A 1130038-nucleotide genomic window follows, 5' to 3' on the forward strand; every position below is an offset into this window, starting at 1 on the left:
TATTTCTGCATCTCAGTGACAAATTTGGACCTTGTGGGGCACATTCAGACACTGTGTCTGAGACCTCATGGCCTAACTCTGTTTCCCTAAAAGTCCCTAGTATTCTAAATGCAACAAAAGTATTTCTTTGCAACACTAAAGCTTTTCCAGGCAGTGTTTGGTCAAACTCTTGGATAAAAGCATTCACTCTGGCTGTGGAGATTTCTATGCTTCCCTCTGTGTTTCCAAATTATTTTTTTCCCATGACACACCCCCCCTTTCTTCAATCAGCTCTGCCCTTACCGGCCCTGAGAAACACTGACACTTGTGCCTGGGTGAGATCTGGGGCACCTGCCTTCACTCCGGCAACCACCAAGAAACAAAGGAAAGATTCATCACCTCCTCTGCCACATGGTGATGGCTGCGCTCAGCAGCCTCCAGGGATGGGACGGCAGCCAGTCCCACCAGACAGCAGGATGTTATTGTGCATGGAAACAGGGCAGCCAGTAAAAAGGCCACGTCACACTGTCTGAAGTGGCCTTCAGCAACCAGAAGAGGTCTAGGTGGTTCTGTAGGGATAAATATAAGGTAATGCAGCTAAAGAAAATTACCTGAATTGGGCCTGCAGAGTGCTGAACTGGAACCTGGTGGTTGTGCTGCAGGATGGATCCCAAGATGTTGATGTCTGTCCTCTGGAGAGACGGCCTCCACATGCCGGGCAGCTGGAGAAGCAATAAAATGCTGTGCACTGCCAGGAGAAGCACAGGGCAAGGCAGAGGCAGTCATTCTGCTGTGATATATATGAATCCCTGGTGCACTCAGGTCTCAAGTGCCGCGTGGAGGTCTTGTCACCGCACCACCAGATGGGGGTAGGGGAGTTAGGGAAGGTCCGGAGAAGGGCAGCTGATGTAACACAGGGAACGGTGCCGCTGCTGTGCAAGGGAGACTGAAAAGGCTGGGCCTTGGGTTTGGGGAGAGCGGGGCAGGACTGAGGTCTGCAGGGGCACGAGGTGGCGGGGGAGCTGAACGCAGAACTTCGCCAAACCCCACAGCGCGGGGAAACGCGGCACTCGTGGAAATCAGTCTGTGCTGTTTCCAACAGGTACAAACAAGTACTTGTTACGCGGCAGGTGAGGACCTTCGGGACCTTGTCGCCACAAGGGGCTGTGGGGATCGCGCCCGTGCGAACGCCAGCGGGGACCCCAGCGGCCAACACGTCCCCAACCAGGTTCCGAAGGGAGGGGGCCGCGACCAGCCCAGTTAACACCTCCCTGGGGCGGGGCCGGGCCGCAGCTGCTCACCGCCCTTCGGAGGACCCCGGCAGGGCCGAGGCGAGCCCGGGACGGAGGGGAGAGGGGTAGCCCGCGCCCGCGGCGCGACCCCGCGCTAGCCCCGGGTCGGTCGCTCCGCGGCCCGTCGCGGCCCGGCTCTGCTCTCCGCCCCCGGCGCCAGAGGAGCGGAGCCAGGCCGGGCCATGGCGGAGCGGAGCAGCTCCCGCACCCCGCGCACAGCACGCAGCGGCGCGGGCGGGCGGTGAGGGAGGCGCGGGCGGCCGTGGGGGGCCCGGGCGGCGGAGGGGACGGCACGGGGCGGGGCGAGCGGGCCGCCATGAGGAGCCCGGGCAGGGGATGGGGAGGGGCGGGCAGGTGGGCATGAGGGGCCCGGGGCGGGGACGGGATGGGCCTCGGTGGGGCGGGCGTGAGGGGCCCGGGCAGGGGGCGGGCAGGCGGCCGCGGGGGGCCCTGGCGGCGGATGGGACGGGACGGGTTTCGGCGGGGCGGGCCGGCGGCCGTGGCGGGTCGCTGCTATCTCCGCCGCCGTCTCCCCTCAGCGCCGTGCCCGGAGCGGGGTGGCAGGAGCCGTCGGGAGGCCGCGCCGCCGCGCCGGGGCTGCTGGAGTGCGGTCTGTGCCGGTACCTGCGCACGGCCAGGGGTGAGCGGGGCCGCCGCCATGGCTGCGGCAGATCCCCCTTCCTTCGTCCCGCCGGGGCTCGGCGGCCCCTCCGCCCCGGCCGCCCGCCCACCGCCGCCCTTCTCCCCCTGCAGCCTGCTGCCAGGTGGTGGAAGCGCTGCTGGCCGTCCTGATCCTGGTCTGCAGCTCCGTGTCCTACGGCTCGACGGGAGGGTACACCGGCCTCCCCGCCCTGGGGGGCATCTACTACTACCACTACGGCGGGGCGTACAGCGGCTTCAACGCAGCAGACGGGGAAAAAGCCCAGCAGCTCGACCAGCGTTTCCACCTGCTCAAGCTGCCGGTCGCAAGGGCAGCCATGGCCGCGGGAGGGTCTCTCCTGGTCCTCTCCTGCGTTTTGATTTTGGTCGGTGCGCTGCGGTTACCCTGGCATTTCCCAGCGTGGCTGCTGCTGGAATGCGTCCTAGACGCAGCGATTGCAATCGGCTTAGTGCCTGCTGTGTACTATTTCTTCCATTTTCTGCTGGGGGTTTATAATTCATCAGTGTGCAAAGAGAGAGAGCAGCTCTACCAAAGCAAAGGCTATCGGGGCTTTGGGTGCAGCCTGCACGGGGCAGAGATTGCCGCTGGCCTCTGGGGCTGCATGGCTGCGGTGGCATTCCTGCTGAGCGCAGGCCTGGCTGGTAGGGGCTACAGGACAGTTCGCAAACTGAAACAGAAGCCAGCAGAATTATATGAGCTTTAGAACGGTCATGATTTTGGCCACCCTCCTTACTGAGACGAAGCAGGATGCTTTTCCTTGCTTCTGTGCAGCGCATCTTTGATGCTGCAGCAGAACACACACTGAGAGAGTCTAGCTCCAAATACAGCAGAGTCAAGCTGTTCCTAACTTGACTTTGCATTGTTGAATTATTAGTGGACAGAGAGTCAGGCCAAGGGCTTGTCTTCATCCGGTGGCTGTCTCAGAGTGACCGTCCCCGTGTAGGTGACTACCAAGCTGCCTGCTTCACAGGTCACCTTTCCCTCCCCTCTGTCCGGTGCCTTGTTTGCCTCCAGTGAGGCTTGCTGCAAATACTGCTCCATACTTTTGCTGATAAACAGCTTTATGTAGCTGAAACTGTCTTTATAAAGGGCATGTGACTTGTTCGCTGAGAACAGAGCTCTTAAAAATGAGTAATCGAGACCTGTGGTTGGAGCAGCTAATTATTGCTTTCTTATAGGTCTCTTAGAACCATCAGGGCAGATTGTAGAGCCATCAGAGAATGCGGAAATAAACTTGCAAAATGATGAACGCACTCAGCCTAATTTGTGACACAATGCCTTTTCAAACTCTCCTGGAGAGGGCACAATTTTGTAGGAAGTGGTTCTTTTATATAACTTGTATACTCAGTTTTGCTTAAAAAGACGCCATGAGGTGGGATAATCAGACAAAAGCTTTACAAGCTCAAACAGGTGGTTTAAGATAGAAGTATATTGTTTTCAAAATACATTTTTAATATACAAGTTGGGGAAATGAGATAAACTGCGCTTGTATTATTTATTAAAAAAAAAGTTAAATTTACTTTTAAAAAAAATTTTTTATATGAAATTTACCAGGGAAAAGAAAAGTAGCACTAGAATCACAAAATCATGGCTCAGAATGAAATGTCAGTTCAGAGCAGTTCCCACTGTGTGCATTGTCCATATGAAGATGGAACCACCGCCGGTCTCAGATCCATTCTACCGGTATTAAAAAAATCCCCAAACGCAAACTAAACATACCAGAATATATCTCGATGTATCTCCAGTTTCACTGGCACCAGTGATTAAATCCTCACAATTACCAAAACCATGGAACATTGTTGGAATTAGAGATCTGGAAGTAAAACAAATGCTAAATAGGAACATTCTGGGGTTGGTTTGACTTCTCCCTTTCGGTAGCTAAGATGCATTGAGTGTTTCAGCGCAGGGGTTTATATGGACAGTCCTCTGTGGTCCCATTTCTTTTAATGATTCTGTGTTTCCTGCTTGCTGCAGCTGCTTCTAGAGCGGTACAGTACTATTTAGAGCAAGTTCACAGGGCAGGATTCCCCTAGCAGGACACAAAAAGCTGCCTAATAATTGGTATTATGAATTGCGCCCTCAGTGTTCTGCACGTAGCTTTTGTTCGGAAGGCTGATGAGTGAAGGAGCACACGGAGCTCGATGAAGGAGAGCCTACAGCACAGCTACTGCTGGCCACAGCTATGTTTGACTGGGATATCGCACAAATTGCCTCCAGCGCAGTAACGGAATCAGAATATATAGTTAGATGAAAGTAAAAATCTTTATTGCTAAGTCGGCTGAAAAGTTGATGCAAAAATATTCTTCCTTCCTGGACTGCTCTATACATCTGAGTAAAGAATCAATGGAATAGTGTTTTCCAGCAATCTTTTTTGCCTCTCCAAAGCAATACAAACATAGGCGACAGTGCTGAAGGTGCATTCACGGGACAATCTACTCCCATACATGATAAAAATGGGTAGTTGTAGGTGCATGCTAGAGTGGGATACAGAAAATATTCTCCTTTTTAAAACAAAAAAACACGGAAAAGATTAATAAACAGTTGGTGCGCTGCAATATTTCTTTAACATGCACTGGGGCATATGAGTCAAGTTAAAAAAAAGGTAACATTTTAAAATGTGAAAAAAGAGGAAAAAATACACTTTAGTCTTCAGACAGCAATGGAACAGCAAACAACAATTGCACAAAACCAAAAGAGGTGAACCTACTGTCTGAAGGAGGACTTTGGCAAGTGACACGACAGCCACGGCCATCCGGAAGGAGTGCAGAAAATCCTGAAGTCCAAGGCCCTTAGGTGTGGCTGAATGTCCCGTGTCCTAGGGGAAGCATTTCAGGCCTCACAGCAGCCCGTCCCCGAGAAAGGGAAATACTTGCTCCTTCCTGGAACAGGGTTTTACCCTCCCATCTAGCTGAGGATTCTGATCGGATCCCAGCAATCTGTGGTGCTGCCTCCACCAGGCCTGTTCCTGGTGCTGGGATCAACTCGAAGGCTGTCCCTTAAGCTTAATACTTGGGCCCCAACTACTCATCACTGAATATAACCTTTATGGGTTCCTTTTGCAGCAGCCTTTCTGGACAGGACACACAGGTCAGTGCCTTTAGAGTACCCGTTCTCAGCGAGCACACACCAGCAGAGCCAGAATTACCGAAGAGATGGACAAACCAGCTCACCATCCTAACCCGATTGTGGCCACGGGCAGCACGGCAGCCCCGGCATCGCTCAGCCGGGACAAGACAGCCTCATGACCCCAAGCTGAGAACCTCTCCAATAGCAAGTCTCTTAACAAATGGGACGTTCTTAGTGATGTGGCTCTGTAGAGATGATGCATCTGTGCAAGAACCACATACAAAAAATCAGGGAAGAGACTGGAGAACAGGAGGAGAACTGGGAAAACACCTTCTGTTCCCTGCCACGAGTCCTTCACTAGACTTGCTCATTCGTACCTGTTCCACCTACAGCAGTGCACCTAGGCAGCTTGAAATCTAAGGTGGTGTTAATTAGTAAGGTGAGGAGGACAAAGGAGAAGTGTGCTGCCTCTAGAGAGGCAGGAAAACAAAAGGTGGTGGTGGAGGGAAGCACTCGGGCTGTGCTGCCCCGAGTAAGACAAACAGTTTATAATACCAGCTTAAGCAGAGAACGCTGTGGACTCTTGCCTAATGTAAGAGAACAAGCCATGTTCTGCCATGACGGTTCACACCCATAGAAAATAGGATCTGGCTATATTAAACTCCCTTTCTGCTTCAAAACCAGAAATATCACTGGAGAAAAAGGCTAAGTAGGAGCTCCTTGCATTCCATTCTGCCACTGCCATGAAGAGCAGCAGCTCAGAAATCTGCACGCTCCACTCCAGAGCTTTATTTCCCTTAGCCCTTCTCCACTGAGCTAGGTAGAGCCATTCATGACTAGCTCCCGGTGGCAATGCCAACTCTCCGTGCAATGCTACTGGTTCAGACTGGCAAGGACACACTGGATTTTCCACATCAGCGCAAGAACAGAGACTGGATTTGCGTTAGCATCTGCCACTCTCCCAGTGCAAAGTTTGTCACCGTCTTACTCAGAAAGAAGAGTGTATTTCTGCATCAGTCCCACACGGAACAGGGGCTGCTTTGCAGCCCTGTCAGGTATCAGAAAGCGTTGGGCTGGGCACAGATACTTGATAAAGTCATCACCAGTGACAGAATTAAAAGTTACAGTCCAATACATTGGAATGAGCCTTTTCTGCATACTTACATGAAGAGAACGTGAAAGAGGTTTGGGGTTTATTTTTTTAATCTTTTCTGCTGTTGTTTCTCTGCCTAAGGGATTCAAATGCTGCTGCTTCTGTGATTCTAAGAATTAGCTTTTCTCTCCATTTCCAAATGAAACAGACATTTAAACAGACAGAATTTGTGAGAGCTCAAACTTTGGAAAAAGTTGGGTTGTTTCACGATTACATTGTAACTAGCACAAGGTATGTCCTAAAACATTGCTCTCCCATGCATGATAAAAATACATTATTTTTTTCCTACTGAGAAGAAATTCAAGGTGCTTTGAAATCTCTGTAAAACTCCATTAGATTTTGTCAAAAGATCTGTATTGACAGAATCCCACAAGTAGTCTGCACAGTATTTCTTTCAGAGCAAGGCCTGATTTGATCCAAAAAATTACGCAACTCAAGCCCCTCAGATCTCTTGAGAAGAGACTGTCACGTTTTCTTCATAAATATAAGTAACAAAGAAGCAAAGGCACTAGCCCACATGACAGTCAGGATTATTGCACCACTGACGTGACCGGGGCAGCTGCTGTCCTGCTCTCTGCCAGCTAAGGAAGACAGATCTGCACACTAGCGGGGCAGTGGTCTTTTCACAACCCTTACACAAGATGACAACGCAGGCAGCCAACTCACACCCTGCACCAAAAATCCTAATGGAAACACAATGCACCTGCCAAGCGCAGACTGGCCAGCTCACCATCACTGCGACCGTTTTAAACGTTTTTTCCAGTGCTGATAAAGACGACATTAAGGTGAAAAGTTCTATTTTTCCTTTTGCATTGAAAACTAAACAAAACCAAGCATGCTTTCACTGTCTGTGGCCAAATTGGGCATGTACCACGAAATGCAGGTTACTGTGGATTTAGAATACAACTCTCGTTTTCAGAGGCAAGCAAAGATGCCGTAGCCGACAGCGCAGAGGTTTATGTTGGTGGAGCAGAGCACGGAACGCTTCCCCAGCATAGGAAGGGCAGCCCCACTGCTCGCTAGCCTTAGAGTGGCATACCACTGCTTACAGCTTGGTTTCCTCTTAGACCCAGTACCTCACCGGAACAAGCACAAGCTCCTGGTTTCATCCCGTATCTTCTGGATACAGGAAGCCTCTCCTGTGAAGCATTCATGATGGGAGGTGGCGAAGTTGGTGCTGAGCTGGGTCTGTGCTCTGCAGCTAGAAGCACTGGCTCTACACATTACCTTAATCAACCGGTCCAGAGCTGATCTTTCCTGTGCTCCGTGTAAAACACATCAATAGGCACCTGCTTATCACTCAGCTGTGTATTTTCTCATCCTGCAGAGGCTGATCCCATCATAACCCTCACTCTACCCTGCACCAGTGCCCATCGGAACACTGGTACCCTGAGTCCTCCACTGCCCTAACAGTGTCCATTGGGAAAAGCCCCCACCACACCTGCTGTGGAGCGCTCTCTCCCCTAACCCTAAATAATAAAGTGCTGGGCTGAAGTGGAGCAGAACAGCTTAAGTGCAATCAATAAAAGTGCTTGCAATTAATGTAGGAAACCATTCTTGGGTCAGCTTCATTGCAACTGGCTGTATTCTTTCAAGGAATAACAAGGTCAGGTGCTGGGGCGGGGGGGGGGCACTGCATCAGAAATATTCACAGGACTCCAAACACTGAACATTGCCCCCTCAAGCAGCCTCCTCACCCCCCACACACACACTCCAGCCCCTTTCCCGCAGAGCTGGCAGAACCTCAGGGTTCAAGGCGTTACAGGCAGGTGTTCGAACACCTGCCTTCTTCCTAGCGCTTGCACGATTTCCAGACAGTCCCTAACACAGAGCTCAGCTGCTGGTCTGAGTGCTCATAGAACAACTGAGACTCTAGAGTGACAAATGGACAGCCCAGACCTTAGCACTCCTAATTCCTCCTTGACTCCATTAAGGAAGCAGCGGATGCCTGTACTCCTTGCAGATCCCAGCTCCCCTTGGAGGGCAGGGCAGCCCTTATGGGACCGAGCTTCCTGGGACAGACAGTGTGGGAGCAGTACTTGTAGGGTTACAAAGCTGTGTCAAACTCCTCTGGCAGAGTTGCTGCATGTTCCTCTTTCTGCTCCTGATGTGCTCCATTCTCCTGTTGCTGCTTCATTTGTTCCTTCACTTCCTCCTCCAGATCAGGTGGTACCACAAATTGATCCTCTGGCTCCATCTGGGATGGAGCAGCAAAATAGCCTGTCTTCTTCTTGGGTGCCTCTGTGGCTACTTCGATGAGGTTAAGGCTCTCCTCCAAGGGCACTATGGAGCCATTGGAAAGCTTCTTTCCATAGAGACAGCATGTGGAAAGAGATTTCTGCAGTTCACACTTTTCCTTGAGCACTCTCTGCACACTGTTGCTGTTTACACTGTTCTGTCTCCGAATGACGAGGACAAGCCCAGAGTCATCCTCTGGCCCTGGAGCAGAGGAGCTGCACTCTGCAGCAGGAGGCTCAAACTCCAGGCCCTTTCCTTTACAGCAGTGGATGTCCACCTCTACCTCCACTTTACTGCCATTTGTCATCACACCTTCCACAGGCTGCTCATCATCGCTATCCAGACCATTGTCAGACTGGTTGCTAGAGAAGGTGGCACTGGAAGGTTGGCGCTGAAAGATGCTCAAGGGGGGCACAGGATGTAAGCTGCAACGTCGCTCTTGTCGTGGCAGTAAACTGCCATCAAGACCAACAGCATTGTGTTCATCTGAAGCAGTAGAGCCCACCTCACTGCTAACCTCAGAAGCAGACAGTTCACTGCTGAACTCTGAAGCAATCCCACTGCTAGACGAAGGTGTTGCTGGCTTGGTGGCAGTGGAACTAAATCCCCCAGGACCTGGCAGAGTCAGGCCATGCATCTCACATGTGCAGCTGTCCTCACTGATGTTCAGACACACCACCATTGCACCTACATTGTCTTGGCAACCATAGCTTTGGGCTAAAGTGCAGAGTTTCTTTGCAGCAGCTAGCGGGTCATGTAGGTGGCGCACGGCTGAGACAGCCTCTGTATAGGAAAGGTGTTCCCAGAGAGCTTTGTTCCCTAGAAGTAGCAGCTCGTCTTGTACAGTCAGTGGAATGGAACTGACATGTGGTTTGGGCAGGATCCAAGGATGCAAGTATGTGCAGCCCAACATCCGAGTACAGCAAGTCACACCATTGACTTTGTTGTCCTGCAGACAAGAGAAAGAAGGCAGTAGCGTTAGATCTGCTACCAGATCATTTGGAGAGGAGAGCAGTCTTTCCCCCGCCAATATGCTGGTTTGGAGCCTTGAGAAATGCCAGTACAGAGCTACAGTATAGGAGAAAGGGATCTAGGTCCAGGTACCACAGCACCAACATTCACTGTGCCTGATCATCAGGTACAGTAATCGTCCATCACCCATGCTGGCAACAACACGCTTTTATCCCAAAAGACGTTTTGTCATATTCTGAAGAACTGTAGCAAACTATTCTGAAATGTGCAGCTGGTCTATCGGCAGCATATTGATCAGAGAATCTCACTCATGAGTCTTACATGAAACTTATTTTTTCCGGTATGAGCAAAATAGCGACCTTTTACTTTCTCATGGCAAGGCAGATTATCCAGACATTAAATGATTTCTGTGTACTTTCTGAACTATTTCCCTCTTTATTTACACATAACTGCATTCTGAAGTGTGGACACTACATCCTGAGGAAGAAAAGAAACGAGCAGGTACACCTCACACTACTGCTGTGCCTTGGAGGTATTACCTTCCTCCTGTCCCTGGCCAGCCTGGCACTAGTCTCCTGGATACAGGACTGCCCACAGCCCTCAGCCCCTTCTCCAAGCCAGCGCCTACAGAGAACACAGCTTCCCCAGTGCTTTGAATTTAATTTCAGTGTTCTTAATTTCTGTATCCTCTGGGTGTTAAACATTGCTACTGCTGCCAAGTACTAAAAACCAGCAGAGGACACATGCAGAGAAGTTTCCTTAGAGAATGATTTCATTTTTATTTTTCAGAATCCATTAATCAGCCAGTTTTTAAACCATTTAATGTGCTACATTGATTCCACCGTTATTTTTAGTCTGTGCTATGGAATACAGCACCTTGCAGAGCTATAACACATTAACAGATTATCCCTGTCAGAAACACTTTTATCAAACAACCTGATGCTTTTAAAAAAAAACCCACTGAGCATAAAACTACTATGACTGGCACTGATTTCTCAGATCTTTACTGATGCCGTATTTTCCAGTTCCGTTATTTCCAAGTTTTTAGAAAGTTAACTTTTAGAGAGTTTTAAATCTCTAAATTTAAATAAAAATTAAAATAATTTTAATACTTTCACATAAAACCAATGAACATTTCTGTCTCTTTTTTGTATTATAATTTTTACTTGTAATATACTTTATATCCATGTTGTGCATGTCTTAAGGGCCACTAATCCTGTACCTTCACTGAGTAAAACATGGACGAAATCCAAACAGAGGTAACTCGAGTCGTACTTTTCAAGAAGCACCAAAGATATTTTGTGGGTTTTGAGACAAGATGACTTCCCATGCCCTGCTCTGCTCTTCAGTGGCTCCTCTCCACACTCATCCAAGTCTTGCACAGCATTACGGACCTCCCCTTCTTTAGTTCCACACCTACTTTCTTTCTTCCCTCTCTCCCCAAGCCATACCTGGCATCCTGTACCTGTAGTTCTCAGGCCATAATGGGCGTTTTAGGAACATGTCATTCTGAATAGCTAATCAGGAAGAGAAGCAGAGCAGGAAGCAACAGACAAGTCACTCAAACACCTTCAATGCCACCCTCTCCCCTGTAGTACTGTGCAGGCAGCAGAGCTCGTGTATTTGCATCAAGCTTTTGTGGGAGGGTGGAAGCTGAAGTGAAAAGGGTCCAACCTCTGTTATAATGGCTTTTTGCTCCTTGACTCTCTTGGCTTCTTCTGGACATTGTTCAAGGCTGAAGACTTTGGAGAGAGGCAGTGGTTTTCCACTTCGGCACAGAATGGCTTGGCACGTCCCCACATTGGCCACCGTCAGAGAGAAGTTGCTGGCTGGATCGGCCACATCATGACGAATATAGCAAAGGACAGCAGAGGAACCCAGCTTCTGCCCAGCCATGCCCAGCTTCCTGTTGGAGGAGAAGGTGTAGGAAGGCTCCAGACTCCAATGGCAGGCAATCTGGAGGGCTGCCTCACCCCACCTAACACATCACGGGATATACCTATGCAGGTCCCACCAGGACCAGCTTGCTCACTGTCCTACCTGTGGGAGACCAAGAAGGTGTTGGACATGAACATGGTGTCTGACTGCTGTACCTCCTCCAGGAGCACATCGGCCATGGTGCACTGCAGCAAGCGTGGCAGCTCCTCGTTCTTGTCACCATCAAACATGCCATACACAGCCTCCACCCCCTCTGCAAAGCTCCCCAGTGCCAGCGATGACACACACAGCCTGTTAGAAAAGCATACAAGCAAAATTAATGTCTCAAAAGATTATATGGTCCCCAAAACCACAGCCATCAGGCATCTTACGTGAGTGCTGTTCTCACAGGGCAGCAAAGCCACTGTCCCTACATCTACTGCCCCGTGGGATGTACAGCTGCAGTTTATTATTGGAACTCCCGAAACCCTCCTTGACCACATTCAGGAGTGGCAAGAGAAAGAAAAAGCAACTCTGCTGGGGTGGGAAGCAAAGTCCAAGGGTCTCAGCGTGAAAACTGAGGGGAAGGACAATGCGGAGGCTTGAGTTACCAAAACTTAGCAAAAAGTCTGGAGAGACAGACGAGCTCTTGAGCAAAACAGGCCTCCTTGGGTGCTTAGCAGTGCACTCCACTTCGCACCCTGAGAAGACCAAGTGTAAGCACCCAGCAGACCAAAATACTCACTTATTTCTTTGGCCCGCCATCTCAGCTACTCCATGACTCCAGAAGGTAGAAGTGAGCGCCGAGTCTGCCATGAGGGAGGGCTTTGCATCAATCTTCAGTGTAGTAATGTGACTACAGAGAGAGAAGAACAGAAGTCATTCTTTCCTAGATCCCACTGAACAGTTTGTGGCCAAAGAACCTTGTCCAGTCTAGAGTTTTAGACAGCAGCCCGTGGAAAGAACTGCACCAAGGCGAGGAGTTTAAGGTCTTGGCCTTGTGAAGATGTCTGGCTGCTAATGCCAGAGACAGCTGGGAGAACCTCATACCACCTGAGACACTGCTTGCTTGCTCCGATGATTTGGATCCAGACTTTTCCCTTCCTACCAGATAGAAAGCTTCAGCTGCCTCAGGCAGTGAATGTTCTAGCATTATGCAGTGCGGTGATAGATTTTACTATCCCATTTCCCCTCCTGAGAAAGGCTACCCTTCCCTGTGCAGGTGTCTACTGGGTTGGCATCTCCATGGCTCACCTGAAGATGTCCAGCGTCTTGTGTTCTAGCACCAGGTTTGTGTTGCCACTCAGGTCCAGTTCTTGCAAGGTACTTGGCAGTGCCTCAGGGATTAGGATTTCAGTTAATTCATTGCAGCTCAAGTCCACAAACTGCAGTATCAAAAAAAAAAAAAAAGCAAAATGACCAAGAAAATATTCTCTGTTCTGTCATGTGATCGGTTGCTCTGGTGCTCCTTCTAAACATACAACCCCACTACTGATTGTATCCCACAAACAGGTCAGACCCATTTTCATGGCCTGTCAGCAGAAGAATGATTTATAAGCAGCAAATACTTATAACCTGCAATAGCCAACACTCCAATACTGAAAGAATAGGTAACACTGAAGATAACAGAAGACCTACATATACAAACCCGCCTAGCTACGTAACACTCCCTGCTGCCTCAAATGGTAAACCAGAAATACACCAAGTCAGAGACAGATGGTAAAGAAGATGGATATGAGCCATCTTCGATCAACTCAGAAAGGCAACAGATCTAGAATGCATATTCTGCGCCCTCTTTTCAGGTTGATCAAGCAAAATGCTGGGATCTCCAGTTCCTCTCCTAGCCGTTGCTCTTCATTCTCCAACCCAAACTTCTTCTGATATCTCTTTACCTTCTCCATAAGAATACCTGAATACGGGGTAAATGTAGGATCTCTGGAAAGATGCTGATTTCGTTAGAGTGTGCAATAAGTGTATGAAGCAGCTTGCAGTTTGCCACTGTTGTGGGAATTGTTTTCAGTTTGTTGCAGCTCACATTCAGCTCTTCCAAGTGCTCCAGCTTACTAAGTTTGCTGAAAGGGAAACAAAATAATACTATATCTTACAGGCAAGAACTTGTAACTTTCTGAACCTGCAGATAAGGTATCCATAGATGCTGCCCTTTATTATGTACAAGTCACAATTAGAGGGGAAACAATCCTCAGAGACGTGGCTCTGGAAAAGGCTTGAGTCAGATGAACAGGTGCTCGGAACAGAACAGTGCATAAAGATGTCACCAGAAGGGGACTCAAGTAAATGCTTGCAATCAACATTATCTGCTTATGATTTTCAGTAGAGCAACATCCAAGTTCTGCTGTCTACACAGCCACAAAAGCACTGAGAATTTGGAAAGGGTTCAGAGGAACCCTCCCCACAGACTAAGAAACTAAAAATGCTGAGTGTATTTATCATTATGCATAGAGAGCTGAAGTTTTCTTAATTTACACTTGGAAAATCATAGAATCACAGAACGGTTTGGGTTGGAAGAGACATTTAAAGATCATCTAGTTCAGCCCCTCTGCCACGGGCAGGGACATCTTTCATTAGACCAGGCTGCTCAAAGCCCCATCCAACCTGGCATTGAACACTTCCCGGGGTGAGGCATACACAACTTCTCCGGGCAACCTGCTCCAGTGTCTCACTGCCCTCATCACAACACATATCTTCTTTATGTCCAATCTAAATCTACCCTTTTTCAGTTTAAAACTGTTGCCCCTTGTCCTGTCACTGGAGGCCTTGGCAAAAAGTCTCTCTGTGCCTTTCTTTTAAGTCCCTTTTATAGGCTGCAAGAAGGTGCTCCCGGAGCCTTATTTTCTCCAGGCTGAAAAATCCCAACTCTCTCAGCCTTTCCTCATAGGAGGCACATTCCAGCCACCCAAATCCCAAATCATAAGCCTGGTTTATGAATTAACAGATGAAATTACATGACCCGTATTGGGCAGGACTTCAGACAAGTCTGACTGAGGGTCTTCTGGCAAACTGAAAAGTGAAAAAATGCAGCACAGCAAACTGCATGCTAGTGGCACTGGAGTTGCAAAGACATACTGTCCCCCATCCCCCCCACACCCCCACCACAACTAGGAGGACAGGAACCACTGCAGCCAGCAGTACCCCGTGCCAATCCCTCTCTGTGGGTGTGTGGGTGTAGGAAGGGCAGGCTTTTGTCATCAAGCCACAGGGAGAGCATCTTGCTTTGACACTGATTCACATACAATGGCAGCCAGGCAGGCAACGTCCTCCTGGTGAGCGCCATCTTACCCACCAGCACTACTTACTTACCTTGCAGGGAAGGTCTGTAGGTTGTTGTTCGCCAGATGTAGGATCCGTAGGCTCGGGTGTCCCACCAAGACAGGGATGCACTGATCTGTGAGGTTATTATTGGTCAAGTAAAGCAGCTGCAGCATGCTCAGGCTCTCCTCCCCTGTACATGCAGAGGGCAAGGACTCCAGGCTGTTTGCAGATGCGTTCAAGTACCTGAGGCTGACCATAGCAAGTGCAAAAATCAGACTCCACACCATCTAAACCTCTCCATTAGCAGCAGGAAAAGGAGCTATACAAACGTCAGCGTGGACACAGAAACAGCATCAGACAGGAGGACAGACAACACAGTGTAACATCCCTACTCATGTTAAGATTTATGAGTCTACTACAGCACTGCAGATGCACTCAGCATTTTACAGTAAACAGTGAGTACTGAATAACATTTGGAAGGGGGTGGGTAATACTGGTGGAAGCAGACTACATAAAATCTTACTCAGAGTCTTTAAAGAAGGGTTGACTCCTGTTTGAATAGACAGTTACGAAGGGTTTTTCTTTTGTAACAGTCTCTCTCGCTGTTCTCCAGTGACCTGATGTACTTTTTGCTGTAACATCTTAAAATCTGTTTGGCTTCTTTCCTTTGCATCTGAATTTACACGCTACTTTTAAAGACAAATCTCTTCAGGCAGAGTAAACACGATCTTAGAACCAGCTGCAACTGAAGCTAATTCTGCAGTTGGCTGTTGGGTTAGGCAAACCTCTGTTTTCCTGTAATTAAACAGTAACATGGACTGATTCCCTTAAATCAGCTTGATGACACCTGAATTACCTCCTCATAAAGTGCACGACTAGTTCTCTCTTATACAATGGCACCTTGCAAATACAGTCATGCAGATGCTGCTATCAGCCTTTACAGCTCCAAAGGTTAATGCAGACAAAAGACACTGGCTACTGCCACTCACTTCAGAGCCTTGACAAAGAGCGTCTCTGGGAGTTTAGTCAACAGGTTGTGCTGAAGGTCCAGCACCTCCAGTGGAATGTGTTCTAGAAGAGGTGGAAGGCTCTGCAGACGATTGTGCCCCACCATCAACTTCCGAAGGCTCAAGCTGCTGAGGATCCTAGAAAGACACAGGGTTTTTTTTATCGGCTTGGATCTCTCCTCTTCACATCCACAGAGTGGAAAAAGGTAGCATTTAATCCATTATAATTTGACTGTACAGCAGAGAAAAATTAAAATACACAGATCCATAAAATGTGAGCAATGCAAAGCAGAAAACCCCCACACGGTAAGGTGCTTCAGTCACTCTGAACACTTGGCAGTGTATCTACATCTCCCTCTGTGCTACTGCAGACCAGTAACTTGTGACATGAGTCTGTCTGTGTGCATATGCCTCGTGTTCTCTCATGCAGACAAAAATAAGAGAAGTCACAAAGGATGGATTTAAACGCCTGTTTTTCACTTGTAGGCAGGAAGAAGTGCTTCCCCTGTGCCAACGTGAATTCAGAGCTTTACAGGCTGCTTAGCGCTCCCGTGTTACTTCTGAGCCTGTTGTCACATCCTCCAGAATTGCAGTGCTTATTGAAGGAAAAGGCCTCTATCCCCACAAACTGCAGAGAATTGCTTGCAGGAGTTTTGAGAAAGGATGTCTGACCACATCGGGAGATAGCCTAGAACCACCCTGCCCGTTTGGGTGAGGTGATAATTTAGGACTATATTCTGAGAGCCCTGTACAGAACAGCTTTGAAGCATGAAATGCTAAAGCTGCATTTGTGCACTGCTCCATGCGGACCAATTAATTCAGTTTCTTTCTGTATGCTGTGGCTTCTCAAAGCTTTCCCTCAAAGGGAAAAAAAAAAAGCCATTCAAATGCAGATACACCAATTTCCTTATTCAAGCTGGCGCACCCAGAGCAGGCTTGGGTATCTCCACTCAACACTGTCATGCACCACTTTGACACAATTCTGTTTTCAGACAATTAAGTGTAAAAAGCAACTTCACAGTGAACTATATCCCCTTATGTAAGGCTCATTAAGCTTTAGTCTGCTGGATTAACCTGATGAATGGCCGAAAGTCAACGCTGGTGAAATTCTAACTGTACACAAGACATACTTACAGTGTTGATGACAAACACATACTGGAAGAGATCCCCAATGGATACAGTAAATTCCAGCATTTAGGAATCTTTAAAAATGCTTAAATTTCTTTTTAGAATATATCCAACTGTGTCTGAATTCTGCAGGTTCTTTTTGCATGACATACTTCAAATTTGGTCTTTTTCACCCATTGTCATGGCTTAAATTCTTTTTTAAGTTCTCATTATTGATCTTTGTAACATCCTTTTCTTGCTTTTGATATATATATAGCCTTGTCTCTGACAACCATTAGAATGTCACTCCTAAGATCACTTCCCGTGCCTGCTGCTTGAACTGCTTCAGCCCGCTCTCTGCATTTCTTCACTTCTGTTCAATTTCAACATAGCTTACCCTAGACACTGTCTCTCATTCATACAATCACACCCCCACCAAACACACTTGTTAGGCTAAGAACATTTGTACTTTGCTTCTTCCCATGATATCCCTAGTACTTTGAAGAAGTCATTACAAATAACTGCAAAACTGTATTAGTTCTTGGCTCCCCTTTACCTCATTTCTGCAGAAACTGAAAGGGAAACAGGGAGAAAGGAGGCAGCTGATGGTGTGTTGTGAAAGCTACCTCTGAGATCAGCTATATCGTACCTCTGTGATATCTCCCTACGAAAGGGAGATATCCCTATGACATTCTTGGGGCAATGCAAGGCATATCAGGACCTCACCTATGACCTTTGTTCACAGACACTGTGGTAACACAAATCACAGCAGTGTGTTCTACTTCAGGTGCAAACAGCTGCAGTAGAAGCCAGAAGCACAGGATGAAACTACCTGGCCCCTGTTATTCAAGAAGCTGATTTGGAAGTCAGTTCTTTCCGACATTTGAATACAGAGTATTTTCGGCACTGCACAGAGAAAGTAAGTGGATTATATCTCTGCACAACAAGGAATAAAGCAACTGGAATAGCATTGCCTCTTTCTCCCCATTCAGCTCACCATAGAAGAAAGCTCAGCTCTGTGTAAAAAGAATGTTCACTGACCTTGATGGAAGCTCCACAAGGAGGTTGTAGCTCACATCCAAAACTTCCAGTTTCTTTGCTTCGCAGGCCCAGTCTGGGACACACTGCAGTTGATTGCTGGGAAAAGCAAGGGGGAAAAGCTAGACATCAGCACTTCATACGGAACATACCCTGTTTGAATGCTGCGCGACATTAGCAACAGCCAAACCAAAAACAATAGGCAGAAAAATGATCAACAGTATCTGACCTAGTCACGTGGAATTTATCTCATGGCTACCTGTGTAATGCAAACTGAGCTGGCGCATGATTGGTAGAAAGTACTGATGCAAGGCTCCGATGATCAGGCTTTTTGTTTGCAGCACTGACAGCAGAACAGGCCACCCTACGCTATCCTGCTATTGTGCTTCCACCCAGAACTGAAGCAAAAGGTGATGAGGTCCTCTGGGCATCCTCTCTTACAAGTGTCTCAATGCTGCTCCAAGGGCAGATGTAGGCAACGAAGCCAACAGCAGGGATCACTGGCAGCTACTTTAAACGTTTGCTCCACCGATTCCCACCATTCAGCCCCGTTAGCTGCCACAAGTTCAGTGGTTCCTGCTTGGCTTTTTTTGCTGATTACAGCCTACAGCTGAAGGACAGCCAGTCACCTAAACAGGTCATACTGGTTCAGAGGGGCTTCTGGTCTGGGACACTTTTGTCGTTGTTTAGTGCTACACTTCTCAATTCTTTTGTGAAGATGAAGTGCCTTCCCTCAATTGCTGTGAACTCTTTCAAAAGCTTAAAAGCTCCAGAAAATTTCTGCAGAAAACAGCAATGGCATCCAGATACTTGCTTTATATTCTGTGGTGTATAGTCACTTACTGAGATAGTTCTAGACACGTCAGTTGACCAGGAACTGGATAAATATTGACAGCTGTCAAACCTGATGAAGTAAAGCAAATAATTACGATTGCAGAGCTTCAGAGAGAAAACAGCACAGAGAAGCAGACAGACTAGCTAGCAAGTGAGAATCAAAGTCTTACTTTATGGATACTCAAGCTCTCTACTCATCCTTCCCAAGACAGCGGTCACACTTCATACATCTGCCATATTGCACTACAGTTTCTCACTATCCCATTTCTCCATCTGCCGTGTGGGGCACCAGAACAAGGGAGAACTACACTTTTATTTGTGGACTCCCAAACAGATCTCGCTGAAAGACAAATTCCTTGGACAGTAACTCAACACCACAGCCTCCGCCTGGTACACAGCCTGCGCACATACATGCGGTGATCCCTAGGAGCTGACCTCAGAAGACCCATCATGTACCGTCTCACTACTGTAACATCAGCATAAGTATTTTTTTTGTGGGGGAGAGGGGCAAGGGCTGTTTTCATTTATTCCCAGGACTTGAAGCAATAAGACAGGTGAAGGAGGAAGAGAGACATACAGTTGCTGTTGGCATAGAGGGCCCGAAGGGAGAAGCCACTCAGTGTCAACTCTTTCAGCTTATTCCGCTCACAGTGCAGCTGCTCCAGGCTGCCCAAAGAGCTCAGGTCCAGATCTGTCATCTGATTGTCTCGTAAATCCATATAAGTCACAGATTTGTTCCCCTCCAGAGTGTCAGCTGCTGTTCTCTTCAGGTTGTTCAGCCTAAACACTCAGAGAGAAGCGTTACAAAGTCAGAAAATAGGACACTGAACACTGTACATCAGTAAGAAGAGAGAAGAAAGAAAAGGAAAGTAAGGCAGCTAACACCAAAGGTGAATACAGTGAAATGTGTGAGAAGCAATGGTGGATTTCAGGCAGTGAATACAAAAAGAAACATTTCCTTTGTCCGCACTGCTCTGTGAAACCATTTTACTCATTCCCCAGTGTTTAAGAAATTCTGAAAACCAGTCTAGAAATCAGAAGCTAGGCCAAGGGACAGTTACTTTGCACTGACACAGGAAACTGATGCAGAGACTAGATACAAGCCTGCCTTGCCACAGACAAAAAGTTCTTTGTCCCTTTCTGAGACCTCTGCAGCTGGCAGTCTGGAGAATCATGATCACACCTTGGAAAGCCGGGGGGAAGCTGGAGGGCTGAGTGACATTCAGTGGCTCCAGGCATTGCTTCTCTGAGTGAATTCTGCACACCCCCAGAAACAGAACTCCCTAAAAACTAAAGAATTACACCTAGTTTATCGCAAAATGTACTAGAAGTTACATAGTTCCTCTGCTGTAAACAGAAAGTAGCGATCTGGTTTATATACGTGCACAAGTTTCCCCCCCCTTACCTCAGGTCCACGCTTTTGATGTGACTCATACGGTTCAGCACTGCAAGGTCCAGCGTCTCTAGCAAGTTCCCTGCCAGGGACAGTTTGTCTAAGATGACGAGCTTCTCACAAATAGCTGGCAGTTCACAGAAGTTATTGAAGGAAAGCCCAAGACAGCAGAGCTGTTGCAGACTTCCCAGTTCTTCTGGTAAGGACGTGAGGAAATTCCCATCAAGCCAGAACGTCTGGAGACTACAGCAGTGAAAAAGAGAAAGAAAATAATTCAGCAAAGAGTAGCGAACATCACATTTAGCATATTCAGTGAATTTCCTTGTATAGCTAGCTGGTCTCAGTGTGGCTATTTTTTTAAAGGTACCTAACAGCTAATTATATTCTTATACACATAAAGTTACGGGAGTACTTTTATTATGCATGTAATAGGCTTGGAACTGCATGTATGCAATACCAAAAAGTTCCTAAATTATTCTTGAGATAAACTTCCAGTTGTGCCAAAGACTGTAAGTTAACGTAAGCAAAATACAAATCAGCACTTATGGTGTAAATGAAAGATATTTACTCATTCACTTGGTTTTCTACAGATTAAGAACTCCTCATTTAGCATGCCGGACAGTCTTTAAAAGACCTATGACAAACTAAAACCAACAGCAACAGCAACAACAGTACAGACCTGTCTCATAAGAAACAATAAAAATCAACTGCAGCTTCATCATTCAACCCCTGGAATCTCTTATCACTATCATGGCACGTATGGACATCTATGGAATTTATGTCACGGTTTAATCACAATTCCTACCACACTAACGCACTGGTAACAGATTTTTACATTCTAGTTGTCCTTTCAGACACTGAGAAAAAAATAGGGTAGCTTTCTGTTGCAAGACGAATTGTTTTAAAGTTTGCATGTCTTTTGAGACTCAGCCCCCCAGTATACAATTCCCTCATTATGATTATGTTCCAACAAAGAACTTTCTGAACAGGGTTTAGTGGTGGTAGAAACGCAACCTAGGGCCATAAAAAGTTCTTATGAATAAGGGCTTAAGGGGTCATGAAGATGACTGGACCCATAACTAAGCAGTAAACCTCTGAAAACTGCATTTATGAACGCCGCAGCAATATGTAAGCAGCACACTCTTGATTGTATAAATATGGTCCACAGACTAGGCCTCAGAAAGTCTAGCTGATCTCCACAGATGTTTCACTGTGCTAATCTCCAACTTCTGGAAACGTCCCTGACAGCACGATCTTTAGAAACTCTTAACTGTTTATATATATAAACATAACAATATTTATGTTTAACCAATAAGACACCACCATAATAGTAGTTTAAAAAAAAAGTTAGAAAAGAACGTAGGAAGGAAATGACAAGGAAGCAGGCAGGGGAATGCAAGATGGCAGCTGATGCAAAGAGAACAAGACGCATTCAAATTTACATAAAAATTGGACATTAAACCCGCAAGAAATCATACAAGTCACCCCAGAGTAAACGCAAACAAAAAAAAACCCACAAAAACAACCCCCCAAAATACTCCCCCACAGAGAACATAAAAAGCTTCAGGTTTATTAAACTTTAAGTGAGAGTATATGCATATGCTTCGAAGCCATCAGGTTTACTCTATTTCAGCAAGGTGGTGCCTGCAATTCAAGGCATCATAACCGACTGTTAAGTGTCTTCCTAGGCCAAAGCCCATTCATCTCCTCTTTTAGAAAACTGATTTACACTAATATATTTTACATAGCTAGTAGAATAGGCAGGAAGTCACAAATGATGAATAATTTGCTATATGCCAGTGACTTAAAATGGCAACTGTATGAACATACTGTGAGATCTTAATTTTCAAGAGAAAACAAACCTTATTGGACATCTTGGTTCTCAACCTTCCGCTGGAGTGAAATCCATAGTTATTCTTCACAGGCAGAACAGGCTGCCCCAGCACTCACACTTTCAAAAGTAATACCTTCATGTCGGCTGTGCTCAACTGAAGCACCAAGGATGTTTACGGCCACAGATAAAAAGAATATACTCACTTCAACAGTTTCCCAATCTGGCTTGGCAAATAATGAAGTCCATTACAGGAAATATTAAGCTCTGTCAGAGTAGAGATCTCGCACAGTGACACAGGAAACTCTCCCAGTCTATTGTGAGACAGGTTCAGGCTCTTCAACTGAGAAAACCTATTGGCAAGAATAATAGTTAATTCACAAACCTCCATAATCTCAAAGCAAAACCATACAAAAGCGGTCATAAAAGAGTTAAGTCTTTGTACACTAGCGATACAGGCAACTAACTCATAATGGGAGTTTCTTAACAAATTTGGTTTTAAGCCACTGATATTTTGTATCTCAGTGGTAATACCGAAAGTGATCAAATACCATGGTTTTACTGCAGAAACTAGTAACAGCCTTCTGCCCTCTCCACTAGGCTTCCTCCTAGTGACTGTTACTAAGATTAAGGACACTAAGAACACTCAGTTCAAATTTATTTTCAAAGAATTTATAGTAACAATCTACCATTATGCAGCTTGGGAAAACAACATTAACTGGAACTAGTCTGAGAATAAAACAGAAGAGGGGAATACCCTTCTCAAGCTAGGCACAACAGAGGCCTGGCAGAGCTGTAAAAGGGACAACCAGGAAAGTGCTGACTTCACACTGGGAAGCCCCAAGACCTGCACCCAGAGGTCCTTGGAAGAGATTCCATGTCTAAAGTGCCACTTGCTTGGCAGACTGTACCACAGGTACAGCCAGCACGGACACAGCCCTCACAGTCACTGCGGTCCCACCGGTGCTTAACGGAGGGTTGCCTGTTCCAGCTCCTTCTATCACTGCGCTAGGTCCAAATAGGCAGAAGAAAGGGAGCATGGGCTGGGGTAATATGCAAGAGGTTCTTCTCAAAGAGTTCCTACCTCTTTTCACAGGAAACAAAAGTATTTTTCCCCAAGTAATAGCCTCCTCATTCCAAACTGGAACCATCAGAAATTAATTCAGTGGGGAAATTAATGTAATACTTTTACAAGACAATTGCCAATCTAATGTAATGTACCAGAGAAGTACTTTTCTTGGAAACATAGTTCATTCATCTGCTCCACCTACCAAGGTTTTTTCTAGGCAATGGTCAGTAGCTCTTATTCTGAAACAAATGTTTTAATATAGGTAACAAAACTAAGGTTAATCAGCTTGAGGGAGAATATTACTGCTAGCTTGAGATGTCTTGAAGTGTTAAGACTGAAAGGTTTTGATATTTTTTCTTCTTCATAGAGACTCTTTTCAGATTCGGAATACTTGGAACAGTCTATGTAGCAGCTATGCATTATATTTCTCCATTTTGCTTTACAATCTTTGGGGGGATGGGGTGTTGGTTTTTTTTTTTTTTAAAGGCAGAGCATATCTGAAACTTGGACATTGGCTTTTTGCTTTGAGAAAGCACCCTGCCATATAAATAAGGGCACAGGCATTTTATGTTTGCTGCAGCCTCAAACAGACTCTCTTGCAACACAACTGAAAGCCAAAGGAAAAGATGCTGTACCGATAAGGTCCCTTGGTAAAGGGAACATACTGTATGATGCAAAGATCTAACAATGATACAAAAATCAGAAACTTGCACACAGAACTTCACAACAATAACACAAAAGAAGGAACAATGAGGATAAACCTATAGATTTGAACTTTATCATTAACTGGTTCAACTTTAAGAGATTTAGGACAGATCACAGATCTCAGGTTTTGGAATCAAAAAATGCTTTAATGAAAACTCCTTTTTCTGGAGTTCTACAATGGCTTTTTCTAAGGCACCTGTCCTTAACACAAAGCAGCTCTTCCTCTGTCATTAGCAGAGTGTGGTGAGAAGCTGCCCCAAGAAGCATGGCATTAAACGCAATGGCATAACCAATTTTTAGAATTCATCCCTCTGCAACAATACCAAAGCAGACACAAAAAGGATATAAAAGTCTCCAAAAGCTGGAGGGAAACTGGTACATGACACAGCTTGGTCTGAGACTCCTCGAGCAGACTGTCATATTCAATGGGGAGGACAATACTCAAAAGCCTTTTGAGTTCCCCTTCTGCTCCTCCTCCTTTGTCCCAATATTCTCAAGCAGTTGGAATGTAGGAATGGAATGCAAACCCAACTCTCACTCAAGTTGTATACACGAATGATGTATCATAGGGAATAAGGATCCTGAAATCGTTACGGCTACTCAAGTTTTGGTCTGTGCTCTCACAGGGTGTATTGAGGTTACAGCAAAGAGGTATGGAAACACAGCAACAAATCCTCAATGGGATCCTCTGTTCAGCTGCCCAAACTGGTGCTGGCCTGAAATATTCCCAATTTAACGCAACATCCTGCTCTGCCACCAAAGCATCCCTGTACAACTCTATATGAACTAGCCAGAATGGTGATAATAGACATGCATGTGTATACACACGTGTGTGCACACACAAACATCAACGAAGATCCAACTTGATAATGTTTTCCAAAAAAAGGTAGATACTTGAAAGGCAGTACGTTACATAAAAAAATAAGCTAGGAGATACAACAAAACAGGTGGGGTTATTTAATTTCCTTTGCTTAACATTTCCCTTTTAGTTAATTATTTTTGTTCCACTATTATAGTTATAGCTAATTAGACTCCTAGAGCTTCAAAGATTTCCTCAGAGGAAGAGATCTGATCATTGCAAAAAATTCTGCCATTCAGAACTGTCAGTCTCTAGGCACTGATAACACCTCCTGCAAGTGAGCAAGTTTCTTCATTTGGGTCTGTGACCTGATAAACATCCTAAAAACCTCAGAAAGAAAGTCTTTTCAAAAGGCAATGAGCAGCCTTATGTGGGCTACCTAATGCTACCTGTTTATTCAAGATTGTGTGAAGTGAGGGCTTCTTTTATGGCTTTTGTTTGTTTGAGGATTTCAGCTTCATCAGACATAGTCACTGCCAGGAAAAGAGTCGAGTTTCTGACATGTCAGATCTCTTGTTGACTACATGCAAGGTCAAAATAAATTTCAAGCCCCTTTGCTGATCCTGTGAACCAAGGATACCGTATTTTAGAAAATAAAGTTCTGATATGGTTTTCAACATCATACAATGTATTTGAAGAGAGAAGCAGAAAGCAAAATTTTGAATTATTTTAAGCAGCTTTTCCAATAATGGAATCTATTACAATTCAGCAGTTAGAAAACATTTAAACAAGTTTGGAATTAAAACAAAACCAGATTAGAGTCTGGCTCTCAATGAAACCGCAAAGAATTTCCACAGGTGAGTATTTTTCCCCCCCGTATACCCTCATAGATACCTAGGTATCTCATTACTCTGTAAGAAGAAAAATGAAATAACCTCATAATAGGCACCTAGAGATAAAAACAAACCCAAAAAAACACAGCAAAAACCCCAAACCAAAACAAAAAACCCTGTACTTTTGCAAAGTTTCTCGAACTACATTTTTCTTAAGGCACAATGTGTTCCAAACACAGAGCCATTTGACAATATTACTAGAGGCTTCCTAACGGCTTTCAAAATTCATAGAGTGACTCCTTGAATTCTTTTTAGCATGGCTAGCGTAGATATCAACAGACTAATCTTCCTCTAGATTTTTATGGTTTTCAGAAATTAATTTTAAAATATTTTTGTAGACTCCTTCGCTTACCTAAGATGACTACATCATGCTTCCATACCATCACACAACTGCTACCCCCTCTTAAAAGCAGATCATTACAAGTTCCCAAAGCAAAGCTGCAGTCTCACAGGCCCTCTGCCAACTCCAAATCCACATTCAGAACTTACCAAACCAGGCTTTTTCAGATCTGCACTTCTTCCTACGAACACTTACCCACAACAGCAGCATTATGCTTGCCCTCAGCTTTTATTTTATACCCCCAGTCTCTGTTTAGCAAGCAGCCTTATATCACTATTGCGTCTTGTCCATACAAAGGGCATATCACTCCATAAGGCTCATCTCAAATCAAACTCAGCACAAAGAATCTGTGGAAGGGAGTTCATGAATACTGTAAATTGTTGGAAGCTTATGCCTGCCTGCGCTGTTCAGTACCGCTTCCTAGCTCCCTCCTTTGTTAGGGCTTCCTGAAGACCAATCTTTTTACCATCCCATGAGAATGGGAAATACACTCCCCCCTTCTCTTCATCCCTGGATGCACATGTCAAGAACTCCAAATGTGGAAGAGAAATAATTCTTTGCAGACCTGCAAAGAGAGTCGAGACTCCCTGCTCCGCTTGATCTCATAAAATTGTGTCGTAGGTTGAGGTAGATGATGTCTTGACTGTAGAAGAGGTGCTCAGGTACTTCCTCAAGGCTGTAGCATGAAAGATCAACCATGCCAAGTCGCATAGACACAACCTGAAAAAGAGGAAGAGCTACAGCTGTGCAACAATTCTTCTCTGGAAGTCTAATGGAAGGCCACAAAGAATGCAAGCAGCAAACAATTTGCAAGAACATGAAAGAACCCCCTTGTACCTACCAGGCAGATTCCATGCAGGAAACTGAGTCCATGGCATATGAGTTTATGCCTCTTGCTACTATTGTTTCTGCAAGCCCCCTGACAAGGATGTGTATCTGGATACCAACTAGGACACACAGAAAGCCCTGCTCTGTATGTGCAACAGGTGCTGCCTGAAAGCTAGACTGTAAGAGAGACAAACTAATGGAGAAAACCGTATCTTTGGCTGCGGAAACTGCTGAGAAAGCATAATCTGTGAGTGCCATCCAAAGATGCAAGCAGCAACAGGAAGCAGTTGACTTTCCAGTTCAGTTCTTTAAGGTTTACAGAACCTCTGCTTGGCCTAGCTACTTCTTACGACTTTCTTTTGTTAGCTTGTTCAGTGTATAATATTGGTAACATAAGCTGTTATGATGAAAAGGCTTCATAAATTATGGTTTTGCAACATTTCATAAAAGTCTTTGCAAATACCACATGTCCTTTCATTGAATATGCTTTGTTTCAGGGTCTTCACTGCTTCATTCCAGATTTTACAACCTGCTTTATCCTGAACTCGTTTCATAATTCATAATATTATATGAGTTCAAAGTGTGGCTCAGCATTAAGCTATCACCATCTAATTGTACTTTAATGTGGAATAAGGATACAGCTTTGAACAAAGTACACTTCCCTCGCTGACCTACGATCTCTGAATTAACTCACACCTATCAGGGTAGCCCCGTGCCAGTCCAGGCCACGCTTTAGGCAGATCCAAGTAGGCAATGGGTGCAATTTATAGGTTTCTGTGGCTGTAGAGTCAGCCAGTCCCTGGGGTTTACTCTAGTGACCTGTGATTAGCTACTCTCAATAGGTGCAGCAGTGGTGAAAAACACGCAGAACTACTCCTCAACATTGCTACACAGGCAGAAAGAAAAGAGAAGGCTAAAAGAAAACCTCTTTAGTCCTGAGCATGTAAGAAATGAAGAAAGCTGTAAAGTGTCCTGGGTGCTTTCTCCAGCAGCATAGCTTCATGTCTGCCACATACCAAGCCTTCATCAGAAAACCTTTCTTACTCCTGTACCCACCACCTGAACTACTGCAGTCTCCAGGGCCTCACCGTGGACGCCTGTCGATGCCACCGCTGACACTCTGCCAGTGTTTCAAAGGAAACATGGTATGTTTGAGCTTGTGCTCCAGCAGACGTGAAAGCAAGTGTGTACTGCCGACGTTTCATCTCTTCCACCTGCAAAGGGAGAATTGAAAATAAGACAGTCTGCCCAACGTCCAGAAATTACAATAGATCTGAAGTCTAGGGTGAGGTATTACTGACTATCAGTAACATTAAATTTTGCTGAAAACACAGTTGTAAATTTATTGAAGAGAAACACGAAGCAAATCCTTCTTAACATCTTTCTGCTGAAGTAGATCCAAGACGTAATAATTTCCAGAATGCCCATTCACAGCATTGGCTACTAAAGTGAAAACAGAACTAGTGCCTCTTCGTTTTATCAGCCTTAAGACTAATACTGAAGCAAAGCAAGTAGAAAGGGGTCGTACAACTGCCTGCTCGTATTAATGCAGTAATTTGTTACAAAAGCCTAGATTAACCTCTTGTGGATAATACCCATCATTATAATCCCTTCTTCCTTTCTAAGCCACAGGATGCTAACCAAACGATGTCTTACCTTCCCTCCAACGAGAGGCAAGATGTGCATCTTCCCTGTGTGGCTGTCTTTCACAGAGGACACAATGAGGCACGTACCACAGAGAATTACCAAGCGCTCTGCCCACTTGTGCAACTGGGTCTTTCCTTTGCGTACGTTATAGACTCCAGAGAGCAGGATGCGATCTAACTGTTCCACTTGACATGGCTTTTCTGAAGAAAAAGGGGACATTAGCATTTACTTGCGATTTGTTCTTCATTCTCAGCTGCGAGTACAAACAGCAACACAGCTGTAACATGCAAAATCAGTTAAGATAAATATTAAAAAATATTAAAAATATTAATAAGCTACACCAATCCTCCAGTTTCCTTATCCCTTCCAAAGCATCAGTGTCCTAGCGCTATGAGACACTATGTCCTAGTGCTGCGAGACATCCAGGGGCAACATTCAAGGACTTCTACTCTGAATCCCAACTATCTCACAACTCCCCAAGAATGTTCTTAACCTCTAGGGACAGGCAAGTTCCTGTCACTCTTTGCAGCTCCTCAGCTTGACCTTCAATGTCACTGTGATCACGTTTAACTCCATGCTCCAATTAGTGAGCACAGGCTTTCCCATCGAGAGCAAGGATACAGGTCATCCCATAGACATAGCTAGCACCTCTAACAGCAGCTTGCAAGTTAAAAAAGTCCGGCTATAGCAATGCAAGGAATCAAGACAATTCTCCACCAAAGAAAGCGTGTGACCCTCTACAATTCATGCCTGTCACACCTGACATAGACGAACAGTTTGATGGCCCTAGAGAGCTTCTTCCATTTGATCTGTTGTCGAAGCATGTGAAGACTCCATAACACTTTGATCTCTAAGCTTGGCCCAGCCAGCCTGGGTCACTGGCGTCCATTCTTCAAGTGACTTCCATTGAGAGGAAGCCCTCCCCCCATTTTCCCAGCCAATCTAAAACATCCTCTCCTCTCATAAAACTAACTCTTGGGTTCCTACAAGTACCTCAACAGCCAGACTTCAGGAAGCATGCTTCCCTCTCACTGCTGTTTAACGTCAGAGTTCTATTAATCCACTTGCAGTCACACCACCCCAACTGGGCGTAAGTATGCACCAGGGAAGGAAACAAACCCAACGTATCACTTGAGAAAGGGAGACAGACAGGGAAAGAGAGCAGAGAAATCCAAGAGACATCCCCAATGGGTAAAAGAAATACGAAGGCTGCTCTCAGTGCTCCAGCAGGTCCAGAGGAGGGCCACAGAAATGGTCAGGTGGCTAGAACACCTCTCCTACCAAGAAAGGCTGCGAGAGTTGGGGTTGTTCAGCCTGGAGAAGAGAAGGCTCCAGGAAGACCTTCTTGTGGCATTCCAATATATAAAGGAGACTTATAAGAAAGGCTCAGAGAGACTAAGGCCTGCAGTGACAAGGTTTTAGACTGAAAGAGGGTAGATTTAGACTGAACATAAGGAAGAAACGTTTCATGATGAGGGTGGGGAGACACTGGAACAGATTGCCCAGAGAAGTTGTGGATGCCTCATCCCTGGAAATTTTCCAAGGTCAGGTTGGATGGGGCTTTGAGCAACCTGATCTAGTGAAAGATGTCCCTGCCCAAGGCAGAGGGGATGGACTAGATGATCTTTAAAGGTGCCTTCCAACCCAAACCATTCTGTGATTTTGGCTTGTTTCTCTGGCTAAAATGAATTACCTCGTCCCTTATGTTCTCAGCTGCAGGCTTTGAAAAATCATTGTACCATTCCCTCCAATTCCTCCCCTAACTTTAACAACAACTTTGTCAGCACTTGCTTTTAGTTTCTTAAAACAGGCCTGCTGAACACTCTTCAATCCTTACGTGTCTTCCTTTACAGCCTCTAAGATGGACTACTCTCCCATGCTGACTGAAACTACTCAATTCCATTTTCTACCTACTTGCTTCCATGAAGTTGAGTCACCGTTCCCGGATCAGCAACAGTTCCTGCTTGATGTACCCAAACCGAATTGCTCATTTTTTCCTCAAAAATTCTCTACACCCCTATGCTTGATGCCTCTCCTGCTTCCAGCTGGAGTAACTTCCAACTCCCTACTCCTTGCCCTATAAATCCAGGCTGTACACGTCACATTTCTTTCCATCTCCATTAGACTTCAACACTGTTCTGCCTGTTCTGCGCACAGCTCCCAGACAGAAGGGGCTTGTCTCAGGTAAACGGGTGGAGAAGGTGATTTCTTATGATTCCATTTTTTGACACTGAATAAACAAATGATGGCTAGCAGCTTAGTCAGGCTACCCAGCTCCACTATGCAAGAACAATTTTCCATTAAAAGGACTTGGATTTTTTTTTCCTGCAATGCAAAAAATACATAGGTGAAGTATTTAAAAGTAATGAAATAATTTCATTATCAGCTTTCATCCCCCTTATTTATTTTATAGCAACTCTTCACTTCAGTAAATTCCTTTTCTGCTAGCACCATAATGCCAACAGCCTACAACTATCATGCTGTTACTCCTTACACACGTGGTATCCTGCCCAAACTGATTCAACAGGCCATTCAGAAGTCTCGCTTCTGCAATGAAATGCACTGGGTCTCTATAATGGCAACCTGCATTATTATTAACCAGCTGGCACCTTCACGCTCTACAGGCTGCGGAGGTTTTTGACCAGGACCTGCCCTGCCCATATCCATAAACCTTTTGGAAATACAATCTTCAGGCATATCTAGACCAAACTGCAATATGTTTCTGATCCCATTAGGAGCTCTAAGGCATTTGTCGTACCACTGGAAACTAAAGACAACAGAGCAATCTTGTGTTTTCCTGTGGAGCTGCCTTTTCTCAAGACATAGAAGAAAGTTCAAGAGAACTACAGAATTATGTTTTTTTTCTACTAATCTTAAAAACTTGTTATTTTAAGAAATGCTTACTGATACTTTGGGTGTTTGATGTAGCCATCTATAAACGCAACAAGTCAATGACCCGGGCTTCAGCAGAGTTCCACCTCATAGTTACAGCTACAGGAACAGTGACGGTGTGCATGCATGCAATTTCTTACCACTGTAAAAGCGAATCATGCAGCTGAGATCTGAGTTTGCTGCCTCTTCCTGCATTCTGACAGGATCATCAAAACCCAACCCAGCCAAGTAGTCATACACAATCTGAAGGGGTTTTTCTGTCGGTTCCAGCCTCCTGTCAAAACATACAAGAAAGTAGTTTGAGAACGCAAAAAAGATTAAACAGCTCTCATTGCAGCTGAAGTGTAAGGAATACTGACATACTGGTTGTTCTGCTCCTCTGAAAAGGTCTGGCAAGCACGCATCCTTGGGATCTATGCTTCTTGCTTGTCAAGTAGCACTTAAGAACTGTGGCACTTGAAGAATTACATTGCAGAAGGGAAACGGAGAGGAAAAGCAATAGGCATAAGCCATACAATCCATGGCAATCATTTCCCTTCCGTGATTTAAGGAGCACCAGGAGGAAACAATGACAAGAAACAAAAACAGAAATACTGCACAAAAAGTGCAGTGATGCCAAATAATTAAAAAACCTACATATAATGACTGAAATATACAGAAGAACTCTACTAAATTTCTCTTCCAAACACAGCTGGGAGCAAAACACATGAGAATCCTCCTGAAGAATGACTTCTAAAAAGAAAGAAGAAATTTCCCATCCTCTTTAGCTCTCATCAGTGCAAGATTCTCATGCTTTGGCAAATTAACTCAAATGGTACATTTAAAAAAGGGCATTTTTAGAATACAACACATCATAGGAAGGAATAAATGGCAATAAGAGAAAGGTCTCCTGAAACATTAGGTTTAGTATATTCAGAGCAGAAAAGATGTTTTCTGATCCTTTCATCTCACTTCTTCCAGAGACACTGAATTGTTATTTTCTGCAGTAAAAATAACAGTTTCTTGCTACATTAGAAGTTTTACTTTAGTGAAAGATTAAGCACTGAAAATGTAAGATGGGAATTAGAATAAATTGCTCCAGCAAAATCCTCATTTTTAATCTAAAAGTGCCTAGCTTCAGATTATGGTCACTGAACCTTGACTTGTTATCTATTCTTTAAACAGGTGTTTATAAATCATGAGAATAACCATTTCAAACTTCCTTTTCAAGATGAGGCTTAACGTGCTTTTAAAATTTTCTTGCAGTAGAGGTTGGGTCTACTTTGACTCAAAATATTTTTTATCACTGATTTTTTTTTAGCTTACCAACATTCTGTAGTGCTAGCACCATGACTGTTCGCTGTATCCTTGCACTGACTACACAAAACTGTACAGAGACTTGTCGGTTCTGCTCAACAGTATTTATATTCCTGGATCAAACCTGCTCCCAACTATTTGGCACGCTCACTCATATCCCTTCAGTCCACGAGTCCTATCAAACTGCAGTTTTTCCAAGTTATAGCCTCCTTCGTCTCCTCTTTAGTGTTTAGTACACTTGGCTTTTACATAAATATATCCAGTGATATCGAAAAGTGGTGTTTTCCAGAGAATACTGTATGCCAAACCACCTAGATCAACCTGTTGCACTGACTTCTCAGTACTCATCGCTCCCTCCATCTATGCCTTCCTGAGCTGTTATCTGTCTTTTAGCCACAGATTACTAACAGAACAACTGAACACTTGAAGTTTACTTTTCTTCATTCAGACACACACTAACCCCCTTCCAAAAAAGAAAAAATGCTTACACTGAATAACAGTTTCTAATGTGTAAGGTATCAGCCAGCAAGTTTTATTGCTTTGTGCATTGCTTTTCTACCAATAACAGCAGAACGCAGAATCACAGAACAGTTTGGGCTGGAAGGGACCTTTGAAGGTCATCTAGTCCAACTCTCTTCCAATGAGCAGGAAAATCTTCAACTAGATCAGGTTGCTCAGAGCCCCGTCCAACATCACACACTGCAACCAATGAGTAATGAATGCCTTTGGCGACCAAGCTTGAAATTTCAAAGCAGCAAGATCAAGTTTGTTCGGTAAGACCTGTTTTCTACTAAACTTTGTTGACTTGCATACATCATTTATAATGCATGTCTTAACGTGAAATATTTTATTACTGTATGTACTAAACCTTTACACTTCTTCTCCACTGAAGAACAAAAATATTTCTGATTCTTTCTAACGATTATACTATAGTACTTCCACTCTTACTGACAGCTTTACAAGTGCCATCTCATAATTAAGGCAGGACTGATTTCATAAAATACGCACCATTTACAAGTATCTAGTCATCCAGACTTCCTTTGTAGTCAACAGGACACACCTCGAGAAGTAAAATGATCTCAGGTATTTCAAGGACATACATCACAACTCTTTCACTTCACACACAGGACGTCTGGATCAGAAACAGGATCACTCTTCAAAGCTATGGTCCAAACCAACAAAGTTTCTAGCCTAAAAAACCAATGTAGTTTATATACAACTGATACAGAAAACCAGTTTTTACTGCTCAATGTTTGGTAAGCCAGATTAGGGCAACTTTGCTACCCTGCTTTTGTTTTACGCGCAGGACAGCAGTGAATGTGACACCAAACTTTCAAAATAGCTTTCTGAGGTAACCCTGGAAATGAGAAACCTGTGTATCTGTCTCCTATAACAGGCAAGCTACTAGAAACTGGAATAAATAATAGACTGCACCAAACAACGCTGACTTCCAATACAGTAAACCCTGATGTATTCTATACCCCTCAGTGCAGAATACAAGAATATGAGAAATTTGACTGGATCTCCAAAAACCTCGCCCAAGTTTTCCTTGACTACCCCTAGATTCCAATTCTTCTGCTATTAAAGCCTTACGCTTGCCAGAAAACAGCTTTTCCAGCATGTGACCCGTGGATCAGGAACCACAAATGCTTGAGTGTTACTCACAAAAAGAACACTTCAAGTAGTCTGCATCTAGATTTCCTAGGAAAAAAACCAAACCACTCAAACATTACAATTTGGTTGCTGAATGGACTGAGGCTTTTGCAAGTACGCACTGAACAATACACTTCTTGCACATCAGAATACAGTAAAGGGACACGTGCTTTTCATATGACATAAATGAAATCACAATTCTACAGGCTGCTCAATACTCTCTGAAGTACAGTACTGTGGCTTACCCTCCTGAAAAAGCTGGATACTCTATCCCACCATACTTGTCCCTTCTGGAGAGGAGATTTGATTTTTTCATTACTTTTATTCTTCTCATCTTTCACTTCAGGAAGAATTAATGCTTCAGGGTTTCAAAACGCTAATTTAAAAAACCCTTAATTTCTTTCTCGTTCACATAAATCAAACTGATATGCTTCTTGAAGATACCAAACACAATGCTTTCCATTTTGTTTCTTTTTTAAAAAAGCCATGTAAAAAAGGAACACTGGCAGCAATATCTACTCAAGCCTAGACCCCTGACAAATGTATCTCTCTTGCCATAGCACCATTCCTATCTGAAAAACAATCAAGAGTAGTCTGTACTATTGCACCATCTAGGTTTGCTTGCCACTGGCTGGAAGACCAGCCTTGCAAAAAAAGTCAAGTCCTCTGAATTCTTCAAGTTGACTGCAAAACACCACAAGTTGTTCAAAGTTCACTACCTGGCAAAAGAGCTGGAGTTTACAGAAAAACCTACAACTAACAAGACACACATACGCAGGAGGCAATGACTAACCACTCCGCCAATGAAGCATGGCTTGGTGTTACACATTTCAAGCATGAAGACCTGTTGGGAAGGGTGTTTGACTCCCAGCCCACGGCCGAGCTGCTCTTCTGGCATTAGCCGTAAGCTGGGTCTGTGACCCAGCAAACACCAGCGCAGAGTCCAGGCGTTTTGCTAATGATACTCACAGGTCCCGCGTGGGGCTTTGTAAATGAAGTAAATGAACAAACCAGCTCATTACTTATGGACCATATTCAAACGAGGAAAGGGAACAATTCATTGAATGCCTTTGGAGACATTCTGGAGACCCAACTGAATGGATCACAGGTCCAAGTTCTTGTCAAGAGCCATACGATTCACTAACGAAACCTAGGATAGGCCAGGAAAGGGAAAACCAAAACCAGTATCTGGAACAGCAGTTCTGCACGGAATTTCTTGACTAACATGATCAAGGCTGACAGATTCCAGAGGCAACAGTTACAGCTTGAGATAGAAAAATGCGGTTTCTCTTTGAGAGAAAGCAGTGTGGTGTGAAACTCAAACTGGCATGTGATCACATGAGAAATGTAAAAATTCATCTTTAGCCAATGCATTACACACCAAATGCTAGCACACATGGAGAACACCCTGGCTGTCACAGCAGCTGCTATTTGACACAAACAGCCCATTATATCCACACCAGTATCACATATCAGGTACTGGACGCCTCCAGTAGTCAGAGAAGCAGCTCCCTTAAGCGAAGGTACAAAGGGCAAGGAGACAGAAAAACCAAGGAAAAGCAGCAACAGTTCCACAACTCCTGCTGCAACTGTTGCTCTTCATAATCAACAGTCAAGATTTCAAACCTCAGTAGTTTAAATTTTTGTTATGAGGGTTGTCCAGACCAAAGAAGGTATCCGTGCTATTTTTGTTTAATCTTCCCCTCTATGGGAGGGTATAATTTCTGAATATGACAGGATGCTATCACAGTGAAAGATTCTAGCTAGGAGAACCCTAAAGATCCTTGAGGTGCACTGGGGAGAAGAAAAGAAAGTTCTGACAGAAACTGACTCCCCTGTGCACAAACTAGAAAGGGAAACACAAAACGATCACAAGGACACAACTGAATATTTAAAGTGAATATACAAAAAAGGTTTCTCTTATTCTTTCATTTACTGTCCAGCTTTCATTATTCTGAGTCAGGTGCCAAATCAATCTTTGCTATACTCAGCTTCTGAAAGAAAGTCATCTACTAATATAAAAAGGGTGAAGAACTCAGAAGTTGTTTGGAAGACAAAAGTACCTATGGTAAAATGCAATCAGATGCTTAACAGAATAATTTGTATTTGCAAACACATTATTAAAGTAATCAGAAAACTTTGTTCAAGGAAGGAATTATCTCAACATTGCACGGGAATATCTTGAGCACTCTGTCATCTTCCTGTGGACATGCAAGCAGGTACCATCCAGGCCTGCTTCCTGTTACTAACACAGACGTTACTGAAGCGATACCAGTAACTCCCATTTCTCTACTGAGAACACCCCCAGTGGGAAGTAATTCAGGGATCTCTTCTGTGGCAAATACATTCTGAGAATTACAAGGAAGAGTCACACTGTGAACAAGACCTCTTAACGAAATTTCAGACAAAGCTTGACGAAGTACTAGACACACGAGAGGCAACAAGAGTGGGAAGTAAACGTTTACAACTTGGGACTTGCTTCCAACACCCTGGTAGCAGGGACAATTTGATTTATGGCAGGCTTTGCACTGGATTAGCGAAGACAGGCATGGCTACCTAGCGCGAGAAAAGAGACAGACACTGAAAAGAATTAAAACACAAAAACCATTTCAAAAGCTAAAAAAGGCCAAAACGTTCCTCTCTGAACATATCTACAAGATTTACGTAGCTTTTTTCATGATCTGCAGTAAAGGGTCTGCTCTTCTTTCTAAATACTGGGCAAGCTGCTCACTGCTGGAGTCCAAAACAAACTAATTTCCTTATAAATTCTTCAAGCAGTGAATAGAGATTTTCAGCTGTCTTGATGGCTACGTTCCAGCGTCCATCTATCCTCATACAGTATTTACAACTAACCTATCCCTAGTTCTGACAACCCAGGCTGGAAAAGGCAAATGGGTCTAAATAACCTTTTTCAGCAGTCAGTTTTAACCACTTCCTATTCTCTGCATCTCTTGCCACTACCATTCCCTCCCTCATGCCATGTTTTAAAAATTTGGGCATATGCAACTTATGATTTTCATTTCACTATCAAAAAAACCCTATCCACTGGTCCCGTTCAGCATGTGCTGTCTCTACTGCTTAGCCTTCAAGTAAAGAGACCACAGAAATTTTTTTCCCCTGAGAGCAGGAGTGGCAGCTTTATAACTGAATCTTAAGTCCAGAAGACTCAATGCAAAGTCTAAATCCTAACAACCCTAATGGGAGCTTGTAAACCCAGAGGAGCCCATACTACACCCAGGGCATAAAGGTCATGCACATTAAACCCTGAGCTGTCTACTTTCAGCCTAAATAAACTGCGGCCATAATCTGATGCTTAAGCCTTCCTTGTATAACCCTTACTGCACTATCTTCCTGTCTACCTTTAATTATTTACCTGGCAAGTCTTCTTAGCAAAAAAATTACTAACGCATAAATATTACATGACATAACTGTGGAAGTACCTTACATGTTTCGCTGACTCAGAATAACTGTTTACAGCCTCTTAAAGAGCTTAAGTTTTCTGGACAGTAAGATGTCTAACAGAGCATAACAAAGGAGCATATGCACAGTAGCCTCTACCTACAAAATGAGGACATATTTCTGGTTGAAGCACCAGCCAAACCCTCCCAGCTAAAACGCCTATGGCTTAATTGAGATATGTGCAAAAGGCGCACCACTACTTCATTTTTATGAATTGCATTACTCAAGGCTGTATCTAACTGCTACCTACCACCTCTGGCTGTTCCAGACCTGCCCCGCTAACACACGTAGGCACACAGCAAACAGAGCCCTGCAGGACTAAAGCAAGCATTTCTCAAATGGATTAATCCTTTCTCAGCCCTCACCTGACCAGGTCTCCATGAAGTTGCAAGAAGAGATTTTTCCTCCCTTCTCCATCGCATATCTCGGACGCCGGGGTCTCCGCCGTACAGAGGACCAAGCGCAAGTCCGAGGAAGCGGCAGCTGCAGGATCTCTTCCATAGACATACACGCAGCCCCGGCCGGCGTCCTCTTTCAGCCAGTCCCTCTCACGGGAACCAAACCGGCTCCTGTTCAAACAGCTCCTGCTCCCGTTGCGCTTCACGTTTCTCTGCAGGGCAGACCCAAACCGCGGGTCAGCGGCCGCCTCCGACTGCCACCCCCCCGCCCCTTCCCCGCAAGGCCGCAGCTGGCCGCTCCCACCCGGGATCGCAGGCCGCCCCTCTACACAGGCCGCGGCCGGGCCCGGCGAGCCCCGCAGCTCCGCTGGGCTGGGCGCTCCCTCGGGACCGGGCCGCGATGGGCCGGCGGGAGCCGCCGGGCGATGGGCCGGACAAAGCAGACCGCCAGGCTCCGGCTCGGAACGACCCCTGGCCGCGCCTCGTCGGTCCCGCAGCTACGACTCGCCGCCGAGCCGAGCGGTCCCCGGCCGGCCCCGCAGGCCCCGGTCCCCTCCTCACCTTCAGCACCCGGATGCCGCCGCGGGGTCCGGCCCGGCCCCCCCGCGCACGGCCCGGCGCCGCCGCCTCATCAGGCTCCTGAGGCTCCGGCGTCTCCCGGGGCCCCGGCCCCGGCCCGGCCTCCCCCATCGCCAGCCGGACGGCGAGACCCCGGGCAGCGGCGGCGGCGGCCCCGCCTCCGCACAGGCCCCGCCCCGGAAGCGCGAAGGCTTCCGCCGCCCGAGGGCCCGCCCGGCTCCGGTGCCGCGGGCCGGGGCTGTGCAGTGAGGGCCGCGCTCTCGGCGGCTGGGGAAAGAAGCAAAAGCTCAACCCGCTACTCTAAAACCATCACACCGTTTCCTTCACTCACCTCCGCAGCGGCTGTCACCGCCAGCAGTGTCCGAGCACCCCCTTCCTCCCGGCGCTGGGCAGCTCCAGCACGTTACCGCGGGCGGCCGCAACTTAGGGTCTGCTAATAGCGATCATCACGGTGCAGTTTACCAGAATTAGAGCGTTAATCCAAGCTATCTACTACAGGATCAAGCACATTAAAACAACAAGAGTCTCCCGCCTTCCCTATAATCCCCAATGGTTCCAAACCTTAACGCACTTCAGCCCGTCATCATCACGTCTTGCTACTCTCATTCCTGGCCTTATTTCAGAGTTAAGTCCAGACATGCTTTACAAATTCTCACCATTGGTATTATTACTGCGCCAAAACACTTTCAGCTCTATCACATGTTTCCCTTAAACATTTCCCGCCTTCCTCCGGGTCTGTTGGAGCATTTTGCTGCACAGATTGTGGATCTGCTGCAGGCACACGTGCCATGCGCAGCCCTCCCCACGCTCCAGCCCCACACACAGGAGAAACCCCGAGGAAAAGCTTCCACGGGTCTGTCCCACTCCAGAGCCAGGGCCTAAGATGACCAACCCCTCGCTGCCACACAAACTGGCAGTTTCCAACGCCATCTCTGAACTCTCCAGTATTTGGAGGGCTCTCCTATTTAAAAAAAACCTAAGGAACAACAGACAACCCATCTTATCAGCTAGGCTGAAAGTGCTCCCCAGCACTTTGTATGAATTTATGTCATTAACACAAGGCAGTCACAGGAAAGGCCACCTAGTTCTTAACGCTTCCAGATTATACACACAAGATGAGAAGACATAAAAAAAACAAACTGAGTTTCCATTGGGTTTTCCCTACAGAACAGCAGATAACAATGCATTTCTAGCTACAGCTTTGTAGTTCTGCAACTACTTTGCCTCAGGAGAATTTCCATAAAGGAAAGACACGTGGCAATACTGAGGAGATTGTGCTTTGCAGAGAGAAGTGCAATTATGTGTCAGGAAACACATGAAAAGTTATCTAATAAAATGTTACTCTGACTAGAAAACACAAGGAAGAACCTTACAAGCAGGAGGCACATGTGCTGCTTTATTGGACAATGAAATGACAACAATCCTGGTCTCAGAGGCACATGGAATATGAAAGGGGGCTTTTTAATCAGCAAGGGAATCATAACCAACTCCCAGGGCAGGCTGCAAACACCAGGGAAAATAATTCCTAGTGTTCAGATCTCATCACACCTTTCCAGCACCTGGACAAGTATTGCTGCGAGTAGCTGACAACTTCTCTTTCAGGGCTACGTTTCACTTGAACTGTTTAAATATTTGGTAATTGTCTGCTCATTTTACTCTCCAAAATTTCCTGGAAAGGTTTTCAAATTCTACCCTTATTGATTATTTCACATCATCTGACCTTGTCATGGCCAGACATGAAGAATCAGTAAGACCTATCCCACTGTACTTGCAAAAAGCAACAAGGCACCGTTTTAAATCATTGAATATTGACTCATTTTATTAGTCACTTCATAATTTTTCAACCAAAAGACAATACACACAGCAGAAGTCTAATGCATCCCATGTAAATGTTTACATCCGTTATGCTCCTCACTCACCTAAGACTCAGCATTTATTTAAATTTTTCACATCTCAAAAATAGGTCTGCAGAAGTTTGAATGCCACCAGGCTCCCTGCTCAAATGGCGTGTTTTTACTTTAAATTTGGTTGGGTTTGTTGGGGTTTTGTTTTGGGTTTAGGGTTTTTTTTTTTGTTTGGGGTGGTTGGTTTTTTTTACTGTACTGTCAAAGAGGTGGGATGGGGCTCTATGTAAAATGTTACATCAGGAAAGAAAAAGGAATATAAAGGAACAGAGTGAAAGTTCAGAGGGAAGCAGTCCAGTAGCTCCTTCCCACACAGCCCCCAAGTAGAAAATGAACACATAGAAAGCGCACCAGCAGATCTAAAAAAAAGCCATCTTTGCTGCTCCATCTTGCAGCTAGTACCAGCCTCAGGGAAGGCACTAAATGGCCTTTCCCAGCTGTTTCAGCATCTTCTGAGTTATATATCAAAGGTAGGTGGCAGTCCCCAGGCGGCAGTCCCCTCACTGCTATTGCTTCAAAAGGTTGTTCAAGGCCTTATTTTGTCCCATCAAAACGTGGACAAAGTCGTATCTTAGGATCTTCCCATGTCTTCTTCCCCCTTCAGGCCCATTACGGCCACTATTCTTTCTGTCATTTTTTTGACTCTAAATACATTCACTTGAAAAAAACCAGACATCCAATCTCTCTCCGCTCCAAAGTCTCCAACGCAAATATTACTAAGATCTTGCTCCCTTATATTCCCCTTACACTGAAGCAAAGAAAAAGTTGACCAGACCTGTAAAGACTGTTGCATTCAACTGGTGGAAGTAAGACTCACCCTATCCTCAGAATGCCTCAGAGGTGGACATGAGAGTACTCTCCAGTGAGAAAACAAAGCAGCAGCACAGAGCTCAAGAGATGTACTTAGGGGTCAAGGAGCAAGCAATGGCATCCAGTGTTGCAGATATGGGAATGTGTGAAACCTGGCCTTCCTTCTGGCTCAACGTTGGTACCCCATCCCTTAGCAAGGAGAAGGGAAAAGAGCTCCATGGACAACAGGAATGTTCGGCTGCTACGAAGGAGTACTTCATAGCCAAATGATGGCTTCAAGCAAAACACATTTCAGGTATGTGCACCGCCTCCTTCAGCTCAACTCAGCAACACATGACAAAGCACCTGTTTCCCAAAACACAAATGCTCTGTGCTAGGGCGGCTGAAGGACCCAAGAACACAGTAGGAAATCACCCTACAAGCTTACCAGAGATCAACAACAAAACCCAGCTGCTCTAGGGGACAGAAAACAAGTGCAACAAGAGGGACAAGATAAACTGTTCACAATTATGCTGCCACAAACCGGACAGGTGACAGACCCTTTACTTCTTTCTCCGCATCTAGACTCCTGCACCAGTGCTCTTTCTCAGCAAAACTAAATGGAGATCAAGGTGTGCCAGCTTTCAGTACAAGCGACCATGTACAATTCTGTGAAGAGAATGGGAGAGTTTATGGGGCGTTCAGGAACTAAGGCAAAGACTTTCCATTAGCTTCGTATCTGGGACACCCTCAGACTGCACTGGAGTCTGGATCTAACATGCTCAGACTTCAGCACTAAGAAGTTTGAGCCCGTGGGGTGGTGAGCAGTCACAACTGCAGTGAGAGCAACAAAGGTAAACGCTCAGCACCTACAAAGAGACTTTGATTTGGCCATTTTCTGCATGACTGCCTGCTTCACGATGCTTCTAGCTGAAGCACAGTATCTATCTCACCGCCGATACCCAAGGCATGACCCTGCCACAACCCAGAATTACCTTTAAGAAAATCATACATCGTTCTAGATTTTATAACCCCATGCCGATGCCAATTCCAGTAGAATAATAAAGCTCTTTGCTAATCCAGAGGCCCAAACCTGTTTAATCAATAAGGCAGAAAAAACGCCCTTCAAGAGAAGCTAAACTTACGCCGCTACACAGACCAGCACTTAAGCCAGTGACAGTCAGTCTTACGTTATGTTACTTAATGCAGTTAAAACCAAAGCATACTGAAAAACCTTCAGTGGCCTCCTGCTCTCGATTCAAGGGCAGAACAGGTCTTCCATGTTCCCTAAGTACACTGTGCACCACTCTTGCAGTGTTTTTGGCAAGGGCTGGAGCCTAGTGTTAGCACTTTTGCAGATGCAAAAAGCTGTGTCTGAGCTTGCCATCAGAGCACCGAACAACCACTGTCTGGAAAGCCCTGTAACAGAAATAAAGCAGACGTGCCATCTGTTTCTTTTGAGAAAGCACTGGGTTGGAAGCTGAAGTACCTTCAGCTTACCAGCACACTCATGGATGAAGATCTAAGATATATCCTCCCCTCTGCCTTCCTGAAAAGTACTGAACATCTGTGCTTTATGTCTTACACATTGCTTCCATGAGAATTCATGGAACTCTACTACCTCAACAACAGTCCACTCCAGGAAGCGTAACTGAACACAGCTTTCTGTAAGCTTAGAAAAGTACTGGACCTCACATCTTTGCATCTAAATACTCAAACAGCTGGCTTCCATTAAAAAAACCAGTTTAGTTACTTAGTTCAGTCTGAAACTGAACTAGATTTCTCTGAAGGGGAGCAAGGAGCGAACTACAAGGACCAATTAAGTAACAAAATGGGAAAAGGTCTCTTTAAACCGCATGGTCTTTATTTCAGTGCCAATATTACAGATACAACACAAATATCCCAGTCAGAAGTAACTCAAATGGAATCCTGGGGGTCTACAACAGGCTCTGGAAATTAAATTGGGGAGAAGGTCTGGAATAACTGGGAGGAGCAACTTTGCAGCATAGTCTCTGATGAGTCTCCCAGCAGGAACAGAGCCCTCAAAGACTGATCTACAAAATTGAATATGTCTTTTCTACCCATAAACCACAACTAATGGGTTAAAAGGCTTTGAAACCGTCTGTGGTAGAAAGCCGGCTCTCCTTGGATCTCTACATCTCTCATACATCACCACACTTTCTGGGGAAGGTACAGAAGACTGCCTGTGAATCTGCATGGCTGTAAGCTATTGATGGAAAGAAAGAAAATTCAAGTGTAAGGTCTTCATTTCCAAGTACAGCACCAAAGCAATTTTATCAGCTCCCACCGGCACCCCTTTTCCTGCACTGTCCCAGGTTCGCAGATGAACTCCCAAGGCCCAACTTGCTCTTGGTATGTATCGCATAACTAAGAGGTGGGTGTATACAATAATGCACTGAATAGGCTCATAAGAAGCCTCCAGCCCCTTCAGACATAGGGGATACAAGAAGAAAGAAGCAGGGCAGCCTGACATTCCCCAGGTCCCCAGTCTGAGCCCCATATGAAAGTGCCTGAAGGAATCCAGCTAGTAATGAATGACAACACACCTTGCCCACCCCAAGGAAAAAAAGACAGCAGAAAGAAGGGGCAGCTGTTCACTTGCTGCAGAGAGAAGAAAAGTTTCCCTGCTAGAAATTCCAGACTTCTCTTCCAACCAGGCTGTGTTTCTTTGCTGGGGGGGAGGGGGAGGAAGGGAGGGGAGAAGGGAATGTTGCTTCTGGCTGTGAATGCATGTGTGAGGGAGTGCACAGTAGCCTCCACAAGCCGCCAGCCTCATCAGCGGAGGAGAGGAGATTAGTCTTAACAGATATGCTTCAAAGTCAGCAATCACTTCAGGAAAATTCCTCCTCATCAGCAGGTCTCATCTGTTCCCCATGCCCATGGTGCAGTTTGGGGGATTGCCAAGGATCACAACCTTCTTCCCAGAGTTCTTTTGATTGGGTGGGGTGAGATTAAGAATGGTGCCAGAGCCTCACTGCCAAGACTGAGGGGGGAAGTTGTTGACTTCTGCTAGATCCTGCATTGCTGAGCCCTTGTGATTATATGTCAACTTGATCCGCATACGTAGTTGTTGCTAGAAGAGAGAAGGGGAAAAAAAAGAAAACACAAACACAAAACAAATTCAGGTCTTCGTTAAAAGGTCAGCGAATCCCCCCCCACATCCCAGCTCCCCTCCCTTACCCCATGAATACAAAACATGGACCTTTCCTCACCACAAGAGCTTGCTGGAAGGATGTGCAGGGCAAGCTATGATACTGCAGATAAACGCTTAATCTCGTAGGATGGTGATTGATCACTGTAGTTCTCAGATCAGGTACAAGCTCTCAGAAAAGCTAAAGCACAGCTTCTACCCACATCTCTCTCTGTGCTGGCCCTGCTCTCACAAGCATTGCAGTCCTTAAATACAAAAATAACTGCCTTAAAATCCCAGTTAACAATGGAAGAAAGCAGGAGGCAGATCTGGATTCTGCTACTCTGCACTTAGGCTCGCAGGGAGAGGTGTCATTTCCCATGCCAGCTGTTCACTCAAAGCAGCGATCTTGAAACTTCAAGTACTGCCTAGCTCAGTAGCACTGTGAAGGAAATGACCTAAGAACGACTAGAAAAAGAGTCTTTAAGAACATTTCCTCCTGCTGTGAGTAAACGATGAAATAGCTCAGAAGTTGTTTTACACTCTGTCATTTGGCTGTCATCCAGATACTAGGTGGCCCTTAATAATAGCTAGAGCATAGCATGCTCCAGCCAGGTTCCCTATTCTCCTCACTCTCAAAAACACTTGTTTCCCAAGAACCTTAAGAGGAAAAGCAAGAAGTTATCTATTTCTGGCTCTTTTCCCCATACCTACAGGGAAATATGCAAAAAGGATAGCAGATGGAGGAAAGGAAGACAACGACTGCTCCAACCAGCCTCAGGATAAAGAAGCTATGCTTTATCACTAATAAATCAATATAATCAGTGTCAGTTTTTGTTATATTTGGTGTTGTTTTGGAAAACTGGCCATCAGTTTCAATCCAGCATAATGACAGTCCACGTCCAGGTGAACACACTTTTTTATGACACTGACAAGACAAACAGCTACCTCCTAAATAGCAAGGCTGTTCCAAGGTCGCCTCCCTCAGAGTATTCCAGGTAGCTACACTATCTCATGGACAGGGCTCTTGCAAAGCTGTACTTTCAGGCAGTAGCAATCTAAAGGACAGTAAGAGATGCACAAATGCCTGAGGTGGAGGAGTTAGGAAACAGTGGGCAAGAGAAGAGGGTAGTAAAATACTATTTTGCACCCCTGTATTCTTAAGTGTTCATAGGAGTTCTGATGTTCCAACAAGAAAGCATCCCACTATCTAGGTGTTTTTCAACTCTCGGGGCCCATCTGAGATGGATATATTGCAACTTCTGGCACCTTACTGGAAAACTCCTAAACACTTCCAAGTTCAGAAAATGACTTTCAAGGTGGTCTTTGAAAGGTGCTCCACAGCACCACAGAGAAGTTCATATCAGATGTATACAAGACAAAGTGAATAATTAATTTAGTGCCTTAATATAGGCAGAGTGGAGCACACTACGCTGTGATATGGGGAGATGCATGGAAACCACAAAAACTATGCACCAGAAGACAGCAATTTCAGTGAAATCGTGGGCCGAGATTTGAGAATTTTTTTTAATTTGTACATCAGTCTTCACATTTAACTTCTAGAGCAGTACCTAAGTGTCAACCTATGAAAAAATTAAGATGTTTAAAGTTCTTAAAGATGTTTAAGATCTTAAGGGTGTCCCACAGAGGAAGAAATACATGACAATTTTATTTTTCTTTCTGATGCCACCTGAATTACTTGCGAGGCCTCTTAAGGAGGACACATGGGCCACACCCCTCCCTCCCCTCTAGTCTCTTGTGTCCCAATATTGAAGCCTGTCTCTGAAGGCTGTAAAACAAATAGAATTATGATTAAATCACACCTAAAGATTCTTTCCATCAACTGTTTAAAACTACACTCATCACATTAAAAACAAATGACACCACTTGACAAAACAGACAATGGATCAAGCTATTTTTTGTGTAACAAACTTCTCAAGTAACATCACTGCAGTAACAAGAATGAATGTTAAATACATTTATATGGCAAGATGCTTGCCTTTCAGACATCGCTTTTACAACACGTACAAACATCAGGTTGAGCTCCTCCAGAAAGGCCATCTAAAAACTTGTTTAACAACCATTCTGATGCAAAAGACATTCATGAATTCAAGAAGGTTGCAAACCTGTGAATATGCTTTAGCACTATAACCAAATAGAAGGCCAAACCTTTGCCCAAGGTCTCCTATCTTTTTCATAACTTTTTCCTAACCCTAACCAAAGTGACTGTCATTAAAAACACATCAGTAACACCATCACTCCCCGTCTCTTATCAGAGATGCATCCCTAATTGACTGCCACTAAATGCACAATTCCAAGACAGTATCTTTAATAACTGTTCTCAGAATCACTCACCTTTTGTGGATTCAGGACTTTAATGACCTGTGTGATGGTCCCCGAGTTAAATGCAGGGATGACACTGCTGCTGGGAGATAGGAGCTGCAGCTGGAATGTCTGAAGAAAGGGCAAACAGAATTAAAGTTAGAACATTACTAATTCCTAGAAGTGAAACTCCCAGAAGTGAATGCATTTTCCTAAACTTGAAGGACTTTCCAATCACACCCTGCTTAAATGGTCTGCTCTACTATAAACTAGGCAATACCTGTCTCCCAGATTTTGTGCTGCAGCTAAGTGCAAGGGGAGACAGTTTGCTGCTTAAAGGAGGGACCATCACTAATCACCGTGTGGGGACTCATTTAAGTTTTTATAAGCAGCTAATAGCTTCAAAAGATTTTTTTCATGTATTCATAACTTCAAAGGGCACGGTATATTTCCTAGAATGTAAGAATAAAGGGAAAGATTAGTGTCTTCGTTTTTTCTTACCCAACATTTTTCTGCATACGGTTTAGCAGCTTTCCTAGAAAGTGGTGATTTTAAACAAGATTTTGTCCAAGCAGACGCAGTCCAATCTGATAGGAACCGGTGTTCTATTGCATTTATAACATTTACTTTCAGAATAGAAAGAGATGACCAGACTGAGCACTATGGAACTTATTAACCGCTCTCAGCCTTGTTTACCATGCTACAAGTTTCTGTCTACATGAAAGCACTGATGAGGAAGTATCTGCAGTTGGCCCTAAGCCTATCACTGTAGTTGCCCCAAGGGGCTGTACCTTTGGTACTGCAGCTTGGAAAACAAAATCTGTCATATCCAGCTCTGTGCTGTTGGAGGCCTGTATCGTAATTACAGTGACGCTAGGGTTGGTGTTTGACCTCTCAAAGGTGAAGTCAATCTTCAGCCCGTTCTTGTTGTATGCAGTAATTGAAGGGATTCCTGTAGAAAACAAAAAAGCGGCAGACCATCATAGAACGTGTTTACTTTTACTCCAGACATGAACTCTTCTGAAGATTGAACACACCCCCTCCTCCTGCTCCAGTGTCTGTGCCATACTCCATTCCCACATCCCCCCCTTTTTTTTTTTCCACGACCACTTGTTTCCTCTTCTAGTTGGGTGCTGTGGCACCTTAGGCTAAGGATTTACATGTCCCTAACCTGCAGCAATATCATTGAAGAGAGGCTGTGATGAAAGTCCATCAAGCAGGAACGGAGGCTGTGCTATCTGGGGCGCAGGGGCAGATACTGGAGAACCTACAAGAAATGTTGGAGGATTATTACTTAGCTGTCATGAAATGAAGAGTAATTACTCCTCCAAAGATCAACTGCTGCGTATCATATTTCTTTACATGAAGCTCTACAAATCATCTGCGTTATCATCCTACCCTTCTCTGTTTTCGCTAACAAGGACTGGCTCCTCTTGAGCTAGCAGGCATTCAAATGGAATTAATTCCTCACATCTCCCAGTCCTCTCTGGAACGGCTCACAGCATTCCCAAGATGGAGCATGAAAATGCTTGAGTCTCAACAGCTTGAGTCTCAACAGCTAATCAACATGTGACTTCATTCTGACTCCCACCTGTATGCTAATATGGATCTTGGTAAGAGTATGTGTGAAGACTAGGACTTGACAGGAAGTGAATTAACCAGCCCACATCCCACCCACCCCAGGACTGAGACCGTAGACTTTTAAGAGGTGCAGCCTGCTCACCTGTTAGGTTGAGGTCTCCCAGAAGATCAAGGAGCTCCCCACCAGCAGAAGCTGGCTTGCTTGTAGGTACAGTGGGGATTACAGGTGTTATATCACTTCCCCCCAACAAGTCCAACAAATCATTTGCCTAATAAGAGAGTGGATGCAATAGTTACATATTCAACTTCCTGCTACTTACCCTTGCAAATGTAATGGATTCTACTTGCTCTCAGATTGAAGACCAATGGCTGGCCAGTCAGAGAGGTTCTTAGTTTGGCTACGGTCCCCTGCCCCACAAAAGATCTAATTTCCTTGCTCTTGGGACCACAGAGATAGAGAAGGATGGAGTTTGTGCGCACTGAGACAGGTTGGGGGATAGATGGCTTTACCCCACCCTGTTCTTGCACTCCCCACAACGGCCTCTTTCACACACCTCTTCTTGACACTAGAGCCATGAGATTATAGAGATGATGCAGTCATCACCAGGCCAGAACTAGCAAAGAGGCAGAGAGGGGGAGGGAGACAGTCTCAGCTTACTGTTGTCAGTGGCTAGTAGTGTGGTCGGTCAGGCAGTGGAAACTTATCCTAGATCAGTTTCCATTACCTGGCTAGCAGGCTGCAATCCAGAGGGTGGAGGTTTGGTTTCCAGTACCGCTGGCTCTGTCTCGCCGTTGGTCTGTACAATCTCAGTAGGGCCATTTGTGGTGACTTTCTCCATTACTGGCATTCTCTCAAGCAGGGCTGGCCTGAAAGAAGCTGACATAGTTACACTGTGCCGTCTTCCTGGATCCCAATCCAATTACTCAGACATTCAGGAGATGATATACACAGGGCAACCTGCCTATTCCTTTTAGCTCCAACGCAGGGGAACTGTAAGATTGCATGACAGCTTGAGGTGGTCAGAAGCAATCCCTGGCGTTCTGTGCCAGCAGAAATACATTAGTTGACAGCTGAAAGCCAAACAAGCCTTCCTGCCTCATGTTTTCCCCTAGTGCTTGACAGTTTCCACTGAGGGGCTAAGATAAAAAAAATCCAAGACAAAGACTAAATGGCTGAGCAATGGCGGATTAACTGCAGACACGGGACACTTGACTGCTTTGTTCCATATGCAGTTGAGTCAGCTAATTTGACTTCTCTTTGCAGAAGGATTAACAGCAGGTAACAAAGTTGGAAAAGCAAATCACCGTGCTCTCATTTAGCCAAATTAAATTTTCAAAGAGATTACGTTCAGCCCTTGAGAGTACCCTCCTGAAATGATACAGAGACTGAAGAAGAGGCACAGGATCCAGAATCCTGACATCAAACCAAAAAACTAGGAAAACCTGTATAGGGAGAACTAGTCCATAATACAACAAAGGCCATTACTCTTGCAGATCAAGCCACAAAGCACTGCACGAAATAGGAGTAAGCCACACCGTCTACACATCTTTTGGTCTGAAAAGGTTTTCAGTACCAATAAACCCAAGAATGGGTGACATTTTTGACCATGAACAAAGTCTTAATGAGCAGAAACTATTAAACCTTGATCTTTACACTGTAACGAATACCAGAATATACTGGGGGAAAATGCTCTCTTGTAAAATTGAATGAAGCTCACATATGTTTTTCTGAAGTGCAACACTTCCCAAAACTACGAATAGCACACACTGCCATCTGATTAAAAGCCAGATGATCACCGGACACTGTTGTCTGCAATGGTCAATTCAGAGATCAAAAGCCTCTCATGCTAGATTTTTCTCAACTCATTAATAAGGCTTCATGTGAAGCCACAGGCAGCTTACGTGCCCTAGCTCATTAACGTGACTTTTCCAAGAACAATTTGAATTGCTGCATAGATCCCATGGGAGGAGAGAAGAGGAAATCACAAGGATGTTGTGTCCTACCCATAGCGAATAGTACCTATGGAAAAAAGCAACTGAAGAGCCTTTGAAACAAGGTTTGGATGCCCCTACAAATACAGAAATTATTTAGTCCAGTGGCGCCCATTTTCTCTCTGTCCTCTCCTCCAGACTCTAAAATGGAATCTTATGGAACGTTTTCAAGGGTGGATGAAGTTAATCCCCAGAAGATCTCCTCCAATCTTATGATCCTCACTGAGAAGAATCTGTGGTGCTTTTATGAATCAACAATTACCTATTGCACATAGCAGATTAATGGCTATTCTGCAAAGAACTACAGCTTCAGTTATTGCAATAAAGTAGGGTTTTAACTTTCTCTTAAGGGAACAATGACTTGAGCAAAGCAGTGATGAATGGGAACCTCTCAATGATAAGGTGCAAGGAGTTTAACATGGTCACAAATTGTAAAACAGGGATGCTGAGTGGTGTAGTGAAATAGTATGCCTTTGCATGCACAATTTGAGATTTTAAACAGATACACACAAGAAGATGCAGTAAATTAAGATGTTCTGGAAAACTGAAGAGTATTCAGAGTTGGAAGAATTACTTCAAGTTCAGAGCACAGCTTAGGAGGACACATCAATGGATCTCTGCATGTTTAATCCCAAGACATTTTAAAATGAGTTTGAACCTAATGACTGTGGTAATATTAGCATGGTAAAAGCTACCTGCAAACACTCAGCTAACAAATTTAAGACTCAACACCTAGAAGTTAGTCAAGTTCAAGCTCAAAGCAGGGGAAATGTTTTGGCAGAGAAAGTCCCTAATCACAGAACAATCTCCTAGGATATGTTAAGTTCTTAAAACACTCACTAACACTGTAGATGACGAACGAATTCTAGTTCCTCTGTAATCCTACCAAAATCACCAGACAAAGCTCTCAAAGCCAAACTGTGGTACACAGGACATCAGAGTAGATTATAACGATCCTTTTCAAACACCAAAACTCATCAGCACTTACCTCATGTGGTCATATTTCTTGAAAAGTGCATTATATTCCACTGCCCTCTGCTGTAGCTCCACATCAATGCTGCTGCCATAAATGGAAACTACCTTCTTGATGCGACTGGGGGGGAGGAGGAAACAAAAAACAACAAACCATGGAATTAGCAGCAATAAACAAGGGATTAGCATTTGTCATCCAGAAGACACTATCTGGCATCTGCTCAGCAGGTGCCTTGTGTAAGTCATTTAAAACAGCAGTCACTGCTGTTTTCCTGGAGAAACTATGCAACATCCATTTTTGAACTGCCCCTTCACAAAACAGCATCAGCAGGTGATTAATAAACCACTACAAGGTATATATTAAGAAAGCTCAACTACCCAGACAGAGAAGCCATCAGTAGGAAACAAGCCTATTTTTCTCTCCACCAGCTGAAAAAGGGACTGCAAAGAACAGTCCATTGAAAGCAAGGACTTATCTTCCCCATAAAATGGTTTTCAAGCAACAGATTAAGTCCCTACACGGTAGAGGACATCCACAGAGAAAACAGTACAAATCAGTGGAAGTCTTCCATCCTGCAAGCAAAGGAGAACTGAAAAGCCAAGAAATAACAAGACGACTCTTGTAAAACCATAGAAGCAGAAGGTGTCTGAGAAATATTTCTACTGAAGACAACTGACGCCAGCATATTTGCAACAAAGCCCTGTGCAGTACATCAGTGAGAACTCACTTGACAGTGCAGGTGAACCTTGTGGAAAGCTTCATGATGGCAGTGAGAGCATAGCCTCGTGTAACAGATGCAGACATATTAGATATCAGGACGCTTTCTAAAATATCAAGAACTTCATCCTCTGTTACCTGAAAAGGTACAGAAAGGTTAGGCTGAGACAGAGAGAAGCTTTGCCGCAAGCTTTCCAGGACATACTGTAAAAACCTGCCTATTGTTTAATGGCCATGTCATCTCCCCTCCACGACTTTGTGAGCCTGTAGCATACGTTCAGAGTGCACGAGACAGATGCATCTAGGTGGAGATCTTATGATATTAGTTTTAAAATACAGTTCCTGTTCCACCTATTGAAGAGCAGGTTTATAACCAAAATACACAGCTAAGACTCTAGCAGATACCCTGCAAGCTAGGTTAGCACTGAAACCACACTGCTCTGCCAACTGTAGCTGCACTCCTCTCAGTGAGTGTTTACACAGCCCATGCCTGTAGCGTGGGAAGGAGACTCCTGTCCAGGGTCTATCACCATCATGGACACCAAGTATCTGTAGCAAGCATTCCCCTCGCATAGCCAGCATCAGGCAGCTCCAGCCTCAGACAACTACAAAGTTGTTCTTTCCCAAGCTATACCTGTATTGGTTCCTCCTCTTCACACTGACCAGACACCAGAAGATCTCCATACTCTCCTATGCACCAAGAGGCCACTTGCACCAGGGGCTGCTGTTAGAAGAAGAAAAAGCAGACGCCTCAGATATAAGTGGGTGCCTGTATGACAAATTAAACCATCACCATTTCCCAGAGCAAGCTTAGCCCTCTTTTTAGCCAAGGAAGTTCTCCACAGCAGAAATAACAGGAATATTTGATTCAATCAAGAATTCCCTAAGAGAATTAGAGAAAATAAAAATAACATGAACTTATAGAAGACACACCTCCTCTGCAATCTGTCCCTTGGAGCTAGACAGCGTGATGTTGACTTACCTTGAGATGCTTAGTAAACATGCTTATTATAGTACAACAAGAAAACTGAAGCATTTGGTATTACCTGGGAGTAATCACCAAGGATGGCTTTGTAGAGTCTCTGCACAGTGTAGGCATGCATCTCCACACTATTAGTTATTAGCTGAATCAGATTGGGAACAGCATCATCACGAACATAACTTCCTGCCTGCGAGAACAATTGTGTATTCAAGAGACAAATAAAAGTTGTTAGATTTCACTATCTGACTTGTCAGGAACACCCAGCATCTACCGATATTCTTCACAAAGCCACCCGATGTACGCAGAAATAAAAGTCAACCTCCTCATCCCCAAGCACTTTATGGCTGATTTTGAGCAGGGTCAGATGGGTAGAAGTACAGGACAGCACATTTTCGCAATGAAGTCAACTATACCTAGAGAAATCCATACTACAGATATCCTGAATTTGTCAAGAGGACAGACACTTCTTAGCCTGTGCTACAGAAGGAACAAAGAGCAACAGAGAAAACTCTTCTGTTAAATGGAAGGCTTTAAATTAAAAGACACCCTGGGGGCAGAATGCAGCTTATTCGATAGTTTGCTCAAAGCCCGACTACGCCAAACAAGTGCAGGACCCAGGAACTTGCCTGTGTATCACTCTTTGGTTAGAGGACAGGAACACAGAGCTCAGAGGGCAAAGCCCACATCAAGGCCAGGAAAGCATGTGGGGCAATACGCTATCAGTCACACAGGTTTGGCACTGAAGGGAAGATATATACTGTTCCAAACCTGTTCTGTTTAGGCACTCCTCTGACACTGAGACCAGAGCACGCAAAAAGAAGGAAATTAAGTGAGCCCAATTAGGTCAACTAAGAATCCATCTAGCCAAAGATGGCTGGTGCCATCTTTGGTGTTAGCTCTCCTAAGTCTGCTAAACTGAAAAGGATGTTTATCTGTAACAGTCTGCAGTAGGTAGTCTTATGAATACAGCTTTATTAATGGTTTCTCTAGCAGCCAAGAGAAGGAAGTCATTTAATTGAGGGAAGTAATCTGAGAGCAATCCTCACAGTCAACCTTGTAATGGAAATCAACTCTCCATTCAAAGGAATCTACTTTTCTCTGTTTCAGGGTGGCAAAATAGCACACAAGCCAGACTCGCTTCCTGATTAACTTCTCAAATTTGAACACTCATACTGATAAAATAAATTTCTTCCCACTGCTTTGCCTCTGGGAGCACACTGCCTATCCAAGTTATCAAGATCTCTTCCCTCTTGTTTGCCAAAACATTACTCCAGTTCCACCTCATCTGTGATGTTTATAAAGAAATTCATGTAGGTAAAGAGTAATAATTAAACCCAAAGAAAAGGAGCTAGAAAGCTGTTGATACAGTTTCATAAAAAAAAGCTTTGATAAACTCAACTTGGAATAATGCCAAGAAATTGCTTTACTCCCTTTCCCTTTACAAGTCACTTAAGGCTGTGTTCACTCTCCCCTGAAAGTACTGTATATTGGAATCACAGACAGCACAAGAGCTGTCCTAACTTAGAATATAATGTCACTACTGCAGGATTACTGCAGTAGAAAAAAAACAAAACCAAAACCAAACAAACAGAAAAAAAAACAAACAAAAAACCTCTGCTACACACTGTATTCTTGTGTGTTTCTGAAATCACACATTTGAAATCAGTGAAATCATACATGAAATACATACATCATACATGAAATCAAACACCACTCAGTCATATTTACTGAGTTTACATATTTCTGACTGGCTGCTTACGATTATTATGGTCACTAGGATATAAGTACACTTCCTCTGTGTATTGTAGAATTTTTATCTGCTAGTCCTTATAGCCATCTTCAACTTGATGATGAGTAAGGTACTACAGAATTAAAAAGTTTTTATGTAGTCACACACAAGAGAGGCAGTTTCACTTACCGTTGTTAAGACTCTCATAATTGTGTCTATGTGCCAGCGTTTGGAAGGAGCATACCTGACAAAATTAAGAAAATAAGTTAGAGCAATAACTGCTAGCCTTCCACACCAGCAAGAAACCCATTATCACCAGAACCTCCCCATCCAGCTACTTCCTGGCCCACTGTTTCCTGCGGGGGAGACACCAACAAAACACGCAACCCCATCCCCCAAAACAAAACACCAGACATTTCACATTCTCGGACTTTTTGTATTAATGCTGACATTGCAAAACTGAATATACGAGCCTGTATAACACAGCACAGCCATACCTTGCACATGCAGCACTTCAAAGTCAAGCTGCTGATTACAACGGCTCAACAGTAAAGAGATCATCTCACCTGTACAACTAACCAGAGAGAATCTGTGTGTGCGGAGGGGGAGCAGGGCCAGGATGTCAGCACAATACCTCTTCCAAAGCACAGCAGAAATCAATATACTAGAGTGGTTTAGTGATATGAGGACTATCCATATGGGACACACTAGTGTGTCCCAAGGCACAGGTGTTCCTCTTCCTCAGAGTGGGTTAAAATTGACACACCACACAGAGATCAGCAAATGGACAAGAGATGATCAACATATTCTCTCTTGGGGGGTGTGCAACACACAAAATGCTCATAATTCCGAGGATGTACAAAAAATTAATAGCAAGTAAAATGGCCCCATACTTTTCAGCTGCAAGAAATATTCCAGATGCACAGTCTGCCTTGAATTCTGGTTCACAGGAATCTAGGAAATACAGCAACTCCTTCATCATTCCACGGACATTGTTCCCATTAACAAGAGCAAAACTCAGTTCCATCGCACGCCTAGGGCAAGAGACAGAAAACCAATAAAGTATCTTAAGCTAATGAAGTAAAAAAAACCCACCCAAGTCCAGTTACTCAAATGCACTTACCTCTTAATTAAGAGGAGAGCAACATTAATTAACCCCATGAGAACAGCCTTCCACATTAACTGTACCAGTATTTTCCTGTTTAACTTTTCAGTCACATTATAGCAGATATATCAATACTGCAGGTGCACAGAGGTACTCTGCAATCTTAACACCAGGCCTTTATCGCAACATATAACATTGCTTACCTTCAATCATATTACACAGCTCATTTCTGTCATGAAATTCCTAATCATGTAGCTTGATCATATTAAGCAGACAGACAAAAAGACTTGAATTAAATGGCAAAGCCATTGTGGATTATACTACAGGGACCAAAAGATGCACTGCAATGGTTAAAAGACAACGACAACAGACCACGCTTCAGATAACCCAAACCAGGTATCGTGTCTTTCCCTCAAATCCCAGCCCTTGAAACTTGCTACCTGGGGACTCCAAAAGACAGTATATTGCTTCAATGAAGACAGTGCAGTGTCAGCAGCACGAGTGTCAGCACGGCAATATCATGCTCTGCCGATGGATCACTCAAAGGCTTCATCCTCCAACAGCACTCAGACATGAAGCTCTGTCATTTGTAGCATACCTATGTTTTCCTAGCAGGCACCAATAAAATGCTTTTGTTGCCTTCTATCCAAAACCTAGATGAGGCTTTGCTATTCCACAACCTAGCTTCATGCTGGCTCTGGCATTGAACAGCAAGAGCAGCCTGACTTGCTCAGCATATAAGATACATATTTGTTTTGGGATAGATTGCAACTGTAAAAATAGATTACATGATACCCACCTATATAACAGTAAAAACTAAGTTTCCAAAGTCAGACAGATACAATTTCTTTCCTATCCTGTACAGATTAGACTGAGCAGTGCTGTTAAAAAATACAGATCTGATTCAAGGATGGGCATAAATTTGAAGAATGCCTGTCAGAACAAGTATCTATGGTGTATCTAATCAGTTTGACAAGATGGAAAAGAAGAGGTTGAGCAATTTTGAAAGTATATTCATGATGTGACGAGAGCTCAATGAAATTTTGGCCTGCAGCAGACAGATTCCACAAGATGCAACAGGGATGCCACTGTCCCCATCACTGACATGTAAGATGTGCACTGAGCTCAGACCACCTGTTATAGAAAGAATAATGATGAGGAAGAGAATTCTGAAAGAGCAAGCAATCAACAGGCTGAAAGATGCAATTTAGAAGATTAAAAGCAGGATTCCATATAGGTTGGGCAAAAGTGAGATCAAGCAATTCAAGAGCATTAGTGTCTGACAGAAAAAGGAGAAAGTTAACATCATGAGTAAAAGGAACATAACTGAAGTAACAAGAAGAAACAGAGGAAGAAGTTTAAACTGAGTATCAGAAGAAAGTCTTTCTGTAGAGAGGAGTGAGGTTGCAAGCTCTCCCACTGCCCAGAGAAGTAGCAACATACCGCTATTTAAATGACAAATGAATACCAAGAATGCACAACAGGATGTGGTTTGCAAACAAATTACTTGAACAATCGAGTAAGTCTGAATTCTACCACAGCCTAAGCAAATTTACTCTAGAATACATTATTTGGATGGCTTAACACTGCTTCAAGACAACATGGCACTGCCTGGTCATCTGGGAAAGAAAAACAATACGGAGCATGTCAGAGTAGCTTTGATGAGGATCATACTTTATGGAGGTTCTCCATCATGTTGTGAGCACACAATTTGATCTCCATTGAGACTCCATTTTGGAAAAATTCAGGCAAACGGAAAAATCTTTTTTTCTCAATCCAAGATCCATAAAACGTAAAAGCAGCTTCCCAAAGGAGGTGGCTGCACATCTTTCATTACCTTCTTTGAAGTATGAACCATACTACGCATTAATACTAGTCTCACTTACAGTGCCCCGAGATTATTGTTGTTTTTCCCTATGCCCTGGCTCACTTTCCACAGGCTGTCAGCCTTGAGAGTCTATTTCAATGATATTTCAATTACCTTTTAATGGAGACATCCAGATCCTTCAGGCAGTCCACAATCGTGCTTCTATGCCGCTGTACTGCATTATGGTCTGTCTGCACAGTTTTCAACAATGACGTCAAAGCTACATATCTGGGATAAGGACATACAGTAATAAATAGTTGACAGTAGGCATTTAATTTCTATGCACAGACACTCACCCCCCCAAAACTTAGTCTTACTTTGCAACAGAACAAGGTTCTCTTGTACTCAGTAATAAATGGAAGTCTTCCAGGGGACTGCCTGGCCTATCTTCAAAAGTGAGTTACCATACTAAACTGTAACGTGCCTAACAACATCCTGCTGCCTGGGCAAGCACCTGTCCCAACACCTGGGCTCATGTCGGTGGTCCGGTCTTCAAGAACATTTTGAAAAGACAAGGCAATTAAAGATCAGACCTCCATAGATCATGCACTCAGACTAGCCTGAGCTGCAATTCCCAACGCTAGAGTCTTCTGCCTATACCATGATTTGCAATCAAAATGCCTGGAGATGGGACTTAATTCTAGCAGTTGCGACAATCTCATTTCCAGATTCATAGTGACCAAAGCACAACCAAACCTCCTTGTTGACAACAGCCCACAATCTGTAAAACCACACCCTTTGCCTAATTTGTCAGATCTCCAATGCCACCTCTGATTTCAACATCACCACAGACCAGCTGGGACAAGACAGGAGATTCACAGCTTATCGGAAAAAAACACTTGACTAGATTAAGAAATCCCATGCTAAGAATTAGATCATAGAACCAGACTCACCAACTAAGAAGGGCAGGGCAACAGTTAAGATTTTCACAGAGAAAAGAATGCACCAAGAAGGAAGATAGCCAGACAAGTCACGCTAACCCCAACAACACTACTTCCCAATATGGTCTCCTGGAAAGCTCTACTTCAGCATAATCTTTGTGTAATTGCTTCTCACACATTTTAAACTGGGTGTTGCTAAAACACACTTTATACAACTTACCTAATATTTTTGTCGTTGTTTAATAAGAAACGGCCTAGGATGTTAATGGCTAACACCTGGAGAAAGAGTTAGGGAAAGTCAGCGATCAAAACAGGCTGCTGGTCATCTTCATTGTTTCAAGATGGTTTTAAAGGCAACATGTCAAAACTACCATTGTGGTTCTTGGCCGAAAGCACAACATAAAGTGTTCTAGAAGCTGACTAAGCAGAGGAAAAGCTAAGACAAACACAGCACAAGCTCTCTCCTGCACTCAAGAGAACACAGTCTGCAGGAAGTTTTGCTTTTTTATTTTTGTTATTTAAAAACAAAACAAAACACAAACACCATTTTCTGAAGAGGCTACAACGTTATCTAGAGGGAACTGCAGAGCTATGCTTGGGCAAAACAACTTTGCTTCATGTCCTCTACACAAATTACTCTAATATAAGCCCAGGGGAAAAAAAGGCCATAGCAAAGGTAACTTACTCTAAGTCCACTCTCAGATTTTATGTCCATAATAGTCAGCACAGTTTCATAGAGAATGGCATTTCCCACGTTTTTACTTGTTTCTGTATTAGTGGCAACCTGGAGAAAAGAAACAAAATAAGCGACACATCCAAAACAGATCCCCTTCATGCTGTTCTGCAGAACAGGCAGTGAAACTACCCAATCCCCAGCAAAGAAACATCACACCTATGAACATGTGTCTCTTGCAGCAAAATTCAACCCAGCATAGCAAGCAGCTGTATCCTCACCAGTGCTGCTGAATCCAAATTATTAAGAAACCAAAAGAGAAAGTTCAAGCTGCTCATCGACTTTGCACACCTCACCTGTGCAAGTATATCATTCATTGCTTCACTTGAATCATCATCATTTCGCCCTAAAATTCTTAGTAACCGCAGGATTCGTACCTATTTGACAAAATAAAGCAAAGAAAGTCTCATTGGATGGCAGTGTTTCAGATGGGAACTATGAAATCCCCAGTACACTTCCTGAGGAGTGCCAAAGGAGCAAAACAATCTGCTGATTTCCATTCCTAAGCAAAATGCTTATCTTTAATAAGACCTTTACAAACAAGAACAGGCTTATGCTGTACTCCTTTTCTTCCCACTAGCCAGAACTGTTAAGAGTCCCCCCATACCCACTAGGCACAGCCTTGCAAGACCAACACACATTGCTGCCTCTCCCTTTTGTCACAATTTCACATAAAATGATAAGGCACTACAACTGCTGTTTGTTTAAACAAAGGCAGGTGTCTTTCACTAAGGTAGATGAAGAGCATTTGCACAATCAGCTACAACAAAGACACAAAATCTTAAAATCAACAGAGCTGCCCTGAGGTAACCACCTCAACATACCAAAGTCTCAAAACACTGTACTAGAATTAAAGCTATCAATCACTGTTTGCATCAGTTCTTACCTGCAAAAAGGGGTCACTGATCCCAGACACGTCATGCTCTGGTGAATATCCAGACATGATAAGGTTCTTCAGAATACGAACTAATTGGGGAACAAGCTGTGAAGAAGAGAGTTGTCCTATTAGGGTGTTGTTCCTTCCCCCCACCAGCTTTGAAGTACAGGTCCAAGAACAAATCTTTTATTTGAAAGCAAGTCAGTCTATGGATTCTTCCTCAAAGTTCAACGCGCACACCTAGAGCTGATGTTATGTGAATACACACAGCTTAGCTAGGGCACAACTAGAAACAGCTGAGCTGGGACCTGAGCACCACGTTGTATCTTTAAAGTACTAAATCTACCAGAGCTTGGCAGTTGAGACCTGAGAGGAAAAACCAACTTAAATTCCTCTCTTCACGAAAAGGGGATGTGCTGGGACTATTAAAATGGTATAATTCTGGGACTTCACTTGGGGGCTTTATATTGGCTCCTGACTCATTTTTAGCATAGCCCTGGAAGCATTAGGCATAGCCAAGAGTTTTGATCTTTTCAAGTACTGTACTACTATGATTAGCGTAAATTATTATGAATTCCTTAAAGTTTGACACTGCATCCAACTCAACTTCCAGAAAGAAAAGCTTTGTGATCTACTTCCTCTCCAGGAGTTTCCAAATAGGGCAGAGAATGGATTTCCCTTCAGCCTTCCCCCAGGGCTCTATTGTTAGATTACTTCTTCCCTACAAGTAACTCCAGGGTCTCTTTTCCTCTTCTTCACCCCAAACTTCTCAGCAAGAGCAGCAACACTAAACTGACCAAATTCTTTGCTTCACTACCATTAGAAAGGTTCTGCATAATAGCAGAGAAACTGATGGAAGCACTGCTACCATGGCAGATTCAGGAGCACAAAATTGTATTGTTCGTATTTTAAAGTTTCTTTCCAACTGATGGGATAAAAAAAAAAAATAAATCTTTCAGAAGCAGTTCAGATTCCTCAGATGTTGATGGCACCAGTCTCCCAGTAGACATCTACCCATAGGGATAAGTTATCTTTCAAGACTTGTGCACAGCTTTGAAGAAATGCTACCTATTTGGAAATGTTTTGTTCAACTCCCTCCATCTTAGGCACCTCTAGTGATGTGCTTCATCTGTCAGGGCAACTCTGAGGAACCCCAACAGAATTTCTCTGCAGCATCTCACACATGCCAAGCAAATAATCAATTTAAGACACAATGTAGCAAATAAACTAATCATTAAAGCTATAACAAACTTACTATTTAACTCTAAAAGCCTTCATAGCAGCTACGAGTAATCAAAGGCATTAAATGGAAGCTCATTTCCAACACATCCTATGAAAAATCTTAAGGCTGAAAGACAGAAACTGGACTAATTGTCATTGAATTGTAAGAAAAAAAAAATCACTCCTGGTGGATGACGCAGAGACGTAGACCTCTACAAGCTTTATTCCTTCCACAGAAAGTTTCTTCTATCCCTCTCAATCCTGGGATTATTAAAATAATCCAGCCACTGGCTGGAGATGAGGTAACAAACCAGACAGAGGCGTTATGGTGGCTGCAGTAAGTGGATTTTTCATTTGCGAAACACTGCTAGCACCAGGACAGCATCATTCTTTCTCTCAACTCCACGCGTGACAATTACAGTTTATCAAAATATTCTCTATAAAACCTTTCCCACTGATTCACCCTTGAGACTCAACACATTTTCCCATCCTTGAGATGTGCTGCACCTGCATTCATGTATTCATAGTATATACTATGAGTCAGGGATTGCATTCACACTAAGTTTTCACTCAATCAGAGACTGCTTATATAAAGTTGCCACTTCTGACAACATCAAATCAAGATGGTGCTTCAGATTCAGGACAGACAGTAGCAGAAGGTGCCAAAATCATAATGTGACTTACAGAGCACAACAGCTGCATGTGGACATACTAAACGGGCAGTGTTTCCTGGACTAAAGTCCTGTACATTTGTAGTACAGTGCAAGAAGAAAACTAGCTGAGTTTCCCCGTCACCTCTCTTTATTCCTACCTTCGCTCTTCAGGAATTACACACTCTTCTGAAAACATGCATTTTGTAAAACACACAAACAAAAGGAACCATTAATTTCCTATTATCTGCCTTAAAGAGGAAACCAAAGGATGCTGCAACATCTTCCCTCAAGACAGAGTAACAGACAAGTGGGATGACGTGCTGGAGCATTCCTGGAACCCTGATTAACATTTTCTTTGCCTTCTAACATGCAAGAGTTATCAGGACTGGGGACAGGACAAACAAAGGGAAACATTACAGCCATGGAGATCGGTTGAGGGCCACCCCCCCGAGTCTTCTGTAGTCATATTACACCAATGAAAAATATCAGCAATGCAGCTGTACTCAGTAGCTCTCTGCAGCACAGTAAGTCCACTTAGTCACAACTAAGTGTCTCTCCTGCTCCCTTTTGGGGGACCCAAATGATTCAGGCAAAACGCAAAGCCCAGTTTGTGATGGGAAGAAAGCCCAGGACTACAGTTTGGGCGCAAAAAGAATTCCCTGAAGTATTCATCAAATGAGGGAGCTTGAGGAAAGCAGGCTTGTGTTTAGAGAAGGCCACAACTGAGTTTCAGGGCTGCTAAGGGGAGAGAGGTTTAGCGACAAGACAAGACCAGCACACAAAAAGCATTAAAAAAAAATACAACTGATCTAAGCATGTGGCATCAATCACAAACGTGGCATTAAGAGGCACCACCTCACAAGGGACAAACACCTATGGATTCAATGCAAGCATGCACCATCTAGAAGAATTAACTCTTACCTTTTCATTCTAACACACAGCAGGATTCCAAACAGACAAAAAGGGACAAAACAGACGAAGCAGGCATTAGGGACACATCAATGTTATACCATTCACAGCATAAACAACTACAAGAAATAGCTAGAAAAGAATGTACCCAGTACCTAAATTTTGTGGACTCAGCTCTTCTCTCTTTTCCCGTGACTATTATCTTAACTGAACAATTAGTAGCAGGGATAGCCACCTTCAAGATGACCCTAGTCCCACTTTCATTCCTGCTTTGACATATATAATCAGGACAAGGGAAGATGCATGCCAAAATGCTAGGATGCATCAAAGGGTGTACTGTTTGAAATTCCTAATGATATAGACAAGCCAAGGAAGAACAGTAAACTGGGCATACAAGTAAATAAGCACCTTTAAGAATTTCAGAGAAACAAATGGCCTCTACCAGCTTTGTTCAGTTTCTCCTTCTTTGACCAGGAAGTCAGAATGACATAATGAAATTTTCAGATGCCCTTCTATTGGTAGTCTTTCATACGGCAATAATATCGCACAGCAAATTATAGCAAACAGCATAAAGGAGACTATGCTGGGGGAGGTTGGCGGGGAGCAGGGGGGGAAGTAAACGTTCCTAACCAGAGGAGGAAGAGTGACTTAGACTCTCAAACCCTTAAAATGGAAAACGATGTAACATAGCATGCACCAGAGATGAGGTATCTACATAACTATAATTTCCATTGGTATTTTTTGACCTGAGTTTAGAAAACTGTGTGGCTGTGGTTACAACATTCAGGTGTTGGTATAAGCCTCAGTTTTTCATCTTTACCTCTTTACATTTAATACATTTGTGATGCCAGTGTCACTATGCAATTAGCTACAAATGGTGGAAAAAACGCTAAGGGAACATCAAAGAGGACACTTAAAATCCAACTTTAGGATGAGTTTCATACTGCAGAGTCTTAAAATTGATGTTTTTTAACTTACCCACTTATTGAAGGGGATTTGGGCTAGATACACACAAAATTCCCGAATTTAATTATTTTTAAAAAAAATAATATTGATAACAAGCAGACAGTATCATGAAATTCTTCACCCAAATGGCTTTAAGTATTTTATTAAAAGACATACACACTGTTTTCACTAGAGAGACTAAGAGGAGGTATTGGTAAAAAACAAACAAAAAACCACCAAAAAAAACCCCAACCAAAAAAACCCCCAACCCACCACAAACAAAATCATGGATATTGACTCTGCAATATTACCAGTTCACACTTACCTTTCTAAAGTGTGCAAGCATGTCTGGGCTTCTCTCACACATCTCTGTGAGGAGGACAACTGATGTGTGAAGAACACCTAAAGGTGAGGGGGGAGAAAAGAAAAAAGTATCTACATTTAACATAACTCCATTGTCTCCAGACATGTGAAAAACATCATAAGGAAGTAACAGAAAATCATTAAAAAAAAATATTATTGAATCCAACATATCTACCCCAAAATATACATTTGCACTCGCAGGTGTGCCCAAGGAATAACAGATAGCAATGTCCTCATGTCTTAAAGCTGCAACTAAAGGCCAAAGGAGGAGAGAAATCAGACTTTGCAGAAACTTGCATGCTAAATATTCAGTCAGACAGCAACAGACATAGTTGGACTAGATGATCTTTAATGTCTCTTCCAACTCAAGCCATCCTATGTGTCTACAAAAAGTTAATACTCTAGAAGGACAATAAGCATTAATAGCATTGCAGGTGTTGGGTTCCTCAAACTTCCTGATTTTCTCTTCCGATTTGGTTACTCTAGACAACCTTATGTGACCTGAATTGGGTCTTTCTCAGAAGGTCTCAGAACTCCGTCTAGAAAGTGACTACAGTAGACTGCTCGGTCAAGTCAGTGTCGGTGCACTGGCGGCCAGCTGCTGTGTGCCCTGTAAATAGCATGAAACTTCAACAACGAGCATTATTTTACATCTGCATTCAGCTGTAACGCAGCAATCCTTCTCAGATGCTAACTTTCAGTTACTCATTTTCTGTAGCTGTTAAGTCTGTATTGGAGACCTCCTGACTCAGAAAGAGACTAGAAGCTTGCTTAATAAGCAACGCTTTCTACAGAGATGACAACATTCATATTCCACAAGCTATGCAGCTTTCTGACCTATTGTAGGTTCTACACAAAATCTGTTTTGAGGTACATAAATATCTATCTATAAAGCTTGTGTCACAGCTGTCTTAACACTGACACTGCTTACTTATCACTGAAACCTCCCAAAAGGCTGCTTCAGAGAAAGCTCAACACAAAGCCCATGGCTAAGACTGGTGGAAACGAGATATTGATTTTTGAGGAGGATGAAACCAGAAAGGATGATCCAGTTGTTAAATTCAGGTGAATCTAGACTCAATTCTCTGCTTGGCCAAGGCTCGAAGAGGAGCATTCCCATCTTTAAAGAGGGAACACAGGAAACAGAACAGCTCTCAGCTTTTCAGGTTTGCATAAAACAAAGACAGAGGATGTCGCTACCAAGTTGGATCACGTAGGCATCACTTACTCTAAGGCAGACAGACCATTACCTACATGAAGCAGCACCCATTCTAAATGTTCTGATCACCATGTTTTAAATCAAGGTCAACTAGCTGCACACACACAAACCACTTTCCACATGCAAACTGTCCTGTACCTCAAAGGTTTACAACACAGGCTGGAAAAAAAAAAAAAAAAGGAAAAATAGCTCTCAGGCAGCTACTGTGGCCCATTAATACTGCTGTGCTTACAACTAACCTGTCTTGAGATAGAACTTCTCCCTGTAATGGGTTTTCAGCACTGCAAACATCTACTGCAGAACTCCTAGCACACTCACCTATTTTCTTAAGGCACATGCTCGCTGCAGATGTGTTACAGGACTAAGACTTCGGGAAGTGAGCACTAGGCTCGATACAAATTAGTCAAGGTGTTAATATTGGTATTTCTCTTTAAATCTTCTCCAAGTCACATGAGGGAGCTGGGCATGTTTAGCTTGGAGAAGAGGAGACTGAGGGGAGACCTCATTGCACTCCACAACTCCCTGAAAGGAGGGTGTAGAGGGGGGGGCGTTGGCCTCTTCTCCCAGGTGAGTAATGACAGGACCAGAGGAAATGGTCTGAAGCTGGGGCAGGGGAGGTTTAGATTAGATATTAGGAAGAATTACTTTAGTGAAAGAGTGGTCAGGCACTGGAACGGCCTGTCCAGGGAGGTGGCTGAGTCACCATCCCTAGAGGTGTTTAAGAAACGTCTAGATTTGGCACTTCAGGGCATGCTCTAGTGGCAGAGATTGTAGGGGTTTTTTTTGTGTCTGTATGGCTGGACTCGATGATCTCAAAGGTCCCTTCTAACCATGAAGATTATATGATTCTATGAAATAACCTTCTAGAAGCACTTGTGCAAGAAAATGCATTAAAACAGAATAATCTCACAAAGGACCATTAAAGTGAGAATCTGTTTTATGATGTAGTTCTGATGAAAAACAGCACTGAAGAGACTCTTTTCTGACAGCAAAGTAAGTATCTCAGTCCTGGGAATGCCTGCAAAAATGATGTCAGAGAATCTGATAGTGCTATGCTAACAAAAGAAAAAAAGAAACACCCTAAAAAGTGCACTTTAGAGTCCCTGAAGGCAGTCTTACTGGATAAAAATCACAAACTTTCCCATTCCACCCACTCTGAAGTGTATCAAAACCAGTGAAAGAGTTTCTTTTATCACCTACGCCATGTAGAAGTCCTGCTGACTAGCACAGTCATACACACCCTTTCCTTCTTTGCTTTCACTGCATAGAAATGGGAAGAAATAAATCATACAAATACACCTCAACAATTCCTTCCAAACAAAAGGCTTAGGTAGCAAGCGCACCATCCCGTAAAGAACAGCATAGCCTTGCTAAGTAGAGTCTCGGATATTACCATGGTTCTTCTCATTCAGCAAGTTTTTGGTGGCTGGCAGGAACATCTCCATGAGTTCAGGCACCTTTCTAATGACATGAACAGCACACAATGCTGCCTGTATAGGAAAAACAGGTCTGTTAGTACATACTGTAATGACAACGATACATGTTTTGAGAACATCTAGCACAGTGAGAATTCTCACAAATTTCATGACATAGAAAGGCCTGTAAAGTTTATGGTACATTTTTCCATCTCTCTACTACAAGTGACAGTAAAGAGCATCACAGAGAATAGTTCAATAAACTACCACGAGTGAGGAAGGGGCGGGGGGGAGGGAAGACACTGAGTTACAAAGTAATATTCCCACTAGCAATGGTTCATTTTTACATTATTCACTCCAGAAGTGATATTAACTGCAAAGCAGCTCTGCCTTTAATACGGCTGCTTCAGTCTGTCTTCCTGTTGCTAGGGAGGGGATAATACATTGGAAGCAAATAATGAAATTTTATGTCAAATTTATGGCTCATTTTCTTTCCCCTGAGTATCATCTCCTTCCCCACGAAATAACTTCCTCCTGCAGGTGATGGGTCCTATGAAAAACGGAAGTATACTGCAAAAAAATTGCCTACTTCTTCTAGGGTGCAGAAGCAACAGGAGACACTACACTTTACAGCTGCTTGAGAATCAAGTGCACTGAGGGCCTCTCCCCAGAACACAGCAATACCTCTTAGCATTGCTTTCTCTCCAATCTCCCCCTAGATCCAGCACTAGACAAAGAAGTAACAATGCATCTCTTCCTAAACCTTACTGCGTCCCACCCTCCACAAGACTTAATTAAATAAATTGAAAAGCACATGACTGATTACACTTTGCAGATGCTATGGCACACTTGCCACGGACACAAGACAATTTATAATTGTTTGCCCATTTCAAGCCCTTAACCTTTCTATCTCACATACTACTGTCGTCATCATCAACGGAGGAGATCAAATAGGTTGAAACCTTCAGATATCAGCCTCCACTGTTAATGGTCAAAGTTCCTCTGGACTTATATGAGAAGATATAGAAATGAAGCCAGTGACTAGAAGTTTGGGGTTAATGTATGAATGCGCAGGTGTTCACATCACCATCAAGAACCTCAAGGTGGAGAGTGTCAACACCAAAACAATTGCCTCACTTGTTGGAGGCTTGTCTTTCAGAGGCTTACACACATTCCTGCTATAGACAGACAGGGAGTTTTGACCTCTGCCTTGCACATTGGGAAAATACTCAGCCAGTGTGATCCACGCCATCTAGTACTCCAGATATTAGCAAGGTATCCAACCAATCTTGCATTTTAATCCATAACAAAGTATTCAAAAGTTCCCTGAAGTACCTTCTTCCTAAGATAGGAGTTGGAAGTTTTGAGGAGCTTTTCCACTTCTCCTGCAAGGTCTCTGCACATTTCTGAGGAGCCCATGCAGCCAAGAGTGCAGAGTGCCAGCCCCTGCACATACTGCGTGCTGTGATTAAGGTCACTGTAAAGGAGAACAAAAAAAAAAAAAGCCAATCAGCATGCACAGAGAACCTGAACACAAAAAAAAAAGGCATCTGTATCTATCTATAGTCATCTAACCAGCTGCACATATAGCCCAGAAGAACTCTCCAGATCCTCAGCATTTGGAAGCAGGCATCAGAAGCAATAGCAGCTTTGAGTGCATGTACCACAGGGTTTGCTACTACTTCTACTTAGAATCCTTAGAATTATAAAGATAAAATTTTTGGTTAAAACTATTGGGTGGGTATCTAGGGATTAATCCGGAAAGAGGGAAGACCACACAGAATCCCATTGAAACTTCTCAAGTAAAGCCAAAATGTTGCATTTTGGAACTTTCATGAAAAAAAAAAAAAAAAAAAAAAAAACACAACATGAAGTACAGTCCTGCAGTGAGTCCGTGGGTCGTCCCAGTTTAAACACATTACAGGATAGGCTTTAGCTTCTGCATTTACAAACCAAACAGTATATAAACATCTATGTAAAAATATCCTCTATCTTGAGGAAAAACCACAAACCCCACCATTCGCACACCTTGAAAATAATCCACACAGGAATTTTGTTTAGCACTCTGAACTATCGATACGCCTAAGAAAGTTGCAAAAAGCAGCCAATAAGAAGTTAAACCACCTAACAGCAGATGCTATTCACGAGGCCAGCAACCAATGTCACACTAAGTACAAGACAATATAGCTTCCACATGGCAATCTCAACAGCCTTTAAAACTGATTTCTAAGCTATTTTTCCATCAGACTATTTAGTACTCATGTTGCCAAAGTACCCAGGATTCAATGTTGAAGAAAGTAAAGGCTATGGTTCCTGGTTTGGGAGGTGAGGGGAGCTGGTGACTGCGTGATGGGAGAGCAGGGGATACAAGTGGTACGTAACCAAATGTGCACAACGTGCAGAAAAGCAGGAGACAGTATTCTGGTTGTAACATCAAGCAGCTATGGCAACATGCAGATGAAGGAACAGACAGCACATGCCTCTAAATGGGTTGTTATTCGTTTCCTTCCTTTAACAAATTTTTGGCAGCTATATATAGCTGTGTGTATAGCAAGTATGTACCTCACAAGTGTGCTCGCATTTTTTGTATCAAAAAATCTAGGTTTTGTGATAAAATAACAATAGACAATGCCATAAATCAAATACCTTAATGTCTACATAAAAGCAAGGCAAAGTGGTAAATACAGAAGCCAAAGAAGAAAGCAATAAACAACCCACTAAGATAGTGGGAAGCTGTCCACCAGTTTTGCTCAGCTTCAGTCTGACCCATTTCCAGTTCAAAGTCACTGTACCCTTACCACACAAATTCATTTTAGCATAAACAATCAGAAGAGTTGTTGACCTAGCAGCCTAGTTCTAATGGAAGAGCCTCACAGGTATGACACTTCAATGAAAAAAATCTTTAGCCAAATGTCTCTTCTCTCCTGGACACTACATCCAAAGTTAGCAGATCCTCAGGCCTGCAGTTTTCTGAAGTTTCTTTCCAAGTACTTTGAGGCCTCTGTCAAACTGAAGATCAATACTTTACTTGCTAATATCTGGGAGGCTTATGTTCTAAAAGTAAATAATAATAAAAAAGACACACCACACACAACCAAGCAGACATTTGGATAACTCAACTAGAACCCAGCTGTTCCACTCCTGCTCCCATCCCTCTTGAAAAGGAGTGTTATTAGAAACGCACCAATCATGATCTACTAAACTGTAATGTAAAACAGTCCCAGTTTAACAGCATTTTGCTGAGAGAAGGGAAAAAAAAATATTATTTCCCATCCCCTCTTGTCTGATTTCAGCAAGATGCCAAGCAGATAGCACATCCCGTTACCGCCTTGCTTCCAAGGAAAACCATTCTTCATAACTGTTAGGCCAACCTTAAAAAGAAAGGTGGATACACAGCCTTGATCCTTGAAGTCAGACGACTCTGAAGAGTTCGTCAGCAGAAGTCAAGTAAATAAACACAGGACAACATGGCTGTAGCAATATATATGACTTTGTGACATATGATGGCCAGTGCAGCCTACAAAGCTTTAACAGTGCTACAAAGAGATCCTGATTCAATCGTATTTAAAAGGTGCACGGACCTTTACTGATGCTGCATTACTGCTCGCCTGGCTCTTCCCTACTGCAAGCTGGGAGATAACTAATTTACAGAAATGGAAGAGAGTTCTCTGCAACAATTGCAGGTCTTCTGCACTGGCTGAGCAGCTTACTCTAGTAATTTCATCTTCCTGGTTTTATTTATCTTAACGTAGCCTCCAGAAACACGTACTACCATTCTGTGACAGTAGTTACACAAAGTGTCATTTGCCACATACACCTTTTTAGGACCAATGAAATTTTATATTCTTTTCCCTCTAAGCAAGCTAGACAGAATCATCCAATACAGTACAATACTAGAACAGTCTTGTACGGTCAACAGCACAGAACAAATTGAAGATACAAGTTTTCTAACACAAAGGAAAAAACCTAAAGTACTCAAAATATCACTGTCAGGAGTGTACTTTCAGATCCTGAAACCTTAAAGCATGTGTTGATGGAGAGAGAGGTGGTACCCTTACTTCTTGATGCAATTGGTCATAAGAAGATGGACATCCTGTCTCTCATCCAGCAGCAACATGGCACCTAAATACCCAATGCGCTTGTCTGTGAATTTCTGAGAGGCAATGAGCTTGAGGCACTCCAACTGGAAAAAACAAAAAAAGGAAAAAAAGAAGAAAAATAAAAAGACAGAATTAGCTTAAACTACTTCTTAGCTAGACAAGAAACAGTGAATTTTGATGTTTACTCATTTAGGTCTCTCAGAATGCATTCTTAAAAGTGTATTTTATTCCCATTTTGGTAATGTGGAAACTGAAGAAAGGTTAAATGACCTGCCCAAAGCTCCCAGCAAGCCAGCTGAAAAGTCATTAGCAGCTCCTGCATCTTGAAGTAACCAGACACTGTTGGCCTTCCATGACCTCAGATATACTAAATATACAGGTTTATGTCAGATCACAAAAATAAAAGATAACATTTTTATATAGACAAAAGATTCATCATTAAAAACAAAATACTAAAGATCTGGAAATCTAAATCATGTGTCATGTTTGATACACACTGGAAATTTCTGAACCAGGCTTAAATGGGTCCATCTACCTACTAGAGAGAACATCAATGCTCTGTAAGTTAATTGGTCAAAACCAGTTTTTGTTTATTATGATCTGCCAGAACTTGCTAGCTAAGTAAACCTTACGTACAGTCAGAGACAGTTAAGTTTCTGTGCTGCTCTGCAATCTCTATTTGAACACATGAAGTTTGACTAAAATCATGCCTTGTAGCCACTACAAGCTTCCCTTCCACCATTCCCTTCCACATGTCAACTGTGTTCAACAGCACAAAGGAGATCCCTAAGATAACACGCATAGCTGCCACTTGCACTCAGCTGATTAAGAATTTAATTGCTAACCCATTTTTAAACTTAACACTTTATTACTGAAAAAAAAAAGACATCAGCCACAGAGATATTCTGACACCACTATGCACTAAGATATTTTTATCTAACAGATAATTAATCAACTATAATCAATCCCTACTTTCCAGGCAGGAAGTAGCATAAATGGCTTCTCAAAACAGGTAAGAGACCTGTCCCTCACAAACACATCCCGTAAATCTGTTTTACAAATTAGCTGAGGCAGCAAGCAAGCATACGCAATGGATGTAAGGAGGGGTCAGAGAAAGCTTGCAACAGATCTGTTTTACAGGAAGTAAAGGGGGCATGCACAGGCAAAAATACGGGGCATCATGAAGAGTTTTTCATGGTCCCTAGCTATAGGGAAGCTTGAAAATGGCAACAGACACAGGTGAGATGCAAGAAGCACACACATCAGGAAGGTGAAGTTGTACAGGATATTGACAAGAAAATTAAAGTTGAAGTGCCAGAGAAAGTAAGTGCCATGGCCTAGCATCTCACAGCCGCATGGCATCAGAACACACAACGCAACTATGGAAGTTGTCACATATGAACACTCAGCTAATGCAAGGTGATAAACTGATAAGAAAAAGCTTGAAAGAATGCAAGTTCAGTTTGCTAGGTTTAAAGGGACTGAAAATCTAGAATAAAGAAACACCTCTAAACAATAAGTTCAGTCATCCACAAGGATAACCAAACTTGCAGAAACGGGCAAGATCAACCAGGGATAAGGTACAGAACACTAGATATCGACCTCTTATCTTTCCAGTTCTTTCTGTAAGAGAATAATGTACCTCTGAGCCAACTTTCTTCTCCAGGTTTACAAGATACTTTCTTATACAACCTCCTGCAAAAACGTAAGGCAGAACTGATGACATCTAAGCTACAGCGTAAGAGCCAACAACAGCAGAAGATGAACGACTAAGAAAAAGCAGAAGGAAACTAATGACTGCAACAGATACTGCAAGACAAATTTCTAGTACTTCTGAATTTGAAAGATATTATTAAAGTTTACTCCATGAAAGCTGATGAGTTCTTGTTTCACTTGTATACAAATACATGCAAACTAGCTTCAGTCACAGCAATACTGAGAAACACGATCAGCTGAAGCTCTTAGTAGGTCTAATTAGTGGAAGAAATCATGATACCATTATATCCATTTCATTCAAAGGAACAATTAAAATCTGCTACATCAGTACTGTAACAGATAACATTAGTAAAGCCAGACAAGATACCGGCATGTACCCAGACTACAACTTACCCAAGATTTTAACTGGAATTTTTTTGCAAGTGGAAATAATGACAATAATAATAAAGTTATTTGACCGTTTGCCCAGGCTGCCTGATACCTTCTAAACTTGCACAAACGGCCCTTCCACATGCTCAAGAGACATCTTGCCATCCAGTGCATTTCAGCATGCACTGGCTAAATATGGTGCTTGTGCTCATATTTCTGGACAAGATATCCTAGGTCAAAGTCAAGGATCCCTGGCTTGGAAATAAATAAATCAGCCATTCACTATTTCTGACACCTTCTCTAGATTCTCTTTTATTATTGGTTACCCCATTCACACCGTTAGCTGAAGTCAGTTGTCTGCTTACATCTTCTGTCTAACACAGCTTGTGGCTCTCTTGTTTTTCACCAAACATATTTCCCACGTATTTATCCTATTACTCAGAAACTTCCTGTCCACAATGCCTGACTGTCTATCTACAAGACACCACTGCTGGAACAGCATGTGTCTTCAACGGGTCCCCAGCTCACGCAAATTATACCCCACCTACACAACATTAGCATTTTGAAAGATTCCATCCAGTTATAAACATTGGGGACATGCAAAGGTCTGCAACTTACTCACTTGGAGAATACTTGTTAAAATCCCTTCTCGGCCTCGGGCCCTATACCTTCCTGAAAATGCAGCTGATAAACTACACGAGAACCAAGGCCATCGAATTAAGTACTCTGTTCCAAAATAGTCAGCATAGATGCTTCTGTTTGAGATGTAGTAACCCTTAAAATAACAGATATTGAATAATCTGTTTTATCCTTCTTCCACTGAGAGTGAAGAGGTAATTTACCATTACTGACGAAAGCAGAAACTGAAAAATTCTTAAGATATCTGGTCTAGTCTTCCATACATGGAATTAAATACTTGATTAACAAGATAAAACAGTCCCAATAAAATTTAAACATGTTCCTAACATAAGTCAAATGTATAAATTCTAGATGACACGTATCTGTAACTCTCTTCATTCTTCTTGTAGCTCTTAGATAGTTAACCTTAACTTTTGTAACAGGAGGTTTCTCTCTTGGACCAGGGAGCCTGGCTATGTAAAGTGTTAAAAACAGGATAGTACACAAATTCACTTGCTCTTATGCAAGAGCTCAGTATCCTGTGAGAAGAATCCAATGTTGTAGAAGTAAGGTGATGCACTTTGTATTGCAAAAGGACAGTCCAGACTCACTCCCTACCACTAAGACTATTTTGAATTTGATTTCAGCGGTTTGAGTTTACTGTTTCAGTGAGACATGTCAGGATTGGCAAATCCAACCATGAATGGATAGACTCCCAAGAGATGAAGCTACTTTAAGAGATATAACAGTTTGATTGACTTGTTATTTAGCTTTTTGGAAGATCTAGATTATATCACTACTAACAGGACACTTACTGACTTCTAAGCATAACAGAGCATGCCCCAAAGACGAAGCAAAGCTCCACTTGAAGAACAAGTTGATCAAGAACTCCCATCTTCCTGCCTCCCTTTTCCACAATCTACCTGTGTCAAAAATACCCCAACAAAAATATGCCAAGAGATAGAAAACTCATACCAACATTCTCCAAATCACCTCACTAAGATAAGGAACACCAATTTCTTATTGCTGGGAACAGACACACTCTTAACCGCCTAGAATAGATTGCTTTAGAAGGAAAAGGGTATAGAACCTCCTTTGAAGCATTTGGTATTTTCCATCAGAGACGGAACTCCAAAGTGCTGTTTTGAACCCATCTAGAAATATCCGTATCTACTGGACTGTGGTTTAAGAACTACGGCTCTGCAGAAACACGGGTGGTGAGGAGCAAACAGTCTGGCAAAAGCAGACTAACCCTAAGTTTCATAACAAAATATATAAGTCTCCAAACAGCAGATCTCACTAACGAAGTCAAAACTAACTACTGTAGGTTCAGAAAATACATGAAGACAGACCTCAAAACATCCAAAAAAGCAGACAGCAAAACTGCAGCTAGGAATGCCCCAAACAAGTCAATGTGCCCAAAGCACGCAAAGCAGAATGGCATATGCACATAGCACACCAAGCACTGGACTCTGACCTACCTGTCCAAAATGTGCAGGATATCCCAGCATGTGCATATACAGCAGCTTTGCCACATTTCTGCATCGGTATGTGTTATCTTCCTCTCGGAAGGATGACCGGATAGCAGCACATTCCTTTTGGATCATCTCACGCTCTTCTGCCTGGGTTCTTGCTGTCCGGATGGTCCGGATCAACTCCCGCAGTCTGATGGGGGCTGGCATCCTCTGGGAGAAGAAAGAGATCTGTAAGCCTTGTACCGTACCTAAAGGCTTCATAATGGTCTCACATTTTTGCATATTTTTTTTTCTTTCTTACCCTACAATTATGTAAGTAGAGGAATTAAGAAAATACAGACTGCTTCAGTAGCATGGCTAAAAGGAAACTTTCAAACCAGCGGAATTCATTGTACGTCACCTTTGCTTTTCCACAACATCAGAAACACCTGTTGCAGAGTCTCTGGAGTTTTCAGATGCTGAAGTGCAAGTCTCAAAGGAGCACATATAAAATCATTTTTGCAAATATTATTTGGCCAAACTGGAAGGCTATTTTCACCAGTGCAACGAAATATAAATCCTCAAAATAAAAGGACAACTCCCCAGCGCTCATACAGGAAGTCAGCCAGAAGCATAAAGGTTTCAAAGCTTTTAAAATAAAACATAGTTTAATTCTACCTCTTCCCTACCTTAAGAGAGCAAAATACTTTTTTAAAATCCTGCAAAAAGCCTCTGATGAACAGCTTGCTTGGGAAATTTCAGAATGAGCAACTTAGAACTATTAAAAAAAATAAAAAGGAAAACAACTAAAGTAAACTAAAAACATGGATTTAAATGGCATGTAGAATTAAGGTAACTGGGCAAGAGTCAATTACTGTAAGCTGGAGTTCCAATATAGCACATACTCGTTGTTTCCTAGCTGTTGTCTGGGTGGTTTGCTTTACGCTGCAGTAATTTACTCTGAGTGAAAAGGGACACAGACTGTGTGCTGTCACTGGAGACTTGTTCACTTGCTGCTAATGGCACCCTAGTACATACCCCAAATGCTTGTTTGCATAAGCCTAGCCTTAGAGTCTGCCTTCAGAGCTGAAAATCTGAATAAAACTTAAAGCACAAGGCTTGTCTACTTAGGAAGTTATTCTGCAATAAGTAAGGACACAAACCCCTCCCGAATTCTAATATCACCTAACATCATCCAGCCATTGAACAAAATGAATAGCCTATATTTACAAATGCCCTTGCTTGCATTAATAAATAATCAGCAAGCCACACTGTAAAGATTATTTTTCCTCCTCACACCACACCCACAGGAAAACAAGCAGAAACCAGCATTTCGGAAAGCAATGAACTAAAGAATAAGAATCATAATGAGATGACAGCCGAATTATGAGGCTACCTCCTGTTTCCACCTAACTGTGTAGCACACCAACAGGCAGTTACTACAGACACAGTCCAATCTGAACTACTTCCTAAGAGCAATTTTATCTCACGTGCACTTCCTGCCCGATAAGCACAGAACAATTCAGAACTGCTCTGATAGAGGGCAACATGAAGGGTAAAAGACAAAATGATTTATTTTCCAGCATTCAGAACCTCCATCCTTGTGCTGCAACCCCATACACAGCCTTTTTTAAAAAACATATTAAATCATTATGTTTTTGTAAAAATATACCTTTGAATTCTTCTCATTAAAAAAACGTTTTGCACCCATCTCTCATAGATCACTTCACATGCTTATTCCTTGGGGTTCCAGCTCCTTTCCTGTGCGCATACTCATAGCATTTCAGTGCATAGTAATTCCCATGCAATGTGTCCCCCCCGGGGAACAAGAAAGCATTCTCTTACTACCGAGAAATTCTTACATCAGGTATTTGATTTCCGCCTTCTGCAACTCTAAGATTCTTTTGCATGCTAACACACTGCAAATCTCATCTCATTTTTAAGTTTCAGATATTTCAAGTTAAGTGCAAGCTGTAGATATTGCAAGTGCCATGGAACTCTGGACATGAGAACACTTAAATTCAGAAACATTCCGCAACAGATTAACATTTACCTATTATAACGTTGATAGACCTTTAATGCGATATACCTTGGCTAATACCTGCTGATTTTCTGTTAAGCATGACTGTTCACATGACACAATACTCCCAAACAATTTAAATAATATGGTGAGAGCATCCTCACTAGAACATTGCAAGATCAAATACCTCTGATCAACAACAGCAGCCATGCCAGGTGAGGCATAAAACTGATCTAATCCAGCAGCCTGCCTCAGGATGGGAAGTAGTAGAGAAAGCACATCTCCTCAATACAGTCCCTGCTTCCAACTGCAACTTAAGAGACTTCCTGAACCACAGAGATTATCTTTCTGCACAGCACCTCCCTGCAGATCTATGGATTTATCTAATCACTTTTTGAAAGCATCCAACCTTTTTCCCATTCCTACCCACGGTAATAATTTGCACAGTTTAACTATAAATTCCATGAAAAATTATCCTTTGCTTTAAACCTGCTGTCTGACCAAGTAAGGGATACTAAACGAAATTCTTACACCTTGATAAAGTAAGTACTCATCACCTATTAATTGATTTTATGTCATTTATGATTTCACAGTCTTTCATTGTATCTATACCTCAGCCACCTCCCTTTCTAGGCAGCGGAGTCCTACTCTAATCTCTTCCTGTATGGAGCCATTGCACAATTCCTTCATATCAGCACCTCTTAGAATTCTACTTGGGTTTGTTTTTTTTTTTAAACAAAGAGTAGACCTATAAAAAGCATTCAGGCAGTGGGAGCACCAAGAGTTTACACAGATTTTTTTATTCTTTGCACTTAGAAAGTTAAAAACGTTTAAACTCACTTTGCCTGTTTGGCTACTGCCGAGCTGACATTTTTAATAAAGATCCTACAGACAGCTCTAAGACCTCCGGCTTGAGTGACAACTTATTTAGAGCCTTTCACTGTGTATTTACCTTCATAGTAATTTCTTTTCAGCATAGGCATTGCTTTGCATTTATTGACAACAAATTTGTTTTACCATCTTATAGCATACTTCTTTAGCATCACAAAATCCTTCCACAGCTTTACGGTGAAACTGTCACCTCACTATTCACCCTTCTCCTCCTGATCGCTTTACAAACACACTTAATGGCACAGTTTCACAGAGTGCCTCTCAATGACCTCTTTCTATTATGAAAGCAGACAAATGTTCTATCATTGTCTGGTCACTTTTCTTTCCTCCTTAGATAGTTATTCATTCACAATAAGACCTCCCTTGAAGAGATGCACTATAAGGCAGTAAAAACCTTTGCTTAGAGGCTCTGTCAACATTTCTGACAAATCCAACAATTTTATGATCCAGACGACCTTTATCCATTTACTAAGAACTTGTCAAGAAACATGCAGTTACTGGGTCCTCTCCTGGAGCTCTTTCGAAAACTAGAATCACACAAACTACCACCTACTCGTTGTAAATAAAGTGTTGATTAAGACAGTGACAATCAGATTTACAAGTTGAACAATTCTGAGTTCCTTCAGAGATACAGGTGACCTTCACCTTCCATTGGCAATTTATTACTAATATTACCTATTTGCTCCCAGAGTTGTTCTTGTGACATTTCAGTTTGAGAGTATACCTCTCAGATTTCAACATCAGAATCCCAGTAGGTTTTGCCATGTAAAGCATTGATGCAAATAACGTGGAAATTTTTTTTATATGAATTTGTTTTCTTTACACATTGGTTATCAGCCAGACTTGAGCATATGTCTCTGCTATGTATCCCATTCCTCCTATACTGGGCAACAAAACAGGACACTTACCCAGGCACATGGTCTTTAGGTGTCACCAGACCATTTAAAAAAAAAAATACATAAAAAAAGGCATATCATCCCTGCTGAGGTCTTGAGAAAATGAATTATGAATGCCATTTGAGAAGAAGAATAAGGACAGAAAAACAGATCAAGAAATTTGCTTAGCAACTTAACACAAAAAAACTTCAAACAAATATTAAGCAGTTCTTCATTTTTACTGTCTCTCTCAGACACTTTGTCACATTTGAAAGACATAGTCAGACATGGCTTCCCACTACTCCTACTAGAGGGATCTGCAGAATACATATACCCGAAGAGCCACGCGTTGCCCGCAAAAACCTTAATTGCAGTTCTTAGATCACTGCCTACATCAGGCGATAAGCATCAAGATGGTATGGACACAAAGGTCTACTGAGTAAATTACTACAAAATTGGGAGAAGCCAAGCCAGCAGGAACTGCTGGGGCAGATACTACCACTTAAATAAAAAAAAAAATACAGCTGCATGTGCAGCTCAAACATCTGAACAAAGGAGCTGGGGATGCCTGAGCAGTTATTTTTCACATCCTGCCTGCTAATCTCTCCCAGAGTTCTAAGATTAGACACTTGCACATCAATTTTCTAGGATTCTGATAGGTCACAGAACAATAGGAAACAAAGACTTTGACGCATACACTCTGCCAAGCAATCCATGGCTGGAGACTAGACTCACTGAGTACAAGTCATAATAGCAAGATCGGCACAAGGTCTCATGTCCTCCATGGCACTCTAGGAAGCTGCAGCATAATAAAAGGCACGAAGAACGGAAAAGGGCTTCAGCAAGCCCTGGAATATAATTTATTGGCAGGTATTTATGATTTTCCTGATCCTATAAACAAAGTATGGACAACACGGAGCATAACCATAGAACGGCTCTGTCAAGGCGAGATAGTTACGGTATCAAAATCTTACCAGGACTTGATACATGACCATACAGACTTCACTGAGGGGGGCAATTAGGGCTATACAGCAATAAACACATTAATAATGAGAGTTAAAACAAAACGAATACTAAAGAATTACAAAAGCAAATATAAATAGGATTAAACAATTTAGAGCTCAGAAGAATTAAAACACTTAAGTGATCATCTAATTTTGACTACATAATTTGTCTAGACAGAATCTTGAAATTCACACTATGAACCATGTGGAAGATTAAGAAAAGTCAGCTTCAAATGACAACTACAAAGCTATCAAATACCAAACTGCCCTGAAAAATTAATTTTTACAGACTTCTCTATATTACAGAAACGCATTTCATTGCGCAACATGACTAACAGAGACAGGACAACCATATCATCTAGTAATAGCAGACCTGAAGTTTAACTTTAGCTGGCTAAATGCTGCTTAGAACTTCCTTCAAAGTAGCAGGTCCTGTTCTTCAGGATCAGTTAACATTTTTCACCAGTACAGGCATATGTTTTTATTCTTTGCACATTAACATAAATGACAAGGCAATTTTTAAAAGTAGTTACCTCTTGCCTCATTTAGTTTACAGCAGCAGTTTTGCTCTGCCATTTCTTTGCTACCTACAAGCTCTGGAAATCAGGCATGATCCCCAAATACCTGAAAAAAGCCTACCAGTTAATATTTACAATGTATGAATGCAGAATTCTTCCACCTCATAAAGTCTGTTTCCCCCTCCTCATTTTGAAGGCCTTGCTTGTTACAGTAACCTACTATGAAGATCAAAGCTTCTGAAAGAGTTAGGTATCAACCTAACTCAGATTAGTTCCAATGGTATAGGTTGCTGATGTCTAACTTCCTTTAAAAACAGAATCCCAGCTTTTTTCCTAGTCTCTGGATTGCATGAAAGGTATTAGCTCAGTGACTCTCCTCCCTCGGCTATTCAGGAATTCTTCCCCTGAACCAATAAAAAAAGGCATTCTTTCTTTATGCAACTCATTCCTAGTAAACTACTCAAAAGTGAAAAAATAATTAATCAAGAAAACAAAAATCATAATGTATTAAAATAATTTTGCTTTCATCTAAATTATGCTTTTAAACCACTATTTTCTTCCCTATTATAATCTTTTACTAGTTAAGCTTGTCATGTTTCAAAGCGAAAACTATTTAGGTACAGAACCTTTATAAAAATCTCTTAGAATGCAATCACGTTCAAATATGATTTTTCACCAAATAACCTTTTATATTTACAAGAAGCACCTAATATTTCCAAATGCCACATATAAAATTCTCAAACGCCTCAGCCAAGCTATATTCCTCTATCAGGAATTGCAGTGTAAAGACAAAAGGACTTGCTGTCCTTAAACATGTAACTGACTTGAGATCCTTCCCTCTAGAAACTATTCAGAAACATTAGCTTATGTTAAAAGAAAGAATAAACTAAACCTACTCTTTCAATGTATTAATGAAACAATTTTTTTAAAAAGAGTTGCTTAATAACTTGTTTAGGACAAATTATGGGACATATTTTAAAATTCAGTTATTATTTAGCCTTGAATTCTAGAAACATTAAGACATAAAACCCTCAAAGCTCACTGAATCATGCATAGACAGGCTTTACTGTTTGGGGAAACTGCCTGAATTTTCAATTCAAGTAAGGTACATACCCAGTTATAGCTTTTCCCGTAAGCAGTATTTCTGAACTCAGTTCATCCTAGAAAGCAACCCAAGACTGAAGAAGCGTACATCTTCAAATACATCTGAAATACACAACTTAAGTTGCTCCACCCCAACACACGCAGAAGTAATCACATTCCTCAAGCAAAAACCAGCTTTTGGGAACTTACATAATTAAAGCCTGACCCACCTCCCAACTGAAACGAGCAGCAGAACTCCCCCACTTGCTTCAGTGTAACTGAATCAAGTCTCCTGTACACAGAAGCAGAAGATATGTCTGGACTACACGAAGGGAATAACTGCAATGGTTAAATACAAAATGCTGATGACCTCAACTCCATACTACTATCAGTGAGCTTCATACTTCTGACAGATACTTAGAAGAAGAGAAAAAGAACATATTGGCAGTAAAAACAGAAACATACGCTACAAATAGAGATGAAGCTGTGAACAAAAGCAGAGATACTGGTATATAGTCTAATATTATCAATATTTATACAGCAAACAGTAAACACCTAATCAAGGAGCACCATCATCACCAAGAAGGGCAAAGGCAAAACAAAAGAGTTGAGAGAAAAAGCAACCCACCATACAACATTCCAAATGGAAAAATAATCTCCCTTAAGAAAGTTATTTAATACAATAGAGAAATAGAAAGTAGAAAGCAGGTAACATCAGAAAATCAAAAAGAAATTAAGGCAGCAGGAGGCTTCAAAATACAAGATGATAATAAAAGACATCAGTGTTACACTCTGCGTTATACAAAGACAGCACGAGGAGAGGGAAGGTCAAGTAAGGAAAAAAAATAATGCCTCAAAACAAGAGCTAAAAAATAGAAGAAGTGATGGTCCCATTTCCAGTTACATTCAAAAAAACAAGAAATACAGCACAAGTGCATTCAAGAAGCAAGCCACCATGCTGCTCAGAAGCTGAGAGGTGGACCAGAGACAGGACAGTGACAGAGATGTTACACTGTTCTTCTTAAAGACCTTTGGTTTGAACAGATCCTACGAGCTACCCAAACTGAACGCAGCCCGACCTCTCTTCTCTTTGCTTCCTGTGGCTACAGCCCAACAACAGAATTTAGTGAGACCAGGTAAGCACTTACGATGAGGTTCCCATTCCTGTACAACAGTACAAACACACCAAGCCAAACAACTCCTGAACTGGCTTCAAAAGATGCACTGAGCTTTCAACCATTACAATTAACCTTAACATCTGCCAAAGAAGAAAATAAATATTTCCCTTTTTTTAGAAGCTAACAAATGAAGCACTGGAAGAAGAGTTAGCACATCTACACAGCTGAGCAGCATGACAGATGAGATCAGAATTCCAGATTTCCTAGCTTCTGTTTCTGTACTTCAATCACCGCTGACCTACATTACCTTTGTATTTCTCACCTGCTTCTAGTTTCACAACTATTTTGATCTGTAAGGTAATCTGGTTATTTTACTTACTGTTCACTTTCCTGCAGAGTTAAAATAACAATAATTAAAAAAAAAGAGTTACTACTTTGTGACAAAAAAACCCCACACTTTTCTTTAGCATGGTTAATGCCAGATGAAAGACAAGATGCCACATTTTTACAGTCATTAATATAAACTTCACAATATACCAGGTAACTTCAGCTGTGCCCTAGGAAATTCTAATCTTAGATTTTACCTATAGCATCTCTGCCAAACAGCAGATAAAGGCTAACACTACTACAAGTGATATTAGGGATTCGTTTGTACTCACGTTACTGTAAGTCTGTTTTTCGAGTTACAGCATCATCATATATTAACTTATTAACTCCAAAACTCTCATCCAACAAAGTAATACTGCTACCAAGGCAGACCAGACCCTTTTCCTCAGAGAATAGCTGAGTATCATCTAGAACAAATTAACATCACTTTCTGTCAGAAGAGCTTGCCCTGTTATTAAAAAATATAAATAAATTAAACAACCCATCTCCTGAAGTCTTATGCATTGCCAACTCAAAACTAAAAAAAATATTCACACTAGAGGCACAGGAAGCTCTAATGAATGAGTGCCATTAACTTTAGAAGCAGTTAAGATTTTTATGAGCCCTTACAGTTTGAAAGGCAACTTTCCAAATCTGAACTGCATTAACCAGTGCAGTTTGTCTGCATGCCTAAGAACAGACAACATCAGTTCCTTTGCTGCTGTTCACAACCTTTTTATACTATTGCCTGACAAACTTACTAATCCCATTTTAGTTTACAGCTATGCCAACGCAAAAAGAATCAGAACATTTTTGTATCCCTTGCTCTCTTGCCAGGACACTGCAACAAAGGTATTGCAGGATGAGTCCATTCCCATCGTACCATCTTTAGGAAAAAAAAAAAAAATCAGACCAGCAGACACAGGAACAACAGCAAAAAAAATAAAAAAAAAGATAATCCTCTTTTTTTTTATCAAAAAAGGAGGAAATCTGAGAGTTATCTTACACACTGAAGACAGAAAAGCTGGATTCCTTCACAAAACAATTACCCCAGACTTCCTTTCCACTTCTCAACTCACGGGAATTTAACTACTTCCCCTCCTTCTCCCACCATGGAAGAATCAAGGGGTTCACACTGAAGCCCTCAGAAAAAAACACAAAATCTCTTGCCTTCATTGAGCTGTCAGGCACCCAGTAAAGTTTTCAAATCCTGTGCCAAATACCAGAGTGCTCATGAGCAGGCAAAAGAAAGAATTTGGCAATAGAACAGGGCATACAAATAAATAAAGGGAAAAAATAACAAGTGTAGTTTAGAGAAGTGGGGGGAGCACAGACAAACAAAAATCAGCTGTACGCTATCACACAGAACTGAAACAGGAAAAAGAAAACAACACAAAAAAACTCTGCCATTTTAAATGTAAGCTGCTAGTAGTACTATGCAGGGGAACATACAGATATGTTTTACTTTCTTTAAGCAAATATGGGCCAAACACGCCTTCTGGTCACGCATATGAAATGCCACCCTTACGAAGGTGTTCCACTGGGACTCCATACTGTTTCACTAACATTTCAAGCATTAGAAATCAAAATACATCACTAAGCATTTTCAAGCACCGTCTACAATGTAATAAAACACACAGCTGTTCTACCTGCAAACTTTAAAAGCAATGCCTACTAGAAAGAAACTTACAATTTGTCTTGTAGCGTTTGATAGGAGAGAGAGAACTCAACCAACCTTGAAGAAGGGACTTGAAACTGTCTTTACAGATCAATTCTTAAACAGTAGGCTACCACCAACACAAACCCGCACTTGCAGTTCATTGCAAACGCCTCTGACCAGAGATCACAGATTTTTGCTTCCATTAAAATTCATGCAACCATAAAGCAACACGCAAACACTGTAAGTACCAGAGACACGCTAGCTGTAACGCTCTGAGCGGTTGTGCAGCACCAGCTAATGAAAAACCCAAGGAAGGATGGGTGCAAACGCCCAGGCGCGTTCTTAGACACCCAGGGCCTCCAGCACGGACAGAGTCACACCACATTTCGTGCTGAGGGAACTTCTGCAGTTCTGCGCGTTGCACTCCACGAAACGCTGGGCGAGTCCCAGTAACCGGGGCGAGGGGAGCAGAGAGGACCCTGCCAGCAACGCCTCTCCGGCGGGTAAAAGCCGAAGCAGACAGAAAGCGCTGCCCTGTGCCTGGGGAGGCGGCAGGCCGGTCCCGGGAGCGCGGGGCAGAGTCCGGGACGGGCCCGGGCCGCCGGGCGAAGGCCGTGGCACAGGCCGCGGCCGGGGACCGAAGGCGGCCGGCGGCCCGTGGCAAGTCGCCCCGGCGAAGGCCGCGGGAGGGCACCGGGCAGACTCCGCCGGCAGAGAAACCAGCGCCTGGCGCTACGGCACGGCCGCAGCCCGGCCGCGGGCAGAGGCAGCGAAGGCAAACGGAGGGCCCCGGGCCTGCGGGACCCCGCGGGCCCCGGCAGCGAAGACCCGGCCTGGCCGACGGCGTGGGGAAGGGAGCGGGGGAGAGGCGAAGGCCCGGGGCGGAAGCGGGCTGGGGCGGCGAGCGCCGCGGCCCCACTCACCGGGCCGGTCCCTGCAGCGGAGGAAGCGGCAGCGGCAGGAGCCAGGCATTCAAAATGGCGGCGGCGCGGCCGCAGCACCGATACTGCAGGCGGAGGGATCCGCGCGCCGGCCGGCCCGCTCCCCTCGGCCTCCCGGCCTCCGCCGGCCGCGGGCAGGAGGCAGAGCCGCGGCGGCCTCAGCGGGGACAGCAGCGAGACGGCGCGGCACCAGCGGCGGCGCGGCGGGAAAGGGCTGCTCGCACTACTTTTCCCCGGCGGAAGCACCCGCAGGGCCGGGCCTCGGCAAGGAGCGGTGCGTCTGCACCGTGGCAGTCACTGATGACGTCACGCGCGGGGCGGTCCCCCGCCGCCAGCGCTCCCCCGTGGCGAGGCCGGGCGGGTCGCGCCGCCCGCAACCAGGGTTCCGCCGGGCGGGGCGGCCGGCGGCTGGGCCCGGGCGGCGGCGGTGGTAGGGCGGCCCGCCCCGCCGGTTTCTTGCGCGGAGCGGTGACCCCGGGGGACCGCGTCGTGGCACCCTGACAGCAGAGGCGCAGCGCCGCGCCTTCACGGCAGCGGCGGGCACGGCGCCGGGCTGCCGATGTCGAAATCGTGTCTGGGAGGGTGGTTACTCGCCGCGGCGGGACGGGCCGTGCCCCGGCGGCAGCGCCCGGGTACCGGCGCGCTGGGCGCGGCTGGTTGCCACGACAACCGGCGCGGCGGGCGCCCTCTCCCCCGTCTTCCCCGACGTCAGCCCCGACGGGTGAGGCACTTCCGCCGCGCGGGGGCGGCGCGTCATCGCCGTGCGCCGCGGCGCGGGGAGGGGTCGGGCCGGAGGCGGCCGCGGGCGGCGCCGGGGCCGATGGGGGTCGCGGAGGAGGAGCTGGGCGATGGCGGGTGAGCGGCGGCCGGCGAGGGGCACCGGGCGGGCCGGCGGCGGCGGGGCGTTAGCGGCGCCTCGGGGTCGGCGGGGCGGGGCGCGGCGCGGCCGGGGCTCTGGGGCCGGCCACCGGGCTCGGGCGCTCTCCGCTCCTCGGGCCCCGGACTGGGGCCGGGGGTCGTCGCCTTGTGTGTTCTCAGGGGCTCAGGGCTCCCTCTGTCCCCGCGGTCCCGGGGCCCGCAGCGGCTCGGTGGCAGGGCCGGGACTCACGGCTCCCTCTGTTCCCGGTGCAGGTGAGGCGGCGGCCGGCAGCGGGGATCCGGGAGCCGGCGTGTGGCAGCCACTGCGGGTGCCCCCATGAACGAGCGTCGCGGCCGGGGCTGCCGGGACACCGTGGGGCACCATGAGAGCGGGCCACGAGCGGAGCCAGGAGTGCCTCCCGCCAAAGAAGCGGGAACTTCCCTCCGCCAGCACCGGCACCGAGGCAGGACGGGCGGGGGGCGCCCAGGCCTCGGGCGAGGGTCCCCAATGGGCCCGGACAGCTGGGCCGGGTCCTGCGGCCCTGCGCTATGGCCCTGGCGAGGCCACGGAAGCGGTGGCGGGGCTGACGGTGGACCAATATGGGATGCTCTACAAAGTGGCAGTGCCACCTGCCACTTTCTCCCCCACGGGTCTGCACCCCGTGGTGAACGTGAGCCCCCTGCCCCCTGCCTTCAATGTGAGCTCGCCAATAATCCAGCACCCGGGGGTGCCCTACCCTCCCATCCACTATGCGCAGATCCCTCCAACGTCCCTACAGTTCATCGGCTCGCATTACACAGTGCCCTATGCTGTCCCTCCTGGCTTTATGCCTAGTCCTCTTCTGTCTCCTTCCACCAACCTCACTGCCTCTCACGTCCCCCATTTTGTGCCATACGCCTCTCTCTTCACAGAAGAAGCCGCTCCTTCCCCCCAGACTACCTCTCCTACCCACAACTTCAACAAATCCGCTTCTGCAGTCTCTCCTTCTGGCCAGATGCAGCATCATGCTGGGACCCAGCCATTAGATATTGCACCAGGTAGAATTCCTGTTTATTATCAGATGTCCCGCCTCCCACCAGGGTATTCAGCATATGAGACACCTGCAGCGGGTGGAAGCCCAGAGTCTCCTCAGCAGGACAGTCAGCTGAATTCAGAGGTAGCTGCTGCCAATGGTGGACAGAGACATGTGGAGCATAATGTGGTGAGGAGGACCAGCGAGGCTGTGGACTCTGCCAGCGGTAAAGCTGAAGACTGTCTGCCAGGGGCTGCAGCGGGATGTGTGGTCGATGGACAGTTCCTTTCAGGTTACCAGACGTTGGGAACAGAGGCCTCTGTGCCAGCTCACAGAAGCACCCCAGACGCTGATCTGGAGGTTCAGAGGGTGGTGGGGGTGTTGGCATCTCAGGATTATCACGTTCTGGCGGCCCAGAGGAAAGATGACCCGAGCCCTTTAAACCTTTGCCATAATATCCCTGATCAGCAGGGGGAGTCAAAGGACGTGCTGAGGAACACAGTAGAAAGGGCTGCTGCTGAGAAAAGCCAGTCCAGGAGTCCATACGTAATGTCCCCCGAAGAGCCGGTTAGACAAAGACAATTAACCAAAGGAATGGTGATAGCCAACGGCAAGCCAGTCCTGGTTCCCGTTGGATCTGAGCCCATCAGGTCTTCCACTTCAGAAACCCTGATGAGGCGGAGCCCGGACGCACAGGCTCGAGGAAGCGTGCTTGAAAAGGACCTGTCCCAGCTGCAGCCACCCAGCTCCTCACACTTGCCCTCTCACTTCATGAAAGGAGCCATCATCCAGCTGGCTACAGGAGAGCTGAAGCGGGTGGAGGACCTGCAGACTCAAGACTTTGTTCGCAGTGCGGAGGTGAGCGGGGGCCTGAAGATCGACTCCAGCACCGTGGTGGATATCCAGGAAAGCCAGTGGCCTGGGCTTGTCACACTGCATTTTGTGGTCGGGGAGCAACAAAGTAAAGTGAGCATTGATGTGCCCCCAGAGCATCCCTTCTTTGTGTATGGCCAGGGTTGGTCCTCCTGTAGCCCAGGGCGGACTGCTCAGCTCTTTGCTTTGCCCTGTCACAGGCTGCAAGTGGGCGATGTCTGCATATCAATCAGTTTACAGAGCATGAATGGCAACTCCGCTTCTCAGGCTAACTACCCTCTCGCAGATCAGTTGATATCTACTAGGGAGAGATCTGAAAGAACAGCTCAGGGGTCCAGAGAACCGTCTGACAGAGCTGCTGAAAGGAAGAGCCACACAGGCAGGGACAGCGCAGCCCAGAGCTCTCACACGGAACCCTCTCAGCCTGAGACGGGCAGTCAGCACAGCTGGACAGTCCCAGGCTTCCAAAGATACAGTGTGCAGGCGGAGGAGCCTCGGCCCTCTCTGCTCCGTCCCTCTTTCATTCCCCAGGAGGTCAAGCTGTCTATCGAAGGGCGTTCTAATGCAGGGAAATGATCCCTTTGAGGCTGTGAGCTAGGGCATCCCCTGCAGGTGAGCCTCACCATCAGGTGGAGAAATTGCACAGACTTTGTGACAGGTTCACCAGCGAGGCTGCTTTCTGCCCTGCAGGACTGGGTTTATTCCATCCAGTTCAATGGCTGACCAGTTCCTCTTGGGGAATCAAGAGGGCTCCAGTGCCTCAGGGAGCAGCAAACGGCTAGCTGGGGTAGAGAACAGGGATGTGCTCATGAGCTTGTGATGAGAGCATTCCAGAGGTTGGAGGCTGGGGCTTTCTCACACCTCCCTGAATAACTGATTCCCTGCAGGGCAGGGTCTAAGCGTTCAGGGTGGGTGGGGAGATGAGGAGGGCAGACACGGCTTAAAGTAGCAGATAAGATTGCTGAAGATTTTATTCCTCCTTTCTCACGATGGGGAGAGATGGATCCCCACTGGAGTTTAGGGGGCTCTACTCCCAGTATCCCTTTTCTTCACACATGCACTTTAAAAGGACCGTTCACCGATGGAGCTCTTGAAGGCAGGACAGAGATGCTTCTCTGGTGGTTCTGTTTAATGTCTCTTCCACTGAATCCAACTGCTCTTTCTTCTTGCAAAGAATGTACAGATTTGAATGAATCACAGAAATTCAAGAGGAAGGACCAAAAGGATGGCTTTGGGTGTAGGTGAATAGGGAACTTGAGCACTTGGGATGGGACACGAGCTGGGATGGGAGACGTCAGTTTCCTGCCATAAAATACCTTTGCCACCAAATCAAATCTTTCTTCCTGTGTTAATAATTTAAAAAAAAAAAAATATCTCTTGGGCTTATAGCTTTTGCAGAGGCTTAGCCTATGGGTGAATGGGGCTGGGGTTTTTTTTGTTTGGTTGGATTTCGGGTTTTGGTGTTTTGGTTTTTCTTAAAAGCTGAAGTAAAATGTATTCAACATTCTCTAGGGAAGGATGGAAACATATCCTTTTTCTGTTAGAAGAACCGAGACTATTTTGTAATTAAATCAGAAGAAAACTTTCCAGATCGCTAGTTCTTCCCTGCAGGCAGTTTCCTGAATAAGCTCTAGACAAGAGACGTGTGTTTGTGCATGTGCAGGCAAGGTACAAAGTTTCTGCTAAGTACAGTTCTATGATTAATGTAGGGACTCTAAAAATATTACAGCATCATAGGGCATTTTGGGATGGTTTTGTGCTAGGTTTTCTGATGCTTCTCTTTGGAGTTCCTCTGTAGAACAACATGGTAAAATCAAGAGTAGTCTTTTTCACCGTGAGATTTAATACAAATGTATGTTAATACCTCGTTATGGTAATAACACTCCATTCAAGTGAAGGCTCATGTGGTTACACTAATTTGCCCTCTCTGATGGTGTGTTATGACACCAGCTCTAACTGCTTAGCTAGAATAAAAAATAGTCACTGTCATGTTCAGGATAAGAGTCTTCACTGACTTAACTTGGGTTAAATATTCTTTGTATTAAGGTGCCCATCTCTGTGCTAGGACCAGGCTTTTGAGAGGATTTCTTTTCAGTGTGCAGGTCCCCGCTGGCAGTCCCGATGCTGCTCCTGATGTTCAGCGTACCGTTTTCCGTCTCCCTTCTCTCATCTTCCTGAAGTTTTCTGTCAGGCGTGCCTGACTGCTAGGGCACTGCTTCTCTCTTTCCCTGGATGGCTTGTGTGTCAGCACCTCTCCTCGGCATAGCCGTCCTTCCGTCAGCTTGCAGTGGTGGTGTCTCAGGGCTGTTCTGCACACTTGCCAGGAACGCGTCCTGTAACTGGTTGGTTTCAGCTGACTGTGATGGAGGGGTGCTCTGCCTGGATATTGGGCAAATCAGTCTCCAGAATGGTCCCTTCCCTCCCGGCCGTCAGTCCTGTTTTCCTAGCACATTGCTAGCCATTTCTGTTGCCTTTGACATGCCTGCACCAGGAGGACGGTTTCTTTTCAGGCCGTAGGTGATATGCGCTACTCATGCCTTCAGTGTTTGTGCCTCACGGGGGTTTCTCCAGAATGAGGATGCTGCCTGTATCACATGTAGCTTCCCCCAAATGACATACTGCTTCCCATCTCATCAGCTGCATTTGAAATGTGTGAAGTCATGGTGATGCTGTCATGTGAAGATTCTGCCTCCCTGGATGCAGCAGCTGTGGGAGCAGATGCTGTTTTCACGGCACCATTTGTCAGTAAAACGTACTGTCCGGGCCCAGGTGCCTGGCCTCATCACCTTGTGTGTTTCACAGTTGCTATTCATTGGACTCTCCGACGCAAAGACCTCGATTAATGTTGGTTAGTACTTAATGCTCAGGATATCCAGGGTGTCTGTGGCCAAAGGCAGAAGGCAGAGGAGCACAGCTTCTCTTGCCTGTTCTTTGCATGGAGCATGCAGAGGAATTCAGAGCTGTGGCAGGCAGCTAAGAAAGGGATTTGCATACGTGTGGCGTGTGAATGTAGATGGGCTGAGTGCATGCATAGAGGGAATGTCTGAGCAGCTGAAGGGTGCAGAGCCCCTCACGCGCATCATTGAACACAGGAGTCTGTCTCCTAGAGAGAGGGTTTGGAGGGCCTGCCTTGTCTCATGCGTGTTACTGTAACTACTGTTCCTAGATCTCGGCCTCACTGAACAGTGGTGTGAAAGGGCAGACACTGGTGTATGAAGCAAGATGCTGTGTGGCTAAAATAGCTTTGTACTGTAGGCAGCTGAAGGGCTGTGAAGGTGCTCACCCTGGACTTTGGCTAGCCACGCATCTGTTGAGTGTGGTTGTGAGCTCTGTGGAACAGGCCAGGCTGAATTTGACCTCGGTGCTTCTATCCAGACTCCCTGTCAGTCCCGCTGTTGTGGATGTTTCCGCTGCCAGCTCTTCTATGGAAGCAACGGTTTGGGGCACATCTCACGGCAGGGCATTGAGATGAAGAATCTGGGCATCTGGCTGCTTGCCCCAAAGGCGGTGGGCAGGAGGGGGCCACTGGCAGCCCTCTAGCCCAGCTTAGCAGTACTCGTAATCACTGGAATCTGTCCTTACTGGGTTGGGCTGCGTTGCTCAGCACCTGTGGTGGCTGTTGTGTTGAGCGTTGAGCCTCTCCCGAGATTAGGGAACGTGTGAGACAGGCTCTGCTGTCGGCAGAAAGGCTATGAATGAGCCCATGGAGGAGGCTTTTATTTCTTAGGTTTACATAGGAAAGGAGGAGATAAATCCAGGAGGACATTGTGGAATGAGACGGTCATCCGGGCTTTTCTGCTGGCAGAGATGTGACAGGCTTCTCAGAGAAATATACTGTTTTCCTGCTGCTATTGTGAAGGGGAGGAGAGCTGTGGTCTCCTGGCCTTGGTCTTACCCAGCTCACACTCTGTGGCAAGAGTCTGTAGGATGCAATAATGGGTGTCTGTAGCCATCTGTCCCATCTCATGAAACATTCCTTGGGTCAGCTGCCCAGCAGAGGCCAGGCCTGTTTCTAGGCTACGCGTACACCGTTGCTCCAGGAACGTGAGACTTGCTCCAAGCGACGAGCGCTCATCACTACCAGACTATGCAGAGGAAGCTCTGTCTGGAAAGAAGGAAAGCTGCAGAGGCCCCTCTGCCTCCCCTTTCCAGCAGGTGCACAAATATAATGCACTTTTCACATTAAGTGTCCCCGCTCCCCCTGTTCCCCACCCCACACTTGAAGTCACTTTCCCCCGTAGAGAACTAACAATCCTTGTTACTCAGAAAATATTGTAAAAGAAACTACAGCAGCTTGAGTAGCCCAAATGCTAGTTCCTGCCCACAGCAGTACATGTGCCTTTCCCTAGCGTCGCTCACAACTGCTCTTTGTCTTTCAGGCTGTCCTAGGGCCTGAAACTTTGCAGAAGCTGCTAAGATGGCTACGAATGCACATTCTGTACAGAGTTTGGCCCAGGGTGTGTTCCATGTATGGCTTAAAATGCTGATGGTCAAGGCCCATCCCACGGTCTTCACATGTGTCCATGGAGGACGGGACTTGCCCCTGCCGTCCTCCTAGGCTGCCGCCACCCCACCCTGCAAACGCACCCCTGCACATTCTAGTTGTTTTCCGCTTTCGTGGCACCTTAGCGCCAGGGGAGGGTCTGCCCGTGCAAAGCAGAGAAGCAGACGCGTCGCACTGGGGGAACCGGCTGGGCTGCGCTGAGGCAAGGAGGTCTTTGTAGATAAAGTGCTGATCCCTCAACTATAATCCCAGTTATGTAATGGCTGTATTAACATGTAACCGACCGCATTGTATCTAAAGCCTTAGAACTAGTCAGGTGCTCCCCTCCGACCTTGTTCCTGCCCCTTTCCTCCTACCTGATCTTTAACAAAGCATTAATAATTCTAAGGATAATCTCTATTTTGTTGTGCTTTTTTTGTAACTGTTTTAAATAAATCAATTTGTACTGTATATTTGTACTTTTGGTGAGATCCTTTTTCCTGTTTTACCATTTTAAGTCTGTACTTGGCTACACACAGATTGTATTTTTATTGTTAATGCTCTTATGAATATTGCATTTAACTTGTTGACTCTGTAAACACAGTATATATCTATATATCTATATATATATATATAAACCAATAGCTTTTCCTTTGGTGTTTGAGACTTTTTGCTTGTCTGTAGCATCAGCGATCATTAGGATGTGGCTTCTCTGGTCTTACACGGGGTGATCTGGAGGCTTGTGACAAGGGCGAGGTACAGGGTCTCTGACAGATGGATTATAAGCCATCATTCTGGGTTCAAATACTTCTGCTCTTACGTGTCCTCTTCCTTAAACCCCTTGGAATAACGATCAGGTGCCAGTGATGCTGCAGGGAAAGTTTCAGCTACAGTGTGCAGAGTGAAGCTGCACCTCTGCTGGCCAAGCAAAACACACAAGATAGAGCAATAGGAAATACTGCGAAAAGCAAACTCTGTCGGTTTGAGTATGAAAACGGACAGAGGGAAGAATAAAAGTAAGGGATCAGTTCAGAGAACAAAGGAGGATACAAACGAGGGAACGTGGAACTGAATGGATCCTTTCCAGACCCAGTGCCTTTTCCCAAAGTGGGAGGCAAGGATGGCTCCTGGATGTCAGGTCTGTGTGATGAATGGTATGTTAGAACAGCTTCTACCAGGTGAGGAAACAAGACGTTTACAGCGGCACGTGGAGGAAATGGTAGCATTGAAAAGATTAAATGCTTTTTGTAGTCAGCGTCCACAAGACTGTCTGTAAGGTTAGTTCGTTATCATGAAAAAAACGCAACATTATGCACTTTGAAGGCAACTATTGTAAGCATTAACTAGGGCTTTAAGGGATTTCAATCAAAAGTTTTTCAAACTGAAAAAAAGACAGAAAAATCAGGTTTCTAAGTAGTCTGGCTGAAAGGTTTTGCATCTTGTTTTAACTTTGCTCTTCTGATCTCAAGAGGAGTCTTGCAGTCACCGTTTCTGACTTATTGCAGAGAAACAGCCATCAGAGAGAAGGCGGTAGGTCCCAACGTATTTAGGCCACCGTGTAACGGTGCTGCAGACCTGAGCAGGAAACACTGTGAAAGCACTAGGGGTCTTCAGGCTACAAAACATGGATCTGTGCCACACCGGTGTTTGGTGGGCTAACGTTTGGAAACCACAAAGCTACAGCATGCATTTTTAGATGCTCATTCTTAAAGAAACCAAATAATGGAGACTGTACCACCCATGAGACCGTCTGTGCTAATGTTTTGCCTTTTCCAGTTTAAACATGCTTAGATTTATTTCCATAGTTGCATAGTTTCATAATGATTTCTATTAGCAATGGGAACCTTTTCAAAGAGGTACAGACTACGATCACATTTTTGCCTTGGCTACCTCTTGAATAAAGAAGGTTAAATTCCCTACCCTCTAGCAGGTTTTTCTGGACTCAGTTATTGTAGCTTTCCATGGTTCCTCCCCGACTCGATCCTTTCCCAGGTTCCTCTCATGGGTTTTGCTGCTGAGTGTGGAAGCGAAAGCAACTTCCTTTTCTACTTGGGTGGTTCTGTTTATTAGTGGTCCCCCCCGGCCCCCACAGTGTTATCTGCAGTGACCAGTGAAAGTCACTGTTGGTCACAGAGGAGTTTACTGTGAGAATTAATAACTGAAGTGTGGTCCTCCATGAGCAGTGTTGCCTCTGTGTTAAAAAGCATTGAACAAGCTCAGCTTACTATGAAGTCACAGAACGGTTGAGGTGAGAAGGGACCTCCAGAGCTCATCTGGTCCAACCCCCCCTGCTCTAGCAGGGCCGCCTACAGCCAGGTGCCGAGGAGCATGTCTTGTTAATGTCTCCAAGGTGGGAGACTCCGTAACTTCCCTGGGACGTTGCACTCTGTAAGTAAGCACTCTGCCAGTGCTTAGTCACTCTCACAGTGATAAAGTGTTTCCTGGTGTTCAGACGGAAGCCCCTGTGTTTCCGTTTGTGCCCACTGCCTCTTGTCCTGTCACTGGGCACCACTGAAAACAGCCTGGCTTCGTTTTCTTGACACGCTCCCCTCAGGTATTTATAACGCCCTTTCCCCAGACCCTCTCTTCTCTAGGCTGAAAAGTCCCAGCTCTCAGCCTTTCCTCCCGGGAGAGGCGCTCCAGGCCCTTCGCTATCTCAGTGGCCCTGTGCTAGATGCTGTCCGGCATGTCTGTGCCTCTCCTGCACCGGAGAGCCCAGAACTGGACACAGTACTCCAGGTGTGGCCTCACCAGTGCTGAATAAAGGGGAAAGCAAATCCATACACTACTAGAGAACTGACCTACCCTTACTGTTCACCATTCAATCAACTTTTTCACTTGCAAACCTGAAATACTGTTTAAGTGAAAATTAACTTGTGAGTAAACCAGCAAACTTGTCTGCTGTTTGCTTACCTCAGTCAACCTTTCTGTTAGTGTTTATATGGGTTATCTTACAACAGGAACTCAGTTTCCTCTTACTTTTTTCCATGGGTGCTACTGCAAATAAGCACATAACAATAGTGTTAAGAGAAAGAGTGCGTACAGCCATTTCCAGGGAGACGACATCCTGCTTTGCTTCCTTTTTATGGGCACCAACTGTTAGGGATTTACTCCTGGAGGAGTTGTGGACTATCAAAGTCCTCAGCTCCATAATTCATGCTGCAGTAAACAAGATCCCTTTTTAGTGATGTACGCTTTCGCCTACAGCAGACCTGCAGCAGCCCAAACCCATCTACGGGGCAAGTGTTCAAGGACAGAATGAAGCACAAAAGGTAAAGAGGAGGACTAAATAAACATGAACATTAATTTATTTTCCCTCTGTTCCCAGGCTGTGACTTGGCCCCCAGAGCAGACTACATCCTCAGAATCTGCTCCCACCAGCGTTACTTTGGCGGACATCTCTCAGCTCTGTTCTCCTCCAATGTTCAGAAGAAAACCAGAACCACCTGTCAGGGAGAGTCAGCCAGGGGCCCGCAGCAGCCTCCTGAGTGTAGAAGCCTGCTAGTGCACCTGTGGCAGGTGCAGCAGAGGCGGCGCAGTCCTTGGCTGGAGCTTAATGCAGTGCGCTGTTGCTCTGCTCCTCAAAGGTCATTTTGCCCAACAGCTGGCTCTCCAGCTCCACGTTGCTCACTGGCAGCTGGAAAAAGTTCATTTCAGCTGCCAAAGCGGCCATGGCAGAAGGGTCCTGGCCAAACTGTGCCCGGAGCATCATGTCCATTTTCTCCAGGCGCCGCTTCAGCCTCTTGGCCTCGCGCTCCCGGATGAGCCGGGCCTGTCGTTTCTCTGGGGTCTCGTTGGCACGTTTCAGTCGCATGGCTTCCCGGTCTCTCTGCAGCCGCCGTGCCCGCTGCTCATCTGTCTCTTGCATGCGCTGCAGGCGCTTAGCTTCTCGATCCCGCATACGCCTCACTTCCCGTTCTTCAGGTGTCTCATTGTCCCGCCGGCTCTTCTTGGCCGTGCGCTCCCGCTCCAGACGCTGCAGCCGCACTTCCAAGGGCTCATTCTGCCGACGAAGTGCCCACTTTCGCATGCCAGGTGTCTGTGCCTCCAGCAGCTTACGATAAGCAGCACAGTTGTTGCACACTAGGAGGATGCCTGCAGGATACACAGGGGCGTGAAAGGCAATGTCTTTCCCCTCACCACTGGAGGGGCCCTCGCTCTGGGGTGCCGGCAGGCGATCTGCACTGAGCACCTCTGGCAGCTTCTCACTGGAAAACAGAAAGAGCAGAGAGTCAGAGACTTGGTGCTGACAGAAGAGTCCCCATCTCAGGCTGCCCAAGGGGCTGCAATAAACAGTGCCCCTACTACAGCCCACGACAGAGGCCTCTGCTCAGCCGCTCCTGCCCACAGACGTGTATGAATACCTAAAATGAAGCAACATCATATCTGGGGGTAGGAAGTGGGTTAGCCCAGAGCAGTATCTGGCTTGGAAGAGCACAAGAGCAGGAATTAGCCAGCAAGCTGCTCCTCCCCATCATCACTGGATTTCTCCTTTCAGCTCCTTTCTCCTATTCCACTGGTCCGTGGATAATCTTCCACCAGGCAGGACACAAACAAGGAACATCTTGGTTTCTGCCTGTAGTTCTGCTCTGGAAATGATGAGCCCATCTGGGCAGTACAGACCTACCCTGATGGATTGCTGGGCAATAGCCGCAGTTGATTATTTCTCCAGTGACTGCAGACCCCAGTGCTTTCTTTACAGTTCTAGCTCTTCACAGAGCTAAGGAACACTCTTTTAGCAGCACAGCCCATGGAGGTCTTAGCAGGTGATGCAGAGCTGCGGGCAGGAAGGGACTTAGGGAATCTCACTCACTACTAGGGGTGTTCACAACTCTCCTACAAGCCTTTGTGGGTCCAGAGCCATGACTCCTGTGTCATTTAAGGCAGCCCACCTAATCTTTAACGTGGGTACCCTAGCCCACTCACCAGCCAGGGTGACCCTGACCTGTTGAATGTGACGTGGCTGGTGAAGCGTGCTCCACACACTGCACAGTTTGACAGCTGGTCCTCTGAGTGGATCAGGAGATGTCGCCCAAGTGATCCTGGTGAGCTGAGGGCTCTGCCGCATACCGGACACATGTAGCTCTTGGCACTCACCACAGCTGCAGTGTGCTGCAAAGCGACCACGAGGTTGTTAATTACAAATTGCCCAGCTCCCTGCCCAGTCTGAGGCATGCTTAACAGACGCAGCAAACCGTTCACTTCAGCCTCATGGAATGGGAACGCTTTACCCCTAAACCTCTGTCTGACAGCTCCTAAACCAAGCTCAAGGCATTTGGGTTGTCACAGGTCAAACAGCAAGGAGGAAACCTTTGCACAGTTCCACTCCAGTGCAAGAGAAATAATTAAGGCCAAAACACTTGGATTGTAAGACCTGACCCTTGTTTTCAGAAATGCATCTGAGGAGCTGCTGTTGCTGGACAAAGCATGACTGGACTAACAGTAGGCAGGATGCTGGTGAGGAAGTGCTTAGATGGAGACAGCTGGTGCAGGTAAGTGGCCAGTTCAGTTCTGCTTCATTCCTTCTTTTACAGACTTTGATGTGCTGTGAAAAGAGCACCGACAACAAAAAACTGTGAGATTCCAGCACACATTTCCTGCAATACTGGAGTAATTTCAGAGGAAGAACTGTTTTCATGGGCAGGAACTGTCATAAAGGTACAAAATAAAGAACCGAGTGAGGAGGAAGGTTTCTTATCTCAATGAAGGATGTAAAAATTACTTCCACGTTTAATTTGAAGGAACTGCCTCGTCTTAGCCTGAAACTGCTTGCAGAGACTCCCTTGGGGTAGAGTTGTGTTTTCCAGATCTGCAGATCAGCCTTGCTGATTCTTTCCCTAGGACACCCTCTGGACACAGTTTACTGCTGTAAACTTCAATCACATCCTAGCCAGAAGCTCAGTTCTGTGACTGCAAAGCCCAGAACAAAGCCACTCTGTGCTTTGGGTTGTTTCTGGATTGGGGGCCTAAGGCCAGAGATATCCCACGGTTTAGAATCATCCCCTACCTGGTATACGTGAGCAATGAGTTGCTCTCTGCTTCCACACTCCAGCTGGCAGAGGGGACACTGTGACAGTCCCAGCATAGGGTCAGCATTCAAACTCTCAGGCACCTACAGGGAGGAAAAGCCACTTTGTGTAAGGCACACAGATGCCCCCACACACAGCCACCCCACCCTCCCTTAGCATCTAGTCAACACTGCAGGCAGGACTTGACCAGATCAAGTGCTTGTGTGCCCAGTCCTGCTGGGGCCCGTTTGTGTTCTTGCAGTCTGAAACTTCCTTTATGTAGCCTCTGAGCAAAACTCCTGCTGTCTCGGGGAGAACAGGCAGAAGCCTCATGGCCATTGCTCACACCCAGGCTCTTGCCCGCGCAGTGGCTCTGGTAGGCAAGGCCTGCTCTGCGGCAGAAGGGAAGGGGAAGTCAGTCAGAGAAAGGCACCAGAACTGAAGGAAGGGGCACACTCTGCACAATCACCTTGGCCAGCCAGGAGAACAGCAGTTTGTGCCTCCTGTCTCCTGTTCTGGCAGCCCAAGAGCTCTTCATACCCTTTCCTCCTGCCAGGAGACATTGTTTGGAAGAGGTGGGAGGGAGAAAAAGGTAAGAAACCACAATGGGGAGAGAAGGTGTTTAGACAGAACCCTTCTCTCTCCCTGGGAGGCTAAGGTTAGTGTAGAGCCAGTACACACTTGCCTCATTTTCTCTCACTGGTGGGGTTCCAGCCACAGGTTGTTCTGCATTCTCTAATTCCTTCTTCACTTTCACCATTGAGCCATCCTCCTCAGATGTATGGGAAGAAGCTTCATCCTGGGTGGTTTCCTCGTCATCACTGCCACCTAGAACATGCAGAACAGTTATTGCAAATGTCAGGACCCTGAGGGTACTCTTAGGCCTTAATTGTCCTGACCAGCATCACCTGGGCCTCCACCCACCCCGTCTGACCAGGGGCTCCATTTAAACTGGGGGTACTTCAGTCCCCGAAGTGCTCAGCAGAGTCCCTGGATCTGGCTTGTTACCCTGCTTTGCTTGACCTGCTGCTGCTACCACCCTGCTCTGGTAAATTGGGACTGCATCCCGGTGGTGAGGTCACTGCCGAATCTGTGTTATGGTGGTCCCTGGCTCTGGGCTTGCCTTCCCTTAGGGAGCAGCCCTGCTCTTGCTGTTTGCTGACACTAAGTCCTGCATAGGAGCCACGAGCTAACCCAGAGGAGGGGATGGGTAAGATGGTCCTCAGAGGACCCCCATAAGCTGTGCAGCATCTAGCCTTGCCCTTTGTCAGAGTCTCCCCAGTTCCACTACCTTGCCATTATTGGTAGGGGCAGAACTCACTGCTGCTGGAGTCGGGGTCTTGCAGCGGATGAATGGCTGGCCTTTGGTCCCCGAGAGCTCCAGGAAAGTTGTTTTTCATCATGGCTTGGCGGGCTTGCTCCTCCAGCCCTGCAAAGACTTGCTCCCCTGGCAGCCACAAGGACAAAGAGTCAGACTGGTGCCGTTCCATTGCTTTCACCACCAAGGCTTGCCAAAAACACAATGGGTGTGGGGCTGCTCACCTGCACTGTGCAGAACCTCTGAAGTCACCTCTCAGAAAGCATTTAAGTAATCTCTCTGCTTGTCTACCCTGCAACACCAGCCTCTTGTACCTGCTGATGTGCGTCCAGTCTCTTTGTCTAGAACAGTCTTGCTAGTGGAAATGTTCAGCATCAGGCTGCTCCCTGCATGCTCTTTATACGCCACTCCAGACACACAAAAACCCCTGTAAGATCCCATGTATCTGCCATATGTAGCCAGGTGGCTTTCTCTGCTCCCAAGCTATCTGCCAATAGAGGCGCTAGGCTGGGGGGAAGCCACTCAGGGATTATGACAGTATCCCAGATCAGGCCCAGTGCTATATGTCTCTTATAAATCATTAAGTCCTATTCCCTGCTACAACAGGCAACTTGCACAAAAATAGTACCCCCGAGTGCCTGGCATCTCACCTGCTCTCCACAGTGATACTAAAACCAGGGGTTGTCCTTGACATGCTCTGTCACCACCTTCTGTCCCAGGAGAACTGAGGACAAGCTGTCCTTCAAGCAGGTGTCTGTGCTTGGAGCTGGTGTTCTCCTGCTCCCATGACGGATAACTTGCTTCACTACCTTGCCTTGCTTAGGAGTGGCTCTGGCTAAAGTAAATCTGCGGCACTTCAAAGGCTTTAAACAGAAAACTAAGGGAATGCACCCAGAAAGCTGAGTTGCTTGTTTAGGATAGCTACAGTCTGTTTTGTTGAAAGACAGTGATCACTAGTACCTCGACTCAATAGGAGATGGCAAATACATTGAAAGAAGGCCAACTATTTGTGCTGCTCTGAAAGAAAACTTCTTACAGCAATCCCTGCTAAGGAGAACTCTTGGTTCCCAAGAATAACAATAAAGGCAAGCATTAATTTTTGTATTAAATCAAACAAATTACTTTGTTCCACGTGTAGTCCTGATTTACCTCTCACAGTGCTGGGAGCGCTTGGGACAAGGTGCTAAAGTTCCCAGCAGGCTAGCCTTTGGGTTAAATTTATCAACTGGTTTGTAAGTTCTCAAGAACCACTCAAAGCATAAATGCAAAAATGCTAAGGAAGACGCAGAGCATTTTTCACATAAAACAAAAGTCAAATTATAGCTTTCAGAAGAAAATTGTACCTTTTAGTATAGGGCCACAACTAGCATCAGTATAACCAGGGAATTGAATTCTTGACCCATTGGGAGAGCAGCAGTACAGGTGCATTCCAACATGCTAAACTGTTTCAGCCAGCTTTGCCCCATATTCATACTCACACTGCCTTTCTGGTGCTTACCTCGCAACTTCCAGCAGTGTTTAAAAATGCAGTAATTTATGGAAGATTTCAAACACCTTCAGAAGTTTCACGGAGACTGTGGGAGAAGAGTTTTAGTTCCCAACATCCCCATGGAGGTTTCCAAAAGCATTTGAAGGCATTTATCACTCTGTTTCAGAAACGTGAGAAAGGTTTCTGTAGAGAAGACTTGAGAACACAATCCATGCGGGGTGAAGAGAGGTGCTGAGGGGCACCTAAGTCTGTCACTGAAAACAGCAGGTACCATCATGATTGTTGTGACACACGTACCCCCATCAGAAGCCACTTCAGCACTGAATGGTTTTTATAACCCGGAGTGCTGCTTTTATGTCTGGACCACAACCTCGCACTGGTGGGACTGAGATAGACTGCATGAACAGCAGACACAACAGAATTACGGTGCTGCTCCAAGAAGCGGATATCCACAAACCACCAGGATAAAAGCCCAGAGACCAAAAAAGCATTGCAAGACAAAGAGAAAGTATGGTGAAATGAGGAAACCTGCAGAACACAGGACAGATGTAAAACTATGGTGGGAGACGTGCTACCTGTGACAGAGTTACAAAGCAGGGTTCCCAAGCACCACCGCAACTGCTAGTAGAAGCAGTTACATGTTTGTTTTCTTCTCCTTTCCCCTTCCAGATAGCTTACATTTCCACTGAGCAGCAGCCTGGAGTCTAGTGGCAGGTAGGTTCCTGCTCAGATATACAGACAGTCTGCAGGACTTCAGAAGCTGTGATCTTTATATGAAGTGACAGAGGAAGGAACTCCTATCTGTAACACTAGCATCAATCACAACAACTAGGAAAGCGATCGTGTCTGCCGGTGGCCTTTCTGTACAACGTAGCCAGAACCAAGTTAGCATTGATTCAGTGCAGTGCAGAGAACTATCAGCTTACAGCCAGAAACGCAAACTGTTAACCAAACCAGTGCTGTTAGCAGATGACATCTTACGCATTCTCAACTAGCCTGTATCTAAAAGGGCATCACAGGATTGGGAAAGACAAACTTTTAAAAGTGCTATATTTAGCTTATACAGAATTTCTTATGTATTAAGCTAAAATTGCCTCCAAAAGAACTTAGGGAAGAGTGTTCTGTTTGTCTACTGATGGACTAAGTCCTACTTTGATGAAGCTTTAGTGTTTGATAGGTACAGAGTTATACGTCTATTGTTTCTGCACACACATGCTCACATACAGAGACACCCCCAACCCACTTTGAATACACTTCCATTCATTTGGAAAGGGAGTAAGACAGGCAACAGCTTTAGGATTACTGCTATCAGCAAAGGATGTTATGCTCGATAGTGAATTCACAGACTCTTCTCCAGATGTTTCTTTATTAAACACAAAAAGGGCTGCAGGCTGACCACAACAACAGAACAAGTCACTGTATTTGTTTTACAAACAGCTAGAGATGTAGGACAGTGAAAGATCATACAAATGCCTCTGCTTTGCATTCCAGTTCTCCTCTCCATAATCTTGTAAATGAGTGGGATGCCAGGTGAGCAGCTGTGGAGGTAGGGGGCAGCCCTGTGGTACTGTGCAACAGGGCCAGCTATGACTGCTAGGATCTGGTCGTATATCAACTTGGTAGCCAGAAATTATTTTTTTTCCTGAGCCCTTCCCTTCTTGAACTGTATGAATGCAGGACAATGCTCAGGTGTTCTGGAAAATAAACACACAAACAAACAACCCCCATCCCAAAATCCACAAAAAAAATTAAAAAATAATAAACCGAAACTGCATCATTCCCCTGTCTTCCTTCCTAAACAGAAAGGTCTCCCAGAGATGAGCCACTTTATTCCCTCCTTGTACATCAATTTAAAGTCCCTGTTCATGTAGGTCTTCTCTGTGTTCCTTTCCTGGACCTGAAATTTGCAAGTGTTTCCACCACTGTGGATCTAGTCCACCTGCCCCATGGCTATTCTGGGTTGTCCACACTGCTGTAGTGGTTACTGAAATGAAAAACAACACAATTGAAAGAGTTAACAATGTCAGCCCACAGAGCCCTTTAAGAACCAAGGATTTTGATGCAAGTAACATTTCTGCTCGTTTTTGAATGCTAGGTGCTATTTCTTGCAAGACACTTTCTCTTCAAACTGGGAATATTATAGACAGAAGAACTGAAGGAACACTGAAGAGCAGAGAATATGTGTGTGTCAGAGGGAGAGGGAAGGAAATAGGGGATTAATGGGATATTGGGACCATGATAAATATAGCTAAGAAGTGGGAATTAATTTGACTAACAAAAACTGTTCTCAAGAGTTCTAAAATAAGCATCACTTGCAAAGGGTACAAGGAATAGAAAGAAAAGCAGCTCATGGGACAGCAGGGAGAGAAAATAAAAGTACACAGTAACACCTGCAGCAAATTTTTGGCAAGCACAAGAACAGTGAGTAGCCCATAACTGATGGGGTGACAGTGCAGCAATGGATGGGCTTGAATGCAAGTCAGGTGAATTGCTTAGAGAGATTTTATACTTTAGACTCAGGGAGAAAATAAAGACCAAATGGAACCAATTAAGATACCTCCAAAGGAAAAGCGTAACTACATTGCATTTTTCAATTCAATGTGGATTGGGGGATGCAATAAGTATATTCCAGTATTACAGTTTTATTTGTTACCACTTTGTGCGGTACACCACTTTTGTCAGGTATATTTTTCATGCACCATGTGGCAAAACAAAATTAAATTATTAAGAGCCAGTTATGTGCTGCAGCCCTGCCAAAGGGGAAATGACTACAATTAAAACTGTAGGAGGACTGGCCATCATGCAAAATGAGACTTTTGTGATAATAGTAATTTTTTATCATTGTTTCTGCATCATTTTGAATTTCCTTACACATCAACTTCCATTTAAAACTGTTTAGACTTGTAACCACACAACTTCCCAGCCAGTCGTTCTGCATGCCAAACAAAGTGATTCTGTGCTAAGTGAGGACAGCAAACCATGTTGTGAGAGAAAGGTTAAATGAGGGCCATGCCAAGCCTGGAAAGTGACCCTGGAAAAAGGTGGCACCAAGCAAGCCAGGGAGAGGAGATCTGCAGCTGTTGCTTGCCCTAGTGAATCCAAGAAAGAAGATAATGTGGAGTGGCCATGCAAGGAAGAAGTAGGCACCGTCCTCCCACAAATTTGTCCAGTTACAGTCACAGTGGTATTTATGCAAATCCAAAAAGCACTTCCCCAGCCCCATAGCCTGCCAAATCAGACCCCAGCTGCAGACAACTGCGTAAAAAGCTGCATACCTGCTGTCCCTTTTTTTCCTCTCCTCCCAACCACTTCAGTCCCTGTGAAGAATTCTCAGTAACGTGTCTGCTATGTCTCAGCCTGACTCCTCATTCTGCTGGCTCACCCAGTTCTTGGAGCTGATGCTCTGTCCGATTATCCTCGTCAGTGCACTGCATGGCATTTCTGGGCCCTCCAGATACACAGCAGGCTAGGTAGACAGAGAAGTCCCAACGATTTGGTGGCGTTCATCATAAGACAGACAAGATTTTCCATCCCAAGGTGGAGACATCACCATTGACATGTTTCTTGTATCTTTCGGTCCCTTTATTTTCTTGTGGTCCTACTTGCTGCTCCTGATGGCTCCTGTTGAATAGTTGCTCTGTAGCAATGTACTGCATGTAAAGGAGGTGAACAGGTCCCAGAATTCCTCTCTAGGGCATACCAGATGCCATAACCTCAACCTCATGCATGCTGGTAGCATGTTTGTCAAATAGCTTCCCCCGAGACCAAAACTGGAGATACAATCACTTGTATTGCAGATAAAAAAAGCAATGTTCACTGTGAAAATAGTGCACAACTGAACTCCATAATATGTATAGTTTTGTATATAATAGTACATGCTTCTGAAGAACATAACCCTTACACAGTGGAGTGCAGAAAACAGCCCACCTAAATATCATGGAAACTCCACCTGCACCATTAGAGCTGTTGTACCCCTTGGTTTCCATACACAAAAGACCATGACTCCACACCAGGGGAGACAGTGTAAGTGCATACCTTATACAAGTCTGATCTAAACGGCAGCAGTAATATCTGGGCACTCACTGAAGCAAAAGTGTATAGACACAAGATGTGTTACTGGCATCATAGGACAAAACACAGGACATACCAAATTTCTCCGAGGAAGACAATTCCGAAGTCGTTAATGTACTATCAGGCAAATCAAAGCTGTACTCTGCCCACTGTTGAGCCCAGCACCCAGAAGCAGGAATTGGAGAGCACAAGTCAGTGCAGATGCCAAAAGCCACACCTCAAGACTCTTACACTGGCCACCAAGGAAAGCTTTCTCAGCTCTCCCATGCCTAGCTCTAGCAGCTAATGGGGCTTTCAAGTCCCCGACAGAGGTAATTCTCTCCAGCACACTCACTGAGCGTGCAAAGTGTTAGGCTATATCACAGTGTATTTTCCTCTAGTACAGAGAGCAGCATGCATAGATTCCTGTTGCTGTACCCATACAAAAAGGCAACACAGAGCAACACAGAGACATGCAAGCCAGCAGCATCAGCAGAGTGAGGCAGTGTTAGGGCTGCAGCATTCAGCTCTCTGTCACATACTCCTGACAGCTACTACAGCTTAGCAATACCGAGGGCCCTCTCATCAACCTTGCTTTCAGCTGTCTACAGAAATTTGTTTTCCTCTTTCCAGTCCAAACTCCAAACGTGACTCCAGCCACAAAGCTGGGTATGAATAAGGTCATAGCTTCAGTCCCCCCAACTTCGCTCTGCTGCAGTCAGTCAACAAAAGCCATATATGTGCAGTTTCCCCTTTGCAGCCAAACATCCATACATGTCTCTTAGCTCCACTAACATCTCACTGTAGCCTGCCCACAAGAAGTGCTGATGTACAGCATCTTCAGCCCTTTCACTATGAAACAAATGCCAGGGTCTTGACAATGCTGGAGACACAAAGATCTGTCCTATCAGTTCAGTCCAAGAAAGATCTGACAGATAGAATTTATCTGTCCAGTAAATTACTTATCCACTGCCCGTTCCCTACAAGGAAAGAACAAATGGTTTATTTAAATTATCTGGCAGGAAACTGAGGTACAGTGAGCTTAAGTAACATCTCCAAGGCCAGTCAGTTGAGTCTGTGATAGGGCCCAGGACTTCCTGGCTTTCACCTACACACTCAAACCATCTTACCTAGAACTTCCTTTGCTACCCAAGATGGGCCAGGGCCCTGGAGTCATGTTTCTTAGTATACTAACTTGCACTTGTGACAGTGTGAATGCAAAGCACAGCTACAGACCCTGCACATACACACCTACCTTTTACAGCATTGGTTGTTTGTTCAAGTCTATCCCTGTCCTGCCATGCCAGGACACAGACAGCTCCCCTGATGCACAGAGCTGAGTTTCTCTTCTTACAGTCCCTAAGACGAAACGTGAATAACGACCATTCCCCCACAAACTGCACCTTTTCATCATTCCCCTCCTCCCCATCTCACTTCACGACAATCCAACTAGGGCAAGGATCCCACAAAGCTGTGTAACATAATACTCACAGTGAACTTTGTTAGGAGTGGTCTGTTTCCGACGGGACATGTTTCCCTGACCTGGGAGCACAGAGTGTTCGTTCCCTCAGCAGAGGGCTCACCTGAGAAGAGAAGAGCCTGTCACGCACACCACTGGAACCTTCTGAGCTTCTGGTCAAACACAGTTTACTGTCTCAGGGTCACTCTCCACCCTTCTGCCTACAGTGCTCGTTCTGCATCACCACAGCCGTATTCAGTGCCAGCATCCAACACAATCCACAAGCATTTCACAAACCACCGTGTAGCAGGCAGTCCCACCCAGTTCTCAAGCAAACTTACAAGCAATCCTGTCCCCAGCACTCAAAAAGCTGAGTGCCCCACTTCAAGAGTGACTGCAATCTCAGTCCACCCTTCTCCCTCCTGTCCATTCCCACAGCTGACAGGACAAGAGCCTAATCAAACCCGCAGACCCTGCCCTATCTCCGTCCTCCCACCCAGAGGGGACACAAGGCCCCATCGTGTCCAGAAGGCTGGTGTCAGCCACCAGATAACCCAGCCCAGGCAGACAAGGGAACTGGCCACCCTATGGTCACAGCTCCAGACATGGTGGCAGCAGCTGACTTGATGGTGTGGCCAGCCCAAGGGACAGGTCTTGTCCCAGACAGACGCCCCTCAAAGAGGCTGACCTCATGGCCCTTGCAGACAGGCACAGGGAGAGGGAAACAGCAGGGCTGCTGCACCCTTCCTGCTGCCAGGACAGCGGCAGGGACAGGGACAGGCGGGAGGGGGACACACTGCCTGCCCTCCCTCGGGAGGGACCATCGACACCCCACCTCGCATGGGGAGGGACGCACCTCCCTTGTCCCTCACAGGTGGAGCCACACCGACCCCCTCAAACTTCACAAGGGGGGAAACATCGACTCCTCATCCTCAGAGGAAGGAATCAACCCCAACAGTCCCCTCAGGCAGACAGACAGACAAGAGGTGGAGCTCAATCCACTTCCCCCAACAGATGGACACAGGGATCCCATCAGTCAGACACAGGGATCCTGTCAGCCTCCCACCGACACACGGACACAGGGATCCCCTCAGCATCCCACAGACACAGGGATCCCGCAGCCTCCTCAGACAGACGGACACAGGGATGTCATCAGTCTCCCACCAACAGACGGACACAGGGATCCCGACAGACAGACACGGGGATCCCATCGTCCTCCCACCAACAGACGGACACAGGGATCCCGACAGACAGACACGGGGATCCCATCGGCCTCCCATCAACAGACGGACACAGGGATCCCGCAGCCTCCTCAGGCAGACGGACACAGGGATCCCCTCAGCCTGCCACCGACAGACGGAGGGATCCAGCCGGCAGTCCCCGCGCACGGGAGGTGGCAGGAGGGATCCAGCCCGCAAGCGGGCAGACACACGGACAAACGGACCGCGCTCCCCCGGCAGAGGGACGGACGGAAGAACCCAGCCCGGGCCCCCGAGGATGCCGACAGGCGACCGAGGGACCCATCCCGACATCCCGGACGGACAGACTGGCCCGGCCCCTGGCAGGCTGAGGGACCGACGCCGTCGCCCCTCAGGCGGACGGCGGGATCCGGCCCGCCCCTCGCGGACGGACGGCCCCGGCCCGCGGCCCGGCCCGCCTTACCCGGTCCCGCTGCAGGCGCCGGGGAGCCGCAGACAGACAAAGGGCCGCCGGACAGACAGACGGGCAAGATGGCGGCGCCGCCAGAGCGCGCCGCGCGGGCACGGGCGCGGGCACAGGCACGGCCCCGGGAAGCCCCCGGCAGGGCACGGCCACGGCACCCCACGGCCCGGCGGCGGCAGTGCCCCGCCGGCTGTCAAAGACCTCGCCTGCAGACCCCAGGGGCGGGCTTTTCATTCTCCGAAGCATCTCACCTGTTTTTCATGGATCCGTCCCAGCCAGCAGCTCCCGGCCGCCCGGAGGAGCTCATCCGCGCCGGTTACCGGTCTCCCGCACCCCGGCGCGCAGCCCGGGAAGCGGCGTCGAGCCCCGGGCCCCTCTGCTGGCAGCGGCCGAGCCCCACGCCCGCGTCGGGAAGCGGCTCTGCCTCTCTGCTACCGGAGCTCAGCAGAATCCCGCTTTCCCTGCAAGGTCAAAAAAAAAAAAAAAAAAAAAAAATCACGATTTTAGTATTAATTTAAAAGCCGCCACCGGCGTTACGAACTCATGCACACGTTTAGACAGGACACCCCCCTCCCCGCACCGCAGAGCGGGGGGCTCAGGGCTGCTTTCCCCCGCGGGCCATCGGCATCCCCGGAGCAGCCGCCTCCACGGGGGCCTGCGGGCACCGCCTGGCACTCGCCTCGGGCCAGCTTACCCTCGGGGCTACGGCGCCCCGGAAAAAGGCAGCGGCGAGACTGCAGCCCCCAGTACCGGGCTCAGGCTCAGCCCGACCCTCCCTCACCCAGGTGCCACGGCCCCCTGGTCCTCAGAGAACCGGAGACCCCTCCGCCCGCCCAGCGACTCGGCGCGGCGTCTTCAACCGAGCCGGCTGCCGTCCCCCGTAGAGGCGGGGCCGGCGGCAGGGGAGTAGCAGGCGGAACGCTGTGCTCCCGGAACCTCCGCGCCGGGCGGCAAGTGCCGGCGGGCTCCTATGAGAAGGACTATCACGCACCAAGGATCCCTCCGCTGGGTCATTTAGTCCCTCCGCGCCGCTCTCCTCACTTGTCCCACTGCCGCTTCTTTGCAGGGACGCCACCGCGTCGATACGGCAGGCACTTCTTGCGGCCTTGCCTCCGCAGCTACCGGAACAGCTCGGTCGTGTCCTGAGTAAGGAGTAGGGAGCACCGACTCCGTGGATTCCTCCGCACGCGGTGAGCTGGTCCGCTGAGGGACCCGCCATTTTGGGTGCCCGAAGCTTGCGCGGAGGGGCGGCCGGTGAGTGGGGCTGCGGCTGTAGCGGCCGAGCTGGCGGCGATGGGGCGCTCTCGGTGGCCGAGAAGGTGCTGGTAGTGAGGGGGACGCCTTGCCCTAAATGCCCCCTGGGTGGGACGAGGGCAGCCCCCGAGCCTGCCCCGCCCCGTCCGCGCTGTGGGACGTTCCCTCGGCGCCAGTTCGCTGGGGACGGCAGCGGGGAGGAGGCAGAGGGGTCTCTGCCTCTCAGGCCCGTCGGGGCTGCTCGGTAAAGCGAATGCGGGGCCTCCTGAGTGCTTTTCTGAGGTAGCTCTGGCCATTGGGCAGCTAGGCGGCCAGTCTGGCTGGCGGACTAATGTACCTGGAAACAGCCCTAGCGCCAGGCTAATTGCTATACGAGTAAAGGTTAATCTCGGCCTGGTCAGAGTAGCAGCCCGTCTGCAGGAAGAGATGGGAAGGCAAGGTACAGGGAAGGAAGAATTGGATCAGCCTTTCTGCAGCAGGGTGGCCGAGAGCCTCATGCGGGGGAGTGGGGGCAACAAAACTTTTTAGAATGACAGCAGGATGGTTGTGAAAAAATGGCTGGGAGCTGGCTGCTGCTTAATGGCTGTGTTTTGAACTGGTTTGTTAAAACAGGTTGCTGTTAAACAGAATAGTTGTTTAACAGGTAATCTTACAGAGATATTGCAGCTTGCACTATAAAGTTATTTTAATGTTGTAGGAGCCTGTTCCAGTTACAGATGGGAAAAACTTGCTCTTTATGGCATCAGAGTTATATCAGTATATATATAATATCAGTATATATATTTTTGTATCGATATTTTTTGAGCTTGGTTGGTTCTGTGCACCATTGAAATAACTGTATTGATGTGTGACTAGATCAGCTAAATAAACCACTAGTTATACACAAAATGCTGTCGCTATCTAAAAGTCTGCTCCAGTGTGTCCTTCGGGTACAAGCCAAGATCTTTGTATGTGATAGCTCTTAAGAAAGGATCTTTTGATGAACAGTTCTTGGCATAACAAAATGCTGTACTAAAGTGTCTTCTGAGTTAATTTGCTGTAGGACTAATGAGTTGAACTGGCTTATGAGAGACTGGAGAAGTGCCAGAGCACGTGTTCGGGAAGGAGGAGGAGTGCGGGGAATATGGAATGGCAACTTTTTCCTTATGATGACAGGACTGTTACAACCTTAGTTTGTACGGTCCTTGGGTGAATCATAGAGCTCTTTTACAACTTGCATATTAATTGGGCTGAGGTCGGTTTGGTTCTTGTAGCTGACTTCATGTTTCTTTAGAAAAGTGGGTTTGTCAGTGAAGTAACACAGAGAGAGGGGATTTGACTGTATGATGGTTGTCGCAGATGGCATCTTGAAGAAAGCATGCCTTCTAGCAGCTGTGCTGTTTATTGTGAAATTTGAGGGGTTTTCACACTTGGGCTTATTAGAAATCTAGGGCTGAATGGAACCTCGAAATATCATCTCAGTAAGCTCAGCTTACTGAACTGAGGCACAGTCACATTTTCCTAGGCCACTGCTGGTAGATGTTTGTCTAACATTCTTAGAACTTTATGCGCATCAATGGCTAGTGTCACTTGTCCAGATTAAATAGACCCAGGCCTTTAACTTGTTTTGGCATATGTTTTCTAACCCTATTATTATTTATGGAGTAGTGCCAGTTTTTTATCATTTTGCATCTGTTTCTGGGATTGAGATTCCATCTGTCAGAATGGGAATATCCAGGAAGTTTCTATTCTGTGTCATCCTTGGTTAGGTGTAGGTTTGTAGGTAGGAAAGGGAATAATGCGTGCTGTAGGTCTGGTAATTTTTAAATAACCAGATTCAGGAATAGCAGGCCTGTGCTGTTTGTTTGGAGAAATTGGTGTTTTTTTCCCCAAGTAAAACAGTGACTAGTGTCCTTCTGGTGTGACCAACAGCTCCTGGTTCCAATAACCTTCCCCTCTTCTCCCACAGAAAGTGCTTATCATGTTGGGCTCTGGGTTCAAGGCTGAGCGCTTGCGAGTCAACCTGCGCCTTGTCATCAATCGCCTCAAACTGCTGGAGAAAAAGAAGAGTGAGTATTTGAGGGGGCAGATGTAATGCAGGTGTGACTGGGGATGCTTTTGGGGCTCAGGAGACACGAGGAGAAGATTTTTCTGGAGTCAAGGTACTTTCATGGGCCAAGTATGGAGTAGCCTTTTGCTCTTCCTTGCTGGACCCAGGCCTTGCAGTCTGCCCCAATGTGCAAGTACCCGGAGGAGCAGGCTGGCCACAATGTGTCCTCTGTCCACCTTCCTGGCAGGTGTTAGAGTGCAGTTTATGGGGTGGTAGCTGTGGGCCCTGTGTGGAAGGACATGCCGGTTTGTCCCGGGGGGACCTTTCCTGGGCCTTCTGTGCCCACAACATAGTAGGGAACTTCCTGGGTGCCGTGGGAGGCTCTCCCCACCTGTGCTGTACTGCCCTGCCCAGACACAGATAAGATCCATGGTTCTGATTGACTCTGCAGGGAAGTTGAAGGTGTGGGAGTGTTTGTAGCGGCTAAAAGCTCACTTTCCTTTCTGCCGTGAGTTGGTGTGCTAGAACATAGACACAAGGGCCCCACCAAGCCATGTCTCAGTGTCATGCACTGTAGAGCCTCAATGAAGGAGAGAGAGAAACTCATGATGGCTTTGTGCATGGTGGGACTGTGGGTGGGTATGGAGGCAACAGCCCCTGCCAGCCCAGTGACTGGCCTTGGGGATATGTGCTGTAGCGGAGTTGGCCCAGAAGGCAAGGAAGGAGATTGCAGATTATCTGGCAGCTGGAAAAGATGAGCGTGCCAGGATTCGTGTGGAGCACATCATCCGTGAAGATTATCTTGTGGAGGCCATGGAGATCCTGGAGCTGTACTGCGATCTGCTGCTAGCCCGCTTTGGCTTGATTCAGTCCATGAAGTAAGCTCTGACCTAGAGGGTATGCTGTGGGAGAGGGTCCAGACCCCCTGGGCTCAGGGAGGGCTACTGCTGGGGGCAGGCCTGGGATACAGAAGGGCACCTGTTTGTCCTGGTGTCCTAGGGCCTCCAGAGACCTCTTCTTCCCCAGGCAGGGAAGTCTCTGGAGCCTGGCATGGAGGATGGGGCCATTCAGTCTAAGCAGATTGAGGGCAGCAAAGACTCCTTGTGGAGATAGGATTGCCTTTTGTTTTGCTTAGGGAGCTGGACTCTGGCCTGGCAGAAGCAGTATCTACACTGATTTGGGCTGCACCACGACTCCAGTCAGAAGTGGCTGAGTTGAAGATTGTGAGTAGGGTTATTTGAGGGGTGTTACACGTGGAGGGTGGGGGTGATGCTGCTAGAAGCTGGTGGAAGCTTGTGTCCGGGACTCTGTGTCATTAAGGCAGATGGAGACCCCAGTATAGGTGTCCCTGGAGCATCAAGGATGGCTAAGGCTGCTCAGCAGGGGTGCTCAGTGGCAGAAATGAGGGCAACGGGTGGGGAGGTATATCATCTGTAGGGGCTACAGCAGATGTGCAGTGTGTGGTGGGGGAAAGCAAGGGTGTGCATGTTCCCAGAGTTTCTCTCCTGCTGCAGGTTGCTGACCAGCTGTGTGCCAAGTACAGTAAGGAGTATGGGAAGCTGTGCCGGACAAACCAGATTGGGACAGTCAATGACAGGGTAATGAACTGGTGGAATAGCTGCAGCCAGCTGGAGCTGGCAGGACAGATACACCTGCTTTAGCTTTCTGCCCCTTTTTCTTGTGGCCAGTGGCTGAGGCCTGTGGCTCACTGCAGAGTAGGGTGGGCCAGATGTGCTGCTGGGGGACCTGCCTGCATTGGAGCATGGGAACATAGTGCTGAGGTCCCTGGCAGGTGTGGCCTTGCTGTGCTGGCTGTGGATGGAGAGGAGCAGAGCACATGGAGCCCTGGACTGTGGTTGCCAGCAGCCTCCTCTGCAGCAGTGCCGTATGGGGAGGGAAGGCCTCCCCAGGCCTGCACTGTGCTCCCCACAGCAGGTGGCCCTGGCTGGGATAGAGGTCTGATGTGCCGCACTGTCCCAGTCCTGCTGAGTGTCTCTGCACCCCTGTGTTCCAGTTGATGCACAAGCTGAGCGTGGAGGCGCCGCCCAAGATTCTGGTGGAGAGATACCTCATCGAGATTGCCAAGAACTACAATGTACCCTATGAGCCTGACTCAGTGGTGATGGTGAGTGAGGCACCTGCAAGTCTGGAGCTTCTTTCTATGTTCCAGTCGTTGAAATGTCCTGCTAGTGCTCTGCAGGCATTCAGAGCACAGGGCTGTGGCATTGCAGCAAACTTGGTGGTAATTCTGCTTTAGTATCTTCTAGACAGACCTAGAATAACAGGATCTCTGCTCTTTCCCACAGTCCTATGGCATGTGGCTGTAGTTAGTCATGCCATAGTCTGATTCCTGTTCTGATTTCCATTAATATCACTGTGTAGCTGCTGTCTGTTTTGTGCTTGTGTTGTGTCCTTGTTGCATTGTCCCATCTTGTCCAGGGACAAATGCTGCATCTAATGCTGTTCAGAGGACTGTGATCAGAATAGAGATGTGTTGGTGAGCAGAATTCTTCCACCATGTCCAGGCTGAAGCCCCTGCAGGCGGAGAGGCAGATCTGATTGATGTGGGATTCACAGATGATGTGAAGAAGGGTGGCCCTGGAGGGGGAGGAGGTGGTGGATTTACAGCCCCAATGATTGGTCATGATGGATTAGTACCCATGCCGGTAATGATGCCTATGCCTATGCCCATGCCAACACCAAATCCGCCCGTCTCCTATCCACCTCCAAAGGGACCGGTAAGTGCCTTTGCTTTGTCTGTTCCCTTTTTCTATGGAAGATTCCAGTTGTGGTGTTTAGCCCTGTGCCTGATGGTTGGGAGGTGTTTGTACCTGATAGCTTGATGTGTCAGAAGGCCGTCATGTTGCTGTGAGACTGCATGGGTTGGAAATTGTTGGCAGTGCAGCTGAAGCTTCATGTTGCTTCTTGACTGTGGAAGTTCCTACCCCTGTTCTCCAGCCAGCCCTCTTTGCCTTCAGGGAACAGAGGAGTCCAGACTTAACTCCTGAGGCAGTCTTCTGACTGTCAGGCTTTTGACCAGGGGTTGGAGCTGCACTTTGAAGTTGCTAGGCTGGTAGTGTGCCAAGATTCAGTCAAGGAAATCAGGTGAGTTTTGTGGGGTGGGAACGGCATAGAAAAATGCAGAAGTGCCCTGCCTTCAGACCTGCAAGGGAAGGGACGGGACCAGGTCAATGGCTCTTGGAGATGATTTGTTGCAAGGGTGGAAGGTGGGAGCTGAAGAGAGCACTGTTTTCTGAATTCAGTCATGTACAGGGTATCTGTGTAGACTGGAGAGTGGCAGAAGAGTGGGGTGGCTTGGAATCTGAATATGGTCTCAGCAAGGCTGCACTGTTTTTTTTGTGGAAAATTTGGGCCCAGTATCATCAGCTGGCTGAGGGTCCAGGCGTAAATATGCTGAGGACTTGTGTCAAGTCTAGGGTTTCAAGGTATAGTTGTGTTACAAGTAAGGGTAGTACAAAGCCTTGAGTGAGCCAGAGATCTCTTTCCTCTTTTGTGATACTGCACTTAGGAGAAATGGCTCAGGTATGCTTAAGGCAGGGTATTACCCTTTGTCTCCTGGTACTTCTTGTGCCTTGAAAGGTGAAGTGTTTAGTCGTAGAATCATAGGGTCGGAAGGGACCTCTGGAGATCATCTAGTCCAACCCCTCTGCCAGAGCAGGGTCACCTAGAGCAGGTTACACAGGAATGTGTCCGGGCAGGTTTTGGATGTCTCCAGAGTTGGAGACTCCACCACCTCTCTGGGCAGCCTGTTCCAGTGCTCTGCCACCCTCAAAGGAAAGAAGTTCCTCCTCATGTTTAGGTGGAACTTCCTATGCTCAAGTTTGTGCCCATTACCTCTTGTCCTCTAGTCATGCTGGTTCTTTAGAATAACCCACAGTCCTGTTAGCTGTGTCTGGTTGCTCTGGTGTGTCTGGTGACTCATCTGACTTGATGCTTGAGAATCTTTTCCTAGCAAGTATAAACTGTATCAGGTTGGGTACTTGCCTGCATTTATCTTAGACTACTGCTTTCTCTGACTCCCATGGCAGCTGTAGGTGTAGTGTGTCCCATGGCTGCTCTCCCAGGTGAGTACTCTGATGCACGACTCTAATCTTTCTGTACAGGAGAACTTCAATGGCCTGCCAGTGGGGACCTACCAGCCTTTCAGTAACATCTGTCCACCACCAATTCCAGCAACTCCACCAACATATGAGTCTGTAAGTGCCTGAGCTGAATTACCATTGTGGGCAGCAGAGGGAATGTCAAAAAGAGTGCAGTGGTAGTCACGGAAAAGGCAAATGTTCATGAAGCACATTACTGTCAACATTTGGAGCTTTTGGGGTGGTGCTTGGCATTGCTTACGGGGATGGTGAATCACTGAGTGCATGTGATGGGAGAATGACTTGTGAGCAGAAGTTCCTCATTCTGTTGTGTGCTTGGGCTGCAAAGGAAAGCCAAGATCTATTTTACTGCATTGTTAAAATGGTGATAAACAGCTAACAAGTAGAGTCCACAAATTCCAGGGGTTTTTGCAATGTGAGGGGTTTATCACCTTCAGTCTGTTTAGTTAATGGCTTTTGAACTAATTCATAGTTAGCCTGGATGAACATTTTGGCTGACCCAGATGATGTGTGTTTAAACACTCCTCCTTTCCCAGACTTTTCTCAGTCCTTGGGGACAGCAAAGGAGAGGCTGAAGTCTTCTCGTTCTGTGCTTGCCTATGTTTTTGCTGCTGCAGTTATGATCATGCCTCTCATTTTGCTTTCAGTGACTTGCTGCTTGTTTCTGCTGTATCCTGAGTAGGGATGAGTGTAGCCAAGCACCTGTGTGTGCTAACACCTTGTACTAGCTGCACAGCAGGCTTTGAGTCCAGGAGATGCAAGCACAGATGCAGCAGTTATTTGCAGGGTAGAGATAGATGGCACTGACTGCAGCCCACAGGAATGATGAGTTATACCAGCACAACTGACCATGCCATGGGCCTTCGTCCCAACCAGACCAAGACCTGAGATGGGGTCATTTTGTACCTTGCGGCTGGTTACAAGGACCTATCTGTTGCTTATGAAAGAAAGGAAGGAGTAGCTGTGATTACGTGGATGAAGAGGGCAGTCTTCTCCCACTTATGTCCTTGATAAATGTTTTAGACCTGCTAGTGGATATGCTCTGTTTATCCAGTTATAGAGTATGGCCAGTGAAGCTGCTTTGATTGACAGGGAGGGAGAGGAAACTCAAAGCACTGCCTCCTTTTCTTGGGAAGAGAGGCAGATTCTTCCGAGTGTGCTGGAAGCCAGGCTCATTGTAGGGGAGGGGTGAGGTACGCGTTACTCTGCATGGGTGTGGCTGCTGTTGCCCATGAGCAGCACCCACACATCTGTGTGATTCTGTGCCTGGTAGGAGAGAGCACTGTAGTAACTGAGAGTCTTTTCCAGATTGATGAGCCTAACACTGACAAGGAAACTGCTGCACCAGCCGCTGGTGAGTATGTCAGGAGGTACGGGAAACCTAGGGTAGTATGGGGCTGCAGTTAGCTTTCCATATGGGGAACAATGTGTAGAACTCAACACATCTTGAGAGCAGGATTTGAGTTTAGAGAGGACTCTGATGGAAATGGAGAGTATCCTCTCGAAACTGGGAGGATCCAGACTTCCACTGGGAAGCTCAAGAACTAGAGTTTGACTTCCAAGTCAGTACTGAGTCTCCAGCTTAAGCTGTCTCGTCAGACCGGGTATAGGACATTGCAGGGTAAAATGAGAAAGCAACAGCTCTAAGGGATAATATATTTTTTACACAGCATAAATAATATTGTTCTGCAGCAACAGAATGAGAGAAGTAAGCACTGAGAGGGTAGGTAGGTTTGTATTAATGTCAGTGTTGAGGTTGCATGCAGCAGAACAGGACTAGTAGAGATGGCTGTTATCCCTTAGTCCATCTGCCTAAAGGCTTATGAGATGCTTCATGCATTGTAATTGGATCATAACAAAATTCTTCTGCCCTGTGATTCTGCTCTGTGTTTTGAAAGCACTGATTATCTCTAGCGCTTGATAAGGGTGGAGAGGGTTTATAGAGTAAGTAGATCCTTGCCAACTCCAGGAAGGATTTCTAACGAGCTAATGGAGTCCTCTGGGGAGTGTCGGTGATGTGTGCTGAAGAAGATAGGCCTATGGGCGCACTGGATCTGGCTGTATGCTTCAGTTTGACAGCTGGGTGACAGCATGTGATACCTGCATGTGTCTTTAGGAGGTGCTGGAACGGAGGGAACAGGGACTTTGAATCCTCTTGATGCCGTCTGGCTGGTATAGGCATGTGGGAGCTTCAGCCCAGCTGCAGCTGGCTGTGGGCAGTGGAGGGGGCTCTCCTGCTGTCTGGTGCAGCTGCAGGTGGGGTCACCAGTCTGGCTCTGCTGTGGCTGTGGCCCCGTGCAGCCCCATAAACCTGAAACCTTGTGGTTTTCCCCATTGAGTCTACAAGCAGCTGGAGCTGTCTGACCACTGGTCCAGTTCAGAAAAATAGACTGGTACTGAGTTTTTGGTAGAACAATATTTCTTTTGTGTGGCTCTGTTTGCCCTGGTGAGACTGTGATGATGGTGAGGTGAAACGATATTTCTCTTACTCTAAACAGGGCCTGGGCCAAAGTCAGAAGCTTCTCTTAAACCAAGAGCTGGAGCTCCTAATACCTTTGATAACTTTGTGCTGCCTGAATTACCATCCGTGCCAGATACGCTGCCAACAGCATCTGCTGGCGCCAACTCTTCTGCCTCTGAAGACATTGACTTTGATGATCTTTCTCGGAGATTTGAGGAGCTAAAGAAGAAAACATAAAACTGACTGGGCTGTCACTCCCGTGTGAGGGGCAGGAGCTGTGACGGCTGCTTCTCTCTGAAACACTCCCCTTGAAATTGGTTTCCTGTATTAACCTCAAATGAATGCGCTCTTCTTTTTGCGCTCTCTTCCTGCTGTACTTAAACCAAATGTCGCCACTTTCCTGATCTTTGCTCCAGGAGGTGAACTGTGGGGAATCTTGTGAGACTGGAGTTGGGAACAGCCCCTGTCAGTCTGGGAAGCTGTACAGGAAAGCTGCGTGTAATGTTCTGGGAGTCGTTCCTGGCAGAGAAGGGAAGTGAAGGCCGAAACGGGACAGGGTTTTCTCCTCTCCCCTGGTGGTCTCAAGCGTCATCCACAAGCTGCCCCTCTCTGCTCAATAGCCTGTATGGTAACAGTGATTAAGTCCTTTCAGTAAGACTTCTAACTAATTGGGGTGGAAGCAGGGAATACGGTCATGAGGAGATGTGGCGTTGCGCTTCTGCCATCTCCCTGGCTCCAGCTCTATCTGGTTGCGGTTTGCCTGATGTCCTCTTCTGTTCCCGCTGGACTCCGTGGCCTTCGCTGCGTTCCCGGCAGGGGTCGGCTCCCTGCTCCCAGGAGGCAGCACTGAATGCCTTCCCCTTTGGCGGCACGTTCTGCCCCAACCCGCTGGCAGGGCATGCAGAGCGACACGGCGTCTGTGGCTGTGCCAGCTCCTTTCTTGTGGGGGAGCTGAGGTTGGGGAGACCTGGAGGGGACCCCGAGGGTGCAGGTGGCAGTAACTCCTCACCCCTGAACGAGGGGAGGGGAGATCCCTGGCCTCTGCAGCTGGGGTGGCACAGCTGCTCCCCGATGCCAGAGGGGCTGCTGAGCCGCGCCTGCCCTCTTCTGTGTAATGTACGTGTACATAACACTTTCACACAACTTTTCTTTGAAGTTTTTGTCGATTTGTATCTTATGGGTTGGTTCCTAATAAAGCGTGGGCTCCTGAGCAGCGGTGTCCGAGTGGGCCGGGGGGGGAGATGCTGTTATTCGGGGGGTTGCACAGCGGCAGGACCTTCTGCTCCCGGTGCGCGGCCGTGGCAGTGCCCTGCGTGGGGACAAGGCCGCTCCCCGGGCGCTGCCTCCCCGCAGCCGGGCGCTCGCTCGCCCCGTCCCGCGCCGGCGCCGGGGTCCCGCTCTGGCCCCGCCCCTCGCCCGCCCCTGGGCGGGGTCAGCGCCGTCTCGCGCCAGGCTCCACCCCCCCCGCCGGTCGTCCCGGGATCCGGCCGCCCGCCCCGAGTCCCGCTGCGCCTCCATTGGCTGGGAGGGCCCGGCCTCCGCCAATCATCGGGTGGGGCTCCCGGAAGTGCCCCTCCACGTGGCGGGCTGAGCAGATGGCGGTGCCGCTGCGCGTGAGCGCCCGGGGGGCGGCGGGAGGAGCGGGGACCTACCGGACGGGGCGTGATCGGGGGGTCGCGCTTGGCCGGGGGCGGCTGGGGCTGGAGCGGGCAGTGCAGCGGCGGGGGGAGGGATGGGATGTGGGCGGGGCAGAGGGCGGGTGCCGGGATGGGGTGCCGGCGGGGCGGGGCGGCGGTGCTGGGGCGGGGTGCCGGGATGGGGTGCGGATGGGGTGCCGGTACCGGTAAGGGATGTGGGATCGGTGCCGGGGTGGGGTGCGGGCACGGTGCTGACCCCTCGTTCAGGGGCGGCTGCGAGCGCTGGCGGCGGCGCTGGGCGGCTGCGGGCTGCTGCTGGGCTCGGCGCTGGCGGCGGGCGACGAGCGGCTCTACACGGCGGCGGTGATGCCCGCGCTCCGCGTCCTCCCCCCCGAGGCCGCCCACGGCCTGGCCCTGCGCGCCGCCGCCCTCGGGCTGCTGCCATCTGCCCGTCCCGACGGCCCCGCGCTGGTACGGCTCTGCGGCGGGGGACACCGGGGTGGGGTGGCCAGGGCGGGGGGTGATGGCCGGGGGGTGCAGCCGGAGCGGCGGCGGGTGGCGGGAGGATCGCAGGGCCCGGGGGGGTGGGCAGGCAGACGTGTCCCAGAGTGACTCCAGACCCGTCGAGGTCCGTGGGGGGCAATGAGCTCTGCCCGCCGGTGGAGGTGCCCCACAGGGCTGCTGGGGTGGCCCAGGGTGCAGGAGATGGCCCTGGTGTGGGTCCCCCGGGGCAGGCAGCCGAGGAGGACACCCTGTGGGGCAGAGGGGATGGAGGGGAGGGGGTGGCTCCTGCGGGGGCTGGAGCGAGGCCCTGGCTGTGGCTCCTGGTGTCAGTGGGCTCTAGCCCTCCTGGCTCCCGGCTGCCAGAGTGTGACCCGGTCCCTGCCCCGCAGGAGGTGCAAGTCTTCGGCCAGCGGTTCCGCAACCCGCTGGGCCTGGCAGCTGGCTTCGACAAGCAGGGCGAGGCTGTGGACGGGCTGTACAAGATGGGGTTTGGCTTTGTGGAAGTAGGGACTGTCACACCTGAGCCCCAGGAGGGGAACCCCAGACCCAGGGTCTTCCGGCTGGTGGAGGACGAGGCGGTCATTAACAGGTGGGATCTGAGGGTGGCTGCTCCGCCGTGTCCCACGGGCTGGGGTGGTCCCGGCCTTGTGGTCTGTGCTGTGGTTGCTCTTGGGTTGGATGTGCTGAGCAGAGCTGCAGAGACCATGTATCTCCCTCACTTTTCTCCTGTGTCCTGCTCAGGGCTTGTGGACACCAGCCCAGCCCTGAACCTCGTCTCTTCTGGTGCAGGTATGGATTCAACAGCCACGGCCACGCTGCAGTGGAGCGCAGGCTGCGGGCCCGCCAGGAGACACAGCTCAGGCTCACTGGTGGTGAGACAAGCTTATAAACCTTTGCTCTTGGTGTCCGCAGGGTGGGTTTGGGGGTCTCCCAGGTAGCTGTAGGCTGGGAAATGTGCGTAACACCAGTGTCCAGGCACAGGAAGGCCCTGGCCAGAGCGGGGTGCGCTCAGACAGCAGGAACCCTATTGGGGCTGTAGCCTCTCCCCCTTGGGACTGTGACCAGGCACCTTTCTCCTGCCATTTTCTCTGTGATAGAGGCTGCGCTTGCTTCTCTGGGCAAGACATTTCTGCTGAGACTGGCCAAAGCCAATAGGGCCCCATCTGTGCAGTTTCCAAGGGCAGCCTCCGCTGGGTGGTCAGGCTGGAGGCTGTGGTGCTGGAAGGTGCTGACCGGGGCAGCTGTGATGACGCTCCTGTGGCTGCAGGACAGTCCCAGGCCCACCCTCGTGAAACATGTGGGCTGCATATCCCTGTCTTGATTTTAGCTGGTCCTGGGGCCTCCCTTGTCAGGCACTCTGGCCCCTTAGGTGGCGGTTGGTCCTGCCGCACTGGTTCAGCCATGTCTGTGTTCCAGCGGGGATGCCCCTTGGAGTCAACCTGGGCAAGAACAAGAGCTCTACCAACGCTGCAGCTGACTACATGGCTGGGGTCCGGACGCTGGGCCCTTTGGCTGACTACCTAGTTGTGAATGTGTCCAGCCCAAACACTCCAGGGCTGCGGGACCTGCAGGGCAAGGCTGAGCTGCGGGACCTGCTGACCAAGGTGGGTGACCCTCACAGCCAGCCCAGACCACACCTGCAGCACTGGGTGCCTCCCATCCCCTGACTGTTCCAGCCAGTGGGTTTGCCCCAGCGCAGGGAGGAGCATGGTGGGCAGAGCCACCGAGATGTCCCTTGATCAGCCGCTGGTGCGGTGTTCACAGGGTGCCGTGCTCCAGCAAAGGGCATGTGAGCAGTGAGGAATTGCCCTCTGCTCCGCCCCGGCAAAGGGGCAGCGAGCCACCCACCCCACAGCACTGGGAGTCACTGTGGTCCTGTGCAGGTCCTGTGTCCCTGGCCCTGTGCCGTAGGGTGCTCGTCCCATCGGCTGGGGACATGTAGGGAGAGCAGGGCCTGTCCCTCTGCTGCCTGTGGCGTTGGGTGCGCTCATCTCCCCGTCTGGGGCAGGAGGTGTTCCCCGTGACACACTGCTCTGTGCCCCGACATGTCCCCATGCAGGTACTGGCGGAGAGGGATGCGCTGCCCTGCGAGCGCAAGCCAGCCGTGCTGGTGAAGATTGCCCCTGACCTCACCACGCAGGACAAGCAGGACATCGCTAGTGTCATCTGCGAGGTGAGGAGATGGGAAGGGGAGGCTGGTGAGGAGCCGGGCTGGTGTGCCTTCTGCCCTCTGCACAGCACGGGGGCAGGACCCCACTGCTCCTGACAAGTCACCTTTCTGAAGGGACAGGAGGACCTGCAGCCCTCTAGCTGCCATAGGGACGGTGTCCTAGGTAGCTCTCAGTCTGTGAGGGCCTCTGTGCATCACCTGGACCTTGGGGACAGTCCAGGCAGTGAGGGGCAGCTGCTTTGTCCCCATGCACATTGCTGAGGTGCTTGCCAGGGGCGTCCTGGCCTGGCAGCCTGGGGTTGAGTGTGGGGGACTGCTCATGGCGGCTGTGTCCTCATGCTGCTGCCCGCCTCAGCTAGGTGTGGACGGGCTGATTGTCAGCAACACCACAGTGAGCCGCCCCAGCAGCCTCCGGAGCAGGCAGCGCACAGAGCCCGGGGGCCTCAGCGGGAAGCCCCTGCGGGAGCTCTCCACGCAGACCATCAGGGAGATGTACTCCCTCACCCGAGGTAGGGGCAGAGTAGGGCTTGGGGGCGCCGGCTGGCATTGCCCGTGCTCTCCTGACCCCGCGCCTGCCCACAGGCCGGGTGCCCATCATCGGCGTGGGTGGGGTGAGCAGCGGGCGTGATGCCCTGGAGAAGATCCGTGCTGGAGCCTCGCTCGTGCAGATGTACACAGCGCTTGTGTACCACGGGCCGCCGGTGGTGGGGGTGGTGAAGCGGGAACTGGAGGAGCTGCTGAGGTGAGTGGGGAGCCAGGCACCTCCCCAGGGAGTCCCTGGGCCCAGGGTGGCTCTCGGCAGCCGCGTGCTGGAGCACGAGCAGTGGTACCACGGGGCCGAGCCGCAGTGCCAGGCTGGCCCAGCCGTCACACACATCCCTATCCCTGGTTAGGGAGCAGGGCTTCAAGAACGTCATGGAGGCGGTTGGAGCAGATCACCGGTGCGGAACCAAGATCTAGCCAGGAGGAGCAGTGGCCAAGCAGGGACAGGACACTTCCAGTGCTGGTCAGGCTGGGACTGAGCTGAGGTCCTGGTGCCAGCCCCTGAGAAGGGTCAGTGATGGGCGAAGCTGGGGCTGCACTGGTGGGGAGCAGGGGAGGGGGGCCTCCACACTGGTGCCTCTGTCCAGGGCCGTATTTTGGCTTTTCTGTGGCTGGGGTCCCCAGCAGAAACCAGTGCTGGGCAAGGCTCTGCTGGGTGGTGAGGAAGGCCGCTGAGGGGGACAGCCCTGTGGGTTGGAGGCAGTCCTGTGCCCTGGTTCCTGCTTCAGTGCTTCCCCGTGGTCACACACCTCCCTGCCCAGAGCCATGGGCCAAGCTGTCCCTTCTGCCAGGGACCCCGCAGCCCGAGGTGCCTGCTCTGGCTGGCGCTTGTTCCTCCTGCACCGCAGCCTCCGCAGGAGTGTCTGCCCTCCTTGCCCTCCTCCCCTCTCCGCACGTAGTCCTGTAACAAACCCGCCAGCCCCGGGTCCTGCCTGAATATCAATAAATGTTTGGCTCACCTGGTCCTGTGTGCTGCTCTGGGGACATCCCTTGGGTTGGAAGGATGCAGCCTGGCTCTCCTCAGCCAAGCGGGATCAGCTGTCTTTACATTGTTCCCGATCGGTGCATCTTTTCCCAGTGATAGAAGCTGCAGGGTAAGCTGGGCTCTGGGATGGATCCACACAAAGTTCAGCAGGGCTCCCCTTGAGGAGACCTCTGCCTGAGGCTGGGCCCTTGGGAGGCGCTGGGCACCGTTTTTTCCCTTTGCTGCCGGTATGCAGATGTTTGGAGACAGCTGTGGTTATGCCCTGTCACTCGTTATGGAAAGGCACTGTTTGTTCATGCTTTTGGAGGCTCTCGGTTTTGTATTTGGGGCCTCTGGCATTGGCTGCTGCTTTCCTCGGACTCCCTGTGGTCATCTTGGGCCTTTCTTGAGCAAAACATCTTGATCTGGACATGGTGTTCCCTCTTCAGTCTCTCGCAATCCACCCTGCAGAGCAGGATTGCGTCAGAGCACTTCACCAAGCCTGTTTACAGGAGGAGCAGCACTGCTGACCCCACTCGCAATGGCCCTCGGCTCACATCAGGGCTGTCACCTTCTGCACCAGACCCTTTGTTTCCTAGCTTCTCTGCTTTGGACAGGTGGCACTTACTGCTGCTCTAACAGGGATGTGACCTGGTCCGTTGGCCGAGGTTTTGATGTGCTTTCTCTGGAGAGCGCCCGGGAGGCACTTGCTCCCCGTCTGAAGGTGACTGTCATGCCTGTGGGATTGTGAGCTTGAGTTTCACCTTGTCCCACAGCACTCTTGTCTGTGCTCTGCAGCTGATCCAAGACTGTGGCTTGGAGACATTCAGTGCCTTGCGCTGCCACGGCACTTGCCGGTGGTGTTGGCCTCGAGCATGGCCCTGCGCTGGCATAGCCCGGTGTGTGGTGTGCGGTCCGTGCCCCGTGGGCAGGCTGGGGCAGCTTCCCGCACCTTCCTGCTGGCAGTCCCTTTGCCTGAGCTAACCTTGAGGCTGACGAGCGGGCACCACGGCGCAGTCGCGTAGTTTTTTCTCCCCCTGCCAGGGCATGGCAGTCTCCTGTGGAGGGACAAGCCTGCTGCAGTGGGACAGAGCTATCTAAGCCTGCTATCATCAAATGCCACAGCACCTTTCTAAGTGCTGGCATGGTTCATGGATCGGAGCTGTCAAGCCCTGATGCATCCTGTGCTGGATTCTAGCCTTCTGTGCTCCAAGGGTGGTTGGATAAGTATGACTGGTGCTGGTCCAGAGGTGTCAAGCCCTGCATTGTTTAGGGGAACAGGTGCCCCATGAGATGAGAGGAAGCTTGCCCAGGATGGGAAGGCTCCTTCTGGGGTGTCTGGGGCCACACACAGATGTCCCTCCTGAGCCTGAAGGACTGGAGAGTCCGAGGGGCAGGAGGGGCTCGAGAGACCCCCACCAGGCCAGGCTTCGATGGCTCAGGGCTGGGGCTGGCCCCCCATGTTCCAGACGATTTTGGGGTGGCCTCCCTGCGACACTGTCACCCTGGGGTAGGTAAGAGTGTCGGTGCCTGTCCCCTCCGCGCCGTGCTGCCCCTTGGTTGTGCTCCTGCTGGAAGCAGACTCTGCTCGTTGGAGCAGGCTGATGTGCTCTGCCTGGCGCCCTTGCTGCTGGCCTGCCACATCCAGCTGGGCACGGGCCAGCGATTGCCGCTGCGAGTTCCCGTAAGGCTGGGCTGGGCCCTGGCCTCTGCTGACAAACAACCTGCACCCGAGGGGACGGGGGCTGCCGGGAAGCGGGGCTGGAGCCTGCTGGGCAGGAAGGGGTGGGTGCTTGTGGGAAGAGGTCAGCTTGGCCGCAGTCCCTCAGAGCCTGCAGTGAGCTGGCATGGGACATGCTGCACCCCTCGGCCCGCCGGGCTGGCACTGCCCAGGGCTCTGGTAGCCCCGAGCCCTGCTGCACCCCACCTTTGTGTCTGTCAGGGTGTGCCCCGGTGGTGGGCACAGCCAGGCACAGGATGGGATGGCTCCTGTGCCCCAGCTTCACCTGCCAGCACCGGGGCGGCTGCGTGCACCCCGTGGGGCTGCCGCGTGCCCCCACAGGGACTGCTCTAAGTGGTGGCACAGGGCAGTTTTGCAGGGAGCAGTGGCTGTCTCTGCTTTCTGTGAACCTCAGCTGGTGTCACAGCGCCAGGGCACCAGCGTCTGCAGCCAGATCCCTCCCTGCATATTTGTAGCTGCAAAATCCCAGAAACTCTTGGCACACTGGCTTCCCATGGGGGCTTGGGCAGGCTTCCCGGGAGCCTCTGCCAGGCCGGCTGTGAGCCAGGTGGGGCTTTTTGTGCTCCTCCTGCTGGGAAAGGTGCTGGCTGCATACAGCAGGTCAGGAGGTCTGGGAGCACACAGGTCTGCACCAGGGCGAGGGAGGTGGCAATAAAAGGGATCAGGAAGGAGCCCTGAACGGCATCGGCTTGCAGAGGAGGCTGCTGTGAGGAGAGGGAGCTACAAGCATGGGGTGAGCATTGTTGGCACGTCCCTGCACATACTCGGTGCTGTGTCTGTCTGCCTTGCCTGGCTGAGGACCTGGCCCTGCGGTGGGCTGTGGCAGGAGCTGTGTTGGGACTGAAACGTTCTGGGTCCCAACGCTGCAGACATCCTCCACAGCAGTAGGGTCCAGGTATGGCCCAGGTGACTTCTCCAGGCTGTTTCTCTACTGAGTGTGCCTTCTCTTCCCTGCAGACCTGCAGTGCTGCTGATTGCTGGCCTGGCCTGGACTGTGCTGGAGACTGCAACTGCCTCCGGTACCTTCCAGGGCAAGGGTGGGAGCACTGGGGCTCAGATGAAGCCAGGGACAGCTTGGCAGGGAGCAGGCATGGGGCAGGGAGGACAGGACTGGGGAGGGACCTGCCAGAGCCGGGCGCGATGTTCTGGGCTGGGTCCTCTGGGAAGCTGAGCATCCTCTGTCTGCAGACTGGAGCTGTGCAAAGCCTGCGGAGATTGAACATGGCTATGTGGAGCACCTGATCAAGTACCGCTGCAACCCGTACTACCAGCTGCGTGGCTCCGGTGATGGTGAGGCATGCGGCATGGGCACAGCACCCAGGGACGGGGCTTGTCCCCAGCTCCAGGGGATGCATGGGGCTGCACCGAAGCTGCATGATGCAGCTCCCCTCCACCTTCCCACCTTCCTGGGGGGGACGAGTAGCTACCCCCACTCCCCCAAGCCCTGGGGAGTTGCAGGTACCTCTGCACCTCCCTGGCTGTGGGGTCCATCCCCCGCCTTGCGGGGCAGGCGTGCTAACTCTGGTTTCCCTCCAAAGGCACATACAAGTGTGATGAGGATCACGCGTGGGTGAGCCCTGAAGCTGGCAAGGAGGTGCCTGTCTGTGAGCCAGGTGAGGGCAGAGCAGCAGGGGCTGGGGCTGCAAGGGGCAGAGTGGGTGGGAGGCTGTGAGGGGTCTGCCTGGGCAGCTGAACGGGCTCCTCGCAACCCCGATCCTCAGTGCTGCTCCCTGTGGCTGCTATGGGCCAGGAGGCACCTGGTGCCTGCCGGCCTCAGACAGCTCATCAGAGCCCTGCTCTGCCCTATGCAGTGTGTGGGAAGCCGAAGAACCCCCCCAGGCAGATGCAGCGCATCATCGGGGGCCTGCTGGCTAGGAAGGGCAGCTTCCCTTGGCAGGGCCGGCTAGTGACCCGCCACAACCTCACCGTGGGGGCCACACTCATCGGTGACCAGTGGCTGCTGACCACGGGCAAGAATGTCTACCTGAACCACAGTGAGGACACCAAGCCAGAGGAGATCGCGCCTACGCTGCAGCTCTTCCTGGGCAGCCAGAAGCAGCTTTCCTTGGACATCGAGCGTGTGGTGCTGCACCCCGGCTACCCCGAGGATGTGGATCTGGCCCTGCTGAAGCTTAAGCAGAAGGTGCTCCTTGGAGAGGAGGTGATGCCCATCTGCCTACCCCAGAAGAACTATGTGCGTCCAGGGCGGGTGGGTTACGTCTCAGGCTGGGGCCGAGGTGCCACCTTTGCCTTTCCCAACATGCTGAAGTATGTGATGCTGCCTGTGGCAGAGGGCGAGAAGTGCAGGCAGTACTATGAGGCACGGAATAAGTCCTACGGGGTCCACCCCATCCTCAGCAATGACACCTTCTGTGTGGGCATGAGTGAGCTGCGGGAGGATACATGCTACGGGGATGCCGGCGGCGCCTTTGCCGTGCAGGACCCCGATGATGACACCTGGTACGTGGCCGGCATCCTCAGCTATGACAAGACCTGCACGGCCTCCAAATATGGTGTATACGTGGATGTGCAGCGTGTCCTGGACTGGGTCAAGGAGACGGTGGCGGCCGGCTGAGGCAGGGCTGTGGGGGAATAAAACTGCTCCACACCCAGCTGCAGGCTCTGTCTGTGCATGGCGCTACGGCGGCGTGCCTGTGTGTGTCTGTGCGTGGGGGTGAGCGTTGTGTGTGCACCTGCCCCTTGGAGGGGGTGCCTGTGGGGTCCTTGCAGGGCTTCCCCTGGAGGGGTGGCGGAGGGGCCTTGTCTGCAGGGACTGCCTGGGGCTCTGTGGAGTTCTTCCCCCCATCGCCCCCTGTATGAGCATGACTGGTGCTGGTCCAGAGGTGTCAAGCCCTGCATTGTTTAGGGGAACAGGTGCCCCATGAGATGAGAGGAAGCTTGCCCAGGATGGGAAGGCTCCTTCTGGGGTGTCTGGGGCCACACACAGATGTCCCTCCTGAGCCTGAAGGACTGGAGAGTCCGAGGGGCAGGAGGGGCTCGAGAGAGACCCCCACCAGGCCAGGCTTCGATGGCTCAGGGCTGGGGCTGGCCCCCCATGTTCCAGACGATTTTGGGGTGGCCTCCCTGCGACGCTGTCACCCTGTGCTCTGCCTGGCGCCCTTGCTGCTGGCCTGCCACATCCAGCTGGGCACGGGCCAGCGATCGCCGCTGCGAGTTCCCGTAAGGCTGGGCCGGGTGTCTGGGGGGGTCTCCCCGATCCCTCCCGTGTGTGTGGGTACCTGCGGGGTTCTCCCCTCCCCGTGTAGGGGGGTGTCCTTGGGATTGTCCCCATGCCCCCCGCGTGTGGGGGGTGTCTGTGGTGTTCTCCTCTCCCTCCGCCCGGGTGTCGGCGTGTCCGCAGGGTTCGCACCCCGCTGTCTCTGGGGGTCTCCCTGGGTGTTCCGGCCGCGCCCTCCCCACCCGGAAGTCGTCCCGTGGCCACGTGACCACCTACGGTATCCGCACGCCGGAAGTCCTCCGAGGGACGCGTAGCGTGTCTTGTCTAGAGGTGGTTGGACTCTATGGTGGTTGCTACCCCTATAGGCTCTGGCCGCCACGTCTATGGTGCAAGTGGGCTAGAGCGGCTCGTCTGGCGGAGCACTGTGGGGCGGCCATGGCGGCGCTCGGGGAGCTAGTTTACGGTCGCTGAGGCAACTGCGAGCAGGTGTGGGGGTTGTGGGAGCGGGGCGAGGAGCGGCAGACCGGGGCAGCCCTCCGGTACCGACCCTCCCGCTGACCTGTGCCTCGCAGGCCCCATGGGTGCCCGCCGCGGCCCGGCCGCCCGGCCCAGCCAGGCGTGGTAGCGGTCGGCGGTGATGGCCATGGCCGAGGCGAGCGAGGAGTCGCTGCACCGGCTGGCGGGGACGAGCCCGGACGCCGAGGCCGGCGGGCTGGTCCTGCGGAACCGCAGCGCCGCCGCCGAGCAGCACGTCTTCAAGGCGCCGGCGCCACGGGCGTCCTTGCTGGGCCTGGACGTGCTGGCGGCCCAGAAGCGGCGGGAACGAGAACGCGAGGAGGAGGCGGCCGGTGGAAAGCGGTCCCGGGTCTCCTCCTACAAGGACTGGGAAGAGGGCCGTGACGAGGCGGGCAGCCCCGAGGAGGAGGATGATAATGAGGAGACCGATTGGAGCAGCCGGAATGCTCGCAAGGACAGGTGGGGTCAGCGTGGGGCTTCCCCGTGCTGGTGATGGCACTGGGTGCTTCACAGCCATTGTGTCCACACCAGGAGGAACGAGCGTGAGTGCAGGGTACGAGCACTGTCAGCTTCTGCAGGGGCCGCGCTCTGCGAGAGGCAGGGCTGTAACCTCCTGTGTGGTGAGGAGGCCTGGAGATCTCCTTGAGGGTGGACGATGGGGCATCTCTGTAGATCTGAGAAGGTCCGGGAAAAGCTCTTTCACTGGTGCCTTCCCTGAGGCGTTATGGGCAGGAGTGCTTTTAGATGGTGTTACGCCTGCAAACACCAGCCATCCTAGTTGTGAGACTGCCTGCCTGCTTCCTTATGCCTGGAGGCAGTGGCCTGCTGAGAAGTGCATGACTCTGAGAGCGGACGTGGTGGGCTGTTAGCAAAGGATGGAGAGAGCACTTTTAACTATAAGCTTCTGCTATAGCAGAGGTTAAAACTGCAATTGTATGAGACAAGTCAAAGGCCAGCTATTTCTCATCACTTTTGAGCTTTTCTGCTCTACTTTTCCAGGCATTACCGTTCTGTCCGTGTGGAAACGCCTTCCTACACAGGGGGTGTCAGCGAGGAGTTTTGGGAACGCAGCCGACAGCGGGAAAGGGAGCGTCGGGAACATGGTGTCTTTGCGTCCTCCAAGGAGGAAAAGGAACGAAAGAAGGAACGCAGGGATCGGGACCATGATCGTAAACGGGACCGCGGTAACTGCTCAAAGACCTTTGTGGCTCTTCCTGCTTAGGGTTTGGGCTTTTCCCTCAGGCTGTTTGTAGTCCTTAGCTAATGTTTGTGCTGTTTTCTGAAGCAGACTTGGGAAGCCCGTTTGTGCACCGGGCACCTGATCTTACATTTTTTTTGCAGAGGAGCGGGACAGAAGTCGTCATAGCAGCAGGTCAGAAAGAGATGGCTCATCGGAGCGGAGCAGCAGGAGGAGTGAACCAGAGAGTCCCAGACATAGGCCCAAAGGTAGGAGCGGGACCCAGTAAGAGTTCTCATGTGAGACCTAACAGGAAGGGGCTTGTACTTTTTTTTTTGGTTTGTTTCCTGCTGTTTTTGTCAGGATAAGTGTGGGTAGTAAAGCCTGTATCTTTTAATATTTGTGGTTAGGGCAAGCATAAAACTCCTAGCTTGACCTGGGTCTGGGAGCAATCTGCCAGCTCTGTGTGTGTGAAAATCTGGCTGATCTCTGTGCAGTGGGGTCTATTCTGGGTCTATGCGTTAGAAAGGTGGTCTTTTGACAATTTTTCTTGGAATTGCTGGGTTGGCCCCATCTCTTAGAGGGAGGGCAAATGGGTACCCTCTCTTCATGCTCCTTTCTAGAAGGTGTAAGGTGGCTCCAGGTGCCTGGGGTCACTGTTTGAACATCAGGTGTCAAACCCCATCTCCTCTGCTAGATGCAGCCACGCCGTCTCGCTCTAGCTGGGAGGAAGATGATAGTGGCTGCAGCAGTACCCGCCGCTCACAGTGGGAATCTCCCTCACCCACGCCTTCCTATCGAGACTCAGAGCGCAGCCACCGGGCATCATCGCTGCGGGACACGGACCGGAGAGACCGGGACAGGTATCAGTGCCTGGGGCTGTGCCTATGTTGAGCTGCAGAAAGGGGAGGGTATGTGTAAGAGTAGCGCCTGGCTGTGGGCACCAGTTCCTCCCTCATGCTGTTTTTTCAGGTCTGTGAGGAGCAGGTACTCGGATAAGACGCCACTGCCCACCCCATCATATAAATACAACGAGTGGGCTGACGACCGGAAACACCTGGGGTCCACGCCTCGGCTGTCTAGAGGGAGAGGTGAGGAGCCTGGGCTGGGCTGCCTAGGGTGGGCAGCAGGGGAGTCCCCTTGCCCTGGAAGGGCTCTAGGATTTCCTCTGGAGCAGCCGGACTGACCGGCTCACCCTCTCCAGGGCGGCATGCAGACGGGGAGGAGGGCATTGCCTTTGAGACGGAGGAGGAGCGGCAGCAGTGGGAGGACGACCAGCGGGTGAGAGCCCGAAGACGGGCGAGGAGCGGCCCGGGCAGCGGGTTCGGGGCTACTGGGCTGGGCCGCGGGGCCGCCGCTGGCCAGCAGGGCGAGGGGGGGCGGGGGGCGGGCTCCCCCCGGCGGCCAAACCGGGAGCGGCGGGAGGGTCCGGCCCTGGGAGCGGGGCCGGCAGAGCTCAGGGCTGCACCTCTCCCCTCCCAGCAAGCCGACAGGGACTGGTACATGATGGATGAGGGCTACGACGAGTTTCACAACCCCTTGGCCTACTCCTCTGAGGAGTACGTGAAAAAGCGCGAGCAGCACTTGCACAAGCAGAAGCAGAAGCGCATCTCAGCACAGCGGCGGCAGATCAATGAGGTAGGAGAGAGATGCAGGGTCGGCTGCTCTGAACACGTGGGCACTGCTTGTTTCACTGCCCCTTGAGAGATGCGCTTGCTGGCAGCAAAGGCTGGGCCCTTGCTCTCGGATGGAGGATGACAGTCTGTGTCCTGGCCCAGACTGAATGAGGGCTCACAGGGAAACTATTGTTAAGCTCCCCAAGAAAGTGCAGCCCTGCATCTCCTGTGTGGAGCAGAATTCGCAATTGGAGTGACTGCGGTGGATCGCAGTGTCCAGGGCAGCAGAAGTGCAGAGGACTATGGTCCTGCTATTCTGGGGTGTGAATTAGGTTACTCGGATTGTCTGCTGTTGGCACAGTGGATGCTGGGGGCTGCTTCCCTCAGCACATGAGCAGGATTATGTCCAGGCTTCCTGGCTTATTCCGAGTATGGTAGGGGCCTTGTGGACAATGTCTGTCCTACATTTCCTTGGAGACAATCCTGTTGGCCATGTGAAACAAATGTATTTGTCATACCCTGCTGCTTCCAGTTACTGTTTCTTCCCTAGTGCTTACTTTCAAGCTCCCTATGCTGGAGCTATCAGTTTCATCCTGTTGTCAGTGCAGGGCCTAAACTTGAGCTCAGTGTTCTGGTGTGATCTCTCAGGCTTCCTGTGGGGCTTCTCTATGTTTTCTGATAAGTTGTTTCCTGCAGGATAATGAGCGCTGGGAGACGAACCGCATGCTGACCAGTGGTGTGGTTCATCGAATTGAAGTGGATGAAGATTTTGAGGAGGATAACTCTGCTAAAGTGCATCTGCTGGTGCACAACCTAGTGCCCCCTTTCCTAGATGGACGGATTGTCTTCACCAAGCAGGTAGAGACTGTGGCTGAAGGTGCTGGTGGCAGGGAGCCCCACAAGAGTGAGCTCTCTGTACTGAAGCAATACCTCTTTCCTCTAGCCAGAGCCAGTCATCCCTGTCAAGGATGCCACCTCAGATTTGGCCATCATAGCCCGGAAAGGCAGCCAATTGGTGCGGAAGCACAGGGAGCAAAAGGAGCGTAAGCGGGTATGCTGTGACTTTTTGGCTTACTATCCCACTGTACATGTTCTGTAGTGCCTCACAGGCTTTGTTTGGAGTTTGCAGAATACAGGCTTTGGCAGCAATGGCGATAAGGAGTTCGTATTTTTATGATCTGAGATATCGTGGCAGCCAGCTCATTGCATTGTCTCATAAGCAGCTGCTGTGGTATGATTCCCTCAGGCACTGTGTGGGACGTGAATCACTGTGCACTTGTGTAGTGGAGTCTGATCCAAAGGACATTTGGATCATGGGAGAAGAGGGAAGGTGGAAGAATGCAAGGTAGCTTAGGAACAGTCAGTATGGCAGCAAGATATATCTTGTCATGTCTCAGCAGAAAAGTTGTGAGGAGGAGTATGCAGCAAGGTAGCATATTAGCTTTTGGGGGTGTTTTCTAGGGACTTTCTGCAAAGCTTGTGTGGTAGCTGTGAGGAGAGCACAGCTGTGTTCCTTGTAAATTGAAACTGAGCTGGATTTGAGCTGCGTATGCTATGAGTGAGACGGAGGTGGAAGCTAAACTGAGAGAGCAAACAGCGAGCTGGGAGAGAGGCCTGTGAGCGCTCATCAAGAGCAGGAAGATTATCTCTTGTTCAGATTTGTGTAGGTTTAAGTTAAAATTTAATGGAAGAGTCAGCAGCTGGAACCATTTTCTTAGGAGGCAGTTGGTCATCCTGTGCCTGAAGTCTCTGTATCCAGACCAGTGTCTAAAAGGTCTGTTCGAGTTCGCTTGGAAGAGGGGGGCTTGATGTAGAAATGGGGCGTATGTTCTGCATTGTAGCATTGGGGATTCGTGGGGCTAATATTCTCTCCTAGTCTTGTGGGTAGGATTGGAGAAGAATGATTTGTCAGTGCTTGCTGTAGCAAAGTTATGCTGCTCTCTGTCCTTCCAGGCTCAGCACAAGCACTGGGAGCTGGCAGGCACAAAACTGGGAGACATTATGGGGATCAAGAAAGAAGAGGAGAAGGATGAGATGGTGACAGAAGATGGCAAAGTGGATTACAAGTAGGAGCTTGCTTTGAATTACTCCTGCTTAGCCAGTGACGGGTGCTGGAGGCATAACAAAGTGTATGGAGAGGCAGTTCCAGGACTTCTGGTGTTTTCTTAGGACTGAGCAGAAGTTTGCCGAACACATGAAAGAAAAAAGTGAAGCCAGCAGCGAGTTCGCCAAGAAGAAATCAATCCTGGAGCAGAGACAATATCTGCCCATCTTTGCTGTGCAGCAGGAGCTTCTCTCCATCCTCAGGTATGGCTGCTAGGGAGCTGGTCATAGAGCATCCCCGGGGCATTGGCCTACATCTCAGGAACCCAAGTGGGAAATTCTAGATACATGGTCCATTTGGAAGCTGTACCCTCCAGACACAAAGCCCATTGCTTTGTGTGGTTGGTGGCAGCTCTCCCACTTGAGTAAGATGACACTTGGGTGGCCAGTCAGGGCTGTGAATGCAAAAGCCCTTCTTTGTGGTGTGTGAAGAAATACTTTTTCCCTTTCTTCAGAGACAACAGCATTGTGATTGTGGTGGGGGAGACGGGGAGTGGGAAGACGACTCAGCTGACACAGTACCTCCATGAGGATGGCTACACTGACTATGGCATGATTGGCTGCACCCAGCCCCGCAGAGTGGCGGCCATGTCAGTTGCCAAACGGGTCAGTGAAGAGATGGGGGTGCGTCTGGGCGAGGAGGTGAGTCTGGCAGTGGGTGCAGGGGTGCTGTTGCAGCTGTGCCCCAACAGCACATGGGGCTGTTGGAAGACTTATTAGTGTCTCTGCCCTCCCAGGTGGGCTATGCCATCCGCTTTGAGGACTGCACATCCGAAAAAACGGTGATCAAATACATGACAGATGGAATCCTTCTTCGTGAGTCACTGCGAGAGGCTGACCTGGACAACTACAGTGCTATCATCATGGATGAGGCACATGAGCGCTCACTCAATACTGACGTGCTCTTTGGCCTGCTTCGGGAGGTGTGTGTGAGCCTGGACTGGAGGACAGCAGCATAGGGCACATGAGGTGGTCTTCGAGCAGAGCATTGGCAGGGACAGCCCTTCTCTACCAGGTCTGGGAGAGGGAAGCAGAGCTGCCACATCTCTGCACTTATTGCTCCAACATCCTGGTCTCTGGTTCCAAGGGGTTAAATCTCCTGTAAGTGCTGCCAGAGGCTTGCGGGCTAACTGTCAGAAACTCTAGGTACAGAGATTTTTGTTGCTTATGGCTTCCCGGACTGAGGTTGGCAGGTATTTAACTGCACAGATCATATCACATCTGTGTTCCCTGGCGTAAGTGGCCGTTGCCTCTAGAATACAGCAGAAGCTCTGTCCTGTGCCCTTGTCTCTGCAGCCACGCACAAATGTCCCTTCCTTATTGTTCCTTTCATCTGCTTTCTAGGTGGTGGCCCGACGCTCAGATCTGAAGCTTGTTGTCACCTCAGCCACTATGGATGCAGATAAGTTTGCATCCTTCTTTGGGAACGTTCCTATTTTCCACATTCCTGGGCGCACTTTCCCTGTTGATATTCTTTTCAGCAAGGTATGGTGAATGTTGCAGAGGGAAGCTCTGTTGTGATGGGAGGGCATTGTGACTTGGGTGTACTGTACTCTGTGGTGGACAGAGAAGACAGAGGAGGAGTAGCCATGCTACTACTACAAGGAGTAGTCTTGCACACAGGATGGGGCAGGTGAGATTATTGATGTCTGTAACCTGGGCCGTGCCTTTCAGACCCCACAAGAGGATTATGTGGAGGCTGCAGTGAAACAAGCCCTGCAGGTCCATTTGTCTGGTGCTCCTGGGGACATCCTTGTCTTCATGCCTGGCCAGGAGGACATAGAGGTGAGCTGCAAGGGCAGGCACTGTTCTACCCCCATGTTATTTTAATCTTATGTTTACACCCCTCTTTGCGTCTAGGTGACCTCAGAGCAAATTGTGGAGCACCTTGAGGAGCTAGAGAAGGCACCTGCTCTTGCTGTACTGCCTATCTATTCTCAGCTACCATCGGACTTGCAGGCCAAGATCTTCCAGAAGGTGCTGATGTGTGCTCTGTGGTAGGAGTGGGGACAGGGGAAACTAGTGCAGGGAGGACTGCTGAGCCTGAGTAAAAGGTTCAGACATGCCTTTTGTATTGCATGTGAGGGTGAGAGAAAGCATGTGCCCCTGCTCCACTTCCCAAGAGTCACTCCTGTCCTCCTGGGTTCTGTGTTGCTGCTCTGCACTCTTCCTCAGTGCTGCAGACGCCCTTGCCCAGGGATTTGACTGATGTGCAGTATGCTTGCAGGCTCCGGATGGGGTCAGGAAGTGCATTGTTGCCACTAACATTGCAGAGACCTCACTGACAGTGGATGGCATCATGTTTGTGATTGACTCTGGCTACTGCAAGTTGAAGGTAAGCCAAGATTTCATGTACTGTTACGTCTGTCATCTCTAGGGTTGGGTTGACGGAGTTCTGTGGTAGTGACCCAGACTTCCTTTTGCTTCAGTCTGTTCTTCTTGTGCTCTGCAGGTTTTCAACCCCCGTATAGGCATGGATGCGCTGCAGATCTACCCCATCAGTCAAGCCAATGCCAATCAGAGGGCAGGCCGAGCTGGACGAACAGGCCCAGGCCACTGCTTCAGGTAGGAATGTCACTGGTGTTCTGTCATATCTGCAGCTTGGCAACAGGTTATATTTTTTTTTTCTTTTCCCCCTCACTGGAGCTGTTCATTACTTTGAACTTCTGTGGGGATGAGGGCAGTAGGCAGGCCTTGAGGTCTTCTCTTTTGGAACCAGCACCTCTGCAGAGGCATGGATGTACTCCGGTTTCTTCCCTTACCCATCTTCACTTGTGGCTGTTCCACCCTTTTTTCTGTCAGGATAACAGACAAGCCAAAGGCAGCTTTCTCAAGGCTTTGCTTTGAGACTGGCCTGCACCCAGGGAAGGACTGTGCTTGAGAGGGGTGTACGCTGTACTGCAGCCCAGGCATCCTTATGTGCTGGGGAGGCCACACTTTGGCCAGGGTAGAGGTTCCTCCCTGTGGTCCTGCTGGATGGCCTGGCTGAGTGCAGAGTTGCTGCCCCGTGCCATGCCTGGCTGGGTTGGGCAACAGCTGGTGAGTCAGTAAGGAACGCAGTGGCTTGAACGGGAGGAGCATGCTCTTGGCATCTGTTCCCCAGGCTCTACACCCAGAGTGCCTACAAGAACGAGCTGCTGACAACTACGGTGCCCGAGATCCAGCGCACCAACCTTGCCAATGTAGTGCTTTTGCTCAAGTCCCTGGGTGTGCAGGACCTGCTGCAGTTCCACTTCATGGATCCGCCTCCTGAGGACAACATGCTGAACTCCATGTACCAGCTGTGGATCCTGGGGGCCCTGGATAATACAGGTACTGGCTACTGGGATAAGCTGTCAATCCATGGGACCAGGACCTGCCCAGCTGCTGATCCCTATGCTGTTCCTACAGGTGGTCTGACCTCAACAGGACGTCTCATGGTGGAGTTCCCACTGGATCCTGCACTCTCCAAAATGCTCATTGTCTCCTGCGACATGGGTTGCAGCTCTGAGATCTTGCTCATTGTCTCCATGTTGTCTGTGCCTGCCATCTTTTATCGGCCTAAGGTACCTGTTTGCTCTTTCAGCAGTTTGGGGCTTTACTCTGACCTTTGACTAACCTGTGTTCTTTGCTTACCCTTCAGGGCCGAGAGGAGGAGAGTGATCAAGTGCGGGAGAAATTTGCTGTTCCAGAGAGTGATCACTTGACTTATCTGAATGTTTACCTGCAGTGGAAGAACAACAGCTATTCCACACTGTGGTGCAACCAGCACTTCATCCATGCCAAGGCCATGCGGAAGGTGAGGCTGTGGCAGAGAGGCTGGGGGAGGGAGCCTTACGCAGGAGAGGCGTCTGACTGCCACACACCTTTGCAGGTGCGGGAGGTGCGTGCCCAGCTCAAGGACATTATGGTGCAGCAGCGGATGAGCTTAGCATCCTGTGGTACTGACTGGGATGTTGTCAGGAAGTGCATCTGTGCTGCGTATTTCCATCAAGCTGCAAAGCTGAAGGTGAGATGTCTGTGCTCGTCTGGGGGCTGAGAGGCCCTGTCTATGAAGTGGTGGGCTAACCACACTTGTCTTTGCAGGGCATTGGGGAGTATGTGAACATCCGCACAGGCATGCCCTGCCACCTGCACCCCACAAGCTCTCTGTTCGGCATGGGCTACACACCAGATTACATTGTGTATCATGAGTTGGTCATGACCACCAAGGTGAGCTTGAGCTGAGGGCTACCAAGAAGGGTGAGGAGCGCTCTGAGGGAGATGGGAGGGCTTTGCTGTGATACTAGGATCTGTCAGAAGGGCAGTTCTCAGCCTATCTCATCTATACCAACTAGGCATGTCTGTGTCATCTGCAGAGCCCTGTTTGTACCTTTCCCAGTGTTTTTCCTGGCCTATGTGGGACATGTTTGAACTTCTTTGCGGTCTCACCAAGTCCAGCCCATAGCAGCTTCTGAGGCCAGGAGGAATTGTCTGAAAGGGGTATAGTCCCAGCCTGAGAAAAGTGGGGGAGGGAGAGAGCTGCCGTGGCTCTAGAAATGGTGCCCAGGCCCTGAGAGTGCCATCCCGCTACCCTTTCCTTCTTTCCCTGCAGGAATACATGCAGTGTGTCACTGCTGTGGATGGAGAGTGGCTGGCAGAGCTGGGCCCCATGTTCTACAGTATCAAACATGCTGGCAAGTCACGCCAGGTGAGTCTCCTGTCCAGGATGAGCTGGCAGACAGCAGGCCCGCTGCATGCCTGTTTTAGTGCAGTGTGTGTGTGTGTGCTTTGACATGGAGGCAACAGGCCTGTAGCCTTGCAGAGAGTCTGCTCCTGGCCAGCCCTTTGCCTGTCTCTGACCTGCTTCTGCCTTGCTCCAGGAGAACCGCCGCCGTGCCAAGGAGGAAGTGTCTGCCATGGAGGAAGAGATGGCTTTGGCTGAGGAGCAGCTGCGTGCCCGTCGGGAGGAGCAGGAGCGCCGTAACCCACTGGGCAGCGTGAGGTAGGTGCTGGCCCTGCCTGGCCATGGGTTGCCTCCTTAAGAGTGGGGGTAGTGAGCTGCGTGGAGAATCCCAACTTCCCCGTGGGTGTTCTGGTGCAAGGAAAGGTTGCACATTCCACTAATCACCCCTGTCCTCTCCTGGCAGATCTACTAAAATCTACACCCCTGGGCGGAAGGAGCAGGGGGAACCCCTGACGCCACGACGCACCCCAGCCCGCTTTGGCCTCTAAGAAGGCAGTGCCCGTTGCTTTGAGGCTTAAAGACTTCCAGGAGCAGCTGAGCCTTAGGAGAGTGCCCAGCTCCTCTGATCACTGTACTCTGTGAGGTGCTCTACAGCTTGTGGTCCAGGAAGGCTTTGGTGCTTGGCACTAATTTTGCTACAGAACAGAAATAATTTTATTTGTTTAAAGGTTGTCAGTCTAATCCTTGCTTTGTTTTGTGCTGCTTCTTGTCCTGGAGGTGACCGTTGAGTGGAGGCAGCCCTGCAGAATCGTGCAGGGCTGGTACTGTCAAGTTGTTGCCCTGTAGAGTGTGGGACAAGGCACAGAATTACACTGCCCTAGAGGGCAAAGACAGCCTGTCCCTGTCCCAGCCCTGTCCCATCCTACTGCAAAGGCAGTTTGCCCACAACCCAAGCCCTGGGCCCGCAGCTGGTGCCCTGCTGCCCCCATACGCACAGGACCATGGGGCCAGCCCTGTTTGAGGCCAGGCTGTGCCAGGAATTCTGCTCACCTTCGGCTGCCCACACTTGTGCTGCTGCTTATGTGTTCTGACTGTGACGTACGTGTTTTCCTCCTGCATCCTGCCCAGTGTGTCTTGAAGATGCCTGGAGGAAAGGAAGGGGAGATGCAGTGGTGCAGACAGTCCTGATCTGCTGGCCTTGCAGGAGGCTGGGTAGTCCAGCAGTTGTCCATCTGTGCCATACACCTCTGCTGGCAGCAGTAACTGCTGTGCACAGAGACCTCAGCCCTACTCCCCATGTTGCCCGCTTACTCCTTTTTGCTTGTCAGCTCTGTGGTCTGCCTGATTTGCCACTGGATCTTGTCCCCTAGTTTCTCATTTGACTGCCTGCAAACAAGGCGTGAGCTGAGCGAGTTGGTGTGAGGAGAAGGCAGCCACCTGCCTCTCTTTACTCTGGTAAGGCTTCTCGCTCACATCTGCTCCTTCACATACTGGCTGATGTTGACCAGCACCAGCTCCTTCTCCTGGTCCAGCCTGCTGCTATCAGAGCATGCCAGAGCGTGGGAAGAGCGCAGAGTTTCTACCTGGAAAGAATGACCCCCTGTGCCACGTGTGAACGAGCATGTGGTTGCTCTTCCCAGCCTCTATGAGCCCAGGATTGAAGGCAGTTGGAGAGACCAGGCTGGCTGGGGCAGCAGCCTTTGGGGCTGAGCAGAGGGTCTGGAGATGCCGATGCCTTGAGAGAGCTGCTCTGGAGAGGAACCATTACCTCAGCACTGCTGGCTGTGAGCTTCTGTCATAACGTGGTAGTTCTACGCTGAGGGGCTTTGTTCTAGCAACAGGGAAAAGAGGGCTGGTTTAAGGAGAACAAAATATTCAGCCCTGCTGCTGCTAGACCCACAGTCTCCTCCCTTGGTGGCCTGGGATCTGCAGTATGCTGTCCCCGCTCCTGTCCTCTCTACTTCTCCCCTGCCTGTGGGCCAGGATCTGTCGTTCCCTGGTGCTAGGGCCCAGCCTGCGCTCCTGCTCTTGGGCTGTGGTGCTGCCTGTTTCTATCCTGCACCTGCTCCTTGGCCTTGCTGAGATCTTCCTTGAGGAAAGCCATCTCCACCTTGCAAACCACCAGCTCCTTTTCTCTCATAGCCAGAGCTCGCTCGCTGTCCTGGTGTAGCTGCTGCCAGTGTTGGGCTCGGCTGCTCAGCTCCTGCTGCCTCTTCTGGAGGGAATGGACCTGCCGGTGGCACAGAGAGGCAGTGAGAGATGCAGGTGGAGCGCAGACTGCCGGTGGCCTGGGTGAAGGCTTGGGACATGCTTACCTCCTGCTTGACCTGCTCCTGGGACCCCTGCAGCTTCCTCAGCTCCCAGTGGAGCTGCTGCCTCTCCTCCTCGTAGGCTGCAATCTTCTCCTCCTGCTTGGCTTTCTCTTGCTGGGCTTGGGCCAGCTCTGCCTGCAAGGTGGCCATGTCCTGCACCTGCATGCAAAGTTGTGGGGCAGGGAGGGTGGTTGGCCAAGCCGTGGGAAGGATGGGGCTCCCCCCAGGGGCTGGTGCTGTCCTGAAGCAGGAAAGGGCTCTGGCACCGAGGGCTGTATGGTGGATGGCTGCATCCTGGGGCTGTGCTGTCCCTGCCCTCACCTGTTGCAGCAGCTCTGCTAGGTGCTTTCTGTTGGAGGTCACTTCTTGGTGCAGGTCTTGGATGGTCTCCTTGGCTCTGCTGAGCTGCTGCAGACTTTGCTGCCCCTGGTTGTGGGTGGCTCCCAGCTTCTCCTGCAGCCAAGCCAGGCTCTGCCGCAGGCCCTGGCTCTGTTCCTCCTGTGCTCTCAGCTGCAGAGAAGGCAAAGCATTAGTGGGTGCTGCGTCGCTGTGCTAGTGCTGCTTCCTGCCAGAGTGAGGTCTGTGCCCTCCCTTCTGCTGCCCGTCCCAGCTCCCTGCCCACTCCTGCAGCACAGGCTTTGCTCCAGGGCTTTATTCTCTCTCGAGGGTGCTCGTCCACTCCTTCACCTGCTGCAGCTCTGGATAGAGCTTTTCCTTCCTATTCTGCTGATAGTACGGCTCCCCTTGCAGCTCTCATGGCGTGGTAGCCTGCTCCTGGCACTGGGCAGGCGCTGGCTTATCCATGGGCGCAGAGGAGACTGGGGCCAGGCTGACAGAGGGACCCCCACAGCAGGTCTTGCCCACTGCCTACCTGCTCCCTCAGGGCTTGGAGCTGTTCCTGGCTCCTCTGCAGCTTCTCTTTGGCATGGGCCGCAGCGTGCATGTGTCTCAGCGCCTGCTCGAGGGTCACCTGCTGTTTCCACTGCCACTGGCTCAGCTCTGCCTGGAGCTGCGCTGCCAGGTCCCTGGGGACGAGGGCACAGCCTGAGCTGTGGCAGGCCCAGGTGGCCTCCCTTGATGGAGCAAGCAGGGGCAGAACCCTGGTTGGGCTCTGGCTGTGCCAGGGCCAGCCAACCTCAGGGCCTGCCTACCCGCTCTGTGCCTGCTCGGCTTTGCTGCTGGCTGTGGGCTTCTGCAGTGCTTGCAGCTCGGCCTCCACCTCGCCGCTGGCCTCACGTGGCATGTCCTTCCCCACACGTGGGCATGGCTGCTCCTCTGCGCTCTGCAGGGTTGGCAGCTGCTCTGTCAGCGCCTGGGCTGCTTGAGAGAGTGGACGCTGGCTGGCATTGCCTTCCCCCCGGCCCCGTCCCAGGGCTTCTGTGGGAAGCGGAGCAGGGCTCAGCCCTGCAGTGCGATTTTGGGACGTTTGCTCCCAAACCTATGCCCCTCTGGCTGCTTCCCCCCAGGCTTGGGGAGCTGCCTCTCCACCTTCCCAGAACTGCACAGGGAAACATCATCTGCCCTGTAACTTGGCAACTGGTGGTGCCCCAAGAGCACAGGGAGCTTGTGGTGCTCACAGGGCTTTGCTGTCTCCCCCATTGTTGCTCCAGGATGGACCGAGTGCTGCTGTAGCACATGGATGTTGCGGTAACTGGTGGGGAGGCACTGCCCGCTGCCTCCTAGGGTGCTTTCCTGCGTCACCCTCCAGCCCTGTGTGTGCTCACCCTTATGGGTGCCAGATGCCTCCTTGCTCCCGCTCTCTGCCATCGGGGCAAGCCATGGGCTCCAGCTCTGGCTGGGCCTGGTCTCCTCGCTGGAGACACCAAAAGCATGGAACCCCAGGGTGCTGGCTGCAGGCTCCAGCCCTTACGTGTCCCAGCCCTGTAGCCCTGGATGTCCCCCTCCTCGCCCACCCCACCTTCCTCAGTACTGCTCCACTTGGCCGCCCTCCCCATCTGCATGTCCTGTGCCTGGTACTGTCGCTCCTCAGCTGCCGGTTTCTGCCTGCAGTGCATCATCTCTGCATCTACCACCACCTGTGTGAGGAGCCCAGCCATGTGCCCTCTGCTGGCTCCAGCCTGGTGCCACGCATGGGTGCTGCGGCTGCTGGGCTGCCAGCGCTGACCTGCTCGAGCAGCTCTGTGCGCTCCTCCTTCAGGATATTGTAGCTGGTGTCGGCACGGCTGTGGGCGGCCACGTAGGAAGTGACCTCTGTCTGCACCGCCTCATCCTTCTGCTCCTGTGGGGAGGTGCATCACTGGCCTGTGTGTACCCAGCAGGGTGTGGGACCCCCTCGATTGCCCTGTACCCCTGCTGTGGAAGGGCTGGGGCTGGAGAAGCAGCTAGTTTGGGACAACCCCCAGGCACCGGACTATTGGGGAGCGCCTGTGGCAGAAGGATGTGGTCTGTGCCAGGTGGGAGGTAGGATGGCTCCTGGCCCTCTCATCCCTGTGCAGGCCTCCAGTGCCCTTCCTGTTGCGTCAGTGTCTGCTGGACATCCAACAGCCCTGGAAAGGCATCTCTGCGGTCCCTGACCCATGCCAGGGCACGGGCACGTGAGGTGAGTGGTGAGCCCAGCCTGCTGGTGAGGCTGGGATGGTGCCCAGGGTGTCAGTGGAGCCATTGGGGGCTTCAGTTTTCAGGCTTGGCTCAGCTGGGTGGACTGGGCCATGCCGGTTATGCCTGTCCTGCGTCTGGGCTGTCCCATTCAGGGTGCAGTGCTAAGTCCTTGTCCCACATGTGGGTGGCAGGACATCCCCTGCCCTCCCCTGAGGGGGCCGGTCACCAGCTGTTTGCACAGGCAGGGCTTTTGGGCAGGCATGATGCCTAGCCTGTGATGGGATGGCTGTGGGGGACGCATGGCCAAGGGTGGGCGACTCATGCAGCCTGGGCTGTGACCATCATGCCCAGCAGCAGTACCTTGCCTATCACTGCCTGGTACTGCTGCATCAGGGAGATCAAGTCCTGGTGCTTCTGCTCCACTGCGCTCTCCTGCTGCTGCAGCTCGTCCAGCCGCTCGTGGTTCTTGCCCCTGAAGAAGCCCAGGTGCAGCTGCAGCATTGAGGCCAGCAGCTGTGCTGGCTCCAGCTCCTGCTGCTCTGTGTCCTGGTATGCCTGGGGCTCCCTTTGCCGTGGCTCCAGCACCGACGCTTGCCTTTGGCCCTAGGACACATGAGCAGCATCTGTCTGGCTCACTGCTGTGGCCAGCCCATCTTGCAGCTCCTGCCCGGCACTGGACAACAACACTGGCAGTTCAGGTTTTGGTCAGAGAGCAGCACTGGAGTGTGTTGATGACTGGTGGGGTGCAGACCTAGGCACCACCCCCCATGTGTGTGTTCTGATAGTCCCCCTGGGCTCATGAGCAGCCGAGCCCCCGACACTGCTGGCACTCGGCGCTGCAGTCATGCCAGGGTGAGCTGTGGCTGCTGTGGGAAAGGTGGCAGTGGGACCAGAGCAGCCACGGCAGGAATGGCTGCCCCTGAGCCCTCGTGCTTTCCCCAGCCCCGGGGGATGAGCTGCCTCATGGCACAGGGCTTCCTCTAGCACCCGGCCACCTGTGGGTACACAACCGGTGCCTGGGGTGGGAGTGGGGTCCGGCATGACTCACTTGGGGCTGCCAGGTCTCCGTCTCCTGCTGAAGCTGCTGAATGGAGCTGCTCTGCTTGGATGTTGCCTCCTCCACTTCTGGCAGCCCTCCACGGGGACCCTCAGGCTGGCCCAGAGGTGCAGGAAGCTCCCTGGCCGTGCCACATTTTGGACATTCTCTCACTGCTAGAGGGACCACAACATGGGACAGGCCTTTCCCACCGGCCCCAGATAACCCCCGGTCCCAGGGAGGGGACAGCCAGGGATGTCACCCAGCCCTGCCTGGAGCAGCCCCACCATCCCATGGCATCACCTCTGCAGCTCCCCATTGCAGGGGCTCCTGGTGCCAGTGGGAGATGCTGGGGGTCCTGCAGGAGCACGGCAGAGCTGCATGGGAGCCCATGGCCGTCCCCTCCAGCAGCGCCTGCCCTCTCTCGCAGAGCACGGCCCCCCCCCACCGCCTGCAGCCCTCACCCAAGCCTTCATGTTGCATGCTCCTCCTCGACCACGCTCTGTCCCTGCCACGTCGTGACACGGCCCTGCCTGCAGCCCCTGCCCTGGCCCGCTTCTGGGGACAATGCCCAGAACCAGAACCTGGTGACCTCGTGCACTGGGGAATTCCTCCCGGTGCTGGTGCAGCCAGCAAGCCCCGTCCCACCCCGCTGGCATTCCCAGCACTGGCGTACGTGGTGAGCCTTGCCGCAGCCTCATGCCATGGCTGGGCCTCACGCCTTGCACCCCCTTCTCTCTCTGTGCTAATCCCCTGCACCGTCCTCCTGCCATGCTCTGTCCCTGTTGCTGGCCCCAGGACATGTTGCAGGCCCGCAGTGACGCCACGCTCGGGGCCGTGCCCTGGGACAGCCGGGCACAGCTGCCTCCCACTGTGCCGGCCTGTGGCTCCCCGAGATGCCCCCAGGGCTGCGCCGAGCTCCCGGGGGAGCCATTGACCACATCAACTGGGGCCTCTGCTCCGTGTTTCTCCCTGCCCAAAGGGGTAAAAATAACAAGTTGTCGGAAATGAAATTTCAATTTCTCCACGCCCTTCCCTGTCCATGCGGCTTCCCAGCACAGATCAATAGTGTTTAGACAGCCAAGGAGATTTTGTTTCCCTTCTTAAAGCACCAGATCGATAGCATAAAAAAACCCAAACCCAACCCCAAAACAAACCTTCTGCCTCTGTGTGTGTTACAGTAAATGTGGACAAATCGGGCCCGGGGCTGCCCAGGCGGTGTGAGGGCAGCGGCCGGGCGGTGGGCGGTCGTGCAGTGTGGCCCCTCCGCTCTACACACCACGCATGGAGGGACCCGTCGCAGGGACGGCAGGGCCACAGGCCCCATGGGCGAGGAGAGGCTCTGAGCAGGGAGATGAGCCTGGCCGTCAGCCCGGCTGCTGCTGGAGTTACCAGACACCCAGGTCAGCAGGCACAAGGGCATCAGGGATCTGCTGGGGAGAGGGCAAGTGGCTTTTGCAGAGGGAAATCCAGCCGTGCAGCCCTGCTGCAAACCTTCACCCAGGGCTTTAAGCAAAACGATCAGCCAGGGCACAGGGGATGGACTGGTGCTGGCAGGAGGGATCAGTCTTGGCAGGCAGCGACCTCCAGCCCGTTCCTGGGGCACAGGAGACATGCCCCATCCCGTTGGGCCACAGTCACCCTGCGGCGGGTGGGAGGCACGGGTGCAATCTGCCGCGCTGCCAAAGGAAAGGACTGCATAAAACAGTGACCACAGAGAGAGAGGGGCAGTGTGGCTGGGTGTACAGCAGTGCAGAGGTATGAAACCCGTCCGTCGAGGCAAACTGCTGGTGCAGATGGGCTGGCAGGCTGGTGAAATGGGGTCTGTGGTGCCTGGGTGGGGGGGCTGCTGGCCAGGCCAGCATGCTCGCTGAGGTGGGGGCAGTGGATGGGGCTCTGGGCAGCCTGTGGCTGGCCTGCACTCCCTGCCTGGGCTCAGGGTGGCAGAGCGGGTCCCTGGGTGCCCGCGCTGCCCTCAGCATGGCTGCACGGCGATGCCCTGGGCACACACCTGCCGCTGGCCCCAGCTGCCTGTGCCACAGGGCTCCCTGCGCTCTCGCCCCTCGCTGGCGCTCGGTGCAGCTTCTCAGGTAAGTGTTTTAACTGGAAATTTCCAAGGCCAAGCTGGGCCCAGAAGGCGAACGCAGATGTACCATAATAGAAATCATCGGTTGCCATGGCGACCTGCTCCACCAGCGGGTCGCAGCCACAGGCAATGGGAGCAGGCAGCACCAACAGCCCTGTGAGCGAGCGGGGCCACTTAACCCCCGCTGTGCGGAACGCAATTGAATTTAGCCCTAATTTCTACCAGTGCAAGGGAACAAAATTTCCCTGTGGATTTCGGTCCTGTTCAGGTGGTGGCAGCCAGGGCACAGAGCCTCATCAGGGCACAGAGCCTCCCCGGCTGCCAGCCTCTGCCCTGGTGCTCCATCACGGCCTTATTAATTAAAGCCGGTTGCCCTCCCCGGCAGCACCCTGCACATGGCAGACACACTGGGGCTGAGCCCAGCGCAGCTAGCGCCGCTCTGCATGGCCCAGCTCTGCGCAGCACATGTTGGCACGGCTCGGCATGGCTCGGCATCGCTCTGCGTCCCCCAGTAGCATGCACTTTGCAGCCATGGCTTAGGTGGCCCTTTGCCACCTTGTTTGCCCTTGTTACTGCTCGCAGCAGTGCTGGCTGTGCCGCCAGGCCATGCCCACTGCCGGGCTGGTTACTGCCCGTGCTGCGACGGCCCATTCTGCCCTGCCATGCGTGCCGCTCAGCGCTGAGCTCTGCCATGCCACGTTGCCTTGCGCAACACGCAGCGCCGTGCTGCGTTGTGCCACGCTGTGCTGAGCTGCGCTATGCTGCGTGGAGCCAGCCATGGGGCTGTGGGGCTGTGCCTTGGGACCATGTTTCCGGAGGTGAGTGTTGGCTGCCTGCGCCCAGGCACCTCTGACCCACCGCCATTCCTGTCCTCGCCTCCAGCCGACCTGCTGCCCATCCCGCTGCCCCGGGGCTGCGGGCAGCGCCTGCCCTGGCAGCGCGCAACCCTGCTCCAGCCCCACAGCCCTGACCCACAGCTGCCTGCCCGTGTTCGCCCCGTGCTGGGAGGACCTGGGGGGCCAAACTGGACCCTCTGCTGGGTGAGCCGGCACCGTGCAGCGCTAGGGGTGGGAGTTGTCTCGCTTTAATTACTGCCGTAATGTTATTCTTTTCAGTGCCACGTTAATTGAAATTAAACAGCTGCCACGTTCTGGCTGGGACAAAAGTGAATCCCTTTTCATTCCCCTCTGGTTTAATGAAGACTGACGTGCTGAGAGAAAACAAAGGCGATCCAGCTGCTGCCTCTCCCTGGCACATGCACCAGGAATTACCGGGGACCCCGTGAGCCGGCGGAGACGCCCCTGAGCACCCCACAGCCGTCAGCCCGGCCCCCGCGCCCCGGGTGCTCCCACCCAGAGGGTCTGGCTGGGGGGACGTGGAGACATGGAACCCATGCCACGGGGGATGCCGGCACGGGGGTGTCGGGGAGAGCTATGGCATGCCCAGGCGGTGAGTCCAGGCTTCGATCCTGTCTGTTAAGAAGCGTCCAGCCACCAGCCGTGCCCCAGCGCTGCCCTCGTCCCTCCTGCGCTGCCGGCATCGTCCCTCCCTGCGGGCCGACTTCGGCTGCCCGGTGTTCAAAGTCACCAACTGGCCCATAGGTACTGAAAGCCTGAGCTGAGGCAGCAGCGGTGGCTGCCGAGGGGCTCCCTCCCTACAGCCTTAAGCTTTTTTTCTGTTTTAGGACTGGGAGCTTGCTTGTGATGCCATTCAGTACTTTAAAATATGCAAAATGAGGCGCTGGTACAAACCTCATTAACACCCGCCTCCAACATCATTAAGATGTTTCCAAGAAAATTAATTGAGAGACTCATTAAAAATAAATTAAGAAAAATGTGTTGCAGAGCGCCTGCTCTGAGCTCGTAAATCACGGCTCAAAGCTCCAGGCCGCTGCACAGGCAATTAACGCCAGCCAATTTGTTTTATCCTGACTGCGAAAATTAGAAAGCAGACATGGAGATTAGATTAGGGATGTCTGTCAAGCGGAACTTGGAGTGAATATTTTAGGATACAAAATGGAAATCAGGAAAACAAAGCTGGGACTTCATTCGGAAGAGCTGACAGGCAGAGGTGGGGAGGGAGGAGAGAGATTTAGATGTTTTCTGTTTCCAGGAGCGGCACCATGTCTGTATTTAGATCTACACCCATCTCGCGCTCCTGCTACCAGACCGCTCTCCATTTTCATCCGTGCATTGCCAGCCCTTTGTGGCTGCGCGCACAGATCCCGCCTGCCCCTTTCGGGAAGCGGGAGCTCATACGGAGAGCATGCTTTGAAGTTGCTGTGTATTACACAGCCTGAACCAACATGTCGCCCCTGTATATGCTGATTACACACTTGGATTAGCAAACACAGTGCGACTGGGTGAGACCAGTGCTTGGGACTTAGTCAGCTTTGTGCCATTACTCCCTCTTTGTCCATCTCTAGCACCTTCCATCAGAGGATCTCAAGCTACTTTATATTCATGAACTGAACTGCAGAGCCCTTCTGCAAAATGAGCAAGTGTTATTATCCCCATTTTGCACAGGGAAGCCGAAGCAGAGATAAGTTAAGGTCTTGCTTGTAACTATGTGAATGCATAAATAGCTCGTGCGGACGCGGTCGCAGCCGCGGCATTTGCACACACCAGTGGTGTGTCGGACACAATGGCGGCTGTTTGTGCCACCAAATGTCCAGCTACGGCAGAGTCGGGCACGGTGCACACACGAGGGGGCAGTTCACAAACATCCACACGGCCAGCTAACAAAAACACAGGTCAGAGTGTCCTGCCTGTGATCAGCTGCGTAACGGGAACGGATCTGGAGTCACTGGCAACGTGAGCCTGGAGAAAACGCCGCCTCTTCCCTTCCACAGAGGCCTGATGCCCTGGGAGCCCCGGGCAGCTCTCCGCTGGCCGAGGGGCTGCGTGGGGCACTGCCACATGTTCTGCTGCTCGGAGTCAACCCATGCCAGCCTCCTCCATGGCTGGGTATTATCTCCCAGCAGCCATCCTAAAGGGCTGGTTTTTAAAAAGCAATAATCACGCTTTTGCACATGGGAAACAGGAAAAATCCTCTGGACAGGGCGGATTTTATATCCTTATTTTCTTTGCTTTATCTCACATTGTCTAGACATGTCCAATGCTCATGTCCTGAGCATCATCTTAGGACCAACTCCGTGATACACCTGATGGGTTTGGATGGTATTTTAAAAGAACTCTCCAAGTACATAAACTGTTTAATAGCTTAGAAGTCTCTTCCTGCGTTTTAACCTGCCTTTCTCTGACAGCCTTTTCTTTACGGTCCCCTTCACAGAATGGCGGAGGGAATGCTGCCTTTGTACAGCCACTGTCACTTCAGTTAAATTTCAGTATTTAATGTGCATGCTGATAATACAGACCCTCCCTGTAATCCTACCGGGTTTTGACCAGATACATCTACTGGCACCAGCGTGGGTCAAGCCCACAGATGGTTTTTTGGGTTTCTTTTTGCCAGTGCAGTATTTCTACTGCAAGCACCTTGTAATGCAAGGAACTTCTGCCTTCCCACCAGAGGTGAGCCCGCACGTTTGCGCCCACGCTTTCCCCCAGCCCAGCCCAGCCCAAACGCTGCCTCGCTCTCTCCAGGTGGGTTCCTGGACTGCGCGGTCTCTGCACCAGCGCCCAATGAATATACTGCCACCGAGCAAATGGAAAGGAAAAATCAGTTTGGAGTAAAACCCAGACGGGATCACTTTAATACAAGCAAACTCTTGGGATGTGCGAAGAGGCACAGAGGATGGTGAACTCCTCCAGCACCTGTGAGGCGCCTATGTCAGAGCAGACAGCAGCATTTTTACTGAACAAATGGAGGAAGAAAACAAAGAAATGGCTGATTAAATTGTTAATGACAAATTCTCTCAGACGGGGACGGGGGGACAGCAAAGGAGATGTCCCACCACTACAGAGAGTCTGGGTGCTGTGGTACGCCAGGTGCAGGCAGATGACACCAGGTCACTGCAAAACGTAAAATCCTGCTTCCAGGAGCAAAGCACGGACACTGCTCCAGCGGTACAGGGACCTGTCCCGGGAACACGGGCTCGGTGGAAGATGCAGCAGCCTTGGAGATGAATCAGGGGCTCGTGGGTGCTCAGAGGAAGCTGTGGGCTGGCGAGTCAACGGGATCCCCGAGTTAGCGACGGGCACATCTCAACAAGGAGTTGTGGTCTCTTGGTGGTGGTGGGAGCTGGCGTGCTCCGGTGCTCCCGGTGCAGGGGGATGTTGGAGATCTGGGAAGGGCTCCAAGAGGAGGCACAGGCACCGCCTCAGCCTGCAAGACTCGAGTGATGCTGCGTGCAGGGTCTAGTGGAGAGGAGTGTGAGGGGTAATTTGCTCACGGATCTGTATGTAAGTGGTTTTGTGGAGAACAGAGTCTCTTAGATAACAGAAGGCTCTTAGATCTAGCAGGCCAAAGTACATCTCAATCTGACGACTGTAAGATGAAACAAGCCAAACTTCAACTGGAAATAAAGCATATGCATTAATAGTTAACTCTTGGCAGAGTAAACTGACTGCTGGAGGAGATGTGCCATTAGTGGACATTTAAAACGAAGTCTGGATAGCTTGTTTCACGGAATCACGGAATCACGGAATCACGGAATTTTTCAGAGTTGGAAGGGACCTCTAGAGATCATCTAGTCCAACTCCCCTGCTAGAGCAGGATGGCCCAGAGCACATCACTCAGGACTGCATCTGGATGGGTCTTGAAAGTCTCCAGAGGAGGGGACTCCACACCCTCCCTGGGCAGCCTGTTCCAGGGCTCTGTCACCCTTGCCATAAAGGAGTTTTTTCTCATATTTGTTCAGAACTTCCTATGTTCCAGCTTGTGCCCGTTACCCCTCGTCCTGTCACTGGGAACCACTGAAAAGAGTCTGGCACCATCCTCCTTAAACCCACCCTTTAGATACTTGTCAACATTAGTAAGGTCTCCCCTCGGCCTTCTCTCCTCCAGGCTAAAGAGCCTCAGCTCTCTCAGCCTTTCCTCATAAGGGAGACGCTCCGACCCCTCCATCATCTTTGTTGCCCTACGCTGGACTCTCTCCAGTAGTTCCCTGAACTAGTTTCCACCCCTGTTCACCCAGATACTGATTCCAAAGCAGACACTAATTCTGGTGGTCCTGTGACAGGGTGGGAGACACCGTACTGGGTCTTCACTGCCCCCGTTGGTGCCCTGGGCCAGCACACCCATCCCTGGGCTTGTCTGGGGGCATATTGATGGGCTTGTGCTTGAAGGGGTGACCCAGGCCCCGGGTGAGCCCTGGGTAAGCTGATGTGAAGAACCAGAAGAGATCTCGGGCTGAAAGCTCTACAGAGGCTTTCAGTCCTGCTCAGAGGGGCTGCTCCTGCGGGAGCTGGGGCCACGCGCGCATCAGTGTCTGCGGGCTGAGGGGACCCGTGGACATCACCACGTCACTCTCGGGCTCAACTCCTGAAACGCTTCTGTTTTGCAGCTAAAATTTTCCATGCTGAGCCCCTGCATGGAGATGCATTTAATTCAAATGTTTGATGAACCTCCTTCCAACTATTCCTGAGTTACGGAATGAGTGGAAAAATACTTGCATGTAAAAAATTACTAGTGTTAAAAATAATTCTAACCACAGGAAAAATAGTTGCATTTTTTTTTAGCTTAACCAGACTTCATCCTCATGTGGCCTAACTCCTTCCTGAGAAACAAATAACTTGCAACTACAACAAAAATGCTTTTGAGCGTGCTCAGATGGTACACGCTGAGACTACAGCAGGGAAAAAAAAAGAAGGAAAATAGAGGGGGAAAAAAAAAAGAAAAAAAAAAGAGTAAAAACTAAGGGAAGCCCAGTCTAATGCCACTGTCTCCCGCAACCTGCCCATGGATGGTGGGTGGACCACTGCTGAGGGGCCACGGCGGGGACTGCTGTGCTGCGGGCCCGTGCCGGCAGTGGTCCACATGGAGAAGGTGACTCACCCAGGAAGGTTTCCCAGGTTTTTTTGTGGTTTCGGCACTCAGACCAAGCATGACTGGAGGCAAGGGAGAAGGAAAAAGGGGCTGCTGGGGAACAGCTGGATTTCTACAGCAGGATTTAATGGGGAATGTGTTTATTGTCTGATCCGAAAATAGCAGACAACCAACTTGCATCTGGAGGTGGGGAGCTCTTCCACCTCAAGGGATGGAAACAACGTGAGAAACCACAGGTAAGAGAAGTACAAACGTCTCCCTGGCCATCCACGGACACCAGCTCCCTGACACGGGACTGTCTGTGCAAAGTCCAAAAAAACCCAAATGCCTCAAAATTTATTTGGGGAAAGGCTAGCCCAGGGCTCCTCGAAAAGCTGCAGAGAGCGGCACCACTTCAGGAATCCTTATTGATTTTAGTGACAAATTTAACAAAGGTGACGTGTAGCAGCCTTGCAGAGCTCGCTGCACGGAGTCCTGCTGTGTCATGCTGCAGTGTGCCACCTCCCAGCTCAACCATCCCTTGTAGCCCAAGCAGGAATTTTGAGCGAGCCAGAGACACAGTTCCCAAAACGCGGTAAGAAGAGGGCAAGAAAAAAAGGCCGAAAAAGGGTGGAGGCTGAAAAGGGATGGGAGGCAGAAAAAAGGCTGGGAAGATGACAAGAAATTAAAGGCCAAAAAGCGGTGGAGGCTGACAGAAGGTGGGAGGACCAAAAAGGAGAAAGAGGTTAAAATGAAAGATGAGGCTAAGAAAGGGGGGGAGAACAAAAAAAAAGCGGGAGGCTGAGAAGGGCAGGGAGGCCAACAAGAAAGTAGAGGCCCAAAAAGGGGTAGGGGTGGAAAAAAAAAAAATAGAGGCTGAAAAAGGGTGGAAAACTGACAAAGGGATGGGAAGCCATCCAAAAAATTAGAGGATGAAAAGGGATGGGAGGCAGAACAAGGGTGGGTGGTGGAAAAGGAGTGGGGAAAGTCAGCAAGAAAAAGCCAAAAAACAGTGAGAAGCCAAAAAAGGGTAGGAGGCCAAAAAAACATGGAAGGCCAAAACGGTGTGGGAGGCCAAAAAGAAAACAGAAGATAAAAAGGATTACAGAAAGGACAAGAACGTAGATGCCCTTTTCCAACTTCCCCGACTTTTTGGCCTCCCACCCTTTTTCAGCCCCTTCTTTCTTGTTGGCCTCCCATGCCTTTTTGGCTGCCCACCCCTTTTTTTGCATCTCACCCCTTTTTGCCTGCTTCTTTCTTGTTGGCCTCCGGCCCCCCTTCAGCCTCCTACCCCTTTTCAGCCTCCCACCTTTGTTCGGCCTCCCACTCCTTTTTGGCCTCTACTTTCTTTTTGAGTGCCCATCCCTTTTCAGCCTCTCACTCTTTTTCGTGTTTTATGTTCTTTTTAGCCTTCCACTTCTTTTTGGCCTCTAACCACCTTTTTAGCCTCTGACCGTTGTTTGGCCTACACCTCTATTTGGCCTCTACTTTCTTGTTGGCCTCCCACCCTTGCTCAGCCTCCCACCCTTTTCAGCCTCCAACAGTTTTTTGTTCTCTTCTTTCCGGTGACCTCCTGTCCCATTTGGGTCTCCCAGCCCATTAGAGTTTACCCTCCTTGTTTGGTCTCCCACCCTTTGAAGCTTCTAATTTCTTGTCTGCCTTCCTCCCCATTTCGGCCTCCCGCCCTTTTTTGGATTTCAGTCCCTTTTCAGCATTTACTCTCTTGTTGATCCTCTACCTCTTTTTGGTCTCCAGACCCTTTCTGGCCTCCCACCCATGTTTGGCCTCCCACTCCTTTTCGACCTCTACTTTCTTGTTGGCCTCCTCTCCATTTTAGGCCTCCCGTCCTTGTTCATCATCCCACTGCTTTTTAGCCTCCCCCGCTTTTTCAGCCTGTAATTTCTGGTTTGCCTCCCACCCCATTTTGACCTCCAACTCCATTTCAGCCTCCCACATCACTTCCCACACTTGTTCAGCCTCCCCCTACTTTTCAGCCTCTACTTTCTTGTTGGCCTGCCACCCTTTTTCCATCTCCCACCGCTCTTTGGCCTTCCCCCCTCTTTTCAGCCTCTACTTTGTTGTTGTTGGCCTATCCCCTTTTTGGCCTCCCACCCATGTTCAGCCTCCCACCCTTTTGGCCTCTACTTTTGTGTCGGCCTCCCGCCCCTTTTTGGCCTCTAATTTCTTGTTGGCAGCTCACCCCTCTTTGTTCTCGCACCCGTTTTCAGTCCATCGCTTTTTTTTTTGTGCTGTTTTCTTGTTGGTTTCCCACTCTTCATCCTCTCACCCATGTTTGGTTTCCCACCCTTTTTCGGCCTCTACTTTCCTGTTGGCCTCCCACTCATTTTCGGAATCCCACACTTTTTCAGCCTCTACTTTCTTATAGTCCTCCTACCTACGTTTGGCCTCCCATCCCTTTTTGGCCTCTATTTTTAAGTTGGCCTCCCACCTGAGTACATCGAGTTTGAGGCCAGATGGCAGACTTACTTACTTAAAAAGAGTGTGAGGGTGATACCACAGGGGAAGGGGCGGCTGGAGGGGATATGGAGGCTGAAAAGGCAGAGGGGGCGCAAAGGCGATGGGGGAGACTGCAGAGGAGCCTGGGGCCAGCAGCTTAAGGGAGGCAGAAGGGGACCCAGATCCTCGACAAAAGTGAGGAGGCCACAAAGCAGGACGAGGCCAAAAAGGGAGGAGAACGTCTGGAGGGGAGTGGGGAGGCCGAAGTTTGATGCTGGAAGTGGTACTCCCGGGAGGGCAGGGGGTGGCTGAAGGGAAGCGGGGGGTTTGAGGGGAGGCAGAGGCCCAAGGGGAGCAGCCGGCAGAGACGGCAGCGGACGGCGCGGAGCGAGGCCCGAGGGCGGGCGGAGGCTGGAGGCCGGGCCGGGGGCGGCCGAGGCCGGAGCGGGCGGAGGCTGCGCGAGGGCGGAGGCGCCACGTCCCGGCCCCGCCCCGGATCCCTCCGCGCTGCCCGCCCCGCCCCGGATCCTCCGCGCCCCGCCCCGCCCCGCCCCGCCCCGCCCCGCCGCGGTGCCGGCGCCGCCCGGCAGGGGTCGCCCTCGCCCCGCGCTGCTGCCCGCGATGGCGGCGGCGGCTCCCCCCCGCGCCCGGGACGACGGCGGCGGCTCCTCCCAGCGGCCGCCGCTCCGCCGTGCTGCGGGGCGGCTCCGGGCACCTTTGTTCTCCCGCAGCCCCCGCCTCGCCGCGCTGGGGCGGCCGGTTCCGGCCCCCTCCTGCCGTTCCGGGGCCGGGCGAGCCGCCCCGACGCAGCGCGGCGGGGATCCAGGGCAGCCCCGGGGCGGAGCGGACCGTGAGGAGCCGGGTGCCGCGGGCACCGCCCCGCAACAGCGGGGCCCCCCTCCGCCCCCTCGGGGACCTGCCCGGGGCCGGGGCGCGTCCCCCGTCCTCCCCGGGGCCCTCCCCGGGGCCCCGCCGTTTTTCCCGTGGGTGGGAGCGGGAGCGGGGCGGGGGCCGGCGGCGGTGCCCGGGGGGGCGTGCGGGGTCCCGGGGGGAGGTGGAGGGGGGCGGTGGGTCCCGGCCCCGGCGGTGGCGGAGCGGCCGCGGCAGCCGGCGGGAGCCGGGGAAGGGAAAACGGGAACAGGCGCTTGCGTCCGTGGAATTTTAATGAGCCTTAAAGGTTATTTCTCTGCGGTTCTAGTGATAATTTCCAATTCTCTGTGTTGGTGGGGGAGCGGTGCCTCTGGTCTAATCACATTCGGGTACTGTCTAGGGCACAGGCTGTATGTTTGGCTGGTGAGGAATATCAACAAACATGAAATACCAGTAGCGTGGTCAGAGTCTACGGGGGAGAAATAACAAACAGGAAAGTCTTGCGTGGCTTTGCATTCTGCAATGAAAATGATCTCATTATCCTTTCCAGGGTCTCAGTCAGCTACTTGAAAAATACTTATTAAAAAAACATTGCAGCTCTTGGGAGAGAGTTCCCTCCAGAGAAGGGAGAAAGGAAGGAACTGGATGTGTAAAAACAGAGTAGGAGGAAACAGCTACAGTGGCAAAAATAGGTAGGAACCTGCCGTACTGCATTTCCAGCACTGGCAGAGAGCCCAGGCCAAACCCTGGAGCAGAGGGACCCGCTCTGTGCCTCCTTTGTCCCTCCAGCCCTCTACTTGTTCCCTTGAAATCTTGGCGGGGGTGGTGGTGGTGTTGAAGCAATTGTTGGTGCAGGTGGGGGCCCACTCAGCCCAGTCCCACAGAAGCAAACCTGTGACGTTCCCGTTGCTCAAACGCCAGGTACCTCCACTCATCCCTGCCGCAGGGCTGTGTCTAGTCGGGCTTTAAACACCTCCACCCAGGATAAGAGGAATGCACGGGCAGGCACGGGAGTGACCCTGCAAACCCAAAGGTGTGCATCAGCCTGCCGGGGATGCTCAGCGCCCACATGCCGCTCTCAGTGCTGTCTCATATTTACTCCATCATGGCAACCATTTGCACCGCTGCTCCTGCAAGCTGCGTCTTGGTTTCTTGTGTCCGTGGGTTAAGGACATGCATGAGCCGCGTAGGAGCTGCCACGTGTTTCTGTCAGGAACCACGAGCTAGGAATCAGCAAGCAGAGGTCCTGCTGGAAGAAGGAAGAGCGGCGCTGCCCAGTTCTGGTCACAGAACACGATGCCTCAGTGGTCCTTGCAGTTACAGCCACCGAGCTGCTGGGAGGTGGATGGTGCACCTGGACGGCTACATCGGGGGGCTCGGGGGGCTCCTGAACCAACAGCAGTGGCAACAGCAGGTGGGAAAAGATAAGGGGGAAACACAGAGGCTGAGGGGAGACAGAAACCAGAGGGAGCTGGGTAAGTGGACAAAGACTCTTGTGGGGACCACGGGGAGAAGCTCCACAGGGTGGGTGGGCATGGGAATGCAGAAATAGGGGCAGAAAGAGAGGATCCTTATGCCCTTTCCTTATGGTTAACCTTAAGTCTCCGGCCAAAACTAAAGGAGTATTCTAAGATACCGAAAAGATACAGCATGAAACCCAGGAGAAACAAAGTTCAGACCATACTGCTGCCGCATAGAAAGCTTCATTAGCCCCATTGGCACAGCAATAATCAGTGAAAAAAAATCAGTATGTGTGATGCAGAAGGATTGACTGCTCACGGAGCACGGCATTTGCCATCTCTTGATGTCTTCAAGTCCAGTTGAACGCCCTTCTGAAGCTGCCTTTATCAAACAAGTTATTGAATTCAGCAGTAACATGGCGAAATTTTCTTGACTGCAGGTACAGAAGGTCAGGCTGCGTGATCCCTTCCTGCTCGCTCTGTGAATCTACTGAAAGAAAACGCGAAGAAGGACTAAGAGAACACGCCATTATTTGTGTTCTTCGATAGTGACTTAACATCAGTGTTTATCTGCGGGGGCTCCAGCTGCAGTCACGGCGTGGGTGTCCTTGTGCTGAATGGGGAAAGGTTAGTGGGAGCCACCTGGCAGAACTCTTGAGCGATGAAGGCAGCTGCTCTTCAGCACTGGCTTGTTCAGGCTGTGTCAGCTGAAGCACGTGGGCCTGTCCCCGTGCCACGTGGGCCATCAGCAGTCCTGTGGCCTGTATAACAATGGCCTTTGTGCTTGGCATGGTAAGTGAAGGTGGGATCTCAGAAGGAATCCTTGCAACAAGGGTGAAAGGGTGACCACATTCAATAGGCGCGGGTGTTTTGTTTAAGGAGGCTCCATGTCCGAGTGCAGGGCAAACATGGGCCGTTCCTAGCGATTCTGCTTCACCTGACCCCAAGTTTTGCTTCAGCAGAGAGCAGGCTCCCAAGCTCTTCCCACAGTGTTACGCAGCCTCTCAGGCGGGGCTGGTACTCGAGGGTAGCCATGGCTGGAAGAAGACAGGGCTGCAGTGTTGTGAGGCTGAGCTTAACTTATCATTTCTTGTTTTCAGACATTTAGCAGCTGTCCCCAATCTTGAAGGTATGAGACACAGCCAGGTGGTCTTAACCCTGCCAAAGTTCTGGGGCGTTTGCACTTTCTTTCTTACAAGGTTTTACTTGCAGTCCCAGCTGCTGTGGCTCTGTTGCCTGCTCAGGAGCGAGGGCTGGGCTTGGGGCTATATGAGATAAAACCAGATATAGATGGAGAGATGGTTCTATGGAAATGTTTGCTCAGTGCCCAGGAGCAGCCCAAAAGGCAAACCAACTGTTAAGAATTATTAGGAAAATAATGTAGAGCAGATCACAGTCATGCCACTGAATAGATCCGTAGTGGAAGCTGCGTTGTGATTACCATATGCAGCTCTGGTCTGCCTCTCAAGAAAAACAGAGTTGGAAGGGTTTCAGAGAAGAGCGACGAGGGTGATCAAATACAAAGAATATTTTCCACATGAGGAAAAAGTAGATAGTCTCTTTAGCCTGGAAAAGAAATGACTGAAGAGGATTATAAAATCCAGTTTGGCATATGGAGGTTGTCTGTGGTATGATTTCTCATTGTCCCTTCAATATAAGAACCCGCAGCACCCCATAAATCATCAGGTAACAACTACAAAACAAAACACAGTTCTTTTTTTTTTTTAATGTCATATGTTGTGTCAGACTGCTTCACACAGGATATGGTGGGCTCCCCAAATTTACATGCATTCAAAAATAAATTAAACATTTTAATGGGAGAAAAAAATCCACTTACATTGATTAAATGTAAAGACCCCACTTTAGGTTCTGAAGGCTCTGAGCTGCAGCTCGCTGGAGGCTGGCAGAGTATTCCGGGCAGTACCGTGGTATCTATGCCCTCTTCTTACACTGACCAAGAGCGCAGTTCTTGGCTACTGTCAGAGAGGAGACAGTGGCAGGGATGAAACAGTGAGCTAGGCAGACTTGCAGCTGATAGCAGCGTTTTCTTTCCTTCACTGTTCCAGGCTTCTTTGCAAGGACGGATCCTGCCCTGTCTCGATCAGTCTGCTCTCCTTTTTTAAGGAGCTGTATCCCAAAAGCCTAGCTTAAAAATTTGCAGTGGTGGGCCAGTAACCCGAGCTCTGCACTGCCACGTCAGGATACAGGCGAGCCTTCACAGACCAGTCCACTTTAAACAACACTCACTCTTAGCAGTGGCAGAGCTGGCTGGCAGCAGTGACAGCAGAAGCCTCCATGTCCCAGTCCCTCTCTGTGATGAGCTCCAGGATGTCTAGTGAACAGTTTGCTGTTGTGTCAGCTGGCCAACTTCAGTGCGAAAGCCTGTGCTTTGTTCTCGTGGGGAGCCCTCGAGCTCGGTTGACGGCACTTGGACGTCTGCATGTCAGGGAGCACCTCTGCCCTCGGTGCAAGTGGTGGTGCAGGACCAGAGAACCTGTGCCCAGGTGTGGCTTGCAGAGTGCTGGGGCTCTCTGGGGCATTAGGGGCTGCCCAGCAACCTCCTATGGGGGCTCGGCCAGGCCAGAGGAGTCTCAGAGAAGCAGGAGAGACAATGCTGACCTGCTGCTGCTCCCCAGAGGGAATGTGGGGGTCCCAGAGGCACCTCGGTTTGACACGGGCAATGGATCTGTGAGGTGTGCACTCACCTGCACTGAATGAGGGGTGTCTCAGCCAGCTCACGTCTGAGTTCTGTCCTCTGGAGCAGGCCAGAGAGCAAGGCACGGTGCTTAAGAAATAGTGAGGAGGGATGGAGTGTAAAGAGACACCAGCAGAGAAGCTGCAGTAGCTCCCCGGCTGTTTGCCGCAACAGCTCTGTTTGCACATACGCCATTATCAGTTATAGCAGGTAACATATGGGCACTTTCCTAGGAAGCATTTGACCTTTAATCTTTGGTGAGATTTTTTTTTCTTTATTTTCTTTTAAGACTATATAAACCAGTTTACAGCCATCTCTAATCATATCCAACTTTTGCTGTCCCAGAATTGCAAGTGCTTCCCATGGGGGGTGTGGGAGAGGCACCCATCCAAGCACTGCCTTCCGACATGGCGCCAATCACAGCCCAGGTTCCCCCAGCCCTGCAGCGGTTGCTCTGGCCGTCGGAGCAGCTCTTCCTCCATCGCTGCTGGTGATGCTCCCCTCCGGGCTCTACAGGTACTAGAGACCACTGTCAGCCCTTTCCCCCCTCTCCTGTACCTCTCCACACCAGCAATGGCTCTTCTCAGGGCTACGTGGTCAGACAAGGGAGCAGGGCAGGGCCTGCTCAATTGTCCCGGCCAGTGCGGGTCTTACTACACTGCTCCCACCATGGAAATACGAAATAAGTGTAGGGCTTAGAAAGAGGTGACCTGGGACCTGTCCTGAAGAGCACTCAGCCATGTCACACACGGCACGTGAGGCTAGTAGCAGGGAGATGGAGTGCTGGAAGACACGGGCAGAGCTGTACAGCCACGCACTGGTGTGGGCCACCTGCACGCACCTGGATTGCTCAGTTGGGAGTTTCAAGGTAACGGCAGAGCTTTGCTCGCTATCAGCAGGATGAGCGTTGGCTCAGCCATGACTCCAGGTGTATTTATCGTCACGCTCCTTGCTCTGGGTCTGCCCTCCAGCCCCACTGAGCTCACAAAGCTCTCCAGCCAACTCGAAGAAGAGGTACACAGTATGGGCAAGCGGCGACCACTCCGGCTCCTGGGCCAGTTGCTCCTGTAGACTGTTACACCAAGTCCTGCTCCCACAGCATTTGCTGCTTTAAGCTTTAGTCTGCTTCTAACACTAGCAACTATTTGGTAGTTTTCCAGCAGGCTGCGGGTTTACCAGATACGTGCAAGAATGCTACTCCTCTTTTGGTCAACTGGAGCGCTGGATTTGGCCACAGCAACTGGTGTCTGTCAGGAGCTGGTATAAGAACCTACAATAAGCTGCAGAGAGCAAGACGGATCAACAGTGGCTTCCTGGTGGGTGCAAGACTGCACTGTTATTTCTGCCGCACGCAGTGCTGGGCTCTCCGTCACATTTCTCGTCTTCATGTGGAATTTGGATGGGCAGCTGCCATTCCCGCAAGACAACTTCAAATGAATGAAATGAATGACTGTTTTTCCTATTACATGACATGATTCAAAATACCCTGGTGCAGATGCCCCAGCCAGATTCCAAGAATCAATCACTAAATTGCACCGTCTCCTTCTGGAGCAAGCTACCAGTGGAGAAACTGAAAACAGTTGTTTTGTAGCTATACTGAAACTTCACAGTTGATTTTAAGCCTCTTAGACAGTGTAATACTGAATGCAAGTTCCTGCTGAGGGCTATCGACTTCAGTATGTGCCAAGCTGCAGGGAACACCCCGTGCCATGCCTGCATGTGACAGAGCGCTTCCCTGCACCAGCAGCGTGACTCAGATCAGAGACCAGCTTCCTGGGATTTCCCATCAGCATCCTTTAAGACTGCCATCCAGCAGAAGGGATCTGTGCAGCCACAAGGTGAAATGCACCAGGAAACAGCATCATCTTCAAAACACACAAAGGGATTAGCACAGTCCGCAAACAGCAACATGCTGCCCTCTGTTCGGGGGTGGAGACATGCTGCCTGCTGGGGCCTTGGGGATGGAGGAGGCTAGCCGTCAGATGTCGCTTTCTCAGGTCAGGTGTGCTTGTGAGTGCACAATGTGTCAAAGTAATTGCACATTCTTGCGGCGTAAATCCTAATCTGACTTCTCTCAGAGCATCTGCTCTCACGCTGACATGGTGCCAGGGAATGGTGGAATGCAAAGATGTAACATAAATATTTGCAATTAAGAGCAGTGGTGGTTTAGTGCCGTAGGACCACACCAAGGCCACAGACTATTCACAGCCCTCGTATGTTAGAGCAGCCGGCAGCATTCGGTGCGGCAGCCGTGCTTTGGCAGCACTGGTGACCGATGTCCTGTGCATGAAGTGTCAGAGTAAGACGCCTAATTGCTAGTTGTGTGATCCAGATTGTGCTTCTGCACAATATGTAGGTGTGCCCTGTGCTTCTCACACCTACCTCCTGGTGTGTTAGAGTCCCCTACAAGCTCCCAGTATATGGAACTGATGGACACGTTGTAGGTCTTCTGCCAAGCCCTTTCCTACAGCTCTCCCAACTACCAACACAAGGAAGACAAGTCAGAGAATCCAAGCTGACTTCCCTCGGCACCGTGTAGAAGAGTTGATCAGTGGGCGATACAGGCAGGCCACCGGCGCAGCTCCCGGAGTGAGCTGCTCAGTGCTGTTCCTGTTGTCACTTCAAGCAGTGCCTCTGCTTTGTCACACACTTCTGTTCTGCTGTACGCAGCTCTCTGCAGCGATCTAGCAGTCACAAACCTCCCATCTTTTTGTCATGCAGTGATTCTCCTCCACCATTACTTTTGTATACCTTCCACTGCAAAAAAGAAGAGGCCAATACTGGGCTGCAATGAATGTTCAGCCAGCATTTCCCTTTCCTCTGTCTGTCAGATCATCCTGTTTAGTGGCTGAGCATGGTAATCAGCCAAATATAATATTAGAAGCATGGTTTTAACAAGGGTAGCTCTGCCCAGCCCTTTTCCACATTGTAACCAAGAATGCGGTGAGTGAAAGGGGCCCCAGCTCTAGTTTGGAAATGCTCCCCTGTTTCTGGAGTTTGTTAGTACAATATCAAAATTATGGACTACAACACTTTCCATTCCTTTCTTTCATTCTGAATTAAAGGCCATCTACTGAAGACTCTCACTTCAAAAAACAGCCAGGCACTTTCTAATATCAAGCAAAATGCCTGAAGAATAAATTGCTCCAATCAGAAATAAAGCATTTTAGTTCTGCCACAAGCAGAGAGCTGTGTTTATAAGTCTCTCCAAAGGCAACTCCATCTTTCTTGCTTTCCTCTCATTTTCTTTTGATGCACAAAGCCTGCATGCTGCAGTGCTGTGATTGGATTCAGCTTTGGAGCAGTGTAATTGTAAATATTCATTGGAATCCAAGCTAGTTTTCCCAAGTCTCTCTTAAAGGCTCTGCAGCTATACAAACAGCCGTGGCTCTGCATTAGCCTCACAGCCTGGAGGCTGCCCATTTCTCCACAGCCCCAAAGACTGCTCCTTCAGAGGCTGCATGGAGAGAAATCAACCTTGCAGACCATTTTAGTCAATGCTGTATTATTTTCTTTATTCCCTCTTTAATGTCTGTGTTGTAGAACTGGCTCTCAGACCCAGGTACCCGGTGGGGCTCCTCGCCAGTGCCTACACAAATAACACAGCTCACCTTCACTCGCCGCTCCCACTGGCTCTCATGGCTGTGTGTTTCCAGCCCTGTCTATCTACTGACGGTGCTGGGATGTCTGCGTGAGCTGCTCTGTGTCCTGGTATACGGTATATGCCTGTGCACATCCCACCCTCCCACCGAGGACACATAATCGAAGTGGGTGCTGCTTAGTATTAACACGGCTGCTACTTGGCAGACGGCCGTGAGGCTCCGTAGGTAGGCGACCCACATCGTGCCAGGAGCTGCACCCCCGTTGGTTGCTGAGAAGAAAGCAGATAGATCAACCACTGACATCCAGGCAATTCTACCTCTCCAGCTACTGAAGTGCCATGACTGCACTCAGACAGTAGGAGGTAGGCAAAGGGCAGTAGACTCCTACAGCCATCAAGGAGCAGAGGCGAGACCTTTCCATCAGCCAGACCCTGACCTCCATGTTGCCTGGGCCAGCCACTGCACAGCAAGACTGCATGGCATCAAGCCGACCTTACTCGCCAGGTGGTCTCTGACTGATAGCCATGTCCTTTGCAAAGCAGCACGTGTAAGAAACTGCACGTAGTTATTCTACTGAGAATGGAAATTGAATCCAAAAGTTCTGATAGCAAATCTACGTTCCCATCTCTGCTTCATCTACTCTTATGTTTACCACCAAGGGCGGAACTGCAGCGCTCAGGCCAAAGCCTGAGGCACAGCAGCACATGTCATACAGATGGTGGTGTCAGAGCCTTCATCACCCACTGACATCCTCCAGGCTCTGCTTGCTCTTTTCAGCAAATGTTAAAGCACGTAATCTGGCTACTGGGTAACCTGTGACCAGATAAGTAGGTAGTAAAAGGGGCAAAATCCAGCTTTCTTTCCACATGCCAGTTCCTGGGTGCAGCTCAGCAAACAAGGCACCTACCAGTTCCAGCCGAAGCAGTGCAGCTTGCTGGGTGCATCACTAAAGGGAGCAGCTCAGAGGCTGTCAGCTGGACGGTCTGTCCCTTGCTGCAGCACTGTTGCCTGACCCTTGTCTGCTTCAGCCGGGGCCCTGGCACTAGCTCTCAGCCACTTGCACTGAGGCCTCTGCTCCCCCCATGGAGCACGCCTTTACCCAGGAGCACCTGGAACAGGTGAAGGCTCACCAAGTCATCAGCCCAGTATGTAAGTGCTAAGGTTCCAGTATGAGATTAGGCCGGTCCACTCACTTGTCCTTCCAGAGGGTTGGAAGGAGAGTCTCTGTGCATACAGAGACCTCCAGCCCACAGCACTCGGAAAAGAGAAGACTGTTCCCCGCGAAGAGAGTTGAAGGAACGTCACTAATGAGAAAGACACACAAGGATGAATTTACATGAGAAAAATTTAGTGTGTACCCCCCCAGAAAACCTCTCCTGGGAACACATGTGCGGGAGCATAACAGCGAGGTGGAAGAATGCTCCCACAAACCAGCACTGCTACCCAGCACAGGAACACAGCCAGCACTGCTGAGACGTGACACCACCTGAAGCTGGGACTAAGCGTTGTGGAGATCAGGTGAGCCACGGTAGGATATGAGCACACATCCAAGACTCAAGTGCAGTCACTTTGCTAGAAAGGAGAATCATCCTGGGAAATGGTATGTCGATATCACATGAACATTAAAGGAGACTACGGTGGGGCTCTGAAGAAGGCAGAGCTGGGTTTCAAGGTATGAGCCAGGATAGATTTAGGAAATGAGCAAGGCTGGCATGAACCTCAAAAGGCTGACAGCCCATCTTCCAGTTCTAAGACAGGGGACCCTACAAGTGCCCTTTCTTTTTTCTATCTGTCCTTAAAGGTCTCCTGCGATGCAGAATCCTCAGGCCCCTGGCAGTCTGTTCATGTGCTTTGTTCTCCTCCCCATTAGAAAACTGTTCTAACCTGAATCTTTCTTGATGCAGGCTATGCCCATTAGTTCTTGTGCGTGCCTTCATGGACATGGAGAACAGATGGCTTTGTTCCTCTTTCCAGGAGTTTCTTACATGCAGCTGGTGTTATGATTTTCCTCAGTCATGCAGGAGAAAAAAACACAAAATAGCCAGATCAGAAAAAAAACAAAAGAAAACCTGTCTGGTGCAACTCACTGCCACACAAAGAGACAGCAGCTATGAGTGCCCTGTGAGAACAGGTAAAGTAGTGAGGCCTTTATAAAGGTAACTGCTCTCAGAGTCAAAACAGCTTTGCGGAGAGAAACGCCCTGCTCCAGTAGATCTAGATGTCCTTGTGGTAGCCACCTAATTGTCCTCTTTATATCCTTTCCCACCACAGAGACAGGCAGCAGAAGGCTAGCTGCCTTCAGATGTGGTGAAGGAGACAGCCCTGGAGAAAGTCCAGCCTCCAGCTGAAGGGAACAAACATGGAAGACTGGCCCTGCATCAGCGCCCGTGTGGTCACGAGCAGGGGCTGGATGGTGAGACGTGCCCAGTGGCTGAGTGGCAGAGGGAGCCAGTCCCTGGGGTCACTGTGGAAATCCACCCTCTCCCCTCCCAGACGCAACACATTGCTTTTCTCCCACCTGCAGCGTAACACCATGACCCCTGTGGTATGCCAGGGCAGGGAGCGTGCCAGTGGACTCTCCAGCCTTTGCAAGTCTCCAGGACCTGACACCCAGCCTGGAGCACCCGCGGGGTCCCTGGCATAAGAACATCCCAGTCCTTTTGCTGCACAGCACCGGTGCAGAGAAGCCTTCCTGGCATGAGTGGGAAGCACGGTCCTTCCCTTCCAGCTCCATTTTCTGAAGCAGCAAGAGCGGTGTTCTTCGGAGCTCCTGCTATGATGATTTATCCAGGTCACGGTGAGGACAGCTGGCTAACTGAGGTTAACAGCTTTCTCGGTTTCATTTCAAAAAGACATTAGCATGGGGGCTGTATTAAACAACGATATGCCAAATCCTGATTCATTCACCAGGAGAGCTCATGATCAGGTGGGGGACTCAGCTGACAGGCAGGGCTGTGCTGCTAGCCTTTCCTTAAAGGGCAGGACCATAACTCATGCTCCCAGTGCTAAATTACACCTGACACTCCTTGCAGGGGGCTTCTGGTACGTGCAGCCTGCTACAGGCACCCTGGGACTGTCAGCCACGGGAGCCCGAAGCCCCCAAACTGGAAATCTATCAGTAATCGTGTCTGGCTCAAAAAAAAACCAAAACAAAAAAAAGATTGGGCCCTTCTGACTGGAAGAAGGATGATGGAAAGGAAACACGACAGAGGTCTATAAAATCAGAATTGTCACAGGGAAGGTGGCTAAAGAATGACTGATCATGGCCTCTTCCAATAAAACTACGGAAATTGTCAGGGGACAGGTTCAAAATAAGCAAAAGGAGGTGGCTCTGCATCTTACGCAGGGTTAAGCGGTGGAACTTGCTGCTCCAAGACATTGGGGAAGCTGCATAATATCTGAGTTACAAAAGAAGTTTGACAAATTATGGATGAAAATTCCTCAAGGGCTGTTAAACAAAGACTCCCGCTTGGGCTCAGGAAGCCCCTTCATCACAGAAGGTGGGCGAGCACCCGGGGGCAATATCACAAGCTTCCCCTGTTTTTCCCAGCGTAACAGGACTTGATGTTCAGTACTTTAATTGGGAGTTTTGTAAGAGAAAGTTTAGAGCTGGGATGTTTTATCTGCCACTTTCACATCAAAACCAAGCAGCTAGGCTCGGCTGAACTTGGTATCAATGGATGGAGGCATGAAGTGGGATGGGATGGGAAGGGACTAAGACAGAGTAACTGCAAGAAGAATTAGAAGTGTGATTCCCACTCTGACACGCTGTCCTTGCACAAATCAATACACGGTGACCTGTATACATACGCAGAAGAAAACGCAGGCGCGCGCTGACACACTCGCAGATTTATTTGTCCTCCGCCACTCATGCACACAGACAAAGGCACACAAACTTCCCACACCCAGCCTTCACTAGTGGGCAATCGGAAAACAGGCTCGCAACATGCAGTTCAGCCCACACGCTGCGCTGTCTCACACCCCCCCCCCCCCCAAAGGGGGACTCGGCAGCAAACAGAACAATATCTTGTTATTTTCCTTCAAATGCAATGAACGTAATAATTGCATCATATTCATATATGATGCAATATATGTTGTTCATATATATCATATTCATATGAACATACTCATTATCACCAAATTAAGTGAAACAAAATGTTTCCACTTTGAATAATAAGGGGACACCCCCCCATCCCACCCCCCCAGTTTTAAAAAGCTGCCCTCTGAGCTGCTGCTCAGACAAACCGGCTGTGCAGAGCTCATTCCTGCTACCCGGCATGCTGGTACCCCATAGTCCAACGTCAAGAGTGCCTGGTTTAGTCTTCCAGAACACTGAGAATATTTAACTATCGAGTTGTTAAAATAAACATAATTTTTCTGTCTTATGGGGTGCTGAAAGAGATTAGCAGTGGGTGCCATGGAGGACAGACTCAGGTTAAGCAAGTAACCCTGCAGTGTGCGGCGGCAGCAGCTGCACAGATTCTCAGGATCAGCTCCCCACCTCTGTTTGCCATATGGACCTGCATGACAGCTTGTGGTCGATATCCGCTCACGGCTACAGGTGCCCGAGTGGACAGGCGGCAGACAACCCTGTGGCTGAGGAGACGGGGGAGCGGCACGCTCTCCCAAGCCAGATTCACATGCAGAAGGAATACGCTGTCTGAGCAAACCGTCTGACTCCTGGCAGCTTCTGAAACAGGGGGATCAGAAGAGAGGAGCTGTAGCGGGGCAGGGGCAAACAGACCCAGCACAGGGAGGACTGGCACAAGCGCTGCCCAGCAGGCCTCCTGTCAGGTCCACAGGGCGATGAGGGTACTCCCACCCTAATCGTCTGCATGTCCTGGAGCAAACTGAGGATTTCATCCATGGCAGCGTAGCTGAACAGACCTGAACAAGGCTCGTCTCCTGGCTCACTACACGTCACTGTTACCACCAGCTCGGACAGCATTGTCCCAGGAGGCATCGTCTCAGCCGGCCACCCTGTTCCCTTCTCTCCGAGAAGGTCAGCAGCAGGAGCAACATCCAGAACATCTGTGCATTACAGCAGTCGCACCCTCAAATCAAGTGCAATCCCAGCACCTATTTACAGTCAGCAGAGCCGTAGCTGTCTCTCCGGTTCCCTGGACTTTCCCCTCCTCACTGGGAGCTGACAGACTCGACTTTCGCATCTTTAGCCCTTCCTTATGCTGCCATGTAAACAAGAACAGTAGATTATCACTGCTGCTGCGAATGCATTAAATAAAGTTCCCTTCCCAGCCTGGGCTGCCAAGCTAGAGTGGACTGGCATCTTCTCCTACCTGCTCTGAGCTTCCTCCTGCAGCTGGTGGCTGGCCTCCACGTCCTGGCTGAGCTGCGGGATCCGGCTGCATTTCTGCTCCAGTTCTGCCTGCCTCTCCCTCTGCTTGGTCTGCAGTTGATAGATCCTCTGCTCTTGAGCATCCAGCTATTGACCCGCCCAGGGAAAGAAAGAAAAAATGGAAAAAAAAATCAATTAATACTAAACGGCTTAACAAAACCCCGAACAGCACAGGCCTGATGCTGCTGGGGGTGGGGATTGTCGGGAGGAGACACCCCCCGCACACATTAGCTGCAAAAACCTGATGTTCTGGGGACAGGAAGCCAATATGGTAGGTGTGATCTGACACGCACGCCCGCGGCAGCAGTGATATGTCCAACTCGGGGAAGGCAGGGACTCTGCTGCACCGGGGTACCTGCCTCCTCTGCTCATGGAGGGGGTGTCAGACAGTCTGGGTGAGGGAGGCGAAGAAAAACTGAGCAAAACCAAAGTTATTCTAACTAATAACTAAATAACCAGCTCCTGATCTGGCTGTGTGCTGGGGCTCTGTGCTCCTCTACCCTGCACTAAGGACCCTTCCAGGCATTGCCCCCATGCCCGGTCCATGGAGCGGAGGGGAAGGGGAGCTCCGGAGCCCCGCAGCTTGGTCATCCACCCCTCTTGTCCTGCCTGAACAGGAGCAGGCTTTGAGGGCTCAGCATTTTCAATTCTTGTCGTCCCAGCTGTGAAGAGTTTACACAGGCAAGGAGCAGGAAAGGATCATGAATGTCAACCAAAGAGCAATTAGCATGACAAGACTAAAGTATCGATCTGCTGGAGCTAACAGTGCTGCAGCAGCCCTGCGGTGGAGCGGCTCCCTGGCCAGTGACCCCGATGCCTTTGCAATGGACGTCTCAGGGATGCTGCTCGCCTTCTTCCGACAGGCGAGAGGAGCCACGGCCAGTGGGTGCAAACGTGCGGGGCAGGGGCAAAGGCTCTGCGTGGCTCCTGCCCTGCTCATGACAGGGCAGCAAGAGAAAACGCTGGCCGCATAGCCCAGGAATTGGTCTGCTTGGTGTTTTAAATTCAGCATTAAGAAATCCTCTGTGCTGCTGGCCAGGGGCTGCGCAATGCCTTGCCATAACCAAGGGTCCTGTGTGCAGGTGAGAACACCATGCTGCTTTTACTGCTCGGGAGTGACTGGAAGCAGCCTTGTTTCATGGGGAAAGGGGCTCTCCAGAGCTTCCTGATAACACTAACGAGGTAACGCGCCGGGGACAGACACCTCAGACATCTCACTGAGACTGGACGAGAGCAGTGCCCGTGCAGCTGCGCACAGGTGTGGGAACAAGGCAGAACATACAAAGAACAGATTTCTAGCAGAGATCTACTGTATTCTTCTCCCCTATCAATAGGTCCCATATAGGTTATGAATCTCTTCCTACAAATAGGAAGGACAGAGGTCCTGAGAGCTCACAGACATTGAACTGCTGTCCTGGTTTGAGGCCTTCTAGCCCAGACCCGTTGCCCTGCCCCGACCCGTGACTCACCCCCCAAGCGCAAGCAAGCCCTGCTCTGGGGCACAGACACGGCTCACTGGCCTTGAAGGACCCCACGGGCCAAATGCTGGGATGGGAGGAGTGTCCCAAACTCTCTCTGGTGTCCGGCCTGGCCAGCGCTGCAGGGTCCACAACGCTGCACCGAGCAGGTGCAGCCTCAGCCCTCCCACAACCATGTGTCACACACAAACATGGCATCTGCCTGGCCACCACCAGCTCCACTCCCGCTGGCAGCTTGCCGGCCCTTGGGCAGCGCCACGCTGCCTGTGGGGCTCTCCCAAGAGACTTATCCCTTCCGGGCACATGTCCGTCTGTCCTGCTGGCAGTGCCGCTGCCCCCAGCCCCCCCGAGCCCACCTGCCTGCCCGCACCCCGCAGCACCGCCGAGCACGGCTGAGCCCTGTCAGCAGCACCGTGGACGTCCTGCAACATACGCAGCAACTGAGGGGCCTAATTAATGTTCACTAACTGTCTTGCTAAACCTAGAGAGAATTTTGATATTAATTAAATGCTAACTGATTAGTAAAACATATTTACTGAAGACTGTCACCCAGCTGTCAACATTCAATAAATACATTAATAATCAATTTGCATGTAATTAACATAAAATGACATTAATGTCTACATTAAAGGTGTATTGGAGACATTGTTATTAGCACAGTAGCCTGCACTCCTCCAAGCTGTGTTCCGTATGCACATAACCCATTCAAACCCACAGTGAAAAAGGTTACAGCTGTCCAGCAAAATGCCCGCCAAAGAAAAAAAAGAACATGTTTAAATTCCGAGTGTGTGCAATAGTAGAGGCCATCTTTGTGCTGAATACAGGATCCAGCAGTGAAGACGGCGTGCTCTGACGAGCAAAGGACATGCTCCGGTGTCGGGCAGAGGACTGCCAGACCCTAGGGTCACTCTTACTCTGCAGTGACAGCCGGCTTCCATTGCGACGTGAACATGGGCCAAACCGAGTACTGAAGATGTTCTGCAAATACTCGGCTTTGCCTCGGTACAAACGTATCTGAGTCTTCCCCATCTAGGAAGATTCTCTGAGACTCTTGTGTGGTGGTTTCTTCCTGTATTTGCCAGAGAACAGAACAAGCACCAGGGCACGGAGGACTTTTCACGCACCACGTCTTTCAGCCTGGCACAGACAAAACACTTTCTTCCCCCTCCCTCTCTGCCGTGTAGGGCTGCCAGGCCGTGGGGCTGACACGCTCTGCACCACCGCCTGCGAGCCTCGAGCCACAGCGCCTGCACCGAGGTGCCACGTCCCTCTCACCGTCCCAGGCACATTTCCACAGCAGTCCCGTGTTCCACAGCAGAGACTGGATGAACAGCCAGAAATTCCCAGCAGCTGGGAAAATGGCAAAGTCAGACATTGTCTATGGCTGGAGTCGGGGGCACAGCCCAGCTGGCTGCCATGCAGAGAAGATGAACAAAGAGATAACAAAAAGTAGTGAAGCATCTAGGGAGTGCTTGTCCTCCCAAGGAGCAGCAACATACTTAAAATCCGTGCAAGGACTTATCTCTGCGCAGCTGGCCCCAGGAACACCCTCTCGCCTGACAGCGCTCTGCCTGAGGACACGGCAAAGCCCTGAGACAGGCGGCCGAGGACCAGGCAAACCGCACAAGCAGCACAGGTCCACGGCAGAGAGGGCTGGCAGGCGCAGAACACCCTTCCCTCCCAGTAGCCCCACGACCCCAGTGCCCACCCGGCAGCACAGGGCTGCAGAGGAGCAGCGGAGCCTCCCGTCACCCCCAGCCCCAGCGCCTGCACCTCGGGGGCTGTGAGGGGCGCGCGGGGCAGGCACGGCAGCCAGGGGGGCTGCACCTCGGCACGGCTGGGTCCCAGCTCCTGCTAATGGGGGAGACAGAGGTGCCTGCCAGGCAGCTCACAGAGGAGGCACGGGGCCCTTGGTGGAAGGATGGATATCCCCCAGTGGGCACCAGGCTGGATCGCTTCCAAAGCCTTCGGCTCACAACGCTTTATCCACTGGGCTAATCTGAGATGGATGAGAGACGGCGAGGAACTGATGTCTCCCCAGCAAGCAGGATAAACACCCCCTTCCCCCAGCTGCAAGGCAGGTGAGTGGGTTTTGGAGGCAGAATAATTCTAGGATGTTCAATGCAATGAGGCTCCCTACCAGCTCCCCAGCAACAGAAATGCCTGTGACAATAGGGGATGTCATATGGCTTCATGAAGCAGCGTCTGTCTCGGGTCTGAGTTAGCTGAAAGGATGTACATTGCTTAAAGCAGCACTGCCTGTCTGAGCTTGCCTCCTTCCCCTGCGTGCCGTTCGGAGAAAGCCCACCTTTCCTTCGTCCCCACACAGACCCACGAAGCGATTTGCTTGCAGCAGGAAAGAAGGTGGCATGTTTAGGGTGAACATCCCCCACCCCCACCCCTTCTCTTCTCATTTAAGTGGAATCAATTGTGCCATTTCTGCTTTGCTTTTCAAAAGCAATTACTTTCATGTCATTTCTACAGACATTCACAGAGAGCAAGAGAGTGAGTGCTTGATTATCCCCCCTCCCATCCCCATCCTGTGGCTTCCGCAGTGGCGGTGAAGTATTAAATTAAATGAGGTGTCTATGGAGCGGCGATGGTTTCAGGTCAGAGGCGCTATGGAAAGCTGTATGCTGCACTGCTCCTGTATATGTAAATGGATATATTAAAACCACTGATGTCAACTTGCAGCACTCATCTCCTCTGCTCTCGGGTGATCAAAGCTGATTGCAGAGGCAATTACTGCAAAGGAAAAGAAAATCACGGCCTCCTGCTCATCCCTGAGCTACCGGAGTTTAATTGCTTAGTGTAGCTGAAGCTGCCTCTCCGTCTCCCTGGTGTGCACGCACACACATGTGGGAGCAGTGCATGCCATGAAACACAGACAGGAATGGACATTTTTGGGGATGGGCAGTGAGAAGCACCCCATGCAGGGGAAGACCGCAACATGAAAAATAATGATGCTTAAAAATGAATTAAACCACTACAGCAGGCAGGGCTGTATCTTAGCAAGCTGCTGGATCGATAACACAGGGAGAAAATCAGGGCAGCATAATACATGCCCATAAGACAGCCTCTCTCATTCTCTACTCTTTGGTCCTAGATTCACAGTAAGACTTCTTCAGTCTTTTACAGGCTGTAGCTAATCAGGCTCCCAAATCCTTGTGACGCAGATCAGAATCGTGACCTCTGTTTTACAGCTGAAATGACTTGAAAGAAAGGTATCGGTGCCTGCCCTGAGAAGTCCTGACTCCTCACCCCGTTCTTGCCTTTGTATTTCACATGCACTTCCGCGTGAGTACCAGCAAAGGCAGGGGACATTTTAATGTAAGCACAGCGCTCGACCAAGTCACAATCAGCACGGCTTCAGAACGCAGGCTGAGGTGTGCAGCTGCGCTGCTGGTGGCGCCGGGTAACGTGGTGCTGGCCAGACTTCAGCTGTGGGATACCGACTTCACATGCTGTTCTTTCAAATGGCTTTTCTCGGTGAGGCATGCAGGGCTGGCTCAAGCCAGCTGCCTCCATGTGTGTCACCCTACCTGCTTTCCTACTACCTGCTACTCAGGCTACATACCAGCGTCCGTTCACACGCCGGTGCTACGCCGGCTCCCCGTCTCCCGCGTGGCCATGCCGTGCCGGGAGCGCGCTCTGCCCGATGCGGTGTGCTGGCTGTGTTCGTGTGCTGTCTGCATGCACGTCTGCACGTGGTCTGAAGCAGGGCCGTGCAACACGTAAGACAACTGTCACTAAAGTGTTACAAGGGAGCAAGGAGGTCAATAAAGAAGATGGAGGGGGCGAACAAAAGACTTACCTTTCCACCTGAGGCAGGAACATATTTTTGTAAGAAATAACTTTGGAGAAGCATCAGGCAGCCCCTTCACCCTGTATCTAAGCCAGTGGGCGTGGGACCTGAGCAGTGTGAGCAGGTCCTGCCTGAGCACCTGGTGCCTGCTCTGGGATTATGCACCAGCAGGCTTCTCGTTATCCCCCACTATTGCTAGAAACGATGGTGCAGAGCAGTTCCTGACATTGTACTGCTTTCTAATGGGCCTCAAGGCAGGCCCAGATATTCCGCAGGTGAAAACCCATGGACCCCACCAACTGCCGTATGCCTGAGATGGGTGAGATAAGGCTAGCAAAGGCTAGCAGCCTGCAGGTGGCTGGAGCACTGCAGATCACGCACATGCGAGGGCATTCTAGACTGCGACCACATACAAATCTTGCCCACATGTTGTGTCCACACTAGGGAACAGGAGAGGGTTAGGACATGTCAGTAAGCACATGTTAGTAAACACCATGTTAGAACTCTGCCTTGTGCCTGAATAGGTGCTGACAGCTGTGCTGCTGCTGTGTAAGCGTTTGTAGAAGTGCTGCGCTGGCCTGGCCATAAGGAGTCTTTCGGTACAGCTATATTGGATTAAATCTCTGCAGCACCTAATGAAACAGTAAGACAGCACCTTAAGAGAGGTCCTGCTCCCCACTCAGCCCCCACGGCGCTTGCTGGAGGACCACTGGAGAGTCACCGGCTTTGGGGAGCCTGCCAGGCTGCTTGCAGGGAACAAACTGCTTGAGCAGGATGAAAAGCAACTCTTCTGTAGGAGAGCAAGAGACCCGGCTGGGGAGGAGCACGAGCTGGGACGGAGACTGGGCAGCCTGGGAGAGGAAGGCCTGCCCTCTCTGCTCCAGAGCAGCCCCCCTCCCAGGGCCCTTCCCTGCCACGGGCTGGGCTGGGGGCAGGCGCCGCCATCGTGGCAGGGTGCTGGGCAGAGGAGATGCAGCGGGTGCAAAGGCTGCATCTCGGAGTGGGACCTGCAGGGTGCCACCCCAGAGAAGCCCGGGTGAGGGGTCTGGTCCCTGTGGGTGGAAAGCGCCCAGGAAACCTGCATCAAAGAGAGGTGCCACCAGCAGTAACCTGTGCCACCAGCAAAGCAGACAGCATCATGGTGTCACAAGGGGTAACCTGAAGGAAGGTCACAGTCAACCTTGAGACACCCGATGCTTCTCTGAGACCTAAAAGCCGCTGGAGGCATCACCTTGGAAGTGGCGGCACCACACTCACACAAGGCAACAGAGACCCCGAGACTTTATTTTCTGCTGTAATCTAATTCTCTCAAGTGGCTGCCACTCTCCTTTCAGACTTGGCTGGGCTGAGTGGCTCTGTGCGAAAGCTGTTCTCACCTGATGCCTGGGGAATGAAAGACAGACCCAGAGAAAAACAAATGCTGCAATGCGTGGTCAGAACAAAAACCAGTAGCAATTCCCTCTCAGAGGCAGACGAACGGAACCACCTAATGATGAGGACAGTTCTGCCATCCCATGATTGCATTTGTGAATCACGAGTCAGGCCCCAAACAGAAAGCGTTTACAAAATTACAACTGCTAAGTTACTTTTTCATCTGAATTTTTGACCCTTGAGGGTTTCACTTCTGCACTTTTCTCCTGAAGCACTGGAAAGTGAAGTAGAATTTCTTTTAAACCACAAACAAAGCCTGGGACTCTGTTCTTCCTGCTTGATTCTACAACCGGAGCTTCAAAAAACCCACAGAAAATCATGAAACCCAGAAGTGAATCCTGTGATCTGCTCAGGCTGCAGGAGCACTGGGCGCCTTCGGGAGCGCCTGCCCAGGGCCCTCCCTGCCCGCAGGGTGGGCTCTGCCACGCGTTCTCCTCCCTTCTGTGTGAATCTGTATTTTCAGCCCAAGGATGCAATTCTTTTTTTTTTATGAGCTGCCTGTCTCTTTTTGTTTAGCTGAGAGTGCTCAGAGCCCTTCCCCCACCTCCTTTTCCACTGCTGCTGCTGGTTTTATTCAATTCAACACTTGAGGGAACTGCAGATGAAATGTCTCTGAATCTAAATTGCCAGCGATAGATCTAACAGCCTTTTTCCCTCTCCCCCTCCCCAAACTCCCCTCAGACAGAATGCTCCAGCACATTGTCTCTGCCTCACTCGGCTTCAGCTGCAGAATACCAGCACCAGGACGGGAACCGACAGCGGGAGCACAAAGCTCACACCACCCTCCCCGGCACAGCGTGCGGGCAGGAGCGCGGAGCCTGCCCGGGAGGAAGGGCACCGTGACCCAAGAGGCAGAGGCCAAGTGCTGCCTGAAAGCAGCCCGTGTCCGACAGGTCCCCCCGTGGGCACGTTACATTCTGCTCACGGCCGCCTATGCGGGGCACCGCAGACAGTCACGATACACCTATTTTGCAGAGCACAGACACGCACTGCGCTCTCCTGATGCCTAAGCTAAGCACAGGCTGCTGCAGCCAGTCTCAGTGCTGCACACAGACATCCAAGCTACAACCAGGCCCACCATGGCTGGAGGGGCAGAACAGCCTCTCACAGCACACGTTTCCTTACAAGGCACCATGCAGAGCTTGGAGGGGCAAATCCCGACCACAACCCTGCGATCACAGCGAAGGGAGTGCCATGAGAGCTGCGGGTGCCGAGGCAGCAGCTGAGAACCTGGCCTGAGCAGGGGATCACTCTGGCATCGGCCTGAGATGGGAGACCTGCTTCTTTGAGTGGGAAATGGGGGAGAACTCTCTCGCTGTTGGTAGTGCCTATGTGCCCAAGCATTCACATACTTAATATGGGGCACATGATGCCACGCAGGCAAATGGCATAGGAAAGGATAGCAAAGGACAGGAAAGGCACACATGCTTTGTTAGAGAGGGATCTAGTGCAGCTCTTGGGAAAGAACGGCACATCTCTGCAGTAAGCAGAGCACATCTGCCCCAGCCTGCACCCCACGCTGAGCTCCAAGGACTGCTGCCCAGCAGAGCAGTGCTCAAGACGGCTCTGTCCTTCAGCTCAACTTGGTGCTTCAGGGTTTGGAAATGCACCTGCAGCGTGGGGGAAGATGGGATTTCATACCCCTCAGGAACGGATGCTTCTTCTCCAGTGCCTCAAGGCAGAGCTATGCCAGTGAACCCGTGGGGTCCGGAAAGCTCCCCCCAGTCCTGCTGCTGCTTTCATCGCACTCGTGCTTTTGGAGAGGGGGTAGGAATGACACGCTCAGTGCATGCCCAGAGCCTGAGGCATGTGAGCACGTCCTGAGCGTGGGGTACAGGGCAGAGGAGAGCTTTCCTTGCAAACTCCTGCAGCCTCTGGACACACTGCTGGCAGCAGTGGCATTGGCTGTAGGGTTGGAAGGAAGAAATGCCCTTGCCACAGTGCTGCCCGGCCCCTCCGGGTTCACCCATAGCCTCTGCAGTGGTGAGTGTGTCCGGTGGGGTGGTGGAAATGGCATCAAGTTCTTTGCTAAGGGAGATCTGCATAACTCTCTGCTTCCATTTGAGTGACCTTTCATTTTGTCCAGTTCAATGTTTGGCATTTGTTCATGCTGTCTGGAGAAGCTTTGATTAAATCTACTAATTTTCAGCTGAGCTTTTTCTTTCCATAGGGCAAACCCTTGACCCGAGAGCATAGAAAAGTGGTCAAAAGGAAAAATAACAAGGCAAAGAGGAAGAAGGGGTAAAAGCTGGGGGACAGAGGAATTAAAAGCTTGAAGGAGTCAAGGGAAGAGACTTCTGCAGCAGTCCTGCCATACGGCTTCCTCTGCAGAGCTCAGACTCACGGCAAGACCTGTGGTTCCCCGCTGTGCCTGCCCACGCTGCTGGTGCTGCTCTGCTGGGCGAGAGGACCGGGTTTCCACCATGCCCCTAAATCTGCTCCTTGGCAGAGATGGGGGAGAGCTGGATGGCAGTGCTTCCATTTCTGTGCGAGGGTACAGAGGCACTGAGGTCTCCCACAACCACGTGTTACGAATGGAGGCCGTGGGGCTGACACTGGCAGCGAGCGCTCAGCAGGGAGATGCAGATGTGGGATGTTTCAGCATGTTAAACCATGCCAAGAGGACAGGTAGGGCAGAGAGAAGACTGGAGAGAGCTGCGGCCCTTTTCTTTGTAGGCAAGCACAGATCTAGGCACTATGTCAGCCAGGGTTTGCATGCCCCTTCTTGCATTCATGACACTCACAGGGCTCTGCCTGGGAATATCTGATCCATTCCCCAAGATTTGAAACTGGACTGGGTACAGAGCTACAGTTACAGCCACACAGATGCACGGATAAATGCCATCACCTTTGGTGCTGGGGAAATTAAATGCTTTTTGCCCTTGGCTGCAGAGAAAAATATTAAAATGTAGGCAGAATATTATTGAAACAATAAATATATTTTTCTGAGTGTAGAGACAGAAAGTGAAACGTTAACTATAGGAGGTATGAAATTCTTCACTAATCTCAAAAGCCTGGTAATCCTGAAACCTAAAGACAACAGCTTAAAAATGTCAACTTTGCAATTTCAATATTATTTTAAGAATAAGAGTAGTTGGCGTGTTTACTCCACAATTGTAAACGACACCCATTTCCACTCAGATATTAAAAAACTCAACTGACCTCTATCCTCCTCGCCAAGTCCTTCAGTCCTATCTGAAATCCATTTGTAATGCACAGATGGTCAGTATAAAAATCTCCCTCATAATGAAAGCATATGTTGAGAACAAAAGCAAATAAATGGGGTATAAAAATAAACATACCAAGAGGCATCATGCTGACTGCATTATAGATTTTCATATTTAATTAACAGAAAATCTGCCTTTGGGTATCTGTCATAAGAACAGAGTCCTGCTGTGGAATCTCGGCCTGTCTAGGGTCTGTAACAGAGCTGGTCGCTGCGGTATCTGTGCTCCCAGATGGGGCTGGATGCTCTGGCTGGTCCCGATGCTGCTGTCGCCTGGTCTTGGTGAGGAGTGGTGCCGCAGCCCGTGGTGCCAGGCAGTGATACGTGTCTCCAGGGCTCCGTGGGGTGCCTGACACAGGTCATGAGTGGCACATGCCACAGCGGCCTCTGGAGCAGCAGCAGTGTCCTGGACAGCAGTGGGGAGGTGGAGGAACCAAAGGACGGGGCGTTGCAGAGCACAGTCCTGCCAGCCCAGTGGGGCACACACGTACTACCACCGTTCTCTCAAATGGGGAAACTGAGGTCCAGAAAGGTTTCAGAGACTCGCACAATGCCACACTGGGACTCAGCGTAGCCTCGTACAATGGCTGGCTTCTGTCCTATCTGTGACGCTGCATTGTCCTGTCGCAAAACCTGTCCCCCTCGTTGCCTCCACCTAGTAATCCTGCTCCTGTAACGCTCGCCTCCTGGGCTTCAGAAGGAAAGACCCAACAAAAATGTTAGTGCTGCTTGGAACAACTAATGTCTCTCCCTTCCTGGGAAGGGGTGGGAGATGTGCAGGGAGCATTGCACTGCCACGAGAGGAGAGGTTTGTGGAGGGCAGTATAAGCAGGAACCAGCTTCAGCAAAGCAAATCTGGGATCTATGTGAAAATGTGGGAGGAAGCAGAGCGCAGGAGGAAACGGTGCATTAAATTCTGCTGTTACTTATAAAGCTCTTTGTATATGTCTCTTCCACAAGTTAGCAATTCATAGTATTAAATGTTGTGCAATTAGATTTTCAAAAGTGTTCTGCAGTAGAGCGAACTGAGGGATAGGGAAAGACAGGGGACAGAGCCCCATCCCCAGGTACAGCCGCAAGAGCAGCAACAGGCGCCAGCGTCTGTGTGCTGACTGGCCCATGGCTCGTCCCTCGGCATGTCAGCCTGACGAGTTGGTCCAGTACAGATTTCGACAGAAATCTGGTTTGTTATCTGAAATGAGAGCTCACTCTTCACAAGAGATTTTCTGCAGTAGGGCTGCCATGGATCCAGGCATTTTTACACCTGCCACGAGGAATAATCAGACAGCCCTGCCTGGTGTGAAGTGCTAGAAAGGGAACTGCTGGGGAGATGCTGCGCGTGTGAAAAGGAGTGGAAAAAGGATCATAAGGCAATGTCTGAATACCACCAAGACACAATCTCTCTGGCAGATCTCTGAATTCCCTCCTCAATGGAAAATTCAAGGTTTTTTGATAAAACAAGAAATCTACAAGTAGGCAGCTCAGAATATAGAAATCTTCCCTGCCCAATGTTCCTGCCTCACTGTATGAAGGGTGTAGACATGTTCCTCCCACCACTTATCTCCTCTTACTGCAGCATCCCTCATCTCCAGCCAGCATATCAGGTGATGACACATGAAATACAGGTTGTTGGGCACACTCTGAACCGACAGGCACATGGTCTGGTTTTCAGAAGCGATGGATCTCTGCAGCTCCCATAAGCATCAGTTGGGTTTACAAAGCCCTGGATGCTGAGGGAAGCAGAGCTGTAAAATAACTACACTCTTCATTGACGTGCGCGCCCACTCTCATGTAAGTGAGGGGAAGCCCAGAAAAAGAAGATAAAAGACAGGCTGTGTACAAAGAGGAGCACAGCAAGTCAGGACAGTAACTGTCTGACATGGAGGTGCTGCTCCTGGGACTGTGCTGTGGTCTGCAGCAAGCACTTCTGCTGCACTTGACTCTCTACCTCAGAGTCCTTTACGGAGGTTTCATGATGAAAACTCGACTGAACAAGACCCTGAGTATCCTTACCTAACTTTGAGGTTAGTCCTGCTTTGAGCAGGAGGTTGGACTGCAGACCTCATGAAGTCCTTTCCAACTTCTAGTATTCTGTGATTTTCTGACTCTAATTCTTAATTAATGCTAAATAATACAATTGAATGGGATTAACAAAGACTTACTATAATGCCTCATGTGACTGAAATATTAACATAGCAGGTTAATAGCAGTTCCTCAGAAGAATGCTGTTAACTGCACCAGTTCAAGGCATTGTGCAAAGGAAGCACGATGGGTGTGTGAAATGAAGTCAGCTAAACCATGAGCTCCACAGCTCCAGACGACAAATACAAACAGGAACCACCAGATTTCTAGGGACAAGTATGAAAGGAGGAGTAAGTAGAGAGAAAAAATAGGAAAGACACAACATGAGGTGCAAGCAAGAAAGGAAATCAAAAGTGGCAAGTATGCATTTACTGGAAAGACTAAGAAAAGGGCTGGATTGCTCCTCCATAGAACAGTACAATTATTGACATATGATGCTAAGAAGGCCAGTCTTTCATATCTTCTTGTTCCAGTCTCCAGTCTAAAAGGTTGACAGCAAAAGATGGCCATCACAGTTACTATCAAGGACAAAGAGGCAGGATTTCAGACTCAAACAGGTATGGTGTGCAGTTATAGGTTAGATATTTTCAACCTATCCGGGTCTATGGAATCCCAGTGTAGGGTATGTAAAGAATTGACTGAATCAGTTTAAGAGCACTTAAGACCTCATGAACTACTGTAAGACAACAGCAAACATAGTGTCTGTCTATAAAAAGGGGGTAGAGGAAAAAGAAGTCAGAGCATTATAGATCAGTCAGCTTAGCTTCAATTTCTGACAAACCGGTAATTAAACAATTTGTAAGCACCTGAATGATAACAAGGAGATGGCTAACAACCAGCATGGATTTGTCAATAAAAAAATCTTCTCTAATCTATCTAAGTTCCTTCCACAAAATGGTAAAAGGTTGTAGATAGAAGAGATACAACACAGGTCATATATCTTGACCTTATAAAAGTTTCTGATGCAGTCTTACATAGCCTCCTTTTAAGCAAGTTAAAGAAACATGATTTGGATAAAAATACTATTAGATAAGGTACAAAGGTAACTTAGCTGCAAAACCTGTTGAAGAGCCCCATCACATAAATAGTTATCAGTGATTCGTTGTCAAAATGGAAGGATGTACCCATAGCTTTTGAAGGGCTTGCTCTTTTTTGTGCTGGGGATTATTAGCAGTGTAGGTGATGGAATAGAGAATGTTAGTTACACTTGCAAATGACAAGTCTAGGTGGAACTACAAGATTATTGGAAGACGGGACTTAAAACCTCCTAAACTGGAGAAATAAGCTGGGAGAATAAAGTGAAATTCAACAGAGATGAGTGCAAGGTCTACACAGGCAGGAATCACTGCTGCATACAGAGAGTATCAACAGGTGCTGGGTAGGAGCTTATGAAGTGGGGCTAGTACTACAGTGGACTCATACAAATGCAAGCCAATGGTATTGCACTGTTATGAAAAAGGAAAAGGTTCTACTGGATGCATGAACAAGACACGTGAAGTCATCTGCATGTCTGATCCCCAGCTGAAGCACGGTGTCCAGTTTGGGGAACCGCACTTCAAAGGATTGGTGGACCAGCTAGATAAATGCCAGGGGTGAAAAGTGCAAATGAACTGAGATCTGGAAACATGACCCCTAAGGGAGGAGTGAAGGAGTTCAAATGATTTAGCTTGCAGAAAGAACAACTGAAGGAATCATCTCTTCAAACAAATAAAACCATGACTCCTGCAAACAGCAAGAATGTAATCCTTTCCCCATGCCAGTGAGAGAAAGCACAGATAGTAATGGTCTTAAATTACTTTAGGTGAGAGATTAAGAAAAGCTCTTTAGAGGAAAGGATAGTTTGAACTGGAATTCATTGTCTGGGGCTGCAAGTCCGTGAGGTCTCCATCCTCAGAAGCCTTCAAGACTAGATTATACACCACACCTGTCAGGAATACCGCACTTGAGAGAATGGGGATGGACAGGTAGCTCCTCACACACTGCTTGTGTAGCCCTGCTTTTCTGTCACCCTGTAGCCACGCAGGAAGAACTTGCTTTCTAAGTAGGTGTAGCTGAGGCAACTGCTGAAATGTGTCATGCTCCAAACAGCCGAGTCCTAGCGAAAGAGGGCAGGAGCTCTCTTCTTACGGGAAGGCAAAGAGCTGGTACTCCCCTAACATTGAATTTGCAAGGACTTTTGTGTCTGAGCTAAATCAAATGCCTAAGTGCAGCGCAAAGAGTGTCTCTTCTGACAACTCAGTGCCTGAGCCAGAGGAAGCCTGGTTTGTGCTACAGCAGACATGCAGATGATGTCACTAGTGTGACAGCATCACAATCTCAGAAACGTCTCCTCTAATTAAAGATGCCATTTTAAAATGCTCAGGACAGTTTATTCAGGATTGCTGAGGATTCCTCTTCCATGAGAGCTTTCAGCCTGCAAAGAGCAGCTACAGGATGAGAAGCACAAATGCAGCTCCCCCTAAGCAGGGTGCTATGAGACAGTAAAATCACAGGTATTATTTGCAATATCTTTGTCTGCTTTTTCTGCAAGCTCGAGGAATGCGGGCAACCTTAACTGTTACTGCAAGCACAAAGCTAGTGTGCAGCACTGGAAACTACGGCACAGGGACAAAGAGCTGGGTTTCTCACCTGGAGAGCAAGTTCCAGTACAACATCCAGAAGATCAGAGAGCTCATTGGCTTCTAGCATTTCCTACTGTATTTCAAAAGGACTCCACAGGCTGTTTCAAGCCATGATTATAGAAGACATCTCATTCACAGATTTACAGAAATTTAGATGTCTCATTTTGTAGTTGTTCTTGAGGGGGACTTGAGGGGGACAGGAGACGTTTGTCTCTCAGGAAGACTGGGGAATGTCTCCAGCAGTAGGCTCCCAAATTAGAGCAGAAGCTTTAGGTTCTGAACAGAGAAAATTTCTTGGCCTCCTATTTCTCCTCCAGCAAAACCTAGGGTTTTTCTCATCTTTTAGATAAAAGTTTGGGAAAAGCAGTCAGCAGTGAACTGGTGCAAATCAGAAAGGAATGCATAATTTTTTTGCGGTGGTCATCACACATCAGTCAGTCTACGTGTGGCACAGAACTCAGGAAATTCAGGTTTATGAAATCTTTATATTTTACACTGGAATGCTGGCTCATTTCCCCTTCACCATAAGCAAAGATCTTAAAAATATAACTGCTTGTGCCAAGGTCCTGGTGGCTACAGTAATGTTACTGCCAAGCTCCAAGCCAGAATAATTTCTGCTGGAAGATCATTGACACAAAAATCAACTCAGTTGCTAAGTGGCTAGGTGCAGAACATCAATGAAAAGGGCCTCCGATACACCAGCTGGTTTTCATGTCCTTACCAATGCCATAAGACAGTCCTGATGCACACAACTGTGTCTCCACTGAAGCAGCTGTGAACTCCTGTCTGCTCCACTGACCAACTATGTGACTGCAGGCAAGTCATTCTGTAACCTTGTGCCGAGACACTGAATCATAAGCGGGAATTTCACTGGAAAACCTTCAAGAAAATTCTTATCAATCTATCTTGAGATTTCCTGAGGAAACAAATTCCCCAGCTCTTCTCCAAGGAAACATTTAAGATGCAAATATGTGGAAAGTGGAAGATTTGATACACATGGCTGTATCATCCCTGCAGTTCATGGGAATGCCTGTAAAGTCGGGCTCATTCAGCGGAGACCACGAACATGCAGAAAAAAACAAAGGTGAAGGCTGTGGCTTTTGAAGGTGGTGCCAATGCATTTGTGGTTTGCTCTAGGGACAACTGAGGCATGCCTGTCAGTACCAAGGACCCCACGGTACCCTGATGAAGAAATACACAGCATTTAGAAACACTGTAAGAGAAACCTGTTTTGTGAACATGTTGCAGACGTGATGCAGAGCCCCACTTCACCCACTTCCATGGCTGTGGCTTTAGCTAGAAAACAAAACTCAGCTTAAGCCTCCTGGCCAGACTCGACGAGCTATCTCCCAAAAATTGCCCACCACATGCCAGACATTCCCAATCCTGCAACTCAGCAGAAGCCCTCATGAAAACAGCTCTTCTGAGAGCACAAAGTATCCCAAACACATGCTACCGCTTACTAAACACTCCATTGAACCCCTGCTCCTGTACCCAGGAGGACTTACTTGTCTTGAGCATGACTTGCCGCTGAGATAGTGTGACTCAAGCTAAAGAAAACAGATGGGGCCTGCAGGCTGTGAAAGCAGACCGCAAGAGAAAAGCTTCAGGGTAGCACAATGCAGCAAAGAAAAGACACTGGTCTTACTGGGGCTAAAAAGATGCTCTGTCAAACACCCGGGCCGAGAGAGTGCCCGGGATGAGAGGGCCAGCGCGGTGGCATGGCAGGTGCCCCTCGCTGCACCTGGAGCGTGCAAGTACAGCCAGCGCCGAGTCCCAGGGAAGCGGCAGCAGCCGGTTCCAGCAGCATCAGCCCCGCAGGCTCAGGGCTGGCAGCGGAGCCCCTGCCCTGTGCCCCTGGGCTGGGCTCTCTGTGGCCGTGGCTGCCCAGGCAGCAGTCTGAGAGCGGGCTCCAAAGAGCTTCAGGTGGTGGCGAGGCTCTGCGGCACAGGCGGCTCCCCAGAACCTCACCAGTCATCGCTGACGGGAGGTTTAGAGGCGAGATGAGAAAATATCACACAGATAAAAGGAGAAGATAGGAGGAAAACCTTAACCTCACTCTACAAATCATAACAGCTTTGTCAAAATAAAAGTCAGAGCTAAATCCTCCCACTGCACACCTTCTCACTCTGGAAACCGGTCAAGCACAGACATTTTCTATTAGCTGCAAACTCTGCACACATAAAGGAGAGACTCTAGCATAGTATCTGCACAATAGCACCTCCATGCAAACACTATGCCAGTAATGGGAAATTTTCATGATGTAAAGCAGCAAGGTCACACAATGTGTCCAGGCAGCCCTTGGAAAGGCACAGTCTCTCCAGATATTACAGAGGAAAGCTCGGAATTGCTCTTGGTTCATTAGGCTTTGCCTGAGGGGTTTTCTTCCACTATTAACTACAAACAAGGTTCAGGTTCTTGTTACTCAGTTTCGTGCATGCAATGCAAAAAGGTGAAGGGGAGGGTTTACCAAGCGTCATTTGTAAATATGCTAAGACAATTCAGATAGGTTTTTAAAATCCATCAGACATCCTGTGTAGTAAGTCACCTTAAACAAGAACATTGAAAAAGCTTTGTCAATACAGTGGCGTCGTTTTCAGCACAGAAATTTTACATCAACGTTGGCGAAGAGTCTGTGCATAAATTACACGTAGCAGAACACACAGTGCAATTTCCTTCCCTCTAGGCTCCGACACTACGTTCCCCTGCAGCCTGCCTGTTTCTCCCAGCTTTATGACCCCGATGAGATGAGCTCTCACTGTTTTTTTCCTTGTTACATTTCGATATTTCAAAGCATGGCCTGCTTCTCACTCCCATCTCCCTGCTCCACATTATTAATGAATTGGAAAGCAGACATCATTAGTTTTTGGAGACCATTTCTTTTAAAATTTACAGAACCCTTCATCTGAATCCCCAGAGCCAGTCTGCTGTTCTCATCTTAGAATCTTATTAGCATCATATCTCCTGGATCCTGCCATGCAAACTGCATTGCTATGCACTTTCTAGCACTTGACCCTTTTGCGGACGGAATTAATTTCCTCTTTGAAGAAAGAGCAGCATGCTGTTGTGCTTGTTAAAGAAAGAAAACTCAAGCTAGAAGACAGGAAACAAGCAGAGGATATTCCCAGTTAAATATAGGCCACTATAAAGGTTTATATAGGCAGGTTGAGAAAGAGAAAGATTGGTCAAAAGAAATAATAGGCCGATGACGGTTATTACCAGAAACATCTTCCAAAAGAGCATGCAAATAAACCAATTGACAATACTCACTGGGAATTTCTGGTTTTATGGCATACTCCTTTTTAACAGCATTGCCTTTGTCTGCAACCCTCTGCATCCTCCACCTGTTTCTGTATGCAACATACCCTCAGACTTTTGGTTGTAGAATTAATGTGAATTATACAAAGAATTAGAATTTGCTCCCTGCTTGGGCAGTGAAAAGATGCCCAAGCTGTATTTGAAGTGTGTAAAGAAAAATACCCCCAGTAAAAAAAGGTCTGTCTCTGAAAGAATATAATATCTGGTGCCCCAAGTACGTTGATGTCATTACTACTATCCCTTCAAAAAGTACAGCATTCCTAACACGTGGAGTAAATTAGAAAAATTAAAGTGTTTGTTGCTCAGTTTGGGTTATTTCTAGTTCCATAGAACTACTGGAACTGAAGAACTTTCCTCATCTGCATCGTTTTTACAATTTTGGTTCTGCTGTCTGGTTTTAGCAGCAATCTTTACTATGACTGCTGTAGAGGAAATTCCTTAGGATGAAGGCTTCATCCTTTCCATAAGCTCATTGGGAATATGTTAATAAAGACCTGCAGAAGCTTATTTTAAGTAACTTCTTGCAAAAATACAAAGCCAAAGAGCACAGAATGGCAGAGCAAGGCTTGAACCTTCTCTATTGGCAAAGCTACCAGACTGGACTTGGGAATCAGAAAGGGTCCTGGGTGACTCACACAGCTGGAGGTGGGATGGGGCACCAGTTTAAATTGATAGTTGACTGGGTTGCTCTTTTCTCATGGCCGTGCAGTGGTCCAAGTGAAAGGCGCAGGGAGCGGTCCAGCTAGTCTCAACCACACCAGGGAGCCACAACTCCTGGACGTTACCCGGGAGTCTTACTAATATCAAAGAAACAGGAAAACCTCCAAATCCAGGTGTGGACTGGAAGCATGGCAACTCATTCATCTGCACACATCTGCCTTGTCCACCAAAGCCAGCCCAGAAGTCAACCCTGGACGTGGTCTTTGCTGTGAAGCTTGGTTGTACCGCGTTTAACTCACACAAAAGCCAAATCTTAACTACATCAAGGCATCTCTCTCTAGCACACCAGACCACATGTCAGAGAAACCAACTAGTTCCTTTTCAAAGGGCCATACTCAGCACCCAGTCACCCATCCTTCCCCTTTCTATCTGACCACGGCCTGTAACATCAGTCTTCCTAGGAAAGCAAAGTTGCCAGGCACAAATTCCTCAGCGAGTGATAGGAAGATGCCCTGTGGTGTGCAAAAACCCCAGACTTTTTTTTATAGGCTGCTGTGCTAGTAATACTGGGTTAGTGAGTATCATGTCCATCGCCTTATCCTTTACCATGTCCTTTGAAAGAGCATGAGAAGAACTACCGGAGAACTGCGACTCACTCTTTCCTTTTGGTTTACCACCTTCTGAAAACGTAGGGGATGTTCATGCAGAATTCATCAGGCAAATGGTGTTAGCAGCAGCAGCACAAGTGCCAGACACAGACTGGCAGAGAGCTTATGAATAGCACGATGAATGATCTATAGCAAAAGCCATGGGCAAGAGCTAGCCATTAGTCTGGGGCTTAGTAATGCACTCTTCAAGTACATTACTCACCAATCCATCAGGCACCCTGCTAAAGAACTGAGAGATTCCAGCACTTTTAAATCTGTAACGCAATGGCTGGCAGCCTGCACTACATGCCCTAGGTTACAAGGGCATGAAGGAAGACAATTCATTTTGTGTCATAGCCAGTATTTCTTCTTCTCCTTTTCTGTGTGTACTTAAGAAATGGACCTTCTATTATCTGCAGATTAATAGCTAGGAGAATGCTCCGGTGTCTCCGTTAACATTTACTATTGAGGAATGCTTTCAAAGAATGCCTAACCCTTGCAGTTTTCATTAACTGGACTAAGTATGGAAACATGCATGAGAACAGATGTGATTTCTTAATTTAAAAAAACTCCCTACAGTAGAACTATTTTAGAAAAGTACTACAATTACAAGACACTATTAAAACACTGGATACGACAGAATTAAGGTTGCCAGCCTAATTTGGGCCTTTCTGTATAAGCATATGATATGTTCTCCAATAAATGATCCTATACTGTCCTGGCCTTACTCATTCACAAGGTGGATAACATGCCCAGAAAAGGGAATCAGTCGGTATTTTCTTTTCTCTTTCACAACTTGGTGTGTGGCTCCAACTTGCATTTAGCGCACACTTTTCAAACTTCACACAGAACATTGTTATTAATTTCCTTCTGGGAATTTCTATGACATTCATCATTATCTAAATTCTCCGGGAGCATTACCTAATCTCAGCACCCTGTGAGGAGAAAGTTTTATTATCTGCACTTCACAAATGCAGAATAGAGGCAGAGAGAGATTCAAACACTACATGTGCCCTCTAATTTTAGGTGCTTGATTCGAGGTGTCTAGTTCTGATTTGTGAAGCACTTAACAACTTTATAGCACTTCATATGTTTCAAGCAAAACTGTGAGCTCTCAGCGATTCTACAAGCACCTTCATGTTCCAAGCTGAAAACTTTGAAGACAAGGACAATTAGAGCTGTCTACGAGCGTCCAGGCTTGCCCACTGTCCCCAGCAACATAGCGAACCCCCGGCCGTACCTGTTAGCAAAAGCAGTTCCCCACTGAGACAACTCCCACGCCACTGCCTGTCATTCATGCAACGCTCCCAGGTTTCCACAACAGCTGGGTGAGAAATCCCACAGTGACCATCTTTGCCACCCGTTGATCCATTCACAGAGCAGTAACCACGCACGCAGCATGTCATCAAAGAACAGTGGTGTAAGGCATACGCACGGCGAGGCTGAACTGAAGTTGCACCACCACGCCAAGTTTTGCAATTTGGGAATGCAGCCAGGGCTGTGGGACTAGTGTGCTCAGACAGGGAGAGGGCAGGCGGGGAATGGGGGTGGAAGAGAATCCCAGGCACTCCCAGCAGGGCTGGAGGGTGAGAAATGCCACAGTTAAGGCTAGTTCTAAAGGCAAGGTGCAGCACATTGCTAAAATATTTCTGGCAAGAATACTGAAATCTTTACATCGAAGCACAGAGGCTTTTGTGTTTTTCAAGGAAATATCTGTAAGGTCCTCCTCCCCAGTCGTGTCATGTATTTTTTTTCTGTTAAAATGATTTTTGGCAAAACTGGTTTTTTTTCCCAGAAATATTAAAGAAAAATCATGCCAAGACAAAAATGAATGTAGAAAATTTCAGGATTAAAGTGGGTAAATAAGTGGCAAGCAACCAAAAAGAGAATCTTTTAATTGAAAATGTCAATACTACCTTTATGTGACAATACAAGTTAATATTTACACGGAAATTAAACAGGAACTTCAAACATTAAAATTTAAATAGTAAATTAACTTTGAATACATAGTTCTAGGCACGCTTTTAACCTCACCTTGCCACAGTCAAAGTCTGTAATAATGAACATAGCAAAACCCTCCCTGTTTTCCTCCCTAACCCTGTTTTTGCCAGCCATAGCTGCTTGGACGTGTTTTAACTGAGATACGGATTTAGGACTCTGAGCAGAAATAGGAAATGCTGCTCGTGTCCAACATGGGTGGATTCATGTTGCAGTAAGCACCTCGTGTTTCTCATTTCATGGCTTTTGAACACACAGATTTGCAATTCATATTTTGGTTTGTTTTCCTTTTTTGGAATTAGTTTGGCAGCGAGTGAAAACAGGGCAACCTGATGCAGGAGGCATGACCAAAGTCCCCCCAATGAGCTCTCCTGCATTCCCATCCCTGCCCCGCGCTCCCTGCCCTGGGCAGCCTGTCACCCCACTTGCCGTGCAGGTGCTCATGGTGGCCTGCGGGCACCCAGCTTTCTGCTCCCGTGCCTCAATGGCTGTGGCGCACACGCCTGTCACAGTGACAGACGCTGCTGGAAAAGATGCCCAGCATTCACTCTTGCCTTTTGCAGTCACTCCCACTTAGCACCTGCCTCGTGCACTGTTGAGAGACACAGGTAAGCCTGTCATTTCTTTAATAACCTCTGTGCACTCCACAGGGGAGAAAAACAGACTCCACAGATTTCAAGGAAGGAGGGGAGGGGAGAGGAACTGCAGGCACATGCTACTGACAGCCAGGAAAGTGGAGACCAGAAGAAGAGGAGCAGGTTGCCAGTGACACTGCAGAAAAAGGTAGGAAGGTAGGAAGAAAAAAAAAATCCACAGCACTGGAGGGTGAGAACAGAGGGCTGGGAGGCAGAAACTGGAAGAATGAATGAGAAATGAAAAAATAATGCAAGGAAAAGCATATAAGCGTGGCAGAACTGAAATCAAAGCCTTGTCTAAGGTAAAACCAGCATCACTTAAAAATCAGTTTAAAAAGATTTAATGCAACTGCTGCAAACTCTAGTGCAAACTCTTAATTTGGGTTCACAGTAGTTTAATTTGGTAATTAATCAATGCATGCCTCTTTTAAATGAAGATAAGAATGTTTAGGCAGGATTTCACACCAGTTAAATAATTCATTTTTAAAGACAATTGAAGTTTTAATATGGATGATGCTTCAAAGAAGCATCAAAGAAGAAGAACAAACCACAGAGCAAATAGAAAATTTTAAGTTATACAAATATAAACAGAAAATCTAAGGCTAAGCCACTGGAAAATCCACAGGATTCCTCTGAATCTTTTCTGAAGGGGCAGACTGCTGCTGTGCAGGGAAGGAGGTCCGGGCAGCCCCTATTTCTGCAACCTAGATCCCTGCACCTACTGAGTATGTTGATATTGGCACTTCCCGGGTGTTTGCGTGCATGTCTGAGGAGCACGACTGGACATTCATGCTCTGTGCTTTGGTGTTTACTTAGTGGTCTTAGAGTCATTCTTTGCTTTATTTTAAAAAGTCTTAAAATATTCTAGTGTAGGGCAATTCACTAGGTATTTCAACATTTCGTCGGAGAACATGCTGAAGCCTTGGTCTATTTTTTTCTGCTGTGCTTGGCTGGGTCCCTGTCTGTGCAGGTGGAGCTGGCCAGTTAACGCTACAGCAGTGTCTGAGTACCCGCAAGCCGTGCTGGACTTGGCACGCTGGCCATGCCACCGGAATCCATGCTGCTCCTGTCTGGATTCTGTGAGCACCTTTCCTGGTCCCTTACTGCATTTAAAACATCCATCAGTGCCTTCACTGATGGCTTCTACAGCTTCACAATGAACACACCTGACTTGAGGTTGCAAATGGCTAACATAGAATGAACCAATCCAATGTGACAGTTTGTGCAGACCAGCATATTCCAGAAAAGAAACAATCCAGTCTTGCGGGACGGGAGTGCTTCTGTTGGCTCCTGCTACAGTATGAACTACTCAAATCGCTTTGGACACGAGTACTCCATTCCCGCTTGTAACAGCACAGCACTCTGCTTCCTCTCTCTGGTCCCGAGCTCTCTCACTTCACAAGAGCTCCTGCTTCCCCACCACGACCTTCTTTTTCCCTCTAGGACTACCTCCAGCTAGATGCCTATAAGGGAATCTCATCTCCAGGTCTAACATCACCACTTCAGATACGCCACTGCTGAGGAGCCAGCAGCGTACGCCCCGTGTCATCACACAGGCTTTCTTACAGGACTGGGCTTTCAATGCACAGATCAAGCAGCTGAGCAGGAGAACAGCTCTGCTGCTCTGAAGCTGACTGCCTAAGCTCAAGGTCTCTTGGAGCAGAGACGTGGTAACTGAAAGCTGGCAGAATGTACCTCTTCGTTTGCCTTTTTCTGGCTCTGATTTGCTTCCCCGAGTCGAATCTTTAACCAGCAAATAAGTTGCTCTTTAAAAACCACCTGAAACCTCAGTTCCTGTTGCTCCATTATTTACCCTGGTCAAAGTGAGGCTGAAGCAAAAAAGAAACCAAACCACTACTGGAAAAGTGCAACGGAAACCTGAGATGTGGCCTTGGTGGCTGAGTCAGGGCTTGAGCAGCTAGACAGAACGTGCATGAGAACTGGGCAACAAGGCAACAAGGCATCAGCTCTGTGTACGCCAGGTTATGCAGAAGACCCTTTCCTTTCTGCAGCAGAACGGTCTCTGATCTTCAGCAAACAGCCTGGTCCTGGTCACACACAAGCCACTCTTGACTGAACCTGTTTGAAATATTCAGTACATCGCCATCCCAATGAAAATCTTAGTCCTGTCAGCCTCACTGTGCCTGGTCTGGCAGAGACCTGAATCCAGATTCAGAATCTGAATCCAGAATCACTGCGATTCATAAGAAACAGCTGGAGGAAAAAGGTGTAACAACCTGCTCCTCCCTGCGCTAGTCTGCCCTGATGTAAAAGGGTTCTGTGGAGAACACAGAGGTCAAGGGCTCAGAGCTGTGCCAGTCAGGCCCATCTCACTCTTTCAGGGTGAGATGTTTACGAAACAGCACAGGATCCCATGGAAATGCTGGGTGCTTGGCTTCTCCGGGTCAACCCCTGTCTAAATGGAAGGGCAGGATGCTAGTGGTGAGCAAACAGAGCATGAAGAAGAGATATTGTTTCTGGATCTCAGTAAGTGTCTGGCCCGTGGGGCTTCTGCCTCGTGCAGCTGGCAGCCTTTCTTTCCAAGCACAAGCCAAGAAGCGACCAAGCCAACCAGCCTCTGGGATGTGCAGTTAAGTTTGCTTCTCCTGTAGCTCTTCCCAGCAGCCGCACTCGCTGCAGTGCACGCAGGGCACAAGGGCAATTCCTCAGTCCCAGAGAGCGCCGCAGAGGGATTCCCCGGCTGGGAGGTACAGGATGACACAAAGGAGCTGAAATCAGTTTTCTGGGAGCTACATTAGTGCTGCCTGCTTTGACCTGAGCGACCTGGCTTCAAAGCCCCAAAGAGATGCCTTGGGCTGTCTTGACCCTCTTCAAGATGTTCAGCTGCCTGTGACTTGTGCTCCAGATTCTGAGTACAGAGAACCGTGAGGGAACCCAGCACATAGGCTGTGTCTTGGAAATAGAAGACACAGCAATAGCCATGTCTCCAGGCTGTAGTATACTAATGTTTGCAGCATGCAAATCATACTCAGAGATGTAATCTCCACCTTTTGCATTTCTTCTGTTTCTCTGTCCTTGTCCCTCGCTCCTTCCACTTGCTCCCAAACAAAAGAATCAAAACTGTAAAGAACGAAAGGCATCAATGAACACAGAATTAACACAATAAGCAGGACTGTTATGCAAAGTGACCACTCGGTAATCAGCCACAAAGCTACACAGGTTTCCACTGCTGGGCCAGAAATGAGGAGGAAGCGGCACACAACAATGAAATGGGAGCAGTAGGTATTCATTCATCTTGAAGGCTTCCCCGGGCATGAACTCGGGCGCACGCACAAAGCAAACACAACTCCGCTGTTCCTATGGGGAACTCTCACCCTCAGGCTAACCCTAAAGCAAGCATTAACCTACTTATTGCGCCCTTGGGCAGTTTGCAGGGTGAGGAAGCTGACTATTTGGGGAGTAAGGTGAGCAGATCTCAGCATTTAAGTACAATATCCTATGATCATCTGAGAGGGACAACAGGAACTGCTCATAATTTTGGTAAAGTTGTGGGAGAAGCAGGGCACCCTCCTGCCCTTGTTTTTCAGCCATCTCCTCACATGATTAGACAAAGCGCAATTTTTTATTTAAACAGGTGTGACTGTTTTAGGAGACCAATTGCTACGGCAGCTTTGAAACCTTCAGCCAGCTTCTTCCTTCTGCCACTAAAGATCTAACTGCACAGCCAAAGGCCCAGGCTGAATCACCTGTATTGAGTCTGTTGTTCTGCCCATCTCGCAGGATGAGGTAGAGAAGAGGGACATTACCACCCGCCCTGCTCACAAAGCACCCTCAGATTTCAGCTGCTCTCAAAAGAGCAAAATGTCACTTGCCAATGTGGGAACACAAGAGCTCCCTTCTTGTGGACCCAGGCTCACTCAGGCTTTGCTGGTCAAGCAGCATTTGGTCCTTCAGAAGATTTATCCTGCATCTCTTGCTTTCCCTTGCTTACCACCAAGCTCAGAAAACCCGCCATTGACCTGATTGTCAACCTGAATCTTCAGGAAACAACATCAGTGTTCCCATTCGGACACATGACCATAGAAGCAGGAGGTCCTGCTGCAATTTTTAGCACTGGTCATCCTGGTGCCGCCTTTGAAACACACATATATAGATGCTAGAGCAGAAAGGCCTAGTCCTTGTTGGCCTGGGGACAGTGCTGTGACAAGAGTCAAAGGCAAAGACAGTGAAAACAGAGTCACTGAAGTTGCAAAGAAAATGGGCACCATTGAAATAAGGGGCTGGGACAGACAAAACATGGAAGAGAGTGACAGGCAGTATATGGTCCTGGATGAGCAGGAGCCATGGACAGATGTATGAGCAGAAAAATAGGATGGGCAGATGGGTGCGCAAAGGGGAGAGCTGAGAGCAAGTCACTGAGTTACAACAGGGATGGGTTATAAAGATATGTCCGGCCTTTGCTGAAGAGCTTTCAGCTGTACCCGCGACATTTACAGCTAGCAATGTTTATGTACTTTACACCTCAGGTTATATCTTTAGAAAAGGAACACGTGGTTCTAAGGAAGAGAAACCCCAAATCACTCCAGCTAAGAGCCTAATCCTACAAAATCCACTCCTTCGGTTACTGAAGCAAAATGTAAATATCTGGCTGAATTTCATTCTGCTAAGATATTTAACCAGTTCCTTTCCAATCAGAGTTATATCTACAAATACGGATCAGTTCCAGTGACCACAGTAGGGAGAGTACCAGAGGCCACAAACAGGCCCTTCTCGTGTTCAGGACCTTAGCATCAGGCTGAACCTTGAGAAGGATCCTGATTTTCATCTGGGACTTCAGCGTTCTGTCTTGTTTTTCTGAAGGTGCCATTCATACAAAACTTCTTCGTTTCCAGAGTCTGCAGTGCATAGACAATATCTGCCTGTAGCATCTTTGATATTTTTGAAGCATGCTATATAGAATCATGCTGTACAGTCTCATCTCATTGAATCTTTGGCTCCATTGAACCCAAGCCTACTGGGCTGACTGCCGTCCTAGTTTTATCTAGACCAGGAACAAAGGAACTGCACATTACACCCTCTCTGTCTGACTGTTTTTCATTGTATATATTTTCTCTGTCTTACAAGTGATCAGCTTGCTTCCTTTTAAAGCCTGCAGTCAGCTTTAATCTACTTAGCTGGGATTAATGAGAGATTTGTTAAAGATTTAAAGATTTTATGCACTTTGCTTACAACTGTTGTTATCTACAACCATCAGGCAATAAGCCCCATGCAGACAAGCCATTTTTAATGTCAGGCACATCCATTAGGTGTGCCAAGGCTGGTAACACGATGCTGATGGCTGATGCCTGTTGCTGGAAGACTGGTGCCTTCACAGACCTGTTCAGAAAGCAGTGCTCAGACCTCTGCCTGCAGCTTGCCCTTCTTGTGCAAAACCGAGAAAGGGTGGGACAAAGCTGGCAGCTCAGAACACGGGTCACGACATTGGCATCAACAGCTCACACTGTCATGGAGCTCAACACCAGCAGGAATGGGAAATCAGGAGCATCCATCCAACCCAGGCTAGCATTGCCTGATGTTGCATGCCTTAACCAGGAGAGGTGAGGAGGGAACTGGAGGTCCCAGTGGTTACCTATTACAGTATCCCATTGCTTAAACCAGCATCAGTACTTGAGGAATGGAAGGTGGCAAAAGCGAGGATGTGGGGACTCCTCTTGGTGGAAATTACAACAACAGGTAACGTTAGTAGGCACATGGCTAAACCATGCTCTGTTGAGCAGGCCCCTACATGCAGAGAAGCCTCAGCTCACAAGTCTGCTGATTAGTGTTTCAGATGGCTTACCTCCATAGGTACAGAAAGCAAGAACTGCAGAGAGAGGCCCGGGGAAGTCTCAGGAGGGACCTGCAGGGAATCCTTCCAAAGCCGCAGGTGGAGAACCACAGAGGCCAAGCACAGGAGGACACTGGAAGAAAGCAACAAGGGTCTGTCAGGCGCACTCTATTCAGCTGGCAAAAAGCACCACCTCAATAGAAACACAGACTATAAACGAGTGATACTGTGTGAGGGATTCCCCATGCTATTGTCCCTTGTTACTTGACCTACAAAGTCCAGAAAATCTTGTCCAGTAGATATGGAAATTTCAGAGCATACGTTGGATAAACTTTCATTCTCCCACCCCAAAGAAGCTGTTTCATCCCTAAATCCAAAGCTCAGGACATTCACCAGTCCTCAGTGCAGCATCAAAACCAAAAGAGAACATTCATGAGTTTTGATGGTTTTATAAAAATACCAAAAAGCAACACATAGATAGAAGGCCCTGCCCACTGGAAGGGAGGGAGTCCTCCAGCAGGCTGCTCTCCCTGGGGACATCAGGGCAGAGGATGGCATGACAGGGGTCCTGGGGAGAGCTGTGCCTTGGAGAGAGAGAAGGTGAAGTAGCAGGGAAACCTGAACTGCACGCTGTATCTCGAGAAGGAGAAGTGCAGCTTCTGTTGCTTCTTCTGTCCCACGTTTGTTGATATTCTCCTTGTGCCACATGGGTTAGAAGCAGTGGCAGGGATGGGGCACCACGACCAGCACCCTGTGCAAAGCAGAGCACAGAGGGGAGAGGCTCCAGATAGAGCTGTGGGATCTCCCCAGACGGAGACTGAATTCCGTCTGATGCCTCTGAATTGCTCCACAACCTCAGGGGTCCTCCTCCAACCCCATGACCCCAGGCCTCGGTGCTGGCCAGCCCTGAGAGACTGCCCGTCACAGGTACCGACCAGACAACCAACTCAAGTCCTGGTGCAGGATCTGCTGATGCTACACCAAACGCCCTAACAAGTGAACAGATGTCCTCCTCTCCTTTCCAGCTTGCAAGAGCATTAGCGATAAGCAAAGCAGCATGGTTTGCCTAGAGGTTAAAAACGGCCCTGACTCCTGACACTGCAGGGCCACCGGTCCCAGAGCTGCGTGATGTTCCCCGGGGCTACCACACCGCTCCCTCCCATGGCCCTCGGCCCTTCCTGCTGCTGCAGCTCCCCACAAAACACCCTGTCTCCCGCTGCCCTCAGCGGACACAACAGTTATTCGCAGTGGCCCTGATCCAGTCATTTTCCCTGAACAGGCTCAAGGTCAGACTCAGCTACTTCTCTGCTAACTGCACCGGTGAGGACCAGCACAGGGGACAGTCACTCTTCGGTGCAGGAGGAAGGCACCGACGTGGAACAGACATAAGCAAAAGATGCTTTGGAGTCTGGATGTGCTGCTGCCTTGAGGGTGAAGTAGCTTATCAAGACAGAAGACATGCCAGCTTTGCCTTCCTTACACCTAATGCAGAGGGTTCTTTTATAGTCCCACTCCAGGAATCCTACAGTCACAGGTAAAAGCACAGTTTATGAATTCACTCTTTGTGCTGGAGATGTTCAGTATGACATACGCTGTCAGAGTCAAGACCTGCATCTATGAAATAAACCACACAAAGACTTACATTTTGAAACCAATTGCAAGTGAGAGATTCATCAGTTTAGATGGTAACTAACAAAAAAACTTGTTTTGAAACCAGAGAGATAAACACAGTTTTTACAATTGAAATGCAGATTCTCGAGAAAAGCAAATCACACTTTCTTGTCCAAAAGCCCTTTCGGGAACCTCCCAGAGCTGAGGAAGGCTGATGCTGGGCTGCCCCCGACCCCTGGGCTCACCCACCCTGCCGCTCCTCGCTGGCCGCTGGCCGGAGTGGGCAGGCTGCGATCCACGCGCCAGAGCCACGCCGCAGTCACTGCCACACCACAGCGTTCCACGTGCCCGTGTCTGTTATTATTTACCCTCTCCCTGTGCAGACAGCTCAGAGCAGTGGTGTCCCCACGTGAAATAGCCTACCTGCATTCTCCTGATGCTCCCAAGATCTCCAAACACGCAGAGAAGAAGAAAAAAAAAAGAAAAAGAAAGAGAGTCTTGATACCTGTCCTGCATTTCCAGATATTCCGGAGACCTTTTCAGTGCTGAAGCTGAACACTGCCGGCTCTGGGCAGGAAACTCGAGGTCTCTCTCCACTGGCACTGCCACCCCTGCACCGACCTTGCAGCTCTTCCGAAGGTCAGGCACGGGTCTCTGACTCAAAGCACAACTTAGACGTGGCGCATTGCAAATAATCCCACCATGCCTGTCGGAGGCAAGCCTCTCAACGCAGCTCCCTGATGCACACTGTGCCCATGGAGCTCGCTTGCCTGAAAGGCAGGGTCTCTCCTGCTGGTACGAGCCCGAGAGACATCCAGAGTGAGACCCAGGCTGAGCCAGCCGACACGGGACTGCGCGGCCATCGCGGTCCCGGCTCCCCTGCACCAGCCGAACGCCTCCTGGAGAAGTTCGAAGGGAGCAGGCGGGGGCTTGGCAGAGGGAGAAACGGAAAATAAACCGAGGGGGACAGGGTGGAAAGGGGGGCTTGTTTCTCATTAATGAGCGTTTGAGCTGCTGATCTCAAGGAAGACTTTGAAAAGAAAGCGCAGAGCCCTCCTGGCAGGGCAGCCAGCCCAGCTGCCCTCCCTGCGTCTCACTTTTTATAAATTCTGGGAAACACTTTTAGACAGACACTGGCACTCATAAATTATACAACTCATTTGCATATTCCAGTCATGAGACATTATGCAAATGTGACCTGATTTGCATAATGGATTCCTCTCGTCGCTTCACTTGCTTCATGCTTTTAAAAAAACAAAATGAAATAAAATGAAAGCACGGGAAGGTGAAAGCAGCAAGTTCCCAGCATTGCTGCGTCTCCTCCCAGCCGCACCGTCACTCACCCTCACTCGCGGCAGAGATTGGGGCGAGGGAGAGCAAAAGCACAAAAACAAAGCCCTCACATGGTTTATTTCTCTTGTAATTACAACGAGCTAACTTTCCCCTGGTTGAGATATTTCACCCCAAGCAACGTATCTGAGCCAATTAAGGCAACGAAAAAGAGCACTGGAAGACAGGATGAACCCATAACAGGCAGCGGTCCTCCGATGCCCCACCTCAGCAGTTGCAGGGTGCTCGGGGTGGGGAGCCCTGCGGTGCAAGACCTCGCAGAGGCTGGTCATTTGTGTGCTGTGATAAGCCTTTGGGGGGGACGGCTTCCCTGCTTAAACTTCGACAGAGCTCGCCTTTCTGAAAGGAGGGTGGGTGGGAGAGGCGAGGGGAGGGATTGCTTTGATTGTTTATAGCAAAATATAGCGGTGACATGTCGGGAGGACGAGGCAGGAGCGCGTCAGCCGCCCCCAGCCACACTCCAACAGGCGGACGACCGTCCGTCCATCCCTCCGCAGTCGCTGGTTTTGCTGCGGGCTCTTCCCTGCCCCCCTGCACCAGCGCGAGCGGCAGAACCGTGCCAAGCGGCTGGCGTCCGTACCCTGTGGGAAAAGTTAACTGTAATTCTTCAGCTTTTAAAATCAATTAACCCGTGTGTTAATTAACGTCAAGTCGACGGGAGGAGGAGGAGGAGGGGAGAGCGGGAGGGAGGAGGGAGGAAAAGAGCTGCAAGGGCGGATGGCAGCGGAGTTGGCACAGTGCCATCCATTCAGTGGCAACGCCACAGCTCCCTGCGATCGCGGCAGCGGGTATATGTTACGGGGGCCCTGTGCGCGGGCCAGACAGTGCGGTAAAGCCAAGGGAGATTATCCAGACCCCCAGGAGCAAACGGCAGGCAGCGACCGGAGGCGCGAGTGCCAGGATTACAGACTAGGCTCCTTCGCTGCGAGCCCTTCCTCGGACGCACGCCGCTGTGGGGCCAGGGGCTCCCCCACCAGCGCTGCGCAACTCGGACTTTCAGCACTTTTTCCCCCCTTTAAACGTCATTCTGCCGCAGTGGAGCCAGCACAACGGATGCTTTCACACCCTGTGAGACAAAGGCCGTCGTCTCCGCCATGACACCGCTCCGTTCCAAGCCGAGGCCGGCATCTTGGAGTCTTTAAAAATAAAGGGAAAAGGGAAATGCGAACAATAAAAACAGCAACAGAAAAAACCTCAACAACAAACCCCTTGTGCCCGTTCTCCATGCCAGGGGCAACATGGGCATCTGTCGCAGCAGAAGGCGTTTGTGTGGGGCTTTCTTTTTTTTTTTTTTCTTTTTTTTTTCTTTTCGCAAGCTGTTGGCGTGTTTGCCATTCAGGTTCGTTTACAATTAACTCCAAAAAAACCCCAACCACACCCAGCCCAGTCAACAACAAACAAAAGGGAATAGCCGACATCGAGAGAGAAATGCCATGAGAAGCTGCAAGAATGCAAGCTACAGACGATGCCACTTGCCATTCGGACAACCTCAGGGAAAGATGCCAATTCTGCAGCTCGGGAGAGACTCCGAGAAGGGAGCTTGAAGGTCTCCGAATAGCACGCCGAAGGAAGGACGGAATACGGCTCTTATAGGGCAGGATCACAGCTGCATACAGCCTCTGCTGGGAGGAGAGGGAATGTTTATCGGTGTAGCGAGAGATGCCTGTGTATGCACATACGCACACAGAACAGTGTGCGTATGGACACACATACACATATGCACACAATGCCTCAGATAATTGCAGATTAGATGTGTGAGTGTGGGGGTGTGTATGACGGAGATGTGTGTATACCTCTGTGTATACACACATACGTCCGTGTGTGGATATATATTTGTGTGCACGCGTGTAATATACACACACACACATGCAGGGAGATGTATGTTTGTGTGCTTGGGTGAGAGAGAACGACACAGAGTGAGAAAGACACAGGCACACACACACACACACTCACCCAACGTCAGTATACATCCCACTTTTTGACCTAGGTATACACTGAAGACAAAATAAAAATCATACTCCAGCAGCAAGCAGGCAGTCAGAGATTTATCTACATTCACTGCTATCACCAGGGAGATGAATGGGGCCGATCTGAAGCCCTTTACAAGATCCACTATGGGAGTGAAGGAGGAGGAGGGATGCCACACAGACATGCACAAACTTGGAAGACAGAGAGATTTGGAAGGTGCTACTTGTGAAACCCAGGTGGCACTCCGGAGGGGTGAGCGAGGGAAAGAGCCGCACAGGCGCTCCGCAGGGTCCGGAGGGCTTGGGGCTTTTGGAAGAGGGCGTCAAGGGACAGCTGGCTACTTACGTTGTCTGCGCTGCTGAGGATCCTGCAAGGTGTTCTGTTGGCACCAGGCGCTGAGCCAGGGAAGGGCACTGGAAACAAAAGGGAGAGACAAAAAATAAAGTCATACAACGGGAATATTAATTGCCTCTCTTGCGGATTTTACAAAACACACAAAATGTTTTCTTTTTGCTTGGTTTTTTTTTGTGGATTGGCGCGCTTCCCTTCTGCATGGAAAATACTAGCATGGGATTTACAGCCCAGCTACAGGGCTTGGGATTAACAGCGCTGGCATCTTTTGGGCATATTTTTTCTTTTAATGAATGAGCTTTCGCTGTTAATGAGGAATAATCGTTTGGCTAATGAGCTTTGAAACATTAAGAGAAAAGAGGGTTTTTTTCCCGTTAATCGCCCTGGTGCGACCGCATGGATGGATTACAAAAGACAGCAGTAGGAACGCAGTACAAAGGGGGGGAAACGTCTCCTGGAGTGGGATAAATGCAGAGATGGGTGATGCGTCCCTGCATCTCTCCTTCCTTCTCGCTCTCTCTCTTACTCTCTCTCTGCCAACTGCTATGGGTTTCCATAACTCTGCAATCAAAGTGGATGCTCGGGAAAGATTATTATAGTCAAACAGCGAAGCGTCGGCTGTTAATGTCTCCAGTGTTTAATCATCATACAGTAGAATGGTTTTATGCATATTTCATTTGCATATCATTAAACCGCGCTAGCGCGGGACATTCAGAGCTGGAGAGGTACAAAGTTGGGGGGAGAGAGAGGGAGAGCGAGAAACAGACAGAGGGAGGAAGGTCCCTATGATGCCTATCTTCAAAAGCCAGGGACTTGTTCCATGATCTGTCTTCTACTTTTACTAAAATCATGATGACTTGGAAACCTTTGAAGTTGGATATAACCTTGGATTCTTCTAATTCCAGCAGAGTGATGTATTAGAAAGGGGGAAATGATGCTGCGCTAGACATTTAAAGGAATATAAGCTCCAGTGGAATGGAAATAGGAGCTCTTTGGGGAATGAACTGGCAGAGCCAGCCACAGCTTCGACAACCACCACACTTCTGGGTTAATACTAGTAAAGGATATCAGAGTAATACGAAAGAAATGAAGACAACATATACATTAAGATGGGGATTATATTTTTCTACTCTTTCTCTTTTCTTTTCTTTTCCTTTTTAAAGGTACAAAGAAGGATGGAACTAGCGGTAATTTACACACTAATTAGCGAACAGTTGCCTCTTTTTGTGTTTGTTTTTCTTCTCTCTTTATTTTGGAGAGGGGTGTTGTCACCGCTGAAGTGATTAATCAATTATTTGGTAGCTCAGATCCTTCTCCACTGGCACTGATCAGGAAGAGAAGGTGGTGGTTGCGGGGGGAGGAACACAGTGGGCTCTTTGTAGATCTTATACATGCACAACATATTAATTGGGGTCTTTATAAAGCTCCCTCAATAGACTGTTTCTTTCCTGGAAAAACAGCAGCTGGTTAGCCACCGTTGGCGACTCTTCAAATATCACTTTTGCTGGGGGCAGTTCTGTCGCTGTTTGTTGTTGTGCTTTATTTTCTTTCTCCACGGAGGGGGCTATGTGTGCGATGCTACCACTGCCCACCACTTTGGAACGGCAGACAGACAATATTGGTATCAAGACAATCTCTTGAGCTGAATGCGGAACTTTGCTTCAAAATGAAATGCTGTTTTATATTTAAATTCTCCTCCTTTCCCTCCCCCACTTTTCTTCTCCTCCAAGTCTTTGTCTTGGTTATGAATATTCAGATGAGCCGTGATGTGATTACACTGTACAATTACTTGTGTCCGTGGTGGTGGCGAAGGCACTGAGGAAAGACAGAGCCAGATGAGCTTGGAGCTCATTTGGGGTTTGTTTTCCGTATTTTTCCCCCCATCTCTGTAGCGCTGCGGCACATGCAGATGTCGCTGTTGTTCTTTATAAAGCCCTAATGATATGCGAAAGCATAACGACCCCATTTGGGTGCACAGCATCAACGAAATATTATTGGGGGGGGAATCCTGACTGAAGGAATGTCCACATAAATTATTTTTATTTAAATGAGTTGAAGAGGTGGTGGTGAGGCAGAGGAAGTCACATGAATGCATACATAATGTTAATATGCAGAAAGGTTATCGCCAAGGAGAAGAGGTTTTTTTTGCACTGTGCTTGGGACAAACAGGCTCATTAGGGAATAGCACAGCCCACTGCGCGATTTACTTATTTATCATTACTCATACTTAAGCCAGGGCAGCAGGCACGCTCGCCGCCTGGAGACTCGGAGTGCTGGGAGCTGGATGCCTGGACAATTCCCAGTTTTTATTCAGAAATCTCAATGAAGTGTGTGGTGGGAGGGGGACAGGAGAAGAGGAACTGGAGGGAGAATGTGTTAAGTGCCACAGCTTGGTGGCAAAGGAGGGGTCCGATGACAGCCTCAAGGGTGGAGTGACAACACGGCAGCACGCTGGCGCTGGCTGATGCCAGGCTTGCGTGTACTGCCCAAGGGACAGAGCCCTGATGCAGCGCCCAGCAGGTCCCTGCCCTGACAGCTCTGTGTCCCCACCATGGGACAGTGGGACACGGGGCTCAGCTGCAGCTGGGCCTGGGGCAGAGCAGCTCCTGGCCACTTGTGCCATCAAGGAGGCTGCTGGGGACACAGAGAGACGGGAGCTGGCCAGATCTGCCTTCACCCATTTTTCTCAGAGCAGTGAATGGTACCACTGGATATTACAAGGACAAAAATACGTGCGTGTGGAAACAGGATTTCTTGGCTACTCTGTTCTGCTAAGAATGCGCTTCTGGGCCAGGGGTTTCCACCTTCGTACATCAGCAAGGGCTGAACCAAGTAAGATACAGTGGACCAGCAGCAAAGAGCAACACCCTCACTTCGGCTGTGTTTGACACCAGCTTTTGGAAGGTCTGTGCCTTATGTGCTTGCCCTACACCGATCCTGAACGCCTCTGCCTTCACAGCCTCCTCAGCCTCTGCCGCATCCTCGGTTGTGGGTAAGGCTCAAGCTACAGCCAGACCTGGTCTCCAGGGAGGGAGAGAGCGTTGCTCTCCTCTCTACCCGAAAAGGGAGAGGCAGGATGGAGAGGAAAGGCTATTGCAGACGGGAGCCATTGTGAGAGGAGCTCTCCTCTTCTACCACGCTGTGGGCATGCACAGACTTCACCTGTGGCTTTAGAAACGCTCTTGAGCAGATCCTCAGCTGTCAGAGTGGGGTGGTTTCGCTGCCTCTTAAAGGTATGCCATTTGTCACAGACACAGGGGTGGCATGAAAACCTGCCCAAAGGAGGCTGCAGACGGTAACCAGGTCTCCTTAGGCAGGCCCCATCACAAAGGGAGCACTGAGAGCCCCGAACAGGAGGATTATGCTCTAGTCTGTATCTGTCTAAGGACCAATGTGCAGAGGATGCAGTGACCCGAAGCAAAGAGGGAAGCTGCTGCCCAATGCTGCTTAAGGACTCCTAACCACAGACCCGTCGAGCTGTCATCTGCCTCCAGTTCCTTTGTGCATCTCAACAGATGCATCCCTGTCGCACACATGCACATGCACACACCCTTCTGCAGAGGCGCCCAGGAGACTGAGCAGAAAGGAACAGACTGCCAGTTCCGATAAAAAATAGGACATCCGTACAGCCTCTGGGCAATAATCCTAAATCCGGGCTCTCTCTGCTCGCAGTTTCAAACAGCGTTCAAAAATTCAGGACACAAGGGACAACCCAATCGTCAACTTAACTCAGAAGTTAGATGTGAATATCCTGTCCACGCAGCCCTCTCAAAGGCATGGCTAAGACATATTGCTGTCCTGATGAAAAGGAACTTGTGCTAAAATCAACCTAGACCCAAGCGAGCAGCCCAAAGCCAGTTTACTGTAGGGACCTGAGCAGCCATGAGCAGCTGGAGTGACCTGAGCAGATCACCTCCACCCTGTCCACCCCAACTGATTGTTTCTTGACCCCAGAACAATGGCACTGCTGGTCTGGACCTTGTGGAACAGCAACCCAGAAGGCGCCACCCGACCCTGCCCTGTCTTTCTGGTCTCCAGCCTCAAAGCAGCTCAATGCAGAGGCGCTGTCTGTCAAAGACCAAATGGAGCCTGGGAATACGGAATAACTGAAACAAACACAATGTGGCTCCACAGAAAAGCCATGCATGTGCCATGCCCTTGTCATCATTCCAGGTATTGGATCCTTCCCCCGACCTGGTTTTGCCCTGGCAGCACAAGCAGGGACCCTCAGTCCTGAACAGTGCCTTTGCACATTGTGAGCCGTAGCCACTGGGGAAGGGAAGGGGTTGATAGTGCAGGAGCCTAAACACAAATCTGCCCTAAGGTGGAGGGCAAGATAAGGACTGAAAGACAGGCTATGAGGCACAGAGGAGGTGGTGCAGTCTCATAGTTCCCTTCCTGTGCCTGCAACGATGGACAATCCTAACTGCAGAGCACGGCAGAGCAGTTTCCCCTCTGCCCATGGGTCTTAGTGCAGTCAAGGCAGCCCGTCCACCCTGACCAGAGCTTGCTGCCAAATCCTAGGAGGGTTTTCTGACCAAGACGTGGAGCAGGCTGCAAACCAGATCAATGGCTCTAGCGGTGGCCTCACCTGGCTGACACTTTTCCTGCAGTCCTCAAGGTTGCTACTGTCAAATGCAGGAGAGCATCCAACACTATGGGAGGAGGGCCAAAGGAAGGAGAGGCTGGGAACTGCCAGATGAGTTCACGCAGCCTTCTGCCTGCTCCAGGGCAAGAGACCCCCAGGGAAGATGGAGACAAGCAGCTTAGAACCAAAAGACTAGTCAGAGTCACTCTTTTTACAAGTGCTCCCGAAAAGAAGCAGCTGGGAAAATGAGCGTGGAGTGTGCGTATACACAACAGGTCCGTGGGCGAGGCCGAGGAGGTGGTGATGCAGCCTGCAGCAAGAGGCAGTGATGCTCGCTCCACAATACCCACTCTGAAAGGCTGGGCACCCAGCTCCGTGCAACGCTGAACGTGCTCTCACATGGCTTCTGCAGAGGTGCTCTGGCCCCTACAGGCTATTGCTGCTTTTCCACATGCACAGGTGTGAAATATTACCTCTGGTGTCCCAAATATTTTCTGATTACAAGTCTGTGACCATTTTGAAGTGAATCTCCCCACGGAGGTTGTAGGAAGGGGCAGCTCTTATAACACTACGGGAACCGTTGCTCTGCTTGTCAATTTACCAAATACCCTGAAGAAATTGTGATTTAGAAAAAGGAAATTCAAGCATTTATAGAACATATTGCTATTCAAAAAACCAAACGAATTGTTTTGCAAATAGTAGCACTGCTGAAGAGGGGAAAGAAGTACATCAGTCATTTGATATTACATATAAGCAGTTTATTAAAGAATTAAATATTTATAGACTATAAAGCAAGCAGGGCGATGAGTCGCAAACAGCTTGCTGAGAAGTATGTTATAAACAATGAGTCTGTCAGTGACTAATAAAGTATGGAGAACACAAATGTTTTATAAAATCACCAAGCCAGCTATGAATCTCCAAAGCTGAGATGCTGCAGGACCCACCAAGGTTCCTTCTGCAATGTAAGCCTGGAGCCAATATGGGAGGGACAACATCGGATGAGATATGTGGAGCGCAGACACACGCTGAGCACTCGTGGGAACGCACATGATTCAATGCCTTAGAGAGATTTAATTTTTCACATTATTTTAAACAGAGATCTATTAATAGGAAGTTCAGGAATTTTCAAAGAGTTCAAGGCACTTCCCTCTTCAGTTTTGCACTGCATCTACTCTTCCATTTCAAACAAAATTACAGTTTGTGATTCAGACTGAAATTCCTCTCTGTGCGAAGCCCTCTCCTTCCCTCCCCAAAAGAGCAGACGTAGATACCCCAGGCACCAGCTTCCCTGTTCTGAACAATCCTCTGGGATCGACTCAAGGGCCTAACTCAAGTTTGGAGAAAAGTAGCGCTCTCCTTCACAGACATGGCTCATTTACAAAGGACAACTAACATTTTCAGAGGCTGTACAAGAGGAACAAATAGATTGTAGCCCATGAGGACAGGAACAGCTTTTTCTTTGCAGGCACTGTGGAAAATTGCAATTGACAAGAAAAGTGTGCATTTTTTCCTATATGAAAAGGACAGGTCTCATTTTTTGACAGAATGCAGACATCAGTCACAGTAATTTTGGCGGGCAGTGCTGTTTTATTACTAGCGGAGATGAAAGTCTCTCCAGACTATTTTTTATTTTTGTGAAGCCAACCCAAGGCCTAGAAACTATTTCTAACGTAGGATGAGCTGGCACCTTTGGTCATGCCAAAGCTGATCCCTATAGCTGTTCCCACAATTTCAAGTCTGGTGGGATAGCTGAAGTTCCCAAGGGGTCTAGGTATTCATGACCCTTTAGAATTCACTCTCTTTGCGAGCCAGCAGGACTCAGACCCACTTCAAAAATCCCAGTCATCACAAACCCCATTGCTCAGACAGTCACTGCAGTGACTACCATCCTCCCAAGGCAGCAAGCCAAAGGGCTGTCTGCTGAGACAAGAGGGGAGGATCTGCACAGAGACAGGAGAGTGAGCATAGCTGCTGCCTCCTTCCTCTCCTCAATTAAGTCCCTGTGAAGGGCCATCTTTAATTAACAGAGAAATAAGCAGGCTAAAAGCTAACTGGGGCTGGTGAGGACAGATTCCATTTAGGATGTAGAGAGGAACCTCATTTTGCCAGCTGTTCTTTCTGCACTGAGACAAGGTGGTAGATTTTAATCCTCTGAAATGCAATTAAGACAGATACTTTTTTACTGTTAAAATGCTGTAATTATTCAAGCTTATTTGCCAGGGAAGGTGTATCAGTCTAAATTTTGGTTTAAGTAACACCTTTTGCTGTCTTGTACAGAAACGATTACAGTGTAGTTTGGATCTCACTAGGCACAGGAGGTATATAGAAAAGCACGGTCCAGTCAAAGGCACAAAGCGCGTTAGTTCCAGATGAATTGCTTGAATGGTCTCTCTCTTGAGAGCCCAGAGCCCATTATCTTCAGGGGTCTCTACAGGAAAGTGTGGTATCTTCCAGAGAGCACTATAACCTGTCAAATACTGCTCTTCTTGTGCTGGTGGAGCCATTGCGATCTGCACCAGCTTCACCAATTACTGAGCACTGCCAGAATCCTTAAGCATGATGCCCAAACCAAGACAAGATCAACTGAGCTTTACCGTCCTTTTCTCCATACCGCATTCTCCCTTCTTGCAGTCCAGCTCTCATCTCTCTCCATATCAGGACACCGTGACATTTTTCACCCCCCAAAAAGGTTTCTTTACCCCCGCGATTTTGCCAAGTATTATTCTATCACTCTCCTTCCCTCCAATCCTAAAATCATGGAAGATGCTGCAACATACTTAGGGTTACTTGTAGCAAGGGTCTTCCCTCCATTTCACAGACAAGCTCTTTGCAGGATACAAAGGTCTGTTCTTGACCTGTCCTTGTCTCTTTTGTCGAAAATCTCAGTGCTGTGCTCATCTCCTAGCTCAAGCCCGCTTGGGCCATCAGGACACATCCATTCATGACATAACTCACCGACCCACGATTTGACACACTTTTCAAGTCTGTATTCCCTCTTTGGTCCTTTGCTTCTTCAGTCTTTATCCCCTGTCTCCAGGCACCCTTCAGCACTCATAACTCCAGAGATCCTTCTCTATCGCTGACTCTAACCTGTAGATGTGTTTCAGTGGGTTTGGTTTGCTTGTAAAATAAGCACTGGTGAGCCTGAAGCTCTTGTTCTCCCTTCCTTGGCTGCCACTGTCACGCTTCAGCATTGATACCTGTTTCTATTGCTGACACCTACAGCCCATCTCATTCCTTACTTCCACTCGTCTGCTGTAGCTATGTCACTTTGGACGTGGCTGCAGCTTTCCCTGCTCCCTAGGTGTGGATGGAGTAACACCATCCCACTTTCAGACCAGCGCGATAGGCAGATTACTAGTACTTCTTTTGTACTCTCTTCTCCCCATCACGTCCCCGCTTAAAGCCTCACTGGCACCTGCCTTAATTGCAGCAAAGTTACCAGTTCCCTGGCCCCCAAAGCACCCATGTTGCCTTCTTTTTCAGAACATGGAGAACATTCCTGCTGTGTTTATTCCCTTACCCTACAGATCTGATGGTAACACTTCACACTCTGAATCCCTTTCCTAAGTGTACGAGATGATCCTTACAATTATGCAACATTATCTCAATAAACAAAAAAAATAAACAATAAACCTTGCTAACAGACATAGAACATGCTGCCCAGCTCCAGCAAAAAGGCTGGAAGATTCCTGTTTCTGAAGCTCTTCTTGTGCACAAGCAGTCCCATCAAGCAGATCTCCTTCAGGAGGAGATTGCCTCTTCACAAACACAGACAAGCTTTGCGTTTGATATTTCAGGATGGATTGCATCCCAACAGAGGGGAGTCCTGCACCGGGAATAAGGTGTGCGCAGCTCATCACTTCAGGAGCTGACTTTTTGAGAGTTTTTCCCATTTGTTTTCATACTTGCAAGACCCATGCCTTATACACTAAGTGTCTGGCACATGGACGGACACGCCTCCACGGCAATAGCTATTCAGAGTCAGCACTGTGAGGTGCCGTGTACATGCATCTGCCCTCTGAAGGCACCAGGAAGAGACAGAGAAGTCAGGGCAGTTGTGTGAACGGGCAGAGAGAATGCGGCAGAATCAGAATTATCTGTACATTTTATTAGCATATTCCCGCTTGCTAGAGTTATGACCTGCAGAAAGGAGAGTGAGGAATTCCAGCTAAGTACAGATTAAATAGCTGCATGCTCAAGCAAGCATCAGATGTACAGGTTGAATCATAAAGAGGTGATATTTAAAGTGTGCTTACTGCTACTCCAGTAACCATTTTGCAGATCTCTATATGATGCTCAGCATTACCAAGGCAGGTAATCTGCATCGCTCAGGCCAGGAAACCCGAGGAGAAAGGTAATGACAACTGCCATACGAACACAGCATCACGCTGAGCCTAGCCTGTTCCCATCAGCACTAAGTGAATGTGGCAGTCCTTCACGGGTATTCAGAAGGTTACATCTAAGTGATTGCAAATTTCCCAAGTACATCTTTCCTAGCCACATATACATGCAAAGCCTGTTCGTCATCCGTGGTCTGGAGCCAGGACTTCATGAATGGAGAGTGAGCTTGGCAGACTCAGTTAAACACCAGCTGCTCCAAAGGCTATGGAGACGTGGGGCAAAGCTGCCCTGGGATTATGGTAAGAGGACAATCAACCTCTAAAATTTAAAACTTTCTCACATGTCTTCATTAGAAAGGCTATCTAGTCTCGAGCAGCATAAAGTGCACGCTCCAAAGGTTCAACAGACCAGCTGGATCACATCGCCACAAAAACAAATACTTTGTTGTCCTGTCTCTTTCATACCTAACTCAGAATATGAACAGATTTCAGGAGACAACAAATTTCTCAAGCCACACTGTCTCCCACTGAGCAGCTCTGAATATACCTTATACAAAGTAGATGGTATGCCATTCTCACAAATTCAGGTTTTAAATACAGCAAATATACACGTGCTTCATATATTTTGTTATATATGTTCCCTACGTACATTAAGATGGGTTTATTTTACTTTAATGGACTCCTTTAAGGAATATTTGTCATCCCGGAAGCCTGCGAGTGAGGCTACTGCTTAACACGCTCCTCCTGCCTGCCCGGCCAGATATATGGTCACAGGATGCTCGCGAAGCGCCTGGCACGTGTCCCACAGAACCATTGCCTCCCACCAGAACACGTGGGCGCGAGCGCTCTGTTTGCTGACGTGATGTATGACTGTCATGCTGCCTGTTAGCTTTAACACCACAATCCTTGCGCACTGAAAATAGCGTAGAGACCACCTTGCCTCCCCTCCATCCCAAAGCAGCGAATACCGAGCATCCTGCACCCTTCATCAAACGTCACACTGTGGTTTTACCAGGGCTTTAATCTAATATGCCTGGATAACTTCTGAGGAGGAGGAGGGGGACTGTCCTGCCAGCTCCCACGTGACGTTACCCCACACCAGCTCTCCCCCAGACTGCCTCTCTGATGTGGCTCGTGGGGCAGCTGACTGAGCACCAGTGCCAGTACAAGGCAGGGGCAAGAACGAATTTCAAGACTGGGAAGGGAAGATGGGAGGGATGGAACTCTCCCTTTTAGCACGGCCCGTTATCTAGGTTTAAACAGCTCCAGAAACCGCACCCTTAGTTTCTGAAGAAGGGGTCTACAGCAAAGACCATGAATATTTAAATGTTTACATTGCAAGGACAGAAATAAGCTAACCTGAAAAACACACAACTACAAGACAATACTTTCCACAATACCTGATCAGTCCTTGGATAGCATTGCTGCAAAAGCACTTGTGCTTTATGATGTAAGATAACTTGGTTTTTTATTTTTTTAATGAGAGAATTAGAAAGAACATTTGGCAGTGGACAGGCTGCCTTGTAACTGCCTGCAGAGGAATTTTTCTGCATCTTGTTAAAAAGATTATGATTAAGTCAACTCCTGATTTTTCCCAATCCATCATTTTCCTATATTCCTATTATCTGAGAGTTCTCATCTTTGCTGAGGACTTTAAGAAACTCTGAGCAGAGCCTCAGATAGTCATGTTTGGAACCAGAGCCCTATCTGGTGCTGGGGAGTAGAGGGGTTCACGTGCAGTGGGACAGAGCTTTGGACCCCCAGCATAACAGAGAACCTATAAGACCCTTTTCTAACAAGCAGTAACTCAATAAACATCCTCGAACTTGTCTTCTATAACAAACAAAGTGTTATTATATAAAAGCTTCCAAATTGAAAATGATCGATGTGCTTTTAGGAGCTATCAAAGATATATCACCTCTACTTACTGAAAGAAGAGAGACAATTTTAGAAGCTACTGTTAAAGTCCTCTCTCCCCTCCTCCCTTTTAAACCAAAGGAAAGAATATAAAAGGGACAGAGTGAAAAAAATAGTTCAGGTAATGCACAGCTTCAGTCTCTTGACAAAGTCCTACCAAAATTATGCTATGGTTTGGCATGCCATTGTTTCGCCTTGCCACTGATGTTTTAGGTGTTTCTATGCTCAGGTTTATACCAGATTCATGAAATGCAAAGCAAAGGAACATGAGGGGTAAAGCAAACATAAGGTGAGAGAAAACGTCCAAAGCTCCAGCTGCCCCCACGTACTGGCAGTGTGTGCAGCTTCCTCTCCTTTTCCTCTCCTTTTGGCTACAGCAAGACCAGCGGGGAACAGTAATACCATAGGTAGTGCAGGGACCCGTCAAGGACTAAAGATGACGACGCGATAATTAGTCTTCCTCCTCCTCACCTAGCTGCCAGAAAAGAAATTACATGTGCCAATGTCTCCCTGAAACATTTACATTTAAAGCTCTTCTGTGGAACTGGAATTATATCAATGCCTATTATGGAAATAATCAAAATCCCCAAATGCCCTTTACTACCCTAAATAATTCTTTCAAGATGCCTAGGTTTCACCAGTGTCTTTTGTCTTAAGCCTTGGTTTATTTTACATGCAGTCCTACATACAAGGTCAAGCTAGGCTTGTGCTACTTTGCCCTTGTCGTAGAACAAAGGAAGAAATTAGCACAATTAATACGTCTCAGCTTACAGGGACCTAAACAGTCATTAGAAGTTAGTGCAGCTTGCATCAGGCTGCTCAAAGTCACGCCACAGGCCACATAATCCCAGTACCCTTGGGGTAAAACATACAAATCATAGAACGGTTTGGGTTGGAAGGGACCTTTTAAAGGTCATCCAGTCCAAGCCCCTTGCAATGAGCAGGGACAAAGAAAGCCCAAAATTGGTCTCTCCCTGCCACCTTGCAAAAAGATGCCTCTGAGCTCCCAGAAAACATGTAATACAAAATCACAGAATGATTTAGGGTTGAAAGGGACCTCTAGAGGTCATCTAGTCTAACGCCTGCCCAAAGCAGGTCTAATCAGATCAGGTTGCTCAGGAATTTGTCCGTGTATGTTCAGCCTTGTTCCTGAAGATGACAACCAAAATCTACATATGAAACTGTTCACAATATGAATAGTTATACGTAACCAGACAACGCACATGTCTGCTAACACTTACAGACAGATGGACCGGAGACCTTTCAAAAGAACCCCAGGGGTCCACGGACTTCGAGTTCAGGGCTGCTGATCTAACCTAGTTGCTATTTAAGCCATTAATTCTTAAACATAGAAAACAGATTATTCCCTTCCCCTTGGCAGCAGCTTCTTCATATTTGAAAGCTGTTGTCATATCAGCCTCCTCTACTGCTATCATAAAATTTGCACCTAAGAGCCAACAGGACAAGACAAAAACCAGTTTGGCACGCTGCCTTTTGTACTTCTGCTGATTCATCTTTTTAGAAGTATCATATGAGCAATCATTCTAGAAGCAATATTGCATTAGCACCAAAAGCTTTCCAAAGTTGATTCCTAGCCTCCATTTACTTTCATAAATAAATGCAGAGAATCAAGTTGTTATCTTATTATCAAACACCACTAAAATCTGGACCAAAATACCACTTCCCATCTAGCAAAGGGCTCCCACAGTTTCATTCACGCCCATAGAAATAATCTGTTCTGTTTGTACAAGCATGCTGAAACTACTTGATCTTGAGAGGTGAGATGGATTCCTAAAGAGTCTGACCCTTTGTAATTCATAGTCAACAGACGCTCTTGAACAAGAACAGGTCAGGTGGTAATCCCCTCTATTTTGTCTGCAGCAAAAAAGCAGCATAGGACACACCAAGAGTTTGCATTGAATTTCTGCGGCAAGTACACAGCTCTTTCCAGTAGGATAGCAGCTGGTGACATTAAGCACTGGTTTATATCCGAGAATGGAGAAAGCAGACATGAGACTGTAGCACAACTATGTCTGGCCTGGCTTTAACAACTTGCAATAAAATATTTTCCTCCTGTATCACATAACTAAGAAAACAGCACATTGCCTTTGAAGACAGACAGTCTTGTAGATCTACTAGAGGTCAAAAGGCTTGGATCCTACTTTGAGCTGTCACATGCTTTCTTTATGACCTGGATCTATCACATAAGAGTTACGGGAAGAACAAAGAGCTTCAGAATTTATCAGCCACTTACTGGAAATACTTAGGGGTCCCGATTCTTTAGTATGTTTAAAAAATACAAGGAATGGTGGAAGAAGTTATAAGTAAGGAAAATAACAAAAAATCATCATCTCAGAAGGAAGAACAAATGACTAGCCAGTAGACCACAAGTGTCAGGAACTCAGCAAGTGCAAGGACTCAGCAGGGATACACCTTCCAATATCCCAAACCTAATGGATGTGCACACTTGGGGGGACCTGCTGCTGAAAGTGGCCGGGTTCAAGGACTTTCCCCAGATAGCACCTCTCCTGCCACTTTTGGCGGGAGAACACTGGACTAGATGGTCAAGGCAGGGCATTTCTTGTGTTTTTTCTCGTTTCAGAAGTGACTGATATGGCAGAGCTGCTGAAAAGATTACCCTTCCTAAATTCCCATCTAACTTTATTTTTACTGTCAAACAACCTTCATTCAAAACTGCGATTTGAAGGTGTAGCTCAAAAAAGGTAAGCCTAGAATTACATAAAAACTGGCTCTTCTGTTAGTAGTGTGACAGGCAAAATTCTCATTACTACCCAGAATGTCTCCTGTGTCTACAGTTAGCATCTTCAGTTGTCAAATCATAAACATCTAAAATTATTTTTGTGTTTTCAGTTCTTAAATTTTATAAAATGCATATGTGTTCTTTGCAAATTTTTCTGCTCCTTTTTTTTCATAATAGCTTTATTATTAGAATGAGCAAACATAGCTTGAAAAGTAACAGGGTGGAGAAGGGATTTACATTCAGGTACAACCTATCAGCATTCAGCCAGGGCAGAAGGCTAAACTGCAGTTTCAAAATGTGTAGGTGGTGAAGAGGCTGCTTTTAAACAAGCACGGTTGTTTCATGTTCTAAATGGAAGAAGACTGCATTGAATATCCCAACTGGAGATGAAGAACCTGTCCACTGAATGTAGTGTGAACCCTCCACGGGAAGCTGGAAAACTGCAAAAGAGCAACCAAGATGCAATATAACATTTAGAACTCTGAGGGAATAAAATGGGGTTCCAGAAACATCTCCCGGATGGTCTCTCTGCTCTCCATTGCTGCACACTGGCGTGTGCGTTCCCTCTTCTGGTGGCTGTTTGCTTCTAGTTCCGGATAGAACAGAGAGAGCAAATTTTTTTCTTAATGTCCACCAATACAAACAGCCAGCCACAGAAATACCAACAAGGTTAGTATTCAAGCAGGCCAGATGAGTGCTCGGGGCTCAGAAGTGATGAAGGCAGGCTGTTTACACACAATACTATCCCTTCACATAAGTCTCAGTTATGTCCTTGAGTCCTGGGCCTTATTCCCTGTCCGTGCGGGATGGCTGGCAAGCAGCAAGCCCAGGGTGGGTGTTGGAGTTCACATTGTGCCCACCATGAGGTGTTGGTGAGCCAAGGAGACAGAGCTGGCAAGGAGGGGAGCGCAGTCCTGCCACCCAACCTCCGGTGGCACTGAGAAACTTTAATGGGGCAGCGGAAGCAGCATGCAATGAGATTCTGAGTGGGAACATCTTGTATTTAGGTATTTCTTTATATTTGGACAGTTAATTTTGCACCTTAATATCTTTTAGCATATTTCCTATTATACTACACAATGTGAAGGTGAATCAAAGGTCTATGCACCAGCCTCATTCATCGTGCATTTTCAACCACTTCCTCTAAGCTCCGCCCATTAATTCTTCAGCCACTACTTACTGCAATATGCCCAGGCTGCAGGAACATCAACAACATTTAGAAAAAACACAGCCTGGTAGGGAACAGTTCCTTCTCCACTCCATTGTGGAATAACACATCCCTCCATTCCAAAATTAGTTTGTGGTCTAAACTCAGTAAAATCCAGTCACAGGCCAAAGATTGACTTTCTTAGAAAGTATCAAAGCTCAACTCCAAATTCAAAATTGTATATTTAAAACAGCATTTATTTTGTCCTAAAATCTATTCTACCAGGTTTGCGCTGAGGAACAGGTTCAGCTTCATCTCAATAACTCTGAACAGGAAAGAAGGACCAACTACACAATATGTTTTGTGTGAAGTAAAAAATCCAAGTTTGCAGCAGTGTGGAGTAAGTCATGGTTTGACACACGGCACACTGTCATCGCTTCTAAGCAAGCAGGTTCTTGATGGAATCCCCTTATTTTTCTTTCTGTTGCAGCAAGCATAGAAGGTCTGAGTGAAATGCTGCGTGTCTCCTTCTGCCTTCTGCGGGGTATCTGGGAAATGCAGAGAGCACAGCATCTGCAGTGAAGGTGGTGGACTTTTTAGGTGAGACTTGTTCCTCCAATCCTGCTGGAACTGCAAGTGCAGAAGCCCCCACAGAAGTTGCAGATCAGGACCAGACACCTGCGTCTCAGTCGTGCGGGAAACAATCATGACGGAAACCCAGTAATGGAGATGGTTACTTGCTTAGCTAAAGAAAGTCTTGTTCTCAAACTTTACACACTCCACAGCTAAGCTGAAGCATACTTCCAGTGTGAGAGAAGGCACGCAACACCCCTACCAACACACTGCTTTCAAAGCAGAACACACACCAGCACCCTTCGTGCACAGCTCCCCCTCCTTCCTCTCCCTGCCCTCTGGGTTTCCGCCGCTTCACAGCTCACCCTGAGGAACAGGACCGAGCCCAGGCCCTTTCTGCAGAGATGGGCATCAGCCACCCAGGTTAAAATCAATGGGGTTACATGAGGTGGCTCCTAGCAGAGCTGCCTGCATGAGCTCTGGCTGCGTGAACGACCCCAGACCCGTTAACCCAGGCCCCCTCGAGGGGCCAGGTTATGCCGACCACAGCCATTGCATCCAGCGCTGGCGTTCCCTGCTCCTGCCTTCAGAGGCATCCCGGAGTCCTGCACCAAGAGCACTCTGCCGCTCTGAAACAAACCGCTCTGCAGCGCAGACGAACACACCGTGTTCCTGTCCAGTAACTGGCCTGCATATACAAGAAAACCAGACATTTGTTCAGGTAGTAAACATAAAACAATCTGAACTGGAATCTGAAGGTCTGAGGATCAGTCCTCATTGATAACGTAGAGGTGAAAGACCCAACAGGTTTACACTGGAAATCAAATGTCCATTTCCAGAATGGAAACAAACAAGCACACAAACATTTCCTACAAGCAGTTTTTATAGCAAAACCTTCATCAAAGCTTGCAGGTGGGCAAGAAGGTACGCCAGATTTCAGACATCTGCTGACAGTCTCAGGCTTGTGCTGCACACGTGTGAATTTGATTGCTGAGACGTGTCCAAAAGATGAACAGCTTCTGGCATTGGTCTCGTTGGAGTCAATGGAAAATGGTGGATCCAATTATTAGGGACATTTTACCTTCAAGTGGAACGAGACCATCTTTACTTAGGACACAAATTGCTTTCAATGCCTTAGTTCACAAAGGCATTGAGGCATCCTACCAGAAAGAACAGCCATTTCAAATAAGGAAAAGCATGAATCTGCTATGAAAGATAGAAAAAATACTTATTAATAAATTCAAAGCACTGGCTAATAAGTTCCTGCTGTATGGAAAGTCAGAAGCATAAATAATAAGCCAACCACTTACAAGCAAAAAAATATGAACCACCCCATACCTCTTCTGCAAGTCGGACATCAGAAACGTCGTAATCATATCCTACTCTGACCTTGCTAAATATTATAAAATACTGGGGATACAAGCATCTCTCTGTAGGCTCCCTTCTTTAAATGCAGTTCTTTGCAACTGAAAGTCCAGCCATCAACTTAATACATACGTGACAAATGTAATTCATCTTTGCTTGCTATCTCTTCCATCACTCCTCTTACCACCTAGATCATAAGTTAGATGTCATACTTAAAAAAGCTGCACAATTTTCCCATATCTATGTAATTTCTGGATTCTTTCTGCTCTTTCTCTGCGCTCTCTCCAGAAGGCAGTTCTACAGAACTTCTACAGAAGCTTTATTTTGTGGTCTTAGATTTCAGGTGTTGGAGGTAATGATCTCCACATCTCTAGCCTTCTCAGTTATCGCACAGCCCCTGTTCCTCAGGCTATCCATGTAAACTCCTCCACCCTGCCCGCCGATCCAGGTCGGTGCTATGAAGTTTGATTCCTTTCTGAAGCATGCTCCGAGTCTCTGCTGGCTACAGCTCCCGGTGCCCAGCGTCACGGGCCAGGGAGCCGGCTGGGGCCAGCATGCGCCGTGTCCTGCGCCCCACAGGTCCCTGTGAGCAGGGTGCCCGAGATCAGATGAGGGTTTTTGCACAGCCCAGGGGCTCCGGCTGCCCCCAGCAGCTCTCGCACCCTGTTTCGGCGTGATCCTGAAGGCAGCTCTCCTGGGCAGCGCTGCCGAGCGGCGTCACTGGGAGGGCAGGTCGCAGACCGTGCTGGCAGCTGCTGTGCAGCCGGATCCGTGCTCGGAGGCGGTGGGGATCAGCGCTTGCTCCATGGGTGGGCTCCTCTGCCCACCTGCAGCCAGTCGGTGAGGACGGGACGGGGTCCGAACCCTGCTGTGCCTGTCTCCGACCCAGCCAGTGTCTTCTCCGGTTCCTGCCTCCTGGCTCAGGGCCGTCTCACGCCGCTGGCCGGCAGACACCGCTGCCGTGCTCTCACCTGCTGCCGTGCTCTGTGCCTGCCCAGCCCACCTGCCCTGCCCCGGCCCTCTCGCGGGAGGACTCGTCTCTGCCTGCCAGGACGTCCCTGAGGATGCTGGCCTCATGTCATGGCTGCCCGCAGCACGCACGACCTGCAACCAGCAGGTCTGTCTTGCTGTTCCCTTACGTGTTCTCAGCTCCCACCACTGCTGGGTTATGGTTACGTTAGATTACAAACTTCCCTGAACACAAGCACTGCACAGACCTGGAGTGCCCAAGTTAAGAGCACTGGGCAGTATGGTAAACACCACATTAAACCTGCACACTGCCTTCAGCCTGTCTGCCTTTGGAAAATTCACTCTGCATGAAATTCTACCCATCCCCACCGATCATTGTTTTAATTTAAAGGGTTTTTTAAAGGATGTGATTTTAATGAGTGCAAGGCTCAGACCAGAAATACTGTATTTCTTTCTCCTGAATGATGAAGTAGGCACTTGGACTCTCTGCATTGATTTCTAATCTGCCATTTCATACTCTTGACAGTGAGCCCTGGAAACCAGGTTCATTCGGCTGTACTGTGAAGGTTTCCCTAAATAAGAGTAGCTGAGGCTGGTTCGGCCAAAAGGGAGGACCTGAATATCAGCGTCACAGCCCTTACTCAGCCTACAGCTCTTCAGCACAGCTGACCAGAGTAATTACAATAATAATAATAACAACAATAATAATGAGAGAAGACACATACGGACTTTCATAAGAAGGACCTCAAAGTGGAGCTCTGCTCCTCGGGACACATGCAGGATCCCCTTCCCAGGGAGAAGAGAATGATCGAGAGGCAGGAAATTAAACCGGCATGGATCTACTGACCAGAAATGCAAATTTATGGGGACCACTACAAGCAGACTCATACACAGATACACACGCTCCTGAGCATACATGGATTTTGTCTCATTCACCATGTGCAGCAGACCCATGGCCGGGTAGTAAGCCTGTTCTTGTTTCCTAAGAGCCTATCTTCCAGAGAACGCTCCAATACAGGCATGCTGCATTCTCCAAACAGTGCAGCAACTGTATTCCCTTCTGTCAAGCCTTCATTTAGGTTTGTGATGAGAAACGCCTATAATTACAGTGACAAAAATCTTCCTTTCCCAGATGCAAAAGACCTTTATTATTTGCTGCTATAAGGCAAAGTCTGGGTTTTTCATTTCAGGCACTTTTGGTTCAGAAATCAAGAAACGTACACTCCTTTTCTTAAATAAAGACACTTCAGAGATTTAATTCCCGTGCATTCCGATGAGCTGCCTCACGCGCACACATCAGCACACACCACCTATGTGGGGCTGGCTGGCTGCAGAGCCGTCAGTGCAGGTGATCTTACCCAGCTCTCAACCACGCTCACACCACCCACTACTGTGATTTTTGTGGAGCCAGAAATATTCTTTAGATTCACCCACTGCTGTAAAGTCAGAGCTGTAAAGTCAGATCTTTTCCTCCTTTAAATGTGACTAGCTATTTACTCCCTAACAATTCTGCTTCAGAGCTGATTTAGCATTTTTATTGGAATGTGAAAGCTCTTAAAAGAAGAAAAAAATCTAATCAGGCAGAAGAGATAGAAAACTTGCTGAATTTTTTCTCCCCCCTTTGCACCCCTTCAATCCTATCAAAAGCATATCTTCCATTCATTGCTTCCCGATGTCATTATGACAAGCGGCTACAAATCAATAGCAGAAGCAAAGGCAGGCCTAGCCCGCACTCACCAAGTGATAAAGATTCACTCTCAACCCCGATTTGCTAATAGCACATAATAGCAGCCATTGGCGCCCCGCATTAAATCATACATTTCACTCTGCGTTTATTATGGGATTTTTAAAACTCCTCACCAAATTGGATTTTCTCGACGGTCTCTAATTTCCACATTTATCATTTAAAATTAAACTCCTCTGTGGGGAGGGGGTTGGGAAAAGGGGAAGGAAGAGAGAAGCCATGCAATTCTGTATTTTCCTCTTTCTTTTTTATGAAAACCCATAAATAATCCCAGGTATCATTGCCATCAGCCCTGAAGTTTTATATATATAAAATACCAGAACTTAGGAAAGAATAGCTTTGGGACTCAGCTTACCTTCATGCAGCCCTGCTAAAGAAGAGGAAATTAAAGAGAAAGCCATAAGGAAACAGATTTTAAATAAGAAATCCAATAAACAAAATAGTCAACAAAGTAAGGTGGTATGAAAAGCATTATGGAAAATTACTGTGGATTTCCTCAGCTGGAAAAGCTAAGTAGCAAGGAAAAGATGGACCAAAAAATTTTTTAACCCCCCCCCCAAAACACAAATAAAACCTCATTATCTCTTTTCAGTTCACATAAAATTCATTTGACAAATAAAGCGAAAGCAACAAACTCATCTTTTAAAGCAGATTTTTCTTAATATCCTTGTGATCCAGACCAACAAAGGCAGGAGACATAACTAAAACCATTATTCTTTGAAATTTATTATTTCATCCCATTCATCCTACAGGTGCCACCATGTGTAAGGCTGCTGAGCAGATAATGGTGTTCAACAGCATCTATAGGAGCATACACGAGTTTTTAAGCCATGTGGCACCTGATCACAAAGAGGCAGAGGCACGGATAGCAAATGCTCTCTGACAGAGTTCTCAGGAAGATGCAAAGATGACTCGGGTTTTGGTAGCCTCTGTCCATGCAGACAGTGCCCCAGTTATGAGGACAGTTGCACGGGGTTGGACTAGATGATCTCCGGAGGTCCCTTCCAACCCTATGATTCTATGGTTCTACGGCTCCAACAGACTATTTGGAAATGGTCTCTTGCCCACTGGTACCGACAAACTGGGATTTTTATAGTTCAGGTCAGTATAATCCTATGCTATGTCCTAGAGGAGTGCAGCTCCTAGTGATGCCCCAGATGCAGACGCAGACTGGCCACTGCTTTGATATCGCTGTGAGCAGACAATTGTGCCAAGTGTTGTGTTTTCTTCAGCAGATGCCCCAACTGAAAGGAACCCCTTGTTGAGAGGACCTTTGCCTAGGCAGCAGAACAAGAGAGCAATTTTGCAGCTGTACAGAAAGACAATGCAGCAGGCTGGTTTTCAGACTAGAAAACTTAGACATCATCAGTCAACTGGTGCTTTGGTTCCAAAGTATAAAGCCAGTTTTCAACTTCACATGCAAGTAAGCCCAAATGCTGAACTCCTGAAAAGAAAAAATACAATTACCTACATCTGACTACTGTAGAAGAGCCAAAGGAAAACGGTATGAGAGAGAGATACAGGACCACCCTGCTCTAGAGGGAGAATGGAAGGGATGCAGCTGTGCCTGCAACCGGAGCGGATGCTGCTGCTTTTGACTGCAGTGCCATGGCTGTAAGAAGCACACACACTGTGAGAAACCCATGACGGGCAGCCCCTTGGAGAACTTCCTGCTTTAAGAGTGGCTATGAATGATACATCCTATGATCTGAGTGACCAGAGGGAACTGATCAGGGAACGCTCTCTACCTCCTCCCTGGTCCACTGCCAGTATGAGACACTTGTTCAGAGAACACACAGGACAGTTACTGCTCTACACCAAGCAGAGCTCTGCTCAGCTCACGAGTATCGAAGTCCAAATTCCTCCATCTGTCTTGGCCTTGAAAGAAGTGTCCAGATCCCAGGATATTTGAAGCGCTCTACATTAAGACATGAATTTGAGTCTAATGTGAACAAAGGCCAGTGACTTCTGAAACAGAAGGTGATGCGATAACGGCATGGTGAATTAAGCTTTCACTGCTCGTGATTTTCAACCATGAGATGTGAACTCAATCAGCCCTCTGTCTAACATCCAATTAGTACAATCACCTCAATTCACAAAATACTAAGCAGTTTAACTAGGAGTCTGCTTAAAAGGACTTGATTTTTGTTCTGGTAAGTTTTGGTTTCACTGAAGAGCTCTTAGAGATAAAATTCCACACAAGGTCTTGCCAGTTCAAGCTGCTGTGCATCAACCATATCACAGGCACCACTCCAACAGCTTGTGACCTTTTTGTGACCGAATCAATGTCATTCTGAAATCCAGCTGAATGCAGGGGCAGCTTCTGTTTTACTCTAAAATTATCTTCTCTTAAAACTTATGGCAAAAGTGACAAAATTCCAGGGCCTCTCCTTTGAACTGTTATCTGTTACCCGAAGTATCCGCAGTACTAGGATACTTGCCAAAGGCTGCAAAGGCTGGCAAGTGTAAATGCTCCTGAGAACTAGTCACCTCTCACAAAGCAAAAGAACATCCTAGCGTGGTTCTTCCTTCCTTGAAAGGGCTGGTAACTTCCAAGAAATACACTGGTTACAGGTATTGAACCTGAGCATTAGCCACCACTCGATTTAATCAGCCACAAATCAGATCTCTAGTATCTTCTCAGGAAGCAATGTACGTTCCTCCATCTACAGCCAAAACATGAATCTGGCCAATGCAAAACTGAATCACCACTTTCTTTCACTAGAGACATCTGTTTAAAATTAGAACATCAGTAAGAGTTAATCTAGGAACAGAGCAGAGGGAAAGAATGTAATATTTTAGGTTAAGAGCCTTTTTTACTTCAGTCGTCCCATACAGTAAAGGGCAAAGCCTCAGCAAAGACAGACATCTCACTTCACAGTAAATAATTTTAAGGATGTGCTGGGGTCCCAGTTCTTTTTCTTCCCCATCCACTTTTATGTGGACTTGCCAATTCCGTTTGAGGCTTTCTGCTACCATTTCTTCACTTTCCAGTTTCATACCTATGTTCAGGCATATGAAGTCCCCAGGTGCTGGTCTCTTTGGGAGACAGCCGGGAATACTAACCCTTCCAGTGCCTCCCACGTATAGCCGCACCGTTTCTTACTGCTCCAGAATCCAAAACGTCCTGTGGTTTATTGATCCACCCACCACACTGTGCCACTGATCTTTATATTTTGCATTCTTCCTGACTAGCGCATCAAAACAGGAAGTGTGTGACACATTACTCTCCAACTGACCTGCAAGCTTTTCATACCACGTAGTCAAAATTCCCTGACAGCCACCGTCTCTCCTTCAGTTGCAACTGATGGAAAAGTATCCTGAACTCAGGATCATGAATTATCGGAGTAATTCTGCAGCTCTTGAATAGACCAAGCATGGTGATGATGAGGGTGGTGAGACACTGGAACAGATTGCACAGAGATGCCTGGAAGTGTTCAAAGTCAGATTGGATGGGGCTTTGAGCAACCCGACCAAGTGAAAGATGTCCCTGCCCATGGCAGAGGGGCTGGGCTAGATGGTCGTTAAATGTCCCTTCCAACCCAAACCATTCTGTGATTCTATCACTTCAGAAAACGGTTGCTTCCATCCTGCCCCCAAAAAGATCTACTTCTTGTGGAGGGGAATCGTACAACAAGGAACAGCAAGTTATCTGCAAACACCTCATTTAAGGAGGTGTTCTTGAAATGGACAGAAAGATCTACAGTATACCCTGGAATAAAAATGATTCAGAAAAGATTTCTTAAGAGCAATGCCACAGAAACACGGTTTCAACAGTTCTGATCGTGAGGAAATCACATCCTGGGTTAGCACTTCTGTGGTAAGAATATCACAATAAGAAGGGGATCTCATTTCCCTGTTATGATCGTCAAGCTTTGGATATTCATCTACAGAAAGTGAATCTCCTCTGCATGCGTAAACAAAAGCATGGATGCGCTCCTCTTTCAGCTCGAAGGGGACTGCTGGCTAACCAGGTCTCAACTCTACCCGACCCAGCTTTGCACAGATTCCTGCAGTTCCTGCAGTAAGATTTGATCACTAAGACCTTTTCTCTGCAGGAATTATTTTCCCCATGAAACTTCCCAAACTACAGTCTGTACAACACCTTGTTTTAAACTCATTTGTTCAGACACTTCACATTTAGAAATAATGATACATACTATAGTACTTCACGCATGCTTTGGGGTAATAAACCAAAACAGATCAAATGATCTACCTGTGTAAACAAATGCCAAAAAAAAAAAAAAAGGCCAAAGGTTATGGCTTTAATTGCTATTGCAGAAAATCCTGCATTATCAAACCAGTCACAGCTGCCATGGGACAGCAAAAGATCTATGTCCAAGCCCTGTACTACCAGGTTCGTACATCCCAGATGAGCACTCTGAACATCAGGCTGCACAGGGATGTCTTGCACTCTTTCCTGTTGGCGCTAAGGCACTTCATAAAAGAAACTGAATAATCACTGGGCTGATGTTATAGCCCAAGGGTCAAAGTAGTACCCGGAACGTAAAGCAGTCAAGTTCAAGCCATTACTCCAATGAGCACTGAATGACTTATAGAAATGACACGGCTGCAACTGCGCAGACCGAGAGAGGCTCGTTCCAGGAGAGCCAGTGCCCCAAGAGCCGCGGCACTCGCCCAGGATGTGCACGGCAGTGACACCAGCCCCAGGTGTGAATCGGGCAGGCACGGGCACTGGCATCCCCAGGGGAGGCAAGCCAAGGCAACACCTCTGTTCTTTCAAATCTTCTTTGCATTATATTTTTCTGCTTCCACCAGCTGCTGCCTCTTTCTCCACAACCCCCCCCCCCCCTTTCCAAAAGAAACTCAACCCCTCTGCTCCTCAGGTGCACGTTTGGGCAGTCCATAAGGCTCCTTCAAAGCCTGTCCAGGCTGTGTTTCACAGGTACAACCATCCAGCAGCCAGTATCAGCAGAGGTTTTGTTCAGACTTTGGGTCCCAGAAACATACAGGAAATGCAAGAGTGTTGTGCAGATACAAAAAATGATTTGTAGGTTTACACCAGAAAAAAAATAAACAGCCTTGCAACTAAAAATACCAGAATCTTAATGGTTTCAAATCCAAAAGGCAAACAACCTTTAAAAATCCTCATAATTTAAAAGAGCTTAGGATCAGCAAAAATGTAAAATGGGATAAGACCCCCCCAAAGTTTGCTTTTATCCTTATTTTACCACAGCATGTAAAAGGTTTAGCCAAAACAAATAAAACAGGACTTCCACAAGTTGGCTGCTTTAGCTAGCAGATTGTTCGCCCAGTTCTGGTGTCAGTGGGATGAGGCATGGCAGCCAGCTCTGCTGGACTGTCCTCTTTGGGACAAACAGACCAGATGACAGAAAACAGAAGCTGTAAAATGTTTTTATTTTCCCTCCTCATTTGAGGGCACACTGAAAAAAGTTTCTCCTTGCACCTTGCTAAGAGACAAAATCTGATGCAAGTCTGGAAAGAGCCAGGTGCACTCTGAGCCTCAATGAGCCAGTACCTGATGGGATCTGCACCAGGCACGTTAGGCCAGAAAAGGGAGACTGCGGACTGGAAGCCTTGCTGGCACACAGCACCGAGTTTCCTTTTCGCACAGAGCGGCTTGCACCATGATACTCAGTAGCTTCTGATCTCTTTCTGTGAATGATCTCCAGTATTGAACTTTAACATATAAATAATCAGCCACCCAGGGGCTGCAAGGATGCTGAGATTCTGCATCGCGTCCTCTTCGTGGAACTAGGACAGGGAGACACTCGAGCTAACACACTTTGGCTCTAGCTAAGCCAAGAATTAGACACAGGACATTTTCAGCATCATGTCCTCAGTGTTATAATTTGTTTCTTTCATTCTGTCAGTGCTCAAACTTGTTGACCTTGCAATCATACTTGCCCTTTCTATCCTCATCTTCGCTTTCAGGGAGGATAGCAGTTTTATTACAGGGCAATTGGGAGTGTTCTTAGTATAGTCATTTGTCCAAGGCAGTTACTGCATTACTGTTACTGATCAAACAGTAACAGGGAGCCAGGACTCGGGTTAAGTGGCATTCCTACTTTTGGAATGCTGAAGGCCAAACAGAGGCACATTAGCAGAGCTGTGAACAAACGTCTGCAAATTGAAGGCAACTCTGTGTACCGACTGCCTACGGGTTCTGTCTGGGGCAAGCCTCAATGTTAAATACACTTATACTAAAATGTAAAGAAGCTAAAGCAATGTTTATGCTTCCTGAGAAAGATGAGAAGGCAACCAACATAAGGAATAGGGGTAAAATGTATGAATATCTGCCAAAGTGATAGCTTCTGCAGTGCGTGAGTTGCAATTGATTCACTGCCATCTTCTGAATATAAAGGAGGGACATTTTAGCAGGACAGTCTGTCATAGCTGCTGAAGTTTTGGCACTGGAAGGCAGCTGTTCAATGCTTCAAATCAAAGCTGTAAATGCCCTCAAACAGCTTAAAGATAGGTCTAATTTAAAAACTTTCATTTAAATGAGCCAGACACACTTTTGACAAGTACAAAACTCAGATTCTAGCTAGAACAGATTGGGTGGGGTTCTTATAATTTGTGTGAAAAGGTACCAGGCAATAAAACCAAAAAGGTATGAAAGGTCTCGTCCAAAAATGGTGTCACCATGCAAATGCTGTGCCCAAACTAACATGCCCTGCCGAGCAGCACAGGTTGCGCACTTCTCAAACAGCATTGTGAGGCCTCCAGTCACCCCAAAGAGCATGCAATGGCTGCTCACGTCCTCCTGCAGTACACCAGGCAGAGAAGAGCACACAGGAGCTGGTCTCACAGTGTAATAATATGCAGATAGAAATGAAGACCTGTACCTTTAAAGTTCTTAAGCATTAAATCACTGATGCAGAGCTGCAATTATATCAAGTTATTCTGCCAACATGAATCCTGGAGATACATATCCAAACCAGCAAAGCTGATTAGTAGTGTGGGAGCTCCCTGCATGCTCCTTCAAAACACAATTAAAAAGAGTTTTATTCAGAGTAACACAGAGGTTATAGGGTCAGAAGAGTTTCCATTTCAAAAGGCAGCAGGATACAAACTAGCAGGAAGGGGAAAGTAAATTGCCCAGATTTTTGTGCTAGAAATATCATGGGTGTTTTTTAGCAGCTGGGCTTCAATTTCTTACCAAAATTTTATCCTACCATTTCTAAGGAAAACAGAAAAATCAGTGCAAAGACAGCGTGATCTGTGAATGGTGAATAATTATTGTTCCACCTGCAGCAAGTACAGATTCTGCCATCTTGCTTCAAACTTTGGGCTTCCCCACTGATTCTTACAAAGAATAGATAATAATCCTTTTGACTTTCTAAATTTTAAAAATTGTTATGATTAAAACAGAAAAAAAATTATTTAAAAAATGTAGAGACAGCTCCGGCAAATAGTCTCTTGTCCAGTATTGCTTTAAGAAGTCAAGAATGCAGTCTCCTACGCCAACAAAAAAAAGAAATATTTTGCCACATTTGGCAGTCAGCAATTCATTACCTTGCCCCACAGTTCTGTTTGTGGTCCAGTCTGGTTGTAGTCAGCTACCTTCCTGTAGGCTTCACAGAAGACGACTGCTTTTACTAGATTATATAGACATATTTTAAACTGAAGCGATGTGCAGAGTTTCTGCAAAACGTGTTTCTGCACAGAAGACAAAAACTTTGAAGGTTTACTTGGATATAGCTTAGAGGAAAAGATCTGTTGAAGCTAATAGATGCGAGCTAATAACAAATAAAAAAAATAATTCCTAAACATCAGTCAAAGCAGCATGGAAGTTGACTTCATCTAAATCTGAATGATGGATAGATCTTGCATTTTCAACATTATTTGAGATTTCCAGAAGCTACTTGGCTTTCCTCAGACCAATGAAACTTTGTCTCCAGCTATCGGAAGGGTAAGATCTTTCCTCAGCCTCTGTCAAAACAACAGGCTTCTGCATTTCCTAGCTTTAGTGATAATATAAAAGTAGAAGCAGAGAAGGACTTTTCGCCATGGTTTCTCTCTATAATCTATAGAAATAAAACAATTCTTTTCTGAAAGACCTGTTTCTGAAAGCCTAAAGTCTATCTAAATTAATTAGTCAAATTATAGGAGCTCAAAGAAACACTACTATTTAAAAAAAAAAATATTCCAAGATGAAGCAGATCCCAGTTTTTTAGGAAAAAAGCTGGTACCTTGCACCCATGCTTTTGTGTTCATCCCTTCTCCCTACCCCACACCCCATGTAAAAGCTTTATGAGTGCAACCTGAAGGACAGAGAGCAGGGAGGAAACAAACTATAGAAAATACCGTATGCCTCCATATTAGAAACAATGAGATAGTTTAACATTACGCACTTCTGACAGTAAGTTTTCTAACAAGGTAAAACCTTTACCAGTAGTTAAATCATCGCTAATTCCTTTGATTAGTAGCAGGAAGATGAAACCTGAGGTATGTTTCTTCAGAAAAAAGAGGGATTTTTTCCTTTATATTACAAACTTAAATGTATTGTCTTTGTTCCTAAACTACTTAGTCTATGTACACGTTCATAAAGTACAAATGATTATATATACTTACATATATAATATGATATATTTTTTACATATACTTAATGCACATTATTCTATTGCACACCTTATAGTTGAGTAATTTTTACATCATAGCATTATCTGACACAACATAGTCTAGGATTAGCACTGCAAATATTTTAAAAATAAAGCTGAAGTTATTTTAGTGATAGTAAAATGTCCTTACACTTGGTTTGTAAGCATTTAAACTTAACTTATAAATGTAATATCAGTTGCTTATGTTACTCCTTGAATAGAAATCATATACCTTTTTACCTTAAGCTAGACTGCTATATACTTATTTGACTCTGATATCTAAGGTCTAAATGCTCTCCTGTTTTTTAAAGAAAATAACAGAATTTTAATTGGACCTCGGAACTCCGAATGTTGTTTGTCTGTATACCCGATTAGACATCAGTGACAATGAGACTCCAAGAACCTTACTATTAACGCTTCCGTAGGACTGAAAACATTGTGAACCTGGAGACACAAGACAATATATGAAGTGAAGCTGTGGGACTCACGCCCAACTCTAAGAATATTTTTCCCCTGTCCTGCATGCAACTGTTCCCAAGCCTGACCAGCTACAACTCCAAGTGTTTTGTTACCCTGATCTCTGCAGAAGAACCACACGCTTCTTAAGCCAGCTTGCAGTGACTTCTGCAATATGCCTCAGACCCGTTCTTACTGCTCCGTAAAATCCTAGTTCAAGGAACATCCCACATTCAGAGTAACTTGGTGGATGCTAACTAAGAGAAAAATGTAATATTTGGCAGGCAGTAATCCTGTAGTGAAAATGCTACTTGGCTTTTATATATACTAATTATTTAATGGGATGCAGAATACATGAATCTATGAACTAGCTTTTAAAGAACGAGCTTTCTGAAGAAAGGTTTCATTTCAGTAACATTGATAAGCCTGAATTCAAACCACGAAAAGCATGACATTCTCAGATAAGGTTGCAAAACCCCATCCCTGTGTCTTTCTCTACAGCCTTGCCATGTCAGCTTACCAAAACCACACATTCAGATGCTCTGCCGCTTCCTGGTGCCTGCATGAGATCTGGCCAAGCTGCACTACAACAGAACAGCTGAGCTTAAGTGACAGCCTTTGTTCTTAATTTCTTGGAATTTGTCAGCCACAGTGAGACAAACTGGGTTTTGTACTTAATTTCACAGAACCTTTCCCCCCACCGCCTCCTGTTCTGCAGCCTACAACTATTGCTTTTCCCACGCTTACTTCCTGAGCTCTGGCCCTTGGGAAAGAGAACAAGAGGCAAAATGTTTACAAGATACAGACTTGTCACAAACTGCGTCCTGCCAAAGGTTTGGTAGCAATGTTCCTGCTCTCATTCTAACCAGCATTGAAGATCTTCAGAAGTTTTCATTTTTAATCATACCAAATCAGCTTATTTTTCAGACCAGCTAATCAAGACACCCCCATCCAGTGGATGTCAGTAGGGCAACATATTGTTTTTCACCCAGAGAGCAGAGCCCATTATAAATAACACTAAAACCTTTGTGAAGATGACTGTCCTCTCTACAGCTTACAGCCTAGAGGCTTCATTATTGCCTTGACCATAATTCAATTCATCCCTTCCTAAAAGGTCTATTTCTGCAACCAACCCCCACCCTTGAAAATACGTTCAACTAATAATTTCCGATTAATGCAGTCAATTACTAACTCTCCCCCAGCCCCTTACTATCACCTGATTGGGCCAGAATGGAAAGGAAGCAGCAACTAACCAGGGAGGAATAGAAGTAGGGGTAAAATAGCAATAAAAAGTAATTACATAAAAATGCTAAACATATTACATCTGCTAGTTTGCTTAGCCCAGTGGGCTTGACAATTCCAGGTTTTTGCCATTGTCCACGCTCAGACAGACAAGAATAAGAGAAACAGGGAAAGGATCTTTCAATAAGATTATTAAATCAGTGCATGAAAAATAAGTCGTCATTACATTGCAAAAGGGAGAGAGAAACTCGCTGAAATTTCTTTCTGCAGATTTGCCTTTGTGATCTGCAAGGTGCTGTTCTCCTGCTTACACTCTGTTGCCCTGGCAACGTACTCCTGTAAAATAAAGATTATTAAAGCGCATATGATTATTTGGCCGCACAGTGAATGAGGCAGCCGCTTCTGAAATTCCTTATCAGAGAAATTCAATTTTAGGCCAAATTGTGTTTTCACTGCCTCTCAGCTTCTCCCTCCCCCCTGCAATACCAATAAAACCATCATCTCCCTAGCTGTACATGATATTTTGTCACTAACTCTTTCATGCCTTTCCTTTCCCATTCCAAGTTTTATTTTTATTCTGTCAAAGCAGAATGCTTTTCCCAATTTGTAGAAGGTTTTCTTCCTTACAGGTTTTTTTTTCCTGGCAGCTTCAGCCTTTTTCTTCCCTGCACATGCAGCTGGCATCAGTCATCAGCCTCCTCGCGTGCTGTAGCAGCAGCAGCGAGGAACATTCCCCCTTCAGTCCACGCCGGGTGTGTCGGTGCCAGATCCCTCGCTGGGAGAGCCTGGAAGATGAGGCTCGAGTGCGGAGGGGTTGCTTGAAATGTTGCAAATAAATACACAACTGCCCTCCCCACCATGTGCTTCCTCGCGGACCTAATCTGCTTGAGAGATCTTGGCTGCCTCTGCTTCCAGCTCATCTCAAAAGCACCTTTGGGGAGCTGGTGGCCAGCCCATGGAAATTCCCACCTCATGTGTTTTACACATCTATCACCAGCAACCCAGCACTGTGCCACAGCCACCCCTTGCCCAGGCTAAGGGATCCATAGAATGGTTTAGGTTGCAACGGACCTTAAAGATCACTTAGTTCCACCCCCCCCCCCCATAGGCAGGGACATCTCCCACTAGACCAAAACCCCATCTAGCCTGGCCTTGAACACCTCCAGGGACGGGGCAGCCGCGGCTTCTGAGGGCAACCTGTGCCAGTGTCTCACCACCATCACAGTGAAAAATGCTCCAGCCTCCCCGAGTGACACCGGCAGGCAGCCTCTGCAAGGAGCACGTTGGCGTGGCCAAGGCAGCAGATGTGCCTCAACCGGTGCATCTCACCAACATCAGATAAATCAACAACCAAGGCTCTTTCCTAGGTGCTTTTCGGGCACCTATCCCTCGTGCCATTACGTGCAAAGCATCACGTTTGGTTACTGCCCCGGCGCCCACTGCTTCTGCACCAGCCACAGGCGACGAAGCACAGCGAAGGTCAGACGGGTGCCCGCCACCGTGTGTCCCGCCGCACCAGGAGACCCCGCAGGTTCCGCCCGCAAACAGCGGCGACGACAAGCCTGTGCACGGCTCTGCCGCACCGACAGAGGCAGATGGGCTCCCGCTCCTTCCCCACCTACTCTCGCTGGCCGCCCCCGATCCGCAGCCTCCACCCCCCGCCCCACCACCGCCCGAACCGCGGGGCCGCTTCCGGGGCCCGTGCTGGTACCAGGGCGGGGGCGGCGGCGGCGGCTGCGGGGCCGGCGCAGGCAGCGCCCGGCCGCGCGGGGCCGGCGCGGCGCAGCAGGGGGCGCTGCCGCCCCGCCGCCGGCGCCCGCCTCAGGGCGGGCCGCGGAGGGGGGCCGGGCCGCGGCGGGGCAGGGACGGCCCGAGGAGCGCAGGCCGCGGGAAGGCGGGTGTCCCGGAGGCGGGTCCGGGAGGGGAGAGGCGCTGCCCTGCGGCCCGGCGAGGAGCAGCGCGGGGAGGCAGCGGGAGGCGGCGGCCCGAGCCGCCCCGTCGCAGGCCGCCAGAGCGAGGAGGCGGCAGCGCGGCGGGTAGGGGCGGGGAAGGCCCGAGGGCGGTAAGGTGCGAAGCCTCCCGTGTGGGGAGCGACACAAACTCCCTCCACGTTCCTGTCGGAGTCTGGAACGCAGCGGGAGAAGGCTCTGCTTGTGCTTCACGGTGGCCCCTCTCCCGTACCGTCACCTGGAAGCGATCCCTGTGCACAGCCTTACAGCGTTTAGTATCTTCTCTTTCCCTCCTGCGGTTTAATTAACAACGAGCCATTTAGGTAGATGAGTGAAAAACATAAAAGTGCATTACCGGGTCCAAGGCCAGGACTGGCCCTGCCTGCGCTGGGGTCTGTGTCCTGCCTCCCCGCACGGCTGGGGCTGCAATGAAAATAGAGGTAAATGTGCCCAATTCACTAGGCAGAAGGGGTTCTGCTGCTTCAGGTAGTATTAAAAAATCACAACGGCTCCAGAAAGGAAATGAAATCGCTTCTTTTAATATTAAACTTGTAATTGTTCCTATTTTTCCTCGATGTTTTATAACTGTGAGCCTAAGCAACTAACAGCCTTTGTGCAACTATTAGTGGGCAACTGCAGTGCAGCTAGGATGACTGAAAATTTCTGAAGGCAGTACAGTAAAGATGAAAGTGATTCTTAGAACTAACATATGTGCTTTATTTTTTAAAGATGGAACAGAGAAGAGGCACAATTACCCCAGATTTAGAAGATCTGAGTTCAAGCCCTGACCTACTGAAGCTTCCCCTACCTCAGCTTCTCCTCCCCCTGCCTTAAAATGAGGGGAATAGCCGTTGCCTACCTTGCGGATAATTGCAAGGATAAATACCTCAGAGACCGAGAGTTGGTTGATACAACAGAATAAATGCCTAATATCATCAACACAACATACCCCAAGTCAGGCCTCCAGTTTTCTTACACTCAGCAGAAGATAACTATGATCAATCACAAGAACAGGACAGCAAAGGAGACCAAAAGGGGACAGGTGGATTTCAACAGGAGTAGCATGGTTCACCAAGGCAACGCCTGTAAAGATTTCCTTTTTTTGGGGGGTGGTGGGGTGTCATCCAGCATCCCCTTAATATACACAAATACAATGCAGGAGAAACCCCCAAAAGCAACAGTTGAGTCTGACAAGCAATACTAGACAGTTTTAGACAACCCGCAGAGATGGCATCGTTCCCTGTACAAAACAGTGCAGCTTTCTGGATTCGTTGAAGAAGAGTAAGCGGTTCCTGAACTGCATCCTCCAGTTTGGCCAACATCCACCTATTGTCCAGGTTTCAGCTGGGAAAGAGTTACTTTTCCTTCTAGTGATTGCTGTGAAAGGAATGTCAATAATACCTATTGTTTTTAGTTGCTGCTAAGTGATGTTTACACTATTCAAGGACATTTTCAGCTTCCCATAGAAGCATAGACAGAAGGATGGAATGGCCAATGACGTATTCCATACCACAGACATCCTGCTCAGGGTATAAAATGGAGGTTAGCTGGGGGGTGGGAATCAGCGATTACTGCTCGGGGTGGTGCCAGTTCAGTGGTTGGTGAGTGACCCGTGGCATTATTATTGTTATTTTTCCTTTTCTGTTATTGTTTCTATTAAACTGTCTTTATTTCAAGCCACAAATTCTTTTTTCTCCCTTTTCCCTCCTTGTTTTCCCTGTTCTCCCCACCTGTCTTGGCCAGGGGGGAAAAGCGGGGGTGTGAGTGAGTGGTTGCGTGGTTCTAGTTGCCGGCTGGGGTTAAGCCATGACACCTATATTATCTCTTAAGACCGTTGCCTCAACTAAAATACCATTTTGGTCAGTTAGATCACTTATGGAGGGCTGCAGAAGCCTCCATTTCCTCTACAAAAATGAACAGGTTAAGTTAAAAAAACCAACAAACTATAGCAATTTCTGAAGGCCCCAAAGAACTCAAGTTCTTCTCATTTTAGAATGTAAAATATGTAAAATACACAGAGATCCCGGTTCCAATGAGCTAATAATTTATAACGGTTAATGCAAGAGGGGAAAAAAAGCGTTACACAGATCAGAGCAAGGGTCCATCCAGTGCAGTATCTGGGGTCTGAGAGTGGCCAGAAGCACTTGCCAAGCAAAGAGTACAAGCAACAGGCAGCAGATACGATGCTTCTCACAAGTGCTTTTAAGGGCTCCGTTGCTCAGAATTTCCCAAACCAAGCATGGTATTGAAGGATGAGGAAGAAAGAAACAACGGTAAACATTAGAAAAGGTGGAGCAATTACATATCATCTGTATTAAAAAGAAAATGTGAGTGAAAACAAAGTTCTTACCTAATATCCATGCAAGAAACTGTCTGACGCTCAAAACAAGGTTTCAGTGGATACTGGATAGGGCCACGGACAAGGGTTGCAGAGCCCTTCTAGAAGCACTCAGAGCTAGCGCTGCCGGGTCTCTCCGAAAGAGAAGGCAGTCTTTCGGACTGAAAGCACTGGACATACAAGGATGCTGCTTTACACTTACTCTGGCTTCTTCAAGCTGTTTTCCTCTCTCGGTGACACCTAACACTATTGCCTTGGCTAGCGTTTTAAAGAGCCAGTAAAAATACCACTTCTCTGTCTCAGGCTTTCCAAAAGACTGGAGTTCCAGAACGAGAGATGGAATTAAACAGCTTGCGGTCAAGTAAGAAAGACAATTTTAACAAGATACCCAGAACATAAACTTTATCCCTTGTCTTTCTCAGATGAAATAAATTCAAGTTACAATTAAAGTTACAATGGGACAAAAATTCTGATAAGGATTATGTTTTTTTGGTGCTAGATTACCTGTCTTGGAGAACTTGTGGCTCACCTGGAGCAAATGATGTTAGCGGTGATAGGTTCTAGGAGCTAGGAATAAAAAAAGTCTTCTCCAGACTGGAGAAACCATACCACAGAAATAGGAGAATCTAAAGGATTTAGAGAAAATGGACAAACAATTGACTGTAAATTCCCCGAGTGCCTTTGTTTCTGGTGTCCGCATTTTTAAAAGGACACAAGAAAATTGGAGACAGTGCAGAGTCATAAAAATTATTTGAGAACTGGAATAACTGCCTCTGAACGAGAGACTTAAGGAGCTCAATCTGTTTAGTTTATTAAAAAGATCAAGAGATGGCTTGATTACGATGTATAAGTACCTTCAAAGGGAGAAAATACCAGGTCCTAAAGGGCTCTTTAATCTAGCTGAGAAAGGCATAACAAGAACCAATTGCTGGAAGCTGAAGCCAGACCAGTTTAAATTAGAAATAAGGCACAGTTTTATAGTGAGAATGATTAGACATTAAAAAACCCTACCCTATCAAAGGAAGGAGAATTCTTCATCTTTTAATATCTTCAAATCAAGACAGGATGCCTTTCAGTAAAGTAAGCTCGAGTTTAAAAAAAAGGCTCAATACGAGGGTAATTGAGTGATATTTAATGACTTATCATAGGTAAGGAAAGCTCTAACATCTTAATTTGGAATGAAGGCTTGAAATCTGGCAGCACATAGCTTTGGCAACAGGTACGTGCTGTTTGCACTCTGCAAGAAAGACTGCCTAGAGCTGGCTATGTTATTAGCCTCAGGGAAATATCAGATTGCAGATGCCAATCAGAGACCCAATAGTTTAAAAACTGATACCACTTTTCCTTATTTAGTGCATTCCATCTCCCGAGAAGACCTCATGCTGACCAGAGCCACGGCAATGACACTATAAACAAGTCTGCTGAAGCCCAGGGCCACGACTATGAAGCCATACTTGTACATACTGGTAAATTAAGGTTCAGAATGATCAAACAGATTGTGGCTGATGTTACCAGCTACAGTTGAAGACAAAACGCCAGCCCTTGGATGGAACCTGCTGCATTTTATCCCCTTTGCTGGGGATGGATGTTCCAGCACTCACGTTTGCCTGACCATTCAGACTAGGCCTAGGTACTCCATACAAAACCGGATAAATATAGGCAACTGGGCTGCTGGCGAGCATAGCAGCACATCCCTTGCTAGGAACCAGCAAAGAGAAACAGGAAACCAGGAAGACAGATTTATTGAATTATTTAACTACGCAGCAGTTGCAGATTTAGATAAGGCTGAAATACACCCTAGTGTACGTGAGGAAGAGTTCTTTCACTTGCATGATGACACAGGGAGGACAGAATTTCCCGGCAGCATTGCGTAGGTTTTTTTCATTACTTTCTATCTTTACGTCCTATTCCCTCTTAAAAGGTTACTGTCAGTCTTTAGGATTCTCTTTGTGGAAGAACTCCTTTGTGCCATGGCCATCATCCTCATCTTTCTCTGAACATGTAGATCAGCAGTCTCCAAACTTTTTTGATCACACACCCCATCAGTAAAAGTTTTTGAGTATGCACCCCAATATATGTGTATTTATTTATAAATTATATACATGTACTACTATATTATATACCTTATAAAACATATACAAAAATAGAAATTAAAAAAGGATAAGAATGAAATAAACACTATTTTAAATTTTTAAAATTTATTAACTGTACAAACCCCATTTTCTTCCTGTACTCCAATGTATTGTCTTGCACACCCCACCTTGGAGACCACTGATCTAGATCCATAAAGGACCCTTCAAGGACAACCATTCTTCTAAACTCTTCTAGAAAGTTATGTGTGGTTGTCTCAGATTCCCTGAAGGAAAAGCAGCAAATTACTCGAGGCTGAGCATACAGCCTTGGTAATGTGATAAAGTGAACTGACAACTGCTTCATAAAGAGCTAAAATGGGGCAAAACCTGACCAACCACTACCGTACAGAAGGTTTCCAGGAGTTGAACGGCACAGACATGTTCTCAGGTAAGAATCTAAATAAAACTTGCTGTTATGACAATAGTACTGACCCAGGAGCCTGCGATGAAGCCAATTGTGGAGAGAGGCTCAATAAATACTAAGAAGTTCTTTTATGCTGAGCATGATATAAGATATGGAGCAGGGCCAAAGAAACACTTGGTGCTAGATGCCAAACCATCAGTCTGCTTCAGCTCTGGCAGCAACTGACTCCTGAAAGCAAGTTGCTGAAGGTGAAAAAGAATGGGACCACTTCCAAGTCTACCACTTAGGCTTATCACCAGACAACCAGAGCCAGAGTTTTCTGAAGCAGAGCCAGGCAACCAGACTCAACACTCTTGAGCTGCTGAAGTGAGCCTTAGGGTCTGGGGGGCCTCCATGCAAGTACCTAGCAGCTGGAAAGTAGAGTGAGATGAAGATCATCTGTCCCCAGTTTCCCTGCAGACTGGTTCTAGGGACACTCACTGGGTGAAGGAGTGTATGACCATAGTACTATTTATGAAGACTCATTGCTACAAGATTCAGAAGGAACTTCAGCTGAGATAGAAGCCCATGCTTAGCATGGCCAAGGCACACTCGCTCGATGACTGTACATCTGAATTCTTACACCAAGACAGAACCTACGCATCAAAGAAGTCGAGGGAAAACTTTGAAATACATCTTAGTTGTGCCATGGTTTTACTATAGTCTGAAATGTTTGTTAGGCATATGACAGTTTCCTTTTCAGGGATGAACTGTTCTACATCTTCTAATCCAATTTCAGTTGACTCAGTCAATGGGCTTTCCATCATTTCCTTCATACTCCTACCATGATGGGTCTCATAAATCTTGCTAATGGAGGATATTACCTGATATCTGAGATACATTTTCCTTCTTTTATTATGATCACAATACATTTCATTTGCATTCCTTAGACCCTGTCCAAAGCAATTCTTCTCTATGGTTTCTGTTTATGCTCTTCATGTGCTTGTGGACAAGTACAACACTCTTCATTTATTTTGCCAAGTTAAACATATCTAATTCTTTTCATATTTCTTCATAAATCATTACTTCCAGCCCTTAAACACAGCTTTACTCAGAAAAATTATTTTAGAAATGGTGTTGCCCGGATCCACATTTACTAATCTCACAGCAACCGTTCCATCATTTTTTGTAACTGCCAGTGCTTTGCACTAATTCCACCATTTATTTTTTCTGTCTGTGCACTCTACATAGTAGCATGGGGAAAAATGTTAGGTTTGTATTGTAAACCTTACACATTTTCATTCCTCACATCATTCTACTCCTTCTGAGTTTACTTTTGCTATCTTGCATGCAAAAATTAATACAAAAAAATCACTGAGAAGTTTACATACAATTTAACAGACTTCTGTGTCACTGTCACTATTTCTTTCTTCTCTGATCTGTGCGTGTCAAACAATATAATCTTTGATTAGAAGCTACTGGTAAGAACTTTTATTTATTTTTGGTGTGGCACCTGCTATATATTAGGTGTTTAAAAAAAATTCTTCCTGTAAGTCCAAAACTCATGTTCTTTAATGTAATGCAAGTAACCTATTAGTTTCAGTGGGTTTTACATTATTGTGACTGAGTAGACTTTAATTCTGCTGAAGATGCACTAACAGAATAAATCCAACCCAGTTGATCCAAACTTACAAGTACAATACACCTTAAACAAGAAGTTATGTTACTTAAGTCGTCCACATTTACTAAAAAGAGCAAACATCCAAGCAGCTCCATCTCAGAAGAGAAGGTACGTCAGCAGAGTTGCACGGATGAAAGACACGCATCTAAGTGTATCAGCTCTCTACTTTGAGGAGCCCACCACTTTGTGGTGTTCCCAGCTAATTTGTGGAACAAGATTCCTCGCAAGGCTTTCTCCAGGAGGCGGGGCAGAATTCACAGCCTTTGAGGCACAAAGTGGCTTGGTAGTGTATGTCCGTAGGTCTGTCCCTCTGTCTGTCTGAGGTGGTTTCGGAGCCAGTGGCGTCCCCTGCCATTGCCAGTGACACACCTGATGCGGATCCAGGGAAGGTGGGTGCTATAGCACCGTTCCTGGCTAGGCGCAGGACCTCCAGCAGTCCTTTCAGTGCCCCTGCCGCCGGCGGAAGAGAGACTCAGGCCAAGTGGAAAGGCCTATCTGTGCCCATCTCCTCACTTCCCAAGCACTAAAAATATCTTGTAAGATTTGGAGGTTTGAGCTTGGGGTTCTTTTTAGTGACTATGTCTCACAGATAATGAGACCGAATAATTTTATCTGACAATATTTTACTATGTACTGAGTAATACTAACTTGAATCCCTTTTCTGAGAGGAGTAAAAGGAAACAGAACAGTGCCGTGTATGGATTCTGCAACCCCTTGCTGTCTCAGCAGTTTATTATCCTCCAAATTAATTCTCAATGTTTTGCAAAAAAATATAATTAATTTCTTTAACATAGAGGACACATATTATACATAGAACTGGTTTTCTATTTATAGTCATCTTTTCCAAGTATTCTATTACCATCCCACATTTTGAAATGTCTTCATTACTTATGAATAGGCTATCTGCTGCTGTGTTTTTTTTCTCCCTTTGTAAAGGCCCATTTATGAAATCAGCTCAGTAGCTCATCCATTTTAGATTACTGGTTGACTCTCCTTTTAGTAATGATTTCTTTACTCTTTCCCCCCCTGCCCCCGCCTAAGTATACAGCATAAGCCATTTCTTATTTCTTTTTCGTTCTCTGCAGAATTCACTCAGCCTTTTTTTATTACTGTCCCTCTCTCTACATCGTAAATAATCCTGAATATTCTGATTTTTGCCCTATTTCCTTTCATCATTTCAAGTAAAGGTGCCTTTGTACCATCAAATCTTTGAGCTACATCAATCACTTCTTGTGTCTCGTATCTTCCTTTATCAGATGAATTAGTTGTGATGTGCTTATGATATATTTAAATCCTTGCCTGTTTTTCTCTCTACTTGTGTTTGTTTTCTTTTTAAATATTTCTTGCACCTATTTCTATTTCACACGTTGCTTAGTTCCTTGAAATTTATCAGAATTTTTAATAGTCTTATATTTCCTATTATGCGCAGCTTCCCCACATACGCTCAGTAACAGTGAATTCAAGAATTTAGCATGTTCAAAGCTGATACACAGCTGCTTTTCCTCTGGTCAGACTCCACATGGCTCAGACACTGAGCTGCAGGGCTGACATGCAAGTTCTCTCTCTCTTCACTCCCCCTTCTCAAACATCCCAGCAAAGGAGATTAGTGCTAATGTTCTACTTCCATTTTATTATTCTGAGCAATTACTTGAAAGATCATACTGACAGATTCGGAAGAGCAAGAAAAACAAGAAATTCACTTTAATTACCAAGGATAAACACTTTACCTTAAACTTAAGATAAAACTTATTGTATCATGTTCCACCTCAAATTCCTCATCAGACATTTAAGTTTTCACTAAGGTCTAAGGAAATCAGGACTGAGAAGGGTCTGCCCTGCTTAAGATCATCCTAAACTCAGTTTGTCTGTTTCCATGCAGTGAAATGTGTGCAGTGTGCTTCCAGGGATTCTTCGGGAATGTGCTATCATGTTTTATCAACACAGAGTGCTTATCGAGTGTTGATGCAAAAAGCCCAAAGGAACATGTGTAAACTGACTTCTTCAGAAGAAATCATGAAGAAGACCTGAGGGAGTTTAATATAGACACCAGGAGTAAAATTTGGTTATTAGAAACACTCTTTGAATGCTGAACGTATCCAACTAATGAAAACCCCGCATGGTCTTGGAAAGGAACAAAAGAATATAAAAGAAATGCAATACAGACTATGAAGAAGACTTTATCAGAAGATTCAGCAAGTCAGATAACCAAGTGTCAGACAAATTGGATATCTTCATTTCATTTTTTTCAGAAATACTGGTACCTTAGTATGTCAGGAAGGTAAGAGCAGGTGAGAGAGGAGAACTTTTAAGATAAACGTATTTGACTGAAGTGCCACACTCCCTCATACTCATGAGCTCGTGGGGGCATTTTCATTAACAGCTGAATTGGATATTTTCAGTCACAGACAGACCTACAGCGTTTATTAACTGAGTGAAAACGACCAAAAATCTTTTGCAAATTTTAATACATTACAAAACTTAAAAGAAGAATAAAAGGTTGAAGTCATTTAAGATGCAAAGTAACCAGCTACCATCCTACTCGCTGATGAGTACAGCCTAGTGATGGTTTGTAGGCCTCAACAGACTTCTAACCGGTAATGCTAAAGTAAATGAAGACACAAAAAGCTAGTTAAGGGTTCTTGAGGAATACATTTTGATTGAGCTTTTCAAAGATTTAAAAAAAAAAAAAAAAAAGGGAAAAAAAGAAGAAACAAAGAAAAACATAGCAGCTGAAGCTGTGAAGATGATGTATGTGAAAAAAGAGAATAGGATCCTCCAAGAAGTGGGCTTTATTATTTCCCACAGTAAAATTTGTGCAATGAAATCAATGCTATAATGAAAAAGCATCAAAGTTGTGGTTTATTATGCCTCAATGATCTCTAAAGTAAATCTGCTTAGTCTGCAAAGCAAAACAGGATTTTCCCACCTTCTAGCTATGAAAATCTGAAACTAATTCTGTGTTCTCTGGCCATTCATAATACACACCTACAATCAAAACATAATTAACAACATTGCTGCTGCTGCTAATGAATAAGCTAGAAGAGAATCTACCTCACTCTAATCTAACATTAATTTTTCCAAGGAGAAAGGAAGAGAGAAAGGCAAGAATGGTAAAGTAATATTTTGAGGTCAAAACAAGCAATCGCAATACTGTTCAATAGTCACTTTCTAAGTATGATTAGCAATGATTATAAAAAGAATCTCAGTAAGAAAAAAAAAAGTTCCATCCACCTTTCAGACTTTCCTGTTTTTAAACTTTACAAACAGATATCCATTCTTGCTTAGTATTACCTCAATCTTGTTCCTTAAGCCGAATGTAGTACTTGTGGCAATGAGTTCAAATGCCACAGCAGTAGTGGCAGAGAATACATTTCAAAACCAGGGTCAAGGGAAAGGGAATTAACGATGCTGTTACCAACATCTGCAAGCTGGCTACAGATTCTTTCACAGCTGGACCTATGAACAAATCGGCACAGGAAGACCAACAAGTAGAAACAGCTTAGAAAATATTACCTATTCATGCTCAGACTTTTTTTATTTTTTAAGTAATAGCGGTGACAGGAAACTATAGAACCTTTCCCCGTTTTTTCCATGACTTCTTCCTCAGTTCTGTCTATGAATTCAGCCTCTTCTGTCCCCCAAAATCCAAAAAACAAAGCATACAAAAAAGCAAAATGTATTCCCCTCCTCCTCTCCTCAGAACAGCACAAGCTATTCTCAACATCAGGTCAATAACAACAAAACTAGGAGAAAGCTTTTCAATATTAATTTTTTAAGTTAGTCCAATTAAAGATAACACCTTCAATCTCCCTTATGCTGCATTTTCCAAACATTTTAAAACATTGGATACAAAATGCTGATCATGAAAGAAGCTGAAAGCTAGCTGCTAAGCTCTGCCAGGAGTAAAAACTTTGTCCCTAGGGAATTGGCTAGCAATCGGCCATGTGATGCAGCAAGTTACACCAACCTTTGTCCTATTCCAAGGGCTTCCTTTAATCCAATTGTTTAGATACAGCTTGACATTATTATCCCAGATCTCATTACCACATTGCAGAAGAACAGACTGTAAGTCCCGAATCAAGAATAAAGAACAGACTGCAAAATATAGTCAGTTCTAGTATTGGCTGAACTAAAAAATCTCTAACAAAAACGCATCTTGGAGTGAAGGGTAGACAAAAGAGTGATGGAAAAAATAACGCTGATGTACTACCAAGAAACTACCAAGAAAAGAAAGTCCAAAGCTCCTCTCCTCCTCCAGACTTTTTAGGTGTACTTTGCACTTTCATGTGAAAGACAAGGCTGGTGTCAAAACCCTGTTCAGAGACCTACCTCTGTCTATTGCAGCTGCAGACAATAACGTGTCATGAAACAGCTTACTAACAGGTCCTCCACTTTCAGTGGTCTCTCTTAAGCAATTATTTGTTGTCCCCGGTTTATTAAATTTACATTTCTAACTGTTAAAGCATTAGAGCTATCTTCCATCTCTTCAGTTTGAGGGGCAAGCTCAGTATTTTCTCTTCCGCTATAATTTGAGTTATGATCAAATTTAGCAGGACAGCAGAAGATGAGATAAAAATCTCAGTGCATTAGTAACTGTGAATACTATTCCTTAGAATTACCATTTCATACAATGATTTCTCATCATCTGACTCATGCCACAGAAAGCGTTGCACAAAAGTGCATTTCTGGTTTTGGCCTTTGCAATGAATTCCATAAATTTTACTAGGTGGCATTAAAAAGTATTCCCTTTTCTTTTTGTAAACCAATTGTCGTCTCTTAGTTCCTGCACGAGAATAAACAGAAACAATTGTTACCTATTCACATTCATCATATGCAATGATCAAGTACTCAGTAAACACTGCTCTCACTGTACCGCCTGGGCACAGGCGCTTCTCCCCGTCCTCAATGAAAGATTTTATCGGATGGAGTGTATCAAGCAACTTCCAGTTCCACTCAGCCAAAAAACCTCTGATAAAAAACTTGGAACTCTGAAGATGAGGAGGAGAAAAGAAAATGAATATACACACGCACAGTATAATCTGAATTATACCGTGCGTGTATAGCCTTATGGCTTTTGTGTGTCTGTACATTTACTCCAGAAATGACTCCAACCAGTATCTTTCTACACACTACTTAACAGGAGGCAGGTCATGAAACCTTTAAGATAGGCAGTGACGAGAGGCTCGCTCTGGAAAGCCCCAGCGCTTCTGCACTGGCAGAGTGCTGAGCAAGCAGAGCAGCAGCAGAGGTGCCAGGAGCAGAGTCACCCTTTCAGCAGGCCATGGAAGCAGCTGGGCTATGGGCGAGCGCTCTCTTTCCCCTTGTGGCAATTCCACCTTGACCGTCTCTTGAATGCAACGCACAGACTGTTAGCCAGTTTGCATGTTTCTAGGTGAAGCCTTCAATCATTTGGCTATCAAAATAAATACTGGGTGTAATTATTTGCAAGGCTGCTACTGTTCTAACGATCTTGATTTTGAGAGCTACTATTATGATAAACCTTGTGTTTAGTCCTCTGGAAAGTGACAATAGACTCTCATGACATCCAAGATGGAAACTGTTGTCTTAGCTCTAGAAGTAGAAGTATTGATAAAAAAAGCACACACAGATACACTAATGTGGTCTAGATGAAATTCAAATAAAATCCTCAATGAAAAAAACGCCAAAGGCTTAAGTTGGACCCCAAGACTGCAAAACTTGGTAGACCGTGTAATGAAGAGAAGGATGAAGTTCAGAAAAGCATTCTGACTAGTAATTCAGACTAGACTTGGCATGCGAAGAGCATTCTTCATGGAGACCTAACAGTGAGACAGAAATCATGCTTTTACTAAAAATCTGTTCAGTGAATATGTTGATAACAATATTAACTTGTTGCATAAGACACTTAAACGTTTACTCTAAATAGTGAGAAAGCTCTTAAAGCTAGAAAAAAAATATACCAAAAGGCGTGCAGCAGTAATAAAAGTTCAGTGAAGTACTTGGAGAGAGCTGTCTCGGATTTTGCGTTTGCACCTCAGTGACACAGTGGATGTAAGGAAGGTCTAAAGTCACCCCAGTGTAGCAGAGAGACCCTCTGTTACTTAAATTCCCTTTCCTTGGAGTGGAAGTACCAACACTAGCTCAAGAGAGGAGGTACAGCATAGGCAATTCCATTCCGAACCAAGACAAAACACAGATTCAGAGTGCTCCCAAGGGCTGGCAGCCTGTAGGGACTCCCAGGTCCTCAAGCTGACAGACACAGGAACAGCTAATGCAGAACTGTTTAGGTGAAGTCTAGGATTATCTCTCACTGCAACTTTGTTCTCAATTTTGTAAAAGAAAAATAAATTAACGTAGGATATAATCCTCTTGTTTGCTAGAATAAACTTGTGGGTTTTCATTTTAAAAGGCATCTAGTGTTTCAAGCAAGCCCAGTGATGACACATCTAAAAGTGTTCTCTCATCACTCTTGATAATGAACCAGAGTGATGCTACACTGCAGACGAGCTCTCTGCATGTCTGCAACCCCCAAGAAGTTTAGAAACGTTAGGAACTGGAGTGAACTTATCACTGAGCTTCATGCAGTGATTTGGAAGCTCATATCATCAAGTGCCAGGGCAAGACTCTCCTGGCAGTCATTAGCCAGCAGCCCACTGTCTATAGGTAGGAAGCAGAAAGGCAACATAGAAAGTCAGGCAATCCAGTGGCATCGCAGTAAGAGACATTATACCAAGGAGGAATGTTTTCTACAAGCCATTGGCCAACAAAGCTTAAAACACAGGAAAAAAAATGATGGCTACCAAAAAGGACTCTTGAAGGAGATGGTCAAGTGACTAGGAGACTAAAAGCTCAAGCAACCTTCCCCTAAGGCCTGTAAGACAGAAATACCTTTCCAGACTTCAGTTCACACATCCTGAATCAGAGGGATTTTATTTTTATTTATTAGTCTTCAATGAATTATTTCTCTGTTGTTTTTAGTCACTGTTGAACCTACATAAACTTGTAGCATCCACAACTGCAAGACTTTTGCAGCTTAATCATACAGCATGAAATACCACCTCATAGTTTTTCTTGAAAGTGACACTTTCTTTTATTTGATGGTCCCTAGGTCTTGTGTTAGTGTTCAATGCGTGATCATTTCCTACTCATCTTCCCCGTGCAACTAATGGATTTATACTTTGCGAGCACACCCTTTTCTACATTCACAGGCACCCATAAAATGTTCTAGGCCCTAAAATGACAAGACCTCAAATTCAGGGCACCAAATCTCACACAACAGCTCTGAAGCTATGAGTCTGAGGCACAATTACTGCTGTAGCTGTTGATCTCGATGGCAGTGGCATTGATACCAGACTGCAGGGTAGTTCAGGGTTAAGTATACTCTGTTAATGAATACGTATGATCTAACCCAAAACCAACATGTAGGTTGCTAGCAAGAGACTGATGAGTCTTGGTTTGTTTGCCAACTGAGATTGAAGCAATGCCAAAAATATGCCTGCTTATCCAATATATCTAAAACAGGGGGGTTTTTTGGTTGGAGTTTTTTGTTTGGTTCCTCCCCCCACTCAAGAAGATGTTCTTGAGTTGTTTTCCTTCCTTGGGGATTGCAGCAAATTTAAGAGATGCAAAGCAAAGAATAAGCACAGGATTGTGGAGCTCCTCTGTGGTACCTTTAAAAAAAAAAAAATCCCCCCAAAACCCCAAACCACTTAAAAAAAAAAATCCCTCGCTAGTGGGATTACAAACTGTAAATGTTTACCAGAAAGGGTGGGATAGCTCCATAATCACGATGTTGATGGAAATGTGCCCTTGGCTGATGAAGGGTGATGACCTTGTGAAAGAATTTCTGTAAGGGAGTGTCCAGGAACTACACAGTTCTTCCCAGTTGTTCCAAGAAAGACTCAAGTTACTAAACAGTCAAGAGCAACTCCAGGAGGAAAAAAAGTGCTGCTGGTTGTGAATGTTCTAGGAGTGCAAATGATGTGTTTGGGCAGTGACCTAGGAGACATTCCAGTATGACAGCTTCAGGGCTGAGGAGCTCTACGTGGCCTGGAAGCTGAGGAGCAGTGTCCATGCAATTGATGGTCCTGATCCTCTTAAAAGCTGAGAGCCAATAGCCACAATAAATGGGGCGACATGTGGAATAACAGCATGGCTTTTCTGTGGATGATAAGGAGCAAATTCATTGCATGACATTAGTTGCTGTACCTGAGTTGTCTAGGTACAAGTTTTTAATAGTGTTCTGTACCAAGCAGTCTCCCCAGCAGGACAGAGCAGGAAAACAGACAGACTGAAACAACGAAACTTCAGAAGGCTGAAGGTAAATCAACACAGTGAATCACAAAATAGCTGGGGCCGGAAGGGATCTAACAAGATTGGTTAGCCCAGCACCATTCCTCAAGCAGGGACAGCTAAGGCAGGCTGTCCAGAAGCATGCCCAGTTGGGTTTTGAATATCTCTGGATGGAGACTCCACAATCTCCCTGAGCAACCTGTTCCAATGTTTGACCACGCTTTTGGAAAAAAAAAAAAAAAAAAGATTTTCTTATGCTTAGATGGAATTTCCTGTGTTTCAGTTTGTGCCCATTGCCTTTGGTCCTGTCACTGGCCACCACTGAAAAGAATTTGGCTCTGTTTTCTTTATACCCTACTATCAGATACTTAAATACATTGATAGGATCACCACTAGCCTTCTCTTCACTAAGCTAAAAAAACCCAGCTCTCTCAGACTCTTCTCTTAGGAGAGATGCTCCTGTCCCTTAGTTACCTTAGTGGCTCTCTCGTACTGAGGAGCCCAGAACTGGTACGGCCTCACCAGTGCCAGTAGAGGGGAAGAATCACCTCCTTGGACCTGCTGGCAAAACTCCTCCTAATACAGCCTAGGTTGCTGCTGACCTTCAGGGCACATTGCTGGGTCGTGGTCAGCTTGTTGCCTAGCAGGATGTGCAGGCGCTTCTCCACAAAGCTGCTTTCCAGCTAGTCAGCCCCCAGCATGTACTAATGCTTGGGGTTGTTCCTCCCCAGGTGCAAGACTTAGCTTTTCATTTTGTTGAACTTCATGAGGTTCCGGTCTGCCCAATTCTCCAGCCTGCTGAGCTGACGGTGAATGGCAGCACAACCATCTGGTGACAAAACACTGCGAGGAGTGGTTGGTACATCTGTGAACTTGCTGACAGTGCACTCTGTCCCATCATCCAGGTCATTAATTAATATGCTAAACAGTACTGGCCCTAACTTTGACCCCTGGAGAACACCACTAAGAATTGGGGTGCCTCCAACTGGACTTTGTGCTTTTGATCACAGCCATCTGAGCCAGGCAGTTCAGCCAGTTTTCAGTCCACCTCGCTGTCTCAGAAAATCAAATTAATAAGAAATCAAGATGGAAGATTTGTACCCAAGTTATATTTAGTACCCTTCTCTGAGCTGCCCTAATTTCACAAGAATCTTTAGATATTAAGAAAACAACATTCTAGGTTTAGGCATATTATTTAGTTTCGTTAATTATTTCTAGGTTAAAAAAATAATAAGGGCTCACTAGCTTGACTATTTTTAAATTTGCACTTAGTAATTTGAATGAGTGGCATCTAAGCAGCTTCAGCAATCCAGACTGGTGGCCAGTATTCCTCCAGAGCCAAAACAATGATTTAGCTCCCAGTACCATATACTCAATCAGTTATTTCCTCTTCCTCTTTAATACATTAAATTTCTTTGTATTTGTTTAAATTCTAGGCAGCAAGAATGAAAAATCTTGTCATCTTTCTTCCTGAAAAGCCTCAGATACTTTGCACTGCTAAATATTTGGCAAGATAAATGACAAGGCTGCTCTAAAATAGTCATGCATTTTAGGAAAAAAAAAAAATAGAGTTTTGCCATGTCTGTTGTCTCTTTTGTTAACGTGAAAGGTGAGCTAAGTAAAACATGAAGTGGCAAAATACTGAAGAATGAGACAGAAGACATTTACATATCTCAATTTAGTTGTAAGGTTATCCTATTTCTTCTCATTTCTGAGCATCAGACATGATTATTTTTTCAGAAAGATGTACAAGAGACCAGAGTAAAGGGTTTTGGATCTTGCTAGCCTGCAAGTAAGGAAAAAGATACCTAACTGTGAACTTTCCACACAGGTATGGTTTGGTTTTCACTATATTGGTGACTCAGAAGCAACCTGGAAAGGTTCAGACACTTGTCAGTGGTGATCGAAACAGTTAACCTTTGCAGTCAGATTCATAGAAGTGTGCTACAATGCCACTAGCCTTTTGGCCAGTTAAAAGACCATGAATTTCAAATCGACACCCTTAGTTGGGACCATACTCAAATAGTGCAGCATAGGTTTCCACAGATGCTGAGAAAAACGATGGATCAGGAGTGCCAGCACATGGAACTTTCCACACCAGCAGTGTCACGTAAGGCTAGGTGAAGACTTTCATTCGTAAAGATCAAATGGGGATGCCTCCCTCATAGCTGAAATTGTGCTGTGGACCAGATTATCCCATTAGCCCTTCCCTGTGGGGAAAAAAGTGCCTTTTTTTTTTTCTTCAATAAAAGAACAAAGACCATTGATTTTTCTGTTTATAGAGAGAAGGAAGAAACAACTCAGGCAAAGTCCTCATTCTCTAGTACTTGTTTTAAATATGGTATGTGATTTCGGGGTTTTTTGGGTTGGTTTTTTTTTTTATTGCGGAAACAATTTCATCTCAAACTGTGAAGCTTGTGAAGCTCTAACTCACGCCTGTGTCAGTACAGTGACTTCAATGGAGTTTTCTCTGAGTTATAAAAACTTCTTTTCTGGAGGGGGAGGATGTCTTGCATCTGACACAACTGGCCTTCTAACCAAAAGGAAAAGAGACTGCAAAGCTTTAACACGTTATCTGATTTAGACTATTATCCATAGCTACCAAAATATTTAACGTACCAAAAAAAAAAAGTATTATTTCAGTTCTTTCTTGGATGCACACAGAGCCATTGTAGCACTGACGGACAGCGGTTATATTTTACCACCCTTGAAACAAGTAGTCAGTGCATATTTTAGGTAAGAAATTGCCAAACAGTTGTCTCAGTTACTGTGCAAGGGACCCGATAAAGCAGCAGCTGATTTTGTAAAATGTAGGCTCTCTATCTAGGACTGGTCTCTGGAAGTGGAGAACAGCAAGCGTACCATGAAGTAGCAGTCTATGTTTCTGCAGAAAAAGTTCACCAACATTTGCCAATACATGTTTTGAGATGAGGACCCTATTGGAAAACATTCTGCTACTGAAACAGTTGTGTAGCTCAGTACATTTCAGGATTACTTATGCTAAAGTTTAATTTAGGTTAATTTAATTCCTCGTTAATTTGGGGAACTTGATCCCTTTGCAAAGGGTGGCACAGACACTTCATAAACCAGGATTAAATATTTTTGGTTTAGTCTGCATATGACTCACTAGCAGCCTCCTAGATTTATCGAGATTATTTGTTAAATTTATTGGAAAGTACACATACTAAATTCATTTTTAAGAAAATCATCATAGAAGGCTAATGTTCAGTAAACAGGAATGCCAATATCCTCAATGCTAACAGCCCCAACTGAAGCAGTTTACTTAAACAGGAGGAATTAACTTCAGGGCAGTTAAGTCTCCTGAATATCAATAGACAGTAGCACTAAGAGAACATTTTTGTGTGTGCTGTTGCTTTGGGAGAAGTAATCTTTGAAAGCAGAAGACAACAAAGAATAAAACCAGACTCACTAGTCATTAATGGATGAATTCCCGTACCAATTATTAAAGATAATTCTAATATTTGTCTCCCAGAATACGGCCTTTTCACAGAAGAAACAGTACAGGAACATACACCAGCTAACAGGCAAGTCTTGACTTTTTTTTTTTTTTTAAATCACCAGTAGAGGAAAGCCGCCAATTGTAAGACATAGAGCAACTCCTGGTGCCCCATCATCTGCCTCCTATAAAAATAACAAAAGCATCCTCACTACCACACCACCTCCCACTCCCCCCCCATCCTTCCCAAAAAAAACAACATGCACAAATCTGGAGGCCCCTCAGACCAGTTGAGAGCTGGGAGAAAGTTGCTTCTAAACCTGAAGAGTATCTTATGGATAAGAGAAACCAGACAGGAAGAGTACATGGCAAATTTTTCATTCAGTCAACATCCCATACACCTTGACGTTAAAGACTCCAAACCCTCGCAAAATGTAATTCTACCCAGATTTTGCCATCACATAGCAAAGCAAATACTTTGTGTTAACTCGATCTAGTGACTTGAAATCATAACTCTCCACCCCAAATTCAAAATGGAATTATGTTAACACTGTATTTTCTACCTTCATCTCAGTACCAACGGAAAATTAGAAGATCTCAAGCCAATTGGAACTTTTCAACTTTTTAGACCTTCCTGGATATTTTCCAATTCAATCTGACATGTCTCAGCACTGTGACACAGTAAAAGGGACAAGGACTAGCCCAACAAGCAAGGCTGTCTTCAGTCTGCAAGGAAGGACCTGGATAGTTCCATCTTTAAGAAAACAAAACAAAACAAAACGCCAAACCCAAAGCCATGAGAGAATAACTTATTTGTCAAGTGATTTTCTTTTGGGCGCCTAAAGTACAGGATGAGCACCCTGCTTTCCTGCATGAGATACAGCAGAATAATTTGTGGCTGTTCCACAAACCCGTTAGTGTTGAAATCAAGAAACACGCACAGTTTCGGATAATTTCTAAGAAATTTACTGCCCCTTTCACCGTCCAATAAATTAAGAAACAAACTTCAAGACACACTGCCAAATAAGTTTGCGTGTAGCTACCTCAGAAGTTTAAACAGGGGATCTGAGAAACTTACAGATACTCAAGACAGTGAGCATTGCCCATGCAGCATGAATATGCGCTTCTCCTGGAGTCAGGAGTCAAACCTCTACTACAAAAAGTTCCATTACGCAAATAAGTTAAAAAACAAACAAAAACTAAATTAAAAAAACATCGCAGACCCAATATCCCATCACATGCTTAGTGCAATTAAAGTGACAAGGGTGTAGTCTTTAGACTGATCAAATCTCAACTGATACATTTTTTTCTGTCAAGATATCATCCAGTGGGAGGACATAAATAGGGGAAAGGTGTGGGCACAGGCTTTTTTTTCCCCCCCTCAAATTATCTCAGAGATTTCATTTTGCATACATATCAATGAGGAAAATGTTTAGCCTTGAGATTAGGCTGAGTTGCAGTAACATTTATGCTATTATGGTCATCCCATCTGATTATTTGCAGGATGCTATCTGGAACAGCCGTAAGTACATGAAAAATATTTGTCAAATGAGGGGGCCTAGGGGAAAGGGTTCTTGGTTTCACTGACAACCATAAGAAGAGGTAGCACAGTATTCCAGTGCACATGGACAAAGTAATTATAAACGTGAAAGTCCAAGGAGTAAAAATATTCTGAACTACTCGGGCTAAATATTTGAGTGAGTAATATTTAAAATGCTATACTAAGTTAGAGCTATTGCATGTAGCACTCTGCAGTTTAACTGTATTTCTATATTAACTTAATATTAGTTTCCCATTGAGTTTTAAAACAAATTATGGAACACCACTCCTTTCCCATTAGTATTTTGGTGAAGAATTTTGGAACACCCAACTGCGCTATTTAGCTCCATCTGTTGATGTTTCTTCCCTTAGCACTTCTTCTGATCAAGCTCACTAGCATTTCTCCCTTGCCAGCACACATTAATTCAATCAGTAAACCTCACTGCCATTCCATGTCTGTCCACACTGAAGTGAAGAAATAGGGCGTTATTTATCTAGGCAGCAGAGACACATTGAAACAGCCTTTAAACATTTAGAAGGTTGTGACAAAGAGTGAAAAACCTTTCTCCAGTTCATGGAACACAAAAAATTGGAAGTAGGTATGAATTGTAGTAAGGGAGATTCAGATTAAATAAACAACCCTCTCAAATAGTAAAGATAATTAAGAACTGGAATATATTTCCCACAAGGGTATCAATTGTCTCCGTCCATGGAGGAACCTTTCATGGTCTTTTCCAGCCCTATATCCAACGATAAATCCTTGACATCCCTTTCAGCCTTTTCTCTCCCTACACAGTTTCACAGACAGTTCTTCACCATTATCTCACAAGATAACCAAGTTTGATTTTTTCATTTAACAAATGGTGTAGGGTTACTAAATCTTTTGGTATAAGAAATTGCTTGTCTAAAAGACAACAGTGATCCATAAAGTTTGACAGCCTGTCTGCAAGAGCTGCCAGCATCAGTTTTGGGAGAAGAAACTTTACCTAAGGGACTTGAAGAATAATCTGTCTCCTTGTGTTGTCCAGGTCTCCAGCCACTAGAGCCAATAGAAACTGCATACTTCACAAAACTATTTTAAAAGTAAATCATTGGAGTTTAAGATTTTCCTGCTATAGTTCTGAATCTTACAATATTCTTTATCTGCATAAAATAATCCTAAAAATTAATTTTAAATTAGGTCAGAAAAAGATTTCAGTTTATTAGTTTTGATCTTGAGTTTTGAATTGTATCGAAAGCTCTTCTGCTTTTGGATGTAACAAAGACTGAATAGGAGTCTCTTGCATGTATTTTATTTTTGTGCACTAACAATCTTTCAAGAAAGCTCCAATTGTTTTGGCAGATTACACACACTGTTTATCTGCGCAGAACATTCTTCCATTAAGTGGGACATATATAGGTTCTACTGTAAATTCCTTTAGAGGAATTGCAGAATAAGCATTCATGCCATACAATGGGAGATAAGTATCTGATCTGAAATTTCAGCACTGTGGTGGTTAAAACAGTGAGAGAAAAACAACATTGTTTTGCACTTAGAAACCTGTTTCTAATCAGCTGAGCTACTCCTATGGGGTCAAATAAAAATGATTAGCTTATTAAAAGCATAGCTTTGCTATTTAATAAGCAAAAATGATTGAAAATTCTGTTCCAGATCCTGATAATTTTAGTGTTTCTAGTTAAGCCTGCAAAATTGCATTCATTATTAGTGTCTAGATTCATTAACAATTCAATTTATAGATATTAATGCTTATAATGCATGCTTCGCTTGCCAAAACTTGAAGAGAAATTGTTTCAATTAGCTTTCATGGATCATGAATCCTACCGGCTGGGTATTTTTAGACAAAAGATACAAACACATCCCCAAGCAATGCTAATGCACAGCTGGGATTCGTATGTAAGGTCAGCTAACAGTTTAAAAGGAAAAAACAGTAAATGAGTTTTACACTGAACAGTTAGACAGGAACAGAACCAATCAAATATTTGCAAGTCACACTACTCCCCTTAAAATAGCCAGGATTCCCTGGGTTTTGTGCTGTGTTTTTAAAAAGCCAAACCAGGAAGATATAAACTAGCGACAAGGTTAAAGAATATTTTTCAGCATGTGACTAAGCACACTAGGTATACGTACAGGCCCAAGGCAAATTGTTCCATTCTCATTTTCATTCAAACTATATAATTAAGATCAGTAAAGATGCACAGACATAACCAAGGACATAGTTTTGCTCAGCGTTTTCTCTTCCTTCCTTAGGTCAGTTACGGTAAGGGAGAAGAAACCAAAATGTACACAAACACTTTTGCACTACACATGCAAAATAAAAGAACCGCAAAATCACAGAATAAGTTACTCCCTCGAGCTGACCAGGCGGCAGGTTCAAGCGCATTATGACCAGTGCTATCCGGCACACGAACAGAAGGCCTGGGAGTTGCAAAACCTTTATCCAGTCTCACAGCCACACCAGAAAGAGCTGAACTCTGCCAAACTGCGAGCTCTTACGCGATTGCACGCGCTGTGCATGAACCAAGGAAAGCATGCAGCCTCAGGACAGATATTAGCGATTTTATCTGAGCACTTAAAGGAAAAGCAACCAGAATCGCTTAGGTCCACAGACTGGACTTCATTAATATAAAAAAGTTACTATAAAAAGTTGGCTTTTATTATTGCCAGTAATCCATTACCCTCCCTTCTCCTCTTCTGAGCATTGTAAACACCAGTTGGAAAATGGTGAGATTTTAGTGCAGCTACTACACAGAAGGTATCACGAGGTATACATCAAATGTCTCTAAAGTCAGTGCAAGTCCCCACAGACAGAGAGCTGACCTGCTGTTCCTGCTTCCTGAATAGAGGGTTACGTGGCACAAGGACTTCGGTCGAGCCAAAGCCCACAGTCCGTAACTGCTGCACAGCAGCACAGCTCCTCTCCCATCTGGCACATCTGCCTCCAAGATTAGACTCTTTTCCAGTCCTTGCAGGTATTAACCCCTCCATGGTTCCATGGAACTTAGAACCTAAGCACGGTGAAAAGATGCTGTATTTGTTTTGATTTTCCTTTTTGGTGGTTCATTGCCATTTCCGTGGACAGTGTCACTTTAACAACAGAGTGAGGATTTCCAATTCATCCTTTTAACAGTGGAGGGAGGGGGAAAAAAAAGGAAAAAAAAGTCTTCAACACATGAAGAGCATACATAAGGAACAGTCTGCTTTCAACTCATGCCCATGTGATTTGTCTAGAAGGTAGTTACTATATTCTCTCTGAAACAAGGTGTTTTCAGGAACAGAAAAGATTCAAAGAAAATTAGTGCTTCTGCAAACCAATAACTTTGGTTTGCAGCTCTCCTCTGAGAGCAAGGTAAACTAAATTCCAGGAATATTGAAGATACTCAGTATTTTATCAAAGCAGCCTAACCAATCATTCCTCTGTAAAGTTGGCCTTTGTTTCAAAACTGTCTAGACTATACAGATCAATCAAGTTATTTCTTTTGAGTTGGCTTATTTTTGGAGAGCAGCACTCTGGAGAATACCACCCTGATGGTTGACCACAGAGGTGTCTCACACAGTCATTTTGCTGCTAGGCTTGAGCACATCTATCTCATGTTTATTTGTAGGGCAGAGAGTCAGGCCCACACTAAATTCTTCGCCAGTGACGTGAGAGCGTGTGCTCAGCTGGAATTTCTCTGCAGAGAAAAGCAATTAAGAAAAAGATTTAGAGGACTAACATGAGCACTGAAGTTAGCTGGAACCCAGTCTACAGACCATAAGTATTAGCAGCTGACCCACTGCCGCTCGAGACAGCTTCAGGGCCAGCTATCTCAGAAGTATGTCTTTCTAATTGAAAATTTTTTGTGGACTTTGGACTTGAGTAAAGGTAACCTTGTTATAATTCAAGAGAAGGTAAACCCAAGTGATCCATCTTTCACAGTTTAACTTCACCCTAAATTGGCATTAGTAGCCCATGGACCACATTTCACTCCTAGTTCGAACCACATTGCTACTTAAGCACTGCAAGCAACAAAAAGCTGCTGGGGGCTGGAAAACAACACCTTCTCACATATTCTCAAAAAAAAAAATAAATTAAAAAAAAATCTTCAAACGGGTCAAAATTTTCCAACCTTAGCTCAGATATTCACTCTGTTAAACTCAGATTAGGGCCAAACAACTGGAACGGTGGTACCGGAGAACAGATCGCTGCTCCATTCAGGCTTATATTTTGGCAAAGCAGACAGTATGAAGAAGCCCCTAGGCTACTTGCACTTATACCCAGTCTATTCCAGGCCTCAGAATTAATACAGAAATGTCACCTAAGCAACTGTTTTTAACGATCTGATGTGTGTCCTCACCAGCACCAAGCAAAAAGGAATATAAGCTCACAGACCTTAACTTGCACTATCCACATTCCCAAATTCATTAATTCAACATTACAGTTTGAACAGTACATAAAAAGAGTCAACTAATTTAGTAAGCAAAACACCTCAAAAATATATCAGAAATGAAATGACAATGCTAGCCTTACTGCCAACAGCTGTGGTCAGCAATGAAATCATTAGCAATACTGCATTACTATTCAAGACCATAATTCATTTGGTTTAGAAAATCCACAAAGGCCTGAGTTGCTTTGCCATGAAAAAGAGAGAGCAAACAGATTCCAATTACGAGAAGATCCTGTTCTTTACCTCCCCCACTTCCTATGAACATGCTTTCATATATCTTCTACCAGCCTCTAAACAGTCTGATTATTCCTTTGACTATGTAGAATCATAGACAGCACAGGTTGTAAGGGACCTCAAAAGATCATTTGGTCCAAATTTCACAGGAAAAGAAGCCTAGGAGAGATTATCTAGCACCCTTTTCAGTTTCATCTTGAAAACCTCCAATGATGGGGACTTCACCACATCTCTGGGGAGGTTGTTCCAGTGATTGATTGTTCTCACTGTAAAAAATTTCTTTCTTCTATCAAGATGAAACCTCTCCCAGTGCAACTCGTACCTGTTGCCCCTTGTCCTCTCCCTGTGAGGACAGAGCTTCTGTCCTCTTTATAGCTGCCCTTTAAGTACTGGAAAACTGTCATGAGGTCCCCTCTGAGCCCTCTCTTATCCACAGAGAAGATCTTTACTCTACTCATCCTAAAAAACACCATTTGGTCACTACATTACGAGCTTATGCAGACCTTAAGAAAACCAACAGAACTTGCAGTTCTTGTGCTAGTCATAAAACCCAGAAATCACCACAGCAGGTTTGATTAGAAATGTTTAGAGATTTGTTTAGTTTATCAGTTCCTATTTGCTTTTCTCCCCCACTTATAACAAAATTTAATACACAAACATACATGACATGCTACAGCCTGAAATTATTTAGAGACATTGAACTCATTTCAGACTGCTACCACCATTCTCCATGCCTGCCTCTTGACAGACTGGACCTTGTGGTCCAATTTTCACAGCCCTAGCCCTAAACTGGGTGATATATCATACATACATGCTAAACCTATCTACGCTGCAGAGTCACTAGTGCTAACCACACTTCTCTTCTTCACCCCTACAGGGATATACTAGGGGCAACAGTACTGCCCAGTTTTAGTCTTGATTTTCCTAAATGCAATCAGTTCTGAATTTTGATTTTAAACAAAATGCATCCTTTTCCTAGTCTTTGTTATTATATTAGGAATGTTTTAAACTGTATTCTTAAAGATTAGTAGTAAGAAAGATGGAAGAACATAGTACACCTGTAAAAAGAATTTTGGGAAAATATATAGAATCATAGAGTTGTTAGGGTTGGAAGGGACCTTAAAGATCATCCAGTTCCAACTCCCCTGCCATGGGCAGGGGCACCTCCCAGTAGATCAGGTTGCTCAGAGCCCCGTCCAGCCTGGCCTTAAAAACTTCCAGGGATGGGGCTTCCACCACCTCTCTGGGCAACCTGTTCCAGTGTCTCACCACCCTCACGGTGAAGAACTTCCTAATGTCCAGTCTGAATTGACCCATCTCTAGTTTTAATCCATTCCCTCTAGTCCTACCATTACCCGACATCCTAAAAAGTCCCTCCCCAGCTTTCTTGTAGGCCCCCTTAAGATACTGGTAGGCCACTATAAGGTCTCCTCGGAGCCTTCTTTTCTCCAGACTGAACAACCCCAACTCTCTCAGTCTGTCCTCATAGGAGAGGTGCTCCAGCCCTCGGATCATCCTCGTGGCCCTTCTCTGGACATGTTCCAGCACATCCGTATCTCTCTTGTAGTAGGGGCTCCAGAATTGGACGCAGCACTCCAGGTGGGGTCTCACGAGAGTGGAGTAGAGGGGGAGAATCACCTCCCTCGACCTGCTGGCCATGCTTCTCCCAATGCAGCCCAGGATACAATTGGCTTTCTGGGCTGCTAGTGCACACTGACAGCTCATGTGGAGACTCTCGTCCACCAGCACTCCCAAGTCCTTTTCTTCAGGGCTGCTCTCAAGCCAGTCACTGCCCAGCCTATGTCGATGCTTGGGATTGCCCCGACCCAGATGAAGGACCTTGCACTTGGTCTTGTTGAACTTCATGAGGTTCACACGGGCCCACCTCTCCAGCCTGTCAAGGTCCCTCTGGATGGCATCCCTTCCCTCCAGCGTGTCAGCCACCCCACACAGCTTGGTGTCGTTGGCAAACTTGCTGAGGGTGCACTAATGCCACTGTCCATGTCACTGATGAAGATCTTAAACAAGACCGGTCCCGGTACTGATCCTTGAGGGACTCCACTTGTCACTGGCCTCCACTTGGACGTGGACCCATTGACAGCCACTCTTTGGGTGTGGCCGTCAAGCCAGTTCTTTATCCACTGAATTGTCAGTCCATCAAACCCATATGATGGCAAGTAGCTCCTTCAGGGAAAGTTTATGCAGGAAAAGTGCAAAGAAGAATGACAAACTGCTTTTCATTGTCAAAGATAGAATCTACCAGTGATGAAAGGTTTTCCAGCTGGTAGTTTGGTTAGTTGGAAGATCCTGTGTTATCAGCAAAGTGTCTTTATTTTTAATTTCTTGGAGAGTATTTGTCATTTTGTTGGAGTGTTTTGGTTTTTTTAATTACATCCCTGACACATAGTTTCTTTCCTTTGGTAGGAAATGTAATAACAGAGTCAGTTTCCTAACAAAGGAAACAAACAGGCAAGTTCTCCAATACTCCCTTAACTCTTGCACCCGTTTAGCCATACTTAACAATCTACAGTAACCCCAGACTGTAACATCTTCATTGCAGGGCTAAATCTCACTATTTTTCCACCCTTACAAAAAGGGAATTACTAGCTGTACTTCCAATCCCTACTCCTAAGCACACACATATCTGAATTATAATGATGGGCAGATAAAGACTAAAACATGGCATCTTATGACACCTGCCATATTTAGAGTTTCGTACATCAGTGACACCACGGTGCAGCCCATCTGGAAACTAAGTAAATGGGTACACTCAAAAAGGAAAAGGACTCTCTACTGTTGGATTATGTTTAGGTTCAGCATTTTAATAATTGTCTAGGTTTTGCAACCATACAGTCAGATCATTGCTGAAAACACAAAGAATAGCAAGAATAGCATAGACAAGGGAGCCTTTTTTTTTTTTAAAAATTAAAAAGCTCACCCTTTCCCTGAATAAAGCCTAGACAAGACTGCTAAAGACAAAGGTGTGTACAAACGCTCACCCAAACACTGAAGAAGCGTATGGAATATTCCCTAGAGTCCTATGTGAAGAAAACCAGGGTGTGTCAAATTCAACCCCTAAATAATTGGGCCGTCAAGTTCTGACTTCGCCTCAGTCTCCAGATGTTCTTCAGATGGTCTCAAGATGTTGGTCAATCTACAGCTCATTTCAATTGTCTAGTCCTGAAGTGAGTGGTCTACATATGAAAGCAACTATACAGTTCCATTTGTCTCATTTTGAGCAGATGGGAAACCAGCACACATGCCATAGCTCTTAAGTACCCAGAAGCAGAATAAAAACTAACAAAAAATAAATTAAGGACTTATGTTACAAGCAGCTTGTCCTGCTCCCTTCAAGATCCTGGTACACGCCTCTTCCAATTTACCAGCATTACCCCAGGCTTGTCTAGCTCTCATACAATCTCATACTGTCGCTAAGTAACACTTCCATTTCGCCAGCCAGCTCACAACAAGGAGGCGAAGCTGAATACTATTACCATGTAAAAGACACTGTAAGAGATGCAGTCATGAAAAGGAGCAATACTGCATGAAAGAGAGGACCCAGACCAAATAGCTGAGCGCCCCAAACCACTCTGTTTAATGGACAAGTCACGGAAGGACAACTCCATCTGCTGCAAGTACTGTAGATGCAACAAAACCATCCACTAGTCTGCAGACGACCTGCAAAATTGCACGTGCACTCTTTGATTTATCTTCCCCCATCAATGGGAGGTGATCAGCTAGAGCTGACAGTGCATCCATTCTACGTTCCTGAAATCGTCAGATTCTTCCTATGAAAACAAACACAAGTCATCCTCACTGACTAGAGGATACAGAACTAGCTTGCAAGCTGTAGCCTGGAAGTCTTACAAACTAAAACATTGATACTTCAAGGGAGTGACCAGAGCTGGAAGGTGTTTCAGTGATGCCTACCCCATACAGAAAGGGTGCCAATTTGTGTTCTTCAGTCTTGCACATAGTAGTATCAGATTTTTGGACCGGTTTCTGCAGCTTGACATGAGACACTTCACAAGCCACAAAGTCCCCTTTATCTCAGGACATGAGCTTCTCATTGGGGTGTCTACAGATTTGTTTGTATTTATTATCTCCAAGAAGCTACAAGTATCCCAAGTTTGTCACTGCTATCTGTGTTCATCTCTGACACAAGATAGTTCAGCAGCTAAAAAATAAAATACAGATTTATATAGAGTCAGGAAGGTCAGATTTCCAATTACAGAGCCAGAAACAAGATTAAAAGTAATTAACAATTGTATGTATTATGTTTAAAACAAAAAAATTCTGTCTTCAATATGCCTCGTCTAGAATGCCTCTGTGTTTTGCTAACCACAACAGTTGGTTAGCACTGGACTGAATCCACAGATTCACCCTGTTTTCCATGTGACCATTTCAGAACATGAGTGTTTGAAGCTGGCTGGGAGGAGTGACAAACTCTGCCCTGTCCGCTCCAGACATCTTATCTTCCTTCAGCAAATGCTATTTTCCCATGCACTCCCTCATTTTAAATTTAGTTTGCCCATTTGCTTTCTTAATCCTGTAAGAACATAATCTCCATGATTTACCTCTCCTTACACCAAATCTTTTTCTAATTATTTTTTATTTTCAACTAATATGAACAGTAGAAGTGCTACACTGAAAACACAGGTGCAATGACGTACCTTCGGTATTCAGAACATTCCTTGGTATTGACCTTCTCCTCCCACCTCACATAAGGCAGATAGACTGTTGTATTGCAGCTTTAATCATCTTGTCCTTCCATGGACAACCAGGACAAGGTTTAGAAATACTACTTACAATTGCAATATTTCATATCAATTTAATACCTTTCTTGTTTTTCTTTCTTATGGAAGGCAGGCACACATTTTAGACATACCAATAGCATAGATAACAGAGTTGGTACCAAGAATTTATCCTTATAACTTTTCCATTACCAACATCACCTTTGTTAACGTTAGATGCTTCTGGCATCAAACCATCATGTTCCAGCTGTGGTAGAAAACAGCAGACTTCCTACTGACTGAAACTAATTGTTCGGTGCATCTCAAATAGCCATTATGTCTTATGCTGGCACACCTCAAATATCCTTCACACCTTTCACAACCATTTCAGCAAGTGCTATTTAGGCAAAATTAGCTATAGCCTGTATCAGAAGCCAGATAAAAATGCAGCAAGTAGAAGACTCACTCAACAATACGCATCTGTAGACACCAGATCCACGCACTTCACCATCCTAGACCACACTACTTTGTCTGGAATTGAGACTCGTTTGTTTTCTCTGTGGTGAACATTCTCCAGTTTTATAACAATAGACATTTAAAATAGAAGAGTCTTTTACATTCACTTCGTCATCTTTATCTCACTGTGTCTGCTCTGCAGAGAAGATAACTGTACATTTTTACACCTAGTTATACCTACAAGCTCAGTCAGAAAAGGCCTGCATTAATATTCTGTTCGTGACCTTTAATGGGCTAAACACAGCTGGAGTAGGTGGAGAATGGCAAAACCTTAAATTTCTGATTTTCACTTGAAAAAAAAATGAGTGGCAGCCCATATTAAGAGGTCATTAAGGTTGCAAAATCAAACATTAGAAGTTCAGAAACAATTCAAGGTTCCTTACCCTACCCCAATTCATTGTCTTTGTTCATATGCATGGCATTGTTGTGCAAGACTTCTTTCTAATTCAGCTTACAGCACTAATATGAAAGGTTTTTCACTAGCACTGGGCTAGAAACCTCAAAAAACACCTTTCATCTCTGCTCTGTCACAAACCCCTTGCAAAAAAAAAACCTAGCCGAAGCCATGTATATAATGTATATAAAGGAATGAATTAAGACTTTACCAAGAAACTCAATATTGTGCTAATAAATTATCCATTGTTTTGAGTAAAACTGCAAGTTAGTTTTAAATTTCAACTCGGGACACCAAAAAAAACGTGAACTGAGATGAACAAACCCAAACCAACTCCTTTTTGACAACTGAAATAAACTTTGATTGTTAAATAATTGTTTATCCAGAAATGCTTGAAAACAAAGTCTTTTTTCAAAAACAGAGCATGAGCATTGATTTCTCTAAGTTCTTATTTTTCTGACTTTTTTTTTTATCCCAACACTTGAATGATTCAATAAAATGAAATTATTTTTGGCAAAGAGCACTTTTCACCAAGAATTGTTTAAATGCTTTTCTTGATCAGTTTCCTTTTGTCTTTTGTAAATTCAGTGATTGGTTTTGCAGCCTTCAAACTTTTGCAACTCTAATTCTATGTTCACGTATTCTTCCTCCCCTTTAAAAAAACTCCACCAATTTAACAGTACTAAATACAGCTGACTTGATTTTTGCATTTTATTTTTTGCAGGAGCAGACAGGCCAGTGGTTAGAGTAAGGAGGTTTACATGGTGAGTGGATGATGGAAAAGAAACAGCAGAGATGAATGAGACACAGAGGGAATTAAGTAGTAGGACATAGGCTAGACTGGCAGAAGGAAATGGTAATAGGCATAAGCAAAGATAAACAACCCCCGTTATTTTCACTACCACCAGAGAAGTTTGCCCATTTCTTCCACAGATGCTTTTAGCTTTCCATTGTGCTAGCCCTTGTGCCAAAGCTTCCTCAAACGGATCTTTAGACTATGTCACTTTCCCTTTTCAAGGATCTTCAAGGCTTACTGCTACAATGATGATGACAGGAATCAGCTGAAAGGCAACTAGGAAAAATTGCCGTTTGGTACATTTTGACAAAAGAACAACAGCAATGCACACAAAAGTTAACAAATACATTAATTCAAGATGTCAGATATTTGGCAGAATGCTCAGCCCTAATTTACAGAAAAGGCACTGGGACTGCAAGTGCCCAAGATCACACAGGAGTCCCAGACTTCCAGGCTACTAAGCCATACTTCCATGCTCTGCCCTAAAGATCATCTCTTGGCACCCCAAGTCAGGTACAAGCTGATAAGCTGGACCAACCTCACCATAGAGATGAGGTGCATATGGTCCGAACATTTCAATCCTCAAGGCACCAGAAGACGACAAGTTGCCTTCCTCTGGTTATTAAGAAAGGTTCAGCTGCCTCTCCCCCCAGCCTCTCAACCAAAAACAAACAAAAGAGGCTCTCAGCAGCTGTTAGCAGTGTGAACAGTCTATGAAGAAAGCACGTTCAGCCCTTCTTGGGCTAATAGAGAGAACATGAGACAAAACATAGGTGATGAAAATAAATGGGAAAAGGAGGAGGAGGAATCTGAAAAAGGCCAGGAGAGTATCAGATAAGCTGTCACGAGAAGGAAGAGTTATTGGACTCATGGGGTACTTGTAACTTCATATCTGAGCCTCAGGTTTTTTTCCTTCCCTCAAGAGACAATTCCTGTGGTAAGTAGGTCCCATTCCCATACAATTAATTTTGTACATTTTGGAAAAAACAGAGTTGGGTGCTCCAAATATCCCCACAGGGTCAATTTCAGAATTCCTGGGCAGCCAAATATTAAGCCCATTCTTCAATACTTTGGCTTAAAAAAAATTAAAAAAAAGAAAGAAAAAAACTTGGTTTAAAAGATTTCCATCTCAGAAAAGCTTTGATTCTGACACAATCGGAAAACCCAAGTTTTACCTTGTTGCAAAGACTGGAAATTTACAGCTTGCAGTAAAAAAAAAAAAAAAGTTATTTGTGTGCAGAAATGACTGCCTAGTTTAGAAAAAAAAAAAAAACACCCTCTGTCCTACACTCACACACCCAGACCCACGTTCAAGAGGCAGGCTCCTTGCTGGTATTTGAACTTAGTAAAAGGAAGCCACTTCCTCATTAAGACATACCCAACTATGGTAATAACATGGAGAGCCAAAAGTAGTAACAGATTTATTATTACCACTGTGTGGAAATAAAATGGGGGTTTTTTTTCTCTGTTACTCAATCCAGTTAATTATCCATGCAAAGTAAAGTTATTCCTGGCAGCCACAGAGGCAAAACTAACTTCAATAATGCTGGGGGTGGAATCGTTGTTATGCAGGAGAAGAAACTAAATAGTTCAGTAAATTAGCCCAAATAGATACACACTGGGATTGGCCTCTAGAGATTCAAAATACCAAATTCAATGCTTTTAGGCTTATCATACTTTTTATTTAATAGAGAAATGTCTGATCTGGGACTGCATCATATCCCAAAGACTCTACAAAGAGGTAATTTTTTCAGAGAGTGCCCTGAGGGTAACAGGAAAAATTACAGAAAGCTTCAAACCATTCAGCTCCCACAAGTATCCCTGCATTCTGGACTTTCACTTAAGCAACAAAGCACAACGAGCAAGGAATTTGTGGTGGTTACTGAATACTTGGATGGGTATTACAAAGCACAGCACTAAACGCTTCGGTAGCCCCACATTTTCCTGGAAAAGCATAGTCTGATTTTGGTGAGGAGAGCACCAGGCTGAGACTGCAGCATCTCCTCCATGTTACTGGCCTCAGCACAGCTCAGCCTGAATCACCACGTACCCCCAGCTCCTGGGGCATTCCACAGGCACTGTGTGTTTGCTCTTGAAGCTTATTTGTCCTAGAAAATGTCCCCACAGTGAGGTTTTACCTTGGTGGAAAAAAACCCAAACCAAACAAAACAACCAACCCAAAACCCCCGTATACCTATGGCAATTGGAGGATAGAGAAATCAAGCCATAGAGGGAAAAAGCCTAAACCTATGAAAAGCACATACACAAAACAAGAGCTAAAAGTGAAGAAAACCACAGAATTTATTCAAAGTATTTATTTCAGCTGTCCACAGGCACAGTGATTTTATAAACAATGAACAACGGGAACACAAATGAACACTATGGGAAAAGAAACCCCTCACATTTTTTCACTGCAGTAAAATACAGACCACCAAGAACAGTTTGACTCAAATACCCAGCATCAGTTCCCACACAAGAGCTGTTATTGTTGGCTTCACCACTCAAGTCCAACAAGAACAGCAAGAACATGCATTCTGCTAATGTTTGAATAACCCTTGCCAACAAATTGATCCCACAGCAGCAAGGCTGTAGGAGATGGGTTCAAATTGTGAGAGAGAAAGTAAGTAAAGGGAAAAGACATGCAGCACTCTTTTAGAATGAGCGTTCAGTGGGAGCTCTTTTTATTTCCCTTATTTAAAATGGATTGTTTCTTCCCCCCACCCTTAGGAAAGAAACAACCCCAAAGGGCATTAGTGAGCATCTATAATTTACATGCAAGGGAAACACAACTGCCAGAGAAATACAGATTCCACAGATGTTAACCCAGAGGACAGCCCAAATTAAGCAAATCTCTAAATAAGGTCTGGGAGGCACTTTCTGAAGAAAAGCAGTGTTTTTCCAAAGTAGGCAATTACAGCTGTCAGCTTAACCCCAGTCCAGCAGACAACCTTCTACATTTACCTGGTTACCCTACAATAAATCCGTCGCTTCCATAGGTAAAAAGGATGAACAGATCATTGAGATAGGGAACAATCAATCCCTAGTGTCTTCCGTATTTGACTTCTGTTCTGTCAGAGATAGTATTTTGAAATATCAAAATTGGCTTGACTAGTAAACCTGCAAACCAAGCCCCTATTAATCCACAAACATGTTGATTGTGGCAGTGAGTGATCAAGGCTCCTGATACATATCCTAACAGCCCGTCCAAAGCCAAGCTAACTGAGCTGTGCTGTTCGTATTTCTGCACAGCATCATACTGTAGAACTGCTATCCCAGAACCAGCTTAGCTATCTCCTCCTTAGTGGAGTTATAATCTACACCTCCAAACTGTTTCCATCATCGCTTCTCAAACTGCCAAGGGACCAAACCTGCAGAAGACATGAACGGAATTGTAATTTTACTCTTACATGACCGTTTCTCCTCTAGGAAGTATAACTTCCTTCTCCAGGAGTTCATATAGCACCAAGGACAACATTGACTTTTGACCATTCTTTTCAGGTACCTTCACTCTTTTCCTCCTCAGACACATTCACCTGTTTGGTACATTAGTTCATCAGAGATGCATGCACGTACACCATGCCACAAACACAAAGAATACAGAACAGAGTGACTAATTAGAAATACAGTTAATTTATAATCGTTTTGAACTGCCGTGCCCCAGTATGGCTTATTTCCTGAAGAGATTTAATCTTTTCAGTCCTTTACAGACTCTTAAGTGGGACTCACAATCTTTAATTGAGATTTTCCATCTTGCACAAGTAAACCTTTTCCATAGTACAGTCACTTTTTAAGTTATAAATAAAACACCCAACTATTTTCCTCTTCCCACAGATGAGAACATTAAAACATTGACATTTTAATCTGTTCTATACAAGAGTGAGTTGTGTCAGCACACTGCTTCCAGCTACAACAACAGAAAAACCCAAGTTTAATTAAAGACAGAGTGGAGAAGCTGCATTGTTGTGTCTGAACCACAAAGATGCATGGCATAGTCTCTCGCTCGCTCACCATTTTGGGCTCAGTTTCCTCTTTGGATAACTGCTTGGCAGACAAAAGATGATTGAAAAGAGAGGGGAGGGAGGACAAGAGACAAATGTATTTTCTCAGATAGGAAATGTGAAAGGGGAGACCATATACCTGAGACTTAGATGCATTAAAAGTTTTACCTAGGAAATAATAAAAGCATAGCACAAACAACCCTATAAAACACACATAGCAGAAGCCAATCACATCTACATCAGCTCTGCCACTTCAATGCTAGGGCTTGCACTGATCCAAGCTTCAATGCTGTGAATTAACAGCCATTTCCACTGACAAACTCTTTTCCCCGGCAAGGTCCAGTGACGTTTATTTTTAACAACATAATCACAAAATTCTGGGTTTCCACTTCCAGGTAATCAAGAAACACTATCCCCCAGGCAGCACCTAACACTTCCGGTAGGAATCTTCCAGCAATTCATCCGTCCAGGCCACCTCAAGGTACAGGACTGCTGCAACAGGGACACGGTGGGTGTCCTGTCCTGCAATGGAGAACATCTGAAGGAGACAGAAGGCCACCCTACTACATCAGCAGCTCCCTTTCCTGCACTCCTGCCCATGAGCTAAGAGACAGAGATTTGCAGATCTCAGGCTATTCCTACCAGCACAGGCTGCAATGCTTCCAACACCCTCCTGCGCTCGCTGCTGCAAAGGAAGGCAGTGTCTAAGGAGAGGCTGAGAGAACTGGGTCTGTTCAGCTTGAAGGAGGTGAGGCTAAGGGGCAATCTAATTGCTGTCTGCAACTACCTAATGGGCAGTTAGAGAAGTGCGAGACAGACTCTTCTTAGAGCTGCTCAGAGAAAGGACAAGAGAAAACAGAAGAAAATTATAGCCAAGGAAATTTCAGCTACAGACAAGGAAAAATTCTTCAGTGAGCGCGGTCAGAGAGTGCAACAGATTGCCTGGGGAGGTTGTACAATCTTCAACTGTGGAGTTACTTCAAAACTGGGGGAGGGGGGACACACAACACAACAGTCCTGAGCTGCCTAACATCAGTAGCACTGCTTTGAGCAGGGGTTTGTACCAGGTGTCCTCCAAGAGGACCTTTCCACCAAAATTATTTTGTGATCACATGACACATCTGCTACTACACAGAAAATGGGAGTAGTTAGACAACAAAGAAGTAATATCCAATAACAAAGTATGTATGACGCTGCAGACTGAAAGAAACACACCTTTAAGACTCACATACCCATGTGTGTTTAGACTGCACATGCTAATAGTTCCCAAATAAACAGTTATGGCAGCATCAGAATTCTTCACGAGAACGACTGCTCATAGATGATAGTCTTAAGCAGCTCTTGGGCACTTATATTTCCAAGTCAGGAACCTAACTTTTGTACTTAAATCTTAGAAGTAGTATAAAAATTAACGCAGAATTGTTCTGTACCTGGGACCTTCCTGTAGCTATCAGCTGGTTGAGAGTTTCTCCTTCCAAACTGCAAATGTGGTCACTCTGCAGTTTTTCCTTGCTCAATAGCAAAGCCACAATCACTGAGCCATTTGCTATGATTTCATTATGTTACACAAACAGAGGTGCTGTGTCATGTTATTTGTTTAATAATGCACATGTCAAAACCACTACAAACAGGAATAGCAAGGGAGTGAGATAAAGTGTCCTCTGCGCTAGAAGCAAGACTCATCATTTCTAATGAGTTCATTTTGTTAGTATTTCACTTCCGAATTTCCTCTCCGAGTACCTAGAATCTCTTAGTATACGCCCATTTCTTTTAAAACATGTCAGTTTGTAGCATTGTTGTAACATTGTAACTCATTGGCTGGAAAAGAATATTGCCAGTGTTTGATCCTGCTCTCTCAAAATTGCACTGCAGTCTCAAAGTAAAAGGCCAACAGTTGAGAGCAGCTGATATCCCTAAGGTAGGGGATAAGTCAACGTGAATAATTGTGTAAATAGAAACAAAGTGAAAAGTGCATATGAAACTGAAAAATAAGTAAAAAATAGAAGAAAAAAAATATAGTTACACTGGTCTTTACTGTAAGGATCAGCATCTACTAGTGTTTGCAAAGCTCCACACCAGTCTAGTTCCAGTTAAATGAAGCTATGATTATCTAGTCCAAAAATAAACCTGGAGCGCGATACGTGTAACTCAAATTGTACTACAATTCACAGGCAAGTTACAATCTATCTTCCAAAATCTGGAAAAAAAGCTTTTCAGCTGGCAGGCTGAATAAACAATGATACAGATGAGGATGCAGAGGCAGGGGGAAAAAAATAATAATAAAAAATATATATATATTCACCTCAAACTTTTATGGGTAGGTGTGTAAAATTGTTTCCTGCCCATCTTTCACACAGAATAGGAAAGATATTTATATAAGGGAAAATATATTCACATTCTTGACCAGTTTCTCAAAAAAACCCAACAAGCAAACCACCCAACAACCAAAACACCCCCACAAAAAAACAACCCAGCTCTTAGTAAGACACTTAAAGAATAGCCAAATTTTCAAACTAACTCAGCATATTGGATGAAACATTGACTTCCAACCGTCTTTGAAAGTCTGGACCAATTACAGATCCAGAGCTTTGAAGATGTAGCCACGTGTACTATATTTCTGTCAGACGACAACACCTCTTCTGTTTGTATACATAACAACTATCAAAAAAGACACCTGGAGTATCGTACCTGATGGAAAGAAAGTATTAAATATCTGTTCATGGGGGATCTTTGTTGAGAGCATGGAAGTTTATTTATACGCCTGCTTTTCTCAGCAGATGGGCATGTTTCACGGTATTTCCATTTTCAAGCATGTCTATGACATGTCAACTTTGCAATTTATCCTGTGCAAAAGCACCATGTTCTAAAACTTGACATTTGTGAACGTAAGTGATGAAGGAATTTCCAAGAGTGTTTTTTACACCTACTTCTCAAAGAGAAAAAAAAAAATCCTAAGAAAGTCAGGGAATCCAAGTAGAGACTTCAGAAGTCCTTTCAGACAATCAAAAGCAGGATTTTCCAACCAGGCAGCTGTAGTTCATTAGATCCGCCATGGACCGTGAAAGCCACTTGCCAATAGTGTCGAAAGACTATTACTCATTTCAATCTCTCTGAAGAGGACAGCTTTCTGACAAAGCATTAGTGAAAAACAGAGTTTGGGGCTCTGACTGGAACAGCTAAGTATGCAGACGGAAGTTCAATACTTAACGCGAAGCTGAGTTGCGAAGGCAGATTGATGTCCCAGCTTTTCACCTTCAGAGATCAGAGCTTCCGTCTAGATTATAAATGGAAAAAGTGTTTTGGAAATAAATATAAACTGTCCATGGGGATGATAATCATACCATATAATCTGGCAGAAGCATATTTCTGACTAGCAAGTTTTCTGTACCCCTTTTGAGTCTTGCTAATCTGCAATCAATAGCAAAAAGAAATAAATATAAAATTCTGGGATGAGTCAAATCAGCTAAGAATCTCTCACAATCCAGCAGTCAAGCTAATCAGAAATACTAAGATGCTTCCCTGAAATAAATACAAGATTAAGGCAAACATAAGGAAGGAGTCTAGAAAATACTATTTTTGTTCCTTTCATTAATTAAATTTCTGCATAAATAATAACAAAAATAAGGTCTTTTAACCATAATACATAACCAGATAGGTTTGGCCCACCTAAGCATTTGGCTGGCAGATGCTGCAGTTGTGGGTGTAACATCAGAATTCAAACACAATGCCTTCCCCTTTAGTTGGTTGTAATAATCTAACCCATTATAATAATTGTTCTCTTCCGCGTTAACTCGCCTCTTCACTTTTAATACCAATAGTAGCACTTCGGACATTTTAATAACAGCCCCCTCAGTTCCAGGCAGTACTATCCTGTGGTCAGACATCACATAGCAAGTTACACATCTCCTACAGAAGATAAATATGCCTAATGTTGAGGCCTTTACTACTGTATACCATAACCTATAAATATTCCAATTGCCATCCCCAAATACATCAGCTCTGGTATCCTGTACGCAATAGTGGGTAGGAAGAGTTGCCAGAAATCCAGCAAATGAACTACAGATAAGATGATTTCTCCATTAGTGTCTGTCAATCAGACAAACATCACCACCCCCCAAGCCTCCAGATATTAGTATAAAATCTAAAGCAATGAAAAGGACTTAATAGAAAGCATTCTCTCCTCATCCCTGAGAATCAATAATCCGCTTTGTACAGTTCATTTGGATTCTATTTTTAAAACTATGTTTTTACAGATTACTAATCAGAGAGAAACCAAATGGTTTTCATTCCTAACATGCACCTTACTTTAGAGAAGAATGTTTGCAGGAAGTTGGAAAAAAGCATGATGAATATACAGCAAATAGCACAAACCAATCAAGTTATATACTTAAATATTTTCTCAGTATTCCAAAAAAGTAACAGATTATATTTTACAGAGAAGATGTACTGCAACATAAGCAATATTATGCTCACAGTAGAGTTGATTTTTCTGTAGTGTTTTGCTCTAATTGAAATACATTCTATGACAAGGACTGGCAGAATAGCCACAGAGCCAGCATTTTCACAGCCTAGACAAGCATCAATGTCCTCCTTGCACGGGAAAGTATTTTAGGAAAAGCCTTTAAGAGTCTGACGTCACATAAACTACATTAAATGACCCTATATACACTTTATTAAAAAGCCAAACTCTACAGTACAGAGACAAGTAGCGAACAGAATGATTGCTCTTACTGTACGACTGCATATCAAAGAGAATCCTTTCCAAGAGGGTACCAGAAAAAAAAAAAAAAGAGAGACATTCAATAGTGAATTTTATGAGAGAAGGATAAAAAAAACAGGTAGTTCAACAGATTCCTGAAATCCCAGTAGTGGTCAATAAATCGACTTCTGCTTCACATTATATGAAGAGGCTGTACTTAGCAAATCACTGTGTAAGCTGCCTCAATAACAGCACTCCTGCTATCAAGTTTACTTGCAATGATTCCAACAAAGAAATTAATTTCTTAGATGACAAGAAAAGGTTATCTAGAATGGGGAAAAACGCAGGAGACAAAAATTTCCACTAATAAAACAAATATCAGACTGAATTTGAAACTATCTTTTTTCCTCCAAAAGATTTGAAATCCCTATAGCCCAAACACTACAGCTACAAAGAAAACATCCTACAAACTGCATTTCTAAAAATACAAGGAAAGCATAATGAACTAGATCTTTTTTCAATATGTGATTCGCTAAAGCATCCCCATGCATGCTATTCCTCAGGCAAGACCCGTAACAAGAGAATATACTTATGCTGTAATCAAAGTTCTAGACTTAAAAGCAAACGTTACTTTGAGCTACTAGTTGATCTACTCCTTCTCAAAGACTTTAGTATAATGTAAGAAAAAACTCTGAAAAAGCTTTCCGGATTTCAGACTATGCCCTTTTCATAAGAATAAAGGTGTTTCTCACAACTTCAGCAGGTAATAAAACACATACCTTCCTAGTTTTATCTTACTGGTTTTATTGATCTGTTTATTCCCAAGAGACATTCAACAGGTATCAATCACCCGTCTTATTTTCCAGTTCAGTTATCAATTTTTTCATAACTATTTCCATGAAGGGCCACCATTTTACTAACACCCTTTATTTCTCTTACTATAATACACAGCCTTCAGTTATTGTTCTCAGTTTATTCTCCTCATACTTGTCATATGCATATAAAGTGAGCAAAATTACATGTTTTATATACATGCCAACAGGAAGTCAGCCATAAACATAAGACAACACAGAAGTTTGATTTTGAAAGTCATTATACAAAAAAGTGGACTACCTTCCTCTGTTGCCCAAAGATGTACTCCCACCAGTTCTCTTAAAGTGATTCAATGAATCTGACACCTAAGAACTATATGATCAGATATTGGCATCAAAGAATTAGCCTCTATGCTAGATGGGATTGATTACAATATTTTACTTACATGATCAATTTCTATAGATTTGGTTTTAGCTGTTAAAGTTTGTTGAATTTCTATATTTCACAGCTGCAGAGATTAACATCAAAATAATAAATCAATTATAAACCAAACTAACGTAGTTCACCTAAAATAATAACCCAAAGATATTTAGACCCTCAGCTTCTATCCCACCTTCATGTAGCCACAGATGCCAAAAACAGCGACAAGGCCTTCAAGGTCAAAATCAACCATTTAATGCTGTCGATCTGGCCTATTAAGCAGAGGACCTCTAGGAAACATCATACTGATAAAGGATTAATGCGAGCTGAAGTCCCACAGGAAGTCATATGACTCTGCTAGGACATTTATAAATTAAGTGAGTAGCTTGAACTAGGTCAAATGGGAAAAAGTTAAGATCTAGGTTTCAATTTCCATGGTGATTAGAAGAAAAGAGCTTGTCTGAAGAGCTGTTTGGACCGTTAATGCTCATTTTTAGTATCCTTTGGAAAACATGGGATGTTTGAAAGGACAGAGAGAAACGATAACAGTATTTGTATTTTTATTTTTATTTTTTTTTTTTAAATATGATGACTTGAGTAACTATAATCTTCTCTGTCTGACACTGATCTCGAAGTAACAGAATGGCCAACACAAGACCCTATCTGGAAAGAAACAAAGAGCGTAATATTAATGACATGAATTTTCAGAAAATGTGTTTTTGGACTAGCTTGATTTTTAATTATAAATTTATTGCTAATTAATAACACAGATATAGCAGATTTTTGTAAGGCAGTTGACTTGATGCAAAATGACACTTGATTAAGAAACTCAAAATCAACATGACACATCAAGTGGGCTAAAGACTGATAGGCCTCAAAATGTAATTGCAGATGAGGGCAAACACTAAATAAATGTTTCCAGCTTATATCAATTAAATATCAACACAAAAGAGAATGGTTTCTTCTATCCCGCCTTCAAGAGCTTGACCCTATGTTATTCAGCAGTTTTGTCTATGCACTGACAAAAAGCACAAGATGATTACTGAACAAATTTACAGATTAGAGTGATAAAAAAACAAGGATCAGTGATAGAAAGCCATTTAGTTTGCCTGGTAAAGAAGAGTCAAGCAAAGATCATAATTTTTAATATAGCTAAATGTAAGACAACATGCCTAAGCCACACTTGCAGGTTGGAAGCCTATCCTGAAAGCAGGTATTCTAAAAGGTCACTGTAGAAAAACATTTGTAGGGAGCTTCAGATACTGTGGGTAAATAGGACTACAGAGATAATTTTACTTTCAAATTTCCTCCAAAGCTAAAATTACACAAGTGAGGCTTAGTCGGAAAACAGCAGACAACAGCTGGTGGCAGAAAGGGCCACATGCTGTACAGAAGGCGAGAGAGGACCTGGGAGGCTGGCGCAGGCAATAATCAAGAACATGAGTCTGGTGGGCTCTCCGCCCTCTCTCCCTCTTCGTCTGAAGACAAGCAAGTATATGGGGGAAGGCTTACTCTGTGAGGTTCCAATCTCTTCTACTTTTCCCCATAGCATCTGTATGCTAATTGAAACCTCAGGATTAAAAACAAAACAAGCCACGCCACAGGAAACACATAGTTAAAGAATATACTATTTTGTGTGGGTTGGGGACTGACCAAAACCATGAAGGGAAAGAACATGGAAGGACTGAGCTAGAGGCATAAACGCATAGCTTCTCCTGAAGAAGGCGGCAGGACTTCAGAAATAAGCGAGTAATCATCTAAGATGCTACTGCCAGTAGCATATGCAGCATATTTTCCTTTTTAAACACAAAGACTGCTAAAGTGTTAATTGCTTCAATCTTGGCTCAAGATGGGAAAATAAGCTGGAACCATTGGTGGGAAACTGTATGTTGCAGGATACAACAAACAAAAAAGAAAAACCCTTGTGTCCTTTCATACATTTCAAGTTACTGTTAGCACCTCAGACGTTAGCTTTAGCAAGTTACAGTTGAACTTCAATACGAACTCACATATTTAAAAAAACAAACAAAACCCTCCCCTAGAAAGCTACCAGAAGTTTAAGTGAATCAGAGGTGAGGGAGTATTTGGGCTTCTCATTCCCTCCTTGAAGGTTAAATTGGACAAAACTCAAGCACCTGAAAGACAATTAGGAAGCAGTTATGATGGTATGCATCTTAACTCTAATGATAGTTCTCTGAGTAACATCCTCATATGCCAATAAGATACATTTAAGCTCTCCTGCTTCTTCCTTTTGTACCTTGCCATTGCAGATAATGCAGAAATAATATTTCCTTTCCCTGAAAGAAGTCTCGTACCTTGAAAAGCTGTACTTAAGAGGAGCTACTTGCAGACAGTACAACTAAACCTTTTGCTTTCTTCAGCAATGAAATTCCACCACTAAGTTCAACAGCTTTTTTCATCTGCTGTATAGAAATACCACTTAATGTAGGATCTTACTCACCTGTTACAAAACCTACTCAGCAAGCACTCTTAGATCCCACCCAGTTGCTGACAATCCCAAGACAGGACGTGAAGCATACCTAATGCATCCAGAACATGCACTTCTTTGTTTTGATCATAAATATATAGAAAGGAAAGGGGAAAAAAAAAAACCCTCGGAAAAATTTGCCTAGGATCTCTTTATATCAAAAACCGTCCCACCATGCTCTTTCAGGTAATCTGTCCATCTGTATGTAACGTTGTATTTAGTACATCACACACAGATAAACAACTGAAGATCCAAAATGCAAAAACTTAAGGAACATATGAAATGCATGAGGACACACAAAGAGCATGAAAAGCTGAGGAATTACACCCCTGCCTCCTGATTCCCAAACCAGGGCTTTAACACTTGCTTTTAAACCAGTGAGACATAATGAAGTCTATTACAAATTCTGAACATGGGACAGAGATGTGACCTCCATTGGCAGTCAGGCCCACAAACGGCATCCCTCAGGTTCCTACCTGACAGCAGTTGTCAGCAACAGTCGCAGCTGAACTGTGTTGAACAGTTTAGCTGTAATTCCAGCCACGACCAAGCCAGGTACAACATTACTTCAGCAGCTGTGATTAAACAATAGCTCTGACACAAGATCTTTTAATAACACTAAGGGGAGATTTCTGCTACAAAAAGTATTACCGCACAGGACCACGTAGACAGCTCCAAAACAAGTTTCTCTCAACACAGCCTGCCTGCCTGTGAGCCAGGATCCAGCTACAATGAAGACATTTGTGGTTTTCCTATCTGCCACCTGCCTCCCTCCAACATCAATATACGGCTTCAAAGTCCAAAGGGACACTCAAACAAAGCTGGAGGGACAGAGAGGAATCAATGGCAAAACAAAAACAAATAGCTTTCAAATGATTTTGGACTCTTTAAAAATGGGGACTTCTTATTTTTAGACTGCATACAAGTAGCTCAAGGTGCTTTTTCTTTCATCCCCATGACAGTAGTTAAGTGAATACACCTGCCTCGCCTCGCTCCCTTCTGATGGTAAACAGAAGGTCTCGCATTTAAGTTACAACATGGAATAGTTCAGAGCAGCCCTGTGCCAAAATAGCACATTTCTGAGGGATGCAAAGGTATTCAATAAAAAGCTTTTAAAGGCATATTTTTAAACTTGCAGCAGGAAAGCTTTTCTGTGTCAAGACAGTAATTCTTTTAACAGCATTGATCAAAATGTCATTCTTTTATGAGTGTACAATACCTTTTAATGGCATACAACAAGCCATTAGGGTTATACACCTCCGTACAGCAGACAGCTTACTGGAAAATCGGGAACACTGGCCAAGATACAGTCACTAGTTTTTACGCTTCTAATAAGGCAGAGTTTCTTTCATTTTCCCCAGTTCTACTTCACCCTCATACCCACAAGTGAAGTGATCCAAAAATTAAGCCAAACTTCTCCTCACTTCCACCAGTTATTTTCACAGTAACCCACGTATTCCCGCGCTCCCCCACCAAGAAATACCTCTTATAAATACAATGAATATTACGGCTTTCTAAAATGAGATTCTGTCATGAAGGTTAGATCTGCCGCTTTGTTTTCCTCACCAGTGATCATACATATCCCCAAATCAGCATTGACTGAAGAATCAAAGGTAGTTGAATTGCACATAATGGTTTTGATTTTCAGAAATGGGAAAAACCCCACATGCCCTTTCTTAACACTCTGAGGCCTGGGACAGAATTTGTCTATAAATCATCAAATTCTTTTCAAGTGCTCCAACCCTTCAAAAAGGGTAAGAGCAGTGGTGATTGCATTTGCTCTGCTTGAATGGAAGGCAAGCATGGACTCTGGATGCATTCAGCAGCACTTTATAGCCTTATTTTAGATACAAACATCAACAGGAAAGGGAATGATTTCTGTCAACCCACCACCAAGGGCTTTCACATTAAGTGTGAGAGAACATTTATGGGATTTAGTCATCAGTGTTAACTGAGCAGTGGCAGTAGCAAAAGAACTTTTTTCACTCTCTGAAATACTTAGGGATAATATCGTCTCAGCTACCTTTGAAAGTGTATGTAAGCCATCAGTATAACCAAATGAACAAACAATTCCCAATTAAAACGTAAGGCAAAAATGTAAAGCAAAGAAAGGAAAACTGACTAGAGAGAGGAGACAGAAAAAAAATTGAGGTTCTAAGAATCAAACACCAGAGCGAAATTAATTACAATTAATTAAGGAAAGTTTAAGGGGCTATTTGTCTCTTACCTATTCAGTTCTGTAATACAAAAGTGGCCTTTGTCCCCACAACTTCCAGTTATGAGATAGCTGCTATAAGTCTTCTCTGCCACAGCGGTCACATCTAGAATTTAAAATCAAAGTTAATAATTTTTTCTTTGCACAATCTTTAAACATACATAAACTCAACTCAGTCAAAACAATTTATACTGTAGAAGATGCCATTATCTCAGACAGAATACCACGAAGTTAACTGTGTTTATATCTGCCCTGCATTCATTATTAAACATCCAGTCAGATACAAAGAGGTGTCCCCAGAGCATTACCAGGTCACCCACAAAGAAGATGACTTTGCTAGATGGTTCAACTAATAATTCAGACCAAAATCTGGTCAGAATGAGGCACGACCCACACACACCAATCATGAACCCAAGTATGCTCTTAACATGCTTGTCTATGCTAAGAGCCAAGTTAGAAAATCTCAGGTAACAGCTGACGATGAGGACTGCAGATCCGTGACACAGGGGTTCCTGACACTCCAGTGATGGCTGTGTCAGAAGGGTAGCAGGGCTGCAGCACGCGAGTGCTAGTAACAGAGCCTCTGCCCACTGTGCAGGCTTGGGCTCCTCTCGGTGTACTTAGCAAGCCTGTCTAATCATTCACTTCAGGATTTTTTATCTGGTTTTAAGCCATTTAACTTATAAAAGTAAAACAAACACCAGAATATTTTCTGGAAGGCAATATAACAGGCAATATAAATGCTCTCTGAAGCAAGCTACACAAATTTCATAGTTAATAGGGATTGATTTCTCACTATTACACATAGCAGGGAGTTCACAGCTGCCCTTTCATGGTTGTTGTAGTCAAGAGAGTAAATACATATTCAAGTACATGTTTGGGTTTTTTTAAACAAACAGATGATTTACTAGGTTACCTGATATATATATATATAAAAACTAAAAAAAATTGCATTTTGCAATAGCAATTAATTCCTTGTTGACCTACAGTAAATTTTGTGCAATAAACTTTGTGGCAGGACAAGAGAGCTGCTGTTCCTGCGCCCGGGGTGCAAGAAGTCAGATTGTGAAGTCACTCCCCCTGTGCCTGGGACCAGGAGCTGTGTTCTGACCTGGCAAGCAGAGTTTCAGGATGGAACACACTTTTAATTCTTGAACACAAGCATTTCTAAAACACGACTGCGTCATAGTTTCCATTTAGAAACAAAACCAGTTTATGTTCATCCTGATCTACCCAATACTAGAGATATACATCTTTCTTCTCATTTTATTTCACACATCTTAGTTAAACATGGACAGTGGGGCTAGGAGCACCTTCTGGGCACAGGGAACGTGGCTAAAAGTTACTGAATTGGCCATTTAGTTTCCTGAGTAATAAGTGTAATTTTTTTCCTAGAGCTTGATTCAGTAAAAGCAACTCCCTACTTCTGTATCTCTTCAGTGATGTAGAAACAAACTAAGGTCTTGAATTAAGGAGGTCGAGTAGGACCAATGTAAACAGGAACCCATCTCATCTAGCACTTCAGCTTTTAACAGCTTGGGGTTTCAGTTTAAGTCTCCATCCCTTGAAGGCTTTTAATAACAGGTTTGGCATAAATTTCTCAGGAACTGCGTGGATACATTTGATCCCACTTTTCAGCAAGGAAACAGACCAGATTGTGGTTCCTAACATCTTTGCAGCACAGCCTGCCTAGAGAAAGTTTTGCACCCAGCTGCTAAAACCAGTTACCGCTGCAATAACTATAGCGGCTTACTGAGCTTTGTCTCCGTCAGCTCTCTGCCGGAGGCCCTGGCGCCAAACCACTCTTTCCTACAAAGAGTTCAGGCAACGCCGTGGCTAGATGGAATCCTCCCACGCATTAGCCTGTTACGCAGTTTGGCAAGTGCTAGATTTTCTTCCAGGTCTCGGCAATGCAGAATCGCTCTGATGCACGAGTGAAGCACAGCGCGCTCGCCGCCCCCTCAGCGGCCCCGGCTGACCCTCCAAACTGCCCGCGACCCCGCCAGCCCAGAGGGCTGTCCCGAGCCCCCTCAGCGGCCCCGGCCCCGGCCCCGGCCCCGGCCCCGGCCCCGGCCCCGGCCCCGGCCCCGGCCCCGGCCCCGGCCCCGGCCCCGGCCCCGGCCCCGGCCCCGGCCCCGGCCCCGGCCCCGGCCCCGGCCCCGGCCCCGGCCCCGGCCCCGGCCCCTCACCTGTCGGCCCGCGCACCCACCGTTCGAACGAGACCGCCAAGCCTTTTCCCCCGCCCCGCCTCATATTGACGGCGGTCCTGCCCAATCGCGAGGAGGGACAGATAAAATCCCGCCTCCCAGGCACCAGCTAGCCAATCAACTCTCACCAAAGGTGGAGAGGGCGCTGTCCGTGAACACCTCCCCGCCTTCCAGCGCGGAGGGCCTCACGAACCTGCTGAGGCCCAGAGGCGTTGATTAACGTAAGTATTGTCCAACAGGAGCTCAGCTTTCCGCCCGTGCGTGCCGACGATTGGACAGCGGATGAAAGGGGCGTGGCTTCCAAACACGCTCGGTGGACGCGGACGGAGCGTCGGGTTGCCATGGGGACGGGCGGGCGGCGGGGACCAGGCCGCCCTCCCGGGCCGCAGCCCCGTCCCCGTCCCGCTGTACGTTCAGCACCTCCAGAGCCGACAAACATCGCACCCCGCCGGGGGCTTCCCCCGAAGGCTAGCGGGGCGGCAGGGCCGGGTGCGGCCAGATCCCTGCCCCGCTTCGGAAACGGCCTTACGGTTTGTGAATCTTTCTAGATGGCGTCCTGTTGTTTTGGGGAGAGAGGGATAAAAGCTGCCTGCGGCCCTACGAAGTGGCTGAAGGAAGCAACTCTTCAAGTCACCGCTCTCACCTTGGAGCCCGAAAGAAGAGTCAGTGCCAAAACTGTGCCAAGTTCTGCATCGCTGCAATCAAGAACGGGCACGATTCTCCCTAAAGAGAGCCACGGGCCCCACCAGCCTGTTAGAGGCTACAGCTCTACCTGCCTCCAGTATTCTTCTGAGTAAAAAAAAGCAGGCTTCCCCCACACTCCCCCCTGGGAGCTTATCTTGGCCAGACACTGGAGTAAGGACTGAAGATCTAGGTAGCATGCAAAAGAAACACACAGCTGAATATCTACAACCCAAGAACCACGTGGAGAGCAGCGAGGCTTGTGTCCTCTGTCTTGCAAAGAAACCAGGGAGAAAAGGCAATGAACTTGGTGGCTCAGGTCAGATAAGTAACTGTCCTTCACTGTCCCATGGCCGTGGCTTTCCTCAGTGCAGCCGCTGGAAAGCAGCCCTCCTAGGTGTTGCATGAAATCGCCTCACAAACATTCTTGTCACAAGCTATAAAACAAGTGAGAGCTATCAAGGCAGGCACCTGATTTATGTCTATTACAAGCAGTTGAAGGAGTTACTGCTGCCTCTAAGCCATACACAGATCTAATTCTAGATAGAGGAAAGCATCCAAATCCAGGAGATGCTGAAGTTGGCTTGCTCTCCCTTGTGAGAAAAGCAGCCAGTTTCAGAAATGGAAAGGTGGATGAAAAAGATGGCATTAGCACAGGTAAAGTACAAGCCAAGCTTTGGAGCTGGGGAACTTAGTAAAAACTTAGAAACTTAGCTGTCATCTTAGTAAAGAAAAATAGCAATGGAAATTTGCTTCCTTTTCCTTCTTTGGAACTGATGTGTGACCGCAAAGCAAGAGAATGCTTGGAACTTTGTCTTCTGTTTGAAGAGGAATGAAGACAACCAAATATTTTTGTAATAAAAATTTAATATCCTTTTTTTTGGACTTTGTAATCAAAGCCGCTTTATAAGCTATGTGCGCATGCATAGTAATCCTTCACTAATCTTAGTAGCCTCAGGCATACACAATGCTTATGAAATAACAGGGCAGTTCCTACTACAGAAGAAACTTCTAATTTTTTTTTGTCTAGCTCATCAGAAGGCCAAGCAAAAGAAGCAAGTTCAATGGACCATCACATGAAAAATATAAAGGAGGTCAAAAGTGAAATATTCCTGTACTCAAGTATATTGATTAAATACAAGATGGCATGAATGGGTAACCTTGTGGTATGGTACTGGGAATGAAAGTCCAGTTCCTGATTCTTTTTCCAGAATAGGATATCATTTAATGTGTGAAATCCAGTGAGACAGCAAGAGAGCAAGAGTACTGTAGGGATTAGAGCACAATTATGGCCATTGCTGGGCACTAGTCATTACAACCATATTTCATAATAATTTCCACTACAACTCTTCCCCATCACTCATAACTTTCTAACAACTTTCCAACCAGAAACTTTCCTATCTTGAAAAATATATTTAGAACTTTTTTCTCTTAACATTCCTTCATCTGAAATGTACAAGGGTCAAAAATTTGAAATTAGGCACAGCAGTGATCCCCACTGAAAAGCAAAACATGCCTTTACGTAAGTTGGCTTTGATTTGCCATTCATGAGTATATGAAGTTCAGACTGTTTTTACTAAGCTGATTAAGACAGTCAGGGACATCTGCTGCTAGTTGCTGTAGCTAAGCCTCAGTCAGGGAAGATCCTTTTCTTTCTCCTTCAAGGACACATTAATTCATCCAAGTCTGCAGAAATGCACCATGGGTGTGCCCTGTTCTGTTGTGCCCGATGTCAAACTAACGCCTGATGTCAAACCTTCAGTGTCCAAGCAAGGGTGTAAGGAAGCCCGCCAGAGGCCAACTCCTAGTTTATTTTATTGTGACTAATAGACTAAGAGCCATCACAGTTTGGAATCAAGCCAAGGCCTGAAACTGAAATTGCTTCCTAGTAAGTGATTTGCTCCAGTCAATGAATCGAGAGAAGACTCCCATTCTCATCCTCCTAGACCTACAGTCTTGTCAATGTTAATAAAATAGACCCTGACCAAGGAGAAGCGGCAGGATGCCAGGACGATGCATCAAAACTGTCTTTCCTGGAGAGAGTCATCCAACAGGTTGTCAACAGGAGCTGCGCCTCTACCAGCCTGCCAGCCACTCTGCTGGAAGAGTCCTGCAATGACCGCAGCAAACTGCCAGAAGAACTTGTGAGCTAGCAGTACAAAGGCACGTGCCAGCAATAATCAGATGATACACAATGCTGGCTGTTTGCCATGAAGCGCATGACTCCACTGCCATAATGTCCCCTCACTGAGGCATAATGAGCTTGCAGGTGTGGAGACCAGGTGTGTCTGACCTCAAGCAGGGTAGAGGTGGTGCTGACAGGGTATGAAAAGCACACCCAGCTGTGTCCATCACCGCTCTGTTTCCCCAGGTTGGAGGAAGAACCCTTTTTGGACAGCCTCAGGGCTGTACCCAAGGCGTGTGCTGGGAACGCTTGTTAAGCCTGAGCTCTTCAACAGCAGCTCAAGCAGCAAAGCTCCCAGTGCAAACGGCACCTCATGCACTGCGACATAGTTGAGCCGAGCTGCAAGGCTTAGTAGCCACAGTGTCACTTGTGGCCAGGACAGCAGGGAGGTGAGGATAGGGAGCTTCCTGGGAGTGCTGGAGGGGTTGGAGAGAAAATCCTGGCAGCTGCTAGGCTGCCTGCCAGGCTTGTTTATCCCTTGCACATACCCCATGTGCCTTCCCTCCCCACTAAAGGGTGCTGGATGCACAAACTCACACGGGCTGTTATTAATCCAGCTGCAAGAAGGTACCCAGATGTGCTGGTGCTGAGTACAGTCCCTTAAGAGGTTACTGGCTCACAGCTGCGACAGCTTCACACAGGGACCACATCATGGTGGGTCCATTGTAGGGACCCTGCAAGGTCTGTGGATGGGCTTCATGGAAGCCAGAAGAGCTGTGAATCTGCAGGCTGGCAGTGTGCACACAGGCAGGGGGGAGCGAGCACTGGACTCATTTATGCAGGACGGGCAGGTTTGGCAGAGCCTAAGCCAGCTCAGGAAGGACCATGCTTCAAGCACTTCTCCCCCCCCGCCCCCTCCCCCATCTGCAGTGCTCCAGAATCCTAATGTTTTTCATTTTGAACAAAATTCCCTCAAACTCCATTAGAAAATACTCCGTTACAAAAATACTAGGGTTGCACTGTTAAACACTCAAGATGAGAAATGCTGTGAAGTCAAGACCGTACTCACAGCCTGTAACTCTGCCCCTTGCATGTCTGCATCATTATAACATGAGCTATTCCTCAACTCACACAATAGTTTGTAGTCTTTTCAATCTTTTCTATAACCTTGTTCATATGACACCTTGTAGCACTCTCTACCATGCAATGTAGCCCAGACAAAGAGTCCATTAAAGTAATTTATGTGAAAAATATGCAGTAAATCACAATTAGACAATATACAACTGGTGAAGTAAAAGAACAGAATAATAGTGAGGATAGACTACCACATTCATGAGTTTAGAATTAGACTACCACATTAACCACTTCCATGCCATCAACACCACCAGCCCTTATGTTTCGGCAGCACCACTCTGAAAGTAAAAAAAAAAAAAGTAACACAAACAAAAAACCGCTTAATAACATTAAATGCTTTCTTTCTGACAATGATGTAGTAGTACTTTATATCAATGCATGGAGTTGCGTTTTTTTCCTGCACGTGTGACTGTTGCTTGCAGTCTGGTAGCATGTAGGGGCCCCTGTCATGAACCAGGCTTCCATTGCACGACACGGGGCACCAGCACGCAGTGAGGCTGCTGCCCAGCGCAGTGAGCCAAGCGGGATGCCAGGTGTGAAACATGGCTAACGCAAAGGAAACTCAGAGGAATGATAGCACCAAGGATGCAAGACCCAAAAAAGATGGTGTGAATTGTAACCTGAAATCCTAAAATGAGTATCTCTGGAGCTCAGTTCACTTGGCTTTGACCCACAGCAATCACATCTCTGCACCTTGGGTTTAGTGGCTTCTTTGCTCTCAGCCAAGCAGAGACCCTGTTGTATCACTCCAAGGTACCCAGAGCACTAGTGCAGATGGGGAAGCGTTCTGGCTGCAGCCAGACACAGACTGAGCCATCCCTCCCCACGAGGGAGACCCAGCAAAGGACAGGTCTGCAGGGCCCTTGTGCAAGTGCAGGGAGGGCAGCTCTGGTAACCTCCAAACTCTGGATCGTGTATGAGACCAGTGCTCCCTCCCGTTTCACTCTTTCTCACAGGTCCACTTCTACCATGCTGCCTACAGTGAACCAGCTCATTTTTATTTTGAAGGACTCCATTTTCTTCTTCTAGCCGCTTACCTGTTTGTCCTCAGCACAACTCTCAGATTTCCTGAGCACCCAAAAAGCCCCTAGAACATTGCAAGCACCTTCATAAAGGATGGAGAAATACCGCTGCCTTCCCTAGCTGGCTCATACAGCAGCGCTACAGCTCTTCCACCAAAAGCCAACCTGACAGCCCCAAACCCACCACCCAGCATCAGCTGTGATATCAGGTCTGCCCATGGTCACAGGTGGGTGCGTGGGGCCAGCTCTCAGCTGAGGTAAATCAGAGCAACTTCATCCCCTTCAGTGCTCCTGAATTTGGGGTGACATTAAAAGTTGTAATGTCAACTATTAAAATGATCTTTTAGTTTTCCTTCTGCTTCCTGGGGAGCAGTGGCATGTAGAAGAAAGTGTGCTGTGATTCCTACGAGGTGCAAGACAGTAACTAATTACTAGAGAAGATGGGATACAGCCCTGTGATTGCCTGGAATATCTGCTAAACCTCAGGACAGTTTGTATATGTTTGAGCCCCTCCTCTACAAAGAAAAGATAAACAGAATGAAAGACAGCAATGAAGCAAGCAGCAGCTCTGAATAGTAACTGGTCTCAGAGTTAATCCAGAACCTGGTAAATAAAGCCGCAGACAGTTAATAAATTAAATGAATAAAGCCTAGAAATAATATTTTACAGTAGGATTAGTTCATCTAGAGGGTACCTGGTGAACTCATAGGAAGTATGGGGAGAGAGGTAAAGAAGACACTAAATTACCTTCAGCTCTTTGAATTATGTCTGCAGATCCTATTACAGGAGAGAAAGGAGAAATGGCTGCAGAACAAATCATATGAATTCCTGTATCCAGCAATCCGACAGTCCCTTTAAAAAAAAAGAGAGAGAAAAAGCATGTGTGCGGTGGAAGCAATAAAAGACGCATTTGTCCCCCATTCATCACCATGTCATCTTCAGATGCATGCAGATATTGCTTAGCAGGGCTGGGGGGGTTGAGAATTAACACAGCCCCTGGGTCCGGAGCATCCCCTTGGTGCTCCAGGCCTTCTGGGGTGGACAGGACGGTGCCTGGCAGGCACAGCGCAGGGGGAACGGGCACAAACCAAGGCATGCTCTTGCATGATGTCTCCGATTCTGAATCCAGGCATCACCACTACCCTGTTCGGGCACAAAAAATTGCAAATCCCGAGCTGCAGCATTCCCTAATCGACTCGTCTGAATAAGCAGCCATTGCAGAGGGCAGCTCTGGCACCAAAAAGCCCCGTATGCAGACTAACACAGGTAACAGAGCAGAGGAGGAAGTAAAGGTTTCACGAAAGGTCCTCAGAACTAATTGCTTCAGCAGATGGAGGAGAATTTGGAGGCTGTCTTCCTGCTTCTCATCACTGACATTTTGAATGGCGGGGCTTAGCACCACTCTGCCTGCCCAGAACCACCCCGGAGCATGGATGGACACAGCGTGCGATTAATTGCATGTTACTCTAGGTTGAGGGTGTTTGAAACCTGAACGTATTTTCGGGAGTCAGTAGTTGTTACCCAGGCGTAGGCACAGGAATGAGTGCTCCTTGACCTGCAGCCGGCCTGATTCAACCGCTCTCAGCACTGAGACTGGCTGGTAATTACGGCAGTGTGTTAGCCCAGAGTATGAAAGATGACAGTGCACATGCCTAAAGTGTTAGCTAATACACTGCTAGTCTGACACAGAAGCACACAATTACTGCATTGTAATCCTGAAATATTGGACAAAAAGCCTCAGCCACTGTGGATTCAAAGCTGCCTGCGTTGGCTACTGGTCCCTCTGTCTGCCCGCAGGACACTGTGGTCCTCAGGAAAGCCGCGGGCGTGGGGCGTGTAAAGCAATTGTGATAACTTTCAGAAAAAGCACCAGCTCTGTTGCACCATTTCTTCAAGTCCCCGCGTTTCAAGTCAAGATCTGTGCCTATTTCCAGATGCTGCTAGGGCCTCATGGTAAATTTTTTTATGAGAGTAATTTACAGCACCTGGGAATTTTATTATTTCTCAATGTCACGTCCTGCTTCACGGCACATTGATGCTCCTGCATTGTTCCTACTATGATCTCTTAGGTCTTCAGCAGTTTAACTGTATGTCCGGAGCAATAGACAAAGTGATCCACCTTCACCTGCCTCTCTCACACACACTCACACGCTCACACAATTGCCTTTGGAAAATAATTACAGCACGGAACCCGATCCTGTTAGATTAAGACAAATTAAGAATCTAATATATAGGTTTGCTGTCAGGTTCTCAGGGTCAGGGGTCGATACAGTATATTGCAATGAGGCTATAGGTTACCCCTGCCCCAATATTTTATCATAATAAACCAAATGGGGACGAAACACCCAGCAGTAGCCCATAAATCTATTAGCAGTGAACTGTCAATGTCCCATATACCAGGGTAATTTGTTAATTCAGAGCTGGGTCTCTTTTTTCACTAGACCTTGTAAACTCCTTTCTGAAACATCAATAAACCATCTGCTTTGACTTGTTAATCAAACGACTTTATTCAGTCCAAAGCAATTTTTTCCTAATAAAAACAGAGTATTTATCTCCATGGCTATAAAAGAGGATTGTTTTCAACTGTTCACTTATAGTTAAGAAGCACATTTAGTTTGGATTGATTTCCAATGCTTCGGTCATATCTTGTCACTTCCCATTTCTTACACACAGCATCTCAGTTTAGCTCCTTAGCAGGGGAAGCACAACCTGACCCAGCGCTGGGAGTGGCACCGGGGCAGCGGCAGCCGGCAGCACAAAAGGTCATGGAAACCAAACTTTAAAGAGCTAAAACACACCCCCTCTGGCTCTCAGGCTACTCCCAGCTTTCTTCAAGCCTCTAAGCAGCTGCACCCCTCCGCTCAGTCTCCGGGCAGCGCCGTTCCCACCTCCTCCCCAGCCAACCCAGGGTTTCACCGGGGACAGCCTCCCCAGGCCGCCCCTGTTCCCTTGCTGCAGGTCTTCCCGCAGCTTTCCCAGCAAAACCCAGGCAGGACCCCCTCCAGCCGCATCCGTGAGCAGCAGCTGATGGAGAGCGGTGCAGCGCAGGGGCTGTGGTGGGCTCTTTGCGCCCACCGCCCCATCAGCGGCTCCAGGAATGCCGGCTGCCCTGCACGGCCGGGCGCAGCAGGCATGGTGGCACGCCGCCCTTCCTTCCCGCTCTCCAAAGTGCGGGGATGGGGGTAGGGGAAATCCATTAGGACACTATTACTCAAGCGTGCAATTCCCTGGAGCAGCGCAGAGGGGGAGATGACGGGCAGAGGACCTGGGGGATGCATTAGAGAAGGAAAGCATGTTTTTGGTCTGGCCGGTTGTTTTCTTTTCTCCAGCGGTATGTCACATCTGCAGCAGGAGTTAATGAGTTCAAGCAGCCCTCCAGCACCCCATGGCACAGCCAGAGCAGCTCACGCAGCAAGATGGGGCCAACGCCAGCCCAGCCCCAAGCCCTTCCCCAGCAACGGGACAGTGCGGGTTCCCAAGCCCTCCTGAGCACCAGCACGACATGGGCCACCCTCTGCTGTGCCCACAGGACTCGGGGAGCCATTTGTAGCAACCCCCCGGGTCCACCTTGGCCCAAGTGGAAGTTGTTTCACGGGCTGGTGGCCGTGACACGCAGGCTGTAGCCAGGATCCTTCCAGGGCATCCCTGGGCTCACGCTTGGGGTGGGACAGGCGGGGTGGGCAGCCTCATGCCCTGTCATGCCCCTGCGGCATTGCAGGCTGTGGACAGCCAGGGGCTGTGCCAGGGACGCGGGTGTTTCTTGGCAGTGTCCATCGCTCAGGCACATCACGGAGGGTTGTCCCTGGACCACCAAAGCGCGTCAGGGCAGGACACAGCGCCCACCTGTGCAGAGACACTGTGTCTGTGGAGACACCAACACTGTGAACCCGGATCTTCTCTGTGCTGGCTTCGAGGAACCAGAGGGAAACCCGTTCCCCGACCCAGGCTGATCCTAACCAGATCCCGCCCTTGTCAAGTACCTTCCGCTGCAGACTGAGGAATCGCAGGTCTTCCGCCTGACGCCTCCCTAACAAATGCCTTTTGCTAAACACAGAAGGCAGTTTCTGCGAGTGTGGGATCAGGGCAGCACCTCCCCAGCGACGTGCAAACCCGGGTGCGCCGGGCACAGCCTCGCCTCCTGCTGCCCTTGCACCGTGCTGCGCAGCGCGGCGCCCAGCACGCATGTTGGTGGCCTGCACGCCCTGCGAGGACATCGCTGGGACCATCCAGTCAGTCCCAGGTGCCCTCACACGGTGCTGGTGCTGCACCGACACGTGGCCAAGGGAGATGTGCTGAGCTGCTGTGGGGCAGCTGTGGCTCTGACCTGCTAAGGGACATCTGGCCAGCGTCACCTGGGTGCCGCTTGCCACGCAGCGCAGCAGCCTGAGCTGCAAAAGGTGCTGTTAGGGGTTGTGTCACCAAATGCCTGAGGGGTTTCCCCGTGGCGCCAGGGCCACCATGGCCTGATGGAGGCTCAGCTACCTGCACAGCAGCCTGGGGACCGTGGAGGCCACAGTCCCCGCAGTGCTGTGTGGCCCTGAGGATGCCCAGAGCCAGCACCGGCACCCAGGGACACGCCAGCAGCATGGCGGCTGGGTGCAGGGGCAGCGGGGCAAGCAGTTCTGCCTCCCTTTGCTCCCCATGGCCGCAAGCGCCAGAGGAAAGGGACGGCAGCGCCTCAGCCCCACACCGAGGCACCCTGCACCGGCGAGGGCTGCGGTTGCGGCTGCGGCCGCGGAGGGGTCTCTGCCAACCGTCCCCCGGCTGCCCTGACGTGGCGGCCGCCTGTGCCGGGCGAGCGGGGCTCCCCGCAGCCGCCCCGCGCCACCGCGATGGCGCAGCCACACGCTCTCCCCGGGATGCGCAAATCAGGAGCCCCCCAGCCCCGTCCAGAGCACCCCGTGGGGGGGAAGGGGCAGAGAAACAAAGTCATTTATATAATGTGTCTCCCTGCTGAGCCCCTAATGGCTGGCGCTTTTGTTCTGCAGTGGCTGGCTGGCTGTGATGGGCAGGAAGCCGCAGTCTCCCTTTGTTCCACGGCCTTATTCAGCAATTTAGATCCATCATAAAAATCAAATATGCATGTTGCAATCGCCTTGCGTACAACAGCTTCAATTTTCGCCTTTCTTTAATTTGAACTCCACGGGAGAAAGAGGCAGGGCCAGGGAGCAAGGGGCAGCAGGAGAAGCGCTTTGTGTTTTTGTTCAGCGGGCTGTGAAAATAGGGAGTAATGAAAATACAGAATTTTTATCTTTGCCTCATTATTTAAAAAAAAAAAAAAGGGGACAGAAATCTTTAATAAAGCCTCCCTGCTAGAAGGATAGTCTGTGCGGGGAGCAGCCTTCGTGTCCCCCCATCCTGGGGACAACAGGCTCGGCGGGGCTGGGGATGAGGGGTGGCCCCGAGGGCTGCGGCACTGTGGCAGGGGCTGGTGACAAAGCTGGCAGCTGCCTGCTGCCACGACGCACGCGGAAGAGTTGACGCGCTATGGCGCTCTGCTCGCAGACACCTTCTCTCCTTCCAGAACGTCAAGGTGTTCTTCTGTGTCTGAAAGCAAACATACAGCCTTAAAAATTCCACCAGCACCTACCCATCCTGCTTCCCCGGGGCTGATGAGTGCAGCTCCGTGGTGCTGGCAGCGACAGCCGCGTGCCGAGCTGCTCTCCCAGCCCATCCCAGAGAGGTGGCGTGGCCGGTGCACGGTCCGGGCAGGAAGGCTGCTGATGCAATCCAGGGGAACCTGCTGGGTTTGTGTCAGGGACCTTCCTGTGCCACTGCGGCGGTGGGAAAACTCACGGCACAACGTGGGGACAGGCCGGGATGGGACCCTGTTCTCGGTGCCATGGGGAAGCAGGAGGAGCCCGAAGAAGCGTAGTGACGCGGGGAGGCTGCCAGCACAGCTGGACATGCGCGTCCCCAGCATGGCTGGGCTCCGAAGGGAACACCTTGCAGCTGCCACTTGCCAGGGCACAGCAGGGCCAAGGGACACGCGGTGAGTCTGGTCACGTCCCCTGTCCTTCTCCCCCACCTGACCAAAGGTGCTGCTGGAGCAGGAGGGACACAGCGTCACAGAATGGAAACCAAATTTCTGCTTAAAAAAGAAAAGGCGCTGCTTTGCCAAGACACTCAGCATTCCACGCACACATTAACCTGATTATGGGAGGAAGGGGGGGCTTTTCCTTGTCTCTGCCCTGCTAATAATTTTCTGTCAATTCTGATTTGGCTTTAACCTCCCTCCGGCCCCTGGTGTGCCCGGCTCGCCAGCGCCGCGGCAGCAGGAGGTGCCTGGGAGCTGCCCCGGGCCTCGGCCTCAGCAGGGTTTACCCCCCGCTGACCTGCTTCCAGCCCAGACCCACCACCTCGGGAGACACGAGCGCACCAGAGGGTGCTCCTGGAAACCTGTGGGAAAGGGGAGAAGCAACTGGAACACCCTCCCCCAGGAAGCCCACCTGCCCCAGGTGTGCAGGGCCCCGCAAAACGGGACGCAGAGACCAAACCGGCAAAACTTCGGAAAACATCAGCGATGCCCAAAGCCATGACTTAAACCCACACCGACTCCAGACCAGCCTTCAGTCCCTGCTGGGCTCCCTGCCACGGCAGTGGGCTGGCTGGTGCTGCGTGGGCTGGACGGGGACCAGCAAGGTCCCCAGTGACCCACAACCCCCCATCCCCATGACATGTGATGGGCAGCCCGGGGTCCGCAGCCCGGCCCTGCACACGGCGAGGATGGGCCCCTGGCCACGGGGCAAATGGCTGCTGGATGCAGCAAGCACCTGGCCAGCCTGGCCGAGGGGTGGCAAGAGCTGGTCCTCAGCGCATGTGCCCAGGCACCCGGGCTGGTGGCAGGCGGTGGCACAGGGCTGGGGCCAGCCTCCACCAGTGCCAGCCCAGCAACAGCTGGAGGGGACAGGCTTCTTTGCCTGGACACACGCAGGAGGAAACCCCACGGACTGGGGACAGTGACACCCGGCATCACGGCATCGCTGGGGTCGGCACCGGTGGCTCGGGGAGGCTGGAAGTGCTGGGGCAGGAGGGTGTGTGCGCACATATGTGAGTGCGCCCAGCCAGGCTGGCAGCAGTTTGGCAGAGAATCCCCTCCCCCATGCAGAGAAAAGGCCCTTTTTTGCTGTGACAATTCAATATAATTGAAAGTTTGCTTAGGAAAGAGAGTCTTTTTAACTGAACATGCTCACAGCTGAATCGATATGAATTATACGGCACAGAAGATGCCTAGGGTATTAAAACATTAATTAAGTAACATCATGCTACCATCTAACCAACAGCACAATACCATTTATAGGTACCGCTATCTTTTCTCTGGGGCGCAGCATGAAGTCTCTCTTCCATCACCGCAGAGGCGGCGGGAGACCCGCAGCACCGCTGGCTGCAGCTCCTCCGCCGCGCGGGATGGGGCCTTCCCTTGGGGCGGCTGTGGCTGCTGGGCGGCATGGTGGGCATGGACCGGTGCCATCAGCCCAGCAGTCCCAGTCACGGCCCCACTGGGCATGTGGAAGGGCCCCCGTAGCTGCAGAGCTTTGTCTGTTGTTTCTGCGCTGCCACCGACCTGCTGTCACCTGTGCCTCGCCGGTGGGTAAGGGAGGACCATCCCGGTCCTGCTGGGGGACGAGCCGCTGGAGCCAGCCCCAGGCAGCGCTGCTGAGGAGAAGGAGACACCTCCTCGACCCATGGATGGTGCCAGCGTCCCCGCGCTGAGCTGCCGCCTGCGGAGCCGATCGGAGGCAGTGCCCACGCGGCTGTAGTTGGATTAGCTCACCACATCAGCCCGGGGAACTAATGCACCGATTCTGCAATATACCAAAATAGAAAGTCATTGGAGTGAAATCAGTGTCTTCACCACATCCCCTCTGGCAGAGCGTTAATTAAAATGACTCTCTAGTGCTTTAGATCATCAGGTGTACATTGTTAACGAGCTTGGAGGAGAGAATGGGCTCCACATTTGTAGTTTAAGCGCTGATGGAGTTAACCCTTCACCACTGCTGGCACAGCCCGAGCCTGGTGGCAGTTTCTCAGCGTATCCGTCTGCATTAGAGAAGTCGGCTCTCTTAGCAGACTTCAGATGTCATTTAGCAAAGACGTTAACGTGGGACCCTGCTCAGTTCAGCAGAGACCTGGCTGCACAAGTGATGTGGCTGCAGCTGCAGCTCTCAGGTGTGGGGGGGTCTGTGCCCAGCCCAAACCCTCCGTGGGCTGCTGTGGCCATGGGGGACTGCAGGACCGGCCACCCCACGGGCTGAACCTGCCCGGCGCTGCAGCGCGTCTCCTGCAGCAAACCTGGGCAGGGCAGGCAGGCGTCCCACAGAGCGCAGCAAAACTGGTCTCGCTCAAAGCTGGCAGCTGGCAAGGTTTGCCACGTGGTGGCATTGAAAACGTGTCCTTGATGCCTCACCTGGATGCCTGGGCCTGCAGCGGCGATCTGGCAGCATCAGCCATGGCATTGGGCTGGCAGCAAGAGAGGGAAGCTGGTACCCATGGCTGCTGGTGTGGGAACGAACCCTCCGTAGCACTGACCCGTGCGTCCGCATGCTGGGCTGTGCGGTGGCAATGCCATGTCTGTCCCCTGCCCCGTCCCCTCAGAGCCAACTGTGCTGCCTGGACACGGCACTGCACGCAGGGGGACACGGGACCGGGGACAAGGGCTCAGCCGCTGGCCGGGCAGCCCAGGAGCAGGCTGAATAGAATAGAATAGAATAGAATAGAATAGAATAGAATAGAATAGAATAGAATAGAATAGAATAGAATAGAACAGCCAAAACCCCTGCTCCTGCTGCGTCAATGACGGTAACACACGGGCTGCACTGGGGGGCAGAGGCACCCTCCAGCCGGGAATTCTGCTCCAAATCCATCGGCAAAGTTACTCTCTGTAGAGGGCACCTGATCACTGCTCTGATTTTATAAATATGTATTTTTTTGGCCTGTAAGAATGTACTAGTAAGAGCTAAATCCCTCCTCGTCTTTTAGGTGATGGCAATGAAAGGTTATTTAAAAATCACTCTCGTCTCTTCTTACCAGAATCCCAGCATGGAAAAACCTTCTTATTTCTGTCAGAGGTTTGCACAATTTCCGCTGGAGCAGTGCTCTGAACAGCGTGGCTCTCGCAGAGGTTCTTAGTTTGCAGCTTGTGCAGCTACTAGAGTCCATTTACACCTTTCTGAGCGTTAGAGCGGGGCTTTCTCAAGCGTAGCTGTTTTAAACGGGAATTCAACCCAGGAATAAATAGCAACGTTACATAATAAACTTACAAAACGGCAGGTCTATGAACAACAGCGAAATCATTAACGCGGCGCAGTGCAAACACCGGTGGAAGGGCTGCGCTGGTGACCCCATTACTGCCGCAGTCCCCTCCGCTTGCGGAAAATGCAGAATGGATTTTTCCCGTGAAAAAAACCCCGAACACTTAAGAGGCAATCCAGATCCCCGCCTGTTTAGGCTCATGCCAGAAAAGCGACGCCTGAGCCCGGGACAGGACAGGGCAGCCCGGCCCCTGGAGAGTTTTGGGGCCCCGAGCCGCAGCGCTCGGGTGCCCTCGGTGCCGTCGCTGTTTCGGTCTCTGGCGGCACGGGACCTCCAATTCCAGGGCTGCCCACTGGGGCCAGGGCCTGGCTTGGCCTGGTTACGCCGTAGCACCAGGAGTCATCGGGGGCTTGGCAATTTTGACCCCCTTTATTTCATAATTCATGTATCTTTGGAGCCTGCGTCAGTGTTGCGTTGGGTTTTTTTCGTTTTCTCATGAAGGTGCATCAGCGACCTGATTATTGAACTTACTGGCTCACGAGTGAATGCCCTGACCCTATTAATTAAGGAACGCCCCCGCGCCCTCGCTCGCTGCGAGATTTCCTCCCCGCGACCTCTGCTGGGGTCAGACCCCGCTCCCCGGGCAGGGAAGCAGAGGAAGCCCCCGGCTGCCGGGGGGGCGGCAGAGCCGCAATGACACCCATACTGAGCAGACGGCTCATCCCACCTGCAGTGGTGGGTTGTGGGTTGTTTTGTTGTGTTTTTTTTAAAATTATTTATTGCTGCAGTTATAAATTAGAGATGAATGGTAACCCTCGGGGCTCTCTTTTGGATGTGGTCCTTACTAATGAATTTCAAGCATTTTCTGCTGCAAGGGGCAGTTTTTGGTAAGAGAATTGTGTATTCACCAGTCAGCAGTTCGTCAAGTTTCCCTCCCCGCTCTCGAGGCACCGCAAGCAGCGGGAGGAGCAGCGAGTCAGCCACTTACCTTTCTTACCTTCGTCTCCTGTTGGTTTGATCAGCCGAAGAAAACAAATGGCGATTTTAGTTCACTTCTAGTTTACAGGTTTCAAGATGACCTCAACCCATAGAGGCATCATGCTTTCCCTTTAACCGTTAATTACAGCACTGCACCCAGGATTCTTACACGACCATTTGGCAAAATTAAACGCTCTTATAATATCTTTTTCATACACAATGCATCCCGAAGCCCTAATACGAATTGTGCTATTTGGCTCATTACTTCCACTTCAACACTGATCGGCAGCACCAGCCCGGGCGCCCTCGCACGACCGGGCACCCGGACGCCCGCGCGCGGGGAGGGATGCGGCACGCGTGCGCGCTGCCCCGGCGGGTGCGGGGGCGTGCGCGTGGGGACACGCGGCCGCGGGATGCGGCAGCTCGGGCAGCGTCGTCGGCGTCGTGGCGCGTCCCGCCGAGCTGCACGGCACAAACCCACCCCGACACAAGACCCTGCACCGCACAAGCGGGGACATCGGAGACGAGAGCTTTTGCTCATTTTTTTTTTTTTAATGTATCACAATGAGCAGGAAACATACGTGATGAAATATTTCCAAAGGAGTATATTCAATTACCATCTACAGTCAACTCAACTATGACAACAAAGTCTTTTGTGACAATTTTTTTTTTTAAAGTTTTGAAAGTTCCATGTGGTTTCTGTTTCTGTTAGTCTCCATGTATTTTGGTACAGTTCGAGATCAGCATTGTTACAGTAACAAAAAAAGCTAACAAGACTACATTATAGAAAAACACCAAGAACATCATTTTTGGTTTCACTTGCTCTATTTTTTTTGTACATTGCAAAGGCTGTTCATACCCCTCTTCACCTCATTTATGCTTTCTGTTCTACCCAAACTCGCCCCCCCAAAAAGAAAACCGAAAAAAATAAGCAAAGCTTTGTGTTTCACAGTGGGCAGTATCTCAGCGCCGACAAACCAACCAAGCAACCAACCAACCAAGCAACCAACCAACCAACCCAATTTCTGCTTCTATTTAAAAGTTTAATTCTTTTTTAAATTTTTTAAAGCAAAATATATTTCCACGAACAGCAAGTGTGCTGGCTTGTGTCAGCGCCTCCCTCGCCCCCCCCGCCGTCCCCCCCGGGGCGCGGGCAGCCCCGACACACCCCTTACGCCTCTCTTTATTCTCAATCGTATGAAACTTTGGCCATCTTCACCACTTAAAAAAGCTTTTTATTAAAAATAAAACAGAAACCCGCTCAATGCTGAGTTTAAAATCTTTCCCTCCTGCCCTGGCCCCGCTCTGACACTGGCTGGAAAGGCCACGCGTGGGCTCGGGGGGGGTCGCCCAGGGGCTCCCCAGAGCCGAGGTGGCCCCCGCAGCGTTCCCGGGGTGGCCGGGAGGGTCGTGGGGCGCGGGCGGCCGCGGCGGGGCGCGAGGCCGGGGGGGGACGGGTGACCAGGTCCCAGCACCGTCCCCGAGGCAGCGGGCTGGAAGAGGAGGAGGAGGCAACCTCGCACTGAAAGTCTCTAGAAACGTTTAGAAAAAATACAAGGAAATGAATTTATAAAACCTTTTAGTGGGTGGGAAGGAGGAGGGGGAAGGAGGAGAGAGAAATTGCACTATGACCAAGCAATATAATTAAGAAAGAAACAAAACAAAACAAAAACCTGAAACAAACCAAGACAAAACCAAAAGGATTTCCAAAAGAGACCTTGCGGAATCTGACAGATAAAGCTAGTGTTAAATTGTTAACTTGTATCACATAGAGAATCAAAAACAAAACAAACAAAAAAATTTCTATATGATACAGACAGAGTAACATACAACAGTTAAATGGCAAAAAATATATATATATATTTCATAGAATTACAAACAAGATAAAATAATGGAAAACAAAAACTGTACAACTTTAGAATTTAAAAAATGTTCATCTCAAACACGGGGAGAAATACAAGAACTCTTGTTAAAAGAAAACAGTTTGTTAAAACAGCAAACGCTTTTTGTGTACTTGTTTCCGTTTTTGACACCTTATGCTACAACTGGGTACTGGTAGGAATATTAGATGGTACTCTCTTTAGTATCGTCTACTTAAAAAACAATTAAAAAAGGAATTTGCACTGTGCATTAGCCTAGTTAGAAATATGTACAACAGTTCAGGATCTAGTCTTTCATCGAACTAAAACCAAAAAATCCATAAAAATAAAAGCGTCCCGCTAGAAAATGAACCCCACGTTCGTCTCTCGAATGCTCCAGTCTCTCGCAGAGTCGACAAGCGGCTTCAGCACGGGGAGGAGAAGCCCGGAGGCGGCGGGAGGAACCTGCGTTCACAGTCTTCGAAGTTCCCTTTTGAAGCAGGAGGAGGAGGATGAAGATGATGGGGAGAAGGCTCTCGCACTTTCGGGGCAGAGGAAAGGGGGGCGGGGGGAGGGAAAGGAGATTGTTTCTGTGGACGTTTGGCTACGGAAGTGAAACAGCAAGCATCTATTGTCTCCAAAAAAAAAAAAATCTACATTTTAGCAGCACAAAGTTTTCCTTTCAAAGTCCGGACCGTAAGAGATGCGTGCGTGCGTGCTCCCACGAGCAGGGGTACGGAGCCGGACGGGGGGAGCGGTGCCCGCGCGGGCTCTGAGCCGGGACCCTCGCCGCTCCGCCTGCCTGCCGCGGGAGAGAACTTGGAAAGAGAAACCTGCCTTTTGGTGCGCTGGGTTTTCGCTAAGAGTTGTCTCTCTGCTTGCAGAAGAAGCACAGATAACAACCTGGGTACTTTTTTTATTCTTTATTCAAACTTAGACTTGTTTGTTTAAATCAGAAACAAATTCTCAAGTAAAAAGAATCCTTTTTGCTCATTCTGCACCAGTGGTGAAAGGGTATGTCTTTGGATTTTATTTAAAGCATGAATTTTCTTTAGAGAAAAAAAAAATGTAACAAAAACTTTTTTTTTAAAAGAAGGAACAGAGTGCAGCCTAATTACACAAACAGAAACAAATGCTTATAGTTTAGGAACAGAGTCTTTGAAGCATTTACAAAATGAGGAAAAGAAGAGGGCAAGAAAAAAAAAAGAGGAAAAATGGAAATTAAGAAAGAGATAAGTGCACAAGGGTAACAGACATAGGTAAATCGTATGTATACGCCTTAAAAAGTTTCAAACCCCCAACAAAAAATATTCTGCAAGGGATCCTACTGACCCCCCAAAACCCTTTGAACTTCTTTCTTTAGTTTTTATAAAATAATTATGCAACCACCCTCTAAGAAATGAAGGTAGCGACCATAAGTGGAAGATTACAGGATGGGGGAACGGGGAGTAAAGGTACAAAGGGGAGAAAAGCTTAGGCGAGTCAATGGATTGCAATCTATCTGGCTAGGAATGAACAAGACAACATCAAATGAGAAGCCGTCAGCTGGACCATACAAAAGCTAAATGTACACAAAAGGGTTTTTTCTTTTAAATCTACCATACTGCTTCAGTTCATTTCCAATGCAACAATCTACTCAACACCAAAAATGGTCATATCTATCATAAATACAGAAAGTCAGTTGTTTTAAAACTTATTTTTTAAGCTCCGAGTCCTCAACACTCTTTGTGTGGGTTTGTTTTTTTTTTCTGAAAAGTGGGAGTGCTTAACTTTTCCCCTTGAAATTGGCTTCAGCAGAAAAGCTACCCTTAAAATCCCCGAAAAGCTAAAGCAGTTCACATTGTTTTTCTCTTGAATACTTTCTGCCCATTTTAAATTAACAAAAAAAAAAAAAAAAGAGAAAAAAAAGAAAAAAATCCTTTTCTGGAACGAAAACGAAACAAAACAAAACAAAAACCCCAAAACAAACGAAAGAAATTATATATATATATATATAAAACAATGATTCTGAAAACAGAACAAAGTGTGAGCGATTGACCTGAGAATAAAAAGACATTACATTTCTTTTTTTTCTTTTAGCAAGCCATTGGTATCTGAATGCTAAGATAGCAAGAAATTTAAAACTGTAACAAGGTGGGCTGCTTTCCCATACAGTGCATGCCGGCCTCTGCTGTGCTATCGACGTGGGGCGTTATTGAAAAGGGGCAATATACAAGGGGCTCGAGCTCCGAAGACAGTAAGGAGGCAGCACGGGCGTTCGTCTCCCAGACCAACAGTACCTTCGAAAGGACAAATGTAACAGATTTTTTTTTTTTCTTTTTTTAAGTTTTATTTTATTAAAAGGAAAGGAAAAAAGAAATGTAAAACCCACCGGCATCGTTATATGGGAAAACAACCCACGCTTTTTCTTTTTTCTTTTTTCTTTTTTTGGTTAGAAGCTTTGGAATTGCAGTTAGTCTATTTTTGAAATTGGTTTGTTATTAACTTTTTTTTTTTATTTAAATTCATTTTCATTGTTCATCTTCAAAGCTTACAATCTGAAGGTGTCCATTCCTACGCTAGCTAGACCACTGTCCTTAGGGCAGCCGGGGTCCCGGGGCCCCTCCGCCGGGCTCGCCGGTCCATCTGACTTTTGGCTAAGATCCGTGTCAGACTCCTCCGAATAGTCGTCTGTTGGCATCGAGGGCTGAACCCCTGAGGTGCTGCATGAACTTGAGGTAACCGTTGAAGATGAGGAGAGAGGAGGGAAAGGCGGCGGCGGCGGCTTCCCCGGCGGGGCGCGGGGGGCCGCCGGGGGCCAGGGCTTTCTGGAGGCGTGGGGGGAAGCCGGGGGGGGCCGGGGGGGCGGGGGGCTGTCGTTTGAGTGAGCGGCCGACTGCGAGGTAGATGCGGTGCTGGGGTCGGGGGGGCAGGCAGAGTGAGGTAATAGACTGGGGTGCTCTTTGGCGTTTCTTGCTGCTCTTGTGATTGTTCGGTGTTTGTGCGGGGCTGACTCGAGATGCTGACTGAGGGCTTCGTCCCCACACACCGTGCTCTCGCACGCCACGCACTGGTACGAGCCGCTGCCCTGGCCGCTGACGGTGGGCACGTGAAGCACCATCTCTTGCAGGTTCGCCACGGACTGGCCGAAGAAGCAGAGGGACTTCAGGTGGTCGCTGGCCGCCTCCTGGTCGCTGAAGCCCGCCTGGCACTTGCGGCAGACCAGCTTGTACTGCACCTTCGGGACGATGAAGGGGTCGCAGAGGGAGTCCGCGCCCTTGCCTTCCGCTTCGGGCTCTTCTTGGGGTTTGGGCAGGAGGGGGGACACCTCGCGGGGTGCGTTCTTCTGCTCTTCTTGCTTGGGGGGTTCTTTGGCAGGGTCTTTGTCCGGGGTGGCAGCCCCCGCAGGGACGGGGGTTTGGCTTCCTTTGGGCTGCTGCGCTTTCTGCTGCTGCTGCTGCTGCTGCTGCTGCTGCTGCTGCTGCTGCTGTTGCTGCTGCTGCTGCTGCTGCTGCAATGCCTCCTGCAGACTCTGCTGGTATTGCTGGTACTGCTGCAGCAGGGAGCCGGGGGACAGCCCCAGCAGCGCCTGCGACAGCGCGGGGCTGTAGGGGAAGAGCCCCTCCATCCCGTACATGGGCTGCAGGTACCCGCTCTGCAGGGCGCCGGGGATCTGCGGGGCGTAGTAGGGGGAAAAGCCGGGGACGAAGTAGGGAAGGAACTGGCTCGTCAGCAAGGTGGTGGGGTCCGAATTCAGGGCGGCCTGCAGCGCCTGGAGCTGGGCGGGCTCCACCGCGTACTCCATGGCGGGCAGTGGGGCCGAGAGGGCGCCCGCCGGCGCCTCCCCCTTCTCCTTCTTGGGCCCTGGCAGGGGGTCCCCCTTCCCCTTGGGTGCCTTCTCCTTCTCTTTTGCCTTCTCGCTCTCCTTCTCCTTGCGCTGTGGCAGGGGCGGCTGCTGCGGCTGCGGGGTCGTCGCCGGCGGCTGCTGCGGGGCCACGGCCGCCGTGGCTTGTGCCGGGGTGGGCGAGCTCAGCGCGGCCGGGGGCTGCTTATTTGGTAATCCAGAGGTGGGGAGGCCGGGCGAAGGGACGCTTGTGCTGGGCAGGCCCATCAGGTTGGGTTTGGGAGAAGTTAAAGCTGCAAGAGGGAGGAGAGAGAGGTGAGGAGTCACTCAGTGCTGGGCAGGCAGAAAGCACAAGCTGGGGTGACCCCAGGCCACCCCTCAAGTGCCCCTGCACCCCCGTCTCCCCTGCGCCAGGGCAGCGACCGGGCTGAGCTCCCATGCTGCAGCAGCGCGGGCTGAAGAGCCCATCCTCCGCTCCCGCTTCCTCTGGGACAACTGCTCCTCTCCCGCTCCCCGAGGCCCTGTGCCTGGGGACGTGCCTTACCAGCCCCTGTCACCCATGGCTGGCTCGGCCACGCTGCCCGGCAGCACCAAACGTGGCGTCTCTGCCGGGGACACCCACCGGCCACGTGGGATGCTCAACATGGCTGTTGTTTTACCAACCCCTCTGAGTTTCCCCAATGATTTACAGCTGATGTCGGGGACTGGCATTTCTCCTGCATCTGCACTAAATGGTCCTTTGGCCAAAGGACTCCAGCAGAAGGAAAGTGCTATGCCGAATGGCCGTAACGCTAGATACTGTCAGTCTCGTTAAAATCTCCGCAGATTAGAAAGCCTTGGTCATGGCAACTGTAGAGGACTGAACCGGCTACATCTAAGTTGTTTTGTCCTACTTAGGCTGATGTTCATGAATCCACAAACCTCTGATGCAACCCCTTCCTTCCTTCCAATGTAAGAGGCTTTGGGTGCACAGCTTCTGAGTAATTTCAGAGTTTATGCAGTATTCAGACATCCCCCTAGGGCATGAACGTCGTGGTTTGGGTGGAATTAAGTGTTGTGACGCTTCCTCACAAAGGAGATAGATTAATGGTGGAATGTGAAGTCTGCCTATCTTCCCAACAGCAGGAAGAGCCAGTAACAACACAGTCCCCCAGTGCCAATTCCTGCTCTCACAGCTGATGGAAGCTGGGGGCAAGCCTGTCCAGCGTGGCTCCCACAGTCACATCCTTTAGTCACCTCCACTGCAGTTGGTGAACGTGCTCCTAAAAAGGAACGTTTTGCTTGGGAAGTCCCTCAATGCCATGTGGCGAAAATAAAAAAGAAACAAAGCTCTAATGTTCTGCTGGTGCAGCCCCGTACGCTCCGTGGCTCCGGAGCTGCTGGATCCACCCCCGCCACAAAACCATTCCACAAAATCTAACCTTTCGTTAACAAAGCCCAAGTCCTTACTGCGACGGTAACTGCTCAAAGGCGGCCTGACTTTGAACAGTCACAGAACTAGGAATCAGCCATAGAGGCCCAGTAACTTTTATTTTAGGTTCTACCTCTTCTTCGATACATCCAGGGGGAGAGGAGAAACCACCCCTTCTGGGAATGATTTGGGGCATGGTGGCAGCTTAAAGCCTTTTCCAAGGGGAAGCATGCCAGCAGGGAGATCACTGCACAGGGCAGGCGGTGACTCCTGGCAGGGAAATCCAGCTGCTACGGGGCTCCTTTGCCTTGCGAAGGCAGGGTAAAAGGGTCCCAAACACAGCTAGGGGATGGGGCCGACAGCTCTGTCAGAGCTGCAGCTGCCTCATTTATCCTGGTGAGGTCTTAAATCATCATTATTGATCCTGAGGAACAAGCGTAGGCATCCTCAACCACCTCATCCCTGCCGCAAGCAGGCAGCGCGATACCCAAGTCCTCGGCCAAAGCAGATGGCAGGACCTGCGGCAGAGGCTGACGGAGGGAGCAGAAGATGTAAATTCTGTGCAAAGACACACGTGCTCCTCAGGCTTCTGGACACCAAGCCCCAGGCTGCTGCCTGCACAGTCACATCACAAAAGCCTGTCACTTAATCATGCCCTGTAAAGTTGGTGTAGCCCAGAAGGAATCCATACTTCCCAACGCACAGCACAGGAACCGCTTTCTTGCAGCATCATAGGAAGTTCCATCCAAACAATGAGGAGGAACTTCTTTACTTTGAGGGTGGCAGAGCCACCTCAGAGAGGTGGTGGAGTCTCCGTCTCTGGAGACATTCAAACCCGCCTGGACGCGTTCCTGTGCCACCTGCTCTGGGTGACCCTGCCCTGGCAGGGGGCTGGACTGGATGATCTCCAGAGGGCCCTTCCAGCCCCCACCATTCTGTGATTCTGTGATCCTGCTCTGAGTCACAGTTGGCAGCTAAGGGCAGAAAAGCACCTTCCAAAACCTGGCTGCGCTATACCCTGGTATAAACAGCTCATGTGTCTACAGCGCTGCATTCACTCACTGATGCCAGAAACCGGCACCCGGCGCTGGCCTCCCGAGCGAAGGGCAGGAGACAAAGCTGCTGTGGCTCTGCAGAGGCCAGCCTGGGGAAGGGGCCCAGCAGGAGGGCAGGCGGGAGGGTGGCCAAGAGCCGGGCCAATTCAGCAAGGGCTGATGCAAAGCCCTTCTGAAATCTGCATCTGCAACTGATGCGGTATCGAGACAATAGTGATTTGTGAAGGTATGAAGTGAGTCTCCACGCAGCTGTCTTATAGATTTCAGATAAGGGCATATTATGGATAGATGCCATTGAAACTGATGTTCCCTCGTTGAACAGTCCCTGAGAGGTTCAAGCGCAGGAGCAGCGGCTAATTCATAACATTCCTGGATGCACAGCCTTATCTGCTTCGACAGGCTTTGAGCTGAGACGGCCTGACCTTTGGAGCTTTATCTAAAGGCCACAAATAGTCTGTTTGACTTTCTAAATAGCTTAGTCCTGTCTAGGCAGTCACTGATTGCTTTTAACATTCATAGTACGTAGCCCCATCTCCCCAGGACTCATACTGGCCTTTGGAGAGAAATAAAAGCAACAACATAGATTGAAGTGCAAAAAAGTAATTTTAGACCTTGTTATAAATTTGGTGTATTAAGTAAACAGCACAGAGCTATCTGTGATAGGCTGGCAACATAATTTGCCAAAGAGATCCTCTTGGCCTAGTTCTGGCTTCTGAAACGAGATCACTGTAAGAACCAAAGTATGGCATGAAGAAGTGCTGGCACGCAAAGATGCCCTTCAGGCACGTAGCTAGGACTAGACTCAAGGAGCAGGAATGGGCAGCAGCCCTGAACAGAAGAATTTCTAACAACAACTGCTTTTAAAAATGGTTTAATTACAATGACTTATCCTACAACTATAGTCAAGAACAATTTCACTTTCCCTTTGGGGGTCGTGGGAAGAGTTCTGTAACTATGCAAAAAAGCCTTGCAGAGGCCCTAACTCCCAGCAGAAAGCTTTTCCAGATTCCAGAAAAACTTACTCTGATCTTTTCTGCTCTCTGATAGGACCGTCTGACATGGATATCAGCGACCATGCTACAAGGTAATCCCCTCTGCTGCTCTTGTGGAAAAAGGGACCTTGACTCCAGGAGAGTGGATCATCTTTGGAAGGCCAGAACCCAACACATACAGTGAGGTTTAACTCTTTTTCATTTGCCAACTGAAGATACTTCAGAGATGAGCAGTAATGGAGGAAAAGGTGAACACAGACACTTCCAAGGGGAGAGAAAGATGCCTGTTTTGAGTCATAGGTCTCTAGTGCACTCTTTAGGGTGTCAAACCCAACGTCACTGCAACCACACACAAATTCGGGAGCCAGTGGTATGATTTACAGCGAGCAGCTCTGCAGCCAGACCCCTTGCAAATGTCAGAGGAGCTGCTCAAGTTCCACGTAGCTTCTCACATCAGCTACCATCCCTTTGTCTAAGGCTTTCATTTGCTTATCCAAAGATTTACCTCCTGCATGACAAAAGAAGATGGCAATTTTACTAAGATGACAACACCATGTTACCTGGCAGCATCTGCACTGAGTTTTTCAATCTGTTGGAAAAGGAACTTCATAGTCAGCTTGCTGAATAAAAGCATCAGAAAGTCTTTTTGAAGACTGATAGCACTCCAGTTTCTGATTAAGAAGCCAGGAAGATGCTCAGACCCTATTTTGGCTTCACACCATGGATTATAACTCATCATTAGCCAATTAGTTCAGTCCAGTAAGAGAAAGTTACCGTTTCTGGACACTGTCTAATAGTGGCAGACCTGTATTGCTGCCGTGTAGAAAACAAAGGTGCACAGTGGCATATGGTGTAACCCTACCAGGCGTTAACGGTGTCATGGGCTTTCCAGCCCGAGACAGACTCAGCCTGTTGCTGAGACAAGACACTGGAATCAGTTCTTGGGATATCTCTGTAAACGTAGAGCAGCCCTGGTGAAAGTCAACCACAACAGGGTTCATCACAAGTAAACAGAGAAGTCTGCCAAGTGAAAGCAATTCTAGAGAACATCAATTACTCCGTCATGAGCGGCAACTCAGACACCGGCATGTGTCTGGGATGCCACAGATGCAGCAGGGGTGAAATAAGGCCCTTGGATCAAGTTTTCTAGGTCACTGCTAGTCTACTGAGCAGCACCTTTCACTGCCAGTGTTTGCTACACATCTTATGCTTTCCAGCCGTCCCCCAGGTACAAGGGAAAGGAGTATCCTCAAAAAACAAATTTCAGTATCCGGGATGAGGTCACCCAAAGGACTATGCCAAATTTGATTTTTATGGAGTATTGTTAATAAAAATCTTATTAAAATACAAAGTAGATTTGTCCCATGGCTACACTGTTGTTTGTTGAGAAGGTACTTTCACGTTGTGCCCAGCCATTGCTCAAAACCCAATCCACAGCTGCATCAGGACTTGTCCTGGAGGTCACCGTAGGGATGTTACATAAAGCTGCTCCAGGTTTCTGTCACCAGCAATACCAGGCACATCACACTTTTCCCTAGAAACAGTTCAGAATTATTGAAAACTTGGGATGGCACTGCATCAACTGAACTTAATAACGAAAGGAAAGCTATAATGAACCACACATTTAGCACACTAGTCCTTCTCCTGTTCTGTTTCATAAATCCACTATTTTCCATTTCCCTGAAGGTGCTTCAGAATTTTTAGTCTGTGCTAACGGAACAGAGATATGCAGCATGTCTAGATCTTGCTCTATTTCAGACTTTGCTAGAAAACCCGAGTTCAGGAATTAAAGATAAAATACCTATTGCTTATTCGCTGTCAAGTAAACATGCTCGACTGAAGGGTATCCTATTATCAGTCATTCTGAAGGGAACATCCCCTTGTGCTAAAGATGTGTCAAGTTAAGCTGTGTCTCTGAGCAGTGTGATAACACCCGTACCCACCTGTGTTGGATGGAGTGAAGCCTGGTAAGGACGGGCTGTTGAGGCCTGGGAGCAAGACTGGAGGGATGCCCTGTAGTGCTGGGTACGCAGCAGGAAGGTTAAGAGCTTGCAGGGGGGTGTTATCAAACATGCCCTGCTGTTGAGCTGCCAGACCAAGAACCTCATTGGCTTTTTTGATCCGGTCCAGCTCCTGCTGAGCCATCAACTGACGTACAGTAGCTGGGTCAAAATACTCCTTTTCCTTATCCAACTGGCTTCCAATGGTTTCTTTAACTTTGGAGATATGCTGTTGAGAGAAGATATGGTCACGTACAGACAGCCGAGCGCTGTACTTGATGCCACACAAAGTGCACTCTGTTTTGGGTCCCTCATAACTTGTTTGGTTTATACCAAAATGCTTGGCCATGCTGAGTTTGGACTTCTTTTCCTTTGCCCTAGCATTCTGGAACCAGACCTGAACAACTCTCTTTGGCAGTCCAATGTCATTGCCCAGGACCTCACACTCCAGCATGGTAGGTGTCCTGTAGTCATTAAAGCATGACTTAAGAACTTTTAGCTGGAGATTAGTCATCTGAGTGCGAAAGCGTTTCTGTCCGGGCCGATCCCCGCTCTCTCCAGACTTGCTGGCTGAACCACTTGCACCAGGGCTGGGTGAGCAGGGGTCTGCAAGGCTGGATGTTTCACTATAGTCCACAGTACCTTCATTATCGTACTCTTTGCTGTAAAAGCTGGGAGCTGGGCTGACCAGACCAGAAGACAGCCGATCTTCATATTCAGACATTGCTATCATGGCAGCTTTTGTCAGACCTTCAGTGGGTCCCGATGCTGATTTGGTTTCAGTTGCAATCCCTGTTGCGCTATCATTGTCTGCGTTCCCTTCATCTCCTGTTGTAGTGTCTGTGATTGCAGTGTTGACAGAAGAGCAGTCATCGTTGTCCAGCTTTGTTTGGTCAAAGCTCAGATTGACCGAGGACATGGAGGGACTCTCAAAGTCTTCTATCCCTTCCACCTTAATGGAGGATGGACTCAGCAGAGTTCGAGGTGACAGCTCCATGCTCTTGTTCACTGGGGAGAGAGGAACACTCTGTCCATCACTGCTAGTTGGTGGCATGTGTGAAAAGCTTGCTCCATCAAAGATGTCTCCCTTCATTTGGAGTCCCCCATCACAATCCAAGAGCATAGCAGACAACGTCAAGTTGTATCCAGCTCTCTTGGCCTCATGCCAGTGACGGGATCGGATATGAGCTTCAAGAGCTGTCTTTGCTTTAAAGAGAGCGCGGCAGAAGGGACACCGTCTATGGGCTTGGGCAGGCCCCACAGCTCTGAACTGCCCCTTCCGTTCCCGTGCACGAGTGTTCTGAAACCAAACTTGTACCACGCGTTTCTTCAAGCCCACTTCATGTGCAATGTGATCCAACATTTTCCGTGTTGGGTTGGAGTCGAGCAAGTACTTCTGGTAAAGAATTTCCAGCTGCTCTGGGGTAATGGTTGTCCTTAGACGTTTATCCCTTTGTGGTTCTTCTCCTCCAGTCCCACTGTCATTTTCTCCAGGGCTTGCACTGGCCTTTTCCTCCAGCTTTCTCTTCAGTGTGTTCATTGTGGATGTTGGAGTTGACGGCGAAGTGGCTGAGCTTGCTGGAATCTGTGGTAATGTTCCAGATAGCAGTTGGCTCGCAAGTAGTGGATTACTGGGATCAAAAAGCATGAATGGCATATCCAGCGTTCTGTCCAGGAATGGAGGGTGGATAAACTGGTTCTGTGCACTCAGAAAATGAAGCTGCTGATGCTCCTGCCAATGCTCAAAGGAAGGAAATGCCAGCTTACACTGGTCACACTGGTATGGGATTAGCTGAGGAGGTAGGTTTGCCAGCTGTTGAGGGGTGGATGTGTGAATGGGTTTGAGGGAGAGATGCGAGAGCTGAGATGGACTTGGGCTTGACTGTGACAAGGAGCACTGAGGGGGCTGAGGAGGGGGAGGTGGGTGTTGCAATGAAGAGGGGGAGGATAACTGTGAAATCTTTTGGTGTGCTGAACTTGTCTTTTGTTCTCCTTGGTCCTGTTGCTGCTGAGACTCTTGCTTTGGTTGCACTTGCTTCTCTTGAGTTTGGTTTTGCTGTGTACTTGGAGGTTCAGACTGCTTTGGTTTCTCATCTGTAGTTTCTACTTTAGAACTATAGGTGGAGGAATCATCTGCCTCTGCTGTGAGCTGCAGAAAAGCTGAGGAGGTTGCATTGGCTGAAGACGTAGGTGTGCTGTAAGCTTGTGAGGGCATTGGTGTGCTGCAGGAGGAACTGGTTGGAGTCAAGAGCTCCATTGCATCCATAGAGTCTTCATTCTGGCTATCATCCTGTCCATCCTCATCCTCATCTTTGTAACAGAGCTTTTTCTGGTGTTTAATGAGATCAAAAATGCGTTGAAAGACTAGACTGCACTTTTTGCATTGGTAGTTCAAGTTGCTTGTTCTAATATACCTGTCATTTGTAAGCTCTCGTCGTTCCCCATCTTTGCCTTCTCCCTGATTCTCATAGTTTTTCCTAGCTTTTTGACGGGCATTCTGGAACCACACCACTATAACCCGCGTTGGGAGGTTCAGCAAGTTAGAAAGCTGCTCAAATTCATCATCCTTTGGATAAGCATTGGCATCAAAGAAGTCCTGCAGGACTCTGAGTTGGTAGTCAGTAAAGCGTGTCCGGGAGGACCGCTTGCTTCCCCAGTACTCCTGCTTTTGAGGTTCTGGAGAAGGAGGCCGTGAGTCTATCTTCAGTTCTTCCAGGCTGGTAATGGGAGGATTACTGAAGTTGTATGGGGAATCCTTGTTGCGCTGGCGTTCTTTGAAAAGAGTGTTTCTGAACCAGTGCTTGATCACTTTCTGGGGCAATCCAGATTTGTCCGCCATCTCTTTGATCTGTTCCTCACTTGGGGAATTGTTAATATCAAAATACTGCCGAAGGACTCTGAGTTGGTCGTCGGTGATCCGTGTCCGTGGCCTCTTGTTCTGCTGCTGCTGGAGAAGGCTAGGGTTGAGCTGATGCTGGTACAACTGGGCCAAGTCTGCAGGCAGAGGGTCTACGGGACCCAGCTGGGGTGGCAGCTGAGCAGGTAACGTTTGTAGTGGCATGGTTTGCATCATAAGTGGTGAAAAGATGGGGAGCTCCATTGGCATGGAGAGCTGGGTGAGTGGCACAGATGGCTGGGCTGGTGCGATTGTAGGAGAGGTAATCGGTGGCGCAGAAGTAGGAATGGTAGGAGTAGAAGCTGGCTGAGGAGGTGCTGGAGGGAGTGGAGGTGGTGGCGGTGGAGGTGGTGGTGGTGGCTCTGGGGTCTGAGGCCGTAGTGGGTACAGTTTGTCATAGTGTTCTCTGTATTGTTTGGCAAATCTCTCTAACTGCTTAAAGGGAAAGTAATGTTGGTGAACATGCTCTTGGTGGCTCTTCAGGATAAGGATGTTTGAAAAGAACTTGCCGCATGTATCACACTCAAGCTTTTCCAAGTTCTCACCTTGCTCTGTCTTCCCATTTTTCTTCTGCACCTTCTGCTTATTCTCGTTATACTGAATAACAAGCTCAAAGCCAAAGTTTTCCAGCAAGGCTTTTGTGGCATTCCCTCTTGCATCAGAGGCAATACGCGGAGGCAGTAAGGAGGGCTCCGAACTGCTGCCTGGTACAAAGTCCTTCTTCTCTTTGGGCTTCAAGTTATCAGGCAGAGACTCCTTAGATGCTACATTGTTGTCTCCCCTCTCTGCACTTTCCCTTTCCCGTGGGGTTTCTTTTTCTTTCTCCTTCACTACGGACTTACTCTTCTTCTCAGGGTGCTGGCTCTGCTGTATAAGGACGGAGTGAGGTTGTGACAGGGACAGCTGACCTTGCTGCTGCTGCAAGAGCTGTGGGTGGCTCTGTTGAGGGAGCTGAACTTGAGCCTTCAGGTCCTCCAGCAAACTTGGACCTGTACCAGTCAACGTCAGCGCACCACTGGTGACAGGCAAACTAACTTCTGGATTGAGCTGGAACTCGGCACTGGGGATGTAGAAAGGAAACAAAAGATGCTGCTGTTGCTGAAGCTGCAGAAGGGTCTCAGTGGTCATCGGAAAGTGTGGCAAAAGTGCTGGGTTGAAGAGCTGAGACTGCAGGAGAGCCGCTTGCTGCTGCAGTTCTTGCTGCAGGTGGGCCTGGACTTGGGCCTGGGCCTGTGCCAAGGTTTGAGCTTGTTGCTGCTGCTGCTGCTGCTGCTGCTGCTGCTGCTGCTGCTGCCTGGATGCAATCATGTCTGCCAGCTTCTTTCGGTTTACCTCTTTGGGCTCCGAAGGGGAGGAGATATTAGTGCTTACAGGGTTACCTAAAGGAGGAATTCCCACATTGTCACTGGATACCTGGTTGAGCAGGCTGGGAACGGGAGTTGTGCCCGAATTACTTGTGTTGGTGGTTGTAAAAGTATTACTGTTGCTAGCACTCCCTGGACTCGGCGTGGATGAACCCAAAGAGAGACTGCTGCTGCTGCTGTTGCCAGCTCCGTTACTACTGCCACTGCCCCCAGCCGCCTCCAGCTTGGCAGCGCGAGCCTTGGTTTGGTGCAGGACAGACCTCATGTGGATCTCCAGGGTGGAGCTCTGACTGTAGGCCACGTTGCAGGTGTTACACTTAAAAGGTTTGTTGTCTGGGCTGCTGGTAGGTTCAGGCTGCCCAGTAGCAGACTCTTGGAGGGCTCTTTTCAGTTTATGCAGATGAGAAACTGAATTGTAATGGACCAGGAGAATGTTCTTTTGCGTGAAAGATTCCTTGCAGACTGTGCACTTGTAAGGGCGAGACGGATCTAGGAATTTCTCCATAGTGAAGTTAGGGCCCTTCCTGAAGGGTAAGGCCCGTTTTGGTTCTGAGCCAGAGTCCTCTTGCACCGACCCTGAATCGCTACCCGTCGGGCTCTGCTTATCTTCCAAGTCGCTCTCCTCCTCCTTATCTTCCTCGACTATTATAGTGTGGTCTTCCGCAAGCGAAGGATCGCCCATAGCGAGGAGGTCCCCGTTGACCAAGAGACCACCATACAGCTGCTGAATGTCGGCCTCGCTCAGCTCCAGGTGGCTGGTTTCCAGGTGCTTCTTCAGGGCCTGGAAAGTTCGGAAGCTGCGCTGACAGAGGCAGCACATTGTGGCCGCCCGGATGACGTGGTACTGGGAATGGAGCTGCAGCTTCTCAATGGTTTTGAACGCCAGGCTGCACTGGTTACAACGGTACTTGTAGACGTGGCGATCGGACACTGGCAGTTGAGGTCGCTTTGCGTGAACTTCATTGAAGTGTGTCTGCAGGGCCGCCGAGCTCTTGAACACCTGGTTGCAGCCCTTCTTCCAGCAGAGGAAGCCGGAGTCCTCCCTGGCAGAGCTCTGATCGGTGGGAACGGGCTTGGGATCTCCGCTGTGCTCTGCACTTTCTGATGGCAAAAGACTCTTTCCCGAGTCCTCAGAGATGTCTGCGAAAACAAAAGCACAGCAAACCTGAAAATTACACCAGCACACGAAGGTGGATCAACGCCCTCTTTTTGTCCCTAATACATCCGTGTTTTTTCTCTGCAAGATGATAGGTATGTCTAACATTTCCCCTCTATCTTCATTCATTTATTTTAATACCAGCCCATTACCCTTATCACGCCCCATTGCATAAACCTACACAATTTACTTTCTTGCCCACTTCGAATATCTGGAAATTATTCACACACACGTTCCCTTAGTGCATTTATCACCTTTAATTCTTCCTTTTAAGTGAAGGCCATTCAGCCACCTGTCTGTCTTTGCTGTTTTTCTTTGATGTCCTGCCTATTTTCCAATAAGAAAGTTCATCAAACTGAACGTAGTATTTGAGTCTTGGTCCTACCAAAGCTAGAAACAACAGGAATGAAATTCAGGTCCTGCTGGCAGCGGCTCAAAGGGTGCTGTGTGAGGGAGGATGGGAGAAGAAGGAACAAACACTGCCACTCTTCCAGGGTCTAAGAGCACAGTCCTGCTGGAAAGGGGCATGATACGCGTAGAGGGTAAAAAAGGGATCCCATTGCCCAGGGCAGCATTAGCTACCCTGGCTGTGCCAGTGCTGCCCCCCCCCCAGCATCGCTGCCTCGGGGCTGTCTGCCTGAAAGGAAATGACGGCTGTCTTCATTCCCAGATTCCTTACAGACCCTCCAGGAGGGCACAGAAGGAGGAACGGCACTGCGTTCCTGCCAGGTTTGAGATCAGACACTTCTGCCCATGCAGAACGATGTTCTTGGGATGCTCTCACATCACATGACAAAGCCAGGACTAAACAGCCATGGATTTACAGCCATGCCTTCACAACACAGCATGGCAGTGAAAAAGGCTGAGGAGATTTGGGCCAGATAAGGACCGCAGCAGCTCAAAGCTCCCCAAACTGTATGGCCAGTGTCCGTACTTGAGCTATGATGGCAGCAGAGCGAGCACAGCAGAGGTGGTAGCACAGTCTGTGGCCAGCACCTGCAACCTTTGGCATTTCTCTATCAATCCCCTCAGCTCTCTAGCACCTTTGCTCTTCACTGCTCACATCTGGTCTTCTCCTCCGCAGGGATTCAACACCATTTCCACGTGAATCGCCAGGGTGGTGAGCTGTGCTCAGCTCTGACCTGCCCTGCTGGGCACCATTAGACTGTGATTCTCAGGAGACAGCTGAGCACATGGAGCTCACCCAGGCAGACATGTCCCCAGACACTGTCCCTGACCAGGTGGTGGGACCCGTGGACCTCATTGACTTGCACTCACCAGGCTGCTTCCCCAGTTCCTCTGTGGTGGAGTTCCCGTCTTTCTCTGGAGCAGCTGCTGGGAGAAACATGCTGCTGGGCATCATCACCTCAGGTGTTGTCACCTGGAGACAGGGAGGGAGGGATGTGGGGAGAAGAAAAACACAGGAAAATATTTTAAACATCTTCAGTGGCAAAATTAGACACCAGTACTGTAAAGTCAGAGGCGTCACTTTTCATAGCTCACTGAAGACACATATTTATTAGACAAAGCTCACATCAGTCAAAAGTGTTTCTACAGTTACATTCTGGACATAATTAGCAGTGCACACTTGAAGAATAATCTTATTATTAATATTTTTCCTTTATGTAGAATTCAGACTTTGATCACTGACAATGTTTTGTCATGGGCTGTGAAACTTCTTGTGCAACCAATTAGGTAGATAAGTTGAAAGGCCCACCTTAAGCTGCTGAAAACATAATAAGGCCCCTAATTAAATCATACCTCGTAAAGTACACTGTAATCTTGAACTAGGGAGCATTGCAGCACTGTTTTCAAAGTGTATCGATGCAGGAAAAGGAGGGGCATGTGAAAGAAGAGTACAAATAAGGAGAGAGGTGACAAAGGAAAGGGTGAATAAGGAAAGACAAAAAAGAGCAAATTGTTTGTGAAATGAAAAGCTTTCGGTAACCCTTTCCTTGCTCTGACTGATGTGTTCCCTTTGCCGCTCTTCAAACGTTTGTCTAGAACCTGCACCATCACAACCAAGGCAGTGCTTGAACGCCAACATTTTTAAAGAGCTGCAGCGTTTGCATGCTTCAACCAGAGATGCTCTTTGAAAGAGCCACATGCATACGCCCATCTTTGGGTGCATCTGGTCACACACAGAACATACAAACTGCCTCGCCAGCAGTTTGCGTGTGGCTGGCATCAGACACAGAACAACAAATACCCTTCTGAGCGGCCAGAGCCAATACCTCACACCACCTGAAAAGCTGCCCCATAGCCCTTCTCCCCAGAGCAGCAACTAGGAAGACAGACCCGTATCACTGTCACCATCCATGCCGTACTCCAGTGCTCTGCTGCCAGCACTGGTTAGATGCCTGTGGCAAGCAAAGACACCTCTACAGTTCCAAGCAGCTGCATGCTTCACCTCGCTGATGCTCAGGGAGCATCTCCCTTTCACCAGGGCCATGGTACCTGAAGGAACAGAAGCTCACACTGACTTGCAACGCTTGCGGTGCTTCTGCTCCCAGCCTCTGACTGCCGGGAAAGGGAGGCATAAATAAACACTCCTAGACACGCACGTTTCCAAGCAAAGCAAGTCTCTCCATCCTTCTGTCAGATACTAAGAGGGCATTTGAACCTTGGGTTTCAGAAGAGGGTGAGTGCGTGAGGCTGTTATCTGCATGCAGTGTACCTTGCTTTCCGCAAAGTCAAGGACCACAAGGCTCCAATTGAACCGCAAGAGATATTAGCAAATCTGTGGTGAAGCTGAAGGTAAACCTACGTGCAGGGCACGAAATCTTCCTGAACTCCACACATGTCAAATCCAGGCAAACACAGACTAGACCTTGGCTTCATTAAGTGAATGGAAGCAAAAACAGTCCATGAAAAAGCTCAAAAACAAATGTTTGCACGAGTGGCTGCAGACATCTGAACCGCGCCGGGGAGGGACGCTGAGCTCCCTCCCTTTACCAGGATGGCCGGTGCATGGAGGTGAGCGCCGAGTCCCACAGACGTCTGCAGGAAAGGCAGCTGACACTGATAAATCACCAGGAGGGAAGCTGAGCACACCAAATTCATTCCACCTTTTATTCTAAGCGGGAGCATCTGATAGCTGTGGGTGGTGGGTCGGGAGACGTGAAAGGTCACTGGTTAATTCCCGGTAGCCGGGCTTGGAGGAGGTGGACGAGCAGGGACACCAAGGAGGGAAGGCAAGAAGGCGCCGTTCCTCCCAGCTTTATCAGCAGGGAGAGCGCCTTCCTAGGATCTTTAGGAATTATGAAAAATAAATCATGAGAAATTAAAAAAAACCCCAACAGAGTAGAAAAAGAATAAAATTATCTAACACCTCAGCTGCACATCATTATAGAAAACTGTGGGCTTTTTATACGCATTACAGTAAGGCAGCCATCCCCACTACCACACTCAGTACGACGGATCAGTAATTGTTTTCATACACTTTAATTAGAAAAACTCAGATGGCTATGAATAATAATGGAAAAGAGAGACTTTTGCACTTGAAAGGTTGAAGTCAATCAAGTGTGAATGACGGCAAAAAAGAAAAAAAAAAGACACCAATTCATCAGGCCTCTGTTGTCTCGCCGCGTCTTTAATCATAATTCCTGATTGGGATTCAAGAAGGCAGTAAGCAGCGGTTCTTTGTCTGCCTTCACCTTCCGTCAATTAACTCTCCCCGAAATATAATCATCAACCTCACATGCTCCTCTGCATCTTAATCTGGGTCTCCAAACCAATAAGTCCTGCCCTATATGTGTTTAAGTAATTACCTTTATCTACCTGCATCTCCACAGCCACAGCTCTCACCCTACTTCTACCCCTCCCTTCACAATAAAAAAAAAAAGAAAAAAAAGGGGGGGGGGGAGGAAAAAAAAAAAGAAAAAGATGTGGTACATTAAATTGCTACAGGCACAAAATCCCAAAAGGAAAACAGAAAAAATCTTGGAAAAAAATGCAGGAAACTAGAAATTCTGGATATAGATGCAGGGAAACTGAAGCAATCCAGACAGCCACGCAGGGCTGGCCCTGGGAAGCACAACCTTGAAAACAAGGCACTAGTCTTGCTTCAGCAACTGGACCCGCTTCAGTCCTCCACCTGTTTAGCACCGTTCAGGTTTCTCCTGAAAGTGTCGCCCTTTTCCAATGCCATTTTCCAGGGCAGGACTGCTCTGTCTCTTCACCCCCACGCCACGGACCAGCCCTGAGCAGGTTGCAAAGATGAAAATAGTGGAAACAGGCTGCACGTCTCAAATCGTTTTGCATGACTGAATTCCAGAGTGCCCATTCTGAACTATTTGTCCTTTTACACTGCAAACCCGTCCAAGGATATACCATTTCCTCGTACGTGCAGAAAACGCCTCGCACGCTGCAGCTGCTTTTAATATAAACAAATAGTGGGAGTACGAAGGGGGCAGGAAGGTTTAGTAGGCCACGGCCACCCAGCAGATAAACAAGGAGCGGTGCTCTACGACACGGCGTTTTGTACTTCAGATGTATTTAAATGGCATTAACTGTTACGGTGATAGAGAGGAAGGTGTTTATCTCGAGCACAGACCTGTGCGACAGCATGCGGTTGTTAAATGCTCTCTACCTCCCTCTCACCTGAGCAGGCAATACCTGGCATGTAATCCTGGCACCGACCCTCTGCTCTGCTCAATAACTCCGGCTCCCTGTTTAAATGTCTCTTGAGCACCAATTGTTTCACAATGGCAACATGTCAGTCAATGTGAACCGTTATCAAAAAAACAATCCTACAGATGTAACTCCGCCACGTGTGATGTGTCTTCTTGCTTTCCTCCTCCTGTACATACTTGTTTTGCTCTAACATTAAACTGAATCCCCTTCACAGCTGCAGCCATGATCTTCTGGTCCACAAGCCACCAGCAAAGCCTTCCAGCTTGGAAACACCACTCTCTGTCACACCAGATCCACCTCCACGCACAGCCCTGAGAGAGCCTATCCCCCTGCTGCTCCTACATCCAAGGTCTCCTCTGGAGACCTGGTCTGCTTTGGAGAGCAACCTTACCACCCAGAAGGCAAATGGTCCCCTCAACACGTGTTGCTCTTGACCTTTCTGTCCCAATGAAACTGGGAGGTGGGGAGGGATCGGCAGCTCACTCCCACCCGCTCTTTCCGACAGCCTGGAGTTTGGATACCAATACGTGGATCAGGTTCTGTTTATCCGTACTTCAATGACTAGAGGTCAGTGTCTCCGTGAACATTTGGAAAACCCTAATGGTGGGGGGAGGCACTCAGGGTGCAGCCTTCGCTCTGACCGCCCTGTCCTGGTCCCTGTCCCACTCAGGAACTCTTGGGTAAAGAGCAAAGGAGAGGTAAGTTCAGGACGGAGACTGTGGCAGCCCCTCCTGCACCCCACTGTGAAACATCTCCCCTGTGGTCTGTACTGGAGATGGGAACGCTGGCCGGAGAACTTTCCTCTAGATCAGACAGCACAGAGGCCAATTACCTGCCTTAGGAGACGGAAAGTTGTAGGGCCAAGCCTCTCTGCTTCCAAGGACCCTCCCTTTGGGATGAAATTCACATCCCCTTAAGCAGACAAAATTTCTTTATGATGGTGAGATCCACTGACATGGGTGGGCACCCCAATTTGATGGCCATTTCTACGGACAATGTGGCCCTGTGAGTGACTGTTACAAAAACCTGAGGGTTGTCACACCACATCTCCTGCCTCCCCGCCCCACAAGCATCCTCAGCGGATTGCACACACCCTGACACCTACAGACCTGTCACCGGTCTGGAGAACAACCTGTGGGCCCACTCCTCACCGGTGACAACCTACAGGAGTGACAAGTGTGGCTCCTGCCACTACTGGACCACCAGATCTTTAAGATGATGAACTGCAGAGCCGCTTATCAGCGCGGGCCGGAGGCTGAGAGCTGTAACACCCCTCCCGCGCTGGCCCCGGCAGCGTGACACAAGCATATTCTTGGCACGTCCAAAAAATTAATCTTGGATAGCGTGAATAGTGAGCTCCCCTTGCGCGCTGGATCTGCCTGCTCTGACTTTCCTCCGGACCGAGCGACCGCCGGTGCAGACAGCCTATGCAGCTCCTCCGTAAATGCCCCAAAATGCTGAAATCATGCGGCTTTGAAAAGAAAATCTCTAGAAGGGGTCTGAGGAGATACATTACTATCCCTATGTCCATGCAACCAGGGGGAAATACACATGCAATGCAAGGTTCCCGAACCAGACAAAGGAGGTAATTTCCATTACAAAGAGAGAGAGAGGGTGCTGGAGTGAAAAGCTTCATTAGACTCAGAGAGGCAAAGCGATGGCAGTATACCAAGGTCACTTCTAATTTAGACCATCTAATTGGCAAACATGGCTCCAAATGGCTATCATCTCACAGGGCTCAGAATTAATGAAGCCCGATTATTTTCATTACCTTCATCCGAGATGGAGAATGAGACACAGAGTGAGAGGGAAAGGGGGGAGTGAGAGGGGGCGAGAAGGAGGGAGAGAGAAAAATTGAATGACAGCAGAAGGGAGAGAGCAATACGAAAAGACAATAGGAAAGAGGTAAAAAATGTATAGATGGCAAGAGGGAGAAGTGAGGATGGCAGGGACGGGCAAGAATTACTCTTAGAGCAAGGGAGAAAAGAAAGACGGAAAGACGTCTGAAACACTGGGAAGACGCCCTAAACCCGAGGACTAGAAAACTGACAACAGAAATGATGGGAGAGGAATGTGCAGAAGGATAAAGCTGGCCGCGGGAGGAGGGAGAGCTCCCCGCTCCCGGAGGCTCTCGGGAAGCCGTCCCTTCTCCCGGCTTGAGCCCATCAGTCTTGTCAATCGACTGTGCCGGCGAACTGCACTTCACCCTCATTAAGGGGCTCTCTGCTGAAGCGGTGCAGGCCCAAGATTAGCAGAGCGGCTGTTATGTGGAAAGATGGCGATTAGACCTGCTTACAGCGGCTGAGATGCCATGTAAAATGAACTTGGCCACATCCGTTCACCGGCCGCGTGGAAGTGAAGCCCCCTGTGGAGACAGGGGTGCTGGCGAGAGCCCCTGGCCCCGACACTTTGCAGGGACGTGGCATGCACTCCTGTCCCCTCAGCCCGTGCGTGCAGCCCCACCAGCCCCTCTCCCAGCGCCTGGGCCGGCGGGGAGGACCCAGGAGTCCCGCGGGACAGCCAGGCCCAGCTGCTCGCTGATACGAAAAGGACGGGGCAGGGAATAGCCAGCTCTGAGATGCTGAGCACAAGCAAGCAGCCGTTACCACGGCAACAGACATATTAGACACTGCAGGTTCCTGAAAGGCGTCTGATAAGGTATTATTAACTGGAGCCTCCTCCAAACGCCGAGCGCAAAGACACTGTGTCGAAAGGGACCTGGCTCCCATTTACTGGACTGCAATTCCCTCGCGGTGGCACCAAGACCCGATTCACGCGTCAGACTGAGTCGGGAATCTAAGCTAGAATGAGCAAAATTAGGAACCTTTGATGCTGCCACATTCCGCACAAGCCATACTGATTTCTCAAAACATCTGTCATTTAATGCAAAAAACAACCACCTTCTTGATCCACACGCTACTTGACTTGAAGCAGGAGAGGCAATCTTCCTCCCTGGACATCTCCCCGGGTACCAAAGGGAACCGCTGCCCAGGGCCAGTGGCAATGGCAAGGCGTAAAGACCAGAAACAAGCAAGAGGATGAGCTTCACGGCTAAGCCATTCTCCATGGTTCTCAGCAGAAGTCCTATGCTCTGCAGCAGAATCGTAGAATCACAGGATGGTTCGGGTTGGAAGGGACCTTAGAGTTCATCCAGTGCCACCCCCCTGCCCTGGGCAGGGACACCTCCCACCAGACCAGGCTGCTCAAAGCCTCACCCAGCCTGGCCTTGAACCCCTCCAGGGATGGGGCAGCCACAACCTCCCTGGGCAACCTGGGCCAGGGGCTCACCACCCTCACAGTAAAGAATTTCTTCCTGATATCCAATCTAAATCTCCCCTCTTTCACTTTGAAACTGTTACCCCTTGGCCCAGCATTACATTCCCTGATAAAGGGTCCCTCTCCAGCTCTCTTGTAGCCCCCTCCAGGTGCTGGAAGGCTGCTATAAGGTCTCCCTGGAGCCTTCTCTTCTCCAGGCTGAACAACCCCAACTGCCTCAGCCTGTCCTCACAGTAGAGGGGCTCCAGCCCTCGGATCATCTTTGTGGCCCTCCTCTGGACCCAGACTCCCTGTATCCTGGAGGACACAGACCTGCTCAGGCCAAGAGGATGGACCAGCCCAACCTCACTCGTTCCAGACTGTGTATTCTGTGAACGGCCCAGCTCAGAAATGAACCATTTCACACCAGCATAACAGACGCCCTTAGCAAACTGGTTGCACTTGCTGGTGTAAGAAAGGGGCTCAGCTTCTGCTCACTGCTCTTATAAGGTCAAAATGTCTTCCATCAATTTAGTTAGACGCTAATAAGATTCGTTCAAGTCCTCAGAAGGTATTTAAACACTCAAGTGCCATCAATCAAAATGGATGCAGGTCACAGAGACCGAGGTCGGTGTGACAGGACAGATCCTCCACCCAGGTGCCGAGTGGTCGGCGGAGCAGAGCTACGCCCTGCTAGAGCCTGTGGGCATGGCCAGCTTCACAGGGCTAGTGAACCACTGGTGCTCTTTTTCCCTACCTCTCTGTATTTTGTGATTCTGAGAGTGCTGGGACCTGTCAGCCTGGCTGGATTTTTAATGGGTTTTACAACGCAGCGTCTACTTGGGGCAGACGTGGTTCTCACAGGCGGTCAGGAGCACTGGTCCCACAATGGCCACCACAAGCCTTTGCAGCCTGCCAGGATGCAGGACACACCTTCGTCTCCTGAGGAGCCCGATGGGGCTGAGAGAGAGAGTAGAAAAGTGAGAGGAGGTGTAGCTGGTAAAGCAAAGGGGGAAGATAAAAAGCATAAAGGCATTTGAGAAGGAGCCACAAGAGGACTGTGAGGGTCACAGAAAGAAAAGACCGGAGAACTGTAAGAGAAAAGCTGAGCAACGCTGCACGTGCTTGCTCAGACGATGTCATGGGAGGGGAGCTGATAAAGAACATGAGGATTATGACAAACATGATATTGTTTGCTTCCACCGTCAAGAATCGGTAAAAATGGAGAAAACAAGCAGAAACGGGGTGCAAGAAAAAAAATCACAAAGAGAAAGAACTGACAGGAATCAAAATAAACGCTTATTTTATATACTTGGCGACAAGTTCTTAAATGCAGACACAACCTTGCCTTGAAGATTATACCAAAGAAATAACAGTGTAGAAATCTGACAATACATCCCATTTGTGAATTTAGAAGGGTTTTTGAAAACGTGCCTTATTAATTCTACCTGTATCTTAAACTGACACTAGCAAATGGAAAGGCGCACTCATGTGAAACCTATGAAAAGGGAATTCATGAAAGAAACATTCTGGGACTCAAAATGTTGTTTACTGAAGCGAGTGCCTGAGCGCTGGCGAGTGGGGTAAGCCTTTATGGGTGTTTCTGCACCGCAGCAGCACGTACAAGTCGTGCAGAAGAGGTCCGGCAGCTGCCACACGACTCCACGTGTACGCCAGCAGCAGAGAGAGACGCTGGGTCAGCAGCTCTGGGGTAAAGCAAGCCAGAGCACAAACCCAGGTCCCACAAACGAGAACCTGAACACCGCGCTGTTAATCTACCACTTCTCACCAAGCACTAGCTGCCGATCCCTCAGTGATGGTGCTGGAGGAGGATTCCCATGCGAGGTGCTAAAACAAGGATGCAGGGCAGAACAAGAGCCTGGTGCAAACACGTCTGCGCTGGACCACAATCTGCCATGTGACGTTTCTGCTGCCCATCAGAATATTGCAATAGCAATCACAACCCGTACACAGGCATGATGTTGTTTGACAAACCGCTTGAGAAGCAGAGTTGTTACAAGTTTTGCGCTCTACATGAAGACAGTTGACTCTATCTGGCGAACTCTCACTCCACACTTCAGTGGCTAACTTCCCACTTCAGAGAATTTTAACCACCTATGCTTAGATTTTAATATAAAACCAGGCATTTCAAAACATCTTAAAACCAGCACTTGAAACGGTAGCTCTAGTATTCAACAGTCCCATAAGGTCGCACCTCCCTTGGGCCAATGGCAGCATATCCCTTGCTCGTTCAGGTTACCCTGAGAAAAGGGAATTGTTACACAACAAAAGCATTGTAATTTTGGATGGAGCAGCTCCTCACAGAAGTAACAGATCCAACTGATCTCATACAACCACAACAATGATCCTCATTAAGTGCATGAAGCGAAGAACATCGGCAGCACAATAGGACTGTCTTCTTTCCATGAGATGAGGCCGCCAAGGGAAGTTACTCTATTGGTTCTTAAAATCATATTTTAAGCAGAAACCTGATATCTACTTTCCTGTAATGCTACCTTAATCACCCTGGCTGTCCTTCTTGGGAAGTGCTCATCAACACTCGAGCACTTTCTCTCTGCAACGGGAGCAGCAGAGCACACAGCTACTGCACCTCCCAGAAGCTTCTGCGCAAAATGCAATCCCATGCAATGACCTCAGTAATTAAAGGAAACGGTATTTATTCTCATCTCTTCACAGGGAAATTACTCAACACTGCCACATTGCCAGTTTCCGCAGTGCTCAGGCATGGACAAGATGCTGGGACAAAACATGGGAAAAACCTAAATGACAGAGCCCCGACAGACGAAGGAGCTGCCCACTACAGCAAGGTCAGCCCGCGCAGGTCAGGCCATGCCCTCACTCTTCATCTTTGCTCGGAAGGCAGCGGACGTGCCTGACTACGCAGCCACTTACCGTCATGATGAGTTTCTCGACACAGTCAGGTGACACGCTGTGCAGATGGGTGAGGTGCAGCTGCAGATGGATCTTGTTGTTCAGCATGTCCTGGCAGAGCGGGCAGCGGAGCATGGGCTGCACGGAGTGCTGGGTCATGGCGTGCACCCGCAGTCGATTCACGTCTGTGTTACTGTACTTGCAATATGGACACTGATACATCTGCGGAGCAAGACAAACGAATCACGCAATTGTTACAGCTGCCGCTTTCCTCTTTCCTTACAGCTAGACTTTAATAATTTGATGCCTTCTCCTGCCACCAGTTACCGCCTTTCATCCTCCTTCCCCTATTTTATTCTTTGCTTTTGGCACATATGAAACAAATTACCTGCTTGTAGATGCACAAAAAGCTGGGTTCTTCTTCCTTACCTGCTCTGATTTGGTCTCCTCTGAAGTTTTTGACCATTTAAAGGAGAGAGGCGACTCAGAGCTGCTGGGAAACGATATTCGTTTAGAGGATGCTGGAGGCTCCGTCAGCTCCTTCTCTGCCTGGGTGGCTGGTGCTGCAACAAAAAGAGATTTAGATTAGGACATCCCCAAAGAGGCTTAAGTTGGACAAAGACAGTATTTCCATTTACTCTGCTGCTGTTTCTTGAAACACATACCTAGGAATTGGAAGAGGATGTGTCTGTAGACTAACTTATGTCCTACAAAGCACGCCTGGCCAAAAAAAGTTCATTCTTGATTACATTCCACAATAAGGGAACCATGTGCTTCAACAAGGCCAAGTGCTGGGTCCTGCACTTGGGCCACAACAACCCCACGCATGGCCACAGGCTTGGGGCAGTGTGGCTGGAGAGCTGCCCAGTGGAAAAGGACCTGGGGGTTCTAATTGACAAGCGGCTGAACATGAGCCAGCAGTGTGCCCAGGTGGCCAAGAGGGCCAATGCCATCCTGGCTTGTATTAGAAATAGTGTGACCAGCAGAAGCAGGGAGGTCATTGTCCCCCTGTACTCAGCACTGGGGAGGCCACACCTGGAGTATTGTGTCCAGTTCTGGCACCTCCATATGAGAGAGATATCGAGGTGCTGGAGCGAGTGCAGAGGAGGGCAACGAAGCTGGTGAAGGGCCTGGAGAATAAATCTGATGAGGAGCAATTGAAGGAGCTGGGACTGTTTAGTTTGAGGAAGAGGAGGCTGAGGGGAGACCTCATCGCTCTCTACAACTACTTGAAAGGACACTGTAGAGAGGTTGGTGCTGGTCTCTTCTCACAGGTAATTAGCGATAGAACAAGAGGGAATGGCTTCAAGCTGCAGCAGGGGAGGTTTAGGCTGGACATTAGGAAAAAATTCTTCCCAGAAAGAGTGGTCAGACACTGGAATAGGCTGCCCAGGGAGGTGGTGGAGTCACCATCCCTGGATGTGTTTAAGACTCGTTCAGACGTGGTGTTAAGGGATATGGTGTAAGGGAGAACTTTGTAGAGTGGAGATGATGGTTGGACTCGATGATCCCAAGGGTCTTTTCCAACCTAAATGATTCTATGATTCTATGTCATTTATAGTTGTAATCAGAAATCTCAGCTATTTCTGCGGGCTGCCTACAACCTGTTAGGTGCAGGAGAGTCTTGTCCCGTGTTTACATCGGACACACAAATGCTTGGCCAGATGTGAAGGCTAACGTGTCATCTCCACGAGAAGCTGGACTGACTCCAGAAACAGAAATCATACTCCTAGGTCATCTAGGACGTTTTGCATATTAACACTCTGGAATACGTTTGCCTTGGAGACGGCTGGAAGCTGTGGCTGTCAACCCAACTGCCTTGGACTCCATGCTGGAAGCAGCAGCACGTTGCCAGGATGGTATCGGCCAGCTCAGCCCATGTGCTTTGGGGAAGAGCACCTGAGGGCACTTCCCAGCAAGTGGTCCCACCAAAATCAGGATGGCAGAGACCCAGCCTACAGCCAGTACTGGGACGGGACCCGGACATTCTCACACTGTAATAAGCTGAGGAAAGGCGATTTTATTGCAGCGAAACACAAAAAGGCAAATGAGCCCAGAAGTCAACAGCAAAACACTCCGCAAGTTGCGGCGCTCCGAGAAGAACATCCCTGACCTTTACCCCTCCCCCGAACCCTGGCAGCCTGCAGTACATAAATTTGTGGGACATCTATTATTTAAAAACTGTAAGGACAAGTATATTATACACAGCCCCCGTCTCCTCCTCCCCGAACACACATTCATAACAGTACTTTAATCTGTCTCGAATCGACTTCAAACCCATTTCGCCCTTAATGGGAGTTATTCATTTTCACTTGAAAGGTAATATATGACAGCTGGATATTTAATATGATGGATCGGCTGCCGATTAACAAGGCACTGTAGCATTCTTAGACTGGTCCCCCCATACTCTTCCCCTTGTCTCTTATTCTCTTTGTGAACCCACTGGTATCCGCTCCTTGTTTCAGAAGATGCTGTCAAAGTAAGATCCAGGTAAACTCCTTCCTTCTCCAAGATCCTCCCGTTCACTGGCATGAGTGGTATTTCGAAAGGTACCACATCACAGTAAGAAATACAATCGCCATTTCTAACCTTCTTCCCTGCCAGCGCCCACCTCTACGCGTTCTGCTAAACAGATGCAAAATAACTTCCAGGAGCGGGAAACAAACAGGTAACAATACTGTCAGGAGGAGGCAGAGATCAGAAGAGCTCTGCTGCTACTAAACTTCTCCCGGTAGACTTGGCCATGCCAAAGCCTGCTTAGAGGTGATTTCCTTGCCTGTAGCGCTGCCCTGCCGCAGGCCTGGTATTTCAGCCCTGGCTGGTCACACAGCCTCCGTGCACAGTCGTAAAGTTCAGGCTGTATCTGAAACCAAAACCACAGGACCTCACTGTGCTGCCAACTCCATCAAAACATGCAAACCTAGAGTTTCTTCGTGTAAAACAAGTCTGCGGTGTCAGTGCTGACTTACAGACACCAACGCAGATCCCGCTCTGCCTCCTGCGCAGAACGATGGGCTGCTGCTCAGGTTGATCCAGTGGCTGACCCCGAGGCTCCCCCCAGGATTCTCCCCCCATCAAAGATTCTACAGGACCAAAGGTGGTCTCCCTTACTTCCTACTAGTAAAATGTGCTCGGAGCATGACAAACATGGCACCACGCTGGACCCGCCTGCACTGCTCCTCCACTGAGGGAAGCCGTCCCTCCTGGTGGGTTTGGGGAGGCAGAGACCACCGCCAAGAGCCAGCACCATGGTGGCTGGAGGACCACCCTGCCTTAAAATGCCCTGCCCAAGCCTTGTATGACGCGAGTGGCCCCGATAAGGAGGCTAATTGCTGTTGACATCGTCCACTCCCTGGTGTGACCTCGGACATTGAAGTGTCAGCCCCAATCAGGCACTCAGGCGTCGGGAACAGTGTCTGGAGACCCTACGTCTCCCAGCACGGTCACGCAGCCATGCGAGCTCTGCTCCAGCCATGCACCAGGCTGGGATGACAGTGCCAGCCACAACTTCGGGTGCCCTTAGACTTCTCTGCCCTGGATGGTGGTTGTGTCTCCTACATGGTCCAGGCAGGGTCTCTCCAGGCTCTGTATCTGTCAACTGACACTTCAAACCTTCGGGTGCCATCTGCTCTGCAAAACTACCGACAAGTGCTGCCACGAGAAACCTCTCCTCACGTATATGGGTCACCTTTCCAATAAAGTATGCCAACACTTCCAGTTTTGGCAACAAGAGTGAGAACCATTAAATACCTACACAATTGCATTAATAAACCCAGGTGAGCTCTGGACACTTACAAAACCCCTGGTGTCCCCACTGGCAGTGGGATCTACGCCAGCACAGAGAGGCACAAGGAACGCGGGGAAGCCTGGCCCTCACCCTTTGCCCCCAACTTCACCGTGCACCGCTTCTAGTAGCTCACCACTATGATGTTTTCAGACGCAGTGACTACGTTCAGCAACCCAACTGTCAACTACCCCCTAGCTCCTGCACACTAGCTATAGCCTCTGGAATCACAACAGGGTATTTTCTTATTTCCTTTCTACTGGGAGGCAGCCTGCTTAGAATTAGGGAAAAGTAAAAGGTAATTAAGATTTACTTTTACTTACCGTCTCCAAAGTGCCCAATTTTATTAAACGCACTTGATCCAACCCGGAACTTTAATCCTTCAAAACCAGAATTATTATTAATTGTCCAGACCCCAGAATAACTGGTTTGCTGCAGTTCTGAAAAACGCATACTGAATATTTGTTCTAAGTGTTCCTTTTTGAGTTGACAGCTCAAGTGGGAATTTTAACACTGAGACCGAAGTTTATTGTTGATAAACAGCCAAACACACGAAGTGACACATTCAGTCCACATCACAGATCAGAGGAATTAAGAGCTCCTTTTCTGCCTGGAGAAATGAGGACACGCAGCTCAGCGTGTGCCTGCAGAGCTCTCCGGCTGCTGTGCAAGACCTTTGCGTCTGCACGGAGTGGACGGGATAAAAACGTCCTTGGCCGAAAATGTCAAAAGGGCCTTAGCCCCGAGCAGCAGCCGGGCACCAGAGAAGGTGAAGCACAACATCTGTGCCCTAACCACGTCCAAGACCACGCTCTAGGGGTACAGGTCTTGCAGAAAAGAAAAAAGAATTTGGGTTTAAAGTAAGATGTATGACTATGTATCAATTAGTATTTTTATTACTTTGACTCTCTAAATGGATCTAGCTTAGATTTGCCAACCTTAGAGAAAAATCTGTTTTTCTCAATAAATGTACCCGAAAGCCAAGTCCAACGGGATGGCGCTGCTGGTGTGCTGGCCTGTCACAGCACTTCTTGGAGACCTACTTGTCTTCTCGCTCTTCCTTGGCAGCTTCTGTTTTTCAGAGAAGGAGAAATCCTCCCAGGCGTTATTTCAGAGGTGAGATGGGACGTTTCCTTGGAGGTGGGGATCCTTTCCTTTGCTAGGTCCAGAGGCAAAACCGTCAAGGGTCCCCAAAGCTGCCTGCTCTCCATCCTGGTGGGAAGGGAGTCACCACCCCGCCTCCCAGCCATCACATTCTTTTAGCTAAAGTACCACTGACAGCCCCTTCATCTAAACTTCCATCTCCCAACCCAGCAACATAATGGAGAAGCCAATTAAATGATTATTAATTCATGCTGCTTTCCGTAAGCCAGAGGTTCTCATCGCCCTGCATTCCGTAAACCAGCTTGCCACTTGCCCTAGAAATTTACAGTGGGGTTTCTGCTATCTCCATTGATTTAAAAAACAACACCCTCCCTGCCCCCAGCCTACTGAAAAAAATCCCTTCCCACTCAGTTCAGCAGCCAGCCTGGGAAAAAGTTTTCAGCGGGACCAGGGAACTGTGTTTTCACTGCCCGATGGAAAATAAAATTCCATATTTGGTGGTGCCTCCCTCCTCAAACCTCCCCCGACGTTTTCTTGGAGCAATTACTCAGCATCACGAGCCCTTGGACCAGACTGACCTGCCTGCGGTGCCTGCACAGCCATGCCGCTGGAAATGCCCACGACAGCAGCCATCACCCCTGCACGGGTCTTGTGGAGGAGCATCCTTAAAACGGCTGCGGTTTTCCTCCCCAAATCCTGAAACTGGAGTGGACTATTTTATCTGTTCTCATGCTCGCGCAGCCTTCACCACGGGTGACGGGTAAGGCCAGGACAGGCTCTGTGGCCCAGCTCCGGAGCCCAGAATAACGGCACACAAAGTTTTGGTCTCAGCCTCTCTGGCAGACAGTTGCTATCCCGCACAAACACACACCAGGTATTAATCCGGCAGGAGTAACTCTGAGAAGGGAACTCCACCGAGAGACGGCGGTGACACAACAGCGGCGCGAGCCCCCCTCAGGCCGCCCCAAAAGGGCAGCTGGGCGTCCAGCACCGCTGCAGCGCTGCCCCCTTGTTACCTCCTCTCTTCGTAATATATGGCTGAATGTTTCTTACCGAAACACTGTCTGTTTACATTCCTTATTCCCTGAAGGTACCATTTGTTCTAATAAGATGTTGTAGCCATGCTAACAGGCCTGTATATTGCCTGTTGCTCTACAGTATTTTTTTCAACTCTGTATTTGATAACTAACGTGATCGCATGACAGACAGAAGTAAATACACAGAGATTTGCAAGCATGCTTTTGTACCCAGGCCTTTATTGCTGCCTTTCAGAAATGTGGCCCTGAAATGGTCAAATAATTTGTTTTTCTAACGCTGTGTCATACCTTCAAGCCTGCAGTGAGTATGAACAACTGAATTATCATTAAGTATTCGTATTAAAGTACCCAGAAGCCCCAGCCACCACCAGACTTTTCTGCCACACTCTGTACGAACACCAAGCACCCAGAACACGTTGCGGTGAGACGCCAGGCAGCACAGGAGGCACGTGGAGGCAGCGCTTTGCTTGCCATCGTGAGCACCACAGAACTTCCCGCGGCCCTGCAGGTCAGCTCATCTCCTGCTGGCTCCTGGAGGAGGCCCTGGGACCTACCCTGCTCTAACACCGCGCTGCCGTGGGAACCACGAGCGAAGGCTCCAGGGGAGAGAAAATGACTCGCGCAGGCTGGGCAAGAGATATGGGACCAACGGCACAAAGTTACAGATCAATCCCAAAGGTCATGAGAATCCCGACTCTGAGGCAGGGAGCAGGAGAGGTGGTGAGCAATGTGGCTGCAGGTGGCCCTGCCGTGCCGGCACGCTGGGACCAGGAGCTCACAGACACGTACGTGGCAGTGACCGCAGCAGAAGCTGAGCTTGGCACACGAGTAGCAAAACGCTCTGGCAAATGTACCTGAAAGAAAAGGCCTGGACTGAAGCTGCGCGGCTTCCTGGCCCCGGGAGCGACAGCTCCCTCTTTGCCACTCTGAGTTAAACTGGGACTTGCACCTGGCAGAAGACGAGGAATGCAGAACATCACCCCATCTTGTGCACAGCGTGACCCCACCTTTGCAAGGTGGTACCCTAAAGCACTGCACCTTTTCTTCCAGCAATGGTGCCTAAGATTCCATCTTTAGAACCGTGGGAAATCTTGGGGTTTTTTTAAATTACAAAGTGGCTGAAAGGAAACAAGCAATGGTCTTTTTTATTTACCTATTTCAGATTCTTGAGCCAGCTATCAATCTGTCTGAATATTACTGTCCAATTCAACTGAATAAATATTTCAAGTAACTACCACGAGAGTCCATACCAACTAATTTATTAAAATCAATGTGTTGAGACTGGGAGATGGCCTAACCAACAGTAGTTGTATTAACTCCTTAAAACCAGCAAGAAAGGATCACCACCACTGCTGGGCACACACAGCAGAACTACTGGTGAGGAAAGAGAGAACATGGAGAGTGGAGATCGCAGAGACATCAGCAGAGACCTGCTCGACAAAGAACAGGCGTGAAAAGTACCTGAAAACAGCAAAGCAGCCGTCGGACGGGCTCTGCTGCAGCACAGGAATTCACCCAGCAGTGCCACTGAGACGGCCCCTCCGTGCTCCCGGACGTCCTGCTTTTTTGAGTAGCCATACTTCGCTAGGAATAAGCAGAAAGTTCAAAAAAGAGACGCCGTGCAGGTGGCTGGGCTCAACATCCCCAGCGGAGTGGAGGGGGCCAGGAGAGACAAGCCTGCACGAGCCAGGCCAGGGTGCTGCGCAGAGGGCAACCAGGGATGCTCTGGGGCTGGCCAGTCCAGCCAACGGGCAGAGCCCGGGGAGGGTCCCACAGCCTGCCCTGGGGAAACCCGATGGCCCTTTGGGGTTCTCCCAGAGCCACTGCCGGGCCATTGCCTCCCCTTTGTCCCCACAGAGAGCAGGAGCCCAGCACCTGCGGACGCTGCCCCGGCGCCAGGAGCGTGCCCTGCTCTGAGCCCAGCCTCCCCGGGAAGCCATGGCACTGAGGCACCCGGCCCGGCTCTTTTCCTAGGCCTGAGCTGGCGCCCGGGAGCCTTTTGTGCTTCGTAAATCCTCAGGAAAAAAGCACAACTACAGCGTGCTTTCCCATCCTCTCTCCTAGGTTTCCTTCACACAGAAGCCAGGGTCGAGAGCTGCTCCATCGTGCCCCTCGTCCCCTTCCTCCCAGCCCGCTCTCGCCCTCGTCTTTACTGTGGTCCACAGAATACCCCAGCCATTACGTGCTCAACAAACGCCGTATATTAAAAAAACAGAAAAAAGCGGCAGGGGGGAGGGGCAGTAATAGATTTCCGTCAGGATGTGCCTGACCTGTTTTTTTCAATTTCAGTAATTAGAAAGGCAGTGGGCCTGTAGGAATTATTCATAAACTGCAGGAGCTGTGCAGTATACATTTATGTTAAACATGTCAAATCCGATTGAAATCATGCCTGCCAGCACCATACTCCATAAACACACTTTTCTGCAACAATTTCCCAGCTCTCGGCAGCCCATTAATACCTCCTTTAATAGCAATCTACCACGGATTCGAATCAGGGACGCTCCATTGCACTAATTGCTCTGTGTTAGGTGAGCATCATGGCTTAAAAAAAAAAAAAAATCATTAAAAAAAATAAAAGCCCTTCAGGCTAGTCCTCTAGAAATATTTCATTTCAATCTATATTTTAAGTAGAATTTGTTTCTTGTTTTTTTGTGGAAAAAAAATCTGATATTCTACATCTATACAGCTGATAGTGCATTAAGAAAGTCTCTTTCATAGCTGGGTCACTGCAGACAACGTGCTTTTCTCTAGTCAGAAAATAAATATAAGCCCCACCTCAAATCTCAAAAGTCTCGTACTGATCTACCCCAGTCTGATTCAGGCTTTAGCTGGAAACCAATGTGTTGAATATTAATCATTTACATCCTGCCTTAAAAATGGAGTCGGGAAGAGCCGCTGTTTCATTCCTCCTTGCTGGTTTGCTTGCGATAAGTCTCATGTTAGTCATGATGAGCTAATTTCTGAAGCTCAGCCACCAGGCAAAGAGCATCTCCCTTCTCCAGCACGGAGCTGGACGGCTCTGGAGCAGAAGGAGAAGCAGACAGGGCAGAGGCAGCTCCGGCACAAGGGAGCTGCACCGAACGGCGCGTGGGAGCTGCTTCGTCCCACTGCCGGAGAGAGGAAGAAGAGAAAGCAGACAGGTCCTGTCTAGCACCAGGGAGCATCGGCCCTTTTCTCTCCACGCAGGAGTTTAGGGGTCGCATACGAGGGATAGTGCCTGCGAAGCACCGCTGCCTGTTAGGAGCTGAGGGCAACGGAGGCAGCGGGAGCCCCACTGAACGCTTTCCAGAAATCTTTTAAGAGCCACAAATCACAAGTATGTGAACATCAAGGTAAAATGAATCCTTACTTGGGATGGAGTTTTCCACACGTCTATTTTAATGGAAAGTATTACCTAAAAAAAATGTTTCTGCTTAAGATTATTCTGTTTTAAAATAAATAAAAAACCAAATCGATAAATTTGCGTTCCAGCTGAGACATTTTTACATGTTTACAGAGAGTTTTTTCCTTTCGGCGCAAACACTGACTCCGGTGCAGCCTGCCACACGCGGACGTGTGTACCGCAGAGCAGTCAAACAACCCTGGCTCATCCCTCGCGCGTCTGTGCAGAGGGAGCTTGGGAGACACACTCGTTTCATTAGAGATCTCACAAATCTTTAAGAAAGTGGAAGAAATAATCACCCAGCGCGCAGTTAAGAAACTGAGGCACCAAAGGTGAGTAAATTGCTGAGGAACGTAATGATCAAATTGCAGCATGATGAACAGAAAACAGGTCTATCAACCTCCACTTCAACATGCTATTTATTGGCTTTGAGCCTGCGCTTCTTTCTCACCTATCTCCCACTGCCACGGAATTGCAGGGCTCAGAGGCACCTCCAAAGGTCAGCCGGTCCACCCAAAGCAGGATAAACTGTGTCTACTTCATTCCCGACAGCAGCTCGTCTAATCTTCTTGAAAGACCTCTGAGGAACCTTCCCAGAAAATCTACTCCAGTGCTTCACAAGCTGTACCAGGAGAATTTTTTTTAATTTATTATCTAACCTCAATCTTTCTCCCTTCAATTTAAGCCCATTACTTCTTGTTGTCTATATCCTGGACATGGACAACAAATTATTTCCTTCCTTTCAGAAGCATTTTATGCACAAGATGACTTATCTTGTCCCCCCCACTTCGGTCTTCTCTTTTTGGGTCAAATAAGTCTGTTCAGTCCATTTTCTCCTCACAGCAGATGTTATGCAGACCATGCTGTCTCCTGGGTCATTTGCTCTGTTTGGGCTTCCTGAAATTTCTCCTCAACTTTCTTGACACCCCAAGCTCAGAAATGGACACAATCTTCCAGAGGAAGCTTTACAGCACTGCAGAAACACACCCAATTCCATAATATTTTCACCTACACCATGATGCTTGAGCTTTGTTTTGAGACTGTCCTGAAAAGCAGCGTCAAAAGTCTTCCTAAGGAGAAGATACGAGTTGCTGACTGCAAACAAGACCTTCTTCACACAGAAGGAAATTGGGTCGTGTTGACATGATTTGTTCTTGACAAATCCGTGTCGACTGTTACTCATCTCATTATCTTCCCGTCAGTACTTACAAACAGTTGTTTGGTCAATTCCCAGGAAAATCTGGGGCAAACGGAGCTGGCAGGTGTGCGGTTCCCCAGCTACTCCTTTAGTCAAAGATAAGCACCACGTCTGTCCCCTCACGGTACCTCCCCTGCTTTCTGTAAATTCACAAGAGAGAGCAGCTGACAGGTCTGAGGATGCTTCAGTCACTTTCTCAAAACACCCCGGTATGAAGCAGCAGGTCACCGATGCGACAACGTTCAGCTTAACTAAGTACTTTGCAGCCTGTTCCTTCACAGTTGGAGGACGAGCTCTCCCCGCAGCGCCGCTGGCACAAGCTGCTCTGGTCTCTCGTGCAGTCGGTCTGTTTCGTGAAGATGGGGCAAAGGCGGCTTTATGCTCTTCAGCTTCCTTGACATCACGGTTGATAGCCTTCCCCCTGGGCTCAGCTGCAGACCAGCTTCTTTTCTTGCCGTTTCCTCTTACAGCAAGCGAGGGCTTCCTTGATGCTGACCGCTTCCCTTCCTGGTTACGCTTCAATTTGGACCGTGGCGCTTTGATATTGCTGCACATGCGGACACTGCTCTTCTGTGGTTGTCATGAATAACCTCACCTAGCTTCCCCTCCTTTCCACGTCTGAGGCCCAGAAGGGCACAGCAACATAGCCACGCTCCTCAAGGGGGCTCAAAAGCAGAAACAACACACGACCGAGGTGTGGTACCTGTTTTACACACCCACTGTACATAAACAGTGGATAACATTGGTTTTGCTTTAAAGTTCAGGGTAATGTTGTTACATGTTTGAAAGCAGGACCTGAATTCAACAACAGCAGGTGCACACATCTTGCTGGGGCTGTGTCTCCGGCCTTGCAATGGCTCTGGACAAGGCTTGGCCAGAGCTCTGTGGGCTTACGTACGTAGCCTGCATTCTCCTTTGCATGGTGTCCTTCGCAGACTCAACAAAGCTGTCCATTTCTTATCTGCTGTTTGACTGACAAATACCAAAAATGGGTTAGGAATTTCACTGGTAGGATGAAGAAATAAAGCCATCCAAATTTTGAGTTTCTGGACAGCAAAGGGTTTAAAAAGTAGGTTCTTCATTTTTCCTTTTCACATAGATCAACTTTCGTAAGTGCTTCAGGTTTGGGCACAGGGTCCTACACACCCTTTAAGAGATATAATAAATATACGATACTTAAATCTTTCTGTGACGCTTCACAAAGTGTGATCTTTGCTTAGGATCACACAAGCCCATGCAACAAGAGACTAAAAATCACCTACAGCCAAGTGAAACCTGCATCTCTGGGTTGAAGAACGGTCTGTGGTGGGGAGCGCCGTACAGAGCAACCTCTGTGAGCACAGTCTAGACTGAGAGCAGGAGCTTCAACAAGCATTAAAGCACAGCTTGCTTTCTTCACCAGTTTGGATGCATCTTCCAATGGTTGAGATTAAAACTGCATTGCAGCGAAAGACCACATTTCATCCTTTTGAAGACTGGGTAAGCTGAAGTGTCTCTGGCTGCGGCTCACTAAGAGGCAACCACAAACACGGCAGGAGAAGGCCGCCTGGAAGAAAGGTCTCTGTGCAGACTGAGAGAGGCAGGAGTTTTGCAACCATAAGCCTGCAAACCGACTGGGCTACCATGCAGAAACAGGAATGGCCAGTCGGAACTGCTCCCTCCCGGGTCAAGGAAAATGAGTGCCGTTTCCAGTGCCTCCGCTTTCACACCTCCGCTGAAGCGGTCAGCAAGTGCCAGCTGAGGAGGGGAAAGGCCCTCTCCAGAGGAGGATGATCTTGCAGCTGCTTTCTGCTCAAAGGCAAGGAATATTTAAAGGATTCCTCCCACTCACCTCTGCAAGACAGCAACCATCTTCTGGGAAAGACAGAGTAACCTAATACCTTCGTAAGTAATCCACCTAAGGACTTTGCAAAGAGAAACCTTTCGGATTTCACTGAAACAACCTAAGTATTGTTGCGCATCTGCAGTTTCCGTTTCAGGATGTCATGGCTCCAGCAGAAACGGAGCAGTTAACAGAGCACAAGCACAGGGTCTGCCTCTCTGATCTGCCTTTCTGCAGCAAAATCTTACTGCCAGAGCCAGGACCGTGACGAAAAAGCAGGCTAACAGTCTCTCAAGTCTTAACAACGTACAGTGGGGTTTCACGATATGCTTAATCCACCCTAAGTGCTGGCTGCTGCCAGAAGGGGCAGTCCCCTCCTCCCCTCCCAGATGCTGATTCCCACTGCCTGGGTCAGGTCCAGCACCACCGAGAGCAGAGAAGGTCCAACCCACTGCCCCAGTGTGAGCCTGGGGCTGGGGAGGGGGACGCATGACCAACCACGGCTCAAACTACGCCAGTGTTTAATGAGCACACCCGAAGACTTCACAGAGGGCAACACTTATGTCATACCGACAGTGCTGCATTGTGTGGTCATTTAAGGAAAGAGTTTTGTAGACTGCTGCTCTTCCCACTTTCCTTGCCTGGATTTAAACAAAAAAGACGAACCAAAACCCACCTGTCCATTTACCCTGGTCCTTGTCCCCGCCACTCTCTTGCTCCTTGGCAGGCTCTTCAGCATCACCGGCTGTTTCATTGGGCCCTTCCACATCTTCAATGGATTCTTCTGAAACAAGAGAAGCAGAAAGTAAAAATGGAAGTCAAAACAGAAGAGCAAGTAACTGCCATTGAGCAAGAGGAACACCCAACACTGCAGCACAAGTGTTGAGTGGCAGATCTCAATGTCACCCAGCATTCTCTCAACACTACCCGCTAACTGGTGAAGAAAGAAACTACAGAGCAAAAAAGTGAGAGATCAAGACGAAATGAAGCATCTCACCCACTTCTACCACTTATAGCTACTGCTATAAGTGTAGCGTGACATACAGTAAAACACTTGCCTGGTATGAGAAGATTCTACCCAACTATGCCATCGATTAGGGAAGCGTCACGGACTGACCAGAGCCTCCAGCACCTTTAGCCTCAGCCTTCTTCCTCATCCCCATCTCAAGCTCTTCGGACCGAACGGCACCATGAAGCACTGACCCCGGTCCTTGAGGCCCCCAAGATCACCGCAGAAATACCACCGCTCACTTCTGCTCAGACAAAGCAAGGAGCAGCACTGTCTTCTGCAGACATGGCCCTGACACAAAGCATGGGAGGAAGCTGCTGGAGGGCCTTATTTTCATCCCAGTCACGGGAAGAGTTTGAGCACACAGGCAGGATCATACAGGTGCAAAACCATTAAGGCGAAAAAATTCTCAGTGAAGTGAAGCACTGAAAGCTCGGAACAAAACACAAAGTGCCAGTGCCCCACCCGTTAACCAAAGCACCGGTGTGCCGAGGCCGGCAGCACGGAGCATGTCGACACGGCACAGTGCAGCTCCACGCAGAGGCACCCTCATCAGGTGGGATACTGGGAGCGAGATAGCTGCAGCTGCCAGACCTCTTACTCCAGGGTATAACAGCTACATTATCATCTAATATCTTGGGTATTTATGTATAGCGCGTGCAGCAAGACAGCTACCAGGTAATGGAGGAGGGCTACATCAACACTGGGAAGAAAGGGTATTTTTAAGCCATTATATCCTCTTTTAGGCAAGGATAGTTCATAATTTTAACTTGCATTATCTGGTCACGGTAAATCCTAGGCTACCCCAAGGTTTTATCTGAACTACCTAACCAGTTAAAGCACCCTCCCCACCCTCCCCCTAACAGAGACAGAGGTAGAAATCAGGATTAAAAATATATATTAGGAGATTGCAGATACTCAGCAGTGCCCTTTGAGAATGTGACAACTTAAATCAGGGAGGAACTTGTAAAAGCATCCAGAGATGAGCACTGATACTAAGTGGAAGCACTGTGATTTATACTCTACCCCTCTTTCACTCTTTTAAAGGCTGGACACTCTTGAGAGCTGCAGGGATCCCAGCGGTCTTTGCCTGGGAAAAGAAGACCCCCGAGTGAGAGGTGTGATGGGTGGCGTTGCTGGGCAAAGGCACCGAATTCATAGGAGGATCCAAATTACTGACACAGGGGTGAGAGGAGTGCGGAGAGAAGGCAAGAAAGGCTGGAGGGAAGGCAAGAAGGGCTGTGAAACCAGCAGCTGGATTCATGTTTCAGAAATTAAAATTCCAAAATTTTTCCCACCCTGGGGAAAAATCCCCAACAAATCACACTCCCCAAACCACCTCCCTGTCACGCAGGGCGAGACAGCTAGCAGATTTCAGCCGGTGTTATTAAAACCCTTCATTAAGAGGTGCCTGTTATTTCATTCAGATCTTCATTTTAACCTCTCTCTGACGGCTCGGGAGCTCCCCTGGGGCCAGCTCCCCGGCCCGGCCGGAGCCGCCCCCCCGGCCCCATCGCCCCCCCGGCCCCATAGCCCCCCCGGCCCCATCGCCCCCCGCGGCCCGGCCGCACAACAAAGGCCGCCCGGCGCCCGGCACTCCCGGCTGCGACCCGGAGGTGTCAGCATCGGCATGGGAGGAAGAGGAAGGGCGAGCCGGCGGCCGCGCTCAGACGCTGTCTGGGCTCTAACCTGAGCATGTGGAAATAATACACGGCTTCAAGTGCGCTGTCTGGTTCGAGGGGAATAAAATAGGACATTCATAAGCAGTTACACCATCTGTCTTTAGACCATCATCATCATCAACAAGGGAAAAAATAGCTCTTTAAAATGGATGAAAGCCCAGGCTGACAGTAACCGGAAAAATGTGAGCTATGAATACCAATAACTGTAGAAAATGATTAAAAAACAAGGCTACAAACGGCAAATCCTCCGGCCTCTTGTGCTCGCAGGCACAGCCTGTCCCACCGCCAGCCCCGGCCGAGCCCCCCCGGCAGCCGCTGGCACCCAGCACCCCCCGAGCCCCAGCCCTGGAAACGGCTTCTCCCCGAGCACAAGATTTGTCTCCTTGGCTCAGACGCCTCTGTGCCGGGCAGGCAGGCTGCACAAAGCATACGCAGGCTTCAAACCCTTCTCCTCCCCCCTCCGGTCTGAGCTGATTTTTTCTGAAGAGTATTTTTTTAAAGCAGGACAGGAGAGGAACAGAGTACAAGATGCATCTGCCCAGGGAGGCTCCGAATCAGCTGGGAAAGCCCCTGGTACCGTCCTTACTTGGCTCCTTCCTCCCAGTGCTTTGCCGAGGACAATCCTCCTGCTCCTCTCCCCGGCACACCCCGGGGGCTCCCTGAGCCCACGGACCCCCGGGATGCAGCCGCCTGGTGCAGAGACTCGGGGAAGGGGAAGCGTTAACTCCTGGCTGCCTTGTGATCCTCTTCCAGCAGACTTTTTTTAGAAGGCTGGAAGCAACTCTGCTCACTACACTCAGCCTAATTTGTCTCGCCAGTGCTTAAGCTGACCCCAGGGACGGTTGGGAGAGCGTCCTCAGCCCCACCACTCCTCAGCTGGCTACGCGCACTGCAGAGGGCTTTGAACCACCGAGCACCGGCCTCCAACAGGCTGCACGCAGGGCACGAGCATGTGATCTGACCCACCTTCTAACCATGAGATCCTCCACCACTGAAAATGAAATGCAGCAGAGCTCCTGCTCCCGAAAGATTTGCACCCACTCTCTCCGGTGACAGCTCTGCAGCTGCCGAGTCGCGATGGCAGGTCTGGGTAGCAAATGCATGTGCAAATGGCACCCAGCCATCTCTGCTCCTGCATTTCTTTGGGGCATCCTTCTGAGAGGACAAGACCAGCATCACATCTGGCAGGGAAAGGTCTGCTTCTCTCCTCAATCCGCTGCACATGCAACAAGGAGCTTTTGAGCTTCCATTTTAATTGTCTGCAAATCCTGGTGTCACGTTGTTCCCGTGCCACGTTCGAGCAGAGCTGACCACTGTCTTTTACTTAACGTCCGCAGAGCCCCGTAGGACACAGCCCTCCTGAGCAGCTCCCGTGCCAGTGCCATGCACTAGGCCATGATGCTTTATTAATAAATTTTATTAAAGGAATTTTCCAACCGCTGGGTTCAGATCAATACCAAGAACAAGCAACTGTAACCATGGGGCACCCGGAGTCCAAGGAGTATGGTCTTCCACAGTACGAAATCTGCCCTGTGCAAAATCCTAGGAAGAGTCTTTTCTTCCTTCATGAATAAATCATTTTAGACAGTGGCATTTCCTTTTAATTTAAAATTAAAACATTCACTTGGGCGGGGGGGGGGCGCAGAAGAGAGGGAGAAGAGTCTGGAAAATCATGAGTATCTGACATCTCCAGATTGTCAGGGAATCTCTGACTCAGTTACACACTGAGAATGTGCCTGAATCCCCGCACGCCATCGCACAGGACCACACCGCTGCGTTTCTGCCCCTCTCAAAACCAAGAAAGTTTGAGGGTTGGAGAAGTCCGCAAATCCCGACTGGATCCAGGCCAGCTTGAACAGCCCAAGACATCTCACCTCTCCTCCTCCCAGCTGGATTTTCCTTAACAAAACCAGATCTCTTATCCGAAGGGATAAGGGGCATTTCGGGGGTGGCAGAAATGTAGGGATGGGAGAGAAAGAGCGCGTGCTGGCCTCCCCACCCTCCGGCAGGCTCAAGAGCTGAGAAACATTAGCTGTCATGAACCACAATCAAATCAGGTTTGAAATATTTAGCAGTGGCTTGGAAAATGCGGTGGTGCAGCTCTGACAGGCGAGATGTGCAGACACCCATTTTCCATTATAATGGAAATATCAAGCCTGTTCTGAATATGTATAACCTAGAAAAATGTATTGATTTTTCATTCGGCATTAAAAAAATGAAATACCCTGCAGCTGTCAAAAGCCTTTTGTTAAAAGCTCATCTTTCCTGGAATGAGGTTTACCAGAAACAAGTTTTAATTGTACACAGGGTCTCTCCCTTGAAACAAAAAGAATCCCTGATGCTCCCTTTTTCAGGATAAGCGGCCAAAAAAGCCCGTAGAAAGACAGGATTGAGACCTGGCTGACTTCTGCAAGCTGACGCTGTCAGGAGAGGTGACAGCGATGGCCTATGTGCAGTCAGCTGCACATGCAGCGACACGCGTGCCGGCACCGCCGTGCTGCTCCCTGCGAGCTGCCGGCTGGCGAGGGGCAGCTTCCCCCGCTGACGCCGGGGTCATACCACCGGGCTGCGGCCCAGCGTGTTTCAGAAGTTCAACTGCTTTAAGCTAGTTTAAACGTGAGGTCCCAGGGCCTTGAGAGGAGATGCGCCGTGGCTTGGCTCCTCACAGAAACAGGAGGGGCTTCAGGTGGTCCATGGAGGGTTGATGCCCTCCCAGACACTGGGAAGCCCACAAGGAGCTCAGCCGCCCCCGAGCTGTGCCAGGGACGCTGGGCACGGTCTGGCGCTGCTTGTCCTAACAGCGGCTTTTGTTCAGCTGTCCCCAAAACTGTGCCCACATGGGATTACAACGCTGACTCAGAAACGGTCGCTCACCCCCAGCTCATCCCGATGGGGAAGAGGCATGGGGAGCGTGTTCCCACCTCGCACCGTGCCCACTGGCCAGGGCACTGGGCTGTGGGAACAGAGCAAACGCAGAGCCCAGGCGGGAGGTCTAACGTCACCCAGTGTCCCCGGCGCAGAAGGACGCACGCTTCCTGGAGCCCGGCCGACCTGCTGCTGCCCCGCGCACGAGGCGGCATCTCCCCGCAGGGCCCAAAGCAGACCCCTGCACCGGGCATCCCGCAGAGGCTTTAGCAGGAGGCAGGGCACTGCCCCGGCCACAGCCAAACCTCTGCTGCAGCAGCAGCGCACATCTATGCCCGCTCCCACCGGCCGCTCGAAAGGCTGCGGCGTCTCTGGACTGTCGGCGACGGTCGTGGGTGCTGTTGGGCTCCAGTCCCACAGCCAGCAGCACGTTCTTGTTCGGGGCACACAAAGCTTCCCAAGCCAGAGGAACAAGAGTGGTTTGTCTTTTGATGCCCACCCCCCACCCCCTCCTTGTATTTCCCAACACTCACCCTGCCAGGGGATGTGTTCTGGCGCACAGGGCTGCAGGCGAGCAGCCACGTGTGCTGCTGAAGCTGTCGGTGGCCCACAATGGAACGGGGCGATGGCAAACCCCACCACTGCCCGCTCTTCGACTTGCTGAAATCTGAGTGAGAGCAGAGCCTTGAACAGTTTTGTGGAAGAAGAGAAGCTGGCAAGGGTCAGGACACAGAGCAACACCCTGGACACAATTTGACTATTTGTTTGTGACCAGCCCAACACAAAAAAAAAATGTTTTCCACCTCTCCCTGACTTGCAGACTATTTGCATTTGAAGATGAGACAATCCATCCACATGGAAATGTAGGTAAATCCATTTTCAGAGGTTCTTCTGCCGTCTTGTATTTCGCACCCAGCTCCAGCTCGTCTGGGGCACGTCTCCCAAGATAACCCTGGCTACCAGGCAGCCACTGCCCTTCCAGCTCAGATTCAGGATGCGTACATATGCGCTCTGTGCTAGCTCCTAACTGGATTGTTCTACATAAACTTGTTTATTCCTATCATTTTCCTAAAAGGAAAAGCAGGACTCCAAGCACTGAAAAGAAAACACCAGGCACAGGTTATGAGAGAAATGCCACGAGCTCCAGCCCTGATGTGAAAGCTGACGGGCGAGTCCTACCGTCTCACAAAAGGCTGCAGAAAAACGTTAATAATCCTACATGTATCTTGGATTAACGACACTTACTTCCAAGATGGCCCCGTTTCAGAGCATGGTCAGAGCATATCTGTGCTGCTTTCATTGACAAAAAAAGAAAATGCTGACTACAAACATGCCCCCAGCTGATAAAGCCATCCTCAGTTGTCTATCTTCTCAAGGCAGGGAAAGTTTATCTGACTTTTGTGCAGTTAACTATAGAGGCAAGCGTTCAGATAAATAAAACACGAAATTCAACAGCAAAAGAACTGTTTGTGAACTTTTAGCTCCTATTCCTTTGCTTTCTGCTTCAAAGCAAAAAAAAAAAAAATCAGAATTTTTGGCCAGTTTCCCCAAAGAGATCAGAAAACCCTATAACAGCATCCAGGTCTCCGGTTATCTCCCAAACAAGCTTCTTGCTCAACAGAAATCAGACGACCCTCTGCCGGACGTCAACATCTTTTCTTCTTAAATATGAATGCTTTTACCAATACAGTTGGGTCACTTTATCTGGCTCGCCAGCGCCAGCCAGAGGCCCCCCACGGCTGAGAAGTGCCCACAGTCGGGGGGCAGGCGGGGAGGACTGATGAAACCAGGCAACCTTTGGCTTTGTGCTTTCGGTAACAAAATGTAGCAGCACTAGGGAAGAGAATAATGTCATCACAACATGATAATTAGAAGAAAAACCAATTTCTGTTCTAAAATAAGACAAGCCAGTGGTCGTGAAACCTGCCACCCTCTTTTTTAAAGAAAGAGAAGAGCGGGGCACCAGGAGTTGAAGCCCGCGTGTGTGGCAGCGCACCATCAATGCTGTCAGCTTCATGGGTGCAGGAGTCCCATCTGCTTTAGCGGGCCCGGATCTCAGGCGCGCAGGGAACGAGCTTGGGAAGGGCCCTGACTGCTCTGGAAGCCTCCACCTCCCTGGAAGGCTGGGCAGAGCCTTGCCCCGCAGAAAACAGCGTTATCAGAAAACGGCTCTGCATGAACAAGCCAGCTGGGAGCTGGGCCCATCTCACCAACGGAGGCCGGGTTTATCCAGCAAAGGAAGACAGAGCCGGGGATTCGGGCAGCATCGTTACGTGCGCTCAGGGCTCCTCGCACTGTCAGTTCCTCACACATCTTTCAAGGGCTTCGGCAGCGCCGTGGCTGTCACTAGAGGTACCTCTGGAGGACGCAGGTATCTCCACGCGAAGGGACAGAAGCCCAAGAACCCCTTCCCTGAGACGGCACCGACCTCTCCCTGTCCCTGGGAACAAGGCTGTCCATTTTTGTTGTAAACTGGGCTAAATTTTAAGTCAACGGAACCCAACAGGGATTTGCCCCCTTGAATTTCAGCAGAACTAGAAAGGTTGCTGTTATTTTCACACATGAAATGTAAAAAAAAAAGGCAAATTCCTTGAGCATGTTTGTAGTGGAGCGTGATGTGATTGTGTTGTCATTTATGGGAAATAATCGCAAGCCCATCTCTCCCTTTCCCCCCATTTTCCAGTCCAAATAACCATGAAAAATTACACTTCAATGTCAGGAGGACAACAAAGGAGGGGCTTTCTCCTGCGGCTTGACGGCTTTTCAGCCCCCCCTTCTTTGGACAAAAACTACCTTCAATTCTATTTCATTTTAAACGTGATCTAACAAATGCATCTTGACAAGTTCCTTTTTTTTTTTTTCTTTTAAACAGTATTTTGCACAGTTTAACCTAGCTCCAAACCGGAATCAGCTGGAAAGGAGACTCATGCAAAGACACAAACACAGCTCAAACAGCAAAACAGAAGAAAACCCATCTCCAGCTTCAGGTCTGCAGGGAGAGGACAGCGGGGTCTCCAACGTGGAGACCTGCAGGAGGAGGGTTAGGAGACAAGGGGGACCAAGCGGGGAGGAGGAGGCTGGAGGAGATGGGGTGGCAGAGGTGACAAGGCAGGAGCGCAGCAAAGGCTGTCGGGGGACGGGGAGCGCGGTGCCCAGCCCAAGTTTTGTGAAGGAAGGCAGCGGTGGCAGCCCTGGCCCTGTGCAGATGACTCCCCACCCCACGGGTGTCCTCACTGGGACCTGACGTCCCAGGAGCTGACAGGGAGCCTCGGGACAGCTTCTCCCACGGCCACGCGCCCAGCCAGCCCACAGCCGGTACGGCAACACTACGCTGTTCTCACCGGTTACTCGCCCCTCTGAAGGGGTTTGCGCCCCACCAGCAGCTCTGCCCCACCGCCCGCTTCTTGTCCTCTCTGGTCTCACCCCTCCTCTCCGCCCGCTCACCTCCCTCCCCACACCTCCTCCCCGGCTCAGTTTCCCTTGGCTAAAAACACACATCGAAACCGCCAAAGCAGAGAACGGTGGGTTTTTAGAGACGCGACAGGAGGAGGCTGACGGTGCCGACCTGTTCCAGGCTCCCCACAAACCCAGCAGCGCAGCATGGCCTGGGCCAGGCTCGGCCGCCCCGGGCAGCGGCTTTGGTGACCTGCTGCACCCACGCGGACACAAGCGCGTTTTCAGAGAGACCAAGACGCTTCACGAAATTCACATTCCACCTTTCAGAAAACTCAGCGGCACCGCGCATCCGCACGTCCTCAGCTGGGAAAGCGAGCGGAGCAGGGTGTTCAAAGCAAGAGGTGCTTTGTGCTCAGCAGGAATAAGTTCACTCCAGAGAAACTTCTTAGATTCACAAGTAAAACCAGTGCTAAAGCCAAGCTGAAGTTAAAGTTAACTGCAGCAACTCTGGGACAAGGTATGTCTTGAGAATATTGTAACTATGGCAAAAAAGAGCTACAATTAATTCATGCTTAGCCTTAAGGGCTGGATATGCACAGGAGTGCACCCAACAACCTTAACCCTGCCCTGTAACATCATCATAAACCATACTTAACCGATAAATTGTCCCTTTTCTGGTTAGTTTTTTTTTAAATATACAACTCCTACTCTGTTCTCACTCTCCACGGTGTCGCCCCAAGGAAAAGTTAATTAATGTGCTGCTGACCCTCTTTCTCCCCCTCCCCAGGTGTTTCCCAACCTCAACCTGTTTGGAGCCCTTCTAAGCTTAGCTAAAAACTTAGGAAAGCCACAATTATAGTACCTTGGTTTAAGGACAATTAAAATATTCTTCCAACCCACTGCACCATGAGGTATAGACACAGAGAGAGGGCAGCTAAGGCAAAGCGGTGGGGCTGACACGGCAGCAGGGGAGCACGACCAGCGTGCAGCTTAGCGGCTGTGGCATGGGGGTCTGCGGCAGATCAGCGTTCCTCGCCCCTGGTGGGCAAAGTTTTTTGCTATAAAGAGCAAGAAAAAATGATCAACAGTTCTAAACAAATGCCTGTGAGGACGGTGTGCACACGGCGGTTCTTTCTTGACTAGATCGCAGCAATGTTGGCTGCGGTGCTGTGACACCGGGCTCTTCCTGGAGCTTATTTCTAGGAACTAAGAATATATACGAACATGGGAAATCATAAATGGCCAGGAATAACATGTATAGTAAAAAATAAGAGGATCACCCTGGGGCATGCTGATGCCCGTGAGGCAGAGCAGGTCGTGGAAGCACAGGAGGGAGCTGGCAGGGCTGCTCGAACCACCGGAGTCAGGGAACAAAAGGGGCTACTTTCTGCTGAAGCAGAGGAGAAGTGCAACTGTACTGCAGAGGGGAGACATGCAGCTGGTGGTGGCAACCTTTTAAATTGCCAAAGACATTCCTGCAGAGACCCTTGCAGGCTTTTATGGGGACTTCAAAGTGAAAAGTTGAGGAGCATCCCCTGGGGCCCGTGAGAAGGACGGAGCAGACATGCCCAGCAGGCCTGGACAGAGACAACACCGTCTCCAGCCAGCTGAGGGGTTCTCAACACTTTGGTCACCAGAAGTGTGATACCTCCGCAGGTTAACCAGACACAAAAATCAGCCCGATACAAAGCTGTGATGCTGCGTTGCAGTCCACAGTCCATGAGCCATCCTCTCCACACCTTTACCCCTCCACTGGTCCCCTACGCCAGCCCCCATCCAGCCACAGGCAGAGCTCTCCAATACCAAACTCCATTTGGGTTGGTGCAGAAGAAGCAGCAGATAACCTATGCAAGCTCTTGTATGCACGGCAAACACCTGCTGACGAGAACAGGCAGCGGAGAAGCAGAAAAGTCACAGCCCTACAGCCCTGCAGCTGTCCTTGAGGACACACTTGAGGAGCCCCACATCACCCACCATGGCCACGTCCTAGAGCTGATCTGCCCCTTCCCCGGGTTTGGGTTAGTGGCACTGGCAGAATGTCAGTAATTGCTTTTCCCCTTGTACTAACAAGCTTTCAGCAGCAGAAGATTTCAGCTTCCTGGAGCCAACAGGCCCTTTTTCTCCACCTCTCTTGGCTTCGAGTAATTGAAAGCGACTGCAATCTCAGCCCTGGCTCTCCGGTGTTCAGCTGCACCAGGGAGGTCACGGAAAGTCAAGTGAAGCCTTTCCATTCACCTCCCCACCACCGGCGCTGCATTAACGGAGGCAGCCTGCTCCGCAGCCCAGAGGAACGGACAAAATTACGGAGGCTGCTAACAGCCAGGGAAATCCGAACACAGCTTCTCCGCAGCAGGGAGGGAGGGCTACCCGTCACGTCCCCGCGCCGCATCCGATCTGCAGAGCCCTGCTGACCCGGGACTTTTTTTTCCCTCTTCCTTTAATTTAAAACAGGAGATGGGTTTCTTTTCAAGGCAACTATATATTTATCCTTAGTTTTTTGCAGCAAGACAAAACACTTTCCCCTATGACGCCCATGTCCCCTGCCATACACCAGGGAAGGATCTTTCACTCGCCACCAAATCCAAGATAAAGATGGAGGGTGCTGAACGGCTGCTCTGAGTGAAACGCAGAGGACCAGGGAAAAGGGAAGAGCACGGAGAGGCTCCCAAGGAGATGCTGAAGGTACTTGTGGCTCACAAGCTGCCCGGCCTGTGGCCAAGCAGGCAGGCAGCATCGAGTAGGTAATGGCCGGTGGGCTGGAAGGACAGAGCCTTTCGGTCACCCTGGGACACTCCTCGGTGCCTGCAGTCCCCGTGCTCGGCTTCCTCAAACGCTAACGAGGGCACCGGGTGCTCCAGGGATTTGAAATGCTCCTGAAACCTGGACCAAGGCGCACGCACAGGTGGCGGCTCCAGCAGAGGCCTGTGATAAGAATTTATTTCTCTCAATTACGAGCGCTTGTCCCCAGTCTCAGTTCATCAGCGCGGCGCAGCCGAGTCAATGAAAGCTCAGTAATGCGCTAATCAGATGCACAGCGACTTCCCGGAGCCGCCAGCTGCGCGCAAGCGGCCGGCACCGCTCTGAAAACAAGCGGCAACTTTGGGAAGCGGGTTGCCAGCCCTGCCCACCCCTCCGCTCCCGAACCGCGGGCGGCTCCGGGTTTATGGCCAATTCAGACGCAGTTTCCCTGCGGGGTCTGAGGCGTTGCCTGCCCTCCACACCACCAGCACACACGCTCAGGAGTGGGCAGACGAAACAGTGCCCGTCCCTACGCTTTAGCTCTACTGCCCACACACATCCATCTTTAAAGGAAGGCTTCCAAGGGTGCTTTATGTATTTTCAGAGGAAGCTTTGGGTTTTTTTTATTGGAGTTTGATCTGAAATATTTGTTCCCTTCAACCCAAGACCATTCTGAAATAGCTGTGAATATCCCAAGCAGAGAAGGAATCTAAATATTGCTCTCAAAAAGCAAATATAGGACAAAAATGCCGGAAAAAAATCACTGATAAGATCTCTTCTGGTCTCCCCAGAAAAATAACACTCCTGCTTTTGGAAACCTGTATTTAAAATAAGCGTGACCAGCCGCACATCACAGGAGTGGAGGGATGGAGGGATGAAGTCGAATGGGGCTGCGAAGTCCCCCAGGCCCATGTGCCCAGGAGGCATGGCAGCTTCGCCATCACTGTGAGATGCCCCTGGTTCTTGTTTGTTTGGTTTAAAATAAACAAGTAAACAAAAACACTTCCCCTAGTTCCCCTTCCAAAGTGAACCACAGGAAAAGGCTGTTAATTCAACGCTATGACTCCAGTCCGGCACAAGCTGCCCCCACCCCGGCATCGCCGGCACGGCTGCCGCCACCACCGCCGGCACGAAGCAGCCACCGAACTTCCCAAAGCATTAACCTCTCCCAGAGAGCGGCGCAGGGGGATGCTCTCCCACTTCAGCCTGCTCAAGAGCTCTATTGATCCAACACACACTTGGTGCCTTCGAAGTTGTTTATGATCAATATGCAAATTGCCCATGGCATTGATCTGGTATTAATTTTCAATTAGGGAATCCACAAGGGGTCTCCCAGGGTCAATATCTAACAATGCAAGGTAACTCCACAGCGGAACAGCGGGACTGATGCTGCCCAGTGCCTCTGGGGCTGCTCCTGCACCTCCTGCCCAGATCCCTCCGGACACCCTGGACACTGCTGCCTCCCGGAGAAGGACCTGTGCCTGCGCAGCCTCCAGAGGCCCCTCTCCCGCCCGCAGCCTCGCAGGGGCATGTCCTGTCCGTCCCCGTCCCCCCGGCCACGGGTATTCTGCTCCCCACAAACAGTTCAGCACCTCGCAACCTCTGAGCTACCGAAGGCAGCCCCGCAGGCAGGGCTGCCCTCAGAAACCCCCGGCTGGGGGAGTTTTGTCTGGTAACAATTCGCGTCCCTTTCCCGATATGGCAGCCCCAGATCGCCCGCTGCCCTCCCCAGGGCGCTGCTGTCCCCCGGCCGAGGAAGGGGACAGCCCGAGCAGCTGGCAGCAGCTGCCGGAGCCCCGCTCACACCTCTGCGCCTCCGCGGGGGATCCTGCCGCGAACCAGGTCACCTCACGAGCACCAGTGACACCAGCAGCAATGCAGGCAAACAGCTGGCCCTCAGCAACGTAAGGCAACGCCGCTGCAAGCCGTTTTAGACAGCGGCTTCAACACACACACTGTGTTTTCTGCACTAAGGCAGTTATGAGTACAGATGGTGCGGAGAAGGCGTAACGCAGCAGTGCGCACAACGCCTCCTGCAAGCTGGATGGAAGAGCTCAGGGTCCAGGCGGAGCGTGCAAGCAGCTTTCCAACGACACAGAGCGGGGAACCGAACACTGCGCTCCGCCATCTGAACACAAGCTAGGTACACCTGCACGTCTCCGGAGAACACGTCAGAAGTGGAAAAGATCCTCGTGAGTGCTACACAAAGGCTAACCAAAAAAAAAGGAAAGAAATCACTGAAATCGCCTCGTAAATCTAGAGAGATGCATGCCTTCCCAGAAAAAGGGGCCCATCCCATCAGCCATCTTCCCAACTTTCTTCCTCTCGGGGAGGCCCAGAGGGAGCCGTTTGTTTCCCTGGGCCCCACGGTCACACCGGAGAGGCGATGCCCTCTTCGCGCCGGATGGCGGGTCCGCGCACACCCCCGGCTCTGCCACTCACTGTGCTAACCAGCACATTAGCTACCCAGGCTAATTGGTTTATGGATAACATTAATTACCATGTTGCTCATTAATGGATGAAATCTTTATTGGTTCCATTGATCAGCGGGACTTGTTAGCCGGCCTCCTAACCAATGGCGGATGTAACAAGCTCTCTTATTGGCATATCAATTAATGCAATCAATTTCTGGCCAGCGGCTGCCATTCGCTTCCCTGCTTGTTAGACTGTGGAAGACAGAGTCATGTCAAGTAAGCATTTATTTAAAGGGTTTCTAATTCTTCTTGAGCTGACTTCCCAGCAGGCTTTCTGCCACACAAGGGTTTTCTGCCTCCAGAGACCTTCCCCTTTCCTCCCATTGCAGAATCAGATCTATAACAGTCACTGCAAACTAAATCATTTCTGTAAAAATATTTATCGAGTTACGCAAGTAGGACAGCTAGAGGTGTCAGATTAAGAAGTCAGGCTGTACGACTACCCCAACTGAACACATCGGAGAGACGGGCCGGAGTACAAACCCACTCCCAAAGGACAGGCAGGGGCTCCAGAGCCGTGCCAGAAAGCCTCCCCGCACATGGATTAATGTTAATTACAGGGTCAGTTCTCCACAATTAGCACCGTTTTGTCAGAGAACAATAAGCCCTTAATATTTCTGCCCTACCCCGCCTTCCAGAGTGAACCTGGACCATTTCACATCTTTACGCAGTCCTGTCACACGGGTCTGCAGGCTTCCACATCCCCGTTGGCGCCTGCATCCGTTTCGTCAACCTCAAGCTGGCAAAGGAGAGCAGGACTTGCTCTGCTCATGTGAAGAATTAGCTGACGCTGGAAAACAGATGGAGAATGTTACATGGGCTTGCATGAGCTTGGCAGTCTGGGCTGCGATGCTACATGCAGTACTGGGGGGAACACAACATGTCCCCGGCCCAAATCTCTGGGGGCAGAACGGTGTATAAAGAACACAAGACCTAAACCTCCCCTGGACAGAAACTGAAGAGATCAGCCCCGTTATCCTGAGAAAGGTGGCAAAGGGGACAACCCAAGAGAAGACCACAAAAGTGGTAATGGTCTAAAGAAGATTGAGATAGGTTTTTCTGAGACATTTCTCCCTGGAGCAAGACGAAGGGACTGTAAGTTAACTTGACAGCAGGCAAATGATGTTCACAAGGAGTAAGAGCCCCTACTCTGACTTACAGAGACTTTGTCTTCACGGTTTTCCATTGGTCTATTGGCCAAACAGATTTCAACAGCAGAACATGTTCAGAAAGAGCTCAAACCCCACCCTCCTTGGGTTTAGTTCTTCTCCACCTGCGAAAGGCCATACTTGGTGGTGATTGCAGCCGATTTCAGCATCCAGTTGCTGAATTTTCAGCTGAGGTGACCGGACAGCTGGGGTTATCCTGTATGCCCACCACACCACTGGATCCTGTAGCCCAGGAGGATGATGGTGCTCTCAGACGTCAGCTTGCTGCCAGAGAGGATACCAGGGGGCTCAAAGATGTGCCACATCAACTGTCTTGATGCAGTAGGTTTTGTTTTCCTTTACAGCAGCATTTGCACTGTAGCAGCAAGCCTGGGAAACATTCCTGCAGCCAGATGGAAATATCAGCATGCCGCTCAATGCTCCCAGCCTCCGTCCCTCTCCCCAGCTGCTGACCTCCTCGGTTCTGCCTGTGCAGCTGTGTAAATGCAGGAAACCCAGCGGCTAATGGATCCGCAGGACCTCGCAGGTGAAACAAACACTTTTTCCTATAGAATTAGACTTGGTAATTAGATTGTGGAAATCACTGTCACAGGATGTTGCTGTGGCCAAGAATTCAGCAATATTCACAAAAGGGATTAGATAATTAAGGTTAATGAGAATATCTAGAGATACAATGGCTAAGTCTAACAAAAGAATTTGGAAAGAATATAAACCTACGAACTTTAGGGCACACATGAACTGCCTTCTCACCGCGAGGGTTTACAAGGGCACTCGCCCTGGCAGCGGGTGAGCTCGTACCTGACGTCCAGGGGCTCTTATCTCCCCCTGGATCTCGAGCACGCCATCACCTCCCAGTCCCTCAGGCCAGCTGTGGACACACCGCCGACCTGCTCTGGGTGTGCTGGAGCCTCTGTGGCTCTGGGGACACCACTGGGCGGCACCTCATGGCCTAAGGGGCAAGACCATGGTGCCACAGCAGGCCTCTAGCAGGGTTCCCCACTGCCGTGGCACCGGCACCCCTGTGCTCCCTGCCTGCATGGCTCAGCACCCTGCCTGCACTCCCGGCAGCAGGGCCCACGGGCAGGGTGCACACTGGGCAGGCAGGGGCAGCTGGGAGAGGGACACGGCGCCGTGCGAGACATGGTCGCCGTGGCAGGGAAGCACAAGGATGAGGCCTGACGAGCAGCCACAGAGGAGACACAGCAAGTCAAGAAACAAACCCCGAGCACGCAGCTGCACGAGTGCTCAAGACGCGCAGGAGCCGCTCGCTGCGGGCACGGGGCTGTTTTGCGGTGCAAATCCCATCCACCCGTCACACCACCCCCAGGAGCAGTGCCGGCAGGACACGAGGGGTGCGATGCGGCGTGCCAGGCTGGCAGCTCCACTGGAATGCCGGGGTGACCTGCCGGCATGCCACAGCCCTGCGTGCCCACAGCAGTCCTTCCCAGACTAATCCCTTCTCTGGATCTTCACCCAGGTGATTACATAGGAAGGATCTTCCCCGCCAAACACAATCATAAATCAAACCTTATCAGAGCTGAACTATAAATCTGTGAAGACTCCGATAATTTCTAGCCATGGGAATAACACCACAAAAGTACTTTTTAAACTAATTACTCAGATTCCGAAGTGCTGCCCTAATGAGCCTTCCTTCTGCCCAGAACTTACTAAGAGAAAAAAAATCTACCTTCAGTGCAGTAATTACTGCTTTCCCCTTCAAACTTCTAACTGGAGATCAATGCTGCATTTTAAGACTCATTGATTTACAATTAGCCTGGCTTTCCTGCTAAAGTGTTTTTAAAGCAGAGTTTACTTTTATTTTATTTTGAAATCTCAAAGATCTGGTTCTTGGATTTTACATCCTCATGAGAGGCGTGCTGGAAACTAAAAGAGGAAGGAAGGCACGCATCTGAACGAAGAAAGGGAAATGGGATTTTTGTTAGGCTGAGACTAGAAGAGAGACTCAAATATTTAAGGGATAAACATGAAAAAAAGACAGAGGGAGAGAATCAAAGCTAAAAGAAAGGAAGAGAAAGGGGAATCAAGGAAATTTAAATGCAAAGAGAAGGAAAAATGAATCGCAGGCTAAGAAAGCAAAGTCACTGTCAGGCGGATCAGAAAGCTCTTACTGCCTCTGCTGTTTATTAGCATCCTTGGGAAAAAAAACGCAGCAGCTTTGTGCATCTTTGCAAAACAAAGCGCTAGTTAAAAATAGTGTGTACAGCAGGGACAGTGCGCTAACACGAGGGTCCTGGCAGCTCTTGCATTTGTACAATCTGTCCCACGAGGAGAGCAGAAGTAAGTGAAGCAATTAAGAATTCCATGCTGATTGCTTCAAACATGTTTTTCTATGCCATAAAGATAATAGCATCATGGATACATCCGCCTCTGCTCTCCTGCCTCTTCCCATCCCAACATCAGCTACTTTGCATCCCTTCCCCTGGACTCCCGGCTCTTGAGGAGCTGGAACACTCTAATGGGCCCACAGGGGCTCGGGGGGGCGTCTCCGTCCTTGGGAGGTATTTCAGACCCCAGTAGAGTCGGTCCTGGCCAGCTGCTGTAGCTGGCCTGGCTCTGAGCCGAGGGTTGGACTAGGTGACCTCCAGAGGTCCCTGCCAACCTCCGCCACTCTGGGAATCTCCAACTGTATCTGGAGCTTCACAGCAGCGCTCGGTTCAGGATAGTTTTTGTGTAATTTCTGCAGGAAATGAGCTACGCTGGACAAGGCACTTCAGCGCTCCTTGTCCCTCCTTTGCCTCCTATTTCTTCCTCCAAAATAAACATTTGGAAGGTCTTCTAGGATTAGCATGAGCAGCGACATGACAGGAGCCAGACTGAAGAGCGGGGAGGCAAAGAAAATTGCCTGCAAGGGTTTACAATTTTGGAGCTGCCATAGCGGTCTAGCCTGCCATTTCATTTGCTGCTCTCATAAATTTTGGTCTTTACTACTGTTGGGTCCCAGGAGTCAGTGGCAGATGATGATCCTAGAGTGATGAAAGCGAAGAAAGAAAATAGGAAAGCCAGTAACATCTCTCCCTTTTTATATTTTATTTTACAGAAAGCTGCTTAGCCCCATTTCAAAGACTAATATGAAAAAAGTGCAATTAAATCCTCGAAAAACTGACAGATCAGCAAAACAAAACCACCCGGAGGAGAGCACGATTGAGCCTCATTAAGAAAGAGTTCAGTCTGTTTTTAAAACCTTTCTTAACACTTAGCTGGGTACCTCTCAGCAGCAACCGCTCCCAATGCGCCTGGCATAATTAGTGTCAGAACGGAAAGGAAAAAATCAACCTAGGAAACAGAAATTAAAACACCAGATTCAAGTGAGAGAAAAAGGTTCAGCTGTAGCGAAACCATCTAAATTCTAACAATAACCCCTCCTCTCGCTCTGCGGCAAAGAGCTACAGTTCCACTCTGTGCATAGACAAATACATGCCAATTAAAGAGAAAAGTGGCTGGGGCAAATTTGTGCTGTAAAATTTCTATCGCTAACCACTCCCAGTCCCCAAACAATATCTGCATGGCAGTCACATCCACCCATGAGGTCAGGCTAATGACAGATGGACAGTAAATTACACTGACCTCGACAGCAATTATAACTATCACAGTTGACAATAAGGAAATTGAGATACAGGGACAAATTCTGTGCACTTTCAGTGGCCGGACCCTTTCGCAGGCTGTGCATGCAGACGCTCCCATACGTACCCTACATGTTAAATTGCCAGCCTATAGCAGGATGCTATACAGCCGAGATCTATTATTTTGCAGTGGGGGTGGGGATGAAACGCATGGGAGACAGAAAAGATGGCAGAGAGATGAAGCCATTTTATTAAATCAGGCAAATTCTAATTTATTCTGGGGAGATGGAGGAGAGAAAATGGATTCACTCTCAGCATGCTCACTCTGTATCGTCTGATCCAATCCCTACCGCCTCGCCGGAGGGGGAGGGGGCCTCGGCGTTCTGCAATTCTCCCACAATCTGAGAAAAAGATTAAAAAATAAGATGACTCTCCTTTCGGGTTTTGCAGCAGCCATGGGGAAAAAGCTATTCCTGGGAACGCAAGGTGCCAAAGCCTGCTGTCAGCCATGCCATGCGGCGTGCATGGGTTTGAGGGGTTTGCTTCTTGGGGATGTTAAAACGGCAGCACAAGGTCCGCGGCTCGCCACAGAGCTCGCACCATGCAAGCAAACGTGTAGACAGAGATTCACGCACAGGAAGAACGTCCTGTGGTGGTCCTGCTCTCTCTACCATTTTTGGCGTACATCACAGCATGCACCCTCAACAGTTAGCAGGATTATCACTATCATTCTTCACCGGGTAAGAGACATTGAAATAAGCGTGTCACATAGGCAGCGCTGCGCAGGTTGGTGGTACCTCAGCTACCTTAGCCTTGGGTGCTAGTCCAGAGCGCCACCCTAGCACCACGGCCGGCCCCGGCCAGACGGCGCACCCGAGCACAGGCACTCTGTGCTTCGTGCTGCAGTGCCAGCGCTGCACAGCCCTCACCAGGAACTGGGGTCCGACACGACTGCGAACCTGGGAGCTAGATCCCTCCACTGCTCCGGCGGGCGCTTCAGGAGCCAGGGGAGGTCACCAGCAGGAATGTGCAGCTGAGCTGGAAGCCACGGGCTTCCGCACCGCTTGTGGCCAAGTGGCTCAGGTTATCTGAAGTGACACACAGAACCTGGGGGCCGTCACGACGTTCACATGCTGGGGGGGCTGGCTGTCGTGACAGCCAGGTGGGGACAGCTCACGCAGAGACATTTCCAAGCGGGGCTGATATCTGAGCTTTGTGTTTTATGGACAAGGGTGACATGCACAGCTGCCCGACATGCAGAACGAAGCCAAACAAACTCCCTGCTCAAGACAAGAAATGACACCAACCCACGGAAAAACACAATGGTCCTTCACTGGTTTTGGAACAGGGACCAAGTGAAAACACAGACGTCTGGTTCGAGTTTAACACCACTAACAACAAGCAACACGGCTCCTGCTGCGGAGAACAGCAATCACTCAGACTTGTGTTCCCCAGCCGTTGCCCCAGAAGGAACAGGTAACTGCAGCACCCTTACTGCACTCGCTCGGGGAGAGGATCATTTGGGATGGACAATGCAGATGCACCCTGGAGAGAGAAAGGTGAGACGGTGTTGTGCAAAGCTCCACAAGCACAAGAATATTTCCCATTTCAGAATTAACCAGAAGGAAACGAGAACAACACATAATTAAATACCAGTGACCAAGTAAGTCCAGCAGAACAAACACGACTTACGGTGAATTAGAAGAATGCTAGAACTAGATGGGGCAGAACGTCCTGGGTCGTCACGAGGCTGTCTTTCCAGGTAGAACTCATTCTAGTTAAGCTTACAATGACTAAATCAACATTTTATACAAAATCCTTCAGAAAACTCCTGCAGGGAACCCTCTCCCCTGAAACCGCCAACACTCATCCGAGTTCAGAACAGAGCAAGTACCGCACTCGCCCATCACACGGTGTCCTGGGGGTGCGCACACGGTCCCAGCACCCGAGTAGCCGCGGGAGCTATGAGGACGCTGCCACTGCAAAAGCAGCCAAGACGCGGCAGGCACAGGGCTCCACCGAGCCCAGGCTCCAAGCCGACAGGCTGAACCCTTCTCCCCGGTGCTGGCAGGGCCCCGTCACTGCTGCAGCCCCGGTCCCGTCACCCTGCCTGCCCGCCTGTCCCTAAGGGCCAGGGCTCGCGGGCAGTCAGGCAGCACGGCAGCGGCGCAGAACTAATCTCTGCACTGGAGTAAATTCCCACCCCGTGCCACCCAAGAGGCCGCGGAGGTGCCACGGGGCAGCCCCAGAGCTTGTCCTGCCGCCCTGGGAAGAGGGAGCGGCCAGGCGGGGAGGGAGAGCACCCGCACCGGGAGAGGGAGAAGTGGGGCCGGCCGGGGGGCTCAGGAGGAAGCAGCTTTGCAGGAGGAAAAGGCCTAAAGCATGGGGAGAGGGGCTGAGCGGCAGCACCTGGAGCACAAATTCCTAACAGAAGAAATTCCTGTTTTGCATCCAACTCCAGCGCGGGCAGTGAAGCTGATTTTATGACTTATTTATTTATTTTGTCTTTGATGAACAGAAGGTTAATATAAGAACAACTCCTTGGCAAACCTTTAAGGGTAATTCAAGCGACACTGATGTGAATCAATGTTCCCTTTGTGAACGCATTACTTGGCAGAAACTGGCTTTTTGTAACCCCCTTAAACCTAGCTGGCAAAACAAAAAGAGAAAAAAAAAACGTCCTTCAAACAAAAGGATGAGGTGAAAATAAAGAGAGAGTCGACTGCACTTTATTCTCTTTCATAGAAGCAAATGGATTTGGTGCTTTTTATACATTAATCAATCAATATCACTGACTGTACATCAGCAGCGCAGCCAAGTTATGAATGACCTTTCTGGCAAAGAGGACACTTTTAATGCTCATAAGACTGCTCATAGCTTAGCAACTTTCCGAATTTATGCCTGCATGATTACCCCTTGGAGGCAGGCGCCCGTTAGCGCTGCACTAGATATGACAAGGTTAGTCCTTGCCAATTTGTGCAGAAGAAAGGAAACTGTTGACTGTGTGCGCGCTTCGTTGGTGCAGTTGGCTGCTGCCTTCCGGACGGCGGGGGACAGGCTCGCCCCACGCCAGGCAGCCACCTGGCCTGCCACACTCCCTCGGACCCGAAGGAGACTCGGCCGGGGTCTGAAGCTGGCTGTGGCCCTGCAGGAGAGAGCTGTCTTGTGCTCTCTCAGCGAAGAGGAAGAGAGCTGAGCCCGAAGCAGCTCTCCCGAGGGCTGAAAGCAGCCGTGGGACCTGGAGAGCATTTCTGCCAGCGCACCGACAGGAGCCCGGAGGCAGCGAGAGGCACACGGGCACGTGCCGGGGCTGGAGGCCAGGCCATGGAGAACATCCTCCTTTCATCACTTTGCTGGCTGTATCGAGCTGGAACTGCTGCTCTGCGCAGAGCCAGGGAAAGCACTGCCTCACACCGTCAGCAACAACAACAGGCTCTTACTCTTTTTTACATTATTTAAAAGAAAACAAAAAAGGATCCACACCTCAGACCGCAACGGGGTCACCGCTTCCCCCGTGAGCTGTGACCCGTGACCCAACTCTAGCAGGAGCGTGGCTGATGTGAGGGTACTGCCACGCACGAGACTTCTATTTCACATTTCTGGTTTTCCCTAGTGCACGTCCCTAGTCAGCTCCCTAAGTTCTCCGGTGAGATCCAAGCTCTCCATCTGGCCCCAGTACCACACTCTTCCTCCTCACTGCAGCTCCCTGACAGCGCACGGGGCTGTCATCCCACCCGCTGCAAGAAATGAAACAGAAACTAACCACCTTGCTCATTTCAGAACTATCCTTGCCTTTTGAAAAGCATTGTGCTCTTCCACTTGATTTTAATCTTGCCGTTCTTTTCTTTTTTTGAGTCTTTCCCTCTGAAACTTGCACCATTTGGAGCAGCCTTCAATCTGATGAGAGCTTAACATGCCTCTTTTTTCGTATTAATTACCTTTTGGGGCTAGAAGTAGATTTTCTTCACTGCCCTAGCTCTCAGTCCTTCCTCTCTAATGGTACCCCGTTTTGGAGGGCTTGATGCTCCATGCCAGTGAGAGGTGCTGCAAAACCCCACTGCTCCTTTCGAACAGCACATCCTTGACATACGGATGTTTCCTGCCTTTTCAGCATTTTCCCATTTCTGCCGTTTTAGGATGATCCTGGTGATTGTGGTGAAACCTCTTTTCCCGCCTTCCCTTTCACCGGTGCTGCTCCCTTGTGGGAAACGGTCTGAAACCGGCACCATTCCTGGCCCTGCAGCCCTGGGCACTGCACCCACGCAGCTCTTCTGCTCCTTGTGCCCGCGGGCCACGGGGTGTCGCACTGCACGCCTCAGCGGCTGGCACAACAGTAGCACAAGCGTAAACAGAAAGCTTAACACCAACCAAAAAACTCCAGGGAGGTGAGTCAGTCACTGCCACAACCTATTCATGCACTGGTGGCTGGGGTTGTCACCAGGAGGTCTGGGCTGGCTGGTCTGGATTGCTTCCACAAGGGCACCCCGCTTCAGGGGGGGAAAGCAAGGGGTCCCCCGCGCTCTCCAGGCGCACGGCTGGAAGGGAGAACGTAGCATGGCGGGGAGGAGGTGCCTGGAGACCCTGGGGAGCTGCTGCCACACTCCTGACCTCGCACACACGTCCTCCCTTGCCATCAATCAGTGGGAAAAGCGAAACCCAGAGTGGAGCCAGCAGCGGCTGCTCGCTCCAAGTGTCTCCAGGATCCGGCACAAGAGCACCTGGCACCCGGCTGCCCGGCAGCCGCCCGCTCCTCCAGCCACCCTCCTGAGTTTAGGCAAAGGCCACCTGGAAGCGATGCCCAGGGGGGTAAAAGGGACCACAGAGTGCTGGCGGGGCACAGACAGCACTGATGCCCTGCACCCAGCCCACAAACACCCACGGGGACCTCTCTGAGCAGGGTGCACCGGGGCTCATGCCGCACTCAGGGGCATGGCAGAGCAGAGCAGCCGGACTCCCTCCCCTGCCAAGTCCCCGCTCTCCCGTGGCTGATGCTGCAGGGGGACACTGCGTGCTGGGGATCCCCCAGCGTCACCCGTGCTCCTGCTGCTACAGGGCATTGTCAGCACCCCTCTGCCCCTACCCAGGAGGCTCTCCATCCTCCCCACGTCACTGCCTTCTCGTGACACTGCTTGAGGCCCTGGAAGAGGGACCGTCGGGTGAAGGGGTAATGGGGGGGGGGCGGGGGCACAACCCGTCTCCCACTCCCCGAATCTCATCAGACCCACCACGGCTGGCGAGGCGCTGGCTCAGGGAAGGAGGCACAGCAGGGGAAGGTCTGCTCACGCCGTATTGCCCACATGCCTGCTTCCCTTCGCTCGGCATCCAGGCTGCGACCTCTAACCCCTTCCAGACTGGAACAAAATAAACTCTGAGCAATCCTCCACACCACACACACACACACGCACGCACAAAAGGGAAGGGAAAAAAAAGAATAGGAGGAGAAAAGTGAGTAGGTGATGTGGAAAGGAGAGGTGGCTGCACAAGTGAAGTGGAACGGACAGGCACTGTGCGCTGCCAGATTGCCTGCCTGCCTGCAAAGGCCAAAATTAATGCCATTGTTTTGCCACAAAGGAGGCAGCAAAGTAGCAGCGGAGGCCAGAGAACAATCCTAAACACCAAGCCCTAATTCACCCTTCGTAACAATAAAAAGGAGGATGGAAAAGGCCAGAACGCTTCAGCTTAATTGGTAACCAAATGAGAGGGCAGTTCCCAGAAAAGGAGAAGCGTCTGCCCTGCATGAATACCAGCAAATCAGAAAAGCAAAGAAAAACGCTCGCAAGTCACGCTCAGTCCATCCCCACTTTCTGCCCCTTTGAGCCTGGTGAGCGATAGCAGGGGCCGTGCAGGGGCCCCGCACACACCATTCCAGAAGAAATCCGAGATTTAAGGGCTCGGGGTCCAAGGCAGGACCAGGGGGGCATTAAGTGCAGATGTACGTGGTGCATCCTGCCAGCTTCGGAAAGGCCAGGACATCCCTGCAGGCAGACCAAAGGAAACCTGCATCTGACACACTGCATGGGAAGGAAACAACACGTTAGGGTATGTGTGGGACAAGACAAAAAAAATTAAACACTGCCAGTTATTTAATGAAGTGGCCACAGATGAATGAAAACGCTGAAAAGGCGTAGGAAGAGGTACCTACACAGAAAAGGGAGAGACGATTAGGGCTGCTTGGTCTGAAAAAAAATAAGGCGGCCTTGACAGGAGCATCCAAATGAAGGTTGGTTCAAGGAAGTTGGACCTGTACGGCTTCTCTCATCCTCCAGTCTCTGGAGGACTCACCATGAACATGGAAAAAATGCAAATTTGAAGCAGATACTGATAATGCTTTCTCACACAGCTCCCAATTAACCTTTGGAACTCACGGCCTCAAGAAATCATTGAGGTCAAAACAAAATATATGGCAAGGGCATCAAGATGTACAACTTAGAAAAGCAAACTGACTATTTGGAAGAAATAGAAACCCTCTTGTTTAAGGGCATGAACTAAATTTTAGTAGGAATAAAGATGAGACCCGTATTTGAAGTAGGTTATTATTTGTTTATGGGTCCCCAAATTTCCTTCTGAAGCGGCCAGAGCAAGACACTGGCATTGGCAGACACATTATGAAACAATCTCAAGTTTTCTGTGGAAAAATAAATGCGTCTGGTACCTCCTTCTTAGGCAGTTCTGAGGACCTTAACGTCACCACCAGAGGATCGACAGGCCTTACAGAAGGGAAACAAAGCAAGTATATTTGAGAAATACAGGCAAATACCGGACCACTATCAAGTGCACAGGAGAGTGTTCTGACGTGCACGTCGAATTACACTTAACAGCAGTGAAAACGCTGGAGTGGGTCAGGCCAGGGGTTACCTCTAGCCCTGTACCAGCTGCTGTAGAACCTTGTTTCACAAATACCCCACTGGTAACGTATATGATCTCATTTTGCCTATGGCTCTTAAAGAAAAACAAAATCAATTTCAGAAACAATGCTCTGTATCTCTTGCAATGAAGTCTATAATCCTAACAAGTGAGCTGCAGGATGAGAATACTTTCCATTTTCATAGGTGGAATGAAACAAACTCCTCTGAACAAAGATCTCCAAGTCTCAAAGCACTTTTTCGTTTAGGTCAGACTCTCTCCTTCAGTCTCGCTAGTTAGATAAAGACCATCAGACACGTCCTCCTGCAGCAGAATGAAGTATGAGAGAATCAGGACAGGGAAAAGACAGAAACAAACAGGAAAAGAACTGATGCTCTGCAGGGATATTCCCCAAAGGGAGGAAAAGTGCAGGATGTTTTCTTCCAGCATTGAGCATGACCCTGTGGACTTGCATCAGCTTTTATAAACAAATGGATCTCTCGTACCAGGCAACGAATCCTACACTGTAACCCAAAATCAGCATCTTCAGTGGCAACAAGCTTCAAATTCACATTCCAAACAGGATGGCACATGAGCATGCTGATGCTACAGGTCTCGGTGTGCAAGCTCTGGAAAAGCTCTCCCATGCTTGCTTTCTCTCTTTGGAACGGCTTTTGCTGACCAGCCGTAAGAGAAGCCTGCACTGGTTGCAACAAGAAGTGGCATGGCTGAGAGTACTCTCCTTGCAGGTTTGGAACTTGGAAGGACAATTTTCTGCCTCTGAAGACCTGAAGGAAAGACCAAGGGAAGGGACTGTGCCTCTCCCTTCCAAGGACTGAAAAGCACATGGCAAACTTCAAGGAATTCAGTTTCACAACCACCTTGAAGAGTAAGCAGATATTCTTCTTGTTCCATGGATGAAACCCTAAATTGAGAAGTAACTTATTTTTATTGATCCATGCCAAAACTGCGAAGTTGTCCAGACTTCTGGAGTTTCAGTCCCATCTTTTAAAATCTCTGAGAACTGCTGAAACAAATTAGCAACATTTTTATAATCTGTAAATCAAAAATGTTTAAAACATCAAGGACAAAGCTAATGTGGGCTTAGTGTCTTTGCTAATCCAAGGCCCAAAGGTTGCTTCTGGACCCTGACTTACGTCCTCCATTGGCTCATTCAGTGACTTTTCCGTTACTATTTACAGTAAACATCTGGACAGAAGTTCTCACTGACACTGAGAAGCGAATGTAACTTTGTCCACCTCAGAAAATGCATAGGCAGGTTCTGCTAAAACTAGTGATGCAACAGCACCACAGGGGGAGGTTATGAAGAGATCTTGTCTTGCAATTTCCTCTCTGATGAAAAGATGGAGCTGGAGACCAGAAATCTGGTGTAAATGTCCCGTGTGAGGAACAGAAACCGTTCCATAAAGGCATCCTTTGCATCCATTCAAACCACGTAGTTTCCTCCTTTGCAGAAAGCGTGGATTTGCTTTCTCTGGGACACGCTGCCACAGCCCAGGACACCTGGTACTGCCTCAACCAGTCTCAGGGAGAGCTCTATGCTTAGATTTGCTCAGAAATCCTTTTAAAAGAACCCTTATATAGAAAAGCGCAACATTTTCAGGAGAAACAGAAAAATACAGAATGACAGCTGCACTGAGGGAGATTCCATCCAGCCTGTGTACGTACCTCTCAAGAAACACAAACCATCCCACAACATCTTTTCCTGTTCTTCTTACACTGCACGGAACTGTAGAAGAAAAATAAACTTGGCATTTCTGCCTAGGAGCATCCTGTCAAACTGGGTCGTATGAGCTATCAATTACAGAGGGAGACCTTCAGAGGCATGTCTGGGTCCCCTTGAGCTGGCAAGCTCTTGCCTACCACCTCCTGACGCTCTGCTAATGCTTCCTCTAGAAAGGGAACTGCAGTCCTTGGCCAGAACCGGTGGCATCACAACACCTCGTTGGTGTCAGTGTCAGAGAGGAATCAACCCTGTTTCTGATCCTGAACAGCAGCACTCACAAACTCGGTCACAAGTCTGGAGAAGACGCCTGGCTTCAAGCACAGCTTTCATTTTTATCCCCCATCACAGAAATCAACCAGGAAGTTTCACTACTGACGACGCGTGCAGATGGGCAGGAAACAGCTGAGCAGAAGGGACGCCTGGAAACTCTGCCATCTCACAGAGGTGCTGCCGTGACACAAAACACGCACGTGGCCAAGGCAAACCCCACCCCAGGGAAGTCGTCTCAGCCTGTGACGCTCCTTAAGGATAAGCCCGTACGATCGAGCAGAGACAAACCAGCAGAGCACCACGCTCCCAAGCCTACCAGTGCTCTTCAGGACTCATTAGTCAAGGCTCGAGGCTGCTCACCAGAGAGATACCAAAATTAAGTGTGTGTGGAGCTGCAGCAAACCCTGAAGTACCATCTGGCAGACTGGGGTCCTGCTTCCATTTCCTACCTCTCCTCCTGGGACAGGCCCAGCACCCTTCTGTGCTGCGGCTGCACAACCGGGCAGGCGGCATAAGGCTGGGAAGGTCTGTCTGCCGGCCATGCCCCGCCGGACAGCGGGGTGCTGCACTGGGGCATGGCCGCACCTCCACGCGAGGAGCAGAGCAAAACCCAGGGAGCACGAGCAGCGCTGGCGGGCCAGGCTGGAGGTTTGGTCTGTTTCACACGGAGTCTGGCGAGGCAGTTGGTTTGAAGCAGAGTTCTTGTTGTGTGTCAGTAATTACCGCCAGGAATCAGCAGCTGCCAAGCCCAGGTGCTGGACCGTGTCACACAGCAGCTCCTCAGCACGGGCCTGAGCATGAAGCCTGGCAGGCAGCTTCCCTCTCACAGCCCCTCCTCACCCTACTCCGCTGTTTACTTATAAACAAGTTAAACATCCTCCTTGCCTTTGAACAAAAGCCTGTGCCCAGTTGAACACGACTGAACTTTTCTTTCTGCCACTGTCCCCACCTAATGTCTCACTGGGCAAATTAGTAGGAAAGAGGGTATCAAGGTATCAGCAATTCACACGGAGCTCTGTGCTGGAGCTCCAGCCCCTTTCAGAACAGGGAAAGAGACTCTGAGCTAATACACCAACAAGAGCATGCACGTGAGGCAAGTCTCTAAACTCATTAGCCTGTTGACACAGAAAAAGGCATGTTCATTTCAGATATATTTAATTTGAAGGCCAGTAGTGTAAAAAGGGAGAAAACAGCAGAGTTCAGCAATGGCTAGAACAGTCAAACCTGTAGGAAAGATACTGGAGACGAGCTGCTACCATGTAGTACTATGGAGATAAACAACATAAATTAGGGTTGGCAGTGGAAGAACAGTTGCTGGAGCATGTGTCCAAGTTTCTGGAAGGTTTCCTTCTCTCCTTACCACCAGAATGTCAAAGCAGGGGGCTCAGTCAGACACAGCACTTGAACAAGTGCAAGGTTTGGACAGAGGGATCACGGTTGTGCTGATAAGACTTTAAACATGAGCTGAATTTGCTGATAATATGAATCCTGTGTCACCCACACTGACTCTAACCCTTCTCCAACGCATCTTGAGACTAGGCTGCAGTATCTACTGCTGTTCAAGCTGCAATGTCCGCAAGGCTTTACTGATTCACCCCAAAAAGGGAGGGTCCTTCAGTCTTGAAGTTAACCTGCAGCACTGCAACAACCACCTTAAAGTCCTCGAGAAAAGAGTTCCCTATTCTAAAACTGGAAGGGAGAGAGGAGAAAAGTGAAACCGGAGAGAAGCAGAAAGTGCAGCCGGCACTGGCAGCAGAGCGTTTGGTGACCAAACTCAGTACCAAGGGCGAGACCGTAGGGACAAGGACGCAACTCTTCTGTCCCAAAGGAAACAACAGCTGCTGGGGCTCAGGAGAGACGCTGTGCTCTGTTTCAGTGTGGCTCTGGGGTTTGTTTTGGTGGAGAGAAAAAACCAGCAGAGTAGGAGACGGACCAGGAGCTGCCTCGTGTTTTACTACAGCATCTGGTGATGTTTTCCCCTTTGCTCTTCTTAAGTGGAAAGGGCTTTAAGATGTAGCCGAACAAGAAAAACATTCTGGAACAAGTCAGCCGTCAGAGCTTCCTCTCTTTCTGCTTAATGAAAGCCATGAGCTCCCAGTGACAAGTGTCTGCTGGAGCTAGATGGGGCGTTTATGAGATTCCTGCCACGTTTCAGTGATATTACAGCGTGCCTTTGGTCTGCCTTCCCCAGCCCAGCTATCTAACCACTTCCTTCCCGCCAGGCGCCTCCCATTAGAGAGTTTCATTAAGCGAATGCTTGGGGGTTTGTGCAGATTTCTGTTACCCCCCTGCTTTACCAGGGGCACATGAAAAAAAGTCACGATAAACTTTAATAAAAACAAAATTAAAATGATTAAACCTTTCATATCCTTTAGAGATTATCTATTCACTGCTGGTTGGTCAAAACAGAGCTAAGGCACAACTGCTTTTTACTTTAAACTCAGAACCAACCCAAAAAAATAAATAACAAAGGAAATCTGGCTCTGCCAGATATTAAAGGGGAACCAACTTTACCCCTGCATTCTGCAAAGCCCGACCTCAACAGTCCCATGGTATCCCATATACACAAAGACAGAAAGACGCTGCTGGGACGGGAATAGCGTTCTCTAAAATTTGGGCAGGCAAAAGGACGCAAGGAGGGAACAGGTACAAATCATGCTACAGAAGACTGCTGGGACAGAGAAGTCCCCTTATGCGTATTCAGAAGTCCCCGAAAGGGACCGACTTTCTTGAAGCATGTGGCTCTCCGCATATCGTCAGACCTTCCGAAGGAGCTAACTGTGTAAAGCAACCCCAGCCCATGGCTGCGAGATGTATGGTTGCTGGATTTTGATAACAATTAAAGCAATATGAAACTAAAGCAGAACCCAAAGTTTCCACCTGCATCTCAGTCCAAGCATGAAGGAGAGAGTTTGCTACCCACCTGGCCTCTGGACATCCTCCAGAGGAGACCCTGCGCAGAAACACTGCGACTCCCATCACGAACTTGCCGGAAAGGTAAAAGGTCCTTAAGCCATTCAATCCACAAAAGAATGAAAAAATTCCAAGGTTCAGCAGAACAACAAAGGGGAACGCAACAAGCTGTCCTCCTGCTTTAAATGAACACACATGACATGAGATCTTGGAAAACAAGATGATAATCCTGCATGTGGGGGTATTTGGTGGGGTTGGCACAGAGATCAGAAATGCTGCAGTAAAGGGGAACTGCAAGTTTAATCAGCTTAACATACATATCGCCAGGAGCTGTTTTCCTCTTTGTTGCTATTTCACGTGTGTTATTGCACCGTGGGTGAATGTTTTCTCAAAACAGGACAATATCTTGTCTTACTCCCTATGTCTGAGGATGAGATGACAGAAATGGATTTCCTCTTTAGACAACAAAGCTGTTGCACACCCCCAGCTGTAGGAAACAGCCCCCGGCACAAAGCTGGGTGCACGCGACCGGGCACCCAACGGCCCTCCTGGCCCCCTCCCCACTACCTGCTGCAGCGCGCACCGAGCACCTCTTTGACGATTCACGTACTGATGACTTGGCTGGATTTACACGCAACGCTTCGGAAACAAAGACTGAGCAGGCTGCTGCCTTCAGGGGGTTACAGATAACATATTGGGAAAAGACAATATTGGGTTGCAGGGAGTAAGAGGGAGGTAAAAAGCCCGAGAGAAGCTAATGAAGCTGGGCAGCATTTGATGTTTGCACACAGGAGCTCAGATTGTCATTTGGGTTGGCAGATTATTAAATGTGTCAATCAAGGACAAGCCTGGAAATGGCAAGGGGAAGCACGTGAAAGGAGGTTAGCTGTTAAACACCAGAGGAAGGAATCTCGTTTTGAGGAGGAGAGGGTGGCTGGCAGCAGCACAAGACCAGACGAGCTTCTCCAGCCATAAGAGGCAGGGGCAATGGGAGGAGATGGTATGCAGAACATCATTTGGAACTCTTGCTTGCACCAGGTGGGAATTTTACACCAAATCCCTCAGCGTGCACCTCACACATTGCTCTTCCCTAGCCTTCTGCAAGGGCGGCATTTTCCAGACAGATAAATCTGTGCATCACCAGCAGAGCCAGAGTTGTGTGCTTCTGGTTGGTAGACGCTGTAGTATACAGTCTCTACACTGTTCTCCTGCAGGCACCGTACAAGTAATCTGCTTCGAGAAGTTTTTAATTGTTGCATGCAATTAAGTCCCATGGAAAAGTGGAGAGAGGCTTACAAAAGCAAACTAATTATTCCTTTCTGAAACCCTCCATTACCTCTATCAGATGTAGGAGAGCAACACGCATGTTTCTGCAGCATTAGCAATGACCACATTTTCTTTAATTGAGACCAAGTGGAGGACATCAGATCTTAATAAATTTGAGTTATTTCAAGCAGGGAGGAATATCATTTGGCATAACCCATTTTCATTTCAAAAGTCTTAAAAGTTCCACTGGAAGTATGGAGCCTGCAATCATGATGAAAAATCCACTCCAAAGGAGCATCTCACATCCCTGTTGTAACAAACTACATTAATAATGACTCCATGCTCGATGGCTGTGAATGAGAAATGCCTTGCATGGCTGCCCGCTCTTCGAGGTGGGAAAACAACAGGATGGTTTCCCTCACAGGAGGTTTCTGTGGAAGATCCCTTTCTCCGCTCTTCGTTTCACTTCATTCTACTGTTGGGCTGATCACAATTCCTAAGTCCAGGGCAGAACCACCAAGGGAAGGAAGGAACTGGAGAGCCTGGGTAGGAGAGAGGGGAATTCGGAGAGTAACGCTTCGGCCGTGGGGAAGAAGATAACGCATTCTGTGGGACTTCCAAGTCACAAATTGAAACCGACAAGTGTGGCTGACATCAAGCCTCCCTTCTGCTAAATAGAAACTTTTTGTTTAAGAGAAAACTTCATACTGCAAACCACATCCTGAGTGTTTAATGAATAAATCTGCTCCCGATCACACGGGAACTTGCTTCCGTTCCCATTTACCATCACCTCTCTCCTGCCGCCGCTGCCTTCGCATCCCTGGTGCAGCTACAAAGCTGCTTTTAGAAAGAGGAACATTAGCAAAGTGTTTCATATGACTCAGAGTGAAAACAGAGGTGCAAGCACCATATGAGCATCCAGCCGTCTGCAAGCACCACAGGCAGAGCCAAGCTGAGTTTGGTAACTACTATTTTTAAACCACATGGGTTTTTCTCATCTGGCAACTGCTCTAGCTATACCTCAGTTCTGTTTACATACTTGGTTTCATTAAAAATTCACATCCTGATTTCAGTCTACGTTTTGCAGCCCTTCAGAAGGTCGAATGCTGAAATACAAGGAAGACATGGATGGACAGTGCACCCGTCTCTGCCCGGGGGGACAGAGAGAGGGGAAAAGCAGGAGCCATGGGGTATCCCCTCCTCCCAGGGAGCTCTGGGATCCAGCAGCTTTTAAGGGGTTACCAGAACAGAGCTTTAGAGTAAAGATATTCCTCTAAATAACTGTAATCAACCTGTCTGGAGCGGGGAGAGTGGCTGGTCCCTCGCTGTTTGCTGGCAGGGCGAGCGGCACGGATGCTCCAGCAAGGCCAGGCAGGGGAAGACGGGCAGGCAGCGATCCTCCCGCTGACACCCGCTCCAGCCCCTTTCCTGCCCAAACAAAGGGGCTTTTGACTGCGCTTGGCCGAGTTTAGCAACGGCTTCCAGGGAGCCTGCCCTCAGTCTTCACACGCGAGGGCCCCAACAATGACTTTGTGTGTTGGAAGAGGATGGCTGCTAAGGATTTGGCAGAGGTTAGTAGGATTGCTGAAACAGCATGTCCACCATAGGGGATCGGTTCTCTGCGGTGCAATGGTGCAGCATCCCTTCCCAGGATGGGATTCCCAATTATTCCCAATAATTCTTCAAAAACTACTCTGGCTGGCTTAGCCTGGTTTTAGGGGAACACTCCCATATCTGCAAGGACAAAGGTTCTCCAGAAGTATATGGTGCTAAGGAAAAAAAATCTAGAGCCGCACTGAATAGAAGATATTCTTTGAATTTATTTTTAGCTTTCCTACAGATTTCCACACTAAGGACACAAAGCTTTGTAAAATAGTCTATAGGATGACTCACAGAGTTGAGAAATGGTCAGCATTTCCCACTAAATATTACATGATTTTTCCACAAGTCATCTTATTCGTCCCAGAGCTTTGTAACGGTCTCCAGTACAACTGTAAAGATCAACAAATTTGACTTTTTTGGGCTCACTTGCCATATACTTTGCTGTTGTTTTTTTCAAAAGCATTCTCAGCAGTTCCACAGATCGTGCCCAGACTGCAGTACTCGAAATACCTTGGAAAAGGAGAAGGAGAAAGGCGCGCACCTTTTCCTCGGTGTGCTCTGCTACCTCCTTGGACAAGACGGGGTGGTCTGAGCCTCAGCTGCTCGTGTGGCAGGGCAGGAACCTCTTCTCCAGCCACAGAGGGACTGCACAGCTTCCTGACACCAGCACAACTCCTTGGCCATGCAAATTTTCCTCTGCATTTACATCTGCTAAAATCTCTGTTTCCCTTCAAAGATGTCAACAAATTCAGGGCTCATACAAGAGGATGATCAAAATGAAGCTCCTGGGCATCGTAAAACTCTAGGTGGTCTCTTGCCTCAGCTCCACCTGACCCTTCCGGATCTAGTTAATCTCCTGCAGAGCCCAAGCATGAAGTGTTTCCACCTGAGGGACTTCTGCTCAGGTCAGGCTTACCGTGAGCATCAGGTCTTCCTCCTGACTTGAGGAGTGTGGCGGACCCTGACCCGAGCAGCTGCACAAAGCAGCAGTCCCGAGCCAGGGACGCCCAGGACTCCGGTGCAGGTGAGGAACGCAGACATCCGATGGAGGCCTGATGGACTTCTGTCCTACAGAGCGGGAAGAGTGAGCAAACCCTCCTCTGCTCCTCCCACAGGAGGACAGCTACGGAAAGGGAGAGCAGACAGAGATGGAAAACGGGAAGAGTCAGGAGAAACAGGTAAGGGAGGAAACAGATTAATTATGGACGGCACTTGCCTAAGGACAAACAGGCTCAGCAGCCGGGGCTGTAACAAATCCACAACCGTGTGGACGGCATGTATAGAGTGATGGGACAGGGTGAGCAGAGGACTGCGTACATCTCTGGGCAACACGCGCTGGAGACAAAGCGGCCATCCCGCTCCGGACCGGCTACTCCGCGCACGGCTGTCCGAGTTACGAAACGGGCTGCTGGACTCTGTGCCTTCTAGAAGGAAACACTTTCAAAGCCAGAACGAAAATTTGGTGCAGGTTGTTTCACTCTTCTTTCTCATTATCTAATGAGTCATAAGTGCATCCATCCCTACATCTTGAGAACGTTTTGTTTTTTATTATGGGTTTGTTTTTTTTTTTTTCTTCTCTAAAGCCCCATCATTAAAAATCAATTAGCTTATGGGTAACGTTATACAGATGCTTCTGCAGCAAGGGGCTGACATCTGCAGTGGCAGCAGCCCAGATACTACAGCAATAGATGTCCAAAAATACCCCACAGAGGAAAATAAGCCCCCACCCTTAAAGCTGTGTTCTTTCTCATCAACACAAAACAGCTGAATGTCCAAGCCTGGGCCCACTTCCCTGTCTCCTGCATAATTAGCACATTTCTCAGAGCAAGCAGAAAAGTTTAATTGTCTTTAATTATCCAGTTTAAGGAGGATTGGGTTTCTTGCCTGATGTCCATATAATTTCCCTGCCAACAACTTGATCATCCCTTTCCTGGAAGTGGCGTGTAGCTTCTAAAGCTCTCTTCCATAAAAGACACAAAAGTTCCAGTGAAGGCTGCGCTGCTGGCACAGGCAGAGACAAAGGTCCTTGTGTCTACAAGGCTGTTGCTCAGGCTGCTGCATGTGTTTTCTGTGGGCTGGGAGGGAATGAGTTGCAACTAATGTGCAATCAAGAACCATCACAATTACAAATGTAAATGAACAGGCAATTGGCACTGACCTTTGTAGATTGTTAGAGGACTAATTAAGGTATGATCAGACGCTCTTTTCCAACAGATTGAGATGCATCTATACAAGCAAATATCTACGCACCGCCCCAGAGACAGCAATGCTTTTTCCTACATGCTTGCACACACCAGCGAGTACCTACACACAGAGAGACACGGCATTTAACCCCGGCACCTGCTCCCTGCCACAGAGCAAATGGGATGGAGTGGGAAGGGGAACAAGGATACACCACTCGCTCGGTCTGCACGGTCCCTCTTAACACAAGGCCACAGTATGAGGCTGAGCTACCTTTCCTTACTGCAACCAGCAGTTTTATGCAAAGCTGGGGATGAGGAGATTGGCACAAACTGGATGAAGTTAGGGAAAGAAAAAAAAGCAATAAAGAATCTTTCAGCATTTCTAGTAAAGCCACAAACTTCTCCAGCAGCAGCAGGAGCAATCGTGGCTGCCATGTGCCAACACCTCACCTTCGGTCATGGCTGGCCCAGGGGTCTCTCCTGGAGGCAGCAGCAGCTGGCTGGACCCCACCGTCCCCTGGAAACTCAGGATCCCTTACAACGCGGTCCCTCGTGCCTGCTCGCTCTTGGTCCCAGCGCACCAGACCGAAGAGCGAGGAGAGGGATGATGTTTCACGCTACCTCTGAGGCAGCCCAGCAGCTGGCCAGCCAGACCAGCACAAGGAGGGAACAGTATTCTGACAGTTCCGCCCTGCCCTGAGCACTTGCAGTTCTACAGGGAGAGAAGACGGGCGCTAGACGAGGTGAAGGGCCTTGTCCTTGCCCATCGCGTTTCGAGCATCTCCCAGCATGGGGACTCCACAACCTCCCCGGGCTGCTGGTCCAGGGCTGGGCCACCCTCCCAGGGAGGAGTTTTGCAGAAGGTAGAAAAGCTGCGAGGACTGAAATGTTTTAACAGTCCTCAGAAAGAGCAGTGATAACAAAAGGGGACTGACTTTGGAAAAAAATGCAAGCTGGTATTGTATTTGTAGGGAAACTGAATTCAAAACAAATACAATTAACTAAAAGGGGAGAGAAAATCACAGCGATGATTACCAGGGAGTAACGGCAGCAGCAAACCAAACCACTGCATTTGTAACGCAGCAAACCAGCAAAACAGTCAGCATCCCTTTTGGCCCCCTGACAGAGACGTGTCACATCAGAAAAACACTTTTGCTCAACGTGTCTGAAACACAGGGAAGGCTTTCTTGTGTTATATGCTATCACCAGAGACTGTCATCAAAAGGCAGAGAGGAAAGTCCACCTTGCTCTCAGAAAAAAAACAATAAAAGCCAAACGGGGATACAACAGAGACACCATCGTATTACGGAGGAGGAAGAAATGCAGAGAGCCAGCTGCAAACCTGCAGTGCAGCCCTGCCACGGTGGAAGCGCGTTTCCCACGCTGGCAGCATCGTGCTGGGAAGACCCTCAGTGAAGCCTCAATGAGCAGAACGAGCTGCTCTCCCGAACGGGTGTAACAGCCAAATACACTGGCAAAGTTCAAAACCAAGAAAAACCAAACACGTCAGAAGAGTGAATTTAAGCCTAGGCACATGTGCATTCCTGCTACACATCGCTGACACCCGAAACTACTGAAAAATAACGGCAGCCAGCTAAATAATAAATAAGAGCAGCATTTTATAACACTGGAAGTTTAAACATCACAGAAAAAAGGGAAGGATCAGCCTGTTCAAGGCAGATCTTTTTATGCATGAAGAAATTACACGGAATAAATCAAAGCCGAGAAACAAGTTATTGTTGTGCACTGCAAGAGGCCAACCCTGCTCGCTGCGAGGAGCAGCCCCGCGTGCCAGGCGATGCCCCCGCCTGCCCCGATGCCCAGGAGCAGAGGTACCAGCACCTCCCAGGGCTGCCCAGCTCCAGCTGGCGGCATCCTGACGCATCCTCCCTCAGGAGATGTCCTCAGCCCCGCTGCCAGCCTGGGACGACTGGGCCACCCCGCTTTATATTCCAGTTGATGTTCTGATGCCGTGGCAGGATCAGAATAAAGGGGAGATGAGAGCATCTGTTCTCCCCCACGGGGATACTGCAGCTTCTCACCCAAATCCGACTGCCGTCGCTGCAGGGATAACCGGGCCTTGTGCCTGCGGCCACCAGCGAGGTGTGCCTGCTGTCTTGCTCAACAATGGACTGGAAGAGTGCTTGAAATTAAATATCTCAGGTCAAAGCGACCTGCAAAACAGATCAGAGGTGTCCCCCCACCGTCGCATTCTAGAGAGTCTTATTTCTGATAAAGAAATATGATAAAGAAATTCTTAGTGTCTTGTTTGCTGTAAGTTTTCGTTGAAGAACCAACAAGCTTAAAGGAAATTATCTCAAGCCATTTGAAAAGGAAAAAAAAAAAAGAAAAAAAATCTCCATTTTTAAATGGAGATTTCCTTTCAGCGACTTGACAAGCCTTTTAGTTAAAAAAAATTACATTTTTTAAAATGGTCAACAAGTCCTTTTCCTTCTCAGCTAGTCACCTTCTGCACTCTCAGTACCTGCAATGTCACAATCCTGGCGGACATACAGGGAAAGATAAGGTTTCTAAAGTAAAAGACAAAGTAAACAAAAATTTCTAAAGTAAGCAAAGGTTTTCAAGATTGTTCTGTGTATCACAAAAGGGCACAGATGGTTTTTCCTCTCTGTTCGTTTTACTTTTAAGAAAACTCACAAACCGTACAACACTGGTCAACATATCCTTTCGAAATCGGAATGTTTTTCTACAGCGGAGCATCGCAGAGAAGCAGAACGGCTGTAAGAGCTGCTGTCCCCTCCAGGATGGTGTGGCAACCACAGCGCGCTTTCACTGTCACCGTGACCTTTGGGAAAGCATATTCCATGCCCTCGACTCCACTGGGCCACCGAGTTCACAGATGGGTCACTTTTTTTCCATGAGACTGAATTTAACTCTTAATGAAAAATCTCCTGTTTTACTTTCTGGGTGTTCTGCAAATATTTCAGATCCTTGTTAGTAACATGCGTAACAGCAATGCAACCCAGGTCACTTCAAGAAACATTTCTAAGACCCACACACAGTCTCTTCCAGCTGGTGTTGCTTTCCTTGCTCAATGCCTTTAAGCTAAGATCACTTTTCTTGTCTCTGTATGCACTAATTGCAGAATGCCAGTTCCTCAGAGCACTTTTCTGTAAGATTTAGCCATTTCTACAGCGGTCATGGAGGAAAATCCTCGTTGAAGCTGAGAGGAGGGTTTTGAAGGCTTTCGCTGGCATCCTCCCAGCTCCAGCACCTTCACATCCCTGACAACATATGCACCAGTCGACTCGGGCAGGCTCTCCTCCTTCTCCCTCTGCAGAGGACTTAATGAGATCTTGCTTTTCCTAACATAAAAAAAACTTCTTAACCCTTCAAATGATCAAACAAAGTACAATTTCTCTTTTGCCCAGCCTAACTGTCCCCTTTAAGGCACATTTTCTCTTGCTAGATTCACAGCTGCAATCCCTCTCCTATTACCTGTCCTTCCTGTATGAGCAAAAGCTCCATCCAAGCCCTTCACTTTATCCTTGTCAAGAGGAGACACAGAAAACAGAAACACTCGTCCCTTCTCCTGCCCACCCCGATCAACCAGCTTCTCCTCCCAATCCAATGTGGCTGCAATACAGGTTTGCACTGGCGCTCAGGACGTCACTTGACACGTGGCAAAATATCTACCAAAAGTACAGTACACTAGTTTGGTGTCCAAATGTTGTCCAATGGACTAGTTTGTCCAAATGTGACGGTATCTTTAGATACTCAACACGATATTCCACTGTTTAAGACACTAACCAGAACCAATACACACACTTCTACATGTCAAACTTGTGTTTAGCCCACTGGAACAGAGGGCACCACTTAGACGAGCAGAACGAAGCACACACATAAGTATTTGGTGCTTCAGAGCCACCACCCACAAGCCTGGTGAAGCAAAGCTATGCTGGATGCTGCAGGTACACAGGGGTCTTGTCCCACCTCCGGGCGGCCGGGAATTCCGTAAAATATTATTGATAAGCGATAAGCATCATCCCCACAGCAGGGAAGAGAAACAAGAAAGTCACCGAGCTTGTCACGAAACTGCACAGAACATCTGATGCTGCTAGTCGAAACCTGTGAGGGAGAGCAGCCAAGAGCCGACCCTGTTCATGCAAGGGAGGCAGCACTCACCGGCCTCAGCTGCGGGACACTTCCGGATGGTGAAGATCTGTCCCAAGTCTTCCTCTTCTTCAGGGAGACCTTTCTGGAGGCGCTGCAGCTTACGTAGGCTTTCACTCCGCTGGTGTTTCATGGAGCGCACGTGCTGGATAAGGTTCAGCTTGGCCTTGGTGGAGTAGTTACAGAGGACACAGTGGTAATAGCAGCTTTCACCCTCAACCCCGCTCTCGTGATGCTGAAGGTGCTGTGAAGAACAAAGTAGAGAGAGGTGAATTTCCTGCATTATCTCCAGTCTCCCTGGGTTAGTCCACTGTAAATTGCTCAAAGCCACCCGGGAATTAAGTAAGAAACCACATTTTGACAAAGGCGCAGTAAGATCAAGCCTGTTTACTCTCAAGATACCGTGCGCTCTCGTGCTTAGAAGCAAGAAAAAACATAACACGCTGAAACCAACACAGAAGAAAAAATCAAGATAGGCAAGATCATCTCCTTCAGTGAAAAAAACCTGATCCAACATTAACAACTATTCACGACCTACGCATGGCTAATTCTTTCATATTTAAAGCTTATCCTGGGAGGGGATCCAACTTCATGTCAAACAGATAAAATTAAATTTGATAAATTCGCATTGAAAACTAAGAAGAATAAAACTAAAACAATCCTAGAACACAATGAACCCATTAGATCAAGAGGTCCTGGAAACAGCATATGGAAGCAGAGCCCAGAGCGTGTGCCATCCTATCCATCATCCAGTGCTCCGTTCCCTGGCATCTAGGTTTTACTCCCTTGGATCTGAAGAAAGCAGCAGCCTGGCCTGGAAGACAGCCGTGACAGCGATGGAGAATGAAAAGCCAATGGTGAGCATGCAGCTGGGTACCACTGCGAGAGGTTAGCACTTGGAAAAAAAAATAATCTTGCCACCCTCTGAAGTTGTGCTATCGCAGCCAATATAGCTAATTTGAGAGTATTATACCTTGATTATTTGACAAAATCTATCAATTGTCTGGCACAGAGGTTCATGTCGCTACGGAAATGAGTAGCCATTTTACGTCACAGATCCCAAGGATGCAGCAATTAGTTCTTAAAACCAGAGGGAAGAATTCGCTCTCTCCGTTCAGTTTGGGCAGTGTCAGGGCTGAGAGTTCCCAGTTCCCGCAGTAAGGGCTTATCACAAGTTGAGGAAAAACGGATACCAAAGTCAAATGACACAAAAGACTCCTCCGCGAAGGCCAGTTGGTGTTTCCACCACACACCTACGTTTCAGCTAAGCAATAATCCCTCCTACCATCCAACCCCAAGGCCTTTTTGTCTTCTGAGTCCTCTCATGGAACTCTTTCCCTGCCACGCGTTTCACCCAAGACACCTAAGTAAGGTGATTTGGACGTGATCTCAAGGTTTGCCAATCAAAAATATTGCCTACGTGCAGCCAGGACCTTCTGGTAAAAATTCTGACGAGTATTGTCTCAGTTACAGCTAAGATAAGATTAAAGTCACATATTACCCAGCGCTGCGTGCTTAGCTAACACGGAGGAAGGAGAGCCCTCTGAGTCTAGGAATGATTAAAAATAGGATAGGAGCTGATGCTGAGGCTTCTGATTGGAAGGGCGAGGGAAGAGAATAAATGTATTCTAGATCTGGCTAATTAGACTACCCTCTTTTGGGATCACGATGTATTTAATTAAATTCACTGTAATATTTGAAGAATCCACCAGGGCACTAATCCCACTGGTGCCCTCAAAAGATTTTTTGCTGTTTTCCCTCATAAGAACTTCTTCTCCCTCTCATTTCTATTGTTTGCATGCATTACCCTCTTCCTGAGCTAGAAAAAGAGAAACGGCTTAAGACATAAAAAGCTCAGGTTAGCGAGCCAGTCGCGAGAGCCGCAGGACCAGCGCTCATGGCCCAGCTTAACCAGCCTTGCTCTGCCCTGCTCAGATCCAAACTCTGCAATAAAACCTCCCTGACGCCCCATCTCGCTGAAGGCTGGGGGTCTCGCTCCAGGAGATGCATGGCAAGCCCCGTCTCCCGTCTGTCGAGAGGCGCGTCGGGGAAGCCCCCGTCCTACAAACCCCACATTCGAGCTCAGAAAGTGCCAACGGGCTCAGCAGCAGCTTCTGCGAGAAGGCAGAGGAAACCCCCAGTGAGCAATTAAGAGAAAAATCTGGTCACAGGTTCAAGGAAATATTAAGGACATGGTCTCTGTGGGAACTAGAGGCACATCTGTACTGCTCTCATTTAAAGGGGGATTTTAGGAAAACATTTGTTTTAAACGGTTTAATAAACGTGTCTTGTTTTCTGTTCTTGTTTTGCTCCCACTCCATGCACGCGAGGTATGTTCAGATATCCCTTGTGCTTGCGTCAGCTTCACCTGCCTGTCGTGCTGGAGGAGTCAAGACCTGAGGGTGCCAATGCCACCAAGTCCACCCCTGACACGACGCGACCTCTGATTCCCATCAGTCGCCCAACAGAGGAAAGGAGCAGGCCAGACTAGGACAACACAACAGACGAACAAGTACCAGCCGTGAGTTGCTGGAAGCGATGAAATGCTGGACAAGTGCGTGTAGTTATTGTCCATCATACTGTTAAGCTTTCCCCTTGCGAGAATTTATCCGTATCACAGGAAACAAATTCAAAATATTAAACCAGAACCTTGTTAGAAGACAAATCAACTTGAAAATCAAAGGAATATATTGTTCCTAGGAAAACCAACCAACTTCTGTCAGAGAACATTGATTTCTGCAAGTCTGGGGGGGTGTTCGCCCCCTCCCTCTCAACGATAGGAAACTTCCAACATCTGGTTCTTCACGCATGGCATGCAAAATATTGATCAGGTTTAGTCAAAGCTCCACTTTAAATCAGAAACAGACAGAGGAACGCTCTGATGGAAACCATACGGCTCATGAGTACAGCTTCCCAGGGGGACGTGGGCTGTTCCTGCACATACGCTAACCGCAGCACAACACCGCACTGCTCCCAACACCTATTCCTACACACAAATCAAACCAAATCTGACCCGTCTTCCATTTGGGAAGCGCTCGGGTCTCTGGGCAAAGCTGCGCTTTCGCTCTGCGGCGATCCTGCTCAGAGACCTCGTCTCCTCCACTTGCCACAACCCCTGCACCGCCTGCCCCGACCTTCACCTGTGGAGCACCAGTCCCTCACCCGTTACAGGCACCCTAGCTGCCGGAGCCTCGCCTTTAGCTTCTCACAAGGAAAATGCTATTTTGGGGTTGGGACTCCGTACCAAACCGCACTCGCCAGGCGGCCGTGCTCGTGCCGGCAGCCAGGATGGATTCAGCCCTGCCCCACAGGAATACCTGAGAAGCGTTTCGGGCCGGTTTAGGGAGTATTGCATACCGACCGCCCCCTTCCTCTGGGTTTGGCTTGGAGAAGTCGGCACATTGGGAGGGTCTGAACATGAAGACAGTTTAAGTAAGCAAAAGAAAAATTATAACTTGTGCTATATGCGCACTGCAGAGCGCCGGGGGCCAGCAGACAGCAATCAATGCCTTCGGGGCTGTGCACAGCCCCTGGCCCCCAAACATGAGAGGAGGGAGGAGGAGGCGCGCAGGTGGCGTCCACACCAGCGCTGCCCACAGCCCCTCAGCACAGCCATTAGCTGGGGCTGGGGAAGGGCAGGAGGGATGGAGGAGGGCAGGAGAAGGGATGGAGGAGGGCAGGAGAAGGGATGGAGGAGGGCAGGAGGGGGTGCGGAGGCTGGGGGTGCGGACCGGCCAGGGCAGGAGAGGTGCCTGGGTGAGCATGCGTGCGCTGGGACGAGCTGACCCACACCAGACTCATGGACTGACTTTCCAACCCTCACTCTCTAACATCTGGCTTGGAATTGTTTTCTTCTAATAAATAATAGTGTAATGAAAGTTCACAGCTTATGACTACGGAAATCTAATTTTTAAACAAAAGAATGACACTATATTCAGTTTTTCTTTCTCTCCACCTCCATCCTTCACATACCCTGAACTTTCTTTATTTCACCATCTATCTTTCCCCCATCTAACACTGCCTCACCCACAGTATTTTTCAATAATCATGGAATTTAATGCGACAGCTGTATTAATCTCCCTGGCTGCAGGCAGTCCTCCTCACCCCCATGCCATGTACTCAAACTACGTTCTTTGGAGATGAGACTGTTGTAAGCAGGACTGAGGATCCGTGTTGCTACTATTAGACAAGTAATGAACTCTCCTGCTGAATACCTTTGTAGGTATTACCGTAGTTAATGTTAACCATTTAATCCGATTTCTGAAAACTTTTGTACGTCTTGTACATTTTAAAAGATGTTAAATCTGGATCTGCTCAAAACCTCTTCTGTATTAAGTTTATTACAGCCACCATGTAAAGAGCCCGATTTCTACGGTGACGTGAACGGATAATCCTCCCTATAGCACTCTGTTGCCAGAAGGCACAATGTTATTTTCCAAACCCTCTTTGCTACGTTTAGCGGGTCAGGTACTGTTCCGGGGGATATCTGAACTGTAACCCTAGCTCACCAGGGAGATGCAATAACCACTTTGAACTATCTCGTGCTTTTGATGTTTATTATTCATTAGAAAAAAGGCCCAATTTCTATGCAATCTTAACTTCATCTTGTGTAATGCTTTCCCTTTGGAAGGCCGTAAAAGCTGCTCAGGACAAACCCACTGTGACAACAGTGGGAATCTGACAAGCCCTTGGTCTGCAAGTTGTAAGACGAACCGTATCTCCGTAAGAGGTGAGACCCCACCTCCACCCACAGGAGGTCCTGATGGTACAAGAAGCAGTAGAACATGTGGGAAAACTCTCTGCAAGCTTGAAGATGGCCCCCTTCTTCTGCAGACCTCAAAATGACAACAAGCAGTAGAAAAAAACCTCTGTAACTGCCCCCACCAACAAGCAGCAGCCTGTGCTCTCCCGCTCCCCTCCCTGGTGCGCAAGGATTTTCTGCACGTAACAAGGTGTCTGTAGGGAGAAAAAAGCAGGTGAAGTAACAGGCCTGGGGCCAAAACCCAAAGTGGGAAAATAATCTCATGAACTCCACGCAAGAAGCAGAGAACCAACGCTAACAAAGGGACAACACTTCCTCCCCACCAGCTGGCTGCCAGGATCACCAGCCGCAGCGGTGACCTGGATCCCAAAACAACCGAATCCGAGATCCGTGCTAGAGCACCAACGGGGACAGTCAACGCGAGTCTGCCCCCTCTTGTTTACACAAACATCCTTTTGCTTACCAACTCTGACTGCTCAGGAAGGCCATGTGGTGGCATGGATAATTGATAAACCCTCTGGAGAAATCTCTTCCACATCACTTTGGATCACTTTCTCCAGCTGACTCTCACATTACAGGACAATCCTGCCACAAAATCACAAGCCACTGAACTGCCAAGAGCTCCTTTAAGAAACACTCCCCTGAAGTTTTCATTCTTGAATATCTTTGGAGGAGGTTTTTTTTCCCACATATAACACTCTTCTTACCGCTGAACTCAGGACGACGTCTGTTCTGTTAGAATGGGTAAAATTAGTAGGGATTTAAAAGAAGTGACAGATGCAGCTGAGGAAGATGGAGCCAAAAATCTGCTGGAGGGTTACAAAAGCTGTGGAAGAGAGCAGCACTGCAGACTCGCGCCGCTCTTACTTCTTCCTGTGAGCACCTACATCTGACCAGCATCAGCAATGAGACGCAGAGCCCGTGGGACCCCTGCTAAACCCACGGTGTCACGCAGAACCAGGAGAGCACCGCAGAGGTTATGCAAGATTTCGAACCACACACGGTTACTGTGAAAGCCAACACCAGTACACACTCCTGTGTTTGGGAGGAGGTGCCGGAGGCACGCCAACCCTACGAGCACATCCTCAGCGCAGAAGGATGCCCAGGGGTTGACTCTTCCTCAGGGTGAAGTCAGACATGGGTAATTAGTAACAGACTTGGTAGGGAACATTTCCCATGCCAGCAAGAACTGTGCCTGTGACAATGCACTCCCGGGGAGGGAGGCGAGACACGACCCTTACACCAGAGCTGGAGGGGAGACTACAGGTCGCCATGCAAAGGGACCAGACCCTGCAGCAGACCTCAGAAGCCTCATAAGCGTCTCTTGGTCCCCATGCGCCTCTGATCTGCTGCACGAGATAAATCACACAATCCTGGAAGAGAAGAATCTGAATTTTTAATGAAAGTCATGTGGATGCAGCTGTCTGATCCCGGTCTGTTCCAAGTACTCCATAAAAGTCAGAGCTGGCCCATCCGTCTTGCTCTCCTTTCACACCTGCAGCCCCGGCTGGAATTTCCTGGAGCTGACGGAGACGTGGGGCGGACGCAGCATGCAGCAAGAACACATGCTGGCTATGTGCTGGAAGGGGCCAGTGCTCTCACAGCCGCCCCACGGCCCAGATGTTTTGAAAGGAGGAAAAAATTGATTCTCCATACAGCAGGTTCAAAAGATGAACTTACACTCTTTCGTATTCCACCGATGTCCTGCAATTGCTTACTGCTTCTGAAGAAGTAGCGTTACAAACCCCTTCCCTCCTTCCAGCCTCTCCTGTTCCTTGCGTAACTGCTCCTTCACACAGCCTGCAGACTGTGGAGCTCAGACTCACATGCCCGCAAGTTTTTGCGGTTTAGCTTGTGGTACCTGGAACAACCTAATGATGAGCATCACTCCCTCACCTCCAGCTAAAGCTTCCTCTGTATCACTCAAGTCATTAAAAACTTCACCGCAAGATGAGGACAAGGAGACTTTGCACAACAAATCTGGATTTTTGATTTACCTTTTTGTTACTGATCTTTATTTTTCTTTCCAAAAGGCTGGAAACGTAGCACTCCCTCTTGCCAAAGAGGCTGAGATACTTGATGCAAGTCCCTCAGTCACACAGACAATCCTGAAAAACCGCACTAACCACCCCGGTTACCAGCCAGTGCCTACATTCCCCTTCTGCATCTGTACTTTCCATGCCCTCCAACCCTGCCTGGAGTTAAGTGAATGCCCCAGTATTGTGAGGGGTCTGGTACAGATACTGAGCCCCACACAGGCGCAGAGCCGCCGACCATCATACCACGAGCCTCCAACCGCGATGCTGCAAAGCGGGAGGGAAGCAAGAACAAGTGACTTTCCTCAAAGAGAAGCCCAGCAGCAAGGCACAGGGCAGCTGAGCAGAGTCCTGCCATACCTGGGGAAAGGTCAGTAATAAAGCATGAGGCACAAAAATTCTCCGTATCTCCAAGTAACAGTGGGTCAGCCTGCAGCACGGGAAAGGAGCCGTCCCCACGGGGTGCCACCCAGAGGCCGTGGGCCACAGATGCTGTCCCTGCTGGCCAGGAGGATGGTGCTTGCTGCCCTGAAAGGCTTTTGGATTCCCCCATAAACGACCCCAAAAGCCACCCAGCAAACTGGGTTTGCTCCATCAGCCCTTGAAGTCTCATTAAAAGCCAAATATTGCTCAGCCTAAAGATGGAGAGCTCAGCATGGATTTTACTGAACGTTAAATCAACCAGCAAGCGTAGCCAGCAAACTCTGTGGCACTTTAACTTTAAATAATGCAATAATTATTGAATTTCCTTTTTATAACCGAAGTGCTGGAATGTAAACAATGGGGCTGTAATTGCAGGAAGGGGGGATCAATAGAGGCAATCGTTTTCAGCCATGTTAATTGTAAATACAATTGCTCCAAGATGTCAGCCTCGTTCTTCTCGCTCCCAGAATCATCCTAACGGATGACAGAGTCCAACTTTCCCATTACAGCTGTTCGTTCCTTTAAGAGGTTCTCAATCAGGTCTGATCAATCTGTCAAGATAATGCATGGAGTAAGTAAGACTCTTCCAAACACAAGCTCCCAATCAATAGCCCGGACCTGCTTAATGAGGAGGGGCTAAAGCCCAGAGGGAGGCAACAGTCCCAGCTTCAGCTCGGCTCTGGCAGCTAACTTCTTCACGGGGCCTTGCTAAGCCGATCAGCTCTTAACGAGGACATTGTTTATGCAGACTGTGATGAGCAGCATCCCCACACATTCGCAGTCCCCCAGGGTCAGTGGGCAAAAAACGACAGAGATTAACAGAAAACAAGAGCCAAGAAAGGTTGAGCTTGTATTCACACGCTCCCACCCCCACCTTTTTAATTGTGCAATAGACCTGAAAGTACTAATTAATCATTCGTTAGAAGAGATCCCCAAAGATGAAAATCTGTGTGGTACCACTGAAAGTATAAGAGCATCAGTAGGATTCCTCCCATACGCTCGAGGAAGAACAAAGTTCACGGTAAAGCCCGCGCTTGCCCAGCTGTGCCGGCCATCCCCGTCCACCCCAGGAGAGGCACCGGCGGCCAGAGGAAGCACGACGGCATGCCAACTGGAAACCTCCCAGAGGGAGGGAGGCGACGTGAAGGCAGTTAAGGTAGCAGTCAGAGATGCCATTCTCCATCTGTACTATTTAATTCTGGTAGCAGACGGGTATCCCTTTGTACAGCTGGACACTAACTACACGCTGGCTGAGCACAGACAGCCGAGCAGCCAAGACAAGGAGAAAAGAGAAAGGTCTCACTGCGCCTGGGCTCCTTCCTACAGCCGTGAAACTTCCTTTTCTCCCACCGCTGACTTACAAGATCTGCAGTCACAACAGATCTACTTCTGGGCAACTGCAACTTTCGAGAATTTTCCAGATCCCCGAAATCTTTGTACCTCTCCCCAGGGAGGCACAGGCGTAAGCATTGCTATCTGTGGAGATGAATAAAGGAGTGTGTGTATCGATCTTGCTAATTATAGTGGTAAAAACAAAGCACAATTGAGAGTACATTTCCTATCAGCCGTTCTGAAAAGTGCTGCCCTCAACCTTGCACGTTCCTGCTCCGGCCCATGGCTCCTGTCGCAGGGCCCACAACAGCCCCGTGAGTCTGCAAGGACATCCACCGCTACTCACTTGAGCACCTCTGGCAAGCATGAACCCAATAAACTTCACATAAACTGTACTCTCCTGTTACAAATGAGGGAGGCAAAGGATGTTAACCATGAGCCAAGCTTCACACAGCAGTTTCTGCAGAGCAGCACAGTGGTTTGGTGATGGCGGGGTTCCTCCGGAGCCTTCAGAGTTAACCAAAACCTGAGTTGGTGACATTTTGCTCCTCAGGAAAATGTACAGATTTGTCACTTCGTATTTTCCATGGATGCTGTCATCCCTGGAGAAACATGACAGAAAAGCTGTGCTTTGTTTTTAAAAGCAGTGCCTGCAAAGTGGTGTACGGACAGCAACAGGATGAAGTTATAAAAAGAGCAAGAAAATTGTTGCCACAGCTCAGCAATGCCACCGAGGTCAGGACACCCAGTCCATCCTTTCTCAGTGCCAGGGACAGCCAAGAGCTGAGGAATTCAGGGAGCCTTATCTTTCCCAGGGTTAGGAAATGAAATGGGAAAAGAACAGCTGAACGTGAAGACAAGACAGTAACCAAAACCAGGCTCCACAGTCCCACTACCCAGTCGTTTTTCTTTTTCACTTATTTTGTACGTATACTTGAAAATAATAAGTTCAGTGTGAGTTGCTAAGCTGTGAACACTCAGGTGAACTGCAGCAGCCTGTGAATATGGAAAAAGCACCAGATAAAAGGCAAATTATATAACAAAAAGGGCTGGAGGGAACCTGAAAAGACAGCAGGATAAAAATCTGTTGTCCATATTGTAATTATATGGCTGTTGAGTGATTGAAAAAGGCTTTCCGTAACACAGAACAAGACTAGGACTATCTGTACAGGTGATGTATTATTTCCTCCAGCAGCAATAGGAATGATCCATATGTCACACTGCAAGGGATCTCCGAGGAGGTTCTGCGTGTTCGGAGGCACAGCACGTAACACACGCTTGGTCTTGTGTTGTTAGTACCGCCTCAGAACAACTACCCGAAACCCTCTCTGTATATGCAAAGAGAATTTAAGAATTTAAATTGTTATTTTTTCTCCCACATTAAGTCCTTTGGAAAAGAAACCACCGTTCCCTAAGGGAGAAGCTTGGGGACGGCTTCACACTCACTGTGCTCCTCACCACGTCCCGAAGCCGAGAGGCACCCGCGCGTGCTGAGGAGTGGCACGAGGAAACCCCCGCAGAGAGGGAAGCAGCCCGATGAGAAGTGGCTCCCTTCACATCGAGGACAGACGGCTCTTGGCATGCAGAAGGACAGACGAGAGGCTGGATGCCCCTCCAACGAGCCCTCACCAGGCTTTTCAGCCTGGCTTGGCTCCAGCGACTGGAGCTAGAACCCGAGCAGCGAGTTAGAGGAACGCCATGGAAGCCAGTTCCTTCCAGAGGGACAGGAGGGTGCCCCCGCCGCTAGCCCACGGGCAGCGTTCCTGCGGACACGCGCGCAGCAAGGGACCATTGTAATAATGCTCCATAAAACCATGTGGGAAATTGAACCAGCCGCAGAAAACCACACTGAGTTCACGTTATTTAATAAAATACTACAGACACAGATTAACTTCCCTCGCCCAGTATTTATTGTTTCATCTATCTCTAGAGAAGTTACAAGCGCTATGATAGACTGAAGATTTCCTTGTTTTCATATAGCTTCTTTATAACTTCCTACAGCAATGTACCACATTGAATCCCAACAGATAACCATACAATAACAACAACAATACACAAGACAATTTTTTAATCCTCTCCATAAATCGAAGAATATCAATACCAAAGAGATGGATGACACAACCTCCCTTCACAGAAGCCAACAAGGAGGCATTTAGGAACAACAGACCAAGCTCATCCTCCATCCAGTCCTCACAGAAATATTTGTGAGAAATACTTTCTACTTTTTCCAATCTGCTAGAGGACTCCATGCAACCTCGGCCAATGGAAGCTGGAACTCTGTCCTCCTGCCTCGCCACAGCACCTCTGTGACGCAGAAGCACATACCCCTAGACACGAAGCCACCAGCCCTTCCAAACCTCCACTGCTGTGGCACGTGGCGGGTCATCAGGATCATCACCAGCCCCCGCTCTGATCCCTTCTCCAGCACCCCGCACAGCATTGACTTTCTCTTCATCCCGCGCCCCTGACTGAGCTGGGCTTACAGGGTCAGCCCAGGACACAGGCAAGTCCTGGACAAAGACAAGGCACCGTCTGCACTCTGGGGCAAGTTACGAGCTGCTGCAACAAAAGGAAGGCTGGACAGTGGCAGCGGTGGTGGCACAGCTGTGACAGTGTGAAGATGCGGGTAACGCAAGGATTTTCAGGAGCGGGTGATACAGGACAGGGAACCAAAGGAAGGTGCGGTGAATTAGTATGACAGAGAATGGAAGCAGAAAGAGGAAATATTTAATATTCCTTGAGTCTCGAAGGCAAAATGAGAGCGGGTAGAGTGACCCTAAGCCAGCGAAGCCCTCCCAGTAGAGCAGCCCTTCTCCAGAGGTGTAACCCCAGGGCTGGGCACCAAGCTGGGCAGCCGAGATTACAGCCTTTGATGCAGTTCTTGGCTGCAGCGTACCCAAAGCACAAGGACAGGAGCACCATCTGATTTCAGACAAGCGCTGTGAAGGTAAGTTCATTAAGTGTCCGCGAAACACACAAACAACACAGAGCACCACGGAAATGCCCATGAGAAAATAAATAATTCTTCATTCAGTGAAAGCTTTGGATTGTATTAGACAAAGCCTGGGGCAATGTAATGAAAGAGGAAGATAAAAAGAAACGGAATAATTACTCATTCACAGAATGAGGCAAGAATCCTACTGGAAAAATATGTATGGAAATACTTATAATTAAAAACTATAATAATGCCTGCACACAAAGGGCTGAATTAAGGCAACCTGAAGTCTGGTATTTCCTATGTTTAAGATGGTTGCAAGGGCTTCTATGAGCTGAACGGACACTAACGTGTCTTAAGAATCGAGTATATAAGTTCAGGCAATTGTTCCATGCCCCACACCGCTGAGCAACTACTGTGTGAGGAAAGCCGCCAAGTTCTTGGTGAGGAGAAGCCTTCCAAATACAGCCTCTCCTAAACCAGAGAGAAAGATCTTCTTGGTCCTCGAACAGGCAGTGGTTCCTAGCACGTGTTTGCAGGCCTGGTTTCCACCAGAAAGGACACGTCAATGACCCGTAACAATTTACAGCAGCAGAACTGTTTGGCTTTTGTGTATTACATACACGACCTCCAAGCAGTTTGCAGTCTATGAATGGATTAGGTTTGCTGCTCTAAATTCATCTGCAACAGGCTCTTAGCTTGCAAGGCTGCCAGGAATATGGGCAATGCTTCTCCACAATCCCAACAGACGCTGGTGTGGTAAGTGCAACCCCCCCCGTGACACCCCGACAGGCTGGGGCTGGCACAGCCTCCCATCCTTGCCGCAGACTTTTCCAAGCCTCTCGGTGGAAAAGGTCAATATTTTGAACCAGCAGCAGATCTTCTGCTTTTTACTCTATCATCATGAGCCGACACCCACACAAGACATCGTCCTTATCAGAAGGGCAGAAACTAAACAACCTGCACTTCACTGCCACAAAACCAGGAGCAGGCACGGCTGCACAGAGCTGGGGAGCAGCCAGGGGACGTTGGCAGATCTGGTGGCACTGTCGGTACAACCATCGTAGCACCATGCAAACAGGAAAACGAACCTGAAACAAGAGGGACAGCCCGAGATACCTGCAGCCCCTTCCCCAGCTGTCAGTCTTCACTCCTAACCAATTTCAGCCCCAGGGAAGACGTTGAGGCACACGAGGAGAGCAGGAACCGGGGACAGGGGCCCAGCGTCAGAGCGTCCCGCTCGCTCTCCTGTGCTCTTCCTCGCACCCGCTCTGGCTGCAGACCCCGCACACTGGCTGCGGCTTTGTCCCAAGGATTAAAACGGCTTTGTGCAGCCCTGAAAATAAACTGAACTTGCAGGTAAAAAACTTTAACTACCCAATGTGCCCCAGTCTTGATGATGAATATAAACCAACCCAAAGTTTCCTTCAAATCAGTAGAAATCCCCCACGTGATAGTCTTTTCCTTCCCCCATTCTTTTTCCTTATCAGTTTCATGATAACATGAAAAGACACCAAGACAACTCCCAGCAAAAGCTGTGCCAGCATAAAGATAAGGTGCAAGGGCTTATTTGACATGAAAATGTTATGGGAATACTTTGTGTTTAACCCCAAGATGTGCATCCTGAATTAAAGAATTGCTGAGACAACTAAGAAACAGGCAAGGCTTCAAGAGCACTGCCGCCCAGGGGTGTGGTGGACCCTAATATGCTGGAAACTTGGGTCTCTCCACACTTCTATGCGTCATTCCTAGTTTTATGCCCTTGGTATAGGATAGAGCGAAGTAAGCCTTACAGTGATATTTCAGTTCAATCTTTTTATCTCATCCATGAGAAATTAAACAACTAATATGATCATGGTTGGCAAGCACCTGCATGTGAAACTTCCCGTAGTAAAGGTTTCTTTTATCTTTATGAAAAGCCAAAGCAAAATCCAGTGCTCACAACCTGAAGCTAAATAAATGCAGACATGAAATAGTGCATGGATTTTGAACAAGGTCAGTAGTTAACTCTTCAAACAAAAGGATACAGCAAGTTATCCCTTACCTAGGACTTTCTAATATGAGGTTTTATAACTGAAAGCAGAAGTTTGAGACATAATTCAAAACAGAAGGTAAGATACCACACCTTCTCTTCAGGTCAGACTGTAATGGCCCCTCCTGGTTTCTAAAAGCAAAGAAGAACGCCTCCCCACGCATCGTTTCGCTGTCTAGCCCCTGGCTCACTCAGTGAGGAGGGGTTTTGGTGCCCAGACCTGTTTCGATTCCTACTGAAGGTGAAGCTCAAGCTTCCCCAGTTCACAAGGTGCTTTCTTTCGGTGCAACTGTAACACCGATGGCAATGTTTGTGCAAAATCTCCTGGACGTATCTAAAATCTAATTCAACTGCAGTATACTTCTGTAGAGAAATACGAGAGACCAGAATTGCTCTCAACTTTACTTGGAGCCATTCCCTCCAGGACAGACTACAGAAGTGGAAAATACAGAGCTTGTAAAAGTACACTGAAGCAAACAGAACACAACCCGAGATGATAAGTGTCTCTGCTCTTCAGTGCTCCCTTTGTTCAAGTGTATCTGCATCCACTTGTATTTGCCGTTTACAGGCACAGAAACTCCTGGGAAAAGCCAGGCACAGTATTTATTGGGTTTAGCAATTCTGGATCTGCAGTCCACAATGTGAAGTCTGTGGAGACATACACAGGGTAAATGATAAATACTATGAAGGCAGCACTAATCAGCGTTAAGAGTACTTACTGACTGCTGCAATTCAGAAATAAAATGGAAGCAACAAAATCTTTTTTGGGACCAGTGTCCAATCACGGCAGAGAAGTGTGAAGAGATGACAGATTTCTAAATCCTGTTTATTAAATTGCATGTATAACTCCATTTACTCCAGTATCCCTAAGATTCTCACTTCTGTGCCTGTGTGGGATTAACTTCTTTGCGAAGATACTTGCTTGGGGTTACTGTATGCTATCAAGAGGCCAGTATGTGGGTTTCACGTCTCGCTAATCCACTTGCCCAGCCCAGACCTATTTTAATAGGTTTACCTGGGCAATGCAGTGCAAACAACAGAAAAAACAGGTAAGTCAAAACCAGGGAGGTGTGAAAACAGTAAAACTGGGGTTCGTGTTTTGTGGGACTACAGGAAACGCACAGGCAGACAGAAGCTGTCTGTAACACAGACCCCATGACGCGAAAACACCATTTACAGAAAGAATCCAAAGTCTTTAAAGCTTCCCCATGAGCATGCTCAAGAACCAGCTCTGGGACAGCTGGTCTTCTCCAAGGGACTTCTAGCAGAACACACACATCAGCATCTGCTCCATTTCTACCAACATGGCTGGTGGTCAAGAGCCAAAACTATTCAAGAGTACTGTCCTTCTTCATGCCGCCTCCTACAGGCATCGATCCTGGGTTCATCAGCAGGTCCCACGAGCAGGTGCACTCTGCAACCACCCACAGAAGTACAGTCATGGTCCCAACATGACATACCTGTATGCAACACCCCCGGCATTACAAAACAGCCCCACGAACGCTGTGGGCGTTACAATTTAAATCGGCAGTTCTTGAACTGCGACACCCTCAGGCATTTTGCTGGAAAGGATGCAAGTCACACCTGAAGGACGAAGGCGTTAGTCACCCCAGGAGAGCTCCCCGCTATTCTTCGCTCCTCTGCTTACCCTGCCTATGGATCCTCCTTCCCCTGCCACATACGTGAAGACTACAACAACTCTTTGCGCCAGTCTCAAAAAAGAAAGGATGGTTGATCCAAAAAGTCAGGACCTGCTGAATTCAGAGTTTCTCTGCAGCACAGGCTGGGGGACGGGAGGACAGTTGGACGGGGACAGGGCTGCAAGGAGACCCAGCAGGAACCCAGACGAGGACAGGACCTCCCTGCCTGCAGCGTGACCCAGGTGGCACCCAGAGGCTTTGCCACAGTTTGAGCCATCATCCACAGCCCCGTGCCACGCAGGTATTTGACGTGATCCTGTCTTAGCCTCCTCACCCACACAAGCCCTTCCTGCCTCCTGCTTCCACACCTTTCACTCTTCTGCTACTTTTCACTAATTCCACCTCCCAAAATGTTTTTGACAGAACTGTGCAGCTCCTCCCCTGCCGCCACTCTCCTTTTTGCTCCTGACTGAGGAGCTGACCCGCGCCCCGACAGCAATCGCCGGTACGAGCTCAGGCTAGCGCTGAGTCTTTGTATGGCACCAGCACCACCCTGGTGTCCGCAGCTGGCCCGGAGGCACGAACAACGGGGAGCGGAAAACGCCCTCACCCCTTGCAGAGTGGGGGGCTCTTGCCCCGGGGAGGGGCAGGGAAGCAGCCCCATGCAGAGGGACCCCAGACGGAGGGAGGCTGGAGGATGCATCAGGGCTGCACGTGCTGCTAGCGAGCGCCCTGCCGGGGGTTCTCCAGGCTGCCCAAACCCGCAGTGCACAGGGAGCCCCGCCAGACACGGGTGCTCCAAGGCAGCCGTCGCTGCACGTGCCTGGAGCTCCGGCGGCAGAGCTGCGAGACGCTGTGCCAGGCACGCTTGCTGCCGAGAGAAACGAGCGCCGTGCTCCTTCCCCACCAAAAACCCTGAGGCCTCCTGCGTGTATGCTAACCACAACCCTTTGAGAGGCTCGTGTATTTACAAACTGAGGCATGTTGAAATCAAAGGGGATACCATATGACATAATTCACATTAAAATGTCAACAGGCTGACAATTTATAGAGTCAATCCACCGAAGGTGGGGAGAACTAAGACGCGGTAATTGTTTAATTCCCGCTTAAACCAACAGCAGCTTTACCTTCAAACGCGGCACAATGTGCAGGGCCTTTCAGGCGTGCTGTCAGCCAAGTGATGCCAGCTGCTGGCACTCGGCCAGGAATTAGATAACAGCGTTAACTATTTATAAGCACTTCTCACCAGCAGCGAGGGGGGCGCAGGGCTGGGGAAGGCAGGATGCTGCTGGAAGAACCGCAGCTCCAGCCCACCCCGCAGCAAATATTTGCCATCAGCACAAGGACAACCTGTTTTTCAGGAAGGCAGAGTCCCTCTCCTTAGGGCACTCGAGGCGCAGCCCCGCGCCTCTGCAGCCACGCGTCCCATTGCCACAGCTCACCAAGGCCCAGCACACCTTCTCCTCAGGAGGGGACAACACCGGGCTGTGAGCCCTGTGGACACCGGCTAATGAACCTGCTTGCACAGAGCGTGGCACCGAGTGGCCATGACCGTGGCTGGCACCTGCAAACACCACGCCAGCGAAACAATGGAGGTATGAAATGCCCCAGCCATAAATTACTTCAGGGCACACACGAACTTTTTACCCCGGGTAGATCGCAGCAGCTTTGCCCATGTCAAATATATGGCCTTGTTTTGTGAGACACGACACCTGGGCCTCCTCAGCTCACTGACATCCCTTGCCCACAGACAGTCTGCTGGAGACATGTCTTGTAGCCTGCAGTAACGCACAAGGAAGGCCTGAGAGAGAAATATACACCACTGGGAAAAATTTTACCTGGATAAACCACAGCCAATAAATTTTCTATAAATGCCAGCTAATGCTGTCCCTTTGAGAGCAATGGGAAGGGACTGCGAGGACTCCAGAGTCCTCTGCACAGACTTGCTGTCTGTACATAAACAGTAACACCTCATTCTCTCTTCTACCTCATTAACTGAAACGCATTAAAACAAGTGTGCATTGGGAGCAGAAAATGAGACTGTTAAACCAAGCTGATATAATCCTCATCAGCTGTGGGAAATGAGAACACATCCATTATGCTGAATCAAGTGCGCCAACTGTGATTTACCGATAATGTTAAGACCCCAAGAAAGATGCTCTTCCCCCTCGACTGTCTCTCCTGCTTCTTTCACACAAGGCAGTTCAATCCACCGTCTTCAGGACGGTCTTGTGTGTTATACCTGGAGCACTGGGGTCACTTTCCCCATTCCAGCAGCCACCCTTCAGGCACGGCGCTGTGGGCCTTGGTCCTGCACTGCAGACAGCGTCGTACAAGTCTCCTGTCCCCACAGGGTATCAGCTCAGCAAGGCGCAGGGAATCTTCTGACTCTGCTAGGATAAAAGGGGAACACAAGGCCAATCCAGCCAGCAGATCACGCACCCAGAAAACAGGACACTTCAGAATCACCATTTCAAACCAGGACACGCACTCACAGTGTGACACCGGTGTTTGACAGCGGCAGGGTTTATCTGGGGTGATGGACACGCGGATGAGGCGTTCGCACCTTAGTGTTACCAGCCTGCAGAACAGCACAAAGGGAGAAAATACCGCAGCACCTACATATAAAACCACCACCGCTAACACCACCGCATCGTTACAGGTGTCCCCTAATCCCCCAGGCTGGTGATCAAATGCAGCAGGAGACTGAATCGGCGGAGTCTCAGCAGAATACTGACCTTCAGCAGCAAGGGACCAGCTCCACACAAGGGTAAGGGAACTGCTCCGTTCTCCTGGGGGGTGACCAGGACTCATCCCCGCCCTTACAAGCAAAGACTTGCTCGAGATGTTGACGAAATGCTCATTTTTTTCTTACCCCAGGGAGCCAGAGTAAGGGAACCCTCCCGATGGCACAGGAGCTGCTGGCTGCGGGAACCGGACAGACCACATTCACGTCAGACAGACGAGCGGCTTCAGGCCCTCCACCAGCCTTGGGATTGAACTGCTGACCTCACCGGAGCGGCTCAGGTTTCCAAATTCTCTTTTCCTCGCGCCAAGCAGCGCTTCTGGTGCCGCAGGATGGGGTCTCCTCTCCCCAGCGCCTCTGCCTCGCCTCCATACTTAGAGCAAGAATGTAAACAACCACTTCAATACTCACATCTGCTATTTCAGAGTTTTGAAACCAAACGTAACTATTAAACAGCATTTCTCTCCAAGTGCAATCTGCTGGAGCGCACTCTGGACTCGGCTCTCCGGGACTCGTTCCTCTATAGGAACCTCGGGGAGCAAACAGGACACATCAGGGTCTCAACCGGCAGCTTCCAGCAGCCTGTGCAGGCATTTTGAACAGGGTCCATGAAGTCTGTTTAACCAGCATGATGTGTGCAACAGAATCACAAAGAAACAGGCATTTAAAGTGACATCTGTTGGATTAATTAGCTGTGTAATTAGCCTCCCCTCTGTGGAGATAGGCTTTGTTACTGCTGCCTGAAACTTCCCCAGGTGATTTTCTTTGTAACCATCATTCTCCAAGCACAAGAAAGAGAGGAGTGGGTGGGACAGGACTGTAATGCCTGTCCAGAACGAGAGGCAGCAATAAAGTCTTGAGGCCATTAGGCAGCCGAAGGGAAATAAACGGCAGTGGGTCAGAGGACCCTAACCGCCACATAAACGTGGTGGGAGCCAAACAGGTCAAGCGCATCAACCCGTGCAAATTCTGCAACTGCCAGCAGCCCTGCACGAGGGATGAAAGGAAGGGATAAAATTCAAATTTTTACATTATCCCCAATTAGATCAGAGCATCCTGGCCTCTGTCTCCCACATCAGCTCCCCACTCTGCCCACCTCGCGAGCCCATGAGCGGAGCAGGGACAAGCCAAAGCAGGCTCAAACAGCCGTGCCACAAGGCAGCGACTGCATTTCTACCCGAGCCGCCGCAGCCTGTTCTGCTGGGCAGAAAAAAATATGAACTAATGCTTAGGACAAAGAGAAAACCAGGATCCTGGGATTAACTGCACTCCACTGATGATTCAATGGCCAAATAAAGGTACCTCCTTAGAAAACCACCTCCCTGCTTTAAATGCAGAACAAGAGAGGAAAGAAAGGAATCAGGGCATTCATTTCTGGTGTCAGGAAAAAAGCAATGTAACAATGGAGCTGTACGGCAACTCCAACATAAATCAAACTAGTACCTAAGCAAGTACTTGTACTGCAAGTTGATCCCAGCAGCTTTTCCATATTGTGCCACAACATGCAGACCTAACTCCTCACAGCTCGCGGCAAGGGGACAGTTCAAAACACGGTAGCGGGAAGGCTGTTTTGGAGAACAATGACATAGCACTGTGAAAAATCAGCTGACTGCAACACCTGCTTGTTATCTTTAGTCTGCACAGACATGCCAAGTCCCTGCCAGAGACACGTGAGCTGGAATCTGCTCCTCGTAACGCATCGCCATTACGCTGGCTTACCGCATCCCGCTAGAGGGATCTGCAAACTCCGCAACGATAGTAAGGGACAAACTGCTATCACTAAGGTTTTAAATAAATATTCACCTACCAGAGAGTGGCAGCACTTAAGATGCTGCTGCCACCCCCCAGGCACTGGCACTCCCCCGGTGCTGCCGGCACAGCAGAGCACAGCCCCACCGGCCCAGAGCTCCCCGAGCTGGCTCCGGCCCTTCGGGTGATGGTGCCCACATCCCCAGTGCACGCAGCCCCGCTCCGGCAGCAGGACGTGACGGGATGCTCGCGCTCTGCCCCGCAGCTCTGCGATGTGGGTAGCAGCAGTCTTTGGCAGAGAGGCAGAGTAACCCGGAGACACGTATCTTCAAAGAGCTGCAATAAGGTTTACCGGAGCTTGTCCAACCGTACCCAAAGGCACAACTTTCAGAGAACCTGTTGCACAAGTGTAACTTATTGCCTAATTTGAATTGCAGAACTGGATTGCACACATTACAGTGCAAGGCCAGAACTTTTAGGACTGGCAAGTAGGACCAAAAGAACATTATGGTATTAAGTTATGCATTCTGCATACATTATTTATTGTAATTCAATGAATTCCATAAGAGATAGCAAACATAGAACCTCCCATGCCACTTCCACAGTAATTGTGGGGACTTTAACTGTTACAAAATTTTATTCAGAAACAGCTCGGTTATCTCAGGAGAGAAGACGACAAAGCACCTTGTGGCCTGGTTGCACTTGCACAGCCTAACAGAAACCTGCAGTCCACGCCATGTCACACGGAACAGGTTGGGGAAAGCACCTTATGGCCTCCTTCCCAGCTTGCAAACCAACCCACTGCTAGCGATGGATGTTAATGAATGGCCATCCATTATTTAATAAGCTTGCCGTCAAAGAGCCTGCAGCTGTGCTGCTGTTACCTGGCCGGGACTGTGACCCACGGGGCTGAAAGCTAGACCCCACCCCAACCAGGAAAAGGCACTAAGAGTGTTTCCCAGGTCTTTGAGTCATTCTACCCAAAGAGATACACGACGGCCCAGCTGGGAGCACAGGATCATCGGGGAGGGAACCACTCGCACAGGTTTCAGCAGACACTGGCAAGCAGGGGCTTACAAGCCCCGGGCTGCAGCCCCAATTGCTGGCTTCAGTCTTGTACAGAGCTGAACCCCCATCTCCTCTACCTGCTCGCTCCAGCACTCTTACACCCAGGCTCGTTCCAGTCCTGCACACTTGCCTTCAACTACGCGCATCAGGTGCCTGCAGGAACATCGGGATCTGAGACCCCTGACAAACAGGCCCGTTACCCATCTCGGACAAACCCCACTTCAGCTCTCGCGACCGGAGCTCCCTGCCGCGGGGCTGGGGCTGCAGGCAGGAGAGCAAGCAGACACACAGGCTTCTGCGTCAGCCTGTGCTCACAGTGGCTGATCACCCGGAAAAAAATTCAGGTCTTTCAGGTCCAGACCAGCATCTCTGACACATCGACTCTCCACACTGTCCTCTGCAGAGCAGCGACCTCCCGCATTGGTACAGGAGGGACAGCAGGTCCTTGACAGCTTACACCACCACAGCAAAGTCTGCTAGAGCTTCTGTCCATGGCCCTACGTCAGAGCAATGACCACAACCACCTCGTCCTCACCCTGAAAGTCTGCACAAGCATCACCTGAAAAAGAAGAAATTCTTGCTTTGAAATTTAAATATTCATCCACATGTTCCAAAATTACTGGGATAAAAAATGAACCATAAACACAGACAAAACTGCCATCACACATGGGAAAAGGTCAAACAAGATTCACACTGCTGCCTCATCAAAACGATGACATCTTGTGAGGGAACAGCTGAGGCCCAGGACAGCTTTGCAAGACCCTTCCTACTCCTCGGGGCTCAGCCCCTCCCCACCGACCCACACACCGCAGCCTTGGGGAGGCAGAGAGAAACCAACCCCAAGCAGCGACCCGCAGTCGGGCACGAGTGACTGCTACAGAGCTGGCAAAAATCACCAGTCTGTGCAGGTTAGGATAAAAGCTTGTCAAGGTGTTTCTCGTTTGTTTGGGTTTTTTCTTGGGTTTTGTTTGTTGGTTTTTTGAGGTTTTTTTTAACCCATTCTCACAAATATTTTTAATTCTAAATCCTGTTTGACTTATAACATACAGCTTTTAGCTATATGTTCTGGCTAACTCCTAGCTCCTGCTGTGGTGATCGCTTTCTCCTGTTCCAGTTGCAGTCTCCCTCATTTGTTATTCAAGTTGCTTTTACAGGGTGGTTTCCTCACTAAGCTGTTGGTGCATATGGCTCAGTACTTACTGGAAAACTGTTGAAAGAAAAATCTAAGTGACTGAAGTCCATAAATAAAACATACAGCAAGCAGGGCCGTGCATTCTCAATAGTTCTGATTTCAACCCTTTCAAAAAGCAGCGTAGGGGAAGTGTCAAGTTTTTGATCCTATACTAACATACCTTATTATTAAATATCTAAAGGAAGGTAAAAACCTACTTTAATGCCAGGGTGATGTGGTGGAGCAATCTGTCACTCAGAGAAACACGCAGTCCCAAGAGGATTGTTTCTGAAAGGTTTAAATGGATAGTGAGTGTTTTTTGTATTAAAATACTTGGCAATCCCAACAGGACGAAAGTAGAACCAGATCGTAGGGGTTCGTTCCTCCTGTAATTGGCTGTACTGTGAAAAACAGTCGGTTCTGAGTAGAAGCAAATCACTGCTTGAATTTCCCTAAGCCTGGAAGACGCCTGAGCGCAGAGAGCCTGCCGAGAGGTGCTGCTGGGGCTGGGGTGACCGATTCCCCGTCCACGGAGCTCAGCCCACCAGGCAGCGGGTCCAGCTCCGAAACCCCTCTCGACTCAGATTCACGACGTGTGCAGACCAGGGTGCAGTTCACAAAGTTTCTCCAGCTATGGGTTCAGCAAGGCTCAAAGTTCATGCCAGATTTAAGCACACTCTAGTCCTCGGAACCGCTTCAGTTTGTATGTTCTTCTTTCATTATGAGTTTATCCAAGACTAGAGGATGGCAGATTTGAATTAAAGGTTCCGGAGACCAGCTTTAAAAACAACTTTGTGGGGAGACTTAAATGAGTATTTCACTTGTGAAGCTGCTGTTGGAATTTTAACTTAAGACCTTGTAGGAAATCAGCTAAAAGTCCCTTTTAGTCTATAATTTAAACGGTCTTCTGGCACAATTTGTGTTACTCATGAGTGTAATTCAGAGCTCTGATGCTGCATCTGTAGTTCAAAAGATAAACTTACAAAAATAAACCCAAAACACACAGAAGGCAGACAGCACGTAAATCAAAGGTTAATACAGCTCTAAATCCTCTGTAACAAGCACGACAGACTCTTTGTGGGCAACTTCACCCCAAGAACCTTAAAAGGCAGAGATCAACGGAAGTTTTTGATGAAAATCAAAACCCAAACATGTTTCCTTTTGCCTATGTTAAATCATTTGGGTATTTCAAAGCTGAATCACATCAGCTACTTGCAGCTCCGGCAACGCCGAGCTGAGCTCTCTGGCACTCCCGCAGGGTCCGCATCCCGAAGGTGGGCTGGTTCCAGGCGCTGACGGCAAAGCCACCACTTGCTGGCAATGGCCAAGGTAAAGTTTTCAGCCATCCTCCATGTGACAGAAGACAAACCTCTACCAGCAGATGCAGGAGGATGGACTACGCAGTCTTTTCCAAACTTCTGGTAGGCTGACTAAAACTCACTGAGGAGAGAAACGCAAAAAACTCTCCACTTCAGTGTCTTGTATCTTGGAGCCAAAAGCCACGATCTCCTTCTATTTGCTTCTCATTGATGTAATTTATTTTCTGATGTTTTCTTTTTAAAGCTTGAAAAGCAATATATTTCTTGAAAACTCTTTACCTGACCAAACAGAAAGCTTTCCTACACTGAAGTTCTACAGGAAACATCTACTTTCAGCCAAATGGTGGGATGAGAGGAGACTCAGCTCTACCTTACAGCAGAATTATGGCATGCTTCACTCACACTAATCCAAAATGGAACGGGAAACAGATTTTAATAAATTAGCAATTTCCGCTACCAGTGAAATTTGTGAAAGGAAACAGGCAGTTCTAAAACAATCCTTTTCTAGTACATAATCGAAGCTATCAGCTATTTGAGAATTTACTGCGCTGCAGCTTGTGTCTCGATGACCATCTAATGAGCTCCCGTCTGCCAGCTCCTCATCTGTCTGTCCTGCTCCTTTTTGGGTCCATCTGTGCGTTCGCTCTCTACAACATCCCGTGGCAATAAGATTCACAGGTAAATGTTATGCTGTCCAAAAAAAGTGGGTTTTTTTCCATTTTAAACCTGTTGCTAATTGTGCCAGGTGCTCCCTAGTTTTGGTGCTAACAGTGAGCAACTGCTGCCTATTCACCTCCTCTGCTCCATTCTGGATTTGTGTGTCAAGCTAACTCTAAAGTCTATTTATTGCCTTCACACAAGTCATTCCAGCCAGCTATCATCCCTGCCGCTTTCTCTGGGCTTCTATTTTTTTTAATCCTTCCTAAAATGAGCTAAATTGGACACAAAATTCAATGACAAGGCAAATCAAGGATTTACACAGTTCCCATGTTTTACCCCTTGGCCTTTCTGCTTACCACTGATCATTGAGTTACCGTTATCAAAGAGATCGGGAGTGATTCCACATCCCACTTGCAGGAAGAGCAATTTTAACCCTCTTTTGCCATTTTTACTTTTTTTCCCCATGACGGGAGGAGCAGGGAGAGAAGCCCAGACGCGCACATTAGGGCTGTCTGCCCTCCATTGCTCTAACACTCTGTGACACCAGATTTCATCTGTCATTTCCTGTGAAAGCATTTAGCGTTGTAAAGTTCTTCTGCAACTGTCATCCAGCTTTACATCTAAGCAGTCTACATATTTTTACCTTATAGCAGATTTTTAAGCTTGCTTTTTACTTCATTTTTGGATTACTTACAAACACAGAAAAAACCCACGTATCTTTCTAATCTTTCTTCTCCCCTTTTATTTCACTTTTTATTTCTCATGCTTCACCTCACTATCAATTCACAGACCTCTTCCGCCCGTGACAATAACCACATCTTTGCTTAAAAGCTGTTCACGAAGAATCTTGGCAAAGACTCTGGGAAACCCACTGCCCGTACGAACCAGACCAGCCCTGCCTGTAAGCTGGCTGACTCCATCAAAGAACTAGCCGTGCTGGGAGAACCTTCTCTTCCAAAAGTCTGTTTTTTCCCCTTTCGAATCCATATGCCTACTAAGACTCTTCTTATTACAGTTTCTATCAATTTGCTGACTTACTGCTTTGTAGTTTCTGACGCGCATTACTGCCAGGAGTCTGCCATTTCATGTGCAGGTTCCTGCAGAACTCTTCAGTCCTGGTAACCCCAGTGACTTCTTCCCTCGCTGGTATATCCGCCTGAGATCACCTCTTAGATTTCTCCTACGTAAAGAGGCATCCTTCAATTCTTCTCTGAAACACGGGCGAGAAGAATTCACTCCTCCTTCCCATACTGTGGTCCTTCTTCCCTCTTCCTTTTTCTACCTCCCCTTGAAATACTTTCCTATTTAATCATGTTGGACTTTCTGTGGACTTTGGCAGTGTTTCCCTCCCTGTTCTGTTTTCAACTTTTTCTCGTGGGTAGTATACATTTAATACAAGCACCTGATGTGGTTTTAAGTAAATCCTCTGTGACCCGAACGCATCACCCCCTTTTAATTTCTCCAACAGTAGTTCACCCATTTTCATGTAGTTTTAACTTCAAAGCTAGATACTATTATGGTAAATGCTCTTTTTGTCTGTTTCTATTATGGGAGAATATTGAACTTGAACACGTTATCATCACCATTCAGTAACTACATCTCATACAATATTCCATGCATTGTCTGGGATAAAAACCTTTTTGGGATTTTCCAACAAGTTTCTTTAAGTTGGCACTTAGAGCCACTAGAAGTCTAGTCACTGCATCACATGCCGCCATGACAAGTTACTCCATTTGCAGCACGGTACCTAAAAAAAGTGTCTCCTACTGCACTTTCTACATTGCAGACTGTCAAATTTCCCCTAGCTCATCACAGCCTCCATCGCGGTCTGGCAGCTGGTGATACAGCCTTGTATGCGCTTCTTAATTGTGGGATGTAAATCACTGCTGGGGATTCTACGGTATTTTACTGGATTCAAGGAAGTTAATGCACGCTGTCACCCCAGCATACTCCACACTCTCACACTGCAGCGTCCTTGGGATTATCTTCCTTTCCACCACCTTTCTCCATTGCCTATTTGACCGGTATCTTCATTTAAGACCAACAGCCCCACCACAGCTCTTCGATTAACACGGCATAGAACATATGCTGTTGGTTTCAGTCTGTCTTGTGTATTGTACTTAACCGGAACCGTAAAGCTTGGCTCCCAAACCCCAGCGCAGCCCAGCATCCTGCAGCAGTTACTCCAGCTCAGCCTCTCCGCCCCCAGAAGAGACGCACACGCGCCTGCGGGAAAGGCAGGGCGAGACACAGGCTGCTCCGCAGTGGAACCGGGAACTCCCACCACCTTCTGCTGGGTTTGTAACTGCACCTCCTCTTTTCCTTCTCACAGGTCATCTTCGTTTCCTTCTAAGTCAGCAAAGACCCACAGAGTTTCATCACCTCTAGTATCTTGAGTTCTGATATTAAAGACTAATTTTCCTGCACACTCTGCATCTCCTAGTTAACAAAGAACTTCTGTGCAGGGCATCATGTAACCCCAACCCTCTCCTTCAGACTCTCTATTCCCTAAAAAAGTTAACTCGGCACTTGGAAAGACTGAAAAGGAAGACACTGAATGAACTCATTGAATGCACTCATTTGGCAGTCTGGCCAGCAGTGTGTTTCTTCAGTAGTTCTTTGTTTAAACTTCTTCTGAGTTGCAGGTTTTGAACCAGATATTTTCAGGAAGTTGTAGGAAACATCCAAACTTGGCTCTTGTTCGAGCAGATTAATTCCTTCTGGAAATTCCACCTGTGCAATAGACGCCGGGAACTCGTGCCCGACCTCTTCCAGATGTGGGGAACGCTGCTTTGCTCCAAGTCTGGTCTAGCTCTCTGTGGTCATGAGGAGACAAGACTTAGCTTCTGTTACAGTAAGGCTGCACTTGTAAAGAGTTTGCCGTGTCTCTGCCTACAGCCACCCGCGTAACTCAACCCCAGCCTCACTGTATTCATCTGGCTGTCCTAGCGAAGAGATGAAGGGTCTTCAAACCTGTCATCTCCCTCAAGCCAGTACATCCACCTCAAAAACTTAAGCACACACATTTACAACGGTTCTTTTGCTTTCCAGGTAGTTTCTCAGAACATAAAACCCACCAACCGCACACCAAGGAGATAAGCAGTCACGGTGAGAGGCACAAGTACCGCATTTCCCCAGGAAGTGCAAGATAAATGACAGGATTTCTAGTTTAGTTGCCGGATTTTAGGGGGACAGTAGGGATTCCAGGAGAATGTAAGAATAAAGGAAAGATTATCAGACCCTTCCAGTTTCTTGTTATAAGCAAGGGCACCACTGTGGCATCCCTGCCCCCTCCTCACTGACACGGGAAGAGGTCTGATGCAAGCTATTGCAATGTGCAGGACGAAGATGGCAGCAGAAGACCAGACCTTCTCCTCCAGCACTGGAGTATTGCAGGAGAAGACAAAAAGGTTCACCAGACTACAAGGCTAACAGTGTCTCCAGATCACATTTTTTGGCAGCAAGTAGCACTAACAGAAGTGGCTCTTGGGCAATGCAAGCAGCCAATAACATGCGATTTAAGAGGAAAATGGCAAAAAAGCAGAATAAGGAGGATTGTGTGTGATAAGCCTAGTATGCGCTCTCACCCAGCAGCATCTGGAGAGGATTTTCTCCAGCAGGCAGGGAAGAACTCGATTACATCCAGTTAACTGTGCTCTAAACTGATTATGCATGTGCCAGGCTAATGGATTACATTAGCAAGAGGAAAAATAACATCCAATCAATCTCAATTTACTGCAGACCACACCAAGGCCTGAGAGAAGAGAAACCATTCTGTGAACTACCCCCACTCCCGCTGCATCTCTTCAGCTATCAAGAGAGACATGGCATTACAACCCCTCTGAAGACTGAAAGAATTGCACTCGAGCTTGCTTGATCCATAGGCAGGTTCTTCCATGAAGTCAAACACTGATTCCAGCTACATGGGAGCAAGACTCCATGAATCCAGCCACCAGCTGTCCCCTGCTACAGGCTTTATATAGAAAACTAATATATGGACCATACAACAGACTTCGTTACTCTCAAGCATGTTATTCTCCACCTGGCGTTTCACTGCTTTCACGTCAGGAAGAACGTAGGGCTGTAACAGCTACAGCTCGCCTGTCTGAGGAAAGCATTTCAGGAATCCTGTTACAAGCATCTACGGCTCTTCCCCACATGACTTTGGTGGGGCTTTTCTTTTTTTTTTTTTTTTTCCTCTTTCGCCCCCTCAGAGTGAGAGAATTCTAGTGCCCTGATTGCTTCTTCCCCAGTAGAAACCAATGTAGATTAAAGGTCTAGATAAAGAATTTTTAAACCTTTGCAACATATATTGAAGAGAACAAGAAGATGTGTTAAAATTCATAATAGAGCTTTCAAACAACTCTTTTTTACCCCAAACTGAATTCCATAGACAGAGGAGATTCAATTCCTCAGATGGATTTTAAAGCCTCTCTGGGACTCTCCTGCCCCCAGTTTCCAAGCTGATTTTACTCTCTTAGGTCTGCCGCCCACCTGTGAGCAGAGGCACGTATATGTATTTTTCGAGCCAGACCCTGCCGTGTTATGCTGGATCCCAGCTGATGCCGGTAACAGCACAACTGTCACAGCAGTCTTGGCCTCAATAGCGAGCTCAGCAGAAACATACTCCTCCTCCGAGCAGTTCCCCATCAACTCCAGGCAGGTCTAACCACCATAGTTCAGGGCAAACCCTCTATGATGTTCCTGCTTGTCTCTTTCCTCTCTGAATTCCACGGAACTGCGCATTCCTAGGGAAAAGCCAGAAGTCTTGAAATCTAATGTCTGCACTGTGACGTGGGTGGGCTACTGTACAGTTCAATATCACGTTTTAAATTCCCATTACATAAATGAAAATATTCAAAGAAATAATTAAGAAGCACAAAATACAGTCTGTGTATATAGACACTTATATACAAAAAAAATCTCACCACATTTGATGGAAAGCAGGAAGAGAAGGATGAGGACAGAAAGAATAAAAAAAAAAAACAAACAGAGAGACATGAGAAGACAGCGAGTGGGATAGCACGTGTGAATGGAAGGTATGTGGCTGCTTAGATTTATGGCAATTCGTACCTGATTGTTCATACTAAAGCCATTATGGGATGATTAGAGAAAAAGGTGAAGCTTTAAGTCCAGTGAAAATCAATAGAAACGTCTGGAGCAATTCTGCTGCAGGAGTGAAAGGACTATTCACTGTATCCGGCGCTCCTCTTGGGTTACAGCCCACAGGGTTCAGGCCAGCGAGGGGAGGGGGTTGTGAACGAGAGGAGCAGGTCAGGAAAGAGAAGATGGTTATAAAGACGACACAAAATGAAGGGGGGAAAAAGAGCAAAGAAAACAAGATGGCAGTCACAGGCCAAATACTGTGGTGGATGAATCCTGCAACGCCTCCAAATACAGTCTAGTCTGTCCCTATGCCCGGCCAAGTACACGCACCAATATACGGGCTTCTCTTCCGGCCTTCTCCCTTTTCCAGCCTCAAGCAACACTTTGCTTACAGATGCCAGCATTAACGTACTCAGAGCATAAAAGCACAGCGACAGCAGCCCTCTTCCTCCATCCCTCCCCGCTCCACCACCCAGCCTTCTCAATGCCGGCATGGACACGTTTCTCTGACAACAGCAAAAGCCTTCAAGCGCTCATGAAGAATTGGGTATGGGTTAACAAACCGCCTTACGGAAAAGAACCAACAAAAGTGTGGCAGATACCACCTCGCACGATGTGACTGTTGAATTTTTGTGCAAAAGTATCATTTATATGCAGTGCTATAAGACATACAAGCCCCCACCAAAGCACCTTGACAGGAACACCCATTGGCCTAAGGCTTTAACAACCACAGCTGCTATCAGAATGCCTCCTGAAGAGCTGTACCACGCAAGTGAGACTGTGTCCCGCTGGAGAGATCTGAGCAGCTCGTCTCCAAAGGATCACGATCCACTGCGGTTCAAGTTAGATTTTCCTTTGTTCCAGCACTTGGGCAACGAAGGAAGATGAAGCAAAGCCAACCCTTACCTTATAGAGCTTCAGGCTGGCCTCATGCCTCGAGTTCACTGTGTGAAGACGCAGCTTCTCTAGGCTGTTGGTGTAGTAGTCGCAAGCATTGCATTTCAGATGTACTGGATTCCCAATGGCCACACACTTCAGCCTCCACTCATTGGCCTTGCCACCCTCCTTGATATGTGCTACCAGCTGGTATTTCTGCACATGCTTGTCTGTCTTACAGTGGAGTTGGAAGTTTGCCTTGAGCTGTGTGTTGTAGCGGCACAACTTGCACTGGTATGAGTCCCCCATCACTGCCTTCCACTCGTCTTCAGGGAGGCTACGCTCCACGTTCATGTGGAGGCCCAGCATGTCCAAATTATCTGTAGTGAACTTGTTGCACACAGCACACTGGAAGAGCTTCAGTGATGGGTCATTTGTTTGCGTGAAACTCTCACCCAAGTTCATTAGCTCCTCAGACACCAGCTGTCCACCACCTAACCGCATGTCCAGGGGGATCTCTCCACCCACTGCACGAAGGAAAAAGGGGAGAAAGAGGTCAGAAAAGCTGAATTCTTTACTTGCCAGAAGAGAAGCACAGAGCAGGACGTACGCTGCTCTCGGTGCAACTCTTGCATGCACCGAACGCACAGAGAAAGCCAAGCACAGCTGTCCCGTCACTTATTCCTCCATGCTGCTCGTCAGTACCATACCTGGAAAAAAAAAAAGCCATCGCAGCTGGCGTGTGAGGCTGGAAAAGGACTGCAGTGGCCCTCGCTACCCACCCTCTGAAGAAGTATCCAACCCTCCGCCCACGAAAGGTGGCAAGAAAAACCCTATAAAGTTTCAGAGATTGAAGAATTCCTTAGTACCGTGCTGAAAGTCTCCGTGGACATTTCAAGAACAGTGTAACACTTTATCCTGTTTTTTCTTGCCTGCCTGGAGAAGCAAGAAACGTTACCTCATGCAGTACCTGAGCACAGTCCCTGCTAAACAAAAAAAGGTCAACACTCACAAGTCCAAGTGATGGCAGAATTACAGTCAGGTCACTGCACTGCCATCGAAAGTGGGCAACAGTGCAGAATGCGGCAAGTACAAAAAATAATCTGAAAAGTGCCACTCCTGCGCTATTAGATCTCATCTCTTGTCCAAGAGTTCAAAATGGTGGACAGTCTTCGAAAAACAGTGTTGACAGACACCCTGTATGCCCAAGAAAAAGACAGCCACTATTAATAACGAGAGTGCAAGACCATGTCAAGGAAAGCCAGCAGGACGCTTAACTGTCTCTAAGTGTCAGATCTACTCCTCAAACCAAGAGCTGAACTCTATTCGCTTACAGTAAATGAATGCAGCAAGCTCTTATTAACATCAGGGCACTCTGAGGATATGGACAGACTTTCTGACATTAACTTTTTATGCCAAAGCACAGAGACCAACCACCAGCCTCTTCTTAGAGCCTTTGCTCCACCTTGCTCTCCTTTTCCATTTTTAAGACATTTAGGCTCCTCCTGCGGTTTTTTTGGTTTTTTACCTTGATCTTACGTCATAGCTCAGCCTAACAATCTTATTAAAGGAACCTTCAGGTCAACAGTTACTCAGACAATCAAAAAGAGAGATTTTATTTCCTTAACGTTTAGTTTCCTATGTTTCAACCTGTTTGCTGAGAAACAGCCAACACTGGGAAGACACTCAAAGTCAGGCAGAACCATACTAACCTTTCTGAAAGCACATAACCACAGCTGGTGCAGGTGGCAGCTCTGGGCAGCGTACACGCTACCATCTTTCCTACAGACATGCAATACCACAATGTTCATTACAGTCCTAAGCAGGACAAACTGCAGCTTACAAGACAACCTGAAAGCTGAGTTTGTTCGAGGAACAGCATCTCATTTTCATCCACGCGTATCTCCGCTCACACAGAGGACTGGTAGGAGAGGGAGTCCCACCTGCATGAACGGCCAGAAACCCGTCTTTCCGTCGCAGCAGTCAACGATCTTTTTCCTTGATCCACTCTATCCCTCCCTGCCATGGCAGAATTATACCCTCCGTACAGCTACCCCTGTGTACTGCTCACTAAACACCTGAGGCGAAGGGAATCCACCACTTGCCTTCTATGCTCTGTATCTCCTAATCGTAGCGTTTTTTCTAAGCGTCTCTTAGGCTGTATCCTGAAATCCTCTCTTTGAATCAGTCTCTCCTAAATGCATCATGCGATAAAAACCCAAAAGCAGAATCTTCTGAATTATTAATATTCTAACTCAAACCCAGTTTTGGACTGAAATCTAAAAACAGGAAAAATCTGCTCCACTTCTAGCAAAGGTCATAGCATGTGCGTATGAGTCTAACGAGCCGAGCTTGTGTCAGGTGCTCATTGACACGGGAAGGGCCTCCCTCCATAATCCTCAGCTCCAGATCTGCAACCACCACGTGCACAACTCACAAGTCATTCTCCAGTCGAGCTCATATACATTCAAGGCCTTGTCGTGCACTTTAGGAGGCTTCAGTTAAAACACTCCCAACTTCTCTCATGCCGACCGCCCTGTGCTTCAGTAAGGAGAGGCCATGAGCTCCAAAAGGGCGCTTTCCAAGAAACCCACCATGGATGACACCGTAACTTTATACACTAGAAGCTATATTACAAATGACTGTCAATTACATCTGTTGGCAACTTGGAGCTACTGAAAATACGCTAAAAAAGACTGTGTCCTTGACCTCCCAAAGACGCACGCTGGGACACCACTGGGGGGAGGGGGAAGATAATTAATTTATAGTCACTTGAGTTCCTTCGTTTTCTTTTTCATTTTTTTAGTATCTTGTGTTGTTGTTCTCTCGTATGACTTTCATGTCCTTCTGGACTAATAATAAACTGTACTATGAATAGCTGAAGGAAAGCAGAACATGCGTGAGACCAACGAACCAGCAATGGAGCGCATCAGTAACAACGGCATCGATGGACAGACAAGGTTCGGGAGGGCAGAGTGCTGCATGGAGAGGAAAGCAGGTAAAGTGGCAGATTTCTTTTCACATATTTTCTCAAGGCACTGTGAAAAATTCTCAGCAGCAGCAAAGCAACATAGAGACGGCAGTAACTTCAGTCAGTATCTGCCACGTCTGAAGCGTGTGGGGGGCCCTCTGTTCTGCGCCAGCTCTCACCCCACAGCACTGCGAAGTTCAAACACAGCGGGAAGCACATGCGCTCTCCCAGCGGCTGCTGCCGGCCCTGGGTGACAAAAGCAGCTTGGGGGAGGAACCTAGAGGGACCTGACCCCCTATCCCCACTCTAAATCTAACTCTTGGGCTAAATTGTTTGGGGACAGGGTGTGCCCCCCACTGTGCCAAGCACAGCGCCAACACGAACAGGAGGAATGCTCGTTGTCAGGAAAAAACCATTTGGTAGTTCATTTGTAAATGTTTTCGTCATCTGACAAGAGAAATAATCTTCTCTCTCTATAGCCATTCTTCTCCAGTTTAATAATTCTCATCTGGTCAAGCCTCGAATCTTGTATCTTACGCTGGCATCAGAGGAACGGTTTCAGCTCAGCTTCTTCAGTGGAGGAACACTCCCCTTCCACCAAATTCATCACAGTTCTCAAAACTTGCTTACCTTTTCTTCTCAGGGCAACACAGCACGTAACAAACCAACTCAACAACTGCCTCTGAGAGCGCCAGCAGCTGATGACACCCTCTCACAAAGCCACCCGCCAAACTACTCACACCCCTTACCAGACCAAGGAAAAACCATTAGGAAACACTGTAGTAAGGATGCTTTCCACAACAAGAAGGAACGTTTAATGCACCTCAGCAATAATCCGTATCTACAGTTTTATTAGCTCCCTACTAAAACTCTTAGAAAATGTACCAGAAAAGTAACACATTTTCCCAGAATGAGAAAAACTTGTCTGGGGGAAAGCAGAAGAGAGGTCTCCACTGTGTAGTCTCCATCCTCGACCAGCACAAAAGGTAACTCATTGCATTGCGGCTGCACTACACAGCGGGCTGCAGAGACAGAAGGAAGGGATCTGGCACACAGCACCCAGTCCACGCACAAGGGTTTTGCAGTAACGCAAACAATCCCTCCCGTACACATGGACACGCTGGAAAACCCTTCAGCCTCACCTAGAGATGGAGCCATTGGTGCCATGGGATTGGTGGGATCGAGCTGAAATCCACCCATCATGAACTGTGCATCTGAGGAAGTGCTGTCCATCTTCAAGTTGGGAAGGTTCATGTTCTGCGCCAGGTAGTACTGGTAGAGCTCGGCCTCGGCGGGGGACGGCAGGCTGCCGAGGCCCAGGTGCCGGTTGTGTTGGATTTGGGACATATTTTGCTGAAGCAGCATCATATTGTGCATGTGCTTCTCACTGGTCATGTGAATCCGAAGGTTTCTAGCTACGTTGGTCTCATAGTCGCACACCTCGCACCGCCACGTAGGTTTGGTTTTTGGTTTGGTGGGGGAGGGGGCCCCACAGGTGCTACTAATGTTGGCTGCCGCGGCCGCTGCGGCTGCCGCAGCTGCTGCCGCCGCCCCAGCGGTGTGGCTGAAGACTTGCTCTCCCCCTCCGTTCTGCAGGTTTTGCATGTTGTTGAGATGCTTGTCGGACTGCATATGAATACTGAGGTTGCCTTTGGTAGTAGTGGAGTAGTTACAGACCTCGCAGCGGAAGGGCTTGTAACCACAGGTGTAGCTCTCACCCCGTGCCAGCCGCGGGTGTGGCTGTCCACTCTTGCAGTAGACGCAGGAGCCACCTGGCTCGGGATGTTTCTCCTTCATGTGCGCCTCAAGCGTCTGCTGGTACTTGTAGTGCCAATTGCACTTGGGACACTTGAGTGTCTTACATGAGTTGCGAGAATGCATCATAGTCATGTGGCCACCCAGCGACCGCGAGGAGCCCAGGACCGTGTCGCACTTTGGGCACTCCACGCCGCTCCCCGAGGGGCACTCCCCACCCCCAAGTTCACAGAGGGGGCCAGCATGCTGGTGATGGGAGATGTAGCTCCCGTCCTCGCCCTCCGCACTCTCATTTGGTTCTGGTGCTGTGGCATTGTCTTTATTGGCACTTTCATCGATAAAGTCCAGCCTCCTGCTGCCCTCTGCCACGCTGGCTCCGCCGCCCTCATTGTTAAAGCTTAAGTGATTCCTCCTGTTTGCACCATCAAAGACAAAGGAAGAAGCAGAATTAGAACTAGTAGAAGCTGTGCCCCGCGACAGGGTCTGGAGCACGTTAGGCATTAAGGGAGAGTTAGAAATGCTTTGGTTTGAGAGAGCAAGGTCCTTTTTGCTGCTGCCGCCGCCTGCCACAGCCCCAGCATCCTCCTGGGGACGGTCCTCCAGTTCGTCCTCCAACTCGCTCGGAAACAGTCCTTTGCAACCCTCATCATCCTCATCTTCTTCCTCTTCCTCCTCCTCCTCCTCTTCTTCCTCCTCCTCCACATCCTCCTCCTCCTCCTCCTCCACCTCCTCGACCGGCTCTGCCTTTTCCGAGAGGCTGTCCTGGTCGCCCCCCTCTTGCTTCTCCCCCTCTGCCACCCCAGGGTCCTTCCCCTCTGAGGATTTGGTGGGACTGGAAGCCAGCGGGCCCAGGGGGACTGAGGTAATGGGAGTCTTCAGGGCCGAGCTGGTCAGCCCGCCCAGGTTGAGGAGCGCGCCAGGGGCCAGGACGCCCGCCGGCGACGGCTCCGCTCCGCCGGCTGCCCCGGCCTGGAGGGCCTGCTCGCCTTCCATGCGAATGCCACTGAATTTACCATAAAAACTGTGTCCAGGGCCCATGAGGTTAGCTGCAGAAACGAGCGGGTGCTGAAAGGTTTTGTTTTTTGGTTCCAGAAAGCTGACAAGGGGTTCCTTGTCTTTGCCTATCCCTTGGATGATAGCGGAGATGTTCTTATTGCTAAGAATTTTCCGCTCCTCCTCACTCAGAGTCATTCGGTGGTCGTGCACCGCGTGGGTCACGAACGAGCGGACATACCCAAAGGAGAGCTTGCACAAGAAACACATCAGGATGGGCTTCCTCTTCCCATAGAGCACAAAGCCATCGAATTTGGACAGGTCCACATTGTTGGGAACATCTTTGGATACGCAGGAGCTTTTGGCAGAACCGTCGCTGTTCAGGTAATCCTTGTTGCTTTTGTGTCGCACATCGAAGACGCGGAAGCTGTGCAGGACGGGGCTGATGCCCGCCAGGGCTGAGGTATTCGGGAAGGCCTGGTCTGAGCCCTCAAACCACTTCCCGAAGGATGAGGCTATGTGGAAGGTGTTGATGATCTGTGGGTAGACGGGAGCGGCGGTGGAGGGCTCTCCCTGCTTGGGCAGAGAGTTCGGGAGCAGCGAGGGGAGAGCCCCGCTGCCGCAGGCGCCCCCGCTCTGCACCAGCTGGCTGAGGCTCTCCACGATGTAGGCCGAGCCGTCCGGCTGGTAGACGATCTCGCCGGCCAGGTTCTCCACGTCGCTCTCCTCCTCCCCGTCCTCGCTGCTCTCGCTCCCGCTCTCCCCCCTCAGCGGCGGGGGCGGGCGGGCGCCGGCGCAGCGGTGCTCCATGTAGCTCTGCAGGCCGGCGAAGGAGGCGGCGCACTGGCCGCAGCTCACCTCCTTGCCGGCGGGCTCGGCACCGGGGCCGGCCGCGGCGCTGCTCTCAGGGACGCGCTCGGGGAAAGGGACCCTCAGGCTGTCCAGGGGGCCGCGGCTCTCCGCCGCGGGCTGCTCCATGCTGCCGGCCGTGTCGGGGAGGTGGGCGCTGTTGAGATCAGTCCATTGCTGGTGCTGAGGGATGCCGCACCCATTGTCCTTCCCGGGGATGACAGGAGAGTCACAGCCTTCCATGGCAGGGCCGGCACGGAGCGCTCATTGCACCCGCTACGGCTTGGACCTGCAGGCGGAGAAAGAAGGAGAAAGGCAGGTGAGTCAGGGAGGGGAGATGGTTCCTGTAAAGACCCCACCACCTCAAAGGCTGCCGATCCCGCTCTTCGGAACCAAATGGGAGGCTGAGAGAGCTGGCGCCCCAAGATGGGCTCCGGGAACGGGCAGCCTGGCTTTGGGTAACACACCGCTGGAAACAAGTGATGGAGATACGATGGAAGCAGGAACACAAGAGGCATATCAAAGGGACCCATAAGGTGGTGAAAACCTCCCCCAACACGTTCCCTGAAGGGGAGCAGGAAGATTGTAGGACCTGCACTGCCTCCCCCGAAGCCTTAGATCTTCAGAAAACAAACAAAAAACCAAACAAAAATGTAACAGAAAAGCTTTTGATGAAAACGGAATTAAGACACTAAAACAGAACAGTGGTGGAACTTTGAAACTTTGTAAAAATTGTACTCTGTGCCTCCCTAAGCCAGATGCTGTCATTTTCGGGTGATTTCCCTCTGTTAGTGGTTCAGGGAGCACAGAACCAGAGCTACCACACGTGCACCTCCGTGGCAGACCATGAGAAACAGAACTCAAAGAGATTTTGGAGTAACAGCGTTTGGTATGCACAGGAGATTTAATTGCTGTGTTCTGGACAGAGTTTAAACAGAGAGACGTCAGGAGGGAAACCAAACAGGAAATTCCAGATCTGACAAGGGTCCATCCTGGGGATCGGAAAGCGCTCAGCCCACCACGCACCAGGAAGCTCCCAGAGATCCTGCAGGGCACAGCCTCTGGGCACAGATGGCTTCCTATCGCCCCCAGAGGCAAATGGCCGATGCAGGTCCTAGAGGAGAAGGAAGAACACCCTTCCCACTATTTCTGTTCCACCAGATACGAGATCTGGAGAACTCCCACTGACTGACAGGCAGCCGGCGAGCATGGGCTGCTGGGCACAGCTGACATTCACCTCCACCCTGTTTGCTGCATCCTGCCAGTGTCCCTTAAGCTTCGATCCTAACAGAGCCAGTCTGACAGGACGCGCCTGTCTAGAGGTTACAGACCTCTGAGCTTAGGTGGTGCTACCGTTAGGAGCTGCAGCATTGTAATGCAGACCACAGATCAGCAGGAGATTGCCAGTTCAGCTGCAAACCCACCAAGAACCCTGTCTGCAGGGAAGCATTTCTACAGGTTGCTTCCCGTAGAGAGCTCTGCACAAGCCACATGGGAGGAAACACCAGCAATCAAAGCACTACTACCTCGTCTGCAAAAGTGATTTTTAACCTGTCGTCCACAGCTTTCCTCAAGTATACAGACACAAAACATCCACAGAAAACAACTGAGGAAAAACTGTACGAGCAGAGGCCAACTTGTCCGTGTTTTTACCATCTGCGAACAAGGGAAGACTCCTGCTCTAGATCTGTCCTCATCAATGGCACACAGTACTTTCTTCCACAGTATTTTATCTTCTACCAACTAAACACAAGCACCACTTTGCTTGTCAGACTATTCCAAAACTGAATACGTGCTCAGGGAGAGTTTTTGCTGATATTCAGTATAAGGGTTTGAGCGGCACAACAGGTTTAATTTAACAACATGATGTTACTTCTTAAGCTGACTCAGTGGGATTTGCTCCAAATAACACATTTACATTTATACAAATTATTTTAAGTCTTTCTTTAAATCTCTTTCATTTACCACAGCTTTCTCAAAGCTGCTCCTGAGCATCCTCCGAGCAGTTGCTGCTTCAGCTCATGAGATACTCCGTGCAGCGCAGTGCTGGAGCTCTGCCTAGACCAGACCGTTAGTGACGACTTCCCCCCGCTCTGCACACAGCAGACTTGTGTACGTACCAGCTGACACCTAGGGGCTTTAAGGTCTCTCCCTTCAAAGGCTGCAGGCACATTAGCAGCCTGCTGCCACCCTTCGTCTCTTTCACCAGAGACTATTAGTGTTTTGACAACCTACACCGCTATCTAAACCTTAAATATTATAATCATTGTTTGAAAGTGTTTCCAGTGCTCTCAAGCTCCATTTGAGTCCACGAGGCACGGGAGACCCTTGCAAGCTCCTGCAGAGCAGCGTGCCTGTAACAGACAGCAGCCCTTTCCCCCACGTATCCACCGGCCCGGCACACGCTGCACGCAACCGTGTCAGCGCCCGGGGACCCGCTGTGGCACCGACATGCAACTGGTACTTCAACAACCAGGGGAAGAGAAGAAAAAGTACGAAGAGAACTGAAAATTTGCCAGAGAAGTCCTGATAAGCCAGTGCAAAGCTGGTGACACGCCATAGCAGCACTGAATGAAGTACCTGAATTTGTTTGAGCAAAAGAAAAGGGAGCAACATTCAATATTGTCTTTGTTTTTCCTGGTTTCATTACCTACCAGTTTATTTTCCCTTACTACATGAAGCCATCCATAATTTTTCTGACTTGTCTCACATGTTCGCATTTTCCCTTTACGCTGTTTCCTACATAAGTATGGATACATAATGACAGATACTTGTACTTACATGCGTGTCAGACGCACGTATGTTTATACGCATTCACTTTTTCCAAGCCCTCTTCATCCACAACAATGGAAATTTATAGTTTTTGTGATACCATAAACTAACACTAATAACAGTATGTTAGAATTCACACGATCCCTCTAGGTGAGAAGAGGCTCTCTCCCCCTTATCCTCCAAATACTGCAGTGCCTTTTGGGGGTTACTCCTGCACACTCTTTGGGAACACCATCCCTAAATGCTTTTGCCTAGTAGGTATTTATGGCTTCTGACGCCCTTTCCTCTGCCCTGGCGAGCCATCCACTGCGGAGGAAAGAAAAAGCTCTCCCTGCTAGCACCAGCAAGCACTCCAGCAGTTAGAGAGAGCAGGGGGATGTGTCTTCTGCCTGTCCTCACCCCTGCATCAGCAGTAATGCTCCCCTACACCCAAACGCTGCTCCTGGGCCGTGGGAAGCAGAAGTGGAACAGGACAAAAGCAAGTCAAATCTCTCTCACGCTGCTGACCGTCAGATTGGGATCGTAGACATGCCTGTTTGAAGCTATCTGGGCAGGTTTTTTTTGTCCTATTTTACTTCTGGTGAAGCTTGAGGAAAACTATTTAGAACTACCTATGAAGGTAGAAAGTAACACTTCCCGAAGCAAGCGTGGCAAAGATGCCTAGGGAAGGACATGGAGGCGCAACGGTGTAATGATCCAAAGTGTTCACACGCAGTATCACCTTACAGCATTTCTGATCCTCACCTTCCTCGGACCCTATGCCATACACAGCTGCCGTTGTGGTTGCACTGGGAATAAATAGTGATTTGATCCGCAATAAAAACAACCTGGTGCACTGAATGGGGTAAGAAAGAGGAGTACCATAATACTGTTGACAAAAGGCTCAGTCTTCTTAATCAGCCAGTTTTGCTTACCTTAGCTAAAACGACACTTCAACGCTGCATTGTAACAGCTCTCATTTACAACAGCGCTCTCCCACTGAACACTTGTCCTTAACTGTGTGTCTTCCTCAAATTGATCCCAGATCCTTCGGTGTTGAAGCTGCATATTCACCTTCCCACAACATGACATACTCTCTCCCCCTCACTGCTACCTTTTGCGTTGACAACTGCAATCCAAATTAAACCAAAACAAATTCATACTGGGTGAAAAAACTGAGTAATATAAGAAACGCCATAAGCCTTGTATTTCTGCCAAGAAAAGTTTTGGGAATATCTACGCAGACTTCAAAATGCAATGTGGAACAACCGCACCCCACAAATGCTTTTAGACAAAAACCACTCAGTTTGCCAGCACCGCCGGCTCCCCAGGAAACATGTCGAGATGAGATACAGCACGAACCTGAGCCTCTCCGTTATCAAGAACTCTCGACTGGCAGGAAGATGCCTGACTGACAGTTGGGCCAAAAGCGTTAGCAGGGCTGATGGGGCGGGAGGGTTAACAGCCTGATTGTAAAATCAATGTAATAAATGCTTGGTAAGTTACAGGAACATGCGGGAAGAGGAGGACGCGATTGATAAAGGACTGCGGCTTTGATGCTGCACTGGGGACTTGTTTATTGACAAGAAAGCCAATCTCTTCTCCCCGCCAGGCCAGGCCAGGCAAACCTGCAAGCGCTTACCAATTAATTGGTGGGCTTTTCTGCCTTGGGTTGCTTTAACATCTCTCTCCCCACTCACTCCAAGTTAACCAGCTCAGGAAGCGCTACTCCAAAGGAGTCTCCTGTCCCTTTCCTCAACATGGAGGAGCCCTTCCAAGGCAGGTGGTAAAACCCACAGCCAAAAGACAGCCTGCCGAGAGCCTCTGGACAGAGCCTTGGCTCTATGCAAACCCAAACTTTTCTTGCCCATTTTTAGTTCATCACCAGAGCTACTCCTGAAGGACGATGATCAGGGAAGAAGAGGCACAGAAATATTTGTTTCTATTCGTACAGGAACTGCAGATATCATCCCTCTAAACTGAAAGGAGCGATTGCCTCATTAAAGCAAACCAGACTTTACGCAGGGGTACAATGCGGTTATTAATTCACTATTACGGGCGCCGCACCTTCCTCCATCCCACACCAGCCCTACGCGACCTGCACAGGCCAAGAAGAGCTTGTGAGGGCAGACAGACCTCTGCGCGCTCCACACCTCCCATCCTCTCCCCACCCGCCGCCCCCTCTGCTCTGTTTATCAGCCAGTCAATAAGAAAAGGTAGTTCTTACTTAAGGAGGCAGAAGTCAACTCGTCAGGTCGATCAGCACTCTGTCTGTAAACATGGTTTCCCGTAAAATCAATGAACTCCAGTTACAGAGAGAACAGCCTGAGTGCCGGAGACTCCCTGCGCTCCCACCGCCCCAGCGGCAGGGAAGGGCTCTCCCCAGTCCCTTCTCCAGCCTCGCGTCCCACCGCTGCTCCCCATACCACACTCACTGGGCCTCTGGCGCACAGCCCACCCAAGCCCCTGCTCCTTCCCTGCAGCATCGCTGCATCTCGCCGCCCCAAGCAGATTTGGGACCCAGATGGAGGAGCGTGGACACCATGGGGCAGGGAGTGCTCCACCAGGGCAGGAGCAGCAGCCACAGTGGTCCAGAGCTGAGCTACATCAGACAGCACAGTACAGACTAAAGCAGTGCAGTACGTGCCCCATTCTTTCATCCAGAGTTTCTACTAACCACGGCTGGTGGTTTGCAACCACGCTCTGTCCAGAACGCAAGTGCAGTCAATCCCTGCGTCTCCCCCCGTCACCTCCTTCCAGCCCCTGGCCCTATCCTCACGGGGACAGACGTGCCATCTTACAGCAACGCTTCCACTGCCAAGGAGCGGCTGGTGCTAAACCAACACCCTCCACCCCCCTGGCAAGCTGCGGGCTCCTGGGGCAGCCCCTGGCCCGCGACACCAGGCTGCTTCCACCCCAGGGACGTGCGGCAGCAGCGCGGGCGGCAGGGACAGGAGCAGGAGGGAGGAGGGGGTTCCTGCTGTTGCCCAGGCTTCCCGAGAATTAAATATGAACAGCCGTGCTGTGTAATTTTAAATTGTTAATTAGCACAGGGTTAATTAGGCGGCCCTTTCACAAGAGGCTGTTTGGCAGTAAACCAAGACTGGAAGCAATGAGGAAGGAGGAAAACAAAAGGAGAAAGAGACAGTGAGAAACTGTTCCCTCAGCTAATGACCCACATGGCACCATGAAAAAAAGGGCACCGAGGACAGGGAAAAGATACAAGCAGATGCATTACATCCACGGCCATTACCCTGGAAGATACCCAGCGAGGCACCCCTCCCCCTGCCTATTCCCACCGCCGCGCGGTGGAGAGAAGTGCTCAACCCTGTAATGAGCAGGGTCTGCTCCTTCAGAGCATCCTGGCAAGCAGCAGAGGCTCGAACTCCCGCCAGCTCTTAAGCTTTTTGCCATGGCTCCAAAAAAGATGCGGCTCATGCAAAAGCTCACAGTCAGCATCTGGACTGAGTGGTTCCTGTTGGAAAAAACTGCACAACAGCCTCTAAACTTTGTAAATACACACCTACCTGTTGTGTCAACAGAATGCTCTATAAATCAATACCATGAATACAGGCTGAGAGACTACCCTAGATTAGCTCCAGCACAGGTGCTGGTGATTCAGAGCGGAAGCGGAAAGAGACCGCGGCAAGGGGACAACGACAGCGTACAGACTAAAGGGCGGGCTTAGATGCTCTGGGCACATCCCTCCGTACACGCTCATCTTGGCCTTTCACAGTGTCCTCAGAGGACGGAGCCTGGCAAGCGCTAGTGCTAATGCTCAGGTCAGCCAAGAGGCTCCTGTCTCTGGAAGGGCACTTGCTGACACTCGTTCCAGCCTAAAAAAGAGACAGGCGTACCAAAGGTGACCGAGCAGCCAAGTAAAATTCACAATCCCTAGGACCAGGTTTATTCGAAGCTCCCAAGAACAGGAAGTTTGGGAAGGGGGATGCAAGGCAATTAGCACGTCCGTCTGGAGCGGTGACACAACGAACCCGGAGCATCAAAGCTTTCTGTGTCGCGTCCCCGCACCTGGCGTGCTACAAAGCACTCTCATAACACTTAGGAAATTGCATATGGAAAAGACATAATAAAAATCATTGCCTAGGATCGAGAATTCAAAAATTAAGGAAGAACAGAATGTATGTTGCCAAAGCAACTTTAATTTTGCTCCTTTATGCATATGCATTATGATAGTGTCTTTAATTACGCGATCACACACTGTCTCACTTAGTAAGCACGATGGTCACATAAGAGGGTAAAATAAGGTTGCATGAGCATGTTGTCACTTTATGAGATTTATACAGCAGCTGTTATCACACAAATATGTGAAAAAGTCACTTCCTAGAATAGAAAGATCTTTTTAAATTTCCTAAGCAACAAGGGATAGATATTCAAGCTTGGTAGCAACACAGAGATAGTTTCAGCTCCCAGTTTCATAAAAAGCTTTTATCTTCCAACTTAAACAGAAGCTACAGATTCCAGCTCTCTCCCATTCATGAAGGTGCCAGAAAGCAGCAAGAATACCTGCCAGCCTAAGGGAAGCGTTGAGGATTCTGCAACAGGACTTGAAATATTAGGATAGAATAGTATGTTATGAGCCAAAATCTAAGCATAATAGTGAATGTGGATGCAGGGCCTGAAGAATGATTTCTAGTTGGGGGTTTCCATCAACATTTTACAATGTCAGTGACTTGGGATTCCTCTTATGCAATTCCTAACAAAAAAAAAAAAACAACCCTGAAAATACTAATATTAATCTGCCAATTTCAACATTTTAAAGAAGAAATTATAAACTAATTTTCCTCTTTCACATAGCAAGTCACATCTTGCGCCTTTCCAAGCAAGACCAAGTTGTGTTTTGGCACACACCTGATCACAGTAGAGTTGCCTCATCAACAAACGTGGTTTGCTGAGTGTTCATAACGAAGTATCAGTCTTGCCAAATCCTGGACAAGCTCTGCATCTTCCTCTTCTGCGGTTAGGCTTTACCAACCAAAAGCCCAAGCTCAGTTTTGACTTTGTCTGCAGACACTGCTCAGCACCAGACTGTTGTTTCCAGATGGACACACGGCCACGTCCAACGCCACTGCACCAGGAGTGGAATTAGCAAGCCAGATCTGCCCGCTAGCGGAAGAGGATCCGGCCAACATTGACCCAGAGGTTCCAACACCCATTGACAAGAGTCCCAGGGCTGCAAGTCCTTGCGAGCCCATCTGCTATCCTGGCAAAAATCAAGAATTCACACGCCTCTGTGGAAGCCCCTGCGCACACCCTGTGTTTTCCCTTCCGAGGGATTCTAGCCAATGGGCCTTGAAGGGCACGAGGTCCCAGAAAAAGACGAGATAGCACACAGTGGTCTACAGAAAGGAAAGATCCATCAGGCACCCGAAAAGGACAGGACAGTCTTCTCCCAGCAGGAAGACAACCACATGGAGGGCTTGCCTTCGGCAGCCGACAGCGCTCCAGAACTGGCGTGCTGACAACACAAACAAGTGCTGCACTGCGCACGCTCATTAACGGGACAGAAAATGCAAGCCCTCTCTTACACACAGGCTCACATGCATAGGCACAGCCAGTCCCTCAGATCTTCACAGGATCATTAGCATAAACAGCTTTTCAAGCAGCAGGAAGCAAAGGAAACGCTGAACAAAACAGGACTGAAAGCTGTAGGGCTCAAGCACTTGGCATGAAACTTAAGAGAAAGGGTCTCCTTGAAAAGGTGAACCTTCTACATTATCCACATTTTTTCCTCTGTCCTTCACACCAGCTAAAACTGAGCCAACGAGAGTACTACAAGATGCAGGCAGCTTTTCAGAAAACATTTTGTTATGAACTGTTATTCCAAGTTTGCTGATCCCTTTGTGCCAGCTACTGTACTACACACGAAAATATTTATATAATCATCAACCCACTGCCATTGAGAGCAGAGTAATCCAGAGGAGTGCCAGAGGGTTTTAAGTGAGCAGCTGGGGAAAAGAGCAGTTATTCCTCCAGAGAGACACTTTGCACTGAAAGTATTTTGTAGCCGAGGCAAACTAGCTTAAGTTGCATTTCTCTCTATGAAACAAAGCGAAGCACTTGCTTAGTTCATAAGTGACATGGCATTTACAAGCTCCCAGGGCACGGAGCTTGTTTTCAGGTCCTGCACAAACCTCTCCTCTTGTGTAGGACACCACAGAAGTTTCAGATTTTGCTTCCACATTGGTTTGTTTCAAAACATCACACATGTCACGATTCCGCAGTTGTGCAATTCACCCCTTTGCTCTAAAAACCCAACATTTCTTGTCAAATGCCGTTTCCAGCCTATGTTGCTGCATAAATAACTACATTTGCATCTGGTTTGCATTTTCAGTGCACTGATGTTGACCTAACTCCAAAACTAACCAAAGAGCTCTCGAGGACAAAGTGCCTCGCTCCATTGCACGGACTCCACGGGGCCTCGGGAAAAGGGCCTTACTGTTCCTCCCTTTGCCACAGTCTGAAGCTTGCCCTTTCCCCCTCCTCCACTGTCACCCTAGCAGTCTGTCCCGTAGCTTGTACCAGTAAGAGCTGCCACAGCTCCGTTTGGGCCACCTGGTCCCTACTACAAAGGGCAGTTACATCCATAAGACCTTGCACTAGGCAACACCTACAGCCATCTCGCCCACAGACATGCCTGTTAAGAGAGAAATGTCCTGAGTTTCAAACATCATAAAGACACGTATAAACATACCAAAGACGAGACTTGAATCACCTGAGCGCTGCTCCTGAATGCAAGAACAAAGTGCAGCATTTATAGCAAGGCTACAGGACGCAAACCACAGCAGCAACTCCTGAAAGCGAGGGATCGCCGCTGGCTTTTGCGGCTCTGCTGGTGGTTCATCCACCCCCCATCTTCCAGTTACTCCACACACCGAGCGATCCCACCCAGGCAGAAACACTTGAGGCATTTGCACTCCGAGAGCCAACTCGCACGAACTCCCACCGCTAAGCTTCAGCCAGCCCTGCAATGCGACTTCGGGAGCAGGCACGGCCAACCTGAGACGGCCCGGCCTGGAAAGCTAATGCTCCGCTGCTGGACTGCACTCTCCGCACAACGCTCTTCCCATGCGGGCTCACATGCCTCGGGAAGAAGCCCTGCCAACGCTTTTCCTTTCTACTGATTTACCCAAACAACACGCGCGTTCCAGACTAGTGTCAAGGGCCAAGCAGAGGGTAAGAGTTAGATTCATAAGTCATGCAGATCTCCCGTGCCAGGGCTCAGATCCAGTCCTTGTTAGGAAACAGACACACTGCCTTGTCCCAGGCTCAGCCGCTCTTTCCCAGCCTTCGGGAAAGCTGACGCTTTGGGCAAGGAAAGCGGGCTCAGAGGCATTAGGTCATTCAGTAACCATTCTGCTTGATGCTTACACAAACACCGGGGCTGTCTGATACATTAATTCGGAATTACACACTGATGTTGCAAAGCCCCATTACAAAGGTCACCAGGATGTGTGCTCAGATCAGCCGTGAGTGTTTTGGTATCGAGTAAATTTTACTGGTCACAGTTGTATTGCTGGAAGATAACCTAAACCCCAGAACCCTAAAACAGGTGAAGAAACCTGCCAGTGCGATTGGGAAACCTGCCCATTTGGAGTGCCTTTTAGGCAAACTTTTAGCAGACCCAAGAGGTCCTGCGTTCCTGTGAACAGAGCATCTGCACGCTCATCTGCTACCAAAACGGTGCCCCACTCTAGACTCCACATACAGTTTAAGTATTTCCTTTATCTGGTCAAAATAAACCCTTCTGATTGCAGCAACCAACAGGAGTCAATAACTACACACCGCTCAACGGCTCAAAGTCTCAAGTTCATGCTCTCCTAGTCCCCAGCGTGCAGCCACTCTATCAGCCGCTACATCCCTGATACACTTTAGAACAAACACATCTCTTGTGAAAGTTTAACCACCTCACAAGGGAGAGCTGACACAGACTCAGATAAATACGGGTTTCAAAGCATGTGCCCGGTGGATCTGAGCAGAGTCCCGAACTCAGCTAGGACTGCGCCGTGGCACACCTGGAGGGACGCAGGCACCTTCGGAGATGGGGAAGGAAGTTGTTACGCACATTTCTTCAGACCTCCAGGACTGAAAGCGTTACTCTGCTGCTTGGCCTCTTGCTAATTGTGGGTTTTATTTTTATTTCCTATTACCCTCTTGCACGCCTGATGAGATTATCTTACCGGAACTGACACAGCTGGAGGCTGTAGCCATACATGGAGCCTCTCAGGAGGCACTGCAATTTTATTTTCATTGATCAGAAATCAGCAGGGCAGTAAATGATGGGAAATTCCATTAGGAGAAATACCGGGCCATGAGACCCCACTATCTAGGTACACCCAAGTCCCAGAAAGTCCCGTCTTTCCTTAAAGTCCCATCTGGATGCTGACAGAGTCATCTTTCTTCCTCCCAAAATGGAGTAAGCCACTAACCTGATATTCTTAATCGCTGACTGCTCTGCCGGAAGCGGAGGCGATGCTGTCAAAACACCCCCAAGGGTTCACTTAGCTCAGACAAAGTCTTTGGTACAGGCAGCAGCATTCGGCCCCCCCAGCTCAGCGCGGGAGGCTGCTGGGGGTCAGTGGAGTTTCACAGCGCCTGCCCGACGCCACAGCCTTTGTTCGCAGGGGCCAGGCAGGTGTGAGATGTGCCGGCAGGCCAGCGCATCAGCCAGTTCTCCGCTAGTCCCGGCAGAGCCCGAAGAAGCCGAGGGGACGTCCAGCGCATGCTCCCGCACCAGGCTCATTCGGAGCCCAGGTCCCCAGGGTAAAGCAGCACAACTTCGCTGCCGAGGGAACAGCCTTCCTCCTACAAGGGCTGAGGTCTGGGGCATGCACGGCTCGGGGGAAACCCCTTCTGACAAAGCACTACACAACATTCCCACAAGCCCAAACTCATTTGAGCCCAAACTGATAATCACATTTCAATCCTTTTTGAAAACACCACATACACAGAACATGCACTCAATTCCACTTCCCTGGATTAAAATCCTACCACGAAGCCTCTCTGATTAAAAGTTGGGTTTGACCTGTCCTGCTGTTAATTTTGGCACACGCCTAGAGGTTGAAAGCAGAGTCCTTTACCTCCTGCAGCAGGACGGGTGAGCCCCATCAGTAGAGCACGGGTTAACAGAAGCTGACCGCAGCACAGTTGTTAAGGTAATCAATACCAGTGAGATACTAAAGCAGCATAAGCCACATTATTGATTGCCAAGCAGATGATAAAACTGTTTATTATGATAATTGCAGGGTGCCTGCAAGATGCTCCTAGTGCTGTCTTGAGCTTTTTACAAAAACAAGAATTGCCAGGGCATAATCTTCTGCCTGAAGCCCCTCTGAACCCTGGTGCGAGTCCTCCACACTCTGCTGTGCCAAAGCAGTAACCTCGAGCCCCCTTCACCTCCAAGCTACTGCTTGGATGGAGAAGGTCACATTATTAGACATACTTCAGGTCCTATTTATCATGCATACAGCCCATATTGTGGTCTCACTCTTACACACACCCCCACGCTCACATTTTCACTGGAGCATCCCCTTCCAGGGAAGCAAGAGCTCAAATACAAAACCTTGTAACTTCAGTTCTGGATCCTCCTTCTGATCAGCCGAAATTCAGAACTCCTCAACTTCCCAATCCAAAGCGTTTTCTTCAGTATTTCAATTGCTTTTTTCTCTGCTCTGGACTTGCTACAGTTTTCCACATCCTTTCTAGAAGGTTTAATAGAATTTTTCCCTTCAGGGCCTACATTATTGTGCAGTGCATTAAGAATTCTTTCTTGGTTTGGGAGATCCACCTCTGTGTACCACTGGGTAATACGTGCACGCAGGCCATACCTCAAAAACAGGTGACACACAGCGGCTTGTCAGCCTGCTGCCAGGCGCCTGCAAGACGAGCAACTGATCTACCAGCACAAAGCAAGACAACATTTTGATTCTGAAGTCGTTTCAAATACCAAAAAGTTTCTCTTGAATTAAACACAGTAACAGGCATCAATTGGCCTTTAGAAGATAAGCAAAACACAAACAGCCAGATTATATCTACTCTGGCAAAAGCATCTATTACTTTTCCATCATCAGGAGCAGGAATGGAAACTATAACACAACCGGGCTCCACGTTGCCACCACTGCCAAATGACAGCTGAAAATGAGTTTAACAAGAGCTGAAGCTCCAGGGTTCTGTCAGCAGCTCTACGGGCACTAATTATGGAGCACGGGTCCCATTATCTCCCAGTATGGACAAGGCTCTGACAGCTTCATCTCAGTATTAACCCAAAGGACCAATGCTACGGACTGCAGGCAGTACTCGGTGCAAACTCCCCCGTTTTTGGCTGGCTGCTTTCGTGCAGTCTGGGTCACTTTCTCTAAGTAATCACAGTCGACACTTGCAAAATAAACTTTACACCGGTCAAAGCAATCTTTCTATGGCCTGGCCTCAACCTGGATTAGACCACAGATGGTGCTTCAGGCTAACGCCCTTTCTTCCTCTTCCTTCTCTTCTTTGTGCCTTCTCTCATGAGCATCTGAGTGACCTCCCTACTCTCTGGTGCCCACCCTCCAGTTCACCCATTCTCTGGTGCCTCCTCCGGCCTTTAAAGGTTGCCAATTCCTCCACAAGCATAGTCAGTGAAGGATTCTCAAGCCAAATTCTTCTACAGGTTCAAAGACAAAACCTTACACATCCTCACAGCCCTCTCTCATCGTTCCATGGCTGAACCAACCTCTTATTTTCCAGGCTGGTCCTTGCCGCGCACACCTGTACCAAAGGAGACTGGTGAGGATGGTGTTTTACCTCTACAGCTTGCCTGTAGGGCAGTTAAAAGGTTAATGATGGAATTCAATGTGATCGAAACTGGCGCTCCAATGAACGAACATGCCGTACCACACAGCCACTGCCTTAGAGGCTGAAGATTTTGGCCATGATCTTCTAAAACTTGTCTGCTCTCACCCCAAAACACTGGTAGCGATGGGCTGCAGAGCCTCATGAAACTCATCACAGAGGTCTTGGAGGGCTGGGGCTGTCTTTCAGACTCCCATCAGTAATTCTGAATATAAGCAAGATTAAAACAATCCTTTCTTATTAAAATCTAGCAAAGGGAAAGAGACCTCCCACCCTATCGCTCTTAGAAAGGGCCAGCCTCCACTCACCTCTTCCTGCCAGGTCCAGAAGGAGCGAAGAGTCACCTGCAGCCAGCGCCAACCACCAGCACATCAGGTTCTCCAAGACAAGGGACCCTTCGTTGTTACTAGAAAATCCGCTATCATTTACAGCCAACCCCAGCTCCACAAGCCTTCTGCAAAGCTGACTCTTCCATCTAAAGCACTAACACGTGCAGCTCGACTCTATACATAAGGCTTCTTGTCTCACGCGCACTTCTTGAGTCATGCAGTAGGCAAAGCACCAGCGTTACACGACAGCTACCTCATTGCAAGACACGGTCCCCAGAGCCAGAGCCCTGCAGGGTCCTCACTGGGAGACGGCCGAGCATCACTGACCATGCTCACTAGGACACAGGGCGGAGGCACCTCCCTGAAGCCTTACTGGAATTTACTTTTTTTTTTTTCCTTCCTGTTCTAGCACAGTATTCCAGAAAACGATTCAGAGTCTCAAACAATTTTGTTCTACCCCTCCACAGAATGGGAGAAAATCAGGGCCATTTCAACAATGGACAGAGCACCTGAACGGCTTAAGTCGTCAAGAGGGATAAGTAACAAACATGAGGCAGTAAATTCTCCAGTCACCCATGGAAAGCTCCACAGAATACATCAACTTTGTAGCAGTGAGAAAAGCTGCTTCTACAGCACAAGAGGACAAGTCAAATAATGGTCTTGAAGATGACTACTGAACAGCCAGCCCTGCCTTCAGACACCCACACTTTCCCACTAAGGCCCGGAAAGGTCACCACTTACAGTCAGCAAGACCAGGCAACGGGAGAGACAGATCAATCTTTTAAACACAAAACAAAAAAACCCCTAACACAGCAGCCAAAAAGGGTCGATGAAATTTCAAGTGGTCTTCTCTGTCTTCTGTGTTGTTAATACCTCTGTGCTCAGAAAGCTACCGCAGAAAGCCTCTTAAGCCAGAGACTAACCTTAGCTGAATAACTCCAAGCTCCCCACGTAAACTGCTTTAATACTAGGCACGGTAATTAGTGCCGTAACAGTAACGACAGTTGCTAACCATGGTGGACCTAGATAACAAAGACTCCCCAGAAAAGACTGCTGCCAATTGTAACCTTCCCAGTTCCTAATAAACTGCAGCTGAGAAAAAAGGATAAAACAGCTCCAAGAGATGGGATTTCTTCCCCCCCCAGCGCTTTCCCCAACCTCTTGCAAAACCCATTGCTCCCAGAATGGCTGCAGCAGTGACAGAGTCAAGCTGTTGGAAGCCACTGGGACATGCAGGACTGGGAAGTACTCAACTGACTCTGCTGTGGATCAAGCAACGCTTGCAGCTCATTGCTTTCAGCGTTATTTATCATACGTTCTATAAGAGCACCTGAAGGCTCCATCGATGCCGGACTACCCCATGGTCAGCAGCAGCCGTCCTGCTCCTCCAGGCCTAGGGTGGTCGCAGCCTCAGTGCGCCGACTGTGCTCCACCTTCGCGCACCCACCCCTCCATGCTTGGCACTGGAAGGCAGCACACGTACCAGAGGTGACGACTCTGTCCAACCGATGCAAGCTTTGTACTGCTCCTCCACGCTTTACCAAGAACCTTCCATTTGCTAAAGCAGAATGAGCCGCCCAGGATCCAGCCCCGCTCCCCAGTCCTCCTGGAAATGCAGCACGGGGGACACCAGCTCACACTCCTCCCGCAGAGAAGCCAAGGACAGCAGATTGGTGCCCCAATACCACTTACTCTTCTTGAAAACATCTGTTTTCATCATCACTATTACTTTTAATTAGCACTTTACAGCAGCCTTAAGCCCTCCCAGCTGGAGGCAAGTTCTGCTCCTAAATGAACAATTAGAAGGTACACTAAGGGAATTTTTTTCTCATCTTCAGAATGGCTTTCTCAGCAGAGCTAAAAGGCAAGGCACCTGGTTAAGCGAAACTCCCTTGAAGGGGTATCTTCAGGCACTGCTCAAAGCCCACAGGTCACCCCGGGATTCCTCCTGCACAAGCGGGGCTACTGAAGTCAGGAACTTGAAATACTGAACTTCAGCGTTACTAATGAAGGGGTCTTAACGCTTCTGCCCTGCATCACTCACTGGACGGCCTCCTCTTCCTCACCTGGTCACAATAATTGCCCTGAGAAAAATCAAAGATTTCAATGCCCATCTCACTTGTGGAAGGCCCCTGACATAATTTAATTTGCTCAAGAGTTCAGGCCAAGTACAAGCTGAAAAGACCAAGCCCTATCAAATGCATAAGAAAATAGGTCCATATGAAGCATAATTACTAGAAATATGGTCTCCTGATCAAGCGCTTCTCTGAAAAAACAGCAATGAGAAACATCCACAAAAAAGCCCCAAGAGGCGGCCTCAGCCATTTTCAAGAAAGCAAGAAGACAGAGAGGTGAAATGTCAGAAGGATGCCGCGGGAAAGGGCTGTCCCATGGGCCACCACCACCTCCCCAGCCCTGGCGCACAGCACAGCATCAACAGATTCAAGGCTTTAATTAGAAACAAGCCATGAAGCTCCAAAACTCTTCAGTCAACACTGATCAAAACCCACAGCTATCGCCCCCCTCTCTAGTTCAATCAGGGCTGATACCCTACCATCAAGCTGCTCCCAAAGCACGCGAGACTTGGGCAGTCCTTTGGGAACCAGCACCCTCAGCGCCCCACTCCCACCCCAAGGGGAGCAGAACCTGTGAATGAAAGGGACCAAGACGCTTCACCCTCATCTTTCCCAAATCCAGTCTCTTCCTCACATTACAGAACCAAAATTTTACAGGAGTTCGCATCTATGATAAAGTCCAGAAGTCTAATGCACAGAAAAGGAACAAGTGAAGAACTAATGAAGTTACCAACGCAGGTAACAGCTTTCATTGTAGTGTTACAACTGCACTGTCTGCTGAATCCAAGAGGCATGTTTCGTTCTTTCCCTCAGTTTTTTCATACCCCGTTAAGCCCCACTGAAGAGAAGCTGCCCAACACCACTGCATTTATCACAATTCGGATTCGTATTTGGAAAACAAACCTTGTGTTAGAGAGAGTATTCCAGAAACATGTTGACAATCCTAAGCCTACAGAATGACAAGGCTTAAAATAACACTAATATCATCATTTCCACTCAAATTTGTAACCCCTTAAGTCACTCGGTTTCCCCTGCTCCCCTTTGCATTTTCCTCTTCCTCGCCCTTCACAGCGACTTTCTCGCAGCCCTGCTCTGAGCACTGAGTTAAATTCCATGTCAGTGACATTCCCTGGCAGATGTGAAATAAACTTTATTTATTTAACCTTTGTTTACAGCTCATGCCTGGGAAAGTTTATTTAACCTACACAGGTGGGATATTACCTACAGTTTGTAGCCCGCGGTAAGGGACAGAAACACCAGCACCAGAAGATCCATTGGCTTGTTTCGAAACCGCAGGAGCAGAGGAGCCTGCAGAGCCAGGCTGGGGGAGCCGAGCCCCCGTCCGTCAGTGCCACAGCGGGTCCTGAACACGGGCTGCACCACCGCGCCCGGACCAGCTCTAAGCCCCTGCCCTCCCCGCCATGGCGTGGGGCATCTACTCTCGAGAAGAGCATCTTTTCTATCCAGCACTTGCAATACAGCAAGGATATGCGTGTCACTGTGTTCACTGCCCCAGACTAGTGAAGGATGTAAGACTAAAAAGCCTGACACCAGTTACTCCATCCTGCTCCGCAGAAGCCCCTGCTAAGCGTGCAGCAGCCATGCTGAGCACCAGCGTTCCTCCCCACGACCCCACTGCTGCCAACTGCAACGCCGCGGGGAGCCGAGGCAGCGCGCGGAGGGAAGGATCCCCGCCTGGCTTAGCCCATCCCCTCGCTGTGTATTCAAGCGTTTACTCAGCTCTCCAACATCTGCCTCTGGAGAAGGGGAAGCGAACGCTTCCAGTGTCCAATGAGCCCAGATACCGATCAGACCACAATGCCAACAAGGGGGAAAAAAGGAAACACAAAACAATTAATTCTTGGCTCTTTGTTTTAGCTCTAGGCGAGGGAAGGTGCATGGCAGAGAGAGAGGAGACTGGAACAGACGGAGGTTGGGACTGGCTCCAAGAGCCCCAGGGGCGACAGCTCTGGCTCCCAACCCCAGAAACATGGGGCTGCTCTCCAACAGGTGAGGGCTCAGGCAGGCTCCCCGGGCAGAGGGAACAAAGAAAGCTTCTCAGGCAAGATTTCTTTTGACTTCTCTGTGCCCAGGCGAATTGGTGAGAAGCCCCTCAGAGAGAGAACGGGGCTAAGCTATCGAGTAAATCCCCACTCTTGCAACCAGGTCTGAATGCAGCTTCCTCACCATCTCCCCTCCAAAAGGGCAACACTTTCCCGGCGAGGTAACTTAAAAAAGAGCCTCACAACTGCAGGGGTTTATTCTGTTCTTGGTGGGGTTTGCGATGCATCCCGCTGAATGTTTTCCCCTCTGATAAGATGACAACGTGGCCTGTGAACACCAGGACCTGCCTGCGCCACACGACACCAGGTCAGAACAGCCACGGTGGCCGCGGCAGCAAACAGAGGTGTTCGCCCAAGGCGACACAAAAAGCCTGCCTGGCTTTTCAAACCGAATCCTGGCAGTAAATCTGCAGGTTAATCGTCCAATACAGAAATGTCTCAGTGATCTCACAAATTTCTTCCACTGAAAACACTTAAATCACTGCTTCTACAGCAACAAAAATTCTCCGCATTTAAGGATGAACCACTTAGCAGCTTTCTAAAAGGCATCCAGGGAACACGCGCATCCCCAGCAGCCACACCTCAGCGGGGATGGTGGGAAGAAAAACTTTAGAAAAAAAGAAAAAAAAAAAAAAGAAGGAAAACAAGCAAAGAGATGTGCACTGATCCTGAATCTGCAGAAAGGGAACTGGGAGTCCCACTGGAAAGCCATCATACCCGTGTGGTAGGAGGGTAAGCGGATTGATTACCTGTACTCCCTTGAAAAACCAGCCCCAGTGACGGAAACTGACTCTCTGGCATCTCTGAAGGCCCCAGCCCAGCAGCTTAAAGCCCGACCCCTCTCTGCATGACAGGCAGCCGCATAAACAAACCTATGCAACACACCACGCAAAAACCCCTTTGGTTAATTCAAAAGTCAACTGAATAACTGAAATAGAAATTAACTGTAAAAGTACAAATAATTTCTCACTCTTTAAAGAATTTTTCGAAGAAAAATATGCAAAACCACAAGTAATTATAACTGTTAGGTGGAAAAGAAACCCACCCGTTCAACAACTGAACTAATGTATACATTAGCATAAGCAAAGGAAGGAGTTGGAAGAGAATGACACAAGAAATCCCCCACTTCTACACAATAAGCGATCTGAATAGGAGTCCAGTCCTATTGAAGTCCAGTCCTATTGAAATCCAGTCCCCGCTTCTAAAGGTAACTTACTTCTTCCTCTTCATCAAGGTTCAAAACAGAAAAGCCATGTGAAGCTCTTGCCTAAGTCACACTGCACTGCTAGCTGTGCCAGTGTGCTACAGGGAGAATACCAGATCACTACGTACGTAGGATGACCACGATCAACACCTCTGAAGGTGGTGGAAGTCAGACAGGTCACCTTTATTAAATGGAAAAAAATAAAAATCTCTCAGTCATAAAATAGTCTGGAACAATGTGCAGCTTTTTCAAGACCTGTAACTTCATTATCGCAAGTCAATGAAGATGCATTTACCCTCCAACCATTTCCTCACAAAAATCTAAGGTCCAACTTTAACCATGTCTTGCCCATGCTGAGAGCAGAATTACTATTTTACCAGGATTTGCATGCTTGATTTTATTTCCTCACCCTTGAAATCCTGTGGATCATCCATGGATATTCTGACACACCTGCTCCACAACAGACATATGTAACCACCAGCAATTACACAAAAAAGCCTAAATTATCCCTTGAGCCTTCTAAATCTGAGGCCTAGAACAGACTGTGCTTTCTCTTACAGTCCCTGTGACAGAAAGAAGCTGGAGCACGGAGTAGAGGAGATTCTTCTCCAGGGCTGAGCGTATCCGGCACCGCACGAGAGCCAGCAACAAAAAAAAAGGAGGAAGAGGAAGAAAAGGTTTCTTCCTCCCACCTGGAAGCCGGAAGCCACATTCCAGGAGGTTGAGGACCAGAGCTAGTCCCCGACGGAGCCCTTCACCAAGGTACCTGGGGTCAAGGTTGCCCTACCCATCTCCAGCTGCCCATTGCTGCAGCTCTGGGGGACTGACGGGATTTGAAGGCATGAAACAAGCACGGGAGACTTGGGCCAGCTTCAAGGGGGGTCTAAAGGTGACCATCAACCAGGAGAGCTTCTGCAGAATGTGCTGTTCTGCAGTAATTACCCAGGAACACCTCTCTGCTCAGGCACCTTCCCAGGAGCAATGGGGAAGAAATACGACTTTTTCCAGAAATCAACAGTTCATTTTTGAAGCATTAAAGACCAAAACCATGAAGAACTCCAGTACGGAGCCCAGAAGAGCTTTAAGAAAAATCACCACAAAATAACTGATTTAATTTTACCATACAGACAAGATCAGCAGATCCCACTACTCAGGAAGCCCAATTGGTTGTGACGTAGAAAATCGTGAGTTAGTAACGGCAATATGGAAAGCGGCAATATGATTTTCCCATAGCGAGCAAAAAGGGGGAATATACAAGGCAACATGAGCAGAAAGAAGTTCAAGAGAAAATTCAATATGGTAAGTAGCAAGTGAGTTAAAAAGAGCCAGAATAGATGTTAAATGAGAAAGTTGTTCCTTATTTTTCTTTCAAAAGCAAAACCCCAAATGCAAAGCAATTTTTCTTTCAAAAGCAAAACCCCAATTGGGAAAGGCTTAATTAAGAAGGCCTGCTTCAAAGGTTCACAGAAGAGACAACACGAAAAGAAGGGGGAAAGGAAAGAGTTTAAACTACAGGAAGGTATTGCTCTTCATTGCAACACTCCTCTTGGAGCGCCCGACACCCCACTCGCAGCCTGTGGTCACCCAGGGCTGCGGGGGCCGAGGCCCGTCAGCGCCGTGCTGAGCCTGCCCGACGCGCTGGCGGGATCCAGCCCCCCAGAGGGATGTGCCATGGTCACTCCAGCAGCAGTCTGGTGGGCTCTGCCCCATGCAGAAATGCCCCTGAACCACCTCAAAACACGCTCAGCCCTGAGAAGCCCTGAGCCAGCACTGGCCTCCTGTGGCTTCCCCTCCGGAGCCCTCCGGACCATGGAAAAGCTTTTGTCTGCCATATCTTTTCCTTCTTTTCCTGTTCTCTCCCTCTAAGCAGAGTAGAACTGTCACAGCACTGGATTCAAAGCCAAAGTGTCCCTCATAATACAAACACTAAAATGGCGATACTTCAGCGAGACCTTCCAGAGACCCGTGGAAGTCCAAGAACATTTAGCAACATTCCTTGATCCTGCAGCCCAGCAGGTCCAAATCCCTAACTTAGAGAGGCTGCCAAGAAACCTCACCCAGGAAGCTTCATCTCATCACCCAGGCAGTCTCCTTTGAATGACGTCCTTCTACAGCTCCTTCCTTTCTGCTCTGCCCTCCGCCTAGCCGCAAGGCGGAGGTACCAGCTTCACAAGTCAGACAAAGAATGAACTAATTTACAAAACAAGTCTCTAATTTACAAAGTCTCTTCCTCACCCCCACATCCCTTCCCTGCCAGGCAGGGAGAAGCAGCAGGCATCCTGCCATTTGCTTGCAGGCAAGGTTTTAACTACTTGGGTAAATGAGGATCAGGAGATACCTTCGGGAAGCAAGGCCTAAAGGAATCATTATATCATCCAGCCTGGCCTCCTGCACATCAAAGGCTGAATGACTGTGGCTCTTCGTCAGCTCCATCCAAGAGGATCAGACTGGAAGCGAAGCTGAGAAGTAGTTTGCACACTTTTTCACAAGCCTGCACACTCTGTTTATCAATAAAAATAGGAAATACACAATTTTCAAGCCATAGGTTATTATAGATATGGCCCTGTTAAAACGCTGAGGAATTTACAGAGAGGTTTCCCACTAAAAATGAAAAAAAACACACCAACAAAAACAACCGAAGAGCATTTTACTATCTTTTTTACCATTTTAATATCCCATTTACGTTACTCTGTGCATTAGTTACAGACCAAACAAGAGTGCTGAAACAGTATGCATGCAACATCCAGCATACGTCTCCCTCTCCAAGAGTTCCCACCATGCCTGTGCTGGGCCTGTGCAAACCCAGCCATCGGCAAAGCCACAGCAGCACACGCTGCTCGCACCCGTGAGCGGAGTCACAGGTGAGCCCGGGGCAGCGCTGAAGGCTTCGACATCTCTGACCGCACTCCCGACACAGGAGCTCTGCTCCGCTCTGAAGAAGCTGCGCAAGGGAAGGCCAGCAGATTGCTCAAGTCCATTATGAATGCAAAGAAGAGCTGAACTTGAACCCAAGTCTCTAGCACCAAAAACACTTGGCAATTTTTCTCTCCCCGCTGAGGTCCTTTCCCCCCTTGCACATCTGCTTTGGTAGTTGCGATACGCTGGCCGCTTGGGAACGATTTCTCCCTGAACGTCAAACCCGTATGCCTTCTACTGATGTGCTGGTACGTCCCCCCAGCCTACAGACACGGGGTGCTTTCTGACCATCAGGCTCATCCTAAATATCCTCCCCCCATCCTCAATTTGGTTCACGTCCTTCCTTTGCAGTGATGCCATGAGCCGAACCATAGCAGGAGGCAGATGGAGCCCAGCCAGCCTGCATTCGATCTTTCAGCTCCAAGGGGACATAAAACCAGCCGTCAAATCTTTGAAATCTGTCCAACCCATGACAGTGGCGTTTGGTAGACTACACAGCTTGTCTCTTGCCACAGACGACACAAGACCCTTTCCTGGGCTCTCTGCAATCTGCACCTACGTACCCATCAATACGCCATCTCTTCAGACCTCAACTGAACCTTTTCCTTGTCCCTAACTCTTGAAGAGATGTGGTAAGTTAAAGACATTTTACAAATAACATTTCCTTAGCTCTGTTGCCTAAATAATTTCCTGATGTGGGCCACACATCCCCATAGATAATCCTATGGATGACCTTCCGTCCTATTTAAAATATCCCTGATAACAACAGCAGATGCTAGCATTAAAAGATACAGCTGGGAACAAGATACTCAATTAAAATCCAATTTTAACACACCACAGAAAGTGGGAGTGAGAAGGAAGATGAAAAACTAACCCTGCATGACTGCATTTTTTCCAAGGGTGACAGTTCTGGAAAACAAATCAGTTTATCAGTATTTTGCACTGAGGTGCACGTTATCCGTAAGATACGTGCACACCTGGGACCTCTGGGGATCTTCGACCAGCTAGTTATTTGGGTAAAGCTTGGGTAAAGCTCCTCTCCCCCTGCTCATCCCACGCACGGGTGCGTGCCCTCAGTGCCGCCGGGGCTGTAGAAGTCCCACGAGTTTGCACAGCGAGAAGTATTAAGCATCGTCGGCAGACCTCTGGCAACCGTGGAACAGCTGCTCTTGGCAGCAGTCACACGAGATGCAAAATCTGATGCTCTGAAAGCAGAGTTTCAAACCAGTTCCCTTTTCTAAAGGGCGGAGATGATCTCAGCTGCAGCCACTGTCCTGCACTTGAATTGCCAGACTCAAGGCAGCCCTAGCCCTGCCTGAAAGTCCATGTGACAGCTCCAAATTCCCCGGAGGACCAAGCACGTAAGGGAATTTCCTGGGTGTGATCACGCAGCTGCAATAATTGCAGGTCTTACCCTCTGGTCTTCTTCTGAAGCCACCCACCAAGGCCCTGAAGACCTGACCAAAAATTGGAATTCAGAGGTCCCCTGGGTCTCACCGCAGCCTCTTCAGGCAGCGGAATCATGTGGCTGGCTGTGCTTGTCATAAAATAAGACGAGCTTTCTGGTAGCAGCCTGAGTCAGAGGACAACCCTTGGGGCAGTCCTGCGTCTAAGAACCTCTGATGAGGAAGAAGCTGATGTATTGTGCACTGTCAAATCACTGGTGCTGGGGTCCAAGATGACAGTGACTGATTTTCCTTTTAATCATAAGCTGCAGTTGCCAGAATGACCCGTCACAGCCACAGCTCAGACTACATATCAAGCACTGCTGGCGTTGTGAGCTTCTTGCAGAAATGAGACATGGTGCAAGTCAGAAGCTGGCACGCGTGCACTGCAAGAACACAAGGAATAGCAACCAGCTTTAAAAGATCAAGGAGGTCCAGACACAAGGAAGCTGCTGAATAATCACCTCAGAAAGATGCAAGGCAGAAGGCATCAGAATACGCACTGGGACAACCATCTGGTGATCCTGTGTACCAGAGATCACGGACCGTAAACGCAACAAAATTCTAGAAAAGTAGTAATAAAAAATGAAAAAGAAGCTAAAAGGAAGAGCAGGAAAAACTGTCAGAGCAAACCCACCACTGCCGGCCGTGCAGAGGAGCTTCCCACCATCCACCCCCATTACTCATGCGCTGCCCTGCACATGCAGCAGGTGTTGAACGTGCCTAAAGAAGCCCTTGGGGTAAAAGTATTTTTGGTCCTGACCTCTTGCTCCCTTCCAGCCACCTCCAGCAGCATGTTTGGGAGATCCCTACAGACAAGGACGCGTGCTTTAGGAGGATTTGTGTGCTTTTTGTCAAATGTTTCAATTATAATCATCTATTTAATTTCAGTTTCCATTATTCATTATACTAATTTACTTCTTGTTTAAAGTCTCGTTCAGAAGGAAGTATGGAGAAAAGACAAATCTCACTTTCAGTTTTAAGCCCAGGGTGTCACAGCACGGCACTCTGGCCCCTTCCTATCTCACACATCGGCTTTCATCCTGCTGGCACCCGCGAGCACCACGAAGCTCCACGAGGGCGATGGGACGGCACAGTGTCCCAGTGCTCTGTCCGTGTCCCTCCCTGTCCAACACGGAGCCTACAGCGGGGGACGGGGCTACCGGCCACACTGCTGGCGCTTTCCAAACTCGCAAAACTAGGCAAAGCTTCCCGAAACAGCGTGGGAGACGTGCTCTGCCCTGCCTGTGGCAGCCCCAGGCTGGCTCCTTCCCTCCAGGGCCAGTACTGGGGGATGCAAGCTGCCTCTCCACCAGCTGGGGATCTGATGCAAATTTATGAAAATCATGCAATTCTGGCTTTTTAGGGACATACCCAGCCTATGCGCGTGACTCCAGCAGGTCTGCAACCCTCGGCTCGTGAGTAATACCCAAGGACTTAAGGTTCAACTACTTTCTCAAAAACATCAGCCAAGTATGAGCCTTTCCAAACTAGAAACAGCCCAGGTCCAGGATGACCCCACCTTTCGTCGGGGAGACCGAATGGAAACCAGGAGCACAGTGCCACCTCTCAGGGACAGACACCCTCAACCTGTAACCACACAGGAGCGTTATTCATCAGGTTCCCCGCCAGCCAACATGATTCATGCCTCCCTCAAAACCAGCAACTTACCTAAGCCTCAAAACACATCTGCCACTAAATTAGGGAACGTGTGTGGCTCCGTTCACTCCAGGGACAGACCTTCTGCTGTTCAGAAGACGGAGGGGTCCAAAGGAGCCACTCCAAAAGCAGCAGCACTCAGCACCAGGGAGCTATGGCTTGGACAACTAAAAACAACCTCAGGATCAAGCCAAAAAAAACCTCCTTCCACATTCACTGGCCTCACAGCAAGGCCCATGGTGAAACATGTATTTCATCTGGAAGTTTGACTGTAAAGGGAGGAAAGATGTCCCACCAGATCAGGTGACTATTAATAACAAGAACCTGGTATTTAGCAAGGGAGGTATTTAAAGTAAATGCACGCACCACGGATGCTGGATCTTCAGCCTCTTCTCCCACAGAGAAGCTCCCACACTCAGATCCCACCGTTCAAATCAAATTACAGTATGGGATTTATCGTGGCCTCAAAGGAACATCTGGCCCCTGCTGTAGCTTGCTGGGGGAGAACAGACGCTTAGGATGGACTGGAAGGTTTCCTTCAAAGGACACGAGGAACTACACCTGAACTACCCACCCATTGGTGCTCCTTGGGCTCATGAGTTCACAAAGGCTTTGTTTTCCAGGAGACTCCAGAAAATTCAAAAGTATCAAAATATGGGCATAGAAAAAACCTGAAAACTTGCAATAGTTCTCAAGAACGTACTTTCCTAACATACACCTCAGAGTAACACCAGTACACTGAGCAGCTCTACTTCTGCTGGGTAAGAACAAGTCAGTTAACTTCAGCTGGCACCGTCGCAAAGCATGCAAAGAAATAAATACTCACCTAAATCAGAGGACAAATTATCTACCTGTATTTGATCTTGGGTCACTCGGCCCCACAGCGCTTGAAGGTACAACTGGCGACTCACCCTGCTCCTGTGCAGACCTCCCTTTGCAGAGGGCTTGAACCTGCCAACATGAGCCACCACTGCTCGCAGGGAGTATTTCTTCTCAAAGCAGACTGTGCCAAGCCTACCACAGATGGAAGCCCTTTTTCAGCAGTCTTCAGCCGTCAGATACAACCCTTCTCAAGGCACGTATGCTGCCCTGCATGTGTCCTTTTCCACCTGCCCCCCAGCGGAGCCAGCACCAAGCCCCCGGCTTTCCAGCACAGGGCTGACACCAAGCAAGAACAAACCCACTCCACTCACCAGAAGCCACTGCTCTCCAGACTCCCTCTACCCCTTGGGCATCTCTTGGCACTCAAAGGCACATCATCAAACTAGGACTTGCCAGCTTTCGCCCAGACCGCTGGGAGGTGTGTGGCATGGACTGGCACCACTCAGGCACTGGTTTGGAGATAACAGGTTCTGGCCAGAGGGAGAAGGCCCACTGGGATGTCTCCCCTCCATTTCCACCCACCCAACCGAAGAGAAAGGCGCTGCAGGGAGCACCCAGCACACGCAGAAACACTGCTGGGCAGGGCAGGTCCAACACCGACGGGGTCAGGCTCTTCCCAGCACTTGCACTGGAGCATCTCCCCAGCACTGACCATCGCCTCTCTCTGCTCAGCCAGATCCTTTCCCGCACAATCCCACGCTAGGAGTTAAACAAGGGAAAAGTGGCCCTGCACTAACCCGCTCCCATCCACCTTCCCACGGCGGGCAGTATGCTCTCCCTCTCCTCCTGTCCCAACAAAATTATCAGCTCTACAGAGGCAAAAAAATATCCTACATTTGACAAACATTTTTCATGGTTAGGGCTATAGCTACGTTCAGAATGAACAGTGCGTAATTTTCAAAATTACACTATAATAATTTCTTCTCAGAAGACAAAATACTCTACAAACGTCACAGCCTGGCAACCTCTCGCCGCTACTAACCACTGATAGCTGAGCTCGCTCTGTTTACCAAAACCCTGTGAAAACCTGACCTTCCCCTCCCCTGCCCCTCACTCCCAGGTGGAGACCATTCACCTCAACTTTGAAGATACCTTCCCCTTTTGTATTTTCTCTTAATGTTTCATGATTTGAGCTAGTCATTACAGCTGTCACCACCTCCCTGAGGAACTGGAGCAAGACAATTAGACGCAGAGTTCACAGATGCATCTTGAGTTCTACGTCCAGGCTTCTCCTGTGCAAGCATACGGTGTGCGTAAAAAAACTTAACCAAGACCTCAAGACTCAATATCTCCATTTTCATCTAAGAGACAGATTCTTGGAGGGGGAAAGCGCATAAAGGCCAGGACAACTAAACAAGAAAGAGGTACAGTACTAGAGCTGGCATAACTAAGGAGGAAGCAGAACTTGCAAGTTTAATGCATGAATATAAAAAAAATAGCAATCAGTTCACAATTAAGGATAGACAAGTATATCTTAGACAGGTTCAACATCAGATATTCCTAACCATCCATCAATTCATGAATCGTGTTGGGTACAGAACAGCAAATACAATACCTTTATTAAAAAAGGGCTGGGGAGACACCGCTGTGGGCTTTATTAGCTTTATCTCATAACAGACAAAGCTGTAAGTATTGTGAAGGGAAGAATAATTAAAGAGACGGCAATAAATGGAAACTAGGATTAAACATAAGGCAGGTTTGTCGAAGACACGTTGTGCAAACTAACCCAGTGTCTGTCTTTACTAAAATAACTGCCCCTTCTTCAATACTGTACCACAGAGAATTCAGCCAGCGAAGATAGGGACTAGCTAAGATTTTAAAAAGGCAGAAAACCAGGCCAAGAGAAGATGACACCAAAATGATTTAAAGAAAATGCTGCCCTGAGCGGAGGTTATTTGGAAAGGCCTTGGGAGTCATCTTGCTAACTAACTTCACCGATGGCCTTGCTGCAAGTCAGCAGAGAGCACCAGTACTTGATGAAATTAAGTTGGGAAGCACATCCAACACAGTGGAAGACCAGAATATTACACGTGAAAGAAGTTACGATTGGAGGCCTAGAATAACAAGAAAGGAACTAAATCCAAGAGTATAACAGGAAAACTCTGAACGTCTGCAGCAGTAAATTCAGGGTTTACCAACCAGGAACTACAAAGGAGGAGACAGACGGACGCGCTAGTCAGGACGGCAGAACCAAAGGGATGCAGCTGTCAAAGTGGCAAACACGATCTTAAGATGTTATTCAGGGCGTTTGTAGAGATAAGGAAGTAATAAACGGCACGCTAATAGCACTGCAAGACCTCAGCTGGAATTGCATGTACAACTGCGGCCACATTACAGAAGAAACAAGTCAGCTGTGAGCAGCCGGAGGAGGCAGCTAGCAGAGCCACCGCAGGAACGGATGTTCTCCAGCACACAACCACATGGCTTTACCCGAGCTATCCATGCTCTGGCTGGAAGCTGGTGTGTGCACACACGTGTGAGGACATGCGCACCCGCACAGCTGCAGAAGACAGGAATTCAGCCCATGGAAGCAGCCAGGCTGCAAACCACATCCCAGTGAGGAAGCTGTTGCATCAACATTTAGAAAGCAACGCCTGCACCAGCAGTCGAGGGGCGGCAGTCTTGATGACCCAGCATTAACGAGTCTAACAAGAGGTAACTCAGGCAACCCTAAATATACATAGGATCTGCTCTGACAGATTTACATTTCCACTCTGGATACCTTTTAGTAAACACTGACAGAGCAGCTTTCAACCTCAGACACTTCTGCTCAAGAAAATTACTAGGCTCCTGTGGACAGAGCCAGGCGAGGCTTAAAAACCGCTCTGCCAAGCGTTCCGAGGAAAATCGGCAACGAGGAGATCGCATACCACTGGAACCAGCTGCATGCATGTTACACCACTGCGCCTAGAGCAGTCATGTTGTCCTGTATATTTAACAAGTAAATATTTCTCTGTTTCCTCCAAGTCATCGTGCAAGCCCCAGGCCACAGTAACGTAAATGCAATAACAGCTTATTGGTTTATAAGTTAACTTTCCTACTTTTCCCTGTTTATTTCTTTTGCTGGAAGATACGGCAACAGGCCAAAGTGATTGTGCCATTTATTATGCAACTGTTTGTCAGTTAATATTTGTGTTCCAGTGAGGCAAGGACCAGATAAGTGATGCCTCAGCAGCTGCCCTCCCTGCTGGAAAGCGGCGCAGAGGGCTGCAGAGGCACCCCCAAGCAGGTCACCGCGTGGCTGTGTCACCCTCAAGACCCTGCACCCTCCCGATGTCGGCTGCTCTGTTCCAGCCTTGCCCCTGCCTCTACGCACTCTTACTGCTCACGACCGGGACCTGCCACCCTACGCTCGTCTACAGCTACAGAACAGCAGACGTGTAAACGCGGGCTTTCTAAATTGAGCCCTTCTTCTTTCTCCTTGCTCCAACCTCTCCTTCCATAGTGTGAGAATAATGGTGGCAATCTCTTCCGGCAGCAAGCAGAACTAAAAGGATTAATCTGCCACATCTCTGTAAAAGTACTTCAATAATTAAGAGGAGCAACTGCTGAAAAAGATTAGCAACTGACTAGAACAAAATATAATAAGCAATAGGGACCTCTGCAAAAGCATGTGCCGAAGTGTTACACCTGCCATCCTGGCCATCCAGCATCCCAAAATACACGCCAGCTGCTTTGTCCTCCACTGATGTTAAAAAGGCATCGAATGTTGGTATTTCTTATTCCTTCTTCTCTCACCCATCACATGTTGCTGCTGCCCTCCCTTACACTCTGACCCAATCCATTTTTGTGCTCTTTTTTCCTGGAGTTTTTGAAATACATGCAGCAAGCCAGTATTGCTGAAAGGCTCCACTGACACTGAGCGGTCAGGTCCCCCGAGGTCCCCAGCCGGGTTTCCTGGCCACATCATCTCCTGGCTCTGGTTACAGCCACTGCACTGAGCAGCAAGTCTCCACACACCGGCACCTGCGGCTTAGTCTGGCTCAGGACCGCAAACGGGAACATCTGCCTCGGGTCAAGAGCTGGGCAGTGCAGGGATGCGGGGAACGGGCACACCATGTCCGGAGTTCCTGGCAGGGAAGGCACATTCAACAAAGACAGCAGGTCAATATCTGACCGGCAGCCAGCAAAGCCACACGATCCACCATGGGCTGGGACCACAGGCAGCCTGCACTGTGCTGCGGGGACCGCAGACAGACACAGAGCACCTGGAGCACCCTACCTGCCCCGCTCCAGACCGAGCCCTGCTTTCGCAGGAGTCTGAAGACAGTGCGACACATTCCCATCACGTCCCTGCTCTCCTCAGGGGAGCTCCAGGACAGCCACACACCAACTGCTTTGCACTTGCTGCTTCACAAGTGTTTGGGAACGGCTTCCTCTCGTTGTGAGCAGACACCCTGGCACGGCACGGCGCCCTCCCGCACGGCTGCTCTGGAAACAGATGCTGCCCAGGGCCCAGAGCACAACGGTTCCTCTCCTCCGCACCCTGCAGAGCCAAGACAGCTGCACGCAGGCTACACAAACTGCAAGCACAGAGCAACAGATATATTTAAAACACGACCTGCAATATGACCTAAATTTTACCTCTACAAAATGAAAACAGTAGCTCCAAGTGTCTTCCTCGTGCATCACATCATCTTTGTTTCATTTTATATTTAGGACGCAGATTTTCTACCCCTCCCCAGGAGGTTCAGGCACACAAGGGAAACGCAAAAGGAACAGTGCACTAAAAGGCAACACCACGGCTAAAGGGAAGAGATTTTCTTTGGAATGTTTAAAATTGTTTGCCAGGCAACATATCAAAACAGCAAGAATCACAATTAAAATCCCGCAGGGGCCTCATTGCCCTACCGCATTAGGGGCTGAGAAGACTGTCCACTTGGGTCTTCCGCCTCTCTTGACAGAACTGCAGCACCAGCAGCTCGTGCTCCTGGCTGAGGACATCATCGGGACACAGATTCCCTGCTTTCTCTTCCCCTCCCTGCTCTTCTCCTATCAGTGCTCCAGCTCTGTTCTCATCCCATCCTTACTCCTTCACATGTTAGCCCCCATTTTAGGGAGTTAGGTCTTCAAAGAAATACCCCGGACATTATTTTTCTCAAAAGTATTTGGCAGCAGATGAACTTTAGTTTTTCTTAAAAGGTATATGTGGATGCAGGAAGGGCCATGGGAGCTCAGCCGCGCTCATCGCAGGAAAACAGAAAAGCAGGACAGGAGGAATTCAGCAGTTCTGGCCCAGAGGTCCCAGGTGCTGCAAGCTTTCAGCATACGGGATGGAAGGACCAGGCACCCACATTCCCTCTTCTTCACCAAATACATGCAAGAAAATGAAATGTATCTGCACAAAGTTAATCCCACCTGAGACCAGCTCTGGAGAACGAAGGCTTCCCACCGCCCTGTGGAAGCTGGTCCCTACCTGCCAGTCCCAGCAGAGCAAGGCCTTCCACAGGGGCCGGCACTGGTCCCTCCTCCCCCTCCTGTGGGCGGCTGTGCTTGGAGGAGCGTCAGCATCATCACACCTGCAGCTCCGAGGCTGAGGGAGGGCGCAGGTGTGAAGGAGAGCCCAACAGTGGTTCATCAGGAGCTGCACCTCTGGGAATGGATTCGATGTCAAGTGTCAGCAAGTAAATTGCTATTGGCTTCTCAATAAGCAGCAGCAGTGAGCTAAGTGTTTCCCTGTGTTGTGCAGGCTCTCTCCGACTCAATACAGCAGTATTGACAGCACAATCACAGGGTAATCCAGGCTCCACTAATATCTCAGCACTTCCTCATTGAAAATACACTTTCCACTTGGACATCAGCCCATTAGCGCAGGCTCGCATCGCGGCTCCCCCGACCCGCCAGGACACGCAGCGGCACAGTCCCCAGCCACTCCCCAGGGCACGGCCGAGAGGATCACAGACCGGGGCTCTTTTTGCAAAGAGAAATCACCAATGAAAAAAGGATGAAAGGTAATCAAAAAGTCTTTATAACTCAAGTCTCTGTAGGTTCTGAAAAAAATTGGCATTTCCCTGCTAGACAGCAGAAGTTCATTCCGGGATTTAACTCTCCTCTTGCCCCTTACCCTCCGTCTGTCATCCTTCCTTGCTATCTTATCTCTAGACTTAGACCTTAGGCTCCTCCAGGCAGAAGCCTCTCCTTTCATTCATTGAAAACCAGAGACCTGCTCCTGCACAGCAGAAATACCTACATCCTACTCCTGCTCTACGGGGCAAGGATGCTCCAGTGGATCACTAACACTCCTCTGCTGGCAAGGACATCCTCCAATAGATGCCATGATGGAAGTCCCCATGCACTTGGGATGCCTTCATCTGGAGGAATCCTCCAGAGTTCTCTGGCAGCCACTGTCACAGCACGATCCAACTCATTTTAATCATCTCTGTAACTACAGAATCACCTAGGTTGGAAGGGACCACTGAGATCATCGAGTCCAACCATTAACCTAACGCTGCCAAGTCCACCACTAAACCATGTCCCTCAGCACCACATCTACCTATCTTTTAAATACCTCCACGGATGGCGATTCCACCACTTCCCTGGGCAGCCTCTTCCAATGTTTGATAACCCTTACTGTGCACGCGTGTGCTCTCGTATGCACCTCTGATGTAAACACTGGTCTTGACTGCAATGATTGTATGAAGGACTCTCACTGAAAATTAGGTTACTTATGTTTTGGATCATATAATAAAAACCAACAAGTCCCAAATACATGAGAGTGTTTAATTTTGTCCTAATACAACATTGTCACCCATAAACTTCAACACACAGGGAAAAGTAGACAAGCATCTCTATTTTACACTTTGTAACCGTGCTCCAAGTTTAATGTCATTGAAAAAGTAGGGCTGAAAGTGCCACAAGATCTCAATCAACGTAGTGCTTCACCTGTGACATCTGGACAGAAGTTTGCATCACAGCTCCCAGAATGAAGCATCACATCACACAGACCGTTCCCAAAAAGGCTATGCTTTTTCTAAGAATACAAGCCATCATGGGAACTGGTAATTAGACACAAGCAGGGGCTGGTTGCAAGGCAGAGGTCTTCAAGAGAAGCATCAGAAAATATGATTTTTCTCTTAAACAGCTGCTGTAAGGAACACATGGGTCCCCGAAGGTCTGCCAGGAAGCTACAAGGATGCCCTGGCATAAACAGACACCGCCAGGCGCAAGGGAAGTCCTGATGCTTTCACTGGGGGACAAGAGACCTCATGTCACTTCAAACCCACTGGCGGTAAAGGTCATCCATGCCACTTGGATATTTGGAAGAGCGGGAGGTAGAAGACGACAGACCAAGGTAAGTTTAAAACCAGCAGGCTTTAACACAGATAAAACATATATATTTCAAGAACACACAAAAGATCTTAACCGTTCATGCTTTAGCTTCTTGGTTAGCTTCTTGCGAACGTACTAGTTAGGTTAGCAATACAGAGCACATTGCGTTAAATAACAAAAATGTCAGCCCGCTCACTTGCAGGTGTCTAATGCTACCAACCAAGCGAAGACAAGATCAGAAAGCGAAAAGCAATAAAAAAGCCTACTGGAGGATCCCGGCGGGTTGGACCAACCACCTTGTGTGCCGCAAGGGCAGGTTTCCAAAGCAGAGCCACTCGCACCAAACCACCGCTGCTCTAAATTTAGCCGGCACAAGCACACGGCTCCACGTTCTCCACACTCAGAAGCTGCATTCACGTGGAAAGCTGGTGCCTCACAGCATGCAGCAAAGAAACCGGACTGCAGAATGGGTTGATACATTCAACGTAGCTTTAATCTATTTTGGTAACAAGAACAGCAAAACCAGGAAGACAGACGCTTCAAGGAAGGCCAGCCACACAGCAGCGCACCCAGGGCCTCCTGCCACCCACCCCGCACAACTTTTCCTAAAGACCGTGCCACAATGATTTCACTGCCATTGCTGCCGTAGACAACAAGTTAATCTAAGGAGGCCTTTTATGCAGCCACATCCTGAGACGCCTGGCACCATGCCAGACTCTTACCAACCAAAACGACGAACTTCTGTTGTGTCCCAGCACCAACAGGGAGCATCCTCCACCTCACCAAGGCCATAACAGCGTCAAGTAAGAGGAGAACAGCAGATAAACATCGCAATGTGAAGCACTACCAACAGCAGTGCATGCCAGGACCCAGCGCTGTGCTGTCCCACTGGCCACGGTACGCTCAGCAAAGAGCCGAGCAGAAGCATTCGGAGGAGAACCCTTCCGGCACAGCCACGCTAACGTTAAATCGCCAGGATTATGAAGGCAAGGTCAGGGAACCTTCTGCTGCAGATAGGGAAGGTTATTTGGTCTGGAGTCAGATGAGAAACAGATATCTGGTTAGGAAGAGGTTAATGCTGCTTCAGCCTGCAATCTGATAAATGGCTCTGCAGAAAGCAGGTTCTCTCACTTTGAGATATGATGTCACTAACCTTTATTGATCCACAATCAGAGAACTTTGCTTATCTCTCTCCTGTGATATGCTGCCCTCCTGTACTCAACTAGTGTTTAATACACTGCTGGGCATCTTGCACTCTTTATAGCTCTCACCACACCTCCGCTTGGCCACCGGGGACAATATTTTATGGGCTGCACCAGCCCAGATAGCTTGAGGGATAAGACACAAGCGTGCATCCCTCCCCTGCCCACCATCTCCTGCACTGGGAACCTGTGTTCAGAGAAATATTATACACCTATATTGGAACACCTCATGAAAAGAGGGGGCAAACAGTGCAGCTGTGGTCCAACGTAGTCTTACAGCCTCACGTACGGTAGCAGGTCTTCAGTCTGAACCCGAGGTGCGCACGTGCCCTCTGAAGTTACTGTTCCTGTGGGAGCGTTTACTTCTACCCAACTTTTACTATTTCACAAAAATGACACTTTACTTTTAACCTCAACTTCCTTTTTAATATTTGAGGTGAAACATGAAGTTAGGTGACTAATACAAGAACTATAAATTAACCATTTATTCCTAAGTGGCAGCAAAACATTTGCAGTAGACTGTATGCACCAAATCCAGTGGGTTTTGTTTCAAATGTACCAGTGATGCCGGAAAACAGCTGAATAGCCAGGTAGCAAAAGCTGTAACTTAAACAATTAGATCAGCCATGCATGGAGACAACCAGAGAGGAGCTTCAGAGAGTCTCAACACTGGCAGGCAATCCTACACGCTGTTTTTCTGCCAGATAATGCACAAAGAAGTTGCCTGTGAACTACTCATGGGCATTCCCTGCGTTTTAATTAGCTGTACCCTTGCGGGAGAAAAGCCCGTGCATCAGTGGGGGCAGACCCACGAAAAGCTCCCTCCACACAGCACGTGGCTGGGGCGGGACGGCAGGGCCCCCCCAGGAGCAGCGCCTGCACCCCACAGCCAGCCCGGGCTGCAGGAGGATCGGACACTGCGGCAAAGCGCAGGAGGTGCGGAGAGACCTTTACACAGCAAGAGTGCAAAAACCCTGAGGTTCCAAGAAATGAGAGCATAAGGCGGAGAAAAGGCCAAGAGTAAGACAAAGGTATTTAAAAGCACCAAATGGTAGAAAGAAGTAAATCGGGTCTCCTGCCTTACACTACCAAAACCCAGCGTGATACCTGCTGACGTTGAAAGGCAACTCTCACTCACATTGGGGAACGCGCTGCTGCTGGCCACCCGTGAAGCCAAGAGATCACACAGGCTCAAAGCCATACTGGAAGTACTGGAGAGGTGGAGTAAAACATCTCGAGATTTGTCTTGAAGCTTATGTGAGCCTTTCTGTTTCAATGCATAATTGGTCTTGTAAAGCTTTGGAAAAGAAGACTGGTTAGCTTTCCAACAGGCAGATAACTGTTATAAAATAGCTGTGACTATTGTACTCATCATCCACCAAGCCAAAAAAATGCACTTTTGTATCACTGCAGGACAAGTTTTAGGTTAGGAGTTAAGGTTTTCCCTCTGTTAACTATGAGGGATGAAGCAGTGGCACAGGCTGCCTAGTGCAAGGCCGTAAGGCCACTCAGCCATGGTCTCGGCAACATCGCTCTGCTGGTACGGCGAGAGTCCCCTTCCAGAGCTGTGCTTCAGTGACTCCATAAATACACTGCTACACAGACAGGTCAGAGAAGAAGAAAATTAGGAAGAAATGTCCACTTTGCACAGGTCAAATTACCACAAATTACTGTTCTGATGCAGTCTAGTGATTCTTATAGTTTCAGACATGCACTGAACTTTCTTTTTTAATTAAAGGTCTTTTGAACCACGTGCTTCTTAAAATAGTAAATTACATCCTTCTCCAAATTGTGGAAATAAATTAAGAACGCTGTCTGAATTACCAACCTGAACAGAGAGCATAAAAATCCCAAACTTAGATTTCCTGCAAGTCAAGAGACATTTGATTTAGAGGTTTTGGGCTGTGATCCATTAATATTCCTTCTCAGTCGTTAAGTTCACGTATAGAGCACTAAATATTTCAGGCTCCACCCACCACAAGGGCTGGTGGTCAAGTCATGCTCAGTCGCTTTGACAGCTGGAGAGAAATCGCCACCGACTCACCAGAAACACACTTCAGCTGATCCCAATCCTAAAAGCAAACCTGGATAGAGACAGAGATGCTACTAATGAATGGTTTTCATCCTGGTGCTGTCTCTGCCTGTCAAGTGCCATGCAATATTTATGATGGAAGTCACCCCAGGTGACTACCTGCTCCACCGAGAGCTGCAGAGAGCAGCTCTAGCCTTGGCCAACAGAAACATGCAGAAAACCAAGCTGAGTCCCCGGCCCGTTATCCACACCAGCTAAAAGTAGTGAGGAGTTATCTGCCATCCATAAAGTTTCACAAACCCTTCTGTCCAATCCTGGACCACGGGACCCTGAGCTGTGGCCAGGAGGGAGCGCAGGGAATTGGGTCCCCGCGAAGCAACAGGAGGCCAGGGAGATGCTCCCGGAGTTGCACTGCACGGGGTCTGCTGGCCTGGGCACAGGTCCACAGGAGCATGACCCGAGGGCCAGACCCAGCCTGGATGTCCCGCAGGGTCTTCCCTGGCGCCTTTTGGCCGCGCCACACTGCACCCCGGGAACCAGGGATTAGCAGCCACCGAGGCAGACCTAGCGTGCACTCCCCTCAGTTACGCCGAGCAGCTACCTAAAGGCAATGACATCGGTACTTGGGTGCTGAACTGCCCTTTCCCGCACTGACCACAACAACAAGGATCAGCACTGCACCGCTTCCAGAGAAGCCCTTCGCTGCCTCAGGTCATTCACTGGTCATAACTGCACTGGCACAAGCTGCTGAGACAAACTTTGTATCTTTGATTGCAAACAAAGCAAAAAAAAAACCCCAAACAAACCCTGAAAACTTATTTAGAAACAGTAGAGAAATCTTGTTCCAACCTGCCCTTGCCTGGGGCATCGGCATCATCAGGTGTGAACAAGATTCAAATATCTCAAATAATACACAAAGGACTGAGTCAGCTTCAACCTTTCTAACATCTTTGTTGAGGATCTGGTCAACACTGAAGATTTGCTTCAGCTTTGCTATTGCCGTTGTTTCAGTAATGCTCACATCTCTTCTAAGCAGGGGAGGCAAACTGGTGCCGGCGAGGCTGCTCCTCTTCACCTTCACCATTGCTACTCGTGCAGTACGTTGAGCTACCAGAAATTTAAAGAAAGCATTTCAGACAGTTCGACTGCTCAGAGGTTTCCTCCACGAAAAAGCTCTTGGTGTAAATATATCCTGCTGCAGGTCAGCATCTCCACTCCATTACAGATGGATCATGAGACTCAGCAAATCCCTGCCAAAACAGCAGTACTTGGACTAGTTACAACTTTTAATGTACATCCTATACGATAACTTCACAACATCAGGGAAAACACAATTCAATACAGCTAGAGCAGAGGTGGCCGGATAAATAACTTAATTTCTGGAGGATTTTAGACATAAGCATGTTCCAGGGCAGCCTGAAGGAGCTGTCTCGCACCAGTCTCGGCTACTAATTCCTACCAAAGCATTTCTGGAAACTGGATCTGCCTTGAGGCAGACGCTGCAGGACGCCCAGCGAAAGAGACATCACTGCCTAGAGCACTCTGCACAAGCTTAGGATCAAAAAATTATAATACTATGGGCACATCTTCACCTCTCTAGCAGTTTTATAGCAGGGAGTACCTTCCAGTACGCTCCACTGGCTTTAATGAAAGGAAGAAATTTTTACTTTTTTTAAAATCCTTTCACCGTGATACAGCTCTGCCACCAACTTCACAAGACCCAGGTCCTCTGCTCCAGCTACTGGACTACTCTGTACGTGCATTCCCAGAAGCATCCCTACTTCGAGCCCTGCAAACCCAGCTCCCTCGCCCCAATGAACGCCTGAATTGCACCAAGCGGGCTGACAGAACCCCCCGACTGACCACGCTGCTCTGCGCGCCGGGGTGATTCGGCAGGAGCCTGGGCTCTGCCCCAAGAGGCGGAGTAGGAAGGGGAGGGCTTTTTCTTTTCTTTATTTAAAAAGTGCTGCTGGAGGTAGAAGCACATGAAAGTCTGTGTAGGACAAGGGAAGGAATTATCCCTCCCATTGATTTTCGCTCTGGGGTATTAGAAAGAACACAGCATTTATCTGGAGATTTCTTCCCAAAGCTAACTACGGACTTTCAAACGTAAATGAGACTTGAAAGGGGCTTATCGGGCAAGGATCTGCTGAAACCTCACCGGGATGCGGGAGCCCCGGCGGGAGCTCTCTGATCCGTGTCCCTCTCGGACAGCTGAGCGCCCCGCTCTGTCCCCAGCTTCCGACGGGCAGCCGAGGGGGCTCAGCCGGGGAGGACAGCAGGGCGAGCGCCACAGGACAGCAGGGTTCCCGTCCCGCATCCCTCCTCTTCCAGCAAGTGGCTTCTCCTCAGACCTGCCCACCTCTGCTGCAGGGACCTGCAAGTCCCCTTCTGCAAGGCCATGACCCCAACAACATCAGGACGCGACAGCATCGGCGGCCCCGTGCCATGCAAGGCAGAGGACTGAGGGCAGAGCACCCCAGCTATGGCTGGACACAGCCCAGGGACACGGGCTCACTGCCCCTCCAAATTGCCTCCATCCTCCAGGAGCCAAGGCTACGCCCTAGGAACTGCGTCAGGATAAACCCTAACCTGGAGACCCTTCTGCAGCACTCCCAAACACGTTAACCGCCTTGCTGCTGTCCCAAAAGCCACTCCTGGAGCGAGCCCCTCCACCCTGCGCAGGTTCTGGCTGCCACGCCGCAGCCCGGCTCGCTGGGAAAAACCTCTGAAGCCTCGTCTCCCGTCCGCTGTCTTTCCCAGGTAGCTGGGAGGTTGTAATTGGTGAGGCAGGAGATTAGAAATATCGGCAGCCTCTAAGTAAGACTTTAATTTACTGGCAGATCAATAGCGCTAGGGTTATATTGGCAAAGTGTCTACAACTCTATTGACTCACGCAATTCCTCTTATCAATTTATCAGAAATCTGGAAGCCAGAAGATATTGTTTGAAGAAAAAAGGCAGCAGGAGTTTGAACACTTAGCATGGGCTGCCCAATCAGGCTCTCAGCACTAAGCATTTTACAGCAGATGTATCTACTGCAAAGGAGGCTAATACATGATATGATTAAGAGCTAACTTGCTTCCTCACATGCCACGCAGCCTTTTCAAGTTGCTTCTCACCTCAGACCTTTGTGCAGAGAGAGTCACTAGGGCAGACACAGTCCCACCAGCCCAAAACAGAACAAGAAAAACCCATATTTCACACCACAAGATTCTAAATTCAGACCCTCCTGCCTGGACCATACCCAGGCTGACCTCAGTTTCCTACAAAATCTTAGCTGTATGAAGTTAAAAGCCCACCGCAGGACAGGGAATCTGCTCACAAGGATTTCAGAAAAATCAGCATTTCTGCACTTACACAGAAAATGAGAAGGGGTGAGGTTTGTCTCCAAACCTTATTTCCCACCCTTGAATAAAGAGTTCAAAGCACACGGACCGTTTCCTTCCCCTGTTCCAGCTGGACAGCCATAGCAGGCGTGCAGCAAATCTGCTGCCTGACAGCAGGACGGACCTCTTCTGGGGGGAGCAAGGGCACAACAACCCAACCTCACTCCCTGCTGCGCATTTCCCCCGAAACTGCATCTGCTTAATCCTCATCCCACTGTGCCGGAGGGTGTGCCCCTCCGCGGGGTACCCAGGCAGAGGTGCTCGGTGGGAAAGCGAGTGGCAGGGAGAGCGGTACGGCAGGACGGCCACCCCTTGCCAGTCCTGGGGCAGCTCTGGGAATTTCGTGAGTTCGATCCCCCAGCCACAGCCCAGCTGCCCCCCGCTGCAGTCACACCGTGAGATGACCCTCTCGAAAAGCACTAGATAGCAACTACCCCGTAACAGCTCAAATATGAGATTACACTTGTGCCGTCTTTGAAAAGGAACCCAAATTCTTTTGGAGAGATGGGAATTCCTTTGGAGAGATGCTGGGAGACTCTCAGCAGCAGGTCGGAGTATGTCCCACCCCATCTCCTTGCTGAAGCACTAAAGCAGACGAAGCAAGCATGTGGAGACCCCTGCCGACCCCTTGCTCCCCTGGTCTCACCCCAACCAGAGGTCACACAACCCATCCCCATGGCAGGGTGGAGCAGCAGGCACAGTCTCAAGAGCCAGAGCAGCAGCCCTTGCCCCCAGTAGGTTACGCACCTCCCCCTTAGCATCAGAATGGAGCAGGAACCACCTGAAACCCTGGGGCTCCTCATCCCCATCCAGGCCAAACTCCAGTCTGTAACAGAGGTAGCCACAAGGAGAGCAGCTGAACTATCTACATCCAACGCTTCTGTAACCAAATGAAAGCTGCTAGGTGCTACCCAAGGTCTCTGCAGAGCTCTGTACACTGCTAGGAAGCCACAGCTCCGGGCCCTCTGCTCCATCGCTTCCCAGCCCTCCCACCCGGCCGAGGCTCCGCACCACCCGGCCAGCACACCCGGCCTCCGCTCCCTCTTTGCAAGAGACCAACTCAGCTGTAAATAAAAAAGTTTCAACTAGATTGGAGACATCCCAACCGCTTAACGGCTCTCCTCTTTTAAAATGCAGATTTGAACTTTTCACCCAGGGTCGGGCAGCTGGAGCCCAGCCCGGCCCCAGCAGGGACCAGGCGCCAGAGTCTGCTCCGATCCGCACACAGGCCACGCAGCAGCACGGACCGCAGCACCCCTGACCCACAGCAGCACGGACCCCAGTGTCCCTGGTCCCCAGCAGCACAACACATGGCGTCGCTGGCCTGCAAGGCACAGCAAAACCCCGAAAAGCTGCTGACGCTGCCTGGCTGCAGACCCCCCTCTGCCCACAGCTTTACTGGGGGAGACGAAGCCAAGGGGGAACTCGCGTTTTGAGAGCATTAGTGACTTGGCCTGCCTGTCCCAACCGTAACTTAGCTGGGAGGCCCTGAGCAGAGGCAGAGTTAAAGAAAACCTCGGAGTCCTACCCTGGAGGAAAAACTGGATCTTTCACTGCAGGCTTCGCAGCAGGCTCTCATGGCCGAGTCAACCAAGACCACTGCAACCCAGAGCACGGATTCAACATTCCAGCCAGTGCTTATGAAGATGCCGTCCTCTGGACTGCTGATGCCCAAAGCTGCTGCTCAGGAAAGCACATTACCTGCTCCTCTGGGGAAAAGTTTAAGATGTTCAGCTGCTCATTAAGGTAAACAGATATTTAGGCCTTTCCTCCAACAGGAAAGTATTTTGGAAAGGAAAAACCAAAGAGCACTCTGGCTATAGTGACAGAATCTAAACTCTGTTCCCTGGAGTGACATTGGGCAAGTCACTTACCCACACTGCCTGGGCGTGAGCGCTGCTCGGACCAAAGCCCCCGCATACTGTCTCTGCTGTGGGAATGGGTGCTGATAGCGCTCAGCCCATCTCCTACTGAAAAAGGACCCTCCGTCCCCATCCTGTCTCCAAAACGTCACCTTTCTGAGCAGAGCTCGGGCAGCGCTGGCTGTGGTGAGGACGCAGCCCCGCAAGCGATCCTGACCCCTGAGCGGGGGCACACCGTCGGGCATCCCCCCGTACGGCTGCCATCAGCTGCCAGAGCCTGCGTCCAAACCGAGCCCTTTGAGGAAGTCTTGAATCATGAACAAGTCAATCAGAAAGGAGAGATCAAAGAAGGGAAAGCCCTGGGAAGGCAGGGAGGGGGAGGAGTGGTGGGCAGCACCAGTAAGATCTGGAATAAGTACCTTCGGCATTTGTTATGGATGCTCAGAAGGACAAAACCCCTCTCTGAACTTTTAAGGGAAAACCTGCCTAGGACCTGAATTAAAGGATGCCTTCTCCATCGTCCTGAGACGCCCCCCGAGGCCACAGGACACCCAACCCAGGTCAGCAACCCGCATCTGGCACCCAGCACATCCCAGCTCACAAACCACCACTGGCATCAACAGGCCACATGGTGCCACGCTGCGGCCACACCAAGCCAGCTTCTCACCTCCAGTAAAGTTTCTGCCTTTATTGTTCCACATCCAAAACACCGCTATGCAGGGTCCCTTGAGGACCAAAGCCGGCACAGGGGAAGGATGGAGGCGTGCAGCCGGGGCAGTGGGAGAGCAGGGACAGGGCTCCTACGGCAAAGCTTGGGGTGGGTGGGTGCTGCCCCAGCAGCACCTCCCCGTGGGAGGACCGTCTTCCGTGCAGAAAAGTCTAGAAGCAGAATGGCAGGGCAGGGGGAGGCATCTGCCTATCAAACCCACCAAGCACCACTACGAACAGCAGCGGTGGCTTGCCACAGTGGATGTGCTTTAGAAAACCACCCGTGACAAGTGTGGTAGAGAGTTTTGTACACCAGGAATAATTGCCTCTCCTGGAGCTTTAATCGTCGGGGTTGCTATGAGAAACTGACTTTCTCCCCTTGGATTAATCAAAACCATGTTACTCGGCATGGCAGCGGGACAGGTCTGCAATTCCACGTCCCTTTGTCTTGCATGTGAGATGGAAGAGTAGAAGTAAGAGCATGGGAAAAACACATCTCCCAAGTCTAAAATCCCAACAGTGACAAACACCACTGCGTACGAGAAGAGTTTCTTCAACTCAGAGGGGCGCTGGAGCAGTAAACCTAAATAAAACACTCCAGACCCCCTCCATTTCACTAGCAATGAGGTGACAGTGAAAATATGCGGCCAGCAGGGCTTCAGAAGCTGCTAAAAGCCTCTTGACCAGCTCGATACCACTTCTAGCAGCTTTCACATCAGGATATGGAGCTCTGTACTAACTTGGGTACATTCCCCCTTCCAGCTAGATGCAACGCTGCAGAAGTTACTCCGTTCCACCTCAAATTCACTCCTCCACCACCATGCAATAGGGCACCAAGGCTCTAAGTAGGAGCAAGGTGGAGTGGGGTGACGAGAGTCAATCGAGGAGCAAAGGGTTACCAGCTTCCACTTGGAACTTGCCAGTGCCTGGCCTCAGACTGTAAGTCGTTTCCCTCCCATGAGGCAGGTGGTACCTCAGTGTCTCGTATGCTGTTTGAGGCGTTTTGCTGCCCAAAGAACTCACAAGCTAAATAGTGCACAAGTAAAAGATATGGAAGTAAATAAAGGTAAGAGCCCAAAATACAAACTTTTGAAGTAACAAGGTGAGAGAGAATCACCGCCTCTCCTGAGAAGAGCCCCCCTGCCCCAAACGCCTGCTGGAACTTCAGCTGAGCACTGCTCTTGCCCAGGACAGCCAGTGCCCACCTCAAGCCACCCCAAGGGACTTGTACGCAGGCTCCCAGAGCACGGAGCCCATGGAGACCTGCCCCAGCCCCGAGGGAGGGCTGTGCTGTGCAGTTCTCTTCCTCCATGCAGGGCGAGCAGTGGGAGCCCTAGAAGGGATCAGAAGCTGCAGCAGGCTCAGGCTCCTCTGCTCTGCCCCTGCAGCAGAGAAGCCAGGGTCCTACCTTCCAGGGTAAAAACAAAGGCTTAAAACCAAAAAAAAAAAAGTTCTGACTCAGTAACTGTGAAAAAGCCTTGGCTCGAGGGTAGAAAGGAGGAAGGGTGGGACAAGCACACAGAGTGCAGAGCGGTGATAGCACCAGACACCCAAGGAAGAACTGCCCGAGCTCCTAACACCATCCAGGAACCACAGCCTCGGCACCACCGCAGCACCGGGAGCTGCTCCCGCCCGGCAATGCCCCGGGTCTCCTACTGCAGCCCCCACCTTCCACCTCTGCCCCAAAGCAAGGCAAGTAACCTATCCAACCCGCGACTCCCGCAGCTCTGGCAAAGCAAACACCTGCAGGGACCACAAAAACAAGATGGAATGAAAGATCAAAAGGAGTCAATCTTCAAGCCCAACCAAGGACACAAAAACGCTGTTCCTGGGAGAAGAGGAAATGCCTGCCTTCCCCTCTGCAAAAGCAAAAATCAAACTCCCAGCCAATGTCAAAGGCCAGCAATTCCCACTCCATCCTTGTCATGTCCAGGTCACCAGACAGGCCCGCAGAGCCTCTCGTCTGGTGAGAATCATTCATCTGATTGCACCTAATGCTCTCAACCTCACCATTAGAAAGCAAATACTCGGCATTTCCAGACATAAAAAGCTGGTTTGGTTCTCCTCCTCCGCAAAGCAGCGACCAGCAGAGCCAGGCGGCAAAATGCTCACCCAAAGCACCCAGCTATGGTCACCACCTCGACCAGCTCCCGAGGGCACACAGGCCAGACAGCTTGCCCCCGAGGTTCACAACAGTCTCCGGCCAGTTCATGCAACTGGGCCTAAAATCCCCAAAGGAAACCCGGAGCAGAGCACAGCCTGTCTCCCGTATGCGTGCTGCTCCCGCAGAGCACCCCCTCGCTGTCCTTCACGCAGGCAACGGGGACATGGGGACCAGGCACACTTGGCACAGGCAACGGGGACCCAGCACCCTCCACACAGGCGGCGGGGACATGGGGATGCCGGCGTCCTCAGCACAGGACAGGGGATGCTGGCGTGGGGGAGTGGGTGGGGCAGGTCAGACAACTGAAATGGGGAGAATAAAGACCTTTTGCTAAAGCTCCGGGAAGCAAAGAGAAAAAACGCTAATTAACTCAGCAGCAAGTTGTTAGTATTTGCATATAAATGCAGCCACAAATCATTACAAACAAGCCAGGACAAGCCAGGCCCATTAGCATAGGCAGATCCAGCCCGGACAGCCGCTCGGTGGGCCACTGAGCGGAGGCAGGCTGCCAGCCGCTCCTGGGGGAGGGCAGGGGGAAAGGGGCCTTATCTCCGCAAACACTCCTACTACCAGCAGCAACAGAAGCCACAGGGATAAGGTTTCTTTCCATATAAAACAAAGGAATGGGATAAATCCTTCAGCCCTACTCAAGAGCAAAATAAGAGCTGGCAAGAGACAGCCCAAAGCGGTGACTCCCACCACGGCAGCCATGCTCCTCCTCGCCCGGGACGAGGGCAGAGCGGGCACCGTGGTGGGGGGAGCACGAGCCTCCCAGCAGCAACAGCGACACCCCATCGCGCACCAGGGGGTCTCAGCAGCCATCCAGCACCCCCTGGCTCTCCCTTCCTGCTGCAGCGGCCATCGCAAGGTCCCGGGCACCCGCCACCCACAGACACACCACGGGTGAAGCACCCGGCTCACATCTGCGGCGTCCAGCCGCTGCTGCCCCGTTCAGTGGAGCAGAAAGGCAAATGAAAGAGGCGAGCGTTTAGGAGAGCCTGGGGATTCAGAGGTTTGAGTCCTCAAGACACCGTACAGCTTCAGGAGCCTTCACCTCAGAGCCCTCCATCCAGGGAGGACGCAGAAGGCGGCACAAATCGTGAATAACAAATCACACACCTGACGTGCCCAAAAGCCAGCAACTGTAAAAATGACCTGAACAGAACAAAATCCAGAGCTGTTACTACAGTTCAACAAGTTTGCCCTTCCAAAAGCTACAACGAGAGCAGTTTGCTTTATCACACTGTATTCCATCCGAGCTTGCCTCCTTGCTGCTGAGATTCTTGGCACTTTCTCCGGCGTCAGCAGGTGTGCCCAGCAGCACAGCCCCATCAGCTCCGGCCTCCCCAGCGCGCGTGGCACAGGCTGGGACAGAAACAGATCTCTCTGCCTTTGCACACTTTGCATTTGCCTAATGAGTCACCACCACAGGGAAGAGGACTCAACATTGCACAAAATTTACTGGTTTTCCTCTCACAAAAAGCCAAAATCTGCAATTCCACTGTTCTGGGGTTCTGCTTGTTCCCCTCCCCAGGTGGCATCTTAGGATTTAAAAGAAAACTCTAGCAATTACCAGTTTACATCAAGGCTCTTTTAAAAAAAAAAAAAATAAAAATCCACTTTCTAATTTTAAACAGGAAACTCTCCCTGGCAAGATCCCAAGAACCCTTCCACGGTGACTTTTATTAAATGCAAGTTTCTCATCACTGCAACTCTGAGCACAGACCGTCAGCTCTGGCAGAAAGCAAACCGACACAGCCCCGACGCTGCAGACCGTCCTGGGGCCGCCTGCTTACCCCCCCCGCGAGAAACATGAAGCCCCTCTGTAAATAGGCAACATTCATTAAACTACACCCAGGCGGGCATCTTCAAAACAGTGTTTAGAAAGACATTACCTCCTGTATCTGCAGTCAGTGAGCACGCCTGGTTGCTTAGGGAGGCCGCAGCATGACACATCTAAACAGGAGCCAAGTTTGAACGATCAAGCAAGATAGAAAGGATGAGCTTTGCCGCCACAACAGATAATACATACCTAAACTGTTTCGAAAGGGTATTAAAGTTGAAATATTCTACGTTACATTTTTTCCCCTCTAAAAGAAAAGTTTCAAAACAGATATTATCAAAGAAATCGCAACAGCTTCTGACAGCATTCCCCATTCTCATGTCCTGCATCACCTGATTTAGAAACCATCCTTCTTACTCAAGGTCTTGAGTGTGTGTTTGCAGGAGTAATCACTTCTCTTTGTCCTGACTTGGAAGCCAGTTGTTAAGCTCACATTTTCAATCCGGGATATGAAGTTCTTCTTCACTAATGACTTTGTACAGACTAAACCACTAAAAAAAATCTCCACTCCACAGAAACAATCAAGAATCTGGAGGCTTTACGTAGGAATTGCTCTTTAATGACCAGGAAAATGGGCACCTGTACGAAGATGTCCATAACTGCCGGAGGACAAGGTTGAAGTGATGGGAAACAGAGCTAAAGGTTGTACCAATGCAGCTAAATCACTATAGCAACTGATGGAGGTAACCGAGTGCGACACCCTACCCGGACAACCGGCGCCAGCCGAAGGAGGAGGTGACAGCACCACACACAAGCAAGCGTGCCCGCGCAACGGGGCCGGATCACTTCATCCCCAGCTGAAACGTTTCAGCAAACTTGGCAAAGTTTTCTCACTTGGGTTGCCCTTATCACACAAGTTCAGCTTTGAGGCAATTAAAAACCAGCCCTTCGCTACGGGTGGCAGCGAAGGGGCAGCAGCCCCGGCGGTCTTACCTCCACTGCCCCGCTGGCAGAAGCGGCGAGTGATGGGGTTGAGCGTGTGTCAGAGGCCTCGAGCAGAGCCCCCACCGCTCAGACGCGGATATACAGACTGAACGTACCTTGCTGCAGAGTCTAAAAACACTTGACTTGCAAACACAACAAGAATACTATGCAAACACAGCGGACATCCAGGAGCAAAATCCAACCCCAGTACAACCTGCCATCAGGGAAAAGCACGTTGCATGTGCGCAGCCAGCCCTCACCCCTCACTGGTGGTCTGTGCAGCTCTCCGCCATCCCCTCCACCACCACCAATTACGTTGCAGACCTTTACAATGTTAGTAGAGACATGAAAGAGACGTCTTCTAAATGTTATTATGCAATTGCTCAAATAAAAACAAAATCAGTTTTAAAACCTGCAGCACATTATTTGGTTTAGAACTGCAAAGAACACTGAATAGAGGACAGGAGAGAGGAGATGGAGGTACCCAGGGTATGCGTGAACCTCTCAGAGAACAGGAGACAGTTCCTTCAGAATACCATTGGCCAGTGCTGCTGCAGAGGACCAGGGGCGAGCAAATAGATTTATTTATTTATTTAAGCAGGTGAAAATACAAACAGAAGTAATCCAAGCTAAACAGTCGCTCCATGGGCCTGCCCCGGTAGGGTGGGAGGTACGGTGGCAGAACTCACCAGGACCCAGAGCCTGCAGCAGATGCTGGAGCCGCGTAGATGCCGCAGTGCCCGGGGATGAGTCCCCAGGCTGCACCCAGCCCCGGCTGCTCACACCAGCAGCCCACGGGCAGAGTTAGCAATTCCCACTCTCAGCTCCAAGCAGAAGTCCCAGCTCCCTGCACTGGGGCTCCCAAACAGAGAAGGACACTCAGAAGGCGCCAAGGGCACTGTGGGCACCAGTTCCTCCTTCCAAAGCTGGAGGACCGAGCTGCTGAACAGCCAGTCCTGGAAGGCTACACAAGGATCCTTTAAGTTTAACCATACCGTACTCCCAAAAGGAGAAGGAGGAAATACTAACAAAAATGAATAAATAAATACATAATCCCTAAAAGCAGTGCCTTCCTCTACAGCAGCCCTACACCAAACGCACACTTAGGCCCTAATTCAACACCCACTTTAAGCCAGCACGGTAGCAGAACAAGCGGTGCTCCTGCCATCGCTCCTTCGGGAAGGGCACTCATCCCGGCCTCTGCGCTCCCCTCTCTCTGCTTCAGCACAGTAACTTCTGCAGTAACACACCATATCACACAATTATTTCAAATTAAAGGGAAGCTGGCAAAAAAACAACAACAAAAAAAAAAGATTTTAAGGAAGCGTTTTTTTTCCCCCCTCCTTTGGCAGAGTTTTTCTAACCCCGGTCCCTTCCCTAAACTACTTCCCCATGCCGCTGCACCAAAGCTCTGTGCCAGCAAAAAAGAACACGCATCCACGGCAAGTCTGCCCTTAGCAGCTGTATTGGCTTCAAATGCACGTGAAACGACAGCCTCTGCGACACCCGTCCTGCTCTGCTGCCTCTTATTCCCGCACAGCACCACAGGCGCCGCTGAGCCCTCCACGAGATTTACTTGCCAAGAGTCCGTACACATGAGTAAACAACAGAAATTCAACTTAGGGCCTGTGAACGCAGCACGACTTGCTCATCATCGCGTAAACCTGCTTGTGGACACTCTTGTTTGGGTTTGAAATGAACTAGCTTTGGTACAACTTGTAACTGTTTCCAATTCAATTAAGCCAAACTAAAATAAACCATTCTTGAACTGAAAATAATGTCCACAGGGCATTCTAAAGTGTAAGTAAATCCTTTGAAAAAATAATAATAAATCAATGCAAACTTTTCTAAGTAGGAAGGGTTGCTAGTAAGCAGAGGGTATTTGTTATGAAAATCTTTGAAACAGTCAGAATTAGAAACCAAGCACAGCTTTTTGCAATACACTTTTCAGAGCCGAATTGCATTGTTTACTTAAGACAGTTAAAAGGATATCACCAGCGTGAAATGAAGTCAACTTCAAAGTCACACAGTTTCAAGTCCTAAACTTGCCACAGCAATCTCATTTTAGGAAAACACATGCTCTATTTTTGTTAAGTGTTTCTCTTCCTCTGCTGTGCAAGAGGCTCATACAAGGAAGAAGGAACCTTAAAAAAAAAAACCACAACCAAAAAAACTTTTACACTCAACACACAATGAAAACATTAAAAGAACAAACCCTCTATCCTTTCTGCTGCAGTATCCAAAGCAGCTGTTTCTACCAAAAGCAGCCTTTTTTTATCATTATCTTCTTTTGTAAACGATCTGTACCATAAGACTCTCAGCCCTCTTTTGTCGTCGGGAAGGCAGGAGCAGCCCCCAACAGCAGTTACAAACATCATCTTGCAGCTAAAAACTGCCCTGGGGTTCTCCCGCTGTATCCGTCATGTCATCTGAAGATGACCTGGGGAGCAGACGCGGGAGGAAGGCTGCTCCTGCCCCCAACGCACCCTTCCCTCGCCCGTTTTGTCATCAGAGGGCTGACTCCAGATCCCCTTCCTCTCCCGAGAGCCCTCCGGGTCAGGCACAGCGAAGACCATCGCTTGGTACCGTCTGCGGGGGCTGAACTGTTCAACACCCAGATAACATCAAAAACAAAGAGAGTGGGAGTCTTAACAAAGGCAAATTAAAATAGAGGTTGAGAAAGCACCCATTCCTGCTCCATAACCCAGCAAGGACCCCAACAAGACACAGAACAGCTTTTAATATCCCCAATACTTTGAATGGGGACAACTGTGACAAAAGTACCATCTCTTACCTCTTGGCATGCTACGTGTAGATGGAAGGCTGTAGCTTTTTTAGTTTCCCCACCTTTTTTAGAATTCTAAAACGCAGAAGACTCACTGGACACCATCAGTAGTAAAAAATACCAAGGCTCTGCCTGACACCTCTCCACCCGTGTTGTTCTGGGCCCAGTGGTGGAACCCGACCACCACAACCCACCCACAGAGCCCCCGGCAGCGGCACACCAGCAGCCTCCCTCCCTGCTCCCACCAAAGAACCCTCCCTCCTGCATGGACCAGGGCGGGCAGTAAGGAGGGAGCTGGTTCGCTCCTGCTCTTTGCTTTCTGGAAGAAACCTCACTTGGGTATTTCTCATTTGGCCTTAGCAGTTGAGTAGAGACTGCACCATCCCACTGACCCTGCCTTGGCACACCAGAAGAGGCCCAGTCAAGCTTTTGAGAGAGGACGGAGCTCAGCAGACAGCTCTATCACGCTGAAGGCCAGCGACAGGGATACCACGTAATTCACTATCTCCAGAGGATGGCCAGTGCTTCCTGCAGAATCTCGTCAAAAGCATCTTGCTAATCATTGCTGCTTCACGGGCTTTGCACACAGAAGCAAGAAGCAGCTGAGAAAAAGACGGCTGAAAGAAGAAAAGTCAGAGACCCACTACCTGAAATAACCCCACAGTTCCACAGCCCAGTGGCCACTTAAGACTAAGTGGAAAGAAATCTCAGCTCCAAAGAAAGAGCACCTATCACTTCAGAGACACAAAGTGATGCTACTCAGAGAAGCATCAATGGAGGAGCGGTTGGTTGGACACTTCCAATCACATTGCCAACAGCAGGAAGATCTTGCATCGTGCTTTTGGCAACCAGGTCTACAGCCCCGGGCACAGCTGGGAGGTTTCAAGCGAAGAGAAGCCAGTTGTGCCACCCCTGCTGTTAGGCTGACCCTGGCCAGCCAGCGCTGCGCAGAGCAGAGCTCAACCCTCCTCCACAGCAAGCTCTGAGCAATCCCCCGGACGCTTCCAGAGCTTGGCTCAGTTGCTCCAACATCTGCAGTTCCAGGTGAAACTGCTGCGAGCTCGCCATGAAGGGAGCTTTTCACACAGGGCTGCTCTGGCACCAGACCCACCACCTGGGGAATTTCCAGGATCTCATGCAAACCTCCAGGACTACCACGCCACTCAAAATAAAGAGGAAACAGCAGAGAGGCTGGTTAAAATAAGGCAGCCAAGGAAAAAATCTGTGGCAGCTCCTTCAGACAGACACTGCTATTGGCCAAGTAACTGATTTCTGAAATAGCAGAGGGGCACGAGGCATTCAACGCCTTCCCACGGGCTGGGCATCCCATGCCAGCACGCAGCACACGTCCCGCTCCACGCGCAACGGTGTGTGCAGGCTGGCAGCAATACCTGCTGCACCACCTCCTCTCTCCTCTGCAAGACGTACAATATTGCCACAAAACTCATCCCGCCGGTCTTCCTCCAGTATCAGCTTGTCATGAGGCAGTGCACACTTCTCTTCCACCATTCCTTGGCCAATAATGCAACCCAACCGCTGGTACGCTCCTCGACACCACCTCTCCCTCCGGCTGCGCTGCAGAACCAACTGATGCCTACAGGAGCGCATCCTGAGGAACGCGATGGAGTTCAAAATGTACACCTACCTACACCTTCATACGTGGTTCTGTTTAGACTTGGACTCTCCAAGACTACAAACCCTGGCTGACACAACCAGCCTCCTCCACGCCAGTTCTCTGTGCAGAAAGGAGCAAAAATGGGAAAGATGAAAAGATCTTACAAAACGAGGACCAACCAGTCCCGTTTCTCCAGTACGGGACCACAGGTCTCCAGTACGACCCACCCACCGGGAGATGCCAAGCTGCTCTAGGCGACCCCTCTGCTCCTTGGCTGCCCCCATGAAGCAGGGCTGGCGTTCAGCACACACATTACCCCAGTGAAAAACCCGTCTCAGACAAGGAGAGTCACCTCTCCCCTCCTCCCCCACCCTAATAAAGGTCCACGGAAGCAGGACTGGCAATGATCCCGCAGAACAAGGCCTGCGACCAACGCAAGCGGTAACTGCAGCGAGGAGGCAGGGGAACCACGTGCCTGCAGTCGCTCGCGTGACGCACAGGTACCACACGATGCTCGGCCCGGCTGGGTTCAGACCTGCCACAAATGCACTACCCCAGCCGCCTCCCTCCTCTCCAAGGTGCCTGAACACAATTCCCCAGCACAGGCAACGCATCAGGAAAACAAGGAAGGCCTACAGCATGAACTACTTAATCTACAACATGGACAGAGGAGAGGACATCCTTCTCTAAGGACTCCAGTGGCCAGAACCCTGCAGCCCCAGGTAGGACGGTATTTGCGTACCAGAAAGCAGGAGGAACGAAGCGTAACAGCTTGTGAGTTATCTGGAAGCAGGGAGGAGGAAAACTGAGGCAGTAACAAAAAACTACATTTAAGGATGTAACAATGCTCTGGGAATTTAAGACATGTTATGATTTTTCATAATTAACCCCCACTTACGGTCTCTGCATGTGAACTACGTATTATACTATTTCATACTCCAGCTGAGGCTAACATTTGGTGGCTTGCCCAAAGTCAGCGTCAGAGCTAAAACGCATCTTTTGACTTCCAAACAAGCTCACAGCATTAAGCCGCTTTTAACTGTCTCTACGGAAGATGAAAAACAGCAAGAAGAAAGGAATTGGGGAAGGAAGTATGTAAGACTAAAAGGGACAAAATTAACAGGAGAAAATTAAAGAGGAGAAATTTAGGCTCTGACATCTGTAGGAGCTTTTGAGGAGCAAACGCCTGGGTGCTGCAGACCCATCTCCCAGAGGAAAGGCCGGAGCTCCCATTCCTCAAAGCCGGAGACGAAAGCTCCGACTGTAGCACCCGGGGGGACACAGTGAGCCCCACCAGCCACAGTGGGACCCACTGGGTGTCCTTCTCTCCAGTGGAGGGGCCAACGCCACCCTGGGCACCTGCCATCCCCTCGTCCCCAGCACCGTTGGGGAGGGAAGCCCCGCTCCCGGCCTCAGCACCGGCGATGCCAGCTCAGCCCCGCTCCTCCGCATGTAAATCCTGCCGCCTCTGTCACAGCGTGCGTTACGCTGGGGAGCCGGGGGCACCTCGCATTCGACACCAACAAAGCAGAAGGTTAATTTGAAACTCACAGCCCCGCTGCTGCGCGCTTGTCTCTCCCTCGCCCTCCCTCCTCGCTCTCCTTTCTGTGCAAAGCCTGACATCTACAGTTCTGTCTGGCACAGTCAGGGGCTGCCGATGGGAACGGCGCACAAGGACAGTGGGGACGCAGCCGCCAGCCATGCTCCGCTCCTCCGGGCAGCCCACAGCCACACAGCAGGGCTCTGCCTGCTGGCACGCCGGCAGGCACAAAGCAACCTCAGCCCAGCCAGGGGACACGCAGCGGGAGCAAAGACCACCTTGGCAAGGCTGTCCCGGGGTACCCCGCCTCGGCAGGCACCAAAGCATCAGCGGCCACCGCACAACACTCGAGCTCGTCTGAGACCAGCTCCTGCTGCTGCACACTGACATCCAACGCTGTCAAACAGAGCAAACCTAAGGAGAACTACGGCCTCGGGGCATCACCTCCGCAGCTGTACTGCAAGAACTTACTGCACCCCGGCGCTTCAGGGGCAGCCTTTCTGCTCTGCTTCCAGAGGTGTCCAAGGGTCTGTGCGCCAGCTTCTGCAACACAAGACGGCACAGGTGAAACGCACAAGGGGGTGTGCCCAGCCTGAATCCAGAACATCCTCGCACTGCAGGTGCAGCTCTAGTTAGCAGATCCTGCAACTCTCAAATCTGTGCCTAAGAGACCACGTAGCTCTGTGCTTCGCACACTCCCCCTGCTCAGTCTTCGGAACTAACCTCCAGGCCTGCCAGCACATTTTCCCATTATACGGTATCTCACCAAAAATAGCTGCAGAAGAATCCCCAGATTCTGCATCATCCCAAACAACGTGCACCTGACTGCAATTCTCAGCCCAAACAACACGCACCTGACTGCGACTCAGCCGGCTGTGCCTCTGCACCCCCCTCGCCTCCCCCTTCTTCACTCAACTCTGTTATAACAAGAAGGAAAGACCAAAAACCTCTGAGCCCGTCACCAGACGTCACAGGCATTCAGGAAACCCAGCAACCCAACCTAGCAGGATCAAGCACATCATCGCGATGTTGCTATCAACATTTAAGTACGTGCTCTGAATTCTGCGGTGAGCATCAGTCTGTTTGCACAAGACAGTCAGTGGCAGCGTGGCAAAAGGAGGGTTAAAACTCCTGCCACTGAACCAAGCCAACCAGCCATTTTGGAGTTAGGCTACCACCAGCCAGGGATGCGCAGGGCAAGTCCGAGGCAAACGCGAGGTGGGACGCAGGGCGCTTCGCTGCCGCTGACAGGGCCCCAAGGGGTCGGGAACAGCTCCCAGAGCACGTCTGCTCCCCATCCTCCCCCAGGAGGGACCAACTCTCCAGCAGGTATGCTTGGGCCACCAAAATAAACGTTTACTAAGAGCTAACGCGTTACAGGCCCCGCAGGCTCCACTTTCCCAGATACTGGGGCGGGGGGAGGAGGGGAGAAAGCCTTTTACCAGAACTGCCACGCACATCGCCTGCTCCAGCACCATCGCCCCGGGATGGAACCCGCACGGCTCAGCTCCCACCAGATTTAAGACCTGAAAGCCCAGGCACTACAGGGCCAGCACCCTCCTGCTCTCCAGCAACGTCCACCACACAACTGACAACACTGGTTTCTTTTCCGGGGGGAAGAAAAAAAATATTGCTGCTCTGCTTTGCCTTTTATTAGCAAGAGGCATGTTTGGCACTTGTGACATAATGAAATTACAATCAACAGCTAAGTGTCTTTCTCCCAGCAGCAAACTCAAGGGCAAAGCAGGGTGGCTGCAGCCTGCCAGCAGCAGGGCTCCCCAGCACCCACACCATCCCACCGTCCTTCCACCTCGCTGGCTGGCTGGGCTCGGCCCCACACAGCCAGGACCCCGGGCCCCTCCTCGGCAGCTCCTGGGATGCGCCGGGAGCCACCCGTCAGTGGTGGCACCCCCAACCGAAAAATAATTTCAGATAGGAATGAACTTTAAACTGTATTTACAGTCTGCCTCTGGAAACACACACAGCGTACACCTGGCGCAGAATACCACCGCTCTCCAGCCAGCGTTGCTGTGGAGATGAACACCCACCTCCCGCACCGACAGATGGACACGTCCGTCCGGCAGAGCCAACGAGGAAGCGCTGGAAAGCGCTCGCTCCTTGCCAGTGTGGCGGGACCCTGAGTGAGACCCACAGCATCTATGGGGGGAAGGAGAAACACCGACACGAGCAGGCTGGAACGGCCCGCTCCCCCACCAGCAGCTGCGGGGCAGGAGCACGCCGGGATGTCCAGGTCCGCTGGGATCCCCGACCCAGCGGCAAGGACCGCTGCCTCCCCAGCTGCCGGCAGGGAGGGAAGCCCGACTCATCCACCCTGGTTCGGTTGGTGGATTTATTTTTTTTTTTTAAACTAGCTGGAATTTATCTATTTCTCCAATCCCTGCCTACACACAAACCCAACCTCGGGAGCAAACAAAAATGCATGAATCGCAGATCAGAGACAAAGCAGGAGGCGGGACGGGCGGCCCTGCTCCCTCCTGCCCTCACCTCACCCCACGGCGCGAGGCGGTTATATTTAGGTACCGCCACGGTCTGCGGTGCCGCGGCCCCCCTCGGGCACGGCGCAGAATGCAGATTTTCCAGACAACAGACCACAACAGCTCCGTCAAAACCATTAGAGGCTGCGGCGCCCAGGCCTGCGCACAGATGTTTTGATTCCCACTCTCCTGCCACGACAGCCCTCGACAGCCCTGTCGCCACCGCGCCACCACGCGCTGGACACCCGGCCCGAATTTCGGCTGGCAAGGGAGGAGGGAAGGGCAGCCCCGCTCCCCACTGGAGAAGCTCCTCTCTCCGGTCTCCCCTCACCTCCCCACAGGGACGGCGAGGCCAGCCTCCCAGAGGGGTGCAGGAGGACACCCCCCATGAGGAAACAGAAGCAGCGCAGAGGTGGGCAGCCCCCATGGGCACCCCGCTCCAGTCCCAGGGGCCTCTCCCAGGCCAAAGCCCCCCACGGTTGGTCGGTTGCAAAAGAGCGCAGCCACGCCAGCGGCGCGGGGGTCCCCGCATGTGGCCGGGCCGCAGGGAGCAGGTGGGACCCGGCTTTGTTCGTGGCCCACCTCTCCCGCCGGCCATACGCGCCCACCGGCACGCGGCCCCCGAAGCCACACAAAGGCCAAACCTCGGCCGCGCTCTGGTGAAGGGAAGTGGGGAGCCGTGAAACACTCGGCCTCTCCCCAGCCCCGTCCCTCCTGAACTGCACTGGTCTCTCCAGCGCAAACACAGCTCCAGCTCCGGCATCGCGGCAGGGCCAGTACGCACACCACCACCACCACCTTCGAGAAGATGGTTGCTGAAAACTCTCCCACTGCAGACGCGCGAGTCTGACACCGGCGGGGGAAACGCTCACGCGAGGGAGTCGAGCCCCAGCAGAACACAGTGTCTGAATAAAGTTGATGTAAAAGCCCGCTAATAATTTTTCATCTTCTCCATGCAACATTTTTATTATTATCATTATTATTTTGGAAAGCATAAGGAAGTGTTAACGGCGAGGCTAACGCAGCCAGCCATATGTCCATCAGTTTGGGATTTAGCGATCCCCACTCAAGCCGTTAAACTGCTGGCCAGGCCCAAAGTAAATCCGCTCCTCCACGCTGCTCCCGGCCTCCGGCACGACACCGACAGGGACCGGGGTGGGGGGTCAAAACAGAGAGATGAAAAGAGGGACACGCGCCTCTGCTTTTGTCAACGCGGCCGCCGCCGGGCCCTGGTTTGACAGCAGCCACGGCAAGGCCAGGCGAAGGTGCCAGGCACCCAGGGCTGCCCGTGCCACCTCCACCCGCCCGAGCAGCACCTTGGCTCGGTCCTGCGGGAACAAAAGGCAGCGGCAGGGCGGGAGGGAGGGTACGGGGCTCCCGGAGGGCAGCGCTGCTGCGAGCCGCACCGCTGCCGCGCGGGAGAGGGGCCGGAGTGAACTTCCTGCTGCCCACTCCTCCCAAAATGACACCATTTAAAAAGAATAAGGGGCGGGGGGAGGAATAAATACAAATGCAGCAAAGCAACCTCTGCGTCCAGACGCAGAGTTTCTCTCCCCTCTAATATGCCTTTTGTTTGCTTTTGTTTCTGGCTGAAGGTGGCCTGCGGAGCAGGACCCAGGCGGGAGAGCAGCTCAGGAAGCCGGGTCCCCACACCAAGGCCGGCGCAAGAGGACAGCCCGCGGCCGGGAGGCCGAGCGGGAGCCCCGGGCCTGGCCGCGGGGCCAGCACTGAACGGCGGCGGCAGGGAGCCCGGCACAACCCCACTGCTGCTGGCAGGGGCTGCAGGGGGTCGGGGGGCTCGGGCCGCCCCACTGCACGGCTGCCCCCCAGCCTCTGACAGTGCTGCAGCCGAAAAGCCACGCTCCGTCTTGCGTTAATGCCGGACCAGACAGTGCTCCCTAATGAGGGAGCATTACAATCAGCTTGTAATGCTGAATTTTTAATGCTGCCGAGGGCTCTGTTACATAATAAAGGGGGAAACGGGAGCAGAGCGCGTCCAGCGGGGCGGCCCGCTCCCCCCGGCCCGGTGCAGGTGGCGGCCCCAGCCCACCGGCCGCCCCTTCGCGCCCCCTGACCCGCCGCTTACCGCCAGCGCCGCGGGACGGGTTGCCCACAACACCCATCGGAGCTCCTGCCCTGCCGGGAGGGTTGCACAAACTTTCCTCAAGTGCGTGGAGGGGTGATGCCAAAACGCTCGCTCTCCTCTCCGCCAGAGCTCGGCCGGGAAACGATTTAAAAGCAAAGTTCACGAGCATGTTAACTGCATGCTCTCGTATGTTCCCGTACATACGGTCTGCGCTGCTCCTCTCAGTAATACCCTAAGACTGTAAATCTATAACCACTGCAATGATTTAGTGATTAAAAACATGATAACATATTGTGTAACTGCAAACCACAGAATCCCTGCCAACTCTCCTCCAAGATACAGGAACAAAAATATAGAAAATGTGTTGCTCGCAGCAGTCTTCCTAAACTCAACGCAAAGATTTTAATAATAATAATGAAAAAAAACCCTAGACATCAGAAAAAGGCTGGATACAATGCAAGGCTGGAAAAAAAAATTAAAAGACAGAGTTTTAAATATGATTCTTGCTCTAACAAATTACAATCTAAACATGCCTCTCTTTTTTCTCTTTTTAAGTTTGTCGTAACTGGAATAACTGGTCTTGTGTGATGTCTTGCATATTCAAAGTGCTTTGTAATAGGATACGGAGACCAAACCTTATTTGCCTAAACTCAATGGGTTTTATTTTTTCCCCTCTTGCCCCCCCCCCATTTCTTTTCCTTTTATTTTCCCTCCTCCCCCCCCTTCTCTCCTCTAACGGGGGAGTGGGGGGGGGGGCAAAAGGAAGAAAGGGCTTTAAGCTGTAAAGAAAATACCTGAAAGGGGAGGCTACAATTTGTAATATGGCGAGGAAAGCCAAATATTATATATATATTTTTTAAAGGCAGCTGTGGGAGTTTTGGCCTCTAAGCAGCCAACTTGACCCCATTCTCTCTATTCTCTTATTTCCCCCGTTGCAGGATTCCTGCACCTTCAGTCGGATTCGAACTCAATGTGACCCTAAGGAGGGAGTCACCGAGCCTCCAGAAAATTGCTCCATATTAAACAGGAGCGAGAAGAGGAGAAAGACAGACAGACAGCCGAGGAAGGGACGCGTATATATTACATATCCGCACAAAGTACAGGACATACCCGAGAGCAGCTTCAAGCATAGCTTGAAAGAGAAACAGACCTTTCTCGGAATTAAAAAAATATTCTTTTCAGAGAAAAAAAAAAAAAAAGAGTAGAGAGAGGGAGTTTAACAATTTTTAAAAAATAAAATAAAATCCCGCAACCCAAATTATAAATAATTCACGCTAAGAAACCCGCATGTGCGTGCCACATACATACGCGTATATACACAGACACACGGACGTACGTGTCCCCCACGCAAACACACACTCTCCTCGGGAGGGTTAGTTTCAGGAGAGCAGGAATCGCCTTCCCTCCGAGGGCGAGGAGCACAGTTTATTCAGAGGAATCAATAGGAAAGCGCATTTGCAAATATTTAGATAAGCGCCGTGCGATTCAGCATTAAGTAATTAAAAACTGAAACTGAGAAGGGGGGGGGGATCGGCCTACAGTGGCGTTCGCTGCCTTCACCTCTCCCATCCCCCTAAGCCGCATTCTTCCCAAAAACTGAGCCTGCCCGCGGAAAACAAAAATCATAATTACTCTCGCTCGCAAGGCCGCTCCGGGGCACCTCCCGGCGCGGGGCCCGGCCGGGCGGCGGGGCCGGGCCGCCGGGGGCCGGGGCAGTTTTAGGCACTTCTTCGCCCCTTTGTTTTCCAGCGCGTCACCGGCGCGGAGCGCCCGCGGGGCACCCACGGGGGCCCGCCCGAGCCGCCTCTCGCCGCGCGGGGTCCCGGGAGGCGCCGGCTCCGCGGAGCCCACGCGCGACCGCCGCCGAGCGCGGAGCGGGCGTCCCCGCGGGGCCGGGGCCCCCGCCGATCGATGCCCGAGCCCCGCCGGCGGCCCCGCCGCGCACAAAGCCGGGCAGCGCCGCGCCCGCTCCGCGCCCCGCTCCGCGCCCCGCGGCCATGGCCGGCGGGCGGGGCGGGGGCTCCGCGGGGCGCGCAGCGGCCCCCGCGGCGCCGGCACCTGCGCGTCCCCGGCGGCGGCGGCGGGGCTCCGGGACGGCGAGCGGCACAAAGTTTGCTGGGGGATCCGGGGCGGTGGGTGGGAGCGGGCGGGAGGGGGGGCCGGACCAGCCCCATGCAAAGCAGCCCGGGCGCCCCGAGCAGGAGGAGCCCGAGCGGGGGACAGGGCAGAAAAGTTGCCACTTACGCGGTCGCTGCTCCGGCGGCGGCGGCGGCGCTTTTAATCCCGGGCGGCGGCGCGGGGGCTACAGATCCCATGCAGGCTGCGGCGGCTGCGGCGGCAGGAGCGCGCTCCGCGGAGGGGCCCGGGGCAGCAGCAGCGGGAGCCGGGGGCAGCAGCCGGAGCCGAGCGGGAGCCGCCGCCGCCGCCGCCGCTGCCCAGCAGCAGCATCGTTGTCGGGGAGTTTGCAGCCCCCCGGAGAGAGGGGGCCGCGGGCGGCGGCAGCAGCAGCGGCGGCGGCGGCGGTCGGGTCGGGGCGGAGCGGAGCGGCGCGGAGCGGAGCGGGCGGCGGGGCTGGCGGTCGCCGGAGCAGGAAGCGCCCGGACTCAGATCTGATGATTGGGAAGAAAAAAAACTCTTTGGATCTTTATTCTGCTAATTAGTTTCCTGCAAAAAATGGCTGATTAGTGCAGTGCGCATGTGCCTCATTACCCAGGCACGACGGGAAGGGCTAATTAGCCACCTTCTGGATCAATAAGATTCAGCCCAGGCGGCGGGGGAGGGAGCGAGCGAGCAGGAGCGGGCGGGGGGAGCGCGGCGGCGGCGGCGCCGCACCGAAACTTGGGGCAAGCGGCCGGCCCCCAGCCCGCGGCGGGGGGGGCGCCGCTCCGCGCCTCTCCGCGCCCTGCCGCGCAGCGCCGCGCCGGGAAGGGGGGCGAGCGGGCCGGCCGGCGGGCGGCTCCGCTCCGCACCGCTCCGCGGCGGCGGGGCGCTCCACGGGGCCACCTGCCCCCCGCGCCCCGGGCGGGGCCGCGCCGCCCCGCGCAGGGCAGGGCAGGGCGAGGACGACCCCCGCCGCCGCAGCCGCCGCCGAAGTTTTCCCCGGGAGGAGCCGGGAAAGTTACGGCCGGCAGCGAGCGCAACTTTGTGCCGCGCCGCCCCGGCCCCGGCGGCGGCCCCAGCGCGGGGCGGGCCGCGGGCGCGGAGGGCGGTGGAGCGGCCCCGCAGCATCCCCGCGGCGCGGCGCGGCCCGGCCCGCGCTCCCATTCAAACTTTGCGGCCGCCTTTCCGAGCGGGACAGCGGATCAATACAGCCGCGTCCAGCCTCGCTGGGAGCCGGGCTACAGGTTTCACCAGCCATCGCTGGCAACAGCTTTGTCATTTTCTAAAAATAAGAAGCTAAAAGTTATTGTAGAAGAAGGGGCTTTTTTTGTCCCCTGCACAATATGCCTTTTGTGAGTTTAATGCCATTCTGGGGCTCTCTATAGCCCCGGACAATGGGGAACTCCAGGAGGCGGCTGTGCCTCTGCCTTTTTTCTTTCTTGCTTTCTCTTTTCTCCCCCCACCCCCTCCTCTTTTTTTCCCCCTTTTTTTTTTCTTTTTTTAGGAAAGGATGCAACATTCCTCCAGTCCCAACAGAACCTCTGGTTTGATTAAATAAATATTTCTCTAGCCTTACGGTAACATTTTTCACTTTCTGTTCGGGTCCATCTGCGAGTATTATTTAAAATTTTTATTTCCAGCAGCTTTTCCCTCCCCATTCCAGCCCTGGCAAAAAAAATGTAGATGATCGCTGGAAACATGGAATTTGAATTTTAGGAGGAGGTGAACCAGTAAAGAATCTCTGTCCAGGCTTCAGGAATATATTTTCTTCATCTTTCTGTAAGAGACTATTTTATTACTGGCAGCAATACAGCTGAATTAAATAATCTGTCTTGAAAATCTAAAGAAGCTTTTCAAATTGCTTTTTTTTTCCTCCTTTTTTTTAATTTAATTTTTTATTTTTAATAGTAACCCAAATAATTAACTTCCCGGTTTGTTTCATAGCATTGAACAAGGAATGCAGTTGCGGTCAGTTTTTCCATTTGGGAGAACCTTAATGTAGATGTATTTTATACTGCAAGGTAATAAACTGCATGTTTGTTAGTAAGTATTTTTAATGAAATGTATCGAGCTTTCCATATATCTTAACGTGGGGGTAGTCATTTGAAATTTTGACAAGTCCCTTTAGTGGGATGGGGGGGATGAAAGAAGAGGACAGATGATTAGAAATTTGAAGGAGGACTGTACTAGCTGATACGTTACTGCAAGTGTCTTGCATTTGGAAGATATTCACAGGCTTTAAGAGTCAAGCTTTAATATGTACCATAGTTATTTGAATATTATAAATGCAGCACTGATGTGTACTGTTACAATGCGCATGCTGTGTGTGAGTTCTTATGATTTGTTAAATGGACAGACTCCAGTATGTTACCAGTTTGCCTTTGAAAGCTGCCCTTAAAAATTTGTCAGTCCCTGCTCAAAATATGTTTGTCTAGCTTTATAGAAGAATAATTGCTAACATTACTTGCCCTTCCAAAAAAAAAAAAAAAAAAAAAAGAAAACCCCAATAAAAACAAACCCAACCAAAAAAAGAAAGAAAAAAAAAACCCAACAAAACAAACCCCAAACTAACAAGCCCTGGGGCAAGTAGAATTTTTCAGGGCTGCTTGGTGCGCTATCTGTAAAGGTGCGTGTAATTTGTAACTGTTGTTCTTGCTGAATATGGAACAAAAGTGTTTTGATGATGAAGTTGAGGCGAGAATAAAGTAACCCTTGTCTTTTAGTACTTGGTATAACTTAGGAGAAGCGCCTGTTTTCACCAGAGGCTGTGGATCTGGTGGACGGGTCTGAGAACGGGTGCTGCCTATGTACACACTTTTTTGCAGAGCAAAGAAAAAGTAAACATGTGGAGAAGGTGGCAAGCAAATCTAATAACTCTGTCGATACTCCAGAAATAGGCACCTTCGCAGTAACATGTGCAAATGCAGAGTCTGGTAGCCATGTACGTTTTCTTTGCATTTGCATCGCGAATTCTAGTTTTGTGTTGCTGTCCTCTAATTTCCCATGACAACATATGGATTCCATAAATGCAAACATGCCGAAGTGCATCTGTCTGGGTAGTTAACACAAACCAAACATCCCCCTTTTTGGCGATTCTGTTGCTTCTCTGGCCGTGCTGCGCTATGCCCTCCTGCGACAGCTTCTTGCTGCTCCTGCATTCTTGTCCTTTCGTGCTCCCGGGGTGATCCCGAGTGCCCCGAAAGGGAGGAGGGCAGCGGGCGCCGGGGTCAGGGGCGCCGAGACCGCGGCCGTGCCCAGGAGCAGAGGGGGTTAAGCGGGGAGAGGGGAGCGCGCCCTGCGGCCCCCCACCCTCCTGGGAGCTGGCTGTGCTCTGGGGTCAAGTCCTAGGACATCTTCCCTCCCCTCCTGGTAAGGGCAGGAGAGGCTGGGAAGGGAAACAGCCAGATGAAGCGCGTGGCAGAGGTTTGCCCCTCGTCCTGAGCGCAGCCGGCCAGAGGCTGGGGAATGGAAGAGTTCTCGTTTCTACCAGGGTGCAAAAAGAGGCAGCGAGGGGTGTGTGTGCGTGTGAAAAGAAGGGAACGAGCAAGTGATGACTGCAGGACCAGCCGGATAAACCGCTGTGCAAATACCGACATAAATCTGAGGAATTCAGGAATAATGTGTACAGTAATCGTTAGGTACAGCGTTCAAACACATACATGCACGCGTTTCTCCTCTAGAAAATTTACTTCCCTTAAGATTTCTTTGTTCTTTGGAATAAAAAAGGCAATCTGGTTCCTAAAATATAAGAAGGGACTACCCTTGCTGTAATTAGAAATATTGATACAGCCCCATCTGTAATACTACGGATGCCTCTTGTTTCTATATATGTATCTTTCCACATGCATAGATAGGATTTTTTGGTTCAAATACCTTTTAATGTGCTTAGTAGAAAGAAGCTCTCAGTATCAGATCTGCAGGGAAAATAAGACTGATTTTTCCCATAGGAAACTTGTTAAAGACGCAGTTGAATTATTAGATTAACCCTATTTTTTTGTCTTGCAGCATATCTGATACATTTGCGCATAGAATCATACAGTTTCATTTATATGTTATTTTGAACAGATGGAACCAATACCAGCACTTTAAAGGAAAGTTATTATTTGTAAAAACGTATACAGATTAAGAGGAACAACTCTGAAGCAAAATGTTTTTTCTGAGGCAGCGCATACGGTTTTCTGGACATAACTTTCAGAAACGATGGTTGTTATCTTTGACATGTAAAACAGGGGTAAGCGGCTTCGCTTCCCCGGGTTCTGCAAGGCAACCAAGTCCTGCCCTAGGAATACGACTTGGCTGCCGGGCGGCTTAGGAGCAGCTCTGTCCTGAGGCAGGAGCGGGCCAGATTTGCCCAGGGCTGTGGTGAAAGCAGTGGACTACAGTGAATTTTTCGGGAGCCACAACCATATCGCGTTGCTCAGGCACCAGGCTGGCTGCACGCTGCCTCCCTCCACCTGGCACTGTGGGGGCGCCGGGCTAAAGCTCTGAGGTGGAAAAGGCCAACTGGACATGAGGGACTAATGTATGGATACAGTAAGAAAAAAGTTCCAGGCTACATTTATAAATTCAGGCTCTAAAAATTATTGGGGGGGGGGGGGAAGAATCCCGCTTAGAAAAAAAATCTCCATAATATCATCCACTTACGTAGCTTTGTGCTTCTTGGAAATATGTCTGAAGAATTAGAACAAAGCGTAGAAGGCCAGAGTCCTTGAAGGAGCTCCAAATGATAAAGTCTGCCATTCATTTTAAACACAGCGTGCATTGTGAAAACACAGGTCAATTTGAAGGCATTTGTCAGATTTCCAGTTCCCTCTACTCCTTTGCAATGGAAATTTGCAATCAAATCCCTGTACTAGAGTTGGGATGTCTGGCTTTATCAGTTTTTATTACTTTATACGCAAAGCATTGTCCAGGTAAGCTATCTTTTCATTTAGAAAGTTTGTTTGCATGAAGTTGCATACAAGAAGGGGGGAAGGCTGACATGAATTAGGCTGGAGCAGATGCATTTATTTAGGGGTCTGGAAAGGGGGGAAAGGGCAGACGATCAGCAGCGACTGATTGCAAAGGGCTGTCTAAGCTGCAGAAGCGATCTGATACCATTTAAAGACGCCCAGCAAGAGGCATGGAAAGGGATATTCCAACAGCGGCGTGTTCATTGTTGGGATGCAGAAATGCAGCAGGGCTTAGAAAGAGAGGGCTGGAGAGACGCACTGCTGAGCAATTCCAGCCAGATAACGTGAATTTCTTCTGGAGGCACGTACGTGTTGTTTAATGGGCAGGGGGCTGCCTCCTTTATTGCTGAGAGATGGACGTGTGGGTATGCTCGAGGGGGGGCATAGGATTTGGGAGTGATTTGGGCCGGAGGGGGGAAATTCAGAGGAATGTTTGTTCTCCTCTTTTGTCTTCAATATATTTCTGGGTTTTTTTACCCACTTATTAAAAGAAATCTGTCCATCCATTTTGTAATCGCTGGACTTACTATAGCCACTGGGAGTGATGGGACATCAGCGGGCTATTCCAGCTACCTCCAAACCTCGGGCTAGGTTGCTGTAGTCAGGCTGACTAAATACCCCTTAAGCCAACTAGCAGATTTTTAATATGAATTTGCTTTCTTTGCAGGCCTTAACACAAGATGAGTAGATGTGTTTGCGATGGAAATAATCACTTGGAATACATCTATATGTTCCTTTGCTTTTTTAGAGAAATGAAGAAAAAAGTCTCGGCATTTAATTAGGACTCACTAACCTGATAAATATTGAACATCATTTCTTTGTGAGCTGTTCTGTGTGCTCAAAGTAGACTATGGATGTATTCCACAATTGCACTTGTTTAATGCCTGTATCACCTCATGCCTATTGTATTTATGTTGTCATCAATGTCAGATTTTAATTAAACAATTAAATCACTGTCACAGTAATTTCCCTAGAAAACTATTTTAAATGAAAAATCCCACAATAAATGTTTGGGAACCATCTTATAAGGAAAAAAGAGGGAAATCAGTTACAGAATAGAATTACAGTTCCCACAGAAATAGAAAGGGGAAAAAATTGTTCTCAGCACTGAGAAGAATTCTGTTTTACAGGGTAGTTTCCACAAAATTCAGAGTGTGTCCATACAGTGACTAAACCAACCTGGCTTGTCTTGGGCTAGTCTTGGTCTCTCAGGCTGAGCCGGCGGCAAAGGGACCCTGGCCCAGGGCTGGCGCAGTCCCAGAGTCATCCCCCACTATGGGCCAGAACAAGTGGCAGCATTGCAAATCTGTCATCTTTCAGTGCAAGTCAGGTACCAAATGCTCCTTGGAAAATAATCCATCTGCCTTCTTCCCCTCCAAATTATTTTAGAATTAAGACGGAGATTTGCAGAAAAGCCTGCATCGAATTATTCAGTAAGTTAAGCACCAATACCAGCTGCACTTACTATATAGTAACCACGGACTCAAAACCTAAGTTGTAAGCGGTGAGAAATCTGATCTGACATAGCATCTTTGCTACAGTTAATCAAATAGTTCATCTTTGCCTCTTTATAAATATATGCTCTTATTCCTCTAAAACCTGTACTTCTTTGCATGGAAAAATCACAAATACGAGACGCAAAATTCATCAGACAAGGTATCCGAAAGAATCATGCTCTCAAACGTACATTCAGAATATTACCTGTATTTAACATAAGCGCATTTGACATTTGCAGCCCAGCCTCCGATGTGAGGCATGCTTATTGAAATTCGGATTCCAGCCTGTGATTTCAGTCGGCGATGTACCCTGCAGCTAACCCCGACCCTCCCCTATTAGCCGGCGCAGCCGCTTTGATTTGTGCCCTGGGAGGGCTGGGACGGGGAGCCGAGCGCCGGGGAGCCGCAGCAGTGGCTGGGGGGGCTCCGCTGCTCCCCCTGCGCCCCAGCAGGCACCCGGCCCAGCCCTGCGCCCGGCTGGGGGCCAGGGGGCACCTCCCACCCCAGCACCCAACCCAGGGCGGGAATCCCGGGCAGTATTTCTTTTACGTCCGTGCTGCGTTTTTATTGGAATGCAGCTTTGCAGATTGGGTTGTGCCTGGGATGTGTGTGGTTTCTATCAGCCCTGAAGTGTTTTACAGCTGGAGATGATTTGGGGGGGCACATCTAGCCTGTCCATTTGCAGCCAGGTCTGATGTTTGTCTGCTGCTCTCTCTCTAATTTTTTTCTATGTTGCCTCCATCAAAAGGTGAGATTAGCACTGGGGGGAGTGTGGGGGTGATGACGACGACGACGACACCAGGCCCATCCCTCCCTCCTCCTCATTTTAGTTTGCTTCTCGCAAAAGCAATTCGCCAGCAGATGCTCTTTCTTCCTGCGGCCAAAACAAGCCGGCAGGAACGGCAGAGATACCTGCTGCCGGCCGCTCCTGAGCTGGGCAGCCGGAGGGCCTGGACACAGAGGCCAGCCGTGGGTAGCTGCCTGGGGGGGCAGCCCCCACCCCAGCCAGCTGGCTCCACTTTTGAGTCTGGAGCACAAAATATTTAACCTAAATTCAGCCAGTGAATACTAGTCCGGCAAAGCTCTCGCTTTATCGGGCCATAGCGGCAGCAGAGCCACCAGCCACCGCAGCGGCCGCCAGGACGGGGCAGACCCTCCCTCGGACCCATCCAGGGCCATCCTGGCTTCGTCAAGCGAGGCGCTGCCACTAGAAGTAACTTTGCTGAGCATATGCAGGCAGAAATACATATTTTTATACTCGGTAAAGGAAAGGGGAAAACTGATGAGGTTGCACAGAACCCTCCTCCAGGCAGGAGAGGCTGTGCTGGAGGAAAGTATTGCTCATAATGACACTTAAGCCCAGACACTTGAATGCTAAAGGTTAAACTTACATTCTTCAAGAAAGGGCTCCTTGCCAGCTTGAACTGTGTTGTGTGTTCACTATTGCCTCCTCCTCCTCTTCATCCACTCTCAATCCACTTTTGGTATTTGTTGAAATAACTGAGGTTGTGGGGTGGGGTTTTTTTTTCCTCCCCTAATGTATGTTCTCTGTGCCAGTCCTCAGCCTTATGTCTGTCACAGGGTTAAAAAAAAATAAAGATCAATCTAATGCCAGTACAAAAGCGAAGATTTCTTTTGTCAGCTGCTAGGTACTATAGCCTCAATCCAGAAAAGACCAGCCCCAGCGTATTTTCAGTCCTCTAGTGACACACAGGCCATAGAATGCCATCCTCTAATTGCCATGCTTAGCTGAATAAATAGAATGTATATTCTGACAATAAGGCTAAAAAGTTAATATGGATTTAAAATAGAAATTGAAAGGCTGATATAAATATAGTAAACTGCAGGATGGAGAAATAAATTTTGGAGACAATAATGACCAGGACTGGGGATGAAACTGGCGGCAATGCTTCCAAATGTTCAAGCCAAGGAAGGAGAAACAAGAAAATGCCCACCCAGGAGCAGCACTAAGATGAATTTCAGCATAATGTGAAGAAACAGCCACGCTGTTTGGATGCTGCATTTAGATCTTAATGATCAAAGAGCACCTTCTACGTATACTTTCATGCTTCTCCCCAGAGATATTTCCCATTAAAAAAAGAATGGAAATAACATTACGGTTGTGCAAGCCTTCTAAAGCAGCCCCTTTTACACAGTATCACGTAGGCTTTCCATGGAGAATCACTCTTAGGTGAAAGCAAGAAACGAGGATCCCTATGTCTCAGCAGCAGCAGGTAGAAGAAACCCAGACTGGAAGGCTGGATCAAACGCTTTGAGGAGGAGCATGGAAAAGAGCCAGAGTGAGCTTCAAAAGTCAAACGCAATTTTTATTTGGGTTCAGAGATGATAAAGGGCTAGTGATGTTCATTTTTCCTACTTCCTGCAGCAAGGGAACGGGGGGTTGCAGTGTTCCGCATCCCTTTAAACAACAGCTCGCTGCAGTGTATTTCTTGGCACAGCCCTAATTGTATCTTCTGGTCCCAGTGGAAGTTCACACTTTTTAATATCTCTTATTGCTTCTGCAACTGCTGCCACTAGTCAGCAATCACAAACAGGAAGCCGTGACTCAGCAGAGCCATAACCCGCGGGCTGACAGCGGCCGGAGGAGAGGGAAGATCCTGCAAAACACCCGCGAAGGGCCGGGACTGGCCCAGCACCACTGCGGGCTGCACTGCAGGAATGGTGTACGGTCTGAACCGTGGAGGTATCTGGAGACTTGGTTCCTAATTCAGCACTTCAGCTTACACCAAAACCTAGGAGATAAAGGCCCCGGTGCCGCTCCGGGCCTGAGTGCAGTAGGAGAGGTTTCCCACAGCTGGTCCCTGAAGCACAGGGCCATCACAGCAGGGCGAGATAAGACAGGGACACCGTGACCAGCCCCCGGTTCGGTTGCCCATCCGTGCCCCAAAAAGCAGGGTTTTTTTCTGCCGTTAGAGAGAGGCATGGCAGAGGAGGCAACCAGCGACCCCTCCACCGGGAGATGCCAGCGCGACCCCGTTTTCACACCAGCGGCGCTCAGGGCTCGGCCGCACCACGTCTCATGTAGCGCAGGGAGCAGATGATCTATTCCGAGCCTGGTTTCGTCTGTTTTCTAACTGTATTTAGCAGCGAGTTTACTCCAGACTGAGCCTGCGTGAGTAAGTGTGTATGTAAGGGTTGAGGATTGGCTGCGGCAGGCAGAGGGTTTGCTGAAAGGCTTGTTAAGGAAGCACTACTGACCATGCAATCCAATTACATAATGCTTCGAAAAATAACCGTGCTGGGAGCCATGTCTGGGCAGCGCGTTTCGGCAACAGAAAGAGGTATCAAATGTCCGCCTTCCAACCCAAAGGCTGACAGTGTATTTGTGCCACAATCTGACACTGCGCCTCGGCCGTAAACTGCTCTAAAGAGGAAACTCGCTTCCAGGGGAAATGTCTGCTGTTCCCTTTCAAGGCAGTGCTGCACCCTGCAGACCAACGTTATTTGAGTCCTTGTAAAATTACCACTAATCTCTGCACTCAGGATGCCTTGCATTTTATGGGTACTTGCGATGACGGCAGCTTTGTTTTCTGGGGGTAAAGGAAAGTGCTGAGCAGGGAGAAGCAGGCACCTGGCCATCAGCAGTGGCTGTGAGGGTGTTTTCTCCAGCTTTCTGTCCTTACAGTTTCTCTCTGTCGCTCCAGACAGGACAGACATATGGATGATGCACAGTAGCATACTATCATGCCTGAAAAATGCCTGAAAAAAAAACACCCTGTCCTGCCTGGAAAAGATACGGTGCCTGTCCCAGGCAGGAGCCTGCACGGTGCTGCACGTTTCTTCTGCTGAGATCAATGACAAGGGAGGCGACTGGAGGGCCAGACTCCCCGCCGCAGCAGGCGGCTCAGTCCACGCATTATGTTTGGGATGACTGGGGATTTAGAAAACCCCGTCTCCAAGCAGCGCAGGTAGTTTTTATCGTAGTTACTAATTTAACTGCTAGGCTGCTCTGAAAGGCGTAACAGAAAAGGCACATTTCTAGTGAATGAGGAAAGAGCAAACTAAGAATATTCTTGGCACGTTGCAGAGCTTTCTGTACCTGAACTCGTGCTGTTCAGTTGCTGGGAACGCTTCGCGCGACGTAAGCCAGCTTCTATGCTTGCAGCAAACGCGTGGATTTTAACCTGTTCCCAGCCCAGGGAGCAGCAGAGCTGCCGGGCTCAGCCAGCCCGGCCGGCTCAGCCCCTCCACCGGAGGGGACCCCTCGGTGCCTCCCGCCCGGGGCTCTCACCGGCCTCACCTGGGCTCCTCCAGCAAGGGAGGGGATGAAGCAGGTCTGCTGCAACCGCTGCCTGGAAACAACAAACTCTACCTCCTTTCATCCACCAGCACTGTCTTCCAGAGAGGGCACCGCACTTTAAAGCTGTGAGACAGGACAGAAGCGGGTTCGCTTTACTCCTCTGCGTTCGCCCCCTCTGCTCCCAGCGCCCTGCTGAAGGCAGGGGAAGCCGCCTGCGAGGACGGCAGCGGGGAGGAAAGGGTGAAGGCAGAGCTCCTCCAGCCCGGCTGCACGCTCCATCCGCTGCCTTCCTCCCATCTATTTCTAGACTGTTTACCTGGCAAGCACACATGACCGATCCAGAAGGAAACGCTGACATCACCCGCCGCCGTGCCCCCTCCCCGCTGCCCGCCGTGCTCGGCCCCTCTCCCCCGCCGCCCTCGTCCCCCTGCCCGGCCAGCCCACGCCTGCAAAGCCTCTCCGGCGGGCTGTGGGGCTGCCGCTGGCGGGCTGTGGGGCTGCCGCTGGCGCCGTAGCGCTGCTGCTGCTTCCTGAGGCAGCTCAGAGACATGTTGTCCTGTCCACCGCAACAATGCGGCCTGGCACGCTGCTTCCCTCTGCACCCTGGGGCGTGACGGCGGCCGCTGCGCCGGCAGGGATGCAACCCACGTTCGACCCTGCGCCGACGGCTGGCGACCGCGCTGCTGACGGTGGGTGAAGCACATGTCCTTTTAACGCCAGCGTATTATTCGTCTGGTGCGACAGGCTTAAACATACAGCTTGCTTTTGCTTCCCAGCCAAAGCCGCATCCCAACCCCCTTTACACCTACAACTCAAACCCTCTCGGCCCACGGCACTGGACGAACTTCACCGCCATAAGAGCAGCCGCCTCCCCACCCACCTCGCTGCCACGTCGCGTCTGTGTGCCGGAGAGCGGAGCCAGGCAAACCGCGCTGCCGGTTCCTCGCCTCCCTCACTCTCCTCCCCAGGGCTGCTCCCAGGCGCCGTCGGTGTGGGGAGTCCGGCCGGCAGCATCAGCCTCTCCTGGCAGGCCCAGGGGAGCCGGCAGCCCTGGGGACAGCTTGGGCTGCAGCCGGCGGCGCAGGTGCTTGCTCCTCCAGGGGTTATTTATCCCGGGAAGCCCGCAGCAGAGCTCCGGACTCAAGCTGCTCTGTGGAAGCTTTCTTGGTGCATTTGGGCAGGGAGCCAAAGTATGCAGTTTAAAGGAAATGTTTAATAAAGACACAGGAGCCTCAAACTGTTTATTTTTCCTCGCAGAAAGGTGGAGAGACGATGTCCCTGGAAACTGGCTGCCGGGCCAGGCGCAGGCCGGGAGGCCAGAGGCCGAGCTGGGGCGTGGGCTGTGGCGGCCGCGGGGCTGTGCGCGGCCTCTCGCCTCTCCCTCCCCTGACAGCTCCAGCCCGCGGGGTCATAAACCGTGGGGGGAAAAGGCAGCCTATTAGTAACTCTATTAAGTCTCCATTAGTTAGGTGTGAACTCATTACCCTAATACACTTGGAGGTAGGATTCCACTTGCAGGACATTAGCACTGTAATAAGCACGTTTACCGCCAGAGCTGGATGGAGCGAGGGAGAGGAGCCCCTCGACGCCCGGAGCAGGGCCGCAGCCTCCGCAGCATGCCCGCGGAGAGGCCTTCCTCACCCGGGGCGGCTGTGCTCCTCCCGCACGGGGCTCCCTGTCCCCCCAGCTGCCCTGTGACCAGCCCCCCGAAACCCGCCTCGAGACCTGTGGTAGCGACAGGAGAGTCACTAAAAAACACTCTGCTCCCCCGTTCATGCGATGAGTGGCTGTCCACAGGGAGGCACGTGGGCTGGACGTGGCCACGGAGGTGTGGGATGGGCGAAACAGGCGATTGTGGGGACCAGGGGACAGCAAAAGCTGTCAGGATCTTAGGGTGTGTCACCGAAAAGAGAAGGCTAAGCCAGGCATGAGTGTGCCACAGCCTGGCCACTCGCTGGGTGCTCTCCTGCCTTCGCCTGACTTGGCGTTTTCAGCGTGTTTGAGCTTTGTGACGGGAACCGTTGTCTGCAAAGCTGTGCACACTGTGGGGAAGTCACAGCAAACTCAATAATGAGCCTAGGAAATCAATTAATTAATAATAGATAGGACGCCGGAGCAGGGCTTGAACTGGGTTTGCTGAATTGGCACGAAAAAAACATGATCGTATATAGAAATCTATGTATTTCTCTACACCTTTTCATCCAGCTTTAACACGCCAGCGTGAGCTGCCCGAGCAAGGGCTGTGCCTCTGCGGCTGGAGAAGCCCCAGCGCATCGCAGGCCTGCCGTCCTTGGGGCTGCTGGGTGCCCCCTGTGTCCTAGCATCACTTTAGTCAAAATATAGGTGAACAATGGTCTTGCTGTATTTTAAACGTAAAAGATTTTGTGTTTCAGAGAAGTAAGTTGCAGCCAAAATAAAGAGGATACAGAAGCACAGAACGTTGCCTTTCAGAGACGGCAAAAAAGGAACCTGAAGCGTATGGCCATTAAACGAAGCCCTCCATTGCCCTCTGCCAAAGCCCCTCTCCTCAGGTACCGTTTGCCCTGCAGAAGCCAAAGACTGCACCATCTCCACTGTATCCTTAGTCACACTTTGAGGCTGCACAAAAGCACAGTCCACACAGAACTCCTCCCAAAACTAATTTTGAAGCCTAAATAGGGCTAAACGGTACACGATCTCTGTAAAAAAAACCTGTCCTAGAGCACATAAGTATGATTTTAAAAATTATTTCAGGAGGAAGCATGATCTTGTTTCTAAGATCCTTGGCCAAAAAGAGTATGAAATTAATGGTATTAAGTGCCTAAAAATACTCTTGAGGATCTGTGACTTGGAACAAGGGCCTGGCTTCTATTCCTAGCTCTGCCACAGACTTGCTGTCTGCGCTGAAGGACCAGCCAGGGCAGCACGCAGGGTACGCTAGAAGTGCCCAAAGACAAAGGCATACGGGGGTGGACTTCAAAACCCACTCCTCCACTTTTTGTCCTATTTTCCCGCCCTGTAGAATGGGAATAATACTAATTCGCCATGAAGGAGCAGAGCACGTAAGGCGTGATGTTGGCATGAATTCTCCTGATGTGTTTGCAGACGCGCAGACGACAGCTGTGTGGAGTACCACGAAACCATGTCCCTTTACAGTGCACCACTGATCACGCTCACTCTCCCAATTCTTCCTTTCCTATTTCATGGAATTAACTCTTACAATTCAAAACACCAGCAGGTCCAAACACTTATGATTTAAAAAATAAATTAGATGCTAGAAAAGTGCTTTCTCCCTCCCAGCACCTCCTTGCACTGGCTTCCTGGTCAGTGACAACTTTTCTAATGTAAGGATGTTAAAGTCCAATATCCTGCAAAATGCAGTATTAAATGTATGTCTTTATCCCACTGAACAGGACAGATAGGCATCCTTAAAATGCAACACTGTTTTTAGCCCTGGAAAATCCTGAAATATTCACTTTTTCATATGTTCTATTTTATCTAGGAAAATGATTTCATCGTTTAAAGATGATTTTATGGGTCTTTCTCACCCCATTTTACTGTTATCCTATTAACTAAGGTACCTGTTTCTACGTGAAATGCAATACAAAAATGGATTTTAAAAAATTGTGTAAGTTTCTAAAATTTGAACAACTTGTAGGATGCACAATGATAAAATAAGAGCCCATCAGCAAAACCCGAGCTGAACTTACTGGTGGCATTTCTACTTAGAAAAAAAGGACATCCCAAAGCTAATTTGATAGGATCTCAAATCCCTGCGATTCCCTGTGTGTCTCAGCCATGAAGTAACTTTTGCCATAGTAATTTAAACCGTTAAACAGAGTTTCAAAATAGCAAGCTTCGGTGACAAATGGGAAAGTTTATGTCCCAGAGTTGCTCTTCAGACAGCATGGGGCAATGAGATGGGACAAAATCCTGCAGAATGAGTTCTGTATAGATCCCAGACCCTGCCAGGTTTTTTCATCAGTAACAATACTCCAAGAGAAATAAAAAGACAGGCAGTGAAAACCCCTGCTCACTCCACAAAAGGGAAAGATAGATACTGACGTTTCCATGTGTGACTGTCTGATGAAATCAAGTATTCAAATGACTTCTGTTTACACAGTATTTTGAGAAATAATGCTAATTTGCAGAATTGGCATCTGGGGTACAAGTATACATACCCTGGGAGAGCACTTACAGAGCCTTTGTGAAGCTAAGTAATAAACGCTTTGTCTTCACCACACTATTTATGGGTTGCTTGGGGGCATCCTGCTCTCTTTCTGCCCCTACCTGGGCATAAAATTATTGCAGAACTAGGTTTTAATAAGACCAACAGTAAATCTGAATGACCACACATGCACAGCTATTCCTGCTCCCCTGATCTCCAGCATTAATTATAAAGTGGAACTGTTTATACAGAACATACCACTTTCCCGACTTCTTTCTTGTTTATGTCTAAACCTTTATGGACATAAAACTTTGGAATTTGCTTTTGGAATAAAACTGCAATTGGAGTGGCAATAACTGTGTTAGAAAACAACTTTGCTATTGCTCCCCTGGTTCTGTGGTCACGGCAGGTTTGCGTCTGCACTGGAACCCTCTGCCGTTCGAGCGTGTTGTTTCAGGTCATCTCCTTGCTGTCCCATCTGGATGGCTCGTTAGAAACTCCAGCTCTAGACAGCTCAGAGCAAATGCTCCAGTTTTTCTTCCCGAGTCCTTTTCTTTCCTCTCTACTCTCGACCACATCTTGGCCCACTACAAGCATCCTCGCACCCCGGTCGGGGGGATTTGCAGTGCTCCCCCATGGCTCTGCTGCCAGGCTGTGATTCGGGTTGTCATCCTTCCAGTTCATTGAAATGGCAGCCTCTTTGCTCCTCCAGATAAAACACTTGCCTGTGCCCTCAGCCAATCCCCCTCGCTCAGAACTTTCCCGAATGAGAAATTTTTCTTCTACAGTGAGTTATTACAAAACCAAGAGACCTCCATCTGATGGCATACACGTGTGCAGATACCAGAGTTAAGTAACTCAGGCTCTGCAAGCACTGAATTATTCCTTGTCTCACTGGCCTGACCACTTGTTTTGTCAGGCTCTCGGATTATAAATTAATATGTTGGCTGTTCAGGGCTGAGAACTGGTTTTTTCCATTTGTTCAGTAAAACAGATACTGTACACCCTGGGCACCATATAAAAATAATAAATTACTGTAGTACACAGGCAAGGTATCATTCTTGTCTTTCTTTCCCTTTATTTTATCCCCTCCATCCTTTGCCTTTCCTCTGATCAATTCATCTCCCATTTACTTTCTATTTCTGTCTGCAGGTTTTACTCTAATACGTACTGTTCCAATATCCCACCCATGCCACCTGCTCCAGAAGTACAAGTACAGGGGCTTTACTAACGTCAAGAAGAGGGAATCAGCAAAAACTCAACGGGAGGAGAAGAAAAAATTACTGTAAGAAAAATTAAGAAAAAGAAACTGAGTCTCTACCTGGTGTTGTCTCTTGTGCTGACTCGGATGCCTTCTAATTTCTGCCAGACTCTTTCTTTAGTTTTCACATCCAACACAGACACGTGGAGACTTGATAGCCAGCGGAATCAAATGGGCTTCTTTATGCAGACTGGTTGGGGTGGATTAGGAAGCGTTTGACCCAATCTCCCTTGTAGGTTAAAATGTCTTTTAATTCTGGTGGGCTGTGTCGGGATGGGAATGAATAAACTCTCTCTTCATTTTAGTGTCCAGCTAGTGGAAGCTGCGCAGGCTGTATGTTAAGTCCGTCCAAATTCCTTTCCTCCTTGGCAAGGTTATCCTACCTAGAAAAAGAAGAATTAAAAATAAGACTGTGTTTGGCTTCTCACAATTTTGGTTCTTCCCTCGTGTTTGTACATTCCACTTTCCAGGGCACGCTTCTGACCTGAGTTTTAACACATAGCCCCCCAAAAGCACCCTCATAATAACGGTGAATAATTACTAATGGTAATACTCAGCGCATCATATTTTAAAAGTATCACGTAATCTTAACCAATAAAAAAATCAACAGAATTTATTGTTTGTTCTTTTAAAAAAATAAATAAGCAAAGAGGTAAAATTTAAATATTTATTGAAAAACTAAATATCGTAGCCTTGTGCAGTTATTGGCAAGAGATGCTGCGCAAATAAATCCACCGCGAGCTGTTGCTTCCTACATATCCGAGCACTGGCCTGCAGGACGCCCTCGCAATGCTGCCGGCGCCCCTGGCCACTGCGGCTCCACACCTCTCCCGAGGAAAGATCCTCTTTTTCTGGCACATTGATTGCTCAGGTACATGTTGGGCCCTCCTCTTTCTTCCTTTTCCTCTCATGGCAAGGTCTGTCTTGTAACCAGGACACAACTCTAATGAGTATTTACAAACATCAATCAAATGCTTTGGCAGGAAAACTGGCCCTAAGGGGCCCTAACTGGCCCTCGGGAGAAAACAAGAGGCGTTTTCCTCGTACTTCTGAACTCTCTGCAACGTTCAGCGCGGTCTGTGCGGCAGGCAGCGCCTTTCCAGGGTCTGGGGATCAGCTCGGCTGTTACCAAGGAGGACATCACCAGAGCCAGGTGTGTGGCCGAGCCTTTGGCCTTGCCAAGGATTTCAGAGCGTCGGCGTGCCGGGAAGGTGAGGTCAGGCTGCGTGGAAGCGGAAGGGCTCCTGCTTCTGGCATCTTATTTGCAACCCTCCTGTTCCACGTGGCCGTGCATTAGCGATGGGCAGTGCTAGCAGATGGCAAAGTTCGAGCTGGGCTAATTAAACATACTGAGCTAATAACCTTCCATTTTGGGACTGGTATAATTCATAATTTAATGTATTGCTGCTGAGACATTAACCTTTCAACAACTGGCACGGTGCCCACAGCAGCCTGAGTGCTGACCATCTTTCAGGAAAATGAGTATTATTGTTAAAACAGGTATAAATCATTCATGGCTTCAGCTTTTGTGTCAAACTGTACATGAAAATAAGTAGTAGTCTGGGTAATTTATTTACCTTTTGGTGGTTATTCTTATGATTTCATGATCATATTCTGTGATTCATAAACATTGGCCAAATGCCATTTTGTTCTCATTTTACCTTTTCAATATTGCAGTGGTTATTCTGATTTTCATCTTTAACAAGTTCAAGACTGGTGCAGAATTGCTTGATCCAGGCACAAATTTAATCTCATTTCAAGGAGGAAAAACTTATTTTAAGCTAATTCCGCAGTATTCAACATGATTATTGAGACTACCAACTTGTTACATTTTTGTATTTTGCTAAAAGAAATGTTTCTTTGAAATCTGGTGTATAAACACGCAGATTCAACGACTTTTCAAACATAAAGCATACAGTGTATACAACTATATGAATCGTTTCTGGCTGAAAATGACATGGGATACTGGAAAGAGGAGACTGTAAAAAGTTGGAAATTTCTCCTGCAAAGCGAGGAGTCTCACTCCAAACACCGGGTAACTGGAATGATATTACAGACCCAGGAGACCGTTACATTGGCTTTTTGTAGAATCATAGAGTCACTTAGATTGGAAAAAACCTTTAAGATACCAAGTCCAACCGTTAACCTTGCACTGCCAAGTTCACCACTAAACCACGTCCCCGAGCACCACATCCACGTGTCTTTTAAATACCTCCAGGGATGGTGACGCCACCACTTTCTTGGGCAGCCCGTTCCAGTGCTTGACAACCCCTACAGTGAAGAAGACCCTACTGGTTGATCACATCATACTTTATATCCCAAACTACCTCTGCACTGAATTTTCTTTTCCAGTGAAAAGAGAATCAGAGCTAACGGGTCACCAGGCACCTGTACCATAAAGCTTGCCTGTTGATCCACTAGTGTTAAATGCCTTTCACAAAGCTCCATCAATTCCACCTCTTGCTGTTACGGTCAATGAGGACAGCTGAAAAGAGTGCCAAGTGAGACCAACTCACTTCTAGATAGTGACACATCTGGAGAGCTCCCAAGTATACAGCCTGTCCCAGCCACCATCACTGGGCAGACACGCTGGAAGCAAATCCAGTCTAATTTATGCAGCAAACTTTGTCATCGGGCACAGGTACAGAATAGGGAAGATCAGCTACAGAAGAACACAACTGTTCGCTGTGCATACCGATTACGTCAATAGTTGAAACCTCTCATATATCCCTGGGAAATTATCGTTTACCTCTTGAAGGTATGAAACAGCAATCTGCAAGCTGTGACTCACAACAGCATTCTCCTGCCCTCAGATATCAAATATAGTACTGACTTAGCAGAAGAAAAATACGTCCTTTTTTCTTCTTAACTGTAATCGGACGAGTACTTAGCACTTTTTGAAAGGAAACTTTCTGAAAACATCCAGGCTTGGGATGATTTTCAGAAAAACACACTTCCAAGAGATGCTTCACCAGACTTCTGTTTATTTGGCTGGAATCTCCCCCCCCCCCCCCGCCCCCCCAAATTTTTTCCTTTGCAGTGTCATCTAAACAACAACAACAACTCTCAATGTAACAACCTATGCTGTGCCTGACATCACCATTTGAACAGCAGGTTCAAGTCGCACTTGGGGAAATCTGGCACACTCAGACTGTAACTTCCCCCTGGACGGACAGCAGCAAGTGAAGCCTCCTCACTGTCCAAAATGAAGTGAGTTCCCTCAAACTCCTTTGATTGTTCACATAAATGTAACAGTTTCCCACCTTTTATTTGCCCATCCCCTCTGAATCAGATTGACAGCTAAATCGGTGATTCCCTCTGCTCTGCCGTGCCATCGTCTGCGTGCTGTGCGTGCGCGGGAGGCGGCAAACCTGCACTCGGGAACTGGGGACCGAGCTACCGAGCTGGGCTGCAGAATTCACAACACGAGTCCCAGGACAAAGAGCACTGGCCTTTTGCGAATCCATGGCTGTAGAATTTGCATTTTATTGTATTACTGTTTAGAAATTTCAGCTTGAGTAAAAAATAATAATACAACTTCTTTTTTTGTGTTGTTCTTTAAAGCTACAGATACAACCTTGCTGCCCTCCGCGGTGCATGAACTGATGGCTGCTGGAGTCTGCAGAGGCCCTGGAAGAATTAAGTCCAAGTCCCGCAGTGGTCTCTGACCACTAAAGTTGGCATTTTCCTGCCAGTTCTCCTTCAGAAGTAGCTAGAAGGAAGCTCGCACGTGGTAAACGGTTTAAAAAGATCACTTCCTATCTCTTCTAATCAAATGGTGAACAAAGATGGCCAACACTCAATCAAAAGAGGAAATGGTATTTCTGTCTTTGAAGACACTTTAAAGATGAGTCTGGAAAAATCCTAAGTGGATGCTGAAGAACTAACGCATTTGCAAAATTCCTATTTTTGAAGAAGTTAACTAAAAAATCAGCAAGAAGCTACTTGCAAGCACGTCTATCCACATTTAGTGCTCAAGATAATGCCAAGACCAGGACATTTAGGAGGCATAAAAGAATAAGGGAGCAACACCAGCGTGCTTAGTTTTAGGCTTCTCCTCAGTATTTTACATGGCCGCTCACAGGACTGTGTGAACAGTGCCAGATCAACTGAAGCATATTTTAAAGCATTTGAACCTACTTACGGAGACAGTGCTCAGAACCCCCTCAGAACAGGAATTATTTGAGAAGTTAAGATTCCTCTGGATATCTTCTTCATACTGGAAGCATACAGTGTTAGCCCCCCAAAACATCTAGTCTAACATTGATAATGATAAAGTAGACAACTGCTCGCTCCTACAAGGGATAACCTGCCTCTGTTAATCCACACCCGCATTCCCCGTGGCCCTGGACTGAGCTGGTGTGCCCACACTATGGGTTTTGAGAAGTGTTGTTGAACCAGCTGCACCTGGTTCAGAACCCCAGCGACTCCTTTTTCCACGCACGGTATAGCGTCCCTGCATTTCACTCCCTCTGCTGGCTCCATTTTATACATCAAATGAAGTTTTTCAAGACCTTAAATTTGTTTAAGGCTGGGATATCTAAAAGTTCACTCGATCTTCAGGCTCCTGGCTCTGCTCAGCTCTCCGCTCTGCCCTGGCACCGTGGCTGGCAGAGACAGAGCCCCCCCTGCTCCTGCGCTGGGCCATGGCATCCCGGGCTCGGTACAGGGCCACGGAGGCACCCCCAGCATCCCCAGCTGCAAGTCTGAGTGGGACATGTGCAGCTCTGGTCTAGGTTTGGTGCCTCCACTCCGAAAGAGAGCAGGACCTCACCTTAACAGCGCCATAACTCTTGGCTGCAACAGCCTTGTACCTCCATGTAACTGCAATCATGGCCAACTGCCGTGAGGAGCCTTACGCGTGCTGCCAGCGCCTGTTGGCTTTAGGTACCTTCCAGAGAAAATCAGTATATTAAAGTGTCTCCCCTGGACGCTGCTCTACAGCATGCTCCCAGAGTTTTAGCCCATTTTCACGTGATATCGATCATTCCTGATAGCATGACACTCACTTCAGTGAAGGGTTGTGCCTGCTCTCTCTCCTAGGAACAATTAAGCAGGACTTCTGCTTCCTCCTTACAGTGATATCTCTCCTGGTTCTCACTGTTTACTGAGTATTATTTGTACTTGTGCATTGACAACGGCACATCAGGAAAAATACTAGCTTTGAGTTGGTCAGAAGAGGCAGTGTTGGAAGACACGCGCTGTCCTCGTCAACAGAGCAGCAGACGTTGCCACTGCCAACTTCTTCAGCTTTTCTCCTAGCCTGCCAGCATGGGTTTCATCCTGTTTGGATTAATCCTCGGCCAAGCAGGGACAGTTCTGGTGGACACGCAATGGAGCTGTGTGCCGCAGGCTTGCTAAGGACGCTCACTGCAGCAGGCTTCGTTACCCCTACCCCCGCATTCTCTGGAAAGACTTGCAATAGCCAATAATATAAAAAAATTATGCACTCTATACTCATCTCACAAGGCACCAACTACCACTACACAGAGGTCAGCCTGCTCATCCTGCCCTGATCTGGAAGCCCACTAAGGCTGCAGAAGAGTCAAGCAATTAAAAATCAACAACCAATCTTACAGGTGCAAGAGAAATTTTTTCTTCTTGGCTTCTTGTACCGCAACAGCATTATAGGATACTGCCCGCTGACCAGGAAACGTACAACAATCACAGCTCTCTCCTCTACACACAGACACGTACTGCCAGGGGAAAGAGCCTTCAAATATGGTATTTGGGAAAAAAAAAAAAAAAGAAAAAACCTCTTTAGCTCTAACATTTTTCAGAAACACACCTCTTAAGTTTCAACTAACGCGAACGTTAACAATCTGTGGGTGCGTGTTAGCGTTGCCATGGCTCTGCGTAAAGACCTGCAAAGTCGAGTGCTTCCTCCATGCTCTCAGGCAGGCAGTGCGCAATATTAGCCCTCTTGGGCAACACTCACCGGTGCAGCCGTGCTACGCAGACAGATTCTTATGCAACTTTTTGCTTTCCAGTAGCCACGTGACTTTCTATGGCAAGAATTACTCAATGTGCAGTTCCTGTCTGAAACGTCCCATCCAAAGTATTCAAAACAAGTTTCAAACAAACCAAGTATCTCAAGCGTCTGCATTTAGGCAGATATTATTGTTATTTTACAAGTGGGAAAACTGAGGTAATTTTTTTTTTTTTTCAAGAGGGGCAGATGCTGCAAGTGTGCAGGCACCGAACATCCTCGGTCATTGCCTAAAGCTAGGAAGAAGCATTAAAAAAAATGAGATATGATAGAGGCTGTATATTGGGCATAAACCCCTCAAACCATTAGTGCTTTCCGTCAGGCACACATTCACCTTGCCACAGAAAGTAGTGTTGTACCTCATTGTTCAAATTTAAATGCTTGTCTACAGTTATTTTAGATTTCAGATTTTCAGTGTTTCTTCCTCGGTAACACGCCAGGCTGCATACCCAAAACCAAAGCAAAAGTTGCTTTCTACCCTGTGGTTATAAGGGAGTTAAAGTTCAGGTTTCTAATTGCTCTCTTGAGGCCTTATTACTTGTTGATTAGGTCCTTTTGGGAACGGCATCAAACCTAAAATAATAAACACTCATTTCACTGGAAAGTTTGTAGCTGCCGTAGCAGCCCTGCGGCCCTTCTGCCTCTGTAACCGGTCCAGGTATAAACTAACCAGAAAAGGCGTTTGTAACTTCTCCGGGACGCTTTCCGGGCTGGACGCGTCTGATCTATGGGCTTTTTAGCAGTTGGGTCAAGAACTGCATCTTCTCCTTCAGCAAAGGCGCTTGGTTCTGAGTGCTGCTCTCCTCTCTTCAAGCCTGGGAATCAAAGCCGGGGTCTGGTTCAGGAGCAGGCATGTGGGGTGAGCGTGTCTGTGCAAAGACATCTGTTAGGATTCCTTCAAAATGTTTGCTAGTTTTCTAAACGCTGGCAGTTTTGGGGACAGCAGCAAGTATAGGAGAAGTAAGACTGCCGGTATGCTGCTGTTTGCCAGTCAGTTTTGCAGAGATTCCCCCTATCGATGCTCATAGCGCTTTATCGCCGAGTTACGTCATGGCATCTAAACAGGACAGATGGCCCGAAGGTGCTGTCCTGGAGCCCGTGTGCCTTATGCTTCAGCAACATAATCTCATGTATCAGGATGCTGAACGTTTGTGGGTATTGATATAGTTTCTAGGCCATACCCCCTCGCGCAGTGAGCCTCCTCCCACGGGTGCCCCGTGGCTCCCAGCCGGCCCCATGGGGGCTGCGGGCAATGCCTGGGGCTGGGCCGGGGCTGGCTCTGTCGGAGGCCGGGAATGCTGCGTCCCGCTGGAGCACACGGGGCTTGTGGGGACGCAGCCCTCGGACGCCAAACTGCAACAGAAGAGGGTCTGCTGGTGAGAAGCTGTGATGGGGCAGTCACAAGACACCTATTGCCCAGCTGGCCAACACATCCCCATTTCTAATCAGTGCTCACATTCTTAATTTTCCAAATCACCAAGTTCTCCTAACTAGAATGGTTTGAGGTGTAATTTTCAGTCTTGGGTCTTTTGAAACTATTTGGATAGCATTGTTTTTACAGGCTAGATTTCAGAAGGGATGGGGAAAATAACACGGTCTCGTATAATCTTGGGCAGGAGAGAAGTTGCTGTGAGTCTCTGATCTCCGCGAGTCTCTGATGTAGGGCACCGGGTCTCCTTGAAACCCCTCCGTAATGAATTAGCCTGAAGTAAAAGTAGGTGTTTATCTCAAGTCGTTGCCTCAAATAGCCAGATACCTGTTGGAAGAAGGGTCTGATCGATGCAAACTAAGGCAGCCATGCGTGAGCTGTTACACAGTGGTTAGTATTGATCAGAGCTAACGGCTGCCGATAGGAATGTGGAGCGGACTGACAGGCGGAGAAGAAGGAAGGAGGAAACAGCCTTCGCTGGTGGCAGACGTACAGAGGAAAGCCGATAAAAAGTCAATTCCACTTAACTGAATGGCTGCTAACTAAATATTTTTGGGGCCAGAGCCTTCCCAGATAGCAGATGGAGCGTCTCTGCTCCGGAACTGAGACATCAAGCGAGCGTGGCATCGACGGCTGAGATAAGAGACGCTCGTGACGGCTGGTGGAGCAGGAGAGCCTGATGAGCCTGCATGCTGGCCCTGCACGCTGAGCCTGCACATCGGCCCCGCACGCTGGCCCTGCTACAGTGCCTGGCAGGCTTCATGGCAGGAGATGGGAATGGTGTGGGAAGGTTTCACGGAGCAAACATGGCCAGTACTTAAATACCTACTTCATGGAATGAAAGCAATGATTTTATTTCAGTCCCTTTCCCCTGAGATCCTGCTAAGGACCTGTGCGAGAGTTGCTTGGCATGGAGAAGCAGCACAGATTTTCCAGCCCCAGCCTCTGCCGGTTGGAGACCATTCTTATGCCAGTGTGGGACCAGCAACTGCCACAGAGCCTGTTTCCAGTCTTGAATGTATGGGAAGTTTAAAGAGTAATGGCTCACCAAAAGGAGTTTCAAAAAGTTGCCGAGATGCCGTGTGGGCTCGTTTGGGTGGCAGTGCTATTTCTGCCTGAAACTGCTGGCTGATGCCATCGTGTTCATGCTCACATTTTCCAGTCCAGAGGTGTCTCTGCATCAGGAAGGACGTCAGAATTAAAAAAACCACCCCGCAACGGTTCTCTAAACGATGCACCACGTTATGAAGTCTTACTGTATGAAAGGAGCTCAGAAACACGGCGGCATTGCCCTGTGTCGGGAGGAGACCGAGGAGCTCTCCTATAGCTGTCTGCTTCCTCCTCAGCACCTCAGCACAGCTTTTGGTTGTCTTCCTCTCTGAATCGCTTGTGTTAGTGCTGCTTTGGGGTCTGTTACATTGTATGGTCACACACGGTAAGAGAACACAAAGCAACCAAGAACTGCTTTTCCCGGGCCCAATTCAGTATTTAGACTATGTTTCAGGACAACTTTTAGTGGACTGGATCAGTGCGTAACACACCTAATATAAAGTAATTCTCCAACAGCTTGATTAATGGTGTCACAGCCATAGCTTCAGTTCAGGTTCAACCTTTTTAACGTTTTATTATTTTACAGAGCAATAAATCAGGACAGCGGGAAAAGACAGATGCAGGAATGCCCCTGTCTACCCATCTCTTCATGAAGACAATGGGTCACAGGTTTCCAGGGTTGGGGCAGCTGATATTAGAAAATCTACTGGAGAGGAGTTTGTAACAGAGCCAGCAACGCCCCGAGGAAGGAAGAGGAAGCTGGAAGCCAGTTAGTGTGTCCTACAGAGCTGGAGTATTGACAAGGGACGGCGCGAGCCGGGGCTCCAGGGAGCCAGCCAGGATGAGATGTCTCCTTGCAGCGTGCAGGAGCAAAGGCAGCCGTGCGACACTGCTAACCTTCCCGCGGTAAAGTGGGATGTGCCCTTTCTCATGGAGCAAATGAGTCCATTCCCATCCTTTCAGCACCAGCGGTGGCCAAATCACACGGGTCCTTAATGAGCTCAGTATTATGGTGATGGGATACAGCTCCGATATCATCACGGGAGACTACAGCTTAAAGAAAGAAAAGCCAAGTCCTGTAGGTCCAGCGCAGACTTCAAAGAGGAGAAAGCAGAAGCTTTGTAGTTCAGCTTGTGGGAAGTGATATAGATGATACAGATGGAAGAAAGTAGAGATGATTTTATGAGACTAAAAGAATAAGAGAAGTAAGTGTAGAGGTCCAACCTCTGATGAAGCTGATGGAGAGACTACAGGAACAGGAAGGGGAAGGACTGGAGGTGGTGAACTTGAAGCTCGACTTGTTAGGAAAGAGGGATGGAGAAAGAAGAAGGGAACTGAAGGGATAAAACCAGAGAAATCAAATACTAAGACAGACTGTTGTTGCAGTGTATGTTTTATGGACTGAAACGTGTGGGGCAGCAAAAAGAAGTGGCTGTGGCAATCAGAGCAAGGGACGACGGAGCCCTGGAAAAGAGGTTTTGCTGTTTGAACAGAGAATGGTCAAATCATTCAGAAAACGTGAAGGGTAAGGGGGAAACTGGAATTCCGGATTGATCATATTAAGTTAAAAACCTCATGGAAAAGCAACAAAAATGTAATGAATGTGCTTTGCTTCTCGTATCAACTGGTTTGCTCTGTGCAATGCAAATCTAGGGATAGCACATATAGATGCAAATAAATTCATATGTAACATAGCGGGAACAAGTCAGACTAATGTTTGAAATTTTTGCCCTATATTTATAGCTTGCTTCTTATATTGCAGAGCAAAGCAAGTTTTATATAGAACAAACATTTTACTGTTTTCCATCTTACTTTAACAGGATTTAATTTGACTTTTAAATTTTAATTAGTTCTGTGAAGAGGCCTGGCAGTCCTAATGCATAGGCAGTACGGTTTACAAATTATTTCTTATTATAATTTAAAGACCATTAAAAGAGGTGTAAGCCACAAATCAGGGACCTGATTATCAAAATACTCTCATCAGCTGGACTCTTCCTATGAATGTACTTACATTAGTGTATACTGATATTTTAGGTGCTTATAAAACACAGCTATTGTCCTCGTTTCTGTTACTGACTTACACTACCAAAGGTATTTGGTTCTCACGCAGCTTTTGCCGGCTGAACTGCCTGGGCCGCAAATACTAACAGTGCGCATTTACACTCAGAAATCGTACAAATTTTATATACATGCTCTTTAAAGATAATGCTTTGAAATCTTAAACTTACTTTTACGCTAATTTAAATAAAAGCTAAATGTGAGATTTACACCACTTCCTGACAGGGAACCTTTAATTACAAAGCGAAGCCAGCGGCACAGCTAGAAAACTGTCTTCCGCGTGCACGTACCGCTTGCTGGACAGTCAGTAAGATGATTTAGTGAAGAAATCAGTTCTATATTTCAGTATGTTTTTCTGCTAAATACTGTGCAATTCAAAACTGGATTGAAATCCACATGTTAAGGCTCAGCCTATTTTATTCTGCTTTCTTACCGGGCTGCATCCCTACACCATGTTACATTGTTATGTTTTAAAGCTGACACAGTACAGGAAAAACTAATGAAATCTATTAGACTTACAGTACAAAGGAGGCGAGATTTCTAAGAAATACTGCACAAAAAGCACAGATTAAAAAAATGGAAGCAGCAGAGAACAGCAACTATGTGCCACAAAAAGATAAATACAAAAAGCTCAGCTCTCTCTTATAAGACACCCACAGTCTCCATCTGTCATCTCAAACCTTCCTCTCCCAACTGTTCTTAAATTAAATGAATGCTTCTAATGGGAGATTTTCTCATGAAAGCTTACGAGAATTCATCCAAAGACAAATTAAAACAATGCAGTGTAATCATGCAATTCACCTCTCTAACAGGTTGCCTGGCTTCAATGTTCACATTTACAAAAGAAAAAAAGCAACAATAAGACACCCAAATAAAGAAAAAACAACTAAAGTGCAAACCTTTCATTGATGGAAGCCGATATAGATGCAGGTCGCTCTCTGCAATAGCTAAGACTAAAGGTTATTTTAGTCTGTAGAAGAAACTACTGTACACATCTGATTTAATGATTTTGTTCTTTGTAGGCCTCGCAGTTTGAACATGTCCAAAGGGATCAGCAGTGCTAGAACAATATATTACTTTTTTCTTCATGTAAATAAAACTAGCTTGGGCTACTGAGTCTAAAGCATTTTCAAAATGTATTTTCCTACTTATCACTTATCATTTTAGTTGCTTTTAGCATCCTGCCTAGCATTCTGTTCATGTCTGGACATGAATAACATGTCCAGGCTTTCCATTTTCACTTTTGTTTCTGGTCAGCTTAATTTTGGGGTTGCTGTTCAAAAACATTCTTCTTCAGTGTTTGGGTCGAATGCATTTAATTTCTATCACTTGTAGCCTAGAAAGATGTTATTAGCAGAACTGTAATGAAATATTTCTATTAAAATCAGGTCTAAAGGTGGACACTTGAAATGGAAACAGATCTTCAATTCAGACACGATCACCTGCCAGTGTCTCCTTAATCACCGGTCTTCGTTTCCTCTGTATTTCACCGTTTTGCTCTTTGAATTCGCAGCAGGCAGCCTGACAGCAAACAGGTTGTTTTCTTAGCGAATAATCCCACTAAAGTTAGATGTAGCGACACAAAGGAGCTTAAAAGGAGACGAGCCACCTCTGCCACCCCAGAGAAGTTCCCAGCAGCAGGGACAGGTCGAGGCCGGGGGTGCCTTGGCTGAAGGACGTGTGTTCGGGGCATTGCTCCTCAGTGGCCACCAGGCCTGCGGCCATGGCTGAAAGCAGGTCCTTGGCCAGGACAGCACTGAGGAGCATCCTCACCTGCCAGCGGGGGCAGGAACAACCCAACAGCCCCAAACGGCTGCCGCAACGCTGGCTGGCTAAATCAAGAACTCTGTCTTCAGTCACCTTTGGTCTAGACCTCTGCTTTGCCGCTGAGGCTGCTTCCTTTCCTTTCGCTGGGTCTCCGCACCTGATTGCAGTACTCGCTCAAATGACGAGTCCCCTTGGATTTCCTTCTCTCTCAGCTTTAATCTCTCTTGCTCCCTCCTTGTTCTCTCACTCTCTTTGCATGATTTCTGTACTCACCCTCTTCATTACCAAAGTCACTGGGACTGTTGGAGTTCACAGCCAAAGGTAACTGAAATCCTCCCCAGATTCCCCGGTCTCTGTTTCTTTCTGCATGTGCGCTTTCACGGTTTCTTTTACTGAAGTCCCTCACTGTTGTACTTAACCACCGTGAGTGACAGAAATCCAATGCTGACCACTTCATTATCTGCCGACCTTGTCCCCCTGGCCTCCTGCCCCTCCATCTCTCTTGGGCAGTTTGCCCTACGTTGCAAGTCCTTGTTAAAGGTCAGGACCCCAAACCATCAGAATTGGTCGTGTTGTTTTACTGTATCACCAGAGAAATCAGGCCTGTCGGATCTCATTAAAGCCCTATTTATGGGTGGAACGCCACTCCTGGAGCAGGATGAGCTGCTACCTTTGAAACACAATCTTCACCAGATCCGATCAGCATCGCACAGGGATTATATTCCACCAGTCAATCTCTCATAATCGCTCCCACCCTTATTGGCATGGCTGCTGCTGTCCCTGCATGAGAAAGGAAATCCTCTTAAACAAATACTCTCCGTGGGAGTAAGACTCTACTTCCCCACGAAGAGGCGCAGGATCCGGCCCCTCGGAGGACAGGTGGCCACCCAGGCTCATGCGGAGGAGCCTGGTCAATAAGCCCAGTTCACTGCATTGTTATTCATGTAGCAGCTAACCATAGAGACACTTCATACTTAATATAGTGCAAATGATGGAAAAGTGTTAACTGATCCTCTCAACACGCCTTTGAAACGAGGAGGGACCTGTCACCACCACGCTGGAGCGGGGAAGTGACGTGACTTCCTGAGTATGACATCGCAAACCAGCAGGAGCACTGAAAGTATAATTATTCCCAGCCTTATAAGAACTTCTTTAAATCGTGACTCTTATTACCTTCTTCTCCGACGTGACTATTAAAATGGAGAGAACCTTTCCCTTTAGGCTTACGCCACAGTTTTAAGACAGTCATGGTAATGCTGGCATTGCACTAAGGAATTTCTAGAGAACGTTGTCAGGTGAGTCAGATGGTAAATAACATTATGCTTCATATGTCTGTTGAGCGTTTTAAAGAAAGTTTCAGTGAGGCTATGTGCTGAATTGATAATTTCCCCAGTGCACAATGCAGAAAACGATGCAAACCCATTACATGAATTCTGAAGACAATGAGAAATCTCAGCTGCCTAAATGAGAATAAGTCAACAAGTAAACACAGAGACTAACAAAAAACATGGGAATAACATTGAGAACCAAATCATATCTAGAAGGAAGCAAAGTGATCTCTGTACAACATGACAGGATGGGGAGAGGCAGCATATTAAATTCCCCAAATGCAGATGTTTCACTTAAATGAGAGATTTGCAATGATTGCCTGTTCTGCCACAGAGCCTGTTCTGCTCCAAAACGTGCACTAGAGGGTCACCTGTCATGATTGTTCTGTAATGCATTTATAAAATTGTAGCATTCTTTGCCTGAAACATCCCACCTTCTTAGCTGATGTTCCTCCTGCTCAGAACCGGCTAAAGGAGTTCAGCTGACGTGCAAAGGAAGATGCTGTTGCTGTTACACCCAAGAGAACACAGATGGAAAGGGAGTGATCATTTGAGGAAAGAGGGGCTAAACCTCTCTGGATCGAGGAGCCATAAGGGCAACCAAGCCCGGAGGCAAGGTTTGGATGAGTTTTTATACCACCTTCTTGGGGGTTTTGTTATTAAACTTAATGCCTAGAAAGAGGAAGAACTTAGATGTTGTACGGTGAGAGGATTATCTTTGTAGAGCCGACTGGGAAAGGCATGGTTCGCATTCAGTCCGCGGCAGAATTTAAAAAAATCCTTCTTCAAAAAAAGCACAAAAAGAGAGAAAACTACGAAATCCTCAACTAGATGGAAAAAAGCGAAGATCTTAAGAAGTCTAACAGACAGCCCTAAAACCAAAGCATATAGACTCAATATAATTTATTAGAGTGGCAGGAGAGGGCAATAACTGCGCAGGAACAGCAAAGTTACGCACAAGATTGAGGAGGAGCTCAAAAACCTGAGAGCATGGTCCAGATTACAAGGGAACATTACGTCTACTTTGCCTAATTCTGAGCCAGGCGGGTGCATGTGCACTTTTAAGAGAGTGTATAAAGGAGGGACACGACATACGTGAGAGGTGCAATAGCAAACAGCCTTAACTAAAACCAGCATACTTTACTCCAGCTTCTCAGGCAGGTTCTGGGAACCGAGAGAATGAGCTTACCACACGTATGAAAAAGCCAGAGGATCTGCTTTGTGGATAGGTCACTAATTCTGATATTTTTGCATCCATTTGGGTCAGCAGGGTCACAAAATACGACCTTTCCATTTTTCAAAGTTTCTACTAAGTCATTCTCCTAAGAGCTTCTTTAATCTGTTCTTAACCAGAAACAGTGGGGTTACCTCAGTTGGCCTCCTTTTAAATTTTCATGCCCATTTACAGACACTTACTGAAAAGGGGTATGATTTTCAATAGGAAAAGAAGAGCTAAATTAGGCTAAAGCATATTTTAATTTAATACAATTTTTGCTAATACTGGAAAGACACATATATTATATCTGACGTTGTTTAACTTTTCAGTAGTTGCTTATTAGCAATGCCTTATGAGAACAAGTTACTCCTGACGACGGTGAGCACGTTTCCTTTGGAGGCTGTGGAAGGGGTGGCTCTGCCCCGGGAGAAGCACAACACGGCCGTTCCCTGCAGCTCCCTTCCTCCCTGTGGCTGCAGTGAATTTGCTGCTTGACTGCAACACTGGAACTATCTGTCAAGTCCAAAGCAGAAAGAGAGTTTGAAAGGCAAACATGATCTGTGATCAATATCCTAACAAATCCAAAGGAAGCCCCAGCTCCCGAAGGGTTAATCCAAAGAAGAAAAGGCATCCGCATCTTTAGTGAGCTAATGTGTTTATTGACAGGGAGGCCTTTAAGTCCTCAACAGGGAAAAGCTTAGATAAGTGACGGGAAGTTCAAGTCCAGCAACCTGGTTTGGGTGGAATTTGTTTAGGTTTTCCAGCTGATTTACTTTTTGGACTCCTGGGGGTGTCCTCCTGCAGGGGGTCCGCACCCGCTGGGATCGGAGCCAAGCCCACCCTGGAGCAGGGACGTTCCCAAAGCAGGGAGCATCTGGGATGGCTGGTGTGGAAACGCCACAGGCACCTAGTCCCAGCAAAAAGATGGCGGGCTAGTATCCATCCCACATAAACCAGCACTTTTCAGCATGTTCTGATTGATCCGATACTCGAGTGTGTTGTAACCCTCCATCGAAATGCTGCACTTGTAACCCGGACACTCGTGCTGATTTCTATAGGGGCGTCCTGTAATGTACAGCTGAGATCACATCCCCGGTCTGCGCCTCCGCTTCACGACCTGGAGCTAACCCCGCTTGCCTGCGGCGTGCCCATCGCTGGGCATTGGCGCAGCTGCCTGTGATCCTGGTGGACACCCTGTCCAGCGCTGCGCTGAGGAACTGCATCAGACCACCTTAACGCCCCCGCGTCCACCCGCCAGTGGCTGCCGGTCAATGCCAGGGTCAGGGGTCGGGTGTCCGCCTGCTAATAGAGTGTAAGCCAACATTGTCCTCAAATTGCTGGAGTAAAGGGACAATGCCCACCTCCTGCTGACGGCCATACCCCGGGGGAGGAGGTATCGGCTTTATTGGAAAACTGCCAGTCTGGGAGGTGATGGAAGTGGCTGATAGCAGCTACAGACGGTTTGATTGCCGCTGGAGAGCCGGCTGGCTGGTCGGAAACCCTCTGAAAGGCAGTTCATTGACCGACCCCACGGAGCTGTGTATCGACGGCTGGGTTTTCCTCACTTGATGAATCTCCCCAGCTCCGCACAGCTCAGCCCCGTTCACCAGCCGGGAGCTGCTTGTTTGCGGCCAGCTCCGGCCTGGCCTTTCCAGCCTGATCAAAACCTCCCGGTGACCAACTCAGGACTTCCCTCATTGGCATTCACCTGCCCACCACCTGACGGCCAGACCCCGTGCACTGGCACGAGCATCCTGCAGCACGAGGGAACCGTAGATTACATAGGGTGCCTCCTGCCGTCTACACCATTTGAAATTGCTTTTAAAAAACAAAAGAAATCACAAAACCAGGAGGTGAGAGACACCACCAGAATTTGGGATAACAGTAACATCAGAATTTTGATAAACGTACAGTTTTTGACCTATCTCAGCCCATAGTATGCACCTAATTCAAGATGCGACTTGGAGGAAGAGGCAGATTTCTCTGCTCTTCTGCTGACAAACACACACGATTGCAGGTACCATGGCTGCTCCCATAAAGATGTAATGATGGTATAATCATTACAGATTTCTAAGACTTGCCATATTGGGAAAGTATTGCAACTGAACTAGATATATCACATTTCTACACTAGTTAAGAGATTATAAGAAGATAAATTAAATTAATGGTCCATCTAGCCAATATCCTGTCATCAACAGCGCCCAGTAACAGAGCCCCGTAGGCGAGAGTACGAAATAAGTGAGCAGACAGCCACGCTTCCCCAGAAGCCACCACCAACTTGCGATTAAAGGACGTTCTGAACCACAAGCCGTGTTCCACTTTTTAGTAGTCCTCAATGGCTTTTCTTCTCCCATGAAGCTTTTCAGTTGCTTTTTGAACGCACACACTGCCAGCCTCTGTAGCCTTGCTGGAGAAGAGCTGCGCAGCGTAGTTTTGTCTTGTGTGAAGAAACAGCTTCATTTCTTCATCTGCTTGTTTTTAACTTTCTGGCTGCAATTTTCATTCGATGCCCTCTCACTCCTGGACCGGGACAGACAGCAGGTAGGCATTCCCTGTTTACCGTGTCCATTAAACTACAATTTTGTGAGGGTCACCGCATCGCATGGCAGTTGTCTTTTCCAGACTGGTGGGACGTAGCCTGCTTCATACTCTGCCCCTGCCCAGAAGCTGTTCCCGATTTTGATCACCTTTCTGGCACCTTTCTGAACTTTTCCCCATTCTCTTATACCTTTTATACCAGAATCGCATAGATTATTTAACAGGCAGGCACATAAGAGATGTATACAGTGGCACAGTGATCTTTATGTTTTTTCTCTATTTCTTTCCTAAAAATTCTTTACGTTGTTTGATCTTTTAATTACTACTAAGCACCAAAATGATACTTACAGAGAACTATTTATTGTAGCCCCAAGATCCCCCACCCGAGCGGTGACCGTTTGCTCCACACTGTATGTTGCCTCATCCTGTCTTGTCATTTTTCGATAGGGGATCCCAGATTTTATGGCTGCTGTGGAATTGTATCTTTGATAATTTGCACGTTTTAATTTGACTTTGGGAATGCTGTGTTGTATTGCACTATCGGAAGCCCTCGCAGTTCTGCTCCTGTATGCAGAGATTACCAAGAGATGCCAGTGTCCCAAGTGCCTATTCAGGAAACAAATAAATACCCTGGAAAATTGTTCCCTATAGGCCTGGCAATCTGGTTTAGAATAGACGTGAGGAGGCGTGTGAGGAGCAGCACCACCGTGGCCTCAGGGAGGAGAACGGGCAAAATACATACTGGCACCGCTACTGATGAGAGGTGTAAATTGGAAATACCTGCATATGAGAACTCTTTCCTCAAATATATTAATCTCCTAGTGACTTTGTGTCAGCGCCAGTTCCTAAAGACACTTGGGATCTTACTACTGATTAACTGCAGACAGAAAAGAAATCAGATCATGTAAGATGCTCAGAATAAACTGAGATAGTAATGACTTCTGGTTTCTTATTACTGGCAGTATCCGTAAGCCTTATGTCCCACATAAGAGAGGGCTCGCCGCACACCCAAGCGCTGCAGTGTGGGTTTCCAGAGAGGAAAACCCGACACCAGTCAGGTTGGTCGGGATGACGGACGGTGGCTCCAGGCAGACCTCTTGGGACAGCCACCGTCCAGTCCTCTGCCAAGGGCGGAGAGCAGCTCTGTGAGACGGCGGGGCCATTCTCAGCTCTGCAGAGCTCATGCGGAGCTCTCCCAGATCTGATTTTGTGGCATTATGTGGTGACTCGAGGAGAATGGGATATCGGCTACAGCAGCTTCAGGTTTGATCTTTCCTCCACTGCACCGATCACAGTGAAAATACGGACACCACATCAACATACAACCATTTTAAGGAGTTCTTCCACAAACCAAGGCTGAAGCAACAGGCAGGCAGGCTTCTAGCTGGGACCCCAACCACGGGCTGAACAATGCCTGTGTCATCTTGGGAGAGAGGGGAGCGGGAGAGGGTGGACGCCCGGTTGGCACGAGGACTCCCAGATGTACCGTGGCCGCTGGTAAACCGGGTTCTCGATGACAAAGAGGTTTCCGACAGTCAGAGCTGCTCCTGCTGCAGCTTTCCAACAGTTGTGCTGGGCGCAAGAAACCTGTAACCAGTTCCTCGGTGGAGTTCATCCGTCTATGAACTGGGGTTCTCTGCCAGAGCAGGGGACACGGCTGTGGTCCCCTGCTGCCCACCACTCTACACGGAGCCCGCAGGAATATCTCCCTCCTCCAACATCCCAGGCTGAGAATCGTGTGGAGGTGCACTCGGGGCAGTGAGATCTGGGACAGACCGACTGAGCAGCAGCGGTGAGTTCAGTCTTGAGACGTCGCAGCTCAAGATCCAGATTCTTCGTAGTGTTCGTGGGTCGAGATGTTTGATTGACCGGACGATCAAAGGAGACGCCATGGTCGGTTCCTGCTGCTCAGGCTTCTCCTTGCCTCGATTTGCATATTCAAGGATCACCGCCGATGCCTGGCTGTCAGAGATGGTGACAGTTGTGGGGGTTTTTTAGCTTTATCAAGGGGGATTATTTTTAACCCAAATTATTTTGCATTGTAAATGTTTAAATCCACATCAAATCCAGATTAATGCATAAAATAGTCCAAGAGGGTATTTACTGGAAAAAAAATAACAATAAATCAAATTATTATGGCTAGCTCCGATCTGAAGTGTTTTTAAAAGGGGAAAGTCTGAGATTTTGGCTAAAATATCACTTCAAGGAGAAGATTCAAATAAACCTCTCTGCAAGACGGCCCAAGTTTACATACAAACTGGAACCCTTAGTACTTTTTCACAACATGACTGGAATTAATAATGCAGATAAATCCTAAATAAATCAGGATTAGTGTTAACTACGTCTTGAGGTTTAATACGCTCTACGAAAATGAAAGGGGGCCGGCGGGGGAGGAAGGAGCTTTGCCTTAAACCTTGCCCGCGAGCGAGCAGAGCAGTGCCGGGGAGGAGGGCAGGGGCGCGGGGCACTCGGGAGCCCCGAGGACCAGCCGAGCAGGGCAATCAAAGCGCCTCTAATCGCTGCCGCTCCGGGGATGTGTTCAAAGGATCTTGTCTGGCCACGGGCTGCCTAAGGTCACAAGTGAAATGCAGTTGCGGGGCAGGGGGAGGGGTGTCTCGGATTTTTGGACAGCCCGGCTGTTTGGATCTGTTTTCAGGAGGTCAGCCGGATTGCAGTATTTTACCGTCTTATCAGCAAAAAGATTAAATTTCCCTTCGTGGTTAAAGAGCTCAGCCCCGCTCTGAAGGAAAATATAAATAAAACTGCCAACACAATCGCCCTAAGTAAAAACTGCCACAGTGTGCCGGCGCTCGCTGCAAAGCCTGGGGAGCCGCTTCCCGGTGACCTCTGCACCGCCGGCCCCGCCGGCCGCTCTGGCGGGATGTCACTGACATCCTCCTCCTCCTCCACGGTGTTTAACGCACCCCCGCGGGTCCCCGGAGAAGGGTTAAAGCTGTGAGTGAGTGAGTGAAGACTGAGGAGGGATGGTTGGGTTTGTTGCCTGCAAAAGCACGGGGCGCTCCCACCGGTGTCCCCGCTGCTCCCCAGGGCTGTTGCACATGCGACCGTCCCCGTCCTCTCCTCCTCCTTGTGCTGGACGAAGCCAGGGCTGATGAAACACTCTCACTCTCTGATACCAAAGTCGATTTTTGAAATATTTTGGTTTTAGTTTTTTTCAAAGCCACAAAGGAGGAGAAAAATGCTTATTGTGTTCACTTTGTTACCTGGAAATTCACTCTGTCCCTCTCCATTCTTGCTCTCTTCTCGCACATCTGTGTAAGGACCCCGTTTGCCCTGTGCTGGGCTGCCTTTCTCAGGTGTGAGACTGGGCTGAAAAGTCTCAGAATTTTGTGGCATTTTAAGAAATCTCATCTCCCATCTGTTTCCTGTTCCTTTTTTCAGCACTTCCCCAGTGCTGACACCAGCTCTAAGGCTCAGAAGAGAGGAGGGCCAGATTCTCATCTGTCTTGTGCCACGGCTAATTACTGACACCTGTGCGAAACGGCGATTAATGCATCAGAACAGTCACACGTCACACGCTGCTTCTGCCGCCCCTGGTCACTCCGTACAGATGTGTACGGCCAGCGTGTAAAACAATGGAGTCCTTGTGCAGCTGGAGTCGGAGCCACAAATGTGCTTCCAGGGTGACCGTTTGAAAAGCAACTTCGAAATGTGAAGTTTGCACGTGATTTTTTTACCTTCTGAATAATCTTTGGCACACGGTAAGGCAAGGATGAGTTGAAGCGCTGCTTCCTTCCTGCTGCCGGCAGCGTGTGTGTCGAATGCGTGAGATTGTTGTGCTAATTTCTGAGCAGGTAGGAATCTACCCAGCTCCGAGTAAAGATTTGTTCATTTTGAAATCAAAATTTTGATGGTATGGCAAGGATCTACGCAAAGAAATGGACAAACGTACCAGCAAAAAACCTGTACCTAGTGATGCTCACAGATATTAAAAATATCCCAACTCTTGCCATAAAACCAGTCAGTTCGCTAAACTTTAATGATAACTTGTTGTTTTGGATGTATGTGTTATATTTACATATGATTAAACATTGACCAGCAAGCAAACAGAAAAGGTTTTTGATAATTTTAAAATATTTAAAAGCTGGAAATCATCCTACTCTGTATTTCATATAACAAAGTGCCAGTAGTTAGAGGTGCCATTGCTGACGTTAGCTGTTAGGATTCGTGAACAGCAGATCTACTGTGAGAAGGAATACGTGTCTCCAGCCTCCTCACGAGCAAGCCTGCAGATCTGTAGTCAGAGCTTCAGACCTGAAATGATCCTGGCCGGGCTGGTGACACCTCCTGACAAGTCCCTGCGTACGAGTCAGCACATTTACCTCGGTGGCATTGGAAACTTTTCAAAAAGCTAAAGAAAATAAAAAACAAGCCTGTCTTTTCTTTAAGGGAAAATTATGGATAGTTCGAGGAAGATAAAGCTGAGATGCACCAGTGTAAGAAATCCTAAAATATCTTTGATTACTCTAACTTCCTCAGCGTTAACGCTGACATTTTACAAGACATAGGAGTATTGCGTTCACCCACAGGTTCTCTGCTGCCAGGAACGGCCACCCATAGTGAGCATGAGGCCACCCACAAACTTCACATGACCTTCAGATCGGTTCAATGAAACAAGCCTCAAGGATGCTCTCCAGCAGCTGGGGAGCCCGTTGTGGCCCCAAGGCAGGATGAGCGCTTTCAGGGCTCACAACGCTCGGGACGCTCATTGGTGCAGGTACGTGGTACCGCTGCGTAACACGGAGAGCCTCTGTTTCCATGCTATACCAACCCACACAATGCATCCAAAAATCCCTTATTTTGGCCGACATCAATATTTAAGCAAACACGTGCAGGCACCACAGTATGTCAGACCAAACCAACCGACTTGCTCATTGCCCAGTTCCAAGAAAATAAACGTATTAAAGGCGACGTCAGAGCCGTGGGACCTGGGGCAGGGCTCCAGCACCACTGACTTCTGCCCAAGACCGCCCGGTCCTGCCCCAGCCCCCTTCCTCGCACCCCCTGCCATTTCTTACGGAACAGGAGAGCTGAGCTGTCGCCTCCAGCCTGGGCGACCGATGCTGGGTTTAGCTGCAGCCAGCAAATCCTCTGCGGAGTTTCAGGGACCTTTTCTAGACTGGCTTTGCTAGTTGCAGAAAAATGTTTCTGGAGGTTTTCCCAGGATTCTCAACATAAATGTTCAGAAACCATGGGATATTAATAGAGAATAGAAGCTATTTTATTCATACCATGATGTTTAAACGTTTAGGTTTTGCCTTCAGCTGTTTCCAGTACCAGAAAAGGGAAAAAAAAAAGGTGGGTGGGAGGTCACTGAGAAATGGATGTAACACGCGCGGCGTCCATTGCCACGACAGGACAATGCAATGTTAGACCCTCGTCCTAGTGGGCGAAAGTAGAGTGAATTAAGTGCACTAGGTGCCTGACTACAAACAGCCAAACCTGGTTATACTCCTTAAAAAAACCACACAGTACTATTCACGTGTGTCTGAAAGGAGAACACTTCCCACCCTACAGACACCTGTGTGGAATAAGGGCTGAAACACAACCTGAAAACTTCCTGCGAAAACCGGCCAACATTTAACAACCATTTACTTTGTGCCCCCAAAGCTGCAAATTTTTACTCACAAGGACGTTTATACATCTTTGCTAAAAGAGGATATGAAAGCAGTTATAAAAAACAGGAATCAAAGTGTAACAAATTAAACAAGGAAACATCTGTGACAATTAGTATAAGCCAAAGCAAATATATGTGAACAAACTTGTAAAAACGTCAAATGTATCGAGCGCTACCAACAAAACGCTCACAAACAATAAAACAGAGATTTTTGAAGTTCACCTTTGATACAAGAAATTCTAAAAATTGATTATTATGTGCAATAATTAACCGTTACTAAACAGAGAGGGTAAAAATGTCAATAACTGTGGAATAAAAGATTCCTGGTACACGTTTGTAATCAAACTAGTTGATGTAAATATATAATCAAGGTCATATAATAGTAAAGGTGTAGGCTAAATAGCATCTGTTAAATATACATATTTTAAAATTACCAAGTCTGAACACTTGTATCTAATAATTTTAAAGGAATCATTTGGAAATTCTTCAAAGGTTTCTGGCTAATCCTTAATATGTCTTCAAGATATGGGAAAGTCTCCAGAAGATTTGGAAGTTCAATTGCAGGTCTTTAAAAAGTACACAGGATTGACCTGTATATGTAATAAAAGGTCAACACTGGACACGTGTCCGCAAAGAGATGACAGGATGGAAACAGGCTTAACACTAACTAACATTATTGCACCGGAAGTAATTTTTTTTTTAATTGTCCCAGCAACGTTCATTGTGAAGACTCTTAGATCACCAAATCCAACTTATAACAATGTTGTAAAGCTGTATCAAGCCCCAATTTCCCAAAGGACTTCCATCAGAAAAGTTTCCAGACCTCTATTCAGAAATGAGAACCCAACACTTTATGTGACAGTCTTTGTCCAAGACGCGTGAAGAAGTAAGTGGAGGTCTGACAAAAAATGGCCAAGAAGGCAAGACAAAGAGCCCTGGCTTACTTGGATGTTAAAGTAATTGCATAGGAAGAGCCTTGTTCGTTACCTCAGGGCTCAGCAGATTAGAAAATGCTAATACTCTTAAAAATATTTTGATCTGTAGGGAATTATAACGCACATTCAGACAGCGTCGCTATTGAACACGGCTAGGTGGAGGAGGTGAAGCTGTGGAGAAGGCTGCTGGGGGAGACCGAAGAGGGGAAGAGGAACAACGAGCTGATGCAGAAGGGAGGTTTGGCCGCAGCTGAACTGAAAGACATTGGAGGAACCAAGGGTACGAACTGAATGTAGCTCAAAAAGGAGAAAACCAACATTTCCTGACAGAGTCAGCTAGCACTTGCTGTCTGATATTATGAGCTAATTTAATAAGAAGTTAACTGATACGAGAAAAGGACTGTGAAACCCCAGAAAGAAGAAAGAGGGAAAACCACGCAACCGTGGATTGTGCCAGTTAAAACTCAAAATAAAATTTGTGACGGTGACTCAACATGTAAATTACGTATGTGAAGCAAGTCTCTATACTGTATAGCAATTCTTGATAAAGCATCTAAAGAAACGTATATTCTGGGAACCACTAATGATGAGGGCTCTAAGTCACACTGACATGAACAGTAATTTGCAAAGCAGTAAGTCGGTGAGGTTTGATGATCTGATGCTGGAAAATGCTTCTTACAGCATATCAAAAGAATTCTTTTTTTTTTTAGGTACAAGTAATAATGAAGGCCTAATTGTAGTTAAGGGGAAGCTAGGCAACAAGGATCATAATTCAGTTAGATTTTTAAATGGGACAAAAATTAACCCTAATAAATGAGTAGTAATTACGCTCAATTTCAGCAAGGCAAATAAGGAATGAGAGAAACACTGGCCAGAATTGAGTATAACGAAGCAACAAAAGAAAAGTTTTCAAAGCAAAATGTCAATGGACCTATTTCAGCAACATGATTAATTTTGATGTTCATGGGATTTATGTGTATGCTTAATATCTTTCCTGAATGGATATGGACTTTTAATGCAGGTCTATGTACTTCAATGAATTGGGGCGTCTGTCTTACACTGGATAATTATGAAATTAAACAGAAAAATAAACAGAGAAGGAAAGAGAATCTGATTTATTCAAGGCAAGAAAACTTGGACAAGAAACAAGACAAGAAACAAGACTATGGAAACAATAAAATTCTAAAATAAAATTTTACGCAGAACATGTTAAGATTAAATGCTTTCATTTACGTAAAGAAAAAAGATAAATAAGGATTTCTGAAAGCTCTTAATGCAAAATTCGCTAATATATCAGTAAGGCATTAAAATTACATCTGATTTTTGTTTGACTTGTCATAAGGAATGGTGGGGACATATTCTTTTCTTTGTCAGAAAAGAAATATGAATATTAAAGGAAACCACGGTGATGCTTTGATGAGAAAATTGCTTTCACATTGGAAATTTTGACTTCTGTGAAGAGAAAGGTATACCAAACCCCCAACCTTCCGCAATCCCTGTTGGGATGCAGACCACACCTGTGGATTGCAGGACAGGCTCCCCCTCCACCCCACCATGCAAAACCGTGTAGAGTTTAGCCTTACACCCTCCCCTAAAATAACAACAAAAAAACCCGACAAACCCCCCTCCCAAATGCCAGGTCACAGAACCAAACTGGTTATCGGAAACTTTAGTGGTTCCTTTCCCTTGGGAATAAGAACTTTTCCTAAATCCCGGGATAACTCTTCTGCCGTTAGTGGGAGGATCGGAGGGAACCTGCAGACCTGCCCCTTGCAAAGACCCTGAATTTAAGTCACGTTTTTGTTTGTTTCTGTCGTTGCTGTCACAGACAGGTTATCTGACCCGATCAAAGAACAATTATCAGCAGGCGGCAATGTGAAACTCGCACCTTCAGCGTAACAGCCCCCAGGTCTCTGTGCAGCAGCCGGGGACACTGACATGTGCACCCCCCGCCCCGCGGCACCCACCACCGCCTCCGTCCTCCGTGGAAGCACTGTCCTCGAAGAGCCACTGCCATGGTGTGGACACACACTTGAGGGCAAAGCTCTTAGTACACGTCTGTGTTTAAGGATACTGGGAGTAGGCAGGAGCACCTGGGAGCCGTGGGCAGAGCAGGACCTCCCTCGCGCAGCCGGCATGGTCCATCCTGGCCACCCTGTGCCTGCCAGCAGGACAGACGGACAGACATCACAGGGACAACCTCCCTGCCACGGCTGTGTCCCTCCCAACTCCATCCACTCAGTGCCAGACCTCAGTTTGGGAATTTGGCTTTTATGAGTCATCTTAGCAATTTCTTCGTTTGTTGCACAGCATGTCAAAACGTTTGACGTTTTTTAAAAGATTCTAACTTTGTAGATGAACGTTATGGTGCTTTTTGGAGAAAGAGAAAGAATATGGTTTTGCATAGTTGTCTTTGCAAACCTCGGGAGATTTATTATGCCTGGACTGATAAAACTAGTGACCGCTCAACCTCTTCACCTGTCGAGCTGGCTTCCTGACGTCTCTCTTAGGAGATGAACACTGTGTTATGACGGTCTAGGAGCCTTCCCAGGTGTCACATCTTTTGGGAGGGTAATTGCAAAAGGAAAGAATTGCCCATTTCCTGGGAGCGCTAAGGAAAGTCTCTGAGACCTTGGTGATGCACCCTTGTCTCTAAAGACCATGCAGAAGACATGCTTGGATAGGAATTGGTCTTAGTTTTCTTCCAAATACTTTGGAAATAAGACGTCTCATTGGAGAAAGGTATCGTTTTTAGAAAAATTAAAATTAATTACATTTCAATACAATTTCAGATTTCTGCATGTCTATATTGAACTCGATCTTCCTTAGTTGTTCCCCGGGGGTTTTGCAGCCCAGCGTTGCTCTGTTTATATACAGTCTCTAAAAAGCAACCTTGTTTATACCAATCAATTTGTGGTTAAAAAAATTGCAGAAAACTGATCGAGCTCATTTTCCCTATGTGATACGATTACAACTTTTTGCATGTTGAAAAATAAGCTATATTTGAGGCTGCTGCTTACTTTAACTGAGCAGCCATTGCTGAATGTTTCAGAAGTACACGCCAGAGGAACTGACAGCAGTTGTAAGTCAAAGGAGTCTGCTGTGAAGGCGTATAACTCCTAGAATAACCTTAAATTATGTTCTTTGTCACCAGAAGTAGTTCAAGTAGTAAGTTCCTCTGAACACATTTCCAGATTTGTTCCATTTTTTTCCCTGTAGAAGTGACGTTTCATTGGGTGTCTACATAACAAGTAGTTATAGAAGATAACCCTTTCGTACAATGCAGAAGATGCATTAATCCTGTGATTTTTTTTTATTTCTTGGCAGAGTTTTCCAGCTTTCCCATCTCTTATTTTCCTATTTTCTAGTCAGTACATACACCAGACTATGGTTTTAAGTAAAAAAAAATGAAGCCAACCAACCAAAATTCAACCCAAACCAATACACTTGTATCAGTACATCAGAGAACGATGATAGTGTTATGAAGATCGGTACAATCTTATGGCCCACCTTCCTCTTACATCTAGTCCATTTGAAAGATCACTGACAGAAGCAATTTCTTGCAAAGCACACTGTTAAACCCAGTGTAATAGAGTCTTCCCTGCACCTCCTCCTATGGGTCGTTCAGCTCTCAACCAGCTAATGATTCCTCTTTCCTCTCTCCTTTTTCTCCTCTGGAAAGAACTGCTTTTCTTACTTATGTGTGTCCCCCCCTCCGAATCTGTAATAGAGCAATAGATTTCCATGTCAGAAGAGATAACTGAAGTTTTAAGCGCAGTTGCTCAGGGCAAGGGGTCCCTGAGCAAGGGCTGACAAACTCAATCCGGAGCTGGAGGCAGGACACCTACTTGCCACCGCTGGGTCTACATCTGTTTGGGTCTGTCGGTGCTCATGTCACCAGGACCTCCCCTGTGCTACCGTATCTGCACGCAGAGTTACCCAGCACCAAAACGCATTGCGTGAGAGAGACACGTTTCATGAGACCTGGCTCGGCCGCCCCACGGGCACAAATGCAGCTGCTCTTCCGTTCATTCCTGCACCAAGCTCATCCTCTCCGAGAGCCGCAGCGTACCTTTTGAAAAGACATCATTCAATCTTCAATTATAAATGCTAGGTGACATAGATTCTTCATCTCCCTAAATAACTTGTGCTAACAGTCTACTAGTTTCATTAGATAAAATACCTAGATTAAGTTTCTCCATTTTTCACTGCAAGGTACATTTTCCAGATCACCAATCCTTGTTTCAGCTCTTCTCTAAACTCTGCACAGTTTTCTTTCTGAGACACATTCACCAGAACTGAACTCACCGATGAGAGCCGTAACCCTGACAGTAGCCTCGCAAGTGGTGCAATACGCTTTGTGATGCTCATTTGGTGCACGGCCAAGAACCTCGTTAGCTCTTACAAACACATCACTACGATGCTCGTGTTCAGTTATCTAGCATGAGCCTAGGTCCTTTTCTAAGACAGAATTTTAGCCACTAGATAACAATGACTGTCTGAAAATCAAGTCCCTTTGCAGCATTTCAAGCTGGACACCCAAAATCATGACTAACTTTGGTATACCGACCAAAAGGTTGGTTTCTAAACAAAGAGGTGTAAGATGTTATATCAGATGGCAGAATTCAGGAACTGAACCGAGAGAGAGCAAAGGTGCTGGAAATACAGAGAATTAGGAAAAGAAATAAATATTCAGTAAATTAATACACTAATAATAACTGACCTTAGAGCCAACTTTCACAGGAGAGGAGGGAGATGTTAAGGAATGTAGAAAGTTAATGTTTTTCTGTGGCATTTAAAATGTATTTCATTTGGAATTATAATTTTCTGTGCCCGTTGTTCATGAGGATGCAATCTTCATCTTCCTCATCTCCTTACCTCCATGTTTTTTACTATTGTCTTTGGCCTTAAACTAGAAAGTCATATTTATGGAATAATTGTCACGTTTTCTCATGAGTTTAGCAGCAAGCACTATGACAACCATATCCTGATTTAGACATAAACGTAGGATGTAGCAACAAATAATAATACCACCACCACAACGAAGGCCCTCAATGAGGTCTCTTTATCATTGCAAGACGTAACTTACAACAAGAGAATGATAAAGTGCAGAACAATGTTCTAAGTAACACTGAAAGGCGCAGTATTCTTACTAGGATACTTACTGTGACAATTCGAAAAAAAAATAATGTGGTCAGTCTCAGGAAAAACTTCACTGATAATCCAGTAATAATCTATTATTATCCAGTATATGCTGTCTCTAAAACTGCTAGCCCCAAAATCATATCTGTATACATATACATATACATACATATATTTCACTACACAAAGCAAGCCAGGGTAATGCCTGGTGTTAACTTCCTTCTGAAGCGGTTAAATGAATGCTGATGTTCTTGGCACTAGCTGACTAACCTGTGCAATTTTAATAAAAGAGACAACACTGAACAACAAAATAAAGAGTAAAGAATTATCTCCCCCCCCTCGCATCGTTTGGCTGCATTCTCCATATGGCCAGAAGGAAAAGCCATCTCCCATTTGCCCACCAAACCACATATTTAATCCATGTGCTTATGTCAAACTTAATTACAGCACATTTGGCATAAAATAACAATCCACATCCTTGGAGAGGGGAACTTAAGTAGTTAATACGTGTGATTGAATGAAAGTGCTTTGCTGAATGTTTATGAGAAACCCAAGACGAACGAAATGTGGGGATATTTTAACCACTTAAACACCAGCTCTACTGTCCCGCGCTGGAGCCCCACGTCCCCCCAGGGCACCTGCCCATCCGCCCCGTGCTCCGACAGAAGCCTCGCACCAAGAGAAGTGCTCGTGTACACAAACCTGGCCAAGCCTCACCCAACAAACTCACCATCCTCTTAGCAATAATGTCACATTGGAACAACGGAGAGATTTTCATACCTGCTTGCATCCCTCTTTGATGCCCCACAGTTTTAGACAACATGAAACTTTGCCACAAGAAGGACGAGATTTCCCTGCAATTGAGGCAGTGAAGACGCTCTGCGGTGGGTTGCAGTGGAGACCAAGTATTTTCCTGACCAGGAGGTGGATGGCACAACCCAAGAGCTTAACCAGAAAGCTCTCTCCCAAGAGCAGGGTGGCTGTCCCACCGTCAGCCACCAGACTTTTTCAGGTTGCACTGCAACTGCTGCAGCTCCAAAAGGCACGACACAGAAATCTGTGCTCTGGGTTTTAAGACCAGCAGTGACCTTGCAATCTGACATCCCATAAGGCAAACCAGAATTTCAGATACTCCTACACTGAGCTCCAAAGCTGTGTTAAAGCTGAGCTGTTTTTCTTACAAAGGAACAAAGCCTGATTTAAAGGTCCAAATAATGTTTTAGCATCCATACCCCGATATGAATATATTTTATATATTTACATAACTCCTTAGGTGGGAAAGACAGCCTTGGGGAACCTCTAACGTAACCATAACCCAGCAGTGGTGGGAGTTGAGAACACGTAAGGGAACAGCAAGACAGACCTGCTGGTTGCAGGTCGTGCGTGCTGCGGGCAGCCATGACATGAGGCCAGCATCCTCAGGGACGTCCTGGCAGGCAGAGACGAGTCCTCCCGCGAGAGGGCCAGGGCAGGGCAGGTGGGCTGGGCAGGCACAGAGCACGGCAGCAGGTGAGAGCACGGCAGCGGTGTCTGCCGGCCAGCGGCGTGAGACGGCCCTGAGCCAGGAGGCAGGAACCGGAGAAGACACTGGCTGGGTCGGAGACAGGCACAGCAGGGTTCGGACCCCGTCCCGTCCTCACCGACTGGCTGCAGGTGGGCAGAGGAGCCCACCCATGGAGCAAGCGCTGATCCCCACCGCCTCCGAGCACGGATCCGGCTGCACAGCAGCTGCCAGCACGGTCTGCGACCTGCCCTCCCAGTGACGCCGCTCGGCAGCGCTGCCCAGGAGAGCTGCCTTCAGGATCACGCCCAAACAGGGTGCGAGAGCTGCTGGGGGCAGCCGGAGCCCCTGGGCTGTGCAAAAACCCTCATCTGATCTCGGGCACCCTGCTCACAGGGACCTGTGGGGCGCAGGACACGGCGCATGCTGGCCCCAGCCGGCTCCCTGGCCCGTGACGCTGGGCACCGGGAGCTGTAGCCAGCAGAGACTCGGAGCATGCTTCAGAAAGGAATCAAACTTCATAGCACCGACCTGGATCGGCGGGCAGGGTGGAGGAGTTTACATGGATAGCCTGAGGAACAGGGGCTGTTTCCTCCATAAAAGGATGGAGCCAAGCTCTTTGTGGGAACGTGCAGTGAAGGGGTGAGCGGCAGAAGCCTGAACAAGGAAAATTATGAGTTGATACTCGAAAAAATGTTTCATGAAAGTAGTCAAAAAGTAGAACAGGTGTCCAGAGAGGTTGCAGAGATTTTTAATGCCTGACTGGAGAAGGTCCTCAGGAACTTGATTTCTGTTGGCCCTGCTTTCACTGGGGGTTCGGACAAGGTGACCTCCAGAGGTCCCTTCTCACCTAAATTACACCATGATAACCAGGAAGGCCAGAACCGCGGAGGTCACCGCAGTCAGCACCTGAGATCACAGAACGCGGAGTAAAGTTTCTGTGTAAGAAATGGTTTCTGTAGATAGTGCAGGGAAAGAATAAAAAGTGTTCAGCAATGACCTTGATACGAGGAGCAGGAACAAAGAGGAAATAGCCGAATGTGGCAAGGAGGTTATGAGCCCTGGTAATGGCCTGCTCCTGCTCTCGTACAATGAGAATGGAAAATCTCCTATTAACTTCAGTGACACTGGACCAGGCTCTAAAAGAGCAGACACTAAAGTGGATGACAGTGTCAGAAAAGAGAGGAGGAAAGGAGGAAAAATTTAAGTTTCGCTTTCATCATGCTGAGTACGAGTTAACTGCTGAAATTCTATTGTTCCCTATTTCAAAAATGAAAATAAATAGTTTGCAACAAACACGGCGGAGTGACTGCTGCTGGAGTTAATTGGCTCTGTATCTTTAAAAAGATGGCATGACTTTCTTGTTGCCAGAGACTAATTCCTGATGATTTATCCGAGTTAGTGAGAGTCCTTCACCCTGACCTGGATATAAGAAAGGTGACAATAGCCTAAGAACCAACAGATCGGGTGCAAAATCCTAAGGAATGCCCACTGGACAACAATTTAACCTGAGCACCGTGTGTTGGATTTTACACTTCCTCTGCTAGTAAAAAATAAGATTAGTTTGGACACTAACTGAGAACATATATATGCATTTTATAGATATATATGTCCTAGTGGTAGCAGGATTACCGAGGACAGACTGGTTATGGAGCCTTTGATATGTAAATACATACAATAGAATCGTAAATGTCTGCATCCTACAGCGAAGCGCATGCCGTTGAAGTAGTTGCAGAGTTTCTGTAAAAACCCTAGTTTTACCTAGGGCGGCTAAAACACTGCCCAGACTAAAACACAAGTTAAATTTTTTGGTGTGGGGAAGGTTATAAGAAGAAAATACCAGGATTTGTTGAAAACCCTTTGGAGCAAAGCTGTTTCGTAGCCTAGGGTTATTGCTCGCTGCTAGCACTTGTTCTGTTTGTTGTGGTCTTTTCGGTTATTTATGCCTCGTGAAGAGGCAGTGGCCTTTTCTTTTTGATCCACAGGACCCGCTTCCCCATGCCAACACAAAGCTGAATGGCAAATATCCACGTGTCGAGATGTAACAGTGAGCGAGCGCTCCGAAGGCAGCAGCAGCTCTGATCCTCCGGCACTGTCCCACGCGCCAGTACCCGCAGCGCTTTAAGGAGAGGGTTATTCAGGCACAGCCTGAACTGGTGCCTAGGCTTGGTCCAAGTCCCGCGGAAAGCCAGCGGCTGCCCTGGGAATGGAAGCCTGGGCTGCTGGCTCCCAGGCCAGCGCTATGCCCTGCAGAACGCACTCCCCGCGCTTATCCACAATTGTTATTGATTGCAGATAGAAACGAACTGTCCTGGCATCTCCCGGCCCCCAGTCAGCATCTGCCAAGAGCGGTGCCCTCTTCCCCTCGGGGCTGGAGCAAATTCCCCTTCCCACGTCTGCCGGAGAGCCCTGTCTGCTCGGAGGGACCCAGGATTCCAGGCAGAGCTTTCCCATGCCATCGTCCCTCAGAATAGCTCTGCTCTCCGTATTTTTAGCAAGGCTCTAACGGGCCAATATGTTTGATTTTCCACTGTTTCCACCCCAGCTCAAGTCCCGCTCCTCGGCAGTCTCCCTGCACTTCTGCTGGTGTGTCTGGCCAGTGGTGGCTGGGACAGGGGACACAGGGTGGAGGAGCCTTGGAGATGGTAGCTCTGGCAGCAAGAGCTGCTTTGCATACTTGGAGTTGTACAAAGCTGATTTTCTGAGAGAGAGAAAGACGGAGAAAGGGGTTTCTGTAAGTAGCGGAGACAATGAGAACAAGGCAGGCACTATGCCAAGCACGGGATGGCTGCCAAAACACATATCATTAGCTTGGACCAGCTATAAGCAAGGAAATGAGAAACATATGTTGGAGAGCAAGGTTAGGAGCGAGGGACTATGGGTCAGTGACAGTCGTCCGAAAACTTTTCCCTTGTTCTTCAGCTGTGGCCCGATGGTGTCAGATGTCATTCTGACAGCCTTCATTTCTCATGACGGCCGGGCTTATTTTGGCCTGGTTGTTTTTTGTTGTGTTTTTTTTTTTCCCCTCCCCTAATGGGAGTTATTGAGAGGAAGAAGAGAACAGACAAGAAAGACTTTGCCATTTTTTTTTCCACAGTTATGGGAAAATAAACTTGTTTTCTGTGATGTTCTCTGAAATCCTCACCCTTTATAAAATAACGGTGTCTCAGGACTGGGATTCTGCCTGGCCCTCGTGGAAGGAAAAGGGTGGGTAGTGTATTCCTAAGTAGTTCTTGCTGTTCTTTCTTAAATATAATTAGATGCACCTCATTACCTCAAACTAAAGGCCTTTTGTACTTCTTCAGGGCTGTATTTCCTGAAAGCCATGGTGTGCCATGACTTGCAGCATCCAGTCTTATTTTATCACATTAACAGTGTATTTTTAACATTTTTACCCTTCATCCAAGCTGTTTGCAGATTATTTCATTTTTGTCCAAAGACTATACCCGGATGATATGTTACTCACTGACATTTAATGAAGTGTTTGAAGTTCCCGCTCCCTTTCCCAGCACCATTATGTCTCTCCTTCCTTTGATGGAGCTTTCACTAGATAGCACCTCAAAGATCATTGCTACTTCCCTCCCAAGGCTGAAATATTCCCAGACAACGAAGAGTCTAATAGGGATCTTAGACAGCATCCCAGGAGACTTTTGTTTGACTACTGTTCTGCAGCAGACTACATCTGACCTTGACAGGTCCCTCCACTTCATCAGCACAGTGCTGAGGGACGAGCACCTTGTAAAATCTCAGACAGCCTCAGGTCTCAAATGCAGACGAGGTTCATTTTGCTTTTGGGCTTGGAAATGCGTGCGGAGCAGAAAGAAATGTGAGGATGCAAGGGGGAAGAGCAGATGTAAAAAGCCAAGCACCATCCTTCACAGAAGACCCTTGCACCCAACGGAAGACGCAAGGTAAGAGGTGGAAATGGTGGAGTTTAACCTCCACTGCAGCACGGAGAGCAGCGTCAAGCAATAGGTGCTGGGTGAAAGGGTGAGGTGCGGGCCCCTTGTCAGCCTGTGTGTGCCTGCCGCCGGCGGGAGAGCCGCCAGTGGGGTATGAACTGAGGACATCTGGCTTGAGCACACACACTTTGCTTTTAGGTTTGGCTTCCCTGTCCTGGGAAACGCATGCTCTCCTGCTCTTGCGAGCCTATCAAAGATGTGTAACAGGTGCCAAAACAGAAAGGGTAATAACGTGTGAAAACTTTTGATAGTTAGTTGAACATATTACGTGTGACCCACGGATTCTAGAGCTACTTAGACCTCAGAGATTGTTTTTTACAATATTTCAGTCTCTGGGTGGTTGGATTTTTGTTTGGTTTGGTTTGATTTTTTAAAGTTCAAAGGATAATTACCTTTTTTTTTTTTTTAAGAAAGGTTCTGTTGTACAAATTTGCCACAATGGTTTTTATTTACAGCCAAAAAACATGGACTAAACTTGAGATGGTCATGTATTACATTTACAAAATTATATTTTATTTGTTGGCTTGCTTACACGTGTAGAAGCTTTTTCCTTTATCATTCGCTTTTGCTTTCTTCTCATGTAATCCAAGCACTGCTCTTTGCTTACATGCTAGTCATTTTGATTCTGAGTAAAAATCTTCATCCCTAATCTGCCAAAAGGTTGTCAGCCATGGTTTCCATATTACAGCAGAAAAAATAATAAAAACATTAAATATAAACCTCTATATCTACACATTTGTCTTCACGGGGGTGTCTGTGTTTATGCTGGAGAACTGCTTCACTGTTAACTCAGAAAGAAGACCAACAAACCGAATCAACTACACAGCACCTGGATTTTCTGGGAAGGTTTCCTATTCAAGTTACAGATGCAAAAGGCTCTGTTTCATTTAATAGGAAAACCATAATATAAGTAGTTTGACGATGTGGACTGGCTGTTGGGCACCTGGCGTCTCTCTGCTCTTCTCTTCTCCTGTGCTAGCAGTACCGTGCTCTTCTCCATGCCCCTTACTGAGGGTGTGGTGGTTCTAGGGCAACCCGTGCTGTGTCCCCTCACAGGACATCGTTGGTATGATGTGAGTAAGAATACGTAGAAGACTGGTTTTATAGTGTCATCTACAGCCCTGGCTATGGTTTGTCTGGTACGAAACCATCTGGTCATCTCTTGCCTTGTACCCTGGCTACTCTTGCTCTCTGTCTGAACCCTGAAGAGCTTTGGTCTCTTTGGAACTGAAATGGTTTAACTGTAATGTTTGGTCTTGTGCAGGGATGCCTTGGTGGAAACCGAAATCTAATGCACAAGGAGTCAACCCAGAGATCTCATTCTGGCCTTAGGTCTAAGAAGACACAGTAAAGCAAAAATGTTTTTACAATAGGCTTCCCTTTCCACGATATGACTATGAAAGTAGTCTAAAAAGAAAAATAAATACCTCCATGTAAACATGCCCAGTAAAAAAATTAACTGCATGCAATAACTGGGGAATAAGCAACTTGAAGAGAGGACGTTGGATAGTCAAAACTTATAAGTCTTAAATTGCAAACTGCTCCCAGTATGACTTGTTAGTTGGATGACATAAAACCTCAGATCTAAAAGCTTCATCGGCTTGGCTCAGTGACAGACAGTGCCGGGCTGCTCTCTGGATGCCGTTACACAGAAAAGTCCTGGGAAAAGTGCAGTGTAATATATCATGCCTCAAAGTTTGCAAAAAATAATTTCATTCTAATGACTTTTAATCACTTTCCATGCCCTAAAGCCTGCTCTGAGAGCCTGTCCACCCTGCCTGCAGAGAGCCCGCCCGCAGCTGGGCAGCTCCCGGGGGAAGCTGGAGCATCAGGTTTTGAGGGAAATAGGTGAGGTCCAAGATCAGGTTTGAAAGGAAAAGCGAGATGAAGCAAAGGTCCTACCAGCCTGACAGCAGGTAGAGACCAAGGTCAGATGGGAAACGATGAGGACAGGGCTAGCCAAGGAGGAAGACAGGCTCAGGCTGGTGACGGCTATTACTGCACTTAACTCGTCACCTGTGCTGGCTCCAGCCAGGGAAGAGAGATGACAGACATGTCATTTCTAAGCACTTGAGGCAGGGACGGGCACAGCATCCAGGCGCTGACACTCGTTTTCTCTCAGGCGGCAAGCTAAAATGCTTGGAAATAATATTCCTCTCTCCCCTTTTCTGGAGCCTGGGCTGGGCAGAGGCAGCGACGGCCCGCTCCTCGCAGCAGCGGGCAGGCGTCCTTACAAACAGCGCGGCCTCCTCCCCCGTAAATCTCTGCTCTGAAAAACATCTGCAATATAATCTTTGAAGGATTCGATATTTTAACATACTCTCTGTAAATCTGATATCTTTGACTTTAAAATACCATTACAAAGACTTGCTGGCAATTTTTTTTTTTTTACCAAATGGGAGGAAGACATGCTGACTGTCAATTTTAGAACACCGCCTGCTTTTCACACAGCCTTGACTTGTAATGGAAGATGATCTAACATGAAATGCAAGGTTGAAACAGAAAACTGTAAGCCACAGTACTTCAGCTCAGAGGGCCCAATCGACTTCACCAGCACAGACCCCAGTAACTTCCAGTCATCACAGCCCAAAAGACAGTAATTGCTAACTTAAAATTACATGCAATGTTCCTGCTGTTTTTTTTTTTTTCTGAAATGCGATATAAAGACGAGGATACAACTGATATAGGGGCTCAGAAGCAATATATACCTTCAAAACTGAAGTGATACCCAGGATTATTGAGAAGCTGTGTATCCTTGAATTCAGTAGATATCTTCAGCCAACAGGGAATTTGGCTTAAGAGTCTAGGTTCTTCACAGAAGAAAAATAAACAGTAACTCTACCACATTTCCAGGAATCCTTGGGAAGGAAGGTATTAACCTCTAAGTTAATGATAACTTAAATTCAAAGTTGGTGTTACATATTAGCTCAAAGACACCGTTGAGTTTTGGAGGATTGTTCAACGTGGAGCATATTTCAGCTCTCATATTTTATCCCCTCCAGGAACGCGCCTTGTGGCAAGCATTGGGTATTTTCAAAAGCTTAATTTTCTTCTCTAAACTTAAAATCACAGTAACGTGTTTAATTCAGATTTACAAAGCAGCAGGTCGCACAGATCCAACAACGTGGATTTGCCAACAATTTTGAGGAGGAAATTAGGGGGTTCTAGATAACCATTAATTACATTTAAAGGCAATGACTTCAGCATAACTTCTTCCCAAGCACATAACCACTATGAAGATGTCATTCCATTTTCTCTGTTGCTAAGGCTAGCTTAAGAAGGTCCAGCCATTTCCACGCACCCCTTTATTTTTGGAGAGGGAAGGGAAGGCTTTGTTTAGCTGGGATTTTTTAAACCTCGGTCATCTCACTTGTGGTTTACAATGTGGCTGCAGAAACAGCTGTATCAGCACAACCGGAGGGATGGCCAACCACAGCCCGGGAGCGGGAATTGCAATATGGGGAGGGTGGCTGGAGGCAGCAATGCCAAACTTCAGCCTTGATGTCTGATGCCCATTCCAGAGAGGAGCGATGAGCCGTACAGGCTCATATGGCCACTGGTATCCAGACATGACTTGATGGCTGGTTTTTTCTTAAAAAGAGCTTCCTCAGAGATTCAAGAGAGGTTCATCAGCTGCGGATTACCTGCTCCCAGGTAGAAGGTTGGTGAGGAGGTCTTTTCTCACACCGCCTTAAAGACTCTGTCCCTCATGTGCAGGAGGTGGCGGACCTGTCACCCCCATCGCCCAAAGAGCCACAAAGGGCCAGCGAGGGAACCGGGCTGAGAAAATCAAATGGAAACCAGGCAGGGAAGGGAGGCACAAAATCCGAAGAACCCTTATCTTCCTTTGACTGTCTGAATTACGATGATGTTAATGCAAGACAACATCTCAAAACAGATATGCTTGATTAAAATTATAGACTCCGGGTAGAAAACATCCAAGCAGAACTGACGATGTGGACTAAGGAGACTAAGTGAAACTGTGCAGCATTAATTACAGTCTCAATCGCATATTTCAGTTTTTACTCCACGCTGAGTAAGGGTTACAAAGAATTCAAGCAGCTTCAGCAAACGTAGATGGGTGCACAAGGACTTTCACGTTTCTTTGGACTTATTAAAAGACAAAGAGAGAGGCACCGTCCACAGAGCTGGAAACGTTCAAATAGGCCTTATTTCCTTTTTACCTGTATTTCATTATTTTCACTATATGGTCACATATAGCTATTTCTCAAATTAATACAGATGCGTGCAGTAAAATTTCACGTATCTTATGCTTAATTATACCTATTTAATTAGCTTCCCCCAGGCAGAGTTATGAAACATTCGAGGTGATAGTAAAGATCTTTTACTTCGTGTTTGCTATCAGCAGACACGGGTTCTTGCTGTTGTCCACATCAGACAGCCTGTAACTACAGGAGGATGCAGGGGGCGTTATGGTTAGTTTGCATTTGCATTGAGCAGAAACTCGACTAGACAAGTCCTTGAGCAACTGATCTATTTGTAATTGCTTTGAGCAGGGCTTGGCCCAGATGGTCTCCAGGGGTCCCTCCCAGCCTGAATTATTCTACGATTCCCTCATTTTATTTTCTGCTTTTACACCACATGTTCCCTTAGCAAAACAAACCAACTTATCTAAAATGCCTGTGTGACAACATGTAGTCAGGTGATGTTATTCAACACAAACCTATGGCACACAAATCGCTATAAAGCTGCACTGTATGTATGTGTGTGTGCATGCACATCTATACATACGTCAGTACCTATCAATAGACAGATCATGTAAAACTGCAACCCCTGTATCTTCAGGGGTCTTTATCAGGTAATAAACTAGCATATGTTAAAAAAATTTAAAAAGTCAGATTGAAAATCAAGCTGATTGAATATTAAACAATATTTCTGATGTAGGTCCTGTAACCACTTAAAGAGTGTAAAACCAGGAAGGTGTAAACAGGCCAAGAAATAGATATACATTGAAAGATATATTTACTCTTGCGTTTAGCTTGAAAACAGAAGTAGCCAAGGCATAGTACAATTATTCCATATCCCTGTAAATTCTCTCTGAAAACTGCAGGCTGATGTCAGCAATCCTTCGCATTTTGTCTTTTCCGAAGGATTTAGCAGGTCTTTTTCCTGCTGCGCTGAGCTGCTGCCCAGGCTGTGTCAGGGAGCCTGTCTGTCTGTCACCTGCCTCTGAGGCTCTTGGCGTTTCTGGTCACACGCCATACACGGCCTTTAGTTATAAAAAAAACAGCGAGGCTTTTAAAAACAAAGTTATGCTCAAGTCTAGAGAAATGACTGTTCCTGCACCCATCTGAGCTTCCTCTGAATTGCTTCCATTTGTCTTTGGACAAAAGCGTGGTTTTGAAGGAGATACGTTCATTACAACTTTGTGAGAGGAGACAAACTAAAGGGCAGCCTGGTCATTTCTTCCTGACTAGGGATGCAGCTCTGGAATACCACAGCCTAAAGCTTTGTAAACTTTTATTCTTATTGAGCAAAAACAAGAATAAAGAGATGTCAGGAAAGAGGCTTCCCCTTGGGCACAGACGATGAGCCATCTTTGACGTGAAAGGGAAGGAGGGCACCAAAGCTGCCCACCCTAACAGCCTGGTGGCGAGAGGCTGGCGCAGGAGTTCAATCTCCTCTGCGGCCTGAGGTCCCTCAAAAGCTCATCACTTCTGCACCATGGGCAGGAAGCATCCCTGCAGGTGGCAGATATGAGTTTGAATCCCACGGGGTTGAGGGTGTAATTCCAGCCAGTCTCCCACTGGGCAAGCACTCGGACCACTCTCTCCTTGATGGCGATGGCACAGTGCTGCACAACCAGACTACACTGCAGATCTAGTCCCTGGCTCTGAGCATCCTAAAATACCTGGCACTGCCAAAAACCTGCCTTAAGACCACTGTCTTTAATCAAATACTGTTGATCTACATACACTGCTCCACCAGTTTGTGATTAGTGATCATATCGCTGTGTTGAGCCCTCTGAAGGCACCACAGCTCGCACTCTTCAACGATGTCACGTGTAGTTTAACCAATCCATTTAGATTTTCACTTTTGATATTGCCATGTAAGTCAGGTTCATAACTACTAGAAGATGTAAATGATAGACGCGGACTATAAATCACTACTAGAAAATCACTGTAAGAAGCTACAAAGCCAGGAAGGTGAAGGTGTGACTACCCAGAACTGAAACAATTCTGATCCTACTGCTATACACAGTAGATGCAAAAATAAAACCTAAGAGCAATCTTAAATTATTATGTACCCAAAATACGCATGCTCCACTGACTATGGGGACCACCTCTGTCACCAGTTTAAATGTTTATACTCTTGAATCAGGAGAGGGGACTAAGGAAGGCAACAGTAATAGATTAAAGAGAGAGTAAATATTGTGTACAAACATTACTGGGAAACGTTAGCCCAAGTCCTGGAGCTACCTAACTGATAAGAAACACAGCTGAAGAAAGGCTACAATTTTGATTATTTCAGGGCAAGTTAGAGTATATTTACAGAGTGACAATGATCTCAAAGGCTCATTTTGGCAGGCAAGAATCAGATAGATGTCCGGGATAGGAGAAAGTAGGCACAAAGTCTGCTGTGCCGGCCTCTGCATCATCCAGGTATTCCCCAACTGAGCAGGAATCACCGAGCAGCTGGCTGCAGTTTGGGTTGTAAATATCTTTGTAGAAGCTTAGCAAGACTAAGAACGTGATCCAAATATGCTGGACTTTCTTGGCGAAAAAAAGTATTTTCTGGGCTGACCAACTCTGGTTCTTTGTGAATAAATCAAATTGGAGATCACTGTGTGTAATTATAATGTAATCAAATGCTTTAAAATGCCAAAAGTTAATATGAGCATCTGCATCTTGTAGACTAAAATAATGCACTATAAATATTTAAATTCCATAACTCCTTCTTTATTTAGCTACCGACGTTTTTGCTCCCTGTTCCAGCTTAAAAGCTGAGAACCCACCGCTCGTGTTTAGGACTGAGACATCTATTCATCAAGCACATGGCATTTTTGCTTTAAATCTGCTAGATGATAGCACAAGGCCCTCAGGTATTAAACTTGAGAGTTCTTTAAAAGTTTGAATGCATGATCTAAATTATTTAGGTAAATCAATTATCTGAGCTTGCTTCCCTTTGTATACGTTTCTCTGATATGCTAATAATGTAGAGAAACTATAGTTCAGTATATTCCTTTCTTGATAGGATCTTAAAATAGTTTTAACTTTTGTTAGGATAGAGTTATTAATGGAACGAACATCATACTTGATTAATACAGGCACTAACCTTCTCCAGTCAGAGGGTTATATACGCTGGACTATATCTGGGCAACTGCTGTGGAATCGTATAGATTAGACACCATGGGCAGAGCTGTTGTTTCCAGAGAAGAGGGGAGGTAGTCAATCTATATAAATGTCAGCCTATGAAGCCAGAAAATTCGTCACAAAAGGGGACCCTAAGCATGCCACATTTAACTTTGGGAGCGCAGGTTCCACTCTGTCAAAAGCTCGTGACTTTTGGCTAAGAGTGTCCAGGTGGGAAACACAGTGCAGATGGCACCGGCAGTGCGCTAGAGCCAAAAACCCCCAGAACCGAAGGTAAGAAAAGACGAGATATTGTCAGAAAGACTTCGTTCAGTATTATCTTAGCAAGAGGGTATACAAATGGAGTTGGTTATGAATCGTACTGGATATTTCTTCTCAAGATAAATAGGGCTCAGAACACTTTGGGTCTGCGTTATCACTTTCCATTCTGCTGGGAAATTTATCTACTAGAACCCCTCGAATCTATCACTTGGCAATGAAGCAACTTTAAAGTTAGCAGTTGAGCTTTTCCAGGTAAAATTAAATGTTTGAGGAAAATAAATTGACAGAGGAGGACAGGGACACGTAGTCACCTTCCTCGTACGGAAGGTTCGCCATCAAGGCTTGATCCCCACCGATTCTCTGGGCCAACGTCACTGATGCTGAAGCTCAGTTTTCCGAAACAGACAGTGACCAAGTCCCACATCCCAGATGGAAGTGGTGGCACGTCAGCCCCCAGAGAGCAGGATCCAGGGACAGGATGACGCTGACACATGAGCAGGAACGCACGTCTCCCTCCTTTCCTGGCCGCGACAGTAGGAGATCGGGATAGCAGACAGAGAAATCTGATTGTGGTCACAATTAAATCCAATTTAGGATTTTAAAAATGAAGTAATTAATAGATTTACAAGCTGTTCACAAAACAGTTATAAGGAGTAGGATCTTAATTTTTTCTTTCATTCAATACCTTTATAGAAAGTTATACAGTGCACTATCAGGCCCTACAGAAAAAAACACCGTGGTAGTTTAATTATTCTTGTAGGCAAGCTATAGTAGAAGCTATTATTTTGAAAAATAACTACTGCTATCTGAGAAAATTGATAATTTTGAGATTTTTGACAACTTAGTTTCTCCAAGGAAAACCGTGTCTTGATATTTATACCAAAGGATTATTAAAAAGAGAGGGGACAAGGAAGAACACGCTGTATTGTTTCAATATGGGGCAGAGAGAATAAATGCAGCAGTTGCGGACACGATGCTCAAACTAAAATGGCTGGTTTCTGGTAAGTGCATCAAACTCTAGAAACCCCTGGTCAGATAATTGCACAGTGGCAGAGTAAGCTACAACTGAAAGAGGCAACAACTTGAAGTACTGCGACATTCCATGCTAGCAGACACAAATGCAGGCCTAAAATTAAAAAAAAAAAAAAAAATATATATATATATATATTTTTTACTTTATTATAAATAGCAGTATCACGTTGGGCACTAAGTTACTTCATACAGACTGCCACTGCTGCTGCTGTCGTGGTGCTTTTTATACTTGTGATTCTGTAATACCTGGAAAAGCACAGCCAGTGGTTACAAGGAAAATGAACTCTGAGAAGGGACGAATACTTCCTAGTTCCGTTTATTGGGATTTAACCAATAAATGGAAACGCTGAACCCAAGTGAAATGTAACCTTGCTGCACTGCCATTGAAGAAACTGCCATAGCCCAGAGACCACAATTTGATGACATTTGGTACTTTACTAGGTTATAGAAAGAAATTAAATTAAGAGAATTTATTTTGCCTCTCCTTCAGGCTGTCCCACAAGTAACTACAAAACTGTGTAGAAAGGTGCATTAAAAACTAAAAAACGAAGACCGTTTTACAGAAACGCATGCTCCTCCTTGCCTAACAGCATAATCCATTCTCCAATTTAAAGCACAAATGTCTTCCATGGCTTTGAAAACAATCGTGTCCTTCATAAGCATAACAACTACGTAGCTGAGAACTCTTAATGGAATATCTTTAGGAAGAGAACATATTAATACAAGACGTATCTTATATAGCAAGAGTATCTTTGTGAGTAGATGAGATTATTTGGATGAAACACCGAACCCAGTATGAAGAATAATACGATAAGTTTTCTCTCAAAATTTATCAAATTTATAATAAGGGCATGGAAACTTTAAAAAAATCATTACTAGCACAGTAATTTTTATAAAGTAGGTATTTAATTTGTGTTCAGAGGTCATCACACTTCAAAAATATTTTCATCTACTGTTTTGTTTCCGTCCTGTTAGATTAAGCCTGAGAATTCAGACCAAGTCGGTAACTCCAGAGAATGTATAGATACTTTTGAAAGCAGAAACTATTTTCGTGCTTATAAGTAATTCTGTGGGAGTGAATGTATTTGCAGCTTCCAGGCCAGGCAGGATGACCTTTCCAGAACTTGTAAAATCAAATCGAATAAAAATAGATTCAGACTTTCTTAAAATGAAACTGCTTGAAAAACAAGCCTATGAATTGAAACACTGGAAGAAAACAGATCACGCACTAGCAAATATACTTAAAAATGAAATTTTAAACTTAGAATTACAGTATTTATGTCTCTGTCCCTCTCCTTCTCTCTCACTCTTCGCCATTTCTACATCATTCTTATCAGAGCTCTGTCAGCCCCTAAACTGACATTTTCCCATCCTGATCATTCCCAGGATAGAGAAGAAGGAATTTTTTTTCACTTGGCTGATGCAAACAGCAGATCATCCTACAGAGAAACGTCAAGGACAGTTCGGAGTCCTAATCCCTGACCTGCCTGCCCTTTCCTAACTAGCTATTGACATTGAACTTAAAAAGCTGCAATGCTGAGATGAGATAATGAATTCTGTTTGCTTTTAGCGTGCAAGAGGAAGAGGGCGAGATAGGGGAGGAGGAAGGGCTCTAGATGTAAAGGCTCTGTCATGGTGCCACTCTAAGTTAAATCTCCTAATATCTGAAACTTGTTTAAGGAAAATAACTGGAGAAATAAACACAGTTTTTCCCCTGGAGCACAGTGGGTGGGAAGGACAGTCCAGGCTAAAAGAGCATCGTTAACTGTTGGCGGCTGCAAGGTACCCACCAGGAGAGCGCAGCCTGGCCGAGTCCCGAGAAGCTGGAGATGGTGCGCAGCGTGTGCTAAGTCCGGCTTCTTCCTTGGCGTTTTTTCTGGCTCTGCTTCTTGTTTTTATCTTACTGCACAGAAATGCCCGGAGTTATGCTCACATTAACCAAACGGGCCAAGTCACCCCGGATCAGCGAGTTCCTGAGATGCAGAAAGCGAGCTGCACGCTGACGTACGTCCACAGCCCCGGGTCGCCCCTGCAGCGGAGAGCGGCTCGGCATCTTACTCCTGGCCATCGCTGGCCTCCCACTTGGGCACAGAAGAGTTCCCGCAGCTCAGGTCCTGAGCACCAGGCTGCACGCCGGCACAGGGACGGGTCCCCCTGCAGAGTCACTGTCACTGCTCCACTGACGCGCCCAAGGAAGAGGAGAATTACTCATCTGGCCATCAACCAAGACTCCAAAGTCTTCTCTGTTTCTTTCTAGGATCAAGGGCTGTGCCCTGCAGCTCTGAATTATGTTCTTTATTCCTTAAGCAATTATTTGTTGGTTTGGAAAAATTTAAGAAAGAGTACTCCTCGTATGAAAAATGTGTAGAGTAGCTCATCTTCACAGATGCCTCTGCCCTGCTATCACTTACTCCTCAAAAACTCCATTATAGTATAAAGTGGAAAATGATTAAGTTTTACTATCATGATCCCAGGAACATTCAACTTTGAACGCCTGCCATCCACGTTTTTAGAATGTTGAGTCAGAAAACCTGTTATTCCTAATGTAAGCCACAAGACTTATTATTTTTAAATAGCATTTGCCGCCTATTCTTATATTGCATTTTGATATTTTTACTAAGTTTTCAATTAAGGACTCATTAATCACACCCCTAGGATAACGATTCCTGCTTCTGGAAGGTTAGTTATTTTGCTATTTTGTGTTTTTTATCACTAAATATTCACAATTAATATTGTAGTAATCCTAAAATGCTGAGTGAAAACAACACAATTACTGTTCCGGTAATCAGAAATATGAACAAAAATATATTTCTAAATCAGCGTTGGAACTCTGAGAATGCCGTGAAGCTACAGCTCTTCCAGATATTGCTAGAGCTAAGCACAGAGGAGAACAATACCGGTTCTGGGGTGATTCGTTAAGAAGAGTGAACGGTTGCACCAAATTATGGAGACTTGTGTGAATTTGTTTACTTTCCTCTAAGGCACACAGCAAATGCAGTAGAAAAAACCATGCTAAACACCGCCTTTTCTTCTTGCATATTTAAGTGATTTTGATGAGTAGATATTACTGGAATGGAAATCAGGAAAAAAAAAGAGAGTTGGAGAAATCAAATTACTTTTGGCTGTACTTCTAAAAGGATTAGTTTACCAGTTTTTAAAAATCATTACCACTATTAACTATTAATATTTAAATTTTTTAGCTACTTCTACTTATTATTACCATAGGAAAGCCAGATTTTGTCTCACCTTACTCTGAGACGCTGTAATACAAAGTCAGCAACTGTGTATGAAATGCCAGCTCTTACAAAGTCCAGGGGACTTGACTACAAGTTAAAATTCATCCTAAAAGTTTAAATTCTTGCATTCTATTAACTACAGCTCTGTAGGAATACTGATCAGCTATGCATTAACCTCCACGTAGCAGAGGGATTAACTATAAAGGGTTATCTACTAGTCTGCAAATGTATAAACCGTATGAAAACTTGACACAAATTTTGAGATGTAGCATTTTATCAGTTCTGCAACTGACCCTCCTCAATGAGGAAAATTCAAAGTCAAGATGAGAAGTGAGTGTGAAATGGTCATTTGTCAGTTTTCTTCACTCATTGCTATGTCTGCCCCTTCTTTGCAAAACAAAACAAAACAAAAAACCCAGCTGCTGAAACAGAGCTTTTTCTCTCATCTCTTCCCGAACATGCTAATCAACATAATTCATGGTAAGAAAGGAGGCAAATGAACATCTTCACATGGATATTTCATCAAGATTCTGGAGAGCTTCATACAGCAGCCTCTTTTAGAAACCATAAAATGAAACAAGACATATTTCTGGGGTTGTCAGCAGGTAGATCCACTGGTTTCGTGGTAAGTAATCTCTTTGGGAGGAATTCTCTGCTCTGATGTCTGTGTTGGATGTTCTGTGGCTCCCCCCAGCCGCACCAGTGCAGGTCTGTTCACTGGAAGAGGAGGCGGTGATGATATTGCTTCTAACAACCAGACTGAAGTATAGCCCGAGGCTATCTTCCAAAGCCCCCTCCAAACAGCCTCTAATTAATTTTAATCCTGCCACTCCAATGAGTCCCGAGAGTGCAGCAACCAAAACAAAAAAAACCTTCATCAAGTCATTCAGAAAAGCTTTGACGGCATTGCTTCAAGATTGTAGGGCTCCAAGCAGAAAGTGCTATAGAAAGCTTTTAAATGCAATTTCCCTTCAGTTTCTTTATTTTCTGTCCTCAAAACCATAAAAAGCCTATTTCTGATGAACAGTAGAGTTCCCATGCCTCTCTGGGCCCCACAGGTTCACTCAACAAGGTGGGTGGCAGGTCTCAGGAAGGCCCACCGTGGTCATCTGTGGAACGGCTCTCCATAGCCTGGGCAAGGCAGACCTGTCCCCCTTTACGTTCTCCTGCAGCCCTCAAGCGCCAGGCAGAAAGGCTTTTTGCAGAAGTGGAAACAAACGAAAAAACGACCAACAGCATTCTGACACCGAACATCCAAAATCGTAACCTGAATCTCCAGTACCGCCGACGGCTTTAATAGCAGTGACTCATCTGCACGTGGTGGGAAGAACTGCTCTCTAGGCCCATCGAACTGCTTCCATTGTGTATTCTTTAGTATGAAAGCAGAAACGCTCGTTCTGCTTTTGTCTAGCAGGAGGCTTGACACAGTTGCTCACACAGACAGGTGAATATGAAATTTTGGGAATGCTCTCAAATTTCGCAGTAAAAACACTCTGCGTGGAACGCTTCTCTGCATTTACCTTTCCCCCAAATTTTATGCAATTCGATTTTGCCACAAGAAACATTCATAGAAAACAAATTTCTAAATTGCTACAGAAGAACTCCCAAACTGAATTTTAAATTTGCACATGCATAAGATACTGGTAATGGAAAATGTTTATAATAGAACGAAGGTTTTCATGAAAAGGGACGCTCAGGAAGACAAGTACTAGCGATTACACGGCGATTCGAATAGGTGGTGAATATTTCCTTGTGAATCACCTCTGCAAAAAATGTATTCCTCTGTTGGTTTATTCGATTTTAGATGATTCATGGAAGGAATTAAACTTCAAGGGTTTCTTGGGAAAAGGACTTTGTTTGGCTGGAGATGTTTGTGTGAGCAGACAGAGACGCTTAACGTGGTCTGTTAATGACATATCAGAGAAAGGAACACGAAAGAAGACTGGATTAGAAATGCAGACAGATGCGCGCGTGCACACCACCCACTCCCATTATATAGGTTATAAACTGGGGGGCACACAGCAGTCTTCCCCGCATTTCCACAGTTTTGATTCTGTATATAGAAGACACATACATATTTTTTCCTCGTTGCTCAATGCATGGCCCCCTTTATTTACTTTATACAACACAAATGCTGCCCCAACGTCCAAGTTATTAAATTCCTTGTAAGCTTTTCTTCAAATCCCTTGTGATGCAAGGTGCTATTATTACCTCTCTTTTACTGACTGTGGAGCTGAGATCTATAGTGATTAAAGGAAAAGTATCTTCTAACTGCGGATGCCTAATTAAGAGAGGTCTACAAACTGTTTTCTCAGAACACTCCTTATGTGTCCAAAATGGTCTTCAGTAGCAGTTGTGAGTACAAATTCAGACCCCTGCATCTCAAATGAACCATGAAGAAACTGAAGAATACCCAATTAGTAACAGTCTGTGAAAAGTTAGGTTGAAGTGAATTAACTAGCATCACAAAGGAAAAAAGGTGGCAAAGGAAGGGAAAACAATCAGTTTTCCAAGGCAGCATTCAACCATCTTAACCATCAAATAATCCTTTCTTCTCCTTTTCTTTGGCTGATTCGCTGCTTCCAACTTCTGGAGTAGACAAAAGAGGGGTTCTGCAGACAGCAACGTCCTCCACCACAACCCCTGGTCCTTCCTCCTCCTCTCTTGCTGGCCCCAGCAGGGGTCACTCAGAGCCCAGGAACGACCGACTGCCCAGCACGGCTCAGACTCCGGATGGGCAACCTATGGATCATGCTCATATCACCATGATGTGTCACCACGCAGCACCAACATTATTTGGCATGTTTATTATCCCTATATTTCTGATATTAACTTGGTGCCCAGCACGTGCCACATCATGCAGCTAGCCTGGCTTTGGTCAGCACCATCCACCTCCACCTACATCTGGAGGCAGATGGCGCCGACTCAGCCTCCTCCTGCTTTCATCAGCCTCCCTTCCTGGAGAAAGGTGGTGCTATCCACGTAGTCTCGCTGTTTCAATACAGAGGAGACGGCGAGAGTCTTGATACGGATGACCGTATCTTATCCCCTCCCCTTAGCTGGTGATGATCTTCCCTCTCCCCGTCAAAATGCCAGATGGGGACAGACCCTACGCACTGTCGTGGAGCCCATGTTACATGGAAATAGAAGGCTCCACCTTCTCGTGGGGAAGGGATGAGAAGTGCCAAACACAATGTTATTCTGTAGCTTCCACCATGGGGCAAAGATGCCAAACAGGAAATACCAAAACCATAGAAATTCCCAAGAGCATCACCCATCTCTAGGGCAAATGCCTAAGCACAGACGTGGTACAGCTCAGAGCTGAAACTGAGGGACAACCTCAACATCTGGCTGAAGTGCGCCCACCGCAAAGGGAGCCTTGTGGGCACCTGTTCAGATCTAACCCCACCCTCCCGAACACGTGAGAAATGCAGGGTTTGGAGCTTTCTTTTAAAGCTTACAATGTGGGTAAACGTTCGCAGAAACTGCAAAAGATAAATAACTGATGCCAAATCCACCCACTGCCAAATGTAAAGTTAGAAATCTGGGCTGGAGATTTTTGGAAAAAACGTTGGTAGAATTCCTTAATATAAACAAAAAAAATGTATCCCTAACTATTTTTTTTTAAAGGAACCAACTACTTCATTGGTGGGGGAAAAAAAGAAAGCCTGTGGTAGACATGGAGAATTTCCAGTTGAAGTGGTTTATGCCTCACAAAGGTAGAAGCAGCTGAAAACAGCATTTCATAATAGGAAGTATAACTACCAGGGGTTTGTGCTGCGAAACGCTAGCACAGAATGTCTCGGAATATGACCACAGGGCAGGGACACTGGCCAGACCTCACCAGAGTTCGCAGTGGCAGCAGCCGACCCGTCATGGAGATGCTAAAAGGCAGGGAAGCTCTGCGTCCCTACGTGGAGTCCCCAGCCCGGAGGGCAGAAAAGGCTCTTCAGACGCTCGCTTGGAAACAAGGGGGTGTCGGCACCGCACGCGGCGTCTGACAGCACGGAAAGGCCAAAAAGCTGTACTATGTCACTAGCTTATAAATATTTCCTCCAAGGTTTTCTAATGAATGTACTATGGAATATTCTAGATTTACACCAATAGGATGCTTGTGTGTAAAGAAATGCTTTATGCTTCCAAGGTCTACATATTCTACTCCATTAAATTCCTTAAGATGTTTTTAGTATTTACATGCTACCTCCTTGCAAACAATCCTGTAGTATCTGGAACGCTCCAAAGCGTCTGTGCCAAATACAGTGATTCATTGCACTGCTTTAATAATGGGCAAGAAAAGAGGCTTTTGAGTTCTGTAACCCATAACAACTTTGAAAAGAACAAAGGACCCTCTCCAAAGTCACTGAAGTTAATAGAGCTCTTTTCACTAAAGCCTAACCTGAGTTTGTGGAACGACTAAATATAAGCTCCCTGCCATCTCACTCAAGATATTCTCCAGCTGTGGCGATAGTGGCTGTTCATTTTCTGCGTACCACCATAATGAAACAAAACCATGGAAGGTTAAACAAAGACACTGATGGTCTATAGAGGTGATTGGAACCAATGAAATGGAACTAGTATCCTCTGAACTGCCGCTCTCCCCAACACAGGCAGCAGCATACCCGGTCTTCCAGAAGGATTTTTCAATCCTGTGTGTGCTTAAACAGTAAGCATTAATCTATATCAACCAGATCATTCATGCACATTAAGGAAACCGTTTTCTCTCCTCCTTTTCCAAGGACCACATTCCTCTGTCCACCTCTGACAGAGGTCTCCCCCAGAAGACAACACAGAACCCACCTTTCCAGGCAGCACACAGAAAAGCACGGACAAAAGCATCAAGAGAAAAACGGAGAAGGACCATTATTTGAACCTGGCTTTTAGGTCTCTTGGGACCAAAAAGCAGCTCACTGTCTTTTAAGCCCATTTCTTTTTCCAGGCAGACATATAGAGAGGATAACAGGTTGATTGGCCATAAAAGGCTGAAGTGGGGGGACTCTCCCTTAACACAAGAATGCGGGCTGGTTTATCTTTCACGAGACACGTTCAATTTAGTGGTATTCATTTTGCTTAAATACATTTTAACTATCTTACATATCTATGTGGAAAAAACACATCAACTCTAATAATTCATTCCAGAGAATCTCATAGTTCATGGATTTAAATGAAAGACTCTCATGGCAACACCCTATTTGTGAAAATTTGTTTCAGTTCAATGTTTTTCTTCTCCTTTTGGAGCCAATTATTCTCTTTGAAACTGATTTTCTAAGGACCTACTCGGGAAACGAGATTGCCTGCCTGGCAGTTCCCACCTCACTCCCGGTTTGGCCAATTTCAGCCAAAACAAAAGAACAGTAAAAGTCTCAAAGACATTTTGCGTTACTACAGATGCTGAGAAATCGCTTGCTGCTTGGAGGAAACGATGTTCCCACGGAGCGAAAGCCCAGCTGCTGCACAGCCCGTGCGGCCACAGCTGGCAGAGCGGCCAGCACGAGTCGCAGCTGCAGTAGCCACAACACATTGTCCCGCGCACAGACAAAATGCCAGACATGGAAAGAGCTGTCGGTGTTGCCACGGGGTAGACAGAGGCGGTACAGGGCATGGCCTCCAGGGAAAATGAAACCTCGTGGATTCGCCTGCCTACAGAGCAATTTGTTTTACTGTAGAATATTGTATTTCAGAAATGCGCAGTCTTAGGTTAAGAAGGACCTTCTGATACAAACACCGAAGACAAAATTCAAGTATGTCATAAAACCTTTCATCAGTTTCTTCTAGCATACGTGAAAGCAAAGTGTTGGGTTTCTATGTTTAATGTTCTGCTGGTGTTTCCCTGCTTGCCAGTATGAGATAACCAACTCGGGATGGGTAGATGTGAGGATTACTGGGAATTAGAAAGAGGCTTAAATGACACTTGACGTGAGCTGACATTCGTCCACGGCACGCAAAGGCAGAAAAGCCATACCCGCTGCTTCATTAGAAAAGTGAACGCCTGCCCAGATCCCCACCGCAGCATCCGCTGCACGCTAATGGAAGGGGAGGGGGACTCGGAATTCAGGAGGAAGCGCACCCGCACCTCTACACTGCTCTTTTGTATTTCAATTTTCTTTGGCCAGTGGGGATGATTTTATAGCATCACAGCAGAACATTATCTTTTATACTTTGACAAAATGAAACCGAGTCCTTGGGATTTTTTCACCCATTGCTCTCTTGGCTACTTCACTGCAGTACTATTTCATTACTTATTGATTTTTCAACATGCTGTCTGCATCGCTGTAATTTACACAAGTTCTGATAGCCCTCAGCGATTCTTAACACCTCAGGGTGAGATCATGGAGTTCACTTGAGATACCAAAGGTAGGCAACAAGTTCTTCAGAAAAGACGACAAATTGACAAACTTGATAGTCAAGAAGGAAATTTGAGCAGCTGGAGGCATATCGTAACCTAAATTATCAAGATACTTTTCTTAGCCAAATTGAATTAGAGCAAACTTGTACCCCAGAAGTTACTCTCACGTACAGCTAATAGGGGACTGCAAAGCATATGGCTAAAACCCAAGAAATTAATAATGCATGTCCCTTACATGGCAGTTGAACTAATGCTATTTTTGTTGTAACTGGAGATAACCACTGGTCTACAGATAGGCTTGTTATTAGAGAATGCAGCTTCACCATGAACAAGGACAGTGAACTACAAAGAGCTTCTCTTACATTGAGGTAAGTAACTGTTTCTTTTTCAAGCACTTTTCCACATTTCTGACAATTTGAAGAACTCAGAGGCAGTCCCCTGTGGCAAGGGTGGTGTTCGCCTTGACTAGAAAGGACGGATGAACCTGGTGTCTCCGACATGACACAGTGTTATAAGAGCGTATGTGCCCTTCTGCTTTCTGCTGCCTCGGAACTCCAAAACGGGGACGCTTCTGCAGGAAACAGGCCACTGCCTGGCGAAATGAGCTCTAATCTTATCAGAGGGTCTGATCCTACTGGTATCATGCACACTGATAGCACTTCAAATCACTTGAGGAAATCTGAGTCAAGACTGACTGGCCTTTCCTTCTTTCAGAGGAATGAAATAAACTACAAAATGCTTGAGACGTTTTTAAAATGCCTATTCCTCTGCAGTTGGAATAACATTGCTATGAGCAAGCTTGACTTTTTAGCCTGGCTTCCCTCTCGTTGAACTATAATTTAGGAAAAAAGATTTATATGGAATTCCGAGATGACTTTTGGGTAAGGTCTCATGAACCCTGTGTTATAGACTGATGTGGAAAGTCTTTTACCCTATAGGAAAACAGGAGACTGAATGAACAGGTGGTGAAATAAACCCAACAGCTAGCAGCTTCTATCAACTCTCTTGATACATCAAAATCCCACGAAAAGTGAGTTTCATTACAAGCAAAAACATACATAAGACTTACAGAATTCATCTAACGGAAGATGAGAAGATCTTGTGAGAACCTTTATGGGTGGATGTTTATGATGTTTTATCACCTGCTGTGCCCTAAAGAACAGATTGAAGTAATACGAAATAAAACTTGTAAGGACCTTCAATGAGTTTAACTGATGAGCTGGAAGTATAAATATTTCATATGGTAGCATATGTGCATATGGCAGAAACGCTTTATGGTATGCAATAGTAAAATCTGAAACTCTGAAGACAAATTTCCCTCCGAGGTGGCTAGCTAGTAAGCATCTTCCATGTAAAGTGTGATCGAGTATGATTCAGGTGGATGGAGCATCCTTCTGAAAGACCCTGTCTGCAAGAAGAGCCAAGGACCTTGTGGGATGGATGGAAGTGCTCTGCCAGAACTGTCTGTAATGGGGGAGATACTACAAGGATTTCATAGCACACACATCAGGATGCCGGCCCAATGTTCATAAAATCTTGGAAAACAGGACTGGGACGCCCCTCCAGAGGCCGCCGGGTCCACTTCCCTGTTCCACGATCTAAACCGACAATCCTCGGGGTGCTATATATGCCCAACCAATGCCTTTCAGTCCTGGTATTTTCATGTGCAGGGGGATTTCCCGATAATCTCACTGACTTTCAGTTAGGAGATGCTGTAAGAGAGCTCTTTATAGGAGTACAGCAGTATCTGAAACAGCAGATAAAAACCCACATCACCCTGCACACCTTTAACAGACCTTCCGCAAGCTTAAAGATAAAAGGATTTCTTCCACCATCAGGTTGTCATAAAAGTCTGAGGCTCTTACTGCAGTGCGCGTATGAGGGTTTGGCTGAGTCGTGGCATGGCTCTATCTCTTTGGGGCAGAGACTGCACGGCTCTTCTCTGTTTGTACTTTCTCTTGGAGTTCACGCGTGTCCTTAGGCACTGCGAGAGTAGAAATAAGTAGAATAACAGGCCTGTGCTGTGGCACAGTCTAGACTTTGCCTATGAAGTCCAGCTTCCAAGAGGATGTTAACACCAACTTAAAAAAACTTAAAAAAATATTAAAAATTAACTGAGGCATACAGTATTGGAAAGCTTGGATAACTGATTAAAGGGGCATTTTTTCCCCCTGGAAAATATCCCTAATAAGATACAGATATACTCAGATTTTATTCTTTCTCAAGCTAGCGCCCATAACAGCAGGCATTACGATGTCATGTAGTGGCAGAAGTCTGCATTAATAGCAAGATCTTCAGACGCTTCTTGAGAATTTAACAGATACTTTTGTAAGAAAAGACATCCTGAATCCTGAAAGCTGCAAATCATCCTACACATCTGGCAGGAGGCAAGAGACGCCGTGAGAGCCCTGAGCTGTGGCCACAGCAAGTGCGGTGGAGTCGGGAGGTCCCTCCTTGGTGGGGAAGGTGGGTGCCAATTGCACACAGACAACACTTGCAGAAGACCTTATTGTTTCAGAGGATCTTACAGAGAATGGGACACTGAAGAAGACCATCTTCATACGCTGATTAAAATGAGTCTTTGGGCTTCCCCTGTTCTTATTCTCTCTCTTCTGAGCTCCATGGGATTCTGCATTTGTGCATCAACCCCTAGTTCTCAGTATAACCACGTGCTAGACAGTCACCAGCCTCGCACAGCTGAGAGCCTCCAGCTCTCCACGGTCTTGTGCCGTGGTGGTGGCCACAGCTATAGGTTCTAACTTTTATACCTTAGTCCTCAAATCAGAAGCAGGGAATACTTACTGGAAACAAAAATGGATTTGTTACAACACTGGATAAACAGTATCTAAGGAATGCCAACACCACCGTGACTTGGTGAGATAATGCCAACGATGATACGGAGCTCCTCCTAAGGAGAACGATAAAGAAACGGCAAACCCGTTGCCTCACAGCAAAGGGCTCTCGGCTCCCCACACCACGCATTGCTCCTCTAAGCCTCCGGTCCTGCCTTTGGCCGCGCTGCTTTCAGAGGGGCGAGAGGGGTTCAAGCATCCCCTCAGAAGAACCCGATACAGGCAAGAGTCAAGCTGGGAAAGGCTGCAGATTAATTGGCTTTGCTGCATGAAAATGAGTGAAGGAATAAAGAGACAAAGCCAAAAACAGAGCAAAGAGGATCTGAAAATGTCCTAACAATTGTTTATAAAACTCCACAAATGTAATGAAAAGCCTGTGAAATCAACCCAAAGACTGCCCAGAGCCCCTGCTGCTTCTCTCCAGCTGGGAAGCTCCCCATTGGTCTACTTTTTGATATTACTTTATTTAATCTGAAATGCTAAGTTTTAAATAAAAAGTCCTTTATTTACATAATACTGATTTTTTTTTTGGACACTCTAGCAAGCTGCCACCACGAGCTGAGCTCTTTTAAATGGACCTTTAAATGATATCCGCACAGGGCCAGCTGGGCTAATCGCTCAGCCTCTCCGCGCCCCACTCTGGGCCCTGTGAAACCAGTCAGACCCGAGATGCCCACCAGGCCTTACTGGCGAGCAGGAGGCTTTCTGGTTCAAGAAAATTGCAATGATTAGAGTACATGTGTTTCAGTTTGCTGGAAATCAGATTGAAAAATTATGCTTCAACCCAATTTGGATTTTTCAGAATATTGAAATTCTGCATGAAGCAGAAATCCCACATTTCTAGAACCTATATTCATTATAACTATTTAGAGTGATTTATTGAATAACTCAGGAAATCAAATTACACATAATAATTTTGATATCAATAATATCAGTGTTTCATAAACTCAGCTCATACCTTCCGAAGAGATTTAATTTTGATGTAAATATTTTAAATTTCCTTGTAATTTGTCCCAGTGCTTAACTAACCAACCCGTTACGAATCTACAGTGTCTCTCATTAATTTAAAAACTTCGGCTTTCAGCTCTTGGGAGTCTGATGCATCTTTCTCTGCTTGGTTAAAAGCTCTCTGGTATCCATACTCCTCTTCATGCCCTAACTGTAAAACTTTTAAAATCTCCCATTATTCTACTGCAAGCATCCTTACATTTCTCCTCAGAAACCAAAACCAAAAAGTTGAAATGAAAAAATGAAAAAAAAAGGCCAAAATGGGAAAAAAATCAGCGCATAAGGAGCTGATCTCTGTTTTGGGTCAAGGAGGATGAACAACAACAACAACAAAAAAGCATTGATTATTATTATTTTTTAAAATGACAATTAATTTGGAGTATAATTGTTAAATATCAACTATTTGCAGCTCACCGATGGAAACAGATGTCAGCCGGCTGTCTGAGGCTCTCGCGGAGGTCAGATGGGGATGAGCGGGCTGGCACCCGGAGGCTTTCTCTGAAGCTCCGATGCGCTCCTTGCAAAGTCGTTACGGATGTCTGTTAACTAAGGGGTTTAGCATGATCACAACAAAATGCAACCTGATTCCAGGGCGAATAAACAGAGATGGCTTTTTCATTCTGTTTCTCTTTGGGAAACCTGACTGTTAAATTAAAGATGGAAAAATCTTTCCTAAGACATGTGAAAGCTATGGAGTTAAATACAAAATATAGAAACTCTGGAAGCAGAAAGCTCTCAAGTTCCTCCAGCGGCCAGACTGGCCTTGCTTTGCACGTGCATTTCTGGTTTTATTTATTTTTTTGTTGTTTTTAATCAAACAAGTACCTTAAGCTATTACTCTTTAAAATTGCCCAGTATTTACATAACACTAGATCTGAAAATGAGGCCAAGTTAATGATATTGATATTTACTGACCCACAACAATATATTTTATTCTGTAACTTTAAAGGAAAACATGAATGACCTTATAAGAACCTTAATTGCATCACTTCCTGACTTTCCTTTTTTATAACTCCCACACTACATTAAAAGCTTTTTCTGTTTCACAGATGTGCACTTGTGCACACGCATGTGCATGCACGCTCGTACTTATTTACAATTTTGATTGCATGAAACTGTTTATCAACGTTGTGTGAATAATGCCAGGAAAAGATACTCTTCAAAAAATCAATACGTTGAAAGTGCTGTTTTAGGGTTGCAGTAGTTGTTGGTTGTGTTTCTGAGTTATTCCTATTGACCTGAGTTCAAAAACAAGGTATTGATTTATAAAGTACCTTCAGTAAATAAATGCACATTCTTTCTGCTAACCCTAATAACCTGTAGCATACAGAGCAGGGTTTCAGCTCAGCGCAGGAAAGCGCTGCACAGTCCATCAAGAGTTTTCCAAAAGCTGGCAGACTTTTTTGACAGAAAGGATAACGGCGATAACGTTGCGGAAGCAATGGGATTGACTGGGCTGCGCGCAGAAATTAAAAGAGGAGGGAGGAAGGGAGAGGGTGGTGACTCTTTTTTAAAGGAAGTCCTGCAAATTATTAGGTTTGTTGTGCATTTGCAAGCGACATAACTGCAAAAACCTGGCTAGTTTTACCCGAGGGTGTGCACAGAGATTTGTCTCCACTTGTGAACAGTTAGGATGTATTTCTAACTTTCATAATAAATCTGTCCTTCTCTTCCTGAAGGGTAAAGCCCATACTCATTTTTTGATATGTTTTTTAATTAGAAAGCCAAAATATCCAGCAGGTTTTAGAACAATGCTGCTACATGTAAATTGGTAACAGTTTACGGGCACGATCATCTGAAGGAGCGAATGGTACCCTGCAGCTCGACCGCGCCGCTGCGAACCCAGTACTGCAACGGGGCTGTCAGCATCACCGCCGGGAACCGCAGCCGGCTGCAGCGCAGGCACCTGGGCATTAAATCCGTGCATCTGGGGACCTGCATTAGGCTTGTAAAGGCTGCTACAGCTGCTCTCTAACTTGGGATTGCCGTCACAAGTACGTCTGTCACCAGCGCAGTGCTATTTTATTATGTATCAAGCTTTAAAAAGAAAAATACCCCGTACTTTCTCTTTACCTTACAACGTCACATGAAACCGGTCCTATGGGAAATGAGACAAATAGAAATGGTAACAAAGAAAATCCGAACAAAGAGGATATGTAAAAAATATTAACGTGAGGTGACCGTGCCTGTTTCGATAGTCCATGCTTTAAGTCTCTCGTGATATTTACTATTCACAGAGTCAAAAGAAAAATCTAGCTCGCTCGCATGAGAATCTGGGTACAGCGCGATTATAAATCTCTGCTACACTCGTACTTGTGTGGTAAAATGCCTTTGCTCCTCAGAAGTTTTCAGCTTGGGCACCATCTCGCTGGAGCACCCCAGGGGAGTGCCTGCAGCAGACGGCAGGGAAAACAGACCCCAACTGGCAAAGCTGAGAGGAGACCTGGCCAGGCAGCCTTTAGCCAAGGCAAGTATTCTGATTTAAAAGAAAATATTGCTGCTGCCGTTATTTTCCAAATCAAGCATTTATCCTGAGAGGGTCTTTTCTTCTAACAGTAAGACCAAACACAAGGTGGGATGCCTCCACAAGACCAACTCTGCATTGCCAGCAAACTGACAACGTGACAGCTAGAAAGAAAATGGTTATTAAAATAAGAGAAACAGAATTATCAACAAAGCTCTGCTCTCACTCTATTTCAAAAGATCGTTTCTATTTAACTCTTCCATAGCACCTTTCATCTAATTTCCCACTGCAGACTTAAAGGAATTAGACAGTTCAACAAGGCAAGCAGAAAGAACGCAGCCGAACGCTTTGCTCCGGCGCTCCTGCCTCGCTGGTACTTCGAAATCAAGTTGTTTAGAAAGTACCAAAATTCATCTGAATTTTCATACAACCAGAAAGATTATACTGCCCATATATTGTCCTCACTTGCATTGCTGTGGAGTGATCCTGTCATCAGCCAATGGCCTTTTTGTTGCCAGTCTTGATCTCGGCACCGTGATGCGCCCCCGGACCTGCTGCACAGTCCCAAACCGGGGCCGCACACAGCTGTAAAACCAGCTGGAAATTTTCCAGTGCAGCGTTTTTTCACGAGCGTTGTCAGCCACGAAACGCTTTATAGGAATGTGGTAGGTTAAGCACATCTTGTGAGGAGTCCCAGACCCCCGCCTGCCCTCCCCACCCTCGCACCCCCCCCAGCGCAGCCCTGCGATGCCTCGGCAGCTCCCACCCGAAACTCAGGGTCCCCCCCGGCGCCCCACGCTCCCTGTTCGGTGTGCCTGTCGGCTGGCGCTCCGCTAACACCGGCGTGGCCGACTTGGTCTCATCCTTTCCAAAAGCCACCAGCCAGCCACTAAGATGAAAGAAGGGCGCTGCGTCAGTAAGCACATCTCGGCAAGATGTCCTACGCCCGGTATAAACAATAAATACTTTGGGTATTGACACTGTTTATGAGAATCTACCAATTTAGCTCATTATGAAGGGAAAGACAAATGCAGCCAAAATTAATCAAATTTTTCAGACAATAAAATTTTAGAAGAACCGCATGTTTATTTTAATAGTTTATTAATTTGAAGTAGCCTATATATCCCTATTTTTACTATCGTAAACCATTTGGACGACAAACGTTACATGTATTTCCATAATACTGTTATAACTTAAGTTCATTTCATAGTTTTATTTCATACTCCTCAACCCTTGTATTTCAAAATTTATGGTCTTGCTACAGATACGAACAAGTGTAAGTCCTCTAAGATCTGTTACTCAGAAATACTAAGCTGATGTTAGTATAATTGATTCTGTGGAAGCGGCAACGTTTGTAACTCCTGAGAATAAGGACTTTTCACAAACCAGCAAACTTTCCAGTGGGTAAAATAAATATTTTTACATCCTTATATTGGAGGGTATATAAAGAACACCCAGTTATTTCGACGCACCTCTTTAACGATGCAGTTTGGTTTAAATACTGCATCCTAAAGATCCAAATGATCACGTCTTCTGGAGCACAAGCCACAAACAGAAGCCAGCAACACGTCCCAACTGTTTACTTCCCTGGGCGCAAGCTGCATTTAGTGCAGGACCCAAAGTAAAGCCCAAAGACTGCAATAGCCCCGATGGTTACAGGAGCCCAGGGTGACCCAAGCACCACCGAGCCGCCCAAGCAGGCCTGGCCACCAGCACGCTTTCCCTGGGGGCCACCAGCAGCCTCCCAGCCCAGCCCAGGCCGTGCACCGCCTGCGCTGACACGATCCCGCAGAGCATCGGCCCCACCTGCCACGGGATTTCTGAGCTTTGCATGTACATTTTCCAGGACAGACGTAATAAAACAAATCTATTGCCCCTTCTCCCCAACAGCATTATAGAAAGGTAAACAAAGAAATTTTGAGTTCTTCAAGGAAAGGCCCCTTGAACTTATGTATGTGACTGGGAGATTTAAGACCGCTTTTCCCAGAGTAAGTCTTGGAGTGAAAACGTTTTCGTCCCATTTCTGCAGAGCTCTGGAGCAGATACAACAGTTCGGTTTGGAGGACCGTTTCATTTCAGAACAGCAAAGATTTAGCTGCAGGACTGGTTGTGAACTGTGTGCCGACATCTCCCTATGTGAGGAGGCAATTCAGAGCCTGGCCAGAAACACGGGCTGAGAAAGCTCAGTAGATGCTGCAGATTAAGGACATGAAACTAATTACGCAAGCCTCATAAAGTGTTATAGAGCAAATCATAATCAAACTAGGGCTGATGACAGCAGATACACGACGGGAGGAAGACCAACAGCTTGTCAGAAACCTTCTGAACTCCCCACACCTTCCTCCCATCCCCGGCCCCATTTCCCCCCGCGCTTGCTCTGCAGGACGGGTGTCTGCTCCCCACCTCCCGGCCAGGCAGATGCGAACCCAAATTCCACAGCTGCACCGCAGGCAAGCCCTAAACTGGAACCAGATGGGCAGCTGGTGGGCAGCTGCGGGCAGCACCACCCCAGCCATCGCTCCAGCGCCCGGAGGGGTTCTCCACGTGGCGCAGCGGTGCCAGGACCGGGCCCAGCATCGGGCCCAGGACTGCCGCTGTGACTGCCACAATGGCTGTGGCCAGAGCGAGGTCTCTCCCACGCTGTACCCTTACCTCTGCTCAATGGAGCTACAACCCGCGCTCCCTCCGCATGCTCTTGGCCGAGAGCTGCCTCGTGGGAGGAAGAAAACAGAGCGCTGTTTTCCCCGGTAGGTTTTCTATGAGTTTTGCTGATAATAACATTACGGTTTTCCCTGCGCTGGCAGTTGGATGAGAGGAGCCTGCAGCCTTTGGAGGGATCGATCCGATCGATCCCAGAGGCTCCATGTCATTTCCAGGGGATTTGCTAAAGAAGCTACTTATGTCCCTTTTTCATTTTCACCAACTCATTACCAGCTGCTGCTGCTCCCTGCATCTCAGCAGCACCTGCAGGAATGAAACCGTCTGCTCTCGTCCGCCTGATCCTGATTTAGATACCTTTTCCACAATTAAATGCCGCCGATCGGAGCCGAAGGCTAAAGGCGGGTGACGCCAGCGCGCGAGGTTCATTACCCACCTCTCCCCTCCACGCAGGCACACACAGACACTCTTTTTGATTTTTTTTTTTTTTTTTTTTTTAAAGGGCAGCCCAGCAGCAGACTAAGCAACTGATCCCCTGGCTTAACTTTTAAATTAAGACCATTGTAAATTTGGGAACTTGAGAAGAGATGGAGAGGACACCCATAATCCTTTGCAAATGTCAAGTGGCTCTCGATATTGGTTACTTTTCAAAGGTAGCTAGGCTACAGCGTGCTGCAGTAATGAAAAAGCCCTGCCAGGCCCACTCCATAGGGCTTCAGTCAATATACATAATATTATTGGGCTTTGAAAGGATTAAAGATTGTTTCTTTTGCTTCCTTGTAATATGGTGATCTCTTGCGCTTAAAACTCCGAATGTGCCTTCTCCTTCAGGGGAGGATGCTGGAGACCGTGGGATGCCCCATCGTGGCTCCCTCCAGCCAGCTGTGCCTGTCCCGGCGGTACGCGACACCCCCGGCATGCTGCCCCGACTGGCCGGCAGAGCTTCCCCAGGATCCACTGGGTCCATTCAGCCATTACTGCTGACAAGGGCATTTCACCGTTCTTCCACGCCGAGAGACGGAAGGGGAATCGAGAATTTTTAAAAATAAAAGTTAAACAACACCGAAAGCCTCCAGTTATCAAGAAGACCTGGGGGCGGGCTGGAAAGTGTTCAAATATTTGGAAAAATACCTGTTTTCTCTACATACTACTCAAAAAAGTTCATAGACCTGTGTTTCGACTGCAATAACCGAGTTCCTCACAAACACCCATTAAGTATGATAGATCTTAACAATTAGCACTTATTTGAATCTCCCGAGGCTGCTCTCAGCCGCCGTGGCAGTTTTCTCAGAGGAGGCAGCGCAGGAGGAGACCCCAAAGCAACATGACTCCCAACGTTAGACCTCCTCTTTGAGTTTGGTGTTTCTGAAGGCATCATCTCCTGCAAAAGGCACACGCAAACCTTGATTTACGGGATCTCAGACAGAGGACCTCATAGCTGAATTACTGTCAAATCCCTACTTTTTGTCTTTCCACATCTGTATTTTCTTATTCTGACACTGAATTACTATTATTTCGTTGAATATGGTGAATTTTTCTTCTCAACTACCTTGTACATATTATTACGGCAGGATTCCCTCCGTCTCTCCTTTTTATGAAGCCAAACATGTAAACTGTTGGCAAGCCTCTGCTCTCAGTTATATTCCAGAGAAATGGAGAACTTGAGATGCCAGTGTAGGAAAGAGCAGGGTTTGGCGCCCTGAACATCAGCAGAGCCCAGCGCTCCCTGTGTTCCCTCTGGTCTGGAGTGAAGCTCCTGAGTTTTAACGGCAAGTCCAGGCTTCCAACACCTGAGCTGATACATTTTATTAGATGTGGACTCATCCCTCACCACTGAATCTTTACTGAAGTTATTAATCTATAACTACTTTCCTGAAACAAAGCAGTTGAAAATATTACTGGTTTTCCCCTTGCTATTCCTATGACACTACAGTCTTCAACAAATGAGGTGGAGACCAGAATCTACAGACTCCAGCAGGTGAAGAAGCAATATCTTAAGCTCAGACTGCTGAAACGCGGCCGGGACAGAGTCTGATTTACTTTGGAAGCAGAAATGAGAAAATGTTCAGTATCACGCCCCCGTAACGCAAGGCAACACAGACGTCCTGGCGCAGTAACACGCACGGCAAGGTCTTACACTTGCTGTTTCCAATTGTGCTTATCCCAGTGGGACTCCACGGGCATTTTCACGCTGAAAATTACCCGGATGAGTAACTTTCCATTTCAGCAGAAGACAGGAAAAAGGGGAAGAGGAACCAGAGGAAATGTTAGAAGTTTTTACACAGTATCTTAGAAACCTAAATCTTGTGAAAAATTTTTAACTGAACCCCTAATGAAAGTACTTCTGCAGGTTTCAATCCATTAATCCCAACTAAGGCTTCCCTGCTTTAAGGGCTGATCCAACATCCATTGAATTAGAAGAAAAACTGTGTAGCTACGCCAGTGAATAAAGCCTTTGATTTCAGATTTATTTCAAAAAGAAAAATGTTCTATATTAAACCAGCAATAAATAATGCGGTGCATTTACAGACTAGATTCCATGTTATTTCAGGTGCTGAAAATAGTTTTTCTGAAGTCAGGTGGGATAACCAGATGGGCGAATTCCCACTCAAGTCCCACTGCCAGGGCACGATGCTGCCCTGACCCACCGAGGGGGCCAGCTGCGACCCAGCCATTTACTTGTTTTTTCGGGTTTTGGATGAGTCCTGAGTTAGAGGACACTCTGGACATTTGTTTTCAGAAACGTAATGACCATAAATGTCCAATTTAAGAATGATCTTGGTAATTCTGATGTGTCACCAGATTTAAAGTAATGCTCACAAAAACTTGCAGTTTTGCTTTATTATAATACAGGTTCCTTTTAGAAGTTCTAGATAAAAAAAACCTGAGACAGCCTGAGTTCTTAAGCCTTTACCTTAACTTTCCAGGACAACAAGTACCCAAAATGGAGTAACCAAAAGGCTACAAATGCCTCTGGTTTGTCTGATGCTTGTGGGGATGGGCACAAAGACAGAACAGTTTAGGAGCTGCTATCCTTTACGAGGTACCTCGAGATACCATAAACTTTCCTAACATCTTGTAAGTATGGTATAAATGTCACAAAAATCCCACTCAGACTTCAAAGGGTCTGTAAAACTCTACTGTTCAGCTCTACTGCAGACATCTGCAGGTGAGGAATCACACGTGAAATGAGGGGAGAAAGAAGAAAGAGAACCAGGAGAGCAGAACGAGAGCGACCCAGAGGCTGGAGATATGGACATTACAGCAAGATAATGGGGAAAAAGGGACTAAGGACTGAAGAGGTATCTACATAACGACCAGGAGATCCTTTCTCAAATAAATTCTCTTTATAGGTCACTTTCTTCTTCTGCGATCACAGAAATCTCAGACTTGCATGGCGTTTATTGTCTGGCAACTTAGAGAAACGAGAGCGAACCCTGCATTGCCTGCAGGTATTACACCTACCTCCGCCAGTAAAAGGTTCTTAAATGTGCTTTTAAAGACTACATCACAGACAGCCCAAATCCATTAAAACAAGTGAATTAAAAAAAATAAAAGCAAAAGATTTTTGACTGACAGGGTGATAAATTGGCGGTTAAATACCTAACAGTTGTTCATGTATCACTTTGGGGATTTTGTTTGCCTTCTAATGGTAATTTCAATTTGAATTTTCAGGCCAACAGTTGTATTCCTTGAGAAATCTATACCATTCTCCTAGCAGTTTCCTTTAAATAACTGATGGATCTTCACAATCTAAATTCCAATTTAAAAGATTTGTCTGTAAGAAAATCCCAATCTCAATAAAAGGTAATGCAGCTGAAGCTCTTCAAGCCAGGCGGATGGCAATAAAGCAGCAGTGAGTTTCTATTAGCTAGAATATGTTAACAGATTCCTACTAATCCTTCCTATTACCACTAAACACCTGAATACAGATGCCACGTTGTAAGTGAAGATGGATTTTTAATTTCTGGAGAAGTAAGATCCCATGCACACCTTGTGCTGGGAAGGCGATGAAGGAGGGAGTGGCGTGTGTTAGACCTTCGCCGATAAAGGGTTTCACATTGCAGAAGTCCATGGGATGCTGCAGAATGGTAAAGTCATTCATCACATGTATTTAAAGTTGAATTTGCTGATATTTTATGGTATTGGATTTTATTTCTATTAACATTTTATGCTGAAATTACAGAATGATTCGTGAGTACTGAATTTTTGATTGCTTTTACACTTGCTGGGACACTATTAACGTTGATTTACGTTAATAGCACTGTAAGAAGATATTAACAATGAAATTTCCAAAAGCACTTAGCATCCCGTAATTGGAGTTAAATGACAAAAAAAATGAGGGGATAATAAAGTATAGAGAGAGACAGAATTTTTGACAATACTCCCTCTAAACTGTGTTTTTCAGGAAGAATTCGTGCAGGACGATTTTATAAAAGAATAAAGTCACCCATCAAGAAAGAGAACGTTTTCTGTACCGACTAAGCAATGTGACAGCAAATCGAGATGTAGGGCAAGCACCACCTCCCTCAGGCGCTGGAGACAAACCAAGGATCTCAAGGGAACAATATGGATTTTACATCTTCACACCAGATGGGTGCCGACAACTCCAAGTCTGTAGAGCGCTTTTCTGGACTGAAATCCAGGAAACAGCAGTGGGAGGCTGATACAGGAATGACATTAAACAGGACAGAAATAAGCCAAGTTTCGTCTTGTGAGGCTGAGAGAATGAAGTTTCTCAAGAGAAGGAGATAAAACGAACGCAACACAGGTGGAGTACACAGAGATGTGGGACAGGGAGCAGCAGAAGTGAGGTGTGCTTGTCTCTGATCCAGCACTCGCTTTTGCCTGTTCTCCTTGCGTGGCAGCCGTGCCACAAAATATACCCGTTATAGGGCAATGCGGATGAAGATCCATACCAAGCTACCAGCTCTAGCCTGGAAAAATCACCGTACAGCAATTCGAATGAGCTGTTCCCTAGGAAAAAAAAAATATTAAAAAGCTATACGTTCTTTCCCACTTGATACCCTGTGCATGAAGGCAGTGACAAAACCTCACAGCACCCATCTACCTTCAACACCTTGGCCCCTTCTCACTTCTCACTTGTCGGTAGGTGCTGGGCGGCATCATGTCCTACCAAGTCCTCAGCAAGTTTAAGAATTAGCTCTAGATGACTAAGGTACCTGAAGGAGCAGACACAGGCTGAATGTTTTCAATTTCACTGCATAAAATCTCTCTTCAAATTGAGTAGTTTCTATCCTTCCTTTCAATCACACGCATATCTCAGGACCTGCAGTAAACTCATCCTGAAAAATAGTAAAAAGGCTTAGTAAAAGCTGCTTTCTGACCCAAGGGGGTTGTTTTTACATTCTTACACTAGGGTTGTGCAGAAGACTTCGTCCCTGGTTGAGGGCGGGCTGCCCTTGGCATGACAGCCAAGGAGGTGCTGAGAAAGCGTCTCACTCGACGGAAGATGCAAGAGGTGAAACTAGCCCAAACAGAGAATTCTCATTTCACAGAACACTTACGACTTTCTTTGATCTCAACTCAGGCTAAAACAAATTTAATTTTTGTTTTTAACAGAATTCCCACCAATTCTACTTTGATATCACTCATATATTGTCTTTAAACCTTCTCTTTCCATTAAAAAAGCATCAAAGTGCTTTTTGTTAAAAAGCGCCGCAATGCGCTTCACCGTTTTCAACACATGCAATTGCTCATTTAGTCAGTCAAAGAACATATAGGGCAATGTGACAAATTAAATGAAAACTTGGAACAAAAAAGTAAACTTGAAACAAAAATCTTAAAATAGACAACATAAAGAAACAAAACACAACGCTTGATTTGCTTCAAGTAGATGCAAAAGTGTTTGTATAGATGTGTTTTATCAGTTTTGCTTAAATGGCATTTTTGCCGGGGCAAGAAGAAAGAAGATGTGCCAAAATGTTTTCAGCCAGTTTTAATCAAGAAAATAACTATGAAAATATTACGCTGGAAGAAGGTCATTTTGTCATTTTACTCTGACCAGGAAAGAAGACTATGTCAGAGTTCTGTTAGAAAGAAATCAGACCGGCGTAATTTTATGGTCCACTAAAACGTGGAAGAAAGTCATATTAGAAGTCCAATTACACAGCACTGAATGAGAAGTCTTGGCTGCACTTAGGAAAACAAACACGTAGCAAGAGCAACCTCCCCAAAGTGATGACACATCAGGCGTGTGATTCAAAAATGACAAAAGCCAAGGAAATCTGAAATAGAACCAAATCCAGCTCTGTTTGAGATCTACAGACAGGTCAGAGGGAATGCTGGGATCTCACAGTCTAATGATTCCATCCCCAAATTTAGATATGAAGCTGCTGTTGCAGCTTTTTTTTTTAATATGAAAAATATATAAAGAAAAGCATAAATCTTAACGTAAAGACTTTGGCTGAATAGGAATCTGTGAGACTGGTTGGTAAATCGGGTCATTCCCCCATCTCTCACCAACACACAACTTATCTCCAGGCTGAACTTGCCTAGCCGCGGGTCACAGCCATCGGCACCTGGAGATACCAGCTGGGGGAACCGGCGCATTGTCTGACCACAAACAATAAATATATTGCTCTGTAAATGCAACATTTGTTATTATACAAAAGTAAAAAGAATTTTTGTTTTGAGAGATTAGACAATATTTCCTTTCCATGGAAGAACCACTGTTTCATAGAGCTGTATTTTGGCCAAAGCTACATTCACCTAGCTAAAAACAAACAAACAGAAAACCCAACCCAAACCCCTTTTATCAGCAGGAACCACATTTGCTTACACAGAAGATCTGTCAGCAGACCAGAGTAAATAGATCAAACAGAGCTGACGTGCTACTAAATTTAATATGCATCCTCATGTCTTTAAAATTCCTATCTACCCATGCATTTAAAAGGTAGTTTTGTGGACTTCTTAAGTAATTATATTTCAATAACAGGCAAGAGTATAAACACATGGAAACCTAACAACAAAACCACTGACTGATACGTAAATTAAAAAAACGATTGATGGTTAGATAACTTAGAGGGATCGTTAAATTGGCATATGATTGGGAAAAAACAACAGATCGAGTATTTGTGTAGTGTCGCTGCGTACCCGAATTACCAGCTCAGCAGAGACGACAATGGGTGCGCGCTTAGATAGTTGGGTTAGTATCCACACATCCAAACGCACAGGCAGGTGCCGGTGAAATGAATGGATAGCAGAAACACAAAGCTACGGAACCAGGTAACGATAGGCAGGCCTGTGAGGACACAAGTTGTCCCTCAGCCCGTCACTCTCCTGGATGTTCTCCCCCAGCCCCTTTCCAACCTGCTCTCGCACCTCTGCAGAACGTGCCGTCTCCAGTGGGGCTGACACTACAGCCTGAGGGGGCCAACACCGAGAGTACTGCCCCACGAGAGCAGAGCTGAGACTAGGGCACCAGAAAATTATTATTTCTAGAGCAGAAGTATCAGAAAAAGAAGGAGTGTATGTGGAGGAGCTTCTGGGAACAGCAGAGAGAAGGTGGCCCTGTCCCTGAGAGCAGGCACTGATCTCTGTGACGCCAAATCCTCCCGACGGTGCAGCGCCTCGCCTGCCTCCCGAAGCTATGCCGCTGCCCAGCGCCTGCAACATCTCAGGTGGAAAAGTGGAGTTTTATTAAGGCTCTTCTAGCTTCACTTTCAGCATCTGCACTACAGCACAGCATACAAAGAAAGGTTATGAAGAATTTCTCATTACGGCCATGGGCACAGGATTCATAACATCCCCCGGGCAACCTCTGTTTGCTTCCCTCTGTTAATAAAGCGCACGCTCGGTCCACCTGCCTCCCTGGCCCCTTGCCGCGCCGCCCACAGGTGCCCCAGCCCTGGGCCACCCAGCACATCACCCCCTCATCCTTCACGGACGGGAAACTCCTTCTGCTTTGCCTTCTCTAAATTCTTATTTCATGGGCACCTTCATTTGCAAACCTCCTCTTGGAGGCCCAGAGCTGTAATTAATCCATGTCACAGGAAAGATGTAGTGTCGGTAGAATTTATGACTGGCTCTGAGCCGCCGTGATGAGCAGGGGCACCTCAGCCCCTTGTGATATAAATGCCTCTGCTAATTGGATTGCGGGAGCTAATCAGAAGCTAGAGAGAGAATGAACGCGCTCAGCCTCCCCGCTGCTGGCCCGGGCTGATAAAGCCGGCAGCTGCGCTCGGGGAGGAGGCGCGGGAATTGCATCCCCGCACGGAGCCTCGGCCGAGATGGCCGAGTGGGCAGAGGAAGGGAGGACCGCAGTCAGCTGAGGGCGGTTTTACCACCACCGACGGGCGGACGTGCGCAGCGGTGCACAGAGGGGGTGTGCAAGCACGCACGGGTGTGCGCAGGTGGGCCCACAAGCGATGGGACCTGGTGAAAAGCCTGCATGGCCCCATCAGGCTGTCTTTGGCCACAAGCAGTCAGAGAAGCTTTGGGCACCCCGACCGGCTGCTCTGGCAGGCAGTACCACGGGTCACCAGGGTATGGTGGTGGCACCGCAACGGCTGTCTGGCTTGGCCAGTGTAGCAGACACCTTCACAGGCCCGCAGCAGTCCTTAGGGGCTCCATTGCTGACCTCAAGCATTAGAAAAGGGGGCTGAATACTCAATAATCCCAATACAACATCTCTCGATACCTTTGGTACGTACCTTTCCCCGGAAAGACAGAAAACCAGAGCCATGAAGGTGGAAGAAACACTACAAGGACATTCCTGCTATAGAAGTAGAGTTGGCTACACCAGGAACAAACTGGGTGAGTGTCACCTACTACGTGCTCCCCACCCCACGTGGGCCATCAAACAGCGGCAGGTGGGCAGGAGATGGCTCCCAAGGATGGGGTCAGGTTGCTCTTGAGACAGATCCAACCTTCAGAGCAGCTTCAAGCTCCGTTATCATCCCACCTCCTGGCCAGGGTGGACCCGCTCCTGGGGAGATGGGAAGAGCCCTGGACGGAGAGGTCTGACCTGACTCCGCACCCACACATGCACAAACCTGGCATGTGTAGGTCCCCGCTGAGGAACGTAGAGCTTTTTCTTTTGCAGTTTAAGGCTCTTCCACATTCAAACAGCTTTTAGTCTCCTCCGAGCCCTTCCTATTGCCCTTTATTTTCCCCTCTGCCTCCCTTTCTTGCAAATACATGGATTCGAAAGTAAATCCTGAAAATGATGACTAAAACCAGTAATCCCTCCTTACAGAAATACTTTTCCACCTTCTTAAATCTTTTTCGAGGCGCAAGGGAAAATAACCCTTGTATTTATGCAAATTTAAAAGTGGCGTGTGATGATGGAAACAAAACAGTGCTGGACTGCAGCCAAGGCATGGCACCGACGGGGCCTCTCAGCTGCTCGCCTCCCGATTCTTCGGGGGAAGCAGCTGTAGAGAAATGAAAATACAGAAGCCCCCGCGCACACCCGCCGCCGCCCGCGCACGCATTCCAGCACCCGTCACCTCGGAGGCGGCAGGACGCGGGCTCCGGCCAGGCGCTGCCTGCAGCCGCTGCCCGAAGCACCCTGTCGTCCCCCACAAGCCTCCCTGTCCCGCTGTTCCCGATTCCCCTTTCAGGAATTTACAAACATTTTCCACAGATCAATATCTGTATTGATTATTCATTGTGAGCGAGTCGTGCGTCTTTGGTGATCCAACCTGGCAGAGTGAGCAGCCAAAGGCTGCTGCAGTTACAGGGGGGGAAAAAAAGAAAAAAAAAAATCCACAGAAGGCGAGAGGGACCCAGATCTTGCTGGGTTTGCCACTGGCAGCAACGGAGACGGACGGAGAGGAAGGAAGGAAGAAAATGGGAACGACATGAAAAGGAATGAAGAGACGAGGGAGCTGAGGAGAGAAAACGAGAGCAGGAAAAACAAAGTCACCGCTGGAGAACTGGTGCCGGGGCACGCCGGCAGCCTGGAGAGATTCCCAGCCTCGCGCTCGCCGTTCTGCACACAGATGCGGTGGACTTATTGCTCCGGGAGCGAAAAGTGACTCACGGTTTTGGTATCTGCTACGTAAGAGCTTTGGGGGGATTCCTTGGCTGGCTGACAGAAAGGGAAGAAAGCAGCAGCAGCGAGGTAAAACGCGATCCCTTCCTCCTACCTTCCTGGGAATACGCGTCGCCCGGGCTGGCTGGAGCAGCTCGCTGCTTGCTTATGATATGCAAAAGGAGAATAATTAAAAGCGCCAGCATCACTTGCAAAGTGAGTAAACACAAAGCCTTTCAAAACATGCTCTTCAGCTAATGAGAAGCTGTAATTTCTTATACTTAAAGGCAAAAAAGACACTGATGAGACTCAGTGGAGTGTGTGTGCATGCGCGCCTGCGTGTGTGTGCATGTGTTTGTAGATATGAGAGAATCAGTTAATTGTTGATGATGTTTAGAAAAGGGATTATGAGAAAAGACACTGAAATGATGACAGGGAACATCTTGGATCAGAGCCAAAGAAATAAAATAATCAAGGACAATCAAGCCTGCAGCTCCGGAGAAAGCGCCGACTGCTCTGCCGGGGACTTGGAAGGAATTTCCCCGCACTGCCGAGCTGCAGCTGGAATACGTGCTTGGCACCAGGAGGGAGAACTGCAAGGAGCAGTTTGCTTGGAGCATGAAACAACGGAAGAGAGAACTATGGAGCTGTGCTATAATTCAGAGGTTAAACAGCTTTGTCTGCTTATGTGTCAGATGGAGACTCGTTTTTGCCCACATCTGACCTGCTCTCTGAAAATGCGACTTCTGAAAGCCTCTGAATGCAAGCAGAAGCTGGCGATTCTCCATACACCTCTCCAGAACTGCTGTGACGTTACGAAAACAAAGAAAAGGGAGTTTGAGGAATTAAGTTCTCCTGTGGCTGCAGGACCTGATGGACCTGACCATGGGAACTGGCTCTGGAATTGATTCTTCCTTAATTCTGGAAATCGGAAACCCCTTCTTCCGGGTGGGGGGTTGCAGCTCATTGCCTCCAAGCACACAGGAAAGGTGACAGTCATCGGGAATACCAGGAATAAGCTTTCTTTCCCACCCGGGCATCTGATTGCTGTCCTGAACGAATGGATTTTCATAAATGCTGGCTTTCTCTTGGGCTGAGGTTGGGTGGGGAGAGAGGAGAGAGGGAAATTTAAACCATCTTGCGACTGCTATGTTGTAAGTGAGCTACAAAAATGCCATCTCTTTGTTTTGGATGTTAAACTCCGTCTTACTTCATTGTTGCTGAATTTTGGCACGTTACACTCTGGGCTTCTCCAGCAGCAGAAACACATGGTCTATTAAAGTGGGAATCTTTGGGGACGCGGAGGCAGAGAAATGAGCCAATCATACACGGCTTTTCCACATTTCATGTTTTTCAGCATTTGCAGAAAGCTTTTCGGATGGTATGTATGTGTGCGTGTGCACCAGGGAGGGCGGGAGGGGGAGAGGGGGTGCGCAAGAGGGGGAGCGAGCGCATGGCAGGAGCAGGCTGGGTGTTGGGGTACGTCTGTCATGGATGCAGCCCGCGGTCCGTGCTGCCAGGCAGACACCCCTTCCCCGGCGCCGGGGCTCTGCCGAGCCTGCTCAGACCTGAGCTGAATGTTAAATGCAGAGGACTAGATTAGCATACTAACCAAGTCATGTCAACCCCCGGCAATCAGCAAATGGCCATCTCCTCGCTACCGCCAGTGCGGCAGAGCCTGCCAGACGCTTAACCGTGTCCTTTGTCAGATCGCTTTTTATGTTTGTATTTAGCTTTTGTTTTCCAATCAGACCCTAGAAATTCATTAACAAGAATGAAAGGCAGAGATGCAAAACCTGTAATGAAAACAAATGATCTATTTAAACGGTGCTCGGGCTGAAAGGAGGGGTCTCACAGCGCCGGGACCAGAAGAGAAGAAAATGCTGCAGCCTGGGAAATGCCTGGACACATGCACGTCCCTTCCCGTGCCAAGGCTCCAAGGAGACAGTTGCTACAAAGCCGGTGGTCTGCGTAAGGATGTTGTAGCGTTTTCTTTACAGAGCCTCAAAGAAATGCCAGCAACCAGCCAAAAGGAGAAGCCCTCATTGTTCCTGCTCTGGCCGCTGTTAATACCGTAATTACTACTACTGCTACTAGACAGGCTTAAATTAGGGAAAAGTTTCAGTGCCGGTAAACTTAAAGTTTTCAAATCATTTGAGTTCATTCACTTAATTCCTCCCATTCGGAAACAGCAGCCATGGTCCAGCAGCTGAGGAGCGAGGGCAGCCCCTGAAGGGAGGGCACGCTTCGGCGTGTGCTGCAGGTGACAGCGGGGACGAGGTGCCTCCGTGCCCGGGAGCTTCAGGGATGCTCGACCTGGTGCAGCAGGCTGTTCAGATGTCTTAATCTCTTGTGTTATTTCTTAAACAAATTATTTCACACATGTTAATGTCCCCTAAACTGTCGTATGGTTGTGGAGAATAAAAAGATTTAATCCAAGCATGGCCTTTTTATCAGGATCTATCAAATAAGGGAAAATTTGAAACAATCTCTGCTGTATGATTTTCATTTTCAAATGGTGTGGGGGGGCTTTAAATATCGCAGAGACATAGCTCACATATTCATCAACAGGATTTTTACGCAAATGTGGATGTGGAAGGAGGAGTATGTGATCAGCCCCAAAGCTCTCTGCGTGGTTTGAGTGTGCAAGTCTGCGAGGTCAAACGCGGGGACAGAGCCCGGCCCTCCCCGCTGCCCACGGCCAAGGGCAGGAGCCCCACTACAGCATCCCAAAAACGTGCCACTGTCCCAGGAACTTTCTGAGCTCTGAGAGTCTGTGCAATTTGTACTTCTGGGAAGCAGGAATGTTAGCAGGGAAAAAGGAAAATGTGTTTCAGCCCCCTTTGTCATTTTGTCCTCTGCTCTTGCTGCAGGCTGGGTGATACGGGCAAAGGCTCTTCAGCTCTGCCTGTGTCTACTGAGGTATGTCCACTAATTCCAGCTGATTTACACCAGCTAAGAACCTATAGCTTAAATGTTTTAAAGATAGACAGCTTAAAGATTTCACCTGTTGAAGAAATTGGAAGAAAATCTCTCGTGCATTTCAACACCTGCCATATGTCCGCATCTTCCAGTAAGGAAAACAACAACCAAATCAGCTAATGTTTGAGGAAACCTCTCTAATTTACGCATGGTAAAGACATGCTGGATAATCTTACTCCGTGTAGTTCAATCTACCTTCACAATTAGATAAACAAACTGAAACCGTTAGGAATCTTCAAAACCTATCCTAAACTACAACCAGTCCTTATCGTTAAACTTTTAATTGTAAACACTGCAAATAGTGGTGAAACGTTTGCTGCTTGCTAGGGATTCCTACCAACCACGGCTGGACTATTTATGCCGTGGGACCAGAGAGTTTTTGAGACACTGAAATAAAAGCGTATTTTCACAGTAGCTTCTGAAAGAGGTTTGTGTCAGTTAAGAAAGATAAAAAAAAAAAAAAAGAAAGAAAGTAGTATGTATTTTGGGAAACCACACAAGAACTGCCTATCATACGTGCCAGCATATCACCCAGGTGATGAGTTACAAATACATTCCCACTCTTTCCAGTTTCCAGAGGAAAGTTACTAAAAATACATTCCCTTCTTATGCCAGAAGATCAAGATAGATTGAAGAACAAACCTGGAAAAATAGTAGCAAATAGAAAGGCTGTTTCTTGGGGAGGGATTCTTTTATTTGGGATGTTCATCAGCAATTAACGATGTTTCTTTACTGCTCAATGAACAGACCAAACTTTAGGCAGTACCTGCCAACCCCAGAAACAAACAAGGATTTTCCAGCCTTTTCCTGCTGTCAGTAAAACCTCCAATTCAGAGCATGGGCTCCACTACTGATTGCAAAAGAAAACTCTCCCTCAAGGAGAAAGCTGTGGTGCAAATGTTATTTGCCCTCTGATACGGAAGCGTGAATTTCTCCGGACATAGCAGTTACCGTGGCCACAAACCAAACCAGCCTGGCAGAGGCGATCCAGCTGGCGACCGTCCCCTGTCCCCCCACTGGATGGGGGGATGCTCTGTGCCCTGTGGTTTTCCCTGGGTGCACCCACAAGTGCTTTCAGGGCAGCGGGGCTGATGCCATGGGAGCAGTACGGAGGATTCAGAGTGCGGGATGTGATAGAAACTTCAGTGGGCCGATGTAGTGCCCTGGAAAACAAAAATATTCCTACCAAGCTCTCCCCCCTGCCTGGGAATCTTTGAAGTCAGGCTCTGATACTCCTTGTTTGTTCCAGCAGAAGGTGCTAAAAAGAGATCCCAGTGACACAAAAGGATGTGACTCACCAGCTTCAGAAAATGAGAGTTCTGGGTGTTACTAACAAATGCCCCTTGTACTCTGAACTACAGTGTTGGTCCTACTTTCTCCACTTTCGTCGCACTTGGTGATGAGCAATTAGCCAATAAACAGGTAATTATAATAATATCCTTCAATAAAATCTACGACAACTATAGCAGCAATATAAACAATGGCATTTTCCTCACCGCACTGGCTTGAAATCAGAGCCTTCAGTTTAATAACCAAGTCTATTTCAGATCCAAAGGGAAAAACGAGAATAGCACAGAGACGAAAGTTCCATTTTACAAGGGAAGGTAAGAGCCGTATTCTACTGACACTGCTCGGTCTTCACAGAACTAAAATGGTTGATTTTCCTTCCTGCAGCTGGGTTTGGGTCTCTTCTGGAGGCAGGTGAGCCTCATAATATCTTGCCATTTGGCAAAATAAAATTGTACCTGCTTGTACCAGCTGTACAATTTTTAAAAGTTACAATTGTGCTCAACAAAAGCCAGTTTTCACATGGACATTTAGAAATACTATCTTCCTCTTAAGGCTTTCTCCTTGCCAAACTTTAGTCGAACTGTTCGGTGCTTACGTAGTTCAGAAATATTTCTTGGTAACAGAAATTTCTACTACTGCACTGTTACCCTGAAATACAGCACAGTTTTGCTTAAACTGAAAACTCATCTCAGGAGGAAAATCACAGCTTGAAAATTAAATTTTCTAACAATTTAGAGAAAGCTAAAAAGCAGTGGATACAGTGAAAACGGATATGTACCCTGGATTCTAGCAACTATATGATTTCTACACGTTTGTCATACAAATAAATTAAATATAACAATATTGTGATTATGAGTAAAAACATGGGCACAGCTACCTGCTTGCGTAGCGCTGTTTGTGCACACCTAGGTACTACAAACTCAACAGGCTTCTACCTTATTTCCACTTGCAGCGAAGCATTTCCCTACTAATCCCACACGGCTTCCTTTTCGCCATGTGTACTTGCCTCTTCAGTAGAATTAAACCTGCAGTTTAAGTTCACCGAGATGCTCAAGCCAACCATCCACAAAGTTATCCGGTACATCCACTGGCCATCTTTATTCTGTTTCACCCATATATCAGCTTTTGTTTGGTTTTGTTTCACTTTATCATAGAATCGCCCAGGTTGGAAGGGGCCTTTCAGATCATCGAGTCCAACCATCAACCTAACTCTGACAAACCACCACTAAACCATGTCCCTAAGCACCATGTCTACCCGTCTTTTAAATACCTCCAGGGATGGTGACTCAACCACTTCCCTGGGCAGCCTGGTCCAACGCTTAATAACCCTTTCAGTGTAAAACTTTTTCCAAATAGCCAGTCTAAACCTCCCCTCGCACAACTTGAGGCCATTTCCTCTAGTCCCAGCACCTGTTACTTGGGAGAAGAGACCAACACCTACCTCTCTACAACCTCCTTTCAGGTCCAATCTTCATAGTCCAATCTTCCTGCTCTATGGCCAATCTGATGAAGTTTTGGGGTTGGGGGATTCCCTCAGCATATTGCTACTTTTTCTGCCACAGTCATTAATAAAAACAGTAAACAGATTCGTCCCAACGTGAATTCCATTTGTAGGTGTTGGATATTTTTAAATACTTACAATTTACGATACAATAAAATCAGTCAAGACATAATACCGTGAAAAGGGCACAAAACCCCGCACAGTGCTCTCTCTCCAAAGTGTCTCCATTTCAGCCTCCTTTATTGATCCTTCTCTTCCACCTCTCTTACCTTCTGCCTGCTTTTCTGATCTTTCTCTGTTCCACCTATCTTGCCCTCTCATTCTCAGATTAAAGTCAAGAGTATTAGTTCAAGCTCATCGAAGGTGGGATTTCAGTGTTAATATTCCTCACACAAATCTTTGAATTCAGTTTACAATATCTGAAGAACATCACGCACCTCCCACACAAAGGATACAAAGGCCCGAAAAGTTTCCTGACTAGATGGCAAAAAAGTAGATGCTTTACTCAGGATCCTCTGAGATATTAAGAGTGGAAAGAGAACGAATGTCTTTGTCCATCACAGGTTTTCCCAAGGTTTCCACCAGATTTATAAGTCTGATGATTCTCAAGAAATTGAAGTGTGCACTTACATTGTAAACAAAATACTTCAGATAAAAATGTATGAAGAAAGCAAGAGAGAAAGCTTTCTTAAAGGATAGCACCCTTCCCACCCCCCACCCCCCAAAGTAAATACAGGGGAAAAATGCAACTCCAAACGTCCACTTCTCAGTTTTTAATCTAGATAGAGGATACCGATGAGTATTTTTTGAGACCTACCGTTAATCTTTCTATTGCTATCGATATTACACAAGGTTAGTTTGATATTATGGAGTATCCCAGATATTATAAATGCCTTTATAATGACTCAAGATACACAAATATATTAAAACTAGGTACTTCACCAGTGACTCAGTGAACTCCAGTTACATAAAAAATCATTCTAAATGAATTTTCTCCATTTGGACCATAGGTAGTTTTTCAATGCCAAATGTAATGGTGGAGAGACTAGGAGGAAGAGAAGGGATATTTTTTCCCCACATTCGGGAAGAAGTTTTCTCTGCCAGCACATCATTTCCCACAGTTTTGGGAAACTGAATAGCTAAGAATTGAAACATACCATCCAAATATGATTTACTTTCAGCAAGTCACATGCAAAATGAAACGGGTCAGGGCTGTCGTTTTTTCTCGTCTTCCCTTACACCTGTTTGACTACGACAGAAATTCAAGGGATACTTATCCTGCTAAGAAGATTAAGCCAAGGACACTAATCATTTAGCCTGTTCTTTAATGACAGAAACTAACAGTTAGGGTCAATATAAATAATTAAATAACACAGGCCTGATGGTTCCTCACCCACCTACACAGAACTATACCCTGACAAGGTATCAGCTCGAAGACATCTAGGAAAAAAATAAAGTCTATGGACGGTCTTGTTCAAAAAACACCTTTTCATTCATTTTACTGCACTGAAAATAAGATGAGCCAACATTACCAACCAGCAAGTGAGGTGCTAAGAAATACTTCATGCAGATAGCATTTATAAAAAAAACATAAAGCCATTAGAAGAGGAAGCAAACACTGCTGCTGACCAGAACGTCAGAGGATAAATGACACACAGAACTCTCAAATCTCTGCCTGAGAACAGCATGGTTGTATTACACGTAATGACATCTCCTTTAATCCATATTATTTACATTACACATCCCAGGAGGGCTACCAACACGAAAATCAGTTCTAGAAGGCTTAAGAAAATTAGGTCATAGAAGATCTCCCTACCTCAGTATGGAATCGTGGAGATGATGTCGCAAGATTCAGCGCCAATGCGTGGAGTAGAAGGGATGGTTCCTATTCAGACCGGAAAAAGTTGGTACAAACTCTCCAGACCAATGCCTGCAAATGAAAGAATACAAAGCATATAAAGAATCCTGAAGAATTTGGAACACTGCACCAAAAGCACCAGAAGTTTGTTTACAGCATGGAGTTATTAATATTTTTCATCTGTATTCACCTCCAACTCAGCCAGCATTCCCAACCATAACACGTCTCCTGCAACTGAAAGCTGACCCGTAGCATCTTCACGTGATAGGTACGTTCTGTGTTCTACAAAACAGACTGCTGCACTTTCCAGTGCACTTTCCAGCTTCCTGGCTCAATACAGAAAAGACTATCAGCTACATGTGGCCTTGCCAATGGAAAACCTACACGTTTACCGGTACTATGGGCTCTGACTCGTCCATCAGCAAAGATAAAAGTTCTGCGGTCCAATTTTTCTGTTTTAACCACTGCAGCTCACAACTGTTTCTCACATAACACGCAGGGGAGCAGACGCATAAGGAAGGAAAACAAACACAGTGAAGAGTTAGGAGAAACAGTGGGACTCATGAGAAGCCTTCTGCTTCCCAAAGAGCAGCGTCACTTTCAGTGCGCAGCTTGGCATCCAGATGGATGACTTGAGCAGGAGGTGGGATGCAGCCCATGTCAGGAGGTCTCCAGTACGGGAACTCTTCCATTCCGATGGTGGTTCTTGTTGCAGTCACACCTCTGCAGCTCATGAATTTCTGAATAGGAATTACAGAAGCCTCGTGATACACTCTTTGCCTCTCCCCAGTTTGTTACTCCTCTATCTACCTTCTTGAAGGCATTTTACTATTGTCTTTCTTGGTAAGAGTCTTGTTTGACCAGTTGAACATCAGCCTCGGACTTGGATGGGATCTGACAGGGAGAAAAAGCACACCGAACTCTAGCCTGGGCTTGAGAAAGAAATCCCGGCCAGCTGATGGCTATGTTGTACAACCTGCCAGTCTGCAAATCCAGGTCATGGGCAGAGCTCTGACGGTAACGATGGCTCCTTCTCGCCCTGACTTGGGGAGCTTTAGCCCGAAAGTGAGTGGTGCACAGTGACACAACTATGGGACGCGAATGTGTGCGAGACACAACAGGCAAAAGGCTAAAATGGCACAGATTCAAAGCTTGCCTTAAACACAAACGTCAGAAAAAGGAAGCTACTTGAAATAAAAAAGATACTTTCAGAAAAATGGAAGTTGTTTCCAAACAATGAAAATAGAAAAGGACATAAATCTAGCACGCTAAATGCAAAATCACGATAAAGTAAGCCAAAACAGGTTCCAAAGAACAATTGTTAGGGTTATGAGAGCTAATAAAAACTTTTCAAGCACAAAAGCAGGAAGCCTGTCAGTCACCTAGCACAGCTGATAGATGATCAAGGCGTAAAGGGAGGAATTCAGAAAGATAAGGACACAGCAGCAAAATTAAATTAACTCTTTGCACTGATGTTCACTACGGAGGAGGTCAGGAAGGTTCATACACCAGAGCAACAAATCGCCAGAGGCAGACTGCACTCCCTCAAGACTTTTAAAAGAGCTCAAATATGAAATTGCTGAACTTTCTTTCTTCCTTTGTATCAGAGGATCGGAAGGTGACAAATCTTTAAAACAGGCTTAAGGAGCGATCGTGGGAATTACAGACAAGAGAGTCCGATTTCCAGAACAGGCAAAATGGTAGAAAACTGTCAGAGCAATGTGAATTAGCAGAGATGAGTAAACACGGTGTCTTGGGGAGGAGTCTCAAAGCCAAGAGAAGAGTTTATACGCATAGATCTGAGTTGTCTGATGGAGGAAACAGCCCTGCTAATATGGGAGATTTGGGCTGATATAGTGGAATCAGATTTTCTAAAAGCTTTTCTAGAACATCCCTCACTAAAGGTTCTTAAGAAAAGTAAACTGTCATGGAGTAAGGAGGATTAATCTTCCTGCGAATTCCTGATAAAAAGATAGGGAAAAAAGGGTACAAACACAATGCTAGCAAGGGAGGGGAGCAGAAATTCTGCACTGCTTCAGCATACTCATAAATAACTTCGAAAGAGGAGATAGTGAAGTGACACCCAGATAATGAAGTTACACACAGAGTTTTTCAGGAAAGTCAAGTTTAAAACTGAGAAGAGTTCCTGAAAAACCTCCCGGAGTTCAGTGACTGGGAGATAAAAAGCAAGTTGCGTGTCCCAGGCCGAAGAGGATCCTGATTTTAACCAGGCGTTTTAAATCTGCCTTTTTTAAAGCAGATATTTGCTTGCTTTAGTAAACGGTTGGCTTGGGGAACAACTTGATACTAGCATCATTTGAACTAGCAGGAGAGGAAAGGTTAAGTCCCAAATCTGGGGTTTGTTTTATTGTTGTTTGTTTGTTTGTTTGACATAGAATAGCAACCCCCAACCTCAGGGAATCCTTAGAGGGAGAGCAAAGGAACAGAAAACTAACACTTATCTTTTTGGCCATAAACCAGGGTTAATTACTTGGACTTTGGCAGATATTCTGAGGATAGATTCCCCTGGTCTCTGCAGTGGCACTGGAGATGAGACAACAATCCTATTGGTGCAACCAGGTTAGTAACAGGAGAATACCTGACTCCATCCTCTGACAGATTACATGAAAGAAGATAGCTCTGCCACGGATGGGAGAAATTCCCCCCGGTTTTGGGAGAATAGGGAGCAAACACCTCCCGCCTTGGGGGATCATCCTCCAAATTCAACTGCAAACTGGAAGAAATCTCTTCGTCGTTCTGGGCTGGACTCAGGTGGGAAAGGGTTGCTGAGGTTGCTCTCCCCCTGCCCAGGACCATGGCTGTGGATGGCATCATGCTCGGAGGCTGGCGTGACTCGCCGCCCTGCTCCTGCTGCCACCGCGGCAGGCAGAGGCCATGTCCCCTGGCTCTGCAGCGCAGGGCGAGGGGAGGTAGAGACGGCACCTCCTCCAGCACCAAGGCTCTGCAGAGACACAAGTGTGGCTGAGCTGCTGCGGCGACCGGCTGCAGCATGGTCCCATGCCCTGCAAATGGCCCCTGCTCACCTCCCCCAGCCGACGGCACAGGGCTGGGGGGCAGAAGGAGAGAAATGGCTCTGATCCCCAACGCAAAATTATCTTTTTCCAGAAAGGGGGCTCTGGTGCAAAGGAAGCTTGTCCCTGTGCCCGGCCTCATCCGTTCCTCTCCTGGTGCTCAGGACTGACACGGGAATCCCTTTTGCCTGGCTGCGGCTGACGTGGAGATTTCTCTCCCAGCAGCTGCCTTGATTTTACAGCAGCTGAGTTACTGTATGGCAAATAAAGAGCATCCGACAATGCCTACACTAAATTAAACTGGAGACCTTCTGGCCAGCACGGAAACAAAGCACGTGGCAAGGAGCCGGGGCGAGGGGGAGCGGCGGGCGGTTGCCCAGACGCCTGCCCACCGAGGGCAGCAATGCGGGCAGCACCTTCCCTGCCTTTGTGCGGGGCCGTCGGGCAGCGCTGCGGGGCCCTGCTCTGAAAGGCGCCTGCTCTTGTTTTGTCCTGCTGCATGCCCACATACTGAGGCTGCTTGTTTTCGTCTGATCACAATTAGCACCGTGCTAAATTCCTCGTGCCCCGCACTAATTCAGGAGGATGGGCATGTCACACCCTGCCAAGAATTACAGCCGGCCGCCGGCGAGACGGGGGCATGCCTACCCTTTCATTAAGCTTTTGTTTCAGAAGAGAGGGCTCAAGGACTCTCCTTTTTTTGTCAGAAATACCCATGGAGGCGCTGGAGGGTGCAGAGACCGTGCCGTTTGGCCTGAAGGATGTGCGTGTGTGTGTGTGAGTGCGCAGCAAGGCAAGGGATTGGTGCCGTGCTGCCTGAGCCGTCGTGGCTAACTGGCAAATTTAGAAAAATCCTCTATCTCCAAGACGCTGAGCACCCAGAGCTGCATCAGTGCCGCAAAGCTGGCGCAGGACGCTGCGCACGTGCTGCCGAAAGGGGGCAGGGAGCGCATTCCCTCCCGCCCCGTGCCACAAACGAGACGCAGAGCTACGAGCCAGGACACGGCACACGACTGCACACTGCACCCACCGACCACCCCGCTTCGTGTCCATGGACACCTCCCATTAAACCAGATGTTCTCGGGGCAGGGCTGTGCCCAGATTGCACTTGTCTGACCACATGCAACGTCATTCTGAAACCCTCAGGTGAAAACAGAGAAAAAATAATTGGTTCCAATTACCCCGGCTCCAATACCCTGCATCTGACGGATATCCAGCAGCCACTCCTGTACATGGGCAGCTCCCAGTGGAGCCATCTTCTCCCCATGCAAAGGATCAGCCGATGGAGAGAGGGATGGTCCTCCAGAGACCTGCTCGTCCCCCATGCCCAGGTGCTGCAGGGGCTGCGCGTCCCCCGGCAGACCCAGCCACACTGGGTGAGGAAAACATGCTTCTTGCCGCATTCTTGTCTTCAATCGTCATTTGAACACCGCTCCTTGTATGAGCTGGGGATGCCAAGATGAAGGACAAAACACCATCCACAAATTCTGTCCATTAAGATGGTGACGTTCCTAACATTTTTGGGTGGTGACTCCCATGTGCCTGGTGACAGCCAACATCTGACACAAACTCTGCAGTTTGGCTTTTGGAGGACACTTGGCTCTCCTAAAACTGGCCTGTCTGCAGCATCCAACGCCTTTGTAACCTGTGTGTACAGGCTATGGCAAAACCTCAGTAATTCACACTGATTACTTGGAGGATGTTGTGAATTATTGAATTTGTCAGACTAGCAGTACGAGAGCAAACTGTTCAAAAAAGAAAGAATAATCCTTCACAAAATGCAATTTGTTTTCTTAATTGTAGGTTGATTCCTATTTATGCTAATTCATAACAAATTACGAACTATACTCTGTAATTGGCAAAATGACAATAGTACTTTAGTAATCCCAGAGGGGATTTAGTTTTGGTTTGGTTCTTTTCACCCTCCATCGCTTACACCGGTAGGCATGCACGTGGCTGGACCCACGTCCCCCTGTAACCCACACACAGACATAGAAATGCCATGGATTTAAGTCCACAGCCTCGCTCCACTCCGCAAATGAAGTCATTTTATCGAGCGCTGGGGTTGCTTTATGGGGAACTGTGGAAGGGACACGGATCTTCCGTGTAAAGGCTGAGGCACACCAGCCTGCGGCCAGGTACAAGTACGCTGCTCTGCTTGCTGGAGTCCTCCCACAGACGGCTGCCGCGGAGCAGGGGGGCTCCATGGGTCGCATCCTGCTCTGCCTCCCGACCGTGCTCTGATGGCTTGGAACGAGGAAGGACTGACAGACGGCGACTGACTGCCGAAGGGCAAGAGACACTGGCGGCACCTCAAGGAGGAAAGCCACCAGCACAGCGTTGCAGCAGGACATCTAATTATTAAGTTTTAAATCCTAGTTTTTATCCCTCAGTGTGCCTAGCTAATGGGCCCTGACCTAGAGAGAGCGGGTTGGGCGTGCATTCGACTTACAGAACCGGGCATTTGATCTGTAATTGTTTTTCAATGATTGTATCTTTTTCTGTGTTATTGCTTTACATGGCTAGGTTTTGTACAATATTGAAAATCAATAAAAATGCATGAAAAAATGTTTTCCCACCCCCTTTAAAAGTTAAATGATCTTGTTAGGATTCTGGCGCTACTATTTGAAATCAGTTGGCCTATGTTTGCCCTCCTGTGCTCTAGGACAGCTGGGGGTTACCCGCAGCAGCCCCGGCTGCAGAAGCCAGCACTGCGGCTTGCTGGAGGATGAGCAGCAGGTACCGCGAGAAGAGCCTGTGTCCCCCGTCCCACAAAGCACTCGGCTGCCGGCCTCAAGCCACGGCTACTCCGAGCAAGTCCAAGGTGATATGACCTCTATTGCCACAGACACTTTGGCTTACAAGGAGGAACACAGACCAAGGAGGGAAAGGGACTTTCCCCCAGTTATACGGGAAGCCGGCGGCAGGAGCCGGTGCTCCTTGCCAGGATAACGCATCTCACGGTGCTCTGATGTCCTTCTGCATGGCTCGTCAGAACCGGAGAAAGCAAAAATAACGAACTTACAAAGCGTCACCAACATCGCTTCTTTTTTTGATTCCTTACTTATACAACAAACCCAAGTAGAAGAAAAGTAGGAAAAAAACCCCGCAACAACCTATTTACTCTCAACTCCAGATTAGGATTGGGATATAGATGCTACATGAGGTAATGAGCACGATGAGATGAGAACAGGGGAGCTACTTAAAGAGATTAAGGGATTCAGTGCAGTGTAACCGAAAGGACCGACAGCCTCATTGCGGCCATTAACAGCTAAAGGAAAAGGAGCCCCATCTACTGCAGCATTTAGCAGCCAGCCCGGGCAGAGGTGATAGTGCCCAGAGAGCGGCACAGCCGGACCAAAGGCAGGAAACTCAGAGCTACACGCGACGACCCCGGAGCGGGTCACGCTGACCCTTGTCAGCCTCTGTACCACCTCACGGCACCCGCACGCAGAGGTACAACATGACTGCTGCCTCGGCTTCGACGACTGACCATAAAACCTGCAGCCTGAAAGAAGCGTTTCATGTTAAAAGGAAACGTTTATATTCCTGAAGCAAAACTGAAAAATATTTTTTGTTTGATAAGAATATTTTGCTTGATGCAAGCAAAATCTCTCATTTCGGACTTGGCTTTTTTTTTAAAGTTCCCTTTCAAAAGAAAACCTTTTTAAACAAAACAGAGACAACATTTTAATTTTTATAATTTTTCTAAAAATGTTGACTCATGTTCAAACTTCTGTCAATTCAACGTAGCTTTGCTAAACTTTTAAAAGTGTTTTTTTCTGAAAATAATTTTTCCCTTGTATTTCCTGGGTAAGACCTTGTCCCCACGGTTACACAGGGAGGGGTGATCTGCTTTCCACGTGCGTTTTGGGGAGAACGTTCCCTTCATGCCAAGTGGTAGCAGAAGGGTAACTGGCCGTTAGCGTTTTATTTACAACTATAACGTGTATCCAAATTCACTCTACGCTTGTGAGAAAAACCTCCACCTCAGCGCACACACGGGGCGTTGTGCCCCGCTGCGATGGGATTTCGAAGCGGGGGGAGCCAGCCCGCTGCCCTGCCAGCCCCTCGGTGGCCACACGCATCTCACACGGGGGACTCCCTTCCCGCAGACCATTGCCCGGAGAGAGCTTTTCGTGGACGGGTATTAAATCACCACGGATTTATAACGCTGCACACATTTTGCCAAAGCCCGTCTGGTACAAACACGCACACGTCTCTTAAAGTTAACATCGTTTTGTCACGTTAGCCTGCTGATAGATCTGGCTCCACGGTTTGGAATTCTTCAGGAATTAAAGCCTTACATAAACATATCGTTTAACTTCATTACAGTACAATAATGATTTTTAAATAACTTTGTAATATGTTCTATAATCTTTTTTTAAAGTGCATATTATTGTACTGTCACAGTTTCATTCGCTCTGTAACAGTCCCGTCAAAGCAACAGATAGGAAGGTAAACACAACCGAGAAGGTACAGAGTGTTAAGTGGCCCCTTTCCCAGGTTTATAACTTGCTTTTCCAAACTGCCAGCTGCTCTGTAGGCAAGCCATACTAATTGTGGGACAATTTGTGTATTCTTAAACTAAAATATTTTTTGGTTAAAGCAATGCATAAATTATTTATTCATTTGTATTTGCATTTAAATAGTTGAAAAATGGCCAAATTAACTGCTTTGAAAATTGTTCCAAAATTTTCCCCCTAGGCTGTGACCTTGTGGCCAAGTTTAATCTCAAAGCAAATTAAAAGAAGGGTTTATAACTAAAACGTCAAATGGCTCCGAACGTGCTTTGCTCCAGAGAATCGACTTATGCTTTTGCAAACTCAGCTACGTGTTCGGTTTGAGGCCTAAAGCTTGGTTTTCAAACATGGGGTTTCCACCAAGTTACCCAAATCTAGGGTTGACAACTCGAGATTCTGTTGGAGAGGTTTTGTCTCATGCTACTTGGTGGCTTCTTTAAGGCTCCCGCTGGCAGACTCACCTAACGATGTAAGAAGCTCAGCCTTCAGTTTAAAAAACATTTCGAATGCTCACGGTCGCGGTGAAAAGCATTAAGTGCTAGAACCCGGCACACAAACGAAAATAGCAACTACATTAGTTATAATAATCTATACATAATTGTGTCAAATCTGAGATTTGGGGAGCTCAACTCGTGGCCATGACGGCGTTACTATTTCACTTCACCTCTAACCTTGCACGTCCCTGCAACCGTTCCTGCACCCGCAGCCAGAGCGCGGCACCTCAAGACACCAGGCTGATGCCCCAGCCCAGCCACTGAGCTCAAAAGCCAAACATCGTTTTGTTATGGTTCCCAGGGTACGTTTAACTGCATGGAAATGGTGCTTCCTTCTTCCTTTGCCATAAATCTGCTTTCTGCAAATGTGCAGAAGATTAATTCACGGCACTTTCCCTCACAAGGAAAACTGCTGAGAGGGAAGGGAGGAAGCACAGGAACTGCTCTAAGATCTCCATCAGCAGTAAAACATCAGGAACCAGCAAGGAAGGTGCTTTCCTGACAACGTGTGTCCTGGTACCAGCCTTCCCAACATGCCCCCAAGATGAGGGGGAGCTCCTGGGCTCATGACTGCACTCCTTTCAGGAACAGAACCAAGAAAACAGATCTAAAAAAGAACTCCTAAGTGTACAGAAAAGGACAAAAGTCAGAAGACTTCAGCTGTCAAACTGTCAGTGGAATAGACACATAACTAAAGAAGTAGCCAAGAGGTCTGTTTTATTTAATATTCATTTAAAATTAATAGTAAAATTCAGTCTGTCTAATAGAGTCAAGAGAGCGGGATGTACTTGGGTTTGGGGACCCTAATACAGCGACCAACTCAACACCTCACCCGCCAGCATCCGCTCTCTCTCTGCGTGGCTCTTGAAGTTTGCAGACTTTCAAGATGGGGAATATCTCAGGCTTTGGGCCCCACACTAGTCTGAATGCTAGAACTGGTCCATGGCACGGTGTGAAACATCTGACGTGCCCTTGCTGGACCTCCGGGCAGAGATGTCAGCCCAGCAAGCCCCGCGTGCCTATCTGGCTGAGCAGACTCCTTGCGTCCGCCCGTGTCGCACCACTTCAGGAGGGGGGTTCGGCACAGGAGAAGGAGCTGTCGCTGCTGGGGGCTGCGCTGTCACTGCGCTGGAGTACACGAACCACCTCGCATCGCACGCTACAATAGATCAGTAAATGTGTTGCTGAAACAGGGGTGAAAAGGAGCTGTCATGCTGCGCACAGTATAATTGCTATTTCTTTTATATGATTATAAGAGTGTGTGATTCTTTAATAAAACCTTAGAGAAAACATCCCAAGTCCTCCCCTCCTCAAATACTCACATGTCAATTTATATAAAACAAAACCAATTTACTAACAAATACAAAAATATTAGAACGGAGATCTAAAAAGCACATTAGGCCTTTCAGCTACCTGTAAATAAGTATGAGTTTAAAATCGTAGACAGAAAAAAATATTAAATGCCAATCAAGAATACACGAACTGACTGGTAATTTCTCTGGCACAGAAGGCTGTCAGGAAGAAAGCGAGGAGAAGCACTGGACAACCCCAATGGACGGCACTTGGGGACAGCACTAAAAGACTATCAAAGACTCCGCTGCTACTTTAGCTCCTTCTCATTGCGAGGTCTCTGGGTTAGAGCCCTCTGCAAACCGAAGTCTCCATTCCAATCTCTCCTCCTGGCTCAGGGGCAGCGCATGCTTGAAACACAGAAAATAAAAAGATTTTGTCAGGGAATGACTGAGAGCTGGGACAGAGGGTGGGGTGGCAGAGGGAGCACCGCAATAAAAAGACCTTAAACTCCTCCCAGAGGATGCCTGCAGCACGCGCGGATCTTAAGACAAGGTTACCTCGCCTTCCCCTCGCTCCTTCCTCGAGCAGCACTAACCTACCTACCACTGCCTACCTGCCTAACCGTTTCTCCCTCCTTCCCTTTGAAGTCATTTATTGCTCTCGTTTTAACATTCTCCCATTCTTGTGTTTTTTCCACCCGTGACTTCAGCTCCCTGCACAGCCGCGTGAACTGGCTGACGGACTGTCTACGTCCTTCCACCGCCAGCCGCAGCAGCAGGGGTATCGCGGCACAAAAGCAGGCACCAAGAGCCAAGATTATGTCTTCGGTATCTCGCAGGCTCACGCAGTGCGTATATATCTTCTGTAAATAACCCTCAGTTTTCACATGGATTATTTAGACTTTCTGATGAAACTGCAGAAATGTCAATGCGGCGCCTGAGCGCCCAATCAGGCGGCGGCTCCCTGACCCCTGCTCTCCTCCTCTCCAGCACGGCTGCTATTATCTTCAAGGGGAAAAACCCTCCTTGCCTCTCGTTATACCTTTTTTTATGATCTAGGATTCTGTTAATAATGACTCCATGTTACATAAAACAGATACATTAATGTCACCGAGTCCCAAAAGTACTGAATCAAGCTGACTCCTTCAGAAAGGAAGAAAGTAATAGATATAAGCAAGGGAAAGCCTTAATAAGAGCGCGGATCCTAAGGACGGGAAGAGCTCCACCAGATCGCTTTCTCCTTCCTATTTGAAACGGGGTATTTAAAGGGCCATGCGGCTACAGAAGATCAGAGTGGTGGCAAGATGACTGTGAACACGCCATCAAAGTGAGCAAATCAAACATGTGATTTTAGGTGGTGCTGCAAAGGCATGCTCAGCCTGTTACACTTGCGTGCTCCAGTCCCAGTGGCTAATGGGGAAAGGAGATGGAGAGGCTAGGCAGCCCGGCACTCACCTTTCATCTCCGGAACAAAAGTGCTGGCTTGGACCAACAGCTTTGGAGAAATAAGTTGCCTGGACTCAGTTTAGAGGAAAAAGTAGCCGAGCCTTTGACCTATGCATATGGATGAGACTATTTTCATTCCTCGACAGCCGGAGCAGACGTTACAATTAAAAGCAACAGCCAGTGATTGTTAGTGCTAGACAAATATTAAAATAGAACAAAATCTCTAATCAGAGGTATGAAGATATTTAGTGGCAAAACTATTCATATCTGAGAACTTCAGAAAAAACAACCCCAGGATAGCCTGGCCAAGCCATCTCCTATAGAACATAATGCAGAAGAGTGCTGTGATTGGAAAGAAACACTGGCGGTGCTCACACAGATACAAAGCACACATCTGGGTGTCAAAAAACCCGTGAATTATGTCTAAGGAACATGAAAATGGATTAATAAATTTGTAAGTAGCTTAAGGAAAGAAAAATGACATGAAAAACTCAGTCACGTTTGCTGAATCCTGTTTGGCTGGGCATCAGGGTTTTTCCCACCCGCTACAGACACAGCAGATATTTTGATTCCCATCTCGATGAATTTGGGAAAGGGTAAAATCTTAAGGCCAAGATAAGGCGTATAAACTGATGTAGTGTCTTCTATAGAGTGGCACCCACCGAACACATCAGGCTGAATTTGGCCCAGTGAAAATGCAAGGAGAAAATGAGAGGCACTATGGGGCCACAGCCTGGTGCTCCAGAAAGGGGAAATCAGGGCAGGAAAACAGCATTAGCCATGGTAAGTACAATTTCCAGAACAACTCAGGAGTTACTTCATGTAGATATGTAATAAATAGGGAAAAATCTAAAGGAATGGTAAAGGTCTGAGCCACAGACTTTCGTCCCCCCCTTTCCCCAGGCCCGTTGAGCCCGGGGACCACGCCGCTCTCTTCGGAGACAAGGCAGAAGTGCCCATGCACAGCAGTCTATACACGTAGCGGGTGAGCTGATAACCGACTAAGCCGAGGACACACAACGCGCGAGACTGTTGAGTTAGAGAGGAAAAAAGGGAAAATGAGAAAGTAGAAGATTCCTCCTTAGGAAGCCTTCTCCAGGTGTCGGTACGGTAACCAACAACACCTCCCACGACAGACAGAGCTCGTGGAACAGCCCTGTACCAGTGCTCGAGTGCCATTTACATTCATCTGTACAAACAAATCCAAATTCAACTCCCCTGACAGAGATCCTCCAGAGCATCAGATCTATTAAAATTTGTATTTTGCAATTACTTCAGTTTACTTTGCTTCTTTTCTAGGTTTTATGCTAAATTACATGGATGGAGGATCAAGTTCCACTTAAGAACCCTGTTTTTTCTGGGTTGTGCCACTGTTAGAACAAATTTAAGATCATGTGATACAATCATCATCACTTTGATTGATAGGTGCACTTTAGACCCTCCTCTGCATATTTAATAGAGCAAAATCTGACTTAATCTACTAATTTCTAACATCAAAAAGTACATGACACATTAGCCATTTTTCTTAATTCACTATTGTAAGATGCTTAAACAGGGATGAGGTTTGTTTTTATGCAGCATATCGTAATACAGTGGCTACCACTAATTCCTTCCATTTCTTTGGGTGAAAAAGTTAACATCTCCATGTCTCTGTTCCTAATTCATAAAATGGACATACTAATTTTGATCTCAGAAGCGGTAGGAGGATTAATGTGTGAACAACCAAAAGTATAACGTAAGTGCCAGGTACAATTATTTTAAGTGCTAAATATCTCATGATGATGGCAGATAGGAGTAAGACAGCATTGAGACTGCAATTCTGGGGGGGTTTCATTATTGTATAGACAATGCTAGCCCTCAAAGTATGCCAGGCATTTTCCAGATCAGAAGAAAATGTGATCCCTGCTCTGAGAGTGCCTAATCTAAAAAGTCAAAGATGAAAAGAGGGAAAGGAACTTAGGATACAAAGGAATCTATGTAGTGACAGGTCCCAGCTTGTTATTTTAATTAAAAAATATGCTAAATCCTTCTTTTTGCCTCTTTCAGCCCTCTCATCCAAGCTCTAAGCTTCAATTCCAGTGTCCGCATAACCTTCTCTAATCATTGAAGGCACCCCCCACGTAAAGGAGCTCTTTGGAGCCAGGGTCAGCATGGGAACGGGGTATGTGGTGGAGTGTGACAGTGGGCAGGAGGACAGACCCCAAGGACTGGAAATCCAACAGATTCAGCCCAAACATGTTTCCAGAGAGCCACGTATGTCCTACCAACAGGATCCCTTGAATTCAGAGGAGGCTTCTCGTGACTTATAGGGAGTAAATTGAAGAAAAAGCCCACAACACTGGATACCCCCGCCCACCTCACCTGCATACACGCAGAGTTTGAGAAATGTGTCCACTGCACTAAACACAATCTCCTTTCTCAGAGGACCCTGGCACGTCCTCAGACGGACCATCAAATCCTGAGCCAAATACATAAAAATGCTACTTTATCAATGATCAGAGAGCGGGCTGGAAGTGTTGTACTAGTCTAAATCTTCCAAGAGTTTTACTAGGGGTTAGATATCCCACCTGCCCCCTTCCCAATGCCTTCTAGTCCTTCCCATTGGCTTGCCCCCAAACCTGAGGCAAACGTCTCCCGGCGCGGCTGACTGCGCTCCGCTCCCCGGCTGCCCCAGGAGCCCAATGGATATTCCTTCAGATGTCTAACAAGCGTTGAACACAACTGAGGTTTAGAGAGAGACAGAAATCAATACCACAGCTTCCACTAGTCACGCTGAGGGATTAGCCGTCCCAAGGAAAAGCACAGACGGTTGAATAGGAGAATCATGACTCCGAATAACGCAAGAGGTTTATGAAGCTGGAAAGCAGCCTCTGGCCTTGATAACCTCCAGCTGGCCTGGAAGAAAAGCAGGCAGTGGAAACCTGCACTCGTAGCATCCTCCCCTTCTGCATCAGCGGGGGCAGGAGCTGGCCTCAGCGCATCCGCTGTGGCACGCTGGGGCGGTACGGGCAGGCAGCAGGCAGGGGACCCCCCAGGTCCCGCCGTCCCGCTGAGCGCTGCACAGCCACTGCTGTTTTCCAGACCTCTGTTGCTGCTGGGTGACGTATTTCAGCTCTGGAGCTTGAAAGGGAGCAACCCCAACAGCAGCTAATGCCAGGAAAGGCAGGTGGCACGGGGGAGAAGCAAAGGCAAGGACCTGAATCCTTCCACGGCGAACCGGGTTCCTCACAGTGTGAAAGGAGAGGGAGAAGATATGGAAAACTGCTTGGCTCATACCATCACCAAAGGAGGCCCACAAACCTCTAATAACAAGAGATACGGGATCCTGTGTCACTGCTAACAAGTGCCTCTGTCGCAAGAAATCTGAATTCTCTTTGATCTGGGAATGCTGCAAAGAAGCATCTATTTTTGATGGGTCGAGGCTGGGTTAGGACAAGCACTCGAAGAGCAAAGTCATTTTTAGCTTAGCTAACATCATATAATTCTTGGTGTTTTTATGAGTTGAGTGCTTGTTGCTCCCTATTTCTCTCGCTTTTGTTTTGGTTGCTGTGTTACAACTCCAAAAGCTGCAGATATGAGGGTATTTTTGTCTTTAAATTGTCACAGGTGAGAAAATAGGGACTACAGGGGAGAGGAAGGGGGAAGCAATGCTCTGAAAGCCTTCAAGGTTTAATGAGGCATCAGTAATATGTTTGCATAGTTTAGAGAGGTCTTTAATGACCTCTGCGTTTTCCAACATTTCTGAACTTTACAGCCCAGCATAAGATTTCTGGGAACACCAAGTGATTAAATGCTCTCAAACTCACTCCTAGAGCCCACACAATCACAGAGTCACAGTTTGCTTCACTGCCCAGGAAGCATCATTGATTGTCCATGGGACTTGCAATGTCATTCTGTGAAAGCAGATGAATTCTTTACAATCCAAATTTCACCCACGGTGAGAGAAGAGCAATGAGACAACAGAGGTGTAGAAGAGCAGACACAGTTCCAGCAATATGCAGAAAAATGCCTCAAGATAATTTTCAGTCGCAAGCCTCTAAAGAGGACTATTTATTTTTTATTTAGCTTTCTGATTTTTCTCAAGGAAATTAACACGGGGGGGGAGGAAAGGTGTCAATACTTCTCAATATATCTGAACAGTTACAGCACAATAGAAGGTTAGCAAGATGCCCTCTTATACGTATCTTCCTGAGGATAAGCCCCATGTATGACCTGAACTCTTCCATTATTTCATTTCCCCCAACTAGTCATACTCATCTCTCCTGATGTCCAACAACTAAAACTAAAGATGATGTGGAACCACATACTGCCAAAGATGCTCACAGAACTTCTGTGACAGCATTTCTGAATGGTCTCCAGTCCACTGGATGCTAAAATTTATTTACCATAACTAAGTTTAAATCCACGACCTAGAACAGGTCTGTACCCCGTTGCCTGGTGATGCAGGACCACCAGAGAATGAGCTCTGAACTTCAGCTCAAAGCTCCAGGGCTGCTTCAGGCTTGCTCCATTTTAGGAAGATCTAGTAATTTTGAATATGCTAACCAACTATCTGCAGAAAGGGACGTAACAGTAGACATGGTGGAAGGGGATCAGCGTCATGCCTGCCCTGCCTGTGGCTGCCAATGTGATCCATGTCGCCCGGGGTGGTGGTCAGCTCGGTACAGCTAAACACACGTGAAAATTCTACGTCCATTAACCGGGAGGTTGATTCACAGGAACCTGCCCTTTTGCCCCAGAATCTATGGCAGAAGCTGTGCTATCAGCCCACCCCCACCCTGCAGGCCTTTTGCTCTTAGGCCGGCTAGCAGGGTGGCATGGCGGGACCGCGATATTTTAACCTAGCCACTGGCGAGACCCTCAGCCACCTGCCCGGGGCCACGAGCGGGACAGCCTCTCCCTTCCCTGTCTCGGACAGAGCGAGGTCAGATGGGTCTGCCTCGGCCATGGCGCATTGCTGCGGGCTGAGATCAGCCTCCGGCGCGGGGAGCGCATCGCTCCCCCCTGAGACCATCAATCTGTCCCCGTCCCCACCCCCACCGCTCCTTCTCCCGCATTAACCTAAAATACGAGCGCATGTGCTCGCCCCCCCAGTGCTTCTGCTCCCAGAAACCACCCCGTCCCCTCCCTCCAGCGCTCCTTATCTAAGGCAGCGTGTCACTGCAATTTTATGGTCAACATTACAGGCTCAAGCCCTCCTTTGAGCCAATCGCCCCGCGCCGCATCCGTTAGGAGAGCAGCCAGGCTTCCCGCGAGGAGCTGCCTCCTGCGCTGCGCTGCCTGACCCCCTCCGCCGGCAGCCGCCATAAATCTGCCGTACCTGATGGGAGATGGGCTTTTTAGGATCTCTCAGGGTGCTTTGAGGTAGCACTTCTATGAACTCCGTGCCACAATAAATAATGCTACCTGCAATATGTCTTTGGGAACGTGTCAGCAGCGGCTGTCCTGCCATGAATTTTTATTCTTTTGCCGTCTGGAAGATAGATTCCAGATACAGCATTTCCCCGCACTTAGTGTCAAATCTCTTTACCCCTTTGCCCCGGCAGAATGACAGGGACCACAAATAAAATAAAATAATAAAAAAGAAGCATAGGAAAAATGGCCTGAGAGCAGAGGGAAAGCACTAAACTCACCTCTCTCTGCAGCTGAGCAGCTTCAGAGATGACAGCAGTGACTACAGGCAGGGGCAATTTGGCATAGGAAGAAGGTAATTTTTGTACGCTGCAGATAAGACTTCTGCAGGAGGATTCCACAGAAACGGGCGTAAAGATAAAATTGCTATAAAGAGCATAATGCACGTAGACCCAGAAAACACGACAACGCGGTTATGCGTGCCACCCCAAACTGCTATGTCACAGATGGGGAAATAAAGTACTGACCCCAATAAAGGAAAGGGTTTTTTTAATGAAAAAACCTTTCCACTATAGATAAAAAGGTCATATAGAAAGACTAATGAAATGGCCTAAATATTTGCAAATCTTGCACTGCAGATCTGGTATCAAGGTTAAAGTGCGAAAGGAAGAATGCTGTAACAATTACCAACGGGAATCCCATGAAAAAAGAAATTGCAATTGGTATGTGAATCTTGTGATGTTCATTTGGGTTGCTGAAAAATAGCCTGCAGTGCACCCCAGGGGTGAACAGTGGGGCCAAAGGTGTTTGAGAGCTTCATTAATGAGCCGGACATGCACAGGCACAGCACACCTCCAGCAAGTCTCTGTAGACGATACAAAAGCAGGAGGAGCAGCTGCCACACCGGAGGGTTGTGCTGCCATTCAGAGGGACCTCAAAGGGGTCAACAGGAATCTTGAAATGCAACAAAGGGAAAAGCCTAGTCCTGCGCCGGGGGAGGAGCAAGCCCAGGCACCAGTACATACCAGGGGCTGACCTGCAGAGAAGGAACTGGGGCTCCTGGTGGGCGCCAAGCTGGCCACGAGCCAGCAATGTGCCCTCATGGCAAAGGCAGCCAGCGGCACCCTGGGCGGCATTAGGAGGAACACGGCCATCAGGCGGAGGAAGGCGATTCTTCCTCTCCACTCAGTACTGGTGAGGCCACATCTGGAGCACTGGGTCCAGTTCTGGGCTCCCCAGCGCAAGAGAGACGCAGCCTTACTGGCTGGCTGAGGCAACCTCCCGAGGGGCCTTCCCACCTCAGTGATTCTGTGCCCTATTTGAGGAATCCAGGCTTTACTTTCTGGTTACCACATATAAGCAATTGAGTAAACTACCCTCAAGACTACAAAATACTTAAAAAACCCAGGCAGGTAAAATATTATTAGTTGTACAATTCAACTGGGAATATGAGAAATATCTGCTCAAACAAGAGTATAAAGGCTGGAAAAACTCTACAAAAAGATAAACGGTTCCAACTAGACAGAAGTTCATGGTGCACAATTTTTTTCCTCTCAGTTTCCCTCTTCTAGCTCAGTGCCTTATATAAAACCAAAATAATTACTCTTTTCCACTTCTGAATACTGTCTGGGCTACAGTGCAATCTTATCTTAATTTGAAGACATTGTTTTACTTTCTTCCTTTACTCTGATGAAATGGCCAAGTTTCACATCGCTTACATCTAAAAGATATTAGGATGAGCACTCCTGTATCTTCACATTAATATGCACATGCCCGTTACAACATACAGTATGTTAAAGACATCACTGTTCCACCATTAAGTCACCACTGTCCAGTCTTCAAGTGAAGTCAGAATACATCGATGCCGTATGAAATGTCCCCTTCAGCACGTGTGTTTCCCAATTCACATAAAAAATGACGACACTGCAGCTAGAATACAGCTACCCAGTTGCCTTGATGTCTGTCCTCTTCCTGTTTCCAAGAACTTTAAACACTGGAATTGAGACTTGGTCAAATATATATTACTGAGCAACAGTCGTACAAAACAAGCCACCCCAGATCTGTCATTCCCCAAAGATGTTCAGCAACTGCTTTTGCCACACAGCAGAGTTAAAGTGGAGGAGATTTACAAGGTCATTGACAAATGCAAGTATTGATTGAGTATTAAAGTGTCTTGTGATTAATACAGCCTTCGAAGTAATTAGTGCAGAAGATCTCTTATATCTCACCATGTTTAAATAATGTATCTGTGAACATGCAGGCCCCCCGTCAATCACTCTGGCTGAGGCCAAACATCATATCACCTGATAACTCATTTGGAAACTGGGCTTCCTGCCTGCTGAATATCTTTCAAAAACAGCAACTTTTCCCTAATTGCCTGGAGTGACCTATATTTAGAGCCTTGCAGTTCACTGGGGGGGCAGAGAGGGAAAAGAGCGCTAGGAAAAAAAAAGCTCAAGCATGTTATTGCTACAATGGCAGTAAAAACCCAGGAGAAGTATCGGAGGCACTGAGCACAACTGGCTGAGGGACCCATAGCAGGAACATGCAAACGGCATTTGCTCAACTCCTTCTGTATCTGATGCAGCCATGCAGCTCTCTTCCATTCACACTTAGGTAAGAGTCTAGATTTTTGCACACAGTAATCGATGTTAAAACTGGGATTTACAGAACTGCAATTTGTTTTTTAATTCAAAGAAATATGTAAGCCAAGATGTACACAGTTTCTCCCAGGTCTCCTAAATTTTTGTGGGCAAAAGAGGTGTTCAACAAATACTTTCTATGCTGTATCTGCATCTGGCTCACCCACAGATCCCAGAAACTATGATTAGAAATTCTATGCTTATGCTTAGAATAATAGAAAACAGGTCTGGAAAGGACCTCAGAAAGTCACTAAATTGATCTTTCTACCCACAGGCAGAATCAATCACACGTAAGCATCCTAGTATCCCAGATCCTAGATTGAAAGGATGGGGCATGTTAATCTAACAGCAAACTGGTTGTAAGCTCTTGATCAATCTGCAGCCATCTGCATCCTTACTGATTCTCCCACTCCCTGGGACTTGGGACCAACAGGCTCATAGCAAAGTCTAACCGCTCTGGAGGTACAAGACTCCAGGAATGAGAAAAACTTAAATTCTAAAAGAAAAAATATGCTCCAAACCCAGAAAATCTTCAGGACAAAGTAGATAATGGAAAAAAAGAGGGAGGAAAAGCTATCTGCAGTGTGTAGGAGGTACAGAAGCATCAAGGGAAGGAGGGCAAAGACAAGGAATATGCACATTCAAATTCAAAAAAGCTTATGTTTTGGAAAGGTTATTTCTCATTTATTTCCCTTTTTTTGGCAGCTATTTAAGGAATACTTTTTTTGGTTATTACATAGTGGAGCATAATACCTAGATCAAAAAGATACACAAGAACGTGCTGAGAGGAGTATAAAAAGACCTAAAAAAGTCACTCTGCTCTTCCACACCTGCACAGTGACATTACAAAACCAGCGTATAAGGAAGCTCACGTTCCTCATATCAAAGACTCAGGCTCCATGTGGGGCTCTACATTCTGTATTTAAACTACCTCTTTGAGCCTGTCTTGGTCAGTCCTTGAAGTAAGTTCTGCAGAGAAAGGTACTCTCAGCCGGGGACTCTCAGGCTAGGGCTGGCAGTCTCAGTGTCCCTGTCTGAGCTCTTGGTCCCCACCAGAATGGCCTAAATCTAGGCTGAAACGAGGACACCGTCGTCTATGGGAAGATCAGGCTGTCAGCAGTTACTAGAACTACGTGTGAGTTTTTCTGGAGCAAGCCAGTGTTTATCGGTCACCGAGATCTAGGAGGTAAATGTTCGGCACTAAGTGCCACTTCAGCAAAATAAGCAGCTTTACACCTTCTGGCTGCTTTCTGGAGTCCACGAAGCACCAGGTACTCATCTAATGTCTTCTTAATCTCTTTCCTACCATTTTCTTTAAACAATTGTAATCACAGGGTTTCTCTGAAGCACACTTAGGGATCGTTAAACATTTACTGCTTATTGGGTAAATAAGGCTCTGGGAAACGGCTTCCTTCAAACTCATTCATTTCTGAACTGCTATTTGATTCCAGGTTAGAAAAAGCAAAGAGCTGAACCACAACCCCACTATCCATCTCAGTCGCTCTTAGACTTTCCTCTAACAGAGACAAAGGACTGGTGTAAAACACAGAAATATTCTAGCGTTCTGCAAACGCTGCACACTCTTGCTTACTGCCCGCGTCGGGTGGGTACACAGCTGCCAGCCGGAGCCAGCCTGCTTTAGAGGAGGGCTGGGACCACAACATCAGTGTACTGGAGAACACAGAGCCTCCGCCTCCCACGGCCCAGTTTAACTTTGGGGGTTAAAATATACAGCATGTGGAAGTTAATCACTCTCATACATAATCAAATCAGAGCAATTCCTAAACTAATTTAGAGGGGGTAAAAAGAAGGAGAAATTCTTCTTCCTGGAAGACAGTGAAAGAAATCCAAACCTGGGCCTTGTGGCTTTTTCTTTAGACAAAGCACTAGAAATATTCTCCTGTCTTTAGTGTTAATCTCACTTTCTTTTTTCTTGCACCTGCTAATGTTCCATAACTCAGAAGTCCCTCTTCCTTACCCTCTTACAAGCTTATTTATTATGACTATTTTACCAGCTATTGGCTCAACACGCTCCACTCCAATATTCATCATTTAGTTCTCTGGGTAAATCGTATTTAATCAGCACAGGAGAGAAAATAGCATAATTATAGATGCCGGATGCCATTACACTCAGAAGAAATTAAACCTTGTCTTAAGCTGTCCAGCGGTGCCTCTGATGAAAACAAGCAGGCTGCGTTGCTGGGGAGGTTACCGAGAGGTTAGTGGCCATATAGGGCCAAACGGACCTTCTAGGATCTCTGAACCCCAGGAACAGGGAGCCGCGGAGAGGCACAGAGGCAGAAAGAGAGAAGCTACTATGGACAAACAGAGAACACCAAAATCTGTCACAACGCAGCTAGTAAACACATCTCTTTTTTGAGAATACGATAAGCCAAACTCCTACGTTAATTATAGCGCAGAAGAACAAGGTTGCTACACAGAGACGTGGTGGTTGTAAACAAACCGTGTCCACAAAAATCCTCTCTGAAGAGTAAGAGCAAAGGTAAGGCATGTTTCGTCTCTGGCCTTAGGAAGAGGCTTGTTTTAGCAGATGGCAAATTCTGCAGAGTAGGAGCTTCTTCCCGGGTTGGTTCCCTTAGCACTGCAGCACCGAGCTTACTGGGCTGCGAATAGATGGTTCAACGCCGGAACGGAGGGGAGAGAGGACATGCACACGAATCACCAACCCACGGGTCGTGCCTAGTCTACTTTGTGCCAGTTATAGTACTTCTATGTAATGGGGTTTTTTTAAGGTAAATAATTCTATTTTAGTAATACTAATGGACAAATTCTTTACTGATCGATAAAGTCCAGAAAGTTATTACAGCAACAAAGATGCAAATAGATTCTTAAAGTTGCCGAGAGGAAGAAGTGTGGCAGACCTCTCCAGGTGGCACTGAACCACTTAAACCTCGACATTACCCCTGTATAAAGTATCCCAGCTTACCCAGTTTACGGCATAAAGTGCTATAGGAGACATTTTACCTGAAGACGCTTCTTACTCATCACTTGACATCACTACTCAGAAATGACTACCCAGGTTCAGATAGAACAATGGCCAGAACGGCTGAGTGTTGTGTTTTATTTATTATTTATTTTTTGCTAATAATACATCTGAGGTTTAGATAAGTAACTAAGAGGAAGGAGAGCTCCTTCTAGTCCATCCTGCTGCCGACAATTAAGAAACCTCAAAGTAATTTTTGAAAATGTCAGCGTCTCATTTAGCAAACGGATAAATAATGAATGAAGCATAATCACTGTCCTGTGCTGGTGGTACAGCTTCGCGGTGTCATTAGTAAACTAACGGTATAATATCTTCGTGTCACAGTTTAATTATATCTTGTAATTAGTTTCAGCAATGGATTGCACAGAGTCAGGCCCCCTGAGCTAAACAAAAGGTAATAGAACTTTCAGAGTCCTCGCATAAATCAATTATGAAAGTGTCCTGTGTTATTTGAGGCTTGTTTGCTGTAATTTTATGCACAAAGAAGAAATGATCCCTGCTGCCTATGGAGGGCGATTCACCTTACCAATTGCCTGCCTAAATGAGTAAGAGTACTAGAGGAGCACGAGCCCATCCTGCGCCGTACATCTACCAGTGCACCCTTGTCTGAAGAGGGCTGGTGAGCATGGCTGCCGAGAGCCGCAAGGTATAAAAAACAGACCTTGCCTGGTTGTGAACACCAGAAATACAGGAACATTCTATGCAGACACAGTGAGACGGTACTATGATTTTTCTGCTGTTGTTGCTAGTGCTGAAGTTTTGCATTTTACAGGTATTTTTCATGTAATCCTCTGCATCTAAACCTGCACGATGTCGCATTTCTGTTCGCTATCCCGAGAGGACCACACCACCATTCGAACAACATCTACACCTTCCTTCTCCCTCTTCTCCATCCCCGGAGTGAAAAAACGCCCCCGTGCAAGACCTCTAGTTTGCCTTAGCACATCGAGACAAGGCACCGGCACTGGTTCCTGGCCCGGTGACTGTCTGCCTCCTACAAACACGCTTGGGTTAGGTCTTTCTCCTGCTTCATTTCTGACATCGCTCATTCGCTGCCACGGGAATGAATCAAGCAGCAGAGGGCCATATTGGAAACAGATCCGTACAGGCTGAAGGGTCCATTGAGGTTATGCAATTGTAATTGCAGCAGATCAAAATCTCTGCTGCCATCCTGCAGGCGGCTACTTAAGCTCCGGAAATTCTACAGAAGACGCTCTTTTCTTAAGAGCTCTTTATACCGCACCAGGAGTGCATGCATATATAAACTGCGGATATAAAACCCGGTACTTGTAAAGTGGCTGTGAATGATCTCCTCTATCCCAGCCTATAACTTCTCACATAGTTTAGGGGAAAAAAAGAGTTGCATTACTGGAACTAAATGTATAAAATAATGTTTCACAGGTCAGGCTTAATAGCTGTATTTTATTTGCATATTTTTTCCACAGTTGTCTTCAGAGTACTACGTGTTCTGTTACCATCCCTCTACGTACTGATGCACACGCATGGCTCTCACCGCTCTGGTGTCTGAGCGCCTGGATCATTTGTCTTTTCATGTTCCTCCTCTGCCCCCACTGCTTGGTGCTGGAAGCTGCGTATGTTACGTGGGATGAAGAAGGAGGGGGGGAAAAAAAAAAAAAAAATCAAACCTCTCAGTGTGTCTAATTTTGGCCTACCGAGATCTCCAAAAGCAAAAAAGGCTCAAAGCAGAAGCAAAGGGCTGTCCACAGGTCACCCAGTCCGAGTCTGAGTGTCTGGGATCCCTACTGCGGGCGGCAGAGGAGAAGTGTGGAGAAGAGTCTGAAAGGTGCCAAGACATGTAATCGTCTCAGTTCTGATCAAGCTGCAAAACACGCTGGGGTCCTGGTTCAAAGCCCTCATCAAGTCTGCCTTGAAAGTGAATCTAGTGGCATGCTGGCCTTTCTGTTTATACAACAACTTACAGGTTTAAATGAAAAGCTGCTTGATAAAGCAGCCTGAATCCTCCTATTGTGAGCCCTTCAGCAAATTTAACAAAAGAAAAAGCACTGACTAGAAAAAAAGGGGGAAAAAAAAGTCCACTCCTCGGAGCCGCGCTGCAATCCGGCTGGTTGCTATGGCGACATGATGACTTGTTCACATGGCAACATACCTTAGGTCCACTATTAAAATGATGAGAGTAAACTGGGTTGCACTAAGTATAGTATCCTGTCTGCTTGTACGAGCCTTTCTCTGCAGCGGGAGCTGGGACAGACACTGGTGTGCGGGAGGAAGGAAGAGGAGAACAAAGCTCAGGACAGGAGTTCTGGCGGGCAGCGGAAAAATGAGGGGGATAAACAGTGTTCTAGATCCGTATCTGAGATGAACGACAGCTACACAGATGACAAATGAAATTTTGCTTTGATATAAAATCTGCCTTTATAAGTTAAAGGATGTTTTCCGTACGTCAGTAACGTGCTCCAGAGGGCACTGAACTCTTTAGGAAGTGACCTCTAGCGAGCACGGGCAAAAAATAAGTGGGGGAAGGGCAGGGGGAATCACTGGAGATCCTCCTATCAACACAAAACTAATTGTATTAAAAATAAAACTTACGAAATAGCTGCTACAGCAGTGAAATGCAATCACATAGTTTGTCATTTACATTAAAATCCTACACAACTAGCAAGTGGTAAATTGTGCAACATCTATTTACTCACAATGAATAGCCAAGATTACAAAAAATATATCCTCATTGCAATATTATTGGTGTGTTTTCTGCAATTCTTTTAATTTTAACGTATTTGAACACCTCCCCCTGATAGCACAGAAAATTGTGACAGTTCTGGGGACCTCATCATCCAGTTGTCCCCCATTTACATGAACGACAGGATGAATCTCCTTGGTTTATGAAGCATGTACATTACACAAGACATGAGAAAGTCTCTTAAAATAAAAACCATGAGAAAATGTACCTTTAATACAGATTCTGTTTTAATTTTTCTGGCTTGCTTTTATTACTTTCTATAGAAGGCAGTAGCCTGGAATCTTTCTTGCTCACCAACTTAAGTACAAATTTTTAGCTTAAAATCGCATTTAGATAAGGTAGGGATTTGGAGTACCAGCAGTTTGAAGACAGCAAGCGCAATCTGCTAATGTTTGCTTTTATCACTGAATGGTTAAACAAAACCCATGATGGCATGAAGCCCACGTTACGCAGAAGCATTCATTTTTCCCACTCTTGTCAAGCTAGAATCTCAGCGTGTCGCCCTTCATTTGTCTGCCGCTCTTTTCTATCTTCTCAAGACCTCTAAAATTTGCAGATGACTTCTGGGCAGCGCCTGCATCCCTCGTCCTCGAGCGCTGCCTGCAGCGCCAGTGTGCTGCCAGGCTCTGCCCTCGCAGAACCACGATGGCAATATAAGGCTTAATAGGTGGCTTTGGAGGCCGTGCTGGAAGCTCCCAGCACGGAGGGTATGAAGGCCCCGCGATTTTAGCAGATGTCACAGCAGAGGAGGGTTCCTTTCATCTCTTATTACTGATGAAACAATAGCTTTGTCCCACTCTCCGAAACACCATGAACGATAACTGCCTCGTAAGAATGGTAAACTGTACGTGGATAAAAAAAAAGAAAAGAAACCTTCTGGTGTCTATCAAGCTATCACAACAGCTGCGCTCATGTTTCCTCCTGAGGACCAAAATAACTACAAAGTGCATGAAATCATTAAGCACATGAAAATCCCAGAGGTAGGCTTGGGCTAAACCTCATGATTTCCCAACCAAAAGGCATCAAAGGACAATCCCTCATCGTTCATTTGCTGCTTCCCTTTGCTCTGCACATACCTGTGTCACTGAAGTTTGCCTTTGCTTGGCAAGCACAAAGCATTAACTCTGAGCGCGCTCTTTCTGCATGGAGAGAAGTTTCCCTGCCCATCCTTCTGGGCTGAACAGCAAAGGTAAACAGCGGCGGGGCAGACAGACGGCAGAGAGGGCGGCAGCAGCTGGGAAGCCCAAGTTGGGACAAAAAGCCCTTCAAGTGCATCTGTATGTCTGCACGGCCACATCTGCACATTCACGGTCTGCAGAAGCTTTTCCAAACAACAAAGGGACTCTGTCATTTTAAGGTAAAGTAAATATCGTATTTCACTTGAGTCAATCTGACAGTCCTTGCAGGAACACAGGTGATACGGTGCCGATTTGGTAGGAGTCTGAGAAGCTAACTTCATCTAGTGGAGATGAGGTCCCATTGTTACTCATAATACTATTTAGTTGATAAACTGAACAGTTCAAATGAATTTAGAATTTTTCAGCATGATGCAATGCTTTAATCAGACCTGCAATTCAATGTCCAGTACAGAAAGCTGTATAGCAGAAATTAAGGCTGTATCTGACCAGAAAAATCTAAAAGCAAAGAATAGACTTCATATTTCCATCTTGTCAAGACTGATACCTAACTGTAGAAAATATACCTATAGTATTTTTTTCAATTCATGTAATTCATAGACTTTCAAAGCGGGCACGGAAAGTCTTTTGCAATGTTTTTCTTCTCTCATCTTCTGCTCCACCCCTGGCGTATTCAGAGATGATTTGCTACTTTCCGCTTTCCAAGGGTTCAGCACACACCTACCCAATCCCTCCTTTAAAACAGTTGCTTCTACAAATTGCGATAATCTTCATATTAAAAAAAAAAAAAAAAATCAATCCCTATAAAGAGCAGAGAAACGGAATCAAGTTCACCGATTCCTAAACTTTTAATGATAGACCTTGTTTTAGAAATAAGATTTATCTGAAGGATAAAACAGGAAGGAATTTTAGCCACTTGTAAGAACTTCATTAATGGAAAAGGAACCTGAAGGTTCACCAGTGAGACAACAGGTGTTTAAACAATTCCTTCTACCTACGCTCTCCCGTCGACTTTATTTTCAAGTTTCACTCAATGATGGAGTTGTTTCTTAGCTCCTTGTGTGCTTAGCCATTTAATTAAAGCAATCCATATTGAATTCATGTCCAGATGCCTTGACCAGCAGAGCCAGATCCTCATTGGCATGCCAGCTGCTCAAAGAAGAGCACAGCCCCTTGCATACTAATCAGAGGAGAAGGCAGTGATTCATCAGCCTACGATACTGCTTCAGCATCTACAAGCACTTATGACATGTAATTGGTGGTGCATAAGCAAGCCAGGCCACATTAAAAAGCCTACAGATAGTCAGAGATAAAAATTAATGACTTTTGCTTTGTGTAATCCTGCGTGCGTTGGGGGGGAGGGGAGGGGAGACTGGGATTAATGGACGAATGTAAGTAGGCACAAAGGAACAAAGAGTTTCTTGGCCTTGTTTACGTATTGAACAATAATAATAAAAGAAAAGTGACAAGTTATGGGAAAGGCAAGTGTGAATTTTCGGCACGAGTGAGTTGGAAGACTGCTTGCAGTTCATTATGGATGCAGAATTTCCATACTCATTATTCCGAAACAAACCTCCTCAGAAGGCCCTTCTGGGACCAATGGCAGCAGTTTTTATTATTCATCTTTTGCTAGTATTGAGGATGTCATTATAAGAGCTGCACAGCGCTCTTGCTACATGGTATACAGGAAGAGAGGAGTACAACTATCTTGGGAGGAATAGCTTATTTTTCATGAGGCCAGAACAACCAGAGTCAGGGTCATGGTGGGCCACAGTTGTAAAATCAAGAAAGAAGAGGGAGGTAAATCAAGGACAGCAGACAAAGACATTACGTTATGCACCCATGACAGCAGCTTCTGTAGATCAAGTTCTCATCAAAATATTCACGCATCAACATTGTCATTTGATTCTCCCTCTTCCTGCCATAAATCCCCTTTCTTTCCCATTGATGGATACACCCTCCTCAAAATAATTTTGAAGAAAAAATGCAATTTTTCTGGTTTTATTTTTTCTTTAACAATTGCTTCCTCTTCTGATTTCTGAAGTCTTGGCAAAATGTGTCTACCAAGGAGAAAAGTGAAACTGAAGTTACTTGAGCCGTCTTTCTACTTGGACGCAACAAAAGGAGGGAACAAAACCGACGCACGTGTGATAGTATACATCATCGGAAACTTACTCTCACCTAATGTCTACCTCCAGTACACCAGGCACAATAACCTACTTCAGCAGCTTCCAGGGGTAGAGGTCTATTGATTTTAGCAGAAATCTGCCCATGTACAATAGCAGAGATCTGCTAGCAGACTTTCTTTCTGTCATGAAAATTGCCAATTACGCGTACAGCTGCGTGTTCTCCAGCACAGAGGCTGATACGTCTAGTTTCATTTCTAAAGGTAAATGTTAACTCCAGTTTGGGCTCTGATTTCAGCCCACTTCAGCCACCGCAACTCATCCAAGAAAGGTAATTTATTACCTGTTGAATGGAAGTTTCAACTCTACAGCTGGGAAGAGTTATTTTAGGAACTATTGATTTATCCTAATTGCGTCTATCTTGGTACTATGAAAAACTGCCATTGCCATGACAATAGAGTTTAAAAAAATGGAAAAAAAGACTATTCTTTAGTCAAGCATGTTGTGCACTTTAGTACAGGAGACAACACAAGTTTCCCACAGAGGCCAAGTATGATCACTGTGTGACTTGGAGGGAACAGTACGAACCTGGAACTTGGTCTGGCATTTAACCCAGACAGCGAACAACCTTCAGGTTCTGCAAACCACAGTCTTTAGGATGCTTTCAGTGGAGCGACATGAGAAATACCCAGTTGTGCTAGTAAAAGGCACTTGGTGCTGATGCCAAGAGCAACCGTGACGGCAGGCAGGAGGGACAGCACACTTTCAGAAAGTCTTTCTCCCTGCAAGTTCTTCGCCTCAGAGAAGACAAGAGGATTCCTGAGATTCGCACACACCAGGAAGGAGAGCAAAGCCCCTAGCTTTTCCTAACCTGGGGGCTGCCCGTTACACGACTGACCCGGCCACACTGACACACTGCAGCCACATGCTGGATCCCGCAGGTGAACAGTGAGCTGGGCATTATAGAGATGGGGCTCTTCATGCAGCATGAATTAATTCACGTTCAATTTGATCCCATCTCCTAACTGGTAACGTTTGTAAAGATAGTCTGGAGGACTACTTAGCCTGCCCATCCTTTCACAGCCCTGAAGAAGAGAGGGTAAAGTGCCAGGAATCACGAAAACAGAAAATCATTGATATCGGCAGGCAGCTGAGCAGAAACTCAGAGCTATCAGTTGCGTTTAAGGTCTACTGCTGTGTTACAACCTTTCGTTCTGCAAAGCTTGCTCTTTATTTATCGGTTACACCAGTTAATTTCATCTGTTTTGCAGAAATATTTACCGAGGGTAGGTGAGGGAAGCAGAAGCTGCAGCTGCATCCACAGTCACCGTACGATTTATTTACAACTGGGGCTTTGTGGTGCAGCTAGCTAAAAGAGGATTAAATTACGCTTTGTAGATTAAGAGTCTGAACACTATAAAACTCATAAGCCTTTGTATGCTAAGCAAGAACTTTGACTCCCTTAGGAGCTTGCAACAGAGACTCTGCATACACATAGAAGACTTGAATTGTTTTGATATTTCAGTGTATCTTTCACAAACAGAGACATTATCAAACTGTTTGGGAAACATTTTATCAGTACAAAAAAGTTAAACTGAATCATGACGTCCAGTACATTTTCATCTCAGTTCCTCCACGCAGTCATTCAAATAGATTTTCCTATTGTAATGGTACTGTCACCAGTTATACATTATCCGTATATCCGTTCCACTGCTCCCTTCCCATTATCCGTATATCCATTCCACTGCTCCCTTCCCATTAGAAGAATACTGCCCCAGATCTCCGCTTACTGGAAAGATGTACTAACATAACACGCACACCTCCCCTTTTCCTGCCCCCTCTCTTTTCTCCTCCTTCCCTTGTCTTCTCATGCATAATTTACAAAATGCAGGCAATAAATTCTTCTTTCAAGAGAACATTTTCTTATATTTAGATAGTATTCTGCTTAAAACAAGGACATGCAGCATTGTTTGGAGATAAAGAATGCAAAAGAAGCTTTGCGTCTTTACAAGACTATAGCAAAAACTCTACGTATGGATCAGCCACAGAGCAGAAAGATTTGTCTGTGTGCGTATTTTCAGCTAAGAGGGAGGTAACTCTCCAAGTATTCAATCAAATTATTTCTTCCTCAACCTTATTTTCCATTTTCCCCTCCACACTTTTAGGAGAAAAGCAAGAAAAAATTTCAGCTTGATGTGCACATACAACTGTCTTCTGCATCGGAAGACAGACCTAGCTGATAAAACGTTTCACAGGCGATGTTTGAGGCTAGCCACTGTAATAGTCCACTAACAGCTGTTCATGGGTTTAGAAATACAAAATGAACGTTTCCCATGTAAAACTGTTCAAGAAAGCTAGGATTTTCTTTATACATTACAAGTTGGACATTTTAAGATAAGTCTTCCATTGTCATTGATGGCAAACGCAAAGTGGGTTTAGAGCAGGTATGAGCAATCTCTAGCACTCAGAGGCTGCTTGTGGCAAAGACGGTGAAGAAGCTCGTTCAGGTGTGTCTAATTCACCAGCTGATTGCTGACATGGCTAGCCTGCTTCCAGGGAAGGACTGAGCCCTGATGTCCATGCACGGCACTACTGGCAGCCAGCCCGCCCGCCCTGGGGGTTTGCCAGGCCTGTGGCACAACAGGTCTGCAAAGGGCAACTGCTCCTGTGTGCTCCGGGCCCTCACCCAGAGGTGGCACAACGGCAGCCCCCATCCCCGGGGCTTGTCCCCCGCCACCACCCCAGCACTTGGGTTTAGGCAGCCCTGTACCCTGTCACACAGACCCTATTTTGCTGAAATACGATGGGTTCCATACATTTTGCTGCATAATGGGATAGGAAGCGACTGTTGCTGGAGAAGTGCTGGGAGAAATGGCTCCTTGATATAAGCCAGCTCCAGCTAAGAAGGGAAGCTCTAGGGGCGATATTAAACGTTAACTGTCCAGGCATAGCTAAGAAGGGCATGTTAAACAGTAATCGCTAGGTAACTGTCTCAGACAGACAGAAAGAGGGGGGAAAAAAACCTGAAGTAGCTATCTTTAAAGAGAACAAGCAGATCTGAGTAATCCAATTTAGGGGAGATAAGAGTCTGCTGGTAGCACTGTCCTTTAACTGGACAAACGCCTTCGTTCAAGTGTCAACCCCAATCCTGGGGAGGTCAGCGCACGGGGCCTGCAGCCTAATGTACTCCTGAATTGGCTGAGTGGATTTCCGAACAAACACGCTGGTCCAACAGAATTGATTTTCAGCAGGCCGTATGGGTCCCTAACGTAATTATCCTGCAGTGAGTCAGTTCACAGCAGCCCCTGCATTTAAAAGCTGCTGGTCAGCCGAGAGGAGAGGTTACCGCCGGTGCCTCAGCCTCTCCGCCAAGTACAGCTTCGCTTTTAATTGTTTAAACAGCAGTGGAATTTCTTTTGCTCTTTCTCAACAGAGAATCATTATATCCCTGTTTAAAGAGGTCTGGAGGGACCTCAGAAGAAACTTTCCCTTCAAGCTTTGTGTGCTAATGAAAAAAATCAAGTCATAGCTCTCTAATAGGCGAATTCAATTTATAACAAGCAAATACAATCATCTCGACACCAGCGCTACACCACAGTAAAACTTCCCCAGCTTTTGCTCCACAGCAGCTCCTGCGAAACGCAGCCGGGTGCCAGGCCACCTGGCCCCGGCACCCACAGGCCACCCCCTCCAGCAGCCACGGCCCCGGCGGGCGCAGCCACCTAGTGCTGACCATCCTGGAAACCACCGCTCCATCCTGGGGCAGCTCCCGGCTCCTCAGGGCAGAGGGGAAGAGGCCGTGCGGGAACTGCTCTCGACCGCGTAGGCCTCAAGAGCATGGCACGGCACGGCGCACTGCCTGGCTCAGGCGGTGGTACGGCGCGGCTGAAAGCAGGCTCCGCTTCCTACCCCAACAGAGGACTTACTTCCAGGCACTTTAATAATCCTTAATGAAGTTCCTATAGCGCCTTTCTCAGAACTGCTGACATGAATCAGATCACACGTAGAGAATCACGTGTTACACAAGAGTCAAATTTCTCCATGATGAAATAACACCAGAGTTGTGTACCAGCCGGGTAGAGAAAGGTCAGTTTTACTGTGTTTCCTCTAATCTGTGTTCTTCTCTTTCTTGGTGAAGGTTTGGACTAGCTCTGAATGCCAGGAGGGAACCCCAGAAGGTCCGTAGTTCTGAGAGAGGTACAAGAAAGAGTCCATGCCCTAATACTGGGCCTTCTCCTACAGACCTTTCCAATAATGCCCATGCGAAGCAGCACTGAACATGCTAATGAGACCTCCCCCCCCGTTTCATCAGAGCGGTGTCAGTTCTTTATAGAAGGGATGTACCACCCTCAGACAAAAAGCACAGCGCCCGCTCTGCTTCCAGGCTGCAGCTGCATTTGTTTTAGATGTCATTGCACCTCTTGCAGCTTTGTCCAGGTAAGTTTTGTCCCGACTACCTAAAAGTTTCCCACGCTGGGGAAACTGCCAGCACCAATTGACAGCACTTGCAACAACGGTGGTGCATTAATAGTACAAGTACCCATCTAGGTACGGATATAAAAAAGGATGAACTTGCTTTATATCCACCCCTAAACAGAAGTTACGTGCACAGGATCTACTGCCCCGGCAATGCAGTGCTCCAGACGCCGCTGGACGGGGACTGAAGAACCACTACGGTGGGCTGAACTGAAAGCCAGGGTCCTCTCTCCAGCCATGGCCAGAAAACACGGGAACAGGGGCAGCGCAGCGTGACACAGCAGGCGACTGCTTGGGGACTTCCCCAGCAAGGTATTTCATTTGGGCTATTGTGTTCAATACCCACCAATGAGCCTCTTCTCCATGAATTTATCTAATCTGTTCTGAATTCATTTATTCTTTTGTCCTCTACAATATCCTGTGCAATAAATTCCGTGCGCTAATTACGTGCTCTGAGAAGAGGTACTGACTTTTCTTTGTTTTAAACTTTCCCCGTTTGGTGAATACCCTACACTCCTTGTTAATTATTCCCTAATCGTTTTTCCTGTGCCACTCGCAATTTACAAGCTGCTACTGCATTTCCCCACCACATTTGTTATCACAGATGATGACTTCTAGCTTTTTTAGTCCCGCGGCTTGTGGGAGGTGCCCCATATCCGTAAGGAGTCTAAACATCTGATCAGCTCAGTTCCCCATTTCGACATTTTCACGTAAGGCCTGACATCCTGATCACCCTCCCAAGGCTGCAACATCTATTAATGCAGGACCCACTCCTCATATCCCTACTGAAGACTGCCAAAAAAAGGGTAATACACCCTCAGCTTTTTAGAAAGCCCCTATTTCATCCGTGGTGCTAAAAATTTCTTGGCAAACTAAAGCTCCACCCAGACAAAGCTGCCTGATTGATTCTGTATTGAGAGAATCGGCGCAGATGCAAGCTGCTTCGGAGCCCACCAGCCCAAAGCTGCAGGCGAGCAGACGGCAACCATTCCTAGACGGAGCATCTACCCGAATAATGGATTCACTGCAATACAGTTTTGAGCTGGTTACATCTACGTTTCCTCCAGTCAGTCAGATGCTGCTTTAACTGTACTCTGCTCTCCCGGCTGCAGTTGCAGAAAGCCATCTGTCAGATTCTCAGCCTTATTTCCCTTTTCCTGTCTTTCCTCAAAGTAGGAGCAAATGGGGCCAGATTCCAGCTGTATTTTTCATCCTCCAATTAGCAGGCTCCAATTCATCACTCTGAGTATCTCCTGGCATCAGTGCTGAGATTCCCTCCTCACGCCTGGTAAATCGGTCTTCATTTAAAACCCTCTCTCTTAGCCCTAAATGGAAATCAATTCTGCAAGTTTAGCAAATAGTTAATTACTCCACAAAGAGGATTGATTGGCCTTTGATCACCAGAAAGCTCTGTAGTGCTATTAGTCTCTTTCATCTGTGATTAAACCACAGAGAAAAAGAAACAAAAACTAAATTAGGCTTCTCCTGTTATCCTACAAATATTTAATGACGGGATAATCTCCTAAAGGTGTGATCAGGGGATATACATTCCGCCAGGAAATGTCTCCAGCTCAACCTTGAACCCAAATTCGCTCCCTGCAAAGAGCCTGGCAACGAACTTTACAGAGGAACGGAGCTGAGCTCAAAGGGACGCTTTGTAGTGCACACTCTTCTTGGCCTTTTCTTCTTTCCTCTTCTTATGTACGTTTTAATGCAGATAAAGATTTTCCCAACGGACTCCTGACATGAATAATAATAATAATAAAGGCTTTCTTTAAATTCAGTTTTGGCTCTGCTGACTTTCTCAGCAGGACAAGACCGTGTCCCGTTGATTTGCAGCATTGTACAGAGCTGTTTCCCCAAATGATGGGATCCTCCCACTTCAGACAAATCTCAAATATCACAGTCTCCCACTGCTAACCCACTCTAAAATTCAGTCCCAAAGCAAAGCATAAAGCTTTCTATGCAGCCACCTATCCACACTGCCGCAGAAGCCACGACAGGAAGGTCAGAGGATCGAGAGCAAGGACCGAGTTGCATTTCTCACGTTCTGGGCAAATTTAAGGTCTAGGAACCTTCCTTTTGTGACATTAATGCAAACCTCATTCGAGGGTGGCTGGCAGATCCCCAGTGGCTAGCCCAGCCTGCCCGTGCTCCTCGCCATTACTCACTGCAGCAGCACCACGGTAACGGCTGCCAGGTGCATTACAAGCCCCTCCAGAGGTCTCAGCAGCCAGGACTAGGGCCCACGTTGTTAGGTGTTTTATCAACACGTACTCGGGAACTGCTCCTTCCCCAATGCCAGCAGAATTTTAGGAGAACTGTGGAAACACACCTGCTCTTCTCTAGCAAATTCCCATCAGCTGCAAACCGTGCTATTCCCAGCACACGCTCCCGGATGCGGTGAGGAAGGTTGAACCCACCACTGGGCAAAGAGAGCTGCCCGTATTTCTGCAGCCTTTGCCTCTCTGGCTGGAGAGGGTAACCACCACAGCATTTGGCTACTGGCCAGCTGGGGAAGCAAGTCCCTCACAAGTCAGTGCACAATACCAATACAGCTGATGGGTGCGAGTGGCCAGTTTGAAACGATCCTTTCTGCCACCACCCATGGCGTGCAGACGCTCTGCTCTGCAGCTCCATAGGAAAGAGAAGTACATAGACACACATCCAGGAGAAGGCTGGACTGCAGGAGGTGCATCTTCCCAGGTAAAAGGTGACCTGATTAGATAGAAGACTGGGAAGCAACAAATGGAGTGGGTAAGGCTGAACTTCAAGAAGTTTCCCAACTTGCTATGAAAACTGAGAAAGTTATCATAACTTTTTTTAGCACTAAAATGTCATAATATTCTTCATGCAAGAGGAAAGAGGAGCCTCCTGACATGTTTTCAACTCCCGAATGGCAGAGAGTCCTTGAGGGGCCATGCCACGCATCAGGCAACAGCAGGCGTTAATTAGCCTAGATTTTCTATTGAATTGTTTTGTGTGTGTGTGTGTGCGTGTGTGCGCGTGCGTGTGTTTTTCTTTCCCTGGGTGTCTCATTTGCAGGATGTTCAATCATCCTCTCTTTCTGATTCTGCAGCCGTGTGTACTTCTGTGCGACTGTCGAGTCCTGACACCTGTCAAACAGTGCCACAGTAAATTGGACGTGTCAGCCCCAGTGTGCTGGTGCCAAGGTGTGAATTAGATAGAGTCTCTCACGGCTGTTCTTCTGACCTCTTTACTCCGTTACTAGGACATCCCGAGACACACCAAGCCTCAGGGTATCAAAAACCAAAACACAGCAAAAAGAACCCCACAAACCCATTGCAACCCTAGCCAGGTGCTTAAGGACTTAAACCAACACTTTCTTCTCTATAGGAAGGGAAGAATTTAAATAAACAGAATTTGTAAACAAGCTGATTGCATTTGCAAAACTGCTAGAAAATGGGCTTCCCGTTTTTGTTTTGTGCCATACCAGGAGGCTCTAGGAGGCCAGAAAGAAAAGGGAAAGTGAGTGAGTAGTTAGTGGAGCTTTCAGATGAAAAGATGCATAAGTCATTCTGCACAAAGAAAAATACTTGTTTATATTGTGCCCATCACTGTAGATGCGGTTACCAGAAAACTCTGTGCAAACAAAAAACCTCAAAACAATTGTGTATGACTGAAATCACCCTGATTCCACTTCCTTACCTTACACGGAGGTCGGGGGGTTTGTTTTGTTTTTTAAAACAACAGCTCCCAGAACAAAAGGCTGATTCGTGCAGCAGGCAGTTCTGGGGACCACCTATTGCACAGGGCTGTAGACACATATGGTGCTGCACAATAACAAATAAGAACTACAATAAAGAAAGCTGCACCCACTTTGCTCAGTACGGTGTTCTCAAAGTTACACAGTAAGAAGCAATTATCCCAAAGTGGCAATTTTATTTGAAAATAACATTTAAATTAAAATGGGCATTTCAGGGCCTCCTGCTGAAGAGTGACATGGGCTGTTCAGGGGCCCACTGTCACTTTGTCAGCTGTCACATGCTGCCTTCTGCTAGATGGGCGCAGTTTGCCTTTACCCTTTATCCAGACTCTTAAAAATGCCGCACGCATTTTATGAAGACCAACTAAGTGGGATTGCATCTCTGACAGCTGTTCCAGCTTGGATTCTGTGAAAGTGCTTTGCATACATCTATCTTTTCTGCTAACAATTTGGATAGATAACAAAAGCTGAGGGGAGAGGGGTGAGCGGGCTGGGGACAGGGATGGAACAAAGAGCTTTTGCGCCCGGTCACCTGTTAGCATCCCGCCCAGGGTAACACCAACTAAAGCAGATGTTTCGTGAGAAGTCAGCTCGCTGGCTGGGGTTAAATCGATTTCAGGTCTCATGATTCCTCGCAGTAGGCAGGTGTACCTCCTGTAAAACCCATCCCAGTCAAGCGTCCTTGTAGAGCTGGGGGGAAAAAGAGATGCTGTTCTGGTCTTGGGCACCAAGAACTATTGGCCGTTAGTACAAAGCTGACAGCGTGAGAGGGATGCAGGACTCCACTGGATTCCTTTACCCCTGAACCATGCTTCTGTCCGAGACCTCATCCCATGGGATAAGGGCAAAATGTTCTGATGAAACTGGCAATACCTATTGGCAAGGCAGAGGCAAGGCATAAATTTCACGTAACGCCAATACTGTCTGAAATGATTCACTAGAATCACTATTTATATGTACTGAGGACTTTGTAATTATAAAGAGTTAAATCACTAAATATTTGAATATCTAAATACTTTTAAAATGAAACCTTGCTCATAAAAATCCCCAACAGATCAAATAGCTAAGTGCTTTGACAAGAACACTACAATGTGAGGTATACAGTTATTATTACTCATTATTTGATTTCAACAGTGCTGACGAACAACAGAATCAGCGTCCCTTTGTGCTAGCAAGGCACCATCTGGAAAAAGCTCAAAACAAACATACCAAAATGAAACGAAGACCAAGTGCATATGAGAGAAACACTACTGCAGGGATTAGCAGAAGCCTTGAGGTAGGCACCCGTCCCTTTTCCTTTCCGAGTGGCAGTGGTCCGCTTTCTGCACCTCCTGCACGCTGCAGCTGAAGCAACTGGTGGTTACCAAGACTTTTTTTCTTTTCTTTTTTTTTTTTGAGGCTCAAGAAGAAGGGTTTCCCGCTAAGAAGGCCAGCGGCTTGGGTCAAAAGTTTTCCTGCTCCATTAGTCTCTCTGTGCCTTGATTCCCTTCCGCAACTTGAATGTATTTTCATGCTAGATTACATTACAAAGATTTTCAGAGCTGTGAGATTTTCACATCTATGGTAATGAGGACCACTGCAATACTTAGAGTAGATGGAACGTGTGCAGGAGATCTACTGATGGGAAGTAAATTCTAATTTCTTCCCGCTTTTATTGCTGATTAAAGTCAAGAAATGTCTGTAGTTTGCTCCGTTCTGTGTTGTGAGATCTCACATAATCACTGACAATAGTTTAAGGTATTATCTGATCTATGAAAGTACGTGTATTTAAATAGAGGTAAAAGTCTTAAACCCAACATATTAAACATGAAAGGGGTGTCTGGTTTACTTGTTCAAAGTAAGGGATTTGCTCCCAGGAGTGACACATCTATTACTAATTAAACAATTAATTTATTATGCAGCACTTGCAGAAAACAACATATTTGAAGTCTGAAAACGTCTGCTAAAGAATGGAAAATAATTTGGATACAAATAATTATCTTCAGGATTTTTCTCTACGCTGGAATACGCTTAACACTATTCAAATGTTGTTTTCTCAGAGCTAAATAACAGTCACTGTGTCACTGGCAATGCGTAGGCAAAGTAGAGCAATAACGGGTAGTCATTTTTCCCAAACACGCCCATTTCTGAGACATTTTAGAGCATGTGTAGAAAGAGAGACAGACAGACGCGTATTTACAGCTTTAAACTGTTAGTCTGCAGGATCAGCCTTAGCGGAAGAGATTCTCTACCAGAAAGTCAAACAACAAACTGTCACTTGGCTCCCCATGATCTTTGTACTGGGAGCGAAGGCGAGCTTCTCCATCCTTTCCCAGTGACCAAACATCAAGAGTGAAAACTTAGGCACATTAGAGTTAGAAGAATTGTCAAATTTTTAACCAACTGCTCCAGAGGAGAGCTCACTGTAAACACAACGGTGAACAACATTTCCATATAGGATCAATAGCTGTGCTGAGAGCTAGAAGTCCAATTATTTCCTCAAAATATTAAGTGCAACATTGTTGAGTTTCACGTTCTGAGGTAGATTATGCAAGTGGCATACGGGGCACGCACGGCACAGTCCTGTCTCCCCGTTCCACGGTCCCGACCGTCTCCCCCCCGTTCAGCTTCAGCACTGAGGGAAGCTTGTCCGTTGCGCTTTTCTCTGTCAAATCACCCAAATGCTGGAATTTGGACGGTTTTTCTTTTCTCCATGATCCAAAATTCCTGGCAAGAAAACCCACCGTGCATCATATCTATATGTTATTGAACAAGAGGAAACGGGTATTCTCAACCACAAATAAAAACTCAGTAACCTCTGAGGATTCAAAGGTCTATGCCTCTATCTAAAGGTATAATTCAAAATGGCATCCAATGTCTTGTCTATCACATCAAGAACTCCACTTAGCTAGCGCAGAGGTCCTAACCTGCCCTGAAGAGTCTCTTGCTACCAGCTTTCTCAAATTTTTTAACACTGAAGTCCTTATCTCAGACATCATCTTTTACTCCAGTTTTCTCTCCCCATAACACCTCTAAAAATCTTTTACTAAACATCTTAATTTCTAAAATACTTGTCTAGACACCCATTGTTTGTCACATACAAAATGGAAACATCCTTTCTCTAGTCCTAACATCTTCATATTCCTCTGAGAGCTGGCTGGGACAGAGATAATCTTCCAAGTTTATCACTGTGACATTGCAACCGTCTGCAGGTGCTTCCTTTTCTAGTGCATACATAATATATTTATCTCCCTCCTTTCTATCTCCTTATGATCTGTTCTCTACTACTTCTCTTTCGGTATCTGGAGGCTAATTCCGCCTTTGTACTTTGCTTTCTATCAGCTTCCATTACAATTTTTTAAAGCGTCTTCAAGTTTTCTCCTTTTCTGCTTTTATAATTGGTCCAGCTCTAATAATTCATAAAATGAACACACTATTTCAAAATTGTTTATGAAAGCTCTCCTTTTGCATGGTGGCTGCAGTTATGCTGATTGTGTATGGAGACCACCGCCGATCGTGCCGTGCGGTATCACCGCAATTTTTGTGTGTGTATCACCTCTTGAGTTCTGGAACACTTGTCACTTATCTCAGAGTTTACAAGAAAACCCCTTGGGCAGAGATTGTTTTTATCCCATTTGTAGGGCAGCAAGAGTCCTACTCGGGGGCAGAGATCTAACCGCCAGAGTAGAAAGGAACTAAATATTAATGAAAACAGCCCTACAGCTCCCTTCCTCGTGGCCGCTTCCGATCGGCTGCCCTGCCACACCTTCCTCTGGGTTTCCGAGTCCACGAGCATAGTCACAGCTGGTAGCCCTGGGACCAGCTGGAGCACACTTTACCCCAGCCTTCCCTTGCCGCATGAGATGGGATTGTGTAGCTTCCCTGGCTCAAGCCACCACTTCGGAGCCGCCCAGTGTCTGAGAGCTACCCTCAGCCACGGTCACTCGGAATAATGTGTCCAGGGAGCGTGAAACAGAGGCAGAGTAGAAGGACTTCCATCACAATCCTTTACTCTTTGCATGAGAGAAAGCTGCAGATCTTTGCAGAACAAAAAATCCTGGAATACAGAGCTTCACTTCTAAGTCTCAGCCCCTCCATCCGCCACTGCAGGGTTTGCTGTCAGCTCTGCTGGCCACCTCTCCCGGGGCAGCTGGACAGGGTGATGAATGCGCTCATGTCTCCAGAACAGCTTTCCCTCTGAGCTACACACTGTCCTCCTCCCACACATCTAGACTGAGAAACGGCAAATCCACGAGGGCTGCAGAGGGCACCAACAGGGAAGACGCTCAGGTGGCCAGGTAGGTTCATCAGGAAAAAGATGAGTGTAACTGAATCCGTGTTAACGTCAGAGATGGGCAGCACCAGACAGAAAACAGAGATGTTGACACAAACTGGAGTTCTCCTTTTGACCCAGTAGCATCCCATCCCATCTCAAATGATATTACTTACACAGTAAATTAAGCTGTTTGAGGTTTAACGAGCGAACATGACAGTTTTCTGGAGCTTATAGCGCTATGACACATCTTGCAAGAAAGGGGGCTAGAGAAGGAAAATATGATCAAGCAATAAAATTTACTCCTAATTCATCGCATTACTTCCAGCTTCTAAAGATTTGGCATATGTTTTGTGAGAAATAAAACTCAGGGTATGACAATGGCCAAAAGCAGCAGGCTTAAAGATAAACACCTTGCAGCTTATTGAGCGTATCAGAGCTCACTGCAGATGTAGGACAAAGCATGGTAAAAATACCACAGAACGTAGTGAAAACATGAAGGAAATCAAGTAATAGTTAAATAAATCTCAGCAACTGAGAGGAGGTGATGAAACATGGGTACCAGCAGAGCTACATAAACCCACGGAGGTGTTCACAGAGCTCACAAGTCCGATGAGCGCATTCATGAGGAACAAGACATAACTGTCAAGTGATTTGAGGAGGGAAGCAAAATGGACAGCATGCCATAAAATTAGGATACATTTAGGAGGAGGAAGGAGAACAACAAAACTTTTTTTCTCCCTGAAGATATTTACCCTATTAAAAACTTGATAGCAGGAGCATATTGTTGACGGTTTGATCCTAGACAGCTCTGCAGAGAACAGCATCTGCAGAGCTCTGCCCATGGATGGCTGGACACACAATTATGCCACAAGTCCAGACATGCGTGAGATCCGGAAACTGCTGCGGCAGAGCGGGCCCCGGGAAGGGACGGGATGTGTGGGCACTCACCTAGTTTCCTACACAGGCTTCGTACGTACTGCAAAGCTGCTTTATTGCAGCTGTGTCACAGGAGGTAGCTTCAGTACTTTTGAATGTGATTAGAAAAAAAGACTGGAAAATGGGATCCTCATGTTCATTATGAGGAAAGCAGCGCTTGAAATAAAGTCCCAAATATGTTTTGTAGCTGCCTTAGATATAACCATTATTAGCGGCCTTAAGAGGTGCAAGAAATTTCTATAACTGAAAATGTAACAAAGGAACAGGGTACTTGGGGAGAACAGTAGAAAAATCAAGCCTTTTTTTTTTTAATATATTTTAAAGGTATACATTTCTTGCGATTTAAATTTACCACCAAACCTCCCAGCTTCTCCCCCAGTGTACCAATTCAGAGCTACTTAGAAGGAAAAAAAGAAGAGAAAAAGGAAAATCATTAAACAACCCCCCAAAAAGAGGGCTCAATGAGGTCTCATTTCGTTGTAATGAGCTCCAATTTAACATGATCATTATTTCTGACATTAAAGGCCTGTGAATAGTGTCACATGCCCAGAAGCTATTTTTTTTTACCCTCTAATGCCAGAAATAACAAGCTGCAGTTAAGGGACAGTGAATCAGGGTCTGTAAAATTACATTAAAATAGGAATTTCACTACTGATAGAATGACTCTTATCTAGGCAGCCCTTTCTGAAGGAGGTTTCTGAAGTGTACGGTTATTGGCTATTGGGCTGGTACCTGCCATACCTTGCACAGCAACAGACCCTTTCTGCAAAAGGAAGAGGGAAACCAGCAGAAGTCCTCCCGCCTTGGCGCAGAGCTGCCTTGAAGTGTCAGAACGTAAGTGCAGAAAACAGTCATATTAGGTTAGAGCAAAGGCCCATCTAGCTCAGAAATCTCTCTGAAGGCAGCCACTAGTGAGAGCTTAGGAAAATAACTGTAGGAACAAAAGAAACACCAGATAATCCCTTTTTTTTGGTAATAAGCATCTAGTTCCCAGCAACCCGAAGGTTATGGATTCCTAATCTGTACTGAATACTTTATCAAGCTGTGAATTTATCAGTACAAAACAATTCAAATCCAAAAGACTGAAAGAGCTCCCAAATTCCTGAGTTTGTTGACCTTTACTGTAATTTTTAAATTTCTGCTATATCATTGTTGAAACGGGTAACAAGACCCTGATGGAGCAACAGAGATGGGGCCATCCTATGGCTATATACGATGGTGTGGAAACATTTCTGTGTTGCTCAGTGTTCCTTCCCTGATAGTTCCTAATGTTCTCTTTACTTTTTTTGATCAACATTAGGTAAGTGGAAGATTTCAGAAAGTTGGCTCTGTTTTTAAAATCTCTTTCTTGTTAAACATTTATTGAAAAAACCAAACAACAAACCAGTACTGCAAATATGTAGTTAAGGGTTTCCCCCCTTGCACGCGTGCGTTCATGTTTACAGACCTGATTTCCCCCTGCTGTTGTACCACGTCAGCCTTTTGCTAGTCTCCAAACCAAATTCTACTTTTAGTATTACTTATCTCACCAGACATTGCGACTTCAGTGTCTGCTCCATTTCAAGACCATTCATGAATATTCTGAGCAGCACAAGCGTGGTGGGCTCCACGAGGAACCTCCCTCCGTTGGGAAAGATGACCATTAGCTGGCAATCGCGAGCCCCTCGCCCTCTAACAGTGCAGTTTCCCTCAGAGCCTTCCCTGAAAGATTTTTTTTGTTCAAAACTTTTTGGGGGCGATCTAATACATTCTGTCACTCAACCACTGCACACTCGCGAGCCTATCTGTTTCCTTAAAGTAATGCAATAGGTTTGTGATAATTAACTTCCATTTACAAAAGCTGTGCTGATTCTTCTCCATCACGTCAAACTTACGTGCGTGTCTGCAAATTCCATTTGTCGTATCCCTATTTTTCCACAACAGAAATAAAGGTTACTACTCTGAAATTCTTTACATCACCCTTGAGCCTTTTTAAAGAACCGTGATCACAATCAATTCCTCCAGTGCTGGGCCAATTTAAACTACGGGTTACACAATACAGTAATTTGGCTATTTTGAATTTTAGTTCATTAACTCTTGGCATCTTGTCCTGACAATTTGTTGCAGTTGTTTTTATTGATTTGTTTTAAAACCTTCTCCTGACATTTTAATTTGAGACAGTTTTTCATACCTATTCCCACTAAAAATAAAAGCTTCTAATGTGGTAACCTCTCAAAGCGCTTCCACAACACACGCCAGCGCAGAGATCGTAGTTAGCTTCTCTGCCATCGCTTTACTTCTGATAACTACTCATTTTATAATTCAGCCTTCAGTCATCTAGCAGCCCTTCAGACTTCCTGGCAACCTCTGTAATGCTCATCTATTTGAGCGAGTATTTAGTGTTACCTTCAATGTTTTCAGCAATTTGTTCCTCAAACATGTTGGTTTAGGGGTACACGACAAGCCTCGTGTTATTATGATTTTATGTTTAATTGACGAAACTTATGGGTTTTTTTCCTTTTTTCCCCTTTCTTTAAATATGACTCTTTGTTTTGTTTGGTTGGTTGGTTTTTTTTAACAATTTCCTGTCATCTGATATCGTGCATTTGAATTTCCACCACTCCACTAAAAACACTTTAACCTTCTGATTCTTTCTTTTCTAAAAGAAAAGATAAAATTTAAACCCCCTTCAAAATGTCAGATGTTAGTGCAGTCACTTTTTCTTGGCTTTTTTTCTTACAAAATTGCTGTGCAATAGTTACCACCTGTCCTCTGTACTGCAAAAAATAAAAATAATCAGAAATGGTGTGGTCTTTCTGGGGTTCGCTCTAAGATGTTGTGTCAAACAAAAGCCATTTAGAGTATCTAAAAAATTTAGGCTCTGCAAGAATCTGTTTCACAGCTTTGACATATGCGGTCACCTCCTTTACATCATAGGTCTAGAACTCAAGTGCCGCTAGTTTGGCAAGAATTGCTACCCGCGGGGACTCTCGTTAACTGTACTTACTGATAGTTACATTTTTACCTTGATTAATTCATTTCATCTATTTATCGTTTTACTCTTTACCAGCATGCCTTACTCCACCATTCCTACTTAATTTATACCCTCGGAAAACCCCCGTTTGTTTACTGATTATCTTCCTGCTATCTGGTTTCTGAGATCTCTTCTGACAATGATTTGAAGGAGATACTTCAGAGTTCTCACCTCCATGTTTAGGTGTCCAGCATTCACGCAATTATTTTATTACTTTTAAAAAGAGTTGGGAAAGATTCTGCAGAGTATGTCTCATCTCCTTGGAGTCCTTTTAAATCTGAGTTATACGGGGTGAGAAATTAAGGCTTTCTAGGCTGTTGGTTTTGTTGGGGGTACCACCACCACCCACCAAGAGTCACTGCCAGCAGCACAAGCTTAACCTTCACCCGCCAGCGCTGGGAGCTGCTGGGTGAATCAATAAGGTCCTCACAGAGAAGCCCTATGGTCAGCGGTGGAAGTGAGGGATGAACCAGCACAGCAGTCCAAAAGAATCTTTTCTCAAAGGAACGGACACGGTCTTAGAAAACACAGGTTGCCTCAGCGTGGGACTAATCTCCTTCTAAAGGGGGTGAGAGGCCTCAGGCTGGAGCGCAGCCCCAGGGAGCGAGGGGATAAGAGACGCCAATGCCAGAGGAGCACTTCAAGCACATGCTACGAGGTCAGGGTTGGAAGAACATCTCTCAGACGTTCGATACCTTGACAAAACACTGCAAATTTTAAAACCTTTTCTTCTAGCTTTCTGTTTTGAGAAGATTATTGGTTTGCTACAAGTAACCTCCCGCTTTCTGCCACCTAATGCTTTCCAAACTGATTTCACAGACTCTGAAATGCATTTTCATGAAGGTGGCAAGGGGCCGATTAGTGTATTTAGGTGTATGGACAAGCTGTAGTGCACGGAGGCAGTCAGTGCGATGTAAAGGGAAGCTCAGCTGCAGATGCACTTTGGGAAAATTTGATCAATTTTACTCCCTTATATCAATATACATGATGCCAAATTTCCCCACACAAAGTATAGACCCAAACATTAGAGCATGGCTCTAGAATTGGACAAAGACTCCAGCTGATCACAGCCGTTATCTCACGCTCCGTGTGAAATATTTAGTGTGACAAGACACATTTTTTAAGAAGACAAAGACACCTATGCATCCTCAGAAAACAGACTTGCTTGCATTCACCACATATAAAACAGATGTGTTCAGTGGTATTAATTTCACTTTATGATCTCTGGTACGTGAGGTCCTTGGTTATGTAAACTGGAGAGGAACACATTATTTTGGGGGTATTTTTGTCTGAGACACATGCAGGTAAGGTGTCCTCCAACTGAAACAAAGAAATTCTCAAATTAATGAATGACTCCAGCTCTCTTTCATGTGCTTTTATAAGAGCACACGCACACAAGCACATGCATGTGGATAGTGATTTTTTTTGTGCAAGTCAATACCAGGTCTGGATATGAAGGTGTATGCCTAATTTTGAATGCGTAATTCAGCATGTGCAGGCCAGAAAGAAATACAGGTTGATGTGTGTCTGTGAAACCTGGGGTAAGTGCAGGGCTGAAGGAGCTTTCAAGGAAAAGGGACCCAATTTGTATCTTTATCGATAATTGGTTTGTTTGTGTGGAGCGAGCAGGCAGGCGGCTCAGGCGGAAAAGGCAGTGGAAGAAAGTGATGGAGTGAAACAGCAAGGGCTGCGATTCCCTGCCTGATGAGTTGGAGAGAAATTGTTAGTAACTGAGGTAGGTCCCAGAGGGGTTCATTAAGTGACTGGCCCTTCACAGTACCCTGCCACATCTGACCTGGAAACATTAACATGAGGCCAGTGTTACAACACACCAGATGAGTCTGTGGGAAGCAAAGAGCACACGCCGGTGAGCAAGCGTGCGCCTGCATGCGTGTGAGTGCGTGTAAGAGCTGAAGTCCTGTGACATGCTGCACGCGTCCCACATGTGGAAATACCCCCCTTTTGCTCACAGACGGCAAAACTGTCCCGGCTGCCGCGGGAGGGATCTTTCTGACACTGACAACAGCCCTGCGCAGTAAAGACCAGAGCACTGAGACAAGACACTAAACCATGGAAGGACAATGTCAGAGCCCCAAAATAAAGGACAAAGATGATGAAATACACAGGCAAGAGAAAACTACCTTCTGCAAGAGATAACGAATATTTACTGGGAAACTAGGTGACTGCCGGGACCAGGATGGCCCGGCCAAGGAGGAGTAGGGAAAACCAAAAGAAAGAAAGAAGGGAAGCCTAGTGAAACGCCCCATTTTTTTTTGCCATTTAAAATCTGAGTATTTAAAAAACATCCAGCAGGCTTCAATCTTTAGCTATACCTGAAATACAGAGTTTAGAAATATAGCTATAAAATGTTGTATCATCCATCTAACAGGGTTATCCAGAAGAAACAAATGTTCAAGTCTGCGTCAATGATCTGAGTTTGTGGTGAATGGCGTTTGCATTGGCCGGTGGGAGAGAAGTGACAGTGGGAAGAGCGTCAGGGGAATACAACATACCTACCTCAATCACAGGTCACATTACACATTAGAAGGGAACAAAGAGACCTCCCCAGAGCACCCAGTTTAACCTGTATTAACAAAATGATCCCTACAAATAAGACCAAGTCACCTCTCCAAAGCAATGTTTGCATCCTCCTTATGCATACGACTACTTCACTCCTTCCAAAATCTGAGTCTTTTCACATCCTTCATGTGCCTCCGACTGGAATATAATCACAGGGTTTTAAGCCTTATCATTCAATCAAAAAGCATTTTAAAGGCTTAATAGAAACTTAAAACTAAAAAAAAAAACCCAGCTAAAGATACTCAAAAGCTGAGTGGCTAAAGGAAAATACACCAGCGACTTAGAAGCAAAATATTCTAGGGAAGAGATGAAGTAAAACAGATATGGGATATAGTTTAAAAGCTGCAGAGGAGAATTCTCTCACATTAAAAGTTACACGACTGTCTAGGAGGGACAGCTCTGGCATTCAGATATTCGGCAATCAGACTTCTGATGGCTGAAGGGGTGAGAATATGGGAGCTGACAAATTACTAGAGGGAAAGGACGCGGTGACTTTCATGTTATGAAACAGCAGAACAGAATCAACAACATTAAAAAGTGAACTGAAATAAGGCGCAAAAACCGCATGAAGGAAACACGTCCGTACTTTTCCAATGGCACTTATCAGGATGTAGGCACTTATTCATAGCCAGGCCAAAGAAAATACTGGGGTCCGAGTACAGGCAGGGTGAGTAGGCAATCCAAAAGTTCTGAGAACTTGCAAACAAGTATGCACGTTAATGCATTTACCTTTGCCTTGCTGTAGCTTTTTCAAATTTTCTCTTCAGGGCATGATTCATGGCTACCTCTGCATCTGCACAAGACATGAACAACACGGCCCTCTGCATCCAGCAAGTCCTACAGGCACTATAGCATCTGCTGCCATCCCCAAATGCCGTTTGACAACAACTTAGCTGGAGAACTCTATGCTATTTTATTGTTCATTTATTGGGTCATAACATCACGTGCATATGACAAGATTTTGACTTAGCAGGGTCCTTCAAATGTGGTTTTGTTTTTTTCAGGAATAATAAAAAACCCCAAACCTAGTACGCATACATTAGATCTTTCCACTAGTCCATGGACAAACGGCCCCAACCTGCACAAACTGAAATCAATGTGAGTGACATTCACCCTCCTCAGTATGCAGAGGTGTCTGTAAATCCAGAAATCCCGGCAACAACGCACCTTGTGACTCTTACTTTCTAGGTGGGAGCAAAAATTCCCACGGGATAGAACCATCCAGAAAAAGAAGGTCTCCATCCAATAGTCCTCTAATTTAAGCACGGGCCAGGTCTAATAGTATTTTCTAATAATGTTTTCCTGAATTAACTTGCCTTTACATCACAAAAATCAAAAAGAAGCAAACTGTTTCAGGAGAACGCTCCTAACAAACAGCTCTTAGTGTTTATGTGTGACCTCTCTCCATCTGCTCAGAGCTGAGCTTTCTCTAAGCATCGCCAATGCACTGCTTTGTACCAGCAGACAATTTACTAAAAGATACACATCAGGAGAAGTAGGACTTGGTAATCATATATTAGTATTTTTTAAAATAAAAACTGACTCCAAGTTTTTTAGTCAATTAAACGCATCCGGCACATCATGTATGTGATGTAATGACAGCTCAAGACTAGAAATGCTTTTGATGCATTATTAACCATAAAAAAGGCATTAAATACCAAGCTTGAATGCCATAGGGATGCATATTTCAATAGAAATTATTTTTCAATATATGCTTAAAGTTTATTTTGGTAAACAGATGACTGTGGGCTGTCACAGATGGAGACAGATTCATGTTTAGTTGGAGTCTTTTTGAAACGAAGGGAAATAGCTGGACGTGAACACACGGAAGGAACATAATTCTCTCTCCCAGCTAAGAGGAGGTTGAGCGGTAGCTTGGAAGCTACCCCAGTTTGGAATATTAATTTCAGGGTTACCGTTGCGAATACCACCAAGTAAATAAAATTTAAAATAACAAATAAATAAATAAAAATAAAACAAAACCAAAAAACCCAAGAAAACCCAAACATCTCCAAGCAGGAAGTAATGGTACAGAAACATGAAATTTCACTACCTGATCTGGAGGTGTTCTAACCGCGCATTCATTTTCTGAATCTGCAACCAGAGGCCAGGCCAAAGTTCAAAAGTACAGTATGTGAAACTAATCCTGTTGTTTGAACATCCAATAATCCCTGGCACAAACTTGGAGTTTTTCATCCAGTATTGTATTACCAACATTTTAACTACCTAACACCAGGTATTAAAAAAAAAAAAAAACAAATAAGAAGAAAACCAAGCCAAAAGCAACCACCCTTCTACCTCTCATGCCCCCACAAAGGACAGCCCACGGAAGAAGCCTGGCAGTAAATTTCTGCTCTTGGGTTCATGCAGCCTCTTGACTCTGATTTGCAGAATCAGAGCAGCTAAAGAAAGAAGAATCGGACGGAGGAAACCCACGCTGTCCCTCTACTGTTGCGCATCACTTCCTCATTGCCCACTATGCTGTTCAGGTTAAATGCCCAGGCTGAAGGATTTGATATCTTCCATTTTAGGAGAATTCTAAGATTTCAGTTTATCAGCATTAGAAATTTCCTGCTGATACTCAAATTACTTCGCCTCCTTCCCTATATAAATACATGTATGTACAAACATATATATTTATATTATCATTGTCAATTTTAGGTTGCTATTGGGGTTCAGTCCTGCAAACACTATACCCAATGTCTATTGATTTTGCAGGGACATTATGAAAGTGAGGTCTGCAGGATCAACCCCTTCACGTTTAGATCTTCAAACATTTGTAGACTGTTATCAAGCCTTCTTGTACTCATCTCTTTGCCAAGCTACACATATTTAGCTCTTTTAATCTTTTCTTATAAATCAATCCCCTCAGCCCCTTAATCCTTTTTGTTGCTCTTCTCTAATCTCCTTCTGGTTTGTCAATACCTTTCAGTACCGCGGTGTCCAGAACTGAACTCGACATTCCAAGGTGCCGCTGCACCACGCGAGCACGGGGGGCCTGATGTGCCTAGTCCTGTGGCGGGAGGATGCTCCAAACCATTTGGTTTCGCTGATGCCTGGCATGGCAAACTCCCCGCGTGGGATCCCCACGCTGCAATCTGCTGCCTGGCTCCAAGGGAAGATCTGGCCTCAGTGATTCCCCATTCCAGACAGCAGCTTCTCCTTCGGCATACTGTACACCTCTTCCCGAGCGGTTCTACTACTTGAAGACACGCCGATCCATCCAGCGTGGCAACTGCCAGCGGGCCATGCTGCCTGCCTGCTCCTTAGACACATTTCTCCTGCACCTGTCTTCTGATTCACACAAAAGAAGCCTCAATGCCTACATCATCTAAATAGTTTTAACTTTTACCCTACCTTTACCTCGCTGCGCCTCTGCCTTCTCCTATTGCTCTCATCTAGATTCAAAATGAACAAAGGAAAAGAAATATTTTACCATTTCAGTACCTACTCTACAGTCAATGGAAAGGTATTGGAGAAGCTTCCAGAACACACTCTTGCACTGTGAGGCAATCTTCTCCTGAACGATGCACTGACTCCACATGCTCTGCAGCTATAGCGGGAATGGGGCATTTCTCACCACGCCCCAGAAGGGCGCCTCTACTTTCATTTCTCACCTGTGGAAGCGTCCAACTACGGGCAGACACACCCAAACACTGATTTTTAATGCAAAACGTGACTGTGTATTTAGGTGCAAAGTACATCGGCGCTGCCCCATGACAGAATCAAAGCTGCATCTCTCTGCAGCCCGGAGCGCGCTCTGCCAGACACCGATCTCTCCACGTGCAAACCACTGAGAATCATAAACCAGCATTAGATCCACGAGAAAAAGAGCCCCATATAAATGCTAATAATTATTTTAGGCCTGCAAGGCCTTTACCCATTGTACAGACATGGTGAGATGGCAGCTCTGATCTAGGAGGTGTGTAAACTGTCGGGTGTTTTCCCTACATGCTCACACACCCCCCTCCTTTTTTGATCAGAAATGCCGCTTCACCATTTCACTACCAAAGAATGTTGCAAAAAAAGAAAAATACAGGTTAAGTTGCCTTTAATCTTTAATTCATATACAAGAACATATTGCACATGGTAAAGTATAAAGGAAGATCCAAAGTCAGCAGGTTATGCAGACTCTGCCAGACCTTCACTTTCAAAGAGACACAGCCTGGGGAATTACACAAATGGCCTTCCATTGCCCTCTTAGTTTCTTTTTACGGCAAAATGCTTTGCTTTTATCAATTCCTCCCCCTTCTATGAGTCCCAGAGGCTTAGGCAAAACAAAAGGCAGATGCGCAAAATGCACCCTTCTCCTCTGAATGGAGTGGGAGACTCACTCCGCAGGAAAGAAACGGACGGATGGAAAATGCTCTCTCGAAAAGTAAAAGCCAGTAAGCGCAGACAATCCTTCTGCCTGGGTGAAGGAATTTGGCCTCAGCCAAAAAAAAAAAGGGGGGGGGAGAAAAAAGGGGTCTGCTCTTTTCAAGCCCCCGTAGGCACCGTTGCATTCAACTGTGTCAGGCTGGAACAGGCAGAGGAGGAACACGAGTCTATTGTTGGAGATAACCATCAAAAAATAGAAGCAAAGAGAAAACAATCTTGCAGCAGGATTCGTAGAGGGAAAGGACACTAAGGCAAGTGCCAGCTTCAGCTGTGGGAAATGGTGTGTTTACAGTGGGGTTCAAACCAGGTCCATCGAAGGATGGGGAGTGACTGCGTCGGCAGTTTCCCACGATGGCAGCAGAAGTAACGATCCCAACTGCATCCACGTAAATAAGGGAGAAGAGCCCCAGCCCGGCATCAGAGCCAGCCTGGCGGCTGGGCACCCAGACGCAGCACACACCAGCACAAAGCACCCGAGGGCAGGGGCCGTGCGCCACGCTCCACATCCCAGGAGGTGGGAAGGAGAAGTGGGACAAAGCCACACTGACCATACTCCCTACCCTGGAGTAACGACTGTCTCAGATCCAGGAACTGCTGCCCAGCGTACGGCCATCATGATGCACTAAGCAATCCAGCAGGATGCTGCGAGGAGGCAATTCAAAAGCTTTGGCAAAACAATTTTCCTTCGAAAACAGAATTTTTCCATTTGAAAAAATCTTACAAAACCTGCATTTTGTGGAAAAAATGCACACACAAGAAAAGAGAACTCCATATAGAAACAAAACTTTCATCACTTTCTAGAGCAAGGATTTCAATCTTATATTTCAAAATTATTTTTCCCTTTAACTCCTTTCGGTAGAAAACATTACAATCTAAATTAAACACGTTAACTTGTTTTCCAACAAAGCAAGATTTTATTTATAGTGAAATTACATGTTTTTTGTGCCAATTGGAAACAAAGACAAATTTTTAACACCCATTTTCACCTGATTAATTCTAGTGCTAAATACCCTTGCTCCAATTAAACTTAAAGATTCTTGCACTGTTTTAAAAATTGAGACCAAGGTGAATGTTGGGCGGGGGGGAGGCGAAAATCCTTTGGCTGTATTTATTGTTTCCCAATACAAAAAAAAAAACCAAACTCAAACATTTCTAGTTTGGGTTTGTATTTTTTTTAAATTTAGATTTGTAGAAATCACCGTGTCTGCTTTTAGACTGAAAGCCGAAGGAATGAAAATAGGTAGGATTTTTCATACCCAAAATATTTATTTCAAAATGAAATGGCTATATTTTGCCAGTGCTGACTAGCAGAGGTTAGCCACTTGGCTTTCTTGAAAATTATGTTGGATTATTTCTCAGAACAGCAACCAAGGACATGGAAAGCGCACAAAGGACATTAACCAGCATCTCAGTCTGGAAACTCAATTTTTTTTTCACTGAGCCATGTTTTAGCAGTCCGCTAACTTACATCTCAGTACTGAAAAAGAAAACAATCCAGAAATTACTTAATTACCAAACAGCACCGAATCAAAATCAAAGCAATGACAGCAACTCACACAAGCATCAAATGCAGAATCTGGGAAGCCCGTGCTGTGTGGCCCCCGTTCCCAGGGACATGCCCCCAGCTGCTGGTTCCTGCTTTCTAAACCTGGTATTCCATATACTGTAGTTATTCTGGTGAAAATTTCAGCGCTATCATTAATTCCAGAGTATTTCTGTGGAAGCCCCAAAACAGATTATAAAAAAGGCTGTATGGTGCACTCTACATTAGGAGTGTTTTTCTCCATGAGCAACCGGGTGGTGAAAAAAACAACAGAAAAATGGCTGTTGTGGGTCAGACCAGGGGTCAGCGGAGCCCCACGTCTTGTCGGCTGACAAATACGTTGCCATTTTCCCCCATATATTTTCCTCTCTTTGTTACGCAGCTTTCACACACACCGCTCTGTTTCAGAGTGTAAGGAAAATTTTGCTGTGAAAAACCTACAGTTCCAAATCCTGCCGCTGTAAAGGGAAAGCCCCGTTTGCTCAGCGATCTCGGATCAGGCCACGGGGAGCTCCCAGGCAGGGAAACTGCGCCGAGCGCTGGGAGCTGAGGTGTGGGGAGATGTTCGCGTCCCTCTGAGGAAAGCAAAGGACGGGCGCTGGCTGGGGGGCCAGGGCCACCTCCGAGGTGTGACACGGCCCAGGTGCCCGGGCTGGATGGGAGCATCGCCCGCAGCGGCCCGTTAGCAGAGGACACAATTAAACTCTTCGTAAGCATTTGCTGCCCCAGTTGCAGTGCACGATGTCAGTGAGGTGGGAAGAGGGGCCGCTATTGTTAGACCAGTTTCACGTGAAGCTCTTTTAGAATCAAACAAAATTCAACCGTTGCAAAATGAAAATAAGTAAGATTTTAGGAATGCCCATTTTCTTTTTTAGATTGCTAGATGCTCTTACTCATATAATTTTTGATGGCAGAGAATGAAAAATCTGTAATTTGCAGAGAAAGACATACAAATGGATTAAGAAAGAACCAAAATTTTCCTGCCTGCCACCTTTCAATAACATATCACTGACTTACACACAAAGACCTGAATAAAGATTAAATCTGTAATAATTTACCAAAAATCAGATGCTTGCACAGTATGACTGAAGTACTACCTACATGCTAATTCAGCCTGAAACAACTAAAACCACAGTGTTAGCTCATGGCAACAGCTAACACGTTGAGTTTTCTGCCAGGAGGAATGTTTAAACACTGGATTGAATTTGCACACAAAACCCGAAAGCCCGGGCAGTAGAAGTTCATATACAATGCATCAATCTGTTGTGTAGACTCAGTCTAAACTGGAAATCTTCTTAGCTGCCATTAATCGTCACGCTAGGTCGTCACTCCTTGAAAGCCCCCTTCGACCACTACCCGGTGGTGGCAATCCTGGAGTAACAAGCTGGGCTCCCATCTACAAGGACGCTGCCTACAGCAAGGCGAAGCACTTGGCATCCTCGCTGCGCGCTACTTCACGTGAAGTGATTTCCTGAACTGTGGGAAAAGTCTATCTTAAATTTTGGGTTCTGCTTTTTACAAACATAACCCATGGCTGTAGGTCAGCACGTAATCTTCCCATTAAAATCTATTTATGCTCTGGACTTAGTCTGTTTACAAGTTACATTGGTGAGATGTACATATGGAGTAATTCATCACACTTCTGGTCTAATACTTATCATTGAGGGCCCAGTACAGGAAAGCAGTTAAACAAACGTTTAAGCACATGCTGAACTTTGCACATACACTACTGTCTTCTTGATTAGCCCAAAGGGAAGCACATCCTTAAGTGTCGTCTTGAACACGGATGTTTCCCTGAGCTGGTCCTGCTTCACAAACAGCTCCTGAGCCTGCTGGCACTCCAGACCCCACCAAACCAACATGCCCAAACTCAAATCCTGCCCCCACCTTTGGGTGGCAAACATCGCCAGGGTAGGAACAGGCAGAAAACGCCACAGCCTCCAGAAAATGCCACTCCTCCTGGGGTGTTCCCAGGTCACGGCGTGCTCCGTGTGCTCCTACCCGGCACTGCGCAAACACATCCCTCTCAGTGTCCGCCTGTGCTCACCGCTCTCCCCCGCCCTCAGTCCTTGTTTGATTTGGACAACAGAAGGTAACCTAAGCCACGAATAACAGCCCAGATTTATCATGGCTAGCGTAACATTGCGCTCAGCTCCGCTGTCTTTCTACATTGATGTTTTGCTTATAAGCATCATTCTGACACAAACTCGTCAGAGCAAACCAGCCAGCACATACACATACCATTAATTTAGCTAATGAAACAGTAATGTAAACATTTTTCATTTTAAAAAGTATCTGGAACAGGGCAAGATTGAACGGAGCAGAGAACAGCTTCTACCCAGAACACAAGGGCAGAACGCTAACGATACTGGAAAGCATCGCTCTCGTTACCACACCGTGACCTGTTCCTAAAGCCGGTTTTGTATAGCGAATTGGTATTTTGACATGCTTTATTTTAAAAGAGATTTTAAACTGCTACTTGTATTTACAAACATAAGATATTGGCAGTTTTCATATGTACATATGATTAATAAAATGTAAGATGCTGCCTCTATCTTTAAATGTTTACATTTCTGAAAGCCTGGAGAGCAGCTAGTTTAAACAACGTATGTATTCCAGACAACATTTCTTTGCAAACGTTCCCTCTTTCACTGTGATACCCATTAAAAAGTGTAAAACGTTCCATGCTAATAAGAATCAACAGGGAAAAAAAATTCTAAGCACAAGAGCTTAAATAAATTATCATCTTTGTAACTCTGCCATAAATCCCCCAGTTGGGATATGATGATTTAGCGTTTGCTGCTCTGGCACAAATCCAAATGCCTTGGGTTTCTTAATGGATAAAATATTGCCTTTTCACCTTTCTGACCTTACTTCAACTTCTGTCTGAGGTGACACGAGTCTCCTGGTCTCTGCTCAGTCCTTGATGGACAGTAGCAGACAAAACGCCAGAGCGTGTCTCGCATTACCGCAGCCCTTGGAGCGCGGGGGTGGCTGGGCACAAGCAGCGAGATGCCTCCTGCCAGCAGCTGGGCCCCGATGGAACGGCACTTGAATGCATTTTCTCATCTACTGAGCAAGGCTTCAGCTCCCAAAATAGGCAAATTGAACAGATGCAAACAAATCCCCTGCCATCTATAAGGAGAATACGCTAAATCCAGAACGAAGAAAAATGAAAAAAAAAAATCCCCCCAAAACCAGCAACCAAAAACCCACACAGGAAGGGTCACGTATGAGCTAGCGCTCATTTTTTCTTGTTGGAAAGAAGCATTTGCTACTCACTTCAGAGAGAGCAGTGTTTCTATCCAAGGTGAGCACTTACACAGGTTATTCTCATTCAAAATGTAAACATTTGCTTTATCCGTTCAGGGTTAATGCCATGGGGTAGAGAAAGAGGAGTGAAGGAGCCGGGGAGGAGAAGCTCCCGGGACCGAGCCTGCAGTGCTTTGGCTAACGAACGAGATCAGCATCACCTCTTCGATCCCACTTCTGTGGCGGAATCCTAAAAACCACCTCAGGACCTGGACTTGCTTTTTTGGTGTTACAAACAGAGTTTCCTCCAGTCATTGAATATTGAAAAGTGCATTGTCTAGCATAATACTTCCCTGCGAGAGTTTACTCATTTGCTTTTCAGGAATACTGCTCCAGAAACGTAAAAGCCTTGTTCACTCCACTTACTTACTGCTTTTTCTTCAACATTTTAAATACTGCCTGGCTTTTCAAAAGGTGATTTTAAGGCCATTTAATTGAGGAAGTCAACTCCTCAGCTAAACCATTTTTATTAGAACATTTAAGGAGTAAATCCTGTAGCGCTTACATTTATCTGGTTTATCTAGCTTCCAGGGACCCAGGGAAATCTCATTTTAGGGGTTTGGTTGACTTCTCTCCCAGCTAAAATGACAAGTCTCAATGTCTTTACAAACCGTACAACTAACTCGAGACCCCTCTTCACCAGGCATCATTCAGTTTTTACTTTCCAACAGAATTTGGAACTTCAAATTAAGCACACCACCTATATTTCTCCTGGGTGTAGCGTTAGGTACTTACTTCGCAGCTTCTGAATGAAAACGGACAGCAAGTACCAGCTGGCTGTCGCTGTGGTGCCCCATCAGACCTGTTTTGGGGGTAAGAGCAAGCACGTGACAAATCGTACAACTCTGCCTGCAATCTGGCTGCTTCGATTAATCACTTTTCAGCCTCTGCTCTGAATATGCATGTTGGGGGAGGTCACTGCTAATCCCTTCACATGACTAATGTACATAAACTTCCTCTGAACACTTATGTTTGGGATGCGTGTTTAAAAAGGCAAGTTGTTAGAAGTTTATGGGTATATAACGTGCCAAAAAGACTGTTGAGGTATAAATATTCTGAATAAAATGTGGTTTACACCCAGACGGAGAATTAGGACAGTACCTTCCAGGCTCAGCGCCACAGTCCTGAACAGCCAAAATCCCTACCACCACCAAAGCACAGGGCTGCCAAGCCAGTGGCAAAGGGCTACGAATGCAACTGCGAGAGAGAGTTCTTTGTGTTAGCACCTTCTCTCCATCATAACTCCACCCACAAATAACATGTCCTTGCTCACATCTTCCTTGGTCTCTTAATTCTGCTTACACGTTGCGCTACAGCTGAACACGGTGCTGGAACAACATACAAGCACGCAGGTATTTGGGGCACTGGTCAATGTGACCACGCAGAGGTTTTGCTCGCCCTCGGTCTGCCTGTGGCACCTTCTGCACGGTGCTGTGTGGTGCCCAGAGCAGCTTGTGAACTTCCCCCGGGGCAGACAGAAGCATCGCTCTCCTCTGGTCTTGGCTTTGCCAACACGACCCGACAGGCGCCAGCAGCAGCCAAGACACACCGAGAGAGGCTCGACCTCGAGGCCGTGCTGAGAGGTGCAATGAAAATGGTTTGTTAGAACACAAAACCACCTCACTTGGGGGTCTGAAAGGCTGGTCACGCTAAGGCAGGGGGAGGATAGGAGCTGGGCGCTTTGGCCATCCCGCAGGGACGGGCTTTGTCTCCCGCGGCCAACGGACGTGCGCTGCCTCTGCCCGCTGCCCCCCCGCCACTGACCTGGGGTCGGAGGCACACATGCTGGCCTTGAACTCCCCGTCTGTCTCTCTGCTGTCTCCCTGCCATATTAATTACCATTCCCCTTTGCCAGGGCCAGAAAACAACCTTCACTGCATTAGTGCTAATTAAGAAGAGTGAGCTTCCTATTCTGGCTGCTTAAATCACACTCCTCTAGTCATTCAGAGCAGAAAGGAGTGCTGACAATCTTATTAAAAGCAGAAGGAAACACCTCGGTCGTGCTTTGAGCTGGCAAACGAGGCCAGCGAGCTTCTGTCCTTCTGCAGGGACAGGAAAGCTGCAAGTGTCAGCAAAGGAACAGCAGGGGAGGGTGAGAAAAGCGACATTTCCTAGGACTTGGAGATCTGTATCTCAGGGAGAGATGGGAAGAGCATCCCCTTTGAAAACATTGATATTTGAAAGCAGAATACCCGAAATGAGTACATTTAAAATACAGCCCTGTTTGCAGAGTGGCAGTGTAACTCTCCATTACGACGTGGACCTGGAGCAGCCCTGGATGATGGTTTTCCAGAGACGCTGGTATTTGGAAAATACAGATTCTGAGTATCAGAGCAAGATTTTGATTTGTTTGAGCCATGTAAACAGATAATAAAGTCAGTATCAAGGCACATCACTTCCCACTGAGCCGTAGCCTGTAAAGGGAAGTCTTCCTCTTGGCCGTTGTGCCAATTCCCCCACTCATGCCATTTAACCTATACAAACTCATTTGTGCATTTCTCAGTCTAACACACAAAGTTTGTTTCCCCTCTTTAAAAGTGAAGTTAGTTAACACGCTTGCCAATTTTAATTAGGGTGTAATAGCAGACAGGATTAAATTATAACAATTATAACAGAGGGGGATCATGAAGACAAGAGTCCAAAACTGCATATAAATTGATTTTTAATAAATTAAAAATAATGCTTCAGAATACCATTAACTACCCATTTGGATACATACGATCCAATGGAAAACAGAAATTCTTTTAAACCATCCAGGATTGAGGGCTGGAAACCGTCACGACTTCCTACAGCCAGGATGGGAGACAGGTCTCATCAGGCCTCCTGAAAGAGCTACGGAGTCCTGGACTGTCTCTCTCCTCAAAAATTCTTGACCAACAACATTCCCAAGATTTAGTCTTCTTTTACTGTCAGACAATACAGAGAGATCCAGCAGAACGATGTGTCTTATTCTTTAGTGGCCAGTCCATAAAATGGGTGATTATTAACTACTTCTATCACGTATTCTGTTAGTGCAAGCCGAAGCAGTTTAGGCTGTGAAGTGAAAGATTCCCACTCCATCTGTTAGAATATGTATTATGAAATTCCTCCAACTTTCAATTCTTTTTTTTTTTTGTTTTGGTTTATGTTTCTAAAGAGCTAGGAAAATTCACAGAGAAAAATATTTATTACAAGAACATTATTCATATTATAAAGCAACCCCAAAAAAGAACGTCTCCTTGTTGCACATGCATTAAGATACCGTCTCTTATTATCTCATGACATTATTTTTCCATGGGACCCAAATCCTACTCCTTGCACAGGACAGACTATACGCGAGCTGTTGCAGCTACTGTTTCCCCTTCACGAAGAGCAGCGTGGCCGTGCCGCAGCCCCTGCAGTTCCAGCCCATGTTGCCAGCAGGCTTGAGAGCAGACTGTGACACCCACGCTATTACTTTTCAAGGAACGACCATTTCTGCAAGACACGCCGTTGTTCCTACGTCAAGTACTCCTTACATGTGACTGAAGGAGACCTACAGAGCGATAAGGAGTTCCAGTTGTCCGAGTTCAGCAATATCTGAGCCTTCAGCATTTGGTTTATAGTCCCCTAGGAATGGTAGATGTGTGTTAATCGCACGCTATTATTTTAATTTTTATTGCTGAACAACTTTCAGAATCAATAGAAGGCAACGTCCTGCTCTGAAAAGGATGCAGGTTAAGAGACAAGAGCAAATGCTCCAAGGCGTTGGAAATCCCGAGATGCACAAAGCCAGACTGGTTCCATCCAGAGCACGTGCTGGGAGCCAGCGCCCAGTGCTAGATGAGGCTGATTTCTCCTTGCACCAGAGGGCTAAATCACATTAAGTCATCCACAGAAGCATTAAATAGTTTCCTGACATTACATTTCTATGTAAGCAGTTAAAGCTGTTGCCATAGGAACATTAACAAATATAGCGATGGGCATAATTGTGAATAAAACGGACTGGGAAAAAAGAAAGAAAATGGCCTACGCTATCGAAAAAGTTCAGCCTCTCTACACTGCGCTGCTTGTCCGAGTACCGAGACCTGGGAACACTGGCAGCACCCCGCAGCCCATGGAGGAGGGAGCTCTGGGCGCACCCCTCGCACCAGGGCAGCTCCCGCAGCAGCGGCCGTCTGCAGGTGCGACGCCGGACCCATAACTCTGGCCCAGGAGAGCGGCCCCCGCCCGGGCTGGCAGCCGTCCTGCCGTCACTCTGCTGATGGAATCTACAGACAGAAAAAGACCTCGGGAAAGAGAGGCAACATTTTAATCCCAATAGCTCAGGCCTTCCTTCCCCTTATTCCCCCAGCTTTATAAAAATAGAAAGAACACATGTTCCCATTAGTCACTTGCTAGAGGGAAGCTGTGGGGTATGTGCTGACAGTCTGAACGCAGAGATCTAATTTGAATACTATTTGCATATTCCAGGTAGACAAAGTGCAACCGTATTAAAACCACACGCACGCGAGGATGTACAAAGTGAGACAGCAGTCTGATGACACTTCCCAGAAATCAAGCCTTTTTCCCAGCATGTTCCCCAACACACTTGCTAGGGCCCCTCACGGCTACTAATGCCCAGCCTGGCTAGTTTCAGGGAGGCTCTTAATTAAACTTCCGCTTGCCAAGAACGGTTTGTATTTGCAGGAGTGAGGACACAGCCGTCCTCTTGGGAACATTAGACAGAGGGTTTTTTCCCTCTGGATAACACCATTTGCTAGTCCCAGCAAGCAGGAGACATTTCAAGGTAATCCGAACGCAATAAACGTCTTTCACCGCTGTTGACTAAGCTGAAATTCTGCACGTTATTTTCAGGCATTCAGTTAGGACTAATGAGTGGCTAAAGCTTATCGTAGGTCTGAATGCGAGCCATCCCTTCTCGCTGACATCCTCTTGATCTTTAAAAGCTCAGTGATCTCTGGCTTGAGCACAACCCCTGGGAGTTCAAAGGTTAAGTTTTGGGGATGCAATCAGTGCCTGAGCCAGGCAGGACAGAACTGCACCAAGGTTATGTCAAGGCACTGCCAGGGAGGAAGAAAGCCCCGACGCGTACAGGTGGCTGTGTTATTTATGCACCGATTCATGCGACAGGGAAGATGTTGCATCAAAAGCAGGACATCTCCCCAGCGCTTCAACGAACCTTTGGAACTCTATCAAGACCAATGGTCAATAGATATCAACTATTTATACACAGGAAAATATTGTATGGATTGCATTTCTGTCTACCGGTTGGTCCAGTAAGAATTTTCGACACAAGAAAACGAAAAACGTATCATACCATCAGCATATCAACACTATTGCATACGTGAGGGCAAAAATAATGATCTAGCTATTATTTTCCCCATGTAGCTCATGAAGTACAGGGGAAAGAGGCTTTTCATCTTCTTACATTCCCAAGTAAAGAGCTCAGAACATGATTTTATTTCCCCTGTAAATACCTGTTCATTTATAGTTATTTAGTAGACAGTACTACGGCTAGATTAGACTATAATCCGTACATAAAAGTATGGAACCTAGAAACAAAATACAGCAAGTTGCTAGCATTTTAGCAAAATTGATCTAAAAATGGATACAATCTGAAAGAAAGGATCTGGGCAGTTCTGGAAAAATATTATAATTTAGCATTAATTCCTAGAGAATGTCTCAAAAATACCCATGTCGGTTTGTAATACTGCATCAGATCCTAAAGGATAGCCATTATATGGCTATATGGTACAACATTATGCCATGCGCTTTTGCAATACAAGCATGCAGAATCTTGTGTTTAATTCCTGTTCAGCTGCGTGCAAAATACATCCTCGTCTATTCCACTCTATGGAAGTCATGCTCTGCCCACCAGCATGATACCCAAGTGCTTTCTAGATGTTCGTTGAGCAGTGTGACTTGCAGATGCCTTCTGGAGCTCCTACCTTCTTCCCCTTCCTGGGTAGGAAATTGTTTATAGGGGTTTTTTAATTTTTTTTTTAACCAACTTATTATGTGCCTCCTCTGTCTATGTTACTGCAGTGGGGATGGGGCGAGTAACTGCCATACCTTCCTGCTGGGGTGAAACTCAGCGAGGTGTAGCGTGGCTGAACTACACACGATGAATCCTTCTTCCTCTGAAGCCCCACAGGTCGCGCATCCCAGAGCACATTAAACAGTTCTGCAACCTTCCCAAAAATGTTTTAGCTACCATTGATGAAGCCACACCTGAATTATATGGTATAAATACACCAGCGCAGAAGGACACATTCACCAGAATGGAAAAGCTTGTCACCTGGCACTGGCTATTTACAAGTCTCTTTCAAAGGATGTTTTTAGCAGAAATTGCCAAAAACTGTGTTTCTGCAACCATGCAGCCACAGCAACTAACTTTGGCTTTAAATTTATTTTTTGTGAGTGGTTTCCCAACCACAACAAAGCAAGAGACAGAAAAGGATGCACACACAGTCATAAACTCAAAAAGTGACTGGCACGCAGGAAGCAAAAACAGCTGGGAAGATACTTCAAGCAATCAGAAAAGTAAATCTTTGTCGTTCTGTAACAGACCTTAATGCTCCGAGATAAAGCTCGTGGACTTCTGGTTTGGAATTATGGCATCGTCAGCCAGAGATCAATTTATCACCAAGGAAGAGGGGTACACATATTTACACTGGAAAAACAGACGATTAATCGTAACAAAAGTAAGAACACTACATACTCTAAGTTATTAAGAAAGTGTAATGGGCTAGATGGACACCTGACCCTAGAGGGTTTGAGCCTTCTCCTATTCTCCCAGTAAAAAGGAGCTTCCTCCCTTCATGGCTTTGTTCTACATCCATCCTCAAAGATAATATTTGACGTTTTTCCCACCCTAAGGATTTTTTTCCTGTATGAGTTTCATTGAACACCATTCTTCCACTCCCTTTCTGTGACCCACTGGGAGTTCCAAGGCGAGCCAGTGCAGAAGTTCAGGCAGACTGTGTTTTCAATGTACTGATTACAATATATATAAAATAATATTTTTACAAGTTCAGAGGGAATAATTAAACATTGCTCTCAGCTCTTGGCAGTGACTTTTACAACACCGTGTAATGAGTTATCACATTTTGACCTTTACGTCTAGCTACCTTCTGTGATTTGCTAAAAAAAACTTTGAACACCATATAAGCAAAAATAACAGGAAGAGTGCTAGAAGAGAGGCATGGGCTACGCTCTCGGTTGCTGCAGATAAATGAACGCAAACATCAGGTATCCGTACAGGAAGCAACTGAACTACTTCCTAGTGTTGGATTTAATAGCAAATTACCAAAGAGACACTACACATTACTACAATCTGCACATCAAACCAGGCAGAAAGCAACCTGCAATTATACAATTAGATTGATACACAAGCTTCCCGCTAGTGTTTATTTCTGCTGCCAATCATGCTGCTTACTGGAAAACAAGGGCTCTTAGCATCCATCGTGCCTCACACATTTTTCCCTCTATGCTTTTCCATTTTGAGGGGCTGTACTGAGCACATCTCATTCTTTTAATATCCCGATGACTCTGGCTTTAAGATCACACCTTGCCCAGGTACCTTTCGGCTTTACTGAAATCCATCTTTATGTATGGTGCATAATCTATCCCAGCAGCAACAAGCTGCATGGAACACGAGAATAGGAAAGAAGAGACAAATAAGTGTTTATTATTAGCTGATGAAGGCAGCTGATTGAAACCTAACAAAACCCTTGATTTCAAATGAAAATTATTAAATGAGAATCATTTAACTATGCTGTGCCCTGACAAAAACCATGAAAGGTGAATGCAACTAGGAGAAGGCTTTGTATTTAAGCTTAGTCTCCTCATAATGTAGTGCCTCTAAATAGGCCTAAGTGTTGAGCGCATCTCAGATACTTCAAATACGTCTGCTAGCTCAGGTTCAATACACGTGTGATCTCTCAGATCCCTGTGATAATTTATTTTTCCCACCCTATCTTTAACCACACCTCTTCAAACGGTTATACTTTCCACGTCTCTTGAGCATCATTCACTTACACGTACCTATTATAGCCTAAACATTGTGAGCTGTATGCCTTTTTGCAAAGTAAGTCCTTGCACCAAATTGATTAGATAAGTCTGTACAGCCGATGCTATTTATACAGTACAGCTAGTCAGCAGAGCTCCCATACACAAACATACATTGATCTGCCTGGCTACAGAGCAATCCCGAAGAGCCATCGTATCACGTTGCATCTCTATGAGAAAGAAGTTTCTAATTCCCATTCCGTCTGTCGGAACAGGGGCAAGAAAGTAAAGGCGGGTGTACACCCAGGCGTGAGGGCACCATTGTAGACGCTGAAGGCAAAGGACGCAGAACCTCTCGCAACAAACCTGGACGCACACAGTCTGCCCCGGGTGCCCGTAGCAAGGTAGTGGGCTAACCGGGTGTCACAGTTGTCATTTATATGAGTCAGAAATGCACGTACCGCAGCGATAGTTTTACATATTTTGTACATATACACAAATAACATTTCTACTAATAATTCTCTTTTCACAAATTACTTTGTTTAGATTTCTGGATTTCATTTAGCTTTCCTATCAAATCTTACCACAAAGTCCTTCATTTCCCACTAAATGTTGAGAGATTTCTCTCAAAAAGGTTTGCAGCATTTAGCAGCTCAAAGCTCAGTGACTCACACGCATTTTCTGGAGCCCACATTTCATGCTGGTGGTAAGCGATTCGGATACATGGAAGCACGATAGCTTAGAGACATGGAGCGGCATCTGCCAGAACTCGCGTGGCATCGCCCTGGCAGCACGGCTGTGAGCACTGAAGGGACAAACCAAAGCACGAGTTACAAAATCTGTAACTCACCGGCTTCCTCGGGCAGACGATGCCATGGCTGTGAGATTCAGTTTGCCCTGATTCACTCCTTGCCATCTGATGGGATCAGCTTTCTAACTCCTCCCTCTTACTCATTTGAATCCCGAAGGTTACCTCGCTGTGCTATGGGATCAGCGGCTCCTGCATACGTTGACAGATTAGCAGACCTACTGTTGGCAAATTGGAAATCTCTTCTGCTCCCTTTCCTCCAAGCATATGCACATTTACTTTTACAGAGGAACCGGTCTTCCTTCCATACATATGTCAGGATTCCCATTTTTAGGACAATTAAAACATTTTAAATTGTCACACGGTGCTGTAGCTTTTGGAAAGCATGTTCATGGATTTCAACGGAATGGTTAACAAGAGAAGTCCCCAGATTCTCTTACTTGGAAGAGCTAGTCCTTGTAAGAAAAGCCAAGTATCTGCTCACAGCAACGCACAAATGCAGCGTGTTCCTATCAATAGCAAAATCAGAGTTCAAATAACATGAGTGCAGGCAGATTCAGAAAGCACCAAAGTACCCAACAGACATTTACAGGTTTTATGGACCAGCTTGGGGGAGATACTTCATTGAGATGGAAAATTAATGTTTGACTGACATCACACAAAAATTGTACCAAGTTATCAAAATAGAAGATCTTGACAGCAATGAGCAGTTGTCTCAGGAAAGATCATTTGGCACACAAACTTATTCAGCTTTATGCACTGATCTGAGCAGATTTGTAACCTAACGACTAGGAAGCGCTTGGTCTATAAACCGCTTAGGAGTGGCAAATAGGTGATCATCTTCTAATGAATAAAAGACTTCTATAAACTGGTGTGAGAAGACACCAATTCTTTGCTGCTGCTACCTATTTTTGAGCTGTGCCACACAAGGCGGTTCAGAATTTTTTCTTTGGACTTGAGCTGGAGAGCTTTTCTCCAAAGTAAGGAGAACAGTAGGAACGTGCCATGTCACTATGTCAATATCAATAAAATCGTCCAGCTGTCATTGTACAAGGATTTAAGAAAAAGTCAAATTCAAAACCAATCTAACAGGCAACGCTTTACAGCATTTTAGAGTCAAGACGATAATTTGCAACGACACCTAAATTATTGACTCAAGAAACACTTTAATAAACAGAATAGGGTTAGAGGAACATCCAGAGTCTCTCAACACGGAGCACGTGCACAATAAACATTCACTTTTCTTTCTTGCTTTCCCAGAAACTCCACAAAGTTATAGGTAAAAGGTAAAACACACATTTTTCACTATGTGGACCTTTTACCTGAAACACCGCAATAAAACTAGAGACCAAGAGTCCTGATGATGGTCTCTCGGGACTATCACCACAATGATCCCTAGAGAGCATATTAAGCGTTTCTTATAATCTACATTTTGGCAGAAATTCTTTTATGATGAGACACAACATTCAGATTTACAAAGGACGCTACATTATATACAATTTGGCATTAAAATGAAGCCTTTTTCCTCAGGGCCGCAGGCGGCCAGCGAGACCTACATCTAAATTTTCAAAGTACACAGGGATTCAGCTCTGCTTTTTGCTTGTCAAAATAAATACAGGGTTAAAACTGAATGCAGTGTCCTGGAAATGCACGTAACATGACGCTAATCCAAACACCACGTCAACACGGTGGACAGGCTGCCAGGGTACCACCACCAGCATCCTTCCTTCCCCAGGTCCTGACGCACCTGCACAGCTTCGCGCTTTGGATCACAGCTCCCGCGTTTCAAACCCTCCAAATGGTATTGCATTTTCTCACTGGGCAAAGAAAATTTTCTGTATTTAAGAGACATTTAGTAGGCTGCAAACAAATGGATCAAATTGTGCTCTTCCATTTTTAACATAATCTAAGTAGAAAGCACTTACCATCAGTGCACAAAGAGCTCAGCCATGCTGGAGAAGAACAGCACAGCAATAAGAGCAAAGGTAGAAAATGGAGGATGCAGATTATAAAATTCAGTCACATTTTAAAATTTTCTGCTACAATAATTCACTTTATGTAGAATTAATGTGGCTGATTGAACGTTTGTGCTGTAATTTACTTATAATTAACATTTTATGGTGAACAGATTTCACCATCTCCTTCATGCTGTGAACTCCAAGCCATAGGTCAAAAATAGAGATGAAACAGATAAGCACAAAATATTCTCACTGAAATATTAATGAGATTTTAATTTACTACTTTAAAAATACATCTTTCATCAATGCCTGTATATCAAATCATTATTTTAATTTTTTTTACATTGTATTAAAAATATAATGAACTTTCCTAACTGGTTGAAAGACCCTGAAATATCTATTGTGAAGAGACAGCTCAGGGGAACAAAAAGGTCCAAACATTTGCAGCTATCACAAATCTCACATGGCGATTGGGTGAGAGTCGGCTTAAACTGAACGCAATACCTTTACCATTAACTGACTAAAACTGTGGGTTTCTAGTCTCACAAACCCTGTGGTCCAGCAAAGAAATGCTATTCTTCCTGCGAAGATCTAATTTAAAAGCATAAGGTTAGTCTCCAAAAAATATTCAACTGACACAAACCTCTTAAAGCTTTTCAACAAAAGTTGTTGCGTTCACTGTTGAGGTATAACATATACAAGGTGTTGCTTTGAGCAGGCATTTTGCTCTATTAAACCAGTTCTAGCTAAATTTGAAACCCTCCTGAACAAGGCTCTGCTGTTGAGAAAGACGCCATGAGTCAGAGGAAAAATACGCTTCTTCATGGTCTAGGAAGAAAGTCAGAGGAAAACTCATATCCACTCACAACGTGTATGTAAAGCTGTCTCGCCTATTACCTAAAGATGACAGACCACATCTGAATAAATTATCAAGTCATCTGCAATTCATACAGTTTCCTATATTCCAACGTGCTATCAAACAGGCAACTGAGGACATTCCCGCAACGGTCTGGTGACGGAAAATGAAGATATGGGATGACAATGAAAGTCAGCAGAAAATCATAAGTCAATGGAACTATTTTATGCTCTTTACTTCCTAGCCTGCACCAGTCGATTCAAAAGGCTCATTAGAATTTCAAATGAAAAGCTGAATAATACAAGCATTATAAATCTGTTACAAACAAACCTAAAATGCATCAAGAAAAATATACATGGAATTTTCCTTCTTAAGTTGCACTGTTTTTTCTTACAGGTTTGTTTGCTAGGAATCAACGATGATTTGTTTTTAGGGTAAGGCTGTCTGTCTTTTTTTTTTTTTTTTTTTTAAATTTACTTTACTTATTTAAATTGAAGGCCAGTGCCTGCCTGTCTCCTTGGTCCCTCTACAGCTTGAAGAATGGAATCCAGACACCTTTCAATTTTCTCTACACAGCCATTGGCCTTTTCTTTTCTTTCTTTAAAGACATTAGGAGTAAAAAAAAATATATATAATATTTTCCTATGGGAGAGATCTCAAGAGAAATCAGACCTGTGCTTAACACGGCATCCCACCACACAACGACTCCTAAGAGGAAGTTAAATTCTGATCTGCAGAAAGTAAGTCCTCTTGGTAGAGGAGCAACAGGAAGGTGATGGGTCTTGATACCTCCACCCCTCCTGGGACATGGTGGCAGCACGTGGGTCTGTTTCCAAAGTTGCTCTGTAAGATCAGGGTCTTTTTCATACAACTATCCCTGCTGATGATTAGGACTATTCATTAGAAGTCCTTTAAAAAGAAAACAACCCTTTAATGTTTCATTTGAAGTAAAACAATTCAGACCATTTTTAGTAACAACTGAACAAAAAAATGTAACATACAAACTACCACCAAAATCTGAGTGGGGTGAAGGTATTGTTTCTGAGAATAGCAAGAAAAAAAAACAAAGTTACAAGAAAATACATACTACTATATTAATGGATAAGACTTACATAGCATTTTTGTTGTTGTTTGGTTTTTTCATTGTCAGAATGAGAGAAACCCCAAACCAACCCCCAAACAACATGGCAGGAAAAATAAAATCCAAACCACAGCAACTGAATACTGAAAGAAGGATTCCAAAATAAAACATTACAGCATATCACCCATAGAAAACCCAGTAAAACTTCTCGACTTCTCAGATGCTGCCAGACAACAGGACCACGCACATTAAGTCGGGACACTACGTCATGCTTTGGTAGCCAAAGCGGTGGCAGCAAGAGGAAGGGATGACTATCGGGTTGAGATGTCCTCATGCCCCAACAGAGCACAGAGCTGCTCTGCGCGCTGGCCAGGTGCACTGCAATGGGGACGGGGAGCGTCAGTGATAGAGCAGGACAACACAGCTGCCTTGAGGTTAGAGAAAGAGGTGCCAAAGCAGACAAGGTCAATCAGTTGCTTAAAAAATAAAATTAAAAGGTTGCAGTGTGGTAGAGGTCTTCCTCCCTTTGATCTCTTACCTAGCGCTGATATGTCACTGAAGCTGTATGGACTCATCTTTAAATGAAGTATTAGTGACGAGAAACTATTCTGATGGATGTTATCTCTGTACTTTGTCATTCCCAGGACCTATGTTACCATTTTCTAACACATAATTTTTTTTTCCAGAGCATCAACTAGGCTTCTACTCAAATATTGGGCTAAACCTTGAGAGACTGGCTTCCACAGGCTTGAAGAAAATCTTAATGCAAAATCTGAATGAGAATCTTAAGTTCTAACCACCGAATCCCAGAAACATTATTTACTAAGCACCTGGAAGAAACGTTAATTATGGCTGAAACCCTGGGGCTTCCCGATAAAAAGGGCCAGCCAAAGCATATGCTGAGAAATTCAGACACAGTATATGATGCAACAACATCGCCCTGTTCCGCTAGCGTGTACCATCCTCAGAGGGGGTATACAGGATTCCTGCTCTCGGCTCAGTTGGGGAGTGGGGGAAGACATCCTATATATGTATTAAAACAGTTTTCTGCATCTTAAGGAAACAGAAATTAAATAAATACACAAATAAACAAACACTTCAAAGATAACAATGAAATCTCACCAGTTGCAGCACATGTCCACTCAGTCTCTTTTTTTTCCTAAGTGCCTTTCCTTAGTAAAAGCCATCAAATATCATTGTGAATTAGTAATAATTTTTTTAGCAGCATCGAAGAATTAAAGCAAGAGAGAAAGGGAAGGCATGCAAGAGAGAAAAGGAGGGAGAGAAAGAGAAAGGTTAAGCTCAAAGGCAGAGAGAGCGAAATGGACCAGATTATACAAAATTAAAAAGCAAATACGCGCAGACAATTTGTGCCGAGTGATTGCAAGCAATTACAGTCCGGCTTTTCTGGAGGGAAAATTGGGGAGGGGGGGGAAGGTTATTTCAGCTTAAAAGGAGACTTTATTCATTCCTGATCAGCTTCTCCTACTATTCTCTCTTTTATTCTTGGATATCAATTTAAAAAAAAAAAAAAATCACCCTTCAGATGTTACATGTCTAACCCTGGGAATCCCACCCCTGGGCAGAGAGGGAGGATTTCAGCTTCCAATCGGCTCTTTCTATAGCCCTGAAAAAGCAATTTGCTCATAAAGGATAAAAAAAAAAGGGGGGGGGGGAGGGAGAGAAAGAAAGAAAAGGAGGGCAAAAAAGGAAAACCACAACAAGGGCACGCATTTCTCTTGGAGGAGAGCTTCAATTTTACTGTAATTGTCTGAAGAAGAGCTGCTTTGATCTGCAGAATTATTATTATGCTTCAAATGCCTGCCTGCTAATGTCACAGCTGTGCTTTGGCATGAGCACACCGAGGGGGCCCAGAGGCTAACCTGGGCCTTGCCCCGGCCACGGGCCCCTCTCCCCCCTCTCCTTTGTGTCTCTGAACTTTATTTCAGGAGCACCTCAAGCAGCCACCCAGCGCCAGGGCTCTGCTGCCCGCGGCCGGGGGCTCTGCGCACTTGTGGAACGGCTGCTCGGCTCGTCCTCGACCCCCCTGGCCTGGGAGAGAGAGAGATTAAAATGCTGAGGTGGCCTCCCTATAAGGATCAGGAGAGAGGGTTTAAAGCAATATATTTTCTTGCTTTTTCGTCTCGCCTAATCACTAGCTGAAGCAACGGGAAGAAGGCTTTAAGGCCTTTATTATATTTTTTGTCTTACGTCACTACCTGTTATTGTTGTGGAATTCTTTTATTTTTTTTTTAAATTACAACTAAATAATCTACAGTGTTTGAAATGCATCTCCCTCCCCCACGCCCCAAAGTTAGGCAAATTTTGCTATTAGCAGATAGAAAGAACCAGCCTCAGAGCATGCACCAGCTGGTGGCAGGAGGCCACGAGTCGTGGCCATCCCAGCACAGACCCAGGAGGCACGGAAGTGCAGGGAACAAAAAACAATCCTGGGATTTTCTGTTCTGCAGCAAGGTACAGACCCACGTAAGAAGGAATACCACTGCCTTCACATTCACTGTGGAAGTACAGGGAAGCTACAGTTCTTCCAACTAAATTTTAATGCAGTTCCCTGAAAATTAAGGAAGTCCCACCAACACAGCAAGAAGCTTTTGCCACTGTGGACCCCCTCACTCCCGGGGACCTGCAGTCTGAAGCTGTTTGACTTTGTTAAGTCCAAATTGTTCCACAAAACACAGCGAAAGGCAGAATCATAGAATGGTTAGAGTTGAAAGGGGCCTTAAAGATCACCTAGTTCTAATCGAAGCTCGACTGCTTTCCTGTTTTCTTGCTCTTCTGCACCATCTCTGTACTGGTATGAAGGTACATTCCATGAATACAGGTAGTCTATGAATTTTTGTTGGGTTTTCTTTTTTTTTTTTTCATTTTTATAAAACAGAATTTAGGGTGACCGAGATATTATGCACATCAAGACAATGGCATCTTTTTTTCCAGTTCTTTCACGACTGGGGCCAGAACCTGAATACCATACCACACTTGTATTTGTTTCTCGTGAACTACTTGTATTCAGATAAAAACTTTTAGAAAACACGTGTATTTAAGAATAGTCTCAAAAAATATTATTTCTAATTGTTATTTTAAAATAACCATATTTAATGGTGAAGTTTTTCAAATTCCTCGTTATGCTAAGTCCTCTTCTAAAGGCTGTACTTGACTACCACTGCATCGGGGAGGTCAGCTTCAAATACCCTGAGCCTGACTTGGAGGACACCACGCGCTGTGACTGTGAGTGCGCCCACAGGAGTACGCAACTTCTGACAGCCCAGCCCAACGCAACGCAGGTTGAACACTGAAAAGCAAAGCAAAGACAGACACAGCTTTCAAAATTAGGCTGCGATCATTCAGCTATACAAGACCCTTGAAGGACATAAAAGTAAGTAACATCAAAAATACCTTTGCACGCATCCAAGAGTCAGTTATTTAAAGTTCAAGACTCTATGAACTACACGGTCTAAAAGCAAGATCAGTATCCCAGACATTTAGGATTTTCTCTCATCAACCAACGTATAACTCTTCTCTCCAAAACCGCTGACACCTAACAGGATGTTTTCTATGCCACCGATCAAGTCCCGAGTACCACTTAGTGTCATCAGAGGGATGGATTTGGTGTGCAGGTAGTCACGCTGTGGAGACAGCATGCTTTGCACACTCATTCTTCTCTATCCAGTTTACCTGAAACGTCCCAAACTTCTGCTCTGCAAAAAGCTGGCATTTGTGTTTCAAGAAGGAATACAATTTTTTAATCAAACAGTCAGAGGAGTTTTACTTCAAATGTAAAAATTCTTATCCACAAAGCACAGTTGTGAGGTCTAGCAGAGACAGATTCAGTCACTGGTGATGAGGTATTGGTCGCCAAGTATTTTTGCGCCTTACTAAAAACAGAATAAGAATTTTGAGATTTTACAGCTTTCTAGTGAGTAAAGCACTATACACCAAGAAGTTTTCAAAATAGATATGATCTTAAAAATCTTCCCGTTATTATATACAGAAATAATACTTTCTGTACATAAAGATTTCTAAAATCATGTTTGTACAATTTTTCTCTGCTGGTATAGAGCCAGAGTCCTGGTAACTGGCAGTCTGCCTTCACATGAAGAAGTCTATGAAAAATGGTACAAATAATTTCTTAAAAAGTCTCTAACATCTTTCTGAAATAGTTTGCCTGTAAAATATGTAGCACGCCCAAAATACACCCAGACGTGGTGTGACACAAACAATTTATTGGCATTAGTCTGGGATAAGCCACATAAGTCATGCAGGGCTTCGCTAGTCATAAGCATTGCAGTCATCTCAAACTCATCAATAACACCTTTACCCTATCGCATCCTAGCATGAACTGTGTATCCATCTAAACTATAAACATACACGATTTTTCAGTCGAGAGAGTAATAGGCAAATAGCTGGATTTCACTCATTTTGTGTTCTCCCGGTAGTAAAATAGACGCATATTTAATGTACATACCAAAAGGTGCAGTGCCAATAAGTAGAGCGAGTCATGTTTCCGACTTAGTTTATAGATGGCTATATTTTATGGCTGTACCGCTAAAACCATATATGCACGCATATAAATATAGATAAGTATCTGTAAAGTCAGAATCCGCACCCATGAAATAGAGGACTAGATAAACACAAGACAAAGTACACAATAAAAATAATCCTAATTTCTAGAGACAATTATGAACTCGACTAAAATTGCTACTTCGAAATGAGATCTTGAGGTCATACCGTGTCCTCTCATACTGATCCTAGAGGTTGCTATCAGATGTTGCTCTTTTGCTTTATAATTTGGCTAATTGGTCATCAAGAAGTCTATAATTCTAATTCAGCCTTTGCTGGCAACACACTGTGGGTCAGCAAGTAAATTAATCTACCTCTACACCTCAGTTTCTCCAGCCGCAAGATAGGGAAACACATATCCATCACGAGGTCCTGTAGGAGTTAATCTGTTAATGTTTGTATCAATCAAGTTGTCAAGTGCTATTTAAGTGCTTATTATTACTCATACAATAATTCCCTCCTTTAGGGCTCCGTAGGTTCGTAAATGCCTCTTCCATCACATACGTGAAGTTCTTTTGGGGCAAGGAGATGATCAGGATTATGGGCTGATCAAGCACATCCCTTTGTAGGTGGCTTTAGAACACCAAGTGCTCCACAGCAAGTGAAACCAAGCATTCCCAATATTTTGCTCCCGTGCTGCAGAACAGTTTGCCCTTTTTGCACTGGATCAGGGAACTGATGTAGCTTGAAGATATAGTTGTATTTTATGCGCAAGTACCACTACATGCTTAACCTCACGTGAGCATCTTTCCCACCAGGCAAGTGTTAGGCAAGGGTCTTTGCCCACCTTCAGTCTGTCCTTCCTCCTGTGCATGCCCCCTTTTTCGGCCTGGAAATCATTAGGCACAAACTCCGAGGAGATCTTCTGCTTACCCAGAGCATCATTTGCTCTGACTGTTCCAGGGAGAAACTGTTTATTCGGGATGCCTGGCTCTGAAACATCTGGCTGCAAAGTCCCTCTCTGGCACTTGTGCTCTACCCAGCTTCTGCAACCGGGCAGGAGGAGGCACGGACCTTTAGTCCACATCTGTGATACCCTCAGAAGGCCAGCGATTGCCCTCGCAGGCACACTGTGACACCACAACACATGACACAGCCAAATACTTTCTGCAAACCTCAGATTCGGAGTCTGCACAGTCACATTGTGCACATGCTGTCAGCCTGAAGCTCGCGGAGTCCTGCGGTTATTACAGAGAAATTGTACGGTTGCCCTACACAGCTACAAGAGCTTTTAGATTTCTCCCCAACTTATGGCCGTGACACACCACCGTCATTAGAGCATGCCAATAGAAATCAGTATATCAGCTCTTACAGAATGAGTTAGTGCTCTTCATCTATACAACTCTTGTCTATACAAAAGGCGTGCAGCATTCAAGGCACGTGTTAGCCGGGACTCCTGGAGCCTGCATGCACTGGGAGCTTCTTTAGAAAATATAGTAGCTACTCATCTAGTCTTCTCGCAAAATGAGCTCTCTCTACTGGCACCAGCAAAGCTAAATGCAACTTATAAAATATTGAGCAGATCTTCATAAGGAATGCAACTAAAAAAAGTGACACTTTAATTATTATCTTTATGCTCCAGAAATATCCCATCAATATGAGGAGCAGACAATTCACAATACTGTTTCAACCGCTCTGCAAAATCAGGAGATACTGGTGCATCACCTGTACCAGGCGTGCAAACATTACTGCTATGTGCGTAAGCACGTAGTCTGTAGTTATTTATCAATTGTTTATGCATGCACTTATTTATGAATTTGCTTAATTTATAGACATTTATGTTGTAGAGGAGGAGATGATACATTCAGAAGAAAAATACTGACTCATAGAGCACGAGCCTCCTGCCTCATTTAGTCGAGAATTCCCTCCCTCGTTCAGGTGGCCTGACCTGGACCTTCCTGCTGGCAAGCGCTTGGTAACAGCACTACAAAGGATCAAGACTTTGGGAAGAGCGGAGTTTTAAGGAAAGCAGTTCTTCCATGTGATTTTCTCCACAGTGGTCTTAAGCAAACCAGTTCTCCCAACCTCTAGGGCTCACTTTAAAGAGGCTTCTGCCCACGGCTGATCCTTGGGAAATAAGTGAGATTCTGTGACTGCTAATATGTAGCAAGTTCGGTAACTTCCAAATTATTTTTGTATTTTCAAAATAAACTGTGGTATGTGCAAAACTGCAAATCTCTCAATAAACCACATAATAAATAAATAATTTTCTCTGCATAATTACTTGCTAAATAGCTCATTTTCCCACTGTTCCAGCACTGACAGTCAGCCACCTAAAATCAAAGTCCATCAGTTTCAAAGCAAGACATTTGGCAGGATTCTTTTTTACCCCAGATTCCCTTCCCTGCCTACCCTTCAGTCTGTTTTCCCATAAGATTTTAAGTAAAACTCTGTTTTTCCTTTAAATGTATATATTTTTATGTTTTCTCAATGCACCAAGCATGACAGAGGCAAATGGCATTAATTAAACACATGGCTGGACGTGCTGACTATATATATTACTGACATTTCACTCTCACTATCTTCAAGTACCTCTTGCTATGTGCTACATGGGTAAAATAGCAGAACAAATGATGCAGTATATTCTGCTAGGTCCAGATATATGTCTGAGCAAGTCGGTAGGGAAAGCAGCGTGGTATGGCTCTAGAATGTCAGTGATTCATTGACAGGCATCTGCTAATGAAGAAGCAGAGAGGCTGTTTCATCCTTTGCATTATACTCCACTTTCCAAAGACTCCTGCCACTTGTCGGATGGTTTGTGTGTCAAAAGACATGGCTTAGGAGCAATCCTCCAGTTCAAGACAACGCAGCGGTTGTCCCTGGCTGAACACGGTACGGGCAAAGAAGGTGGATGCTGCAGGGATGGATGCAACCTGGCAAGCAGCATGCGTCGGGGTCATCCTCCAGAGCCTGGCAGCACAGAGCGAGCCAAGGATGAGCAAACTTCTCTGTTATTTATTTTCCTTATCTGTCCTTAAGACTAAGCATGCATTTTGGATAGCGCCCTGACTGTATTTGAAATCAACGTTTGAAATAATTTTGATCTCTTTTTCATCCTCTTGAACAGGCTAAACCTGAACCACCTCTTGGTTTGAGTCTGCTATTTCTGCCCCCAACTTTGTAAAATTATTCGAGTTATTTCTTGTCTGCTAGAAACTCTGCCAGCTCCGTGTTTGTTCTTCACTTTCAAAGGTATTTTATTTATTTTCTTCACTTTCAGCTATTGAAATCGGCAAGAACAAATTTATGTAATGAGACTTAATAACAGTTTCTCCCATAAAGTTACCTATTTATCTCCTATTGTAGTGGTTTAGAAAGCATGAAAATGATGGAAAAATATAGGTGTAGTGATAAATCTCTGGGACTGATAGTGAATAATTTAAAATAGTCTTTATCCATGGGGGTGATGGTTGGAACCCACCCACTCTGTGTGAACCTTTCCCAGTCACTCAGACTCCTCCTTTCATAATAGTCACAGTAATATCCTCTCCATACAGACAAATAAAACCCTGTTTATCTAAACCTTTTAATCCAAATCTGTTCTATCTCTCAGCCTGTATCACTTACCCAATAGCTACCACCTTCATCTGAATGTTTTTGATGTCCTGGATCCTTCTGGATAAGCCGAGTTGCTGAGGGAGCACACGCACGACACATGCTGCCAGCCACGTTTCAGAAAAGCTCCCTTACCCCACAAGAAAAGGGTTTTAAAGTTATCATCAGCAAAGATTTTCCTGTCGGTATTTCCCTCATAAACATTATTTAAGCAAATTAGAGACAGCGGAAGAGCAGAGACTAGGGACGTTTTTTTTCTAACCAGCAGGAACGACACTATTTTGAGACCCATGGTGTGCTATCAACAACAGTACTCCCCCCTCGCCCACCAGTGCAAACACAAAACGGGATACAACACTTCACTTCAAGCAAAGCAAGACTCACCCTTAAAGCACGCTCCTTGGGAAACAGCTAGAGATTGATTTTGTGTTTTGTACAGCACCGGGTACGCTCTCAACACCAACAAAAGCGATGTCAGCGTTTTGGTCTTAATTATTTATCCATTTTTAATGGTGGTAAGAAACAAATATCGCAAGTGCTTTCTTTGCTCAGAAGACCCTGATGCGAAAAAGGATGAAAACCAACCTTTATTTCCCTCCGGTTCTTTATTTACAGAACCATCTGCGTGCAGTTGCAGAGTCCAGTTGAGCCCTGTCTATATCCCTGTTTCCCTCCAGCACTAATTAGTAATGCAATCCCACAAAGAGTGAAGTTGCCCGAAACCTCCCCTCACTCACAATGATTTATGTTCAATTTGTACAAATGGAGAAAATGAGATTTCAAATTTCAATGCCATTTCTGCAATGAGGTGATTAAAAGAGAGAGAGGTATTGCGTTCTACTGTATAGAATATTGATCCCAGTGCTATTTTCCTTAGCAATAACCATTAGCTCAGTATTATTTGCAAACCTCTAATGTGAACCTGGAGATGTAATTTACATTTGTGCTTTACTTATTTGCTTTAACAAAACAACACAAAAGCTTTGGGTCTTTCAATCTATCCTTATTGTCAATAAAATTAGCAGTTCATAAAAAAATTAATGTATATGCAAAACCATCACTTCCTTGTAAACTACGCGGAGACTGTAAATGCTGCTCAGAACAAAAGGGAGATAAACTATTAAAAGGCCCTGGCCATTTAACAAATTGAATACCGACCGAATTAAGACGGAGTTCCCTTTTGTCCCCTTCTTTAATTTCTGGGCCCCTGGGAGCCCGCAAAACTTTCAGAAGTATCGGGAGGTTTCCCCCGAGGAGCGCTGTGTTGACAGGGGGTGTCTGATGGGAACATAATGGGCACGGGGAGCACATGCTTCTGCTCACAACCGGTGCCGCGGCTGTTGCCATCGCAGGAGTCGCCCACTGCAGCCCTTACAGCAGAAAGCACAAAGCGCACACGCGTGCACGGGCACACACGTGCATGGGCACACACGTCCTGCATGCAAATGCTTCTGGGGAGGATGCCAAGAAAGAAAAAAAATGAGAAGAAAGAGCATAATCGTGGAATAAAGGAGGACGGCGCTCACGCCGCTCGGGCGGCCGTTTGTCAGCCCCCAACCCTTGAATAAGACACGGCCGTTCCTCCCGTCGCGCTGCTGCTCCCTGCAAAAACATCAGCTGCTTCTGCTGCCTGGCAGAGTTTAGAAGATGAGGACAAGGAAAGAAGAGGGAGAAAGGGGGAAAAAAGAAAAAGCTAATGACCCATAATTGCCATGATAGTGGAATAGGGCCCAGGCAGCTGTTTTACATTCCCGGTATGTATAGTATGCAAATATCTACAAAGGGCCGACACAGTTTCTCTATTGTGGATCCTGAGGGTAACCAAATTAGCCTTTGGCAACCATGGTAATTGGGAGGTGCTGTTCCCATTAGGAGTCCTGCAAATTATGAAGAAAAATGGACCAAAGGCTTTGTCACAAATAATAATACCAAGAAGAAAAGAGCAGGCGGCCGTCTTTGCTTTCCTTTTCTTTCTTTTTTTTATTTCTACATTGTGTTGTTAATATCTCTCTGTTTAGTAATAAGAAAACAGTCCTCGGTGCCCCGCTGGACCCTCCTGGGCTTTCCATAGCAATATTAAGTTCTGGGGAATACTAAATATGGGACAGCAGCATCAGTTGCAAATTCCCCAAGCAGAAGCCTCATGACCAGGGACGGTATTCAGTTAGACAATGCTGCCTCTGCTCCACGCTGCTTTTAGCTCTGTGAATCAGAATTAGGAAGAAAAAAAACTTAGCTAGTACTCTTATTTGCATAGGACAAAATAGGACGCAGAGTGCCAGCTAACTTTTTTCTCCCTAACTTTGATTCACGCAGCTAAATACAGATTTGTTCTATGAATCACTCAACTTTGCTGCACAAGAGGCTCCATTTTCCACTAATGATTTGAATTTGTCTTTCACTCTTCCCACCTTCTTTGATCATCCCATATTTCTCAATTCCAGCATGCAGAATACTGTTTGATTGTTATGATCTGCTAAAAAATTCACAACTGCCAACTTTTTGAGCAGAGCTCTCAGCTGTGACACCATAAGTAGACGCCAAAAACTTTAAGTGCTTTTGTCTTTAGCTCCCCCTAAGAACAGAGCTCGCCACCTCCATGCTCTCCCCTGGCTGGGATCACGGGTGAGCCTGCAGCACCCAGGGACGCGGCAATGAGAGCAGACCCACGCGTGCTGGCCCTCAGGTTCAGGGAACAGTCACAGTCCTGGGAACACTGCACATCCATCCCCGGCACAGCCCAAGGTTTTTTTGGAAAAAAAAAGAAACAAAACAGATCACCCAGACAATGAAAATTAAGAAATGGTCTCATTTGTTTTTGTATTTGTTCCTGTAAACTTTGTGTCTCCCGAATAAGACAAAAAACTTTCTTGGTTCTTTTTGGTTCAGTACAAAAATTAAAGGAAGGAGCCATCACAAAGGCTGAACGGTGCAACCTACAAAACTTCTTACTCCTGCTTCCCACGCGCTAATCCTAGGCCAGGCTCTTGTTTTAAATTTTATCTAGCTTTTTCCTAATACCAGGATTTAAGGGAGGACAGCAATTACAGAGAAAATAATGAATTAAATTTCTGATTTACAATCCAGAGGACAGAATAAACAGAAGCAGAGACAGAAAAAAAATAATAAAGTGTTTGACTACAATGGAAAAAATATCGAAGAAAAAAAATAGATGAAGTAGGATGGCTGGTAAAGCAAGCCCTCCGCGGTACAGCTGGCCTTTTATAGATTGACCAAAGCAATGAATTATTCTCATTTCTACATACTGATTCAAAGGACAAAATAAAGCATAAAGGTAAGCAAACAACACTATTTTCAAGATTTATTTGAATTTTAGAAAATGGCAGTGGAGAAGTTCACGCTGTATAACGCACACAGACACGATGAGCACAAAGGCAGGCAAATGGGACCCTCATCTGACTGGAGGCTGTGAAGTGCCATTGCCTGCCGTAAAACTGAACACTTCCCAGAATTAAACATTTTTTCATTTTTTAAAATATAAATCTGAGTCAAGGAAGGCACCTCTTCTAATAAAAGGAAGAGCTGAGAATACTCCAGTCTTAAGTAATAGCCTAATTTTTTATATACACAATAGAGTCTCTGGGGCCCAGACGAAAATCCAACTCTCCTAACACCCAAGCTTTCTTCCTAACCGACCTTTATGCAAAATGCTACTACCAGCAAAAGCGGTTGAAAGGCTCCTGACCCAAGACCAGCCTACAGCCTGGTTTTAAAGCACTCTTCTAGGAGAGGGAATGAAGGTATGGCTGTGCCAGGCAGGCAGGAACATCTCCAGGTGGGGCTCCGGCCTGCAGAGAGGATATTGTCCCCAACATCTCTGTTCCCAGATTTGGGTAAAAGAGGCGACATCTGTTCACTCAGTGCACGGGGCGATCCTGTGACATGTGGCCGTGACACGGGAGACATGCAAATAGGGAACATCTACGTTGTGGATCCTGACCTGGCTTTTTGTGAAACAGATACTAATTTACTTGGGACTAGCACAATTAATATGTTTTTAATACCAAAAGCAAGACTTCAGGCACCTTAAGAATTTTTCTGGCAGGAAATTAAGTGCCTGAGGGATTAACTGGTGATTTTAAAGACACATTTTAGATGGAATTAACAAATTCTGTGTAAATCTTACTTTAAGAATCCTTAATTTCTTCATATGCATCCCAACTGCCCTGATGAGGCTTGCACAATTCTGATCTCCACACTGCCCACTGTGGGCAGCTGTAAAAAGCAATACTTAACGACTTTGCGTCTGTACATAAAGCAGCCTGATACCACGTCAACATGACACACACAAGCTTTACAAATCATAAAGAGTTATGTCCTAGAACAGGACGTTCAAAAATCCACCACAGGAAAAGTTCTCTTTGCACTGGTGCTAATTACCGTACAACATTTTTCTGTTGGGTGGGGGACTCCTTGTTGTGAGTAACATACATAGTCTGATTATTTTTTTTGCCTGACCGCTCCAGGCTGGCAGTGTAAACAGTCACTTTAAAGGGCTGCAAATGCCAGGAGAGCATCCAGGCCTTTTAGTATAAATAACATTCAGAACAACAACTTCAGGAATCTACAGTCATTGTGATGGCTGTAAAACCTGCATTGGTGAGGTCTATCAAATTTGTAGGAAAAAGTAATTATAAATCAAGTCTCACGTAGAACAGCAGTGTTTTAATTTTTCATGCTCAGACTAACTCTTCATCTTAAAACCACTATAGCAAAAGTCTTAACCCCAGATCTTTATTTTTTCATGGTTTCCCCTCAGGGCCTCTTTAAATAGCCGGCAGAAGAGTCACTTCCCCGTCGGTGCAGTTGGCACGCCTGCAAGTGTACTTAAAGTTTGCGTCTGATCAAGTTATGTGTATTGGATCTGAAACCAGTTAGTCAATTCTTTCAGGTCCCTAAGTGGCGATTTGTGGTAATGTCTACATCAATACGAGCAGAGCGGTTTGCTAGCTGGTTTACGTAAAGCAAATGTCTGAAGGATGGAGGGGCTGCCTCCAAGGGTTCTCTCAGCTAATGGAGATGTGGCTGGAAAAAGAAACGTGCAGATACAAAAGAAGTGCTGCTTTTAAAAGGTCCATCCTTCACAGAAACACACAGCCCAGAGACAGGCGGGCATCGCCCAGGCACACGCGCCCTATTCCCAGCTCTCTTCTGGACAGGCTTCTGCCATGGAGCCTTCAGATCTCTGCCGTCCAGCCTGACTCGGCTCCCTCAGTCTTAGCACCAAGAAGATACAACCCTGTTGCATTCATTAACTTTTTTTTTTTTTTTTTTAAATCTTTTAAGCAACAATCCTGGTCTTTCCCTCCTGCATTTTTTTATTCTTGGGCTCCAAATGGCGGATACAGGTCACGAATTAGAAAAAGCAAAAGGTCAAGAAAACAAAACAACACAACTAATAAGGCAAGCAAAAAAACTCACGCTAGGGTAAAGTGTAACTAAAAGTTAGAAAAAGGTAAAATATGTTATATGAAATGAAATTATGATTAATGAAAGAGGCAGGAAGTGGCTACTGTGAAACAAAAGTTGCTGGTTCAAACAAAAAATAATAAAGGACAACTACAAGCAATAAACAATATTGGATTAAGCTTCTCCTTTCCAATAACAGCTTTTCTTTCTTTAATATTTTTCTTTTCCATCCTAAATAGAAGATAGAATGCAAGAATTCTCTTTTTGTTTGTAAAGTGCACAGCAAAATGGGCTGAGCTCAGTAAGGCCTTGGGGCGCCACTGAATTGCAAACAAACATATCCCAGGCACGTTGTACTCCGTGTAGAACCTCTGTACGTGTGTCATTTTTCTGTAAGGTCCTGTGCGTACATATTGCACTATGGAGAAAATATGACCCAGCTTTTGTCATACACCACATCTCCTCCTCATTCCCGATTCGCCTGTTTTCTTTCTAAGATGAAACACCTTTGAGCAAAGATGCTGCATTTGTCTAGATGGAAGGCTGGGGGTTTTAAGATTGTAACAGAATTGGAAGCTTACAGAAATAAAATAATCTAGAGGAAAAAAAAATGTTGTGTGTTCCCTGGGACAACAGTGGCCAGGTTAGTTCTTATGGGGGCTGGACTGTGCAGGACAGTCGTACACACATCAGGCTGGCTGACTGCTTCCTTACGCTTACAGCCCGCTCCACCCCTGTGCGACATACACGGGCTGTAGCTGAGACCCTGCGGGAAGTCAGTAGGAAGTTGGGCCATTGACTTCACCGCTATCCTCACCAGATTTGGTACACCACCCTCTGAGAACCAGAATACATGAATACACGTGTTCTCTAAAGATGTTTTGTGAATGTACGTGGTATTTAGCTTCTGCCATACAGTGAACAGTCGCTATGTAGTAAAGTAGTCAAGAGAAAGTCCAACTTCTGCTGCCAGTGCCTGCAGGCATACCTCTTGTCCCGGGATGAGACCTCTCGTGAGCCTCTTCTCCTTGGGTGGCAGACCTGCCGAGCCCTCGTAGCAGGTACTTAGAAGACGATGGAGTAAACTCCCATCACTCAAGTGTAAAAACTGCCAAGGGTTTAATGAACCAGAATTCCAAAGGCAGAGAATAGCCACACTGATGTGGTATTCAGGAGTGTGTCACCTTCTAGGAAAAGATCCGGAACAGCAGGGGGCAAATGGAGGCAGAAGACAGTCGTAAGTAAAGATGCAATTTGTAACTGATTAATTTTTTGAATACTGTTTCTCTAAGTATGCTGCGAGAATGTTTTCTTTCCTAGATCTGTCATCATCTGTTAATTGGTCGGGTTCTAATTATTCATCACCATCTCTGCAAGCGGAATCGTTTTAGAATAAAATTTTTGGAAAATTCTCAAATATGACGCTGCACGTTAGCTGAGGATTTGCAGACCATCAGATAGCGAGCACACATGACTGATTTGTGCAACTCCCACAACCTGCAGACGTTAAGGTACAGCGCTGCACTCAACCGACAGACAGGCTGGAACAAGGGGTCTATGCTCACGGCCTCTATCCGCACACTAACCAGAACATAAGAGCACCGTTCCTCTAGATGTTTCATCCTGTTGTTGCTGACCTTATCACCTGGTATAGCTGGCTACTCGTTCCTGCCCACAGAGGAGAGCACGGCATGAATCTGCAACACCCAAAATCCACTAACTCAGACCCCCTAGAGGGCCCTTCCGAGCTGCCTTTGGGTAGAAAAGTACATAAATGAGGGAACTGACCACAGATCGCACCACAGCTTAAAGGCCTGAAGTTAACTAATACAATCGAGTAATGCACTGTACCACATTGACGGTGAGGGATGAATGAAGTTTATACGTGGATTGTGAACGCACACGCACACGTGTACACTGTGCCTGTGGGAAAGTGAGCAACGTCGAAACCTGTACGCGGCTGGGAACGAGATGCCGATGGAATAAATCATAGAATCATAGAACAGTTTGTGTTGGAAGGGACCTTTAAAGGTCATCTCGTCCAACCCCCCTGCATTGAGCAGGGACTTCTTCAACTAGACCAGGTTGCTCAGATAAAGGATCTATATGGTCAGACGGAAGCTGGGGGAGGCGAGACCATCCACAGTTTGTCACTGTCAGCCCCACTGTCAGCACGTGTGTGCAGCGATGACATGACACGCTGGTGGAACACACAGATGAGGAGTGTGGGGGAGAGGGCAGCAACGCATAGGGGTGAGATGTACATAGAAGTGTAAGCAAGTAAGAGAGGAATCACAAGCTAAAAACACACACATGGGCAATGCACACGAGCACAAGTTACAGCACATAGTCTGTTAGTTTGATATAGAACCACGATTCTCCCCTGTAAAAATACATCTGAGCACTGGAATGACAATCTTCATAAAAGTGGAGGTGACAGTACTGTACCACTTGCTTCCAGCACAGCCAAGAATTTCAGAGATTATCAGTGATTTTGGAGATTATCCTGTTATTTGGGATTATTATCCCACATTTGCTACGGTCATAGAGAGGGAATAGTCCCTCAACACAGACTTTCCTGGGGAAGATTTGTTGCATCCTGACCTTATCCGCGATGGTAAAATGTCCATAAAGGGTGACTCAGCTTCTGTCCCCAATGCTGCCCAGGGAAAAGATGGACTCCGTGGACTTGCTTTGTGCCCTTGGGCACATCAATGCTTCCACACTCTGCTTCAAAGAATAGAAAATCCACTACTTCCACACCAACTATGCGCCGATTAACACTTTGTTAAGTCATTTAAATATACTGCCTGAAGTGTAATATCTGTGAACTGTCAGCAAACTTCAACTTTGCAAAATTTGTTGCTATTTATTATAATAAAGTGCTATATGATATCAGTTTGATAGTGCTATATTGGTCGGATTCTAATTATTCATCACCATCTCTGCAAGCAGAATCATTTTAGATTTCAGTTTGATAGAACAGACCCCATCTCAGACAAAAATACGGAAGAAATGGTCTCCCAAGGTCTCCTTCAACCCCGTTTCCCATGACTCTAGAGAGAAAAAGAGCAGCGCACAAACCCTATGGGCCGGCCCTTCTCCAGATACGCCATTCCCAGCGCTGCCGTTCAAGGGCATCCACCCCTTTGGAAGCTGGTGTGCGCGGGCAGCTGGCGTACGCCAGTCCCTCCTCTGCTGGAGCAGTGCAACGAGCTCAGGTACCGCAAGTTTTCAAGCTGCTGCCAGTAATGAAGATGCTTTTTCAGACCCTTATTCATACTATCTAAGACTTAATGATTTCAAACAGACAATAAAAAGCAGCAGAACTCCCCCCCCAATCCTGAGTTGCCAAACTGCAGCAAATAAAAGATTTCCAAAGCTATCAAATCTCTGCAACCTCAGTTCTTCCACAGAAGGCAAAAAGGGGTTTAGCAGCATTGTTCAAGGGATTTTCAAACTACAATTTCATTTTCTCTTACTAAAAGAGAGATCCTGCCCAACAACTGCAAGCAGAAGAATAAGTTATTTGTGGGGAAAAGAAAGGCCAGAACAATTATTTATTTATTTATTCAAATAGTTTTCCTTAAATAGGAAGAAAAATTTTTTGTTTACGATTTGAATTTTTAATTTTAAAGCTTCAGTGTACGTATCATAAGAACGTTGTAATTGCCACCTTCCAACCGATTTTCACTGTTGCTTTCAGACGTCACCAGGACTAGCCCTGACACCCAGCCGTACACCCCCCAGCGCAGAGCAAGCCCTTGGGTGGGGGGGCTTAGCACCTCGCTAGCACGTATGAGAAAAAAAATTTCTTCCATAAACAGTTTACTGACCTTGTTTCTTTTGAAACTCCCATTGATTTCAGTGGGAGAGCAAGTCAGGCTTAAGACGACCAGACTGTACGGAAGGATCGTAGAAGAGAAAGGGGAGAGAAGGAAAGAGATGTTTATTCAAAAGAAGGTAGTGGGAGTATTTGTTTATGGTAAATACATTTTAAAAACCATCGGTAGTTTTTTGCAGACATTGTAACATCTAGTATGCATTATGTTTGTTATTGCTTTTGGGGTTAGCTATTATTTTTATATTCCTTTTTGTTGTTCTTTTTAGATCAAATAGCAAATGATTGGCAGGAATCCTGTAAATCTGGAAGAATGCTCATTTATTTTCCACATTTTTCTCCTATATTTTCAGAGATTAGTGCATGTAATATTTTAATGCTATGGCATAAATATGAATGAGAGCTCTTATATTTATACATTTGTAGTGTGTGTGTGATAGTGATATCCACGGGATTAGACACAAGGACGTGTGGTAAAATGCATTTAACGTGCAAGCTTGCTCAGGGCGCGAGGCTGGCAGAGGGAGCGTCACAGCAGTGAGATTTAACAGCCAAGTCTCTGTCACGGTGGCCGAGAGATGAATTTTTGACCAGTAAAAAGAGAACGTCTGTAACACCAACAGATGTGGTATTTCCTCTCCATTACTGATGTCCCCGAGAAACAACATTAAGATAGAGGACATTTTACAGTCAAAAAAAATCTTAATTTGTTTTAAAGACATTTTAAAATAAAAAAATTCAAATTTTAATTTTTTATCCAAGTTGGATTTTTGGCAGGTTATGCAGTAGATTTAAAAAAGCTACTTTATAAAACACTTTAAGCCTATATTAAAAGAAGAAAATTAATTGAACGATAATATTCAAAATATTTGAAACGAAAGCTAAAGTCCCATCTCAGTAATTATCTTCATGAAGACTATGTAGACGTCTGTATTTCTGCTAATGACACATACGCAGTTTAAAGTGGCAAAAGAGAGAAGCAAAAGTGTGATATATGGGATAGTCTGGAACAAAGGAAAAAGAGATTTAGTTACTGGGGAAAAAAAAAAAAATTATTCAATCAAGCCTATAGTCCAGGGTTATGAAACACTTAACTAACTTAAAGATTCCTGTGCCCAAGAAAAGCCTGCTGTCTCTCCCTGCCCAAAGGAGCGAGGTGCGCCGCAGATCCTCACCAGCGCTGGAGTCAAACAGGCCTCCAGGACACGCAGCCACGGAATGGAAAAGCTCTTTTATTCCTGAACCAAAAAAAGCATCTGCAAGTGCAGCATCTGCAAGTGCAGCATCTGCAAGTGCAGCATCTGCAAGTGCAGCATCTGCAAGTGCAGCATCTGCAAGTGCAGCATCTGCAAGTGCAGCATCTGCAAGTGCATGGCTCTGAACGCTTCCTAACTTTTCTGCTCTGAATTCTTGAAAATACATGTAGTCTCGAGCACAGACCAACGCAGTTTTTCCTGTTTGCTCATGAGTGCAATCCAAACGCACACATTTGCAAACACAAGTGACCAAACCGGTGTCAGTGTGCCCAGACACTCCGTCTGCCCCTGGCACCCCAGGAGCAGTCCCTGAAAGACGACTTTCCCCATTCCCCAGGGGATGTCAGCTGTACAGATGCCACACACCATCCTGCCCCCCCATGCCCTCTTGCAGAAGGATATACCAGTTCTCCTAATTCAGGCCTTCTACCCTTGCAAAAACACGGGCAGGATTTGTTTCAAGAGATGAAAGGACTAAAGATTATCCTAAGGAGGAACAATAAAACATGTTTACAGAAACGTTAAAGGAAACATGCTACCCAACAAAATAATGTTTATTACTTTAAACGAAAATGAGAGAGGCCGGATCAATTTATTTTTTTATGTATATAGGCAACTGAATCAATTGGCGCCATTTCTTAGCGAAATTCTTGGGTTTTTTCAGTGACAGGTTTACATGTATATACAGCAGCGTGCTTGTACCATGGCCACGATAAAAAAGTGATGGGCACGCTTCAGAAACGGAGAGGAATTTAACGTCCTCACAGTAATTACTGCCTGGGACAAAATATTTTGACAGTGGCTCAGCTCTGGGCTGATGGGATGAACTTCAGTTCCTTCAGAATTTTAGCCCTTCCAGATATCACTCAACACCTGGGTAAGAACCGAGTCAAAACAAGTCTGACATGCTTTGACAAAAGGCAGCGAGCAAGACCAGAGTGGCAAATCTGTTGAGACCTTGACGGCCTCTCTGTCCTGCCCAAAGAAATTGTATTGGAGGAAAGGAACAAATGCACAAACTCATTCTCCCAGATTTGGGAAAATAAAAATTCACTCCTTTACCCATTCTGTGGTCAAAAACATTCTATCTCTTGAATACCTCATTAGAAAAGAAAAAAAAAAAAAGGCATAAATATTCTTCAATTAAATTCAGGGATAGGTTAAAACATACATTGACAAACAAAAAAACCTGGAATAATTTTGGTTATGGAGATTTGAAGGGACTCTTCCTTCTGATGTCTTCTCCATCTCTGGAATAACATCTCTCTTATCGCTGACAACGTTCCTGTCTTTACTAGAGGTGTGGACGCCAGGGCAGCTGGGAAGAGGAGAGCACCAGCCTGACATGCACCAGGTTAGTCCCATTAGTCACAGGACAATTCAAAAAAGTCTTTGAGCAAGAAAATGCCTTTTTTTTTTTTTTCTTTTTTTTAATAGTAAGACTAAGTCTGTCTGGGAGAACCTGTATACAGGTTATCTCCTTCCCCAAAACCAACCCAAAAGTGAAGGTATTTGTTGTGAAAAAAGATAGATATGATTTAAAAAAAAAAAAAATTAAGCCAAAAGCCCAAAATTAAACAGCTAAACAGGGGAACTGGGCCAAAGGAAGACGAAACAATGCACTTAACCCACCTGGAGAGCAAAACAGGCCATCCAGCCCCGCTGGCCAATCGCCTGGGGTTTGCGGCGGGAGGAAAATCCGCTCGGGCGCATGTGGCTGGAGAGCATCTCACGGCCGCACCAGTGCCACGCCGAGCGCTCCCAGTCTTCCCACGTCCCCGTCACGCGGTGGAGATTGGCTGCCGGAGCATGGTGGGGAGGGGGGACGAACCAGTAGGTGGTGGGGGAATCTGGCTGGGGAGGGTGGCTCTGAATTTATTTATTTATTTTTTTTAAGCTACATACATCGAATGAAAAAACCCTCCATTTATTCCTTTTGGGTCATGTGAGGGAGCCACTGGCAAAGATAATATATGAAGCAAGAGAACGAGAGGGAGAAAGAGAGGGAGGGAGGGGAGGGGAGTGAAGGAGGGAGGAAGGGAGAGAGAAGCAAAAGGCTTTCTATTATTCGGGACACTGGTGATGCACACTGAGGCAGTTGGAAGATTAAATTAAGTATTATATCTGCTGACCCCATTGCCATGGTTACCGGACAGCGGAAAATATTAATCAAGCCAAGCCTTTTCAGCTGAACATACCAGAAAAAAATGCTAAATATAAATATATATGTACATATTTGCTGCTCTGCCATGCTAACGTGGAGTGCCAGCAACCAAACCACCTGATATCATCAAGATAAACAAATTTAAAATATCCTTGCCGCATGGGAAGGCTGACGTCACCGTGGCGAGCGCAGCGTGGGGAATGGGGGCTGCAGTGTGCTCGCTCTCCCTTCAGCCGATTAAAAAAGGAATTTGAATAAGGAATGGTAACGTCTTGCCGGGTGCCTGAGCTGAGCGGGTATTTAGGGCTCTCCTCCGTAAGGAACCGAAGCACCATTTCCCAGCCAGGGCAGCACCATCCAAAAGCAGGCAGAAGGGACTGGAAACCCAGCAAGGGTGACTCGGAGGAGGTGCCAGTCTGTCGCCCAGCATGAGTTCCAGCGATGCCGGCCCGTGAGCCGGCTCTCCCGCACGGAGCCGACCTCGCCATGTCTGAACTGCATGCCTCCCACAGGAAATAAAAACAATTCCCGTCAACTTCGTCTTCACCTTCAAACCACAATTAGTGCTCAGAGCAAACCTAGCTGAAGTCTTGATCTGTGCAGCAGGAAGTATTCTTTGTTTGTAAATTCTGTATACGTGACCTGCAGGTCTCTGCCTTCCTGTAAGCGTGCTACAGACCCTGTTGGTTGCGTACGTACACAACATACTCACACCAAAAGACAATATTCAGGCATCTAGGGCGATAGAGAACAAACATTGCTGAGCTGGAAAGAGCACATGGCCATATTATTGCTAAGTGTATCATAACGCATCATAAATAACCGAGTAAGTCTGCATCCGCAGCCCTCATCCACCACCAGCACCCGGGTCCCACCAGGATGGGTCTGAGACGGAGGATTTGCAAGGAACCTCTTAAGCTTTTGGAAAGGGAAAAATGCAACCAAAACAAAACCATGTCAATAATAATTATAATACTGGTATTAAACCTCTATCATTTTTTTTAACTCCAAGCTTAAACCCAGAAATAGGAATAACGACACAAATTAACCTGTCCCTTTCCATGCAGTAAACCGCTGACGTAACTAAAAAGGGAATCTAAACCCCTCATTCTCTGCTTTAACTGCATATTAAAAAGGAGACGTACATATGAAAAGAGTATTTTCTCCAGGTCAACATGTCTACTTTTGCTTTGTTACTCATTTTTGTCTTTATTTTACAGGTAAGTTTTACGCAGCTGCTGATGACTTTTGTAATTTTCCATAAAGTGTTCAAAATATGCAGAATCCCTAGATGACAACTACACATCCTTCGCTGTGACCTATCAACATATTTAAGTGGTAGAGAAGAGATATTGGTACAAATTGAAAAATAAAGGAACAATAAGTCACTAGACCCAACGAAAAAGCGAAGCATTTCAAAAGAATTTGAGATGGAAGCAATTAATACATTAATAAATGTGCTTTCTAACAGCTCCTTATACGTGGTAACTAGTAGACCAGCTCAAATGACGATTAAACTCAAATGATGAAAGATATGGGTAAGTCTGATGCAGCAGTACAAATCGGCTCCTTAACAGGAAAATTGCGCATCGTGGATCTACCAACATTTTTGGGTGTGTCAACAATTAAAAAAAAAAAAAAAGCGGTCTGACGAGTAGCATTTAACAAGCAACAGTTACAGTCATTTGCCCCCCTTGGTACTATGTGTGAAAAAAAAAGATATTCCATAAAGTAAACAAAACGCACCCAGCTGAAGCTGAGAACAACGACACCGGGAGGACGGGGCAGCCCTGCCTCCAGCGCAGGGCAGGAACTGGCATGAGGGGACACGTTTCTGTAGCAGCACGCACGAGGAACTCTGGCCAGAAACACAAACGCCCCTTGCAATTGCCCCAGTTCATACCAAGAAACGCACGGTGAGTCTCCCGACACCTGTACACCCTTCAGCACAGACATCAGCACGTGCCCGACCACAAGGGCCAGGGTGAGGACGGTGGAGAGCCAAAGCCCCTGTCCCACGTGCGTACGCTCAAGCCGTCCCACGCGCCCCGCGTCACAGGCAGACACGCGCGGCCCCACGCAATCTCGTACCAGGGTTCTCAAAGCACAGCAGATTGCGATCACGAATACAAATACGCATATAAAATATTTTATAGATTATACAAAACAAATGTTCTGGTTCATTTGCAGTTCTGTAAAAACAGAGCCAAATTTACTGAAGGCATAAACAAGTACATCTATTTCATTTTTAAAATGTTAATGAAGAATGAGATTGTTATTTGTTCTTGGTCTATTTTGTGATTTTAGCCAATAGTTCTAGTGATAATTATCAACTGTTTATATTTAGATAAAAGCAGCCCATATGGCGATAGCAGAACAATCTGATGTTTAGATCCTCAGCTACATGTTTTCTACAAATAATATGATTGAATAACTGTAACAAATTATTTCATCAGTCTAAAAGCAGATACCAATATATAACAACTGAGAAAGCCATTTACTCATTATCTGCAAATAATAAATACCTTCTGAAGTACATTCAACACCTAGGAAAATATAAAAATACAAAAATACAGATATTAACCCATAGACGTTTACATGAACATATCTTAAAATTTACTTCTTAATTTCCCACGAATGCACACAAAGTATCAGATGGGTTCTTACGATAATTAAAGGACCTGCCTAATTTTACATACATAAATGCTTACTGTTAGTTGATACATTTGTAGCTGAATCTTACCCAAATATCATCCCTATTCAAATTAGCCGATCAATTTTGCAGATTCCAAACCTTATGCATGCCCCTCCCGAAAGGGACCTCGATTCTGGACTTGGGGACCCTCCTCAGCTTTGAAAATCTTCGCAACAATCAAACTAACATCATTCCCGACATTACGGCAACATAGCACGCACGCGGCGAGAAAGGCTTCAGCAAAGCCTTCCCGGGGGCTTTCGGTCTCAGTACCCTTACAATCAGGATTTCCAGGTTGCACAGCCCTCCTCCTCCTCACACAAAGGAAAAACCCCAAAACCAAACCAGGACGTGGGCAGCGTGGGCAGCGTGGGCAGCGTGGGCAGCCACCCCTTCCCGCTGGGGAAAATGATTGCGGCACAATGGCCGGCACGGACAGCTTAGGGCAGCTGTGTCATATAAATTGTCAGCAATGACCATAAGCACTCAGAGAAACAATTTAATTCCTCACTCCCGCCATCATGGGCTGATATATTCTTTCAAGGTCATTACCCAAGGCTAGGAGGGTCGCATGATTAACGAGTGACATGTCCAATGAGGGCGGCTGTGCCTGAGCAGGCCTTATATTAATTAGACAGAAGCGCTGAAAAATAAACGGTGCCTTGCAAGGAGGGGCCAAACTTGAACCTCGATGGCTGCTGCACCTCCCTAAACCCCGAAATCACCATCCTGCTTCTTCCCCCTCAATAGTAAACTGCCGCTTCATTACAGAAATTCACAAGTAGGATACACAAAAGATGCTTTTTTCCTTGTCTAAATGACTTGGGCTCTTGCCTCAAGTTTCCTTTGAGTCTTTATTTTATGTTTTTCTTCCTCCTTGCCATAATTCATTGATTTATACCCCATGGAAGCACAAAAGAGGACTATTCACAATTAATTGCGCATCTCAAAAGAGACTAGAGCAAATACTAGAGCATACACTGACCCATCGTTGAAACCTTTAGCAATCTAATCCTGTCCAAAAAAATCATCCCTCATACTGTTTTTCTAAAAACTAAAAGCCGCTCTTCTGCCCTAGGTGCCAGGTGGGCATTCCTGACCACATTTCTTGCCTCTCCACAAAGAAAAACAATACAAATCCCATCAATTAAACTTAGCTGATTTTCAGATATTTTTGTAAATCAGAAAGAAGATTCCATGTGATCAGCCACCAGAATGGACTACCACCTTTAAATAGCAAAGACAGCCAAAAAAGCCCCAAACCCCGAAACTAGGGCTGCTGCTAACTGTGCTAGAAATGAGATTCAGTTCTCACAACACACTTGTTCAGGTCATCAGCAGATGAAATCCACCCACCTCTCTTCATCATTGCCTCTCTTGAGGGGTACAGGGGGCATAACCGTGTATTATGATTCTGGCAAACAGTGAAAGTGTCAGTATGCATTTTCAGAGCATTCTGAACAGTGAGCACACGTGCAAATGTGAGTTTGAGGCACGGTAAGCAAATACAAATAAGAATCCCTTCAGAGAATTCAGTTCAATTTTTTTTCTGCATCCATGATGTTCAGCGTTAGCATAGCCCTCAGCAGCTCAGCTGCAGCAACCCAAAAGCTTTCTTCTATCCCTTGTCTTAGCACCAGTGGCAGGACGCTGCACGCAGCATCTCCTTTTGTGACCAGCGATCACCCAGCGTGGCTCTGAGGAAGCTGGTGCAAGTCCTGCCTGAACACACACCTCGAGCCTGGGCCAGCTGTGCCTTTCGGGGATCCTCCCAGAAAGGGTCAGAGAAGTCCAGGAGCAACTGCTAATGACACCGGCTGTCACAGCCCTTCATTAGGCAGCACGCTGCTGTCAACCAGGGGGCATGCAAGAACCCACCCCAACACCAAAAGCCTGGTAACTTGCTACGCAGCGCATCTTTGGCAGCCAGCCGCCACTGGCAGGAACCTCTTGGCACACGGTTTCCAGGTACGTCACCCGTAGGACTGCGTCGTTTGGGACCCCTGCAGAGTGCCAGACAAGAGAGGAGTGGGCAGCACTCATTCTCAGCTCAACCAAGCCATCCCCAAAACTCACAGGGAAAGTCTGAGCTGTTCCGGTTTGGGGGAGATATATATATATATATATATTATTATTTTTGGGGTAAAACAACAGCTGGCCGTGAGAGACCCTAGATCCTCTCCATCTGCCTGTGCTACCAAGCTGGTTTTGAATTCCATCTCCCACTTAGCTCTGCTGTTGGATGCTTACGTCCCTTCCAGTTGCATGTACCAAAGTGTGGGTGAGCCCCCCACCCCGCGTGGCTCAGACTCTGGCGAAGGAGCGTGCCATCTGGAATTCAAGAAGAATGTACTATGGTACTACGCAACCTTACTTCTTGGAACTTATATGTTTTCTATAATAAAGGAAATAAAACCATTTTGAACATTTATCACACTTCTCTCAGGTTTTTAGACATTCCATAAAGACAGACAAATATTATGCCATATTATAGAAGGAGAAATAGCCAACTGCAGATTAACTGACTTGCAAGGATGAGCAAATAACAAACAATGCTAACAACAATAAATTAAGGCCGCACAGCTAACCAGCTATATAAGCTTTATATTTAAGAAATAAAGGCCCCTCTGATGGCTGCAGCGGTGACCTAACCACTCTACCATGATGCCCCTCCGAGGAAAGGCTGTAAATAGTACAGCTACCCACACAGCCTCCAATCCTCCCAATACCATTTCTTCAGTTACCCGCCACATTTTATAATCCTGCTTATTCTCAGAGCAAACTAGATGAATTTCTGCCATTTTGCTTCCCTGGTGGTGTGTCCTGCCAGCTCCTTTCCCATCTACCATTTTACAGGGTTTCATTGCTCCCCAACCATGCGCTTGTACTTTTGCATGTTTACAGTGTTCCTGCCTCTGCCTCTCTTGTTTGTGAGCAATAACTGGGCTCCCGAGGACCTGTAAGAAGGTCAGACTTTCTAAAGCAGTAATCCACCCACTGATTAATGCACCCACGACACACAGCACTGTACACACCGGTCTCCATTGGTCTGGGGATATCAAGCCTGCTGTGCCCTGCTGAACTGATTTGATGCTATTAAACCAAGAGAGATGCGCTGTCAGCAAAGATGCAGCTCAGGACTATCTATACTTATTATTTAGAGAAAATGCCTTTGGACACCACCTCAATCTCAGATTTCCCCACAAAAACCTAGAAAACAGTCTGCTCACTCGAGACTACAGCCCATTAAATTATGCTGGGTTTACCTTTTCAAACACAAAGAGGGACAACTGCTTAATTTTCACCACATTCAGGTGCTGCTAACAGGTCTGTCTGACGTTTATGAGTATAAAAGTACTCGGGATCAACCTGAGCAAGAAGGACCTATTTTCCTAAGATTCTCAGCACTTACAGCTTCAAATGACCTAAATGAAGTCACCGCAGCAGTTTTGCAAAATTACATTCAGGTGTTCTTGATGTTCAACTGTTTGTTCAGCCCACAAATTCCGCGATGCCTTCCAACTGCTCAGGTGAAGTACTAGAAACCACAACACCCTCCTGCGCTTTATCTTTGAACGCTTACCAGACAGCACCTTCTTCTCGGTCACAGCCAAAGTTTTGGTGTTGCAGATCTCTCGTCTACCTTAGGGCAGAGCTTGGGACCGCAGCCTGTACATGGCTGGAGGGGCCCACATGCTACGAGGAGCTCAAATCCCGTAACACCCACCTGCACCCTCCAGACTGAAGTGGCTGCCCCACATACACATAGGTAAGATCGTGACCCAGCAGACTACTCACACCGCTCCTGAGGCAGATGCACCTTTCTGGCTCCACTTGTTGTGCCGGCAGGTTCCTGTAGCCGAGCTGGAAGCTCATCCTGGTGTGGGCAGCAGCCAGCCCTCAGGCACAGACACAGGTGAGCATGTTCTCAACTAATCACTGGGAATTAACGATCCTTATTAACCCTCTGCGGACTTGCTACTTTTTTCACAACTCCCATTTTCTACTTTCAACACATTATGACAAATAGAAATTATAAAGAAGAGTAAAAGTTAAACCTGAGCAGGAGCTTTTTTAGGGTGTTACTGGCATAACTATACTAATTAGCTTTCCTTTATGCTCACTACGCAGACTACAAAGGACAGCAGAAAAAAAGCAAAGCTCTTTGCCCTAACTGCAAACTTTTTGTCCATCACCTGCTTCTTATAATCTACTATCAAGGGTTCCAAGACAATTTTAAAATTCCCCTAGAATGTCTGTTGGACACTGAAGTAGAAAAGCACCAAAAACTGGAAGATGGAATTTAGCCAAACAAACAAATACTAGTGGCTGGGATGTTAATTAGACTTGGAAATAATTTATTTTTTAATCCAAACCAAAGTTTCAACTTATTTTCTATCAACATAATTCTGATTTTCTTCCTTCTGAAAAAAATCATTAACAAGATATATAAAAATCTAGCACAAAAGGAAGGTTTGTCAGAAGCGGGGAGTAGGTTACAACAGCCCTAGTAGCATGTCCTCACCAACAAAGAATTCTGCGCCATCATTACAATTCTATTCTTCCATGCTGATTCTCTTCACGGATACTTCTAGGCTGCTGGCCGGCTAGAGGGAGTATTTTCCAGGTTGCCTCATCATAATACTCATGCTCTCAACCCATACACAACACAGTTACGTCACAGTCTCTCTAGCTTCCCAGATTACCTGTGCAAATCAAACCAAATTTACCCTTGGCCCAGACCGGCTGCCCCAGCCATGGCATGATTGTACGCACAACACCTGCAAACAGGCTGCACACTCAAAAGCAGGCAGACGAACGGGCAGGTAATTTTAGGAAGACACAAAACATTAGAGGATGTGGAAGGGTAAACAGGAGCTCAGTTCTCAGGGCGCCTCTGAACCGAAAGGAGGAACAAAGGTGAAAATCAGCCAATATTATTGTAAGTGAATATCAACACAGTGTAATACCGGGAGAGATAAACATACATCCATAAGCATCTATGCAGGGGCTGGGCGGGGAAATATGTCCAAAGAGCTCAATGTGAGTGTTTACGGCAAGCCTACATAACAGTAAAGAAGTGTGCGCCCATCTTCAGAAATGCTGTACCTGGGTACGCACGGACAGGTCTTGGTTAAAAGGTTTATTTTACCTATAAATAATTACTACTATACAGTGAGAAATAAGTAAAATATATAATTTATCGTACATAATAATTATATAGAATACCTATCAGGAATAAATAATAACAATCAATAAACCCATTTTATTACAAAACTAAAAACTATGAATGTTTCCCACTCCCCCCCTTCTTCCACTCCTGCGGCCTCTGGCTCCACACTGCTGTTCATCACCTAAGGCAAACGCTCTCGCTCCCTTTCCCTCTCTGTTTCTTTAAAACTCTAAACCACAAGGCAGCACGCGAGCAACGCCATAGGTCACGATATCAAAAGCTGGAGCTTTTACAGGTGTCCTCGATAACACAGGCAATAAAAGGCAACAGCAGCAGAAGCAGACTCACTGACCTTGTTTGATGCTGCACAGTAAAGGGAGACACCGGCGCTGCCACGAGGACCGAGATGCACCACGTAAACAGGCTGGGCTTTTCTGCTTTCTTACACAAAATCTTTCAAAAGTCATTTCAGCAGTTAATACAGGCAAAAAAATGGCGTGGCTGCTAATGACACGAACGTGGCCGAGCAAGATACTTCGTAACAAGGCTGGTGATCGCCAAGCCCCACTCGTGCCCCACGTTCCTCCGTGAAGCAGAGGCCGTGCTGCACAAAGCGGGCGCAAACACCAGCCCTTCGCCACGGAACCCAGGCAGCTCTGGCTGTACGCGTGCAGCTGTGCGTATCGCCGGGGCTGCAGCTCCAGCACACGTGTGTACACCTCCCGCGCCACAGCAGCCTCACGCGGAGGTGTGCGCACGCCTGGATACGAGCACACACGCACACACTCTCTCCATATGGCAACCGAGGTCCCTCTGCACGCACAAAAAACCGCCAAAATACACAGTGCCCACCGGGCAGGGCAGCCTTTACTGATTTAATGGGTAACCGCGGTTTTGGCAGGTACAAAGGCACACACTGGCCCTTCACGATGGTGGTGTTCTCTTCCCTGAGAGTGAACACGAGGAATTTTCCTTCAAAAATTCTTGGTATTTCCTTTAAATAATTTTGGTTTACCCAGAAACATGCAAACTTCTCCATCGTCTCATTCTCCAGTCCTGTATGTCTACAGTTACTGTCCCTGTGAAAACGTGTGTCATGGATGAATGCCTCATTAGCCCTAAACCCTTTTTATGATATGGGGGTTTAAGACTTTGAGTCGGTAACACTGTTTGATACTTCTCTATTCTGAATTTACTGCACTTTTGGCCCTTCCTAGGAAGACTCCTTTTCACGTCCATAAATTTGCACCACCTTGGAAATCCAGTGGGAAGAATTAGCATTAAATCCCATTTGGTTTAGGTAGGTGCATGTGTGAATAATGAGGGGGTAGAGAAGAGACTTCTGTCACAGGGATGAGTCTCACGCAGCTGGACAGACCTCCGCTAACCACAGGACAGGCGCCCTTTTACTTACGGCAGTCTATTGGGGGAACTCCGGGTGACTCTTCTTGCCTCTTGTTCTTTCTCCTAATCAAAGGCTTTCATCATTGCTTTATTTGCTGGGACAATTTCTACCATCCTCAGGGAGGCCACATTTCCAAGGATACTGAATTTTTCCCTCTCTGCTGCCCAATCCTTAAGTAAAGCTGCAACGCAAGCTCTTCCGTGTTAGCACTGCCTCTGTCCTGCCGAAACATCGCTGTCAGGTCCAGTCCCATTCTTTTAGAATTTCCTCAAACCCTGAGATCAGCTTGGATCTAGAATGAGTTATGGTGAAGGCAGAGCAGTTTGCATTATACTCTTTTAAAGATTTACATCTACTAAGTAACACGTGTAGTACGTGTGGGAGCACATACATGATCCGCAGACGCGATGCAGAGACCACATGCTTGCTGTGCAGTTGCAACACACACTGCAAACAGGCAGAGTTCACACACACACAGGGAACAATTCCACATGTGCACACACACACGATATTTCTGCATCTGAATGTATCAGAATCAGTTTGGATTCATTTACCAGGTGCCTGTATACTGAAAATCAGCAGATGCATTCTCTGCAAACCTCTGTAAGCGAAGGTGGGATCACTGTTTGAATGGTGGCTTTCCAGCCACCATCCAGCGTCATCACAAGCAATATTCTCTGGCGTGACACGAAGCAAAGGCCAACATGAATTAGAGATGCCAGAAAAGAAAGATTCCTCCCCTCCCATTCCAGTCCTTCCCTCCCAGTAACATCCAGTTCCTGTACATTTAGGAAGGGCGGAAATATCACAGGGCACTGTCAGGTAGGCAGTTCACATGAAAAGCTGATCTCATGCTATTTTTAATGTGTCCCCCGTGTATTAGAGGAGTATTTACGTTACATCTATTTAAGTGCGTGTGAGTTTATGTGTTAATGCCTACTCGCATACAGGAGAAAAAATACACAGCACCGTTAGTCAAATACATGTAAATACAGACAGAATCCTATTTATTTGCCAGACCACACAAAGGCTAAGAAAGGAAAAATGCACTCACGCCCTCTGACACCCTGGCCGAGTGTATGCACGAGAGCTCTCGTGGTAGGGACTGAAGACTGGCTTCTGGCTCCCTCTCTCTCCCTCTCCCTTTTCTGTTAAGAAGACACTTTGAGCGCAGGGATTGCTCACAATCTGGCTGTGTGATCCACATGCAGGACTTGTAATATGCCTGCTATTTCCCTCTCTCTCCATCTCGCCCCCCCCACTCCAAGCCTCCCCCCACCCCATCCCTCTTGTTCTCATGTTCAGTGGTTATTTTAGCTTAATGTGGTGACATCACAGCTCTCTTAGTGAGATAAAGCCCTCGCCGTGAATACAGAATACGGCGCCACTGATCACTTCCAAATGATGGGATTTAGCGAGGTCTGCTATTTAGTGCTCATCCCTACAACAGAAGACGCTGTGTTCCGGCACGGCTCAGTGCAGGTTTCCCTGGGAGTCTGCAGGGCCCTGCTGCAGCGTGTGGGTAACGGCGTAGTGGCTTACTCTGTAAATTGGGAGTGAGACTTGGGAGGGATGCTTTTAATAAGTTCACTCATTTTTGAACAGCAGAGGAGAACGGCTAAACACCTGTCTGTTGCAATCGCTTGCACATGCAAAGACTGAAAGGAGACGGTTCTTAGCTGAGGAGAGAGATGGAGTGCTGGAAGACATCTCATTTTTCAGCATCACAGAGCAGCCAAAACCCCCCTTTGTATTCAAATGAAAGTACGATGTGCATTTTTAAAGTTGCCCAAGAACCCCTCTACAACTTTTCATTTATTTGTAATTCCTCCACCCTTCTATATCAGATTTGCAATAGCCTCCACAGTCTTCGTAATTTTGTTCTGCGTCCTTCTAAGATGGGAAACAAAGATACAGCACATGATATTATAAAAACTTAACAGTGGACCAGATAAGAAACGCAGAAGGAGAAAATAATGCAGTCAAATAAGCTTTCCATTATTAACAACTGTGCCCTGAGGTCTACGGGCAGAGTCCCAAAACCTAAATTATCTTAAATCATGAGGTTACCAATAAAGACAGCTCGGGACAGCAGAAGGGGTCTGTGATTTCAAGGGGTTTGTAGATCACATATATATGATTAACATTTCTGTGCTAAGGTTTATTACTTCATTATAATATTTTCCATCATAAATGAATAGGTAAAACACCTGGCTATTAAATATAAACCTATCCCTCAGGATGATCAGATTATCACTTGAATTTAAAATCTTTCTGAATTTTTAATAATGCATAACAAATAAGATTATTTATGCACTTCCTTCGCTCTGCTCGCAGGGCCCACAATTACGTACAGCCTCCTCTCCTGAGCGCAGGGTCTGCAGGAGGGCACACCGATTGCTCTTTCTCCTCCCGGCTCTGCCAGAGATCCCTGCGTTTATGCGCGGCAGGGACGAGGGACCCTCCTCAGCAGCCCAGCCCCAGGACGGGCACTGCCAGGCCCTGGCCGCTCCGTTTCGGAGCGCGGGGTAATTAGCACGGCACAGGAGCCGTCAGCCGCAGCGGTGCGGAGGAGGCAGCTGAGGAATCAGGGGCAGGCTGATGGGAAAGTCAAGTGGAGGCCTGGCTGTCTGAAACCTCTTCAATAGATCTGTAGTCTGGACTTGAACCCTGCCCTCTCACCTCGGGGTCCCATATTTCTTCCCCCACCCCCACTGCGCGCTCCCTCCCTCGTCTCCATCGGCGGTGAAGGGCCGCGAGTGACCCCCGTCCTCCCGCTTGCTCCCCCCGGCCGCCACCAGCGAGAGGCATGGGGAGGAAAGCCGAGAGGGAGAGGCAAGAGGAGGGGGGAGAAGGGTCCCCGACTTCCTCACAGGTAATTAGAGGGACTGTTTTCAAGGTTGCATGGGCAAAAGACAATTCGGCCTAATGAAGCATCGATCGGCCGGCACTAGGGTAGACAGGAGCTGACATTCACTCCGAGGTACCGCCAGCCGATGTAAAACACCGCGCCGGGAATCATCCTCACTGTTCGTCATTGCCTGTGACCTGCCTTGGGAAAGACAGAGTTTGCTTTAAACGGATATTCATTCTGTAATTACGCAAACTTGTACGCTGAGTGGTATAAAATTATTAATTAGAGAGGGAAATTATTTTCGTGGTGGGTTTTTTGTGTGTGTGTGTTTGTTTTTCTTCTTTGGGATAAATGTTCTTCGTCATTCACATTATAACCCCGCCAATCAGCGCTGACGGTGCTGAATGCAGGAGGTCAGTTATGGAGATCCAGGAAATTACTGGGGATTGGCAGGGACGTTTTTGTCAATTTGTAAGCAAAACCCTGTGTTATTGCCAGGTTTTCATCTTTTCATCACTGTCAGCCTGTGCCGGCACAAGAGATCTAAAAGCAAAATCATCTCAGAGGCTGCTGGAAAATTAACGGGGGAAGATTAAAAATATATTCAGAATATTTTCATCTAAAATAGAAATAGGAAACAGGTACTTACATTAAAAAAATTAAGCCAATTAAGCCCCCTGGAAGTGCTGACATATAAAGCTCGCCGCTTACCATAACCAGGCATCTGCTCTCTCGCTCGGAAGCCGAGCAGCTCGACAGCATTGCGCTCCCTGGGCTCCCAAACCTGCCCTCGCCTCACCCAGCCCCTTTCTTCTGTCCCAAATGTTTGCATTTGTAGGACGTCTGAATGGTAATAAAAGGGCCAGGAAATGATAGTTGTGCCAAGTAAATTGGGGTGAATGCTGGGGGAGGGGAGGACGGATCGATTGTGAAACAACTTGTGCATTATCTGGGAAGGATTTGCTCACGGTCCTGCGCTGCTCCGTGTTACAAGAGGCCCCGCACTCAACAATAGCGTGTCCCCTCGGAGCAGGAAACACAAAGGGAATTTGCTCTGATTCAATCCACACAGTGAGGCCCCTCTGGGGCTAAAGAGGGTCACTTTTACCCTGGCTAAAAATAAAGAAAAAAGATTTTTTTCCCCTCTAACACACACACACACGCATGCACGCACACACACGATCTAGTTGGAGAAAGCAGCCCGCCTCCACTCGACGAGATGCTTAAAAATCACAAGCCTTCTCTCTCATTTTTTCCATTCAGACTTCAGAATTTATCAGAATTTACTTGAAAAAAAAAAAAATTTAAATAAGTAGAATGTGATCAAAGAATGGCAAAACGGCCTCTTCCTTTTATTCCATTTACTTGTATAACAAGTGCCTTTACTAGGGGACTGCTGCAACGCTGGCCCCGAATAACAAAGGAGGTGACACTGTTAGGGCACAGACCTGTAAACTGAATTTTAAAAGACACGCGAGAGCCTAGATATCAGTGCTCTGCTGTGTTCAGATATATTTGTTTTCTAATACTTTGCCTTTTTTGTTCAAAACAGCAGTTAGCGTTGTGTTTCTAATCCCAAATTCTTTCATCGAGAACAGGTCAGTAAAAGAAAGGCAGTAATTGTGTGCAACACCTGCTGAAATTAAAAGAAGAAAAGTTTTTCCTAAAAATCGCTCAAATGTAGCTCAGCAGATTCTATCTGCATTAATTTGGCTGAACAACACGATATTGCTGGGGACAAACTCTGAATAAAGCGGTCCCGAGTTCCCAGAATTGGCACAGCTCAGCCTAAACAATGGCTGCTTCCTATTCACCTTAACCCAGCTTTTCAAAAGAACATCCCCAGAAACACAAAGCATCAGCGGGAAATGGCAATTTTATGAATCCTAATCAATCAAAGGGCTTATTAACTCAATGTGAAGCCAGATTAAAATCTTTAATTATAAATCGTGCTAAAAGGAAAAACAAAATGTACTTATGGTACATTGAAAATTCCGGATATTAACATAGTTGCCATTATCTCTCTCAATATTAAATTTCCCCTCCCTGCCCTGCAACATGCTCACCTTTTTCTGTTCCTAAAGAACAGAACTGTCGAGCAAACTCATTTTTCTCCTTCCCAGGCTTATTAAAATGTATTCTTTCTCCCCGCACGCTGGGGTTTGCAGGGGAGCGGGGTGGGTGGTGGGGGTGCGGGAAGCCCCATTCCAGCCGCCCAGGCGGCGGCGAGGGGGAGCGCTTGTTTATTAAGTGGGCCGAGTCAGAGTTACAGATGATATTTTTTGGGGGGGGGGGGCCCACAATCAAATGTGAAGCATTTCTGCTAATGAAAACGGCATGCATGTCTGTGCGAGCGCGGGTGATTGGCAGGGCTGCAGATTGCTAGCCACGGGAAGGGCCCTCGCTGCAAGCGCCGGCGCGAGAGGGGCTATGGGTGCTTTTTTATCAGGCAGACATTTGGGAAATGACCACGGCAAATGTAATCACAGTTGGACGGGAGGGTGGGGGGCGGGGGGTGAGGGAGAGCGGAGAATGAGATTCACATGTTTTATTTATTTGTTCAAAGTCACGGTCATCCCATTGTGTGTCCCTCTCCGTGCCTGTCATCTCCGGCCCCTCCAGCCCACCCCCTGCCCCAGCCCCATTGTCAGCACCCGAGGCACAACGCCGCTCGGGTTTATCATAAAACACACCTAACTTCCCCAAAGCACGGCGTTCGGCCAGAAAAGGGCTTATTTTCTGCTTGGAATATTAGCATCGTCAAAAGAGGCTCTAACTATGTTGTTAGGCAAGATGTTCCCTGCGCAGTCGCTGCGCTGCCTCTGGAGCAGGTTATTTGCCACACGTCCCTGGCCTCACGCGCTTTCCCCTCCATGCTATACCGGGCTGGCATTCAAAATTAAAGAATTAATTTTTTTTGCACAAAATTTTTCAAAGGAGAGTGAAATTTCCTTTGGACAAAGATACTACAGAACACGCGCAGATTCTGATTCTAGGTCGCTTCATTTTTTATACAGAATTTTCCTTTTTACTCCTTTTCTCTTACTGCGTTGCTTTCCTGGGATTTATTTCTTCAGCACTCCCAAAATGAAGAGCATCGTTTCTGAATTGGGATTGTGCAGATTTGCTGTCAGTTTTGCGACCGCAATTGAAATCCTGAAACGTGTTTCCCTCCAGTAAAACTTAAGGAAAACACAGCTGCTTAATTTGAAATATAGTCCTAATTTTTAAAAATGTGAGATTAACCTTGTATTTTAGAAACCACTGGTTGGCTCCAAAATGCTCGCAAAAGCGCATTTCACACCTCAGAGAAGGCAAACACCTTCTCTGCTCTCTAATTGCCGTCTGACAGTTCTGCACTCTGTCCTGAATTTCCGCCGCCGTCCACAGCCACCCGAGATTCCCTGCCCGGCTATTTTCAAACCCGCTCTGGAAGGGGCAGGGGCCGTCCCTGCGTGTGCTCATCGAGGTCCTCCCGGTCCTCGGGCAGGGTAAATCATTCGTAACACTGCTTTTCAAAACACAAACACCACCTGTCTGTAAATCGTGCCCAGCAACACATAAATGGAAGAGCTTGGGAAGACGGAAAAGAGAATTTTAAAAATATAATCCATCTGGTACTGAATCTTTCTGTGCTGAATATGCATTTCTCAGATTTGGTGTTTTTTTCCCATAAATACACCCTTGCACGTACACTTTACAAATCTGTTCTTGAGCTGAATATTTATGCTATATACTGCATACACAGAATATAGAGCACCGGATTATTTTTTGCAGATAAATACTACATATGCTTCTTGGCTGAAAACACTAACGCACAAACATTTATAGAACTCCTTTAAAACCTTAAATGCCACGTAACAGCGATATTCCTTTGAAGATGATCATTAGAGCTAATAAACAGGGTACTGGAGGCACAGATCTTGTCCTCTTCAGCTCTTGCGACTGCCTTTCAGTAAATTCAGAAAAGATCCTTTGTGCCTAACTCGGTTTTCATTTCATTGCTTTTAAATTTGTTCAGCTTGACTTCTGACACTTTAGAGGCTTAGCCTTTTTTAAGTACAATAATATAATAAATATTTGTGTTGCCAAAGAAAAAGTGAATCTGTTGTTAGTGTTATATACAGCAGGATCTCTTTTTCATTCGTTTGTTATAAATAATTCACACAACTATGTGCATTTTATAAACATAATCTTTCGGAAACTGATACTATCAAACATTTTCGAGACAACACTCAGAAACATATACATATGCACAAAGTATTTACTACAGTATATTCGAAACTGTAAACAAAAAAATTGTTAATGAAAGCAGAAAAATGAAGATATTGTATGTAAATAATTATGTTAATACAAAGTGTTTTCAGACTTATTTATACAAATTAGTCATCTGAATGACAAAAAGCTTTGACAAACTACAAACACCTATCAAAAATCATATTATTTGGCTCATTTTCTCTTGCAATTTCCATCTTTAGCTTGCCTTGGAAAAAGAAGACAGATTAGGAAACTCCCCTGCTATCTGTCAATACAGTAGGAACAAGCCCAGTCAAAGGCATTTTTGTTTACTTGTACGTTAAAAAGTGTTTTCATGTTTTTTCTATAAAATATTTGAAGAAATTGTTTTTAGAAAAAGTTTAAAAATTTAAATCAGATAAATCTATTTTAATCCAAAATTATTTTCCCTAGAATATTAGCGTGCAGCAGGTTTGGTTCGACTAGGAAAAAAATTGTATTTTCAAGTAACAATCCAATATGCAGAAAATATCCTCTCATTTTCCAACAGAAACCACTTTAAAATCATTTCTCAAAGAAACGATATATTTAAGATTAATTTGAAAAACACTGTGCAGTAACTACCTAGAGCTCCACATCTACATTTTTTGTACTTTTTGCTATCGATCTAATTTTAGGATTTTAAGTATTCCTATTTTGCTACTGCTAATAAAATGAGGTTTCCTTGCATTGTCAGAAATTACGATTTGGAAAAGCTTTACCTTATTTATAAATTCAAACCACAAAATTTCAAACAAACTATTTTTCCTATTTTAAATGCTCTTTTAAACGTTTGGGACTTCCTTGCTGTTCAGCAGTGCAATCCCGCAGTGACTGTACGAATTCCATTATTCCCAGGAACAACAAACCCCCATTTATATTAACAGATGCTTCTACACGCAGTAGCGTGGCCGGAGATAAAAAGGCGCCGCAGCCTAAGTAGTTCCAAATCATTTAATCTGGATTAATCTCGCTCTGCCTTTGCCCTGTAAACCTGACTTTTCGGGAGCGCAGTAGGCGAGGAGCAGCATCCTAGGGCTCTCCAGATGCCCAATTAGACTCGTCTCCGGACCCTGGTTCAGCCTCAGTCTCTCTGTTGGGGTAAAACCATTTATCTTTATCATTCCCAGGGCGGGCAGGCGGGAGGGGCTGGGGGGAGGCCCTCGTTTCGCCTGTTGTCAGCGGGCATTGATCAGCCCTTCCTGGCTGGTGGCGGAGGTGAGGGCAGCTCCCCCAGGAGCCCTTCGGGGCTGGGCCGTGTCAGGGGAAGCTGTATTGAGTCATGATCCGAATGACTGCTCATTGAGGGAAACGGGTATTGGCGTCCCCATCAGCCGGAGACACCCTGGGTAACGCTTAAACAAGTCCACTCTGTTAATGTCAGGCCACCGGGGACACGTTTAGCCTCTCTGCTGACCATTAGACCCTTTGATGGAGTGGACAATAAACTTGACAGGACAGGCTGGACACTGCTCTTGAGCGCGCCTGTGCCGAGAGCGCGTGGCGGCCGGCCCGCAGCCTGCCCGCGCCGGCAGCTCTCCCTCCATGGGCCAGGGCAGGCAGCCGCCCGGACCTACGGCAGGCGAAGGCAGGGAACCAGAGCCGCCCCCGACACCATCCAAGGAGGAGCAGCAGGGACAACGGTTTCCTAAAAATGCCTCAGCCAACGAGCCAAACCCAGGACAGCGAAGGGAAATTCTGTCATTTTCAGGTTTTGCTTTAATTTCTTTCTTCCAAGTGTCTTTTCTATCAGCTGGACATTTTGGAACCCGTTTCTTAGGCTCCCTCCACAAGAAAAAAATTGTTATCGCTCTAGAAAGAAGGGAATTTATGTAATTAAATACGCTTTGGTTACAACACTTCGAAGGCGGTTTCTAAGAGCAGTATAGTTTGTGCCGCATTCTTAAAAAACAAAATAATCAAAAAGGAAAAATAGTAAAATCAACTGTCCTTCTCCACCCAGAGAACAACACCTGGGGGGGGGGAAATCAAGTTTCAAACTATTGATTTTGTATTCGTCAATCAAAAATAAAAAATTAATAGGAAATTCAACCTTAGCTGTTTTCAGAGAAAGTGCTGATAATTGCATTTATATTATTTAAAGAAATTATATTAACATTTTGTGTTACGTATGAGTAGTATTTACCTTCCTAAGTTTCTGCCAGTAAAAAGGGCCTTGGGTTTGACAGAGCAAATTTTCCAGCATTTGGAAGCTTTTATCCCAATTTTAACACCTTATCTCTTTTCCTCTAGAGAATTAACTGATATTGCATTAAAACAGAAAATGATATAGAATTTTAAACAGTCCACACAACTGGAAAACTGACAGGTCATTAAAAAGCTCTATTGGGATAAAACTTTGTCCTAAAAATTTAGGGATTTATAGATAATATATAAGCATATGTATATTTACACATATACATATCCTCATACACACAGCAATTTTACAATACCTAAATAATTTGCCTAAAGTTAATTTAAAATAAAACCTATCTTTTAATACTAAGTACTTTATCAATAAAAAACATTAAAGCCACTGAGATTTTCTCTTAACCTAATAGTCAATAAAAAGCAACACAGCTAAAGAATATGTAAGTATAATCCAGATTATTCAGATATGATTTGTATTTTCAGTCAAACCTTAAAAGCTTTTAACAAAAGAAACATTAGTTTTGTCACTAATGCATTTTCTAATCTGTATAACTTGCCCAAATTTAAAGATATTTTTAAAAAGCCATTTAAAAAGACACAACAATTTTGTGACACATTTCTTACTAACTTAGTTAATGTTGCATTCATATGAATCCAAAAACAAAAGGATTTTTTCCTGCCATCCATGCGACAGTGTTTGCTAAATGATTTTTGTGTTTATTCCGACCAAGCCTGTCTCACACCCATGATCCGAAAGCTGCCCTCTTAGGGACACAGGTGACATTATTTTGGGGTTATTTTTTTTATTTTTCATTATGATTAAAATAATATATAAAATTAAGGAGAATGCCAACGATTCTTTTTCCCTGTAGGGCCTGTTACTTTAAGATAATATAAATTGTCCAGTATTCTCCATGAGTGCACGCTCGCAGGGCAGGAGGGCGCACAGACTCTAGATAAGTAATAATTTAGTATATCAGAAGGTGAAAAGAAAAAGCAGAGAAAAAAAAAAAGTCCTATTTTTGCAGAAAGCCTTCTCGACCAATTAAAGGTAACAGCTCTTGTTTATCATGGCTGGAACGCCGTGTTTTTCCCTGGGCCTGTGGATGCAGAATCCCAGTGTCAAAGGGGAGCCAGCATCATTGCTCGGAGCCTCACCTATAGCTCCTCTTTGTGCTCCGCTTCTCTCACATCTTTTCTTTCTGCATTTCCATTTCAAGCAACTGCACAGGCATAGCAGCGTGGATCAATTTCGACATCGAATATTTAGTAATACAAGGTATGTATATTTTATATAAATATTGCCATTTAGCAGGAGCAGAACACTGCCTCTCCAAATGAGAAACACAAAAGCTCCTCAATATCTGACTCAAAGCCAGTCCCCTTACCCTTTCGCTCACAAAGTTTCCCCAAAGCTTTTGTGAAAATTTCTGGCTATGCATTATTCACATCGTTCATTGCCTTCTTCAGAAAGTATTTCGTGACATGCCAGTCACCTGTGGGCACCAAAAGGTGTCACAGTGCACGAAATGATTGCTTTCTGGACAGTTTATAACACCGAGCAGGGCTCTGTTCTTCCACCCGGCCCAATACCGCAGATACTGCCCTGTGCTGAGTCTCACGGAGCACATGGAGCTCTGGTCAGCAGTGGTGTCCGCTGGGTGGAAAAACGGGGGAAAGAAGTCCGAACCCAGCGCTGATTGCCAATCCTGAATTTTATAAAAGGAATTTGTGTAATCAGGAAAAATTCTCAGGCAGAATCATCCGCTTTGTGGGCACATGTGGATTACGCAGTCCCTGAAGTCTTTGGAAGAGCGACTGTGTCCCCGCTGCCCGCCCAGCACTCGGCACATCGGGGCCCTGGTTTCAGAGCAGAGCCCGCACCTGCTGTGTAACGCAAACTCCAATTTACACGCTTTCAGTGTCTAGTGACCACGGATATCTGCCTCAAAGGGTCTGAAACGCCGCAGGGTCAAAACCCGATTTTGTATTTGAATAAACACTAGCCCTAAATTATTTCCATTATACCTATTCACAACACAATGAAAATAAAATTCACAAATTTAACTTGGCATAAGTGAACTTTCGCCTTTGAATCTACACAGAAATTAGATTACTACAATCATTTAGGTCTCCCTGTGATTGTCATTTTATATATTATAAAATATCTACAACCTTGGAAAAAGAGATACTGTGAAAAAAGCAGGAATTAAAAAAAAATCTCTAACCACTTCATTTAGAAGGAGCACAAAGGAAAATTGTTTTTAAATACGTAATAAAATCCTAAAAGTCGCATCAACATGATCACTATTTTTATGTCCACCTGACTATTACCCATCTTCCAGAGGGAAACCCTTCCTTGCATGCTGAAAAGCTACTTAGAATCATAGAATCATAGAATTGTTGAGGTTGGAAGGGACCTTTAAGATCATCGAGTCCAACCTTTAGCCTACCCTGACAAGAGCCACTTCTAAACCGTGTCCCTCAGTGCCCCATCTACCCTTTTTTTAAACACCTCCAGAGATGGTGAATCCACCACCTCCCTGGGCAGCCTATTCCAATGTTTAATAACCCTTTCAGTGAAAAAATGTCTCCTAATATCTAATCTAAACCTCCCCTGACGTAACTTGAACCCGTTTCCCCTCGTCCTATCACTTGTCACCAGGGAGAAGAGGTCAGCCCCCATCTCTCTACAACCTCCTTTCAGGGAGTTGTAGAGGGTGATAAGGTCTCCCCTCAGCCTCCTCTTCTCCAGGCTAAACAACCCCAGCTCCCTCAGTCGTTCTTCATAAGGTTTGTCCTCCAGGCCCCTCACCAGCTTTGTAGCCCTTCTCTGGACACGCTCCAACACCTCAATGTCCCTCTTGTAGCGAGGGGCCCAAAACTGAACGCAGTACTCGAGGTGGGGCCTCACCAGTGCCGAGTACAGGGGGATGATCACTTCCCTAGTCTGGCTCACCACACTATTCCTGATACAGGCTAGGATGCTGTTGGCCTTCTTGGCCACCTGGGCACACTGCTGGCTCATATTCAGCCGGCTGTCAACCAACACTCCCAAGTCCTTTTCTGTCGAGCTGCTTTCAAGCCACTCTGCCCCAATCCTGTAGCGCTGCATGGGGTTGTTGTGACCCAAGTGCAGGACCCGGCACTTGGCCTTGTTGAACCTCATGTTCTCATGGCATGTTCTACTTGCCATGTCCAGAAGCAGGACTCATAAGAAATAAACCTTAAAGGACAAAACATTTGATGATGACTAAAGAGGCAAAATTTCCCAACCTCCCACCACCCCACTGGGATCCAGAGAGGAGCAACCCAGCACAGCAAAGTTCAGCACTCGTGAAACACGCTCCGACCAGTTCTGCTCCGTGCACCGGTCCCACGTACGTATCACCTGTATATTGCATCCCGTGGGAATCTCACCATGATTCTGTACCAAAGCTGGAATTTCTGTAAGTTGCTAATGCCTCAAAGTATTCTTTTTTCCCCCTTTTCTATCTTTTCACACGGTGCCTAAAATGGCATATAACCACTCCACTGTTTTTAAATGCAAATTTCCTTAAACATACTAACCTTGCTTGTTTCTTTTTTTTATTTTATCTTTTGCAAATCACCTGTATGGTCATCTGTTATCATTTTTGCCAGACACCTCGATGCTAACCAGCAAGGTCACTGCAAAACCTGTATTGATTTTCTTCCTAAATATCCAACTGTACAAATACATATTTTACCAACGGGTCTGAAGTCGTCCCTGAGATCTAATGTAAACACCAACCAATACAGCTGCAAAAGCCTTTGGAACATGGAGTCATAAATGGACTTCTACAGATTCCTGCTGGAAAAAACCATGACTGGTTAACTCTTTTTTTGCTGAGCGGGGAAGTCAATTTTGCAATGAAGCAGCCGTGGCTATGAACTTCGCACCAAACACTCTCATAGTCGGGGTAAGAGACTGGCTGCCCGGGAGAGTGGTCACCCCAGCCCGCGCAGTGCCGTGACATTTATCTTACAAGCATGTTCAAATACAGTATATTTTGCTTGGCTGATTGATTTTAGCATTCAAACAGACCTTCCGCTATTTCAACCCAGAGATATGCAATATCCTTACTTCGAAATATAGCAAATGTAAATTTTCCAAACTTATTGCACAAAACTAGAGTCTTTTAGCAATCAAGATAAATATCTGTAATCTCCTCTCCAATGATAGGGAGCCCGGTGGGGCTCATAGCCTGGCCTAATATCTCTTATATTCACCGCAGAGTTTAAATGCCAGGCCTGGCGCTCACCAGAAGAATGCCCTGCTAGGTCAAGAATTTCATGTTGTTAAATGATTTTTTAATTTTTTTCCAAGAATGACAGAGTCCTTTTTGCAGCTGAATAAAGACCAGGTCTCTCCCTGAGACCACGAGCAACAGAGATTCTCAGGCAAAAGCAGATTTTCTTTTTTCTTAGCTTGGTCACCATCTAGGTACTGAAACATTTAAATCAGGATTACAAGAAAAACAAAGAAACAAACAGTGTGGATGGCTAGAAAAAGTGACCCAACGTGGGACTGTGCTTCAGACGTACATTTGTAAGAAACCAACTTTGAATCATTGTACCAGATGCGGTCCCTGGGAAAAATGTATGCAGGCAACAGGGAGTTAAGTAAATAAATTTTTTCTTTTCTTTGTCGATGTGTTTAGTTCTCTTCCTGCCAAGACTCATTTCACTCTGCTATCTTGTGAGAGACACATATGGTGCAGTGAAATTGCCATCCAAGAAAGCATGTCCCAGCCTGTTGAGACATCATCAAATAAGATTAAAGCAAAGTAAAAATAAAAAGATAGAACGATTTTTTTTCTTTTTCTTGTACAGAGAACATCTGATGAAAGTCACTGAGGTACTTGAATGCTTCTAAAGGTTTTGCAACCATTTCTTTACTTTGCCTGGTTAAGAAAAAGGCAGAAATAACAAGCCAATATCTCCTTTTTCTTCTTCAAGTTAGCGAAAAAATGTGTTTCATAATAAACCTGATGTATATGAATAAAATACAATATTGCCTTCTGTGCTTCTGTGGAAACAGCACTTAAATGCACAAAAATACCTCTGACTTTCTGTTCTCGTTGCCTCTCCACCAGTGTCTCTGACTTCTGCATGCAGAAAATCTTTTGGGGCCAGGACAAAAGAATTAGTCCACAAATCTATTCCACAAAAAGGTCCGAGTTACCTCCTGAACAGCATTTGCAGGTGCCTCTCTGGCTACCAACTGCTACACCCAAAATTCAAATTCATCTCCTGAGATACACCAAAGTCCAAGCTGCAGAATTTAAATAAGCGTGAAACATTTGCCTGTTTTCCTTCCGTGTGCCAAGGCCTCGGAATGCCAGCTAGGATGAAGAAGACTTTAAAGGGTCTTTCCCTACAAGGTCTTTTTGGTGTCCACAGTTTAAATACAAGGAGTGGGTAAAGAAATCCCAGCTGATCACCACTTGCTCTTGCACATGGTATTTACAACAAGATGTAGGACCAGAGTGGAACTACTGGGATGGTTTATACGATGATACCAACAGGAATGGCTGAGAAGCAACTTGCCAGTTACTCTTTACTGCTTTGAAATCAGGCTTTAGAAATATTTCAGAATTATTGTACACCTCCCACCAGGAAAGCACCAGCGAATACAACACATACGGTACATTCCATACTTTAAGTGAATAAACAGAAGTCTGCTCAAGGCCAAAAAGAAATCACAAGGGATAGGAGGAAGCCAAAATCAAATTAGCGTTGTTGATCATGATAGAAATTGAGGGGGAGCTTCTTAAACACACGAAATAATCTGCAAAACGGGGTTCAACTTAAAAAAAAAAATATTTCATGTATTTCTTTGCTAACCTCTCCAGTCAGACTGCATTTCCAGATCTTGTTTCCAATGCACAGCCTTAACTGGACTGCAGGAAAGCAACAATGCATCAGTAGCAGAGATTATCCCTGGCCTTAATAAGCTGTTGTTGGCTTTCATAACAACTGCAGCCTAGGACGAGTCACACCGAGCTCAAAGACAATCTTACCAATAGCCTGGAGCAAGGATTATAGAAACAAGAATCCAAGGGGGGGGTGGGAGGGAGCAAAAATCCCAAGAAACAGGGGCTAATGTAAAATCGTTTACATATTAACCTTCTTCCCTTCTGACAGTGGTCAAGTTCTGATTCAAAATACAAATTATCTCCAATTACTTCAAAAGAGGCAGTCACAGAGCTGTCACTTAACCTTCACCATCTGTTTGGCTCAAAAGAAAGCTGTACAGCCTGCCACTTTGACCTCATCTTTCTCTTTCCACACTGGACAGGCACCAAAAGAAGAGAAGATGGCTTATTGTTCTCCAGAGAAAACATCGGCCCTTGGGGAGCTGGGGGGCTGAGGGTGCTGGGAGGGGAGGGCAGAGCTTCAGGAGGTGACTTAATTTAAGGGGGATTTGTTTGGGGAGGATGAGTTTGCAAACCTTCCTCACTCCTTCTGCCAGCCGTCTCCAGAGATGAGGTTTGTTTAAAAGTGGAGCCTCTGCATAAAGCAGTCGCTGGCTAAACAACAGGGGTGGGTGAAAAAGCAAAAGCTGATTCACGATTGACTCTGGCTCAGAGATTTTTGTAAATTTTTCCATCTAGTAGACAGATGTACATTAAAAAGCATCAGCTATTTGAGATGTCAAAGGGAAAATGAGTCCCTTTAATGAAATGAAATAGCTTTCTAGGAAAGATGTCAAAGATACTGGCACAAAATGATTGGGGGGGGCCAAGAAAACCCTAACCAACCAAAGAAAAAACCGCAAACAAACAAAGACCCAAACACCAGAAACACAAGAAGGCGTGCACACTCTGGGAAAGCACAACTTAAAGTTATAAATATGCCCTCACTGGAAGATAAATCAGAGTTCACCACTACTTTCAGCTGTACAGATTAGACCAAAGCTTCTCCCAAACTGCCCGTTAAGGACTGCGTGTTCCAGCCCTTCCATGGCTCCAGAGGAAGGCAGGGAGTTCAGGGTTCAAACTCACCCTGGAGAAGTGGCAGCAGGGAAGGACCAAGTACAAATTCCCCCTCAGCCACCGGTGGAGGACAAGCAGGGTGTCAGGGAACCAGGGCTCAGCAGCACAACCCACAAGTGCAGAGGTGCTGGGAATAGAAAAAAATTCTGTTGGAGAAAAGAGATTCCAGAGGGGCTGGAGGGCACAGTAATAGGGTGCAAATTTTTGAATGCCTCATGGTTTATGGGCAGTTTCTAATGCTTCTGCCGAGAAACATTACAGCATTTCCATTGGCTCTGATCTTTATTTTTAGTTTTATTACCCACTGCATAACAGGTTCCTTCAAGAGCGAAAGAAAGAAAGCAGATCCCTCTGTAAACAGGAGCAACTCCAACTCCTGAATGTTTCACATCGCATGGTTTAGCATGAGGATAATTTCATATGTGAAAACAGCTTCGAAAACAAACATCGCTATAGCTGTGCACACTACGTGACACTTTTGGCATCATTTGGCACGGGCAGGGAAACCCCTTTTCTTGTCACACAGTATTTCATACAAGAAACGCACACCACAACGCACATAGCTGGGTGACAAGAGCTGCAAACTTTACGTTTCCATAGCAGATGGGAACAAGTCAATTAAACACAGAGAGCTACAGTACTGCTAATAACAGCATAGAGTACTAAGCATTTTCCTTGGTAGGAGAAAGGAAAGCCTGCTGCAAAAGGTGCTGGATCAAATAATGATCTCAAGCAAATAGCCCTTTACTTCCTAGAATCCAAATTCCTTTGCTACTTTTTTTAAAAATGCAAACAGAATATTGAACTCAATTTGCAGTTCAGAGGGGGCAAAAACCCTCCCTGCGCTCCTGCGCTGGAATAGCCTGACAACAGCTGCAGCCACACTGAAGTGTTTAATTTTACTTAAAACATTCTCTCAGGCCTATGTATTATTTGAAGTATAATGTACAGAATTATCTAATGAATTCTCAAATCAAATACCCTCATTTTCCTGCAGGCCATTTCCCGAGAACAAACTAAAGGCACACAGGCTTCTTTCTGTGTCTGACTGGTGAATTTAAACAGATGTCCAGTGGACATCAGCTTCTTCCAGATTGCCTCTCCCGTTCACTCGTCTGTATCTCCGGCCAGTGCAAACCCCCTTAAATTAAAAACAAACAGAGAATGAAGATAACACAAAATATGGCAAGACTACCAGGCACAAAAAGGTCTGTCGTGAATTCTGGCTGTCCCCTCGCTGCGGTAAGGGATGTGGTGACAGTGAGAAAGACGCCTAGGAACAGCATCTGGCTCTGATTAGGTAACAAGCTGTAGCATCTGCAAACTTGTCAGTTCTCAGCCCACAACAAAGTCCAGCCAGCAGATCTGTGTTTAAAATGGGAACTAGCTGTTACATTTTATAAGACAAACGTTATCTGCTCCCATTGCAGGGTGCCTTTTTATTAAAAGCTGGCTATAAGAGGAGAAATTAAATGTGCTTGTTACATTTTACTTTTCATCTCAAGGAAAAAAATAACTATTCGGTTTTGAGTTTGTCTGTCAGAAACCTTTTTACTTGTCTTTCCTCTGTGAAAGGGTTGTAAGATAACAGTAGGGATTTCACAGCCCACAGTAAGCAGCCACTGTGAACCCTGGGTGCTCTTCGAACATTTCTCTGCTTTTTTCTCTAAACAAGAAAAATAAAATAAAACTTCCACGCAGTGAATCCACAAGCGGTAAGAAATCGAATCCGTGGCTATACTCCCCTGGGAGGCACAGTGGGGTACGCAGCACCTCGCTCCAGGGGGTCACACACCTCCCTTCTCCGCAGTGCGTCCAGGCTGGCGTCCGACCCGATGGGCGCCGCTGTGGGGCTGCAGCCAGCCAGCCGCCCACAGCACCCTCCATTCACCTGAGGTGTTCGATTGCATGACATCTGCATTGAAATTCACCCATTGCCAAGTTTTTACTTACTCGGGCAGTGTATTTGACTAGGAAAGCTTCCATATTTCACTAATTTTTCTTGGTATGTTGGAGTTGGTCTTTTTCTCTGCCCTGTGTATTACTGAACGACAGCTACAATCCTCAATACCTGAAAGGTATTTATACTTCTCTTTTGAAAAATGAAAAGAGAATACTCTGTGTGCCCTGGGTAAGACCAAAGTCCAACATAACTGAGGAAGAACAGAAGAATCATTAAACCTGAAAAGTTAAATTTCTGTCCAACCTTACAGTTATTTTTGAACACCTAAGGGAAACTGCCTATGAGCACCTCCACAAAATACGTTCCCATAAAACTAAGCATTAGTCAAATCAGCAGCAGAGACTTAGATAGCCCTATGCTTATATCCCCCTACACGATTTTGGGAACCCATCAGAAATTCATCTAAATTAAAATTTCTCAGTCTGAGAAGTTTGCTTCTGAAAGTACTTGCCTTGGTGCCCTAATCTGTCTGGGGACCAACCTGCGTAAACTTTAAACGTGGCTTCAAGTCTGGTGGTACTTAGCACAGCAAGCATAAAAATACATGCACAGACAGAAATGAAAAAAACAAAACCAAAAACCAGCCACAGTCCCATCACAAAATCCGAGCGGAATGAGAAAACGCTGTTTTTCCAAAACCCAGGATACTACCAAACTCCAAAACAACGACTTTAGGCAAAAAAATGTAGGCGTTACAAGAAGTTGGGTGAGGGGGTTGGGGTTGGCTTTTTTTTTTTAAACCTATCTAAGAAATCTGGCCTATTTATTAGTTCTGAAATACAAACCACATTATCAACAATCTTAAGGAAATGGATTGATGTTAAGTGATACTTCAGAATCCGCCCCGTAGCAAAGCTACTGCACCATTACAGAAAGATAAGCAGAAAATCCTTCCTGCAAATAAAGGAGACCTCCCTGATATTCTGTAAAGCATGCAGCTGATTTTTAAAAGCCACCGACATAACTTACGGGTCTGGAAAATTTCTGCTATACAGTAGCATGAAGTAACTCCTATAAAACAAGACTTATTAAAAAAGAACAATTCCTAATTAAGATAATTATCCTGAAATGTTCTTAAATAAGCTGCAACTCATACTCTTTTTATTAATAATACAAATGGATCTCCAGATTGCACAAGCCTGAACGGATGCCATACACTGCCATGGGAAAAGCTGTTTGCCTGTTTTCCAAGATAAGCGTTTTCTAAATTTAATAAATCAAGTAGAGAAGAGACCCCCTTGTGAACATCAGAGACAGAGATCCATTGCCATTTGGGTAGCGTTAACTGCACGGAAAACATTTTCTCACAGAAATCAAGCTTTTGGGGCAGTCGGGAAGAAGAATGGCAACATCGAGCCCACGGTAACATCAGGACAGCCCGACGGGATCGCTGCGTGCAGGAAGGTGGAACGCGACTTGCTGGAACACAGCAATGGCCCGGCGGCAGGCACGGGGCCGAGCCCTCGCCCGCGCTCCTGCCGCATCACACGCCGGCCACCGCCACCTCGGCCAGCGGGAACCCGGGGCGGCGCGGACCCGCAGCGCGCCCGCAGGAGGCGCCGCCCGCACCGCGCCCGACCCGCAGCGCCCCGCGGCCCCGGCCCCGCTCCCGGCCCCCGCAGCACCCGCGGCCCCGGCCCCGCTCCCGGCCCCCGCAGCCCCGGGCGGGAGCGGCAGCGCAGCCCCGCGCCGTGCGCCCCGGCCCCACGGCTCTACCCTCCAGCCGCCAACGGCGCCTCCGGTAGAAGGGCAGGCAGCTTGGGAAAAGGCTGAACACCCCAAACCAACCCCCTTTTTGCAATAGTCAATAAAAATCCCTTAACGTGCAAAACTAGGGGTTTTTTTTTCTTCTGAAAAATTCCGTGATACAAAAAGTAATTTTTTTTTTTTTTTTTTTTTTTTTTGAGCAGTTCTCACTGCTGCGTGATCACTGTTTGAAATGAAGGCGTGATGAGAACTGGAATGTACTGAAGAAAAACCACTAGGAAACGAATCTGATGAGAGAGCTAAGGCCACACTTCAGAAGCGCGTCCGCTTCAGGACATTACCCTGTATTACTGCCACCCACATCAGGGCACCTTCTTGCCACAAAGAGGCCTTCTCATTCTTCAGCAGTTGTAAGAAATCTTATGGGTTTGTATTTGTTGTCTTCTTTCTGATTTCAGAGCTTTTAAAATGTTGACAATCTGCCTGTCAGCCAGTACCATGTCAGACGAAGCTGCACCCCGCTGCAGCCCCCCTGCTTCCCTGTGCTGCTCATGGTGACTTCTGCGATTATCCAGGGGACCCAGGGGTAAATCCCAGTTGTTTAATTTTGTTACCCGCATTGTTTCTGCTATCATGCTTCTCTATTCAAAACAAAGCAGTGGCTCTCAAATGCTTAAGTTCTCTCAATGTTACAGCTTTGTTAAAAACTTCTGTGATTGCCATTATAAAATGGATAGAGCCAGCATTCCCCTAAAACCATTTTAAGTCCTCAACAAAAGGCTGTGCGTTTTAAAAGCAACATGGTTTGTCCATTATTATGATTTATTATTATTTGCATTACAGTAGTACCCAGAGGCCCCCGCCAGGGTTCCTTTGTGCGGGGCATTGTACAGAATACACAGCAACACACTGATCTAAAAAACTTAAATTCAGCCTAAAAGGTTCCAGACCCATTCTCTCTAGGTATTTCCTCACTCAACGTGTTCATCATTTTTATCATTCTAAGGGGCATTTCCCAAGCTCTAATAGTTATTTTTACAGTAATACAGATTTAGAAGTTTCCCAGCACCTCTACTTCCCCTTCCAGGTAAACCCTACGGTTAACACAGCAACAGGCTCAGAGGTCATCTGTGCCCAACTAACAGCCAGGTTTTAAAAAGTCCTTTGGATCCAAGGTCATGCACAGTAATTACAAGCATTAAGATGATATTAACTGGACGGCACCAAACAAAATAATCAAGCAAAGCAGCAAAGGAGACTGTTGATTTTTTGTGACTCTCTCTCCTTCAGCTGAAAAAAGAAAGCAGCTGCTCTAAATGAGAATTCAGAAATACAGTAAACAAAAAAGCAATATGGCTGTGGATGCACAACGTGAGTATGGAAACAAAGGAAAGGTGAGGAGATTGCATATATCACCCTTGAAAGCAAGAGTGAAAATAGCCTCTCCTATCTCTAAAAGCAGCTGGGGATGATTCGCAGTAGATTTTTCTGTAATAAAATTCCCCTACGTTTCTTTACTCAGTTTATAGGTCAGTTAACAAGTATTAAAACCACAAGAGAACATGAAACGCACCACCTTTTCCTTTTGATCCTTTTCCCTTTTGGATGAAAGTTTTGAAGTTTGGAATATAAAATCCTTGAATTTTTGTTATGTTTTATGCCTCCACAAAGGCATTAAAACAAAAGTTTGTGGGCTGAAGAAATATCCCTTAACTAGTAGAGAATTAAAGCAAGCTGTCCTGCACCAGCACACCTGTTAGCCAGGTGCGCGGCTGCCCCAGCTCCCCAAATGGAACACCTCATTTACAAAACAAATCTGTCTAGAAAATTACCTGCCCCTCTTGATTGCGGCAAATGGTTTTCATCAACCTGCACTGAACTGTACTCTGTTCTCCCCAAATTTACAGCATCGGGTATAAGAGTCATTGTAGGAGGAAAAGAAATAGAAGCAATGTTTAAAAGCCATTAAATAAATAGAGGGTCCCCACTGAGAATGGTCAGTGCCTTGGGTGTCCATTCGTTAAGGTAGCTTCCCGCTGAGCACGCTACATAACCCACCACCAAGCACAGAATTGGCTTGGCTTAAAGGTTTTAAAGGCCCTGTTCTCTTGCAGGATGCTTCGGTTTTGAAATCTATCAAAGGAATCTCAAAACAAATTACATGGTAAATTATTATCTCTGTTCTGGCCTCCTCTCTACACCCCACTGTTCAGCATGAATGACGATGGGAGAGCTGCTTGTGAAAGCCTGCAAGATAAGCAGATTACAGAATGTCAGGTGCCTCGGGCTACTCTAAATTTCACAGCCAAACTTCGCTGGCCGAATCAGTTCATCTCACTAATATGGGTCACAGGCTATTTCAATTAATGCACCTCTAATGACTAACATTTGTTCCTTAATGTGAAAGGAATAAATACAGAGATACACAAAGCAGCAATATAAAGCAAAATGCTCTCCCCTTGCTTCTCATCAGTATCACTGCATTTAGTTTCTCTAACCAACTAACAGAGATGGGGAAAACAGGCTTGCAAGGAATATAGAATTTCTTTCAAAAAGAAAGAAACCTTTTATGTAGCTTTCCTATCATTACCAACGCGTTTCTGGCAGCTTTCACTGTCCTCTAGATCCCAGCGTGCTGAATAACAAGACCTGATATGAAAACAGAATGCAGAAAACAAATTAGCATTTTGAAAATAAAAAGCATGGCTTTTAATCCTATTAAGATCATGGCTTTTTTTTTAAGTTCTCTGAAAGATATACTGATGTTGCCATTAACATAAATGCTGAAATCAGCATTTCCTTTGAAAGAAGTTGTTAATATTTGGAAATGGTAGGATTTCCAATCCTAGATTTGATTGTTATTCTATGCTACCCTGCGAGTGCCAAGGTCATGGGGAGATTCACCTGCACACTGAGCTAAATGAATGCACTCGGCCACAATACATGTATAATTTAACATTCTCCTCTCAAGTACCACCATGCATTCCTAAAAATATTTTATTACAATAACAAATTGGTTTCAAAATCATGCATTATGTATTCTGAAATTAGGTCTGCCAATGAAACCTGTATATACAAACATACAAGCAACCATGCAGGACAGCACGAACACAGAAATTATAGGTTCTAGAGGAGCCGAAAGGAACAATTAATTCTTCCTGTAACTCCAGAAAGTCCTTTTTTATTACTTTAATCTGCATAGTTAAAAAGAACAAAACGATCAATTGCTGTGAAACGTATTTAGAAATCAAATAGCATGTCTTTTTCTAGATATCTTTATAGAAAGCAACTGTTTAACTGCAAGTGCACAGTATATTAAAACATACATGTGGGAGTTCGTTTCTCAAGGGTAGGGCTAGGAAAAATAATACAAAGCTCCTCAAATGTTTAAAAGAGTATTAGTTACATTTCAAAACTTTACCATTGTAACATTTTAAATGCTTTCTTCAGATAGAGCTCCTCCAAGTATTTAAGATGAATTTATCAAAAAATTCCTGCTAAATTCTCAATAAATAATACTAGTCCTTTGCCCTTTCTTTTTTAGTTAGTTAGCCAAAGAGTTAAAAATTTCATAATGTTGCTGAATTTTCAGTAGCAAATGCTGTAACGTTAATGCACTTTCATGATAGATGGTTGTTTCTGATTTGCAAGTTTCATTTTAAGTTAAATATACATTGATAAAGCATCCTTTTACAGCCCAAATCTTCTTTTTTCTCATGCAAAATAAGCATGTTTCTTGGTCAACTGACATTTTGTTAAAATGGACTTGAGGTAGCTATTTATGAATAATTAAGATTAAAATGTTTCTGTGATTCCCTCAATGCTTTTTTATTTTAAAACATTTATATCATGTCAAAATGGACTTATTCTTCCAAAGGTAACTTTCCATTAAAATAATGGAGAAAATGACATTTCTAATTTTGATAATAGCCCTGAGTTCTTAACTAAAGGCAAAGCCTTCTGCAGCAGAAGCATGACATTTTTTAGGATTGATACCATTATGTGAATTCTTTGTAATGGTGTTAAAATACTTGATTTGAAGTATTTAAAACATGACAAATAAGATCACCTAAATTTCCATTTTAAAACAGCAGCCCTGACTAAACCTTTAGTTTGGACTATGTATTTTGCTCTGTTAAAAGTATTTGCTTTTCTGTTATTTATGGTAAGAAAAAGAGTCTGGTGAATATTACTATTAATTAGACTTCGTTCAATTTTAAACTTTAGGAAATGTTCTCAAGAACAGCCTGCAAATGTACGTTCAAACTGAACATTTGCTATTTCATTTTTATGGCAAGAAGCAAAAATGCAAAGTATTCTAAAAGCCTGTGTTTTGCAACAGGAAAGCCAGACTAGATTGAAGACTTTACATTTCTAAGATATTTTAATTCAGTAAATATTGCATAAAATTAGAACCTTTACACTCTTCTTTTTGAACGCAAGCGCAAACGTTGCAGACAGAAACTGTTTCTCTGTAATTTCGTTTAGATGTTCTGAGATGACTAGACATACAGCTTTTTCTGTAGCGAGATTATGAGAAATAATTATCTCTAATCTAATCAGCAGTATCTGAAAATGGTAAATGTTAGCACCTTAATTTGTGATTTCTTAAAAAGCCTTTTGTATCACTGTTTAGACTGACACATTGAAGCTTCGCTTTTAAAGTAATAATTAAGAAATTGTTGACAGAAATTAAATGTCACTGACAATTTTAAACAATTGTAAATGTTCTTCCCCCTTTCTTTCCTGAGATAGAGCCTGACAAAAAGGGAAATCTAAACTACCATTAGAGAGGGGAACACGAGTTTCCAGAATTTTTTTTTGGTTTTTGGTTTGGTTTTTTTTTTCAGTAAAGAGATGTGATTCATATAAGTAAAAAGCAAACCCCACGCTATGGATTTTTAAATGCCCTGGCTTGTAATCCAGAGGTTAAATGATTAAACCCATTCCTGCACTTTTCAGTTTAGCTGCAGATATGTTTCCTTGAATTTAGCTGTGGGCAATTTCAAGCTGAATAGGAACTGCTCTTTTATTTGTTATTAAAGTCCGTTCCTATCTTTCAAAACTGTTTGTTACACATATCTGAACACATACATGTATTAAGAAAATATACTGAAATAAATACATTATAAAAACGGGATAAAAAACACTCAGTGTTCATTTTTGCATGGCAAATTACTTAACGAAAATTATAAATGGCAATACATTAAATCATTAAATACAACCGTTATCTTTCTTGTACGGATTTAAGTTCAAAACAAAACAAAAATATTTTCCAAACGTTGCATGTAATCCTTAAAAAACCAAGGCACTTCAAAGGCAGAGGCTGGGGGTGCCTGAGCTCAGGGTAACAAGATGAACACAAGCAAATGCTTCCTGATGAGATGCAGCCAAGTGGTCAGTGACGGTGAACGCGTCTCAGCCAGACGCAGAAGCTCCGGATTCGGAGGAGCCCTTTCAAAATGACACTTACATAAGAATATATACATGTGAGAAGTTGGAAAAGCACGTAGGAGATAACAGGTACATTAAATCTTTCCTTCCTGATTGCTAATTATTCCGCATGAAAAAGGCAGAGGTGTTTGGACACTGTTGCACTGTTAGCTGTGATGGTTTTGTTATTTTGAATTCAGTAATTTAGGTTAAAAGACAGCGGATACTGCAGCAGCTTGCAGACTCTCTGTACAGCTTTCTGGCTGGCAAGAAAAAGATGCGAAAGCTAAAATGGAAGAAGGTTTCTACATATTTTTCCTATTCAGAATCCTGCGACTGGCTAGTGAGCTGCATGACACTGAAAAAACATGCAGGCTCCTAACAGGATTAAAGGCAGAGGAAGAACATACAAATCAAAAGCACACCGGTGTTTTTCAGTACGGTTTTGTTTTGTTCACGAAATAACGCCACCCGATACGATTTAATGCTGTAAACACAAAGAGCGTGTGTTGAGCCCTAAGTTCAGGGAGCTGTCAGCGGGGGGAGGCAGGGTGTGGAGGCTGGCGGGGAGCCACAGCCCCCCCACCGCTGTAGGGACCGTCCCCTCCGCTGCGTGTCCTGCGGCCATGATGCCCAGCTGAGTGGTCCGACACATAATGTGGGAATCAGATTTAGTGTGAACGTTACTTTTTGGGTTGGATACATTCTCCAGTTCCTCCTTTAAATCAGCTTTCTGCTAAATGCAGATATATTAACTAATTATGCCTTTGGGATGCTGGAAGTAAACTGACCGATATCTGTGATTTTAATGGAAAAGTTACAAACCCCGAGAACTTCATTTTACCATCATTATTAGAAACTCAGTCCCATGGGAGTTTTTGCTGGCCAGAGACTCTCCAAGCTGCCTTATTTCACATCACCGGCTTGTACGACAAAGTGTTTCCTTAAGCCATCCTAAAATCCATGACTGCATTTTTCTGCTAGATGATGTCATGGGGCCGAGTGAAACCTGCACTTACGGCATTCAAGAAGCCGAATCCACTTTGCCTGCAACAAACCTACAATAACGTCCAAACCTACAAAAACGTCCACAAATAAACTGCTGAATCCCCTTCAGGATGAGACTGTTCACAAAACAACCTATAGCCAGCAGCACGAGCACAGCATCTTGCACGCACATACACCTTCCTTCATGGAAATACCCGAAGAAAAATCAGATGAAGATCCCTACCAAGGAAGAATACCCAATATATAACTGCGATGCCCCATGTGCGAGTTCAGCTTTCGCTGTGGACCATGCCCACGAGAGAGTCTGGCCAACACTGCGCCTTCAGGCCACAGAGCCCTCGTGAGCGGGGTCGGTGCCGCAGTGCCAGCCGCGTGTCCCAGCAGCGCGCCCTGGGCACCACCGGCACGCTCCTGGCCATGGCCATGGCCCAGAGGAAGCCGAGGGGAAGGCTGCGCAGGCTGTGACAGCGAGGGTGGTAGCTAGTTTTAGGAAAACTTTTGTTGGTAGCAGTCATCTCCCAAACTGAACCCAGACTAAGAATAATTTTGGTGTGGGGATCTTAAGAGTAGTAGGAAGGTACAAATTGTATCCATACGGCTAACTACCCCAAGCACATCACCAGAAATAATATTTAATAGTACTTTCATAAGCAGAGCTTTAACGTAAAATAAAATTTAAAAAGTAAATCCATTGATACTAATCTATTTTTTGTAGCAGCATGTGAAAATAAATAAAAACTGGTTTAAAGCCTGTTCTCAAGAAATAAGACACACTATAATAATACTGTGCCAATTTCATACCTGAAGAAGTTGTAGAAAGATGGTGTCCATAAAAAGAAGGCTCCGCCTTGTGTTCAAAACACAGTTGCTCTTAATTTTCTTGAAAAGTACATCATACTTTTTCCTTCTCCCTCTCATTTCTGCCTTACCTTTCCCCCTCCTCTACCACTAGAAAATAATATTTTGTTTAATTAAGCTTAGCAGATCGTCTATACTTTAATTTTTATTTACAGCTATATGATTTTTGTCAAAGTTTTCTTTCCAGAAATGTTCTTCCAGCAAGCAAAACAGGAAAGTGAGATTTGGTATTTGTTTACAAACAATAATGAGGAAGCAGAAACGCTTCTTCTTATACAACATTTTTACACAAAGTTACACAATGACATTTAGGGGAAACTAAACCTAGAAGCAGCTGGAGTCTGTTCCAGTCAAACTGAAGTAGGTGCAGAAATTGTTGTTTGATACGGTTTTTATCTCCAGATCGTCTCTGGAAACTTCTTTTCTCAGGATATTAGTTGAGGACAGTTTCCTTCCCTCTTTTCGTTTCAGAATCACTAGCTCTTGTGTTTGATGTGTTTTGGGTGAAATGTCAGGCAATTATGGTGATGTACTTGCTTTTATGTTACCCTCTCTCTTCCCTCGATGGCTTTTAAAAACACGCGTGCCCCTCTCTCCTCCCCTGCCCTTGTGCGAGCAGATCACCCCTGGCCCAGGTGAAGGGAGGGCAGCCCCAGCCAGGTCTCCTGCTCCCAAAGAGACTCCGTGGCTACAGTAAATCCGAAGTGCAGTAATTCTGAAAATGATCACGTGCATTTTAAATAGCAATTTAGAGTGATTCTGCTACACATCCCTCAGTAGGGCCTACGCCAAATGACTTTCGTTTTAGTGTTTCTGTGTTTATCGGGGCTGATTCATTACACAGCACAGAGTCTATAGGAACAAGCCATTTTTCAGTGTAACAGGTTTACAGTAAAATTAGATTATCGTTTTATAAATCCTTAGGCTAAAACCTCCATATATCCCATATGTGCAGAAAGGGACATATTGCCCACAGTGTCCTTTATAAGGAATAGCTACTCTTTAGTTTTCCCCCTTCTTAAACAGTACAGTTAAAGAGCCTTTTTTCTGTCAAACTATTGGCATGTGATTGCCACTACATCTTCCTTTATCCTCTTTAGTGTATTTATTTAGTCCCCTGAGGTCCTTTCCTCTTCTGAAAAGGAAGGCCTAAGAGACTTGATAGATGTTATTGCTATTGTCCAGGAGAATCTATGGGCTAGCAGACAGATGGTCCTGCAAGTTGTGATCTCCATCATCTCTGAGCCTGGAACCCAGATACCCCATTTCTTATGGCCAAGACACAGGACAGCATAGCTGGAGGAGGAAAGCACAAATCTAGCCTGAAAAGAATATTTTTAGATTGAATGAAATACACCACCCACAAAGACAGAGAGCGCAAGACCTTGGGAAACCATGGGACTTCTTTCGTTCTTTCTTTCTGTTTTAAAGGAAAACACTGTTTTCTCTTGACGTTGTTAAAAAACAATTCCCATTTAAGCAGTGACAGGCAGGACTCTGTAATCTGTACATACAATTTAATCCTTTAAAGAATCAGCAGAACCCACATCAATCAAGCCTTCATCAACTTGTAAAAACAATATTTTGATTCAATCAGATTCAAAGCCCCAAAATTCCCAACTAATTAATGCAGGGTCACTCAGAGGCTGTGAAGCAATGGCTAGCAGAGTGGTCAAATATTTACCCCTCAACACAGTAGACATTAGGACAACCAAAGGACCTGAAGAGTGGGCAAGAATAGATAATGCAACTCTCACTGCAGCAGGTTTCATTCACTGGAAGTATTTGGATAAAGAATTATTACAAAGGAGAGAGAAAAAGAAACTGAAGCCTCTGCTGTAAGCAGCATTCTCACATCCCGCTCAAGGGCTGTTAAATGGTCAGTGACCCAGGCAACATCCTTCTCATTTTTTGGTTTTTAACATGCATGTCTCCAGACAGTTGAGCTGTTTTGGTTATAGTCCTTCCTTATAACATTCACAATAAATTACATTATAAGAATGTAGACAGCAAAAAATTACTGAAGAGTCCAAACCACTAAGACCTTCTGGCCTGCTTTGTATTCCTAGAAATGAGTCTTGAATTCAGCTTTTTCCTTTAAATATTCTTAAAATATAAGCCCAGCATTCAGTATATTCTATGTACGGAGGAAATAATCACAGCACACAGGGGGTGCCTGCGTGTACTGCAGACGCGGCTGCCGAGCCTGATGTCTCGAGGTGATTCTTTGGAGTTCATTTGATGCAGCTTTAAACTCTCCCTTACAAAGAAATATTTTTCGTATGTTCCTCTCCAAAGCTAAAATCTCATTGATTCTTTTAAAATGCACTCATTGACAGTCATAACTTGTTAATGCATAATATATATAATCATATATATATACACGTACGTGGGGCCTATATGCAACTGAGTGCATTCTTTGGCCTCATGCGTATATGTGTAAAGACACACAACATACACCTACTCTGCACATGTGTGACAGAAGTGGAAAGACTGTATATCGGAGAAAAATAGGAATTCATCTGGAGCGCTGGTCTCCATGACATCTGACCACTGAAAAAACAAATCTTTCTTGAGAGAGAGATTTTTGCATTTCTTGGCAGAGGGGGATTCCGGAAGTGCTGCACCAACTGACACCCATTTATCCTGTGCTAATGGCAGCTTTGTTGAAAACACTTTCTGTCCCAGACCATATCATATCTCTCCAGGACACAGCCGCTGCAACAGATACTCCAAAAACGTACCAGGAAATGACCTGCTGCAAAAAAGCAATGGAGCAGTTTTCACTTTTCCTTTCAAGATTCCTTTTGGGTTATTGTGCTTTTTTCATATTTATGTATTTTTGCATTTGCACTCTAGAGCTACACAAGGGACAGAAATGGAATATATTTTGCATTATGTTGCTGTCGCTTCTGCTTCTGTGTTCAAATTCATCATACTGCAATATGTACTTTGGATAGATAGACTTTAGATTAATGATTATGCAATTAATACGTCCTCTTCCTTCCACAAGAAAGTTTTCAAAAAAGTTTAAGAGAAATCGTTTAATAATTCACAATTTTTACATTGCCTATGTTTTGAGACAGCTTGAGAAGGAATTATACACCCAGAGGAGTTTTTAAAAAGTTGCTTTGTAGAATCCATGCGTATGGCATTTCACTGGAAAAACCATCAGTGCCTTGTTACATCAAAATGTATTTTAGAAGGATGCCCTCTCTCGGACTACTGTACTAGTAGTAGTAATAATAGTGGTAATGAAGAAAGAGATGCAGATAATGCTGCCTGAAAAAAATCTATTTCAAGGAATCATCACTAATCTTTTCCTAATCTTACTCTCATCCGCATAGGAAAGACCAGACAAATAACCCAGGGTTGAAGGAGTAGTTACTTATTTCCAGACGCGTGTCTTACAATGGAGAGACAAAAATTACCACACCTACTTAAAATGTTAGACATCAAAACCTGGATTAAAGCATCTCCTCTCAAACTCACATTATTACTGCTACTCAACATCATAAAACAATATATGAAATCCTATTTACTTCCCCTGACTACTGATCTGTCTGTATTTTTGCACTTCACAAACCACCAGCAAAGAAGTTGCCTTGGTCGATTTTGAGGCAGTTTCACATCCTGACTCCAAGCACCAGTACAGTCCTGAAGTGCGGGAAATCCTAAAATTATTCAAACCTTAAAAATTGCACCCACATATGCCATTTTTGAACTGGGTTGACCTTTTCAGCAGACAGGTCATTCTGACACAATAAAAGGAAGAAGAAACAGAGCCACCTGCTCTATACTAGGAACTGGGGCTGCGCGCTATGTTGGTATTGCTAAAATAATGTATACATGAACTCATTGCTGTAAAACTGCATTATTTCCAGTTTCCCTGTATACTCCACCTGCAAAAAATTCAAACCGCTTAAGTTACTACAGACTGAGAAATTCTGGGATAGAAGCAGTATCCCTTTTATTTTTTAAGAAAAAACCAACAAATACACTGTGGAATACCTCCTATTCCCAGCAGTGGCACTGACTGATGTTTTCAGGCTGAAGGGTCACTCCGCAGGCCCTAAGGCAGGGTAGAGCTTTGATTCCCTGTCCTGCTTTACAGGTTATGTGGCTGACATGAATTTTCAGAGGAGATGCTGCAACTCTAAATGCAGTTGTTGATAGGGAAGCATGAGATGAATGTTCTTTCCGTACATCCATCTTTATAATTTACGTTCTACAGGTTTCCATTCAGTCAGGCATTTGAATAGGAAAATTGCAAAATATTTTCAAAATCTCTATGCCATTGAGGAAAGGTAAGAAACTAAACAAAACCATCTGAAATTTTTCCATACAACAGTAGAGACCTTTCTTCTCCTTTAATTTGCCAAATTGCAGCTGGTAAAGGAAAAAGCACTGATCAACACTATAAACTCCATTCCCACATTACTGACTTATTTTTATTTGGACAAAGAACGGGTAGACATACTAATGCATAGAAAACCTGATGTAGGGACAGAAAAATAAATTATTTCATCTGCTGGTATCCACAAGACGCACCCACCTACGAAACCATTCAGGTTGCTGGAAAAGCTCTGGACACAATGCATTACCATGCACAGGGTTACTCTGAAACAGCTTATAAAACCTCTGGAATATTGTATATATTTTTCTTTTATCATTCTTCTCTTTGGATTTCACTTATGTTCACTTTTGCTATCAGACCGAGGGTGATAAATTGAAGACGAAAAAGTGCACATTTCTCCATGTCTTTTAAAAAGCACTTGACTAAATATTATGCATGCAGCCAAGTGTGTCCTGCATTTGACTAGGTGCAAAGCAGTGGGGATGTCACCAGAAAGAAACGCCTACCCTGCAGCTTTTAGCACCAATGCAGTCAATATATTAAAAAATGATTTATATTAGCAAATTTTCCTGTTGAAATTAATGGCTCTTTTTGAAAGCATTACTGTTTCGGTTTCACCTTAGGTATTAATCTAACATCTAATCCATAATTGTTTGTAAATATGCACATTTGGGGAATTATTCTTGTATACATCCAAAGATCTTTCTTTCCCTTGGTAGCATTCCTTCAGTAATTTTGTGAACCAACCTGAACTGCTCCATGAGGTAGTGCAGTGGGATGAGGCTATTTTTAAGTTTTAAAATACAACAGAAAGACAAGCTTTAACAATAAATCATGGATGAATGTACCGAGTGCCCTGGATATTAACAGAAATAGTACCTCACAAACAGAAGTTCTATCTTCTAACACTTTTGCCACTGGTATTTCAATGTAGTATGGAACAGAAATTAAGGAATTCTGAAACCTCTGCTGGTAAAATATACTCCCAGGAGGAAAAGCTTTTTACATCGTATTTTCTTTAAAATGCAAAGTGTGCCCCTAATATCAAATTCTCCCTGTTTTTTTCTTTCCCAGAGTATATCCAGAAGAACAGCATGACTGATATGGTACCAGAAAAAGCTGTCATCATGATGTCTCTGAACCGTCTCAGCCCCTGGTCTCTCCTGCACCATTGTACAGCAGTCTGTGTCCCATCTCAGCCACCAGATCTGTCACCTAGCTTCCCATCTCTCTAGTTACTCTGTTTTCTTCCCCTGGATCCCGCAGGTCACCAAATCTGTCACCACACCGTGTATTTGGACAGGAAGACATTACACTGACACACCACCCGTCATCCCCCAGTCAGAAGATGTGTCGCCTTACGCTTGTACCTATGGTCAGTATTTCTGTCACCTTGCCTTGTGCCTCTGCTACCAGAGTTGTCACCTGCCCTCTAAGTTTGTCCTTGTACATCTCCACACAACTTATGTCTCCACTCATTGCATCTCTCATTTCATCCTGCCTCTACAATCAGCATTTCACGTCTTTACTCCCAGTGACATCCATCATGGGTTTAGTATCAGAAATTCTTCTGGAAATTAATTTTTGTCTCAGTGTCTAAAAGAACTGTTTTTTTTTTCTTTCCCTCACCAGAATTAAAGAGCTTAAATAGAAGAGCAAGATAGGCGCATGCCAAGACCAAGTAACTGTCATTGCTATATGGGCTAGCTCATTTTTCTCTTTATGATCCTTGCTATATATCTAAAACTAGACTGTAGGCTCTCTGAAGTAGGGCTTGGCTTTTCTATATGCTCCAGTAAAACAAATTACATAATAAAAATAACTGATGTTTGAAATGTAATTGGTCACTAGAATTTGCAAATCAGTAAGATAAAGCTAGAACAGCTCTGTAAATCAGCAGGTGATGAATTGTCCCGGAGTAAAATAAGCTGAGCAGTCCCTGTCAGTATGTCACAGGGTACGTATATTTACAGTTCAGAGGCACTCTGCCTTCTTAGTACAATTTGCAGATTTCTGATTCTAATCTCCAAAAGCAAAAGACTCCGCATAGAACAACAGATGGATTATCAGCACAGGGTGTCTAGGAAGTGCTCACACCCCTGCTTGGAGGTTAACATTTGATTTCTGTATTGTATGGTCATCTTTGACTGAAAGAATCGATACACAAAATTAATTCCTAGTTCTCAACATTACCTTTGCAGTTGCAGCTACAAAAAATAATTTGTTGTTCAAGGCAAATAAGAAACAAGCTAAAGACAACAATCACCATGACTAAAATTTGAAAACAAAATCAAATAACTGCAGTAAAATAATCCCAACAAAAACAAAAGAATGAAACTCACGCAAAAATTAACCTTTATTCTACTTCAATAAACCCTTCATTAAATATAAGGTTTAAAGGTTTCATAGTATACGGGCTGACACTTTTGGTCACAAGATGCTGACGATTCCATAACCCAAAGGACTGGACTGAAACAGCTCTGCTTAGGCCTTCAGGACGTAAGCCAGTCCGTAGAGATACACCATCCTTTTTTTGTGTCCCTTCCATCCAAGAGCGGTCGGGTTTTACAACCAGAGTGTGGCGTTGAATATAGGGATATGAAGGGAGTATGGCCTAACTCATAACTCGCCTCTCTCACACCGATTAGTTAAGACCCACTTTGGCGGTCTCAGAATGAGGTCTTTTGATCACCCTTAGTCCACATGGTCAAAAAATTATTTCAATATTAAGAAGTAATTTCAGTAATGTTTTTAATTAAACACATGGTAATAGTGCTTATAGTGTTCTGTGAAAATACTGAAGGACAACCGTGGTACAGAGTCCAAAACCCCTGTCCCAGTAATCCGCCCCATGACGCGCAGGGGCAGCAGCGCAGGCAGGGAAGGACATCTCTACCAGGTAGGACAAACATGTAACTCAGCAGAGGGACCATCCGCCACACTCCCCCAGCCACCACAGCTATCAAGAAGGCCTGTGCTCATCAGATTAAGAAATCAAAATATTCAAGCTATTTCTACCTACATTTTGGAGACTCACTAAGAAGTTACAAATTCCGTTTGATTTTGGGAATGGGAGCCAAGAGACATCACCTGAAAGGCTGGTTAGCTCTCTGGCTACAGCTACATCCACCTACAGCTGGGTGACAAGCTGCTTTCTGTGCCTTGATTCTCCAGTAAATAAACTTGGATTTCGGAATACTTAACTCCCCCTGCAAAGCACTCTAAAACCTAGAGATGAAGATTATTACGAAAAATTTTATTAGACAGGAGTTAAAAGCAGTTTAAAATCTTGCTTCCAAGTGTTCTCGTCTCATTTTTTCAGGATATGGGCAAGTTACTTAACCTATTTCTTGCTGCCTTCTGCATCTATTCTTAGTAACGATGATAAAAGTTTATATCTAAATTTAAACATTTATGAAGAATTTTCACAGCTTCCCTGTAAAATGCTTTAAAGAGGTTAAAGGGTCACTACTTTCAGTGATCATTTGGAGTGGCTTTTTAATTTCTGAAACATTTGATTTTTACTTTTGTCGTACTGGAACAAGTGCTTTTGCTGTGTCTGCCCAGCTCAGTGGAGTCTCATGGCGTTGCCTGGGATTCTCTTTGCAGGGTGGCAAATGGTGGCGTCACAGGTCAAGGGTCTTCAACATGCTGATGATACTTAAATTCAGAGATGGTTATTTTAAGCTTTAATTAACACAGGGGCAGTTTTACCATGGAATCCAACTTTGCTGTATTGGACATAGTGGTATCAAAACCATTTGTGTAGTAATGACAGTACTATCAAAAACATCTGCTGTTCTAATGCACAGTATACAGTAAAGCAGCGTTCCAGATTTGCGACTGGAGTTCTTCCTCGGAATGCGTTATTTTGGGTGTCTCCAGTGTATACCAACGTACACGTTGTTGCCCTCAAAGACAGGGTTCAAGCTGTTTGGTCGCTCTTTACATTTGTCTGAGTTCTCCTTCAGCTTCTCTTGCCTGCTTTTCAATATAGGCTTTGAACAAACATATACAGAACTGTTCCCAGGCCATTTTTAGAGAGATCATCAAAACTCTTTACATTAATTATTCTAACACAAATTAAAATTAACCAACAAATACAACCAGACCATTCTTTGTCCTCATTCAACGAGAGCCCCCTCTCCCCTTCTTTGTTCTTTATGGATAGGAATGAGCAGAAAGTATTTTATTTTGCTCTAGAAATCTCTGTCAACCTGTAGTGAGGAAGGCAAAAGAACAGATCACTAATATCAACTTCTGTCCAACCTCAAGGCCATCAGAACCTTGAAAGCAGCACGGAAACTAGATGTAGACTTGCTCTGACTCTCAGCCTGAAGGCATGCAGCAGGCACGTGGCACATCCTAGCTTGCAGGTTTTTCCTGGAGAAATTTCAGCAATATAGGTTACTGTGTGCCGTTACTGCTCTCTGTGAAGACAGACACAAAGGATGCTGCAAGTGAAGGAATCAACACTTCACACTGCTTTCAGCAGTGTTAATGTGCAGCCCCTGATCTTCCATGGAGCCAAAAAGAAACTATTCTCTCTTTACCTCTCATCTATTAGTACAAAGTGAGTAAAAAATCTGTAAAGGATGAATTAAGACAAAATGTGTTACATAAAACATCATCTTCAACAGTCAAGGATTATATCTCAGCCTTTTGTAACAGTCTTAGGAGGTACAGATTCATGCGGTGGGGAGAGGAAGAAATGGAGGGAGGATGCAACATGGAGGCGGCGTTAGCCGCCGCGGCGCTGTGAATGGCACCGCGTGGTTCTCATCAGGCGGGAGCACTGCCTTCCCTACCTTCTGCTCAGATCCGCTGCCAACTGCACTTAACTGCCTCTTAAACAATTTTTGTTCTGTGATTTGTTTCATGTATCTGTGTCTATATCTGAAATGGAGAAAAATAAGTATTTTCTTCCATAAGCTGTCAGCCCAACTACCGTACAAAGACCCAAAATTCTAATCCCATCTACATTACTGTCTACTGTGCAAAGAAAAGCGAGCCCGTTTCCGAGATGCTTATTTACCTAATAGACTATAAAAGGTATCGAGGGAGTCATTCCATTCAATTGGGTCAATCTTACGTATGTAAATATGTATTTAAATTTGGTAAATATGTACAGTATTTAGAACATGTGGAGAATGATTCTTCTCTGGAACGGGGCACCTCTTTCAAAAAGGTTTACACGACTCCAGGTAAATTAAACTCCTTTACACACCAATAATGAAAGCTGAAATCTGCTGGAAAAGAGATGCCGTCTTTTGTTAACTGATGTGGGTAAACATTGCTGAGCGTTGCAGCATTTTAATTGCAGTTATTAATTAAATGTATTTCAATAAGATTAACTTAGTGGATTTGATATAATATCTAATTTTAAGGGTAGAAATAAACATTCAGTTTCACATGGGAAATGATTAATTCATGAAAACAATTTCATTATTTAAGGACTATATATATATATATATATATACACACACGTTTCCCTACACGCATGGAGCCCAACTATGGAAAAAAGCTTTACATACACATGCATGTGTTTCTTTTTCCTGCCCTTAGAATGTAAAAACGTCCTAAAAATAAAATTGTTGGTAACAGTTCATCCACTAGAAAAAACAAAATCTTGGTACCTTCAGCCCTCTAGCTGGAATACCTCATAGGAGAATAAATCTGTTGATACTAAATTACTATTCCCACTGCTCTAAACCCCTGAATTTATGGTACAACTAGGCTGAGCAGACCTTTGTTAAAGAAATAATTTTATTAAAGAGTTCTCCAAGTAAAACCATCAGACTGCTTGATACATACTTGTTAGAACTCTTAACGGATCAATTCTGAAATAAATATATTTTTGATGTACTTATGTCAGTACTCTGTTTTGTAGGAGAAGCTCTTCCACCATCCAATGGCTTATTAAGGAATAATGGAGGGTGGAGGGGGACACACAGGAAATAAGCAGATTTCAAGGCTTAGAGGGAAGAGGTTTTCAGCCATGGCGAAAGCTCTGGAGGTTTCATTTAACAGAAAATTCCTCTCTAGTCTAAGTTCACACCTCGCATAGTCAGTATCGAAATGCTATGCAATGAAAAACACATTAGACTACACTTATTTATATTACACCCTAAACAGCAAGTCTAAATAATTTAGGATTTCTACAGCTTAAAGGGAAAAAAGAAAAAGTTGCCATTTTTAAAGTCTGAAAGTGTGTGCTATTGGGCCTCCTAGGGACATCAGCGTCCCTTGGATGAATGACACGGTATGCGTAAGAAAATACAAAACCTTTCAATTACCCGAATACTTGAAATTACTTTGGGGGGGGAGGGAAGCAAGGGAGGAAGGGAAAACAGCTTGGCTCTTGCCTCAACTTTCCTTTGTAAAAATATAAAAAAGATAAAAGATAAAAATGGAGGCTTGGACACAGATGAGTGGTAACCAGAAAGTCAAGAACTTGGGCTGGTGCCCCGTGCCCTGCAGTCCCTGGGCAGGCGCAGTGCCGTGTGTGCGAGGGCAGGAGCCACTTGCCTGGGCAGAGGCTGACGGTGACCAAAAGAGGGGCTCCTGCAGCTGGGCAGCCCCGCTGCTCAGAGCGGCCGCCCCAGATTGCGCTTTACCCCAGCTGGAGCAAAGCTTCTGCATGCTGTTTATGAAGATACATTTATTTCACCAAATGACATGTAAATGTCATTGCATAATTTCCCATTCTAAAAAGAGAAAGCAGTAGGCCAGAAATGTCCACCCTTTTGGGAATTTCCAGATACACAGTATTTATATATGTATGTATATTATATATACACAGCGTGTATATACGTACTCATTTGTTGATAAAAGAAAGTATTTAAAAACATGTAAAAATCAAGCTGCATGTTTACACTTTATTAAACAGTGCTGATACCTTTCTAAATACAGTAACTGAAATATTTTAATTTGTTTTCAAATAGGCTTATGAAAACTAAGTAACAGTATAACCTGGATTTCCATATGCCTGAACCAAACAACTACATTCCTGTTAATATTCAAGTAATTTCCAGTTGATGTAAGGAAACATTGGGAAAGTTAGATAGTCCATATGAATTACAGAATTGACCTAAAAACTGAAACCATCCAAGAGTATGAATAATTTTCTTATAATTACCTTTTTTTTTTTCCTTTAGTATAACAATGCATAACATACTGGTCTCAGCAAAACCTGGAAAGGGTTGCAGAACTTTTTTCTAGGTTCTTGTGCTAATTGTGACTTACTCCTAAGCAAACTGAGAAACAGCTCAGGCGAAACCCATTCTCTATCTGATGTCTGCTGTTGTGTATTCAAGAGGTCCAGATGATACATGGAGAAGCAGCTGAACTTTCCTATAACACATATTGGTTCTTTTTCCCTCTGAGGTGATTATTCTTGGTAAGTGAGGTTTGCAGGAACCAATGTACTGGAGTACACTTGGGTCTAGGTCCACCTCTCGTAAGCGGACCCCATGGTTACTGAGCTTGTGTAAGCAATATTGCTTATTCATTGCATAGGACTGTGCTATGTCAGTGTGGAGAGAATGTGGGTCGCCTAATATTAGTATCATAGTAAAATCAGCTTTTGCAATCAGTCCCGACACCTTCAGCTGACTGCTGTTTTTCATTAAAATCTTCTCTTAGATCAAGTTATACAATGAAATTCAGCTTTCTGCTGCCTCCATTTCCAACAGATTATAATGAACAACATCTTACGTTTGCATAATACCTTTAGTAGTGTGTCAGAAAAGAATAAAGTACTCTAACAAAAGCCTGGTTAGAGTAGAAGACAGAGAAATCAAGTTTAAAAAAAATAATCTTATGAACTAGTATTGAATTTCAACAACCTACTTGCTTATCATATAGTATAAATAATTAATTCACACTTGAAAATCTTATTTTCAGAAATGTTTACTGACACAGCAAAAATCCATGTGAGAGGTTACTGACATGGCATGTAAATGCACACCTAAAAAGACTAGAGTGATCCCCAAAAGGATGTAATCTAAGGAGAATATCAGCTAAGAAAATACATTGTCCTGAATACACTGTCTTGCAATTTACAGCTCAGGAGTCTCCTTCGTTCAGATCTGCCCATGGTAGACTTCTGTAGTATAGACTTCTACTACTTCCACTCTTTGATCTAGTTTATATTTTGATTTGAAAGATACAAAGAGAAAATTACTAAGAAAAACCTACCAGGTTAGGGAAAAAATTTTTTTTCAGGTTTTTTTTTACTTTATTATATTGAAATGAGCTTTGTGGTTTTAAAAACATTAAATAATCCAACATACTGGAGAAGTACTGAACAAAATGGTCAGAAGCAGGGCCGTCGGCGCTGGGTGCCTGCAACAACGCTCTGGCAGGAAGGACCAAGGGGGCGGCTGGGGCCGGGAACAGCAGAAGCTGCTGCAGTGGGGTCTCCACACAAAGACGTGCGAGACCCACAACTGGAAATACTAACAGCAGCAGCAATGTGTATTTGTCACTTGCATTAACCAGCTCATTCTTTCACGAAACAAAAAAAATCCCTGCTTAAAGATCTGAAGATATTAATTTCTCTATCTCTCCTTGGGTAAAAAAACCCCTAGCAACAAGAAAAATAAAAAAAAAAATTAAAAATCATATTAAAGCCATTCTGTTTAATTTTGCACGCTGAAATGGCTGTTCTAGTGCACGAATGTTAAAAACTAAGCCTCTGAAATGGAATGGCATTATCTCAGAGCACTCTCCCAACCATACGCTCAAACAAGGGACTTCTGCTGGAATCCTCAGCCAAAATGGGAAGATGAGTAATTGTAAGAAAAGAGGAGGCTGCGATGGCGGAGGGTGGTGGTGAGGTGGGGTGTTAAGTTGTAGTAGAAAACTGCAGACAAACATAAAGTCCAAAAGACTGTACCTACAGTGCTGCACAAGAACCAAGAGACAGTCGAGCCAGAGCCGAACCGGTGCCCCAGCAGCCCCCGGCTCTGCTTCCTGCATTCCACTCACCACGGCCACTTACATATTTTTAGCAACCATTACACCTTTTAAAGTGAAAAAAGCATGCAGTGAAAAGGTTTGTTACTTAATAGAAAAACAGTTCAGGGAAAGGCATAAAAGCTACACAAAATTTTAAATGCAATTATCTTACATTAGAATATTTGGCTTGAAAGATCTGGAGGGTATTGTTTTTGATAAGACAGAGCCACTTGACAAGGCCTGTCACCACTCCAGGTCTCTCTGTTGTCAACTAAAGATGAAAGGACATCACAAAGAATTAACTTCAGCTTTTAAACATTTTGAAAATGTCAAAGAGGTCATAGCTGATCTATTTCCTTATACAGCATATTCACTTGATGAAATTTGTGGTAACAATGTGTTTTTACTTTTCATTCAAATTGGTCTAAAATCCTGGTAATTGATCACAGACTAATGAGAGCTGACACGGGAGCGGTGCGATTGGCTGAGCTTTGTATCAATCACAGCTGCTGCCGGTCCACGCTGTGCATATTAGACTTTCTAATGGCACTAATTGGTGACTACAGAAAAAACCTGCTAAATCTCCTAGTGTAGTTTCCAGAACCATTTATTTGGTTTCCAGTTACACTAAAGCCAATTTAAGCCCTTTTATAACTAACACCTTCCTACATATAGGACCTATTGTTCATGCCTTCTCACAAGCCGTCTAAATAGTCCTTAAAATATTCAGTGAGATGACTCTAAATTAAAAATGGGTCCAATCTGTGAAACAGCAGAAGTAAAAGTAGAAGCTAAATATTTGTATTGACCTTTTAGGAGCATTAGCCAAGTCAGTAAAATATCTTAAAGGCATCTTATTATGCATACAGAGGCTAAATTTTTAAATCTCATTTAAAATAACATGTGACCGCATTGGCTAGAAAGTGATTTTATATTTCTAGAACATATTAGCATCTCTAAATATGAAAGTTATCAGTTAAAACAAGTTGAAATGCTGTTGTATCATGCTAATTCTTCCCCCACCCCCCCATATGATTTGGAGAGAAAGGTCAAGTCTGCTGTCACTTCCCTCTAACTGATGCTCAGAGACCGTGTGCACTGAGCATGATACATTTAAAAGAAACCAAGCAATCGGCCATTTTCTGCATCAACTGTATTAATCATAAACCCTCCATCTTGAGCTAAAACAAGAGATTAGGTGCACAGGAATAAAGGCAGAAAGTTTTCTCTCTGCTCAAAACTGAAGAATCCTTTTCCATTTTGGACACGTTCCTTACACTGTGCAAAAGGGTAATAATATTAACTGTAATTTGTAAGATAGACTGCCAAGGAAACGGGCGTTTAGCTACAGATAAAACTGTACCACTGAAACCTGTGTTCATGAGAAACAACAGGATGTTATATATAGAAAAAGCAGGTGCCGTGAACACCAATGTAAAGATAGGGACTGGGAATGCTGCTGCACACCTCATTTTTTCCTACATACTTGCGCATTTTTTCTACGCACACGCATACGTATGTGAGGACACGTATTTATGTAAATCGCTTGTTAACTGCAACATATGACTTACGTATACATGTGTTATATACACACACACGTGTGTTTATATACAGAGAGAGAATACCGGAGATGAGAACATAAGGGATGGAAAGTGGCACTAGGCGATCTGAAATATTTTGTATTTCAAGTCATAATAATAAAAAGAACAAGACAGAGGGACAGCGATAAAGTTTAGAACGAGCAAGCACTAAGGTTTAGAACAAGCCAAACTAATTATGCTGTTTGTTCTCCCACCTGAGATAAAAATAATCCTTAACATATTAACAGGACTGTTCAGCAATACTTCATATATTCCACTAAGCAATTTGTATTTCCTTAGTGGAAACAGCTTGGGAGAAACAACCATCACCCATGTTTCTCTCATACATTTAAAATGGAGGGTACGTGCAGGAGAACATATTTTAATAAAGCTACAGTCTGCATTTGCAATTATATGCTAAAAAAAAGGAAATCATTTACTGTGTGATTACTTAAATATATTTCTTTAAAATATTTGGCAAACTGAATAAGGTCACATCGCTGTGTACGCACAGCTCGCTAGATCTTTCTTAAGCTGCCTAGCGTCAGAAGGTGAGACAGCTGCGGTGCTGGCTGTAGGTTTTCTGAATGAGAAAAAAGGAACAATTCCCAGCAAGACCTACAAATGTAACCCAAGGCGATTGTTCTAAAGTCTTTCCATTCAAAACTGTCTCACTTGTGTTTTAAAACGTTTCACTTAAGTGAGCCACTGTTACACCACAGGTAAATTTGATCCCAATTCAATTAGTCATTGGCATCAGTAGCACTTACGCATATAATTACGCGCAAGTATCATCTCAATGCTTTGCCAAACACAGACATCTGAAGCACACGTTTTATCACTTTGGTCACCCTGTTAAACAACAGGTTCCTTATACAAGTAATCTCTCTAACTGTATTTTCATAACCTATTTGTGAGGTACACATTCCCCATTCTCACCCATATTTAATTAATATGTAAATGCAGATCTGAGGAGTAACAAAATTGAGTCCACAAGGAGTGAATGCCGGAGCAGCAGGCGGGAGTGGTGTGGTATAAGGCTGTCAATGCATCAAAATCAGATTATGTCAATACACTGACCCCCTTCAACAAGAGCCTGGCCAAAACGAGAAGAGAAACACATAAATGAAATATCTATCTTAAAGATGCTGATATGTATTATACTGAAAGTTAAAACACAAGAGCTTTAATTTGCCAATTTACAAGTACTGGGAGCTTAGATCAACGGGCAGTGAAACAATCCCTCCCCCTTCAAATCCATTAGTGCTTGAATATATACAACAAAATGTAAGGTAGAGAGGCTGCCCACCTTTCTCTCTCTCTCGGCAGGTTTTGTACTAAGTAAAGGAAAACTATAACCGTAGTTATAGTTGCCTGTATAGTTGCATTGTGGGTTGTTGCCTACTTAGAGCTTGCTCGGACTGCAAAGTTATTCTGCATGTGCACGTAGAAAGGAGATTTTACGAAAAGAAGAGAAACAAGGAGCCATCTTCCAAGGCAGTCTCACTGAGGAGTGAGGAACTCATCACAAATTTTATCAGAAACATTTTTAAGTGATCCTTCCAGGGTCACCAGGCTCTCCAAAAAAAGAGCAAAAGTCTTTTAAAACTCAATGCATATTGAAAAAGCCAAGCCTCTGCAAGAATCAGCACGGTCTCCCTAGCATTCTCACTTTCTTTTTAGGCCAAAATACATCACACTGACATTGCAAGTATTTGGTATAGCAACTTCTAAGAAAGGAGCAGGAGAGCCCTTGAGGAATATAATTTCCTCATCAAATTATATTTAATGGCGATAATACGCATTTTCTATTTTCTGTCCTAGGATAAAAAGTCAGGCAAAATAATGTAAAGGCATTTCACATACTGCAGGTGAACTCTGAAGCCCCTATTTTCTAATTAAGAGGGTTTGAGGTTAATCAGTTTAAAATTGCATTGATTTATATAATCATTTTGATTCAGTGAGGGAATAAATTGAAAAAAAATTATGAGGTACATCTTAAGTATATGCTCTATTTTGCTGCTTGTTCAACATTTGGATATAATATAAGGAAAAGTAACACTGATGCAGTGGAATTCTCCTGGATCTACAGCACTCCCAGTGCCAAATAGGCAAAGCAGAGTCTCTGAAATAATACTTTGAGCAAGGAATGATGTGAAAGAAAAAATTAGTTTATCAACAGTTAATAAACAGAAACTGAAAAATATTAAGATTTTATAAAATTCATGTTACTGTGTTGCTTAATTCTGTTGTATTCATTATTGGAACAGAATTACCCTAGCACTGAAGCAACAAAGAATGAGATTGCTCCCTAAAGGAATCACGGCACTATTCCTTGTCCTTGGCTCTTCTCACATTTGCTCTTTACTTACGTCTCATCAAAACACAAACTGGGATCCAGATGCCTTTTGCAGTTGTACGTGAATTCACACACAGAAAACACTGGTTAAATGACAAGCGTCTTGTAGCAGACACTGTGTGCTTTTAGAATATACGGGCGGGCGTGCAAATACTGAGCAGGAAGTGCAGCAGGACACCAGTCCCTGACTGTAACCCTTGGTGGTTTGGGGGCTATCAACACACTCAAAACCAGCATCAAAATAACAGTGGGATAATCTAGCCACTTAAACATAAACTAGAGATTTTGGTTCTAATGATGTTTCTACCATCGTCTTCCTTCCACAATCTTGATATTCAGAGATTCTCCCCTCTCTTTTTAGAGCACGAGTTATCTTGAAGTTACTGAAGTCCCATTTAAAAGCTGTTTTTAATCAACTGCTAAACCAAGAGGAATTTGATTAAAGTGTTCTAATCTTCTCTACAGTAGCAACCTTCATAATCAATTTTCACCTCCGCAAGTTTTCTGGACATACCAACTCACAGAAATTCGATGTTCCAGCACAAGAAATCCCAACTACTGGAAGCCTGACACAGAATTTATTACTATCAACGCAATCCTTTCTTGTTTACAAGGTATAACACCGAAAGGGCTATAACAGAATCTGGCCCACAAGGCAGTGAATGATACACAAATAAATAAAGCCACAGTGTGGATTATTTGCTACTATACAGCACTATTGCTTCATCGGCTTCAATAGAGTTGTTTGTACCAGTTTACTAGCAAAGAATCTCTCCCAGAACAATAGTATGATAATGATTGTGCTCATACAGCTCTTTCCATGTGAATTCTCACATACACTTCAAGGAATTCATTAATTAGAGCTTCAAAAACTTTGAATTAATAGTGTGGAGCGGCGACATCCCCTTATGCAGACACCTCCAATACCAGCAATCAATATTTTAGGGAACAAAATACTGTACTATTCTATAGCCAGCATTATTTGCTGAAGCACCAAAGTATTCCCTAGAAATCTTTGACCAGCACTGAACTAGCAGAATCTCGCTTGTTTTCAAGATCTGAGCAGATTACGACATAAGGTGGTACGCTGCTGCTCGTGCATCAGTCATGCCTGGAGATTAAAGCACTGGGAGTCCCTTCCTTAACATGAAACCCTGCATTCCTGGACTCAACAGGAGGAACTTGGACTGCAAAGGCTTCAGTTTCAAAAAGCAGAATATTTTTTGTGGACTTAAACAGCATAGTGAATCCAGAAACCCTCATTTATTTGGAATTAACACTAATTGCTTTTGAAGACAAAGACTTTAAAGATTAAAAAAAGGCAAGCAAGTAAACCTCACTCCCAGACACACTGTGACTGCTCTAAAAGGCCCATTTTTTTTTCCAAATGCCTCATAGTCGTATTTCCTTATGCAATTGTAATAGAGGTTTAAAGTCCTGTAGTTGACTAACTCTCAGTCTGACTTTTTTTCCATCTGCTTTTACTTTGGCATTAGACTGGAAAGGATTCTTGAATAGACACAAACACAAGTAAAATCTGGTAATATCCCCAAACCAACACGTACAAGACAATGGATGTTTAAGTCCCTCTTCTTGGGTGTCAGCTCCTGGTGAACACCCTTGTGTTAGCAAACCAGTATCTCCTTTGAGCATACTGCGCTTATAACTGGGTTTGCTCCCTAAAAAAAGAGTCATTAGACATTAAAATGACTTGTCGGAAAAGCATATTATATTTTTAAAGTGCAACATATTTTTTTCCCTAATTCGAAACAGCGAATGTTAAACTTAAAGACTCTTCCTAGTGCATGTTAGTGACAGGCAAAGCTCCCAGAGGGGTGACTGCCTTCAAAGACAGGTAAATGAGGGCCCATATAAAACAGCCAAGTATTGATGTTGTAGTAAAATTCAAGAAAAACACATTGGCAGACAAGTAAATTTGTCACTAATAATTTAATGTAATTTCCCTAAAATGGAGGTAATAGGTACTCAGGGAATACACCTCCAGGGTTTACATCAAATGTGCATGTGGAAAATTGTGAAATAATATTTTTTTTAAATGTAGATGCTTTGTCTGACATGTTAGTTTATGATGAAAATCGCTCTACTGAAATGATAAAGGGGAGGGAAAAATATAAGCTTCCAAACATACACAACTTGTATCTTCTAAAACCATCCCCAAAGTGACAACTCAGATACAGAGACTGCGGAATGCCGAGATCATTTGTTTGTGTTTTAGTTCCCCCTTTAAAATGATGGACTGCAATTACCAAATAGTAATGAACCAATCATGTTGCAAACGCTATTTCCTGTGTCATTCTGAGTTATAGAATCTAATATCAAGCTCATTTAAAATATTCCAAAATTGCATATTTTTCTCTGCAGTGAAGTGACAGCTCAAATTGTGTTTAGTTGCAACCGTATGACCATGAGCAAATCAAGTATAAAAATTTCATTTTCTCTAAGTGTTAATGCAATATTTTTAGCTTAACTCCTGCAATGGTTCACTTTGCACCACACAGGATGGTGCTGGATGCTGCTAAAGTACCATTATTAATTATAATGTGGTTTCTATAAATTTTAAACAATACTTGTACATGACTCATGTAGGTAAGATTCAGAGAAAGAAAAAAAACAGAGAAAAAAATCCCCTCTACTTCTTCAAACAGATAGGGCTACTTTCAGCTATAAATTGAAATTTCACTGTGCAGGCTTAATATGATAAAGACCTGCTTTTTTTTTTTCCAGGGCAGTAAGAAAATAGGGAAGGGAAAAAAAAAAGAAGAAAAGAAAACATAAAAAAAAGGAAAAACGCGGCTGCGACAAGCTCAGATACTGAATAGAGGGAGGGAAGGGAACACAGAAAAGGAAGTATGACTTTATACCAAAACAACAAAACTATAGAATCTCCATCATATTATATAAAATTGATCAAGATATACAGTCCACAATGAAGAATGTGTTATTCTGCAAATACAACAGTCTGATATCACACTTGCATGTGCACATACATTTCACCACTACTGGGGGAAAACCTGATCCAATTTTGCAGCCAGGCACAGTAAGACATCTCTGGCTATAAACGCACCTCAAGTTTTCTTACGAACTGGCTGTTTCTTAACGCCGATGTTTCTTAACATTCATGCTCTCCACTCCTATTTTCATGTCTTTGTTGTGCAAGCCTACATATTCTGAGATGTTACTCTGAGTATATATTCATGGAAGAAACAATTATTCATGAAACCTCACTTGTATTAGTGATATAAGACTGAGAGAGTTGGGGTTGTTCAGTCTGGAGAAAAGGCGGCTCTGAGGAGACCTTATAGTGGCCTACCAGTATCTTCAGGGGGCCTACAAGAAAGCTGGGGAGGGACTTTTTAGGATGTCGGGTAATGGTAGGACTAGAGGGAATGGATTAAAACTAGAGATGGGTCAATTCAGACTGGACATTAGGAAGTTCTTCACCGTGAGGGTGGTGAGACACTGGAACAGGTTGCCCAGAGAGGTGGTGGAAGCCCCATCCCTGGAAGTTTTTAAGGCCAGGCTGGACGGGGCTCTGAGCAACCTGATCTACTGGGAGGTGTCCCTGCCCATGGCAGGGGGGTTGGAACTAGATGATCTTTAAGGTCCCTTCCAACCCTAACGATTCGGTGATTCTATATGGATCCATATATAGAACACGTTGCTGAGAGAAGACTGCAAAAGACTACACTGTTAACTGCCAAAACTTCGGCATCATTGGGACCTAATCCTATAAACTGGGACACATCTATGTCCCACTGAATAAAGTACTTGGATGCTCACTGGAGAAATTCAGCAATTTATTGGAATAGGACTTATTATGTACACTGTGCGCCTGGCAATTTTTAACCTCAAAGAAGTACAAAAATGCAATGGGCTTAGAGTTACAAAAGTCACCTCTCGCTTCTTTGTACTGAAGTTTCTCTGCAGTCTTTCCAAAGGTATTAAAGAAAGGCTGACTTAAAAAAGCCACCTACATTTTCTTCTCTTTGCATGGTGAGGCCTGAGCGGTTTCACACTCTGCTAGAGAATTTTATATTGCACAGGCTGTTTTGGGGAAAACATGCTGCCAATAATTAAAAATAATAATATCCTCTGAAATGGACTCAGTATTTTATTCCTTTATAAATGATTGGCATGATTCACATTCCTCGAAAGATCACACTTCTGAGCATGAAGCATGGTATTATGTATTGACTTGGTAACATCCACACATCCAGGGAAGAGGAAGACCATGTCACTCTTAACATTCAAACATGACCTCGATACAGCTTTTTTTAAAAGGAGATCACAAAATGCTTCACAAAGGACATTGGCATATAAGGTGGTAAAATCATTTGTCCCAGGTAACAGGGCTGGCCAACAGCAGAGGCAGGCAGAACTTGTATCCCCTCAGTCTACACCCAATGCTCTCTACAAGTACATGTATCATCTATTATTTTACTAACCAGTGAAGAAATTTTAATGTTCGCTTTAGTGTTTTTTCTTAGTTGGATCTTCACAAACAATCTTTTTTTTTTGCTGTTGTTAATTAACTTATTTCCTTGTTATGCCTCTCAACAGCTGGGCTGCATCCAGAATTAATATCTGAAGTTACATACAAACGATTCTAATGGAAGTTAAAATAATAAATGGATATTTAACTCCTGAACTTAGGGTTTGACAGAAAATGAAAGAATACCAATTATGTCCCCGGCTGCTTGGTAATGTTTGGATCTTATTTGTGTTCTTCTGAAACATAGATTGTTTTGAAACTTTTCCTAACTAAACAGAACAGTATTTGGTCCTAAATTTTGGCAAATGCAGAAAAAAAGCAATAGAAAAGATAAGGTAGGACATGTCTCAGTGTTTGAAGGGAAAGAAAAATTAGGCTGTGAATTGCTTAGACTGTTTTTTTTTTCCAGTGGGATTACTATAAAATAACTGAAGAGGGATTCAAATTCTGGAATAAAATCTCTGAATACAATGTGAAAGAACAGATATATAGCCTTAGAAAGTTATAAAAAAAAAAAAGCAAAAAAAAAAAGCCAGTTACCCCCCGAACTCACAAACTGTAGCTTTTTCTCAACATTAAAAAGAATATAAAAAAGGTGACAAAGTTATCCCTCGCAAGAGCCGTTTATAGTCAGTAAAAATACCATTAGAATGAATAGCAATGGCTATTGCTGTCATTACCAAATATATACAGACATGTATTTGTTACCTGTATTTTACAGATAGCATACATACCACAAAAGAAAAATCAGTGTCATGAAAAATCAATATATATTTAAATCTTTCTAACCCATTTGCTGTCACTGACTATAACGTTAGGTGTGTTTATCTGTGCATTTGTTTGTAAGTCCACAAGGGACCCAGACACCTATTCAAACAGAAAACACCCACAAATAAGTAAACATCCAGAAAGATATCTTGAGTTTTCTCTTCTTCTTTCCTGTCTATCTTTTTACTGTTAAAAGAACAAACAGGATATAGAAAGATAATACCAGCACCGTTGGTCAGAGCAGGTAAGCTAGATACCCCGATTCAAGGATTTTTCTTCTTATATGAGAAAATGTCTGTTTAAAATTGCATTACTGGCATTTATGATTCATTCTACAAATAGTGAGACTTCCACATATAAATCTGAAATTCATTTAAGATATTTTGAGTTTAATAAGAATAAAGGCACCACATTTTTCAAAGCAATAAAGAAAGATGCACCTGCCACAAGCCTGACCACTGAACAGACTGGGAAGATACTAACTCAGTAAAGGTAAAAATCAGAAAAAAATATGAATTGATATACAAAAAAAGATAGCTCATCTATCACTTCTTACTGAGAGATGCACATAATAAGATGAATTTAAAACAATAAAAAACCCCCTGTCATTTTTTCTCCTCCAGATTGGGAGAATCTGTGAAACAGTAATAGAGCAGAGATTTTGTAGACTATAACAGGCAACAAGGTGTGCAGCTGAAGTGTAAATTATCCTTACCAAGGCTATGTTGGCCTACAACCTTTACCTAGTCAGAAAGTGAAACTTAAGTGGGTTTTTTTTAACTTTTATAAAGTACTTTAATTACATTTTTGTAGCAACAGATCAGTTAGTCTGAAGTCTGGCCTGCACTCTTGTGCCTTTCACCTGCTCATTTTCTCTGTTACTCCAGTCTCTCTTTTTAGTAACCACCTTGAGGATATCTCTAGCACCACCATCCCTCCTAGCACTCGCAATCTCTCTTCTGCCAGTCCCCCTGCGCTGTCAGGGACAGGAAAGCACTGTAAAGCACTGTAAAAGTCAGAATAAGTCAGGTCCATTCTCCCAGGAGACTGAAAGGGGATCACATCATGATGATACAACTCCTTAACTACCAATAGGCAAAGCTATCAAGATAAAAGAAATTATAAGCTGTAATTTTAAGTAATTCCTTTGCAAATTATAAGGATTTTACTAATAATACTTCAGAATCTAAATTTTGTCACTTACTCAACAAAACATTGTGGCAATTTAGGCTCAGATGAACCTTTGCAGAATATTTAATTTCTGCCTCTGGCTATTCTCTAGTTTTCTGTAATAGATTGTGTATGACTCCTTTCCAGAAATGAAAATTGTATAACGGCAGCATTGCGATACAAACTGACAACAGCCAGGAAATTGAAAGTTCAGGCTGAGGCTTCATCCTTCATTTACACCACACTGCTGAGAAGGGGAAAGCAGAGACACCAAGTTATGGACAGTGAAGGGCTTAACTTTTAATTTCCTGGATGTTATCATTTTAAATAGGAGCCTTGCTGTTATTTAAATCTATCTGGGGGAGGCAAAGGGAAGGTAAGAAAAAGGAAATAATATTATTTCTTCGAGCAACAGGAGCTGAATGGTATAAGTCATTTGCTCCAAAAAAAAAAGAAGGAAAAAAACCAACTGACCAACAACCCAACAAACCACAAAACAAGCAAAGCCCCCAGGGTGCACTAGTTTTCTAGACTTTTGCTGGATGATGTCAGAGGATATCAAACAGCAACTGCAGCCAGTCAGAAATGAAGCTATTCACCAGGTTACTCATACGCTGACATTCACAGACTTCAATACTCAGACCCTGGTCTTCATGTAGTCAAGAGCCTGCTAAAAACAGAACCAAGAAGCAGCGGTTATTTGTGAATCCAGCTGAAGTTCCCTGAGGACAAGCACAAACCCAGCTTTGTGGTAATCTGGTGTACACTCTCATGCCATCTCTGACAACAGACATGTTGCTGGTCTCCCAGTTCAGGTAGTTTTCCTCATGATCCAAGTTGAACGCTTTGATTCTGGTAGCACACCAGACTGCAACGTGAAAATCCACATCTGGATTTTGTCACCAGACATAAATTGTTCCTCATTTTGGCAGAGGTTTTGCAAAGAGATGCAGAAAAATTCACAAAGAATATTGATTATGGTCAAGCAAGTTCTCTACCATATACTTTTGAAGCCTAAGGGTAATGAGACCTGGGTGAGCAGGACCGATTCTGGAGCTTGCTTAACCGCTGCTATTCCATCACTGTGCGGCGGAGCTGTGACTCTCTATCAGGTGGCTGAGGACAAACCAAATCCCCTGAGCCCTAGTCACACAGCCACCAGTCACAACCACCCACAGCCACTCTATAGGTGTTAACAAGTGTCCCAGCACTTGCAAAATTTTGTAAGCCCTCAGTCAGCGTTTAAAAACTTTCTTGCGCATGCTTGGCATACCACACAATGCGCCGAAATCATACGCTGAACCTAAAGCTTCTGTATGTCTTTCAGGCTGACATAATGTTTCAGCCATAATCCCTATATCATACTGGGTATGGTATCTGGATTTCAAATTCTGTTCAGACAGGTGACAGTCCATGATTCTGGAATCAGCACATTGAACACCTCCATTTCAAATTTTTAAGCAATATAGAAGCGAAATACTGTGAAAATGTTACAGATAGCAACTGGACCTTCATAACACTTAAGTCTTGCCATAACCCAGTAGATTCTCATGCTCTCATAAAAAAAAAAATCAGAAATATTGCTGTCTACTTGGTATTTCATCCGCAACTGAGATACTCGGAGTGTCTAGTAATATCATACACAAAAAACAGTCACTTGATGCCCAGCAACTTACAGTGTTATGGTCTGTAACAGAGCTAAAAGCACTCACGTGAAAATACAATTAATAGAAGTTATATTTTAAAACTTTGAACAGTTATTATTCACTGAGTATTTCAATACATAGGTCTTATGCAAGAATGAATGCTGTCCATTTTCACACAAAGATGTTATGAAAATTGATTCTGAAAAAAATATAAAAGATTTCAAAGGGAAAATTTTACATTTGATTAATTCATTTTAAAAGTTAAATAACGAAAGTAGAAAAAAGGAGAAGAAAGCCCTAACAAAAGGAGAAGAAAGCCCTAACAGTTTTTCACGGACTTCACAGTAACCGCAGCAGATGAAATGGGACTTCAGAAGTGCCAGCACAGGGAGAATAGTTCAGGCATGCCTCTGATTTATTTCCCTCTCCTGCACAAAAGTGCTGACATACATCTTGAAGCGCATTTTGACATATGAATGTATACTAGACCATTTACTCCATAGGTAATTGTACAATTTCCACTGAAGACAATTCTCGGGTCTTGTTGAAAGAATACTTTTAGTAATGGATGACACCTGAATAATTAATTATTCCTCACCATTCTACCAGTCTCAGTTTCAGGAGTTAGTTTCTGTTCTCCTTTGAACACTGCCTGGTATTTTTCAGAGCGCATCTTTGTTATAAAGTTGAATTTTGGGGTCCTAAAGCTTAAATTTCATCTTTCAAAGGCCAAGAACATTTCATGTCCTAAATCACGGTAACGTGGAACACCCTGTAGTTTCTGCATCAAATCAACTTTTAGAAATGTCACTGCTTTGTGATTTGAATGCTGAAGTGGCACAAGATTCATCAAGGCTGAAGGCTCCTTATATGAATTTGTCAATAAGGCTCCAATTCCTATTTAATTTCTAATATACTAATCAATAATATACAATCAATAAGATAATAAACTATTTCATCAATAATATAATCAACACCTAAGCTTTTATCAAGACGTTTGTGGATCCTAAATAGGCATCGTCTATGAAGAAGTCTCAGAAATTATTGGTTTTACATATGTCATTGCTAATTTACTGAGACCAAGCAGGCCATCACTTAAAACGCTATCAGTATGGTGGGCTGCTTAATTAATGAAGATACCTTTTTCAGGCATCTTCCCACTGCTCACATTTCAAGGTGAGAAATCTAATCTTCTTCACACCAGTGACATAAAAAGTAGTTGCTTAATGAAGCAGTATTAAAACCGGTAAAATGATGCACGAAACATATCTTAACGAAGACGACTGTCAAACCCTAAAAACAACAACTTGGGAAAGAAAGAGAATCCTATTCATGGATTGCATAAGATCGCGTAACTTCACAGCAGAGACGCTCCAACAACTTCATCCAACGCACAACTGTTTCCATTGAGATCTCACTCCTAAAACTTATACTTGCCAGCAGCACAATGGTGAGAAAACTGTGTTGCTGACAGGTATCTAAGTGTCAGGTAGTTAGCACGGGCTACTATGTGTCCAATAAAGTGGACCAGTGAGGACACCATAATCTTGTGGCAATAAAAGCTCTTCAGAGTGGCTCTAATCTTGCTATACTACATTAGCCAAATGAGAAGTTTATCAGGAAGTTTTATATCAAGACAATTTAGCGAAGAAATTGTCAACCCAGTTTGCCATGTGGTCCTTGATATTGTATTTTAGTATTTATTCATTATCAGCAATGGGCTTATATAAAGATTGACTGTGGAAAGAAATACAGTGTGTTATGTTGGAAAAAAAAAGTAGGTACTCTGGTTACACTATCACGTTGTTATCATTACTGAAAAAATTTCACAAGCAGGTACAGGAAAAATGTATGTCCATCCTTGCCTTGCACGTACAGAGGAGAGACAGGAACAGAAAGAATGAGAAGAGATAACAGGCAGATAGGTAGGTGCTGAGAGCACTGATCACTTTAGGACTTACAGCGAGTTAAAATCTATTAGCATCCACATTGTAAACCAAAGCTAGGTGCAGTTATAACATAACATAACATAACATGCTCCCAGAAAGTCCTTTCATCATGCTCTGCAAGAACAATCTCCTAAAATATGGATTGCTGGAGATTGTATTCCAGCTGCCTTTGAACAACTGATTACAGGTGAGATATTTACAATTTTCTTCTGGAGTTAGAACAACAACTCATTAAAACACACGAGGCCATTTACCTCTAATTCTGGTGGTTAGGACATTTCCCCACTGATAAATCTAAATCTCTTCTGGGTAAGAAAACATTAAAAAACAAGCAAACACCCCCACACCCAAAACCACTGAAAAACAACTAACCAACAAAACCAGGTCTGCAGCCTTCTGGGAAAATATTCTAAACTCTAGGCCGTCTTTAGAAATTTGGTACTGATGTTTTGAACTAGCAAGCCAAGGACCCGTGTACAGAGATGTGAGCAGAGTTACATTTTATCTAGTGTCACCTGGCCTGTAGATACAGGTGAATACCTATGGCCAGGATTTCAGACATACCCTTTACTTCACAGCACGCTGGAAGTAGTAAATCACATTAAAAGACAACTACCTCTCCTCCCAGCTGTGTAGGGAACAGAGATGCTCTGCTTAGGTACATGGATGGCTGCTTGGCACATAGCATAATGATGCCTAAGACATTCTGTACATCATTTAAAAATCCCATGCTACCACACTCTTCCTGAATACGGAAAAAAATTATTCCTTTTCATCTACAAGGAAGTAGGTGCCATCAAAACCTTCTATGCCCACTTTCCAGACTACCCTGGTGCTGCTAGGTCTTTAGCAGACATAATTGTTAATCGTTGGTGCAAAAATAACTAAAGTACCGCTTGTTGAAAGTGACATCTATGAGCACAATGTAGAAAGGAAAGAAAGAGGGACCAAGGGCAGATGCTAAGGATGGGGTGATGGAAGAGTCAGTGAGAATGGACCAGCAGCTTATTCAAATCGTTGCATTGCACCAGCTAATGAACAGAAGACCCACAAGACATATATTTTATATGTATGGCCCGTAAAGTTGTATTCGCACAGATGTGTGTGATTTGATCTAACTATTGATCTGGGTGATTGCCCTTTGGCTTCCGCTGGCTAGTTCCACATCGTATAAGTCTAAAAGACATTAGGTATCCATTACATATTTTTCTCCCTCTTAATGCATTGGTGCTTATTCCTGACCTATGCTGCCTTTATTCATTCACAGGTCTTGGCTATCTTTCACAACACAAACCACTTCCTTTTTCTTACTAGACCTGGTGCTGATACTTGTTGTCCTCAGCATGCATGTTATTTTTGCCATGTCGGGTTCTGACATGAAATCATGGAGGCTTTCCTGGTGACAGTCTCCAGGTAGCTGTTCCACAAGCACAGAGACCCACCAGTGCTGTTACCTACACCCAGCCATCACCAGAGCTCCGCTTGCTTTTAGGAAGCTGACATTAAGTAACAGTTTCATCAATGCGCTATTATGATCTACAGTAATTACAAACAGAAGAACAACTTCTAACTGACCAAGATGACAAATCTGGGAACAAGGATGCAGGAGCTTATTTCAAATGAAGAATGTATATTAGTCTGCTGACAGAAGGCAACCCCCACACATGCGCACACCCAACACATGATTATTTCTACCAAGGTAATTATAACTGGCATTTCAGGTACCACAGTCGTATTTCGTTTCTGGCTTTGCACTAAAAAACATGCTGTAAAAAGTAAGTGGCTTCTATATTCATCCAGAGAGCAAAGAAAAACCATAGAGTATGTTTGGAAAACCTCAACATCTGGTTATAGCAATAACCTAAATAAAGAGAGAATTTTAACCGACTGATTTCCTCTGCCATTCCAAACACCAACAGAAGAAAGATGTCATCAAACCTTTTTTAGTCCTTTAACATCCAAGTGATTAACTACTTAACAGATCAATTTACAATGAGGTTGTTAAAGTGAGGGGCTCTGTGTCCTAGGAAGTTCGGTGGAAAAGGGAGGAAGAACATATGAGTAAGTCTCTCTTAATGACTTCTGAAACTGGGAGCTGACAACCCTGTCCTGATGATCTGCAACATCTTGGGGCAAATCGTGTAAACAAACAGGCTGCGGCATTCAGTAGCAGCTTGGGATAATTACATGTAAATGGAAAAAACAGTAGACAAACAGAGCCAACCCTGTTTCAGCTACCCAGTGCAAGACTACTGACAAATGTCTTTCAAATGACAAAGCTAAAAAGGACTGGGCTACAGCAGACTGCCTAGAGCTTACACATCAAACACTCATCTACAGAATTATTTTTTTTTTTTTAATACAATATAAAATGATCCATAGACATTATAGCAACAAAATAACCTGTGCAATTTTTGCTTTCAATTCGCTAATCATTTTTTCAAGAAACTTTGAGTACTTTTCCCAGTTAGGGAGCAGCTTAACTCTAAAAGGAATAATTGTTTTCTGACATAATAGAAAAGCAGCTTAGCTGCCAGTATTTTCCTGCTTAACTTCACCAAAGTTTCTTTCGACAGAGGATACATAAACTGAGGTAAGATCTTCAGAAATAATTATTAGTAGAATGAGACACAATATGTATTGGTGGAAGAGAAGAAGCAACACCATGAGAGGGACTAAGCAAGTAAAATTTTCTGACATTCCTTTGTCTTGAAACAATGAGACTGGGAAAGGTGAACAGTTTCATTGCTCCTAAATGTTGCATCTGCGTAGTTGTTTTCATCCTTTTGTCTGTGGACCCGAAAGGGAGTACGCGTTATTGCTAGTAGGAGTATGAAAAGCAGTTTAGAAGAAAAGCAAGCTTCTTGTCAGTGGTCTGAGATTTGTAAGGCTGGGGTTCAAACCTCCATTGGAAACTTCTAGAGAATTCACCAACTCAGAAAAAATTGCCAACAATAAGCAAACCTGCTTGTCTGCCTCCTGCCATTGCACTGCATTATCTCCTATGCTGTAACTTTAGCAACCTCAGCATTTCAGTCTTAAAATACCCAAGTGAAATAGCACTACATTTGGTAGAAGACGCTATTGACTCCGCAGTCTGAATGACATCTTGGAAGAATCCTGAAGTACCTGGACATGGGGGGAGAGGGTTTCTCCTATCAGGCGCAGAACAAGCTCATCAGGTTTTGTTTGTTTGTTTGTTTTTTAATAACTCATCCTGGGTACTTTTCAGCACCAATTTTACAATAAGCATCTACATATTATTTGCTAAGAGATATACTCTGCACTTTTTAGGAAACACAACTACGACCTTGATGTTATTAACATTTCTAGAAATTTCTTTTTTTTAATTTATTTTGGGGCTTTCTATCTGCAGTAACCCAGTGCTTCAGCAGCAGAGCTTTCTGTATTTACTGCTTTCATTTCAGAAGACACAAGAAATTAAAGACTGCTAGCTTCTAGGAAAAGAGTCAACTATTAAAATATTGTCTTCCACATAATTTTGGACAAACTCACGTAATAATCTCTGCATCAAGCCCATATTTCTAATTTAGCTATTGCAGTTACAGGGGGAAAAGCCTTAAAAATATCCAGACCTGAGATTCAAGGCATTCAGTGACAGGGAGTCCACAAGATCTCTAGCTACACTGTTTTAACAGATGATTACACATGCTGCTACAAACATACATCTTGTGTTTATTTATATTATACACAGATAATATACACATTCTCTTCTCCTACTTTCCTATTTTCCTGGACATTAGCCTTTTTTTATTATATAACCATGGATTACATTTGCTCCCTTGGCTACAGCATGAGACTGAATTCTCTTGTTCAACTATTAATGTGCCCTAATCCCAAAGACCTTCTCAGATGGTTTTTTTGATGTTTCCTGGCTGTAGCCCTACATCTCATGATCACAATTTAGGATTTTTCTTTTATTTATGCATTTAAACAAAGGCATGGTTTCACATTATCCAATATGGAAATGTACATTAATGAAAAAAGATGACCTTAAAAATTATTTGGGTTTGTCATTAAAATGGACCTGTACCCATCATTACTTATACGATATGAATTTTTTTATTATCTGCAAATTTGCACAACGGTTTCATACCTTTATGATTAATGTGTTAACCCTTACATGGTTCTAACTAGACCATGAATGTGAGTTATGGTTCTTTTTTTTTCCTAGCTAGATGTATTTTCTGTGTCATCTGCAAATTTTAGAAAGAAAGAAAGAATTAGTTCCCAAATGAAATTTAAGAATTTAGTTTATTAAGGAAAATAATCCAAATAGGGCAAAGATCAAATAAAGAAAAGATCACAGGATAAAATTTAGATCCTATCAAAATCAACAGCAAAACTTCTCTTCACTCCGCTAAGGTCACAGTATCACCCCAGAATTCATTCACTCCATTTCTTTCAATTTTATGACAATGTCACTGGCAAAGCCTAAAGGACCGTGCTCCTGACCCTGCTAACTCACTGCTCATTCTGATCGGGACCGGCCAGTATATATTGTGGAGGCACAAAGGCAGAATAGTCACTCTACGGCATCCCTAAAATCTGCTCAGATGGTACCGTGAATGTTATTTTCTATTCTTTATGTATTTCCATTTTTTCATCCATATCAACCAAATAAATTATTTCTCACTCAGGACTCTACGAGCCAAGTCTCAAGTGTAAAAGTTCAGATTTTTCTGCCTGCATCAGTCCTTTCAATTGATTTCTATATGTTAATGAAAAAATCCCTCCCCATGTTCGTTTTTGGATTAAAGTTTTGCTCCAACATAAAAGGAGAATTCCTGTGCACCCAATAAGGGTACATTTCATCCTCAGAGAAAAATGCTAGAACAATGAGCATAAAATATTTCTGATATACTATGAATCTGCAAAAATAGGATCACAAAGGAGTTCTTTTGCAACTGTAAATTAAGAGACAACGCCTTTTTTTTTTCTCTACAAAAGAACAATGGCAATTTCCTCAGATTATCTGTGTGCAAAATACCACCTTTTAATAAAATAATATAAATTCTCAAGATTATTCTTGTATACTTGTTTGCAGTACAGAAAATATGAGAATATGCACATTCTCGATATTGGTCACCAACAAATTCTCAAGACTTACCCAGGTTTTCCACAAATGATAAACATATATGATTTTTTTATAGGACTCTCTATATGTATGTATATCAAAGAGCACATCCACCTAAAAGTGCTCTCTATATGTATAAAAGAAGAACTGCTAAAAAAAAAAAAAAAAAAGCTGTTTTTTCTTTCTGACAAACGGGCATGAAATAACAGGCTGACATCTGCCTCTGCAGGTCATTCCAGTCAGGCTGCTGCATGTCAGAATTCAAACTGCTCCATCCATCAATGGCAGACCAAAAATTAACGTAGCTTGGAAACTCTGCGGCAAGACAGTAACAGCCCAATTTAAAGTCTGACCTTCAGAGAACGGTGGGGTAAAATGGAAAAATTATTTCATGCCCTGTACCAAAGCCAACAACACAGTTCAGAGGGATTTTCAGTTAATTTTTTTATGTATATAAAATAAAGTTTGCTAGTATACAGTTGTTAAACTGTTATGTCAGATAAGAAAACTGTTATAAAGGCTTTCAATTTATAAGGCATTACGAATTACATTCACAGAGATGCACTTTCATGGCATTTAGAATTTTAATTTTTCTGAATTACTGATTAATTTTTCTTTAAAGCGTAATGTATTCAAGGTTATAAATAACACTGTTTTCTTAGTGATTTAATGGGTAAAAACTAGTTGATCAGCCTGAAAAATTTGATTTAAATAGGCTGCAATTTTTGCCAAATACAGAGTGTATAGGCCAATTAAACAAACAGGATAATCTATTAAAAAATACTTTCTCAAAATCCCAATATTAAATTATTTTATAAAGGACTTGATCAAAGAAGTTATTTAATAATCATAGAGACATACACATTAGCAATGTACACCGTCACAAATCAGAGAGGTGCCTTTAGCCTTCTAGACTCTATACCAGCAGATAACAGTGATTAATTCATTTGTTAAATCACCTAACACACTTGTTAATTGCTCAATAAGCTAATTTAAGTGGAAGCTTAATAACATGTAATTCAAACTTCCATCTCCTGTTGTAAACAGCAGAAATACCACCGTATAGTTTAAAACTTCAAGTAGTTCAATAAAATTGAACTGATTAAAAATAAAATTCAACTAACTCAATAAAATTGCTAGATCATATTTTAAATGTACACCCAAAAACTCGAGCAAGTAATTTATTTTTCCCAAATCTTTCTCTGGAGGTCATCTAAAAAGCTCACTTAGTGATTTCTTCCCTTACAAAGTATTTTTTCTAACATTGCAAAACATTACGCTCTGTTAAACAGCTAGTTAACTTTGCAACAGAATCAAAGGCACTAAGTAATGTGAAAGATGTATGTTCTTAAAGAGAATAGATAGTTCAGTGTAAGAGTTTGCCAAAACAATAACACACAGACATTTACTGTTTTGTTTTTATAAAAAAATAGAAGCAAACAGGATCCTGCTGCACTGGCCACCTTTTCAAACAGCTTTCCCTGTCACATATTTTAAAATTCAGTCTAACCACAGAATTTCACAACAGGCCACTAATTTATAGCGTTTCTCAAAATCATACGGAATTGGACACTTTGGGCAACAAAAACATTCCCTTTATGCTTTTCATTGCATGACTTCAGAGCCACTGAAATAGTAAAGCTGCCTCTCACACAACTGATACCATCTCTTTTTGAAAATCTGACAACTGTCAGAAAGAAAACCAGAAAAATTAGTTTAGATCTAAATGTGCTTTAAGGGTAAACTTAAAACCATCAAAGAATTAATGGAGATAATTTCTTTCATCGTGGTAAAACGATATGGAGAGGATCAGCAAAATTCCAAGTTCTTGAGAGACAACAACCACCCAGATTTTATTTTTTATGAGATAACAAGTTTGGTTGACAGCAATGGAAAAGATAAAAGTTCTGTCTTCTTTTTTAGTGCTATAAAAATGCAAATTATCAAACTTGCACAATAATCTACCAATAAGTCATGAGTAGAATCTATCCAGAACTAGCTGATTGACAAGTCTAAATAAGCATTGGTCTGAGTAATCACCATGTGGGTATTTTTGCTTGGGAGCCAACAAGGATCAGCTCTCCGGCGTTTGGGAAGGACTGCTGATAAAACTTGTGGATGACACAAAAGCTGGGGGAAAAGTACAAGCTGTGAGAAAACCACCACCTTGTTCAGCACGGTATGAGCTGCTACTAGCCTCTAAACAGGACCAATTCAAATATTACAGATTTTTAAATATTCCAATACAAAATAATTACATCTAGGAATAAAAAGACAGAGTATTTCAGAACTATAAAGACTGTGTATATCTCTGTGTAATGTACTGGTAAAAAAACCCTAACATTATTTGCTAGAATACTGAATAGGAGAGAGATTTCACATCTGTACGTGGTGTTGATGAGACCAGTATAGGAATTCTACACGCAATTCTGGTGTCCAGCGTCAAGAGCCTATTGAAAAAATGAAGAAAAAGCTATATGGAAGGAAGCAAGAGCCAAATCACATTTAACTTATCAAAAAGAAAATATAAAGGTACAAATGTACCTCCATATACAGTTAGTATTGGACAGTAAAAGGCTCTAACTCCTCAAAAAATCCAGAACAAACTTCTAGATGTTGAAGCTGAGGAAATTAAAACAAAAAGGTACACATTTTAATGTTTCACTGAATAGTAAGGAAATCACAGATTCTTCCTGCCTTGAAGTATCAAGAGACGTTGAAACAGCACAGTATATACTCTACTTAAACTCGAGTTTATAGGCTTAATACAGAATTAACTAGGCTCATTTTAATGGTATATGCTATACAGGATGTCAGATTAGATTATTTAACGCTCCCTTCTGGCTTTAAAATCTATAATCAATGAAATAATCCATTAGTTGCACTTTATAGAGTTTCTTGCACGTTCTTGTGAAGTATCTGGGGTAGCCCACTGCCAAAGACAAGCCAGCAGACTGCTGTTTCTTGGTTTGATGAAGCAGGGAACTGAAATACTTGTACTCTAATTATCACTGAGAGAATACATTAGGTTGCCAAGTTGAACTGTAGTAATTTTATGGCCAAGTACATATGTTAGCAAAGTTGTTGCACTCTACTAAGAAGTCTGAAAAGTTCAAGTTATTACAGGCCATCTGATCAGGAAAAGCAATTATTTTCCACATTGTATCTTCAGCTGCAAATTATTGGTTTAAGATTAAAAAAATAAATTAAATGTCTCTTGCAAGAGTTTTAACAATTACTGGTGACTATTTAGATCTGAAAAAACCCCACCTTTAATAAACATGAGTATTTACATTACGGTAACCATATGGAGTTCTTTACAATATCCTATTTTTCAAATAAAACATGTAATTATTACACACCAGAGAAACTGTGCCATTATCTCATTATTTCCATTAAACTAATGGAAATTATTTACTCCTTTTTTGTTTTCCACATAATTAATGCACTTGGTACACACGATGAATTATTTTTAACTAGTCCTAAGACTTAATGGTTTACAATCAGTTCACAGCTTTCTTACCAATGAATTGGACTTAATAAAGTGCAGTTATTTTAAGGGGGAAAAAGTCTTTATTTATTAACATTAATCATCACACTACGTGAAGTTATGTGGAATATCCTCCACTTATTTTGAAGTAATCAAAGCTGCAGTCAGTGTCCTTTTAAAGGAAACTCTCAAAACTTTAACTAATCTGTAACTGAGTATAACTATTCCGAAAAAATTAAACTGTTTTACTTTTGTCTGTTGAACTTTATTGCAAAAGGGTCATGTGTGAGAAGAGCATTTAGTCGGGAGAGTAGTAAGAACTTACAGTTATGACATTTACTTTATTTTACTTATAGAGCTGCTTGGACAGTAATGAAGAGTGAACTGGCAAATCAAAACTCCAAATTTTCTTCTTATTTTCTTAAGCGTTTCCAAAGGACAGATGAAAACTGCTTCATAGAAATTTCTCTCCAATGCTGTCCAGTCCTTTAGCAGCCATTAACACTAGTGCTCAAGACTGCTGAGTGTGGTTTTAGAAATACTATAGGATAACTTGCAGTACCAAGGTGTCTGCTTTTGGAGAATCCCATCTAAAATAAACGAGAGAAGCAACACTGATTCTGAGACAAGGGAAAGTCACAAATTTGCTATATGATCAACTTTTGTTTGACTCAGGGTAAAGTAGGATGTTAACCTATTACACTGATATGGTAGATGTAACTAACAGGAACCTTTGGAAAATGTTATTTCCAGATACCAAGATGAACTGATTTATTTTAAAGGAGAGCAACACTGCCGCTACCCACAGCCTTTCCCTACACGCAGGCTCTTTGCCTTTCATCTTAGACTTGCATTCCACAGTAGGAATGCCACTGGTCAACAGCTTACTCTTGGTCTTTCAGCTGACATACAGTATTAGTATCTTCTTCTAATTGTGTTTAAATGCAGGAATATTCAAACCAGTTTCCTGAGCACCTTGACAAATACCCGTATCTGTGCAACAGAACTTTGTGATAGCAAATTGAACTACCTTACATTCTTTGTTTCTCCTATCAGTGGCCATCTTATTATGTGTTCTTTTTGAGAAGTTGGCTTATCAATCAAATTTGCTACAATACAAAGATGACTAGGAGGTATTTGAAGAATCGATGGTTTAGAATTTTCTGCCTTTGGGAGGACAAACTAAAGTTGAACAACAAACAATATGCAGAACGTGGTATTAGCAGTTACCAGGAAGGAGGTCTCCAAACAGCCAAAACATTTATTTACTTTCCATCTTTCAATATAACTTCTCTCTGCGTGTTCTACAACTATAACAAAGGACTAGTTTTTTCCTGTTTCCGAAGTTTATATGCTCATGAAATCTGGAAGGGAGATACCAGAGATAAAAGAATGGCTGTGAGGAGAAGACAACTGCCATGAGATAATCTCACCCTTCCCCAGTATCTCTCCATGCCTACTCACCGCTATTCACAAATGCCTTATCAAGGGCAATTTGCAAATGTAAGCTTCTCTTACAGACATTTACAAACACATTGCATTTATTTATGAAAGAACATTTCCTAATGTAATTAACAAATTAACATATTATAAATATTATGATTGCAAACATTTAGAAGTGATCCTAAATTCACACATATGTAAAACAAAAAAGGCAGGTGCCTGCAAACAACTTCCATTCAAAGAAAAAAAACATAGGAGGGATGCTGCGTGACTCTCTAGTGTGTCTCCATACCTTCACGTACACTGACAGCAGAGAACAATTCTGGATACTACGTAAGAGGAGTCATATTTGAAAATATGTTCCTTGCTCTATCTGAATTATTTCAACTCTCATCCATTAAATAATTAATGTGTTATCAATGTTCTATTTTTAAGAGCAAGTCCATTTTAGAGCAACAAATGGAAAGTTAACCATAGCAGGTAACAATAAGAAAATTACTAAATAAAATGTACATATGTTAGTCTACGTATATAGACTAACCTAAATTTATACTCATCTTCAATAATAATTATGACTACACACACTGTAAAAGTTAGCAGTATTGGCACTAGACATGTGTTTCCAAATTATTTTTTTTTTTTATTTGAAGCTTGTAAATTTGGTGGGAGGAAATGAGGATTAGGGAAGAGAGACTTTTTTTCACGAAATATCAGATAGGAGATTTCCAACGCTGCATTATGGTGAAAAACAGCGACAGCACAAAAGTACTGCAAAAATGGAAAAGACAGAAAATGTGCAAAGATATAACAGAAAAGAAAGATCTGATAGTTATCTTTACACAGTTACTCCATTTCTGGGATATTAATTAAGATCACAAGTATCTTGTTTTGGATCAGCAGCAGCAGTTTTGTGTCAGAAGTGAAGGGGGGAGCAGAATGATCAGATCTTCCCGTTTAGAGTAAAACTGCCAGAGAGGTGACATACTGGGTGAGTTGGACAAGTTGCATTAATGGGTAGAAACGCACAAAATTCCATTTCTGATACAGAAGCTTATTCACACCTGTAACAGAATCCCTTTTTCTCTCTTCCCACCTGTCCTAATCACACATTTATTTCATTTCCTAAGAGAGAGGGAATAGCCTACTCTGTTGAATCGGCAAATTATTTTATTCACGCACAGTAACCAGTACAACATGATTTGATTCCTACTTGGAAAATATTAGAAGAACAAGAGTATACAACCAGGTTAGGAGGACCAAGACCATTCCAGACTAGTGTTACAGGAGGAAGCCCAGTTTTCCTTAGAACATACTGTAACAAACTTCCCAATGGCAGGAGGTTTCAGAACCTACTCCACTGTACCAAATTCTTACAATGCACCGCAGACGGCATTAGAAAACTGCTGAGGTTCCAATCAACCATGTGTGCATGGAAAGACAAACGAAGATAAGGGCAAGTTCCATATATTAACTATGTACAGGCACATTTTTTCAGCTGCTACATTTAACACCTATGTGAAATGGCCGTGTTCGTGCATGCTTGCATGTCTGTTATGAATGCGTATGCATTCCTGTTGCGATGGAGCAGCCATGCATGATGCATGTGATGTGCAAACTGGATTTATGCACGTTGAAATATTTCAGTATTTGATTCTTCTTCTTGACAGAGAGCAGGGCTTCCATTGAAAGCTCATTTAATAAAAATAATGCAATGCAAATGAACCTGAATCAGAAAAATTAGATTGATGGAAGTAGCTCGGTCGCTGTAATTACACAAGGTGTATTATTTCCTAAATTCTCTTTGCATTAAATATATACCATACATTTATCAAACATAATTAGCAGTTTAGGTGACAAGGATTTGATTTTTCTCCTGCAATAAAAATCCCTCTACACTGGTATGTACATCTAAAATGTAATATGAACATTTTCTTTCCATCATTGTTTACTCCTCTAAGAAAAATTTCATAGGATCAAAGAATCAGAGGGGGAATACCATTTGGGACTTACAAAGTAGAAGATGAGGAAGACGGCTAGGTCAGCCATCTGTGGATTTCATGAGCATAAAATAAAATTAAATCAGTCAAAGCTTTTAAGGTTGTTAGTCAAATAAATCGTATTTGAAAGCAAAATAATTGATGATACCCCAGTACAGCTTTATTTCCCTTATAACCAGCATTTCATTTTTTCAAATATAAAAATAAATTGATGAAGAAACAGCAATAGAAACAGAAGTTACAAAAGAAGCTGTGACAAAGCTGAATGTGGTCAATAGGCATTCTACTAAAAGAAATAGGCTTTCAGAAAAAGACAAAGTATATTCAACAAAAAAAAATAATCTTATTTTTATGTAGCACTGCCTTTCTTTGCTTTTCTTTGCCTTTTGCTAAATTCCCTCTGTCTAAACCTAATATAAAGAATAGCCTGGAGAATCTATTTTAAAACACAAAAAAATTAAGGTGCTACTACACTGAGCTGAAGCAGAAGACTAATATTAACGCCCTATTCTCAGATCTCTAGTGATACTCTTCAGGCTGACTTTCTGATTGACAGGCTGTCTTAAGTTTGAGTTTTCTGTCTTCAATTTCCCTTTCAATTTAATATTATTGCCACACATTTTCTAAATGATCCTTGTGTTTTATAATAGAGGTTGCTCCCTTTTTTGCCCAAGATTTTAGCAGTCAATACTGTGAGGTACATCTTCAAAAATATTCCAAACATGAGTTAAACATTTGAGATTCCTTACACAACGTGTGATTGCTTTTAAATCTAGTGAACATTAAGATCAAAGTTGTGATGACTAGAAATGTCCTGTTTATTGTACAACATGCAAAAGTAGTACCTCAGGAAAGTTCCTTGGAAGAGAGGCAAAATATTTTAAATGGGATACATGCTTATGTGTTTCTGTAAATAATATATACAGTAACATTAAATTACTGAACAAACTACACTTTTCATGACTAATTAAATTATCTAATTGTAGCATATCTCACACTTCCTGCGGATCCTCTATGGCAAGCAGCAGCCAATACAACGCGAGTTTTGCAGTACACACAGTTCTTCCCGCTCTAACACTGTCAATTCCTTTCTGCTTCTTTCCCCACTGGCTGTTTTCAGCCGACTCAAGCTGGAAGTGCACCTTTGCAAAAAACAACTGTTATACCTTTAAACAAAAAACTACCCATCTCTATATTAGTGCTCTGATTTCATTTAATCTCTGCTGTATGCCACAGGGCACCTTCAGTGTTTCTGTTTTGTACATTCAAATCTTGATGTTCAAACTTACTTCACTTACTGAAAATAAATTCAGCTAGAAATGTATTTGTTTGCCTGTTCTTTAAAGCCATTTCAAAAAGCAAAACATATTAACAAAATATTAGCCAGTTGTAAGCTCTGAGCCTGTAAGAAGCTTGAAAATTTGCTAAGTCATTTGTTCTAGGATGGTTTGCATCATGTCCAGGGGGGAGAGAAGAGACTGCTTGCTGATTATACATCTACGTATAGATATTATATATGCCTCACTGTATATCATTCTTACCAAAATGCAGCTTGCTTCCCACAAATGCCATTGGCCAACAGGACAAGGGCCAGTTTTGTTTATGCTGAATTTTCATCTATGTTTCATGAACATACAAGTGCTATTTTTCACAAGGCATTAGAGGAAAATACTGAATACATGAACTACAAAAGCTGCCTGGCTCCACTGGAACATAACTGCCCATATCCTCTCCCTTCAGTAAGATTTAAGGGTGTTTCTAGTCTCATAGCAACTAGCCCCAGATAGCTAATATTTACAGGCTGTGATGCAATTTACTAAACACGGGGATATTAAAAGCTATTAGACATGTTAAAGAAATTTCATTAGCACATACACACAATTACGACACTGAAATTCTCACTGAAACTAAATGCAATGACATCAGCCTCTCTGACCTCAGAACGAAATGAGAACATTTCCAACACAACTCAGATAATGAAGTTTCTTCTCTCTCTCAATAGACAAATGTTTCTTCGGGAGTTTGGACACATGGGGGTTTTCTTTAGGTTTTGGGTGGTGTGGGTTTTTTTGTAATAGTTTCACAGAAAATAACTGTATCAAAATAATGGCAGAAAGCACTTTCAGTTTTTCTCTTAAAATCCCCTAGGATCATATGGGGACCTCAAGTCAAAAACCTTCACTTTAGAACAATAAATAAATAAACCCGCTAAAGCCTTCCCAAGGCTGGCCAACTGTAGCATAAGTAATGCAAGAGGCTGAGAGATGCCAGATAAATTTGATTACTATAAAAGATGGGAATATGTTTCTTTCCTCAGAGAATTCACAAAAAGGGGTCAAAAACAAAGCAGCACTGAAAACGAACAACTTCATTTCGCCAGCAACTCAAGGCGAAAATACAATACAATTTCACAGGAACATTTTATCACATTGGTGCAGACACCTCCTAATCTTCCATTTCTGAAAAAGGAAAATAGGAAGGATAGAGTCCAAGCAAAGTGGGACTCTTCTTTCTTTTCTAGAAAAGTCATTCTGATTAGTATATCAATTTAGTAAAGAGTTCAAGAACTGTTTTCTTCTTCCACCTGCTACCAGTGTCATAGTATCTCTAACACATTTCATTAGGAAAAAAAAAGTAATCTTACACTTCAGGTTATTCTTCCTATTTGTCAGATTACCAAATCATTTATATCGAACACGTTCAGAGAGCATCATTAGGAGAACTGACCTACCATACTTTCCTTGTTAAAGAAAGACAAAGTCTTGACTCAATGTTAATTGTTACAGCCCTGAGTAATGATTAGATATAGAGATCCCCCGTGCACTGTTCTCCAACTAAAAGATAGTCCTGATTTCACATTGCCACATTTTTCCTCTGTAGATAGATGAGCTCTTGCCAGTTGCTATTACAACAGCACTAGTATTTTGCTGGCCTCTCTGGAATTACATTTTCCTTCGTGTGTCCTAGGGTTGCACTTGGCTTTTTGACTAACACATCACGTTGGTGGCACAGTCATACTGTTGTCAGCTAACACACCCTCACCCCTAGCAAATGCTATACTTTCAGCTAACAGCAAAAGATATTCTTACTAGAATCCATTAGATTTCACCTTATTTTCATTACTTCTACAAAGTCATCCGGTTCTTCCTATTTAATGTCCCAAACTTTCACTCTGTTGTCAGCATCTCTCAGCATCGGGTCCTCAGCCCAATTTCAGTAATCCACATGTGATTTTTATAGAAGAGTTATAAATAAGAAGTATAAAAAGAGGTTGATCTTTGAGGAAGAAGTAACTTCCATCCAGTTTGATAAATTCATTTTCAGCACACAAAAACTCTTTTATTTGCACTACACTTCTTACAAACAATCTTCTACTTCTGAAATAAATATTTTCCACGGTGTCATTGTATCAGTTGCTCTACAGGACTCATGAAAGGATAGGCTTGCAGCGCTTTTTACTAATAATATTTTTTTAGTATTAAAGGAAGAAACTAAATGTTTCTGGAACAGTCAATCTTTGGCAAGTTCACTTTATTCCTTTTTCAATTAAGTTTCCTGTCATTAATTTCCTTCATGTTGCCACAGTATTCTTCTTTCTTATATTAAAGAAAACCAGTCTGTAATACAGCAGCTATGGCTTTATGTGGCAGTCCTTTCAAAAGTTTTGGATGGACACTACCATCTTCCTAACTTAAAGCACGTTAACACTTTTAGTACTGAAGAAGTTCTGAACAAGCCTGGACTTCCCATCAGCCCATTTTAACACTCTGCTAGTTCTTCTCTTTTCAGTTATGAGACTACGAAACGTTTGACTATTTTCTTTTTTTTCTTTTTTTTTTTTGTAGTGATGATTTTGTTCCAGTTGATTACTACAATTTGTAACTTGCCTGCGCTGACAAGTTTCCCATTATTTATTGACTTCCCATTACTCTGTCTCTGGAGGGGGAGGTGGTGGGGTGTGTGTAGGCAGAGGTTTTTTGGGGAGGGTTTCTTTTGTAAGTAGGTTGACAGCCCATTCCTGCAAGTTCCTCCCTTCTGCTTAGAATGCACTTCCCAGATAGCATTTCTACCTGTGACTTACAACACTCCTCCTGACTTTCCAACACTCAAGTTCTTAAATTCATCAGTCCAGATAGTTTCACCAATAATTTTGGTTCATTTCCAAATTTTTGCCGTTTTGAAATCAAGGAGGAATTAAGTAGTAAAGTACTTTTAATCTTCCATTTCATTTAAAACAAATGTAAGGATCTGGGTTTTGCCACAAGCATTTCTGAAGCTAAGCTAAATGACAGTAAGATGAAGCGATCTATTGGCTATCACAGAGAATAAGAACTTTTTCCTTTATGAGCAGTATTTTTTTCATGCTAGAAATTTAAGTCACAATTCCTAGTGCGCTTTCTATTGGGTTTTCAGAGACTAATATCCACACACAAATTTGGTCAAAAACAGTTCAGGATTCAGTATTAAATGCTTTGTAGTAACCAAGCAGAACCTTTTTTTTCTTGTCAAACAATATCAGTAAAAAAAAATGGTTGATTATCTGTTTTATTCATGCTATTGCTTCTTATTTTATCATAGTCTACCATATAATTGCCCTGCAACTATCAGTTTACCCCTTATTTCTTTTTTCCACAGCATATTCATTCCAAAATCATCCACTTCCAGCAAAGCAAATTCTAATTATTTGTAATAACACATAAAAAAATGTTACCTACACTAAATCAACATAAAGGTAACTTTCAAGGCCAAAAGACAATTATAATCTGTAATGAAGAACAGTTTCTTCATAAGAACAAAACTTGTTTTAGTACGGTAACAAATACTTGAAACAATAGTCAATACTTTTAAAAAGAGTAATTGCCCTCTACAGATTTGAAAACATTTTAAAACAAAGTGTAAGACCAAGATACAAAGAAATTCAGCAATTTGACCCAAGACAACTCAAAGAAAAGAGAACAAGAGGAGAACAAAAATCATCTGTCTGATGCTCTGTTTTTTCCTCGCTGTATAAACAGACTCAGCTTTACTGAGAAGCCAAAAGATGACTGCAGCAGCTCACAATAGCCCATCTTGGCCATCACACAATGAGCTACCTACAGGGGTTCTGCATACAAGAACTCTTCTCCAGGTGATCACCGAAGAAGTTTGGGAAAAGGCAGGTCCAAGGAGAAAAGCATTATAAAAATGAAAGAGTTGTAAACTACTGCAACAGAGGAAGAAGGAGAAAGAGCTGGAGAGACTGAAGATGTCAGGACACTGAGCAGACCAGCTCTTGGTCCCCCTTGTTACTAAGCTGTATGCAGTGGCCACTTCTCTGTGACTGCTTCCTCTGAGCTAAGCAGACACTGCAAAGAACTACTCACCGAGAATCAGCTGTGAGAAACCGATTGCTATGCCCCAGCCAAATGTCAGGTATGTGACCACAACCAAACGTTCAGTAACAACAGTTTGTAAAAGCTGATTCCCAGTGCGCAGTTACTCTGACCAGCTACAGCAGCAGTATTCACCACGCAGCAGCTGGTCAGCAGCCAGGTCTCCAAACAACCCGCTCCTGCTGACACAGTGACAACAGGCTACCCAACAGCCCCGGGTTGTTCCACAGTGCCTCCAAAAGTTTCTGATCCTGATGTGCAGCAAAGAAGCAGACCCAAACACCGAGAGCTGGAGAGCGAGCGCACAGGCGGGAACTGCAGCAGGGGGTTTGGGGTGTGTTATACAAGAGAATGAAATACCAGAAGTGCAAACTGGGATCCTGGGTTGGGAGACCTGAAGAAAGGAGGGCATGAAAAGCACTGGTAATTTGAAAGTGCGATCCAGCACTAGTGAATTTAGGTTTCTGTTCATCACTTCATTGAGTTTTGCACTCCTGCTCCGACAGGATAGCCCAGAAGACGGGAAATTTGACTAGATGGATCGGTCAGGCAATTCTGAAGCCCCAGATATTGAATGAAGGAAACAATATTAAGAAACAGGCAATACTGACTATCATTAAAACAAACACATTTGATAGTGGCTTTAAAAGCCATCTATACGCTGTCCCCTTCCTATAATCTTTTTTTCTTTCTAACCACTTAGTTGCTTGCATAAGCAACGCAGAAAAGCAAAGCTGTTAGAAAGTATGTGTTTTTATAGAAACACAACATGAAAATACTAAAAAGAATTTTAAGATAAATAATGAAGCAAGATTTATGAAAATGCTTTCAATTTCTTCAGACATTATTTTCTTCTTTCTAAGAAACCTGATAGCACAATATAAAAATTATTTTCCTTCCAGTATTGTTTTTAATATTAATGTAAAAAATCCTGACCACTAGCAATTTAAAACCACAACAAAATTATACAATAAGAGGCTTGGAGACTCTGCATATGCAAAAACTCTATGCAGAAAGGGTAACGTAACTTGCTTTCTGTGCTTGAAAGATCACTTTTGGTAGGTCTATAAAATTAAGATGCAAAAATCTTCTGGAGTTAATAATCTTTGTATTTCAGTGGCATAATTAGTTGATTTTTTTACACCAAGGAGTTATTGAAAAAACAGCTGAAACCTGCAGAAGGATGCTCCTGCATAGAACAGTGACTGATGGGCAGCTCTTTGACTGACTAAATGAACAAAAGGCTCCTGTGGATTTTAATAACACTGATCCACTTATGAATCATAAATGATACAGAAACCCTTTTGCACCTTTGAGATTTTCAAGATTTCGGGGGGGGGGGGGAGTGTTTTCATCCAACCAAATGATATTTATAATATTTTTTTTTTTGCTTTTAAGAAAACAACTGCATTTGATATGTGTTTGACATGGGTGTCCTATCAGACACAATTTTTTAGATTTTCTGCCCTAGGTAAGAGTTGTGAAAGAGAGAAGTACAGCAGGCTTTTCATACCCTTTCACAATTATCTGAAAAACTGCATAAGAAGGATAAGAGTAAGGCCCCTACAGAAAAGACCCTACAACTAACTGACACCACTAGATTATAATTTCTCATGGTTTTAAGGAATTTTATTGTTGGTTGTTTTTTTTTTTAATTTAGATTAAATAAATCTAATATAAAATATAATATAATCTAATTAATAATCTAATATAAAATCTAATATAAAATAATTAATTAATATGGATTTTCTACTGTAACCATAGGTCTATAACAAAGTGTAAATAGATGGGGCCGGGAGGTAAGTTTAACGTATATTTTAAAAAGAAGCAGCTAATATTTTCAGAAGAAAAAGCCTAGGCAGCTTTTGCTTTTCTGACTCCCGAAGTCATGAGAAAACATTTCTTCAAGCTAAGTAACTCCAAGCTTTCTCGTTGTGAATATACAAATACTTTTATAAGCGACAATGCCCTCTTACCTAGACACATTTCTTACACTGTGTTCTTACAGTACATACAAATAATTCAGTATATTTTACATGTATGTAGTTACCTATGCATACATTCCTTAAATAAACTTTCAAAACTACATTTTCAGAATGACACAGACATATCAAACTCAGATGCTGGGAAATACAAATGTTTAACTAACCAGGACAATGTTACTTTGGATCCACGTATGTATGCTTTAATTGAAATATTGTTTTTCCCCACAGAAGCCATATGTCATTAAGTGCAGGAAAAAAGTTTAGGGGACTAAAAGGAAAACCGGAAAAGAAAGTTCTGTATCACTGCCCAAGAGTTCCTACTCTGTATCAACCATGCAAATATATGACTTGCCCCACAAAACTGGAACTCTTGATTCCCCATTGGATATCACTCTTACCTCCACTCTACTTCCTAAACCCACTGTACCTCTCAAACAAACTACTTCACTGGATTCCTGATCTTGAATCCTATTATTCAGCTTTTAAAATTCTCACTTTAGTAAAGTTCGACGCATTGTCACCACCATCATCATATCCACATGTCTTACTGTAAAGTAATACTGCTTAGGCTCAAACAAAAACAAAAACCTAGAAAACTTCCTTAGGGCATTTATTGATGCAGCATCTTAAAAGATTTTTCTAACAAATTTTTGTTTCTGTGAAAGACTTATGTCTTCCACATAAAAGCATGAGAGTTTTTTAAAAAATTAAAAGTTGGCATGTCTGAAATAGTATTAGAACAAATAGCCTCTTGCAGCAGCGATTTCGTAGACAGCAATGGCTGTACTTGTTCTGTGCATCAGACAGGAATTTTTCATTTCATACATCATTTAAAACTTGCTGCAGTGATTCCACAAACCTGTCTATACTATTAGCACAAAGTGAAGAGAAGCCTTCTTTCCTGCCCCCGCCCCCCACCTCCCCACTCCCCAATTCAATTTTTTTTGGCCAAAATTCAACTGTGCAAGTAGACCACCATAGCACAGATGACAGAGAAGCAAAGCATGCTTATTACTAGACAATGAAGAAAAAAAATAATATATACCCATACATCAAAATAAAATTACACTGCAAACTCACTGCTGAAACAATATACCATAGCAAGCAACCAGCTAATGCACACAGTTGTTTCAATACTTTTAAACACAGATTTGCATTTATATCATATTTTCAGAAATTACTCTCCCAGGACAGTGTAAGAGTCTGGAACAAAGCTTCTCCTTGCAAAAATGCATATTTAGACAAAGATCACCTACATATTCTGTGGCCATTAACACAGGCAGATCACTTACTGCTGCAACCGCCCCGGAAAAAAATTATGAAGATTATCATTATTGCTAAAGTTATTATTGTTGGTATGGCCTTTAAATGCTCAAATACAGAGCTATGTTCTGAAAATACATAATTCACTAATCTACGTGCTAAAGCCTTAAACTCACACTGTGGCCACAATTCACACACCTTCCACTGTGTTAGACTGAAAGCTGAAAAATGGGCAGCTTTTACAAAAAACTAATTTAAATAATACTAAATACTTGCACTTGGAACTCAGCTTGGAAATACAAAGGAAGAGGCTTTCTCACCATTTATGAAGGACTTCTGGACCGTAGCATGTAACACAGGATACTCACTTCCTGGGCATTAATTCAGTAATTCCACGTCTCGTTCAGGATAAATCCAGAAAGTAGCTAGCACAAATAAATGAAAAACACAAATTTAGCAGGGGCTGGATGTGAACAAACAATTTTTTCTTGTCTGTTTGACTAAAACAAATCCCCTATGGTCTTCTTTTATATTCTACAAGTAAAGGTATGTTATGAGAGAGGCTGCAACTACTAGTTTGGTTCCACACCAGTATATATTGGTACCATGCTAATACTAGCATCTCAAATGCATGCAATATCAGAATTTTTGGAGGGCAATAATATTGTATGCATACAGCGGTAACCTACTGTCACCTCCTATGCCTCTGCAGCACAGTCAGAGCCAGCAGCTCAGCTGTCTTCAGCCACCTCACAGCTGTTTGGTACACGAATTCCTCACGCCGTAGGGTAGAGCACAGCTACCTGTTCTGCTCAATGCCAGGAAGGTGACATTGCTATAAAGCAATCTGTGATATGGGACAGCAGACCTGACTGGAGAAGCAGCGCCACAGTCAGTCTAAAGGGACACGAGGGGCTGATGTCAGCCTTGCGAGCTCAACTTTCCCCTCCTTTTGTATGACCAAAGCCAAACTCAGCTCAGACTAGACTATGAACACTAGGTGGGTTTGTGCTCACCACAGTTTTTGAGTTTATGCTCAGAAGACATTGGGCATGGCCATACAGAGTGCTGGTCCCCCAACACCTTGTGTTCCTGCCCTCGTATAAAAGCCAAATCAGCCCAAGCTACTTCTGTAATCTATATTTCTGCATGGAAAAAATTATGGAAAGCTACCAAGCAAAAAGACCCCTTCTTTCCACTCCTTAATACATCGATACAGAGACTGAAAAACACAAACCAAATTGTAACGAAAGCTGCAGATGGAAGAACACTTTTGAAAAAAGCACGTTAATATTTTCAGAAAGATAAGGCCCAAGAGTCAATCATTATAAACCATATGAAAGAGGCAATAAATATAGATTATATGACTCTCTTCCTTTTGTGTGTCAAAACAATATTTTAATTTTATTTTTATATCTGCCAATCAGGGCAAAACTAGTCACCAAAAAAAGCGTTTTACCTTTCAAACATCTGTCATATACTGAAATTGCCAGTGTCAAACAGACAGAATAGGGGTACATGGACAGTTTTCACAGATTCATCAAATTTCTGTGCTCAAAAATTTAAATATACAGATATTAATAAGAATTGAAACATCCAGTCAGTAAATTTCTTCTCTCCGGAAAAGACTTTGCAGAGGAAACGAAGCTTCAAGCAGTAAGCAGATACATTATATTTCCTTTTTAAAAAGTTGAGAACAGATTGCAGGGTTTGCAAGATAAGGTGGTCTGAAACAGGTACTGCAATTTTAAACAGTCCAAACATATCTTGTCATCTCCAAACATTGACCTATATCAGATTACAATCTAATTAATATCTGACATTACTTCTAACAGTGAAAAGTGACATCATTTGCAACTGACATAAGAGCACGCCGCTCCAGAGTGAGGAGCTCTCTGCACTGGGCTGGATGCCTAGAATTTCCCTACTCCTCTGACCTTAGCCGTAAAAAACATCGTTATTCTTCTCTGATGTTTCCTGAACTGAAGGAGAGAAAAAACACAGCAGGAGAAGGAGGTCACTTATAACGAGAGCTGTTTACACTGGGCAGATACAACACAAAAATGAAGCAGGGAGCTGCACACAACAGAAAATGAATCTTAAAATACAAACAAACCAAAACCCAACAGGATAAAGGATCAGAGTAGTCTAAATAGATTAGGCACCCACAGCGTAAGTGACAATCTGATCCCCAAAAGTGGAAGAGGGAAAAGGAGACAGGAAAAAAAAACTTAAATATGGAAGGCAATACTAGAGACTCAAGGGTAGTCTCTGTGGCGCTAGATATGGGATCCAGGAAGCAAAGGGAAATGAATCAAGAGAAAAGTAGAAAATCTAGGACAGTCATTTTTAATAAGATACATCTGGATTAGAAAAATGAATTAGCATGATGGAGGAGAAGCATGCTATAGTTCCACTTAGTGGGAACACCTGACTTCAGCATGGCTTATCACCACCTACAACAGTACCCAGCGCAACCAATAGCGCCCCAAGTATTGTCACCCTCAGTACCTGAAGCTGTGTACCTGAAGAGAATACCATCTTCAGGAGCACGAACCACTACTCAGTTTTCCACTCATTAATGTGTATTAAAGTGAATATTGATGAAGAACTTTTCTCCACATCCACAGCCATATCACTGTAATGATGTGGAAAATACCTTCAAAAATGAGAAAAACTACTAGATAATGCTCTATACTATTAACACTCATGGTTAAATACAAAGGTACAAAATACTGCCCCAAGTTCATTATCTATTTGTTGACTCTGCAGCAAAAAAAAGTCTTATTGCTACTGAATTTTTCTTTCAAAAATTTTTCGTAACTGCTAAGATGATATACTGATACATCCTGCTTTTCAATCAACGCTAAAATATTTCTGTAAATGTTGCGACCCTGAAAAACTTTGGTTTTAAGTAAATTAAAGGGCAAGCTACAACAATAACTTGAATATTGCTTTTTTTTTTTTTTTTAACATGCTGGAATACATGTAAGTTATCAAAATGTGGTAAGTCAAACGAATCAAACAATTTTGAGCTATGAGAACTTCTGTGAATAGCATAGTACAGGGACACAAGAAAGGTGACAAAATCTAAGACCATTCAATGACAGCATGTGGGAAACTTCCCAAATTACTTGTCCACGTTCAATGAAAAAAACAGTCACATGATGAAAGACTTTACTAAACATGAAATAAATACAAATGGTTATCTGGTTACATTTATGCAGCAAGTATGTAAATCTGCTTGTCTACATTCACAGCAGTTTCTTGAAAATCCAGTCTCAGAAACAAGCCATTGACATTACAGTATCATTAGCTGAAAACTTAAAGGGAACTTACATGTACTGACTAATACCGCAGAATTAAATTAAAAGATAAGAGTCAGCAAAAAGGAGACAACCGTTTCTATAGATTCCTCTGTCAGAAGTTGCACAGGTTCTCCTACATCAAAAAGGTAAAGACTCTACTGGCAATGCCATTATGATTTGCAAAATAAGTACGCCCAAAGCACACCCTAATATCAACGATTCACCCAGAAGTCCGCAACCCCAGACTTACGGGATCCCTGCCTTGCCCTTCTCCCTCCAACACCGCTTCACTGTAGGTATTAGCATATGGACAGGTGCAAACAAGATTTGGTGTTAACGAATAAGCACTAATAAACCAGCAGACATCTGATATAACGGTGCGTCTACAACAAGAGTTCTGCAGCTACCTGCATTATTTCTGCCACAATATTGTCTGCAGAACCTTGAATTGTGAATGCTTACCTGAATGTAGCAAGCAAGCACATCAATGCAGACCATGCAGTAAAGATCTATAGCTCTAAACTGTTCCACCTCCGTTGCGAACTTCTCAACTCACAAATCAATAAAATATTGAATAATAAACAATCAGACAGAAATATTCTTGGAAAAAAAAAAAACAACCTTATTCAGAATTGCGAATCATGGAGCCTACACATTTTCCAACATAAGTTCAGGAAATAAAAACCTCATTAAAGCTTTAGCCAAAATTTCTAATTCATCAAAGGACCATGTTCTGAATACCAATGAATTTCATGAAAAAGAAGCGTCTTTTTCTTGTCTGCATGTCTGTAAAATATCTCTTAGGTTACAAAACCAAATCTGATGACACTGAAAAGTCTTTCAGGAACAAAGACAGACGAGTAAAACAACCACCAGATCTCTTTAATTCCATGCAAAAGTGTCAACAGCAAAATCACTGCATCTCTTCCATAGCAGAATATTAAATAGTTCATTAATATCCATTTTCCCTTCTTCTCTTTTCAGAGGCTACTAAAATTGTTTCTGTTTGATTTTACATGAGTGAAACTCCTCCCAAATGAAACAGGTACAAGTATCTTGAAAGAACATTCAAGTGTACATCATTCAAGACCTTGGCAGTCCCTATCTCTGTGAAACAACAATAGCATCCCACTAATAACAATGACTTGCTTAACTATTCATTTTTGTAAATAATGGAACTGAAAATTATCTAGTGATGGATTTACACTTTTACAATGCATCTCAGGGATGAAAATGAATAGGGACGAAGAAATTATGTATATTACAATGGGTGACACACAGAACTTAAGATTCTAGCTAGCTCCACAGAAGAACACAAGCTGGAAAATGTGGCACTACAATTTTTAGCATTTTACCTTTGTCTAATATTACTGTGAGACATCCTATACGCATTATTTGTATTATAGTAGCACTTAAAGACTCCAATTAAAATCCAAACACCATTATATTACGCAGAAATAGTATGAAAATTACAATAGGTGTCATAGCCATTTTAATTCCAAACAACCACAATAAATTACCTATTTCTCAGATATGCCTTCCTTTATATTGTAGTTACCCACAGAATTTAAAATATTAGTTCTTATATTCAGGGGGAGCATTAAAAGGATTGCCTAGGCAGTCTTTTCAGCCTTTTTTTATTTGAAAACCATATTAATATTTCCAGTGGAGACACACAGCCTAGAAAGCGAAAGCCTACTGACACAAGGTTTGCTTTCCTTAATCACCTTTCCTGAGAAGCAGTCCGTGGAACCACAAGACCCTGTGGACCATGAGCTAAAAAAGCTTGCTCCCCTGAGGTATATACTGCAATTTTACAGAAAATACACGCATTTAGATTTTCGTCTCATTGCTCCTCCTTTTTAGTGAATTCCTTCTTTTATTTTAGCTGAAGTACTGGCATACTAAACGTACCAATTTACTCTACTCTAGGCAATCATTTTACTATTAATATATTTGCACACTGAACAACTTAAGTCTGAGAACTAGGTACAATCTGTTAGAAAGTTACTCTGAGATGGAGGCGCATCTTGCATGTATGTCTAGCCAGTTGGATAATTCAATATCAGTTTGTTTTGACTTAAAGAAGAGGACACCACAAATGAGTGTAGATATTTGGAGGCAGGAAACTGACAGCGGTGAGAACTGTTCTGGTAACTACAGAAAACACAAAGTTTCTGTACAAAAAGAAAGTTAATAAAGATTACTTTGTGTTTAAGTAAGAAATGGCAAGTGTTTACACTGCAACTATTAGTTCTCTAGCAGGGTGCTTATTATAAACAGTATTTCAAACACAGGACTTTAAGAGGCAATGTATAAATATTTTAAATGGTAAAATAAAGGTGTTGGGTTTTTTTGTACTGTGTCCAGAAAATTTGCACAAACACATCAAATTCTCCACCTAGGGAATTTACTTTATTGTTAAGTTTGCATTTAAAACAAATGTACGTGACCTATTTTGGGGCTAATATAACTAAAAGGAACCTATTTGTTGTTTATTATTTATAGAAGATTCACTTCAGATTAGGCCTTTTGCAGACATGTGTATCTGTGTGGCATCGTAAAGCATCTCCAGATATCCCCCAGCACTAAAACAGACGAGAAAATGACAAGTTAGGATGTATCCCAGTACACACAGTATTTTATAAAAGCTAAGATTAAAAGCTGTTTTTTTCTTCTTCAGAAAGGCCACATGAAAGAACTAGTACCATGGCTAATGCATTGACCTTCTATGTCTGATAATGACAAGTTCAAGTTCCTAGAGTTGGATAAGATGTGGAACTAAAGTAAGTGCACTCAAGCAACGAGTTCTCCTGCTCTGTTAGAATCCTACTCACAAAACTAGCCCTATAGAAAGAAAGAAGTAAACAGTTTAATTTTATATATATGACACAGGAGTTTTTTCTACACCATCAGCAAGTCTCATAACTACTTTCTTCAGAGTCTTCAACCTCAGGCACTGGTAGTTTCACTTTTTAATAGCAAACTTGAAATTATTTCATGTGAGTAGATGATGTCAAATTTATGAAAAACAGAGATGTAAAATTGCTGCTTGTATCTAAAATTTGACATTTTCAGTTTTCCTTGTAAACAGTGAAAAAGTAAAACATAGCAAAATCGTATATGTCATGTAAGAGATACAACATCCAATATCTCTTTACAAACCCTGCCTTCCAAACTTCCAGGAAATCAGAAATGCATTTTTATACCACAAGCGGACTTCTTAAAGTTAACTCCTCTGGAAATCTAGCATCTGCCTTTTGTTTTCAAAGGAGGACAGCAAAAGTACATCAAGCATTTCTTCCTACCATCAGCTAAGAAAAAAACAGTTAACCTAAAGCCTTTATTCCTATCAGTTGTTAGTTCAGTACAATTTTGCATGTTACAGTGTCTGGAGCTCTTTGGGGCAGAATAAATCTCCTCCATAATGCTGCTGGCATGACTGAGAAAGCTCCTGCCATCGAAGCAGGCACCAACAGCAATAGGTTAGATAAAAAAGGCAAATAGTTTGACTAAGGAAAGTAACTATTAAAGACTCTTTTTTTTTTTTCTAAATTACTAGTATTAATGACAACACATATTTGGATGTACTACAAATACATACATATGACTGTGGTTTAGCACATTTTATATTTTCAAATTACACAGAGATATCACAACCTTTACATCTTTAAGTTATATAAGACAAATAATAAAAGCTAAAAAAATGCTAGGACTTAAACTGGCGTAAATCAACATGTGCATCATCAGTTTTTAATCATCAGATCTTACCCAATGTTTTACACCAAAAAATTCCTGACAGGACAGACTGTGATCACAAAGGGAACAGTACCATTCCAAAAAAAGATTACCTTTTAAATTTGGCTGTTGAAATAGTATTTCTGATTTCCTCCTCCTCACCCCCAATTTGAGCTCATCTCAGAAACAATAATTTATTTAGAAAGACAAATTAATCTTAAGAATCACCAAAGTCTTGGTTTATTCCACTCCAGTAAATTTTCACAGATGAAAATTTTCTGCTTTTCCTTGGAAAACGCAGTGATATTAAATACAAAACCCCACACATTAAAATAACACTAACATTTCTAAAACAAGAGCTCAAGCTGAAGTTAAGAAATTGCCATAATTAAACTTGTCCAGGAAGACAGATTAAGGTCAAATATGTCTATTAATTTTGGGTATCCACTCTAAGCCACCTTAGACTTGATTTTTTTTTAAAGCACAGCATTTCATAGCACTTAATACACTCTAGAATGGCTTTCACTAGTTCCCATTGCCGCTGTGATTCTTCACCACTTCTGCAAACTGAACGGCACACAGACTGCACCCAGACGGCGGAGCAGGCCCAGTTAGCAGTGTCTGCACGAGGGCTGAGTTAAGTGCCTCAACCAGTACCACATCAGCAGTCACTTGGTAAGGCAGAAAAAAATCCTGCTTTTTAAGGAGGTGTTTATCCACTTTACTCGTGGAGTCCACGCTCCTTTTCCTGCATGCTATATTAATTTCAACTTCTGCCACTCACACAGGAGGAGCCCTCTGCAGCAGTAAACTCCTCCTTTATAAAACTGAATCACCCCAATGACTTTCTCTGTGAAAAGATCGGGTGTAAATGCTTTTGACTCTGACACCAATCAAGTTCTTGATGAGGCAAGTAGGGGCAGGCAGGGGTCTGTGCCCTGCAGCAGCTCCCCACCACCTCCAGAGGCAGGGAGCCATTTGCCTCCCCACCCCGGGGCTGTTCCTCTGCGGCCCTTTGTCCCCTGGGCCTACCTAACCTTCCTCCTGGGGGCTCGGAGCGAGCCGAGATGGGGGCCCAGCCAAGGCCCCCAAGAGCACAGAGACTCCCCCACAAGCAAAGCGCCACGCATACGTGTGCCTTTAATGTCGTGGCTGGGGGTCACAGGAAAACCGGGGGAGTAATGCTGGCACCAAAATGGTCTCATTTGGTGGTGTAAATTAAGGGAGCCAAAATAAAAATGAACAGCATTGGTTTCTGGCTGAGGTGCTCAGGGCAGGGCACCGTGAAAGGCCATGGGCTGCCACAGGGACCAGAGCCTGTCATGGGCCCTCAGCCACCACAGGGGCCACAGCCTGCCACAGGCCCATGGCCTGTCACAGAATCACTTAGGTTGGAAGGGACCTTTCAAATCATCCAGTCCAAACATCAACCTAACACTGACAAAAACACCACTAAACCATGTCCCTAAGCACCATGTCTACCCATCTTTTAAATACCTCTGGGGATGACAATTCCCTGGGCAGCCTGTTACAGTGTTTGATAACTCTTTCCGTGAAGAAATTTTTCCTAATGTCCAATCTAAACCTCCCCTGGCACAACTTGAGGCCATTTCCTCTTGTCCTATTGCCTGTTCCTTGGGAGAAGAGACTGACACCCACCTGGCTACCCCCTCCTTTCAGGGAGCCGTAGAGAGCAATAAGGTCTCCCCTCAGCCCCCTCTTCTCCAGGCCGAACACCCCCAGCTCCCTCAGCCGCTCCTCCTCAGACTCGTTCTCCAGACCCCTCACCAGCTCCGTTGCCCTCCTCTGGACTCGCTCCAGAATCTCAATGTCTTTCCTGTAGTGAGGGGCCCAAAACCGGACACAGTATTTGAGGTGGGGCCTCGCCAGGGCCTTGCACAGGGGGGACGGTCACTGCCCCAGTCCTGCTGGCCACACTATTCCTGACGCAGGCCAGGAAGCTGTTGGCCTCCTTGGCCACCTGGGCACGCTGTGGCTCATAATCAGCTGGCTGTTGACCAACACGCCCTGGTCCTTTTCTCCCAGGCAGCTCTCCAGCCACTCCTCCCCAAGCCTGCAGCGATGCATGGGGTTGCTGCGACCCAAGTGCAGGACCTGGCACTTGGCCTTGCTGAACCTCATACCATTGGCCTTGGCCCCTAGATCCAGCCTGTCCAGATCCCTCTGCAGGGCCCTCAAGCAGGTCAACGCTCCCGCCCAGTTTAGTGTCATCTGCAAACTTACTGAGGGTCACGGGCCCTCAGCCACCACAGGGACCACAGCCTGCCACGGGCCCTCAGCCACCATGGGACCACAGCCTGCCACAGGTCCATGGCCTGCCACGGGGGCCACAGCCTGTCATGAGCCCTTGGCCACCACACCCCACCCTCAGTGAGGGCAGACAGGGCAAAGCTTGGTGGGCCACCGGTCACAGCCTCGCCTGGGGATTTTACCATGTGGGAAGTGGCACTCTGCTGAAATAAAAGATGCATTCACACTTTGTAACACATTTTCTTGGGGGTTTGTTACATCCCGCACTACTTCTAATTATCAAAGAGACTTTCTTTCTAAACAAAGGCTGCTGCTTCTTCATCCAAGAACGATGTTAAGATGCTAAATGAGGTATGCGATCACAGCGCCTTGCCAAACAAAAGGATAAGTCAAACACAGGCACTTGTGATTTCTCTGCTGGATCAAGGAGAGGGAAAGGAGTTACAGAGAAGAAAGCCTAGATTTCAAACAGATGTTTCCATAATCAACAGTTACTGCATGCAAGGTTCAGAAAATTACATGGAAAAAATATTTTTCCTGTAAATATCCCTTGTTTTCTTTTTTAAGGTTAAATCTCTCTTTTTTTCAGGTATCAGTCTGTACCTTTTCTTTTTCAGGTTAGCTTGGGAAAAAGAAAAGAAAAAGCTAACCTGGATATTTTTTTTTAATTTGACACAATAAACTATTAATAGTTCCTCTGAAAGCGCTAAAGCCTATGCTGTAACTTCTTTATTTAGATAAATTCTAAAGTATCTGTTATTTACACAGAAGCCAGAGAATAATTTGTGCTATTACGAAAAGATTTTTTTTCCAAGACATACATTATTTGTTAACATTCCTAAATACTCATTAAGTGAGCCCGCAGTCTTTAAGAAGCTTATTGTTTTCTCATTACATTTGGATATTTTGGGAAGAATCTGTGCATTATGTTAAATAATAATAATAAATAATATTTGGATAATTTTCAAGTTAATGTTTAAAACACAAATAGTATCAATCTTCAGAGGAGCAGTTACTTCCTATCTCTATCACTGCTTTCTATTCAACCCCCTCAGCTTTTTCATTTCACTGAATTAATACACCTTTCCCATCTCTGATACATGTAGTGAATTTCCAAATCCTCAGCAAACCTGTTAGAGGGATGATGAGAGAATTTCACTAATTCAGTATCTTTCTCTTCTACCCTCATTAATTTCCAAGCCAATGTTTGCCACACATCATAATATTCTTCTTTCCTCCTCTCTTTATATGCCCTGCCTTTGTGACATAACACTTCTTTGGAAGCTATTTGCTATTTGAGTACAAACACCTCTGATGTTTAATGATTATAACTTGTTTTACAAATTAGCATCTGCAGCACACAACACTTAGGCCATGCTAGTTGAAGATGGTTAAAGTTGAATGATTTCAGCTGGAAAAGATGCATTTATATATATTACTTGTCCTCTTTATTTATTAATAGTTATTTTCGCTTCCAATGGAAGAGGGTTACCTTTATTAATTCCTCTTATCCTTTTCTTATATGGTGATGTCGGACAAAGTCACCATGTATTTTTAAGTTCCATACTGTATTTTTAAGTTGCGTGCTCCTTCCCATCTTTCTGTGATATGGAGAAATGTCATATTTTGCTTAGACATAATTTCAATAGTTTCATTTATTGTAGAGGGTGCTTAAGTACATATATTTTAATCAGGTTCGTATTTGCGTTCAAAGTTACTACAAAAAATTTAAGTATCAGAAGGCTTAATACAGTGTCCTAATCTGGCTATAGTACAATACAGGTGGTGATCTTCAAACCCACACACCAAACTTGCATATTGACTTTCTCTGACTATACAAAATTCAAGTAATGGAAGAAAAAAAAAAAGAAATTTTTTTATAACTCGGCCAGTGAATAAGCAATTTGTAGGAACAGCTGCTGAATTTGCACAAGCAAATAATGCTTAGAAGGCAATCTCTGAACCTACATCCCTTTCTTAAAGTCATTTTTTATGAAAATTAGTTCTTCCTAACCTGAAACGTGGCTTTAAACCACCTACGAGCTGTTAGACATCTGTACAAACTAGTTCAACAGAGTTTTACTGCCAGGGGATATCAGGTCAGAGATGGTTTCTGTTGTCAGATCAGTCACTGACTACCTCAATTGCCTTTGGCAAATCAGTTAACCTTTCTGTATTAATGTTTTCCTGACAGTAGAATAGTTCTTCATCATGGTGGGGAGGAGTTTAGCCCATTAATTAATAAAAATATCTATAAAAATGCTCCTTCTTTAATTCCAATGTCTATCAGCTCTACAGAATACTAAGAAACTCAAAACCACTCTGCACGTTAGCTAGAAATGAACTGTTTCTGTGTAAGTGGGTGCTATTTCACAGCAAATTTCTACTGTACATACTTTAATGACTTCACAAATTACAAAGAAGAACAAGGCTTACAGTTTTCTTGCAACTCATGAATAATAACAGCAAAAAGAGAAGCAGCGGTCTTTGTCTTGAACTGACAGCTTGTATGTTTTAGAATACTTCCGTAAGTTTTAATGAGCTAAATAATTTAAAAATATATATATTGTGAAAATTCTCCTGATCTGAAATCTTACATCCCATGTTTCAGCCTAAACCAAAATTTTACTGCCTAGATATAAAATGCTGGAAAACGGAGTTTATTACGGAAACACAGAACATTAGCTACACTGTAGCGTGCTAACGGGTACCACTATAATACAGTCTATTCCAGAATAATTTTTCTTTTTATTATTTCATTAAGTTGTATCTCACTAAAGTTCCTCCTAGGATCTCTCTACAGCACCAAATTTTTCATTGAGAAAACTATAAATCATAGGCCTAAATTACAATTTAATTATAAACGCCTTCCCTTCTAATGCTGCCTGGGACCTTTTACCCTCCTACATAATTCTAAAAAATGACCCCTGTCATAATTTCCTTCACTAGAATAATATGCAGAGATCTAATCCTGAATCCTGCTGTCTTATAATTTAATATAAGAGGTAATTATTATTCAAAAGATAATGTTGCAGATATTGAAAATATTCTGAAGTTTAAGTCTAAAAAAACCTTGACTTGGTATGTAAAAGCCTCTTACTTGACTCTTGTAGAAAAGGAAATAAATAAAAAGATTTTGAGACTTTATGCAAAATGCTAGAAGTGTTATTTGTAGCTGGAATTTGTCTAGTTTAATTTCTATAACCTTTGAACTACAGAGAAAACACACACACACACAGAGCAAAACCAGGAAGACACCAGATCGTTTATTATTGATTTCTGCTTTTTGCTATAGGTTAGACAGAAAGTTTTAGATTGCTACTATCTAGCTGAAAAATATGTTTTAGGTGGCTCTACATTTCTGAATGTGAGGAAGTATACATAAGTGAAAATCAAAAGAAAAAGGAAAAAAAACCTGAAATACAACAAAAAAACAACTTTGTAAAGCCGCCTTCTTACACCTCAAATTTTCTTTTGCATTTATCACATCAAAGGCACTGTTATGTTTATCCAAAATATTCCTGTAAAGAAGTTAAATAATATTAAAACTTTAAGGAATTAGTGCATTTTTTCCTAAGTCAGAAAAGTAAGGAGTAACACCATTATGTCAATTCATCTTGCACAAGAGACAGTGAATTTAATCTCGTACCAAGAACACAGCTATTATTGCCTGTCTCTATTCACTTTACAAAGAAAGACTTTGACCTTAAAGCCCTTTTTTCCAAAACAGGGATTTCGTCAATTAAAACCTGTTTTCTTTTTAGTTAACTCTTACAGTATGCAAGAATATCGGCCAAGGGAGTGAACTGATAGTACAGATGGAGCAAAAGAAGGTTAGGATGAACACAAGGAGACAGAATTAGCAGAAAGGATTTCTGAAGTACAGTAGAATAAAATTCGTAGAACAACTGGAATATGTTTTCAGTTTCAAATTCAGGGAGCATGCCGCATTTTTTTTTTTCAAGTAAATGAGTTATCAAATGAGCTTCATTGCTTCTAACCATATACAGCTCCATCAGCAAGAGCAAATAAAATACCATAACTGACAGATTCAACATCCTGAAGAGGTAGAGGCCAGTGAGGTTATCAGAAAATGGGGTTCACAAGAGGTAATTATAGCCCATGCTCACCCTTCTTAGGTGAGGCAGAACATCACTATACAGCTCAATAAAAATCAAACTATATAGTGCAGAGGCACCGGTTTACTACCCTCTTTTGTTTTTGCTTTGGGAGCAGTTCATTTAAGATGTAATAAATTGAAGTTTTTTTCCAGTCCTTCCATAAATCTAGGGACAGTGCAAATGAGGTGTTCCTCATTATGAACAAAAGAAAAGGGGCTCCCTAGATAGTGACATGAACCAGTAGCATTAAAGCACTCATTAAAAGGAGCCCTGTTCTTTTTTGTAATAAGGAATATTACTTAATAACACTCAAGGAATGGTTCACTTCATATTGCTGAAGTGAGCTTTTGCGGGGCAGTGAAGAGGAAAAAAGGGAAGTCCATAGCACCACAAACGTAATAAAATATATAGATGGAATTTTGCCTGTAACAAATTAATAATAAGTAAGAAAGAGTCATTGACTGCCTCTGTCTAACTGAAGTGCTTCATGCAACAGAAAGACTTAAGGATCTCAGGGGATTCATGGAAGATGTTAGACTATACTTCTAAATGAACAAACAAAAGCAGACTAGATGGGTACAGGTAGACTGAAAAAGATTTGTCAGTAGATGATTTCCTAACTTGAGGATCCAATAAAACACAAAGCTTGCGCAATTTAGAAGGAATCCCATTATTAGTAAATCAGAATGTGTTATTGTGGTGGAGGATGTATAGCACCAAAAAGGACAGAGCGGAACAATAATTTTACATTTCCAATTCCAACAAAAATCTCTCCACCACAGCAGCGGCAAAGGTTCAGACATATACACCATCTGAATTTCATCTCTTTGGGGATTAGTAAGAAAATGCAGTTGTAGCATACCTCTGAGTATGTTTGCTATTTTCCATGCATGATGGGAAATTATGCACATCAAAATACCTTGGTAGAAGTACTACATGTAAGATATGAAGCATGACAAGAAAGAATAATGGCTCCGCCTTGCTGGCAACCTGTCTCACATAGGTCTAGACACCTTAGAAGATGACAAGAAATGTTGTGGCGGTTATCTCTGCATTGTCATTCTACTCTGTCATCAAATGCCATTAGAACCTACAAGATGACTATGCCTGAAAGCAAGCACACTGGGCTTCTTGTTGAAGCCAGTGCTCAGCAGGAAGATTTTGCAGGACTTTGTGGTTTGAACTGCATCAGATCCTCCTGACCGACTCAAAATTCAACAGGGGAAAAAAAACCTCCGAAGAAGAGATGAAGATCAGAAAATAATGTGAATGTGCAGAAGCAAGAATTGGACAACTCTAACAGCCACAGACTTCTTTACTTCCTTTTGCAGTGCTAGTGAAACGACGCGCTCATGCCCCTATTCAGAAAGGAGAACAAGGAGGATTAACTGAACAGGTATTAAAGCTGTTGAGAGTGCTTTTGTTACGAGTCAATCACATAGTCAGAACCTTGATTAACTTGAATAAGAGCTTTGCCTGACTTAGAAGCAAAAAAAACAAGTTTACATGAGTATTACATTTACATTACACGTACATTAGGTTTACTTTCAAAATTATATTTTCAAAGAGCTATTGAAATAAGTAGGAAAACACAGATTGTGTTTCTGAAAAAAATTCTCTTTTTGCTGTTTCTGCTTGACATAGTTAGCCATCGGTGTGTGCATAATGTCCAGGCTAGGGTACCACAACATGGTTACTATTTAGCAATGACTTCTGAAACTCTTTTATTTTTCTTTTGTTGCTAGCATGTCAGTGCAGTATAGACAATGTTAGTGAAACATTGCAAAGTACCTAGACATGAGTGCTCTACAAGGCAAACTCATCTCATGCAAATAAATTTCCTTATTTATGCCTTCGGAAATTTTTCTTTTTTACCAAATCCACCTTATTATTCATTTGTAGTTTTATAAACTTTAAAATAATTTCAAGTTCTCAAAGCAGAAGGGTGAGGTAAGGTTTGAAGCTATCATCAGGGCAGGTACCCAAGAAAGTACTAATAGTTAACACGTTACACTTTTTGTGCACATCACAAACTCTCCATAAGAAGATCTTGTAGTTGTCCCTACAGAATTTCATTCAATTTTTGCCAAGCCATCACCCCCATTTGCCAGATGATTTGAAATCATACTCCTACCATTGAATGTCCTCATCTCAGTTTTCTGTTGTCTGAAAGTTCAGTAAATATACTTCCTACCTTGTGATTCAGCTCATTAAAGCAAACACTGCAATGACCCAGGGGCAGGGCATCCCCTGCCAAACATCATTTTATACCTCCTTCCATTTCGACATTGATAAGTATGCCCTAAATATGGTTCTTCAGCCAGTCGTACATCTACGCTCATCTAAACCACATTTCCGTAGCTTGCTTATAAGCAAAGAAGTCATGTGAGGCAGTGTCAAAAACTCCCTAAATTCAAGATATATGACATCTATTGCTTCTTCCCTGTCCACACCAGTTACTGTGTCATAGAAGCTGTTGTGTTGGTTAGACAATACTTTTTCTGACAAATCCGTGTTTGTTACTCATTTCCTTGTCATCTTCGAAGTCCTTACAAATAGTTTGATTATTTTTTCCAGATTTTTTGCAGAAACTGGAGTTTAACTGACTGGTCTGTAACTCCCGTCTAAACTCCTGTTTAAACTAAGGACACTGCACTGTCTTCCGATATTTCACCTTCCCTGCACAGGTTTTCAAAACCAGGCACTGCTAGTTCTGAGTTTATTTTGGCTCTACGCATTCCTTTAATGAGTTTTGAAAACCAGGGTTCTGACAGCAGCTGTCTTATACACTTTAACCTGTTTCTTCTCTGTTCAGGACTAAGATCTTATCCATTTGGCAACGGCATCAATTACGATAGCTGCCGTCCTATAGACGACCTTTAACAGAGAAGGATACAAAAACATTTGTCTGTCTCAAAATTATCTTTTGCTCTCCACTGAACGGTGATCCTACGCTTTATTTTCCTATTCCTGCTTTTGCTCTTAGTATTGTTATTTTGGCTATTTTGATACCGCTTGCTAGCTGCTTTTCATTTTATGATTTGGCCTCTGATTTTATCACAACATGCTTCTGCTATATTTTTATACTCATTCTCAGCAATCTGCAAGGTGATTTCTTATACCTTGCACCTGTCCTCTGCACTAGGACAGTCTGCACTTTATAAAAAAGATCCATTTGTGTAATTATTAAGAACTCAGGTCTGACTACTTCCCCGTAATTGTGACATTAGGTGACTGAGATACTCACTGTCACTGATTATTCTTAGCTCATAATTGCACACTGAACTCAAAAACTTGGTACGCTTTTGCCTATGATGTCCCAAGTAGTTAAGTCTTAGCCTTCCGCGTTCCTTTTACCTACTCATTCTACAAACACAGATACAATGCAGCAAGAATTTAGTTTCTTACATTATTAGTACATGGGGGACTAACAATATTTGCACTTTTCTCCTGTCTATAACTAGAGGCCACAATGAAAAAGAGGAGAGAAAAATGAAGCAAAAGCTTGTATTCTTTGCTGATGGTAGTGCTCCTTTATTCAGGGGTCCAAGAACGTCCACCCCTCCAACTTCGCAAAAATACTTTTGCAGAGGGAACCCAGCCCCAGCACATTTTCTCTCAGATTTAATAGGCCACTTTAAGAGCACGTTTACTTAGTCCTCATCAAACAAGGATAATTGACAGCTTTCCACCCCTAGCATCCCCACTCTGAGAAGGCAGTTTCCCCAGGAGCCGCCTTGTACAACCTCAAACACTTTATTACTGGTCAATTTGGGTTTCCTGCCCACTTTAAGTGGCAGTGCTGAGGGTCTCTAACTCTCTCTTGTCTCGCTAATCAATATAAGCAGTCACTTCCACGGCATTTCCCTGCTACTCAGCAAGAAGGACGACAGAGACTGCCATTGGTTGTAAATAACCGTATAGCTTTAGTGTTACGTCAGAAAGTAGCTTGAACTTCAGAAACAGGAGGCAGCTTTTATTTTGGACTTTTTGGCTTCTTTTGAGATTTTCTCTATTTTAATTCTTTCCAGTGAGAGCAGAGAAATGCAGTTGGTGCGATGCCATCCCTGACACCTGCCTCCTCGGCAGAGAGGCTAACTCGTCCCCCAGGCACAGGGGGTAGCAAACGTCCCGTCAGCAGCACACGTGGCACTGCGCTCACCGAAGAGAGCCACAGAAAATTTCTATAAAGTGCCGACCGCAGCTTTACAGTCACTGTATTATGGGTATGAGAAAGTCGGGATTAAACAATTATTGCCTCGAACTCACGCAGTAAAATTTGTTTATGAGGTAAATTTTAACAAGAAACAAACAGTTAGTGTTGTTTATAAGCAAACTTAAACTGTAAAAACCAGGGAATGCTTTGTAAATACCAGTCCCTGGGCCAGATGAGGTCCTGGAGGGAAGCTCCCCGCTGTTTGCAGCTGGCTCTCACACGCACGCACAATGTGACCAGCTCCAGCGGCCAGGTGAAATCAAAGCCAGTGATTTTGCCCAAGGATGGCACAGTGGCAAAATCTTCATTGGCTCATAAAGATCCTTCTTCTCACAGGGCTTCCCTTCCACTGCATGGAATGATCTCCTCATAACGTCCATACAAAAAATGGTCACAATGACCACTAAAGACATAAATCTATTCTCTAACAGCAAACAATGTCAAAAAGACTACGCTAAACACAATAGAGTGTTGTATTGTGTACAACAGACTATTTTGATCTAAACGATTTGCAAATTCAATTCAGATTGGTTTCACGCTGCCATCTTAATAGGAAATACCCACGTTCTTATGCAGCACTGCAACACACCCTCTCTCTTTTAACGAAATGGATTCATTAGGTAGAGCCCAGTAAGGTCCAAGACTTCGTGGCCTCCCTACAGTGCAGTATGATCACCCCATTAAGACAAATGCCAGCACAACAACAGGGAGCAGTGACTGAAAGCTAATTTCCACTGGCAGGGTGGCATGAGATAGAGTATTTACCCTTCTAGACTCTAAGGGATGCTGCAGGTGACGGTTGGACTCCACCACCTGAACTGCGTGGAGACCAAAGACCAACCCCTGAACAGCCACAGTCAAAGACTGATGCGGATTAGAGGGCCCACGCTGGAACACCAGGGGTGCGGAGGTACTGCCAAATGAGTCCGCGCCTGGCACAGCAGCTGCCGTACCTGCGGCTGGCTCTTTGCAGGACAGCCATCTTTTCACCCTTACGATCACCAAAGTGCGCACACTAGTTGAGGAATAACGATGAATACTGTTACTTTCACTAAAATCCTACACGCTATCACTTGGCATACTGTGAAGAAGGACGTACACCTTAGCTGATCCAGCTTTACTAGTCTGTAACAACAAAGAAATAAAAAACCTGGGGGGAAAAAAAAATGTAACGTTATTCTTTTTACTGCATGCAGACACAGAAAAACCCTTTAAAAGTGAATACATGCCTACTGCAAAGTACTGAGGTGAAAAGGGAGGTCTTATCATCCCTGTTCCCCCAGGATCTCTTAGAGAGTGTGTGTTTCTGTGGTGGTTGGCTTGTGGTTTCGTTGTTCACTACAGTTTCCCAGAGCCCTATATTTTACTGAAACATAAGTACAGGCCCACCAATTCGCTGACAAGCTGATCTATTGGCTCTAGGACACTGAGGGGAATTATGCTCCTGCCGCCCTGATGCTCTCCTTTGTTTAGAAAAAGAAGAGAGAAAGAGAGAGAGTGAAAAAAAAAATCCTCAATCGTTTAGTACAAGTCATTTTACATGCTGGGATAATGAAGTATAAAAATGCCTTCAAAGGACTGATTTCCTACTTTTAACTCACTACCAGCCGAGCTCTTTGTGAGGCCCTCTGGAACATGCATTCCCAGCCCCACTCAAACAAAAGAGCTGCGAATTCATTAAACTATTTAATTATGCCTTTTTATTTTTCTCCATTAGCAAGCCCTGCCAGTACAAAGTAAATAAAGCCACCGTGGTCTTTCCCCAGCAGACACACTGACTGTTTTTATTCTTTATTCAGTTTACAATATAAAGGGCTATTTTTTCCCCCTCCTCCTATTCTTGGCTAGTTTCCTAATACAAGCCCTACAAACAGAAGCATCCAACTGTACATGCAATGCATGGAACTAGAGAGCGGCAGCAGCGCTCAGCATTGCAAGCACATACCCTAGACAGCTTTCAAAGTACCAGCAGCCAACGGCAGCCAAACAGCACTTTACAGCCAGGCGCGGAAAAGATATTAGCTTTTTTTTTTTATACTCTAGTAAATTTGCTTTTTACATCTATTTCTTTTCAGAAGGGCTTGTTATTGAGCTTACTGTCCACAAATTCCATTGATCTCAGGCTGTGACTCAATCCATATGCTCACGCTTTGACACCAGCACAGCAAGCAAGCGATACAAATCCTGTTCAGGCTACAAACTTATTGATTTTATAGATTTCCCCCAAAGTTGTGATAATGATATATCATTGTTAAATTTGGTAGAACAAACTGCTTTCCCAATCTGTCAATGCGAGCATGAAAACCAATTCACAGCCTTGTTTAGAAGGCTTTCCCTTCAGAAGAATAACTACTGCTAGCGGAAGCAGATCACCAATACCCAGCCGCTGGCGTAGGTTTGATGGATGTTACCTTTCCAGTTGCCCTTTCTTGACCTGTAGCATGCTGGGTTCCCAGACTTGCCTCCTGGTTATGAGAACCACCCTTATTTTTCAGAAGCGTTTTTCAGATTCATTATTTAAAACTTGCAGTGTATGTAAACCATAACAGTAGCTTTTAAACATATTTCCTTTAAATATTTTAGATGCATTAAGACAACATGAAAATTATTGATTTTAGCAAATCATTTTTGCTTGTTCTATTCCCGTGCCCGCACAAATGGCAGAGCTATGCTTTTCCCTTCCATGAGAGGGAGACAGAATACCGGTTTCGAGAGGAGTGTCCTCACTTCCTGCTCCATCACAGCTTCTCAACCTGGCAACAACGGAACACGCCACTTCAGAGCAAATGGCCTCCACTGTGAAACATACTTGGGCATTTGCTTCTTACTGCCAACGCAGAAACTTGATCCGACACTCATCCCCTAACCAGCAAAAGAGGGTTCCATTCCAGACATATTAGAAAGAAGAAACTCGAGCTGTTTCTCAGGTTATGAGAACACGACATAAGAAGTTCATCAGTCCTTATGTGCTTATCATAGGACAAAAAGGCACTCATCAAAAAAATGTCTGCACGGTGCAGAAGATGTACAAAAACTGTAAACAGCTGTTGTGTTTTTAACAAACCATGAAACAGCTCTAACAAAATGGTTTGCTGGAATTACAATGTATGCTTTCATTCACACATCCTCCTCAAACTCTGAAGCAATTACTAGCACTCCAAGAAGAGACTTGGAACTCACGAACAAAAAACTTGCCAAAGAAACTGAAACCAATCAAGAGGCAAGAATTACAACGTTAGGAAACAAAATTTAGGAAATCCATGTGAATAAATAATACCTCTCTTAAATACCTTCTCTTTTCCAGCACGGCCTGCCTTTCTTTTATTTATCCATCTTCACTCAACAAGCATCTCTTTAGCACTGGAAAAGCAGCTTAACTCATCCAGCATGATGCCACTAGTTCAACATACACCACACAGTGCGAGCTTCATCATGTTCTCCCAAGCCTTGCTGTTGATATCTCCCCACATCCGGCAATACATCCCTAAACATTTAGCTGTGTTCCTGGGACAACAGCTTGGAGACAGATTTTGAAGGGCTGAACCTCTCTCACCAGCGCCTCTCCTTTCACTTTTGATTTAATTCAGGGCGATAGATGCTGAACTCTTTTACCTATTGTGGCTTTTTTTGTACTTGCCAAATGCTATTGCCAAGTATGTCTTTATGAAAAGTCTTTCTGAACTTCAAGGCACTTTAAATTTGACTACCTGCCTGCAGTATCTCTTGTCTATCTTCCAACTATGATAAGGAGCAACAACTCTAACATACTTCTCATTCATCCATGGTATTTCCACTGTTTTTCTCACTGAAACATAAATGCCAGGCTAAGAAAAAGGCAACAGAACAGCCCTTTGTCAATTTTTTTATTGTCACGTCGCTGAGGAGCTGTGCTTCATGCTTCTCTTTCAGCGTGTAGGCAGGAAGGGGTCTCACATCATGTCTTCACGAAAACAAATTGTCTATTTGCTGGACAGAGGAAGTACTATCAATAACATACTAAGCGTTCAACTATTTTTTGTTTGAAGAAAGTGAAGACCTTAACAAAGACAAGTGTTATTACTTCTTTTATTAATTGTGTGTCTTGTTAATCTCACTTCTGTGATGGGATTCCCGAGACTTGGTGAAATTTTAGGACTTGCCGAAGGCCTCATATGAAACCAGTGATAAGGCAATGCCCAGTAATGAAGATCATCATTCCTAGCGTAAATTATATCCCTTATCCATTGTAGATAACATCGGCTTGTATCTTCTTTTCTTAAAGATATTCACAATGGGAATGTCCTTGTGATGAAAGGCAAATACGCTGCAGGACCTACTATTGGTCATCTGACATATTTCAGGGTGAAGTGCAAGCACTTACAAGCAAATGATCTTACTCACTTATGCTCTTACGCCCTCACCATCCCTTCTGTTCAAGCTCCGCACCTTCCCTGAGTGTCTGTGCTTCTCATCTCCCCTATTATTCCTTGTTTACTGGACAAATAATGACTTTAGCCCCCTCAGTCTGAGCAGTAGTAAAGGCATCACACGCTCCTCAACTCAGTTTCTGATTACCTTTTATAGCACTTGATATATAATTTATATGACTCCACAATAGGAAAAATCTGTTCGTGGTGTTCTGTGGAATTCCCACTCAGGGTAACAGAACACGTATGAGGATTAACAGAACCTTGTGGTTCTAGATGATTAGAGGAGAGAACTGCCGTCTGCCAGAAAAAATTAAACAGGCAAGTCTGAACGTATAATCAGAACATAAAGCTATGCAAAGAGCATCAGTACTTCTGAAATTTACCTTAATTCCTTCCTTACCCCACAAAAGCAACATATTTCAACAATTGACAGAATCTTAGCTTTCAATTAACATTTCCTGAAAAACTAAGTCTTTTCTTTCTTGCATCCTGCTCTTTCTCACTTTACTCTCCACCACCACCCCCCCAAAAAAGAGAAAGAAAAGGGAAAAAAAAGCCCTTCCTGATAATTGCACTGGTCCAAATGTGCAGGGGCTTTCATACAGAATGATGGCTTCCCTTGTCTCCTGCATTTGTTCATCTCCTTTGGGAGGAGCAATTTACAGAAAGCATTATCGATTTTTGCCATAATAGGTACAGAGATGCCTCACTGTCCCTGCTCAGCCAGCTCACTCTCTGCATCACAACTGTCAGGCCAGTTTGTGAAGCCCGTCATTATTTTTTTTCAAGTAAATCCATCACGGGAGTGGGGGAAAAGTGATGAAAATAAAATTATTTTCACCTTGCCATAAAAAAGAATGGCCATGTTCCCTAACAGAAATAAGTGCAAATGCTGTCAACTAAGAGAGCGGAAGGGAAATTCAAAGCAAATAAAAGTGGACTGGGGGGGAGGAAGGAAAGGGAGGAGGGAGTGCGAGGAGGCATGGCAGTAGCTAATTTACTTTGAACACATTCTGGAATTTTCCTGTTAAAGCCGCTATTTACAACTCTTCCAGTTGTTCTCCATGTTCTCGTTTTTCTGGAAGTGTTGAAATCTATACTTTATACAGGTATTTTCTTTGGCTTTTAGGGTGTTGAGGAGATTGCGGGTTTTGTGATGCAATTATTAAATATTATTGGTCTGCGGGATGAAATGTGCCTTTAAACCTCCCTCTGAATGCAGACCACCCACCCACCGCCGAGATTACCAGTTGCACTCCGCTCCTTTGTGCGCAGAACCGTTTGGGGTTTTTCTCCCACTCCCTGTTCACCAGGGGCAGGCTGAGGCCACTAAACTCATTCTGTCCCTGATCAGCATGTGAATGTTGAGGGATACTTACTTCAAATATTTCTGAAACTAAAAAAGCCTTTTAGAAATCACATCTAAAAACAAACAACCCCCCCTCCCCACCCCTCAATTGCATTACTGACTCTTAGACAAGTCCTTTGGTATTCATCCCTCCTCCTTGATTAGTTTTTGCTGTATCCTTCATGTTGGTCACTTATCTCACATCTTGAAGGTCACAGTCTGTAGTACCCTATTCCAGCAGCCCTGGCTTGTTTTTTATTCCTGAAGACAGCCTTGTTTTGGGCTCAGAAGGTTTAATCCAAGAATTGGCTCTGGATCTAATTCCCAGATCCTCAGTTCATTAGCCATGAAAAGTGATAGCTGCTTAAGATTTTTATGAGACATTGTTCCAAAAGCGGACCACAGAAACTGCACAATTACCCAGCACGTTGTACAAAGCCCTGGCTGCCTTTGGCACTGACACAAGGAGCTTGATAGCAATCAAACAGCTTAATGAAAAGCAGCAAGTTTGCTCTTGGTAAGGAGCAAGGAATCTGTGAAGTTTGTTTCCAAGTGGTGCTTTCTATAAGGACACTTGTTAGGATAAAATTTTAATCATCGTACCCCTACTTCAGGAGCGCTGGCGCTAAGGGATACGCAACTTGTCTTTTTGACCCTTTCACACAAGCACTTGCAAACATCCAGCATTTAAAGCTCATCTGTCTTGTCCCTCTGGACTCTCAAGCGGTCTAGGTATTAATGTCGAAGCTGGCCATTCGTTGCAATTAGGCCAGGCAAATTGTGAGAAAAACATCAAGGCAGCTGTACAGAAACATCAGAGGATTTCTTTCAGTCAGGGTGTAGTGAAACCACAATAACCAGTCCCATGCCCAAGCAATTACAAGGATGCGATGCAGGCCAGCAAAATATAAGAGGTTTAGAAGTAAAGTGGATACTCTACTCAGCGGTGGATTAAGACTAAATGTAGCCAGATCCAGACCAGCTAAAGTGCTTTCAACAACTCCTGAGCTCCTCCAACTGCCACGCAGCTGACAGAAAACCCACCCCCCCTCCGCCTGGCACGCTGAGACCCCTGCCTGTCCTCCCACTGCCGATGCCAGACCAGGATGAACTGGGGTCGCTCCAACATCAGGTCCCAGGTCTTTAAATCCTGCCTTAATCCACTTCTCGGTCCATCCCGTAGCTGCCTGCGTTGCGTCTGAGCACGGCCTGGAACAAAAGGAAGCCCTTGCGCTGTGAGCTCGGTGCAGAGTCCCAGCGCCTGGAATCTGCTGCTCCAGTTCCCTGCGGACATCCCCAGGGCGTTAAGCAGATCTCATCACATTGGGAAACCGAGTTATCTCACACAGAGAAAATCTCCCTGCCCTAAGAGACTGTCCACAGGGAGAATTTGCACAGAGCTAGCTAAAATTCTCACCTCGAATTACCCCACAGCTATTTCCCCGTGCAGGCTTTTCGAGAGTCTCCCTGCTCAGGAGCAACTGAAGGGTCAGCGGCAGAGGCTCAGCACCGCGTCGCTCACTGCGTCTTTGGAAGCCCAGTCATTGCACCAATAGCCTTCCGCATTCTGCTGATATTCCTGATCTATTCCTCATCAGATGCACTTACATAAAAAGCTATATATTAAAAAGAAAATTATACATAAAGCAACCGGCCAGGTCTTCCTAGGTATGCGTATATTAACATGAGATAATGTCGCTGCTTACAGGAAACGGACAGCCCCTTTCAGGGGAGTCTTCTCCAAGGGAAGAAAGTCAGACCTCGGAGCCAGGGAAGGGGTGGCAGCAGGCGCAGCCCAGGCTCTGAAGTGCTGTGCTCTCGTCCTTCGGTCCTCCACCGCCTCTAGACCCTGCTGCTGACTGACACCCAGCCCACCGCAGACGGTACACGAGCTATTTGTCTGTCTGAAGTAGCTACAGAAAATCAAAGACAGCCTTGGTTTCTCACTAGAAAGCAAAAAATAAACTTTGTAATATAGATCAAGCATATCAAGAAATTTCAGCTAGTTTATTAAATGTAGAGAACAGCTATTACTGCTATTTATCTAAAACGCTCTGCTGTGCAAACAACAGGCCCAATTTCAATAGCAGGGTAATTCTATCAATGAATTACCATCCTAAGGGAAAAATTAGTTTAAATTAGTTTAGTTTGTTCTTTTGCTCTAACAAGTACATTCTAGATTGTAATTGGTTTTAAATCTTCTCTTTGGTACGTACGCACTAAGCGTTGTGTCAGAGCAGGTGGCTACCTTATGTCTCTCTCATTTAGCCAATATCGCACTCCACTTAATTCATACATATGTTCAGACACATGCATACACACCCAGAACAGATGTATGCACAAAAGCACACAGACACATACGAGGCTGCTGTTTAATAGAACAAGTACAGTAAAGACATTAGGACTGGGAAAGTTTGGAAAACAGCCTGCAGAAAAATAACTTTCATTTAACTTCTTAATTTTAAACTATATTAAATTAACCATGATCACAAGAGGAGTATGTGCTGAAACCAGACAAGTTAAAGTGTCTGACACCCCGATGTTTACATTTAGGAACCAAAGGGTTTTCATTTCGTATGTGTAATACACGCAGACCACCCTCTTCCTTCGAGTTTGGAAAATGCTGATAACATTAAGTGTGGCTTCGCTCTGAAAAGTCACTACAGAAACGGCAACTTCTTTCTCAAAGATTCTCTCCCCGTGTGTAAAGAGGATCACGTATGTTGACTTTAGTAACAAAACAGCTATTTACCAATTTTTAGCAATTCCATACAAATACAGATAATAGTGAGGGTGCAGCGTTGTATTCCTTCACATCAAACACTGCATGGGTTGCTGAGCCCTAATCAGTTTTAGCCAGTGTAAATCCACCGAAAATAGCACAGGCTCTGTGGAAACCAGCAAGTGCCCCATTAACCTTTACAAGTCTAACAACACTTGAAGGGGGGAAACAGAAAAATAGGAGGAAAAGAAATCCAGTTTTTAAGGACCACGTATGCAAGAGAATTGACACGGATCGCACCAGAGGTGATCTACCTGCTCCGATGCAAACTTCTGCTAGAGACACACGGAAACCGGTTTGAGAATCAGTCAAATACAGCTTACTGTATTCTCACACTGCTCACAGGAGAACTAGCTAAAGCGTGTTTTTATTAGGTTCTTGCAGTTGTCCGATTAGACCAATTCCTGTGGCAGAAGGAAGATTCCTAAAGCAGACAGCTTCCCAAGCATCCCAGTACCGGGCAGCAGAAGGTCCCGCACCAGCGTCCCCACTCAGCGCCCACACCCCGCAGAGGCAGCGCCTCCAAACTTCTCCCCTTCGTTTTCTAAGGGCTAAATTCACTTTGACCAGGCAGCATTTGCTGGGATCACCCATAGCTGGTTTTCTTGTTCTTTTTAAAAGAGGCTGCAGAATTAATTTCCTGCATGTCCTTCTGCACTCCTCGGGTATGTCAGAAATGTGACTCCTACTGCTGGTCAAACCTGTATTTTAATAGCTTTGTTTATTTTCGTGTTTGTTAAAGTCTGATGACTTCATGCCACAGTTCTCACTGACACTTTAAGCACGCTGTTAACATTAAACAAACAAACATAACACGAACTGAAGAGAACTGCTCATCTCAAAAGAGCTAAATAGAACTGGAAGTGTCATTTAAATGTGCACATAGGGCGAGTGATACACCCTCTTCTCAGATAAAAATATTGAATTTCCTTGGGTTTGGTGGCTCACGGAGTAAAGTCGGAGAAAAGAAACATCCCTATTTTTGGGTGGAATTAAAATAGGAAGGGAGTACATAAGAAAGTGGGTTATTTGTGGCAAAACACACTCTGGCTTGAACGCTAGGGTAGAAATGAAAAGTCTGCTGTGCTTTCTTTGTGTTCAGCCCCTGGCTGTCCAGCTGGTAACCAGATCATGTGGAACGCAGGCCACAGAAAGGTGGAAAAGGATCTGAAATATGAAGCACTGCTGTTTTACTGCTAATTCAATAGGAAAAAAACCCTACAAAATATTAAAGAAAGTATTTAAAAATATATTAAACACAATTTGTACCATAATAGCTTAACCTGACATCAAAATGCAGCTTACAGCTTGTTTGTCCCGAGTTTCATAGTGTGGATAACAGAATGTTCCATACAGCCTCCAGGGTTTGACAAAATAGGATTTGGGCTTCGTTAAAACAAATTCCAGGTGGAAAATTGGGCATGCTGATAAAAGCAGTGCAGGAAAGAGTGTTAGGTCTGATAGGGTAGGATGGGTATTGAATTCACTCTTAACATTGCAAGACTTAATTAAAGAGGTTGACCTGAGGACCCCAAACAGTGACAAGCTAAGATAGCCATTCCTGGTACAATGAGGTGTTACTAAAGTTAATTCTTATTAATATGACTCAAACTGGAACGTATATAGAATAGCCTAATTCAGGGGGGAAGCATAGAGTGCGTATTGCAGCAGGGCTTGCAAACTAAAACAAAAAATATACCTATGCAGATAATGCATAAATATTAGTGTATTTTAATGTAGACTAGTCATCCAATGAAGAGTAATTTTTATTTATGAATCAGAATGCTTTTATGTAATTTCCTGTGGTCTATGGTCATAAACGTCATCATCTCTTCCATGTCCCTTCTTAATCAGAAGAAGAAAGCAAAAGGACAGTATAAGGGCTTAGGAAGACTCTTAGTTCTTGAATCTCTGCGCATAGTGGTCTACGGTTCGGCGCTAACAACTCCCAGCCAGCAGTTATGCTTGCAACCATCGTATAAATATTATTCTTGAAACAGAGAAATGCTTCAATTAATAGATATTTTAAAGGCAAATTCTTCTTTGATTAATCTTTTGGCCTGAATTTCAGTCATGCGCACACTCAGATGCCTCTGCTCAAAGTCGTTACCCATTACCCCTCATCTGCCTTCCACCCACTGTTAACTATAGCATTTTTCATGTAAACTAACAAGAAGCTGTACAAAGAAAGTCAACTCTAAAGATGGAACATTTCTGAAGTAAGATTTATGTAGAGGAAGTGACTTGTGCGAGGAGGGGAAAACCATGGATGACAGTAGGGCATCACTATCAATGCCTGACCTTAATCCCCATAGAAGTTTAACTGCTACAATTCTGTGTCCAAACACCACCAGAGCTTTACATTGCCATGGGTTCCTAATTCACTTCCAAATAGGATGCCTTGCCTTCGCTTGCGTACGACTTACCTAGAGACTGCGCAGGAGGAGATGGGACCAGCGCCCATCCATTGCTGTGACTTGGACTCTTTCCTACATGGACTGACCTACAACTATGGATGAGGTTTCCCACATGACAAGAGATGCTCAGTCTAAAACATGCAGCTGGCTGCCCTTCATCCCTACAGACCTGACCCTTTGGCTGCTCTCCACCCACAACAAAATCCCACAAAATGTGCTGGGCCCACGTGCAGCAGAGGAACACATTCACTACACCTCCTGTTTTGTTTATGCACCCTTCCCTTTCCAGGTAAGCAGAGAGTAAAAGGCGATCCAGTATTACAGCCGGGTGAAACCAAGTGCTGCAGCTTAGGACACCAGCAAAGGTGCCCAGGGAAGCGTCTGGTGGACAACTCCTGAAAGAATATAGGCAGAACTGTGACACGAAGGACCCCGGAGCATCATGCCCTGGTAGCCCTTGTGTCAGCGGGACACATGGTGTTCGGTTCCCACAGGTTGGGGACATGCTGCATCTCTTCTGAGGTGTAAACATCAACGTCATTTTCAAAACAAACTGCAACGTGTCCCCTTGTCCTTACCCCTACCTTCTATATCCCTTATTTCAATCTCTCCATGATGGAGTTGGTCATGCCTCAGGAAATTTTATTTCATCAAAATAAAGCAAAGATACACTGAAAGCCTTGGAAATCATAGAACTTATAACATCTGCAAAAGTTAAGGTGTAAAAAAAAAAAATTATTTTCCCCCTTTGATAGCTTCCTCATTCACCAAAACAGGCTCCAGTCAAAATCTACAAAAAGAATTTTTGAACATAGTAAGACTAAAAACCATCTGGCCAATCAAATTTACAACAATAGAAAAAGTGTAATAAAAGCTTACTTCTTTTGAAGAATAAAGATGTATTTTTAAAAGCTTTATATACACAACATTGAAATTAAGGTACCACTCTAAACTAAACCTCACTTCAGCTGCAAGACTGAACGGAGACAAGCAGCAAATGGAAATCAGCTTCTTAACCATATACTACCTTCATCATTAAAAAGATCCTCTGATCATCCTTGAAAAGACCAAAATGAATAGTTCTATGGGTGAATTCAATGCCATTTCTTATCATGGGACTATCCATACCGCTGCACTGAAAATATCCTGAATTGCCAGCTTCACTCTGGTGGGCCACCTTAAAACCTGTGGGGTTTGGGGCAGAGCGTAAGAATAAGGCATCATCATATAACCTTAACAGCATGACCAGATCTCTCCTGTGATCATTTCGGTATATAAGACAAATACTACCGAAGCTGTATTTCTCTGCTCTCTCTAAATTACTGTAGCAAATAAGAAGAGAACATACAAATGGCTGTGCTGGGTCCAACCAAACGTCCACTTAGTCCCGCGTTCAGCATCCAACAGTCATCAAAAACAGGTACCCAGGGAGGAGTGCAAAAGTAGAGCGGGCATATAGCGATACTTCCCTCAAACACTCTCCCAGGCTCCGACGGCTTGTTGCTCAGGGACTTCCTGAGCAGAAGGGGCGTGTTTGTGTTTAATATCTCTTGATGGATTTCTCTTTCCGTGCGCTTGTCCAGTCTCCCCTTGCACGTATGCAAACTTACAGTATCCATCTATTGAGGGGTGTGAAGAGGAAACTTTCACCATATGTTCCATACTTCTTACACTTGCAGCATGACTGAACAGGTTGTTGCTTTAAAAGGACAGAGCACATCTTATAGATGACTAATCAATGCTATATCTCTAAGTGCCAACTAATCTTAAATCCAGACTCACATTCTCATTTCAGTGAGAATTGCTCGTGGTACACTTTGTCATTCCTGAAGGGACTTGTCTTTTGTGGTCTCACTTTCCAAGGGCTTCTTCTCTGTTTGGTGCATTTTGTGCATAGTTTAACAATTTATGAGTTTTCCAGGGCCTTTCTTCAGGAAGCCTGTGTGATGTCAGGCAGAATTCCTATTTAACTCTAAGATTTCCTTTCTTTGCTATTAACAAATTATTGGAAACTTGTTTTTAGAAAAAGTTAGATAAAGTGGCAAGGGCCGTTAGTGTCTTCACATGGTAAAGAAGTCATTCCCACAAAAAAAAAAAAAGAGAAAGGAAGTCTAATCTAGAATCTCCACTGCTTTGCAATTGTGCATTTGGATAGGGGTTGGGCTCTCCCCGGCACCGGGACGCAGGTTTCACTATTACCACTGTGTATACGCCTGCTGCTGCTTTACGGTACTTAACAAAGGCGGTATCATACCTGCCTTTAACTTTCTACGCCTCAGCACTATGTGCTTACACTTACTTACTGTATTTGAAAAGCGCGTTTTCTTGTTATATTTTAAAAAACATTTTTAGTTGGCTACCTTGGAGACCCCTTCCCTTCAGCCCATGTGCCAGGTAAGACTCCCTGCTTCATTTACTCCCGTTACGTGAAGTCCCATGACGGCCACTGCTTCATCACACTTTAAAAACGAAACAAAGTGCTCTTCAGCACTATGGTTTTTTGGCTAAAGAATCATGCATTCACCTTGCCTAATGATGGAGGGAGCCAAAGATCTGATTATGCAAAGAATCCTACTAACAACAGTTAAAAGCCCCACATCTGCAATCTATATAGGTTGACCTCTGTTGGCAAGGGACAGAAGCATTTTTCAGAACTACAGAGAGTGACTTCTGTTCATCTCAAACACCTACTGGCCAAGCTTATCACGTTTGGTATCGCATCTTTATTATTATTTCATATTTACGTTGTGGCATCATCTTCAAGTTCTGTACCAATGGAAGAAGTGACAGCAACTGCCTTAAAGAACTAACAAGTTAAATGTCAAGCTGTAGAAGTGGATAAAATTAGTAAATGGGGCTGGATAGGTGACGGGGGAGAGCGTGTACTAACCATAGTGGCATGTGAACAACTCGCAGCAACTGACTGCGCTGCCCCCAGCTCGCTGTTTGCCCTGCCATCACCAGGCTGCAGTCTTTAGTAGGCAGAGATGGGTTTTTTAGGAGATGTGAAAGAAGGGAGGGCAGGGGCTTTGGGGACTTTGAGTGCTTTTCTCACTCTTTAGTGACAGTATGGGAGAAAGTGCAAAAACACTCATCAGAAAAGCAAGTAATCGGAGAGGATGAGAATAAGGGCAGGCATCCAAACAAAACGATGGCGGAGAAGTGAGCTTTGGCAAAACTGTAAGGGGATTGAAATAAAGACAGAGATTTTGTTGGATGCAGTGGAGCCAACGAAGGGCCTTAAACAGAGCTGTGACGTAGTCAGAGCAGTGAAATCATCGCATTGAACGCATCTGCAGCAGAGCTGAGAGAAGTGAGGCTGCTGGAGCGAAGGCTGTGGGAGCAGGGGCAGGGTGACCCGTGCCAAGAGCGCGCCGGGGCTCCGGGAGCAGACAGCAGATCCTGGGCGAGACAAAGTTTACAGCCTTGACACAAATCAAAGGAGGCTGGCATATCAAAGTCAAAGCCAGGCTTATGAGGTAGAGCCTGTGGGTGTCTTGAGAGCAGAAACAACAAAATAACAGTAACAGTGCATGAAGGTCGATTTGGTACAAAATTACTACCTCTGCTTTATCAAGAGCACATCGCCTCCCCACCTCTGGTAGTGCACTGATCACCTGCCCGTTTCCATTTGTCCCTGGGTCTAAAAGTACAGAAATTCTCTGCCCATACAAAGTCCACGATCACTCAGTTATCTGTAGAAACATGACTACTAACCACACATACATTAACTAAAGCATCAGATCATCTATTTTCCATATAGATTTGGATCTTTTGCAGATTGGATGCACATGCCTAAGTTTTGGGACCAACATTACTCCAAATATTTTCACTAGTAGCTTAATTCCAAGACGCAACTTCCACTAGAAGAGATGTTAAATTTTGTACCTTGAGTTCAGGTACAAACTTGTAGGAGGTTCGATGCCATAAATTCTGTAATTCACGGTTTTGGTTTCCTGTTTCTTCTGTCAAGTCTTTTCTTCTGCTAGTGACTGTCCATCCAGGATTTTCTAAACAACACAGCTGCTAGTCTGATTAGCCTTCTCAGACCCATGTAGAAATGTCTACAGAGCCCAGATTCCTCCATGGAACCCGCACGACACACAGTGTCTCGGTCCACTTCTTGTAAAAGTCTCAACTGTCTGCCTTAGGGCATTATAGATTCTCCTAATGTCATCTGAGACAAGTACAAAACATACATCTGACTTTTCTGTCTTTTAAATTAACCGACTGGTGCAAAGAGAAGGATTCACAGTGTTGGTCTAACCATCGTAACTGCTGTTCATCTCCTGCTAGGTTTCACTCCTGCTCTTCAAACAGAAGGGATGAGGTTAAGATCGGGCTATTTCCTGTTGCTTGTGTATTTGATGTTCAAACCCCTGACATCAGAGGTTATAAACTTCTATTTAATGCTACTTTGAAACTGATTCCTTTTCCAGAAATAATAAATATTTTCTGAGACCATGTAGGCAGAGTTACCGGCCGTGTTGCATAACAAAGATCACGGGTAGGTTACAGTTTCCACTCTTGGCTCCCCCGGTGCTCCTCTTCCTCTTGGTCCTGGATGTACTACGTCAGCCATAATGAAACGCCTTCCGAACTCTCCACAGCCTCCACAGTACTAGGACAGTATCGTTATTGTGATACGGCCATCTCAGCCAGAGGAACCGTACAAAGCACGACCTGCTGTCTTCAGGTGCTGTTCAGTTATATTTAAATCTTTTTCTTTTCATCCAGTGACAATGACCATGTGTGCCTCACTGCTAACCATGGGCGAACAGCTGGTATTTTGGGCTGCGTAGCCACCTCCCTACGTACTCTGCCACAGAACTAAAAACGTGCAGGAAAGTTCGTGAAGATGCTCAGCTTATCCTTCCCCAAAGATGACGGGGTAAGAGGGCTCTTCCACTAGGTGTCTCGCTATGCTGATGGGAAATGCTGGGGACAGCCTCGGGATAAAAAGCAGTGAATACTGCTGGTACCCCAGAACCACCAACCTCCGCAGTAGCAAAGCGCAGGCAATGGGAAAACATACTCCATGGTTACGGATACTTACACAATTGCTTCTGAAAGTAACTAGGAAAAAGTTGAGCACCTCGGCCTTTTCAGCCTGTGGTACGACACCAGAAAGAACTTCAAGTTCTCAGAAAAGCCTCGCGGCAGGTCAGGCTGCTGCAGGGATCACGGTCCAGCTTCACACTGCAAACTGACCCAAAGGGAGAGCAGCTTGCCACCAGTACCACCACATCGTCTCTCTTCTTCTGGAAGAGAAAAGAAAACCAAACCCAAAGCAAAACGCCCCAGATGAGTCCCCAGGGAAGAGGAAGAGCAGATCTCACACCCGTGAGCCAACCTACCCCTCCACCACCTCAGCCAAGGCAAAATCCACCTCTCGCTATAGGTGTCGCTGTGCACCTATCCAGAGCACCTGGAACATCACACATCTGCATGCGATAGGGAGCAAGGGAAGAAGAATGAATACTTGAAAATTAATGATGTCAGCCTGTCTTCATATATCAAGCTAATTTGAAAGGGCTTTAATTTTCTTAAAGGATAAAAAAAGGTTTCTTTGCTAGATTAAACTTGCAATTGTCATTCATATATTGTTTATAAGGTACTCATCTCCTCACTCTGTATTTTTTTGTTTTTGATTTTGTATACTAGTTAGCAGTGAAGACTTGTCTGCGTGTATCAGAAGGAATAAAGAGAGAAATGTCCTTAACTGTCAGTTTTAATAAGAGGAGTCAACATGCCTCTATTCAGGTTAAATATTGCCCTGTCACATTTCAATAGAGTCAACAGATTTTTTAAAGAAAAGTCAAAAGCACTGTGTTTGCAAAAAATAATAATAAAAAACCCTACCCCCCACCTCCTTGTCATAGAGTGTCAAAGCCCTTCTTTATTTGGGGGGGGCGTGGAGGCAGGACAGAAAATTCTTTTGTAAAATGTGAAAAATTACTACTCATAATTGGCACCGACATGAAAAAGGTTGGGTTTTTTTGTTAGAAAAACAAAGAAAATCTCTAATTTAATAATCACCTGCAAAGTGTTATTGTGATGGGAACAAAAAACACACAATCAAAGTCATCTCTTTTAAGTAACTATAGTGTTTTTAAGCAATCACTGCACTTTACTGCAGCTCATACACATAAACTGATGATGTGCAAAGTATAACGAGACACTCCAAATTCCTGAAGTAAAGTTTCTCAAATAACAAGTGACAAGCTACACAGAAGAGCAGCAAGAAAGAATCTGTCAGGTAAAAAGCAATCACCAAGATGAACTAAAAGTAGGAGATTCCACAGTGATTGATACCATACGAAAATTTGCACAAGGTGACAATCTACTGGGCAAAGTCTGATCTTCCCTACAGCCTGGTAAGGAAAACCTTCATGACCTTCACATGCAAACTCACATAGGGTTCGTCCTGCCAGGTCAAGACTGGTCTAGCTCTATGGAGAAAGATGAGATACGAAGACGACGTCTTGTAGAATAAAACACAATTTAAGAGTTTTTATTTACTTCCAGTGCCAGTGTTCAAAGTCCAAGACCATTATTTGGAATTACTTGTGCTTTACTTTGAGGACAAACACTGTTTAGAAGCTAGTTCTTGGTCCGTGCTGCCTCCATTCACAACCATGACGTATTAACATTTAATAAATAAGACAGGAATAGAGACCTCAGGAACCCATACGCAGTTCCAGAACTGGACAAGAGGAGGATGAGAACAGAACCACTTCTCAGGGGCGCAGTGTGAACCAGCTCATCGTCCAGCGGTTGCATCTGCCCTCGCAGTCACCCCCAGTCCGGGGGATGCATGGCTCCAGTTTCAAGCAGCCCCTCTGGAGACCCGCTCCACGGCTCCCCTCGGAGCCCCTGCTGCCAACAGTGTCCCAAAAAGGACAGCTGTTTGGATGAACTACAAGAGCCTCATAAATCCTCAAGCTAGATGTGAGCCGCCTTTTTCATGGGGCAATCACCAGGGGTGACACTATGTCCTGCATTTGGGGAACATGCGGTATTTCACAGAAATCCCAACATCTGTAAAATGGTTTCGTGCAAAGTTTCCAAAGCAAAGCTCACATAGGTCAGCAATGCCAAAAAAGCTCCTCTCAATTCAGGTAACTCCGGATCCCTAAAATCCAGGTGGTTCCCAAGATTTGGTTTTACAAGCCATCTGCCAGATGCTTACATTTCATTTCACAGACGGTCTAGTTTTCATGAAATGGCCTTAAGATTTATTCAGTGAAACCGAATCCTGCTGCGTGTAAAGCTGGGAGAGGCTGAGCGGAAAAGCAGAGCGCCGCTGCTCTGTTTGCCTCCCCTGCAAAGGCACCCGGGCCGGCAGGACGTGCTCAGGATGGTTTTTCCATCCTGCTCGGAGTACGCTTCCTTCGGTGCCTGCTCCGTTATTTACAAATTCGATACCCAGCACGCTCCCCTCCGGCTCGCCTCCGTGCCGGCTGCTGCCGAGAGAAGCCCCTGCAGAAACCCGGCTGCTCCTGCAGCTGGCACCGGGGACAAAAGGCTCGTCCCTTCTGCGGGCATTCCAGCCCCACACAGCAATAGTGGGACAATGGTCCTGAGTCACCCTGTGCCCCAGGAGCGTGGGGCACTCGAAAACACCCATCCCGGCCTCCAAGAGCAAAATACGAAGGGGCAAAATGGCGTTGTAACAGAGTTCTGCAAAAAACCCCAATACTGGTAAATAGTACTATTTCATTTTTAAAAGTGCAAGAGTAAGCGGGTACTTTATTAGAGAAAGGCAGCAGCTCCAGAGAACAGCAGTTCCCAACCTCCCCGAAGAACACACAAACCCCATCGTGCCTCCTCGGTACCCAAACTCCTCACTTAAAAAGCGGAAATTAATAAGTCAACATCATGCATAAAGATCAATGAAATGCTCTGCCAGATTATTTAACAATAAAATTTTTTTCTCGTGAAAATTACTTTTTTTGAACTGTCCCTAAACTTATAGAAAAATGCACTAAGAAAGAAGGGTAATTTTCTGCGAAAACAGTAGTTTACCTGAAAACAGTGCACAGTTCAAATAAAAACCATCTTCAAGTTAACGTATGTACAAATAGATACCAGATTAACTTGGTGGTCCCCATATTAAAAAAAAAAAAGAGAGTACTTCATTAGAATATTAATTGAAATTACATTTTCTTGCTTTACAGCATGCAATTTGTGAAGAAATCAAAACCAGAGTGACTTTGTCTTAAAACAGGGAGTTCTTTGCTCCTGCTACTTTCTTGGTAAATATTTATCTTTTAAATGCCTTGTGGGCTTTAACAACTGCAACAAAACCTTTCATTTTTTGTCCTGGCTGCAACATTGTGCATTAAATAGGAAAGGACGCAAACCCTGGAAGACCCATGCTAAGACATGCTGGAGGTCTGGATCTCCGTTTTGGAATTCAAGATGGGATATTTTCCAATAGCTTTTTCTCTTCTTCCCCCCCCCCCGCCCTTGTTGCCCAGGTCTGTATGATAACAGCATCCTCTTCCCCCAAGCAGCCAGGGCCTCCATAAGGTCCTTTCCTGTGGCAGAGCAACTGCTCATTAGGCCAATAGTACGTTCAACCCAATCCTGTTTATTTTGCAATGTATTCTACTCCCCATCAAGCTCTTCCTAAAAGGCGCTTCCAGCTTTGTATTTTCTATAGATGAAGTAAGTTCGGTAGAAGTGGAAGTGGTCTCATCCCTCCCACTCATTGTCTAACGCCTCGCAGCAGCCGAGGATGTTGCACCTCTGACCGTTTCCCATTCCCGCAGGATGCGCTGCCGTTACTGAAATTATGACCTGATGTCACGAGAAGGTAATTTTCCTCGGCATTTCGCTTTTAGATTCAGCCTTCCATGTGCATCCTTTTCTGCAGCAGACATTGCCAGTGTGACTTCATATAAACAGACAACAAATATTTCATAAATTAATCTTTGTAAGACAGGGTTCATTAATCTGTAAGAGACTCCAGTTGTGTGTTAACCCAAAGGGCATAACACTGAAATTCTGTGATGCCTTCTGACATACAAAAGTAGTTCCAAATTTGCAGTCATTATCCAAATAAGCCTCTTGATAGTCAAAAGCAATCATATACTTGGTTTGTAAAAAAAAAAAACGCACAGAAATTTCACTAAATCCTTACTTTCACATGTAATACACATTTAATTGTACAGCTTCATATAAAGCTGTGTTTAATCACAGTTTTAGATATTTTTTCCTCAATATACACAGTCATTATAAAGTATCTAGCAAAGTCCACAGTGACAACTGCAGGACCTAAAAAATATTTAGCACTTTCTTCAACAAATCTTCCAAAACTACTTCTTTGGCAATTACAAGAAGCTATCATGCTCACCACTCACAAAGGACACCTCCCGAATCCTTCCACATCTTATCACGCTTGTTTGGTTTATTTTTAATTGGGTTTTTTGTTTGGTTTGGGTTTTGTTTGGTTGGTTTTTTTAAACTTACACAATTTATATCTTTCTCACCCTGATACCTACAGGGAACTCTCTGGAGTTTGCACAGAGATGAGCTGTTGGGTTTGGGGCTATTCTTTCAGTACTAAAATGAAAAATGGCAAAAAAAACCAGTCCAGAATTTATCTTAATGTTTATTAAAACTCATGTTTGCAGGTGCATGTCTGAACACGCACACAGACTATGTTTACAAGCAAAGGTACATGCATAAGGAATTTCCTAATTTGCACGTGCAGCCACAGCATTCTGGCACACAGGTGAGCACTTCCATTCTTTCTCTAGGTGCCCTTAGGAATGTCCCGTGAAAATCTGGACCCATATCTCCAAGGGACCTCACTGTCCAGCAAAGCTTGGAGCCTTTTTTCTCTCCATGCCAGCATTATTTTCACTAAGCATAGCCATTTTTCCTTTTTTCTTTTTTTTTTTTTCCTCCCCTTGTATATAATATTTTCGACTTTGGAACGGTGTTTTTGACTCTAGCAGGAATCTAACATGCTTTAGCAGGAACAAAACTCTTAAGAGATTACTGCCCAGCACAGCCTGGATTAAATCTCACAATTAGGAACTCAATTTGCATTCTCAAAGTGAAATCCATTGTTATAACTGCAACTGTAGTTGACACAGTAGAATAAGCTATTGTTGAAGTAATTCCTGCAAAAGGTCATATACTTAAAGCCTTCAATTTCTCTTGACAACCTCTCAGAAGTGAGCAGCACAGTTGCTCTGTGGCCAAATACGCTGTACTGACCACCCCGCTCGCTTCCGTAGGCAGCGCGGGCTACTACCGCCCATCACCCACCTTCCTGGCTGTATAAACGTGCTTTGGGGCATTTGAGAGACCTCAGCATTCACGATCCTGAGATTTCCCTCTCGCCAGCCGAGGGCCACCTTCGAGCAGTCCCACCCGAACGCTGCTGGGGGCTGCGGTGGGGATGGGTGACGCCGAGGGTGCAGGAGGGGCTGCACCCCAGCGCTGCCGGGCCATGCCGATGGCAGCCCACGCTCACAGCAGAGTTCCCATCTCTGTCCTAGAGCATCATCACGCTTGGACTCGATCTTAAAGGTCCTTTCCAACATAAATGATTCTGTGATCTTCTGGGTTGAAGAGGTTGTTTGGCAAAACCAGGAATTTTGCCAGGCTGACTGGATGTTATGACTTTTTTTTTCCCTATGTGAATTGTCTCTGATTATATTTATGAGTTGACCCGTTTGACGAATTTTCCTTGCACACATCCCTGTATCACAGCTCTGGCTGGAAGTGGGGGAGCCACCTGCATTGAGGATTCCCAACGTTGTCTTGTAGCGGATTCGTAATAAGACATTCCCGCCTCTAACGTGACTATGTGTGTCCTTTCATTATACCAACCCTGCTGCTGTTGTTACACACTAATAAACTTTAGGAGCGTAGAGTTACTCAACTGAACATTATGTTAGTCTTAACATTATCCAGGGGTAGGATTGGCACATTCATAAATTACTCTCTCATTGAACAGTGAAAGAGAGGGGAACCTCCTAGTTATGATTTTACTATAAATATCTCTCTAGTGGAGAAGATGCAGGCTCAACAGAATTCAGCTTTTAAATTGCTCCTAAGAATTACCTATAATTCTTCCCCCCACCCTTTTTAATCATACTAAATACGGCCGTGTACCAGGGAGGGAAGCGTGTTGCCCATCCGGCGCACACGATAATTCCTGTCTATTCTGTTGGGCTTTGTGTCACGCAGAAGGCACAATGTCTTATTGATGAGCTGATATTAAGCTATTTTTACAGTGTCAGAACACTGGAACTCCCTTTCAGAGACTTTTCTATGCAATTTTGTCCAAGAAAAATCTCAGAGAGGAAACTGGCTGTGTAACACGATGTATTACCGATGTACTCGCAGTGACAACGGGCTAACTTTGCCAGGGAGCATTCAGACTCTGTGTTTAAATTCCTTCAAAAACAAGAAAGCCTTGTGTGTGCTGGATACTTGCCCTAAATTCTAGCCAGAACTTCTGTCTCAGTAAAAGGCTTTTTTTGTTGTTTTTTTTTCACTTTTGTAGAACAATATATACTGCATTTTACACACATTTTAAATCTACCATTTAAAGATTGCTCGTTTGGTTTTTGCTGATAGGTTAATATAAAATTCACTTTGGTGGCAAACACGTGATGTATTTGTGGATATTGCTGTGATTGATACAACTAATCTTTTTATTTAGCGTAGTTGCTGAGTATGCTTAAGCTGTTACCATAAGAGTAAATAATCATCTCATTATCTTTTGACCCTGGAATGTAAAAGTATTTTTATGTGGCAAATATTTCTGCCCCCATCCCCCCAGAAAACACCTGGCTAACTTTGTGAATACCGTTATCTGATGAAGATATACTCAGTTGTTCATCACAGGTAAGACAAGATTTCCTGCGGAGCCCTGGATGTCTTTCGCACCACAGACGGATGCAGGAGCATCCAGTACCTGCTCCACGCAGGCTCTGCCGCGGCCTCAGGAGCCACCCTGCCCCTTACGGTGCTCCTTCGGGGGCAGGCACAAGGTAGCGTTAAAGGCAGGTATTCTACAGGTCTAAGCCAGGTCCCCGCCTTCGGTCTGCCCAGAAATCCCAGAGAAAGCCCAGCAGCGTACCCAGTGCGCTGCTTTTACTGCTACACGGCCCTAATCCACGCTGGTTCATCTGTCAGTCCCCTGCTTGCCCCTTGGGTTGGCTTTACGATTGAAATCGGGAATCTGAAGGATTTACACTCACACTCAGGTCTAATAGGACACAACCACCATCACACGCTGCGGTGCAAATCAGAACAAAACGCAGCCAGACCTCGCTGATATGAGCCAGTTCATAATATAGTTAAATTCAGGGATGGGGTGGTCACAAGAGACAGAAAACTCCCTAATGACTTCAGAAAACTCTATAATCCACCCAACTAATCCAGTTTTAATTATATCAATAAGCAGATAGGGGACCAGGCTATTTTCCAGGATAGACTATAATGTATGAGTAATTTTTCATGCTATTTCTATTCTGCTTTTAAAGAACACCGAGAAATTATCAGTGTGAGCAAATCTATGAGGAAAAATTTTAATAATGTAGCATCATCATATAATAAGATTTAAAGTTTCTATTCCCCCAGTGAGAAGAATAGTGGCCAAACCTTGTGCGTTGCTCCATGCAGCAGCACTGAATCACTCGGCCCAGTAAAGACTAAGTGTTTTTCTCCTTAGTTCCTTGCTTGAAAGTAAAAAACTTATCCTGAATTGCAAAGTATTTCCCACCAGAGAGAATTAAAATAGTGAAGGAAGGGGAAAGAAAAAAAAAAGGCGCTTCTCACCCATATAAGCACATCCAAGAGGTAAGAGAGCAGAGGAGAGCACACGGGGGCCTTGCCACATGAGGGAACCCATCAGGCTAAAAAGCAGCCGAAGATACCAAGGTTTGTGATCGCACAGTAATCCAAATAAAGCAGCTTACATCACATGAAATGTAAAAAGCAAGACAGTAGTAGTCACGGTTCTTATAGATGCCTGTAAAGCTAAATATTCCTTTAACAAAATATTAACGGGATAGTAGAGAGAGATCCAAATCAAACCCAGCGATACCAGCAAGTCCTCCACTAACTTTATCGACCGTTTTACATCTTGTTGCACCCTATTCATCATTCTTCCCACCTATATGTAATCTTCAAGTCTAAACTATCCGATACAGAGAAATTGCTTTCATGCAGACCTATGAAGTAGTCATTTCTCCTTTGCAATTATGTAATAAATGTGGCCAGTACACGGACTGCAAAAGAATTTCTTGAGACAAAATAAAAGCAGAGAGTGATCTGCAGTGATTGTTGACCTCTGGGTCCTTTATACTCCATGAAGAGATAGGAAATACTGTTCATTTAGTTCTGAACGTTTTTCCAAAATGTCCACACAGTTTTCACACGTGCTGGTTCCTTGCAAAACAATGTCCATAACCCCATAGACATCAGCACAAAAAGATACCATTAACCAGCATAAACCAAGCCTTGGTTCATTCCTGTATCACCCAAGCTATGGAGTGCAGAAGCTTCTTTCACCATCAAAATCACACACCTGAAACAGATTAAACAGTAATTCCATATCTCTCAACTCCTAACCCAGAATCAGGTTTCCCAGCATCCCCACCAAGCCGACATGGCCAGCCGGGGGCTGCTTTCGCCAGCAGAGCTCTCAGCAGCAGCCACGCCACTTGGCTGCGGTTTGTCCCTGTGCTCTGGTGACATCTCCTCTCGGGATTTAACAGAAATGGGTGGTGGCAGAGCCCAAAAGCCTTCGCAGTGTTGCCCAGCCTGGCTGTCCAGGCTGCTGCCCTGCTGGCCAGAGATGATGGTCATTCCGAGCTAGACTATGACTTAGATGCTAAATCCCTCCCGTGCATAACTCATGCAGGTAACGCACGACAGTTCCCGCTGACCCCCTGGCACCAGGGTACCTGCTGGTGGCGCAGTCCCCAGCGTTTTGGGTCTCCGAAGCCCAACTCCTCTCCCAACTCCGCAGAGCCCCCCACAGACAGCACCCGCCCAGAACAGTTTTATGAATCACTGGACTGGTATTTTATTTACAGAAAAACCCAAATCATGTCACAGGCACAGATCGCACTTTATAACGACGCATGCATTTTAATCCTGAAGAAGTCAGACATATGTCAACTGTGAGAGCATGAGGTGGAGCTGCCGTTGAGAGAACAAGGAGCTCGGTGTCCATGTTGAGAGAATCTTTGGAAACGGAGCAGTGTCTGTCAAATCCAGCAGAACCGCAAGCAAAAAAAGCAAAAGCTTGTACGTGTTCAGCCCATGGATGTATGTGCAAATGGTAGAATCTAGAAATAAATTCCTATATTTATTTTCCTTTTTTTGGGATTTTACGTAGACTTTAAGTTCTATCCCAGGGCTTCAGTCTGTAAGTACGTAAAGCACAGAGTGCTTAATTCTTGAAAACATAATTTCCCAGTTGCAAAAAATTACCCCATTTGGATTTAACATGTGTTTCTAGGTATAAACTTCACAGAATGTTTAAATTAAATGCTATCATATTTTTAAAAGTCCAAGAAATTCAAAAAATGAAAGCAATTAAAAAACAGATAGTGTAACTAATAGGTTCGAGTTACGTGTGTAATTATAAATAAATTCTAATTAATTTCCTACTGCATCTGGGTTATTATCCATGTTTCACATGAACCCATTTATGTTCATTTGCAAATGAGTAAGGTAAAATAGATGATGCTCTATAAAGTATATTTGTTTTATTGTCTCGTTAACTCTGCCTTATGAAGCAAACGCAGCCCCCCCTCCCCAGGCTGCTGCTCCACCTGCTCCCGTGCGCACCAGGACATCCTCCAGGGACCCACCCCGAGGGAGCAGAGGTGCTGATATTCTGTACTAAAATTCACTTTCTCTGCCAAAACAAAAAGAAAAGCAGCAAACAACGAGTGGCCCAGCTCCCTTAGCCATAGCGATCCCCATTGTTCTTGCTCTGAATCTTCCTAAACCCTCAAAGCAAACTTCCTTTGGTGATTCTGTCCCATGTGCCTTTCATTTTAAAAATAATTATCTGTATAAATATCTCCATCTCAAAGACTTGAAGCAACCAAAACCCCACTGAACCCTCAGATATGAGTCACTCTAAGTGATAACGGAAACTTTGCTGCTTCTCCAGAGAAGAGGAAGCTGCACGGTGACCTACCGGCTGCAGGGGCAGCACCAGGGCAGGTACCGACACCTCGATTACTGCGAATTCCTCACACTAAGAAAAACACAGAGGCAAATCCTCCCGCCCGTGATCCACTGGGAAGAAATGAGAAGCAGAATTACTAACTTGTTACAGGAGTAAACACGCCATCAATCTGCAGCTGCTGCAAGAAAAACAGGCAAAAGGGATGCCACCAGAAAGTCAGGAGCATTTTGGAAGCTGGTGGCAGGGTCCCTGTCCTGACTCCCGCACGGGCTGGGAGCACGGCGGGACCTGCAGGAATGGACACGGAGCAGCTACAGTATGACTGACCTCGTAGCCTCTCCAGGTTTTAGCAATTCTCTCACTTTTATTTATTATACAGAAAATCTGGATTTTTTTTTTAAAGCCTCTGTGGACAAGCACGCAGTGTTTATTTTCATTTATCTTTTCAGGTGATCAAAAAGTAACAGAAATTATTCACACCCTGCACATGGTGAATATATTTTCTAGCGGATTAAACAAATCTGTAAGATTTATTAACCATTCCTTAGCTGCCACACGCTTCAGGCAGTTGAGGCAAAGAGCACATCAGCACAGCAGAGCCACAGGGAGGAAAACCACCCCAAATCCCGAGCATCTGCGACCAGGGGGTCAATCTCAGCAGCGACTCGGGAACAGCCCGGCCTCTCCCCACCCGCCCCCGGCTCCTCACAGGTCCTGATCCAAGGCAACAGCAAACATGAACAAAAGCCTTCCTCGCTGCTACCAAACACAGGGATTTTTCTCATCATCTATTCAACCGATGATTTTACAACGGGGCACCTTTACGTGTCCCCCCCGCCCCCTTCAGTTGTGCAAAGAGGCCTGGCTACGCACTAACTCAGTTGAGAAAAAATGGCTGAATAAATGAGCTTTCTTTTTTTTTTTGTTTTTGCTATTACTATTGCATGAAAACCATTGACAGTTTTATAAAATGACTGCTAATAGTTAGAAGGAAAAGTTGCTTCTCATCAGCTCAGAAAGGCTGCCTTTTCCCCTCTCCCTGCGGAAAGCTCAGCGCTTCCCAGAGCTCTCAGGCAGGCAGGAACCTCTCTCGTGCACCGTCTCATACTCGGGAATTTGTCCGTATGGTCTCCAAAGCGCGTCAGGCAGAAACAGTGCTCTAGACATGGGTGCACAAGCTGAGCAGATCACACCAGCGAGCCTCCTACCTTTAAATGCAATCCCGCTGCATATTCACATGTGAAAAAATATTGGCGTTTTTATTGCAATGGGATGTTTTGATTGAAATCCACAACAGCTTTTTTCTGACTTAGTCTCTTCAAATCTTTACTTCAGATGTGTGCTACTTCTCCATCTGTCTGGGTGCAAGGCTACATTCCTTTGGGCTGAATATAGTTTTGATACCTGAAGTACATATTTCTAATTTCTCCAGGCTCCTAAAGTTGGCGCCTGTCCCACCGGCATCTGCTACCTCTGGTTTTGAGGTTAATCTCAATTAATCACATTTGATTTTGTACCTTTTACTAGATCCTTAATGAAAATTCTAAATCATTAATTATAAGTCTCATACTCGTTTTTATAGATTAATTCAGTTGGAAGGGACCTATGACAATCACCTACTCCAACTATAGACAATACTTAATATTGGTATCTACTAGTCTCAATGATAATTATCCATTCTCTATCAACTAAATACATATCAAAGTAGGGTTATCCTGGTTTATTTATTAGCATTGGCTTAGCATCCACCATTGTAACACTATCTTTGCCAGTTAATAAGGACTGTCTTTCTACGTCATTTATTTTAAATACATATAAGGATGCGGCACCCCACTGTATCTCTATGGGTCAGTAAAGGAAGGGAATGTTCAGTGGCATCACCAAAATGCACCTCGTTAACAAATCGGTGGCAATATTAAGATGAGAGGGGGTTGCCCCAAGGGCCACGCTGCTGGGCTGCCGGGCTGAGACCAGCAGCTCCTGGACATGGCGGTGACGCTGCTTAAACTCACGGTCTGCAGGATCCCGGCCGTACGGCACGTCCTTCCCTCCGCAGCAGCAGTCAGAAGCCAGGGCTCACCACGACTTTAAATTACAGAACTGCCCAAAGTCTTGTCCCTCTGTCCTGACCCCCCTGGTGCCGAGGGTCCGGCAGCCGGCCGAGCCCAGGGGCGCGGAGCTGGATCCCACCCCAGCAGCAGCAGCCCGAGCCCAGTAACCCCAAAGGCAGAGTGGGAGCTTTCCTTTTGCCTTTCAGCGGGTGGTACCTTTATTTTCATTTTATCTTATTCCCATGGACTTTTAAAAACATACCTGGCTGCTGTGAGGAAAAACTGCTGCCGAAATTGTTCTTCACCTTATAGATCAAAACCTGAGCCAGCTACTTGATGATCTGTGAACTCACTTCTTTTCACCCCAAAACCCAGAACAGGAAAACAAATAAAGATCAGGACTGAACAGTTTGTCTAGGATATTAGCAAAGTGAAGTTTATCATCTCTTTACATTTTAGCTTATTCCGTTTCCATTCCGCATTAAGAAAGTCCGAACACAGTTATTTCAGAACACTGCTTGGTCCTGCTGTTCGTACAGCATCTCTGCTCTGCTCCCTATCCGTGGGAGGACAGATTTACCTCAGGATTTACGAACTGATCCCATTTCTCAGCTCAGGAAAAATCAGATCCTCTGCCTCCAAAGAAAATAAATAATTGCACTACAAGCAGCACTATCCTTCCTGTGTAAACAGGAGTTTTACGATAAAAGCACTCATCTTACAAAAAAAAAAGAAAAAAGGGTAAAAAAAGAAGGAAAATAAACCAGGTAAGCATTCCTACCAAGGACATCCTTACTCAGTTCTGGATCTTCGGGGAAACAAAAAAAAATAAAAATCTATAAATACAACGGAGGTTTCTTTATTGCTGTCAAGAGCCAGGAAGGAGGCTTTTTGGACTGGAATATCATCACAATAAAGAGCACCTTAGAACAAAAGCTTTCTGCAGCAAAGGGCAGTGTTTACTTTTCCAGTTTGAGAGCATGTTGTTGGAGGCAATCTCCCCTTTCACATTAACACTTGTTTGCACCACAGAAAGGTGTTTTTAAGGACACTGAAACCAGGCTGCCTTTTTCTCCACTCTATTAGACACTTGGGTACCGCTGGGAGAGGTGCCTCCAGACGCCCCGCGAGGCTGGACGAGCCGAGACGCAGAACAGAAGTGTCTCTTCAGTGCGAGACTCCCGCAGCCCGCACTCCGCGCCCGCCTGCTTTCATGCCTTATTCCGTCTTTGTCTTTTATACCGAGATAAAATGTGCCACACTCTGCAGCGGCCTCAGCTCCACATGCCACCGGCTGCGGCCGGGCCAGGGATCCTCGTTGGAGACGCTTTAATCCGGACCCACTGGAGATGGTGCCGCTGCCTCGGCTACCTGGGCTGACTCCGCGCTAAGCCCCTATTGTGTTCAGGCAGCAGAGGAGAAAAATAGGGATATTAACCTCTAACACTGATGAAAATAATAGCCACAATAAAACAGGGATGAAAACCACGGTGGCAGTAATTATTCTGCTCTGGTTTATCCAGGAGTCAGCAGAGGCTGCAGGAATTTCCAAAGTCCCTTTGGCCGGTGCACGGGGCACAGCGGGGCTGGGGGGGCCGTGCCAGGCGGTGGGTGAGCAGCCCCCGGCCGCAGGAAGGACCCCGCTCTGCCAGGTTAACATCCCCAGCACGGCCAGGCTCCTCTGATCTGTCTGGCAGAGCCTACTGCGGAAAAATATACCGGGCTATATGTCAAATAATCCAAACCCACTGGCCAAGTGCACTAAATTCTTGCTTTTGTGTCTGGCTCTTAAATTCCTACAGACCTGACTTAACAGACAAGAGAGGGCCATAAAAGCGAACCTGTGAAACAAAAATAGACCTTTAGGGATTTCTCCTACGCACACAGCAGGGACACCAAAACTACTTTCATTTGTTCATGCCGTATTCCTTGGTGTGTGTATCTGTGGGCGCGTATGGTGGATCCGTGTCTGGCTGATGTGTAAGCGTCTAACACCAAACACCACGGCTAAATCGTGCAAGGATGGGTGCTGGCATACGGGCTTTATGTGTGGAAGAGCAATGATCATTGCTATTTAAAAAGCAACTGTTTCTTCTTCTCCCACCCCCCCCTTTTTTTTTTTTGAGATTCTCCATGTCTGTAATTAATTTTTGACACATATAGCACAATTCCCTTCCATGAGTTATCTTAGTTCTTCTCAGGTTTAAATGTCACTCTTTGAAATCTTCTCATTCAAAAATCAAGTTGTATCTAATAAAAAATTCAAAGGTGCATCTAATAATAATGAAATAATAGCAGAAAAAAAACATGCACCTGCATTTATGCCAAAGAACACGGGATAGAAGAGACAAAAATGTAGGGAAAAAAAGAAATTAGAGGGGAAAATCATGATATTGCTGAAGTGCTGCTCTCACACTAAGACCAGGGGGATTGGGATAAGGCTAAAGTTAATTGCATTTCCAGATGACAAACCTCTCACCTCTGAACTGAATGGCTCTTTATAAAAGCTATCAGTAATAAACTGTAAATCTCAGCTATGATTGCAAATAAAGGTCATCCCTTTCATGCTGCCACTTTCCCGGGCCTTATTATATTCCTGTCTGAACCTTTCTTACTTCTTAAGGTGTGCTAGCTGCCCATATAAGCAATCAGTAAGGCTTTTTGATTTTATTTTGAAAGACACAAGGCGATCGGATTTACATTCTGGCACTGCACTGATCCAAAATGGAAAATCACTGAATTCTGACAAGACGACAGAATCCTGCTAGCAGAATTAATCTTCATCTTATATTAATGCAAAGAAAGCCAATCCCTTCCCTCTCCTTCCCTCCGCTCCTGAAATTTCTATTTTCTTCTCCACCAGTACAAACGGGCAGCTCCAATTTTCTTTTAGACAAACGTACAGATTATTGTGATAACACTCGGGGGGGCTGCAGCTGGTTAAGTGACCAGGCGCCCCGTCCCCATCAGGTCTTTCACAAATCCCTCAGCCTCCCCGTGGCGATGCGCTACGACAGCAGGCACTACGCTGATGTCCCGGGCTCACTGTGGGCGGAAGGTACACGTCCTCCAAAGCCTTTGCCCAAATACAAGTGACTACTATTACCACCAACCTGCATTAATGCCATCCTGCCCAGGTGCCCCAGGCAGCGCTCGGCACTCTCCGTACAGAACAAATTGTTGGGAATTGGCCGATGCGCAGCAGGAAAGCAACGCCTGAACCCACCACCCGTCCAGCCGTCCTAAAGCCATGTCAGCACTTGGGGGTAAGGACTGATAGAGCACGACCAACTGCCAGTAGAGCCTCTTGTCTGCTGACAAAGGGCCCAAACAAGAGCCAGCAAGGACCAGGTAGGCAAGACCCGGCAAGCGAGACATGCCAGTTTGATAGGAAGCAGCAGCCAGCATTAGGATGGATGGTTGGTCCACCACCTCTCAGCCTTACCTCACACCAGCCCATCAGGAGACCTGCTATAACCCAGATTAGCCAGATGTTCCCAGGGTTTTCTTACCAGACTCTGCAGGGGGACGTGTTGGATGCTGGGACCTGACTGTCTATTCAGGAAGAAAATTCTCCATCAGAAAAAATTCGCATCAGCTCTAAATGCTTACGAGTGATTTTTGTTTCTTTGCAGAATATTTCATATTTGTTGGTGTCAAAATTTTTGACACAATTCACCCCTCTAACCCGACGCTGTGAGAAAACAGACTGTTCATTACAAAGGCTTTTACCCAGGTAAACAGAACATTAAATAAAAAGCTTAATGAATTTTGGGAAAATCATTTTCATTGCTGTACCAAATCACCACACAACAGTTTACTTTTGAGGAAGCCCTTTGCAATGGGTTGGTGCCGACGCAAGTCCAAACGCAAGGGAATAGCAGAAAGGAGGGAAGGCGGCACGTGGAACACTGAAGACTGTCTCTTTTTGCAGTGCCATGAAGTATGCCAGAATTTAGGACCCAGCCTAGACACCATGGTATTAGTGCCCCCAGACCAATGTTCTGGGTGTGTGGGTGCTAGTGGTGGTGCTGCACAACACGGGATAAGCTTCTACCAAAACACCTGCGGACAGTCCAGTGGCACCAAGAGAAAAAAGCCCATGCCATTCTCATCATGCCCGTCCTTCTGAGCACAAGCTAGAACAGAACCAAAACTAAACAGCATCTGTCCGATGAAGCATCTAGGGTGCAACCAAGTTGAAGAGACACCTGCCATGTCCATCAAGCGAGAAGGGAGCTAGGAGATGGCCAGGGTCACAGGCCAGCGTGGCAGGTTTATTGGCTACCCAGCGGCTCACTGGCACATGGAATGCCTCTCATCTCTGGATGGGGCTGAGGGACTTCTACACTTACACCTATCACCAGGGGCCAGACCTGCTGCAACATCTGCAAAAGTTGCAGAAGATTTGTCTTCACCAGCTGGGGTGAATTCTCCTTAAAGGCTGTGACTGGTGTGACAGACTTGTTAATTTAAGAGGCATAATGAAACACGTAATCTTCAGATTTATAAGGTGATCTGGGACTAGGGAAATCCAGACAAAGTTAGCTTTACAAAATGTTTATGTTTGCAGCATATGCAAACAGGAAACTTCAGGAGAGCAGCAGCCTGATGAGTCTGTTGAACCCTTCAAGTGAGGAGGAAAAAAGAGAGAGACTCAAATTGCACAGCCATAGAAGCGACTGGCGTAAGGAACAAATAGACTTGTCTATGGGATGGGATAATTATCTTCCACATCTGCAGGCTCTTGGAAAATGTGACAATGGCATATCTGAATGAGGCTTCTGACAAGTCCCAGATGCAGTCACGTTTCTTTTAGTTTAGCTTTTAATTTAAACTGCTCATTTTGAAAGTGATATACTGATAGCTCTAGTTAGAGGCAGGGAGTAAGCACTTTCGTGCAGCGCTTGAACAGTGTCCCTCACTCACAAATTACATTAGCCCCAATATATCATTCCTCCAGCCCTGCGTGATCCTGCCAAGGTACCACACTCCTCCTCTACTCCATCCCTGAACTCCAGTCTTGGGAAGATTGTAAAGAGAGCCTTCTGGTCAAAGGAGCGCGGCACGTACACCGATTCTCTAAGTGCTTTGCTTCCTTAGCCATTTTACTTGCGTTTACACATAAACTTTGCAGATACTTCTAATAGTCTGTGAACACCTGTGGAAACGAGATGACAACGCTGTAGCAGTGATAATACTTCAAACGTACAGGCTTCCTTCATCTAGGCTTTTAGAGCAGTTTTACAAAGCTGAGTAAACATCATCATTCTGCCATACAGGAAAAACAAATTGGTTGATGATGAAAATTAAACCCCCATTTTCAAAATAACAGATTTTAGACGTGTTTCTCAGAACCAAGACACCGCAAATCTGAAGATTATCAGAGTATTTCTTGGGTCCTTGTCTAGGGAGAAGCATGCGCAAGGACTCGTTCCCGGCACGTGCTCCTTCCAAGCCCAGGCGAGCTGGGGTCACCGAGCGAGTCACCGCGGGACACAGCCGTGTCCTGGCTCTGGTGCCACATCTGCTCAGTGGGTCGTGGTGCACCTCAGCAAATGCCTTCCCCTTATCTCCGCAGACCCCAACTGCGTTCATCCACATTTCACCTCCTGTCTTTTCGCAGCTGGGAAGTCACACCTTGTTCCACACTTCCCCCTCAACCTTCTGTTTAGATGCCCAGAAAAAAATAAAAATCAAGTAAATCTTGTGAAGATAACCCCAGGTATTAAATGTCTGTAGCACATGATAATTAACAAGCCTTCCTCACGTGTGCTCACCAGTTGTAACCTCGAGAAATAATCTGTGTTGTATGGAAGGCGTTCATCAGTTTCTTTCTGTAATGTGTCTGTATCTCTGCGTTTGCAATAGACCTCATTTAGCACTCGTGCAGGTATTTGCTCATCCCCGGGGAATGAGAGGAATATGTTTCAGGTACTTCCACATTGATAAGTATGAAGATTCATAGTTTAAGGGAGTTTTTAGGGGGAAGTGGACTGACAGAGGAGGGATCTACACCCCAGTCATCTTCTGGACACATCTTTGCACGTGCCAATTGACCCTGCCATGTACTCCTGTTTCCTTTTTCACTTTAACACAGTGCGCACTCCGTGCCAGGGGTTGCCTGCTGGAATCATCCGTGGGCAGAGGGTCAGGCAGCAATGGCTGAGATCAGGCCTCCAGGCTCCAGGGAGCGCTCAGCGTGAGCATGCAAGAGTTTATTTCTGTTTTGCACTGTACAGAGTTGCCTGAGGTTCTTCTACCGAGGACAACTGAATGAGCACCTGGGCAAACAGGCTTTGAAACCTGACTTCGCAATGAAATGTGACTGTCTCTGTTGTGTCTAAGGCCAAATGCTCTTGACATGGAGAATTAATTTGAGGTCTTACTGTAAGAGCCACAGCCTGAGAGGCTTCTCCTGACAATCCCTGTCTCTCTGTGAGTTTCATCTCGGGGATTAACACGGCTCCCAGTTAACACATTAGCCGCAGGACCAAGAACAAAGTCTTCCTGGCGACAGGCTGGTATGGTTTCATAATTACCACATAGCGCAAAGAGTCCGGGCATAACACCGACTGGTTGTGAGAATCATGTTCACGAGTCTCTTAATGAGAAGAACATAATGTTTTACTCTGGACCGCACCAAAGGTTGCAGTACATACATCAAAGAAATTGTTGCACCTGAGAAGATTGGGCTTGACTCCAGCAATAGCCTCAGAGAAGGGGCCTGCCTGCCAGGTCCACCTCCCTCCCTCTCCTTAGTAGAGCCTCACCTGGATGAGGACCACAGAGGTAGGAGAAGGTCCAGCACAAGCCACACACCTGGCTCTGCTCTTCCCATGGCACTGACAAACGAGCTGCAACTCCTATTGCTATAAAAGCCTTGCTGGGCAGAGAGGACCAGTGGGACAGGCGGCTCTACTCATCGGTGACCCCCGCGGATGCTCACGGAGCAGGAGCAGGGCAGATGTTCCTGCCCAGGGACCTGCAGGGGATGGCCTCGGGGAGCACCAGGAGCCGGAGAGACACAGCCTGTCGCCTCTTGTCAGTCACCAACGACCAACGGGCAGCTCTGCTAAGACGTGCTAGCTGGACACGTACATCACACACATGTGCCTGCAACCAGATTTACGGGAGTGAACATGTGTCTTTAAAAATAACTATAGATAACACACACCAAGCTTGTAAAATTAAACTAATTGCTTGAAAGAGAATAAAAGTTATATTGCACGTATAACATACAGGAGTTACTGAAAACCTTTTCGATTCATAGGATCACAAAGAATTACTTTTAAATCTCTGCTATAATAAGTATATTTCAAGGCAGCAGCATCCAACTAAAATGCTGAAATGTAATCAGTCAACAGAATATTTTTTAAGATTAAAAATGCTTCCTTTCTTGAAAATGGACACTAAAGCCCTAGGCAACATAACCACTGAGGTTTTATTATAAAATACATTTCAAAATAATGGCTGAAAGTCTTAAGAGCACAGAAGATGAAAAAGAACTAAACAAGCTTTTTCCTGCCACTAAATGATAAATTAAAAGCAGCATTTTGCTGTTCTGCCTCATTTTTAATCACACTGCATTCACACCACGATGGTTATGGTTGCGTAGGTATTCCCATTAAAAAGCGTCTATTGCTAAAGGTTTACAATTTTGAAGTAGCAGTCAGCTGGGCCAGCCAGAACAGAGCCAGGTAGAAGTCTCCTTTCAAATCAAAATTTTCATTTAATTTTGAGAAAAAGCACTGCCTGCTTGACATAACAGGCATGGCTGCTAAGAAATATGCCCCTCACACATGTTTTTTAAAAAATTTGAGTAATTTCAGAATATAGTCTTTTGGGATTTTAAGAATAATAGTGAAAATACTGTATGTGCTGTTGCTGCTGTCAGATAAAGAGCTCTTAATCCCACTACACTATCTTGCCTCAGTGCAGATTACGTCTCAATGTATCCGTGTAAAAACGCTAGAACAAATAATAAACAGATATTTGCCTGTGAAAAAGGAGATTTACAGATTGTAAAGGAAATGGTATTGAGCAAGAGACTATAAAACTGACAGTTTTTTTATTAATTAATATGCAACTTGGTTTTGTTCCTACTGTCAAATCCGTAATGCAGAAACATCAGTGAAAAAACACCTGCAGCTGCTAATCCATTCTTAACTTTCTCTAAATGGAGATAATTTTCAGTTTGAGTTTTCTCAGTTTGCCTCCTAAACATGTTTTCAAACATGGTTCAGAGGATACACGTAGCACACGATTCCCCGGCTCTGAAACCTATGGACTTGCTTGCAGAGTTTTTACACGTTTGCTGTATTAGAGAAGACATTTAAGGAGCCAAAAAAATCCCATTTCCTCACCTCCAGAAGGGCTGTGCTACGAAAACCTACACTGAACGTGTCGGCTGGAAGGGCGCAATAAGCCAGCTGGTCCCTTTGCTCTGAAAGCAGGGCTCACTGGCACGCCAACGCCGAACACGGGAGCAGAGCAGCACCGGCGACAGCCAGAGGCATTCCCAGCCTCCCGCAGTCTGGGCGGTGAGAGGACCCGACTTTTCCCCCCATCCCAACCCACCACATGGTTCCCAGTGAAACCAGTTCTCCACAGCTCATCCTGCTTCCTTCTGGAAATAGTCACGCTTTTCCCCAGCATCATTGAGCTAAACTGGTAGTGCCACATTTAAAATGTAATTAAATTAGATTATATTCTAGTTAGCAAAATGTATCGTATGGTGCAATAAAACACACTTGTATCACCACAGGTCTGCCTGGACTAATGTATTTAAATGCTGTTTGAAGCCAATTAGCTGTAATGAAGATATCTGATGCATTAACTGAGATGTTATAAAGCATCTCTATACTATACTTTGTGCAATTGAAGCATAAGGAATTTTTCATTCTTTTTCATGATACTTGTTCATATAGGAAACCGCATCGCCAACCAGGAGCCAAATTCACCCCAACCTCACCACCACCACAAAACGCCCTTTCACCCTTACCTCCCTCACAAGAAATCAGCTATATTAAATCAACAGAATAATGTGAGGTGGAAAAGGAAAAGACAACTGTGGACAAAATAGAAAGGAAAGTTTTATTAATGCTAAATACACTTTCCCTTTTGGGTTTACACTACTGTTCCCGTAACTGTTTCCAGATGGTGCAGCATCTTCCGAGCAGCTAGCTGGGAGTGAAACGGCAGCTTGCTGCCTCTTTTACACTAAGGGGGCAAAACCCTGGGCATAAACATGATTTATGGGTTTGATAAGCTAAAAACAAAGGTAAAGGCACATTGAGAAGAGCAGGAAGTGGAATTAAAACTGAATTTTTAAAGCTGGCAGCTGAAGAGTTAACCACAACCTTCCTCCTTTTAACGCAGCCTTCTGTAGTAGCTAATGAAGGTAATGAAATATGACATGTAGTTTGGCCCTTGACCACAGAGCGCACCTCCCTCCCCTCTGCCTTGCAAACAAAGCCAAAACAGATGTAGCTGCTTCGGTAGGGTTTGGGGTTGACGGCTGTTACACAGAGCAGGTCAGCGGGCGCGTTCCCAGGGCGCGGGCTTCTGGCACACCGCAGTGCCGGAGAAGGTCCCGGCTCTGCTCCAGAGGAGATGGGAGTGGACAAGACGGTGCATCTGCAGACGGAGCCAAAGCCACCCTCCCCATCAGCGGCACCGAGAACTACACCGATATCCAGCCTCTTTTACAAACCTAATTCCATAAAACCCCATTCCTTCCATTTAAGTAAACATGAATATAAGTTTTATACGCTCAACTAGTTCATCTACTGTTAGTCTAAATATAATTTAACAAAACAAATCTTACAAAAAAGAAAGAGAAGGCAAGGTACTGCTTGGGCGGGGGAGAGGCGGCACATTGAGAATTGCTGCCCTTACAGCTCAGGAAACAACCCACCACGACCACGGCAGTCAGCGTTTCATTAGCAGAGAGCCAGAGATGGAAAAAAGTTTTCTTAAAATAAACTCTTCTAAACAAACAAGCTTTCAAATTCACAAAATACTATAGAATTTATTAGCCTTTTTAAGAGCTCAGGAGTTCCTCACGCATCCCTCGGCTCAACTTTGCCATGCTCTGGTGTGATGTGGCTGCCAGGCTGGTAACCTCGAGTGCGAACAGCGTGCCAAGAGATACCACAGACACTTCACAATACTCGATTCATCATCTAAACACAGGAACTCTCCATCATAGCTGCTGGTTAATACTGAATACATGGATAATGATCCCCCCTGGGCCAGCGGCATCAGCTCCATCCCTCCCTCGGTTAGGGAACAGCAGCACCAGGGGATGTCTTGTTTCTCAGGGTAGAGGTCACCCATCCATCTCCCCTGAAGAACTGGTTGGTTTAGTGGGGACAGAGGGGTGCAGGTAGCCCTGGGCATCAGAGGAATTCTAGAGTGGGATTCATTTTCCCCCACTGGGACATCCAGCTCGTTGGCAAGTCTGATCTAATCAGCTCACGCTCCCTTTGCTGTCGCTCGAGAGAGAACGACATGGAAGAAGGCAGCCAAGGCAGGCCAGACAAATAGCTCTCCAGAGAGGAGCGGGCAGCTCCCCGACCTGTCCTAGCTGGTCTCTAAAAGGGGGTTTATAGGTCTCCACTGGCTCTCCAGAGAGCCATGATGGCTTGCTCAAGCGTCTGTGCCTGCCTCCAAGGGCACACGGATGCCACCCCCAGTGACATCTGCCTCCTGCCATGGCTCTCCTTCACAAGGAAGGACCACTGACCCCCCCAGTCGCTCAAATTGCCAAAGATCTGAGGTGATAAAACTCAAAACTTGGAGTAAGCCTGGAAAACAAAGAAGGTCTCTGGAAACTGTTAAACCTATAGATGCAAACGAGCAAAAAGCGTCCTCCAGCCCCACGGCTACTGGAAGCCATTTGGCCAAGCCGGTTGAGTGAACCACCCTCCCGGGGTCCACACGTGCTCCACAGAAACCACTGGCTTTCGTGGCTGCCTTCCGGGGACCATGTGTGTTTTTTATCAAAAAAAAGAGCACTATGTATAAAACGCTAAAGTTGCAAAAAACTAGAAAATACTATCATTAAATTTACCTATTCAACTTAATTTGTCCCTCTGTTGCATATGCATTGTTACACATGCTTGAATTATATGCTAATTTGCCATCGTTCTCCAGGAGCCTGACCTCATTTAGTGAGCACAGCGAAGCATGCTATGGGTTGGTGCCGAATAACGAAATTATCTGTTGGTTATAGACACGCAGCCTCATTTAAACCAAATTCATATACGTAACTTACGTGGGTGACCTTAACCACAGCGACTTTGTTGCCTGTGTGTAAAAAGGGGTTAATAGTGATTTATTTTGGCTATAAGCCAGATGAGCAACATTGTATTTCACAAGGAAGTTTTGAGGGTATTTTCCCAATTGTTTAGGAAGTACCAATGCACCGCAACAGACACAGGATGAATTGGGGAAGAAAGGGTGAACTTTGCAGTCCACGCGCTGGTCGGCTGCTGCACAGGACACAGCGCAGAGCTCGGAAGGGGGAAGGTAAGAGCGAACGGGGGATGTCCCCTGCACCGTGAGGACCTCTGTCCCCTGCGCCCAAATCAGCCGCGAGTCCTCTAAATCAAGCACTAGGAGCCGATGGGATTTAAGGCCGGATCAGACACGTTCATCCAGGGAGGGGCAGTTGGGCTTGCATGTCCAAGCTCTGGCACTGCCAAGATTTTTCAGTTTGTTGCTTGATTTTGCAACCTCAATGACCTATGTGCGCACAAAGCTTTACACACTTAAACGTGTGAAATTAGCTATCCGAACGACTTTGCTGGGTTAAGGGCAGTGCCATTTACAGCCTTGCCTAGCCCAGGACCCAGCAGATGTTGGGAGAGCCCCCGCGGGGTCCGGGGGGCCAGGCTGCCCGAGCACCAGCCAACACCTCCGAGATTGCGGCGAGTCCTCGCCCGCCGCCAAGGCCCAGTGCAATCTCTGCTCCCCTCCCCAGGACCAGACCCTCGGCAAAGTTCGGCGCAGGAGAAAAGGGGGGGCAGGGCCCTTGGAAATTGATAGCCTGTTTCAAGCGTTATTTATCATTCCCAGCACAGACACTGACATGTGCCTTTTGAAAGGGGATACTGTACCTTTAACCTTGACTCCGAGCACGTTGGTAATTTGGGATGCGAGCCCGGGTTCAAGCGGGGTGACCTTTCAGGGGGGGAGGGGCAGGGCTGCATTTATTTATGAGGCGGTTGGAAATTTTTGACATCACATGCTAGTCCCATTATTCACATATTACATGACACAAGATTGGCCCTTTTAATGCAACAACATCACATCAAAAAATTTGATTTTCTGCTCTGACAGCAGGCTTGTCCTCTGTAGCTCCCCAAAATGTAATCTGTTCAGGTTAAAGGCCACAGGAAAACGATTTAAAAAGTGCACGGCTTTCACCGAACATGGAAAAACAGGTCTGGGACCAGGAGTGAGAGCAGGGATGCTTCAGGGCTGGAAAGAAATGGTCTTTTAAGTGCAGAAGCACCGTTGGGTTCCCAGCGAGGGGAATCCCTCTGCCTGACCCCACAGGACACCGTGCCGGGGGGTCCCCACTGCCCGTCCCCAGCATCACCCCAACCCGCCCAGGTTTGTCTCCGCCGCAGTGATGGATCCCACTTCTCTGCCCTCACACTCCTGGAATTTTGGATGTGACATATTCTTCCCCCGATACACACACACATAATGCGCACAGCTTCCTCAAGAGCAATCAAAGTGTTTTTGAGCCTTTGCTGCAAAGCACACACCTACGTTTAGCATAAAAAAAATGCTCCCACACCCCTTAAAAAGATACACCACAAAGATTATTTGTTAGAATTACCAGTGTAAACCTATCTGGAAATAATAAGTTTTTAGATTTGTGCACAGCGGATGCTATGGCAGGGCTGTGCTCTGTACACAAAGCAGGATGCGTCCTTTGATCAGCCAGCCCCACGCGCAGCGCGGGCATTCGCTCGGTGCCTACGTGCCCACGCCACACCGACAGCTGCTCCACACAGCTACGCGCTCTCATTTTCATAGAATCTGAAGTACCAGCTAATGCATTTAAAGACAATGAAATATATTGCACAATAATGCACCACAAAAGTATATATATTAAATTACTCATCAGCTAATTCCCCAGAGAGAAGAAAATAGTTCATGTGTTTAACTTTTCTAAATATCCTTGGTTGAGGGCAGGCAAAAGAGGAATTTTAAGGTGGTTGATTTGTAGCTGGAAAAGCATTTCTAAGATTGCTACAATTTCTTTACAGAAATATCCCATGATGTTGACGATGAGGCTGATACTAAACTAGCATTACAAGTAAATAAAATGGGTAATTTTTTCAATATTTTTATCACTTTAAACACTGTTTTCTAAATATATTTCCAAGATTATATGCAATGAGAGAAACAAAACCCAACACATTGTGAATGAGTAACTTTGTCTTGTGGGTTCAAAGGATGTTTATTCTATTCTTATGGCAGAATTTTAGATGGGCTATTTACACCTTCACCCAAGGAATCAAATCTATAGAAGCATTTCTATATTCACTACGATTTAATACAAAATGAAATGTAAAAAAAAAAAATACTCCACACCCTGCCAGCCCTGTTTCATTTCCACTCGGGTTTTGTCTCCGGTAGGCACCACAGGCCCTGAGCCCTTCCCCAGGCAGCATTAGGCTGGCTCCGGGCGATGCTGCAGATTGCAGGGTGTTAATTGCAATTCCCCTCCAAGCCGCAAGACCCACGACCAGGCCACGCACCAGCCGTGTGTGGGGAAAGCCCCCGTGGGCTGGGAAGCCTGGCCAGGCAGAGACCCCTGGGCTGGGCTTCCCCAGCCTGCACAGGATCCTTTGGGAAGCAGCACATAAAACCTGCCTGCTGTTGTGGCAGGAGACGGATGAGGGAAGTCGTAGCACCTCCAACAGTCATGCCCACATTTCACATCTCGCTCCAAACCTCCTTCCCCGGATGCCAGCTGTGTCTGACTCCTTGGTGCCCCTCACCACGGAGGTGGTCACATCTCACCGACACTTTGCTTATGGAGCATCACGAGATCTTCGCTGACAAATGACACTCCCTTGGCATTATTTACATTTCAGTACAATCTAATATTACTATTACATTAGGAAGTTCTAAACATTTGCGCTTCTCACCCTGCGTTGGCTATTTATTGAAGAGTTTGTCCTGCCTTTTTTGCAAAGCTACCCCCTCACCCGCACCCACTCCTTCAGCACGCACCCCACCACCCTTCCCAGGCACAGGCGGCAGCAGGACAACAGGCAACCACTGGCCCCGTGAGCAGGAAGGGAAGGGGAAGCTGGGTTACAGCAACCAGGTTTATGAGCCAAAGCTCAAACATCTTCAGGAAAACCCTCCTCCAGGAGCAGGGGCAAGAAGATCCTAAGGCAGTATTACATTTTTACAGATTTATATGGGTTTTGAAGCCAAGTCCCAAGACTGGCAGAACACAGAGGGGGAATTATTTTCTTCTTATTAAAAGAATGAAAAGACCCAACATTGATTTTGTCCTTCATCACCACACAAGGAAAACCTCCCAACTACTGAGAGGATGACTGTATGGATTATCACAACACCGTAAATCAAAGTGAATGTATTTATTAGGGTGACTCTCTTTGTTGTACATGTGTGCGCTGTTTGTTGGCCCATACTGTTATTATTTTAATTTATGGTTTGTTTTTTCAACTGTTTCCTCCCCCTCACAAGACTGGAGCCTGTCCACAAGTTTTACTCACGCCAGTTAAAATCAGCATAATGAAATGTCACGGCCAGATCCCATCGCTCCGCAAGGACGACAGGGCAGCGCTGTCTCTGGGACACGTCTGCAGAGTCCTGTGAAACTTCACTCCGACAGGCAGCGCTGCTGGGGGGGCTTCACCAACAGCGGTGGGTGGGACAGGGTGACAGGGACCCTGACGAGGCCAGCTAACGAAGCCAGCAGCACAGGGGAAGGGAGCCTTCCTTAGCTGCTTAAGAGGTCTAGCTATAATTAAGTGCAATAACTTTAAACAATTTGCAAATCCCACCTCATCTCTCATTCTGTTATAACCACAAACTCAATATTAATAAAGTGTATTTCTGTAGAGTGGGTGTTACACCAGGCTGCTGCGATGCGGGAAGAGGGGAGTGAGGAGCTGCACAGAGGAGTTCAGCTCAACTCTCCATCTGCCCCAGCTTAATTTAAACCAGCCTTGACGACCTCATCTGTGGCAGCTAATGACAGCCCCCGCTCGGGGGAATTGCCAGGCCCAGAGATCCAGTTCTAGGCATGCAAATTCATGACTTGGGTGCTCAGAAAGCATGACATTTCCCCCCTCGTAATACCCATTTGGGGTTCCCTTTATTTGCTCTGTGGATTCTGAACTTTTGGGGCTAGTTGTTTGAATCCTCTCTTTGAACCCATGAGGTTTTGGGGTTTGTTTTTTTTTTTTCTTTTTTAAAGACTCACTGTAGCATCACAGGAGTGGACACAGCAGAGGCTGAGCCAGCTTCCAGCTGCATGAGCCATGGTGGCACAGCAGAAGGGCTGGATGGGAAGAAAGACCATGTTCCTCCCCACTTAAGTGGCCTAAAGACCCTGCAACTGTAATATACCAGGCAAATCTGCAAGTCAAGTCTCATACATAATAATGCAGCTGCGCAGCACATTGTCTTAAATACAAGCATTTGATACAACACCTGTATTTAAGGGCAGTGCTACCCTAAACTGAGAGATTACCTTGTTGGGGTTGAGTCTCATGGTCAGCCACGACCATTTACAACTCCTCTAGCAACCCCATGCAGGAGAGCCACAGCAGCAGTGTGCCCAGGGAACAGGCTGGCCTTCCACAGCAAGAGGCAGCAAGCGGCGCTCTCAGATCATTTACCGTCCTACAACACTACTGTCAGTGGAGCCAAACATGAGGAAGGTGAACTGTGGGCACCATCACCAGTGACCGAAACCCACACCAACTTCTGAAATGTTTATTTTCTGAAGCCCTGCACTGTGCATCAGCTGCAAACCAAACACAGCCTCCACAAAACCCCGTCAGAAAACTAAGTACTAGGAGCAGCATTGGCTACCTTTGCACTGCAGTACTGAATGTCCTGTTGTTTGCTGTCCTCTGCTCTTTTTTTGAGAGAAAAGGAGGCAAACTAGGGAACGGGACTTTGTAACCCCAATGTGAGCTAATTTAACCTGAAAAAAAAAAATCAAATACCTCTCTGAGGAGGGAGAGCCCTTGACACATGACTAAATCCAAAGGAAGAATTCAGCACCTACTTTGGGAGCAGGAAAACACAATAGTAAGGAAATGACATTGGAAAAGAGTATGTTTTTAACTAACATTTGTTGTTCTTTGGATGAGGAAGTCATTGTGCAGCCACAGCAGCGTGCATCAGCACCAACATTTTCTCGCACATTTTAGAAAAGGTGTTTGAGCAGCAGCAGCCGGGCTGGCACGTGGAGGGCTGCCGATCCCCAGGGAGGAGAGCGGGACACCAGCGCCGGATCCAGCCTCGCGACATTTTCCCATGTGTGAAATCACAGTTGGCTTCCAGGGAGCACTGGTTCACTTCTTACCAAGCATCCTTCTCCAGAGCCAAACAGAACAGCACCCACATCTGCTCCTTCCTCCCCACCCTTTCTCAACCCTCGCTCCTCTGTTTCCCACATACCGCCCTCCTGCACATCTGACCTTCACACCCTCTGGCTTCGGCGCTGCCTCCTCTGCCCTCACCAGCTCCTCTGCCCTCACCATCCAGCTCTCCTCCGCCTCCCCCTGCCCATTTAAATACTGTTTTCCTTCCCTTCTCCCTCATGCTGATTTGGCATCAGCGCCGGGAACAATAAGATCACAGGGAAGTGTCCAAGCTCTCCCTGCTGATGCCCAGATGAACCGCTGCTCCAGCCGCTCCGAGGCAATTACAGGACACCTTTGCTTGGCCACTACTGGCTGGAGCAAACCCTTTGAAGGTGGAGGCTGCGGAGACTGGGCCAGGCTTTAAAATTTGAGACAGTTTTCTACGAGATGGCAGGAGACATGACCCAACACCAGACAGGAGAGCTCGGCTACAGGGCATCAAAACAGGGGACAACCTGAGGACTGGCAAGATACAACATGCACGGGAAGACACCGTTTCTATCGGCTGTGGACTGGCGAGATGCGGCTGCAGCACTACTGTTCAGGAAATGAGCTAAGGCATCCTGCGCGAGACAGCGCGATGAGAAACATCTGCTCCCCTCACAGCCCTGCTCAAAATGTCAACAAAATAGTTGATTCTACTAAGGCTTTTACTAGATGTATTGGGAATATCCTTATATAAGCCAGCATAACAGGCTTTTTAAAAAAAACAAAAACTTTGCCTCAGTTTCGGCGACTACATGGAAGAGGATTTTGCAGGAAGAATCCACAGAAAAGCAATAAAAGTGTACAAAAATGAGTAAAGAAAAGTTATGTAAGTAGGTTTTTAAAGATTACAAGTACATGTCTAGGCAAAAAAAGCTGAGGCATGGAACAGGGAAAGAGATTCTATTCATCATCTTTTAGTACCAAATATAGAGGACACCTAAAGAAACTGCTGTGCAACTCTCAAAGTAAATGGAAATAACAGCACTGAGTATAAAAACGTTTTTTGGAAAACATACAAGATATTGTGTTTTTATTTCAATGCCAATATACTCTTTAAATAGGCTTTGTATTATCACTAAAACCCACGAGCTGAATTGGGTGCTAACGGACTACACCAGACATGAGTCTTCCCACCAGGGAGCCCAGTCCTGCGGGGAGATGGTGGACAGACCCACCAAGGTGAAACGGGTGACCCCGACCAGGCAGTGCGGAGCAGGACAGAAGTCAAAGCCGGCAGCATTACACTCGCGCGACTCCAGAGATGATGTTGGTTTGGGATGTGCCCACAGCGGTTTACATCCCACACCCTCGCATCCCTTCTTCACCAAACCCACCGCACCCACACCACCACCCATTTCCAGCCCCTTGGGGTCACATTTCCATAACACCACCCCCACGTGTCCACACAGTCCTTCCCCACAGAGCAATAACTCATTCCATCGCACCAGCGTTCCCACCACGTTTCTGTAATACCATACAGGTACCAGTTACGCTCATTAACGAGGATTTGCAATTCTCCTGGTCCATTATCCACCTCCTAACATTCATACGGAGGCAATTAAAGGATGCTCTTTTTCCTGCCTGGTGCTTCTATTCATCCTGCCCTCAGCATTTTGGTGTAGCGCTAAATAAGTACCGATCCATCTTCCCTCTTCATCAAACATATATGAAGCAGGTCAGTGTTATTAGGAGAAGCCAGCTGAGGCACATGGAAAGATTAAGCACATTTTATAGGAGTACACAGGGAAATACATACAGTTCTGAGAACCGAGTTCAGGAGCTCCTGGCTCCAGCCAGGCTTCAGTCAAACTTGTCTAATTTAGGGACTGGAGGTTGTACCAATCTGACTTTAGCGTGACAGCTCACGTGAGCTGAGAGATTCGCCCCATCCCTGCGCCTCACAGCTCCACCGAATACAAAGGGGACTGGACAGACCTACGCGCGAACACAAAGGGAGCATCTTTAAGGAAGGGAGAATTTCCTCAAAACATCACATTCAAAACAGAACTGAAAGAACAACATAGAGAAGAAAAACGCGCAGCTTCATTTCCAGCATTACTGAGTTTACTTTGTTGCTGGTTTTGTTTGTTTTGGGGTTGTTTTTTTTCCTCCAAAATGAAGAGGAGAGATCAAAGGTTTGAACTTGTGGCACTCCTCCGCTGGCCCGGTGGCAGCGCGTGCCTCCACCTGCAGCAGGCTCTCTCCTGCAGCTGCTAATCCACTCGGATGCTCAACCGCAGAGCCTTGAGTTTTCACGGATTTATGCCCTACACTGCACACAGTTCCGTCTGTTTCACGGTTATTGTTCTCACTGAGTCTACTTCATCATTTAAATTATTAACAGCAGAATTACACCGACCGAGATCCCCTAGAACAGGCAGCTTTAAAATACAAAGGCTTGTACTGGAGCATATTGATACACATTGACTAGAACAGATAAATCACGAGAAATTTAGATTTAAGGGTCATTGCTTCATTTCGGTGCTAGTTGGGGGTTTCTGGTATAAGAATAACAGAAGAAAAAGCTGGAGAAGCTCCTTTAGATGGTCACCTGCAGACTGTCGCTCACATGTTCGAGTACCTCCATGTTATCAGTAGCCCGAAGGTGCCCCATTGACGTGCCACACATCAGAGCACGCTGCACCTTCAACACATCTTGCGCCCCCCCCAGCACCAGCTCCCTGGCAGGGCAGGTGCCCCAGCGACCCCGCGGCAGCGCCCCTTGCCCAGGGAAACTGAGGGCAAGTCTCCCCCGAGCTGCACTGGGACAGAGCCTCTGCAGCCCGGACACTGGTTCTGGTTCTCCCACCAAACACACCAATGCTCACAGAGCGCAGACCTCGCACATCCACGTGCAGCAAAGATGTAAATTACACACCGGTGTAAGTCAAACCCCCGCTGAGAAAAACAGTGAACCCCGTGGGTGAAGGAGGAAAAGCAGGACAGGGACATAAAGAAACTTCTGGGTTCCAGTTCATTGATTTCTTCTCTGTCATCTTCTCATTAGGAAGATAAAACAGCTTCCCACCAGCCCGTTATACCCCTATTGCTGTCATTAACTATTCAGAAAAGAAAAATCAAGTGCTATAATGGCATGAAGTCTCGGTAAGTCACAAAATCCCAAGCAAATTCATCTCTCTATTTTTTTAAAACGTAGCACATGAGAAACAGTGATTGTGAAAAGCCACTTATGTTCAAAAAAGCAACAGAAAGCCACCTGCTGTCTGCCACAAGCCTTTGGTTACCTCAAGCAGTTTGTCCTGGCCACCAGATACCGCAGTCAGAGGTGACTCCAAACTGATCTCAGCCTTAACCATATTCATTAGTAACAGACTAGACAGTGCCCGTGTTCAGACTATGCATATGGTTTGAATACCAGGAATTTGCTTTTCCCATGCACTGCATTATGTATTTATACTGAAATAAAAGCTTTTTTTTCTCCCCACTTCTTCTGGGGTAATTGACAGATGGATCTGATTCAGAAAAAAGTAATCAATGTATTCAAATAGTTTCTACCCATGCTGCTTTGCCTAGGCTTCAAATATTTTATTACACAAGGTTCTACGCACATTTTTTTAAAATTAGTTAAAGTTCATGCAGCTTTTCATGTGAAATTTTCTTCTAAAAAAAAATCTAGCCTTCTGAAGCAATAGTTTCTCTGCAATCAAGTCAAAAATCCAAAATAGCTTTCACTGTACTAATAATGAAAGTCTTATGTGCAAAGACAAGTTCCTTTCAAGTAAAAATAAAGTGTATTTTCATTACATCATATATCCAAAGCCATAATACTCAGTTGGTCACCCAGGCAGGAGCTGCCCAAGTTAAAAGTTTGTTCAAGGCAGGTTTTCACGGCCACCAGGCGCCAGTGATATCTGAGCAGACAAGTTTCATTTCTGAGAGAAACAGTGAAAACAACACAAGAAAAAAAATGAGCTTCTACTTACATGGTGGGGAGAGGAGGCAAAATAGTGCTTTTAGGGGGACTTAGCATCAGTATTTGCCAAGATATGCTCTTTCTAGTATAAGGCTCAAGAAATCTCAAGTCACAGCTGCCATCAGCTCCGCCACGCAAATCTACTGAAGGTTGTAAAGCAACGCTCCCAACAGCAGCGACCACAGGTCCCAGAGACAGCCTGGCTGAGATCAGAGAACGTCAGCAAAACCTTTACCACTGAAATGACTTACATCGCACAAGGGCATTTCATTAGGGGCGCATGGAACTGAAATTATCCCTTCATTCCTCCAGCTACAGAGAAACTTAACCAGGTAACAGCAGATGGAAACCCCAACATACCTCACTCCCCTCAGAGCAGCTCCTTCTCTCTGCCGTTCCAGCACCATCCACACCAAACAGTTTCAGCTGCTCGACCCTTACATATATTCACTGCCTCCTACCCATAAGACATCTCTGATAGATTGCCTGATGCCCTACACCTGTGTAGTATTTGGTAATGCTGATTCCATCAACTAGTTGGGCTTCAACAGCTGATGCTCGTATCGTCAGCCAGCAGGCAGGCAGAGCCGCTAGGTCTAGGTACTGTCCTCACCCCAGCAGCAGGCCTTCGCTGTAAGAGACTTCCTAGAAGAAGCAGCAATAAGACTAGAGGAATCCCTACATCCCAGAAGTGCAAAATCCAAGATGAGGTCCTTTAAGGACTGGGCTCAAACATCAGAAGTGCACCAGAGAAAGTTAAAGCATGATTCTTCTTTACTTCCTGAAAAATAGCTAGCTATTCTTGTCTTTACCGCTTTTCTCTTTCCTCATCGTTCATAATTAGACAACCTACATCAATGGCCAACCCTCAGCTCTCAGAAGATGTAGCAGAGAGTGGGCTGCTCGCTGCATCGGTTAGCTGCAGCTGAATAAAGCGTTCTTCCTCCTCAAGTCTGTACGAGTCCTAGTGACGCTTCCAGTTGGAAATAGCTAGATTTTCTCCTCGGAATAAATCAACCCACAGAAAACTTGCTGCAGAGGATTAATTACAGAATCACAGAACCAAGGTAGGAGACCACCTAGTCCAACCTGCCTGCTCAAGCGGGGTCACCTAGAGCAGGGGGTCCAGGACCACGTCCAGCTGAGTATCTCCAAGGATAGAGGCTCCACCATCTCTCTGGGAAACCTGTGCCAGTGTCTGACCACCCTCACAGCGAAAAAAACCTGTGTTTAAGTGGAAATTCCCATATTTCAGGTTGTGCCCATCGCCTGACGTTCAAGGGCAGAAGCAGAAGACAGAAAGAACATGTGTGCTGACGCAGATCCCACCACTTCCATGGAGTGAGCTCTCCCTCACAGGCAGGCACGCGCCCGGGTTTGCCTAAATTTAGTGTTGTGAAGAGCTGAATTCGAACAATTCGTCTATGTTATCTGCTCAGGGGTGCAGAGGCTGGTTTTGGTTTTGCATTTTTTTGTTCAAATGAGCATCACCACACAACTCTTCCCCAAGCATATGGTTATGGTATGGAAAAGGTTCTGGAGATGTTGGTGTCCTAGCAGCGCTGTCGTGAGGGCTGCAGTGAGCAACGAGAATGCACAGCGACAAATATTTTGAAGTTTATCTGTACGTTGTTCTCTTTTACATCAATTTTTTCCAACAATACCAACAATCAGAGGGGTGTAAATTGGTGATAATTAGTTCATGCCCTTTAATCTACTTAATGTTCTCTATACGCCCCACGACTTTAAGCGAGGAAGAAAAAGCTGTGCGTGAGATGCGGAGGGGAAGTCACTAAAACGGACTGCCACGGCCACCTCCCTCCTGCCTTACGGGGCTCTCCCAGGCGGGAGTAAGCACAGTATCACAACATAAAGCATTAGACTTGCTCTGGAAACCCTTTGCCCAGCTGCTCATTAGTACTGCATTAGTCTGTAAACTCAAGCGCAAAACGCCTAGTTCAAGTTGCTCTTTCTTGATGTACTTGAAAGGTCCTGTGAATTTATGGCAGGATAATGCGGAGCACAGCACCTATTTATGAGTTGATCATTTGTACAAAACCCCCCTCAAAGCACCGAAGGTTACCATTCGACCAAGAGCTGCACTTAGCTGCTCAGAGGGCAAGAAAGCCAAGTATATGAAAGTTAAAAGCATTAATAAAAGTGTGACTTATAAATTACTTCATCTTTGTCACCCTTTTTGAAATGGGGTGAGAGAGGCCAGGGTAAATTTATTTTTTAAGTGCTTTCTGAGACCTGCAAGGGTCAGCCCTGAAATGCTGTACTCTATAAATCATTCCATGCGTATCTGATAGATGCGAGCGCATCATAACATTAACAAATATTGATTTGTTTATCATTTGCAACTGTTTATAGCTAAACAGCAGGCTTTATAACATTTGTAGGGAGAAGAAACTTTAATCTGTGAGAATGCGGAACAGAAGCCACCTCGGCTGCAGGAGAAAAGAGCAACCAATGTTACTCTGTCACCTGGCTGCCTGCTCACTGTACATGTTACAGTCACATTATGAAACCAGTTATTTCACAAAATGACTCAAATTTCCAGGCATTTCATGAAACAACTTGTATCGCTGCGAAGAACCACAGCGAAACCCTGCATTACGGGTGCTCGGTTGAATCACGGCCACGAGAAGGCGAAAGCAGAGCCTGCAGCGGGTAACCGGCACGCGGATGGAAATGCTGCAGGACAAAACTTTGGTGGGAGAACCAAGGACAGGTGTTCTTCCTGGCCCGGGCAGCCTCCCCGTCCTGGCACAGCTCCAGTCTGCTGCGCCACAGGGAGCCTGGCACCAGGGACGGGCGCCACAGCCCTTCCCACGCCACCAACCGGAGCCGTCCCCCCCAGACCTACCCACCACGACGGGCAGGTGTTAATGAACAGAGCGGGTCCACACCACCCACACCTCCAGTGCCAAGGTAAGTACTGGTCCCATGACATCGCTCTGCGATAGCACGCTGTGACGTCGTGCGATCTGGAATTAAACGCAGGATGGCTTGCCAGTGTATGTAGACACCCCCCCCGGCATCTCTCTGTATATGTCTGTCTTAGTCAAGAGCATCCAACAGCCATCCACGGGCACTTCGCGTAATTCTGCCCTATGGTTTCCATCCATTTTATGCAGTGACCAAAATCAGTCATTTCCCAAAATGATGGGCGGCAGAACTCAGTCCGTGGAAAGTTTTATATAAAAGTCCCAAGAAATGTAACAAGGACACACATTTTTACAGTACCTCTTGCCTGTTAACACTGATCAGGGCCACCAACACATCTGACCCCAGGCTTCTGGCCAAAATCGATGACACATGACAGGTATAAGACTTTGCCCTCGGAGCCCTCCAGGCTGGCTGGCGGGCACGGAGCATCGTTATCATCACTGGCCCACCACCGACCACCAGGGCCCACCTTAAATCACCGCACCCTGCCAGGTTATAGACATGACAAAATATGGCAACACCAACTGTTCTGGTTTTTTCTTAGTTTAATATTATACAGCAGGTTGTAAATGCAGGGAAGACACCTGGAGCAACAGGAGCAGCTTTGGAAAAGCTACGATAAAAATCTCATTAACCTAATGAGCGAGACAAACTATCTGGCACATCTCTTCCCAATGCTTTAAATCATTAGACATTACTGTAAAAAACAAACTTTTTCATTAAGCAACTACAATAAAAGCAGGGATGTTTTCTCTCCCTACCTTCTTTTTTTTAAATAGCACAACTCCTTTTTATTTATTTTTGGAACTTAACGGGCTCGATAACCAATTTCTATGCAGAACCACCCACCATTCACACCTCAGAAAGCTAATGAAGTATAATAAAATTGCCCCAGGAGACACATACACGGACACATGCACAAACTTTTCAGGAGAATAGTAACTGTGATTTCTTCAGGTCAGAAAGTAAAATTATGTAAGATAAATGAAAACAAAATAAAATAAACACCATCCATCAGTGGTGAAACTCAGTTTGCAAAGGATGGGCACCTTCTTTCCTGGGCAGCAGTCAGCATCAGCTTCTACTATAGGTTAAAAAAAAAATTCTCAGCTTCCCATACAGAACAAAAGGTGAAGAGTAACAATACCAGATTAAATGCTACTGTACCAAACAGTGACCAACAGCCTGTAACACGCATGGAAACAGAAACAACCATTCTGATAAGGGCGTGAATGCAGTATCTCTTATCCCAAGGTTCCCCAAGTGGTTTTCAGGGGCTGCATTTCCACTGATACGGAGATTTTTCTCCTGGATGAGTGTCACTCCACGATACTTTCCATCGCAAAATGCTGGAGAGTGGGTCTCTCAAACAGAAGGGTTTGAGAACAACGTCGACCTCTCAGAATAACAAACTCTATTAAATTGAAACTCACGGAGATAACAGTGTGCACACATCCTCCTTCACCACAGCTTCAGGTAGCTCCAAATTAAGTATTTGGTTATTTCCCTGGGAGAAGGTTACGCTGTATTTGCAGCGGTACCTATTTGCAAATAAACACGGGTAAATTTGCTAGAGCCAGGTGGGTTTGGAATCTATTCTTCAAGCTTAGTGGAACTGAGCCCTCAAAACCTAAACCTTTCTTGTAGTAAAACAGGTGAATCAAGTACTTCAGAAACCCCACGCAAAATCTGGAGTGCCATAAAGCAGAAGTAGCATCAATTCCCCCACCCGGCTGGCATCTCCGGTGAGAGCATCCAGGGGCTTCCCAGGAGCAGAATTAAAACCTGGTTTACATCTGATAGCAAAGTCAGATGATATTGAGATGATCTACTTCAAGCCCTGTCTGCTCATGAAAAGATTCGTTCTTCTTGGGGAAAATGGCAGCACGAACTCAAAAATAACCACTGTCGTTTCAGGCAATGAGAGTTCGGCTGCGCTGCCTTGCGACTGGCCATGGGCATCCTCGGGATTTGCACGCGATGATTTACAGGCAGCACATTCAAAACCACGGGGTTCCGGTCGGGAAAGTGATAATGCTAGAATTGCCTTAATATCCCGGAATTACCACCATCGCTCCGCATGTGTTTGTTCAGAAAAGCTGTTCCTCACTTAAACCCTTTGTTTCCCAGGAACGATCTGTACCTGCTGTAAGCTCAGCGCTTTGTCTTAGGCAGCTCCTGCTCACGTTAAAGCTTCTCCTTCCCAACCCACGCAAGACACGGTCACCATAAAAACACATTTACCAAACGGCTGCACGTGGAGCAGGCAGCACGACGCGACGGCTCTGCATCCCAGCTGAACCCCAGGCAAAGCTGAGATTAGTTTTTTCCTCGGAGGCAAAGGAATTATTGACGGCCCAGCACGTGCCGGTGGTGAAGGGGTCAGGAGCAGGCACCGGCTCCAGCCCCGCTGGACCTGGGGCTGATGGAGCCGAGCTCGGCCAGGCAGGGTTCAGGCCGCTGGCCGCAGCACGGCTGGCTGCGTGCACAGAGCATCGCTCCAGCACAGGAGAGAAAACTCAGCAAGACCCTCTCTTACCAATTACAGGTCGTCAATATTGACTATCTGAGGGATTTCCATGCTCAGGAAGCAAATTAGAAACTCAATACCTGAACTATTCCTAAATGCAGTTATCAACTTCAGAGTTTTATCTCATAAAACCAATTCAGCTTAGAGTTTAATTCTATTAAATTAGGGCTTAGAAATAAGATTTGCTCTGAGAATGAATGCATCATTAGTTTTAAAATGCAATATAGTGAAACCCAAAATGTGCAGCATTACAGTTTGAAGAATAAATGAGTAGAGATGGCACCCAAATGTACTTCTCCCTAAATATATTTACGAGTCTTGGAAAAATCCGTCGGCTCTTTAGGACAGCAAGTCTTTCAGTGTGCAGGACATCCCCCTTCTTTAGGGAATGATAATCCTCTTGTGTCTCTCCTTGGCACAAGTTTTTCCTTTGTTCTTAAAACCTTCTTATTTCAGCAGCTGACAGAGAAAAAAGAATCAGCATCCTCTTTCTTAATAAAAATGCCACAATGAGATCCTGTCGGGCTTGTGCCAGGCATGTCAAAGGAGCAGGGACTAATACAGGAAACCTCAAGAACTCCCCGTTTTGTGCAAGTTACAGTATATGGAAGAGTCACGTAGCGCTGTTTTTTTAAATCAGGCTTCCAATACATGAAAAGCACCCTTCCATGGGGTGCATGTAATCTCTGAATAGGGCCCTTAGTTTCCTGTGGTATTGTATTAAAACTGATGTTTGATACAATAATGCAGGGATAGAATATGCTCAGAAGAAGACAAGGTAGCCCACCGGTGTCTGTCCCCTTGCATTACAAACCGCTGCGTGCTCTTTCATGCCGTACTGGCCGAACCGATGCAAGTCCAAGGCACGCCTGCAGCACGAGGATTATACGACTGAAAGTTAGGGAAAAAAGAGAAGGAAAAAGGCAAACACCATGCCAAAGACACTAGAAGTCTCAAACAGAAATAAGATATTCTGGTGATACAGGTTTCGCCATCGTTTTTTTATTCCAGATGTGGTATTTCACATGGCCCAGCGAAAACAGCGGGCTCCTCCTCAGGCCTGGCCACGTATTTTGCACTTAAAAACCTCCTTTTTCAAAAGAAAATAACGCTGTCTCCAAACAGTACTGCAGAGTAGGTTAGCAAACTGCGTGGCGCTGCTAAGGCATCATAAAATCATTGGTAGTCCATTGTCTCTCACACCAAAAGACTAGTTTAAAGATTTTAAAGACTTATTATAATAGACGTTAACTTGCTATTTTTACTCAAGAAGACTGTAACAGTTTTGTTCTTATTAGAAGTACAAAAATAAAACCAACTCAAGTGATCTGATTATAATTTTTGGTAGCAGAAGAGTCATATGGAACAACACAATTGACCCTATAAAGCCTAAAATACTTACCAGTAAGTATTTTAATGTAAAAATTCATTTGAAAATGCATGCAAAGCTGTGAAAGTAAAGAGAAAAGGATGAAATTGTATAAGTCCATCTCATCACTGTGGGGTGTTGCCCACGCCACCACCCCTTCTTCAGTCAGGATCTGATTTTACAATATTGAGCAAATTCTCATGTTCAAAAATAAGCCAGAGAAGTACCATGTGGTCAGACGTTTGTGTTTTGCCGTATGATTTTCCTCTTCCTTAATTTTTAAATTATATTTAGATGAAAACAGACCTTGTATTTTACATGAACAGAAGTCTCAACCTTTCCCTTTTACATTCCACCTTAAAATGCAGCGCGCGGTCGTCCTGTGTGTCAGGCGACGTACTACAAAATACAGTATAGTTTTGCTCCAATTCGTGTTTGCTTTTACTTGGTTTTCATTGAGTAGAATGACTTTATGTGCTCCAAACAGTGAACCAGAGCAGCTCAGCCGAGACGCTACAGGGCCGCTGACATTTGGAACACTATTTTCAGTCCTATTTTACATATGCTTTCAAAATTTATCCTATGAAAAATAAAAATCAGTTGGAAGATGGGCTTCTCAGTGTCTCGGGCAATGCAGATGACCTACTTTCAGCCATAAGGAATGGGAAAATTGCACGGCTATTGGCAGCAAAGTTAAAGGAAGGGAAGAGCCAACACCAATACCTGTGCAAATGCCCAGGGAAGAAAAATTCAAGCCGGAACGGCGCGTCGGAGAGAGAGCTGGTGTCAACCCAGCGCCTCCGCGACAGCCCATCACCGGCTGGACTGGGTAACGGACAAGCTACCTGGGGTTCCCTCTCTCCGGCAGACTCCCAGGAAAAATCCTGACATAATCTTTTTCCCTGGCTACTTGTAACGTGCAGAAAAACAGCTAGGAAACAAAATGGTTTAATAAGCGTAGCCTAAGAGGGAATATTACCTTACCCGCCTTTGAACGATGCGCTTTACAAAAATCCAGAACGAGAGAAAAGGACCCAGAGCGGGGAACGCAACCCCAACGTTTTTCAAAAAGGAACCGATTCTTTGAAAAGAAAACTAATTAGAATGAATCAAGGCTCTACCTAAGAGGAGAGATTAAAGGAAAAACAAAGAAAAAAGCTGTTAACGTTATTAAAAATGACTGTATTTGTGGATAAAGCAACAACAATAAACTTCTCATTGATACTTTATATTTTGTGTGGCTCTTTCTGCCTATAAACAAATTGTAAAAGATGGCAACAGCTAATTTAAAAAATAAAAAGCGAAGTGTTGCGGCGGAGTCTAAATTGAGTCTGACAGTCAAGGTCACATAACTTTTCACTTTTATTTAAAGACATTGCCTTGATTACTGAAAAATATTGCAGGATATATACACACAAATCTCGAGTCAGGATAGCCAGCCTGCGAGGACTATATCGACAGCTTCTTGTCCGTTGCTTTAAAAGGAACAACAGCAATGATTTTTTAAATTGCCAAATGTTGTGCAATTATCAAATTATAGACAATTGTCAGAAATCATTGATATAATTTTTTGAATTACGTTTTCAGTGTAAGCAATATGTCCTAACCGGTCCTGTTATGCCTAAATAAATTTAAATTATTTCTGGAAATTTAAAAAAATGATTGCTGCTTTAGTTCACATAAATGCAAAAGCTTTCATTATACCTTTGATTTATTTTAATTGTATTTATATTGTTCTAGTCCTCTTACTGCACACTTTGAGAAAAAATGTGAAATCTAGTTCTAAAATTCATTATCTGTAAAGACAATGAGTTGAGCCTGCAATACGTGTTTCTAGCACTGAAGGATCAGACGAAGCGTACAAGATCTCACGTCTAACGCAACCGTTCTCATGGGCCCATTAGAGTCTTTAGAGGTGGATCTCACTTACAGCTTTGTTTAAAAGAAAAAAACACCGACTCTGAAGAGAACTGGGGCCTATTTGATGTTCAGCCTCTATTGTCTCCCCAGCAGACCTGAATGAAAGCTTGGAATTAAACAGCCTTTGAATATAGTTTTCACGGTGATCACTGCGAGCGATATATCATAAAACAACCTGGTTTGCACTTCCAGGCTTTCAGAGCCAGCTTTTTCCCACATCCATACATTTTCAAAGTTTATAAAATTATGATATAATTTTGTCACAGAATTTTTATAAACTAAAAGCAATAATCAGCCATTTTCTCTTCCTTTGTCAAAACTCCTTTCCAGGACCTGCAGCTTTCCTGGTTCCTCCCTTACCGCAGTGCACGGGCACCTTCAAATATTCACCTCTGCCCCGGCCTTTGAGAAATTACTTCTGGAGTCACTAATATATACTTTAATTAGGAAACAAATATGAGGTCACCGATATTTTCATCATATATGAACATGACCAGTGAAACAACGGCTGCTGAAAACACCAGGAGGTCTGGCACCACCTCTGGGGAGCGGGGGACGCTGCCCCGGCTGCCTAGTGCCACGAAAACGCACGAAAACGCATTTCTTAGGACTGGCTGCAGGAGGGGGCGGCCGGGGGCGGCTCCTGCTCCCATTGCCCGTGGCCCACGGAGGACTGCCCAAGGAGGGGGGAGGAAGGGTTGGTCTCCCCATACTGCAAGTAAGAAACCAAAGTATGCAGACACCGCAAAAGCATTTTCCAAGCACGCGGGTAAGCTGAAGTGGACTTAGACCAGTTGATTATGAAGTTCAGAGCTTTAATGCCGCCTCCTCCGCCAGCCCAGCCCGCGGGCCCACACCATGCTTCTCACCGTTATTTAATTCGAGGCCGTACCACCCCCACCCACCAAGTCCCCACGCAGCACTGCGCAAATCACTTTGCCTCAGTGACCCGCTTACATGAGGGGGAAAATAGTCTGAACCCTAAAGGTACAGGCGGATTAGCCATGGAATGAGTGAGAACCCTGTGGGATCCTCAGGGGACGGACGCTAGAGAAGTGCTAAATATCACCATCATCAAAATAATCAATCTGTTTCGTATCTCCCGTATGATCTGTCTTTGGAACCCCCATTTTATCCTTTCCCGTGACTTTTGCAATCCCCTACATACAACTTTCTTGAGATAAAATTCGTACCTTATATAAATTATGAACATGATCTTCCTTTTTAAAATTACACCAATATATTAACCCGTAAGAGAAGTAGTATTATTACCAATAATAATTGTTATTACTAAAAAGCAAAGATAGTTTTGAAGGCACAGGAAGTGAATGTCCTGCAAACGCTGCAGCTGCACGTCTTCCTCTGTCGAACTGTCGTTGCATCATTTTTCCTGTCATTTGAAGTGGCATCCTTTGAGGAGGTGCATTTAGCATTTTTTGTAACTGTATTTAGGTAGTGCTTTTTGGCATTTGAAAAGATTATTTTAAAACGGGATCATGAAAAAAACACTCAGGCAAAATAACATGTCACGCCAGGCTCACTATACTAAATATATTGCGCAGCCTTAGTATTTTAACTCTGCTATTTTTTGTACCAAGGTACATCAACTCATTCTCACTTGGTGGCGTTTCCACATTAGGCTAAAACTAATTGCAACAAGTTTCAGAAGACGAATCCGCTGTAGATGGGGTAAGCGGCTTCGGAGCAGACCCGGGCGCAGGAGAGGAAGACACGGAAGCATGGAAGGGGAGGGAAGAGGAGTCATCCGGGATCGCTGCCCCCAGCCCGTCCCGCTGTGCAGAGGGACCCCAGGAGGCAGAGGGCTCTGGGCTGCAGCCACCACTCGCTCTGGTGTCCCCGTGCCTCCAGCCAGGCCCTGCTTTTCCTGCCTTTGGGCAGGGACACGCTCCCCGAAGCTGCGGGGCTGTGCCCCGTCCCTCCCGGCCAGCGCCACGATCCCCCCACACCCTCGGCGAGCTCCGCACCGGCCGCAGGCCAGCCATCGTATGCCAGCACACCATCCCCTCGCACGCCCACCTACTCCCCCTCAGAGGGAACGGCAACGGTTTCCCTATTCCTGCAGTTTACCTTTATTCCCCACTAGGTCAGGGAACACCTAAAATCCCACGGAAATACTGCAAAAAGTGAGGTGAAGCCCCTTCAGCTGCTCCGGCGACTGGTTTGTTTTTAAATGGCCACCGTCGCACCTGAACTACAAGCCTATGTATGTACGGCGTGAAAGGTGTCACAGGAGGTTACGGCCCCAGGGAACACAGAAAAACCACGTGCGGGAGCAGCCCTGGAAATGCAGGAGGCTCCAAAGTGTCCCCCGGCCCGGTGGCACCGAGCGAGTGACACGGTGGGGCCGGGGGAGCCGCCGCCAACAAAGCACTGCCTGCAGCCAGCCCGCGGAGCCATCAGAGCCGGCTGCTCGCCGCCTTGTTCGGATGAAGGCAAGATGCATAAAGAGGAATGAAAGAGGCAAGGAGGCGAGTTATAAAAAGAAAAGGAGAAATCATAAATTAAAACAGAGACAAAAAGCTCTGCTGAAAATTTTTTTTTCTGTGCCGAGCAATAGTGGGAAAAGCATTAAGCGTTACTCTGTTTCTTCATCTAATGACACAGAAAAAAGTCTTTTCTGCAAATAATTCAAGTAAACAATCTCCAGAAAGCATGAACAACAATACCAAATTTCTTGAAATTAGCCAAGCTCACAGAATCAGCAGGCTATTATTGCTGCTTGGAGGCTGTGTCTCCAAAACCGTGGATGAGGCAATTTGTGGGAGGGGGAGAAAAAAGGAGAAAAGGGCAGAAAAACCAGCCCCTTCTTTCTCCATTATCATTTACCTGGAGTTTAGTTCCCTGTAAATTTCATTTCGAAAGGAAAAAACCCTATGACAAACTCACCTTGGCTAAATATCGTTTACTGATTTATAACAAAGATGTGATCCACTTTAACTTGCTAAACACTTTGTCACTGTTTTATATGCACCGCTTCCAAAGAAGGGAAAAATAAAGGAGAGATTTTTAGGTCAAATGATTAAGGAGAAAAGGGATTTAAACCAACATTTTTTTTAAAGTTCTAATTGTTTGCTTATTGACACCAATTTACATGGAGCCACTTAGTGAATAAAGGTTTTCACAGTACATGGCACTTCTTTATGTCAGTTTTTAGCCATCATGTCACAGCCTGGCTTGAAAAGAAGAAATGCTGAAAACTCGTAGGCCAGAAATGAACAGCCTATTAAGATCTGAAAAGCTGTCATCCCCACTGAAAAGACTTGCGTCAGCCACCGAGGATATATTTTAAACCGCCTGTCCGCAAGAAAACTTTAATAATGCAGCCTTGCTCTAATGTCTTGTGAGAGGAGAGGCAATTTTACTTCTTCTATTAACCCAACGTGATTACAATGGCTTATTTCATGGAATATTAAGTTCAAATTCTGCTCCCTGGGAGGACAATAAAAAAAAAGAGTGTGCTTATGACATTGCCCGAAATAGCCACAAGGACCGCAACTCCTTGGTGCTTTTAATGCATCCAAGCAGTAATCCACCTTAATTTGCTAATGGTTAAGTAAATTAGCAACAAAATAATAAAATACAAAAAGGTATCAACACAGGAGGAAAATGCTTTCCTCTAAAAAATATTAAAATAACAAAATGATGTTTTCATAAGGATTGCGGTGGCCTTTCAACCCTCTCCCTCCCCCCCCAGACACCCCCCCGCCAATTCAGGGGAAAAATAAACTCCTTGTGTCGGACGGGCTTTCGCCATGAGGCAATCATAAGCAAAGCGGTTTGCGCTGAGACCACAGCTGGGACGGCTTTGTGCAAATGGAACCGTTAATAACTGCCTGGGAGCGACAAACACTTTCAAAACTACCTGAACTACCCCTGTACGGACACCGGGAAAATGGCTTCCCCAAAGAGGTGGGTGCCCGGCCGGGGGGCACGATGCTGCCGGCACCCAGTGCCCCCGGCCAGCCCGGACCACGGGCATCCCTGCGCCGAGGGGCATCCCTGCGCCAAGGGCGCTGCCGACGCAGGAGCATCCCTGCTGGGAGGCACCCCGCAGCCCTGGGAGCGGGCACCACCGCCCACCCCTAACTCCAGGCCGGGGGTATTTTGAAATTGTTGGGTTCAAACACCATTTGTAGTAAATCCAGCCACATAAAGTAAGGCGGGTCATATCCACCAGGAACGCTCGGAAAACCCACAGCCGGGGACAAACACGCGGCCCCAGGCGGCTGCCGTGCCGGGGGCTCCTCTCCTCCAGCCACCCCCGGGAGAAGCAGGAGGGCTGTTCGCGGATGGGCAGAACCCACCCTCCTCTTTAACACACACGTACAGGCCTGATCCTGCACTGAAAATCAGGTCGCTGGGGTTAGTCATTTTGGTCTTGAGAGAGTAAAAAAATTCCAGGCCAGAGGAGAAGGCTGCCCGGCCATCTGCTCTGCCCACCCGGCCCCGGGCAGCGACTCGGGAGCCACGTCTCGCTGAATTCCCCCACGCTTGGCACCCGGCGCTGCCGCCAAATCACCATCCTGCCGGGAAAGGAGGGAAACGTGCTTGTGGCGAACAGCCGTTGGGTACCCAAAATCCCAGCAGTACGCGCAGGCAGACGAAAACTATCACGAACAGGACGTTTTGTTTCTAAACTGATGCAGGATGCAGAGGAAAACCCCATTACCCATTCCGTCCTTCTGGCACTGCCTTCCTCCAACTTTTTTCTTTTTTTTTTTCCCCAATGTGGCAAAGGAAATAATTTTTTCATTTAAAAAAATTAATGTATGCAAATAACCAGTGAAATTATAAATAGCCACCATTAATTTCTTCTACCTAGTTCAACAATTCCAAAGCAAAAAGGCGAACTTAAATAAATACATTTAAAATCGCCTGCTGTGTAATAGTAAAGAGACTCCATAAAACTAGAACAATATTTATTTCTTCTTTTCGTAACAGCTCCCTGTTTTATTAGGCCCGTGTTCCACAGCGATCTGATAAGAAGGAGCGAGGCTAAATGGCAAATGGCAAACATCCCAAATCGCAACCTGATGTATTTCCACAGCCCTGACCTTCAGATAAAAATCGTGCAGAAATCTGCAAACCCACCAAATATGCAGCACCACATGCTTCAAGCATTTTCAGACACAACAGTCGGGGGCAAAAAAAAAAAAAAGAAATAAAGGCGTTGCTATTTAAAGCCTTTAGCCTTCCCCTCCCTTAGAATTTAAGGATTATGCTCCCATACGGCACGTACGAGGGTGCATATAGACAGACACCATCAAACCTAAAGGTTTCTCACACCCACAGAGGATGCTGTGGGTTTGTAGCTGTCTATCTGCAAATATCAGGGAAACGTATTATATATAAAGAATATATCCCACTGCTATATTATATGTATATTTAGGAAAATACTTCAAACAGCAAAAAAATTTTGCACTGTGAAATTAGCTAAAATTATGACAACTGTAAGAAAAAAATTATACGGGCAAAATTTGGGTCTGGTGGAAGAATTCTTTGATGTCTGGATTCCAATTTAACCCCGACTGAGTTCTAAGAATCAAATGAACAGAGTATATCATACACCCCAAGTCTGCTTGTCAGTGCTAGTCATCATTTTTATTTTATTCTTTCCAGCCACGTGTATTTACAAGACCCTGTTCTGACATTTCCTCCCTCCTCACTGGATACGGCTAGTTGCCAAACACATTTGCGACACGGTCCAACTCCGTATTTATTTATTCATTAAAACACGTGCATTAGTATCAATAAATATGTATAACACTATTTTCTTCACATTGCTGTATAGATTCCTTCCACAGTCACGTCTCTAGGTTGGGTGCTGTGTGATAAACATATAGAAATACGTGCACATCTAACATTTTTAAAATATTTCTAGTGAAAGGGCTGTGTCATAAACACTGTGTCCCTACCTACATAAAAATACACCGTGGCTGGGGATAGCAGCACATTTACTAAATAAGACTATGGGAGAATAATAAACCCCTGCTTAAATACACACTGTATTTTCAGCAGTAGTGCAGCGAGGTGCTGGCTATCGACGGCACGCGTTGGGGAACATCACCTTTATTTTATACAGGGGCGGCAGCGGGAAGTCTCTACGAACTGTACGTACTACAGGCGGAAGAAACAGCACAACCCCTGTCATTTGCGTGTTTTGCATATAAAAATCACGTTTTCTTCAGGTACTGAACCACTTTATCCTATAAACCTGAACTGAGCTTCAGGATTTTTGAAACAGTTGTAAAACATTAATAATATATCTAGGTTGTTTAAAGAATATTTCCAAATAACATGAAATATTTAGTCCATCCCCCCCTGCCCCGTCCCCACCCTCAACACTACCACCACCATAAAAAGATAAGATTTATCATGAAACGTTTGAGGGATAATCAGCCATTTTTGGCCAATATATTTTAATATTTATATACCTGACATAGCTGAATATAAATGATACATCATGATTTTCCATAGTGCATGGAATTTATACAATTAACTGAGTGATCCAATGGCTTTAGGGCACACAAGGTGCAAACAATGTTACAGTGGTTTGCTGATTATTGTTATAAATCTTACAAACCGTAAAGACGTTAAGGTGCATTTTGTTTACCCCATTTATTTTCAAATATTATATACAACAATATTATTTATCATTAAAAGAGTTACACTTTCCCAGTGTATTTATTTCACGAGCTACATTTATAGAACTATTTACAAAACACAGCGTGCAAAATCCACGTCTGAAATAGGCAGTAAAATGTGATCATTTTCAAGTTATTTCTAAAGATTATGTTTTTTTCATTCTAAAATGGAGAAAACATTGAAACGTTACCTATATCCAAAATGTCTGATTTTAAAAAAACACTTAGACTGAGAAATCCGTTTTATTCCGGTACCCCCCGCACCCCCATCAGCACACGTGTGTGCTTCCACAGAACAGAAAAGCGCATCCCCCCACCCAGCTCCCCGCCGCAGCGCAGGAGGCGCAGCCTGCTCCCCCGCAGCAGGCTGGTTTGACACCGTTTCTTAGCCAGGTTTTAAAAATCCAAACCACAGAGTTTGAAAAGCTTAATCTACAATTTCGGAGAGAAAAAAACATTTACAAATGCGCAGCCCCAGATTTTACAATATGAATATATATTTTTTTCCTAGAAAGAGCTACATCCTCTGCCACTCTATTCCTATTACATATAGACGCAGGAGTACTGAGCGTATATACTTACAAATAAAAATTCCCCCAAATGTTCCCAAATGGTTATAATGTCCTAGTATTGTTTCAATTATTTTCATTTGGGTTTGCACGGGTTTTGAAACGCCGTAGCCCCAGTATGTGAAATTTGAACCACAAACAGTCCTGAGCAGAGCCCTGGCAGTGGTGGGGTTGTCCACCCGTTAGCAAAAGGGACCCGAGCGCTGCAGCTGCTTATCAAATCAGTTTTATGTTTCTGAAATGAGTTCCTGCTGCTGAGCCTGAATTCATAGACAGTCAGGGGAAAAAAAAAAAAATAGATTGATACAGCCCAAAACAAAACCTCTGAAAACACATCTCGGGTTCTGTCTCTTTGTGCACGTACGGAGACAGATGGGTATATTTGTTTTATACCTATGGAAACACGACATGCCGATTACACGTATGTGTGTGTATTGTAAAGAAAATCCCTGCAAAAAAAACCCCAAAACCAGCCATGTTATAAAGCCATACGTTCTTGCTGTAGTTTTGTTTGCTTTACCACAAGTAAACGAGTACTTTCCCCTTTTGCTGTCGTTTTTGCAGCACTGGCAATCAGTTTCTTTCCGATATTTTTCCATTCAGGAGGCACACGCATCGCTTGCTGAACACAATCCTATTTTTCCTGAAATTTACATTTTTTTCTCCAGCTAAACCGATCGGAGAAATAAAAAAAAAGAAAGCACAATTTTGCTGTTTACTGTCCTTTTCCAATACGAATATAACACCAGCCCAGCGAGTTACCCAGAATTTGCTTTTCTCTGTAGTACTTACTGGCCTGCTTAATGGTTTCTTTCTAATGTAAATAAAATATAGGAACAGAGAACGGAAATGTGGAAATGTACAGAATCGTCTGTTGACTTCAGGCATCGGAAGTGTTTTGTTGCAAATTCAAAGGTGCTAAAATCTCATCAATGAGTGGGAAATGGCGCTAAATACAAGCTCTGCTAACTTTATTTTTAATGATGACTTTAAAAAACGGGGATCAGCGAGGTGAATGTAAAAACTGTTAATCTTAAATTTCTACAAACCCAAGTGTCAGGGCAAGCATGTATGGTGCATCAAGCATAACAAGATGAAAACGAGGAGGTGTTGGTGAGGAGGGGGTCCGAGACACTTGCTTTTCTTGAATCCCTCTGAATACATTTCACAATTCATCAGTTTTTGTCTTTCCTGCCACGAGTGAGGACAATCAGACCAGACACCCATTAGATTTTTCATGCAATTTTTTTTTTTCTTGTTCATGACATGTTGGCAGGGAGGATGGCAATTCTGAAATCTTACCAAATGAGAAAAATGTCAGAAACTGAACTGACAGCTAGTGGTTACTATGGTGATAGGTGATATTGAAAAAAAAATAAAATAAGACTCGGTTAATTCAAAAGGAATCAAGTTCAGTATTTTTAAGCCAGTTGATACAGATGAAAACTTAATCCTGATACTGGGATGTTATCTTGTTTTAGCTAAGAGCCAGAGAAACCATTTACTCGATTAGGTAATTAGCCAGATACAACCAAATATACAATGAAAATTATAGTTAAACCAAAAATAAGAAAAAATATTAATAACATGTTTATAAAAAAGAAAAAAATCATATTAGAAAAGGGCAGATTAGGAAAAACATTCTGCTTGCATGAGTAATCCAGAATTTTCTTCTCCATAATCACAATTACCTACACGGGTCCAGTTCTCTACCATCAGTTTTGAGAGAGAAAGAGTAGTTTCATTCAGTGACAAAGACAAATCAGCTGGAAGGTGAGGAAAGCTGCTGACTGATGTCTTCAATAGAAAGAAGGCTGCGCATGCAAGTTCTGCAGGAACCTGAATATCTCCATATTTGTGTTTATGTATTTTATGGGCTTTTTAAAAATTCCCAAGAGAGCTATTTATGGGGCCAAAATAACGCGAGATCTGGTGTTCTCATGGTATTTCCATCGAGGAATTGAAATACTAAAATACCATGAGAACATCAGATCTCGTGTTATTTCGGCTGCATTAATGGTTCCCTTAGGTATTAACAAAGCCCATGAAAAACAAACACAAATATTTGAGGCAGAAATATAAATGCTGGAATATCCACCGCCCCCCAGCAGAGACCCAGTACACCACAAACACACAAAAAAATCTGCCTTTCTCTTTTTTGATCTCACATCTTAAAGAAAAAAATTGTATAACTATATACATTTAAAATTAATATTCTATTAAAAATATTTGGCAACCACCTCTATCTTTCTGGTAGAAATTTAGTTTGCTTCCTAACAGCCCTTCAGGAAGATTGCCTTAATACAAATGCATGTGAGGGTTTAGGGATATTGCTATGAAAAACAACTTTTGAATGCAAAAAATCTCCAAAATAATTTGAATTTTGAACGTGCTACCTAGGAGGGAATGTGGGAAGCGATGAATGGAAGCGCACTTAAACAAAACAAAAGGCAGCCCTTATATTTTGGAAGTTCAACCTGTTTCCATAGATGTTTATTTAAGCTGAACCACAATACCGCCGGAAAGAGATATTGAAAGGAAAACGTTAAAAGAAATCGGGTCCTTCCAGAATTGCGAGTTAGAAGGCAGACGTAGGATTCTTATTTATAACAACCAGTTGGTATTTAATGATGATGAGGAGGAGCAGGAGGAGGAGGAGGCGGCGGCGGCGGGGGCGGGCGGCGCAGCGCTGCGGCAGGCGACATTGCCATCTGCCGGGGGAGGCGGGCGAGCGCCGCGCTGGGAACCGGCCCGGCCTTCAGAAGGCTGGAAAATTAACGGGGAAATCGCCCAATCCCGCATGCGGCACCGAACAAAAAGAAATAAAAAAAGAAATAAAAAAATAATAAAAAACCCCCAACCTGTCCCTGAAACGTCGGCTCCTTTTACCGCTCCTCCCGTGCCGCTCCCCGCATCCCCTCCCAGCACCTTCCTGCCTAATTCCCGGCCGGAGCCCCCCCGTCGGAGCAAGCGCCGGCACCCGGGGAAGCACCGAGCAGCCGGCGGCGGCCCGACGCCCGGGGGTGCAGAGCGGGGGTCCCGCACCCGAAGGAGCCACCCCCCGGGTCGGGCTGGCCTCCCGAGGCTCCTGGGCCACCCCGAGGTGTCCCGAGTGCTGCGGGAGGAGTCTACACAGGCACCGACCTACGGCCCGGTGAAACCGGGGGGCTCTCCTGCTACCAAATCACTTCGGTGTTGTTTATCCCAGGTTTATCGCAGATTTATCCCAGGTTTATCCCCGGCGCGCGTCCCAGGGCAGCAGGAGCCCACCCCAGCCCCCGCCACGCTGAGCACCACACGATCATGCGAGAGGCACGTCATCTCCTGAGCACCCGTGGCCACGGCAGACCAGACAAAGAATAACAAGGGGTGCAAAAACCACGTCTTGTTGTTTTACAGATGGGGAAGCAGCCTCTCCCAAATCCAGAGGAACTCACCCAGGCTCAGCCTGGCCCTTTCTTTGCCGGGCCATAAGGCTGCAGGTCCACGGGACGAGGAGCTGAGTGCCAACCCCCAGAGTAACAGTCAACCCTGCCCCATTCTTCTGCACCAGGAACACCACCAGCACCACCCACGGCCTCAGCCGACCTCACCTTTCCCATCTACTGCTTCCCCACCGCCTCCAGGCAGACATCTGCTGAGGCCAGGGTCAGGGCAGAGCCACTGCAGACAGTGGAGGAGGAGAGGGGTGCAGGCAAAGGGAGGACATGTGAGGTCCTCCCCACAGTGGGCTCATGGGGCTAGAGGTGGGCTCCCTGGGCTGGAGGTGGGCTAGGCTGGGCTGGAGGTGGGCTCTCTGGGCTGGAGGTGCGCTAGGCTGGGCTGGAGGTGGGCTCCCTGGGCTGGAGGTGGGCTAGGCTGGGCTGGAGGTGGGCTCCCTGGGCTGGAGGTGGGCTCTCTGGGCTGGAGGTGAGCTAGGCTGGGCTGGAGGTGGGCTCCCTGGCCTGGAGGTGGGCTAGGCTGGGCTGGAGGTGGGCTCCCTGGCCTGGAGGTGGGCTAGGCTGGGCTGGAGGTGGGCTAGGCTGGGCTGGAGGTGGGCTCCCTGGCCTGGAGGTGGGCTAGGCTGGGCTGGAGGTGGGCTCCCTGGCCTGGAGGTGGGCTAGGCTGGGCTGGAGGTGGGCTAGGCTGGGCTGGAGGTGGGCTCCCTGGCCTGGAGGTGGGCTAGGCTGGGCTGGAGGTAGGCTCCCTGGGCTGGAGGTGGGCTCCCTGGGCTGGAGGTGGGCTAGGCTGGGCTGGAGGTGGGCTCCCTGGGCTGGACGTGGGCTAGGCTGGGCTGGAGGTGGGCTCCCTGGGCTGGACGTGGGCTCCCTGGGCTGCTCCATATGTGTCATACATTGATGGTCCCTTGTTACCAGCCAAGCCCAGCAGGTAAAAGCAGGTCAAGCAGCTACAAGAGGCCAAGCTTTGCATGGCAAGGGGAGGTGGAAGGCAGCAAGCCGGACGCGGAACAGAAACCGTCTTCTGCTGTAATTATCCCACACGACAATATTCTGTGCGTTATCCCAGAGTCAGAGTGTGGCCCCCGTCATACCCCGTGCAGCCCATACTCAATGACTATGTTTCTCGTGCAGCGAACCTGCTCTTTCCTCAAAAACACACAAAAACTTACAGGGAAGTGGTGGCCTATAAATTAAAATTGCTTCTGAAATAGTTTCAACCTAGATCCACAATGCCAAACGTTCACTGCTCCTTATAAGGACTGCAGGTGATGCCTGCTTGTTCCCATCCCGAGCATGGGAACAGAAAATTTGGGAATCTTCCCTGTCCTGGCTGAGCCCCACTGTCCCGAGATGGCTGCGCTACCGGGGTGCCGAAAGCCAAAACGGTTCAAGGTCAGGCAATACCGAGGATGGATGTCTGTCCCTACAGGTGAGTTCAGTGGAGTCAGGATTTTAATGAGCGTCCTGCGTTTTCAATGCAAATGGGATTGCTGGCAGGATACATTTTCATCCCGGGTCTTTGTAGACAAAACATCTCCCCTAATATCAGTGATGGCTCCTACGTTTGATTGCGTGTATTACTGCATTAAACTGCTTTGGGGAGAACATCAAAACAAGTTCTTTATATACTTGCATGAAAAAACTCTTGTCTAAACAACAGAATTATACTAAAAGTAAAAAATTACCATTTTAAAATAAATGCAATTGCAAAAAAGGCTCTGGGTGATAAGGGAACAATAAGGTAAATAAACCAAAAGGAAAAGATATCACAAACCTCATTTCAAGATAAAAACCAGTATAAATAACTGGTTTGGACTGTTTAAAACTATAATTATAAATGATACTTCCATTATACATGAAAAATAGGCTGTTTAAAATTGAAGCCTATAGTAAAAATGAAGTAAGTATTGCTCCCCTGTAAAACTACTTAAAAATCTATATTATGTATAACTTAGAAGACAGTAAATTCAGTGAAATCCTGAATACTAGCAAAGAGGTTTGTCTTCCAACCACCACACCAGGGAATCTGTAAAATGGCCACATGTAAATACACACTGAAATTTAATCTATTTTTATATACATTTCAATAAAAATTAAAAGTGCCTTTTTTTTTTTAATGTGGGCTACAGTATCCTTTTTACTGGTCATGGAGGTGGAGATCATAGTAGATAGCTAATCTTAACTAATAATAAAAGACAATTAAGAATAACACCCTTTATTCTTGTCCCCTTTTTCCTTTTAAAAATTTTTATAATGAATTACATTGCGATAAAATTTCCACTGGTATGTGGTTGTTTTTTCCCTTAATATTTTTAATTTAAAGCCAGATGGTGCCTTTGATGTGGTACAAAATACAACTTAGAATTCTGGAGAAAGCGGAGTCACCGCAATCTGTTATTTTTATGTATACATCGATATACGTCTGTACATCTGCATGTATCCGGTATAACGCAAACCGCTGCTGACGTCTGGGCGCTGCTCAAGCAAAGCGAAAGCCACCCTGCCCCGAAGATCTGACACAGTGGCTTAACCTGAGATAGAACGAAAGGTCAGCGGAAAAGTGGGAGATAATCAGGAAAGAATAAAAACATGATTAGAAACATGTAATCACATAAACTAACTGCACGCATAAAATAATGGGTTTGAATTGTTTTCATATAGGCTTGAAGCAAAGAAAAATGCAAACCTCGACTGAGCCGTCGCTGCCTTTCTGACACCTCAGCCCTGGTACCACGCCACGATCTGTAATTCAAGCACCTCTATTTCACCACACACACCCCTTAACATACAGGGGGGTTCTGCAATTGAGCCGGACCACACATACGCGCCGATTCAGAATAGATCGGTATGAACTAGCTCCAGCATTTTTGAAGTAACGCTGCTTGTGGGGTCTGCTGATATCTCAAAGAAACAAGAAACTATTTTCACATCTCATTCCCATAATGGATGAGCTGCGGAGCAGGGGAACACTCTGGAAACTGTTCAGTTTGTCACGCAGACACGGCAATTCGCTGATACCTCCACATCAGCCTTTCAAAGCTGAGCGGTTTTGCCGGTCCACTTGTATACATTAGGGACCGTGATGGTCACAGAAGGTCTTTTGTTTTTTTAATAGAAAAAAGCATATGTAAATAACGCCTAATGATCAGGTCAGTGGTCTCAGGGTTAAAGTGGGGCTTCCCGTTGCTTTTTCATAACACTCTGTTTTGTAATTCCGCACTAGCATTCCAAACACAGACACCCAGAAATTCGCAGGAGCCTGGTGGCACTCGGTGCCTGTCCTCACCGGGGCTGAGCCGGTGGCCGGAGAAGACCTTCCATTGAGATCCATCTGGTTCCTTCCCTGTTATCTACAGGTCTCATTAAACAATCTCTCCAGAAATGCCACACTTTGGGGTGCAGTTCTTATCTTGTTTACCCCATTTCAATACATCTGAGTTCAATGACATTAATCCCGATTTACAGCAGCAAGTGAGCAAAATAACAGTTCCAAGTGGTCGAACCTCCTACCGGCCCCCCGGTGCCAAAGTCTGCGCAGTCTGGCAGTTTTGCTCTCTTCCTTTTTTTCAAGCACATTCTACTTCACATTTCTGCCCAAAATTCAGTTGCCTTCAATGGGATTTGTGCATAAGGAGCGAGGCTCAGGCACAGCCGCTGTGACCAATTTGTCACCGGTTTCGGCAGAGGCCAAGACACAGATGCCATTCCCGGGAAGGGACGCCAACGGGGAGGGGGTGTCTGTGCCAAGGGCACCGTGTGCGATCAACACACGAGCAAGGTCTGATTTATAACCATTTAGAAAAGGCAAAGCACAGTTCTTTATCTGTTCTTGTGCCATTTGGTTCCGACAGTCATTGCAGACTACCTCGAGTCGCTGGTGCTGCCGAGGTTGGCTGGGCTCAAATCCTGTATCGACTGGGTTCCGAAGGGGTTCGTTAAGTAGCGGTGAGTTAGAGGTGGCATCAAGGAAAAATACGCTATTATTTTCACCGTCAAAGATGCTTTGAAAAGTTGTTTAAACAAAGTAAAGTAAAACACCTAACTATGAAAGTTATATAGCAACACGATCACTGAACTTTACATTTAGGAAGAATTAAGCTTTTAAAGAGTTTTTTCCACTGAAAAAAGCCTTTAATGGTAGTTATCCAGGTGGCCCCTGGATTTATTGTTGGATTTCGCTTTGACTGCTATGGGGTTCCCAAGGGGTCTATTACGTCAATAATTTCTAAGGCAACATTTTATTCCAGGTAACTGAAATTCCTTAGAAGATGGAGCTTCGGCTTGGAGATTCTCGGATCCCATTTGAAATCACTCATACTGACTACAGAAGAATTTTAAAAATAAGTTATCGTATAGCCTTCTGCTTGCAGCTATATATCTAATCTAGCTATATATATTTATAAACATTCTTTATATAACAATTCAGAACTTAACTCCCCCTGAAGCTATTAAAACTATATATTTAATTACATTAATAAAGGAGTTGCCCGGGATACAGTCAAAACCTACCACTAATTCAACATGTATTATATATTAACACACTTTGCAATTCTGAAAAATTAGTAATATGGGCCATACACGGTTTCCATCCTGCGCATGGAACTCCCATCAGAGTCAGTCAACGGCATTTATTTATAAAGTCTGGGGTTTTATGAAGAAGTCTATAATGACTATTTTTGGTCAAGCTTAAAAGAAAAAGAAAAGACACAAAGGTCTTCTAGTTTCCAACGCACAAAGCATACATGGCTAGTAGGAAAAGTAGAGCAGGACTTCTATCCAGACTAAACAAATTTCAGCATAAAATGATAAATGAATCGAGGAACTCACACTCTCAGATCCCAAATTATATTAAGTCACTGATTTTATGAAGCCAGAAAAAGGTCACTGAATGATACTTACAAACTATAGTAAATAACTAAAATTTATGCAGTAGGATGATTTTAATCGTTAGTATTCTTAAAACCTTGAAAATGGATACAACTTGTAACAAATCAGAAAAGTTAAACAGAAAATATAATTGTTCCTTTTAAGACCTATTATGTTTAATATCCATTGGCCATATTTGTTCCACAGGTCACGTATAAAAATTAATTTACGCTTATTTCTTGCATTTGATTAACAGAAAGAGCCTAATGATACACGTCCAAATTCCCAGAACAGTTGTCTCTGCGCTAGTGTCTATATGGGCTTTCTTGCATAAACTGAAAACCATCTGTCATAAATACATAATTGCGTTTAAATCCACCACACCCATTCCTCCTGCTCCCCAAAAGGATGCATGTCAAGTATGGTCTGCCCCTGAAATATTCCTTGCAAGTTGCTAAGTGGATATAAAAGAACACAGACCTAAAATAATCTGCAAATAACTGTAACACAAGCCCTGAAAAATGCTTTTGGATCTGGCGAGAGGGGGGAGAAACGCGTCCGTCGCCCGAGCCAAGGCGAACGCCGAATCTGGGCGAGCTGTGCGGGAGGACGGTGTTTGTCGCCGGTTTATTTTGTAAATGTGAAAGATTATTACAAATCTTATTTAAATCGAGTTTCCTTTTGAATATTTTCTTATAATTGAACAAGTGTTGAGCTGCACCGGGCTGTCACAGCTGTTACAATACATGAACCACACTTACAGTAACAGCTTTCGTTCCACATTTTTGTGGAGTAGTTTCCATAGCACTGTGATCAGGGTTTGCATATTTTTATACCACTTGCATATTGAAAATAAACTCTGATGTTTAGATTGCTTTCTCCAAGTGCATCTGGTACTTAAATTTCCTGAAAAACAAGCAGGCAACTATGATTTAAGACCAAACAGTCTGGGTGTAACACCTTGTTTTACTTTTTATGAAGTTATTTTTAGTCTTCCTTTCCCTTAAAAGTGTAACTTAATAGTATATGGGATGAGAGAGCTTGGAAGTAGGCGTTTATCTTAATTGTCATCCCTGAATTACACATTAGGGCGAACTTTTCCATTCACAACAGTATACAATATAATCGGAAGTTCTGCAGGTAATAATGCGCTTTCCCTAATTACCTACGCCTCAATTAAACCTTTGGACCAGATAAAAAGCAAAGCGCTGATGGGTTTGAACGAACTGGCAGTCCCAGTGCCAGGCACCTGTTTCCCAGCTCTTGGCTTCGGGGCATCCCAGACGGGTGCCAGGGCAACGAGGTGCAACGCGAGCACCGGCCTGCCGCAAACCTTAGTCTTGATAGAAGACTCACTTTTTTAATAAGAAAAAACAAACACAATTTTATACATTTCTGACTTTAAAAAAGCGCAGTTAGTGTGAGCGCTCCTTCCGAAAGGAAAGCGCAGTCAGGCCGGGGGGGCTGCGCCTCGCTGCCTTCCCCTCCGAGCTGGACCCGAATCGCCTGCGAGGGGTTATCACGCAAAAGCGCCCACCGCTGCCGAACCCGCTTCCCCACGGCACCGCTTCTCCCGCCCCAACGCCTTCCGAATGAGCAGATTGAAAATTAGCAAAATACAGCACCCGCTTTTCACTTTAAATTTTAATAAGAAACAGAGACATCTTCTCTCTCTTTCTTCTGCTGTTCCTCCCTCTCCTCTAAGAACAGAAGGCTGCTGGTGAAAGGAATGAAAATCTGGAAAGAATTTGGGGTGGACTGGCCAACCCCCTTTCATTTCCTTCAGATGTTTACAATCTAGCACCTTTCTGAAGACAAAGATGGGAAAAAAGCTATTTTTTCTTTTGACTGAAGGGTGAGACAGGGGGGTATTAAAAACTGATCAATGTAATTTTTTTCACAGAAGTATTTGCACATCTGTGAAATAATGTAATTTATGAAAAAAATCTTTTTATATGACATTCATGATTATAGCCTGATCTGGAGAATTATTCAAATATAAAATTAAATACTCAAAAACTAGCTGTGCTGTGGATGACTGAGCTTTTACCAGCTGTGCATCACACTTCTATAATTCTATTAAAAGTATATAAGTGAGGCTTTCCAAGTATGTCTGAATCTCTTTTAAAAGGAATGTTACATTTCTAAATGGCTTTATGATCAGTTGCTTTTTGTTTTTTCTTGATTATCATCCCAGTTGTTGGATATGTTTTATCTGACTGTACAAAAAAAAAAAAAAAAGGAAAAGAGAGAGGAATGCATACCCATGGAAAGCGCTCTATAAATTATATTGTATTTTATTATCACAGGGCTTAAGGAAAAATTGGCTCTTAAGAAAGGTTAAAAACCTTTAAAGTGAATTCTTCTGTTTGGTTAAAAGTACTTTTGATTTAATACGATCCATCTGGGATCTGTACCTGGCCTACCACCTCCCCAGGGCGGGCAGTGCTCCGGGGAACGGGGCGATGCCCAGGGGACCAGGGCACGGGGCAGCTTTTTCTGCCCAAACAGACCAAGTTTGGGTCGCCTGCGAGGCTGCCTCTGCGCTAACTTCCCTCCCAGTAAGACAGCACGCTTACTCTCGACTCAAGACAGCAATTCCCAGATTTTTAAACAATTAATGCGGTGGGAGGCGAGTGGACGCGTGCGCTCCCGGGTGTCATTTCACACCCCCCAGCATCGCTGCCCGGAGCTGGATCGGGAGGAGACGGCACGGGGCTCTCCGGGGCTGAGGGCAGCCTGCTCGGCTCTGCCGGAGCCCGGAGGGCTGCGCTGCCAGACCGGCTCCTTCTCGCAGGCACAGCCTCCCAAGAAAAGTTCAATCCTATTTTCTAAGCTTAAATATAACGCTTGGTACGGATCCGCCGCGGCTTTGTTATTATCTACAGGTTACAGATAGCGTAATCTTGAAATTAGGTGTTCCTTCCCATGCCGCGAGCCAATATTTTGACTAAAAGGGAAAATACAATCCTAAAACCCACCTAAATGCCGTGGTATAAACTAGCCATTAAACGAAGAGCACCAACAAAAGGCCACGTTAGTAAAAGACAGGGGCTGCAGTTACAGTTTAGCAAGGAGAGAGGCAAAATAAGGGATAAGATATTGTTTCTGCTGCCTAAGACAGACGGACTTTAATAACACTTAACAGAATGATGCACATTAACGATCTCAGAAAGCACTTCTTATGCCTCATCCATCATGCGGAGGAGAAAATGAAGCCTTCGACAGCATTAGGAATTATTCTAGATCTTGTCAGTAATTCGCAGCTTCTCGGTAGTATCGTAACACAAATTTGTGTGTATGAGACACTGACCATTAATCTAAGGGCTTTTTTTCCCTCGCCGCAGCGTGCTGAGAATGTATCAATTGTTTCATGGAGAAATTTCACAGATGAAACCTTACTAAATAAAACAGGGGAGAGGAAAGAGATATAGACAGAAACATAAACAACTGGAACTCGGAGACAAATTATTATCTTTAAAACAAAAAACACAATAAAATCTCCATATGTGTCTTTTCTGAACGGGCAACAACAAGCCTCCTTCACTGGAAATAGTCAGAATGTGCCGTGATTATAAAGTTATGTTCGTACACACAAACATACTTACATTTAATTTTCTGGGAGGCTTTTTTCCCCTTTTTTTTTTCCCCAGAGTACAGGAAAAAATCCTGATTTCTCCTCCCAAGAGAGTCATGTATTTTTACAAATAGTAGCAAAACAAATTTCAGTACAAAATGCCACGCGACTAAATAAACAATAGCTTTTGGCAACCTCTTCCTTAAGTCGCAAGCTGCTGTTAATCGCATGATAGCTATTTCCACTGGAATCTGTACTACAAAGGAAAAGGTCCATAAATATTTGTACAGCAAACTCCTCGGAAAAAAAAAGCCTCTCTGAGCACACTCCAAATTCATTTCTATACATGCAACGTAAAGATGAAAGCTAATGAGTTATATGAAGTTTATGATAAATTAAAAGTGTTCTGCTCCCAGCCCCGTCCGCCAGCAGATGTATGTTTACACAGATATGATCGACTGCTCCACAACAAAACACTTGTCAGACAGAATGAGGCGAATTCGCCTCTGGATGTGGAGGAGCTGAATTGTCTCAGGGACACACAAAAAAAAAAGACAGAATTTGATCAAATACTAATCAGGCAGCAATAATCAGCCTTGCAGTATCCCAAAACATACACTATTTTATCTCCACTGAAATAATGACATATATCCAAAAAGTCCTCAAAGAAACTTGGGTTTAGGTAATATATTGTGATTGCAGCAGATATGCAGGATTAGAATCAGTCTTGATCTTCAAACAGAATAAGAATGTATAGTTCTGTTTACTGCACGGATATTTGTATATAAAAGATATGACAAATATTTTAGGTTATTTAGAAACCCGCATTTCTTTATTTTGAATTTTTACAGACCAAGTACTGGGAAAGTGATTTGACAGTCACAGGTAAGAGGCACAAATTACAGATTAAACTCATTAGAAATTATAAACACTCATACAGTCTGTTAAACCCCCTGACAAAACCTGAAAATTAGAAATCCAATAACCAAGCATCAATAAGGTCTTTAACGGCTGGACAGATGTTCAAACTGCACGATGCTCATGTCAGGAGTGAGACGAAACAGTTGAAAATCAACGTTTGCACTAAATAACAAGGCACTGATGCCAGATCAGATCATTCCTATGAACTGTTTTAATTTGTCTTTTACCATTAATTTACGTCTTCCTAGTAGGCTAGAATTTTGTTGTTCATTCATTTTGCATAGTATTAAAATATACAAAATAAGAAAATATGCAGATGAGAGAGGCTGCTCTCAAACGCGCAGGGCGGCCACCCTGGGAACAGGACTGCAGTCCAATGGGTGTCTGCAAACAGCCGGGGCTACCGTTTCAGAACAAAAATGTAAATAACGCTTTCAAATAAAATATTGTCTGCAAGCTTTAATTTTTGCCTTCTTCAATTAAATCACAGAGGGAAATATTGCGAGAACGGTCACCTCACCAACAGCAACTACATAAATCCCTAGGAACGGGCACCGGGATAGCAAAAGAAAAATTGTTTGCGTTCCTAATGTTCGGTCTGACCTGGAAAGGATAACAAAAGAATCTGGCATGAATATGTATTTTTATAGGGAGTGCTGCTGGTAAACATACCAAATAAAAGAGAGGGGATTATTTTAAAATAGTTTCTCCTTAACTCTCAGTATGTTTAATATGATGATATGAAAAGCCGTATATAAAGCAGAAACATATTCAGCCCATACAAAATTCTTTACAGAGCAGTAAAAAGGCAGCCGGATTTCAGCAGAAGAAAACAAACAAACACCAGAAATCCTGTAAAGCTCCAGCGTCTCCCCGCGAGCCTGCCTGCTCTCCAGCGCCGAGATAAAGACCCAATCTGCTCATCAAACACCTCCGGGCTCGGCCATCTAATAGGAACAAATTGGCAATGACTGCCCAAGCAAGTAACACAGGCCCACTGATTTGTAGATTGATACTGATGCCTAATGATCCCCTTGGGCAGATCAATAGCAACAATCCTCATCCCTGCCTTTCTTCTTTATCGGCAGAGAGGAGCGAGGCGCGGGAAAGCCGACCGGCACCGTGCGGCAGGTGCACCAGCAGCACCCAGCACAGGTGCTCACAGGCGACGGCCGGGGACCAACGCACCCGAAACACCTCCGAAACGGTGGTCGAGGCAACGCCGTCATGTCATTTTGTCCTAACGGGTACAATGGTGCTAGTGCTTTCCCTTCACGCAAAGGGTCACAGTGGCTCTGGGTGCGGTGCCCTGGAGCGGGGCCCAGGCTGGCTGCAGGAGATGCTCCTGCGATGCCCCTTCCTGCAGGGCAGGCGGGCGCTGAGGGACGGGGAACGGTCGGAAACACACATCATGGGATGAAAAACTAACATTTACCAGTTGGGATTTCCGAGAACTGGAGGCAAGTGTGGTGTTTGGGTGGCAGAGGGAACGAGGGAGGTGGTGACAGCGGGCATTGTTTCGGAACGCGGGGGCGCACAGGGCTCATCCTGTGTGCGGCCGTAATAGGTTACACTGCACTTCTCTTGATGCTCCTGCCTCTTCCCTCCTCTCCTTTCAGTTGCCTTGTTGTCTCTTAGTGCACTACAGTATGATCAATCAGGCAATTTCAGCGCAGGATTTTTATTCAGTTAACCGCCAGTCACTTTCATCCGCTTCCTCCTGCCCCACCCCTCGCAAGAATTAGGGATTTTCTGTTTATTTACTAATCTAGTGAATACAGTTATCCCATTAGCGTAGCCTTTTAAAGTCCCTGGTAATACCTAAGAAAAACTAATAGAGTTGCTTTGCAATTATTTTTTTTCCAATGAATTAATGTTAGTGATGTTCTGCAGATTTGCAAGCGGTCACTTCCACACTAGGATGCTGGGAGGCGTCACCAGCAGCACTAAACTTCTCTGGCAATTGTTCTCTCTAGAATAACTGCCTATAAACCTAAGACTTTATCAGGTATACCCAAATACCAGGTATGCAAACATGGGGGGGGGAGCAGAAATTATCAGAAAGTTTGTGTCTACTGCATATGAAATATCAATCTTGCCATTCATTTGTATGTAATGTCATCTGCGACGTCTCCCCCGGCCAGCCCCTTTGTGCGCACGCCGAGGGTGCTGCCTGAAGCCGGGGCGAGGATCAGAGAGCGCAGGCACAATTTTTAAATCCTATTCAGACCCACAACCAACCGCCGGAGACCTGCTTTGTTCAGCAATCACTGTGGTACTTTTATTCTTTATGGCTGTTTTATTAAAATGTGGATAAAGCAAGAGGCAAAGGATAAAATTAAATTTCATTGACTGTAAATTTCTAAAACATCCCTCCGATAAAAGATTTTCCTTTAATAACAAAAACGTCTTTCCCATCTTTTTGCCCATCGCGTCGTATACGCGCAATAAAAACGGGACTGCGCTAAAATCTTTGTAACTCGACCCCCTGTATTTCATAAATTAGTGATTTTCTGCATGCCGCGTGCTGCCTTTCTTTCGGCTGTTTCGAGCACGAGAAGTTCCCGCAGCGCGGAGGGGGCCTCGCCCCACAGCCCCGTCCCCACGCGCGCCCGCCACAGGCGGCGCCGACCGCTTCTCCGATTTACATTTCGCACTAATGATAAGGGTAATCACCGCAATCACCGCCGCGGCCGCGGCGCAGCGCTGCGCCCCCTTCGCCCCTGGCATCAATCAGCCGCGCGGGGGAAAACCGGGAGCCTCCCCCCCGCCCCCCGCAACACACGCACACACTCCCACGGGCCCCCCCGGCCCATCCCCCGGCCCGATCGCGTTTTAATTCCCCGCGTTATTATGTCATCCCCGCGCTAATCGCGGCCCTCGCACCTCCGCCGCTTTCACATGCAAATCGGCGCCGGGGACGCGGCGGGACGGGACGGGACGGGACGGGACCGGACGGGGACGAGGTCCCCCCCCGACCACCACCACCCCGCGCCCCCCCGCGCTCCCACGCGCGCAGCCCCCACGCGGCGCGGCCCCACGGCGCGCGGGAGGGCGCGCGCGCTCGCTCTCGCGCGGGCGGCGGGGAGGGGGAGCGGCCGCGCACGTGTGACGGCGCGTCCCCCCATTTGCATATTCACATCAGCGCCGCTCCCAGATTGCGTTAAGCAGCCGCCGAGCGAAGGTGTCTCCCGCCACCCGCCTCCCCGCCAGGAACCGCCGGTTTCTGACCCAAAAGCCGCCGTGGGGGGCGGGGGGGGACGAGGAGAAAGGGTCGGCGCACACCGCCTTACCTCCGCGCCCGGCTCCCGCTCGCCCCGCAATTCCCCCTGGTTCCGCCAGAAATTTTTGAGAACCATCCTTCAGGGGGGTTTTTAGTTCTCTCTCTTTCTCTCTCTTCCTCCTCCTCCTCCTCCTCTCCTCCGTGTTGTGACTGGGTTTATAAAAAAAATAAAAAAAGACAACTCCATGTTAAGCTCGCAGTCAGGGCATGGTGAAGTCTGGGGCTACAGGGGGAGGGAGGAGAGGAGGGGAGGGTCACAGCTTCATGCCTTACAAAAGGGAACCAAAAGCCTGTATATATTTATTATTTTTTTTAATATCCTACACAAAACGCTGGCGCGCATTTACATGGAAGGCAGGCGCACACGCATGCCGGGCGGCATACATCGCGCTAATTAGATTTTCGCCAAAAACTGTCAAGGTTCAGCCTATGACGCAAATGAACGCAACAGCATCCGCAGTCGAGGTGCCAACGCCGGGCGTTCCCTGCCCCGCGGTTCCAGGGAGGGTTCCCGGGGCGCCGCTCTCCTCCCAATTGCCCCCGCGACGCTGGAGCCTCCACGTGCAGCCTGAACCGCGCGTTAACCCACTTGGGCTGTTGCATCGCAACCGTAGTGGTCTTACAGGTGTATTTTTGCACAAATTTGATTTTACTGTTTCGTAGCTCCAGTCACAGTAAGAAACAAGGGGAAAAAAAATAATCAGAATTACATATCCCCTTGCAAATGTCACAAAAGTGGCGTCCCCGTGTTCTGGGACCGTGTTGCAGGAGCGCAGGCCCATTGTTCTAAAAAGACACGGCTTTTGTGAACAACAGCCTGCGTGGGCTCCGAGGAGGAAGAAAATCCCCGGCCCCAACCACACCGGCGCTGTACGCATCGCCTCCACTTCTTACGAACCTCGCATTAAATGTTTGCTGGAAATACGCGGTGCATACACGTGGCACTTTTTTACAAACATGTCATTACCGAGAATGATTAAGGGCTTCATTGCTTCCCAGTGCAAGGTCTCCGATCAGATCGCTGACTGATTGCTGGATTCCACTGTACACCTCACAACAGGATTTTAGTGAGAGGACTGGGGGGAAAAAAATGTATTTTACTAAACATTTTTTTTGCATGCAGAATATTTAGGAGGGGTCAAATTTATTTTTGCAATTGGCAAAAGCAAATTTGCTCCTAAGCTGAACCGTCCGCAAGTCGTGTTTCATCCCGGCGTACATTTTTATGGGGAAGTTATAAACCCCTGAAATATGTGTTGTCTGTCAGAAATGCTGGGATGCTCGATCATATCCCGGGCTGCGCTGCTCTGATGCCGGGGCGACACAAGCAGGCGCAGAAGCGGCATTTGCGGGCGGGTTTGTACAGTAAATATGTGTGTATTTGGTTGTGGAGGGGCTGCGGCGGTGGCGAGGCAGACAATGGGAGCTGGAGGCGAGGAAGGAGGTAAAGGGGGGTCTGCCCGTGCCCCCCCCCCAGCCAGGTTGCGTGGGGAGCGGGGGAAAGCAGGTCACTCCTCATCAACTGGTTAAGCAAACGCCAAAACAAAGAGTGGTTCTTTATTTTGACGAGCTCTTGGCAGACACGCTTTCTTATAAAAAATAATTTCTCTGCCTTTGTTTCTCCTCTTCTCCTTCAAAGACAGCGGGAAGAGCGCTCTTTTGTATTCACGCCTGCTTTCCAAAGGGAGAAAGGTGATTTTTAAGAATCTGACCACCGAGCACGAGTTACTTGTCCTCCCCCCAAAACAGATATTTTTAAGAAAAAAGAAAAAAAAAATCTTTGACAAGATTCAAAGGGTCCCTGAAATAAAGAAGAAAGAAAAAACATCCAAAACATTAGACACAGAAACATTATATTTCAATATTATCATATGAATTAAATGTAATCCTTGAAGCGACTAGTCCCAGGGGTCACATATTAGGCCATTTTTTTCTTTTTTTTTTATTTAATAGAGGTCATCCAGGCTGAAAAGCAGAACCCAAATGAAAAGCATCTTCAATGTGGTTATAACATGAGCTGCACGAGGTCAGGCAGTGTCTTGTATGGCCTCATAAAAAATACATAACCAGACAGCCTAATAGTATTTCTTTGCATTCATTTTTGGATGGGAACTGGCGGGTGGGGGAGGGGGCTGATGGAGACAGGAACATATAAAAACCCCACATATACATTTCCATGAAGTGCAGCTTTTCATACGTTTCAGTTAAGAAAAAAAATGAACGTTCCTTTTAAAAGATACTTGGGTTAGCTTGCTTTAAAGGAACGACCCTAAATACAATTCCTGTGGCCCCTAAAAGCAGAGGTAGGGCGTTAGTGTTGCCCATCTCATACACACAACACACACACACACACGTGCGCGCAGGCGTTTTGTTTCGGACAGTCATGCTACAGTCATGCTTAATTGGGAGTGCAACCAGGTTGGGCTCGCTTTCATTAAAAATTTCTAATGCACTTTGTTATTTGTCCATACGCAAACACAGCCTGATTAATTTGAATTATTTCTCTTCTGAAAAGAAATACAGATGAACCCCCCCCAGTAACGTGGTTTAATTTGCTCTCGCAGGGGAGGGGTTTACCCACCACGCGGGATTTATGCAGGTCGCAAAGATATACTGGGTGGGAGAGAGGGCAAGAGAAAGGCAAGGCATAAAAGAGGGGGTGTGTGTGGTGTAAATAAAAATAAACAGCCCTAAAAATGCCGGGGATAAGAGAATCTCTAAAAATTGTCTCCCTTCCCCCCTCTCCCCAAATATAGCCTGGAGACGGGTGACCCTGCTGGGGAGCGGAGCCGCAGAGGTGACCCGATGCTAACCAGCCTGTTAGAACTAATAAGGTGTGCTCCTAAGCCAGGGGCTGACACTGGGGCATTGTGGAAATAACTCTCCTTGTTATTGCCCATCCTCAGCTTGAAATTTACTGCTCCTTTGCATTATTAAAGAGACAGCTTGCGTGCACTATGGGGGAGAGGCGCTGGGCAGGAGAAATAACTGTGCACGCTTTTTTTAATGTTATGTTTGTGCTCTCTGTAGTCTTTATATTAAGATTTGGAGCATTAAAGCATGCTGGGTTAATAGGTTGTTATTTATTATTTGAACTGTTTTCAAAAATAAAATCTCGTTTAGCAAAATAAAAATTATTTTTTCCCCCCATGGCAAACGGTCAGAAAATAGCGTGAAACATCTTGGAGAAGGTCAGCCTGTGGCCAGTGGCAGGCCTTGTGGGATGAAACCCTTTCCCAAACATTTTCCAGTAGCACTGCTTCTCATTTACATAGATGTTGAACAGAGCTTAAAAAAAACACCCAACATGGTGGATAACAGGGATTACAAGATGGAAAGAAAAAAGGTGGATCCATCCTCACAAGGGCAATGTGAAAGGGTGTCATCACGTGGAGCTGTTCTGCATCTCTGGGTTCTCACCAGCTTTTCAAGCAGTTGTGGAGAAAGGCGAAACTCAAAGATAGAGGTGGGTGGAAAAAACTGGTGTTTGTCTCCCCCTCTGTTCCTTCCTGTTCCTCCAACTCACCCTCCTCCCGCTCGAGCTGACTTCCACTACAAAATCAGAGTAACTGGTGTGGCTCCCCAGGAGCTGGCGTCCCTGCCGAGGGGCGGGCTGGGAGGGCAGCACAGCAACTCCAAGCTGCACATTTGCACGTGACAGATCAAATTTTATAGAAAATGATCTGAGCCACTCCTTCAGGTGATTTGGCCATCTCTGAACCAGTGTTTATGGGCATGCATTTTAAACTTGATCTTTTTAGGGGCTGGAGAGTCCGTACCACGCACTCTCAGGCCGTGGGGTAGAGCCCTGCAGCTGCTGCTTCCAGGGGAGCAGCTACGATAATTAGGATTCCAGTATTACTAATTTTTTGCAGCAAAGCAGCTGACTGCACGTTGGAGACATCACTGGGAATGGGGATCAATGATAAATAAAATTCTCAAGGTGAATAGAAAATACAGTCCAATGGTGGACCGGCAGAACCAAGGGCTGCTTCTGACGGGACCGAGCCAAGGGGGTTGGTTGGTTTCCTGGTGGTTTATTGTCAGGGATTCCCTAAAATTAGCTACTGGAGGGATTTGAGAGAATTCTTCAGAGAACATGAGAGCCACAGCAATGCTTTAGCTGTCCAATGCAACTGGTTTTTCCTGCATGTTCAGAGACAACCCATTCTTCTAAAAGGTTAATGTGGTCAGCTGCTGGGAAGACCTGGGATGACAGCAGGAATCAATGCATGGTAATGTGATGAAATACATGTAACTGCCATCATGTACTGAAAGAGTATATATCTCTCACATCGGTCCTGCACATTTGGGGACCAAAGAGCAGCTCTGAAAGCAGGTGTAATTTGAAATGAGAACTGAGGCAGCCCAGAACAAAACACCTGGAAGGAGCAAAGGGCCTCTGCACATGCAGTGGAGGTGGGTCAGAGGGTGGGGGACACGCAATGTCTTCCTTGACTCATGCTCTTGGTAGTTTTCATGGGACACATGCCACGGAGCAGCCTGCGTATTCCATAGCGCCTCCACTGGCAGCAGGACCCCAGGCTGAGGTACTGCCCCGTCAGCCCTGGGACGTTGCTGCCACTGCGGGAACTGAGGCGGTACTTGCTGTGCCACCTCCTCTGAAGGCTGGGCGGCATGCCGCAGATTGAAATTGTGGGGATCTGCGGGCAGACATCAGCTGGATTCTCTGCTGTGACCCAAAGCTTTGAAAGGGGTATGTCTAGTGCTTGCCCAGAGAGGCGGGAGATGCCCCATCCCTGGAAATATTCAAGGCCAGGCTGGACGGGGCTCTGAGCAACCTGGTCTGGTTGAAGAAGTCCCTGCTCATGGCAGGGGGGTTGGACTAGGTGGCCTTTAAAGATCCTGTCCAACCCAAACTATTCTATGATTCTGTGATAAAACCATCAAGTCTCTGAAAGTGCTTCAGGTGTGCATAGGATGATCATTCTGGAACCACAGACCAAACAATGTCTGAACACGTTTATAAATTCTGTTTTAAACCACTCTGTCCTGACCACAAAACTAGCTAGAGTGAATGTTGAGCATCAATGTACAAAGCAGGTTCAAATGCAAAATGTCAACATACATTTATGGTAATAAATTACCAATAAAAAGCATTGCTTCAGAGCAAAGGGATAACTGCCAGTTAAGACAGGGAAATGAAACACAGATTTTTGATAGTGCCAAATATAAAGAAGGAATTAAAATCGATACCTGGACAAAGCGGCAAACCAGAAGCCTCGCCGATCCCTCCCAGTTATTCCCTTTCTGCCATTCTGATTTTGTGAATCATCAAAAGCGGCCAAATTATTCCTATCGGCATCTGAACTTACAGATATTCATAACTCCTCTATGCCCAAGGTATAAAGTTACTTTTATCAAAACACTCTGTTACATAGCTGGACTTGCCTACAACGTATTTGACCATTTTTGCATATACATATTTTTAATCATATCCCTCCTGTAAGTAATAATAACAGCAAGAAACGTGATGCTTCATATTTTGCTTGGAATATCCAAACGTTTTAGTGTAAAATCAAAGGTGTGGAGACTCAGAGGACTGTGTTAAGCAGCTCTTGTGCTCAGCCTTCAGGTGGTAAAGCTTAAGTAACGAGAGTATTAGAACCGTGACAACACTCTACTGGATTTAAAAATACAATTTTCAAAACTGATTGCCAAACTCTGATCTCAATAGCACGCCGATTTTTTTCAGCTCTACCAGCTGATCCCTTAAAAAGTATTATTTCTCCTTACAAACCCAGGCAAAGTTAGGCATCCAGAGAAGAGCCGTTTGATTTGAGGGTTTCTTATCCCCTGCAGCTCTCATGGTAACACTCAACGTCCTCTTGAACTGACATCAAAAACGCAATTATAAAAACAACAGCCAAAATTATTTCTTACGTAGCCAGATGGTATGAGTTCTGTATCTCCCACATAAAGCACAGCGGTGTTTACCCTGCCTCACGTTTCATTCTGTAGCGTCTCTTTAAACTGTTTAAAGGATTCTCTTGCCATTTTGGCTTTTATGGATATCACATTTTATTAATCTAAAATCTACTTCTCTTGTGTTTCTGATATCTAACGCTTCATAGTTGTTGACTGGGAGGCTGTATTGTCCGTATGGCTTTTGTACTGGACAGACAGAAGGGGGACAAGATGGAGAAGGTGCTGGTTGTCACCTGCGATTGAATTCTGCTCAGGTAATGAGCACATTCAGAGTAAGCATGTTCTCATTTCTCAATATATAATTCCATGGATGTGCCCGTCTGCAGATCAGTCAACCAACCAACCATACCAAAACATGAAGTAGTGAGCCCATAACAATGCTCCATGGTCTTCATCTTCAACAGGCAGCCGCTGATGGACGAGCTGGCAGCATGTGAGAGACATGGAGAAGACCAGGAAGGGTTAGGGAACTCCCAGGCTGACTTGTTCACCTGCGGGTAGTACATGGGCCAAACAGAAGATGACACCCAGGTAAGGACAGAGGAGGGCAAAGGCTAACAGTTCTCCAGTTAGGAAGCCGTATTCCTCCACTCCCATGGAAATAAGGCCTCTCTGTAGAGACCAAGAGACCAACACAGGGCATTATGATTAAATGAACAAACGACTGAAGGTCTGGCAAGGCTGAGAAAGGCGAAGGCTGGAGACGAACACCTCTCACCCAGGAAACAAGGGCAGGAGGAGAGGACAAGAGAAGCATGAAGCGGCGGTTGTGGTAACACAGTCTTTCAGTCACAGCAGGAGTGATTTCCATACCTCATACGTGCATACGGCGGGAGCTAACGCGCCTGTAGCTACTCTGCACCTCTACCTTGTTTCTGCTGTAACTCTCTTGTACTGCCCTCTTCCTGTTCTCCAAACACAATAGTAACCGACAAACAGCTAAAACTTCTTAAAAAAAAGAAAATCCTGTAACTAATGTATCCATAACAAATATAAGGGTGCATTTTAAGGCATTCTTTTGGGAATCAGAATATTAGATTCTTTTGTACAGAGCAGGACTTATCTGCTAAATTTTCTAAGCAGTATCATTCTCAGTTATTAAAAAACAATTCACAAAGCTTTTAGCATCCAAAACCTAATACCTAAATATATGAAGCCTCTGCATGTGTCCTATTAAATGTTACGAAGGAGGGTTGGATTTTTGTTAGTTCTCTGTTTTTAGCATGTAACTGTTACAGAAGACCAGCATCCCCATGGTGAAGACGCTGGGCTTGGTCCAACCTCTGGGCATGCCACCAGCTGCCTCCTGAGCTGTGGACAGTTGCTTAATACTTCTGTAGAATGAGGACGGTAATTCACCTCTCCCATGACTCATCTGTTGTAGCTATTTAAACTAAAGGTCTGCAAGATAGGGAGTGAAACGTTAGCTCCTCTCAACCCAGTGAGTTTTGGCACACAATTCAATAAATGAAAACTGTAGGTTAAACAAGTTCAGGTGTCTATATAGTGAAACACTGATCTTGCCTGTGGTCTCTCAAAGCTTTTAGAGTGCTAATAATAAGAATGTGGTGGCATATCCAAGACTACACTGCAGCCACAGAAATGTAAGGTCTTCATTTTCAATGGTCTGAACTCTGCCAAAACCATCTATGCAGAAAAATGCACACCAGCAGCGGTCCAGGTCTGGTAATCGCGGAACTGCTACCGCCTCTTCGCCTGCAACCAGAGGTACCCCATCATTGTAGAAAATGAAGAGGAGGAAAGTAGAGATCACAACTGGGATTTCAACCCCACAGAGAATTGAATTGGAAGTGAGAGCTGCACAGAAGAGGAGTCCAAAGGTAGCTGCCCCGGAGGAAAACTGTGGCACGCAAGGGGGAGGGGAAAACTGGGAAGCCGCAGGGTATGTAAGTATCTGCGCAGCCTGGTTAGGGCGAATCATCTTGCTTACGAGAGACACCTACACGAGCAACTGGCAGTGCGGTGTAGAATGGAGAAGGTCCTGGAGAAGACCCCAGGTCTCAGCCAAAGTACACACAAGGAAGCCTACGGATCATTAAACAAATACCCAAATCGCCACTGGTTACGACTGAGAGTGATAAGGAAGACATTTAATTTATCTCAGTGATAAGACTTGCTCCTTTTTAGGCCTTTTCAGGGAAGATTATTCCACAGTCTAAAAGACTTTGTTGTTAGGGAAAAATGAACAATATTCAAATTTTTGCTAAGGATCACCCTATAACTCTGAGCTGCCATAAGCATGAAAATCTGTTTTCTGAACATTAAAAAAACCCTCAAGCCCCATAAATGGTCTGTTGTATTCACAATAATGGCATCAATTTTTTTGTTGCCATTTCTTAAAAACCTTTGAATCATATAGTCAGTAATGCAATTTAACAATTAAGAGATGGAGTAAGTGTGCTTATCTTTCAAAATCACTTTAAGATCTAAAATATTCTACATCATCTAGATATTAGTGTTATTCTTGTGTTTTCATAAAGGATTTAGGTGCAGTTCTGCACTGTAAATGGTGCAGAGTAATTCTGATTGGATTTCCTTAGCGAGTTGGGGGCTACATTAATAAAAACGAAGGCATGAACTTAAAGTATACACAGTTTTAACTCCCCAAATGACCTTAATTTGAAATAAGGACGTCTTTATTTTATTTAGTTTAGTGGTTCTTAAAGTTAGGACCAAAAGACCGCTACCCAGTAGTGGAATTTCTTTGAGTCACCCTGCATAACCACACAGAACTGACTCATTCATAAATTTTACTGTTTAATGTAATTCTATAGACTACAGTTAAGGAGCCAGTGGTTTAGTTTACAGTATTTTGCAGAAGTTAAACTAACCCAAAAAAGCCAATTATTCCAGATGGAGTGATCCATCAGTAGAACTATACTGGTATAGGAGGTGTAACTTTCCTGAGTAAACAAGTCCTGGGCAGCTCAAGTCCTCCTGAAGCTCAATGGCGCTTGTGTTCATAAGTCGCTTAGATGCTTTTGAAAACACGTGTCCATTTTATTCTTGCAACTTCTGTTGCAAGATACAGAGAAATAAAAAAATTGTAAAAATATCTGGGTGACTACTTTTGTGTCCTGACTGTGTGTTGAACCACCCTACCGCTGGCCTCCTCTTGCTCGTTCTCTGCCGCTGAGCCTTGCGCTACCATCCAGAAGCACCAGGCAAAGCTGGAGTGAACTGCTCGATAGGAGGTGTCTTAAAAAACCCGGAATAAGAAACGACGTTTTCCCGGAAGAGTGTCTTTTAGTGTTTTGTCCCAAACCAAAGGTAACCACAATAAAAGTCAACCAAAAAACCCATCGCTTCCAACCGAAACACCAACGGGGAGGGTAATGCCACCAGCCACAAACTGCTCCCGTGTTCATACTCGTGTCAGTCGACGACCAGCAAGAATTGCAGTGTTCAGGATTTGGAGTACAAAACCATGCAGCTCAACCTGCTTCCTTCTGCCTACAGCTTGCTCCCCCGCCTCCCTTTGCCTGGCCAGTGACTTGATATATATCGTACGGGGAATAAACATAAAATCTCTCAAAGGGGAATCAAGAAAGGCATTTTAAGAACAGATAGTCAATTAAGCATTATCTGCAACTCTTATGCTTACATCTTTAAACAAGGAGGCACAAAAAACATTCCCTTTAAACAGCAGCTTACTTGTGTAGGTGCTAGTTGACAAGTCTCATGCACTACTGAATAGATGTTCTTACAAACTAGATGATTATTCGTGGAATTGTAAATACAGAAGGGTGTTGGCACTGTGTCTTTAAAGAAAAATACAAAATATACACACAGCACATACATTCTACTGCACAGTTTATATTTAAGCTAGAGAGTCATGGCATATGGTGGAGTCAGTTTTTATACAAAGACGTGGAAATGTATACAAAGAAAAATATTCTCAAAAATAATGCAAAGCTAGATATACTAAAAAACTCCAATGTGTCTAAAAAAGCGTACTGTACAACTGCATTAAGTACTAATCTTGCAGACCATTTAAAACTCAACTATCCTTTCTAGATGCTGGGAGGTAATAGTGTAACTTCTTCTGCGACATCCACTTCCATCACAGAGCTCAATCGTAGCAAGCGTCTGAATGGACTGAAGTAACAAAAGAAAGTTGACCTTATAAAAAAGATACTCTGTTTAAAAACGATTGTGTAAATAATTAATAAATATATGTATGCAGTTCTTTAAACTCGATATCAAATAAGATTGTGCTCGCTTTCCATATCTTTGATTTTTTTTTTAAATGCCCAGGGAAACGAAGAGCATGCTGGATAAGAATTCCCTATCAATGGCAAATGTTTTATGTTCATTCGATTGAAATAGAATTAGCGCAGCTCAGCTGCACTTTGGTGAACCCCTGCTTCCATAAAACTGAGAACTGCAAATAGCGCAAATGGGGTTCCCAGCAATGCGTCCCCCGTGATCGTTGACTGCAATGTCTAAATACGGCATCCGTGACTTCGATTTAGAAGTGGTGATCTTGGAGGAAGAACGACTCAACTAGCTCTGGCTAATTATAACTGTAAGCTGAAGAGATGTTTTTCTTTCAGAAGAATTAAAAACCTCAGTTGGTTTTCAGCAAAACTAAGTATTTTGCCAGGTGAGCTGAACTCATCTCTCACTCAGTCGATCATAAACCCTGTTTGTGATTCTGACTCCACCACCACCGCTGTCTTTACTCTCTGCCAAGCCCCTGGGAAGGAATTATCCCAACTGTTACCATTGCTCTACTTCACATCATCAGCTAGGGCGCCTCTGCAGGAGTCAAAGATAGCTGGACTCTCAAATAAGATTTTGAATGAAAAAATTTTAATTATTTGAATTAAAATTATTCTCTTCACATTTTTCTACTTCTGTATTTCGTTGTTAAATTCAGATTTGAAATTCTATATCTATCTTTTGAGATAATTAATCTGAATTGGTTTGTTAGATACAATACTGACATTTTAAAATATTACTACCTGTTACTGAAGATTCAAAATACTCCTCCTCTCCACCCAGCCTGTCCAAGACGCTTCTCGTGCTCATGTTTTAAGGGGCCAGGGAATACGAACAGTACAGCTCCCGCTTTGCTGAGCCTGAACAGAAACAATCCCGAGCCTGTAACTCAGTTCATTCCTACGCTGTCGGAAGGAGGAACGTGCGTACCTCTGGCGTCTCAGACAGGACAAGTATAGCAAACGCACGGAGCAACCACGGGCGTCATTTTCAAAGCAACTAAAGCCCAATTTGCTTTATCATTTCTCTCCATGCATGGTTAAATTATTAGCGTATGTAAGCTGAAATAATAAACCAGATAAGAGTTTTATTATCTTTGACAAACATCTTCTCTAATTAACTTGTTGTGGAAAGCAGAAAAGATTACCAAGAGCCAAACTTTGCCTTACATTTTAAAGAAAGGCTTGCCGTACCTTCATCAGAAGTAGTAGAACATAGAAGTTTTTCATCTGCATTTATTTTTTCATTTTGACAACCCACAGAAAAGAAGCAAACTCCTGGGTATGCATTGTTTATTTTTTTCTAATGGTAATAACATACCGTAAGAGTCATTCGTGCTGAGACCTGCAGTTATCACCTCTCTTTCTTTTATTCTATTAAACAAACCCTGTGATTCAGCAGAAGGCTGTTCCTGTCAGACAAAAAGATTAAGTAATTAACAGCTTCCTTTGCTAGTTTTATACCTTCTAAATTCTAAATGTGGGATAGGCCATTCAGAAAGAAGAACAAGTTTTTACTGAAGGCACTGAAAGTAAAGGATATATGGTTTTAGCACCAAATAATTCACATCTGGAAATCTGAAGCCAGGGCTTCAGGAACTTTCACCTTATATTTAACCTGCTTATGCAGATCACAGTTCCAAAGTACGTGGACGTGGTATTTCCTAAAGCTACAAAAATTATTGAAAATTGATCATAAGAAAGGATTTAGGAGGAAATCAACCAAAACCACAGAAGAAACATATTAAACAGCCAGAAAGACAACTGGACAATGAAGAACGGTGACAACTTCAGCTAAAAGGCGTCTCGGTTTATTACCAATACACAGTCAGCAATTAAAATAGAAAACCAAGCTGACAAATGGAAACGAGGGAAATAGGTAACAAGTAAAATAAACAAAAAGCTGAGGGCAGCGGAATATGGGTGAGGAAAGCTAAAGACAGCAGAAAAATGGTTACAGAGTTGGGGATGTACAGTTTTTAAAATATAATAGAAAACACAGAAATCTTAGCAATCCTGTAAGACCACAATGAGATGAAGATGCTGAAGATGAAAATATAATGTAGGAAACATAGAAGTCTTCACGGTTCTTATTTCAAAAGAGGGATTTTGACAAACTTACCAAAGAAGAACCATGAAGCACTTAACCGTTTGTCAGGGATGAGCTGAAGTGAAATCAAACAGTGATGTAGAGCAGGTACGTTCTCCGAAGCCCGCAGCCTCCCGGGACAGCAGCACGGCTGATGCCCATTGTTAGCAGGTCTCTGGGCACATCCAGAAAGGAGACCTCATCTCGGTTTCTTCCAGTATTCAAAAGCAGATGCAAGTAACAGTATAGCAAGAATACGTTGGTAATAATATTTGTGTTAAATTAGGAAAACTAACATGGGCTTCAGCTTATTTTAGCAGCTGGGAGGGGTACGTGCATACTGGTGCCAGTCGGTTGGTTTTGTGCAAAACAGATGTTCTCAAACACCAGCAGCTGGTTGAGGAGTCGGGAGGCTGTGGAGGGTTAACCCAGGAGTGGCGGCTGGTGGAAAAGCAAAGGCCGGTGGAGGGAGAACTGATCCCACAGTGGAAGAGCACAGACTCAGCATCTGCAGGACTGGTGCTGGACACAGCGTTGGGCAACAGCTTAAAACCCCTGAAGTTAATAATAATAATTGAAAAACCATCATTGATGATAAAGATGATACAGAAATGTGTCCTTTACCTTGGAGAACGGCAAAACAAAGATCTGATGGTGAAGCTGAAGTCAGACAACTCAAATGAGAATCCAAGCACACGTTTTTTACCACAAGGGTGATTAACCTCTGGGAACATAAGAAGGACATGGACCTGTTGGAGCGAGTCCAGAGGAGGGCTGCAAAAATGGACAGACGGCTGGAACACCTCTGTTGTGAAGACAGACTGAGAGAGTTAGGGTTGCTGAGCCTGAAGAAGAGAAGGCTCCAGGCAGACGTTATAGCAGCTCTCCAGCACTTAAAGGGGGTCTACAGGAAAGATGGGGAGGGACTCTTGATCAGGGAGTGCAGTGGCAGGACATGGGGGAATGGTTTTAAACTGAAAGAGGGGAGATTTAGATTAGATATCAGGAAGAAATTCTTTACCCTGAGGGTGGTGAGACACTGGAGCAGGTTGCCCAGGGATGTTGTGGATGCCCCATGCCTGGAAGCGTTCAAGGCCTGGTTGGATGGGGCTTGGAGCAGCCTGGTCTAGTGGAAGGTGTCCTTGTCCATGGCAGGGGGCTGGAATTAGATGATCTTTAAGGTCCCTTCCAACTCTTAACTATTCTATGTTGATTCTCCACATGACATTTTTTGTTCCAGATTCAGTGCCCTTCCTGAGGAGAAGCCTCAGTCAAACCCTAGTTTTGGCTAGAAAAATCAACAATTGAGGAAAAACTCAATGGATAGAGTGGGCAGACAGCCCAAGACCCCTCTGGCCGTAAATTCTATGGGGGGAAAAAAGAAAGAAAAAAAAAAAAAGAATAAGAACAACCCCAAAAATACCCTCAGAGCAGCCTCATCGAGTCAAAAACAACTGTTACACTGACAGCATACTCTCTTGCACTTGGGGTACTTCTTTTCCCTGTGCTTGCTTGGCAATAAAGTACCATCGGATAAAAATGCAGGTTCTGGAGTGTTTACCTGTTTTCTGAAGGACAAAGTAAGACTTTTAAAATGTTTGTTTTGAAGCACATTTTACAGTGAGGATTTGGGCTGAAACTGCACCAATACACTGAAGAGGGGATAAAAGGCCCAGCGGAGAAGAAAGCAATAAAAATATCATTGTAATATCCCTAACTCAATAATCAGCTCTCTCCATCAGGGAGCGGGGTTCAGGGAAGGGGAGCACAAAGCACGTTTCCCTGATGCGGGTGCGGGTTGCGCGCCAAAGCTCATTAGAAAGATCGGGCAACACCATACGCACAGCTACCTCACTGCAGGTTTTTCACTGTGCCCCGAGGACGCGGCTCAGCCCGGGCGTTATCCCTGCCCGTCTTCCCGCTGGCGCTCGCACAAGGGCCTGCCGGCGGGGCTGGCACCCTGCAGCATCCCGTGGCTGTAGCGCCCAGCACCGTCCCCACCGAACCCCGCACAGTGCCACGGCACTTGCATCCATGGCGCCGCCGGCCCCTTGGCTGCCGTGGGGGCTCGGGCTGGGGTGGGATGGTACCCTCGCCCGGTGAGCGCCTGCCAGCAGGCAGCATTTTCATCTACTGCACCTTCAAACGCCATGACTGAAAGCACACAGATTTGAATTCATTTTCATCCTTATCAGCTATGTAAGAAACAGAAAAAAGAGAATAGCTTAGGAGCTTTGTGCTCACAGACATCTTACGGGTTGGGTAAGGACAAGGACTATTAATGTATGCTGAAATATCTCTTTTTAAATGAGGAAAAAAAGGTGGGGGGCTTTAAAAACAGGTTTTAGTGTCCCAATGAAAGCATGAGAGCAACAATTTATAATTTTCTGCTGTCCAGTTCCCTCAATATTTCTCCCTCGCTGTGCATCCCTCCTCTCCCTCTCCCTCCACATCCATCCTCCATTTCCCGATAACTTCTCATCACGCTGGCTCGAGCCTCATGTGAAATGGTGGTGTGCGGAGGGAAGGGAGGAAGAAAGGGAGGAAGAAAGGCGCTATGATTGGGAGGGCAGGGGAAAGAGAAAGATTGAGAGAGACAGAGAGAATGTCAAAGCTCAAGTCTGGCATTTGCCTATTTAAATTCAATCATGCAGCCCTCGCAGAGCTGGAAATGGATGGCCTGCGTTATGAATTTCTGATCAGACGGCTGATAGGTTATGAGCGGGGACGTAATCCCATTGAGAAAGCCTTTTTTCCCAAGCAAGGGCAAGCAATAACTGCCCTTCAGAGATGGCTCTCTGCTTTGCCCTTTTTATAATTTTTTCCTTTTCTTAAAAAAAAAAAAAAGTCCAAATAAGCATTTTTATGATGATAAATGTGTAATAATGATTCATTCTGCCTGCATCTGAAATGGGATATGCCTTTGCAAAGCAGACATGCGCTCAAAATAAACTGCCATATTTTTTCTTTTTTAAACCTAATTAGAATTCTCTCCTCCTCTCAGCTCATTTTGTACCAACACTAGTGATCTAAAAAGAAAGTGAAAGGAATGAACACATGCATTGAGACTAGTATTTTTAATACCCTGCAGGGTTTTTAACATTTTATAGTTTGCCTTTTTTAACATCATGTGTTTACATAAAAGGATACAAAAAAAAAATTCTTCAAATGGCAAGAACTACTGGCATACAGTAGGGGCAAGCCAGAAATTATTTTAAAAGCTGATGTTTTCTTACTTCTACCCATGTGACATCATTCAGTGTTGCTTCGTGTTATAGTGAATTAATCAAAATAGCTGAGGACACAGAAAGATTTACAGTAGCCAAATCCACCAGTGAGGGAAAGCGCAGACAGCAGCACGTTGGTAGCGTGTTCCAGCACTGGGGCCTCGACGTGCACTCATAACTTTTGTAGTCTTAAAAAGTAGAAAACAAGGAGTTTGCTATTTAAAGGTCAGGATGCATGTGCTGAAACAACACCCATCCCAGTTTGTGAGGACTGGAAACAGTCACAGGGGAGCAGGACATCATCCCAGGACTGCATTAACAGGGAAGACGCCTGATGTGACTGAAGCTTCTGTAGATAATCGAAAGGGAAAAAATAACGTCTGTAGGCATGGGGGGAGGGAAAGAAGAGCAAAGAAGCATCTTGGTGTTGGTGCTAAGCAGGAACTTGCTCTTGGAGCAGCATCTCTCATGTATTTGAAACAGCAAGGAGCATCTGTTAAATACTTTGCATATGCGAGTACTTTGGAAAAGAAAGTATTGGAGACCATGGCTGTCCTCCCTAGCAGGTATCGTTCATGTAATGGAAACCTAAGAGTGGGGGAACACAGTTACCAGTGGGTGCATATTGTTCAATTGCAACAGAAGCCCAGGAAAGATCTGAAGCATAAAGCTAAGTCCTTGTCACATCATTTCAGCTCAGTACTAGCTATGAGCTGACTTAGGTTTGCCCCTGGGCACTTGCTTCCTCTCCTCTCCCTTCGTGTCACGGGCGCCCAAGTGGTGCCTGTCCTTGTACATGAAGAACTCATAGCCAGTATGTTCAAATCCTCCAGCATCTGAGCAGGGGCAGCCTTTGCGTTTCTCACCGGAGAGCCATCAGTTTGGTGTCTGTGCTCAGCAAATGGCTAGAGACCTCCTAAAACCAGGATCAGAGATGTCCCAGCCGTGTGAAACGGCTGGCTGGGAAAACACCACCTCGTACCCGTGGGGAAAGCTGAGCTGTGAGCTAATGGGGACAGGACAGCAGCAACCACCTTCTGCATGCAGCTCGTAGCTCATCTTTTCTGCAGCTGCACCTTTTCATTTGTAGATGCACATTTCGGCGCCGGCAGTATTTTCAAAAACAGTGGTAAAAACATGAGTAACTATTCTGACTCTTTTAATACAAGAGATTTGCTGTAATTTCATGGCTCCGTGGTGTCTTAGTGAATCCATAAGAGAAAGCCCAGTGGGTGAGAAGATGGCAAAACCTGCGGTCACAGAGGACACCGTTTGTAGGCAAATTGTGACTGCAGAAATGCTGCACACAACCTTCCCCCTTCAATTCCTGTTTCATTCATATTTTTCCCTACTAATGTACTTGTGTATTAACAAATCACCTTAAGTAAGCAAAGAGATTTTTTAATTGCCGAGCTGATCCCAAATGAGAGCTTCGGGGCTGACGGCAGTCAGGCTGAAGCAGTTTCAGGCAGGTCTGGGGAGGGCTGATGCACGGTTACCGCCGAGAGAAAACCCAACGCATGGCAGAAAGAACATGAGACAAATCGCATGCCACATCACTGCATGCCCTCTTTGATTTAAGCCGAAGGTGGCTGTTAACATAAACCAAAGTGTGCTGTCTATTGGTTCGCACAGTGCCACGAGTGCCTTGGAAATAGAGATGGAAACTGAAACCCAGGCTGCGACGTCTATATGGCATTTCTACAAGTTCTTCTAGGTTTGTTGGATTCATTCCCAGATGTGGCTTTTGCTTTTTTAAAGTTGTAACATGCCGGAATACCTCAAGAAAAGTGAGCACCTAAGGCTATCGGTGTCTTAAAGGAGATGGTAGTTGGAAACGGGGGCTCTGTGAAATTCAAGGGCTCGGTTTGTGGAAAACATGACACCAAAGAGAGTCCCTTGGGAGCTCTAATTTAGCAACCACCTCCCATCAGTCAGGAGCTGAAGCCAACTTTATTCTACTTCAGAATAGCAAGGCTATCAAAAAAAGTACCGACTTTTCAAGTTTTTCCTCATTTTGCTCAAATTGCTGCTCATCAGCTAAAAAGCAGAGTGTTGCAGGGAGCCTCTCAGACACGCTCAGCCAAAGCACCACGGCCCCCCTGCGGTCCAGCTGCGCCCCGGATAACACCCCATCTCTCCTGCACCGCCGGCCGGCAGCCGGCAAGGGACAGCGTGGACCAACACAGGAGAGGCTACGACATCTCCTTACACAGAAGCCTTTTTTTTCCTCTTCTAATATATTCAATTGCGTTAAATTTGCCTGTGTTAAACTGACAAAGCTACAGGCACAAAGGGAAAACTGGAAAAAGGATATAAAGTGATTTAATACCCTTCTGACAATGTCATGACTGCAAATATTTCTGAAATTTCACATACACAAAATGAGGGTCCCACAAAACCCCCGCACTGCAAATGGGTATTTTTCCCAGGGAACACAAAAAAATGATGAACCAAGTGGCTTCCCTGTCTCACGTGCTCCAAATGGTTAATTTTGTTCAGTATCCTCACACTGAAATGGGCGAGAAACCTTGCAGCTGATAATTATGAAATAACGTGGCCACAGGGGAGTTCCCGCCCGATTACCATTGGTTAGGGATTGTCTTATGTCCTGGAGCGGTAGAATTTTGATTATTTAATTGAAATTATATATATTAGCATGGATGTTCTCGTTAGCCATAAAATAAAACATCTAATATTTTCAATCTTGTTGCATCAACATCTTGTGGCAACGTATTCCAAGGGCTAAAAGCACATTATGTGAAAACGTCATTGTTTAAATTTGCCACCTTCTAGTGCCACTGCCTCGATCCTTGCATTAGGAAAAAAGAAAACAAGAAGGGTGGGAACAAATCACTGTCTATTTGCCTTCTTTATCTCTTTTTGTATCATATGCAGAATAAAAAATTTGCTCTGAGGTAGCAAAGTGGTGTCAGTTTTCCAGCGTATCCTATAATTTATTTTCAATTGAAGTTTCTAAAAAACTCTGTTTTCCGTTACCAGATCTTAAACCCAAGTGTTGATATTCTCCTTTAGTTCACAGGACTGATCCGTTCCCAATGACCAAGTAAAATTCCAGAAAGTTGGGGGTTTTTTATTATCTGTGTTCTAATCAAAGACGGGAGTTCCTAAGCTGGCGATTACAACTGCTGCCACTTGTATTTGCAATATCTGCTTTACATATTTGTTTGATAAATCAAAAATAGAGGTTAGCTAAAGAAGCAAACCTAAAATAATAAAGCATCTTATTGCAAAAAGCTTTTAGTGGTTTCTTTAACTTATCATTAAATTTAAACTCATTTTTCCTAGTTTCCAATTCTGCAGTTAATAACTTTTATATAGCAATCCTATAATTACATTAACAAAAAAGTAAATTTCCCCCATTTCTCACAGCATTACTAGTATTACAGCATTAATGGTATATTAACCAGTAAAACCGCAAATTAAGTCAACTCATCTTCCACTGATAGGGCATGAATTTGTAATTTAGGCGGGTTTGAAGTTTTCAGTGGTTTTTTAACTATTATCAAGCTTCTGCTTTTCCCAGTGTAACAGTAAAACCCACACAGGAGTCATTTTCACGTTCTAATCACCATACAGCACTTATTTGTTTCCTGAAATACAGCAAACACAGGAAGCGTTCCAGGCGAGAGCGAACCGAGACGTCCAGCCCTGGACACCAGGATGCGTCAGGGAGAGGCAGTGACACACCAAGAGACAGTCAATGACCAGAGTCACATGGGGTTCGCCGGAAAAGATTTCTGATAAGTGTTTTTCTTTAAGATTGTCCTTCTTAGCCAGCGCACACCCTCAATATTTCAGTCACATCCATCATATGTTATCCTCAAACTCACGTGCTAGGGAACATGTCAGTGGAAGCACCACCTCCACCAGCAAGTTCAGTCCTGGGCAAGCAAGTCAAAGCTATTAGTGCAGAAGAACTCCTGGGACATCTATTTTAGCCCCGCCTTATGCACACACACCACAGCGCACACACACCAACAGCCTCCATCACACCCAACTACAAAACTGAGTCAATAAACTGCTAACGAAGGGATGGGGAAGGATTTGTGAGCATCCGCCTTGGCTCCGGTGCCCCTGGACTCGGCACCCACAGCTGCAGCCATCTCATCCCAAGGTGGGGTGGGATCCTCGCCCAACCTCCAGTGCATCCGAGCCAAGGAGGAGAGCGGCAACACAAACTCGGGATAAAATGAAAAGAATTTCAATAACAACTTTAACAGTCAAAAACGTATCTTTGGAATATTAGATTTATGCAGTGGGAAGGAACCATCAAAAAATGTTCCATTTCAGAAACATAAAGGCTTACTGAGCTAGTGAAGCACAACAGAAACACTCAGTGATAAAGGACATCACAGCCCTTTATAAACTGAATCGGTGGTTTCCCAAATTTAATATGCATGAACAGTGCATGTGAGTCCTCTTAAATCCAAGTACCAAACCCTGCCTGTTTAATAAATCTCACCAGTACTCCACTATTAGACAGGGGATTAAAACTAATCTATCAATCCCAAAACCAAGCACAGAGTGGATTAAAATGCAAAACACATGAGAGTATGAAGATGCTTAATGCTACATAACAAACATTTCAATCACAGAAATCATTTTTATCTTCTTGTTTATGCTAAGTAGATACTATTAGGCTTAATATCTGTATTAACACAAGTGGGGGAAGAAACAGTTTTAAGGAGACCTAAATACTTGAATGCTACAGTATTGCTGGCGAGCAGAAGCTCTCTTGTTGAAAGCGAGTACACCATGGCGTTTAAAATAACTGTTTACTCTCTGAGGCCAGCTCAATGGTGCTTGACCTTTTTCTGTTTTTTTAACCCAAAGCGATGCACCCATAGGGTCTTGAGAAAGACGGAACTTAAACCTGTTATTTGCATCGTAATATCCGATATCACATTACCCCCAACTCTGGCGTTGCCACAAATGTCAGTCTCACAACTGATGTTCAGTGCAGCTTGTCAATGAACTGCGGTTTGGGGTGGGGTTTGTTGCTTTTTTTTTTTAAAGAGTAAATGAAAAAGAGCTCATCCCACCATAGTATAAATATAACAAGCAAAGATGGAGAGAGAAGTGTGGAACGGTGTTTGCCTATATGAAACAGGGAAATGACCAAACGTCACTCACACAACGGCTCCCAGTTCACCCGATAATTCACTTTATCATTGTCACTCAAAATTCATAGCAATGGGATGATCCCCCTTTTGGCATTGTACATGAGCAGCATGAAGTTATATGTCTGTATCTGCATTTGTCCATCTGCCTTGCAGAGATAAGGATTTGGGAGCGTTGCACCCAGCTGTGGGAGGAGAAGGTACTCTGTGTGTTCCTTCATGACTTTCTGAGTGCTGGGAAATGCCCAACATTTGCCTGAATTCACCCGAGAGCATCCAAAACCTGCAGAACTGAACCTTATTCCTCAGTGTCCAAGCAAAAACTACCCACCGAAACAATGATTAATCATATGATTTGATATGAAATAATACCCACCAGAGATCTGTTTGAGGTCACCATCACCCTCACTTCACTCGTAGGCATATCAGCTTGTGAACCGATGTCTGCAGAAGTGAAAGCCGGTGCCATTAACCCGGTGGTATTATCGCCAGCAGAATGTATAATGAGGAGAACGAGAGCGGCTGGTCTGCGTGTGAGGATGGATAATGTCACACAAGTTCAGGCTATCTAGCTGGAGAGGGAAATTTGGCAATGGGAAAAAAAAAAAAAAAAAAAGAAAAGCCAACCCCTGCCCTCTCCTGCACAGCACTGACTTACAATGATGGATACCTGTCAGTGGGGTCTTGCTTTTGGTGTGGCAAGGGGCTATGGTGCTATTTCAGCTGAAAAATGCAGTAAAGTTGCACTATTCTTGTTCATCTTTGCCTTGGCAGCTAAAAACATGTTTTCTCAAGTGTCATCCTTCACTAGTTACTGAGTCCTTCCCCGGCAGTGTACATCCTTATGGAAAGCATGAAATAAAGGGAGAAACATACTGTTTTTGCTGAGGGTTGAGACAGTGAACAGATTTATGCCATCCTAATCTCTTAATTTTAGCAGAAGTCACAAATTCAGGAAAAGTAAAAGGGAAGGGAGCATCAGTTTGGTAGTTTCTACATGAATTGGAAATATCGGTATTTTATTTCACAATAAAGTAACAAATACAAAACAGCAAGCACGCCCTCTCAGCTCATCTGTTTGACAGTTACGTTGCATATCTAACTACAGCTCAATTTTTACCTGCCATTACCCTCCATACTGCCTGTGTCTGCATCATCTCATCACGAAGCACAAGCATACCGTTTATGGGTATCGACAAGCTAACAGGAAAAAGCATGACCATCTAATTTCACAAATGAAGGAATGCGCATAAGCAGCTCTTATCCATCCCCCAAGGAAACTGCCGCACCTTTCGCCTGGGCTCAGGAGCTGACCGTACGGGCAAGACTGTGCTCAGTGTCCTACCTGTGCCCCTCCAGCCTTTTCTCTGCCCCCTTTTCCCTGTTTCTGTTCAGCATCGCTCCCTGGTGCCTATCACTCCCCATGTGCCCAGAGTGGTTCAGTTCTGTCATCAAAAGGCATTTTCATTTTCCCCACTTAATGTAACACTCAACACCAAAGATGCTGAGAAGGAGGTGAGAAGTCAGGATCATTACAAGTAAACAGCTTACGGTTGTTAGCAAAATCTGTACAAAATAAATTAATGACATTATCATCAGTAATTGTGGAAGCACTCATTAAAATGCTATTTGGAGAGAGGAAATACCTTTGACAATGGTAAAATACCTGGGAAAAAAATTAATCCGTGGCAGCATAGGGCCCAAAGAAGAAACCTGTGGGCAGAAGGAGGGGAAGGAAAAATGGTACAAATATTTCAGAATGCAGAAACTATTTGAACCTACATAGCAGCTCTGGATCAACTGGAGTTATCTAAAGGTTCTCCCAGTCAGTTCCCAGTGGTAAACAGGCAGCAGCTGTTGTTATTTCCCCTTTTAGTGCCTTTCCTCAGAAGAAAGGCCTTGCGGCTGGTGAGCTTTGAATAGGGTAGGATAGGATGGGGTGGGGTAGGGTAGGATATTATATTTCCATTGGAAGGGACCTACAACGATCATCTAGTCCAAGCTGCCAGGTGCAGCCTGAACGTCTGGGGCAGATATGCCCATGTGCAAGTCAGGTCTAGTACTGAAACTTTAACTTACTCTAAGAGAGAAAAAAAGTCTGTAGCATAAGTACTCGTGGCTGTTAAACAGCCGTGTACCTCTTTCAGTCTCCAGCTTTCATCTTTATGCTTCCCCTGCACTCGTGCGGTGCTGTATGAGGCCAGGCAGACATTGCATAGCCTTTGCCACCACGTTGTTTGGGGACCAGCTGCACCATCTCTGCGTTTTGGGTATCACTGCCGTTAAAACACATCACCATTCCCAAATCATCTGTACCCTTCACGTGACCCACATCAGCCCAGCCCAAACTGGGGTCCCTCTCGCCAGCCAGGGCTTCCCCAGAACAAAGCGGGGCTAAGGGGACCCCGCGCCGTCGTTCGGCGGATCAGAGCGGGTGGAAGTGTGCAGAGGTTTACAAGATTAATTCTTCTCTCTGGGCAGTGGGTCAAGTCAGAACCGTCATTCAACAAACTCTATGGATAATCTCCCTTTATTACTTTCAATCAAACTAAGTGTCTGCAATCTGCAGTATGGTTACTAATTTATTGACAGAAATTACTTGTAGAGCTTGATTATATAATAGACGAAATATAAAATAGTCTGGGTAAGCATCCATTAAGTTTTTACATATCTCATTGCATAGCAAAGCTGCTTCGGCCCCGCTGCATTAGCAGCCGGCAGCTGTTCAGTGGGTGAAAATTCACAGAAAGAAGTGGACATCATGCTTGTCCACCTTCTAATTAAAATAAGAGAAAAAGAAATGTGATTAGGGTTATATTTGGTATCAAATCTAAACATTTGCTGTTTGCGAATATTTAACAAATGCGCTTTGTGAGAAATCAAATTTCTAGTGTATTCTGGTTAATGGAATTCTGCTGCAGCCCCTGGACAAAACAATGTAAAGCTGCCTGGATTGCGGAAATCATTCTCCTCCAGTGATGGATAATATAGCATGAGGTTTTGCTTGGTTTGATTAATTTCAGAATATTGCAGAGAAGCTGCATAATCCCTAAGATAGCACAGAAAAGAGGGAAGACATGATGAAGTAGGATAAAAGCGCGTAGTAATGAAGCACAGACTGTTTCATATATTATAGAAAAGCTCACGAACTCATGGTTTTTTAGGAAGCAGCAACCACAATAAGGGGCAACTGGAATGCACTTTTGCTTATGCAATTATATTGTACGATCTGAGCAGAGGTATTTTGAAAGCAAAAACCTGCTAAACCTTTCCACGGCTACGACTGGAGACAGAACAGAAATAGAAAACGCACGTTTCCTTTTTTCTGTTCACAACGGCCATTATTTATACAAGTACTGAATATGGAAAAGGCTCTGACAAATTTACAGTGGTGTTTGGATGGATGAGGATGACGAATGATGGATGAGGGAGCCAGAGGATTCCCTTATTAAAGCATCAAATCTTTCCCTAAATATCAAACAGACATCTTAGCGTCAATTGCTTGACTCATACCAAAAATTACGCAATGAAGTCAAATTTTGCTTCTTGATAAAAACTGGAAATTTGTCCTCCGTTATATGCACTTAATTTCCACTACATAACTTAGCATTTTTTTTGCGCTGTGCTTTATATCTATTTAAAATATTCATTTATTTAAAAAAAAAAAAAAAAAGACAAAGGTGACAACACCAAAAAAACCCAACCATAAATGAATTTCTGTGCAAATTAGGCAATTGGCATAATTACAAAACTGCTCTGTTTGGCACTCTTGGGAAGTAGTTACAGCATTACACAGCCCTGGGCACCCTTTCCCGGTGCCCCCGACGCAGAGCCGTAGCTGCCGGGGAGCCCCCGCTCTCGCCGGCAGGGTGGGCGCTGGGCGGGAGGAGCAGCGCAGGGATGCGGCCGGGCTTGTGCTGGCCCTGAGCACGCTGGCGTGGAGTAAATGGCGGGGGGGGGGGGAATACACCTTTCTTCCTGAGATGATTTTATTTTCTGTATGGGCTTTACTGGTAATTCAGGTGTTTGCACTTTCCTCTCTCAAACCCCTTCTCTTGTTTGATCATTGAATAGAGTCGGAAGAAGCTGCTAATACAAAAACGCGTGTGATGTCACGCATGGAGGCTGGTGGCTGCCAGCATTCCCATGGCAGGAGGGAGCAGCAGCATGGGTCCAGGCAGAAAACGAGAACCTCAGCAGGCAGAAAATGAGAACAACCAAAAACGTGCAGGGGGAACCGGCCGCCCATCTGCAGCCTGATGCCTTTGCAAGTCCCCCCCAGACAGAAACGCTCCCCGAATTGCGCTGCTGGCTGCTCTCAGGACAGAACAGCACAATCCAAAATCCCCTTGGCCAGCTAGATGTCCCAGGCCATGCGTGACACCCATGGGACAGCCCCTGTGCTCCAAGGGCCACACACACCTATGGGCTCCTGGTCCGAGCAGGGCTGCTCCGTGTCTCGTGCCCCAGCGAGCCAACGGCTGGCAGCGACTCCGGGGCACTGCGGACCCCCAGCAAACCCACCTCCCTCCCAAGGGCTGAATTTGACAGAATAAGACAAAGCACATTGCAGCCCCAGGGCTGAGGGGGGATGGTTTTGCCACCTTCCTCCCTGCAATTTGCATTGGTGAAGATGGATGCTGGACCCAACGTTCACCACTCTCCAGTTCACCCTTGCGTATCTCTGTGAAATTCTGCAGGAAGCGCTGTACAAGTTAACTGCCACGGAGTGTCCCTTTATGAAATGGGCCAAACCATAAATGGAAATTAATATTTCTTTGACGGTATCACTTGATCTGGTGTACGACGGGCAAGCAAATAAATCTGTATATGGGCAAAGAGGGTAATGAAGCTTCAGTCAGTTTTAAAACCCAGCAGATGCTTCTGGCCCAAGGCAAACTGAGGGCAAAGATGTTTCACCCAGCTGTGCTCTGAGAATTGAATATGCAATGGCAGAAGAAAAAAAAAAAAACAGAAAAACTATAATTCCTGAAATTCACTGAAAGTATTAAGAAGGAAGAGGCAGGTTCAGTTCGGTAATGTGCTAGGCGAGGGGTTTGCTAGCTAATAGGCAACTGAAACCTTGTGTTCAATTCCATGATGGAAAATATTTTAAAATCCAGAAAAAAAGTTAAAAGTAGTTATTAGTGAGTCTCAGAAAAAGCTTTACTGCTCAGCTTCAGTTCTATAGATGAGTCATTTTAGCTTCAAAACGTTTCATCCAAGGAAGGATGAACGTATACACCATTACAAATACATCACAAAATGCCATATGGACTTCCTACGGTTCAGATAAGGCAAGGAGCCTCCAAAGAAGCGGAGAGCAACCACCAGGACTTACGCCTGTATCCTCTCACCCCCACTTTGAGAGTTTGATAGACAAAATTAGAAAGGTATCTACATTTAAAGTGTGTTTTCTACATTGTAAGAAATTGCACAGTTTAAAAATAAAAACGAACAAGACCGCTTTGTGTACAGGTGGGGACAGTCTGATTCTTCGGGTACGTACTCATTCCCCGGTACAAACATCCACCCTGTTTTGGCTGGTGCTTGCTCAATCAAACCTCAAGCTATTCATTTCAATCTGTCTCCATATTGCCTTAAAACCAACCCTTTCCCTTTCCAGCCACACATAGAAGGCAAAAAAAAAAAAAGAGCCACACATGCCCCTGCTGCAATGAAAAGAAGGAAATACAGTCACGCAGAGGAAGATCAATTCTAGCAGGGGCTCTCAAAAGTTTGCCAGAGAAATTGGGGCAACCAGTTGACCTCCCTTGTCACCATCACTGATGCTGATGGCCACGTACACCTGGGGCAGCTAAAACTGAAAGCAAGATGGGGGAAAAGCATCATCGTAAAGTCTCTCCCCTTTCATGGCTTCAGCTTCTGGCGAGTAGCGACTGCTCTTTCTAGCCACGTTGCTGGTGCGCACATGGGAAGCACGGCTGCCTGAGCACTGACCGCCCACAGGGGACAGCGAGACCAAGGGATGGTCCCCGGTGCCAGGCAGGGAGCTGTTGTTGGGAGCTGGGCAAACCGGGAAGGGGGCAGGTGCAGTGAGTGCCAGGAGGTACCTGCCTGATGCCAGGAGCCATGGTCCCCCCAGCGGGCTGGTACGTCCTCCCAGCGTGCCTGGGACTGACCAGGGGCCAGACTTCACAGTTTTCTTCCTAAAAGAATCTTTGTGTTTTCTTTGATATCCAAAAATCAGCAGTGACGCCCTTTAAATGAAGACAGATGACAATACATACACTTCTGCTGCTTGCTCATCGTTACCTGCCCCCATCCCTCGCCTGCTGTTTAGTCAGAACAGGCTCCCCCTCCCCACCGCAGACACGGGCTCGCTCCGACTGCTTGCGTCAGGATTGGCAGGATTTAGCGTTTAGAAGTAGTTTGGAGAGACAGGTAGGCATCTGTCTAAATTTAAAGCATCTAAGTAACCCTTCGAATTTTAATGAGCAGTTATTTATTGAGGTGCAAAATTCTGTTCTGTGCTACTAACAAAAAAAACACAAACCAAACCCTAAGGAATTTTCATTACTGAAAATATCTTAATACATGACTTTACTCGTGTGAGCAGTTCCTTTGAAGTCAACAAGCTGACTCGCATGTGTAACTGTTTGTGGGATCAGACACTTAGTTTATCATTTTTAAGTTCTGCTTCAGCACTGAAGGATGATGAAAGCATTTCAGTGGCACAGATCAGAGCCTGCGTGGCCCACTGAAGAACGAACTTTTTTTAGAAGAGACTTACTGAAGAAAGGAGAAGCAACCCAAGCGTTTGAGCGAGAAGAAACTTCCAGGACTGGAAGAAATGCTAGGGAAGGCACAGAGATGTCAGGAGACAGCGGCAGCCCCAGCCCAGTGGCTGCAGGCAGCAGAGTGGAGCGGCTGGGACCACGTTGCGCAGGGCAGAGCAGCAAACCCCAGCTTTGTGACCGTGCAAGAGGAAACCAGTAAAGCAACTTGAAAGGTCGAAATGATAGAACTGAGTAACAGGACAGGCAGGGAGGGTGGCTGCTGCGTTTTGGCTAGGCTGAAAGGCAAGAAGTTCCCAGGATGGGATGCTGGGATCAATAAGGCTGAAATATCGCACTCAGAAAAGCCAATGCATTAGGATGCTGGATAATATGGGAAAATAATGTGTAACACATGTAAATCAAGTATTCTCAGCTGTAATGTATAGTAGTGACCATCCTATTTCAAAAATAATATTGCATAATTAGAGGTGATTCAGAGCAAACCATCAGGAATGATTAGGGATATGGAAAATCTCTCATATGACCAGAGATTGAAAGACTTTTTTTAACCTTAACTAGGCAATAAATAAGAGGAGACATAATAACAGCGTATGAGATAATGAATAACCTACAGGGGGTAGATCAGCTGCTTCTGGGCTATCTCATAACACAGGTACCTGGGCATCCTCCATGAAATTAAAAGGTGATGCATTCGAAACCAATAAGGGGAATTTCTTTCCACATATACAAATTAAACTTGGGAACTCCCTGAAACTGAACACGCTGAGCAGAGGAACACAGACAGATGTAAACATGGAGTAGGCATTTATGCTGATATAAAATAAGATCCAGAATTATCATGTCTGACTAATCCGATAGCCTTCTATGATGGCATGACTGGATGGATAGATGAGGGGAGGGCGGTGGATGTGGTCTGCCTTGACTTCAGCAAGGCGTTCGACACGGTCTCCCACAGCATCCTCATAGGGAAGCTTAGGAAGAGTGGGCTTGATGAATGGACAGTACGGTGGATAGAGAACTGGTCAAAAGACAGAGCTCAGAGGGTGGTGATTAGGGGCACAGAGTCTAGTTGGAGGGCAGTGACGAGTGGTGTTCCCCAGGGGTCAGTACTGGGCCCAGTCCTCTTCAATATATTCATCAATAACCTGGATGAAGGGATAGAGCGCACCCTTGGCACATTCACCGATGACACAAAGCTGGGGGGAGTGGCTGACACACCAGGAGGCCGTGCCGCCATCCAGAGAGACCTGGCCAGGCTGGAGAGTTGGGCAGAGAGAAACCTTATGAAATTCAACCAGGGCAAGTGTAGGCTGCTGCACCTGGGGAGGAACAACCCCCTGCACCAGGACAGGTTGGGGGCTGACCTGCTGGAGAGCAGCTTGGTGGAAAGGGACCTGGGAATCCTGGGGGACAATGGGATGACCATGAGCCAGCAATGGGCCCTCATGGCCAGGAAGGTCAATGGCATCCTGGGGGGCATCAAGAGGAGCGTAGGCAGCAGGTGGAGGGAGGTCATCCTCCCCCTCTACTCTGCCTTGGTGAGGCCACATCTGGAGCGCTGTGTCCAGTTCTGGGCTCCCCGGTTCCAGAAGGACAGGGACCTGCTGGAGAGGGTGCAGCAAAGGGCTACCAAGATGCTGAGGGGACTGGAACACCTCTCTGATGAGGAGAGGCTGAGGGATTTGGGTCTCTTCAGTCTGGAAAAAAGAAGACTGAGGGGGGATCTTATCAACGCTTATAAATACTGACGGGGGGGTGTCAGGAGGATGGGGCCAGGCTCTTTTCAGTGGTGCCCAGTGGCAGGACAAGGGGTAACGGGCACAAACTGGAGCATAGGAAGTTCCATCTCAACATGCAGAGGAACTTCTTTGCTGTGAGGGTGGCAGAGCCCTGGCACAGGCTGCCCAGAGAGGTGGGGGAGTCTCCGTCTCCGGAGATATCCCAACCCCGCCTGGACGCGTTCCTGTGCCACCTGATATAAGATGACCCTGCTCTGACAGGGGGGTTGGACTAGATGATCTCCAGAGGGCCCTTCCAACCCCCACCGTTCTGTGATTCTGTAATTATAGTAGTTAATGGTAATGATTGATTAAATAAATAAATGAATCCAAAAAAGCCTGAACATTACCTCGTACAAGTTGTGGTTTAATTCACTTTCAAATTATAGGGAATCAAGAGGAAAAGTAGTACAGGGCAGATGGTCACACGTATCTAACTCAACATCTCTTGTTCCCTTTTCTGAAGCATTTGGTCTGTTAACGCAGGACAGAGTACTGGGTTAAGGGGAGGAAAGGCGGATGTTGTCAGCTCCCCAGTCATGGTTTTCTCTACCAGAGAGCGCGCATACACACAAAATAAAGAAGAGAAAAAATAAGAATCCTCATTCTCACTCCCAGGTCTGTGTGCAGAGCTGACAACATTCAGCCACTGCCTAAGGCTCGGTGCTGGGCAGCACGTGATGCCCTGCAGCCACAGTGCCTGGGTGCCAGCAAACGCGCGGGAGCAGCAGCACGCTCACACTCCTGTTTTTCTAGAGATTTAACATTACTCCTGCCTCATCCCACATCCAAATTCCAGGAAAAGGAGACAACAGCCTACGTCATTGTCCAATACTTTGTCCACCCCAGCTGTGGTGCCCGTTCCCTGTTGGGAGGTGGTGGGTTTGCTGTTGCAGGAGGGTCACCCGCAGGGCTGCGGGCTGCCTGGGGACCGTGCTGCTGTCACCCAGCCATGCCATGGCATGCAGCAGGGCAGACACGAACCTGCCACCAGCCACAATGACAGCTCGCCTTATCTGGCCAAGCAGCGGTAGCTGAAAGGTTTTTCAGTGCAGGTCAGCGTGTCCCATCTTAAGCAGCTGGTTTGATTTAACAATTCCCACAAAGTGAGCCAGCAGGTTCCTGCTCCTCCATGCCCATTGCTGACCATCCTTTCTGCTTAGGCAGCTGCTTTGCAAACCTCACGGAACCCAAGGCACGGGGCAGCAAAGAGCACACCAGCACGGCTGCCCTCCCCACATCCCATCTGTTGCTCCAGCACGTTTCATCCCACGTGTGCCAGGAGCCTTCAAACACCTGGAGCCCATTGCAGCCCCGGGCCATAGTCCCACTTCAGCTGCAATAACCTGCTGGTACAAGATGCAGCTGCAGGGCCATCCCATCCCCATCACGGTGGCTTGCTTTGCCACTCAGCTTCACCTGCCAGCTCGGACCCCTGGACAAACCCCAGCAATGGGCTCACCAGCCTCCCCAGCAGCCCTGGTCTGCCAGCAAAGCGCCTCTCAATGCCTGATGCCCCGCTCCCTGCGCCATCTCCTTACCCCCTGCCTGAAGGGGCCAAAGCCTGCAGCTCTGTCACGTATTTATTATTCCAAATGCTGATGAGGACGCAGAAGGTTTTGCACTGACATACTCGCAGAAGTTATTTCAGAGCCTTGCCTTTTTTCCAGATGACAGCTAAGCGTTTGCACCACACTTCCACCATCAAACTCCCAAAATGCTAAATGTATAATTTGTGCGCTCCTTTCTCTCCAAAGCTCTATTAGCTCTCCATTAAGTTTCACACGTGCACCGACTTTGCCTTCAGACCACTAAGCTGTTTGCAGATTTTACTCTTCAAAACGCTCCCATGTTTTCCTCTTAGCTACAGATGCAAACCCTCCAGATGCAAAGCCCACAGACAGCACAGGTTCTGTGCTTCTGGGCTCAGCATCCCAGGAAATGGAATCCACATGAGAAAACATCCCCTTAACTGCCTTTTTATTAAAGCTTGTCAGAAAGCATTTTCTCCCTTTTTTGTGTGGAAAAAAAACCCCAGTCCTTTTACAGAAATAATTGTTTGGCTCAGTTTAATCAAAAATGCAAAAAAAAAAATCTGCTTTCAAAAATTAGTTGCTGTTTTTCATGTTAAAGGTCAAAGATTTTCAATCGAGGCAGATATTTAGGTGAAAAATTCCATTTCCTCACAACAACATTTTTAGCTGGGAAAAAAGTGTGAGTGAAGTTCCCCCCCCCCCCCCCGCCCCCAAACATCTCTGACTCCTCAGCTTAATTAGCTTTATGTGCTTTCCTCGCGTCACTGCCACGCAGTGCAGGACACTGCCACCCTCTCCCATGATCCTACAGGCAACGCCAACATCGCCGCCGCGGTCACTGCACGTCAACACACACTTTGGGAAGAGGAATAATGTGCATTAATGGCGATGCAAAACTTTTAGAAGCGCTTTCGCATTGCAAGTCATTCATAGTTTCACTCTCCTGGGAAATACATACCTTATCTGGCTCTCAGTAAGGGAGATAATTGTATTTTCGAGTTGTCACAGTTGCACGTTGCTTCTGATACCTGCCCAAACGTTTTATGTGCTCCTGTGTACCTGCCACATGCCTGTAAAGGTGAAGTACTACAAGCAAACGTACGCAAGAGCGGGGAGATGGATGACACATCACTAAACCAAAAGATGATGGACCCTTATTCAAACAACAGCTGGAGGGGTCGGGAGAGTCACCTGGAGGTAGATTTTCATTTGTTTGGTTTTGCTTTTGTTGTGAGCGCTCTCAACCCGCAAAGTGAACCTCTGCAAAAACAAATATGTAAGAAAAGTCAGATAAGATATAGAACGTACTCCCGTCAGTTTCCTGATGGTCTGCAGTCATATTTTTGCATGGAAGTCAATAAAATTCCATGCAGTGTGTGTTTTTTTCTGGTGGGTGCAATTTTTAGAAAAAAAGTTATAAATAAATTATTAGTTGGGTAAAGCTGCATTTGTTCTTAAAGGAGAAGAGGATCAAAGTAAGGCAGTGCGAAAGAGAAGGCAATAGATACAACTAGATTAGGCTGCAAACACCTTTAACTCTTCTTTTATTACCGCACCTGTAAGATTCATTTTTAATGATTTTTAACCTTATAATTTTATATTTTAAGTCGCTAATAAATCATATTTACCTCCCCTGGGTGATGTGTTTTGATATCTGTTTATTTATTCACTTTAGTATCTGAATGATTGTGGTAGAAAAATCTTTCCATAGTATGTTTAACATGGCAGAGTCTAGAAGGGAACCTGCAGTTCTCATAGTATTTCTGAGAATAAAATAAAATAAAATATCTCCTCACATTTTTCTCCAAAGCAGCCAGTAGCTGTGGCTGTTCGGCTCCTGCTGGACACCTCACGCCGCATCCAGGCCACCGCACTCACGCCCCGACACCCCACGCCCACGAGTGGGCCGTGGCACTGCTCCCGCAAAGGGGAGACCTCCCAGTCCCAGCCACACAGGAGACCAGGGCTGCGGGCGGACGAGCCCTACACAATATATATAGACTGCGTTAACTATGCATTAAAACATACTTGTAATCTCATTTAAAACATTTAAATTACAATTTGTGCAGCAACGGGACAAACCATAACAGCGGGAAGAACAACCTGCTAGAATATAACGCCTGGGAAGCGCCTCTAGCGCTTCAGGCAGTGACCTGTCTGGTTTGTGCTTCCAGCCGTGGAGAGCACCAGCACCTGCCAAGAGAGAAGCGCCTCGATTTCACCCATCCCCAATTTCTAGCTTTGAGTCTACAAGGCATGGAGACTTGGGAGAAGCTGGTTGGGACAAGCAGTCTTGCTGCCAATTCAGAAAACACTTCTTCTTCACCCCTGCAGCTTTTTCCAGTGCTCGCCGCCTCCACCCAAGGGACCTGCCCAGACCATTCCTTATCTTGTATATCCCAATTGGCCAAAGTAACAGTGATATAAGGAGTTTAGCAAAGGAATTGCCTCACCAGTCGTTTTATACTTAAAAGGCACTAGAGACTTCAAATGCTTGTGAAATAATAAAAGCCCTGAGAGATACTGTCCTGACAGCAGACTCCAGCTCTTAAGCGATCCCGAAGCTCACGGGTTCCCAGCCGAGCAAGAGCCTCCTCCTTCCCCCACGCCGCCTGGACCAGCGCCATCTCCCACATACGCTCAAACAGCGCAAAACCCACCTTTGGTTTAACCTCCTCCTTGTGTTACAGACTGAGGAAAAACAGATGTCTCGGCCACGCCGGCGTTGTTCACAGAAAGGCCGTTGTGCTGCAGCAGCCCTGCCGCGCTCTTCCATGCCTTTGCAGGGATGGTCTCCCAAGAAGGCGCATTCCCCCTTTTTTTGGTGGGGGAGCATCCCAGAAGATGTTGTTGTTGCCGCCATTTCTTGGGCAAGGTTAGGTGCGTTTGACACACAGCCGCAAACAGAGTTTACTAGATAAAAGTAAAGAGCTCTCAATTGAATGCAGATAAATGCATTTTCTCATATCAGATAACAGCGTTCTGTTTAGAAGGTGTTGCACATATCTAAAGAATAGAAGAAGGGACTGCTTTGCCTGTGAGCAGCACTGTAACCAGCAGGCAGCCCACCATCTTTTAACATGAGGAGGTGCAAAACCAGTAATCAATGCACGCTCATCTTTGCAACCGTATTTGCCCAGGACCTGGTGTACTGAGATTTCTCCTCGTGCTGGGCAAGATGGACCTAACTGTGGTTGGCCAGGTTAATTCCGATGCACCAAGCAAGCTGCAAAATAAGCTCTAAAGCGATGAAGTGGAAGGAAGGACCAGAAACACCAAGCGACAATGAAAAAGGCTGGAGAAGCCCCGAAGCAGTGAGCAGAAGGGAACAATTTTAGCGCTGTTTTTTAGATGTACAGTAATTTTCTTGTCTCCTAATAAACACGCTACGTCACAGATGAAGGCCACAGCCACAATAAAATTATCATTTCAGGATCACGTGTGGGATCCTTGAGTGTCTGGAGGAAAGCAAAACAGATCAAGTGCTGGCTGTTTTGCTAAGGAGATGCAGGTGGAGGAAGCTTGGAGAGGACAACCAAGGACTGAGACATCTGACCCATGGTGAGCTGCAGCGTGCCCAGACCTTCACCGGCCAAATGAAGGAGGAGCTGGCTGGAGGCACCAGCGCTGATACAGTAGCAGCTGGCACAAGATAACAGGAGTCTGTAGACTCGTGGCCACTAAATTCCACTTTTTTTTTTTTTTTTTTCCTTTTAGAAGTGGTGAGAGATCAGTTGATGCCTCCTAGTCCCTTCCAATCACGTTGTCTGTGATTTCCATGATCTGCTAAAGCTGAGGAGTTTAGTCCTCATTCAGACAGAAGGTCTACAAGACCACAGAGTGAAAGTCACGGGCTGATATCATGTTTAAGGTCTGGGAAAAAAACCCTCATGGGCTTATTGGGCTGCCCGAAAAAAAGGGGCACGCCTCAACACAAGCTCTTCAGGACAACACAACTCTCGACTGCAGTTACACGTTTTGTTCTGGATTTGCTCTGAGAACACAGAAAAGTAATCCATCTCAAGTATTACGGCTTTTCTATAGACAACGCATCCAAAAAGGTTTCTAAATGTAGGAAAACAAGTATATAATTACATAATTAAGCAGATGCACTGCAATTTTTCTTTTATGTTACTCTTTATATTTTTAAAAGGCAACAGGACAGAGCTGTGCTAAAAAGCAATAAAGTACGGGTAATTTAATACTAAATTACATCCATATTGAAAAGTTTACATGAAGTTGAGAGCAGACAGAGGTCAGGTTTTCAACAGGACTGTCTTTAATTGTGGCCATCAGTTTTAGCAATCCAGATCTCTGGATCAAAGACAAATATAATGCGTTTCCTCAACACTGAATAGTGAAAGCAGACAGTAAGCATGGCACTATCTTGCACCAAAAGGTCATAAAAAAAGATTATCAGAGGGGGAATATGTCTTGCTGTTCAACACACACCTTTGCATAACATACTGCATATTTTTAATAGTTACATTTTTCCAGCAGATTTTTCAGCAATCAGGAACATAAATTAAAAATTTTACTATCGGTTTTCAGATGCAAAGGGGTTTTCCTCTCCTCTAATAAACGTGCCATCTTTGTGTAGGTCTTTTTTAATTTTTTCAGTTGCTTTCAATCATACTCTCAGACCAGTGAAACAATTCCTTCCTCCTTAGGGAAGAGATGTGAGCCGAGACACTGTTTCCTTTCGGGGGGGAGGGGGGGGGAGAAAAGGAAAAAAAAAAAAAAAATCAAACGAGGAGTAAATTATCAGCAAATCAGAGAGAAACAGGTTTCCTAGATCTGCAGATCCGTTGTACAAATGAAGCAATTTCATCTCTGCTTGCTCTGGGGGGGTGGGATTTTAAGTGGCCAAGGGGGACTGGAACGGGATGCTAGCAGCCGAAGCATCACAACATTTGCATGCATAGACCACTCAAATCTGCACCAGGAGACTACTTGTGGGAATCCATCTTTTTTCACTTAACAAGATACAAAATATAAAACACATTTGCCTCTTATTAAGCCTCTCTTGTAAGTGGTTCCAGGTCCACCATTTTTAAAGAGGGGGAGAGGGGAGCCTGGATGCTCTCTTGGGAATTTCACAGGAGTGACTGGAGATGAGGTACAGGCTGGGAGCCTTTATTACTTCTTTTTTTTTTTTTTTTAAACTTTTTTTTTTTTCTCTCTAAAAGCACAGAAGGAATAACATTTTAAATCATTAGCATTTACTTTAAGTAGCACTTTCTTCAACTAAGCTTCCCTTCCTGGCCCTCACCCTGTTAGCGCTGCACCCCTGCTCACACGGAGGAGCTGCCCTGATGGAATTGCATGCTGGTTTTTGAATGCAGAACTTGCTTTTTTAAAACTCTGGCCTCCAAACTGAGGTGGCTGCAAAAGAAACTGTAATCTTGTTTTTCTTTAAAGTGTACCGAGAACAGGGTTCTTGTGTTTATTAGCACCTAGACCTGCAAAGCACACAGCCTCTTAAAGTTCCTCTAGTGCCGTTGGAGTGGTTTCTGTTTTGGTGTAAAAACAAAACAACACGACACAAAACCACCACCAATCTTTGTTAAAAACAAGGATTCTTAGCAGCCTAAATTCAATTTACAGTCCTATGTCCCACATTCAGTAGCATTTTCATCATTTCTGTGCTTGTTAAATATTAGATGCAATATTAAAATATTGAAGAGAAAAAAGGAGGCTGGTAGCAACTGCTTGAATTTACAACACAGACAAAGAGATAGGTGGAGGTGAGTTATGAAAGAAGTCACGGCTCCTGCAGGTTCAAGCACGTTACAGAAAACAGTTATGAAATACCCCCCATTCGGCGTTCAAAAAGGAAGGAAAAACAAGTTGCTCCTTTACCTGGAAATTAGGTGTTAATGAGACCTCTTCAGAAATAAAAATCGTGCAATTTTCACTGCAAAACAGAACGTATGTTCTCCCTTTCAATTTGCCCAAAAGGAAACCTGGGGCACAGGTGCTTTGTCTTGAATATCTAGTATTTCTAAGAAAATAGACTGCATTTCTGGAACAGAACAAGCATTGTCTTTCATTTCCACATAAAGAAAGAGGCAGAAGAAATTCTTTTATGGAACAGTCAAAGGGATGGAAAATAGAGCATCTGTTAGAGGGGGGAGCGGAGAAACATCATCTCTGCTACATTTGGCACCAAAAACTTTTGGATATTTCCGATGCATCTTTCACGAGTCAGACAGTTGCCACATTTCCCCTAAATCTCCTGGAGACGCTGATTTGCTAACTAAAGCATATGTCGAACAACCCCTTTTGCGGTGTAATAAGTTCAACAAGAAAGTTCGCTTCCTTGGAGCAGCTGTGCAGGAGGTTAAATGTCGGACCCAAAGGTAGTTTGTCACAGCTCAGGAGGTGAGAGGTGTCTCTAATCGGATACACACAGCTCAGAGCAGAAGGTGCATCATCACCAGGTCTCCTCTGGGGCGAGGGACCCAGCAGGGCTCTCCGGTCACAGCCAAGCCCCCTTCGCAGGGTGGTGTCACCACCCCGGCTCCAGCCACAAAGCAGCCGCTGCCCAGTCACAGCCTCCTACTGCAGCAAGCAGAGAGGCACAACATCTACGTGTCATTGATCATAGCAGGCAAAGACCCAGACTACGCAGGGATCTTGTCTCTCACCCCACCCCAGAAAACACGTTCACCACCTCCCCACCCAACACGTGGACATCTTGCCCAACCTGCAGCTGGAGGGACACGCACTTTTAGACTCTCACCTCCCAAATGCGCTCTCCACCACCTCCTGCCACCACCAATCCTCTTCCAAGAGTTGGTCCTAGAGCTGCAGCTTTGGAGTAGGATGGGACAAAAGCACAGCTCTGACCTTCCCAGCAGCAGGCAGCTGCTCCTCTACAGGCACCACCCACAGCTGAAGAGGTCACTGCTGAAAGGTGGTATGGGCACCTTCTGCTCAGTGGAGCACCTCCCAGGTGCCCCCAAGGAACTGCTGATTTCCTTCCACGGTTACACCAGGTCACAGGAATTAACAAAGATGAAAACAATTACTAATCCTGGTGGAACATTTCACACCCACTTTTTGTGGGTTTTGTGGTCTAAACATGACAGCAACTTGTATCTCTCCAAGCAGCATGTGGGCTGAGTTGCGTATAGATTCGTTTGTAAGAAGAGATTTTATGGAGGTCCTACATCTCAAGCTTGAGAGAAGCCGCATGTAACGCACCATTTCCCTGAAGCACTCCCCACTCCGTGCACACTGACTGAGGAAGGCAGCAGCAATGGTATTATTATTGACTCTTAACCAAGTCTTCCGCTACATCATTATTTTCTGGAAAAGTACACTCTTTTTGTCTGTTAAATGGGTCTCTCATTTCAGCAAAGGTTCCCAAACACCATATGTAATCTCCAACTTTCTCCTTTGAATATCCTGGTAACATTACTACCCTTTTAAATGCAACTCCAAAACTGGGATTGGCTACAACTGTCGTGAGAAATCAGGTTAAAACAGGTGAAGACATTAATTAACAGATAAAAGAGCAGACTCCAAACAGCTTGGTTCCCTCCAGCTCTCTCCCATCTGTCATCCTAAAAAGTGCTCCAGAACCTGCTCTTGTGACTCGTTGCGTGCTGGCACTCACACCGGCGTGAGAGGGTTTGGGGCGGAAGGTACAGGGCTGTGAATTTAATCCCTTTGTACCTCAGTCACCTAATCCATAAAACAGGGATAATAATGCTTGCTAATCTCAGAAGGCTTTAATTGATTATTTGTTAAGATCATGACGAACTTAGCAGGAAGGCTTTAAAGACCTGCAAAGTCTATTAATTATTTTATCATTATCATTGCTGAAAAATTATACGACTTTCCTCCTTTTTGTTTGTGCCGTTTAGACTGGGAAGGTTTCGAGGCGAACCTCTTGTCTTCCTGCTTGATCACGTAACTGCGCGACACGCTGAGGCCACATCTCAGCTGAAGTCTTGGGGCATTATTATAATAAGTAAGAATAGTTTTAATAGTAAATTCTTCAGACCAAGGATTATGTCTTCCTGTTTATCTCATTGCTGTATAGAAAAACAATGCAAACAATATGGCAGAACCCAATGCTGCAGCTAATGGCGACGAGTGAGGAAGGACTGTATTAAAATGAATGCAGCGAGGAGAACGCAATAACATTTCTCATAGAGGAACTTTAACTGTAGCTTTTCATTGTCAGATCTCACAGCATTTTGCAGCAGAGCACAAGCTTTTCTGCATCCACTTTAACACACAGGTAAAGAGTAATCGTGCAAAGTCAAGTGGCAGGGATCCAACCAAGTCCCCAAGTCACTCTTAATGAGGCATTACTATAAAAAACTAAGGCTGTTTATCTCTGCTAACACAATGACAATTGCATGTTTATTAATGTAATATATATAATCATATTAAAACCATATGTTTGTCTACATATGGATTCAAAGATTTTTAAAAAAAAATCACTTGACCCGAACTTCAGTGTAACCGCACTATAATAATTTTCATCCTTTAAGCTCAAAGGCTTGTTAAAGCACTGACCAGGAAAGTTGCCTGTCCAAGTTATAGATAGGCTGAGACAAAGACTTCTCCAGCTTCTTTGGTAACTTCTTCCAAGTAACTGGAAGTCACAGCCTCCTACCGCAGCAAGCAGAGAGGCACAACATCTACGTGTCATTGGTCATAGCAGGCGAAGACCCAGACTACGCAGGGATCTTGTCTCTCACCCCACCTCAGAAAAGACGTTCACCACCTCCCCACCCAACACGTGGACATCTTGCTCACCCTGCAAGGTTATCTACTATGGTTAATATAGCTGTGCCATATTCACCGTTTGAATTTTGGTGTTTATAAGCCGAGCCCACTGCTATTTGCAACAGCTTCCTCTGTGCGCACACACACACACACAGAGGGAAGAGTTTCATGTCAATTTAACTTATGCAAAAAAAAAAAAAAAAGGCTGACCTCTAAACTGCTTTAGGCAGATACTTGTGTTCCAAACGTTTGCATTTTTAGACCCAAAGAATGAGCAAGTGTTGCTTGTCACCAAAGCCTGTCTAGAGCAGGACTATTCTGATGCTCTAGAGTGAGGATTTTTGCATGATTCTGGCAATATTTGGTCACACCTGAAAGATTAGCTTGTCTAATATCAGTAAGGAAAGATATTTCATGGCTGGTGTATTAGGAGGAAGCATGTCCTAAATTACTTCAATTCACATTTAATCTTTTCACCTCAGGGATCTAAACTTCTCAGAGCAGTGGCCTGCATGAGCTCAGACGGCCGAGTGCAATAACGCCGGAGAATCTGTGCACAGCAGGAACATGCCGTGACCGTTACCGGCAGTTTGCATGTACATCTACACCACGCACGGACGAGGGCGGTCGGTGGAAGATCTCATTTTATTATGGCCTCAGGACACCGAGTTAGAATTGGTCTAACAGGAAGGGGAAAGTTATTGAGCCACAAGCTTTCTCTCAGATGGTTTTCTCTTCAGAAGTTTACTTTACCTCCCAAATTAAATTTTTTGGTAATATTCAATACTTTTTTTTTTAAAAAGCCTTAAGTTGTAGCAGTGTGTCCACAGTTATTTATTACCTGCCTTGTGGTCTGAACAAATATGATTTTGTTATTCTATGTTGTCAATAGAAAAAGCACATATGGTTTTGGTTGACAAAATTATGATAAAATTCACTGTATCCTAAAAAATGATTGAAAAGTTTGCAGATGGTTTCTGGGCATAGTAGGGAGGGGGAGGATTGAATTTCAACAAAAGACGTGCCAAATTTTTTTCTCTTCTTACTGTTCACCCTGTTTCCACATCCCAGCTTTTTTCTTATTAGATACTAGGGTAAAGCAGGTATTCAGCCCAGAAGTCATATGTTTCTCTTTAGCTTTTGGCATTCCATCACACTTTGTCATGTTCACATTATGTTATACCCAGGTTCATTCACAGATAAACATGAAATGACATCATAAGCCTCAAGTCACAAACAGCAAAACACAATTAACAGTAATCTAAAGAGTGTCACATTTGCACCCCAAAAATTTCATGTTTGACAAGTGTTGGTCTTACTCATATTCTGAAGGTTTTCAATACATTTAAATTCTCTTCTTTTTTTTTCTTCTTAAAAACTAAGTTCTGGTCTCAGTTCTTTTACTTCCCAAGGGACAAAAAAGTAGGGAGAGGGCCAGGAACTGCCAGCCCAGATCAGATGTTATCCTATTTCTTGTTTGAATTGATAACCCCTTTTCCTCAGCACTGTTCACATAGTCAAGATAATCACTTCTGTGGGCTTTGCTGTGCTTTTGTAAATTCTGTAAAACAAAAGACCCATGCAAGCTCTGCTTTTTGCGTTTCATCTCCAAAACATCTTTACAAAGAGATTTCACCTGTCATTTGGTGAAATACATTTTTCCTCTACTTTGTCTTTCTGGGGAAAATATTCCTTTATCTTTCTGCTTGTGCCTGAACGCTGCAGTGACTGGTGCCCCGTTAAAACGACGGTTGGGTGGGCTGGCACATGGGACAGACCCTTGGACGCTGATGAGAGCAGGGGGCTGGAAGCTGCAGGCTGGAGCCTCGCAGCCTTCTGAGACCATGGGGATTTTGAATTAGCTGCTGCACACTGGTACTGACCCGCATTGCTAAAATAACTCCTGGGGAGTGCTTCTCACCTTCTCATGCTTTCCATTAATTTGGTAACACAGTTCAATCTGTCATAGACATTTTTTTCTCCGTGACACTTGTGGTAGTCGACGATCTGCTACATCACCACCTCTAACAGTTGTTCATACCTTGGTGTACACACGTGCGTGTAGGTCTATACTCCACATGGTGATCAGCACGGGCTGGAACAACAGAAACCTGGGCAGGAGGTTCTGCTTCCCCAGGAGAGGGTGGAGGGACAATGTCCTCTTCGCATTTTAACAAGAGGCAAGCTCTGAACTCTGTCCCTACTCTTTCATTCTAGCCATGTTAATGATGGATAACACAGAATGCTCGGAATTTATTCAACCTGCCATATTCACACCTCTGCCAAACCTGTCAGTGGCCTTCAGCAGCTGTCATCCCGCCTGCCTGGGGATGTCTGTGGAGCAACAAGCCAGGATGGAGAAGACGGATAATTGTTGAGGGGAGAACATCTGGAAGGTGTCATTGGAGTGTTAGTAGCTCTCCCTGTCTATGAGCTATACCCAAACATGTCGATAAGTTTCCCAACATGGAATTCATTTTTTATAACAGGATACACGTGGAAGTTCATGTTTCAGCGGTGGCCAGAAGTGGCTCTTTTCTTCTTCAAAAAGATTTGTGACCTCTTCTCCAGGCTACTGTAATATGATTTATTTGGGTCTCCTTTCACAGAGCACTCACAGGCCACGGTGTATTACAAAATGCAAGAGCAAAGGCTTTCAGCTACGAGTTAATGAGAGTTATGCTCCATGACCTGCACCATCTGCCTGTTCGCCAGCGAGCACAGTGTAACGCCTGCCGCGGCACAGAGCTGCCCTACGCGAGGGTCCCTCTGTCCTGCGCTGCCAGGACAGCCAGCGTGGGCTGGGCCGGGTAAGGACAGCAAAAGTCCACGTGAGCAGAGCGAGTGTCAGAGTGCAGGGTGCAACAGAGGGACATTTCCCATCCCACGTCTGCACCCAGCAGCAGCAGCCGTCTCTGGGCACTTTCTGTGCTCCATACACATCCGAGATGTAATGGAAAACGGGAGTATGTCTGGTATGGAAGCTCAACCACAGAAAGACAAGAGCAGAACAGTGGCTGCACCTCCTTCCTAGAGCTGCTTTGATCCTAGTGGGGACGGAAGAGTGCTCGGGACATGGAGGTTTACACCCTGACTTAAACACGTCTAGAAGTTTTTACATGCACCTCAGAAACATTGAAGGTTCACCCAGCCGTATCTGTTCAGTCGAAAGGATACCTGTCCTACAGCAGAGGGATACACCACCTGTAGGCAACTGTTCCATTGCGCAAAGGAAAAATTTTGCAAGATCTGTGCAGTGCGAAACCCTGAGCTGACCAAGGGGCAAGATGCTCTCCATATTCATTCCTATTTCTATCAGAGAATGTAGCCTCTTTTTATCTAAATTTTATCTAAAACTATTTTCTTATTCAAGGTCTCTCAAAGCACTTATTAAAATAATCAGTTTAACTACCACAATGACCCTAGACAAATGCATCAGCTGGAAGATCTTTAGCAACGACTCAAAAAACATCCTTGCAGAATACCACACGTCATGTGTATCTCAAAATAGCTCACCTCCGAAGAGATACCCTTTACTGAGGTCCCGAGTGGTACCTTTTCAAAGGGACCGTGGGACAGCTATCTCCAGCTTGGACAGAGCGCAACATGCTTTTACGCCTTGTCTGAACTGCCGCCCTCTGTCTGAGGCACTGAGAGGCGAGATCGGCACTCTGCATTAGTACAGATCCTTGATATGACGCTTAAACCTCTAACCCACCGGTTCAGAGGGAAGAATTCTACCCAATAAACCTTCCTGACATGCAATAAAATAACACATTTATTTACTTGCTTGAACCCACCAATGTGCTGTTCATTTCAGTGATTGATAGAATTGGGTTATAATAAGCATACTTTATTATTGAAAAATTTAATTTAAGGTTTAAACATAAAACAAATGGTATTTTCAAATCTATTTTAATGAAGACTATCAAAACCATTCCTTTGCCATAAGGGAAAAATTCTGTCTCCATATCTGTTATGTATATATGCATAAAATCTTCAGCCTACAAGTATAAGTCGCCTGTCCTTCTATCAATCCATCATTCTGAAAATAGAATACAGAAAGCCTTATTTTTTCACTTAATTTTCATTAGATTCTTGAGGGAATTAAAATAACACAATAATGGGCAAATTCTGCCACTACAAATCCAAATGACAGCAATGAATCTACTTACGGGCGGAATTTGGCCAAAACTCCAGCTAGGAGTGCCAAATACAGAGCAGATACCCATAAAAGTATACTTAGAGCTCAAGTATGTCAGGTAGGTAAATAATATACTTTACATTCATACAAGGATGTGAATGCCTTTAACATGCTATAGGGGGTAACGGACTGGCTAGCAGGACGGCAGTGCAGCTCCCGGTGGGTGCTGTAGCCATGGGCAACCGCTTTTGCACTGCTGCAGAGCACCAACAAGGCTCTTTGCCTTTTGGGGCAAAGCCCACTCTTGGTGCTGGCCATCATAGCTGCACTCCAACTCACGTTTCTACAGAGGTTTTTCTTGTACGGAGAAATGCAGGACTTCTAGTGTGCCTCCAACAAGCTGTGGACAACCAGACACCCAGCCTTGGAGAAGTCTAGCAACGCAATGTATTGCCTGGTGCTCATGGTGATGGACTCGGCACGTCCATCTTCATCTGGGGCTTCCCTGCATAGATGTTAGCCAGGCCATCCTTGCAATCCCCGTGCCAGAAAGCGCAATCCAGCAACCCACCAGGACGCCTCTCTTCTTCCAGCAGGACTGGAGAGAGTTGCCAGGTTGTGTGTATTGGCTCTCCCTTTTTCTGTGCACGTTGTGCCATTCACCTCTGCCCCGTATACACACTCGGAAAGACTTTGGAGGATATGCTGAGAAAAAAAAAAATTTATAAAGCTTTTTCCTGGGACTTTCACAAGACCTCCCCACAGTCAGTGTGGACATCGAGTTTCTTGCCTTTCAAATAAAAAACATGCAAAAAGATACGTGACGTGCCAGAAAAAAATCCTGCTCCTGAGTCCCTTTCCCTCACTCCTCTTTCCCCGTGGCTGCGAGGAGCAAAAGGCTGCAGGTGGCTGCTGTGGGACAGAGGTCTTAGGGCACAGTCTCCCAGCCTCGTCCTCTCAGGAGAGGGGCTGGAAGATGCCCCTACCGTGACGGGGGCACCGGGATCACCACCTGATCTGAATGGCTGATCTGTGGACCCCCAGCCAGTGCCACATCTGGAGCTATGTCCTCACTGAGAAGTGAGGACAACCACCGTCAGCAAACCACTGTCCCTGGGCAGCCAAACCCCGGGATAGGTGAAAACATCTGCCCACAGCTGGCTGAGCTGGCCCCACTTTCCTCAAACCCTTTCTCTATTCTTGTCCTATTGCCCTTTATTTTTAGACATCAGCAATACATTTTTTTTCAGTTTTAATGCATTTTAAAAAATAATTTGTGGGTGCTTGCTTGTTATAATTGAGTGTGTAAGTTAAGCTTTAGCCATGCGCTGAAGTTCAGGGGGTAGGAATAATAGAATCGCATTAAGGATGCTGGGAATGTTCTCATTCACATTTTCCTTAAATTTTTTAAATCACCTCAAACCATAGCAGTACATTAAAAGCGCAAGGTGTTGGCTGGATTCTTGTTTGATAATTTTTAAATGATCATCTATATTCTAATTTGGTTTGCACACTGCCCTGATAAGTCAACAGATTCGTTTCTTCAGTGGGTCAGACCCTTAGTACATTTTGCCTTTTTGCAGAAAAGAAATTTATCTTTTGAAATGACTTATTCTTTCCCTGGATGTTCCTTTGATGCAGGTCTATTGTTTCAGTGTAAAGAAAATGTATTCCTTTAACAGGTTTATGCCTTCAATGGAATTTGTGTAAGTAGGTTCCACTGCACAAACACAAAAAGCCCTAATACATGCAGGCTGGGTCTACATCACGCCGTCAGATGTCAAGTTTGATGACTGATGGTACTTACACAGATTTACACAACAAAAAGTACATTAAAAGGACGTTAAGATTGTGAGTCAAAGTCACAAAAGCATGGAAATTCACATTTCAGGATTTAAACATCCAATATTGACATGGAAAGCTGAATATTAAAATGGTATCCCATTAGAGTTAGGGTACTGAATAATTTTTAATCTAGACTATTAATTTCCTGAAATTTGTTGTTCTCTCTGCCTCTTATGGCTTTCACATTTTTAATTAAGTTTTTGTTGTGTATATGTCCTTGTCTTGTAATTTGTAAGTTGCTCCTTCTGTGTCTAGTATAATTACATAATATATGCAACATGTAGAGTAGCTTAATTAGAACTGTTAACCACGATATCTACGGAAATTATGAAAAGCTTCGTGAAACTTTGAGAGTAAATGTTTCTACAGATTTACCGAGGTTTAGAAATGGTTGTTTCCAGTATTATTCTCTAATAAAACCAATTACACCTAACGCCAGCCCAACTTGGAGTAAAATTATGGATAAGAATAATTAGTACTTACAGAATCCTTATCACCATGGTGTTATTGGTTTCAGATTGAAAAACAGATTTAGGGGTTAAGTGAGTTGCCAAAGGGCTGACTTTGAGTCAGTGTAAAAGGAAAAAAAAAAAAAAAAGCCATGCTTAGAAAACATGAGCCTCAAACCAGGCTCAGGCAACAATATTAAACTCCCTCTCTTTGATCGTTTGACCCCCTCCCCCACGTGTCTGGCATTATTCTCACAAAACCGTTTTGGATCCAAACCTTTCAGATGTTGAATTGCTCTTAGGAGATGGTGAGCACTAAAATAAATGGGAATTGAAGGTGCTTAGAAATGTGCACAGCCAGAATGATGTAAAGTTAAAAATAGTAAAGTAAATTGTATTTTGAAATTTTTTTGTAGCCTTAAAAAAAAATTATTCCCAAGTTTACACATCTTATGCCAGGCCTTACCCCGGCGTGAATTCTCCTAGGCGATTTTATAAGCCTTCCAAGTAAAAATGTGTAGCAAAACCAACGGCATGCTGTAACTTTAACTAGCAGCCTTACAGCCTCGCTGCAAGAGAAGCAGAAATATGCAAGTTAAACCAGTGGATAAAAAAATCTCCACTGTAATGACTATTTGCTACGCTCTCGGAAGGGGTTGGGACAGCTTACGAGGAAAGGAGAGGAGTACCAGGAGGAAGGCAAAGTGCGATGAGATAAAACAGGAGCCGCTATTTTGAATACAATTTACGTTTGCTAATTCCATTTCTATCTATACAGAAGTGAGGCTCCATCTTACAGCACAGTGCAGCCATTTTAAGTTCACCAAGAATGAACTAAACAGAAAACAGTATGCTTCCTCAAATAAACCATAATATTGGCTTAAATGCCGATGGGAGCTAAGTAATGGCTAATGGCTAATTAAGGCCAATATCAATTAAAAAACAGGAATTTTCTTAATAACTCAAGACTACTCTGCAATTCCAGGACCAAAGGAATCGCCTCTCTCCAGAAGTGCTCCCACATTAACATTTCGGTGTTAACTTAGTATTGAAATCCATCAGCTACGTATACGCATATTATTGCAAAATATGATCATTTATTGGTTTCCATATTTGCTGAGTTAGCTTTTCTGCCTGCGGTGGCTTCACTTCGGATGAGCAAGAGCAAGCTCTCCCGTTCCCCTGGTAAGCCAGTGCCTGGAAGCCTGCCACCCCATCGGGGCACCGAGTGGTGACACCAAACCCAGGCTCGCATCCGAGAGTGAATTGGACGGCAGCAGATGGAAGAAAACAATTCAGAGGAAATACCTTGGCAGTCAACAGTGAAGCGGCAAAGATGGAGACAACGTGCGTAAGTATTAAATACATCTTGGTAAGAAATATATATTTATCTAGCAGATGCCAGAGACTCACTCTCTAACAGGCAGACGAAGGAAACCCGCACCCAAGCACACAGTTATCACCGCAACAAAAGACTGGAGGCGCGTGGCAAGGGGCATCGCTGGCGTGGGGCCCCTCCAGGCATCGGGTCAGGGTTTGCCACACAGTTTATCCAGAGTCTGAGGAAAAGCGTGTATACTTATTTATCTGCTCCCTGTGACGGTAATGAACGGACAGGTCGGATGCGCTCTGGAAAGACTATCAGGTTCTGAGAGTGGCAGGGAGTACATCAGAGATAAGGTCTGTCCGTGAAACAATGGGTTTTTGTGGCGGTATTTTATGTCCCTAGATCAAAGTCCACTATTCCTCTTCAGTCCCTTCTAAAATAGGGGGTTGAGAATCAAGGGGAAGCCAATTTCTACTGAGGGGAGTTATCTAAGGGGTATTTCAGGTGGTTCAGCCTTTTTCTCCCCACCAAAAAGCAAAGAGAACACAAGTTACTAAAAGAGGGGTTTTTTTCTCAGTATAGCCAAAATCCCACACCTTTGAAATCTGGACACAAGATAGTCTGAAATGTGAAAGAAAAGAGTTGAACAGTTTGTACTCTAACTAGACTGTCACAACACCGTAGAACACTGTTTATCTGCAGGGTCACCCGGATTCTCCTGCCCTGAGCAGCTCTTGGAGCTGATCCGTTTTCTGCTGAAGTGGTTGAGGGGGATGAAATTTGGATTTATATTGAGAAAGAGATTTCAGCCTCTCTTCTGACTAAAGACAGTGCTATTGGAATAGTGGCAAAAGCTCTTCATTCTAGACTTCAGCAAAATACTATTATCAATAACATTAAAAAGCTATGTTTCAGGAGACAAATTGTTATGAAAGAAAACAATTGTGAGCATCTCCTCGCTGGTCCAGCCCTGAGCCCAGGCTCCTTTTCCCACACCGCCTCCATGCACCAGCCATGTAGACACCGATTCCTCCTCCCCTGCAAGGTTGAGAAGGGCACTTTATTCTTTCCAGGTGTCCTGCACTGGTTTATTTATGGTCTCACTTTCTTTCTTAGTGTGAGAAATCCTAGCTTTTAGCCAGCTGTAAAGGATTGGCAAGACGCATTTGTAAGGGGAAAAAAATTAGCGACGCTTTTTTCTTACCAACCTTTGCCCACCTTATTAGGCAGGGAATTTTCCAGTGTACTTAAATAAGCCCCACAGCAGCCTCGGTGTCTGACCCGTGAGCAGCAGTGTACGAGGGCACTCGGTGCATTAGTCCAGAAACCAGCTGAAACGTAGTCCCATCTGATAAACCTGGGCTCCAGCCTTAGGAAAAACTTCCTGTGAGGAATGAAAAGGAAGACAGACTCGTATTTCTATTCTCAAGGGCTTTGGCAAAATCACAGTGACCCCACCTAAAAAATCCCAGGAGCCACCACTTTTCTCACAGTCCCTAATAAAGTCACCTTCTCCCATTCAAGAGCCGGCGTTGCGGTGGCAGGAATGGAGAAGAGAGGTTCCCAGCAGTGCCCCCCCCATGCAGCATCAGATCAACTCGAAATAATGTCCAACAGCTACTGCTTCTGTACCGGAGTCCATTAACCCTCTAGCTGGATGCATCTCACTTTTTACAAATGTAAACGGCAAATGTAAATGGCACATTCAGAAAGAAACAGTTGTGCATCCCTAATCAGTCCTCTAGCTGTAAATCTGCACCCAGAAGCAGGGTATCATTTTTTTGCTGAAAAAGAAAACTCAGGGCACAGGGAATGTGTTACAGCAGCTTCATGAAGCCCAGGATCCCCATGGGACCAAAACCAGGCAAAGTTCAGTAGCGTCAGATGGAGCCCGTGAGGTCTGTCCTCGTCGCAGAGCTCCTGCCCGGATCCTATCCTGCTGTGGACCGGGCTTTCGGTCATCAGAAAGGTGATAGAAAGAAGAAAATGTGCCGAGAGCTTAGTTTTGAAACAGAGAAGCGTAAAGGCCCTGGAAAAGTTGTTGCTTGAAAGAGAATTAGTCTTGGGTTTATCAAAATGAAGTGTCAGATACCTTTATGCATATGCTAGAGAGACTCTACCCTGCTTGGTTAATGGCAGGTTATTCCTTTTCTTACGCTGTCAACTATTGTTACTGATTGTTAATAGCATTAATATTTCCATCACTTAATTTATTTTATTAATCCCATTCAGGTTTACCATTACCAGCATATGAACTGTAAATAGCAATAATAATGCCATCAAGGTTAATATCAGTGATGCTGAAGGGTATTATGTAAAACACAGCCTGTGAGCGGCAGGGAGACAGGCGCCTATAAAACCTCGCCTGTGATAGCGGGGGGTGGGTTAAACAAAGGTCTTGCACAGATTTACGGAATTGCGTTATCTTCTGGAAGAGGTGAAGATTTAATACCAAAAGCCTCCTTTAAATTTCCTGTAATGTTCCTTTCTATCCCCCGACTGTAAAAATATAGCCAGAGAACATTCTTAAGGAACGGCATTTTTATCTTAAATTATTAAAAGTCTAATAGTGGTTTCAGTTTTTCTAAAAGCAAAGGCATTGGAAACAGACGATTTGTCAACTTTTAAATCACAATAGGAAGGTGTTAGGGTGACTGCAAACAGTGCAAGGAAAAGGTCTGCCTAGGAGAGCACAGGACAAACAAAATTATGGATGTTCCCCCAAAAGCCCACTGCCAAATGCCGGGCTGGGAAGGGGGAAGCGACCGACCAGGGGCTTGCACCCACAGTCCTGTGCAAACGGCAGACTCCGTTCACTTGGGATTTGGCAAATATTTCAGCTGTTGAGGGCACAGCTGCCAGCTGGTACCCCTGAGGGGGCTGCACTGCCGACCAGCCAGCGACAGGAGGACCAGGGGTTGTATCACCCGCACCCCCGGCCAGGGACGGCTGCACGTGGGACACGCTGTCACGGGGCTGAGTTTTCAAATACCGGTGACGGCTCTGGGAGCCTCGTGTCAGCATCACCTGAGGCACCCAAAAAGGCCCCGCGGAGCAGCACTGGGGGGCAGGTCCCGCGGGAGGACACCGACGAGCGAGACACCCGCAGCACCGGCCATGCTGAACGCTGAGCCCACAAACCGTGCGGAGCCCCGCCAGCAGGGTGCACGGGGGCATTTCTGGACGCTATTCTTGAACAAGTCCAGCACCCATTGCAAACCCAGGGCAGCTCTGCACAATCAGGGGTTTTGGCACGTACCATGGTTGACCAAGAAGAGCAACGATCCCATCAGCAGTAAGCATGCCGGCATTATTTATTCCGTCAGAAATGAAAATAAATCTGCTAGCTAAAGGTTTATCAGCAATTGAAAGGCCAAAATATCTTTATGCAAACTATCATTCTCACAGCTGAAAGTCTCATGGCACAGTGAGGGGACACAGGTCGTACACGTTTATCGCCATGCCATACGCGTAAGCCGGTGCAGGGCAGCAGGGCGCGTTGGTGCCCCTTCTCTGGTGGTGAGTCAGTGGGCAACGGCAGTGACAGCCAGAGGGGAGCCACCCAGGGACATCCCTGTTACAGACCCGGCAACGTAAGGAAATATTTGCAAATGCTGCTTTGGAAAAAAGCGGGTAAAAATGATTCAAGAACGGGAATTTAAATCCCATAGGAATTCCAGGAAAATACGGAAGCCACTGGTAAAGAGGCCACTGAATATAGTAGTTGAGGGAAATCTGGAGAAAGGGCTCTGTTTGCACCTCTGGGCTGGATTTCTGAAGGTAAAGAACACGTCGGCTTCCTGCGCCTGGACAGGGTGATTTAGTATTCACACCACTTTATTTGGGAGGAATTTGTAAAAGAGTTGGAGCTATAAAATACCTTTCTGCTCATTTTTCATGGATGCTGCTGCAGAGGCTGCCGAAGTCTGCCAGGGCAGAGAATGGAAAAGGACGTCTGCCATGGAGGAAGGCTCCGTCCTGCAGTAGGAAGTGGCCCGTCGACACAGACCCTCCTTTCTTTGTTACATCTGCCTTGCCTTCCTCGAAGAATTAAATTAGATATACAAGGGGGAAAGAGAGAGGGAGAGGGGGAGAGAGGGAGAGAGGGAGGGCAAGGGAGGGAGGGAGAGAGAGACGAGAGAAAAGGCTCAGGCAGGAATATATTTCCTATGTCTGGATAAGGGGAAGGATTCGAGGTAATTGCTTGCTTTTCTCATTGTTCTCAGCTGCCAAGCAGAGATTCATAGAGTGTCTGCAAAGATCTCTCTCTTTTTTCTTTTCCTTCTAATTCTTCACACACCCCCCTCCGAACCCCCATCTACCCCCATCCCTATCCCTCCCCTTCCTCCTGCTTATTCCACCCTAGGAAAAAAAAGTAATTTGTCTGTTTTATTTATGATGCAATGAAGGTATGCTGAACGCATCGGGATAACCTGACACTGGTCAAACTATCTGTCAGCAAAGAAGAACTGCCTTCATACTCCAACGAGTGCATAATTTAACCATTTCTCTACCAGAGGGCAACGCGAGACCATCCATTTAAAACAAGAGGGTTTGTCACTGCTCCTTCCACAATAAAACCCAGTTTTGTTGCACCCTGGCAAAAACTAGCATTTGGCATGTTTTCAATCAACCCTTTATCTTCTCATTTTCACTAGTCGTATACAGATTGTCTGCATGTAATAAAACTTCTACTTGGAAAAATATAAAATGATTTGAGATACTCGTATGAAAGCCAGGTCCCAAAACAAGATGGAACACACAAATCTGCCAGCTATGAAACCAATTCAGGATGGATTTAGGACCCAGATAGATCCAGACAATTGGATGCTGAGTATGGGGAAGAAATAGTAATGCCTCAGGTCTGAAAGAAGTACATATAATCCTATCCTCCTGATGCACAGGGAGGCAATGGCTTCAGCTCAGAAAGAAAATGCAACCCATCCAGCGAGCGGGGCAAAAGGGAAATGCGAGTTAAAGGAGGAGACAGAAAAAAAGAAAATATTAGCAAATAATATTCCAAAATATTTGAGATGTGAAGCAAGAATAAAAAAAATAAAATAAACTGCATAAGGGCTTTTTTTTTAATTAAAAAAAGAACCAATCCAACCCAACCAAACATAATTACTCTATGCAAGCCCTGTTGAAATAGGATGGAACAAACAGGGGAAAGGAATTACTAGTTGCATTCCACCATTTTAAATTAGTCACAATATTTTTTCCTCACTCCTGAGCCGGCACAGCAAGCAGCATGCATGAGAGCGCGCTGGCAAAGCAGTTGCCAAAGGAGCCATTTTCTGGCAGAGACTTTGCCGGCAGTTCCCACCGCGCCGTGTCCCACTGGCATCCCCGCGCAGCCGAGGGGATGGGATGCTTTACAGCAACTGCAGGCGGCTCCCGCATCCCCCGCAGCTGTGCCATTAGCTAGGATAACTCTTGATACGAGGCAGAAAAAGACACGCCGAGTTTTAACAGATTTTTGATATCATCATAAAAACCAATACTCAGGATTCGGCCCAGACCTGCGAGTTCTCGCAGCGTGATGCCCTGTCGGGCAAGATTGCCTGAATATGTGGGATTTGAGCACACTGAAAATATTCTGATGTTTAATAAATGACAGAAGAAAGTATAAAATAAATAAAAAGAGATTTTGCGATATAATGCAATGCATGCAACAAGGATCAGGGAAGGAACTCCAGGAAATAAGGGGTTTGACGAATAGCTTCTGCTCGTGATCTTATTTATTTCTGATACACGCCAGCACTTGCCTCCACACTGAAAGCAAGCAGGAAAAGATTTTATGAATGGGAATATCTATAGCAAGAGGGAATGTAAAATGGAAGGGAGATAATAGGAAGGGTCGGGTCAAAGCCAAGAGGCGGTCCCCGGGACAGGCGAGTGACAGCCGCCACCGCAGGCCACCCTCGCCGGTCACCCCGGGATGGGGATGCTGGCAGCCCCGCGTGCCACTGTCCAGGGGCCACCCGCCTCCGCAGGCTCTCCTCCTGCTGCGGGGCTGCTTGTGGCCGTCATTTTTGGAAGGAGGGACTGCAAAATTAAAATCGGGTTTTATTCTGCATTACTGAGAAACCAGCATTCGGAACTGGCATATATTTTTCTTTGTGAGATTATTTAGGAATCAATCGTTATAGCTACATTCCATACTTACCTATAACTATACGTGTATAAAACACACAGTAAGATAAAAACAAATATATTTGGCAAAACATAAAAATAAGGACATATTTTGGCTACGGGGAATCAATTTCTAAAAGAGATTCTGTAGTAGATGTATCAAAAAAGTCACATAATGTTTGTCCTGTCATTTGGGAAATCCCACACCTGCACAAAAATGATGAACATTCCTATGTTTTTCACACAAAAATTGCTCCATAATAATTAGTATACTTGGGAACGGTCCATTTTACTTTCTTATTCTGCTTTATCTTTTCACTACCGAGTGAAAAAATAACATGAAATTGCAACAACCAGCCAAGCTCCTTTTAATTCACAACCATTTTAAAATATGAAAATACAAATCTAGATAAATCCAGCAAGCTTTGATTTTATTGTCAAATTGCAACTAAAATTAGAATTAGTTAAAACAATTTAAATTTGTTAAGAAAAAGCTACAATGACATTGAAATATTCCGTGCCTGTTTTTAACTTGAACCAAATTTTTAAGGCTGAGTTACAAACCTGAAAACAGGATGTTAATACCTGAAACAGTTGCGTTAATTTAAACGTAGGAGCACAAATAACATCATTATAATTCCGAACAGGTTGTTTTATCTCTTCAAATCCGGAGTTAAAACCTACTAAAATAAAATTACAAGAGCCTTTTCAACAGACAAGCCCCTCCAAAAGAAACTGTACAGTTCTGCAACCTGATTTGCGTTACGGATTTTGAATTGTTCATAATTTGTATTTGTGAAACAGGCTGGGTTATTACAGCGGGGGAGATCAGATCAGTTTACCGTCTGCCTGAGTTTCCTACAGAAATCTGACGACCCTCCTCCATGAGCCCCTCTTTAAGTAATTGCTCTGCCATTTTGTTGGTGCTTCTTTTTCACCTGACTCGGCCCCAGAGAGCCCAAACCGCATATTTAAAAATAGACTGGGATGTCCCAAAACAAAATTTGCTGTCAGCAATGCTTCTGTCGTCCCTCCTCATCATAAAGAGAAGACGTGTATATGCTGATGTAAGGGAATTTGCTTCAAATCAGTAATATTTTACTTTAATCAGGGACTTAGAGAAAATCATACTTTGTAAAATAAAAGAATTCCCTTTCCATTTCAAAATGATAAAATTTTAAAAGAGAAGTAGAAAACAGTTGCAGAGAAAAATTAAAAAGGAAAGAAAGAATAAAACAGATGGCCAAAAGAAACTTTAAAAATAAATTCATAATTCTCATTAGCAATGTAAAAATTATTTTGATTAGAGATTTCTGTAACATCTAAACCTACATTTTTGAGAGCTGGCTTTACAGTCAATGGATATTTTTGTTTACATGCTTCTTTGGTGTAATAAAACCAAATAATAAAATGAAAGTCCTATTAAAACTGAAATGCATCTGCAAGTTTTTTTTCCACCTTTGATGAGTTATGGGCATAGGAAAGTGCATGACCATTTTCTACACTGTTTTAAAATACCTATAAACGATTTCTATAATGTATTTTCAATGGGAGCTTGTTAGTAATATGAGATTATTTTTTTTCCATGAACTCCAGAATACCTAATATCTAAACTGTTCTATCATTTGGCTGCTGAGTATTTATTTATCACAGACATGTACTTTAGAGCCTCACACGGAGAGATCCCGATATTTCTCTGGGCTGAGCTCTTTGTAAGTCTATTCCTTTCTCATATATAAGCATGAAAGAAATACAGTTGAAATATATATTGCTTTTCAAATGCTGTGATAGTTGATACTTCTTCGATGGCTGCAGACTAATTCGGTGTATTTGCCCCACTCTGTTGTAAGCTTTTCCCTTTTTTGGATGGTGGTTTAATTAAGGCATTTGCCTCTCTCATCCCCAATGCTATTAAATTTTAAACCAGCCACGGTGCCTTTCTTTTTTTTCACCCTTTTTTATTATTACCATTCGTTACTGCAGCACGCCGGACCCCTGCGCCCCACTACCCTCCGTCCCTCCAGCCTGGCCCTCTCGCTCCCCACGGTTTTTTTCCTTCTCCTTAAATCTCAGCTGCTCTTTCAGCTGGCCTCATGCACTACAAGGGAATAATTTGCTTTCATAATTTAAATTTTTTTTATATACACATCTCATGTTTTGTTAGGGGGGATGCTGCTCGGGATGCAGGCAGCCTGCGCTGCCGGGCGGCGGTTCGTGGATGGCGAGTGCCCTCTGCAGGAAAAAATACCCCCAGCCCAGCCAGGAAAAACAGCCTCAGAAGTAGGAGAAAACAGAAGCAAATCAACTTCTGCATTTTTTAATGTTTTTTTTACTCATTCAATTATTACACAATACATCAGTGCTGACGGATGCAGGCAGTGCTGCCGGCCCTGAGCTGAATTTTCCTACAAAGTCCAAAGCTGCTTCAGTCCCAGCCCACCGCCACGGGTCATCCCGTTCCTGCGGTGGCAGCCGCATTAAATACAGAAGCAGATATAAGAAGAATTCTCATTTGCAAGGTAATGTTTTATGGAAGGCTCTAAAATCCCTGCCACGTATTTCAGAGCACAGACATGCAGGATTCCTGCTTTTTGTGCAGCAGAACTGCGCAGGATGGAATTTTTATCGTTTTTTTTCCCAAAAATAAGCTCTTTAGGAAATTCCAAATCAAGCCCTGTTCAAACACCTGTCCAGAATGACAGCACTTGCTGTACGCTGTGTGCGCTGCTCACGTTCTATTTTAAACAGCAAATTCTGATTTAGCTTGTATGTACAGATGGATAAAATCAATGCAAAACATCAGCCAGGAAAAAGCTATAATGGCAGATTAAAAAAACAAAACAAAGAGAACACTTTTAAGGCCGGTCTCTAACCAGGAGCCTGCGAGACCTTTGAAAGCCAGTGCAATATAAGGCATCCTGAATGCCTTTTAATCAAAGGCCCGGTTCCGCGCGGGGACCCAGCTGCCTTGTATATCACAAGCCATGATGCCTTTCCCCAAACGCAGACATGTGTATTGCGGAAGAGGGTGGGATTAGGGGAAAAAAAAAAACGTTCTCTAAAGGGAAAGCATTTCAAAAGACGTCATGAAATGAGAATTTACTGGTCTTTTCCAAGAGCTAATAATGCCTGCGCAGCACAATAGGCATCGCTCACTGTGCCACAGACAGGACTTGCAGACTCCTTTTTGTGTGTCCCCCCCCTCTTTTTTAAGAATATAGCTTATGCAAACCCCGCCACAGACTTTTCCTTGAGATTGTATATCAGAGCAGCAGGGGGTCTGATGAAGTGCTCATTTTTTTACATCAGTCTTATAAATTGCTCTCCCCATTAATTGTTGCCATGGAAACAATGCATTTGGCTTGTATGGGGATCCTGAAAAATTTTTAATGGGATTCTTAAAAATGTGCAGGAGGCGGGTGGGGGGTAGGGTAGGTGCTCTCAAACACCCTCAAAAAAGATCCAGCATAAGTTCTAACAAAATGTGCAGTTAATTGCTTGTTTCCAAATGTTGCTAGACTGAACCCAGATTAAATCGAGGATCTGAAAACATTATTCAAATGTCCAGGGGAAAAAAAAAAATGAAACAAAAGGGCAAGTACAGATTACGTGACAGCACAGACGAGAATTTTCAAACACCTCCTAGCAAAACACAGCCAGGAGACCATGACCAAATAACAATTCTTTAATGTCACAGCCTTAACTAATAATTTAAGCATGAGCAGTCCTTGATAACCCATCAGATCTTCCAACAAATGTTGTGCTCCTTGCAGAATCTCCACACGCTGCTCTGACAGGGACAGCGGTCGCTGCACACAGGCTGCACCAGCAGCGCATAGACATGCACACACACCATCTTCCCTTTCTCCACTCTTCGTACGCCTGAGAGGATTTTTCTTTTTTTTTTTTCTTCCCCAGCAGGGAAAGTATTTGTATTACAGGGTATGAAACTAGTCCAACATGCAAGCATATTTAATTTGGAAAATGTGTGGCTAAATGCCACTTGTTATGGGATTAGTTAACAGCTGCAAGTCTGCTACTGTGGAAAGAATTTTTTTCAAAAAAAAAAAAAAGAAAGAAAAGGATTTAACTGAGAACCAATATGTGCCGTCTCCCAACTTTCCCTGTGTATTTTCAAGTTACATTCAGTTTCTCAGCTCTCTATGGGGTTGTCCTCACTTAACTGTCAGCAGAAGCTATCTCCACTTAAATTAACTCCTCTCAAGTCAGCCTGCTCTGAGTGAGAGCCGTCAGCATTGTACAACCGCCCTTGAGCTGCAAGGCGTGTTGAGAGGAGCCGGCTCAGCCCCACGGCGCGATGAGCACCAGCAGCACCTTCAGCCTCACACCGGCACTGCCGGGTCAGCCCCCACTAAAAGCACCCTTTGGCTCCAGCTGAAGACATGCCCAAGCGTCGGGTTACTGGCAGCTCTCAAGTTATACCTCAAGCCAGTCACGCAGTGAAGACAGGCTCTAAATTACTTGTTAAAAATACTGGCCTCGTCCTGAGTGTCCTATAGTGTCCTCCAACGCTAAGTGCTGTTAACGAAGGAGAGTATCACCTTTAACACATCAGTCACATAAGGCAAACCCACCAGTCACTTTATTTTTCCTGTCCATATGGCTATGACCTCCCTGCGTGACCGCTAACAGATATTTTCATAAAGATGCCAAGAAGCAGGTTTCTGCACCGTAACGTGCCCCCTCTCCATCCCAAAGTGTTTCTCATTAGTATCATGTTGCTGTTCTCTTTCCTGTCTGAGAACAGCTTCTCTTCTCTTGAGCCTAAAGCCCTTCCTTGGCCTAAGTGGTTGCACATTAACTGAAAATCAGGTGCTCGGTACTAGACTCAAGGAAGGACACGGCTCCAGAGCGAGTGGTGGCAGAGCCAGCCCCTGGAGCTGGGGGGAACAGCCGCCTCCCGGGGAAGGAGACGCTGCAAATCCTCACCCAGCAAGGCACGAGGATGAGGATGGTGGGAAGGGGAGGAAATGTGCTGCCGAGCACAGTGGGGGATGCTCAGACAGTGTCGCTTTCCATCCTGGCCTCTGCACCTCACTGCTGCTCCACTTACAGCAAAACAGCCTAAAATGTTGGGGGTTTTTTCATTGCAAAAGCCATAATGAAAGAGATAAAAGTCTCCATTTGCCAACCCATACAACCGGTGTTACCCAAATTGCCTTTGTGGGAGGCATATCTTATTAGATCTACTTGTCAGGGGGACCTCTTGCTTGGGCTGCAGGCACAAGAAGCTCAGGAATTCTGGTGTCCCACAGCAGGGAGAGGGACAAAGGGGTCAGCATGGAACCCCCGAGCTCAGAGAAATCACTTGCAACAGCAGGGAGTAGGAAAGTGATCCCCCCACGGCCATGCAGCTCCCACTGGGCGAGGGGGCTGCAGAAGAACCTCACTGGAAGCCCTGGCCCAGGGGTGCGGAGATTGACTCCCGAAAACTGCCTGTGCCTGTAGCTGTCCCAACAGTCATCTCTGAGCAGAAGGCAACATTTGCTTGCTTCACCCAAGGCTTTGGAGGGCTTTTCCCAGCCCTAGGACCTCTGGAAGTTTCATCTCTCTGCCTTAGATCCTCTAAGAGAAACCACGAACTGTGTACAAAAATAAAACTTTTAAGAAAGTGCCTTACAGTTTGCCCTTTAAAGCAGAGGAGAGCCTGCACAAGGCCTGAGATAACCAAATCTAACACCTGATGGGCATAAAAACTTTTCACCAGCAAGCAGCCTGGCTGGTTTGATGTGATCGCAGTGCTCAGCTCATCCCCTTCCGTTCCCGCCATTATCCCGTCCCCATGCCATGTCTGGCCATCTCCGGGAGACGCAGTTCGGCTGCCCTGGGCACAGAAGGCACCATCGCCCTGGGCATGGCACAGAGGGAGGATCAGCACAGGGAGCTCCGTCTCCTTTGCAGAGTAAAGTATCGTAGTTTATAATTTATCCTGAAAATATGATTATCTGGGGGAAAACATTTTGGTATGGCTAATAAGTAGGAAAGTAGCAATGCAGTGTTCTACCTGCTTCAGCTGGTCTGAACTGGTGCTAAATCCTGCATTTATTCCCACAATTTATAAATAGAAATGACACAAAGATAGTCACATAATATGGCAGGAAAAGCTCTCTCTCTTCAGCTGTTTCTTTTGGATACCATAAACTGATTGCTTTTATGTCATATGCACACATATGATCACACTGCGCTGACAGACACCCCGCAATTACATGGACAAGAACAGATGCTACATGGCATTTTTCTGCTGGAAATGATACCCTGAAAGGGGGAAGAGGGGGGTAATTGGGAGCAAGTTTCTTAAAATCACATTTCTATTATACCAGTGCCAATTCCTTGACCCCAGCTGAGTCAATGCACATCTGCATCGGTGCAACTGAGACCTGACTCTGTGCAGAAGGAGCGTTTTCTGTCTTGAAGATGGACCAAACTGGCATCATGGCCAGGATCCTCTATGGTTGCACCTTGGTCTTGTGGTGGCCATAGGGGACACTCATGGAAAGGGAGCGAGAGCAGGACGATGACACGGAGCGGCCTCCAATGCAACCTCCTCGTCCCCAGCAGCATGCGCCTCTTGGCCTCTGCAGTCAGAAGCCGTGTCTGCATCTTTATGCGTAACGGCCCCTGATGGACTTGTAATATTGGTACTTGGTGTGTGGCTTGTGCTAAGACAAAATACCAGCACAGTGCCTGGAAAAGACCTTTAAAAGATCTTTAAAAAGTGCTGGGGATAAAAAGTGTATTTGTAGCTTTTAAGCGTATCAATATCTAACTCACGGTGATGAGTGGCAAATAAGCACAGGAGCTCTTGTTACCTTACAGGTAAGGTAAGCCAAAATTTGCCATTTCATTCAGTGAACAAACATAATCTCCCCCCAAATAAAAAAAAAACAAAACAAAACAAAACAAAACACCCTAGGGCATTCTAAGTCCTTTGAGCAAGGAAGCCTCTGAAAGCTATGCATGAGTTTGCTCAAATGAACGCTCTCATCCTGTGCACCTGCGTACGTCTCCACACGACAGAGACATGGAGAAGGACGTTCCTGGTCCTGGTCCTGCAAAGAGTGTAACCACATCTTAACTTCACACACACCAGCAGCTCCACGGGGATCTGCACACTGCAAATGCTAAAAGTGGAAAGCAGCGTGAAGAAGAAAGCTTTCATTTCCTTAATTTTATCTTAAAAGTGTCCAGACTGGGTAAGTTCTGTTTTTCACAATGCTACAGCAAAATGTTCCTTTTCCAATATTCCCTTTTAAAACTGACAAAATGAAAATCATTGTTTCCAAAGGTGGAGATTTGCAACCTCACTCCCCCCAGGGAGGCTTGTGAAGCTTTTTTCCATTTGTCCACATTTAAAACTGGGTCCACTTTAAGAGAAACAAGCGAGGAGCGGGTTTTACCATTTCAGAAATGAAAGGCATTTACCCTCAAGACAGTAAAACAGATCTTTTAAACCTTTCTGATGCAAGAGAGGAAATGGGAAATTTACAAAAGTAAAGCTCCAGTCCTGCACATACAGACCTGATCTTCCTCGTGTGTATAGTTCACTGAAATCAATACGATTTCTCACGAGCGAAGCCGCAGACGCACATAAATGTTTCCATATTTGCATCTTATATCAATACTAAAGTTGGGTTAAAGAAAAAAAAAACATTCTTCACAGTAAATTCAAAAGTTTGCCCAGTTTAAAAATTACTTATGAATGATATCTATGCTAACAGTTTTCATTAAATGGTGTTATTTATGCATTTACTGAAAGACAATATCCAGCTTGCATATCCTCGGAATAAGCTCAGCCAGGGCTTCCCTGCCCGTAGCTGGTATTTACAGAGCCTGCAGTGGTGGGAGCCATCGGGCGCAGCCGGACGCGGCAAAACCACCCCTGCACCACATGCACCCAGCTGCAAAATCACATTTGCTCGGTGCACACCTGAGCTAGAGAGCTGGGGGATGGGTGGAGAGGGCAGCCCTGCTCCAGGGATGCCCCTCCAGCTGCCAGCATCCCTGGGTTTACGATGAAACCAAGTCCTTTTTAACCATCTTACAATGCCGAGCCTACAATGTCAAGACATTTCTTTACTCCGTATAGCGCTGCAAAGGTCCCTCCATATGGAAAAGCAACAAGTATTGTACAGAAAGGACAGCAAGCAGCAAAGATCAGCAGGAATTACTAATACATGACAGAGGGATCGCTTCCCCAAGGCCTTCACAACATAATCTTTTCTCCCACTTTATGAAGCCACACAAAGCAAATCCCAACTGCTAACCATAAAAAATGAGAGCTATTTGCTAGAGACCTGATAATGTTTAAAAATATATAGTCAAACATCTTGCTAAGTGAAGGCATGATAAAGTAAAGTCCATCTCTTACACTAACCTTCAAGGTAAAATTAATAATTAATTAGTAAAGCCAGGACATGGAATGATTGCTATCAATATTTTAATACTTTTACTGCTAATTTCATTCTCCCTACATAATCTGCTTTCTGAAAAAGCAGGAGAGCTACGTGTGCGTTTTCAGTGCCATACCCTGCCTCAGCTGAGGTCAATGTTGGAGAAGAAATACCACCTAGAAGTGTGCCACAAATGTCATTTTTACGAGAAACAAAACCCCAGGTCCATCGCTTGGATTTTGTTACGTGCATTCGGCAAGAGCGCACTGCAGCCCTTCACTGCGTTTGCTGCAAACCAGGGGCTGCGCAGGTGAAGCCGGCAAAACCAGGGGTGCTTTTAATGAAGATAAGCACAACGCGACCGAAAACTTCCCCGAGCATTACAAATACCTATTTCCCTGTCCTGCAACCGAGCAAGAAAAACTTTGGCACAAGAGGAAAACTGCTGGGAAAGTTATGAGGGGGCAACCCCAAGCGGGTGTAGAGACCAGGCGGGGGCGCGGGCAGGGGCAGGGACACAGGCAGAGGCCACTGCTGCCCCAGCCAAGGAGCGGGGAGCAGGCGGGTGAGCGAAGGGAAGGGAGGTAACTGCTGCTCTCCACTACTGGAAAGAAGTGTGTCCTCGCCTGCTTTATTTACTCTTTATTAGTCTAATGAGGCTGTTTCCTGGGAGTTTAATTACCATAATAGAGACAATTCCTTTCTTAACCCTCTTTACAGCCTGGAAGAGAAAGAGCCTCTGAAAGGGTAAAGTGGAAAACACGAGCCGCCAGCAGAAAAGTGGTGTTTCAAATCAGTCTGAGCAGAGAGGCACGAAACCTCCGGCACGTGGCCATAAATCTCACCCCGCGAGGTGGGGCCGGCTGTGCGGCGTCCCCCGTCTCGGCTGTGGCATTGCCGGTGGGTGCTGCTACGGGGGGCTCCCAGCCGGGCTCTACTGCCCACCCGCCCATGCCCACCGCCCTGGGAATCACGGAGCAGGAAAAGCAGCGCGGCTGAGTTCTGCTGCAGAAAAATTAAGAGCACATGATTAATGCTACATAAAATGTGTGGGTTACCAGCCCTTTGAAATCTTACCTCTTCATCATTTTCCATTTACAGTTTACTAATGAAATTAGATATGGTAAAGGGTTTCTTTCTTTCTTACTTTTTTTTTTTCCCTTAAATCGACTGTGCATTTTTTTAGAGTTAAATCAACATATTTTCCATTCCATATTCAGCAAGAAATCAGAAAATTAAATGGGGTTTTTTTTCTGGTGCTGCTAAGAAATATTTCCACGGTGTTGCCATAATACATACAGTGATTTACTGTATTAGATTTACACGTCTGTTACTCTGTGCACAACAGATAAAACAGATCAGATTAAAACAACTCGTTAGCTGGGCTAGTCCGTACTGAGATAAAGCTCAAATGCACACAAACCACATCAGCCTTCCCTCCTCCCAAGAAGGCATACTTGTGTTAAACGGTAGACAGTAAGATCTTTCTGCTCCTTGCCATGTATATATTATTAAAAAAAATAACAATCCACTCTTCAAAAAATTAGTCAATGGTAGGTTTAAAAGGAAAGCACTGATCAGCAGTCTCTTCCAGCGACGGCTGGGACCCCTGACTGCTCCCAGCATTGGGGGGCTGCGGTGGGCAGCAGGGCTTGAAGGCTGGACCTGGCAATCTGCTGCAGCCGTGTTTTGCAGCAATAGTCATTTTAGAAAGGTAAAAGGCAAAGAGGCAGTGACGATGAAAAGAACCAGATCTGAGAAGAGAAAATATACAGCCTATGAAAAAAACAACACAGAGTTGCGTTAACCCAACCAGAAGTCTCTCCTAGCCCACTTCATTCGTTCCTACACAATACAGACAACATACTGTAAAAGCAATTGCTCAAAAGGGATCTGCAGGAAAACTCACAATAAACTCGTGCCAGACTCCAAAGTCCAAAACGACACAAAGTCCTCTAGTAATTTTCTTCTAATCAAGCGCCAGCACCACCCCAGTGATGGGGTTTCCCTTGGCTGGTGCGTGAACCAGCACAGCTGTTACCTGGGTGCTCCCTCCATCCCCGAGGGACGTACTCCTGTGCCTCTGGTGTTCCTCAGGCACGGAGAAACTTGCCAAGCACCAGGGAGATGGGCTCAAGCAGAGCCACACTGGGAGCAAGTGTATGCACAGGGCTGGGAAGGAGCTGGGGCAAAGGGATAGCTATTTTGTGTTCTGGTGCTCCAGCTCTGCCCGTGCTCTCCTCCCATGCCCAAGGCAGCACTCCTCTTTGTCATGTCTAGTGCAATGCAGAACCAAGGGGGGAGGAAATGACGGCAGATCGTGGTGACACTACCGAGAGAGCAACAGAGGCAAACATACATGATGACGATCATCTACCGCTCTTTCTTACTTTGCTTAAATTTGCAACACTGCTGGTTTCCCTGACCTTCTCCTTCCTGACATGCTGGAGTGGGTTTGGCACACGTCCCCCACCAGGGACGGTGAACGCGTGCTGCCCAGGCAGCTGGCTGCAGGGGCTGCTGGCAAACATCGCGTCGCTTTGCAACGGCAGTGACCCCGTCCTCGCTGTTAGCACGCTACAGACAAAACAGGGTAAGATGCCAAGTTCTTCAGAAGCCGTGTTTCTCGGGGTAGCACAGTATTGATGAAACAAAGCAGTTAAAACATCACTGCCAAGTTCACAACTCGAATGAGGCCAGGAGACAAGGTTCACACACACCGTGTCCACGTGAGTTACACACACACCATGTCCAGCTGTGTGACACACACACACCCCCCGTGTCCACACGGCCACAGCTCACTCCCTTACAGGACATGTCTCCAGTGCTGCCTGCCACCAGGCCCGCTGGCTTCTCTGGCTGAGAAGTGTCCAGGGACTGTGGGGAGGGAATTACCTACTACGCTTTGGATCATACTCTTAACAAACAGCATTTTTGGTGTTCACATAGCTGTTACCACAACCATACATTGACACTGTAAAAATGAAGGTGAAAGGAAATAATTAATGGCATTTCCCCTGAGTTTCTGATCACCCCCCAAGAGCGAAGGGATTTGTGAGCCTCTCACTTCAGGAATCCAACACCGTGTATTTAGATTAATGCTATCTTTTTCTGTGTTGCATTTTGAAGGTTAGGACTTGGCAGCAAGGAACTGCCCTCGCACTAAAATTCATATATGGATATCCCCTTTGAACGCCTCCTGAATGGTTATTTTAAATAACATTGTGTTTATTAGCAGAACAGAGGAAGGACTGTAAAGCAGGAGAACCGAAAAGTTTGATTTCCAGTCAGTGATGAATGGCGGCGGAGGCCAGGTCACCCGGCTGCAACATCAAAGGGGCGACTGAACCAGCCAGCACACTTGAAGTTAGTTAAAATCCCATAACAATTTTCTGAGTTTTTCTTTTTTCTTACATTTAAAGAAATTATATTTCATAGTGCTGGCTTCAGCCATTATTTCCAGGTCTGTGATGATACCCAGGACTATAAAAAGGCACTACCTGCTGGCACGCCAAGAAATTTTTGCCACACATTTTAATTGATACGATGTGCTCCTCTCCTCAGCAAGAACGATGTTGTTTAAAGAACCGGAACAAAGCACCCACCTCCAACAATGTGCTGGTGTGTATCCTCACATTGGCCTGCACTTCTTCTAACACATCAGGATTAAATTGCCAAGTAATTTGCATGGGTCTGGTTCCTTTTGGGCTAAAACTAGCCAGGCTCTTTCAGAGCTTTGCAGGGCCAGCCTTGCCCTTCCGCTTTCCTGTCAACAGAGAATAAGGAACCAGACGCTTTTCAGGTATCCCTTGGCAAGAGGGGCAAGTACTAAACCGTTCCTGCTGACCCGAAACAGATACAGGCTGAAGAAATAACGTCTTATACTAAGTGTACCATGTCATTTAGTAAGTGTCCACTTATAGTTAGCGAAGGTAAATGCAGTCTCAAACCGACTCCTAAGAGCAAGATATATTCTTGAATGAACACGTATTCACAAAACTTCAGGCCTTCAATCAAGCCTTGGCAAATGCAGATAGAAAACAGCAAAAACTTCTGGTAAAACAGACACGCCTGCTGGCAGTCCTCCACTGCTTGCATACCTCTCACTGCTCGTTCCCCAATCAGTAACCGCTCAAAAGTATTTTTCCAACACGGATTTTCCTTCCCGGAGAAAGGGAACCGTACTTAACGTGTTCATCACTTATCTATTTATTTTTAAAGAACCGCGTTACACCAGAGCATCTCCCAGCTGCCTACTGCCGCACTCAACCCGCTGTTGCCGCGTTTAAACCTGCTTTAAAGCGATCGGGTTGCCCCCCGGTACGTGGCCGTGGCAGGGCGGGTCCCGGCGCCCGCCTTACGTCCCGCTTTCCGCCTAGTGGCAGGAGAGCAGCAGGGGGCATCCTCGCCCCGGGAACGCGGCGGCAGCCGGGGCTGCGCCGGGCGCCTCGGGCAGCGCACAGCCCGGACGGCGCGGCCGCGGAGGCTCCGCCGCGGGGTACGCCCAGATGAAACAAAACGAAATAAATACAAAAAAGATAATAATTGAAAAATAAAAAACAACCCAACCCTCGTGCCGGCAAGCAGGAGGCTGTGAAGGCAGATAGACTTACCGGGGGTTTTGTTTTAACTTCGCCTGCAGGCACTTTTGAGCCCAAGTAACTGCGGATCTGGGAATAACAGGTGTTTATTGATTTCCTTGTGGTTGTTGGGGTTTTTTTCAGCCGCAGAGCTGCAGCAGAAAGACATATGTAATCCATATGTAACACTTCAGAAAATGAAAGGCAGCAGAAACACCGAACAGGTGGGCAGAATGGGGGAAGTTTTGACTCTCTCCCCAATAAATTTTACCTACTTTTCCCACATCATCAATTTAGGAAGAAAGAATAAAGAATTTTTTAAAAACCCGACCTCCCCTAAAATGGCTTTCGGTGTGGATGCAGCATCCACCCAAGCCAGAAACCAAGCTGGGGTTTCCCTCCTGACCGTTCCACTTAAGGGCAGGTTTCAAAGTATGGCAGCTACAGCATAGCACTGCTAATTCTCTATGGCTAACGATCTTAAATCGAGGGGGAGACGCTGTTTTGCTGCAAAGTGAACAAAGCCACGGATCACAGGGGTGAAGCAGAAAGTCTAGAAAACATAACCAAGCCGTGGCGTAAAGCTGAGCAGAAGTACATTCCTACGTGTCAGGCTTTCCTAAATTATCTCCTAGGTAAACAACCTAAAACTGGCCTCTCCGCTCTGACGTACACCAACTTGTTTCCACGGGCATTTTGCCTGGGCAAAGAACCCAGGCCTTTGTCCCAGTTTTTTTATCCCCTGAATTACATGTATTTATTCAGGCCCGTCCAGCCTGACTCGGAGCGTATTGACCGCAGAGGGGGCTGCCAGTGCCTGGCCCTACCTGCGCTGCAGGAGCCGCTGATTTCCACAGCGCCCTTTGCCGTGTCTGGAGAACCTTCACTCCTTCTCCTCCCTCTCTGCCGTGACAACAAATCCATCTCCACTGCATTAGTCCAGCATTATCTTATCAGGGGGGGAATAATATTGATCATTTTCTCCAATTTTAAAAAGAGGGTGAGGGGGGAAAAAGAAAAAAAAGAAGGGGAAAGCAGACAAAGAAAGGCTAAATCAAACCACAGAGCAACAAAGGAGGAAAAACAGGTGGAAGACGGCAATTGTTTTCTGAACCCCAGCTAAGTGGAGAATTGAAACGAGGGAGGCACCGTGAGAGGACCAGGGGATGAAAGGGAGAGATGGTAAGAAACAGAAGGGCTATATAAGTCTGAAAATGGCTAGAAAGAACAAGGGAGAGAGGAGACAAGAATGGAAGCCTCTGATGTTGGCAGGAAATGTTGTGATTCTAAAGATGAAACAACTTGTGGGGAAAGAAATTGGGAAAAAATACCCCTGTGTATTTCCTAGGGTGAACTCGAGCAGCAAATGAACTGCAGAGGAGACAGCTGCCGGACAGCGCTGGGCAGGAATGAAATGGCGCAGCATCCTCTGAAGGAGAATTCATTGTTAGAAAATGACATCCTTTCATAATACCGATATTTTTCAAAGCCTGCTCCAGCTGCAGCTGCAGATGTGGCTTAAAAACCGGAGCAGGAGGCCCATTCCCCTATGGCAAGACTATATATTCTATGACCGTAATATTATTGCCATAAAGGGAATAGGAGAGATGGGGCAGGAGAGATACTTAAAACTTCCAAACTCATTCGAGACGAGTAATAAGGGACATACAAGGAGTTTAGGAAAAGAAACACGATGGCTTTCTTACTTATCTAAGAAATTATTATAGAAATGTTTATCGTGTATATTTTCACTATCCCCTAGTATGTTAGGGGCTTTAATTCCTTTGGACAGACGCCAGCGCGTTAGGAAAAAAATTCTGGGGAGAGGGAAGGAATACATTTACTAGAAAAAAAACTGCATTCCTTCCAACCTTTCTGCAGCTTCTTAAAAAAATACAAAAAGCCTCCTTCAAACTGCTCAGTGCCATACCAATTTCCTGTGTAGACCTGAATATTAGTATATGTTTTTCTGTGTCTCCTAAGTTTCCCAAGTTACCTAATGCACGCTCAGCATGAAGCATTTTTAAATGAGTTAGTCTTTATTGAATTATGATTTCCAGCAGTCACTAATAACAAAATTCAAATTGCTCCAGCAGATGAGGATTTTAAGAATGCTGAGAAGAAACTGAGTTTTTAAGAGACTCTAGAAGAGCCACCCACTGCTTGTGTATAGTAACCGTGAGCCTCTTGACGAAATACTTCAAATAGTTAATTAGATTTGCTAAAAAAAAAATAAAAATAAAAAAAAAATCAGTCATTAGGAGTTACCACTCTGGGAGACACTGGATAAAGGCTGTTACTGGCGCACCTACGGCTTCGTCAAAAGTGAAGCTAAAAAAAATATATTTTTTTAAAATGAAGTTTCAGGTTTTCCTCACACTGGCCCTGCAGTCGGCATGATGCAATTAGCAACACATCTAAAGGGGAAAGAGGAACTTTTATTCCATTAGGACTTCTTTTTTACCTCGGGAATTTCTTCAGGCTGCTAAAAAGGCATTTTTCAAGCAAGGAATAATAGGGACGCTCGGAGCCTATCCACAGTTCACGAGGCTGAGAACTGCAGATCACCTGCAAACTGAATTTGTTCTGTTTTGTTAACCATTTATTTTGTCTTTACTGGCTGTTCAAAGGGAAGTGTGATAATCCCACTGTTCCTCACTTGCTCAGCAGGGAGTTTAATCTAATAAAGCTATTACAGCAGAATGGATTAAAGCAACGTGAAGCATTAGTAATTTGAGGAGCAGTTAAAGAATGTTAACGCTGAGACTCTGCGCGTATTCTCCTAAAAACATGATCACAGAGATGAAAGCAGAGCTCCTACTCAATATGTCATTTTTCAGGCACAAAATTTAATTCTTTCAGCGTCCTCATCCAGATGTTTATAGCAAGGAGCAAGAGGCTGCCCATTATTTAACAACTGCTGAAACCGGAGGCTGAGCAGAATGGGCATGCTTTAGCTTACCCCAATTTTGATTAATCCCTCTGTTATAATAATATCTTTTTTAGAAAGACAGATATGTGACCAAAGTCATCTGATATGGCGTATTAGGATGAGATGCAGTATTAAAGTCGAGGGAGTTAATAACATTCCCTGTCCTTCACCCCTTGGGTGCAGCAAATGTGGAGCATCGCTGCCAAGAGGACTGAAGACGCGCAGCGACGTGGCCGTGCAGGTACGAGATGAAGGGAAGCTCCACGCGGAGTGGGAAGGGTTTGGCTCCTACAGCATGCTCCGATCCTAAATGCAGACAAACCACAGCGGTTTTGGCAAACGGCTGACCCGAGAGCTTCCCGGGCTTGTGCCTGTGCCAAACCTGCCTGTTACAGCCCCAAAGCAAAGATGTTCATAAGTGACAAGTATAAACAGGACTCGGGCTGCATCTCACAAGGACGCAGGAGACTTCATGGCTGCCACGTCCCCGTTACCGAGGCAGCCCGCTGCCAGGTGGGACTGCAGCACTGGGTCCCAATGAGACACAACAAAGTAAATAATAAAGCGGTAATGCACTGCGTACAGATTTTAAACACATTATACACTTATTTTACTGTACTCAGTTTTTAACGTATTATTGATCTTACTGTGAAACAAGCTTTTGGGGGCAGGAATGCAATTAAAACCCCAATTCCATTGCAGATTCCTGGATTCTTTATCAATATTGTCTCAGCCAGGAAAGTGCTTATCCTGCGCCTGGCATTTTGTCAGTAAATAAGATGCATTCACGCCATCAGACTCTGGTGTGCTCTGAGTAGCTCCTGTTCTGCGCGAGAGCCCGGCAGGACTCACAGCACGCCTCCGCACCGACCAGGGTCATGCACCAGCATTTTAAGGAAGGGGCGCGTATCATAAACTCAGCACGTGATTACCACAAAGCCTTAAGAAAAATGATACAGAAAACACATTTTCTTCATCACTGTGTTCAGAGATGCTTCTGCTCCGTCCCAGTTTGGCTCCCCCAGAAGAGGAAACTTTCTGTACTCAAAATAATAGGGGTAAGAGCCGTAATGGGATCAGTTGTGCACTGGATACATGGAGTCTTGTGGGAGGAAAATATATGAACTCCACAACATTTCCAAAGTCCACTGTTATGGTCCCAGCCTTGAACCACTTCACAAACTTAAGTCTGAGCTTGAAGAAAAAAAAAAATACAGACATTTAGAGTCAAGAATGTGGTCCTCTTTTACACCTCAATGCTGGCAAGGACAAGCACATCTCAGAGAGAAATCCACATGATCTTACCTCCTTAATGGTAATTAAAAGTGCTTTGCTACCCCAGGATTTAGGTCCCATTCTGCACCCAACTGCTCCCTAAAGGGCACAGTTTAATGCAACATATATTATATATGTATAATGTAAAATTTAACATAGCCTAATATGCAGTAGCATTTACAGAGGCACAAGTGCTTTTAAATATCAGTGACCTCATCCCAGAAAACTTCTTTCACACCATCCCGGTAACACAGAGGGGTCCCCAGGATGAATCGGAGCAGAGCGCAGAGGGGAAGGCTCATGGTCAGAGCAGCCTCCAGCAGAGCTGCTCCTGCTGCACCCCATGCCACTGCGTGTATCCGCCAGAGGAAGGCTGTGCCAGGGAGCTTCCACCTATCAAATACCTTTCTTTGCTACAATAAATACTTTGCTAAATATGGGAAATGTTGTGAACCTCTTCTATCTGACAGTCTATACGTGCACTTATCTCCTACAGAAAATGAACATCTAAAATAGAGAATATGGTAATTATTTTAAAAAGCTGGAAAGCAAGAGAGTAAATAAACAAGAGGGCATCCCATCTGGCTTAACCAGGTGGCGTCAGGCTCAGAAGATGCTGGCCAGACGCATCCACAAAGACCTGTCATAGGACAGAATCTCACAGATTTGGAAATGCAGATTAATGCATTCAAAATTCCTCTTCTGATCTTCTTTACTACATTTTCTACGGAAAAAAAAAAAGCTGTATGCAATGATACATAGCAGCAGGATTATTTTTGGGAAATTTGTGGGGAAACTTGGAAACTGGACTTGAAGCACGAAAGTAGCTGGCAGCTTAACTATGAAAAAATCTATTGCCTCGACATGATGCAAGTTCCTCCACTTAATTCAGTCACTGGTTAATTTGTTTCTTTGTTTAATATGATAGAAACCCCAGGGATCAAATCATTCATAATAAAATTATATTAGTACTTTATTTTTGTCGTTTCTGATTGCTCTGAGCAAGCATTATTGGATAGTTTGATCGTGGGATACAGAAAGTTACCATTTAATTAATATGAAAGGTGCCTAAATTTTGAATAATATTGAAGAAAAAAGCCTTAGGATGTGGCAGGAGACTCAGATGTATTATTAACTCCTGTTGGTTTCTAAAATTCATTGGCTGTCAGCTTTTGGGTGCACTTCAAGATGTGAGATACAATCTATAAAGCCTGAAGTGGCTCAGAATGTTACGGGCAGAGATACCCATTTTTCACCAGTTATATTGACACAATGGGGAAGAAGGCAATGTGTACCATAGAGGGGAACTCACAGAAAAAGCCAAATCTTTGACAACATGGGGGGAGATTTTTTCAAGTGAAAGTGGCAAAGTCCAGCTGCTCGACATTGCAAAAAATGACATTGAAAAGGTGTGTGCTTTGATTGTCCTGTGCATTCCCAATGTGCCCCACCGGTGTCTCAAAAGACGAGTGCCAATGTCCTTTACTGCAGCCCACCAGGAAAATTCCCTGTTGCACGCACTGGTTTTCTATCAACACACAGAGTGATACATTTCTTACTGTTGTCAACTCCTCAGGAAGATGTGAAGTGTATTCAGGACGCCTCTGTCGCGCTCGGGTGAGCAGCGCTGAGGGAGCCTCCCAAACGCCCACTCCCCACTGGTTGTGCCACACTCCTCCTATCCTTTCCCAGCTCCCAGCTGGATTGCCACAAGTCCGAAATTACATTTAAGTTTTCTCCAACGCAAACTGCTGGCCAGTACATTTTGCTTGTCTGCATCAACCAGCTGGGTAAGTCCCAGTCACCTCTGGATGGATGCAGGTGACAGCATCAGGCATCAGTAATGATGTATTTTAATCAGGCTCTATGGGACCATTCAGCAAGCACACAAAAAGCCAACGGCTGGGTTAGTAATCCGGTATTTTCAAGATCCCTAGCTTGAGATTCCACAGGTCATAATTAGCAAAAAGTAAAATGATCAGGGGATAAACACCGAACCAGAGGATGAAAACTAAAATAATGGTGTTGAATCCAAGCAACAGCAATAAGCTATACATACAACGCCAGCTAACCTCTTAACTCAAATGCTGACGCCCGGTGCCTGTATTAAAGCAGGAATAAGTACAATACAACCTGCTCTATAAAACCTCTGAACAGGGGATTCCCCAGCACCCCTAAATCTGTGACCATGTTTTAGCACTCCAGTAATTAGAAAGCTTTACACTCCACCCTGGCCAAGTCATCCTTGTCACAAGGTAAGTTTATGCTCTTTAATATGTTTGGTAAAAAAGATAAAAGTTTGAGGGTAATTAGCACAGGAGAGGTTAGTGAGGAAAGCAGGGGAATCGGAAACAGGATTGGAAATGAAAATCAATCTTAATAAGTAGAAGGAAATGTATACTAGAGGCAAAAAAATACTGTACTTGTAGACTTGACGATATTCTAGATGAACAGGGTCAAAACAAAACGTGTTTTCATAAAGCTTGCTGTTGGACTGTCCCAAAGGAAGTCACTGCAGGCACAAACACAACGAGATTAAAAACAACAAGATTTCCTAATTAATTATAAGTTTAGAAAGGATATTAAAGTTCGTACCCTGGGGTTTATGTCAATCTTTAACTACCAGAGAGCAAAATAAGATATACATTTTGGGCAGAGACTACGCAGCAGCAGTACCCTCTAAGGTTCTTGGGTTTTCCCCTACAAGACACAAAAACCATCACAGACAGGGATGAGTGTGAACCAGCAAGAGAATTCCCAACAGTCTGGGCACAGCACTTGTGTTCTACAGCATCAGCTCTCCAACTGTTCACTTCTGCCCACACAGATTCATACCTGTCTATAGTTAACAACATAATAAAGACAAACAATGATATTGTTGACTAGTGGGTGCAACTTGCAATAAAGAATGAGAAAAGCCTGATGTAAAAGCTAGCGCACGTGTGGTTTAACAACAAATGAACAAACCCAGTTCCCATCCTGCTCCCCAGGAAGTCATGTCCTCTCATTGCATGTGTAGAGCAGGTAGAAGCCTAACGAGCATTTGGGCACAAGACCACCCATGGATGATGAATCTGTCCCTTCTTTGTGGCAAGGATGGATATTCCCAATCATTTATGTATTTGTTGCTTTTGGCTGAAATCTTTGCTTGAAAACTGCAACCGGGACTAGCCCTGGCAGAACGAAACAGAGTCTGCTTTACCTCAGCAGAAAGCCACATTATTTTTAAATCCCAGAGTCTCTGATTCAATTTGGGTGCTGGAGTGGCGTCCCCAGCAATGTGGCTCATTCATCTTATGCTGTTTACGCTGCTGAAGCTCTTCATGGCTTATGAACCACCCAGCTCCCGCTTTGCAGTTTTCATATTGTTATGCAGGCTGTCCAAGATTATACTACACATTAGGTTAATTTTAAGGAAGCTATGTATTTCTAGTCATACGTCTTTAAAAATCAGACTTTGTACACACGTCAAGAAATTCAGAGTTGACATTCCCACAGCAAACTCAATTTGCTCCCCGCAAGAAAAGGCCATGACCACTGAATGTATTTATAAAGGCGTTAGAGCTGGTTATGCTAGCTTCTGTAAAGATTGCACATATACCTGTTTAGTATAACAATTTTAAATGCAAACTAATTGGCCTTTGTTGATATGGCCAAAGAGTGTGAGCTGGGATGAGGAGCACTCCAAGAAGTTTGCACAGGTTTCCCACTGTCATCAATAGCTTTCGCTTTTTCCAACATGCAAGGGCAACTTTTTAATTGTTGGGGGTAGTTTAATAAATGCAAACGTTATGTTTAATCAATTAAATTCTCATTTAATTGGTCTTAAGCAGCTCTCCACTATTTCAGCCAACAGAACATATGATGTTGTCATCCTCTGATTTCCTACCAGCTACAGAAAATACTATTGTTTGTTACCAGTCAGCTCCCTAAAGAGTCATGGGTTACAAGTTTAATAGTTTTCATTTCCATATCCAGCTGAAACGTTTCTGAAAAACGTCCCTGGTGCTCATTACCCTTCACTGCACAACGGGCACAGATGTCTGCTCTGTCCAGACCCCTTTTAACCTTGATCTACACGTGGAAGGTACTGGAATAGCACCATGATAAAACACAGGGCAAGCTGGCCCATTTAATATTTGACCTGGGAACAGTCTATCTGGTACTACCAGTTGATTAAACAGGCACACCACCAAGGAAAGTTTCTGTTTGACTGCAGGATGGTGAGCTCATTTGCTGACCCAGGGATTCCCGCCGCAGATGGGAGCAAGCGTTCATGCAGCACCTTCGTGCCTTCAGCATCAGGCCCTCCAGAGAAAGCCTCAAGAAAGCCCACCCCAGTGCAGCACTGGATAACTTACCAAGGCAAATTTTCTATCCAGTTTCAAGCAGCTGATAGCTTGGTTACTTTCTGAAGCATGAGATTTGTATGTCGTGGGACGTTTATTTAATTTATTTGGGACCGTCTCAGTTATCCCTCAACACCTAGGCTTTCTTGGTTTGCTGAGATGTTTGACTACAAAACACTTCGGGCCACTCGCTCCCTCAGCAAAAAGGGAAGGTGAGAAAACCGCTGGGGCTGGTACTCTTCTCCTGGTGCTCCCAGCCTGGGTATTCCTCTGAGACCTCCAGCATCATCCAGAAGAGAGTGGACTCAGCCATGTGCTAATTCTGCACTTACTGATGGCTCATTTAATCACTCCATTTCCAGCTTCATAACCTAGAAGAAAGCATTTTTCTCCGCTAGAATAAACTACAAGCTTGGCCAGGGTTCAGCATGAACTCCAGTGAGATTTGCACACTGGCGTCCCAGAAGAAATGCATCTTTATATAGTGCTGCACGCCAGCTAACAACCAAAGCACCGCCAAGGCGAGCAGGGACCAAAAGGGAATCTGGGAAGTGCCCTGTCCTGCCAGGGTACAAGGGACAGCCGTGAGGTCCCAAAGCAGCAGGTTGTCAGCAAAGAGTGGAAGTCGCGAGAGGCTGGTCACGGCACTGAATGTCCCCAGGCTGACACACAGCAAAGGAAGGCCTTTCCTAGCATTTTCATCATCCCAGTACTAACGGTTCTCTGACCCTCGGTCAAAATAGCTTGACCTTCCAGCTCCAGCAGGAAATTTGACTTTAGACTGTGATCTGTAGGGGCAATTATCCTTAATGCACTACCATTGGAAAGAACCTATTTCACTTACAAAAATAAGCATCGAGAACGAATCTGCAAAGTATTTTACCCTAATCCAGATCCCTTTGCACTTTATCTTTCTCCAGCGTTATCTTATGATGCTCCACAGTTACCAAATGCCTTGATGTTATCTAAATCTTTCTTTTACCCACTGCCATCATCTCTTGTAGATTATAAGTATTACTCGTTTGGCAAGTCCCCTCTGCAGTTTAAACAAATGCAAAAACAAAAGCAATCAAGAAGTACCTGTTCAGACAATGAACAGAAATTGGTTCTATTTATAAAACTTATTTTTCTCTTTTGTTTGGCAGGATATTCACAAATGGTAATATAATTGGCCTCCTTGTAAGTCCAGTATGAATAGTTCTTTTCACTAAAGTTACAATAATTAATGTTTTTAATGCCTGTCAAGGCTTTGGAAGTACAAAATGCTGTAGGCTACAAAGGACAAAAAAATAAGGCTACAGTTAAAAACATATATTATAAACGGTCCTTTAAACCCTAGTGTGGTATCCTTTTATCATTCCTTCATTCCGAGGTTAGTAGGTTATTAACCGGTATCCTGAGGGAGAAAGGATGCACATCAATTATATCAATTGAATAGACAAATAAAAATCAAATTAAAAATTTAACACGCGCAACCATAATTACAATACAGTGCTTCTAAGAGGAATTTCATCTGAGGAATGAAACGTAGAAACGCTTTCTCAATTTTAACTGCAATTTACAGGAGCAGGAAAAAGTAGCTGGAGAGAGGCAACGTAATGAAACCAAAGTCCATACAGGAAATTTCAATGAAGTCTTTAGTCCTGAAACATGATAGTGACAAATCCATTGTAATTTCAACAACTAGTCCAGTATTTAACACTATGAGGAGTACTTTAAAAAGAGACATTTATTTGTGTTACCTCTAGCCCAAGTCACGCACAAGCGTGGTCAAAGCTGAAGACAAGGGGCCGTGCAGCTTTCCCAGCGCAGCTGCCATGGATGTGCCGAGTCCTGCTCTCCAGCCTGGCACCCCCAGTTCACTACCCCTCTGTGTTGGTCTGCCCACTACAAAATGCAAATAAAATATTGTACCCACTCATCACAGGCTATCAGTTAGCTACAATTTCCATGAGGAGAGTAATGCATTCAGTCATTTCACCTGCGATACAGCTAGTTTCAAGATCATCATTAAAACCTGAGGGAGCCAGGGAAGCCTATGTTTTGCATACTTTTTAAATTGTGCAGTTGTGATCCTCTGGATTTTGTGCCCTATGTCACCACTCCTCTGAACAGAAAAGAGTAAATGTCTAAAGGCATCCATCAGAGAAAAAAATTCTTTTCAAAATCTGCCACCCACTGAGAACTTTTGATTGCAATTTTAGACTAAGATGCAAAAATATTTAGCTCATTTAAGTAATTAAATGTGTTTATACTGTGTAATTATATGCATTAACATTGGCATATTTAAACAATTAAATAAACAACCACAACGCTTCTGCCTTTCATGGTGTTTACATATGACAACCAGCTCCAGCTCCATGAACCTTCTTCCAGCTGCCAAAGTCCTGCTGGAAACACCGGGATGCACAAGATGTCCCTGGCCATTCAGTAACCACCGAATTGGGTTGTCACCTTCCATTACTGCACGTGAAAACAGATGTGAAAAATATAATGGCACAGTTAACTCATTTCAGTATCTCCAAGGGATGGCAGAGAAGAGAGAGGAGGCTGGACCAAAAAGAAAAAAAAAACAAACAAACCAAAAAAACCACCTGGAAGAAGACAGGCAGTCTTTTAAGATAGCTATGGTGATGCAAAAAACTGCACGTATCAGCACATATAAAACAATATAAGATCAGGCCTTTACCCAAGACGTCCGTGTCCTAAGACGAACAACTAGCAACTAGATACGGTTTCAACAGTGGTTTTAAAATTATAAAAGAGCCGTTTTGAGCTTGTAGGAAAAACTCTCCAGAAGTTGCACCAACAAACCTCTCCAGGCCTCCCCCAGAGGCTCAGAAGTACCATTCAAAAGTAAAAATCACATTATTCCTGCAAACACCACCCAAGACTTCACGTGAAAAGCTTTAAAACAAACTATACAACCAACGTGCAAACACAGAACCTTGTTGTGCTCACTGTTGTGACAAAACACTGAGGAGAGCTTGCAGAGGAAAGCCGAAAACAAAAAACACAACAGAAGTCTCCAGAAATAACTGGAGTACAGGAACAAAAAAGAGACTTTGATGAATGCTTCCCATTCCCAACATAAAATCCGAGATATCGTATTGTTTCCTTATATTCTGTTTTAACCCTGAGGACAGTACGACGCGTGAGACCATACGCTTGTTTAACTTGCCTCCAAACACCACCACAAGTAGTATGCAGATGCTGTCAGTGAAGACAGAAAATACCAGTACACCCCATGGGAAATACAGGCATTTCCGGCCTAAGAAAATAAGGAAAGACTAAAATCAGGGCAGCCAAACCCTTCCCTTTTACCATACAGGCTTGGCCAAGCATCCCCCCGAGCCGCTGCTGGTCCAAGCCCTAGCCAGCAGGCGCAGGGGATGCGTTTCTCTTCCTTCCTCGCACAGCCTGTACTTCCCAAGCCAGAAACAACTTTTGAGCAATGACTCCCGATTAACTTAACACCCAAGTTGGGGAAGAAGCAAGAGACTCCACTTCTCCGTGCAGATGTGCCTGTAAATTCAACACTTCATCACTCGTAAGCTGAGGACAATTACTCAGAAACAAATAGGGAACGAAGGCAGCACTGCAACGGAGCTATGCCATTTTAATGCTATTTCTGTCTATATAAAATCTTCTGTAATTTGTTTACGACTACCAGCTTCAACAACAGTGTGCAAATGCAAACCCATTTATGTTAATGTCCTCTCTCTCTCTCTTTCTCAGATCAGATTCTGAATAAAAATTAGGTAAATACTCTGTTTGAAAATATATAAGATGAGAACCAGTTGGGGAGGGAGCAAGAGAACCTCCAAATGCACGATCCTATCAACCACATTATTTTTTTTACTTAATAACTTAAGTGTACTGTTAGTGAAATTACAACCTGCTTGTGACACAATAAATTTACAACAAAATTCATTCCATAAATTATTCAATTCGCTGACTGCAACTACGCTGAGAAATATCACCATGAGCAGATGATTAGCATGTGAAAGGAAAGCCATCTCCAGACTGAAACAATCACTGTCACACCTCCATTTGAAGATGCCTAGTGGAGTTTTGTAAAATTACCATTAAGAATACACATTTAAGGCTTTGTAGTTTCTATAAAAGCATTAAGTATTTGATTTACATTAGATTCATTTGTTCTTTCTTCAACTGTCTCTTTTTCCTACAAACCATAACCGTTTCAATAAATGCTGGCTCAATCAAGTGTGCATTAAAACAAAAGAATTTAAGTTCAATAAAAGTGATGAATCAGAACTAGAAGTTAACCTTCCCCCCTCCCTCCCCCTCCCTTGCCACATGATTGCTACAGCAGGAGAAGCAGGCTGATTTGGTAGCCCAGAGGCACAAAAAAGTCTTGTCTCCACTCCTGGCGAGATAATCCAGGGTCTGGACCACCACTATGGAGTTATTGAACCAAATTCCAAGTCCTTCTCACTGTCAGTAAGGACAGAAGGTCGGTGGTGAAGAAACACTTCTACGCAACACCTTATCTTCCTTCAGATAAACAGGGGAGCTCTCAATCGACAAGACTTGGCATCTCTCAGTCTAACCTGAACCAAATTATTTTGGGTATCCACCAAATTAAAATTTTAGCAAAAGTTCACCAATTAGATAGGCAGTCTTCCCAACAACCGGGGAAAGAGACAACTAAACACAACTGCCCAAGCATCGCCAGCATCTACCACAAGCATGAGCAAAATAGATGGAAAGGCTTTGCCAGGTTGCCGAGATGGTTTCTTCAGCTTCTGCAGTTATTTTCTGCCCCAAACAGCCATAGAGCAGCTATATAGCAGTAGGGGAACTGACTACAGGTGTATATCCCATACCTCATTGCAATATAATGCTAGCAGCAATTCTTTAGAGCAGTCCCTTAAAAATATTCCGATAGGGCAGTGAAAAGCTTAGAAACCCCCACTGTGCTCTCCTTTTATATTAATTGTTTGAAGAGTTCTTTTTATTTCAGGATGCAGGACTAGCTGCTCTGAAGACATGCATTACCTCCCTGATGAATGACCCACATCCAGCTACTGCAACGCCCCACCCAGAGAAAACAAGCTGATGGATGAATTTTAAGCACAATTTTCTCAGGTGACCTAGATGAGTTTATCAAATTGCCTCCATACAACAGACCCTTCTGATCCAGGCCCATGAAATGTAAACATCTTACCCATTAGAAGCATTTAAATGGCTTCCAGCATCTTTACCTCCTGCTGGATTTCCCAGCAAGATAAATTTGAGGAGTGTATGTAAACAATTTGTTTCCCTGGAAAGGAGGAGGAAGGATTCTTCTTATTCTGGGAATCAAAATGTTAAATTTTCACAATATATTTAAAAAAAAAAAAAAAAAAAGTCTGACAGCAGTCTCCGAGTGATTCAAGAGTCACTGCCATGACAAAAATCCACTTTTACAGACATGAGTGTTTCAAAATAAGAGCTACTGTTTTTAAGCCGAATAATGACATTAATCTGACTTCTTCCTTACCAACCATGCAACTTGCATAAAAAAAAAAAGAACAATATTCTAGAAGTGGTGACGACAAGAAATAAAGAAACGTTTTTGTTCTTTTAACCAGAAACGTTATTGGCTCTACGTAAGACCACACTTCTCCATCCATTGACAAATTGCTTTATCTTTTCTTATTCTGAGTTCATTATCAGCACTCAGACGTGTTCCCTAACTCCTTCTCGAAGTCTCTCCCATTTGAAAGTAGTAGCTTACATTATTCATAAGGATAATCACAAATATGCAGAGAGCCATAGACATGTAATGGAGAGGCTGACTTGTATCCGATCCAAATTCCATGCACTTCATGGAGCTTACGACTTTCCCATAAATTTTTGCAGCATGGACATACCTCCATTCTCAGCCATTCCAACAGTCCCAAAGCAGGGACAACTTTGGAAAAAGTTCTCACGTTCCGCCATAAAGTTTTATTTCTTCTGAAGGAGGGATATCAAGTAGATATATTATGCCACCTTCTCATGGGTTCTCCAGTTGGATGTATTTGTTTACACATGCCGTCTCCTGAGTGTGCATACAGAAGGCACAAATGGTCTTCATGCTCTTAAACAGTATTCTGGAAATTAGGTGAAGATAAACATTTTCAAGACCACAAGAACAGCAAAATCAAGCTACTGCCATTTCCAGTGGCTCCATGAAAAAGCCAAGAAAAATCAGTGCCCTAGTTAGCATTAACTGCTGGCAGCCAACAATTGGGCATTTTTTAAGGCAACATCTTTAGCTTTGGTGATCTAGAGAGGCTTCTTTCTCATCTACCTTGCAGGAAGCACCCTGAGTCAGCCACAGTCCTGTGGCAATTGCTTTACGAGTCAGAAGGTAGGAGTAAAAGCCCAGGTAGCCTAGAGAGGAAAAAAATTAAATACGTCTGTAACTACCAGAGCGGAAATGTTTGCACGGGAGATTACTAAACAAGGACAGATAGGAAAGGTGAGGGATCTTCATGGCAGGGGCTTTCCACTCATGTGTTAATGGAAATATCCCAACTCCTTTTGTACAAGATGATTAAATAACAGTAATAAAGTAATAGATTAAGAAAATTGAGGTATTTGTAAATCACTCAAATTTGAGACCAAAAAAAGATTCTTTCCATTAAGCTTCAAACCCATCCTGAGCAGATTCGTGCCATCAGATGCAGTCTAATGAGGAAGAAAGAGACGATGCATTCATAGCCACATTAACCAGTAATAACTGTGTAACTTCAGCAGAAGACAGAATCATGGAGACATTAATAAGTGATGAGATCACAAAACATCTGGAGAAACGTGAGCTGATATAAAAAGTAGCCAGCAGAGTCTTATAAAGGGTAAATCTTGTTTGACAAATCTGCTGGAATTTTTTAAAGAGGTAACACAGACTCCAGGCAGGAAGAAAACATGGGACATAATCTGTTTGGATTTTAAAAGGTTATTTGACACATCACAGCCCACAGGCTGGTGTATTAAAGTACAGCAAGTCAAAAAATGCACCAACTTTGAATGGACAAATAAAATTAAGGAAGTTAACAGCCTGGTAGTGTTATCAGCAAAAAACAGAGGGAACAAAGTGGAGCATGTTTTGTTCTGTGCGCATAAGATAAAGGAAGACATTATAACGCAAATATCCAACCAGATGGATCACATTGAACCATTATGTAGAAGACAAAGTAATATACTGTATAATGGCCATGATATTCATTTTAACTGTAAAATGAGGAGTTTTAATATTAGAAGCCTTATGTATAATGACGCCTTGGAAAATGCACAACAGAAGAAACTGGAAGAGACTCTAGGAAAAACTCCAGAAGATTTCACGATGGGCAGAAGGCTAACAAGGCAGATGGAGCTGCGCACAACAGGGCAAACGGGCTGAGTCCTCCGTGAACTGTGCACTGGCCAGTTAGGGAGACCACACCTGGGTTGCTCTCAAAAGGAAGGAGCGTGCCTTAAGCCTTTTATCTTAAGGACAATGTGATAAAAGTTTGACAGCGAGCTTACACAGAAAGGAAATACAAAGGCATCTTCCTTTATTTTTAGTAGACCAAAGTTTTGTTATTATTTCTTTTCCACAAATCCTTTAAAATCTATGTGGTTATCTCTCTCAGAATAAAGAGAGAAAACAATCTGCCCCAAATCAGGTTGTGACACAGTGGTGGGCAGCAATTTTGGGTGGGCCAAAGTTTTAGGGTTTTTCCTTCCAGGGAAAAAGACGACCAAGTGGGATCATCCTTGAGGCTCTGTTCCTTCCTACTGCCTGGCAGAGAGAATAGCCACCACTCCCGCGTGCAAAGTCCACACACAGATGGACAAGCATCCGAGGGCTGACCCAAGAAAGAGTTCAAATTTAGGTCCTTCTGAAGTAGAAGGGAGATCTTCTCCAAACTCTCCAGAAGCTACAAGTCAACAGTGAGCTAAGCAATGAATAGCCAGCAGCTAGCAGATGTCCTCTTCAGCAACAGGCTCCACATTTATCCTGGGAAAACGGATGGGATGTGATCTTACATTAGAGGGATCACAGACAATGAGGGCTCCAAAGATTTAGATTTTCAGTAGACTGAAAACCTGGAAAGCAAAATATGACTACTCCAGAGTTCCTCTGGCTGTTTATAGCAAAGATGAAGACAGCAAAAGAAGCATAGAAAAAGAAACTAAACCCAGAAAATTAAATAAAATAAGGAAAAGTCTGGTCCCAAAGGCATGCAGTTGCAACTCTGGCTTGAGTATGTGTGATGGTACGAATACTCGCAGAGTGAAGGTACACACGGGACACCTACTCAAAGGAAAATGCACATCAGTGCTTTCTGTTCTTCAGTGGCCCTCAATTTTTCTTGGTCAACCATTAATGACTGAGATTATTTGTTCAGTTGTATTGCCTCCGCATTTTTCTGTTTGCAGCACAATTCTCTTTTATGCTGTGCAAGTGGACTCGCAGGGAACTCCAGCAGCCCTTTGCATCTTTACTGTTCCTTTGCACAAAACCAGTGGTCTTCTTTCAGTTCAAACACCACTGGCCTTTTCTTTCCCTCTGGCAGGCAGCAACAAGTAAAAATTAATGCAGAATTCATCCTCTGACATAATACATAAAACTTGATCACATTTTCTGCTTCTCAGCAGAAACATATTGATCTGATTACTCTTTGGGATGAAACATGGAAGAAGACAAGTTCCTCATATACAAAAATAAACTATTTAATGTAGATGTCTAAACACATATACAGTTATATTACATGTGTATATAGATCAATACACATGTTATTTTTGCAAACCATTTGGCCATCTCTGGACATAAAGAACATATATGAAATTAAGCCCCAATTTACTGCATTATGCCCATTTAATATATCCATTAATAGCATTGATCTTAGTGGAGTCAGACTTTCAGGGAACTAGAGGGGAATAAGGATAACCCAGAGAGGAGATAATCATATTTAAAAAAAAAAAGGGGGCAGGAAAGGCAGCATGAGAGGAGATGGGTCACATAAAAGGCAGCTGACTGCTTGTGCGGGGTTCCTGGTCCTGCCCAGGGTGCCTGTGCAGGGTGTCACCTAAGAAGATAGTGCCAGGGGATTTGATGAGAGACGTTTCTCATAAAACTGAAGCCTCTGCCCAACACAAGAGGCAGCCGCCCAGGTCGGGAGGGTCTGGCTGGGCGTGGGTGCAGAAGGACCACAGACAATTAGCAAAGGCAGAAGGAGCAGTGAGCAGAGGGCAGGGCAAAACGCAGAAGAAAAGATACGCGACACTTAGAGATCACGTTTGGTCAGGGCCTGCAGTCAGCACTGCCCGCTTTGTATAAGCGACGAGGCTCCCAGCTACGGGACGCACAGTGTCCTCACGTGGGGATGTACACGGGCACGGCCCACCCAGCCCACCGCTGCAGCGAGAGCCTGCAGCACACCGCATGCACCCCGGGAGACAAGAATAAGTCTTCAAAGAAAACTCAGTTCAGCATTTTCCAACTTTTGGAATTTGAAACTTATATAATCTCCTTTTCACCTTTTCTTTAAAAAAAAAATAAATATGCACGGAGGATTGTTTTCAAACACAGCCTGCAGAGCAGCAGGCTGCTGAGGCAGCAGCATGGTCTCGAATTACAATTTTTATTTATTATTTTGTTGTGCTCCCTATATTTTTCTTACAGCACAGACAAGGAAAAAGGCAATTTTCAAAAGTTTATAACTCAGCTCTACCACAATGAAATGTCATTTGGGAGACAGAAAGGTGGGGAAAGAAGGACATTTATGGCAAATCTCCATTGCCAGTGCTTTTTCTTGTCTCTTTACAAACGTCTGCAGAAAACACCAACAGAATTAAAGTTTACAGGGGAAAAAAAAATTTTAAACATGCTACAGTGGAATATGTTAAGCAATTCCAGTATTATATATACCTCTCTTTATAAGCGTTGATATAGAAATACACTTGTACCCATGTAAATGTATGTTCTCCAAGGGCAGGATGGCGCACCGCGATGGGTTTATGATGGGTAACACCGGGGGGAGAGGCAAGGCATTCCGCTCTCATGACCGTGCCAATACAGCCACACACCACAACACGCTTTTGTCACAAATTTTACTGGTATTTACTTTGGAAATATTCTAGCAAGCACTTATACATGTTAAGGGAGACTTACTCCATTATTCCACCTGTAAAACTTTTAACTGCTTTGTGTTTAATTGCCTTAAAGCTCAGGAGGAAAGGGGGAAAAAATATGAAAACAAAGGCCCTGGGTTTCTCCTCAGTTGCAGGGCCTCAGCAGAGATTCCCTTTAGCTTTGCTAACATTAACCAGCATAAACCCAATTACTAGAATGAATTAAAATAATCTTTTTCTCCCAAAACTCATAACTTTAAAGCCAATTCTTGCGAGCCTCTCTGAGCAAAAGGAAAGGGCTGAGCCTACTGAAACACAAGGGATGTCTCCGTCTTATCAGGTCAACAGGGCAGGCTGTGGTGCCCCAAAATGAAGCACTTGTGGGGTGAAAACAGGAAGAAAAGGAAACGTGATGAGCAGGTGTTTTCAACTAACAGCTGTGAATAAAGTTGATCAAATCTTTGTGCTGTTGAAACAAACTCTGAGCTGTGAGCAGAGGGCAGGTAAAGAGGGCAAGAATGCAGGAGTCACCATTTTAAGATATTATAACGAGTTTGCTTGCAGATACATAAACAGAGAAGCAATACCTGCATCCACCATTCATCACAGATGACTAGCCACCCAAATCTCAGACCTGAGTCAGGAGGACTGAACTCCAGAAACATGGAGCAGCTTTCCTTAAACATTTCCTTCAGCATTTCATCACTATTCCTAGAACTAAGCCCAGACTCTCTCATGATGCTGAGAGGCAATCCCCCGAAATCCCCCCAAAGTCATCACCAGCTGGGAGCTGACGCCAACCCAAGCAGCGCTGGGTCCAGTCCCACGCCCTCGCCCAGCATCCCGCCCCACAGGACTGGTTCCGACAGAGGAGCTGGGAGGGCAGCGCAAGGAAAGACACAGCCAGCTCTGTCAGACGCTTCCAGATTCCATGTTAGGAACACTTACAATAAATCCTTAGTGGGGCTTCTTCCTGGTGCTCCCTCCAAGGCTGCAAAACTAACAGTAGGAAAGGGACTGAAGGGCCGAAAACAAATCCAGCATTATGCAATGCATGTTTAAAATACATCTAAAACCATTCCTGTATCACAGATTCTGGAATGAAGTTGATGGCGATTTCATCAAACTGGTCCATAAGTGTCATTAGACACAGTGCAAAGGAGAAAGAAAACATATAAAAATAAGAACATGCATACTGGCGTGTAAGGCAGGGAGCTCATTGTCAGGTATTAATTTTTTTCTAACTGCAATACGGAGTCTTAAAATAATTTCTACATAGGCTTTCTGTGTAAAAAGCACAGTCAGTGAAAAGTTACACTAATTTAAACAAAATTAATAAAGAAATGTTCTGCTTCTTTTTATCATCTTTCTACCTCTCATCATTTATCATGCAAATTAAATTGCAGTAATAGAAAATGTAAAGAAAACAAACTCTGCAGTATATTGAAACCTCTATCCAGCAAGAGATAAGGTTGAATATTAGAAGGAAAGGTGCAGAAAATTAGCTGTCCATACAATAACTGGGAGGGAAACTGTTTTATTTAGCCTGGAGGGATTTTTTTGTTGCGAACTGACTAAATTAAAATCCAGACTATTATACCCAGTATCACACCAGAAGACGCCTTTTCCTTGCACTTTTAGATAAATTTTCATTGATCTCATTTTATGCATGATTACATTTTTAATGAGATGTACAATATTTCGAAGCTAATTTTAAATGCCTTCTCTCTCTCTCCTTCCTCCATTCCCCTTACCTCCTCCCACCATATACACACTTACTGCTTGTTGGATTAACATTTCTGATAAATTGCTAGACCAGAAAGGAGCATTACCAAGAGGAAATAAATTACTTCCATCTTTTGCAGCTCCAGCATAGCAAAGTAACCTTAAAAATGCCCACTGTCTAATTATGCCACCTTGCAATTCTTTCCAAATGCAATCATTTTATTTCATGTAATAATTTTACTTGTTGTCAGTAACCCTGAAAAACACACAGACTGTGGTAAGAAGTCACCTTCCTCTGCCAGCAGTGCTGGCCAGAAGAATCAGCACTCCCTTGAAACTCAAAACTCCTCTATAAATAAAAAGTTTTATTCACAAGATCTTTGACTCTTGTGAATAAAGTACAAAGCAGGTGAATGTGGGTGAACTGGCCTATTGCCAGAACGCGGTGATCTTGACTTTAAAATATTAGCCAATAATTGATTTTCAGCATGGAAAACTTGGCTTGTTCCCAGAGTTTTAAACTTTATTTTCTTCCTTTGACTATTTTTGGTAAAGTCATACCCTGTAAAACAAAGGGGGAAATTGCAGGGACAAAGCATGAAATAAAAGTTCTGCCTCTAGCCCATCATTAAGTACACAGCATTTTATTTCCCTCTTTGATTTGAGGGCTGCTTTTTTGTGAATAGGTGTTGGTTTGTTCATGTGATGGGCAGAGGTTTGAAGGAGTATATTGCAATGCCCAAATCCTCAAGCACAACAGCAGAAAGATGCCTCAGAGATGTTCATGCATGGGAGTAACAGCCAGAAAATGAGAGTAATGAAAGAATGGTTGAAGGGTATGAACTGCAGTAGGCTGATGATGCAATGCCTTCAAAATGGGTACAAAAGAAGGTTTTACATATCGTACCACCTTCGTACACTGAATACCCTGTCTCTACCCTCTGATATGCCAAGCAGCTTCGCTCTTTCCCAGCCTCCTCCTTGGGCCACCACTGCCCAGTTCAGAGCTACCACGCCACCCTGACAAGCCCTCCAGCTCTGCACAGGCTGAATGCCCCCCCTGCGCCGCCATCCCCCAGACAGGGCTGTCTTTTTCCCTGCTCGCCTCTGGTTTTCCTCCAGTTACTTAATACCTTTTTTGAAGTGTGGTGCTCCAACCAGATATTGAAATGTAAGTGAGGCTTTGCATGCCCTGACCAGCGCAAGGTAATAACTGTACCTTACTGTAGAAGGTAACACCTCCCAGAAGGCTGTACCACCAAGACACTAATATATACACCATCCCACTGACAAGTCACCATCAATTTGGGGTTACCTCTGTAAATTTTTTGCAGTTCTGCTACCTAGCCAGTTTCTCTCCAGTTTGTATTTAGAAAGGGAAATAAATAAATGAGTAAAGTATAGAGATTTAAGTGTTTCTTAATTGAATTTCAACTCCATAATTTCTGACTGTTTTTCAAACTTTCCCAGATTGTCTTGAATTGCTCTCTTGTCCTCCAGAGGGATAGCAGCTGCTCTCCTCCTCTCCTCTGCCATCCTCAAGGGCACATTCACTACTTCATTGTTCATAGATCTGAAACGACTGAACAGGTCCTGTCCGAGGCAAACCCTCCCAGCTCTCTGCTTGATTTGCCTTCTCAGTTTAAGAACAAACTATTGATAACTACACTTTTGGAAAATTTCGTTCTCCTGGCAAACATGCACCCGTCTTAGAGGGTGTCAGTGCAGACAACTGTAAGCAAGGCTCTGTGGGACCATGTCAGATCATCACTGAACTTAAAATGCATCACAGCTCCAGCCTCCTGCAGGTCAGCCGGGTGGTGACTCCTGGGAGAGGGGAATGGGGTTGACTGACCACAATCTGCGGTTACTCTAGTGCCCTTTTGCATTTGGCCTGCAGCTGTTCACCCCCAACCTCAGTTGTGACAGGAGGGGCCAAGAGCACCTTTGGCACTGGATCTGCAAGAGCAGCTGGTCTGGTGATGAGCAGAAACAGGTCAAGAGCGGGATCGGGGACCATGAGATGGGATAGCCCTGAACTAGAGCAGTAATGGAGAATATGAGGAAACTGGCGAGGATGCCAGGGGAAGGGAGGAGTGCTGGGATGGAGTCTGGGCTCTGCCACGGAAATGAAGGAGAAATGGAGGAGTATCAGCTCAAACTGAAGCATCACAAGAGGGGATTAGGAGTTTAGACTTGGGACAGTGGAAACGAAGCTGAGTAAAACGCCCCGCAGACAATGGAAACAGGAAAGAATCTTAAATGCAAATCCACATTTCACAAAGGATTTATCATTATCCAGCACCGCTTTGAGAATTAAGTCTTTCCATCAGAAGTCTTGTCCCAGTGCACTAACACGACAGACGGCATGAGCCTTTCCAGATGTGCGAGCACAGATGGGCTTATGGACCTGCGAAGCAAAATACCTTCCTACTCTCCCCAGATGGATGAACAGGACCTTTACACAACACGTGAAAAATTATCACTACTGAGAAAGCATTACAGACAATAGACAACAGCATCCTGAAATCAGAACCAGTGTGTGAAAACCAAAAAAAGTTGTAGAAAGGTAAACACTCAAAGAGAGGGAACACAGATCATGGAGCAAAATCTGACCCCCAGTTGTGAAGGATAAACAATGTCATAGTTTTTCATGAATAAATGACAGGTCTTTCTGGTGAAATTAAAAAATTGAAAAACTTCCACAGCTAAACAATAGCAAAGAACCATTATCACAGGTCACTTGAGCTCAGCTGCTATTAAACAGAAACTTTGCAAAAAAATGATGATTTCCACAGATACATTCTGAGATGTCCTGCAAATGATGCAGGCAGGGGAAAAGAAGAGGGAGCAAAAGCGTCTGTATAGAGGAAAAAACATCCTGTGCAGACTAAGCAGACTATACATTCACAAAAAGACCAGCTAGAGATCAGGACATCCATGGCTGCGAACCTCTAGCAAGAGAGATGCCTTCTTAAAGGAAAATCAAACTAATTGTAAAGCCATAAGAGTAGGCCAATATAGCTAACATTTTAAATACAGAAACCTGCACGTTCATGTGGCTTCCACATGTACCGAATGTGTTTGTTTCTACAAATATATGGTGTGCAAGCCATAGGCTATTTATATTTGCTCTGGCTGCTGGCATTGCATACATGTCTTTTTAAGTGAACCGTTGTACAAACTAAGCACAATTCCCCTGCATTACCTGCGGAATGTGGTCTCATAAGGAATTTAAATCGCTGACCCGCCCTAAGGAGGGAACATCTGCAGTGGACAGTCCATGCATGTTAGCTGCCCACCTACAGCAAACCAGAGCGAAGTATAATTTCTGTCTGTCTTTTAAAAATACTGAGTTTTGCGATGAAAATTTGTATTGAGGTAATGCACACCATATGGGGTTAAACCCTGGATTCATCGGTCCTAGTATCCGTTTCTGACGGCGACCAGTAGCGGGTGCCTCAGGCGAGCACCAGCCCTTCCCCATGCACAGTAAGCATTTTAGCATCTACTCTACCAAAAGTTGTTTCTCTGTGCCCAGTGTGTAGAGCAGACACCCGAGTTTTATCCTAATTGTGCGGATATATCTCGGACTGAGACTGTTTTCAATAGAGCACATTTTCAAAATAATCCCAGACATTTGGCAGGGAAATTGCAAAAGCTGCTTGTAGGCTGTATGTAACTTTTAACACACAAAAGCAATTATTGCCTTCATTTAAATGGCTCTCCAAATGGACCCTGTTCGTGTGCTGGCAAGTCGGAGAGCCCAACTGAGTCTGCATTCAGGAATGTGAACTGGACATTGCTGGATCACGGGTTCTTACCTGAACTCCCCCCCCCAGCTGTGGTGCAAACGAATAGCCCAGGCTGAGTGGAGGGCAGCCCCGGGCTGGGGAAGGCTAAAGGCACGGACAGGGGCAACATCGCACAGATAGACTCTTTCTTTTGACACAGGCGTAACCAACTCCCACACCCTGTTATTGCTGCTACTGCTTTATTAAAATGCATAAAGCAGCCAGAAGCAAAGACACCAATAAATTCTTCTGTAAAAGCAGAAATGTTTTTTTCAAATGGCTCCCTTAACACTAATAATCACAGCTCTCTTATGTGTACTTGACTCTGGTTAACCTTTTTCTGGCACTTTTTAACTTCTCCAAGTCAGGTACTAATATGGAACTAATGTGGGGTTTATTTTCCCTATAGGAATAGCAGAAAGAGCACTGCACATTATCGTAATCACGCAAGCTCCTTCCAGAAACTGCAGGACTTTAGATCAAAGCATCCGCATTATGGCACAGGAAAAGAATTTAATAACAATTGTGGGACTAAGCATTTTTTTAATGTTAAGGGGGTTTTATTGAATATTAATCCTATAAAATGCTCCTGAAAGTTGGCAGAATGAAAACTGATGTCCCAAATAGTTACCGCGGCCTTCCACATTGCAGGGATGCAATTGCAGTGTAATCAGAATTCATCATGCCATTAGCAGAAGGACAACAGCAAAGGAGACACTTTCTCCTGCATCATGCTGCTTGAAACAACAAGAACTGTGAGAACAGAGCTCGTAATTGTTAACCTTAGCCAAGCACTTGAAGTTTACATGTTTTTTTTAGTTCAGAGCTTGCAATTTCTTTCAATACAACTCATACTCAGTATTTGCACTTTCAATTTTACTTTCTATTAAAGATTTGCACTATATTTCATCTCCCAGGGGAACGGAGATGCTGGGAACATGTCTGCTGTGAAAATGAACAAGAGGTACTCAGAGTTCCCCCCCCTCCATTTCTAACTGCTGGATACTTTCCTTTTTCTTTTTTTTTTTTTTTCCTGGAGGAGGTCGCTCCAGCTCCCCAACATGGCTGCAATAGTGCTCCAGCCGCATTAATCCCTGCCCTGCTGAGCTGCTGGAGAAACAGGAATTCATCTGACACCAGCAAGGGAAAGATAGAAGGAAAAATTAAGGAGAAAAAAAATGAATGAATAAATAATTCAGGCAAAGGATGAATACTTGAACAAAGCAGCGTCTGTGCGCAAGGGAACGTGAGGCTGTACTAGAATAGATAAGAGCGCTAACCAAGAAAGGTGTACTTTACAAAAGCAAAGCTAGTTTACCTGTCTGGGGCACAGAGACAAGAGCTATTCCTGAGCATCACCTAGACACACACGCCCAGTGCCGCGGGCAAGACCTGCTGCCACCCCAGCGCGGCACAGACCCTCTAATTGGCACATGCCCGGGAAAACCTTGCAAGTGGCCTGGGTTTGCTGCCAGCCAGTTCAGCTGCTAATGGATAGAGAGACGCTTGGCACAACTTCTCCTTTTGCTCCTTAAGTGTCCAGTGGCCCCAGTCACCTGCTTTAGGATTTGCTGAGTAACCTATGAAACCTACCCCTGAGGCATGGGTTAAGGATCCACACCGTGGAAAACACCCCATCCTTTCACTTCCATTTCTAATAACCCTTTTATCTCTTCTTCACAAGCTAAACTCTGAACAGGCAGTTTCATTGCGCTGCGCACACCAAGACGAGCTTAGGAACATAAAAACTCACTCCTGTAGCACATGACACTGAAGAGCAGGGCAGCATAGAGCCTCCACTCCCCACAGATACTCCGCTAGGACAGTGTCTGTTTTAAGACAAACTTAGTGTTACTTTCTTGTACCAAGACACCTGTAGCTTCTCCTTTACTGGAAAAGGAAATTCTTTCATTATGTGTCACAGTATCCTGTTTAGTTAAGAGCCTGAAATTAAGCAAGTGCTTCATTTGCAAAAGTAGCGTAACTACTTTTACCATCATCTCCACCTCATTGGTTCAGTTTGCTGGCACTCGGTGGAGATGTTTTCCCACCTGTTTATCATACACACATCCTAAAACAATAAATGGGAGAGTAACCGACCAAATGCAATGCAAAAGATCAGTTGTTCTCCCATGGCCCCGTGCCAGAATCTGTGCCATGAACGTTATCGTCACCTGCAAGCCGCTGCAGCGGCACCTTCGAGCATCCCCATCCCTGCTGCACTGATGCCCAAAAGCGATTTACCTGCCATGAGTATTGAGGCCAGGGGCTGAGCAAAAACCACGTTAATACATTTCGATATCTTATTGTTTTATCAATGCAGGCTTGCAAGTTTATGAGCATTTGGCTTTATTTTACACCAGACAACTCAACGATGCCCCAGAGCAGGCTGCCAGATGTGCAGTATTTACTTCTACAGCCTTATCACTTGTGACGGGTCAAGTCAAACAGAAACCTCCTGGGGAGCAAGGAGCGCTGTTCCAGCTGCCCTGCACGCACTCCTCTGGACAATGCTCTCCAAAAGGGTTGACCACGTTTGTGACACATCTGGAAATTATTTTGGAGATGAGTTGGTGGTGCCACCCAGCATCTGGGCCTGGGATGCAAAGTTATGCTCTAAACATCTTAAAGACCAACAAGGTGGGTGTTGCAATAGAGATTCAAGGTGTGAACTAGGTATGTGAGGATCCCGAGGGCAGCAAAGGTAGTTTTTATTCACATCCACATACAGATTTCTCAAGATAAAAGTGTTAAGATTGCACCTATGCAATACCAAAGAATATATGTGCCATCAGGTGCCCTCAGGAATCTCTGCGTATTTGGCATTTAGGAACGGTGAGAACATCGAATGGCTGTGGACATCTTAGCAACATATAGCATTTCACTGTACTACATACTCTGCCATCACCTAAACTTGCTTTAAAACCCCCTAGTAACTGATTTTTGTCCTGTCTTTGAAAGACTTTTCCTTAGTCTAAAAGATTTAATTATTGGTTGCTTTTTTCCTACTATTGCCTAAAAATTTCTTTTGTTAAATTCAGCCCCTCACCTTCAGTTTGTAAGATGGGCATCCTGCTGGATAACAGATCTTTCCTTCATTGCTCCCAGCCGTGGGCATTTTTGTATGCTGATGTGGCTGCTTAGTCCCTGCTTAGCCAAGCTGCAAAAATTTACCTTTCTTAATCTCTTCTCATAAGTCAATTCTTCCAGGTCCCCAGTTCTCTTTGTTGCTTTTCTGTGCACTTGTTCCAGTTTGTTAACAGAAAGCTACAGACGTGGTGCCAGAGCGGAGCAAGATTTCCCAGCTGCAGCCACAGGTCAGTACAGGAGTCACTATTATTTTCCTGCTCTTTACCATGATGGTTTAGTGCAGGCAGTCCAAATCTATACTGCTCATTTTTCCTATATGACACTGCAAACTCGTATCTAACTCGCTGTCTGTTGTTACCCTGAAATGTCTCTTAGTATCGCTACCGCTCAGGTTCTTTCCTATTGAATATACCTGTGATGAATTAGTACTTTCATACACAGGCAGCTATATCATCTGTATTTTTCAAGGCTGAATTTCATTTGTTCCTTTCCCACTTCTAACTTCTATAAATAACCTAGTATTATACCTGTATAAAACCCCTCACTACTCATCCTTCTCCAAAGTTAGTCTCACAACGTTTACTTCATCTCTCAAGTTATTAGAAGTTATTAAAGGAAATGCATACAATTAATTCAGGACCAGCCACATGGCTGTAAATAACCCACCACGACATTAAACATTTTGCCTTTACCACTGTTCTAGTCTTTAGCCTTTTGTCGAGTTTTCCATTAGGCAGACAGAGCTTCCACCTGGACCACCAGAATTAACTTTTCAAACATGAGTCTGTGAGAAGTCGAGGGCTGTTTTACTCAAATCTGCCACAGGGAATCTACCGCCTTCCTCACACCCACTCCCTTTTGTAGGTGAAATGCTGGGAAGGACCTTTGAAGAATCCCATTACCTGTATTGCTCATGAGTCTGCAATTTTCAGTCTCACGCACAGTTATGATTATCAGCTCCTGGGCCACTTTCTGAAGACTGAGTCAGCACTTTTGCCACTGTTGCTGTTGGGAATTGTTTGAATACTGGAAAGGCACATACAGGAAAAATTACTTTTCTCTTCTTGCCATATATATTGCAATCGCTTTATGATTTCTGTACCATCAAAAATACTGGGGTAGGACTTAGATTAGGTCAAAGCCCTTTACTACGAACCCCACATCTACGGAGCTACTTTGAAACTGTCTCTCAGTTTTATCACGCCAGCATCTTTTTCCCACTAAAGAGCACTCAAGGAACTTTGAGATGCTGGTGGAAAGCTGATCACGTAACAGTCCTCTATTTGTGGCTAAGCCTAGCAATCTTTACAAAATGACAGCCAGTTTTCAGGAGATACGCACACCCTCGTCTGAGCCATGCCTGTGGGTTTTGTCCGGATCAGAAGGACGCCAGCACATTTACCCTCCAATTTCATTTTATCCATAAATCTTCCAAGCACTTCTCTTTTAAACATTCAAAGAGAAAACTTCAGAGCAAGCTAAAGGTAGGCATTTTATTGTAGTAGAAGAAAAAAATAATCCAAAAGGAGATTGTCATCTTAACAATCTGTTAAAAAAATCAAACCAAAAAATGCAAGGGAGAAATCTTGCCTGCATACCTGTTTTAATGTACCATGCAGACCATCTGAGTTACATAAACAACAAAACCTCAAAAGCTGTTGACATCTGAGTATTTTAAAGTTGCTGTAAGGCAATTTTTTGGCAAGCGGTCATATAATTATTTGTTCTGGAGACTCTATCCACTGCAAGAAGTGGCGAACACAAGATTGCAGAAGTTTTGCCTGAACACAAAGCAGAAGAAAGTGAACGGTCTCGGTTTCCTAGCAGTCTGTCCCAACTTGGGCTCAACCATCCTGTGAGCTGATCTAGGAGACGGGCAAGGGCAAGCCTCCACATCTGCTTGCCACCATGGAATGTCAGCATCTCCAAACTGCCTTGTCCAATGAGAGCTCCAGACCACCTTTATCTACGTTACAGGGAGGGAAAAGAAGCAGGAATCAATACAGTTTTAGATGTTTTGAGGTGTAGATCACCGAAAGAAGGCAGATGTCAAAGTCTGGTCTGGCCAGACTAAGGACAGCAAAGAGGATTGTGTTAGGCATATCAGGACCAAAAGAAATTCCAAGAACTGGTTTATTATTCAATGGAGATGATTGTATTATTAAAAAGGATACAGACAGGGCAGAACTGGTCAATAAACATTTTGTTAGGAAAGACACAGACAGCATACTCAAATGAGATGAAGACAATGAACTAGTCTGAGTCTATTTCTAGCCAAGGGGAGTATTAAACAATCTAAAAATCTGATGGCCTCTGGGTGCCTTGTGCTATGATGTCATAAAAGAGTTGCCAGGAGAGATCACTAATCTGTCAATATGAACTGAAAAAAGTTAACGTACCAGGGAAATTGCAGAACACTGGAAGAGTGTGAAGATTATATCCATACTCACACAGAGCAAGCAAGACTTGTAACTACAGGTTACTTAACCTGACATCAATCCTCAGCAGAAAGTAATGGAAGTTAATATAGAGTTTGATCAATAAAATATTAGAGGATGGGAATAAAATTAACTCGAGTCACTAATGTTTTGTACAGAGTCTTGTTGAGCAAACATTGATTTTTTTTAGGTTTCATAGTGTTGTTTGAATTGACTGATTCTGAGTGAAAGCCTTTGGACAAACAGGGCTGCTTCGTGCAGCAAACCCCTCTCTCAGGGCTTTCCCTGCCCTGGCTGCACAGCAGGTGACTGTCCCCAGTGGAGGGGCAGAGATACAGGCCACCTGGCAGCACACAGGGATTATCATGTCCTAAACTAGACCCTCACTACTGCAGTAAGCTACTTCACATTGGTCTGAGGGCAGCAAGCCCCACCCTTCACTTGAGGGGATCTTCTCAAGTAGACCCTGGAGTACTGGGTCACACCACTGATATAAAAGCATGGCAAAACATAAGAAAATCTGAGTATTTTTACACAGTGTTGGCAGGTGAGTCCATTTTATCTTACCAGTTCTCGCAGCCCAAGCAAAATGGCTAAGGGCAGTAGGAAAACCATCCCCACAAAGTGAGCATGTGCTGGTGGAAGCGCTCCTTACAGCCACCACTGTGGCATCTGCTGCCCCTTGGACCAGAAACGCTTCACAAGCCACTGCATCCAATTCTGTGGAGAAAATAAGAAAGCTAAACGGAAGTTTGGCTTCGGTCCACTGAAAGCAGAAGATCATCCGTAAGTGTTACAAGGTGTTCCCATCCTATGTTATGGCCAGACTCCAAATTGCGCAGAAGCTGAAATAATGGCTTTTATTAAAGGGGATTCAGGCTGGCTCTTGGCTAGCTCCTGCGCGAGCTTCCTGAGGAACAGAGGCTTTAGGAGGGCGGAGCTGATGTATCCAGAGAGTTTCGTTTCCAGTTGCTCAGGTAAACACAACTTCAGGCTAATTTTTATTAGTTAAATAAGTTCTCCATGCACAGATTTACAACACATGTGACTGACTCAAATTTTTAATTACAAGCAGAGAATGATTAAGCTGCTTATTTAAAAGCAAAGACAGAGCTAGTCTGGTGGCCTTCTGGTAGCACTCCATAACATGAGGGAGAGGTCTGGCCTGGCACTCAGCTCTCCAGCAGTCTCACTTACGAGGCCAGGAGATGAAGTATAATCATCTGCTGGAAGGGCTCCAATACTCGTCTGGGCCTCCAAAGCCACTCTTGCCTGGAAAACGGCAAAAGCTGGGAGGAGGCCAAAGTCCCTGCAGACACCAAGCACTGGGTGCCATGGCTCACCTTGCCCTTCCTGGAGGAGAGAGAAGAGTTGGTAAGGGTTGAATTTTGGGGTGGGTTTTGCAGGCTTTCTTTTTTAAGAGGCAAAGTGTTTTCTGATGCTGCAAGGTCATGAAGTCATATAAACCATGGGATTTTTGTTGCATCCACTCAAACATCCGTGGTCTATTTGCAAATTATTTAAGTCTCATATATGGACAGCTTTAGGGAAATGTGATGTGGTATGATGTAGGAAGCAGCGTGGGGTGGATTTTCTATGAAGTTAACTACAAAACACTGCTGCAAACTGGCCAAGTACAGTATGGTGCTACCACAAACACAGTCACGGAGCACGATTAATGACTAATTGCAGAAGTGCAAGAGGGCACTGGGCACTCATTTTACTTGGGTCCCTTAAAGGGGAAGGGCTAGGATCCGGTTCCTGAAAGATCTGGTATCAGCCCCACCGATGAGGTGGGAACCTGGAACCTCCTCCAGCTCCAGCACATCCCTGACAAGTCCTTCACTCTATGGACACCTCTGTAATCTCCACCACTTCACCCATACCCTTCACTGCCAGCCTGATGCAGAACACCCACCCGCAAACGTGCACAAAACCCAGAAGATAACAGGATCCAGCAATTGTAAGATTCAACTTCAAAGACATTAAAAGACATAACATTTTATTTGCCTTCTGCTTTTTAACTTTTGGGGTCCACTCAGGTAATGCTTTCAAATTTTTAATTAAAAATAAAAGCAAGGCTGCTTCTGCAGTCATTTCTCTTTGAAGTTGGACATTTAAGTATAATATCTGTTACCTGAAGACTTTGCTAATACTATGAGTTTAGGGAAACTCTGCCCAAAACATATGTCTCAGCAGATCTGGACGCTTATTTTGGTTTGATCTAGTTTTATTTTGCCTAAAACTCTTCCTGTACATTCTTTCAGCAATTTAAAAGTCATTTTGAATTCCATGCAGTTTTTCTTTTTGCATTTTAAATTTAAATTTAATGCGTGTTTTTTATATCATCACGACAAATTGCCTCCTTTTCAATCCAGTAATAATCACCCACCTCCTTGCTCAGCACCTTCTCACTGTCGCTGCAAGGGTTAACAGCAGTCCAGATATACCGCTTAAGGAGATAGTTTCATTAACACCTGGCAGAATAGCAGGGCCAGTGGCTCTGCTCTCCTAACGCCTTTGCTGCGGGGTGGGGATCGTGCGGGGCACACACGGGCTCCGCACACCTAGACAAAGCCCCTGCAGTTCGCACAGTGCCTTCTCCAGGCGAGGCGGCGCTCACAGCCAGCTCGCACGTCTGTGGAAGCAAGCGCAAGCCTCCAGTCTTTATGTTTCCTCTTAACCACAAAAGCATACTTACATCCTACATTACTCGGTGTAATGGGATCCATCATCAAAATACTCTTTCTACTGGAGGACTGTTATGTTTCATTGCTGAAAGAACTAAAACTTTTGAAGCCTCTCCTTAATTTTCAATGAAAAGCATTTGGTTCCAGGGTGACAGACGAGGCTCTTAAGAGCTGTTACCACCTCGGGTAATTATAAAATGACGGAAGGGGGGGGGGGGAAGAGAGAGAGAGCAAGCGCCAGATTAACACTCTGTGTTTGTGCAGGGCTACAAAGGCACTTCCACGGGTGCCTGTGCTGAGAGCTCGGTTATAACAGCTTCCAGTTGGAAAAAAAATTGAAGGAGGATGGAAGTGAGGAAAGAAGAAATTGCAATTAAAAACTGAAATAAATTCCAAAATAACATATTAACTAGAACGCTACGAAAATACTTTCGGGGGTGGGGGGGTGGTGGAAGGGAAAAAAAGTGTCTTTTCTTGCAAACTGAAAACAGCCCAGGTTTGAAAGAAGAGTCAAAAAACTCTTGTGCAAGCTTGGAGCTGGCGCACGCCCTCAGAGCTGGAGGAGGTTTGTCCTCTCCCCAGGAAGCAGGTAAATCTGAGCAAACTGGAATTTCATTTTGACACTTCAATTAAGGTACTCTGCATTAAGTATAACTGGAAAAAAAAAATCAAAGCAAGACAAAACAAGGCAAACAGGCTAAGTGAAGCCGTGCAAAATTAAACTATTCCAGTAGTAAAAATTAGCTCTTCTATACGGTGAAACCAAGTAATGTAACAAATGCAGACAGACCATACAAGAAACATACAGACTAAAAGAGCAAAAAAGCATTTTGCCTTTATAAGAGATAAAACGAAGTAGCTCTTAGCGAGGACAGCTGAACACTGAGGTGGGAATCACAGAATGCATGATTAAATAGGGCAAAAGTAGGAGACAAGGGGCATCAGCGAGGTACAAGTAGCCTTTAACCTTTGATACCCCGGCCCCTAAATCTGAATTAAAACAGAATAAAATGCAAGATTACTAGCCTATAGGTCCACATAATAAATTCCTACCAGATTTTGCCTTCTGCCAGCAAAGCATTTACAGTGCTACATGCGGAAAAGCTAGGAAAATATCTTATTTTGAGTGGCCGTGCTCACTGCCAGCCACCAGCATCCCCGCACACCAGCTGCACTCACCCATTTCAGACCGGGCCAGCGAGTAAAGGTACTGCTCAACTAGGGGGGGAATAATGGCAAATAAAGGGCGCTTTAATAAAACAGCAGCATAATACAGGACTCTGTCCTCTTTATTTTTTAATAGAAGCCTTTCACGATATGGAACTAATTATCGCCATCTGCCGTCCCCATACTTATATTTCCTCTCTCACAGCTCATTCTTCAAAAACTCAGTAGCTTCCTCCCTTTACATTTGTAAATGCTGTTGACTATGGATAAAATCCATGTTTACTTTGTATTCAGGGCCCATAGGAAAGCTTGTTTTAATCATCAACAGATGTTACATTCTGCTCTGCTGTGCTTGGCACACAACTTCAGAGGGAAATAAAAGAAAAATCTTTATTTTAAATTTAAATTGTAGATTGTTACAGACTAAATAAAATGCCAAATTGTTATTGGAAACAACATGGCCACTGTAATAACTATAGCTGACATTTACTTTTTACAATTATAATTTTTTTCTAGTGCTGTTTAGCACAAGATGGTTTCCACATTTCGCAAAGGATTTTTTTCCCCCTTCTCTGAAATGATTTGCAATCAAGCCACAGACATTTGTAATTTATTTTTATTTAATACTTTCCTACGAGTTTATGAAATACTGGGATTATTATGCTATATACAGTAGATAGTTTTTGAATACGTACTCTCCCTCCGGACTCATATTTCAATACACATTATCCCCTTGAACTCATTTATAAACACCCATTATTCCCACAGACCCTGCTATAAACATGTAATATCTCTGTGGACTGTTTCAGCCTTATGGTCCTTTTTATCTCTGGCTTCTTTCGTATTCATATTCATCTTTGATGTCTGAACACACACGCCCCCCTCCCCAGTTTTTGTGTACCCCGGGGGATGCGGGTGCCCTCCTGCGGCGATGGGAGCGGTACCCTGCAGGTACAGCCGCAGCTTCACTGTTACTTATTTTCCAGCTGCTGGAAAAACCGAGCTGGCAACAGAGGCTGGCTCGGGCACCTGCTGCACGTGTGTTGATTGCGGCATCCTGACATTCCCTGCTGATGTGATCGACCATTTCCTTTTTAGCCACTGGTGAGAGCAATAAGAATACGATCTCCAAGCCTCCATCACCAAGCATTCATCCCACACCCTCTCTTCTCAGCTACAACTTAGCTCTGCGTACAGTTACCAAATCGGTGCTTTCTTTCAGTGATAATTTCTCATTTTGATTTTATTTCTACACTACTGAAGAACCTGCTCAGTGAAATTATTTATATGTTCAGTATATCTTAGAAGTAAAATGGAATAAAATGTTTGAGCAGAAAAAACTGAAAGATTAGGCATGATAGCTCTTCACTGTACCTGACTACCAAGACTGATCGGGAGTGCTCATTCTTCCAACATATTTTGCCAGACTTCGCCAGATGTCGAATATTTGAATATTTGCAGCAGCAAATAGTATTCGTCCACTCCTATGGTAACAAAATACACAAAACCAAAAATTGCCATGTGAGTCTCCAGAAGACCACAACGTCCCAGTCTGGATACAGCAGAGGGAGGTCTTAGAAGCAAACAAAAGGTAAGGGACATATACTGACGTTTATAATTAAGTCTCATATATTTTTATGGGACAAAACCTGAGTACTTTCAAAGTAGGAGGCATCCCACACAGCCAGAGTGAATTTCAAGGGGAGTGCTGCCTTAAATTCCTAGTCTTAACAAGAGAGACATTTCTCAATTACTGCAGCATCCTCTTCTCCGTCCTTGACAAATGCATTCTTGCTCTGTTCACAGCCTGTCTGGAGTGCTACTGCAAAGATAATTTCCCCATCCATCACCTGGAGCATATCACACATCTCCGCAGCCCTCCATTAGCCACCTCTTCTCCCCTCCTCAGACACAAGCTCCTTCTCTTCACTTTCACGGCTCTTCACAACTTCTCCCCGTTTTACTGAACATTTCCCGAGCAGCATGCTGGGACTGCCTCCACCCCCGCCCAGCGTGGACCGCCCGCTTCTGCTACCCACCTGCCAGCTTTCCAAACGTGTTTGTGCTTTCTCCCATCCTGCTTTTGAAAACTGAGTTTCTACTATTGACACTGGCTGCAAGGACAACACATGAGTCTGCCAAGCCCCAAACACCTACCCAGAACTGAGCGCAGCCACAGGTACCTGTGCACTTCAGCTCTTGTACAGTCTGTTCACTCCATGCATAATCCTGCTTGTGCGCAGGTTGAAGATGTTGAATTACCAGCAGTGTAAAAGCAAACCATTGAGATTGCTTTAAAATCACAAGTCAGTTTTGTCTAAAATCATTTAAATGTCTGAAACTCATACAAATCAACAATGAAAGGGCCAGCGCTCAGATTTATCCTCGGCACTCTGGATAACACACTGTCAGTTTGAACTCCGCCGTGCCTCTCTCGCATTGAGGAGCTCTTGCGAGGGCAGTAGCAACATCCTTCCACTGAACTTCCTTCAGTTTCTATAATCCTCCAAAGCCCATCATATTGTACCCAAAGCTTTCATTAAATCAACAAGAGAGGGACAGCTTTGCTTTTTGTGCACTCTCAACTTGCCAAGCAATGAAAAATTACTGTAATCATCCTCCTGCTGTCTTGAACCTGCACGTGTATCAGAAAGCTTGCAAGAGTGCCTACAACTCCCACCATCCCTTCCCTCTCCCGTTTGAATCATGCAAGAATGTGAATGCATAACAGTATTGACAAGATGATAATAAAATTTTTAGACAGTTGCATGATTTCATGCCAAAAGACAGTTTAAATACAAGCTTCCTGCATCTGTGAGTTTATGCATCAGGGTGTCCAGGAGTTTTTAGAGCAAATCAAGATGGGAGCAGAAGGAAGCTGTGCTGTACCTGGACCGATATGGTGAACGCCATTGTAGGCTTTGTAAGAATGCAGATGTGGGGGCTTATATCTAAGATAATACGTTTATGAAAATGCAAGAATGCACACGCAATTACTTAGATGTTGCACAGATTTGTGCCAATGTTAACCACAAACAAGTTAAAAAAAATTCTTCTTAGAAAATTTTGAGACATAAAAAAAGAAGTCTCAGGAGGAAATAAATCCTTTTCTTTTAAAAATTGCAAACTACGGCACAATGCAAACCAGCTTGGAAAGCAGCAGACTTCTATTTTACATCACTAGTGAATACTGTTATGAATTAACAGCTCATTAAGAAAAAAAAACTTTGCAAACCATGAATCTCAAAAGAAAGTCAGAGAAACTGTCATCTGCAATTTCCAGTGTGTGAATAAATCTAAAAAGATGTCAACGGACAGAGTTCTTACCGAGAGCTAAACAAACAGGTGTCTCCTGGCCTCCTGACCCTGACATCAACAGCGCAATAAAACTCTTCCCATTTCGGGACAAAACCATTTGGTACCAGTACATGGAATAATACCTGCTTCTTAAAATACGGAAATGCATGTAACAAATGCCTCTTAAAGTCCCAGAAGAAACAGAGACTTGCACTGTGAAGTATTCCCCCCAGGAATCCTGTAAATCATACTGAAATTTTACTTGTCCTGGAACAGGTTTAAAAATCTGTTTGTGGTTTCTCGTACATTTTTTTTAAATTTATCTGGTCAGTTCATAAATGAAAGAATCCTTCAAATTCCAATGTAAAGATCTCTATACATGTTATTTTAAATAGCCTTACATTGCAGACAGATTTGCTCTGAAAACTCAATTGTTTTTATAGTTTTAAAAAAATTTTTACTCTCTATTATTTCTATCACATTCTATTATCTGTAAATTAAGTGTCATTACTTCATCCATTCATTCCTTCCTATCAGATTTGGCCATGATGTCGCCGGAAAGGCAGTGCTATCACAGCCTTTAGTTATTTTCTGCTCTACGAACTCCAGCATTTCCAGTGTGAAATCTTTGGGCAGCTGAAATCACCACGAGCTTCTCCTGTTTACTTCAATGAGCCTGGTCTCACCTCAGCACCAGCGAGGACCAGGCTGGGGCTGAAATGAAGAGCTGAGAAGCAATGCTGGAAGTGGGCTTGAAAGGGGGAGACAAAGGGTCAGGGAGAAAAAGGTGCATTCAGCACTAGAGAGAACAAGTTAATATTGCGTTTAACATACGCAAACACACATTCTGCATTAGGCTTTAATGCAACTATTTAAATAAATGTGTTAATGCATGAGAACCTGTAGAGGTTAAACACAGAAGGCACATCAGCAGGCTGTGAAGGAGCAGAACCTGGGTCATCATTTGGGCAGAAGAAAAAAAAGAAAAAAAAAACCAGAACATGAAAAGAAAAAATCTGAACAAAATAAGAATAGTTAGATCCTCTCTCACAAAAAGCATAACTTCAGCTACATGGGTTTGTTTGTGGGCTTAAAAATACAGTAACATACAATAGGAAAGGAACTGGAAAGTAAATGGGAAAATCTGAAAAAGGAGAGGAAATAAATAAAAACAAGAGGAGAGAAAAAAAATACAAGCAAGCAAAGTAAAGAGAGTATCAGAATAAATTGTCTTCGAGTAAGAGAAAATACCAACGTGTACAATAAATGCTACTGCAATTTTTCTATATGCATTAAAGAAAATTAGGAGTCTGTTAGTTTTCAAATTTAATGGAGAAACATATTATCGTGACATTTGTATGTGTGAGAAGAGGGCAGTGTGGTGAGAAGGTGAGAGTGTGCTGCAGCAAGTCCACAGACATGCAGTGATGACTGCCCCACCACAGCAGCTGTGCACAAAGCCCCCTCACTACAGGGTCTTCTACCACTTCCCCATCGTTTCTCCTCTGCCCTTAAGACTTGCACAGCTGGATTACAACCAGCACCATAGACAGGATAACCCGAGCCCTTAAACATCTGACAATTCCGAGAACCACGAGGAGAGATGAGATGGCAACCCCTTTGCTGATCCCATTAACATCAGTCATCCATGGAAACAGAGATCTCCCATTTCACCCAAAATGAATGGTCCCATCAGCTTGTTGGCTAAGATGGTTAGTGCCTTGTAGATCACAAATGGAAGTGTGTCTTAAAGCAAAGGTATTTTGGTGAGATCTTCTTGTGGAAAGTAAGGATGCTGAAGATTAAAAGACATAACTCATTTCTCCTCATGAACAACAGAAATTAGGTTGATTAGCAATCACCACCCCGATGGAGATCTGCATCCTGCTTTCTGAGCATCTCTGAAAATGTATCGAATGTAGTAATTTCTCAGCAGGTGAATCTTGTTTACAGGACCAGACTGATGGAGATCTTGCGTGGAAGAGACAAAGCTCTATGGTGTTTATTATTGTTACAGAACTCTGGGCACAATATGTAATCACTTTATGATAAAAATAAATAGGTCAGGTGTTACACTGTATAAAAATCTCTGCTCATGCACATGGTCACCCACATTTAATTTCCTTGACTACCTCTCCATCCATCCATCAATTCCTCTGCACTTGAAATGTAAAGTCAATTTGGAAAGCTATTCCAAGATAACCTTCAAAGTCATTTCCAAAAGGTATGCCTCTGATTGAGAATGACAGTCCAGTCTCTCTTTGGTGTTACATCTTTGTGACCATAATTCATTGTACTCACTCTGTATTGGATCGTATTTCAGCAAGAGGAGTATTTTTAACAGTACGTGTTAGTATGCAATTTATTAAAATGAAGAACCCTTTATCTCCTTTGTCACTTCTTTCAGTTCCTTGCGGTTTATCCCATCATTGCTCTCCATCATTAAACTAATACGATGTAGAGATTTAGACATGGTAAATACCAAATAATAAAACAGACAATGCTAATGTTGTGACATTCATGAAAGGCAACAAAATTAAAGCTGGGATTGTCACTCCAGCCTTGCATAACACTGCATTTGACCCGGGGTTCCACAATCACAGAAAGCACGGGAGATTTAAGAGAATGGATAGCGATAGGCAAAAAGGCAGAAACATCAAGGATTATTTTTTTTAATATATTTTTCTAACAGCTTATTGCATTATCATTTATTTTCTATACTTTGGATCATCGCTGAAGAAATTCCACATTCAGACAATTCATGGTGATGGAATAAAATGTCATATCAAAAACCACTGGATGGTAAGACTGCAGAATTATTCAAGAAACAGGAAATTATTAGAGGTCATGTTTATTCAGAAACAAAAGTGCCTTGTTAATTCATAGAACTTGAGATAGCATTATGATTTGATCTGACACTTTGCATAATATAGGTCACCAGAATTTTCTGTATTACTTCCAGTTTAAAGATCAATAGTTGCACTTGAACTGCAGCTTTTGGAAAGTCATCGAATCTTGATTTTAAAATATCCACCATAATGGCCATTAAGCTGTTCCAGTGATTAATCAGCTTGCTTGATTAACACGTACACTATTTCTAGTGAAATTTTTGTCTACCTTTAATTCAATTCACTAAGTGTCATTATATTTTTTTTCAGCTAGTTTTAAGAACTCTCTAGTCTCAAATTTCTTTTGCCTGCGTGGGCACTTATTGACCATATTCAAGTCACCTCTTAAGTGCCTTTTTGATAACATAAGAGGCTTGATTTTTTTTCTTTTTGATCTGTCACCATAAGATAAATTTTCCACTTATTTAATCACCCTCATGGATTTTCACCGCATCCATTTCAGCGCCCTTCTCCAAGTGTTAGCCAAAGAAATGGACAATATTCCAGAGGCAAAGAGAGATCATACAACCCCTAATGCTACATAGCATTCTCCAGGCCCTCATGAAAGGACCGCACCAGCAGATTTCTCTAAGTCATGCTAAAAGTGACAAACTACTCAGTCAAAGAGAAAACAGTCTCCACAACACACACATGTGTCAATGTCTCAAAGCAATGATCACACAATTATTTTAGACTTTATTAAGGTCATGCAAATGACTGTAAATCGAAGCGCATTCCTATTAATTCACAGATCACTAAGATGACACATGATAATAGCTTTCAAAATGAATGGTATTTCTCAAACTGGAAAGGAGGATATGTGCACAATGTCAAATGAAAAGTTGAGTAATAGCTTCTCTAGAATTTGTCTCATCTTCTCTTTGCATATGCAGGCAGAAGAGCAATATCTCTTAGAAAAACAGAAAACATTGCAGACTGGGAAAGCTAGGCATCCTTTACACATTTAAGTGCTGCTACTCTTTGCACAACACAGAAATACCATGAATTCGCAGAGACGATCCAACTCCTGTCTTGCCCTGAGAGGCATTTCATGGAGAGCAGACAGGCACACCTGGCCTTACACCTCATCATACATCTACAAGCATCTCCAGAAGAAAAACACGGCATTTCTCACCATTCCCATGCCATGTCACCATCCTACATGTCACCACACACTGAGCATTGCTGGCATCTACCCCCTGCAATGTGCAGCAGACCAGGCCACCACTCCATGACCAAGGGGCATGACGATGCACGATGGACCCCAGATGCAGAAAAAAGTGTGAGATGACATCTACTGCTGAGATCACGTGCAGGTATCCATGAGTAAGGGGAAATACAATCAAGAACTCTTAAAAGAAAAGAATTATTCTTATCCAGGGCTGTCCACCTTCTCAATAAATGGTGTTCAGATTATACTATGGTAGTTTACCAAAGGGCCAGATAGCAAATAGGCTTTTTTTATGATAGATGGTGGTGACACAAGTCTGGTGATCACTCACTGTGCAGCCCTGCCCCAAGCTGTGACCTCAACTCATCTGATGTTTCAGTACAATGTAATTTTCCAGAACATTAAAACCATCAAGACCACAAAAACATTAAAAGTTATATTCTACATTTAAAATATTTGAGTTGCCCCAGTTGAATCCAAGCAAATTAAGCTGTAATTAACTTATCTCCTGCATAATCCTACTCCTTGATGAGACCTTTATGTTTCACATTTGAAGCAGAGGAAGAAACAAAAATAAAAGTCATAACCATGAGAAGGAAATGGGTGGATCTCAGGAACTTCTACTGCAGAAAAAGTATCCTTTGCTGCTGGGATGTACATGTTTTGCTGCATCAGACTTTACTAATTTATTATTTTTTTTTTTAATAAAGAAGAATGGCTTCATTTAAATAACATACAAACAACAGGAGCAAGACAGAAGTTTCACTTTGGATGCTGTATGCTTTTCTGCATTTGCACAAGACAGGCCAGGGTGACCAGATCAGACCCTGAACTCTTGCATGTTTTTCTTAACTGTGAAGCTGTGAAGAGTCCTCACGAGCTGTTGGTGTGCAGAAGCACATGCAAACCCACACAGGCACTTCCTTGTGCTGAAATAGAAAGAAACAGCCCTCCACTCCTTCCAAGTTCTCCAACGCTGCAGACCCTCTCCTTCAAACACGCACAGTAAAACAGTGCGGGGACCCCATGAAAGTGGGCAGCTGTAGACGTACACACAGATGATATCTTATGAATCTATGGTCAAACAGATGCTTTTTTGCCCCAAAGGGCAGACCATGGGTATGTACCTACAGAGCACAGAAGGCCGCAGGCAGTGTCCCACCACCCCGGCTGCCCATGGACTGATCACGGTCCAAGTCTTGTTTCTGCGAGTCCCCATCAGTGGTATCAATAGCATGTGAAGGCACCAGAGTGGAGGAGAATCCCAAGATTAACTAAAGAGGTAACTATCAGAATACGAGAACTTCTCAGTGATTATTTTTAATTTTTCAGAAGAGCCACATGCTTTTAAAGTGCATTTCAACAAAGACAGTATCTTTTATTTTTATAAATAGACAACTTTGAAATGTATTCTCTTTAAAAATTATACTATTTCTTCACATCTTAATTAATGCCAAAACTTTATTTTCTTTCTCAGTAATGTATTAGAAAGCTGCTATTAATGTAATTTAATTTTTGTAAGGAGCAGCATTTGTTTTCTATTTAAAAAAAAATAGGTGGTTCTGAAATCCTGGCCTGTCAACATCGCTTAAAACATTCCCATTCCATGCCTCTACGTAATAAATTAAATCAGTGTTTTAATTGTGCCCATGCTTTGTGGTTCCTGGCAGTACAAAAAGATCTTCTGTGAATGCACGTTCCAAAAAAATCCTACTGAGTGATTAATTACTAGTCTGGAAGATATAAATATACTTTTCAGTAAAGACAGTATGGACTGCTGGAAGCTTTGGCCTTATATATCTCTGTAGATCTCTTTCACCCAGCAGACATCATCTTAATTCAAACAAGATCCCAGCCTCAATATTTATTGGCAGTACAAAGACGCTTCTCTGTCCATTTGCCCTATTCAATTAATACAAGGTATATATATTTGAAATTGAGGAATACGAGATATGTTTATTCATATTTTACATTTCTCCAAGTTTTCCTCATCCTTAAATAAGCCATCCAACAGTGTATCTTAAGTCCTGCATGTCCTGGACAACTAGCTCCTCCAGAATAATGTTTTTAGCATTAGCATCCAAGTGAAGAACAGCCAAGCTCTTGCTCCCAGCCCTGTATATTACTTTCCTCCCTGCAACTCTGTGCTGTCACAGCTGGTAGCTTCGCTCTCTCCTTAAATCCTTCTTCTGCTCCAAGTCAGTTCTGGGAGAACCCAGCAATATTCGCAGTTTGTTCCCAGCTTGTCATACAATAAATGTACAAGGAGAGGAATTTTATTTTCTTTCCCACCTGAACACATCACAATTAAAACTGGAGCTATTTCACCTGCATGTCTGGAGCAAGTCAGTGCCACCCTGCTCCAGCTGGAGCTCCAGCAGGAGCTTCCATCACCACAGGGGGAGCATCTCCCAGCAGGGTAAGAAGCAATGGGCTCAGTAGATAGTTCAGATAATTCAGAAGGACAACTAATCAAAACCAGCAGTGAGTTGAAAGGACCTGGAACCAGCAATGCAATATTGATCTTCTCACAGTCAGGTCATCAATACAAGCCAAAGCAACACAAGTGGAGATTACTGCTTAATGGCCTGAAAGAGGGGATTGATGGATCATAATCTAGCTCCTTATCATAAGGAACACAATTTATTTCACTACAAGCAAGAACATGACAAAGACGTAACTCCATCCTTACTTTTTGAAAAGGTCTGTCCATAGTCAACAGGCTGAGATATGAAAGAGAAATGTGTGCCTGTTTTGAGGATTGAAGACTGGAGTTTTGCAATTCTCTGAGCACCAAAATTCACTGAAATCACTGGTGCCATTGTGATTGCTCATTAACAATACACATCTTCCAGCTGACATTTTTCATTTGGACCTTGTGAAAACCACAAATCAAACATATATAAGAAGGTAGCCAACTTCAGCTGAGGAAAGGTCTTTAAAAAACAAGAAAGAAAATAAACCTTTGATAAAATAATTGCTTCTACTGTTATTTTTTTTTCTCTTGCTTCAAAAACAATTTCTCTTTCTTTCTTGTTCATCTATCTGGTGTCCTGCTGTTGCGCAGATGAAAGGTCCAGTCTCTTTAAAATTTCATGCAGGGCTCTTTAGAACATCTCAGTTTTAAATGCCCATGGCAAAGACAACAAAATGTAACAGTAAATGGAAAGCAGATGAAAAACTCTGTTTATATACTTCATAAAGGTATTGTGTGCAACAGAAGGTATATTTTCACACCCAAGCATAGTGGCAATAACCATTCTTAAAATCATTGAACCACATAACTTATATTCACCGAAATACTGACCACAACCCAGCATCCCAAAAGCTATTTGTAACTTATCAAACCTGGGTGCTGTACCATTATATTACCTTGTAAGAAAAGTTTCCTTCTCCTTCTACCTTCAAAGTAGAGGTTCATCCAACATTACACTAGCCTGACCTTAATGACAGAGGACACATACCTGTGGCCGCTTTAAGGGGTGTAAAGTAGTGACCTTGGTGGAATAAAAGCAAAAGTTGTGTGAGATGGATGTTCCAGCACAGCCATCAACATGGACCACACATGTCTTACCACCTACCACCCATCCGGTCCTTCTTGCTCTTTGCAGCACACATCTCACGTGCTTCCCTGCACATTGGGAGAGGATCATGTAGAGATGCACACACATTGACGCAGGGGGTCTGGATTTATACAGGGACCACTAAAAAGAAGCTGTTTCCAAACTTTACAAAAAAGGGTCTCATTTCCTTTTTCTGGAAATGGAGCATATTCCTAGGAAGATGAGTAGATTTCACTGACATTTCATTCAGATAATTTTGCCACTCACAAATAGTATGTTTTTACCAAATTCAAGACAACAGTCTCACAACCTATTTCAAGTTTCTACAGCTCGTGAGCCAGCATGGTAACCACCATCATCCACATTCAAGTCTGACAGGTTTGTGTGGTTATGTAGCATCTCTGTCCATCATTTATCAACAATCTTGGTCAACAGGGGAGGTACCAGATGACTGCAGGGTGGCTAATGTAACGCCCATCTACAAGAAGGGTCGGAAGGAGGATCCGGGAAACTACAGGCCTGTCTGCCTGACCTCGGTACCAGGAAAGATCATGGAGAGGATCATCTTGAGTGAGCTCTCACAGCAAACGCAGGGCAGCCAAGGGATCAGGGCCAGCCAGCATGGGTTTAGGAAAGGGAGGTCCTGCTTAATCAAGCTGATCTCTTTCTATGACCATGTGACCCACCTTCTGGATGCGGGGAAGGCTGTGGACATTGTCTGTCTGGACTTTGGTAAGGCCTTTGACACCGTCCCCCACAGAATTCTCCTGGAGAAGCTGGCGAATCATGGCATAGACAAGTATACTCTTCGCTGGGTTAAAAACTGGCTGGATGGCCGTGCCCAGGGAGTTGTGATCAATGGGGTGAAATCCTCTTGGCAGCCGGTCACCAGTGGTGTCCCTCAGGGCTCAGTTTTGGGGCCGGTTTTGTTTAATATCTTTATCAATGATCTGGATGAGGGGATTGAGTGCACCCTCAGTAAGTCTGCAGACGACACCAAACTAGGTGGGAGAGTTGATCTGCTTGAGGGTAGGAAGGCTCTACAGCGGGACCTGGACAGGCTGGATCGATGGGCCAAGGCCAACTGTATGAGGTTTAATAAGGCCAAGTGCCGGGTCCTGCATTTTGGTCACAACAACCCCAAGCAACGCTACAGGCTTGGGGCAGAGTGGCTGGAAAGCTGCCCAGCAGAAAAGGACCTGGGGGTGCTGGTGGCCCGCCAGGTTAACGTGAGCCAGCAGTGTGCCCAGGTGGCCAAGAAGGCCAACAGCATTCTGGCTTGTATCAGGAATAGCGTGGCCAGCAGGAGCAGGGAAGTGATGGTGCCTCTGTACTGGGCACTGGTGAGGCCTCACCTCAAGTGCTGTGTTCAGTTCCGGGCCCCTCTGTACAAGAGGGACATTGAGGCGCTGGAGCGTGTCCAGAGGAGAGCTACCAGGCTGGTGAGGGGTCTGGAGACCAGGTCGTATGAGGAGAGGCTGAGGGAGCTGGGCATGTTTAGCTTGGAGAAGAGGAGGCTGAGGGGAGACCTCATTGCCCTCTACGACTACCTGAAAGGAGGGTGTAGAGAGGGGTGCTGGTCTCTTCTCCCAGGTGAGTAATGACAGGACCAGAGGAAATGGGCTGAAGCTGCGGCAGGGGAGGTTTAGATTAGATATTAGGAAGAATTACTTTACTGAACGAGTGGTCAGGCAGGTTGAGTCACCATCCCTAGAGGTGTTTAAGAAACATCTAGATGTGGCACTTCAGGGCATGCTCTAGTGACAGAGATTGTAGGTTGTTTGGCTGGACTCGATCTCAAAGGTCCTTTCCAACCATGAAGATTCTATGATTCTATCTTTTTGTATCTAATAAGTCTAAGGTATTTTACCAGAATGGTCACTGAATTTAAAACTGGAAGCCACAACGTCTGTTTCCTATATCTCTGCTATTGCTGCTCTTATTTAGTGTTCACAACTCTTAGCGCTCTCAAGGATATATTTTTTAGCTCACTGTAGATTTGAAGCACAAGTGTGACATCTGTGGTGCCAAAGCACTTAGGGAGGAACCAGTGAACTCCCTGCCTGCAAAGAGTGAGGACATGTATAATTAAAAAAAACAATATCGGAGGAGGCAACTGACAAACTTCGAGACACTTCAGGAAGGACAGAAATTTGTAGACTATTCTTCAGAGAACTGTCCTGATACCTAATTGTATTCGCACTCCAGATCTGACAATATAGACTTAAGACAGAAAACTGGAATGTAGGAAATACTGGATGTATTTATGCAGGTTCAATAAAAATAGTCTAACATTTCTGATTATAAAAAAAAATCTTGAACCTACTGCATCTGGAGTGCAAAGCAGTGAAGACTGTGACAAGAGAGGAACCCCTAAGCATAACAGAAACAAGCCCCAGGTGGGTGAGCAGCATGAGAGGCAGAACATCTCTTCTGAAATAGCACAAGCATTCCTAAACACAGAGGATTTTTGAAGTGATGGTTATAATATTGGTTATTATGCAACAGACAGATAACAGGATCTTCCCCTTTAGGAATAGGGTAGTTTGAGCGACGTAAACTCATTATGAGTTATGTTTTGTACACTAAAAATGAAAAGAAGAAAAACTGTATCAAAGTGGACAAGCCTGAAGGTTTAGACTCTCAGCATCCTGAAACAGAAAATGTTACCCTGCAGGAGTTGCTTGCATTAATCAAAACACTCTGCTAGCTAATCTCACGTTGATAACAAGGGCTAACCACACTGGGAGATCAGGTATGCGATGGTGATGGCACAAAATAATGATTCAACCAGGAAACATCTCTGCCATAGTCTAGAGGTTGAGTTTGGAGAGCACTGCACAACATCACCCACAACAAGAAAACTTATCCTGTATCCAAACAAGCTGCTGATTGATATGCTCATCCTGGATGACCTCGTGCCAAAGCAGTTTCAAGGGGGCAAATCAAAATCAGCAGGTGTTCAACAGAGCAGCCTTGCAAGTAAAGAATGGTGTCACAGAGCGACACATGAGTGAGTCATGGACTATTCAATACCCAGAAATGAGTAATGGCTTAAGAAATGGGCATGCTCTGCCACATCCTTTCATCATACAGTGCTAATAAGACCAAAAAACCCTAATTGCATCAGCCATGACAGAGGATATGATAAACTCGTTCACTCAAGACTGAGCTCATGCATCCAGAACAAAAGCAGCATGGAGCGCCCCAACCGGGATCGAGTCCATCCTGAGCCCAGCAATGACACGTCAGCTGGCCAAGGCTGTCAACAGCGCCATGACAAGGGTCCTATCTAATGCCGAGAACAAGAAACCGAGCGGAGGAGATCCAAGTGGAAAGAGCAACCCTGCCCGGCACCACCACACTAAGCTCTGCCATAAGGGACAGAGCAGGGCAAAAAGGACAAAGAAAATACTTACGTAGATGTTGCACACACTGTGCCGTTTATAGAATACTTATTTTAACCTGTATTGTCCATCTTGTCACCACTTTGTATAGATAGGTATTGTCTGCAGTATAGCAAAGTAAAATAACCCAAAGGAGTTGCCGTGCGATGGTCTTCCAGCATGGGAAAGAAGTGGCGGAGTGCGGGAGCAAGGCGTTCCTCCACCCAGTGCCACGCTGAGGACCAGCCACATCAGCCCCGCACAGCCCTGAGACCCGGCTGGGGATGATGACAATCCCGGCGCAGGCAACAGGAAGCAGGAAATCCCTGGCTTTGCTCCAACAGCCCACACACCAGGACGCAGAACCACTGGTGACTATGTCTATACACAGGCCCTCTGTCTTTTAATCAAATGTGTATCACAGAAAAACTTCCAACTTAGAATTACTCCAGTACTCATCCACAAATACTCCAGCTTGAAATACCCATGTATTTAAAACTACTGGTCTTGTTTTCTACAAAACTGGCTTCTGCTTTCTTCCTTCTTCAACAATGATCATATCATCTACTGAATTTGAATTCCAGCTTCAACAGTTTTGGGGGTTTTGACTATGCACAAAGGAGGAATTTAAAAGAGACATTATTTTCACACTAAAATCCAGAAATCCAGACAACTGAATTATTTAAAGAAATATTTGAACAGACACCAGGCAAGAAAAATTTCAGCTTTAAAGAACTAAAGCAAGCTATCAGTTACTGAAACACTGAAAGACATTAAAACAATAATGGTTTTGTATCAACTCCTGAAAGATTATTAATATATTAAAACAAGAAATAATGGACTTTTCTTTACTATAACACACACAGGCTTCAGAAATGTAAAAGATGTATTTAGGCATGTTTTTGCAGAAGGGATTAACTAAAATTCAGTTTCAAGTTTAAATTTTTTTTTTTTTTTTTTTGGGGGGGGCTTGTGTTGCACTGAGCTTTCGGTGCAGCCGCATCCAAACAATTCATATTCTTTAGTCAGAACTAAACCCTGGGACTGAGGAGGGAAAGGTGGGTCATTCCCAGCCCGCTTCCCCCCTGCAGCCACAGTCACCCTGCCATCCCCCAGCAAACCCTGGGAAAGAGGCGATGCCAGGAGACTGCCAGCAGGAGAGGTCTGCTCCATGGGATTTAATATGCGCATGAGTCCTGCAGAACCAGTTTCAGGTGTCTGGCCCAGCTTGGGTGGATACACATCGCTTTGAGCTTTTAAGGCTGAAAATAACATGGGTGATTTTTCATGATAATCAGACCATTGCAATATTTCCACCTAAATGGCTTCTGTAGGACCATAATGGAAGGTGTAAGTAAAAGGAAATCTCTGTTACTCATCCCAGACTTTAATCAAATGAGAAGGATAAACCATGTTTCCTTTGAAAATCATGTATGTGGTATATAACGCACTATCATACCAGAAAGGTCTTAATACAAAATGAAAAACTCAGTTCTATTTTCTATAAGTAGGGAAGAAGTAACTTGGGGTTATCCTTTTAGCTTATTCATGCATTATGGGCAAAATAGGTTAGTCTTTTTTTTTTTAATACATTATTATTAATTAGACATGGCATAGCCAGTGGCAGAATGCAATTAGAAGAAAATGCAAAAATCCAAACTTAATGCATCCCAGTCCGTAGGACTCTGCTCACTGCCCAGATGGACCTTTGCCTGCCTTTGACTGCCCAGGAGACACTTCTGGTCTCTGGGCTCCCGTGCAAGTGGCACAGGAGAAACACGCTCATGCCGACGATATGGGCACAATGCGGAAAGTAGTGGGGCAGATTTCCTCATGTGAGCCACTGCCCACCCTTTGCTCTGCAGCTGTGGATGGGCTCGTACCTAACTGGCCACAAAGCTCCCAAGTGCCACAGCCAGAGCTCCCATCTGCTGCCCGCGACAGGCTGGCTATAAAGGGCAACCCAGGGCAATTTTCACCCACTTTTACAACAAATCACATCTGTGGAACATATCTGATTTTTAACTAAATCTGAATATTTCTCGTGAATATTTCACATAGTAACAATACAAAATCTTGGCAACTGTGATTTGCCTCATTAATGGGACATACAGAGCACAAGCTCATTGTGTTAAGATCTTCCACAGAACAAGCATTTACTGATCACAGCTTGATGCAAAAGAGATTGAAATATTACTTTAATGTAATTAAGTTTTTTTCTCTAAAAATCGCATTTTCTCCTGCAATAGAATTTACTTATGATTGTGATTTTAAATTAAATGCAATTTTAACTAATTGAAGCCTGTTTACATATAATACTTAAGTTTATAAGTAATCAGAAGTGTTTGCAACGGTCATTGTCTGAAGGCAGACCCATCCTGAGTAACTCACGTGCACCACGGCACTCCCCTGCAAGCCCTGGGCAGCAGGATGACTGAGTACTAGAAATGTTTACTGGCTTTTAATTGCGTTCTTATGGAAAATATCAATCTGAATAAGTGCCTCAATGCATTCTGGAAGTGCATTTGTAGAAAACTTACTCCTGGGTAAAAAAAGACTCCTGTCTACCAGAATTCATCACATAAAAATGGTCTCAAAAATAATATGTATTCATGTAAGGTAGATTTTAGTCTTAAAATAAAACTATAACAATATCAAACAAAATCCCCACCTATTATCTCAAAAAAGTTATGAAAAATCAAATACATAAAAATAAGTACAAAATTAGTACCAAAATTGGGCAAAAGTTGGGCCAGAACCTCAGTGGCTCTAACACCAGTGTAATCTCTTTGCCCGTAAGGGACAATGGCTGCTGCCTTCATCCTTCCACACCAGCAGTTTTCACCTGAGCATCCGAAACCCCTTGCAAAGGTGACAGATTGCCAGTTATTACCTCTCCCACAGTTAAGGTACAAGCTGAAATAACCATTAAAAATTCAAAAGTGAGAAAAATAACTAAATAAAGAACCAAAGCAGGCTTTTCACTCCCCCCCTCCAACGCAGCCAGGCACAAGCAACATCCCAGCCAGACACACGGAGCAAGTGATGCTCAGCCCCAGCAGCCGCCTGTTTTGGGTGCAGGAATTGGCCCAGGTTTGCAGCCCGCCATTCCCTCGGGGCAGAAAGGGATCATCCCCGGCCTCAGGACATCACACCTGTTTCTGGCTCTGGAAGGGACATGGTACAGTTAATAACTATTAAAATGCCATGATCTCCACTGTGCGACCTTGAGCTGTATTTAGCCGTTAGGTGGTTCCCAGCCCAACTTCAACATTGAGGACCAGGCAGATGAAGCTTTCGGCTTCACAGGCAAAAAAGCTACAAAAATAACTGACACACTTTTTCAAGCACATTCTGAATTACTTGACCCTTAACTTATAATCTTATATAAAACACATGATGACACGCTGCTGAGGGAAGCTTTTATCAGCGCTTTACAAAACCAGTTGAACAGGCAAAGCTTTCCCATGTGTGATGGCTGCGTGCATCCCTCCCCACTCTGGTCAAGCCCTGCGCCTAATCCCTGCCTATGCCCACCAGCCGGTACGTCCCCCCACAGCACAGCACGGCCAGCCATGCCCTAGAGCAGGGCTGGCAGCACAGCAAGGCAGCAAACACACACACCTGGGCACAATAACAGAAGCACCCTCGTTAGGCACTCTGTGCAATTAGCTTGAGTCAGTTGAAAGCACATTTTTTTGCTCGGCCTTTCTACATCTGTGTTTTCCCCAAAGTCTTGACTTCCTGGTTTACTGCTCAAACGCTAAAATTCAGCTCTCCTTCCATAAAGTATTTTAATCTAAAAATAATGTGAACCATGTTTATTTTTAAGAACTTTTGCCCTCCCAAAAATAATGTTTAAAAGAAAGCAACTTTAAACATTAATACAGAGTAAGTAATTGCTGTTGCTTTCATTGCAGATAAATCACTTTTAATCTAAATTTTTTTTCAAAAAAAGAAAGATCAAAAGTAATATTAATCGTGCTGGCCGGGGAGCAAAAGGACATTCCGAAACATTAACTGCTTTCCAAATATGAAAAACATATTAAATGTCTCTCTTAAAACAAGATGTTTTCCTCATGTTTCCTTTGGGGGAAATCTGCTGGGTGCATTCCTCACCCGGCGAGGCTCGGGCATCACCAGCCGGGCTTGGCCAGGGGGAGCACCCGCTGTGCACCAGTACCATTTAGCACACCCAGCCTACCTGCATTAAGCCCTGGGGACACCCCCACCACTGTCCTTTATGCTCAGTGGGCTCCAGCACCGGGACATCCCTGTCCGGGACTGGGCAGGATGACGATGCTCCGGTGGCACCGCACATGAGGTGCCCGTGCCACCTCACCTCTCCCCTGCCCATCACCAACCCTGAGCCAGTTAACCACGGCGGCATGCCTGGTTTACAGGTGAATTCTGCACCAGGAGTCATCCCAATTCTGCAAATTGATTTTTCCCAAACTTCTATAAGAAAGCACACACAAAGAAACTCCCGCCCCATCCAGCTGTCGCCGTGGCACACGTGAATCAAATGCCACAGACAGATTTTGCTTTTATTTAATCATGATCTGTGATTTCTGTTGCAATAGGATCAGAGGCAGGAGGGAGAGAAATGCACTTCAACAGCATAAGGAAATACAATTAGGATTAGTCCCAAATAAGATATAGTAAAACTGTTTTTCCTTCAGTCAGGTCCGCCCAGGCTGGCACAGAAGCCCAGCACACCCTCAGTCTTCTTCACTCCCCCTGCACACGCATTAAGAGTGGAAAAACATAAGTCAGTGGAAAGGTGCTGCCTCGGGCACACAACTTACAGTAGCAAAGCGGCATTAAATCCACAATTTGAATTGGTTATTAGGACAAAAAGAAGGGGGGGAAATGATGCTCAGTACTGGCCACAAAAGAAAGGCCATCAAAAGCATCATTTCTAGAGGTTTTGTTCCCCTTTCCTGCCCAAAGACTATTTAATGATTTAAAGACACATCAAGAAAATACAGACACTTTCTTCCATTATTGGGAACTGAGGAATTGTGCTGCCAGTCTGGCCGCCTCCACCCAAAAGTGGGGCACACCAGGTACCAGCCACAGGGTTGTCCTGCAGGTGATGCCACCAGCGGCCAGTCTGGCACACAGCCACTTGCTACCAGCAGAATTCGGTATCTTAATGCCCAGTTTCCTTAATGTCCCCTTGTACTGTTCCTTAGGAGCAGATGTGTTAAACTACGCAGCTCCAGACTGATGTTTACCAAGCCGCAGCCTCCCTGCGGCATGGCCACAAGACACAGCACCTCCGTGGCGAGGCAGCTCACGTTCCTGGCTCCTGAAAGTCAGAGCTCAAGCTAAAAGGAGAGGGATGACTTTGTTTTCCCAGCAATAAAGGCTTCTCACCCCCCCATCAGTAACTCCTCCTCCCCCAACATTTACCCCACTCTCCCCAGCAGCAGGACAGACCTGCAGCCAGGGGAAGGCTTCCAAGCAAAAGCCAAATCTACTGTTGGATTTGGTTTACGTATTTATTTTTAACTGAAGCCAGTCACCATAATTACTTTTAAAGCATGTGAATTCTAGTCACATGAATTAGAGTTTTCTGTCAAAGTAATTTTCCTGAAAGAGCTGTTTCTCTGGAATGAGCTTCTCATCTGCTAATCCACCAGAGCTACAGCCGCCGGCCTTCCCAAAACAAAAGAACGCGGTTTTTCTCTCAGCAACATAAGGAAGAATTTTATTAGGCTTTAGTGTACATGTATGATTAGAATAACAGAAAGAATAGTTTATTTGTGGAAGAACTGACATAAAAACAATACCCAAGTCCTCAGAGGATAAGGTAGATGCCTTTTAGCAAGGAATATTTAAACAAAAAAAAAACCCACCACCAAACACATAGGTCGCTCACTACTTTTTCAATCTAGTTTCTTCTCCCTACCTCACTAGAATTTTTTTTTTTAACAGAACAGCAATAGTATTTGAACTTTCAGCAACTGCTAATGAATTAGCATTTTGCATGTTTATCATCCCTCGTAAGAAAAAAATTCCCACATCTCCCAGGATAAACAGCACATAAAGCACAACGCAAAGAAATAAAACTTGTTGGAAAGTTCATAAATACAGATCTTTAAAATGTTTTAAGGGGAAATAGATGATAATGCTGTCTTTCCCTGCACTTTGTAAGAGCAAATTAAAAGTGAGCATTACAGGATTTGTAAAATACAGCTATTCAGTATCTCACATCAGTATGGTTGTGTAGTGCACAGTCCAGATGTTACAAATCTATTAAAGCAGGAATTAGCCATCCCTAACTTACCTGCCAGCTCCCAAGTGCTAAGCTCTACACTTTGGTGACTGATGATGGCACTTGTGTCACCCACAGAAAAACAGGATGCAGAGGATGCTTCAGCAGAGAGGTTTCATGGAGTCAGAGGTGGCAGCAAGGCTCCCTCTGCATCCTTCAGATGTCCCATCTGGGTATTGACAGGACCGGTAGAATTTGTGAGATGTGTGGGATTGCAGCAATAACACCCACCAACGCCTGTCCTTGACTGTGATTACAGAGCAGAGTCTTGAGGGTACCAGCCAGCTGTGCCCAATCTGTTGGAATGCATGCCCTTTTTTGAGTTATAACACCAAAAAAGGAGCCTACATAAATTATTATTGTTTTCTGATTCACTGCTAGATTAATACTCAAACAGCAGATATACAGTCTCAAGTTATTTTCAAAACATTAGGAGAAGAAAAAAACAAATATTTAATATATTGATTTAAACCTGTTTGGCAAAAGTACTTTAGACTGTATCCTCAGCTTACTGTTTGTAGGTGTGTCTATGCCACTGCCAATACCGACAACAGACCTGTCACATTCAAGACGCCTTGCAAAATTGATACAGTAAACAAACAAAAAGAGGAAAATATAAATAAGGGAGGCTTCTCCCCAACCTTTTTTCCTGCACAGAGTGGATTCTCCACTATGAAAGAGACGGTTATCCCTGCTCCAGCAGTACTTAGATAAGCGCATGCAGAATGCCTACAGGCTACAGTTTTTCATTTTCCTCTTGGCCGATCTACAACTAAGCTGCCAAAATAAACAAACTTACCCTTCCAGTCAGGCTCAAAATGAACCAGCAAACTGAATTTTTATGTCATAAAAGGAAGCAAAAAAAATAAGCAGGAACAGTTAAAAATGCTTAAAATATCGACACTTTTTTCCAGAAGAAGGGAAAATAAATTTATGAAGACAAGCTATTAAATGATGCCTTCACATGCTAATTACACAGTTCTCAATGCATCCAACGGAGTATCACAATCACAGTCTTCTTTCTAAAGTCAATGAAGAGAGAAAGTTTGGCCCCGTGACATCGGGGAACAAAAAATAGACTTTTTAGGTTAGTAGAGGAACAAGCACATATTTTGAAAGCTAACTCATCTAACTCATTCTTTGCAGAACAACTTCATTAAACTACAAGTTTTCTGAGTAACATTTTTGCTGCCCAGTAAAAGCTCCAGAACCAACCTAGAGAGGAATCCAAAGTCTCCTCGCTGACTCAGAGCTGCAGGGATGCCCCAAGGTCACCTGTGCAGCCAAGAGCCAGCTCAGCTTTAAAGAGCTGGTATTGATATTGTCTGCAGACACGAAGTTTTCTCCTTAGGATCCAGACTACTTTCATTTCTAGACCTAATATTAACTTCTAATTAAATTATTAAATATTTTATTCTGTATTGAAGACCTGAAAGATGGACGTTTCTAAAATGCTGAGAACACAACAAGCAAAATGAAGATCACATAGACCCAAAGACTACTACAATCACCTGCTGCAATGCCAGTCAGCTCATTTCAGTGTTATTTTGGCACAGTTCTGCCTCTGGCAGGCCAGTAACCACAAACAAAGCTAAGTCTTGAGACGCAGCACAGCGTTTGCAGACTCCCCCAGCCAGCACCAATACAGTGCTCATCATGTCCTGCGTGCACAAAGCCACTCAAGATGTTTCACTGAACCAGTGTATCGTGCCCTGACACATGCAAGAGATTTCTCAGACCACTTGGGTCATTAAAAAATGGGAGGGGGAGAGTACTCGAGATTACTCCTGCATCCATCACACCAGCCCCAAAATAACACACCTGATGGGAGACTGCTTTCCATTTTCCCTGCAGCAAGGAAATTTCCTTCCTTCCCCGGGAAACAGAAGATGCAAACCTCACAGGAGGTATTGCTACCTCATGCTCTTAGAATGAATATTTCAATGTAAATATTCATAGGGGAACACCACAAAGGAAGCCACTTGTATACATTCAAACTGCACTGTTCTTTTGAGCAGTTATAACGCAAATTCCCAAAGACCAACAGGATATGACAAAAGTTGTACAAGTAACGGGTACAACTTGGCAATGTGTGGGACAGCAGACCTGGAGACTGAAGTTCTTTAGTTTCATTCACTGTAAGGAGTTACATTTGCACACTGTTCCCCAAAGCATTCTACAGAAGAAAGCATAGAAAAATTCAGGTATTTCTAGGTTTGTGACCAACCTTGCAGCACACAGTAAAATGAAAGATGAGCATGAATGCACACAATTCACTTTTTTCTGCTCGTAAGATTAATTTCACTTAAGTTTATAACAGTCCTCTTTTTTAAAAATAAAAACATACAGCAGGCTTCTTAAGAAGCTATAGCTGCATCTCCATCCTTCAGTGTGTAATTTTTCTTTACATTTGAGCTATAACCGAGCACCCACATGCTGCTTCATTTATCTCCACTCTTCTCATTAAACTAATTACTCTGTAAAGCACTCCAAGTACTTTAAAATACCAGCATACATTTTCAGCTTGGCTCAATAAGGCCTGGATAGGAAAAATGCCTGTGGATCCTGTATGTTGGGATAGGACTGCAGGCTTAGTCCCAGATATATCTTGGAGCAGTCTAGCACTATTTTAACTTACCAACACCTATGGCACCAGGGAAGTTGCACAAAGCCAAGGAAATTCTCTGGCAGCAGATCACGCTGAGTACTTCGCATCAGGAAACTGAGGAAAAGGATCCCAACCAGAAGCCAAGGTCTTGGACAGCTCTTCAGAGGACTTCCAACCACCCTGCCCCTGTTCCTTGCAATGCAACGTGAGCTCTTTGCAATGCAATGCAATGATCTTTTTACCCTGGGGCAGGTTTTGTCACGCTGCTTGCTTATAAACATGGCCTTACCATATTTTTGAAATTCCCATTATGAGAGGGGTAGGGAAGTACTTCCCATGAATAGGGAAGTACCAATATGAAAAAAGCCCTTGCTTCTTCTGTACACATCATTTTTGTTTACAGTAATTAAAAGAAGTTTCTGTTCTTTTTCCCTCTGCAGTGGCAATACATATAGAGAAGTACGAACTGAAGCCTGCCTGCCTCACACCATAAACGGAAGCATTTTCTAAGCTCTGACTGTAGAGCCCGTATTACTGATGATAACACGAGACCAGAACCTGCAGTTAACAGAAGAATGTAAGGAGGGGAGGGGTGGAATAAAAATCAGATTTTAGCTTGTAAACTGCAACTTTGCTGGAATCATTGAAAAAGAACGAGGATTCCATGATGTCACTTTTATAGTCAATGTTCTGACTATAACTACGCTTTACTGACCTGCCAGTTTGAAGTACTAGTACACCAATTCACCACTTTGCTGCATAAAACAGTGTAAAAATACCAATTTTAAATAAAAAGCCCATTTTGTAATTCACGTATACAAAAGTACAAATCCCAAGTACCTGCTGTGTCAAATACATAAAGCATTATCAAAAAAATACACTGGAAAAATGTGAGTGCCACATAAAGCAGTCTGGAAGAGTAACTTAAAATGACTGATGCGATGCTTGGGTTTTTTTATGTGCTTTCGGCCTTCTTCCACTTACTGCACTTATTTCCCTTTTAAAAAAAAAAAAATTCCCCTTTATACACTGCCTTTGTTTGACCCTTTCAGAGGATAACATAGCATCAATAAAATAGGTGGGGAAATATACAGACCAAAACAAAGCATGACACGTATCACATCCAGTTCCTCCTGAATAACAAGCTTTAACTGGGGATTTGTGTGGATGGCAAGACTGAATTATTAAATTAATTAGAATTTTGTATGTTCTTTTTCTTGTTATTATCACAGGAGAAAAAAAAAAGGGGGAATTATTTCCACAACATGTATCTTAAGACAAGACGACTGCAGATCCAACAGAGAACCAGAACAGAGTAAATCCCTGGAACACACATTTCCAAGATTTCACTATTATTCATACACAAAGACTTAAAATAGCTAGTAATTTGGACACAAACAAAATGAAGCATTGTCCACAGAGATCTTTGTATCCAATTCTTGAATAAACTTGCATATAAAATAATATAGTATTATGTGTATTTTATAACAAATGGTGGATTTACAATCAGCTCCGTTTGTTAGGTCCCTTGGAAACCCAGAGCAAGACCCTGCCCTCGATGCCTGCAATGTAAGTGTAGACTGAAAACATGCCAGAGGGATGGAGAGCACCACCTGAGGCACCAGGAGAGGCACGCCGCAAGTCTGTGACCGACCTCAGGACCACCACAAGACTAGTCTCCCTTCTTTGGAAAATAAAATAGAATAACCCAACTGAAAACTGGTGGGAAGACACATAAGCATCACACACCTGAAACACCCGATGGCAGCGTGACCTTGGGTCACAGACACTGGCCTCTAGCCTGCTAAAAGGGGGTGTCGTTTCCAATGTGCTGTGTGTTTTCAGATACTAAGTTAACGGGATTTGGTTTTACACATAGAGTGCTCAACAGTGCTAGATGCTTTGAGTCACACAGTCTAGATAATTTTCAATTTAGTCTTGTGGAGATTCTGACTGAACCCTGCTTCTGAGATTTCCATAATTAGAAGTGTTTGACATTACATTTTAACAACATTGTTTTTATTTAGCATTTTTGTGTGCAATTAATAACCTAGACTAAAAATAATATTTATGTATATATACACTGCACTATGAAACCCAAGATATTTTTAATATAGTATTTCATTTGAATACTTTATTGAGTTAGCGTGGAGTATCTGTCTCTTTATATGGATAACTAGAAACAAAGAGGAATCTGTCGTGATAACATGCAAATAAGTATGGTGCATTCATACGAGACCAAACACTGCAGCAATAAAAAGGAAGGAAAACTACACAGCAGGACAGATATTTCCAGCATTAATGTAGCATTTTCACCTGCTGTGCAGACGCAAATTCTGTGTACATGAATTAACACTTGTTCTTATTTGTTTTCTCACCTTCTTTATAGAGCAGAAGCCCTATGTGCATCTTTACTTTCAACTAATAATAAGTAGCATCCATAGCTGCAAAGATTATTTCCATTTCTACACATATGTGGAAAATGTGGTTGTTATGTACAGTTCCTGGGGGAAAAATGTAAAAAGTTATGCCAAAAATAAGAAGAAATATCTGCTTGACTGTCAGCCTTTTATCACTAAAATACCTTTAAAAAAAAAAAAAATCATACATCCTCTGAATGCTCATCCAAATGCCAATAATGAGGACTAAATCAATTTGATAACATAACTTCTACACCTGCTGGTTGAGCAAAGCTCAGCAGGGAGCTCCTGGACTTTATGTAAGTGGAGACTGGTCTCTGATTTCTTATCTTAACGTTTTGTATTAACATTCTTTTAAGATTAATACTAGTCTGAAAACAGTCCTGCATGTGCAATTGGGTCATGCATTTATTTTCATCATCGTTCCTCTCACAGGGTTTAACTAGTTTCTTATAGATAAGATTTCTAAAATATATTTATATTTTCATGGTAGCCAGATATGTTTTAATGTCAAAGCAAATATCACGAAAGGAGATGGTTCTGAGAAAAAAAAAATCATTATCTAAACATAACAATGAAAGGCAGAGTATTGCCAAACTCACAATTATCACAGCAAACCTAGAATAGACAACTGAACAACAGATCAGTCTACAAGGATGATTCTGTGATTGCCCTAGTCCACCTGATTGATGCCACTCAGCCAACAGAAAGGAGGCAAAGTCCGTTCTGTTTTCTCCACCATGAAGGTCTCCTTGGGAAAGGCATGATAGGACAATGAGTTGTCTGTCCCCAAACAGCAGAGGGAAGCCAGAGCTCAGCCAGCTGCACCCTGCACTGGGATAATCCTAGGCAGAGAATCAGAGAGCTGCAGCTGCATCGCTGACATTTCTTGATGCACTGGGTGTATGGATCTTGGACACAGCTGAAAATGTTCAAGAAAGTTGTAATGGTTCAGCCATATACCTTCTCCTTAAGCAAATTCACTCTCAAGCATGATTTTACTGTTATGTTCAGACCAAGGCCTCTCTTCCATCCCTCTCCCTCCTGCGTTGTCTCCCAGTCCAAAATTAAATCACAGTCCCTTTCTTTCATGTGTGTGTCCAACCACAAAACTAAAGACAGTTTTGCCAAAGCATATATTTCAATTTTTGCCTTCAGGCATTCCTTGTTTCTTGTGACTCACCGTCACCAACAGTGATCACCATCTTCTATTGTTTAGGCTTAATTTGGCCATTACCCATTTCATTTTTCCTCACTATTTCTTCCATGAAATCTAACTTAACACTCTTCCTGCCTGACATTATTAGGACATGACTTTCCATCCAACTACAGCTCTTGACCAAGCCTTTATCACATAACATCATAACTCCTACAACCCTCTCTACAGCCTTGATAAACGCAGTCTTGCTCAAGTTCTACCCATGTAAAAAGTTGCCTCGAGAATAATTTTCTTGATTTTTTTTTTTTTAACATGACAAATCCATCTTTGCAGTTCTGCCTATTGCTTACTCTCTTTTCTATACAAAAACCAAAACTATGCATGTTCATTTTTAAGGTACTTCTTCACTTACAGGTTACGAGTTTATAACGGGCCCTGCCTTTATTTTTTGTTCACTGTTGAAATAGAATCATAGAATCATTTAGGATGGAAAAGACCTTTAAGATCATCAAATCCAACCATTACCCTTGCACTGCCAAGCCTACCACTAAACCATGTCCCTAAGCGCCACATCTACATATCTTTTAAATACCTCCAGAGATGGTGACTCATCCACTTCCCTGGGCAGCCCGTTCCAATGCTTAATAACCCTTTCTTTATCTTCACTCCACCAAAGACATTAATTCTGAAGTAGGGTATTTTCACCTTATCCTATAATACAGTTGTGGCACAGAAGCATCATAAATAACAGATGTACCTCATTCTGCTTCTTCAGACCAAACCCTCCTCCCTCCAGCATAATGCTTGCAATAAATCCACAGTGGACAGGCGAGGTGTGCACAACTATTGCTCATGGTCCTGTTAGCATCACCTGCTTTCTGTTCGTTGTCACCATCCATTGTGGAATATAAGCTTTTCAGGGGAATAAATTTGGTTTATACCCAAACAGCAGTGGGGTCCTGATCCCTCACTAGGGTGTTTGAGTACCAACACGATACAGACAGTGAAGAGTAACAATTATGAACCACCTACTCTACTTTGAGACATGCTTACAGTCAACACCGCCTATGGAAGTTATATTCAACCTGCAACACACAGACGGCCCAACCTGGCATATCATTCTTACAGGAAATTTTTACTGAATTCATAAGAGGCTCCAACACATGGAATTCAATCAGTTATGCTGTGTTGTTTTCTATCAGAACATACATGGCATCATACTTCACTCAGCTCAGCAAGTAAAATCAAAGTGTTTTCAAATCTCTGGTATTCTTATGAGAAGCAGTGATAGAACAGTCCTGATTGCCTTTGTTTTGATAATTAGGAGGAAAAAATCTTGGAATAAGTTCTTGCCAGTGAGTGCATTAGTGAACATAGAGTACAGTAATACAGTACTACAAGAAACTTCTGTAACAGATAATTCTGTCTTTCTGCTTTCTTAAGTCTGACACAAAGCTGAAATAATTGGGATGGTAAAGTCTGAACAGCCCTAGTAAATTCAGCTAAATCTGGTATCAACACAGTTGGGATACTTATTTGCATGTTTAAATTACTCAAGTGACTAATTTTGTAATTTCCTTTTCAATTGCTGAATGCCTTACTTTTAAAATTAGTCCCCTGAGAAGCAGAGGCACAGTGCATGGTGTTGTTCAAGTTAAAAACTTGTTATACTTTAGAAGATTATCATAATATTGCATACATTATTTCTTATTTAATAAAAATTTAATTGTGCATATAATTTGATACTTTAATACCAATAATTCATTATACAATTTAGAATGCATTCATTTGTTTTTTTCTTGGAAAAAAGTTACATTCAATGATTCTGTGAATAAACATTCTTATTATTAGAACTCCCAATTTTACCATATTTTGCTTGCAGTCTTCCTAAATGGGACAAAACTCATACCCAGTGAAATCATACTAAATTATTGATACTCAAATGTCCTTAAATCCAGCCTCCTTTTCTTGTTGTGGGAGACGCAGAACACTAAGACAGACCACTTCATTAATGAAGTTCTGATGATGCTCCTTGGACACATCTTCAACACAAAGACGAGGAATGACCAACAGAAAGCCATGACAAGAATTAATAGCATTTTGTTACCATCAGAGGCAAAATTCTCACCTACTCCTTTTCCATTGGTGTGCAATTTTTAGAAAAAAGCCAAATCTCTGTAAACTGTTATAAACAGTGATCACAGTAAAACAGAACCGGTTTTCTGCAGAAGCTGACTCATATTATGACCTTCTAAAATGTCAGATTCCATACGCCGTGCCAAAAAGCCATGCTCAACATTATCTGTTTATTTCCTCACACAGGGACAAAAATTCAGCAATAGGGAGCACTCAATAAATTGTATGGGCAATGGTGATTTGCTTGGTTTACAAAATAAAGGAGGGAGTCCCAAATGTAAGGACAGTGTCACTATAATCCATATTTCTCAGAGGTTTGTACATTACATGAATTTCAGAAAAAAAAAAGAAATCTGGCAGTTTTTACTAATAATCTGGTTCAATCCGTGTATGACTGTGGGTTTCATACATCCACCTCCTTGCACCAATAGCAGGTTTGCAACACTGACCTTGTCAGTTCGGTGTACCCTTCAATATGCACAGATACTATGTGTAGATCTTAATAACAGTCTGCAAATGGCCACTGAAAACATCTTTAAAAGCATTTGGAAAATCCCATTTTGTTACATCATTGCCAATTATTGTCTCTGGCAAACCAGCCTCTCGACTGGTTTGTTGCTGTACGATCTGGTTTTCCATATCCTGGGGGAAAACAGTGATCTCAGGAACCTCCTAATGAAAGTAAAACTCACTCAACAGAATCACAGGAATGACAAATTAGTTATCTTCTGTAGAAATTACGAGAAAATATTTTTCTCATATGTTCTACTGACACATTATTTCTTTCCTGTTTTCTAACTTGGCTCTCTGTGGACCTCATCAAAATCTCCAAAGACAACAAGGACCACTGTTAAGTCCTACATCCTCCCCCTCTCATATCCCCCACAGCAGCCTTTGGGATTTAACGCCCATCTACCTTCTGCCAGTCTTTCCGTATTACTGGTGGTGCTGCTGCTTCACGTCTTGCATGATGCATCCAGAGACCCTAGCCTGAAATCATGGCTTCTCTGCGCCAGGAGCGGTTATGCTGCTCAGATAAATTCTGCTCTAGATAGATAAAACAGCCAAATAGCAACAGCCTGCGTACAAACAAAATGTTAGAATTAGTCTCCCATAACTCCTGCTTTGCTGTACTCTTGTTTAGTTCCCTCATTCTTTATTTCATTTCAGTTTTTATACTTTTAGTTTCCCTAGCCAAATATAACAGCAAGGTTTTCAAAAAGCCTGTTTCTGGTAAATTCATTTCTACTGTATTCTTCTGGAGCTCAGGAAGGCATTATCTGCACAAAGCAGGACATAAAAGTTCAAAAGACCAGATATTTTAGAGTGCTGATATTCTCTGCTTCAAAAACAAACAGCAATGTCCACTCCTTCCCAGAACTGAACAACACAATTCCTGCACCCGTGTACCCATCAGCAAGTCATATTAATGTATTTTATCAAAAAGTTTAATCAAGAGTAATTACTTCACTAAAGAATACCAGAGGAGGCATTGTTCCTTTGCAAATTAAAAAAAAAAAGTCTAGTAAATTTCCACATTCATACAGGTGTTAAAACCATTAAAACATATATATCTTGAACATTAGCTTTTTATATGCGGAGAGTAAAGGCTTATTTTTATTACATGAAAACGGACTTTTCATAGAATGTAGTTTTCGCAGAACTACACTAACTTCCTCATGCAAAGGTCAATAAAGTACACACAGCAATCTTCTAAAGCTTGCTGCTAAGAAAACTGACTTTTAAATCTGGTAAGCCTATATGCAATCTTAATATAACATACAGATGACCTTACTAAGCTTCTCTACTTTCTATAAATTTAAATTAATTGTATCATTTTATTTAAGTTTCCAACTTGCTGGGGTGTATTAGCATATTAAAATTAACTCTGCAGGCTGTAATCACTTTACCTTAATAAAACAACTTACCAAGGCAAATTTGATAAAATTATAGTACCCCCTTGTGGTGTTACCTTCATACCCCAATAGAACATTTCTTAATACTATATTCTAAAAAAAAAAAAAAAAACACAAAACAAAAAAAAACCTCTTCTTCTATCAAGCTCAGTGGATAACTAATTAACCTTTTCTAGAATCCAATACGAGCAGAGGGAAATTAAAAGGACTATCACCAGAATCTGAGAATGGATAAGCTAGAACGACATAAGCTGAGAAAGTAATCTTTAGTAAAACCTTATGCATTTTTACACCAACAAACATAGCATATAACGCTTTAATATGAAAACAGCATTTGGGTAGTTGTCCCCACAACGCAACACCAATAAAGAATGTTTTCCATTAAAATAAAAGCAACCCGCACTCAAAACCCAATAAGCTTATCAGTTACAAAAGCAATTTAAAAGTTCACCATTCAATGATTATATCTCACCTTATACAATGTTTTCCCTCACTATATTTAAATGACTCTTGCCCTTTGATTACAGAGGCCCCCTCTGCAGAACACTTCAGTCTTCCATTCTCTAATATTTATATACATATATACACACACACCCCGTTCTCCTCTTACCTCAATGGACTCTTATGAAAACAAGGAAAAAACAAAAAGTAACAGATATTCAAAGCAGGACAAAACAAAAGCGTGTTTTGTATTCTCTATTCTTTCTATTTTGATTCCAAAGAGGTGTGGGATTTCTTGAGATTAAAACATCCATCTGTCCTAAAAGTACTATATAAGCCTGTCCTATTTAAATATTATCACCTATTAAAAACCTACAGAAAGACAGCCAAGACAGCCATACAACCAGTTAGATTTACCTTTAGAAAGCAGAGGTCCCTACATCTAATTGTTCACAACACCCAGTCAGAACCATTAACAACAACAGCAAGGTAATACCAAAAACACCAAGCTTTAGATGCTGTGTGTTTTGAATTTTTTTTATATCTGTACAAACAAGATGCACTTTTAAAAGACATTATAATGATAATTAAGGCTTTTAAAAAAATAAATCATGAGATTATTACCCCATTTTCTTCATGATTATATGGTAATAGTTTCAACCAGTATTTGGCCAGACTCAAGTGAAAAAGGCAATTTTTATTTGCAATAGCCTACTGGCTTACTAATATATTTATATATGTATATTGGTGTTTAATCTACACATGAGAAACATGTCAAACTATATCAAACCACACAGTTGTCTACAGCCTGACACAGGTAAGATGGCACAGAAGTTCTTAAATATCTGAAAAAAAGTATTCACTGCATCTGAGAATTGCTGCTGTTAGCAGTAAATGAGAGTTTTTGAGACGTGTAGAAGGGGTACAGGTATACGTTCAATAACATGTGTGTATTTCAATAACCCCTTCAACAAAACTGACTCAGCTAGTTGGTGATCTCTACCCAGAGATGCAAACTTTCCAGAAATTGTAACGACACGGAAAAGAAAGGGATGAGCAAGTGAAAGGGAGAAGGATCTCTCTCCCAAAACTTGGATTAGGTTGGTCTCCCACCGATCAAGTTGGGCATATGCAGTCAAATTTGGGCTGAAGGGGAGAAGACACACAGGTGAGGGAATATTTGAGAGAAGTATCCAAGGGGAGACGCCCACACCAGGCTGACCAGGGACCAAAGGGGATATGCCAGGCATGTACCTGCTGTGGGTCCCAGTGCCCCTCTGCAGCATCTAGCAGGGCTTAACCATAAGCCTAGTTCCACAGTGTCAGTTGTAGCTACAGAAGAAAATCATCTTTCTAGAGAAAGTATGGTAAATGAACATAACATCCCTATTATAGATGTTTCATTACAATATAATTAACACAGCACAGCCCTGAGAACAGTAAATTTGGTCTATTCAATGCAGGCCTAGGCTATACATGATTTGTAATTGCCTAATATGAAAGCCTTGACATAAAGTAAATTCAAAACTGTTTCCATAACTAACAGGAACTTAAAATGTAAGACTGAAATGCAGTACCAATAAAGCCTTTGTAAATGCTATCTTAAAATACATGTTTCTCTGAAAGAAAATAGTTACCATAGGAGGTTTATTTTATTTTTTTCCATATTTTTCTATATCAGGTTTACAGAGAACTGGTGTAAAACTACTTTTGTCTGCTGAAAGAACGTGTGATTTTGCATCATGCTCAAGTTGTGACAAATCAGGTATTGGGACCAGTAGAGGTGGTAAAGTATCCTATTAAAAACACTGGTGTATGTGTGAAAGAGGGAGCAACCATTTGCTGCTTCAGAAGCAAAGTACGAAACAGAATTTCATCTTTCACATGAACAGCTGCTCCCACAAAAGTAAGCCATTTAAAGCAAATTTGTGATTCCTCAGGCCAGTAACATCATTTCAGCACTTTAAACAAGAACAAACTACATCCATCACTACTACCAACCTTTCTAAAATATGTCCACTAGAAGAATGTCAAAACTCAACACCTGTATAACTAATTTTCCATTTTCTAAATGAGCCAGCTGTAACAGAATGAAAAAGTGACTTTGTCTAAACCATACAGCAAAGCAGTAGCAGAACAAGACAGAAACATCAGCTACATCAACCTTGCCATGTTAAAGCCCCTTCAAGGCTAATTTACTGCATGGTTCATACCACCTTGGCCTGGGTGTCACAAGAATTCAGAGGAATACAGGCGTGCTATATTCCTTTCATGTTTAAACATTCGTGTTCAAAGCCCTTGGGGACAAGTGAATTGAGTTGTTCCCAATAACCAGCAGACCACTATCTGTGAGAAGACTTTTGCTCTTGAGATCAACTTCTCCACACGTCCAGTCTTATGACAAACAAGGTGCTTGGAGATGACCACACCAGTTGGATGACAGAGGTGGATGGCACCATATGGATGATTTGGCTATATGGTGCTTCCATAAGATTTTCATTGTAGGAGAGTCTTCCATTGAGATCAGTTGCCCAAGTGCCTTGGCAGATGGGCCTTAAACTGGCTTTGATACCAGTACCAGAAGATAGAATAAGGAGGGCTGTCTTTGGTGGAATATATCATGTTTAGGGCAAAAAGCTATTGACACAGAACCATACAAAATCTGGGTGACTCTTTAGGTATCCAGACCAGAAGGTCTTCCCATCAGTGCTCACTTTCTATCAACTCCCGTTTCATTGCTGTTGGAGCAAGCCTAGTGCCCTCTAACACCAAGTTTGTGATGTGGCTTGCATAACCTCCTCAGGCCTAGAGACTGAAGTTTCTCAGAACCGGGCTTTCTGAAATATTATCTCCAAGAATTGATAGTAAGTAAGAAAGACAAAATTTGGGGGTTTGTCCATAGCTGTGCTCACGAGGGCAATGAAGTGATTTAATCTTCACAACAGTAATTCCGTGCCCTTGCAATGATTATTGTGACACTTGACGGACCTTTTTCTTGTCTCCTAAATTCAGTGTCCCAAGGAAACAGCTCAGCTCCCAAAGTGTACACACAAACCTCAGAGGCACCTTCTCATAGATCCTGAATAGTCTGTACCAATCTGCTGCCCTGACCACAAGGCAATCGCACAAGATTCCTCCAGCAGTAGGATGACTCACGTGGGACAGATTTAGTACACATGAGTTTAGATGCCCTCCGGAACCTGAACATGAGGGAACATGGAAGCATCCAAGAGCCTGCTCAGTGGCATTTCAGAGTCAGGGAAGATTGCTGGGGCAGTCTTTTTGAGCAATTTCACAGAACAGCCTAGACATGGCTGTTAATCCCCAGCTATTTTAATCCCATCATCTACCAAGCGCAACACATTATCTTCCATCATGATAGAAGTAAGCAAAAAAATTAACCTCTCCTCTCCATGACAAACGAAGCTTTACATAGACAAAATTGCATACATTCCTGATATTTGACTGCAGGTTAAGGATGAAAAAAGGACAAAGTCTGAAAGAAATACACTTAAGGAGATTTTATTCAGGCAAGACAGGACCTCCTGCTTAACATACAAAAGCCATTCAGAATTTTTCAACCAAATCATATGGACCTGCATATACAGTACATGTTAATTCTTCTTCCTTACAGAAGTAACGATGAAAGTATCTTGGCTTCAGGATGCACTGGTTTAATTCTGCTACAGCACTCAATTCTGCCTTTCATTTTCCTACTGACTTTCTGAAATTCCATGGAAAGACATTGTTGTTAAACAGCAGTGAGTGTTATTCTCACAGCAGTGTACACTAATAATAATTCAGTGTGGTGTCATGGAAGGCTGTGAGCTCTTACTGAATTTATTTGAAAAATAAAGTTTGTTTTTTTTCTCAGAGATCTTTACTTAAGTCAGCATGGAACTCTTGTAAAAGATAACTACCAATAAGTCACAACTACCCAAGGAACAGCCTTTTTATTTTATTTTTTTATTCCTTGCTCACCATGACAACATAATAAATGAGCCCTGAGAGACTAGAGGTGCATAACTATTTAAAATTTTGTATTTTATCTTTCATTGTATGCTTCCAGACATAACATTCATGATCTATTTTTTTTAAAACCCTCTTCAGTGTCTCCAAGTGAAATACTCCAGTTTTCAACTGCAATGTACAATAATCAGAAATACATCTTAGCTGTGATTCTAGGTAACAGTTTACAAAACTAGTCTTATAGTATTTTTGTGATCCATTAATAATTACTTGCTCCTGTAAAAGAAAAGCAACAAGCCAACAGTTTCAACATCTGCTTTTTCAATTTTTGTTTTGAGTTCTGTTGGATGTCTCTGTATTCTTTCATACATGACTAATAGGAAAGATACAAGACTAATAGGAAACATAACTGCAACTTCACTTACGGTTGGTTTCAGTTAACAGATGGTCTTTAAACTATCCAACATAAAAGCATTCATTTTAGAAAAACTGACCCCAAAACTGCTTCATAAAATAAAGTATTTTGATTTTTTTTTTCCCCTCAAAGCTTTAGAATCTTTCAAGACACTACAGTATAAGAGGCCCCAGGGTTAAAGGGAGAGGGAAAAAAAAAAAAAAAGAGACCGACACACTTATAATTTCTGACCTTAAATATCAGAGACTGAAGGTTTTGCAATGTAAGTATCAGAAGTAACATCATACACAGCTATACAAAATGGTGGGCCTCCTAGACTAAGTCTTTTCTTGCTAAATTTCAAGTGCCAACATAAAATTACAGCAAAGAGATCTGAAAAATCCCTATGCTACAGATGACTGCCATGATAGATCAACCGAAACTTGAGTTTTCCATAAGCTAGTGCAGCAGTTATGGCGGGGTCTTTTGGCTGTTGTAATAGCTGCTTCCTTCTGAATAAGTAACTAAGCCAACAAGAAGCATTTTCTTAAATTTCTCAGTAATATGGTTTCATGGGCATATGAACAGTACAAGTCCTACTTACTATTAAACTATTTAATATAGAATACGGTGAATGAAAAATTGTTTATCCCACACACACCTTGTACAGTTGAAGAGGGTTTACTTAGGATCAATAAATAGATTTAGCAAGATCTGCGTTGCTCTACATTTCTTGTTCTGACAATACCACTGTATGTTTGTCCTGTTCTAACACTTATCTACAAACCTGCTGCTGGCCACCATCAAAGAAAGTATAGCAGACCAGATATACCTTTGGTCCTTTTGTTCAGTGTTTTTGTTCATGAAACACCACATTCAAGAGCTATGCAATAACTTTGCTATGAGTGCAATCTGCTTATAGCATGGCTTTTCTTAAAGGACTGTCTTTAAAAGAAACCAAGAGTAAAACCAAAGAAACAGCTATTGTCCAAAATGCCTTCCAAGCCCATCCATCACAATTGCATGACTCTGGGACAAATGGGTACTGCCACAGCACTGCTGTAGTTATATGGGCACCATAGCGTGGTGCTGATTTAAATATGAACACGGTTTAATGCCGCTGACCTTTTTCAGAGTCACTCTTCCATGTGTTACGACAGCAGCCCAATTGAAGCCAAAACATCAAGAGCAACTTCACAAAAAGTTTTAGATTAAGAATTAATGATTATTATATGCAAGATTATAGTAGAAAGTACTTTTTGCAAGTCTGTTCTCCTAGTTCTATTTCAAAAGGGCCTGTGCAACAACACTAGACAGCTGAGCATAACTGGACTTCACAGAACTTTCATCAGCTGACTGGTGAAAGCAGCAATTCATCTCTTTCCCAGGAAGAGACTGTAGATGGCAGAATTTTTATATGGAAAAAACAGAATTCACTTTTTTTAATATTCAATTTATAGTCAGATTCTGAGCCCTTTGCTCACATGTAAGGATATTTACTCTTGCAATCAGTTCCTCCCACACAGCTATGTCTGTTAATGAAGTGCCCATACAAGCCATCAATATTTTGGTCTAGATAAGATATATTTTTTCTATCTGCTAACATCAGTCACTCAAATGCAAGTTTAGAAACAGACGAAGCAACTGAAGCTTGCAAAAGAGCACTATACCCTAGGAACTTAAACGTGGCTCTTTATTTTAAACAGATTATGTATATTAATTCCTAACCAGAATTCTTTCAGTTTTGCAGAGAGGTATATGATCACTTAAAAAAAAAAAAACCAAACAAAACCAAAAAACCACCTCTAGTTTAAAAAGTGCTATTAAAAAAAAATCATACAAGAATTAGCACTGGAGAAAAAGTTAGCAAATAAACCAAAGCTGAAAGTAAGTTTCTTTCTTTCAGACAGTCTATTTTTCCAGATGCATCATCAGCATCTGCATGTTAGCAATTTTTCATTATTTATAAATGTATTACAGGAACACAGCCAAACTACAAGCCAAGAAGTCCAACACACACATTTTTAAAAATAGGGAATGCGTCTTGGTTATAGAACAAAAGAACTCATTTTATCACTTGGCTTTACCGCTTGAGAAAATGGCTCCTGGTGTGCTGAACTCCATGATAAATGTGCCCCCTCTAGATCTTTATTGCCCTTGTAAATCAAAGGACTGACAGCAGTTAATAAGAAAGCTTTTGAGTGGTTTTGAAGTTTTGCTTTGTACAAATAAAATCTCATATTAAAGAATTTGCTAGTCCTCAAGGTGTGGAAAAATGAGTATGACTAGAACCTGTTGTGCTTTCTTTTTTTAACTGTTTCCACTATTTTCAAAAATCATTTTGTACCAAGGGTACCGGAATAAAATAAGTAAATATCTCTGTATTGAAATATAAAAATTAGAGTCAGTGACTTAGTTATTAAAACAAAAATTAAAATCTTTCTGCCATTTCTATACCCTTGTGATGTCTGGACAGGGCAACAAAATCAGAAGCGTGCAATATAAAACATGACAGATTTTTCCATAATTTTACGTTAGATGTTGACAATACTTCTACAAACCATTTTTAGCTAAAGAAAGCGACGTTTCTACATCCGAAAATTATCCATTGAAGTTCCACTGCGATACTGTTATAGGGAGAATAGGATTATTTGAGTCACCAGCTAACCCACAGGTATGGACAAAAGTTTTTAAATTCATTGGCAGAAACTACAGCAATATTCACAGATAGCCAAATAATGGTAAATAGCATGAGTTCTACTTATACGTGTATCTTTAAGTCAAGCAACAGTACCCTATAGGGAAACAAAGAAATAAATTACTACAACACAAATATTTAAAGATCATATCATGGAGTGAACAGATCAATTTATAATTAAAAGTTTGCTTTAGAGATTACATTCTAGAACAGACATTTGGGGGAAAAAAAACGGTTATTTGGAAGTCTTCAGAAGAAAACTGCAGTTTGGATAAGGACACTCTTTATGGCATCATGCATTGAGTATACAGCATCAGCATTTCACTGAACTACAGTTTAACCAAAACAAATTAGAATTAATGTGGTGGCTTTCTGTTTTACTTCCATGCCTTGCGTTATCCTTGTTCAATTCCAGGCAGCATCATTCCTTCTAAAATAGTTTATGGCACACCCTGGCCAAGGAAATCTTAACAGGAAACTACAGTTATTTGGACAAAGCTAAACGTATTTGTAGGGAAATAACTATATTTCCTGTTCAAACTGGTAGCACAAAGGTATTATGTGACAAACTATCAACAGGTCTAAAGAAAGCCTGACTTCTCTTGACTGGATTTTAAATACATTTTAGAAGGCATCTCAATGAATATACATGTTAGTGGACATGGTCTCTTTAACTGTTCAGTTCCCCCTGCCCCAATCTAGGAAAAATTAAGTAGGGTTTTTCTTTAAAAACAAAGACAACCAGTATGAAAGAAGCACATTAATAAGCGTCATTTAGGATTAGGATCCAAAGTACCAGGCATTGGTATTTCCCAGCTGCATGGCTCTTTTGTACCTAAAGTCCCAAGGATGTCACTTATCACTAGCAGACACTGGAAAGCTACAAAGAAGAAGTGAATCAGACTGAAGTGTTACTGCCTTCTGCATGATCTCCCCTCCTCCCTACACCCTGAGCCTGCCCTGCCCGCAGCCCACCATCTGCTTGCTTATGCGATCTTCCTTCATGCACTCTGCCCTTTAGGTAGGTAGAGGACCCTCTTAATCTGGGAGAGGTTCATTGACATGGATAATCAAACCTTTCTTCCCAAGGAGAGGCTACTGATAGGCAAACAGCAGCACCTTCTCGGACAAGATGGAGAAAGACACATCAAGAGCTATACACAAAGCAGGCTGTAAGTGTGGAGAGTGTAGCCTACCGCACAGCCATCCAAGGCTCAGTTCATGGCCTTGATTGAACTGAGGTTGTTATTGTGGCATGCTGGTATTTTCACTTAAAGCACTGTTATGTTTCTAACTCTCGTCATTGGAAAGAACACCTAGAAATACAAGCTGAATGTATTCAGTAAATGTATGCTTTCCCTAGTCTGTAGATGATCAGACTCTTGTGTGATTCTGCCAACAGAATTACCTCCATTTGTTTTTTTCCCTATTAAAAGTTTCCATCACTGCCTCCCCACCCCCAATATTGACAGATTGAAAGGAGAAGGCAAGAGATAAGGCCACTAAAAGTGTCCCTCAGCTGTGTTTTTGTGATTTTGTAGGGCAGCATTAGTTAAATTAGAAAACCGCTGGCAAGCAGAGACTCCACACAAAGCCATGCTTGATGGCCTTCCAGAGAACATGTCACCAATCTAATAAGGATCTAGGCCCAAACATGGCACAGGACATTTCACAGAAATTAAACATCTAGTTATGTCACAGTTTAAAAATAAATACTAATTCCTGCTGGAAGGTCCAACATTCCTGAAGTGTGATCCCCAGGGCAGAAAAAGAGGTCAGAACATGACAAAAGATGTAGAAAGTATGCAGAATCTGGGTCTGGGTACCAACAGTTTTCTTCCTGCTGCTTCACAGCAGCTGACAGTAGCAGATCTTGGTTTAGAAAAGCCTACAAAGACATCCTTTTGTGCCACCAGTAAGTATAACCTTGCACTTGAAGAAAGTCTACAACACCTAACAAATCAAAAGGAAGGGAACAATGGCAAAAAGTTAATTCAGAATGAAGTTACAGGTTCCACCATTCAAGACAGCATTCACTTTCTACAAATGAACCTTCTTGTAAAATGCAGTCATAACTGATACTACATGAACAGGATAGCTATCTCAAACATAGCAGATGTCCATTTCCGCAGGCAGCACAACATTTCTTTGCTGATGACTTCCCCCTTGAGGTTATCAAGGTCATTATTAAAGGAAGACTAGAGCTCATTTTAACATTTATAGCCATGAATTTGATTTTTAAACTACTTTATGATGACTTATTCTTATTTTTCAATCCAGAAATTATTCTGAAATCACTGAAAACAGTTACATATAAGTTTGGGGATTTGTGGGGCTTTTAGATTTTGCGAGGTGTTTTTATTTGATTGGTTTTCAACAAAATAAAAGCGTAACAATTACTGATGGAATCACTTGTTCCATTTAAAGAACAAAACACAACTCCCTCCCTCCCCACTCAGATCAGTTGCCAGGTGCTCACCTACTGCAGAACCCCTCTAAACTTTGAGTTTCAGCTCAGCAATCATGAGCCAAATCATATATATAAGTATTGATGTTTGCCACTCTACAGTTAAATTACATCAACCATCAATGCAATCAACTCATTAGCTGTTTTTTATTGAGCACCAACATTCATTACTTACTTTTCAATTCTTTGATTAAGCAACATATTGCCTGTATTCCCAGTCTACATCTACCAGATGATTAGCTCAATAATACTGATAATCTTCTCAAGTCAAAAGAGCTAGGAAGGGAAGTAACTGAAACCCCTATGAGCAGACTCAATTTACTCCTTTTGTGTATAACATCAATACACTAAACTACTAGCAATACAATCCAGCAAATGAAACTTCAAACGTGCTAAGTTAGAGAGTAATTTTAACAAAAAGTCACAGCAGGTCATTAAAATGCCCCTTAATTGTTTCTAGATCATACTCCGTTATCCTTCCACAACCTTCCTGGCATGCTGAGATTTTAAATCTCTTCTGACTGATGTAAGCAGCAAGACCAGAATTGAAGTGCGATTGTCACATACGGAGTCTGAATGCCAAAGGTCAAAACAGCTTACTGGTATGCTGGCCCACTGCACCAAATTTTATATCTTTTCTGTCCCTTGGTTATTGCCTGACATGATTTAACAACTGTAATTCCTTATTTAACGATGTCAAAGGTTTTTAGGAAATTGACTGTATTTCACCAACGATATATTTCTTCTTGATTACAGAGTGGTTAAAATGATTTTAAACCAAGACAGCAAAATAAAGCAGTAATAAAATCAATAAAAGGTGCTTAAAACATTCCTTCTATTAGGTAATGGCATTTAAAATATCCGTAGCTTGTAATGGCACTTAGGATATGCCCAAAAATCAATGAGCTAAATTACTTATTGAACTAGTTAATTTGAACATTGAGTTTTATATGTATATTGATAAAACAAGCTACAAGAATAGTGGGTCTATTTGAATTTCACGGTCAGATGTCTCCCTCTGCTGGAAAAAAAAAACCTCTAAAAACGCCACCAGATTTTTATTTTTTTTTTAAGCAGCTACACTAAAGGATGTAACGTCTAAAAAACTCCACAAGAGGTCTCTAATTCTCGTAGAGTTTGTCAATTAATGCTGCTTTTACCGAAACCAGCAAGTATTAAAAGATGCTAAACAGCAACACAGAACTTTAGATTTCACCCAGAATACCGCCATTTGGTGAGACCTGAGAAATATGTGAAAAACACATAAGGTGGGAAAAGTGTAGAAAATAAGGTATATCATAATGTTTTAAAAACAGTGAGACCATCCTCAAGAATTTTGCTAATACTTCTCGTGTTAATAATTCCTCCATATTCAGGAATAACAGCCTCAGGGGTTCTATTTTCTTGCTAGAAGTACAAAAACCAAGCTGTGTGTCTACCAGTCCTACTCTTGACATGCAAAAGCCCTCTTACAGAGACTAGCCTGAGCACTCAACTTAGTTCGGAGCCTGTTTCTCCTTTACATTGAGGAAAGCCGTGCTTCAGAAAAGAAAAACGTTTACAAAATAAGAGAGACTTAAGTATGGCAGATTTGCCTGCAAAACAAAACAAATTAGCCAAACGCAGTCCCCTCAGAAGAAAGCAAACACTGATGGTAGTAAAGACTTCTGCTTATTTACATAGACTTATATGACTGCAGTGGTAGGAACCCTGAAGTTACTCGAAGCTCTGGAACGAGAGGCAAGGCGACGGCGCTCTTCAGCCCAGGCTGCAACAACTCCCGAAGTTGCAGAGACCAGACACAGAAGCTAAGGCAGAGCGCACTGCTCAGGGCAGGATACCACCCCGTATGTGCTATTAGCGCTCTATCAAGATGAGAGGACAGCACCCCTGCATTTTAAACCTGCAGTCTAGTGGCGATGATACGATTATGACATCATTCTGAGGCCCCTCTCTCATTTTTTGAAAGGTCATGGTGATTAGGAGACGTTCCTGACAACTGGAAAAAGGCAAATGCCACACTCATCTTCCACAAGAGCAGGGGAAGGAGCCGGGGAAGGCTGGTCAACCCCGGACACCTCCGCCCTTGGAAGGATTATGAGGCAAACGCTATGGCAGGCCATTTAGTCAGAAGGTGGACAAGGACCCTCTGGCTTTGGCCGAACTTGGCTCGGCGGGGCTGTCCGCTTCCCTCAGACCCTGCCTCCTCAGACCCCCGCTGACAAGAACCAGCCCCGCAGCCGCCCCTCCTCAGGGAGGTGGGGGGGGGGGGGTGTCCATCCCGATATCTCCCCTACAGGGAGAAAGGAGACCAGCACCCCCGGAGACCCCCCAGGCGAAGGGCCTCTCACCGGCTGCCCGCCTCCCTGCTCCGCCGGCCCGCCCCTCACCTCCGGGCGGAGCGAACCGACTTCCCCAAGATGGTGCCGCGCCGCCGACAGCGGAACTCTACCTTCCCAAGATGGCGGCGGCGCATCCGTCTCCCGCGACCTCTCCAAGATGGTGTCTTGCTGACGATGACCTCTTAAAGATGGCGGCGGTGGCCCCGCCCCGAAGCGGGGTAGGCTGGGAGCCGGGCCGCGCGGCGCGGAGCGGGCCTGGTGCGGGCAGGCGGTCGGGCCGGGCTGGCGGCAGAGGGGAGGCGGGCGGTCGCCATGCCGGAGCTGGCGGTGGACCGTGTGGTGGTGCACCCGCTGGTGCTGCTCAGCGTCGTCGACCACTTCAACAGGTGGGGGCCGGGCGGGCGCGGCGGCGCCGCCGTCGCGGCGCTGAGTCACGGCCACGGGCCGGGCCGGGCCGGGCCGTGAGGGGAGCGGGGCCGTGAGGGGAGCGGCGCGCTGTGCCCCGGGGCGGGCAGATGGGGGTGGAAGGGACCCCACGCCGTGAGGGGAGCGGCGGGGCCGGGCCCGGGCCCGTCGCTCGGTGCCGAGGGCCGCGATCCCCGGGTGGCGGAGGGAGCGCGGCCTGCGGGAGCCGCCGGAACCCCCGGCCCGCCGCCGCCGCCGTTGTTTTCCTCGTCAGGAGGCGCGTGGGGAGCGATCGGGTGCTGTGAGGGGGCTCGGAAACAGCGTCCTGCACCTTAAAACACGAGCGGGGGAGAAGCGGGGCTGTCCCCTGAAGCTGCACTGAGCAGGGGGTCAGGTCATATCCTTCTAAACACCTAGTGTAATTTGTGTCTAATTTAACTTAATTGCGCCAATTGACAAGCAGTTTTAATGTTTAAAAAAAAAAAATCTGACAAGGCGAACAAGCCTGCCACTGTGAAAGCAAATCATGGATGACACCGAGCAGTTTTAAGAGCTTACTCACTTTTTTATAGCCCATTGTCCTGTGGGGAGGCTGCAGTGGTGCGTATTTTGGGTCACGTTCCCCTCGTTAGCTGCATCGGACCGTATTCTGCTTCGTTGGGTTACGAGGCTTGGTCCTGATGGCACCGAAACACCTTTTTCTAGATGTAAATTAACAATCAGTAATAAAACGATCATAACGCCTTTTCTTCTATTCCAGCGCACATACTGTTTAACTTGCGGAAATTAGCCAAAACAGCTTGTCCACTGATATCTTCTTTCCTGAATCAGGCTTTTTTGTCCTCGGAACTGACAGTCTTTTCCATTTAGAATAGGAAAAGTTGGGAATCAGAAGCGAGTCGTCGGTGTGCTGCTGGGCTCGTGGCAGAAAAAAATACTAGATGTGTCCAACAGTTTTGCAGGTGAGTTTGGGTGTCCTGCCCTTGTTCAAACCTACTGAATTATTTAATAGATTAATTGCGTTTGTGGGGGTTTTTTTAAGCCGCCCAGCCAGACCACAGATTCTTCTCTCCACAAAACAGCCTATATCAAACAAAAAATGCTAACTGCTGTCAAAAATAGACCTATTCCAGACAGTCTTGCGCTGCACCTTCCCTGTTAAATTGTGCAATCTGGAATGTTTCGGGAGCGGTGAATATTTTGCTGCATTGGACTCGCTGACCTCTGCTGAGGGATCAGCGTCTCTACATGTCATGCCGAAATCGCAGCGCTCGGCGCTGATGTAGCTGTTACATCTTGTGTAAAGATTTAATGCATGTTTTAGCTTTACATCTTTTCCTCAGATTCTGTCCGGTTAAATACTAGTTCTTTCCTTAAGTAAAGTTCTTAGTACTCTTGGAATAGTTTTCTCTTAAATACTTACATGTGATGGTAAAAGTACTCCTTGAGTGAATGGCTTTTGCTGACCTGTTTGTGTTGGATCATTTCATTCCCAGTGGGGCTACTCTGTGACAAAGCAAAACTACCTCAGTTTATATATGGAGTTTCACAGTTTATATGGAGTTCTTCTCCCAAGTGTGGACTATTTTATTTTTTTTTCTAACTTTTGGAGGAACTTTTTCTCATCTGAGTTGAAAAGAGATTTTTTTTGTCATTTTGGTAGCTTTGAAGCTATTAAAGCTATAGCTATAAAAGCTATGAAGCTTTTACTATACCAATAAATTAAAAGGCTGAGACCAGTCTTTGTTCTCAGAACTGAGCCTGTGTCCCTGTGTACCTGCTAACTGATAAACTAGTCATGTGCTCGACGGTAAATCATCCCTACTTAAAGTGCCTCGTTATGTTCTAGCAGTCTATAAAGTGCTGATGACGTGTTCTACACGGAAAACTAATTTTTCCCTAAATGGACTGCTGTTGATCACCAAGCTGTGAAGTCTGCTGGGATACTCAGTTTATCATATCGAATGTCTGCGCACACTGTTGAGTCACTTCTGTATGCGGGAGGATTCCTCTCCGATGCTTGATGTTGTCCACCGAGGGTAACCCTCAGAACGCTTTGCACTTCATTCCTCTCTTCTAAACTGTTAGTAATTATGCGACGGCCTCGGCCTGGGAGAACTGGCCGGCACTGTAGGTCACCTTGTGCAGCGTAGTGTTGCAGAACAGCTAAAACCGATTAAAGTCCGCTCTCCTTTAGCAGCCAAAGATACCCTAAAACATGCTGTTTCTATAAACATTTTCATTCTGGAAGCTGGATTCTTAAATATTGACCTTTTGTTTTATTCCCAGTACCTTTTGATGAGGACGACAAGGATGATACTGTGTGGTTTCTAGACCATGACTATCTGGAGAACATGTATGGAATGTTTAAGAAGGTCAACGGTAAGTTGAGGCGGTCGTGCAGTCAGGGATATGCTCCTGGAAACTTCCAAGACTCTGCACAGGGAAGTGAATTCATTGTGAGGTAGAGAGGTAATTGCTCACATAAGGAGCCACTCCATGCTAATTCCTTGCACAGCTTCACTTTCACTGATGGTTTTCCATGGGTTAATGTGTGCAAGTAGTTTCTGTTCTTAACACATTAATTCATACCTTGCTAGTTTTCCCAAGTGTCTTAACAGCTTTGTATCTTCAGAATAATTCAGGTTTCAAAAACGCCATCATTTCTGACGAACTTCAAAGCTTTCTCCTCTGTAACCCATTCTACGCACATGTGCCCTGAGATTAGTTTTTTATGAATGTAAACATTACAAACTCACATTTTATAAGTAATGATTCTAATTGCTCTTCACCACCTTTTTTAGAAAGTGTCTTTACTGCAGTTTGAGACTTCAGAGCTGAATGCTCAGTCATAACTTCAGTTCCTGGGAATTTTCTTATCCCTGGGACCAGCTGTCATTCTCACGATACAGTTTATGTTTCTAGAATTTTTGCATTTCTGGATGTCAGAGTTTCAAGCTGACACATCCTGATATCTGCAAAATTAATAAATCATATGAAATGTCCAGATTAGTTAAGAACCTAGGAGTAAAGTTATATATGTGATTAGTAAGCTACAATAAGTAAGTACGATTAGTAAACTGTCACTAGCCATGTCATCGTCTTGCCTACTGTAATTCATTTCCCCCTCCTTTACGCTCGTCTTCTGCATGGGTGAGATTTTCACCCTTGATTTGCTAATTCAATCTCTGCCTAAATCTTTCTGCTGTTGTCTTACCATGCGACTCTGATGTAGAATCCTTTCTGGTTTTATTCAGCTAGAGAAAGAATAGTTGGTTGGTACCACACGGGCCCGAAACTGCACAAAAACGACATCGCCATCAATGAGCTGATGAAAAGATACTGTCCTAACTCTGTAAGTCTGGCAATTTTTTTGTTTTGGTTATTTTTCCCCTCTCTCTTCCTAAATGGGTGAGCTGGGAATCCTTGGCCCCCGCATTTGTTACTGGTGATAATAGCATATGAAAGACCTGGTAGCCGTAAAGTGATTGAGGACCTCAGATCAGAGTCTTTTGAAACAGCTGTAGATGTCTTTTCTCAGTGCCTGAAGTTAACACCTCTGAGCAGCCAGCACACCATCGCTGTGCAGCAAAGAGCTGACTTAGGTACTTTTTTTCTAGTCTTTGAATGAAACCTGGTTTTCCGAAATGTTTGCTTCTTCCGTAAGGTGTTGGTGATTATTGATGTGAAGCCAAAGGACCTGGGGCTGCCCACAGAAGCTTATATTTCGGTTGAAGAAGTTCATGATGTGAGTATTTAATAGTCTCTCTGCCTTTTCCTGTGAAACGGGTTTCCATTAAAAGATGGCTGTGAGGATTTTCTGAAGGGTGCACATCGCATGGCACATAGCTGCGTTTTATCTGTGGGACGTTGCATTCACTAGTGAGGGCCTGTGACTTGCAGCCAAAATCTGCTGAAACCAGAATTTAAATCCCAGTCATAACGTAAGCCCTTGTAACTAAAGCTTTCATCCACCGATGCTCTTGGAAGAAAAGCTGTGCATTTCTGTTTGACCTAAGGAATTCCACAGCTCCGGTTGTCTGATTTAAATGCTTCTTACCTGTTTCTGTCATGTCTGTGGCCATGAAGAAAGTCACAGATTGTCACTTTGACACGTCAGCCTGTTTGCAGAGGTGGTGTGTGTAATTGCGTGCTTATTCATTTGTGCCAGTGCTGAGTAGGTAGGTCAGGCGTGAGCAACACTCACTAACGACTCGCAGCACCATGCAGACAAATAACATACAGTAGTAAGTCAGCTTTAGCTTTTCATTTGCAATTCTTTGATTTAAATTACATTCTGGATGTATGTAAAAAAAATTTGATCCTGTGCCTGTCTGAGGCCCTCAGTATGGCGAATAAGCTGCTGCAAGTATCCCAGGTCTTGTATCTGCAGGATTTGTTCTTGGTTTTGTGAATTCATGACAGTCCCAGTCGTGCTTTCTATTTACAGCTGTGTGCTGGTCCAGGTAATGGTTTTGAAAACACATGGGTAAAACTCATTCTCAGAAATTCAGCCTGTGAATCTTTCAGATCTCTTCCTTAATCACCGGTGTCTAAACTGTAATTTTAATGTGATTGGGTTTTTTTTCTGGACCTGCATATATACTTGTAACTGGCTGAGAGCAAATATCGGGATGGCAAAAGGTATCCCTAAGTGTAGTAAGGTTGTATCAGGAAAGAAATAATTATGATATTTAGTGAGACTCTCTGTTCTACCCACCAGTACGTAGGCCAGCAAAATACATTAATTGAAAATTACACAGACCACAAGAAAGAATAAATTGTTAGCAACTCTGGCCTTGTGATAGTTGGTAATGCTAATTAAATCAAGGAAAATCCAACTAGAGCCTTTCCTTTCTGATTTCTTGTGGACTGTTTATAACTACTTTGCTCAGGTCACGAATACAGTTTCTCATACTCTATCTAAAATTCTATGCTTTTAAAAGGCATTGTGATTCACTTACAAACTTCTGCCCTTAGCTGCGTACTTGAGTCCCCTGATACTCTGTTTTGCCATAATTTGCCCCGTGGCCTCTTCCTGACCCTGTAAACAGGCACCAGTTAGTCTTACGCTGTGACGTGTGGGTTGTCCCGCTGTTGGTGTGTGAGACAGCTGTACGGGGCAGTTGGCTGCACCTCTGCACCCGCAGTCAGCTGTGTGCTCGGTCTGACCGTGTCTCCTCTGTCCTCGCCCCTTGAAGGATGGCACTCCGACCTCCAAGACGTTTGAGCACGTGACCAGTGAGATCGGAGCAGAGGAGGCGGAGGAAGTTGGTGTTGAACACTTGCTACGGTAAGCGCCTTTGACATGAAAGCCTTCTTGTACGACTTAACGTAGCAGTGAACGTGATCCATCTGGCATCTCCCAGTGCCAGCTTCCCGGGGGAAGTGCACATCTTGTTAAATACGCTACTTAAATTCTAAAAACGTATTCATTTAGCAGCCTCACTTGGCATATTCACTCATTGCTCGTGAAAAGTGGGACTGCCCACGATGAGATGATGAAAACTACACATTCGTTCTATCAAAGCTGCAGATTATTGCATTGTTTGGAACTGTCCCCAGCCGCTGTGGACCTCACAGAGCAGGACTGCATGGGAGTGGTGTTGAGGGTCTGTAACTCCAGTCAAAAAGCGAGCGGTCACCCTGTACAAACCACACTGCCTTTTCACCAGTCAGAAATCCTGTTTATTCTGTCTGTCCCTCTGTTGTTACAAGTATTGTTCCAGAGAGAACATACAGGCATCACAGGGTACAACAATGATCTATTTTAGATGTACTTTGTTACATATATCAGTTTGTTTGCATTCTTTGCCTTGGAGCATTCATTTCAGTTGTACTTCAGCTGTGCTTCAGACTGCTTTTCTGTTTAAGCTGGAAAGGTCCCTGCAGTGAGCGTGCCCACCTACTAAGGAGAATGCAGAGTAACGTTCTAATGCTGATCCTTTGTTGTGCGTGTTTCAGAGATATCAAGGATACAACGGTGGGCACTCTGTCCCAGCGGATCACAAATCAGGTCCATGGCTTGAAGGGACTGAACTCCAAGCTTCTGGACATCAGGAGCTACCTAGAGAAAGTAGCCATGGGCAAGCTCCCCATCAATCACCAGATCATCTACCATCTGCAGGATGTCTTCAACCTGCTACCAGACGTCAACCTGCAAGAGTTTGTCAAGGCCTTTTATCTGAAGACCAATGACCAGATGGTGGTAGTTTATCTGGCTTCTCTTATCCGTTCTGTGGTTGCCCTGCACAACCTCATTAACAACAAGATTGCCAACAGGGATGCAGAGAAGAAAGAAGGACAGGAAAAAGAAGAAAGTAAAAAGGAGAGAAAAGACGAGAAGGAGAAAGACAAGGAGAAGAGTGATGTCAAGAAAGAGGAGAAAAAGGAGAAAAAGTAAAATGTGTAGTTTTTTTATTTGTAAATTAAAAATCTTGTAAACTAAATCACTTTGCTGGGTTCTTTTCTCTTGTTGAAGTGGTCAGTGCTCTGCATTCCTCTACTTTGGCATCTGCTTTTTGTGTTGATTAGAAGGTGGCTGGATAGATCTTCTCAAAATGGCAGCTGTCACAACAGGCAGTTACTGTAGGGTCTTGGCAATAGGCAGGGAAGAGGTAAAAGCCAGGGGGAACTTTAAATTATTTTTTTTGTTGTTTTTGTTTTTTTAGTGCAGCACTCTTCCAGTGCTCCTTCGGGGCCGTTCAGGCCAACAGCTGAGGATTTCTACCACGCACTGTGTTAGCCTTCACGCTAGGTACTTCTCTTACCCGACACTGAGATTTTACAGTGCGAGAGCTGGTTTATTAACATCAGTTCATTTTTGAGCCGAGGAGGTGCTGAGTTCTGGAAGCACCACGGAGTGAAGTGGAAGGAGGTTGTTGCTACTGCTGGCTGCTTTCTTCCAGCTGTACCTTGTGCTGAGCGGGGTTTTTCTGCTGTCTTTGCTAGCTGGCCAGTGACAGGATCAGGGTTCACTGGTTTGTTACCTGACACTATAAAAAAAAAACAAACAACCAAACAAAAAACCCCGCACTTCTGGCTCATGTGAGGCTCTGCAGGGGTGGAAACAGAGGGGAGCGAAGATGGGATCCTGCTCCGATCCTGGGGGAAGGTGGTGCATGGTGCTACCACGCTATGAACATCTTCCCTTCCTCCCATAAGGCATCAGGTCATTGCCGTCTCAGGCTCACAGTGTGTGTATGCATTTGCAGTCTTTCTTTGAGGCTAATTAATTACAATTAGCCAATTTTCATGCAACACAGACATCTGTATGTTTAATCTGGTTCCTATTTGCACAGTCCCTGGGTACCTGGTCGCCTGTCGGTGTTGCGGAGGTGGCACATGGCTGCTGTTGTGCTGTTGCACCTTCCACAGCTCTGCTGGTGACAGAACCGGCTTTGCTGCCTGCTGGCGCGGGGGCACGGAGCACCCTGCCAGCCCACGTCTTGCTCCTCAGGCTTCGTGGCTAAAACATTTGTGGTGGCACCGAAGCAGGCTGGCCTCTTGTGCTGGCACGACACCGGGGACGCACTGGGGAGCCTCCCTTGTGCAGCATCTTGGGGGCAGCCACACCTACACCCTGCCGTCCTGTGCCACATCGCTGTCCCACACCAGGACAACAGGGACAGGGAGTGCAGGTCGCTGCTCCCTGCCCTCCTGGGCCAAAGGAGCAGGATGGATGTGTGCTGCCGCACCTCCTAGGAGATGGCACAGAGGGTGACATGCCTCTCCCAGGCACCAGATGCCACCGATTCCCCTGCCACCTCCCAGGCCAGGCCCAGAGCTCCAGGTGGGCACGGCCACTGTGTCGGCGCACTCGTGCCAGGAGACTGCAAAGTGGCAGCAGCCCGCCACAGCGACTGAAGCATTTATTCTGGGACTGGGCCGGCACTGGCTGTGCCACAGCTGGCACAAGTACAGACTATTAAAAAAAAAACCAAAACAACAAAACCACAACAAACCACCCCAAACCCACACAAAGAATCAACCACCCAAAGCAGCTGCTGAAAAGCAAAGTCATGGCAAAATTACTGGATGCAGGCTGCTCCTCGGTGATATGAATAGTGGGTTTGTTTAGTTCTGCTTGTGTTGGATTTTTTTTTTTTTTACTAAACACCGCCAGCCTGTGGCCATGGGCCTCATTCACCTGATTTGGTTCCACCAATGCTGCTCTGGGTTCCACACGGTGGCACAGGGAGGCAGATCCACCCCTGGCAAAGCGTCCGGGAGACATTTTTAGCGGCGTGTGATTATAGGTTGGGTGAAGGCAGGCAGGAGTGCTGCGCCCAGCCTGACGCTCCTGGGCACTGTGCGCATGGAAAAAAATACATGTTATTTATGACGCCGCTGACAAGTTCTGGGCACCCATGGCGGCCCTTCAGCCGAGTCCCCGCACTGCAGGGCGGGACTGTCCCCCCACGCGACACACCGACCAGGGACACAGACCTCGGCAGCTGCTTATCATTTATTGCACAAGAAGTCGGCGTCGCTGAGGCAGGATGGTGCAGTACAAAACTATCCGGTTGCCGGTCAAAAGCTATTGCAGTGTCTTGTATCCATAGACTTCCTTTATGTACAGCTATGTACACCCACGCTCACACGCGTCCGTCCGTCCCCCTGTGCACGCTGGAGGGACAGCAGCGGAGGCGGCATCCAGGCAAGGGGCAGAGGCCTGATCCTGCCCTCACCCGCAGCTCCGGGAGCTCCTGCCACCAGCCCAGCCGGCGACAGAGGAAACAGAGGGAGTTTGGGCCAAACCCATGAACCAAGCAAAGCCAAATGTCATCGGAGCCCCCGAGGCTGCTGCGGAGCACCAGCTCCGAGCAACACACCACTTAAATATTAAATACAACAGCACAGGGGCCATACACTTGCAAATCAAAACACGCAATGGACATGGTCGGCCAGGCCCCAGGTTCGAGTGGACACGGGTCTGGCGTGGGAAGGGGCCATCCTGGTCCTCATGTGGTGCATCAGCCCCAGCAGCAGCGACAAGGGGTTCCGTTACCTTTGCTGGGTGCAGGATCAGGCCCAAAAGTGACCCGAGAGTCGGTTCGAGAGCCATTTCATTTACCCTCCTCACCTGCATGTATTAAAACGCCATGAAAAGGCAGAAAAGACTAAGGGCAAAAAATAGCCTGTGCCGAAACCAGATCTCAAAGTTAACTGTGCCGGCGAGGGGGGACCGGGGAGCCTCGGTGCACTGCACACTGCCTGCCAAGGCCCAGGGCTTCTCCCGTCCCCTCCGTGCCACCCCGCGCCCCTCGTGAGCTGAGCAGCGCCAGGATTTACATCCACCTCCCCGCCACACCTCGAATTTGTTTGGGGAGGGAAATGCGGACCCGTTTCCCCCGGGGCTGTGTCAGTGCAGATCTCGCACAGGAACAAGAGCAAGAGCGTCCGCAGCTGCCTGAGCACCATCCTGCGGAGAGGGCTCGGCACTGGGCTCCGCCGGCACCGGCGGGCAGGACCTCGTGTCCGGCAGCGCTCCAGGGCCCTCCCCGCCCTGGGAAAGCACCAAAGCTCCATCACTCCTGTCCAAATCCTTCCGTCTCCTCAATCGCATAAAGCAGCTTCTCCTTCAGCTGTTCGTAGCTCTTGTAGGGAGGGAGGTCCAGACGGTTAAAGCTGGAGAGACAGCAGAGGCTGTGAATAGCGCCGCAATCCCAATCCTCCTCCCCACGGCGGGGTCCCCTCCGGCCTCAGCCACGCACAGCAGCTGCAGTACGACGCACGGCCAGGAACAGCAGAGCAGCTACGTCCCACAGGAACGTGGGTGGAGGGGACGGAGGGCACCCAGGGCCCCACGCAGCCCCACAGAGACTGCCAGCGGTTGTCCCTGTGTGCTCCGAACGGGGCCAAGGAGAAATGACTTACCATGTATGGCTCCGAGGCAGCCATGTCTCTTTGCCAACTTTATCGATGCAGAATTTCTGGGGCCCGTTGCTGCCTGTTAATTATGAGCACAGCAAATCTCATTACACGACCAGGAGCTGAAAAAGAAAACCCTGCGACACGCCGTTAGCCAGCAGATCGCACCATCACCCGCCCTAATGACCCTAGAGACACATCGGGGCATAAATCCACAGCAGCAGTCACCGCCTGTTCTGACCCCTTTGCAGAGAGGATGTACAAGAAGCAAGAATGGAGAAAGCTGGAAAGCATATTCACAGCACAGAGAGACAACAGCATGGCTTCTGAGCAGGAGGGTTAAACAGCAAGTGCTAAAGCCTATTCATCCGCAGAGCCCCAGGACTGAGTGGGTCCATCCGAGAGTTTTAAAGGACCTGGCTCAGGAAGTCTGAGTCACTGAGGTCGCTTTTTAACAGATTGTGAATGCTGGAGAGGTTCCAGGGGGCTGGAAAAAAGCTAATATGCCAGCAAGAATAAATGAGTGGTCTAAGTTAGCTGGTTAGCTTGACACTGATTCCAGGAAAGTAAGGGAAAGGCTGGTAGAGGCCCCAAAAAGTAGCAAATTAAAGGATGACAGCAGAATAATGCCATGCTGTGGTTTTCTGGAAAAGGGGTTTCATCGCACAAAAATCAAAAATCAAATCTCATTCAAAATGAGATTACAAGCTGGACTGACAAAGTTAACTGCGGTGGCACCGTTCACGGCTAAGGAATTTCTCTGGGCACAGCACACCACCGGATTAATCGCCGTGCTCAGATGTTTCAGCTGCTTCACTGCCTACATGCTGCGGGCTGCCTCGCACTCTGTGACGCAGACGCAGCAGCCAGGTCCCACCCACCGGCCCCCACACATGGCTGCTGCCCCCACTCGCTTCCCCAGGACCCCCCTCCCCGAGCTGAGCACCCAGGAACACGCACCGATGAGCTCCGCGAACCCCCCGACGGGCAGGCGACAGGTCCCCGTCACAAACTGCAACAGCCGGATCCTCTTCTCGTTGTCCATCTCTTTAACCACCTACGACGAGAACGTGGCAGGAGAGTGGGATCCCCGTCACCCCCAAACCTGCAGCCCGGCCGGGCCTGGGGCACCGTCCTGCAGCACGGCTCCTGCCACGGACACACCGTGCCCTCCGGGCTCAGACACAGCCCGGGGCAGTGCAGCCCACCAGGCACGTGGTCCAGCCCTCGCCTCCAGTCCTGCGTCCTCAGGGACAAGGAGCAGCTCTGCCCAGCCTTGCCCTCCTCCAGAGACGTTTCTGACCCCTTTGTCTCCTGGCCAGACCGGAGCAGCGCCGCCTGAACTGGCGCAGCGCTATTACATGTCACCCCCTCCTGTCATCTTGCCCAAGAGCAGCAGCTATTGCTAGAAGCACGCTGACCACTAAGTGCTGCCTGCTGTCCTCAACGGCGGCGCCGGGGCCTCTGCCAGCCACAGCCAAATGCTTCCTGCTGAACACGTGCTCGCGGTTGTATTTCGTTCTTCCTGACAGCCTGGTGAGGCTGCCTGTCCCGGGACAGCCCTGCCTGCCCCGGGCCTTGGGCAGGGGACAATCCCCGGGCTGGGGAGCAGGACAGAGGCACTGCCGGTGCTGGGACTGACCTGCCAGAACCACTGGATCTGTTTGCTGTTCTTGGTGTAGTGCCGGTAGATGGTGTTCTTCTGCCAGTCGTTCATGTCGATCTCCTGCATCCCGCACAGCATCAGCTGGGGACAGGGGACGGTCAGCAGGGGGAGAGAAACGGGGCCCTACACCCACGCTTGGAAGCACTGACTCCTCCAGTGCTGAGCTGCACGAGCCGCAGGCTCCAGCACTGGGCAATGGGGGTGTCTGGGAGGAATTCCTCACCTCCAACAAGGCATTTTCTTGCTAACGGACCCAACGAGCCACCCCACAGACCCCACCACCTGGGGCAGGAGTACCCCCATGAGCAGAGGCGAGGGACAGAGGGCGTGAGCAGAGCCTGCGCGCTCTGCCGTCACCCACGTGCCATTCTTGGGGCAGCCTGTGGAAGGGCGGGAAGGATCAGTATCTCCGTGTCCCCACCCCAGCACAGGCACCAGCTCACCTCCAGCTCCTTCTCGTCAAAGTACCGCAGCCACTCCAGCGGCACCACCTCGTTGAAGCCGTCCAGGAAAGCCTTGGTCTGCTCCTCCACGCCCCGTGTGAACCTCCAGTCTGTCAGCAGCCTGGGAAGGCAGACGGCAGTCGGCAGACAGCCAGCGCCGCTGGCCCGGCACAGGGAACCCCTGCCATCCCTCCCGCCGGCAGGGAGGGCCCTGGGAGCCAAAGGGGTGTGTGGGGAGGGGGAGAGGGGCTCCTGCAAATCACCAGGGCTCCCCTCAGTTCCCACTAGAGGGTTTCTTCCACCTCCGAACCCAAGAGCAGCAGACAGCGCCGAGCACAGACCAGCAGCTGTCGGGGGAACGAGGGGTGCAAACCACGTCCCCTGGCCAGAGCCTACCATCAGCAGGGGGAGTTGGCCCTGGCAGCCCCCAGGCAGCCCAGCCGTGGACAGGCAGGGTGAGCAGCCACGGGACAGGGAGAGAAGTCTCACCCTCTCTCCCCTCTCCTCTTTCCTGAAAGTACTGGCAACTGCCCAGCCAGCAGCAAGCCAGACCGCAGCAGAGCTCAGCCGACCGCGCCAGCCCATACTTGTCACAGGCCACGTAGCCCAGGGAAGCGGCCACGTCCCAAACCCCATGTTCCCACCCAGAACTGCCCTGCAGCCAGTGGGGGTAGGCGCCCGGCAGGGGCCTTGAGACAGCCACTCACATGATGTACTCCTCCTTGTTCTCCTCTGTCACCCGGATGCTCTCGCCACCCTCCTTCAGCTCGTGGGTGGTCACCTTGCCCAGGATCTCCATGTCCTGGATGAAGTACAGCTCCAGGCCACACTCCTCCAGGCTGTTCTCCCTGTAGGAGGACACTGGGATGTGATTTCTGATGGAGGCACCTGGCAGCAGCGAAGGGCCGTGGGGAGAAGTGCTGCCTCCCCTGCAGCAGGACAGGCCCTGGGCCGGGAGGGAGAGCGAGGAACTCACTTGGTCCAGACGATGGAGTTGTAAAACTCAGGGTCGATGGATTCCAGGTCCTTCAGCGTGGGCCGTTTGTTCAGCATCCGCTTGTAGAAGGGCAGCGTGAAGCCGGTATCGATGAACTTCCCATGATACAGAGCCTGTGGTGGGGAGGTGACGCCAGGTCACGGGGAACCCCAGGACAGACATGAGGGGCAAGACAATGCTCCACCACTGGGGCAGCCGCGGGGCAAAAGGGAATCACTCCTGGGGTCTCAGAGCTGCGGCACTCACTCCTGGCTGGCAAATGCGGTGGGAAGGAGCGGGCTCCCCCCAGCAGTGCTGCCCGGGGGTGGCTCGCCCGGTGTGGGGTGCGCTTGCAGCCCCTCTCCCCTCCCCACCACAAATTCCACCGCGTCTCCTTCTCCCTTCGCAGCTCTATTAAGAGCACTTGTTTAAACAGAGCTGTGCTGCGGCTTCCCTGAATCCCTGGCTTCCAGGAGCCCCAAGGCAAAGGCAGCCAAAAATAATGCAGACGCTTGTCTAGAACAGCCCAGCGGTGAGTAATAGTCTGGGGTTTTATTGGTATCCTGCAACGCGCAGGGCAAGGCAGGACAGAGCAGGGACCTGAGCAGCACGCAGCCACCTCCCATCCACACCTCGTGGGGCCGTGAGCCAGGGACCCTGCCTTGAGCTCGGGGAGCTCCTGGCAGCCCCGGGCCGGGCAACCCATGGCACCTTTGCCTTGGGGAATGTGAGACAAACGGGAGGAGCCGCTCTGGGGCTTGGGCAGCTGGAAAATCTCACAATGCTGGGGCTAAAAATAGTCCTCGGAGCTGCAGACCCAACAGCACCTGGGGTGGCAGCCAAAGAACTGGAGCCATCCCCACCACACAGCCCCTGGGAAACCAGGTCCCCTCTGGACCCATGGCCATTCCCTGTATTTAAAAGGCATCGCCCCACAGCCTTCCCCACAGCACCCCGTCAATGGCCTGCCTCCCACGGACCCACACCTGAGTGAGAAGGAGCTCAAGGAGGGCGACAGCGCTGAGCCGAGGAGAGCCACAAAGCCTGCAGCAGCTTGGGGCTGAGGTCCCCAGCACCACGGGTGGCCCAGACGAGAAAGGTGTGGAGGGGGAGCAACGACGGTGCAGTGCTGTGCTCCCTTTGGCATGCCTTGGGCTGGAAAAAGCCACCAAGCCTACAGCCCCGGGGACACTGGGGTGCAAAAGGCATGCCAAGGGGAGCACCTCGTCTGGGCCGCCCACGGTGCTGGGGACCTCAGCCACAGCCCCAGGCTGCCATTAGGGTCAGGGTTCAGAGAGCCACAGAGCCCAGCGCAGCCATGGTCGCGGAGCTTCCCCTCGCCCCGCTGACCACGCTGGTCCCCTGCAAGACCCCTGCTCTGTAGGGGGGGACACAAACGAAGCATCTTGTCTCCCATCACCCCCCCAACCCCTCTCGCCCCGTCACCCCGGGCTCTTACCATGGCGATGAAGCGGCCAATGAAGCGGAAGTAGGTGAGGTGGTCGGGGTTGATGGAGGAGGCAGGGTTGATCTGCAGGCAGTAGTTGTTCTTGCCAGCATACTCAAAGAGGCAGTACATGGGGTTGAGCACCTCGTGGGACAGGAGGAAGAACCACTCCCTGGGGCAAGAGGAAGGGGGAGCGTGGTGACGAGTGGCTCAAGGAGCCAGGGGCACTCAGGGAGGCTGCACCCCGGCAGAGGGGACAGCCACGTGCCTCTGCAGCACGCCCCGCACAAACCAGGTGCCCAGCTCCTCGGGGCGACAGTGCAAGCATTGGACCCTGGTGCGCCTTGGCGAGGGTGTCCTCTGCTCCAGGGGTGCTCTGCATGGTTTGTAAAGGGCTTCTGGAGACACCAGCAAGAAATACCCCAGTTTACCAGAGACCCCGCTCAGAGCACCAGGGATCCCGACAGGCACCACACTTCTCAGTCCCACCCGTGCTGTCGTACACGTACACACACACGCTGCTGTGCACACACCCCCTCGAGCCTCCCCACACAGGCTCCCCCCAGGAGCCCCACACCGAGCTCAGAGCAGTGTGGGACGGGTACCATCCTGGCTTTGCTCCCCCAGCCGCGCAGGGAGACGGGAGTCCTCAGACGCAGAGGCAGCCCCGGCATCCCGTCCGTGGTTCTACCCTGTGGTAGAACAGCATGACGTAACCTACCATAGGGTAAAACCACTGGCAGGACACAGAGAGAGGCGGAGAGCAGGAGCCCCTGCACCAGAGCCGGGGGCAGCAGCACCACGAAGGAGGAGCAGGTGAGAGCGGCAGGGGGAAGCATTAGCCCAGCACAAGGCAGATGCTCCAAACGAGCTGGCTGAGGCTGACAGGGACACGGGGGCCACCCTCCAGCTGACACACAGCCCGTGCTGCGCGGTTACACCATCCTCGGGTACATCTGCATCCTTGTAGCAACTGCATCCCACCACATCTGCCTTGAAATGCACCGACCATCCCGGGAAACACCAGGGCCCGTCGGCTGCGAGAAGAGGCTGCTCGACGCATCACCTCCACGCCTCAGGGGCAGCAGGCATTGGCACTCAGCGCTGGGGGCTGCAGGAGAGCCCCAGCAGGTCTCTGTGCCAGGGACAGGCTGCTGTGATGCTTTTAGGTCGTTCCACCACTCCCAAAACTCACACCGTTTCCCATTCAAACACCCCTGGGCTCCTCTGCCCAAGCAGGTGCTGCAGAAAGGCGAGGTACCCCAAGCGCAGCTGCCGAACAGACTCCCCTGCCTGCACTGTCCTTTAGGGATTCACGCTGCAGGCAGGGCACAGACCCGCCCAGCAGCAGGCGTGTGGTCCGGCACTCACCTAGCGATGCCACCATAGTCCAGGCCCTCCTCTCCTCGCATGATGATGTACAGGCGGCGCCGCAGGTCGTACGGCTTCATGTTCATGATCTGGGGAGAAGCAAGGGGAAGCGTTCCTGCGGGCTGGTGCAAGGGCCGGCTCCACACCTGCCCAGGCTCTGCGGCCCCAGCACCTCCTCACCTGCTGGAAGGAGTCCTCAAAGAGCGTCTGTCGGGAAACACTGATCTTCACGTGACTGGGCAAGGCGTTTGACTACAAGCAAGGCAGAGAGAGACAAGGCTTTGTGCGGGCTGGCACAGTGGCTCTCCTCACCTACACCTGCCCACGGGGTCAGGCTGTCCCTGCACCCATCCAGCCCTGCGGCTCAGCAGCCCCCAAGCTGCCAGGGCCCTAGAGCCGCTCTACTCACGTGGCAGAGGAAGCGGAACTGGTGGTACTTCCATCGAAAGCTCCGGTCGTATGCCCCCGGGGAGCCACCCTGCTTGCTCCTGCAACAGCAGCACGAGCCGTGGTTCAGCATTCTCACCTGCTCTGGAGCAAGCTGCCTGGCCCCAGCAGCCTCATCGCTTGCCAAGCGGGAGGAAGATCTCTGGGGCACAGCTCACCTCCATCACAACCAAATGTGAGGCCCTAAACCCACTACTCGGTGTCTTTACAATAAAGCTGACCTCCTTCCTCCACTCCCTATCACAACTGTGGGAAGGCAGCTCGAGTCCCAGCTCCCAGTTTGCAGCCTAGCTGCAGAGTGAGGGGCACAGCCCAAAAATGCTTACCCAGACTCGAATCCAGGGCGCGGGTCCTTGAAGGTGGTGGTGCGAGTGTTGTGGTCCACAAAGTAACGCACACCCTCGTTCGTGTACTTCATCTCCCAGCCGGGTGGCAGCGGCGGCTCCTGGATCATCCTGCCAACAAGGAATGGGTCACCGGGCAGGCACATCACGTATCTCTCACCCTGAACTGCGGCCATCTGGATTGCTGCCCTTGGAGACCACCTTCAGTTTGCAGCTCCGTGCCAGACAAAAGGAAGGATTCATGGTATGGGATTAGCAAGCGCCTGCCTGCAACCTGAGACAGGAGCCCTGCCTGGGCTGCGTTCTCGGCCAGGACTGGCCACAGTTACAGCTTCACTCCCTGTCTGCAGAGAGGTGGCCTCAGTAGAGACCTGGGTCAGGTCCTCAGCCGGGCCAGGTCTCTGGAGAACCGCAACCCAGAGCTCTCAGGAGCCCAAGCAGAGCCACGTAGGAAGGCAACAGGGCAAGAAGCATGCACCTTTGTGCCGAGGAAGCCCTACAGTCTTCCCCATCACATCCTCAGCTCTACCCTCAGCTCCTGCAAGCCGGAGAGCTGCCCCACAATGCCAAGGGTTGCGGTGTCCAACCCTCCTGGGCTCCAGCACTACCTGCTCGCTGCCTGCAGTTCTCAGCGCTTTTGGCTCCCCAGCGCTGCAGCCCACTCGGTCCCCCGGCACGGACAGCTCTGAGCGCTCAGTAGCCCACGGCATGCACCTTCCGAAACCAGAAGCATCCTCCCTGCTCTCCCCACGGGCTGCCTACCCCTGTGTGCGAGGGTCTTCCCACTGGGTGGTCCGTGTGTTGTGGTTCACGTAATACACTCGCCCATTGTCCTGTCTCTTCTCTAAGAGGAAAGGGAGAGGAAGCATTAGTTGGAGCACCCTGACCCACAGTCCCGAGAACAGCCCTCCCCTTCCCAGCTCACGAGAAGTTTGTCGGCTCCCCCTGTCCCACTCCCCACCGACACTGCCCTGGCTCATTTGGAAAAGGCAAGATAAAAACCTCTACATTTCTTCTGTGTGCACAAGCTGCTGCACCTCCGGGGAAGGCTGGCACTCTCCAGTGCCTCCAAGGCCAGTGTGCATGGAGGTGCCACGGCAGAGGCCAGCCCTGCCAACGTGCTGCCAGGCTGGCACAACAGGCGTGCTCGGCCATACATCTCACTGGGCAGGCGGCACACGCACCCTCCTTGGACACGCAGCGCTCCACAAGCGCGGCATCCCTCCAGACGGATCTGCAGGTGCTTTCTCAAACGCATCCGAACTCCCTGCGTGGCCCTGCTGCCAGGGCACAGCTCGTGCTCCCGGCATGCGCCACACAGGCACGCACACCCGCACCTCCTGTTGCACACAGGCATAAAAGAACCGTGCCACTCACGCCAGCACCACTGCCCGACCCCTCTGTGCCTACAGCCTCACACCCTTGCTGCACAGCAGCCTCCCAGCACACACTCCCCACGTGTGCCACACACACTTCCCTGGGCACCCCCTTCCCAACACACGCTCACAACACTATTTGCACACTCAGAACAGCAAGTGCCTCCCAGCCACGACTGGGTACCATGTGCCCTGGCCCAGCAGTGAGCCTGCACCCGCTCCCCACCCTGCCAGCCCCCGGGTGCCCGCACCCACCCTATGCACCCCGTCTCGTCCTGCCTGCATGCCTACTGACACCGCTCTGCCTCTCGCCAGCCACCCCCTGCGCACGCCCACACACACTCGCTGCCTCCCCACCAACACGTGTGCCCCACACGCAACACACCTCCTCCCTCCACGTGCCTGCGTCACTCCCCCCACGCACGGCCCTGCTCCATGCCGGCAGGGACGCCCTGCACGCACGCTCCCCTGTCACCTCCCAGCCACTGCGCCCCCCCTCACTCCATCTCACTCCCAGGCTGTGGGAAGCAGCCCCCACACCGTGGCTCAGGCAGACCCCACATGTGATGATCGGGATTGCATCCATCCTGGGGACCCCATCCATCCTAGGGATCCACACTCCAGGGTGCTCAGCCCTGTGCAGAGCTGTGTCTCCCCCCAGTCTGCCCAGCTGACATTGGGGTTGGGGTCCCTCTCCTCACTGATCCAGGAGATGGGCCACCCAGCGCAGCAGCGAATGCTCCAGCACTGTCCCAGTCAAGACTCTGCCCTTGGAGATCTCCTTAGCAGCCTAGGCCCCCTGTGTCCCGCTCCCCGCAGTTTTAACCCCTCTCTTGCCCTCCCTGCCTGCCCGGCACAGCACTGCCCGCCTGCTGCCCAACTGCACCCACGAGCATCCCAGCCTGCCCTCTCCAGGGATGCTCTCACTGTGGAGGGAGGACTCTCTGCCCTGGGAATGGCACAGAAACCTTTCAAAATATCCCAACACTCTACGCTTGGGCCCTGGGGAGAGGCAGCCCTGCTCCTGCCGACTCCCAGCCCCGCTGCGGACCAGGGCAGAGCATCCCGGGAGGCACACACAGCAGCGGGACAGATCCCTGCTCAGCAGAGGAGGGGTCTGGGGATGAGCGAGGAGTTGGATCCCCAACCTTTCCCCCTGTCCAAAGAACAACCACAAGCACTTCTGCATTCAGTAGCTGAGAGAGACTGGGAACTCCTCCAGGAAAAGAGGAAAAAGGGAAAAAAAGCTGGATTTCAAATCAGAGACCGTGCTAATCACGGGCAGACTCAGCCCCACATGCAGCAGAGCATGGGAAACGCTGGCTCCCCAGCCACCATTCCCATTAATGCCAGGGATGGGAGAAAAAGAGCTGCTGACAGCACTGTTCTCCCCACGGGGCCGGCAGGGTCCCACTGTGGGTGACCGAGGAGCATCCCCGGTGGGCTGTGTGGTGAGCGCGGCAGCAGGCAGGTGAGGTGCCTCAGTACTTACCCCAGCCAGGAGGAAGGGGACCAAGAGGATCATTGTCGGATGGGGCGCCAGATGACTAGAGACAACAGAGAAGGCAAAAAAACACAAAATAAAAACCAGGGCAGGGACGCCTGGGAAGAGCAGAGTGCGGAGGTGAGCTGTGGAGCCCCCGCTCCCACTCGCCTGCCCTTGGCCCGCAGCTCCCAGAGAACTAGGGAAAAAAAAAAAAAAAAACCAAAAAACAACCAACTTGCACACCCGAGGGCGGTTTAAAAAAAAAAAAAAAAAAAAGAAGGAAAACAAAACAAAAAAAGCACAAACTAAACAGGCTGGGGCAGCCAAGGGGGCGGCGGGGCAGGGGCCGTGCCGCACGGAGGGAGCGGGCCGGCCCCGGCGGGCGCAGATGTGCGCGGCTGCTCGGCTGCCGCCGGCCGTCCCCACCAGATACACCTCCAGCCTCCTCCAAGAACCACACACCAGAGGGGAAAAAATATCGCAGGCCTTTCCAATGAAATCATTCCCACAAGCCCTGTCCACGCCCAGCGCTTCCTGGCGGGCCGGCGGCCCCCCCATCCCCCCCCCCCCGGCTCCCCGGGCCGGCCGCGGGATGCGCTCGCACTGAGCCCGCATTCATCCCGCGCAGACGGGCGGCTCCGCGCCCCGCCGCCCCCCCCCGGCAGGTCGGGGGCCGCCGTACAAAGCACCTTTCTTCTTCCCCGGGGCGGGCAGAGCCGGCCGTCACCCAGCCTGAACCGGGGGATGCCCCGGGATGGTGGGGAGGGGGGGCGAGGGCAGGCTGGCGTGGTGCCCCGCTGCGCCTCCGCTCTCCCCCCGCCGAGGTCCCTGGGGATGGAGGTGCGGCCCCAGCACTCGGGGGTGCAGGGGAGAAGGAGGCCTGCAAGTGCTTTTAATGGTTAAATTAAGAAAATCATCGTTACCAAAAAGGCATTTTCATTGCACCTCCTGAGACCCAGCTGCTGGAGAGGGGCCGATGTCCCAGTCCCAGCCCAGCGGGTGTCCCAGCCCTCCAGGGGCTGGGGATCGGAGTCAGCCAGGGCTCAGGGAATGGCACCCACAGCCAGGCCCATCCCTCTCACCCGGGGATGGGAGGCAGCCCCAGGCCCGGGCATGGCTGCTATTCGGGGTGCCAGGGCCCCCCACTCTGAGACACTCGGGGTGCTCCATGGCAGCCCAGGGATGTCCTGGGACACGCCAGGGACGGGACTAGCACAGTCCGTGCCTCTCCGAGCTTCGTCACTTGTACCCAACCCCATGTGCCGGGCTGGGCGCAGGAGGCACTGCCCGGCACAGCGTTCCTCAGAGTTGGGGCAGTCTCTCAGACAGGCTGGCCAGAGACACGGCCGAGTCACATCCAGAGGTATCACCTCACTGTGACCTAAAAATAACTAATTAAAACAAACAGGGCAGGGGGAAAAGAACCTGGGGCTGAGCTCGGGGGGAACCAGCCCTCCTGCGGCTCTCTGCAGCCCCTGGGAACAACCTGGTCCCTTGTGCTGGCAAGACCCTCAGTGCGAGGGATGCTGCGTGTGGGCACAGCCCGGGGAGCCCTGCGGCACCAAGGTGCCTGCTGGCAGAGCGGTCCCCGGCTGCCCCCCGGCCCCCCGAGCTGCGGCTCTGCATCGCCCAGGGCTGCAGCGCTGCTCATCACCTCCCCACCTTCCTCTCCCCGCAAAGGCGGCTGGTGGATGCTGGAGAGGGGAGGGCAAAGCAAAGCAAAGCCCCTGCAGGGAAGGAGGCAGAGCAGGAGCCATCACCGCTGGCAGCAGAGAGCTTGAAACAAAAAGTACAATCGTTTCATCAGGCTAAATTTGGAGCGCGAGTCCCTCCCTCTGCACTCCGCGGAACCCGGCCAGGGCGAGTCGCACAGCGCTGGAGCGGCTCCAAGGATGGCACTGGCAGAGACAGGAGCGAGCGACAGGCCCGGGGCCCTTTTCGGCCTCCGGTGGAAGCCCCCTCCCGCACACCCCTCCGCAGCGGTGCTGCGAATGGCATGCCAAGGAGCGCGGGCGGGCGGAGGGCAGCAGAGCTGTGACAGTCCAGCTCGTGCTGCGAGGCTTGGAAGGGCTGGCGAGCTGTCCGGGGAGAGATGGGCGGCAAGGAAAGGGGCAGAGTAGCTTCCCGTGCCCCCGGGGAGCAGCCCTGGTTGCCTCTTGTGCAGAGCAGCACCGGAGGACACACTCTGCACCCCCCTCCCAGAGAGCATCCGAGCTCCCCACCGGAGCACAGAGTTCGCACCAGCACTAGCAGTGCTGCTGGGACACGTCAGCCTCCTGGCTTTCTCCGAGAGGAGCTAAACGTCGATGGGAAGCTGGTGACCCTGCTCTGCCCACCTCCACTCCGCACCTGCCTCACCAGACCTCCCCCGCCTTCTGTCAAGAGCCGCATTTTACACCACAGCACAGCCTTTGCGAGGCACATGTCCAGCTGATGGCAGAGAGCACAGGGACATCACCGCTCCGGGCGGCAGAAACACTCCAGCCTGGCTCTCTCCCAAGCACGGCTCACCCCCAAGCACAAGGGCCGCCAGCACAGTCCTGGTTATCAGAGGGTGCTCACCACCGCTGGAAGCCAGGTCCTGGCTCCAGCAGCAAAGGCAAGACCGAGACAAGAATAGTCTCTGCCCAGGAGCTATTCGTCTGCGGGGCTGTTGAGGGATCATTCCCCGAGTAAGGAAATGCAGCTACTCAGCCCAATCCAGGAACAATGGGAAGAAGCAGAGGAAGCAGAAGGAAGCTCACCAAGTCCAGCAGCGCTCGTTCCCTGCGCTCTCTGGTCCCCTGGCTATTGCAGCCCTCGCCATGACCGCACTTGTACCCTGGGCCTTCAGCTACTGCTGCTGACTCCTGCTGCCACCCAAACCCCTGTCCTCAGCCCAATGGAGACATGGGGAGGGACAAGCTCATCCCAAAGAGCCTCCCCTCCTACCACAGACCAGGGCCCCACAGCTTCCTCAGCGTATGCCCCGCTCTGACAGCATGCAGCAAGTCCTGCAAGCCCCCCAGGGCAGCAGCAAGGCTTGGCTGACTGGAGCCAAGGGAGAAAGCATGTGCCTAGCCACACTGGCTCTGAAGGGACACCAGGGACAGGCTGCTGAGGTCACCTCCCATCACCCCTCAGGGCTGTGCAAGCTGTTTTATAAAAAGAAAGTTACTCCCACATTGTTCTCTGCACACAGCAGAGGAGCTCGTGGGCTCTCCTGTCCCAGCGCTTCTCTGCTGAGCTCGCCGAGCTGACAGACCCCACACGGCCCAGTGAGCACCTCCCCGAGCTCAGGGTCTCACGGGTCAGCCCAGGTGAGACTGGCAGGAGAGTGGGGTGAGACCCTCACCACCGCGGCCCCCGGTTCTCACCTGGTACAGGAATCTTTGGCTGAACTGCTGCATGGCTCCTTGGAGCTGGTTTCGCTGGGATTGCCACTGCTCATAGTTCCTGACGTACTCGGCCGTGGGGCGCTGCCACGTGGTGGTCCGGGTGTTGTGGTCCACGTAGTAATATCTGCCTCGAGGATCCACACGTTTCTCCCACCTGGAAACACCAGAGGAAGATGTCACTGTCCTCAGACAGCTCGACGAGTCCTGCTGGCAGGTGCCTCCAGCTGCCGTGTGGCAACTCGGTACAAATGCTGGTGTGAAGGCAGCAGAAAGAAACCCTGGAGAGGTCGGGAGGCACAGCAGAAGGCACAGACCATGGTCCTACACCGAGGAACTTCCCATTGCCCTCCTCTGAGGGCTGTCCCCAGGGCCCTGGACACGCAGCTGTGGCTTGAGAATATCCAGCTGCTGCCCCAGAACACGTTGAAAGCATGACTGAGAGAAGCGTCGGGTTGTGAGCCCCTTCCCCAGCTGCCACGCTCCCCTCGTGCCCCCCATGCAGCGTCTCAGCAGAAGATTTGTGGTTGAGTGCTGCCTCTCAGAAACGCAGGTGAGAAAAGCAGCTCAGAGTCCTCCGAGGGAGGAAAAGCCGAGAGCTGCTGGGGCCCAAGGGTGCAGCTATGAAGACGGGAATTTTTCATTTCACTCTGACACTACAGGCCAACTTCAGACACTTGCTCTCTGGCCCCTCTCACAAAACTAAGATACACTTTAACACAAGGACTCCATTCCCGGCTCCAGCGTAACCACCAGTTTCACAGCTGAAGGGTTTTTGGACAAAGATTCACCAGAAGGAAACACAAAAGACTAGCAAGACTTGAACCACCTCCCTGCATGGGCGCGTGAAGCCTAGATGGGATGTCTAGATGTTAGCAGAGCTTGCACCGGGATGCCGTAAGCATTCCTCCAAGACAGGTGACCTCTGACAGAGGCAAGCCACTGGGTTGAAGGCCTGAGCAGGAGGGAAGGAGTGCACCTGGGGTACTCCCAAACCTACCTTTCCAGGTAACAGCCTCCCTCTTTTAACACCAGACAGATTTCAAGCTGTTGTAGGATCAGAAAGTGGCTGCAGAGACCACAGCTTAACTGAAGGTAGCGTGTGCCCACAGGAACCTGGAGGCTCCCATGGAGGCAAACAGGACAGGCTTGTATTTCACTGTCACATACTACGCTGGCGGTTAAAGCACACTTCAGTCATTCCAGCCTTGAACGAGCTCAGTCTAGAGAACAACAGTTAGGCTGTATTGAGGTCTCTGCTTTTAGAAGCACAAAGAGGTGAGAATTCAACAAGCTTCTGGAAAGCACGTGGCCCCAGGGCTGTGTACAGCCTTTACGACCTGAAGACTTTACTCCCGCAAGTGAAAGCACGGCCTTCCTGGACACAAGTTTGGCAGAACACTTCCTACAGGTCTCATGGAGCTGAGCAGCAGAACAAGCAGATCCCAACGTGGCTGAGACCATAAGAGGCCCCTCAGAGAGTCCAGGGTCCAGCTCCAGGTTTGGGGCACACTGAGCGTGGCTGTTTCTGCTCACCAGGAGCTCAGCCCTCATCTAAAAACATCTGTTTCTCCAGGTGACATGAGGCTCACTCTCTCCTTCTCCCGGTCCTCAGAGGGACTTTGCTGGCACCCCATCCCGAATGCTCACCCCTCTGCTCTGCCCACAAGTGGCTCCGCTGCTGCTCAAGTGTTCAGTGATTTCGGTGGACTGTTTGAAAAACAACCCTCTAGCAGAGGTCAAAACACAACAGATTGGAAGGCCTTTTCCTTTTTACAAACATTGGAAAGACCTTTCTAAGGATACAGGGTGTGCTTTCAGGCCAGCGAACACTTGGTCATCTCACCCCAATTCTTTTTAGAAATCAAAAGACCTTCCTGACACCAACCCACCTCTCCCCTTCCGTGCAGACTCCCACGTGTCTGCTACAAGTTAATTCAGTAGCTGAGATGCCAGCTGCCCCCAGAGCTCCTTACCCTGGAGGAAGGGGTCTCTCCCACGTGGTGGTCTTGTTGTTATGGTCTACATAGTAGACTCTACCATTGGGCAGCTCTCGCTGTTCCCACCTGCAAGGAAAAAAAATTAAAAAAAAAAATAATCATGAGGCAGTTGATACTTGCTAGCACACAGACCAAACCCTGGCTGAGGTGGAGCTACCGAAGCACCTCTGCGATGCCAGCCAGGGCAGTGTGCCTCCCGCTGCAGGGCTCCCTGGTGCCTGTCCCCACCGCGCGCTGCTCCAGGGCCAGCTGGGGAGAGCAGCACCCTCAGGAGAGAACGTGGAAGGAAACCTGAGGCAGACGCGACAGCGCCTGTCCTCTCCTCAAACACAGAGGTGAAGCGAAGGGGTTCACCTGGAACAAGCAACGTGGATCCAGCAGCCTCAGCCCCGGTATCTGCACGGCAGCGAGAGCCGGAGTCTTGCTACACACAGGACACTACACGGGCGCCTTCGTCTACTTTAACTCCTGCCCAAACAGCCTCCCTCGGAACGCTGTCTGCATGTGTGCCCACAGGCTCGCGCTGCAGCTGTGCAACCAGCCTCCCCCACCCACCAGTGAGCTGTGAATAATTAATAATCACCTTATTACCAAGAACGTCCAGAGAGCTGCACCTGGTGGATTAGCAAGCCCACCCCCTCGCATTGCTTAGCTACGGTGTTCTAACCTTTGGTTAAAATAAAGAATGGCAGCAGGCCTGCGTGGCAGTTGCTTGGCTTGCTTGACCAAGACCATCGGAGGGGTGCTGCAGCGGTCTGCTTTCTGAAAACAGGAATAATTTGGAGCATAAATTCCTAATTTCCTCCAGAAAGTAGGAGGATCGTCATAAGATTTCACACAGGGTCAGTTTTATGCCCTCTGAGTTTTTGATGTAGTTTTTGATTGGTTTCTCTTAATACATCTTTAAAGGGGAGCCTTTGAGTTTGGGCTGAGGCCGAATTTTCTCCTTGGCAGCCCTCCTGCTCACTGCTGACAGATACCGCTTAAAAACATCGCGTGGCCACAAGGCACAAGGTTCGGAGGTGGCCCCTGAGGGGAGCCAGTACGACAGGGAGGCCTGGCTTTACATGGCTACACTGAAAACCATTCTTTGCCTTAATTCATTCATGAAAGTGTACGCCCTGGCAAAGGTAAGAGCTCCGTGGAGCGCTCTGCTTTCCTGTCAGCTTTTATTCTGCAACAGAGAGAGGCAAGTCGGCAGCTGCTGACAGATAAAGTGTTCTCCTGCCACACTTCTGCTCCCACAGGTCTCCCTCCCGATTCAATCTTCTATCTCAATTAATCATCACAAAAAGCCCTAGGAAATTAATATACCAGCTTCTGTTGTGACAGCAAGGGAACAAACCTGGGCTTGCAGAAAGCAAGAAGCCCTTGTGGAGGAGACAAAAAGCGCCAATGCCCCATTGCTTGGGCTCACACTGTCTCTGCTCACCTTCAAACCTCCCCAGGGGACGATGAAGCCACCAAACGGTGATCTCAGCCACAACCACACACCTGCTGCGACCACAGGTCCATGTGCATCACAGCCTCGACACTGCACGTCAAAGAGGTGGGAAGGCAGAAAATGGGGAGAGCCTCAGCCGCATTTCCAAGCCCTGGCAGCATGCCGTCAGCTGGGGATCTCGCCAGCCCAGCAGCCATGCAGGCAGCCTGAAAAACCTCTGCCCTGGGCAGAAGGCAATCTTGTACTCTGAGATAAGAGTCAATTGCCCAAAAGCAGGAGGGGAACGTGAATGTCAAGCTCAGGACTCAGCCGAGAGATTGCCTAACCCAAATCAGAGCTGTTGGCTTTGCTCCTACGGGCTTCTCAAAAGCACTGTCAACTTAACGCATTCGCAGAGACCAGGTAATCTGCAGATGAAAGCTACCAGTCAGCAGCACTGCCTTTCTCATCCCTGGAACAGATCTAGGGACACCAATGGTTATCTCTAATGGAAAGAGTCCAAGGCAGGACATACTGCACTGTACACCTTTGGCAGCAAGGGGCTGCCAAGCATAACGCCGCCCAAAGGAGTGACCACGTGAGAGCAGAGCCGGCACTACCCGGTGCGGCTCTGGGATGAGGACGTCTTTGTCTCCCCACCCCATGGTCAGCCTTTTCCTGGGTTACCTCGGGGCAGCACTGGGCGTTGTCAGAGGGGAAACGCCTCAAGTTTCCTGTTCGCTAACGATGAACTCAGTGCTTCATGGGCATAAAAGCACCAGGACAGCTAAAAAAAAAACCCTGAAATCTCCAAAGAGAAAATCGGCATAGCTGGGGTTTCTTGAAGACAGAAGCATGTCCACCCCATGAGATGGACGGCAGAAGGTCCGCGAGCATCTTCAGGGAGAAGGCAGGGCTGTGGAAGTGCTGCTGCCTGGAAAGCTGCCCACTGCAGGCAGAGCTTTGGGAAGCCCCTTCCTAGATCTGCCCTGCAGGTGCTTCAGACCACCAGCAACGGCCAGATACGGACCCGGCACAAGGCTCAGGTGGAGGAATGATGCTATTTCCAAACAAAACACCAAGGCACAATTCCACTCATGAGACACTGCAGGAGTCAGCATCCCACGGGAAACCCTTTAAGCATCATCTTTCCGAGGTCGGTTGTTCATAACGGCCTCCTTTGAGTGGATCTAGAGACATCAGCACCACTCACTCACAGCGTGCAGGACAAGCCCAGCCAGATGCGCCACCCATTGCGTCCACGCTGACATGCCATGCTTCAGAAACGAACAGGACCTCACCCCCATGCACACCGAACCAGTGGTGCCAGCAGTCATTACGAGAGGGGACAAGTCCTCCAGATTCACAAGATGATTTATCTTATGGCTCTGAGGACTTTGAAGTGCTTTATGACAAGAGGCTCTCAAGTCCTCACGTACTGTTTCTGTGGCTGTAGACAAAAAATCCCACAATGAGTACTCCACCAGGGCAGAGGGTTTCTGGATCCCTCAGATACTCCTCTGGCTGCCCTCATGACTGCGGAGACTGCAGATTGCTGCTGGTGGTGGCAGCTACTGATTGACGTCCTCTATCCCCGTCTCACACCCTGTACAAACAGGTGACAAGCTCACATGCTCCTCAGGTCAGCAGCTCCCTGGTGATCTGAAAAGTAAACTTGGTGAGGACTGCCTCACCCTACCAACAGCGAGTCACTGCCATTAAACAGCAAGTTGCAACAAACTTATTACCGCTGACACACAGCAACAACCTCAGAAACAGAGGCACTGAGGGCAACGCATCCTTGCTCAGACCATTACCCAGCTCTTCGCAGGATTCCCTGCATCCCACCTGTCATCCCACAAGGGACACAGCTCAGGGAGACGCATGACAACAGGCTCTTCCTCTGGGGACCCTAGGTCCAGCCAGCATTCCTCCCCGCGCCTGCTGCCACATTGCCCACAGCAAGGAAGATTAGTGGTTTAGCAAGTGCTAGATGGTGGGAGCTCTCACCCACGTGCACAACTGCTGCAAGCACGAAGCGTGCGACGTGTGGGCCCCCGCCAGCTCCCCTCCGACTGCCCACCAGGCTTGCAACAGCAGTGGGTACAGGGAGCCCCGGATGGTGCGAAGTGGCAGTACTGAGGCAACCCTGCAGTCCAAACCAAACGCCCTCCTTATGTAAGAAACCACAGCCCCATGCCTTCTGCCAGGCAGCATAATGTACCTCTTTGTACGGGCGAGACAGCACTGTGTATACACACCACGCTAACGACCGTCTGTGCCCCGCGCAGGATCATCACTGATAGGAACCAGATGCAGGAGCCCGCAGCTCTTGCGCCCTCCCCCCTTTCGCTATCGGTCCGCTCGGAAACCCCTAGGTGAGAACCAGGACCCCGCGCCAAGGGCCTCGAGTACCGCGACCGGCTGCTCCTGTGCCACACACGCTCCCCGGCTTCGCAAGGAAACACGCTCTGCCCAAGCCAGGAGGATGCGAAGGAAGTTCTGGGCACTGTCGGGGTTGGAATTATTCAGAACACCTTCCAGCACCCTCCAGCCCCTAGAACAGACTCCTCGTTGTGTGAGAGATGCCTTTGTGCCCACCACATCTGCTGCAGATGTTCAGAGACAGCTATCCGAGCAGAATAAATAGCTCTGAATCCCCACATGAACCCAGCCACTCTCGACTCCATCTGCACGCAGCCCGGCACGAGCAGGGAGGCTGGGGCTCAGCGCACCCACCAGCGCGCAGATAGGAAAAGCTGCCACCCCTCCAGAGACTGAAGGGAAGCCAAGCGTGAGTGGTCTCCACGCTCCCGCAGATGAAAGGAGACGCTTGGAGAATGAGGCAGGGCTCCTGCAGGAAGCAGGAGGGACACGATGGCTTTCCAGCTCTTCAGCGCTGGAGCAACTGGCAGCTCTGCAGGGGACGTCGCTCCTGCGAGCGGCAAAGCAAGAGCGATCGTTCACAGGCTCCACAGTGCTCTCCGCACAGCCATTCCTGCGGGAGCCGGGCCAGCGAGGGGCTATCTTGCACCGCTTTCTGTGGAACACGCTGCTAACAGCGCTGAAGTGGCCTGGTTTTGTGTGCATCCCTTCTGCCTGAGACATCGCGGCCTCCACCAGCCCAGCCAGCTGCATCCCCATCTCCCAAGCTGGGCCCCAAACCACCACTCAAAGCAATACCCTGGTGTTGCGAGCCAGCCAAAAATCAGCTGCCCTAGATCAGGTCTCAAGAGATCCCCAGAAGCTCATTTATACCACTCCAGGGCCACAGTGTTTTGTGCAATCCCCGTTTAGCAAATCCCTGTTTGTGCAAATCCCTGTTAGCCCAGAACCTGGTCTGGCAGCTCTCAGGGCAGGGCTCGCTCCGTGGAGACCTCAAAAGACTCGGTTCTCCACTCTCCTTCACCTGGGAAGACCCCGATACCTGGTCTCCACCTGAGCGAGCAGGTCAGCTGCTACCCAAGTCAGCCCAGCACGAGCGCGTAACTCGGACAGCACACGCAAGGGGGCTGCTGCTCCCTTTCCCCGCTACAGATCCTGATGTCAGGACAGGGAGGGACAGATACACGAGGTGCTAATCAAAGGTGTCTCCAGAGATCCAAATTCTGCAAGCTCAGCCTGGAGGATGGCTCACGACCCCTTCACTGCTCTTTTCCAGCCGTCTCCTAAAGTACGACAGCTTTATCCTCCTCCACACACACAAGTATAATCTTCTGATGCGTGAGCACCGCAGGCAGACAGGCACGGGGAGGACAAGGGGCCACCCTTCCACCCAACTGGATCAGGTAAATGCAAGTCTGGTGTGTCTTAGAAAGCAGCGCTTGCAACCTCCCAGAGCCTCCGGAAACCCTAATCGTGAGATATCCGTGGGCTCCTCTCCGCCCCGGGAAAGAAACAACAGCCTGTTTCCACCTCGGGCTGCACAGAGGTGGGGAAAAGGAGACCTTCAGTCTACCTGGTAGGAGCAGAAGGGGGCACAAGCTCTGGCTGGAATAAAGACCTTTTTCAGAGCACTGGACTTTTCCAGCTGCCTGGAAACAGGAAGCGCCCAGGCCGGAGAACAGAAACCCTCACACACCCCACATAAAGGCACACTGAGCCGTTAACCCTAATTACCTGTGACTGACACACGAGCGAGGCCCTGACCTTGCAGGCATCGCCTCAGCCAAAGGAAAATAAACAGCTCCCTTCATACAAAACACAAGACATTTTCAATGCCCCCCCCGCCCCCCCATCGCCGCTTTGCTTTTTCAGTCCAGAATTAAAGGTGTCTGAAATACAAGGGGAGACCAGCCCAGCTGCAGCAGGGAGGGGGGCTGAGCCCAGAGCCTGCCCACCGCCCCCACCGAGAGCCAGCGAGCCCACTGGCACGGCTCAGCCAGCCCCAGCTCTCCCCCCCAGCCCACGTCCCATGGAGGAGGAGGAGGAGGAGGATGCGGAGCATCCGCACCGGGAGAAAAACAGGAGAAAAACAGCTAATTGAGGGTCCTGCCCACCTCCCACCAGCAGTGGCTGACGCCTCCATGGTGTCTCTGGAGCGCACGTTCGTGCCCTCCTGCTCAGTGGGAACTCCCTGGAAATTCACTCCCTCTCTCGTGCTTTTTCCTCTGACTGATCCCTTCAGCAGCCCCAGGAGAGCAGCGTGGTCTGCTGCTCCCCTGGGCACAGACGCTGAGAGGCTGCTTGCCGCAGAGATGTGATTCACCGTTTATTACCCCAGAGACCCACAGCGGACACAGATCGGACCCCAGAGGAGGAATCCACAACAGTCACACCCCGGCCAGATGGCTCAGACAAGGGAGGACAGACTGTGCCAGGCCAACGAGGCACAGGGGTCCCTGACAGGGCGATCCCCCAGGCCCTCTCTGCTCTGCTGACCACCATCATTTCCACCAGCTCCTGGTGCAGTGCAGCCCCCTCCCTCAAGCATCCTCTTTTTCCAGCACACAGCAGTGCCCCAGTTTGGTCGTGTCCCCCGAGCCGTCCTGCCAGGGCTGTGTCTCCCTCCCCAAGGGCCACAGGCGCTCCATCGCGCTGGCCCTGTCAGGGGAACAGAAGTCTCAAGCAGAAGGCAGAGCTTACCCGGGGGGCAGAGCATCCAGGGCTAGCACCGCTGCCCGGGCCGGCGGGGCGCTGGAGCCGGAGGCTGCCTCCTCTGCCTCTCCAGAGCTGGGCAGGGCAGGAGCGACAGAGCCGTCAGCCATGCTTGACGCTGCTGGGGTTGGTACGCTCGCTCCTGCTGCCGGCCTTTCCTCTTCGATGTCTGCGGCGACCACTGCGTCTCCGTTCACTGGAAAGGCAGAGGGCACAGACGTTAGCACCCAGAAAGGGTAATGGGGGCCTGGCTGATCTACTGCACCCACGCAGCCCAGGAGGCAGAGCACGTGGTGGGTGGCAGTCACTACCACCCAAACGCGGGACTCATGGTGCTCCCAGCCTGCAAAGGCAGCACCTCCTTCCCCCAGCAGTCAGGTCCCTCTAGAAGTTTTCTTTGTCCCAAGACAAAAAGCAGAGGGTACTTGGCATTCGTGCTCCGTACCTCTTCTGCCGCTTGCAAACATGCTGCGTGCGTGATGGGAGTTCAGGTAACGCACAGGAGCCCAGAAACTGCTGGTGCAGCATCCCCCCGCCCCGGGCAGAGGGAAACCCAGGCTCGGCAAGTCAGCTGCACTGGTAAGAGCTAAAGGTTGCTAGATTCCACTGAACTTTTGGAAAAGAGAAGGCGAAGAGACAGAGCAAAGGAAAATTACAAAGAAAACTGATGAGGAGGAAAATGCAGACCAAAAAAAATGAAAGGGAATTTGTTTGACCAATATTTATTAGGTAGCCAAAAAACCCTGAGACTTGGCAGTCCAGCCGAGGATAACTTTCGCTACAAGACATCCGGGCTTCAGTGGCAAAGCAAAAGCATTAAAAACAAACCAGCAACAAGTAACAAAGAAGCAAGGGATGCAGACAGAGCTCCACAAGTTAGAGCTGAGAAACGCAGAAAACTGTAAGGCAAGTATCTGTGTCTACAAGCCCAAGCATTTAGAAATAATACAGGAAAAAGCCTCAAAAGAGTATAAAGCCCCACAGAAGAACTACAGACGCTCTGTAGAAGAGGCAGGCTGCTCGGGACACTTTTGCTGCGCAGCTAGAGGGTAGCAGGACAGCATCCTCCAGCGCCGCAGGAATCCTGGCACACAGCACCAGCAACCAAAGGAGCCCCTCAGGCGGCATCTATGGGCAATGAAGATTTCCAGGTTCACTGCAACTTCCACCGCAGTCCTGCAAGACTGAGGCAAGGAGGTCTCTGACTGCTGCTCATTTCTAGCAAGCCTTGGGAAGGGCAATTTTAGAAGCTTCAAACATGTTGTGCCACTCTTCAAAGGGAACCTGCAGAATGACCCAGGTGACTACGCTGTGATCGATTTGATCTCAGTCCTGGACAAAGCAGGGGAAAAGCTGATCCAAAGTTCACCTGATAAGGAAGGGCTCCAAGGGGAACACAGGTAGGGCTAAGCAACATGGCTGTAGAGAAAACACGCCATGAAATAATCTCCTTTTATTGTCGGATGAAATTACAGCTGTGAGTGACAAATGTAATGGGGACGTTCTTGCAACAGTCTGCTCAAAAAACACCAAAACGTACCAAACTGAGGAGGAAGAGGATGGTTTCTAGAGGCATTCCACAGGGCAAGAGAGGGTGTCCAGCACTAATCCCAGCCACCAGAAACACTCATCTCCCCATCCTGAAGTGTAAAGTCATCACCGACAGGACTTACAGGAGACACGGAGGTTGGCGAGTGGTAAACAGCAACGAGGACGGCACAGCCATAAAGCCACCGGGAAGGCTGGGGCCGGGCCAATAAAACTTGTTTTAAACAAACCAAAGCCAAGGAGCCAAGTTGCACTTGGGAACAAAAATTCTGTCCATAGCCCGAGGGAGTGTCCCCCGCACAGCGAGGACACTGGGAAGGGCTGGGTGGGACAGGGGACACGGCGCAGCATTGGTTCCCAGTACAGCGCTGCGCCAAACAGGGCAGAGACGAGCCACAGCGGCGGGGAGGGGAGCACGGACCAGGAGCAACAGCTGAAAGGCAGCATTTCACGTCAGCCTTCCGCTCCCCCATCTCCCTTCCCAAAACGGGTTTTGGCAAAATTGAAATTGCATTGCTCCAGGCTTTTTCCAATGAAATGGAAAAAAAAAAAAAAAAATAATCCTCCTTTTGGGTTGAACGAAACATTTCCTTCTACCCGAAACAAAGCACTCTGCTTCTCCTTCCAGGTCTCTGATAAAAGCAAAAGAAAGGATGGTGCTGCCTGCAAAACAGTGCAGAGGAGCAGGAGATGCCGCGCTGCTCGTCCGGCTCCATGAGAGCCAGAGAAGGAAAACAGATAAAACAGATAAGCTGCTGTAGCTTCATAGTCAGGCACTCTGCAGGTCCCAGTCCCCACTCTACAAGATATTTATGGTTTTGTGGACAAATCCAAGAAAAGACAAGAAAAACCCTTCCAGAAACACACCCTGGCATAAGAATCAGCCCCCCTTTGGGAGTCAAGTTTGTGCCTCCTCTGGGGCTCGACAGACAGCTGCTCCTCCTTGCTTTGGTGGGCAAGAGCTCAAAACATTTTTGCTGGAGACCGATGGGCAAGTTCAGCTGAATGCTCCCAACCCTGAAAAAAGCCCACTCGGCTGTGATAACTGTCCTCCTCGCAGCGGCATCAGTGGCATTGCTGTCTCAGTACCCTTTTAAAAACCTGGAGCTGAATGCAGTATTTCTGTCAGGGAGACTCCAGAGAGGAGCCACAGAAATTATTCACGATGGGCAGAACGGATCCTACCAGTGCGTTCTGCAGAGCTGCCCAGCTTATCAAAAGTAAAATCAATAAAAAACTACCAATTCACAAAGAGGAAATTCCCAGGCACTACACGACCTGTTATCTTAGCAGAAATTCATTTTCTCCCACCAGATGCAGCCCCAAGCTCTGTCCCCCCCCTCCTCCCACGAGCGCTGGTTCACCTGTGCCGTTGGCTGTGCCGTTGGCCATGCCGGCGTGCTGCGTGCTCTTGGCCTGCTGCCGGTGCCGGCTCCTGGCGCTGGGACTTTGCTCTCCACTCCCCGTGTTTTGCCTGGCCGCTCCAGCCGCATGTCGGTGCGTCCTGCAAGGGAAAGAAACACGGGAGCTGACACACACCGCTGGCCTCACAAAGAAAACTCGGCTCCCGCCTTTTTGCTTCTGTCTCATGCTGCTTGTCCCCCAGCACAGCCGTCAGTCCTCCCTGAGAACGGCCAGGATGCAGCCACGTGCCTCTGCTCCTCCGGCAGTGCCCTGAACTTCGTGCTCCTTACTCGGACCTGCCGGCCTGCCCATGGGTCCTGGCCTGCCGGTGGCCCAGTCCCCTGGAGGAGTAACCTGGGTGACAATGACTTTGCTTTTGTTTGCAAGTGCTCCCGAGAAATGGCCCCAGGCGCTCACAGCTGGAAACCCGCTTGCAGCACCAAGCTGTCACGGCCACCAGCAGTTTGCTCCATCCACCCCTGGAATAAAGCTCCCAGGAGAGATTCCACACATCACCAGCTCCTGCACCACTGTGGGAACCCCCCCCATGCCTCCCGCCTGGCTACAAACCTTGCACAAAAGCAGGTGAAGAAGGTGCAAATGTGCTCTGCTGCCGTGACAGCTGTGGCCTCTGGCGAAAGAGGGAACAGGCAGCTGGGAAAGATGGGAGCTTAAATCACGGCACAGGTTACGACCAGCTTGGATGCGGCTGCTCCATCTCTCAGGGGGTCTGCACTTAGTGCCACGATGGAGCTCCCTTGCCACCACGTCCCCGTGGCCACGGCAGCCTGACCGCCATGGGCAGAACGCCTGCCACTTCCCCCAAGCAAACTCTCCCCCTCCGACCGCCCTGGGCCCCTGAGGCAGCCCAAAAGCATTCAAGAAAAGGCTGGGTTTTCATGTTGATTAAGAAACCCGGTCATTACTGCACGTGGAGAGGGGGACAGGGCAGGGCAGGACGGGGGGACGCTGCCTTCCCGCATCCCAGGGGCCAGGGGAACAGAGGCAGAGCCCAGCCACCCCTGCCCAGGATCCCGGGCCGGGGCAGCAACCACAGAGGGTGAGGACCACAGGGATTAAAAAGTTGGTTTGCCCCAGCCAAATTCTCCCCTTAAAAGGGCAAAACCCGCAAACTGTCCCCATGTCTCAGGGCTGGAGCTGGGAGGGAATGGCAGCTTGGCAGCGACAGGGCGCAGCATCAGTCATGCCACCCTCACCAGCTCCAGCAAGCCCTTGGTTCCTCCCACTCACTCCAAAGCCACTCTCCTTGGGGAGCGGATCACGACAGTGGGCAGAGGAAGGGCTGGGATCGGGAGGAGACATGGGAAAGCATGAGATGGTTGTTGAAAATAGATCAGATAAGAGCCATGGTCAGAGCAGCCTGCGAGCAGAAGCTGCCGTGGCCACTTGAACAGCCATGGACCTTCCCAGGAGGGCAGCCCCAGACAAGGGGTTCCTCGAGGCACCCCTCAGATGGTGACCTTGCACCAGAAACCCTGGCTACCCCCAGGACACCTCTACATGCTGCGGGTTTGCTTTGGCCACCAGCACCCGGGGGACTCGGAGCAGCTGCAGGAGCAGAATGGGCTCCTCTTCCCCTGGCTGGGGGGTGAAGGTTGCGCATCACTGTCCACCCATGGGGCTCAGTGGGGCACGCTGGCACCATGCACCTCCTGAAAGTTGGCTGGGACCCACCTTCCCACATTCACCCCATGGGGAGGCAGCACAGCCCCCAGAGCCCTGGCTGAAGGGGAGCGGGCAGGTAGCACCACCGGCAGGAGCTGGTCCCACCAGGAGCAGCCCCCGAGGCACAGGACAGATCTTGTCCCTGCCCTTCTTAGCACAGATGAGCTCAGAGCTGCCCAGAGAGTTTTTAGAAACCAAAACAGGATGTTTCCAGGCTGCCAGCCGGCCACACAGGGTTACCAGGCCTGAATTAGCCGGCCCGCCGCCCAGCCCAGCCCTCCTACGAGTGCTCCCATCTGGGCATTGTCTTTTAATAGATGCGTGGAAACAAACCCAGCGAGGCCACGTGAGAGCGGCGGGGCTGGGAACGTGCTCTTAAAATAGGAGCGGGGAGAAAACAAGTCACGGCGCGGATGAGAACAGCCTCTCGCAGCCACGCCGGTGGGACGGAGTGGGGTGTACGTACACCAGGCGGCTGGCAAGAGCCCTGCGGTTCCCCATCGACTGGAGACCTCGCATGGCTGCCCCATCGCCCCTCCTGGGCTGGAGGGAGCAGACGATGCTGAAGAGGGAAGTGGCGTCAGCCAGGGTGACATCAACCTTTCAGCTCCCCGTCTCTGCCAAGGCAGAGCCCCCACGCCGCAGAGGCTGACGTCGGCCCCGGGCATTAGACCCAGGAACAGCTGCCTCCTCCCGCTGTGGCGGCCAGAAGGTCCTGGCACGAGACGCCAGCAGAGGTGGCAGCACCAGTCTCGGTCTCACTGGGCAGACCAGATCACAAACTACAGACGAAGCGGAGGGAGGGCAGAGCACGCAGCCGGGAGCCAGCACGGGCTGCGGGGGGTCGGGACATGGCCACTGGGAAACACATGCGTGGAGAGTCCCAGCGCCATGTGGGCAGCAGGGGCTCAGCTTCCAAAACACGGAGCTGAGAAATTCCCCCTGCCCCTGCAAAGGCGGGAGGAGGCAGCCACGTCCCCAGCACCCAGCCCTCACGCCTGCAGTGCCAGCAACAGAGACGGCAGCTGTGTATCACCACTCTGGAGCTGGAGCAGGAGGAACACGCCCTCGCCCCACGGCAGCGGGACATGCAGCTGAAGAGTCAAGAGGCTCCAAAACCCCGAACCCAGTTCATTCCTGTTACCCACCCCTTTCCAGCTGACCCAAGACCCCTCTCACGGCTTGTTCTCCAAGGCCCTGAGCAGCCCCCCGGCCCCTCCGCGGCAGCAGGCGGCACACCTACCATGCAGCACTGCCTGCCTCTCCCCTGCCTGTGCCAAGGGTGCAACTGGCGATGGCAGCTCCTCCAGCCTTCACTGTTGCTGCGTCACACCAGAAGCCACATGCCTGGGGACAACCCACAGCCACACAGAGGGCTTTGCAGAGCAAGGGGTCTCATGAAGGGACATATTTCACCTGAGTGACCCAGAGGAACGTCTCCTGCCTGCCCTCAGGGATGCTCATGCCCATCACTAGCTGAGCGGTGACTTTTGAATGTCACGCAAGCAGAGAAAGCAAAGCGTGCTGCGCTGAAGAAGTCACTGAGTTTGGATGAGCTTGTGAGAGGTGACAGCAGTTTCTCACGGCCGTGCCTAGATCGCAATACCCGACGTGGCTGGCCAGCCGGAGCCTCTCCGTAGGGCAAGCAGCAAACCGGGCTACTTTATTCCCTGCTGTCAGAAGAGGCCCCTTTGGCCACCGCAAGACAAACAGGGATTGTGGCAACTCTCTCGGCACCCATGGCACCAGCTTGCAGTGGGGGACCTCTGGGCTCTGTTTCCTCTCCGCACAGAAGGCTGTGGAATTTCACACCCCGTCACCAAGATTAGCAGCAAATCCCAAGATGACATTTGTTCAGGAGAAGAAAGAGAAACCCTGACCAAGCAGTTCCCCTTGAGGGGACAGTGTAGAAATAGCTGAGGAGCAAAGAATGACTCTTTTCTTTCCGTCCTGCCTGCGAGCGAGTTTGCCAGCATCCATCACCAAGCCCATGAAAATAAACATGGCTCTGCGTATAAACAGAGCAAACATCAAACAGCACTCCCATGTGCAAAGGACCTGTACTCCGTTCCAGAGAAGGCAGCTGCCTCCATGGTGGGTACGTACCGCAATGCTCTGCCCTGTGTAGCAGTACTGCATCAAACTGCGGAGTTATGTCCGAGCAACGCTAAATTCAGGCGAGTGTAAAATGAATTGAAAACTAGCTAGGAAGTTTCCCATACCAGAGCAGCCGTGGGATTTTTAATGATTGCAAGCACGCCTGGAAGGTCTCTGAACGTCCCCTGGAGAAGTACTGGCTGGACCTCACCACACTTCTCTCGCACACTCACAGAACAAGACGACACCAAAAGCAGAAACGACTTTCAGGCAATCGGAAAGCAGCCAGGAATCAGAAGCGAGCAGTCACCAGCCTGAGCCTCTCAAACCAGAACTTTTTTGCAGGCTTTCTAGCACCTACTGATAGCTGCTACGCAGCTGCAAAGTCCAGCTCCTGCCAGGACACCTCGAGCACTCTCTCACCCCTTAGGAGGCTTTAACACCTGGACAGCAGGAATCAAGAGAAGCAACCAAAACAAAAAGGCACCGACTGTGTTCAACAACCTGCTCCCGATTTCCCATCCCACTCCCTCCTCGGGTGGGAGATGAACACACGATATGGAAGGACAGGGTAACTTTTTAGAGCCAAAACCACTTCTCCCATTCGCTCATCTCTTGTATGTGCCCAGCAGGTGAAGAATGAGCAGAAAAGCTCGAGGTGTGGGGCTTGCTGCTGAGAGTGCTCCTAAGGCTGAGGGCACGCAGAACCTCTTATCGGGCAGGCTGCAAGCGCCCTCTCTACAGGCACGCTTCTAACCAGAACATCTGTATAGGCTGCTGGGACATTGCCACGCTCTGGAAATATAAATAGGTGTTAAATTCAACTCCATGTTGACAGTGTGACACGTCTCTCAATAACCACAGCTCCAAAAGGAGCAGCGCTGAGCCACTCCAGCCCAGCGAGAAGGCAAGGGAGGGCACCGCGCCAGGCACAGGATGGCCTGGTGCCCAAGCACCTCATTTCCTTTGGAAGCAGCTGTTACTTCCCTGCAGCTCTGCTTCTCCTGCTCTCCCTGGACCTGCGGAAGCGTCCCCCTGTGACCATTGCCCAGAGGGGCATTGTGCTTCCCAGCCTGGCCCAGCGCCTGGCCACGGCGGTGCCTGAGGCAAGAGCTGGGGTCCCCTTAATCCCCATTTGAAGGGGCTCCTGCAGACCAGCCCTTTGCCTGGTCACAGCCTGCCCCACACCTCCCTGGTGGACCATTTCCTCAGGTGCCAGTAAAGCAACTGGTGGAAACTCTCTGGGTCATCACAGACCTGACACCCCTTAAGAAACAAATAGTTTAAAGAGAGGCCCCAGTCAGCCACAGCCCGGCTGTACGGCCACCCCACAGCCATACTGTCCTCCAGGTCGGCCAGCCCACCCCTGCTCCACACCTCCTACGGACTGCTTTGCTGGGGGATCACTGGGAGATCCGGAGCGGGGTCCACTGCACAAGGATGATCTAGACACTTCTCAGCTGCCTCACAACCACAGCAACCACCCAGTAACAGCCCGACAGGTGCTGCCAGCACAGGACACTTACCTCGGTCTGCTTCCAAAGCAGTTTGTACTGGGAGGCTGGTGTCTGCTCTCCGTGGCCGCAGCCATGCTGCTGGAGTCCCGTCCAGGCACCTGGGACCCTGAACAGATGAAGAAAAAGTGGGTGAAGAAAATGACTGAGGCACCTACTAGTTCTACCTTCCTTCCTTCCTTCCCTCCCTCCTTCCAGAGGGGAGACCCAAAAGCACGACAGGACAGCCCCCCCAGCACACAAGGACACCCTGCCCTTACGCTGGGGTGCTCTCCTCTCCCACCACTGCGCAATGGCACGGCCTGTCCCCACAGCACCCCATGGCAGATCCGCATGCAGGATTTTGTGGAACTGGCAGCACCAGGAGAGCAGCTGCATTTAAGGCTTCCAGATTCTACAAGCTTCGCCTCCCAGCGAGGGAAAGCAATGCACCAGCCCCTCTCCAGCACAAGCTCTGCTCGCTCCCCTGGCAGCCCCCACGGGTCAGACATCCGTCCATGTCTCCACACACCCTCCACCACAGGCAGCCCTTCTCCGAGCGGTCCATTAAATACAGAAGCCGTTTCCCCAGCCCACACAGGACAGCAAGGGAAGGGGCTGAGCCGCACGGGCGGCTGGCAGAGGGCCTGCAGAAGGGCTGCGCCTCTCACGCCATCGGGGAGGCAGGGCGTGAGCCTGTCGACGCTCCCGCTCCTGTCCCACCACACGCTTGCTCCCGCGGGAGCCCATGGACAAGCCTGGAGTCGGGGCGGGCAGGGGCCGGAGCCTTACCTGGGAGAGGAGGTGGCTGCTGACACTCGGACGCTGGCTCAGAGGTGCCGAGGGCCGTGCTCTCAGCCCCACTCCTCTCCCCACCGCTGCTCACCGCCTCGTGCTCAGAGCCGCCACATGCATGCGGAGACGGGCGGCACTCACCCTCTGTCACGGCACTGCCATTAGGCAGGCTTCCCAGATCAACAGCAGGTCCGTCCAGGAAAATCGTCAGCTCTCCGCCGGAGACAACGCTGCCTTTGTTCTCCGTCTGGAGGTCCAGGGTCAGCTGCCTGTTCTCCACTTGGGAGACAAGGGGACATGGAGAAAGAGACAAAGCAGTCACCACTCAGGATGCCAGCCATGATGGAAGATTGCTCCACCACCCCGGCTTCCCCATGGGATGGGACATCAGCCTCCTGGTCCCCTCCAGGCCTTCCCACGCCTCCAGAGGACAATGTGCCTGCTCCCTCAGGGCCAGGTGTCCCAGTGTGCACCATCAGCATTGGCCCCACACCTACACGTAGCTACCAGCATCGCCAGAGGACACCCAGTCAGCCCCACCACCAGCTCCCGAGGAAGACCCTCCTTCACCAGCCATTGCTTGCAAAAGCAGGGTCCTTCCACAGGGGCGGAGCTGCCCCGGGGCCCCAGGCTGCAGTACAGCCGAGACCACCATTGCTCACAGATCCAGACGCTAGGGGAGACCATGGCAGGAAAGCCAAAGGATTTGGCTGGTTTGACATGACAGAAGGGGCAAGAAGGGTCCTGCGTGAGGGTGACCACCAGCAGGTGTCTGGGACACAAAGCAGATTGATGGCTACACGCCCAATGGTGCCTGAAGCCCTGGCCTGCTGCAGAGGAGCAAGCAGCATCTTTCAGTATCGGGGGTACCCTCATGCCACCTAGAAAACCCAGGGAAGCAGCAAAGGGAAACCCCAGGCGCATCCATCCATCCTCATCCCCACGTATCAGTTCCACTGAAGGCAACCAGCACAAAGGGCTGCCCCAAACGCACAGAAACGCTCCGCTGTGGCATCAGACTGCCTTCGCAGAAGCTTCTGGAACGGGTGGCATGGGCTGGGAGGCTCCCGGAGGCAGCCGCCAGCTCCACTCCCCTCCCTCGTGAGCCAATTTGGCTCCAGCAGCTTAATGAGGCTCTGCCAGTCACAGCTCCACGCACAGCTGGACACAGCGGCTTTGCGGAGGGGTAACAGCCCTGAGAACACCACTCACCATTCTCCCCTCGGGCACGGAGTGAGGGGCTGTGGTGGCAGGGACAGGGAGCTGACGGGCTGCGTGGTGCCACATGCTGGGGCACCCAGCAGCTGCTCTGAGAACTGGCGTCTGCCCTGTTTCACCAACACACATTGGCAGCCACGGCTCTCTGCCACCTCAGGACACCCGCTACCCTTCCAGCTCCGCCAAGGCCTCCTGACAGCTCCCCGCTGCACATGGACAGCAGCAAGAGGTGTCCCTGGAAGCCACCAGTACTGCTGGCGCGAGGCACAGCGCAGAAGGGCTGCCTGCACGCCTCCCACAACCTCCTCCAGCCGTGCAAACAGAACCACCCGCTGCAGAGCCGCATCCCCGCAAGTGATGAGAGAACAACACGACCCTCGGTGCCCACGGGCAGGCAGGGCTCTCGCACCATCGCAGCGATGCCTGCCGGAGCCAGCAGGACCGAAACACGCAGCTCCGCCGCACAAGGCCAGAAAAATTTGTCTGCGCCAGCCTGGGACACCGGCCCAGACGCTTCCTGACTCATTTGCTCAAATAATATTTTTATTATACACAGATTGCTCATGACACAACGGCACCATTTTTTAGCATCCTGCTTTGTCCTGGTCCGCTGTGGGGACGGGGTGTGGTGCCTGTCAGCAGGAGGATGGAAACTCGCTCCCCACGGACACCTCACCTCATCTCCAGCTCCAGGGTGAGACACGCTGGCGGGGCCCCAGGGTGTGCAACTGCCACCCAAACAGCACCTACGGCTCCCAGCTGGCAGCCCAGCCCCTGCATAGCACCAGGGGTGAAGGCACGGAGCCCATGGTGCCCCCGTGCACCAGCCTGGCCACTGCCAGGACCAGAAGCAGCCACAAACCTCCTGCACCAGCCCAGAGAATGGCTCCTGCTCTCCTTCACCGTCCAGAGCTGCTCCTCCCCACAGGGCACCGGCCAGCCTCACACAACTGGGAACGGACACAAAGGGGATGGAGAAAGAGTCTGGCACGAGGCTGGTAACAGCACTCACACCACGTGTGCTAGCCCATGGCTGGTAGCCATCCTTCCTCTGAGCCGACCAGTGCTGCGAGGGGGAGCCCAGCTCTGAGTGGTCTCTGCCCCACCGGGCGCTCCAACAGGCACCCCAAAGCCCAGCACCACGGGGTCTGTGGGACAGGCAGCACTCCCGGATCTGGTGAAAGCACCTCGGGGTTTTAGCGCCAAGGAGGCAGGTGTCCCCTCAGTGTCCAGGCACAGCAGGAGCACGTGCCCATGGGGGCACAGCATGGGGGTTGGAGTCCAACTCTGTCGCTCGTTACCCACCCATCATCAGACAAACGACTCTGCTAAGCCTGGTCTTACCCATCTGCCTGGAGGAGTTGCTCTCAATTTGCTTCCAAGGGGAAGCAATCTCACTGACAGTTTTAAGAGCCTGAGATAGAAGATGCTACTGAGTGCGGCCAAAAACCAGGACAAATCCAGACCCTGTTTCTCCCCAGCTCTTCCAAGCCATAGGAATTTGCGTTTTCTCCAAGCCCTGTGGAAGTTGTGCCCGCACGCTCTGGGGGTCCCCTCCACCCCCTCTGCGAGCGCCCGGCAGCCGAGCGCGCCGCTCTCCCCGTCGGAGCCGCACAAGCCCTCATTGTGCAGGCGCCCAGCCGAGGGGGCGGCAGCGCAGGAGCAAAGACAAGGTGTCTCCAAGTGGAGGATGTGAACATGAACCTCCCAGCCGGCTTCCTTCTCCCCCTCTCCACCCCCTTCAGCTTTTTTAAAGAAAATAAACACTAGCAGAACCTTCCATTCACTGTCCCAGTCCAGCACGCGGGACGCACAAAGGGACATTGCTGTTGCACCAACAGAGGGTCCCCTGAACGGCTGAGCACAAAGGCTGCCTGTGTCCCGCCGGCAGCCAGAATGTCAGAGGGATTATTATTATTTTGGGAGGGGGTCGGGGGGTGATTTGGGCCTGAATAAGGTCTCAGTTCAGCTACTTCCAGTGCCCCGCTCGCAGCATCAGAGCTCCCATTTAGCGGAGGTGAGTTGGAATTCCCACCCAGCCCATTAGGCGGATTTACTGTTCCACGAAGCGAGGCTGGTAGCAGCCAGCGCGATAACGGCCCCGGGCTGAGCCGGAGCCCAAGCCCTCCGGGACCTTCAGGAACCACACACATCTGACACCCATGGGCACAAGCACCAGAGAGCTGTCGTGCGGGAGGGGGCAGCCCCTCTGCCTCTTCCCCGGGTTGGGTGGCTCTGTCTTCGCACGCGTCTGATTTCCAGACAGACAAATGGTGCTTCCCACCCTCTCAGCTTCCCAAACCCTCTTCGCACAGTTCTACTGGATGCAAAGGCCAGTTTCCACTCGAACGGCTTCACGCGATCAAAGCTCCACCATCACCCCTCGAGAGCAGCCCCCCGCGGAGCAGCAGGGTCTGCCACTTATGCAAACAGAAGATGCAACCTACTTGCCCCCCCTCAATCCACAGAATTGCATCCCAGAGCCAGAACCCTGCCCTGAAACTACCCTGGCACTAGAGAGAAAAAACGGCCGAAAAGTAACATCAGCGGGGCCACTCTCAGCCCTGGTGGGAGCACCGAGCTGTGCTGGGTTCCCCTGGGTCTCAGGGCCCCCTGAGCTACCCCAGAGCTCAGGGACGTCGGGCAGGCAGCAGCACTCACAGCACCCACCTCCCTGGTGCTTGGCCAGTTAAGACTATCTTAACCTCTGTGTATATCTGCAGCTGAAGGAACGACCCCACACCGTGGCTACAGTCCCTGCAGGAAGAAGTTAGACCTTCCACAGCCATCCCTAAACCCAGGAGGAACCTAGAGTTTAGAGGAAGGAATAATCTTTACTGTCCCAGGTAAAAAGTAGAAGTCTCCCCAGGCAGTGGGAAGCTTTGCCCCTGCTGCTGACCCAGTCTCAGCCACTGCGGCTTAGAGACAACTGTGTTCCACTCCATTTATCTGCGGGGTATAACTAGGAGGACCTCAGACTTCTGCTTCTTTCCTCTGAACCATCACAGCCTTGGGAGGGAAGACAAGATGTGAAAAGAGAGTCAAAGAGCTCGCTATCTCTGACGGGGGGCAGCCGGCTGGCTGCAAAATAGCCCGGCAGGACTGGAGCCAGCAGACCCTTCCTCCTCATGGCTTGGGCGCAGAGAGCAGCCTCCCAACCAAAGGAGCCTGGAGGTGGCCAGGGCACGGGGACAGCCCCGGGGGTCACAAACCCCATCAGCTCTGCAGGACACTCGGGACATGACACACGAAAGGTGACGCAGGGTAGGTACAGTCCGATCCCCACTGTGACTTACTGCCTTGGACAACCAGTTTTACAGGACTGTTGCCCAGCTGCTACAGAGCCAGCTCACTGCACAGTCACCTCAGCCCGTCTGTGCATTCGCCTTCACGACTCCTCGCTAAGAGCCTTTGCCACCAGGCCATGCAGCAGAGCTCCTTTGACAGCATATCCATGACACGGTGGCAGCTGCAGCTTTCCAGAGGTTTGGGGGTTTGCTCCTGGCTTCCTAGAGGCTCCCGCGAGGCCGCAGGTCCAGCAGCCCTGCCTGGGGCGCAGCAGCAGGGAAAGAAATGGCTCTGCAGGATCTGTAAAACCCTGGCATGCGGTGCCACTCCAGAAACAGGAGCCTGTTGATGTAACTTGCAACCCCAGCAGCGAGCAATAAAAGCGAGCGCTTTCATTTGCGAGCTGCAGCCCGGCTCGCTCCAGTGCCTGCACAGACACATCCATTGCTCCGCACACAGTGGGACCAGCAAAAACCAGCGAGGCCCAGTACTGGCTTCCAGTGGCAGACAGTGGCGCGAGGCCGGCCGGGGGGATGTTCCCTGGGCCTCGCGGGAGGAGCGGGCGAGGAGCTCCCGAGCCTGGGAACAAAGAGGTGCCTCTGCAGCAGGCAGCAGCTGGGGGCCGGGGCAGGGGGCTGTGCCATTGCAAATTAGCTGTTTTACGGGAGCCCTGGGAGCAGCTCCATGGAAGGCTCCAGCTCATTTTCTGTGATTGAGCCCATTCTTACCCACCTCTCCGTCTGCCTGGCCAATCCCCTCCGAAAGCGGGAGGGCGCTGCCTGCCAGAGGAGAGGCCCCGGAGGCGCCTGCCAAGGCAGTGGGAAGTGCAGCAAGCCTGAAAGCAAGGCTGGACCAGCCCGGAGCAGGAGCTCCTGTCCGACAGCTTGGGGCTGTTAGCTCCAACAAGTTCTCCCCGTCTTCCCGGGAGCTCAGGCCTGACCAGGCTCATCAATGAGCTCTTTTTCCAGGCCTCAGAGCTGAGACTTTTACACCTGAAGCGAGGTGTGCTTGGCAGGAGGGCGGACAGAAAGAACGGGGGGAGCTTCAGCGTCTTCCTGGCAGGCAGGAATACTGCCACGGACATCAGCAGGGGCGAGAACACCACCCCTGCCCAAAAACAGAGCAACCAGAACAATTCTTCCACACCATGTACTACAGGAACACAAACCAAAGGCCACAGCTACACTCACGTATCAGTAATTTACCAAAAAAAAAAAAAAAAAAAAGAAAAAAAAAATCACCAAATCTATAACAAACCCAGAAAAGCTAGAAAGTGGGTCTGCTGCCCGGCAGAGCAAGCCCCTGGGGAAGGCACACTTCTGCTGAGTGCTTCCCAGGAGGGGAAGAGGAAGGCCAGCACCCCACCGGTGGCAGAGGGCACATGCATTTCAGTGCCTTCCCCAGGCAGAGAGTCACAGGCTGCATGAGGACATTACTTTTCCGACTTCGGATGGTTTGAAATCCCAAATGGATTTGCATGCCCTTGTGTGACCTGGCCCCTTCCCCGTGCCAGCCGGCAGAGGGAACGGGCTCCCCTTCTCGCCGCAGGCAAGAAGCCCTCTCGAGGAAGGGGTCTCCCAGGCACCCAGGCTCCCACGGGACCGTCGGGGGACTGGCAGCAGTCTCTGGCTCACTCAGAGCTGCAGCGAAGCCCAAAGGCCAAGCAGCGAGTCTGCAAAGAGGAGGGAGCAGATGCCAGGCTAGACAAGACAGGCAGACAAGAGCACATGGCTCACCCAGGCAGTGCTGGCTGTCCCCAGCGCAGGGCAGCACCTTCCCAGCAGGGCAGGCTCTGCAGCTTTAAGAGTCCTCCCTCCCAGCCCACGGCGTCAAGGAAAAATCTGACACGTTTTTTCTGGTGGATGTTCACGGACAAGCTAGAACAGCCAGTTGCCTTTTCCATTCATTTTCCACACAGCCCCCTGGGATGCCTGCTAATGAAAGAGCTGATTGTGCCCCTGCAGAGGAGCGGGCAGGTAGGGCGGGAGCAGCAGCGGCTCCAGGAGCCCAGCACGGCAGGGTATTAGCACAGCTCGGGAAGAAAAAGCCGCAGAGGAGGGTGCCCTGGGGCAGAGACCCCCACTGCAGGCTGCCTGACAACAACAGCCCAAGCAACAGGCAACCCAGACCTGCAGCTACCCAGGGTGAACGTTCAGGTCCTCACAGGCTTTGTGAGATGATGTTGGCCCTCGCTGCCCCGGCAGGACAAGATGCCACCCAGGGGCATGGTAGCCTGCCGGCCACAAGGAGCACAGCAGGGACACCGTTGCGGTTTCACAGCCTGCAGCTGTCAGTATCAGGGTAAGGAACTCACCCCAGCCCCTGGCACAGGGCAGAGTCTGAACCAGCCCCACATGCCCCCCAGTGCACAGGAGGCCCCTCTCCCCACTCAATACCAGGTCTGTCTCTTGCGAGTGGTGGAGCTTTGCTTGGAAAAGACAGAGCGAGCCTTTTCCAGCCCTGCGCAGCCGCTTGCGTGGCCCAAGACCTGAATGGCTGCCTTTATGCAGTAGCTGCTGTCACGAGCCACACTCTGGCGACCACAAATGGCAGCAAATAGCTGAGGGGTTTGTGTTTCCGTGCAGGCTGCGGCACCCTGGCTAACGGAGGTATGGCTTCCGTCACACCCCAGCCCCGACAGGCAGCCCAGGGCGCACAATGGCACCTTGTTCCCTCCTGGGGCGGGGGATTGCATGGGAGCTGCTGTGGCCACCGCCTCTCCTCCCCACTGTGCACCTACGGGGCGGGCAAGGCAGCAGGACCCTGCAGAGCACGGGCTCCACAGCCAGGGTGGAGGCTGAGGGACCCCCGTGGGGTCCAGCTTGTACGTACGTTTCCCACCGCTCTTCAGCAGATTGCCGAGGCTGACGGAGGCAGTGCCCAGCAGCTCGTTCCTCAGGGTATGGCAACTCCACACCTTCAGGTCCAAGTGGCTCTGAGCCGTGACGTTCCTGCAGAGACCAGAGAAGGGGGCCATAACCGTGTCCTCGTCCCTGCTTGGCGAGCAGGCAGCGCCAGGCCTGCCAAAACCAGGCAGCAGAGGGAAGTGGGCAAGGCCGTGGGGCAATGGGAGCCCCCCCTCCTCCCGCCACCCTCACAGCCTGGCTGTCCCTGGCAGCATCCCTGTCTTGGGGGCAAAGATGTCTGACATCTAACAGCCCCAGCCGATGGCACAGTGGGGTACAGCAGGGAGCACGGGGCCAGCCCTGGCACCATCCCCACACCGGGGAGTCATGCAGACTTACAAGATGAGGATCTCGTTCCACAGCAGCTCAGAGCTCCCGATCTGCTTCCCCGTCTTCTTGGTCTCACTGGGCAGCCCGTCGCCCGCCACCTCCACGTAGCAGTTCATCCGGGATGGGCGGCTGTGCGCCTTGGGCTTCACGGACACGACTGGGCAGGGGGGGCAAGCGAGAGTCAGGCAGCCACAGGGGAGGCCCTGTCCCCTGCCCCCCCCCCCACCCCCAGCTCGGGGTGCCGCAACTCGCCGCAGAGTCAAACTGCTTTTGGGAGAGGAGGAGCGAGAAGCGATTCCCCTGATGGCAGCAATGGCCAGATTCAGGTGCTCCCGTCACCAGCCCCTGATCACTACCCATCCCCAGCTTCACCCATACCCGGAGGCTGCTGGAGTGTCACGGTCCCCACAGACCCTGCCCTACCCCAGGGCTTGTGGGCAAGGGGGCTCTGCTGGAGCTCCTGGGTAGAGGCACCCACCAGGCAAGGCTCAGCCACCCCCCAGGCCATCAGTGCCCTGCACCAGGGCTGCCCCGGGGACACAGCTCCGGGGGACGCAGCTCCAGGCATCGGGAGCCATCTCGCGGCCATGTCCCGATGGCAGCCGGGGAGAGAAGGCCAGGTAGAGGAGGCGACAGAGCCCAGCCGATGGCTGCTCTGCTTCCCCAGGCACCCGTGGGACGCAGGGCAGTGCTGGCCCTCTCCAAGCCCTGCTCCCCCCGAAAAGGTCTCCCAGCCCAGGGTGCAGGCAGAGCACACACCCGGACCAGATGCACCCAAAATCCACATTCCCCACCGCAGCGCTCCCGGCCCCACCGGTGGCAGGAGGACCCACCTTTCACGGAGAGCTGGGACTTCTCACAGGGTGGCCCGGCCCTGGCCCTGCTGGAGCTCGCAGCGGCCATGGCATCACCCCTGGCTGGAAGCAGAGAGAGAGGAGACACCTCAGTACTGCTCCCGCTGTGCAGAGGAAGCCGGGGCTGAACTGGGCTCCCAGGTCAGCCCCTCTGGGCTCAAACACAGCCCAGCCATTAGTGCAAGTGACCCACATGGCAGGGAGACCTGGCAATGGACAGTCACACACCTGGCAACACAGGTGCCCTCTCATTCCTGATAGACCAGCCCCACACCACAGGCAACAACAATGCTGAGCCCGAGAGCCGAGCCAAGCTGGGCAGCGCTCAGCCCTCTGGACACCCCATTTGAGCAGCTGCAGCTCACCCTGACCCAAAGGTGGCTGCCGATCACAAGGACAGAGCAGCCTCCAAAGCCTTCAGCAGATACGCTGTCTCACGCCCTGCTCCGTGCTGAGCAGCAGCACCGGCTCAGGAGCAGCCTGCACAGCCGTCGCACAAGGGATCCCTCGGAAAGGACGAGGCAGTGACACCGGTAGTATAGAAGAAGGTCCGGTCACAGTATGAGGAAGCAGCCACATCCCTCAAGGACAGCCCAGGTCTCTTCCTGGCAGCAAAATCCCACAGAAAAATCAGTCCCATCTACTCTAACACGCTGTGAAGGGGACCGGGACCATAGCTGCTCTGAACACAGAGAAGAATCACACTAAGGAGCAGGCTACAAGCCCAGACCTCCACTTCCCCAAGCGCTCACCACTTCCTCACTCTCCGGCGCCACGTCACTGTCACCACGGGCACAGCGCTTCCCCCTGCCCCTTCTGCTGCAGCTTTCCCAGGAGTCACCCACCGGGAACAGGGAGCGGGCAGGAAGGGCGCAGGCCTGGCGATGCTGGCAGTACACGTGGCTGGGTGCCTCTGCCGAAACGACTGACCGCAAAGTAGAAGGATGAGGTCATGTATCACGCAGAAGCACGAGGTGCTCGGTCTGGGACCACAGAGTCAGCTATTGACTCACACCATCCTCCTGAGCCCGCGGGCAGCCGTCCTCCTCTCCACACTCTCCAGAGAGAGGAGCCAGGGAGGATGCACTGAGTGTGGGTGCCTGCAGTGGGTGTCAAGGTCACAGACCGGAGGGTCCCTGCCTGCGCGAGCCCCCAACACAGCGGGGCATTTGCTGCCCACCCCCAGGCGGGAGCAAAGAGGAGCCTCAATCCTGTAACCTGGGGCGAGGGCTCAGATGTGGTCAAACCTGATCACCCTCCCAAGCCCCCAAAGCCAAGAACACCCCTTCTGCCTCCCCTGTCCCGACCTCCCCCTGATCAGGGGAGGGAAGTATGGAAAGGGGAGAAGAGCAGCTCCAGCAGCTCCAGCCCCTGCTGCCTCCCCTTGCATGCAGGGCTCTCTCTCTCTTCCCTGCCCTCATTAGACCATACCAAGCTCCATCCCAAAGGCACGTTCATTTTAAAACCCTCTCTCACGAGGCAGGGTCTACGCTCCCCACCCCCTTTCTCCATGCCAGCCCCACGCGACCTCACCCCCCCCAGCATGGCCAACCTTCCCAGCACTCCGTGCTCAGATGAGACCTGGCCAGTGCCTCATACAATCCCCACCTCTGCCTGGAAAACCTTGTTTGGTACCAGACTTGCCACTGTCTCAGCTCTATCAGATGGCGGCTGGAGGCTCGCTAACACATGCCCATCTCCTCCCCCTCACCAGCGGGGGAGAGCTGACTTACGCAGGGAGGTCTTTCACGAGACTAATTGCACTCGCTATTACTACAGTTACTCCTACTCCAATTATCCTGGCCCACAGATCACCCTGGCCTTCCCTTAGGATATTGTTAATCCTTATGTTTGTTATGACTCCCCAGCTCCGCATCACCACTTACTTCATTAGTGTTGTTAAGCAGGCCCACAGAAAACAGCCAGACACACGTGTCCCTCCTGTGTCAGCCCATGACCAGCCCCTGGGCCAGCCCGTGACCGGCCCACTTGTCCTTCAGGGCCTCCCACACTAACGTTAGTGACCTGCGCCCACAAAATTACTGTGTAAGACCCACCGCAGCAGGGACTCTGGATCCCTGGTCCTCCCTGCCAGTCACTGCCACTGCTTTTCCTCTTCTCCAGCTGTCTTGGCTCTTTTTCCCCATTTTCTTTTTCCCTGATTCTACACCATTTCGCTATCGCTTATGTTAACTCCCCTGGCCACGTTAAATACCTCTCAGCCGTCAGAAACCCCCTCTGTGCTCAGTGCCGTTCCCCCAGGCACAGCTTTCCACTCTGATCGGCCCTTTTCCTCTCCCGCAGGCTCCACCCGCCGCTGACACCCCCTGCGGAACCGGCTTGTGGCTGGTGCGGGCCTGGGGCGCAGCCTTCCCCTTCTGCAGGGCCGAGGTCTCCCCTCCCCGGCGGCCCCCGGGGTTCCCGTCGCCCCCGGGGGAGCCGGCAGCCCTACGGGCTGGGTAGAGGCCAGGGCAGCGGTCCCAGGAGGCGGGCACCCCCCGCTCACTGCCGCCACCGCAGGGACCGGGCCGGCTCCTGCCCCGCAGCCGGAGCCCGGTACCGGTTGGCCCCGCACAGAACCGGGCCGGGCACCGACAGCCACTAGGGGGGTGCGAGAGGGGGCAGAGCACCGGGGGGGCTCCGCGAAGGGGAGGGGGCGGCCAGAGCAGCCCTCCCCTCGGGCTTCACCGCCCGCATCGGGCCGGGCCTCGCCTCACCGGGCCGGTACCGCCGCGGGGTGGGCAGAGCCCGCAGTCGAGCGGCGCCCGGGACACCGGACAGACCGTACCGGGAAGCCCCAGCCTCCCCGCACCCCCCCGAGCCGTCACCGTCCCGTCCCGCCACCCGAGTTACCGGCGACCGCTCCACTCCCGCTTCCGGCTCCGGCGTCCGCCGTCATGTGACACCGAGCCCGTCACCTGACTGCGCCGCCCGGAAGCGGTCACGCGGGGCTGCCGTTCCCGGCCTGCCCCGCGCGGACTACATCTCCCGGCGTGCATTGCGCCGGGGACGGCAGCCGGCTGGGCACAATGGGGCGCGCCGACATGGCGCGCGTGGCGCACGTCGTGGCCGACACCGGCGCCTTCCTCAGCGCCGCCCCGCTGCAGGTACCGGGGGACCGGGGACGGGGCGGGAGGGGGGGGTGGGGACGGGCCGGTGTGACGACGCTGCCCGCAGGACATCGCGCAGAACCTCTACACCGTGCCCGAGGTGCTGGCCGAGATCCGCGACAGGCCGACGCGCCGCCGCCTGGCCGCCCTGCCCTGCCAGCTGCATGTCCGCCGGCCGCGGCCCGACCTCCTGCGCCTCGGTGAGTCACGGAACGGCCTCACCGGGGCCCTGCGCTTCGGGGAGGCCCAGCTCGCCCGCCTCCCTGCGGCCTGGCCCGGCCCGACGGCTCCTTTCCCCTTCCCCCCTTTCCCTTTCTACCTCCCCCCCGCAGTGACCGACTTCTCCAAGAAGACCGGGGACTACCCCAGCCTCTCGGCCGCCGACCTGCAGGTGCTCGCCCTTACCTGCCAACTGCAGGCCGAGACCGACGGCCTGGGCTGCCTCCGCTGGGAGCCCCAGGACAAGGTAGGGCCCACCCCGGGGATGGGGTTCCCTCCCCAGAGTGGCCCGCTGACACCCCAGTGCTGCCTCCCCAGGTGCGGCTCAGCTCCACCCCGCGGCACCCCGAGGCGCCCCTGCATCTCGCCGGCTTCCACCTGCCTGCCAAGGTAAGGGACAGGGATGCAGCACCCCAAGATACGGTGCTGGGGATGGGGACGCAGCCCCACAGAGCCCACGGGCAGCGGAGGGTGAGGGACACCCTGTCCTGTGTCACCCCACAGCACAAACACCCAGAGAAAGGCCAGCGTCAGCCCAGCCCCAAGAGGAGCACAGTCCCATCTGAGAGTGATGAGTTCAGCTCCTTCCTCTACTGGCGACCCCCCCTGCCCAGCATCGAGGACGAGCTGCAGGAGCTGCTGGTGAGACCCAGAGCCTCCTCTCGCTGTCCTTGCTACCCTGGTCTCTGGCTGGCTTTTCCTGACTCCTCTGCGCAGTGCTGGACTGCACCAGGAGCACTGCGTGTGCCATAGCTGACTGTCTCCTCCACCCCAGAAAGCTCAAGCCATCTCCGTTAGCCCAGAGGCCACTGAGGAGCACCAGAGCTCTGAGGATGGGGCCAGCACTGAGGAAGAGGAGGGGGAAGAGGAGAGCGACGACGAGGGCTGGATAACACCCAGCAACCTTAAGGAGGCCCAGCAGGACACGGGGCACTGTGACACTGCTCCCATTGGTGTCCAGGTCGGCTGTGTCACCACTGACTTTGCCATGCAGGTGGGTGCTGGCTGCTGCCCTGCATGGGACGGGCTCCAGCCTCGGGCTCAGCCAATGCCGTGTGGGCACTGTATCTCCCCTGCCTGCACGGGGGGCTGGTGGGATGGGCTGAGGGGATGATTCCCAAATTACTCAAACCTCCAGGCTGGTTAAACTAGCACACCGAGACAGAGGAGCGCACTCCCGAGTCCCTGGGGCAGGATAAGACCGTCTTTGCGACAACTCCTTTTATCTTAAAAACAGCCGGTTCTGTCCATAGCAGAGACCTCTACAAAGTCAATTCTGTCGGCACCTCCCTGCCTGGGCTGGCAGACCCCGGTTAAAGCTCCTGGCAGTCCCAGCTCACGGCGTCACGGTTTCTCTCTCCTCGTTGCAGAACGTGCTGCTGCAGATGGGCCTCCACGTGCTGGCGGTGAACGGCATGCTGATCCGCCAGGCCAGGAGCTACATCCTCCGCTGCCACGGCTGCTTCAAGTGAGCATGTGTGTGCGGAGCGGCGCTGCCCTCGGCTGGGCGTGCGGTGCTTGCTGGGCCTGGCTGGATGGTCCCGCTCGTGGGCTGAGTCTGTATTCCACCGCCCAGGGAGCAGTAAACCCTCTCTGTCTGTGTCTTGCAGGACCACGTCAGACATGACCAAGGTTTTCTGTCCCCACTGCGGCAACAAGACCCTGAAGAAGGTCGCAGTGAGCGTCAGCGATGATGGGAGCCTCCACATGCATTTCTCCCGCAACCCCAAGGTCCTGAACCCCCGAGGACTCAGGGTGAGTAGCTGGGCGGTGGCTGCTGCTGGGACAAGGGCCTGGCCTGTGGTCAGCTCTTCATTTGCTCAGCTTTTCTCTAGAGGCCTGCGGTCACCTTGAAGTCCCTCTGAGCAAGAGTCGCCCCTGAAGCGAGTTTAACAACCTCTTTTGCCTTGGCAGTACCCGCTGCCGGCCCCAAAAGGAGGGAAGCATGCGAACAACCCTCACCTGGTAGAAGACCAGCCCTTCCCGCAGCAGCGACTGTCATGCAAGGCCAGGCAGAAGACCAATGTCTTCGACCCCGACTACATCGCTGGGATCTCGCCCTTTGCGGAAAATGACATCTACAGCCGTGCAGCCAATCTGCAAATCCGGGACGCGGCCCTGGGCGCTGGCAGGAGGCGCCTGAACCCCAACGCCGTGACAAAGAAGTTTGTGAAGAGGAGGTGAAGGGCGGGATGGGGTCCCCGGCAGCCTGTGCTGTGAGGAAGGACCATCTGCCCGGGCCTTGCATGTTGCTGCCCGACGCCTGATGGCTCCAGGAGGGTGAGCACCCTTCCTGAAGGCCACTGCCCCGGGCAGCGCCTTTCCTTCCACGCTTCTCTGGTGCCTGAAGAGTGGCCAGTGACTGGGGGTGACACTCATCGGGTTTGGGGAGGCTCCGACCCGGGATGGCCTGCCCGAAGGGGGGGAGCTGGGTGAGGTAGTAGCTTCCCTGCTCAGCCCCCGGGACGCCCCAGGCAGTGGCTGCGTTGCTAATAAACACAAAAACCCATAGTCCTGTGGCTCAGTCTTGTTTCTGTGGCTGCCTGGGCCGGGCTCAGGGGCCAGGGTGTGCCTTCCTCTGAGCCTTGAGAGGAAGAGGAGGCTGAGGAGGGTTTCTCAGGGTGTTTTGTCACGTCCCATGGCACCACAGTGGCACTAATGAGGAGGGTGGATAATGAGCGCCTGCAGCAGGGCTGGCGGCTCCAGAGGGGCAAAAGCCAGCAGCAGGGGGTTGCGTTTGCCCCGCCGCAGCACGGCCACGTCTGACCCTGGCAGTGGGCGAGGGGCTGAACGCGGGGAAAGCTGCGTCTCCCCCGGGTCCCTCAGACAGAGCCCCGCTTTCCATGGACTACAAAAACAACTTTGAACACTCTGCAAGTTGCAGGCTGGGGTGGGGGTAGTAAAGATGGTAGTATAGACGGTTACTTTGGACTTAACGCCACAAAATCAGAAAGAAACAGTTGCAGTATTTTTTTTAAGTGCACACAATGACACGGTGCCTTTTCTTACGCAACGCCTCCAGCGGGATACACCACAGGCACAAATCATCGCGGGCTCCTGCCTTCCCAGTATTTCCGCCATATGGTTCCCAGATGGGTTTACTCCGTACTGAAGAATGGACGCTTTCTCCCGGCAGAGAGGAGATGCCCTTGAAAAAAACACAACAAGACTTTACACTGCAAAATGAAAACTTTCATTGTTTTATTCTTGACTGCAGCTGTTTACAGAAATATAGTTGCGAGTATACAAATGTCCCAATAGAAGCAAAATATTTTTATTTTTTAATATTCAACAAGTTATCACCGGATAGCTAAAAACATAGATGCAAATGAAATATCCCCTCAGAACAAACTGAAAACACCGGGTATCAGTGCTTTGAAAATCCCAACTACGAAAGCCATATACACAGAAATGCACAAAGGAATATCTGGTGCTACTTTCACATTGCAGGACAGTGGAAGAGGCAGCTCAGCCGTCGATCAGTGCTCGCCAGCAACGCGTGGCAGAAAGGCGGGTAAACCACTCGAAGACGCGGCTAGTGACAGAGGTAGAAAGCTCTGCTCTGAAGTTTATTGGAGCTTACTCATTAATAATGAGCTCAAATGTAAATATTGCAAATAGCGTCCAGAATTAAAAAAGGAAAAAAAAAAAAGCTTTGGGAATAGTGTGGGTTTCTAAGCAGGATAGTGGAACTTGTTCCCAGTTCTGCAACACCCGCAAATGCCACACGCTCTCCTTTCAAAAAGCAGCTTCCCTCCCGAGCCAGCGCCGTTATCCTGACCTCCGGGACAGCCGCGCTCCAGGGGGGACCCACCGGCACAAGGGACACTTGGGCCAGACCTTCCCCGCTCACAGAGGGGCAGTTCCAGGGATTAAAAAGAAGGGACGACAATCGCTAATCTGAATCCTGGAGCAAATGTGCACAACTGGAATATTTACAGTGGGCTGCTGCTGGGTGTCGGAGTTCTGGAGTCTGAACCAAGCACTTGCAAAGAGTTTCAGTGAGTGTCCCCCAGCAAGCAGGGAAATCCTCGGATTCCTCACCCTTTTCCCAATACACGTACATGTTATGAGGCAATTTCACGAACTGCAACAGCAAGAATTACAGATCTCTGGGAACAGCAGAGATCAGGCCTGCAAACCGATGGCTCAAAGAGAAGAAATAAGGACGCTGGCTTTGGCAGAGGTGCTCTGATAAAGCCTGTACCGGGACAGTAACGTCTGTCGATCAACCTCATGTCAAATTGCAGCGTAACACACCTGATGTGGCAGGAAGAGTCGTGGCGGACAAAACACGTACTATTGAATTTACGATCTGGATTTCTTTGAGAGAGTTTAATTTCTCACACTATCTGTAAGGAGTCAGCAGAACTGGGGGCAGGGTTCCTCACGGCCAGAAACCAAGAGCTTTCACCAGCTTTCAAGGACAGTTTTCTAGATAGTGACTGTTGCATTACAACGTCAGATAAAAAAAAAAAAAAAAAAAATCTAAAGATGCCTGCCTTTCTCAGAACAAAGAGAAGAGGAATGACAGATCGAGCTTCACCTTCCCGATCCAAACGCAACCCAGCTGAGCAGCGGCAGCCGGGATCCTTTGCTGTGCATGAACGATTAATGGCCCCCCTGGCAGGGAGCTGCTGGTGTCAGTCCAGCTCCTCCGGAGCAACACAACCACCACCGCTCCCCATCAGCACAAGCTGAGAACAGAAAAGGTCCTGAAGTCAGGACTGACTTGAGGGAAGCCGGCAGGGGAGCACGCGGATGCAGAAAGCCTTTCCTGAGCCCAGCCAGCAGCAGGCTCTCGAGCCAGGCTGTCAGTTCTATCATTTTGCTAACACCACGTCTGCAATTATTAATAAAAATATATAAAAATACAAAAGTACAGCTGCTTTAAACCCATGGATATTAGTGATGTTCACAAGCAGAGCAAGCTTCTGGAGCAACGTTACCAAGAGCGCCCCATGTACAGTACTGAAAGGTGTCCATACAACTGTTAATGAGTTACTACAAAAACCTTGGTAAATAACCTCATACTAAGGAAAAAGTAATATTATTTCATGTTTATAAAAATGTAAATATAACAGTATTATATGCGTGTGTCTACTCATTATTTATATATAATAGATATATGATTCCTCTATATACATATTTATAACCCCAGAATATACAGGCATTGGCTATTTACAGACCTATACAGAGAATACGGAAGGAAAAGCCTCTCCTCCCGTGTAACCCCTCAGAGCCCCATAGGCAACTAGAGAATTTCACGAGTACGCTTTTACAGGAGTTCATCTGCTGCTGCATTTTTCCTTGTATCTAAACAACATCTCTCACGTTTCCAGTCGGGATCCTCCATGCTCGATGCCCAGCGTGCACAGAGAGACGCGCCTCAGGTGACCACTGTCATATGCAACGGGCAGAACTGGTCTGAATACGAACACGAAACGCTCACAAAAGACTACTCCAAATTAAGACAAAAACCCCAAACAAACAAAGCATCTCGGTACCGGTTCCCTTTTAACTTCTAAAGTAATGGAGCTGCCGCCAGGCCCTCTGGAACACAAACCACCAGCTGTTCCTTGAAAATAACTTTTGCACTAATGAGAAGTCACCAGCGATCAGTATTTCTTCTTCTCACCTTCCACCTACAACTCATAGCACACAAAATTCTCCTTGTTCTTGCTCCACCACTCGGATAAATGTCCGTAATCCCTTGTATTCCTCTCCCATATTTACCGTGAAAAAGTAACCCAAGACTTTGCCATGCAGAGCACGACAGTCAAGCACTGGACATTCTTTCTTAACTTTTAATGAGCGTGCATGTGCATGCCTACACACACACACACCCTTGGGGGAAACGACCTGCAGCTTTTTTAGTCCAATAACAACTTGTTGATTTTGCTTTTTAATAAATCACCTTTCCTCCTACTCAAATAGTGATTTTAAACAACGTTTTAGGACAAATGCAAGCTTCGGACTTGTTTGGTGTTCCTTCTGAGCGCTCTGGAAAGATAGTAAAAGAGTAGAAAATCTTCAGACAAGTTTTCTTTTTAGAAACTATATCCGAAATCAAAACCACAACATTAAAAAGAAAAAAAAAGTTCAATTTATCTAAAGTAGGGGAATGTCCACTGATGCAGCTGCCCAGACTCTTGGTATTTCCAGTAAAAAAACCTGCCAAAGTAACAAACGCTTAACTGTTCATGCTTTACTCCATCTTAAAACTAAATAGGAAGTAACCACCCTGTCAGTAATTAAAAGTAATTATAATAAAATGGCTGGTGATTAAACATCCACTTTGGAACAGCAAGGCTGAAATTATTTCTTGAACTATTTTTCTATTAAAATAATAGCGCAGCATTTGGCTTGTGTAACCGCTGAAAGATCAGGCAGCGAAGAGGCAGTTAATAAAAAAACGTGGACTTGCAAATTAAGCACAAAGCACCAGTAGCTTCCTACCAGAGGAGATGTTTAGCTAATAACTGTGTAGTATGTGTTATTCATATGGGGGGTTTTTATACACACACACACACACACACACAGCGCGTACACACGGACCAGAGAGCGTGTGCAGACGGCCCGACCGGTGGCCAGCAGGTCCCTCTGCCGGGGTTTTAACCTGTGCCAAGAAGTCGCTGTCTGTAACCACCACGTCCCAGGGACGCCGTGCAGAGCGCGGAGCACGGTGCCGCAGAGGCCCACGCAGCCGGAGAGCACAGCCCGCACCTACACAGGCTCGCATTTAACAGTTCTTTAAAGCGAGCTCAAGCAGCAGAAAAGAGACAGAAAATCCATCCCAGCAACGCAGCTCTGCAGTTGTTCGTTTGTCACCTAGCAATGTCTTCGAAACTTAATTGCTGCTTCGTGGATACGATATTAACTTCCCCTTTATGATAATGTCAGGAACTTCAAATTTATACAGACTTATGTCTCAGTATCTTCTAACTTTCTCAACCAAAACGGACTTAGAGCTGATACCCCCACCTCACCTCCGCAGGAAAGCTCTCCGCCCACTCACAGGCACTGGTGTGAGCGTGCCGAGGAGCAAACACAGGGATGGGGGCGAAAAAAAGGAAAAAAAAAAGCAGAGTAAGCTCCAATTATCAATATCAACTGTTTAGATCGCAAATGTTCAGGACTCTGGTGAAACACAAGTGTGGCTCACGCTGTTCTTGGGTCTTTCTGCCATGGAATCCCGCAGCCTGGCTTTAAGCTCTTTATTGGCTTCTCAAACCCCTCTTTATCCTCCGTAACAGCTGTTTGCAAGCAGCAGTTCAAGCACTGATCAACCGCTGAGCGACCTCTTCCTTCATAAGACAAATACTTTTTGTAACCAAATTACATGTTCAAAGTGTTGTACACATTTAAACATTGACCTAAAATGAACAAGAGAAATTTAACACAGGAAAAGGTGTTATCCCGAAGTGAAAAATGTGATAGCACAGCCCTTTTTTTTTTTTAATTTATTTTTTTACAATTGTTGTTGTTTTTTTTCTCTTCTCTTCACAAGCGACCGAAAATACGCGCACAATTCGAACATACCCTTGCCCTGGAGCTGTAGCAGTCTCGGTATGAAGTTCTCTGGTTTTGGACACTTGTCTTGTTAAATGGAGAATTGGTCCCTGGTGACTTGGCACTGAACAACAGCACTTCAACGTAAGGATACACCCCTTGGGAACACGGGAACAAACTGAAGCAGCACACAAGTGAACGCATCATTCCTATTACTTCTGTGTATGAAGGCCCCAGGTGACACCCAACAGCTTGTCCTGGGACTGCCATCCTGCAAAAGCCACCAGTTCATTTCTGAATCACTGGCTATCGACTTCCACCACCATCTGGAAGTTGTTTCGGTCCGTAATTCGCACTCTTCTACATAGCCTCATGTGGCATTTAGTCAATGCTGCAAGATCGCTGTTTTCATGTCATGAACCATTACAGGATTTTGTTAATATTTTGTCTTAGCAGGAAAAAAAAAAAATCATGGAAAGAAAAAGAATGGTTGAGGGTTATAAAGCAGCTCTGGACATTATGAAGCAGGGAATTCTTTTTATCATGATTAAAATTTTAAACATTTTAGCGTAATCATAAATTAAGAGTTAAAACACAGAGGCGCTAATAATAAAATATTAAATAGACAATGATAGCGGATAAAAGCTGAATGGCTCATTCTGAATGAAACCCCGTTATAGCTATACGCCTAAATGCCTACGGGTTTCCTCGCTAGGTCGTATTGCTGAGTGACAGACACATCAAAACACACAGTGAAGCTTCTCATAGCCAGCCGGAACAATCGATTGCCTGATGGAATGGCGAGAGATGAACAAGTCATTTATGTTGCAAAAAGTACTTAAATACTCAATAAAGACATAACAAACCCCACCCCACCCCACTGTTATCAGACGCCACGTTGTGGTAGAACATCAGACAAACTCACAAATTTACCACAAAAATGTGTGGCAAAAAGAATATTTTATATATATGTATATATATAAATTTTTATATTTATGCCAATGTACTCACTCAGTACAAATAGCAAAATAGTATACCATTTCCTAAATACAAAATATAGCTTTCCAAAAAAATGAAACACACATTAGATATAAACCATCCAAAACTTGAACGATTGAAAACTGTATTCAAAATTAAATGACCCAGAGCAGGTCTCTTTCTGAAAAGTTCCCTTCATATCGGCAAGAAGCCTTACTACTGAAAACGTAATTCAATGCCTCTCAATGAGAGAGAGAAAGAGAGAGACAGAAAGAGAAGTGAACGTTATGACAGACTGACAAACAGGAAAAAACCATTAAAACAAACAAAAACTCTACACGGCTCAACTACGCACACAAGTTAAGGGAAAAAACACACAGTAAACAGACTAGAGTAACTGAAAAACCATTTACAGACTATTCTTTGTTATTTAAAATAACAAAAATGAAAAAAATGACATGATACCAACTACACGCTACCGAGGCATAATAGCCATACGTGACAGCTGTTTGGCTCTAACTGCAGCAACAGCCTTCCACCTGCAGGAGAAGAAACACCCAGCGGGATGAGGCTGGAGTGAGATATCACCAAACTGTCCGGAGAGTTGGAGCACCCAAAAATTCACATGCCTCACAATACAACTGCATGGGCTGGAGTGGGTTGTTTTTACATTCTGTAACATCAGTCAATTTTTTTTCTTTTTTTTTTTTTTTCATTGAGACATGACAATCTAGAAACCAGATTTGGGGACTGTAGGTATTTAAAAAAAAAATCACTTCAAAACTGCAATGAGCTTAATATGCTACAAAGACGCAACAGCTCAGGATGAAGTGAAATTTTCGAGAACGCTTAGAAATGCTGTAACTTGCCCCCTCCTTGGAGTAAAGTCAAGCTGAAGATTTACATCAGTAACAGCTGGAAAATGACTGGTTAAGGGGGATTCCTGCATTGAGAAGGTGGTGGAGAAATTGCTTCCTCTTTCTGCTTAATCCTTGATTATTTGTCAAAGCTTCTCCTGACTAAGCAATTTAATGCCATGGATTCCTAAAAGCCGCTTCTGATCTTTAAAGCCAGTAGGATACTATGTCTTTTTAAAAAACGCAACGTGAAACTGAGGAGAGGGAAGGAAAACCATGAACAGAAGGACAGGGAGAAGGCTGGGTCGCGAGTGGCTCACGCAGCTTTACAGAGCTCTAACCCACACAGGCAGAGTGAGAGACACAGAGGAGCTCTTTCCTCGGCCAGGCAGAATGTTCCTTTCACGCTGAAGGTATTTTAGAGGATAAGATTTGAAGAGCACAATTTAACTGAAAGTTCCCCTTCGTTTCTTCATTTTGTTAGAGCCACCAAACCCTTGCTCTATGTACAGTTACACGTAAGAGACACGGAAAACCGTTAATCACATTCTCCGCTGGGAAGCACCCACCTCTGGCTATCTACAGCAGCAAGCAATTCTCCGCTTGTTTATTACAGTTATCAATATTTTTCATTGCCACCTACTGCAATTAACAAATCGCAGCATTAGCTCTCCCACTCAACTGCGAAACCTGCGATCCCTTCACTTGCTGACAGCTACGAGCTCATGTCACAGGCATTTGATGTTTCTGCTTCACAAGCTCTGCTAGTCAAAACAGGGGATGTGAAGAAGGAAGAGGAGGAAAAAAGAGTAAACGTGGTAACGGGTATTACCTTCTAACAACAATAATAACTGACCAGATATGCTTTAAATTGAAAGAGCACCCCACTGTCAACGAGGGTTAGGAATCTAGTAACAGTACAGTCCCATGCCCTAGTAAAACAAAGCATAGCTCTTCAGCATTATTGGCGCTACAAATCCCAAACACTATGGCCACAGCTTTAGGTGCTAGACACTGCGATTGCCCACGGGTGTGCTCTTTAGAGAGGAGGGCCACTTTTTGACAGAAGCAATCAGTTCCGCACAGCCTAATCCAGGGTCGGAAGGTCTGCGAGGATCTGGGAAATCGTCACTTTTTTTCTTCACAGAATTTCTGCAGGAAAAAACAAGGAAGCAAAAAAGTTAGGCACAGCTAAAAAGGTCATCCTCTTACTTCTTCATCGGTTCTTCATCGTGGAAGCGTCCTTTGCAGGCAGACGTGAAACTATGAGCGAGTATCAGAACACAGCACTCTTTCATAGAGAGGATTACTCTCCTTCAACTTTTTTTTTTTTTTAAAGTTCATAAGCTTGTGTACAAAACAGTTTAGATTAGAAAATGAAGTCTATCACTGAAGCGAAACTTCTGGGGGATTCAGGATGGCAGCACAGTTAACCAGAGCCAAGTTACACGCTGTGGACAATACTAGATTCCAGAGTCCTCCTGGTTCTTGGTACTCATTTGTAGTCAAAGCCTCTTTCACCTCTCTGAAAAAGGCACCTTCTAAGAGCAGAACGTTTCCTAGTAACAGCCGACTGTGACAGCTCACTTCAGCAAAGGCTCCGCATGTGGCACACTCTCAATAGCTGCCATATCCTACCGAAACTCGTTTTCACATTACATTTTTGTAACCCAGAGGGCAACTTCCCAACAGTACAGACTTCAGATGTTATATACTCAATAAGCCTTAACTTTTTAACTACAGTCATATTTCATAACGCTTTTATCTGCCAAGCCGTCGATGATCCACTCTCCTTCCTAATGAAGTACTAGACCGTAACAGCAGATGACAAAACATACAGCAGCTGTATGACAAGACCTCACCTCAACTACCTGCTTCATACAAATTCTGACCTCTGACTGTTTTTAATAGCTCTTCATTCTAGCCACTGGTGTCATAGTCTTAATTCGGCAGTACCGGCATTTTAGCTGATCTCAGAGCGTGGTGATACACTCCGAAGTAAAGACTTAGTGAACAAAAGCATACAAGGCAGGAAAGACATTACTTACTTGACTAACTTGAAAAACACATTACTTACTTGACTAATTAAAACGAGCCAGCCATATTGTTCCCCTGGTTTTGTAACGACACAAGCAGATCATCTATTTTCTCAATATTCTGATTGGTTGCCATAGCTGATGGTAGCGGAGGAGTCTCAGATATCTGCTGGGAGAGAAGCGTTGGCACTGCCGCTTGTCCCTCACTCTGTGGCTGACCTGGCTGACTTATAGCCATCAACTCATCCGGCAACGTGGCTGGTCCAGAAGTTAGCAGCTGCCCACAGTCTGTAAAGCGGTAAGTGAAGAACAAAGGACCGTTTAAATGAGGTTAATTTGCCAACTTCTTTACATACATCCGTATTGACTATAAACCACGTAGAAAGTCAGACGCACTTTTGTTCACGTGACCACCTTTGCTCGCCACTCTCCCAGGCTGTAAGCACAAGTTCATGGTGTACGCATTGAATACATACAGTATTCACTGAATACATCCAGTACAGAGTCCATATCTCTGTACTATGACCAAACACGACCAACACCTCAAACAGAGGACAATACTTAGCTAGAAGAAAACCAAAACGCATGGCATAAGTGTTGAGTATGGCCATCCTTTGTTGTTATTTGTTAGTTACAGATGTGTCGTCTTCAGTTCAGCCAAGGTATCCACTAGCTCTTCTATAAATCTGCAAATGGTGTCACATCTCCTATCGCTTTCTAGCATTATCTTCAGTTTCACGGAAAGGCTTGGCTGTACATGGCCTGACTGTCAAAGGGCTCATACAGCAAAGCACATATTCAGGTACAGCCACAGACCAAGTATAGAACTATGGCTTTATGTCCAGATCTTTTATAAGACGCTATAATCATCATCTGCATCTGCTGCTTCTGGAACTTCACAGGTACGTACACAGCCCTTTACAGGCAGACGAAAGGATCTACGTCCCAAAGGACTTGTCACAGAGGCCAGATTCAGAGACGAGATATGGAAAAGCACAGGCTTATAAAGTTAAAGCATTTCAAATACACTTCAACAGACACTCTTCTGGACTACACAGCTCCAAAAATCCTTGCTTTTCTTCAACAATGGCTGGAGAAAAGTCATTGCATAAATTGTGGAAAACAAATGCAGCAAGAGAAAGATTAGTGGAGCTGTCTTAAGAGGGCACAAACTTTTTTTTTTTTTTAAACTGTGTGTATATTTATTCTATATATTATATGTGTTGTTAATAATATTTAATACATATATATTATATCTATACTTTATATAGATATAAACACAATTCTAAAGTGGTTTTGTCACATGTTAATCCTAAGCGTAAGATGACCAACAGGTATTTAAGCTCAGAGTTCTCATCAACATCAGCAACATTCACAGCAGTACGACAAATACGTATATGCTCAATTGTACTGCTACATTACTTATTCCAGATATTTTATTTTTTTTTAAATATCGCTGAACTGAACAATCATCGTCTTGTAGAGTCCAACTAGTAGCTCTTCTAAACTGTAAACTCAGAATCGGGCATCTACCACTTACTGTTTTGAATGCCGAACAGGAATATTCCTGATGTTTGCTGAGATGAGGCAGGAGAATTCTGCAGCTGGTTGATAGCACCTCCTGCCGTGTTGTGAAATAAAGAAGCCTGTTGCTGTGGAGGAGAAGCAGTTCCTTGCATTCCCGCCATGCTGTTCTGAGAAGAGTACAGCGGAGACTGCTGCAGCTCTTGCTGGCTCATCGTATTCTGCAAGGCAGACATGGAAGCTGAAGAGATGAAGAGGGTGACTTGTTGCTCTTGAGAACTTGGTGACCCTTGGACCAACTGAATCTGGGGTGAGTTATGGAAGATGGCTGGCTGCTGTGCTTCAGCCTGGTTGGATCCAGGATTCTGAAGAGAAGACACTGTAGTCTGACTCTGGAATTGCATGGGCTGCTGCTCCTGGTTCATTGATGCCATGTTAGTCTGGGGATGAAAAATGGACTGGCCTTGTTGCTCCTGATTGGTAACTGGGTTTTGATTTGGATTGAAAATCATGTTCTGCTTTTGAGACGCAATTGTACTCATTGTGTTTTGATTACTGAACATCATGTTCTGCTGTTGCTGCTGCTGCTGTTCTTGAGACGGAGGGCTGCTCTGCATAGCAACTATCGAATGCTGAGGCTGGAAGATGGCTCCTTGTTGGTTCTGGGGAATTGAACTGGACTGGATGGAGCCTAACGACACTTGAGACTGAAACAAACCTTGCTGAGCAGGCTGAGTCTGGGGCTGTTCTTGGGGAAGCATAGAACTCTGGATGTGAGATATCTGCGTCTGCTGCGGGAAAGAAGTCTGCTGTTCAGTGTTTGCTGCTGTCTGAAGAGGAGAAATGGAATTTGCGCTTGTAAAGAACGACATCTGTTCTTCCTGAGTTGCAGGGTTGTTCATTGAACTCTGGGAAAGGAACATGTTAGCAGACTGCTGGTCTTGAGGAACTGAAGAGCTCTGTAATACACTCATGGTGTTCTGCGAGTGGAACATTGGAGGCTGCAATTGATCTGAGGAATTAGTACTGGTCTGGTTGTGGACAATGGAATTCGGACTGCGAAAAATGGAGCCTTGTGCTTCCTGTGATATATTTTGAGCATCACCAATAGGATTCTGCGAGTGAAAAAGCTGAGCTTGTGAATGTGGAGACTGCTGCATGAAGCTTCCCGACTGAATAGACATGATTTCTCCGCCTTGCTGGAACAGACCACCTCCTTGTTGTTGAGTTCCACTTGCTTGAACAGTCATCATGTTTTTGGTAGATGAAAAGAGATTAACTTGAGATTGACTTTCTCCACTGTGCTGCATTTGAACCATGGTCTGAAATACGGTACTTTGCATCTGTTTACCCTGACCTGAAGCTTCTTCTCCATCTGCAGAATTTGATGCCTGAAACATAGTCGGTCCGTTGTTGGAGACCTGCTGCTGAGCAGTAGGAGTGGTCTCACTTCCAGAAACACCAGGAGATGAAGAGAATAATTCACACTGCATTTGCATGTCTTCACTTGTTGATAACCCACTCATTATGTGAGAAGCCTGCTGGTAAACAGGTGACTGCTGGAGGGCTCCGTTCCCTGAAGTTGTTGAAGAGAACAAATCGGACTGCATCTGTGTTGCAGCTTGGCAAATGTTTTGTTGGATTCCGATCACCATTGCTGCAGAAGTCTCCATCGCCTGCTGCTGCTGCTGCTGCTGTTGTTGCTGTTGATTGGACAATGCGTTTTCAGGCTGTGAGTGAACATTTTCAGCTCGTCCAGGCAAAAGGTTCTCTGGTCTGGAATGGACAGCCGTGTCTGATGAGGAAAATATCCCAGAACTGACACTATTTTGTATCTGGCTAACTTGCTGAAAGATATCTGCGTTTAGCTGATCTTGAACATCCTCACTGCTGTCTGAACCAGAAAATAAAACAGAAGATAACTGCTGCTGAGCTTCCAATACCTGCTGCACCAAGTCAACGTTTCTATTGCTGCCCGTGGCAGTGTTAGTCGGAAAATTTCCAGCTTGCAGTTGCTGTATAGTGTTCTGTAACTGACTCACGCCGCTTGCTGATGAGAAAATACTTGATGAAATCTGTTGCTGCAATGCCTGTGCTGGTTCTGAGAGCGTAGACTGTTGTTGTTGTGATGCATCAGTTAATTGTGACAAAGTGACTACTGTGCCATCCGACTGCAAGACCTCCCTGGTTTGGGAATCTCTTGTTTGGAACTGTGCAGCTTGCTGCAGTAATGCATCACTGTTCTGCAGCTGACCCGGAGTAGAGACCGCTGAAAAGCTACCAGGCTGGGAAATGTCCTGTGTTTGGATAGTAGTTAGTGACTCTGGATTAAACACCTTCGGCTGTATTTGTTGCTGGTTTTCATTTTCAGAAGGTAAATGGGAAGCAGAAGTTGATATGCTGGACATACTGTTGTCCAATGTTTGTTGAGTTGGTCCAACCACACTTGAAGCCTGAAAAGAGCAATACGTTGAGCAATTCATTAAGCTTACTCACGTTGTGCTTACAAAATTTCCGCCAACCCACCGTGCTCAGGAACGATCAGACGTAAGATTTGATGGCTATGTATCTCTCCATACACAACCAACCAAGCGAGCAAGTGACTAGAAGTGGAAATGCTACTTCAAGGAAGGAGTCAAGATACAATTTAATGAAAGCAATGCTAGGAAGTGATTAAAATAATATTCTTACAGAAATTTACTATTTCTGTGTCACAGGGGAAAAAAAAATATCTTAGTTTCACTAACCAATCAATCTGTTTGAATGTGGGAACAAGAGAAGTTACTTTCAAAGGCAATTGTCTATTATTTCAATCATGCTCCGTGATCACGTTTTGCCCAGACCCATCTCAGACGTGACATTTTCCCTGTGTGTTACCCCTCTCCACTGTTAGAACATGGACTGACAGGCAGATGTCACTAAAACTATTAAAGCTACTGTCTTCAGATCGCAATCAAACTTACCTTGAAGACAGGGGGAGATCTCTTCTCTGCACTTACTTCCATTGGAGCCACATCTTCATTCTTAATCATACTGCTTGGCATGAGTGGAGTTATCAAGGCACTAGGAAGAATGTTTACCTTCTCCAGGTTACAACCAGTGGCCTTCACTGCTGCAATCACAAACAACAACAAAAGGAGGGCAATGAAATGTTAACATTCACTATACGAAGAGTGGGTTTCCAGTGGTGGCTAGCTTCCCATCTTACTTTTCAGCCCTACCTAAGAGCTCTCATTCTCATATCAGATGGTAACACACAGAGAGGCCATTGCAATCATTTGAATGTGTCAAATAATCCTAGAAAACAACTGAAACCTTCAAAGTTTATCTTTAAGATTAACACCAATGCCACGGTTTTGTTTTTCTTTCGTTTTGTATCTTTCTAGACCAGGACAGCCATTCACCAACTGCTTAATCAACAAACATAAAAGCTTAAGACATCTTTCCACAAATTAGCAGATTTTAAACTTTACTGCACTTTAACTGTACAACTTCTCTATCTCATTTTGAAAAATGTCTGTTTTCAAGATAATCACGTGAACAGAGTGCTCAAAGCACTCAGACTGTATTTTTATTCTTTTAAGGACTAATCTAGTAAGAACTTGATAAATCTGCATACCAGCTCTGTAGGAAGAACAAGTTATTTTGCCTTTGCAGTCTCTAATTTTCTATTTTTTTCTAAGTAGGAAGGTGGCTTCTTAAAATGAATTAGATCTTTTTAGTTTTATATTTGTCCTGAACCACATAAAAAATATTACATAAGCTATCTGAGCTCTTTGCTGTAAATAAAATTAAATTTCTTGATTTCAAATACTGCTGAAATTGGAGCTTAAAACAAACCAATGGGAAAGCCTGTAAAAAATATAGTTCTGTAAGTACTTTTAAGTAAATTAAAGACTTAATCTTCAACATAAAGCAACGGATCTCCATGTTTTAAACACATTTAGATCTTGCAATAACATGGCAGTAAAATTTCTGCAATTTCTATCAACAGTATGCCATGTCCTCAGTAACGGTCCTTGTGTGTTATTCTATGCAAAACCAAACACACCCTCCTGAAATGTTATTTTCTGTCTTCAGCAATAAACCCTCAGCCGTCAGTATGGCAACAGTTGTCAATATACCCAAATAAACTCTTTCCCTCCTTCTTTGAACGCACAGGTTTGGGGTGGCTCCAGGAGCCCCGCGACCTGCCGCGTGGGGCTGTGCTGCTGGCAGGGAACGCGATTTGAGTGCGACTACTCTAAAATACATCTATTTCAGGACAGCTAGTCACACAGTGCATTTAAGGACAGCAGTCGGTATTTCTCTATACCGTAAGTCACAATTTAAACACTTTTCTCTTCTATGTGTTTAATCGTGTTGTGTTCACTGGGAACAACCAAAAAAAAAATTAAGTCATTTAAAAAAATCCCAATGGCATACGGATTGCGTTGTAGCAATGGTATGTTCGTTCATAGTGACATATTTGGTTGGAAGAATAAAAAACACCCTGAGATTAATAATGAAAAAGAAGTTTCAAAAGCAGAGAAACATGGTTGGGTTTGGTCTTTTACTATGTTTTTGTAATACACTGAAGTTTAGAACTTCTGAGTAGTTACCATCTTATCAAGGCATACATACCCTTTTTCCCTTTTCTCCCAAAGCCGGAAACTGAAACCATCATTAACCACTTAAAACCAATGCTCCAGCACCACTTCAATGCTAGAAGGCAAAGACCTGGACTGCGTGGTTGTCCCTGTACCTCCATCTTCCCCAAGTTTTAGAGAACAGCTTAGAATTTTAAATTTCTTGTCTTGAAATGTAACTTGTCATTGAGGTCCGTCAAATCTGCAGTCTCTTGAAATGTTACAGCTAAGCACCTGCAATGGCTTTGGGAAGCCACGTTTTGGTTTTTTACATATGCAGATGTTGCAGTAGGAATTATTTTAAGGAATATTCACAGATAACGCGAGACAAAGATTCAAATTGCCTGTGATAGGAAGAGAGAGGCCCTGTGGCTCAGTACATAACTGTACGTGACCCTGGCAACAACCGCTTACTCTATTTGGCCAGGGCTGCTGGAAACGATGGCACTGAAGAAATTATGAATTCTAGGATTTTGCTCCCCGTGAAAGGAAGCAGGAAGGAAGCGGCAGCCCACTGGATCCCCACCTGGTCTTTGTCATCTCAGAACCACGAGGAAGGACGGGCTGGGACATACGCAGAGACAAAGTACGTAACGCAGACAAAATTGCCTGACCTCTGGTTCATGATCAACCCAGAGTAGAATAGGTACGGGAATAAACTGTCAAAAAAGAGCCGGCTAGCAGAAACGCCACACGAGAACGTAAATTAAGACTTATCGCATAAATTAAATGGAGGACATAAAGCCACAGAAGTAGCACATTGTTTTCTTATGCACAGCAGATGTTCTCCTGAACCAGTTGGTACGTTCCCTTAGTTAAGGGAACTCCAACGAGACTACATGGATGCCAGGCTTGGCCTGATGCATCAGTTATTATTTTCCTCATCTTTTTAACCTTGCTACTAGAAGTCTTACCAGTCCTTTTATCAGCTTGTTTCATTGCCCTAAAGATTTTTGCATATTTCTCCCCCAAATATTCTCTGCAGGTTTAAACTCATCATATCTTGTATTATCCTCCCTAACAAGTTGTAAAGTCAACTTGTAAATATATCCCCTGCCAAGACCAAGCTATTAACTTCAAACACGAGCTTCACGATTTTAACCTGAAGCTATGGATTCCTATCAAACTTGTGATCACATTGTTAATTTGCTTACCTTTCAACCTGCTTTCTCCAGCGCCAGCTATGGAAATTTCCATTAAGCTTTGTACACTACCATAGTTTTAACAATCAACTACAAAACATTTCCTTCCTCTACTTCATTTCAATATCGGAAGGATCAATTCACTTCACACTTGAAAACCAGGCATACTTAGAACTTGGACCCCCAGAACAAAGCGACAAAGTTTGCGTGGGCAGAATGGTCAGAAAAAAACCCCAAACCCAAAACACCTCACTGAAGGGAATAAGTTGAAACTGCCAGAAGAAGCTGAAACTGCCGGAATTAGCATTCTTAACTAGACCCCCTGAAAGCAGTCTCATAAAACCACTGGAAGCTTCTGAAAAATACCGAGTTGGCACCTTCGTGTTTTTCAGTACTCAGTTCTGACCCCACCACCACCTTTATGTGTGTTTTTGCTGAAATTAACACTACACAGTTTCTAAATCATCTGTATTAACTGCCATCTTAGGCTTCTTTCTCTTTCTTCTTCCCTTGCAAGCATATTAAATGAAGATTAGACTGCAGGGCCTGAGGCATGAGAACAGACTATTTATTTTTTTTTGCGAAGTTTTTGTTCTAGACTAGCTCACGTGAAAATATACTTAACGGACTACAGTTAAGACAGTAAAATATTCAGAATCAGAAAAGAAACCTCACTGTAAGAATAAGGCAGATTTTATAAGCACAGACTTATCGTCACAGGATGTCTGATTCATAACTCCAAATTTGGGTAGGAATTTATAGTTAAATTATTAACAGCAATGATAAGAATCAATTTAGTACCTTTTATAGCCTCTTCAAAAGAACAATGTTGGGCTGGGCTGGAGATTTCCTTCTTCACTTTAACATTCAGAGTACCAGCTGTTGAGACAAAACACATTGAAAACTTCCTTATGTTAAAACAACAAGCAAGCAAAAAACCAAAGCAAACCAAAACAGTTACTTAAAGAAATTAAGGTTCTTTGAAACCCAGAGAAACATTCTGAATTGTACATAAACGTTGTTTGTGTCTGTGAATGCACCACTGATCAGAGTGCCCACAATACCATTTCCACTTCCAGAAATAAAAGAGCCAGTCAGCAACTGCACTGTGTATTGTAATATAGATAAATAAAAATACATTATATGGTCAAACGTCAACATTCCTTAGGATAAAGCTTGATGCTATTTTTTGATTATATTTGGTGCGCTCTATGCAGTATGTCTACTTTTTTTCCTGCTCAGCTTCATTTTAAACTAGATTTAAACTAGATTTTAGACAAATTATACTAGAAATGGATGCTATTTTATAAGAACAGCTGTCTACATGAAGCTGAAATTTGAGCTTCTTGCCACATAAATGAGAAAACCCAAGCCTTTAGATTTTATCATTTAACACAGCAAACCTCACCAGCAAGAGGAGTTTGAAAAGGTGCACATTATTTAACATTTCTGCTGTACGGACTAAATATTATGAAAACAGAAATGGGATGCTTAGCAGGTAAAACTGTCCATTCCTCCCCTCAGTTCTCTATTTTACTTACATGTATCTGGAGTGTACGTAAATGGTTGCACATCGTGCGATCTTCCAGCATTGGTCACCACATATATTCCCACAGAAACAGCTGAGGTTATTTGCTGGTCATGATATGGTGGCACCTTCACAATAAGGTGATTCTGCAATACAAAATAGTAATAATAATAATAATAATAATAAATATTAGAAACCTTACTTCATTACTACTGATCTTATTTGTATTTACATCCATCAAAAGAAAGAAACAGACTGATAAAATACCATAAAAAGCAAAGACGCTGAGTAAACATAATTTCAGCAACTACACTGTGCTAGAAGAGAGATTTGAGTAATCTGCCTAAATGATGCTCACTGGCAACTGACAGCTTTGATTGAAGGCGAAGAAAGGAAAGACATATAAAGTCCAGTACTTTAAACATAAGCTTATGCCTAACAAGCCTTACTAAACTGCAGTCAGTTTGCCATCAAATGCTGCTGGACTCAGAGGCTTCACTGTTCCGCTGAATCAGATCTTCGTATTCAGTGTGCACAGGAGGAGGATGCAGTTTCATGTTACACTTAAGCAGATTTAAGACTGAGCAGACATCAAAAAATAGGCTTGCAATCATTTATCAACAGTATTTGCGGCGAGCGATCTGTCTACTCCCCAACTGTCTATCCCGCTAGAAGTGAGAAACCATTTCTCCCAGTGCATGATGGAATACTGCCTTCAGAGGTGGGAGCAAGATGACGTTTGTCAGACATCACCTACATCTAAACTTCTCTAGTTTCAGTCCAGCAGTCCTTAAAGACACTTAGTTGTGTCAAAAATAAAAAACAAATATTTTGGACAACATTTCAAAGCGGAACAGAAATTCAGCCAAGTATAAAGACTATGGCATAGACGACAGACATCATATTCTTCCACTCAGTTGTAATCTAACGTGTCCTTAGGAAAGCTACTGGAAAACTGTATTAGGGCTTTTAATTACAGTGTATGCAAGGGCAAAGACTTGCTCACCAAGGTCAGATACCATGCACCTACCATGGCATCTAAGTTCTCAATTAGAAATTGAACAATTATACTTGTGTAAACCCAAAACAATGATATTCTACCAGACTCACTAAAGAACTTACTTGAAGGAATATTATTTCTAGAAATGCACAGGAAGAGGGAAAGGCTTATTCGATTTTTCTTTGGAAACAGAGTCCGAGTCTTTTTTTGGTAATAATAATAAAAATACAGAAGTACCTGATGAAATAATTCCATGTCTATTTCGGCTTCTGCCTTCCAAGAATTCTCATCTAGATGGAAGTTAAAAAGCATAATTTATCGCACATCCATATAAAGCAATAAAGCAATTTATTTTAGTGCCTTTGATTCTGCTTCCCTGTTTGTTCTCTACAACGAAACCTTATCAACCAACCTAAACCCAAATACGTTCTCTTCAGCACCCCAAGCCATTATTGCTTTCACACTAACCAGAAACGTTCTCTTGGAAAATCACTTTTGTTCCCTTTAGAAAGTTCTTGCCAATCAGAAAAACCTCCTCTTCGCCCTTCACCGAACAACTGTGCAGACTTTTCTTTAGGATCTCCGGAACTCCTGCTGGTTGAGCTGCAATTGAAAAAACACATAGTTTGAAATCAAGAAGATATCAACATCTAAAACGAAAAGCCTTTGGGTTGGAATTAGAGGATCTTTAAGATCCCTTCCAACCCAAACCATCCTATGATTATAAAGGAAAGAACAAAATAATTCCTGATCTTCTTTCTTTATTCTATCATTCATGACAAAACTTTTCAGAAGGTAACTGTTTCTATTATTTCCTCACTAAATGCAATGACCTCATAAAAATCACACTTAGGTAAATGATTCAGTAATATTTTCCCTTTTCTCCTGCATTTATTAAATCTTCAAAACAAAACTTTCAGTGTCTGAGCTAAAGCTCAAGAGCTGTTCAGGAGAGAAGAAAATTTGGTTCTGTAATTTCCTGGCACAGAGCGCGATAAACAGATGCATCAGCCCTTAGATACAGCTGAAGCACACTTCAAATCCATCCTTAAGCTAAAAGGACGTTTTTATGAAGCTTATTTTGGTCTGCTATGCAAAAGGGTAGAAGTAGTAATTCCCATATTACCTGTTTTTTCACAGTTTTTTTTACATGATGTAGCTTTCTGGCTGGTGCAAGAACTAACGCAGGGCTTTTGAGCAGCCTGGTCTAGGGGGAGGTGCCCCTGCCCATGGCTGGGGGGTTGCAACTAGATGATCTTTAAGGTCCCTTCCAACTTTCTATACCCATATACCCATTTCTATGCCTTTCTATACCCATATACACCAGCGAATACAAATCCTTCCAGGAATGGCCTCTCTGTAGTTGGGGATTATAGCAATTTATATCCTATAAACTAGCAAAGAAGACCGTGGCTTCCAGATACACACCCTGGAAACCTCTGCCTCTCAGCCACTGGTTCAGATGACGATTTAAATAACATTATTGCAAATTGTCTTTGCTGCAAACTATTTCTATGCTTCTTAGACCATAAATCAACTAAGACCATACGTGTTAAATGAAAATGATTCCCACAGACAATATAAATACATACACACATACATTTTAAAATAATGTCTTTTGAGTTTGTCACATTTAATACGATATAAAATAATTCCAGTTTCCAACAAAGGTTTCTCAAACACCTTTTCTATTCACCATAAAATCCTAGTGGCATGAGCTTGTCCTTGCGCGTTGCACTGACGTGGCTCACTTGTAGCGTTTAATAACAGTATTCTCTGGGCTTACTACGTAGAACAACATACATACTGTAACACTCCAAATTATTTAATGACCTTTCAGAAAGGATTTTTCTACAACTGTTGCAGTGGGTTCCTAGGCAACCATTACGCAACTACTAAATATGCTCAAGGCACATGAACGTCTGAAAAGAGTAACTGGATTTCGGTTCGCTAACAAGTTATCAAAGCCTATTTAAATCGTACACCTCCACTAAAGAGCCTGCATCTACTTAATGTCTCTCCTGTGGTTTCAGGAACACTACTGAAACTTTGACAACAATGTTAGTTATAAAACACAACAAAACGGGCTCCGGTGAGTGAAAATGTAAACCCTGTTATGAGAAGGTAGAGTACACATCTGTAATGTAATGTATGTACCAAACAAACCAGATGTAATGTGCTGGAGGAGATGATTTATATAAACAAATAACTTAAAAATTCTATGCCATGTTGACCAGCCAGTATATATGTACCAGCATTACTGGGTTGGCTGAGGTCTACTGCAAGTCACTGTAACTTCAGAGAAAGTTAAGACCGCAGAAAAGAGAATCCAGAAAAACAAGTCTGGAAAGAACCTCAAAAATTCCCCTCCCAACCTTTCCATCATGATCAGTTTTACCCACATCATTCCTCAAAGACACGAGTCTAAACAGAGCATTTTGTTTCTTTGTTTTAGACTTCCAGCAATGGAGATGCTATAAAATTGCTAGGAATCTCTTAGCAATTTACACAATTAGGAAGACTTTCTTATCAACTCACCAAAACCCAGCTTGCTAAAAACTAAACCAAATTACTCTTCACTGTATTTATTTTTAGAACTTTATTTACGGAAGGACTACTTTTATTTCCTTCTTTCCTTCTTCCTTTTCTTCTCACGTCCCTTAGCATGTCATCATTCCGATATACTGGAACACTGGAACATACATTGAAACCCTGGCCCAGGTTGCCCAGGGAGGTGGGAGATGCCCCATCCCTGGAAACACTCAAGGCCAGGCTGGACGGGGCTCTGCGCAACCGGATCTAGTTGAAGAAGTCCCTGCTCATGGCAGGGGGTTGGACTAGGTGGCCTTTTAAAGGTCCCTTCCAGCCCAAACTCCTCTATTCTATATTCTGCTTTTTATTCACTGCCCGTATCTCAAAACATAGCTACTAATGTTACAGATATAAGCGGAGGCATTCAACAAACGGAGAATGAAGACTATAAGGGACCCTCATAAATCAACCCTGGAATTGCCTTACCAACAAGCTAAGCAGGAAGTGCAACAAATACGGCTTTTTTAGAATCTAGACCTATTTTAAAATCAGTCCCTAAAACATGTCAGACTCTCAGCGTCTACTTACAATAGCAAGTTTTGGATTGTTATGTGTTTAAGAAAACACCATGATTTCCATTTCTGCTATGATTTAAATAATTTTATCTTTAATCAGTAAGTTAATGATACAAACAAAATGTATACAGAAATAGCTTTTGGAGATATTATAGAATTATTTGTTTTCTTAAATATGAAAATTAATATCAGATACTACAATGCTATACTGACTGGAATGGCACTACAGAGACAACCATATTTCTAGCAAAAATACTTATCTATTTTCCAACAACATAAATGCCTAATCCTGAGAATTCCACCACTGGAAAAAGATTGATTTAGCCAAAAAGGGTCAGGAGGAAGAAAAAAGACAGAAGGCAACGCCTCAAGCAGATCTTCCTGGAAGAGCACCCCAAACATCAAAGCGCTGCCTCCAGCACAGAAGACAGCTGAGGAGAGGAGAGTCCTCCCGTGCATCGGCGGTGACACATCTTTGGTTATCAGCCTTTTGAGGGTTTCTGCGGAGTTCCTGCTCTCCCCAGGTCTCACAGAGGGATTCTCTGCGAGAGCAGAAAAGTGGGAGGAGAGACGGGCTCCGTGGCACATCTGCCCCATCACCTGCTGCCTGCAGCACTGGAATCGCATGGTGCTATCTGATGTGGAATCTCACATGTTTTTAATTACCTCCTCTTCCAATCTGTTCTTTCACTGGCAACAAAGCTGCCGTTTCTGACGAGTTGAATAGGAGCCCTGACACAATAGGTACTGACAGTGTTTAGAAAAAAGAAAAAACCTAAAAACAATAACTTCTTTTTATACAATGGCAAGAGCTCAACACAAACGCACAGGAGCTTGCGTAATCATACTATGTTCCACGCATGGAGAAAAAGCTTTCCTATCATCTTGTTCCTCACGAAGTATCAATAATCCCATCAACAGCTGTATTAAACACGTTTCCCTATCTCTTCTCTTTGGCAGACGAGCAGAATTCCCTGTAACTGGAAGTCACTGCGGATGGTATACACACAGGCAGCCCCGATGCACTGCAGCCTCCTCTGATTTCATTCTCCCTGTAGTTCAGTACAGCCTAAGCAGTCAATGCGGCCATCTGTGCTCAGTGCTAAGCAGAGCATTTTAAATAAACAGCTATGCAAAGTTCCATTCTTGCACTGAACCAGAACAGATTCAGCCTCTGGCCCAACGAACTACCACGACGGCGAAGAGCCATGCTTACTAACTTACTAGAAGTCCCTTCTATCACTGAAAGCTGACAGATGAATGTGACGACACAGAAGAAATTAAAACCTGTATCAAAAAAGTCATACAATAAGTTCAAAGCAATCATGACAAAAATTCTGACCCTTTAAAAGGCAAAAATTCATTTAATAAATACTGGTCAGTCATTTCACTAACCCACACTCCAAATAAAAATCAATCCCTGCGATCTTAGCCATAGCAATTCTGAAATAATCACAGATTAACATGAGGGTTTTTCCTCCACCCCTCCAAGGCACTTTACGGCAATCACACTAAAACCCAGAGTTCTCTCATACCAGCTTTAAATTTCAATACTTACTGCACAAAATTGGGGAAGAAGGTGTCTGAAGAGTCAAAGTTGAACCATCTTTGCGAGTGATGTTAACACGAAATACCAGCCTAGCACGTGTGCTTTTTTTCTTGGAACCAGCAATCCCTATCCTAGCTTCAACATCAGCGTTTCTCAGCTTCAGTATTCCCACGCAATCAACCCTAACAACACAAAACAGTGGAGAGTTTAACGGAGTTTAGGAAGTTCATCACCTTTAATAATCTTTCAGCTAGTTACACATGCCACAAAGTCAAAACTCTTTAAGTAATTACTGAAATATTATTAGATTTATTTTTTTTATTTACATGAAATCTCTGTATGACCCTTCTCATTGTATAGCCTGGTTTTCAATTCATGCCTACATAGTGTGGATGACGAATCATGGGAGGAAGGAACATGAAACAGCATGAATAAAACAGGAAACGCAGCGTAACAAAGTAATTCTGGTAAGCATTCCATTGAGAATCACGGATCTTCATTCTTCCACTCCTGGAGCTAGGTCTGGGTTTGTAATGCAGAACCGTTACTACGAAATATTCTGCATTCACTTCAAGCACTAGTGGAAGAAAACTTACTGTAGTCATATTTTTTTTATGCTCAGTGGAACTTGGAAGTGATAGATACGTCATAGCGTAACTGTGGTCCTACGGGAAATGTATACGGGCCCAGGGCGAGAGTGATGCAGGGCTAACTTGCAGAGAGACATGCTAGATGCAAAATGATTTCAAGAAAAAAACCAAGCGAACAAAAAAATCCCAAGCACAGCCTGATGTGTTAAGAAGAGTAGTATTGTAAATTTACCAGGATCTTAGGCCCTATATCCAAGAAGTACAGGGACCGTCTGATATCTAAACTTGAGCAGAACAAATTTTTGTGCTGCATCAGGGCCAAAAAGAAACAGCTAGGGAGCAGAGAGGAGGGGAGAGCGTGATTCGGAAGGTGGCACTGGCATTACCATCAATAGAGAGCTGCTACAACATCACGGAAATACTAGGAAAATTTCTTTTGAGACATCAAGATCTCTTCTGTGAAAATAGCCTAGGCAAAACTTCTCTTCCTAGATAATTTCAAATTCATCTTTCTAGTATCTCTGTATTTGTATGGCTTTACGTTAATACTTGAGGACAATTATAAAATTACTCTCTAAGAGGCAAGTTTCCAAACTTATCATGAGAATATATTTTATATTAAAAAAATCAAACTGATTCAGCCTATTAGCAAACTGTATTATCCTGCTTGAGAAGTGGACACTGTAAATCGAAGAAACATTTCTTCTCTTGAAACAAAACAAGCTTCTAAGTAACGAGTGGCAGCTTTCAAGCACATGCCCATTAAAAAACGTCCTACTGAAAAGAATACTTTGACAGATCACTCCCTTCCTATATATTAAGATATATGTGAAAAGCTTCTACCTAAAGTTTCTTGGGACAACTAAACCACACCGGCAGATGAGGCCACGTGCTCAGCAATCTGCTGCAGTTAATTACTGCCACCAGACAGAGCGCATCCCTTCTCAGCAGTGGCCATGCACTGCCTCCACGCATCTGCAAAGTGCCTCCAAAGCGTTGCCCATACTTGACCAGACGAGCTCTGTCAAGACAGCAAAGCTGGAGGCTTCCATGACAAAGGACTATCTGGTGGAAATGGCAGAAACGGAACAAGCGAAGGAAGAGAGGAGAAACGCCAGAGTTCAGCCTCACTATCCTCAACTCCCAGCCTTCTGGGCCTAAAGGGACCTCAAGATCCCAATATTCTCCTTCCCTCTTCTGATTAGCAACTCTGTACTTGTTAAAAGACAACTAACAGAAACAGTGACCAGTTTATTGCTGACATAATGCTTGAATATGCACATTATTGTTCGTGTTCATATACAGAACATGAAACTAATGTAACAAAGTTAACTGATGTAACTTTTCCTAAAGTGTTAGGAAAGACCAGATTAAGCATTAAGCACCACAACCACAAACTCAGAATGTGATTTAGAAGTTTTTCTTATGCATGTAGCTTCACTAAGTGCCTGGTGTGTGCCAAGATGTTCAGATTTTTAACTGCCAACCAATCCAATCAAAAAAGAAAAATCAGTTTCTGAAAACAAGCTAATAAATGAAAATATTTTGGGGGGAAAAAAAAAAAAAGCTACTCACGCAAGTGTCATATTGTTGCTTGGGTCCAGTCCGACCTCAATAACAGTAGTTCCCTCTATGTCCACTTCTTTACAGGGAGTAGTGTTTCTCCCAGTAACTCTGCAGGCCTGGTAGAACCCGTGGGGCTTCACTCGCCCGGAGTCGTTGCCCACGAATACCTGCAGCATCACTGGCTCGTTGTGACCTTCCAGCTGCAACAGAGCAACACAAGCTAAATACTTCAACTGGCCAGCAACGCCTCTTAATTAAAACAGGAAACATTTTATGCAGCAGTTGAATTTGAATCCTAAGGGAAAAAGGAGCAAAAAATTTCCATCTAGTTTATAAACAAAATGCTAGTATTTTTTCTCTTCTGTCATTTGTTCTTCCATTAAAAGACAAGTCAGTCATTTAATAAACAGGTGAAATGATTTTTTAATTATTATTAATATTTTATTTAAAAAAAAAAAAAACAAAACAAACAAAAACACCAACGTGAATCCTATCTATCTTCACAGAATGATCCCAACTCCAACTTTCAGGTCTCTTATGACCCCTTACTCTCGCCCCAGCTGTGACTATTTCCCATCTCTTCCCAGGATACTCCTTCCCCGGCAGCATCTGCGTCTACCAGTCAGCTGAGAAAGGGAACGTTTGCTGGGGCTGGTTCCAAAGCTGATGAGAATCTGTTGGCCAGTACCTGCCCGAGGATCAATCCATTAGCGTGCTACACTTCTAGGATCCCGCCGTCGTGCCAGCCCCACCTTGTAATCTTTGTGAAACCAGCTTAATTTGACTAACCCTTGCAAAGCCACTGCATGACTCGGAACAGGATGAGGGGGAAAGCAGAGGGAGGGACGGGATGAATTATTGTATAGTCTAACCATGCAAACCTAGTTTGCCTTCAGACACCAAAATAAAAATTAAAAATGGCAACTTGACATCCCTTAGTTTACGAACAGTGTTAGGATTCACTGAAACAATAAATAAAAGGAGGTCAGACATACATTTCATGTAATGATTTAGCAGCCCTCCTGCAATCCAGTGGGCAAGCCATAATTATCCCAGAACACATTAGTGAAAAATGCGTTAGTTTTTATAACATCAACATACTGGCATGAAAGGGTTTGTGTCCTTTTAACACTTTTTTTATTAGCAGAACCCCACTGTGGTGCTATGTACTAAAAATACTCTGATGTAAAAGTAAAAGAAGTCTTCAAGTAAACCTGGGCATCGTATTACAAAGTAACCTCTCTTATTCTTTTTAGGTAATAGAAGAAAAATACTCCATATAAACACTAGATCACTGTCAAATTCCCAGGCCAGAGATGGAAATTCTTTGCCACAGCATTCGAGGAGATTTTTTAAAAAAAAAAAAAAAAAAAAAAGGGTATTTTTAATGTGTTCATTAAGCCATAATTGTTGCTAGAGGATTTCTGGAAGTCCAGTCAATACTTCCAGGAGAAAAGAAAGCTCAGTCTTTATTAGTAACATGATGCAAATGAGAGCAGAATCCTCCAGAAGATCTCTTTCGAAATTTAGTTCTGGAGTTCTTAGCTAGTTCAGGGGGAAAAATATATATATATATAAAGATAAAAATCAGCAAATACTGATAAAATCATAGTATGCTCCTCATGTCCAAAAGGAGGAACTATCTCACAGCAGGTAGGTGGATTATAACCTATGAATATCCGATTTCTGGAGGTGGCCTAGTACAGGCTCCCACGTATGAACCACAGGCTGACAGGTAGAGTTCCTATCAAAGACCTCAAAAGCCAAGAGAGCACGAATAAACAAAAGACCATGAAAATACCGAAGAGGAGAAGACCTAATTTCACCAGGTGGTCAAAAGGAAATGGGGAGTAAAGGCTACTCGGATATTCTACCACCAAGTCTCTTTTACACGGACAGCTAAATGAACACTCTTTGTGTCACCGAGATCTCCTTGGCTAGACACAGCATGAGCACAGCTGACCGGTGCTGCTTTTCTTCCCCAGTGCTCTTGTTAGAAGATATGAAAGGTGTGCGAGAGCATCTCTCATCATCTGGACGGTAACTGCCCCAGCTTTGCAATGCTGTTAGCAAGATACCATGAAAATCTGCTACTGACGGCTGGAATACCTCCGCTGACTCTTCTCGTTCAGGATAAACTATCTTTTGCCAGACAAGTCACTTGACTAAGGTTTGTTTATACAATTTTAACGCTGCGTATTGATTGTAGATGTTCTAATTCTAAGTCATCATGTAACACGGTTTTCTTTAGAGGGCCACAGAACCTGCTTTTCTTCCTCAGTCTGCTTACGAGTGACGCATCTGAATGGTTGCCTATCACAGGTGCTGCCAGAGAAGAGCAAGCACCAGGTCTCTACTGAACTGGCAACATTTTTTACAATATTCTTCCCCATCTTTAAAACACCCTCAAAATACCCAAATAAAACAAACAAACAAACAAAAAATTGAACCACCTCTTGTCCTTCATGTATTTTTTCCCCGAGCTCAGATTTCCTGAAAATCCACTGACTCATTTTGTCTGCTGAACCCTGGCAGACTTTTACGTGCAGAGTATGAATTAGTGTGCCTACTGGTAAAGCAAGCTTGAGCTTCCAGGAATTCAGTAACACGAGACTCTTCCAAACAGAATTTTCACTGGTGGGTGCTAAAGGCTAACTGGGAAAGGAATTAAAAGGAAATTCAGATGAACAAAGGCCCATTAAGAAGATTCACACAAATGAGCACTAAATCACCATAGCAACAGGACTATATGAATGGATTCTTTTCTTATGAAACTTTACTGGATTTCTACATTACTCAGGAGGACTGAGTGAAGTGTTGGAGATGTTTCTAACAGTGTTGAAGCAGACTTTAAAGATAAATATACTTCTATACCTTGTCAGCAGTAGTCAGCACAAATTTTAAGGGCTGTAATCATAAACAAACATTTCTTTGTGGACCGGACCTGGTAAATTAGTTGGGATTGAGAACTGGTTTGCTGCTTTCTCAAAGTGGCATAACTAAGAAAAAATATGAAGGGAAATGTCTTTTATCCTTCTTCTTTGTATGATAACAAATATAGTGGTCTACTCGCTCAACCTGCTGGCCACACTCCTCCCAATATAACCAGGATGCCATTTGCCGTAATTCCAATGAGTGTGCAACGCTGGCCTGTACGCAGTTCGGTGTACACCCGCACATTCATACTGTGGTCGCCGCAACTTTTGTGATGATATTTGACATCAGTTCTTCTGTTTGCCTCTGCATAAGTCACGTAAAGTATTACTCCTGGTAAACCCCCCTACCATTAGCATTAGGAAACCTTCACAAGCACAGTTCTCAAGTTCTTCGATGGCTTCCACCAGACTATGTAGCTGTCCTTGCAGATAGAGAGATGGCTGAAATCTCTCATGGTAAGAGAGGAGTCTCCTCCTCTGTACGCAGGAGACTCCTGTTAGTTACCTATAGAAAGCATCATCTATTATCTTCTCAGTCGGGCAGTCTGTAACAGACACCGAAACATCATCCCTGAGCTTCCCCCCTCCTCTGATCTCAACAGGCCAGTCTCTGATTTCATGCTGGAGGTCCGTGCAGTCAAACTGCTCCTTATGATACATGACTTCCTCTCTTCTTTCTAAACAGCTGGGACACGTCCATGACTGCATTCCAGCCATGTACGCTACCCCCAGTCTCTGCGATTCCAGTCAAGTCACAGCCCTCTGACTGCACTAGGGAAGAAACAAGACCTGCAAATTCACCCTCTGTGCATTAGTGCGCAGTCACCGAAGGGACAGCCTTTGAATGTTGTCCCTCCTAGGCAGGAATGTGAAAGACATCTTCGTAGCCTTCTTCCTCGTGTTTCTCCTACATTTGTAGCTTCTCCTTTTCTCCTGGGCTTTGGTTCCCATCCTCTGACAAACTTACAGTAAAGTCCTCCTTCACCAGCCTGGCGAGCCTGGTCACAAACATTTTTTCTGCCTTCTGAGTAAGGTGAGTTATATCAGTTCTCCTTTTCTCCCCTCAGAATGAAGCAAGATGAACAAAGCAGTTAAATGCTTCCTTGAGACGCCAGCTCTGCAGCCAGGCCCTGGATCCCCGACTGCATCTGCCCTATCCCTTGGTCAGAAGGATTGAGGACACCATTCAGTCCCGAGTGCTGCTCAACCCTGCCTCAGAACAAGTGACCATCACACCTAAACTTCAAGGCACCAAAGTCTATGCAGGGAACAGGCTGCATATTTTAAGTACGCGTACGATGCTTCCTCTTTTCTTCCCCCTGTTCTCCAGTTCTACTAATCCACACGTACCTCACTACTGCCAACCATACTGAGCAGCATGGCCCACAAAGTACACCTCAGTCACATCTTTACGACTCTGCTTGAAAGACAGACGCTGGAAATGTGGATTCAGATACATATTAAAAAACAAAAAAAAAAACACTTTTAATGTATTTTTTAAAATGAAAGCTACTTTTATGTCCTTAGTAATAAGGCATAACGATAACCCACTGTCATCAGCAATCAAACAGCTACAGCATTTCACTGTCCTAGTTTTGTATGCTTCAAGTGTCTACCCATATACACAGTTCGTATAATCGTAGTCTAACAGGATATGCACCACGGATTATACATCATTGCCTTGACATAAAGCTTCCTTCCTCTGTAAGGCTTCTCGGTACCTGCAAGAAGAGACACGGTACAGTCTCTACAGCAAAGAGACTGCGAAGTCTCCCCTCTTCCCTCTACCAACCGAGATTCTAGGCCTATTTGAACTGAATCAGCTCCCATTCTACTAAAGCATCCCTTGGAAAGAAGTCCCTGTATGACCTGGCACTAAACAGCCTACCTTTACAGTTGGAAAGCCTTGCTGTGTCCGGTCTTTGACTGAGCCTCGGCTGCCTTCAGTCAGATAACGAGCCCTGTGCTGGGTTTCCGGCTGTACCACTATCTTCAGCTCCTTCCCCTCACTCTTAGTCGGATACTGACCACACAACATTGGGGTCTTCTTCCCGCCAGCTCCCTTCTGGTTCTCTGATGCTCTGGGAAGTCAAAGCAGACCATTAAAAAGATGTTAGAAGTAGCTCCCCGATAAAAACAAACTGAATCACAGAAAAGCTAAAAAGATAAAGAGCGTGTATTAGTGGGTAGAAGATTCATGGCTGAGAGCAAACTTTGGAATTCTCTTTCTGACAGAGAAGGAAACCTGCAGGATGAAGAGGAACGGTGCTTCCCTGCCTCCTCCATCCAGTGCAAACGGGAACTGCTTTTCAGAGAGTAAACATAAAGGAAGGGAAAAGCAATTAGCATTTAACTATGTTAACAAAGAGAAGGTGGCTCATAACCTGCTTTTTCATAGTATAGGCTACAGGCTGATATTATCTGAGTAAGCTGTTTCGCTTCTGTAACAAATATACATATGTACACACACACCCCGAATGGATTTAAGGTTAAATGGTACTTCTTTAAACAGGAAAACAGCCTCATGCCTGTCTCCGCAAACTTGCATATCCATGCAAACTCAAACACTAATTTCTGTCAAAACAGATTGATAAATTTATGTTGAAACCAAATTAGTTATCGTAAGAAGCTCTGACACAATTGCACCAATTTTAAATCTGCAGAGTGTGCGAAAAGACCGTTTCTTTCCAGGTGCGTACCTTACGATGTAATGTGTCTTGTGTTCAGTTCCATAATTAAAACCTGAATTGAAGAAGCCCTCCAAAGTATAACATCATGTGATTGATTTTGTGTTCACTTTAAAGCACAATGGAAAATAACTCTTGATCTTACACAGAGCAGGTTTGTATAATTAACCTGAAGTCGAATAAACTCATTTAACACTAGCAAATGTAAACGTGCCATGGCAAACGGTACAGGCAGAAAAAGGGCTCGATGAGTTTATGCAGAATGCAATATTCTTTTTTACTACCAAAAAGTAGTTTCTAACAGCTAATGACTCTGAAGAAAGCAGTTTAAAATAACAGGTGTGAATTGCTTAAAAAAAAAAAAAATCCTGTTTCAATGTGCAACATAGGGAAGTAATTTATCCAGGATTTTTTCTTCTCAGGAAGAGGGTGAAAGAAATGCTTTCTCCTTCAAAATCACGTACTGAGAGCTTTGCTGCTGTACGAGTTTTTCACTGACCTGGAGGCTGGGGTAACCCGTGGTGCTCTGCTCCCAGTCACCAGCTGATTTATACTAACGAACACCAGCAGCACCTTTCCTAAAACTCCTACAGTGCAGTGAGCAGCACAAGGCCACACGGTCCGCAAATATTCCCAAGCCATTCCCCAGCCCCTGCACGGCCTGGCCCAGCTCCTTTCCTACAGAAGGGCCTTCTCCTGTCCCAGGGGACGTCTGGCACTTTGCCCCCTCATTCCACCGCATCTCCTACCCCTGAAAGTCCTATTGCTCACGCTCTTATTTCTACCAAACCTTCCAAACCCTTTTAATACGTGTAACAAAGGGCTAAAATGGACACTGCTGAGCTGTTAGGAGGGCTGTGCTGGGTATGAATTTCATTCACGTTTTTCTGTTTGTGAAGGTTAACCGCTTCCCCACGGACGCCCAGCGCCCGTCCCCGGGCAGCCCTGGCTGCCTTGCACGTTCATCTTCAACCCAGCAGCGGCACAGAGGCAGGATCTCGCTGGTAGAGGCGACTGCGAGAGTACCATCCTTCTGCCAAGGAGAACCGATTACTCTGCCGCAGGCTAGTCAAGCAGGCTCTTTCGAAAAATTAAAATGCTGTGTAAAAACATACCTTCTTTTAGGAAAATAAACGGGACTAAATTCTTCTTCAATGTAGCACATACAAAACCTGCGGTGCACTCAATAAACTGTATTTAACACCACTATGCTCTTTGCTTCTGTGCACGTCAAGCACAAATGCTAATCAAATTCAAGCTTGTTAGATAATCGCTTTCTCTGTTCTTCCTGTCAGGACGTTACTCCAATGGACTTTCAATGGAAGTCTTCTCTTTTTCCTTACTCAGAATTTTGGATCACACAGCTACAATCTCTTAGCTTCCCACAGGGAACGCGGGAAGAACGCTGAGCAACCTCAGCTCCTGCGAACACCACCGCATTGTCCAAAACGCCGTGCCTGGGAGCCCTGGTCTCCGCAGGCTGCACTCTGCAGCGTCACAGGAGAACGCTCCATGGAAAGACATGGCACGGATGGCTTAGTCTGCCCTTGTCACGCTTGGAAGTCCCAGCTGCGTAAATTAATACAGGAGACTGAGATATTACTGAATTTTGAAGGAAAGCGTTAAGAGAGGCAGCCATCAAAATGAAATTCACTTTTGACACTCAAAACATGAAGTTTTAGCACTGTGACATTAACATTTGGCCTCACCAACACAACTCTTCCTGACGTTACTTTACTCTTAAAACCCAAGTTACCTTAATTGCCAACATACTAGTATTTCATACGTTGCCATATTTAGGCAAAGAGATGCTGCCTAACAATTATTTTGAAAGTTTTCCCTCCAGAAACCTAATCATTACTTTCAATTGGATTAGCGGAACTTGAAAGTAATTGTAAAACCTTCACCAGAACGCCTGTTGTCTTTCTTCTCAAATTACGAGGATACGTCATTTACACATCCTTTTAATTTAGTTTATTTATAATAGTAGTATCCATGAACATACGAGTAGGAAAATATTACACACATTTATTAATTAGCTTAACTGTTACCAGACAATGTCACCTCAAAGCTAGCACTTCTTTTCTAGAAAAGAAACGTAAGTGGTAAAACCCACAGCTGTATTAAAACAGATTTCCTGAGTTAAGGTTTGCCTGGTCCTGCACTGGCACCGGGGCTGTTCCCAGTGAAGACCTGAAAGTGAAAGCGAGACCAAGCACGTCGGAAATCTGAGACTCTTCGCCCTAAATCACCATCAATTCATCCGTTTCTAAAAAGGCTTTCACAAATTCTAACTTTCCACAGGAAGATATTCTTTTCCTTCCAGCTCTTGAAGACAACTGACTAGAAGTCTCTTTTGAGGCAAATGCTATTTCCACTCCACAAATTAACAAGGGAGCTTTCCTTGCTCTTTTCTTAAAGCCAAAAGTAAATGAACTCTCTTGGCTGAACTCCATCAGGCTGGAAAGTTAAAAAAAAAAAAAAGTCACTAGCGTGACCTAGATTTGTAATGCTAAATCTCCATATTCCAACTACAAAATTAATTTTTTCTAATATCTTGGCCATTTCTTATTCCAGAGCTTTGATTTAAAAGGACAATTTTGTTACCTCAGAGTAACAGTTCAGTCTAGGCTGTATACGACACATTAGAAAAGAATTACGTTTATCTATCCCTGCGCATTCACAGAAGAGCACCGATGTTGACACGATGCTGACAGTACCGATGAACGTTCATTGGTTCGCCCTGAATATTTTAGGGAACGTTATAGTCTTGTGATGTTTTCCATTGAGATCACACATATCGTTCCAGACTCTACTAAATCTCCCCTTTCTGTCCAGAGACCACATTTACAGTCACACAGTTCTTGCCTTTCGATAAAGTTTCCTCCCTTTGTAAGGGAGATCCTGACCTCCTTTGTGCTCGGTGGAGCCAGTTTCCTAGTTCCAAGCAGCTGCTTTACATACGCTAATTCGCTTTCTCGGGTCTACCATGTACTAACGTTTTACTTGATTCTCAGTTTCAGCTGGTGAAAACGAGAGATGCTGGACAAGCGCAGGCAAGCTCAGAGCGGGCGGTGTAAGGAGACACCAGAGGTCGGAGGAGACAGGAGCGGGCGGCAGGGCCAACGCTCCCGGTACCAACCAGCTCGGCTTTTCCCCGTGCGGTACCCAGGGAAGCACACTCTGGAGAGTTTCTCAGAATCACTTTCTCACAGTGCAATTTTAAGTATGGAACTGCAATGACCCTGGGAATACAGACTCCAGGCTCTTTCCCTTTGGAATATGAGAAGTTCATAATCTTTCCCATCAGTCAAATTTTAATATTCACCATTGTTGTGATGAACATTAGAACGTACTGCGAGCACATACATAAAAGTAAAAACAGAAACAAAATACACCCCTCCCAAAAAAAGCCCCAAATTAAAAAGCCAGATCTATCCACTTGACCATCCATCTTAAAAGTACTAAAGAAGCCACAAGTTAAAAAATAAAATAAAATTTAAAAAAAATGTATCAACGCGCTGTTGTAAACTGATGGACTTTCTCCTCTTTAAGCAACTACTGAAATGCATTTAGTGAAGAGTGTGAAGTGGGAGAGATGAGAGACCACCACCCAGGCGTGCCCACGTACAGACACACGCATGCACACAACCCAGAAGCACAGAGAGAAACAGGATTAGAGATTTATTTCTGAAAAAAATCAAATACAGAAGTGAATTCACAAGAAAAAAACAAGATCTGGTTCACCGTATCGTCTTAACATTTTTTTATCAAAAAGTAAAAGCATGTGTTAATTTAAATAATGAGGAATCCTACCAAGCAATTCACTTCTACTCCCATCACTCTCTCTATTTGATAAATAGAGAGACAAACAGAAGCAGGTAAAGTGCACAGACTGAAATCCTCACATAAAATCCTGCAAAAACCATTAAGATTTAGGGTGCGTCCAGTCCCCTTCTGCCTTTCTTTCTAAGTACAACAATGTTTTCATTGCCATTTTATAAATGGAATTGTGCAATCTTTTAGGAGTTTCACTTAAACAAGAATACAGATCAGCTAGCTAATCAGCGCTGTGTCCGATTGTTGCAGGAACGTTTAGCTTTATCTTCTAAACAAAGATTAACAAGTCTTATGAGAACTTATCATGGGCTAGGACGCAAAAGGGAACAGCAGAGAAGGGAAGGGATTTATGTGAGAACCTGAGTAGAACACTTGACTCATGGGAGGAGTTTTATTAGTTTCGTTTTACATATGGTGATAGAACTTTTTTTTTTTGAAAAAAAAAACAAAACAAAACAGATACCAACCCATTTCCTGCTTTTGAGTTGCCTTTGCTGTCCGTGCTGAGCTGAGAAAGGACATAGTGAGGAGCTTTGGCACTGTCGGCATCAAATATATCCATGTTGGACTCTTCACAATCTCGACGTTTGATCCCTGGCCTCTGCTTTGGATTTCGTTTGCGTGATTTACGTGGCACCTCAGTGTTATCATTGTAGGAACTGGTACTCATGTTACTGAAGTTGGAGGGTGAATCCTCCATCCACATACTGCAGCTCTGTTCTGACTCCAATCCACAGCCCTCATCCTGGCAGGACATCCGACTGTTGTCCAGCAAGTCCTCAGGTGGTGGCGAGATGTACAGGACTGTGTGTCTCTTCGGCGTTGACTGCTGCTGCTGGACTGCGTTACTGGTTAACTGCTTTTCACTTACCCCTCTGTTACTTACCCCCACGGCTGAGGAGCATCTCTCCACTTGCATAGCCTTGCTGTCGGTGACTGAGGTAGAGTAAATGGTAGGACTGGAAGAGGTGGTAAAGGAGCTGCAAGCACCGCCCATGGAGGAAGAGGAAGGAGCTGAAGAAGCATCTGCGGTGTATAATTCAGAAGTAAATACAAGATACATGGTTCTGCGTGTGCTGGCTATAGCAGTCCCATTGAAATAAAGTGATTTATCGACTGATTTCTTTCCCCCAACAAATATTTGGAATTTGGTAAGTTTTAGAATGTAAATGCTTAAAGCAATACAGCCTAACCCATACAGTACTTTGGAAATGTCCAAATAAGACTTAGAATGATCCACTGTAATCAACTTTTTTAAAACTTAATGTTAATTCGTAAAAATGGCTGCAAGTAAACAGAGCTTTCATTGCCTCAGCTGGACTAATTATTTGTGTAGAAGCCATTTCATCTAAAATAATGGAAGCCCCAGCACAAAATGCTTATAATCCACATTCAATGCCAATTAAACCATTTAGTGTTGGAAATTTTTATTTTTGAAAAAGACGGGACTGTGCTTAGCCACAAAATATTAAAATAAGTTTCTAACCTATGAAGCAGAGAACTACAGGTCATTTTTAATGCAGACACTCCCTGCTTCAGAGGCAAATCCTGGAATAAAAATATGAGAAAATAAATGAGAAAAAGAGCTGCTGATTATTCCATCATAAATGAGAAATAAAATATAAAATCAACGGAGTTGGTAGGCAAAATGGAACTGGTATCAGTCACTATGACATAGCTGTTTATTCTGAAGGTTCAAAACAGGGATGAAGTATCTGTATTGGTGACATGCTGATACAAGAAGACAGGAAATTTCTGTAATTTGACTCTTTCAGTCATTGAGACTGATTTCTCTCCGACTTTATTAGCCAAGTCCCTTACGCATACAGAGACAGCTTGGGACAGGCCTCCGAAAAATCCATATTAAGTGGGATATTTTGAACAATGTGAGCGTGACTTCTCCAGGGGTCACACCGATCAATCTGGTTTAGAAACACGAGAGGACGGCTAATGATTGTTGGAACAACCCCCTGAAGATTTCTGGGGAACAACATAATCATTTCCACCGAAGAATCTGAATGAACAAATCAGGTGAAAACGTAGTCTAAAACATTTGAGAGGAAGCAGCATGGACAAGCATAGGTCTTTATTTAAATCAGCTGTAGCTCACAGAGGAATAACCTAACTGAATTTTACATTCAGATCCAGGCTTCCTAGGGGGGAGATGCTATCTTCTGTATTTCTGCCCTGCTGACCACACCTTACACAACAAACCAGAGCCACAGAAATAATCTAATTTTGGAAACAAATTGTACATAATATATGTACGTAATTACACAATATGGTTGTTAGCTAGTTACTGGTGTCCTAGAGGTAATACCTGTTATTAAGAGGAACATGATGTTTTCCTTTTTGTTGTTTGGGATTTTTTTAAAAAATCCAGAATATTATATTAACTTCTCAAGTCTAAAAGGTTTAGACGTTGTTGAACTATTTTATCCAATTTAAGCTATTTAAAAGTAACACAATAAACTACGTTCAGCCATCATATATATATTTAACAGCAAAACTTAGCAAACCTTCCCATATATCATCTTCCTTGTGATTAACAGGGGGTATCAATGACTGATTATAAAGAATTTTACACTGTTAGTGGTTCTTACAGCTTCTCTGTGCTAAATGAATTTAAAAGTAAACCTACGCTACTTCAGATTGTAAAATTTAGTGGTCGTTACAGCTTATCAATAAACTACTCTGCTTTTGTCTTCATAGGAAGTCCCTTCCCCGAACCTCCCAGTGAACCAGGAGCAGATGAATGATACCAGTTCCATTTTCCAGTTTGTTCTTTGGCAAATATAGTGGCTGAAATTGGAGAATTCAGTCACTTTGAACTGCATTCCAATTTAAAGGCAAATTTATCCTTTCTATATCATGCATTAATGCAATGCTTTTTTCAAAAACATTTATAGGATCGGCAAGAACTATTAAATCTAGATATTAATTTCAGTGACAATATTCAAGAGCTGATTTGCAGCCACTTTGAGTTGAGAAAGATCGTTGCTATTTGGGATGTTTACTTTGTTTTGTTAAAGTAGAATTAGTTCCCATTCACCATTTATAGACTCAAACAGAAAGAAACAGAACTATGCAGCCTGCATACAGCACATACGCTGCATGCGGGTGTTTGCAAACAGGAGCACACAGCAGAAATGCTGCGGAATTGGATTACTGAATAGCAGTATTTCCCCCATTTAAAATCAATTCTTCTTTTAACGGATGAAACTGAGCATCACGCGCAGTACAAGACAGCGTATGCACGTCTCGTGTTTGCCTGTCCATGACAAAGACTTTGACAAATAATTATGTACATTGAACCAGGCAGCAGGGCTCTAAAACGGGAAGACTTTTCCTCCAATAGCTTAATATCAAAGACTTATCTTTTTGCAGCAAATACTGTGAACGTTTTAGAAAGGTCTTTTAAAAGACCTTTCTAAGAAAAACTTCAAGTGACAACCCATACGCAGGTCTGCATTGGAATGGGGATGCCAAACACTGATCGCACCCCGCATATCAAATGGTTCAATGTGTACTTTGTCCAGAAATGCAACAACTGTACTTTCCCCTCACTTTCCTAGGAAAAAAAAATAAATACATCACTAAACAAAATACTTCCCAGTATAAAGCTAAACGAGCTGGTAATGGTAGCATTATTTTTGGATGCAGCATTTTGCACTATTTAAGTTGCTACCATTATTGCTATCCAAAACAATTTCTCCTCCAGGCTTTTTTCCTGTAAGTTAAAAAACCATGTACGTGTATGAATATGTGTATATGTTTTTCCTTTATACATTTAAAAAGGAAAGAAATGTCCATTATAAGTTGGTTATACTCTGCTCCATTTATCAGAGACACCCCTCTCTCCAGCCTTATATATTCTCCAATGCCATTACCATCCATAAACGTGCAAGTGTTTTAAAGCATGTGCACGCCAGTGTCTTCTCTATTATAATAATTAAAAACATGTAAGAAAGTATGACAAATATTACAGCCAATGAAATAAACTGGCTATATTAGAACAATCAAATAGACAAAAATCTATTTTGGAGGATAAATTAGTAATTGCTTTAGTAATGTTAAGTTACACAAATACTAAGAAACAGTAAAAATTACGTTTTCTCAGAGAGGCTGCAGGCCTTTAGCCAACTCATCTGCCTTTGAACTAATAAATAAACGGGGTCAACCAAATTGGATTCACAAAGATACTATCATGAATAAAGCACTATATGCTTTACATGGCTTCATTTTGTTTTATCAATTTATTCTAAAGCCAGTGACAACACGTGCGTATCTGATACCTAAAGGAGACCTCTTGGTTGAATATGCTGCATTTTGGAAAAAATAAGTTTTTTCTAAAGGTTTCAGTAATTCACACTTGACTGGTATTGCTTTAAAAGGTGAGAGCATTTTGCATTTCTTGGTTTTGAGGAATCAACTTTTCCCCAACACACAGACAATGAACAAAATACAACCAGTGGACGTTCAGCGTGAGCGGTGTACTGGGTCACTGGTCCGTCAAGTTAAGACTGGAAACATACACACACCCTTCCCAGTTTAAGCATTTCTTTTATTTGAGGTTACTTTCTTTAGACACATATTAATGGGAATTGTTACAGGTGGCTCTTTCATTTTCAATTTAACAGTGCTTGCAATGACAAATATATAGTTTAAATGAGTATATACATCTTGAAATATATGACTGAATATATTTTAACACAGCCTCAAAATAAAAATTGCTTTCAGAGCAACAATGCTGAATAGAAGCCAAGTGCATGTTATGGCAAGTATGCAGCCACAGTATTATAAATGAAACGTGCACCAGCGTTACAAGGTGGGGTGTTTTTTTCCTTTTTCTTAATTAAAAAAAATGAGAGAGAAAAGAAAACTACTTCCACATTAGAGCAACTTTGATCACTGTTGAAACTAAACCTCCTGAATCTATTCATTGCCATCAGTCTACCATGTAAGGCAGTTGAAATAAGTAATTCCGAGTTTGTTGCCTGTCCTGCGAGTTTTTGTTGGTTTTTTTTTGTTTTTTTTTTTTTTTTGTTTTTTTTTTTCCTTTAAGAAAGGCAGAATGATATCAAACAGTTCAGCATAAGGAAGCCCTAGTTCTATTTTGGACATCATAATTTGCACATCAATAACAGGCAATTCTGTAATGGGTACATGGAACATAGAAAATAACCAAGAACTAACAAACTAAGTGGTTAGTGCTGGAGTTAAGAATGCAATAAAGATAACCAATTACTCCGCACTACTCCCAGGAAAACTAAATTTCAAAGAAATTCCAGTTGTTCATGATACCTGTCATTTGTACATGTGCTTCCCAGAAAGCCTGAAAGGAGCCTACCACTCCCAGCTACCTCGCCTTCAGGCAGCGAACAGAATTACATCCACAACCAAGAGACTGAATAATTCAGGTTGTTTCTGAAAACAAAAAACAGCCAAAAAGCAGGCAGTGGAAGAAGGGGTGCAACACGCATGTGGCACAGACGCATGCTGCTAAGACTCACGGGCTAATATAGTATCAGAGACTAAGGGAACACATAGCAAAGAGCATCCCCGTGAGCCAATCAGTGCAGTCTTTTTCTTTTCAATAACATAAAGCATCGTACAAAGAAAGTTTATTACCTCCTGAGTTAGCAACCAAGGCACTGACATATATTTCTATATCCTATTATTTTGTGAAGTCAAACAAGGCATTCAGCCTCTAAAAAAAGGTCTGAAAGGCAGGAGAAAGAAAAAGGTTTTAAAAATCCCTACTTGGCATTGAGGGAGTCTTGTCTTTAGATAACACGTACATGGAGCCAATCCTAAAATCCTTGTTCATTCTTTCCAAAGAGATTGTTAAATACAGCAAAGATTACCAAGTTCTCAAAAAGAAACACAGAGTGTCCATCCTGATGACTTTTCTTTCTTTTATTGCAGCTGGAGTGCAAAGCAAGTCATTTCCCAGACTGGAAAGATTAGGATTGCAAACGCAAATAAACTGAAGATGTTTTTGATTTCACAAGTTTTTCATCCATCTGTGCATGAACAGCCAGGACTAGCAAAAAGCCATTAGAGAACTTGCCTTTTCCTCAGAACCTAGCCTGCATCCCATGCAATCCCCTAAGCTATGTTCAGAAAACAATTAAGACAAAAATGAAGACTCACCACACAGGGTGAGGTTTACGTGGTGTAATAAGCTTAATATATGAAGTATACCCATTTATTAAATTTGTTAATTTATGTAACATATCATGTTCTTGGTAAGACTTTTGTATGTTAATTGGTTTATTTGAACCACTGGACACAGAGGAACAATTTCAGAACAAAACCAGAAGGATGCTATGTGCAAAATTTTCACCATCAACCCTTGTGTTACCAAAGGTTTTAAAGGTAAAACCCAGAACTTACAAAGTGGCTGCAAACCTGCTTTCAACACCTCACATGCCAAACTTGGGTTTCTACTTTTCGTCTTCTTGTATTACTGATGTAATGTCAAAAACTTTTCCAAAAAGTTTAGTTTCAAATCAGTATCAATCCACTATTTAGAAATAAAACGAAAAAAAAAAAGAAAGAAAGAAAAGAGACTTATGAAGAAGTCTGAAAACAAGACCGACCTATACCCTGGGTGAGATTGGATGGGTTAAGTGTCTCTGGCACTATTTGTCTTCACTATTGACAGACACTGTCACACAACCCACCACTCGATGCCTGTCTCTGAATGGCGAAGCTAGAATGCAAGTTAAGTGTATTAATAGAGAAAAAAACTAGCATCCCAGCAAATATAATAAAGCAATCCAATTCACCAGTTATTAAAAACACTCAGATTCAAGATAGGTAGGTTAATTTAATTTACATTAAGCCCAACAGTGTAAATTCCCCTTACATTCACATGCTGAACACCAAGCAGTGCATTATACCTTGGGTAAATACATCAATCAATCTGTTTTTGTTATAAATGACATCTGTTATTAAATTAACACTCAAGTTTAGGTATCTAAGTAGAATTTTTGTTAGTGGCTCACACACACCAATTCCATGTATCTTATATCTTAGATCCTTCCCCACTCGGAGCGATAACCAGCAAGTCAGAACTCCAGGACCCTCAGCTGCTCTCTTCAAGCTCTACTCGTCATCTCCTCAGCTCCCTCCAGAGCCCGCTACCCTAAAAGAGGGACTGTACAGTGATGTCAGGATTGATGGATCTGACAAAGAACACTTCAACTTAAGAAACAGACTCTTTTGTTCCTCAGATACCCCAGTGGGGTTTTTTCCTGAGAAATTAAGAACTCCTCTTGGCCTTCATGAAGTCTTCGATGCTGCTACTGCAAAGAGGTGCCCAAACATAATAATACAAGATGGTTCTCTTTTTGCCCTTCACTGACCTAGGTTTTCATTATTCATTAAGAAACAGGGAATTCTCTTGTCACAAAGTAATTCTCAAGCCTTTGTGATGTAAGAATAGGAGCCACTTAATGCAGGAATTTACTATTAAAAAAAATCTCTTGGAATGATAAAACATCTTGTGTTTGATTGAACGGTTCTGGAAAACTGGGTTTACTGACTATATGAGATTCAGGAAGACTGAAAATAAACTTAAGTTAGAAAAAAAGAGATGATCTAGAGTACATCTATATAATCCTGTATAGGTAAGTATGAGGAGGCTCTGCTCCATGCAGAGGAGTAGGTATGCACTCAACGCACACACAGTCCCACACAACTACAATGTTTTAACTGAATTTGCAGAGAACACCTTATCTAAAAAGTTCCCATAAAATGGAAACAGTAAGAGAAATCTTTTTATTTCGCATTTCCTGGCGATGACTTCTCACCAGCAGACAGTTCGGAACGATGAAGGAACCTCTCCACCGCCCCTGACTGGACCTAATTATGGCCCAGACTCACGCAATTAGCTCCACTGTAGCTCCTTTGGGCACAGGCTATTGCCAGGAGTAATACTTAAACTTCCTCACATCCATGTTAGTGCTAACAAGCCAGAGCACTGTACTAATATACAGCACCAGGAAGATGCATTTTTAAAGAGCATCAGGATCTGGTTTAAATTAATTCTGTAAGAAAGAAGTATTTGACGCATGACTGAAGCAGGCACGCTGCAGACAGAAATCCCTGGAAGACATCCTCCTAGGAAATTACAGGAAGGTATTTCCAACTGGGAGGGCGGTGGGAAGGGGAAGGGAAAAGCCTACAAAGAAATGGAAGTTTTTACAAGCATTGGAGGTCAACTACAAAGAATAATCTTTTTTTCTGATAATTTGTTTACAACGTGCACTTATAAGCCCAGGATAACAGAATTAGGAGCAGGACTGATATCCCCTTTGAAATTTCTGGTAATTATTTCTGTATCAACAGGAAAAACTGACTAATGACACCAGGAAGGATGATAAATTGACAAAATATTTTCATTAAAAATAAAAATCAAGAAATCTGACTCTACTAGGAAAAAAAAGAAAAAACAAACCAAAACAACCCACCCCCACCTCCTCCATCTCCATTTCGAAGCTTTATTAGAATCTTTAGCTTGAGAAAGGTGAAAAAGCCTTATCTTGGCAGCGAAACCCATGACCCATACCCCTCAGCATCTGCTCTCTACCCCACAGAGGACTCAGATATTTTTATCCATTTCTCTACAGTAGCAATTGAGAAGCAAATCCTTGTTTTCATAATTAAAATGACAAAAACTGCTTATAGCAAGTATTTCAATAACAACTCCGATCAAAAAAGCCAGTTACTCCTGTTTGGACAAGTAGTTTGTCCCTTTAATTAAAAAGGAGCACAAAATTGGCATGACCAGAAAAAGGTAAAACTTTTATCATTTATCAAATATTTTCCCAGGAGGCAAACTTAGATGTCTGGGAGGCAGAAAAATTCAACACTAAGTTGTATCCAAATATGAAGGATACAGAGTTCAGTAAACACACCTCAGTGGCATAAAATCCGTTCCCCTCTTGTTACAGCAAGAACACCACTCTGTGGAGAATTCAATTTGAGATAAGAACTGGAAACTGTCAGGATGGAAAGGATGCAGGACATACTATCCTGGGGAGCGATACAAAAAATACGGAAAGATATATATTTGCCTCTGTGGAAAATGGAGAGCAGCTTAAGAGATCAGCAACAAGCCGAAGAAGCTCATTCCAAGATCTGCTACAGAGAGAACGAACGGGCGACAGGCAGAGAAGCAAGTTTCTGTAACAGTTTTCTTCACTGGGGTTCAGAAGGTTCCAGCATTCCTGTCACTGCAGATAAAAGATGAAAATGCAACGCTTGTTTAAAGTACGTGGTCAAAAATACTGCTGAACCAGCCCCGAAAGACAAGGACAAGGTGTTGACCTACCAACTAGAAAGACACCTTTGAGAAAGGACTTAAATTAGCAGTGTGAATTTTAAGCATTTGAAGCACTTGTTCAGTGTGTCTTGATCAACATGAAAAAACTGTTCAACCTTTAAGAACCAACTGAAAAGAATCAAGCATCCCTCCTCGCAACTGGAGCTTAAAAATATTGTGTAGAAGGCGCTATTAAAGCTTCGGGCACATTTATTTCATATAAGAAATCTCCAGGCACAGCTTACAATGACATTTCTCAGCATGACACCCTCATGCCTTTCAAGAGTCTAGAAGATGATTCATATTTAATGTGTTTGTGGTACCGCACCAGGCAAAATCCTCCTTTTCCTGTCCCCTGAACAAAGCCACTTGTAATTCAAATAGCAAGCACAGGGAACAGTTACTAGCGGTAAAACCAGATCCTTTTCTCCTTTCTGCTTTCCAGAAGAATAACAGAATTAGAAGCTTGAGAGAGCAGCTTAGGTTGCGAACAGCTCAAAATCCTAGAGTTCTATTAAATTATACTTGCCTGTTTGATATTGAGAGAGTGGGTAATACCTCTTTTGTCTGGATTAATGAATATGAGATACACATTTATTAACAAATTAATGAAAATCCAATCAGCAACATTCCATATTAATACTCTTAAAACTGTTCTGTAAATCACAAAACAAATTTCCAAATGGTAGAACTAGAAGTCTGCCCCTGCATGGTCATCACTGCTAAAAACAGCCCATCCTGCTCCTCCAAAAAAAACAGAGAAGTTAACTGCAGCAATAGATACATTTCTCACCTATGACGTGATTTATATGGAACAACGCCCCACAGCAAACTGACTAACAGAAAAGCCTCAAGTAAGCTGAATTTCAGCCAGATACTACCTTAGTCTGTGTTTTGGGAAGCAGAGAACAAACTGTGTTGACTACTACAGGAGTAGTAAAAAGCTCTCACCACTTCGGATCATTCCCTGTAACATAATCCTCTCATTATCAAGAGTAATCATAGCTGCAATTGACTTCTACATACGATGTTGCTAGCAGCTTTTCAAATTAGCCCTTCCTTTTAAAAACAAGAGTAAGTGACATTACCTACAACGCTATGGAGATTGAACTATCATTTCCTCATCATTTCCCAAAAAAGTAAGGCTTTAGAGCAAGTAAGAGCTGACACAAACAAAAGAGAAACACAAAGCAAGGGGAAGATTTCAGATACGGCAACACTAGGATGCCAAAGTCATCTTTCTTCTCTACCCTACCATCTGTACAGTGTCAGCTCCTTCAAAGCGTGCCTATAGTCTGCTATTAAGGACGTGATTTATGCAAATGAATGGTCAATCTCAGTCTTTTAAAATTTAAGCATAAAATACATATTTATGTTTTCCTGCATAAGCATATAGACAGGCACAAAGCCCAGGCTGATTTTCCTCTTATTCTCCTGTTAAGAAATCAGAGTCCAGCCCAGCCAAACTTCTCATTACTACAAGAGACTGGATGACAGGGTTGTGAATGTGGTAGCAACTTTTCAAAGACACTATAGCAATCCTAAAATAATTGCAGAAAATAGTAAAACATGATACACCCTTTTACCTAGAAACATGGTACAGCTACAGCAAGAATGCAGCTGAAACACTTGTGTCCTGTTCTCTTCAGAAAGTGATTTGGGTGCAAAAGAAACACACCACTAACCTCAATGAAAAGCAAAAGTGCTCCTGGGATTCTGGATGTCAACTGAGAACACCGGGGAACACTCCTGCTCCATGGCAGCTGCGTGCTGCGGGTACCAGCATCAGGTCAGAAGTGCTGAGTTCAAGATGGCTTGGAGGAGGAATCCTGATCAGCCACTACACAGCAGGAATTTGTGGGAGGGGAGACTATATAACTATGAAACAACCCACTGACACGCACCGCAAAGAGGAAGTTCGCCTCTCCTTGTATCCCCCTACAACTTTTATAGACATTGATGTTCCTTCCTCTGTTCCTAAGAGTTTGTCCCCAGCTTTAAAGAGGAAAAAAAGGTCTGGCCTCAGACTTACCAGAAATACCCAACTATCTGTCCACCCTTGGGTTATAATATATCTTATATATTTTATAGATATCTCGCCTCCCAACACCGGAGGGAAGAGCAGGGACCGTTCTTTTCAGCTTTCTGCTCTCTCTCTATCGTTTTGGAACACAGCCTACAGACCTGTTTTGCAGGTAAACAATTTATCTGAGAGGCATGTATTTTCTTTTAAGGATGTGGTGAAAGAGAGAGGAGGAAAAAAACCAAAGAAAAACCCCACTAAGCTGTTATGCTAAAACTGTCTATCTGATATTATTCATTGGCCAAAATGCAGAGGTCAGGCACCCATTCCCCTGCGACAGTACCAGCAACGCTGCTTTGGGCCAGGGCTCACCTCTCCTTACGCGTCTAACACAGCTCAACTCCCTGTTGAACAATCCTGACCATCACAATTATGTGTTTATAAAGGACCAAGGTTCAATTGTTCTTGCCCTCACTGGAGTGGAAAGTGACATAAGCAATGAAAACAAAACTAGCCTGTGGGCTGTTTGGGTTTTTTTGGTTGGATGGTTGGTTAGGTGGTTTTTTTAAGACAATTTTTAACAACTTGAAGAACTGTAGTTGCTTGTGTTTAATGCTTCTGATCCTGATTGTAACAGCACCCAGAAACTGACCTGTCTCATCACACCACCGATGGAAGGTCTCCAAAGCCACAGTTCAGCAAACAGTTTAAACCAGCACAAACTGGCAGCCATTGAGAGAAGCTAGCTCCACCTTTGCTGACTGCTGCTTCTTCCCCGCATTCCTCCTTTCCTGGTGCCACCAAAAGCATTTGCGCGGAGCCGCAGTAAACCCATCCGAGACAACTCTAACCTGGAGCAGGTCCTTGATCCAACGCACTCAGCAGCACACACTTGGAAAGCTCTTCTTTCCGCAGTGGTATCAGCTTAAAATCTTTGTTGAAACTACGCTATCTCTGACACTGAAAAGTGTTCTTAATTGAAGGTCTCCTTTCAGGGTTAACCAAAAAATCTCAACACTATTTTTTGAAGTTTTTCATTCAAGCAAATCGTGCTGCAGTTTAACCCCAAGAGCTAACATATTCTTAGTTTTTTTAAAAAGGAACTGGACTGGCTGTTAGCAGACACTAAATACCTGGAGGTAACAGACATTTAGTTCCATTCAAGTTTTTAAGTCTTTTCTGTTAGATACAGAATTAATTAGCAGTTCATGTCTATCTGTGGATTTAGAGTGTAACAGGGTTTGTGTGATTTCTTGGTTCACTTTTTTTTTTTAAAGTACATGTTTCTGCAGGATTTGGTTGCTGTCTTTGAACCAAACCGATCATTAAGTATCTTGATTTTAGAAAGATATGCCCGATTTATTTTTTAATAAGCGACATGAAAATATCAAATCCTTTCAATATAATAAATAAAAACATCAAATTCTTTCAACGCCTGAAGTCCCACTGTGCACAGTTAAATCCACAGGTTGTCTCAGAAGAGGTCTGGCAAAACATGAATGGTGAGCAGTGCTGTAAAGTTTCTCTGACAAGGCTACAATCGCTTCAGTTTCTGATCAGGATTCCTGTACCATGCAAATCTGGGAAACATTCTCATACAAACATTTAATGCATATGAACTCATAGAGAGAAAAAAGGAATAATACAGCTATCCGAATCCTCACCTTAAATAGATACATTTTTCTCAAGCAACAATTTAAGGCCAATTAGGAAAGTGAATCATGACCTTATAAGAAATATGGGGATCAAATTATGCAAAAAAAACCCCTTATGCGATGAAGAAAGATGCATCAATCACGAGCATGATCGTTTTCCCCTTTTTTTCCTCATGGCACAATATATAGAAGTTACTGACAGGAGTTCCAGATGCAAACCAGCACTAAGGCTAACCTCACACATCAGAACTTTGCCCTTAAATCCTCACTTTTTTACGTTTAATGAAGATCAATGACAGAGTCTTTAGACTAAAGTCTAAAATGTGACTGCGAGTAAGATAAAGATGAAGATAAAAAGGTCATGTCTCATTTTTATATGCTGTCAATTAGAAAAATAACTAATTTAAACTTATCAGTTTATAGAAGTGCCATCCTGACATATATTATGTTCTCGTGTATCTGAGAAATTTGTAATACATTACAATAGAGAGCTATGTGTGAATGGAGTTTAAAAACTAAGCTTCCTCCGGCCTCTTAAAGAAAAACATAACCTTTCTTCGTGCTTACAGTTTGGTAAAAGCTTCATGGCTCAAAACGTAATCTCCCATTCCATTTTTTATCCTGGCTAGAATTTGCTGTTTTACAGTCAGTCAGCATTGTGCCTTAGCTCCAAATTGGTATTTATTACTCTGAAGGCAGAGTGCATTCTAGGAGTTAACAGGCCTGTCTTGCGTTGTAACAGAATAATGAAACAGATAATTTATTTTTTAAGAAGATATATATGAAATACAACAACCATTAAAACCTGATAATTTACATCACCCAGTTTAACTTTTATTACCTAAATTCTCCTAGAATGAACTCTGTTACTTCTCCACAAGCTCTTTTTTTTACAATCAAAACTTTGCCAGCACTGTTCATGTTGGCCAGAACGTTACAAACCTCAACAAAGCGACTGAATAAATGAGAATGCTTACCAGCAGCGACTACAGCTGGAGGCGGCGAACCTGCCTCGCCACCGCTTGTTTGGCTCATGGATGCTACAGATGTTTCTCTGGAAGGTGGTAGCTGCAGCTCCTTTGGGAGAAGGTCATAGACAGATTCTGTTGAACAAAAAAGGATTTAATCAAAGACTTATTCATGCTCTGTAAGAGAAAAGAAATAAAGTTTCTGCCTAAAAGATATGAACTATAATCCAACCTTTTCAGGACCTTCTGAAAAAGTTACAGTAAGTGCTTGGAGATCTTAACATCATGGAATAAGGTTATTTCAGAAAACAAACAACCAACCCACGAAAACATTAAGATACACATTCTCAAGACTGAAACAAAAGGACACAAACTTGTTCAAACAAAGAAATAATTCATGAACTTCCACAGAAACTGTACTCATTTGGAATGAAGGGGCTGACGGCGTGTACGAGTCAAGTGAGAATCAAAGACAAACCTGTTCTCAGAATTCAAACTGTGCAACTCACTTCCAAAGAGCCTAATTTAGTACCACCATCCGCAGAACCGCCTATAAAGTCTGTGTAAAGTCTTCCCATGTAATAAGTGCCAATTCCTGTTACGTAAGATCCTTTACTTCCATTGACCTGCAGCATTTCTTTTTGCCTCAAACCCTCCTGTAAACTCATGCCAAGGCTGCAGAGAAAGAAGTCTCCACTAGCAAAATGGCTAGTGCCAGGCCATTGTGCCTGGCTAGTGCTCCCTGGGGCAGATCCTCTGCAGCAGGACAACCTCTAAGAAAAATTTTGTGACTTCTCTGTTGTGAACCAGCTGTGGCCACCACGCAGCTCATCTGACAGGGCTCCAGCAGCCAAGACACAAGACGGGAGGTCAACAGTCGCACGCTCAACCTGCTTCTCCATGCTTGCTGATGGCTCAAAGCATGTCCCCGCCTACAGGCTACCACTGCGGGCTACTTCAGAGTCCAACTGGCGAGAGCTCTCACTGCACCCAACCACTGAGAACGTATCACAGAGTTATCCCGAGATACTGACAGCTGCACTCAGGCTCGAGCCCACAGCTATAAAGGCACCTCTTCCAGGGGGTACACCAAAGATGCATCATTTCCAACACCCCAACGGAGATGTAAATAACCTAGATGAACAGCTATAAACTGAATCAACAATTCTACATTGCAAAACTTTATGGAATTCCTTTATATGTATTATTTAGGTGCCCAAGACATATCTGGAAAACTCAGTGTTTTTTCCCTATGAAGCAACAAGTATACTCAGTTGATCCTAAAGTAAAATCTATTTGTGCAGCAATTCTGCGAAAATTAGAAAACCTGCAGAGTTATTAATTAAAAAGATTTATCCACATTAGGCCCTGTAATAAATGAAACATACTCAAGAGAAACGCGGAGCTATATACACTCCCAGCAATAGATAATTGTATTTAAAAGGTAACACGTACCAAATGCTGGTTATGCCACAAACCAGAACGGTTACCGTACTGGGTAAGAATGCAAATGCTCTCACCACAAAATGGTATTAAAAGAGTCCAATAAAATTTTAATGCCGTTTACAGGATACCACTTGTCTGTTACGCACAAAATCACAAGCAACTACCAACAATGGCTGTGAACCGGCGGTCAGGTCTAACAGCCCAAACGGATTCCCATCTGCTGCAAGATTACTTTTTTTAATTTACTTTTTTTTTTTAGATGCATCCACTTTTCAGAGGAATCACTCTTCAGTAACCTGACAAATAAACAGAACAGAACATTTTTATGTTTTTATTTAAACCGACAATCAACATATTGGCAACCAGAGGTTGCAATCCAAATCCCAAAAATCTCTGCAGAGGTTTTCTGTAAGAGTTACCCATAATGCTGAGACAATGTACCAGTAAAATATTTTGAGACAGCTCAAGTTAATTAACCATAAATTCATAGTTTTATTGTTTGGAACAATCTGGGGAAGAAAAAAATACTTACCTGTGCTTACTGAAGATCTTAAGAGGTACAAAAGGCAAAAAGAACAGGCACGTTTGTTCATACTTTTGCTCCTGTTTTACTACGAGGAACAATGCATTAGCACTTCCCTCAAAGATGAGTTCCCTTTGTTAAATTAACTTTTTCCTCAGCTTTTAAGGTCTGATTTATCACTCTTCTAAACTAGTGATTTTCAAGACCATAAAACTGGCTTTCAAAGTAAAATAATTTAGACCAGTTTAAAATTGGTTATGTAAAGATATGGTTACAATGATGCTTCTCATTTTATACTTATCTACTTTTCCCAAAAAAAGGTTAGTTCTTTTTCAGCGATAATGTATTACACTTTATTAAGCAGTATTGTGTACTTTTTGTGTGTATGAGCACCTACATGGTTTAAACATACTCTAAATTTTTGCCTTCATTAAAAAAGGTGAATCATGACTTTATCTTACAATTTTTACTTAAGTTGCACACGCATACAGACTTGAATCCAATTCCAAAATTAAAAACCCAACTAAACTGCACTTAGAATTGTTATTAGCCAAACACCATCTCCTTATGCCTGCTGTGCCAGTGACGGGAAAGAAAGGGGGCTATCAAGGCACAGTTCTATTTTAAGATGGGAAGGGAGTGCAGAAGGTACAGGGAAAAAAATCCATTGACTAAATAATCAAAAAACTGTTATACGGATACTTGAACAAGAATGTCTGAGGAAGGTGAAAGAAGTGGAGAATTTTGTTGTTGTTGTTGCATTGAATATACCTCTGCCAGTGAGCCACAAGTGCTAAATTCACAGGAAAGAGATGCAATAGGTATTCACCCTCAGAACAGCAGAACAAACAGGGCACTAGAAGATCAACTGTCACCTACTCTGCCTTGGGTAAAATATTTTAAAATCTACCAGTCAAGTTGTGTCTGGACCATCACGTGAAGAAGAGCAGAGAGGCTGGGCACTGTGTGGCTTGCAAAAGGGAGCACATTTGAGCTAACAGCATCTAGGACTCCATGCAGTTGCGTTCACAGCTTTAACAACAGGGAGGACAGTATGAAATCCAGAACTGAGAAGCCAAGAAGCCCAGTTGCTACTTCAAATAGTCACTGTCGGGCAGTTTCTGCACTGGCACTACAAGGACAATACAATTTATCAACAGGTGCCATTGTAAATTCAAATCTGGTTTAATACATGGAAGCATTAGAGCGAGAACCTTACTAATGCACTTACACTGACTGCTAGCGGGGATTTTCAGTCTCAGTTCTCCTCTTCCTTTAAACCCTGAAGCCAGTCCTCATACACAAAGCTCAGAAAAGTTATATGAAAGAACTAAACGTGTGTGTTTGCACCTTTTTAGAAACAAACCAGTCTAACTCCCACGTCCAAGCCATCTCATGCCCTACAAGTACAGAAACGCAGCCAGCGCTGCCTATTTTGCAGATGTTTGTTATTTGACATGCTGCATTCTGAGAAAGCCTCTGTGAACCACAAAATCCCGTACAGTTTTCAGAGAAAATGTTTACTTATTTCCATGTTGAATGGCTGCTATAAGCTTGAAGCAGGCATAGCTGTCAATACATCAAAAAATTCTGCAAATAAAATGTGGCGTTTGGAAACCGTAAAACACGCGTGGGTCTGTTTTCTGCTGAACTACAAATTTTCTTTAAGATGAGTATGTTAATTCAAAAGACTGAAGAATTAAAAGCTCAGATTTTGTCCCAACAATGAAAAGCACAAATACCAGCCAGCGAAAAACACAGTTATCACATGAGAGGGTAATTCCCTACTCGACATCTCAGTGCCTGTAGGTATTATTGCCCCTGCAGCCATCAGTCTGCACAAGAGCTCCGGAGAGCAATCCCTCCTAGATGAGCACCAGCCTTTATTCTGGCTGACGCTGGTACTACTACCTACAGGAGCTGAGTAAAATCCAAGCTCACATCGGTCAAAAAAAACACCACAGGCAGATGTTGGATGCTAGAGCAGCTGCTGCACTGTAATTACCACCCAAGGTATCTGTCACAACCTCTCATATGGAAAATTATGCCCTTTCAGCTTTGCTGACATACAGTAATTTTAGTTCAGAGTGCACCCTGCACCAAATTCTTCCTCCTGAGCCATCTACGAAACTCAGACACTCCCGTGTGCCGGACGGAGCTGGGAAGGCTGTCGCCTCGAGAGGAGTAGTAGCAGCAATATTTAAAGCTGCTGCAGTCACTCGACAGGCAGCTCTGCGTACGCTGAATATTCTTTTACGCCTAGAACACTGGAAGCAACTCACCAAGTATTTCTGTTATGCAAAATGCTTAGTGACGGGCCACAAAATGAGGGTTCGTAACACAGCATGTGTGTGCGCATGTAAATAGAGTAACCTTTGTATTTTTATGTATATGTTGCATACATATACATATATTTTCATTCCTTTCTGTCGTCTCTTAAGAAATCCTCTTTGAGGAGAGAGCTGCTCATCACCATAATTCTGTCATGACTCAGAAGACATTTGGCACTGATTAGAAAACCTCATTTCCAAAAGCTAAGTTATTATGTAAGAGGGAGTTTTTTTCTCCTTGGGTTCGATGTTGGCTTTTATTTTCTGTTCGAGAAATTTATTTTTACCTCTCAAACGTGACAAAGGTTCTGTCGAGTTTGCTGCTTTAAAGGTATGCTCAAATCCAAAACTCTCACAGCATATTTTTTCTCAGGGAACACGTAATTTTAGCAGTAATCCACAACAAGCACAATTATAATCTTTGTGAGTAATTCTAAAAGTATGATAAAGAGAGAGAGGGAGGAAAAAGCTAGCATTAGAATTGAAGCACATTCCCAAAGATCACAAGACCATTAAGAGCAAATCTTTAATTTCATGCTTCATTGATAAAAGACCAAACGACTTGAAACATGGTCTAAAATACAATACCACACCTAAAATTGAAGATTAGAATTTTTACGCTGAGGGTGGTGAAGGTGGGAGATGCCCCATCCCTGGAAACACTCAAGGCCAGGCTGGACGGGGCTCTGCGCAACCGGATCTAGTTGAAGAAGTCCCTGCTCATGGCAGGGGGCTGGACTAGGTGGCCTTTTAAAGGTCCCTTCCAGCCCAAACTGTTTTATGATTCTGCGAACATATGGCAGGAGTTTAAGTTCAAATTCAAAGTCTAAGAAAAAAAAGAAGAAAAAAACCGAAAACAACTCCTGGCTTTTCTTCAGAACAGACTTAGCTCCACATTCTAAAACACATCTTCAGTGAACTGGATTGCTAGGAGCTATCATTTCAATCCTTCTTTGAGGAACCTGAAAATGTTTGGGTACCTTTAAGAAAGTTTGCTGCAACAAACCTGCTCTTCACAAATCCGACTTCAAATGAAACTTCGTGTTTTCACCTAAACACAGGCCAATGTTTATATATGCTGCACTATAAATAGCATTAAAACAAAACTTGACAAATCCCAGAAAGATCAGAGTTGTTGCAAGGAAACTAATTCTTCCCCAGAGGATATAGTTTCCCTCCGCGCCTGATATCGTATTTGAATAGCTAAAGCTCCCTCCTCTATTGATCGCTCACCTCTATCACCATGTTTTACACACGTGTGTGCATACACGCACACACTGAGTGTATGAAATTTTCTGCTACAATTTCATGTTTATTCATGTGGAAAACACACACAAAAAATAAAAGGCTGTTACGTAAATGCAGTATTACATTTGAAGGCAAAAATAAAAATTCAGTATCACTACATATTTCTACCTAATTCGCAAGAAAAAACATGTAGACAGGATTCCTGTTTTCAGCAGCCACCGTGTTGAATCGATGAGTCAAGTTTCGGCTGGCTGACAGCACAAAGTGTCATGTAACTTCTTGCTGACTTCAAATCCCCTTGACAAACATATTAGTTGATCTCAAGTTCATGGGTTTTTTTGCTAGAAGTAGCTCCATTTATACCCAGCATCTCTCCTAAACACATTTTCTTTTTCCATATAGGAAGGGAGGAACACGCGTTTCAGGATTACTGTTATTATCAAATATAAAAAAAACAGCACACAAACAAAACAACAAAATACTAATGATCAGCCAAGAGCCACACATGCTCATTTCCACATACAAACCTTCATCTGCATTCATGTCATCAGTTATTAGACATTCTATTTACAATAAACTTCCGAGTCTCGTATCTTCCCTCAAAATACCTTAACTAGACTAACTAGACAAGCCCAGGCTTGGCAAATTCTACTACTGCAATCAAGGACACACAGGGACAGGCAGATTTTTAATAAGTATTTTAAGTGTCAAATTTCTTCAACTGCCCTTTATCCGATTATCCTACCCTTGTAATCTCTCATCTGAGATCAGCTGCTTGTAACTTTGATCTTCCTGCCAGTTACACTGACGGTTCAGAAAATTATATTTCACGTGGCTGTAATGACCAGAACAGCATCAAACGGCAGGTCAATATCCAACACTGCAAAATTTTAAATCTGGGAAGAACAAGATTTCGTTAGTGTACTGCTTGAAACAGCTCAAAATATTCAGAATTGAAATATTAATGAGAAATAATCAAGTAATATGATACCAGACTTGCTCGTTATTGTAGCACATCAAAAATAGTACACCTGAGCCAAACGATGAGCATGCCAGCGCATTTGGCTATCGGCGGGAACTGAGCCAGCACCCGGTCCCAGGTGGAAGGTATTCACTGACACTTTTCCCAAAGAAAAGAACAGCAACAAATCCTGAAGATACACAAAAGGAAATACAACGCTGCAAGAAGGGATGCTCACTTAGTATGAACTGCTACACCCAATTGAAATCAGTTCATTTTAGATTAAACGAACTGAAGAAAGGCTATCTGTGAAAGGGCTGGATGCATTACAGTCAGCCTGCACGAAGATCCATCCTTGGGCCAACGAGTCTCTGGATCAGTCCCAGCAGCTGGTGACAGGAGCTCTGTCTTTGAGGGAGAGGGAGGAGAGGCTTAGGAAGCATTTAGGCGAAATAACTTAGAGAAGGTAGGAAACGGTGGGTGAAGCTGATCTGATGATATCACAGTGCAAGTGCAAAAGGCCAGTGGTTCGTGATGGCAAACTGAAATTTCTAAGTGCTCCTTTTCCTCTTATTTCACTCACTTCACCTTAGCGCACACACACAGTTGCCCCTTTTATAGGAATGTTTTTAGATTTCTACACACAGACTAACCAGGCTAGATTACAGGCATCTGGGCTTACAGCAAAATTAGGGATCCCAGCCTTTCCCCATCACCACCAACAGAAAATACTATACTTAAAAGTTTTTTAAGCCATTCTCACCATCATGATATCAAATAACCTTTCAGAAACACACCATGCCTTGTGACCAGCAACATTAGATTCCTCCTTACTAACTAGGAAACTGTGGTTCTATTTAGACTTTATTCTTAGGAACATAGCAGCTAAGCTTATGGAAGCAAAGGGAACGCAACTGAACACAACTGCTTCCTGTTTGGGAGTGCTAAGACAACTGTAAGATTCTGTGAGAAGTCACTGCAGCTTTGGACACAGACCAAAGAAAGCCCTGCTTTTTCCAAAGCACACGCATTCTCCCCATGGAGAGCACTCTCCCTCAAAAACAAAAAAAGGAGAATTCTCATTTCAGAATTTCAGATAACCTCCTGTGGTCAGAACTGCAGCTACTTTCAAGTAAAAGGTCTCTTGTTAAATAACACAAGTTTAATGCCGAAATGGAGGAAGATGCTGTAACTTCAAGATGATGGAAGGCAGGAAGAGGAAAGAAAAGTAATTTTCCCCAAAACAGCTAATGAAAGTAGCTGCAAATAATCAGTTCAGCTGTAACACAGCAAGTCAGGTACACATGGATTCGGTATTCCATCACGTGCAGCACTTGCAAGATTTTCTGCGGCTACTCGTACTTAATGAATCTCGAATGACTTTTCAGTTGCATCTACATTGTAATTTCAGCTATACAGATTAAGAACTGTGATTTCTAGTAATTTAATGCTTTACTAACTTGCACTGTGCTTGGAATCGTTCATGATGTTACAAAAGAATTTGTCTGTCCTTCTCAAACATTTGTGAGGCTTTCTTAGCCTACCAACAAATTTAACTGAGATCCTTCTGGTTGGTTGACCAAAAAGCTTCTTCTTGTAACTCAGCACTCGTGGATGCTGGGAGCACAAAAGAAAGGAAAACAGTAGAGAATACCAGTTTCCAATGATGAATGCATGATGAATTCAGACATCCTCATTTTGTCAGTACCACCAGACACCTTAAACATTATGGAATGCTCTTGAGATATACCAATGATTTCCCTACGCTTTGCTATTCTGTACCAGAAACAAAGCCATGCCGCCCAGAACTTCCACGCATGGAAGCCAAGTTATGAACTGGGCGAACTCTGCCCTGACCTCCTAGCAAATGAGGCCATACTAATGCAGAGGGAGACCAATATCACCATCTGGAAAGGTCATCTACTTCAGACTGCCACAGGACCACGGAATCCTGCTATAGCATTAAGAGAGCAATATGCAGTAAAATAAGCATTTCTGCTTTCTAGGCATGTAATCCCCCCTTCCTTTTTTTTTCTTCCTTAAGTAATCAGTGTAAATTCAGTAAAATTACCAGCTAACCTGCCAACATTTCCCCACGATTTCAAGTTTATTTTTAACAGCACATAGTTAAGAACACAAAAAAGGAACACTGGAAAGCAGTACTGCTTCTGCCTTTAGCTGAAGCCAGCCTTCCATTGCATGTAATGGCCTCTAAATCAATTTCTGATCATGATGTGGAAGACCTCTTTTTGTTCTAGTTTTCCTCTTAACAAAGATGTCAGACATCACTTAACCTGGCTGCAGCTCCAACTCCCACTTCAATGCCACTTCTCCAGGTTGTTCCCCAGACCCAGCCTTGAGGAGGTCCTTGAAATACAGCCCCAGCTCTTCCCCAGCCCACCTCTCTGTCTGTTCCACCATGGTGATCTGCTCCTGTGACTTCACCCCCTCTAATGCCGGGCACTTCTTCAGCAGCATCCCTTTTATCCCCACCCTCAGGCTAAAAGGTAATGACAGCCTTTGCCCTCCAAAGGCAATCATGCAGGAGAACACAATCAATCAGTGGGTGATGAAAAGAACCAGCCAAATTGTCTGCAGTAGAGGCAGAGGCAGGGCATTTTCCACTTGCAGCTGACATTTTTTGCCTTTAAGGGTAGGTACATCCTGGGAATCCCTTACCACTTCTATGACCTCCAGTTCTAGGCCCCGCTGTACAAGAGGGACACTGAAGCGCTGGAGCGTGTCCAGAGGAGAGCTACCAGGCTGGTGAGGGGTCTGGAGACCAGGTCGTATGAGGAGAGGCTGAGGGAGCTGGGCATGTTTAGCTTGGAGAAGAGGAGGCTGAGGGGAGACCTCATTGCCCTCTACAACTCCCTGAAAGGAGGGTGTAGAGAGGGGGGTGCTGGTCTCTTCTCCCAGGTGAGTAATGACAGGACCAGAGGAAATGATCCGAAGCTGCGGCAGGGGAGGTTTAGATTAGATATTAGGAAGAATTACTTTACTGAAAGAGCTGTCAGGCACTGGAACAGCCTGCCCAGGGAGGTGGTCGAGTCACCATCCCTAGAGGTGTTTAAGAAATGTGTAGATTTGGCACTTCAGGGCATGCTCTAGTGGCAGAGATTGTAGGGGGGTTTTTTTTGCGTGTGTATGGTTGGACTCAGAGATCATGGTATGATCTCAGAGGTCCTTTCCAACCACAAAGATTCTATGATTCTATGAACAACAGCAAAGTTAATCCTTGTCTTTTAATAAGCTCCCTGCACTGAACGGCTGCCCATTTGATCCCCACCGATACTAGTCTCCTCAATATGTTTTAATACTCGTACAGATTTGGCTGCTTCTTCCAAAGCCATTTCCTTGCTGCAGCACATGACAGTCACACCAGAGATTAGACAAAACCTTGGTGTACTCTTCTAATCAGCTGGCAGCATCCAAGCAGAAATCTCCTCTAATGATGTACTCTAAGCTGATCAAAAAAAAAAAAAAAACCAACAAGCAAGCAAACAGGCAAAGAGAGTCGTTTATATGGAACTAAGATTACGAAACAATTAGAAATACATGAACCTGCAAGTAGCCTCTCCTACACGGGAGGTGGGTGAGCAAAGTAAAGTGGAGCACACATGCTCAGCAAATTAAATAAACTCTATAAAGGAAAAACAATAATTGTGTCCATATTCCACTACAGCCCCAGCTAAGCATACAAATTCAGGTTCAGAGTACCCATCCACGCATGCATAAAGATTCTATGATGCTCATCAGTTCATATTAAGACACAGTTTTGGGCTAAACCTGTATTACCAAGGTTTCAGAGGTCAAATAAGGGCCTGATTGTCACTCCTTAGTCCAAAGGTAACTGCATTTTATTAAAACTACGTATGCAACTGAGTATCTTTCAAAAACTTTTGTGGGTAAGAGATGCTAAAACCAGAATCTATTCCACAACCGAAAAATTTAGGCCTCTGAATCTGCCAGGAGATCTTGTGGTTTGTTTAACTTGAAGTTCTGTTCTACTTGGAAATCCAGCCTCTGATTAAACAATATAGTTCAGCGGCTGAGCTTATTGTATAGCACCGATTCCACCACAATAGCTTAGTCCACAGAGTTTTCAAAGAATGATGGTGCGGGGGAAACAGGGGGAGTGTTACGTCAGCTCTAAATATTCAACATCTAATCAAAGCCTTGCTTTGTTGCAAAATGTTAGTATCATGTGACCCCCATGGATTTTTCTGTATACAAAAGCTTGGGCGTGGGAATACTTTGAAGCAAAGTATTTCGCCTGTCAGGAAGAACCTGTAAGAGACCGCTGAAGCGCCCTCCCGTTCCCAGCCCTCCCCATAGCTCCCTCCATACATCCACCAAAGACAAACAGGTTCTCCTGCAGATCCTAGGAAAAGGATTTCCTGACCAAGTTTGGTTATTACAGCACAGAGAACTGAGGATAACTTTCAGAAACCTCAGGCCACCTTCAAGTATATCAGGTATTAGAACCAATACCGAAACCCCACGTTACACAGCGCAGCGACTGCTCTCACTTCATCTAGGCTAAACCGGGAGAAGTAACCTCAGGACCCATTACAGTAAATTCTGCAGTGAAAATACAGACAGCCTCTTGCTTTTTTTGTCTTCATGTTAGCAAGGTGAAACATTTTCACAGCTACATTTGAGAATACACACCTATACCTTTGTGCAAATGAAACAGAATTTGTACATAGCCAGTGGAATATTTTAAGAATTGATGCCCCACGAGACGGCAGGCTGATAAGGGGGCTGGCGCAGAGCGTAGGAACAGGGACTGCACAGACGGGAAGCCAAAACAGGATAACGAGGACTCAGTAAGAAGCTCAACAGAGGAAGCTTTGAAAGCCTGAGAAAGGCAACTAGAAGAAAGACAGAGTGCCCAGCGCATAAAAACAGAACACAGACAGACTAAGATAGGGACAGGCCAGACGAATCTGTGACCGCTAAGTACTTTCTACTCCAGTGTGGCGGTTTTGCTGTTGTTGGGGTTTGTGGGTTTTGGGTGGTTGTTTGTTGGGTGGTTTTTTGTTGTGTTTTTGTTTGGTTTTGTTTTTTTTTTTTACTTCCTTTTTTGTTTGTTCGGTTGACTTTTTTGAGTACTCCACAGGGGATCCAAACTGTCACTTGCAGAAGTGAGAATCACCCACAAGTGCAGACAATGGCAGCTCTGCTTAAGGTACAGCAGAGATTTTATATGATAAAGTTACAAAAAAGATCTGGAAAGAGGAAAGACTAGGCAACATACATAATAAAGAACAAAAACTGATTTATTGTTTATTACAGACTATTACAGTTTCTGTATGTCCGAACAACTTTGCAACTCCGGTAGACTTAGCATAGGCTTGCTTAGCAGCACTTCAAATGAGGCAAATGGCCCTGAAGAGAGCGTTGAGTTACACAGAGCAAGAAGGGAAGACCCTATCTGAGCATACGTGGGAACAGATAAAATGCAGCAACTGTTCAAAGAATGAAAGATACTTGTTGGCTAACTGCATGGCAAAAGCCAAAGGGCAAGAAAAAGCCTATCCTTAGAGAAGCTGAGCAAAAAGACACAATACGGTACTTAACAATCTTGATGCAGACACCTTAAAATATTTTACAAAGTCGTCAGTCTGATTACACTTATTTTTGCAAATGCAGAAACTGAGCGGTAGGAAGATGGTAACTCACACGGCTTCCCAGCCAGCAGCAGCACACAGTTGAGCTTCTCTTCCCCAGGCTGCAGTCCAGTGCTCAATCCACTAGGTAACGCTTACTGAAACAATGCTTTTATTTCATGTCTTCGAGTACGTCTCAGAATAATGCGATTAAACACAGAACTCATTTCAGATTGTCAGTGTAACCTAAAATACGTAAAGACTACTTCCTTCTGTTCCTGTACACATTAACCTATTTTGAATAAGGTCCCCAACGCCACCTGGGCCACTGTTTTTCACGCAGCTCTCAAATGAAGGTATGCCAGCAAGACACTTGGCATGCTTCCCGACATTGTGCCATCGGTTTCAGTAGCACCTCTACAGAGAGGACAGTGGAAACAAACGAGAGAGTATATACCCTCCCTCTGTATCTGCCACGCTATATTCAGAGTGTCTGTAGATGGCAAAGACTGGAAGCAAGTCTTCCCGCCAGTGCTCCTGTTATTGTCAATACTGGCAGAACTATATTGCTGCTACAGCAACAGTGGCAGGTTTTCAAAGAAACTGCAGTGTATACAAGGATGTTTTACACAGCCAAACAGAAAATCTTCCTTCCAGTTCCCTCTGGCTTTAGACAAAAGCAGCAAACCCTAAATCAACATGATTCGTGAGCACACAGGGGAAAGGCAGATGCCGTCGTTCTGCCTGCACTAGAGAACTTTATGATTAAAAAGTTTCTGTTGGTGCAGCTCCACGCTGAAGAATCGGCAGAGGATCCGAGCACTCTGTGTCGATGACGCAACACTCGACACTGTCAAATCCAAATCCTGCCAGCAAATGCTGCTACTCCAACACCGAAACGCACATTATAATACGTTAGTGACAAAGAGAGAAGAGTTTGCTGAAGGACAGCCACTCCTATTTTAAAGAAAGATGATCAGTAATATATTATTAACCACTAAAGTCATTAAAATTTTATCACAACTGTAATATTATTTCTTGTACTTAAAAATAAAAATTAAAGCTAAAAGTTGTTTCTTGCATTTTTTAAAGAACAAGCATTAGTACCAAAAATGCCAGTATTAAAAAGATCACTTTGCAAGTAGTTCATAACTGAACAAAAATCAGTTACTGCAGTATGCCACTAACCTTCAGAAAAGCTGTTAATCTCAATATTCAGGATTCTGCACAGCAGGGTAGGGTTGAGAAATTAATCCTTTTAAAGTTGAATTTCAACAACTGACAAAGGCATGTGTTGGCCAAATTCTATTTATGGCATTCATCCAAATATCAAATAAAGCTTTCCTGGCTGTGTTTCAGTCATCCCCATTCACAGCTCAAAGAGTACTTTTATAAATGTAGATAGACAGTATAAATCCTGTGTCTTGTTTGCATCCAATTTTACACATCTCAAAGAGAGAACAACGTTATTTAGTAATTGTCACTTCAAGAAACGGACCAGTAATGACTTACTGAAAAGTCTGTCCTATGCAGTTGTAAACTCCAGACGAAACCCCAAGAACTCAAATGCTACTACTAAAATACACAGCGGACAAGGCAGAGCAAGTGGAGACTGACAGAACTGCAGATGTAAGAACACAACAGGGTATCGCTCGGCTAAACAGTTAAACACTTCAGCAACATAAAGGCTTTACTACATCTGAGTAGTATATAAAGATGCACATTTCTCCCAAAATGGCGGGGGGGGGGGGTGGGGGTGGGGGGTGGTGGTGTAAAAAAAATAACCAATCTGTTCACAATGCCTTAAGAATTAAAAACAAATAAATCCAATGTTGCCATGTTTTAATCTTCCAGCATGCAGGAAACTGAGCTAAGCTTATGTTTGGAAAGAATCCAAATATGATAGGTATGAAAATTCAATTAAGGAATTCAAACAGCCTCATTCTGCTGTTATATACTGTTGTTACAACAATGGTATTTCTTTATTTGTGATTCTATAATAAACTGAATTTTAAGCATAGTTGGTTTTCTCCCTATCTTCACATTCTGTCACTACAAAGACTTCATTTCTCAAATGCTCAAAGAAATCCAAATACAGTATGACTAAAGAATATTAATAATAGCTATTTATCAACCACTTTAAACACTGCTATTGTTTCAAAATCAAAGTTCACCAGAAACATAGAGGTAATCAGGCGCTCCAGCCAGTTATGCTGGTTCCTTAGGTGCAACGCACCATGCCACGAGATGGTTCAGAGACACACAGAAGTCCACCTGACCCTCAATTTACTATTGTCTCAGAACAACGTTTCTCAGTCTTTTCAGGTTTGCACAGTTTTTTCCAGTGGGGTTATTTTTGCCATCTCTTACATTTGCTGTAGAACAAGAAACGCAACACCAGCAACGAAAATTATATGCACTTTTTTCTTTTGAGGCTATACCACGATATTTGACCTTGAAGAATAAAAGCATACAGGTATTCAGATAGACTTTCAACACATTGCAACCACCTCTCGGATTGAGTATTTTCTTATAAACCTGGGGTAGAGGCTATGTTCAGGACACTTGACATGTCCTAGTAACTCCTAGCATGACGTCTAGCCCCTTGAGCCCACAAACCATCTTCACGCCTCCCACCTTTTACTCATTTTAGTGAGATACTGACACAAAAAGGTATTTTCTTTTCTCAAAACTGAGAAATATTTACACTTCCTACCATCATTTTCGTTTCTACTTATAATTCAACTACTATGTTTGATGATAAACATAATTTTTAAAAACAAACATGAAGTAATGTTTAACAAACAATACTCCTTGGCACAGTTAAAAGAAAGCTCTGCTGAAAGCCTGACATCTGTAACACCACTTCTAATAAACTGACTAATCAAGTACATGAAAGAGACGTGTTGCGTTAAAGTGATGGACCCCGCGATGCTTGTATCTCTCCAACTTCTCTCCCTGGTATTGCAAGATACACAGATAAGGAGGTAAAACTACAGCAATGTTAAAAACCACAGAAAGTAATGAGAGACAGCCTGGATGCTTCACACACATTTCATTGAGTCACAAGGCATCTCGGAGCACGGCACACGAGTCCCAGATTGCCCGCTCAGTTTTCTGTCACGTTTAGCACCAACAGCAGCTACTCTGAACACGCTCGTGCTGGAAATCGGGGGAAAAAAGAGGAAAGAGAAAAAGAAGATTCTAAGTAAAATCTTTTTTAGTGAGCCTGGATGATATAGCAGAGGCATGTTACGGACAGCATTTGTTCAAAGCCAGCTCTCACCAAGCACTAGGTGCTACAGTTCCACCCCAGGCTCTACGTTCAGGAGCCTTTTGTTCTGCCCAACCAGCAGCGCTGCTGAGACACGCCGAGCCTCCCTTAGACTGCAGATAAAGGTCGATGCCACTAATGAGGCATGCACTCAACCACGGGCAAACCTGTGTGATAAATACTGCACCTAGAAGGAATTCCTCAAGGGAAGAAAGATGTGAGTTGTTTGTAAAAACAGGTTTTGAAACTATTAAGCAAGTTCTTCTCCAAATATGTTCACACATGACTCTCAGTAGACAAGTGGGAACCTAAGCCAACCATTGAACGGCAGAACGCGGATAAAAGATTCCTTTCTGTACTACAGAGCTAAAACCGCACTGGAATCAGAGGGAGAGCAGCGAGGAAGGAGTCAGTGGCATAACTGCTCTGGAACTGCCAAGTTATGTAAAACTTAAGGATGGTCGTAACAAATCAAACTAAATATTGATTAGCCCATATCTTTTCTCTGTTAGCAGCAAACTAAAGGGAAAGGTTTACAAGAGCCAGCAAGTTTAAAAAAGCATTTCTCTTAGAATACCTTCCAAATTCTGACAAGCGGCTACAGACTATCTCCCTAGTTTACAGCCTTCCCTAAATACATATATCCTCCACAAATCTAACAGCTTCTTGAATCACTTATCCTTTTACCTCCCAAAATATCTGTCAGTTGTTTCCACAAGTCAATGATGTACAGAAAAAAGATGACAAAAAAAAAAAAAAACACACCCCAACCCTCTATCTTCTGTTTGAAACTGCTGCCTGGTCATTGCATTGACTGTCTTCTATCTCTGAAATCCCGAAAATTTGTCTGTGCTATAAAGTTAATAGCTTTCCTCCTCTATCCCCTCCACTCAAATATTTTTCAGTTTTGTATCTACAGTTCAATTGTGCAACACCCTGTATATGCTAAAGCTGTACATTGATTCAAGGACAGACAATATAACAGAAGATAAGTCCACTGAGGGTTAGAGTTCATGGGGATAACTGGCAAGCGTGCAGATAAAGATCGTATCTGGATGGATGCAGCATACCTGTCAAAAGCTTTTGGGGATTCCAACATCCCTTGTCTAAGACTATCCCACCCCATGCCTCAATAAACCGAGCTATTAAGAGTCTGCTATGACCAGCTTCTCAGAAGTCATATGTTGTTCTACTTAAAGATCTCTTCAGCTCGATTAAACTGTCTTTCCTTACTGGACTTCTAAGGGGGGGAAGAAAACTTGTACTCGGAGTTTCTTCAACAAATAACTAGTATCCCACTATAGAAAGTGCTTGTTTCAAACACCCAGAGTACCTTCAGCTCTCTTTCCTCTATGTCTAGAACCTGAATTCAGTAAAAATAAAGCCTGCAGATTCCTCGGCTCAGGTGCAGAAAGGTATTAATCTTCCTGTATAAATTCTTTTGCTATTGTATTAGTGTACTGAAATACCTGCACAGCCAGGAGTACTTAAATTTACTCTAAACAATATAATCCCTTCCTTGCTACCACACCTCCAAAAGCACCTTTTACTTAAGGGCCAGCTTAACTTAACTGAATTACTGAAGCTTAAACTGAATCCTTTCAGGCCACAGAATAAAAAACCAAATGATTTCCCCCTCTGATTAAAGAGCAACTCCATTCCAGGTGCGGTTCAAGTTTCAAGGCGAGGCAGATGGCCCCGTCTAGAATTCAGATGCCCTAAAAGAAAAACAAAATAAGATTTATTCCCAATTGAATACAGGCTGAGAAGGGCACTAATCCCACTCACACAAACATACTTACAGTCAAGAGATGATGGAAGTTCTTTCTCTACCACTAACAAATGCAGAGAAGAGTTTAAAACTGCTGAACACGCTGAGTGTGCCTGGAGCACAGAACTCCAGGAATGCCCAGAAAGTCACTTCCAAAGGAACATGCTCTTGATAAATAAGTGTAACCCCCTTTCTTAAGGGAGCAACATGGCTGTCCTGTCTCCCAATAGGCTTTGAACCTGGTAGGTGTCCTCAGCAAAACTGCTAATAGGATACAAAATCTCAGAGTACATTTCCTAGATTTCAGGCAAATAAACAGCTACATCCAAAAGGAAAAATATGACTTAGTACCCCAATAAGAAAATGACTGCAACATAACACTAGACATGAGAATTTCTGATGTGGGGACTCACAAACGTCCCAACAATAGTAAAAGTTGTTCAGAACTCAAACTGACATGCATTTAGGGCTATGAGGACAAAGGGCACAGAGCGCCTTTCACACAAGGAGAGCCTGAGAGAGCAGGGGCCGTTCAGCCTGGAGAAGAGAAGGCTCAGGGGATTTTATGTGTAGAAATACCCGATGGGAGGGAATGAGCAGCTCTTCTCAGTGGCGTCCAGTGACAGGACAAGAGGCAACGAGCACCAATTCAAACACATTAAATTCCATCTTAATTACCTTAACCATGAAGGTAGCCAAACACTGGCACAGACTGGCCAGTCAAAGCCCAACAGGACATGGTCCCAGGCGAACTGCTCCAGCTGGCGCAGCTCGAGCAGGGAGGTTGGATTAGATGATCTCAAGAGGTCCCTGCCAACCTCAACGACTGTGTGACTGGAACTGGCACGGCCTCCACAAGTACTCACGCTGCTCCTCTCCCAGCCCCTGCACAACTGGGACATCGGATTGTTTTCAGAAGTTTAACCTAAAACAGATTCCTGGGGTCTGTAGCGGTTACTTATGAGATATAACAATGACTATCAGGAACTGTAATTATAAATTCCTCAGTCAATCTGCTTTAACAGGAATACATATTCCAACCTAAACCACCTTTTTACCCCCTAAGAAACAAACCCATACTCAATTATTTTAAACTAGGGAGACCCCGTCATTCCTTATACTAAACTTTAAAGAATAAACTTTAAATGGAAGACAAGAAATAGTTCAAGTCTACAACTGAACTGTGGAATTTCTTGCTGAATCAAAAAAAAACTAATCAAGAGTCAGAAAAGAACTGAGTGAGATTCTAGATACTCCTGTTACACCCCAAATAATTAAGCATGTGCGCACATACATACAAATGAACCTGACTGCAAAGGCAGACATACCCGAATTGTGAAACGCGCTGTTAGTGGGACTCGTGTTACTCAAACGTAGATGTGCGGCGCTGCTCGGCACGAGCTCTGCTACGGCCTGCAGCTCAGGAGACGCTGCTGCCACCAACGCTCTCCGAGAACAGGCACTGAGGGAAGTGGGATGTAATTTTAATGGAGGCAGGTTGTCACTTATAACTCACATCGTCCTGCCCCACTTTACAAAGCAGCCTGCATGACCACGATCAGTTAATAGTCATATTAGTAGGTCACGTTCCCTTATGCACAAGAAAATATAAACTGTCATAGTTAATAGAAGCTACTGAACTCTGCAGCTTATTATTTTCCAAACACTCTGCAGCGCTACTATCAAAACTATCAGATTCTTCTGCTGAGTGAATCCATCCAAAATTTTAAAAAAAAAAAAAAAAAAAAAAAATCAGGCCTCTAGACAATGAGAGACTGAAACAACTGGTTTGTAATGTCAGTTTTTTCTGAACAGGAGTGGAACTCCAACATTTGAAAACTTTTTATTACTGTCTTTATATCTCTTTCTTTCCTATATGTTTCATCTTGTCTGGGCATTAATGTGAACTGCTATCCATCTTCCTTTTGTTTGCTAAACAGCCTGAACTTCACCACAACTCAAATCTGCTTTCAGCATCAAAACTTTGCACTACTTTGGCATAGTGCATCAGTTTTATAAACTTTGTAAGGTGACCCCAAATTCTTTCTAATTATTTACAAAGCAACCGTAAAACTTTTCCAATTGCTGGAGGGACAATTAATCAAGGGGAACTGGAGAACGATTCTTCAGAGCATATTTATGTAAATAGTGAAAACATTCCTCTTACTCTGGTGCAGTGATATTCACCACATAGATCACTCGGAACTACACGAGTTAATAACAGAACGTAACTGATGTCGAGCATTTACATTTCAAACACTGCTGAAGTACTGCATGCTTTTGGAAATAGCTGTTACTTAAGATTTTACTATGCGCCCATTAAAATCCACTGTTACAACACAGTTCAAAGTTAGATCTGAGAGTTCATCTCGGTGAGTTCCTAAAATAATTTCTGTACTTGCTGACGAGAAAGCCAGAATTTGTCTGAATATTCAACCTCATCGGTCTACTCTTTACATAAGCACAGAGAAGATAATAAAGGTGATAAATTGGACAGACATGACCACATACCTTACTTCACCTGCACTTTGGCCACTCATCACCTTCTGCTAGGGTTTACCAGCATATCTAAACCTCAAAGTGAGCTCAGGCCATTGCCTTTTTGTATAAAAGAAAGCATTACTCTCTTCCATCTTCTCCAACACAAAAGAAGTACATTTCCACATAAAACTAAGTAATCTGTGTACCGGTGCAAAAAATCATATCAAGGGTGTGCCTGACAACCATTTTTAGACAAGACTGCAACAAAAAGTAACTATTCTGTTGAAAATTTATAAACAACGATCAGATGCTTTATTAAAATTGAAAAGTCTTAACCCACAGTCTGGGAAACATATGATAAAAAAAATTTACTTCTTGACTACACTAACGAGCAGCATCCTATGGATTCCCCTTATGAGAAGCTATAACGGATTTCAAATATGCAGGTCCCGAACTAACTGAACGTAAATACTCTTGACTCCTAATATTTTCATATTCTAAAGATGCTCAGATCTCGATTAGAGCAAGTGTCAAAACTGCATAGAGAACTTTCCAGAACCAAACAAAATATACGGGATGCTGAGTGGCATAACCTCGCAGCAAAGAAGAACGCGAAGAGCCAAATAAAGAAACACTACGGTGGGTAGAAAGCCTATTGGGAAAGAGTGTCTTCCTCTAAAGCACATCCGCAGTCAGAAATACCTGCACAATAACGTAAAGCAGTTTTCCAACCTCTGGGTCCCTGAGAGCCCTCCAACATTGCTGAATTAAAAGACGACATAATAAAACGTACCCATTTGACTTTGCAAGTGGAAGAAGTCTGAACCCAACACATCTGATGGCAGGGAACCACACACTGCCAGCCTGCAGGCTTCAGCAGCCCCAGCTGACAAAGCACCAGAGCCCATTTCCTTGTGAAACAGATCACTGCGACACTTGCCATGCTCACGCTGAGGTCTCACTAAATCAAGTCCAATTCAGGCTCCTCATTGCAATATTCAAACTCTTCCAGGGGATTGAACTGTTTTGTCTCCAATTATGGTTTCTTTGAATATCTAAATTAAAATGGGACAAGAGAATTGGGCAAACTATGGAGATTCACTAAAAGGAAAAAAATCTACAACTTCCATAGAACTATGTAAAGTATCCAAGATTAGTAAAATTGACAATGAAAATATTCACACTGGGATACAAACAGGCAGCAAAGGAGAACCTACAGCAGAAACACAATCTCACACTCTTCCATCCACACCTGCAGCAGGAGAGTTGCCCGGCGTCCTGCTCAGCTTCCCGAGCTCCAGAAATGGATTCCCTCGCTGATTCCCAGGAAACCAGCCCAGGCAGGCAGCCCGGCTTTCCTGGTCTCGGCACAAGAGTACAGGCACAGCAAATGCAACAGAAGGCTCAACATGAGGAGCACTTCTTTCTGTGGCAGAGCCACTTTAGCAGTTCTATCTCATCTGCTGCCTCCTCCACCATTTAATCCCAGTCCTCGATACCCCTTTTCTTGTCTTGACACCACTACTTGTGCAGCTGCACAGCAAACTAGAACAAGGAGCAGAAAAATGTTAGAAAATCCTATCAAAAGTACAGTATTCTAGATTGGTTTCCCAATCCCATTCATCTTGCAGCCACAAAAAACAATCGTGCTGGCACAAGTCAGAGAACAGTACATGGGCGAGAACAGACAGCAGGAAAAAGGGTCTGTTTAAACATCTCTGTCACCGGAATATTCAAATTACAGCGTGAAAAGCTGTGAATTCAAAATCCTCCTCCCTACACCCAGCACCACACAATCATCTTGCAGCAACATATTCCATAGTTTTGTTTTTAAAGCCAATAAACTAGTAAGATTCAAAATAGAAACGGACATTTCCAAGGCTGACACAGAATTTAAGGAACTTTGCTAGAATCCATTTCGGATGACTTAAGTCAGAATGTCCCAGGGGCAGCTGGAAGAGCTGTAGCAGATGGATGGATGGATGGATGGATGGATGGATGGATGGATGGATGGAGTCTGTCCCTCACATAACACTCAGTGCTGCTTGGCCAGCATGGCACCTTCTATGAGCCACAAAAAGAAGCTAAGTATTATTACAAAAAAGAAACTAGAGTATTATTTCTATTCCTAAAAACTGCTAGTACTGGTTCTAAAGTTCAAAACTAAAAGTAGGCTCTTACTATTTTTACACAGCATCTGTTCCATCCCTCTTTGATAATTCAGCCACTGTCTTACTAGTTATCCCTCGGACAATGGAAATAAAAAAGTTCTAGTAGGAAAAAAGAAAATCCCCCAAAACCACATGTTGTATCAACAATTCTCAGTGAACACAAGTAGATTACTGTCATTTAACATTTAAGCACAGAGCAAAATTGAGGTTTGACTATATGACATTTTTAGGGCAAAAGAGCTATTTAGGAGACTACTAACATTTTTCTTGTCATTTCGAAGTTCCAGAAAGTCTCAGTTTTACAGTTATTCAGCTGCGTAAAGCAAAATCAAGGGCAGGGGGGGCTGGATATGTGATAAAAAGTTCTGATCATACCTGCTGCAATGCAAAAATGCAACTTTATTACTACACACATTGTTACTTCTTAATTGTTCAAATGAATGTATTAGCTAAATGAATCACACATTTAATCAGTCCAGATTTAGTACCTGACATTTGATGAACTACTTTAATCACAGTTTTTCACCTCTGCCTGTTTACAACGAATAGCTAACTTCGCTATATTTGAATGTTGCATATGATATTCAGCCACAGAACAACTCGCCTCAAGGTTTTAGGTTTTATGCTCCAGTGATTTTTCTACTACATTACTAATTTGTATGCACATTTGGGTTGTTTTATTTCAAGAAGGACAGTATGTTATGTAAAGATGAGAATTAAATCTAAATATTTTCAGCATTCAAAAATGCATACAATTTTGTATATCTCTATTATCTTATTATTAGAAGATACCATCCTTCTACAATAGTTACAAAGCATATACCCTTTTTTAACATTGATTATACGTAAGACGACAGGTTTTCATCCTTAGCACTAGTTAGTTCCTCTGGAGCTGTGGGGATGAGCTTCAGCAACAAGCCTTGGAATCAACCCTTTGCATTTCTTTTATTTTTAAGAGCTATAACCAGTCATATTCCAGAGGCCTGCAACTTAAGTACAGTTTCACTATCATTTTAAGCCAATATAAGCTGGCACTGCTGCTGAAAGAAACAGTCCCACCCTTCCGTACTGCTAGTTTTCGCATGTCCTTTCCTTGAGTCAGCACAAGCCATTCACGAAGACCCACAGCAAACATGACCAGGACACTCACCTGGTTAAAAATCAACATTTCTCTTCCCCTTTTCCTTTTTTTTGTTGCGGAGCAGGGTGAGAAGGAAGAAGAGAAAAGCTGAGTTAATTTTAATGTGATCGGTTCTCCAATCCAGTTCACTGCGTGGCCACATAAGCACTGGCATGAGCAGGACAGCAAGGAAAAGACAGGGGACGAGACTGCTTTAACTCAGCAAGTGGGAATTCATACTGGCTGGACCAGCTCATGAAACCACACCTACAAGGGAAAAAACTGGAAGATAAAGTATTTAGATACTCAAAGTACCCTCTTTCCCAAGCTACGCATAAACAAAAAGAAATAACAGAATTATCAGACCAAATTTTAAATTAATGACTCTCCCTTTGTATTGCCGTTTCTCCTTAGATCTGTGTGCTTTTAGAAGTTTGGCTTAACGTTTTTAAAGGAATATGAAAACAAAAATCTGAAGCAAAATGCCCGTGCAAGCCAAGAGTTTAACATATAGCACAGAGACAGACTGACAACATAACTCGGTCTGTGCAGAGAACGGGATGAACTATCCCATAAAAAAAACTGCACTAGCGTAAGCTACATCTTGATTGACTGGGTTTTCAAATCTAATTTCACTTTTAAGAACAGGCAAGTACATTTTAATCAGTAAACTAATATTCTTCCACTTTAATTTCTATAAACTAAAGTTTGTATGTTAGAAAACCTCAGTTACTCCCAAGACCACCCCAATCTTGCAGCTTCTCTCCCTGCCATAATCTTTGTATTTCCAAAGCACCACAGTGATCACCATCGACAGACTTAGGAGACCGGTATCATTAAACCGCAACTATCCCGACGCGCACACAGGAATGCAATTCAGAGGAAAAGTTACTGGCCCCAATTCAATCTGCGAGCTGAATTCCAAACTGCGGGGTAGCTGTATTTCTAAAAGGAGAGCAGTTATGAGAAACTACATGCTCCTAACACACCCTCATCGCAAATGCATATTTGTGGCTTTCTCACTGTGTTCAGACCTTTTCCTTTATCTCATCAGTTGTACTCATACTCTGATCCAGAGGATTTCTCCACAGGATAAGTTTATCTGTATCTATCTATCTAGGGAAAAAAAAAAAAAAAAAAAAAAAAAAAGGTGCACCGAAGTGTGTTCTAACTAATCAAAAAACCACAACAGATAACTTTTTCCTAAGTCCAGCTAAAAATCATACTAATACACTTCACAGCAAAGAGGATCACTTAATTATTCATTTTGTGAAAGTATATTCATGTATTCTAAATTTTAATTTAAACTGAATTGCATTTCAACTTAATATCTCTTTGATCTTTTATTATGACAAAATATGAAAAGCAAGCCTTGCTTTAACCTCTTTATAAGCATTCACTGCTTTATACACCTCTATCATATCCCACCTTGTTTGGATCAAAAAGCTCATTATGGCCACTCCTAAGCATCACACATCCTTCCCTGAACCTTGTTTAGCTCTGAACCCTCATCAATGCCACCAGAAAGGAAAATAATACACTCTTGATTAATCAGTGTGAGCGCCTTTTCCTACCTGGAACAGACACTCAACCATTCCATTAAATATAAAAAAAAACCAAAAAACTAATGATTCTGAGAATTCACACTAAGATTGGCGAGTTCAAAAGTTCTGCCAAGTAAGCAGGAGTCCTTGAAATTTTGCAACTTAATGGAACCTCTTTATTTTAAGTATTTTACAAATTACTTTAACAGTGCACACTTTTCCAATTTCCAGTACAATAAATGATAATTTTGATGGTGTTTTATCACCTGTATTTTTTAACTACAGCTGCCCTGTTTCAAAATACTTTCCCTTCTATTGCCCTCACTAGGACTGAAACCAACTAGAATACGTATGTCTAAGATAACAGGAGAGCCTTAAACCTCCATAGTAAGATATTTTAAAAAATTTGCAAACTGTTATAAACTGGTGATAATTTTAAGATCTCTAAACAGTGAGACAATGCCTTTGGGCAGTTTGAGAGCTTTAAAGGTGTGCTTTTTATTTCTTTTAGTTTCAGCCCTAGAGACACACAACTCAGAGTTAAGGAACATATTACAATTAGCTCCAAAAATTCTAAACAGGTTTAATCTTCCCTGTAACAATATTAAACTCTGATCAGCTACCTTCACTTCAGGATAATAAATGACTTTCCATTTCTTTTGTCATACACCCCCAAAATTGCCTTCCCCCCTGCTGTACTATGGGTGGATACGTTCAACAAACTATTAGTAGTGACTTCCAAGTCCTTTACATAAGAGAAAACGACTTAACTTGTGCCCTTAACTCAGGACAGCATTTGTCCTAATATACATCACCTCATTACCGTACACTTGTCAAAGCTAAAATTCAGGTATTATGAAAACAGGCGTTCGGTTCGTTTACTTTCAACATTCCCAACGTTCTCTCTTGGTGTCCGCTTCCCACCCCCCAGAGATGCCGTGTCGTCCCCCCCCGCTGCCCCCCCCAGACCCCAGGGGAGGGAGCTCAGCCCCGGAGATGCTCTCACCTCCCCGGTACCGTCACCCACCGCCCTGCTGAAAACCTCCGCTTCTGGGGCTCTTTGCCAGTTTCTACCCCAAATCAGAGCACTCCTGTCCTCTCCGAGGCTGGTTGTTCCACCGAAAGCCCTTTTTTTTTTCCCCGAGAAAGTTAACAAGCGTCTTTCGGGAAATCTCCAGCCGCCCGTATTCCCGGTGCCCCGTTACTTCACGTTCCCAACTCCCGGCCGCGGGAAGCGTTCGCCTCCCGGGCAGCTCCGGGGGGCGGGGGGGGGGGGCTCGGCCCGCATCCCTGCGGATGCGCGGTAAACAGGGCGGCGAGCGGGGCCGCGGCCGCATTCCCGGCCCGGCACCGGCAGGCGGGGAGGGATGGATGGATGGTTGGATGTATGGATGGATGGATGAAGGGAGGGAGGGATGGAGCCTTGCGGCGGGGCCGCGCAGCCCCCCGCCGCGGTGCCGCTCCCGCGGGGGCCGCCGCCGGGCCCCGCAGCGCAGGAACCTGTCGGGACACATTCTTGAGGCCGCGGCGGCCGGGCCAGGAATGCGGCCGGGGGAGCCGGGCTCGGCCCCAGCGCCGACCGCGGGGGCCCCTCGCGGCGGGGCCACGGCGGCCCGAGCATCCCGGCGCGGCCCGCAGGCCGCCGGCGGCGGGAGGGGGGGGCCCTCAGGGCGGGCGAAGCTCCCCGCCGGCCCCAGGAGGAAGATGAGGGGGGCGGCCCGAGGTGCGGGCCCGGGCGGCGGCGGGGCCGGCCGTTAGCGACGGTTAACGGCGCGGGCACGGCTCCCCCCCCCCCCCCCCCTTCCCCCCCGGCGCGGCCCCGCCTCCCCGGCCCGGTGCCACACTCACCCTTGGAGTAGAGGGACTTGGGGGACTCGAGGTCGAGGTCGGCGCTGAGCAGAGAGATGAAGTCCGAGGGCATCGCAGCTCCGCGGCCCGGCAGGGGCGAGGGGGGCGGCGGGAGGAGGGGGGGGCCGGGCCGGGAGGGGGGCGCTGCTGCCTCCGCCGCCCCGGGGTGGGGAGGGGAGACACCGGCAGGCGAGAGCGCGGCGCTCCGCACGTCGGGGCCGCCAATCGGGCTGGGTCGGGCCAGGCCGGGCGGGGGGGGACTCCGCTCGCCGTCGGGGACCGGGCACCGCCGCCACCCGCCGCCGCCGCTGACAGGAACCGGCTGCTGCCAACGGAACGCGCCCGACCGCCCCCTCCGTTACCGCTCTGCGCCTGCGCGGGCGCCGGGAGGGGGGGCGCAGACAAGGAACCCCAGCGCCGCCGGCCCGCGCATGCGCCCCGGCGGGCGGGGAGGCGCGGCGACGGAACAGCCCCCCAGCCGGGCCCTGCGCGCCTGCGCGGTGGGGGCCGCCGCCGCCCCGCCCCGGCCGCCGCCGCCAGGGCCGCAACGCGCATGCGGGAGGGGGCGGAGCGCGGCGGGAGGGGGCGGAGGGCGGAAGAGCCGCCGCGGTGGCGGGGGGCGCGGAAGCGTCTAGAACGGGGGGAGGCGGCCTCTGAGGGAGTTGTGGTGCTGAGGGGAGCTGGGCCGCGGCCTTGGAGCTCCTGCGGCCGCCGGCCGGCGTGTGAGGCGAGGGGCGGCTGCGGAGAGCCCGGCCGGCGTCGGCGAGGGAGGCCCCGAAGGCCTGAGGGAAAACGTTAGGCCGAGAGGCCGGTCCTTCCCCACAGCGCGGCCGCGGTGCAGTGGTGGCCCCAGGGTGGTCGTGGGCAAGCGCTTGGCGCAGCCTTCCTCGCCTGGGGTGGGAGGAGGCGAGGGGCACGCAACGGGCAGGCCATGGCTGCGGGGCGGCAGCCATCACTCCTCCGTCCGCTGTGCTTACCAGGGCTTGGCCACACTCAGTGCCCCGGCGTCAAAACTGGTGATGTGGAGAGTCTGGTCCAAACAAACTCCCATTTGTATTGTCCCAAATAAAGAAGCTGGTATTTCTAAGTAAACGAAATGTGTACTGAGTGGTGCGTGTGTGTTTTAATTAGGTGAAACAAGCATAGCATACACGTTTAGAAAACAAGGACCCCAAATCTGGGTAATCTGGAGAGCATAAGTAGTAAAAAGTTGAAGTGAGAGAAGTTTGGGACCCTTTTCCCTGACTAAGAAGGTGTAAGAAGGAGGAGGAGGTAAGGAAAGGTCACCCGCAGGGATTTAAAATTACTTTTCCAAGGTGATAAAAATCTGCTTTGGAAATGGGGAAGGGATGGGAAAGCGGGGGGGCTGGCCGTGTGAGTGAATGGAGGTGCCAGGAGAATGCTTAAGCTGTGAAAAATGGAGGCGGAAGGAGCTGCGAACAGCTGACGCATACCTCCGGCTCGGCAGAGGGTCCGGTTTCCCCCCAGGGACTGTGTCACCGCAAGGTTGGCTCCCGTCCCTCCTGCAGCCGGCCCCTGTGCCAGTCCGCTCTCTGATCACGGCAAAATCCCCCTCCAAAAACACTCGGCAGCTTCCAGGACCTTGCCATACCCCACCAGCCGGGACAGTTTCCTTGAACACCGTCCACTGCCGCCGGTCGGTCGGTCACTGTGGGTCAGCCTCCTGCCCGGTGTCTTCACCAGACGTCCGACCGTGCTCCTGCGCTCGCGGCACTGTTGCTTCGGTGCTTTGGGTGCCTGGGTCTCGTTCCGCCACGTTACCCACACAGGCCGGGCGCCGAGGCGGTGCCTGTGGAGTGGGCTTGGCATGGCACGCACATGGCATCCCTGTTCACAGCCCTGCCCAAGAATGGTGGCAACTGCGTGGTACGCGTTCGGTTTTCTTTGAAGTCAGGTATCTTTTTCATCCCAGACGTACTGCTTTAATCCCCTGGAGCTATGTTGGCTTTTCCTCTGCCCGACTTCATCGTCACTTGTGGCGTTTCAGGACATGGTGCTCAAGCCATGGAGTAAATCTATTGTCCAAGGGCTCATTTGTATCTAGACTAACATCCTTTCCTGTCACCATCTACCCTACCGTATCTCCTATTTATGCCCTTCTCACATACAATTACCCTTACAGTTTTGCTGGGTGCTCAGGGGTGTAAGGATTTGCCCAGCAAAGCTCTCCACCTTTTCCTTAAGGAGTCACCTCGTCACCTGCTAAGGCAGCCAGTGTGTGCCCTGGGGAGCGGAGAAACGTCCCACCGTGCAGGGGCCATCGCACCAGATACAGTGAAAAAAATACCCCACAACTGTTATTAAATGTGTTATTTTTATCATGGCTACAGAGCAGAGCATTTCTGAGGCTGAACCACAGACAAAGCAAGGTGTTTTTCCTTTCTTCGCAGGGAGTACCATCATTCCTGGGAACAGTTCTGGCCTCTTGCTTGCTGCCATGCGAAACGAGAGCGGCACTTGTGCGTTTTGCTCCGAGCAGGCTGTCAAGGCCTCCTGGACACATCCCCGGCTGTTTGCTGCTGCCAGGAGGGCTGTGCTCCTGCCTTTCAGAAGCGCCAAGCAAGTTTCTTTGCAGCCTGCGCCCTTGCCCAGGCCTTTTCCTCCACTCTCGTAGCTCCTGTGCCAAGTGGAGCAGGCAGACGGCATCATGTGAGGACGTCGTCCATTTGCTTCAAGCCAGGCACGAGTATCCTTCCGAGTTAAAAATCTTCCAGGGGGTTTTGCTGCGATCACTACGCTATCATTCAGCTGGCAGGTCACGTTTCCGTGTGGCAACCCGGATGTCTGCTTTGCAGTTTCTCAAGCCACGGCAATGGCAAGGAGGGGTTATCAAGTTTCAGAGGGCAGTGCGCCGCTGCTGAGTTCTGTATGCCCAACTTTGGCCAAAAAATCCCTCATTGAAAGGGGGTGAGGAGCACCCAGATAGCAATCCTTTGGAGAGATGGTTCTAGAAACGTTACCAGAGCAAAAAAAAAATCCTTTTGTTAACGGAGCAAAGGGAAGCAACGTGAGGCAGACCTGGAATTGGAGCTGAAGGCATTTCATGGACAGTTTTGTGGTCTACTAACCACTGAGAAACTGTATGTGATTTGAGCTGTCCGTAGGGGTGAGGCGGTGGTACACGACACCCTAAGAATATGGCAACCAGCACAGCAATTTGCCAAACATAGCAATGCGAAGTGATTGAAATAAGGTAAACCATCAGCTATAAATCCAAGAAAGAAAGAATTTCAAAGCGCGAGTCTAAAGGCATTATTTAGCCAAACTGCACAGGGACCTTGTATAGCTGTCAGAGCGTGCAGGAGGAAAGAGGAGAGCTGAATATACACTGCGCTGTGCAAACTGGCAGGCTCGGATTATATGACTGTGGAATTAAAAGGATTAGCTGATAAATTTACTGAACAACTGGCAATTATTTTTATGATGGGAAGTTTATAGAGGGGAAGGAAAAGCTGTGGAGCAGTCATATGCAGAAGGGCTGAAGGGAAGGGTCCCTGCTTTGGCTATCCTGTACCTGCCAGCCCTGGGAGGGAAGGGGAGTTCGTCTGTGCCAGGCGAGGGCTGCCCTGCCCGGCAAGGGAGGAATGCCTTTCCCTTGAGAAGAGGGAGAGCTACTCCTGCGTTGACACTACAAAATCAAACCATTTGGGAAGCATCCAGGGAAAATAAAAAGTAAGACTGCTGTAATCACCTCTTGTCTAAGTAACGTGGGAAACAAAGACTTTATGAGAAGGTGCTACTAACAGACGGTCTATGGCAGAGAAGAAAAACACATCTTACTCCTGAAAAGGGAGCAGTGAGAGATGGAGCAATGAGGGATGGAGTTCCACTGCCTTTGGGGGGCAAAGGAATGAATTGCTGGCCAGCAAGACCAGACAGCGCCGAAATCCCGGATGGTACCGGCACAGCAGCAGCAGCTACGTGACTGCGGAGGACTCACGCTGCAACAGAGACAGGTCACCCCGCGGGTGACCACTGTTTTTATTGCTAATACAGTTGCAGGTGGCACAAGAACGTTCTCCTTATGGTCAAGACCGAAGCAAAGTGCCTCTGCCCAACCGAGGCAAGCTGCCTTCATGTCCGGAGCCACCTTCTGCTGCCCAGCGCTCCTGCAGCCACTGAGGCGTTATCATGGGCTGCCCGAGGCAGGCGAGCCCAAGCAGGACACAGAGTGGTGGGAAGGCCACTGGCAGGCATTGCTCCTGAGTGACAGTGTGTCCCCAGGACTGACTGCACACCCAAAACTGGGGAAAATGTCTCCGGAACTGGCTAAAGTCACAAGAGCAAACAGCAAGCCACGACCGCCTCCCACAGCTGTTCCCCACGAAAGCTCGCGGGTCACATCTAGCCATGTCTGAAGCCAGTTGGCTTAGGGAGGGCTTTTGGCTGTGAAGAGCCTTGCAGAGTCCCAGGAAGGGCAGAGCTGGTAGAGCATGAATGACAGCGCAGAATGAGGGTAAAAGTGGGGGGAAAAGGAGTCCCGATCCTCTGTGGAGTGAGGCGGTAGCAGCGTGGCTGTTCAGTCCCCACCTATGGCCTGCCCAGCCTGGGGTAAACTTCTAAAGCAAGGTCACGATGAGAGCTGGAAAGGAGAGAGGCCGGGGATGGCACGCTCGGAGACAGGCCCCGGTGCTCCCAGGCACTCCGAGAGCCGTGCGATATCACCAGAGAGGGGGAGGCGATGGGCAAAGGCCAAATTTGAAGAAAGAATAGATAATCTGCTCTTCGGGAGGAGAGGGCAGTTCCATACGATTAGACTTTTTAATGACTGAATACAGTTAGTCCAGGGTGCAGCATGGAGCAGTGCCTAGCAGTGGGACTCAGGGAAATAACTGCATCAAGGCAGGTCAACAAAAGACAAGTACAAGGTTTACTGGAGTCCAGTCGGAGCCATAAACTCCTCCTGTGGACCCCAGCACATGAAAGAGCCGTGTGAAGCATGCAGGAGAGGTGCTGCCAGGGAAGGTGGGACTGTACCTCCTTATCTTACAGTTTTGAAATCCAGCTTGAGTTACCAGATATGCTGAAAGGGGCAGAGAAGCAAAAAGATGAAGCGCAGGCGGGTGCACGGAAAGACTTCACAAGCCAGAACGCAGGAGGATGTTCAGGACATTGCACATACCCAACACTGATGCACTGACCTGGGGTACAGATTTCTGCGAAGGCAATAAAAGCTGTCGCGTTCAGCAGAGCTGCTGAGCAACCACCCGTCCAGCCTACCGCGTGACACCAGTCCTGTGCCTTTGACAAACCTTAAAACAAATGGTTGTTCTGGGTGGCGTATGATGGGAATACGCGAAAAACAAAATTCCAGTTGCTCCTACCCTGGGTGCACCAGTCTTGCAGCTCCAGGCAGTGGCTGGAGCACGCGGCAGGGGACCCTGTGGCACATACGACACTGATCGCGCTGGCCAGGGGGTGCGTGAAGCAGCACATTAATCGTGCCGTGTCTCAGATTGCCAGTGGGGAGAAGTGGGGAGGACTTACAGGATTTTTTTTTTTTACTTATGTTTTTACTTATGGCGGACATGCCCTTTCACTGAATCACAGGGGACTTTTTAGGCCGTTTGGGTAAGCCCAGCACCAAACAGTTGCTGGTGATGATAGGTCTGGTAGCCATTACCCAGGGAAAGGAAAGCTGCTTAAACTTCCCAAGAGGGAGAAAATTTTGACGTGAACAGGATGAATCTGATAAAGCAAGGCAAGAAAGAGGTTTACCTTTACCAATGAATCTCAGTCAGGACCTTAGCCTCCAACCTCCCTTGATTTGCCCAAGATCTGGGTGAGCTTTAAGCTACAAGAACAACTACAGTGTTTAATCAACTCTTTCTCCTGGGTGTTCTCAGCAGCCCCAGGCCACACACTTCACATCACGCTGTGTTGCTGTGCGGACAGCAAACGAAGCCCCGCTTGTATTCCCTGTCTGGAGAAATTAGGGGACGGTGTAGGAGGGATTCATACCAGCTGCTCTTGAGGGTGGCTGAGGATCACCCGGGGTCTGGCACAGCCCAGCTCTTCGGTACCAAACCCCGAAAGTCAGCGTGGGACTGAGTCCCACGTGGTTGGTGCTGGGCTCTGGGTCTTCATCACAAATGAAACTGGAAGCTGCAGAGGCTTATATGCTAAAGGAGGTTGTAGGTGAATGATCACTGAGCTTGTTGTGCATTTTTCTTCACTTTTATGATTTTTGAACTTTCTGTGCCTTTCGCTTTGGATAAACATCCAGTTTCAATGGCAAGTCTAGGCAGGTTTGCTGGGGGATTCTTTAAACAAGCTCTGTAGATCCTTTTCAAATGTCAGTTTGGCTGATGGGCAAAACCTTTAATGTCCCCAAAGGGCAAACTCCAGCAGTGCCTGTGGTGGAAAGAGTGAGCAGGATCCGAACTGTGGAAGCGACACAAACAGTGGAAGTTAAAATAACAGAGTAAAGGAAATCTGCGCCCTGTTTGGGGAGCGCAGCTGTGGGTGGTGCGTGGCTGTCATGGGGTTTTCCAGTCACTGCAGCAGAGATGTAGAAGATGATGGGCTCCACTTGGGATTCTGCCTTTGGAGTCTGGGACTGGGGAGCTGACATTCCCCAAAGCCTGGGACAGGTTCCCGGGGCAGGATCCCTGTCCGCATCCACTCTGTTTCACGTGTTCTTTCCCTGGAGTGTGCATTAGTGGCTGCTGCTCAGCAGACAGAGGGGGAACCTTGTCCGGCTCTGGTCAAGGATCTGAATGAACCGAGGAGCGGTGGGGGATTGCGTGGCCAGGGACACGGCCGAAACCACACCTCAGTGAGTCTGTTCTCGCTCGCACGTTTGTGACGTGCAGCAACTCTTTCTGCACATGTCTTGATTTTGCAGTGATAATATATGGAATAGGTGTAACTAAAATACACAAAAATCCTAACCAATTAAGTGCCAGACACTGAAACAGGAGGCTTCCCATTAAAAGTTATGCGTTCTGTGTAATTAAGGTATTTTCTCTTTTCATAATGAAGTTCCTCTCCCTGAATAAGCAGTTGGAAAGCAGCAGGTGTGAGGGGGAAGGAGCCTAAACCAGGAGCGTGGGGATAAATTAGCAGGTTCATGCGTAATATTGCTAACCCCATTCGCAATTTCTAAGCCTATGTAGGTGTTTTATTTTCTAACTCTGTTAGAAAGACTGTCAGAAAATAATTAGGCTCTGTCAACAGTTCCCCTATTCCCAGATTACTGCTTCCTGACTCATTAGAGCTGCTGAGGTTGGCAGGAAACTTGTTTTATAGTAATTTCTGTTAGCGGTGTCCCTGGAGAAGAGACAACACCGAGCGTGTGACACCGGCGTTAACTTCATCCTCGTGATGGAGGCATGGGGGGCGGCCGGGAGCTGTCAGGATTGCAGCACGGTGATTATTGCTGGCATGAGACGACACCACCTTTATATCCCGGTGCTGGAGCCGGGACAGGCCAACTGGGGATCTCGGGCTGCGTGGCCGACGGCTGGGCAAGGTTCAGTTTTAAGGTCTAGAAGCTGGTGTGCACAACTGGCTGCTTTCCTGGACATTTGGCTGGGTCGTAAGGGTTTTAAAAAAGAGAAAAAGGGGCCGTTTAAAATCCATTAAAGAAATGGGTCTTCCCATTCCATCCCAGGCATAAAGCCACAGCATAAAGCCACAGCAGCGTCCCCGTCCTTGCCTCCGAGAGTGGCAGCCGTGATGTGTAAACGCAAGTTGGCTGTGTCAGGAGGCACCTGGCTTCCTGGGAGCCCTGCACGGCCGCCTGCCCGCTGGCAGCAGGGCGAGCGTCCGGCTGAGCGCGTCCCAGGGCAGCAGTTTGTCCCCTGGAGCTCTCTGTCCCTTCCTTTCCCCATCCCACGAGCACTGAGATCATTAGGCAAAACCTGGTATTCAAGTTGTGATAATACTAAAGCAGCCGTGTCATCAATGCAATTAGAGGGTGTTTTTAAAGCCGCGATATTTACCCTTTTGTGTTTAAAATTGTAGAAAATATCCATATCGATTTGCACAGCACAACTCAATACTGCTTTTCCTCTTCAAAAATGTAACTGTTTTCTATTTAGGTCAGCCTAACACCGCATAAGGGGTATTTTTACCATTAGAAGAATACTCAATATATTGGGCTTTTTCCTTGTGTTTTATGAAATAGTTTTAAAAGGACTTTTCAAAGGCTGTGGTCAGTAGGATAACAGAAGAGGATAACACAAAAGGTAGGCTAGCGCTAACGAACAGCAACACAAACTGTTGTCTGTACGGGACAGGGGGAGAATGCCATTCACAGGTAACGGTTAGCCCCAGAGACCGGTGCACTGGAAGTGACATGCAACGTCCATAGCAGAAGGTTACGAGCTTAAAAACTGGTGAGATTTTCTGTTCCACATTATTGCCCTATTAGTTGGAAACAGCAAAGGCGAAAACACAACTGGGACCCACAAGGTGGCTGTGGCTGTCAGCGCGGGGTTTTCGTTAGCCTGGGTAGGATGCGGTGGGTGATGTAATTCCCACGCCGATGGAGAATGAGGTACTTCAGGGTCTAAGGCTCTGGGAAACCTTGGGACATTATGGTCAGAAAGGATTAATTCCAGCTGGAGCAGCTGCAGGGGGTGACTACAAGGGAAATCAGAGCCTAGTTCGTAACTGGAAGATGGATATTATTTTTTTTCTTTATCACAGTGAACGCCGAGGTTACTCCCCATGAACACCTAGGAGGAAGAGAACAGGTACAAATGACAGGCTGATGAGGACACAAGACCTGTACGTATGAACTGGTCCCCGGTACACTGCGGCTGGGAATTAGGAGAGTTTCTGATCGCCGCAGGACAGACGGACAGTGGGACCTTCTCTGGTGGGAGCACAGGAGGGCGAACCAAAAGGCACCGCAGCGATGTATTTAATACCAGCGTTAACCATGGGTTAATTGTTGACTCTAATGACCTCCAAGGTCTTCTGCAGCTCTGCCTTCCCACGTCCCAACTCTGCCCCTCTGCATTCGGGGAAGGCAGCGCTCAGGCACAGACCTGGGCCAGGGCTGGCACCGGCCCCGGGCACTGACTCCTGCGCGGAGAGCGCAGCAAGCCCCCGGGCTGCCGGCACGAACGGGTCCTGTGGAGCGCCGCACTGCGCAGGTTTGCCATGGCTTTTGAAAATCTTAGCACAATGCTTCAGGTCACCTTCGTTATTCAAGCAAAAGAAAGTGTTGCTTGGTCTAAATATTAGCAGGGTACGTGTGTCTGTGACAGAGAGAGTGCTTGTTTTCGGGTGCTAAGGAGGCGAGAGCGCTTTGAGTTGGTCAAGTGAAAACAAGCTTATTTTGTTTCAGTTGAAAGCTTTAATAATTGAATCCATCTATTTAGAGTATTTCCCAATTTCTGAGGAGCTTATGATGTTTATCAGAAGGATTCGTTTCTACCTCCTCCTCTCCTGCAGGCGGTAAGGAGCACAGCGTAACACCTGTAACGCAGCGGCACAGGAACATCGCCCGGGTTATTCGGGCTCCCCATCCTCCAGCTACAACCACACAGAGCTCATCGTGGAAGGAACAAAGCTGGGACAAGTGTGCTTGACTGCTAGCCATCAGTTTGCTAATTAACAACATCCCAACATAAGTTTCTAATGATTTTCCACTTACTGCAGCATCATGCCCTGACGTTTGGCTTCCCCGGGCTGCGCTAGCAGGGACACGGAGGTGAGTGAGTGACTTACCGCCGGAAACAATGGCAGATGCGTGGGTCCCGCTTGCAATAAAGGTAATTGTGCTCTGGGACGGGGAGGACCGTGGTGTCACTCCAAGGCCTTTTTCGTCCCTCTGGAAGGGCCACCCCGGTTTCCCGCACGCTGCCTGGTCCTGCTGCGGGGAGCCGAGGTCTCTGGGTCCCGGTCTGCCACGCTACAGTTCATCCGGAGCACTTCACGCAGAGACGTTTCTCCAGGATTTCAGAGATTCCCTGCTTGTCCCCTGTCAGAGCGGCAGGTCCTTGCCACCACCCTCTTCTCGGAACCCAGCGGGTGTCTGTGTTCTGACAAGACCCCACAGAGGATGCGGGAGATTTCCGTTGTGCTCGGCTGCATGAACCGGATTGGCGACTCCTCGGCACACGTTGTCCAAGTTAAACATTTTGGCCCTTCTGTCTGTCGTCCTCACTCGAAATCAACCTTCTACAGACTGGTATCATTGCCAAGAAAACCTTCATGTCACCAGCCAGCGGCTGGAGAAGAGCCCGGCAGCGCTGCAAAAGCTGAAATCCTGCCTCTCCTGGGCGAGCGGGGCTGGGTGCCGGACGCTGGCTGTGCTCAGAGGTGAGCGACAGTACTGTCCTTCCTGGGGACAGGAGCTGCAGGTTTTCCTCCTTCCCCAGAGGCAGCAGCTCCGTTTCAGCCCTTGCCGTGGCCTCCCCAGCACAGGGGAACCATCAGAAATAGCACGGCTTTTCTCAGGCGTTGCTGGCTCTGCGGTGTCTGAGCATCCCCACAAAGCTGGACTTCAGCCCGGGCGCCACGGATCCCGGCCAGGGCATGTCCCACCAGGTCCCGTGCCGCTGCACCCACGCAGGGAATTTGGCCCCAAGATAACAATCGTTCCTGCAAGAAGCCGTGCAGGCGCTGCGGACCCGGTGGCCAGGACCTGTCCGGAGGCACGGAGAGCAGCAACCTCCTCCCTGTACCAGCGTCTTCTGCACCCAGGGCTGTTTCCCCTCCGCAGCAGCGGTGTTCGGCCGGCGATGCCGCGCAGGGTGGCATGTCCCGGCAGGAATGCTCCCGAGTCGGGCATGTTTTCCAAACTGCTTTACCGGGAGTACCACGGCTCAGCAGATCATCTAGTGGCAGGGCATTCCCAAGCGCCGATCTCCCTGTGGCAGGCATGAAACATTCCTGGAAAAGGAGCAGTGTTTTGGGCAGCAACAGTGGTTCTGTCCCGCTCCAAGAGCACAAATCACACTTGTGCTTTGTCTCTCCTTTCTCCCTTCCCCAATGCCCCGTTTGAGCTGGAAACGAAGCCAGCGCCCGCGGACTGTTCTCCTGGCCGGAGCTCTGGGTATGGCTCGGAAACCAGCGCAGGATGGTATTTACGCTAAATATGCTTCAAATCAATAGAGAAGGGAAATAAGATACTGCCCGTGAATATGCAGAGATACGGGTGAACGGCAGCTGAAGACGGCACGGCGTAAGGGCAGTGGTGGCTCTGGCCCAGGCGCAGCTGCTGGGGACGGGGTTGGGAGGACAGAGATGGACCAAACACAGCTCGTGGGGTGTTTTAAAACACTTGCTTTTGCAGAGGGTGCTTCTTTCGAGGAAGTAGCAAAAAACACTCTTTAATGTCAAAATAGTCTTTGGAGGGGAAAAGAAATACAACACGAACTGGAGATTTACAGATTGGGAGCAATTAAAATGTAAACAATAGCTAGCTTCATTAGAAGTCAAGATGGGACGGTGCAGACAGACCAACAGGCTGATTGTCCTGTCACCTTCTTCTTCATCACAGGTGCTGGGATGACTTTTCTCCCTCTCCCTGAACTATCTCAGCGTTCCCTCCACCAGCGAAGGGCAACGTACAGCTGCCGACAGAGCCACGGCTGAGACGCGGGACTAATGAGAGGCGCTGGAGCATTTGGACTCCCCTAATTTTTTATCATCTCTGTCTCGGACACCCTGCAAATTCTCCTCGATGCTGGGAGAAGCGAGACTGTGCTCGGTATTGAACCCGCGGTACTTGGAAGCAGATTTAAAAGCAGTTCAGAAGTCTTCTCTTTATTTCTGTGGATTTTGGATCCAATTCCTCTTGATCAAAGATAAATGAAGTTTACAGCTAAATAGTGCTTGCCAAGAAAATAATTCACAGCCTTCCTTCTTATTGCAAATCAGTTTTTCTTTTCCTGCAAGCACATGGAGGATGTCCTGTCCTGTGACCGCAGCATCTGCTTCCCAGACCCCAGAACAGTTTTAATACCCAGGACCCTCGCGAGGGATGCACAGCGGGTTTCACGAATTCCCCAGCACGTTACACAGTGCTCCCTCCACCCCGAAACCTCCACTTCCAGCTCAGTTAACGGCCTTTTTCCCCACATTATTTCAGCTAAAATGCAGCTCCAAAGCAGAGCGTTCCCACCGACTTTCCCTTGCCCTTTCCTCGAGTCGGCGGCCACTGGTTAGCTGCCCTGCTGCTCTCTTCCTCCCTCCTGGGACGATCTGACCAGGTACCGCTTCCTTGAGGCTGCTGCAACTGCCGTGAGAGCCACAATTAGGCAAATTTTTAAGAGCCAGATTCTGCTGACAGCTGCGGGAGTGGGACGTTGTATTCTTTCATAAGCATACATGTAAATAAGAGACGCATTTTGTGGTCTGCGTTTCATCTTTCCGTCAAACACCACCCTCCTACACGCTCTTCTTGCGGTGAGGAGCCCGTGCTCCCGTGCGCTGCCGGAGCGTAACTGAGCCGCTGGTGGCACAAGGCGATGCTCCGCTGCCAGCGCTCGCGCAGAAGGCACGGGACGGCGCTGCTGCCACCGTCATGCGCCCTACGGCTTCTCGTCTGGCAAAACTCACTTCCATAGCTTCTTTGCCGCTTGCTCATCGCAGTTCCTAAGAGGTAACTGGAATTTGTCAGGATTACGTAGGGAGCCCTCACAGCTCCCCTGCTGCGATTATTACAAGTCCCATTATAACTCCATTGTGAAATATCGTACAGAACGAGCAGCCGCTGATCCAAGGGCAGACGTTCTCAGAACTGGAAAAGCAAGACAGCACTTAGCAATGGAAATACGTCAGCCGGTCGCAGAGATTTCGTCACAAATAAGGGATTGTAGAACAGAAGAATGATTGCATAATGCTTAATAGCTGCGAGCTTAATAACGATCCACTTCTAGATCACTATGGACTGAATCCTGTAGAAAACCCCATTCACCCCCCCAAAAAGGAGCTGCGTTGCTTGCACAGCGCTTACACAGAAACTGCTGCTTTCCTGACGCATCGCGAGGACCATTGCGTGGCTTGGTTACAAGGCTCCGCAGACCATCTTTGGCACGGGCTCGGCTTTAACTGATGCCAACTGAAAGACTTCTCCTCAACGGACCGGAGGACAAATCCTGCGTCTGCCGCAGCTCACCATTTCTTAGCTTTAACTAATAATTTCTTTTGAGCCAAACAGTTGCCACAACCAAAATATTCCTGCTCCAACTGCACTACATCGACACGTTGTCATTTTCAAGAATTCCAGTTACCGCTTCAGTTACCTTACAGCGACGCAGCGCTGTTAATACCTGTTTTCACCCCATAGATTTGGCAAAGTGGGAGGATTCTTCTGAGGAACAGCACGCAGGTGCCCAATACTCCCCCCACCCCAAATCCTTTTGCCCGGTTATCATTCTCATTGAGGTGCAGTAGAGATCCTCAAACACAGGTGATGGGAGCTTGTCAGGTTTGTAAAATATACGAGACACTGGATTTCCAAACCCCATAAAAGAGGCAGCCACCCGGGCGGGCAGCCGAGCGGCGCCTCTGCACACGGACAGGTTGGCTAAACATTTTGCGCCCATCGGGAGACAGAGTCGTGCACTTTCTTGCTGTAACACCTCTATTGAACGCAGCAAAGCCACAAGCCAGCCTGTCTCGCTGGGCACAGGGTCTCTGGGTACAAGAAACGGCATTTCACGGGCAACCATGTCTCAGAACGGAGCCCAACCGCCCCCATGCCCCCGTCCTCCCTGGGGCAGCCGCCAAGGCTCCCCGCTCCAGCCTCGGCGGCACAGAGCGCTCTGCGTCTCGTTCCCTCACTGTTCCATCCCTTTACCAGCTAACTTCAGCAAATCCAGGACCACACTTAGACCCATCCTCCGTAAACCATCAACCCAATCAACAGTTACGTCCCGCTTTGTCAAGGAATTTGGGTTCGTGGAGAGGCAGAAGAGACCAGCACAGTTCTGCCGGTGTTCCCGAGGCAGCCGTAGTACAGTTACGTGAACCGTGGAAGCTGCCTCCCTGCTCGTGTTTACAGTTCTTCACTCAACTCCTTCTCCAAAGCACCTGAAAGCAGCAAAGCACACACCCCCCCAGCTTTAGTTTCACCGAGAGAGTTTTCTCACAGGGCGAAAGCTGAGACAGCGCCGGCATTGTGCGGGGCACCTGGCAACAAACATTCGCTGCACAGGGAGTTCAGCATAAGGACAAAGATTTGGAATTGTCTCTTTTAATCCTCAAATAAAGTGGGTAAACAAGCTTTTTTAATGCCTCCTTTGTTGACTGAGCAGTTTCACACCCATGGGACCCATCATTCAGCAAGCCAGAAGAAGAAAAGAGGAAAGGAATGAGAAGAGGTGTGCTGGCCCCCACCACCGGGCTGGAGGAAGCCCGTGGGCAGGGGAGCTCAGCACCGGGCTCACATCAGCCCACACCCATCGTGTACACACCATCCTTCAAACCAGCCCCAGCTCCCCTGGGGAGAGAGCTGCGGGAAGGATCTGCAGGACAACAGACAAATAAAACCGATAGCCGCGCGGGGCACACTGGCAGACGCTGTTCTAAGCTTGTAAGTAACGGAGAAGCGGGAAGACTTCCATGTGGCTTCTGTAAATGCATCCCGAGATCTTCGAGGGAGCCGGCACACGCGCAGGAAAGGGACAGCTGTTTGGCAGAGGCTGCTTGGGTTTCCACGAGGCATTGGACAAGGCTCTTCACAGCTCTCAGAAGCCCTGGAACAAGACTGGAGGTCTCCCCCCAGCAGTTAATGGGTTAAAAGGAAACAGCAGCCTCAACGGAAAGACTACGGAACAAATGGGAATTAACAGGCAGTTTTGCCAATGGTAAAGAGCAACGGGACAAGATCTGAGGACGGCAAAAAGTTATCTAGAGTTACCAATATGTTACTGAATGCAGAGAGTGCCTGGCTCAGTACGATGATGCTTTAGCCAACACGTGCCTTCCAGCTTTAACACTTTCTGTTGATACAGAGAATCACTATAAACCTCACTAAACTGTTTTCACGGTTAAGGACTTTGTGATAAATATGAAAAAGTACCTGTTTCCAGTTTGAACTGCTCTAGCGTTGAGTGGCCTTTTTTAGACTACTGTCCTCTAGATTAAAAAGCCCTTTGATAAAGTTTCTATTCCAACGCTATGATTTTGTAACCTTTCCTTTGATAAACTAGAATGGGCTCCGGTCTCTCACCCTAAATAATGTTTTCCAAGCTTTTAATAATTTACATGGCATTTCTCTGGATTTTTTAAAAGCCAGAGGCATAGTCATCGCATTCATCCACTGCAGC

At 46.2% G+C, this 1130038-nt stretch overlaps 15 protein-coding genes and 1 non-coding gene across 60 annotated transcripts; 8 read left to right on the forward strand and 8 right to left on the reverse strand.

Moving 5' to 3' along the window:
• Window positions 1–1305: 1305 nt before the first annotated feature.
• Window positions 1306–3198, forward strand: MARVELD3 (MARVEL domain containing 3). The gene is made up of 3 exons (XM_074582553.1): window positions 1306–1512; window positions 1811–1911; window positions 2025–3198. The coding sequence occupies exons 1-3, from the start codon at window positions 1454–1456 to the stop codon at window positions 2633–2635; spliced, it is 771 nt and encodes a 256-aa protein (XP_074438654.1). The 5' UTR covers window positions 1306–1453; the 3' UTR covers window positions 2636–3198.
• A 4799-nt stretch (window positions 3199–7997) lies between these two features.
• On the reverse strand, window positions 7998–38491 carry PHLPP2 (PH domain and leucine rich repeat protein phosphatase 2). 2 transcript variants are annotated; one of them, XM_074582552.1, is made up of 19 exons: window positions 38299–38491; window positions 37705–37949; window positions 31072–31205; window positions 28049–28239; window positions 27481–27606; window positions 26130–26284; window positions 21965–22111; window positions 19940–20170; window positions 19112–19314; window positions 18544–18604; window positions 17704–17799; window positions 15538–15693; window positions 14597–14797; window positions 13188–13350; window positions 12533–12663; window positions 12024–12134; window positions 11402–11590; window positions 11036–11267; window positions 7998–9338 (listed from the first exon to the last, which is right to left on the reverse strand). In XM_074582552.1, exons 1-19 carry the CDS (start codon window positions 38425–38427, stop codon window positions 8199–8201), a joined length of 4041 nt encoding a protein of 1346 aa, XP_074438653.1. In that variant the 5' UTR covers window positions 38428–38491; the 3' UTR covers window positions 7998–8198. The 2 variants fall into 2 exon arrangements, with proteins under 2 accessions (XP_074438653.1, XP_074438652.1); XM_074582551.1 differs by lacking the exons at window positions 31072–31205; window positions 38299–38491 and having other exon boundaries at window positions 37705–37832.
• Window positions 38492–40107: 1616 nt separating this feature from the next.
• Window positions 40108–85685, reverse strand: AP1G1 (adaptor related protein complex 1 subunit gamma 1). Of its 3 annotated transcripts, none has more exons than XM_074582554.1 (23): window positions 85360–85685; window positions 74929–75132; window positions 70703–70827; window positions 67980–68121; window positions 66623–66719; window positions 63973–64049; window positions 59929–60024; window positions 59339–59419; window positions 58995–59093; window positions 58530–58585; window positions 57543–57656; window positions 55350–55490; window positions 54646–54700; window positions 52792–52914; window positions 52380–52469; window positions 51756–51883; window positions 51044–51148; window positions 48789–48930; window positions 48206–48332; window positions 47654–47749; window positions 47274–47434; window positions 46516–46614; window positions 40108–44103 (listed from the first exon to the last, which is right to left on the reverse strand). In XM_074582554.1, the coding sequence occupies exons 2-23, from the start codon at window positions 75127–75129 to the stop codon at window positions 44002–44004; spliced, it is 2457 nt and encodes an 818-aa protein (XP_074438655.1). In that variant the 5' UTR covers window positions 75130–75132; window positions 85360–85685; the 3' UTR covers window positions 40108–44001. The 3 variants fall into 3 exon arrangements, with proteins under 3 accessions (XP_074438655.1, XP_074438656.1, XP_074438657.1); XM_074582555.1 differs by lacking the exon at window positions 85360–85685 and adding an exon at window positions 84685–84703; XM_074582556.1 differs by lacking the exon at window positions 47654–47749 and having other exon boundaries at window positions 85360–85498.
• On the reverse strand, window positions 56042–56128 carry LOC141743224 (small nucleolar RNA SNORD71). The gene has a single exon (XR_012586991.1). It is a non-coding gene; the product is annotated as a small nucleolar RNA SNORD71 (small nucleolar RNA).
• A 302-nt stretch (window positions 85686–85987) lies between the features above and the next one.
• Window positions 85988–93075, forward strand: ATXN1L (ataxin 1 like). Of its 3 annotated transcripts, XM_074582560.1 has the most exons (3): window positions 86129–86232; window positions 86509–88214; window positions 92501–93075. In XM_074582560.1, the coding sequence occupies exons 2-3, from the start codon at window positions 86619–86621 to the stop codon at window positions 92606–92608; spliced, it is 1704 nt and encodes a 567-aa protein (XP_074438661.1). In that variant the 5' UTR covers window positions 86129–86232; window positions 86509–86618; the 3' UTR covers window positions 92609–93075. The 3 variants fall into 3 exon arrangements, with proteins under 3 accessions (XP_074438660.1, XP_074438661.1, XP_074438659.1); XM_074582559.1 differs by lacking the exons at window positions 86129–86232; window positions 92501–93075 and adding an exon at window positions 85988–86098 and having other exon boundaries at window positions 86509–89500; XM_074582558.1 differs by lacking the exon at window positions 92501–93075 and having other exon boundaries at window positions 86509–89500.
• Window positions 93076–95894: 2819 nt separating this feature from the next.
• On the reverse strand, window positions 95895–109816 carry ZNF821 (zinc finger protein 821). Of its 21 annotated transcripts, none has more exons than XM_074582574.1 (10): window positions 109582–109718; window positions 108842–109051; window positions 106961–107052; window positions 106725–106828; window positions 104695–105040; window positions 99934–100059; window positions 99298–99440; window positions 98612–98716; window positions 97550–97716; window positions 95895–96812 (listed from the first exon to the last, which is right to left on the reverse strand). In XM_074582574.1, the coding sequence occupies exons 6-10, from the start codon at window positions 100013–100015 to the stop codon at window positions 96158–96160; spliced, it is 1152 nt and encodes a 383-aa protein (XP_074438675.1). In that variant the 5' UTR covers window positions 100016–100059; window positions 104695–105040; window positions 106725–106828; window positions 106961–107052; window positions 108842–109051; window positions 109582–109718; the 3' UTR covers window positions 95895–96157. The 21 variants fall into 21 exon arrangements, with proteins under 21 accessions (XP_074438675.1, XP_074438674.1, XP_074438662.1 ...); XM_074582573.1 differs by lacking the exon at window positions 109582–109718 and adding an exon at window positions 109372–109487; XM_074582561.1 differs by lacking the exons at window positions 106725–106828; window positions 109582–109718 and adding an exon at window positions 109372–109487 and having other exon boundaries at window positions 104802–104885.
• Window positions 109642–119665, forward strand: IST1 (IST1 factor associated with ESCRT-III). Of its 8 annotated transcripts, none has more exons than XM_074582586.1 (10): window positions 109642–109780; window positions 111793–111892; window positions 112571–112751; window positions 113009–113096; window positions 113388–113471; window positions 113888–113998; window positions 114399–114611; window positions 115998–116090; window positions 117303–117348; window positions 118493–119665. In XM_074582586.1, the coding sequence occupies exons 2-10, from the start codon at window positions 111805–111807 to the stop codon at window positions 118690–118692; spliced, it is 1104 nt and encodes a 367-aa protein (XP_074438687.1). In that variant the 5' UTR covers window positions 109642–109780; window positions 111793–111804; the 3' UTR covers window positions 118693–119665. The 8 variants fall into 8 exon arrangements, with proteins under 8 accessions (XP_074438687.1, XP_074438689.1, XP_074438692.1 ...); XM_074582585.1 differs by having other exon boundaries at window positions 109704–109844; XM_074582584.1 differs by lacking the exon at window positions 109642–109780 and adding an exon at window positions 109833–110088.
• Window positions 119666–120034: 369 nt separating this feature from the next.
• On the forward strand, window positions 120035–124272 carry DHODH (dihydroorotate dehydrogenase (quinone)). The gene is made up of 9 exons (XM_074582592.1): window positions 120035–120068; window positions 120360–120563; window positions 120986–121185; window positions 121386–121468; window positions 122013–122200; window positions 122656–122769; window positions 123122–123275; window positions 123349–123508; window positions 123660–124272. The coding sequence occupies exons 1-9, from the start codon at window positions 120051–120053 to the stop codon at window positions 123724–123726; spliced, it is 1188 nt and encodes a 395-aa protein (XP_074438693.1). The 5' UTR covers window positions 120035–120050; the 3' UTR covers window positions 123727–124272.
• A 2331-nt stretch (window positions 124273–126603) lies between these two features.
• On the forward strand, window positions 126604–128626 carry LOC141741684 (haptoglobin-like). Its single transcript, XM_074582594.1, has 5 exons — window positions 126604–126747; window positions 126972–127033; window positions 127203–127304; window positions 127553–127627; window positions 127826–128626. Exons 1-5 carry the CDS (start codon window positions 126743–126745, stop codon window positions 128587–128589), a joined length of 1008 nt encoding a protein of 335 aa, XP_074438695.1. The 5' UTR covers window positions 126604–126742; the 3' UTR covers window positions 128590–128626.
• Window positions 128627–129493: 867 nt separating this feature from the next.
• Window positions 129494–139980, forward strand: DHX38 (DEAH-box helicase 38). Of its 3 annotated transcripts, XM_074582596.1 has the most exons (27): window positions 129569–129678; window positions 129765–130167; window positions 130708–130892; window positions 131050–131154; window positions 131583–131748; window positions 131858–131976; window positions 132090–132166; window positions 132368–132523; window positions 133198–133359; window positions 133445–133552; window positions 134455–134567; window positions 134671–134808; window positions 135060–135246; window positions 135342–135527; window positions 135949–136089; window positions 136279–136389; window positions 136465–136581; window positions 136832–136939; window positions 137057–137169; window positions 137708–137916; window positions 137995–138149; window positions 138227–138382; window positions 138458–138592; window positions 138670–138795; window positions 139178–139273; window positions 139446–139567; window positions 139713–139980. In XM_074582596.1, the coding sequence occupies exons 2-27, from the start codon at window positions 129830–129832 to the stop codon at window positions 139795–139797; spliced, it is 3714 nt and encodes a 1237-aa protein (XP_074438697.1). In that variant the 5' UTR covers window positions 129569–129678; window positions 129765–129829; the 3' UTR covers window positions 139798–139980. The 3 variants fall into 3 exon arrangements, with proteins under 3 accessions (XP_074438696.1, XP_074438697.1, XP_074438698.1); XM_074582595.1 differs by having other exon boundaries at window positions 129494–130167; XM_074582597.1 differs by lacking the exon at window positions 138670–138795 and having other exon boundaries at window positions 129578–130167.
• Window positions 139943–200048, reverse strand: PMFBP1 (polyamine modulated factor 1 binding protein 1). Of its 5 annotated transcripts, none has more exons than XM_074582598.1 (5): window positions 199413–200002; window positions 197309–197429; window positions 169549–169694; window positions 141565–142071; window positions 139943–141479 (listed from the first exon to the last, which is right to left on the reverse strand). In XM_074582598.1, exons 3-5 carry the CDS (start codon window positions 169618–169620, stop codon window positions 141252–141254), a joined length of 807 nt encoding a protein of 268 aa, XP_074438699.1. In that variant the 5' UTR covers window positions 169621–169694; window positions 197309–197429; window positions 199413–200002; the 3' UTR covers window positions 139943–141251. The 5 variants fall into 5 exon arrangements, 4 of the variants coding, with proteins under 4 accessions (XP_074438699.1, XP_074438700.1, XP_074438702.1 ...); XM_074582599.1 differs by having other exon boundaries at window positions 139944–141479; window positions 199331–199793; XM_074582601.1 differs by lacking the exons at window positions 139943–141479; window positions 141565–142071 and adding an exon at window positions 150928–151716.
• Window positions 200049–297323: 97275 nt separating this feature from the next.
• ZFHX3 (zinc finger homeobox 3) lies at window positions 297324–809558 on the reverse strand. 4 transcript variants are annotated; one of them, XM_074582606.1, is made up of 14 exons: window positions 809508–809558; window positions 743040–743144; window positions 568700–568813; window positions 489430–489752; window positions 473397–473761; window positions 410613–413356; window positions 406530–407026; window positions 376657–376888; window positions 337448–337552; window positions 324874–325007; window positions 324466–324666; window positions 314941–315043; window positions 308190–313646; window positions 297324–303081 (listed from the first exon to the last, which is right to left on the reverse strand). In XM_074582606.1, exons 6-14 carry the CDS (start codon window positions 413308–413310, stop codon window positions 301496–301498), a joined length of 11013 nt encoding a protein of 3670 aa, XP_074438707.1. In that variant the 5' UTR covers window positions 413311–413356; window positions 473397–473761; window positions 489430–489752; window positions 568700–568813; window positions 743040–743144; window positions 809508–809558; the 3' UTR covers window positions 297324–301495. The 4 variants fall into 4 exon arrangements, with proteins under 4 accessions (XP_074438707.1, XP_074438704.1, XP_074438705.1 ...); XM_074582603.1 differs by having other exon boundaries at window positions 337448–337555; XM_074582604.1 differs by having other exon boundaries at window positions 337448–337555; window positions 743088–743144; window positions 809508–809522.
• Window positions 809559–984508: 174950 nt separating this feature from the next.
• Window positions 984509–991167, forward strand: PSMD7 (proteasome 26S subunit, non-ATPase 7). Its single transcript, XM_074582614.1, has 7 exons — window positions 984509–984699; window positions 985589–985680; window positions 987008–987100; window positions 987976–988073; window positions 988386–988466; window positions 989920–990011; window positions 990683–991167. Exons 1-7 carry the CDS (start codon window positions 984626–984628, stop codon window positions 991119–991121), a joined length of 969 nt encoding a protein of 322 aa, XP_074438715.1. The 5' UTR covers window positions 984509–984625; the 3' UTR covers window positions 991122–991167.
• A 2000-nt stretch (window positions 991168–993167) lies between these two features.
• Window positions 993168–1036584, reverse strand: WWP2 (WW domain containing E3 ubiquitin protein ligase 2). Of its 2 annotated transcripts, none has more exons than XM_074582611.1 (24): window positions 1036514–1036584; window positions 1033640–1033723; window positions 1032816–1032963; window positions 1032403–1032521; window positions 1025206–1025343; window positions 1024303–1024399; window positions 1018954–1019093; window positions 1016030–1016237; window positions 1009498–1009587; window positions 1007504–1007678; window positions 1004154–1004208; window positions 1002048–1002129; window positions 1001268–1001396; window positions 1000904–1000982; window positions 1000675–1000746; window positions 1000495–1000583; window positions 999136–999295; window positions 997677–997810; window positions 997408–997548; window positions 996701–996821; window positions 996234–996338; window positions 995552–995648; window positions 994598–994670; window positions 993168–994348 (listed from the first exon to the last, which is right to left on the reverse strand). In XM_074582611.1, exons 1-24 carry the CDS (start codon window positions 1036557–1036559, stop codon window positions 994249–994251), a joined length of 2682 nt encoding a protein of 893 aa, XP_074438712.1. In that variant the 5' UTR covers window positions 1036560–1036584; the 3' UTR covers window positions 993168–994248. The 2 variants fall into 2 exon arrangements, with proteins under 2 accessions (XP_074438712.1, XP_074438711.1); XM_074582610.1 differs by having other exon boundaries at window positions 1025062–1025343; window positions 1036514–1036572.
• Window positions 1036585–1036590: 6 nt separating this feature from the next.
• Window positions 1036591–1039500, forward strand: NOB1 (NIN1 (RPN12) binding protein 1 homolog). The gene is made up of 9 exons (XM_074582613.1): window positions 1036591–1036767; window positions 1036838–1036970; window positions 1037103–1037236; window positions 1037308–1037379; window positions 1037494–1037631; window positions 1037765–1037983; window positions 1038360–1038457; window positions 1038600–1038744; window positions 1038904–1039500. The coding sequence occupies exons 1-9, from the start codon at window positions 1036690–1036692 to the stop codon at window positions 1039171–1039173; spliced, it is 1287 nt and encodes a 428-aa protein (XP_074438714.1). The 5' UTR covers window positions 1036591–1036689; the 3' UTR covers window positions 1039174–1039500.
• Window positions 1039501–1046192: 6692 nt separating this feature from the next.
• NFAT5 (nuclear factor of activated T cells 5) lies at window positions 1046193–1115131 on the reverse strand. 3 transcript variants are annotated; one of them, XM_074582609.1, is made up of 14 exons: window positions 1114782–1115131; window positions 1088459–1088584; window positions 1074937–1075495; window positions 1069831–1070023; window positions 1065016–1065206; window positions 1062860–1063032; window positions 1058663–1058797; window positions 1058432–1058484; window positions 1057208–1057340; window positions 1056468–1056545; window positions 1052860–1053008; window positions 1049913–1052349; window positions 1048414–1048660; window positions 1046193–1047488 (listed from the first exon to the last, which is right to left on the reverse strand). In XM_074582609.1, the coding sequence occupies exons 1-13, from the start codon at window positions 1114852–1114854 to the stop codon at window positions 1048422–1048424; spliced, it is 4539 nt and encodes a 1512-aa protein (XP_074438710.1). In that variant the 5' UTR covers window positions 1114855–1115131; the 3' UTR covers window positions 1046193–1047488; window positions 1048414–1048421. The 3 variants fall into 3 exon arrangements, with proteins under 3 accessions (XP_074438710.1, XP_074438708.1, XP_074438709.1); XM_074582607.1 differs by having other exon boundaries at window positions 1052860–1053005; window positions 1114782–1114995; XM_074582608.1 differs by lacking the exon at window positions 1114782–1115131 and adding an exon at window positions 1075956–1076017 and having other exon boundaries at window positions 1088459–1088585.
• Between the last annotated feature and the right edge of the window lie 14907 nt (window positions 1115132–1130038).

The sequence above is a fragment of the Larus michahellis genome, chromosome 4, assembly GCF_964199755.1.
Source record: "Larus michahellis chromosome 4, bLarMic1.1, whole genome shotgun sequence".
Classification (NCBI taxonomy): Eukaryota; Metazoa; Chordata; class Aves; order Charadriiformes; family Laridae; genus Larus; species Larus michahellis.

Bases quoted from the DNA above. Each gene is read 5' to 3' on its own strand.
- MARVELD3 (XM_074582553.1), top strand. From the start codon at position 1,454: ATGGCGGAGCGGAGCAGCTCCCGCACCCCGCGCACAGCACGCAGCGGC. The intron at 1,513-1,810 runs GTGAGGGAGGCG...GTCTCCCCTCAG, and splicing joins CGCAGCGGCGCGGGCGGGCG to CGCCGTGCCCGGAGCGGGGT. The intron at 1,912-2,024 runs GTGAGCGGGGCC...CTCCCCCTGCAG, and splicing joins GTACCTGCGCACGGCCAGGG to CCTGCTGCCAGGTGGTGGAA.
- PHLPP2 (XM_074582552.1), bottom strand. From the start codon at position 38,427: ATGGGGGAGGCCGGGCCGGGGCCGGGGCCCCGGGAGACGCCGGAGCCT. The intron at 26,285-27,480 runs GTGAGGCCCTGG...CCTCTTTTTCAG, and splicing joins GGCATCGACAGGCGTCCACG to GTTGTGTCTATGCGACTTGG. The intron at 11,268-11,401 runs GTAGGACAGTGA...CTCCTCCAACAG, and splicing joins ACCTTCTTGGTCTCCCACAG to GAAGCTGGGCATGGCTGGGC.
- AP1G1 (XM_074582554.1), bottom strand. From the start codon at position 75,129: ATGCCAGCCCCCATCAGACTGCGGGAGTTGATCCGGACCATCCGGACA. The intron at 58,586-58,994 runs GTAAGTTACCTT...CTCTTTCTCCAG, and splicing joins AATCTGAGAGTGGACTTAGA to GTGTTAGCCATTAACATCCT. The intron at 52,915-54,645 runs GTAAGTGAAACT...TTGTTCTCGCAG, and splicing joins TTATGAGAGTCTTAACAACG to GCAGGAAGTTATGTTCGTGA.
- ATXN1L (XM_074582559.1), top strand. From the start codon at position 86,619: ATGAGAGCGGGCCACGAGCGGAGCCAGGAGTGCCTCCCGCCAAAGAAG.
- ZNF821 (XM_074582561.1), bottom strand. From the start codon at position 107,000: ATGTCCCGTCGGAAACAGACCACTCCTAACAAAGTTCACT. The intron at 104,886-106,960 runs GTGAGTATTATG...CTGTCTACCTAG, and splicing joins CACTCCTAACAAAGTTCACT to CCTGCTGTGTATCTGGAGGG. The intron at 100,060-104,801 runs GTGAGCCAGCAG...TGTGGCTGCCAG, and splicing joins GCATCAGCTCCAAGAACTGG to GGGAGCAAGTCTTTGCAGGG.
- IST1 (XM_074582584.1), top strand. From the start codon at position 109,942: ATGCCCCCTGGGTGGGACGAGGGCAGCCCCCGAGCCTGCCCCGCCCCG. The intron at 112,752-113,008 runs GTAAGCTCTGAC...TGTTTTGCTTAG, and splicing joins GGCTTGATTCAGTCCATGAA to GGAGCTGGACTCTGGCCTGG. The intron at 113,999-114,398 runs GTGAGTGAGGCA...CACCATGTCCAG, and splicing joins AGCCTGACTCAGTGGTGATG to GCTGAAGCCCCTGCAGGCGG.
- DHODH (XM_074582592.1), top strand. The intron at 120,564-120,985 runs GTACGGCTCTGC...CCTGCCCCGCAG, and splicing joins GTCCCGACGGCCCCGCGCTG to GAGGTGCAAGTCTTCGGCCA. The intron at 122,770-123,121 runs GTGAGGAGATGG...TGCCCGCCTCAG, and splicing joins TCGCTAGTGTCATCTGCGAG to CTAGGTGTGGACGGGCTGAT.
- LOC141741684 (XM_074582594.1), top strand. The intron at 127,034-127,202 runs GTACCTTCCAGG...CTCTGTCTGCAG, and splicing joins GGAGACTGCAACTGCCTCCG to ACTGGAGCTGTGCAAAGCCT. The intron at 127,305-127,552 runs GTGAGGCATGCG...TTCCCTCCAAAG, and splicing joins GCTGCGTGGCTCCGGTGATG to GCACATACAAGTGTGATGAG.
- DHX38 (XM_074582595.1), top strand. From the start codon at position 129,830: ATGGCCATGGCCGAGGCGAGCGAGGAGTCGCTGCACCGGCTGGCGGGG. The intron at 133,553-134,454 runs GTATGCTGTGAC...CTGTCCTTCCAG, and splicing joins AGCAAAAGGAGCGTAAGCGG to GCTCAGCACAAGCACTGGGA. The intron at 139,568-139,712 runs GTAGGTGCTGGC...CTCTCCTGGCAG, and splicing joins AACCCACTGGGCAGCGTGAG to ATCTACTAAAATCTACACCC.
- PMFBP1 (XM_074582598.1), bottom strand. From the start codon at position 169,620: ATGCAGCCGGATCCCGCAGCTCAGCCAGGACGTGGAGGCCAGCCACCA. The intron at 142,072-169,548 runs GTAGGAGAAGAT...CCTTCTCTGCAG, and splicing joins CAGGAGGAAGCTCAGAGCAG to CTGAGAGCACAGGAGGAACA. The intron at 141,480-141,564 runs GTAAGCATGTCC...TGCCACCGGCAG, and splicing joins AGGAGCAGGTCAAGCAGGAG to GTCCATTCCCTCCAGAAGAG.
- ZFHX3 (XM_074582603.1), bottom strand. From the start codon at position 413,310: ATGGAAGGCTGTGACTCTCCTGTCATCCCCGGGAAGGACAATGGGTGC. The intron at 407,027-410,612 runs GTGAGGCTGAAG...TCCTTCGTGCAG, and splicing joins ACCAATGGCTCCATCTCTAG to TGGGTGGAGAGATCCCCCTG. The intron at 325,008-337,447 runs GTGGGTTTTGGT...TTTTTGTTGCAG, and splicing joins GGACCAGGGTAAATGGACAG to CACCAGCCACCCAGGCAGAG.
- PSMD7 (XM_074582614.1), top strand. From the start codon at position 984,626: ATGCCGGAGCTGGCGGTGGACCGTGTGGTGGTGCACCCGCTGGTGCTG. The intron at 984,700-985,588 runs GTGGGGGCCGGG...TTTTCCATTTAG, and splicing joins GTCGTCGACCACTTCAACAG to AATAGGAAAAGTTGGGAATC. The intron at 990,012-990,682 runs GTAAGCGCCTTT...TGCGTGTTTCAG, and splicing joins GGTGTTGAACACTTGCTACG to AGATATCAAGGATACAACGG.
- WWP2 (XM_074582610.1), bottom strand. From the start codon at position 1,036,559: ATGACGGCGGACGCCGGAGCCGGAAGCGGGAGTGGAGCGGTCGCCG. The intron at 1,016,238-1,018,953 runs GTGAACCAGCGC...CTGCCTTTCCAG, and splicing joins CGGCACAGCCAACGGCACAG to TGAACGGAGACGCAGTGGTC. The intron at 1,009,588-1,016,029 runs GTAAGCTCTGCC...TTTTCCTTGCAG, and splicing joins CTGGATGCTCTGCCCCCCGG to GTGGGAACAGCGAGAGCTGC.
- NOB1 (XM_074582613.1), top strand. From the start codon at position 1,036,690: ATGGGGCGCGCCGACATGGCGCGCGTGGCGCACGTCGTGGCCGACACC. The intron at 1,037,632-1,037,764 runs GTGAGACCCAGA...CCTCCACCCCAG, and splicing joins ACGAGCTGCAGGAGCTGCTG to AAAGCTCAAGCCATCTCCGT. The intron at 1,038,745-1,038,903 runs GTGAGTAGCTGG...TTGCCTTGGCAG, and splicing joins TGAACCCCCGAGGACTCAGG to TACCCGCTGCCGGCCCCAAA.
- NFAT5 (XM_074582609.1), bottom strand. From the start codon at position 1,114,854: ATGCCCTCGGACTTCATCTCTCTGCTCAGCGCCGACCTCGACCTCGAG. The intron at 1,063,033-1,065,015 runs GTGAGTAGCTTT...TTGTGTTGTTAG, and splicing joins AGCAACAATATGACACTTGC to GGTTGATTGCGTGGGAATAC. The intron at 1,056,546-1,057,207 runs GTAAGTAAAATA...TTGTCTCAACAG, and splicing joins TACGTACACTCCAGATACAT to CTGGTACTCTGAATGTTAAA.